Source organism: Bolinopsis microptera, chromosome 1, assembly GCF_026151205.1.
Source record: "Bolinopsis microptera isolate Bmic1 chromosome 1, MBARI_Bmic_1.0, whole genome shotgun sequence".
NCBI lineage: Eukaryota > Metazoa > Ctenophora > Tentaculata > Lobata > Bolinopsidae > Bolinopsis > Bolinopsis microptera.
The window spans coordinates 1,728,849-2,768,518 of NC_087072.1; the positions used below are offsets into that span (position 1 = coordinate 1,728,849).

The following is a 1,039,670-nucleotide window of genomic DNA, read 5'->3' on the forward strand; positions in this document are numbered from 1 at the left end:
AGTCAACCAGGCCATCATTCGCCCGATAACACTATCCCATTGACCGGCATAACTAGCACGGAAGTAGACCCTACGAGCTCAAATGAAGCTTCTATATATGAGAGGTTAGCGAGGAATAACCCAAGGGCTACTAGAAATCTGCCTATTGATAGGTTTGATTATCCTCATGACCACGTGACGGTCAATAAAAAGTACAACAAAAAAAGGAAGTGAGTACTTAATTACTGTAATTCTGCAGATGTGTGAGTTTCTAAACTAGCAACGAAGTCGTATGATACTATTTCTCGGAAATAATTTTAGGTGTGCCCATGTGCACTCGGGTACCTTTTAAACCGATTAATCAGTTGTGATCATTATTATCGAGACTTCTTTTAATCATGATACTCTGCTAGTTTTAGTACTTTAGCCAGTTAAACTTTCTATTTTATATTTATACAACTAGTTTAAATCACTTTCTGGCATACTCACACCGCCATATTAATTAAGTATAAATGGCTTGCAGCAGGATATTACAATTACAATATATTACAAGGTCAATCTAATGAATGACTATTTCCCCCGTTCGTAACAAAAAGTATTTTTCCAGAGACTGAAGAGCCCGGACCCCAGGCAGTAACGAACGTAGAGACCGCAACGATAGAAGAGGAAGCGACAACAGAAGAGGCAGCAGTGACAGGACCAGCAGCAGAGACAGAAGGAGCAGCAGAGAAGGAGCTCATAGAGACACTAGAGAGCGTCACCGTAATGGATACTGATAGCCCCGCAGACGGAGATAGCCCCGCAAACGGAGAGACCTTGGTGTCAGCGAACGTGACAAGTCAGGCCTTGCTGCCAGCTAACAAAAGTGGTAAGAAAAGACCTTTGAACGATTTAGCTAAATATCATGGTCATACTCAATCACAGAAAGCTTCAAAACTGATGGAAGCGATCTCTGATAAACAAACAACTAATCATATGATTCAACCAGGTGCCCCTGAGCAAGCGAGGCTACGGAAGCACGAGGCCATATGGGCCGGCATGTGCCCCTGGGCACAAACCCCGCCTTCAAACTTCTTTAAACCGGGGTATCACCCTCTCGCCATGCTGTGGCGGAAAACCCCATACATCCCTGTCCACGCATTCGCGTCCATAGCGGACCAGAACGAGATCAGAAAAGATCCCCTGGGGATCTGGAACCCCAAAAAACTACTGGAAAGGACTGAGACCATAGAAGCGGTCATAGAGAAGATAGAGAGGTTAATGCGAGAAACCATACAGGGAATAATACAATTCCTGGTTGATAATAGGAACGACGTTGTGTATAGACCCCTCTTTCGGGGGGGAAAATTCAAAATACACAAGGAGGCCATAAGATTGGCCATAAAGCTCAGGTTCAAAGGACCACTTCATGAACTGAATAAGGTCAAAGAGGACACGGATTTGCTGACCGTAGTTAACTTGAACAATATTTCCACCTTGCTATGGTGGACCGCCAACAGCAGGTGGGAGTAAGTCCTTTGTGACATATCCCTACATCAAAGTATTTTAGTCCTTTGAGACATATATTCTATATATGGGCCATTTCACGTAAAGTAAATTACACTTTGCACAAAAATGTGGCCTTATTCTGACTCTCAAGCATTACACAAACATAACAGAATCATGATAAATTGCATGAAACATCTCCTATGTACTCCACACACAGCTATATTAAGATTTTTTACTCCAACTACTATGGCTTTTGAGTGAGGCACGTTTGAAAATGTAAAGTAAATTACAGGGCACAAATTGACATTCCTGACCAACGTGTATTGAAATCTCATTTCGTGCCCAGGTGTGAGAGTAAACATTTAAATATTTTTCATGCACACTGGCAAATGTCTTGCCTGTACTGGAAAGGGTTTGTTTTGGTAAATGGTTAATAGCTGTGTTCTGTAGAAGCCTTTGTTCCTTGTAAAGTAAGTTACTCTTTTGTGTCAAGTAGTTTACACTGTTACACAATCCTTTGATTTTAACTGTTTAAAGCTGCCCCTTTGTCTTTAATTCGTTTGCTAAGTGTATGAACTATGTAATATATGATTAATAATGATATATCAGTTTATCATAAGCCAATTAAGGGGGCCGGGGGGGCCTTCATCAAAATTTTCTCGAAATTGACTTTATAGTTGTTTCTAATAGAGGGGAGTGATATCTATCAGATGCTTTTGGTCCCATGGAAAAATATTGTTCCTAGACGAAATTATGATCGGTCAAATGTCAGCGCTTATGTGTAATTGTATTGCGCGAACGATTTTCAATTTTTGAAAATCTTGGACCTCAAAAAATCGTCAAAAAACGAGGTCCAAGATTTTCAAAATCGAATAAGATATGTTTAAAGGCCTATCTCAAAATTCTGTCTGGCTCATCTCTTTTAAATTATCTCTAGAACATATCCTGAAAGTTTCAGGGTGATTGCTCAAAAAATGTAGGAGATGATAGATTTTTAGACTCGATTTTCAGGACACGTGATTGAAAATCGCTTGCGCAATACAATTACGCATAAGTGCTGACCTTTGACCGACAATAATTTTGGCTAGGAATAATATTTTTCCTTGGGACCAAAAGCATCTGATAGATATCACTCCCTTCTATTAGAAACAACTAAAAAGTCAATTTCGAGGGAATTTTGATGAAGACCCCCCGGCCCCCTTAATTGGTTGATTGATCCACTGATTGGGTCCACAGTTAGCCCAGTTATACAGAGTAGGTAGGTGGGCGTAAATGTACGAATGTTTCCCAGCTCAAAAATTTGTGTTCAAGCAGGCCACTGGATTTTCTGTAAAGTAAAGTATTATTTTCGAAAAGTCAATTTTTAACCATTTTTAACCATTTTTATAGATTTCTTTAATGAAATTCTGACCAGAACCAATCTATTATCACTTTTAAATAACTTTTATTCTGTTTGACAATCGTTACTTGTTGTGTTTTACTACTATTACTGAATAAAAAGCATATGTGTAAATTACTTGACACGTAAATTACTTGACATGTAACTTACTTGACGCTGGTATTGACATGATCTGATATCTATGGATCTAAATAAACAAGTACATTATGTCTTGACATCAGAGTTAGCTTGTTTTAGCAAGATTTCAGCAAGAAATAACATGAAATGTGGCCAGCAGAAAACTTTTTTGTTTTTTATGTAAAGTAGTTTACACTAAAAACAGGAGAAAGTAGAATAGCATTGCTCCGACTCTGCTTAAATTTTGAGTCCCAAATTTTGCATACAGCTTCAGTGAAGTGGTATGCACCTTTACAGATCAAGAATTAATGAATATTACAACAATCTCTTTTAAGTAAACAGCTTTTATTATAGAGTAGTTTTGGCCTGTAAAACATGACAATTTATGGGTCTTTTGAAAACGCGATAACACAGAAACGAAGTGAGATATTTATAAGCGGTTTTTTGTGTCTTACAGTTTATGATCTTCTCTTTCAGACTCCAATCAAAGCTAGTTTCATAACTGAAATTTATTTTTTCCCCTCCTTGTTCATGTTTCATGAAATTGCCCATATTATGATATAACACTGTTACTTTTGTAATATATCACTATTAATTTTACTACCTTGGTGCAGTTATCAAAAATGCGTCTATTCATTTCTTGGAAAATAAAAACCAAAAACAACATACGATTGTAAGAATCATAAATCAAAATATAATTGAGGTGTCGATCATATTAGATCATAATTGGGAATTCCACAAAATCTATGTTGATTATACCCTTCTTCTATGGACCCTTACCCACATGTTACTACCGCTCTATTGAAGCCCTGCACATTACTTCTTCTCTACTGAAGTCCTAAACGTCACTCCTGCTAGCTATTGAAGCCCTACACATTACTTCTTCTCTACTGAAGTCCTAAACGTGACTCCTGCTCTATTGAAGCCCTGCACATTACTTCTTCTCCACCGAAGTCCTAAACGTCACTTCCGCTCTCATGAAGCCCTGAAAATTTCTCCTGCATTTACCTTACTTAGTCCTTAGAAGACACTAATAGAGCCCACATCACCCCAAAGACCTTGAAGATCTAAGTTGACAATAGTTGGGTGAAAGACTTACCTTCTGGATCAACCGTCGTACTAAAGCTTAACTAACAAGAATAGACACGATCCTAGTTGATGAACATCAGCTCACGCCAACAACGGCTCATTGAAATACTTCTAAATGGACAATCCGAAAACTATAGTTTTTTAATAAATGAAATAACAGACTGGAGAAAATAAAATTTCCTTGAAAACCAACGAACAATTCGTGTAAATTATTTTTAATAGAATATGGAGAAGAATTGAATCTGTGAATTCGTGTTAACATTTGATTTTCAATATATATTTTCAAACCCCTAGCCCAGAACCCCTTACGCCTCAAAGACTCTTCCGACTTCAAACATCGCTTCGACTCCTCTCTCAATCCCTCCTTCCACTACCACGCCTCCTTAGACGTCCAATCCTTGTACACCTCCTGTGACATGCGCCTAGCCCTCAAAACTGTCATCTCCTCCTTTGAACAGAACCCCTCTCGTCTTCCCTCCAATGTCACCACCACCACCATAGGCTCCCTTATCAACTTTTGCCTTGACAACTCATACCTTGAATTCAACGGCTCCTTCTACTCCCAAGACGAAGGTGGTACAATGGGATCCCCCCTCATTGTTGAACTAGCTGAAATCCGCCTTGCTGAAATCGAGACCTTAGCTTTATCCTCATGTCCTGACCCTCCGAACACTTACTCCCATTTCGTTGACGACGGCCTTGGATCTTTCAGAGACAGAAACCACGCAGAATCCTTCCTTACATTCCTTAACTCCCTTACTGAAGACCTCAACTTTACCCAAGAACATCCCTCTACAGACGGAACTATACCCTTCCTTGACGTTCTCATCCACCCTGACAAATCCACATCAGTCTACAGAAAACCCACCCACACCAACCTCTACACCAAGTACTCCTCCTGCACCACCAACTCATCTAAGAACGCAGTCATCCGATCACTGACCAGAAGAGCCCACAACATCTGCTCACCCCAACACCTTGACGACGAACTCCAGACAGTACGACACGTTTGCCTCCAGAACGGCTTCCCTCCTCACCGCATCACCACCATCATGGACGAAGTACAACGGAAATTCACCAACCCCTCTCGCCACCAATCCCTAGCCTCATTCAACCGACAGACCCGTGAACATGCCCTTAGTGTTTCTCTTCCTTTCCATCCCTCCCTATCCAAACCCATCTCCAAGATACTCGGACAACACGACATCAAAGTCACCCACTCCTCTGCTACCTCCCTCCGCAACCTCCTCACCAAAACGAAGACCACACCCCCTACTCACCTCACTCCCAACACCATCTACGAAATTTCCTGCTCACAGTGCCCCTCCAAATACGCCGGACAGACCTACAGACCCTTGGTCCACCGCATGAAAGAACACGAACGATGTTACAGACTCAACAACGCCATCGACGAATCCACAGACAGAATCAAATCAGCCCCTGCACATCATGCCCTGACCACCGGCCACACCATCTCCTGGAACAACATCGAAGTCCTCAAATCCCTCACCTCACGCTCCCAACTTGACCTCACAGAACACGCAGCTATACAAATACGACAACCAGCTATGAACAGAACAGACCGCGCACCCAAATGTAGTTCCCTCTGGGACCCCACTCTTCCTAAAATTGCCAAATCCTTAAAGTCCAGACCATCTGGCATTTCCTTCTCAACCTCAACAGAAGACTAAAATTTTTATTGACTTTGTACTGTAATTTTCACTTTCCCACCCACACCTCCCCCACCCTCCATCCCTGACACCACTCAATCACATATAAGCATTGTCCACCACATCACATTCAGCTGACGACGATTAACACATGTTTATTGAAAGCTTCTACAAGTTAAATCATCGTATCTCTTATATGTTTTTAACCCAACTCCACTCAGTAATATGTGAGATATTTGTGACAAGACCCATAGCTTGTTTTTCAAAATTGTGGACGTATAATAAAAACCCCGTAAAGATTTTATCTACCAATAAAATCTTTTTCTGTGTCCGTAGGGATCTGTTATAGATTGAATCGAGCTAGTTCCTAGCTCTCTCCTGATTCTTCTAGAACCTTCCACGAGGACCAAATATCTCTTGATATTTACGGGTTAAACCACTAGTCCGTAAAGAGGACAGTTAAAACCACTAGTTCGGCCATAAGATTGGCCATAAAGCTCAGGTTCAAAGGACCACTTCATGAACTGAATAAGGTCAAAGAGGACACGGATTTGCTGACCGTAGTTAACTTGAACAATATTTCCACCTTGCTATGGTGGACCGCCAACAGCAGGTGGGAGTAAGTCCTTTGTGACATATCCCTACATCAAAGTATTTTAGTCCTTTGAGACATATATAATAAAAACCCCGTAAAGATTTTATCTACCAATAAAATCTTTTTCTGTGTCCGTAGGGATCTGTTATAGATTGAATCGAGCTAGTTCCTAGCTCTCTCCTGATTCTTCTAGAACCTTCCACGAGGACCAAATATCTCTTGATATTTACGGGTTAAACCACTAGTCCGTAAAGAGGACAGTTAAAACCACTAGTTCGTAGAGAGGATAGTTAAACAACGGTTAACTACCTTGTTTTAATTATAAACTTAGACCTCTCCGAAACATGTAGGTTTAGCGTAAGGGTCAAGGTTCTGCGATCTTACTTTGTTCATTATTCCGATTATTCCGATTTTACCATCATACTGATTTTCACTTCGAGTATCTATCTTCCACGCAACCGGTGACAACAATAATATGCAAACATAAAATTGTGGATAATGTAAGTAATATTGATGTCATGTAACATATTGTGTGAATGATGCAGTTTGTTAACAAGGATTTAATGATTACGGACAATAATTGTGATTTGTCAATATACTACATATAACTTACCTGCTGCAGCAAGTTTAGCAGCCCTGTTACTAACAGCATTACAAACTTGTCGCACCACAGCAATATCTGCAGGACTCGCTGTAGGGAACACGGCACGACACTCTTCTTCAGAACTGGGCACATTGGACTGTTAAATACTAGGTTTCCTCTTAGATTTTAAAGGCAAAAACGTCGACAATACAAGATGTATTTTGCTTTATAGTGATCGTAGACTTTTGCCCCAGCAATCCACTCAGGAGAGCGAAGGATGTAAAATAAAATACAAGGTTTGGAATTTCTGTCTGCTCAGTGCAAATAAGTTGGACTCATAGTCTTGGCACCAAGCCATTCGACTATTTAAACTGAACTGTTAAACTCACTTAATACAATCACTGACAGTTGATCCGTCGAGTGAGTCTTCCTTGTGAAGCATATCTGGGATGTTCCTGGCGAAGATGCAGTTTTTATGTAGAGTTCGTTTCAGTAGTGCTAGTCTTGTCAGTTCCCCGAGATACATGCCACTAATCATCTTCTCATACCTGTAAGTGTGGGTCATCTTAGAGATAGGGAAAACATAGTTATATAGTTATACTAGCAAGCCCGTGGTCACAGGGAGGAAGGTAATAGTATCCTTTGATAGTAAGTTTTTATCGCTTCAAAAAATATCCGTCACAACCGAAGATACAGCCGATCAAAATATAGTTCGCACTAAACACAATACAAATACAACGCAATTACGTCAAAACCGATCAAAATGTCGCTCGCAAATCTTTGCACGTGCACGTGCACGTTCCAACACCGTTACCATGGTTACCATGCAACTTCCTATTTCTCATCTAATTTGCACGTGGGCGGTCGTACAGACAAAAAGAATCTTTCGAATTATAATTATGATAATACATGCATATAATATTATTATTATATAATATATATATAATATACTCTAGAAGAAAGAAGCAATGGTTGTGATACTTACAGTTGCTTGCCAGCGTTAACACTGGAAGCATCAAGCTGTTTGTCGTAGTCAGTTTGTAGATCAGCAAGGTGGCCCAGCTCACCAAAGTTTCCCCACTCCATGTTAATTACTACCTTATCAATTGGACAAGAGTTGGACTTATTTGTTTAGAGAAATTATATACATCAATCAAGTTCATTCCAAATGAAACAAGACAAAATTGTTAAAACGGGTGAATATTGAATATTGTAACAGCTAATTAACAGCTAATTAACAGCTAATTAACAGCTAATTAACAGCTAATTAACAGCTAATTAACAGCTAATTAACAGCTAATTAACAGCTAATTAACAGCTAATTAACAGCTAATTAACAGCTAATTAACAGCTAATTAACAGCTAATTAACAGCTAATAAACAGCTAATTGTAACAGCTAATTAACAGCTAATTGTAACAGCTAACTTTAACTGACCAACCATCTCCTCAGAAGACTTGATATTCGGAACATTGGACACTTTCTCAGTGTAGGCAGCGTTAGTACCAGTTCCCAAAATCAATCCTGAATGACAGTTAGCGTATTTAGAACATCCAGACACTAGTGTTCCTGCAGTGTCGTTGGCTAAAGCTACAACCTTAACTTTCTTGGTGACCTGACAATATTGATGTTATTGTAAAATATAAATTGTTGATATTTTAGCCATTTTGGACACGTATTTTGTAGGTGTAGAAATATAGGTAAGGTTATGAAGACAGAGTGAGGGAAGTTGATTTTACAAGTTTCATATTATGTAAGAAGTACAAACCTCATTATTAGCCAAAGCTTTGTTTAAAAGTTCTGCTACATTTTTATCCACCACGTCTGAGTTCGAAAAGCCTTTTGTCCATCGAACTAATGTACCATAGCACAATGAAGATTGTTGCATTGGGAAGGAAAAAGTAAACCCAAGAGGAATTTCGGTGTTTTCCAAACTTTCCTAGAGTACGGAATTGTGATGAAATTTTTAAATATAACCAATAGCGTGTTAAGGTTAAGGTGGTAATATTTAAAGAAGACCTACAGCTACATGTGTAAATGTAGGTACTGAATGTAGGTACTGACCTTCTTCATGAAGCTTGCCACACAATCTGCCAAGTGCTCAAAGAGTTCTTCCCCTCCCACAGTTTTCATTCTACTCTCCATGCAAACTGTCGTTGATTTTATAACAGGACTACTGTTTGGTATCAATTTCACAAGTATGACTCGAAAAGTTGACCCACCGAAATCTGCAGAGAATTATAGTTCAGCTGGCATTAATTTGGAAACTTGCAAAAGTTGTAGGTCTCTCTTTAAAACTAGGCAGCTGGGTTGTTGAGATCATATTCAGACTATCGTGCTTTAAAAGGCTGAAAACCTTTCAGTGTTAGAATTATAGGTCTTGATTGTGATCTATAATCCATGTCAATGAATTATTACAATTGTCAAACTAAACTTCAATCATCTTAAAAAGCATATATTATGTTTGCTATTATAAATTGACCTTAGGGGAAGAAATGTGTACGCAGTGAGTAACTGTGGCGCCAAATTAATTTAAAGTTTAATTCAAAATATTAGATAAATATTAATAATGTGAATATACCCAATTCCTGATCGAACTGAAATATAAAACGCTTGGCTTTATAGATCGAAGGACGAAGGCAGCTGATCGACTTGATCTCACTGGACTCTAGTTCTACATGAACCGAAATAATTTTGATATCTGCACTTTTTGGCAAATTTAACATCGCTGGCTTTGCATGATTATGCAGCGCCGCACAGATTAATCCGAGCAGGTAATCGCCTTTTTGGGGGACTTCACACAGTCCTAACCAATCGATTCCTACATGACCCGTGTCAAGCAGAATATTTAATTCGGCTCTTGTTTTTTACTTCAAGGTCACGAAACTGAGCGAAAATGTTCAATCTAAAAGGAGGTGGCTAGCTCCCGAAACTTGAATTTTTGCCATCGATTTGGTCAAGATCTAGACGCTTTGCAGATTGTGCAAGGCTCAAATAGAGTACACCCTAGGGTTATCGACATACCTAATGCCAAAAAGTTTCCAGACTCGCTACCATTTGGCAAGGTATGTATATAGGTCGGAAGCATAAGCAGGCTTGATTGTTTCCCTGAAAGACCTTTTTCCATTTCTTGGTACATGTCATTGGCTAATTTCTCAAGCCTTGTCTTGTCAACATTGTCAAACTCAGACATCACCCTGTGATATTTGTTTAGTTATTGTCTTCGCAACAAATTCAGTTCCCAAAACTATTTTATTTTTTATTTGAAAATAAATCAAGCGTTACATTTCAGCCATGCAAAATTACAATGACATATTTTGATATACTAATTGATATATTATGGGACTGCAATATAAGTTGCTTAATGTGTGGCCGAATGACAACTAACTAAACAAGAAAAATAAATTTTATTATATTATAATAATTAGTTCGGCTGAACCAACACATAGCAAGAGGCACATTAACGTTGGGGCCGTCTACCAAATTTGCATGACAAACAATAACAAGAAATCAAACATATCATAAATAATTATAAGTATTTTGCTCTTTACAATTCTGACACAACTGAGGACAAGAAAAACAGGGCCACCAAATTTTAAATGGGAAAATTTTGAAAAATGAAAAAGCCTTAGGCTTTTTGGTGAAGTCACTTACTTTCTAAGTGACTTCGAAAATTGCGAACTGAGATATGGCCAATTTTTTTAGTGGTCTTTTGGCCTTAGTTTCTACATTTCTATAAATATTAAGCTATATATCTCAGAGAATGTATAGTTTATGCTTACCTTTTATATAAAGTTGGTTTCATACAAAAATATTGATATTTTACCAATTTATGGGCCAAAAATTTTAGATTTTGGCCGAAATTTGGTGTGTATGCCCAAATATGAGCATATGGTTTTTGGCTCATAACTCAGTCATTTTTGTCCAATCTGGATGAAAATTCATATACGAGTTCAGGGGACCACTAGCTACACGTACCTGATCTTGAGGTGATGTACGACACCTCGTTAACTCAATCAATGTCTGGAAGGCTGCAAATTTTCACATGCCCAGCACCTATTTTTCTTAAGGAGTTGTGCAAGATGACGATGCATAGAGGCCGCAGAATTATGAGGACTACCAGATCCTGGTGGAACCTAAGTGATCCATGTTATCACGACAGGCCCTACACTTTGAGGTACGAACGCTTAACAATGCTGGCAGAGCAGCGAATAAGTGGTGACCTTATAGGAACTTTTAAAGTAACTTGTGGTATGACTGATTGTGGATCGGGTATGTTAAGAATAGAATAAGCAGACCCGGTCCTAATTTTGTTTCAAGCAACGGATGTAGTTCTTCCGGAGCGAGTTAATCCTCACTGGAACAAACTCCCTCCGAACTCTGTGACAGTTAAGTTTTAAGTTAAGCTTTAAAATTGAATTAGGAGGATTACGAAAGATGTGATTTCTAAAAGTGTTGAATGTTTCGAATGAAGTATCAGTATTTGTTTTAAAGACCCGAGGCCACCCTTAAGGGCTTTGAAACCGGTTTATTGAGTACAATATAATAGAAAAATAAACTGCAATCGTAACATTCAAGTCGATACTAACTGAAATAATATAATCTGTAGTTAATAGTAGAGGCTCTTACGGGCAAATAAGGCACTTGTCTGCTGGAGCCCCTAGGTTCCTGTAGTTAATATAAGGAAGAATTGAGGGAACCAATTATGTCAGTAATAACGGGAAACAAAATGAATATCTAAATCTTTTTCATCCTTGTGTGCAACTCACTGGTCGACTACTCGCCATCCAGGTGGTCAGATATCTGATGACCCTTCCGGCTCCACGGATGAACTCAACGAAGTAACGAAGTAAGTAATGTGGCAAATCTGTGAAGTATAAATAAGTAAGAAGTGTAAGCAGTAAGGACTTAAGGATAAAACCTGCACTCCTGTCATTCCGCCATAACTTCTATCGTGTTTATGGACACAAAAGCTTGAGGTTCCCAGGTATATTAACTATTGTGTATTGGTTGCAACTTAAGCGTTACCTGGGGATCCCAGACTGATAATGTTCATAAACACACCGATAGAAGCTGCGGCGGAATGACAGGCTGAGCGTCACCCAATAACTTAAGCGCAGCATTTCTGGGGCCTTGACCGTATTGCATATAAGGATTTTGTGTTTATATACACAATTGAAGATATAGTCACAGGAGGAGCAAAGTGCAAAGAAACTGCCACAAACTGCTACAAACTGCTACAAACTGCTACAAACTGGCACTAACTGCTACAAACTGGCACTGACCGCTACAAACTGCTGCAAACGGCGCGCGAATGTGTGGGCGCGATTGCAGCAGTTAGTAGCAGTTTGTGGCAGTTAGTGCCAGTTTGTAGCAGTTAGTAGCATTTTGTGGCAGTTAGTGCCAGTTTGTAGCAGTTAGTAGCAGTTTGTAGCAGTTTGTGGCAGTTTCTTTGCACTTTGCTCCTTCTGTGTGGTGGAATGATGCAAGTGGAATGACAGTAAATTATACGGCATTGCGTTGTAAAACCTACGGTACTGTGTATAACACAATTGTTTACTTATTACATATTATATTATAGTGTAAACAGACCAAACGTTCAAATGTAATTTTCTATGCATGGCGCTCAAAACGTAACGCGCAGAATATTTGCTTCAATTAAACAAATAATCAATTAAACAAATAATCAAAGTTTTAGCACATTTTACATAAAATTTAAACAAATGAAAACATATAATGCTCTTAGTGGTAAATGGCCGTTTGTTCTGAGCTGTATGATTTTTTGACAATCAACTAGCGGGGCAAGGAATGTACTGGCTGGTAGCTTTTGTACACACCAGAACGCTAGTCTGGTTGATTAGTGACCAAATTAGAGGCGTTGATAGGAAGGCATTATAATTTGTGGGTGTAAGAGGGAATATTTGGCATGCATTATTCTAGCAGCTATTTTGTAACAAATGGTCTTTACGATTGTTAAGGACGGTAAGTATTTTGGGTGTTCAATACTAAATCATGGCTAAATGTCTAAGAGGGGTTTAAATTTAAGGGAGAAAAAGAAATGAATATTGGGTTATAATATTAATCATAGATGTCAACCCTGATATAACTATTGTACTAAAAATTTGATCATAATGCTTAGGGTCTTTATTAGAATTCAAATTGGATACAAAAATAGGATATCTTTACACTACACTTACTCACTCACACATCACATTTAACTTGACAGAGGAATACGCTGGCAGAGTAAGTCGATTTGGTCATGAAATTTTGGAGGTCAGGTGGAATCCCTGCAGGAGCCTACGAAAATTTAAGGTTACATATATCAAAGTCTTTATTTGTCCAGTCATACACGGCATGACAATGCTGGTTGGAAAGTAGTGAAGATTTCAGTTTGGATTTCAGGCAAGAAATACTAACAGAACAATCAAAGATTTTAAGGTTAGGGGTTATTATATTCCATATTTTCGTTGACCTCGTGTTATGGTTGTCTGGGGGATCCGGTTTATTGATAATAAGCATTGGTTTCCTGGAAGAACGAGAATACTCTTCGTACATAGACATAGGAGTAGAAAACTTCATGATCTTGAATAATTCTATGTAGCTATGGTAAGTATAAAGATTTTGTACAGTGAGTATCTCGTTGTTTTTAAACAGAGGTTTAGTGTGCTCCTTTTTATAAAATTTACTATCAAGTTTCTGGTCAGTAAATGGTCTGGTTCGAACACACGTTTTGAATTTATCCAGGTAGGCTGCTCTATCACCAAACAAGACCCTCAGACAGTACTTCTGTGCAGTGAATATTGAGCTTATACGATTTTTAGCTGCCCCACCCCATGCTGATATGCAGTACGACAGATGGGATTCAAAAAGAGTGTAGTATAACTGTCTGTGGAGAAATTCTGGGAGGGAGCAGCGTAGACGACACAGAGTTGAGGTGGCATGGTTAAGCTTTCGTTTTAGGGCTATTATATGTTCTTCCCATGTTAGATTTTCGTCAATGACGACTCCTAAAAATCTAGCTGACGTTACTCTTTTGATGGGGTAGTTGTCTATATTCATTATGAATTCTTCTTCAACGTTTGCTTCAGTACGTGACTTAGGTCTAAAGTGAATGTAGCAGCATTTTGACATGTTTATGTGAAGCTTGTTAGCCCGCATGTATGTTTGAAGGTTTGAAAGTAGGGCGTTGCTGCGTTCATATGCTTCTTGTGCAGTTTTACCAACAACAAATATGTTGGTGTCATCCGCAAAGGTGACAAACGATCCCAAGCTAGAGCTATTAGAGATATCATTTATGTAAAGTAGGAATAAAAGGGGTCCGAGAATTGACCCCTGGGGAACCCCAAATTTTATTGGAAGTAGGTCGGACTTTTCTCCTACAACATCAGTGTACTGGAATCGATTAGTTAGGTAGCTCTTGATCAGATCGTTTGCCACGCCACGGATGCCATACCTTTCTAGTTTGGTAAGTAATGTTGAGTGATCTATAGTATCGAAAGCTTTGCTGAGGTCGATGAATATGCCTAACACATGGTGCTTCAATTTGATGTGCTTAGATATGAGGTCAACAGAGTAGTTTACTGCATGGGAGGTTGAGTGCGATTGCCTGAAACCAAACTGAGTCTTAGATATTATTCCCTGAGAGCTGACAAACGAATAAATCCTAGAATATATGATTTTCTCAAATATTTTGCCAAATATGGACAAGGTGGATATAGGACGGTAGTTTTCTATTTCTTCTGGATTACCTTTTTTGAATACGGGTGTGATTCTGCCAGTCTTAAGTATATCAGGGAATATACCATTTGACATAAGTTTGTTTAAGTATCTGCTGATAATTGGTGCAATAACGTGGGACGAAGTTTTAATAACGGTTATGGGAATATCACTGGCCTTTCCATTCTCGAATTCTTTGATTATTCTTAGAACCTCCTCAGGAGTGCTGTCCTCTAACATAATAGATCGAGAGTTACTAGGGCTAAGGAAGTCATGGAATGTTTTCATGGGGAGAATTGGAATACCAGAAGACAAGTCAGTTGTGATAGTTTCATTGAGCTTGGGAGCAATTGATACGAACCAGGAATTAAAACCATTGGCAATTGCTCTCCGGTTCAAGATTCTTTCATTATTGATGATAAAAGGTGGTTTGGTTGTTTTCTTTCTTTTGCCCCTAAGCTCATTTATTATCTGCCAAGTTTTCTTACTGCTTTCAATGTTTTTATAGATTTCGTTACAGTAATAGGAGCGTTTGGCTGCCTTTATGATACCCTTAAGCATCCTACGATAGTCACTAAATATCTTATAAAGAAGGACATTGCCAGATGGATCTTTATTTGTTACTGTATCTGACCATTCTTTACAAAGCTCATGTTTTCTGTCGATTGAGAGGATGATTCCATCTGTAATCCAAGGATTAAGCTTTGGTGTTCTTTTGGTCGTTTTCGGTACTTCTAATTTACAGTGCTTGTCAAGGGTGGATGTGAAGCAATCGACAAATTCGCAAAAATCTGAAGATTGGGACAGCTGATTCACCTTCACCTCAAGGTCAGAAACAAAATTTTTAAGCTTGGCACTTGAGTAGTCGTAGTAGCGGACATGTTTTTCATTGTTCTTATTTCTTGGGGCCGGGGTTGAGGTGAAGGAGAATATGAACGTGTGTTCACTTAATCTATCCTGAAGTACACCAGAGAGCAAAACATTATCAATATCACTAACTAGGATGTTATCTATACACGAGTTTTTACAGTTAGGCCGGAAGTGGGTAGCAATTGAGATGGATGGATACAAACCATTACTAATTATAGTGTCTTCAAATAACTGGTTGTGTGACGAAACTTTGAAGAGGTCTGAGTTAAAGTCGCCAAGCAAACGAAAGGGCTTGCCGGATATCTGCTTAGCAATGGTTTGTAAAGTTTCACAAAAAGCCTCAAGGCAGCCACTAGGTGGACGGTATACAACTCCGTAGACAACCCCAACACCAGTGCTATCAGTGATTTCGGCGAATAGGCATTCAATGTTTACAGTACAGTAGGATAACTTTTCTAGGACAACAGTGTTAAGGTTGTCTGAGACATAAAGCGCAACCCCAGTGCCCTTTTTCTTATCTGGGAGGGTATTTTGATAAAAACTGGTGTAAGATGGGATCTGGTATAATTCTTGTAAGCTACTACCAACGTTGGTTTCAGCAAGTCCAAGAACATCAAATGGATGAGATAACCGTTTGAGTTCAACTTGGAATGTATCGAAATTACTGGCATTGCCATCAATGTTGAGGAACAGTGCTGAGAGGAAGGACCCATCACCACTGCTGATTTTTGTAGCTACTTCTGTGAATTCACGTTTGGAATAACGTTTACAGCTCTCGAGGGTATGACAAAATTTTTGGATGAGGGTGTCTTCTGCACCCTCATTGTAGGGCCTGTCCGACTTTTCGAGATCTTTTTGATTGTCAAAGGGGCAGTACCTATCCTCTGTGATAAGTGCACATTCTGGGCACATCCATAGGCCATTCTTGCACTTAAAACTAGCAGATTTAAAACATCTAGTATGGATAACTTTGGTGCAGTTTTCACATTCAAGCATAGGTTGCCCAATATTAATCGACTTACTGCACGGATAGCACACCTCCTTATTGATTTTCAAGTTCATTTTGATCAAGTGGGATCATATCCCACTGTCTGACCAGGTTTCCTCTGTCTAGTTCTCTCAAGTTTCTCACGCACATACACCCAATGTTTAACACATCTCACAAACTTAGATAGACCGCGGTTGCCAAGATGTATCTCATCCCCATCTCTGGTCAAGTTCATGGCAAGCAGACCTTTGTTATCAACGAAGTGATAGACACCGATCTGCCACACGCTTTGCTCGAAGCTTGACTCAAGCATATCATAGACAAGTCTGTTGAACATGATGATGTTCATGTTCATGCGGGGAAATCGCGAAGGCAACACAGCGGTAACAAATATCTTAATACGAGGGCATATAGTCTGGATCTGTTGTAGCTTCAAGTGGAGAATATCCACGAGTTGATGAACATCGTTAGGAGATTTCAAGTTCTCAGTCCGGAGATCATTCGTCCCACACACAATAACAGCATTGCTGTATCCTATGCACAGTGACGGGTCAATGTTGCTGATCTTGCTAGCTTTGGCTCGCATACCAGGGAAGGATTGACCCATAGTACCTGTTCCAGACCCAAACTTGATGTTCTTTGTGTTTGAGTCTCCAAGTATCACAGTGCTACGTTTGAACTGCTTGCTTATGGTTCTGAGTGTGATGGAATACCGGCCTGTTTGCACAGGGAGCTGACTGGATGGTGGAACTGAGTCTCCTGATCCTATACTATGCTGATACCATGCCTGGGAGGACCGTGTCATGATGTATACGGAGTTTGAGGCTGGATTAAGACAACTAGGATGGTCGGAAGTGTCTACTACACTATGAATAGACCTGAAGCTGACTTTTCTCACGTCACCAATACTGATGGTTGCAATTTTGCAACGGACAAGACGTGGAAAACACAACCAGTCAGTGGGGTCTAACAACCCCACTTAGTAAAAATGATTATGAAAATTATTAAAGATGTGTGTGAGCCATGCAGTAGATCTATTAATATCGGACAACCTTTACTAGAGTGTGAAAACTGTAATAATGCCATTCATACTAAGTGTTTCAAATCAGCTAAATATTCATGCAAAAATGGACTATGGATGTGCTGCGAGTGTGCCAGTTCTGCAGAAGAACGGTACTGCCCATTTCCATCTGATGAGGAATCTATTGATTCTGATAGATTCTATGATAATAGAAACCAGGAGGATGCCTTAATTGCATCATATGCCCATGTACTTGAAAGTTGCCGTCGCTACTCTAAACTCGAGTTCTTAAATGCAATCAAGCAGCTCAATTCCTCAAAAAAATCTATGTTATCAACTTTATTCTACAATATAGATGGAAACGCATCTAACTTTGATAGCTTCCTAATTGAACTCAAAAGTATAGGGCACTCGTTTGATATGATTGGTCTTGCTGAAACCAATACTGATCCTGCACAGCAGGGTCTGTACCAAATTCCAGCATACACAGGATTCTATCAAGAAACATTGGCAGGTAAGAAAAAAGGCACAGGTGTTGCACTCTATGTATCTGACCATTTAAACACTGTGGTCTTAGAAAATGTATCACACTGTACTACAAATATTGAGAGTCTCTTTGTTGAAACCACAGATAGCGCAGGCTGCAAAATTGTTCATGGAGTCATCTACCGACCCCCTAATGGCTGCTTTGATAGCTTTTGCGAAACCCTTGAATTACTTGCAAAGCAGCTAAATGGGAAAACTGTCAATTTGTTGGGAGACTTTAACTCAAACATACTTAATATATCTACCAGTTCCCAGCTCTTTGAGGATACTTTATACAGAAATGGCTTTTACCCGACTATCTCCATTGCAACACATTTTCGTCAAAACTGTAAAAGTTCCTGCATCGATAACATTTTAACAAATAAAATTGAGAATATAGTCTTATCAGGTGTTATTGAAGAACGGCTTGGTGAGCATGCCCCTATATTTACCTTCACTTCAGTAGAGACCCCTCGCAATACAGAGCCTCAGAAACATGTCCGCTATTATGATTACTCAAGTTCCAAATTAAAAAGCTTTGTATCTGAACTTGAGGTGAGGGTAAACCAGCTCACTCCTTCAACAAAATTTGATGAGTTCACGGCATGTTTTGACCAGACACTTGACAAACACTGCAAACTGGAGGTACCAAAAGTGACAAAAAGAACTCCCAAACTTAACCCATGGATTACAGACAGTATCATCCAGTCTGTAGAAAGAAAGCATGAACTGCGTAAGGAGTGGTCTGACACCGTTACTAATAAGAACCCTGGTGGTAATTTCTTGCTCTACCAAGTATTTAGTGATTATCGTAGGATGCTCAAAGCTATCATTAAAGCTGCCAAACGTTGGCATTACTGTAACGAAATCGTAAACAACTGTGAAAACAGCAAGAAAACCTGGCAAATTATTAACGAACTCTGGGGCAAAAAGAAGAGGCAAACCAAGCCCCCATTTATCATTGATAACCAAAGAATAGTTGATAGAAGAGCAATTGCTAATGGATTCAATGCTTGGTTTGTCTCTATTGCACCAACGCTGAATGAGACACTGCATAATCTATCTGATGGCCTGCCTATATTACCCATGAAAACTTTCTATGACTTCCTGAACCCAAGAAATGAAAAAAATATTAGGCTAGAAGATTGCTCCTCAAACGAAATATTGAAAATCATAAGCGAGTTCGAAAATGGTAAAGCCAGTGACATTCCCATAAGTGTAGTAAAAAAGTCATCTCATGTAATTATAATCGCACCTGTATTATCGAATTACTTCAATATCCTTATGACCAAAGGTATATTTCCTGATGTCCTGAAAACTGGTAAAATAACACCTGTATATAAGAAAGGTAACCCAGAAGAAATTGAGAACTACCGTCCTATCTCCACACTGTCCGTCTTCGGTAAGATCTTTGAAAAGCTCATATATTCTAGAATATACGGATTTGTTAGCTCCCAGGGAGTTATATCGAAGACGCAGTTTGGATTTAGGAAATCTCACTCTACATCTCATGCAGTCAATTACTCTGTAAATTTGATTACGAAATCTCTTAAACTTAAGAATCATGTTTTAGGAATATTCATTGACCTAAGCAAAGCTTTTGACACTATCGACCATTCAACACTTCTTATAAAACTAGAGGGATGTGGAGTGAGAGGAGTTGCAAATAACCTCATTAAAAGCTACTTGACAAACAGGCAACAATACACCGAAGTTGTAGGAGAAAAATCAGATACCCTATCTATTCAATTTGGTGTCCCACAGGGTTCAATTCTTGGACCTCTCCTATTTCTTCTTTATATGAACGACATCACAAACAGTTCTAAACTAGGATCATTTGTTACCTTTGCTGATGATACCAATATATTTGTTGTCGGAAAAACAAAACGTGAGGCATATGAACGAGGAAATGAGCTTTTGTCATCATTAAAGTCTTATATGAGAGCGAATAAGTTACATATAAACATGTCTAAGTGCTGCTACATACACTTCAAACCCACCATGGCAGGTTCTAAGTTAGAGACTTTATCACACCCTGAAGTTGTATTAACTATAGACAACTTTCCAATCAAAAAGGTTTCATCCGCAAAATTTCTGGGTGTTATAATTGACGAGAACCTATCATGGGAAGATCACATCAAAGCACTTAAGCGAACTCTAAATCATTCCACATCCACTTTATGTAGACTTCGCTGCTCCCTTCCAGAATTTCTACACCAACAATTATATTATACTCTGTTCGAATCACATCTTTCCTACTGTATATCTGTATGGGGTGGGGCAGCGAAACAACGTATAAGCTCATTATTTACTGCTCAGAAGTACTGTCTCAGAGTACTATTTGGTGACAGGCTGGCGTACCTTGATAAGTTTAAGACTTGTGCACGTACTAGGCCTATAGGACACCAGAAACTTGACCAAAAATTTTTCATAAAAGAGCACACCAAACCGATATTTAAGCATAATAATATTCTAGCTATACAAAATCTCTATACATACCACAGTTACCTCGAGCTCTACAAGATAATGAAATTCCGTGCTCCAATATCCTTACATGAAGGTTACACGTGTTCCTCGAGGAAACCCTGCCTTCTAATCTGTCAGGCAGACCCACCTGACAATCACAACACTAGATCAACCAAAATTTTTAACATTTTAACCCCAAAATTCAGAATGACTGACTTTACTACTAGTGTAATGTGCTTGCGAGGTAAGCTAAAACGTGCGCTATTAACGAATCAACATAATCACGCCCTGCTTGATTGGACTGTCAAAGATTTTGACTGCGCAAATCTTATTTCCCAAACACTATAACTGGCTGGTCACACACATCTCAATTAAAATTACCCTAGGCTACTGTTTTCCAAGTCTTGTCCTGTGAGTAAAGTATGTGTGAGAAAGTTTTAATAAAATTATTGTATATTTACTTTTGAATTTTAAAAATCTAATTTGAGAATGAAGTTTAAAGAAATTTTAATTAGCACTGTATAGTTTAAGATATTTATAAGCTTATTATAACCATTGATACAAAGGCCATAATCTTTCGCCAGCTCTCCAATATCCACCTTGAAAGCTTGAAGCTGCATTTTATATCCTTGAACTACACAATATAAACCAAAGAATGTTTTAGTGTAGACTTTTTGTCACAACAAGACTGCAACCTATTTTAACAACTATAAACAGAACCCCTAATGTCTGCTTACAATTTTTCTTCTAGTCCTAATCTGAGCCTTGTCTCTATAAACTTAACTGAACTAGCGTTTCGGTGTGTGCAAAAGCTTTCAGGCACGCGCATTCCTTGCCCCGTTAGTTACCTGTCCTTCCAAAACCAAACTAGCAGTCAAGGACAAAAAGTCATACACCAAATGGGCATTATATTTTATGAATTGTTTTACATCTTTTTATTCTGTAAAAATGTGCTAAAATTAAATTTCTTGTTTCATTGAAATTTCTTGTTTCATTGAATTTCTGAATCCGCTAAGATGTCAGGTTCGTCATCGGAATGAAAGGCTACCTGCCATTGCACAAAGTAGCATTGTCTGGTGGAGGATAATAGTTTATTAGTACTGAATTAGGCCTATGTGTGAGCTCACACTGGGATGCTACTTTGTCTATGGCTGTTACTAATGGCTGGGGAATTTCAGACGAGCTGGGTGGACTACTATCACCAGAGTACATGTAACTTTCCCCAAGCTTGAGGACCATCCTGCCGTTTTTCTGAACAAATTTCTGTGAGGTCTTGCAGTCAGACAGAAAGCTGGTCACAGATTCGAGGGTCTCTTCATCAAGGAAGTCCATCTTATAGTCCTTAATTGGTGGTTCTATGGTTTTAGGGAGGGGAATGGATACAGGCTTGGGGTCTGGTGTGATGTGGGTCCCAGGCTCTCGTGATCTTTGGAAGTTGGAGATCTCCTCGCTGAGCTTCTTTAGTCTGATCTCAAGGGATGAAATCTCTAGGGTTGGCATGCTCTGGTTCACAGCACCTGAAATGGCGTCTGAGATGACCTGTATATTCTTACTGTAGTGAACGCTATCTAGGAGAGTCTGGTCCATTTTGGCTGCTGTGCTTGTACCAGGTTTTGGAAAGTTAGTAGAGAAGCACCAAGGGCAAAGCCAGCTTTGGAGGATAGTATCAAGTGCTGCTTGTTGTGGTGTTTCCTCTTGGATATCATTAGCTCCCTTGAGGTTGGCACATGAAGCATGCCATTGTTGGTTGCACCTTGTGCATTTGAATTTCCACTCTTTCCCAAGGGAATTTCTGAGACATGGGCAATTGGTCTTGTTAGCCCGCAGTTTGTCTGATTCTGTTGCAGGGGGTGTTTCTATATCTACTATATGATCTATGATGTCTGACTCAGTCTTTATTGGGTTTTCTTCAGGAGGTACAAAGGGCGGGAAGGATTTATAGTAGGGACTCTGAGGACTCTGAGGACTCTCTCTGATGGAATCATCACCTCTGAGGTTAGGACTGATTTTGTCCACCACAAGATTGCTGGGTCTTTTGAGAGTGGAGGATTCTGATTTAGTACCATTTTTGGAGAGTTTTGGTGAGAGTGTATCTTCCTTTTTGCCTTTGCCCTGCTGGTTAAGTTTCATCTTTAAGGTTTTACTGGAACTTGTGGCTGAAGGGGATCTTGCTCGAGCTCCTACAGGTGAGGTTGATGATCCAGTTCTGTCGCGAGGAGACTGTCTGCGATTAGTTGCTCCTGGTAGTGGTGGGGTTGGTGTATAACGCATAACAATGATTAATCGAGGGTTGCGCAATCGTACTGTGTGATAACCGGGGGGTGCGCTTTGTGCCGTCAGGAGGGACTGCTGCGTCTGACTCAGCCCGTCCTGAAAAAGAGTAGATCAAGTGTGGCAGTTGGGGAAATCTGGGTAATTAGTATTTAAAAGGTGATTCATTAAAGAAATTTGTTTTTTGGATTTTATAAATTGACTCAAGAGCAAAGACATTACCAATATCAATAGTAATGTGGGTGGGTGGGTGGGGGAGGTGGAGGATTTTGGGAGTGTTGTGAACTGGGTGGGACATGAAGTGTCAAAGGGAAGGGAGGGGTTAGGGTCAATAATCAATAAGTATCAAAAGATATTATAAATTGTAAACAACAGTTATATATATAATATTATACTGTATATTCAACAATGTTATTATTATCATTATAATCATTTGATAAGGCTAAATTTTTTGAAGGAGGAAAAGTAGTGATTAATCGTTTAAGCCCAGTCAACACTACTATACAATACAAATACTTTGAGGAGTCTTTGATGGGAAGCCGAATGTCTTTGCTCAGGAGGGGGACAGGGTAGGGATTTAGTGATGTGTAGTGTTATTGAGATGTGTTTGGTGATCTACTCATCTTCAGTCTAGGCTTTGTCTTCAGCAGCAGGCTCCATCAGGCACGCAACAACACCCCACGGTATCTGCTTTAGCACGACATTCGGTTTCCCATCGACATCCTCAATAAATGTAATAGATTTGTAGTGTTGTAATTAGTTTAAGGGGGCCGGGGGGGGTCTTCATCAAAATTCTCTCGAAATTGACTTTATAGTTGTTTCTGGTAGAGGGGAGTGATATATACCAGCTGCTTTTGGTCCCATGGAAAAATATTGTTCCTAGCCGAAATTATCGCTGGTCTAAGGTCAGCGCTTATGTGTAATTGTATTGCGCGAGCGATTTTCAATCGCAAATTCTGAAAATCGAGTCTAAAAATCTATCTTCTCCTACATTTTTTGAGCAATCACCCTGAAACTTTCAGGATATGTTCTAGGGACCATTTAGAAGATTTGATCGAGCCAAAATTTTGAGATAGGCCTTTAAAATTTTTTTATTCAATTTTGAAAATCTTGGACCTCGTTTTTTTACGATTTTTTCAGGTCCAAGATTTTCAAAATTGAATAAAAAATTTTTAAAGGCCTATCTCAAAATTTTGGCTCGATCAAATCTTCTAAATGGTCCCTAGAACATATCCTGAAAGTTTCAGGGTGATTGCTCAAAAACTGTAGGAGAAGATAGATTTTTAGACTCGATTTTCAGAATTTGCGATTGAAAATCGCTCGCGCAATACAAATACACATAAGCGCTGACCTTAGACCGGCAATAATTTCGGCTAGGAACAATATTTTTCCATGGGACCAAAAGCAGCTGGTAGATATCACTCCCTTCTACCAGAAACAACTATAAAGTCAATTTCGAGAGAATTTTGATGAAGACCCCCCCCGGCCCCCTTAAAACTAAGCGCTCGAAGTTCTCATAACTTTCAAACGAGTAGTGTAAAATCATTGTCCGTTATTTTTAACGGTGCTCTGCGCGCCTAAATTGTTAACGGGTGATGCTCGTAAAATATCTGTTCCATATATGATATATTACCGGCGACGAGTCCAACTCGGCGCGCGTCCTGGTAGGTTGTAAACCTACAACTAAATTGTCATTCACAAGCTTACCGCGCACGGCGTTTTTTCTTTTTTGTTTCGTCCTTTCCGTGTGTGCCGTTTTGTGCCACCCTCTCTGCTGTTCCTGCGAAATTGCGCTCATTCGCTCTTCAATGGGCTGTTCATTTGACAGAGTTACTGGCTGGCACTCCAAACATCTTCTCACTCACAATCACCATCAATCAAATTCAAAATTATGCAATCAATCACTATACATCCACGATCATATGATCAAAACACAAAACTTTGTTATATACTGTTTCTGTTTGAGATTTGAATAACGTTCCTGTAATGTTTCAAATTATATTTTAAATGTTCACATTTTGTCATGAAATTCTTAATGTTTATACGAACACAATAAAAAATATTTGTGTTTACGAACACAAAAGTTTTATAATATATGTTATTACAAAAACCGGGCACCCAGAAACCCTTTATTTGATACTAATCTTAACGTCTGCTCTATCCAGAGCCCTCTCGCTTGCAGTAGCGCGCGACCGGACCGCCGAAGGTGAAACAAGTGCGTCACGCAGTACGCGTAGACTCATGGCTAGCTAGATAAACACCCAATTTACCTGTTCATTGTTAACATATAATATAAATGGTTATTATGTAATATAATATATACAGTGATAGTATAATAACTAAACTAACCTGGCGCGCGCTACTAAGCTCAGCTCAGTAGCACTTTGCATGCCTCGGCAGAGTTAGTACGTGATAATAATAATATTTCGAGAACACAGGGGGGGTGGGGGCGGGGGCTGAAACTAAGTTTTTGATCGATTTTTATTTGCATTTGTAGTTTTAAAACTTACCAAAACGCTTGACCATTGTTAATGATCTGGCCCGGCGCGCGCTACTTCGTAGCTCGTGCCGTCGGGCCATTTCGAGAAGAAAGCGGCGCGCGCTACTTCGAAGAAATTTAGACGAGTAACATCCGTCAACCAAAACGCCCGCCACTGAGTTGGACTCGTCGACGCGGCCTTGAAATAAATATTTGAAACAAATATTTTACGAGTATCACCCATTAAAACTTTGGTTGTGATTGATATTTTTGATGCAGTAAAAAGTTGTCATACGTTGTATGACCCGCCGCTTTACATAGCCATGTGTATACGCGTACTGCTCTTAGAGAGGGCTCTGGTTAGAGCAAACCCGCCGCGCACGAGTGCGCGGCTTGACCATTGTTAATGGTCTGGCCCGGCGCGCGCTACTTCGTAGCACTTGCCGTCGGGCCATTTCGAGAAGAAAGCGGCGCGCGCGCTACTTCGAAGAAATTTAGACGAGTAACATCCGTCAAGTGCGCGGCTCCCCATGCATCGTAGAAACTCTATAGCGAAACGACAATATATAGGGGTCACGACGTGATCATACAAGTAAAAAGTATTGTTTAGGTTGCTCTAACCAGAGCCCTCTCGCTTGTAGTATCGCGCGAGTTGCTCTATCCAGAGCCCTTGCGCTTGCAGTAGCGCGCGCCCGCCTCACGGCTTGACTTGTGAAACAAGCGCGCCCGCAGTGGCGCGAAAGCACATGGTTAGGTGAATCGCGCGAGAGATATTCTACAATTGTGAAACAAGCGGATCACGCAGTAAGCACAGGGGGAGCTGAAACCAGGTTTTCGATCAAACGCTGCCATGTGTAGTCAAACGTCGCCAAAAGTTGCTCTCGTCCAATGAAATCGCTGCATTATGTAAGCCAAGCTCTGCATATGAATATATGTAATACAATTATGCATACTAACTTGCAAAATGCAGCGTCCAAAAATTCATAGATTGAAGTTGGTTATAACCGTCGGCCGGCCGGGGGCCTTTTTAGAACAATCTCGAAGATCGACTGTAGAGTGATTTGTGATTTAGCACGCTCGGTTCGTTATAGCAATAGTATTAGCAAGTCAGGTAATTGTAGCGCGATGCACCATGCACTGGGCCTAACCGAGCTGCGAAGGATTAACATCGTGAATCAAGTCAGGTAATAAATTATTTTCCCGAAAGTCTAGAATATTTTCAATCGAAAAATAGATTTAGAGTCTGTCATTGCACATTTAATTGCAGTAACGTGACCGCAAAACTAGTTGTTATAGTGAGACTAGTAGTGGGAACTGGGAGTAGTAGTGGGAGTAGTAGTGGGAGTATTAGTGGGAGTAGTATTGGGAGTAGTAGTGGGAGTATTAGTGGGAGTAGTATTGGGAGTAGTAGTGGGAGTAGTAGTGGAGGTAGTAGTGGGAGTAGTAGTGGGAGTAGTAGTGGGAGTAGTAGTGGGAGTAGTAGTGGTAGTATTAGTAGTAGTAGTAGTAGTAGTAGTAGTGGGAGTAGTAGTGGGAGTAGTAGTGGAGGTAGTAGTGGTAGTAGTGGTAGTAGTAGTGGAGGAAGTAGTAGTAGTAGTAGTAGTAGTAGTAGTAGTAGTAGTAGTAGTAGTAGTAGTAGTAGTAGTAGTAGTAGTAGTAGTAGTAGTAGTAGTGGGAGTAGTAGTGGGAGTAGTAGTGGTAGTATTAGTAGTAGTAGTAGTAGTAGTAGTAGTGGGAGTAGTAGTGGGAGTAGTAGTGGAGGTAGTAGTGGGAGTAGTAGTGGGAGTAGTAGTGGGAGTAGTAGTGGGAGTAGTAGTGGTAGTATTAGTAGTAGTAGTAGTAGTAGTAGTAGTGGGAGTAGTAGTGGGAGTAGTAGTGGGAGTATTAGTGGAGGTAGTAGTGGGAGTAGTAGTGGGAGTAGTAGTGGGAGTAGTAGTGGGAGTAGTAGTGGTAGTATTAGTAGTAGTAGTAGTAGTAGTAGTAGTGGGAGTAGTAGTGGGAGTAGTAGTGGAGGTAGTAGTGGTAGTAGTGGTAGTAGTAGTGGAGGAAGTAGTAGTAGTAGTAGTAGTAGTAGTAGTAGTAGTAGTAGTAGTAGTAGTAGTAGTAGTAGTAGTAGTAGTAGTAGTAGTAGTAGTAGTGGGAGTAGTAGTGGGAGTAGTAGTGGGAGTAGTAGTGGGAGTAGTAGTGGAGGTAGTAGTGGTAGTAGTGGTAGTAGTAGTGGAGGAAGTAGTAGTAGTAGTAGTAGTAGTAGTAGTAGTAGTAGTAGTAGTAGTAGTAGTAGTAGTAGTAGTGGGAGTAGTAGTGGGAGTAGTAGTGAGAGTAGTAGTGGGAGTAGTAGTGGGAGTAGTAGTGGAGGTAGTAGTGGTAGTAGTGGTAGTAGTAGTGGAGGAAGTAGTAGTAGTAGTAGTAGTAGTAGTAGTAGTAGTAGTAGTAGTAGTAGTAGTAGTAGTAGTAGTAGTAGTAGTAGTAGTAGTAGTAGTAGTAGTGGGAGTAGTAGTGGGAGTAGTAGTAGTAGTAGTGGTAATAGTAGTGGGAGTAGTAGTGGGAGTAGTAGTGGAGGTAGTAGTGGTAGTAGTGGTAGTAGTAGTGGAGGAAGTAGTAGTAGTAGTAGTAGTAGTAGTAGTAGTAGTAGTAGTAGTAGTAGTAGTAGTAGTAGGAGTAGTAGTGGGAGTAGTAGTAGTAGTAGTAGTAGTAGTAGTAGTAGTAGTAGTAGTAGTAGTAGTAGTAGTAGTAGTAGTAGTAGTAGTAGTAATAGTAGTAGTAGTAGTAGTAGTAGTTATAGTAGTAGTAGTAGTAGTAATAGTAGTAGTAGTAGTAGTAGTAGTAGTAGTAGTAGTAGTAGTAGTAGTGGGATCGGAGTAGTAGTGGGAGTAGTAGTGGGAGTAGTAGTGGGAGTAGTAGTGGAGGTAGTAGTGGTAGTAGTGGTAGTAGTAGTGGAGGAAGTAGTAGTAGTAGTAGTAGTAGTAGTAGTAGTAGTAGTAGTAGTAGTAGTAGTAGTAGTAGTAGTAGTAGTAGTGGGAGTAGTAGTGGGAGTAGTAGTGGGAGTAGTAGTGGGAGTAGTAGTAGTAGTAGTTGTAGGAGTAGTAGTGGTAGTAGTAGTAGTAGTACGTGGGAGCGTAAAATTTGTTCTCTGCAGAATTTTCGATCGAATGATAGATCATAGATTTACTTTTAGACTTACAGTCATTGCGGTCCCGTAAAACTAATATCTTATTTATATTAATCATTTTATAAATTAAATAATGGTCTAAGTTTAATACTATTGAGATTATAAGATAAAACTAATTCCCGGTTTCTACAGTGTACAGAGTTACCACTTTGCACAAAGCTGAATGCACATGCCGTTAATTTTTCTTGTCTCGAACCGAACGTCTTACTTGCATTAATCTTAAACCGTACTGTCCACCACCGTACTGTCCTCCACCGTACTATTCACCACCGTACTGTCCTCCACTGTACTGTCCTCCACCGTACTATCCACCACCGTAGTGTCCACCACCGTACTGTCCACCACCGTACTGTCCTCCACCGTACTGTCCTCCACCGTACTGTCCTCCACCGTACTGTCCACCACCGTACTGTCCTCCACCGTACTGTCCACCACCGTACTATCCTCCACCGTACTGTCATCCACCGTACTATCCACCACCGTACTGTCCTCCACCGTACTGTCCACCACCGTACTGTCCTCCACCGTACTATTCACCACCGTACTGTCCTCCACTGTACTGTCCTCCACCGTACTATCCACCACCGTAGTGTCCACCACCGTACTGTCCACCACCGTACTGTCCTCCACCGTACTATCCTCCACCGTACTGTCCTCCACCGTACTGTCCTCCACCGTACTGTCCACCACCGTACTGTCCACCACCGTACTATCCTCCACCGTACTGTCCTCCACCGTAGTGTCCTCCACCGTACTATCCTCCACCGTACTATTCACCACCGTACTGTCCTCCACCGTACTGTCCTCCACCGTACTGTCCTCCACCGTACTGTCCTCCACCGTACTATTCACCACCGTACTATTCACCACCGTAGTGTCCACCACCGTACTGTCCACCGCCGTCGTATGAAAGCGTTCACATATGTCTATGACGTCAGCAATATTTTGGCCAATTTTACCCCTTTACCCCCTCCCTCATGTCAGCCAGCGAGGGTGTTTTGAAATCCTGAGGGGGGTGTAGGCAGGGACCCTGGGATTTATGTCTGACTTATTTGAACAGTTGGTCAACAGAGTTCAGTTTTTGCCAAAATGCAGGTATTTCTGCTGACGTCAGCTGGTCAGCAAGTCTCAGACCCCCCCCCCCCGCCGCGAAATTTTGAAGCTTGACCGCGGTCTTTGAGGTATAGTATTGGCCGTCAGATCAACAAATACAGCTGTTATATATATTAATATATTAACGATGAATTAGTTCTTCAATGTAGAGTGATATTAAGAAATCGATTCATATTCATCAGTAACACAACCAAATTACCATAATGTACACAGTACACCTCACAGACCGCGGTTTAGATGTGTCATAGTCAGACCGTGGTCAGACTGCCGCCGCCGACCAATTTTGGCGTCCAGACCGCCGCCGCCTAAAATTAACACGTTGCACATCTTTGCGCGTTGTGTCCTATAAGTATAACCAGAACCTAACGTAGTAACGTGATCATAATTACACATCTTTAATTCAAATGAAATTCACATATCTAAGCTCCCAGTTTCAGCAGAGGAATGGTATCCCGAAGTTTGGTCCTACTTACCCTCCTTTTTGTTGTGTGTGTTAAAACTGAGCCTGACCCCGAAGCTTTCCCCAAAGACTGCTGCTCTACACCTGTGAGAGCTTCTAGAGGTAAACATTGTACTAAGCTATTTAGACAAGATGTGTTCGTTAAGAGTTTTGTGTGGAATTTTAAATATTCATCTATATTTATAAAAACATATTTATAAAGGCATATTCCATTGGTAGGAATAAGGAATAGGATCGCGTGATTGATGGCAAATTTTCCATGTAAGCATTAATAATAAATATCGACTATGTTATCGGCTATTGTGTAATTGTACTTGGTTTTGATTTACCTGGCAGGGCAGTCCTTGTGAGCGGCGCTCTTTTCAAGCTTCCTGAACGTGAGAGGAGCGAGCAATAAACTAGCAATAAGCAAGCTAGGTAAGGTTTTGATCGGCACGAAAACAACCAAAGCACTCATCACGGTTTTAAACGTCCATCATTTTAACTTAGCCAAAATTCAACCTTGCAAAAATGATCGTGATCCCAGGATCGTGATCCTAATCTCCGATCCCAGGAAAGCAAGGCCGTCAAGGGTTCGAAGGACCACCAGGTCTCGTGGGATCAGTTGGCCCTCCTGGTAGACCAGGATTGCGGGGGAACGTCGGACCACCTGGTCTAAAAGGAACCAAAGGTCGTCTACGTGGCCTTAGTGGAATAAAGGGAGCCCGAGTAAGTTCCGGCTTATTTTTTTACTTTTAACTTGACAAACTGAAATCATCGTTCTTAATTTAATAAATATGCAGGACTTGAAAAGTATGCCAGTACTACTACTTATGTTCCTCCCACAGGGGGAGAGAGGAAGGGGAGGAGCTTCTGGACCACAGGGACCTCACGGAAGGGTTGGATATGACGGTAGAGATGGATTACCGGGTGTAGACGGCTGCAATGGTACTGATGGAACACCTGGCAAACCTGGCCAACCTGGTCACCCCGGTTTTAAGGTAAGTTTTGTCAGTATATATTTGTTGAAAGTATGAATGAGGAAAATAAATAAAGTTGAGTAGTGTTCCTTAAATTCGACTTTGTGCAAGCACAAGCAAGTGTCAGTTAACATTTAACAATAACATTAACATGATCAGACTCTGAGAATAGAACATATGAATGTAGAACATCATGAATACGATGTAGTTACATTGAAACGTCGAGTAAACTCCTTTCCCTAATAAGAGCATTTTTACTTGTCGCAGTAACCGGGATAAAGATAATTTTACGCATTACAACAATGCGACTCATAAACAATACTCCAATCCGGATTTTACATATGAAACAAGGTAATAATTTCGTAAAAGAAAACAAACTGATTTTGATATCTGACGGATTAGCGGTATTATAAGTTATCACATCGCTAATTATACGTCACTAATTGATGATATGATATGACGGAGTGCTACTTCCAATTCAAGGACGGATGGTTCCAGCATGACGGAGGCTGGGCAAAGCCTACGGGACCCCAGTCGCCTGATGAGAAGAGGGGGTACTCGTCATCCGACCAGATTTATTAGTCAACAGATCATCCATGTTGACCCTGCTTCCAACAAATCCAATCCAGTAAATTATTGCAAACAGTTTTTACGTTTTGGAACATGGAACGTTCTATCTCTTGTCAGCTCATCTACACAGCTCTACCAACTTAGTCAAAACATTGATCAGTACAGATTGGATCTTTTGGGGATCACCGAGACTCACATGCCTGGATCTGGCACCACTCTACTGGACAATGGAAGTCTACTCATCCATTCCGGTAGAGTCGACGGAATCAAGAGACAGGGAGTCGGTCTCAGTCTTTCAAAACGAATCAGAAACTCCCTGATATCGTTCACTCCCACATCGGAGCGGGTTTTAACTGCTAGGCTGCATAGTAAGCAAATCAACATCTCTGTTGTTGTGGCCTATGCTCCAACTGAGGGTGCAGAGGAGAGTGAGAAAGATAAGTTTTATAGGACACTCACAGATACATTTGATGGGCTACCTCGTCACGATATCAAGTTACTGCTCGGCGATTTTAATGTGTGGCGTAATCTCAGTCAGACCGTCACTGATGTCTCACTGGAGGTACTAGGCAAAAGACCCCGGAAGGCAAAGGAGCAACACCTGTCACGGAAGACCAAGGATTTATTGATTCAGCGGGCACAGTTTAAGCGCAAAGACCCAAACTCAGACGCTAACAGGTCAGAGTATTCTAAACTTAATAAGTTAGTCAAGAAAAGCAGCAAGCTAGACGACAATAACTGGGCAGTTAGAGTAGCTACTGATCTTGAGGAAGCAGCGAGCAAAGGTCAGCAGCGTGAGGTATGGGCAAAGATCAAGAAGATCTCTGGTAAGAACAAGAAGCCTCAAGCATCTTGTGTCCGGGACAAGGACGGTAGGAAGATCACGGATCCCCAACAGCAGAGGGACAGGTGGAAGGAGCACTTTACTGAACTTCTGAACCCTCCATTATCAAGTGTCGACCTTGCCGACCTTGATACAGTACCACCCCAACCCCACTTTAACTCTCTCTCTTGTTCGGATGGACCACCCACCAGAGACGAGATTAGTTATTCCCTGACAAAGCTTAAGAACAACAAAAGCCCAGGAGTGGACGGGATAACTAACGAGCAACTGAAGTATGGTGCGAGTGCTCTAGTTGATCAACTAGAGTGTCTATTCAAGAAAGTGTGGGAAGAAGAGACTGTTCCTGAAGATTGGTTAAAGGGTGTGATCATTGTTATTGGGAAGAAAGGAGACACTTCAGTCTGTGGGAACAACAGAGGGATCACCTTAAGGTCTACAGCATCCAAGCTTTTTCAGATGATTCTTCTTAAGCGGTTACATGCTGGTATGGAGTGTCTCCTCAGGGAGAATCAGTGCGGATTTAGACAGAACCGCTCATGTATTGATCAGATTTATTCTCTCCGAACTATTATTCATAACTGTCTTGAGTTTAACATTCCTCTTTACATTAATTTTGTGGATTTCAAGGCAGCGTTCGATTCTATCAGAAGGGACTTTATTTGGTGCAGTATGAGACACTATGGGCTGCCTGAAAAATATGTCCGAATTTTTCAGTCATTTTTTGGGGGTACCATGAGTGCCGTGAGGGTTAATGGGGAACTGACAGACTGGTTTGATGTTAACTCAGGCACAGGTCAGGGTGACATTCAAGCACCTCCTGTCTTTAATTTCTGCCTAAAATTTTCTGCATTTCTGGCTGAGACCAACAAGATCATCAGTCAAGGCGCAGTGCTGCAGAAAGAGATGAAGACGGTCGAGGAAAAGGTCATTCTGGACACCGACTATGCTGATGACATGGCTATTATGGACAACTCAGGGGAAGGCCTACAGGAATCAACTGATCTATTAGTTCATTACAGCTCCTACGCTGGGCTCAGGATAAATGCAAAGAAGACCCAATGCATGGCTGTAAGCAAGTGCGCCTCCCAGCGACCTTTCATCAAGGATGATTGTATTGAGCTGTCGGTTGAGGGTGAACCCGTCGAGCAGGTTAGCAACTTTGTCTACCTGGGTGCAACTATCAGTGGGGATGGGACAATCAACAGAGACCTGGATGTCCGTATCCAGAAGGCTAATGGCGCCTTTCATCAGCTCTGGAACATTTGGAATAGCAGAACTATAAAGACTCCAACCAAGATCAGGATCTACCTTACAAGACTTTTTCATAACGTACGAAATGCGACGGTTTTCCCGAAATTTCGCCATATTTTCGGACCGCCAAAATTTCGGTCGTCGTAATAGAATCCGTCGCATTATTTTTAGCTCATTCCAATAATTGTGGCTTCATCGATTCATTTTGTTCTTGAAAAGTTAGTGATATAATGGTGGGACAAATAAACACAATATTCCATGATGAATTTAATGTCAAGTAATACGCTTATCCGAGAATATTACTCCTGGGAGTACACTGGAGAACAGCGTGAAACTGAAAGAGTCGAGCCGGACCCCTTAAGTATAGAGGAAGATGAAGAAATCGATTTATAAGTTTCATTTTGTTTCAACATGATTTTACCGATTTTTAGAAAATTTTGAATTTCCTTTGTGTCAGAAAACAAAATGATGAAAAATACCCTTATTTTCTGTGACGTCCGAAATGTGACGGTTTTTGTTCAATTTCGCCATATTTTCGGACCGCCAAAATTTCGGTCGTCGCAAATTGGTCCGCCACAAAAAAGTCTTGTAAGGTATAGGGCTGCTGTCCTCACCATCTTGTTGTATGGAGCTGAAGTCTGGAACACCACCAAAAAGCAGATGAAACGCTTCGAGGTTTTCCATCAAACCTCCTTGAGAAGGATCCTTAGGATTAAATGGTTCTTTCATGTGACCAACGACGAAGTTCTTAGGAGGGCTGGCATCAAGTCAGTTGAGACTTTCATCAGTGCTGCCAGGCTACGTTGGTATGGACATGTAGTTAGAATGCCAGACTCTAGACTACCGAGGTTTCTGTTGAACTGGAAGCCAAATTATGGAAAGAGGTCAAGGGGCAGACCCCGTAAGAACTGGAAGTCCTGCGTACTCGAAGATGCTGCCAAGTTTACAGGTGTTGAAAACATCGACAACGACACAACAGAAGCTTTGGCTACCAACCGAGTACAGTGGAGACATATGTTACGCCGCCAACGCGATGTGTGTGATGCAGGCCACTCCAACGACTAGGAGGAGACCTTACCATGTAACATGTATGTAATTGATGATATGATCTGACCCCTGATAATCGGCCTCCCATAGTTATCTTAGTAAATATTTTAGTCGTTCTGTATTAGTGATTAAGGAAATCTAATGGCACAAAAAAGCTTTTAGAGCCTGCGGTCCTGGATTTCATTTGAGTTATGTATACATCAACAGAGTTATGTATGCATTACCTGAGTTATGTATACATCACAGCGCATCGTGCGATTAATTACTAAGTTGGGGCATCAGCATTAATTTGTGAGAGAATCTGGTATCATATATAACCAGTGTTTCAAATTTAGATATTAATTCAAATATTCCGTCGTTTTTGTTCCGCGGTTGCCCAAATCCTAGACCGATGAAGTAACTCAGTAAAACTAATAAACAGGGGGTACGCGGTGTGGATGGTAGACCTGGATCAGGAGGAGCCCCCGGAGGTCCAGGCCCGCCTGGTGACGTTGTTAAAGGAGACCAAGGAGACCCTGGTGATCCTGGAGAGGATGGTCTGCCTGGAGATCGTGGTGTCTGGGTTAGTGTTATTAAAAACCACCATATTCATTGAAATATTTTCAATAAATTGTTCAAAGCAGCCGTTTTTTGGAGTAATTTATATTTATTGAGTCAAAACCATAAATGATAATATGATAGTTTAAAATGTATTTTGCATTAACAAATTTCTTTATTGTTGTTTTCCCATTTATGAATTCATTTCACAATGTGGTACTGCAACCTTTATACTTTACAATGATTTTGTTTCATTTTCAGGGTTTGTTTGGGCTCCCTGGAAACCGTGGTCGTCCTGGAAACACTGGGTCTCCTGGCAAAGCTGGAGTTAAAGGAGCTGAGGGAGGACATGGAGTTCGAGGACCACGCGGGGATCAAGGTGATCAGGGCGGAACTGGTGATCCTGGAGTAGCCGGGATACCTGGGATACCCGGAGTTAGAGGAGATAAAGGTGCGCGAGGTTATCAGGGAGAGAAGGGACAGGACGGAGCAGGGGTTCCTGGTCTTGAAGGAGCGCCTGGAAAATCAGGAAATTCTGGGAAAGTAGGGCACACTGGTCTGCATGGTTCATCTGGATTTGATGGTATTGAAGGCGACCCAGGGGAGGTTGGAGCAAAAGGGGATAAAGGAGATGAAGGAATCGAAGGATCTCAAGGAATTAAGGGTTATGAGGGTGATTCTGGGAAAAGTGGAGACCAAGGACCAAAAGGGGAGACTGGACAAACTGGTGCTAGTGGCGCTGCTGGAGTAAAGGGATTTGTCGGTGAAAATGGTGAAGGTGCTAAAGATGGCAGACCGGGTGTTTCAGGCATTGCAGGACACAGAGGAGATCCTGGTGAGACCAGAATCGACACAATCGAAGGATCTAAAGGTCTATCTGGAGTCCCCGGCAATAAAGGTTAAATCCAACTTGAAAGTGAATCATATTTTTAGATATTTTTGAAAGTCACCCTCCTTATTTTAATCAAACAGTTTTATAAAACTATTCAATTAGAATATTGATTGATATGAGGGCAAGCAATTTAGTTATTGGTTATATTTTATTGAAATTTAGCCACGTCTACCCTGTTGGAGATCAGTTGTCTACACCGATAAATTTCACAATATAAACGGTCTCATCTTTCGCAGTCACCCCAAAGTGTAAATTAATTTTCTTGGTGCATCAACAGTCCGTATTGTCATCTCTACAGCTTATAGTCATGGTACTATAAAATTAAAGCATTATTCTTACAGTATAGCAGTATGTTTTACATTATAATAGCGATCAATATTGACTGTAGAGTGATTTAGCACGTCGGATAATTAAAAAATCCCAACGGGCACAGTATTAATTTTTAAAGTTGTGTACTTAAAGTTAACGGTCTAAAGATTCATTTTGTTATGGTTTATCGCTAATCAACATTTGTTTATTCAATGAAAGTTGCAAACTTTTAAACAAGGAATAATGGATATAACGGAAAAGACTCAAAAACATTACTATAATTTCTTGTCGACTGAAAAATATAGAGAGATAATACGAATTCAATATATTTTCCGACAAATATATCGTTCACGTAAATGATGCACAGTCAATTGTAATTCTTTCAGGAAATTTGATTTCATTCGTAACCATCAACAGGTGAACAAGGAGATACCGGAGCATTAGGAGAGACCGGACGAAAAGGAACAACAGGACCGGCTGGAAATAGCGGAGACAAGGGTACTCCTGGAGAACTTGGAGCACAGGGGGCGAAAGGAGTACGAGGAGAAGAGGGAGTATCTGGTCAAGATGGAGAAAAGGGAGTCGAAGGAAAGCAGGGTTACGAGGGACCTCAAGGAGCTCCAGGTAATAATTTCCACTCAAGTACAGTATTTATTGTAAAACTCGCTATAACGTGCATCGAGGGTGGAAACAATCTGCCAAAATAACTGCGTTATAACGATGCACGTTATACTTGCTACTTACTACTTGCTACTACTATTGTACTTTGTGAGGGGAATCTCATTGTGCTATACTTCTCATTGTCAAACCTAACATTCTCTTTAGGTAACACCGGAGCTGATGGCACTCACGGAGGGGATGGAGCAAAAGGAGAAGCAGGTATTCCTGGGGATAATGTACAAGGTATAAACGGGAAACAGGGAGATCGAGGAGACAAGGGGGAGCAACGAGACCAGGGTTCTCGTGGACTTGGTGGTGTTTCCATTAAAGGAAAAAAAGGCTTGTGGGGATTAGCTGGAGTACCGGGATTAAAAGGAGTGCCAGGGGTAAAAGGAGGAGCTGGCGACGAAGGACAAAAAGGTTTATTAGATATTATATTACGAACCAATAATTCCAGATAAACTTTATGACTGTTAAAATTTATTCAAATTGTACGAGAGGAAATCTAAATTTTGTGTTTTATTTTGATATCTCATTACTTGTCCAAATGAAACATCACGAATACCTTTTCCATTCAGGCAAAGAAGGTGCCACAGGAGCTCTTGGAGGATCTGGAGAAAATGGCCGTGTTGGAGCTAACGGCAAAGACGGTCACCCTGGAGTCATGGGAAAGAAAGGAGAAGGTGGAGATGTTGGTGAACCTGGAGATGTTGCTGCACCAGGCAAGCGCGGCACTCCTGGTGCTAGTGGAGATAAGGGACATCAGGGACCTTCTGGAGATAAGGGTCATAAGGGAGAACCTGGTTCAGAAGGTGAGTAATGGGCATTATATATTTAAAGTCACTATTGTGACGGTACATTAGAACTAGACAGAAACAAAGTGTGAAGGGCCTGAACGGAACCCCTCGGTTTCAGTTCCTTGTTTAACACTGCCGTACAGCAAGGACATCCACCGGGTTCTCCAAGGATGGGCACATAGCTCACTCCACACTATGCTCAGTCAAATGTTGCTTATATAACAAGGATCTACAGGAAATATTTCCTTGTAAGTTTAGAGGGCGATCTGTGAACAGACAACTATCTCATTCCCAACTATAGGAACTAAAATTCCTATACTATCCCAACGAGCTACACCAAGCATAGTTTCAGATGAGAACAGCCGCTTGTAATACGTCGATTTCAGGATAGCAATTTTCTCCAGTTGAAATTAAACTTTGTTTGCTCTTTTAGAATATAAGTGCACGGTGCAAGTTTTATGTTATATTCTTGTCAGGTGATCCAGGAAATACTGGCACGATTGGAAACCAGGGAGTGTTTGGAGAAAAGGGAGTAAGTGGTAAAGATGGAGCAAAGGGTAAAAGTGGAATTGACGGAAATGATGGTCCAAAAGGATTCAAGGGTATCCCTAGAGCCAATGGAGAATCTGGTGAAGACGGTTCCACTGGACCCAAAGGACAGACGGGTTTAAAAGGAAACATTGGTAGCCCTGGTCTAGCTGGAAACAAAGGTGTCCATGGAATTAGTGGTGAGCCAGGGCCTGAGGGTGATTCTGGTGAGTCAGGAGGAGGCGGTAACAAAGGAGTACAGGGAGCTAAGGGAGGACCAGGAAATCAGGGAGAAACTGGTGATGAGGGACCTAAGGGAGATGCTGGTTATCCAGGTGTCAACGGTCAGAGCGGTTATGATGGAGCAGATGGTGAAACTGGTGAGACTGGTGAGAAGGGAGACCAGGGTATCCGAGGAGCTCAGGGACCACAGGGAATTCCCGGAGAATCTGGTGCTAGTGGTTTACCTGGAAGTGAAGGTGCAAAGGGGTCTCAAGGAGTCACTGGGGAACAAGGAGAACAGGGAGAGCAAGGAGACAAAGGTACTCTAGGCGATAAGGGAGAACAAGGGAACTCCGGGCAGGATGGCAGGAATGGAGATAAGGGTTTTCGAGGTAAAAACGGGACTTCTGGGCAAGACGGCAAACCAGGAGAACTGGGTTTTAAAGGTTCTATTGGAGATCAAGGATACGATGGAGAAATCGGGGAGCCTGGGATAAGTGGAGACCCTGGAGAAATTGGCCGGCGAGGAAATTTTGGATTTCCTGGAGATTTTGGACAAGAGGGTAAGCAACCTTTGTTGGGATCGGATTTGTAGTGGATTGGTAAAACCTAAACACTTACATTATATGTTCCATGGCCGGATAAATACATGATGATATATATACCTATATCATAGCATACCTTATGCTCAATAACACTGTTTAAATATTATACTTCTATCTAATATCTATACATATGTACAAATGCGACAAAAGGTTCAAAAAGTACATCCTTGCAAGACTTTTGAAACACGTCTGTAGTGCCACTGATTATTAATTTTGTCAGGTTACCCGGGAGTACCTGGAAAATCCGGAATAAACGGTATAAATGGAGTGCTAGGAGGACAAGGAGCCCAAGGTGAAGTAGGGCCCCCAGGACCTGAGGGATCGCAGGGGTCTCAAGGAAACCAAGGATTGAAAGGATATCCTGGAGAGAGCATAATAGGAGCAAATGGAAATACTGTAAATATTTGTCATTGCTTCTATGATTGATTGAAATTGCTGAAAATTTGATAAATTGTTACCTTAAAGTTAGTGACTGAACGTGGTAATCATGACACTAAGTTATACATTTCTTGTTACCATGTTTAGGGAGAGCAAGGAGACAAGGGCGACCCCGGTTATCCTGGGCATAGAGGAGACGACGGAGAAAAGGGCATTCCCGGAGATATTGGAGACAAAGGACTACGTGGTGCTCGGGGATTACATGGTGCTCCTGGTGACACGGGGACAAAAGGAGATCCTGGATTCAATGGAAATCCTGGATCTCAGGGATTACCGGGTGAGAAAGGTCCTGAGGGTAACAAGGGCCGGCTGGGATTCCAGGGTACACAAGGACACCATGGTGAGTTATATTTTGTAACCAAATACAAAAAATGTGCATATTTCGAATGAAAATACTTTCCTGTCTGGCACTTTGCGTAACGTTGAAGTGCGAGAAGAGATATCAAACTATTAAAAGTGCTGCCGTCTCAGGAAGAGATGGAACTAACGGAGTAAAGGATGTTACAGGGGATCCAGGACGTGAAGGTCCTCAAGGACCTCATGGGATTCACGGATATCGAGGAGCAAACGGAAATAAAGGCTCCATCGGAGAGCAAGGAAACCCTGGTTCACATGGACATATTGGGAGAAAGGGTGAGATTTAATGTTTCGTTCACGTATCCTGTAGTTGCTCCTGTATCATTAGTGTTGATCACTCAACTTTGAACTCTGAAGAATTAGCAATCCTTACATTATGTCATAATTCAGTTATAGTGTTCTTAGATAAAGGTGTTGGAGTCAACACTTTTCTAATATTTAATTGTATTGGTATTAGGTCTCTGGACCAAAAATATAATGAGTCTGGAAACAGAAACCAACTTTATGAATAACGATAGGTAAACAAGGAAACGAAGGTCCGCCTGGAGAAAAGGGCAATGACGGAGTGCGAGGAGCAGCTGGATTTACGGGATCTAAGGGTGAGGATGGTAACCAGGGTGATACTGGCGAGCAAGGAGAAACAGGTGATGGAGGTGTGGCCGGTCTCCCATCTCAAGGTAACAAAGGAGCACCAGGAGTCGAGGGTAAACAGGTAGGGATTAATTTAATAAATTTATCCAATAAATCTGCCATATGGTGTTAGTGCCATGCGGAAGTGGTAGGGAGTTCTGTTTGTGTTTCCTAAATCATTGGAAGGGTTGTATGTTAAACAATGTTCTCATGATCAGATAGATGATGTCAATAACTCAGGGAGAAGCTGGAGCTAAGGGAGAAGTAGGGACAGAAGGGTTTTTGGGAATAACAGGAGACTCCGGACCTAAAGGAGCAGCAGGAGCCCAAGGAGAGGTGGGGAAGGAGGGAAAGGACGGGGTGAAGGGAGATGTAGGTGAGGAGGGAGAGCGAGGAGGAGAGGGATCTAAAGGAGAACCTGGTAATGGTGGAAATGATGGTGCTAAGGGTGAGGTGGGTGATCAAGGAGAAGGAGGTGGAAATGGTAAAAAGGGTGGACATGGTACTAAAGGAGTGCTAGGTTCAATTGGAATCCCTGGTTAGTTTTGAAATTTGATCATTAATGATTTCAAATTTTTTGTTTAGTTTTAGGATCTGAGTTTTTCCTATTTCTCTTCCTCAATTCTATTCCTATACAGTATTCCTATTTTTCAATTCCCAATTTTACCTAACTTTCATTTAACTCTTATTGCATATGAAAGGATTTCTCGAAGATGTGTCCTTACAAATTTGCATATTTTGAGTTAAATTGTCCTTGTTTCAGGTGAGCAGGGCAGTCAGGGATATCAAGGGGAAAACGGTCAAAACGGCGTTGACGGTGAACCAGGTATTCCTGCCGGAGAAACAGCCTGTAATGGGGAACCGGTCAGTTTATTGAACTGTTTTAACGTTAATTATGGTATTCTAAATAAAAGTCATCCTAAATTCCGTTCATCGTCAATTCCGTTCATATAGCAAGCTTCTCCAATAATTGGCCTGTATCTTTCATCAGGGTGAACAAGGTATTGATGGCAAAAAGGGATTCAAAGGAGATCAAGGAGCAATAGGCGCCACAGGAGACAAACGTCCTGTTGGGGATCCTGGATATAAAGGAGCAAAAGGAGATCCAGGGATGGAAGGTGCAGCCGGAAAGACGGGGAAGTTAGGGCATCACGGAGACTATGGATCAGCTGGAAAACCTGGTGAGCCCGGGGATAATGGACATGCTGGAGAGAAAGGACCTTCTGGAATTGGAACACCAGGTAACTGCTGCTTATGTTATACTGGGGATATCGTGAAACTACCTGCACAATTCGAGCGCTGGCCTCAATATATGCACCTTAAGTTGTTAGCTTCCTCGTAAAAAGGACTTGCAACATATTGGTAATGGTATTACGTGCAATTTATTTCAGGTTATCCCGGTGCTGATGGGAAAGACGGAGTAAAAGGAAAAAAAGGAGACCGTGGAGGAGGAGGTGAGAAGGGAGCTCCTGGAGACCAAGGGAACACTGGAGCACAAGGAGACCTCGGATCAACTGGAACCAAGGGGTTTAAAGGATTATCAGGAGTTGTTGGAAAACAAGGAGATCAAGGTATACCGGGGGATCAGGGAGCAAAAGGTGGACCTGGAGTGGATGGAGAAAAAGGAGACCCCGTAAGTTGAAATCCTTGGTAATATCCTGAGTACTATTCAAGGAGTTATACAGCCAAATAAATATAATTAATTACATATTCGTAGGGAACACCCGGACATGAAGGGTCGAAAGGTGGTTCTGGAGAGTTCGGTGAAGATGGGAATATTCTTGTTGTCGTTGACCCCGAGAGTGGTGAACAGACAAAAGAGTTTATTGTCTGGGTTAACCTTATTAGCGAAGTTTTGAACTATACCAGACTCGCAGAGAAAGGGTCGCCTGGAGAGGAAGTTAGTGAAAACTGAAAATATTTAATTATTCTTTCTGCTACAGCTCTGAGATCCTCTACCGTGTTATTATTGTCCTGGAGATCAGTAACCAGAGCAGATACTGATATCTAATTTTAACCCGTATATTACAGGGACATGCTGGACCACATGGAATAAAAGGTGCACCAGGTTCACCCGGTCACCCTGGGAGTAATGGTTCATCTGGTGCTGATGTGACTGATGGTGGAGCTGATGGGTTACCAATACCTGGGAGGGATGGAGCTACGGGTCTCACTGGAGCTGATGGGTTACCTGGGAGGGATGGAGCTTGGGGCCTCACTGGAGCTAAAGGATCCTCAGGAAGTCCTGGTAATACTGGCAACAAAGGACGCAGAGGTAAATAAAGTTGAAAGATTTAGGGTTATCTGTTGAAATTATGTAATCTCAGACACAGTTCGCTTTTAACATGATCAAATAAAGGTACGAAAGGTATGCACAGTCGAAAAAGGGGTCTAACCGGTATCCCGGGACGGAAGGGACGAGGAGGAGTTAAAGGATCTAAAGGAGCAAGGGGAAAGCAGGGGACCTGCAAGCCTCATGAGTACGAATACAACCACCCCATCGTCAGACATTCTCATTCTGTTACTGTAAGAAATTCTAATGTCTCGGAAAATCGAGTTTCTCCTACTCCGTATCCTATTTCCAATACTTGACTCATATTTGACCCAAACTTCTTGGCTCAGTCATTTTTTCTCCAATTCTGATTGAGGAATACCGTAAATTTACTTCTAGGTCCCTGAATGTCCTAGTGGTTACAAATCTCTTTGGATTGGATACTCTCTTGTGATGTTTGAAGGGAATGGCAAGGCTTTAGCTGAAGATATCGGAGAGAGCGGTAGGTCTGAAGCTGTAGCTTTTGTGATAAGTTGCCAATTAATAAATAAATTAATTAATTAAACTGCGAGATATATCGATGCTACATAATAGCGTCTACTCATTCTCCTTCATTTCACTTCATCATCACTTCATCAATTCATCATCTCCACATAGATAACCCCGGCAACCTTCTTCAGGGTTGCCATACTCTAGAGGCAGGCAAAGCATTCTCATGCTATCCTAGGTCCAGCCTCTTTAAAAAACAAAAAAACAACTCCACAGGGACGTGTTTAGAAGACTTCCAAATCCTGCCATTCCTACAGATCTACTCCGACTGCGGGGAAGACGAGTGCTTGTACGGTTCCAAGAGTCCTGCTGACAAATCCTACTGGCTGTCTGTAGACCCTGACGGTCACTTTTCCCAGCCTCGCATGACAGATATTGAGGACATTAAGAACCATATTGGGAGATGTCGTGTGTGCCTCGGACAGAGGTTCACTCTCACCAGGCACTCTTTCAAGGACACTGCTCCGGATTGTCCTAAACACTTTTCAGCTCTGTGGACTGGATATTCGCATCTCATGGTTAGTTTTCATTATTTTTCTCTTTTCAAGTGGTAATGGTTCACTGGGTAATAAAATTCACATTTGAATTTACAAGCTCTGATTTTAAAATATACTGATAATATATCGCCATCGGTATATTAAAACACTACAAATCTATTAGTATTACACTTATTAATATTACTGGGCGCCGGGCGGCACTCAGTGACAGTCTGTCATTTCGCCATAGGATACAAGGATACAAGGATACAAGGATACAAAAGTGATAATTATTTTATTGAATTCACAATAGTTATAATTCTGAAATAATTTAAGGTTACACAATTCTAGTTATTTACAGATGTGTAGGGATAAAATAGAAATGTTTAATATAATACTATTTTTGAGGTCCTATAGCATTATGCATTGGCCAGTATTTGAGTGGAAATCTGGGCTCTTATAGTAGGCTGTAAAATTTTCGTTCACAGAGAGAATTGAATGGATTGCTCTTGCTGTGGCAGTAAATTTTGTAGGGTCTAGTGTTTTATCGGATAGCAAACCGGCTAGGTCAGTAATATTTTTGGGATGGAAGTTAAATTTTTCTCTAACTGAGGAGTAGAGTAAACAGTCAGTTAGAACATGAATTTCGTCCTCAATAGGCTTAAGCCCCTTGCTGAAAAAGCAAAAAGTGCACCATCGATGTTCTCTTGGTACTAGGGGGGTTTCGTAACGGCCCCTCTCAATGTAAAGATTGTGGCAGCTAATACGAAACCTTGTTAAGCTTTTCCGAGCATCGGGGATCTTAACCACTCCTAAGTATGTTTCTGGTTCAAAATCATGTTTAATTTGATTGTAAAATTCTAATTTAGGTGAGGATGCCTTGGCAGATTTCCAGGTATCCACAAATTCTTCCCTCATGTTGTGACTGATTTGGGTAGAGAGCTTGGATTTTGAAGAGGATGAGTGGGGGAAGTTATATTTGGTGAGAAGATTAGAGATGTTGGTGTACCAAGGAAGGCCCAGCATAATCTGCTCGTGAAATGCAGCGGAGAGAAGTTCATTTTCAGTGCTTTCAAGGCGAGTATAGAAATCTATTGCCAGTTTGCAGGCTTCAAAGAAGAGGGGGTGGCGCCCACTTTCGCCCCAGCAGCCTATATTTGATGCTTTTGAATGGACAGACAAGGACCACTTGATAAACTTAAGGTGGAATCTTTCATAGTGGTCTTGTGAGATGTACCTGAGAGTATGCTGGGGGTTGGCTTTGCTATCTGTTTTGGAGAGGTATCTCATGGTTTTTGAGTGAGGACATAAGATTTGGCAGCCATAGAGTAGTATCGGTTTTATTAGAGAGTCAAATAGAATGTTTAGAGAACGGTGAGAGAGGGCATCTTTGACGATATTGCCTTTGAGGCCATAGAGAGCACGGAGAGCCTTGGCCCTCAGTTCAGTATTTGCTGCTGTAAAAGATCCATTTCTGTGGAATATAATGCCAAGATAGCAGTATTTTTCGATGTGTTGGATGGGCTGGCCTCCCAAAATGAATGTTTCATAGGATTGTTTCTGTAAAGTCTTGTCCATAATCATTAACACATCATTTAGTCAAGGTATCTTCCCATCATCTCTCAAAATAGCTAAAGTTATACCAATTCACAAAGGAGGCAGCAAATCCGACGCCACTAACTATCGACCCATATCTTTGCTGTGCACCTTTTCCAAATTGTATGAAAAACTTATGCATAATAGAGTAATGGACTTCCTTGACAAGAAAGGCTCGCTCTTTGAAGGGCAATATGGCTTCCGGCCAGGCCGATCCTGTGAGCATGCTCTTTTGGATGCTCAACACACGATTCTGAATTCCCTTGCCAAAAAGGAAGTTGCTCTATTACTCCTAGTCGACTTTAGTAAAGCTTTTGACGTTTTGTCTCATGATGTATTGATTGACAAACTCCAGCACTATGGAATCCGTGGGCAAGCTTTGCAATGGTTTAAATCCTACCTGAGCACACGTCAGCAATATGTATGTTTGAATGGTATTAAATCAGCTCTTAAACCTATTACATACGGAGTTCCACAGGGCAGTATTATGGGACCTTTGTTATTCCTAATCTACATCAATGATATGCCAAATATCAACAGTATGATAAAGTTTATACTCTACGCTGATGATGCGAACATCATAATAAAAGGCAAAAATGCAAACGATGTTATACAAAAATTCAACCAATTCTCCCACGAGTTTGTACGCTGGGTTGACTGTAATGGACTTGCACTTAATCTAAAAAAGACCTGCTATATGCTTTTCGGTGTTAGAAATACTGATAATACTCCAAATATTCATATTGCAGACACACAATTAGAACGTAAAAGGGAAGCACGGTTCCTTGGCGTTATAATGGATGATAAACTAACATGGTCTAAGCATATAGCAGCTGTTAGATCAAAAATGATGCGGTATGTAGGAATTATGTATAAAATAAAACGTCACCTATCGATTCAAATAAGGCTACAGATATATCAAAGTTTTGTTCAATCGTATTTAAACTTCTGTTCAATTGTATGGGGGTTTGCAGCAAAAAATCACATTGAATCACTCTTCTCACGACAAAAACAGGGTATCAGGGCAGTAATGCCAGGTCACATTAATTACTTTTACAAAGACGGTCGACTGCCAGAACACACAAAACAATTTTTCAATAACAATGGTATACTCACGGTGCACAGTGTTATTGTAAAAAACACACTAATTCTCATGCACCGAATCAAACATTTCCGCAGCTCAGTCCCTCAACAAATCTGTATGACTATCCCAGAAAATGCACCCACTGCAAACTCAGATCACGTGACTGCAGCATCCTGGTTAGCCGAGTACAACACCACACATTTCAGATCTTCGATGTTCTTCAAAGGACCTTTACTCTCAATTTATGCTGTAAATGCAAATGTAAGCACCCTACCCACACTTTTTTCCATAAACCTTTTTAAATCGGCTACAAAACGCATGCTCTTGAACCTGCAGAGTGAAAATGACGATGACACGTGGCCCAGTTTCTTATTACATAATATTCCAGGTCTAAGAAGGTCACAACGTGTCTGAAAGTTACTGGACACAACGGTCATTATATCAGTTTAGTGAATTAGTTAATTAGTTAATTAGTAAATCAGTTATTAGTCATATGGTTATTATTAAGTACTATATATTATATGATATTACAAAAATAAACTATGAATATATATTTGCACACAAAAAAACCAGAACAAACTGATCACAGACTAGCGGCAACTAATATTAATGGATAAGCCACACATCCTAAATTCCGGGTCCATATTTACACTGCCACATTCCCCACTATCACTATTTTCCTATCAGCACAAACCGTAATTAATTGATTTCAACAATCACAAACACTACATATCCAAACTAATGGCATGGCATAGCAATATCTACGATATCCTAAATCAGTCCCTAACAAACTTAGCGCGAGTCTGAAGGGCTGTTGGAAGCACAGAGTGCTCCATATTTTGTTTTAGCAATAAACATTTTTTTTCATTTTCTTTTTTTTTAATAAATTTATTAACTGCGTGCAAATTTGTGTTTCAAATTTGATCTATTTATGATATATATTTATGATTATGTAATAAAGTTATTAATATTATATTCGTAAACATTGGCTGGCTTACAAACCAGTCCCCAAACAAACAAAAACAAACAAACAAACAATTGAAGAAGTTTCCAGTTATTCCAAGGCATGTGATTTTGTGCAGAAGGAGGTCCCTACATACAGTATCAAAGGCCTTTCTTAGATCAACAAAGCATGCATAGAGACGAGCTTTCTTAACCTTGGTATATTTGTCAATGACTGTCTTAAGGGTAAAAACGTGGTCATTTGTTTGAGCACCCTTCGAGAACCCTAGTTGTTCTTTTGGGTCAGGGCAGTAGAGCTTTTTGAAGTGCAGGAGACGCTCAAGTAAGATGCTAGAAAACAGTTTACCCATACAGCTACCAACAGCTATTGCTCTGTAGTTGTCCGGGCTGAAAGGGTTGCCAGACTTGTAAATAGGAGTAATGATGCTGGTGTGCCATGGATAGTAACCGGAGACCAGTGAGTGGTTGAAGTTTTTCAGGATGGCTTTGAGACAAAGCGGAATTACGCTCTGAAGCATCTCGTTGGATATCAAGTCGTTTGAGCAACTTTTACCTTTTTTGAGATTTTTGATGGCAGAGGTCACTTCAGATTCTGACATGAGCTTATTTAGGATATCCAGATCTGGTGGTTCAGGGTAATGTTTGTGATTGTGGTGAGTGAGATCTGGCTCCTGGTCTGGTTTTTTATAAAGGGATGCAAAGAAGTCATGGAAGCTAGCTAAATCAAATTTGTCGAGTAAGGGGCTAGTGTCATGTTCTTGTTTAAGCCGTTTAAATTTTTTCCAGTCGAGTATGTGACCTTCTTCTATAGCTTCATTTAACTTCTTAAGAAAAGCTACTTTCTTACTGTTTACAAAATTGCTATGCTTGTTGCGTTGCTTAAAATATTCTAGTCTGAGGATACTGTTACAGTGCTTACTACCAAGCCGATTTGCTAGCCTATTAAGGTTCCGCCGCGAGGAGTTGACTTGTGGGTCAAACCATTTTTTACGGGCAGAATTTTTGGGAGGCTTTTTCACTTTTAAGGCTATATCAGCAGCACTGTGGAGACATTTTATGACTGCATCGTTCAGTTCGTGATTGCCCTCCAGAGTACTGCTAAATTCATTTGTCACAATGCTTTCCAGATTGTTGATAATTTCGGGTGAGGTAAGGGCTTTTTTAAATAGTGAATGGGAGGTGTTGCTGTCCCACTTATAGCCACAAGGAAAGTTAGAAAAGTCTGGGAGCTGGAAGTTTGCGACAAATGGTTCAAATGTAGTGAGTTTCAAGACTAATGGACAATGATCAGAGTATGATGTAAACTCTTTTACTTGGAGAGAGTTTACATGATCTCTTGCCCATGAGGTGATTACAAAATAGTCAACCACACTGCTTCCATTGTATTTGTGACAGGTCATTTTTCCAGTGGTGTCCCCAAGGGTACGACCATTAAGAATTTTGAGTTGGTTATTGATAACCATGTCAAGGAAGTGTTGGCAGTGGGGTTCAGATATTGTAAGGTCAGAATTGTTTCTTGGTTCTTCTATGTCGTGCTCGAGTCCAATGTCGTTATAGATGTCATGGATGGCAGGTGCATTACAGGAAAGGATATAGTCTGGGAGTTTTCCAGTTCTTGCATTTGCATCGCCACACATAATAACTTCTCCCTTTTGACGTAGTCTGATACAGATAGAGTCAAGAGCAGAGAAGGTATTAGCAGTATAATCTGGATTCTTCTTGACATAGGACGAGTATGCAGGGCTAATATAATAACATACCAAAAATAGGTCAAAATCAAGTTTAAAAAAGTTCTTGTCCAGTTTAACAACATAATGTCATCAGATTCATTACAAAGCACACTAGAGACACCTTTTCTTAGGTCATTTTCAGCAAGAATGCAGACCCCTCCTGAGCGTGAATTTTTGCGGTTGCTATTAAAAGAGAGGTATCCTTCAATCTTAACTTGCTTCTTTGTTTCTTGAAGACAAAGAATGTTAGCTTGTTTGAGGATTGACAAAAATTCGCTATTTTCAAATTTGTTAGACCCGTCTCCTGTGCTGTCCTGGATGTTCCAGGACATCACAGCGACTTGATCTCGTGATACTTGTTTTTTCTTGAATTTTAGGGTTAATCTAACGCTCTGTAGGGGGCTGCTTTCTACGGCATATCTTTCGTGTTTATGAACATAAAAGGCAAAGCCTGAGCCCTGAGATCCCAAAGTAATTGCACTTATTATTGAAGCCGTTGCAGATAGAGACAGATTTAACGTAGTCTAAGTGGTCCTAATCGCATTTTCGCTTCTTATTATCAATACTGATATCATGTAATTCATGAACTCTAAGTCTAACTGTTATAACCTGGGGACCTCACGCTTTTGCGATCAAGATATAGCGGAAAGGCAGGCTGAGCGCCGCCCAGTAAAGTGTCATTGGAATCTATTTATTATGTCAAAGACAAAGTGTAGCCACATTTTGAATTCTTGCAAAATTTCCGTCAAATTAACTCTATTAATAATCTACAAATTCGTTGGAATTGTAAGTTCTGTAACCTTGAATGATATTGATTAAATAACATTAAGTATAGTAAACAAATATTCCAAATAATTTCCCTGCTTTAATCCACGTACCCACCCTCAGATCTCAACCTCTAGCTCCGGGGGCGGGACATCACTCTCCTCCTCGGGCTCCTGTCTAGAGTTCTTCCACAACCCTACCTTCCTGGAGTGCCTGGGTGCCGGATATTGTTACTACTCCATCACCCACATTGACTACTGGCTGGCTATAGACAACAACAGCACAGTGGCTGTCCGGCCAGGTTATTACAAAGCTCTGGGGAATATTTACAAGGGTAAGGATGAGGTGATGGAGAAGGGAATCAGTCGGTGCACTGTCTGTGGAAGGAACACTTAATGCTTAAGAGTAGTAGTGGTTACACACCATGTTTATGAACATTTGAGTGTTTGATTTAGAGGACGAGTTGTTTTGAATCATAACTGATAACAAGACTACCAGGAGCTGTTAACTGTTTTGATTTTATTATTTATTGTAATCCATATCAAAGTTCAAAATATCTGAAAACAGCAATCCTAAGAACATTATTGGTAGCTGTCTCAAAACATAAAAAGGTCCAAATTCAAAAGATAAAACTAAATTTTCTCAAAAAACTTCCAATCTTCCATGTAACTCTATTAAGAGCAATGGCTCTCAAATCTTCAAAATCTGAAATTGGACGTAGAGAATTTAAAATTTTCTTTCGTTTTAGGTAATTTCTTATCATGTCAAGTAAATTTAGACTAGGTTTACCAACAAGCCTACCTTTAAGATTTACGTCAGTCTGGAATTTGGTAGGGGCAGCCCAGGAGTTGCAATTATACATGATGAATTGATGATGGGCACGACTAGGACTTGAGCTTCGTATATTCTGAGCTTACGACTAAGTGATATTTTTGTTTTCTTCAGCCAGGTATTCTCAAATTTTCTGAGAACCTATACTAAAACATTTAAGATGGTTTTTGAAAGAAAGTCGTTTTAACTTTTAAGACAAAATGAGTTCGTTTAATTAAGAGTCGTTTGAGACGAGTTTATTTATATTAAAGAATGCTCGACTCGTTTTGTATACCACTTATGTACTATTATACTATCCCTATACTATGTATACATAGCGTGCTGGCGATATTGATGATTATTATTATCAACGATGAATTTTTCTTTTTTGCACAATTATAGATTTAGAATCTGTTGGATTATAAATGCTATGGCCCATATAGTAAAGTATAAGTAAGACTGATATTGAGTTTTTTTCACTGCTATATCTAGGAAGCCCCTTTCCTGTAGCTGAAATTCTTTACTTTTTTACTTTTTTTATGATATTTGCAAATGTAGATTTGACTTTATTGGCAACAGCTTATGGTTTTTCAAAGTGAAGGTTTTGCAAGTGCGCACTGGATCAACAATAGAATTGGAAACTACAGTTTCAAAGATTTTAATGTTTCAAAACAGCATAAACACGTATAAATTGTAAAAAAGTTACCGAATTCCACGATCATGGATTAATGTAGTAAAAATCATCACCAAATCCTCAACCCTATAAAATTCCAGTCATACAAAATACCAAAAACAGAATTATCATAATAAAATGAAAAACAGTAAAAAATGTGAAAAAAACAAAGACTGACGGTGAAGCATGGTGCTTTCCGAACCTTTAAAAATGTCTGTCATTACAAATTGAAAGCTCTCTCAATCTAAAAAACCCGATCGGTTACAAAACAACAATTACTATAAAAATGTATAACGCCCTTATCACGTCCAATCAAAAATTGTAACATGAATTATCTGAAGATCACAATCACATGCCTTAGAGGTCACTGTTAAGTGTTATAGCCCGAATAAAAGCAAAGAAGTGAAGGAAACAAAATCATCAACAGCCTCATCAGCTGATCACTATCGAAAAAGAATAAACTCAAAACTGTCCAACACCAATAGTTTTCAGCTGTTCCCAGGAAACAACTGTATATTTACTCAATTTGTACGTACGTTGCATCAGTAGAAACACCACAGTTGTTATCCTTTCTGCTCATCAGAACATAGCCCACATTTCCCCAGTGGGTTGACCAGCTGTTCTTCACAATCCAATATTGTTGTCCACCAAGAGTACCCCACCCAACAGCTAGCACCGCGTGATCCAGATCTTCTGGGCCGTTCTCTGAGGGGAAGTAGGTGATTAAAATAGCATTTAATATTTACATATATATTTAATAGCATGTCATATTTAAATCAGGATTGTTGCAGATATTTGCAGTCAATATTGTGCACCACTAATTGTCCAGCATTACATGAGATTTAACTATAAATAGCACTCTGAAGCAAAACTTCACATATATGTATATAATAGCCATGTGTATACGCGTACTGCGTGACGCGCTTGTTTCACAAGCGTTGTTTCGGTCGCGCGCTACTGCAAGTTAGAGCAAAAGCAAAACCGAAACTCACTGCAAGCCTCCTCGTAGTAAACCCCACTCTCATAGAAACTGAGTGACTTGTGACTAGCGTCAATGTTGACAGCCACAGCTCCCTTGTTGAAGAGAGCTAGCTGGAGGTGCTCCTCTCCGGTTACGTTTGTGTAGCTAGATATCTTGACACGCTTCTCTGTCTTCTCGTAGTGACAGTATCCGTCCTGTGCAGGGCAGATGTTTAGTGTTATCAAGTATGAGAAACAGTGTTACAGTGTGTCCTGTGCAGGGCAGATGTTTAGTATTATCAAGTATGATAAACAGTGTTACAGTGTGGGTGTGATCGTTTACTTACTCCTACTTTGGGAAATACAAGAGAGGAGATGAGAGTTAAACATTATTGTGACGATTACTAATCATTTAAAAATGGAAACTTTGTTGATGAAAATGAGCTATTTCTCAGAAATGGAAAGCACCATATCAAGGGGCAATTTTTTAGGTGTATAGCTATAAGGTTATAGTCTAGTGACAAATCGAAATTAGCTTCACAATATTATAAAAAATTATACAAAAATTAGAGAATTAACACTTCGTTAAAAACACTATTTCTAATGAAGAAAGTACCTTTCAGAAAACACTGATTAGAAATACGTTAAATTGTTCAAGTACAAATGACAAACTCAACATTTCAGTTCATAACCTTTTCTCCTTTTAGCCATTGAATCGTTGTCTAAAACTAAACTTGTAAATGTTCAGCCTTCTTTCCTAAAGTAAAATATTCATTCTAGAACCACTATCTAAGGTTTTCACCCATCTACAGCCACTTTTGCAGAGAAACACATTCTGAAACATTTTCTGATCCAGTTCTGGTATCCACTCATTCTTAACAGGTACACAAACGGGTTTATCGCAGAGTTCAGAAATATGGGGAAGAACTGCAGCAAGAGTGGGCCATAATAGTTGAAGTATCGAAGGTCAAAAACGTTCAATAACTCAGGAAAATCCCAAGAGAGAAACGAAAACATCTGGTAGACGAAGCAAGGAATATTACAAATCAGAAAAATAACAGTGAATATGGTAATTGTGACTGACACCCGGCGAAACTTCCGTTCGTCGACATTAAGTAAAGTAGCGCGAGTCATTAAAAACCAAGTGCTGGCAACAAAGCAGAAGAAAGTAATGAAGGAAGGCATGGTGAGCTGCAGTATTAACGACACAGTGGCAGTATACTGTACAACGATCGGGGCGGTTTCGTAGAACTTGGCTGAACATAAACATGTGCTATTGACATATTGGCCGTGCTCCCATTCGAAAGAGATGTACGTCAAATCAAGTGCTATTAAAAGGAAAGCATATCCAGCAATGGCACTGATGACGGATGTACGTTTCAACGTTAGGTAGGGACATCTCATGGCAATAGTGCGGGTCACACAGATCATGGCTGCCAGGAAAATGGACATCTTTGCGGTAAAGGAGGAGACCAAGGTCCAGGCGGAGCAGAAGACATCCTTGTTGAAGATCATCGGATACCGATCATTAAGCAGAGATGCTATCACAGGAAAACTTGATGAAACAGTCAGGAAATCAACAGTGATTATGGCTAGGTACAGCATGTTGTGAACAGACTGGTTTCTCTTGGGCCAGAAGTACCAGACTGCAGAACCGTTCCCCAGGAGACCCACTATAGTTCCTAGAATGAAGACCCAGCCAAGAAACTGGTCCGTTGTCCGGATTCCAAGCTCCTCCGTGTAGTAGTTATCCCAGTCAGGTCCCCAGCTAGGAATCTCAGCAGCTGATTCGGAACTATTCAACATGGCGCTGGGATCTATATTAATTTTATAAGTTAGTTTTAAAGTAGTATAATATGGTATAACAACAGATGGTATCGTAATGAACAACCTGGACAACGCACAAAACTAAACAATCCCTAACACAAAACGAAACAAAACCCGACAAGACTACCCTTGGAGAAGTGGTTATCATGCGTATTCTAGATGGTATGATATTAATTAATTAATGTCTAGGCGAGATTATTTAAAAAGTAATTTGCCATACTCATATATAAATTAATAAAATTCAAATCACACAAGTATGTTAAAGATAAGGTAACTTGTTAAAAATCTAACATAATATGGTACTTCATTATGAATGGCGACACCGCAAATGATCTGTATGTCACGTGGTAGGTTAAATAACAAATCAAGTGTTATCTTGCAAATTAACGTCTCAGCTCTACAATCTCAAAGAAGAAGATGTTGGACTAGGTGACGGGTGTCATCAAAGCTCGTGAGATAATACAGTAATACGCTTACTAAACAAATCAATTGAAGAGCCACCACGATTAAAACGAAGCCAAGTTTACAATCTGATGAGCGCGGGACATGAGACAACCGTTGTCATGGCAACCGTTGTCTCCGACAAAGTGGCATAGCAGAGAATGGTATGTAGGTATGGATTGGTATGTAAAGAATGGTATGTAACATTGTAACATAGGACAAATTCAGCCAAAAATCCAATAAAAAGTTTTGAAAAACTTAAAAAGCCAAGTGCTGACATTCTGAAAAGATAACAGAAAAAGTAACGAATACAGAGAAAGTGAGCTGCAGTATGAAAGCCACTACTATTATAACAATATAATGAACAACTATTGGCGCTACTTTGCAGTGACCAACTGCAGAACTATAACAATACACTGAACAACTATTGGCGCTACTTTGCAGTGACCAACTGCAGAACCATCTTTTGAATAGCCAACCAAATTTCCCAAACAAATAAATGAACTGAGCCAAGAATGAGAAGTACAAATTCCAAGCTACTAAATGCTACTATAATAGCTAAATGTAGCTTTAGGTCCTATCTTTGTGTCATGCGTGAGTTGTTTTATTGATAATGTCGATCGGAGTAATTTGTGTAACAAACATTTATCATAACGCACAACACCTTGCATCAGCATCATTGGAGTAGTCTGTAGTAACTATATTGTTACTAATCTAGTGACGTAGTGAGTGACGTAGTGAGTGACGTAGTGAGTGACGTAGTGAGTGGAGTGGTCTGTAGTAACTATATTGTTACTAATCTAGTGAATACAATATTGGCGCTGGTTTAAATACTGCATAGATTACGGGTGGGGCACATGCTGCTGCTGTTTCTGCTACGTCAGTTCTTCAGTTCATAAAACATTCTAATTTAGTCTTATTGGTGATGAAATTAAAAAAAGGAATGATGACGATGGGGTTATCGCACAAAGGAATAATGGTAGGTATGTAGGACGTAGGTATTAGGTAAAGAAGTTGGGGCTATTGTAACTTGTACGTTGAGGTTATTATTTATTTGGGTGGGCCGGAAACCACGTAATCATATCCGTCAAAGTAATCAAGCCAATTCCATAGTTATCTGCTTGAAACAGCATTCGATATTTGTAATAAGATTGAACAGAATTTTGGAAACATTATGAAATATTTGAGGATTTGTGACTTTGTGATGAGTGATCCATGATTATGTTTAATTAATCGGTCTGGTAATCAATAGCTAAAAAAGAGACGCACTACGCAGGCATAGTATAAACTGTGGAGGAGAGGTTAGATTTTGTAACATCAGTTAATCATATCCATTAGAAATCTAGAGACCCAGATGTATAAATGACGAAATAGCAGAATACATATTATGGAATAATAAATTATCAAACTAAATCACAACTAACCGCCATAAGGTACTGTCCATATTCCTCCTCATAAGCAATACCTCCGTGTTTCAGCATCCACTCATACGCTCTCCACTCCTCCCCTCCGTCACACGCGTTGTTACCGTACCCCCACGAGCAGTCCATTAAACTGAAGAGGAAATGTGTTAGTTGTTACCGTACCCCCACGAGCAGTCCATTAAACTGAAGAGGTAATGTGTTAGTTGTTACCGTACCCCCACGAGCAGTCCATTAAACTGAAGAGGAAATGTGTTAGTTGTTACCGTACCCCCACGAGCAGTCCATTAAACTGAAGAGGTAATGTGTTAGTTGTTACCGTACCCCCACGAGCAGTCCATTAAACTGAAGAGGTAATGTGTTAGTTGTTACCGTACCCCCACGAGCAGTCCATTAAACTGAAGAGGTAATGTGTTAGTTGTTACCGTACCCCCACGAGCAGTCCATTAAACTGAAGAGGAAATGTGTTAGTTGTTACCGTACCCCCACGAGCAGTCCATTAAACTGAAGAGGTAATGTGTTAGTTGTTACCGTACCCCCACGAGCAGTCCATTAAACTGAAGAGGTAATGTGTTAGTTGTTACCGTACCCCCACGAGCAGTCCATTAAACTGAACAGAAAATGTGTTAGTTGTTACCGTACCCCCACGAGCAGTCCATTAAACTGAAGAGGAAATGTGTTAGTTGTTACCCTACCCCCACGAGCAGTCCATTAAACTGAAGAGGAAATGTGTTAGTTGTTACCGTACCCCCACGAGCAGTCCATTAAACTGAAGAGGAAATGTGTTAGTTGTTACCGTACCCCCACGAGCAGTCCATTAAACTGAAGAGGTAATGTGTTAGTTGTTACCGTACCCCCACGAGCAGTCCATTAAACTGAAGAGGAAATGTGTTAGTTGTTACCGTACCCCCACGAGCAGTCCATTAAACTGAAGAGGTAATGTGTTAGTTGTTACCGTACCCCCACGAGCAGTCCATTAAACTGAAGAGGAAATGTGTTAGTTGTTACCCTACCCCCACGAGCAGTCCACTAAACTGAAGAGGAAATGTGTTAGTTGTTACCGTACCCCCACGAGCAGTCCATTAAACTGAAGAGGAAATGTGTTAGTTGTTACCGTACCCCGACAAGCAGTCCATTAAACTGAAGAGGAAATGTGTTAGTTGTTACCGTACCCCCACCAGCAGTCCATTAAACTGAAGAGGAAATGTGTTAGTTGTTACCGTACCCCCACGAGCAGTCCATTAAACTGAAGAGGAAATGTGTTAGTTGTTACCGTACCCCCACGAGCAGTCCATTAAACTGAAGAGGAAATGTGTTAGTTGTTACCCTACCCCCACGAGCAGTCCATTAAACTGAAGAGGAAATGTGTTAGTTGTTACCGTACCCCCACGAGCAGTCCATTAAACTGAAGAGGAAATGTGTTAGTTGTTACCGTACCCCCACGAGCAGTCCATTAAACTGAAGAGGAAATGTGTTAGTTGTTACCCTACCCCCACGAGCAGTCCATTAAACTGAAGAGGAAATGTGTTAAAAAGTGAAATTTTAGTTTATTATCGTACCTGCATGAGTATTTCGATAATTTTTAATGTTCAGTGTTTGACTTACTTTTGTTCAGAAAGAGATACTCTGTAGCCATATCGTTTAAAGAAGGCTCCTTCAATAGAACCCGTTGTAGCGAAAGACCAGCATGAACCACAGATAGCTTGATCTTTGACAGGACCGATGGCACCTGAGGGCATGGTTAGATTGTCACACTTACCAAATTTAAACTAGACTCGTCCCCATGTGGTGTCAAAGGAGTTTTTTAAAGGAATTTTGCTACTAATGAATCATTCGTAAAACAAAGTACAAACCCTCTACACGTTGGTCATAGTTTTCAGGGAGGTTTGCGTTTTTCATTTCTTCTTTCAAGAAAGGTTTTCCGTTATTTTGTTCACCCGAATACAGCTTTCCACGGAGCCTGTTGAAAGCCAAATTTAAAGAGCATCGCAGATTACAACTAAAAACAGGGTGACAAAAAAGGTGATGAATCAATCAGTCCAATCGTGGGGGCATGACTAATAACTTTTGAGCACAGATCAATCAGTAGGATTATACCTGGTGTGCTCATGAGGGAACCAATCAGCCATGTGATTCTCACCAAGCTTGTAGGAGAGTCCTTGTCTGTTCTTTGAGTCAATGTATCTGGAAAGTGTTGAAATGGTTGGTAAACGGCCGTTACAATCTTCCATCATAGAATTGCTGTCATATTTATAAAGATCATAACGAGGTCCACCTAATAATAACTAATGTCTAAAATATCACAATGAAACTTGCAATAGATATCTATATATAAAGAATTCTATTACAAAATATGTGCTATGTTGCTCTGTGTCCAAATAAGTCTTTCAGAAGATTGGGCCAATTTTTGTGATTCTTCAAGAATTATTAAACCATATCTAGTCTATCCATTGCTAACCTATTTAAATACTATACTCGAAACCGTATTTCTGGCCTAAGATGGCCAATTTACTATCATAAAACGAATTTATGCAATTAAATAAATGTGGTGGCACTTTCAAATTCTATGAGAAGATGAGATGGCCAATATTTTCCAGCATGGTTACGTACGTCGAGGCGCGCGCGTTAACATCACGTGCGAACAAACAATATAGCATCATAAAATTGTGTTCGCGCCGTCCATTTGCGCAATATTTGTGGTGTCACCGATATTTTGACATCTGTGGCAAACGACTGCATTTCAAAGACTTCGTCATTACTCATTCCGTTCAGGCGGTGACTTGTGCGAATGTATTTCAGTACTTATTATATGAGCCAGGTGTTTATGCCTGAGTCCGAGAAAAGCATCTTACAGATCAATTTATGATGAAATTATTGCACCAGTGCCCAGTGGCCAGTGACCTCATTCTTAAATGGAGTTTCAGGAAGTTACATTAATGGATGGCGACTCAAACACCTTCCTAGTCCAGCTAGGCTCTGTACTTACGAGTTACTAAGGATCAGTACATTGGAAACAAACACTATACAGAATACATTGCTGTAACGAACTTGGATTATCTCATGCACTGTTTTTTGAAGAGGACCCATGACCAATATCCAACACGAAGTTCTCAAGCTTGGATCGTACTTCATTTTGGCTTCATCGATCAAACCTGCTGCACATCACTGCATGTCACATGAAGGATGTTGGTTGTATGCCTAACACACTTACTGAACGGCTGTCTAAACAAGGGATCGAACGAGGAAGGTTAAACCTACTGCAAAACTGAGTCTTATTTGAAACCAAGACTTAAATTTTAAAACTAGTACAATACCTGATATTGTTACGATAAGCAGCGAATCTATCACTGTGCTCCTCTTTACTGCTGTATTTCTTGCCGTGGTTTCCCTTGAAATGGTTGAAATTCCCCTCATGATCATGAACAGCTCCCACAATATCAGCGAATATATCAGTATGAATACCTGCAAGGTAATTTGATTATGAAAACGTAAGAATCTGCAGTTATGATCTAATCTCTGTCCCGGTTGGCTGGCATGTTGGCTGGCAAGATGAGCAGCCAGCATCTCTGCCAGCCAACTGAGTAATCTCAGAAATAAGGAAGATGAGGTCATGATAAGTTATAACTGACAGAGCCAGCTGACAGCTCCATTGCCAGCTCCATTGCCAGCCAAACGGGACAGCTCCACCTATAAATACTGCAGCTAGTGCAGCACTGCTCATTCTTTCAATTCACTCAAGCGTACGTTTTACTTTTGTTTTGTAGTCGTAACCACCAGTTATACACCATGTCTGATTCAGTGAGTCTATTTGTATATACTATTACCCTTCTTAATTCTTTATATATTATACTCTTATAACATTGCTTGCTCCTGACAATTAAAGATGTTTCTATGGCCTATAACCTATTGCGAGCTTACTTTTCATTGTGACCCGACTTCTGGATCACCCTGTTTATATTTAATGATTTATTTTCTGTACATACTGTGCGCGCAATACTTTCTCTTATTTAATGGTCATCAGAGACTCGTTACATACCACGAAATTAAAAAACACACGACTTATTCCGTCTAATTTCAGAGCAGTAAGACTCCATACCAAGGTCAGAGGAGAGTATTCGGTCACTTCCAGTGTCCGAGTTGCAAGCGAGGCTGGCAGAGCGGCAACTCTTGGGCTAACAACGGACAAATGTGTAACAAGTGCAATGTGATGGTGTACCCCTACCAACAGAAGCCGCTAGAGAAAGTAGCAGGAGGGGAGGACAAGTGCAACCCCACTGTATCACACCCCCAGGGACTGTGTGGCAAGTGTAAGAAGCTGGGGTATCCTTGTACCAGACTGGGTACCAGACGTTATTAGGCAGCCACGTGATGTACCAGACTGGGTACCAGACGTTATTAGGCAGCCACGTGATGGAGTGGAAGAGAAACTTTCCTTTAAGGACTTTTTAATATGTTCAGACAATTGTTGCCCTGTTTTGACACTGCATATAGTGCATTATTTGGGGTTTTCCTTGTGATACGGACACTGTGTGTCTTGCTTTTTTTCGGGCTCATTTTAATTAGGACATTTCTGACATCTCCACAAAAACTTATGTAATATTATTCTGTAAAAGTTTAATGTTTACAATGAGCAATCTGGAGACAGATAGTTTTAACAGATGTTTTTTTAAATATATAAACTTTATTATTAACACTAATAAAAAATAAATTGTATTATTAATTTTCAAAGCGTATACAGTAAGTTATACACACCAGCAAGCCCGGGTCCAGGGTAGCCGTCACAGTCCAATGAAGCGTAGGGCTCCGAAAACAGGGCCTCTGGTATGTCATCTCCCTGAAATTAAATCATACTTATAACTAATATTATATATATATAACTTATAACTAATACTCGTGTAGGTTAGGAAACGTTCAGGTTGGTAATGATTAGATTATTTAAAACATTGTCAAAATGAATGATTAAATTAATGAATGATTAAATTAATGAATGATTAAATTAATGAATGATTATTCACAGCAGCTTATCAAATATCAATCTGATATTGTAAAAGTAACCCAGTGTGAGTGTGAGTGTTTAATAAACTCAATAACACCCACACACTACACAGGGTGTGTTGTCTACTAAATTACAACTTGTAAAGATTCTCTTAATTAGATAAGATTAAAGATTAGACTAACCGAAGAGTAGGTTGTGTAGTCGATAACATACTTGTCGACATGTGACCCAGATATGATGTTGTAACCCTCCATCACCAGCTTAATCGGGTACGCATCTCCGTACACGTACAGTCTGAATAAATAACAGTAAATAAATAAGAATTAAGAATACATAATAATATTATGCGATTGGTTAGGATAAGCAATTAGATTAGGATATCGTATATTAGGAGTTCCAAATGCGGAGTGGCGACCACAATACACACTGTGTATTACACAGTCACATTTACAGTACTTGAGTAGGTTTTGTTTATCATATTTTACTGTAACTCAACACTGAAAATTCGTTTCTAGAACAAAACTTCACTTTCTGAAGAATACCTTGACAACATGAGAAACCGCAAGTCAGAGTTGAATAATTAAAAAGTTCGGTGATATCATAAAATGAAACGCTTTTGGATTTGGAATTAATTGATTTCTGATCCAAAAGCAAAAACTTGGCAAGCAGCTTGAATCACTAAATATGGTTTAAGTTTTAAGTTGCTACATGTGACATTATCATAATAAGCATGACGCTTTTTTGTTACACGTACAAATAGCTCAGATTTAATAATATATATCCTTAACCTAACCCCTACCTAAGTACCACACTCGAATGTGCTCTAAAATTGGTTGACAAGCCAGCTGATGACCATTATAGCGGTTAAAATATGGGAGGTAAATAACTAAATAAGGCCCGCAATCCGCTTCCGCAGAAATCTCTTCATATCACGACTACTCGACTAGTTTAAACATTTATAACATTAACATAATAAGCACAATATGTAGCGTCAAGGTGACCTACGTGATGTTAAACTGCAAGCAGCGGTTTAAATACGATCTTGCGAAACTCAATCACTGTACTATTTTTGTCTCCATGTTTTGCCGTACCGTTACTCTCAAGTAACTTGAAATAATAACCAGTTTTCTTAGTACAATCCTCATGTTATATCATATTTCATACCTGTTGCCTTATCAGTTATTTTAACGTGGCAATATTTCACCATAAAATAGGGTTCACAGTACTATCACTCGTACACTGCAACTGTACGTGTGTACTTGTGCTACTCAGTGCAGCTTATATTACATTGATAATTATATCTCTGTATCACACGTTTACATAACACGTGTAATATACACGTGTTATACACGTGTTATCACGTGTGATATACACGTGCTACCACGTGTTATCACGTGAAAGTGGAGCCCCCTGAGTCTCAACTCGCACGTGGTACGAAAAGGGCGCTCTTAATTTCAAGGTAGATTTAGACAAGTAACAAAGTAAAATACGAACGTGTAGGTTTGAGTCAGGTGAGTACCGTTAGGGGTGTTCAAGTAGACCCATTTGTTACAAGATAACCCGTTAACCATCTCTGTTCCTACACTTGAGAACAGGCTGGTGTCCGGGAGTATTCCCTGAAATATACATTAATGAAATGTACTATGAGAGTATGAGCTGGTCCCAAGTCCAGACGCCATTTTATTCTTTGTAATTTTCAATAACCCTGTCTAGTCATTGACTACTGATACTCTTATCAGCCGTCTACATCTTATTTCTTATACACTAGGTCGGTTCAAAAAACCTAAAGTCCGATGGAGTTGAGCCACGAAATTTTTCAAGGCAGTTTTTTAGCCAAGGCATCTACTATTAAGCTTTGGTAGGGAGCGATTGGAGCAACTTTAGGTTTTTTGAACCGACCTATTATACACACATCCTCATTTTCTATAGATTACAGCACCGCAAAAACAGTTGCTCGTTTGTGTGGCGTTCTGAACAAATAACGACATATTTTTTTGCGTTATTATCTCACCTGAATATCAACTTCGTCGCCGGCATCGAATTCAGTTTTGAAGCAAGTGAGTTGGTTAGCCATCTTCTCGTTAGTCATAGGGGCTACTTTGTAGCCAGCTCCACCGGCTGCATCTACCACATTCTTTACCATACCATCGTACACATCTGCAGGGGAGAACACGTGGTTAGCATTGGGAGAACACGTGGTTAGCATTGAGAGAACACGTGGTTAGCATTGGGAGAACACGTGGTTAACATTAGGAGAACACGTGGTTAGCATTAGGAGAACACGTGGTTAGCATTAGGAGAACACGTGGTTAGCATTAGGAGAACACGTGGTTAGCATTGCATTAGGAGAACACGTGGTTAGCATTGGGAGAACACGTGGTTAGCATTGGGAGAACACGTGGTTAGCATTGGGAGAACACGTGGTTAGCATTAGGAGAACACGTGGTTAGCATTAGGAGAACACGTGGTTAGCATTAGGAGAACACGTGGTTAGCATTGAGAGAACACGTGGTTAGCATTGGGAGTACACGTGGTTAGCATTGGGAGAACACGTGGTTAGCATTGGGAGAACACGTGGTTAGCATTGGGAGAACACGTGGTTAGCATTGGGAGAACACGTGGTTAGCATTGGGAGAACACGTGGTTAGCATTGGGAGAACAAGTGGTTAGCATTGGGAGAACACGTGGTTAGCATTGGGAGAACACGTGGTTAGCATTGGGAGAACACGTGGTTAGCATTGGGAGAACACGTGGTTAGCATTGGGAGAACACGTGGTTAGCATTGGGAGAACACGTGGTTAGCATTGGGAGAACACGTGGTTAGCATTGGGAGAACACGTGGTTAGCATTAGGAGAACACGTGGTTAGCATTGGGAGAACACGTGGTTAGCATTGGGAGAACACGTGGTTAGCATTGGGAGAACACGTGGTTAGCATTGGGAGAACAAGTGGTTAGCATTGGGAGAACACGTGGTTAGCATTGGGAGAACACGTGGTTAGCATTAGGAGAACACGTGGTTAGCATTAGGAGAACACGTGGTTAGCAAATTAGGAGAACACGTGGTTAGCATTAGGAGAACACGTGGTTAGCATTAGGAGAACACGTGGTTAGCATTGGGAGAACACGTGGTTAGCATTGGGAGAACACGTGGTTAGCATTGGGAGAACACGTGGTTAGCATTGGGAGAACACGTGGTTAGCATTAGGAGAACACGTGGTTAGCATTAGGAGAACACGTGGTTAGCATTAGGAGAACACGTGGTTAGCATTGGGAGAACACGTGGTTAGCATTGGGAGAACACGTGGTTAGCATTGGGAGAACACGTGGTTAGGGACAATTATATGCCCTTATTAAGTTATTAGAGTGATTTATTTGAACTTAAAACGTCAAATTTAATGTAAAATATATAACAATTCTATCAATAATCAATATTAAATTAATCACAGAAATGTTTGCTGTCTAATGTGCACACGATAACTTACCGATCCTGCTTTTGTTGAGAGATTGAGAAAACCAAGCTTCAAACGGTTCCTTGATCTCAGCGTAAGGCAGGCTCACAAACCCAGTAGCATGGTAGTTTTTAAAGAACTGGGGCGCAGTTTGAGTTGTCACTATCAGTGACAAGAGGATTAACAGCATCCTAACATCATAAGTACGGGTTAGTTTTTAAATAATCCAGTAGCGTGGTAGTTTTTAAAGAACTGGGGCGCAGTTTGAGTTGTCACTATCAATGACAAGAGGATTAACAGCATCCTAACATCATAAATACGGGTTAGTTATTTAATTAGAACCTGTTACCTGGTAGTGTATAAATACTGCGTATAAAAATTAGCCCTATCCTAACACGGCTAGGGATCGAAATTTATCAGTTACCTTTGAGTACAAAAAATAGATTTTTGTAAATGGCGGAACGCCATAACCGATGAAATCGATTGTTATTTTATTGACATAATAATATAATGTACATTATAACTGAAATAAACTTTACACTTGCATTTGGAGGTTACGGAACGAAAGACAGAAAACGTGCGATTAGAATGCTAGGCAAATGTGCTGTAGATTTTACTACTCAAAGAACAGTTCAGTGTGTACTTTTCCATTCCAACACTTACCTTACATGACGTAGTATTAGTGTAACATCCCTTGTTCTATATAAATATTATACAATATACATCTAGCAACGTATACAATGTATAAAAATGTATAACAATGTATAACAATGTATAACAATGTATAAGCCATGTTAATATTTATGTTTAGTGTTTACCCAGGCCAGCATCCAATAGGAAGATGAAGTATGGACAACACACCGATAGAACTGATAATCACTGAATTTGTAACCACTGCGAGGACAATGGGCTTGGTTAGAGGGGTGCAATAACCAATTTTTACTAATAATAATTAACGTTAATTATTTTCGTAGCCAAAATATGTCTTTGCATCCCTGCAACGGTAATCATTTTCTATCTCTATCATGCACATACTGAAGCAGGATTGTTTAATTTCTGTTAAATCTTTCTCAATTCTCATGTCGAATCCAACAAAGAGACTTTGTTAGGCATGTAGTGCAACAACAGTCCCTTCTCTAGACCGAGGGCTGGGTTTCAACAAACTAAAGATATGTTAAACTTACTGTCTTGTCTACTTGCTCAAACCCTGGCCCTACTCGGCGAGGCTTACTCTATATTCAATGTAAGCTAACAGTCGGTATCGCTTTCAACTCGGCAAAGTGTATGCTTGTTGTTTCGTTTGATAACATGTTTAATTAATTATTCTGAGTCCAGTTCTTCAAACTAGACCAAGATATACATATTCGTGAGAAACCAAAAACCAACGTGACCGCAATTAACTGTTTGTTATTTTAAATTCATTCTTTCATTCTTCTTTTACCTTTTAACAAATATCTTCCCGGTAGGCAGACAGTGAAGACAGAGTAAACGCTGAAAAGAAGATAAAGAATCTATCGGATACAAAGAAAAACGTTTATTATTCTACAGGGATAACAGTTATCGCAGCTGCTACCCTATTCCTCATTGTCATCATCATGAGAATCATCTCCTACGACTTGAGGAGGAGAGATGCTAAACTAAGAAGGGAGAGGTATATGAATATCAGTGGTACAGAACTTAAGAACTTGAAAACAATTTCACATCAGACTAGTCCCACTAAAGGATGTAACCAGCTTCCACCAATACAAGAGTAGAAGAAACGGTCTAGTGATGAACAAGCTCGTTACAAAGGAACGATGTATCCAGCTTCCACCAATACAAGAGTAGAATAAACGTTCCGTGATGAACAGTTAAAAAGGAACGAGCTTTCCAGAGAACAAGAAGTCTTGCCAAGAATTATTGGACACTTAGAAGTTAGAACGAATAAGGTAAGCAAATGATTAGATATAAATGATTACAATGCAACAAACCATATGCTAAGCAGAGCTGAATTTGAGAGTTGTAATGCTGCCAGTACATTTTCCCGTTACCCACAGAGCTGAATTTGAGAGTTGTAATGCTGCCAGTACATTTTCCCGTTACCCACAGAGCTGAATTTGAGAGTTGTAATGCTGCCAGTACATTTCCCCCTTACCAACAGTTCAAATAGCACACAGTTTGATGTACCGATTGATGGCCTTGTTGACCCAGATGCATGCTCATCTTTTAAAAACGAAACTTTGGTTTTCGAAATCAAAAAAGCACAGGTACCCGTTCCTACGCTTTTACCTCACCATACAAATACAATATTTGGCTCGCCTGAAAGCTAAATCAATTTTTTTGTGGTGACTTTATTCCTTCGCTAAATAAACCTAAACACTAACTTTCATAACAGCTGACGAAGAGTTCGCAAGCAGTTTCAACTAAACTTTCAACCAGGCACGAAGAGTTCACAAGCAAGGGCGCAAGGCACCACAAAATATAATACTTGATAAACCACAAATAAAGAGAAGGCCGCTCAGATTACTTATCGAATTTACAAATCATGCGACTGATAAGCATTTCACAATTTCCGCAGTAGCTGGCATCTCTTCGAATCATAGCGCAAATCATGTTAGTAACTTTATACATTTCTACATTTCTCCAAATAAGTTAACTCCATTAAGCTGTCGCGTGACCATTATTCTAGTTATCCAGAATGTAGGATTGCATCATAAAACACCCGCCCCTGGGTTCAGAAACTTGACACTTCTACCTCTGAGTACCCTGCCCTATTATAGCACAGTCTCTTTGCTGGGCTGACGTGTTTTCTATTGTAATATTTCTTGTTAAATATATGTCCTACTGCTCGTATATTTTTTATCTTATAATTCAGAGGTAGTGTCAAGCATTGTTCGACTCATCTCAAAGTCTTGTAGCATGTGAAGTACAATTATTGTTATAACCCGTGACCCCTCCTCGTCTGACTATTGGATGATGGCTCTCTCTCTCTGTCTTTATGTTATAGTGAGTTGATATTGTGATGCTCTAGTTTGTGTTGCTGTCTGGGCTGTGATGATGTGAAGAACTGTGGTTGTTGTTGTTGTTGTTGTGCTGCAGCTAGGAGACTCATTCTCCTAGCTCCTAGATCACATTTACATCTATATTCCTATTTCCTCGCATACCTATATCAAATTCCCTGTAGTACATTAGCGTTGAGACGTTGTACCCACTGCAAATGGGTTAACGGAGATTAATTAAGGAATTTCCCTGCAATATATCCAAATTTATATTTTAACGTAAGAGCATGATCTTCGTATAATCATAATAAATATATTGAATTTTCGTAATGTAGTTACTTGATATGAGCCTCTAATTTACCTACTATTTTAGTTTTAAGGTTTGCGTTCGTTGTGAACGGCTATATCTTTTACTGTTCAGTGATATTGTTAGATTTACAGTGACCATATCTGTGACAAAATAACCTCAGGCATGTGAATATGTAACATATATTCAGTAGAGGATTATTCAAAGTGGATATTCCTTCATGGAGAATGATGGGTTCATTTACGGAAATGCCTTTCTAGGTTATAAGGTAAGAACTTGTTAATTATGCATAAACTTGTGGAGGTAAAAGTTGATGTACTGATTTGACCACCATGCAGAGTAATCAGGAGTTATATGATTTATAAAAGTATCTTATTCTGATAACAATAACATTGTATAAATTACACAGGGAAGCGGAGAGAAAGAGAGACTACACAACAGACACAAGAGGTCAACAGAGGATGCTGCAGCTACTGTCATGGTGGTTATCGCAACTATCATCCTGACTGGTATGGTAATGATCATATTCTTCATATTCTGGAAGATGAGGAAACAGAGGGAACGAACCATATCACCTGTTCCAGAGACACCACAAATCCAGATCTCACCCCCACCCCTGGAGGACATCCCCTCCCGACCGTTAACCTCCGGGGTACCAACAACTCTCAACTACACCCCTCCTCCTCAGACTCTGCAGGAGATATGTGCTGATATAGAGTCACTGACACGCCCCATTGTAGCCGAACTGAAGAGTTACACTTCTCCACCGCTACCTGTTCACAACACTATGGTGGCTGTTTTTATGTTACTTGGAGAGGATCGGAAGCTCCTGTCAAATTGGAGCAATATTCTTATACTCATGAAAGGGAGCAGAGAAAATTCGTTGATGTCTAGGATAAGTAACTTTACTGTGGCTGACAATAAAGTTTTGAAAGAGGTCAGGAAACTGATCAAGGACATGACATTTGAAGATGTGCACTCTGCGGGTAAAAACGGGTCTCATTTGTTTCGTTGGGTTTTAAAAGTTTGTAACGATATTGTATAGTTCAAACAATAAAGCACTCACCTTCATTGGGTAGTTTTAAGGACTTATAAGATTGAGAAGCGAAACATAAAAACCAATAACTTGCTGTCCAATGTGATATGTTTTCTGTAAATTTATTTCTATCCCAATACCAAGATAGATGCATGAAGTAAACGTTTTATGTATTTATTATATTTGTAATTAATGATAATTATTTATTTTCACTCAACAGACAGTGGTAATAAATATCTCCTCCAAACTATATACTGTTACAGGGTTGGCAAATTTTAACATAGTATCGACTGAAGAATGATAGTCAATATAATTAATCTAAAAATTCACAGTTAATTTTGTCTTACCCGGTTGTTTATGAATCAATGTAAAATCTAATTTCACTGAAGACCAAAGACTATTTTAAGGTTGATGCTCACAAGCCCTCATATTTTACTAACACAGTAACAGAATAGCAGCAGGTATGTAGCTGTACAAACCGTGCATAGCTGAAGGAGTGTTGCTATAAGGGACAAGGATTTTAATTTCTCATTATCTTCCTTTATTGGAAGAGTTCCTGTCAGCTTCAATGTAAGTTGTGTCTCTCTGTATGTTGGTAGCATTGTAAATGCTGTGGGCACATTTTTCTTATTTCGGATTTGTTGTACAGTTTGTTTGTATTTCCTTTTTTGATACTCTGATGTATTACAATTAAATAATAACAATTATATATTAAATAATTCAGGAATATATAGAAAATTAGCCAGGAAGCAGGCCCTGTACAATGAAAAAAGACCAAAACTATTTGGTAAGCGATGATTCTCTCAAAGTAGCGATGATTGTGGTCGCTGTGATGACTGCTACCGGAATTTTTATTTATAATTAAATTTTTATTTATAATTAAATTTTTATTTATAATTAAATTCATCTCCTACGCACTGAAGAGAAATGCAAGAGAAAGAGTTTTCCCGAACACTTGAGAGGAAAAGAAGAGCCCAGGAGAAGGAGTTTCCTGCTGGCCGCGATAAGACTATAAGAGGATATGGGAACAAACTTAAAATAGTTAGCTTCTGAACGAAAGAAAGCGAAAAAGAGAGGAAACGTGAAAGAGACAAGAGAGTTGATAACATCTGCACAGGACTTAATAGAAACAGGACCATCTATCCCTGTCCCACCTCCACATGTCTTACCACCCTGGCTCCACAACAGTGGAGGAAGCATCACGTGATACAATACCAAAGACTCAAAGACATACAAACCCCCTCCACAACATGACCCCTCACATTATACTGAACATGCGGTGTCCACTGAACACACACACACCACACACACACACACACCACACACACACACACACACACTGATCTACTATTCTTGTCGTGGTCAGACCTTCAGAGAAGTCAATCTCTCTCTCTCTCTATCTCTCTCTCTCTCTCTCTCTCTCATCGCACTGAAGAGAAATGCAAGAGAAAGAGTTTTCCCGAACACTTGAGAGGAAAAGAAGAGCCCAGGAGAAGGAGTTTTCTGCTGGCCGCGATAAGACTATAAGAGGATATGGGAACAAACTTAAAATAGTTAGCTTCTGAACGAAAGAAAGCGAAAAAGAGAGGAAACGTGAAAGAGACAAGAGAGTTGATAACATCTGCACAGGACTTAATAGAAACAGGACCATCTATCCCTGTCCCACCTCCACATGTCTTACCACCCTGGCTCCACAACAGTGGAGGAAGCATCACGTGATACAATACCAAAGACTCAAAGACATACAAACCCCCTCCACAACATGACCCCTCACATTATACTGAACATGCGGTGTCCACTGAACACACACACACCACACACACACACACACCACACACACACACACACACACACTGATCTACTATTCTTGTCGTGGTCAGACCTTCAGAGAAGTCAATCTCTCTCTCTCTATCTCTCTCTCTCTCTCTCTCTCTCTCTCTCTCTCTCTGAAGAGTCACTGACACCTTCAACTTCAACAAACTCTCCGAGGAGTTCATTGGTTCACCTGACTAAAACAACTGAAATGTTTGGAGTTTTATACGTTTTTGATGTAAAACACTAGTTTTTTAATGTTAAGGTATAATCAGAATTTTTAATTTGGCATTTTTCTGGTTGGACGACCAATTTCAATTTGGGAATTACTCTAGAGAAAAATATGCCACAAAGTTTCAAGATAATTTCAAAAAATAAATTGATAACAGCACACGACTTAATCGAACTTTTAAGATGATCGGAAAAAACTAATTTTGAAAGAGTAGGTAATTAGTTAAACATGGTATGACTAACACACTACTAGCTATAGTATGTAGGTTTGCAAGGCTACAAACCATTCAGTCTCCCAGTGCTTGTAATATGAGGTTATTATTGCGAACTTCGTTTGTTTGGGGACCAGCTTTTGGTACACTGGTTAAATGTTGACTATAATATTGAAGTATTAGTACATTTTAAAATTAGATAAATATAGATACTTCGTATTTCTATAATATGATTGATACTATGTATATAATTTGAATTGTATTGTTTCCCCAATGTTTGCATGTATGTGTTACATAATACCTTTATATCTCAGGCGTATGTTACATCTGCATGTTTTATTATTATAGTAGTGGGGCTTTTCTTCAGATCATATATATCTGACCTATTCTAAATTCTACAAGTTGTGTCATTATTTACCACTGATTAACTTTTAACTACATATCATAATGAGATTGCTTAATCGTCTACCTTCTATTGCTCGCTTGATTATCATCACCTTATCAACAATAATCTATATTTAAATAAGTTTCTTTTATAGATTGCACATAGAAACTAAACTAGCCAGAGCATTTAGTTAAATTATCCATTACATTACTTACTTTGAATGACTATTTGTTTTCTAACGTAGAACCAGAATAGCACCAGGCATGTAACTCTACAAACAACACCACGTGTTAGTTAGAGGAGTGTTAGATACTAGTTATGACTCTGAGAGACCTGACCTTCACCTCCTTCCTTCTTGCTTCAGTACTTAATCTCCTGTCAGCTCTCAACGTCTTCAACGTAAGTTAAAAGCCTATCTAAAATAGGTGAATTGCAGTACATTTTAAATTTTATACAGCGTAAAATTTCACTTCAGAGGACTCTACAAAAGTTAAGTTACTTTATACTCAGTGATTACTATGCCCAATTTTGAAATCGCAGTATTAAAGCGATCAGCAATGCATACGTTACACATTGTAACCGCCTATTATAGACAAGAATCTGGACTCCTTAGATGACAGTGCAAACCCACCGAGGATGGATATCATCCTGCAGTTATAATTAGACAGAGTCCAGTTTATTGTATGATGACATTGTGTCTTTCGAGCGTTTTTCAGAAAATGTCTATTCTTAATTAATTAATCAAATTTGGGGGGGGGGGTGAGGGGGGGTGAGGGGCCAGGTGGTTTCCAAATGAGTACGCTAGTGTAATTTTAACACAATAGCTATGTGTAAAACTGATTACGGAGGGGGGGGGGGGAGGGGGGTTTAAAATTTTCCAAAAAGTGATTACGTAGTATAATGTGAACGACCCCTAATCACTGTATGATATTACGGTTGATACTGATAGTCTTATTATATAATAATATATACGTAGTTTTACCATGCGAGGACAACATTAGTTTAAGAACTTGTGTACCCTACTTTACCCTTACTTTATTCAGGAGGAACAAGAAAGAAAGAAAGAAAGCCGACTACAAAAGCGATCATCAGACAGTAGTGAAATAGCCCTGATAATAGTGATAACCGTAATTGTGTCTATAATCTTAGCTGGCATGGTGATTATTATCATAGCTATCACCTGCAAATTGAGTGATTTAAAAGAGGTTGTACCTACCATGCGAGTTAAAGAGTACATTCCAAGCCGGGAGACAAGAAAAGCTACAATAATCCTGCCCATGCCATCCACACACTCGCCGTCCCTCCCTCCAGAGAAGCAGGTTCTACCTCCAGTGGAGGAAGTATCAAGTGTTTCTACTGATCCTCCTTCTGATCCTCCCACTTCCAAGACACCAGAGGGTATGCAGACACTGCCTCCCCCGCAGTATGAAGCATCAAGTCATGCTGAACATGCTATTCCAACCGAACTGGAGTACTATTCCGGTCAGGGTAAGACCGTGAGAGAACTCACTGAGACTTTTAGCTATAGTGACGTTTAACTGAGAGAACTCACTGACACTTTCAGCTATAGTGACGTTTAACTGAGAGAACTCACTGAGACTTTCAGCTATAGTGATGTTTAACTGAGAGAACTCACTGACACTTTCAGCTATAGTGACGTTTAACTGAGAGAACTCACTGAGACTTTCAGCTATACCTAGTGATGTTTAACTGAGAGAACTCACTGAGACTTTCAGCTATAGTGACGTTTAACTGAGAGAACTCACTGAGACTTTCAGCTATAGTGATGTGTAACTGAGAGAACTCACTGACACTTTCAGCTATAGTGATGTTTAACTGAGAGAACTCACTGAGACTTTCAGCTATAGTGACGTTTAACTGAGAGAACTCACTGAGACTTTCAGCTATAGTGACGTTTAACTGAGAGAACTCACTGAGACTTTTCAGCTATAGTGACGTTTAACTGAGAGAACTCACTGAGACTTTCAGCTATAGTGACGTTTAACTGAGAGAACTCACTGAGACTTTCAGCTATAGTGATGTTTAACTGAGAGAACTCACTGAGACTTTCAGCTATAGTGATGTTTAACTGAGAGAACTCACTGAGACTTTTAGCTATAGTGATGTTTAACTGAGAGAACTCACTGACACTTTCAGCTATAGTGATGTTTAACTGAGAGAACTCACTGAGACTTTCAGCTATAGTGATGTTTAACTGAGAGAACTCACTAAGACTTTCAGCTATAGTGATGTTTAACTGAGAGAACTCACTGAGACTTTCAGCTATAGTGATGTTTAACTGAGAGAACTCACTGAGACTTTCAGCTATAGTGATGTTTAACTGAGAGAACTCACTGACACTTTCAGCTATAGTGACGTTTAACTGAGAGAACTCACTGACACTTTCAGCTATAGTGATGTTTAACTGAGAGAACTCACTGAGACTTTCAGCTATAGTGATGTTTAACTGAGAGAACTCACTGAGACTTTCAGCTATATTGATGTTTAACTGAGAGAACTCACTGACACTTTTAGCTATAGTGACGTTTAACTGAGAGAACTCACTGAGACTTTCAGCTATAGTGATGTTTAACTGAGAGAACTCACTGAGACTTTCAGCTATAGTGATGTTTAGCTATAGTGACGTTTAACTGAGAGAACTCACTGAGACTTTCAACTATAGTGACGTTTAACTGAGAGAACTCACTGAGACTTTCAACTATAGTGGCGTTTAACTGAGAGAACTCACTGACACTTTCAACTATAGTGACGTTTAACTGAGAGAACTCACTGAGACTTTCAGCTATAGTGATGTTTAGCTGAGAGAACTCACTGAGACTTTCAGCTATAGTGATGTTTAACTGAGAGAACTCACTGACACTTTCAGCTATAGTGATGTTTAACTGAGAGAACTCACTGAGACTTTCAACTATAGTGACGTTTAACTGAGAGAACTCACTGACACTTTCAGTTATAGTGACGTTTAACTGAGAGAACTCACTGAGACTTTTAGCTATAGTGACGTTTAACTGAGAGAACTCACTGAGACTTTCAGCTATAGTGACGTTTAACTGAGAGAACTCACTGACACTTTTAGCTATAGTGATGTTTAACTGAGAGAACTCACTGACACTTTCAGCTATAGTGACGTTTAACTGAGAGAACTCACTGACACTTTCAGCTATAGTGACGTTTAACTGAGAGAACTCACTGACACTTTCAGCTATAGTGATGTTTAACTGAGAGAACTCACTGACACTTTCAGCTATAGTGATGTTTAACTGAGAGAACTCACTGAGACTTTTAGCTATAGTGATGTTTAACTGAGAGAACTCACTGACACTTTCAGCTATAGTGACGTTTAACTGAGAGAACTCACTGACACTTTCAGCTATAGTGATGTTTAACTGAGAGAACTCACTGAGACTTTCAGCTATAGTGATGTTTAACTGAGAGAACTCACTGAGACTTTTAGCTATAGTGACGTTTAACTGAGAGAACTCACTGAGACTTTCAGCTATAGTGACGTTTAACTGAGAGAACTCACTGAGACTTTCAGCTATAGTGATGTTTAACTGAGAGAACTCACTGAGACTTTTAGCTATAGTGACGTTTAACTGAGAGAACTCACTGAGACTTTCAGCTATAGTGACGTTTAACTGAGAGAACTCACTGAGACTTTCAGCTATAGTGATGTTTAACTGAGAGAACTCACTGAGACTTTCAGCTATAGTGATGTTTAACTGAGAGAACTCACTGAGACTTTTAGCTATAGTGATGTTTAACTGAGAGAACTCACTGACACTTTCAGCTATAGTGATGTTTAACTGAGAGAACTCACTGACACTTTCAGCTATAGTGATGTTTAACTGAGAGAACTCACTGAGACTTTCAGCTATAGTGATGTTTAACTGAGAGAACTCACTGAGACTTTCAGCTATAGTGATGTTTAACTGAGAGAACTCACTGAGACTTTCAGCTATAGTGACGTTTAACTGAGAGAACTCACTGAGACTTTCAGCTATAGTGATGTTTAACTGAGAGAACTCACTGACACTTTCAGCTATAGTGATGTTTAACTGAGAGAACTCACTGAGACTTTCAGCTATAGTGATGTTTAACTGAGAGAACTCACTGAGACTTTCAGCTATAGTGATGTTTAACTGAGAGAACTCACTGAGACTTTCAGCTATAGTAACGTTTAATGTTTTGTTTGGCAGTTTGACTGAAAATTGCAAACTAAATATTGGAATTTGACAGCTTGGTCCACGCAGTGCCTTGCTTTTAAATCATTTCAAAGTTTTAACGACACTTTCATTTCAGAAAATGAACATTATTAATATCCTTTTAAGGGTTTAGATGGTTTCTTTATGAATTATAGTTATGTCTAAATTATGACACTTATGCTTTTACATTCAAATATGACTGATTATAATAATTCAGTGAATACTATAACTTGTATTTGGTTCAATTGAATCACACAAGAAGCAAATGAAAACAACAAAAATTGTATATAATTTGGTTAAATTTGAATATTGGTTGAACTAATAAGATAATAATGAAACACTCATAAGTAACACTTAAATCGTGAATCGTATGCACATAAATGTTTCAGTAAATTTAATAATTAATGATGTTACACACCTTTCAATAAATTTAAAAAAATGATATAAAACATATTGACGTAAATTCTGAACGACTCATGATTATGACTTCAAGTAACAATCGTGAGAGAGTAAATATGAATCATAAAATGTTTAAAAATATAAAAGTATAAAATCAGCAAATTTATTTTAGCACTGCAATTGAATTTTAAATATTGTAATAAACTGCTGTTACTCTATCTCCAATACGCTGGCTTTGTGCTCAAGCAATTTAAATTCATAATTTAATTAAACGCTAGTAAACCATGGTTATAACTTATAATATATAATATACAAAATAAATTTTTTTTTTAAATTAATTAAACACTATGTGTGATGATAGTGGTTTTTTGATTTCCACCAAGGCGATGAACTGACAGTATGTCATTTCATTTAAAAATGTATAAAATTAAACATTACCGAAAGTTGCATTTTAAACAAGATAATATAATACAAAATTTAACTTAATGAATGGATAAAACCCCGACTAATTCATTATCATGACTTCGAGAAATCAATCATAGTTATTAGTAACTATACTGCCCAAATTTGACAAAAAAGCGTATGTGACATTTTTGAAGATATGGAGTTTTATATACCGTTGAAAAGCTGGCAATAAGCGGTCGTTTTTGAGGAAAAATGGTCAAAGAAGAGGGAATGGATGAAGTCTCACAAGTTTTTCCTGACAATTTTGGATTAAAAAACATTATCCCAAGAAAACATTTCAACCTATAAGGTGAAAAAAACGGCCATCACAAACTTGCCATTATCTCGAAAAGTCAAAAATGCACATACTTCCTTTTGTCAAATTTGGGCAGTATAATCAGATGTCCAAAAATGGCATCAAAATACTCATTTTAATGCATTTGATTTTTTAACAGCTGCTAAACATACAACTTCAATTCGTACTGGAAGGGAAAGCTAGACCTACTTTGAGTAGCGATGAGCCAAATATAAAATCAGGCTTGATATGCCACAAGTAATGAAGAGAACAACAGAAAGTCCAGTTCCCAAACAAGTGGTCCCGATAAACTGAAAACATGAAAAGGCAGACCCTTTGTCCAAATTCCCAAGAAGTGATTGAGTTTCAGCAGCAGCGGATCCTCTCAGGACACCACCAGCTCTGAAGCCACAGAAAAATGGGAATGACAGGACAAAGAAAACTAGTTAGTAACCATGGTAACTAGTTAGTAACCATGGTAACTAGTTAGTAACCATGGTAACTAGTTAGTAACCATGGTAACTAGTTAGTAACCACGGTAACTAGTAAGTGTCTCAGGACACCACGAGCTCTGAAGCCACAGAAAAATGGGAATGATAAGACAAAGAAACAAAGAAAACTCCACACAGAATGTAAAATGCAGTGTAAGCTATCTTAAGCTTCTTCAGATATCTGAAATTATAATGATTTTGGAAAAGGGTTTTCCATAAATTGTTATTTTGCAAACCTTCAGGGTTTTTCATTGGTCATTGTTGGTGAGAATAATCTGGGATAACGTTTATTTTATAAGATCAATACAATTCACTCGCTAAAGATGGTTTGTACGCTATAACTCTCATGAGACTCTTCATCAAAACTAGGTGATTTCTCAAAACTAGGTGATTTCTCAAAACTAGGTGATTTCTCAAAACTAGGTGATTTCTCAAAACTAGGTGATTACTCAAAACTAGGTGATTTCTCAAAACTAGGTGATTTCTCAAAACTAGGTGATTTCTCAAAACTAGGTGATTTCTCAAAACTAGGTGATTTCTCAGAACTGGGTGATTTCTCAAAACTAGGTGATTTCTCAAAACTGGGTGATTTCTCAAAACTGGGTGATTTCTCAAAACTAGGTGATTTCTCAAAACTAGGTGATTTCTCAAAACTGGGTGATTTCTCAAAACTAGGTGATTTCTCAAAACTAGGTGATTTCTCAAAACTAGGTGATTTCGCAGCACTGTTTACGTTATTTTCAGCAGTCAACACAATCAGCACACTTAGGAAAATAACAGTTTGCAGCAGCAAGGACTTCATGGGACATTCTGGTTAAGGAGCACAAGTAGGGTTATTGTAACGAACTATTTGAATCATCATCATAATTATATGGCGCCAATGCAATGGAACTTCAACTAGTTAAGTTGGGATAGTTATAATTGTCAATGAAATTACCGAACAATTTTGAAGTTAAGATTCAGTGGAATGCAATTAAAATTCAGGCAGATAAGAGTAAAAAATGTAATAACTATACGTTATAAAACCAAAACATATCCAAATAATTTTTGAACAAAGCTTTAAATCCGACGTTCATAAGGCTTAATAACAACCAACAAAATTTGTAAGTTCAAACTCCACCGGGAAAGTCGATCACATGCCACGCCCATATTTTTCACTGATTTTTAATGTAGGTAAAAATCTCTATAGTATACGTATAGTATATCATATTGGATCTAAATTAATCATTACTTAAAGGATTGCAATCATTAAATATTTAATTTAACTGTATTTTAACTCTTAGATAGTAAAATAAAATTCAAAGTGTCAATAAGTCCTGAGCGAAGGACAACTATCTACAATTTTTAAAAGATGTAAAAGTGTACTGAGTTAGGATGAAACTTAATCATAAATGTAATCATTAAATAAATTTGTGAAATACATAATAATCAACAAGATAAAACGAAGAATAGAATGAATAATCTAAATTGTTTAAAATATTCAGTTAAATACAGAAAAATACACTTATATTACTGTAACATTAAAGTGATTAAAATAATAAAAAATAAAAAATAATTCCTTTTAAAAAATGGTTCAATATTCCAATTATAACAAGCATTATTCTTCAAACCAAGTTAAATAAATTGACTGAAATGAAACAAATAAGATAAATATCTTCAAAATGTATTAACAAATAAAATCTGAATTACTCAAAATTGTGGCCTTAAAATAATAAAAATTCCCTATTTCGCTGCTTTGCATAAAAACAATTCCGATGCGTACTTTATTCAATTGAAAGTTATTGAAAGTAATAGCTAGATCCACTTTGAAAACAGATAAACGACATATACAACCAGACTTGATATTCCACATGCAAGGAAGAGAAACACAGTCAGTCCAGTTCCAAAACAAGTAGTTCCGATACACTGGCAACGCGCAAATGGCGACCCTTTTTCCACATTTCCAATGAGAGATTGTCTGTTGGAAGCTGCAGTTTTAGCCCCGACCCCACCACTTCTAAAGCCACAGAAATACGGGAATGACATGACAAAGAATACTCCACATAGAATATACAACCCAGTGTAAGCTATCTTTAGCTTCTCCAGGTATCTGAAAGTGTGACTATTTGTTGGATAACTTGAAATTGTACAAACTCAAAAAATCGTCAAAATGTGATCACTAGCGAAAATTTCAACACAATTTGCAAACCTACTTCCCCAAGGTGGCTTGTGCACTGCCGGGACACCAGGGGAATAGGGTATTATATTGTATCATATCACCTCTACACAGTACCCAGAAATGTAAAGTTACTTACTTTTCCCGTTCAACGCTTCCATTATTCTTCTCATCCTCAAGTTGAGGTGATTTTACAGTAGTGTTTACGTTATTTTCAGCAGTCAACACAAAGAGTCCACTTAGGAAGATAACAATTTGGAGCACCACAGTTGTCATGGTACATTCTGATTAAGGAGGTTGTTGTGAGAGAATAATTGCAACGATATTCACTTGCGGTCGTCATTACTTTACTGTAAACACTGAATGGTGTCTTCGAAAATTTGGCAGCTTAAATAGTTACCCTAGTCGATGAAATTACCAAACAATATTGATCGCAAGATTCAGTATTTATGATATGCAAAGTAAAACCAAGAAATCATTATTAATTGTAAAGCAAAACAAAATATTATATCGGACAAAGTCTTGGAAAATTATTACCTCATCAGGTATCTCATCATCATTAGTTTTACATGACTTTGAAAATTTAGAAAAGATTTATTGAAATGCTGATGCGATAATGATAATTTATTTGAAAATTTTAAATAAAAAAATTAAAATTATAAAATAAATATAAGTATGAAAAACATAAAATGTAAAAAATAATGATTATTAAAACCGCTTTCAAGTTAGAATAACTCGAATTCTAAAAAGCAACAAAAGTTGGGCTGCTCCCTAGTAAAACTAAATATTACCCACAGAAAAGCACTTCACCTCCGGCGTATTCTTAAGATTGATGGACTACTGAATTGATAAAAACCAAGAACTCTGTAGCTTATGATTTGATTTGATTTGAAACTTTTACAAAATAGCAAATATACAAATGTACAGCAAATCGAACAAACATATAAAATGGGCCGAAATGTATAAATGCTATAAAGCGTGGGTCAGTGAAACAAGTACAGAGGACAACTTTCAAAACAGGAGTTTTATGGCCGCCCAAAGTCTCAATAACATCACCTCCACCTAGTAATAAAATTATGAAATATGAAAAGTGTGAAACAATCAAATAATAAAATATTCAAATTATATAGTTGTCTCTCAAATACAGATAACGTCTGAAAATTCTTAAAATACTCATCACTCCTTCATATACTGATCAGTGTCCGAGAGACATGAATAACTCATGATGACTTCTTATCACGGCTACATACCTTCCCGTACCGGATGTAGTGGTCGAGATGAGTCTGTTCAGCCCTTTTCTTCTTCAGGTCAGTGACCAGATGCTTCCTTGTTGCTCGTTCTTCGCTGGATCTGTCTGGACCTTAGTTGTAGTGAACGCTGAACTTAGTCGTACTGAACGTACACGTTCCAATCATTTTGTAGTGAACGTTTGTGAACGTTAGTGAACGTTAGTCAATATTTTGTGATGCTGTCAACGTTAGGGTGCGCTATGAACTCTCCCTGAAGTTGATATATTTTACGTTAGGGTGCGCTATGAACTTTCTTTGAGGTTGAGATATTTAACGTTAGGGTGCGCTATGAACTCTCCCTGAAGTTGAGATATTCAACGTTAGGGTGCGCTATGAACTCTCTTTGAGGTTGAGATATTTAACGTTAGGGTGCGCTATGAACTCTCCCTGAGGTTGAGATATTTAACGTTAGGGTGCGCTATGAACTCTCCTTGAAGTTGAGATATTTTACGTTAGGGTGCACTATGAACTCTCTTTGAGGTTGAGATATTTAACGTTAGGGTGCGCTATGAACTCTCCCTGAAGTTGAGATATTCAACGTTAGGGTGCGCTATGAACTCTCTTTGAGGTTGAGATATTTAACGTTAGGGTGCGCTATGAACTCTCCTTGAGGTTGAGATATTTAACGTTAGGGTGCGCTATGAACTCTCCTTGAAGTTGAGATATTTTACGTTAAGGTGCGCTATGAACTCTCCTTGAGGTTGAGATATTTAACGTTAGGGTGCGCTATGATTATGAACTCTCCCTGAGGTTGAAATATTTAACGTTAGGGTGCGCTATGAACTCTCCTTGAAGTTGAGATATTTAACATTAGGGTGCACTATGAACTCCCTGAGGTTGAAATTTTATAAGAGGTCGTACAGCATGTGTTTTTAATATGTTTTCAACATACCCAAAGTCAAATTTATGGTTGATTTCGGGGAGAACCCCTCGCCCGGTTACACTGTTACAGGTCACTCCATTTCTTCAAACTAAGTCGCTTGCAATAAATAAAGTTACGACGGAGTTGTTTGAAACTAAATATTATACAATTAATGGCGTAATTACATTGTGACAGATGCAACCCTCCCTTGCGGGTTATTTAAATAAAAATTTAATACTTTCCAGAGAGCCGAAACCCATAAATTTCCGACCAGTGCAAGTGGGCGGTAAGATAGTGCCAAAGATATTTAACAAGGGTGATTTAACGAAAAATTTGAATTCATTTGAAACGTAAGTGGTCCGTACCGCTCTTTGTAGAACGATTTTAATTACGGCAATTGTTTCATTTTAAGAAAGAGTTACAGGAGTACAGAGGAAAATTGTGCATTTAACGATTATAATTTGAATCATTTCAATCGTGCTCACTGCTCAATGGGAATTTCAATCAATAATTTTATCTGGCTAGCAAATTAAAAGATAAAACACCTGGCAGCACACGAATATAAAAGTAAGAGACAATGCCCATAAATCAGTTGCCAGAAAATATCGTTTTTCATCAAGTTGTGCACCAACTAATCTTTCCTCATCCTTTGATACCATCATGGCCACCAGCCAACTCCTAACCATATCAGGTAAACGTAAATTCATTATAAAGTCAAATGTTCGCAAAAAACCAACCCAAAATTTAGATTGTATCATGAACCTTAGCTATTGCTTAATTCTGATCTTAGTTGTAGTGAACGCTGAACTTAGTCGTACAATGAGATAAAACCATGTTGTTGGAATTAGACAGTAAATAAACAATAATGAATAAAAATAAGTCACTAGTATAGCAAATAGTAATGAAATTATTGCTCCTTAATTCGTGAATTGTTCATAAGACGCAAACTTGCGTTAACATAAATAAGGTCTCGCTGCTTGTCAACTGTGAGGCGGTTTCTTTTTTTGTTTATCACCCAGTCGTACAAGCTCCAATTCGTCTCACAGGGTGAGGCTGATGTCGATTGCGACAGCGCTTTCATTGCAAAACTCTGTAGTTCGGGTACCTTGCAACCGAAGTTGCTCCACCAAGAGACTGGATCGTCAGAATCTTGGCTAAAACTTGAGGCAGCGTCAGTACAGAATAAGCCTCTTTTTTCTCGGTAGAACGTGTACTGCGAAATTATCTTCTTCTTTGTTGCGCCGTCACACCACGTGTCCATGACATCTAGAAACTCCTTCCAGACATCCTGATTCGTGTGCTGATCATATCCCTGATAAGCCGGGTGAGCACAAAACCCTACTGAATGTAGGGGGAATGGAGCTCGAGCCACCTTTTGTTGGCAAGACTAACCATATCACTTTTATGGTTTCTATTGCGGAAAGCAAAATTTGCTAACTTTAAGGTGAACAGATAATATTTGGAATAAATTACACCGATGAAACCAACAGGAATCTTAAGAATCAAAAAATCATCAAAAAACGAGGTCCAAGATTTTCAAAATCGAATAAAATTTTTTAAAGGCCTATCTCAAAATTCTGTCTGGCTCATCTCTTCTAAATGATCCTTAGAACATATACTGAAAGTTTCAGGGTGATTGCTCAAAAAATGTAGGAGAAAATGGATTTTTAGACTCGATTTTCAGGGCACGCGATCAAAAATCGCTCGCGCAATACAATTACCACACACGCGCTGACCTTTGACCGGCAATAATTTCGGCTAGGAACGATATTTTTCCACGGCATCAAAAGCATCTGATAGATATTACTCCCCTCTATCAGAAACAACTAACTAAAAAGTCGATTTTGAGAAAATTTCCAGAAGACTCCCCTGCCCCCATAATACAGTCAAGTCGGCTATAGACAATTGTCTTACACGTTATCAATATGTCCTAGTTAATAAAGGACGATGGGTTGAGCAAATTATTAATCATTAAGTATTTTAATTGTATTATCATAAAAAGTATATATTTTCATTACCTAAATATGCAAAAGTTAACTGGAAATTTCATTTGTCAAAAAAAGTAGAGCCATTTACTTTCCACACACTATTTTCAACTCACCCTGTATTGTCTGAAAATCTAAGCAAGACCATTATCGGCTCGAGAATTGAGCATAAATAGTCGACTTCTATCCAGAAATGGGGGTCAAACACTAAATCTTTAGCGCACTCAAACAAATTCTTGTATGCATTACTTTTATTGCTAACAGACTCAGTAAGGGTTGGATCAATATAAGTCTTAATCAAAGTATCCTTGGAACCCTTCAGTCTCTCTAACATAATAAACTGGGTGGCAAACCGAGTTTCCCCTGGTTTTAGCAAATTGACAAGAGAATGGGTTCTTAACGTTTTTAGAATCATGTCGTGATTCTTCACATTTGTAACTATTTTGTTACAATTCGACAATGTCTCCTTGGTCCAGCTCAACTTCCCGACATCCTCGGCAAGTAGATCGAACTGGTGGGTTACACAGCATGATCGTATGATGTGTTCATAATCAGCTTCGATTAAGCGTCGTAGAGATTTATTGACATTTGGATTGTCTGTTACAACGTGGCAAATCCTGTCGGCAAGTGGCAATGGAAACGCTAGTACTTTGCCGGATAATTGGGCTATGTCCGGCATTTTAATTTCATTATAGCAATTAACGTTCCTTATGTTCCGAACGTTAAAATCTTTTAGCGAACGCGTTCACAAACTATTTTTAGTGAACGTTCCGTACGTTCACTACAACTAAGGTCTGGACATATCCATACATCTTTGTGCGTCTCCCTCAGTCTCCCTGTTTTCATCAGAATCTGATGAACCGCTGTTGAGCTTGGGACGGTGATCTTGACTGGTCGGATAGCCGTACTACCTGGCCTCTTCCAACCGACTCTAGTCGCTTCGAAGCGAGGTTTCTCCCCGATCTCCTCCAAAACTGCGGTAACTAGCGCTGGAAGCTGTTCTTCCTCCTCTTCTTTCAGCCCAAACACGATCAGGTTCTTGCTCCTGTCCTCCTCTGCAGCCACACTCTTCATCACCTTCTTCAGGATTTTACTGTTGCAGACCGTACCACTTGCACTGTTCCGTTGAACAGCTGCACTATAGTTCTGAATCCCTGACTCCACCGTTGTTTGCACTGTCTCCTCAACAGACGTCTTAAGCAACTGTAGTTGTTCGTCCTTCTGCATCAGCAGCTGGCCCTGCAGTCTGATCACCTTTTCTTTGTCTGCTAGTGCTTCCGTCTTGAAGCACTCGATGATCTCCTTCAAGAGATACATCTGACTATTCTGCCGACGAACAAGGTCCACTGCATTCACAATCCAGCCAGACAGAGTCTGTTTATCCTTAGTCTTGATCTTTTCACGACTGTCGTAGTCAATTTCACTGTAGTCCATATGCAGGTCTTTTCCTAACTGGCTGGACCAGCGTGCAACACAGCCTTCCACATCTTCCTGTTGATCATAGTTGAACTCCTTAATCAACTCCTGGGATCGGGTCAAAGTAGGGTCATCCGCCATAGTGTACTTGTATAGTAATGTACAAGTACACACGCAAAGGTAAGCTACGCGGTAGCAGCAAATTGAACTTATTGCAAATTTGAACTTATTGCAAATTTATATATTATAAAATATAAGCGCTGTAAAACGAAAACACTGCCTGATAGAGCTGGTCATTAACTGAGATGGACCATGTTTGGTCATGTTCACACTGCAGATTGATTCCGCACTAGCCTTAAATTGCTTCAAATGTGCCTAAGGTGAAGGGGGTGTGGGCCCAGTGTGCCAAAACCTTGCTGTCGTAATATTATGTTTTCTAAATGTTAGAGTGGAGCAAGTTCATTATGTCTAAAAGAACTGAAACATATCTCAACATAAACCCAGAAAACAGATAAACACCATATATAACCAGACTTGATATGCCACATGCAAGGAAGAGAAACACAGTCAGTCCAGTTCCAAGACAAGTAGTTCCGATAGAAATGCAACGCGCAAATGGCATCCTTTTCACCGCATTTTTTATTTGAGATAATTGTCTTTTTTTAATAGTAGACTGGCAACATGAAAATGTAGGCCCTCTCTCCACCTTTCCATATTTTCCGATGAGAGATTGTATGCAGGCAGCTGCAGTTTCAGCCCCAACACTACCACTTCTAAAGCCACAGAAATACGGGAATGACATGACAAAGAATACTCCACATAGAATATACAACCCAGTGTAAGCTATCTTTAGCCACATCAGATATCTGAAAGTAAAATCATTAAAGTGGGGCCCCTTGAAATTGAGGGAAGTCCATTAAAATATCAATAATTATTATATGCTTATACGTACCCGCTAAAGATTAATCAGACAGAATTTGCACGCCTGTTACTGATAGACAGAGGATAAAATATGTATTACTATATTATTATACAACGTTATTATAATATAATCTAGGTAAACTATAGGTAAAAATATAATATTAATCATAAGCTAAAATGTACTAATCTTTGTATTCTAAATGGGGAAAAAGAAGAAACATTGTCAGTCAGTCGAGAAAATTGTCAGTCAGGCTATATGGCAGCTTTGTAGATGTTGTATGCTAGTAGTGGTCCCAGGCTTGCGACTGGAATTGCGGTGTTAAATCGATTTAATGGTATACCAACGATCCACCTCCCACTTGTTGTTTGGTACTTAGCATTAATAGTGTTAGCTGTAGCCATTTATAGCAAGAATCTTAAAACTAGAGGGGATGACAAGGAAAAGAGGAAGGAAAAAGAATAACGGAACAAACAATTAATTAAAGTATTTATAGGAGCATTAGATATTGTAATTACAAGCTTCAATAATAAATCACTGACTAAAACTTCTAATTAAAATGACACTTGGTACGCTCGCCCATTTTCACTGGTCAGTCTGAACTTCGGTTTAGCACGTTGTACACTTATTCACCTAAGTTTCAGAATTTGTTCAGTTTAGCAGAGTTAGTACCCGTGTTTCAATAAATCAAAAGATATCAGGGGAGTTCTTTAATAATGTTATGGTCATCTAGAATACCGAACTTCCTGAAAACGTTATTATATTTCCTCAGACAACGTTTAATGCCTTTAATCAGTCTATCACGGCTATATCCTCTATCAATTAGAATTTTGAATATTTTGTGAAGATGGGAGGTAAAGATATCCAATCTAGTGCAAACATTACCATATCTAAGAACTTGACTTGAAAAAACGTATAATAGTATAATATGTGCTAATTGTAAAGTTACTTACTTTTCCCGTTCAACGCTACCATTATTCTTCTCATCCTCAAGTTGAGGTGATTTTACAGCACTGTTTACGTTACTTTCAGCAGTCAGCACAAACAGCACACTAAGGAAGATAACAATTTGGAGCACCACAGTTGTCATGGTACCTTCTGATAAAGGAGGTTCTGGTGAGAGAATAATTGCAACGATATTCACTTGCGGTCGTCATTACTTTATTGTAAACACTGAATGGTGTCTCCGAAAATTTGGCAGCTTAAATAGTTACCCTAGTCGATGAAATTACCAAACAATAATGATTGCAAGATTCAGCAGTGACCAGTGGTTATTGACCACGCAGAAATGTAAAGTTACTTACTTGTCATGTTCATCACACCCGCTACTCTCATGAGACTCAAAACTAGGTGATTTCTCAAAACTAGGTGATTTCTCAAAACTAGGTGATTTCTCAAAACTAGGTGACTTCTCAAAACTAGGTGATTTCTCAAAACTAGGTGATTTCTCAAAACTAGGTGACTTCTCAAAACTAGGTGATTTCTCAAAAGTAGGTGATTTCTCAAAACTAGGTGATTTCTCAAAAGTAGGTGATTTCTCAAAACTAGGTGATTTCTCAAAACTAGGTGATTTCTCAAAACTAGGTGATTTCTCAAAACTAGGTGATTTCTCAAAACTAGGTGATTTCTCAAAACTAGGTGATTTCTCAAAACTAGGTGATTTCTCAAAACTAGGTGATTTCTCAAAACTAGGTGATTTCTCAAAACTAGGTGATTTCTCAAAACTAGGTGATTTCTCAAAACTAGGTAATTTCTCAAAACTAGGTGATTTCTCAAAACTAGGTGATTTCTCAAAACTAGGTGATTTCTCAAAACTAGGTGATTTCTCAAAACTAGGTGATTTCTCAAAACTAGGTGATTTCTCAAAACTAGGTGATTTCTCAAAACTAGGTGATTTCTCAAAACTAGGTGATTTCTCAAAACTAGGTGATTTCTCAAAACTAGGTGATTTCTCAAAACTAGGTGATTTCTCAAAACTAGGTGATTTCTCAGAACTAGGTGATTTCTCAGAACTAGGTGATTTCTCAAAACTAGGTAATTTCGCAGCACTGTTAATGTCAGTATCAGCAGTCAACACAAAGAACACCCTTAGGAAGATAACAGTTTGCAGCAGCAAGGACTTCATGTCCCATTCTGGCTAAGGAGCATAAGTAGGGTTATTGCAACAAACTATTTGAATCATCATCATAATTAAATGGCGCCAATGGAACTTCAACTAGTTAAGTTGGGATAGTTATAATTGTCAATGAAATTACCGAACAATTTTGAAGTTAAGATTCAGTGGAATGCAATTAAAATTCAGGCAGATAAGAGTAAAAAAGGTAATAACTATACGTTAGGTAGGTTCATAAAACCAAAACATATCCAAATAATTTTTGAACAAAGCTTATCCGACGTTCATAAGGCTTAATAACAACCAACAAAATTTCTAAGTTCAAACTCCACCGGGAAAGTCGATCACATGCCAGGCCCATATTTTTCACTGATTTTTAATGTAGGTAAAAATCTCTATAGTATACGTATAGTATATCATATTGGATCTAAATTAATCATTACTTAAAGGATTGCAATCATTAAATATTTAATTTAACTGTATTTTAACTCTTAGATAGTAAAATAAAATTCAAAGAGTCAATAAGTCCTGAGCGAAGGACAACTATCTACAATTTTTAAAAGATGTAAAAGTGTACTGAGTTAGGATGAAACTTAATCATAAATGTAATCATTAAATAAATTAGTGAAATACATAATAATCAACAAGATAAAACGAAGAATAGAATTAATAATCTAAATTGTTTAAAATATTCAGTTAAATACAGAAAAATACACTTCTATTACTGTAACATTACCGTAAAGTGATTAAAATAATTAAAAATTAAAAATAATTCCTTTTAAAAAATGGTTCAATATTCCAATTATAACAAGCATTATTCTTCAAACCAAGTTAAATAAATTGACTGAAATGAAACAAATAAGATAAATATCTTCAAAATGTATTAACAAATAAAATCTGAATTACTCAAAATTGTGGCCTTAAAATAATAAAAATTCCCTATTTCGCTGCTTTGCATAAAAACAATTCCGATGCGTACTTTATTCAATTGAAAGTTATTGAAAGTAATAGCTAGATCCACTTTGAAAACAGATAAACGACATATACAACCAGACTTGATATTCCACATGCAAGGAAGAGAAACACAGTCAGTCCAGTTCCAAAACAAGTAGTTCCGATACACTGGCAACGCGCAAATGGCGACCCTTTTTCTACATTTCCAATGAGAGATTGTCTGTTGGAAGCTGCAGTTTTAGCCCCGACCCCACCACTTCTAAAGCCACAGAAAAATGGGAATGACAGAACGAAGAATACTCCACATAGAATATACAACGCAGTGTACGCTATCTTTAACTTCTCCAGGTATCTGAAAGTGTGACTATTTGTTGGATAACTTGAAATTGTACAAACTCAAAAAATCGTCAAAATGTGATCACTAGCGAAAATTTAAACACAATTTGCAAACCTACTTCCCCAAGGATGCTTGTGCACTGCCGGGACACCAGGGGAATAGGGTATTATATTGTATCATATCACCTCTACACACTACACAGTACACAGAAATGTAAAGTTACTTACTTTTCCCGTTCAACGCTTCCATTATTCTTCTCATCCTCAAGTTGAGGTGATTTTGCAGTACTGTTTACGTTACTTTCAGCAGTCAACAAAAACAGCACACTTAGGAAGATAACAATTTGGAGCACCACAGTTGTCATGGTACATTCTGATTAAGGAGGTTCTGGTGAGAGAATAATTGCAACGATATTCACTTGCGGTCGTCATTACTTTATTGTAAACACTGAATGGTGTCTTCGAAAATTTGGCAGCTTAAATAGTTACCCTAGTCGATGAAATTACCAAACAATAATGATTGCAAGATTCAGCATTTATGATATGCAAAGTAAAACCAAGAAATCATTATTAATTGTAAAGCAAAACAAAATATTATATCGGACAAAGTCTTGGAAAATTATTACCTCATCAGGTATCTCATCATCATTAGTTTTACATGACTTTGAAAATTTAGAAAAGATTATATTGAAATGCTGATGCGATAATGATAATTTATTTGAAAATTTTAAATAAAAAAATTAAAATTAAAATTACCGTATAAAATAAATATAAATATGAAAAATATAAAATGTAAAAAATAATGATTATTAAAACCGCTTTCAAGTTAAAGTAACTCGAATTCTAAAAAGCAACAAAAGTTGGGCTGCTCCCTAGTAAAACTAAATATTACCCACAGAAAAGCACTTCACCTCCGGCGTATTCTTAAGATTGATGGACTACTGTATTGATAAAAACCATGAACTCTGTAGCAGTGTAGCTTATAAAATATAAGCGCTGTAAAACGAAAACACTGCCTGATAGAGCTGGTCATTAACTAAGATGGACCATGTTTGGTCATGTTCACACTGCAGACTGATTCCGCACTAGCCTAAAATGTGCTAGTGGTGAAGAAGGTGTGGGTCCAGTGTGCCAAAACCTTGCTGTCGTAATATTATGTGAACGCTCCCAACGGCCAAAGAGTGAGATTTAAGCTTAAGAAATGTCGGGTACCTCTTTAAACTTATGGACTTTGCCTTGAAAAGGAACAAGTGGCGAGCTCTTGCTGTTATTTAAATGACTTATTGCTATAACAGGGGGATTCCTTTTTATTATGTTTCCTAAATGTTATATATATTAGACTGGAGCAAGTTCATTATGTCTAGATAAGAACTGGAAAATATACCCAGAAAACAGATAAACACCATATATAACCAGACTTGATATGCCACATGCAATAAAGAGGAACACAGGCAGTCCAGTTCCAAGACAAGTAGTTCCAGTAGACTGGCAACATGAAAATGTAGACCCTCTCTCCACGTTTCCAATGAGAGCTTGTCTTTCACTAGCCGCAGAACCTCCCAAAACGCCGCCACGTCTGAAGCCACAGCAAAATGGGAGTGACAGGACAAAGAATACTCCACATAGAATGTACAACCCAGTGTAAGCTATCTTTAGCCACTTCAGATATCTGAAAATAAAATCATTAAAGTGGGGCCCCTTGAAATTAAGGGAAGTCCATTAAAATATCAATAATTATTATATGCTTATATGTACCCGCTAAAGATTAATCAGACAGAATTTGCACGCCTACTACTGATAGACAGAGGATAAAATATGTATTACTATATTATTATACAGCATTATTATTATATAATATGTGCTAATTGTAAAGTTACTTACTTTTCCCGTTCAACGCTTCCATTATTCTTCTCATCCTCAAGTTGAGGTGATTTTACAGTACTGTTTACGTTATTTTCAGCAGTCAACACAAAGAGTCCAAGTCTTAGAAAGATAACAATTTGGAGCACCACAGTTGTCATGGTACCTTCTGATGAAGGAGGTTCTGGTGAGAGAATAATTGCAACGATATTCACTTGCGGTCGTCATCGGGAATGAACATTGCAATAGTTACCATTGTTATCATTGTCAATGAAATCAACCACACAACTTTAAACGTTGAACAGAATAAAAACAAGTAATAATTGTCCGTAATAATTGTCCGTATGACATCTTGAACTAAAAATATATTCGAGAATTTCCCGAAATGAGCGAAATCTTGTAATAATTTCTTATTGTGCATAAATAAGAATATTTTATTTTTAATTAAAAAATATCCAAAGTTAAAAATAGAACCTAAAAATAGAAGTTATAAAATTCTGATGCGATAATGACAACTTATCTGAAATTAATTTTAAGATCTCACAAAAATGTTAAATAAACTTTGTTATAAAAGAAGTTTTCCAGTATTCCCATCGAGCACACCGTCAAATATCTATACACTGAATGTATAACAGGAAGGAACTGGAAGTTGACTGTAGACCATACACATTTCCCACATTTTACATCAGTGTTATTTCTCGATGATTTAGTTTGAGTTAGAAAATTCGTCCAGTCCTGAAATAAAATATTACATGAGCAAATATTTCCAGAGCCATCGAATATTTCCAGAGATCTGGCCCTCCTCCAAGGAGACAAGGTTGTTAAATGGTCAATCGAAAACAACATGCAGATAAGTTCAAGGTCATCAGCTAAAAGGTTAACTCCTCTTTTATTACAAAGGAGCTATCCTTTTCATATTGTCTCCACGAGTCCACGCGTATAAAACATCTAAAGGAAAATACAGCTCCTTCTTACCTCGTAGGGGGTGAATCCCAATTCCCACATATGATTTTAAATGGATCACTCGCATCAACATAACCGCCAATGACCCCAAGAAAATGGCGTATTGCGTCCTGGAAACCTCTAAAGATAAGTCGGGAAATTGGGGAAATTAGGTTTGGCCACTATACGGCTTATAAACGGCCTAACCTAATCTCTTAATGCCCCCAAAGATCATTATAATCCTACTGTTCAAGTCGACGGTAGGAAGCCGGCTTGAATACTGTTAGTGTTCCGCCCTGTGGAAACACCACAAAGTCCAAGATATCTAGACCTAAGATGAGAAGTCACGCAGTCTACACGAAGTACGATAACCTTTTGGCTAAACCTCATCAAAGTATAAAAGTAAGTATTTATATGTAATACCTTACCTTTGATCAGTGGCGTAACGTTGCCTGTTGGCGCCCCCCTGCCGAAAAAAGCGCCCCCCTGTTGGCGCCCCCTCCCCTTTTGGTGCCCCTCCCTAAAATTGAACAAATTAGGTGATTTTAGAGAATACACCGGTAAAATCTCTACAAAAGTGTGTATCTAGAGCAAAACGCGCAGTTTTGCTAGTACTTTAGTTAAGTTTTCGAAATTGTCCCACATTCAAACGACGATTTGGCGCCCCCCTAAGACGGCGCCCCCCTGCACAGCGGGGTCAGCAGGGCCTTTCGTTACGCCACTGCCTTTGATCCTTTGATATAAACAGGATTAAACAGGATTAAACAGGATTAAACATAAATTCGTCAATGAGAGCCCTAACACTCACGTCTTGACTATACATCAATGGGAAAATAAATAATATGCAAAAATATTCTCAAATTACATTGAAAAATTAAATTGAAAAATCATTAAAGTTTAACTTCGTCACATCTTTATCGAAAAAGAAACAAGTAAGAATATAATAATTTAACCCAATCACAAAATTACCATGATATGATAATATGAATGATGTGAATGATGTGAATGATGTGAATGATGTGAATGATGTGAATGATCATGTGAATGATCATGTGAATGATCATGAGAATGATGTGAATGATGTGAATGATGTGAATGATGTGAATGATGTGAATCATGTGAATGATGTGAATGATGTAAATGATGTGAATGATGTGAATGATGTAAATGATGTAAATGATGTGAATGATGTGAATGATGTGAATGATGTGCATTGTGCTACGATATGAATGATTATGAAATGGTAACCAAAAATCAACAGTTCAGTGGTTCCTTCTGTCTTTCTATAGGGAAACGTCGTTTATTTATCTCAACTAAGAACTTAGACATCTCCTTCAGAATCTATGTGTCAGTGAATATTATATAATATGTATTTACATTTAATTGATTAAAATCACACAAAAGAAATAATAATTTCCGAATCGACTTACGCTTTTGATATATGATAAATTATCAAAACAACTAAGCTCGAAACTCCTGTGGCCACAAACAGAACGACTGAAAAGATATTCCCAAAACAGGTCACTGCACCAAAGCACTGACACAACGCAAACAGGGACCCTGCAACTACGTTCCCAATTCCTGACTGACACCCAGAAGCATGAGTATCAGCTCCGACGCCTTCCCTTCTGAAACCAAACAAGTAGGGCACTGCCGAGATGAAGAATACTCCGCAGGCAATAGCTAACACTGTGTATGCCAACTTTAGATTTTTTAGGTATCTGAAATTATAATGTCAAGATAAGAAATATGTACTGTAAATGAATATAATAATATTTTAATTCATTGAAAGCAACTATGTGAGTGGTTGGTAACAAATCGCTAAAAGTGCAGTGTAATTATCTACACGGATAAGTGCTGGTACGTTAGACAAAGTACCTTATACATGTATAATATGTATATGCATATGTATATGTATAACATGTATATACATTTAATGTAAATTCCATAAACTTACTGCTCATGCTTATCAGAGGACTCAGTACTGTTTTCATCAAGTAGCACTTCTGCAAACGCATTTAATAAGACAAGGTAAAGTACCGCTGCAGTAGTCAGCAAGGACTGCTTTGCCATATCTTTTCAGTTTTTCTAAAGAAAGCGTTTTTAATTTCTTCAATATAGTCACCCATGAATTTGAAACTTAACCTTACTGTCACAGAGTGCATTGTGCATTTCTTATAATTTGTTCTACTGAAGATGAAAAATATCTGATGAATTTGAGAATTGCTAGTTGAGTAACTTGACAATTATTTTAGGCATCACAATAAAAAATCAGTACTAGTTGTTCAAAAAGTAGTAAGAAAAAGGTTTTCGATCATATTTTCGATCATACATAATATTCATTATAATATAAATACAAACATATTATATGTATATCAAAGCTTTACACGAAATTAAGAATTGAAAAGAAATTTTTATCCCATGAGTATACTGTACTAACTATTACTAGAAAAGATATATTGTCAGGCGTCAATGTGTAATTTAATTAAAAGAGTGTGGAAAGTAAACCGCATAATATGTAGCTTAATCACAAACAGCTGGTATACTAGCTATAGCGGCAGACTGTAGCGGCGGAGTGTAGCTGACTGAGCAATTCAATGGACGCAATGTTTGACAACACAAGGTCATTCTGCACTAAAATCAACTAGTTGCACAATTTAATTTGGTGGTTCCAACCCTAGCGGCACGAAGAAAAGAAATTTAATAACTGAGATTATTATATATGGTATCATTATAACACAGTTACGTGAGGTGTTGTAATTAAAGAACAACTCCGTTTGGCTGGCAGAACGGCTGGCATTGAGCATTCTTAGTATAACGGCTTTCGTCTTTTAATAATAACGTAATACCCGCATAATGTATGAATATTGAATACCTACATAAAATATGCGCCATTCGACCGATATATTGTATTCAAGGAACAGCATTCTTTGGCCGATTGGGTGGATATTACAATTTACTAAATATGTGCGTCTAAGGTAACGGATGATTTAGAAATTCTGCCCCAGGGTTGAGAATACGTTTTAAATCAGGAAAAACACAACATTCCGAGAAAATACATTATTAGTGCATATTATCAGATTAGAGGTAACACTATCGATAATCGAGATAAAACAAAAGAGGTTCAAATGTATAACTCCTCAAGCTGGATCGCAATCTCTCAACAGATTGAAATTGAGTCACGATTAGATGTAAAATATACCGTAGTTATAGTAAAAGTTAGATAATATTATAGTTTGCAAGTTCCACGTATTTTAGCTTATACTCACATAGTGTCGGAATGTAATTTTGTAAAGCTACAGTATCACTGCACCTCAATTACACTCATGACCAGCTCAACTAGCCCCAATCATAACAAGCCCATCTAATTTTAAAAACTTTTATAAGCATAACCTGGTAAGGGTAATTCTAGATTTATACTTACTACTATCGATTCCTAATATCAGCTGGGAAATTAATTTCAACGAGATGATTCAAGTCTCAGTGTGTCAAATAAGTCTTCTCTCGAAAGTAAAAAGCTGATAAATTATGCATGCAGTCTTCAAAACATTATGACATAACTTCACATTCACAAGCTCCTCCTGCGATCTCTCATTCTCAAAAGGCTGCATTCTGTACAGTCATCGTTGGCCATTCTCGGTACCAACTTCCATCACTGTTGTTCACAAACGGCCAATTCAAGTAAGTGAAGCAGGTTAAGGGCTACTTTCAGCTGCCAGCAATATATCGTCTAATTCACTTATCAATATGATATCGTAAAGCAGACTTTATCATTTTGGCTTCAACCAATGTTCAACAACCATAAATCTCCCAAAATCGAATATCACATAACAAATCATTGAAATATTTATAATTATTCCTATGAGTTTGTCCAAGTAGTATAATCCAGCAGTGACCCCGCTTGCACAGCCAAAAAATATACTAAGACCAAGTGCTACCCGCGTGCCTAATGGGGTGGTTCCAGCAGATTGACAGCAAGCAAAACATGAGCCCTTCTCAACATTCCCCATCATAGACTGGTACTCTCTAGCTAGAGAATCTTGAAATACTCCTTCTTGTCGGAAGCCACATAAATAAACAAGCGAAACAGCTAACAGAATTCCACTAAGACTGCCGCAAACAATGTAGCTGATTTTTAAGATGAATAGGGTCCTGAAAATAGACTTCAGTTATTTATCATTATAAGTACATAATATTTAAATTGAGACAGGTATTTGGCAGCAACTCATAAAGATAGCATGTTTAAATGTCAGGACAATTCTGGTGAAGTTCCTGACCATGACAAGAATTTAGCAAATGCTCAGATTAAATGGATAATATGATGGTCCCTGCCCCTAACTCCAGGGGTGTAGGAAGCTTGGGGGCAAGGGGGGCCATCGACCCCCCATGAAATCTGGGCAAGGGGCCAAAAAGGGCCAACTTTTTAATTTAGGTACTTCCAAACATTTTTGGGAAACAAATTTTTTACCTGCTTTCTTTGGGCAAGTCATCAAAATTACCAGGCTCTTCATCGTTGATTGAGTAATTACCGCTTGATCCAAATGCTTTAGAGGTAAGCGTTACCAAAACCACAAGAATAATTATATAATTCTTTTGATCAGAAACCATCCTAAGTTATTGTTAAGAAGTGAATAATAAAATAGGTTGTTTAACCCTGAGGAAACTGTTTTGCCTAAATACAGAAAATAACAGTTGAGAGAATTTCAAAAACGTTCATGATGATGATGTGACATATTTCAATCAAAGGATGTAAATGGATACAATGGTGTTTCTTCCCACAAGTTTCTTCGCATTTAAAACAAAAACCAATAAAATTTGATTTTTTTATATAATTTTAAAGTCAGTACACATAAGTTTGGGCTTGTTTCTCAGTCACTGAGAGCCGATTGAAATAATTCACTTTGGTATGACATGCTATCATCACTCATTCGAGGAATATATTATTATAAAATCAAATCACAATGACGCTTGTTTTTTCCGAATGAATAGTAAAACAAAGTATTTCAGTAAAACAAAGTATAATAGTCATTTCCAACGGTTTTTAGATATGCAGTTTGGCGGGGGATCAGGTACTAAGTTTTGTACGTGACATCGACTAAGTGTAATTTTGGAATTTTTCAAAAGACCCACCCACCCTCTTTGTGATACTAACTGTTTTTTCGGATAATGTTTAAGACACCCACCTCTTTTGCGGTACCTACTAACTGTTGAGAAATCATGGTACTAACTGTGTCTTGGTATATATCATTACTATTAAATCCAAAATAGCTAACAATCTAATTAATTATTAACAGGCCCCTTAACGTGGGCAGTAACGTACGCTTTATAAATTACTAGCAGGAACCCGTCTAACCCTAAAGTGGTGTCAAGACTCAAGAGACTAAAATATTTATTACCTATTTAATTCGCGTTTTTGACACCACTTGGGGGTCCAAATTTTGGGCTCTAAAACTCCTATTTGTAGGCCATTTTTTTATTTTTTCATGCTGATTTGAAGGCCATTAAAGCATTTGACCCAGTCAAAAAAAGTTTCAGTAGTATATCTTTTACGGTTTTTGCGGAAAGTCGTGTAAAAGTTGATGCCGTGGTGTCAGTAAAATGGCACGGATAAATATATATTATACGGATAAATATATATTATATATTAATAGTGAAGACACTAATTTCTTAGAGCAAAAGGAGGTATATACTGGTTACCTTGTAGCCCGTGGTTACCATTCTAGTATTGTAGACGATGCTTTCAACAAATTTAGTGATAGTAGTAGTACTTGAGCGTTATGTGGGTATGAACACCCTCGATAGTAACCACATCCTTTTTAAATCCGCTGGAGCTTAGTGTTTAGTTTATTTATTTTATTTGACATGATCTCAGCCTATTAACCCGTGTTTAGTTTACAATATTGCTATCAGAGACGTGTTATATTCATTACTATTTATATATTTTTACTGCTTGATTCAGAGAAATCTAGCTTTTTCCGAGAAACTAATCTTTAATAGATTAGATAAAATGTACGCAGCCATTCTTTTCGTTTGATTATTACTCAGTATATTTTAGTTTTGTACCGTTTTAAGTCACATAGTTTTGTACGTCTTCCTAAGACTTGTTTTCCTGTCCTAGTTTGTAAGTTATTTTAAAGATTTGTGAATATTCCAGTTGCTTTTAGAACAATTTTATCTCAGATAACGATGTTTAATAAAATGATGCAAAGACCTATTTCGAAGATCTAATCAACACCGACTTTTAATGTGTAGGAGTACAGCTACAAAATATATATATATATATATCGTCTCGCTTTATATATAGTAAGATAGCAGGATCCCGTCTAACCCTAAAGTGGTGTCAAGACTCAAGAGACTAAAATAATTATTACCTATATAATTCCAACTTCTTACTCCTTGGCCAATTTTTTTCCCTACTCTTGCCGAAGGCAAAAAGATCGTAGGGAATAAGTAATTGGGTTTGGGTATATGAGGTGGCCCGACCCCAGTGGAATAAATTTTAAATATGACTAGGAATCCAGTTTGGGAAAGAAAAAAAGGGCTATATATTTTTCGGCCGACTGGTCCCTGGTCAGCTCTTCTCCCAGGTCAAGATTAGTTTGAAATGCTTAGCGTATCCATTAGAATAATTACCGGATGAATATGCAATTATAAATTTTGAAATTAAATAAAAAATTTCTGAGAATTCTTTGATTTATTTGAAACGCAAAGGAAATATTTTTAACGTACTATATACGCCCCAAACTTGCCTACCAGATAGAGTGTCGAGGCGTAACTATCCCCAACACATTGGATGATTCGCTACTTTAGAAATGGTTTCAATCCTGTGTTGATACTTTTGACCTGACTTTGGATCTGAAGCTTGCTTCTGCCAGGTTATATACAATCTTTGACAATATACGATGACAAGCTTTGGATTCAAAGCGGGATAAGGATGTATAATGGAGGGGGTTATTTGGCGTAGATCGGACTTAGTTTCGACATAGTAGTAGTACTGGTAGTAGTAGTAGTTTGACATAGTAATTGACTAGACTACAAATTTTACTCTTAGGGAAAGTATACAACTCTAAAACCAAATTGTGAGTATTATTGAAATGCGGAAGAGCGAGCAAATCAAAAATACAATTTTAAAGTACTGTTTCACACTTGCACTGTACTCTAGATGATCGAGGATGTGAAGCTTGCTTAAGCCTAGAACACACGAGTTCCCCTGATATAGTAGCAATGGCTAGATTCACTTCCTTCCCACTTACACTGTTGTTGACTTGTAGCTACAATATTAAATTGATTCGTGGAAATCGGTCTCGGATGTGAAGCTTTCTTAAGCCAAACCCTGAGAATACTGTATTACTCGAACTTCAAGAATTTTCTAAATGAATCTAGACTAAAGGAGCCAACTTGAATCCATAAAATTTTGAATGCTAAATTTTAAAATACCGCTCTATATTTACACCGTTCACCAGTTAATATGGCTGGGAGGATTGGGAGGATTCATAGATTGTCGATTGTAAAAGATTAACTTGATATTTTAGCGTATCAGAGCTGAAATTTTGCATGACTATTTCACATGACTATTTTACATGACTATTTTTTCATATTCCGGGAATGTTGAGGAAGCAGGAATGGATAGCGCGCGTTTTCTGCGCGTTTTTTGGTGTCTGAATGCGCAAAAAAAAGTCAAGCAATCTTATAGGTAAGAAATAGTCATGGAATCTAGGAATGCGCTCGATTCGAACTTCGAGTCTATAAAGTAATGTAACATCGCGTGAGCCCTGAGAGCGACCAATTTTAATTTAATTTTAAATTAATGTGAATATTTTTTAAATTCCTGGACGCCTGACTATTTGCCACTGGGGGCCCGACGGTCTTACGTTGATGACAAAAGTCTGCTCCTTTGCAATATAGACCACTCCCCTATAATTATGTGTATAAAAGGAGTCTATTTTGCGTGCGACGCCGGTTATGTGTTAATTAATTACAGGCATAGCAACGAGTTTTTGGTGCTTGACGACTGTTACAAACAGATCAATCATCAATTTAAGTGTTATTTTGGTGAAACAAGCTTAATAAATTACCGAGTGATAGAATTCAGCAATTCAAAACTAATAAAATTATGATATCAGCAGTCAGCCGATAAACTCGCGGCTGTGGGCTGATTATTTAACAGTTAATCGACACTGAATGGTAGAAAGCATTGGAATACATAGTTGAGAACAGATGTTAGTTTACAGTTACATTCAACTTCAAGAAGCAACTATAATATCAAGATTGCGGTATGCTTTTAAAGAATCCTATATCAAATAAAAGGCTCAAAAGTCGATGGTGATGTGATGTGTCGAGTAAGTATCAAAATGTATTAGTTTATGTTAGATACAAATAATAACTAAGACGAGACAGCATATTTTATTACAGTCAATAAGTTGGCATACGATGCAGTAATATGACGTGACATATTGTTATTGTTAACTCGAAACAAAACCGCGCATTAAAGTATGAAATGATCTACAACCAAACCACATACCTACAGATCGACGGCGACACCTCAGATGCGCGCAGGATTTTTCAAGTTCTGCAGGCCTAATATAATATGAACGATTATTACGTTGTACATGCGCCAAACACCACTCTGGGATACAATAAAGTAGAACAATTAAATTGTATGCAGTAGGGAAATTTGATCGTGCGTGGTGTTACCGCAGCGAAATACTTGTTTATTTTTTCATGCTGATTTGAAGGCGATTTAAGCATTTCAAGAAAACAACAAATTTTAAAGTTGATGCCATGGTGTCAGTAAAATGGCAAGGTTCCATATATAATATATATATGGGTATTGCTGAAAGCACAGTGTAAGGCCTACACGGACCGCCTCTAACTAGTCAATCCCTGTTTACATGCCGTGTAGCAGGGGAATAGAAAGAGCTAAACTAGTAAGCGGGGCATAGCCAATACACTGTACTCCTATCATTGAGTATATTAGCAACCAAAAGAAAATTTCCTTGTGTTTGGAATCTACCAAGACGAAAGTTGTGCAATCCAGCGAAATTCCGAAGAATCATTCCAGTAGACTAGGCGCATTGCATATAATATATATCGTCTCGCTTTATATAATATTATTATTATTATTAATCAACTATATACAGCAAACACAAGATAATAGAAATTAAATCATAAAATCGAGTGGCCGAGTAGTCTCGACTCACCCAAAGCTTCTCCATAAACGTCTATCATGAGCTTTGTACACTAAATCGTTGAAATTACTTAAACTAAATCTTTTATTTACAATCACAATAATTTTCTTTGTCATAATGTCTTTTCATAATAAACCAAATAAATTTGAACGAGGTCTGCCCCTCCTTTCTTTATAGTCAAAACATCCTAAACATGCAAATCTGAAAGATAAGAAGGCGGGAGTGTCATCACCGCTTCTGAGAACGTGCCCAAGCATCTTCCATCTTGCTTTCTTGATCCTTTCAGTAAGGGGTCTGACATTACATCTCTTATATAAATTCTCGTTACTGATAACCGTAGGCCAATAGGTGTTGATTATCTGTCTCAGATGCTTCCTTTGAAGAACGTCGACAGATGCCATTACGGTTTCAGGAGCAGCCCAGCTGCTACAGTTATACAACAACACTGAAGTGACAAGAGCTTCGTACAGCTTCAGCTTTCTACTCTCACTGATCTGAACAGAACTATTCAACCAGACTTTCTTGTAGGTGTAGAAGGCAACATTGGCTTTGTTGCGTCTGTTTACAATATCTCTTTCAGAACAGAGCTTTGATCCTAATAGCACTGACACTCGCCACTCTTCATCTCCTCTAATTTTATTGCCATGGGCATCCAAAGCATCTGTATCTGCCAAATACACTCTTTTAAACACCGTCTTTGATTCGTTAACAAAGAGACTCCAATCCTTTAGTATATCACTGGCAATCTCTAGTATCTTCACCAAGTTCTGACCATCTTCACTCAGAAGCTCAGCATCGTCAGCATAGGCGGACTATATAATATAGTAAGATATAAACAAATTCAAGTCTATTTTTCCGATTTTGCTAATTGTCTCTTTAGATCTGTTTCGGTCCTTCATGGGAGTTCCCACATCTGCTGGTTGAGAATACTCAACATAACATAGATGATGCTTGACTGCTTTATTGACCCAGGCAGGCACCGGGGGCTTCAGGATGTATTAGATCCCAGAGAAGCTGGTATATAAAATAAGATACCCACCGATGAATTGCTTTAAACAGCTCATTAAACATTGGGAAATGGGCAAATTATACCCACTATTTAGTAGGGGTTTTGTTTTCAATGTAGCCGGATTAGATAAAAAGTAACAAAAAAATTCAAAAAATCCCAAAAAAAACTCAAAAAAAAAACTCAAAACCCAAAAAACACATTCCCAGAATTAAAATCTGAGGTAAAATGGGTATTTTGGGTGTTGGAAATGTTATATATTGATATATGATTTTATATTGTTAACTAATCATACTAATAGCCTTTAGGTTTTAGGAAGTGATCGTTTCAATTGTTCATCACTGATAAGAACCCCGTTACACAACAATGGCGACTGTGATGAGATATCAGTTTAATGAACCACTCTCCACGACAAATGTCACAGATGTAAGAAGTTGGTTTGAACAATTTGAGGTTTTTCTAGAGGTCGGGGAACTGGTGGAAGACCCGACAATCCCAGAAATCCCGGAGGAGAACAACAGAGCTCAGGACGAAACTGATAGACTTACTAGAGAAAGGGAAGTCCGGATAGAGGAATTGAAAGAGCTCCAAAGAACCAAGCTACTCATCGTCAACATGGACTCAAGTATGTTTAAAAAAGCCACAAACTTGTGTAAACCAGCGAAGCTAGTGGAAGAGAGATACAGTAAGTTGAAGCAGAGACTATGCGAACATTTCGCACCCAGGCCAACCAAATTCGCTTCAAGATATCACTTCACACAGATCAGACAAAAGGAGAATGAAAAGAGCACTAGCTATATGGAGAGACTGCTAGTATGTGCAACTGATTGCGAGTTTCAGGATCTAGATTCCAGATTGTTAGACCAGTTTGTAGCAGGACTAAGAGAAGAGAGAGAGAAAGCCAAACTGCTAAAGAAGACCAATCTGACCCTAGAAATCGCAAGAGAGCACATGTTGTCACTGGAGAAGACCAAATTGGAGGCTCAAGAAATGAACGCATCAAGCAGTGGAACAGTGAACAGTGTCAAGTATAGAAAGAAAGAGAGATCCCACAGGACGGACAAGAAAACAGTGGTCACATGTAAGAAATGTACACTGAAGGGACATTCAGAGAAACAGTGTTTCACGAAATGTCATGCCTGTAAGAAAGTGGGACACATCAGAAAGAACTGTCAACACGCAAAGAGAAAGAAGAAGAGAAAGAAAGACATCAAAACTTATCATGTGGAGTCTTGTTCAGATAGTGAAAGTTCAGAAGAGAGTAATTCAGAGCTTGAGAGCGAGAGTGAGGAGTCAAGTGAGGAAATTTTATTTGTGGAGGAGGTGTTAGAGTATTCACTAGTAGATAACTCAGAGAGTGAGTTAGGTGAATTTGACACAAGTTTAGTGTGTCAGTCCTCTGTTTATCATGATGTTGATTTTGAAAATGAAATTTCTGACCTAGATTGTACCATGCTCAAGTTTTCTGAGAGCAATGTTGAAATTCATAATGATTTTTATGATGACAATGAACTGACATTTAACTACACGAACATTTCTAAACCACTCGTTCAGGTTAAATTGAATGGAGTTAATCTACAGATGGAGTTCGACAGTGGATCCACGGTAAGTATAGTTAGTTGTGATGTTTTTTCTAAGTTAGGGTTAGGCAAGACCCTGCATGCTGCTAACAAGACCCTGCGTGTTGCTAACAACGAGAGACTGTCTGTCAAAGGTAAAAGTCTGGTAGACGTTGAGTTCAACGGAAGACTGATACAGGGATTAGAGCTGTATCTGATAGATGACAAGTGCCCGTCGCTCATGGGGCAGTCATGGATAACAGAGTTTTTAGGACCAGACTGGCTGACAAAGATTCTTAATCTTCAGAAGGACAAAGAGACTGTTGATGCAAATGTGTGTAGTAGTGTGGATGAAGAACTTGTCACTGCAGTATCAGACAGAGACATGGAAGTATTTAAACTCAGAACGATTAGTAAACTCAAGGAAAGTCCAATCTTTCAGCAAGGTTTAGGACTTATCTCAGGAGCTGAAGCAAAGCTGATTCTCAAGGAAGGAGCACAGCCTAAATCACTTGGAGTGAGACCGTTACCCTATGCTAAGAAGAAGCAAGTCGGGGACGAGTTACAGAGAATGATCAACGAAGGGATTTTGAGCAAAGTTGAGGGAGCAAGTCCTTGGGGAACACCCGTAGTTCCAGTGTTTAAAGGAGAGAAGACAAGGATTTGTGGATCATACAATTTCACGTTGAATCCAGGGATGGCAGCTCAGCAATACCCGTTACCTTCAATAGAAGAGTGCTTTAACAAGGTAACAGGGGGTAAGAAGTTTACTAAGCTAGATGTTCGACAAGCTTACAACAACATTCCGATCAGAAAGGAAGACAGGATTTTAACAACAATCAACACCCATTTAGGACAGTTGATGTGGAACCGGTTACCGTATGGTATCGCACCCGCTGCTGCGATTTTTCAGGAGACCATTGACCAAACTCTAGCCGGGATTCAAATGTGTTGTTGTAGAGTCGACGATATTCTCATATCAGGAAAAGACGATGAAGAACACATGACCATTTTGAACGAGGTCATAACGAGATTAGAAAATCAAGGATACAGATGTAAACCAGAGAAATCCCAGTTCATGGAAGACGAAGTGACGTACCTAGGTCACACTGTGAACAAAGACGGAATAAAGCCTGTAAAATCCAAAGTGGAAGATTTACTGAAGATGAAAGTACCAAAGTCGGTGGACGAACTTGTATCATTTCTTGGAGGAGTGAACTACTACAGAAGGTACATTGCAAACATGTCTCAGATTATTGCACCCTTAGACGAACTCAGGAAGAAAGGAGTCAAATGGAAATGGGGCAAGGAACAACAGAAATCTTGGGAGAAACTGAGAAACATGTTAAGTTCGGAGACAGTTCTGACTTTGTACAATCCTAATCTACCGCTAAAGCTAGATACAGACGTATCATCACATGGATTAGGCGCTGTTTTGTCGCATGTAATGCCTGACGGAACTGAAAGACCTGTTGAGTACATCTCACGCACCTTGACATCTGCAGAAAAGAACTACTCACAGATCGACAAGGAAGCTACAGCAATTGTCTGGGGAGTCAAGCGTTTTCACCTCTACCTGTACGGGAGGAAGTTTAAGCTAGTCACTGATAACCAACCGCTAGTCCACATATTCAATAAGAACAAACAGTTATCGGTCATGACAGCAGCAAGACTAACCAGATGGTCGATATTCCTTATGGATTACGATTACGAAATAGCATATCGTTCGACCAAAGCCCATGGTAATGCAGACATGCTATCAAGATTACCAGTTCCACACACTAAACAGGACGAAGAAGAAGCTAAGGAAGAGCTAGTCTTCAGTGTGGACATTGAAGATACCTGTTTAACTGCTAAGAAGATCGAGAGTTACACCAAGAAAGACCCGATTTTGTCAAAAGTGTTACACTACATCATGAATGGATGGCCGGACAAAGGCATACAATTCAGTGAAGAGATGACAGCTTACTGGAACAGAAGAAGTGAATTATCTGTGGAGCTAGGATGTATAACGTGGGGTTGCAGAGTCATTATTCCCAGCAAACTACGATCGACAGTGTTGGAGAATCTACATGTCACACACCTTGGGATGAGTGGAATGAAGACTCTGGCTCGTTCTTACGTGTACTGGCCACGGATTAACTCAGAGATTAAACAGTTAGCCAGCACATGTAAAAGTTGTGGTAAACATGGGAAGAGTTTACCAAGTCTCACTGAACATCCGTGGACCAAACCCACTATGCCTTGGCAGCGCGTACATATTGACTACGCAGGCCCATTCTTCAACAAAATGTGGTTAGTTGTCTATGATGCTTACACAAGATGGCCAGAAGTGATAAAGATGAACAAAGACACCACTTCAGCAGCTACTATCAGAGCACTACGAGAGATATTTAGTAGAAACGGACTGCCATTCGTCATAGTAAGCGACAATGGAACCAACTTTACCTCTGACGAGTTTGAAAAGTTCTTATCATCTAACAACATCAGACACTTGAAGACAGGAACATATCACCCGAAAAGTAACGGTTGTTGTGAACGGTTTGTAGGAACTTTCAAATCTGCTATGAAAAAGATGAACGAAGATTGTAAAGATATTCACAAGAATTTAGCGAACTTCTTGATCCGGTACAGAAACACGCCACACAATGTAACAGGTACACCACCAGCAGAGGCGATGTTTAAAAGATCGCTCAGATCCAGACTTCATCAGATTACCCCACTGGATCAGCAAAAAGTTGACAGCATGGATATCGAGAAGGAGCAAGCAGTTCTTGATTCTAGCAGAATTCGAAACAGACAGTTTGAAGAACAACAAGACGTGTATGTTCAACCTACAGCTAAAGACACATGGAAAGAAGGTGTTATTGAAAAAAGACTGGGCAATTCCAACATGTATGAAGTACAGTTTGGTGGGAGAAAAGTTGTAAAACACGCAGATCAGATCAAGAAGAGACTGAGACCAATGTTACAGCGAAAGAAACTAACTTTGTATAGTCCCCCAGGTAATCTAGAAACTAGCAATAGTCATGTCCAGTTGAATGTTTCACCATCGCACAATTCACCAGTACGTGGTCCGTTAGAGTTAGAGAATGTTTCACCAGCACGTGTTCCATCAGTGAGTGTTTCACAATCACAACCACCTACACCTATTCAAGCCACTGTAACACGACCCACTACTTCTAACGTGACTACACAGTCTACACGATTGACAACTACTAAAACTAACAACACACCCAACACGGGATCTGCACCAGTATCACTTCGCAGATCTGACAGACTGGCTAACAAACCAAGACGTCGTTGGAATTAATTAATTTATTACAGATTGTTTGTACTCATTTTATACGACAGCTTATTTTGTTTTAAGTGTAAAGGCACTACGTGCAGTGTATTGTAATATCGATGTTTATTTTGATACCCGATAGATGAAGGACATTTTAACATTTGATTTCTAACATGAAACGGCAGTTTAAATCGGAAAGCAACTTGTCACGAGACTTTTATTTTAACTGACATACGGCAGATTTTAACATTCGTAGAAAGAGAGAGAATGTGAATTTGGATTTTATGTATCTTATGTAAAACGCGGACGTCGTTATATTATAGAGAATTTGTTGTTTTCAGTCACGCGCATTAAACGCGCGCAATTTATTTTAATTCTGTAAAACGTGGTCCGAGCTGAGACGAATCTTAATGTTTTCGATACGCAAACGATTTGAACATTGAACAAGGAGGAATGTTATATATTGATATATGATTTTATATTGTTAACTAATCATACTAATAGCCTTTAGGTTTTAGGAAGTGATCGTTTCAATTGTTCATCACTGATAAGAACCCCGTTACACAACAGGAAATGAGCAGCAGACCCACCACTTAGTACAAAAGTACTGACTGTGTTTTGGAAAAAAATATGACCCACCACCCCAACGTCACTAAGTGTATGATCCCCCGAGTTTGGATCAATGATTTTAATTTTAGCACATTTTCAGAATCAATTGTAATGGATTGTGTTTGACCTTTAAATTTACAATTATCCTGAAAATGGGAGCTCCAGCTACTCAGCTCAGATGACTGAGATATCAAATTCGCATAGCCATGTGTCTACACGTACTGCGTGACGCGCTTGTTTCGGCGGTCGCGCTACTGCAAGCAAAAGGGCTCTGGTTGCTGGTTAGAGCAAGATATCAAGCAATATTTACCAATTTTATGCAGGAGCTGCATATATGTAGATTTAAAGATGAAAACTGAAACTCATGGTGTCCCATGTAGTATCAGAAAGATCATTACAAACTTGACGCTTTGACCAAAATGTGATCATATTATATGCAAGTTGTCCCTTGCTGTCAAATTTCTTGTTTCTTGATATCTTAATCTTAAATTCAAAATTATAGATCAAAACATGTGCAATAACTATTTACTAAATAGAATGTATTTACTAACTTAAAATGACTTGGTAAAAGTTAGAAAAATACCAATTAAACTTAAAACTATTTCATATTTAGCACAATACACTATCGGGCTGTGCCGCGCATGTCGAATTATCCTTCTCGCAACCACTTCGCGTCGGTAGATTGGTTTGTATTACATCGTGACCCCCATTGTCGTATTCAGTAACTTGTGGTATTTTCACTAAGTATTATTTTGTATCACGTTGAGACTCCCACTGTCGTTTCACTATACCCCTGTATGTAGAGTCTCTACGATACAAGGAAGCCGCGCACTCGTGCGCGGCGGGTCATACTTGCTCTATCCAGAGCCCTTGTGCTTGCAGTAGCGCGCACCTGCCTCTCGCCTTGACTTGTGAAACAAGCGCGCCCGCAGCGGAGCGAAAGCAAATGGTTAGGTGAAGGTCATACAACGTATGACAAATACAAACATTGAGTGAGTCTGGGGTTACCTGTACGTACTGCATGGGGACCCCAGGCTATAATATTTATGTCCAATAGAGATTCGGCAAAATGACAGGCTGAGCCCGCCACTCAGTAAGTAAAGTCTGTGGTAAAAATATTAATTGTAATTAGTATACCTAGACGTACACATCTTGTACTTGTCATACGTTGTATGACCCGCCGCGCACGAGTGCGTGGCTCCCCTGTGGCTGTATCGTCACCTATATACTGCCGTTTTCTCAGAAAAGGCAGTAAGTCCATATTTGCCATCTCGAGATATTGCGACTTTTGCGTTTATGGTTTTTTCTCCGCTTACTTTTTGCGTAAGATCGAAAGTAAACACGTTGAGTTATCAATAATTAGTTAAATTTTAATTTGTCAAAAAAATTAAAGCTTTGAGCCGTCCATAAGCTTAGATATAACCATTTTTATGCCAAATAATCGAACTTATTTTTCATACTGGATGGACTTACTGCCTTTTCTGAGAAAACGTGGACTTACTTCCTTTTCTGAGAAAAATCTCTGTTCAATATTTTTCTGAGAAGGAAGTAAGTCCAAGCTTTTTACTAAATTTTTGAGGTTGGGATCTATGTATTTTGGATTATATTGTAAAATATAAACAATTAGGTAAATCTAAATTGCTCCATATCATATAATAAATGTTTTTGAATAATAGTATGCCCTTATTTAGGCAAACTCGCCAATTTTGAACGATTTCAGTGCATTAAATGATATCTTATCGATATTTTGATGAAAATGAACTTGATCTAAAAGATATACCTAAACTAAACATTCTCTGCGATTATAACAGCTCAATAACTGCTCCAATGTTTATGTTTTGCGACTAAAATACATCCGACGTTTTTGAAAATCGGCCACCAAATTTTTTTTGAGGCCTAAATGAAAATTTTGATCACTCACGTAAGGTTGAAATGCAATCATACATCGATTCTGAAAATTTCAAGCGAAAATATCAATCGGCAGTAAAGTTATGTTCTTTTTGGGAAATCGCTTTCTAAAATTCCGTTTTTAGCATGCTTTTATAGGAAGTAAGTCCAGCTACTTCTTCCTATCACAAATAATTTATCTCAGAAAAGGCAGTAAGTCCACGGAATAACTTCCTTATCTCAGAAAATTTTCAAGATTTTCTCAGAAAAGGCAGTAAGTCCGGACTTACGTCCTTCTCTCAGAAAATAATTGGCCAAAACCGAACATAATGTTTCTCAACAGGGACTTACTTCCTTAGGAATTGCATGCAACAATGTTTCTATACATTAATATGTAGCTCATGTAGAGAATTTTCTACTGAAAATTTTGATACCAATATTGTCATATTTCGAAAATTTGGACTTACTGCCTTTTCTGAGAAAACGGCAGTATAGTGAAACGACCGTGGGTGCTACAACGTGAAACAATTTTGTACCACTTACTCTTGGCTGGTCGCTGGAGGACTTTGCTGCATCGACGTTCACGATAACCATCAATTTGTGGCGTTTACATAGCCATGTGTATACGCGTACTGCGTGACGCGCTTGTTTCACAAGTGAAAAGTGCAGTCGCGCGCTAGTTTCACAAGTGCAGTTACGCGATATTGCAAGCGAGAGGGCTTTGGTACGTTAGCAGTTAGACTTAGAGCAACGTTCTACGTGACAGGCATGTTTCGCTTGTTACACGTTGTATGACCCGCCGCGCACGAGTGCGCGGCTCCCCTGTATCGTAGAAACTCTATAGTGAAGCGACAGTGGTGAGTGGGTGTCACCACGTGATTGCTCTATCCAGAGCCCTTGCGCTTGCAGTAGCGCGCGCCCGCCTCACGGCGGTAAAAGGGCTCTAGCCATTAACCCACCCAACGATTTCAGCACCACTTTATATACAGTGGTGCCAAAATTACTTTCGCTTTTGTCCTCACATGCGACGTGTAAAGCCTTTCAGACAAATTGATTGCGTAAACAGTAAACGAGGTGTCGTACGTCACCTCAAGATCGGGTGACAGGGGCTAACCATGCCCGAATCTTATTGATCATTGATTGGGTCTGAGTGCTGAGGTCACGTGATTATGAGCCTTTGAGGTCACGTGATTATGACGTCACCAGACCTTGTCCTCCGTTTCCCGCTCATTGGACTAAGTGAGCTTGCATGCATGTAAATGTAGGTGTAAGTACAGCTATATTGTGATTTATACCTAATTAACCCCTATACACTGTCACTATGCACTATAGAAACCTGAAAAGTGGTTGCTGCATACTGGAGGGAGAAGTGCCAAGACTACCTGCGCTACATAGACGCTGTTGTCAGCACTCATGCTCACGCGCGCACGAACCTTCCCATCGGGGTTCGTGGATAGGTGCTTTTCTTGACTTGTGAAACAAGCGCGCCCGAAGTGGCGCGAAAACACATGGTTAGGTGAAACCACGTGATACAATGTTTCACAAGGTCGCGCACTATACTGCAAGCGAGATCAGATCAGACATCAAAGAGTTATGGTTAGAGCAAGCTTTGACGCGCCGCGGAAACTATTCTTTTTACTTCTTATTGAAGATCGTTGCTTTGTCAATTCGCAGATCAGCAACGATTTGAACGGATGTTGACTGTTGAGTAGTATGCATCCATATTAAAATCATTGTGGTGAGTAAATAGTATAATTAGTGTTTAAATTATATTAGTATAATAAGTATTTAAATTAGTATATTTATTATAATTAGTGTAATCAATGCAATTAGTATAATTAGTACAATAAGTATAATTATTAATTATAATTAGTATGATCAGTATGATTAGTATAATTAGTATGATCAGTATGATTAGTATAATTAGCAAAATTAGTATAATTGGTATAATTAGTGTTATTAGCAAAGTTAGTGTAATAAACGTAATTAGTTTAATTAGCAAAATTAGTGTTACTAGCGAAATTAGTGTAATTAGCAAAATCAGTATAATCAGCAAAATTAGTATAACTAACAAAATCATTATAATTAGCAAAATTAGTATAACTAACAAAATCATTATAATTAGCAAAATTATTATAATTAGCGAAATTAGTAAAATAAACATAATTAGCATAATAATCTTAATAGTATAAGTATATCGTTGAGATTATCAAATTGTAAATTACGCAGTATTGTGGTCCCGGCCAATAAGTTCATGTCGTGAGCCACTAATTAAAATTTTGGGTCATATAGTGGCATTTGTTTATTATATGATATGATGTATTATATAATGGCCTTGCTGAAATGTTTTATTCGAAAGAGAGTTGTGGGATTATACATTTAATTATTGCACCTGTTTGAAACAAATCATAGTCATTACTAACGAAGTAATTTAAAACTGAAAAATCAAAAGTAATACACTATATGCTTTTAAGGGGGGGGGGGGGGGGGGGGCCGGGGGGGGGGGGGGGGGGGGGGGGGGGGGGGGGGGGGGGGGCAATGGATATTTTTTTGTGAAACTTGATTTCGAGATAGCAGTTGACCAACAAACTAGGACCAGTGACCGAACTTTTGAGAGGGTCCCCGACCCCAACCCCCAATCGGTGCCCACGGGGAAGCCACGCCCATATTTGGTCCAAATTAGGCCCAATTTAGCCCAATACCTTTAACATGCCCAAAACCCAGATTTAAGGTACTTTTCTTGTAACTAGTGGTCTTCTGAACTCGTATATGAAATTTCATCAAGATTTGACAAAAAATGATTGAGTCATGAGCCAAAAACCATATGCCCATATTTGGGCATACGCACCAAATTTGGTAGATTTCGTCCCATAAATTGGTCAAATATCAATATTTTTGAATGAAACTTACTTTATATAAAAGGTAATCCTAAACTACATATTCTCTGTACGTTATAGCTTTATGTCTGTTTAAATGTGGATACTAAGGCAAAAAGACCACAAAAAATGAACTAAATTGCCCGTATCTTGGTTCGCGATATTCGCGGAATTGATCTCATTAAAATTGTAACAACTCAATCAGTTTTCAAAATTTTTCCATGAAATTTTCGGAATCGACTCGAAATCGCATTATCACCTTATTTTGAGAACAGATTTTTGATTTAGACATCCAAAAGAATTTGGCGGCCAAATTCCAAAATTTTCCCGGAAAAATTCAGAGTTTGGCCGCCAAATTTTGTGAATGCCGATTTATAAAAACGTTCAAAATGATTTAAAGTTATTTCTCAAAAAAATCCGATATCATTTATCAATCGGTTGCATTTCTTAAAATGTTGAAAGGGACACCGGTTCTACTGTTCGGTACGGTGTACAATATTTACCATCTTCAGTGGTAGGTTGATACTAGTAAAATTGTTCATTAAGATAGCTCAAAATGTCTGGTTACAGCAGTATCTCACAGTGGCGGAGGTCTGTGTCTGTTCTCGAGATCTTCATTTCAATATCATGAGGCTCGTTCCTGGATTCTGAAATGGTTGAGTGACAAAAATCTGTTATTATGTATTTTTTGGTAAACACCACATTTCGTGTTTGGAACTGTAAAAGTAGAAATGATCACATTTCATGAAATGATAATTATTGAACAGTTTGTAGAAAAATTTAAACGAGAAGAATATTTTCCACTTCTTGTACTTACTATTCACAGCTGCCTAAAGAGGTTTACAAAGGGTTCACATTTTGTTTTATCAATTGAAAAGTTCGTTCCTGCTGAGTAAGGGTCTGAAATAAATTGTTATAATATGTTATAATACTAATAGCAATACATGCAGATTTATGAAAACGTTTAAAATGATTAATCCGATTCAATTTATCAATCGGTTGCATTTCTTGAAATGTTAAAAGGGACACCAGTTCTACTGTTCGGTACGGTGTACAATGTTTACCATCTTCAGTGGTAGGTTGATACTAGTGAAATTGTCCATTAAGATAGCTTGAAATGTCTGGTTACAGCAGTATCTCACAGTGGCGGAGGTCTGAGTCTGTTCTCGAGATCTTCGTTTCAATATCATGAGGCTCGTTCTTGAATTCTGAAATGGTTGAGTGACAAAAATCTGTTATTATGTAGTTTTTGGTAAACACCACATTTCGTGTTCGGAACGTAAAAGTAGAAATGATCACATTTCATGAAATGATAATTATTGAACAGTTTGTAAAAAAAATTTAAACAAGAAGAATATTTTCCACTTCTTGTACTTACTATTCACAGCAGCCTAAAGAGGTTTACAAAGGGTTCACATTTTGTTTTATCAATTGAAAAGTTCGTTCCTGCTGAGTAAGGGTCTGAAATAAATTGTTATAATATTATGATATAATAGCAAAATATGCAGATTTATGAAAAAGTTTAAAATGATTAATCCGATTCAATTTATCAATCGGTTGCATTTCTTAAAATGTTAAAAGGGACACCGGTTCTACTGTTCGGTATACGTCGTACAATGTTTACCATCTTCAGTGGTAGGTTGATACTATTACTAGTCAAATTGTTCATTAAGATAGCTTAAAATATCTGGTTACAGCAGTATCTCACAGTGGCGGAGGTATGTGTCTTTTCGCGTGATCTTCGTTACAATATCATGAGGCTCATTCCTGGATTCTGAAATGGTAGAGTGACAAAAATCTGGTATTATGTAGTTTTTGGTAAACACCACATTTCGTGTTCGGAACGTAAAAGTAGAAATGATCACATTTCATGAAATAATAATTATTGAACAGTTTGTAGAAAAATGTAAACGAAAAGAATATTTTTTCCCACTTCTTGTACTTACTATTAGCTTATAATGTCTGGTTACAGCAGTATCTCACAGTGGCGGAGGTCTGTGTCTTTTCGCGTGATCTTCGTTTCAATATCATGAGGCTCGTTCCTGGATTCTGGAATGGTCGAGTGACAAAAATCTGTTATTATGTAGTTTTTGGTAAACACCACATTTTGTGTTCGGAACGTAAAAGTAGAAATGATCACATTTCATGAAATAATAGTTATTGAACAGTTTGTAGAAAAATTTAAACGAAAAGAATATTTTTTCCCACTTCTTGTACTTACTATTAGCTTATAATGTCTGGTTACAGCAGTATCTCACAGTGGCGGAGGTCTGTGTCTTTTCGCGTGATCTCGTTTCAATATCATGAGGCTCGTTCCTGGATTCTGGAATGGTCGAGTGACAAAAATCTGTTATTATGTAGTTTTTGGTAAACACCACATTTTGTGTTCGGAACGTAAAAGTAGAAATGATCACATTTCATGAAATAATAATTATTGAACAGTTTGTAAAAAAATTTAAACGAAAAGAATATTTTTTTCCACTTCTTGTACTTACTATTCACAGCTGCCTAAAAAGGTTTACAAAGGGTTCACATTTTGTTTTTTCAGTTGAAACGTTCGTTCCTACTGAGTAAGAGTCTGAAATAAATTGTTATAATATGATATAATAGCAATACATGCAGATTTATGAAAACGTTTAAAATGATTAATCCGATTCCATTTATCAATCGGTTGCATTTCTTAAAATGTTGAAAGGGATACCGGTTTTACTGTTCGGTACGGTGTACAATGTTTACCATCTTCAGTGGTAGGTTGATACTAGTACTAGTAAAATTGTTCATTAAGATAGCTTAAAATGTCTGGTTACAGCAGTATCTCACAGTGGCGGAGGTCTGTGTCTTTTCTCAAGATCTTCGTTACAATATCATGAGGCTCGTTCCTGGATTCTGAAATGGTCGAGTGACAAAAATCTGTTATTATGTAGTTTTTGGTAAACACCACATTTCGTGTTCGGAACGTGTAAAAGTAGAAATGATCTTATTTCATGAAATGATAATTATTGAACAGTTTGTAGAAAAATTTAAACGAGAAGAATATTTTCCACTTCTTGTACTTACTACCTTATCGGACCTTATTTGGACGGACATTACTTGAACGCTGGAGGCCCTAGCGTTCATCTTAATGTCCGGTCAAATAAAGTCCGTTCAATTAATGTCCGTCCAAGTTAAAGTCCGTTGAAATTTTTTCAAAAATGTTTCCATTTCGAACTTTTTGTCCAGAATATGACAACTATGAGAACTTTATTGTGCCGTAAGTTAACGACGGAAAGGTTCTCCTTGGTCTGCCGGAGGCACAGACAACTCTACTAGTATATGATGTTTTCAAGGGTCACTTGGCGGAAAAAGTCAACAAAATTATGGCACTCAACAACATAGTTCATGAGCTAGTCCCCGCCAACATAACAAACTTGTTCCAGCCTCTAGATATTACGGTAAATCGCGTTGCCAAGGACATTGTCCGAAGTTGTTATAGTTCACATTACTGAGGGGAGGTAATGAAACAGTGCTAGGAAAGCTCCACGTGATGTTAAGGTTAACCTAAAGTTGTTTAAGATAAAACCACTTCACGCCGAATGGCTTGTAAAAGTTAACACTGAAATGCAGGACCGGGGTAGTTTGATAAAAAAGGTTTCCATGAAGCTAGAAATCACTGATGCTTGTTTAAGCATGGACTATTTCATACACGAAAACCCATTTGATGAAGATGATATGTGATATTAGACACTGATCATGTACACATATTTTAAAATTTTTACTGCTTAATGACTGCTTTTCTTACTTACTGTATAAAAAATGAATTTAAAAATCATTTGCTGAAATTAGAAAAACCTCAAAAAATTGAAAAAAATTCGGCTTTTTGATGGTTTTGAATGCCTTCGAGCGTTCATATTAATGTCCGTTCATAATTATGTCCGTTCATGTAATGTCCGTCCAAATAAGGTCCGATAAGGTATTCACAGCTGCCTAAAGAGGTTTACAAAGGGTTCACATTTTGTTTTATCAATTGAAAAGTTCGTTCCTGCTGAGTAAGGGTCTGAAATAAATTGTTATAATATGTTATAATACTAATAGCAATACATGCAGATTTGTGAAAACGTTTAAAATGATTAATCTGATTCAATTTATCAATCAGTTGCATTTCTTAAAATGTTAAAAGGGACACCGGTTCTACTGTTCGGTATACGTCGTACAATGTTTACCATCTTCAGTGGTAGGTTGATACTATTACTAGTCAAATTGTTCATTAAGATAGCTTAAAATATCTGGTTACAGCAGTATCTCACAATGGCGGAGGTCTGTGTCTTTTCTCAAGATCTTCGTTACAATATCATGAGGCTCATTCCTGGATTCTGAAATGGTAGAGTGACAAAAATCTGGTATTATGTAGTTTTTGGTAAACACCACATTTCGTGTTCGGAACGTAAAAGTAGAAATGATCACATTTCATGAAATAATAATTATTGAACAGTTTGTAGAAAAATTTAAACGAAAAGAATATTTTTTTCCCACTTCTTGTACTTACTATAAGCTTAAAATGTCTGGTTACAGCAGTATCTCACAGTGGCGGAGGTCTGTGTCTTTTCGCGTGATCTTCGTTTCAATATCATGAGGCTCGTTCCTGGATTCTGGAATGGTCGAGTGACAAAAATCTGTTATTATGTAGTTTTTGGTAAACACCACATTTCGTGTTCGGAACGTAAAAGTCGAAATGATCACATTTCATGAAATAATAATTATTGAGCAGTTTGTAGAAAAATTTAAACGAGAAGAATATTTTTCACTTCTTGTACTTACTATTCACAGCTGCCTAAAAAGGTTTACAAAGGTTTCACATTTTGTTTTGTCAGTTGAAATGTTCGTTCCTGCTGAGTAAGGGTCTGAAATAAATTGTTATAATATGATATAATAGCAAAACATCAAAACTTTGTTAAATCTTTGTATACAATTTGAATTTTGTTTAATGTTAAATACATATTTATAAATTATATGTATTTAACATTGAATACTTTTTATAAATGTTTAAAAACACAAATGTTTCTCACAATGATGGAGTTATGTGTCTTTTTCAGGGTATTCATCACTTATCAATACCATGAAGCTCGTTGCTGTAATCTGTATTCTGAAATGGTGGTTTTATTGCCGAGTGACACATTATTTCTGGTATTGTACATGTAATTTCTGGTGATCAGCACAGTTCATGTTCAAAATTTGATCACAGTCAAGTTCAAAATAAGTTAAATAATAGCAATGTGTGTATCAAACAGCAATTGAATTTTAGGAATTCAGCAAAATAGAAGTGTTATCACGAAAAAGCACTTAAAAGGTTTTTTTTTACTAACCTTCAATTCTCATTGATTAGTTGAAGCTGATATCCTCTCTTTCTTCCTGTTGAACATCCGTATAGTCTTTATACAGCATCGTCTTCGTTCCTGGAGTTGGTTATTAATAATTTAAAATAAGAGAGAGTAAATTATCATTAATTGACGATATAAAAGAAGATCTTCTCGCTTTTGCCATTTGCTCATTTGAAATGGAAAGCACCGGATTTCCAGTCAGTTTCTAATATTTGCTAGACAATATCACCAAGCTATCAATGGTGTATGTTATTACAATTGACTAGATTCTACGTATTAAGTATAGGTACGTACCGTAATTGTAGCTGCTGATAAAAGCTGAAAGTAGGTTTAAAAACGAAGGCAAATAAGTTTGCTTTTCTAAGGTTGTTACATATTAGGGCTGGATAAACTTCAGCAGTTCAAAACTTATTACAACACTACAAATCTATAAGTATAACATTTATTGAGTATTATGTAACGCGATGGAAATATCTTAAGCGGGTAATATTATCCTGTCCAAACCCAGCTAGTACATAACATGAAGACTTTGTTATAAATATCTCCGGGATTTCGACGCGGGATCATATTATCACTCAGCCCGGCCCGCTGTTAGATAAACATCTCAAGGTGATATCATCCCGCCCCGGAAATTTGTATAAACCCGGCCCGCTTTTTAGTCGTAACTGATGTTTATCATTCAATTCTCCGACTTACAATAATCAATGATACTGCTGATTAGAACTCGATAATAGTAGAACAGTTAGACGCGCGATCACGTGGGCGCGTCACGTGCGTACCACGTGCCACCAATAGCATACGCCGAGTCTATACCACGTGACACGAAAGCGCACCACGTGATATGAAACATCGTAACCGTCCACTTCTTTTACACGCAAATTCCTGGGAACGTTGCCAAAGCAGCTAATTCTTGGAATTTCTCCAACGCGTGGCGTGAGAAGTTGGCGACTAGCCAGCTACCCTTGTCCGTGCCCTAAAAATAGTATTGTTTTGCTTGCTCTCCTTCCAGCTCTTGTTCCTGCTAACGTTCAAGCTATTGCTCCACTATGACAGATCGGTTTGACATTCAGATTGATGAACTGCTTTCCAATCGTGTTCCGGACAGTACAGTACAGTATACTTCTAAAGTATAAATCCCTTGTCGAAATCGCCGGAGATAATTATAATCCATAAACACTTCACGCTCAGGGCTAAATAAATGTAATCCCTCAGCTGGCGCTTCGGGATTACATATTAACACAAAACTCGTGCGCTGCGCGCACTCGTATGTGTTTATCAGATCATCCCGCTAGCGCGGGATGATCTGTTATATAAACCCTTTGCGTGGCGGGTTTATGTTATTGTAACTTTGTTTGAAAAGTATTAATATAAGCCTATAATAATGTTAAAATTTTTTGGATATTGATTGAGCAGTTTTTAAAAGATTTCGACGAATAGAGTAATCCTCCGCTTCTTGTACTTACTTACTTACTGCTCACAGCTCATAAAATGGTCAACAAAGGATTCACATTTTGTATTTTCAGTTGAAAGGTTCGTTCCTACCTAGCAAGGGTCTGAAAAAAATTGTTATAATATGATATAATAGAAATAAATCAAACCTTTGTTAAATCTTTGAATAGATTTTGAATTTAATTTAATGTTAAATACATATTTATAAATAATATGTATTTAACATTGAATAATTTTTATAAATGTTTAAAAACACAAATGTGTCTCACAGTGATGGAGTTATGTGTCTTTTTCAGGGTATTCATCACTTATCAATGCCATGAAGCTCGTTTCTGTAATTTGTATTCTGAAATGGTGATTTTATTGCAGAGTGACACATTATTTCTGGTATTGTACATGTAATTTCTGGTAATCAGCACAGTTCATGTTCAAAATTTAAAATTTGGTCACAGTTAAATTGAAAATAATTTAGATAATAGCAATGTGTTTTAAACAGCAATTGAATTTTAGGAATTCAGTACAATAGGAGTGTTGCAGTATATGACGAAGAAAACAAACACTTTCAGTGGAAATTTTTCTTACTAACCTTGAATGCTCATAAATTAATTGGAGCTGATTTTATTTCACTTTCTTCCTGCTCATCTCTATTCTGTCGACATTCGCATAGACTTTATACATCATCGTCTTTGTTCCTGGGGTTGTTAATTAATAACTTGAGATAGGAGTAGATTATCATTAGACCATTATTAAGATCTTCTGGTTGTTGTCATTTGAAATGGAAATCACCGGATTTGCGGTTAGTTTATAATATTTGCTAGACTATATCATCAAGGGTTTATGTTGTAACATTGAGCTGGATTCTACGTACATCTCACGATTGTATTAAGTGTTTTAGTATAAATTTTATGTATCTATGAAACAAAGTGTTTTACTATGTTATAATGGAAATGCATTCTTTGTTAAATTTTTGAATTTAAATTGATTTTACATTTTATTTTGCTTTGTCAAATGCTGTTGTGTTGAGATCTCAGAGCAGGTTACCTCGATAACTTTTCTGGGGACCTATGTTATGGGTACTGGGTTTCTGCTGTCATACTTTTCCACCCGGAAAACTCAAACATACATTTTCTTATTTGGATATCTAAGTTAGATTGCAGTATCATCTGAGCTATTTGTCATAGCCCATCAACTGTAAGATTAAATTAAATCAGTTTTCTAAAGTAATATAACCATTAACCAACTCTCCCCCTTACGACATTATTTTACCCCCTTTCGTCGGTTATGCTGATACTATCCTGGTTGTATGAAGAGTTTATTTATCCTTTTGTAGTGATGCTATGGACATTTAGCATATCCGCTTCTACAATTATACCTGTATTTATACACTCGGGTTCATTAAAATCGAAAATAAATTCCGTTCCTGAGGTGCAGGTCACCTCGCTGCTCCCTTTATTGAGTGCTCTGGATTCAATACAATTCACTTCCACCACAGTTCCTGGGACTACTGGGAACTGTGTTGTTGTTCTGATCGCAGTTCTCCACTCAGCCTTCAGTCCCGTACAGCTCACTGTCGATATGTCATATTAAATCACGTAAAAACTGATTAATAAGGTATATTTTGACGGTTTCTTATGTTCTCTTCTATTCAGCAGTTCCGCGATTTAGTTTTCCTGTTCCAACCCGAACACTTTCTAGCAGCCTCAAATATAACTATACTATCGTTTGCTCGGGGGTCCAAGTCTCAAATACTGTATACAATTTACCATTCTAATTCTGTAGCGCAGTAAAATTAAATTTAAAACATAACAATAATATAAGATTTAAAGTTATCTTACCACATGCAGTTTTTTTAGTGTTTGGTTTCCATCCAACGTCACATGTCTCACAGATTGTCATAGCATCATTCCGATATGTTCCTTCCCCACACGGCTCTGGAATTATAACGTTATATATTATTACAACTGGTAAATCGTAGTGGAAGATAAGAAAATTTGTATTATGTAAGTACACTTCAGATGTGTTACAATTACATAAGATTTAAAGCAATAGGTGAAAAATTGAATATCCACACAACCACGGTTTTTTGGTAGAATTATTACCACCCAGACTCTTACGGTTCTTGCTTTTTCGTACCACAAATTTGCCTTTTTGATTCTAGCCCTATCTGGCGCCTTATCCTTATCCCGTCTTAACCCTTAGCCTATCTTTGCCCATCTATATAATATAGATATAATCATCTCAGCTCGGTTCTTGTTAACAATTCTTACCACATTTTGTTCTCCGTGAGTTTCGTTCCTGGCCGAGTTCACAAGCTGTACACAAGGCTGCTCCTTCTGAACTGATCGTGTTATCAAGACATTCTTCACATGTGTTCATACCAATGTTCTTGTAGTTTCCAGCTGGACATGACTCTGAAGAATTAGGAAATCTTTAAGCAGCAATTCGTTTATTAATGTCAAGAAGTTATTGTGAGTACCAATATCCTCGGTTTTCATTCTTTAGTACAGTTAATTAAATTTAAAACACAACAATAATATTAAATATAAGTTTAAAGTTATCTTACCACAGGCTGTTTTGTCAGAGTTTGGTGTCAATCCAGCGTCACATGTCTCACAGCTTGTCATAGCATCATTCCGATATTTTCTCTCTCCACACGGCTCTGGAATTATAACGTTACAAATGGCAAATCGTAGCGGAAGATAAGAAAATCGTAATTATATAAGTACACTTCAGATGTGTTACAATTACATAAGATTTAAAACAATAGGTGAAAAATTAAATATCCACACAGCTATGGTTTTTAGATAGAATTATTACCATCCAAACTCTTACGGTTCTTGTCTTTTCGTACCACAAATTTGCCTTTTTATTCTAAGCCTTATCTGGCGCCTTATCCTTATCCCGTCTTAACCCTAAGCTTATCTTTGCCCATCTATATAATATAGATATAATCATCTCAGCTCGGTTCTTGTTAACAATTCTTACCACATTTTGTTCTTTCTGAATTTCGTTGTTGGCCAAGTTCACAAGTTGTACACAAGGCTGCTCCTTCTGAACTGATGGTGTTATCAGGACATTCTTCACATGTGTTCATATCAATGTTCTTGTAGCTTCCAGCTGGACATGGCTCTGAAGAATTAGGAAATCTTTAAGCAGCAATTCGTTTGAACTACCTTATTTAGAAGTTATTGTGGGTACCAATATCCTCGGTTTTCATTCTATAGCACAGTTAATTCAAATTTAAAACATAACAATATTATCAAATTTAATAAACTTTAAAGTTATCTTACCACAGGCTGTTTTGTCAGAGTTTGGTGTCAATCCAGCGTCACATGTCTCACAGTTTGTCATAGCATCATTCCGATATGTTCCTTCTCCACACGGCCCTGGAATTAATAACGTTAAAACTGGCAAATCGTAGTGGAAGATAAGAAAATCGTTATTGTATAACTATTTAAGTAGAGTTCAGATGCGTGACAATAACATTAGATTTAAAACAATATGTGAAAAATTAAATATCCACATATTCCACGGTTTTTCGAGGAAATTATTGCCACCCAGGCCCTTACGGTTCTTGTAATTTTCACCACAAATTTTCCTTCTTGGTTCTAAACCCAATACTAATTTAAATTGCTATCAGTCATTAAGATTAAAGCTAAAAATTCTATCAATTTTTGAATTGCGTCTTTTTGATTTAATGAACTACTGCAGACTCCACATTATTATAGTATATGCCATTAATTTTGTTCCGATTTTAAACTATTCCATTTTGACGAGATGCTAAATTAATAATTTTTTGAGACTTTACTACATTTTTGATGAGAATTTTTGACATTTTCAAACTAAACATTGATATTCTCAGATTATGTGACTGATTAAATGCTGAAGATAAAAGAAATATATTCATTTTGCTAAGATTATGTTTGCGTTTCATTGCTCAACAGCTGTTCGAAGGATCAAATTTAAGATTAGCTAAAAATTCGGCTCATCAACAAACTATGAAGCACAATGCAGATATAATTGTGTAAACTCTGCAAAATAAATATTGAACCAAAAAAGTTTTGAGTTTGTTTGGTAAAATACCTTACTGCTTATGTTCAAGATATTTTGTAAAAACATCAGTTTTCAATTGATAATTGCTTCAACCTTAGTAGCTGAAAATGGCTTGTCTCCATGATCTCACTACAAAATATGCAATATTTCTAAATTATAGTTAGCTATTTTGCAATCTGAAAGAATATGATTTTATTTCATTCGGAGAACAGTAAATGATAAAATTATGACCACTTTATTAAGTTATAAATAACAATATGTACTAACTATCCTATATCCCATATCCTATAATATATGCGTTTATGTTAAATAACTAAATAAAATACTTAAAATTTAGACAGAAATCACGTAATCACGAGCTTACGAGAGAATCAGCAAGTTGGCTTATTTGTAAATTAAAGTTATTGTGTGTTAAACCAAAGCTTGTTGTTATTAGTCACCTGGTCCGTAGTAATCAGATGCTGTGTCTTTGGACGAGAACTTTATCTTTGTCACGTCTGTGTTCCAGGTCCAGCTCCAATAACCGCCACTACACTTTGCTAGAGAGAGCAGTATGTTGAGCACCTCCACCTCGTTACAGTGTATCACTACTCTAACACCTGCAGTCTTGGTTAGAGTGATACGCCAAACCTTGTCAGCAGTAGAGGGGGGATTAACAGAGAAGTTAGTGAATGAGCTGCAACCGATGAGCCTGTATCGTGGAGTAGAGGTGAAGTCGAGCCAGACTCTTCCTGCATCCTCTCCTTCAGCAGAGTAGAAGTACACATACACCTGATCGTCACTCCCCAGCTCACTATCAGTCCTAATTTCTAAAGGTGTCGACTCAAGATCCCACTCTATATACAGCTCACGTTCGACTGGTAACCAACCTGTTAATTGTATGTTTAACTCATGACTACTGAGCAATGATTAATGAATATCATGAAATTAAAGAAGAGGTGTTCTAGCAAAATTGTAAAGGAATTGTATGAATGTCGCCCATATAGTTTATTCTCAGAATTTAAGGGCCCGACCATACCATGACTGTTGTCACCATGACTGTTGTCATGGTGCGGTCAGATGTAATGACCATATGTACGTAGTGTGTTTATAGGGCGTGCCAAGAATACGTGACAACTCCTCAGACACTCGGCTTTTCAAAAGCCGTACCTAGCTGATAATCCGTGCCTGACGTGACTGCAGGCACAGTCTATTCAGTACTCGTGCCAACTGTCATGGATAACGTGACGTCACGATTACCTAATAAGGTCAATATTTTGCGTTATGTGGACGTTTGCAGTGCAGAGTGCAAAGATAGTACTATAGTACAGACAGATCCGTCTAAAAAAATCGATCTACTGACAGAAGAAGCTTCCAAAGGATTTATGACGTTTTTAGGTTCAATTTTAAGTTTCATTCGGGTGGCCAACTTTTCCAAAATTGTCCACGTGTCTTAAGGCCACTTTTTGCCACTTTAGCCACTTTTTACCACCTTTCTTGTTTGTCAAATATCTTCAGCTGTGAACATCGTAGAAGGATACAAATTAATAGAGGGTAATTATCATATCGACGAGAAAAACTTTTGTAAGACAAATGTTCATGTCAGACAATTAGATAATTGGATAGTTACTAATTAGCAAGTAACCAAAAATCATAAAAATATTTATTGGCTCAAAATGATCGGAATTTCTTGAAACACTGGGAAATTACTATCAGTCATTAGGATTAACGCTAAAAATTCGCCTCATCAACAAACTATGAAGCACAATGCACATTGCACAATGCACATATTGTGTAAACTCTAAAAAATAAATTAAATATTGAACCAAAAAAGTTTTGAGTTTGTTTGGTAAAATACCTTACTGTTTACGTTCAAGATATTTTGTAAAAACATCATTTTTCAATTAATAATTGTTTCAACCTTAGTAGCTGAAAATGGCTTGTCTCCATGATGTCTACTACAAAATATGCAATATTTCTAAATTATAGTTAGCTATTTTGCAATCTGAAAGAATATGATTTTATTTCATTCGGATAACGGTAATTGATAAAATTATGACCACTTTATTAAGTTATAAATAACAATATGTACTAACTATCCTATATCCTATATCCTATAATATAAGTGTTTATGTTAAATAACTAAATGACATACTTGAAATTTAGACAGAAAACACGTAATCACGAGCTTACGAGAGAATCAGCAAGTTGGCTTATTTGTAAATTAAAGTTATTGTGTGTTAAACCAATGCTTGTTTTTATTAGTCACCTGGTTGTGGTCCGTAGTAATCAGATGCTGTGTCGGAGTAGTAATCGAAATCTATCTTTGTCACGTCTCTGTTCCAGTACGAGCTCCAGCCATCGTAACCACACGTTGCTTGAGAGAGCAGTATGCTGAGCACCTCCTCGTCGTTACAGTGTATCACTACTGATCTAACACCTGCAAGTTTTAATACTTTCAACACTACTATATAACAAATAATTTGAGGAGGTTCTCTCAAGAAGATTTTTATATCGAAGATTTCAAGAGCCTAAACTGTGTATGATTCGCCTCTCCAAACAAATCTAAAATCTAAAGTTACCTGCAGTTCTGGTTAGCGTGATACGCCACACCTTGTCAGCAGTAGAGGGGAGATTAACAGGGAAGTTAGTGTCGGATGAGCAGTATAACAGTCCGTATCGTGGAGTAGAGGCGAAGTTGAGCCAGACTCCTCCTGCAACTCCCTCACCAGAGTAGAAGTACACTCTCACCTCATCGTTACTCCCCAGCACACTATTAGTTTGAATTTCTAAAGGTGTCGACTCAAGATCCCACTCTATTTTCGCCCCACGTTCGACTGGTAACCAACCTGTTAATTGTATGTTTAACTCATGACTACTGAGCAACGATTAATGAATATCATGAATTTACAGAAGAGGTGTTCTAGCAAAATTGTAAAGGAATTGTATGAATGTCGCCCATAGTTTATTCTCAGAATTTAAGGGCCCGACCATACCATGACTGTTGTCACCATGACTGTTGTCATGGTGCGGTCAGATGTAATGACCATATGTACGTAGTGTGTTTATAGGGATTACACAGGATTACACAGGATTAAAATTAAATTATAGATCCATTATCATGGACCGTCATAATTGTACAGAAATTAATGAAAACATTCATCTTTCCTTGAAGTCAGGGCCAGGGTTATCCTTAAATCTTAATTATGACTAATTCGCGAGGTTCTCACCAAATTGATAGTAAAATTGTTTAAGTTTCGTGCATTTGATTTACGTTGACGCATATCTTCGGTGAAGCTATTTCGCTCTTCGGAGCAGCGAAGGAAATAAGTGCACACACAATTGACAGCATAGGAGCGCCTTTCTTGAAATTGAATATACTGTGGGGTGTTTGGTTTAATATCAAGTGAACGGTGGCAGTGAATATCTCATTAAACTATATAAAAAATAAGTATAAAGAATAAGGAAAAGGAACGGGAATGAAGCCAATACCAGAAGTGAAACCCCACCAAAGAATAATTGATCCTTAGGTAGACCTGGTGAAATAAAGTAACTGAACTGTAAGTTTAAGAAAAGACGGAAGGAATAAAGGAGAGAGGAAATAATGTAATGTGAACATCATCAGCAGATGACTTGGCACACCGGTTTCGGGGGTTTAATACCTGTACCGGTTTAATGTGCCAAGACCCCCTAGCAATCACTCGTCAGTGATCACCTGTTCACGTTAAATGTGATGTCAAGGATGTCGCTGACATCATATGGAGGCTCTGGTGATTTTGAGGAATTACAGTTGAGTAAGGAGACAAAATTTCCATAAGATGGACTTTGAGATTTGTTTCATTGATATTGCTTGAGTCGGTGATTCCAGTGCTTATTTCAATGAGTGGCATTTGAGAAAAATTTTTGACTAACTATTCGACCTCTGTTTTGAATACAAGTCACATATTTAAAGAACATGCAACTCGTCTTCGATGGTCTCAACGCCCATACTTGATTGACACCAAGCACATAGCCTTTGCTCACGGGGTGTGTTGGAGTATCTGCCTCTTTCAATATGGAGATCATGGGCACTGATTCTAAGTTTTGTGGTGCTATAACGACGAGAGAAGCCGTTGCATAAGTGTAAGTAAGGCTCTCGGTTGAAGGTGTGTTTGATTGAGTGATAGAATGAGAGTTTAGAAGAAGTAGATTTCTGATATTCCCAACATTTTTTGAATTGATTGGTTAGAGCTTCGATGATGTTAGGGATTCTATACTTTTTGCTGCATAGTGGTTTGATACATTGACTAAAATTTGACTGATTTTTGAGGGAGTCTTTTAATAATTTGTGATCACTTTGACTTACAGGGTTGGGCTTGTTAATGTTGGCTGCATTTGTATTGAGAATTCGGTGCGCAGTTACGTGATCTAGTTTGTAAATTTCATCTAGTTCAAGGAGTGGTTTTATGTAGCGATACCAAGGTAAGTTTAGTGACTTTTGTTCTTTTACGGCTGCAGTAACAAACGAATTCGAATTTGATTTTGTATTTAGCCTTTTGAAGTAATTTAATGTTAAGCGAATTGATAAATCAGAGGAATTATTCCTGTTTCTCCCCATACACCTACATTTGATGCTTTACGATAGACTCCCAATGCCCATTTTAGGAATGAAATATGCACTCTTTCTTGCAGAGAGGCGCTGATTTTTTTAAAGTAAGTTAGTAGCGGTTGCTTCTGTCGAGTTAATCGTTTTGCAAAGAGATTTATTGATCGTACTAGTGGGTGTCCATATTGGAGCACCATATAATAAAATGGGCTTGATGAGAGAGTCGAACAGTGTAAGGGTGCTTTAAAAGATAACTTTGAACGCATGACAACCCTTTTAAGGCCAAACAATGCACGCATTGCTTTGGTTTTAAGGTTTTGTTGAGCGATCTGTACTTGACCCGATTGATGAAGTTCAAATCCAAGGTAACAATAACTGTCAACAATTTCAAGATTAGATCCGGTGAGTGTAAATTTGATGTTTTGTACGTCCTGTTTTTTCTTACCAAAGATGACTGCTTGAGTTTTGAGTTCATGGATTTCAATGCCCCACTCCTGACAAAAATCACCGAGAATATTAAGTTGCATTTGAGTGGTTTCCTGGTCCAGTGAAAGGAGTATAAGGTCATCCGCCCACAGCAGGTGGCTAACAGTCATATTTGAAAGTACGGGGCAATTTGGAAAATCTAGGAGGCAGGACATATCACTGAGAAAAACTTTAAAAAGGTCAGGTGAGAGTGGGTGACCTTGTTCTGTACCTTTACGTATCTGAAAGCGTTTACTGAGATGACCAGATAGTTTTATGTAAGCGTACGAGTTTGAGTACTTATTTTTGAGGACATTGTAGAAGTTTCCAGTTATGCCATTTTTTGCGAGTTTGAGGAAAAGGGCTTGACGGCAGACTGAGTCGAATGCTTTTTTAAATCAACAAATACTGCATATACAGGTTTCCCCAAAAGTTAATATTTTGAAGCTATAGTTTTCATGGTTAGTATGTGATCAAATAGGGCGTGCCAAGGATACGTGACAACTCCTCAGACACTCGGCTTTTCAAAAGCCGTACCTAGCTGATAATCCGTGCAAGACGTGACTGCAGGCACAGTCTATTCAGTACTCGTGCCAACTGTCATAGATAACGTGACGTCACGATTACCTAATAAGGTCAATATTTTTCGTGATATGGACATTTGCAGTGCAGAGTGCAAAGATAGTACTATAGTACAAACAGATCCGTCTAAAAAAATCGATCTACTGACAGAAGAAGCTTCCAAAGGATTTATGACGTTTTTAGGTTCAATTTTAAGTTTCGTTCGGGTGGCCAACTTTTCCAAAATTGTCCACGTGTCTTAAGGCCACTTTTGGCCACTTTTTGCCACTTTAGCCACTTTTTACCTCCTTTCTTGTTTGTCAAATATCTTAAGCTGTGAACATCGTAGAAGGATACAAATTAATAGAGGGTAATTATCATATCGACGAGAAAAACTTTTGTAAGACAAATGTTCATGTCAGACAATTATATAATTGGATAGTTACTAATTAGCAAGTAACTAAAAATCATAAAAATGTTTATTGGCTCAAAATGATCGGAATTTCTCGAAACACTGGGAAAGGTAGGTAGTTTTTAAAAAACTTTCGAAAATTTAAAATTTCTTTCCGCCAAAATTTTTTTCGAATAGAAGTTCTAATTAAAGCATCAAACCATGGTTTGGTGGCCGAACTGCATCCGACCGAGTTGGTCCCCACTCGGAACCAGATTTGTCCCCACTGGGAATCGAACCCCAGTCGTCCGTGTGGTAAGTAAATGTATTAAAACCACTAAACCACCCGGCCGACGTGACAGCACTCACATTTTACTATTTTCATCCCAATTATCATAGTATGTTTAGAGATCGAGCCTAAAATCATGACAAATGGCACAGTGTGTTAAAAGGCCGTGCCTTTACTCGTGACAACAGTCATAGTATGGCTCTTACCTCCTTTTCCCATAGGTAAGTAGGTAGTATACAAATTTGCAAAATTTGTGGCTAAAATTATGGTATTACCAAATTTATTGTGAACCAAATTTATTGACCTTAAGGTATACTTTTATGCGATACATCGCATAAATATCATTATGGTAAACGTTTAATCAGTATATTATGTAATCATTTAATTTAACCTGTTATCCGGTTTGCAGGAACCATGTAGTTCAAATTTTTCCCGATTACTTCATTTCCCGAATCCCGATTACTTCGCTGCCTGTTAGGTGCCTTGCCGTCACTCTATAGGCAGCAGTATTAATGCGACCAGCTCTGTAAACAAATTTTCTTACAACGACAGATTATGCTATCTTTTATAATCCAATATTTTAGAACTTTACACCTTGTTGTATTTGCGAAAGATCAAAGCATACAGACTGTTACAATGCTGAAAAACAACAAACCTTTCCCTAGAGCGTTAATTGTATTGACGGAGGTCACTAGTATCAAGATCTTAGTTTTAAGTTATATTTAAACAAAACACTTATTTAACAATAGATGTATGTCCAATCAGATAATGTAACTACACAAGCCACAGCAATTAAAGTCTACGATATGTAGGCTGACACATCTAGAAAATGCCGTTTTGAGTATAAGTTGTTAACTCAGAGTCAGGCCCCTGTTTGTTTCAGCTGTTAGATTTAGCATGAAGCAAACAGAGGAGTGAATTACCGAGAATTAAACAATTTGAACTTATATAGTGACACCATATGGATTTTTAATGTTATCATTTAGGTCTTGATTCTTTTCTGTTTGATCCCTGTCACCCTGTGGTCAATTCAAAGATAATACTTTCGACACTTGCACTTCTATTGGATAAACTTCACCTCATTGGACACACTACCTACAGCTCTTATCCCGACGTACACTTAGTATCAGCCCGAAAGCAGCTCAAAAATATTTCTACTGAGTTTGATTAATGTAATAAACCTAAATTCGTTACAATTTGCAGGCCGTGAATGAATGGGGAGAACGAGCGACCGATTACATTCCCGGTATCATTTTGCATAAATTTGAGAACGGTAACTTAAATTGATCTACTTCCTTTGTGTCTGGAAAAATACGGTCGATGGTCCAGTCTACCCAAGTTTTGGTTTTGGTGAAAAATATGTAATACTATAATTATCTCATTTCAACGGGTATATAAAGTGGTACTATTTCTATTTTCTACTTTTCTATAACGATAAATTATTGATCTATTTTTGATCAATGATAAGTAAAATAGCAGCTCATGCATGCACATGTCACGTAGCTTACCACAGAGAGATAGCGAGATGATTTGTAGGAATATTAACTTCGTTTGAAGATTCCGCATGTCTGCCATTCTACATTGTTAGAAAAATCGATGTTTAACTTTAAACGAAATATCAACAACTGAAGATTGAGGAAAGTACATAATACAAGTTTACTAATCAACTCGCCAGAGTGCTATCACGTGAATTAAATGAATTTGTGGATTTGCAGCCGAACGAAACGGTTTTACTGTTTTATAAACCCTAATCCTATCCAGTAACCATGACCCCGAAGCTGATCACTATGACCGTAATTCGTGTTTTACAAGCCTGTCGTGTAACCAAAACAGTTTTTGCCGATAACTTCTTGGGCAAGCGTTTCAACCATATACATTTATAGCAACCCTATATATTTATAGCAGGTAATTCGGAATCAGCGTCCAAAATACATCGAACGAAGCTTATAGTTATACTATTGAAATTTTACATACTTTCATGGCCGGGCTCTTTCCTAAACGGTTCAAATATCATCGGCGAGTGATAACTAGCAGAAAGCCCATGCTCTACACCATCTACCCTCCTCTAAAGACTAAATAATCGGGTCTACAATCACCATCTTGCGATTCATTTTGCGATTAAATAATTTTAATCTTATACCTTTCTAGAGGCAAACATCATAATCATATTATATGATACTAGAAAACCCGTGGTCACAGGGAAGAAGCTAATAATATTTTTTGTTAGTAAGTTTAAATCGAGTCAAAAAATATCCCACTCAACCGAAGATACAGCTGATTAAAATGTCGCTCGCACTAAACACAACGTAATATCAACAAAACCGATAAAAATGCCGTTTTAACAATCTTTGCACGTGCACGTACGTGTAACAACCCTCGTTACCCTGGTTACTATATGCAATCTTTTGCTTCTTATCTAATTTGCACGTGGGCGGTCGTACAAACATTGTACAAACAAAGATAATTCTCTGAATCATTATATGACTAGAAAACCCGTGGTCACAGGGAGGAAGCTAATAGTATTCTTTGTTGCTCGTACTTAACACAGCGTAATATCAACAAAACTGATCAAAATGACGTTAAAACAACCATTGCACGTGCACGTGCTTGAAATAATCCTCGTTACCATGGTAACTACGCAACTACCTATTTCTCGTCTGATTTGCACGTGGGCGGTCGTACAAACGACAAACAAAGATAATTCTCTGAATTACAAGCAACAAAAAGGTGCATTCAAAAGAAAAAATGGTTCGGCTCTATCACAAATTTCATCTTGCATCTTAGGGGGGCGCCAAAATCATTGATGTTAAGTACGCCGAAAAACCAGTCGAAAATACGCCATCTTACTATATATAAAGCGAGACGATATATAATATATATATATTTTTTTATCCGTGCCATTTTACTGACACCACGGCATCAACTTTAACGCAACTTTCCGCAAAAACCGTAAAAGATATACAACTGAAACTTTTTTGACTGGGTCAAATGCTTTAATGGCCTTCAAATCACCATGAAAAAATAAAAAATTGACCAAGGAATAAAAATGTTAGTGCCCAAAATTTGGACTCCCAAGTGGTGTCAAAAACGCGAATTAAATAGGTAATAATTATTTTAGTCTCTTGAGTCTTGACACCACTCAAGGGTTAGACGGGTTCCTGCTAGTTTGTCTAAATTCTAAGACATACGTGAAATATTCCTGATATAAACTATTCCTGAAGGCGATAGTTTCGAGAGTGAGGCTGAGAGAATGTGGGATACTGAAGGGAAAAGAAGCAGTTCTAACGAGCTCTTCTCAAACACAAGGATATATCTTGTGAACTTGGCTGGTATATATGAAACATTTGTCATGGAGTTGTAGGGTGAGTTATGTGCCTCGCCGGGCTAAAGTAGTGGATGTCCTTGCTGTACGGCAAGTTAAACAAGGAACTGAAACTACTAGGTTCCGTACAGACTCAACTCTGCACCCATGTCAATATGTTCATTATATGCAAGCCTCTTGATTAATAAGCTTGCAGCCTGGCTACACCCTTTGCTGCTTCGCCTCTCAGGAACAGTATAATATCTGGAGTGTCGGTGAGTTGGTTCAATGCGATAAAAGGTGTACTTGGCATGGCACCAGACATCATGCTTAGTGCCAATGCCTGCACACGTTTGAGTTTCTTCGCGTTATAGTCCGTTTGAGTGTCCCTGATCCATATACTACAGCAGTAGGATAGGATGGGACGGATGACGGCGGTGAACATCCATTTGCATGTCTTAGGGCTCATGCCCCATGTGGGGCCGACAGCTCTTCTACATTGCATGAGGGATGCCGTGGCTTTTTTTGTGGTGTTGATGATGTGTTCATTGAAGTTAAGTTTGCTGTCTAAGGTCGCTCCTAGAAATTTAGCAGACTTAGACAGACCTATAATCCTGTTGCCAACTGTTATAGGTCTTAGAGTCCACTTAAGCACTTACTATTCCAGGTAAACATGACTATCTGAGTTTTAGGGCGCTAATAGATAGTTGGTTAGATAATAGATAATGGTTTTGCACCATTTCTCTATCGTTTCTTAATAATTTTGCATGTTCGGTCCCAGATGATGTCTAAATCATTCCCTTCCGCTAGAGACAACAGATCATCCGCAAAGGCTTGCAGGTAACCCGGTATGTCTTTTGCAGTAAAGGTAAGGAGATCATCGACTACCAGGTTCCAAAGGAAAGGAGAGAGAATGCCTCCTTGGGGGCAACCCCGCCTAATCCGAACCCTTCTCGACAAGTTGAAGACTGACTGCTCATAAAAACCATACTCAATGCCAAATTCCAATGAGTGGTAAAGCTTAAAGCTTCTAGAAGTTTCTATCACAAAACAGAGTGACCAGTGGGCCTAATGGCATCATCCTGCTCGCTGCGTCTTTGGTGTTCGTTACCAAAATCAGTTGTTATCGATTTTACCCGAGAGAAAACGTCCGCGGTAAATTTAGATTTCCAGAGAGCGAGAGTTAAAACCAAACGTCAGGCACAACTCTAACTCTCTAAGAGAACTCTGGCCAGGTTTGTGTCCTGACATTGGGAGAGGGACAAATCTTAATATGCTAAACTAATGGTAAGCACCCATTAAAATAGGATAAACTATGCTCATCCACATGGGATTCCTTGTCCAAACGTTGACCGTTTAGAGCTGATTTGCATTGCCAACTTAGAGATTTTTTCCGAAAGTGGTTGGTTTCGGGCTGGGGCATTGGGAGAGCAAAGAGGGACAAATCTTAATATGCTAAACTAATGGTAAGCATCCATTAAAATAGGATAAACTAGCTCATCCACATAGGATTCCTTGTCTAAACGTTGACCGTTTAGAGCTGATTTGCATTGCCAACTTGGAGATTTTTCCGAAAGTGGTTGGTTTCGGGCTGGAGCATTGGTTGTCATGTCATACGTTGTATGACCCGCCGCGCACGAGTGCGCGGCTCCCCCTGTATTTTGAGTGCGCGGCTCCCCGGCCCCTGTATCGTAGAAACTCTACAGGATCTATAGTGAAACGACATTGGGGGTCACGATCGACGTGATGCAAGGCATTAGGAGAGCAGAGCGGGACAAATCTTAATATGCTAAACTAATGATAAGCACCCATTAAATTAGGATAAACTATGCTCATCCACATGGGACTGCTTGTCTAACGGACGGTTAACTTTAAGAGCTGCTTTACTAAGACTAAGAAACTTGGTACCTTGAATTATTGAAGTGGTTGAATTTAGTGTAAAATAAGATGGCACCCAGACCAGTCCTCCGCGGCGTACCAATGGTAAACAGTGCCTGCTCACAAGTCTCTCACTACACACTATACTCTCAGTCGTTGTAGCGACTGACAACTGCAATAACTCACAATAACTAAGTATTGAACTCTACGTTAATACGACAATCACGATAACTTGTATTGCCAATTACTCTGATATGACTACTACATACATGCAACCAAGTGCGGTACTGTGAATCAAACGGTTCAAATGCTACAATTCGGTCCTAAGCTAGAGTTGAACAAAGGAAACAGTTGAATCGAGTAATAACGTTCGAATGATGAATATAAAGATATTATCAACAATCACAACTTAAACTGTGGCAAGACGGGCCACGTTGGGCGTTCTAGATCAGCGGTTAACACTTTGATTAAACACGTCACCTAAAGAGCTTTTCCAGAACTCATCCTAACGTGTCCAGAAATGCGTTATCGACACGCGCCACGTGATACCACGTGGTCACTTAACTACCTAAATCTACACTCATTACTAACCAGAGGCACATATTAGGTGCGATGGGTGCGGGATCGCACAATTTACCGTTTTCCGCACATTTCCGCATAATTTATTGTTTTCCGCACATTTCCGCACATTTTGTAATTTTCTGCATATTTCCGCATAATCTAGAATTTTCCGCGTAATTTCGCATAATTTTGAAATTTTCGCGTTAAGATTTTCGAGTGTAAAAACCAAAATATTTTAAAAGTCGGGCTCTTTTAGGACCGTGACTCAGGCCCTTTCGGGACCCTGACCCAGGCCCTTTCGGGACCGTGACCCAGGCCCTTTCGGGACCCTGACCCAGGCCCTTTCGGGACAGTGACCCAGGCCCTTTTGGAACTCATACCTAGGCCACGTGACCCAGTTACCACGTGACCCAGGCCCTTTCGGGACCCTGACCCAGGCCCTTTCGGGACCCTGACCCAGGCCCTTTCGGGGCCCTGACCCAGGCCCTTTCGGGACCGTGACCCAGGCCCTTTTGGAACTCATACCTAGGCCACGTGACCCAGTTACCACGTGACCCAGGCCCTTTCGGGACCCTGACCCAGGCCATTTCGGGACCCTGACCCAGGCCCTTTCGGGACCGTGACCCAGGCCCTTTTGGAACTCATGCCTAGGCCACGTGACCCGGTTACCCATGGGCACATATTAGGTGCGATGGGTGCGGGATCGCACAATTTACCGTTTTCCGCACACTTCCGCATAATTTATTGTTTTCCGCACATTTCCGCACATTTTGTAATTATCTGCATATTTCCGCATAATCTAGCATTTTCCGCGTAATTTCGCATAATTTTGTAATTTTCGCGTTAAGATTTTCGAGTGTAAAAACCAAAATATGTTAAAAGTCGGGCCCTTTTATAGTGACTCAGGCCCTTTCGGGACCCTGACCCAGGCCCTTTCGGGACCGTGACCCAGGCCCTTTTGGAACTCATACCTAGGCCACGTGACCCAGTTACCACGTGACTCAGGACCTTTCGGGACCCTGACCCAGGGTCTAACTTCACCACATCATCTGATTACTCTATATCATTATCACATCACAACGTCATGGACCGTTTCCTAAAGAAACGAACAGGTACAGACAGTGACCCATCATCAAGCTCACCACACAAGAAACAGAAGATACCTGCATGGGATCTGATCGACTCTATCAAGAGGTGTCTTCAAATAACTGTCTCCTGATCTCTACCAGATCAAGTCACTGTTCTCAGATAACTGAATCTCAATATTAGGTTCAATCATGGTCTTAGTAAAGAACTACACCCTCAGTAACACATAAACAGACCTATTTTTGATAAGAGCGGCGGTGATACGTTTAGAATTTCCAAAGTCCTTGAGAAAATGCAAAAGAAAACCGCACAATTCCCGCACAAATTTCGAAAAAATCGCCGCACATTTGCCGCATAATTGGTAAAAATTTACCGCACCTTACCGCACATTTTACCTTTATAGTCGGGTGCGGTACCGCATAATTTCGATTTTTTTACCGCACCTAATATGTGCCTCTGCGGTTACCACGTGACCCAGGCCCTTTCGGGACCCTGACCCAGGCCCTTTCGGGACCCTGACCCAGGCCCTTTCGGGGCCCTGACCCAGGCCCTTTCGGGACCGTGACCCAGGCCGTTATGGAACCCTCGTCGTTACCGTACTTCGATTATAGTGTATCAGTTATCATTCGTAACTTCACCACATCATCTGATTACTCTATATCACATCACAACGTCATGGACCGTTTCCTAAAGAAACGAACAGCTACATACAGTGACCCATCATCAAGCTCACCACACAAGAAACAGAAGATACCTGCATGGGATCTGATCAACTCTATCTCCTGATCTCTACCAGATCAAGTCACTGTTCTCAGATAACTGAATCTCAATATTAGGTTCAATAATGGTCTTAGTAAAGAACTACACCCTCAGTAACACATAAACATACTTATTTTTGATAAGAGCGGTGGTTACACGTTTAGAATTTCTAAAGTCCTTGAGAAAATGCAAAAGAAAACCGCACAATTCCCGCACAAATTTCGAAAAAATCGCCGCACATTTGCCGCATATTTGGTAAAAATTTACCGCACCTTACCGCACATTTAACCTTTATAGTCGGGTGCGGTACCGCATAATTTCGATTTTTTTACCGCACCTAATATGTGCCTCTGTTACTAACGGTCATATTAATCACTAAATTACAATCTACACAACTGCTAAAACTACTCCAAAACTGCAGCCTACATATTACACTATATCCCCCGGGAAAATTTAATCGATTTCGTCAATATCTCCAGGAGGTATTGACAAATTCGACTAAATCCCCCCCCCCCTACCTACTAAATCCTTTAAAAAAAATCCTAAAACTCCCTCTTAAACAACACCCTAAAAATAAAATTACCAACAAAATCCCCGTGATGCAACTCACGCGAAAAAACTACCCTTTAAAAAATTTACACGTGCTACAAAAATATAAAATTTAAAAAACACGTGTACCATCACGTACCAAATCTGAATAATTAAAACTACACGTGAAATCTCACGTGACACCATACAAATAAATTATAAAAACTAACGTGATACACTTCACGTTACAAACTTCAACTACTTCAAAATATTTACAAAACTTGCTACCCTACTAACTGTCCTTCTCCTAAACTGTCCCTCCTACTTCCCTTACTTCTTCTGCCGTTCTGTCGAAGTCGTAGCACCGTCTACCATCCACCGTCTCTCCGTCCACACCACCCGTTGTTGAACACGTCCTCCACAACCATACTCCTAATCCAGGTACCGTACATCTAGGCACGAACCTACACTTACACCATTTTTTCCGTACACCTAGTTACGAACATAACTAACACAATTATTTCCGTACACCTAGTTACGAACATAACTTACACAACTATCTCCGTACACCTAGTTACGAACATAACTTGCATAATTATTTCCGTACACCTAGTTACGAACATAACGTATACAATTATCTCCGTACACCTAGTTACGAACATAACTTACACCATTATCTCCGTACACCTAGTTACGAACATAACTTACACCATTATCTCCGTACACCTAGTTACGAACATAACTTCACATAAGTCACTGCAGACCGTCATATTTATAGATATGAAGTCCAATCATCTAGATTAAGACCTTATCGGCACACGAATATCAAAAGTCAACTAAAGGCAAATCTAGGCATCAGGAGCGATGCTCTACCGGATTAAAATGTGACTCAACCTCTACACTCTACTCTACTCCACGGTTCAACAACTAACTCCACCTCTCGCAAACTCTCCACTCTCCAGGGTAGCAAGCCCTTCAAAATAAAAACCAGACATCACTAACAATATCAACTGATATCAAGGACACCAGGCATACCCTTAGCACGGCGGGAGATAAGAAATGCAACGATGACCACCTTCCACATGTTCCAGGTAGTCTGCAAAACATGACAAATCGTCGTATCTGCCCGAGCAACAGGTAGTTAACTGGCATCCCATGACCAGCAATTCTCTAAAAACCAAGTAGACTGTCCTTTACCACCTTCAATACAACACTAATTCTCGACACCGGTCTGTAGTAATCCGGCTTCTTTAATTCTGCTCTATTCCTTAGAGAACGTCCTCCACTGACTACAGGTGTACTCTGTTCCTCAGGTGAGTAAGCTAGTGTACTGTTACTCTCCCCCAGTATGACAGGACTCAAACTATCCTCCATCCGGGATGTAGGTTCCTCAACCCCTCTGCCCCACCCGGGTGTGTGGAAAGATCCAAAACTCGATTCTGTCTCCTGGATAGGTGATGAAATATGAATAGGAGTGTTAACCCTAGCTGGTGTCTGAGGGTCATGTTGGATTGAAATTTCCTGACTTTCCGTTCTGAAAGGAAGTGTGTACTCAGGTGACAGAGGTTCGTCAGGAATTTCAATTCTCTGATTAGATACAGTGCTTTCTCGAATCACAGGATCCCTTCTCTCTACTTGCTCAGGCATCCACAACTCCTCGTCACTACTGCTATCACTATCATCACTATCACTTTTCACCGTATCTCTCCTCTTAGGCTCCGCAGTGTTGCTACTGCCATCACGAATCACTACTCTTTTCTCCGAGAATCTGTTCATCTCGTAGTGCTTCATTTTGCAAATGTTCGTGACCCTCTCCAACCCAGGTCCGTACTCCACCACATACAAGTGATCATTTAAAACCTTCTTCACTCTACATGGACCCCTAAATCGCGGAGCAAACTTGTGTTTAGGACATTGCACTAACACGAAACAAAAGTCGTTCTCCTTAAAGTAAGGACCATGCAGGTTTCGATCATGTTGCCTCTGTGCATACATGAAATCTACATTCGCACTCTCTCTCACTCTCCTGATGATTCTCTTCATTTCTCTGTGAAGCTCGTACGCCTCCCTGGCAGCGGCGTTCCTCGTATCTGGCTGATGCTTTTCTCTATCATCTAACATCAGATTCAACGGCAAGTTGACCTCTCTGCCAAATATCATCTTGTGAGCAGAATACCCAGTTCTCCGGTTCTTCAAACAGTTCAAGGCAAATGTACTCTTGTCCAGGTACATATCCCAACAGTTCTCCTTTCCCCTAGGAATGCATGCACGCAACGCTCGATTTGTTCTCTTGTTGTTGCTCTCAGCACGGGCCGTGCTAGACGCTTTATACGATGTTCCGTGAGTTTTCTTGCACTCGAAAAACTCCCAAACTTCCTTGAAGAATTCTGCTCTGAACCCGGGGTGATTATCCACAATTAACTCCCGACACATTCCGAACTTTAATACCCAGTTCTTCATTATTGCTGCTATATTCTCCTTAGCAGTTTGACTCTTGACTGGAACTGCTACCAGATAGTTTGACCAGGCATCAGAGATAGTAAGGATGTATCGATATCCTCGGGGTGTTCTCTGATTTGCTGTCGGTACTATGTGATCAATTACAATAGCGTCATTGAAATGGTGGAAGAACAAATGCTTTAACGGTGCTTTCAGATAAGCTTTCGGCTGCTTCATCTCTCCGCATCTTATGCACGCTTTGATGTACATTTTGAAGTCCTGCTCCATCTTTGGCCAGTAGAAGTACTCCCTGCATTTCTCCACACAGGTGCTGATTCCCGGATGACAGTTGGTGATGTTGTCGTGAAACAGTCTCATGATCTCCTCTTCATAGCTGTCTGGTATCACGATTAACTCTCTCGAATCTTTCTCTTTTCTTGAAACCCACTTTCTCTTCAAGAGTCCGCTTTCATCCACTTTCATCAAGCTAAATTGGGTCCAATAGGTGATCAATTTGTCTGGCACACGGTTCACCTGGATTGTTCCCCGGGCGCCGTCTTTAACCCACTGTTTCACAATCCTCAATATTGGATCCAAGTCTGCTCTGTCTTGATCCTTTCCAAGTCTGGTAAGCATTGTTTGTCTGTCTCTGTATCTGGTACTGCAAAGGTAACCTGTTTACAATTACCCTGCTTCTTCTGAAGTCGTGGCATCACATCGATGCTGCAAATACATACAGGAACATCCTTCTCCTCGAGCTTTACCATCCTCACATGTCCATCATGATTGTCCTCGAACAGGAGTTGTAGATCACTTTTCTCCGTTTGATCTCTCTTAGTCACCTTGTTTTCATCATGCTCATCAATTATCTCATCTGTACTCTGCTCTCTCCATATCTCATTCTTCCAGCCATTTATCCCCTCACTGATTACTATCTCGCTCCCACTACTACACACTCTGCTGTTCTCTCCCATACCGCACATGACGTTATCAGCGTCACTCACCACACCAGGACTCTTCTCAGAGGATTCACTAACGTCAGAAGCGTTGTGATCACGTGTAACATTACTAGAGGATTCACTAACGTCAGAAGCGTTGTGATCACGTGTAACATTACTAGAGGATTCACTAACGTCAGAAGCGTTGTGATCACGTGTAATATTACTAGAGGATTCACTAACGTCAGAAGCGTTGTGATCACGTGTAACATTACTAGAGGATTCACTAACGTCAGAAGCGTTGTGATCACGTGTAACATTACTAGAGGATTCACTAACGTCAGAAGCGTTGTGACTCGGGATGGTATCGACACCCAGAGACCTGGTAAACTCCTCTCCTCTCGATCTCTCCGCTCCACTGACTTCTGTCTGGCATGATGCTTCCACGAATTTCCTTCTGAATGGAAATCTGCTCAAAAAGTCACATAGCGTGTTCTCTTTTCCTTCAATGTGCACGATATCAAAGGAGTAGTTGGAGAGCTCCTGGCACTTCCTGATTAAAGCAGGATCTGATTTTGAGAACAGGGTGTCGCTCGCTGATAGGAGACTCTTACAGTCCGTTATAACTTTGAACTTGGTGTTTCTGAGATACATCTTCCAGTGATCAATGGCTATCACCATGGCATCAAATTCTAGCTGTGTCTGGCTCCTTTCTCTCTTGTAGGGTGGTACAGCTTTACTATAGAATGCTACTATTCTCCTCTCTCTCTTTCCATCTCGTACTATCTCCTGGCTCAAGGTAGCTCCGTATCCATGTTTGCTAGCGTCCACTGTCAGGTGATATGACTGGAATGGGTCCTCTGTATCAGGTATAGCCAACATCGTACTCTCCGCCACCGCTCTCTTTAGCTCCTCAAACGCCTCCTGGCACTCACTTGTCCACTCAAACTTTGCTTCCTTCGTAGTGAGCTTGTGAAGAGGCTTCGCGATTACGCTGTATCTGGGTATCCACTTCCTCACGTAGTTCAAGGCACCTAACACTTCTTGAACCCTCTTCACAGTGGTGGGAACAGGTAAGGCAAGTAGATCCTTAACCCTGTCCTCTGTGATCTGTACTCCGTCCTCGCTGATTGACACACCCACGAATGTAACTTTCTCCCTCAGTAGCATACATTTCTTGGGGGTCAACGTCAGATTCGCTTGAACCAGTCTCATCAGCAGGATCTCCAATCTGTCGAGATGTTCGCTCACAGTCTTTGAACTCAGGAACAGATCGTCGATGAAGAATATCAACTGTTCTATCGGAACTGTTGCCAGAAGTTTCCACATCACCTTCGAGAACACGCTACTGGAGTTCTTGTGACCCATGATCATACGAGCCCAACAGTATGACCTTCCCCTGTGCATGAACGCTGTAACCTTCTTCGAATCTTCAGAGTATGGTATCTGCCAGAAACTCTTAGAGAGATCGAAACTTGAATAAATAGAATCTGATCCTATCGTGTCTAACACGTGATTCAAGTTGGGTAACGGGTATTTCTCATCCATGCAGACTTTGTTGGTACCCCTCAGGTCTGCTACCAACCTCCATGATTCAGGATCTGTATTCTTTTTGACCAGAAATATAGGATGGTTGAAGTCACTGGGTCCTTTCAGGGGCTCTGCTATTCCCGCTCTCACCATCTGTTCAATTTGGCGGTCCATCTCTGGCTGAAGTTTGTACGGGGTAGGTATAGGATATGTCCAGCTGGGCGACTCTCCCTCCTTCATCTTGATCTTTGCTTCATACATATTGCAGCACCCGATATCAAATTCATCATGCGAGAAGCAGTCCCTGAATCTCCAGATTATCTCCTTCAGTCTGGTCTTCTCAGTGTTAGACATTGCCACCTCTATCTCGTCCAGCCCGAGCCTCTCAAACAACTCACTCTGAATCCATTTCTCCCCACCTATCTGTCCTGGCTCACTCCTGGTCTCCTGAGCTTGGTCATCAATTGTAGTTCCTCTCACTCCGACATCGTGACTCCTGCTCCTTTGCACGCCGTGTATGAAATCTTGATCGCCTACAGGCTTCAACAGTGCAATGATCTTGTTCTTGTGAATTGTTATCGGTTCATCAGTTGCGTTAATACACTTCATCGGGATCAGTCTCTTCTCAGAGTGCACAACTGCATGAGCGAACAGAATTCCTGTCTCTCCAATTCCCTGCTTGTACTGTGGCTCAATCAAACCCTTGAAGTTCACTCCTTTCGCCTGCAGCTTTCCACTGATGTATTGCACCGTGTTTGGAGGAATGACTGTGACTCTGCTACATCTCACTTTTATCTGCTGCTTTACATTCTCCGGCTTCTCCGTGAACGGCACCTCATCTCCGTTATGCAGCACCAATCTGCACTTGTTATAATCCAGCGTCACTCTATTCGATCTCAAGAAGTCATCTCCAATCAGGAACTCTGTGTCTAACAGATCAGTTACCACGAAAGTGTGCACAAACTTATTTCCAGCAACCACCACTTCCATCTCTAACTCTCCTCTGATTTGTATCGTGTCTTGAGAAAATGACTTCAAGGTCATGTTACACGGTCGGATCCCGCTCTCTAGTCTCAGTCCTCTCACAAAACCCGTGGACACAATACTCACAGCCGACCCGCTGTCAACAAAAAGGTAGGCTGCCACTCCTCTGCAACTCCCAGCCACCAAGATGTGTTTCCAGTTCACCGCATTCACCTCCTTCTGCTTCCCATATGATTTTAATTGCGACTGATGGGAAATGAATTTTGTCCAGTCGCACGCCCGTTTAAATGGTCTCTCTGCATTCCATGCTGTTCATTCACTGTGGGTCTGTGCTGCCCTCCTCGTTCTCCAGATTGCCCTCTGTTGACGTTACAGAATCTCTGAATGTGTCCCTCACCCTGACAATTATAACAAATCAATGGCCTGCGACTCTCTCCTCTACTCGCACCTCCACTCGCCCCTCTACTCGCACCTCTGCTACTCCGCTCAACCGGACTCACTCTACTCCTACAAACACTGGCAACATGCCCTTTACCTCCACACAGCTGGCACACAATATTGCTCCAACACGAGTCAGCCTTGTGACCCTTCTTCCCACACATTTGACAGTCATTCTCATCCTCTTCTTTCTCACCTTGCCTGCCAACACCATAAGTAGGTGCCCGGAATTCCAGTGTATTTATTGGATCACTGTCAAGCTCTCCCTCTACTGCCTTGGATATGTGTTCCTCCTGTACAGCTAAACGGATCACACTATCAAAATCCTCTGTCTCCGTGTTCATCTGAAGGAGCCGTCTTTTAATAGCAGGGTCTCTCACGCCCTGTATCAACACAGTGATACCTGCACTCTCTCTCTCCACAGCTCTCGGGTATATCTTCTCAGCAGTGTCCTGTATTCTCTCTGCGAACTGCTCCACGCTCTCTAACGCTTCCTGTCTCATCTTGTGAAACGTTGTTCTCATAATTCTCGCATCAGTAGCGGGATATAGCTCTCGTTTCACCGCACTGATCAGCATTTTCACGTCACCTCTCTCCTCACTCAACAGCCGAATGTTCTTGACTTTCTTGAACTTTGCATCGTCTTCTATCTGATTTGCAAGCCTCAAGTCTAGATTGTCCTTTACTCCGCATAACAGGACCCATTGCTCGAATCTCTGTAAGAATGTACAAAAGTCATCATTCTTCCTGTACCTCGGCGCCTTACATTTCATCGTGTACTCTCCCTTATCTCTCTCTGTATTTCCGGGTTGCAAATCACCACTCTCAGTTGTTCTCGCTATTTCTTGCAACAAGTTGCTTGTGTTCTCCATCTTTACATCTTCGTTCCCTCATCAATTCTCGCTCAAGTTCTGCTTCCTCTCTCCACTTGATCATATCTCTCTCCAACTCTCTCACTCTGCTCAAACACTCCTCTCTCTTCTCGCTCAAATCAAACAACTCCACTTTGCTCTCTTTTATCTCCGCCTCTTTCTCACTTGTGTCCCAAGACTTCATTTCCAATTTCACCTCCACAATCTGATCCACAATCCGTTTTTCCTCCTCTACTAGTTTCTCATCTCCTGCTCCATGTTTGTGAGTCCAGACATAGTACCACTTTCCTAGGTTCTCCAGATAGTGTAAAATAAGATGGCACCCAGACCAGTCCTCCGCGGCGTACCAATGGTAAACAGTGCCTGCTCACAAGTCTCTCACTACACACTATACTCTCAGTCGTTGTAGCGACTGACAACTGCAATAACTCACAATAACTAAGTATTGAACTCTACGTTAATACGACAATCACGATAACTTGTATTGCCAATTACTCTGATATGACTACTACATACATGCAACCAAGTGCGGTACTGTGAATCAAACGGTTCAAATGCTACAATTCGGTCCTAAGCTAGAGTTGAACAAAGGAAACAGTTGAATCGAGTAATAACGTTCGAATGATGAATATAAAGATATTATCAACAATCACAACTTAAACTGTGGCAAGACGGGCCACGTTGGGCGTTCTAGATCAGCGGTTAACACTTTGATTAAACACGTCACCTAAAGAGCTTTTCCAGAACTAATCCTAACGTGTCCAGAAATGCGTTATCGACACGCGCCACGTGATACCACGTGGTCACTTAACTACCTAAATCTACACTCATTACTAACGGTCATATTAATCACTAAATTACAATCTACACAACTGCTAAAACTACTCTAAAACTGCAGCCTACATATTACACTAAATTGCCGGCCCAGTCTACAAGACGCAGCTTACTGTACTAAGAAACTTGGTACCTTGAATTATTGAAGTGGTGGAATTGCCGGCCCAGTCTACAAGACGCAGCTTACTGTTCTAAATCCTTGATATGGAAGATAATTGTGTCCTATAAGAGTTCGGGTGATCCTGTAGAATTGCAGGTCACTCTATAATATGCAGAGACCACAGTCCAAACGGTATATATCTAACTATAGTCCAGTTATGAAGGTTATTTTGATTGTTGATTGGGACTGGCCAAAAAGTGCTAACCAATGTTAACGGAATAGAAATTTAATGCACAATAATTATGTGAGTTGTGAAATTTCTGAAATCCTACACACCTAATATTATTTATTCATTATCTTTTCTTAATCTTATTATTGTAAGAAAAGATAATGAAAAAATGATAATATACCTACAATTCTACGTGCTTATTGTCACAAAATCTTAATTTCTCTTTTAAAGTAAAAGAAAATAATCTGAACATTAAGATTCTATAAACGAGCCAGTTAGTAAAGACAAGAAAGGTGTGCAATGGGAGAGCCAAGCTCACAAGATTCGTCGAATTATTATATGTTATACTTATAGGTACTCATTTTGTGTCATTTCCTTGTAGCCCAATGCGATTGTTTAACTTTAACTTTAAGGTTTATGACGAATTATGTAATTACAGATAGTGTCATTTCCTTGTAGCCCAATGTTAATGTTTAACTTTAAGATTTATGAAGACTTATGTAATTACAGATAGTGTCATTTCCTTGTAGCCCAATGCTAATGTTTAACTTTAACTTTAAGATTTATGAAGACTTATGTAATTGTAATTACAGAGAGTAGCAGCGAATTTTTGCGTATGGCTCGAAAACACAATTATTAGACCAAAATGAAAAATAAGTTTTTAGCAATTTTAAACGGGAAAAACGTCCGCGGTAAATCTAGATTTGCAGAAATCAAGAGTTAAAGCCAAAGGTGAAGCACAACTCTAAAATAACTCCGATCAGTTCTGGGTCCTGGGCCCTGGCATAACATAGGTTGAGAGACGTCATGAGAAAATCTGTATATGCTAAAATGAATGTAATGGTAAGTGCCAATTAAATCGGGATAAACTATGTTTATTAACATGAGACTCCATATCGACAGTTTAGAGCTTATGTACAGGGTGGCCCATAAGTGACTACCCACACGCAACCTCTTAATAACTCACGTAATTCGTCTCCAAATTGCACCAAAATTTCAGAGATTATAGATATGGGTCAAACTTAGATTTCCTGAAAGTTTCGTAAGCCACGCCCAATTACAGTGGGCGTGGCGTGACACTCCCTCTTTTTCACTATTGTCTTCATAAAATGAGAACGCTTTAAGCTAAGAACTCAAACTTTTTTGCACACATTTGGCTTGATAATTGAAAACTTTTCCCATAGTTTCAAGTTCATTGGTTAAAATATGGCTGAGTTATGACCATTTCAAAACTCATCGGATACGTGATCCGAGCACTCAGTCAGTGATCTCGTCACTTGGTTAATGGCCTGTTTGGCTCACATGCACCGCTTGATTGGTTGCAGCCTGCTTATGGGCCGGCCTATACAGCTGACAGCACCTAAAACGCTATCACACGAATTTATGGTGGTGTCACCATTTCAGGGCTTGTTAGCCCTGCTAGTCACAGGTTCCTTACAATCAATAAAAAGGAATAAACCATCCATTGAATCATCGAAAATGGTTCACTATCCTCCCTTTACTGCAGAACAACGATTGTTCGTCTACCTGAAGAAAGAAAATGGGGTGTTCTACCCTCAGATTAAACGACAATTTTAGATGAAATTCAACCGACCACCCCCTTGCCGGAAAAGCTGCTTTGACATTCATCACAAGATCAAGTTTACGTTTTCTGCACACGATCGGCGAAGAGTCGGCAGAAGACGAACTTCGAGGACTGTAGAAAACATCACGATGGTTGTTGGTGACGTGATGGACACACCTAAGATTGGCACCCGGAAACGAGCTCCTGCCTTAGACATCAACAGAACAACCCTTCAGCGAATCCTAAAGCAAGACCTTTCTAACCGGGCCTACCGAATCACAAAGAAACACAAACTTTTGGACCGTGATTTCCAATCGAGGATAGATTTCGCCAACACATTCCTGTCGAAGCAGAATGTGGATCCCTACTTTGAGGTTGATTTCATTTATTGATTTATCCTAAAAATTTGTGTTTTCCTTTCTAGCAAAGTCATCATCGGTATCCAATCAAAGCCTAATGAACCTCATTAATACACGCTAACGCCTTACTCTTGATCAGATTGGGTGACGAGATCACTAATTGAGTGCAAATATCACTGACTGAGTGCTCGGATCACATATCCGATGGATTTTAAAATGGTCATAACTCAGCCATATTTTAACCAATGAACTTGAAACTTTTGGAAAAGTTTTCAATTATCAAGCCAAATGTGTGCAAAAAATTTTGAGTTCTTAGCTTAAAGCGTTCTCATTTTATGAAGACAATAGTGAAAAAGAGGGAGTGTCACGCCACGCCCACTATAATTGGGCGTGGCTTACGAAACTTTCAGGAAATCTAAGTTTGACCCATATCTATAATCTCTGAAATTTTGGTGCAATTTGGAGACGAATTACGTGAGTTATTAAGAGGTTGCGTGTGGGTAGTCACTTATGGGCCACCCTGTATTAAGCAATTAGCAACGTAATACCGTGAATTATTGAAGTCTAGTGGTGGACTTGTTGGTTGCAGCAGCTGCTCGACGAAGATTACTGAACTAAACCCTTGGCTGGAGGATAGTGATGGTCTTTAAAACTAAAAGCTGTGCGGAGATTTGCAGGTCAATATACACTTTATGGTGACAATCATAGTCATGGAAAAGAATTGTATCACGTCGTGACCCCCACGGTCGTTTCACTATGGTGAAACTCTACCCCTGTAGAGTTTCTACGATACAGGCGGGTCATACATGCAACGTATGACAAGAAAATAGGGAGTGGCGTGCCACACCCACTGTAATTGATTAAATTTGCCGAAACTTTCGCAGGAAATCTAAGTTTGACCCATATCTATAATCTCTGAAATTTCTGTGCAATTTTAAGAAGAATTACGTGAGTTATTACATATGTGCCGCTTAGTTTGATAGATGTAATTGAAATTTTAGGGGAAAATATTTTATTTTTTTGAAACAATTATGCTCAAATTTTTGGTCAAATTTTTTTGGTCAAATTTTTTGGGCTCGTATATATGATATATTAAGCTCAATATAATAGATCACAAATTTTTGGAAACTGATGTATAATAGTAAAACTATTGTATGTGCAATGTGGGCCTCCTATCCTGCGCATTGCAAATGTTAAATGTTTATGTATAAAATTGACAAAAATGGATAATTTCTTGCTTAAATTGTCTAAACTATAACTTCTAAAATATCAAACGTTTTGTAATAACTGAACATGAAACTGTAAAAGTTTTATATATTAGGCCAAAAACTGAAAAATCCAACTTTGAACTTGTGCGAGAAAAAACGTTTGACCAATACAAGCCACAATACACAAGCGCCGCGCGTGAAGCATTTTTACTTTTACCTTGTAGCGCGATGCACTACTGGGTCGCGCGCGCATCAAATAATGCTTCTCGCAACCACAGATCAGCGAGATGCGAAGGATTGACATCGTCAATCAAGGGGGTGGTGATTCAGAATCAGCGTCCAAGGCCAAAATACATCGCATCGATAGAAGTTGGTTTCAACTGTTGGGAGCCCTTTAAGAACAATCTCGAAGATCGACTGTAGAGTGATTTAGCACGCTCGCAAATTAAGGGGGGGGGGGGGGGGGGGGTTCACCCTGATTTTTTTGTCAAACTTGGTTTCGAGATAGCAGTTGAACAACAAACTAGGACCGGTGACCAAACTTTTAAGGGGACCCCAACCGCCAAACAGTGCCCGCGGGGCAGCCACGCTTGTAGGTTTACAACCTACCAGGACGCGCGCCGAGTTGGACTCGTCGACGGTCCTGGAACAGATATTTTACGAGTATCACCCGTTAAAGCCACGCCCATATTTTGTCCAAATTAGGCCCATTTTAGCCAAATACCCTGAACATGCCCAAAATCCAGATATTAGGTGCTCTACTTGTAGCTAGTGGTCCCTTGAACTCGTATATGAATTTTCATTAAGTTTGGACAACAAACATTTTTGTCAATTACGTAATATGTTAACTACCCCTAAGCTGTATTTTAGGTATTGTTTTTATTTCTTATTTCAGATTTGAGCTTGATTAATATAAAAGAGTCTTCTTCATTCTTACTGTCGTTCTGCTCATTAATCCATTTATAATTTTTCTTTTTATTTACGTTCATTGTTGATGAAGTCAATATTTGAGTCTCTACAGAATAAATGAAAAGCGAGATTTTACAATAGATACTCTTCTATTGATCAGAATATATAAATAATAACATTCCAGTCATTCGAAGATATAATAATTTCAACATAAACAAATAAATTTACAAATAAAACAAACAAATTTTCCAATTCTCTTTCAGTTTCAACCCTCTGCAAACTAGCGATGCTCTCGATCGCCCGACCAACTATTCTCGCGCAACACTTGACGTGTGTCTATTTTACAAATCTCGGATTAATGACCTAACAACAACTCCTAGACCTAAGGATCTTTGACTGGGTAGATTAGAGGGTGTCTTTCTTCTTACGTGTTACGGTTGCTAAGCAACGCGGTGATCTCATATCTAGTCTGGATCGCTGAAGACGAGAAAAGCCTAGCTGCTTGCGGCGGCAGTAGCCGGCTGTGAGATGGTGGGAGCCACTGAGGGTGTTGGGGGAGCTTGCACCTGAGGAGCTACAGAAACCTGTTTAGGGGGCATGGGAGCTGCTTCTACAGCAGAGGGAGGTGGAGGAGGGGGTGGGATCCCATACGGATGATACCTCTGCTTCTTGCTGCTGTGATGACCGTGCACGGCTGCGTTCTGCTGGTTCATCATCAGCTGGGCCTGTACTTGGGCGTGAAGCTGAGCTTGGGCCACATTGTTACTGTGGAGCTGGTTTGATTGGGCCTGTAGAGCTTGGATCTGAGCTGCCTGAGCCTGGACTTGAAGCTGAGCGTCCTGGAGCGCCTGGAGGGATGAGTTCTGCTGTTGAATGAGGGGGTTCGGCTGAGTCTGTTGCTGCAGTGCCTGTAGCTGAATCTGTTGCTGGATAGCAGCATTCTGGGCAGCTTGCTGTATTGCTGCTGTTTGTGCAGCTATAGAATTGGACGTAGCCACGTGGGACATGAGAGGTGACTGATAGATTCCTGAGGTGGTAAGTCCGTTGGCTCTGTTGATCAACTCATGAGCAGCTGAGCAGATGTAGGGGTGGCCTGGGTGAACCTTTTACCAAGACCTAGTTGCACAGACCCAGTCAAAGAGTTTGGGATGAGGAATTGCTCCTGGGGAGCCTGAGTGTACTGTTCGGCCTGTTGTTTGGCTGCAACCTGCTGGGCTGCCAGTGTTGGGTTCTGTAAGAGAAGGGACTGGAGCTGGTTCTGCTGTTGTTTAGGCCACGGATCTGCGTACTGGTCCACCACCATATTCCCACTGAAGTCTTTCATCATTGCCATCTCGGGAGTCAGGATCTCCATATCCTGCTTCTGTCCGAGTAATCTTTTATACGGATCCATCATTAACTGCAAACCAGGTTGAGATCCCATGAGTCCTCCATTCACTGAGGACATGCCCTGAATACCCGCGGCTAGAGGGTTAACCTGTAACACACCGCCATGACCTTGTGATAACCCTGACATTGCTTGAAGAGCTTTGGTTTGTTCTTGCAGCATGAACAAGTCCTCGTAGGAAGGACCCAAGGAAGAAATACCGGCCATACCAGGCATGGAGATGCCCATTCCCAGACCGGGCATGAATACTGGCCTCTCCATTCCGAAGATCACGTCTCCGTCCTCGCACTTAGGATAGTCTATGTTAGTGTCCAAATCAGCCATCTCATCAGCTGCTATCCTTTCTACCAGATCAATCATGCACCTGTTGACTGAGAGCTCATCTCCTTTAACAGTGCAGATTCTTTCGTTCTGGATCCGCTTCTCTTTGGGGTTATCCACGTTGGTGATGAAAAGTTTGACGTTGTGTTCCTGCTGGATCATCTTTATCACCTCTCCCCCGGTTCCAATAACCTTACCAGCGGTGGAGTTGGCTATGATGAGCTTCATTTGCTGCAACCTGATCTCATTAAACGGTCTACCGTTTATTATGGGAGGAGCTTTCCTCGTCCTGATCTTACTATGAACGAGTTTTAGCAGGGCAAAAGCAGAGTCCGGCCTCCCCTTAATGAGGACCACCCTCTCATCGGTACCCGGATAATAGGCCTTATTCTGAGACAACTTGATAATTCCACCTGTTTGTTTTCGGATTATGTTGAGCTCTTCCCCGCCCTTACCTATGAGGGCTCCTGCGAGATAGTTGGGTATAAGAACCTTAACCGTTACCGACCCAGTCTGGGGTAATCTACTCGAGTCTGCTTCTGTCATTGTACTAAGTGCTGCAAAATGTGCTGTAAATAACATGCAAATACCATGTATTAATGGGAGATAGATAAATTGGATTAAGCTTCAAACGGAGATAGAGCTATATTTGCGATTAGAGTTTGGCTTATTCTATTGACCCACACTTGAGATGACAATCCTGATCGAACACTGAAAAACATGGTACAATTGATAGGCTGTATAATTAGTGCCTAGAACTTTAAAGTTTAGAAAGATTTTATGTTGTCAGGTCTAAACATATTTAACACCCGGTTTGGAATATTGTAATTGATTAGGCTGAGTAGTAACAAGTTCTCGTAGGACACATATCGTTAAACAAATGTAACTTGATACACATTTTTATTGTCCTATATGCGTGCACTTGTAAGGTCAACTAACGGACTTCCCAAAAATAGTTCTTAGTACAAATTGATTCCGTTGCGATGGCCCGAGAAAAAAATGTTTTCATTCAGTGTTCAATCTGGGATCATCAAAATTGGGATCAACAAAATACGTTTGGAACACTATAGGTGTTAAAAATCTGCGCTGCTAAAATCATCATATAGTGACAGTTGACACACTTATAAACGAATTATTTAGATATCAATTGTGTATATATGCTGATTAGGTGACAGCCCACAATCTTTGAAATTTAGAAATAGCTTTGTTAAATTATTAATCAAAGATTAATGGCTACCAACCCGGAATTAAAATATTCACAAAAGCAAATCAGTAGCCACGTTACCGAACAAAGCTGCTACTGGTAAAATGGAACAAATATATCATTTGCAAGGGGGCTAATTCAGCAAGGAAGAAACAAGTTTGTTTATCAGATAGCATATAGGAAATACTACGAGTGGGATATACCAATCTGAATTGCGGGACAGGATTGAACCCATGAAAACTTTATGAAATGAAGGGTGTGGTAATAAGCGGGATATGTTGAATCCAAGAGATTTTAATGAACGGATTGATTGACCTGGTTAATGAATGTGTTGTGGTTGACGAATAGACAGCTCTGCGATCATGCATTACACACAGTTATTGTTACAGTTAATCATTGTACAAGACAATTACAGATGGCACGCTTTATAAAGGAGTACACGGGTTTCTACACAGTTGCTGGACATGTACTGGTCCAAGTAAAACAATTGCAGTACACAGCTCCGGGGTATTATGACGTGTACTTAACATGTATTTCTTATTGTGAGAAGAGATAGAAGGCCTGCTGCTGCTGCTGCTGCTGCTGCTGCTGCTGCTGCTGCTGCTGCTGCTGCTGCTGCTGCTGCTGCTGCTGCTGCTGCTGCTGCTGCTGCTGCTGCTCTGCTGCTGCTGCTGCTGCTGCTGCTGCTGCTGCTGCTGCTGCTGCTGCTGCTGCTGCTGCTGCTGCTGCTGCTGCTGCTGCTGCTGCTGCTGCTGCTGCTGCTGCTGCTGCTGCTGCTGCTGCTGCTGCTGCTGCTGCTGCTGCTGCTGCTGCTGCTGCTGCTGCTGCTGCTGCTGCTGCTGCTGCTGCTGCTGCTGCTGCTGCTGCTGCTGCTGCTGCTGCTGCTGCTGCTGCTGCTGCTGCACAATGTCACATAATACTTTGAGGGAAAGAGAGAGAGAGGTGGGAGAAATGTTGACAATATATTGAAATTAGAGGATCTAGGAGTTACTGAGATTGAGACTGCTAGTGATTGAAGTGTATAGTAGTCCAGATTTAGTAGAGAGGTTTCAATTAAGAGATGTTTTTTTCCCAGATTATAGAACATTTGCGAAGTGCTTGAATAGAAAGACGGACGGCTAGGTAATACCAGGCTTCGTGATTCGTTAACCTCAGCTGTGTATGTGACATGCTTTAAACCAAGATCAGGGCTCTGGTCCAGACCCAACGGAGAGGATATGGCTTCTCAGCTGGCTCAACCCCCACTAGGTAACACGTGGTCACACGTGGGTTACCCTGGTAACACGTCTAGAATAGTATTAAATTAGACAAAATCACAACAAAACTGTAGGCTTTAGAAAGTAGTAGTCCTGATGAAAAGCCATATTCCTCTAACTTTTGACAAGTAGTGCACGATTTATTACCTGCAATATAACAAGTCCCTATCTGGCCAGGCAGTGCATTACACAGATATCATGACGAGCGTGCCTTAACAAAGCCAATCAGGCTGAGAAAGGCCACAATGACTACTCCACGACTATCCTACATCTTTCATTTCCACATTTTGGGGAGACAACTTTCGTCCCTCTATCATCATATGATTCTACTGAAAATTTCTGATTATTTATCAAGAATCTAGCATATACGATCAATATAACATGATATCATATTGGCAGATGAGTGACTATGTTTGTAGTGACTAGTGAGTGAGGTATAGCAGTACTGATGAACTCTGTTAAACGACAGTAAGCAAATCATCAGAGTCTGAAGCATTTCAGAATAAAGGCACACCCTTATATTTCATGACAGATTTCCAGTACACACTAAGGGAGAAAACAAACCAATACTATCAAGGGACAAGGAGCGGCCCCAAAGGCGCCATCTTAACAAGGTACCACAATAAGCAAGTATATATAAATATAAAAAGTATCTGGTCTACAATGGAAAAAAGGTCAAATAGCTGAGCAGCTGACACAATACTTACACAGCAATACTCCCACTACACCCACAAAAAGAGTGGGAGTAGTGGGAGGAGTGTGTAGGTTGTCACTCTGATGAGTGTTGAGGTGCGGAAAACACTACACTGTAAACCAGCAACATTTGGAGACATGACTCAGGGAGGAAAGTTGAGGGGGGAGGAAGAGATGAGACGTTATACTGATGAAAATGTAACAGCATAATGACGCTTCTCGAATACAAGCAAAACAACAGTCAAGTATAGGTCAAATATCGCACTGCAGCGCAAGCTAGCTCGACTACAGAGAGATGTAGATTGTATACTATATGACGGAGTAAAGCTGTTTGAGCTGAGAGTAATCGTCGGAAATTGTGAGAAATTGGGATATAGATTGTGTAGTAAGTGGGGTAATGAACTGCACATTTTTTTTATCTCAATTCTTATTTTACTTCGGACATTCCAACAGCCACATTGTTACACAAGTGTGTAACCAGCCAATTACAGGAAGCCGAAGGATTCAATTATACATTAGGCCAGTGACGGTTAAGGTAGTGTGTACCATACTTTCTTCGCCCGAGACTTTGCTGCAATGGGCAGCTCCTCATTTAACCCTCACACCCGATTTCTCGAGTATTTGGCTGAGTGGACCGGGGGGCTGCATAGACCACTCAGGATCCTTAGCTGAGCGTCGACGACGCTCACCCCACGGCTAGTGGCAGAGTCGGGAATCGAACCTGGTACCTCAAGCAATACCAGGCCTGGATTAACCAACTGAGCCACTAAGCCGTGATTAAAGATTAAGTGTGATTAAATTATCACACTTATATCCAAGTAAAATAGAACAGGTTGTGTATACTATTTACATTTCATGTTTATGCATGTACCGTCAATATCACCGACTATCGCATGTCATAAGTACATCGTATATGAGAAGAGAAAAAGGGGAGAATTAGATTAAAAAAGGGGGTCATTAGATAGAATGTATATTGAGGCTAACGACCGTGTGATGTTTTAGCTGCAGTGCCACTCGATTATTCAATTATCATCAAGATCACGCTAAACCATCCACAATTACAGTGGTTATACTCGAGTAACCACGGCCACTTTTTGATACGAAACACGCGCTAATAAAGAATCCATCCGTCACGGGGTATTCCAACTATATATATATATATACTAACTCTATTAATAACCACTGACCGGATTTCTTAAAGAATCATCTCGGAAGCTCAAACAATCACAATCAATGAGCAGGTGCAATGGAAAGAAATAGACAACGGAGAACAGATATGACAGAAAAAGATCTTTTGATTTCGAAGACGGCAGTCTGAAAAACCACTTAGTAAAACAATGACAAATTATTAAATTGTTACATTTGATAGTTTGATCTGACCTAGGTTTATTAGTGCACAGAGCGGTAAGTTAGCCGTGACAATGGTAGGCTATCTCGGGAAGAAGATACAACAATATGGTTTCCTCAATAAACCCAGGGTGATATATGTACTGATTGTCATTATACAGGCTAGTAAATCTTACCAAGAGTAGCACAATACTTGTTCACGTAAATATGGGACGCCACCTAATTAAAAATGTCTCCACAAAGACTGAAAATAAATTGCCACTATGATCGCCAATTAAGAGAGAAAGGTAGCAAGTATCGGCAGCTAGTACAGTTTGTAATAACTCCAGCAAAAGCGGGTGTCCAAGAAAGGCAAAACATATGTAGTAAAAGTGGAATACATTACATTTTGAGTAATTGAGTGTGGTCATTACACTGCATATAAAGTGTCGTGTTCACACCTCAGGGGAGTGGGAGCTGCACGTATCCTACTGCTAAACCAGGCAGAGTGTAGCTCCCAACAGTGAGGGACACTACTGCTAAAGGTTCCTTATAACCCCTCAGGAGGGACGAATTATCCGGTCCCCAAACACTACAGTCTAAAGAAAATTAGAGCAACCCTACAACGAGAAGTAGATGTAAATATGTAAGGCACTGTAGCTAGGCTGGTTAAGCCGGATGTACCCTATTGTGTTGACGATGAAAAGAGAGCTCGCTCGCTGCAACCCACTCCCCTTCCCAACTGCAGGATCCTTTGTTAATTCTAATCGTGGTATCCAATTAAAACGAGAGTACGGTGCTCCTGAGGTTGAGAAGCTGGTCACGTGACAGGCAAACAAAGGAGAGAGGACTATTGTCCCGTGTCAGGATATAATAAGGTATAAGGCACATGAAGATAGTGTGAGAATATTATATATATTCTGTCATATCACATATATAGCACGCGCACACTTTTTGTAGCCGAACACAGGGTTAAAAAGTTAAAAACAAGCTCAAACAAACTGGACCTACATATTATTACAATGAAACTTGAAGGACTTAGGGCGTGCAGACTATATGTTTAGTGTTTACTACACGGGGCTCCAGATATATTGGCAACAACTGGCTATACTCTTCTATGTAAACAAGATGTTACATCGGTGTCAGATTACCCCTTCTCGCTCGTTCACCCAGAATACTGACACATTCCCCGCCAATAACTCGACTCAGACGGAGGATTATAATAGTAATACAGCTGGCCTGACGATACCGGGGAGAATATCAAAATGAATGAACTACTTGAAGTGAACATGGTTGTTGAAACATGAGGGGCCGAGGGAAAAGTCCTTGTTGTACGAACATTCAATTGGATAAATGAGTTCGCCGTTTACCGGGGATGATCAGGTAAACTGATATCAATATCATAACAGATATGATTTTTAATCTGTCAGTCCTATACCATCTGCTAATGACTCTTGAAGAGATTCGACAGGTAGAAGAAAATGTGAGTGTAAAAGTGTCGAAGACTGGGTATATTCTACATAATAAAGTAGCAAGAGAGAAAGGGAAGGACACAACGCCGGTACCACTTACAGGCAGCTGTAGAGCAACTTTTAAAGGAGCTCGTTAAAAAAGTGGAAAATGCGAACCGTGTTAGCTGTAATTACTAAAATTATAAGCTGTAAATATGCACCAGAACAAACGCGCGAGCTATTGGTTTAACACTGTTGCCCTGCGGTCAGTGAGCCAATGGTGACCGGCTTGGACTGCTGGACATACTGGACTAGGTTTTGTGCTACCAAGGTAAATTATCTTGGGTTAAGCGCTGTAAATATATTGACAGGCCTGGCGACTACTGTGGCTCAAGCTAATCAAAGAATTAAAAAAAGGTTAGATTTGTCAAAGTGAACTCATAGTTGGAGAGCTCCGATAGTAACGAACAATTAACAGGAGTCAACCGAAATGGTTTGGATGGGATTGTGTGATTTGTTGCAACTCAAGGAAGCCCGACCAAGTTAATAACGTCCTGTCTTCCCCGTGGTAACTATTAGCTCACGTCGTTAAGAGTTTATACCTCAACCAACAATTGAAACAATGAACGCGGGTCTGAAGTTAGACTCAACAAACATTAGTCACCTCTGGAGACTGAAACAATAATTAGAGTGGATAAAGCCGCACAAATAACGATCCTACAGGATAAATAACGTGTCAAACTGGCAGCGCTCATAGCTGCTCAGCGACCAAGTGTTGAGGTGAGAGTGAGTCAAGAAGACCTGTAAAAGATCGGCTCGATGAGCAACACTAAAAGATCTCCAGGACCCGCGGAAGAGAAAGAAACCCGAGGCAGGTCTAATTTAGCGTATCACGTGGGGAGTGGCTGTCAGCCAGGGCCCAATCAGCCGGACTGGTAGTAGCACGTGATCAGTAGGAGTGTACAGAACAGCAAGTGTTGAAGGGTCCGCTGATAAGGGAGTTGACGTTGTTCCCCCGGCCGGCTCTCATGTCGTAAAGTGCACTGCAGCACCTGACAGCGTGAGCCTCCTGCCATAGGTCCTCTATCTAACCTATCAGCCTGACGAGAAGAGACCAAACCTGCTGTCTCGACCTCTTTTGACACTGTAGTCAGAAGCTGGCAGGATATCTCTACCCAGTTAGAGAGCAGGTAACCCTGGTAACGACATCATGCTCTCTTGATGACAGTACGGCCATTAAATAGGAGTTTGTGGGCTGTGAGCGGATATTGCCAGTGCCAAAACTAAGCCAACCCAAAACTACCCAAACCAGGCTTCACCGCGTACGGAACGGGCGTATCCAGTATTAACTTAACGATATACTCCGCAAATAAGACGATAAATAGCTGATCAAATCTGAGAAATATAAGAGCCGGATAGAAGACCTTCGAAAACAGCGAGATTTACGTTTAGCAGGTACGTGGGAACCTAACTTAGCAAGTTTTGAGCCTTCTTGATGAGTGATATACGAACATAATGTTGGCTACAGGAATGCTGCGCTAAAAAGTAAAATAGATATATATCTATAAATGAAGTTCTTGAATGGTTAGACGTTAACATTAAAGCGGCAAACCTCAGTGGGGGTAGCAGAACATGAACCATGCTAATTTAATCGATGTGACTTCAGACCAAACACCAATAGAAAGTAGTTTAAAAGTAATTTTAGCTGTGGGACTGAGTAGTAGTATCCTATGACAGAGCTAACGAATACACTGATATGGCGGGAGGGACTGACTACTGTCATGCTGTATAACACACAGTACCTCCCGGAATGATTGATTAATACAAATACCACCACCACCATGCTGCAAGCAGCCATATAGTCATGTTGTATAACACCACCGCCTCATCCTTCACAGCCGGTATTATCGGTGACAAAGTGGACACCATGCTGCCAGCCATCGTAATCGACAATCATCTTCATCATCATCATACTTCTTAAGAACTTCAGTTGTATGCTTATTGGTAGTTTGACGTCTTAGTCCTGGTGCTGTGAGTGTTGTTGAAGAAATGAGAATGTAGACTGTGAAAGGTTGGGTAGAGTTCTAGTTCTACCCTCTACAGTAGACAGTACCGTCAACACTACCGCGGAAATCTGATACAGAATCACTAATCAGGATTCTGAATGATTTACAAGGTTTGACTACAGAGATCATTTCAAAGGTTGTAAGAGAAGCCTGGCAGTGCACGCTCAGAGAAAACTTGACAGAGGAGGGCGTGATAGGAAACCAACTGAAGGTGGAAAGAATGAAACAGATACATTGTACATTGTAGTCGTGCTTGACATATTACCTAATTAATGCAATTATCAGGTTGTGTTGATTAGATGATTTCTATTCTTGTCCTAATTAAGGCCATGTTGTTGCAGTAGTGAGAAGTCAGATGCAGTATCTTGAGATTGAACTATGCACTCATTTATCGTACGTTCAAAAGGTTTTATTCGCGTAAGTGGGCTTCATTTCAGAGCTATTTATAAACAAAATTCCACGTTCTGGCTGAATGCACACCATCTATCATTATAAATGCCAAGTGAGATCACCCATAAATACATAAGTATAAGGATTTAGTAATTTTGAATGATTCTAAAAATGTTGTTTATTAGCTTTATGACTTTATAAGACGGACATTTTTATGAGGTAGAAACATGAAAAACTTCGAATTCTTTAAAATTCATGCCATCAATTGTATGTGCTCCAAGAAAGGGCTTTCAGGGTGCTTAAATATCTACAAAATATGTCAATTTGTGAGGGATCAGGAGAGGAGTGAGCACCCGACAGCGTTAATGTAATGGGAATCAAGGGGCTACACTGCTGGTTTTAAATCCTTTTAATCTATGTGATAATTATCAGAAGGCACGAATGTTGCTAATGAATCCTCGTATAGTATGGATGATATGCTCAGCTTACAATTTATACTTACAAAAAAGAGACTGCCAAGACTGACAGGACTGACGGGATGATCATATCGTGAGATAAGAGAGTGAACTTCCTGAATTGGGATCAGATTAAATCTCAACTCTTTGATAAACCCGCCGTGCAGGGCAAATACCTCCGGGTAATACCGGGTAACACTATTATAACTTGCTGATATCAATAAACTGCAATATGCAATAGTGTGATATCATGCCGAATAATCATTATCATAGATGCAAGCGGTATGATAATAACTGTAATATTCCTGGCCACAGATTATCAGATTATGTTAAAGGGTTTCCTCGGCTAATGGCACTTCACAGTTCGCTATTTTTATCGACAAGTGGGAGGAACTATCATCATGCCCTGGAGATTATGTCGTCGCATTTTATTTTCCCGAGAAACAACACCATACTTAAAGTTATAGTATTAATCCGTCCAAAAATTTACAGAAGAGAATAGAAAGTCTACGTTCCTCGAAAAACTTAGTGTGGAAAGGACTCCAGCGGTATGAAAAACAAATAATCATACAAATGCTATTCTGCGAAACCATCCGCACTCGCATATCTAATATGTTTATAATAATAATACCGCAATGTCAAATCTCACAGCAAATAAATTGAACGTTACTCAAGTTTCATTCAGCTATTCAAATCTTAAGGAGTAAAATCTAAGACAAAAACTTCTCTAAAAGTATAGAGTATTGATCACATATGAGGTGTTTGTTACACCGTTACACATTTACAAAGTTTTGTTACTTTAAGATAGAATTATCCGCAGATTTGTCACGCTGGGTACACAACTGTTACTAATAATCTAATAATCGGACGTGAGAGGACACTTTCACAAGTAGCAAAATGATAAGAGAAAAAACAAATGTGAGCCGCAAATAAAGCAGATTATGAGAAGCGACGCATTATTTTATGCATGATAAATTGTATGAAAACACAAGTGTCGCTCAACAAGCTTAAAATTAGAAATTGTTAACGCCTCACATGCTACTACAAGAAAAAAAGCGAATCGGCAAAAGAGCTGAGCTTGAAAATGACGATTATAGAGCAGGCCTTAAAAAGAGACGGAGAGAGAGAAAACACAGCACAGTGGTTAAACCTAATATTTTGCATAAATAGATGCCAGGGAATAATATACATCATCAGTCATCACCTCTGAAAACGTTATATGCCGAAATTAGGAGTTTTGTGTGAAAAGCTGTCCTTGCCCAGCAAAGAGCACTCAGTTATCCAGCCTTCTAGAATATGTATTCTGTGTAAAATTATCTTTATCCCGGTTACTGCGACAAGTAAAAAATCTAGAATATGATAGCCTAGTGGCAGTGCCTGAGTGTGGATTAGGAATAATTCGTGAGTTTACAAAATTCGACTGCCACGTGTCACTGGTTACAATAGATATCGGAACATGTGAGGTACCTACTACATCATGGTCAAGCCAAGAAAATCGGAACAAACTCAGATTTAGCTGAACAACTAAAGGTAGACAAATGAGGTGTACAAATGTTTTCTTACGAACAGTTGAATATAGTCTAGCAACTGCAGCACATCCGTCAACAAACTGTACTGAGTGTCCTGGATAAACAAACAAAGCAATGAGGTGCTGTTCTGGGGAGGATACAATTTAGGAGGACTGAAGTGAGTACTAGCTGGACTTACAATGAGGTGGTGCTCTGGGGAGGATACAATTTAGGAGGACTGAAGTGATTACTAGCTGGACTCAGCAGGGGGCCTATCAGATCAACCGAGGAGGTCCGCAAGATATCCCTCATGTACAGATAAAAGTTAATCTGGAACTATCGATTGCACATCTTGAGCGGGCAGTGTACTTATAGCTTTATAGGTGGAGATCACGCAGAAGACGTGTCTTAGTTGTGATAATATCTGGTTGATATCTAGTTATACAGTTAGCAGCAACCCCTCTGCAATTTAACGGTCCAAAAACTGAAGTTGGCAAACATTTGTAGCACGATCGAAAACCAGGCCTACAACAAAACAGCAGCTAAAACAGTTCAATCACCCCTACAAAGGACGCAATGACGGTGCATATCTCGGAAAGAAATTACCTGAAGCAACATAAGCTGCGTGAGCTTATAACTCCGCGGAGTTACTCTGAGCAAGCTGGAGGCAAACCGTTCATTCATTAGTTCGCTAAGCTGCTTACCAAATATTAAATTAAACCCCCGCTACATTATTTCACTGGGAACTAGTGGCGCGACCTGGGCCACTGTTACCTAGAGATCTGGGCCACTGTTACTAGGCAACTACTACCTAGCAACTACTACCTAGCAACTACTACCTAGCAACTACTACCTAGCAACTACTACCTAGCAACTACTACCTAGCCACTGGTTACCTAGCATAAGCGCTCCATTCTGTTACGAACGAGTGAACATCGGCAAAATCGAGACTATCAGTAAAATACTCTTAGTTAAAAGCGTATCATCGCAAGTTATGATCATAAAACCAACTGCATCACACGAAGAGAAATTTAAAACCAGACTCATTATGATAAAACTACCAGCTGAATGATTTGCATGCTAACGGTAATCATTGCACCGTCGGGACCAGTTTAAAGTTTCGATTGGTTGACCAGCCCTCCGTCAAGCACGGAGCGTCGTAAAACTTAGCAAATGTCTGAAAATCCTGCCCTTCGAACAAGCACGTTTGATTGTAACGCACTGCTCCGGTTTAAGAACACGCATAACATATATCCCAGCTTGCTAATATAGCTGCTCGCGAATATTTCATAAAGTTGAAGATTATCCCGAGGAAGGATCGGTCACGTGGCCTCTGGACCCAGTAAATTGTAAAACTACGATCAGCAGCAGGCAAAACTTGCATGTCAGGTAACTTATCAGCTGCTTGGCTGATGTGATAATATAGATCGTATATATGTGTTATGGTAACAATGGTAATCGTTGATAAAAGTACAAAAAGGGACTATTGCTAAACATGCTGCAGTATACATTTTAAAACTCTATTGTCTTTCCGTACTGTCATTTTACTGGCTGAAAATGACGTTTTAAATATCTTGATGAGAATAGATAAGGATCAGGTTATGTTTTTATCGGGAGCTGGGCTTGTTATGGTAACACTCATAATCGGCGATAAGAATAAAAGAGGAGATTTTAACTAAACATGTTCCTTTTATCGGTTGCGTACATTTTAAAACTCTATTGTTCTTTGTTACTTTAATGCTTTCATTCTAACGGTTGAAAGTGCAGTTTTAAATCTTTTAATGAGCAAGGTAATGGAATAGAGTCTAAAATTAGATTTTGTTTAAACAAGGATCGATGGGTACATATTAAAATGTTATACTTATGTTATATATTTGATTCTATTCTGTTCTATTATATGTTATACTTTTGGTAACAATGGTTATCATAGATAAAAGTAAAAAGGGCTTACTTTCTAAACATGCTTCTTTTACGAGCCGGTTAAATTGTAAAACTCTATTGTCTTTTCATACTGTCGTTCTACCGACTGAATAAGACGTTTTAAATATTTCATCGAGAAAAGATAAGATTGTCTTTGATCAAGAAGTAGGTGGGTCGATATGATTATAAAATTATATCAATGCGCTGGTGGGGAAATTGTGATAATAGTTAATACTGAATAGTAATTGAACCTGTTGCATCACAACATTTAATCTTTATAATAGAAATTTCAAACTCCGTTGTTTGGAGAGACCTCTTATTTCTATATTGGTACCAAACTACAGGTCCGACAGTAAATACCTTACTGTAAATACCTTCAAGAAAATACCCGCCAGTAACTACCATTCGCAAAGTCCGAACGCTGTCTCTGTCAAGCTTCAATACATTCACTTTCTATTGTATTGTCTATTACTTTCGAGAACAAGGTCCCAGTAATAGACAATATTCATGTAAAGTCGGACGGTAAAATAAATCATCTAATTATGTGCAATTTTGTTCAAATTAAATTGAAGTTTCTGACTTCTAACCCTCAACAGGCAGCGCCTTCAAATGGGCTTCAACAGGTTGCCCAAATTGGTGATTTAGCAAAGCTTTCGACAGCACAAAATTATAAGGATTAACCAAAAGCCATAGAGAAGCCAGTAACTTATTCAGTAAATGAAAGGACCCATTACTCGCGGCGTGTTGAACTAAGATAGGTGTCTAGAACGGATCAAACCAGGGATAACAAGTGCAGCCTGAATATTTTACAGAAACTGAATATATTTTACAGTAAGGTTGGCAGGTCGTGTTTAACGTGTGATTTTAACTACAAAAGGGAACATCAGGAGCTGTTTGTCGGAGAGGCAGCTGTCAGAATTACTTGTATTGCAAAGATGAGCCCTAATTCTGAGGGTTAAAAAGAGAAGGGACCCAGAGCAAAAGTGAACCCTTTACCAATTACTATACCTTTAAAAAGCCGAATTATCCCAATTACTGTACCTTTAAGTCTTTAACAGTATGAACCCATCACATGACAGACGGAAGGGAGTCCAGAACTGAAAACTAGGAATCTTTTAAACTAGATACAAAGTTGCAGCAAGTCAGAACAAAGTGTACCTGATTTATACAACACGACACTACTAGTACTACTACGAAGCAGAAGTAGTGCGTGGACAGGTAAACAGGGGTTGTTGTACACGGTTATAACCCACACCACATGTACTAGTGGGATAGGTAGTAGCTGCAGGGGGAGAGAGAGAGAGAGAGAGAGAATGATAATTAATCTGTGTCTGGTTAAACACAGCTAGCGTACAAACTCTGACATTGAGTCCTGAAGGGATGAGCTGGTACTCTGGTACACTACAACATACCTCCTGCTCTGCTAGTAATATGTAGCACACTTGTTAATGTTTAACTCTTTAATTCTCATCTTATTTCCTTGATGTACTTTTTGTGTGAGTGCCGGAAGGGTGCAAAGGGTGCTAAGTTTTCTTAACTTAACGTAAGACTGTGTGACTGAGTTGAAGAGTAAGGTTGCCTGATTAGAGTAGGGCCCCCGCGGAGAAGGAACCCAGAAAAGTAACAAACCTTACCTCGTACTCCGTCACACTACCAGGCAGTAACTACCTAGGTTACTAGGTTACTGGTTACTAGGTTACTGGTTACCAGGCAGTAACTACCTGTTAGTGCTGAAGGGAGCTGCTGTTTAACTAGGGGATCTTGTACACTTACTGTAGTGATCACCATGCGAGGTACGCCAGGGGTTCTGCAACTTTGTTAAACTTATAGCCTCTTTATTACGTCGATAATAATACAGTTGCTTTATCAGGAGTTTGACTGCTGGAAAATTATCATTTCTCTCAGTTTTTTCGCAGGTAGGACCAACCAAGACACATAACTGACATAACTGACATGACAGCCAGGTAGTTGTCTAAATTCGTTTCAAATGACGGTTGGTCTGTACGGAACCTCAATTCCATTTTAATTAATAAGTAATGTTCACCAGTACAGGTGAGATACTAAAATACCAGCTACCTGACAACAGATATTTGAAGAGTTCACTGTATGCTGCAAGTAGGGTTTTTGACGTCCATTTAAGCCTTAAGGTTATCAGGTACTATAATATATATATATATTATGTTGTATTGGTAAGTAACGAAGAAAGGATTCAAAAACTGTTTAAATATAAGGCGTTGCACTTCATTCATAGAACGGTGGATTAAACATACCGATACAATTAGGTCACATACCACCAGTACGTGGTCAGATACCAACACAAGGTCGTGCACCCAGACCTTGTACGCCAGGTCAGGTGATAATTTATCCAACTAAGGTTGCTTGGTAGACAGATCAAACCAGACCTACTTTCCGGCCGGGTAAAATGGAATTATAATGCATTCCAAGCAGCACTAGCTGGAATGTAGTCGACTGCTGATTAATAGTACAATTGTAGTGGAGTTGTGAAGATGTACTTCTTGTTGAGATGTACAATTTGTTACTTCTTTGTTGAACTGAAGATTCTATATCTAGAGTACTGCAAATCAGTGTTACCAAAGTAGTTACCTATACACTATACAACTGAAGAGGAGTCCTCTATACAGATTACAGCTGTTTATGGAGAAGATCCGGCCATCTTTCGGGTAAATTTATTGGAAGGACTCCAAGAATAATGTACAGATTGCTACACAGATTACACTATACAGTCCATCATTAGACCCCGGAAACATGAACTCAGCTGACAAGTTGACATTATAATTGAACATTTTACTCAGGTCACCAGGAAATACTAATAAAGACCTTCTACTCGCGACTCACACAGCTATAACAACCCTCCCTGATCAGACAGCTCTAGCCACGTCCGTCCTCACAGACATCAGACATGCCACACACCTCAAATAACTTGTCAAGACTCAGTTACTTTGTTACAAGAATCAGGAGACCAGTCGCCATGACTACGAGTCTGACAGCTGACTTACAAATCTGATCCTTGTGGGGATGAAGCGGGAGCAGGGAGTTGGTTAAACGCGAATAGTGGTTAGTGAAACTTTAGTTAGTGTACAACTAACAACACGGTTTATACTTTAAACATTTTAAATTAAAGAGTCAAACTAAAAAATGCAGCGCGGTTCGGACAATGCAACTAAATGAGTAAATGGAATGAACTACTAAATGAAAACGGGCGATTTTAATAAATGCAGTAACTGTAAGCCCGTTATAACCCAATTCAGGGTATTTTGCTTAGGAGGGAATGATAGATCCCTGAAGGGTAAAGCATTTGAGCGTCGGTAAAATTTATAAAGATCATAAGATGGGTTTAACAAATTTGGTTGATCTTTTCCGCAGAAGTATTTGAAGGCCTATGATCCTCAAGAGAGACAATTCTTAACCGCCGGCGGTAAAGCGAAGACTTAAATAGTTATATAGACTTAAATAGTGAACGTATATGTTTGAAAGGACCATCGTACACTACAACAATAGTGAAATTAGTTAAAATGCTGCCACTAACTTCCTCTTACGAAGCTTTACCAGGTCACAGTTGCTGAACTTGAAGTAAAATGTCCAGGGGTTCAGTTAACTCCTCACTGTGTGCCTGGATCAACCTGACGAACTTATAACATCATGCTCACTTCAAGCGATATATATCCCTCAGTCTACTATTTACCGATAATAAACCTCTACTCCTTCTATGAGCGCCCTTCTATGTGAGTGTCACATCATAACTTAAAGTATTGGAAACCAGGGATACATATTATTGGTAACCAGGGATATATATTATTGGTAACCAGGGATACGTATTATTGGTAACCAGGGATACTTATTAATGGTAACCAGGGATACTTATTAATGGTAACCAGGGAGTAACCAGGGATACATATTAATGGTAACCAGGGATACTTATTATTGGTAACCAGGGATACGTATTATTGGTAACCAGGGATACTTATTAATGGTAACCAGGGATACTTATTAATGGTAACCAGGGAGTAACCAGGGATACATATTAATGGTAACCAGGGATACTTATTATTGGTAACCAGGGATACTTATTATTGGTAACCAGGGATACTTATTATTGGTAACCAGGGATACTTATTATTGGTAACCAGGGATAGTTATTATTGGTAACCAGGGATACTTATTATTGGTAACCAGGGATACTTATTATTGGTAACCAGGGATACTTATTAATGGTAACCAGGGATACGTATTATTGGTAACCAGGGATACGTATTATTGGTAACCACTAACCAGGGATACATATTATTTGTAACCATGAGGGATACATATTATTGGTAACCAGGGAGTAACCAGGGATACTTATTATTGGTAACCAGAGATACATATTATTGGTAACCAAGGATACTTATTATTGGTAACCAGGGATACTTATTATTGGTAACCAGGGATACGTATTATTGGTAACCAGGGATACTTATTATTGGTAACCAGGGATACTTATTATTGGTAACCAGAGATACTTATTATGGTAACCAGAATTATTGGTAACCAGTGATACGTATTATTGGTAACCAGGGATACTTATTATTGGTAACCAGGGATACTTATTATTGGTAACCAGGGTTACATATTATTTGTAACCAGGGATACTTATTATTGGTAACCAGGGAGTAACCAGGGATGCGTATTCTTCAGAATGACCACTTACCTCAAAGCCGCGGCGGCATATTGAGTTTGTCAAGACACCGTGACAGCAATCAAGAGGACAGTCGCCAGTAACATTGAGTCTGACAGGTGCTGTGATACATATTATAGGGGGGTGCGTGATGTGCGAGGGAGATGCTTGAGAGTTGGGTAAAACACATGAAAAGGTTGCCGGTGAGAGGTGTTAAAACTCAGTTGGATTGAACCAAACTAGAAAACAGCAGCGTTTATATAAGACAACACGACTAAAAGTAAGACGGGAAATACAGCGAGCATTAGCTCGAGCTAACTAGATGGGATTCCGGACAGGTAGTACGTCAGACTGCTAAAATGTGAACGCAGGTCAGAGACTAGGCAACTACAGGATCTCCATGGTACACACGAGATATTCGGCCGCTATGGACTGTCGGACGGTCGGTTACTAGGGGGTTATTAGTGCACTGACTAAACGGAAACGTGCCCTTGCGGTCAACAAAGAAACTTGAACGAATCGGAATGCTTGGACTGAAGAGCAATTATCTGTCACAACTGGTAGCACAGACCGATTGAACCTTTCATCAATTCTGTGTTAGGGGTACACAGCGTGTTTTTGGTACAAAGAGATGAAAGCCACTGCAATCTGCATGTCAACCGTAAAACAAATTAGAGGTCTAGAATGGGTTTAACTTGTAAGCTTCCTTACATCGGTTGACATGCTCTTATTAGCTAATTGGCAGGCCTCAAATTATGGAGGGTATTTATGTGCTTAAGGGCTGATTTGTACAAGATTAAGATGTTTAATACAGGGCTGTAGTCGACCGAACATGTACGGGAATGGGCGATGTAACCGGAAGTTGCGACTCTTAAGTCCTCAAATTTCCGAGAAGGCTGAAATTAAACCATTATTTCTCCAAAGTATATCAAAGATTTTGCATCCAGGATGAGAGATATTTTGCAATTACAATTTACTAATGGCAATCTTTATGAAGGAGCATATTACAATTTACTAATGGGTTGCCTGAAATTGCCTGAAGAAGCTTATTGCCCTAGCCCAAGTTTGAAAAGGGGAGGGGTTATGAAGAACATGTTGATTGTTTTAAGAGGCCGCACTACCTTAGATGAATTGCTCCCAATTGGGGAATGGGGATGTAAATCCAGAGTGCTAATAAGCTACTCAACACGTAGTAAAGTGTGCCCCCTGTGACCCTTCAACAGATCTTACTCCTTAATTCACCTCTGTGCTAACAATTACCCTCTGAAGGGCACATCCTAGTAGGTCTACATTCAACAACTAGCTACAAGTATTACAATAAACACCGAGTAGCACGTTTAACTATACGGTAGCTATACGGTAGCTCTCTCTACGGCTCATTATTGAGTAAGTGAATATTGTGAGCCATTTAGTTAACCTAGCTTCTTAACGATAGCATGATTTTTACAGGCTGTAAATTTCTACAAAACCCAAACTTTATACCGCTATAAACTTTATAGCGGTAAATTTCTTGAAAACCTGAACAATGCCGCTCCCGGTAAAGGAGATGGTAAATCAAGCAAAGGTCGAGTTGTTGACTGACATGGTCGAGGTTTAAGTGCCCAACTACATAGATTAGCTGCTTGAGTGGAGGTCAAAAAATAAGTTTAGGACAAAGAGGTCGTTACGGAATGTCGAATTAAAGCAGCGGTCATGTGACGAAAATGAGGTGCAATCGGCTTAAGGTTGAAGTGTCACGTGACGTCACGTGACGTCATATGACATCACGTGACGTCACGTGGCTTACACGTGACGTCATGTGGCTTATACGTGTAATTTACCCAATTAATTCTTAATTCTCTTATTTTAGCGGTGAAAATTTTATTGTACACGCGTAGTTCAGGGAAAGAAGGACTTGGTGGTTGCTGATTATGCTATCCTGGTTTACGGTGCTACCCGGCCTGGCCCAGTTCGTTTTAATTAAACACTGTTTAATTTCTACAGGAACTGTAAGTTTTAATTACCCCGGTTAATTTATACAGGAACTGTAAGTTTTAATTTAACACTGTTTTACTCGTCCAGGAACTGGGTCTAGTCTCCTCCGCCATGAGAACCGTTACTTCCAGAATAGCTTGCCCAGAATTAGAGTTAAAGAGAAAACTTAGGGTTTACAGGAGAGAGAAATTCATGAATTTAACAAGCTTGATTTATCTTTAGAATCAAAGCCAGAAAGAGGACAGTGAGAGAAAAGATATAGTATCTCCCCAGCACTTTGACTGGGTTATAGAGTGTTATATGGAATTCGAGACTTGCACAATTTAAGTAGTTAATAATAATATGACTACGAATGAGTTAGTCGCCGAAATGAGTAACAATTCATTGCCTTTTATATGTAGTGATAGTAAAGTGTCAATTCAAATGAACTGAATGATTTTGAGATCAGTTCAATTAGCAACACGTTAATTGATCACCACCGTGTTCTTAATCTATTTATAATAAACCAAGAATAGAGTGGATTAGTGAGGATGTGATTTGTATGACAGCGGTTTTAGATCGGGCCAGGTTGATATCTGGTTGTTTAACTACATGGATCCCATCTTCAATCATCTTCAATCATCTTCAATCATTTCTAGAAATCTAAATTTAATCGAAGTTGAATCTAAATCGAATGGTAAAACAATTGAAACATTCACATTTCCTAACACACACGTATGTCGCACGTGGGGTGGATGAGGTGCTTTTTAGACATAGGCTACGAAGTGCTGAAATTTAGTGTATGTGCTTTTCAGTGCTATCACAGTCACCAGTGATTTTGCTATATTTATGTGAATAATGACTAGGTCGGCTAGGATACTATATAATCATCGGCTATATATTCAATATTGGCGGGCAAATACGTTTAGGAGGGCAACTCTTTTCAGGCTTTAGGCTCGGTCATCGCATCAAAGTTTTCAACACGTCTCAACGTTAAGAATGAAATGCTTGTAAAGCGTCTTTTAGTAGCAAAAAGGCCGCCCTGTCTCAAACGAACAATAAAGTTAAACCTACCATGGATCGCAACCTTCCGTCATGTCCAAGAAAACGACGTACAGAGTGAACAAAGCAATCATTTAAAAACAATAATAGTGCTTGTATCAAGCAGTACTCATGCTATCGGTTGTTGCGTGCAGTCTCTCTCCTGATCGCCACTAAACAAGAACGTGCAGGCAATTAAAGCTAATAAAGCGAAGAATACACTCCAATTTAGTGAAGGAAATGATGCCCGGGTGGGTTCGACCACGTGTGTTGTTTGGAAGTGCCTGACTGGCGCCTTTTAGCCTCTGCCAGTACACAGCATTTCCGGGTAGCCAGACTACCTCTATACTCTAGAGTACCAGACTACCTCTATACTCTAGAGTCTATACTTGAACAACAGCTTCAAGTTACCGACTATAATGCCAGACTACCTCTATACTCTAGAGTCTATACTTGAACAACAGCTTCAAGTTACCGACTATAATGCCAGACTACCTCTATACTCTAGAGTCTATAATGCCAGACTACCTCTATACTCTAGAGTCTATACTTGAACAACAGCTTCAAGTTACCGACTATAATGCCAGACTACCTCTATACTCTAGAGTCTATACTTGAACAACAGCTTCAAGTTACCGACTATAATGCCAGACTACCTCTATACTCTAGAGTCTATACTTGAACAACAGCTTCAAGTTACCGACTATAATGCCAGACTACCTCTATACTCTAGAGTCTATACTTGAACAACAGCTTCAAGTTACCGACTATAATGCCAGACTACCTCTATACTCTAGAGTCTATACTTGAACAACAGCTTCAAGTTACTGGCTATAATGCCAGACTACCTCTATACTCTAGAGTCTATACTTGAACAACAGCTTCAAGTTACCGACTATAATGCCAGACTACCTCTATACTCTAGAGTCTATACTTGAACAACAGCTTCAAGTTACCGACTATAATGCCAGACTACCTCTATACTCTAGAGTCTATACTTGAACAACAGCTTCAAGTTACCTACTATAATGCCAGACTACCTTTATACTCTAGAGTCTATACTTGAACAACAGCTTCAAGTTCTGGTACCGACTATAATGCCAGACTACCTCTATACTCTAGAGTCTATACTTGAACAACAGCTTCAAGTTACCGACTATAATGCCAGACTACCTCTATACTCTAGAGTCTATACTTGAACAACAGCTTCAAGTCTGTACCGACTATAATGCCAGACTACCTCTATACTCTAGAGTCTATACTTGAACAACAGCTTCAAGTTACCGACTATAATGCCAGACTACCTCTATACTCTAGAGTCTTTACTTGAACAACAGCTTCAAGTTACCGACTATAATGCCAGACTACCTCTATACTCTAGAGTCTATACTTGAACATTGAACAACAGCTTCAAGTTACCAACTATAATGCCAGACTACCTCTATACTCTAGAGTCTATACTTGAACAACAGCTTCAAGTTACCGGCTATAATGCCAGACTACCTCTATACTCTAGAGTCTATACTTGAACAACAGCTTCAAGTTACCGACTATAATGCCAGACTACCTCTATACTCTAGAGTCTATACTTGAACAACAGCTTCAAGTTACCGGCTATAATGCCAGACTACCTCTATACTCTAGAGTCTATACTTGAACAACAGCTTCAAGTTACCGACTATAATGCCAGACTACCTCTATACTCTAGAGTCTATACTTGAACAACAGCTTCAAGTTACCGACTATAATGCCAGACTACCTCTATACTCTAGAGTCTATACTTGAACAACAGCTTCAAGTTACCGACTATAATGCCAGACTACCTCTATACTCTAGAGTCTATACTTGAACAACAGCTTCAAGTTACCGACTATAATGCAGACTACCTCTATACTCTAGAGTCTATACTTGAACAACAGCTTCAAGTTACCGACTATAATGCCAGACTACCTCTATACTCTAGAGTCTATACTTGAACAACAGCTTCAAGTTACCGACTATAATGCCAGACTACCTCTATACTCTAGAGTCTATACTTGAACAACAGCTTCAAGTTACCGACTATAATGCCAGACTACCTCTATACTCTAGAGTCTATACTTGAACAACAGCTTCAAGTTACCGGCTATAATGCCAGACTACCTCTATACTCTAGAGTCTATACTTGAACAACAGCTTCAAGTTACCGACTATAATGCCAGACTACCTCTATACTCTAGAGTCTATACTTGAACAACAGCTTCAAGTTACCGACTATAATGCCAGACTACCTCTATACTCTAGAGTCTATACTTGAACAACAGCTTCAAGTTACCGACTATAATGCCAGACTACCTCTATACTCTAGAGTCTATACTTGAACAACAGCTTCAAGTTACCGACTATAATGCCAGACTACCTCTATACTCTAGAGTCTATACTTGAACAACAGCTTCAAGTTACCGACTATAATGCCAGACTACCTCTATACTCTAGAGTCTATACTTGAACAACAGCTTCAAGTTACCGACTATAATGCCAGACTACCTCTATACTCTAGAGTCTATACTTGAACAACAGCTTCAAGTTACCGGCTATAATGCCAGACTACCTCTATACTCTAGAGTCTATACTTGAACAACAGCTTCAAGTTACCGACTATAATGCCAGACTACCTCTATACTCTAGAGTCTATACTTGAACAACAGCTTCAAGTTACCGACTATAATGCCAGACTACCTCTATACTCTAGAGTCTATACTTGAACAACAGCTTCAAGTTACCGACTATAATGCCAGACTACCTCTATACTCTAGAGTCTATACTTGAACAACAGCTTCAAGTTACCGGCTATAATGCCAGACTACCTCTATACTCTAGAGTCTATACTTGAACAACAGCTTCAAGTTACCGACTATAATGCCAGACTACCTCTATACTCTAGAGTCTATACTTGAACAACAGCTTCAAGTTACCGACTATAATGCCAGACTACCTCTATACTCTAGAGTCTATACTTGAACAACAGCTTCAAGTTACCGACTATAATGCCAGACTACCTCTATACTCTAGAGTCTATACTTGAACAACAGCTTCAAGTTACCGACTATAATGCCAGACTACCTCTATACTCTAGAGTCTATACTTGAACAACAGCTTCAAGTTACCGACTATAATGCCAGACTACCTCTATACTCTAGAGTCTATACTTGAACAACAGCTTCAAGTTACCGACTATAATGCCAGACTACCTCTATACTCTAGAGTCTATACTTGAACAACAGCTTCAAGTTACCGACTATAATGCCAGACTACCTCTATACTCTAGAGTCTATACTTGAACAACAGCTTCAAGTTACCGACTATAATGCCAGACTACCTCTATACTCTAGAGTCTATACTTGAACAACAGCTTCAAGTTACCGACTATAATGCCAGACTACCTCTATACTCTAGAGTCTATACTTGAACAACAGCTTCAAGTTACCGACTATAATGCCAGACTACCTCTATACTCTAGAGTCTATACTTGAACAACAGCTTCAAGTTACCGACTATAATGCCAGACTACCTCTATACTCTAGAGTCTATACTTGAACAACAGCTTCAAGTTACCGACTATAATGCCAGACTACCTCTATACTCTAGAGTCTATACTTGAACAACAGCTTCAAATTACCGACTATAATGCAGACTACCTCTATACTCTAGAGTCTATAATGCCAGACTACCTCTATACTCTAGAGTCTATACTTGAACAACAGCTTCAAGTTACCGACTATAATGCCAGACTACCTCTATACTCTAGAGTCTGTACTTGAACAACAGCTTCAAGTTACCGACTATAATGCCAGACTACCTCTATACTCGAGAGTCTATACTTGAACAACAGCTTCAAGTTACCGACTATAATGCCAGACTACCTCTATACTCTAGAGTCTATACTTGAACAACAGCTTCAAGTTACCGACTATAATGCCAGACTACCTCTATACTCTAGAGTCTATACTTGAACAACAGCTTCAAGTTACCGACTATAATGCCAGACTACCTCTATACTCTAGAGTCTATACTTGAACAACAGCTTCAAGTTACCGACTATAATGCCAGACTACCTCTATACTCTAGAGTCTATACTTGAACAACAGCTTCAAGTTACCGACTATAATGCCAGACTACCTCTATACTCTAGAGTCTATACTTGAACAACAGCTTCAAGTTACCGACTATAATGCCAGACTACCTCTATACTCTAGAGTCTATACTTGAACAACAGCTTCAAGTTACCGACTATAATGCCAGACTACCTCTATACTCTAGAGTCTATACTTGAACAACAGCTTCAAGTTACCGGCTATAATGCCAGACTACCTCTATACTCTAGAGTCTATACTTGAACAACAGCTTCAAGTTACCGACTATAATGCCAGACTACCTCTATACTCTAGAGTCTATACTTGAACAACAGCTTCAAGTTACCGACTATAATGCCAGACTACCTCTATACTCTAGAGTCTATACTTGAACAACAGCTTCAAGTTACCGACTATAATGCCAGACTACCTCTATACTCTAGAGTCTATACTTGAACAACAGCTTCAAGTTACCGACTATAATGCCAGACTACCTCTATACCCTAGAGTCTATACTTGAACAACAGCTTCAAGTTACCGACTATAATGCCAGACTACCTCTATACTCTAGAGTCTATACTTGAACAACAGCTTCAAGTTACCGACTATAATGCCAGACTACCTCTATACTCTAGAGTCTATACTTGAACAACAGCTTCAAGTTACCGACTATAATGCCAGACTACCTCTATACTCTAGAGTCTATACTTGAACAACAGCTTCAAGTTACCGACTATAATGCCAGACTACCTCTATACTCTAGAGTCTATACTTGAACAACAGCTTCAAGTTACCGACTATAATGCCAGACTACCTCTATACTCGAGAGTCTATACTTGAACAACAGCTTCAAGTTACCGACTATAATGCCAGACTACCTCTATACTCGAGAGTCTATACTTGAACAACAGCTTCAAGTTACCGACTATAATGCCAGACTACCTCTATACTCTAGAGTCTATACTTGAACAACAGCTTCAAGTTACCGACTATAATGCCAGACTACCTCTATACTCTAGAGTCTATACTTGAACAACAGCTTCAAGTTACCGACTATAATGCCAGACTACCTCTATACTCTAGAGTCTATACTTGAACAACAGCTTCAAGTTCTGGTAACCGTTATTCTATGCACTAACTATTTTATAAGCTAATAAGTAAATTGCAACACAGAGATTTGTATGGACGGAGAGACAGAAACTTATGTTTGATAATGATACCATGGAAACCGTAGACCAGAGATTCCGTGAGTTCCACGGGTAAATGTGAGTAAGAGACAACAGTGCTGAAGGAGATGCAACAAAAGGTTGGTTTCCAACTGGTTTACTTCGGATTCGGAAAGTGAATATTCACGAAACGTTTTAGGTTTTAGATAAAAGTAACTGGCCATGAATACCACTATATTTTAGAGTAAGAATTAAGTGATCATCATTAACATACCGGTACGGCGGTACAAGCACTAGGAATCCTGTCCTTTCAAAACATTTGGCCACGGTTCTTACATTAGGGTTAAACTATTATGTCTCAAAGTCTAGATTCACAAAAGGCGGTCCCCTTGTAAGCTTGTAGAGTCGATGCTCACAAATGTAACCTGCTGTAGAGTATTAAGTGCAGGTAGATATAGTTTGGACTATCATGAATATGTAAAGGCTAAATAGCAGACAGCTAACCTGCTATAGCTCCAGTTTCTTGTATAGCTATGATTATCTAACGCTATAATACATACTATTACTATAACACTAACACCATGGCCAGCTCATCACCCCATATTATATGTATTTTTGTCAGATCCATTCCGATAAATACAAAAACGGTGAGACTGATGAGCACAGATTAAGATATGACCAGGCTGATATGGATTGTAGTCATAAATATTTGGGCTTTTTAGTTTTCTTAACAGCAGCATACTTGTATTTTTATATAACTCATATAAAGGCGCATTGTAAATTTAATATAATTGAAGTGTCGACTTTTGAAGTGATAATTGCCTAGTGTATCGTGTTATATCTCGACGCTATATACTAGCAAATGTTTAGTTAGATTTATAGTGATACTAATAGTATTCACCAGAATTCACCAGATTTCGCCAGATTCTGACTAATTGTGCAATGGATTATTACTGGTCAAACTTGATAAACAGTAAGAACAGTGAACAGTGGTGATTGTCTTAGTTTCCTGGCTTATATTTCTCATTCAATAATCAAAATTTATATATATAATTCGACAAAATATGAATGATATAAGTATATGTGCTTGTAACATGCCTACCACAAGTGCAGACTACATATTACACCCTGTCAGATCCTGCCAACTCTCTTTGAAGAACCACACGCTTCACCATCTGAACGGCACTTGCCACTATTATACTGCCACTATTGAATCATCAATACAATGTCAGTTCATCACGTGACAACACCATAAAAACAATAGAACTTATCTTCATATCTAACAAAGTAACTAATTTACTAATTTTGTACGGTGAAATTATTATTTAGTAATTTCATTTTTGTAGATCGTTTCTGCACAATGCCTACTAACTCTGTGGTTATTTTCTATTTTTAATAATATAGATCACTTTCCTTAACATTTGTCAGACGTTACATACTGTAATATTAAAGTATACTTTGTATTTCTTGGTATTTCTATATCATGATCAACTGCAATCAAAGTAATATATCATGCAACTACAGCTCAACTATTTACAAAGGATTTTGTAGATTCTATACACTATATACTGCATTCTATACACTCTGTACATTCTATACACACTATACATTATAATATACGTTCTATACATTCTATATATTCCATACACTCTATACACTCTATACATTCTATACACTCTATACATTCTATACATTCTATACATTCTATACATTCTATACATTCTATACATTCTATACATTTTAAACATTATGTTTCTTCTACCAGTTTACTTACGTGTTTTATTTAGAAAAAGAAATCAAAGAGACGTAAATGTGATCATAACTTCAAAAAAACAACACATTCTCAGACGGGAAATGTCAGATAAACCTCTTATTAATCTCAACATTTTTGATTAATCATATTTTAAGAGTTGTTTTTGGAGGGTCTGTTACAACTTCTATACTAGCATGGAAATTATCTTAACACCCTATCACAGTATCATTTGAAAAGATAACGATTAAAGGATACTAGGTTAACAGATTTATTGGGAATAACTTGTCTTCAAATGCGTTGATAGCTGAATAACAACTGAATGTGGGCTCTTACTAATTCGCTCGCCCAAAAATTTGACGTGACTTTGGTTTTTATGGTTTTGCAGCCGTACAAAACGGTTTTACAAAACCCAAATCCCAACCCTAACCTAGCTATAACCCCGAAGCTATCATGATAACCCTTACCACAACCCTGTCCCTAACCCTAACCCGAGCCCTAAACAATCGAATTCATGTTTTACTAGCCTGTCACGTGACCGAAACGGTTTTTTGCCCATAACTCTCCAGGGAAGCATTTTAACCCTACGTCACGGGGGGTGATTCGGAATCAGCGTCCAAAAATACACCGATTTAAATCAATTTCACAACCATGAAGGGTCCTTTTCACAAGAATTTTCTTAAAATTTCGGCGAGCGATTTAGTAGGAGCGCTGAATGTGATCCGGAACGACTGTAGCGAAGGCGAGGCAGAAGCCCCAAATCTACACAGTACACTAACACAGTACACTAGTGTCGCTCTGAACATGTTAATAGATATACGTAGGGACAAGTTACAAATATATAAATATCTCCGGGATTTCGACGCGGGATCATATTATCACTCAGCCCGGCCCGCTGTTAGATAAACATCTCAAGGTGATATCATCCCGCCCCGGAAATTTGTATAAACCCGGCCCGCTTTTTAGTCGTAACTGATGTTTATCATTCAATTCTCCGACTTACAATAATCAATGATACTGCTGATTAGAACTCGATAATAGTAGAACAGTTAGACGCGCGATCACGTGGGCGCGTCACGTGCGTACCACGTGCCACCAATAGCATACGCCGAGTCTATACCACGTGACACGAAAGCGCACCACGTGATATGAAACATCGTAACCGTCCACTTCTTTTACACGCAAATTCCTGGGAACGTTGCCAAAGCAGCTAATTCTTGGAATTTCTCCAACGCGTGGCGTGAGAAGTTGGCGACTAGCCAGCTACCCTTGTCCGTGCCCTAAAAATAGTATTGTTTTGCTTGCTCTCCTTCCAGCTCTTGTTCCTGCTAATAGAAATGAAAATATTACTAAAATCAGACCCGTATTCCGAAATAAAAACTATTTTATCACTCTCTTCTAAAGTATAAATCCCTTGTCGAAATCGCCGGAGATAATTATAATCCATAAACACTTCACGCTCAGGGCTAAATAAATGTAATCCCTCAGCTGGCGCTTCGGGATTACATATTAACACAAAACTCGTGCGCTGCGCGCACTCGTATGTGTTTATCAGATCATCCCGCTAGCGCGGGATGATCTGTTATATAAACCCTTTGCGTGGCGGGTTTATGTTATTATAAACGGGAACGATTGATTCAATACGGAAATGGACGCAGATTGAAATCTAAGATGGAAACTCTATTTCTCACGGTCCCAACGCATTTAACCGAGCTGCATAGTCACGTGCCGGTAGTGATCATGGTAGTTGATCACGTGACAAGTATTCAGCTTGTTCACCTGCCTGGTCACGTGACGTAATTAGTGCGCGCGCGCACGCCGCACAAACAATATCTGCACTGATTATATTCAGAGGTTGTAGCGCGATGCACTACTGGGTCGCGCGCGCATCAAATAATGCTTCTCTTCGGTAGATCGGCGAGATGCACCACTGTGCCTCACCGAGCTGCGAAGGATTGACATCGTGAATCAAATTCAGAGGCGGCTATTGAGGGCGTGCTAAAATTGTTATCCGGTGCTTGAAAAAATAAATTGTATTCGGAAATGTCGCGATTTAAAGCTTGTTATCTTACTAAAACGTTCGAATGTAGCAAATGCTACAAAGCACATCATCGCATGAGCAATCAAGTCTTTTATTTGTAGTTGTACGCGCGTGTAAGTTTGTGTGAACTGCGTCCTGCGACGGAGTCACGGATGTATAACGGATGTATTATTTATTATATCATGATATGATGTACAGGGTGTACCACAGAAAGTGTGACATTTTTGAGAAATGATACAAAATATTATGAAGGAGTAGTTGCTAAAAACTCTTCATCACATCGTGTCACTAGGTGTCGAATTTAAACTATTAAAGTGGAAGAAAGTCACACTTTACACCCTGTATCTCTGGTAGCACTGTAGCAGTTGGTGTGAAGGCGCCTGACAGTCGATCTATAGTACAGACAGATCCGTCTGAAAAAATCGATCTGCTGACACACGAAGCTTTCAGAGGATTTTTGACGTTTTTGAGTCCCATTAGGTGCCCTTTATGGCTGACCAACTTTTCCAAACTTTTCCACTTGTCTTAAGGCCACTTTTTGCCACTTTACCACTTTTTACCACCTTTCTTGTTTGTCGAATATCTTTAGTTGTGAACATCGTAAAAGGTTGCAGATCAATCGAGTGTGTTCATATTATCAGGAAGAAAAACTTTTGTTCAAACAATTTTTACGTCAGATAATAAGTTAATTGGATAATTATCAATTAACTAATTAGCAAAATTCTAAAATTTTTTTATTGGCTCAAAATGATCGGAATAGCTTAAAACACGGAGAAAAGTAGTTTTTAGAAAAAATTTGAAAATTTTTCACTTACATTTTTTTTCGAGACTTGGAAAAAATTTCGAAAATTCAAAATATTTTTTCCGCCAAAAGTGATCAAACCGCATGAAACACGGAGAAAAATGCCTTTCAAAATAACTTAGAGAATTTTTCGTTTCAAGAATACTTAAATAGCCAATTTTTGTAGTTGGAGTTCAGTAAATCTCAGCAGATTTTAGTAATCAGGAATTACTAAGTGAAGAGGTCTGAAACTGAAAAACGTTAACCATACGATCGCGCGGCGATATAAGAGTTTCATAAACTAATTTTCGCAGAAACTGCACCAATGGCACAGTCAAGATCGAAACGATAGCCTGCTGTACTGTCATTTTATTGATTTCAATGATGAATCAGTGGGGTTAAGATAATCACATTTGTAATAAATAAACATCTCTGTACCGTCAATTGTGCTAATCTAAACCAGCCTACCTGTATTACCAGACCTCTTCTTTTCCTCGACAATCAAACCAAGTTGTTCATATCGCATTTGGTGGGTGATGTATGTAGTAATGCGCTTAGTCAATAAAGACACCGTTATTTTTATTAAAAGGAGATGATGAAGCAAGTATTCATGACACAAAGAAGAATGGTCGGTGGGGATTGGGACCCACTTAAATCACCTTAACACAGTGTCCTCAGTAATCCATCCTGTCATTCAAATTATTTGTTATATAGTAGTGTTGAAAGTATTGAAACTAATACATATCGAGCTGTATTCAATCAGACTACGACACAATACATACATGTTACATGGCGAGATCTCCATCCAAAAGGATTAGTCTGCGTCGACTGCGTCATTACTTTGTATTATACAACTTCGGCGGGTAACATTTCTCCACCCCTTTCGGTCTGCAGCTAATCTTCTCATACAATCAATCGTGAGTCCATTCCGATCCAATCTCTGCTCAGCATCCTCAATAAATACATCATTTAAGCTCTTCCTAGGCCTGCCTCTTGATCTCTTCCCATGCTTGGGTTTCCATTCAAGTAAATAGTTGGGTAACCGATCTTCAGGCATTCTACTGACATGTCCAAACCAACGCAACCGTTTTGTTGTTATTATGTCAGCAAGAGCAGTTATTGATGCCCTTCTTAAAACATCCTCATTACTTACTCGATGGAACCACCTCACTCTCAGGATTCTTCTTAAGCAGTACTGATGGAAAGACTCCAATCTTCTTGTCTGCACTTGAGTCGAAAATGGCTCTTAATGACTAATGAGGTTTATGTAACGCTTTATACCGTAAGAAACCCGGTATAGAGACGTTTTAAAGTTTATCACGAAAACGTATACTTGACCTCATGGCTCATTTACAGTTCGAAGAAGGCAAGAACAGATCAGGGAAACTAAGGAACAGCCAGGTCCAGGAAGCAAGTGTAAATACACCTTCCAACATCAACTGTGACTTGTTTTGTATTGTTCTGCATACCGCTTCATTTACTATGCTGGATCGGTGGTTACCTCAAATCACCCCCATATGTCATCGTCAGGGTCGGCTAAACGTAAAATCAGCAAGAGTAACATACTGGCAAGGGTAAGATGTAGATACGAGTGACGGGCAAGGGTAGTAAAGAACCGGTAATAATTAATTCAGTGAAATGCTCCACGAGAGTCAGGATATTTTGGAAATTGCTAATAGAGACAGATTCTGATCAGGAAGGATTGTTAATGTTATTGAGGGTGTTGATTTGAAATCCGGACGTCGTGAGGTAAAAATACAGGTTCTTCCCGTAGGATATTCGGGGCCATGATGATCAGCTCAGGATTAATGTGGGACAGATCGAAGAGCATTGAAAAGAGCGAGTTGAAATTTTAAGCTTTCTGGTCTTTTCTTGCCTTCTTTGAGCTGTCAATGAGCCATGAGGCCAAGTAGACGTTTTCGTGCTAAACTGTAAAACCTCTCCATAATGGGCCTCTCACAGGAGAAACGAGAAGTGTACGGTATAGAACGTTTCATATACCTCATTAAGGGCCATAATATAATATACACGTATTGCATTGTGTCGTATTGTGATTGAATACAATCACGATATGTATTACTACTTACATCACCCACCAAATGCGATATGAACAACTTGGTTTGATTGTCGAGGAAAAGAAGAGGTCTGGTAATACAGGTAGGCTGGTTTAGATTAGCACAATTGACGGTACAGAGATGTTTATTTATTACAAATGTGATTATCTTAACCCCACTGATTCATCATTGAAATCAATAAAATGACAGTACAGCAGGCTATCGTTTCGATCTTGACTGTGCCATTGGTGCAGTTTCTGCGTAAAATAGTTTATGAAACTCTTATATCGCCGCGCGATCGTATGGTTAACGTTTTTCAGTTTCAGACCTCTTCACTTAGTAATTCCTGATTACTAAAATCTGCCGAGATTTACTGAACTCCAACTACAAAAATTGGCTATTTAAGTATTCTTGAAACGAAAAATTCTCTAAGTTTTTTTGAAAGGCATTTTTCTCCGTGTTTCATGCGGTTTGATCACTTTTGGCGGAAAAAATATTTTGAATTTTCGAAATTTTTTCAAGTCTCGAAAAAAAATGTAAGTGAAAAATTTTCAAATTTTTTCTAAAAACTACTTTTCTCCGTGTTTTAAGCTATTCCGATCATTTTGAGCCAATAAAAAATTTTTAGAATTTTGCTAATTAGTTAATTGATAATTATCCAATTAACTTATTATCTGACGTAAAAATTGTTTGAACAAAAGTTTTTCTTCCTGATAATATGAACACACTCGATTGATCTGCAACCTTTTACGATGTTCACAACTAAAGATATTCGACAAACAAGAAAGGTGGTAAAAAGTGGTAAAGTGGCAAAAAGTGGCCTTAAGACAAGTGGAAAAGTTTGGAAAAGTTGGTCAGCCATAAAGGGCACCTAATGGGACTCAAAAACGTCAAAAATCCTTTGAAAGCTTCGTGTGTCAGCAGATCGATTTTTTCAGACGGATCTGTCTGTACTACTAGTCGAAAGTTGAAGTTGTGTATACTGTATATAATACTGTATAGTGAGGATCAGTATTCCGTGCATGAGCAAAATGTTCAGAAGCTGAGATCAGAGATGTAAAAAGTGGAAAATAAATGGTAACTGTGGGTTATTCCTTTGGGAGCTCTGATCAGGGATGACTCCTGGAGCCTGTCCCAACCATTTCCCATTAAAATTGCTTTGGTCCAATGGTCCAATAAATACTTCCACTAATTAGATCAATGGCTTTGTTCAGTATACTTATACTGTTATAGCTTTATAATAGGATAGTAGGATATCACAATCCTAACTGCTGTTATTTTCAGTGCAACGTCATTTAAAAATTTTGAGTCGGTCGAAAAATACAACTTTGGAAGTGGTAGTGCCAAGGGAATATTCGCGTCTGAAAAAATTAATTTCATTAAGGCGCCCAAACCTCTTATCACACTTCAGAGCGAGTGCCCCAGAACTTTATGCAGTTCAGGTAGAGTTATAAGTTTGATGGTGGCCGGGAGGGGGGGAGGGGGGGGGGATGGGGGGAGGGGGGTTCCAAAGCGTGAATATGAAAATTAAGTTGCAGAAGTCTATTGACTTTGATGTCAAAAAGCGACAAATGGAAATTAGTCAGTGGCATCTCACATGAAAACTTGGCGTTCTTATACTTATAGCACAAACATTTTCTTGAATTCTTACAGTTACATATCTTATCAAGCGCTTCGTTTGATTCACACTGATACATTCTTTAGGCTTAATTGGCGCAAATTTTTCCCCGTGAATTCAAAATTATAGACTGAGGAACATCAACAATCCATATAAATACTTTACTTGTAACAGTAAGAGTAACAATTAGTTCGGTAAAATAAACTGCCGCTGGTTCAACAAATCTCTCAGCTATTATGTATTTTTTTTACAAAAATCGCACACCAAATTCCAAATCACTTTCACTCTCATGATCTCAGGTAAGTAAGTCTTCAGAGTTTGCTATCCGACATCCGTCATCAGTCTCCCAATCTCTCTCCAGTGTCCGTCAGTCCCACCTAGAAACGCGGAGGTTATGAAAGTCAGTGTGGGCCTCCCGGCACCCCTCCAGCGTCCCCGTCACCCCTCCCGTCACCCCTCCCGGCATCCCTCCCGCACCCCTCCCGGCATCCCTCCCGGCATCCCTCCCGGCACCCCTCCCCGCACCCCTCCCGACACCCCTCCAGCGTCCAAATAATGTCCGTTCAATTAATAAAGTCCGATAACAAAACGTAATGTAAGTGTAAGTGTAACGACCTAACGTTAATGCGATGTTGATGCTTTTAAGATATTCTATTTCTATGCTCAGATACAGCACAATTAAATTAGAGGAGAGTGATATATCCTGATCCATACATGAAGATGGCTAACGAACCTGTTCCAAATGTCATGAAGATGGTATTCAAGGAAAAAGCTCGACAATGCATAAAAGCTGGATGTCTCACCACTGAACAACAAATCGAAACGATCAGTGGCCACTGCAATTACGAGAATTTCTTTTGTTTCAACTTTAGGTGAATTTTATTTTGAGTGAATGCAGCGAGACTATATAACCAATGTAACCTTCTTCCACGACAAGTGAACAGCCTAACTGCTTTAGGACCCTTCGAAGTATTACTTGCTAAATCTCCCCGACACCCCTCCAACCAAAGGATACATCACCAACAACTCACTCTTGGAATATTGGAATCTACAAAAAAAGGAATGATTGGAGGACGTACTAGATACTGTTGTCCAGAAGTTATCCCTGTAAAACTAACCTAAAGGTGGTGATCGTAATTTTAATTTCGTCCTAATATAATTACCAAGCTCAATGATAGCCGCACACAATATGTTATATGTTATTGTTTCTTCTAGAACATCTTTTTCTTCATACTTTGGATATACTGTATGAAAAATAATTGAGTTCTGATACAGCTGAGGTTACAAAGAAGTCGATATTATTCCTTCCAATCAGTCGTCGTATTAATTTGTTGAAGAGTAAAGCATGCTAAAGTATGAATATGATATCAGAAAATTAACTCCAACTTAATCTAAGAACCACTGATAGAATATTGGCAATATTAGCAATATCCATATTACAACTACAGGTAGAATATTAGTCAAATTAGTAGGATTAGTATTTTGAAAAATTTCCTTTCGCAGGTTGGGTTTGAAAATGTACTGACACATTTGAGATTTGCCTGATTAAGTAAATCATTATCCATCGTTTTAGGTGTTTTGGACACCAAGTAGGTCATCTTGAGACAAATTTTAATATTGCTCATGATTCTTTATTCTTAGAGCTTTAGAGCCTTCCTGGCTCCTGTTCCGATAACCCCGTTTTCGACCGTATTTCCGAAACGAAGCATTCAAATGTACATTTTGGGTTCATAATAATTATTATATAAATTGTGGTCATTTAAGTGGTCGGGTAAGCTTCTTTGACCCTAGCATAGCTGAAGACGATTTACTCCAGCTGAAGACGATTTACACATGTATTTTGAAACTCGCTGCTAAACAAACTTTTCGTATCACTTATTTTACCAAAACCCATAATTGGGTTAGAGTGGACCGCTGTCCACTGTCTCTCTTTCCCAAACAAAAGGAATGATATTAATTGGAATAACCGTCCGCAAATATCAAGAATGAAATCGGTCGCTCGATTTTCCATTAATTTACAATTGTAATAGATTAAGAAGAACTACCCGAAGGCAGCTGTACTCGGCAATAAAGATTCAATAAACATCATCTTATTTCATTGGACACTATATATCGACCCGAAAACAATTACCCAAAGAGTTTTTTACAGCAATGTGATTGATGTAATTAATTTAAACTTATTACAATTCACAAGCCGTGATCAAGTATAAAAAGTATAAATATAATGTGATACTTAGAATATTTAAATTGTATAATACCGTTTTAATTGATCCAATGATATAGGTAGTTTAGTCCGAATCCGATGATAGAAATTACAATTGACTGAAATTAAAAAGTTGTCATATCCTAAACATGAGTTCGCAGTGGAATAATTTTGGAAAAAATGATCTCAACGGACATTAACTTGACGGACCTTAAAGTTAAACGGACCGGACTTTATTTGAAAGTGTGAATATAAGGGCAACGGTTATGGGAGGGGACGGGGACGGGGACGGGGACGGGACGGGGACGAGGACGAGGACGGGGACGGGGACGGGGACGGGGACGGGGACGGGGACGGGGACGGGGACGGGGACGGGGACGGGGGACGGGGACGGGGACGGGACGGGGACGGGGACGGGGACGGGGGACGGGGACGGGGACGGGACGGAACGGGACGGGACGGGGACGGGGACGGGACGGGGACGGGGACGGGGACGGGGACGGGGACGGGGACGGGGACGGGGACGGGGACGGGGACGGGGACGGGGACGGGGACGGGACGGGGACGGGACGGGGACGGGGACGGGGACGGGGACGGGGACGGGGACGGGGACGGGGACGGGGACGGGGACGGGGACGGGGACGGGGACGGGGACGGGACGGGGACGGGACGGACGGGGACGGGGACGGGACAGGGACGGGGGACGGGGACGGGGACGGGGACATTTTTGTTCGTTACTGTTAATTAACAATGATTGATTTCTGTATTCTACAAGTATTACAAGTTTACATTTTCACAATTCTTACAAAGATATATCGATATTACATAGTGGATAATAACAAATCAGCTGTGAGAAATTTTAAATCTGACATTCGCAAAACAAATCTGTTACAAGCGAATGTTTCCAAACCAAAATGAAGATACCTAACCCGGGTACAGAGAAATAGGGCTCATAATAATAATAATATTGCAAAAAAAGACACCTCTCACTTTGTCAGTGATATTTAATCATTTCTTAGTGTTATTTATCATATCTCACATAATCATAACTATATATTATTATTATAGAAATCCTGCTATGATTTCTTTATTCATCTTATCAACAAAACAGTCACTTCTATTCGAACATTGGACCCGTCTTGGAACATAAAATGATATACAAGAATCTAGTTGTAGACACCTATCAACAAAATTATAGATAATATGAATGCTTTTCATACATATATGTTAAATATAAGATATAAGAAAAATATTATAGATATACAATATACATGAATACAATGTACATGAAAATATGGGATATAATTGTGTTCTAACAATTATATCTTAATAATAAAGTAAAACCTCAGGAAAACAACACATTTCATATTTTTACCGTATCTATTCTATATCAAGATCAAATAGTTTTAGTGTTTATTCTTATGTATCTTGATTCTTGCTATATCGGCTTTTTATATTGTGCATGATTAAATCTACCTCTGCAGTTCTTATCTTTTATTTATCAGTTTAATTTATCTGTGCTCTCCTTCTTTGCAATTTTTTCTAGAGCTCCCATGTTTCCTTAATATTTCAAGCGTGAGAATCTCCATCAGTCATCGCTCTTTCATTTTCTCGCTTCTCCATAGTTGAAGTTCTCTCAGCAACATTAATGTCAGCATTATCTCCTTTGACTCCAACACGATCTCCCTTTTCTTCCATCTCCAAGTTATCCTCCTTGAGTCCCTTCGTTTTGTCATCAACACTCTGTTGTAGCTCTTCGGCCTTAATTTTCTTCTGTTCAGTTTCCCTCATATCTCTTCCAACATCTAGTTCCTCCTCTTGTACGTTCATCTGCTCAAGCGTGTCAGTTACATTTGCCAATTTTGTTGTAGCTCATCTATTTTCACTCTCTTCTGCTCAAGCGAAACATTTTTAGTTCCATCATCGATTCTATTTTTTCCGCTTTCATTTGTTTCAGATGCGTCAAATTCTTTATCAACTGCAAGATTTCCTGGTACTTTGGCTAGATCCTTTGCTTGCACTTTAACTTCTTCAAGTTCAGTTGTGTCCTGATGTACTTCTATTCGAGTGAATGTATCATCTTTTCTCTGTTCCTCTGATTGCTCTTTTGCTGGTTCTATTGCCAATGCCTTTGATTGGACTCTCACTTCTACTAGTTCGATCGGTTCCTCAAGTTGTACGGTTATTTTCGGCTGTAGATTTGTATTGTGTGTTTCAGCTGGCAGAACAGTATCATGAATTCTTTGTTGTTTTCTTGGCTCTTGGTCAACTTATTTGATTGTACTTTGACTTCCCCTAGTTCTGCAGTTTCTTCTCGAATCCTTTTGCTGAATCGAGCTACTGCTTTTACTGTTACAGCTGAATTTTTAACTCTGTTATTTGTTCTTCTTAATGCAGTCAGGAAGAAACTTGTCAAGGCATCATCAAACAGGAGGGGGTTAATGACGGAGTTAATGGAAGAACTATCATTGAAAAGTAACCGTACCATGGGGTGGCGTCCACCACCTCCATGGAGTGAAGAATGCAGATAGAAATGAAAGGCAACCAACAAGCAAAGTCAGATGCTATGATAAGAGAGATTCTTCTGTTTCATTTTCGAATTCCTCTTTTCGACTTGGCGATCGTTCTGACCTCCAGTAAGTTGTCTTGATGATTTGATTGAGATAAACCCGATGAGGGTATAAGACATTGTAATTATGATGAAGCATACAAAGTTGAGGAGAATAAGTGCCCAGACGAACATTCTTTGAGGGTCATCGGTTTCTTGACAAAGTATTTGAAGAGGCAAACCCATCGTTTCCGTAGAAATCAACTTTTGTTTCTTTCACTGTGTGGTCTTCGTAGTCGAGATCATGAGAAAACATTTCTCGTGTCATCTTGTTTATCAAGTCCCAGCTCAAGGTTGTTGCTTTCATTCTTCCATAATAACCTTCCAAGGTATTGAACATTTGCTGTTTGTTGGGTGTTCCAATGAACAAATGTAATTCCTCTGGAAACTTTAGTGCATTTACGAAAAAGTCTTCAAATTTTCTGATCAGTGTAGTCACGGCAATCGCTGCTGAAGCAATTGCAATTGAGCAAATTCCTGCTGCTATTTTGATAAACCTTTCTTAACGTTGACCTCTCCTGGAATCCTCATTGGGTTCCATATCCATGAATTCTGATGAGACTCAGCACCGTCATGGAAAATAAAGAGATTTGAGATCCGATTGTGCTGATGATGCCTATTGCTGAACATTTAACACTGTGATCCAAGCAATCTGATGGACACAGTAACCTTTCTTGAAGACGATTGTATCATAAACAGATATCACGATAAGATAGCAGCCAATCAAGAAGTCTCCAGAAGATATGAGAATAATAAGGATTTTGTTTATCAGTGCAACTGAAGTCTCACATCGTCTCAAAGTTCCAACGTTCTTAACTATAATGAATAGATTTGCTAAGACTGCGAATATTCCGATAACCCAGGACATTACTTTAAGAAGGTTGTTTTTCTAGGATTCTTTTGAACACTTATCGTTACATTCGTCAGATAAGTTGAAACAATCAAAGACACCGTCACATACTTTTGTTTTCGGAATGTAATGGTCTGCAGAACATTTGTAGTGATTTGTGCAAGAGTTCTCATCAGATCCGTCTTCACAGTCTTTTACCAGGTCACAAACCTTCGAGTAATCTAAACACCTGATTTTATCGTCACAAATAAAGTATCTGTTGGTGTATAAATCCTCGAATGATCTGGTGACAAAAACAAGGTATTCGTTGTTTGCTATGGTACCGACTCTGTAGGAAATTGGTCCGGGCAATATTCATACCTTGGTATGGTCCTGAGAGGACATGGCGAGTTGGCACATTTGTTGGTACAGCTAGTATATACATACTGCTCCCCAAACAAGTTGTCACAAACCTGTTTGCTGCTCGGAAGATGCAAAGTAGTTTTTGTGTCGACCCCGAAAACGGTATGTTCTGGGAATATGAAGAGTTCACGTCTTGTGCAAATGCTTTTTTGTAGTTCGATGCTCTTTAGACCTTTTTTGCAATAAGAAATCCGTTTGGTAAGGCCTTTGTCCGTAGTTAGAAGTGATACTGACTTTTCGGTAGACCTTCGGGATTGTCTGCAAATTTGATTTTCGTTGCCACAAGTTTCAATTCCGTCACACAGATCTCTTAACTCGACGTAACCAGGTTCTTCATTAGGGCAGACGAAAACGTTTTCACATGAGTTATCATTCTTGACAAATCTTTTGGTCCTGCCGATTCCACACGTTGGCCATATTGGCATCTCATCACTTCCGTCCACACAATCTTCGACCCCATCTTCCAACCAAGACAGTGGCAGAGTTAATTCACCTCGGTTCCCGACTCTTCTTTTGCATGTTCCCTCAGTTTGGGATCTGCATATCAGTTGCTTTTCATCTGAGTTGTCGTCACAGTCTGGTTCACCATCACACATGAAGTGCTTATGCAGAGTGCAGGCTTTTGATGTTGGATAACACACTTTCTCTATGCCATCATCACAAATTTTCTCGTTTGTTTTTAGACAAATCATGTACTTAGAAACTGTGGACAAATATCCAGCTACTTTGCAAATGATACCAACTCTTGATGGGTCGGTACAGTTTGAATGACTCTCGACAAATTTCTCACAATACATGCCTGTACTTTTGGGGGTGTTATACTTCCATTCATTTCCAGCTAGTGGGAAACATTTGGTGAAGTTATGTACCGGTACAGTTTCTGAAGTAACTTTATGTTTACAAGTTTCTATAGTTGCATTTGTGACCTGACAATTTGCTTCGTCCTCTCCGTTTGGACATTGTTTCTTTCCATCGCATATGTATTGTGGAAACAAATGTCTAGATTTGTCACCAAATTCATCTTTGCAATACATGCCATATTCATATCCATTACATAAGGCTTCATCTTCACAGTATTTTTTATCATCACCGGGCATGTTACCCCTTCGTGCTATGCATTCGTTATCGCAAATCGTATTTTTATGTATCAACTCCCCACTAGGTACTTCTACCAAATCATTCGGACATTCTGCTTCATCAAGTTTAGTAACGGTGCATTGCACTTCACCATCACAAATTTCATCCCTATTCTTAAGCATAATTGCTGAGTAAAGCATAGCCCCATAAGCCCCAACTCTTATACAAATATAATTTTCGCACAAATACTCATTATTGGTTATTTTTCCTCCTAGCATTTGATCGCATGCCTGATAAAAGTGCGGATCGTTTGAGCAGATATCTCCTAAAAGAAAAAAAGTATTGGTGTGTCTGTAGATTTCTTTAGAATTGTGACACATGTTGTCGTTGAAGGTTCCCAAACGTTTGTTACGACACACGTACTTAAGGAAACCACGTTGTTCCTTAATAGCACATGTTCCTGAAAAGCATGATTAATTTTAGGTCCCATTTTCTCAGTGAAACTAAAAACGTTCAATAAAAATTTACTGTACATGCATTCAGCCCAGACAGAATTCAAACTACACCGGCCATAGCATTTACCAAATTTTAAAATCTCAGTTTATTGCCTTAGTTTATTTCATAGTTCTCACACTTAATTTCGATCCCATTCTACCGCTGATGTACTGATAATTCGCAGTTTAAGATAATTCTTGAGGTATCGCTATGATAAGATTGTTGACAGCCCTTGAGCCCTTTATTTTCCCTTCTTTGCTCATAATTGAGGCCGTTCATGAATTAAATTACTCAAAGTTCGGTCCGTCTACAATGGGACCGATAGGGCCCGACTGATGTGATCTACCATAATCTATCATAATCTTTAGAAATCCTTCCCTGTCCCCCTAAAAACCTCTAACCTGTTGAAAACGACTGGGTCAGGTTGATCATCAAAAGGAGCAGAATAATTAGCTCTATCTTAACGAAAACCATTATCCACTTGGGGCTGTACTTCGTTTCATTCTTCTGAGGAGATGATATATTGTAGTTGAATAAAATTTGATAACTTAATAGCATCAAGAAAGTGACTACTTTCATTACATTGACCGTATTTCTTTTGTATTTTTTATTACAAATTCTAAAACGGAGGAAAACGGATAATTTATAATCTCTGCAATCACAGCAGTTAAATAAATAGTAATTTAGTAAAATAAAAACGTGAAAATTTTAAATGCTGCATTAAAAACTCTCAACGGAGCTGAGGAACAAATTGTGCTTTGCGGACGAAATAAAGTTAAAACTATGTGCCCATACGCAAAAAAATATAGACTCTGCAATTGCAGCAATTGAGTTACCTGGGGACCTCAGGCTATTATGTTCATAAACATAATAAATAAACGAATAATAAACGAATAGAGATTCGGCGGAATGACAGGCTGAGCGCGGCCCAGTAACAATTGAGTAAATAGCAATTTGCTTAAGATTAAAACGTGAAAATTTAGAAAATTGCAGCAACTATAGTAAAGTCTTCAATGCTGATCAATTGTCACCTTTCAGCAAAAGGCAAAAGGTGTAGGACTGCAGGTCGAAGTAATACAGTGTGTAATGAGATACAATACTACTGTACAGCACGAGATTCGAATTAAATGTTAAATAAGCTTGAGGTGCTGAACTTGCTGTTGAACCTGATTTACCAACAAATTCAGCTGTCATTAAAAGAGAAAAATGGCAATTTATCACCACAACATTAACAATTTGCAGTACCCACTGTGGTGCTTCCTAAAGCGAAATCGGAAATAAGGTTATACTTCTATTACCTGGACATATTCTTTAAAAAAATTACATCTCAACTGCGCTGGGTAGAGCCAAATTGAATTGTAAGCAAATAGAATTATTATTATGCAACTACAGGAGAGGATGAGGAGTTTAGAATGGTCAAAACTTTGTCTACGTATGTGAACGATCCCTGAGACTAGTTTAAAATCAAAAGTTGTTTATTTTCTGGCTGTTTTATCTTAAAATGGAAAATAAGATGGAACGTTAGAGCTAGCCCAAGTGGCCGACGGAATGTTTACAACCCTTATTATCATTTTATACGTGAGCATATCTGATTTATTCCACTTAACGGTTTGGAAACTTTATTTGTTTCATGATATGACATTCTAAGGGTGTGAAAACTCTTCGTGGCCAGACTGTCGTGGTGAAATTCCTTTGAAAACGAGCCCTCCTCGCTGCTCAAACGGTTTGAATTTAATCGACAGACATTACCAGATGGGACTATTCGGTAATCTGTCGGTGGACACACTCAGCCTAAGGGACACCTGAAAGCCTAATATGGACGGTTAAGCGAGGACAACACACAGGGGCTGCTTATAAACGCACAGACACGTAAAGTACGGTTAAGCCACTTTAAAGGCACAGTTAGGGCAGCAGCGTAACGTTGGCGCCCCCCACCGAAGATGCGCCCTCCCCTCCCCTCCCCCCCCCCCCTGTTGGCGCCCCTCCCCTTTTATTTTGGCGCCCCTCCCTAAAATTGAACAAATCAGGTGATTTTAAAGGATACGCCATTTAAAATCTCTAAAAAAGTGTATTTCTAGCTAAGATGGCAAGTACGTACGGTACGTACCTTTAACTTAGCTGTACGGTACGTACTTAATAAAGTAGGCTGAAAGGTACAAATCCAGTGGATAGCAATGGACAAGCGTAGATTAAGGTTGCGACATGAGCTAGCTGAAAAGCTGGTGTTCGTATACTGCAACAAAAGGAATAAGGATGAAGCTTTGAGTTTAACGATAATTATAAGTAGTAGTAGTGTAGTACCGGTTAATTTGTGTGTTTATTTTCGACCTCTAGTTCTGTCTCAAAAATTATGATGATAATACTAATCAAAAATTGCAAGTAATTCACTGAAGTTGATTCTAAAAATTTGAAAAAAAATTGTACCTTACAGTGCCTGTACCGTACGTACCTTTAAAAGTAGCTGTACCGTACGTACTTAAAGCCCTGTACCGTACGTACTTGCCATCTAAGATTTCTAGAGCAAAACACGCTGTTTTGCTAGTACCTCAGTTAAGTTTTTCAAAATTTTCCCACATTCGAACGACGATTTTCGCCCCCTAAGATGGCGACTCCCCCCTCCCCCCCCCCCCCCCCCCTACAGCGGGGTCAGCGGAGCCCTTTGTTACGCCACTGATTTACGGCATAGTTAAGGGACACTTAATTAAGCCCAGTTAATGCTTTAATGGACATTGGAGTAATATCAACAAGAACATGCCGAGAAATCACTGTGCTCAACTTGATCGTAGAGTGTGTTCTAAAAATAAACTCAAGGCGCTCTCACCTAGGGTATGATCCATGGCTTTTCTAATGGCCTTTGTTTTAATGCTCAGTTTGTGGGGGAGTTAGCAACGGGTTTGCTTGCCACAATAAAGCAGGAACCCTCTTCATGCAATGCTCATGAATAAAGCATTGTTATGTTTATTTCACAGTAAGATAATCTCACACTGACGGGTATTTACCATTCGCTGCGACATATTACAAGCTACCATGAACATAGTGTTCACTAAGAACACCGACTGAAGGACCTTGGCAAAAATGCCAATGACCGCCTGGATCCAGTTTATTTTAACTCATACTTATAATGTATGAATCTGAGGTGTCAGCGGGGAGCTAATTGCCGGCAAGACCGTTTAAGATAATGTGGTTGCATCATCTTAGCGTATTATGAACTATCTTATCCTTCTTTGTAGGGGCTGTGGTCAAGGTATTTACTAAAAAATAGAACATAGAAGCCCTGTGCTAGGGTACAGGTAGATATACAGCTAGTGGAATGAATAAAATGCACTTAAGATCAGTGGTTTAACCGTGCCTTACGTACCTTACGTGCCTGCGCGCGCTAAATAACCCCTGTGTGTTATCCGTGTCTTAGACTCTTAGACAAGGGACATACCTTATTGGACATATTAAGTGTCACGGACAAGTTATTCACGGACCAAATTTATCACGGACATAATTATTCACGCTCAAGATCACCGCCCATAAGTGTTTTACTCTTTTTCTGAACTCAAGAATGTAACCGAGGAGTGATCATAATTTTCCTAGTATACTAATAGTAATAAATAGACTATAGTGATCGGCTACACACGGTAACACGACATCTGTCCAACAGCAACATCTGTCCGACAGCACTATTTTCTTGGCACATAGAAATTCGCCCAAACTTGCACAAGTTATTTGTCTTAAAGCTATTTTACTATCTAGATAGTAAGATAGCTAAATCGTAGCGTTGGATCTCCAGATATATGCCTTGGAACCACTGCAAACCACCGAATTGGAGATATTTTGTGTGTTTAACTTTAACTTTAAGGTGATATCTCAAATTTGGCACATAGAAACTCGCTCAAACTTACACAGATTATCCATTCCAATAACCACCATACTTTATGGAAAGTTTCAAGAAAATCGGTAGGATCCGACATAAACTATTGTCCGAATAACCTATTTTCTGAATCGGACAGATGTCGCTGTCGGACAGATGTCGCCCAATCGCTACACACATATCTACGCATATGTAGGGACACCCTCACTAAAATTAATGGAAATAATTACCGGACTTTATTATTCACGGACCTAATTAATGCCACAGACATTATTTTCACGGACATATTTATCCACGCTAAGGTCTTCAGCGTGGAAATAATGTAGTTGATAATTATGACCGATAAGGTAAGTTAAGTCACTCACATTACACAAAAAAGTTACTACTGAATAAAATGTAAGTAAAAAAGGAAATCTGATGTTCAGCTTTTGCTGTTAACAATGTTATATACAAAGGTAAATGACTTAATCGCACAATCGCGATTACACAGGCCTCTCTCTGTCCCTCTCTGTAATGTGTTGGAGAGCCCCTGTTTTAACTAATGTGAGCATTCAACAAAATTATTTACCTCCCTAAATGTAGGATTTATTCACAAATCACTATATAAGTATATAATGGAAGCCACCTGTGCTTCTGATCTGTCCAGTATAAGCTTTGAAACAAAGTATTCGGATGAACTCTCTTCTTCCACAATACACGCGGAGTAATCTTCATGCTACCCAATCAATCCATATTTTTCACAGTGCCGAACAGGAAAGATCTTCTTCTCTCTGCTGAGTAGGTAGAATCCCAAAGAAGGAAGGTTTCGCCACTGTTCGTTTTGATACCCGGTGGATCACACACTGCATACGTGGCTTGAACTGACCCGAAGGAATTATGATCAGTGGATCACTTCGAAACACGTGATGTGAACCGACGAATCGTATTCGCAAGATCACTTCGAAATAAGTGACGTGAACCGACCCGAAGAATCACTTAATGGTCCATAAGGAGGATAGGATGTGACCTGAACTTGGAAATAAGTCAGGATATTTTGTCGCAGTAGAGTACGCTACCTGGATCGTAGTGCGACGTACGTACCCTAGTGCGACAGAGGGTGTTTTTGTCGGACTTCGCACTAGAGTACGTGTCGCACTAGAGTACGTGTCGCACTAGAGTACGTGTCGCACTAGAGTACGTGTCGCACTAGAGTACGTGTCGCACTAAAGTACGTGTCGCACTAGAGTACGTGTCGCACTACAGTACGTGTCGCACTAAAGTACGTGTCGCACTAGAGTACGTGTCGCACTACAGTACGTGTCGCACTAGAGTACGTGTCGCACTAGAGTACGTGTCGCACTACAGTACGTGTCGCACTAGAGTACGTGTCGCACTACAGTACGTGTCGCACTAGAGTACGTGTCGCACTAGAGTACGTGTCGCACTACAGTACGTGTCGCACTAGAGTACGTGTCGCACTACAGTACGTGTCGCACTACAGTACGTGTCGCACTACAGTACGTGTCGCACTACAGTACGTGTCGCACTACAGTACGTGTCGCACTACAGTACGTGTCGCACTACAGTACGTGTCGCACTACAGTACGTGTCGCACTACAGTACGTGTCGCACTACAGTACGTGTCGCACTACAGTACGTGTCGCACTACAGTACGTGTCGCACTACAGTACGTGTCGCACTACAGTACGTGTCGCACTACAGTACGTGTCGCACTACAGTACGTGTCGCACTAGAGTACGTGTCGCACTACAGTACGTGTCGCACTAGAGTACGTGTCGCACTACAGTACGTGTCGCACTAGAGTACGTGTCGCACTAGAGTACGTGTCGCACTACAGTACGTGTCGCACTAGAGTACGTGTCGCACTACAGTACGTGTCGCACTACAGTACGTGTCGCACTACAGTACGTGTCGCACTAGAGTACGTGTCGCACTACAGTACGTGTCGCACTACAGTACGTGTCGCACTACAGTACGTGTCGCACTAGAGTACGTGTCGCACTAGAGTACGTGTCGCACTAGAGTACGTGTCGCACTTCAGTACGATTACCTGCTTAGGAACAGACAGCCACATTTAGGGATACTATACTTGTTGCCCTTTAATTCTCACATTAAGGCCACAGGGGGGGGTCCGAGGTCGATTTTGAGATTTTGAGATATGTTGTAGAGCTCGATCTAAATTTTCAAATGCTTTTGTCCTTACCGAAAACAAAGTTTCCTATTTGAAGATATCGCGCGTTGAATTTTGAGGTTTACCTGTAATTCTATTGTAAATGAAAACTTTAAATGAAATCGTGTTCAAAATCTATCTTCTTTTTCAGTTTATGACTTAGAACCTTGTAACTTGGCAACAATGTTCTTCAAGGTATTTTGAGTTTTTGTTATGTAACGATTTATGATATCTTGCTCCAAAGCTGAGATATGAGGTTAACCATGAGTGCGGGTTACAAAATTTAAAATGGTTAACCTCATAAAAAGAGTTAGGAGCAAAATTACAACAATCGTTACATAACAAACTTTTAAATTTATGTCAGGAACATAAGTTCCAAATTTGAGGTGAAATGGATAAAAACTCTAGGAGAAGATAGATTTTGAAGTCAAAAGTTCGAGGTTTTCAGAAGAGGCAAAAAACTGTTTTTCATGTTATGTGATTTTTGAGTATTTTGCCTTCATTTGTATATTTTTCAAAGTTTAACTGCTGAAATAACACAAAAACAATAAAAACAAAGCTTATCGTAGTTTTCAGTTGTAATGGTATCAATATTTCTGCCCTCCATTATCGATTTATCAAAAAAATGAGGTTAAATGAGAATTGGTTAACCTCATTTATTAAAAAAAGTAAAATAGCTACAGACAAATGAGTGGTGGCAAAGTATCCACCACAAAAATATATATTGATTCAAAGCATAATATTTTTTTGCATTTTTTGAAGCCTCGACCCCCCCCTGTGGCCTTAAGAGTGAAAAGGCAGTTGAAGCTCATGATACAATGTGGACAATCTATCTGCACAACTCATAAATATAAATGTGGATTCTGGTGGGGAGGTGAGGCATATTTTTTGACACGTGACAGCAATTAACCAATCAGCATATACTATTCTGAGTCTCTTTCTCATGCATATTTGAACTTTGAAGTATAACGTTAGGTTTGACGCTGAGAACAGCGTAACGTTGGCGCCCCCCCCCCCCCCCCTGTTGGCGTCCCCTCCCCTTTTATTTTGGCCTCCCTCCCTAAAATTGAACAAATTAGGTGATTTTAGAAGATACGCCGTTAAAATCTCTATAAAAGTGTATTTCTAGAGCAAAACACCCTGTTTTGCTAGTACCTCAGTTAAGTTTTTCAAAATTATCCCACATTCGAACGACGATTTCGCAAGACCTTACAGCGGGGTCAGCGGAGCCCTTTCTTACGCCATTGATTTACGGCACGGTTAAGGGACACTTAATTAAGCCCAGTTAATGGACATTGGAGTAATATCAACAAGAACATGCCGAGAGATCACAGTGCTCAACTTTGAAGTAAGATTATTCAAACAATATACACATAATATAACAATTACCCTATATAAAAATTCGATATAAATTCAATAGAAAACTAAATAAACACCCTTTAAGTAGTATAAGTAAGCCAGTTTAAAGAACTGGCTCCAAATTTATATCTAATTCTGCTATTTTTACTGCACTACTACTTTTTAACCCTCTCTCTCCTCTAAGAGCTATGACTGTTGTTCTCAAAAGGTCAAATCTTACTCTCTTCCTAATAAATGTCATTGCCTCACTATATCGTTGGCCTGATTTCCTAGAAAGTTTATCCGCTAATTTCTTGAAGAACTTATTAGCTTCCCTTCCCATACCCCCAGTGGTTGATAGGACTATCGGTGTAAACGTCCCATGTTCCACTTCTACAATCCTTTTATTGTATAAATTCTTTTTCTGTCTCTCGTGGCTATTGTACATAGTGGTTGGAGATCCAAGAGCCTTATTGGAAGGAGCTTGAGCATGAAATACTCTTACATCTAAAAATGCCCTTTCCAATGGGTTCCATACACTCCTAGCACTAACATCTAATCTAGCTCCATCTGCTTTGTTGGCCCCTGCAGGAAGTTCTCTCCCGTTGACAGGAATGAGGAGAGGTTCAGTGGTAACATCTTTACAGCCAGCAGTTTCTAATAGCTCTGCTATCACATCCCTCAATGAGTTGTGGCGAAGAGATACATATCCACCCCTTTTGCATATTAATGAGTGGTTTATTGAGTTGTCACTTCCACATACACATTTTCTTGCAGCATCTTTTATCCCAAAGTTGTACCTTAGGGCTAGGGCATCATTGAATTCTTGCTTGTTGAGACAGAATCCGAATGATTTGAGCGGGAGTGACGAAAGCCAGGAACTTGCCCCTTTCTCTGATGTAAGATCTAATTGCAATTTTTGGGTTTCATTCAGGTCATTTGTAACCTCTTCTTTTCTCTCCTTGAAAAACTCTTCCCTTGATTTTCGGATTTCAGTCTTGATCTCTACTAGTTTTTCCTGATCATCAAAAAAATCTTGGTGCTGGTTGTATATTGCTTCTGTAAGATCTAATGTTACTTTGCAGGAATACTCGTACTCTAGGTCAGACATCAAACTCAGATCGTATATACCAAGACCCCCTTCTTTGACTGGTAATGCAAAGAGTTTTCTACTGGTTTGGTCGGTTCCAAACGACCTGTCCAATATTGCTGGTATAAAGGATTCTTGAATTTTGTATTCTAGTCTCCTGAGGTGTTGACTGATACCAGGTGTTGTTCGACATACATAATTCCATCTTTTAGATAGCCCATAGTTGAACGCAGAATAAGCTGCCTGAGGTTCCCTCTTGGCAATATCTGCCAGATCTTCGATATCGTTAATCCATTCATCAACTTTACTATCTAAAAACGTTTTTGTCCCCTCCTCAGTTCCAATGAATGATCCAAGATATCTGTGTCCAACCTCTGATATTTGTAAATCTGGAAACATTTTTTCTGCTTTTTCTTTACAATGTGGTTTAACAATGAGCCATGTTTTGGCTGGCTTGGGATAATAGCCAAACAGTGGCCCGGTTTCAATAAGTTTTTCCCACCATCTCAGAACCTCTTCCAGTTTTCCCCCACCAGCTGCATCGTCTGCATACCATACCTGTTTCACTTTGCTTGCATCAGATGTTGATTGTGCAACAGTTTGAACTAGAGGCATAAGGGAGCAAGAGTATTTTCCCATTGCACAATTATCTCCCTGGGTTACCCCTTCTTCACTTAGCAGTTCCTTGTCTGAGTTGGATATAAAGAGTCTTGCTGGATTCCTGTACGTGTTTATGAGGTAAGTAGCAATCTCTGGGCAGATAAATTGTATGTTGTGTAGGGCTGCGGTTCGGTTAAGTCTGTTGAATGCATTATCTGCATCTACTAAGATAATTGCTTCAGTTTCATCGTCATTGAATATTCTCCTTAGGCCATGAACAGCAGCCTCTACTCCACCTGATAGCCCAGCGCATACTTGGATGGGAGCCGTTGCTCCAACCATATCAGATTAAAGGACTCTTGATATTGCTTTGCCAATAATGCGTCTTAGCACCTCCCCTATCCCCACAGGTCTCACTCCAGGTTTCTTATCAAGGGGTATTAATCGGCAAGCTGTGTAAGCTTCCAAATGCTCTGGGATAACATTTTTGGTGCACAGTTTCCTGGCCATAGCTGCAATGTTCTCTGCCAACTGTTTTGATTTTGAGGAGAACTGTTTTGAGCAAAGAATACGCTTCCAGCCATCTGCATCGAGACCCGATGGTCCAGCAGAACCACTCATTTTCCTGGCACACAACTCAATCAGATCTCCATCAATGTTTTCATAAATGACATCCTCAACATTTTGCTTCGCACCAAGAAGTAAGGAACCCTTTCCCGCTGGTGTTGGAGGTGGATGTTTGTCTTTAAGAGTTTTCATTACATCGGGGGTCACATCTAAGACTGATGTTGCCTGAGATCCTATCCATCGCATAGCATTTGATACTTTCCCTTGAAGCATTAGTCTGACAAATACTTTTTCTTTGTTCTCTTCTGTCTTCTTTCCCTTAGTGAGTCTCTTCTGAATTTCCATTCCTTCCCTTAGAAGTGATTGTAGGTCCCCATCTGTCCACCATTTCAGTCTTTTCTCCAAGTACTCAACATGCTTCTTTGTTTTAGATTTCTTTGATGGCTTCTGCAATAGAAGTGGGGGCATAACCATGAGCAACTTGATAGCAACTTCTTCCATTCCTGTACCATTGATGTAGTATCCTACAATCTTTGACATCTCTTCAATTAAACGTTTTCCCGACTTCCCAGATGGAATTTTAAAGAGATTTATTTTCCACTTGATTGTCTCCGAATAGGCATCATTTACAGCCTTTATTATATCATTTCCCTTCAACGAATTACCCCAACGACAGTTTTCGATGTTACTAGTAGGTGTTGCTGGTGTTGGAATAGATGTATACTTTCTTCGACCTGTCTCCTTTCTTCGACCTGTCTCCTCAAAACTCGAATAGCTTCGGTGATGGGGTTGTCTTCGTCTTCCTCTTCGTTGCTCTTCTTCTCTTTGCTACATCTTTGACATGACCACTCAGAATCATTTTCCGATAGGTCTTTAAACTCCAACTCCGACAGTCCACTACAAGCGCTATGGAACCATCGACCACACATCCCCTCACATAGAATACAGTCGTACATGACTTCCTTTGAACAAAATCCACAGATATCAGCATTATTTTCAATTCGCTTTAATACTCTGGACCTAGTGTCCATTTTTCTAGTGTCCGGCATTCCAACCCAAAAACAGGTACCACTACTGTTGCCGAGTCGGTTACCAGCAGAAACTGAAGCTTACCGCTGTCAGTCCCTACTGGATACGGGTCTCAACTTGATCGTAGAGTGTGTTCTAAAAATAAACTCAAGGCACTCTCACCTAGGAGTAGGGTATGATCCATGGCTTTTCTAATGGCCTTTGTTTTAATGCTCAGTTTGTGGGGGATCAGTTAGCAACGGGTTTGCTTGCCACAATAAAGCAGAAACCCTCTTCATGCAATGCTCATGAATAAAGCATTGTTATGTCATTGGTCTGGGTACCTGCTTCGACTCCTTTCTTTATTTCACAGTAAGATAATCTCACACTGACGGGTATTTACCATTCGCTGCGACATATTACAAACTACCATGAACATAGTGTTCACTAAGAACACTGACTGAAGGACCTTGGCAAAAATGCCAATGACCGCCTGGATCCAGTTTATTTTAACTCATACTTATAATAACATAAACCCGCCACGCAAAGGGTTTATATAACAGATCATCCCGCGCTAGCGGGATGATCTGATAAACACATACAAGTGCGCGCAGCGCACGAGTTTTGTGTTAATATGTAATCCCGAAGCGCCAGCTGAGGGATTACATTTATTTAGCCCTGAGCGTGAAGTGTTTATGGATTATAATTATCTCCGGCGATTTCGACAAGGGATTTATACTTTAGAACACGATTGGAAAGCAGTTCATCAATCTGAATGTCAAACCGATCTGTCATAGTGGAGCAATAGCTTGAACGTTAGCAGGAACAAGAGCTGGAAGGAGAGCAAGCAAAACAATACTATTTTTAGGGCACGGACAAGGGTAGCTGGCTAGTCGCCAACTTCTCACGCCACGCGTTGGAGAAATTCCAAGAATTAGCTGCTTTGGCAACGTTCCCAGGAATTTGCGTGTAAAAGAAGTGGACGGTTACGATGTTTTATATCACGTGGTGCGCTTTCGTGTCACGTGGTATAGACTCGGCGTATGCTATTGGTGGCACGTGGTACGCACGTGACGCGCCCACGTGATCGCGCGTCTAACTGTTCTACTATTATCGAGTTCTAATCAGCAGTATCATTGATTATTGTAAGTCGGAGAATTGAATGATAAACATCAGTTACGACTAAAAAGCGGGCCGGGTTTATACAAATTTCCGGGGCGGGATGATATCACCTTGAGATGTTTATCTAACAGCGGGCCGGGCTGAGTGATAATATGAGCCCGCGTCGAAATCCCGGAGATATTTATAATGTAGGAATCTGAAGTGTCAGCGGGGAGCTTGCCGGCAAGACCGTTTAAGATAATGTGGTTGCATCATCTTAGCGTATTATGAACTATCTTATCCTTCTTTGCAGGGGCTGTGGTCAAGGTATTTACTAAAAGATAGAACATAGAAGCCCTGTGCTAGGGTACAGGCAGATTACAGCTATAGTGGAATGAATAAAATGCACTTAAGATCATGGGCACATATTAGGTGCGATGGGTGCGGGATCGCACAATTTACCGTTTTCCGCACACTTCCGCATAATTTATTGTTTTCCGCACATTTCCGCACATTTTGTAATTATCTGCATATTTCCGCATAATCTAGCATTTTCCGCGTAATTTCACATAATTTTGAAATTTTCGCGTAAAGATTTTCGAGTTTAAAAACCAAAATATGTTAAAAGTCGGGCCCTTTTAGGACCGTGACTCAGGCCCTTTCGGGACCCTGACCCAGGCCCTTTCGGGACCATGACCCAGGCCCTTTCGGGACCGTGACCCAGGGGCCAGGCCCTTTTGGAACTCATACCTAGGCCACGTGACCCAGTTACCACGTGACTCAGGCCCTTTCGGGACCGTGACCCAGGCCCTTTCGGGACCCTGACCCAGGCCCTTTCGAGACCGTGACCCAGGCCCTTTTGGAACTCATGCTTAGGTCACGTGACCCGGTTACCACGTGACCGAGGCCCTTTCGGGACCGTGACCCAGGCCCTTTCGGGACCATTACCCAGGCCCTTTCGGGACCCTGACCAAGGCCCTTTCGGGACCCTGACCCAGGCCATTTCGGGACCCTGACCCAGGCCCTTTCGGGACCGTTACCCAGGTCCTTTCGGGACTGTGATCCAGGCCATTATGGAACCCTCGTCGTTACCGTACCTTGATTATAGTGTATCAGTTATCATTCGTATAGTAGGTGATAATAGAAGAAGTAGGTGTAAAGGGTAATGAGCTTTATTCGTTGCAGCGTTGGCTTTGTATTGGGCTTAATGGATCTTGGATCAAATGGTTCACAAATACTGACGATCAATGCCAATAAGCGTGTCACATATTTGCGATCACGCATGGGATCTGATCGACTCTATCAAGAGGCGTCTTCAAATAACTGTATCCTGATTCCTGATCTCTACCAGATCAAGTCACTGTTCTCAGATAACTGAATCTCAATATAGGTTCAATCATGGTCTTATTAAAGAACTACACCCTCAGTAACACATAAACAGACCAATTTTTGATAAGAGCGGCGGTTATACGTTTAGAATTTCCAAAGTCCTTGAGAAAATGCAAAAAAATCCGCACAATTCCCGCACAAATTTCAAAAAAATCGCCGCACATTTGCCGCATAATTGATAAAAATTTACCGCACCTTACCGCACATTTTACCTTTATAGTCGGGTGCGGTACCGCATAATTTCGATTTTTTTACCGCACCTAATATGTGCCTCTGCTTAAGATCAGTGGTTTAACCGTGCCTTACGTACCTTACGTGCCTGCGCGCGCTAAATAACCCCTGTGTGTTATCCGTGTCTTATACTCTTAGACAAGGGACATACCTTATTGGACATATTAATTGTCCGGACAAGTTAGTCACGGACGCCCAATCAAAATTATGCAATCAAAATCACTATACACCCTCGATCATATGATAAAAACACAAAGCTTCAAAATATACTTTTTCTGTTTGAGATTTGAATAACGCTACTGTAATGTTCCAAATTATATTTTACATGTTTTTTAAAAATGTGTATAATCACCTTAACACCTGCTACGTTGCGAAAATTGGGGCAAGGAACCCCGAGGAACAAGTAATCTTCCATAAAAAAGGTCCGTAAGAAGATTGCCACTCTTATACGATGGAATAGGGAAGAACGTAATTATTAGATTTTAGCGCTTAGTGCTGGCAAAATGTGCAAAACATAAAATGTCCATGTGATATGAACTGTGTCGAATAAGATTTATCAAGTTACCAAATTTCACAGCCTTATAATTCATAACCTAACTCCTATTCAAATTTAATTGAAAAGAGGGGCGGCGAATTTTTATCCCTGGGTTATTTAAGAACTGCAGCCTGGAGATAAATCTTAACAAACGGTAAATTACATTTTCTGTTCGACGAGATTTTAACGATGAATCGCTTAATAAATTCCTTTTCTAGTGTGTTCCGTTTTATCGTATTTATATACGTTATAAATTAAACGATTGTTTTAGAGTTCACCATTTTTACTTAAACTTAAAGTTGACGTGACATAACTTAACATCATTTGTCGTCAATTAAAATGAGCTTTAACAAATAACCACTTAAGGTTTGTGAATATATTAAACCAGGGTTTTAAATATTACAGAATAAAATGAACGTTGGACCCCTGTCCATGCACAAGTGGGAGGAAGGCGATAATGAGGCTCCAGCTTGGCCCAAGTCTCTATCTTTGGTCTCCCAAAGTGAACCAGGTTTGTTGAATCAATGTAGGTTTACAAGTGGGAGAGTTACAATTAGAATTTAGGTTAAGATAGCCCAAAAACTAACATTAAATTCAAGTTTTAGGATAAGGTTGATAAATGATAACGGAGTGAATTAGAGACATACATCCACCGCTACTAAGTATAATCTAGACTGGTAAATAGCCTATTTATCAGTCGACTCAACCCTCTTCGTCACTTCAAGATAAATACTGCCCTTCAAGTCAAATTTCATTAGAGAGGACATAATTGAAAATTTGCCCTAATTAATTCTCAGATAAATGCACATATAATTTTGTAATGAAGTACGTGAGTGAATAGAATTGAAATTATCCAAGCCGCCCACACCCCACAGCCTCAATTCTATCACGTGCACGCTAGGAATAAAATAATGAATTGTACTTAAGTCAAAGACCCGTACGTACCAGATGAAGTGGTCGAGGTGCGTGAGTTTTTTCAGCCATCTTCTTCTTTAGGTTAGTTACCAGATGCTTTATTAGTTTATCGCTGCACGCTCTTCACTCTTCTCAACTAGCCTCAGTCTCCCTGTTTTCATCAGAATCTAATAAAATGCCGTTGAGCTCGGGATGGTGATCATGTCGTCGGATAGCCTCTTCAGCATGGACTTTGGTAGAATATGGCTTCAAAATGAGTTTTTCTCGCGATCTCTTTCAAAACTACGGTTACCAAAGCTGAAAGCTGTTTTTCTTCTTCTTTGATGACCCAAACACAATTACTTTCTTGCTCATGTCCTCCTCTACAGCCACACACTTTATTAATACAATAAAACCCTGATTTACCGCGCCCCGATTTAACATTCTTTTTTTTCGAAACATTCGACTTTATTTCCGCATTCTGACAATTTCAGATTTTAAAAGAGACAACATTTTACAAATTATACCATTATCTTGAAATACGAAATTTGACACCAAAGAGTTATGGAACAGTTGTTTTATTATTTATGGATAATGAATATGGTTATGATTAAACACTTCCATTTGACAGTCGAGTGGATTCCCATAGATTGCCAGATAGAATTGTTTAATCATAACCATATTATTATTAAGTAGAATGAAATTAGATTCTAAGCACATATGTTAAGATACGGCCGACAAAAAGTTCAGTTACCAGATTTCTTCTCGATATCTGCGCTGCTGTTTCTATTTCTTTTTTTCTGTGCTTTTTCATTCAATTTATGTCACAAGTGCTCCCTGTTGAGCAGCTGATGACAAAAATCCGTTGAGTCCGACCAGAAATGATAATGTAAAATTGTCCGTGTTGCAGCACCGATTGTAACCTTTAAACCGAATTATCTAGCGGGCGTGAGACGTTATTATATCACGTTGTTGAACTAGCAGCAAAACCTCATTATCATTCACAGTTAAAATTTGTTAATAACTTGGTAACGGGATCAAATTCCTCTTTTCGATTTCATTGGACAACAACCACAACAAAGTTCAGCTCTCTAAATTTGCGAGGCTCTCCTAATCGCAGTCTTATTCGTTATCAGCACCATTGTCGGTGTCCACACCCGACCCCCGCGTTGAAATTAGGGAAACAATATTTGACGGAATACTGTTAACATTTTCATCATTTTATCCTCTTAACACGTGTTATTAAGCGTGATGCAATTATGCAGTAATTAGTGTGGTGTGACGCAGTCTCAAAAATGCGTCATCAAGAACTGGTCGGTATGCAGTCTAGTGCATCATCACTTGACTCCTCAGGGACAACTGGATCTAATCGAATCATCCAATCTGAGGAGATAACAGATAACTAAACGTTACCCAGATCCATGTACCATCAAATCGTCTATAATTAAAAAAGGATTCGCACTAATATCTGATATTGTACGGACAAGTTCAGATTTTGCAGTTTTATTTGCTAGGTGTGGTGATCTTGAACATGTTTCTTTATCGGTCCATTGAAAGGTTATTTGCAAGGCTATACAAGTTGTAAGGCTAGTTGAAACGAATATTAAACAATACAAGCACAGTTTGTTATATGAGTATGATAATAACTACAGTAAATTTACTTTTATTAAAGACTTATATGATAAACTATGGCTTGTGTGGTGACACGTGGTGTGACGTCATGACACGTGGTGTGACGTCATACTACTGATATGCTGTCGTTTGCTTGTGTTAACCACTGATGGTATTATTCAACATATCTTTTAACCAGCCTTTTAATCGACCGATGACGATATATTATTAGGTACATGACCATACTAATATCCTTTTAAATCGTAGATGGCTCTAGATATTAAATGGCAGAACTTTCTTAAGAAACAATTTTTACTCTCATATCTCTTCTATAGAAAGTCTGACATTTTTGTTTTTCGTTAATGTTGCTATTTTCGTTTCATGATACATTTTTAATAATTATATGTATTTATTTTTCAAACGAGAACCTAGCAATTTACTTTAAGGGTTACACTCTAAAGGGAAAATAAACGATATTCGAGGCACGTCCTTAAAAGCGTGCCCTAAAAACTTCCAGGGATTTAAACGTCCCATAATCCCACGAAGCAACGATCACGTTCAAGCATGCCTGCTGAGTGCTGACCATACATAACGACTTATGCTACTTTTAGCACAACAACATATTGGATTTTAGTCGACTTCGCTAATAATAATATGATCTAGAGTCTACCATCGATTTCTTTCATTGATTTATTATAACGCTTAGTCTTACATTTTTAATGAATTAATGAGCTCAGTAAGTTGAAATTATAAAGAAACTGCCCAAATCAGGACAGGAGAAAATGACAAAAGCTAAAGAATCCATTGATATCGAGATAAGAAAAGGATCTTTGGTAGAAAATGGAGACGATGGGCCCAAAGAAGAGGTGGAGGCGTGGGGGAACAAAACTCAGTTCATTCTGGCCTGCATAGGCCTCGCTGTGGGCCTGGGTAATGTGTGGAGATTCCCTTATCTTCTTCATAAAAACGGCGGAGGTTTTGAATTTGTTTATAATATATTATCTGTTTACATATTCTATTATTGAACCAAGTCACCTTATATGACTTCAATGCCATAATATCTTCGAGATTTAAAAAAGTTATCTCACTCGATTAGTTTTCTGAAACACCCTTGCTTCAGACTCATTAACAAAATTCTAATCATGATTAAACACCATGAACTTATAAATATACTTATAAATAAACTTATAAATATACTTATAAATATATTTATAAATATACTTAAAAAGGTTATTTTTCGTTTCAGGTGCATTCCTTATCCCTTATTTCATCATGCTACTAGTAGAAGGTTTACCCATGATGTATGTGGAGATGGCTATAGGACAATACTTCAGAGGAGGAAGCGTTGTGTCTTGGGAGAAAATACATCCAAGTCTAAAGCGTTGGCCGATTGAGAAATACCCAATAAGTACTTTATCCATGCTAACGTTGGTGTCTTGGACGTCATAGTACATCGGTGGTGACCATTTGGACTGTCATGATCACCGTGGGTTGTGTACTTGCTTGAAGCACAACGTAGGCTCATATTAGGACATACATTCAGAGGAAGCAAGGTGGTCGTGATCTTGGATGACAAATAACTTATCCAAGTCTAAAGGGCGTTGGTACTCGTACCAATGTAGACATTGTATATGTCCAGCACCATATATCGCCCTATAAATACAAACATAAGTTATCTTATACATAATCACAATATCTTCAACAGGTGTGTTGTGTACTCTTTCTGTACCATTGACTTATATCCTATGGTTAAAAACAGTTGTCCTCAATTGTATATACACGGGTTATCATGCATTGTACGAAATTAGTAAAATTTTGAGGCCCCCAAAAAATGCCATTAAAAAAACGTCCCATTTTTTTTTATCACCCGTTGATTATACAATATCGTAATAGTACATATAAAACTGTGATATTCAACTTCGTATATTGTCTTCTAAAGTCACAAATAGTGTGTACGTCATGACAGTTGTGTGGTGATACCGTGTTTACTCTGTACTACTTACGTCATGCAGTGTTGGACTCATACTACTGGTTCTCTTTAAGGACCGTAAATCAGATCTTTTTTTACTGTGTCATTCAGTGTGTAACGTTGCTGTGTATTACGTCATGTACTCTATTAGTTTGTTGGTTTGAAGTAGTTTACTTGGCTCTGTTGCAGTATTTTTATATTTTAGACAACGATGAATAATCAAACGATCCAATCTAAACAATTATGTTTTCAGGACTCCACCTTATGCAGGGTGTGATTATACAGATGACGTATGCTGTACTTATGATAAAACTCTATACTACTGGTATGCTGTTGTTCTCAAGGTACGTACGGTAGTGTGGTGACGTCATGATACGTAGTGTGACGTCATGACACGTGGTGTGACGTCATACTACTGGTATGCTGTCGTTCTCAAGGTACGTAAGGTACTGGTAGTGTGGTGACGTCATGACACGTGGTGTGACGTCATGACACGTGGTGTGACGTCATACTACTGATATGCTGTCGTTATCAAGGTACGTGATGGGCGTAATATGCAGATTCTTTTTTTTAAAGCTTAGTTTTCTATTCTAGTTTAAGTTTGCTTGTTTTATTTATTTATTTTTTCTATTCTTTGTTGGTTGAACTATCTATTAATTAAAGGCAAGGTTGCAGTTATGTTTATTTATTTTTAAGGACGATGAATAATCATAATGATACGAAATGAAACGAAACAAAGTATTTATTACCCGCTGCTATGCGACAAAGATGTAATATAAAATATAATAAGTAAATAAATCGCTGTAAAACTATACACATTCGTTGACGTAGAGAATCATGAAAACTATGTAGCTGGCAGTATTTTGAGGAATAAGATTATTCCAACTAAGTTACTAAGCCATTCACTTAATTAAATGTTACTTATAATTTAGTCAATAATGTCTAACTAATATACATTTTGTATGCGAACATCCAAGACTGTAGTTTCAACCGTATCAATAAAGATGTTTGCCATTTTGAGATAGCGTTCCTGCCATGTCCCATTTGAGATAGCATTCTCAATAAACGGGAGAAGGACATGGCACAAGCTGTCAGTAATGGTTGGACATGTATTTTAAACAGTGATTATGTTGTTCTTAAGACTTAACATATACGGTTCCAATATCATTCCAAATAAAATCAAGACCTATTTCTTCCATGAAAACGTCAAATCGATAAGGGGTATCATTCTCGTTACTGACTTCATCGGAAGGTTCCCTTTCTGGTTGAGCTCTCTCACCAGACATATCCATGTTACGTGCTACATCCCCGTACACAACTCTCTGCTGCATCAGTAGAAGCATTTGTGAAGCATGACCCATCGCTTCTTGCTTATTTTCTATGTAGGGACCACCTGTTTCGTTAGGTGGTGAAACTGGAAACAGCCCCCGTGTGATCATCCAGATTTCATCGAAGAACATGCTCATTTCAAAGATCAACTTGTCCATGTGATCGAGAATAAGGTTTTCGTATATGGTGCTGTGCCTCTTTGTCTGATCTATTATCAAGCGCTCCGTGGATTCTAACATTCCCTTAGTCTGCAGTCTATCAGCAAAGACATCTTCTACTTCTTGCAGGTATTCGGCAGACTCGAAGTAGTCCATATAAAGTCTAGGACTACTACCTTTAATTATTTTATTCGTCAGAACGTCTGAGTAAGTGTCCATGAACTCTTCCTCGAGCAGTTCGGAAACACCTAGAGCCTCGAAACCGTAGACTAAAGTACCAGACGTCGTATTGAGAAATTGTGGCGTTTCGGTAAGCAGTGAGAAGCAGTTCCCAATCACGGTTCTTTCTTCGCGATAACAGAAATCATGCCTGTCGATCTTGCTAGATAAAACTTTCGGCTTCCTTATATTGTCCCAGACCTCCATGACATCAATCTCGAACATGGTTCCATAATAGGCGATAGCAATACCTTGCCTGAAGATGTCCCGGCAGTAATTAGCGCAATCAAGAAAATCCGAACAATTGTCAACGGCATCGTTAGTGAAAATTCCTGCAAGACGTTTATCGACGTAAACTACCAATGTTTCTTCCAAGAATGCTAAACTCCATGAACAAGGGGGCAGTGTTTCATCACTAACGCACAGAGGTGCATCAAAGATTGTTGTTTGAAGTTCCTTAAAAGATCCACAACCCTGCAACGAAACGCTTACCAAACCATTATGGTATCCGAGGGTGAGCAACTTTGTAATAGGGTAAACAGCTGCCTTAGATTTGGAAGAATCTATAGAAATGGCAAGGACATGTTCTATGTTTGATCGATCCTGTCCCTCGATCTTTAGCCCTTCCTCGTGCTGTTTTGACATGAAAGTCTTCGAGTTACTTTTGAAGTAAATGTTTGCAACAGAATTGTTGAAGTTCATAGGAGGAGACTTAATGGAAAGTCTTGGATGGCCACTAGGATTTCCCTTGATTTCAATCTCGGAGAGGGTTAGGTTTATCGGAACGGATTTTCCCTTGTATCTATCAATTTGAATGAAGATTCTGCTAGCAATGTAGCCACCGCAAGAGCTTGTCAACTGATAATCACCCTCATAATCGGTCAATCTTGACATTTTCGATTCATAATCAACCGGGTCACAGGCTATTCTCATATCAAACCATTCCAGCGACACTCGAAGCTGGTCGATCAAACGAGATTTGTCCCCTCCGCTGACAGAGTTGCTTACATGCATGATCACGTGACCAATGTAAATATTATCTGGTAAGATTAAAGCAATCCAGGTGGGAGCCTCATCTGATCCAAGAAGTGAGCAGAGGGTCTTCGTGTCTCCATCGAGAAGGTTGTGGGAGGGGAATACTTCAGTCTCTGGATTATATCCAAAACTTTCCATTTCTCGTTGTTGATCGCATATCCTCGTTTCTGGCATGTCATCGTTCTCAAATAAGCAGAACTGAAACTTAATGAGTTGTGAGGTTACAGCCACAATGGGATGCACATTGCTAGTTTGTATTAAAGGAAATTCTTTTGGATGACTGTCGGAAGCTCCTAAATCTCGTTTCATCTCAGCAACTGCAGCAACATCCGCTCTATATATATAGTATTCTCCAGTTACTCTAGCCCATGTTGGGGTAAATTGAGTTCCAATTTCATCCGCTGTGAAGTCACGGGAGTCAGAGGTTAAGGTAGGCTGTTCCCGCTGCCGGGAGTCAGAGGTTAAGGGTGTCTGTTTCCGCTGCCGGTTACCCGTAGCAGAGGTTAAGGGTGTCTGTTCCCGCTGTTGGTTACCCGGAGCAGAGGTTAAGGGTGTCTGTTCCCGCTGCCAGTTACCCGGAGCAGAGGTTAAGGGGGGCTGTTCCCGCTGCCGGTTACCCGGAGCAAAGGTATAGAAAACTTCCCCTTTGTCAGGGAAGTTAACGTGTTCCATTTCTCTCCTAAAGTTAAAGGGAATGGTGGGATCAGCAGGAGCATCTTCTAATCTTGAAGGTAATGGTAGGAACTCTTCTGCGGACTTTGAAAAACCTTGCTGGTCGACATTACTATCAACCAAAGACTCACGATGATAGTCACGTTTACCGTTTTGGTATATAGAGTAGGAACACTCTACCCAGACAAAGAAATACAACAAACCAATCATGTTCTCAGTTAAAATAACTGCTTCGTGACCAGAAACAACATTAGCAAATTTGGTTGGATATGCTTCCCTTCTAAATGGATCTTGTCGTGCATAAGATATCTAAATGGTCCTTAAAATCCATTTCATCGTTTCCATTAACTTGATTTAAATTTCAGGCGACACCATCAATTGACGACACTGGAAACGGTCCAGCATGGCATTTAGTCATCTTTCTGATTTTGGCGTGGATAGTTACGTATTTGTGCGTGTTCCAAGGCGTGAAGAGCACTGGAAAGGTAAAATGAATCTAACACCTAAGAGATCTTTCTAACAGTAAATCGATTTTGATTGCTAGAAGCAAAGACGATTTCCTCGAAAGCAAATTATATAATAATGAAAAGTATTCTTAATTATTGTATAGCTGAATTTAGTAACACCTCTTGTTGATACACAGTAACAGGTCATTCGGCTTCAAATAATTAAAGTTTAACCCCAAATAGATAAAGTTTATGATATTTATAAATCTCCCATCAAACTCTAAAACGCTTTCTGAGAATGGTTCAGCTGTTTCTAACCACTCAATTACAGGCAGCGTATTTCGCGGCAACGTTTCCCTACGCTTGTCTCATTATCTTACTGATAAGAGGGGTAACACTAGAGGGTGCTGAAATTGGACTCAAAGCTCTCTTTACTCCTCAGGTGTGTTTGAAGTGTTGTTTCCAAAGCAAATTTTAGGACGGCGCTTAAACCTTATTTTACAGTTCCAAAGTTATTGTTAAAGAAAATCCATGAATTAACATACGAATCATTCATATCTACTCAGATTCTGACTGCAGTTTAACGGTAAAATTATCGTATTTCAGTGGGAAAGGTTGGCAGATCCAAACGTTTGGATTTCCGCAGCAACACAAACATTTTTCTCTCTTAGCCTGGGTTTTGGAGCTCTTGTCGCATTCGCTTCTTTCATGCCTTACAAGAATAATATTACTCATGATGCTATACTTGTAGCAACAGTCAACTCTTTCACATCGGTGGGTTGAGTTTTATTTGCATTTAATATTATCTATATTATATTTTAAACTTGACGAAATCCCCCCGGCAACTGATTTATAGACAACTTCAATCGACATTTTATTGGCAGGTTTTAGCCGGATTGTGTATCTATTCCATCCTGGGATTCAGATCGTTTAAGACTGGGGTATCAATAGATGACGTGAGCGCTGGGTCGGGACTAACTTTTGTTGCGATAACCGAGGCCGTTACTCAGATGAACGGAACGCCCTTCTTTGCTTTTGTTTTCTTCTTTATGCTCTTCAATCTGGGTATCAGCAGCCAGTTTGGTAAGTTTGGGGTAACTTGGTGATACATTTTAGAATTTCTATTATTATTGCGACCCCCACTGTATAATGATCTGAAACAATACATAATACATAATACATTATACATTATACATTATACATTATACTGCAGGGACTTTAGCAGGGTTGGTAACCCCACTGTATAATGATCTGAAACTCTTCGGAAAAGCGAGAAAAGAGCTATGTGTTGCTATTTTAGCGATATTTTTCTGCCTGATAGGCTTACTATTCACACCTGGTAACGGAGAATACATGTTACAGGTTAGACTTTACATCTGAGCGCCACAAAGTGGAAACTGCTAACTAGATTCGGGACTCTTAAACTTTTATCTGTAATTCAATAATTTTAAAACCTTGTGTGTTTAGAACTGAAAGTGAACACATAACATTAACTGCATAATCTGAGTCACATGAGTAAAGTATCGTCTAATAACTTAATAAAGATAAATACACCTTGCAGTTGTTCAACAATTTCCCGGTGACAATGCCCCTGCTAGTGGTGGGGATTACAGAGATCGTAGCTACTGGTTGGATATTCGGCATAGACAAGTAAGAAACTAAAGAATACTGTTACCATGGTTACATCACCTCACACTGACCCCACAATGCATTCCTCGTATATAATACCTAGATCTCATATCAATTACATAAGTTCTCAATTCTCATATCAATTACACAGTATGAAAATATTTTGGGAGAAATTTAGTGTGTAATACCTAATCACCAACTCATCTGAAAATCTCAGTTTCGATAAAGCCATAATAGACATGACAGGAGCACCATGCCCGCTGTACTTCAAGATCTGCATAAAGTATGTATCCCCTGCAATAATGGTGGTTCTACTGGTGTGGCTGATGGTCTCCTCTATTATTTCCGTGGATACTTATCAGGCGTTCGTAAATTGCAATCCGGTAAGTGCAGAGATTTTAAACCACCATTTCAATTTGAATCGGCTATAATAAGATACAACTTTAAGTTTAATTGAACTATGTACTTACAGAAGACCTGCATCAGTTAAAGGAGATATAAAGGTGCGCCCTGATATTCCAACAGTACCACTTTGCAGGACGACGCAGCACTGAACATTAACAAGACGATGACGTTCACTGTTGATAAGCCGCTGCCAGGCTGGGCCCGAGCGGTGGGGGGTCTGATGATTGTAGCTTGTGTGCTCCCCATAGCAGTGTACGGGGTGTGGAAACACATGACCTGGGAGGAGATCAAGCAGGCTATTAGTGGACGGTAAGTGGTGGGTGTGGCTGTAGCTTGTTGGTTGAGTAGTTTTCATCGAGTAGTTGGCGTTGAAAGTTGATGGTGATTTTTCAAGATGCAAAATGCTATATGCATATTGCATAGCAACTTTAAATACAAAAGTTATGCTAATTTCTCGAGAGAGCTAATTAATCATGTGGATTATTTTCAGCCGTGTGTACGTAATAGGGGAGGCATCCAAGAGCAGTGTAACTGTAAGCCCAGCTGATGTGAAGGTTAATTACGCAGCTCACGATGACGGGAATGAGTACAATAACCCAATCTAACTGGGTCCTTCCTGGCTCCCCCTGTATCGTCAGGACGATACACATAGTGAAACGATACACATAGTGAAACGATACACATAGTGAAACGACCGATACACATAGTGAAACGACCGTGGGGGTCGCAACGTGATACAAGTCCTTCTTAGGGTAGGATATTATTCAGTAGTGTTAGAGATCTGACTTTAAATGCTGATATCTGACTTTAAATGCATGGTTTTTTTGCAGCGATGTTGAAATAAAAGAGTATTATATAGAGGATGTGCCGAATATTCTAGGAGCATAAGTTTGACGCTGAAGGTTTTGGCGAAATTTTAAATTTGCGAGAAAGAAAAGGTTTTACGCCATTTGAACTGGCTTGACGACCTAAAATAGCATTCGGTCAGATATTTGATAGGAGGGAATGTGATATAAAGATTTATTTGTACCAATTTTGATATTTTTCGACCTTAAGAAAGTTTTTTTCAATTCAATTAGTGATCAGAACTTAAAGAGAAAAAAGGCAAATCGTTTCGAGAAACATGAATCTTAAAATGTAAAGTATTCTCATTTCTCAGTCAGACATAATACAGTCTTTGATTTCCGACATGATATCTTTTAACATGCTGATTGTACATAACATATCCGAGTTAAACCCGGACTAAAACATGAAAATGTGCTTTATAAAATTGATTAGCTCAGTCAGACAAGTAGCAACAGACATGAACTAACGTTTGGTGATAAGTTTTGTCGCATAAAATATAAAGTATCGCACATAAAATAATACTGATAAACCACATGCGTTCAAGTTTCACTCTCCAGCGTTAAAAGTTGAAATTACAGCCGGTTCAGTGGTTGATTGACGATGTCAACCCTTCCAGATCGTTGCTCTGTAAAGCAACGATTGCGAAGCAAGAATGCTAGTTTGCGCGGCGCGTCGAAGCGGCGAAGTCCTCCAAGTTCAGTGGCAGCTTTAGAAAACATTTCTGATCTAAACTTTGGAATCGTCATTATTCTGAGTTCCGAAGCCGGCGTAAACTTTGGCAATGTTGTCCAATTCGGAGTCTACGCTGCCCTTGTCCAATCTGGAGTCTAAGCTATCGTGATCCGGACTTTTGTTGACGATGTTCAGTGCACCACCAGCAATGTGTTCAGTCATCTGTACGATTACTGTCGGCCACAGGAACAGACAGATTATGAAATCTGTGGAACATTGTTATTAGCTTTAAACTTACTGTACGATGTTTTCTGGCAAAAACATAATAAAATTCTCCTAAATCTTTAAAATTAAGTGTCCAGTTATTTATGCACATAATCGGCTCTAAACCTGCAAATTCTCTGATACTTCTGAGACTTATAATTTTGTATCATGGGGATAACCCAGTCACCAGTGGGCCATATATTCACCCTCAGGTGCAAGTTATCTCAGCTAATAAATACCCTAAAGACTTCTTTGTGACCTTAAACGAAGCAAATTTAATTACAAGTTATCAATAAACATGTTTAGTAATACGATTACTTAATAAAACATTCGTTAACTTTTTCTGTTTATTGCCATATTTAGGCAATATGTTTATTGATAACTTGTGAATAAATTAGCAGATTCGGTTTTGTCTAAGACCACCCAGAAGTCTGTAGAGTGTAGGACCTCTGAGCGTTTTTGGTTGTTCATGACTGGACTACTAGTGTCAGTCATTGATTTGAACCATTAATGTTATCAGTTATCAGATCACGTTTTGAAATTTAATATTCCGATGAAAGAAGGGCCGTTATTAGTATTATCAGTCCACCTGACCCAGTACATATTAACAATAAAACATTATAGAGTGTCTCCTAAAAACCCCAATTATGACTGACCTGCTATCAAGTTGCCAGGGATTTTGCAGGCTATTCTGAGAAGCACTCGTGCCCCAGTGACGTAGAACACGAAGCCGAGGTAGCAGGTCCAGGCAATGGAGGAACTACCTGGTATCCCGAACTGTATCTCTATCGCGTAGAAGACAGGTAACCCAATCAGAAAGATGGAAAGGGTGATCTGGCGGGGGAATGTCAGTAAATACCAACAAGATTAAATTTAAAAATTGTTACAGGAAAGTTTCATGATTAGGCAATACCCAGATAGATAACTTAAAGTTAACTGCACTGAAAATTAAAATAAATATTTGAAATAACTGAATAATATATAAGGAGGCATAAGTTTCGGGGTGTGATTACTGATTAAAATTTAGATTTCTTGTACCTGCCACAACTACACTAGTTACCATGACAACTACACTAGTTACCATGACAACTACACTAGTTACCATGACAACTACACTAGTTACCATGACAACTACACTAGTTACCATGACAACTACACTAGTTACCATGACAACTACACTTGTTACCTGCCACACGAAAGCGTGGTCGTTCCCGTTGATTCTAGCCAGACACTTGCCGCAGTTGTACGGTCCAAGGAATATGTTCTTCAGCGTCTCTTTCATCAACCTCGGCTGTTGGGTTCAATTTGGTGAAGTCTGTATTTTCATAGGACCCACTCTATAATGCAGTAGGTAGTGACGTCTCTCAATTCAACAAACGATATGTTACTTCGTAAACTTATATACGTACACAGTCAGACAAATGTTCAATTGGACTAAATTTAAGAATAAAATTCTCAACTTATGGTGAGGCTTTATTACCTGCCATGTGGTGACGAAATCCAGTAAACCTATAGAGAAGGCAGGGTCCTCGTAATTCTCACCCCCTTCCGCGATCCTTGCGTCCTTGGTAAGTGCCACGTATATCGACACACACAATATATTAAGAATGAGAGTGTAGGGGAAGGCAGCCACTATACTAGCGGTCTGGATGGCCACTAGAGCTGACTCACCGCCTGCTGCGAGGAGGGAGGTTGCGCAGGCCCCTTCCACCATCGCCCAGAATATTCTCTGTGAAACTGGTGGTTCCTGCCAAGGTACAAATTAGTCAGTAGATAAGTACGAAGGAACATAATTACAACACTGATTACTGTTATATATTGTTATATATTACTTAAGGTTGAAGATTCAAGATTGCCAAATTGAAAAAGAAGATAAATTTGAGATTATTAATTGATATTCCGGTAAGGTCATCTGCAAAACAGTGGACCCTGAAAGTTCATCAAAACAGTGGACCCCGAACCTTTGAAAGTGGCGGGACTAATTATTATCATTCATCACGAATTAAAGGGATGAAATACAATACGAAATGGCACTGAAGCATTAATAAGTTGACAAAATCCAATTTGAACGGTCTATCTGTGAGACTCACGTTATCACCGTTGCTAGCCAGAGTGTCGATTATAAGAGACCCAGAGTCACTGCTAGTTAGAAGGTACAAAAACAGTCCTATCATGGATACCACCGAGAGAACAGTACCGTAGATGTCTCCGTAGGATGCCATGAGCAGGAACCACATAGCCTCCTTGTCGTGACAAGATAGTCTCGTTATCTGCTGGTTGTTGAGCTTTAGTGTTGATCCGTACAATCTTGTTCCGTCTATCTGAGGGAGTAATGATATGTGTCGTTATCAATTGGTTATACTGCTGATTATTATATCTATTAAATGACTAGGGTGGTTACGTCCAAGTAATGTTAACATGCAAAGAACCAACATTATGAATGAAAACTTATTGAGCTCTCTCAGCTTTCTCTATATATCTCCAGAGAATGATGTGGGAGCTTACATTGTCTTTCAAATCAGCAAAGTCGAATTCAGTTTTGTTGATAATTCCCGTCGAGCAGGGATTGCAACCCCCTTCTGCGCATATATATTCACCCCATTGCTCTTTGTCACCCAATATTACTGAAAAATTGATACATAATAATATTAGACTCGGTAAAATCTGACTGCACGACAAATAAAATACACAAAAATCCCTCTCAATCTAACAAAAATCATTTCTAATTTTATAATAATAACGTCAAATTTCTCCAAAAATACAGAGGCAAAGGGCTCAAAATAGAACGACAAAAATTACAAAGCTTACGATTATCCCCCATGGCAATTTCAGCTTTCGCGACGTTCCAGTTAGGACAACAGAGCCCATGTTGAGCAGCGACACGTTCCATCTTTATCCCTGAACCCCCGAAGACAGTGATCCAGAAGAACGAGAACAGGACTGGGGCGGTGAGAGAACCTTGTAAGAACTCTCTGATGGTCCTGCCACGTGATATCTTTGCAATAAAAGCTCCCACAAAAGGACTCCAAGCTATCCACCAGGACCAGTAGAACACTGTCCACTCGTTCATCCACTCGCTCTCTCCGTCCGAGGTGGAGTCCACTCTAAGCACACAATTGTTACTATAGTTACACTACTAGTTACCATAGTTACACTACTATTGTGAGCAACTTTAATTAATCAATTACATAATCTGCTGAAATCTTTTTTAAAGTAATGCCTGCAGACTTCTTAGAAGCTGAAGAACATAGAGGCAATTAGACATTCCTTAGAATTATTAACTCCCTGATCGGCATGTATCTGTACGATATTCCTTTATTGCCAATTCTGCAGAAAAAAGGTCTACTAATGACGAATCGTCATTGATGGACCTTTTCTTCTGTAGAATCTGCAATAAAGGAAACATTGACGATATATAAACTTTATCCTGGACCAAAATACATGAATTAATTTGATTTTTGTCTATTGAAAGATTATTTGTTTCTGAAGGTCATTTGTTTTGTCTGATTAATCTCCGTACGAGGTTATAAATTATCGTCCCTTCTTATAGTTAAAACAATATTTACCTTCCCCTGTCTATAGATCCGTGACTGGGGCTCATTTGTTCGAAGGCGTCAGTGTGGGTACCAAGCTGGATGATGTTTTGGATGTAGTATCCGAGCGACTGAAATAAACTTTCATTATCCACTAATTCAGATTTATTCAGATTTCAGATACCAAGCTAGAGTCCCACCTTTGTTTTCAAATTTCAAAGGTTTGTACATTCTCAGAGTTCTGAATTAATTAAAAGCAGCTCCTAGGAGGTGATAATGGCGTCGTGAACCGAGGGGAGATTCTTTCGACCCTAATACATCAATACATTTCATATCAAACAGGACAAATTGCAGTTTAATGATCTAGACAAGGCAGCTTTAATTTTTTCCCTTACTCTTGCCGAAGGCAAAAAGACCGTAGGGAATAAGTAATCGGGTTTGGATATATGAGCTTTTGAGGTGGCCCGACGGCCCTGCGTTGATGACAAAAGTCTGCTCCTTCGCAATATAGAGCACTCCCCTATAATTATGTGTATAGGAAGCGTCTGTTATGCTGCGCGCGACGCTAGCCATGTGTTAATTAATTACACTTACAGTGAAATCCCTCCTTCGCAAAGTTATTTTCCTAAATTTTCTGGATTCATTAATTGTTGATGCGCGGCCTCTGTATTTTTTGATTTTGAGATACGAAACAGGTGATGCATCTTAAGCCGCACATAGATGCTAACACTGGACCTTTGTAGAATGTAGAAGAGCGAGTGCTTCATCCGGGATAGTTTCGCGTATTGAGAGTGAGATGGAGTTAAGAAAGTGCTTAACTTTGTGGATGAAAGTGAGAGCTTAAGTATTAAATGTGAACAGCTGTAGATTGTCATCTCTGTAATTCTATTTCATGAAACCTGGGACTACTGATCTTATTCCTTTTATTGCTTGTTTAAAATAGTATATACGTTAAATTAAGATGAAAAGCCCCTCCCTACCAGAGACCAAGTCAAAATCAAATAATTCGACTAATAAAGTTTTGAGCCAGCACCTGAATGAAGAGGTTGAGGATGTACTGAGGCTGGTCGAGGAACATGACAACCAACATTAGGAACACCCCTATCATGAAACTGGCTTGACTTATCCGTCTGATTCCCCTTCTCAATCCTGAGAGAGTGATTTGTTATAACTTTATAACTTTATAATGTACATTTTGTTAAATTTATCTAACTGTTTCATCACTTTTTATATTGAAATATGTTATCAAATTTAAGAAAGTCTGCCAGCGCAACATTAAAGAGATTATAAATGTATGACAGCTGCGATCTACGAGTTCACTTTTATGAAACACAAATTATGGCCATGACACATGTAATTGTGGAAACATTTATCAATATCATGACAGCTTGATTGACGATCATGAAATTGAAACATTAATTGAAAACATGAAGTGTTAGTATGATGGTGGTAACATTATAGTAACTATAGTAACATTGTAGTAACCATGGTAACATTATACAGTAAAACCCCGATTTACTGCAAACCCTGATTTATCGCAAACCCCGATTTACCGTGGCTATTTCCTTCCCCCAAATAGGGCTTAACATGCATACTGCCTGAGAAAATGCTGTAAGTCCATTTTTTCGAAATTTGAGATATTGGTACACACATTTTCAGGAGAAGGTTCTCTACAACTTAAGCTATGAACCACGTTATCAAAATACTGTTTTAGCTGTCACGAAAGGCAGTAAGTCACACAAAACCTCACAATTTAGCACATTATCCCAAAACCTTCCCTGAGAAAAGGCAATAAGTACATTTGTACAGCAACTTCTCTGAGGGAACGTTTTCTGTTCCCTGAGAAAAGGCAGTAAGTCTAGACTTTATTTGTAGTTTTTATAGTTTGTGGCCTATAACTTTCACAGTTTTAGTTGTATCGAAATAATTTCTATGTGGTCGTAATCAGCTCAGCAAGAAAAAAAATGTTGGTACTAATATTTCAAAATTAAAAGAAATATTATTTTCAAAATTTTTGAACCTGAACACAAGGGTCCCCTCTTGTCTCTTGTGTGAATTATTGAAAAAATTTTTGAAAAATTTGTTGCTTTAAGTATTGTATATTCAAATATTTTTCCTAAATTAATGTGTCTGACCGAGTTGAATACTATGCTGTAAAAATTATTCCAAAATATTCGATATTTAAGAAGTTATAGGCTTTTTGAGCGATAAATTATCTATTTTTCGTCAATATTACTCACTTTTAATGCACAGGAGGCCCATGACATAATTATAAATTTATATTGCAAAGATATGATCAAAAATATAGAAATTTGTTGCGTTGACTTTAGGAATCGCTTGAAATCGATCTGATAAAAGTCCGCAATTCCCTCAGAAAAGGATGCAAGTTCAATGCAAATGGAAAAATAGTTTAGTTATTCTGGAGAAAAATTATTTTTATACATCAGTGTTGGTATGGCGAATTTATGCTTTTAAGCATGTTTAGGACATATGACAATTTATTTATGCATAAATGTCAAATTTTTTTCCCCAGGGAACGGCAGAATAATGTGAACAAACAAAACCCCGATTTACCGCAAACCCCGATATACTGCAAACCCCAATTTACTGCGGTTGTTTTTTTCCTCCCAAACTCCGCGGTAAATCGGGGTTTTACTGTAGTAACTATGGCAACATTAAGACATGAAGCTGCAAATAAGGTTACTGTGGTATTATGAACATCGTTAGTACTGTCATGTACCTTGAGGGCCTGCTTCTCCTGGAAATTACATATTTTTCTCTAATAAACAGAATAATCAAGTAAAACGTCTCTGTCGGACAAACAAATTAAATATAGTGATGAAGGGCTAAATTTGGCAAGACGAATCCGTGCACTGCAGTCCGTGCTTATCCAACATTACATAATATACTGAACACAAAACGTGGTTATTTCGACCAATATTAAAGTTTAAAGGTTTAAACGTACCGCTCACTACGGAGATGGTAGCACAGAAGGTGATACTCCAGATAATTCCCATCTGGACCCGGGTGTGGACTGGAATACTCGGGATCAAGAAGTTTAGTCCTGCAGAATAATAAATTGCAATCAGTCATAGGATTATATCCGTTCTCTTAGGATTATATCCGTTCTCGTAGAAATGTCGATACGTTATTCAGCTATTTATTTCCATTAGAATCTGTCTTCACTGAGTCTATTCAGAAACAATCAGAAATTTGAATAAAAGAGCTGTTCTCTTAGGATTATATCTGTTCTCTTAGGATTATATCCGTTTTCTTAGGATTATATCTGTTCTCTTCGGATTATATCCGTTCTCTTAGGATTATATCTGTTCTCTTAGGATTATATCTGTTCTCTTAGGATTATATCTGTTCTCTTAGGATTATATCTGTTCTCTTAGGATTATATCTGTTCTCTTATGATTATATCTGTTCTCTTAGGATTATATCTGTTCTCTTAGGATTATATCTGTTCTCTTAGGATTATATCTGTTCTCTTAGGATTATATCTGTTCTCTTAAAAGGATTATATATGTTCCCCCCTTTATTTCTATTATCATGTAGACATTTTCTCAGGCTGTCCCATAAAAGCTCCAAATTTGCTTCACTAATATAATAGAAATGTGTGATTAGGACTCAGATCAGTCATTTAGTTATTTTAGACTTTTAGAGTAAACAAGCTTTTGACGGACTTATAAATCATGAGTCCAGAATAGGAGAGTAATATTATATTGCCGGTCGCTTTTTTACTTGCCAATTGCATTTAATCATATTTCACATATTATCGCATACGAAAGATTTATTTTCTTTACACTATAAATATACAGTTGCAACCAATATCAACAATATAAATGATAAAAGCGTCGCAATTCAATTGATGATAGTTTTAAAATTAAGCATTTCAAAAACTATAACTTAGTCAAAATTATATTTCAATCTTAAAAAGCGGGGTGATAACGGCTTCGTGAAGCAGAAAGCGTTACATATAATTTTGATGATAGAAATAGTAAGTACCTGCATTAACTTGAATAGCTCCTAAACCAAGACTAGTGCACACTCCAAATATGGTAGTGATAATAGACAGAATATCAATAGTGTCTCCCAACCAACCGAATATCTGAAAACAAAGTTAAAATTATTAAAGCCGAGATCCTGTAACTGTAAGGTTTTAATAGATTAACAATTTTAGGATCAGAATAACATTACGGCTAGAATTGATAAGAAGTTGAATAAATAATATTGACCGAATTAGCAAAATAAAACTCACTCGTTCACCGATGAGAGGGTAGAAGCAACTTTTCATGGTCAAGGGTAAGTCCCATCTAAATGAGGTAAAGGCCAAAATAATCCCAACCACGCAGTACACAACCCATGCGTGCAAACCTGCGATTAAATTTCTAGTAAACAGCTATCGTTTATTCTTATATCGATTTATATATCAATTTATAAAATCAAGTAATGACCAAATAGCCCCAATCGTCTTTAATAAATTAACTAATATACTTTATTTACTGAACAATTGCTTAGAAAATATACTCTGAAGGTTGGTGCTGATCAGTTTACTAAACCTGGTAATTGATATTGAATATAAATAACATTAATTATATTCGCGGAGATAATTTTTATTGATTGCTAAAATAAAGTTAACAGTTCTCTGTTATGATACTTAAAAGGTTTGAAGTTATTATGACAATTAATCTGTCTGTTTTAAACTTGATCAATGATCATTCGAATGTCAGAAAGGCTTCATTGTTGTACGTGTTCCTGTTATAGAGGCAAATTATTTATTAGTCGCATTCTTCGTAATATCACGAAGAATACGTACAGCTGTTGTTGTCAACATATGAGTATATGCTGACATCAACCTGTACGTGTTTTAATCTATTCATTACTTGAAATAGGATTTACCATGAAGCCTTATAGGAGTAGAGAGTCAAGGCAGAGAAGATATCGGACACTGTTTTGCGGATGACATTGCTCTGATAGCGGATACTGTAAAGGAAGCAGAGTCGCTGATGCAAAAGGCAGAAAGGGTTGCTGCTACAGTGGGAGTTGGGACTTAGAATGAATGAAGGTAAAACCAAATTCATTACTCAGAACATCAAGAATCCTGGTACCATCAAGTCCCTGGGTAACAGCACAATAGAGCATGTGGAAGACTTTACTTACCTGGGTTTTAGAATCAGAGACAGTGAGAGTGATATCAGGGTTAGGAAAGGAAGAGCATGCAGATTGCAGGGAGCAAACAACTTTGGAATTCTAAGCTTAGGAAGTATATCAAGATCAGAGTGTTTACAGCACTTGTCGAGTCGGTGCTTTTGTACGGTTCCGAAACTTGAACTATGACGAAAAGGCTAGACTTAGAGAAGATGGTTGATGGTTGCTATACGCGAATGTTAAGAATGGCCCTTTACATCAATCAATATCGAGACCATGTCAGCAACCACAGCCTGTACAGTGAACTTCCCAAAGTCAGCTCCAAGATAACCCAACGAAGGCTCAGACTTGCAGGTCATGCTCATCGACATCCGGAGCTGACACTGAACAAACTGATCCTCTGGAAGCCGAGTCATGGGCATACTAACAGGGGGCGACCTTACTTAACACTACTAGATAACCTAAAAGCAGATACTGGGCTGAAGTCAGTAGATGAGATAGCTAGACTGATGGAGGACAGAAAGCTGTGGAGAACTGTTGTCAATGGATCTCGGGAACACGTCTACCCGCCTTAAGTCAGTAAGTCAGTACTTAACCTGTGCGTGTTTTAATCTATTCAGTACTTAACCTGTACGTGTTTAATTCAGTGCTTAAATTGAGATTAAATTCAACCAACTATGTGTTAGTATACCTCTACCTGTTTTAAATGTGGATATTCGTGATGGATCGAGTATGGTGCAAAACAATGAAAATCAACGTAATTTGACGCACTTTAGCGATGCAAAGTATTATTCATGCTTTCATGGCTACTACCTACCCCAATAATAAAATGTAATACTCATGACTACAACGTACCCCAATAATGTAAAGTAATATTTGCATGGCTACAACTTACCCCAATGATAAAAAGTAATATTCATGGCTATCTGTGCCAGTGTGTTGTCAGGCAAGAAGGCGTCGTTAACGAAACGGTTGTTTGGTAGAACATCCGAGATCGTGTAATGACGGAGAGGCTCTGATACGCTGCAGGGATAAATAATTATTAATTATTAGTAATTAGTTAATAATTATTCATTGATAACATGGCAGTAATTGACAAACCAATTCATACCCGTCTGTATATGATGTTAAATGAAAGCTTGCAATGATTGTTGATTTGCGTCACGAAATGCAATTATATCTAAGTTTATTTTTATAAATTCGATGGCATTTAGGTATCACAAGTGTGCCGATAGGATGTCAAATTGAATCGGTATATTATATTTGAGTAAAGGAAGGTAACGTAAAGATCTATTCTTCTATTCTAAAACCTGAAAAATATCCCTATTCAGATACCTGAAAAAGAAGAGGCCTATTCCAATACCACAAGCGAATAACATAGAAAACCACTCGGCATCTGAAAACTCTGGCTTGTCTTCGTCTTTACCTGGAGTGACTTGTGGATTAATGGGAAAATATTACATAACCACAACTTTATTTACCTTCGAAAGGCGGTTAAACATGCATAAATTCATATCATATTTTTAAAATTTATGTTGGCTAACATTTCGAAACATTTGGAAACATTTGTTCTGCACAGCTAGAACTAAATGTATCCCTTTTAATTTGAATTGAATGAAGATTTGTACTAACCGAGTTTCATGTGGCCATATTTGCTGAAGTAAAGCCAAATGATGAATATAGTCCGCATATCTTGTGATCCGATATACAGCCAGGTAAATATCTGAGTAATACTCTGCTTTAAGTTAAGGAAAATCTTTTCCGCCTCTGAAAAAGGAACATGTAGGTGTTAAGTTGAATCATATAAACGCAGCAAGACCGTGAGTCATGACTGTAATTACCTTATCGGACCTTATTTGTCCGGACATTAAATGAACGGACATAATTATGAACGGACATTAAAATGAACGCTCGAAGGCATTCAAAACCATCAGAGATCCAAATTTGTTCATGTTTTTTTGGCGTTTTTAAAATTTTAGCAGATTATTTGTAAATCAATTTTTCATACAATAAGCAAGAAAATCAGTCGTTAAGCAGTAAAAATGTCAAAATATCTGTCATATATCAGTGTCTATGATTATAAAAATTGTTAAAAAACAACAGATACGAAATATGACCGGATTTGATGAGCATATCAATTATCAAAGTCATTTTCGTCAAATGGGTTATCGTGCATTAAATATTTCATGCTTAAAGAGTTAAAGCATCAGTGATAACCGCTTTTTGAAAACAATTTTTTTGTTACACCACCTCGGTCCTGCATTTCAGTGTAAATTTAGTAATTCCGAAGAATTGAACGAGGAAGCCGAAGATCAACAAAGTGATTATAAATCAAGAGGCTTGCATATAATGAACATATTGACACGGGTGCAGAGTTGAGTCTGTAAGGAACCTAGTAGTTTCAGTTCCTTGTTTAACTTGCCGTACAGCAAGGACATCCACTACTTTAGCCCGGCGAGGCACATATCTCACTCTACAACTCCATGACAAATGTTTCATATATACTAGCCAAGTTCACAAGATATATCCTTGTGTTTGAGAAGCGCTCGTTAGAACTGCTTCCTTTCCCTTCAGTATCCCACAGTCTCTCGAGTTTCGTAACTGCCAGAGAACTCTCTTAAACAATTACTAGACTCGGTGATTATAAATCAAGAGGCTTGCATATAATGAACATATTGACACGGGTGCAGAGTTGAGTCTGTACGGAACCTAGTAGTTTCAGTTCCTTGTTTAACTTGCCGTACAGCAAGGACATCCACTACTTTAGCCCGGCGAGGCACATATCTCACTCTACAACTCCATGACAAATGTTTCATATATACTAGCCAAGTTCACATGCCATAATGCGATACTAAGAATATTTAAATTTGATAATAACTTGTTTTTCATTAATCCAATGATATAGTTTATTCCAATTCCGTTTTATTTGAACGGACATTAAGATGAACGCTAGGACCTCCAGCGTTCAATTAATGTCCGTTCAAATAAAGTCCGATACGGTAGTTAACCGAGTGTCAGCCTCAATAAATAAATTTGTTGCTGAGTATTCAATATAAACTGATATATAAATTGCTGACAGTAGCAATCTGGCTAATTTTGAGTATTCAATATAAACTGATATATAAATTGCTGACAGTAGCAATCTGGTTACTTTTGAGTATTCAATATAAACTGATATATAAATTGCTGACAGTAGCAATCTGGTTACGTTTGGACACTCAGCATCTGCACTCACCGTTTGGTTGGAGAATGCACCAGATGATAAACATAATGATAATGAAAAGGGAGGCGAAGGTAGTGAGGGGATTTAGTCTGACGGTCAGGATTTCGTACTTGGGATGCTGGTATTTGAACCAGAAGTTGGTAATCTGAGTCCGCTCCCGGCGGATACACATACTGGTCTTGTCGTCCTGAAAGAGAGAGGGGTCTTAGCTGAGGAGACAACAAACTGTCTCGTTAATGTGGCGCTGAAAATGGGGTCATTGGTTTTTAATGTCTGCAGGTCCTGTATATCTGATTTGTCATTTTAAACAGATATTTTCATAGCTAAACTCGGTTGAATGAGCTAAGTAGACAATAAAGGTGGCAGGGGTATCAAGCTTTATTTATAAAACAATAGGCATAAAATGCAATTTCTTACCGAAAACATGTTGAGGCCGGTGTTTAATCGCCTTAACATTTCGGAGATTAATGTTAGGGTACACGGACGATTTTATTCGATGGTAGGCTTAAGAAAACAATAAACGCATGAAACGCTAGATCCACACGACAAACACAGAAAGAACGGACTTTTAAAAAATTTACTAAGAGGACATAAAATAGTCCAGAAGAACCGGTAAACACTAACAATCTAACACTTTTATGAACTCAAATATTATCCCTACTACCGAACAAAGAAGTCAGCTAGGAACGCATATCTAAATTACATGCATGTGTACGTTAGGGTACCATCAAAAGCTAACATATACTATGAATTGTAACAACATGGTGCAACATTATCAAAATAGAAAGTTTAGCTTGAACACTTTTGTAGACCGCGATAGACAAATCAAGTACGTTTGATTTTCTATCTTTATTTGATTTACTACTTACGTCTTACATATTGCTACATATTCATGATTTCGCATGAAAAGTCAGAGCATTAATAAGCATTATTTTAGAATCGAAACGAAATTAACACAATAAGTGACTAAGTTTTGATAAAGTAAGTAAGTTATGTTCAACGCGCCAGGGGAAATATTTGACTATAATTCCAATGTTTTATGCAACTGTAGTCGAACAAAGATCCTTTTAAAGTTTTTATAGGCTTGAAGCCTGGGGCCTGGCTAATTTATATTATACTAACGGGTCAACGGACGATGAATGACTAATATAATTTCAACGCTATAATTCAACAAACGATTTGAGTATATTTATGTCTTCGTCGGTATCACTATAGAAGTATATAGAAGATAGTAGGAATGCATTTTTAGTTTTATAGCTTCTACAATATAGATTCTAACTAGCTCGTTTCAATGCCGCCATGAATGACACAATTTGGAATTTCGGAAAGCCGAACGACAACTTCAAGGCAACGAAATTCAATCGAATGTCAAAATGTTTTGAGGTCTTAGTACCTGGTTTAACAATATTACAGACTAAAAACTGTTTGGAACGAAACCACATGCAGTGATAATACAACTAATGGTAAAATTATCAGTTAATTACAAATGTGCATGCATCTAAATGAGAATATTAACTAACCCAATTTGCGGCTAATTCCAAGTTGCTATACTTCCGTTTCTGAGAAGCGCTGGAAGGAGTTAGGTACTTGTCGTCCGCCCTTTTTGTCTGGGGAGACAGTGCATTTTTGTCTTTGTGCAAACCATTAGATTTTTTGATTAAGGCTTCCTCAACAAGTGCGCCTTCCTCATTGTTTATGGTAATGATGGTGGGTACTGAGCCCCGTGAGCTCGTAGATCCCTCTCTAAGTGGCATATTGACGGGGTTTCAGTAGTTTGAGTATAATTCAGAGCTTTATTCGTATCACCAAAAGAAAAGTTGAAAACAAACACCACCCTCTCTGAGTCTTTAGAATGGTAATGATAACGCCGACGCCATAGGTCCAGTGGCTGGCCTGTAAGGTATTGGAGTTAGGGGATTTTAAATACTGGTTTATCCTGTATAACCGCCAGGCTCAAGACGTCTTGATCATTTGAAATTGTGGGGATTAATTTAACAGACATCCTCAGTTTGTTAGATGTATTGAGGTGCTGGTCAAAGTGCACTGATTTAAATCGAATACTTTAATGACAAGAACGGGTTAAATCCAGCTGAACTAGATGCTGTTAGACAATTTTGACAAGAGGATATTTAATCAGAATTCCAATCCTGTTGACACTGCAGCAGTAATTTTACAAGAGAGTACTATAACAGGTTTAACAGGTTTTGTCTGAACTCAGAAGGCCAATCTGTATTATTTAGAAAATTTTACAGTTACACTCGAAATCCAAAAAATTGTGATATGAAATGATATTTTGAACCGCTAGGTACCTATACCTATGTAATGCGCACGTGCACGTGAAGATGAAGAATTCAGATGACATACTACTACTACTATGACATGAATACTGACAAACTTTGGAACTCCACCCCTAAATTACCCCTAAATTTAAGCATAGTATATTCCTCGTGTTATAATAAAGACAAGACATATACGTAGGGTTTCCCTGACGAATTTATACTTAAGTGCTAAAATTTAGTAAATTGGAAGCTCTCCCAAAAATCAGGTCCAGAGTTGTAGGCCATCGTGCTGGTAAAATTTCTGCCATTCAGCTAATTTTTAGTGACTGAACTAAAAATAGTCCTCTTACAGTTCCTTGTCAATTACGACATTGTGCAAGGTTTGAAAAACACGCGAATTCCAAGTCTAACCGCCTCGTATTATTACAAAACGGAACCAGGGCGGCATCTTATAAAAAATATTCATAAGTAAAGTATGATGAATAAATCAAACTTTTGATCGAACTACAGAAAAATCAGAGTCTGGATAGGAACAAGCTTTTATAAAATATAAATCTTATGGTTCTTATAATTCACCAATACATCATCAGGACCCAATCAGCATTTAATAAGATCGAACAATTTTGCTTGAACGATCATGTTCTTCGTCAGGGTTTACTAATACTAAGAAAAATCATTTTACCAAAATGAACGATTAGACAATAGTATCTTAGTATCTATCAGCTTGAATCTCGATTACTCAAAATGTTTAATTTGATTGCAAGAGATCAGCTGTAAGCGAGCGATCTTATTATACCGACGTTCAGAACAACAATAATATCATGACATGACTATCATCTCGTGGCTATCCGAGACCAATTCATATTTTATTTACTTCACTTATAGAAATTAACAGTTCGACCGTTGACCAACAACTTGGCTGTAATCAAAATTAGATTTCCTCAAACATTCCGCGATTTACTTTACTCCTAAAATTGCAACTGTGTAACATAAAGGTAAAATAAAAACGGAGACAAACAAAAATGGCAAATTCCCAATAGGATCAGGGCTAAAAATATAAAAATAACGATTAACCACCTGCCAGAGTGCCGGAATTCCGGGGTTAAGGGATCTTTGTCAGAAATTTTATAGCTCAGTACGGTTAGTTAGAATTGAACCGACTGTCAACATTATTAGATCTAACTGCTATGACGCCCAAGTTCTAAGATTGTCCTGCCTAGTTGGTTCTAAAAATAAAAAGGGAAAATGCACCTCAAGATGCCATTTTTAACATAGGCAATAAGTTATTAAATATTGTAGCTGATTTTCCATTTTTTGTTAAACAGATCAGTATTCTAAATACAAATTCCATTAGGAGCCAAGAAAAACATACTGGAAAAATTAGTATTAGTAAGAATAGTAAAAATTTCACAATACACATTGATAGATTAACAAATGTAATTTGTTATTACTACATTCGCTTCATATGTGTGGTTGTATCATTTAATTTTAAAACCGACAATACCAATTGAAAAATACGTATCAAGAGCCCCCGCAATCCAGTAATAACAAACTTTAATCTTCACGCACAAATTCTAGCAACAGGCAGGGACGGAGCAGTGGTCAACATTTAAAAAATATTAACCCCACTCATTCATCCAGTCATGTACATTCGAAGGAGAAGTGATCATCGTCACGAGTGACGAGAGTGGATGAAAGAAATACAATTCCTTTTCGTTGCCTGCAATTATGGAACGGCTGAACCAGGAATATTTTGTTAAACCGAACCGAACTTTTTGGACATATTTATCTATCAAATGATACATCACCACATGCGTGCACTATAAATCTGTAACTAATTAACCGCCTATTAATAAAGTAATAATAATAATAATTAATAATAACGTTATTTCACGTTATTAGTGTGTAGACATCTGCAGGTCAAAACACCCGGACCGAACCGAATTTCATTTTGATCGTGTCCCTCTTCCAATTGAATGGTATAGCAAGGCATTAACGTACCAGTGGGTGGTGGAGGGTGGTATAGCGGGAACATGTGGTGGTATAGTGGGAACATGGGGTGGCGAATAGTGGGAACATGGGTGGCGAATAGTGGGAACATGGGGTGGTGAATAGAGGGAACATGGGGTGGTGAATAGTGGGAACATGGGGTGGTGAATAGAGGGAACATGGGGTGGTATAGAGGGAACATGTGGTGGTATAGTGGGAACATGGGGTGGCGAATAGTGGGAACATGGGGTGGCGAATAGTGGGAACATGGGGTGGTGAATAGAGGGAACATGGGGTGGTATAGAGGGAACATGGGGTGGTGAATAGAGGGAACATGGGGTTGTATAGAGGGAATATGGGATGGTATAGTGGGAACATGGGGTGGTGAATAGAGGAAACATGGGGTGGTATAGTGGGAACATGGGGTGGTGAATAGAGGAAACATGGGGTGGTATAGTGGGAACATGGGGTGGCGAATAGTGGGAACATGGGATGGTGAATAGAGGGAACATGGGGTGGTGAATAGTGGGAACATGGGGTGGTGAATAGTGGGAACATGGGGTGGTGAATAGAGGGAACATGGGGTGGTATAGAGGGAACATGGGGTGGTGAATAGAGGGAACATGGGGTGGTGAATAGAGGGAACATGGGGTGGTGAATAGAGGGAACATGGGGTGGTATAGTGGGTACATGGGGTGGTGAATAGAGGGAACATGGGGTGGTATAGAGGGAATATGGGGTGGTGAATAGAGGGAACATGGGGTGGTATAGAGGGAACATGGGGTGGTGAATAGAGGGAACATGGGGTTGTATAGAGGGAATATGGGATGGTATAGTGGGAACATGGGGTGGTGAATAGAGGAAACATGGGGTGGTATAGTGGGAACATGGGGTGGCGAATAGTGGGAACATGGGATGGTGAATAGAGGGAACATGGGGTGGTGAATAGTGGGAACATGGGGTGGTGAATAGTGGGAACATGGGGTGGTGAATAGAGGGAACATGGGGTGGTGAATAGAGGGAACATGGGGTGGTGAATAGAGGGAACATGGGGTGGTGAATAGTGGGAACATGGGGTGGTGAATAGAGGGAACATGGGGTGGTGAATAGAGGGAACATGGGGTGGTGAATAGAGGGAACATGGGGTGGTATAGTGGGTACATGGGGTGGTGAATAGTGGGAACATGGGGTGGCGAATAGTGGGAACATGGGGTGGTGAATAGAGGGAACATGGGGTGGTATAGAGGGAACATGGGGTGGTGAATAGAGGGAACATGGGGTTGTATAGAGGGAATATGGGATGGTATAGTGGGAACATGGGGTGGTGAATAGAGGAAACATGGGGTGGTATAGTGGGAACATGGGGTGGCGAATAGTGGGAACATGGGATGGTGAATAGAGGGAACATGGGGTGGTGAATAGAGGAAACATGGGGTGGTATAGTGGGAACATGGGGTGGTGAATAGAGGAAACATGGGGTGGTATAGTGGGAACATGGGGTGGCGAATAGTGGGAACATGGGGTGGTGAATAGAGGGAACATGGGATGGTCAATAGAGGGAACATGGGGTGGTGAATAGTGGGAACATGGGGTGGTGAATAGTGGGAACATGGGGTGGTATAGAAGGAACATGGGGTGGTGAATAGTGGGAACATGGGTAGGTGAATAGAGGGAACATGGGGTGGTGAATAGAGAAAAACATGGGGTGGTGAATAGAGGGAACATGGGGTGGTGAATAGAGGGAACATGTGGTGGTATAGTGGGAACATGGGGTGGTATAGAGGGAACATGGGGTGGTGAATAGAGGGAACATGGGGTGGTGAATAGAGGGAACATGGGGTGATGAATAGAGGGAATATGGGGTGGTATAGTGGGTACATGGGGTGGTGAATAGAGTGAACGTCCTCCCTTCTGATGGACCTTTCCAAGTAGAGCAAGCAAATTTATTACAGTGGAATCAAAAGTTAGAAAACTAAAATCCTTTATCAGACAGTTCTAAATAAACTTATAATTTTCCTTACGCCATTAATATGGCGGCGCCTATTGTACCGTAGAAGCAACTCGCAGCTGGATTACTTACTTAATTGCTTTTTTTAGTTTTATTTGGTGTTAAACAAGTTTGTCTTGGTGTCAGAAATTGCCAAAATTAAGCGGGGACCCCTGTTGGAGCCGGTTGGAGCCGGTTGCTCGCCTGGTACTGGTAGTCCTCCTAATACAAATATTCTGGCTACATCCTGAACTTGGAAGAAGGGAACACCAGTAGACATCATCATTATGTACTTACTAAAAACCCACTGAATTCATACGTAAAGACATACTAAAGAATTAAGAATGCGTACTGAAGACATACTTCATTCATACTAAAGACATACTACTAAGCTTCCATTCACGGAATAGCCAGTTACCTGGCAACGCCCGCTCATGATGCTTCTCCAAGCTCACACAAGTGCAGTAACCTACTAAATACATACTGAATTCATATTAAAGAAATTCTGAATTCATACTGAGACCCCACTGAAGACATAATGAAAACACAATGAAGACATTCCGAAAACATAGGGATCGTTCACATATTACCTACGCCATTTCGTAGTATTGAGACCTCACTCTCACCTCCGCAGCTATCTTAGAGAAATTGCGTTAGCGTATGCATTCCAAGCCCTGTGCGCATACTGCACAGACTGCTTACGTAGTATGTGAACGATTCTATACTGAATATCCTGAATACACACTGAATAGTGAAGTATATCTGTCACTACCTTCAGAAGATACAGCACTGAATACACACTGAATAGTGAAGTATATCTGTCACTACCTTCAGAAGATACAGCCCTGTCTGATGACCTCTCAATAGAGATGTACCCCCGTTAATATAATACTGACCTGCTAGAGTGTACTGTCCCTGCTGGTAGCACCCAAATAACAATAAGTGTAGTGCATTTGCTTGTCAAAAGCAGCAGATTTCCGGCTGTCGACAGCTTTACAAAAGTGGAGAATGGAGATATGCTGGGAACCATCCACAACGCTGGATTCAAGACCTGAACCAGGCCGGACATCAGATTGGTTCCTTCAGGATACAAGGACCATTGTGGAATTGTGTTGAAATATTTCTATCTGGAGACATGTCACAAGTATTCAGGATTTAATTGATCTGAACACTGTGATACTCTCATTGTATTACAGAATGTTTCACAAGAGTTACCAAGAGGCCAAATCATAAGGAATATAACTGAGCTATTCAGAACAACTGAGCTTATATTATAGTATACCATTATCTAAAACTTCACAACCCACAGTCTACACCATACTGATAGAAACAGTTTCAGCTTAGTGGAGATGCTTCTCAATAAAGAGCCTCAAATGAGGGGAACTCAGGATGGCTCATATGGAGCTAGTTTTTTTTAAGTGAAAAAAAAAACAATCAAGAAAGTATCAACTTTATTACAGGCACAGCGTGAGGATCATTACAAAATGCAAAAGTGGTAAATTTTCTCATAGATTCTGTAATATTAAAATTTCTCTTCGAGTAACACTAACTTAGACTCATTATCTTCATCGGGAATAATAAATACCGGAAATTAGTTCACGTGTGCCGAAGGTTCGTGTGATAATAATTTCCGATACTTTCCTCTCTCCAGACTTATGACAAGAAGTAGATTATGAGCTTGCACTTGATTCAAACTAGATTTTTTCTCATTTCCTTCATCGACTTTTCTAAATTGTCGCTGGCATGTAGCCGTGAGCTACATTTTTCCCCGATACTTGGCGAAGCTTCAAAACGTCATTATCAAGACTCAAGAGTTAGAATTTCTTACTAAGAAAGTAAAAAATTGACAAACGCTGTCGATCGAGAGATTCAGTAGCCGCCCACAAAAAATCAGCCGTATTTTTTGTTAGAAATGTATCTTACCCGAAAAAAGCATTTGATGCGTTAAACTTAAACTGTGACTAATCATATTTTAGTTTGGTCCGGCTACTTTATAAAGAAATAAAGGAGCAGGTCACACATCGCAAATGCGTGATCAAGAGAACGTTTATTTCATGTTTGTTCTTACCACGTAGTATTCATAAACCTGATGTTCTTGTCAAACGAGTAGCGGGTGGTAGTTGTCAGTTTACCTGATCAACTGGTTCCTGCACTTCAAATAGCGACACAAATCACGATAGTCGAAACCGGAGGCTCACTGAGCTATAATAGTATAATTACAGCTATAACTACAGCTATAATAGGTTGATTGCAAAATAGAATCCGTAAGAACATCTGCATAACTCTTTGTGCCGCCATACACATTGCTACTACTACACATTGCACATTGTACATTGCACAACTATAACTAACAAAAAACACATCGATTGGCATGATGGCATTTGTTGTATCACGTCGTGACCCCCATTGTCATTTCACTAAGTTTCACCTGTATCGTGACTACGTGCGCGGCGGGTCTACAACGTAAGACAATTACCGGATATGAAGGTGCCTGTGGAACAGACAGCGATTATATAACTAAGATTAAGAAAATAAAAACATAAAATTAATTTCAAAATCAGAAATGTAAACTAAAAGGATAGCAAATTTAAAAACGACAAATCGATCATATTAGAACAATAAAAGCTTGGTTTTTGGGGTAACAATCTCAAGTAAACATTATAACTATAAGATATGGTATTAGTCGTTTTTTCTACTCAACAAGATCAAGATGCATATTTAAAAATGTTTTGACATTTGCTATTAAGGTTGATTAGGATTAGGATACGGGGCGCTAGGAAGACAGATTATAAGCCATCATGCAGTCTTCCCTGTATTTTCTTGAGACAAATATCAGTCTAACTTATGCTGAAACATCAATTTCACTGGGATTGTGATACAAAATAATTTAATTTACCTATTAAAATCGTAAATATTGATAAAAACTTCGTCCTAAAAACTGAAACGTAGACGTAGCAAAAAGTAAATAAACTAAAATAAAATTAAGACTTATAAATTTAACAGGATGATTCCTGGAAGGGAAAAATTGGAGCTATTATAATAGTCGGGTGTTAGCCGGGGGATCAGGCACTAAGTTCTGTACGTGACGGAAATATGCAGACAAATCACCATTGAGTAAAGAACTCGATTGAAGGGTCCTACCCTGCAGGCAGCTAACAGCTGATCTACCCCATATAGGACACTATAGGACAGTGCTCCAGCGAGCTACAAGAATTAACAAAACGTATTACATACTCTTAATCAAACTACCATCGTCCTTTCTATTCATCACCACGAATTACTCGTAGACTCTAGCATATTATTCATAAAGAATAATGTTGATCCCTATAGTAAACTCAGATCTTTTAATCGTCGGCAGTCTGAAGATCTGGATACTGATCGGGATGTACGTGGACCATCACATATTTGCATATTCACATATTTGTTTTGACACGTGACAGTCGTTCTGGGTTATTATTGGTCAATGCTAGGAGCCAGTGAGCTGATCGGACAATATAGCGAGTACCTAGCTGAGATAGTACTACTTTTTACACGGAGACGAAAGCTCTCTCCCGGTTCCTTACGCTACTTCATCCAGGTAATACCAGGTAACCAGGTAACCAGGTAACCAGGTAACCAGGTAACCAGGTAACCAGGTAACCAGGTAACCAGGTAACCAGGTAACCAGGTAACCAGGTAACCAGGTAACCAGGTAACCAGGTAACCAGGTAACCAGGTAACCAGGTTACCAGGTAACCAGGTAATACCAGTGCTCAGCTGACGTGTTACTTACAAAAATTTGTGAATTATTCAGATATTCTTGTTTTTTGCAGTTTGCCCTAACAATGACGCTGACTTAGCATAAGTTGAGGCCGTGAAAAATTCATTTTAAAATATACTCTTACATATTTAATAGGTGGTCTATTCATAATTTCAAAGTTTTTGTACCCAAATCTAATTTATATTAACCAATGAGTAAACATTTTTTACCTAGACTTATGAAAACCTGAGACAGTGGTTCAAGTTTAAGCAAGTATTGTGTGTCAATTTAGGACAAATTCATAATTTCTAGTATACAGGTACATAATGTCTCATATATATATAAGTTTAAGGAACCTTAGTAATCACTATATAAAAGTCTTGCACTGTACCTAGATATAATATTGGCCCAAAACTTGATATTGTGATCAATCATACATATCAAAAATAAATACAATGATCAAGATTAAGATTTGAAATTAATAAGGAAAAATGCAGAACACTTAATTTCTATCGTTATCAAATTAGGATAGGAAAACAGCTGAAATGTATAGCAAACGAACCGTGTAAATGAAATTGTACGCCCTTCATAAAAGACTAATCATTGATAATGATATAGCCTGCAGCGACCAAACATTTATACGATGATAATATATTAGCGTTCATTACGTACGGTCTTCATCCCTTGACGGCACTATCTTCAAAGTAAAACAGTACAAAGAGCATGTCCCGGCGGTGTAAATAGGTAGTGAGCTATAATTCTTAAGAAAACATGAATGTTTTACGTTATTTTTTGGTTTAAAGTCTGATTTGAATTTTATTCGACATTTCATATGCTAAATTATATTTATCGAATTTAAGTACAGCCTCGCTATAACGTGCATCGATGGACCAACAAAATTGCCGAAAAACCTAATTTTGGATTCGGACAAGAGTCGCCCCATCAAAAACCGAGTTATAACGCTGTTCGTGTAATTATAGGTACCGAGGCGTGCTATAGCACGGGGTACTATACTGTAGATAGTACTTAGAAAATCACAATATAGTAACCCTAAAAACTCGACATTGAGAGGCCAGCATTGATCGGCTGTGGTGTACAACAGCATTAAAAACAGTAAACTATCTGCAAGAACATGTATACTATGAGGCAAGTATCTATTGAGTCAAGTATCTGATGGCGGACCAATTCGATTAAAAGATGGAAACCGAGAACTGATCTGCTCAAGTGGTTTGCGTGAGGACAGAAAAATATGAGAGGGGAACCAATCACATAGCGAGCTGATAGTAGGTTGTACTTAGGTTTCCGCGGAGGGCGAACTGTCAAATATTGACGACACGTGGTTTTATCTGGAGGCACATTGCTATCGAATTCTCGTTTTTGGGTACCAATTATATTATAAACAAGCCAGCTTTATATCGTGGTCGCCTCGTTGCTTCGTGAAATATGGAATTTACTGTTCAGCATGAATGGTGATTTATTTATTAGCAGAAACCCGTTTCTGCTTTTCTAAAAAGTATTTAATTTGTGATTTTGACACCACTTGGAGGTCCAAATTTCGGAACATAAAGTTTTTATTCCTTGGCCAATTTTTTATTTCTTCATACTGGTCAAAACTCAAAAGGCAATACAAAAATTCGACCCAGCCAAAAAGGTTTCAATGGTATATCTCTCACGGTTTTTGCGGAAAGTCGTGTTAAAGTTGATGTTAGTAAAATAGCAACAGATATATACATAATATATAATAATAGATAATATATATTCTAATGTACTGTCACAATAGTGACTTTAATATATCGTCTCGCTTTGTATATAGTAAGATTTGAATGCGGCCTAACGACATTTTATCCGTCTCCGATTAACAGTATAGCAGTATAAAAAATCAGCGCACTAAAAATGGAACCTTATAACCTGCTGCAGTGCTTGTATATTAATCAATGATCAGAGGTCCGTACGTATTATATGGATAATAACGGGCAAAAAACAAAGTATTTTTTACAGCAACTGAAAGTAACAAACGAAGCCTAGGATGAGAATAATATTTCATTTAAACCTGGATCATCGCTGTAAATACGGTATGTGGTCAGAAGTTGTTAAGAATCACCCTTTTTATGGGAGCCTACACACATTATTAGCACGCCAGATCTTTCCTTACAAAATCCACGAGATATCAGCGAACATACCACACATCATATACAGTACCACACATCACAACATATATAATCTACTCATACTGGTATAATAAGGATGTTACGGGATCACTATAATAAAACCAGAAACAGCGGTCGAGTGGATAAAGCGGTTAACTATATTCGGCGTAGTGTAATTCATTATAGAACCATGCGTTTGCTCGATTAAGCACCCGGATGCACCCACACCAGCTCCAAGAAAAGCACGTACACATGACGTTACCTCACCAGATAACGATGTTAAAGTTAGATAATGGTTTTTGCCGTACGGAGTACTATACTACACCCTATAGTCTCTACCTCGATTACTAACGAATCTAAGCAATATATATATATAATAACAACCAGACTGTAAACAAGGCACGGCTTAGAATAAACTTAGGAAGATAGCCTTAATACGTGATTTGTACCACTATATAGATTAATGTGATTACGAGGGAACATTATATTTCATTGCACTGCGAAGCAGTAAGCGCTGCACTAAGCTGCTTTATTTTTATAAACTTAGACCATGAATATAATCTTGTTTCTTCGGAATTTGTTTTTACGAGTATTTTTCGAGGATAATAACACATTCAGGCTATATCCGTCTTGGCAGGAATCACAATTAATTTGATTAATTAACAAAGTCGTGGGAAAATGTAAAAAAATAAATGAGTAATAAACTGAGATTTTATTATAAATCTAGATTTCCAGCTAATTAACAGCTCGTAATGTTATGTTGAAAATATGTAATATCATGAAGAAACACTGCATTTCGACAAGTAGTACAGTCAAATCCGTCCTAATTTAAGCCTTTGTCGGACAAAATTCGCAACAAAGCGATTTTAACGGGATATGGTCGGGACAGGTCCCAGGAATCATTCCAGAGAGTTCCCAAAATCCTCGACTTCAGGAAAATCCACAATTACCACTTTTTTACCACCTTTTTACCACTTTGGTTTTCTGCAAATAAGTCACGTTCTGAATATCCTAGAAGATTCTAGTTTAAAGCATTGTGTTTAGAAAACAAAGAAGAACAACTTTTCCTTTAACAACTTTTTCAAAAATAAATTATTTAATTAATAAATTAAATAATTAATAAAATTTCAAATATTTCAAAAATATATTTTCATAAAAAATGTTCACAATTACATTCCACGTGCAATGAACTAATTTTTATAAAAATTTTCACTTTCAATATTTTGGACTTTTAAAATTTTCGAAATTCGTAAAGAATAACCACTATTTATCACTTTTTACCACATTGAATCTCCGCTAATAAAACGACTTCTGAATGTCGTCGAAGGTTCTAGATTGAACCAATGTGTTCAAAATATAAAAGAGAACAACTTTTTATCTGACAACCTTTGGATTAGATAATTAATTGATTTATTAATTAAATAATAATTAAATTTTTAAAAATTTCAAAATATACTTTTTATCAAAAATATTTGCCGTGACGTAAAATGAATTTACTTGAATAACAGAACATACACCGTCACATAGATTAGATAACAGATTTAAAAAATTCAGATAAATGGAATAAACGGTAAAATATCAAAATTTGTACGATACTATTATAGCTTATTTATAAATATTTACACATCATATCTCTCGACTTACAGAAACATCAACTGGATTAGACCACAGAACTGCCTCTCTGCAAATCAAAACATCTGCAAAACGATGTGCGAAACGGATTGAAAATGACGAAGTTATCAAGCAATTTGTTTATCTCGTTAGCGAAATTGATTGGGTTATCAATGATTACCTAATTGCTTATCACGTGACAGGGTGCTAGGATACCGTAATTGGGCTTTCTGCACGATTTCTGTGCCACGCTTTCACTGGATCAGACACCACCAGTCGGATCCACGGAGTTGGTAAGGATCGGCTATTCAGAACGATTCCGATAGTGGGTATCTAGTGCACTAAGCTACGGAGAAAGTCACGAGAAATTTTTGGGCGAGCGAATTAGGAACTTAGTAAGAGCCTAACGTATGTGTACTATACCACCTCCCCCCTCCCCCGCACAATAATTTACCCTGTCTGTAATCCGGTTTGAGGATTTATCATTTAGTGCGATCTCTACGTTACAGAATGGACATTTGTTTAAACTGTGTTCGCGGACTAAAGATGGTCCTGTCTCAGTTACAACGAACTCCTCTTCATTGGCCGATATAATAGTTAACAGCACTATGTTTACAGTATGCACTGAAGGGGTATCCTAGTTGCTTGAACTTTTAACAGGTGCCCCGCCTCATTTAAACCTCAATTAAGTTTCCTATCATTCGGTTGAGTCGACCGTTGAGATCCCTTAGATCCAATGGATCCTTAGCTACTCCCTAGACTAGGTGACACTGGGATTCGAACCCTGAACCTCTGCGCAGAAGGCGGATGCTCTAACCGCTAGGCTAGATATGAATCTTTGGAACTGGTCTATGGTCACTGTCTGCAATAATACACACAAGACGTCACTCAGAGCTGAATCAGTCATGCCGTTGTACTGCCGTTTAATTTCGTTCAGTGACCAGGGGTTGTTGATCCAACCTGTGGTGCGTTGATTTCTTTATTTATACAAGGTATGAGAGGCGTCAGGATAAAGAATAGGACTGTACGTATCCGTTTCAAATTTGCTGGGCATAGTTTAAAAGTTAGTGCACTTACTTAAAAGATAAATAGTTTAAATAGTACCTGAGGACAGCAACCCTTTCCATATTTCATTCCATGCAAATTTACATTGTCGATCATTCGCCCTCTTAAAGCTATTCACCGAAACTAACTCCTCATTTGCCTGGTAAATTAAAACATTGTATTGGTTAAGAATAGCTGATTTCATAAAAATCGAGATCACTAGATGAAGCAAGACTTTCAGTTCTTGAACAGAAGTCGCAATCTTCAACAGCAGACATCAAGTGCGAACAGCTCCCGCCAACATTCTTATCGTGTTTACCATCAGCAGCAGGTGTGGGATGAGAATGACCTAGATCCGATAAGCTGGGATGGAAGATGAACAATGGGACACATGTACCAGTGACCACTCTTATGAGTACAGCTCCGAAAAAGCTCATTCAAAAAATCAGTTGCAAATGTTTAAAGTCAGGTTGTGGCAATGCTTGTTCATGCAGAAAAGCAGGAATACATTGTGGATCAACCTGCCTCAAATGTCAGGACAATTGCAGCAATGTGCCAGCTGAGGACTCATAAGTTAGACTGTTATCTAGTATATATATGGTTATATAAAGTACTACTTCGATTTCCCGATTAATTTAATGGAAATTTGTTAATTATTCGTGATATGTAATTTTAAAATATTTTGATCAAAAATAATTTTTATAATTTTTGGATATTTGTTTAATAATCGAATTAACTAATTAATTAATTATCTAATCCAAAGGTTGTCAGATAAAACTTTGTTCTCTTTATATTTTGAACACATTGGTTCAATCTAGAACCTTCTACGATATTCAGAAGTCGTTTTTTTAGCGGAGATTCAATGTGGTAAAAAGTGGTAAATAGTGGTTTTTCTTCTCAAATTTCGTAAATTTTACAAGTTCAAAATATTGTTAGTGAAAATTTTCAAAATTTTCATAGAAATTAGTTCAATATTCGTGGAATGTAATTGTGAACATTTTTCATGAAAATGTATTTTTGAAATATTTTAAAATTTATTAATTATTTAATTAATTAAATAAATAATTTATTTTTGAAAACGTTGTTAAAGAAAAAGTTGTTCTTCTTTGTTTTCTTAACACAATGCTTTAAACTAGAATCTTCTAGGATATTCAGAACGTGACTTATTTGCGGAAAACCAAAGTGGTAAAAAGGTGGTAAAAAAGTGGTAACTGTGGATTTTCCTGAAGTCGAGGATTTTGGGAACTCTCTGGAATGAATCCTGGGACCTGTCCCGACCATATCCCGTTAAAATCGCTTTGTTGCGAATTTTGTCCGACAAAAAGACGGATTTGACTGTACTAAAGTTGAGGATATATATTGGGAAAAAAACAAATATTAATTATATTTTATACAGTAGGTATGTAGCTAAAGCTGGTCACAAACGGTTTGTTAACAGATCAAATGAATTAATGATCATAAATTTCAAATACTTATATAGAGATGGGTAAAATATATAGACAACGTTGCATTTTATGACAATCCATTTCAGACGGTACCAAACTTAAACATGGAGTGTTCAGGTAGATAACCGACCCTGCAAATAAACCGCAGTTTGGGAAGTAATTAACGGCTCTTAGCTGACCTTCAGCTTATACTTTAGTGCTTTACAGCCCTATTATTTCTGGGCGGTAAGTTACAGTGTTATAGCCCGCAGGAGCCTTGCTGTAGATTTAATCTTTCTCCTATGTGACGCAAATGTTAATAAAGTTTTAAAGTTATTGTTTTTACAGCAAAATCCTGCAGTATGCAACCTTTTCAGGGTTTAAGGGATTTACAGACAAAGTCGTTACAGAATAAGGTGGTTTATTGTTTCAAACTTCATCAGACAACTGAACACAGCTCATGTGCCGAATAAACAAATAGACAGGTGGGCCTGTACATACCTTATAAGGAACCAAATAATTCGTCTACAGCAAATTTAGTCAAAAGTTTGACTCAAATTGTTGTAAACCAGATTTAATGCGAGTAAATTATTCGTCAGCAGATTTAATTGCCTATTAAATCTTGGTAGAGTATGAATACGCCATATTTTGACATGATATTGTTGATCGTCATTCACAGCCGATAAAAAGTGTCATGGAACTTCTTGTCAACGGAATTCGACTAATTCGAGTTCTAGAATCTAGAAGTTAGCAAAATGTCTGACTAAAACTTTGGTTACCAAAGGTAGCCAACGCTGTCTGCACTAGGATTACCGAATAGTTTGGAAAATATTCGGATTTGGAGTTCGGTATTCGGTATTCGATTCGACCGAATATTCGGTGATTCGGTATTCGGTAACCGAAAATATTCGGTAACCTATTATCGAACCACTGAATATATTCGGTCGAATATGTTCCACTGCCGAATACCGAATCGACTGAAAATCGATCGAGCGAAATTCGAGCGAATATTAAAACATTCGGTCGACCGTATATATTTGGAATGCAACGACAATTTCATTTTATTTCAATAAATGCTTCTGTAAAAACACAATTTTGAGTTGTTGGCAGTCTGTCTACAGATTTTTTAGTCTGTCTACATATTTTAAGTCTGTCTACAGATTTTAGTTTAAAATATGCAGGATTTGAGGCAGCGTTTCAATCTAGGACAATAATGTTACCATAAATTGGTTGAAAATCGAACATCAGTTAAAGTTATTTGCTGATTTCCATGAATTAAATGGTAATGCAGCTAACCACGGACGTGTTGAAAAACTAAAAGTGTGGGAAAGTATTTGGTTTTTACATTTTAATCCTGCCAAATGTTAATTAGTACATATCAACTTGAACAATAATCCTAATTTAAATTATAAGGTAAATGGTATAGAACTTGAAGTATCTGCACAGGGAAACGATTTATGGAGGTTACAATATTTCCCATAGCAATAGAAATTGTCGCACTCAAGCTAAGTACGCACTTAGCTCAAGTTCACAAAAGTTAAGTACAAGTTTCGTGGAAGAGGTCCTGCTTTGGAATGAAAAGATCAAAGCATGCATTTATAATTCTAATGCAAATCGTATGATTTGTTGAATTGTAAGACATTTTGAGTTGTAAGAAATTTCCAGTTGCGGCTCATAGAAGTTGGGGGATTGTCTGGGAGCTGGAGAGCGTCCAGACTCGAGAGGCGGTCTACACGTCTGATCAATAAGATGGATATTCTTCCATACGGCTACAGACCCTCAATTTGACAACTGCATGGCAGAGCGGCGAATATACGCGAGGACCTCATAGAAGCTTTTAAGTAGCAAGTGGTTTGAATAATTATGGATCGAGTATTTCGGAATAGCAGATCTAATTTCAAGCAACAGAATAACACAGATTAAGAATTTTTTTCAAATCTTTTCTTCCGGAGCGAGTTATTCCTTACTGGAACAAACTCAACAAACTCCTTTCTGAGGTCAAAAGTTCAGAAAGGGTAATGGTTTTAATATTAAGCTGAACGAGTATTATATCAGAAAATGTGCATTTTTAATTCGTTAAGCAACGGTAATTATTTCTGGAACGTACAGTAGAAGTTATATTTAGAATTGAAGGGAGCCCGGAGCAATTATATTGAAAATAAAAAGAAACATAACGATTATCTTTGGTTTCATCCTTATGTGGCAAAGAAGCGCTTGATAAATATTCATTCCTATCCCCTGGGAAGAAAGAATAGGTTTTTAAATTATAATATTCGATAAATTATTAATATTAATGTTGATAGGGAAAAATGTATATACTTATTCCATAAAGTGTGATTGATACGTTGTAGAGATGTGTGATGACGTGGGATTAACCATAATCATAAATGAGCGTTAAAAACTGCAGAACGAGAATCTTAAAATAGTATATTGCTTTTGGACACGAAGGGAAACACACAACGTAAGGCTTGAAATCTTCGGAAAACTACATCATTAGAGCCTCAAATTATTTGTTATATAGTCAATAGTAGTGTTCAAATTATCAAACTTAAAAATCTTAAAACAGTGCAGGTGCAGTGGGTTACTATGGTTACAGTGGGTTACTATGGTTACAGTGGGTTACTATGGTTACGGTGGGTTACTATGGTTACGGTGGGTTACTATGGTTACAGTGGGTTACTATGGTTACAGTGGGTTACTATGGTTACAGTGGGTTACTATGGTTACAGTGGGTTACTATGGTTACAGTGGGTTACTATGGTTACAGTGGGTTACTATGGTTACAGTGGGTTACAGCTTTAAAACACGTGGTGTTGATCTGTCACGTGACATGTCACATGGTTTTCAGATCATCTACTCCAGTCTGCAAACTAAACAGAAAACAATCACTTGATCATCAGTAAACAATCGCTTAATACCTTAATACTTTAATGTAATCGACTAATGCAAAGAAAAATTCGGGAACTTATTTGAAAACGCATGAGCAGATCTAGATAGGGTAACAAAAGCGGTCATAACTGCTGTCAGAATTTAATCTACCTCATTTCATCGGTTTATCACCAAGGGCAACCGCACTGTTGTTCCATTCTCCTTGCCAGTGGTCTAGCAACTATCAAGCAGTTCGTAATGAGATTATCCAACTGATGGATTTGTACAAACATCTAGCATGCGATCAAATCAGGTGGTTTATACTTTGGTAGTCGGTATTTGACAGAAACCATACTTATCTTGGCGCTGCTCTGCAACCTACATCCCCCTCCAATTATTTTCCTAAACTCATTAACTCACTACATGTTATACGTGGGAAGATGAGACGGTACATGTAGATAGACGAAGGTAAAAGTGTCGTACAGCAAACAAGAAGAACCTGTGATAGAATGAGGGACGGTAACATTACTCCCATTAGGCTCTCATTAGCCTCGGAAGGAAACACTAAATAGTTTAATTTAATGATCGGGTGATTGTTTGTTAGTCACATAATTCATATTTTCCAGTGCAGTAGATGTTCTCGGCTTAACACTTGACAAAATAAGAAGGGTATTACAGGGTATTATAGGGACGACCCCACGTATTGGTGTAAGTTGTTTAGTTGTTGACTAATGATAGTCCTGCAACTAATAATAACAATCATACAGACAGGAAGAACTATCGGCTCTGAAAAGTTGAAAGCTCAATAATGTTGCAACATTGAATTCTGCATCGGCCCAAGTGTTTACTTAATGAATGCTGCACCAAATTTCAATGTAGGAATGGTTTACAAATTTATGACCCAATGTGTTTGAATCAAACAAATTGGGTCGAATAGGAAATACTACGCACCAATATATACTTACCAATGAACATAGATAGTAAATAGTATAAAATTGAAAGAATTGAATCTCTCGCAATTGATATTAATAAAGAATCGAAAATATTCAAGTACTTGAATTATAAAAATAGTCCAATGTTGGACAAGAAAATGAGGAAAGCAATAAATTGAAACTCAAAGTTCAACAATGCGTTCCAATTAAATAAAAATAGGTATAAGTTGTTAGCATTTGTTATCAACATGTTTGGGAACCCGTGTTTTTTACAGCTGATGGGTGTATTTTTACTCTATTTTACATTTTGATGATTAATTGTTGTACTTTTTTACATGTATTTGTTTGAACACAACAAACACATAGGTAGTAAACCATGCCCAAAATAACTTGGACCATCAAATAAAGTTCAACCCGAATCAATTATATCTGATACAGACTTCACTTAAAAACACAAATATAAATAGTCGAGAACTGGAGATACCATAGATGTACTTAAACTTAAAGATTTTAATTAACATATGTCACATTTAAAACATATGAGATATTTCTGTCAGATATGTGTCAGAATGATGGCTGAATTAATGTGCGTGTGGTTAGGTGATGTAACACGGAGTGAGAACTCTAGAAATACTGTAAAACATTAAATTCAGCGCACCAAAATAGCTAAACCAAAGAATTCGCGGTTACTGTTTTAAGATTTCCATAAGATTAAACCTGGATACACTAGCCAGAAGCGCAGGATGTCTTTACAGTTGCTAGGTTACAGTTGCTAGGTTACAGTTGCAGTGTCCCGCCATTAGTTTCCTGCTTCGTAACACTTTTGACAGGTAAGCTACCATACAAAGTTAGGTTGCTAATAGAATAAAGAAACCTAAAAATGAGATTGTTACATAATACACATATAACTTATGAATGAAACAGAAATATGCCATGTGAAATTGTAAATAAAATCTTAAAGCATCCTCATAAGATTACTAAACTTTTATTCAGAGTTGATGGTGTAAAGTATATCTAATAATAGACAGCAACTTTCTAAAGAATTCAAAATATGTTAATAATATTAATAATAATAATAAAGTATGTTTAAAACACAACAATTGTGAGTAAAGTTAGAAGTTAAAACCCAAACATCAAATTGAAATAAAATTTGGAAAAAAATCTACCACTTCTATTTCTTAAAACTGCACAAAAATACTTTATTTTAGTAACTAATGCTAGAGATGTATGGCTATTTTCAGGTAGTCTAAACGCATGCCCATATTGCTTCACCACACACACTCCATCTGACCTCTCGATCACATAGCTTAACTTGACATCTCTTGTTAACATAAAATACTAAATTTTAAGAATAATAAAATTCTAAAAATAAAGATATAAGAAATTCTGCACATCTGCAAAGGTAATAAATGACAGTTAGTATCAACACTTAGTGCATATCTGTTCGTGATTTTAGACCTAGGTTCGGTGTTAATAAGAATACTAGACCCGTAGTTAGTCCCAACGGTTAGTGACAAGCTATTCGATGCACAAGTGACCAACCAGTTAGTAGTGACTGCATGAGACTGTGCATATCTCACATATCACGAATATTTGACAAAATTCCCTCATTTTAAACCAAAACAACCTTACAACTGTGGCACACACCAATTTGTACCAGTATGGAAACCATTTTATTGAAAAAGTTGTTGACCAAAAAAGAGCAACGATTAGTCAAACTAGGAAAACTAGCTGACCGATTGAAAAGCCGCTCAGGATTTGATTCGACTTAGTAAACTCTTCAGGTGATGGTATTAATAATAATAATTCAATACCCTTCAATACATAATATGTAGGTTAGAATAGTGAGCAAGAATTTTAACTTATATCACTATATCATGTATCTGTTTCCTTCGCGTTTTGTAACAATAAATTCCTGCAACGACTAGGAAACGTCTCTATTTTTATCCTAACGTCAGATAATAATATGATAATAAGTTAATACTACTGTTATAGCTATCAAGTTTTCCAAGGTATTCCAAAGAAAATAAAGTAAGCAAGATTATGTGCTGGTTAGGGAACTTTATCTCCCAACACTTATATTAGTACCAAATCTTTATAAAAGTTGTAACTTTAAGTAACATACTGTGACAAGCCACAACTCACCATTATCCATTATATATACCAAATATTAACGGCAGCTAATGAACGGGACGAAGCCAAATCGACCTAAAACTATAGATAATAAATAAATTACGATAAATAACGCAGCTGTATACTAATAATAATACTTTGAAAGATTAAATCATTGTGCTATAATATATAACTACCCGAACGGAGCTGTAGGCGAAAAGATGTATCAAAGATGCGCTTTTTGAAAAGAATCATGAGCCTATAACAGGATGTAAAAGGATTGCAGAATGAGAAGAATTTGGATCGGTGATTATGAATCCAATCTTGAATATTCGAACATGTCGAGAGAGCGTCATAGCGTAGACTTCCTCTAAAATACCCTCATTGTAGGATCAGGGAGCAGTGATTAGGATTACCTGGCTGACCTAATTGTCCTACAGCTAAGATCTTTACACTTACAGAATCTGCTGCGCAACCAAGTCTGGTAGGGCACAGCGAAGGTACAATGAAGGGGCCACGTACAATGAAGGGGCCTCGCACAATGAAGGGGCCTCGCACAATGAAGGGGCCTCGCACAATGAAGGGGCCACGCACAATGAAGGGGCGTCGCATAATGAAGGGGCCACGCACAATGAAGGGGCCTCGTACAATGAAGGGGCCTCGCACGTCGGAACAAGGTTTTTATACACTCCACACAGCCACCCCAACTACTAGTAACTAGAAGTTGAGTATATCTACAACTAGCCAGAAAAACTTTAGTAGTCAGTCAGACGAGACAAATGGAGTAATACAAAAGGTAATCAGAAGTATCTAGTATTTTCAAAGTCGTCACAAGTAGGTCTCGCACTATTTCTTATAATATAGCGGCGATAAGAAAAGCAGCTACAGCAAAACCCCTAAAACTTCGTGCGTGTCGAAAGAGAATGATGGGCAAAAATGTGCCGTACTCAGAAATACGCGGACATGAATTACTATCGAATAAGATGAGTGGAGCAGTTTTGGGGGTTGTGCCTCGTGCAAGGTGAACTGTAATTCGGGGCACGGAATATCATGGTTAGTCGTGTTTAAAATACACCCTGACGTGTTCCTACTGACAGATGGGAGTGTTACTTTTGACGAGAGTTTTAAAAACACTGAAATGTAAACGCAGAGGGATGCGGTTTGTGTTTATAACAAACTTTGTAGAGCGAAAGTATTACATGAGTATGTTTGGCAACCACAGAAATTAATCAAGCAAAGTTCTGTTTACATAATGGGCCAAGATAACAATTAATTCTCACTGAAACCAAACTCAAAACGCACTGCGCAGTACCTTCAAAACGTTTACTGTTAATATAGTAAATATGAAGTTGGAAATACACGTACAAGCTATGACTGGTTTTCGCACTTCTGCAGCCAACTTTGGCAGACGATAAATACAGTCATGGTAGTTTAAAATAAACCCGAATTACAACTACAGGTAAGGAATTATAGACGGTAGACCGTAACCAATAAATTAACCGTCACTGGTCAATACAATTAAAATTACACGTTAAATTCGAAGTAATTATGTACTTCTGTGAAGACTGAAGTAAAAATACATATTTAAATCTGTCATTATAAGAATTATATATTTAATTTAGATTGATAATTATTATACTTCCTGGCTCGTTCGTTTTAATTTAAAATCTGCAAAACCAACGGATGCGACCAAAATGACTGTGACACTCCCATTCAAGAATTGAATGAAATTTTCTAAAATTTCTAATGCAGGTCCAGACGGTGCCACAATGAAGATACTGATAAGTTACTACTGATATGACAATCAGCACCTCTTAAAGTAGCCTCATTAAACAATTAGAGGAATTAGCACGACGCCGTACTTTCTCGTTTATTGTACGGTATATTACGTATTTACTGGTATATAAACTCCCATTATATCAGGTTTTAATCGCACCTACGTGTGGTTAACGTCACCATTATTTGATATGAAGACATGCCATCTAATTTAAGTGGATAATTAATCAATTGGTACGACGCTTTAGATTTGTAGAACAATTGAGAGAAATTATGTACCGATCCTTCACTTTAATTTCCCCTGTCCCGATAGTCGAATAGAGTATGGTACGGATCAATCTAAATGCTTAGATTATTTATTTATTTATTTTTTTTTTATAAATGTGAGACAGGTAGGACTTACTTATAATAAGGGTGATACAATTATAAGGGAGATATTCGCACTTTTGAATGTCATTGAATGTCATTGAATTTCAAAACAGTGACACACAAGACAATGTTTGGTCCGACAGTGATCAGTATGCTAGTGTAAAAGCTTTAAAGGTAGTTCTCAAGTACATACTTTACCCTAATACTTTTAATAACTTAACAACTAAACATTCGTCTGCCACATAGTATCACTTCAAATTACACCGTGGTCTGGAAACTTGCTCTGACGACCACTTGTTAAACCCCAGTTACTCTATCTCTTCCCTTACTCCCTTCACATATTTCACATATTTCTCTGACTACCTGGTGAGTGGTGTTCCTTGCTTTCATGTACACACCCTACCAAAGGTCTTAATTGTCTGACCTTTGTCTGCCCTTACAATAACATTAAAGTAACAAAGAAACTTTAACTTTAACACTTTAATATACTCGTCGTGCCTGGTAAGGACTAAGGGAAGCAATATAACGTGTAATATAATGTTAACTTCTCCTACCCTCGCTATATAGCCTTGAAGAGTACGTGATACCAGTAGTTTTGGAAGATACTATTAAGTGTGAGCATGGAATCAAGTGCAGCGTACAATGAGCGATACTGCCAAGTAACGAAACTCTGGAACTTGAACCTGAAGCTATTTGGATCCAGATGATGATTAACAACAAGATCAAGAGTTCCAAAAAATAGGCGCTTAAAATCAAATTCAGTGACCTCATGAGATCTGTTAGTTAGAATGTAACTATTAACTTAACTTAAATCATTGTAGGGGTTGTTTCATTTGACAGCTGGAAATAATTACTTTCCTAGTCGTAACAATAGACACCCGACTATCTGGGAAGCAAATCAATGCTGTAACCAACAACGTTATTATTTACCAACAAAGTACGTAATATTATTAAAGGCTAGCTGTATAAGAAAAGTAATTCCCAAGAAACTATATATATATTCTAATTTTAAAATTATATTATAGTGCTATAGTAAATTTCCAACTTTTGTATGCCATACCTGTATAGGGAGGTTTTGCTACTAGTGACTCACTTTGTCCTATATTCATACTTCACAACCTCCTCTGTATAGTATATAAAACGATTGATTGATTGATTGATTGATTGATTGATTGATTGATTGATTGATTGATTGATTGATTGATTGATTGAGAAGCCCTACCCAGAGGCATTACTCGGCAGTCGGCACTAACGCTTTAAAATCTTCAATTATAATCAAATATAAATATATGCACACGATGTATAAAATATGATTACGCTATTAGCAAATTTAAATAGTGAATCAAAACACATTAGATGCCATTCCAAAAGTACATTTTATCAGTGTAATCCTGACAGTTCATAATATCTGTAATCATATATAGATATATGAGCATATTCTGCATCTTGCTAAAATCATAGCATTGCGGGAATCAAAATGAACTTAGATAATCGTAGTAACCGAATGTATCAACCAAAATTGAACCTCAGTCATTATCGAAATAACTTGTGTTATCAAGGTCCTAAATCCTGGAAAATTGTGTGCTCCTCTGCAACCTGTTTCAAACACATTACAATAGCACCAAGCTTGAATGCCAAAAAACAAGGTTAAAGGAATTATTTCTTAAAGTTCAGTCGTACAGCGATAAAGTTGTATGGTTACCATTAGACAAATCGCCAAAACTTTATTTTACTGTAATTGCAATAAAATTGGATCCCTACTGCAAAACTTTACTCTCTGAAATAACTGTACAGCGGTGAATTGTGGACAAAGGTTGCAGCGGCTTTACCGAAGCAGTATGATCAAACTGAGAATAACACAATATGTGGAACAGAATAGTAGTAAATGAGTAAATGTGGCACTTTGCCGTAAATTGCCTTTTAAAAGTTTAGAGGGTCAATTAAGTTGCTGTAAGGGACCGTACACATACAATATTTGCCATATTTTTACCTTTTCAGACCGTTCACATACAATGTTAGCCATATTTTTACCTTTTCAGCCCGTTCACATGTACAATGTTTGAAATATTTTTACCTTTTCAGACCTCAGCCCTCCCCTTAACGCATTACTATTGTGTAATAATTACATAGGAGTAAGCTTTTCCAAACTGCCCTACTACCCTATAGGCTGCCTTACGTCATATATAAACCGTCCTTCAGTACAGTACAAGAAAAATGGATTTTTCTCCTGTGAATATTTTTGCAAATTGCCGACGTTTCGTAGCATCGTCAGAAAACTGACTATACTGATTGATTTTTGCGGTATTGAATGTTATGTTTAATTTCTAAATTATTATCGCCAGGATATGTAATTAGCACTAATTACGTAATGCAAAAAGTAGTCCGTCTACCGTGTCCTGAAGAAGCTTCGTTAAGTTGCCATGGTAATTTCGACCATTTGTAAAAAATAATCAGAGGACAAAAACCTGTTTTAACTGTTCTCATTCCAATGAGAAAATATATACTGACAAACGATTTTAGGAGCAAAATATTAAGAAAAAGAAGTTGAACTTCCCTCAGGGAAGTAAGGCAGTAGGCTAAATGAAATGGAGACGAAAACGCAGGCAAAACAATACGCGTTAAAGGAAACAGTAACAAGTGTCTCGTGTTAAAGGAAACAGTAACAAGTGTCTCGTGTTAAAGGAAACAGTAACAAGTGTCTCGTGTTAAAGGAAACAGTAACAAGTGTCTCGCGTTAAAGGAAACAGTAACAAGTGTCTCGTGTTAAAGGAAACAGTAACAAGTGTCTCGTGTTAAAGGAAACAGTAACAAGTGTCTCGTGTTAAAGGAAACAGTAACAAGTGTCTCGTGTTAAAGGAAACAGTAACAAGTGTCTCGTGTTAAAGGAAACAGTAACAAGTGTCTCGTGTTAAAGGAAACAGTAACAAGTGTCTCGTGTTAAAGGAAACAGTGACAAGTGTCTCGCGTTAAAGGAAACAGTAACAAGTGTCTCGTGTGAACCGATCCAGCTGCCAGCTAGGCGTGGCTTTCTTGCTGATTTATAGGTTTCAATTACACTATGTGTATATCCTTAGTCAATCAATTATCTACTGTCAACTATGGAAAGCAACCGCGTCCATCATTAATCATTTTGTTACCTCTTCAAAAAGTGCAGTTGCGACTTAATTAATCATTCCACAGTACACACAGTACATTTGATACTTCGTAAGATAGATTCAAAAGATGGCAAATAGGACAGTCACTGTTGGAAGTTTGGCAGCTTTTCAGGTTTTAAAAGACGAATATGACTAATCACGACATTTTAACTGATCCTATGGCCATTGTCGAAATGTCGAAAATATGAAAAATGTAAAATGTGGTCAAAGAAAATTGTTCAGTCACTGTGACAAATACCCTACCTCTATCACAATCAGCCTCAGTCTCCCCATCACAAAGGTCGACAACGGTTCGGTTTATCCTCCTCCCGAAACCTCCACAAAATTAGTTCCCAGCCCAGTAAGTGAGTAGATTGGTACAAATGTTGCCAAGCACTCAGCTGAATTCCAGTCTCTAGTCCCTTTTTGAAGCGTTCATGAACCTACAACTTTTAAGTATTCAGGGAAAGGTACAAGACATAGATATAGAGGGGAACCAGCCGAAGAGACGTCTGCTAAATTATCCACATAACCAAATTGAGTCCCCCTCTCTCTCTCTCCCTCTCTCTGGACAGCTCTAGAAGTACCATTTCATAACTTTAAGAATAGGCCGCGTTGAACAAAATTCCCAAGCACTTAACATCCTAACAAAACCAACATATACAAGTCAGGATTATAAATGTTGCGGACCCCGTACATTTTATCGTGAGGATACAGCCAATGTCTGCCTTGGAATTGGATAACATGACCTGCTCACTGCTGTGAAACACCCTTCACTTTTTCTAGGTCTTTCCCGGAGATTATGTTTTAAAGTACTGTTGGTTATTCGTCGCTTGTACCAAGCATTGACGAAATTCCATGACACAAAAATGCCAACGGCGTTCATAAACTCGTGGTACATGAAGCCAAGTATTTGTAACTTCAGAGAGAAGTTCGGGTTGACTTTAAAATTCTCACGAGGAGTTGAAATTAACATTTTTAATCAACTCAATCATGGTCGCCCAGACCGATATACACTGAATCTGGCCCCCTCCCCCCTCCTATGCATGTTAGACAGTACCCTATATTAATATGTTTAAACATGAACCTAAGCCCAAACTTGTGCAGCTTTGATAGACGAGTTAAGGTGTCGGCAAACAAAAAAAGAAGGTAGCAGAAGGTTATAGCAGGGCCCGATTCAAGATTATGAGGTAGAGACTGTCAGGGAAACATATTAGGCTCAGGAGAAGGAGGTCGTACGGCTCGTGTCATGACGTCACACCACGTGTCATGACGTCACACCACGTGTCATGACGTCACACCACGTGTCAAGATTATGAGGTAGAGACTGTCAGGGAAACATATAAGGCTCAGGAGAAGGAGGTGGGTCAGAAGAGCAGGGGAGATAATCAGGAGTGTGGAGAAAGAAGTGTTATCATTAATTCACTTGCCTCTGTAGTCTGTACTTGCCTCTGTAGTTTGTACGTACATTGCTGCTAGATGTTTAAAAGCATATTGTTAATTACATCCTCAATCTACGCCGTGAGAACAAGTTAATAATAACTGTTTGCCAGAGTTGGAAAGTATTGAAATCTTAGCCGTACGACCTGTATGACGTCATGACACGTGGTGTGACGTCATGACACGAGCCGTACGACCTGTATCAGGGATTATTATTTTGTGACCGAACGTGACCAAAGGAGTTAGAACTGATGATTCCAGACTCCTGATTCCAGACTCCTGATTCTAGACTTCTATATCCTGCACGTTGATGAGAGTCTCCCTAAATTAAGGAGAAGTACAAATAAGAAGGAAGCTGGTAGTTATAATGTGTTATCAAGACCTCTTTGGGAACTGTATAGAGACTTGAGAACGCTGGCCCCTTTAAACATGACACCACCTTCAACTTACAGGTCAATAAATGCAGACTAGTTTGGAGCCACGGGACAAGCAGAGGAGTTTAAACTGTTCTCATCACACAGAGATAGATAGAAAGTGCATTAGATCCGATCTAATGTCGGAGTCTCAATCGATCGATCTAATTGAGATCGATTGATTGAGACTCCGACTTTGGACTACTTTCAGAAGAAAATTTGGTGCTCATATAACAACATTAGGTATCATACGATGACGAAAGTAAACAAAATATACTGACACATGTTAAAATGTCATAGGTCTCACTACATGCAGCGTGTTGACTCGAAAAGATGGGTGATCAAGGTGCAGCAAATTTGAATGACTAACTAATGAATACCAATTAATTGCTGCTTCCACCATCATTTAGAGCTTGACACAACAACAATTCTGTACATGTAGTCAGCTCTATTTCGGCACAGGATCTCATCTATTTTTTTGTAACTAATTACTGGTTTTGCGATACACGTTGTCGTTAATGATAAACGATACAGTTTCCTTATCATTAACCTCCTTATTTTGGTGATCCTATCATTTTGGTTTTATGAATGGGAGATTCCAGCCATGAGTTCAAGTCTCAATAATACACATTGTATTAGTGGTTAAATCCTTCGTAAATTAGTTCGATACATATACATAGTAGGGGTAAAATTATCTCTTTCTACGAGGAAATGATGCTAACTAACTGAAATAATTACCTTTCTATTCAGCTGAGTTTCAAAATCATTGCAGTTTGATCAGTGATGAACTGTTACAGAAATTAAATTCAGCGAACACACATACCACACTTAAAAACATACAGAAGACATTTAATTGCACCTCCTATAACACTCCCGTGTGAACCACCCACAAGCAGGGACAAAAGGAAATCGCGGCATGTACGGAATCGCAATTTTTCCCATTATTTGCGACACATTTTATGTTTAGTTTAATATACCGCGAAATGTAATTCGCGGTATCGCGATTTTTGGCCAAAATATTCGCGAAATCCTTTTGTCCCTGCCCACAACTTGCCCACAAGAAGAGCACTACAACATAAGCACACAAACAGTCCGAATAAAGAGCAAACTGTTCACCACTGGTCTGATTATTATCCGCACGACAAACGTTTACCTGCGAGACGAGGTGGACAAAGCCCTAAAAAGTGTCTGCCCCTCTTCTCCGTCTGCTCTAACTAGTAGAGGAGGTCACCATTATATCTGTATAACAGCTGCAGGTTCATGTTAACATATCAAACATGTAGTTGTATCCCAATGCCCCCTATTATATTCTATGATCTGTTTTCCACACTGAGTTGAGAGCTGTAGGTTCATGTTAACATATCAAACATGAAGTTGTATCCCAGTGCCCCCTATTCTATGATCTGTTTTCCACACTGAGTTGAGAGCCAAGTTTAGCACCCCGATCTAGTAAGTAGTCTCTGATCTCCTCGTGGTGACCGTCCTCTGCCTCATCGAGTGGTGTATGAGAGTTCCTGGGTATTACCATGGTTATTGGATATTGTACGAGGGTTCCTGGGCATTACCAGGGTCATTGGATATTGTAAGAGGGTTCAGTAGAATGACGCAGGTTAGTGTAGCTACTAACTTATTTAAGTTATGATCTTATTCATCATTTCAATTATTCGAGGAGGGTATTCGAGGGTATATTAAGAGATCCTATATTTCATATATAATTGGTTATATTTTGCTTACAAATCGACAGGGTTGAGGAAGGTATGGAACTCGTTAACCAACACGTGCACAGCTGATAGTCTACCACCACAGCAAGCGAGGTGCAGCGCCGTTCTGCCGTCAAAATCAGCATGGTCTGGGTTCACCCCTCCTCTTATGTACTTCCTGTAGATTTAGAAATATATGTACAAGTGCGGATTACTTTTAAATGTTATTGAGTGAAACTTTGGGCTTTCTGTAAGAGGTAATTATAATTCGATAAAGATTGGAGTCCATTAATACCAAGCTGCACTTTAGATAATTTTGTATTAGTAGAACAACCACCCAGTGGCTCAAGCTGCATGGTTTAGTTTGTACGAGGTGGGCAGTAGTTTGGTAGCAGATATGGGCAGGGCTGTTAAACACGTCTATCATATTCCCAACAGTACGGCGTATTATTACGGCGTATTATTACGGCGTATTGCTATTAGGGAATAAAACATTACGCGTATTATAACTCAATTAACAGCTTCGATTTTTTGGTAAATGGAAGTATTTTGATGGTCAGGAAATGTCGTTTTATTCTCAAAAACTGTTGATAAAACAGTTTTTTTTTTCATGTGGTCGCTAAACTAGCAAAGTTTGAGGACACCAAATGCTTGCTCAACAAAACAAACATTCTCCAAAGTTCATTAATAAAAATGGGGATAAAAAGCATTTGCCAGTTCAAACCTTATCAGGTAGACATCCCCACGCTCAGCAGCAAAAATAAGTTTGAACAGCTGGGTCTCCTCCGTATCGCAGATCATGAAACCTCGGGGGTTCATCTTGTTGGTTGGCATGTTGGACACTGTGTCATACTCATGCAGCGCGAACAGTCTTGTCAGCTCCTGGTAGGAAGCGGCAAATTGGCAATTATAAAGAATAATAAAGTAATATCCCCAATAAATCCAGAAAATCTGGGTTTAACAATGGAAATTATTCATTCGTCTAGGGAAGTTGTCGGTTCGTCTAGGACACAAACAAAATTTCTTCGAGATGACTTAAAACTGAGTTGTCAGACATGACCTGCACAAATATGCTGGCAGAAGCACTCCTACTGACACTGGTTCACATTACTCACATACCTACAGGACAGCAGTGACCTAAGTTTTAACTTGGTATCTAAGTCTAGGTTGTAATGAACGTGTAAACGTTTTCTCCGTACCTTAGCAAACATGATGCCGCGTTTAGAGTTGCCGCAGTCGTCAAGTAGAGGACCCCAAACACAAATTCCCATAATGCTCGGCACCACGATCAGTATAACACCAGTAGAGCTGGACTTTGCAGGCAAACCTATCTGTAGCAATTAACCATCTAATAATGGATTTGTAAAACATTCCATACCACCAAAAAGATGTAAGTCGGAAACATAAATATGGAACGTAAGGAATCGGGAAAAACATACAAATTAACCTCGAAAGCCCATCTGCCACTGTAGTCGTAGAGACCACAGGAATGCATGGTAGAGAGTGTATCCCGGACACTGCTGGAGCTCATACAGGACGACTTGTTGAGGGGACAAACTCCTCCGTTAGCCATGGTAGCAGCGATTACGGAGCCCTGGTCAGTCGTTATGGACAGGGACTGTATCTGGAAGTAGAAGTCTAGAACTTCGTCCATGGGAGGAGAGGAGTCCGGGAACACCTGGAACACATTTGGAGATAAGAAACATGGGGGGGGAGAGGAGTCCGGGAACAACTGGAACACATTTGGAGATAAGAAACATGGGGGGGAGAGGAGTCCGGGAACACCTGGAACACATTTGGAGATAAGAAACATGGGGGGAGAGGAGTCCTGGAACACCTGGAACACATTTGGAGATAAGAAACATGGGGGAGAGGAGTCCGGGAACACCTGGAACACATTTGGAGATAAGAAACATGGGGGGAGAGGAGTCCGGGAACACCTGGAAAACATTTGGAGATAAGAAACATGGGGGGAGAGGAGTCCGGGAACACCTGGAACACATTTGGAGATAAGAAACATGGGAGGAGAGGAGTCCGGGAACACCTGGAACACATTTGGAGATAAGAAACATGGGGGGAGAGGAGTCCGGGAACACCTGGAACACATTTGGAGATAAGAAACATGGGGGGGAGAGGAGTCCGGGAACACCTGGAACACATTTGGAGATAAGAAACATGGGGGGAGAGGAGTCCGGGAACACCTGGAACACATTTGGAGATAAGAAACATGGGGGGAGAGGAGTCCGGGAACACCTGGAACACATTTGGAGATAAGAAACATGGGGGGAGAGGAGTCCGGGAACACCTGGAACACATTTGGAGATAAGAAACATGGGGGGAGAGGAGTCCGGGAACACCTGGAACACATTTGGAGATAAGAAACATGGGGGGAGAGGAGTCCGGGAACACCTGGAACACATTTGGAGATAAGAAACATGGGGGGAGAGGAGTCCGGGAACACCTGGAACTCATTTGGAGATAAGAAACATGGGGGGAAAGGAGTCCGGGAACACCTGGAACACATTTGGAGATAAGAAACATGGGGGGAGAGGAGTCCGGGAACACCTGGAACACATTTGGAGATAAGAAACATGGGGGGAGAGGAGTCCGGGAACACCTGGAACACATTTGGAGATAAGAAACATGGGGGGAGAGGAGTCCGGGAACACCTGGAACACATTTGGAGATAAGAAACATGGGGGGAGAGGAGTCCGGGAACACCTGGAACACATTTGGAGATAAGAAACATGGGGGGAGAGGAGTCCGGGAACACCTGGAACACATTTGGAGATAAGAAACATGGGGGGGGGGGGGAGAGGAGTCCGGGAACACCTGGAACACATTTGGAGATAAGAAACATGGGGGGGAGAGGAGTCCGGGAACACCTGGAAAACATTTGGAGATAAGAAACATGGGGGGGGAGGAGTCCGGGAACACATTTGGAGATAAGAAATGATAAGAATTAAAAAGTGCTACATTATCTATTAGATTGGAACCAGATTTTAGATTTTACTTAACGCAAACTGAGCACCCAAATAACTTTTTAGTTCTCGTACCTTCTTTTTTCGAAGAGTGTGTCCGATAGACTTCTCTTTGTAACTCTGCTCCTTCTTTTTCAAATACCAACCCAGGTTAAAGTCCAGACTTCCTTCTCCCAGAATATCGTTGCATCTTTTCACTAGGTAGTCGAACCTTATTGGCATTCATTGCATTACAATTTAGCTTTGCAACAAATTTGAAGAAATTCAGGTTCTTTTGCGATAGTCAAAACGTGACAACTAGCGCTGGATGGCGACAACTAGCGCTATCCAGCGCTAGTTGTCGCCATCCAGCGCTAGTTGTCGCTATCCAGCGCTGGATAACGCTGGCCAGCGCAAAATATATATGTTCGATAATTGTCGCTATCCAGCGCTAGTTGTCGCCATCCAGCGCTAGTTGTCGCCATCCAGCGCTAGTTGTCTCTATCCAGCGCTAGTTGTCGCTAGATAGTTTGCGATGGCCAGCGCAACTGGCCATCGCAGAAAACAGTTCGATAACTAGCGCTGGATAGCGATAACTAGCGCTGGATAGCGACAACTAGCGCTGGATAGCGACAACTAGCGCTGGCCAGCGCTGGCCATCGATAGCCAGCGCAAAATGTTTGCGATATTACTCGAACCGAAATTCATTTATACGTCTAGGCTCCCTTCGTTCGAGTTGAAATAAAAACGCCCGTTCTCACCTGTCTGGGATAGAGAGATCAGGTCTGAAGAGCGAGGCAATAACAATAGACCCCATAGCAACCATAGCATTGTGAGGTTTACCCTCCTCATTGAGTAGGATGTCTTCAGAGTGTACTCCGCTTGGCTCCCTGCCCACATGTTTGTAGACCTGGTCTCGTCCGACCTCGTCCTCTGTTAGAGCGAACAGGAGAGGATACATGCAGCTCCCTAGAGCAAACCTCTCCCGAGTCTGTCCCAGAGATATCCTGGGTAGTTTGGACGGAGTCATTTACAGTATTTAGATTTTAAGCATCGAAATTCAGCTCGTATAGTAATGGTGTCTAACAACATTTTACTATATACAGCGAGACGATATTATATCTGTTACCATTTTATTGACAACATGAACACTACATCAACTTTAACGCAACTTTTCGCGAAGACCGTGAGACATATACCATTGAAACTTTTTCGGCTGAGTTAAATGTTTTTATTGCCTTTTGACCAGTATGAAGAAATAAAAAATTGGCCAAGGAATAAGAACTTTAAGTCCCGAAATTTGGACCCCCAAGTGGTAAACAAATTGTATTTTATTTTGACACCACTTTAGGGTTTCTGCTAGGAGAAAAGAGATAACCGCGACATAGGTACCTAAGGCTGGCTTCGTCTCATATCAGTACCAAAAGCGACAGTGCAACAGCAATGTGTCAACCCTTCGTGCTTTGATTCCTTGAACAGGAATCTTTAAAGCCTTTGGAAAATTGAATATTACAGGAACAAATAGCATTCTGAAGGTTTAAATGTATGTTCAAAGTAACTGTCTTAAGTTAAATGTTGACAAACCCAAACCCATACCCATAAGTTTAGCATTATAGAGTGGAGCTGAGGGAATCATGCTGAATCCTGAATGAAGGTTGTCACAACATTCCTTACCCTACATCCTTACCCCGGCCCTACCTAGATTGAGCGTTATAAAGTGTTCAATTTGCAATCTTTTTATTATTCTTCGCAACTCACTATCTTGCTATATATAAAGCGAGACGATATATACATACTTATACAATACATATTTTTATATATTATAAACAGTAGAGACTGGGGTCCCAAGGGTGCATGGAATATGATAAAATACGTCATCACGGATCGGGAAATTGAACGGCCATCCACAAAAGAAAAGCGGCCGCATTTCTTGTTTACTTACTGTATATAATGTTTCAGGGATTTCGGTACAGACAGCGGGTAACTGGACCGCTAACCTTAGTCATGGATAAAGCATGTCAAGACTACTGGTGGGCTAATATCTGGTACATAAACAACCTGGTCCCCTGGAAAGCAACGGAAGTATGTGTGGGACAGACATGGTCCCCTGGAAAGCAACGGAAGTATGTGTGGGACAGACATGGTCCCCTGGAAAGCAACGGAAGTATGTGTGGGACAGACATGGTCCCCTGGAAAGCAACGGAAGTATGTGTGGGACAGACATGGTCCCCTGGAAAGCAACGGAAGTATGTGTGGGACAGACCTGGTCCCCTGGAAAGCAACGGAAGTATGTGTGGGACAGACCCATGGTCCCCTGGAAAGCAACGGAAGTATGTGTGGGACAGACCTGGTCCCCTGGAAAGCAACGGAAGTATGTGTGGAACAGACCTGGTATCTATCAGTTCTACCTCATCGCACCAGTCTTCGTAATGCTTCTCTTTTGGAAACCGTTAGCACGTTTGAAATTGTTGATGTTTTTGATTTGTTATCCTGGGGTGATTACAGTTTTTATTTCGTGCGAAGTTGGACGTTTTGACCGAATTTATGATGGGAATTAACTTTTTTAATTATGGTTGATTATTCATGTTTTCTGACACAACGGTAGAATTATTATTAACTATCCAAGCAATGAAGTAACTTCTCAGGGATAATCACCAGTGTTGCTGTTATTTTATCCAGTACATTAGCAACTGCTATAATTACCACTACAAACTGGGTCCTGCTTCAGCTGCTGAGTGAGTTACCGTATCCTTCTGTTACCAAATATCAATACTATATTTTGAACTTGGTGAAATCTCCCCGGCAACGGCATGAAAACACACCAAAAATTACCAAAAACTGACCCTTATATCGCATAACGTATTGATACGCATGGCTTCGTGCGCTCGAAAGAATCTAAATATAACCATATCTCTTTATAGTTTGAACGTAGATAACTTTTGGCTCTTGTACAACAAACCTTGGATACGTATAAAAGCTTACTTAGTCGGCATTCTTGGCGGTTGGATCTATTGGAAATACGGACAGACTTTGCAAGACAATGTTAAAAAGATGCCTGCGGTGGGATTTATCTGAACTACCTACTTGATCTGATCATGATACTTAAACTCTAATGTATAAAAGTATAAATGTGTCTTTATCAGGAGATTAAAAGGCATTAAAAATTGGTTGAAAAGGAAATTAAAAACATTTAGTTAACATTTAGATAATAAAACTGAAAAAGAAAATTGGCGGATAAGTTTTGTGTCTCTATTCCTAACTGGACAGAGAAATAACAATTCTTGCACACAAACTTTTTGCAAGATATTTATCATCGACAACATCACAGTGTCTTTTCACAATCTCGAAAACATTCCTTCTAGCTTCCTTACTTAAATCCTGGTACTCGGCTCGTAAGTGGAAGGATACACTGTCAGTGTCATCTTCTATCCCCGACTCGCCCTCCCCTCGAACAAACGTGTCTACGTTAAAGTAGGTATGATAGTCCAGGACAGAAACTATCAATTCTGGATGTTTATCTCGGATGTAAGACGTTATCTTCAGTGCCGTCAGAGTGTGGTCTCCGTGTGAGTTAAGACTGGAGCTAAAGATGTTCGGATCACTTCGGTTTATCAAGTAGGTGTATAGCTCAACACTTACAGATTCTCCTTGATGGAATATGAGAATTTTACCATGAGGTTTCAGAAACTTTACCGCGTGAGAAACCGCCTCGAATGGGTCCTCAACTGGGTACAAGCTATGTGCTAGCATTATGATGTCAAATAGAGGACCCCCATATTTCTCATCAAACTCAAACTCTTTGCTAAAGAATGATGTGTCGATATCGTACTCGGCACCAAGACTTTTCAGTCCAGTCTCCAAAAGTGGAACCATGGCAGGATTCGGCTCGATAGCATAGAGATACTCCAACTTCAGCCCCTGTTCCTGAACCAAAATTCTCTCAAAATTTCCTATACCGGCACCAATGCTCAACATATGCACCGGCTCCTTGTCAAAGTTGTTTTCTAAAATGAAATTCCGAGAGATACTAGCCTGAATATCGTATTGATTGGACTGGGACATAAACCTGGCGAATGCTTTTGCATAACCCTCTACAGTGAGTGGAGGTACAGTTTCGAGTGGCAGGTCTCTTTCAGTGATCATTATTCAAAGTTCTCCTGTAAAATGGTAATTAAGGTGAGTTTAGTAAGAGGTATCAAATAAGGTGAGTTTAGTAAGAGGTATCAAATAAGGTGAGTTTAGTAAGAGGTATCAAATAAGGTGAGTTTAGTAGAAGGTATCAAATAAGGTGAGTTTAGAAAGAGGTATCAAATTAGGTGAGTTTAGTAAAAGGTATCAAATTAGGTGAGTTTAGTTGCATCTAGATTTTCTCCGGTACATTGGTGATCATATAAGTGGTAAATTCTTGATCAGATATAGAACTATGTACTAATGAATGAAAGCCTGACTCTACATATCTCATGCAGTAAGTGAACGCTTGAACCTAACAAAGAAGATTAGTAGAAGATTACTGCCTTATATAGATTATTTTTATTTTTATCTATAGATGTTTAGAGAGGTTCACGAAATTTATAGATGATTTTTAGGGGTGGGATCCACTATACTTTGTACAACAATTTTTATACTCCATGGATCTTTAATAATTGATTTAAGATCGGCGATAATTTGCCAAAAATTGTTATCGATTATCGCGATAATTCTCGAGAATTATCGCGATAATCAACTAATTTTTAATTTTATTAGGGGAAAATAGCCTAAATTTAACATACTTTTCTAATTTGTTTCTTTGTTTGTCAAGTTTAACCCGACTGCTAGCATAATTTGCAGTGTGATGGTATGCTGACGTGCTATGCATAGTGTGTAGTGTTTATGAATTTGCGTCGGTGAAATTGAAATGTCGTGTTATATTATCGCATCTAGTTTAAATCTCTCAACCTTACTTAGTTGAGTGTGTCCCACAACCAAGCACCATGCCTAGAATTCCGGCGTTATGTATTATAATGATCCTGGACCTAAGTGGCAAGCAGCTCTATATCAAACAAAATCTGGTTTAAGTTATGAGTTAAGTAGGTAGCTTGGAGGTTGTATGATCAGACGCATTTATTCTGGTTTGTTGAAGCTCGGAAAGAAACTCATACTGCAACGAGACTGCAAAACCTGTTCGAGCTTGCTGTGTAGTATGTAGTATGTTGAAGAGATATGACCGAATAACTGATGCAGTGAACGAAGTTTGGATGACTCGGAGCTAGGTAATCTAAAACTGAATACAGGAGAGACTGAGTTAGTTAAAGACATTATCAAGACTGTGTTAAACTATTCAGTTTATTGATATCAAGCTGGAAGAGTCAAGAGATAGACTCGCCACTTTCTCGAACCCTTCTTGATAGGCTACGTACACGATATGTCAAGATAAATAACCTTAACTTCGTACCGCTGGTAACGTTCTACTCGGACTCCGGTATTCTAGATGCAGATGTATAATATCAAGAATGCAGAATGATCAATAAGTAAACCTTGATACGTAATTATAAATCTCTGCAGAGAAACAATAGGCCTTAGAGAACATTTGTCGATGAAATATGGGCTTGTTAAAGGGCAATGCCAATATTGCAATTGATTCTATAACAAACAATACAAAGCATTAAGCAATAAATCACACGATAATGCTATCAAAGTTTTCTATTTTTATCTTCGAAGTTCCAATTTTACCGATATAAATTTCATTAAGGATTTGTCATGATTCCAGACTCAATATTTCTGCATTTTTGGAAATTAAATCCAATTAATAATATTGTGACTATATAATGATAATGTAACAAGGTTACATAAGTACATAGCATAGGAGCATATTTAAAGTATGCAGAGTGCAGAAAGCGTATGAGTATTAGTGAGTATTGCTGAAAGCACAGTGTAAGGCCTACACGGACCGCCTCTAACTAGCCAATCCCTGTTTACATGCCGTGTAGCATGCTGTGTATATTATTAGCGCTGTTTACTTTTGTTATGAAATGTATAAACCTAATTTAATTCAGATCAAAATCGTGAACACCAACAAACAAAAAACCCTCGACCTAGCACATCCTCAAAGAACCACCCTGTCCCCTGGGTAATATCTTCTTTTATAAAGCTGTAAACACAACTAGATTTGTTTAAAAAATGATTTTATTAAGATAGCTGGTAGACTTCTTGTAGGTAAGTTTTATACATGAGAGTTGAGTTTATCAATTCAAGGCAACATTCAAATTTTTCAGTTTGATCTTGCTGCTCTACCCTCACCTCCACATCCCGATGACCTCCTCGGAATCGTCCCCTACTTTCCTCTCGTAAAGCAATATGAATGTTCTAAAAAACTTTAACTTATGCTTTTAGTGTTATAATTATATAAGCGTTACTACTTTAACGAGATTTCTTAGCGTTATCAATTTACAGTAATGGGACACAGCAGTTCTAATCAAGGAAAAAAGAAAATCGCGATTATTTAGGCCAAAAATCGCAGCGCCGCGACAAGCCAAACTAGGCGAAATCGCGGCGAAAGATAATGTATTAATTGCAGAGCTATTGCTAAGTTAGATGTCATATATTCGTTAAACTAGACAGCATAAGTTTAGTTAGATTAAGGAGCGATAAGCAAAACAATAGTATATAACTAAGCTATTGCATCCAGGTAGATGCGGATCGATAAAACGGAGTACGACGGAGACTTAAAGTCATCTATTCTCGATCAGCGTGCCTTAAGGAATCTCTAATAGAAAGCCGAACCGCATGGAGAACGGCACTATGTACAAGAGATTAGAGAACGGCACCTTGTATTCATGTTTAGCTTGCACTAGCTACTGTATAAGTTGCTCAATGCTGGGGTGGAATCGAAATTCCAAAACACAGGTAGATTGCAGATTAAAATTGCTGCAATTGCAAAGCGATGTATAAGACTGCTATTTGGTAACATCCGCGATTTTGATCATAAAGAATACTACTTAAAGTTAAAATGTGCACGTTCGAGAACTTATAGTTATAATAAACATATTATGGCTATTGGCTATCAAGAACTACTGTCTTGAACACACTAAACCGCTGTTTACTGGGCAGAAAAATATGAATCCGGAGAATCTGCACAAGTATCATACATTTATGGAACTATTCAAAATCCTTAAATTTTATGTCCCTCAGTCCATTAAAGATCTTTTCAAGTTCTGCCCTAAAAATGAAAAACATCGTTTGATCCCAATACTGAGATTTGATATCTTCAACGGAACTTTCTGTACACCTCTACGATCTACCAAAATTTGGAATGATCTCATCCCTAATAGCAATGTATAGTATAAGTATGACTATTACTATCAGGCTCTTCAAACATGCTATTGTCAAAGCCTACTTTGAGAATGACTCAATGTTACTCAGTTTGTCACCAAAAACTAAAAAGTAACTTTAACTTACCCAAAAACTATGTTTTCGGGTATTTTACTTGTAGCTGCTGGCCTCTTGAGCGTATAATTTAATATAGCTGGTTACTTCTTCAATCTTCATGAATTAATATAGTCTGCAGATGTTTGAAACCCCCCTCCGTTATCAGTTTTACAAATAGCTATTCTGTCAAAATTACGCTAGCGTAATCATTTGGAAAATTTGGGTTCAGTTGTCGTTTTGGGATTTACGCTGATTGGGGCTTGGGCACCCAATTAAGCTGATTGGGTGCCCTGTTAACTGTGTGGAAACTAGGTTCAATTGGGTTCGTCGGTCACCCTTATAAAGAACGTGATATTTGGCTCTCGGACTTAAAGGAGAATGCGCAAATTTGGTCCTCAGATTTAAATAAAAATGCGCAATTTGTCACGGAGAACTGAAAAATCGCGATTTGTCGCTAGGATCTGAGAAAATTGCGTTTTTTCGCGGCAAACGTCAAAAATCGCGATTTGTCGCGGAGAATGGGAAAAATCGCGATTCCGCACGTGCCGCAATTTCCTTTTGACCTTGGTTCTAATTGACACCACTTTAGGGTTAGGCAGGTTCCTCCTGGCTCCTAACAACAGTTTAACAATGCGACAAAAGTTATTTATATATTTCGATAATTTTGAAGGTCTGACGAACCTTTGACCATCCACACTACAGATACTGACACCCCATCCTCCCAATCTTGCTGAGTCAACCATTATCGGCCTGCTCTGAAACAACATACAAAGAGTTTCATTGAATGTTCAATAATAAATGATTGTGATAAACACTGTTAAACGTTATTTTAGTTTTCCTGAAGTGACGAAGAGACACTAGGTTTCTGCAAAATGAATTTCAAAGATCAACATCATCATCAGAATGCAGGTCAAAACATAATACGCAATCAAATTATCATTAATTGTTCTAAAACTGATGTACTTTTACAAGCAAACATATTTAAATTCTGTCAATTTTCCAAGGTAATGGCTATAATAGTCTCACTCTCAGCTCAATCATGGGCTAAAACGCGTAGAATATCTACTCATTTAGGCAGATCATAGAAAATTATTATAGTTTGTAACAGTCGCGTCGTTAAAAAAGCACCGAGAGATTATGAAGCGTTTTTTATAGTGAACTTTTTAAAACCTGCCATCACATATTCTGAAAAACTTGTGATGGTTAGAAAGTACACGATAGGATTACAGCTAAAGTTGAGATATCCTATAAATACCGTGAACCTTAAGACCCGAGCTGTTGAATTATCAAATTGGACAACTCCAGCTTGCTTTAGTATGATGAATATCATGAAAGGGACAACTGAAATGATGAAGACTCCCGAGATTGCCATCAGAGTGAGGAATGTTTGTCGCTTGAGTCCAGCAGCCTTTTTAACAACCCAAAGAAGATGAACTGTTACTGCGGATATAATGATGAGAGGAAGAGCTGCTTTGAAGACAGTGCACAGAACCATCTGAATGAACCGATCCTCTTCAGCAAACCCTAAGCAACGAAAGGTACTATAATTGTACTTAGCTTCATTGGGATCAAACACGAAGTGTAGCAGTGAGCAGAGCCACAAGGAAGCAGCTACAAACTTAGCAGTGCGTCGAGTTCGCAGTCGGGCCCTCAGAGGAAACATTAGACTCAGCAACTTACTGACACTAAAACCGGTCAGTAGGTATCCAGAAGCATAGGCTAAGTAGAACCCCACATGATAGGTCAGATTACAGAGGAGATCCCCGAGGATCCAGCGATCAGTTAGTGTTGATATGAGTGCTGGAAGGGTGTTGAACAAGGCGTACGCTAGGTCTGCAATTGCTAAATGTTCAATCAGTGTCAAGGAAGTTTTGTCCAATTTTATTGCTTTGCAGTTCAATGCAGACAGCATGGTGATGTTACCAGGAATCGACAAACACAATAAAACCCCGCACCAAACAGTTAGGGTATATCTTTCCGCGTCACTAATATCCGACATAATTCTGGGAACGAGAGTCAATGATGCTGAGGCAATAAATGGTCCTTTATATTTCTAAGCTCCTAAAACCTGAGGCTAGCATATTAACCGTGGTCTGTTATAATTAAAACTGTGGCAGCAGGTACCCTACACCTGCCAGTCCCTGTATAATGCTGTCCTACCAGTACCAGAGCTATAACGGTACTAAATATAAGTCTTTAGTACAGCCACTAGACGGTCTTTATGTAGTACGTGGGCCAATCATTCTCAAATTTGAGACTAGTTTCTCCGAATACTAGAACTAGTATTACCCCAACTCACAACTGTCATTATGGAATATGGGAACACCGGTGTGCATCATATGACACGTTCTGCAGTGGGCTGCACCGAGCTAGATAAATAGTTAAATCAGAATTTAATACATGTAAATAATTTGTCTTACGGAATATTTATTTCTCAATTAGTACGATTAGCCAGAATTAATTCATACAAGGTAAGCTAAAAGTCCGGCCACGATTGCTTAATTTCAGCGCGGGGAAAGATATTTAATTTCTGTAAGAATGTTCTTTAATTAGAAAGTGTTAATGGTGGATTCTAAGTTTTGGAAGTCGCGATCACCACCGTAGCAACCACAGCTGGTTCCATATTTCATATTTAATCCATCACGGATATTTGAGTATAGCCAGACTAGAACCTCTAGTATTTGGATTATGATACTTTTTGTGTAATGAAATAAGGAACCAGCTGATAGTAATTCCGAAATCCTCTAATAAAAATAATGAAAATGTGTACCGTGGTGTTTTGTAAGGTAGTGCTGTGCTTATCCAGTGTTCCACCACCACACTTCCTGAAACAACTTTCAATCTGTGAAGTGAAGGACACAAAGTCAGGGATCACCAGGTTACCGCTCAGCGCTTTGTTAACCAGCTCTATCTCCGACTCGATTATCCTGAACGTAAAAACGGATCTTTCATTTGAAACAGGTGAGAAATTGTTTACTAAAAAACAATTAAACTATTCAAAGATAAATACAGAGGTGTCGATGTCGAACGTTACTTCAAACTATTGTGATTTAGACTATCGTTCTTTATCATAAATTTCTAAGACTTTTTAGTCTTTTGTAAAAACTATGATCACCTACATTCTATAATCTGTAAGTAACCAGTTTCCAGTTTCCACCACATGTGTACGAACTGTGATCACCTACATTCTATAATCTGTAAAGTGTAGGTAACCAGTTTCCAGTAGCCAACACGTGTGTACGAACTGTGATCACCTACATTCTATAATCTGTAAGTAACCAGTTTCCAGTAGCCAACACGTGTGTACGAACTGTGATCACCTACATTCTATAATCTATAAGTAACCAGTTTCCAGTAGCCAACACGTGTGTACGAACTGTGATCACCTACATTCTATAATCTATAAGTAACCAGTTTCCAGTAGCCAACACATGTGTACGAACTGTGATCACCTACATTCTATAATCTATAAGTAACCAGTTTCCAGTAGCCAACACGTGTGTACGAACTGTGATCACCTACATTCTATAATCTATAAGTAACCAGTTTCCAGTAGCCAGCACGTGTGTGCGAACTGGTCAGTACGTACTACTTACAAGTAAGGGAATTAGACCCTCACAATGTTATGAAAAACTTACTCCCAAAAAGTTTCGAAAGGAATCAAAGTGTCTCCATTTTCTAGTGCCCGTTCGCTGACAACCTCCTCGAGTTTTCTTGCAACGTTTCTAAGTCTTGGATCAGTAGAAGATCTTAACCCACTTTTCCCTAAATTCTGAAAGTCATCAGCGACATGGTTCGAACATCTAAGCTAACATTATAATTATATATTACAATAAGTAAACAGATTCAAAACGTCCTGATGTAGATTAAATAACCTTCACAAAATAACTAAAACTGAAACGATCATGGTTAGCGCTTGACGTACATTGAGAAAAGTAGGTATGTCGATGAGGCCGTCCTCCTCAAATATCCGGACTAGTCGTTTGGGGTCGTCATCCTTCTCAGAGGATAGGCTGCTGTTCCGGCGGGGACAAGATAGCAGTTCTCTCTCCAGATACACGCTGCGAGGGGTAACTTGAGGTTAAACCAAGACAAAAACTAATCTTAGGGGAATTGTTGATGACATAGATATTTGTTAGATTGGAAATAAGGACTTTATGTAATAAATTATGTAATTCAACGTCAGTTAAGGAGTATAAAATTCAGACGTTGTTTGCATGCCTCAGACTGGAATATAGGAACCGACCGGATCCGGATCCAGACTGGAATATGAAATATGTTACCTGGGTCTCCTCTGACGTAAGGAACCACTCAATCTGTATGCAGCTTCGTTCACTAAACGAGCTTTGGTCCATGCTTTAGCCATGGCAGAAAGCAAAATTCGAACAAACAATGTTGTGTTTCTTGAGAAATATGAAGTAAAGTTACTAATCAGTTATCGTGACCGGTAGAGAAATATGAAGTAAAGTTACTAATCAGTTATCGTGACTGGTAGAGAAATATGAGGTAAAGTTACTAATCAGTTATCGTGACTGGTAGAGAAATATGAAGTAAAGTTACTAATCAGTTATCGTGACTGGTAGAGAAATATGTAGTAAAGTTACTAATCAGTTATCGTGACTGGTAGAGAAATATGAAGTAAAGTTACTAATCAGTTATCGTGACTGGTAGAGAAATATGAAGTAAAGTTACTAATCAGTTATCGTGACTGGTAGAGAAATATGAAGTAAAGTTACTAATCAGTTATCGTGACTGGTAGAGAAATATGAAGTAAAGTTACTAATCAGTTATCGTGACTGGTAGAGAAATATGAAGTAAAGTTACTAATCAGTTATCGTGACTGGTAGAGAAATCGAAACTTCATGAAATGCCAGCAAGAATCCTACAGGGATGAGTGGTGACCTCTTGAAAATATCATGTACAGGTTTTTCCTTGTGTTTTAATTTTGTAGATTGGCAAATTGCCTGAAATTAACTATGCTCCATGTACACACCATCTCATCATCCTATTGTTCAGCCAGACAAATTGTGCTTGGTGCACAAGACTGAACCCCAGCTACTTCATCTATACTGATTGCCATCCTAGGCAAATTGACCATGTTGACGAATATCTCATAAGTTAATTATACTTTGTTCTTCTCATTCATTCGTATAATGTGCGTCTACAATTTACACAATGCATATCAGTGAGGTCTTACCAAGCAGAAAAACGGCATAGATTCTCGTCAAAAGATCCCATCAATAAATTTAACACTTTACTCGGATGATTTGTTAACAAATCACACGTATCCACTGTGATAGATAAGAGTTAAAAGTGGCCCACGCAAGTAAACACCTCACTATTTGGTAAAGCTGCTATAACGACAGTGAGAACTGCGTCACATCTCTTGAGAGTGACGTGTTTCCACCACGTGTTAAAACGGCCTTCACGTCAAAACTTCAAAACATGTACGCATTAATTTAAAATTTGTAGAACTCCTCCCAAATTGCTGCCACATTGTAGATCACAATGTGACTTGCTTGTCAAACTCGACTTTGGAAAGCTGTGACAAACTGTTTTTTTGTGTGTTTTTCTTGGGGACGTGTTTTTTGCGAAAACAGAAAAGAAGAGGCATCAGTGTGTGTTTGTCGTATAGTACCTATGTCTGCACTGATGGTCGCCCAACAACTGATCGTGGAGAGTTTTTCTTGAAATAAACCGAGCTGCAAGAGAGATGAATGCTATTGCTTGTTAGATATACTTTTATTTCATTATGTGACTCTGCGATAAGTCTAAGCTGTTCGTTTCCGCTAATAATATTATTCGCCGTGTGCCGCACGCACTTTTACTTTCTTGAAGTACATTTCCAAAATTTGTTGTTGTTGCTGAAAATGGTAGGTAACTCGCAGGAATACAATGACTAAGAATGCCTGCCAAATCTATTAAATCCACCCATTCTCTGAGGAGTTCCACTAAAGTTCACCCTCAACCATCTCTTCGTTCTAGCCTAACAACAAATGGAAGCGTAAGTAACTTTATTTGTCACCCTCACAGCTTGACTGCAGGACGTTGTAGAAGTTACGTAACTGATGAACATGCCCGCGTTTGACTGTCGTGCCGTGTCGTGGTGACACATTTTAAGAAAACTAATCAAGTCGCTCTATTTACCTCCCGAGCAGCTGAAACGTGCCAGAATAATACACATTACACTTACTCAGGGTCTTGTTTCGCTCATTTCTTTAAGCGTTTGTAACGATCACTGTGATCGTTGTGTCTGATAGTTGAGATGATAGTGTCCCAAGGTTCAAGGTATGAAGTCTACACTAACCCATCACAGGAGTTGCAACAGGACCAGCGTGCCAAATCCACTTCTTCTGCTAAGAACGATGCTTACAAAGAAGCTCTTCAACGTAGTCTCATGGAGTCGCAGGTAACATTTTTTAAGTTCACTTCCGTCAATAATATCTTTAATTCTTTTTAATTCTTGCAGGACAATCATGGATTTGAAAACATTTATCAAATAGCATTGATGAAACTGATATTACATTAGCTTCATCTTTCATACAGATAGAACGAGATTTTCTAAATGGAGCAGCTCTGTCTAGATATAACACTGGCGCGGAGGACCACGCCCTCTTTTCTGAAGGCACCTTGTCAGAACGCATGCTCACCATAACAAGTACGGAATATCATAATACTATAATACCTTCGCTACTGAGTGCTGAGCGCGATCTAATTCCCGACCGCTTGTTGGAGGGAACGCGCGGGCACGAAACAGCGAAGGTATTACAACTAATAATAGTTGCAACAGTTAACCTCTGATTACCCTCTGGTTAGAGTGATCGTGAACTTTGACCAAAATTAAAAGTAAATGGCCCAAACCTCTGTCGACAGAATTGATCACAGTCACATGACAGCAAGTAATGTTTACTTTTTACTTTTTAGCAACTGGAGGATTATCATTTGGTACACCGGCGACTGGTGAAGGGGACATTGAAGACATCACAGCGGAAGATTTTCCTGAATTCCGTATCGAGACGGCTGCTGACAAGATGAAAGTGAACCTTACGGATGACCTTATTGTTTCCTTGACAACTAGGGTATGACTCTATACGACTATGAATTACACAACACAAACAATGATGGTTTAGGATTTATTATACAGCATTATAATTATGTTCAGTGATCTACTTGAACTTGAGTATGGTGAATCAAAGTTAATTTGATTCTGTTCAGGAGGAGGATAGCAAGTTAGGGATTAACGCTGCGTGGCAGAGCATCAACGAGATAAGAACAGACATATTCGAGAGTCGCATAGCAGAGAAGTGCGTTTGGTTTGACCTGAGTGGGAACAGTCTGCAGTTCGATAGTTATGCAAGAGAGGAAAATGTTCTGGGGACTGTGAAGTCCAGGCAAAGTTCTCCTTGTCATGTTCCGGACATTTGGAGCTCGTTTCAGGTATTTTACAAATGAAAATCATACAGTTAGATCAACTATGTATATTATAGTAAAATTTAAGATCTACCATTTAAGATCTATAATCGAGCCAGAGAGAGAAAGATCCAAGCTATATCTTAAGAAAAACAGATTACTGACCTGAGTAACCTTGGTTTCAGAGCCTAGAAGACCTGACATTCGGACAGTCGTGTAGTGAAGAGAGCACTTGTAAACGAGGGAACCTACTACGGAACATCCCCTTCTCAATCTTCAGTCTGACTACTCTGAGGGTACTGAGTTTTAGCAGCAACCATCTCCAGGAGGTCCCCAGAGAGGTTTAGTTCCATAATATCATATTGTACATTCTTACATTGTACATTGTACATTGTACATTGCAAATTGTACATTGTATACGCAGCATGTCAATTGTCGTCAGTTTATCAAATCTTGACGTGCTCATTGTGAATGTGAATGTGTTATAATATGAATGTGTTATAATATGTCCTTTTTATCATAATATTTCAATGTTTATATTAACTCCTCAGCAACTTGTTGAAGCTATGCTCCCAAACAGTAACTTAACTAGCTCTCACTACATATGATTTGTAGCAAAGGAACAAATAGATAAATTCAGATCATTCTTTAAAGTAACAATAACATCCTTAGGTGGCAAACTTAGTGAACCTAGAAAAGCTTAGTTTGGACGACAACGAGCTCCTAGAATTTCAACCAGCACTGCTTGATCTACCAAAACTGAGGTTCCTCGACCTAGACAACAATTCTCTGGAACATGTTGAACTGAACACCTTACCTCGATACCTGAGATGCCTCCGACTGAAGGGGAACAACATCTCCCACATCTCTCTTCTTCCCTGTAAAAACAGTTTGCAACAACTGGATTTGTCCTGCAATAACTTGAAAAACATCGACAACATATCTTTCAAATGTTTGGTTAAATTAAAGTTCTTTGACTTGTCTTCAAATGTTATAGAAGAGATTCCCAGTTTGATCGGGAAACTAGAGAACTTAAGGAAACTTTATCTTGATGATAACATGTTAGAGATGCTGACTCCGTCCATTTGCTTGCTACAGAAGCTGAACGTTTTGAACCTCTCAGAGAACAGTTTGACCGACCTTCCCCCGGACATTGGAAACCTGGGTTGTTTGAGGGAACTCATGTCGAGAACAACGAGCTAGAAACACTCCCTGTTGAACTTGAAAGAGTACCTAGACTACTGACTCTCTGCCTCAGTGGAAATAAACTCGTAGCAGTTCCTCCGGTCATCGCACGTCTGCCCTACCTCAGAGATCTTCTTCTTTTCAACAACAAGATCAGAAAACTGGACATGTCATTATTGGCACCTTGCCATAATTTAGTAGTTCTGGGGCTGGCAATGAACAGGATCAAGGTTATACCAGCCGCAATATCACAGCTTGAGTCAATCAGAATCTTGCAACTTGATGGAAATCGCCTGACAGCCATACCAGACGAAATGAGTGAGGTAACAACACTAAAGTATCTGAGTCTAAGCAACAACAGAATAGAGTATATCCCTGACACTTTATCCTCGTTATCTAATCTAGTTGGCCTCCTCATGGACGGCAACTCCCTGACAGAGGTACCCACATCAATAGGTCAGCTCCAGAACCTCCGAGTCTTATCAGTGAAACACAACTACATAGAAACAATCCCGGAATCAATCTCCCTGCTGGTGAACATAGAGCTGGTGGACGTGTGTGATAACAAGCTGACCAGACTCCCCACCACCATCAGTGAGTTTAGTGAGAGAGTGGAACTGAAGACAAACAACAACCAGCTCACTCTGCCTCCGCAACAGGTGGCTGATAAGGGTATCATCAGTATCAAGGCCTTCCTGGACGGGTACGAGGATTCTGTTGAGGTGGAAAGTATCCACTCGGAGTTTGAGACTACTGCTATCTAGAGAACAGGTACGGGGATTCTGTTGAGGTGGAAAGTATCCACTCGGAGTTTGAGACTACTGCTATCTAGAGAACAGGTACGGGGATTCTGTTGAGGTGGAAAGTATCCACTCGGAGTTTGAGACTACTGCTATCTAGAGAACAGGTACGGGGATTCTGTTGAGGTGGAAAGTATCCACTCGGAGTTTGAGACTACTGCTATCTAGAGAACAGGTACGGGGATTCTGTTGAGGTGGAAAGTATCCACTCGGAGTTTGAGACTACTGCTATCTAGAGAACAGGTACGGGGATTCTGTTGAGGTGGAAAGTATCCACTCGGAGTTTGAGACTACTGCTATCTAGAGAACAGGTACGGGGATTCTGTTGAGGTGGAAAGTATCCACTCGGAGTTTGAGACTACTGCTATGTAGAGGGTTTAGCAGTTATACAGGGTAGATACATGGTGGCATATAAATGCACCTTGCAAGGTTAATAATTAGTCGAAGCGCAATGTGGACCAGAATAAAATACCGAACGCTTTGATATTATCATTTAGCATCGCTGAAGGTGAAACTGCAGCAAGTGTTTTGGAGAATCTATGAGTACGCGTACGGTGGTGGATGCATCAAAACGGTTATAACGTATCTGCACGCACCACACCCACAAAGTTTGTCCTTGAAGAGCAAAACACGTCGGCCCAAGGGTTTACCCACTTTCAGGGATATCAGAAAATATCATTTAATTTAATTTACACCTAACTTCGTAGGTAAAACATAAATACAATGGAAGTTGTAGCGCATGTTTGTTTTCTTTCTGTATTTTAATTTGCACTAAATTGTAATGAATTCATTGTCAACTTTTGTTTTCCCACAATCGGTAAACCAACAGATAAATAGAAAAGGTTGAATCAAGTTGAATACAGAGCAGCATGAATTCTGTATACCAACGTCCTGTAAGTGCCGATACGTTTGATTTTTTTTTTCATTGTTCTGTAAAATAATTATTTTTGTACAAAAGATGAACAATCTTATTTTGACGATATGTATTTTCAATAAACATAGATATCAGATAATATTTAAATTGTTTTACTCGATATTATTGAAGGGGACGGCTCACCGAAACTCCCGAAATAAAAATGGAGCTAGGAAGGTTGTAGAAACTTGACTTTTAGAAGTGGTCACTAGGCAGTAGGCACTAGAGCACTAGATTGAGGTAATGTGGGTCCTCACAAAAATCAATAGCCATGTGTAAAGTGGGTTAAGGATAGGGAGGTCTAAATGAAAAAAAGGCTTACTGCATATGTAACATGTGGACAATCCCAAACCCAATATTGACCTCGTGGCCCTGATTTGTGATTATCAGACAGTGTATGTTTGACGTCATTGGACTTCATTGACAAAATGCAACTAGCAATATATTATGTTGAAGCGTACAGTGGAATTTGTCGCATCAGGAGGCCGCTTGTCCAGAATTACTTACCTCGTTCAGTTCATCCGTGGAGCCGGATGACCACCTGGATGGCGAGTAGTCAGCTGCAGTGATTTTGACCAACTGCAGAGCTGTAGCCGGCGACCGGAGGGTTGTCCGGTATCAAAGCAAGAAAGTTCGACAAACTACACTTAAACATGTCAAAGGATGTATCAGCCTTTACTGTGTGAGGCATCTTTTTCCACAGCTTCGGTCCTTGAACTGCAAAAGACCTGTCGTACAGTGACTGGTTGCGCAAGGAACTTGACTTTGAAAATGAGGGTATGATAGCTACATCACCGTGTCTTGGGGTCACCTTGAACTTGCTATCACAGCGTCAGCAGTTTGGTACCACATTATGGAGAATCTTCCACATCATCAGAATGATATACCTCTCCCGTCTGCGCTGTAGAGACATCAATTTAAGCTATACGAGTCTTTACCAATAGTTCTATAGTTGAGATGCTGAAGACCGCCAATACGACTGGTTTGCACCCCCTCTATCACTATCAGCTTAGTAAGGCTCCAGAGTGGGCAGCAATACTCCAGTAGGCTTCTTACTGGTGACTTGTAGAGAGTCTGAGTAGTCATTACGGTCTTGCCGCGAGTTTTGAACACACTGAATATCCAAGATAGCGTGCTCCTTGCTTTGGGTACCAAAGGTTTTGTACGCAGGACAGAGGAGTGGTCTATAAGAGTAAGGTGGCCGAAGCTAGTCTTGTGACACACTTTCAGTAGGACTTCTCATCACGCTTTTTGTTTAGGCAGTATCCCTCGTGGTGACGTTCTGTGATTCAGCAATTCTAGATGGGCTCACTTCCCTTACATACCATCTGTTACATGAGTTCCACCAACTAAGTTTCACCAATGCAGTTTAATCAGACTTTTGAAGATTAACTATTAAGGGAAACCATTTGTCGAACCTTAGTGACTGCAGTTCGACAGAACTGCAGAACGTGTCGTTCTACACAATGTCAGATCACAGGACTTTGTAATTGTGCCCCAGCGCTTCATGCTCAAGGGCATTGTGTCCCAGCGCTTCATGCTCAAGGGCATTGTGCCCCAGCGCTTCGTGCTCAAGGGCATTGTGCCCCAGCGCTTCATACTCAAGGGCATTGTGCCCAGGGCGCCGTGCCTAGTGACTGTGACCCCAAGGCTGCGTTCAGTGAAATCTGGTATTGATTTGAAGTTTATCAGTTTGCAGTTGTCATGTTAACTCAGCTTTCGTCGCTCACCATGGGTCATTTTGACCGTTCAATCACAAATTACTTTCGTTCTAGTAGTCTTCCCTGTCGTACTGTTACTGTACTTCCTTCAATTTAACCTTAAACCTCCGTTCTACCTCAGCTTTAAGAGTTGAATTAAGAATTATGGTAGAGGAAGCTTCACTGGGACACCTAGTCACAATTTTACGAGACCCTCGTGATAAGAGTACTGGGGCACGAGGTCACTGAGGTTAAAACTTTGGGGGCAGTGCTAAAAAGTGCTACAGTTGATTCCGTCACACAATTTGGTCATCCGTCCGCTAAGAGGTTTATTTTAATGTTCAACCAGGGAAAATATTTTATTAAATTTGATAATATACCTAAACTTAAAGTAACATAAAGTAAGTATACTTACTTTGTGCTGCAACATGGAATTTCCCTTTGAGACCTACAAGCCATTAACTTTAAAGAGAGGTGGCTTTTAGAGCACACCTTTCCTAAGTTTAAAAGTGCCTCATTTTAGTATTTTGCAACTACGGGCAGCTTGCACCGACTCCGCCTATGTCAGGAATACCACGTCAGTCTGCACTTAAATCTTAATGACTGATAGAAAATAGAAATGTCTGACAAAGATTCTGAAACGTTTGATTTTCCGATGTCTCAGCAAAAATACCAAATTGTAAAGATTGTTGCTAACTTTCAGGTTAAGTTTTGCGCCATGAAATTGAACAAGGTTAATTTTTTCGGATTAACAGCTTTGTTCCTGGTCTTGTTTGCTCTCCATGCGTATTTTAGTAAAGCCAGCTCGAATTTGACACCATGCGAGGTGAGTTGTGAACCCACACATTACTGCAATTGAAGTTATAGTATAGTCACCTTTTAGTCTAAACGTGCTCAAATAAAAGCCCCAATAGTAATAGAATTAATTCTCTGAGCCCACAAATTATGTCATATTTAACAAGGCTTTAATACCGTACATCTCGATCATGTCAGTGACTATTTCCCAAGAATTTAGAATAATTAACGTAACATTTGAAAGATTCATACTCTGAATTGTGATAATCCTTTTGACTGATTTGTCATATAATTCGCTAATTGTCCCAGAGCCTGGACATCTTCAAGAAATCAAAAGTAGATAACGAAAGCTACTCAAGTCTCCGGAACATTAGTCGAGAAAATTCCACAAAGAAGGATATGGGTGTAAAAGAATATTGCGAAAGTACAGAGTAAGTGTATTTATATCATAGCCATTTTAAATTCGCCGGATTTCCGCCCGGTTTCCAAACCATGATCAGAATTTTGAAATCAATGTATCTTATTGGATTTATCAAATAGAAAAGATTTAGATTTTAACGGATCAATATAAATCCAAATCTAATATCGAAAATATAGGAGTTTCGTCCACACCGATGGGTGATTATGGTCTTAATCACATATTTCCGATCTCAACACATCATCCCTTAATTAAAATCCCTTGAACTAATAACCCTTTGGATTATTTCATTTGGTAACTGATATTTCTCCTTAACCAGATTATTCCTGAAAGAGAATGAGCGAAGGTTAATGTGGGTAGAGAAACAGTGCAAAAACAATCCGAGACTGTCTAAGATATTCGAGATCTTTCATTTCAGGTATGGTAGAGATTGATTCTAAATTTTGTTATCCGGCGTTGAAATAGTTGGTCTAAAAATAATAATATACGATACGCATATATTGAATTTCTTCACTTCCAAGCTAATCTGGTGGATTCGTGTAGTGTTATTGAGTCTCATGATTTGATAGTTCTTTCATTCAAATTTCTGATTGTTTCTGAATAGACTCAGTGAAGACAGATTCTAATGGAAATAAATAGCCGAATAACGTATCGACATTTCTACGTCATACTCATATTCTCAAATTATTTGTTATATAGTAGTGTTGGAAGTATTAAAGCTAGTTACAATACTAGTACTACAATAGTACTAGTAGTAGTAGATTGTAGTATCTGTTTTCTCAGGAAATCCAACTTGGGTTGGTGTCCAGTTTACAAAGCAGCGTCTTCTAACGTGCTAGCTCACTTTTGCAGAGACTACTTCCGAGAAGGAATCTGTCGGGACAAGACTATTAACGGAGCCACACTCTACAGAAGTTCTAAGTTTTTTAGAGAGCCGGTGAGATGTAAAAAATCTGGCTAATTTTTTTTTATTGCTTTATAAATACTAAACAAATTAAAGAATCATGACTCATTGCAACCTGCTGTATTTTTATAAATTTCATCCCCAAGATGACCCCGACCGGCGAAGAAAAACGTACTTTTGTAGTAGTTCGTGATCCGTTGAGAAGGTTGCTATCAGCATACCGGGACAAGATTGAGCATCTCAGAGAAACCTTTTTCAAGAATCCTGCCCGCGAAATGATGCTCCATCATCGTCCCATCAGATGGAACATAAACTTTCACCGGGACAAGAGCGCCCAGGAGGCCATTGACCACGCGGGAGCGATGACTAGAAACGAGGTGCAAAGTGAGGAACCTGATGCAAAGAACCCGTACCTGTACCCGCCGTACCCGACCTTCAAAGAGTTTGTTGCTGAAGTTATCGCTGGTTGGGGTAACCCACACATTGTACCAGCCAGCCAGTATTGTGGTCCCTGCGGTCCTACCAAAAAGTAAATACCGCTAGGTCCTTCAATCTTCATATTTCAGTGTTTTAGTGCTATATGAATATTTGATTTAGAAAACATTAATTCGATTCACATTGTATGCTTAGTCTGAATTGCGAATGAAGCCTCGTGCGATTCATTAATTCTACATCAAGATAATAGCCGCCAATCCAACGAAATTAATAATACTATAAAACATTTCAGGTTTGATTTTATTCTAAAGGTTGAGACCTTTGATTGTGATATGAGGCACATGCTCAACCTCATCACCACCTCAACATCAACCGTAAGTGATACAATTTTAAATAATCAATATCAGGAATTTGCATCATCTTAAACCGCGTTATTTTTGAAGTGATGTTTTTAGTCCAAAACGCTAACAACCATTTTAATTTTGAAAAAAAAGTATTGAAACTGCATCATTATCAACAATCAATATTCAAGACGAAGTGAAACAATGGAATACCGGGTCCCGAAATTCAAAAGTGTAGTCACTGTTTGGTATTGTTCTCTTTTTTTGTTTTTTGGAGGAATATGAACAATAACAATAACATGAATAATGAATTAAAAAATCTCGTCACAACTATTTCTCCCAAAACCCTGCACACTGTGAACAGTACCGTTCACAGTACCGTTCACAGTACCGTTCACAGTACCGTTCACAGTACCGTTCACAGTACTGGTCACAGTACCGTTCACAGTACTGGTCACAGTACCGTTCACAGTACTGTTCACAGTACCGTTCACAGTACTGGTCACAGTACCGTTCACAGTACCGTTCACAGTACCGTTCACAGTACAGTACTGTTCACAGTACCGTTCACAGTACTGGTCACAGTACCGTTCACAGTACCGTTCACAGTACCGTTCACAGTACTGGTCACAGTACTGGTCACAGTACCGTTCACAGTACCGTTCACAGTACCGTTCACAGTACCGTTCACAGTACCGTTCACAGTACCGTTCACAGTACTGGTCACAGTACCGTTCACAGTACCGTTCACAGTACCGTTCACAGTACTGGTCACAGTACCGTTCACAGTACCGTTCACAGTACTGGTCACAGTACCGTTCACAGTACCGTTCACAGTACTGGTCACAGTACCGTTCACAGTACCGTTCACAGTACTGGTCACAGTACCGTTCACAGTACTGGTCACAGTACCGTTCACAGTACTGGTCACAGTACCGTTCACAGTACTGGTCACAGTACCGTTCACAGTACTGGTCACAGTACCGTTCACAGTACTGGTCACAGTACCGTTCACAGTACTGGTCACAGTACCGTTCACAGTACTGGTCACAGTACCGTTCACAGTACTGGTCACAGTACCGTTCACAGTACTGGTCACAGTACCGGTCACAGTACTGGTCACAGTACCGTTCACAGTACTGGTCACAGTACCGTTCACAGTACCGTTCACAGTACCGTTCGCGGTACCGTTCACAGTACTGGTCACAGTACTGTTAACATAGTACAGAGCTCCGGGAGAAGTAGAGGAAGTTAAAATATAAAATAAAAAGCTCCTTTTTTGTTTGGGCGAGGGCACTTCACGTAAAATCCTGTTCAATGTGCGCCACTTTTCTTCGCGTAGTAGGCTACAAGAAATTTTGGTCCTTGGGTCAGCATAGGTTATTCCAATTTGATCTACTGATTTTCAAATGGATATGCACTGGAATGATAGATGGTTGAGGTTGTGCTTATCCAGTCTTGAAGAATTGTCACTCCTGTATATATTATATATATAATATATATAATAATGTTGGCAGCCCTGCAGCTGATCCTTCTGTGAGAGTACCGAAATTAGTAATACAAATTGTTATTACCTTAATTTAAAAATTGCATCACAATAAAATCCAACGGTACACTTTTCAATTAAGTGGCTGGCCCGATGGAAATCAGGATTCATAATGTAATCATTATCATTTCACAATTTATGACTCCAATGACCAATTCTCATTCCTACCTGGAGGATGTACTGCCGGTCGTACAAGTTGAAGCATCTTGGAATTCAGCTTGGACTTGGAGGGCACATTCCACATCTTTTACCTCCATGTTTATAGATGACGCCTTCGTCTCGAAATCCTGTAATAAGTTGAATCATTTAACTTTAAGTTATTGTTAGCGTAAATTAACGTAAAAGTCATAACTACCTTTACTTATTGGACATTATTTGAACGGACATTAAAATGAAAATCCTTCAGCGTCCAATTAATCTCCGTTCGAATTAAGTCCGAGGAAGGTATAAGTTAAGCATTTAAAATTACAATTGTCTGTTTCGAAGCCATTATACAGACCAACCATCCAACCAATCATTCTTGTAGATTCCGAGATTAAAATTCAATTAACTTTTACATTAATTCAGCTCACCTTTTTGAGATTTTCAATCTCATCCTTGTAAGCTGCTAGATCTTCTTTAGCCCTCGCCACAGTCAGGTCTAACTCCCGCGCTAAAGCATCTGCTCTTTTAGTAGCGGCTGTTAAATCCTCTTGTCTATTCAGTCGTGACTGTAGGATGAGTGATCTTGATGTTTCAAAGGATCGCTCCTCTTTAGCCAGCTGGCGTCTTAGACCAAAAATTATGTCTTTCTGGCTCCACTTTTCCTGAGGAATAAATTAGTTATTGCAATGAAATTGTACTTGTACTAATCATTATATTTATATATTTTATAAATAATAAGGTTCGACAGCATATTGATTAACCTTTATCTCTTTATCTCTTTATCGGTTGACTGTTATCCTATGATTGTTTATACTTATGTCGTGAACACTATAACAAGTTGAGCAATATATTTAGTATGGTGACACTGACTGGTTAAGTTTCAAGTTTTATATAAAAATAACCCTCTCTGTCTCACCTTTTCGAGGAGCTCTACTTTTTCTTTGAGCAGGTCATTCTCGGATGTCAAGATTTCAATCTCGTTTTTAAGGATACCTTTTTCGTTTGTTTCAAACCAAATCTGGCATTTATAAGTGTCCTTTTCCTCGATCAGTTGCCCCAGTTGTTGTAGAGCTATTTCTCTTCTTTGCTCTGAGTAAGAATGTTGGTCAGATCTCACTAAGTCAGTATGAGCATCAAATGCTAAACAAAATAAGAATGTATGCAGCATGACTGATGACTGATAAGAGACCAAATTAATTTTCAAGTCGAAAATTGTCAACACAGTTTGAATATAGCCATAGGTACCTAAAGAGGTTTGCTGGGCTGGTCGTCTTGTTCGAGAACATCTTCGAATAGCAGTCTGGATTGCTTTTTGAAATCCCATTGAAGATATTGTATTTTCAAGATATAGGATTATAGTGTTTAGATAACTGTGTTTGATAGAAGACAACAAAGCAAATTAACTAGTGTGGGAATAAATATGACCCGCGTGCATTCCAGGGGGTTTCAGCACATTTGTCGCGCGCGATTTTGTTCGCCATGACAACACGACCAACACGTGCTAACGCGTATAAAACAAATCATATATTAAAGTATTAATATATGATTTGTAACGCCTTTGTCTATGACAAAGGCGTGTTGCCGAAAAGTCGACAACTAATTGTTTTGAAACTCTGAGTGGAGACTCTCGCTAACACTTCGTCACCAACTATCAACAATAATCTCTTCCAATGTAAGAAATGTCTAATAATGAGCTGTTTATATCCCTCAACCTATATTCCAGGAAACAACAGACGAAAGGTGGGCCACAAACGCAGGACCAACAGTAAACAAGCCCCTACTCTACAGCTACTACTCCACCCTGGCCTCTGATCAACTGGAGGCACTGCTGGAATATTACCAGGACGATTGTCTGCTCTATCAGTACCCTTGTGCGGATCTGGTTCGTGATGTCAGGACGTTCAAGTTGCTGAATCCAAATCATAAACACGAGTACAAGAATAGCTGGAGTGGTAGCACGGTATCCTGAGGGGTTATCTGACCCTACATAATTCCTCGTGAATATCCTGCATAACTGCACATCATTGTTTACTGAATAGGAGTATTTCACTTTATAAGTATTAACCTTGGGAAAAATATCCTATCGATTACCTTTTAAATTTAAAAGGTAAAATTTTGTAAATTATTACTTTATAGATGCAATGTGGATTCTGGTGGAGAGGTGACACATGACAGCAATTAAAGAATTAAGCAATCAGGATCCTCTATTCTTCTATTAAAGTTTTAACCAATCAAACCCCATAATCACTGTCACGCGTCCACAATATATAATATAGAGATATGGGTATGCTTCACTTCCCACCAGAATATACTGCCAGAGCCATTATATTATCTAATTAATATTTGTAATTCTGATGTTGTCGGAAATTTATGATTATACTTAAGCTGAATTCTTCTCTATCAAAAGAGAAACAATACAATTAAGATTCAGTAATTATTCTTGCATATTGAGAACTTGAACATGAAAGAGAATGAAAGAGATGCCGACATTAACGCTTAAATAGAAAATGTCGTTTTATGAGCACACAGTAGGTATAACATAACATTATGAAGTTATGAGGTTTGTTGATACACTTTTAGCTTTCAAGCAAAATCGGTCCTTGCAATATTTATGCCTCTTTTCTAATTTCTTGTCTACCTGCCTACAACGACTTTGAACTAAAACTTTTTACCAAAAATAATTGGTGATTACTCTGATTTATACTTTTATACAACTGCACACTTGTCTATTTCATTCACTGCTGCTAGACACTATAATCAGTGTGGAGGAGGTAATACATAAGTACATAGGGGATGTGAAATATGAATGCGAAAACCATTTCAAGATGTGGAGTCCTGTGTCAGACAGTTGGGTACTTTGAGCCGGCTACGTGACCACTGGGTGATGAACCAAAGGCTTCGTCGAAATGGTCTTAATTTGGAGAAGCTGACAGCCAATTTATCAAATTTTCAAAGCTTCTCAAATGGCATTTATCGTCGGCCCTTACCTTGTACCCATTTATTTGCACTAACAGCCAATAGTGGGTTGGATAGAAAGAGGAGTTTGGGAAGAGAGCGTGTCGTGAGAATACTTGTGAGCAGGCAGAATTTATCACAGGTACGCCCCCGTAGGACTAGTCTGGTTGGCCGCCCCTATTTCACACTAGATGAAGTTCACAAAATCATAATAATTTGACTTCCTGTTGTTTTGTTAGCTAAATACCCCCTACTAACACTTGGACACAAAAACATCAACATCATCAAAAATCTCAACACTACACTCAGTAGCAACAGACAAAATTACAGAACTGCAGTGCACCTCATCACGGGACATTGTGGCCTCAACAAACACCTACACACCATTCGCAAATCAGACAGAAGTGCTTGTCCTAAATGCGGCGACGAAGAGGAGACCGTCTCACACTTTCTCGGTCAGTGCCCGGCTATTGCCCAAATAAGAGGTCAATATTTCCGGGACTACTACTTCTCTGTCAATGACATATTCGACAACCAACACATCTCCACCATTGTCAACTTTGCAAACCACACTAAACGCTCAATGGTGCCAGAGGAGTTGGACCAGACAGGTGTAACATAGCGACTACTTTAACGCCGTCTTGTTTCGCCTCTCTCTTCCACACTCAACCACCACTTAAGCGTTCATCTATGACACACCCCACAACACTTAGTGACTTACCATCATCCTTGATTACACATCTTGATTCCACTGGCATCCTCCACAGGACTGCCATACCCCAGAGGTAGGCAAAGCATCCATATGCTATCCTCTCGTGTGGGCCAACCAGGCCCAGCCTCTCTTTAAAAATTTTTTTTAATTAAAAAAAAACCCTACTAAAACCCCCCCCCCCCCCCCCCACTATAAACTCTGTACTAATAAAGAATAATGAGCTGAGAGCACTTTACAATGCTGCACTGTGTATGGTTGCAACCTGGCGAGGGTAAGGGAACGTAAATAAACCATGATCTGTGATTGTGAAACTCAACACGAAGTTTTAACTACAATAACTTCTTTAATACCTACAACCTAGTTCAGTTCTTCCATATGATAGTTCGGGTTTCACTTCAGAGTTTGTGTGACGTTTAAAATATACTTATATATCAGTAATGGTAGCGATTTCGGACAACTACAAGGGGGTGAGGTGTTAAAATTGCTGCACAAATTGTTCGTACCCTCTAGATATGCCCCCTTCATTCTTAACTTAACCGTGGCCTAATCTTTTATCAAGCATATATATTCAAATTCATCTCTGGCTTTCTTTGTTTAGTACAACGTTAACATTAAGATTAATAAATAAGAAGCCTTTTACTTTCTGTAGTACTGCATATAAGCTTGACTACATGAGTACATGGTCGCCTTTCAATGTTTATCCGTGGCGAGTGCGCGTGAATCGACGAGATTCGTGGGGACACTAATTGTGGACAACATATTTACCTGGGGATCTCACGGTTCACCATGAAGAAATGGCGGAGTGACAGGCGGAGTGCCGACCAGTAAGCAACCTATAAAGCTATAAGCGGAAATCATAATCAGGTGGTTCACGGTATGCATTATGCAGCGGTGAACCCTGTATTTCTCTAAACTTCCTTAGCCATGCTTCCCGGTATACTTTACACAACTAGTGATCTGAATCTGTTGCAGATTCTGGTACGTGGTAGATAACCATGATAACGAGGGAAGGTATGGTGGATTTAGAAGGAGCTACTCCTTATTCTCACGCATAAATCAATAAATTATGCATGTTAGAATGAGGCGTTCCGCCTTCCCGCTTCCGGTTCCAAAGTTGATATCCGGTCGGTATCCCATAATCCTCACGTGATAATTTTGTTATCTGCTTGCTGCTGAATCATCAGAAAACAATTGTCATGAGAGGATATGATGGGGGTATGCGGTTAATTTAAAAGAACCTAATTCTCAATCTTATGCGTGAATCATGCAAGACAGCATAACTGTGACGATGCTGAATTTTACATTTAGTTAAATTTCTTTGCTTATGATTTGGATCATAGTAGCCGGCCAGACAGTAGTATACATTTATTTATTTAAAATTAGTCGAAATTCTTTCTCAAGACTCATGTTCTCATGTTAAATATGTCTGTTCACAATTCAGTAGGTATAGTTCCGAGAGGGGCGTGCCTGAATTTGTTTATATATGCTGATGATGTGCGGGGCTGTTTCCGTCACCAATCGTCACAGGAACTGATGAGCAGTGTAACTATAACGTATCACACGTACTTTTAAATATCGGACGGACTAGTCCGTACTTTTTTATCTAAAAGTACAACACTTGCACCACTCGTTACTCAGTCTTCTAGAAGAGTTTTATGCACATTCAATATGATCCCAGGTACCCGTACTGGTAACGTTAACAGGAAATGGGCATCCCATTTAGTCTTGTGTCGTTGTGAGGTGTTAGATTTTTTCATCTTGATAATAAGATATTCGCACACAACATGAGCTTCTTACGTGATAATTTTTTTAAATAATCTCAAATTTTCGTTAATTAAAATTTGACGAGCCCACCGATAGATAACTTAAAATATAAAATTCCAAAATCTAAATACTGTATATTACCAGACTATGAAGTGTAAATTAGATAAATGAGAATTTATTAACTTTCACGTTTGTGTCGAGCACTACAGCGAACAACCAAGCTTTCTCTAATTAACCTTAATTGTGATACACGACGTGTCGTAATTACAAGTGCCGCTGGGTGGCTTTCAGAGTGGTGCAGTCTGGTAACGTAATCTGTGATGTGTGTCCGCACTAAATTCATTAAATAAGGAGGATTTCGTCCGGCAATTTAGCTGTTATCATATGTCACAGTACCTGTGTTACATAGTTTTGAGAAGCTGTTTTTGAAGCTATTTTGCAGCCACCGCTCTATAAGTATAGAATTAGACGGATATTCATTGATTCGCTTGCGGAACTGGCTCTTCTTTAATATTCTTCAGTCCAAATATTATCCTTCTGCAGAATATGAATGTGACCTGAATTATGCTTAGCAGACTTATATTTATAATTAGATTAAGTTTGACTAAGTGGATCCTTTTATTGTATGTTGAACATAAATGCTTTAACTTTAAGCGTCACAACGAATCACGAACATTTAGTGACCAACTGACGCCATGCTTTTGAATTCAGATCTATCCACGAGAAGTTCGACAACATGACATTGCATTTCAGTTTATAAAGTTTGTGGCGAAGTTTAAGTTAAATCCATCCCGACATGAACTGTTATACAGCAGATATCTGGAGCGGCGTGCAGTAAAGAACATTTCCCATAAAACTGTTTGTACGTAACAGTCTGGTTAAAAAGTTGGCGTCTCACTTCACTTTGCCCGGAACACTTCGTCTAGTATACGATAATCATATGATAATGATATGCCTCAGATTCGACATAATATCAACTGCATGAGTGACGAGGCGGACAAGACGACCCAACATTAGCGCGATATGACGCAGGACATATCCAGTTACCAGTTACCCCTCTATAATACCACCTCACAGCCGGTCATCTTCCATCTTCCCAGACCTTTTAATTTGAATCAGAGCACATCCATTGTTCATTATAGTTCTAATTGTTGAGGTTCCATGAGGTAGAGGGTAAGTCACTGCGTCCTGTCCTATAGTTCTTCCTCTCTGCATCACGATCATGAGACGTGTTGTTATAACGATATCGGATATAGTACATCACTTGATAATTTCAACATTTTATCATTATTTGTGTTACTTCTTCCTCTCTGCATCACGATCATGAGACATGTTGTTATAACGATATCGGATATAGTACATCACTTGATAATTTCAACATTTTATCATTATTTGTGTTACTTCTTCCTCTCTGCATCACGATCATGAGACATGTTGTTATAACGATATCGGATATAGTACATCACTTGATAATTTCAACATTTTATTATTATTTGTGTTAACAGCTGCAATTATATTATTCGAGAGGCGGTTTTATTGCTGTCCATCTCAGTAGAACCGTCTCGTCGTCATTATTACATACTTAGTTAAGCAGGACTAGTTAAATAGTAAAAAATGCTTTTATTTGCTGCAGTTAGTCAGTAATTCTTAATGAGCTTGTTAGGTTAATCAAGGAGGCTCCTCACGATCGATCTTTCATGACGTTTGGAATTGTGCTGTTTTACTTACCTTGAGGGAACTACTCTGCTGCAATTCTGCCAAGCTCCTATTTTACTGGCCCGAAAGAGAACAGAGAAGAAACCTGTCAGAGCCTTGTCTGCTAACTGTGTAGAAACTAAATAAGAAGCTGTCATCCCCTATTTCCGAGCTTGGTGTTTCCTAACTCACTCTCATTTCAGTTAATGGTCAAACGCAACCGCAATTATGCAGGCTAATTGGGCTTCCAGTTTCCATTTACTTTCTTTAAGGACACAAGATGTTTCGTTGTTTATTTTGGTGAATATTAAACTCTGTTTACGTACCGCTAACGAATCATTACACAGTGCCATCCCTATGTCACGTCCATAACCTTCGAGCTATAACTAATAACTATGAGGTCGTACTTCGTGACTTCTATTCAGTCTACAACTGAAAAATTCAGAAAAGATTCTTACTTCTTAGCTATTTCAAAACTGGGTCGACTATACTTACCTCCATCCTATTGTTGTGTACAAGGTTATTTTAATTCTATATTCCAATTGGCCCTGGCATTATTTGTATTTAACTCTTCAACGTTTTGCACAAATTTGAGAGATCTTAACAAAGCTCCTAGAAGTTTCTTTAGGGTCTGCCCACACTACACACTGTTTCTTATATCCTAGAAGTTTCTTTAGCCAGTATACTACCAACCTGGTCAGTTCAGTTTAAAAGAGTTAGTTTATTAAACTCCACACCTGACACACGGAGCTCCTGATGAATTTATTTACAATGCATCATGTCTAAATAATTTTAGTTCTCTAGCGAGCCTTAATTTATATTCCACAACATTTACAGTTTAAATCTTTGTAGCCTGTTTTCTGAGTTCCCCCCTGACGCCACCAGCCTACAAGGAACAATTGGCATTCATTTTATGATCAAATATTCAGCTATTTGGGCAACACTTTAGCATAAATATTGAATAAAGAACCATAACTTAGGCTTAGTCAGCGTTAGCAGATCTATATACTCATGTCGTTGTGCTATTGCCTATTATGCTGCGTGGACCGTGGTGGACCAAACGGGACAATATTATTATTAATGATTAATATAATAACTAACTTTGTTAAAGTAATACATAGTTGTTGGTTTGTTGTTGGTTTGTTGCACTCCATGCACCATGACCACTGACAGTCTTGTTTTCTCAACCAAGCTAAAACTTGATAATACATCTGCCACATGTCTTTACAGTTCATTGTTAATAATAATGTTGACAATTCATAATTTTCACGGCATTTGCGCATAATTAATACCGGAAAAGCTGAGGCAGCTCATTAGAAAGAGAGAATGGAATACTTGTACACTGTAGACAGTATAAATATAGCACTATTGAAGATTCGCCTGGTCAGAAGAATGATCGAGTTTCGTTTCAACCGTCCTAGAAGTAGGAATAGTGAACCTACGTCAGTGTCGCTGTTAAAGTGCGAAAAGGAGAATTAGCCACTCCACAGTCATCTTGGCACATTTATTGCACATATATTTATTGCAATGCAATTAAGATAGTATACACCTTACGCTCTTATTTGGATGATAATGTTGTTTCTTACCTTAAGCCTGGATGGTTCTGACTTTAAAGAACCTAATTTGTGTATATCCGTTCTCCCAGCCCTTTAATCAGCGCCACGGATAGTTACAGCTGGTTATCATTCCTGAGCCGCGCTGGTATGTTTGATCATTCGAGCATTAATTAACTTTATTAAACTTTAAAACAATTTGCAGCATTTAAACTTATGATTTCGTAAGATCAGACACATCATGACACCACTTTTTATGTACAAAGATAATAGTTAGATAATAAAACACTTTAAATAATTATTATAATCGACATCCGCATAATTTTTCTGGCTACCTTCCAACATCATAAGCTAATCCAAAAATACAACTGTATATATTTGGAGTTGCACGCATTCAGCATTACTGTCAACTTTTCTAAACAACAGGATAAATATCATTACCAATACCATGTTTTTACTTGTAATCACCGTCAAGTGTGTGTAGTTAACACGACCCTTTTTACAGACTCACTTCTCCCGTGGTATATTTATTCAGACGTTACATGTCTCTTACATTATATTGGTTATATACAAGGTGTTATATGACAGCTATTTGATGAGACACGTGAGATGACCATTAAAATTCACTTTATAGCCACATAAACGGTCCGTTTTATATTCGAGTAACTTTAACATGAACCTGTCGGCCCCCGCCTTGTTTAACATAATAGCCAGGTTTGTCACATCAGCAACATATTGTACGTGTAGCGATTGTGGAGGCTAATTAAACGCATCAGGTGATTAATTAATTACTGTGATCTATTGTGGAAGCAGTGCAGCCCCCAGCCCATACACTTGATGAGGCTATACCCTCTATTGAATGGTCTTTAATTCTGAGAATTCTAAAACATTAAGGTAGCCGGCCCTTCATTTCACTATATCATACGATGATACACTACACTCGAGATAATTACACGGTAGTTTTCAGCCAGTAACGTTTATTTTCTAGCATGATATTTCTATGATGTTTTGCTAGTTATACACTATAGGGGGGGGGGTGACCCCCCTCCCCCACTATACAGCCATTATCTTAGAATTAATGCTTTTCGAAAAGAAATGCCCAAACTTAATTCGACCAATTACTCTTCCGAATAGTAATTTTCTGCAAAATTGATGACTTTGTCTAGTTTGTGATGAATGCAGTCTCTCCACTTCTTAATCGCAAGCAAACGTTTAATTCGAAATGCAACACTTTATGTGCGGATATGCTGGATAACAGAACGTTAAAATGTGAATATCGTATTATCAATAAAGACTGACTATTCTGAGTTATCAAAAATTATAGATTATGACTTTTATTCGCATGCACTGTGGTATTTCAACGTGTAGCAATTTGAACATGTAGCAATTTGGTATCTGTCGACGGACACTTCACTCACGGTTGTGCCACTTTATGTCAGCTCGCCTCTATGTCAGTTCTACATTTCGGGCGAGCTCATAACGCTCTGTAATCAGTTTTCTAGATTTGTAACATTAACAGGCTGGCCAGTGCCATTCTGGTCATCTTCTGACAAGTCTCGAGTGGAACATCTCTAGCCATACCCCCCCCCCCCCTCTTAGATACATCACTGTACAAGCAAGCTGAGCTGCTTGTAGAACCCACCCCCGCCCCCCCCCCCTATTAGATACATTACACTGTACAAGCAAGCTGAGCTGCTTGTAGGCCCCACCCCCCCCCCCCCCTATTAGATACATTACACTGTACAAGCAAGCTGAGCTGCTTGTAGGACCCACCCCACCCCCCCCCCCCTTTTAGATACATTAAACTGTACAAGCAAGCTGAGCCGCTTGTAGGACCCCCCCGCCCCCCCTCTTAGATACATTACACTATACAAGCAAGCTGAGCTGCTTGTAGGACCCCCCCCCTCTTAGATACATTACACTGTACAAGCAAGCTGAGCCGCTTATAGGACCCCCCCGCCCCCCCTCTTAGATACATTACACTATACAAGCAAGCTGAGCTGCTTGTAGGACCCCCCCCCTCTTAGATACATTACACTGTACAAGCAAGCTGAGCTGCTTGTAGGACCCCCCGCCCCCCCCCCTCTTAGATACATTACACTGTACAAGCAAGCTGAGCCGCTTGTAGGACCCACCCCGCCCCCCCCCCCCCCCCTCTTAGATACATTAAACTGTACAAGCAAGCTGAGCCGCTTGTAGGACCCCCCCGCCCCCCCTCTTAGATACATTACACTATACAAGCAAGCTGAGCTGCTTGTAGGACCCCCCCCCCCCTCTTAGATACATTACACTGTACAAGCAAGCTGAGCCGCTTATAGGACCCCCCCGCCCCCCCTCTTAGATACATTACACTATACAAGCAAGCTGAGCTGCTTGTAGGACCCCCCGCCCCCCCCCCCTCTTAGATACATTACACTATACAAGCAAGCTGAGCTGCTTGTAGGACCCCCCGCCCCCCCCCCCTCTCAGATACATTACACTGTACAAGCAAGCTGAGCCGCTTGTAGGACCCCCCGCCCCCCCCCTCTTAGATACATTACACTGTACAAGCAAGCTGAGCTGCTTGTAGGACCCCCCGCCCCCCCCCCCTCTTAGATACATTACACTGTACAAGCAAGCTGAGCCGCTTGTAGGACCCACCCCGCCCCCCCCCCCCCCCCCCTCTTAGATACATTACACTGTACAAGCAAGCTGAGCCGCTTGTAGGACCCACCCCGCCCCCCCCCCCCCCCCCTCTTAGATACATTACACTGTACAAGCAAGCTGAGCCGCTTGTAGGACCCCCCGCCCCCCCCCCCTCTTAGATACATTACACTGTACAAGCAAGCTGAGCCGCTTGTAGGACCCACCCCGCCCCCCCCCCCCCCCCCCTCTTAGATACATTACACTGTACAAGCAAGCTGAGCTGCTTGTAGGACCCACCCCGCCCCCCCCCCCCCCTCTTAGATACATTAAACTGTACAAGCAAGCTGAGCCGCTTGTAGGACCCCCCCGCCCCCCCTCTTAGATACATTACACTATACAAGCAAGCTGAGCTGCTTGTAGGACCCCCCCCTCTTAGATACATTACACTGTACAAGCAAGCTGAGCCGCTTATAGGACCCCCCCGCCCCCCCTCTTAGATACATTACACTATACAAGCAAGCTGAGCTGCTTGTAGGACCCCCCCCCTCTTAGATACATTACACTGTACAAGCAAGCTGAGCTGCTTGTAGGACCCCCCGCCCCCCCCCCTCTTAGATACATTACACTGTACAAGCAAGCTGAGCCGCTTGTAGGACCCACCCCGCCCCCCCCCCCCCCCCCCTCTTAGATACATTACACTGTACAAGCAAGCTGAGCCGCTTGTAGGACCCACCCCGCCCCCCCCCCCCCCCCTCTTAGATACATTACACTGTACAAGCAAGCTGAGCCGCTTGTAGGACCCCCCGCCCCCCCCCTCTTAGATACATTACACTGTACAAGCAAGCTGAGCCGCTTGTAGGACCCACCCCGCCCCCCCCCCCCCCCCTCTTAGATACATTACACTGTACAAGCAAGCTGAGCTGCTTGTAGGACCCACCCCGCCCCTCTTAGATACATTACACTGTACAAGCAAGCTGAGCTGCTTGTAGGACCCCCCGCCCCCCCCCCCCCTCTTAGATACATTACACTGTACAAGCAAGCTGAGCCGCTTGTAGGACCCCCCCCGCCCCCCCTCTTAGATACATTACACTATACAAGCAAGCTGAGCTGCTTGTAGGACCCCCCCCTCTTAGATACATTACACTGTACAAGCAAGCTGAGCCGCTTGTAGGACCCCCCCGCCCCCCCTCTTAGATACATTACACTATACAAGCAAGCTGAGCTGCTTGTAGGACCCCCCCCCTCTTAGATACATTACACTGTACAAGCAAGCTGAGCCGCTTATAGGACCCCCCCGCCCCCCCTCTTAGATACATTACACTATACAAGCAAGCTGAGCTGCTTGTAGGACCCCCCCCCTCTTAGATACATTACACTGTACAAGCAAGCTGAGCTGCTTGTAGGACCCCCCGCCCCCCCCCTCTTAGATACATTACACTGTACAAGCAAGCTGAGCCGCTTGTAGGACCCACCCCGCCCCCCCCCCCCCCCCTCTTAGATACATTACACTGTACAAGCAAGCTGAGCCGCTTGTAGGACCCACCCCGCCCCCCCCCCCCCCCCCCCTCTTAGATACATTACACTGTACAAGCAAGCTGAGCCGCTTGTAGGACCCCCCGCCCCCCCCCCTCTTAGATACATTACACTGTACAAGCAAGCTGAGCCGCTTGTAGGACCCACCCCGCCCCCCCCCCCCCCCCCCTCTTAGATACATTACACTGTACAAGCAAGCTGAGCTGCTTGTAGGACCCACCCCGCCCCTCTTAGATACATTACACTGTAAAAGCAAGCTGAGCTGCTTGTAGGACCCACCCCGCCCCCCCCCCCCCCTCTTAGATACATTACACTGTAAAAGCAAGCTGAGCTGCTTGTAGGACCCACCCCGCCCCCCCCCCCCTCGTAGATACATTACACTGTACAAGCAAGCTGAGCCGCTTGTAGGACCCACCCCGCCCCCCCCCCCCCCCCCCCCCCCTCTTGGATACATCACTGTACAAGCAAGCTGAGCTGCTTGTAGGACCCCCCCCCCCCCGCCCCCGCCCCCCCCCCCCTATTAGATACATTAAACTGTACAAGCAAGCTGAGCTGCTTGTAGGACCCACAACAGAACTGCAATATACACCTCGACTATATGTCCACTTACTCCAGTACTTAGTCGATCAGCACTCTCCTCGCTTAGCTAGCTGCTATGTTGTCAGCTTGTGACTTTGTCGGCTCCTGGCCAGTCATATCCTCCAGTTCATGTCAGTTTCATGCTGTCTTATGTAAGCAGACTATTTCCAGCGGGTTGTTGATTTAACGCGAGTTTTATTCATTTATATTCGCTGTGCGATTCAGTTCACCATGACTATCGGCGGTCACAGCTACGGTTACTCGCTAGAATTAAGTGTTCGAGGCTTGTTAAGGGTTCAGGCAAATTATAACAGCCCAGGTATCACACCTTTTATGTGCGCTGCGAAATTCCGGTTTTCAAGACAAAAGGCTTTTCAACACAGATTTAGCGTTTCTTCGTATTTACATTGAATTTACTTCTCTCTTGGGAGGCCGAACTCACCTGCTATATCTCACCAACATGCATATGTCTTCTTAAGCTATCTAACATTTACGATCGTCTTCTCACCGTCTAGTATTAGAAGTTCTACTAGAAGTTCTAATCCGTACGAAAACAAAACCCAATCAGCGCCATCTCATAATTTTACTATTTTTAGTTCCAATTTGCTCATTTAATAACAATCGTTATGTTGTGATCCAGTTATTGTACTTATCAGAAACTGTGAGAAAATAACAAACGTTATCTTTTTCTCAGCTCTCCGAGTTTGTAATAGTAGATTTTTCCATAAATTAGGTGGTTCTGCAAAATGGATTATTTTAAAAATGAAAATGTGTCTAATAAAAGGTTTACTACCCAAGTTCATCAATGTTCTGAATAGTATGATAACACATTCTTCTCGGAGAACCACATAGTGCTAGTTTGCTGGAATTTAAAAGAGAATGGAGCATTGATATACTCCATATTCTTTAAAATTCCAGCCAACTCGTCGTATGCGGTTTTAGGCACACATTTTTGGGAGTTTTCGTGACTTTCGTCAGTATAACAGTTCTCAGTTTTAGTAACATTATGTTTCTTTGAGCCGTCATTCTGATTCTGTTTCTCAACAACCGTAGTCTAAAAGTGTAAGAATGAGAGCTGAGAGCCTTGCTTTGAATATTCAATACCGTTCTGCAACTCTTTTTACTTTTTTATAGCACATTTATGATTTATCTGTAGGCGGTGCATTCTTAGTTCGTATTTGGTTCGTGGCACTGTTGCTAATCGTTTGACTTTGTCCAATATCTCCGTCTGTGAACGAATGATGTGTGTATTGTTATTCCAGCTTATGTGACTAGTAACACGTGTTTAAGTAAGTGAACTACCAGATAGGCTCATAGTTGCAACTACCAGATGGGCTCTTAGTTGGAACTACCAGATGGGCTCATAGTTGGAACTACCAGATGGCTCATAGTTGGAACTCCCAGATGGGCTCATAGTTGGAACTACCAGATGGGCTCATAGTTGGAACTACCAGATGGGCTCATAGTTGCAACTACCAGATGGGCTCATAGTTGGAACTACCAGATGGGCTCATAGTTGCAACTACCAGATGGGCTCATAGTTGGAACTCCCAGATGGGCTCATAGTTGCAACTACCAGATGGGCTCATAGTTGGAACTACCAGATGGGCTCATAGTTGGAACTACCAGATGGGCTCATAGTTGGAACTACCAGATGGGCTCATAGTTGCAACTACCAGATGGGCTCATAGTTGGAACTACCAGAAGGGCTCATAGTTGGAACTCCCAGATGGGCTCATAGTTGGAACTACCAGATGGGCGCATAGTTGGAACTCCCAGATGGGCTCATAGTTGGAACTACCAGATGGGCTCATAGTTGGAACTCCCAGATGGGCTCATAGTTGCAACTACCAGATGAGCTCATAGTTGGAACTACCAGATGGGCTCATAGTTGGAACTCCCAGATGGGCTCATAGTTGGAACTACCAGATGGGCTCATAGTTGGAATTACCTGATGGGCTCATAGTTGGAACTACCAGATGGGCTCATAGTTGGAACTACCAGATGGGCTCATAGTTGGAATTACCTGATGGGCTCATAGTTGGAACTCCCAGATGGGCTCATAGTTGGAACTACCAGATGGGCTCATAGTTGGAACTACCAGATGGGCTCATAGTTGGAACTACCAGATGGGCTCATAGTTGGAACTACCAGATGGGCTCATAGTTGGAACTACCAGATGGGCTCATAGTTGGAACTACCAGATGGGCTCATAGTTGGAACTACCAGATGGGCTCATAGTTGGAACTACCAGATGGGCTCATAGTTGGAACTACCAGATGGGCTCATAGTTGGAACTACCAGATGGGCTCATAGTTGGAACTACCAGATGGGCTCATAGTTGGAACTACCAGATGGGCTCATAGTTGGAATTACCTGATGGGCTCATAGTTGGAACTCCCAGATGGGCTCATAGTTGGAACTACCAGATGGGCTCATAGTTGGAATTACCAGATGGGCTCATAGTTGGAACTACCAGATGGGCTCATAGTTGGAACTACCAGATGGGCTCATAGTTGCAACTACCAGATGGGCTCATAGTTGGAACTACCAGATGGGCTCATAGTTGGAACTACCAGATGGGCTCATAGTTGGAATTACCTGATGGGCTCATAGTTGGAACTCCCAGATGGGCTCATAGTTGGAACTACCAGATGGGCTCATAGTTGGAACTACCAGATGGGCTCATAGTTGGAACTACCAGATGGGCTCATAGTTGGAACTACCAGATGGGCTCATAGTTGGAACTACCAGATGGGCTCATAGTTGGAACTACCAGATGGGCTCATAGTTGGAACTACCAGATGGGCTCATAGTTGGAATTACCTGATGGGCTCATAGTTGGAACTCCCAGATGGGCTCATAGTTGGAACTACCAGATGGGCTCATAGTTGGAACTACCAGATGGGCTCATAGTTGGAACTACCAGATGGGCTCATAGTTGGAACTACCAGATGGGCTCATAGTTGGAACTACCAGATGGGCTCATAGTTGGAACTACCAGATGGGCTCATAGTCGGAACTACCAGATGGGCTCATAGTTGGAATTACCTGATGGGCTCATAGTTGGAACTCCCAGATGGGCTCATAGTTGGAACTACCAGATGGGCTCATAGTTGGAATTACCTGATGGGCTCATAGTTGGAACTACCAGATGGGCTCATAGTTGGAACTACCAGATGGGCTCATAGTTGGAATTACCTGATGGGCTCATAGTTGGAACTCCCAGATGGGCTCATAGTTGGAACTACCAGATGGGCTCATAGTTGGAACTACCAGATGGGCTCATAGTTGGAACTACCAGATGGGCTCATAGTTGGAACTACCAGATGGGCTCATAGTTGGAACTACCAGATGGGCTCATAGTTGGAACTACCAGATGGGCTCATAGTTGGAACTACCAGATGGGCTCATAGTTGGAATTACCTGATGGGCTCATAGTTGGAACTCCCAGATGGGCTCATAGTTGGAACTACCAGATGGGCTCATAGATGGAACTCCCAGATGGGCTCATAGTTGGAACTACCAGATGGGCTCATAGTTGGAACTACCAGATGGGCTCATAGTTGGAACTACCAGATGGGCTCATAGTTGGAACTACCAGATGGGCTCATAGTTGGAACTCCCAGATGGGCTCATAGTTAGAACTACCAGATGGGCTCATAGTTGGAACTACCAGATGGGCTCATAGTTGGAACTACCAGATGGGCTCATAGTTGGAACAACCAGATGGGCTCATAGTTGGAACTACCAGATGGGCTCATAGTTGGAACTCCCAGATGGGCTCATAGTTGGATAGTTGGAACTACCTGATGGGCTCATAGTTGGAACTACCAGATGGGCTCATAGTTGGAACTACCAGATGGGCTCATAGTTGGAACTACCAGATGGGCTCATAGTTGGAACTACCAGATGGGCTCATAGTTGGAACTACCAGATGGGCTCATAGTTGGAACTACCAGATGGGCTCATAGATGGAACTCCCAGATAGGCTCATAGTAGGAACTACCAGATGGGCTCATAGTTGGAACTACCAGATGGGCTCATAGTTGGAACTACCAGATGGGCTCATAGTTGCAACTACCAGATGGGCTCATAGTTGGAACTACCAGATGGGCTCATAGTTGGAACTACCAGATGGGCTCATAGTTGCAACTACCAGATGGGCTCATAGTTGGAACTACCAGATGGGCTCATAGTTGGAACTACCAGATGGGCTCATAGTTGGAACTCCCAGATGGGCTCATAGTTGGAACTCCCAGATGGGCTCATAGTTGGAACTACCAGATGGGCTCATAGTTGGAACTACCAGATGGGCTCATAGTTGGAACTACCAGATGAGCTCATAGTTGGAACTACCAGATGGGCTCATAGTTGGAACTACCAGATGGGCTCATAGTTGGAACTACCAGATGGACTCATAGTTGGAACTACCAGATGGGCTCATAGTTGGAACTACCAGATGGGCTCATAGTTAGATAGTTGGAACTACCTGATGGGCTCATAGTTGGAACTACCAGATGGGCTCAAAGTTGGAACTACCAGATGAGCTCATAGTTGGAACTACCAGATGGGCTCATAGTTGGAACTACCAGATGAGCTCATAGTTGGAACTACCAGATGGGCTCATAGTTGGAACTACCAGATGGGCTCATAGTTGGAACTACCAGATGGGCTCATAGTTGGAACTACCAGATGGGCTCATAGTTGGAACTACCAGATGGGCTCATAGTTGGAACTACCAGATGGGCTCATAGTTGCAACTACCAGATGGGCTCATAGTTGGAACTACCAGATGGGCTCATAGTTGGAACTACCAGATGGGCTCATAGTTGCAACTACCAGATGGGCTCATAGTTGGAACTACCAGATGGACTCATAGTTGGAACTACCAGATGGGCTCATAGTTGGAACTCCCAGATGGGCTCATAGTTCGAACTCCCACTTGAATATCTACAGATATAATAACCAACTTATCAAATCGGTTCGTTTCAATGCCACACATATAACATGACTAATAACCACGCGTAATATAGTACAGTGTTGGAGGTACTGGTGGGTACTGCTACCCTACTTACCCAGTGCGTGTCAGTTGGAATTACAGCCGATCCTGGTCTCGCGGTCCGGACGGTAACAGTCGCACTTACCATTTTGATAAAACATTTGATATTAACCGTCAAAGTTAGTCCACGGTGCCTGGCTACATGGATTCCATCGAGCGGCCAATGAAACCTTCATGTCATTGTACAGATCAATGACCACTATTGGTCAATGGCTCATTCAAAATCATTTAATATTCCATCTGACAAAAAGACGTCTTCCTATGTCGTGACACTCACAGCTAGATTAGCTATAGCCCAATCTGACAACACCGTGATTATTCTATGTTTGTGTACGATAGCTACGTTACATGATGGTTACTAAAGTTACTAAAAGGTTACTAAAGTTACATGATGGTTACTAAAGTTTTAAGGAGATGGTGGACTGCACTCATGACGTAGCTGTTAATATAACGCACATGGTCCGAAGCCAGAAACGTGGTTATATTCTTTAGTTTACAGATACACGATGGAGTTTACTTTGATTCAGTTGTAAAACCACCGGCAAGGAACTCGGCATATTTCTTATTAGTCGGGACTGGGAGCTAGATTTAGTTAGCCACCACCTTCCCATATCTAATTAAACTTTCGAGCCTTATCATTGCCTAAATTGGCTAAGGCTCGTAATTACCTTCGGTCATTTCATCTCAATATGGTGTAATAAAATGTTTTTATAAAACATATTTCCAAGCGTTGCTATGGACGAGGGTCGTTGCCATGTGTGCTACACCAAGCAGTGAATAATAGCTGAATTTGCTGCTATCTCTCCTCTACAATTTGTGAATGATAGAGGAATTATAACGCTAGGGCAGGGTTAGGGCAGCTGGTTAAGTCAAGGTGCTGCAATTATCTGGAACCGCGTGTTTACCTTAATTATCAGTTCACTATCTGAACGCCCGAACCTGATATTACTTTCCAGGAAAGTAATATCAGGTTCGGGCGTTCAGATAGTGAACTGGTAACCACGCGGTTCTAGATAATTGCAGCACCTTAACCAGCTGCCCTAACCCGGCCCTGCCCTAGTGTTATAATTCCTCTATCAGTTTCCTCCTTTTCTTTGATATACACTTAAGAATTACGATACGTCAGCAATAAGCATGGGCTCACGGGGCCTGGCCTTTATTGTAACAATTTATTTACGATCCTCCGGGACCGGCTGCCAGTTTTAAAGGTCATTATGATGATACTTTAACCCGTGAAATAGAATTTAGGGAGCATCGAGGAGGGCTCGTTCGGGAAGATTTCATACCTTATTAAACTGTTGAATATTCATAAATTCAGCAATGTTGCGACTTATAGTGGACGGATTTAAATTACATTCGTTTTATAATAGTGGTCGCCCCTCTTATAATAGTGGTCGCCCCTCTTATAATAGTGGTCGCCCCTCCTATAAGTATAATAGTGGTCACCCCTCCTATATAACTATATAACTATATAATAAAGGTTTGACATGTTGAGACTCTAGGTGACTATGCATTTCTAGAACACATTATTTTTACGGTAGAAAAGTACATAATATCTTCTCGCAATAGTATAGGTATCGACTATTCGACTATGTCGATCTCTGGATTTATATGTGCTAATAAGTTATCACTATGTAGTGTGTAGCTTCCCTCACAACCTTGTCTTGTCCTTAAAGTTGAGCACATAATTCCGATTAAACTGTAAAGAGAGCCTTATATTAACCGGTGTTGGATATTAACAAAGCTTTTGATCGCTACTACACTCATTTACAAATTAATTCCAACAGCTTGCTCTGTAATTAACAGCAATTAGCTCTGTAATTAACAGCAATTAGCGGCGGAGAACAGAGGCTTCGCAACGGTTGTGAAACATGCGCACTCGCTGGCGCTCACATTATCTTATAATTTCAGCTAATAAAGTAATAAGAGCCTGTTTGATGTTAAAGCTCCTCTTTTTATCGCGCATAAATGGAATTAGCTGCAAATTACTATAACATCATGGGTAATTTCAGAGGCATGAACTCTAACACGTCCTACATTCTTGTTTTCTGAGATACCGAAATAGTTGCTAATTACGTCCCTTGCCATAAAAGAACGGATTTCATAATTGCTATTTCTTCGAGCTAAGAAACACATTGTTACATGCTCTATAGCCAACATATTTTGGTTCCGACACAGTTTATCGACTCTGACATAGAGATGAAGTTTTATGCAGACGTGAACGACCAATGTCTAGACGTATTATGACAAGTGATGAATTCGCAGACATTTACCTTTGGTAACATATTTCCGAAATATTATTTCGTTGCTATATTATAATTTTGTGTCTTGTCAGGCGAACGAAAGGCATGAAGAAACCCACCACTGAAGTTACCCAAACATTTAGGACACTGCAGAAGCTTTTCAGACACCGGTAAACAGAACCATCTGAAATGGACCCGGAGTATGGTTTCAACCAAACGGCGGTCCACCTTAAACCGGACTTTCAGCGCTTTGACGCGCACATGGCAGTATTGACAATCTTCCTCGTCCTGTTCGGTTTTGTTTTCAATATCCTCATCTTCTACGTGTTCTGGGGAATGAGGAAGTCAGCTAGTGCGCTTATCTTCCTGAACCTGGCAGCAGTGGATGTAGTGCTGGTGTGCCTGGTGATGCCCTACTCGGTGACAATCCTCCTGACCCGGGCTCTCGGAGATAAGGGTCCGCCTCATCACCTCTTCTGTGCAGTGTCAGGGTGCTTGTTCGAGACATCTGTTTTGTGTACTGTGGGCTTTATTCTGTTGGCCAGTGCGGACAGATTCCTGGGAGTCTACCACCATGTTTATCATAGGAAGTACTTCTCCAGATATAATCTCATGAAGATGGTAAGTTTAATCCTCCGACATAATATTCTCTTTCTCTTTCCGCTTAAGAAGAAGTATATTATCAGTTGGATGAATATTGTTTCAAGATTTACTCTCATAATGTAAGAATGACTAATGATGTGCAATTTGATTGATCTGAGGTAGATGATTTGATTCTATTACATTTACATTACTAAGTTTCTTTTAACATGAACCTGTCCGCAGATCCTGTGTATTTGGGTAATATCTCCAATGTTAATCCTCACCTACGTAACATCATGGCTAATCTTCTCCACCCACGAGGATCACAAAACCTTCACCAACCTCAAGATCTTCACCGTGTGTATGGGACAGTACTGGCTCCGGAACGAGAACCACGTTCTGGGCAATGTTCCCAGCTATCTCACTGTAGCTCTGCTTACTTTGCTCATGGTGGTTATTGTTATAAGCAACTTAGCTGTGTTAAAGCAGTTGTTCAAGAAGAAAGAAAAGGCCCTTGCTAGCCTTCAGACAGCCGGCCCAGCAACGAGGCAGAGAAGAAAGAATGTATCAGTTTTAGTGCCTCCAGTTCTAATACAAACTGGTTCTACACAGACAATACAAGTTGCCAAGGAACAATTGAAGCGGATATCATTGGCAGAGCAGGATGTGAGAAAAAGTGAAAGAATCTTCCAGACTGATTCGAATGGTGATGTGACTGGTATCAATATAAATGCCATAATGAAACTGTATGTTAAAGCAACGAGAAGAGCCAAGTGTACCACCCACACTAACAGTCAGAGGCGGATCAGGTAAGGTTCCTGCTCTAGAACTCCGTGCTCCAGCCCCCAGGACCCCTATCCTAACTCTGACCCTCACTCTACTTGGTCTCCGATATCAGGGGCACGACATCCTGGGGCTGGATTACGATTAACTAATAAACTACACATTTTAAATCAAACTAAAATTTATCTTACTTCGGCTATCTCAAAATTTAGAGTATAAGGATAAGATTAATTACATTTTTAACCAGAACATCTCCAGCTCCCGAGGGTCACCCTCCAACCGGAAAAGCTCAGAGAATTTTCTGAAATCAGACTCAGCAGAGACGCCGCCCATTCTAGATAATCTGCTGCTAACCCCCAAAAACTCTACGGTGGGCGGTAGTTTGATAGGTAGTGTGATAGCGGAGGAAGAAGAGGAAGAGGAGGAAGAGGAAGAAGATGAAGAGGAGATGGAGTTTGAGCTATCCGAGGAGGACATTGATGAGGAATTAGCAATTCTGGCAGTCGATTCTCCCATTTGTGAGTAACGAATATTGCTTCAAGGGCTCTGATTCTCAAAGTCAATTCTTAGAAAATGCAAGCAATATAATATGTCATCGTATTATTTAAGTTATAAGCATTAGAGTTTTAGTGTGTACAGCGCCAAAGCTCTTGAGGGGAACCAGATTTCTAGACTACTGTTTGGTATTTATAAAATCAACCAAATAAATGACCAGGCTGCGATGGAGAGGACTCTTCCGGATCAATATCCCTGTCTCCGGACGATGAAGATGAGGAAGAAGAAGAGGCGACAGAATCTGACGTTGATACAATATGGAAAGTCATCAAATTTGTTGCTGCTCTGAAAAGAAACTCCAAGAAGCGTGCCGGAAACTGGGTAAGTTTACTGGTAACAAAGCTGTGTTACAGTTTACACTCGACGTTTTATATTACTGTAAGGTGTTAGCCTGGATTTTGCTGATCCTATTTTGCTGATCTTATGGTAAAGGGGCCTTATATTGACAAAACTAACCAGGACTCGGACCAGCTACACTCCAAAAGCCTTTGTGCCGAGAAAGAGGGTGAAGCAGAAAAATGGGATAGTTTCATTCCAAGAAGGGTTCGTGCAGTGAATGGCACAAGCAAATTGCAAGCATTTTTGGTTTAATCACCACAAAAATAATGAAGATCACCAGAATGTTCCATGTTCCAAAATATATCAATATGTCCATTGAAGTGCCTTTTAGATGACAAATCATCCGATTTAGTAGCACACAGCATGTTAGGACTGGATGAGTAGTGAATGATAGACTTTTTATCGCTTAAATTCTTTCTATTATAATATATTTATCAGATTCTTGTACTGGATGTCTTGGGTTTTTATGCACGGGATTAGGGAATGTATTTATATCTCTCTTTAAATATCTCTTTAGGACGAAATGCATGAAAGTAATTTACTAATGATAGTGCTGTCTCATTATCTGAACCATTTTATCTGCGTTGATATCACATTTATCACCGATGACCAATTATGATAATAAGATCAGAAGTAAAACTTCATCCTTGTTAAATCATTGAGAATAGTTAAATATAAATATTTCCAGAAATATCTATACTATATTTGGTGAAGAGTCAGTGGTAGGCCAGATATGATTTTAACCCCAAAACTTACACTAAAATCCCGCTTACTGAACTACACTGTCCAGGACAATTACTGTGCCCCAACTGTGCCCAGCCCGATTACCAAATTAACTTACCAACTTACACTAAAATCCCGCTTACTGAACTACACTGTCCAGGACAATTACTGTGCCCCAACTGTGCCCAGCCCGATTACCAAATTGCCCCCCAAAACTTACACTAAAATCCCGCTAACTGAACTACACTGTCCAGGAGCTAGTTAGAAGCAGCAGTGACTCAGATCTAAGCCTGCTACAGGATAACTGCAATAACATGGACTACAGGATAGTGACTCCTGCTAAGGAGAAGAAAGCTAGGAAGTATAGTGAGATGAGTAATGCTTATCTGACAGCCCACAGTCGGAGTCTCCCTTATCAGCCCTTATCTTTTGAGAGATCTGTTAAGAGTCCAACCATGGAAGAGCTGAACGAGCTGGTACATTTTTTTCACATTTCATTTTTATTAGTTGTTGTGATCAGATTAACGCTAATTAATTAATTAATTACTTAAGGTTTTCATTAAGATGCTATGTATTTAAGTGGACTTATCGGCTAATTGGTTTAATAATTATAAAATAACAGGTAAATGGAGGAGAACTAAGTCCACTAGTTAAGAGGAACAAGCAGCCAGACTTAGCGTCCCTTATCACCATGGTGACTAGACTGAAACGGAGGTCCAAGGAGGCAAAGCAGCGAGTAAGCCACACCACATCGTTTGCCAGGAGAACTAGTACAATAGTAGATGCGATACTGCCCAAAAGAAGTTGCGGAGGGGATGGAAATGGGTGCAGTCAGGTCAAATGGTTGCAGTCAGGTCCGTTTGTTTTGGTTCGAGTTGTGTAAAATGGTTGCAGTCAGGTCCGTTTGTTTTGGTTCGAGTTGTGTATTGTTTTCGAAGCTTCTAGCTTCTTCATAACATGAACTCACTTCCAGTCAAAACTGTTGTTCTTCAGTTGACTTTAAAAAGTGAAACATGGTCAATTTAAGTCCCTATTTTCTAATTCAGTAATTCTCGATCCCTGTCCTACTACTCACATACAATGGTCCATTTGTTGAAACTAAATGCACATAATTACATAATTATGCACATAATGCACATAATTACTACCTCACCAGAATATAAGAATACCATTCCCTATTATCATTAGAATAAGAGAAGGTATCATAATAATACAATTAGCAAATCGTGTGCCCGGCCACTTGTTAACTATGCGGTTTATAGACTAATGAATCAAGCTAAGATGTGACCTCGAATGTTATGACAGTTATTAATTCAGCGGTTTGTGACCTCGAATGTTATGACAGTAATTATTTATGCGGTTTCATGAATAATGAATCAAGCTAAGACGTGACCTCAAATGTCACGACGCCATATGCATTACGTGGCTTTAACAATGATATATTTGCTCACCAGGGTCCAGTATTCTATACAAATTGTCCAGAATCTGGACAATTTGTATAGCATACTGGACTCCAGATCCTACCACCAACACGAATACCACATATGATTTAGCGAGATTAAATTGAGGTTAAATTCAACCTCACAAAACTGATCAACACGATCGTAGGACTTCTAGCTAAATAGGAGGTTAAGTTAACACCAATAATATCTTGTCAGGAATTGTTCAAAGAAGACAAGACGAAGCCTTCGTCTTCCTCCTGGGGAACCCTTGCTGTAATAGCCAAAATGCGATCTAAATTTATCAAAAACCGAGAACGTAGAACACCATCTTCGGAACCTGACTCAGATCTCCAAACAGAAACCGACTTCCTCAGCTCAACTTGTGATCAGGTGGAGATGATGGAGAACAGGGGTATCAATATCCCGCTCAACACCATAACAGAGGAAGTATATTCTCCTGAGAGGCAAGCAGGGAGATGGCCAGAGGAAGCTATCGTGCCAGAGAGACGCAACAACCTCCTAGCTATACCACCAGCTTTCAGTCCCGCTGCCACGCCCATCAAGAAAAATTCTCTGGCGGGAGAGAGAACTTCGCCGAACTTCAATAGAAGTCGCTCACTAGATCTAGATTCATTCGATCCAAATCAGATGGGATCTCAGCCCATCAAACGAAGGAGGGGAGGGTTTCTAATCAACAAGGATGACATGATGACCCCATCCCCGTCCCCCTCAATGTTTGGTAATGGCAGCAACACCCCCCAGGGTAGCGTCCCACGTGACAGCTGCTACGCTAACACGCCCTCCTCGTTCGGGCGGCGTGTGCGCGCGTCCATGAGCATGCGCAACTCCCTCAACATCACCAGTGTCACCACCATGGTCTACAACTTCAATAAACACGCCGCGAAGAAGAAGAAGGAGATTAGAGCTGCCAAAACGATTCTTATTCTGGTGTTTTATTATATTTTCACTTTGCTTCTCTTTGTCGTGTCCTTCTATCACGTGTCCATGTTGGGAGAATCACAGAAGGCTCACCTATCATATTGGCTCACGTTTTACTCGTACATCATATACATTAATGCAGTTTTAAATCCAGTAATACATTTCTGGAGAAACGCCAAAGTGAGACGCACAGTAATCAAAATAATCTGCCCAAAGAAGGTCAACGAGAAAATCAGACGATGGAAACTCAGAGGTGGTTTTGGCTAATTTAAAGAGGAATATTATATTTATAGGTAGAACACATAGGGATAGTTAGGTACGCGCGAATAAAAACGGTTAGGATTATTTTTCTTTATTTTATTGACAATACTGCTTTGGTATGCTTGAGCTTTATCAAAACGCTAATCAGTGGATTTTACAGGATTGATATTAAACCTTGAAATTTTTAAACAGTGACGGATTTAGATAATGTAGCGGTAATTTTAACAAAACTGTATATATATTGGACTCATGAGATATTTTATTGCATGCAACTCACTTTAACTGAGACCTTCGCTCCATTAGTACTAGTGACTTTGCGTGCAGCGCAGATTTATTTCTGAAATGATACAAGCTGTTATGATAATCGATCCAACGATACACATTTTAACCAATTGAACTGTTTTCTTTTAATAACCTGAGGGTGTTATTAGAGGTTTCAGAAATTTAAACAGTACCTGGAGTGGACATTGTCCGCGAAGTTATTGAGAAAGTCAAGGTGTCTGGTATTCAGCAGTTGGTGTTACAACCTGTATCAATCTAATGGTTATGTTAGAGGTACCAGCTGGCGTCGTAACCTGTTACCATATAATTCTAACGGTTATGTTATAAACATTTTAGCAATTTCATCTTGTTTAGATTTGATGTAGGAAGCTTTACCAAAATATTTGATGAAATTTATAATTAAATGAAGTTTTGGTAGTCAGATAAACACATTCTATACCCGTGTCAAATCGTTCAAAGAAATCAATACTTGAATAAAATTCAATAAAATAGGAATAATCAAAATGTGGCAGAAATGTTGGTGTCCTCAATTAGGGTAAGATTTAATAACTTTCTGAGTATCCCAAATGAGATTGGGATCTAAAACAGAGAAGATTCATATCACATTCCCCTGAAGTACTTCATAGTCCAGTCTCGCTATTTCTTCCCTTTCTTCTTCTTGTTTTTACCAGACGAGCTCGCTTGCTGTTGGTCAGGCGCCTTGACCGATCTGCAGGGGATGTCATCGATCAATAGCTCATTCTAAATTTTTACCATATTTGTGCTGAAAATACCTGTCTCGGAGGGGTTCTTGTAATTGCACTAAGTACAAATTTTCCAAATTTCTACGTATTATGCCTGGTAAATTCTTGTCAATGACATTTATTGTCAACAGGATGGTACCATCCAACAAGATGTTACTATGGTAACCGGGTTACCATCCAACGCTAAATTAATTTGCCAGCCACTAGCTCCATATGTCTTTTGCGCAGCATAAATTATGAGCATAATGCATATTAATAGACCTAAAAAGTGTATGTCTCGTGCCTCCAAGCTTAAGTCTATACGAGGAATTATAAGTTTTGTACTATTACCAAGCAGGAAGTACAAAAATTTGGTATAATTACTAAACAAGTACTGATCGGCACACGTCTGTCAGCGAAATGTCACTAGTTTTAATTACTTCAACGAGGGTATTGAAGGAGAACCAAATGGCAGAAATCAAACCTGGATTTAAGTTTGGGTATCATGGTAGCTACGTACTGCATTAGCTCTCCTTTTGATTTAATTGTCTCGTGTAATGGTAACCCCTCCTCGTCCAATAACTGTACTTTTACCTGGTAATATTGATTATTATAAGGGACCATCACTACGCCTGTAACCGTACTTTTACCTGGTAATATTGATTATTATAAGGGACCATCACTACGCCTGTAACCGTACTTTTACCTGGTAATATTGATTATTATAAGGGACCATCACTACGCCTGTAACCGTACTTTTACCTGGTAATATTGATTATTATAAGGGACCATCACTACGCCTGTAACCGTACTTTTACCTGGTAATATTGATTATTATAAGGGACCATCACTACGCCTGTAACCGTACTTTTACCTGGTAATATTGATTATTATAAGGGACCATCACTACGCCTGTAACCGTACTTTTACCTGGTAATATTGATTATTATAAGGGACCATCACTACGCCTGTAACCGTACTTTTACCTGGTAATATTGATTATTATAAGGGACCATCACTACGCCTGTAACCGTACTTTTACCTGGTAATATTGATTATTATAAGGGACCATCACTACGCCTGTAACCGTACTTTTACCTGGTAATATTGATTATTATAAGGGACCATCACTACGCCTGTAACCGTACTTTTACCTGGTAATATTGATTATTATAAGGGACCATCACTACGCCTGTAACCGTACTTTTACCTGGTAATATTGATTATTATAAGGGACCATCACTACGCCTGTAACCGTACTTTTACCTGGTAATATTGATTATTATAAGGGACCATCACTACGCCTGTAACCGTACTTTTACCTGGTAATATTGATTATTATAAGGGACCATCACTACGCCTGTACCATTTTCAACATGTAAGCCTCCCTATACCCCGCCGTTAGAAAAGTTACAATCAAGATATTGCAACGAAATAACATGTAATGGGTGTAATATGAAATCATACCAAAAAAGTAACTCAAATTTTTGTAGACTAAAATATTTCAATGTTTCGACTGAAACCATTGTAACCAAAATACTAGTACGTTAGATATTTATTCAGCTGAGAATTGAGAAGTTGAGATGTCATACAACTTGTGAACTTGTATCACAGTTAGTTATTTTGATATTGGAGTGTCCTCTGAGAGGACTACAGAAAAATATAAATGTCTGTATTTTTGCCCCACTGCACGGAAATCTTTAGTAAAAGGCGAAAGATTTATTCGTGATGCAATGAAACCAGACTATTTATGGATTGTTCTCATGCATTATATACCCAAAGAAGAGAAAGTTTCCTGGTGTTTTAAAAAACCAAGAATGTGCAGATAGAAATATTTTCCTTGCGTTTCAAACGAATCATAACTTTAATTGCAGATCAAACCAACTATTACACTATCAGCTGCTATTACTAATCATGACCAGTATCTATAATCTTTATTTTAAGAGTCCAGGTTTCAGGGAGTATAATTAGGAAACAAGGTCTTATGGTTCAGATCATTTATAATATCGTACATTAATTATACAGGGAGTATAATTAGGAAACAAGGTTTATTGGTTCAGATCATTTATAATATCGTACATTAATTATACAGGGAGTATAATTAGGAAACAAGGTCTATTGGTTCAGATCATTTATAATATCGTACATTAAGATCCATATTGCTTAGGCAACGTCTTGGTTTGTCACCTTTCTACCCTCTTCCTCATGTATTGTGGCAATGTAGATCAGACATATCTGCGCCACGACACCGCTCACCGCTCACCGCTCACACTCTCACAGGTTAGAACAACTATTCTAGCCAGCAAGGTAGCACGATTATATGTACTCGAGGAATGCTGTTTAGATTCGTCAGAATAATCTGTAACCACTTTACCGCCTGGTACATGTGCTGGATATTCTAGTAATATTCTGGATATTCTAGTAATATTCTGGATATTCTAGTGGATATTCTGGATATTCTAGTGGATATTCTGGATATTCTAGTTGATATTCTGGATATTCTAGTGGATATTCTGGATATTCTAGTAATATTCTGGATATTCTAGTAATATTCAGATATTCTGGATATTCTAGTAATATTCTGGATATTCTAGTAATATTCTGGATATTCTACTAATATTCTGGATATTCTAGTAATATTCTGGATATTCTAGTAATATTCTGGATATTCTAGTAATATTCTGGATATTCTAGTAATATTCTGGATATTCTAGTAATATTCTGGATATTCTAGTAATATTCTGGATATTCTAGTAATATTCTGGATATTCTAGTAATATTCTGGATATTCTAGTAATATTCTGGATATTCTAGTAATATTCTGGATATTCTAGTAATATTCTGGATATTCTAGTGGATATTCTGGATATTCTAGTAATATTCTGGATATTCTAGTAATATTCTGGATATTCTAGTAATATTCTGGATATTCTAGTAATATTCTGGATATTCTAGTAATATTCTGGATATTCTAGTAATATTCTGGATATTCTAGTAATATTCTGGATATTCTAGTGGATATTCTGGATATTCTAGTAATATTCTGGATATTCTAGTAATATTCTGGATATTCTAGTAATATTCTGGATATTCTAGTAATATTCTGGATATTCTAGTAATATTCTGGATATTCTAGTGGATATTCTGGATATTCTAGTGGATATTCTGGATATTCTAGTTGATATTCTGGATATTCTAGTGGATATTCTGGATATTCTAGTAATATTCTGGATATTCTAGTAATATTCTGGATATTCTAGTAATATTCTGGATATTCTAGTAATATTCTGGATATTCTAGTAATATTCTGGATATTCTAGTAATATTCTGGATATTCTAGTAATATTCTGGATATTCTAGTAATATTCTGGATATTCTAGTAATATTCAGATATTCTGGATATTCTAGTAATATTCTGGATATTCTTAGTCATTTAATATTCAGTCTCCGAAGCATACTAAAGTCCGGGGGCATATCTAACTTTTAATTCGAAATTTATCTTCGTCTGATCGCCCACGTGCAAATTGTATGAGAAATGAGAAGTTGCATAGTAACGCAGGTGGAAACGCACACGTGCACGTGGAAAATTATTGGAGGGGCATTATAATTGGTTTGATAATAACACCAAATAATGAAACTCTTTTGCCAATTTTCAAATCGAGTTATTTAGTTTTATAACACCAAATAACACCAAATAACACTAAATAACTCTTAAATTACTCTAAATTAATCTCAAATTACTGGATATTTTTGATGCAATAAAAGCTGAGAATACTTTGACCTTTCTCCCTGCGACCACGGGCTTTCTAGTAAAAGATAAAATAGCAATTAATACTAGAAGTAGAATACACTAATGCTAATAATAAAATTGTTAAGCTCCAAATGAAACAGTTTCTCTCAAAAATCGTATTATATTATATCAGCGTATTATACAGTTAGCATAACGTATGGGAAGTTTATTTAGTGTAAGGACATCCTTGATAAGGCCACCTAGCCCCCCATTATGCCGGCTCTGATTTTAATAATGATTTAATTTCTTCAAGGTTTCTGCAGGTTAGTTAGTAAGTTAGTACTATCATTGCAATTTATTCAGCGTTTTTATATTGATGTCTCAAATTTTACTATTATACGAAATCCAAGAACCTATAAATCGCCATCAGCCATGAAAAAATTAGATGTTCTAAATAAGAATTAATATTAAATGCGGGGCTTTGACAAAAACAAAAAAGACAACTTCTATAACTGAAGTGTTAACATCAAACAAATTAAACTTGACAGCGATCACGTACTTGTTTACCGTAAAATATTCTTCAAGAGATGAGTTTGCTAATATAACAAAGTGATATGACAGAACTTGTATGATCTTGGGAGTGGTTGTTACACAAAGGGCATGTATAAACTCGTAAAGAAAATGCTCAACATAAAATTAAATTTTATCAAAATGACAGTAGCCGATCAGGCCTCTCTTAAGGGGGGGGGTTCACCCTGATTTTTTTGTGAAACTTGGTTTCGAGATAGCAGTTGACCAACAAACTAGGACCAGTGACCAAACTTTTGAGGGGGTCCCGGACCCCAACCGCCAAAGGGTGCCCGCGGGGCAGCCACGCCCATATTTGGTCCAAATCAGGCCCAATTTAGCCAAATACCCTGAACATGCCCAAAACCCAGATTTTAAGAGCTTTACTTGTAGCTAGTGGTCCCCTGAATTCGTATATGAATTTTCATCAAGATTGGACAAAAAATGACTGAGTTATGAGCTAAAAACTATATGCCCATATTTGGGCATACGCACTAAATTTGATCGATTTTGGCCCATAAATTGGTCAAATATCAATATTTTTGAATGAAACTAACTTTATATGAAAGGTAAGCCTAAACTACACATTCTCTATGATTATCAGCTCAATATCTACCTAACTGTGGATTCTGTGTTCAAATAATCACAAAAAATGAACAAAATCTCCCATATCTCAGTTCGCGATATTTGCAAAACTGACTTCGCTCAAAACAATAGAACTCAATAGGGTTTCAATATTTTTTCATGAAATTTTCAGAATCAACGTAGAATTGTCGCATGACCTTACGTTTTGGGACAGAATTTTGAGTTAGGCCTTTAAAAAAATTTGGCGGCCAAATTCTAAAATTTGCCGGGCATTTTTCAGAATTTGGCCGCCAAATTTTTTTAAAGGCCTAACTCAAAATTCTGTCCCAAAACTTAAGGTCATGAGACAATTCTACGTTGATTCTGAAAATTTCATGAAAAAATATTGAAACCCTATTGAGTTCTATTGTTTTGAGCGAAGTCAGTTTTGCAAATATCGCGAACTGAGATATGGGCGATTTTGTTCATTTTTTGTGATTATTTGAACACAGAATCCACAGTTAGGTAGATATTGAGCTGATAATCATAGAGAATGTGTAGTTTAGGCTTACCTTTCATATAAAGTTAGTTTCATTCAAAAATATTGATATTTGACCAATTTATGGGCCAAAATCGATCAAATTTAGTGCGTATGCCCAAATATGGGCATATAGTTTTTAGCTCATAACTCAGTCATTTTTTGTCCAATCTTGATGAAACTTCATATACGAGTTCAGGGGACCACTAGCTACAAGTAAAGCACCTAAAAGCTGGGTTTTGGGCATGTTCAGGGTATTTGGCTAAATTGGGCCTGATTTGGACCAAATATGGGCGTGGCTGCCCCGCGGGCACCCTTTGGCGGTTGGGGTCCGGGACCCCCTCAAAAGTTTGGTCACTGGTCCTAGTTTGTTGGTCAACTGCTATCTCGAAACCAAGTTTCACAAAAAAAATCAGGGTGAACCCCCCCCTTAAATAGAAAAAAGCCACACCCCGAAGTTTAGATAAACGCCCTCCCATCCTTTCTCACTCAATACCACAATAGTTCAAGTTTATCCTTTATTAACTCGGCAGTGTTTAATTGAGCGAGAGGAAATATTGATATGGGATATCGGGTACTTACAAAGTAAGTACCAGATAAATAATAGCAAGCAATTGTAAATAGAATAGAAGCAATTGTTCTCATTGCGACCGATCTCAGTTCAACAAAAGCAACAAACAGTTTCAATAGGGGATCCCGGATCATGAGTATTTTTCGAAGATTTTTGAATCTGAGAATTTGACCATTTTCGCCGGGCCGGGAATACTCCGGGAATATCTTTGGATCTGAGAAATTCAGCATGGATTTCTCACCTTCTCAAAAATTGTCCACTCAAAAATTATTTTTGAATCTGAGAAACTCAGCATGGATTTCTCATTTTTTCAAAAATTGTAATATACCTAATCATTCTTCATATCAGTGCAATGTGGTCCAATTGAGATAAGAAACAATTTTTGAGAATGAGTTTTTCGCCTCTCCTGGAAACGTTTTTCAAAAATACTCAAAAATAATTTTTGAGAATGATAATTTGGCCATTTTCGTCGGGACTCTCAAAAATACTCATGATCCCAACCTGCTATCAATAATCCTTTTATTTTTGATAATATTCATGAAATCTATGTAATACAATAATACATTGGCTGTTGAGTGCTACGGGCGATGATAAACGACTTTTCGGGGATATAATTTATACTACATACGTCTTATAACTTAGCCATGTTTCAAAGTATAAAATGCTGTTCCCCAATCTGCCCTTTATTCAATATGAACTGCTAATCACAACAGATAGTTAATTAATAATTAGTTAATTAATTAATAATTACCCGTCCAAGTTGCCAGCGCTCCCGGTCCAACTCCCTAGTATAGTGCTTCTTGGGCTGAATCTCGTGTTGCAGTCCCAGACTCTTGATTACATCCCCTATTTCCTGACATGTCGGGTTCTCAACAGCCACTCCTTTTGGTATCCTCCTTCCTCTCTACAAATTGTTAGCAGCGAGTTAGAGTAATCTATAAACCATGTTTCTAGAATAGTATCTAATACAACAAGCCTCTACTGCTTATGTATCTTGAGGGTGACCAATTTAGGAGGTAATTGAACAATTTTAACATCAGGAAACTGAGATAATCTTACCTTTAATGACCGACTAGAGTTTATATAGGCCGGGTAGATGCAGTTCCACTTCTTACAATCTCCCTCCAATACATCTTCCTGTTCCATGCTATAAACAGGAGGTTTTATAAACAGGAGGCTTTATAAACAGGAGGTTTTTAAATTAATACTTTCTTAACTACAATACATCTTCCATGCTATAAACAGAAGGTTTTTAAATTAATACTTTCTTAACTACAAGGTTAGCATAACTCCAATACATCTTCCATGCTATAAACAGAAGGTTTTTTAAATTAATACTTTCTTAACTACAAGGTTAGCATAACTCTTCCATGCTATAAACAGGAGGTTTTTTAAATTAATACTTTCTTAGCTACAAGGTTAGCATAACTTTGTTCCTCGAGATTAGTGGAATATAAAAAGCACACTTCGAAAGAACACGAAAACTCTAAATTTGCCAAAGATCAAATAAATATTTCATATTTTTATCTTAACAATCACATAACCTTCAATAAACGATAAAATTTCTCACTTAATATTTTGCAGGGCTTACCCAAAAAAACATTTGTCTCATAAATTGAAAGAGACTGTTAGCTCTAATAAAGTGGTAGCAACCAGCAAAAACAGATAAAAGATATTTAATGTACACTGAAATGTTAAATGATCGGATTAAAGTATTAACCACACCCAATTATTATGCTCTGAAATTATATTACAGTTACACTGATCCACAAAGAATGCAAAATTTCTGACCTGTATCTTTAATTGTCTGATCAAGAAAAACTTAATCAGAATAAAAATAGTAAATACCCTCACCCTAACCCAACCTGTCATCAAAACTGGAGCTCTTATCGGGACCCGAGGAGGAGCAAACATTTACTGGAGCTCTTATCGGGATCCGAGGAGGAGCAAACATTTACTGGAGCTCTTATCGGGATCCGAGGAGAAGCAAACATTTTTAATTTTTGATCGAGTCAAGGGGCAGGTCGAAATTGTTTCATTCCGAAATTATTTAAACTTAACCAAGTTATGAACTTAAAAATGTTTACAATTAACCAAGTTTTGAACTTAAAAAGGTTTTAAAAATAATACGCGATGTCCCACCCAGGCTAAGAATCAGCTCTCCACAGGCTCGAGATTAATTAATCTATTACTGGCTGCAGCTATATCTGTTATTGACACACGGCCGTTCTGCTGAATAAATCTGAAAATGAAGGGATTTAACTCGGACGGAGATAAGCTACCGAAATTTTAATATCCATCGTTTGGAGTACCTTTCATTTAAAGTTCCCATGATTTCAAGAAAATGAAAATGATCATTATTAATGGTACTTACTTGACAACCGATTTCATCTCCTCTTCGGAAATGTAGATAAATTTGCCCCTATCATCAATGACACCTGTAAATAAGTTTTATGTCAACAGTGAACTACCTGAACTGCTAAAAATCAGTACGCCTGAAAAATGAAAAATCACCGAAAATGGTAACATGTTTGGAACATTGTTGAAAGATGTAACCCACCATTAATAGTTCCATCTTCCTGCAGACTCTCTAAGCGCTCTACAACCTCGTGAATCTGGTAACCTAGTAACCTGGTAACCTAGTAACCTAGTAACCTGGTAACCTAGTAACCTGGTAACCTAGTAGAACATTGTTGAAAGATGTAACCCACCATTAATAGTCCCATCTTCCTGCAGACTCTCTAAGCGCTCTACAACCTCGTGAATCTGGTAACCTAGTAACCTGGTAACCTAGTAACCTAGTAACCTGGTAACCTAGTAACCTGGTAACCTAGTAACCTGGTAACCTAGTAGAACATTGTTGAAAGATGTAACCCACCATTAATAGTCCCATCTTCCTGCAGACTCTCTAAGCGCTCTACAACCTCGTGAATCTTGTAACCTAGTAACCTAGTAACCTAGTAACCTAGTAACCTGGTAACCTAGTAGAACATTGTTGAAAGATGTAACCCACCATTAATAGTCCCATCTTCCTGCAGACTCTCTAAGCGCTCTACAACCTCGTGAATCTGGTAACCTAGTAACCTGGTAACCTAGTAACCTAGTAACCTGGTAACCTAGTAGAACATTGTTGAAAGATGTAACCCACCATTAATAGTCCCATCTTCCTGCAGACTCTCTAAGCGCTCTACAACCTCGTGAATCTGGTAACCTAGTAACCTGGTAACCTATTAACCTAGTAACCTGGTAACCTACTAGAACATTGTTGAAAGATGTAACCCACCATTAATAGTTCCATCTTCCTGCAGACTCTCTAATCGCTCTACAACCTCGTGAATCTGGTAACCTAGTAACCTGGTAATCTGGTAACCTAGTAACCTGGTAACCTGGTAACCTATTAACCTAGTAACCTGGTAACCTACTAGAACATTGTTGAAAGATGTAACCCACCATTAATAGTTCCATCTTCCTGCAGACTCTCTAATCGCTCTACAACCTCGTGAATCTGGTAACCTAGTAACCTGGTAATCTGGTAACCTAGTAACCTGGTAACCTAGTAGAACATTGTTGAAAGATGTAACCCACCATTAATAGTTCCATCTTCCTGCAGACTCTCTAATCGCTCTACAACCTCGTGAATCTGGTAACCTAGTAACCTGGTAACCTAGTAACCTAGTAACCTGGTAACCTAGTAGAACATTGTTTAAAGATGTAACCCACCATTAATAGTTCCATCTTCCTGCAGACTCTCTAAGCGCTCTACAACCTCGTGAATCTGGTAACCTAGTAACCTGGTAACCTAGTAACCTAGTAACCTGGTAACCTAGTAGAACATTGTTGAAAGATGTAACCCACCATTAATAGTCCCATCTTCCTGCAGGCTCTCTAAGCGCTCTACAACCTCGTGAATCTGGTAACCTATTAACCTGGTAACCTAGTAACCTAGTAACCTGGTAACCTAGTAGAACATTGTTGAAAGATGTAACCCACCATTAATAGTCCCATCTTCCTGCAGACTCTCTAATCGCTCTACAACCTCGTGAATCTGGTAACCTAGTAACCTGGTAACCTAGTAACCTAGTACAGTAACCTGGTAACCTAGTAGAACATTGTTGAAAGATGTAACCCACCATTAATAGTCCCATCTTCCTGCAGGCTCTCTAAGCGCTCTACAACCTCGTGAATCTGGTAACCTAGTAACCTGGTAACCTAGTAACCTAGTAACCTGGTAACCTAGTAGAATATTGTTGAAAGATGTAACCCACCATTAATAGTTCCATCTTCCTGCAGACTCTCTAAGCGCTCTACAACCTCGTGAATCTGGTAACCTAGTAATCTGGTAACCTAGTAACCTAGTAACCTGGTAACCTAGTAGAACATTGTTGAAAGATGTAACCCACCATTAATAGTCCCATCTTCCTGCAGACTCTCTAAGCGCTCTACAACCTCGTGAATCTGGTAACCTAGTAACCTGGTAACCTAGTAACCTGGTAACCTAGTAACCTAGTAACCTGGTAACCTAGTAGAATATTGTTGAAAGATGTAACCCACCATTAATAGTCCCATCTTCCTGCAGGCTCTCTAAGCGCTCTACAACCTCGTGAATCTGGTAACCTAGTAACCTGGTAACCTAGTAACCTAGTAACCTGGTAACCTAGTAGAATATTGTTGAAAGATGTAACCCACCATTAATAGTCCCATCTTCCTGCAGGCTCTCTAAGCGCTCTACAACCTCGTGAATCTGGTAACCTAGTAACCTGGTAACCTAGTAACCTAGTAACCTGGTAACCTAGTAGAACATTGTTGAAAGATGTAACCCACCATTAATAGTCCCATCTTCCTGCAGGCTCTCTAAGCGCTCTACAACCTCGTGAATCTGGTAACCTAGTAACCTGGTAACCTAGTAACCTAGTAACCTGGTAACCTAGTAGAATATTGTTGAAAGATGTAACCCACCATTAATAGTCCCATCTTCCTGCAGGCTCTCTAAGCGCTCTACAACCTCGTGAATCTGGTAACCTAGTAACCTGGTAACGTAGTAACCTAGTAACCTGGTAACCTAGTAGAACATTGTTGAAAGATGTAACCCACCATTAATAGTTCCATCTTCCTGCAGACTCTCTAAGCGCTCTACAACCTCGTGAATCTTTAGGTTGAAATGTGCTCCCAAATCGTCCAACTGTACCACTTTCTTAGTCTTCAAAAAATCTGGAGAAATTATGGTTGATTGAAATAAAATATAATAACTTTCCGAACACGTTCTTCTTTATAAACTAATGTCTAGGTTGAGACAATTCTGCTAACTTACTACTGTGATTATATTACAGGTCCTGAACCTGCGCTCTCATAATCCTATAATCCTCACCTATAAACTCTAGAAGCAGGTTACGCTGGGTTTCTCATAATCCTCACCTATAAACTCTAGAAGCAGGTTACGCTGGGTTTCTCATAATCCTCACCTATAAACTCTAGAAGCAGGTTACGCTGGGTTTCTCATAATCCTCACCTATAAACTCTAGAAGCAGGTTACGCTGGGTTTCTCATAATCCTCACCTATAAACTCTAGAAGCAGGTTACGCTGGGTTTCTCATAATCCTCACCTATAAACTCTAGAAGCAGGTTACGCTGGGTTTCTCATAATCCTCACCTATAAACTCTAGAAGCAGGTTACGCTGGGTTTCTCATAATCCTCACCTATAAACTCTAGAAGCAGGTTACGCTGGGTTTCTCATAATCCTCACCTATAAACTCTAGAAGCAGGTTACGCTGGGTTTCTCATAATCCTCACCTATAAACTCTAGAAGCAGGTTACGCTGGGTTATATTACAGGTCCTGAACCTGCGCTCTCATAATCCTCACCTATAAACTCTAGAAGCAGGTTACGCTGGGTTTCTCATAATCCTCACCTATAAACTCTAGAAGCAGGTTACGCTGGGTTTCTCATAATCCTCACCTATAAACTCTAGAAGCAGGTTACGCTGGGTTTCTCATAATCCTCACCTATAAACTCTAGAAGCAGGTTACGCTGGGTTATATTACAGGTCCTGAACCTGCGCTCTCATAATCCTCACCTATAAACTCTAGAAGCAGGTTACGCTGGGTTTCTCATAATCCTCACCTATAAACTCTAGAAGCAGGTTACGCTGGGTTTCTCATAATCCTCACCTATAAACTCTAGAAGTAGGTTACGCTGGGTCTCTCATAATCCTCACCTATAAACTCTAGAAGCAGGTTACGCTGGGTTTCTCATTATCCTCACCTATAAACTCTAGAAGCAGGTTACGCTGGGTCTCTCATAATCCTCACCTATAAACTCTAGAAGTAGGTTACGCTGGGTCTCTCATAATCCTCACCTATAAACTCTAGAAGCAGGTTACGCTGGGTTTCTCATAATCCTCACCTATAAACTCTAGAAGCAGGTTACGCTGGGTTTCTCATAATCCTCACCTATAAACTCTAGAAGCAGGTTACGCTGGGTTTCTAATAATCCTCACCTATAAACGCCAGAAGCAGGTTACGCTGGGTTTCTCATTATCCTCACCTATAAACGCCAGAAGCAGATTACGCTGGGTTTCTAATAATCCTCACCTATAAACTCTAGAAGCAGGTTACGCTGGGTTTCTCATAATCCTCACCTATAAACTCTAGAAGCAGGTTACGCTGGGTTTCTCATAATCCTCACCTATAAACTCTAGAAGCAGGTTACGCTGGGTTTCTCATAATCCTCACCTATAAACTCTAGAAGCAGGTTACGCTGGGTTTCTCATAATCCTCACCTATAAACTCTAGAAGCAGGTTACGCTGGGTTTCTCATAATCCTCACCTATAAACTCTAGAAGCAGGTTACGCTGGGTTTCTCATAATCCTCACCTATAAACTCTAGAAGCAGGTTACGCTGGGTTTCTAATAATCCTCACCTATAAACGCCAGAAGCAGGTTACGCTGGGTTTCTCATTATCCTCACCTATAAACGCCAGAAGCAGATTACGCTGGGTTTCTAATAATCCTCACCTATAAACGCCAGAAGCAGGTTACGCTGGGTTTCTCATAATCCTCACCTATAAACGCCAGAAGCAGGTTACGCTGGGTTTCTCATAATCCTCACCTATAAACTCTAGAAGCAGATTACGCTGGGTTTCTAATAATCCTCACCTATAAACGCCAGAAGCAGGTTACGCTGGGTTTCTCATAATCCTCACCTATAAACGCCAGAAGCAGGTTACGCTGGGTTTCTCATAATCCTCACCTATAAACTCTAGAAGCAGATTACGCTGGGTTTCTCATAATCCTCACCTATAAACTCTAGAAGCAGGTTACGCTGGGTTTCTCATAATCCTCACCTATAAACTCTAGAAGCAGGTTACGCTGGGTTTCTAATAATCCTCACCTATAAACGCCAGAAGCAGGTTACGCTGGGTTTCTCATTATCCTCACCTATAAACGCCAGAAGCAGATTACGCTGGGTTTCTAATAATCCTCACCTATAAACGCCAGAAGCAGGTTACGCTGGGTTTCTCATAATCCTCACCTATAAACGCCAGAAGCAGGTTACGCTGGGTTTCTCATAATCCTCACCTATAAACTCTAGAAGCAGATTACGCTGGGTTTCTAATAATCCTCACCTATAAACGCCAGAAGCAGGTTACGCTGGGTTTCTCATAATCCTCACCTATAAACGCCAGAAGCAGGTTACGCTGGGTTTCTCATAATCCTCACCTATAAACTCTAGAAGCAGATTACACTGGGTTTCTCATAATCCTCACCTATAAACTCTAGAAGCAGGTTACGCTGGGTTTCTCATAATCCTCACCTATAAACTCTAGAAGCAGATTACGCTGGGTTTCTCATAATCCTCACCTATAAACTCTAGAAGCAGATTACGCTGGGTTTCTCATAATCCTCACCTATAAACTCTAGAAGCAGGTTACGCTGGGTTTCTCATAATCCTCACCTATAAACTCTAGAAGCAGGTTACGCTGGGTTTCTCATAATCCTCACCTATAAACTCTAGAAGCAGATTACGCTGGGTTTCTCATAATCCTCACCTATAAACTCTAGAAGCAGATTACGCTGGGTTTCTCATAATCCTCACCTATAAACTCTAGAAGCAGATTACGCTGGGTTTCTCATAATCCTCACCTATAAACTCTAGAAGCAGATTACGCTGGGTTTCTCATAATCCTCACCTATAAACTCTAGAAGCAGGTTACGCTGGGTTTCTCATAATCCTCACCTATAAACTCTAGAAGCAGGTTACGCTGGGTTTCTCATAATCCTCACCTATAAACTCTAGAAGCAGGTTACGCTGGGTTTCTCATAATCCTCACCTATAAACTCTAGAAGCAGGTTACGCTGGGTTTCTCATAATCCTCACCTATAAACTCTAGAAGCAGGTTACGCTGGGTTTCTCATAATCCTCACCTATAAACTCTAGAAGCAGGTTACGCTGGGTTTCTCATAATCCTCACCTATAAACTCTAGAAGCAGGTTACGCTGGGTTTCTCATAATCCTCACCTATAAACTCTAGAAGCAGGTTACGCTGGGTTTCTCATAATCCTCACCTATAAACTCTAGAAGCAGGTTACGCTGGGTTTCTCATAATCCTCACCTATAAACTCTAGAAGCAGGTTACGCTGGGTTTCTCATAATCCTCACCTATAAACTCTAGAAGCAGGTTACGCTGGGTTTCTCATAATCCTCACCTATAAACTCTAGAAGCAGGTTACGCTGGGTTTCTCATAATCCTCACCTATAAACTCTAGAAGCAGATTACGCTGGGTTTCTTCGTCCAGAGCTTCCTGTCCCTCGTCCTCAACAGCGAAACTCTCTTTCAGGAGAAGATACTCCTCGTGCTCCCGCTTTTCCTGGATTTCTTTCGCTATCCTCTCTTCTTCTTTCTGAGTAATAATTTGATCAGATATTACAAACGAGTACTCCGTAATATATAAATGTGATATATAAATGTTATAATGTAATATATAATGTGATAGCAAACTTATCTTTTACAACCAAATCTATAATCCCTATAATAGGAAGAACTACAATAGAAGATGACACACACTGCTCGACGAGAAATATCAGGAAATATATCTTACTCTCATTCTCTCATCTGCTTCTTGTCGAGCCTCCTCCTCCTTCCTCAACTGTAAATCAGCTTCTAGCTGCTTCCTTTTCTCCGTTAGGAGCACCATGTCTGCCTGAAATTTGGAGAGTGTTTTACTCTAAACATAAGTAAAAGTAGGCTGTCGAGTGAATTTAATTGTGAAAAGTGCAAAGTTGAGAAGATCATGGTTTAAAATGTTATTCAAGTGGAAGAGGAGGCTAGTTTATCATTATAACCTCTCTTTGTTCCTTCTTTTCGGCTTTAGCAGCAATCTTCTTAGCTTTCTTGGTTCCAATCTTCCCGGCCTTTTCTTCCTCTTCACTTCCACTCCCATCTCCACCAGATGCAGGTGCTGGCTCTGGAAGGTGAGGGTGAAAATGGTGATCGCTAATAAGATGTGCCGATTATATGCTAAATTCAGTAACCCATGTCATTTTGCCCGTCTATATGTTATACATGCTAAGTCACTGACCGTCTTCGTCTGAGCTGTCTCGTCTGTTGACTCTGCGTCTCCGTCTAGCTCTAACTGGGGCACCATCAGTACGAGCATGCTGAACTAGCACTCTGGGGGCTGAAAGAGAGGCAGTGTTTAATAGTTGCTATATCTGTTATATCTGAAGTTATTCATGTCCAGGTTATTGATTGCGTGATATGTCAAGTTGATTAGGAATCGCCTTAAAAAAAGGAAAATATTGTATGTCCGAAATTGTAAGAACGTACCTTTCTCTTTTGGCTTCTTCTTCTGACTGATGACGAACAAGATAAAGCCAGCGAGAAGACTGATACCAATGAAGAATATTGAAGTGCTGTCCATCCTAAGCTATAATGGTAGAGTGAATATTAACGGAGGTTAACAATAGTGGGTAGAATGTGATCGGATCTACTTATTTTAAGGCCATTAACCAGGGTTTAGGGCAGTTGTCCGATAATAATTGATGACACGAACATGCATGAAATTAAACATAATACGGACGCGCGCGCGAAATGCGCGTTTTTAGCGCACTAGAGGTAAGACTTTTTGACAAGCCGCTGACGTAAATGTAACTTTTATGTGGCAATATTATTGCACAATATTAATCTCCTGAAGTCTGCTTTTCAGCGAGGAAAAGCAATTTGCGGAAAACGCTCATTAACACATGCAACTCGTAGCTAAAGTTTGATGTCTATGATAAATTCCTTCAAAGACTCCTGGGGTCGTGAATTTGAACAGAAATGTGAGTTTTAAAGGCGATCGAATCAAACAATCAAAATTGTAAAAATATCCATTACAGAATATGCATTACGGTAATGTTATCAAATAAATCCATTTAACTGGAATGGTCAATAATTTCTATTCCATTCAGAAAAGATAATATATTGAATATTGGAAAACAGAAAGAGGATATGCTGATCGCTGGTGATACATATTTCTGTCACACTATTATTCAAGATCGCAATAAGTTAGCAAACATACTGATGTAAAAGCAAAGTATAAATATTGAAGGGAACCAATAGCTTTGCACTTAAAAGAACCTGTTCTGACTTACGATATCATGACACAAGAAGTGTCATGTCGACTCTTCAATCGATGTAATCGTCAAAATTTATTCTCTTCACATCATAAAATGCTTCTTTGTTGGTTTCTTTGCAAACCGTCGTGCCTGGCTTGAACGCACTGAAACATCACCGAATTATTAAACTTCGAGTAAACTATCAAAAAATAGTTGAGATATATCTCATATATGTTAGGACGCAATGAAACTACATGTATAATGGAATTTTGGACACGAATGTAGGAGTTACGGAATAAATTGAAAAAAATGTTAGTACAAACGGCTACCTTTTGTTTTGCATATCGAACATCTCAGAAGAAGAAAGTGGGCCGTTGGTAACTCCATCAGTTTTGTAGTACCAGTTAAGTTCCATGGTAACAGGTGGGTCGTGATCTAACTTTACTCTCTTACTCTTGCTTGCTTCTCCTTCCTCCTCCATATCTCCAAATATATCCTCTGTCAAACACAGGACATGTTAGTTTTACACAATTTCACAAGACAAAACAAAGTAAAAGCCAGTAATTAGCACACTAAAACAAAGTAAAAGCCAGTAATTAGCCCACTAAAACAAAGTAAAAGCCAGTAATTAGCCCACTAAAACAAAGTAAAAGCCAGTAATTAACCCACTTCAAAACACTAACCTGTAGCTTGTTTTATCTCGTAGTTAAGTTTCTCGTAGGTATCCTGATAGATAGTGTCCCTGCCCTGGTGTAGCATCCAGTCAGACAGACTTGTTAACTTTTCTAACTGCTCTTTATCTGCTGGGTTGGCTGTGGGGAGCTGACCTTTCTTTTTCAGTCTTAATCTCTGACTGGCTGATAACTGGGTCCCGCCTAACCTTTTCAGGGCCTGAAACCATGGCAACATTAAAAATGCATCGTTTCCCCAAATTATTTGTTCTATAGTATAATTAGTGTTGAAGGTATTATATTGTATTATATTGTACAAGATAAATGTTACAACAGACATTGTACAACTTGATAGGGACATGTCATTTCAAGATTAATTACCCAAACATCCCACCTTAGTTATAGTTTCTGAGGGCTTGAGAATAGAGATTATCTGACCAAGTATTTCAGCGGTTGTAAATTTAGACAGAGGATCAGGAGTTGATTCTTTGGAGATAGATTCAAGGGGAACTACTGCTGGTAGCTGAAATAAGTTAAATAGTTCATTACTATCGAATAAACTTCAATTAAACTTAAAATTTCGTAGTGTTTGAAGATTTAAAGGTCATGAAATCAAATTTTAGTTACTGCAACTGTACTAATATACAGGACAATTTTTAATAACTAAGTATTGTACAATTTAAATTAAAGAATGTGAAAATAATTAAATATATCGTACTTTTTGCATGTCGATGGAGTCGAGCCAGCTATCTCTTATCTCTTCACTGGCCTTCTTGTCGAAAATGAAATTTCCATTCTCGTCGAAATGCCCCTCTTCGTTTTCATCGTCCAAGTTGAATGGAGTTATGACTTGTTCACCGTCTCTTCTCTGTTAATAGGTTTTGTAACGAAGGAGGAGGAATGTTGATACATTTACAATAATTAGACCACCTAAGTTGAGCTATTTATAGAGAAAAAACTGAACGTCAGGAACACTTGATAGTCAGATAGTGTGATAGCAATTAGTTTAAGTAACTAAAGTACTCACCATAGTTGTATCTTCTTGTCCATCAATGTCGTTGACGTCAAGTTTTTTGGACCGGACATCATCTTCCTCATCCGAATCAAGAGAGTAATTCTTCTTCGCAGTCGCACTCTCTCCATCTCCCTCCTCCGTCTTTTTCTCTGACAAACATTTTTCCTAAAACTAACGAAAAACTAAAAAAATAATCACAGTTTAAGTACAGAACATTTATTTCTTAAGATTGACGGAATATTACAGAACATCGGACATGAACAGTACAGTACAGTTCAGTAAACAGGAACAGACTATATACCTGGATCTGCCGGTTGACTGGCAACGATTTCATTAAACGTAACTGATTTCCCTTTAATGACCATCTGGCGATGCATTTGATAAAGTAATAGTACAATTAATTAATCGAATTAATGATTTAATAATTAAAGTGTTTCAACATATTTACTGATCCGAACAATGAAGGTTATCATCATAACAGCAGAATACTTTATTATTTATGATCTCTGTAAGCTGCTACTACTACTAAAACAAATAATTCATTGAATTAAGATAAATAAATTTTCGGTAAAACACATCTTGCACTTATCATTTGGAATAGATTGAACAAAAAAATACCAAGTAACATTACACAACAAATTATAATAGATTAATACCATCTACATAATATGATAAAATCAATTGAGCAATAGTTTTGTGAACATAAAACACAAACAAAACGACTCTGATTGTCACCATTAAAACGTGAGCGAAATAAATTAAAATAATCAACATAAGATTAAGATCGAATTACTCTAATTTTCCTAAATTAAAAATTAAATAAGTAAAATAATTCAGGACAGCTCCATGACAGTCGAATGGAGTTTTTCTGTAAAAGCTGCAAAAGAAAACAAATCCTGCACTCTCTTCTTGCCAGCACCTCCCATCCTACCCTTCAACTCACTCTGTCCGATAAACTTCAGCATCGCCTCCCCAAATTTCTCAGGACGTGGATCACACAAGAAACCAGTAACATCATGCTGGACAGTTTCCAGAGGCCCCCCACTGTTTACAGCAACAACAGGCATGGAACAGTACATACTCTCAACAGGCACAATACCAAAGTGCTCGTTTGAGGGCGTGTAGAGTAGAGCTGTGCAATTCCTCAGAAGATAGAGTTTCGTTTCATCTGAGATGGACCTCAGAAAGGTTGTCTTATCATGGATTTCTAGTTCTTGTGAAGATTGTTCTAGTTCCAAGTGATGTGTAACATTCTCAACCACTCGACTATCATATCCACCAGCAACTATTAGATGACATTTTTCAAACTCGTTGCAATGCTTCTTTACAAAGGACATAGCTTCAAGGGCCAGATTAATGTTTTTCTTACGCTCATATCTGTTAAGGGACAGAAAGACAAATTCAGCAGAGTTAGGCACGATATCTGTACACACAATCTCATATCCATTTTCAAACTTGCTAGTGTTTAATGATGGGTACAACACCTCACACTGTTGAACATGACTGAACGTTTCCGTGACTACTCCCTTTGTGTATAATGAATTAACAAATATCTTGTCAGCCATTGAGGTAGTCAACCCCTCCAGATAGTCCAGTGGCTTTCTATACAGCAGCTTTAAGACATTGTCACGTCGTGTGAGGAGCAAATCAGGATAGTGACAGTAAAACAGCACTTTTTTACTTGACAGAACCTTTAAGAAAGGCACACACACCGACACCTGATCTACAATGTAAACATCAGCTGTTACAAAGAGTCTCACAAACATTGCTAGAAATATCATTCTCATTACAGCACACAGAGCATAACATTTGCCTAATAACTTTCTAGGCATCCAATCAAATTTAGAAACCACTTGAACAGATCCATCTTTAGTCTCTGAGAAGCAGTGGGAAGGGTCGTGGTGTGTGGTGTAGATGGTCACATCGTGTTTCTTGTTGAGCAGAGCTAGAGCCATATCTATAACAAGCCGCTCAGCGCCTCCTATCCCCAGGTCGGGATGTAGGAATACCACTTTCACTTTCTCTTTCACTTTCACCATCCTAAAAGTGAAATATTTTATTGAGAATCATAAATCTTAAAATTTAAATGAGTTATTTGTGATGATTTCAGTTGATCAGCATTGATTAATTGGGGACTGGCCTGCGGCTTAATTGACTAGCCAAACTGAGATTCTCAGTTTGGCTATGTTTCTCAGTTTGGCTTTTAAGAAATAAAAGTCGAAATATTAAGAATTTGCAACTTAGAAACATAACAAGAAACTTAACAAGAAAAATAAAAGATTAATAATTCAAATTTCGAATATCTTTTTATAAATGAATAGTACAAATCATAATATGTTGAAACAATCGTATTTAAAATAATAGACTCCAAATACGATATTATAGAAATGAGGTATTAACAAAATAAATACATATTGATTAATTGGGGACTGGCCTGTGGTGCCAGTGAATGTTTACTCAAAAATAAATAATTATATTTAATATGAAATCCCCACTACGCAGGACACACAAATATGTAAACATCTATGATTGATATCATAATAACTCGAACGTCATTCTTTATTTTGTACGAATATACATATTTTAAAGTAACTCGATTTTCACAGAATTTCGTTGAATAGTTACTGAAATACTGAGAGATTCTCTAGCCGGACCGAAAATTCAATTAATCAGTCTTTCATCTATTCTGTTTTTAAATCATACTGGAAGACATAACCATCATATCATATATATATATAGATTATATTATAAGTTGAAGGAGTAAAGGAATGTAAATTTAAGACACTAAAAAAGCTAATCTCCAAGTTTGTATTCTTAATTTTGATAATAGCACAAAAGGTCTAGTGCATTATATTAGTCCGGGAATATAATCATTTCTGCAGAAATGGACAGCAGAACAGTGAATACTGAGTAGATGATGGTACACAATACCAACTAAGTGCCAGCTTACCCTCCAGAGCAAATCTTTCTGCAGTCCAGTTTCCACTGCCTCCACTCATTTCCACCACAGGATATTCTAGTACATGCCAAAATAGAAAACGTTATCAGAAGAATCACCACAATTGAGACTACAACAACAGTAATCAAAGTCATCATCCAATCTCTCTCCCATGACTGATAATTTGTTCCATATTTCATTTCTACCTCCACAAATTGCTTATAGTCAGCAAGCGTTCCATCAGATGAACCACAATACACTTTAGTCAAAATTTCAAATGTGTCAAAATTGCAAATGTGTTTGATCAGCAGGAACGACTCATAGGTATCACTGTCAGGCTGATGAGTCACTTCAGACACTTCAAAACACCGCCACATATCTTCTGACTGCAAATTAATTACCTTTTTACCGAACCTTTTGAACAGACACTTCGCTGATTCCTCCTTTGTAGCATGGCGTCCAGTATTATCATAATCACTAAAGCAATCACTAAAATCACTTTTTTCCTTGTTTTCGATAACGTAATACCAATCGAGAGGTTTTCCAAACGAAATACACTGAAGAAGACCTAAGTCTCCCTTCACAATTTCTACTTTTGGTTCTGCTGGTGTGTAATCTGTTACATTGATCAGAGTAACATTTGCAAGGTGTTGGAATTCATGAAATGGTTCTAGCTGGTGATCCGAGAAGTTGCACTGATACGTCCCTAAATCGGAGTTTTCAGTATTCTTGATAGTTAAGGTAGACACATAACATTCAAATTGGTCTGAGTCATCTTTGTAATCACTCTTATCCTCAAACACTGTTACTGGAAGACCCAGGTCACTTACCATGACATCTGTTTCCGAAAATGTGTCACAGAAGTTGTAAGAAATCTTAGAACTAACATCAAACTTATCACCAGATTGAAGAACATTCCCATCTTTCATCCAAACAGTTTTACAATCTTTATAACCTCGGTTATAGTCCGTAGGAAAACATGACGGCCAGCCCATTCCATGAGTGTAGCATTTAAGCAATGCGGTGGAATTGAAAGAAACTGGCACGATATCCTCAAGGGCTTTGTGTGTGCCTTCCCCTTCAACATCAGGTATGAACAAAAGGAAGAAAAAGGCAGTCCAAAGTACATTTTTAGTCATTTCATGTTGACAATGCAATGCAGTCCTGCAGTAAATTTATTAAATTCTAAATATTAAGAATTTGCAACTTAGAAACATAACAAGAAACATAACAAGAAAAATAAAAGATTAAGGTTGTAAACAGTTCAAATTTCGAATATCTTACGATATTTTATAAATGAATAGTGCAAATCATAATATGTTGAAACAATCGTATTGAAGAAAAAGACTCCAGAAATGAGGTATTTACAAAATAAATACAAATATTGAATAATTGGGGACTGGCCTGTGGTGCCAGTCAATGTTGACTCAAAAATAAATAATCATATTTAATATAAAATCCCCACTGCACAGGGCTCACAAATATGTAAATATCTATGATTGACACCATAATAACTCGAACATCATTCTTTATTTTGTACGAATATACATATTTTAAAGTAACTCGATTTTCACAGAATTTCGTTGAATAGCTACTGAAATACTGAGAGATTCTCTAGCCTGACCGAAAATTCAATTAATCAGTCTTTCATCTATTCTGTCTTTAAATCAACTCGGTATTTTAAGTTCTTTTTTTCTCTACTTGTTCGTCTCCAGCAGCTCTGTCGCATATTATGTGAAAACTGAGCGATATGATTTACCCCTTTAGCCGTAACCTCGATATCAAACCTGACACCATTATCCGTTTAAATATCTATCTATGATATTGATAAGATAACTAAACATTCAGTTAGTACATACTGCACTGGAAGACATAACCATCATATATCTCTTGCTAGCTATCTAACAAACCGTAGCCAAGTAACTTCTTTTCAAACTGAAAAGTCGGACAAGTGTTCAGTTGAGTATGGTGTACCCCAGGGGTCAGTGTTAGGACCTCTACTATTTCTGATTTATATAAATGATATTGTGAGCTCCTCAAGCTTGGCTGAATTCGTCCTGTTTGCTGATGATACAAATATTTTTGTGATAGGTAGTTCAGCACAGGAAGCTTTTGAAAAAGCTAATCATGTAATGAAACAAGTCAGTAACTATATGGAGTCTAACAAGTTACATATAAATGCAGGGAAAAGTTGTTATATGCATTTTCAGCCAGGTTTGTCAAGAGCAACACAGACCTGTGCCAGAACACGGCCCTTTAACAGGAATCTAACGATTTTAATAGATGGCAAAAAGCTAGAAAAAGTTCAATGTACAAAGTTTCTTGGGGTGATAATAGACGAACAGCTAAGCTGGGAACCACATCTTAATCATTTATCTTTAAAGCTGAACTCCAGTATTGTATCGATTAAGAGAATTTGCAAATTCATTCCCAAATCTGAATATTTGAAACTATACAATGCTCTTTTTATGTCACATCTTAGCTATTGTATAAGTTGCTGGGGTGGGATCCCTAAACATAAGCTGAATAAAATCTTTGCAATTCAAAAACGATGTATAAGACTGCTATTTGGCAACATTCCCAATTTTGATCATAAAGAATACTATTTAACCTGTGCACGTTCAAGAACTTATAACGAACATATGGCTAGCAAGAACTACTGTCTTGAACACACTAAACCGCTATTCACCGAGCAGAAAATTATGAACCTGGAGAATCTGCACATGTACCATACATTTATGGAATTATTCAAAATTCTTAAATTTGATGTCCCCCAGTCGATTAAAGATCTTTTCAAGATCTGTCCTAGAAATGAAAAACTTCGTCTGATTGTCCCATTACTGAGGTTAGATATCTCCCAACAGAACTTTTTGTACACCTCTACGAAAATTTGGAATGACCTCAGCCCCTATGTATTCGAAATATGTGATGCTAATGTAGATGGGTTGATAATCCCGGGTTCTTCCAAGAATTCAGACTTATCAGCTTCGTCAGGTGTTATTAAATCTAACCTTAAAAAGCACTTGCTATCCCTCCAAAATCGAGATGACCCTAATACATGGTAACTAATCTATATTATATCTCAAACTCTACATCCGGTACGGCTATGCACACATGATATCTCTCTCTGCCATGAAACATGGCTAACCTTTTAAACTTTGATTCAAAACCTAAAGCTAAACTAAAACTCAACTGGGCTCTCCTTTGTCACCAAACTAAACCAATAAGTAATTTAAGATTATTATATTTTTCTATATTTGTATACTGTAATTAGTATATTGACGTAGTGGATGGTTGAGGGGGTTTCAAGCACAGGTCACTCTCAAATCCTAAAGATAAGCAGTGGCCTTCGGCACTTGAAACCTCTTCAAACCTCCCCTGATTTATTTATTATTGATATTGTTTGATTGTGCCGTAAAAATAAATATTTGTTTTATTAAATATTTGTTTTATTATCATATATATATACATTATATAATAAGTTGAAGGAGTAAGAAGTGTAAATTTAAGATACTAAAAAATCAAGGGTCGACCGAGTCCTCGGCCTCGGCCTGGCGATTTTTCCTCGGCCTCGGCCTCGGCTTCGGTCAGGAGGACGATTCCTCGGTTCGCCTCGGCCTCGGTCAAAAATAGATTCGAAATTCCTCGGCCTCGGCGAAATTTGACGATTTTACCGAGGATTTGACCGAGGATTTTTGTTGAAATTTTGGGAATTTTTCTACAGACTTACAGAGGTTAATGTAAACGAATTTGTAAAATTGAAAATAAAACGACCAATTGACCAGGACACAAAACTAAAAATATCATAGTCTAAGATTCATCGTCTGATGAAATGACAATATCTGAGCACTCTGAATCAGAATAATCTTCTGTGCACAGCGCAGAAGGGGGACAGTCCTCTTTATTTGGGGCTTCAAATTCATTTGGACAGGGGCCGAAGTCGTCCCCAAGTGTTCCGATGTTCTTTTTGAGAAACAAGCACCCCTCAAAGTTTGTTGGCTTAAGGCTGAGGCGATTTAACTTCAGGATGTGCCCTGCTAGAGTTTTTGGTTGTACCTGATGCACCGACACCATCCATCTCACCACGCTTCTGATAGAATATTTCAAATTTCACTGTCAATTACTCAGATCCTGCCTGGGCATGCCCACTCCTGACTCTTGGCGAACTTGCCCCTTCATAATGATTGTAACGTGTGTACACAGTATAGTACACAGTACAATCTGATTAGGTACAGTGCGCTTTTCCTAATAAACAATGCCCTTTTTTCCAACAATTTTTCTGCCAAAATTCCTCGGCCTCGGCCTCGGCCTCGGTCAAAATTTGCACTCCTCGGCCTCGGTCAAAAAAAAGAAACCTCGGTTGTCCTCGGCCTCGGTCTTAACTAACTGTATTTTCCTCGGCCTCGGCCTCGGTCGAAAATCCTGCCCTCGGTCGACCCCTGTAAAAAATACTAAAAGTTCATCTCCAAGTTTGTATTCTTAATTTTCACAATAGCACAAAAGGTCTAGTGCATTATATTAGTCCAGAAATATAACTATTTCTGCAGAAATGGACAGCAGAACAGTGAACACTGAGTAGATGATGGTACACAATACCAACTAAGCGCCAGCTTACTCTCCAGAGCAAATCTTTCTGCAGTCCAGTTTCCACTGCCTCCACTCATTTCCACCACAGGATATTCTAGTACATGCCAAAATAGAAAACGTTATCAGAAGAATCACCACAATTGAGACTACAAAACCAGCAATGACAGTCATCGTGGAATTTCTGTCCCATGACCGATTTATTACATATTTCTTTTCTACCTGTACCTCCACAAATTGCTTATAGTCAACAAGAGTTCCATCAGCTGAACCACAATACACTCTAATGTAGTCAAATTTGCAAATGTGTTTTATCAGCAGGAAGGACTCAAAGGTATCACTGTCAGGCTGATGAGTCACTTCAGACACTTCAAAACACCGCCACATATCTTCTGACTGCAAATTAATTACCTTTTTACCGAACCTTTTCTACAGACACTTCGCTGATTCCTCTTTAGTAGCATGGCGTCCAGTATTATCATAATCACTAGAGCAACTGTTTTCCCTTTTTTCCTTGTTTTCGATAACGTAATACCAATCGAGAGGTTTTCCAAACGAAATACACTGAACAAGACCTGAGTCTCCCTTCACAATTTCTACTTTTGGTTCTGCTGGTGTGTAATCTGCTACATTGATCAGAGTAACATTTGCAAGGTGTTGGAATTCACGAAATGGTTCTAGCTGGTGATCCGAGAAGTTGCACTGATACATCCCTAAATCGGAGTTTTCAGTATTCTTGATAGTTAAGGTAGACACATAACATTCAAATTGGTCTGAGTCATCTTTGTAATCACCCTTATCCTCAAACACTGTTACTGGAAGACCCAGCTCACTAACCATGACATCTGTTTCCGAAAATGTGTCACAGAAGTTGTAAGAAATCTTAGAACTAACATCAAACTTATCGCCAGATTGAAGAACATTCCCATCTTTCATCCAAACAGTTTTACAATCTTTATAATCTCGATTATAGTCAGTAGGAAAACATGACGGCCAGCTCATTCCATGAGTGTAGCATTTAAGCACTGTGATGGAATTGAAAGAAACTGGCACAATATCCTCAAGAGCTTTGTGTGTACCTTCCCCTTCAACATCAGGTATGAACAAAAGGAAGAAAAAGGCAGTCCAAAGTACATGCTTAGTCATTTCATGTAGACAATGCCATGCAGTCCTGCAGTAAATTTATTAAATTCTAAATATTAAGAATTTGCAACTTAGAAACATAACAAGAAAAATAAAAGATTAACGTTGTAAACAGTTCAAATTTCGAATATCTTACGATATTTTATAAATGAATAGTGCAAATCATAATATTGTTTACTCATAAATAAATAATCGTATTTGATATGAAATCACCACTGCACAAGACACGCAAATATGTAAATATCTATGATTGATATAATAATAACTCGAACTTCATTCTTCATTTGTACAAATATACATATTTTAAAGTAACTCTAGCCTGACCGAAAATTCAATTAATCAGTCTTTCATCTATTCTTTCTTTTTAAAATCATCTCGGTATTTTAAGTTCTTGATACAGTTTCTTTTTCTCTACTTGTTCGTCTCCATTTAAGGGTTCTAAGATTATTTGTATCTGTATTTCAAAGTTAAATTTGTCATAACAAGAATGAAAGTCTTTTTCGCATTAATTTTTAAAACTTTCTAGATGCACAGAGCTGGTTCCAAAAAGGGGGGATACCTCATGCACAGGTGTGATCTTGCAACCAGCAACCTTAGACCAAAAAGTTCACATTAAATAAACTAAGCTATGTTTCAAGAATACCAAAAATACATAAATGTAACTAGATCTTGTCTCTTAAGTAAGATGCAGCAATGATAGTTGATAAAATTGATATTATGATCATGCAAATGTATTCTGGAGGCCTAGTAAACTCCCAAGTATCTTTCAGGGCAATTTTGTCAAACATCCTTTTTGATAAGTGATGGCAACTGTTGTAGGTTGCATGGTAATTGTTTTCCTCTTCTCCAAGAATAGCAATTAATTGATCCATACTACATCTTGTCTCTGAAGTCTCCTTTTCACATAGGATAGGTGGCTTTAATTTCGGTTAGATAACCCCAATTTGTCCCTAACCTCACCAAGATTTTCCTTCGTATTTATGTTTATACCATTTTGTTGTTTTTCAATGGTCCAGAAGAATCTATCACTTGTTTTCAGAGCTACAAATGCATGATAATCTACCTTAGTCCAACGTCTCCCAAGGGCATCTCTCATCTTTTTAGGAGATCTGCTGTATATGCCCTCCAACGGTGTTGTGTAAACTGCTACCCATGTTGTTGTTACTTGTTCATCAAACTCACCATCACAATCCTGATAAAGTTTGCGAAACTCGCCCTCTATACCATCTAAATTTTTTTTATAAAATTATACAAACAATATACACATAATATATCAATGACCCTATATAAAATGAACCCTTTAAGAATTCAAAAAATTCCCTAAACACTCAAAAATTACCCTTGGCCTTGTGGCTCCAAGTTAAGATCTAGACTGTTTATATTAACAATGTTCTTTTCTCGCACCTCTGTCTCCACGGAGAGAAATCACTGTTGTTCTTCGGATTTCAAAGCGAAGGCGCTTTCTGATGTATCCTACAGCATCCGAGTACCTCTGGCCAGTGTGGTACTTTAACGGGTGATACTCGTAAAATATCTGTTCCATATATTGGAACCGTATATTGGACCGTCGACGAGTCCAACTCGGCGCGCGTCCTGGTAGGTTGTAAACCTACAAAATATAAGCTCTCCTATTGGCGCAAACGTCTCAGCCAATCAGCATCTACGGCACTTTTTTGCCGTAATTGAGTCGTATTTCTACCTACCAGGACCGTCGACGAGTCCAACTCGGCGCGCATCCTAGTAGGTTGTAAACCTACAATGTGGTACTCTATCTCAAATATATACCATCTAAATTGCCTCTCGCGCCGAGTTGGACTCGTCGACGGTCCTGTATACATATTATACATAAATGGAACAGCTATTTTACGAGTATCACCCGTTAAGACCCCCACTGTCGCTTCACTTTTTTTATCAATAAACTTTCAAATTGTTACACAAATACATCATTTTATTTCAAAGAAAATATCGCCGAATGACCTTACATGCCTTGACAAGTGACCGCGTGTAAACAAAATAAGGGACACCGAAACACTAGTTGCTGTAAGACTTAGATATGCCTGAACATCTGGTCTGGCTTGAGAAAAGACAATTTTTTTTGAGAAAAGACAATTTTATTATTTATCACCAATTCAATACATAATCAATAAATATATATCCGAATAAATTTGATTTAAAATTAAATGAAACAAGTATGCTAGCAGCTAGCGCGCTTGTATTTAATAAATATTCACGCTGTTAAAAATGGGTCTTACCACACCGCCACTCACATTAGCACAGTTGGTAAACGGACCCAGGCGCTGTTAAGCTTTTATGAGCCCTGGTTGACTGCTGAGAGTGGCGACGGGTCTGACATTAATTTTATTTTAGTTTTCCCTATATTCCAATAAAATTTTAGTTTTGAGTTAAATGATTTTTATGCGATATTTAAGTTGAAGCTGCTTGCAATACATTATTGCTTGAAAATTGTTTAAATATGCTCGCTATACGCTTAATTTTTAGATACCGTATGTTATGTATATGTACACATCAGCTCATAATACTAAATAACAATAATAAATAAATTAAAAGCATGAAGAGGTCCAAAACCAGTTCAAGCATGCGACACCAGGTAAGGATGAATACATTGACATCGGAAGCTGCAAGCTTATTAACGTTTGATTCCACGTTGATCCGTTATTATGCAGTCACCTTCAGACGGTGTCGACGGATCATGCAAAAAGGGTTTTTGACAGGCTGTGCCCTTACCATAATTAAACTGAACCATTGCCTGGTACGATGTAAGGTTTTGTGGAACTTGAGGAGAAATGTCACTAATCATACTGAGATCGTCTAGATGTGATCGCCTTAACCTACTTCCCATGAAACGTCGTAAGTAAGGTGGAAATGTCACAACTGACATGTCATAAAAAATATTATGAAAATATAATATATCCTTGTAATCAAACCTTACCGAGAGTGGAAGGATATTAAGTTCCTTACACTATAGTACCGCTTCACTATAATAGTACCCCTGTAGAGTTTCAACGATACAGGGGAGCCGCGCACTCGTGCGCGGCGGGTCATACAACGTATGACAAGGGCCACATGCACAGATCAGAACGTGCAAAAGTAATATAAGTCACGTGTAATTAAGTCAAAAGTGATTAATCATCATCCTATAGAGAAACTTTGAAAAATGCACCCCCACTACCAGTAATAGTATTGTAGGTTTACAACCTACCAGGACGCGCGCCGAGTTGGACTCGTCGACGGTCCAATATATGGAACAGATATTTTACGAGTATCACCTGTTAAGGCCCGGCGCGCGCTACTTCGAAGAAATTTAGACGAGTAACATCCGTCAACCTTTCCGGCTTTTATAATTACTAATTCGCTCGCACAAAAATTATGATGTGTTTTGGGTTTTGCACTTTTGCAGCCGGACAAAACAGTTTTACATAAACCCTAACCATAACCCCGAAGCTATTCGTAACTTTAACCACAAACCCTTACCTGGGGACCCCAGGCTGTTATGTTCATAAACATATAGAATAGAGATTCGGCGGAATGACAGGCTGAGCCCCGCCCAGTAACCCAACCCAAACCCAAGCCAAGCCCTAAACAATTGAATTTGTGTTTTAATACGTATACTACTACTATATATGCTGTAGTCTTTTCAAAAATTTGGGCGATCGGATTATTGGATGCAAACCTTTGCTTGTTCCTGAACCGATGCATGTCTCAGTTTTGAAGAAATTCCTGTCGTCCATGGTCAATGACTTATTATTCATTCTTACCATTTCACAATTACCATTATTACTTGCTGCACTTCACCTTGTAGCGCGATGCACTACTGGACGTAGCGTCGCGCATAGTTGACATAGTGAATCAACACTTCACTTATATCACGCGGTGACCCCAACTGCCGCTTCACTATAGTGGGTGTCATCCGAATTGCGAGATTCGCGAGAAATCTCAGGTGCAAACTGCAACTGTAGGAGAAGAACTCGCGTGCGCGAGATGATAGATTCAATACTTAATTGTTACCGCGTGTACGGTAGAGTCACATTTAGAAGGTTCTAGACTATTTGACGTTGTATGTTGACTTCTTCGATGTCGAAAACTGTAGAGTTTTCGACGATACAGGCGGGTCATACAACGTATGACAACACTTCACCTGGCCATCAGTCTACGCGTACTGCGTCGCGCGCTACTGCAGGCGAGAGGGCTCTGGTTAGAGCAACTGCAGACTCAAAACTGCTGCACCATTCTCTCGATCCTGTACCACTATGCACTATCAAAACCATACTCCTTCTATTTCTCAATATTCAATAATTCATTCGCATATACACGAGAGAAGTGAGCCATAGACCAGCAAGCTGATTAGTCCATTACTGTTTGCTCTAACCAGAGCCCTCTCGCTTGCAGTAGCGTAGACACCTGGCTATGTGAACATTACTGGGCCGCGCTCAGTGCAGCCTGTCATTTCGCCTAATCTCTATATTCGGCGGAACAACATGTTTATGAACATGTTTATGAACATGATAGCCTGAGGTCCCCAGGCCAGGTAAAGTAATCTAATGTGGATAGCACGAGATACATTTAATCGAGGTAGAGTCCACAATGATTGACTTTTTATAGTCCATAAGTCAATATTATTCAAATTCAGTTATGTAAGAGTAGCCGTAATATTTCAGAATATTTTGCTTCATTATTTACATCATTTCTTATCAATATCACAAAAAGTCCTTCAAATCGTGATTATGAAAATTGACATACGTTGCATGCCAAATATCTCTGATATTTGGGATACGTAACATGTATCAACTATATTCGGCGGAACAACATGTTTATGAACATGTTTATGAACATGATAGCCTGAGGTCCCCAGGCCAGGTAAAGTAATCTAATGTGGATAGCACGAGATACATTTAATCGAGGTAGAGTCCACAATGATTGACTTTTTATAGTCCATAAGTCAATATTATTCAAATTCAGTTATGTAAGAGTAGCCGTAATATTTCAGAATATTTTGCTTCATTATTTACATCATTTCTTATCAATATCACAAAAAGTCCTTCAAATCGTGATTATGAAAATTTCAAAAGTAATCCAAATATCATTGACTGTTTAAGTTTAACTTCAGTCAAAAAGTCAAATTACAAGTTCGTTTCGCCCAAGTACATACATAATTATAACTATAAGTACGATCGTCAAAATATCACGTTAGCTTTACTTGTTTCCTGGACAGTTTATTTGGCTTTAGTTACTTTTTCTAAGTCTATGTCTCTTCGCCATATTTTCAAGAAAAATTATTCAAAATATCCTGTCAGCGTATGGAAAACCTTGATTCACGATGTCAATCCTTCGCCGATCTGCATACGTGTGGTTGCATCGCGCTACAAGGAAAACCTTATTGAAACCATACAATTGCATGCAGCGTACGCAGTACGAAGATGTAAGAATTTTACAAGGTGCTAAATCGGTAGATTGATAAATACATCGACTGATTGGTTAAATCAAAATGTACTGAAAACGAGATTACCACAATAATAGCGGTTAGTCTTGTTATAAAATACAGAGTATTGATGAGGGATTTTATAATGAATTGCACATTTGCATTGCATTGTTGATTGTAGACGATAATATACGTCCATAACAAGAGTAATTCCAAAACATAAGTCACTTCGGGGGCCTCGATACACCCTGAATATATATTTAGAAACTGGGTATCGGGCGTTGACCGACAACCAACTGAAATCAGGAGTTGTATTGCACTAGAAACCTACATGATGATAATGGCCGGATGTTCGGGTATGCAGCAGTGCACCAGATTCAAATTACAAACGTGACTAAACCTCCTGAGTAATTATGTCACCAGCAAATGGTTTCACATTTGACCCTGTGAACATTTTCCGTGTTAGATTATAAACCACTGTCATTTGTACAGACCTTTGATTTTAACAGTACAGATATCATTGTTGTGTGCCTTTACAGCGATAATGAAGATAACTTGTAACATTTGTCTGCTCGTCCTGGTCGTGCTCGTAAGTTCAATCAGGGCAGAGCAGGATTGTCTGACAGCAGAGTGGGAGGGGTGGACATCATGTGTGGAGACTGGTATTGACTTCCTGCACACACAAGGTGTGGGCAAGTTATCTAGAAATAGGAGCAGGTTAGGCGGTAAACACTGCCTCAGACAGGATCTGACCGAGACAAAACTGTGTGTTTTTAATGACAGCTCTGACGACAATACTGAGCCGGATGAAAGTGGTGAGCAAGTAGACGGAGCGGGTGAGAAGAAACCACGTACTGAAGACGGAGGGGATGAGAATAAACCACGTACTGAAGACGGAGGGGATGAGAATAAACCACGTACTGAAGACGGAGGGGATGAGAATAAACCACGTACTGAAGACGGAGGGGATGAGAAGAAACCACGTACTGAAGACGGAGGGGATGAGAAAAAACCACGTACTGAAGACGGAGGGGATGAGAAGAAACCACGTACTGAAGACGGAGGGGATGAGAAAAAACCACGTACTGAAGACGGAGGGGATGAGAAAAAACCACGTACTGAAGACGGAGGGGATGAGAAGAAACCACGTACTGAAGACGGAGGGGATGAGAAGAAACCACGTACTGAAGACGGAGGGGATGAGAAGAAACCACGTACTGAAGACGGAGGGGATGAGAAGAAACCACGTACTGAAGACGGAGGGGATGAGAAGAAACCACGTACTGAAGACGGAGGGGATGAGAAGAAACCACGTACTGAAGACGGAGGGGATGAGAAGAAACCACGTACTGAAGACGGAGGGGATGAGAAGAAACCACGTACTGAAGACGGAGGGGATGAGAAGAAACCACGTACTGAAGACGGAGGGGATGAGAAGAAACCACGTACTGAAGACGGAGGGGATGAGAAGAAACCACGTACTGAAGACGGAGGGGATGAGAAGAAACCACGTACTGAAGACGGAGGGGATGAGAAGAAACCACGTACTGAAGACGGAGGGGATGAGAAAAAACCACGTACTGAAGACGGAGGGGATGAGAAAAAACCACGTACTGAAGACGGAGGGGATGAGAAGAAACCACGTACTGAAGACGGAGGGGATGAGAAGAAACCACGTACTGAAGACGGAGGGGATGAGAATAAACCACGTACTGAAGACGGAGGGGAGGAGAATAAACCACGTACTGAAGACGGAGGGGATGAGAAGAAACCACGTACTGAAGACGGAGGGGATGAGAATAAACCACGTACTGAAGACGGAGGGGATGAGAAGAAACCACGTACTGAAGACGGAGGGGATGAGAATAAACCACGTACTGAAGACGGAGGGGATGAGAATAAACCACGTACTGAAGACGGAGGGGATGAGAATAAACCACGTACAGGAAAAGACGGCGGTTCGACTGCAGAAGACCCGGACCAGGAGCATTTATCAGACGACAGAACGGAGAGAAGAGTGTTCATCACTCTGTTGTCAGTAGCCACAGCACTCCTCACCACAGGGGGAGTGGTCGGAGCTGTAATCATCAGACAGCACAAGACTCTCCAGAGGCGTCACAAGATACTGGTCATGACTAAAGAGAGGATACGCCTGATAGATGGGAAGAAGTTGGAAGTGAAGAGGTCGAGTAGTATGTTTTGTGGTTTAGGACCTCAGTTCACAGTTCAAAACCCAGTCTATGAAGAGGAGGATGAGGAGGAGGAGTGGGTCAGGGCTTCCACCTTCCCTACCGGACAACTTAAACTTCAATCAAACTAGCCGGGCTATTAACAAATACTGTTAACGTTCCAACCGGAAAACCTATACATCAATCGACCAGTAGAGAAATTTATTGATGAGACTATAAACCCTTTGTTAGTTTGTTTTCACGTTTATCGTATAATAGACAATAACGTGTTTTACAATTAGATTTAGATTTATTACTTTATCGTGGCGGTATAACACGGTGCATGCGATTTATTCAAATGTTTAATTCCTTTTGATATATGTTATTACAATGGACAAAAAGCTTGGCGAAAGCCGATCAGGTTTTTCTAGAATTACCTTGTTTTATCAATTTTTCGATAAAGAAACTAGAATTAGGGTTAGGAAATCACTTATATGTTTTACCATTTGTTGTGGCCGTACCGCCAGGCGGTAAATGTTAAACAGGCAATTTAACAGGCTTAATTCTGTAAATTATCTATTAAAGTTGTCGTTAAACTTTAACACGAATTATGATTTAACCAAATTTTTCTAAATCATCAAGGAAATATTGATAGATATTAACCACCCAATGGGGTACACGGGTTTCTAAAGTGCTTGTTAAAAGAGAAAACGTGTTGAAAAGGTATCTAACAAGGCATGCAGGGCTAGGCCCCGCCTCCCACAAGAGGCATGTCCCTGGGCTAGCAGACAATCTCTAAGAAGTAGAAGGAAACTGTTTTTTGTTGCCAATTATGACAGACTACACGGTGTACACACCATGGTTACACACCATGGTTACACAATACACACCATGGTTACACACCATAATGGCCCGTCACATACAGTCACACAGTCAGCTCAGAAAGTCGAGTTGAGAAAACGTGACTTTATCCTGAAAAAGCAGGCGCGGCCTCCTTAGAAGTAATAAAATTAAAGACATCACACACTTCACCAAAAGTTTGTAACTAAGGCTTCCACTTGACGTGCTGAACTGCATTATTATATGCAGCAGCATATAATGCGAAAAACGCATACTATGCTGCGTTGAAACGCCATGCCTATGAGTTTAGAGCTTTTCCGTTTTATTGAAAATGCATTACGTTGTCTAACTTTAGGATTCAATATACCTTACCTTCGATGCGATTTATGAAAATTAATTGGTATTGAAGAGGCTGGTAGCTATCAGTCTTGTGGGTTATCAATTTTCCTTAGGTTATTTGGTTATCTTTATCGGTCGGAATATCCCAGTATCCCACAATTTTATAGCTCTTTAGTCGACCAGCTCTATGGTGTAAAGTGTAAACTCTCGCTTTCACTCTGAATCTAATAGAAGCAATGAATGAGCAGGTCACAGAAGTTTACTAAATCCCCTGAAATTTGTTGTAAATGTAAATAAAAGGTGCAGTGTACGGCTAGTGCGGGTAGTTTGGACAGTGTACGGGTCCCGCCCTATAAGTGATAATGATATAGCTTACTTCCCGAAACTAAACCGACCACTTATCCCTTCTAAATTAATGAAACATCCTGAAAATGGGAGAGAGATGTAGCAGGCAGTTCCCTCTAATAAAGTTCGACACACTATGTAGTTATATTTAGCTGCTGTTTAACAAACAACTTAATCTGATTTGATTACTACAAAAAGTTATGCATCTCCTTCTAATGGTCAACACTTTTCCCCGGCACTGTCAGTCTGAACACAGCCTAGTATCGTTTCATTATCTTATTGTGCTATAACCAGTCACTTGCTGCGGTCAGTCGCCAGACAAGGTCTATTGTCTAGTAACCCGTAGTAACCGATGGTTGTCTAGTAACCGGTGGTAACCCGTAGTAACCGGTGGTTGTAACCGGTGGTTGTCTAGTAACCCGTGACCGGACCCGTATTTCAGCCATGGCAGTATAAAATGCCACGCACGCCCCCACTCTTGCTCCTATGCACACTAACGGCATGGACTGCCATGGCCAAGCCCAAAGGTAGGATTCAGATGGTAGGATTCAGATGATTTACAATTTAAGTGAACAAAATTATTGATATCGATAAAATGAATATGAGTAATCGCTACTGGAAGATGATCCATAATTAAGGCAATTTTTAGCAGATAGCTGTTGTTAAACTAAATAGGAAGTATTACGAGGAATAAATATTTTAAACTGCAATTATTTGGTCAGCATTCGTTAGAGGGGTTGAAGAGGAGAGACGCTCTCTCGCAGGTAATGGGGGTCTGTGCCACAATGCACTCGGTAAGTCAACATTTATTATTTATTCTCTTTATTTCATGAAGAAAAAAACAAAACGACTGACGAGCCGTTGTGACAAAACTCAGTGGAATTGGCAGAATTGACTAGATTTAAGTACTAGTAGGCAATAGGCATGTATAATTGTTATCTTAATTAGAAACAGGTCTCAAACTATCGGAAGTCGGAGTCCTTCTTTCGAGTATAGCACGTACAGTAGTCTAGTAATACCCAGAAGTTCAAGAATTCTCAAATTACATTCACTACGTTTGCTGTTATCGTATTTTGATGGCGCTAAAAGCCACGCTTGACAACTTCTCCCATTTTAACATGTCTAAATGTAGGTTATCGCAGTTTCGCCCTAAAACATTGTTTATTCTCTGCACTGTATTGTGTTTTCGAAATGCAGGTGAATGATTTATTTGAATGATTGAAGAGTCTTTTGAAGGTTGGTTCGAGTGACACATTTGATTATTTTAATTTTAGTGATAACTCGTTTTAGAAACACAAATTTGAGATAAATCTTATCATAATACTATTTCTATTTCAGATGTTTACGCAACGAAAGGTAAGAAACCAGATTTAATGAACTTCTGCCACAAACCATACATGTTACAATACATATTACATGTAAACTTTAACATACCATGCACTTGTTTGTATAGTAGTCGCGGATTTTTATTTGATTTGTTACCTTCAGGGCAAATAATCGTCGAAAAACTTTACTTGTAATTGCCTTTATCTTAGTGAATTTAGAGAACACTTAACAAAGACATGCTACAGACTTATTTTGAAATTGAAAGCGCTATAAATCTTGTAGAGCAGTAGGAGTCAACAAATAACTTTGCAGAGTGTAACGTTGAAGGTGATAATTGTAGAAAGACGGGCAAGTGTCGTCTTGACAACGCTGGTTACGTCTGCTGCTGTGACTTCTGTTCCCGGAGATCCCTAAATAAGGTAATAAGATCCCTCCAAAATCCAAATGTAAAAGACCCCCCCTTACCCACAAGACCCCAATAGCATACTCTAATAATACACTTAATACAAATTAATAATGATTAGTAATAATAATTAGTAAAAATAATCAGTAATAATTAGTAAAAATTAATAATAATTAGTAACACTTCACCAGCTTCCTTCAGTGGTTACTCAACACTCAGTTATTCATTATTGCATATCAACTGCTGAATATTTGTGATAGTGCATTGATTTTCCATTCTCCCTCTAGTCGACTAACTTCTGTGGAGATAACGGCGTAACGTACACCACGCTATGTGAATACCGACGGGAACAGTGTGAGACAAACACATCTATCAAGATACTCTACAAGGGGCAATGTAGTGAGTAGAAGTTCACTTTTTACTACACTCCTTAATTCACACAATTTAGTGAGTAGTAGTTCACTTTTTACTTCACCCCTTAATTCACACAATTTAGTGAGTAGTACTTCACTTTTTACTTCACTCCTTAATTCACACAATTTAGTGAGTAGTACTTCACTTTTTACTTCACTCCTTAATTCACACAATTTAGTGAGTAGTACTTCACTTTTTACTCCACTCTTTAATTCACACAATTTAGTGAGTAGTACTTCACTTTTTACTTCACTCCTTAATTCACACAATTTAGTGAGTAGTACTTCACTTTTTACTTCACTCCTTAATTCACACAATTTAGTGAGTAGTACTTCACTTTTTACTCCACTCCTTAATTCACACAATTTAGTGAGTAGTAGTTCTTTTTTACTCCACTCCTTAATTCACACAATTTAGTGAGTAGTACTTCACTTTTTACTCCACTCCTTAATTCACACAATGTAGTGAGTAGTAGTTCACTTTTTACTTCACCCCTTAATTCACACAATTTAGTGAGTAGTACTTCACTTTTTACTTCACCCCTTAATTCACACAATTTAGTGAGTAGTAGTTCACTTTTTACTTCACCCCTTAATTCACACAATTTAGTGAGTAGTACTTCACTTTTTACTCCACTCCTTAATTCACACAATGTAGTGAGTAGTAGTTCACTTTTTACTCTACTCCTTAATTCACACAATTTAGTGAGTAGTACTTCACTTTTTACTTCACTCCTTAATTCACACAATTTAGTGAGTAGTAGTTCCAGAGTTGAAAAATACGTGAGATAATTTTTTAAATACGCCGTATTTTGCGTATTTTTGCTTAGAAATAAAATACGTCAAAAATACGCTAAAATACGTTTTTCTTGAAATTTCATTCAAAGACTAAAGTTATGTCATTCGTTTGCATTTTTTTCAGACACATTTCTATTTAACTTCAACGCTTTAATGCTTTGGTATAGCACGTGCCCAGTACTCTGAAGTCATATGCGAGGTGAAAAACGACAGAGCTATGCGAGTTTTGATAAAATCGTAAATTTATATAAAGCAATAGTACTAATTATTTTATTGGAGCTATCAATGGTACAATAACACTTATTACGTATTTTATTCAACGAAAATAAAATACGCCGTATTTAACGTATTTTTGATATTTTATAAAATTCGTAAAATACGTATTTTTCAACTCTGAGTAGTTCACTTTTTACTCCACTCCTTAATTCACACAATTTAGTGAGTAGTAGTTCACTTTTTACTCCACTCCTTAATTCACACAATTTAGTGAGTAGTAGTTCACTTTTTACTCCACTCCTTAATTCACACAATTTAGTGAGTAGTACTTCACTTTTTACTTCACCCCTTAATTCACACAATTTAGTGAGTAGTAGTTCACTTTTTACTTCACTCCTTAATTCACACAATTTAGTGAGTAGTAGTTCACTTTTTACTCCACTCTTTAATTCACACAATTTAGTGAGTAGTACTTCACTTTTTACTTCACTCCTTAATTCACACAATGTAGTGAGTAGTACTTCACTTTTTACTCTACTCCTTAATTCACACAATTTAGTGAGTAGTACTTCACTTTTTACTCCACCCCTTAATTCACACAATTTAGTGAGTAGTACTTCACTTTTGCTCCACTCCTTAATTCACACAATTTAGTGAGTAGTAGTTCACTTTTTACTTCACTTCTTAATTCACACAATTTAGTGAGTAGTACTTCACTTATTACTCCACTTCTTAATTCACACAATTTAGTGAGTAGTACTTCACTTTTTACTTCACTCTTTAATTCACACAATTTAGTGAGTAGTAGTTCACTTTTTACTTCACTCCTTAATTTACACAATTTAGTCAGTAGTAGTTCACCTTTTACTTCACTCCTCAATTCACACAATTTAGTGAGTAGTACTTCACTTTTTACTTCACTCCTTAATTCACACAATTTAGTGAGTAGTACTTCACTATTTAGTTTACAAACTTCACTTAGGGGTCGTTCAATATTACGTAATCAGCCGAGGGGGGGGGGGGGGGGGGTTCAAATGATTACGCTGTAATTTTGACACAATAGCTGTGTATTAAACTAATTACCAATTACCGAGGGGGGGGGGGGGTAGAAATTGTTCAAAAAGTGATTACATAATATGTGAACGACCCCTTAACACAATTTAGTTTAAAGTAGTAGTTCACTTTTGCTCTCCATCCCAGCGACCCGACCTCATGTTATGTATGCATATTATATACAGACCCTCGTTGTTGATGAAATAGATTGGGCATATAAATAAAGTAGATTGGCAGTGAAGAATTAAATGATAGAATGTTAGTTGCCCCAGATGAGACCTGCGCTAAAAGAAGATACGAGACCCTACTCAGACAAGCTACTGGAATGATGTCAGATGGTTATGTTCCCAAGGTATTTACATGTAAACTCGTTAAATACAACATTTTGCTTGTTCTGACACAATGGTGCACATCAATATCCCAGAAATATTAAACAAATTTCAAGCTGTTTAATTTTAATCATACATAAAAGAAATGCCCTTGTGTTTGAAGCAGTGGTGTAACGTTGCCTGTTGGCGCCCCCCTGCCGAAAAAAGCGCCCCCCTGTTGGCGCCCCCTCCCCTTTTGGTGCCCCTCCCTAAAATTGAACAAATTAGGTGATTTTAGAGAATACGCCGGTAAAATCTCTAAAAAAGTGTGTATCTAAAGCAAAACGCGCAGTTTTGCTTGTACTTTAGTTAAGTTTTCGAAATTGTCCCACATTCAAACGACGATTTGGCGCCCCCCTAAGACGGCGCCCCCCTGCACAGTGGGGTCAGCAGGGCCTTTCGTTACGCCACTGGTTTGAAGTAAGCTCTGATCCCAGTGCCTGGAAAGCAACATGAACCTGTACGCGCTGACCCAGTGCAACATGACGGATGGTTTGCAGTGTTGGTGTGTCATGCCTGACACCAACAACAATATAACTCAGCCCAGGCCTGTCAGCCAGGAGGAGGACCTCAATTGTGGTAGGTTATTTAAAACAGGACATTCTTTTTCGTGACTCTAAAGTAAAGTAAAGTAAAGTAAAATTTATGGCATCACATCATCACACATGTCTACAAAATATCATCGCACTGTGTGAAAAAATATATAATAAATATTTCTCCACCAACATTAATTAATTATCAAATACAATATTTTAAAACAATATTATCAAAAACATTATCCTATTTTAAAAACTTCCCAGTGGAATAAAGATTTATAAAACGCTTCTTTGCCACATAAGGATGGAACCAAAGATAATTGTTATGTTTCTCTTTATTACTGACATAACTGGCTCCTTCAATTCTTACTAAAACTTCATTAGAAACATTCCAAAAAAAGCAACCATTTGTAATACTTTTAGAAATCATATCTTTCTTAAATACTTCTAATTTAACTTTAAAACCTAAAACTGTCAGAGTTCTTGACGTCCGGAGGGAGTTTGTTCCAATATGGAATAACTCGCTCCGGGAGAAAAGACTTCTGGATATTCTTGACCTTTGTCACACTTTTACTACATCTATTGGATGAAACCAGATTAAGACCTCATCTGCTTGGTCTGAACAAGTCTGAACCATCAATTACCTTATTCTAAGAATATTAAGAGGCTTATTTTGACAATTTGAGAAATTTCACAAAGTTCACCAATATCTCCCCTGGTTTTGTAAGGCTATCAAAACACTGTTAACTGTTAACTAAAGTTTATCTGGGAAACTGTAAGCTTAGAAACAATAACCGGCTCCTAACAACAGAACAGGAGATGAAGATAGCCATGTTGAGTTGTGACCCCTGCAAGATAGTGAAGGAGGTGTTCAAAGCGTTCCCTGGAGCCAACAACTACGACATCTACGTGGCTAAGAAAATAGAGAACACTCGGAGAATCACCAGAACACACGAACCCAGGAGGTTATTAAATATTTTAAACTTTCGGTCGATCATGAAATCGTCTATTTTCGAGAAATCACGTGGTGCTCACCTTCAACAATCCAATGTGCAACATTCTGTTCATATCTTAAAACCTTATATAAAAACACTTGTATACCCTCAGTGACGTTGGTATTGCGAGAAAGTTGTTTAAGAGTTTCGACTACTCTAGAGACAACTTCCTGTCCTCTGGGGAGCTAGATATCATAGCCCGCTGGCTGGTTAGTCGTCTTAATAAACTGTAGGAGCATTATGTGTGTTATAGCCCGCTGGCTGGTTAGTCGTCTTCACCTTTAGTTAGTCGTCTTAATAAACTGTAGGAGCATTATGTGTGTTATAGCCCGCTGGCTGGTTAGTCGTCTTAATAAACTGTAGGAGCATTATGTGTGTTATAGCCCGCTGGCTGGTTAGTCGTCTTCACCTTTAGTTAGTCGTCTTAATAAACAGTAGGAGCATTATGTGTGTTATAGCCCGCTGGCTGGTTAGTCGTCTTAATAAACTGTAGGAGCATTATGTGTGTTATAGCCCGCTGGCTGGTTAGTCGTCTTCACCTTTAGTTAGTCGTCTTAATAAACTGTAGGAGCATTATGTGTGTTATAGCCCGCTGGCTGGTTAGTCGTCTTAATAAACTGTAGGAGCATTATGTGTGTTATAGCCCGCTGGCTGGTTAGTCGTCTTCACCTTTAGTTAGTCGTCTTAATAAACTGTAGGAGCATTATGTGTGTTATAGCCCGCTGGCTGGTTAGTCGTCTTAATAAACTGTAGGAGCATTATGTGTGTTATAGCCCGCTGGCTGGTTAGTCGTCTTAATAAACTGTAGGAGCATTATGTGTGTTATAGCCCGCTGGCTGGTTAGTCGTCTTAATAAACTGTAGGAGCATTATGTGTGTTATAGCCCGCTGGCTGGTTAGTCGTCTTAATAAACTGTAGGAGCATTATGTGTGTTATAGCCCGCTGGCTGGTTAGTCGTCTTAATAAACAGTTAGTCGTCTTAATAAACTGTAGAGTGTAGGAGCATTATGTGTGTTATAGCCCGCTGGCTGGTTAGTCGTCTTAATAAACTGTAGGAGCATTATGTGTGTTATAGCCCGCTGGCTGGTTAGTCGTCTTAATAAACTGTAGGAGCATTATGTGTGTTATAGCCCGCTGGCTGGTTAGTCGTCTTAATAAACTGTATGAGCATTATGTGTGTTATAGCCCGCTGGCTGGTTAGTCGTCTTAACTTCTTAATAAACTGTAGGAGCATTATGTGTGTTATAGCGTATTGTATGTTTATAAACCAAGATATTTCTTCACCTTTACCAGCTGTAGATAACATCATTCTTATCAGTGTTTAGATTTTAAAAACAAAGTATTTTCGGCTTGTTTAACGTCTGGTCCAGAAGGAAATGAACGTTTTGACTTTTTTCAGTACATTTCACGGGACTGTGTTCTTGATGTACTTAGTATCTGTGACGACAACAACGACGGTCTAATCAACAACACTGAATGGTGTACTTGTCTCATGAACCGGTATAGTATTACTTTATCATGACGTCACAGCCTCTCATGACGTAACAGCCTCTCATGACGTCACAGCCTCTCATGACGTCACGATCACATTAAAACTCATCTCACCTATCACAATAATATGTTACTGTTTGTTTCAAATATCACCTGTCCTATCGAATACTTGCGGACAGCCAAGCCCCAAGGACCACACTTTACAACTACTAAAGTGGTTAGCGTATCAATATTAACTGCTTATTTTCTAACTCTAATTACTGCGAGATGCAATAGCTAAGAAATGATGAAATGAGAGTGGCGGTAAAGAGCGGGGATATAATCCAAGGAACCATATTAACAGTAAACAGGTATGATGGATAATGTGATAACTACATACTGTACCATTAACTGCTTAATTGATTTAAGCCCTTCAATACGATAACAATAATGTAATGACTATTGAGTAATGAAACTGTATTCAGGGTAGAAAGACACAGCAAATGAGGAACAAGAAATCAACAGATGTTATCTTTGCAACTAAATGTCATACAGCAGCCTTGCAACTCACTATAGGCCACATTCCTAATAGGGATAATACAATGTTTGCTGAGTAACGGTTCTAATGATTGTTTTTGAGACTGTTGATGAAATGACTGAAAATTAACTATTTATAAAACTTACATTTTTCGTTGTCTGGAATCTGGATGTGATTTTGCTTTTGTCTTCCATCTTAATTGACACTTTTAACTAGCAGTTGTGCTATTCCAGATGTATATATATATGCTGGCCTGAAATTGAGAGTTTAACTTCATTTCGCATAACTCGTAAACAATATTTTTGTTCTTTAAACGATCTTAAAAATATAGTTTGAAGTTTTGCATATAATTTAAAAATTGATATTATTACTTGTTTACAGCATAAATTGTTTGGATTGAGGAAAATAAAACAGCCATGTAACAGAAAAGCAATAATAGCACTTATGATAATATCTTTAGGATATAAAATACGAACAAATATAAATTATCGCATACAAACATCAAAATTAAACGAAAACTTAAAAATTTGAATTTGGTTGGAAATCAAATTATTTCGATCTCATAAGTCATTTGATCAGAATTATGAGGGTTAAGGAGTAAAAAAGAGGAAGCGCAAAATTGTTCCAAAAATACAAACGATATACTAACAAATTATACCAATTATAAGCAGTATAAAATCAAATTATAACCAAGAGCTCCAATCTCACCCTCATCTGCCATGAATATTTCCATCACTAATCCATATTTAAACTATTCTCATGGCTCAACCAATTTAAAGTTGTTGCGAGTATAGCTAAGTGTAGCAAGATGACGTGTGGTCCGATATCCATGTTTTCAATAGTAAGCTGGGATGATGGTCTTGGGAGAAGCTGATGTAAGGATGATGATCAGATTCTAAGGACTGGACGGAGAGAAGCTGATGTAAGGATGATAATCAGATTCTAAGGACTGGACGGAGAGAAGCTGATGTAAGGATGATGATCAGATTCTAAGGACTGGACGGAGAGAAGCTGATGTAAGGATGATGATCAGATTCTAAGGACTGGACGGAGAGAAGCTGATGTAAGGATGATGATCAGATTCTAAGGACTGGACGGAGAGAAGCTGATGTAAGGATGATGATCAGATTCTAAGGACTGGACGGAGAGAAGCTGATGTAAGGATGATGATCAGATTCTAAGGACTGGACGGAGAGAAGCTGATGTAAGGATGATGATCAGATTCTAAGGACTGGACGGAGAGAAGCTGATGTAAGGATGATGATCAGATTCTAAGGACTGGACGGAGAGAAGCTGATGTAAGGATGATGATCAGATTCTAAGGACTGGACGGAGAGAAGCTGATGTAAGGATGATGATCAGATTCTAAGGACTGGACGGAGAGAAGCTGATGTAAGGATGATGATCAGATTCTAAGGACTGGACGGAGAGAAGCTGATGTAAGGATGATGATCAGATTCTAAGGACTGGACGGAGAGAAGCTGATGTAAGGATGATGATCAGATTCTAAGGACTGGACGGAGAGAAGCTGATGTAAGGATGATGATCAGATTCTAAGGACTGGACGGAGAGAAGCTGATGTAAGGATGATGATCAGATTCTAAGGACTGGACGGAGAGAAGCTGATGTAAGGATGATGATCAGATTCTAAGGACTGGACGGAGAGAAGCTGATGTAAGGATGATGATCAGATTCTAAGGACTGGACGGAGAGAAGCTGATGTAAGGATGATGATCAGATTCTAAGGACTGGACGGAGAGAAGCTGATGTAAGGATGATGATCAGATTCTAAGGACTGGACGGAGAGAAGCTGATGTAAGGATGATGATCAGATTCTAAGGACTGGACGGAGAGAAGCTGATGTAAGGATGATGATCAGATTCTAAGGACTGGACGGAGAGAAGCTGATGTAAGGATGATGATCAGATTCTAAGGACTGGACGGAGAGAAGCTGATGTAAGGATGATGATCAGATTCTAAGGACTGGACGGAGAGAAGCTGATGTAAGGATGATGATCAGATTCTAAGGACTGGACGGAGAGAAGCTGATGTAAGGATGATGATCAGATTCTAAGGACTGGACGGAGAGAAGCTGATGTAAGGATGATGATCAGATTCTAAGGACTGGACGGAGAGAAGCTGATGTAAGGATGATGATCAGATTCTAAGGACTGGACGGAGAGAAGCTGATGTAAGGATGATGATCAGATTCTAAGGACTGGACGGAGAGAAGCTGATGTAAGGATGATGATCAGATTCTAAGGACTGGACGGAGAGAAGCTGATGTAAGGATGATGATCAGATTCTAAGGACTGGACGGAGAGAAGCTGATGTAAGGATGATGATCAGATTCTAAGGACTGGACGGAGAGAAGCTGATGTAAGGATGATGATCAGATTCTAAGGACTGGACGGAGAGAAGCTGATGTAAGGATGATGATCAGATTCTAAGGACTGGACGGAGAGAAGCTGATGTAAGGATGATGATCAGATTCTAAGGACTGGACGGAGAGAAGCTGATGTAAGGATGATGATCAGATTCTAAGGACTGGACGGAGAGAAGCTGATGTAAGGATGATGATCAGATTCTAAGGACTGGACGGAGAGAAGCTGATGTAAGGATGATGATCAGATTCTAAGGACTGGACGGAGAGAAGCTGATGTAAGGATGATGATCAGATTCTAAGGACTGGACGGAGAGAAGCTGATGTAAGGATGATGATCAGATTCTAAGGACTGGACGGAGAGAAGCTGATGTAAGGATGATGATCAGATTCTAAGGACTGGACGGAGAGAAGCTGATGTAAGGATGATGATCAGATTCTAAGGACTGGACGGAGAGAAGCTGATGTAAGGATGATGATCAGATTCTAAGGACTGGACGGAGAGAAGCTGATGTAAGGATGATGATCAGATTCTAAGGACTGGACGGAGAGAAGCTGATGTAAGGATGATGATCAGATTCTAAGGACTGGACGGAGAGAAGCTGATGTAAGGATGATGATCAGATTCTAAGGACTGGACGGAGAGAAGCTGATGTAAGGATGATGATCAGATTCTAAGGACTGGACGGAGAGAAGCTGATGTAAGGATGATGATCAGATTCTAAGGACTGGACGGAGAGAAGCTGATGTAAGGATGATGATCAGATTCTAAGGACTGGACGGAGAGAAGCTGATGTAAGGATGATGATCAGATTCTAAGGACTGGACGGAGAGAAGCTGATGTAAGGATGATGATCAGATTCTAAGGACTGGACGGAGAGAAGCTGATGTAAGGATGATGATCAGATTCTAAGGACTGGACGGAGAGAAGCTGATGTAAGGATGATGATCAGATCGGTGTATCTCAGAGTTTGCGGAGGATTCTAACAATCCGGGCTGGAGATTATTAGTGCTGTCTGACCGTGAGAATAGTCTGAGGGGGTTATGGGACTTTAATATGAGTTTAAACAAGTTAACAAATTTAACAAGAGATGAAATTTATATTGTAGAAAGAGGAAAGATTAGTATCTCTTTACTATAGTTCCCCTAGTAATACCATATTAATTCACCTAGTTACAACGCAGTTTATTAAATAAGTACCTCATCTGCTCCTAACACAACTTAGATACAGCAAATTACAATGTAATTACGTTTGGCAGATTTACCTTGAAGCAAAAGATGTCAGTGACTGTCGCTTCCTGTGACAGTAATTCGCCGCCTGAAATTTCAATATTTACATCAACATCCAATATGAGGATATAAAAGATTAAGATTATTGCGCTTTGGGACCGGTATTCTCCGATTTTGAAATTTTGAAGTGAATAAATGACTTCCCTCTATTTCGTATTTTATATTAACTATAATTTCTTATCTAATCTTCACGTGGGTGGTTGGTGTACGTAGGGTGAAACTTTCGGATTATAAGTTATTAAAATAAAATAACTCACAGCAAAGGTGAAGGGAGTGACACAAGTGAGTGCCAGGAAAAGTGAACTAGAATGTTCGTAGAATACAGAGTAGAGATATAATATACAGCTGACATAAGGCACCACCATTGTTTTGAAGAATAGTAGTGCGTCCGCGTAGCTGCTGTAGTTTACACTTGTAACCCTGAACATTATTATTGGGTTAATACACTGATGAAGGGTACCTTGTAACTGCTTGATATGATAGTTGATGGTCAGTGCAGACACAGAATTAATTGTCAGTAAAATGGCAACAAATATACCTATACCGTAAGATTATAATATTACTAGTGTAACCCGGCCTTCGGCCGGGATTTCACTGCCGCAGTTAAAAAGGGTAGGAGTAATTACCCGCTGAGTCAAAACCCGCATTAGGTGAGCAATTCTATTCGGAGTGCCCTCACGTATCCAATAGTATCTTAAACAATAGTCTCATAAACAGTTCTTTCTCGTGGATAATTAAGTCATTATTAGGCACCACATTCCATGATCATAAGGTCCGAACACCGACTATTACAAATCAAGAGGCTTGCATATAATGAACATATTGACACGGGTGCAGAGTTGAGTCTGTACGGAACCTAGTAGTTTCAGATCCTTGTTTAACTTGCCGTACAGCAAGGTCATCCACTACTTTAGCCCGGCGAGGCACATAACTCCCTCTACAACTCCATGACAAATGTTTCATATATACCTTAGTTGTAGTGAACGTACGGAACGTTCACTAAAAATAGTTTGTGAACGCGTTCGCTAAAAGATTTTAACGTTCGGAACATAAGGAACGTTAATTGCTATTATGAAATTAAAATGCCGGACATAGCCCAATTATCCGGCAAAGATGCTGATAGATGAACGAGATTCTCTAAGACGGCAGGTGGACGTTTTCCAGAAACGGCTGATCACTGAGCAATTCCCATGTACCCTAACAACTGATGGTTGGAAGGATCTATCCTCTCACCCTCTCGTTAACTTCATCCTCGTGCAAAGGCAGGACATTATTTTTCATGACGCGGTTAATGCTACAGGGGTTGAGAAAACTGCAAATGATCAGTATGAGATTGTAAAAGCCAAAATTGAAGAAATTGGCGCCGACAGGATTTTCCACGTTGTAACAGACAATCCAAATGTCAATAAATCTCTACGACGCTTAATCGAAGCTAATTTTGAACTCATCATGGGAACATGCTGTGTAACCCACCAGTTCGATCTACTTGCCGAGGATGTCGGGAAGTTGAGCTGGACCAAGGAGACATTGTCGAATTGTAACAAAATAGTTACAAATGTAAAGAAACGTTTAGAACCCATTCTCATGTCAATTTGCTAAAACCAGGGAAACTCGGTTTGCCGCCCAGTTTATTATGTTAGAGAGACTGAAGGGTTCCAAGGATACTTTGATTAAGACTTATATTGATCCAACCCTTACTGAGTCTGTTAGCAATAAATGTAATGCATACAAGAATTTGTTTGAGTGCGCTAAAGATTTAGTGTTTGACCCCCATTTCTGGATAGAAGTCGACTATTTATGCTCAATTCTCGAGCCGATAATAGTCTTGCTTAGATTTTCAGACAAGAGTCTTAAGATTCCTGTTGGTTTCATCGGTGTAATTTATTACAAATATTATCTGTTCACCTTAAAGTTAGCAAATTTTGCTTTCCGCAATAGAAACCATAAAAGTGATATGGTTAGTCTTGCCAACAAAAGGTGGCTCAAGCTCCATTCCCCCTACATTCAGTAGGGTTTTGTGTTCACCCGGTTTATCAGGGATATGATCAGCATACGAATCAGGATGTCTGGAAGTTAAAAACTATCGGAAAAATTATCAAAATATTGACTAACGTTCACTAACGTTCACAAACGTTCACTACAAAATGATTGGAACGTACGTTCAGTACGACTAAGTTCAGCGTTCACTACAACTAAGATATATACTAGCCGAGTTCACAAGTTATATCCTTGTGTTTGAGAAGAGCTCGTTAGAACTGCTTCCTTTCCCTTCAGTATCCCACAGTCTCTCGAGTTTCGTAACTGCCAGAGAACTCTCTTAAACAATTACTAGACTCGGTGATTATAAATCAAGAGGCTTGCATATAATGAACATATTGACACGGGTGCAGAGTTGAGTCTGTACGGAACCTAGTAGTTTCAGATCCTTGTTTAACTTGCCGTACAGCAAGGTCATCCACTACTTTAGCCCGGCGAGGCACATAACTCCCTCTACAACTCCATGACAAATGTTTCATATATACTAGCCGAGTTCACAAGTTATATCCTTGTGTTTGAGAAGAGCTCGTTAGAACTGCTTCCTTTCCCTTCAGTATCCCACAGTCTCTCGAGTTTCGTAACTGCCAGAGAACTCTCTTAAACAATTACTAGACTCGGTGATTATAAATCAAGAGGCTTGCATATAATGAACATATTGACACGGGTGCAGAGTTGAGTCTGTACGGAACCTAGTAGTTTCAGATCCTTGTTTAACTTGCCGTACAGCAAGGTCATCCACTACTTTAGCCCGGCGAGGCACATAACTCCCTCTACAACTCCATGACAAATGTTTCATTTATAAATCAAGAGGCTTGCATATAATGAACATATTGACACGGGTGCAGAGTTGAGTCTGTACGGAACCTAGTAGTTTCCTTGTTTAACTTGCCGTACAGTAAGGTCATCCACTACTTTAGCCCGGCGAGGCACATAACTCCCTCTACAACTCCATGACAAATGTTTCATTTATAAATCAAGAGGCTTGCATATAATGAACATATTGACACGGGTGCAGAGTTGAGTCTGTACGGAACCTAGTAGTTTCAGATCCTTGTTTAACTTGCCGTACAGCAAGGTCATCCACTACTTTAGCCCGGCGAGGCACATAACTCCCTCTACAACTCCATGACAAATGTTTCACCTCATCACTTGCACTCCCGTCTTGAACCGCTTTCCATTTTTATTTAAATCGTTTTAGAAATTAACCCTTGTTAACTCCGCACCACACCCGCAAATTAAATTTGAAAACAAGCATAACATTGTCGTATGATAGTATGAACTCTCTGCAGTCCAAACATACCCCAAACAGTGCCCCCTCCCCTAATAAGCTTATAGTATAACATTACAGCAAATCTTACCCGGGTAACCCAATTATGGTTTACTTATGTAGCTACATATTATGCAGTAATGGGAGAGAGAGCGAGCCCCGTAACTCTTACCGTTTTCTTGATTAAGCTGCTCAAGCCATTTTATGTAACATTTGTGGTACAAAACCATCAATTAAACCACTTACCACCGGCCGATTTAAAAAAAATTTGCTTATGGGCTTCGTCAGAGTTTTGTCAGCACTATACCGAAAAAACCACTCCCGTAACTCATACCGTTTTTTTAATATAACCGACCGGAAATTACATACACACACACACACACACACACATTCTGAGATTATTGTTTAAGATAATCTACTCGGATCGTTAGTTCGCATACCTTCCTGAAACCAATCCTCTGGTCTCACTTGGCAAAATGTAGAACGCTTGAGTACCACCCATATACTATATCAAGCAACAAGTCCTTTTATTCTCTTCCTCAAAGCCAGTATCAAGTTATTTTTTTATAGTTATTTTTTATAGTTTAACGTATAATAACCGGATTGTTTGTATTTATTTACCTCATATGTATCGCTGCTACCCACATAAGTGCCTGGAAGAGTCCAGAGAAAAACAGCACCATACAGTGAAACTGCACACAAACCTGTGAAATTAATATAATTATGACATCTTCTTAATACCTGGAAACTAGAGGCAACATTAAAGTGCGGCTAAATTTTGCGAAAAGTGCGATTCCGCAAAAATAGGTGCGGCAGGTGTGCGGGAAACGGCAAATAGTGCGATTCCGCACCTGCCGCACTTATAATTGCCTCTGATGGAAACTCCAACTTTTGATGAAAACAGTCACGACTGTTTGTACTACTTATTATACCCCTTATAAGTATAATGATCCATTCATTTCTGTTGGCTTCTTTTTTCCACTAACTTGCAACTCTGTTGTTTTAAAGTCCTGATCGTAACGCTATATTGTTTTTACACATGAGCAAAGACGTACGTCGAGAAAAAATTATCAATTCTCCCGTGGCCCGTCCTGGCCTCCTGGCGTCCTAGTTATAAAAAAGAAACTAGAGAAGCTAGTTAGTTAAGGAATAGTAGGTATTGTTGATTAAGGACCTTGGACGGGTCGTTTGTTCGTGAGCTTTATCTTTTAATCATCTCAAAACAACTGTCTGGTTAAAACTGAATAAATTCATTGTTTCCGCCTTGACAACCTCAAAGCATTGTCCTCAAGACAAAGACAGCGAGGCAGAAATTATCAAACTCACTAACTGCTCTCTCATTAACATTCCCTTAAAATCCTAATCCTAACTGACTGCTGAGATACATTTCCAATTTGAGTGATCATGAAGAGTGCGTTTGTTTTCATCACTCTGTTCGGAGTTTTACTTGCTGCCCGGTCCCACAGTTACAACCACGCTGATAATATCCCCGTCATGTTTAGGACTACTTTTAAGAAGTTTCATGGGGATGATAAGTTACAGGTATGTCAGTAATTGTTAGCATGCATCAAATATCTAATTAGGTTAAATTATTTCAAATGTATTATACAGGCTATGCACTGAAATGAGTAGGTATGAATTTGGTTGTAATTTTAATAATCAAATTGGTATTGACCACTTGCCTTACTTTCAATTTAACAAATCAAGAAAATTACATCTAAATAATCAATAAATTTAAATCATATTATTTCAGATGCTGTTAAAACGGTCCGACACAAACGAAATGGACGAGAGACTCGCCAACTTCGAAAAGACCGTCAGTGTGATAGAAGACATCAACGACAACAAAAACACAAAGTTTACCGCTGGACTGAACTTCATCTCAGTCATGACAACCCAAGAAAAGGCAGACATGCTGAATCTAGATCGAATGAACCTAACCAATATGCTTACCAAGAGGTCCAGTAACCTTACACGTCGCGTCAAACGGCAACTGCCAAGTAAGATCGACTGGGTGGCCCGTAAAGGCCAGCCTGCTGTTAAGAACCAGGGAAGTTGTGGGAGCTGCTGGGCGTTTGGTGCTGTGAGTTCTCTGGAGGGTCGTTACTTCGCTCTGACCGGGGAGCTGGTGGCTCTGAGCGAGCAAGAGTACCTGGACTGTACCATGGAACACTTCTACAAGAAACACAGAGCCAGCTGGGCTAAAGATCACAGTGGATGCAGTGGAGGCTGGATGCACTGGGCATACGACTACAGTATAGATACCAAGAGAATGGCAAGTATGGCAGAGTTTCCCTACAAAAAAGCTGACAGAACTTGTAATATGGAGGGAGTTGCTAACGCTATGGATAAAGCTGATGTAACGGGGATAACGTGGTACAAGGGATCCGATGCTAAACTAGCTGAAGGAGTAGTTGATGGTGTTGTCACTGTTGCTATCAAAGTAGTTGACAGCTTCAGTTTGTATCGACAGGGTATTTACTCCTGTACGGAGGCCTCCAAATGTGACTGTTCTGGTGCACCTAACCACGCTGTCGCTCTCACTGGCTACACCTCAGGGTACTGGGCAGTGAGGAACTCGTGGGGAACTAACTGGGGTTCAGGTGGCTACATCCACATGAGCAGGAGCCAAGACAATATCTGTGGTATAAACTCTATGGCACAAGCGCCAGCACTGACATGCAAACCAGGTCAAACTTGTGATGGCTGGGAAAACGGGGATGAAGAAGAAAAAGATGGTGAAGAGGAGGAGGAAGAGGAAGACGAGTTCAACGTAGGGAGAGATGTCATGTGTGGAGAGATCAAACACTTCGGAGGATTATGTGTCGATATGGACGACACTGCAGAAATGAATACGGTTCTAACCAGTGCTGGGTGCAGCCGAGAGTTCTGCTACACATCTAAAGGATACCTGAAGGATGAAGCTACTGACAAGTGTCTTTCAGTCTCTGATAGCCCGAGCACGGACAGTGATATCGTCACGTTCGGATCTTGCAGGGACGCTTACACATGGGAGACAACAGCGAAAGGGTTTAAGATTGATCTTCCAGAAGGTTCCTGTTGGCATCCGCAGGGCGGATCAGCAAACCCTGCTGAGGAAACTAATGTGGAGATCCAGTCAGAGTGTGAAGAAGATCGCAACCTTTTCCAGATGAAGAAAACCCTGTGTTGGGAGGAAGTTGCTGGCCAGAAACTTGGGAAGAAGATGATGGACGCTGATGGACAAAAGTTGAAAGCAAAAAAGCTTGATGAAGCTAAGAACATGTGCATGGATACCAAAGGCTGCAAAGGAATCAATGCAAAGGAATCCACAGAAGGTAAGAAAGTCTACCTACTGTGCTCAGGTAACAAGAGAAAGCCCTCAAAGACAACTGACAGTGTCTTCCAAGTCGTGTCGTGCAATGGTTCGTGTGAAGCTGGCACTATGAGGTGTGAAGACAGGGAATGCAGAGAGAAGTGTGGTAAAGAGGAGGGGGAGGGGGAGGAGGGGGAGTGTCCTGGAGGAACTACCAGATGTAGTGATGGAGTGTGCAGACATGAGCACATGTGCCACTGAAATTACTGGAGGGCATAAAGTTTATAACTTCATCGGACAATATAACCCGCTTTTATTTTGTTGTTGATTAAAATTGGTAATTTGTAATTCTTTGGTAATCATTTCGAAATAATATCATTATGCGACTGAATGAATAAATGTTATTTTCTGCTTTCGATTATTGCTGTTTGTTACGTGCAACCGTCGCAAAAGACACAGAATTTTTCATTTCTCGTCTAAAACGCTAAGGATTTCTTGCTCGACAACATGATACATTTTGTCTGGAACAAATTGCACCAAAGTGGTCCACTTCTGTTCATTCGTAACTTTTTAAAGGTTACAATGAATTAGAAAGCTTTTAATTTCTTCAGATGTTAGATTAAACTAATTATAACTCTAAAAATCTATTATATTTATCGAGGAAGTTATAAAAGGAATTAATTGAATGCAGTCCGAGGAGTTCTGATCCTCCTCGCGTCCTATGATTGCCTTTTTCTTGGCTCGTATAGAGCTAAAGTTGTTGCAATAATATGTAAATCTATCAGCGATACCTTCGGACTACCTTATCGGACGTTATTTCACCGGACATTACGTGTGTACGTGAACGGACATAATCTTGAACGCTCGAAGGCACCCATTTAATGAATTTGATTTAACTACCTTGTCGGACTGTATTCGAACAGACATTAAAATGATCAACGCTAGGGCCTCCAGCGTCCAATTAATGTCCGTTGAAATAAAGTCTGATGAGGTATTCTCTTTTGATTAATGGTGATCGTGTAGACACACGACGTATCCAAGGTGACTTGCTTGTGGCTCGACTTTTTACGACTATCCAAATTAAGGAAGTATCACCTTATAATTGTAATTAATTTGTAGTGTTGTACAGTAATACCCTGTTAACGTGTTACTGCGGGGTTCGGGAGAAAGGAAAAAGCCGCGGTAAATCGGGGTTTAGATTTTTACATTATGAATGTTAAGCCCTATTGGGGGGAAGGCCAAGGAAATGGCCGCTGTAAATCGAGTTTCGCGGTAAATAAATTTAATCAATTGTGGTCCTAACCAGTTCTTAAATTGGGAACCTATTGACATTGTTTGAAAATATGATTAGAAATATGGCTAAGCTAAGATTAGTGGCTAACTGACTTGCTAACTGACCCAAACGAAAAATTAGACAAACTTCCTTATACGGTCATGTCACGTGATCGAGATAGTTTTTCGCCAATATCTTGCCAGAGAAGCATTTTAAGTCTATGTCATCGGGGGCGATTCGGAATCAGCGTCCGAAAATACATCGATCCAAGTTGATTTCAGCTTTTAGAAAAATCTCGAAAATCGAGTGTAGAGTGATTTAGCACGCTCGTTCCGTTCATGAGTATGATATAATACTCATGAACCACTATGTCTATAAACTAAAGACTGTGCGAAAACGTAGTGCGGTCTTCGGTCCTTAACATTATATGTAAAGGTATTCACAAAACAATGACTGATAAGCTTCATCAAGACTGTGTGGGGTGCACTGTTACAAATTACGCCTGAGTCGTTTTATTTTGTATGTGACACGTATCAATCTTACGTTTTCTCCCTACAAGTACAACTCGAACCCTCAACAACATGTTTATGATTTTATTTTCTGCTATAATTTCCCATGTCCATTCTGAGGGGAAGCAAAGTGCTCTCCGATTCGGACATACAGTCGGGGACTACATCCTGCTAGGAGATGGTATAATGAATACATCAACATCACAGTTTTCTGTGTGCACTTGGGTCAAGAATAGATTTGATTCAAAACATCCAATAGTGCTGCACTACTATATCTATCCTGACTATGACGAGATAGTTCTCGGTTCTAACGGCTACTACAACTGGGTGGTAGGTACTAATCTCAGACTGATGGATGAGTACACTGTCCCTGATGGTGAGTGGTTCCACCTCTGCTGGACCTCTACTTACATCATTGAAGTCTATCTTAATGGAGATGTAATAGGAACTGCAGCTACCAATGGGAGGGAGCTAAATACGGGTGGAAAGATGAGTTTGGGAAACCGTGCATATGAAACAAAGCATCCAGCTAACATCTTTGGAAGTGATATATTCAAGTTAAACATTTATAGTCGAGTCCTCAGTTCATCTGAAATACAAAGAATGTCATCTGACATGTGCTCTATTGAGGAGGAGGTACTCACCTCTATTAAAATTCTAAGTTGGGAGGAGATAGTGCTAAGTGACAAAACTGGATCAGTTACAGAGATCCCATCCGGATGTACTCTCGCTGAAATAGTGATTAACAACAAGCAAGAGTTGGCTGCTACCAAGCAGGATCTAGCAGCAACCAAGAGTGAGTTATTTTACAACTTTCTATCCTATTCTACGGTTGATAAGCCCCAAATCTTTCTAAATCATAATCCAAATTCCAAACTCGGTAACTCCTATAATACTTTTATAATCTAATGTTATAGCCTTGCTTGATAAAAAATTAGTTAACAATAACGTGCCATTATTTTCAGAACTGTATCTAACTCTGATAACTGTCTTCGGGGCTTTTTCAGTTATTCTCCTGATTCTCCTGACAATTCTTCTCTACAAACTTGTGGCAAAAAAGAGAAGAAACCAGCCCGTTGTCATGAGCGAACTTGCCAGAGAAATTCCCAGTGTACGAGGACAAGAGCCAGGCGTAAAGAAGGAAACTGGAGTGCTCCCTGGTGCAGAGGAATACGACACAGTTGATAGCTATGAGATATATGAAAACTTGGACTCACTTAAGTAGTTAGTCTGCTAGTTGTGGAATTCGAAGAAAGTTTAAAAACTGAAACAATTCTTTTACCGGCCTTATTTCAATTAATTGGTAAGATATCATAAATCACTAAAAGTACCTTATTTACTCGAACTAATATGGGTATTTGGAGTTCCAAACGATGCTTCGCAACTAAGATTTGCAATACATTCAATATAATCACTGTAGATTTAAGACAGAAATAAAAGAATAAACGACTTTTTAAAACTGGATTATCGTATCCATTTCCGTTCAATTTTTTAACCTTTTAACATGAGAAATAAGGCCCCCTTAATTATGTTTTAATATTTTTTCGTAACTGCATATGAACTTGAATATTGAGAGTTAAAAACTAAGAAATTCCGACCTCCCATTTTTGATGGTAATTTCGCGGGGTTTGTTTGTAGAAATCACAGACCATACTACACAGAGCATACGTACACTGTTTACACTTTACATGCACAATTAACTATTAAGACCTTGCGCTTCCCGACGTACATATTCTCATATTACGTATGCGATGAGATGTTTGCAAATCATATGTACTAAAGAACTTTGCGGGAATTTATCTAATATCTTGAAAGTATGAATTTCTTAAAAGTATTTTTAAATTGGGACATTTCTGTAGGGAGTCTGACATTAGTTCCGAATTAGTCTCATCACCAACAAGGCTGGTGTTCTAGTTTAAATATTTATTAATATCACCACGTTACGCTTTCAACTCCAGTGTCGTTTTCATCACCTGGCTCCTCTGTCTTTAAATGTTTTCTCGCCGTGTGAAAAAAACATCTCCCAAGCTGAAAAGCTTCAGTGTGTTTTTTCACACGTTTTCCGGGTAATTGTAAGGAATTGTACTATTATAGCTCAGTACAATTTTGCAGATGTTATGTTTTAGATGGGTGAAGCTCTCTACCACCTCTACCACCTCTACCACCTGCTTAGGATTATTATAAAGGAGTTAGTGTGGAAGTTAGTGCTGCTGCTCCATTATGGCAGTTACTGGCAACAAAACATCTGGTAATTGTACCGCATGACCTTTCTTATTTCTTCTCATTTAAATCATTGCTGTTTGTGACAATGAATCACAGAATGTTCCATTCGCCCATTTGTGTTTGGTGACATTAGTAGGTGGCAATATTATAAGGGTGGACATTTTTTCTGTTTCTAAAACACTTAATGTAACAGTAAAAACAAATACCAAACTTATCCATTGTGACTAATGACTAATGACTATGCCATTGTTTCCCAATCTCTGTGCGCTGCACAGAGTGTTGTATTATTGGTTAATTAATAAATAGTTGCAGCATATGCTAGGTATATTAAATATCAAATATTCCATAGTAATTGCCGGAAAATATTACTATTATTATCCAGCTGGACGGAGCGAATTAATGAATTGTTATCACATATGGTTTGTTTCGTCAATTTGCTAATTTGTTTTCTCCATTCCTCAAACTTTCGGGTTCAGTTTGTTATCCCTCACAAATATTCGCAGTAACCCTACCAATAATTTTCACATGTTTTTCACGCACGATTTTGAACAGTATTTTACCCTCAATACCCCCAGTAGTTAAACTTATTTAGACTACGGTGAAAATTACCCGTAAGATAAAACTTGTAAATAGAATGCAGCTGTTTGAATAACTTTTGGCAGTAATGCAACATATAATAGCGTCAAACGCCGCATAGGACGGCATATATTGCTCTATTGTGTGTTACGAACTAAGGCTTCTATAAGTGCACTTACGAAACATATTATTTAACCATCTATTGTGGTTTCATCTATTGTTATCTAAATTTTACTCTGGAATATTTTGTTGCTAACAATTTATTTCACCGTCACTTTCTCATATCCTTACAGTTGGCAAGTACAACAGCTAAATTACATTCTCTAGAAAGAGCGCGATGTTCCCAAGTCACTGGGACACCATATTCGGGGTATCCTCCTTGCTCTGCTTCCTCCTCGGTACTACGGGCAACATCCTGGCCGTATCCTACTTCCTAACCAGACCAGCGATCTTATCCCCCAACACACTCCTCCACATCTGCATCAACCTGACTGACATCCTGATCTGCAGTCTAGCTCTTTTCACCGGGCTGGCGAACCTCTCCCCCTCCCTGGGAGAGACCCTCTTCAACACTAACCCGCTCCTCTGCAACGTGTGGGGGATCCTCTGGAATGTAACTATCCGAGTGTCAGTGTACCTCATTGCAGTGCTCAGTGTTTCTAGACTCATCTCCATATATCTCCCCCACAAAAGAATATCGCTGTGGAGTGTGGCTGTTCCCATTGTGACGTATGTGTTCCTGATGTTACTCCAGGCAGCTACCCCCTTTGTTAGAGGCAGCAAGTATGAATACTTTCCCCGTTTCAAGGTTTGTAGTTGGGACCTGGGGAAGGTGTTCGTAAAGGGTTCTCCTCCGTTCAACGTGCTGTACTTTCTGTTAAACATTGTAGAGTTTGTGTTCCCACTCATCCCGGTAACCAGCTGCTGCTGCTTTATCATTCTAAAACTGCGCTTTAAAAGAATCTCATCCTCCTCTTCCACAGCGAGCAGAACCCGGGGGAGCACAGTTAAAAGAGAAGCTACAATAACAATAGTGCTCCTGACCATGACCTACCTAGTGTGGAACGTGCCCCTCTGTATCGTCCTCATCCTCAACTACATTACCCAGGTATCTGAACTCAAGTCTCATGACTCACCCGGACATTACCATTTCCAGTACCATGTCCATCTTAGAACCTTCATGAACTCACAGACCATTGTGTTGAACTGTGTGTGTAACACGTGTCTGTATTTCTACAGGATTACAGGACTCCGACGGTGGACCCGGGATCTGATGAAACATGTCTTCTATAGGGTGTTCAGGTGCAGGATTGTAAGGAAGTTGAGGGTGCCTGCCACACCCACACTTGGTAATGGACACAGTAGATCATATCTCCGTTCGAGGGAGGCAATTGGAAACGGCGCTGTGAATTATTTTCCAAATTTTCACTTGTTATGCGCGAATTGGACAGAAATTAATCGAAATTAAAGCACTCAATATGTTCAGCTTATATTATTGGTATAATTTATCTGATTGACAATTTAATACCACAACCTAAGTTAAAGTTGATTTGTCGTAAAATTTACATTTAATATTATATTTCGATGATGATAAAAACGGTTTCTATTGTTATTAGTACGAAGTCATCCACTTTCTTCTTGCCGAAGTGCAAATTTCACATATTTTGGAGAGTCTTCTAGAACGTTTTAACATTTAAAGTGCAAATAGTCACAGAAGTAGCGAAGAAAAAAACAGATGAATGTTGAGAACCACTGCCATATAAAACATGACATTCGTAATACGATACTATTTTTAAGTTTCGCTATGCAAATTTATTATCATAATTATGGTAGAACAATTAAATCAAAAACTGTTAAAAAACAAACCTCCTCATTGATGCGGAAGTTAGCTGAATCGAAGCTGTGCGGGTTAGCATAGTGCTGGATGAGACCTGATGAGAAAGGTATACCCCCCACAAAGGAGATAGCCAGTGTGTTGAGAGTCTGAATCAGCGGGTTACTCTGTTGGATACTGACGGGATAGTACAGTGGTAACTAGTGGTAACTAGTGGTAACTAGTGGTAACTAGTACAGTGGTAGCCAGTAGCAGTACCTCGCTATAACGCGGAAACAGGGGCCGGGGGGATTTAGACAAAATAAACCGCGTTATAGAGAGGTTCGGTCTTGTTGGCGCATTAATAATCTTGATGTGTTTACCGCTTGTATCATCAGCAGTTCTGTTACACACATTAACTCAGGTCAGTGTGGATCAGAGTTTTGTTGAATGTAGAAATCCGTGCTGAACAGTACACTTTTAAGTTTGTGTACTTTTTTATTTTCTGTCTACGGTAAATGAGAGAGGAAGTATCAAAATGTCGATATTAAAAGCGTTTAAATCTGAATTTCTTACTTGTGGCAGAGCTGGTGATGAACGAACCACAGGATGGAAACCAAACCGAAACAGGTGAGGTAAGCAACAGAGGAATTTGCGAATATTTCCAGGAACTTTTCGTTCGCTGCAGACGATGACAGCTTCTCCCTTAAAAGTGAAATCTTTAGAGTTGGGTTTTATACTAATATAAGGAAAACCTAATTTTCAGCTGGAAAAGATTGGGGATTAGAAATAGAATGGATAGCCTCTTAGACAGTCGTCTTATTTAAGCTCAATTGTGAAAAAACGAATCAAATTGCAAATAAAACTCACGCAATTTGAACTGCCATGAGTGTCATGGAGATGGCATACACTCCATCACTGAACGCTTCTATTCGTTCCATTGGCAGAGGACTGTTCACTTGTTGAACTGCTATATCTAGTAACCTATGTCCTGCGGAAAAGCGAGTGTGAATCTTCTTTACATAAAAGTTGTGATGATTAGACGCGGAGGATCGCCCGCAGTTGGGGTTTTAGTACATATTGAACACCTTAGATATTTCATAAATTCATTACAGTCAACACACGGGCTGATGATTAAAAACCACATAACACATGATGAGCAAGAACACCACATGATAGACAAACTAACCTAGATAAATCTTCAATAGATAAAATAACGACATCATGAGCAGGCCATAAACTAATGAGTATAAAAACATCCATAACGAGTAAAACAGCAGTGAGCAACATGACAAAAACACAGATACCACCTTTTTGAAAAGGCGGGTAAAAACGAAGCAGTCTGCCTGAATACATAAAACTAACTGAAAATGAGCCCGCCTACTCAAATAGGGGTAAATACGACTGCAGTGAGCAGGTCAAGGACAGTACAGCGAGCAATGAAGAACCACCAGATAACAACCTCTCACAGCGGGTATTAAGAAGCAGTGACCTACACCAATAAACTATAACCAGAAACCACCTCTCAAGAGTAATACGACCACAGAGACGGCACCAAGAAAAACACACAGAACAACTGACAGAGGCGAGTAAATTAGAGTCTGAACTGCACTGTCAGTACAGCAGTAACAAAAGTTACCGAAGATACACTCTCATATTCTAATTTTTCGACATTTTTGAGAGTGAAATCATAAAATTACCGAAATGCCAACTCTCATTAGCCAGGTAATAACGTACAGCCAAGGTGTAGGCCCCGAAACCCCACATAAGCACTCACGAGAACAACCTCTCAAACGGGAATAACGACGCGTCAGGAAAACCCATGAAAACTTACCGAGAGAAAACCACCTCTCAAACGAAATTAACATAGCAGATTGACAGACAAGGAAAAACACGTTGACATAAAATTCAGTAACACAAATTCAAAGCCGGTAATAAGATTCAAACAGTAAACAGAACCACATAACATTAACCGAGATACCACTTCTCAAGCAGTAATAACACAGCAAGTGGAGCGAGGACACCACATAAAATGTTCCGAGCTACCACCATCGCAAGGGTACTGAACACAGCAGTGACAGGACCCACATAAAACTAACCGAGATAACTCTCAAACCAGGTAACTAGGAAGCAGTACCAGGAACCACATAACCAGGTAACCAGATACCATCAAATGGGGTAATTACCCACGCGGAGGAGAGGCCCCACAAAATCACCAGATACCACCTCTAAAAGCTAATCACGCAGCATGTGCAAACACAGTAAAACTTAGAAAATAACCAAACCCCTCAAAAGCGGGAAAAGCAGCATCATTAACCTCACATAAACCTTTACCGAGATCCACCATTTCAACAAGTAACAACGACAAAGTCAGCAACAAAAACTGAATACCACCTCTCAGCGTATAACACAGAGTAGCTATCCTCCCACATGAAACTCGAGATCTACCTTCAAAGGATAATAATATCAGCATGCTGCAGACAATCACTATAAAATTAGATAAATGGTCAAACAGATAATAACACGCATGAAGGGCAGAAACCGACAAAAAACTCACCTAGACTCGCTCCTACAAACGAGAAAATCCGACCAAGCAGTGTTTATGTAACCCATAAAACTTACCGGGATGAAAACAACCTTAAGCTTTTAACACAATTAGTTTAAATACTAAAACTCATCGAATATAACTGTACAAACAGTAATAACATAGCATGACGAAAACCACAATAAAAAACCGAGATACCATATGAAAATTAAATAATCTGAAAGCAAGTGAGAAAACTACATTTAAAACTCACTGAAAATTCAAACCCCTCAAAGCCCAAATAAGACGTCACGTTGAGCAAAAGACTGAACTGCTCCGAGATACCACTCTTTAAAGCGGTTTATAATCGAAATGTGCGTAAAACAAAAAACTCACCGGGGAATTTAAACCACCTCTCAAAGCGAGAGGAACGGACAGTCAGTGAGCAATCCACATAAACTCCACGAGATCCACCACTGGTAAGCTATATTATAACGCCTGCAGGAAAGTAGCATGTGAAACTTTACATAAAAATTAACCGAGATACGCCCTCTCATTGAACCCTTAGTATTTCAAATTATTACGCACACACGGCTGTATGTAGACAACCACCATAATGAAAATAACCGAGATACCACCTCTCAAAGCGGGTAATAACGACAGCAGTGAGCAGGACAAGGACGAACACGACACAGAGCGCGAACTCTGCTAGTTTGTATATGTAGATACAGAACAGTCCTATTAGGGTAGGGAACCAGGCGTACAGTAGGATTATAAACCTTCTCCGTGTCTGGAGGTTAACATGAGAGTTAACAAGGTTAACATCGAGTTAACAACATGGATTAGGAGGCAAATCATTCTAGATAGAGATTTTTCATGAGATATATTATGATGTTTCTTATCTATAGAGTTGCTATGGTAAACTAATGATGCTATAAAAAACATCCATACGAGTTAACAAATCTGTTTTTGCACTTTGATTCAAAAACACATAGACCACAAACTTTTTGAGAAGAGGTAATGTGGGTATGATGAGCAGCTCTGTCTCTGAATACGTAGAATATAGTAAAAGTGAAGATGAGGCAGGCTAGTGCGAGGTTTATAGAGGGGAAGTGAGACATGTAGTCTGCGAGGGAGGCAGAGTCCGCCCACAGAGACAGGGTCAGGGGGAGGAAGGAGAGGACACACAGTAACAACTGACAGGAGTGGGTTTTTATTAGAGATCTAGAACGTGTCTACTGTCTAGTACTGCAGTTACCAGTGGTTAAGAACTTGAATATCGTCTTACATATTTCTCATATTTCTCGATATTTTTGCGATGTTGAAAGTCTCAAAATTACCGAAAGTGGCGCAACTTACCAGGTTGAGCCAGGTTAAAACATCGTTGCTATTGACAACAAGGTTGTAGAGTCGCACGTGACATCCCCAATAAGCACTGATCACGAAGAAGCAAGCAAAGTAGGCTACAAACTTGGGAATGTGATCAAGCAGCGCGTCTTTTAGCAGAAAATCTTCCTGTGGATAAATCGACGAATGAGAGGAAGACCAGTTCACTGTGCAGTCAAATTTTAGGACAGTGAGTTCAGATTACAGATACAAGATAAGTTAAGTTGTACATTATTTATTTTAGTTTTAAACAGAATTCAAAGCACACTCAATCAAGATTCAAGAATAAAAATCAGAAACATAATCATTACCGTGTCAAGTACCTCTGTCTTGAGGTTCAGATTAGCAACAGCAATGGTGGCGGCGATGCTGAACACCGCATCAGTAAACATGTTCTGGCGGTCTACCGGCCACCATCGCAGAGGGTCACTGAACCCATGTGAGATAGAGTAGTCCCCCATAAAGCAGGACGCTAACTGAGGTAACCTGCAGGTAACCAGGTAACCAGGTAACCAGGTAACCAGGTAACCAGGTAACCAGGTAACCAGGTAACCAGGAGGACGCTAACAGTGGGGCGTTAACTCGTTCCGAGGGGGAGGGGGAGGGGTCTCATGGCAAAGTCGCTCAGAACATCATTAAACAGCATAATCACATGCAGCTATGATTGAAACATACAGTTAACAGTAATTAAGAAAACTAACAACAATCAGAGAACAGACAGAACAAGCAGTCATTCAGTTTAACCATCAGCAATGCAACTCACTTCGTTCATCTCAGACTCCCCAATTTCACAAGTCACCACGACAATAGTAGCGACAATGCTGAACACGGCGTCACTAAACATGGTCTGCCTATCCTTCCCTACCCATGATATAGCTGAGGTGCGAGATTCTAGCCTTTCCAAAGTTCTACCTAACTCAGCCATCGCTCCAAAATCCTTGAGAGAAATTAGATAAAATGGTAAAGACAGATGAATCAGCTATGAAAGGTTGCAGAAAGTTGATATCAAAAAATCAAACAACTAGACTTCGCTGTTACTATCGAGAAAATGTCCGGAGCCAAGTTCAAGTGTTTATTAAACTGAAATAATCTGAAACCACGGTATTGAATTCGAATTTAATCTTTTTAAATAATATATTTAAATATCTACAATACGTCATGAAATATAATGTACAAACAATCACATAACATGATATTTCCGAAAATTCCCAAAACTAGAAAAAAGGTATGACGATATGAAAATCAAAGTAATCTTGTAAAGCAATGTATATACTGATGTTTTATCTCATTATTCTTGAACAGTTCAGAGCTCTCAACAGACCAATATCTGAGGTAGGACGTCATTTCCGTTTAAGACAAATGACGGAACTGGTCCTTACATTTCTACCATTTCTACCTGGTCGTATTGAAATGTGTTTGCTTTACAAAAGGTCACCTCACTGGGTGGGAATGGTAAAGCCATCTCCCATATGAGAGGAAGGAACTAGTTTAGGGACTGATCTGCACATTGGACACATCTTGTTGCGGACAGAAGAGCTCCTCAGCCACGTGAGTAGGTTGTATCGGGACCCTGGCAGAGAGAATGTAGGACATGTACTGGGTTCTAAATATTGAAAAAGAATATTAAAATTATAAATCACAGCCCCTTCATTGCAGACTCAGTGTGACTTTGCCTCACGTTGTAGGCCCGCCGCGCACGAGTGCGCGGCTGTATCGTGACTTTCACCCCCACTAAGTGAAATGACAATGGGGCCGGGGTCGCGACGTGATACAAGTGTGAGTGAGTCACTCACACACTCCTAGTGTGAGTGATCTGACTCACACACTCCTAGTGTGAGTGATCTGACTCACACACTCCTAGTCACTAGTGTGAGTGATGTGACTAATAGAGATTGTTAGACCCACCTGAGAGGAGAGTGTACCGTGCATCTGTCTAGCTCTGTGAAACATCACAACTAATAGAGATTGTTAGACCCCCACCTGAGAGGAGAGGGAGTGTACCGTGCATCTGTCTAGCTCTGTGAAACATCACAACACCTGGCACGTGATCAGCTTCATAGTACTCCTCCTTATCTTCCTCCTGTTATAAGTTATCAGTTACACATAACAACCACACACACACATACAAACTAATGTACAGGGCACACAAATAAACAAACAAGTGGTCTTGCTGGAAAATAAACTCCGAATATTTCGGATTTTAACATTTTTTTAAACAACTTTTGTGAAAATTTGTCGGGAAATCAGATAGGCTGACAGAGCCACAGAAAGGAAAAAGAACAAAAGTAAGCTTAATTTAATAAGCCTCACTCCATCATCACTTAATCACAATATGATACAATTACAGTTCTACTCTCCCACAAGCTCAAGTTGATAAGTGTGAGATGTTAATAGGACAAAATTCAATCTCTCAGAAGTTCACAGGGCTTATTAAAAGATTGCCATGTTCAGTGCATTTCAGCGAGTAATTACTAAGACTCAAGTCGTACTCAAGGTTGGGTCTGGTTGGAGTATGAGTTCTTACGGTTCGTAAATCGTAATGGAGTTTTATGAATACCAATTGACCCCCCGACAATTGACCCCCCGACAATACAATTTAATACAAATACAATTAACCCTGACCCTGACCCTGACCCTGACCCTGACCCTGACCCTGACCCTGACCCAGGACCCTGACCCTGACCCAGGACCCTGACCCTGACCCTGACCCTGACCCTGACCCTGACCCTGACCCTGACCCAGGACCCTGACCCAGGACCCTCACCCTAACCCGATCAATTGTCGAGTTCTAAACCCTAGATTTCGCGACAATTGACCCCAGTGTAATTACATAGGGGGTCAATTGTCGGGGGGTCAATTGTCGGGGGGTCAATTGTCGCGATACCCAAATCCCCCTATTACTTACAGACGTCATATGAGTAAAGTAGACTTCAGCTCCAGAGAACTTGTTCCCTAAACAAAAGTTAAACGTGATCTCCGCGTTATCGTAGTGATAAGCCAGCTCAGTGTCCTTCCCTAGCTCATACCTCAGACTGAAACTCTGAGAGGGCCAGTTAGTGAGGGTTAGTTAGTTAGTGAGGGTTGCAACACAACAAACAAATTTGAATATTTGCCAGCGGGGGGTTGTGTTTTGTGTCCTCGCGCTGTATAATGAGGACATAACACAGCTAGCAAGTATTTACATTTATATCTCTATATTTTTCTTGAACATGTCGATTATAAAAACTAGGACCTAACCAAATAGGTTAAAACTATTACAATTTAGTAATTGTTATGTTACTAAAGACTTTGTTTACCTTGGAGCATGGATAGCAACAACAGAGAGGGACCTGCGGGTCAGAAAAGCTAAGGCCTGGGCCCTGGGCAGCCTGCCACAAGCTAAAGAAGATGTGGAAGTCTGACCTTAGAAGAGGACTAAAGATCCGTCTATTTGTTGCTACTGTGGAGTCAATACTTCTTTATGGTTCTGAAACGTGGACGTTGACAGAGCAATTGAAGAAACGCATTGATGGCTGCTACACTAGAATGCTAAGGATGGCACTAAATGTGGATTGGAAGCAGCGCAAAACCAACAAAGAAGTCTATGGCAACCTACCGAGAGCAACCATGAAGATCCAAGAGCGCAGGATGCGACTAGTAGGTCATATCCACCGGCACCCAGAACTAGTCGCAAACCGCTTGCTACTCTGGGAACCAACTCATGGGGTGCGGAGTAGGGGAAGACCAGCCATGACTTATGTTGATAGCCTACGAGCTGACACGGGTATCAACGACACTGGAGAAGTTGGCGGACTTATGGCGGATAGAGTTCTATGGAGACAGCGCATCAATACTCGGACGCTGAAGCCGCCTTAAGTCAAGTCAGTCATGTTACATGATATGTACCTTATGAGAGTCAGTACCAGATCCGTACCACTCCGGGAATATAACACTAGATATCGGAGATAATAGGTTAGATATAGCCTGGTTCACAAAGTCAAGCAGTCCAAACTCCTCCACTATTACCTGCAGGTTACACTGGTTAAACTTCAATGTTGTGTTCTTGTAGATACAAGGGGACTTTGAGAGGAAATAACAATTTCAGTCGTTACTATTAATTAAGATACTATAAAGATATGATTAAGATGATTTCTGATGTCCTTATTTGCCTAAAATGGTTTGTGTGCTCTGTAAAGTTTCTCTCTTTAATCAACTTTATTCATAAGAATTCTTACTTTCTTACCCCAGAAGTATTCATTGTGTTGGGTCGACTTCTTTGAAGAATTTTCTCGTTAAAGTTATCAAGTTCTTCTACAAGTTGAGAACAAAACTGGGGGGTAAACGCTCGGATCGTGTAAATCTCGGCACCTAAAATCATACACAGTGATTACATAAACACATTACACTAAAGGTAAGGAACAAGATACTAACTCTCTCAAGGACCAGCATGATAAACCACATCTCAAATATTAGTTTTCTCACCGATAGTATCGAGATATCTGTCAATTATCTGACTTTTACTGAGTAGACGATCAGCACACACCTCAGCAAGTTCTATAAACTTAGGATCAAACCACTCTCTCTGAGAAGTAGCTTTATTAGTTCTATAAACATAGGATCAAACCACTCTCTCTGAGAAGTAGGTTTATTAGTGGTCAACACTTTATTTCATAGTACCTCTCTCTGAGATGTAGGTTTATTAGAGGTCGGCACTTTATTTCATAGTACCTCTCTCTGAGATGTAGGTTTATTAGAGGTCAACACTTTATTTCATAGTACCTCTCTCTGAGAAGTAGGTTTATCAGAGGTCGGCACTTTATTTCATAGTACCTCTCTCTGAGATGTAGGTTTATTAGAGGTCGGCACTTTATTTCATAGTACCTCTCTCTGAGATGTAGGTTTATTAGAGGTCAACACTTTATTTCATAGTACCTCTCTCTGAGAAGTAGGTTTATTAGTGGTCAACACTTTATTTCATAGTACCTCTCTCTGAGAAGTAGCTTTATTAGAGGTCGGCACTTTATTTCATAGTACCTCTCTCTGAGAAGTAGGTTTATAAGTGGTCAACACTTTATTTCATAGTACCTCTCTCTGAGAAGTAGGTTTATTAGTGGTCAACACTTTATTTCATAGTACCTCTCTCTGAGAAGTAGGTTTATCAGAGGTCGGCACTTTATTTCATAGTACCTCTCTCTGAGAAGTAGGTTTATTAGAGGTCGGCACTTTATTTCATAGTACCTCTCTCTGAGAAGTAGGTTTATCAGAGGTCGGCACTTTATTTCATAGTACCTCTCTCTGAGAAGTAGGTTTATTAGAGGTCGGCACTTTATTTCATAGTACCTCTCTCTGAGAAGTAGGTTTATTAGTGGTCAACACTTTATTTCATAGTACCTCTCTCTGAGATGTAGGTTTATTAGAGGTCGGCACTTTATTTCATAGTACCTCTCTCTGAGATGTAGGTTTATTAGAGGTCAACACTTTATTTCATAGTACCTCTCTCTGAGAAGTATGTTTATTAGTGGTCAACACTTTATTTCATAGTACCTCTCTCTGAGAAGTAGGTTTATTAAAGGTCAACACTTTATTTCATAGTACCTCTCTCTGAGAAGTAGGTTTATTAGAGGTCAACACTTTATTTCATAGTACCTCTCTCTGAGATGTAGGTTTATTAAAGGTCGGCACTTTATTTCATAGTAACTTTTTTTGGGAATCTTATAATCAACAGTTGAACTCAATTTTTGTCCTTCAAAAAGATATAATCTCTATCCCTTCCCCCAGTGCAACAAGTATCCCCAGCCACCTTGAATGATCTAATCTGAGGGTAAAGAGGCGTGTAGTTCTTCTTAGCATATTCAGTATTTCTCGTGATCATGTCGTCTAGATTCAGCCGCCTTTGGACCTCTGTTTTGACATGTTCTAGAACTTTGCCTCTGTCCGTCATCCCTCTCTCTTTGAGGACCTTGTTAAGAAGCTTAATTTTAGATTAAAAGAAAAACGTAAGGGAAACTTACTGTCCAAACTCCGGGGAAATCAATTTTAAAGAATTGCGATCGATTATAAAACCGATACTTGAAACCCTTAAAAAACCGCTCAGTTTGAAATAATGAACATTGAACATCAGTTTAAACAGTTAAATAATGAAGATCTAACAAAGACTAACATCTCCATAGTCGTTCCAAAACTGTTCCTCATTCTGGTACTTGACATGTAGTCTGTACTTTGCTATGAACACATTGTGTGAGGCAAAACATTCACATCTGTAAAACTTGTTCATTCTCTCTCATCTCGTCCTCTCATTCTTAGTTATCTTACTATTCATCCTACATAGATATATAGCATAGTAAATACAGTTATAAGTAAACTAGTAGTATATCATTTAGTTACAATATCAGTTATGCTGCAAGCTAGTAAGACTTGTAATTTATGGTACAATTTCCACTGATCATCTTTTCCGTTTTTTTTCTCGATACACTTTGTTTTTGCTAAGGATCGCACAAGCCAGCCGAAAATGAATCATACTCATGGAGTAAAACTAAAATTGTAAAGTAATAATAGTAATGATATTATGAGATACATCAAGCGAACAAATAAACGCACAAACGCACAAACTCATTTCATTTATATTTGATAAAAAACTGTACATATTTTAAGGACTATTTAACTTATAAATCTATTTCTTCTGAGTCCATAGTTCACTACTACCAATCACGCAAAAGAATGTATTTATCACGCAAAAGATTGTATTTATCACGCATTTAAAGCAAGTTTTATAAACAATAAGAATTATCATCAAAAGAAGAGCGATGAAAAAAATTAATTTTTAATAAATTATATCAGAATTATCAGCAAAACATTGCTTCATCCTGAGCTTATACTGTTCCCATCTTCGAAGGTAAAATCTATCGAAGAGTAGTAAGTTTTTTGATGTAAATTGTTACGCTTAACCAATAACCATACATCGCCAGTAAATCAGACTTGACATGAGGATTCTTACTGAAGCCCACGAAACAGACCTACTTGAGGTGGTAAAGCAGTCCCACCCCGGTCAGGTTATCACCTATTTGAGGTGGTAAAGTAGTCCCACCCCGGTCAGGTTATCACCTATTTGAGGTGGTAAAGTAGTCCCACCCCGGTCAGGTTATCACCACCACCACCTGTTTGTTTTATCTGTGTACAAACTAGAACCGGAGCTAGACAGATCTGAAGTGTAATGTCAGTTAGATTGTTAAATTAAAATATAAAGCAACAGACGTCAATTTCCACTTTCGTAACGAAAGATATCAATAAAAAACACGATATGAAAGTAATTCGTCAATGGCTAATTCGCACATCGTTATAAATATAAGTAAAGATTATTCACTTTACTATTTAGTTACAGTTGATAGATTATTACTAGGGGGGGGGGGGGGGGGGGGGGGGGGGGGGGGGGGGGGGGGGGGGGGGGGGGGGGGGGGGGGGGGGGGGGGGGGGGGGGGGGGGTACTCATGACTCCCCCCCCCTACTAACTCCTACTACTCCCCCCCCCCTACTAATACTTATTACTAGGGGGGGGGGGGGGGGTACTCATGACTCCCCCCCCCCCTACTAACTCCTACTACTCCCCCCCTACTAATACTTATTACTAGGGGGGGGGGGGGGGGTACTCATGACTCCCCCCCCCCCTACTAACTCCTACTACTCCCCCCCCCCCTACTAATACTTATTACTAGGGGGGGGGGGGTACTCATGACCCCCCCCCCTACTAACTCCTACTACTCCCCCCCCCCCCCCCCCCCCCCTACTAATACTTATTACATACTCGTTATAAATATAAGTAAAGATTATTCACTTTACTATTTAGTTACAGTTGATAGATTATTACTAGGGGGGGGGGGGGGGTACTTATGACTCCCCCCCCCTACTAACTCCTACTACTCCCCCCCCCCCCCCCCCTACTAATACTTATTACTAGGGGGGGGGGTACTCATGACTCCCCCCCCCCCTACTAACTCCTACTACTCCCCCCCCCCCCCCCCCCTACTAATACCCTACTAACAATTATCCTACCTCGTAAGGACCGTCAGGCCAGCAGCTGACAGGGGTAGAGTCAATAATGGGGATCCTCTGAGAACCAGGTATAGAGGAGGAGGAGAACGACTCGTCTAGAATCATCTTTATCTTGGTAGAGTCTATACTCTCATCTCCACATACGTATCTGGGATAGGAGGGAAATTAAAAAGGAGGTTAAAAACAGAATCTTGGTTTCGCGAAAATATCTAATTAAAGTTCTAGGTTTATCCTGTATAGTACAGACGATAGCTGTACTTTAGTTTCCATAAAGGTCGTATAAAGAGCTCACCTGGTAGCAGTGACCCCCCCCCCCCCCCCTGTATAGTACAGACTATAGCTGTACTTTAGTTTCCATAAAGGTCGTATAAAGAGCTCACCTGATAGCAGTGACCCCCCCCCCCCCCCCCCCGTATAAAGAGCTCACCTGGTAGCAGTGACCCCCCCCCCCCCCCCGTATAAAGAGCTCACCTAGTAGCAGTGACCCCCCCCCCCTGTATAATACAGACTATAGCTGTACTTTAGTTTCCATAAAGGTCGTATAAAGAGCTCACCTGGTAGCAGTGACCCCCCCCCCCCCCCGTATAAAGAGCTCACCTGGTAGCAGTGACCCCCCCCCCGTATAATGAGCTCACCTGGTAGCAGTGACCCCCCCCCCCCCGCTGTATAGTACAGACTATAGCTGTACTTTAGTTTCCATAAAGGTCGTATAAAAAGCTCACCTGGTAGCAGTGACCCCCCCCCCCCCCTGTATAGTACAGACTATAGCTGTACTTTAGTTTCCATAAAGGTCGTATAAAGAGCTCACCTGGTAGCAGTGACCCCCCCCCCCCTGTATAGTACAGACTATAGCTGTACTTTAGTTTCCATAAAGGTCGTATAAAGAGCTCACCTGGTAGCAGTGACCCCCCCTATAAACAGCTCACCTGGTAGCAGTGACCCCCCCCCCCCCCTATAAACAGCTCACCTGGTAGCAGTGACCCCCCCCCCTGTATAGTACAGACTATAGCTGTACTTTAGTTTCCATAAAGGTCGTATAAAGAGCTCACCTGGTAGCAGTGACCCCCCCCCCCCCCGTATAAAGAGCTCACCTGGTAGCAGTGACCCCCCCCCCCCCCCCCCGTATAATGAGCTCACCTGGTAGCAGTGACCCCCCCCCCCCTGTATAGTACAGACTATAGCTGTACTTTAGTTTCCATAAAGGTCGTATAAAGAGCTCACCTGGTAGCAGTGACCCCCCCCCCCTATAAACAGCTCACCTGGTAGCAGTGACCCCCCCCCCCCCCCTATAAAGAGCTCACCTGGTAGCAGTGAGGCTAGATTTAACAGCAGTTGTTATTCCACTCATCCACTTATCATTCTCCCTGACAGTAAACACAGCTTGATAAGCCAGGGTGTGAATGTGTACTCGAGTTAGGGGCTTGTGTCGAGGCAGGTCGTTGAGGATAGCTAACAGTTCACGGGTGTGGTCCATTGTTTGGGAGACTTTTATCTTGCTGTCGCTGATGTAAACGATGGTTCCTGAGAGTGTTTGGTTTAGTGAGGACTGTGAAGGATAACTTTTACAGCTTTAGAAGTTTAACTTTAGAATTTGTGGCTCACAATTATGTGAGCATTTTAACAGCCTAACCACACATAGCACCACACATAGCACCACACTTAGCACCACACTTAGCACCACACTTAGCACCACACTTAGCACCACGCTTAGCAACCACACTTAGCACCACGATGATGATATTGTAGTTCACTATCTGATAAATACTGTACATCGTTGAGGTAACTATTGTATGCAGTAGGCACACCACCACCAGATCAGGTATTTGATTTATAGAATAGCAGATTAAGTTTATAAACAAGAATTGCGCCCGTTGTTTCGTTTTGGCGGACGCTAGATTTCCGTTCACTATAACTATAAATATAAGCTCCAATCAGCTCACTTCATAATAATAATATTGATACACATTAGTAGACTATACTACGCATGCCACGTACAAATTGGGCTTATAACCTAATACTATACATTACACCGTTATACAGTGAAATACAGTCGCGCCGCGCATTCATTGACCACAGGCTATCTATACATCACATCTCCGCAAGCAATCCTCGCGCGCTGCACTGTGCGCTGGTTGTCATGGTAACGGACGGAAGTAAGGACAGATGACAACATATTCAGACCCGCCTACCGCTATCTCCAAAATCCACGTTTTTCTGCAAAAACGTCCATTCGTAACCTTTCACTATTGCCTTTTTACAAAAGGGTGAACGGAAAAAATATCATACTCCCAAATTGTTTACATCTTTTACAATGTCTTGAATATAAATGAATAATGAATATCTTCACAGAGTATGCTGATAACCTGTGATAATATGAAGACAACATATTATGACTGATATTATGTAACTACTAGAGTGTGTGTAGTGTGTACCTCATGGAGTAGATGTACACTGTCTAGAGCATCTTTAGAGCGTACAGAGTGCAATTCATTGCGTTAGTACTCGTATGCCGATTTGATTTAATTTGTTTTGTTCAGCTTGCTGCGTGCACCTGTTTTTTTTTGGGATTTTTGATTTCTGTAGAATTCTCCGTTATATCTGAGGTACTGGATTCACGATACAATTTAATATCAAACGTTTTTGAATTTCTCGAATTGAAAGCAAACGGTTGCATGGAGGAATTAATGTAGTTGACATAATTTAAAATTAAGTAGCATCATCAACAGAATCGATTGCTTGAAATAAATTGAATCACTCAATTAAATGTTTCATCGCAAGGATTAGATGGAACACACCCGACTATGGGATCTTCATTCTCAGTGCTAAACGACACACCCGAACCAATCTGGGTGAAAGTAGGAGTCTGTGAGGAAGCTATCTTGGGGTCTGTGGCAGCAGTGGCTAGCGTGGTGGCAATTGGACTTTGTGGATTTGTTGCTTGTGGGGTTGTCATAGCCGGAGCAGCTGCTTTTTGCAAAGTTGTCTTGGCCACTTCCTTTGTGGCCACCGGAGTTGCAATGGACAGAATGCAAGCTAAACGCTGGTCCAAAATCAAGAGTATATCTGCTATTATGAACATGGGATGTGGAAGTTGTGAAATTTTTACAAAGCTTGCGCCCGATGAAAGAGAAAGAATGATAGAATTCCAGCAGGAACTGAAAGGTCGTTTGGCGGGTTATACCAGAGTTATTCGAGGTAGATCTTACACGGAGTCCGGAACTCTGAGTTTGGTCAAAACTGCTACTGTTATCAGGGATAATGGGAGAATGTTTAAACGGCACTGTTGGACCGCACCTACAGATGGCGGGGTTAACGTTTATGAAGTGTCCAGATACTTCGAATAGAGCTTCACATCAGGCGTTAATGTGGCGACAGTGATATTTATAGTCAAGCCAGGACTCAAAAATACAAGATACCGTGACCGTACCCGTGACCGCAGAAATACAAGATACCGTGACCCGTGACCGAAGAAAGACAGAAGTGAAATAATATTTTTCAATTTGGGGTGCTCAGAATGCTAATTAGTGTTTTGTGTGTTACAGCTGGAGCTGTTAAGACAATAATCCCAACAGGAAATGCACATGCGAGGATTATTATTGAACCTCCGCACAGATTTTAATCATTTATATTCATTGTCGATTACATGAAAAATGTGACCCGACCAGTTTTTAATAATCACCTTTATAATTTATATAGTAATAGAAAGTATAATTAGGTAGATTTTTACTGGGTCTTTGTACCTAGAATTTTATCCAAACTTTTAATTTTTTTTAGAAATATTTGTGATGACGTGTGACGATGTTTGTGTCATTTTTTTACCTGATTTAATAAGAGAACTAAGATTGGGAAGCTCTTGTTCGTTCATTCCAATCGAGTCGGAGTAAGGTAGAATAACGTCAGTGAGCCTCTTCAAGAAGTGTGGGTTAACAAAAGAGGCCATCTCGAAGTGAACCAAAGTATCAGATGGTAGCTCTGACAGGAATTCGTCAAGTTCGTTTAATCTGAAATGCGTAAAATTGTACATATGTATCTGTTTTCATGATTATGATTAAATCATAATCATGAAAATATTAATAATTAAATGAGTTATGGCTGATAGCACAACAAGTCGCCAACAGGGTTGAATACATTGTAAAAGTTACTGTTGTGGGTCAAAGTTGAGAACGTGTGCCTGTATTAGTGTATTTAATGACCAATAGTGATGCTTAAAGTACATGTCTGGCTGTTTCTACTGACCTAGCATTAAGTTCCTCCTCAGTGAAAGGATAAGTGTCTAGCATCTGAAGACCACCCAGTACCACAAGATGAGGTTTAAAATCTTTAACAGCGGACCGGACTGCAGCCAGACCTTTGAGTTGCGGGTTGTGGAGGTCTCTGTGTACAATGTACCTGAGTATTAGGTGTTATCAGTGTACAATGTACCTGAGTATTAGGTGTTATCAGGTGTACAATGTACCTGAGTATTAGGTGTTATTAGGTGTACAATGTACCTGAGTATTAGGTGTTATCAGGTGTACAATGTACCTGAGTATTAGGTGTTATCAGGTGTACAATGTACCTGAGTATTAGGTGTTATCTGTGTACAATGTACCTGAGTATTAGGTGTTATCAGTGTACAATGTACCTGAGTATTAGGTGTTATCTCTGTGTACAATGTACCTGAGTATTAGGTGTTATCAGTGTACAATGTACCTGAGTATTAGGTGTTATCAGTGAACAATGTACCTGAGTATTAGGTGTTATCTCTGTGTACAATGTACCTGAGTATTAGGTGTTATCAGTGTACAATGTACCTGAGTATTAGGTGTTATCAGGTGTACAATGTACCTGAGTATTAGGTGTTATCAGTGTACAATGTACCTGAGTATTAGGTGTTATCAGTGTACAATGTACCTGAGTATTAGGTGTTATCAGTGTACAATGTACCTGAGTATTAGGTGTTATCAGTGTACAATGTACCTGAGTATTAGGTGTTATCAGTGTACAATGTACCTGAGTATTAGGTGTTATCACTGTACAATGTACCTGAGTATTAGGTGTTATCAGTGAACAATGTACCTGAGTATTAGGTGTTATCAGTGTGTACAATGTACCTGAGTATTAGGTGTTATTAGGTGTACAATGTACCTGAGTATTAGGTGTTATTAGGTGTACAATGTACCTGAGTATTAGGTGTTATCAGTGTACAATGTACCTGAGTATTAGGTGTTATCAGTGTGTACAATGTACCTGAGTATTAGGTGTTATTAGGTGTACAATGTACCTGAGTATTGTTATCAGGTGTACAATGTACCTGAGTATTAGGTGTTATCAGGTGTACAATGTACCTGAGTATTAGGTGTTATCAGGTGTACAATGTACCTGAGTATTAGGTGTTATCAGTGTACAATGTACCTGAGTATTAGGTGTTATCAGTGTGTACAATGTACCTGAGTATTAGGTGTTATCAGTGTGTACAATGTACCTGAGTATTAGGTGTTATCAGTGTGTACAATGTACCTGAGTATTAGGTGTTATCAGTGTACAATGTACCTGAGTATTAGGTGTTATCAGTGTGTACAATGTACCTGAGTATTAGGTGTTATCTCTGTGTACAATGTACCTGAGTATTAGGTGTTATCAGGTGTACAATGTACCTGAGTATTAGGTGTTATCAGTGTACAATGTACCTGAGTATTAGGTGTTATCAGTGTACAATGTACCTGAGTATTAGGTGTTATCAGTGTGTACAATGTACCTGAGTATTAGGTGTTATCTCTGTGTACAATGTACCTGAGTATTAGGTGTGATTAGGTGTACAATGTACCTGAGTATTAGGTGTTATCAGTGGGATGTAGAACACCATATAAAATGCTTCTGATTGTTATGGATATTGTAATTATAGCAACTAATTGAATTTGAGGTAAAAACGGGTGTTTCAGGAATTAACCTGACTTCTAAAGTACCTGTTTCCACGTGTAGCCATGTAAGGTCCCCACTTGTCTCCCTTATCAAACTCAAGAATAATATGCAGGTCGTAATCTTCACTTTCTGTATCCACAGTCTCACCGGGCATCTTAATTTCTTTTATTATTCTGTCCCGGTATATCTGAAAATAATAAGGCTTTTAACGAGAGAGTAATGACAAATTAATCTGACCTGAACTATAATTGTTTATATACTCACAACTGCTGTCTTAAGCTCTATATCCTTGTGTGAACTTGGTAAGTGGTTCCTTAAAGAGGTAACCAGGTGTGACGAAAATATTACCAAGTCTTAAATACACTTTTATACACTTAAATTAATTAGACAGTACACAAGTTAGATGTGAGTAAATTTATTTATTTACAGGTACCACGCGCGCGTTCACGTCCAAACTAATGACCCATTATTGAGGCTGACAGTGATGAAAAGTTCAACAAAATGTCTCCGCGCGTCACAACTAGAATCGATTAACGTGTCTAATTTAAGGAAACTCCAAAATTGACATGGTAGACTGTAGTTGATATAGTAATTAACTTCCTGGATACGATCCTTACCTTCTCGTTCTGGATAGCCAGTAAAACCTCAGCCCCCTCTTCAACCATTCTCTTAGCAATAACTGGTCCATTGCCTCCTAATTTCAACTCAGGACCTAAACTAAGCGCTGCAGCTCTAATCTTCAACCAGAGTTCCTCAGATTGTACATACCGCCTGAAATACAAAATATTGGTCAAGACAGTACCCTTATCAACGTTATTTAATCGATGAATTTCAGCAAATGTAATCCAATACAGACACTAACGACTAACATAACGTCTACTACAGATTACAGTAACTTTTGAAATTGTAATTCTTACGTAGATTATATGCACAGCTGATGCATAAAACCTCACAGTATGCACATCAAAAATGTATATAATGTAATATATTTATACATATATTATATATTTATATATTTAAGTATCTTACTCAGCAGCAGCCCCCTCAACAAAGAATGTTAAGAATTCTGTGACAACGTCTTCCAAAGAGTTGAGACCCTGAGGAGGGTCACCAATAGATTCGGGCGGTGAGACCGACAGAGCGTCCATCAGATCCGCTGCTCGCACGAATATATCAAGACATCCTCCTACTCCAACCAGTATACGTTTCTGAGAGATTTGTGTTACACATCACAGACAACCAGTATACGTTTCTGAGAGATTTGTGTTACACCTCACAGACAACCAGTATACGTTTCTGAGAGATTTGTGTTACACATCACAGACAACCAGTATACGTTTCTGAGAGATTTGTGTTACACATCACAGACAACCAGTATACGTTTCTGAGAGATTTGTGTTACACATCACATACCTGCCTTCAGAGGAGCCTATAATTACTTCACACTTCGTTATGGTATTGGGTTCAGACTATCATATTACAAACATGTATTGAAGGAGTGATAAAGGAATTTGATAGATGTAAACAATGTAAACGATAGGCATCATTTGGGTGCAGATTAAAATTTACTACATCGAAATCATTTATCATGTCAATGTTGAGCTTTGAGCTCATGAGGGGATATATCTTCAAGAGCATACGGTTTATGGAATGCTATTGTTCCTAAAGTTGGAAACTGCTGCATCCCAGGAATTTGTTATAACATTGTATGAGACTGCTGTAAAATTTGTCACAGTCTCCAATAAATCTACAGTTTGTTAATGTCCAGTGATATAACTAACGTTTTGTGGCAGAGCAATTCCCTTCTCGATGTCGACTAAGCCTGACTTGATGGTGTTCACCCTCCAATGCCTCTGATACGTGGTATACAGCAAGAACTGGGATGTTTCCATGGTTACTCAATTATTATTATAATTATCATTATAATTATCATAATTATTAGCTTCATTTTGTTTTCTGTCCAAAACTACAAACTGCCACTAATATTTGAATTAAAAAAGTAAATCAGCCGAAATGTATCTGTTAATTACCAGAATGATGAAGGCACTAAGAGCAAAGAAGAATATAGCGCTTATTTTCCTGCTTGTTGGCATTGGCTTTATCTTGGGCGATTCCTCCGCAGATTGGTTCGAGGCCTGGTCTTCAGCGCTAGGCTCATACAGCTTGCGCCGAGTCACCGCCATATTAGCTACAGCATTGTAGTGAGTTAGGTGTGGTGGTGAAATGTGATTGGAATTTGGGTAAACTGATAACTTTACAAGTTCACAATGATTTTGTGAAACAAATAAGAAACACGATATATTATACAATATATTATTTAAAAGATTATATGTACAACAATAAATACAAATTTAATCGGTTAGATTTCGTGAAACTAAACTATTGGAAATTTCATTGAAGCACCTAAAGTCAAGTGGAGCAATGTCACAAAAATGATAATATATGAAAATTAAATCAAAAATAGAAAAAAAACAACATTATTATATGTATTTTGTATATGACTCAACATTTGTAAAATCCGGATTGGAATATTGTTTATGAGTCGCATGGTTGCAATGTATTCTTGTGTAAATTTGTATTGATCCCGTTTGATGCGACAAGGAAAAATGCTCTTATCAGGAAAGGAATTACTCAACAATTCGATGTTACAATATCGTATTCATGATCTAAAAATATTTCTATCAAAATTTCAAAATGTTAAAAAAAGATCATGAATACGATGTTGCAACATCGAAACGTTGAGTTATTCAGTTATTCCTTTCCTGATAAGAGCATTTTTCCTTGTCGCATCAAACGGGATCAATACAAATTTACACAAGGACTCAACATTTGTATGACTCAACATTTGTATGACTCAACATTCTTGGATATTATCTAACTTTTGCTGTAATGCTTTCCTCAGGAAGCACTTGCTACGATCAGCAAACTGCGAGCACAACTCAACAATAGTGTCGTGTTTAGAATAACTGGCAACTGGCCAATAACTGGCAAGTATTTGCATTGCCAGTGAACATGATTTAGAGGACTTCTCATCAGAATTAATAACCAAATATTGCAGAACCTTTCCAATAGCTGCTACACTACACGTGTCTTTTACGACCAAAACAAGGAATGCCGTTATGTCTTCATTCCACAACAATAAATCAGAAAACCCAGATAAGATATTATCTAGTTTGGCTGGTTTCAGAATCACAATTTTCGCAGTCCCACCAATGATTTGTTTTCTGCACGTTTTCAAGATGTCTAAAACAAATGAAACATGATTAATATAATCACATTCCAGACATTCCGATATGATGGAACTGTCGTTTCTGGTGCAAACTTTCTTGCCAGCAAGAAACGGAACAACAACAGCACTAATAAAGTTCTGTAGCGCTACTGGAAAGTTTTTGGCCCGATTAAAAACAGTGTTCAGATCTTTGTAACTGACATCTACAAACTGTTTACTATCACATCCCTGTGAGAACCCGGCTAAATGTGATATTAATTGAGTATCGTCTAATAACAGCAACTCTTCCACTGATAACAGAGTCACTTCCGGTTTTTTTATTTCTGAATCCTCGGTTATACTGACTATAGGATCGTCGGTCATACTGATTATAGGATTCTCGGTCATACTGATTCTAGGATCCTCAGTTGTACTGATTATAGGATCGTTGGTTATACTGATTATAGGATCTTGAATCATGATAACATCAGTAGACACCAACTTCTCAGGAGCTCTGGGACGGTCTAAACAAACATGTTTGCTGTCAGGTAAGATAGGGGATGATAACCTCCGCTTGCACTCTGAAACAGTACCTACCACTGTAACCTCGTCTGAAACAGTACCTACCACTGCAACCTCGTCTGAAACAGTACCTACCACTGCAACCTCGTCTTCGAAATGGTTTTTAAACCTCTCTATATGCTCCTGCCTTGACAAATTGTGGGAAAACCGTTTCAGAAGATATTTAGGAATACTCGTGGCATTATCCTCTATGAACGAGAGAATAGTGTCCTGATACTGTCTGTCGTTTTCCAGAAAACAAAACTGACTGTTCTTATCAGTAATAATATGGAAGAAGTAGAACCAGGGAGAGGTTTTACCTGCCCGGTAAAGTTTGGAATAACAGAGGATACCGCGTTCTAGACTAATATTCTTGAGGTTTGTCAGTACTCCGAACCAGATTAAACCAGGTGCTGCTATCTCGTGACACATTCTGTAGCAAAATAATTAATAAATAAATAAATTATAACATTTATTACACGCTTCGACATAAAAATATACCCAACAGAGATGTACATTTAAGGCATTCAAGCGAGACTTAGTGTTGAAATATCAAGCTTATGGACTTCTTGATCAGTTCATATTTTATGGAAAAATACAAGGAATATCATCAAAAGCTAGGTGGAAAGTTGCTTAAGAAAAGACAGAAGTTCAGATTGCAGTAGTAATCTTACACCATACAGATACTTACAGTATTTCAAATTTGTATCTGATTTGGTTGAACATCCTGAACTGTTACAGAAGAAAAGTCTTGTACAGCATGTTTACTGCAGTCGGTTACTAGCTCATTTAACAATTAGACTATACATTTGTACATCACGATAATCACTTTACAAGTTATATCCCTGCTGCTGCGGGAAGATAAGCGCTTTTAAAATGATTTAAACTAAAATTAAGCCCCGGTACAGTGGTACAACCCATAAAAACTGAAAAGGTTACTGCAATAGCCAACTTTTACTTAACCTAATTAATAAACCTACCATTACCCATAATTATAGCAAGAATTAAACCCGTACATATAATCGTTCTGAATGTAATACTGACTCTGTCTTATCATTCTGTTTTTATCCTGGGCACTAGCAGCCCGGAGCCGACGAGTCTGTATAAAATAAGAGTGGTGGCAGGTTGCCACGTGACATGCTACCCTGTACTTGGTGTGGAATGTGGCATGGCACGTGTCCACAGGACAGGACAGGGTTTTGGGGGAGTGGGTTTTGAGGTGTTCTGTTAGGATGCACTTTCGGGAGAACTTGTTCCCGCACCGGTGACACTGGTAGCCTCGCACTCGGAGGTGTCGGTGCATCTGGTGGTACACCAGACTCTTCTTTAACTGCAGCAAGTGAGTATTCAAATATTGGCTTTATGTTAATAACGAATAAGTTAGACTCTTCTTTAACTGCAGCAAGTGAGTATTCAAATATTTGCTTTATTTTAATAACCAATAAGTTAGATCATCTTACATAATATCACCTCATTATATTAAGCTTTTTCTATTTATAGTACTACTACTGTATCACTATACAGCTCAGTAGATTGTTCTAGATCGAATATATGTGAACGTTTTTTTAAACACATCTTTAACATTTAAAAAGTTAAAGTGCTTTGAAAAGACAAATAACACTATACACACATACACGATACAATTGACATCATGTATTATACTACTCAAAAACAGTTAGTACAGTAACTACTGACCTTGAAGGATTTGTCACACAGGCCACAATGGAAGGATTTCTGCGTTGTGTGCACTAGGGAGTGTCTCTTCCGGTTCTTGTTGTTGTTAAATGAGAGGGGACACTCTGTACACAGGTACTTCTTCTTAGGATGACTCTGTAGAAGTTATGTAATACCGCGTGTGTGTGTGATATTGCCTAGTTGATACCAGGAAATGGCCGGTAGGTATCAACATCAAATAACGTTTTAGATCTAAACAATTAGCTAATTATATTCACTGTAGTCTGTCTCAAGTGTATAATAAAAGTGTAAACACCAGTGCTCACTGCTCACCAGTGCTCACTGCTCACCAGTGCTCACTGCTCACCAGTGCTCACTGCTCACCAGTGCTCACTGCTCACCAGTGCTCACTGCTCACCAGTACTCACTGCTCACCAGTGCTCACTGCTCACCAGTGCTCACTGCTCACCAGTGCTCACTGCTCACCAGTACTCACTGCTCACCAGTGCTCACTGCTCACCATTGCTCACTGCTCACCAGTGCTCACTGCTCACCAGTGCTCACTGCTCACCAGTGCTCACTGCTCACCAGTGCTCACTGCTCACCAGTGCTCACTGCTCACCAGTACTCACTGCTCACCAGTGCTCACTGCTCACCATTGCTCACTGCTCACCAGTGCTCACTGCTCACCAGTGCTCACTGCTCACCAGTGCCCACTGCTCACCAGTACTCACTGCTCACCAGTGCTCACTGCTCACCAGTGCTCACTGCTCACCAGTGCCCATTGCTCACCAGTGCTCACTGCTCACCAGTGCTCACTGCTCACCAGTGCCCACTGCTCACCAGTATTCACTGCTCACCAGTGCTCACTGCTCACCAGTGCTCACTGCTCACCAGTGCTCACTGCTCACCAGTGCTCACTGCTCACCAGTGCTCACTGCTCACCAGTGCTCACTGCTCACCAGTGCTCACTGCTCACCAGTGCTCACTGCTCACCAGTGCTCACTGCTCACCAGTGCTCACTGCTCACCAGTGCTCACTGCTCACCAGTGCTCACTGCTCACCAGTGCTCACTGCTCACCAGTGCTCACTGCTCACCAGTGCTCACTGCTCACCAGTGCTCACTGCTCACCAGTGCTCACTGCTCACCAGTGCTCACTGTTCACCAGTGCTCACTGCTCACCAGTACTCACTGCTCACCAGTGCTCACTGCTCACCAGTGCTCACTGCTCACCAGTACTCACTGCTCACCAGTGCTCACTGCTCACCAGTACTCACTGCTCACCAGTGCTCACTGCTCACCAGTACTCACTGCTCACCAGTACTCACTGCTCACCAGTGCTCACTGCTCACCAGTACTCACTGCTCACCAGTGCTCACTGCTCACCAGTACTCACTGCTCACCAGTGCTCACTGCTCACCAGTACTCACTGCTCACCAGTGCTCACTGCTCACCAGTGCTCACTGCTCACCAGTGCTCACTGCTCACCAGTGCTCACTGCTCTGTGTACATAGGCTCTATCAGTACATTTAGGAATTAGGTGTCTGGTGTACACTTCCAATATAATGTGAGTTAAAAATTAGCGGATTTCTTCACTAGATGAACCTCCTGAAGATTCTTCCTAGAATAAAACACATGCTAAAGCAACTTACATCAACATGGCTCCACCATTCGTGAAGAGTCTCGAAGTAACCATTACAGTCTCGGCATCTCAAGGTTTTTCGCACATGCTGCAAGATAGGAAATTTAAATTCTTAACAAACTAATTAAAATGTTAGTAGTTTGGGGTTGTATCTTTAAAAAGTAAAATTCTCATACATTTCCTGCTATGCCGAGTAAATTATACCAAATTGGGACGGTGGCCCTTGTTCACTATAACACGTGTATAGTGTATAAAAACTACACAAGTTACCATGACAACTACCAACCTGCACTAGTTACCATGACAACTACACTTGTTACCATGACAACTACACTACCTGCATAAGACGATGCCTCCTCAGATTGTACGAGCTCTGAAAGTAGATCCCACAAGCCTCGCAGTTCCACTGGGTCTGAGTATCGTGTGTTGTCACGTGACGCTTTAGAGACTGCTGACATCCAAATGTTTTATCACACTGAGAGGGACGTATTTAAGATACAAGTTTATATTATGATGTAAAGTAGATTGGCATTATTATTGCGGACTTTGGGGGAAGGAACCAGCAGTAAATCGGGGTTTTCGGTTAGTAGGGGTTTTGGTTTTTGAATCCAAAATTGTTTAAAAACGAGTGTAGAAAGGTTTGTGGTATCGCGATAAAAGTTAACCGTATTAAAAGTAATATAATCAAATTGTTGCTGTCTGTAGAGGAGACTAGAGGACGCTGTTCCCCATATTATTCAGATAATAATGTGTCTTCCCTTAGATTATTCGATTTTCAGTTATCTGAGCTACATTGTATCAGTTTGTTATTTCTGTTTATATACTTATATTACTGTAGGTATTAGATTACATTTTTTTGTAATTTTAAACAACTTGTATCACAATAAAGGAAATATATCAGAATTTTTGAAAGTGCTCCAAATACTCTCAAACAATACCTTAGATCTGTTTTTCAAACATTTGGGAAACAAAGTTGCCACAATACATCGAGAGGGGATGCGGTTTTAATTTATTATTTTATCAATGGTTTTTGAAATATTATATAATCAACGTTAATAATAATGCAAGAAACAAAAGAGCGATGAACTGACTTAACAGTTAACATTGAACAGTTAACATTATAAAATAAAAGTAGGAGTGCTAAAGAGCAGAATTACCTGACTACAAGAAATCTGTCGTTCATACGGAGTATGCATTCTTCTGGTGTGCCTGGAATACAACAATTTACTTAAGTTAAGCGACTTAACATACGGAGTGTGCATTCTTCTCGTGTGCCTGGAATAAAACAATTTACGTAAGTTAAGCGACTTAACATACGGAGTATGCATTCTTCTGGTGTGCCTGGAATACAACAATTTACTTAAGTTAAGCGACTTAACATACGGAGTATGCATTCTTCTGGTGTGCCTGGAATAAAACAATTTACTTAAGTTAAGCGACTTAACATACGGAGTATGCATTCTTCTGGTGTGCCTGGAATAAAACAATTTACTTAAGTTAAGCGACTTAACATACGGGGTATGCATTCTTCTGGTGTGCCTGGAATAAAACAATTTACTTAAGTTAAGCGACTTAACATACGGGGTATGCATTCTTCTGGTGTGCCTGGAATAAAACAATTTACTTAAGTTAAGGGACTTAACATACGGAGTATGCATTCTTCTGGTGTGCCTGGAATAAAACAATTTACTTAAGTTAAGGGACTTAACATACGGGGTATGCATTCTTCTGGTGTGCCTGGAATAAAACAATTTACTTAAGTTAAGCGACTTAACATACGGAGTATGCATTCTTCTGGTGTGCCTGGAATAAAACAATTTACTTAAGTTAAGGGACTTAACATACGGAGTATGCATTCTTCTGGTGTGCCTGGAATTAAACAATTTACTTAAGTTAAGCGACTTAACATACGGGGTATGCATTCTTTTCGTGTGCCTGGAATAAAACAATTTACTTAAGTTAAGCGACTTAACATACGGAGTATGCATTCTTCTGGTGTGCCTGGAATAAAACAATTTACTTAAGTTAAGCGACTTAACATACGGGGTATGCATTCTTTTCGTGTGCCTGGAATAAAACAATTTACTTAAGTTAAGCGACTTAACATACGGAGTATGCATTCTTCTGGTGTGCCTGGAATAAAACAATTTACTTAAGTTAAGCGACTTAACATACGGAGTATGCATTCTTCTGGTGTGCCTGGAATAAAACAATTTACTTAAGTTAAGCGACTTAACATACGGAGTGTGCATTCTTCTGGTGTGCCTGGAATAAAACAATTTACTAAATTTAAGCGACTTAACATACGGAGTATGCATTCTTCTGGTGTGCCTGGAATTAAACAATTTACTTAAGTTAAGCGACTTAACATACGGAGTATGCATTCTTCTGGTGTGCCTGGAATAAAACAATTTACTTAAGTTAAGCGACTTAACATACGGAGTATGCATTCTTCTGGTGTGCCTGGAATAAAACAATTTACTTAAGTTAAGCGACTTAACATACGGAGTATGCATTCTTCTGGTGTGCCTGGAATAAAACAATTTACTTAAGTTAAGCGACTTAACATACGGAGTATGCATTCTTCTGGTGTGCCTGGAATAAAACAATTTACTTAAGTTAAGCGACTTAACATACGGAGTATGCATTCTTCTGGTGTGCCTGGAATAAAACAATTTACTTAAGTTAAGCGACTTAACATACGGAGTATGCATTCTTCTGGTGTGCCTGGAATAAAACAATTTACTTAAGTTAAGGGACTAAACATACGGGGTATGCATTCTTCTGGTGTGCCTGAAATAAAACAATTTACTTAAGTTAAGGGACTTAACATACGGAGTATGCATTCTTCTGGTGTGCCTGGAATAAAACAATTTACTTAAGTTAAGCGACTTAACATACGGAGTATGCATTCTTCTGGTGTGCCTGGAATAAAACAATTTACTTAAGTTAAGCGACTTAACATACGGAGTATGCATTCTTCTGGTGTGCCTGGAATAAAACAATTTACTTAAGTTAAGGGACTTAACATACGGAGTATGCATTCTTCTGGTGTGCCTGGAATAAAACAATTTACTTAAGTTAAGCGACTTAACATACGGAGTATGCATTCTTCTGGTGTGCCTGGAATAAAACAATTTACTTAAGTTAAGCGACTTAACATACGGAGTATGCATTCTTCTGGTGTGCCTGGAATAAAACAATTTACTTAAGTTAAGCGACTTAACATACGGAGTATGCATTCTTCTGGTGTGCCTGGAATAAAACAATTTACTTAAGTTAAGCGACTTAACATACGGAGTATGCATTCTTCTGGTGTGCCTGGAATAAAACAATTTACTTAAGTTAAGGGACTAAACATACGGGGTATGCATTCTTCTGGTGTGCCTGGAATAAAACAATTTACTTAAGTTAAGGGACTTAACATACGGGGTATGCATTCTTCTGGTGTGCCTGGAATAAAACAATTTACTTAAGTTAAGGGACTTAACATACGGGGTATGCATTCTTCTGGTGTGCCTGGAATAAAACAATTTACTAAATTTAAGCGACTTAACATACGGGGTATGCATTCTTCTGGTGTGCCTGGAATAAAACAATTTACTTAAGTTAAGGGACTTAACATACGGGGTATGCATTCTTCTGGTGTGCCTGGAATAAAACAATTTACTTAAGTTAAGCGACTTAACATACGGAGTATGCATTCTTCTGGTGTGCCTGGAATTAAACAATTTACTTAAGTTAAGCGACTTAACATACGGAGTGTGCATTCTTCTGGTGTGCCTGGAATAAAACAATTTACTTAAGTTAAGGGACTTAACATACGGAGTATGCATTCTTCTGGTGTGCCTGGAATTAAACAATTTACTTAAGTTAAGCGACTTAACATACGGAGTATGCATTCTTCTGGTGTGCCTGGAATAAAACAATTTACTTAAGTTAAGGGACTTAACATACGGAGTATGCATTCTTCTGGTGTGCCTGGAATAAAACAATTTACTTAAGTTAAGCGACTTAACATACGGGGTATGCATTCTTTTGGTGTGCCTGGAATAAAACAAGCGACTTAAGTTAAGCGACTTAACATACGGAGTATGCATTCTTCTGGTGTGCCTGGAATTAAACAATTTACTTAAGTTAAGCGACTTAACATGCGGGGTATGCATTCTTCTGGTGTGCCTGGAATAAAACAATTTACTTAAGTTAAGCGACTTAACATACGGGGTATGCATTCTTCTGGTGTGCCTGGAATAAAACAATTTACTTAAGTTAAGCGACTTAACATACGGGGTATGCATTCTTCTGGTGTGCCTGGAATAAAACAATTTACTTAAGTTAAGCGACTTAACATACGGGGTATGCATTCTTCTGGTGTGCCTGGAATAAAACAAGCGACTTAAGTTAAGCGACTTAACATACGGGGTATGCATTCTTCTGGTGTGCCTGGAATAAAACAATTTACTTAAGTTAAGCGACTTAACATACGGAGTATGCATTCTTCTGGTGTGCCTGGAATTAAACAATTTACTTAAGTTAAGCGACTTAACATACGGGGTATGCATTCTTCTGGTGTGCCTGGAATAAAACAATTTACTTAAGTTAAGCGACTTAACATACGGGGTATGCATTCTTCTGGTGTGCCTGGAATAAAACAATTTACTTAAGTTAAGCGACTTAACATACGGAGTATGCATTCTTCTGGTGTGCCTGGAATAAAACAATTTACTTAAGTTAAGCGACTTAACATACGGAGTATACATTCTTCTGGTGTGCCTGGAATAAAACAATTTACTTAAGTTAAGCGACTTAACATACGGGGTATGCATTCTTCTGGTGTGCCTGGAATAAAACAAGCGACTTAAGTTAAGCGACTTAACATACGGAGTATGCATTCTTCTGGTGTGCCTGGAATTAAACAATTTACTTAAGTTAAGCGACTTAACATGCGGGGTATGCATTCTTCTGGTGTGCCTGGAATAAAACAATTTACTTAAGTTAAGCGACTTAACATACGGGGTATGCATTCTTCTGGTGTGCCTGGAATAAAACAATTTACTTAAGTTAAGGGACTTAACATACGGGGTATGCATTCTTCTGGTGTGCCTGGAATTAAACAATTTACTTAAGTTAAGCGACTTAACATACGGAGTATGCATTCTTCTGGTGTGCCTGGAATAAAACAATTTACTTAAGTTAAGGGACTTAACATACGGGGTATGCATTCTTTTCGTGTGCCTGGAATAAAACAATTTACTTAAGTTAAGCGACTTAACATACGGAGTATGCATTCTTCTGGTGTGCCTGGAATAAAACAATTTACTTAAGTTAAGCGACTTAACATACGGGGTATGCATTCTTCTGGTGTGCCTGGAATAAAACAATTTACTTAAGTTAAGCGACTTAACATACGGAGTATGCATTCTTCTGGTGTGCCTGGAATAAAACAATTTACTTAAGTTAAGCGACTTAACATACGGGGTATGCATTCTTCTGGTGTGCCTGGAATAAAACAATTTACTTAAGTTAAGCGACTTAACATACGGGGTATGCATTCTTCTGGTGTGCCTGGAATAAAACAATTTACTTAAGTTAAGCGACTTAACATACGGAGTATGCATTCTTCTGGTGTGCCTGGAATAAAACAATTTACTTAAGTTAAGGGACTTAACATACGGAGTATGCATTCTTCTGGTGTGCCTGGAATAAAACAATTTACTTAAGTTAAGCGACTTAACATACGGGGTATGCATTCTTCTGGTGTGCCTGGAATAAAACAATTTACTTAAGTTAAGGGACTTAACATACGGAGTATGCATTCTTCTGGTGTGCCTGGAATAAAACAATTTACTTAAGTTAAGCGACTTAACATACGGAGTATGCATTCTTCTGGTGTGCCTGAAATAAAACAATTTACTTTAGTTAAGCGACTTAACATACGGAGTATGCATTCTTCTGGTGTGCCTGGAATAAAACAATTTACTTAAGTTAAGCGACTTAACATACGGAGTATGCATTCTTCTGGTGTGCCTGGAATAAAACAATTTACTTAAGTTAAGGGACTTAACATACGGAGTATGCATTCTTCTCGTGTGCCTGGAATAAAACAAGCGACTTAAGTTAAGGGACTTAACATACGGGGTATGCATTCTTCTCGTGTGCCTGGAATAAAACAATTTACTTAAGTTAAGGGACTTAACATACGGAGTATGCATTCTTCTGGTGTGCCTGGAATAAAACAATTTACTTAAGTTAAGCGACTTAACATACGGAGTATGCATTCTTCTCGTGTGCCTGGAATAAAACAAGCGACTTAAGTTAAGGGACTTAACATACGGGGTATGCATTCTTCTCGTGTGCCTGGAATAAAACAATTTACTTAAGTTAAGGGACTTAACATACGGAGTATGCATTCTTCTCGTGTGCCTGGAATAAAACAAGCGACTTAAGTTAAGGGACTTAACATACGGGGTATGCATTCTTCTCGTGTGCCTGGAATAAAACAATTTACTTAAGTTAAGCGACTTAACATACGGAGTATGCATTCTTCTGGTGTGCCTGGAATAAAACAATTTACTTAAGTTAAGGGACTTAACATACGGAGTATGCATTCTTCTGGTGTGCCTGGAATAAAACAATTTACTTAAGTTAAGCGACTTAACATACGGAGTATGCATTCTTCTGGTGTGCCTGGAATTAAACAATTTACTTAAGTTAAGGGACTTAACATACGGAGTATGCATTCTTCTGGTGTGCCAAGAATAAAACAATTTACTTAAGTTAAGCGACTTAACATAAGGAGTATGCATTCTTCTGGTGTGCCAAGAATTAAACAATTTACTTAAGTTAAGCGACTAAACATACGGAGTATGCATTCTTCTGGTGTGCCAAGAATTAAACAATTTACTTAAGTTAAGGGACTTAACATACGGAGTATGCATTCTTCTGGTGTGCCTGGAATAAAACAATTTACTTAAGTTAAGCGACTTAACATACGGAGTATGCATTCTTCTGGTGTGCCTGGAATAAAACAATTTACTTAAGTTAAGCGACTTAACATACGGAGTATGCATTCTTCTGGTGTGCCTGGAATAAAACAATTTACTTAAGTTAAGCGACTTAACATACGGAGTATGCATTCTTCTGGTGTGCCTGGAATAAAACAATTTACTTAAGTTAAGCGACTTAACATACGGAGTATGCATTCTTCTGGTGTGCCTGGAATAAAACAATTTACTTAAGTTAAGGGACTAAACATACGGGGTATGCATTCTTCTCGTGTGCCTGGAATAAAACAATTTACTTAAGTTAAGCGACTTAACATACGGAGTATGCATTCTTCTGGTGTGCCTGGAATAAAACAATTTACTTAAGTTAAGCGACTTAACATACGGAGTATGCATTCTTCTGGTGTGCCTGGAATAAAACAATTTACTTAAGTTAAAGGACTTAACATACGGAGTATGCATTCTTCTGGTGTGCCTGGAATACAACAATTTACTTAAGTTAAGGGACTTAACATACGGAGTATGCATTCTTCTGGTGTGCCTGGAATAAAACAATTTACTTGAGTTAAGCGACTTAACATACGGAGTATGCATTCTTCTGGTGTGCCTGGAATAAAACAATTTACTTAAGTTAAGGGACTTAACATACGGAGTATGCATTCTTCTGGTGTGCCTGGAATAAAACAAGCGACTTAAGTTAAGGGACTTAACATACGGGGTATGCATTCTTCTGGTGTGCCTGGAATACAACAATTTACTTAAGTTAAGCGACTTAACATACGGAGTATGCATTCTTCTGGTGTGCCTGGAATAAAACAAGCGACTTAAGTTAAGGGACTTAACATACGGAGTATGCATTCTTCTGGTGTGCCTGGAATACAACAATTTACTTAAGTTAAGCGACTTAACATACGGAGTATGCATTCTTCTGGTGTGCCTGGAATAAAACAAGCGACTTAAGTTAAGGGACTTAACATACGGAGTATGCATTCTTCTGGTGTGCCTGGAATACAACAATTTACTTAAGTTAAGCGACTTAACATACGGAGTATGCATTCTTCTGGTGTGCCTGGAATAAAACAATTTACTTGAGTTAAGCGACTTAACATACGGAGTATGCATTCTTCTGGTGTGCCTGGAATAAAACAATTTACTTAAGTTAAGGGACTTAACATACGGAGTATGCATTCTTCTGGTGTGCCTGGAATAAAACAAGCGACTTAAGTTAAGGGACTTAACATACGGGGTATGCATTCTTCTGGTGTGCCTGGAATAAAACAATTTACTTAAGTTAAGCGACTTAAAATACGGAGTATGCATTCTTCTGGTGTGCCTGGAATTAAACAATTTACTTAAGTTAAGGGACTTAACATACGGAGTATGCATTCTTCTGGTGTGCCTGGAATAAAACAATTTACTTAAGTTAAGCGACTTAAAATACGGAGTATGCATTCTTCTGGTGTGCCTGGAATTAAACAATTTACTTAAGTTAAGCGACTTAACATACGGGGTATGCATTCTTCTGGTGTGCCTGGAATAAAACAATTGTCTTAAGTTAAGCGACTTAACATACGGGGTATGCATTCTTCTCGTGTGCCTGGAATAAAACAATTGTCTTAAGTTAAGAACCTTTATTAACTAATACCATAACAATAATAAAGGACATTGACTTGAAAATAATAAAGAAAACCTTTAGTTTTAAAAGAAAACCACCAAATAAACGAGAACTCACATCCTAAGACTAACTTTAGTCTTGAAGACCTTCAAACAGTGGACACAAGAGAGGTTGCTATTGGTATGTACATTCCGAACATGGTCCTGCAGACACCGGTCACTGTTGAACATTTTACCGCACATTTGGCACGGCATCGCACCATTACACACCTCCACGTGGGTTTTGTACCGCTTTTTATGTTTGAACTCCTTCTGGCACTGACTGCAGGTCAACTGTAAATAAGGGGTTTGGAAAATGTGGTTTCGGGGATTAAAAACGATTTATTCTTGTTCTATTCAGCATTTTTTGTAGTCAAAAAAGCTTCTTGGTAGTCAAAAATCAAGCATAATAGTCAAAAGCTTTGACAATAAAATTGCAGAAAACTTACAACGACTTTTTTCTTGGCATTGGTTTCTACGTTATCATCCGATTTATCTGCAAAAGAAGAATAATTAAGCCACTTGTGGAGTTATGGTCATCAACTAGCTATAACTAATTGATCCACTTTGAATATTATGAAACTACTTAAAATGTAGAGGAGAATTACCTTACGTAGTCACTCTAAGGTATTACCTGGCGCTATCAAGGATGGATAATCGCTTATCAGAAGCTTTGGATTGTCTTTAACATGAATATTCGGTTGGAAAACCATGGGTGACTGAAGTAGTCAACAAATTAGTAACAAATTAGTAACAAATTAGTAACAAATTAGTAACAAATTAGTAACAAATTAGTAACAAATTAGTAACAAATTAGTAACAAATTAGTAACAAATTAGTAACAAATTAGTAACAAATTAGTAACAAATTAGTAACAAATTAGTAACAAATTAGTAACAAATTAGTAACAAATTAGTAACAAATTAGTAACACATTAGTAACAAATTAGTAACAAATTAGTAACAAATTAGTAACAAATTAGTAACAAATTAGTAACAAATTAGTAACAAATTAGTAACAAATTAGTAACAAATTAGTAACAAATTAGTAACAAATTAGTAACAAATTAGTAACAAATTAGTAACAAATTAGTAAAAAATTATATTAACAAATTAGTTACAAATTAGTAACACATTAGTAACAAATTAAACAACACTAATCGTTAACCCATCATATGATTTTCACAACACTGAACTACTTTATCATTTGATACTGATTCAATGGCACATATTATAATGATGATACTAAACAATACTCACATGTAGAGGATAACACTCAGTAGCAGGGTCTCTAGTGACGTAGTAGGGATTAGAAGGTTTGCAGAAATAACACATGCAATTCCTGTGCTGATTCCAGAACCTGGTCAAATATTGTCAGTTTTAATCGTTTATATTTAAGTTTTCATAATTTAGTCATTACAATTAAACCACCAACAATATTTTCCACCTACAAAATCCTTCCATTAGTCTTTACTAATATAATAGTACTTACTGAATACTGATATAGTACTTACTGATAGAGGAATTCATAAGATGGTTTATCGAAATCATACTGGATAGTCCCAGATGACACCCCAATTATTGTACAGGATGCAGACATCCTACAGGAATAAAAACTACTAGTTATTGTAAGTAGACCTATCTAACAGGATCATACAGACACAGTTTAATTAGATAAACCAACAGGTTGATAGGCAAATTAATGTTCAAGTCGTGCTGTGTGATTGATACTCATAATATATTTATTTTTCTTTATATAATACGACTATTATAGTAGTAATATAATAAGACTATACTAGTAAGATGAAGATATTTTTAGGAAACTTTATTTAAAATTATTCCGAATATAGAAAATATAGACTAACTCATATTCATTCACTGAAAACAAAGCACGTAAACATTACGTTAATATAACATGACACTTTTGGCTAACTCTTTGATAGTAAAGAACATCCCAAAAAGCTAACTAGTTCTGCACGAAGAACAAACTATCTAACATCTACCAAGATGTAATAAGATTTAACCTTAAAAACTATAATTTTACACTTATTTATTAGATCATACTTCTAGTTTCGGGATAGCCTGTAGCAGGCAACGCCCGATACTAATGTATCTACAGACTTACACAAATGCAAGTAAGTAGGTAAATATTTCATGCTAGGCATGTGGCACCCATTACGGTAACCATCCATTGGAGTTTTTGCTTAACGCTGTACTACATTTTACACTTTATAACACTTAATTTATCACGATTAAAATAATATCATATTAAAATGTTTAATATGTAATGATTTAAAGGGCAGAGCTCAGATATCAAAACATGCACAATACACATTAAAACAGTTAGGTCCACTGATCCACAATTCAAACTATTTTAAACAAAGATCAGTGTATCTACGTGTATATCACTATCGGAATAAGACGCACTGAATTAGAAGTGCAGTTCATATCAGCAATCTGATCTAAGATGAATTGTAATTGTAATATTATTCAACTTCCCCACAATAAATTCGACACAAACTTCCTAACCTCATTATCGGGGCTTTTCTCCAGCTCGCCTCTCGTCATAGTCAGCTTCATTCGATCATGCAACAACATCTTGGAAGCTTCTGGTGTATCTAGACGTATGACATGAGCATATTTCACCAGTTCTTTCTCCAACTCTAAAATCTCCTCATGAATAGGTGAATCTGGACAATCTAACACAAACACAGTGCAGTAAACTCTAGCTCTGGATATAAGGAGGTACAACTCTATGACGAACGACTCCAGTGATCCTCTGTCTGTGCCAAGTACTGCTGTAACAGGCTGGCCATTCAGCAGAGGGAATGCTGCCCAAATTATTCCTACCAAATTCTTGAGCAGCACTCATAAAAGTGAATGAGTACTTTTCATGATTTTTAGTTCCACAATTAGCTTACGATCATGGGGAGCAAGAAGTTTTAGTTTTTCATATTCCCATTTGTTCAATACACTAAAATCAGAAACGGTTTCACTGTTCAGAAAATATATAGTCGGTTTGAAACCATGAATATAATGTCCTTTTTCTTGTGATGGAACTTCTACGTCATTGCTGAAGCCTTTCATTATATTTTCTCTGAGGAAGGAGAGTATGTTAGCGAGTTCTTCTGTATTTCGTAAATTACTTTTCAGCACCATCATTGATCCTTGAAAATGTGTGGCCAATCCTTTGCTTAATTCACTTCTCTTGGTTCAACTGCTTCAACCACAACCAGAGAATCTCTAGAGGACTTGGACCCACGCGAGATGGAAGACATTGGAATAACTTATTGTAATAATATTGAACCGGATCATAACTCAGCCAAACATCAGTTTCCTGGACAACAGCGATTTTTTTAAGATGCTCCAGAAAGCTGTGAACGTCTTCCTCACTCACTGATTCCCAATTGTGAGAAAATATACATTGTCCGTCATCCACCAGGATATGATGATCAGGGAACAAATCAAATATCAAGGAAAAGATATCTAATTTAACAATGCTTAATAAGTTTGCCAAATTGTACATTATGGCTACTTTATACAACGGTTTTTCCTGGAATGAATCTTGAACACACTTTATCATACACTGTTTTACCATCAAATATACGTCTTGTTGCTCAAGAAGTGGAGCTTTATCGGTTTGAGGCAGGTTTTCAGTGGTAAGAGGGATTGTAAGGTTATTGATAGATGCTGAATCACATGCCTTTTTGTATCTTTCAGCAGAGTACTCACCAAAGGCAAGCACAAGTATTTTCCGCTCTGACTTTTGTTCTTTTTTTGCCAGTTCCAACATTTTGCCAAGCAGTACGACTGTCTTTCCGGACCCAGCAGGATCGTTAATACAAATGTGTTTTTCCTCACACTTGAAGATGTTCATCTGCTCTACAGTAAGGCATTCTATTCCCAAATGATTTTTGAATACTGGTGGAGCTCCCCTTATTTCTCTGTTTATAGGACCGGAGGGTTTTCTAGTGATTATCTCGGATCTAAGCACTTTGTCAATTTCAATAATACAATGTGGGAGACTGCCTTCTGGGACTTGACGATATAATGAACTCGGGTTTTCCTTATGCATATGAGAAATCCACAACCCTAGAAAAGTTATCTGCATTTTACCGATTGCTTCCATGTTTTTTTGGTATAATGTTTTATTATTAGCCAATAATGACCATACACCAGGAGTGCTGCAAGAGTTAATATATGTTTCCATGACATTTACATCCCACCATGCAGTAAAATTAGGGAGGTCATCCTCAAATACAATTTCAGATAAATCTTCAGCAAGGTTAGATCCACTTTGTGTCAGACTGCCAGCCTCCTCCCTAGTTAGTCCACAGAAAATTGTAAAGTCCAGAATCACTGGGAATGGGTAGCTAAGTCCATATCTTTTTGCCATTCCCTGTAAAAGTTTTACAGTCCTCTTTCTCTGCACGATTGATTCTTTAAGTCGATCTCTGAACATTTTTGGGCGGTTTTTGCTCTCTTTATTTGGGCTTTTAACCTCAAACACAACAAAGCATGAGTTAACGACCGCTACAAAGTCACATTCTCCTTCTTCTTCTTGTGGCTTTTTCGAACAATTTACGTCATGATCGTCTACAAAATACCCATACTGTCCATGAGTATATCTAAGGTTATGTAAAACAAAATCCAAACTTTGTGTAACTTTCAAATTTTCTAAAGCTCTGAAAACTTGAACCTCAGCATGATATTCTTCCTGGCGCCTTTTTTCTAGTTTCTCTTTTTTGTTGAGGTCTGTCTCGTTACGGTGAAAGGCATCAATGAACTTAGACAAGTTAGGAGCTCTGGGAAACATGGTGAATTTATCTTCACAAAGTCTTCGGACAGTTATAGCTGATTCCATCGCATGAACTCGATTACCGATCCAAAGGAGTTTATTCATCAGATCATGTTTCAATTTGTGATTTTCTGTTTCGAAACATCCCTGAAAGGTCTCTAAAGTATTAGATTAATGCTTAAATAAAATGTTTAAATAAAGGCTACTCATTTTCAGGTTTTTCAGATTAAACTAGTACTTAAGTACTTATCATTGTGGGCTTGATGAATAAATGTGCATGCTGTTAATTGGTTATGCCATAACAATTACCTGACTACAAAAATTACTAAGTTGAAGTCCCAGTTTTATACATGTAGGACACCGCAATGTTCCACTTCCACCACATCCCTCGGCCTCACAGGGTTCACCCATCCTAATGGTGAGGGTATATTGTTATAATACCTTCCGGGAATTATATCCACTAAAACTCGGGGACACCGAGAGCTGATAATTTGCACATTTTTCCCGCGCGTTCCCTGCAGCAATCTGTCGGGAATTATCACGCTTAGCACTCAGTAGCGGAGGTATTATTGTATTATAACTACACATTAACACAGTCAACAGAATTGCAACTCTTTTTTAGTCAAGAACTAAAGGCTTAGGACACCAAAGAGCGACACACTGGTTTTAATAATGTGTTTATCAAGTTACTTAAGGAAAATCGAATATTCAAAATTTTGGTCGTGGAAAGTTCATAATAATAATATTATATTACTATCTGAAGACATGGATAAGGGTAATGAGTTCTTGCTCCGAGTACAATCGGTAGCAGCGAGCATACGGCTACGTCATATATGAACGTATGCAGGACCAAGGTAATTACACTGAATATTAAAGATCGATCTAACGACCTACGAAGTCGATCTAATCGGGAGAAACCGTAAAAAATTACTTAACAAGAATTTTGAATAAATAAGCAATAAGCATAATTAGAGTTTTCATGTAATTAGCATAATTCTGTACTAATGTAAAAAGTTCACCTCAAAATTAATTTCAAAAGCAAAACACCTGTAACAATGTGGAAACAAAAAAAGAAAACAATTGAAAATAGATATATTATTCCGAGTGTGAATGTCTAAAAATATTCATCACCACCCTTAAAAAAGAATAAAATTGAAAAGTTAGAATGAAATTCAACAGGCAGGTTTTTTAATCCAAACGCCATAATTCTTCTCCTTTACAAACTTATTATAAACTTCCTTCGCCTCACAATATTCGGTAATCCGCTCCTTAACCTTGTTATAATCCTTACACTCGGCCCCAGAAAACTCCTCATACTCCTTCAGCACACTAACACGAGCAAGTCTGGAGATGACACCCTTAGCGCACCTCCCCCGACACCCATCCAGCACCTCCACCTTGTCATCACCTGCACACCAGTTCATACTCATTTCATTGGTTTTACCCAGCTCCCTCTCAGCCTCCTGACCAGGCACACATCCCAGCAGTGGGTGGTTGAGGCGGTAGGGGGCCGGGAGGGGGATGTCATTGTAACGACAGCACACTGCGCGGGACAGGTGACCGTGGTGGTAGAGACAGCCCAGTGTCAGCGAGGACAGGTAGACGGGTTCCAGGTACTCAGAGAGGAGACAACCTTGCAGGCCCAGTATGTTCCATCTGCTCACTTTATCACTGCAGGACATCGTTTTTAACCTTTGGTCGCCCATCATAATACCGTCGATTGTGAGAGGATCTTCTGAGGATGATGTTGGGTTGGTTCCTTGGCCTGATTCCATTTTGCTTCTCAGCAAGCCCTGTTTTTCGTTTTCCATCGTTGGATCATGTGCGACCACGTGTTCATTTGACTGTGTAGCTTCGGAAATGGGGAATATTGCGCTGTCACCACAGGGCGCGGTGCTGATGAAAAGATGAACTCTGACTTTGTGGTTCAGCCTGTATTTACCACCTGGAGTTTCCTCCAAAACAGCATCAAACGGCATCGCCTTTCCCTCCTTCCCAGTGACAGTTCGCAGCTGTTTCCACAAAAATCGTCGAAATCCACGTCTGGCAGTTATTTCAGCATGTGAATCATTGACAGTTTTACCCTCAAAGTTGATGTTATCACCATTCACTGTCCTGTTTCCTGATCCAAGGGAAACAGCGGACCACAAAGGTAAACCTGATCGTGAATCTTCGATGATGAAAACAGAAATAACTTTTCTTCCAACGGTTGAAAGATGCACGGATGCAGCTAATTTGTTGTAAGTGTCATAGGAGAATCTCCCGACTTTACCGAAAAATCCAGTACCCTCGATCGTGCTACTATGGATAGGAGTGAACTCGTTAATCTGATCAACTAATATCTCAGGATCCCTGGAACTCTTTTGAGAGACATCAACGACTGCCGTGGACACAGGCACAGCCCCGGACCGCTCTGAGTGTAACATTCTCAGTGCTAGTTCAGCCACATTCTGTTTGGCCACCTTTTTGCTGGTGGCTACTGAGTCAAACGTGCGATCCCCCATGGTTAGTCTCATGTGAAATTTCTTTCGATTTGTGGGGCCAGATGTGCGTGTAATGTTGAAGGCTGGAGCGAGTCCGTTAGCTTGGGCGAGTTCAATTATAGCCGAGATGGGATTCTTGTTGATTGAGTCATGGGCTATTTTACTACTTATTTGGATGGCACTTACAGGGTTCAACCTTGCAGTCTTAGCTTGGAATGCTGAACTTTGATCACCTGTAAATATTTTGTTCATCAGGTTAAAATAGTTGATTTAACAATCATATATAATACATATATATTATAGATCCAGATAAACAAAACAAATTCAGAGTGAAAAAAAATTTGATGAACTAAATTATCTATAGCATTTAAATATCGATCATTTACACTTCAGGCACTAAAGTAGCTGAATAAATAACCAAGGAAAGATATTTGCAGTTTAAGAAAAACCTGGCATGGGCAGAGGAGCTGATCTCTTGGAAGGAAATGTAGATTTTGTAATTTTCTTGAGATTAATCGCATACATTGGCTCTTCATTCCCCATGTCAATCTGCAATATTCAGTTTACATCAACATTTACATCAACATTTACATCAACATTTACACAACATTTACACAACATTTACACAACATTTACACAACATTTCCATTTTCCATCATCGTATGATCACATTAAATGGCTCATTTCCTTGTTATTTGTGATCACGACAAGAGTGAAATAGAAAAAATAAAAATCTGACATGACATTATCATTACCTTGATGATAAAGCCCTTATCTATCAATCCCGTACAAAGGTTATGCGTCACGTATCCTCCACCCATTTTCAGCTGTCTGATTGTCCAAGGATTGTTGCTGCTTTTCATCTTATCTAGAACAAGTTGTTCCGTACTGGTCAAGGTGTCTTTTTCATTCCTGATAAATTAGATGTTAAATAACTGGTAAAATAATTATAATATGCAATTATTTTCACTTTAATTTTAAGTAACTGGAAAAGTTTATTCAAAGTAGTAATCATAACAACAACTTGTGATGCCTATGGTGTATTTCTAATATGAGGGTTGGATTAAAAGTTGAAATACCCACAATATTTACCTAGTGTTTTCTCCATCATGATCTTCTTCCACAAATCTGCTTCTTGAAGGGTGAATTTCAACACCTCGATGATTTGAAGCGTCAGATTTTAATGCTCCTTGTAGTCTCACTGAGGGACGTGGAGGGGCACTGGTTCCAGCTGCCTGGTTAAATCTAATCGGTCGAGGAGGAGGTCTACTGCTTGAAAATCCAGGAGACAAAGAAACAGGTATGTTATTACTTATTGGCCGAGGGGCACTGTAGTGAGGTGCAGGCAACCTATTTATGGACAGAGGAGGAGCTCTTGTAGACTGATTTAGAGCTGCTCCCGGCTGAGCTATTGGTTGAACTGGTCTAGCACCAGAGGAAGGTGGTCTAGTAGGGACTGGACGAGAATGTCTTGGTGTGGCCGGGTGTGTAAATGTGGAGCTGGGGATCGGACGAGGAGTGGGTCTAGGCCTTATCGCAGACGAATTGTTGTTACCTGGAAAAGTTTGACAACATAAATATTTCATCATTATCTGTGTTAAAGGAATATTTAAAACGAGCACGTTATGATGTCAAAAAAACATAAAACAAAAAGAATCATTTGTAATATAAAATAATTTAGTATAAAATATGACTCGAATAATATTGTATTTTATACTTTACATTCGATTATGCCTAAAATGTGTTGGAAACTTAGTCCTCTCTAGGATCCCAACACACTGAAATATTAGACATGAGCGAATAATTTTAATTAGTAAGCAGTCTTTATCCTTGAACTAAATCTTGGCAAAATGTAAATTTATGTACCAAGAAATGGTTCTAATTTATAAACTGCTTGTGACGTTGTAATGTTACCGCAGCCTTCATATTTTACGCTTCTACAAAACAATTGTTATGTCAACTGTTATGTCAATGCCAAAAAATGAAATAACAATACAAATCGTCTTAACAAAAGGTGCTTTACTTCTGCAATATATTTGCTAGTGGTTAGTATCCATTTTGAGCTTTAGACCAGCCTTACTTTGAAATCAATCTTATTAAATCTTCAAACAAAAACCTGTATCATGCGAATTTATTTATTACCATGAAATTTCCCAAATTTTGGGTTGATGCACCACATCTCATCAGTTATCTTGACAATTTGACCTACTGAGGCTAATCTACCACAAGCCAACTCAGTTTCCTCTTTTGAGGATCTTGTACTTTTGGAAAGTTCAGCTGAAGAGCGAGGCCCTCCCGCAGAACGAAGTATTCTCACAATGTGATCTTCCATGAGGGTCCTAAACATTTCAATATTTTTTTAAATATTAACAAAAAATGAGACATGTTATTAAATACAGAAGAGGAATTTTTTCTCCCTTTGAATCAATCAAGCTAGATAATTTGTTCAATGAAACAAGAAATTCAATGAAACAAGAAAGTTAATTTTAGCACATTTTACAGAATAAAAAGATGTAAAACAATTCATAAAATATAATGCCCATTTGGTGTATGACTTTTTGTCCTTGACTGCTAGTTTGGTTTTGGAAGGACAGGTAACTAACGAGGCAAGGAATGCGCGTGCCTGAAAGCTTTTGCACACATATTAGGACCAGAAGAAAATTGTTAGCAAACCTTAGGGGTTCTGTTTAGACTTTATAGTTGTTACTATAGGTTGCAGTCTTGTTGTGACAAAAAAACAAAAAAACATGCTAATTAAAAAGAAATTTTTAATTAGCACTGTATAGTTTAAGATATTTATAGCTTATTATAACCATTGATACAAAGGCCATAATCTTTCGCCAGCTCTCCAATATCCACCTTGAAGCTGCATTTTATATCGTACACAATATAAACTAAAGCATGTTTTAGTGTAGACTTTTTGTCACAACAAGACTGCAACCTATAATAACAACTATAAACAGAACCCCTAATGTCTGCCAACAATTTTTCTCCTAGTCCTAATCTGAGCCTTGTCTCTATAAACTTAACTGAACTAGCATTTCGGTGTGTGCAAAAGCTTCCAAGCACGCGCATTCCTTGCCCCGTTAGTTACCTGTCCTTCCAAAACCAAACTAGCAGTCAAGGACAAAAAGTCATACACCAAATGCAAATGGGCATTATATTTTATGAATTGTTTTACATCTTTTTATTCTGTAAAAATGTGCTAAAATTGAATTTCTAAATTTCTTGTTTCATTGAAAAAATTTCTTGTTTCATTGACATAAGACTAAACAATTTTTAAAGTTGTAAATTAAATACAGAAGACCTGTCCTCAAATGTTGTGAAAAACAATTTAACATTCATGGTGATATATAGATGATACAATATAACAGTATTATAATGAGAGGTTCACATTTTTTTGAATAATAAACTACACTAAAAACCTGATTTACCATACTGTTTTAGGGAAATAGCACGATATATAGCACCAGGTTGTACAAATCATTGGGGTTTGATTAAAGACTCATATCCCTCTTGGATCGCGTAGCTTCTCTTTCCACAATGTAAAATAAAGTAGATCTGGGGTAATGCGGATCAGGGGTAATGCAGGGGAGAGGAACAAGCCTGACAAGTTTGTTTGAAATCAGCGTATCTTTTCATCAGTAAAACTGTTAATATTAGGAGGGACTATAGGGGCCTATCTCCTGCTCTTCATACTTTGTCACTCTCCTAGGATCTTTTTGGCTAATTAATGATTAAATGATCTTGTAGTACGTAAATGGTCAATTACCCAAGCTGCTAGCATCTAGTCTCTATCCGGAATTTTAAACTATAACTCGTGCTGAGGAGAAGCAAAAGATAATACTAATCACCAAGAAAAATCTGAAATATTGGTACAAAAAACCAACTTTTCTCAAAACTTTTACTTCCACAAAAAAGCTTTCAAGCCCGCCCATTCTTTGCCCCATTATGCATTAGTTGTTTGTCCTTTCACAATCCAATTAGCTGTCAAGAACAAAATTAACAAAACGTCTTACACGAAATTGGCGTTTTATTAATTTCATTGTTAGTACTGTGAAATGTGCAAAAAATGTGCAAAAAATTACACACTAAAATTATTTACTTTTTGACAATTTTGCGAGGAATACGACAAAAAAGGGCGAAATTTTCGTAAATTTGTTTATTGTCAATTGTAATACATGATGCAGTAATAATAATAATATTTAATTTTTAAGTTAATTTATTATATTAAGTGTTTGATTCACGATCCTTTGTTCACCTATCCATGTGCTTTCGCGCCACTGCGGGCGCGCTTGTTTCACAAGTCAAGAAAAGCACCTATCCACGAACCCCGATGGGAAGGTTCGTGCGCGCGCGTGCAGTGCTGACAACAGCGTCTATGTAGCGAAGGAAGTCTTGGCACTTCACCCTCCAGTATGCAGTAACCACTTTTCAGGTTTCTATAGTGCACAGTGACCGTGTATAGGGGTTAATTAGGTATAAACTACAGTGCAGCTGTACTTACACCTACATTCACAAGCATGCAAACTCACTTGGTCCAATGAGCGGGAAACTTAGGACAAGGTCTGGTGACGTCATAGTCACCGTCCAATCGGTAAGTATTTACAATGTTTAGTTATTAGGTATATATTTGGAATTGGTTTAATTTGGTTGTAAAGTTATTCTATTATGTAATAAATTATTGTGTTTTACAGGTTTTGTACATACGACAATTACTGGTTTTAATTGGTCAACTTAGAGTCATCTAACAGTGATAGTAGGAAGCAGGACGATCTACCCAACGACCTAACAACTGTGGAACTTTTCTTTTCTTTTGAGAGACATTGAGAGACATTTTGGAGTTTTTTTTTTAGAGACACTTTGGGAGTTTTTTTAGTCAAACTGTAATCATGAGTCTTCGTGAGATACCTGTGTTAGACGATAGCGCTGACTACAGCACGTGGAAGAAAAAAGTGCTTATATGGCAGCTTGGAACCGGAGCATCAGTGAAACAGCAAGCAAGTAAACTTATCATGAACATGAATGGGAAACCACAGGAGGTTTCTATAAATATACCAATAAAGGTTCTAGGAGCTGAAGATGGAGTTGATAAACTCATTGCTGAACTGGACAAACTGTACAAGAAGGACGGTACTCAGTCTTTATTTAAGGCAATAGACGACTTTGAGAGATATAGAAGAGGAGATGGAGAAGATATCGACAACTACATCTTGGAATTCCAGCGGAGGTATCAGATCCTTAAACAGCTGAGAGAAAGCAAAGAGCTCTATGACGATATGATATTAGCATATAGACTGTTAAATCAGGCTAGCCTAAACGATGAACAGGCCAGATTAGTTAGAGCAACTTGCACTAGTACATTATCTTATAACTTGATGCAAGAACAGTTAAAAAGGACATTCGGAGATGGATTTACAAGGAATGAGAATCAATCCAGTCTGCCTTTCAAAAGTACTCCAATGGAGGTGGTAAAGCAGGAACCCGTCTTTCTAACTGAGGATCAGCAAATGGGGTCTGACGTGCACTGGACCAGAAATGGGGATCATCAAAGAAACTTCACTGGTCAACCTATGAGAGGGGAAAACAGATATAACCCTTACGGTCAGAATAGAGGGCAGTCTAGATTCAACCCATATGCACAGAAACGAGGACAAAAGTCTTACATGAGGGGGAGCAGTAACCAAAGGATCAGTTGTTTTATATGCCATCAACCAGGTCATGTTGTCGCTGAGTGTTCTTTTAACACATTCGCTAAATCTCATCAAAAACAAGATGATGAGTCTCGCAGAAAGGTCTACGCTTTATTTGAATCAGATTTTTCACTTCCAGATTGCGAAGAAGAGATAATTTACTTAACAGGTGAATGTACGAACAAAGCGTTGATAGATACAGGGGCATGTGCAACCATCTGTGGAAAGGAGTGGTTTACGGTGTATGAAAGCTCTTTGACTACAGAAGAGAGGAAACTGATACAGACTGAGACTACTGAAAGGACATTTCGATTTGGAGATGGTAAGCCAGTGAAGTCGATTGCTTTGAAAACTATACCTATTAACCTTTGCAACAAAGATATGTTTTTGAAAACATACGTGGTGACGAACGATATTCCTCTTTTGCTAGCGAAGCAAACCATGACGAAAATGGGTATGGTACTAGACATGGAAAATATGACCCTAAAAATAAAAGACAGCAAAACACTGGAGAAGTTGCGGAGTACAAAATCGGGTCATGTAGCTGTGCCGATTGCACGTTGTGGAGATGGGCAAGAAAGTGGAGTAACTTATCAAGTGTCTGAAGAGCAAGACTGTGGAAAAACTGCTGACTTTTATCACCGTTACTACGCTCACGCATCAGCTGCGAAGATAGGTAAAGTCATCAAAAACGCAAAGTTGAAAGATGGTAATAAGATCATAGAGGAGCTTGAGAAGATTGATCAAACATGTGATTTTTGCTTGAAGTACAAGACTAGATCTATTCCGAAGAGGAAAGTGGGAATCCCTCAAGCTTCAATTTTTAATGAAGTCGTTGCTATGGACTTAAAAATTATAAATGATGAGGTGACTTTACTACATATGGTTGATACCGTAACAAGGTATTCTGTGGCAGCTCGAGTGATCAGCAAGGAAGCTCAAGAAATACTTGATAAGGTATTTAAGCATTGGATATCCATATTTGGACCACCATCGACCTTCATATCAGATAATGGTGGAGAATTTGTAAATGATTGTTTTAACCAAGCTTGCTCAGTACTGAACATCAAGATTCAGACATCGCCAGCGTATTCACCTTGGTGCAATGGGATTGTAGAACGACACAACGGCATCTTGGGATGCATGATAAAATCTTTGTTAGAAGAAATGAGATGTGATCCTGAAATTGCTATAGCGTGGTCTGTTAGTGCTAAAAATTCTCTCAGTAATACATACGGATTCAGCCCTCACCAACTAGTATTCGGAACAAACCCAAGGGTTCCTGGAATCATGGAAGAAAATATGACTCCTGGAACATTAAACCACGAAGGTGTTCTTAAAATAGTCAGTGATCACCTCAACGCTCTCTCTCTGGCTAGACTGAAGTTTGTTGAATTAGAAGCTAACGACAAGCTCAAGAGAGCACTCCAACAGAGGATATTTCCGCAAGCTAACTATAGATATTGCAGTGGCGATCTCGTGTACTTCAAGAGAAGTAAAAAGTTCTGGTATGGACCAGCAACAGTAATAGGACAGGTTGCTAATCAAGTTCTGATCAAGCACGGGGGTCACATCGTGAGAGTGCATCCGTGTAAAGTGGTTCTTAAATCTAGAGCAAAAGAAGTTTGAAATTGAAGGAAGTGGTGCAACCTTGCAGGGCCAGGGGAATGTTGGTAAGCCTATTATAATCTCCGAGTCGGTTTATCGAGCAGCAGTGGAGGAAGTTAGGCCTGGGGAAAATACTACTCAGTCTATAGAGTTTGATGATATAGAAGATGAGGACGAGGAGGCCCCAGTAACAACTGTTCAAACATTGGTAGAAGATAGGGCTCAATCTATAGAATCTCATGACACAGTGAATGTAGATGACACAGCGAATGTAGACGTCTCTTCTATAACAGATGTCTCTGCTGAAACCACAGAAACGGAAACCTCGACGGAGGTAGATGAAGCTAATACAGAAACAGACAACTCAATCTGGAATAGTATATCTGGGGATTCTACAAAAATCCGACTGATTAGAGGAGATGTGATACGTTTTAGATCTGAGGATGAGGAACCTTGGAAATACGGAATGATCGAGAAGAGAGCTGACAAGACGTCAGAATGTTCGAGAAATTCATTTCAAATCGAACAGGATCTAGTGGAAGAGCCAATAATAGTAGATTTGGAAAAGCATCATGTTGAGAAACAAGAAGGTAATCAAAGGAATACAACTGTACTATTGATGCAAGAAGATGCTGAGCCTTATATCTTCGCAATCGGAATACAGGACTCAAAGAAGATAGACGTTGCTAAGGAACAGGAACTGAAAAGACTGTCAGAATTCGGAGTATACCAAGAAACTAAAGATACGGGACAAAGTCATGTATCATCAAGGTGGGTAGTAACTACTAAGGGAGAAAACGATGAGCAAGTTAAAGCAAGACTGGTTGCTAGAGGTTTCGAGGAGAATTGTGTCATGAGGAAAGACTCTCCTACGGTAACTAAGGTAGTTATTAGACTGTTATTTTCACTAGCAGCTTCATATAATTGGACTGTTGACACTTTAGATGTAACCAGTGCTTTTCTACAAGCTAAAGGAACTATGAGAGACGTATTTGTTAAACCTCCCCGTGTATTGTATTGTCAATTGTACTAATAACTTACTAACTTCAGGGGTTCAACTTAGAACTATATGTTTGTTTCTCTTGGTTCAATAGGAGACACTTTATTGGCGACGAGGAATGGCACACGTGGGTATGAGGGTATTTGCTGAGGGACAGAACTATGAGGAATGGGTCGAGGATCTCGAGTTCTTCATTATGGGGATGGGACTGGGAGAGAAAGATGATACTAGGAAGTTGGGGCTATTTATCACTTGCGGGGGAGCCAAGGTGAAAGAAGTCTACATGCTAAATAAGAGTGAGACAAAAGCTAAAAAGGAGGATGAAACAACTGATGTTTCAGAATACCAACATGCGAGAAACGTGGTGGATAAAAAGATGAAGGTGAGCAAGAATGCAACTTATGAAACATTCCGGTACAGAAACCTAAGTCAGCGAGAAGGTGAAAGCTTCGCTCATTTTGTGCACAGATGTGAGGTTGGCGTAAGCAGTTGTGGTTTCAATGCTGGAGACAAGAACAGACACATCCGGGATCAAGTAGTGTTTGGGACGACTAACACGGCGATAAGAGAGAAGGCCCTGTCAGAGAATTTAGATTTGAATGAGCTTACTCAGAAAGGCTTGGGAATTGAGTCTTCTACCAAGCTTGGATCGTCTATGAGGATAAAAGAAGAGCCAGCGTTTGCGGTGTTTGGAGGTAATTCTGATAGAGGAGCTAGAAGAGGGTCGTCTCAGGGTCGTTCTAGAAACTTGGAGTGTTACAAATGTGGCGGAGTGTATCCACATGAAGGGAGTTGCCCGGCTAGAGATCATCAGTGCCCAAGTTGTAAGCGTTATGGACACTTCAAAGAATTCTGCAACGGAAACCCAGGGTTTGGTAGAGGTCAAAGGGGTGGCTGGAGAGGTACAAGAGGTTATGGTTCCCGAGGCTATAATGGACAACGAGGTAATCAAAGCAGAGGTTACAATGGGCAGCGTGGTGGTCGGTCAGGAGCTAACAATGTGACGTATGAGGGTGAAGGCCAGGAGTATGAACAGACAGAACGACAAGTTGAGGTGGCACAGTCGTTACAGGCTGCTACGGAGAGAGATATGTGGGTCTTCGCTGCTTCTGATGCCAGTAAGTTGAAGGGGAGAGTGAACATTCTTATTGACAATAAGGTCCCCGTGCAGTTTCTGCCTGACACCGGGGCCTCTGTAAATATAATAGATAGGTCAACTTATGATATTTTGTGTCAATCAGGGTCCTACCCTTTATTTGAAACTAATACCCGCATTTTTGCGTATGGGAGTGATGAACCATTGAAACTTAGAGGGTACTTTAGTGCTAAATTAATGTTCAACAGGGTGTCAACAATTTTGACTATTTATGTTTTGAATGCTCGCAATTGTGGAAATTTGTTGTCTAAGAGTGGCTGTGAGGCCTTGAAAATTGTTGAAATCTGTGCTAGTGTTAACGCTGTTTCAGGTTGTAACAATCAGGTGGCAGGAGGTACTAATGCTAACATTTCAGGGTGTAGTGTTCCAGCTAACTCTATTAATGACAATATTTCAGATACTATTACAGAGATTCTTAATAAATTTCCCAGCGGAGTGGGAAAATTGAAAGATTTTCAGCTAAAGCTGGATATTGATGGGTCTGTAGAACCCGTAATACAAACCCCACGCAGAGTTCCGTTCAGTGCAAGAGCTTTAGTTGAGGAGAAATTGAGAGAGTATGTGGAGCAAGATATTATAGAGAAAGTAGATGAGCCTACTGTGTGGCTGTCACCGATCCATATCGTCAAGCAGCCAGATAAGTTACGTATGGTGGTGGACATGAGTATAGCTAACAAGGCAATTAAGAGAAACAGGCGAGTATTGCCTACCCCAGAGGAGGTGTTTTGTGAACTGGATGGGGCACAAGTGTTTAGCAAGATAGATATGAACAGTGCATATCATCAGATTGAGCTGCATCCTGATTCTAGATATATAACTACGTTTGCTACACATGTGGGTAATTATCGTCATAAAACGCTGTTCTTTGGCTGTAATGCGGCCTCAGATGCATTTGATAAATGCATTCAAGAAAGATTAGCAGGTTTGAGGGGGGTCAAATGTATTGCGGATGATATCTTGGTTTTTGCTAAGACTGTTGAGGAACATGATGCTTATTTAAAGGCGTTGCTGACTAGGTTGCTAGAAGCAGGTTTGACTATTAACAGGAAGAAGTGTGTTATGAGAGCTAGAGAGGTAAGTTTCTTTGGTCATTGGGTTTCAGCAGCTGGGGTAAGGCCTATGATTAAAGATACTTTAAGAGAGCTAAAGAGACCTCAAACGAAGCCTGAGGTAAGATCTTTTATGGGGTTGGTCAACTTTATTGGGAAATACATCCCGGGGTTTAGTACAGTGATAGCGCCGATATCGGACATGTTAGGTAAGAGGGTAGAGTTTGTGTGGGGCAAGCAGCAGGAGGCTGCTTTCCAAGTTATTCTTCGAGAGATAAAATCCCCCAGGCTGTTGAAACACTTCGACCCTGCGAAAAAGACAGAGGTCATTGTGGATGCTAGCCCAGTAGGTCTGTGTGCTATACTTACACAGGAAGAGAAACCAGTGTTGTTTGTGAGTCGTAAGTTATCCAACGTTGAATCTAGGTATTCGCAGACTGAGAGAGAGGCGCTAGCAGTGGTGTGGGCGTGTGAGCGCCTTCACTTTTATCTGTATGGGATAGATTTTGTCATTTATTCAGATCATAAACCTTTGGAAATATTGTACTCACCTAAAGGCAAGCCTGCAGCCCGGATACTCAGATGGTATATACGGTTGTTGCCGTACAGGTTTGTGGTACGGTACAGGAGGGGAAGTGATAATCCCGCAGATTACTTCTCTCGAAAGCCTGTAGATGAGTGCTCGGGAGAGGAGGAGACGTTAGCATCAGAGACAGAGTGTTTTGTTAACAGTATCTTAGTAGATAGTACCCCTAGTTCTATCACGTTACAGGAGATTATGGCAGAGAGTTTGAGGGATCCGATGTTTTCTAAGCTCAGAGATTGTATAAACAGCGGTAAGTGGAGCGAGCAGGGTATGACAGGGTACAAACAGGTAAGGAGGGAGTTGATGTGTAAAAACGGTATTGTACTGAGAGGTCAGAGAATGATTCTACCGTCGAGTTTGAGAGAGAGAGCTTTGAAGTTAGCACATTCTACACATATGGGGATGACCAGGACAAAGCAGTTTATCAGGTCAAAGCTGTGGTGGCCGGGGTTAGATAGTGATGTTGAGGAGATGATAAAAAGGTGTACTGTATGTTTGGCGGTCAATCCAGAGGGCGGTGAGAAGCTTGAACCCCTCAGAATAACACCGTTCCCCGAGAGACCGTTTTCAACAGTTCACATAGACCTGTTTGGCCCATTGCCATCAGGAGAGACCATATTTGGTATAATTGATGAGTTTTCTAAATGGCCGGAGTTGTATGTGCTGAAAGGTGGGGTAAGTACGCAGGACATTGTGGGGTCCCTAGATAAGCTGTTTGCCACATACGGTTTGGTGGACCAGGTAGTGTCAGACAATGGACCGCAGTTTAGGTCATGGAAGTTTGCTAATTATATGGCAAGTAAGGGTATTAAACATCATCTGGTCACCCCCTACTATCCTCAAGCTAATAGCAGTATTGAACGACTGTTTAGAGGCCTCAAGAAGTTTGTGAAGGCATGTTCTTTAGAGAAATTAGAGTTGAGAGATAAATTGTGTGATTTTCTGAGAATGTACAGAAATACACCTTCTAGGGGCACAGGTAGGACACCAGCGTCTGTTATTTTAGGTTATGACCCTAGGACAGAATTACCAGGTGTTAATAAGAGCCCAGGTAAGCAGTTTCGGGAATTAAAGCAATATAGTGAGGAGTACAAATTAAAGGCTAAGTCATATACTGACCAAACTAACAACCGCAGGGAATCTACCTTGAAGGAGGGCGATGTTGTGTTTAAAAAAAATTTGCGCCCTAGAAAGGCGGACCCAGTTTATTTAGACCATCCTTTCACTGTTCTCCGCAGGTTAGGGAATCAGGTACAACTAGAGGGAGATGATGGCAAGGTATGCAGGAGGCCCCTGGACCATCTAAAGAAGGTCCCAGCGTCATTAAATAATTTTAGGAGTAACGTTTTAAATAGGACAGAGAGACCTAAAATTGATTGTGATAAGTTTCGCTCTAAGATATTTCAACATTTTGATTCTAAGAGTAGTGATATTGACAAAAGCAGTGATATTGACAAAAGTAATGAGTCTGAAGCTGCGACAGGGTCTCGAGTTAAATAGCAATTTAAGCCTTGGCAGCACCCTCATGGTGATTGATTATGATTTTTATTCTTGAATGATTTTTTATCTCGTTTTTATAGATGTATTTAATTATTTGACAAAGTGACGTGTTTTATCTCAATTGTTAACATTTTCTACTTTTTTTTACGATTTCGAGGCTGTAGAAAGTATCTTGTTGTCAACATTCTGTCGCCGCGCGCGCGCGCGCCGCCCGTTCGTAATATGTTGATCGGTAAAGATAGTTTCTAGCTTTGACTTTTTGGGGGACAATTAAGTTATTAAAATTAGTCTTGTTTCTAGAACTCTTGGAAGAAGGAGTGTGACCGGATCTAATTTGTTATGTATGTTTTTGAATTTGCAGCTTGTTAAGGTATTAATGATTAATATCATTTTATATCTTTTGTATGATTTTGATTTAATATTTATTAAAATATTTAAAGAGGAGTGATATTGTATTGTCAATTGTACTAATAACTTACTAACTTCAGGGGTTCAACTTATAACTATATGTTTGTTTCTCTTGGTACAATAGGAGACACTTTACCGTGATATAAGGAAGCGAGGAGTAATCTGGAAATTACTTAAACCGCTATACGGACTTGGTGACAGTGCAAGAAGATGGTACGTTACTATTAAGGAACATCTGACTGAGACTTCTAGCTGTGAGATCTCAAAGTTAGATAAATCTTTGTTTAGATATTACGAGAACAACAGATTGCAAGGAGTGATGGTTACACACGTTGATGATATACTGCACTGTGGAACAACCCGATTCAAGAACACTGTAATAAAATCAATCTACAGTACGTTCAAAATCAGCAGAAGTTATACGGGAGTATTCACCTATCTTGGGTGGAAAGTGGTGCAGAATGAAAAAGACATATACGTCGATCAAAGAGATTACGCATTAGCTATAAGACCAGTGGATATAGCTAGTAGCAGATGTACGGAAGCAGAGAGTGACCTCACGGAGGAGGAATTAGTAGAATATCAAAAGCTATTGGGAAAACTTTTGTGGTTGAGCTCTCAAACCAGACCTGATTTATCCTTTGACACTCTGGAACATTCCACTTACAGTACCAAGAAAGTTAAACACCTTAAAAGTTTAAATAAGGTAACAAAGAAATTGGCTGACGGGCCAAAAAGAGTAGTCTATAGAAAATTAGATATTGAGAAAGGAAACTTACACCTCTTGTGCTTCACAGATGCAAGCTTGGGCAACATCTCCGAAACCAAGCATAGTGCTAGTGGTTACATTATTTTCCTTACAGATGGAAATGTAGCAAACCTGATAGCGTGGTCAAGCAATAAAGTTAAGAGAGTCGTGCACTCTATATTCGCTGCTGAAACACTTAGCTGTACTTCTGGCACAGCTGCAGCGATCTATATAAGACAAGTGTTGTCAGAAATGTTGTTCAGAGATCCGCATAATGAAGTGATCCCGATTGTTGTCTTGATTGATTCAAAACAACTCTATGATAATGTACACTCCAGCAGTTTATGTCAAGATAAAAGATTAGTCCTTGATATAGCCGTTCTGCAGGAAAACTTACATAAAGGGGTAATAGGAGAGTTCAGATGGGTTCCTACACCAAAAATGTTGGCTGACTGTTTAACAAAGAAGGGTGTCTCCAGTGGAGATTTGGCAAAGATTCTTGAAATAGGATACTTTCACTTGGACGAATATCTCAAAAGATAGTCATCGGTCATAAGCTGTTCGTGTGTTGTTGAGTGTTTGAGTCTTAAGTTTTTGAGTCTAGAGTCGATGTATTTATTTTAGGTTTTGTGAGTTTGTTTCAGTTTTATGTTTGTTGTTAAAATCTTGTCGTGTTTTAAGTTTGTTTATCACAATTTGTTGTCGGGTTCTATGAGTTTAAATAGAATACTTGTTTAGGACCAATTTTATGTCTGTTATAAGATTAAGCAAAATTTTTCAGTATGTTTATTCAGTTCCATGATTCGTAGAATCGTGTTTTTTACGAGTTATTTGCTGAGCAATGTCAGGAGTATATATTATTTCGTCTCGTCAGTTTTTATTTTAAGTTTGTATATTTCATTTTAATTTGCAAAAGAGTGTGGTCGCAGGTAAACATAATAATATATCTGCGTATATAATATGTTTGTAGCTAATTTAGGTAACTAATCCACTTTGCTGAGTTTGTTCTGTTAGCATTTATTTCAATTTTTTATTCGTTTTATGAGACGCTCTTAGTTTTTGAGCTAGATTTTTAAACCTCCGTGAGTTTTTAAAATCGGACAAAGGATTTTCTAGATTGCTAGTTATTTTGTGCGCGTGGGTATAAAAAGTACCAATGTAGCAGCATTTGAAAATGCGCGCTGGTTGCGTGGCGTTTTGTATTTTAGCGGGGTTTGAAGAGAATTTTAATATGATGTATTATGTTTTCTTGGTAATAAACTTCGAATGTTTTAGTCTCGATAGGTCACTGCGGGTGATAATCAGAAGACAGCGGTAGCTCCAACGGGGTTGTTGAGCGTAATTATTGGAAACATTTCGAGAGTGTGGCAGTTATTTTATGGATATGTCTAGATAGGTCACTGCGGGTGATAATCTGAAGACAGATGTAGCTCAGACGGGATCTTCGAGCGTATTTTTGTGTAATTTAGTAGTCAAGAAAACAACAAATTTTTCAAGAAAACAACAAATTTTTATTTAAATCAATTATAGCAACAATTTGAAAAACTTTAAAGCTCTTCTATTACCATGGAATATACTACGGGTATGGTGACTTGCGCTATTGAGTTGTTAAGTAGATTAAGATTAGTAAACCTGCACTTGCATTGTATATTTATAAAAACTAGAAATTAGGCTTCACGGTAAAATGGAGAAGCAGGCTGATCTTGGAGAGAGCAGACCGTAAAGTTTACGCACCCACCAGGGCTACCTACCTACTCCAGTTGTTCTTTTTGGTTTATCAGCTTGTATTGTTATATTTATGGACCCCAAGTCACCACACTAAGAAAGAGTATGTAAAAAAAAAAATAATAATAATAAATTAAGTTAATATCATCATATCTGTTTAAAACAGTAAAAGTCAAGTTGAGGATTGACTTTCCTAGTTAATTTAAAGGTTCAAACGTTTGGGAATATAATAATGTTGGTATTTGTATCTGCTGCAGCAATAATATCGAAATATCATTTGTCTAGAAAATTTTCGCCACTTCAATAGATATTGGGTCGGCAATTTGGTGAGTGAGTGATGAGATGGTTTGGTCTGTGATTGAGTGAGGGGCGATGTGAAAGTTGTGGTAAGTCCAGGTGTTATTATTGTTGATGGATTGAGATCCCAGGATGATACTTTTACAGCGTAATTTAACCAAAGATACAGAAGTAGTGAGGATTAAAATTTCCCCATTCTCATTTAGAATCCGTTTATGTATGCTATTCCACAATTTGGAGGCTATATAAAGAAAAGTGTTGGTTTTTCTTGGGAGGATTATGACATTGCTTGTATCACGTTTTGATGAGTCTATAGTACAATACAACGAGTATGGAGTGCGAAATTTCATAATTCGAAATATCTCAGATATACAGTGGTATTTGTACAAGTTTTGAACAGTAAGCAATTTTAGTCGATTAAAAATGGGCTTGGTGTGCTCTTTTTCGAAAAAAGCAGCTCCTAACCTCTGTTTTGTATAAGGTCTGGCTCGTGCACAAGTGGCATGTTTGTCGAGGTATGCATTTAGGTCTCCAAAAAGGATTCTTATACAACGTTTCTGAGTTATGAACAGCTTATCGTTTGGTTGGTCTTTGAGAGCTGAGCCCCAAACACTTATTCCGTAAGCAAGATGTGATTCCAATAATGCAGAGTATATTTTTTGGTAGTGTTCCCCTGGAACTGAATGTTTAATCCTGTTAAGTGCTCCTGTAGTGGATCTAATTTTTTTTCTTAGATATTCTATATGTGGGCCCCAGCTAAGTTTTTCATCAATTACTACACCAAGAAATTTGGTGTTGCTAACCTTGACAATTTTGTGTCCATTTATAAATATTCCTTGTGATTTGTCATGTTCATTGGCATACGGCCTAACCCTGGCGCAGGTTTCATCAGATTCGTATGCAGGTAGAAAATGTATGTAGCAGCATTTAGACATATTTATATGTAAGAGATTACTTCTCATGAATTTGCATACGAAATCAAGAACTTTATTGGCCTTCAAGTATGTTGCTTCTTTGGACGGTCCAGTGATAAATATATTTGTGTCATCAGCATAGAGCACAAATTTGCATTCATCGCCTTTGTAACAGTTTATTATGTCGTTCATATATAATAAGAAAAGTAGAGGGCCTAGTATGGAACCTTGGGGAACTCCATATTTTACATTCATAGTCTCTGATGTAGTGTTGAGAAATGAAACATACTGTGATCTATCGGATAAATAGCTTTTTAGAAGTCCTAGAGCTAGACCTCTAACCCCATAATTTTCCAGTTTCCTCAGGAGAATGCCATGGTCAAGAGTATCAAAAGCTTTGCTTAGGTCAATAAAGATTCCTAGAACATGATTACCACTGGATGTTGATGTTGTGATTGAATGAACTGATTTGTGGAGTGCATGTGAGGTTGAGTGGCCTTTTCGAAAACCAAATTGTTCATTACTGAGAATGTCATTAGCAGTGAAAAAGGTATAAAGCCGTTTGTATATTATTTTTTCAAATATTTTACCAAAGATTGGCAATATTGACACAGGTCTATAATTTTCAATATTTTCTTTATTATCTTTTTTATGGATAGGAGTTACTTTGCCTATTTTGAATATGGATGGTGTTATATATTCTAGTAATTTATTGTATGATTAACCGATATACTATTCAGGATGACTACCTGGGTTTTGGTTTTGGTTTAGCTTTTAGCTTTTAGTCTTGCGTTTACCTTGTCACAACGATTCATAACAATGGCGACGAGTCTGGTTTCGAACTTACGCTTATCCAAGGAAACTGATTGTGTCAGAGAGTGGCTGGAAATCTTTGAAAACGCCGCTTCTGTGTTCATTTTCGCACACGCAGATAAGTTACCAGATGACGCAAACGAGAAAACTGCTAAAAAAGCAGAACTCATGAGAACACTGTTAACAGTCAATCTGGGACCTGACGCGTTGAAGAAGTTGCGTGCATTTACATTTCCAGCTGAAATTAAAGACACTGACTACGCTACCCTGAGAAAAACTCTTGTTGATCGGTTATCACCCAAAACGAACATTGTAGCTCAACAGCAGAAGTTTATGACTTTAAATCAGATTGCTGGTGAATCCTTATGTACTTTTATGTCACGATTGAAGGAAGCTGCTAATGTTTGTCAGTTCGGTGATTTGTTTGATTTAATGGTGCGTACACGTTTTGTGGCTGGACTATCCTCTGATAGGATACGTGCTGAACTCATATCAGAATCTGCTACCAACGACACGTCTGCCAGCCTGTTTGATAAAGCTCAGACGAAGGAGAACGCTCTGCAAAGTTCAATGTCAGTCACAACGCACTATGTTCAAAAACCCGGGAAGTTTCAAAAACCTCAAAACTCTAAGTTCCATCAGAAGGCCGACCTTAGCATTGTTTGTTCACGTTGTACTGTTCGTGGTCATGTTGCGAAAAACTGCAAAGTTCGTTGCAGAAACTGTCGCAAACCCAGACATATCGCGAAGAACTGTCGTTCTGCTAAGAAGCAATCCCATTATGTTGAAGGGATTGGTGATCATGATGATGGCAACGCTCGCGCTGCTGATTATGGGTACACACACCAAGAGTTGGAGAACACGTTGTACTGCGTGGAGACGGCTGATCCTGTCCAGATTCCAGTACAGATTCCTGTTCCCGATGGTACTCTTCCTGCATCAGTTGTTAGTAATTTATCCAGTTGTATTGATTGTAATCAGAAACCATTTCTTAAAGTTAAGATTAATGATAAGATTTTGAAAATGGAGTTAGATACTGGTTCATCTTTAAGCTGTATAAGTAAGTCTGATTTTGCTAGACTAGGACTAACTGATTGCCAGATTGTTCCATGTTCCCAGAAATTGCGAGTAGCTAATTTTAATTGTGAAAGCATTGACTGCAAGGCCCTTGTAAACGTTGAATTTAGAGGCAAGAAATGGATTTTACCACTATATGTTGTCGATTGTCGGTTTCCCACACTCCTAGGTCGAGAGTGGATCATCCAGATGTTTGGTAAAGACTGGTTGGATCATATGATAGGACTTGTTGATGTTGAGCAATCTTACGCTGTCTCCAAGCTTCAGAGAGATGAATTTGTTAGTGAGATACTCCGCAGTCCTGTGTTCGATCCTGGTGTTGGAACTGTTAAAGGATTCGAAGCTTGTCTACAATTTAAGCCTGATGCGAGAGCAAAGTTTTGCAAGGCAAGGCAGGTCCCATTTGCCATCGTAGACAAGGTTGGGAAAGCCATAGACGAGTTAGTGAAGAATGGACAGCTGATTCCAACAGAGCACTCAGACTGGGCTTCACCCATAGTTCCTGTCATGAAAGCGGATGGTACGATTCGCATATGTGGTGACTACAAGACTACCGTAAATCCTAATCTTGACACAGCTATTTACCCACTTCCTACGATAGAAGATTGCTTGAGTAAGATTGTCGGAGGTAAACTGTTTACTAAGCTGGATATCAGAGCCGCTTATAATAGTTTGAAGTTGAGAGAATGTGACCAAAAGATTGTGACTTTGAACACACACAAAGGATTGTTCAGTCCTACTTCTCTACCATTCGGTATTTCATCTGCCGGACCGATATTTGAACGCAAGATTGATGATACCTTGAGAAAGACAGAGAACACAGCATGGCGTGTTGACGACATTCTAATAACTGGACCTGATGATGAGAGTCACATGAAGAACGTGAGAACGGTGATTACAGCACTAGAGAATGAAGGCTACAAATGCCGGCTAGACAAATGTGTTTTCATGGAGCCTAAGGTGACATTTCTTGGCCATGAAGTATCTGCTGACGGGATAAGACCGCTGAGTTCGAAAGTTGAAACCATAGTGAGAGCACCGTATCCTACTACTAGAGCGGAGATGATATCATTTCTTGGTGGTGCACAGTACTATTCACGTTTTATTCCCAACATGTCAACAGTTGTTGAACCACTTAACCGTTTAAGACCCGCTGACAGTATTTTCCACTTTGGAGATAGAGAAAAGAGAGCTTTTGATGAGTTAAAAGCACTGTTATCGTCTGACTTGGTTCTAACAGTTTACAACCCTGAGCTGGAGTTAAAGCTTGACACGGACGCTTCATCCGTTGGTTTAGGAGCTGTTATGTCACATATTGATGAAAATGGGACAGAGCGACCGATCGAGTATATATCTCGAACTCTGACGAAATCTGAGAGAAACTATTCCATGATAGAAAAAGAAGCATTGGCAATAGTTTGGGCGACTAAGAGACTGCACCGTTATCTTTTTGGACGACCATTTACCCTAGTTACAGACCACAAGCCGCTGGAATCTATCTTCCACCCTAGTCGTGGAATTCCTAGCATGGTGGCAGGTCGTTTACAACGATGGTCATTGTTCCTAAGCGGTTACACTTACAAGATCCAGTTTCGACCCACTGGTAAACATTGTAATGCTGATCTATGTTCCCGTTTTCCACTGCCTTTAGACACATCGGCAGAGACGAGAGAGTTTGATGACGAGTTAACAGAGGAGTTTGAAATGAAACCTCTAGATACTGTTTTCAGCGTGCACTACTTCGGTGATGACAAACCTTTGATTGACGCTGAGTTAATAGCTAGTCACACGAGAAGAGACAAGACACTTGGTCGAGTGTTACAGTTTGTTAAAGACGGCTGGAACGAGAAACCCCCTGTTGATGTCGAGCTGAAACCGTTTTACACACGTCGAAACGAGTTGTCAGTAGACCAGAACTGTATTGTCTGGGGATCTCGAGTTGTTATTCCAGAGAGTATGAGAAAGAGCGTGCTTTCAATGCTTCATGCAACACACATGGGCATTTCACAGACCAAAGCACTAGCGAGAGGCTATGTTTATTGGCCAAACATGGATGCTGAGATCGAGAAAATGGTTAAACTATGTGAACCATGTCAACTAAACCAGAAGAAACCCGCTAGATCTACACCACACCCATGGGCTAAAACTATGGAGGCTTGGGAGCGGATTCATCTAGATTTCTGTGGACCCTTTCTTGGATCTATGTGGCTGATAGTTATCTGTTCGTATTCAAAATGGTTAGAAGTTGTTAGAATGACGAACATTACAAGTAAGAAAGTGATTCAAGAGTTACGAGATATCTTTAGCCGTTGGGGACTACCCAAGATACTAGTATCAGACAATGGATCGAGTTTAACTTCAGAAGAGTTTAAAGTATTCACGAACAATAACCAGATTCGACACGTGCTTATTCCTGCTTACTCACCTGCAAGTAATGGACAAGCAGAAGTTGCAGTCGGACTGTTTAAAAGAGCTATGAAACGGATGATCTTGAAAAACCCTGACGTTATGTGTAACCTGGCTGATTGGCTGCTAAACTACCGCAACACACCACACACCACTACCGGAGTAGAGCCTGCAGTTGCGATGATGAAACGACGGACGAGAAACGCCTTGAGTTTTCTACACCCGAGTTCGAGTAGTAAGTTTGCCAAAGTTGCTTTAAACGATCAGAACACGATTGCTGAATCGAGACTTCGTGATCTGAAGATTGATGACACTATATCGTTCTATGATGAAAACAAGAAGTGCTGGAGAAACGGTGTTATCGAGGGTAAGGAAGGTACCAAAGTGCTACTGATCAAGACACCTGATGGAGTCTACCGCAAGCATTTGGACCAGGTAATCAAGAGATCTGTTGTGTCAGAAACGTTGCAACAAACAGATCCGGATACACCACGAGTTGAGCTGGAGATAAGAGATGAGCAGAGTTCTACAGCTACTGATGGTGATTTAGAGAAGACAGCTAGTTTACCTGAGAGTACAGAGCCGGAAACTTCGATTATAGTTGGTAATAATCCAAATCTACCCGCCGAGCCTGACCATAAGGCAGCCGTTGAACCTATAATCACTGCACAACCTGTACTTAAACCACGTGAGCTTGCCATAGAAATTAACCGTAGCACTATAAAACCTAATATTGTTAGAGAGCATGAATTGCAAGAACCTAATTTGCTTCTGCCAGCAAACTTTGCACGTGATAGTAAACCACCAGACAGGCTAAGTTACCGCAAACTGGGAGGAACATAAAACACGTTTCATTATCACATTTTATGACAGTTGTTTTATTTTGAATGTGTAAATCTAACCACACATTAATCCAGTTAAATTATCCAGATCAAACATAAAGTTATAAATATTCCCTGTCACGTTCATGTTTTGAAGAGAAACACGTTATTTTTTGTTTTAAACGGAATGCGCTAAGTTTTAAATCGTGTAGCGAGCGCAACACGTTTCAGTATTTTCACGTGAGTTCACTTCACAATTTTGTAGATTTCATTTTGACCACGTTTTCAAACATTTTAAATTTTGTACGATTGATTTATATCACATTTTTTTACGAATTCAGTTAAATTATTAAATCTATATTGTTTTTAACACTTTTTAGTTGAACGGGATGTTATATATTCTAGTAATTTATTGTATGATTAACCGATATACTATTCAGGATGACTACCTGGGTTTTGGTTTTGGTTTAGCTTTTAGCTTTTAGTCTTGCGTTTACCTTGTCACAACGATTCATAACAGATGGGAACGTGCCTTTTTGAATACATGTATTATACAAATTTGCTAATATGTTGGATAAGAGATGAGCCGGTTTCTTGATAACTGCTATTGGTATATCACTGGCTTTTCCGTTAACGAATTCTTGAATTATTTCAAGAATCTCCTCAGGATGAGTTTCTTCTAGATGTATTGAACTGTTGACTGATTTCGACATAAACTCAACAAATGATTGCATTGGTTGGATAGACAGTTGGTTCTCGGACAAAACCTTCTCATTTAAATTACTAGCTAAAGATGTAAAGTAACTATTGAATTTGTTTGCAATACAAATTACTCTAGTTCCATCTATAATGAAGTCATCTTTTAGCTGATTCTTCTTTTTGCCACGAAGCTCGTTAATTATTTGCCAGGTTTTTTTGGAGTTATGGCTATTTTTCTCAAACTTTTCAGCATAATACCTGGTTTTGGCAGTTTTTATGGCAATTTTAAGATATTTTGAGTAGTCCTTGTAAACATTATGTCTTTCCAGATCCCCATCTGGAATTAACAATGTTTTTGTTTTTTTCCATTCAAAATAAAGTCTGGCTTTTTTCTCCACAGAGTTGATAAGGCCGTTTGTGATCCATGGATTTGTTATATTATTTCGTTTGGTGGTTTTTGGTGAAGCCAATTTGCAAGATATATCTATCTTTTCTTGAAACAGATCCATGAAGGATTTTAATAAAACAAATTTTTTAATAAAACAAATTTAAATTTTGGTATTTATTAATAACAATCAAAACATATCATATCATAAAAATAAAGCCGCGCGTTGGTTGACTGCCTCAGTATGGTGAATAATTTAAGCTTGAAGGTGCCCTGCGCATTTACAGAACATTATGCGGCGATCACATGATCACGAGGACCTGTGAGCGCCAAATTTAATTTAAACTTTCTAGAAATCGTACATCACTACGAGTTACTCATGCTTTTGAATTATAGGAGTGCGGATTGTCAGGTATTTCATTCATTCATACTTAATCGGTTTAAAGCTGTATATTTAGAGCTCACTATTGTTTGAACTATGAAAGCAGAACGTAAATAATGGACAATATACCGACGACAATACCAAGGACCCGAGTGCCGCATTGACTTTTCCGGATCCGTTTTTACCGAAGGCTTATCCACCAGTTACTCATGCTGCATGTATAGTCTGATAATATTTTGTTTTATCTCTAGCAAGCATTCTGTAAGTTGGAGTGTCGTATTTATTATAGAAGAGCCAGCCAACCTCCGCATTACAATCTTTTGTATGCCAGGTTCGTTTATAAAATCTAATCATATAATAAGATTGATCCAATAGTCTAAGATGAACGGTATATCTTAGCTCATCGTTATTAAAATCCCAATGGATGAATTAATCAAGTAATGTTCCCTTCCAACACAACTAAACAACAAACAAATGCTTGCTCACCAGTGGTGACGCAATCGTAGGGGCATGCAGTTGGTTCAGATAACTCTCACCCCGACGACAGCGTCGAGAAATTATCAAATTATGCATTTGCGCCATACTGGACACATTTTATATTTAATATTTTGTGGTTTGTAGAAATTAGTGTCATCTAAAGTATAGCTTAACTGGCGAGCAAGCATCGCCCCACTCGGCGGGGACGAAAATACCGAGTCCAATCACAGAAAGTTAACCAAAAGATAAAAACAAGAGCTCGGATATCAACAAAAATCACACGCTCCAGACGACGGGGGAAGAGAGGATAGGAAGTAAGCTGCTGGGCTCAACAAATTTTGATAATTGTAAACAAATTTGTTCTTGTGCCCTATAATAATTTGGTATTGAGGTATGACCCTGTACTGTGCGTGATAGTGAAAATGAAAGTGAATGTGAATCTGTAATGCGAACGAAATGAGTTATGGCCAGACGATTCTTCAATTTCAAAATAATAAAGTCAAAGGACTCTGTGTTAAAATACAAGCTCATTCTTATCAAAGTTTAATTCTGTCCATTCTAATTCTTCGTACCTGGACTGTATCTTGAGTAGCTCACTTTTCAGTGTTACTTTAACTAAGTTCGTTGACTTAGTAAAGCTTATCAAACTGTCAATTTTTCGACAGTCGTTCCACATTTTTGTTGATTGATAAATGAAAGAGGAGGATGGGTTCGGGGTGATGAACTGGTCTGAACGTCTTTGTGATGGTGATCTGTGGAGTAAAGATAGGAGTGATTCAAAAGAGTCACATCTGTGGTAAAATGTAGAGAGAAAAGACAATTTTTTTTTATTATTTATCACCAATTCAATACATAATCAATAAATATATATCCGAATAAATTTGATTAAAAATTAAATGATACAAGTATGCTAGCAGCTAGCGCGCTTATATTTGATAAATATTCACGCTGTTAAAATGGGTTTTACCACACCGCCACTCACATTAGCACAGTTGGTGAACGGACCCAGGCGCTGTTAAGCTTTTATGAGCCCTGGTTGACTGCTGAGAGTGGCGAAGGGGCTGATATTAATTTTATCTTAGTTTTAACCTAGATTCCAGTAAAATTTTAGTTTTGTGTTATAATTATATGATTTTTATGCGATATTTAAGTTACAGCTGCTCGCAATACATTATTGCTTAAAAATTGTTAAATGTGCTAGCGCTATACGCTTAATTTTAGATACCGTATGTATATATACATATCAGCTCATAATACCAAATAACAATAATAAATAAATTAAAAGCATTGAAGAGGTCCAAAACCAATTCAAGCATGACACAAAGTTGAATACATTTTCATCGGAAGCTGCAAGCTTATTAACGTTTGATTCCGTACGTTCATGATCCGTTATTATGCATTCACCTTCAGGCGGTGTCGACGGATCATGCGAAAAGGGTTTTTGACAGGCTGTGCCCTTACCATAATTAAACTGAACCATTGCCTGATACGATGTAAACAAGAGTGTTGGATAGGTGAGCCGCGCAAGCGCTCGCGCGCGCATTTGTGTCGCTCTGACAAATAGCACTTGAATAATTTAGCTACCAAGACGTAAATCGCGCGTTACGTAAAGTATTATTTTTCCCTTCGGATAAAGTGAACGTTACACCCGCGTGTAACCTGCTTTAATGTTTTGTGTGCATGTGTGGTGGAGTGAGTGTATAATGTAATGATTGAATGAATCTTTTTTCTTTTGTGGTGCATATATGATGTGAGTGACAGGTGTAAAATCTAAAATATATAAATATAAATGGGGGTCTTTTCATAGGAAAGTGTTGAAGTTTAAGTCCTGCCAGTTAATATTGTCAGGTTGGTGTTGAGCCTTCATGATAGAAAGCTTCAATCGGGATTTAATTGAACCTAGTGAACCTATTTTACCACGTGCATTTGACTGCTCAAGAAACCTATTCCATAAATTTGCCCCTTTATATGCGAAATTGTGAGATGAGTGTGGTGTCACAAATCTGTCATCTCTGAGCTCAGACTTCTTAAAGAGAGAATACATGGATATGGGCTGATGACTCTTCACTATCTTCATTGTTTCAGTAATGCATCTGTATCTATATATGTTATGTACTGTCATTAGTTCCTTAGATTGGAAAATAGGTTTTGTTGATTCTCTAGAGTGGAATTCTGCCCCAAGTATTTGGCAGCGATGTGGCCTTGCTTGTTTATCACCAGTCTTCCTCAAGCTGATACATATAGAACACGGTTTAATGTGAGGTATAGTTGATTCATTGGATATTTGACCTTTCTTGTTTATACTGCACTGGATTGGCCTGCTACGAGAACAAGTTTTAAACTTGTCGCTAAATGCTTCCGAGTCCCCAAATAAGATTCGGACACATTTCTTCTGTGCAAGGAATAGTGGTGAAAGCTTATTAATTGATACACCACCCCATACAGTTATACCGTATCCTAGATGAGATTCAAAAAGAGTGTGGTAAATCTGTTTGTACAGCTGGCTGGGGAGGGAGTTTTTTATTCGATAAATACGGCCACATATGCTGTTTAATTTCTTAGTTTGTTTCTCGATATGAGGTGTCCAACTCAGTTTGTCATCAATAATTACACCTAGAAATTTCGTTTCAGTAACCTGTTTGATCGGGATCCCATCAATTTCTAGATTCAAGTCATTTTCAGTATTATCAATGGTCTTACGTTTAGTAGGCGAGAAGTACATGTAACAAGATTTTTTAACATTAATGTGCAGTAGGTTATGGCGCATATATTGGCACACAGAGTCGAGAATTTCATTCGCTATTTTGTATGCTTGTTCCTTAGTTTCAGCAGCTACAAAGATGTTTGTGTCATCTGCAAATAGTACAAATTTTCCTAATGTACTACATCTATAGATGTCATTTATATAGATAAGAAAAAGCAAGGGGCCCAAAACGGATCCTTGAGGTACGCCTAGTTTAACTGGGAGAGGCTCTGATTCTTCACCAAGTACACTAACATACTGGTATCTATTATTTAGATAGCTGGAGAGCAGCTTTAGTGCGTTTCCTCTAACTCCGTAATTACTAAGTTTCTTAAGTAGCATATCAAATGGTAAGGTATCAAATGCTTTAGAGAGATCGATAAATATTCCTAATACGTGGTTTTTATTATTCCGTTTTTCTTCGACGTGATTTACGGAGTAGTTAAGAGCATGACTTGTCGAGTGGTTTTTTCTAAAGCCGAACTGATTTTCGAATATTATTCCTCGAGATAAGAAAAAGTTGTATAATCTACTGTAAATAATTTTTTCAAATATTTTACCAAATACTGGTAATGTTGATACTGGCCTGTAATTCTCTAGTAATTCCTCATCCTCTTTTTTATATATCGGGGTTATCTTACCCGTTTTCAGTTGATCAGGGAAGACACCTTCATTCATGCAGTTGTTATAAATTCTGGCAAGATGTTCTGATATAGTTTGGCTACACTGCTTCATTACATGTGCCGGTATGTCGCTAGCTTTACCGTTATTAAATTCACTTATAATTTGTATTATTTCAGAGCTTGTACATTCAGCAAGATAAATACTTGACGGACAGGACTGTGGCAAGTAGTCAGTGAATGATTTAGCAATTATAGGATCTTCATCAATCCTCCTCTCATAGACCTCGTTCAGATTGGAGGCGATTGACACAAAGTACTTGTTAAATTCATGAGCAATAACTCGTCGACAAATAACACGCTCATTGTTTATCATGAATGACGGTTTCATTTGCTTATTTTGCTTTCCTCGCACTTTATTAATTAACTGCCAGGTTTTTTTACTGTCACCCTGACACTCCTCAATTTTGTTGCACGTGTAGAGGCGTTGAGCTAGTCTTATTACGTGTTTAACTCTCCTACGTTTGTCAGTAAAATTAGCATGCTTTTCCCTGGCATCATTACAAGGATTGCAGTGACAGGCTTCCTTGATCTCACGACAAAGTTTACCTGGATTATGCAAACATTTTTCTCTCTTCGCTTTATGCCAGTGGTCGTGCAGCTCATGTTTTTTATTTATAGACGCGATTAATCCTCCTGTTATCCACGGATTTGTCATTGGCGTTCTTTTGGAGACTTTAGGTTTACTGAGTTTACATGATTTGTCTAGATTCGTTTTGAATGTGTCGTGAAATTCAATAAAGTTTTTTGGTGGGTGCTCAGAGAAATGTTGGTTTAAGGATGAAACAAGGACTCGAACGTTGGATTCACTGTAATCATAATATTGGGTATGTTTAACTTGAGGTTCAGAGTTAGTTACAGCTAGGTCTTCAAAAATATGAAAAACTGGCAGATGATGCGAGATTCTGTCAGATACTGTACCTGAGGCAACAACCTTGTTTATATCATTTGTGTAAATGTTGTCAATACACGTTTGATTACATCCCGGCTTCTCGTGCGTGTGTGTTGATATAAGAGGCGAGAAACCGGCACTAAACATTATCTCCTCGAGATTGCTAACTTCTTTACTATTAACATGGAGGTTGACGTTAAAATCTCCCATTATATACGCAGATTTTTTAGGCAATATCTGGAGTATTCTAGATAGTTCTGTCAGGAAGCTTGCAAAATTACCGCTGGGTGGTCGGTAAATAACCCCAAAAGTTACTTCTTCTGAGTTTTTACGACTAGTTACGAATAGTGATTCTAAATTCTCGGTAACGTCTGACGCAAGTTCGTTCACAATACTGCTAAGTCTATCTTGAACATATAATGCTACACCAGTTCCTTTGGATTTATTACCTACAGTATTCTGGTAAAAACTATTGTAGTTAGGAATTGAATACACGGTGCTTTCATCAGGACCTATGTTAGTTTCTGATAAACCTATTACGGTGAAGTTTTGGTTAATGCGGTGCAGTTCAGTTAATAGACTATCAAAATTGCTTTTATTGCCATCAATGTTAAGAAAGTAGGAGCTGGAGAACTTTTTAAGATTTTCTCCATGCGATGAGTTGATTTCATTAGCAGAATAAGCTTGGCATTTGTCTAAGATTGAGGATATTTTATATGTTTCGTCATGTGCATCTGGTGAGGTTGTGTCATCTTCAAAGTGTTTGAAGGGATTATACTTGTGTACTATTTTATCTTTGCACGAAAAGCAGTAGAAGTTGTCATTAATAATTTGTGCTTTTGATTGCGAAAAACACTTTGAGTGGGCAATACAATTACATCTACTGCACTCAAACATCGGCTGACCTATGTAAACGTTTCTCAGGCAATGGTTACAGTTTTCTCTCAAAATTTTGTTGATCATACCTGACGACCATCAGGACTAGGTAAGCTTGCAACTTGCGATGATGTTAGCACGTCGTTTGTCGTTTTCAATTTCTTCACAGAGCTTATCAAGGTTTGCATTACTATAGTTATAATAAATGGTTGTTTTTTCAGGTGATTTATTCTGTTCCGAACTAGTATCAGAATTCATTACTTGAAGGCAGAAAATGGGCTGGTGATGTGAAGCACTATCCTGAATTACTCCAGATATAGTTGATGAGTGAATGTCATTAGTGTGTATGTTATCAATGCACGTTTTTGAGCAGTGGGGCATTTGGTGTGTGGGAATGGATATTGTGGGCGTGAACCCGTGACTATAAATAACTTCTTCGAATATATCTTCATCTGGGCCTGATAAATTGGTTATGTTAACATTGAAGTCCCCTAATATGTATGCTTTATGTCCTTTCAGTGCAGTAAGAACTTCTTTATACTGTGCATTGAAGTTAGCAAGTGGATTGCTTGGTGAGCGGTATACAACTCCAACTGTTACTGGTTCTGGAGCATTACTTATTGTTATGAATAGGGACTCAAATTGCTCTGTACAAACAGATAACTTTTCAATCACACTAAAGTTAAAGGAGTTGTGAATGTAGAGAGAAACTCCACTTCCTTTACTTTTTACCTGTTGTGTCTTATTAGAAACGAAGCGTTTTTGGTAACATGAAGTATAGTCTTTAATTTGGTACAGCTGACTATTACAGGGATCAATATTTGTTTCTGCTAAACCTATCACAGAAAATTTGTGGTCTGTGCAGGCTAATTCTAAGGCCAATTTGTCAAAGTTAGTACCATTTCCATCAATATTTCGAAAGTAGTGTGAGAATATGCGCTTTGATGTTGTTTGAGGAATCTGCTTTATGAGGTTGTTGAAGTTTTTAGTAGAATATGATTGACAGTTCTCAAGAGTTTTTGAGATTGTACTTATTGAGTCTATATAGTCGTGAGGTTCATTGTCAAGTAGTTCGTTGTTTGAAAAGTGAGGTGCTTGATAGAATGGATTATAACGAATTATATCATGATTTTGAATACAATTTGAGCAGTAAGTTTTTTCTCTAAAAGTGGCAATGTTTTCCTGTGTTTTACATCTCTTGTGAATGATGCAATCACACTTATTGCAATTTATAAATGGGTGTCCAGCACGAATAGGTTTGCTGCAGCAGATACAGTTCTCACATATATTTGTTCTATTCATGGTTTCGGAGCTCTTTGAACACGTGAATTGAACATCCCAACTTTACTCCTAGCAATATCACTAAATTGGCGCCCATCTATTGGATTGCGCTGTATTTTATCCACTATTAACCTAGACAACTTAAAGATACCAGTAGACCCAAGATGGATGGCATCACTTTTATCCTTGAAACGACCGAACTGGTCAGCTAGTTTACCATCTTCACCAACAAATTCATTAAAATCTAGAGTTCCCACCCTTGGGTTCATGTCAACATATTGAAATATAAGTTTGTTAAAATATAATGCTTTCTCGTTCAACCAACCAAACTTAGTGGGTAGTACTGGCGAAACGGTAACCTTGGAGTATGGACATTTACGACATATATCATCAAGTTTTACCTTGAGATCACTGGCACACTGCTCGATATTTGAGCTCCGTTTCTTAATATCATTTACTCCACAATGAATAAAAATATTTCTGTAACCTTCACACAAACTTGGGTTAATCATATCAATAGTAAAACATTCTACCCTTTTCCCTGGCATTCTATGACCAAAACGTCCTTTCCAACTACCGAATTTCAAGAATCTAGTGTTGGAGTCTCCTATTATTAAGTGCAATCTTGAGAGAAATTGGGGCTAGCATTGCTGGAAAAGGAAAACCGGGGAATGTTATTACTGTTCACACCTTTCTCTCTCTTTCGTGACAGAATACTTCTAACCGTGTTTACCCTTTCTAGCAATGACTACCAAAGAAGGATAACCGATGGGACTGGGGAGGAGTGGAACATTGGCAGCACACTACCGTCCAATCGGTAAGTATTTACAATGTTTAGTTATTAGGTATATATTTGGAATTGGTTTAATTTGGTTGTAAAGTTATTCTATTATGTAATAAAGTATTGTGTTTTACAGGTTTTGTACATACGACAATTACTGGTTTTAATTGGTCAACTTAGAGTCATCTAACACTATAGGGGCCTATCTCCTGCTCTTCATACTTTGTCACTCTCCTAGGATCTTTTTGGCTAATTAATTAAATGATTAAATGATCTTGTAGTACGTAAATGGTCAATTACCCAAGCTGCTAGCATCTAGTCTCTATCCGGAATTTTAAACTATAACTCGTGCTGAGGAGAAGCAAAAGATAATACTAATCACCAAGAAAAATCTGAAATATTGGTACAAAAAACCAACTTTTCTCAACACTTTTACTTCCACAAAAAAGCTTTCAAGCCCGCCCATTCTTTGCCCCATTATGCATTAGTTGTTTGTCCTTTCACAATCCAATTAGCTGTCAAGAACAAAATTAACAAAACGTCTTACACGAAATTGGCGTTTTATTAATTTCATTGTTAGTACTGTGAAATGTGCAAAAAATGTGCAACAAATTACACACTAAAATTATTTACTTTTTGACAATTTTGCGAGGAATACGACAAAAAAGGGCGAAATTTTCGTAAATTTGTTTATTGTCAATTGTAATACATGATGCAGTAATAATAATAATATTTAATTTTTAAGTTAATTTATTATATTAAGTGTTTGATTCACGATCCTTTGTTCACCTATCCATGTGCTTTCGCGCCACTGCGGGCGCGCTTGTTTCACAAGTCAAGAAAAGCACCTATCCACGAACCCCGATGGGAAGGTTCGTGCGCGCGCGTGCAGTGCTGACAACAGCGTCTATGTAGCGAAGGAAGTCTTGGCACTTCACCCTCCAGTATGCAGTAACCACTTTTCAGGTTTCTATAGTGCACAGTGACCGTGTATAGGGGTTAATTAGGTATAAACTACAGTGCAGCTGTACTTACACCTACATTCACAAGCATGCAAACTCACTTGGTCCAATGAGCGGGAAACTTAGGACAAGGTCTGGTGACGTCATAGTCACGTGACCTCATAGGCTCATAATTAGGTGACCTCAGACCCAATCAATGATCAATTAGGTTTGGGCATGGTCAGCCCCCTGTCACCTGATCTTTAGGTGACGTACGACACCTCGTTTACGCAATCAATGTCTGAAAGGCTACACACGTTGCATATGAGGACAAAAGCGCGGGAAATTTTGGCACCACTGTACAGTGGTGCCAAAATCGTTGGGTGGGTTCATGGCTAGAGCCCTTTTTACCGCCGTGAGGCGGGCGCGCGCTACTGCAAGCGCAAGGGCTCTGGATAGAGCAAGATCCTTTGCATCTCGCCAATTTGCATAAGTCATGGTTGCGAGAAGCATTATTGGATGTGCGGCGCGGCCCATGAGTAGTGCATCGCGCTACAAATCAAGTATTGACGGATGTTACTTGTCTGAATTTCTTCGAAGTAGCGCGCGCCGCTTTCTTCTCGACAGCAAGTGCTACGAAGTAGCGCGCGCCGGGCCAAATCATTAACAATGGTCTAATCAAGTATTGACTAGTATTCACATAGCCATGTGTATACGCGTACTGCGTGACGCGCTTATTTCTGCAATGTGCATGCGAGAGGGCTTTGGTTAGAGCAAGACTAGTATTTAAATATCGTCATACGTTTTACGACCCGCCGCGTGCAAGTGTACACCCCCCCATGTATCGTAAAAACGCTACAGGGGCCATGATTTAGTGAAATAAAAATGGGGGTCACGACATGATATAAATAATTATTTACATTAATATCTTTCACGCCAACTTTTATGTGCGGCGCTCTTTTCGATTTTTTATGTGAGACATTGCAGCTTTTTATACATTTTTTGTTTAACTAACTCATCAACGATGTTATTAATATTTGCTATTAATTACTATTAATTATTTATTCATATTTTGAATAAATAGTGTGCGTTGTGCGTACTGGTATCACCTGTTTAGTTTTTAAATTTTCCATTTTAATTCATTACTTGACACAGTCTATAACTCCTTGATCGTGCGCGAAGCGCGCGCGGCCGGCCGGCCGGCCATAAAAGGCCTCTCTCGCCGGCGTGCACGCTTCGCGTGCACGAGAGGTATACAACGTGTAGCAACATTTTACACATTTGAAGCATGCACAGATGGCAAAAGGCTTACTATACATACATAACAGCTTGACCCAACTATGATTCACGTTTAATTTTGTATTATTCAACTTTTGGTACCAACATAAATCAGAGATATTTAAAACGTTGTTAAATTTACATTGTGTAATAATCCAGTTGCATTATTGCTACGATTGCATATTGCTTCTCGTAAAATGTTGGATCAAGTAGAATGTAATAAAATATTTGGCACCTTCCGGCCTCGTAATTCTTTTGTTTCCGTCTTAGCCTTGTATCACGTTGCGACCCCCACGGTCGTTTCACTTTATCGTCCTGACGATACAGGGGGAGCCCGCACTTCGTGCGCGGCGGGTCATACAACGTATGACAATCTTAGCCTAGGTCTATAATCAATAATCGTAATAATGCCTGCATTAAGAACCATTTCAATTTCTAAAGCTAAAACTAATTCACATCCGGTTTAAAATGTCACTGCTATTTCATATACATATACTTCCGTAAATGTTGGTACTTGAAATATGTTGCCTGAATTCTGGTGAAAATGGGGCTGGGAAATAGGATTTAAAAATAAGGAAATCCCTGGACCTTTTTTAGCTTCGGACTCTAATTGAGTGCCTTAAGAACTTCATATAGTATAGTATAGTACTTGAAGTTTTAAATATATATACAGTAAATTAATTCAAGTGTTGCAATTGGCAGAGCACAATACAGAGGTAACGGAAATTGTCCACTGCTACCAATATTATATAATATGAAATATCAAAAATCAAATATATACACATCTACTCCATCATAGGGGATGGGATGAGGTTATAAGAGACTTCTGATAGTGGTTTCTCATATTTGATGTCCATTTTTTTCCCTCTGTACCCTCGTAGAGCAATGAGTGTGGTTCTTAACATTGCGAATCTTATTCTTGTCCTCACATGTCTTACCACATCGCAGTATAGTATAGTACTAGTATAGTATAGTAGGGCCTTGGCAGTGTTGCTTAAAGAATAAAGGGACTCGTTATCGAAAGGGACTGGTTCGGAACCCGCTTGTACTATCAATCCCAAGGTATGCACATAAATGGGGAAATCCGTGATTAAGGGTGAAATGAGAATTAGGAGGTGCTCTGTCAAAATATCTAAAGTCTTCTTTAGGTACCCTTCAGTAGTACGCTGTAAACCATAGTAAAATGTGATGTATTACAGATTTCCCGATCATTCGGCTGAGCTGATAACATAAGTCCTTGGTGTGCCCCCTAGGATTATTTTTTAAAAATCTTAAACTTTTCAAACAATACATAATTATACAGAATTGAATGCTTCTAAATAAACCCAGTTATAAATGGAGAAAACCGATATAGCCCTAAATTCCACTATCCCAGTATGAAACCCAAATTATGTATTGAAAGAGGGGTAACCAAAACACAGTAGTGTGCAGTAAGAAATACCACACCCGCAATAACATTGGGCCCTAGCAACAAATTAATTAATCAATGAATTAAAACATATAATATTGTATTTATAGAAAATATATCACTCTAAAGGCTCCTTCTCCGAGCTAATGACTCTAAAGTTCCTGATAACATGAACTTTGTCAGGCTCTGCTGTCCTTTTATTTATCAGTTGGTCGACAACTTTCTTGTAGGCTATTCTGTCTGCAGCTGATCTATCAGGAGTGATGTAAACTGAACTAAACCCGTCTACATGTCTTAGTAGCTTAGTCTTGCTCAAGATAGTACGAGCTTGATCTGAGCTTGACAAAATGAATTTCACTGGCCTGACTCGTTCACTTGTGTCCTTTCCAACTCGTTTACATCTCAAAATTTTCGGTTTTTCGTTGAGATGGTCCAACAAAATACCAGATACCTTAGCATCCAGGTTTTCCTCCGTCTCTGGAAGCCCAAAGATAATCAGGCTTTTACTTCGATCATCTTCTAGGGCAACTCTTTTCACTGCAGCTTGGATCTTCTTCGGTGCAAAGGCGTTTTTGCATGTGTTTTTCAACAGAGACGAAAAGGTTTTGATCTCTTTCTGAGCTGCACTTTTCACAGTTCCAATTTCGTCATCCTTCTTCAAAGCTAACTTCTCCTGCAAATCATTGATTTTAGCCATATCTTCTTCTTGCTTGGTGAGTAACTTCTCTTGTAGTTCTATGATTTTGGTCGCATCAGCTATTTTTTCTTTCCTGAACATTCGGTTATCGTCAGCTGTTTCTGTGGCGGATTGTAACAATGGTCCACAATAATTGTTCAGTATCCAGCACATTGTTTCTAACCATTCTGATAACCTTTCTCTAGGCACACTTCTCTGGTTCAGTTTATCAAATCGCACATCATCGTTGTGTTCAACTCCGATTTTACTTCTAATCTCCTTGAAAATACTGTCCGTCGCCATGTGTATCTGATTCACATATTCCGTAAGGAACTGGCCATTCTCAACCATAGCATCATCTACCATCTCAAAATGTTCACTCTGTAGCGGATAAGGCATCGTACACGTTGTACAGAAAATGTACAAACAATGTATACAAATCTACAAAGCCAGAGAGATAATTCAACGCGCACACAGAACTACTGATAAGAGAGCTACAATTTAGCAACGAATGTAAAAGTGTAAATATAAAAATGGTACATGCAGGATTCAAACTGGCTGCTGATTGCAATCTCCATCAAGCATGATACCATCCTAGGGGGGAGGGGGTCAAATCCTCGTTTGAATGTAGGAAAACTTTAGAGAGCACTATGGGCTCTTAGAAGGCACTATGGGCTCGGGTGGAGAGCCAACATGAGAAGATGCACCACTTTCAAGCTGCTTTGAACCATTTGCTTGTCAGTGTTATCATGGTCTTTATTCATAGTTCAGCATTAGCCATTTTGGAGGACTATGATATATTATATGACTGCCTAAGTTCCCATGTATATTGTATACACCCCCCGCGCGTGAGGGCACGTTTTTGCTAGTAATTTGCGACATTACTTTATGGATATCGAATCTCGCGACTTCAACGAAGTGCCGGGGACAAGTTTTCAATAATTCATAAACTTTTCAGTTCCTATCGTTTTAAGCATCGTTAGGGCTTTCCCAGAAACTAACTCTCATCATCCTAGGATAATCATGTGTCGCACAGCACTTGTTTCAGTAGAGAGTGTACTCGCCTTTACGAGAGAATGACGTGTACGTTTCGGTCACCTGCGGAAAAAGGAAGTGAGATATCGAAAATCTGAGATAAACCCGATCGATAAAATCCTTTCAGGTAGGTGCTAGTCAAGGTTTCATCTCTTTAGACATTAAGATGGCTTCAAACACCTCACAAAAAGTTTTCAAAAGTAAAATTTACTCGCGACTTTCAAAAACCACCATAAACGTGCCCTCATAGATTTTTGAGGGCAAGTTTTTGAGCGCGCTGCGTGACTTTGTCTGAGCAACAGCAAGACGTATAGTTACAATCTCGCAACTATGAACAGACAAGGAAAATATTGTATTAATATCTGTCAAAGGAATTTAATGTATTTTAACAACTTGTTCTAATAATGCTAATAACTAATCGATGAACCTCATAAATGGTCGGCCCGGTGTGAGTGTATAGTATGGGTTGTGCTCTGAAATGGGGCGCTGTTATACTTATTGGTTAATACAGCGGCCAATCAGGATCGAGCTGGTTTGTGGCTGCAGTCCAAATTTAGGATCATATCTGATTAGGTACCTAATTAGTGATTATGCACTTTAAAGTAAGATTAACTCGGTATTCACAATCCACATGATTAAATCGCTACATTTTGCAAATCAGCTGATATTTGTAACTTTAAAAAATAGTTGTAACTTATATATTTATACAGGTCCCCGGTTTAACAAGCATTCAGGATAGAAGAACCAGCAGCGGTTAATGACACTAAAACAGAGGTGGAGAACAGTAAGAACAGCAGAAAGAGTGGAGTGAGATAAATATCTTTTCTTTTTCTGCACTGGTTTCTGATACTCAACAGTTATTCAAGCCTGGGTTATGTTTTAAAATTAGATATAGCCAGGCCCATGTCAGTTTTGTTTATGTTCTATTTATCATGAAAAATGATTGTGCTCGGAGTGATCTGGGCAAAAAATTAATGCGAACTTCACGGGGAATCGAACGTGCGACCACTCCGCGAGTAGACCGACGCTCTAGCCGTCACGCCACTCGGGATATACACTGATTAAAATTGTGATGTCTATATAGTGCTTATTTGGCAGAAATTAGTACAGTATACAATCCTCAATTTTGAGTTTGTTATGATTGTAATTGGGAAGTGGGAACATTAAACAACTCTTCTGCATTTAATTGGAACTGTCTGTACAAAGTACACGATAAAATACATTGGGTAATTACGAAGATTGTGTACAGTGCATTCGGGGGCTTTGCTTTTGACTGATTTATTTTCCGGACAGTTCTTGGAAGTTCAATTAAAACCAGTGCAGTAGAAGTGTAAACTTGCATGAGAGTTAAAATGGTACTATTATAATTTGTGTTGTCAGGTAAGATTTCAGTTTTCACTTTGATACATTGGTATGTGATTTATATGCTGATTACAGATTACTGATAAAGATTGTTACATGTACAATTCAGAAAAATGTGTACATCAAATGAGAGTCTAACTGTCTTTTCATTTCACCTCTTAACTGACAAGTGACATGTCAGAAACATGAGTCGTCTTATAATGATACAAACACTATATAGTATATAATAATATGATTTTCTCGTTAAGTAGTCAGCTTGACCTTGGTTGGTTGCAGACAATTGTTAATGTGGATTGTGAATACCGAGTTAATCTTACTTTAAAGTGCATAATCACTAATTAGGTACCTAATCAGATATGATCCTAAATTTGGACTGCAGCCACAAACCAGCTCGATCCTGATTGGCCGCTGTATTAACCAATAAGTATAACAGCGCCCCATTTCAGAGCACAACCCATACTATACACTCACACCGGGCCGACCATTTATGAGGTTCATCGATTAGTTATTAGCATTATTAGAACAAGTTGTTAAAATACATTAAATTCCTTTGACAGATACTAATACAATATTTTCCTTGTCTGTTCATAGTTGCGAGATTGTAACTATACGTTTTGCTGTTGCTCAGACAAAGTCACGCAGCGCGCTCAAAAACTTGCCCTCAAAAATCTATGAGGGCATGTTTATGGTGGTTTTTGAAAGTCGCGAGTAAATTTTACTTTTGAAAACTTTTTGTGAGGTGTTTGAAGCCATCTTAATGTCTAAAGAGATGAAACCTTGACTAGCACCTACCTGAAAGGATTTTATCGATCGGGTTTATCTCAGATTTTCGATATCTCACTTCCTTTTTCCGCAGGTGACCGAAACGTACACGTCATTCTTTCGTAAAGGCGAGTACACTCTCTACTGAAACAAGTCCTGTGCGACACATGATTATCCTAGGATGATGAGAGTTAGTTTCTGGGAAAGCCCTAACGATGCTTAAAACGATAGGAACTGAAAAGTTTATGAATTATTGAAAACTTGTCCCCGGCACTTCGTTGAAGTCGCGAGATTCGATATCCATAAAGTAATGTCGCAAATTACTAGCAAAAACGTGCCCTCACGCGCGGGGGGTGTATATACCTTGCATTGTTTTGACTAAATCTTCTAAATTTATACAAATATAAATGATTGATTTCATACCTTATATTATCATTTTAACTTTAACTACAATTTTTTGCAGATGACAACTACTCAGAACACTGCTTCAGTGCAATGAATTCTGTCACAAGACACTCAAATGCTGGGAAGAATGGATAAGTATGAGAAAATCTGTAAAATAGGGGAAGGTTCTTATGGTGTTGTCTTCAAATGTCGCCATAAAGAGCTCAATCAAGTGGTGGCCATAAAAAAGTTTGTTGAGAGTGAAGAAGACCCATTAATCAAGAAAATAGCTCTGAGAGAAATTCGTATGCTCCGTCAGTTAAAACATCATAACTTGGTTAACTTGATTGAAGTTTTCAAGCGCAAAAGAAAACTTCATTTGGTATTTGAATACTGTGATCACACATTGCTGAATGAGCTTGACGCCAACCCCAATGGTCTTGATGAAACAACTATTCGAAAGACCATGTGGCAGACTCTGCAAGCAGTGAACTACTGTCACCAGCATAATTGCATTCATAGGGATGTCAAACCAGAAAACATACTTGTTTGCAAGGATGGAATAATAAAACTGTGTGATTTTGGGTTTGCAAGACTTATGAATCCTGGTGAGGAGTACACTGACTATGTAGCTACCCGGTGGTACAGAGCTCCCGAACTTTTGGTTGGAGACACACAATATGGCCAGCCTGTTGATATCTGGGCTATTGGATGTGTGTTTGCTGAACTTGTCAATGGTCAAGCTTTATGGCCTGGACGTTCTGATGTGGACCAGCTATATCTCATCAGAAAAACACTTGGAGACCTTACTCCTCGTCACATGCAGATTTTCAGGAGCAATCAATTTTTCCAAGGAATGTCTATTCCTGATCCAAATACTCTTGAACCTCTTCATTCAAAGTTTCCAAACCTCAACACCACATGTTTAGAATTCATGAGGGACTGCCTGGTGCTTGAACCTTCCCAGAGACATACCTGTGAGGAGCTATTGGAAAGCTCCTACTTCGATAATTTTAGAGAGTGGTTCGAACCTGAACTTGCTCGACTAATTGCCAACCGTGAAAGTAAAGATATGTTTAAAGATAAGAAAGGATCCAAAGGAAGAAAGCCTCGCCAGCGAGACGGAAAGTCTCACCTACCACAAATCACTACTCCGAATCCTCACAGCATCGATAGTTCTCAAAGCCCCTGTAACGATAGCGAGAAAGGAAAGTATAACACATTTGACCACCTACCTTCTATCTAAAGACTCTAACATTTCTTGGTGAAGTTGTTAATTGTTAATCCGTAATGCTAGCTACTAATTCATTTGATAATCATATAACTATAATACTATTGATTTGACCTTTCTCAGAGTGCATGTTAATTGTAATGCAAATGATTTTCTTGTTGATTAGATTTTTGTTTAAACGAAAGTAGAAGATTGATAATGAATTCTATTTTAGAGAGGTGTACTCAAATTTTCTTGATAACAGATGTAACAGTATAGTCTGTGGATGTGATCTACAGAAAAGAGTAGTTAAAAATTAACTAAACAACCAATTCTAGTGCTTTCTCATGAATAATTGTAGCTTACAATCATCTAGTGAAAGTAATCAATTATATATGAGTCCGTTACACTATCTTAAATAACTTCAACTAAATTGTAGTAGAAATTTTAATTCATATAATAGTTCTTGTCAGCAGTAATTTTATCTAATTTATTATTTTTCAGAGTTTATTTAACAAAGATTTGAACAGAGCATGTTTTGCTTCTATGTAAAAAATGTAAGATAATTTTCTACTCACAACAAGTTTATATTGTCTGTAATAATTGCACATGTACATATACATATATATCATTAATATAATTTAAGAAATGGTATGCTTGAATGATAATTTTTGCTGTTTTAATCGTGTCAGTTCAGACTTTAAATAAACACTTTATCTACTGACAAATTCTGTAACTGTTAATTACCAATGAAGTCACAAATCTGTTTAAAAGTTTAAATCTCCTTAATTTTAAATCATTTCAATCGATTATATTGTGTTTTTCCGTAGTATCAGTCATATTTCTGTTACTCAATAATGTATCATATGTTCAGGTGATATGGAAATTCCTCACAAGGACATATCAATAAATGACTCAGATTCTGGTAAGGAACTTGTCGCCACTCTTCGACCAAGTTGGTCTTCAATCAAGTGCAAGGTGTTTGATGCTGGTATCACTAATAAACTGTTTGGCTTCATCGGGGAATCGTGCACAGACAAGAATGAAATGATCCTGTTGCGTATTTATGGGAATAACACGAGTTTCATCATCGATCGCAAACGTGAACTTGACACTCATATAAAGTTGCACAAAAGTGGATTTGCTTCAGAAGTTTATTGCACATTGAATAATGGTTATCTATATGGTTTTGTAGCTGGGGACACGTTGACTGAACATTCTGTGAGGGATCCAGCAATTGCCCCACTTATCGCTAGATCTATCGCCCGGATGCATTGCAAGGTACCGATCTCCGACAATGAACCAGTATTTTACTCGACTCTTTGCTCTTGGCTGGAACAACTTCCGGATGACTTGACTTCTGGCAAGCTGGTAGTTTTGAAAGATATTTTAGAAAACAAAGGCACACTTCTAGATGAGCTTGAAGCGTTGAATGGTAAGATTCTCAGTAAGTCTGATCTGCAGATTGGTTTCTGCCACAATGACCTTTTACTTGGAAACATCATCCATAATCCTGCCAAAAAATCTATTTCGGTTATAGATTATGAATACGGTAACACCAACTACCTTTCATTTGACCTCGGCAATCACTTTGATGAGTATGCGGGTATTGAAACGGTAGATTTCAGTCGATATCCTGACGAAGTTTATCAGAAATGTTGGCTTAGGATTTACCTAGACGAAGTGCACGTACAGAAAGGTTTAGGTCCTGTTTCAGATGGTCAAGTAGACCAGCTTTTCAAGGAAGTCAACTTTTTCTCATTGTGTGGGCATTTCTGGTGGGGAACTTGGGCGATCTTCCAAACTCTTAATTCAGACGTCGACTTTGATTTCGCTGATTACAGCAAACAAAAACTCGAAGAATATTTCAAGCAAAAAGAAAAGTTTTTCAATTATATCTAAAACGGATCATATCAGTAGTTTATTGTAATAATTCAGGGGATTTTCATGATTTTGAATGTCAAAAATTTAAGTAAGTAATATGTTTACAGTTTTTAAATTTTTATATTACGATGAATTTATTAAGTGATAATAAGTGTTACAATTAGAATTATAATAAACTTTTTATGTAGCAATGATAGAAGATAATTAAATTATTTACAGATGCTTGAGCTATATACTGTGAATAGTGAAGAATCAAATAATTTCTAATATGAATATACCTTACTAAGGACTTAAACTTACTTTACCTAACCAACTTGACCTTAAATTGCATAACTCCAAACTTAACTTCTACTTGATTATGGTATCGTGCGGATGCTGTGCTAGTGTATGTATATAATTAAATATATTGAGTATTCTTTGTGATTTTTTCTAGTTAATTGTATTCTTACATTTCAACGCATTTAATAATAAGATTTTAAATTATGATATCAAATATGAACGATTTCTCTTTATATAATAGTTATTAGGTCATGTATGTTTCTTGTCTTTAATACTATCAGAATAGATAAGATCTTTTCAATTGGATGATTTGCCTTTTTAACGTTAAATTTGCAATGGTTGGGTATGATAAAAATATCGTTTTAATTGCCTTATTTTTTAAATTGATCCTGTAAATCTTAACAATTTAAACCAGTCACTCAAAAAGCATATTATAATCAGTTTATTCGCAGATCATATTTTTCGGAAGTAAAAAGTTGTCAATGATGATGTTATTCCAAATTTATTTGTAATTACAATTTCACTCTAGAACAAAAAACTAGAAACATGGCAGACGTATATGGAGATGCGTTGGAGAAAAGTAAGAGGTTTCTCAGTGAGTTCTCGGTTCCAGGACCCAGAAAGGGAACCAAACTACACAAATACGGAACCCAACTTGTAGCCCTCGCCCATCGAGAACAGGTGAATATTCAATTAATTAATCCGAGAACAAGGTCTGTTCAATGTTATGTACATACATTAAACGTTGATGGTACAATATTTAGATCGTGCCCTGTATTTTAGTAGTTTATGAACAGAATTATTATTGTATTGATAGCTGTATTAATTATATCTGTTTTGCAGGTGTCCCTGAGACTTTCAATGGACGATATCGCTGAGTTCGACGAGGATCTCAGCAGAGAAATAATGGGTAACACAGTGAGATACCAGAAGTTGCTGAGTGAAGCAGTGTCTGATATCCTGCCTGACTACCAGCAACACGAGGTACAGAACAAAGACTCTCTAGACGTTTACATCCAACACAGACTGCTGCTGGAGGCTCGAAACAGGGGCTCTGATGAAATAAGAGATCCAAAGAACCAGTACCCTCCTGAGCTACTTCGACGATTTGAGCTGAACTTTACCCCTCCCTCCGCCCAGAAGCCTTTGTCTATCCGCCAGATAACTGCAGATAGGATCGGTACTCTGGTAACTATTCGGGGTACAGTAACCAGGGCTACAGAAGTAAAACCAGCCATGACGGTAGCTACCTACACATGTGACCAGTGTGGTTCTGAAACCTACCAGCCTATCACTGGAATACAGTTTACTCCCATTGACATGTGTCCCAGCAAGGACTGTCAAACTAACAAGAGTAACGGGAGATTGTACCTGCAGGCTAGGGGTAGCAAGTTTGTTAAGTTCCAGGACGTGAAGATACAGGAGGACAGTGACCAGGTACCTGTGGGAGACACACCCCGGAGTATGACTCTACTCTGTAGTGGAGAAAACACGAGGCTCTGTCAGCCGGGTGATCACATCAACGTTACTGGGGTCTTCTTACCTGTTCAGAGATCAGGGCTCAAAGCCATGATGGGGGGCTTGATGTCCGATACTTTCCTCCAAGTTCACAAGATTGAGAGAGTAAAGAAAGGTTTCGAGGAATCCACTCTGGAGTGCTTGGCGGAGGAAGAATGCAGGACTCTCGCTCAAGAACCTCTCTTCTACGATAAACTTGCAGCTTCTCTAGCTCCCGAGATTTACGGTCATGACGACGTTAAGAAAGCTCTGTTGCTACTTCTTGTTGGTGGGGTAGACAGAAATACCCAGGGTATGAAGATTAGAGGCAGTCTTAACATCTGCCTCATGGGAGATCCCGGTGTGGCTAAATCTCAGTTGCTGTCCTATATTGACCGAATAGCACCTCGGTGTCAGTACACTACTGGTAGAGGTAGCACGGGAGTAGGTCTCACTGCGGCTGTCATGAAGGATCCTATAACTGGGGAGATGATTCTAGAAGGAGGTGCTCTGGTTCTGGCTGATAAAGGTATCTGTTGTATTGACGAGTTCGATAAGATGAACGAGAGTGACAGGACAGCGATACACGAGGTCATGGAACAGCAGACCATCAGTATCGCTAAAGCAGGCATCCTCACCACACTGAACGCCAGAGTTTCTATCCTAGCTGCTGCTAACCCAGCGTATGGTAGATACAACGTGAAGAAGAGTGTAGAACAGAATATCCAACTTCCTGCCGCCCTACTCTCTAGGTTTGACTTACTCTGGTTGATTCGTGACAAGCCAGATGCTAACGCTGACCTGAGACTGGCCCAGCACATCACTTACGTGCACCAGCACAACACACACCCTCCCAGGGAGGTGGAACCTCTGGACCCTGACCTCATGAAACGTTACATCGCCACCTGCAAACTCAAGGACCCCATCATCCCTGAGTCTCTGACTGAGTATATTGTCTACACTTATGTGGAACTGCGAAAGGAGGCTAGAGAAGATCCAAGAAATGCTACTTTCACTTCCGCGAGGAACCTTCTCGCAGTACTGAGACTGTCCACGGCACTAGCTAGACTGAGGTTTGCTGATGTGGTTGAAAGGGAGGATATTGACGAAGCAAACAGGCTGATGGAGATGTCCAAATTCTCTCTTGTTGACGACGAGACAACAGCCAGACGTACTCGACCTGTTGATCTCATCTACTCTATTATCAGAGATCTACAGAAGGGAGGCACTGTGGTGAAGTATGACGATGCGAGACAGAGATGTATTGCTAAGGGCTTTAATCAGGAGCAGTATGACGAGTGTATTGATGAGTATGAGCGCCTCAACATCTGGCACCTCAACGCTGCCCGCACCAGAATCACTTTTATTCAGTAGTGAATGTGTACGTGTGTGAACAAACACGATTTATCCAGCATACTTTATTTGTTAATATCTCACTGGTTGAGTTAAGTCCTAATTGTCCTAATTGTGGTAAATTTTATCAGAACAATTCTGCTTTTGCTAACTGACTGTGAACAAAACTTAAGTACTATTGTATTAATTTCAACTTAAATTCTCATAGCTAACAATGTCTATCTTATTTCAAAATTTTACTTCATACTTCTGTAAGCTGTGCAATATGCCAGTTTGAATTAATAACTGATAGCGTTTAATTAGGATTTATAGCTCTGAACTGTTTTTGTAATTCTGCAAACGTGCCCAGATTTTAAACATTTTTAACTAGTTTTTAATTTTATTAATCATTATTGTCGCTTTATAGTTTTTACCATCTCGGGTTATGGGATGAAGGGTTTTATTTCATGTCCTTTTTGTTTAACGTAAACATTTAAGTTAAAGTGGGTAAATTTTGAAACCCAGTTTGCCGCTACATTCATTAGGAATACTACCATTATAGTACATACTATGACACAACACTACAAAACATGACAGAGTTCAGCTTTATTATTATTATATATGCAAAGAACTACTTTATACGACACTACTTAAATTATGGAATTATATTATGACATGAAATCTCTATACTATTTGATAATTATTTGAATTATATTTGGAAACAACGCGTTTAGTTTTACTGAAATTCGTACATATACTGCACTGTCAATTTAAAAACGGAATCATCCCATTCTGGAACTGAGTAAGTTAAAAGTATCATTAAATACTGACTATTTGAGTGATGGAGCCAGACCTGCCCTTAATAAATAATTACTTTTAGTTTCCACCCCTAGGTTTCATCAGTCCTAATGTGCTTTTCCTGAATTAAAACAAATGTTGCCTGTACTGTACTGTACAGCTGCTGTTGTACCATAGTCTTGCCAGTATTTTTGTCAATGTATTAAATTTGTCTTGCGATGTTCATAGCTTTTTAATCCATTTCTTGAAACAGAAATTACCGGAAATTGTGAAACTTACTCTCAAGTCTAGGTTCCAGACTTAAATACAAGTTTGAATTACGATATTTTCAAATGTAATCTAACCAATACACCAAATCTAGGTTTGTAGTATTAAAGGAACAAGTTGTAAGGTAGAGTAGCCGCTTCGCGAGCATCTGACCACCACTAGCCGTTACTCATGGACTACTCGGATGTCATCGCTAACCAGCCCGTTGTTATAGACAATGTGAGTTATGTGTCCTGCATGCTGTTTGCTGATCTTATTTTATGTTTATTGAATTATTCAAATTGTAGCTCTGGCTTATGTGCGTATATTATTGTATAAGGCTTATTACAATTTATCTTTTTTAGTGTAATGAATACAAACCACATTTGAATTGTTAGGTTACATTAGTGGGATTTATTTTTGGCACTGACTAAATTATGAACACTTTTGATTGATAAGTTCATGATGTAAAGTTGTACACAATGTTCATCTGCTTGCTGATCTCCAGTATTTTTCCAAATGAATTTGACTCTAAATGTTAATTCCAGGGGTCAGGTCTAATAAAAGCCGGATTCTCAGGAGACCTTGTGCCTAAATGCCATTTTTCTTCATTGTAAGTTTGTAAAGCTCCGACTGTACCGATTTGTTCGTTAAGAAGCACAATGTTTTTATATCATCATGCTTATTTTCAATTTGCATGACTTAATTTCAGTGTTTACAAATCCAATAAAATGCCCGTTTTCCAAGTTTAAACAACCCCCGTGATCAAAATATAACCGTTGTCTTACAAACACCAAGAGGACGAATACTCGTGACATTGATTTGGCAGTAACCATTTGCATTAACAACACATTAACAACCCATATAACACCATCTACTAGTCTCCAGTAAACCCAACCTCCCAGTATTGGTCGACCAAAGTACGAACGTGTGATGGCAGGTGCCCTGAAACCAGACATATTCATGGGTTCTCAAGCTCAGGAACACCGGGGACTGCTCAATATTAAATACCCTATTGAGGTTCGTACTGTTAATATGCTCAATTAAAAGTAGTCTACTTTCTCAGCACTGTGACACTGACACGTAATCTGAATTAAAGTAAGTTATATATGTGTTGTAAGTAATACATTTACACTCAAACATTGATCGCTGAACCAATAAAATAAGTCTACTCTCCGCAGCATGGTATAGTGACTGACTGGGATGATATGGAGAAGTTGTGGAACTATGTGTACTCTAAAGACCACCTAAACACCTTCCCTGAGGAACACCCTGTCCTGCTGACTGAAGCTCCTATAAACCCTAGGAGGAACCGAGAGAAAGCTGCCGAGGTAACTTATTGGTATTTAACACACCGCTCTCAATAAAAACACTGTTTACCTTTGTGATGTGCAAATGGGCCTTCCTTTACTAAGCGTGGTATTTTTTGTAAGTGTGTATGATGTAGTTGGATGTACGGTATTTGAACACATTCCGTGAATATTTAGCAAATTGTCCTACATCTCCTCTCTGTTAAAAAGTTGCTGTATAAATTACACATTGTCTAATTACACCTGATACTTACAGTAAATCCCGCACTTGAATCATTCTCTCTGGGAATGTAAGAGTGATATCACACGGATCTATTATACCACTGTACTATACCACTGTATACACTCTCACACACACAGCTCCGATAACATACTACACTCATAAATATCACTGTGCACAATATCTAACACGCGGATACCAGAGTGTACCCTCCTGTATATTATATTTACTCCACGTAAGCTGTGTAGTAAGCTGCATGCAGTCTGAGCTGGTCCCATGACCAACGCGATGTGTTTGGAAATACCATGGCAACCGAGGTGTGCAGCAGTTAGCAAGCAAAGCACGTGATATCTCGACTATATCTGGATAGTTTCGTACTGCGCAATGAATGGATATATCTATCTAATCTGGAACATTAAGATTAACTTTTCGTGGAAAACCGGAGTTTAATGACATGTGACACTGAAGTGTAATGACATGTGACACTGAAGTGAGATCTGCTGTGGATCACATACTTAGTTGTGTGTCTCTCACTTCCCCAACATGCAATAATGAATGTAACCAATATGTCAATACAGATGTGACTGGAGTGTTACTTGAGAGTGGGTTTACTGATAGCACGGTGCTACTGTGTATCATACATGTGCAGTGTACATTGTGGTATGTACAGATTATGTACAGATTGCACCTCTAATCACTAGTATACCCACAGCACACAACACATGGACTCTCTCTCTCTCTCTCTCTCTCTCTCTCTCTCTCTCTCTCTCTCTCTCTCTCTCTCTCTCTCTCTCTCTCTCTCTCTCTCTCTCTCTCTCTCTCTCTCTCTCTCTCTCTCTCTCTCTCTCTCTCTCTCTCTCTCTCTCTCTCTCTCTCTCTCTCTCTCTCTCTCTCTCTCTCTCTCTCTCTCTCTCTCTCTCTCTCTCTCTCTCTCTCTCTCTCTCTCTCTCTCTCTCTCTCTCTCTCTCTCTCTCTCTCTCTCTCTCTCTCTCTCTCTCTCTCTCTCTCTCTCTCTCTCTCTCTCTCTCTCTCTCTCTCTCTCTCTCTCTCTCTCTCTCTCTCTCTCTCTCTCTCTCTCTCTCTCTCTCTCTCTCTCTCTCTCTCTCTCTCTCTCTCTCTCTCTCTCTCTCTCTCTCTCTCTCTCTCTCTCTCTCTCTCTCTCTCTCTCTCTCTCTCTCTCTCTCTCTCTCTCTCTCTCTCCCAACTCAACACTCGTAGCAAGAAGCTCTGTTAATGCCAGCACTTAATACCCATATATAAAGTGGTTGCCTTGACTACTTCTGCTCTAATTTTATCAACCTTGAAATTTAACCGTTTTGAAGGTAGAACAGTTACAGCAGGTACTATCTTGTTTCATGGTATGCAAGGTTTATTCAGTACAAGTCTTGGAACAGTTCCATCTACTTTGAAACCTGCCTAATTTTTACAACATCTCACTTTCAAGTAACAATAAACTTGAATGGATACTGAATAATATATGTAAAAGTCGAGGTTAACCGCCATCAAGAACATGTAATATTCTAGAAAACTTCTAGAAAGTTTACGGAGTACGTTTGCTTGCTAAGAGAATAAACCTGGGCAACTTACATGGTGTATTACTCCAGTGAGGTCACTGGTTTTGAGCGGGGAGCATTTTATTAGAATCAAGTGGTCTCATGTTTCAATTTGGACTATTTTTAGATTACATATTAAGTAATTAATCGCTTGAATTTCAGATATTTTTCGAGACATTCAATGCCCCGGCTTTCTTCGTGTCAATGCAAGCGATCCTGAGTCTGTACGGAACAGGACGAGTGACAGGTGTGGTTCTAGATTCAGGAGATGGTGTTACACACGCAGTTCCTATTTACGAGGGTTTTGCTATGCCACATTCCATCAGCGTATTGATGTAGCCGGCAGGGATATTACACGGTACCTCAAGATTCTGCTGAGAAGAGAAGGACACAACTTCAAGACTACTTCAGAGTTTGAGATTGTTAGAACCATCAAAGAGGTAAGTGGGTCTTGCTTAAAGATAACAAATCCGTGTACTACTTGTATGCAGAACATTTGTTGATATTTTGAAATTTTTCGCTGCTTAGTACATTATTTAACATTAAACATACTAACTTATATTCAGAGATTTTAACTCTAATCGAAATATGTCTAAATTTGTTCTGCGATCAACAACTTCATTAATTTACCTTATCTTCAGAAAGCGTGTTATCTTGCTCACAACCCGCAAAAAGAGGAATCCATGGAGAGCGAGAAAGGAGCGTACATGTTACCGGACGGCAGCACGATTGAGATAGGTAAAGCAAGATTCAGAGCACCTGAGGTCTTGTTTAGACCTGATCTTATTGGAGAGGAGAGCAGTGGATTACACGAGGTAATGTTGGGCTTTTTGTTAGAGAAATATTCACATTCTCGTGTTACTTAGACAAAAAAAAAGCCTAAGGAATCGAACCTCGAGCGCCTTCCCATTTCTTTGGTCGAAGTGTAAAAGTGACAAATAACACGCATATTTTCAGGTGCTATTTCATTCAATACAGCGATCAGATATGGATTTAAGAAGAACTTTTTACAGCAACATAGTTTTATCTGGTGGTTCAACTCTATTCAAAGGTAAGCATTATTGATTATAGATTTGCGCCAGATAGCCTCCGACAAAAAGAGCGGGAAACGTTTTATTATAATCTTTGTTTCTTAAATCGATCAATAATCATCGTTGAAGATACATAACATTGTTAGGGCTACTATAAAATGTTTTACCTTGGGCATTAAAATACTGTTAATGGGCAAATAACTAGGGCAAAATACCCATTATTCATGGGGCAATTTCGCGCGCAATATCCATGACGAATCAAGGGACATACACGAAAACGTAACTAAAGTACTAGCAAAATTGGTGAACAATCGCATGCAAACCATCTTATCCTAAGCCATTAGTGTAACACTTTGAAATATTATTACGGTGGTTTTATATTTTGGTTTCAATTCCGAAGAGTTGGTGATAATTAAATTAACCCGCTTTTCTTACAGGATTCGGAGATCGATTATTGGGTGAACTGAAGAAGCTATGTCCAAAGGATATGAAATTGAAGGTAATCCACTTTCGCTGCTATTTATTATGATTCAATTCATGACTTCCCTCCCGGAAACTAAACTCGATTGAACTCTCGAACAAGGTGGTAACATGTGTACACACTCTAAATACTAACAACAATTTTAAATTATTCCAGATATTAGCGCCACAAGAACGTTTGTATTCAACCTGGATCGGGGGATCAATCTTGGCCTCACTGGAGAACTTCAAGAAAATGTGGATATCCAAGCGTGAATATGAGGAAGAGGGAGTAAGGGCAGTGCATAGGAAAACATTTTAAAGTTTTGTAGATATATTTGATTATCATTATGTGTAAATTTTAACCTTCCAGAGCAACACTTCGTGAGGCAATAGGTTGTCATCAGGAATAATAAACCACAGTCGTGTAGAACTTTTGACCCTTAAATGTAAGAAGAAGGAATTCAAAATTTGACTTATGGCATCTTCGCTGAAAATATTTGTGTAAGTTACAGTTTTTTTGTTAATTTACTGAGTTTTGTTGATCAAATGATTAAAATTCTAGATGGAATTCATAACAGGACGATGAAAATCATTTGACAAAATTCCAAAACTAGCATTTGCACTAGCACTGACTTGAATACGTTTCAAAAAGCGTATTTGATATTTATTCGTGATGGGTTTTCAAATATTTATTTGAGAAATAGCTGTGTCGTATATGGCTTTAAGGTTACTTTAAGAGTAGGTTTTTGATATTATGCGGGGTTTAATCTTTTATTTTTCATACTGTAAACAGCTATGTTACCTGCACTGCGTTCTTCGTTATGTATATTAAAGTTTAGTTGTTGCCAAGTCACATCTGCACCATTCTACTACTACGCTGGTCCCCAGGCGGCCCGACCGTTTGCCAAATTTAGCTTATCTGTTGATATATTGTGGATCTCTTGGCTGTTGATTTGATTTAAGGTGCGTTGAATGTATAAATTTTTATATCAATGGTATTGATTTCTATTTCTAAGTTTGAATGCAAATATCTGTTGATTTTTATCGAAAAACTTTCTACATAATATAAATAAAACCCAAATATTAGCTAACAAAATAAGAAAGTAATTTGTGGTCACTTTTAACTTTACTTGAAGACCTTTTTCATCAGTTTTTGGCTTTGATAATTTGATTTCAGTTACACACTTCAATCCCAGCTATAAGATATCGCATACATTTCAATAAAAAATAGTTATTTAGTATTTAGGCACTGTACTGAGAGGAGGTTTGAAGAAAGGCTCACCAGGTAGGAAGGTGAAGGGAGTTGCAGGGTGATACATGTGAGATACTGGTTGGTAACTGGAACTGGAATGTGGGGAGTCAGCTGACTCCGTTAGAGATGTTACTGTTAGAGGCTTCACGAAAGGTAGAGGCTGTACAAAAATGGGTCCTTCAACACTGTCGTTTTGTAGAGAATTTGAATCCTGGCTGCTTTCGTACAAAGTGTATGAGTTTTCTCCGATATAGTTCCGCTTCGGAGAAGTTGACTTATTACAACCATTAAAAGAAGATTCAAAAGATCGATATGTATTTTTAGTTTTACTGGCATGAGTCCGTCGATGGCGAACTAAATTTTGTTTTTGGGTTGCACTGTATGAACATTCAGAGCATTTGTAAGGTTTTTCACCAGTGTGAATCAGCTGATGACGAACTAAATTCGGTTTTGCGCTTGCACTGTAGGAACATTCAGAGCATTTGTAAGGTTTTTCACCAGTGTGAATCAGCTGATGGCGAACTAAATTCGGTTTTACGCTTGCGCTGTAGGAACATTCAGAGCATTTAAATGGTTTTTCACCAGTATGAGTCCGTCGATGTGAAACTAAAGCTGATTTTTGGTTTGAACTGTAGGAACATTCAGAGCAACTGTGCAGTTTTTCACCAATATGAGTCCACCGATGATTAATTAAAGCTCTCTTTTGGCTTGCGCTGTAGGAACATTCAGAGCATTTGTAAGGCTTTTCACCGGTATGAATGATGATTCAGCTGATGGCGAACTAAATTTCGTTTTCGGCTTGCGCTGTAGGAACATTCAGAGCATTTGTAAGGCTTTTCACCGGTATGATTCAGCTGATGGCGAACTAAATTTTGTTTTCGGCTTGCGCTGTAGGAACATTCAGAGCATTTATACGCTTTTTCACCAGTATGAGTCTGTTGATGTAAAACTAAAGCTATTGTTTTGCTTGCACTGTACGAACATTCAGAGCAGTTGTAAGACTTCTCATCAGTATGAACCGACTGTTGACAAGGTAATGCTGATTCTTGGATGGGACAATGCATCTGAGAAGTAAGATTCGAATACTTTTCTGATTTAATAACAAGATTATCTTCCTCTTTCTTGATCTCTGTCTTCATCAATTCTGGTAAGTTGCAATCTTCCAGGCCCTCTTTCTTGATCTCTGTCATTATCAATTCTGGTAAGTTGCAATCTTCCAGGCCCTCTTTCTTGATCTCTGTCTTTATCAATTCTGGTAAGTTGCAATCTTCCAGGCCCTCTTTCTTGATCTCAGTCTTTATCAATTCTGGTCGGATGTAATCTTCTTCTATCTTCATATCATCTTTAAACTCTGGTACATTTTGCTGCTTCATTTTACTGGAAAGTCAACATGAACAACCGTACGCGTACGTGTAAATATGTTGGCATTCTATGATGGTCACTAGAAAATGATAGGAATGTAAATTCGAGGTGTATTATCAGTATCTCCGAAACGATATTTCAGATAAGAATTAATTGGAAAAAATGTTAGCTCTGTTCATGGAGCATCAAACTTAAAGCTAGCTAATTGGACTTGGAGAATAGAGTACCCAATGAAAAAACAAGCTTTGATCACAGAAAATAGGGAAATGGCGGAGAGGGTAGTCAAATTCGTTAAAAGTTTAAAATGTTATTTTGATATTTTGCCGATAATTAGTTGCAAATAAAAGATAATACATATATAATAATAAATAATTATAACTCGTGCAAGTCCGAAATGGGCCGTGTGCTGCTTCTAGGAAGTACATATGACAGTGCATATCAGCACACTGTTGGCTTTCTTAGAGACCTGATGAGTACCAAGCGGAAATCATGACTGCCTGGTAAGCAAGTTCACACTCATTCCGAATGGCGGTAGACTATTACAGCTACACTGCAGCTTACACTGTAGTGGGAATCGCGTCACTGATATCCTCCGAGCATAATTACCAGGATAAATCCTGTACCAATCACACATATAATTATATACATGTATTATAATAAACTTCTAAACTTAATCAAACAATTAAACTATAACTTCAGTCTTCAAAATAAAGTTCCACGATAATGTTATATCTGAATATTGCATTACGATACTGTCTGTGATCTAGTTCGTGATGTTCGTGATGTAAATTTTACGGTGATCACTTTTTACAGAATTCTGTAGTAGTACAAGATCATGAATCTGGTCACGATTTAGGAAAGGTCACGTTTTACATCACGGACAGTATTACTATTATAGTACAGACAGATCGTAGTACTGAAAAAATCGATCGACCGACACAAGAAGCTTTCGAAGGATTTTTGACGTTTTTGAGTCCCATTAGGTGCCCTTTATGGCTGACCAACTTTTCCAAACTTTTCCACGTGTCTTAAGCCCACTTTTTGCCACTTTTACCACTTTTTACCGGGTGGGCGACAATTGACCCCCCGACAATTGACCCCCCGACAATTAACCCCCCGACAATTGACCCCCGACAATTTACCCCCCGACAATTTACCCCCGGCTGACCTTGACCCTGACCCAGGACCCAGGACCCAGGACCCTGACCCTGACCCTGACCCTGACCCTGACCCTGACCCTGACCCAGGACCCTGTCCCTGTCCCTGACCCTGACCCTGACCCTGACCCTAACCCAAACCCTAACCCTAACCCTAACCCTGACCCTGACCCTTACCCTGACCCAGGACCCTAACCCTAACCCTGACCCAGGACCCGATCAATTGACCCCAGTGTAATTACATGGGGGGTCAATTGTCGGGGGGTCAATTGTCGTACTAAACCCTAGATTTCGCGACAATTGACCCCAGTGTAATTACATAGGGGTCAATTGTCGGGGGGTCAATTGTCTGGGGGTCAATTGTCGGAAGGTCAATTGTCGGGGGGTCAATTGTCGCGGTACCTTTTTACCACCTTTCTTGTTTGTCGAATATCCTTAGTTTTGAACATCGCAAGAGCTTGCAGATTAATCGAGGGTGTTCATCTTATCAGGAGGAAAAACTGATGTAAAGACAATTTAGACGAGTAACACTAACAGTAACACTAACATCCGTTAAGCTTTTCCTATTCATTTACAATAACAATTGTAATAGATTAAGAAGAACTACCCGAAGGCAGCTGTTATACTCGGCAATAACGATTCAATAAACATCAGCTAATTGGACACTAACTTAACACTTAAACTATACTGCCCTTATCCCGAAATACTACGGGAAATACTATAATTGACATTGTATGAGTATGACGTATGTATCCACCTGGGAGGACTTCGCCGATTCGACGCGCCTCGCAAACTTTACTGGGCCGCGCTAAGCCTATCATTCCGCCGAATCTCTATTCATATGATTATGAACATAAATATAATAGCCTGAGGTCCCCTGGGCCAGGTAACGCAACCTAGCATTCTTGCTTTGCATCGAAAACGAGATCGTTGCTTTGCTTTGCAGAGCAACGATCTGGAAGAGTTGACAACGTCAATTTAATCAAGTATCCACCCGGAAGCAACCCAAAGAAATTTTTACAGCATGTGACATGATAGTTGATGCAATTAATCGAAACTTATATTACAATTCGTATTAAAGTACAATAATATATAATTATAACTATTAGTGATTAGTGCGGCCCAGTAAATATAATGCATCGCGCTAAAAATTAAAAGCTCTGCCTCTACCTACAGATAACAACATGAATAGCACAAAGAACGTACGCGTAAAATGCTTTATAAACAATAAAATATTAAATGTTTAAAGTTAAACAATAAAATATTAAAACCGTAAACTCTTAACATATGTATGTTATTAACTTCCTTGTTTTACTTTAATGTTATTAACTTAAATTTGATCCTTCGAACAGCTGTTGAGCAATGTTATTAACTTCCTTGTTTTACTTTTCCTTGTCTCTTCCAATACAACCAATACAACCAGATATTTATCCAACTATCAATATTTCAATCATGAGTTATTGAGACTAATAAACAGCGAACTACTCCGATATTTGATATGTTATTAAATGTAACAAACAATCATGTTCGGGAGATGGTTAAACAAATATCAGTTCACATTGACATAGGAATTTTTTTATAAATGCTATCTCGTGAAATGTTTACGATAACGAAAGACAATGATAATTGATAACCCTGGTCATTAGTAAGACCCCTAATCATATAACCATTATATGTTATAATTCACATGCGTCATGCCTATCTTAAAAGTTCTTCCTAGCTGTGACAATCTTCTAAAGTTAAATTGGGAAAAACGTGACCGGGTGCAGTCCATCTCGTGCGAACTTTCCTAATCAAATGACCAGGGTGTAAATCCGTAGTAAATACATATTATAAATATATACATTACAGAAAACTGAAAAGCCGACAACAACTCCACTCGTGAGACTTGTCTGAATGCTTTTTCTGGAAAAACATAAATTTGATGTTAAATTGAGCTACTCAATTATTAGGACAAGCAGACTGTGATTGATTGACTAAATTATGTTTAGTCCCCCATATTATTACATTTACAACATGTTATCACTATCAGTTGAATAATATCTGCCGTGACTATGGCTATTCATTTTGATTTAGTCAGGAATTCTTGATAAGGTGTATTTTTATCTTTTGCTTTTAATTTATCCCAATCTAGATCAGTAATTGATATGTATTTTGTGGTCGATACGTTGTGTCTAATTTAAATTAGTGCCACCTAGGTTTATTCAATTTGCGATTGTATAACTTTCTACTTAATTAGGTGTTAGGGGTAGTTCACAAATCACATATTATGTGATCAGTGAAGGGGGGGGGGGGGGGGGGGGGGGGGTTTCTAGGTGGTATTACGCTTGTGTAACTTTACGGTAGCTATGTCAATGTGTAAAACAGAAAACTGATTACGAATTGGCCACAAAGAGATAACGTAAAACTTCTGTTTAATAATTTTAATATTCCTGGAAACCCGTAGCACAATGACAAACCTGGAATATGATTACAGTAACGGAACTCTGCACGCCATTAAAAGTGATGTGATGAGATACACGTGGTCTGTGTATTTCTTAGTGATTCTCTGTTCATCTCTTGTCGGGGACACATTCATTCTGATTATATCCGTCAAGTACAGGGCCATCCGACTTGACAAGGTCCTCGTAGCTATCATCCAACACATTGCTGTATGTGATTTAATGATCTGTGTGGTATCCATACTTCCGAAGGTTACCTCCCTCATTGCTGATAGATGGGTGCTAGGCAACGTCCTGTGTACAGCGTGTTGTCTCGGTAGATATTACTTGTATGGAGTCATCCTGTCTCTTGTTTGCGCTATGCCTTCGGTCCTGCTGCTTCTCCTCAAATATCCCCTCCAGTCGTCGACAGTAACTTTGAAGACCGTACATCAGATTTGTGGAGCGTTTTGGTTGATAGCTTCGATTGGCCTAGTGACGACCCTGATCCTTGATTATAAATGGGAAATTTGCTTTTCATACAAAGGTTATGATTGCGACTTTGTTTTGAGAAGAAATATTTGGCGTCGGATGAGGACGTTAACAACAGCCATATTTATCTCCATTCTAAACTGTATTGTTGTTACAACCACAATTCAAATGATAATCATGGCTAAAGGGATCGTTAGCAAGCGTGGAGAAAGTCTGAAGTGGCAAAGGGTCTGGACAAAAGTTCTTAAAGCAGTAATTTATTGCATCTCCTCCCTTCCATTTGCTGTTTACCAAATCATAGAATTACACATTTCCGAAGAAAAATTCAACCACCACTTATACAGACTAGCCGACTCTTTGCTGTTCCTTCAGATTGTGAGCAATTTGCATGTGCTTACTTTGAAGAGCATTAGAAAGTTTTTCCGGACAAAGATGTACAACAGACATCGCAACAACCTTCGAAATGGGTGAGGCTGTAATGTTAACTGAAGTTTGAGTTATATAATTAATTTGTGTTTGATTCATAAACGACTGGAAGAAGAATTAATAATTCTAATATAGCACTTTTTATGTCATTTCTTCTCAGGAATAAGAAGACTCACGCAAATAAAAGGGACATCATGGCTGATACTATAACGACAACAATTTCAACTTAGGATTAATAGATGTAGATTCTGGTGGGGAAGTAAGGCATATTGTTTTGACGCGTGACAGCAATTAACCAATCAGCATCCACTATTGACCGATGAAATTCAAACCCCAGAACCACTGTTAATATGCCTCCACACAAGAATCCACACCTATTACATATTAGAAATAAATTAATAATTATGTAAACTGAAACTTAGACCATTTTAGTTTGAATTTGTGTTTTTAAATGAACCAATAGTATATACCAATTACTTGGACTGCAGGAGTTCTACTGCTTTTTTGTTAGCTTCACTAATATTTATATACAGATTTGATATTTTAACCTTATATTTCATTTCACAATTTCACAATTTAGTATTTACAGTTTGACTACAAACGGATTGTTGTATCAAATAATGAATAAATTTACATTTAAGCTTGAACTTCGTACTCTTTTAGTTTTACATTTATAAGTATTGGTTTTAAAAGCTCACGACAACGAATAGAACGTTAAATTATTTGACAACTTAATTGATTCAAGCAAGAAAAGTATCACAATCAATTAGACAATCAAGTATATTTACGCGATTCTTGTGCTTCTTTTATGACTTCAATTTTGAAATAAAGAACTTACTCGTATTATCTGGTATTAATTGTTCAACCTACTCTCGAATATATAGATTTTCCGACAGTTGCATGCACAGTCTATTCTAGTAACGTTACAAATTCACTCGCTTTCGTATCAGTTGTGTTCTTATCAATGCACTGAATCGTATGCGGCTTTAAATTAAAGTATGAACACAGTGTACAATGTATCATCATTATCAGCGAATTTAACGATAGTTTCAGTCTGCTTAAACTCCCTATGAGTATGGACTGTACGGTAAACCGGGATTAACGGTAAGGTAAATCGCGGTTTTACTGATTCCTACAGTAAACCCCGATTTACCTTACCGTAAACCCTTGTGTGTATTTAATATTTCTTTTAAATATCCAAAAGATGGTTAAGTCTTACATGTAATAGTTGCTCGAAAACTTGATAAAACCCGAATATTAACTAAGAAAATAAGAAACTAATTTCACTTTACAAAACCTTTTACAAAACCTTTTACATCAGCTTTTGGCTTTGATAATTTGATTTGAGTTAGAAACTTCGTCCAGTTCCTGCAGCTATAAGATATCACATACATTTCAATAGAATTATACTAAAGTTATTTATGCCCCATATTTCATAACCACTATACTGAGAGGTGAGACAGTGGGAGGAGTTGTTGGGGGAGACAAGTGAGATGTTGGTTGGTAACTGGAGAAGGAACCGGGAAGTAAGCTGGAACTGGAGAGTAGGGAGTCAGCTGACTCAGCTAAAGTTGTTAGAGGCTTCACGAAAGGTATAAACTTTTAAAAAATGGGTCCTTCAACACTATTGTTTTGTCGAGAATTTGAAGCCTGGCTTCTTTCATGAAAAGTGTGTGAGTTTTCTCCGATATAGTTCCGCTTTGGAAAAGCCAAAGTTGACTTATGAAAACCATTAAAAGAACATTTAGAAGATCGATAAGTATTTTTACTGTCATTTCGTTTTAGGCTTGCACTGTTGGAACATTTAGAGCATTTTTATGGTTTTTCACCAGTATGAGTCAGCCGATGGCAAACTTAATTTGATAATGATCTGTTGCTTGCACTGTAAGAACATTCAGAGCATTTGTATGGTTTTTCACCAGTATGAGTCCGTCGATGTGAAACTAAAACTGATACGATACGTATTTTTACTGTCATTTCGTTTTAGGCTTGCACTGTTGGAACATTTAGAGCATTTGTATGGTTTTTTCACCAGTATGAGTCCGTCGATGTGAAACTAAAACTGATTTTTGGCTTGAACTGTAGGAACATTCAGAACAACTATATGGTTTTTCACTAGTATGAGTCCGTCGATGTGAAACTAAAGCTGATTTTTGGCTTGAACTGTAGGAACATTCAGGCAACTGTACAGTTTTTCGCCAGTATGAGTCCACCGATGATTAACTACAGCTGTCTTTTGGCTTGCGCTGTAGGAACATTCAGAGCATTTGTAAGGTTTTTCACCAGTGTGAATCAGCTGATGACGAACTAAATTCGGTTTTACGCTTGCACTGTAGGAACATTCAGAGCATTTGTAAGGTTTTTCACCAGTGTGAATCAGCTGATGGCGAACTAAATTCGGTTTTACGCTTGTACTGTATGAACATTCAGAGCATTTATATGGCTTTTCACCAGTATGAGTCCGTCGATGTAAAACTAAAGCTCTCTTTTGGCTTGCACTGTAGGAACATTCAGAGCATTTGTAAGGCTTTTCACCAGTGTGAATCAGCTGATGGCGAACTAAATTTTGTTTTCGGCTTGCGCTGTAGGAACATTCAGAGCATTTATACGCTTTTTCACCAGTATGAGTATGTTGATGTAAAACTAAAGCTATTGTTTTGCTTGCACTGTACGAACATTCAGAGCAGTTGTAAGACTTCTCATCAGTATGAACCGACTGTTGACAAGGTAATGCTGATTCTTGGATGGGACAATGCATCTGAGAAGTAGGATTCGAATACTTTTCTGATTTAAAAACAAGATTATCTTCCTCTTTCTTGATCTCTGTCTTCATCAATTCTGGTAAGTTGCAATGTTCCAGGCCCTCTTTCTTGATCTCTGTCTTTATCAATTCTGGTAAGTTGCAATGTTCCAGGCCCTCTTTCTTGATCTCTGTATTTATCAATTCTGGTAGGATGTAATCTTCTTCCATCTTCATATCATCTTTAAACTCTGGTACATTTTGCTGCTTCATTTTACTGGAAAGTCAACATGAACAACCGTACGCGTACGTGTAAAATGTAAATATGTTGGCATTTGATGATGGTCACTAGAAAATGATATGAATGTAAATTCGAAGTGTATTATCTTTGAAACGATATTTCAGATAAGAATTAATTGGAAAAAATGTTAGCTCTGTTTATGGAGCATCATACTTAAAGCTAATTAGCGAATAGGTAGCTAATTAGAGAATAGAGATACCCAATGAAAAAAACAAGCCTTGATCACAGAAAATAAGGAAATGGCGGAGAGGGTAGTCAAATTCGTTAAAAGTTTAAAATGTTATTTTGATATTTTGCCGATAATTAGTTGCAAATAAAAGATAATACATATATACATGTATTATAATAAACTTCTAAACTTAATCAAACAACTAAACTATAACTGCAGTCTTCAAACTAAAGCTCCACGAATACGATAATGTTATATCTGAATATTGCATTACCATACTGTCCGTGATCTAGTTCGTGATGTTCGTGATGTAAATTTTACGGTGATCACTTTTTACAGAATTCTGTAGTATTACAAGATCATGAATCTGGTCACGCTTTAGGAAAGGTCACGTTTAACATCACGAACTAGATCACGGACAGTATTATAGTACAGACAGATCGTAGTACTGAAAAAATCTATCGACCGACACAAGAAGCTTTCGAAGGATTTTTGATGTTTTTGAGTCCCATTAGGTGCCCTTTATGGCTGACCAACTTTTCCAAACTTTTCCACGTGTCTTAAGCCCACTTTTTGCCACTTTTACCACTTTTTACCACCTTTCTTGTTTGTTGAATATCCTTAGTTTTGAACATCGCAAAAGCTTGCAGATTAATCGAGGGTGTTCATCTTATCAGGAGGAAAAACTGATGTAAAGACAATTTAGACGAGTAACACTAACACTAACATCCGTCAAGCTTTTCCTATTCATTTACAATTACATTTACAATTGTAATAGATTAAGAAGAACTACCCGAAGGCAGCTGTACTCGGCAAAATAACGATTCAATAAACATCAGCTAATTGGACACTAACTATACCGCCCTTATCCCGAAATACTACGGGAAATACTATTGACATTGTATGACTATGACGTATGTATCCACGGCCTGGGAGGACTTCGCCGATTTGACGCGCCTCGCAAACTTTACTGGGCCGCGCTCAGCCTGTCATTCAGCCGAATTTCTATTCATATGATTTGTATATCATATTAGATATTTATACAATAAAATATTAAAACCGTCTTAACGTATATGTTATTAACTTCCTTGTTTTACTTGTCTTTGTCTCTTCCAACCAGATATTTATCCAACTATCAGTATTAAATTTCAATCATGAGTTATACTTATTGAGACTAATATTAATAAACAGCGAACTACTCTGATATTTGATATGTTATTAAATGTAACAAACAATCATGTTCGGGAGATGATTAAAAACCTATCAGTTCACATTGACATAGGAATTTTTTTATAAATGCTATCTCATGAAAGGTTTACGATAACGAAAGACAATGATAACCCTGGTCATTAGTAAGACCCTTAATCATATAACCATTATAATTCATACATCAACATGCCTATTATATATCTTAAAAGTTCTTCCTAGCTGTGACAATCTTCTAAAGATAAATTGGAAAAACGTGATCGGGTCATGGTCCATCTCGTGCGAACTTTCCTAATGACCAGGGTGTAATACATTTATTCAACAACTCCACTCGTGAGACTTGTCTGGATGCTTTTTCTAGAAAAACCTAAATTTGATGTTAAATTGAGCTACTATACTCAATTATTAGGACAAGCAGACTGTGATTGATTGACTAAATTATGTTTAGTCCCCCATATTATTACATTTACAACATGTTTATATCACTATCAGTTGAATAATATCTGCCGTGACTATGGCTATTCATTTTGATTTAGTCAGGAATTCTTGATAAGGTGTATTTTTATCTTTTGCTTTTAATTTATCCCAATCTAGATCAGTAATTGATATGTATTTTGTGGTCGATACGTTGTGTTTAATTTAAATTAGTGCCACCAAGGTTTATTCAATTTGCGATTGTATTACTTTCTACTTAGGTGTTAGGGGTAGTTCTCAATTCACATATTATGTGATCACTGAAGGGGGGGGGGGGGGGGGGTTTCTAGGTGGTATTACGCTTGTGTAACTTTACGGTAGCTATGTCAATGTGTAAAACAGAAAACAGATTACGAATTGGCCACAAAGAGATAACGTAAAACTTCTGTTTAATAATTTTAATATTCCTGGAAACCCGTAGCACAATGACGACCCTGGAATATGATTACAGTAACGGAACTCTGCACTCCATTAAAAGTGATGTGATGAGATACACGTGGTCTGTGTATTTCTTAGTGATTCTCTGTTCATCTCTTGTCGGGGACACATTCATTCTGATTATATCCGTCAAGTACAGGGCCATCCGACTTGACAAGGTCCTCGTAGCTATCATCCAACACATTGCTGTTTGTGATTTAATGATCTGTGTGGTATCCATACTTCCGAAGGTTACCTCCCTCATTGCTGATAGATGGTTGCTAGGCAACGTCCTGTGTACAGCGTGTTGTCTCAGTAGGTATTACTTGTATGGAGTCATCCTGTCTCTTGTTTGCGCTATGCCTTCGGTCCTGCTGCTTCTCCTCAAATATCCCCTCCAGTCGTCGACAGTAACGTTGAAGACTGTACATCAGATTTGTGGAGCGTTTTGGTTGATAGCTTCGATCGGCCTAGTGACGACCCTGATCCTTGATTATGAATGGGAAATTTACTTTTCATACAAAGGTTATGATTGCGACTTTGTTTTGAGTAGAAATATTTGGCGTCGGATGAGGACGTTGACAACAGCCATATTTATCTCCATTCTAAACTGTATTGTTGTTACAACCACAATTCAAATGATAATCATGGCTAAAGAGATCGTTAGCAAGCGTGGAGAAAGTCTGAAGTGGAAAAGGGTCTTGACAAAAATTCTTAAAGCAGTAATTTATTGCATCTCCTCCCTTCCATTTGCTGTTTACCAAATCATAGAATTACACATTTCCGAAGAAAACTCAACCACCACTTATACAGACTAGCCGACTCTTTGCTGTTCCTTCAGATTGTGAGCAATTTGCATGTGCTTACTTTGAAGAGCATTAGAAAGTTTTTCCGGACAAAGATGTACAACAGACATCGCAACAACCTTCGAACTGGGTGAGGCTGTAATGTTAACTGAAGTTTGAGTTATATAAGTAAATTGTGTTTGATTCATAAACGACTGGAAGAAGAATGAATAATTCTAATATAACGCTTTTTATGTCATTTCTTCTCAGGAATAAGAAGACTCACGCAAATAAAAGGGACATGGCTGATACTATAACGACAACAATTTCAACTTAGGATTAATACTAATAGATGGAGATTCTGGTGGGGAAGTAAGGCATATTGTTTTGACGCGTGACAGCAATTAACCAATCAGCATCCACTCTTAGATGGCAAGTACGTACGGTACAGCTACTTTTAAAGGTACGTACCGTACAGGCACTGTAAGGTACAAATTTTTTTCAAATTTTTAGAATCAACTTCAGTGAATTACTTGCAATTTCTGATTAGTATTATCATCATAATTTTTGAGATAGAAGTCGAAAATTAACACAGTGGTTAAAACAATAAAAGATTTAAGAGGAAAATTTGTGTACCGGATCGCTCTTAACCTAGTGTAATATGGTAAGCTAGTTGCAGCATGATTTAGGCTTTTTAGATCTTTTAGAATATTCTAGTATTAGTGTTAAAAAACCGTTAGTATTAGCGTTAGATTAGATTAGGTTAGTGTTGTAGATTATGGAGGTCACGCGGTAGTCAGGTTAGTTAAGTAGGTTGTATTATTGGACAGGCTGGGCCGCGCGGCGTCACGTGGTTCGCCATGTGATGCCACGTGACCCAGTGCTGGTAAGTCTCGTCTGCCCCGTTACGCTCAGTTTTTCGAGTGGCTTGCTGGGTGAAGTTTATAAAATTACCACCGCCGAAAAACGCTGTAACGTGGCCGATGCGTCACTAGTATTATATTGATCAAGTAGTAATTTATTACATTTCGAGACTCATTGTTCGAACCCCCTGTTTCCTTTGTTCCTACCTAACTTAGGACTCGATCAAGTCATTCGATCATTTAAAGTTGTACGGCACTCAGAAGCCTGTAAGAGTTAAAGTTGCAGAGCTTGAGAGCTAGAGATTTGCAGGTATTCGTGTACGAGACTTCGACATCGTACCCGTATATTTCTTTAAGTACCGCGTACGATACTTCAAGATCGTACCCGTGTATTTCTTAAGTACTGTGTACGACACTTCTCTATCGTACCCTTGTACATTTTAATTACCCGTGTACGCCACTTCGCTACCGTACCTTTGTGAGCAGGCAGTGTAGACCACCGGTACGCCTCGGGAGGACTGTTCTGGTGCCAACCTTGTTTTACACTATCTGGAGAACCTAGGAAAAGTGTACTATGTCTGGACTCGCAGGAATGGAGCAGGAGATGAAGGAACTAGTAGAGGAGGAAAAACGGATTGTAGATCAGATGGTTGAGGTGAAAATGGAAATGAAGTCTTGGGACACAAGTGATAAAGATACGGAGATAAAGGAGAGAAAAGTGGAGTTGTTTGATTTGAGCGAGAAGAGAGAGGAGTGTTTGAGCAGAGTGAGAGAGTTGGAGAGAGATATGATCAAGTGGAGACAGGACGCAGAACTTGAGCGAGAGGGATTGATGAGGGAACAAGAAGTAAAGTTGAAGAACACGAACAACTTATTTCAAGAAAGAGTGAGAACAACTGAGAGCGATAGTCTGCAACCCGGAAATACAGAGAGAGATAAGGGAGTATACACGATGAACTGCAAGGCGCCGAGGTACAGGAAAAATGATGACTTCTGTACATTTCTGCAGAGATTCGAGCAGTGGGTCCTGTTATGCGGAGTAAAGGACAATCTCGACTTGAGGCTTGCAAATCAGATAGAAGACGATGCAAAGTTCAAGAAAGTGAAGAACATCCGGCTGTCGAGTGATGAGAGAGGTGACGTGAAGATGCTGATTAGTGCGGTGAAAAGAGAGCTATATCCCGCTACTGATGCAAGAATAATGAGAACAACGTTCCATAAGATGAAGCAGGAAGTGTTGGAGAGCGTGGAGCAGTTCGCAGAGAGAATACAGGATACTGCTGAGAAGATCTACCCGAGAGCTGTGGAGAGAGAGAGTGCAGGTATCACTGTGTTGATACAGGGCGTGAGAGACCCTGCTATTAAAAGACGGCTCCTTCAGATGAACACGGAGACAGAGGATTTTGATAGCGTGATCCGGTTAGCTGTACAGGAGGAGCACATATCCAAGGCAGTAGAGGGAGATATGGACAGTGATCCGATGACTACACTGGAGTTCTCGACACCTACTTACGGTGTTGGCAGGCAAGGTGAGAGAGAAAAGGATGAGAATGACTGTCAGATGTGTGGGAAGAGGGGTCACAAGGCTGACTCGTGTTGGAGCAATATAGTGTGCCAGCTGTGTGAAGGTAAAGGGCATGTTGCCAGTGTTTGTAGGAGTAGAGTGAGTCCGGTTGAGCGGAGTAGCAGAGGTGCGAGTAGAGGTGCGAGTAGAGGGGCGAGTGGAGGTGCGAGTAGAGGAGAGAGTCGCAGGCCATTGATTTGTTATAATTGTCGCGGTGAGGGACACATTCAAAGATTCTGCAACGTCGACAGAGGGCAATCTGGAGGACGAGGAGGGCAGTACAGACCCACAGAGACTGAACAGTATGGTATGCAGAGAGACCATTTAAACGGGCGTGCGACTGGACAAAATCGATTCCCCGTCAGTCGCAATTAAAATCATCAGGGGAGCAGAAGGAGGTAAATGCAGTGAACTGGAAACACATCTTGGTGGCTGGGAGTTGCAGAGGAGTGGCAGCCTACCTTTTTGTTGACAGCGGGTCGGCTGTGAGTATTGTGTCCACGGGTTTTGTGAGAGGACTGAGACTAGAGAGCGGGATCCGACCGTGTGACATGACCTTGAAGTCATTTTCTCAAGACACGATACAAATCAGAGGAGAGTTAGAGATGGAAGTGGTGGTTGCTGGAAATAAGTTTGTGCACACTTTCGTGGTAACTGATCTGTTAGACACAGAGTTCCTGATTGGAGACGATTTCTTGAGATCGAATAGAGTGACGCTGGATTATAACAAGTGCAGATTGGTGCTGCATAACGGAGATGATGTGCCGTTCACAGAGAAGCCGGAGAATGTTAAGCAGCAGATAAAAGTGAGATGTAGCAGAGTCACAGTCATTCCTCCAAACACGGTGCAATACATCAGTGGAAAGCTGCAGGCGAAAGGAGTGGACTTCAAGGGTTTGATTGAGCCACAGTACAAGAAAGGTATTGGAGAGACAGGAATTCTGTTCGCTCATGCAGTTGTGCACTCTGAGAAGAGACTGGTCCCGATGAAGTGTATTAACGCAACTGATGAGCCGATAACAATTCACAAGAACAAGATCATTGCACTGTTGAAGCCGGTAGGCGATCAAGATTTCATACACGGCGTGCAAAGGAGCAGGAGTCACGATGTCGGAGTGAGAGGGACTACAGTTGATGACCAAGCTCAGGAGACCAGGAGTAAAGCAGGACAGATAGGTGGGGAGAAATGGACTCAGAGAGAGTTGTTTGAGAGACTCGGGCTGGACGAGATAGAGGTGGCAATGTCTAACGCTGAGAGAACCAGACTGAAGGAGATAATCTGGAGATTCAGGGACTGCTTCTCGCATGATGAATTTGATATCGGGTGCTGCAATATGTATGAAGCAAAGATCAAGATGAAGGAGGGAGAGTCGCCCAGCTGGACATATCCTATACCTACCCCGTACAAACTTCAGCCAGAGATGGACCGCCAAATTGAACAGATGGTGAGAGCGGGAATAGCAGAGCCCTTGAAAGGACCCAGTGACTTCAACCATCCTATATTTCTGGTCAAAAAGAATACAGATCCTGAATCATGGGGGTTGGTAGCAGACCTGAGGGGTACCAACAAAGTCTGCATGGATGAGAAATACCCGTTACCCAACTTGAATCACGTGTTAGACACGATAGGATCAGATTCTATTTATTCAAGCTTCGATCTCTCCAAGAGTTTCTGGCAGATACCATACTCTGAGGATTCGAAGAAGGTTACTGCGTTCATGCACAGGGGAAGGTCATACTGTTGGGCTCGTATGATCATGGGTCACAAGAACTCCAGTAGCGTGTTCTCGAAGGTGATGTGGAAACTTCTGGCAACAGTTCCGATAGAACAGTTAATATTCTTCATCGACGACCTGTTCCTGAGTTCAAAGACTGTGAGCGAACATCTTGACAGATTGGAGATCTTGCTGATGAGACTGGTTCAAGCAAATCTAACATTGACCCCCAAGAAATGTATGCTTTTTTTTTTTTTTTTTTTTTTTTTTTAAGAGAGGCTGGGCCTGGTTGGCCCACGAGAGGATAGCATATGAATGCTTTGCCTACCTCTGGGGTATGGCAGTCCTGTGGGAGGATGCCAGTGGAATCAAGATGTGTAATCAAGGATGATGGTAAGTGTTGTGGGGTGTGTCATAGATAAACGCTTAAGTGGTGGTTGAGTGTGGAAGAGAGAGGCGAAATAAGACGGCGTTAAAGTAGTCGCTATGTTACACCTGTCTGGTCCAACTCCTCTGGCACCACTAAGCGTTTAGTGTGGTTTGTAAAGTTGACAATGGTGGAGATGTGTTGGTTGTCGAATATGTCATTGACAGAGAGGTAGTAGTCCCGGAAATATTGACCTCTTATTTGGGCAATAGCCGGGCACTGTCCGAGAAAGTGTGAGACAGTCTCCTCTTCGTCGCCGCATTTAGGACAAGCACTTGTGTCTGATTTGCGAATGGTGTGTAGGTGTTTGTTGAGGCCACAATGTCCCGTGATGAGGTGCACTGCAGTTCTATAATTTTGTCTGTTGTTACTGAGTGTAGTGTTGAGATTTTTGATGATGTTGATGTTTTTATGTCCAAGTGTCAGTTTAGTGTGTCTGGGACCATCAGTAATCCATGATTCTTGATTAAGTTTTGTGACTTTGTCGTTGATCAGGCGTTTGATGTAAGATTGTGGAATTGGGCAATTCAAAGTGGATTCACTGGTTGTACCATTTTTGGCCAGCTCGTCTGCTTTTTCATTACCCCACAATCCAATGTGTGCAGCTATCCATCTGATCTCTAAGGTGTTAGTGGATCCGAGTGTATTGAGGGTGTCGTAACAGTCTCTAGTAGTCCTACTCCTCGTTGAAGGTGAGGATATGGCTTGAATAGAGGAGAGACTGTCTGACCATATGATGATGTGTGTGTTTGTATAAGTTGATAGATATTTACAAGCTTCGATGATGGCAGTGAGTTCTGTTTGATAAACGGTGCAATAATCGGGAAGCTTGAATGATCTTTCATCTAGTGTAGTGTTGTTGTTGTCTGTGGTGATAATATAACCAGCCCCGCTACCTGAGTCTGTGCGTGACCCGTCTGTGTAGCAGGTGATGGTTTCACTGGGGATGTTGTCGATGGTGTTTTGGAGTGAGCCTCTATATCCAATGTTGTCAGCTCCAGGAGTGGTGACCGTGAAGCGTCGTTCAAGCATCATGGTTGGTATAGATAGGTCTCTCTCTGCTTTGGGTGGTATGTTGAGATCTACCATGAATTGTTTGTTGATAGTGGTGTGAGTTGTGATGGTACCTTTTCTGGGGGCGATAGTTTCGAGGGTTAGGCTTCCATAAGCTTGAAGCCTGGCTGTGCCCTTTGCTGCTTCACCTCTCAGGAAAAGTATGATATCTGGAGTGTTAGTGAGGTGGTTCAGTGCGATGAAGGGAGTACTAGGCATGGCACCAGACATCATTCTCAATGCCAATGCCTGAACTCGTTTGAACTTCCTCGCGTTGGTGTCTGTTTGGGTTGCTCTAATCCATATACTACAGCAGTATGATAGAATAGGTCTGATGACAGCGGTGTACATCCATTTGCATGTTTTTGGGCTCATACCCCAAGTGGGGCCGACAGCTCTTCTACATTGCATAAGGGATGCCGTAGCTTTTTTGGTGGTATTGGTGATATGTTCATTGAAATTGAGCTTGCTGTCGAGGGTCACTCCTAGGAATTTGGCAGATTTGGATAGACCTATAGTGGTGTTACCCACCACCACAGGTCTTAGTGTCCATTTCTTATTCCAGGTAAACATGACTATTTGTGTTTTGAGTGCGCTTATGGATAGATCTTTGGTTTGGCACCATTTTTCTATTGTGTTGATGGTTTTGCGTGTTCTGTTCCAGATGATGTCTAAATCATTCCCCTCCGCTAGAGAGAGCAGATCGTCTGCAAAAGCTTGCAGATAACCTGGTATGTCTCTTGCGGTGTAGGCCAGGAGATCATCGACTACCAGGTTCCAGAGAAAAGGGGAAAGGATGCCACCTTGAGGGCACCCTCTCCGGATCCGAACCCTTGTCGACTTATCCTTATGATTTAATGTGATGAATCTGTTAGTTACCATGTTGATAATCCATTGTGCTGTGGCCAGATCCACTTTCGTGGTCTTGATAGCGTCAGAAATAGCCTTGAAAGAGACATTATCAAAAGCTCCCTCTATATCTAGAAAGACGCCTAGGACATATCCCTTCTTAGCTATCCTGCGCTCGATGGTGTGAGTAACTTTATGAAGGGCTGCTTCGGTTGAACATCCTTTCTTAAAGCCAAATTGTCGTTTGTTGATGTCTTTAGCGATATTAAGGTCGTGTTGCATATGCCACAGTATCACCTTCTCCTGTAGTTTTAACATCACTGGAGAAAGGGTGATAGTGCGAAATGACTTTGGTTGGTTGTAGTCAGTTTTTCCAGGCTTTGGGAGAAAGATTCCAAGGGATTCTTTCCACAAAGTTGGAATGTGTTGGGTTTCATGATTTTTTGTCATAATGGTTCTGGTGATGTCTTTGATGTGTGTCCAAGCTTTCTGTATGATGATAGGTTTGAGGGTGTCGGGTCCAGCAGCTTTCAACGGATCGAAGGATTTAAGAGCCTCCTCGATTCTGTCTGGGCTGTAGATGGTATTGAGTAAGGTGGTGGTGATTGGTAGAGGACCAGGTGGAGGCACTGGCGGATCAGTGACACTATCCTTGAAGTGGGTTCGTGTCATGACCTCCAATGTCTCCTCTGCATTTTTGGTGATGTCTCCGTTTGGTTTGTAAACGGCTTCTAGTGTATGTTTGTTGTCGTTACAGGATTTCAGAATCTTATTCATCCTTCCGGATTCCTTAACAGACTCTGTTTCCTGACAAAAAGTTCTCCAGGCATTACGCTGGGAGTTGGTTATAAGTCTGTTGTATTGTTTGTTGCTCTCTCTAAGAGCGAGCCACAGGGCATCAGTCTTCTTTTTGCGGGCAGTAATCAGTTTTTGTCTTATTCCCCTCTGTGCTTCCTCTACTTCTTGAGTTAGCCAGGGGGGTTTGCGGACGGAACTTGAGATGTAAGTAATGGGGCATGCCTCCTCGAAGGCTTCCTTTAGTGCAGTATTGATTATGTCTATTTTGTGATCAATTTCAGTCGTAGTGTTGATTTGTGTGTTGTTAAGGTTGGGGTTATTCGATAGGATCTCATCAAATCTGTCCCAGTCAGTGTTTTTGACTAGTCGGATCTGTTTGGGTTCCTTCTTTGGCCCTGTAGTTATATCGAACATAATATAGCGATGGTCAGAGTTGGAGTAAAGGTCACTAACATGCCAGTTACTAATGAGATCTCCTCCCAACTGGTTTGTTATTGTGAGATCGATAATTGAGTTGTGGCCTCGAGAGTTGAGGAAGGTTGGGGATGATCCTTTGTTGGCACATGACAGCCCTAGGGAGGAGAGAAAGTCAAGAAGCTCCTCTCCCCTTTTATTGCATGCCTTGTTCCCCCAAAGGGTGTGGTGGGAATTGGTGTCCGACCCTATAATGAGCGGGATGTTGTTATCATTTGCGTATTTTGCTAGAGGTGATGTTTCTTGTGGCGGTACCGGCCCATTTATATCCATGTACGAAGCTGCCAGAATGAGTTCTGTCGAGCTGAGTTGGATTTTAATGGCCACTTGATCGGGTGTTGTGAATTGTGTAAGTTCCCAACATTTTACTGTCAGGTTTTTGTGCAGTACAATAGCGGCACGGGGTCTTTTATCCCCGACCTTGTAGTAATATTGGGTGAGATCCTTATTGATGGGTGGTATTAGGTTTTTGTTATTAGAGTACGGTTCTGTTGCAAGAATGATTGGATTTCTCCGGCCGTGAGTGTTGATAAGGAGGGTTTTCCATGCATTGAACTTGCGTTTGAGATTAATTTGGGTGACAGAGTAAGTTTCAGACTGCTTATTGCATGCTGCAATAGTAGTTTTTAACTTTTTTTGGCGTCTCTTCTTTTTTGTGCTAGTTTGAGCGTCATTGAGCGGAGTGGAAGCCGTCCCTCCCCCTAGACAGGTATTATGACCTATCATTGCCGGTGGGGCGCTGAGGAGTTGGACAGGGTCGGGTAGCAGCAGCTGGCCCTCCAGAAGGTACGCATGGTCCCTTCCAGACAAACAGCCCCCGCCAGACCTTCCCTGAACATGGCTCCCACAGTCCGCTCAATAGACGTTTGTGTGTGAAATTGTGTTTGTTGTTATCTTTTGTTTGTGACCATATGTTCTCACGTGGGTGCGCGCACCCGCGCGAAGATATGATTTTTTTAGCTTTTAACACAATAATGTCGTATGTCGGTTGGACCATTGAGACTTGCCGAGAGTCAAAAGTGGTCGGTTGAAAGTAGGTTGTTGGTCTGATCGCAATGCCAACTGTCGATTCAAAGTCCCCATCCGGCCCGACTGCAAACAACTTTACTTGCTTAAGCTGGTCGTTATGGATAGTGACCGTCCCTCCAGTTGGCACCACTGTTGGTAGTAAAGGTTGGTTTTTGGTGTTGTTACAGTATATTACTTTATAGGGTTCGTGGACGGTGCACAAAGTGCATGAGTCAGACCCAAGAGTCCGTGCACATACATTCGTGTTTGCCGAAGCACACTCTATCCACGATCTATAAAGCAAATGGTTGATCAGTGAGGGTGTATCGTGAGTTTTAACACTTTCTGCGAATCGTAGAAAGATGCTGAGAAATACTACGACGACAGTGTTGAAATGCCGCCCAATAAAACAGGGAAAATGGGTGCTAATGATCGGCATTAAGGGCCCGACCTGAAGCGCACACCCTAAACTTCAAAAACCCTATAGCTCAATGTGAATGAAAGCTGTGAGTGCTCAGGGAGGAAGGATCAGGTGAGTTAAATAGCCAAAAGAAGTGCACGTGCGACTTAAGTCCAGTGATGCCCAGCTGGACAGTACGGCTTAGTTTCGGCAGGTCGAGTGAAGCCGAGTAAGCCCCCTTACCACGTCAAGGTCACTTAACCGACTCCAGGCTGCAGTTCCAATCAATCCAAGAATGAAAGACACGAACAAGAAGTGGGTTGAAAGGAATTACAGTCAGATAAATCAGAGTAAGTGGGCGGAGTCTTCACGAATGCTCTGGTGCTCAGGACTGACTCCGCCGCCGTACTTATAATCCCAGCAATTCTAAAGCGTCCAGGAGGCCCCATACGAGAGGCAGGAGCCCAAACCCCCCGTGCTAGCCCCGAGAAACGGGTCCAAGGCCCGAGAGTTTGACAAGAGCCAGGATCGCAATGCTAACTGTCGATTCAAAGTTCCCATCCGTCCCGACTGCAAACAACTTTACTTGCTTAAGCTGGTCGGTATGAATAGTAACCGTCCCTCCAGCCAGCACCACTCACCCATCCCCGCCGCACCCCCGTGCCAACCCCCAGATCTCAGACCATACCACGAGGAGCACGAACCCACACCAATCCCGCCCAGGACCCACCCAGCCACTCGAATTACCGGGAAGCTGCCTGGCTAATGCTCTGGACCAGAACAAAAGGGGGATGCTACTGAGGGAGAAAGTTACATTCGTGGGTGTGTCAATCAGCGAGGACGGAGTACAGATCACAGAGGACAGGGTTAAGGATCTACTTGCCTTACCTGTGCCCAACACTGTGAAGAGGGTTCAAGAAGTGTTAGGTGCCTTGAACTACGTGAGGAAGTGGATACCCAGATACAGCGTAATCGCGAAGCCTCTTCACAAGCTCACTACGAAGGAATCAAAGTTTGAGTGGACAAGTGAGTGCCAGGAGGCGTTTGAGGAGCTAAAGAGAGCGGTGGCGGAGAGTACAATGTTGGCTATACCTGATACAGAGGACCCATTCCAGTCATATCACCTGACAGTGGACGCTAGCAAACATGGATACGGAGCTACCTTGAGCCAGGAGATAGTACGAGATGGAAAGAGAGAGAGGAGAATAGTAGCATTCTATAGTAAAGCTGTACCACCCTACAAGAGAGAAAGGAGCCAGACACAGCTAGAATTTGATGCCATGGTGATAGCCATTGATCACTGGAAGATGTATCTCAGAAACACCAAGTTCAAAGTTATAACGGACTGTAAGAGTCTCCTATCAGCGAGCGACACCCTGTTCTCAAAATCAGATCCTGCCTTAATCAGGAAGTGCCAGGAGCTCTCCAACTACTCCTTTGATATCGTGCACATTGAAGGAAAAGAGAACACGCTGTGTGACTTTTTGAGCAGATTTCCATTCAGAAGGAAATTCGTGGAAGCATCATGCCAGACAGAAGTCAGTGGAGCGGAGAGATCGAGAGGAGAGGAGTTTACCAGGTCTCTGGGTGTCCATACCATTCCGAGTCATAACGCTCCCGTCGTTAGTGAATCCTCTAGTAATGTTACACGTGATCACAACGCTTCTGACGTTAGTGAATCCTCTGAGAAGAGTTTTGGTGCGGTGAGTGACGCTGATAACGTCATGTGCGGTATGGGAGAGAACAGCAGAGTGTGTAGTAGTGGGAGCGAGATAGTAATCAGTGAGGGGATAAATGGCTGGAAGAATGAGATATGGAGAGAGCAGAGTACAGATGAGATGATAATTGATGAGCATGATGAGAACGAGGTGACTAAGAGAGATCAAACGGAGAAAAGTGATCTACAACTCCTGTTCGAGGACAATCATGATGGACATGTGAGGATGGTAAAGCTCAAGGAGAAGGATGTTCCTGTATGTATTTGCAGCATCGATGTGATGCCACGACTTCAGAAGAAGCAGGGTAATTGTAAACAGGTTACCTTTGCAGTACCAGATACAGAGACAGACAAACAATGCTTACCAGATTTGAAAAGGATCAAGACAGAGCAGAACTTGGATCCAATATTGAGGATTGTGAAACAGTGGGTTAAAGACGGCGCCCGGGGAACAATCCAGGTGAACCGTGTGCCAGACAAATTGATCACCTATTGGACCCAATTTAGCTTGATGAAAGTGGATGAAAGCGGACTCTTGAAGAGAAAGTGGGTTTCAAGAAAAGAGAAAGATTCGAGAGAGTTAATCGTGATACCAGACAGCTATGAAGAGGAGATCATGAGACTGTTTCACGACAACATCACCAACTGTCATCCGGGAATCAGCACATGTGTGGAGAAATGCAGGGAGTATTTCTACTGGCCAAAGATGGAGCAGGACTTCAAAATGTACATCAAAGCGTGCATAAGATGCGGAGAGATGAAGCAGCCGAAAGCTTATCTGAAAGCACCGTTAAAGCATTTGTTCTTCCACCATTTCAATGACGCTATAGTTATTGATCACATAGTACCGACAGCAAATCAGAGAACACCCCGAGGATATCGATACATCCTTACTATCTCTGATGCCTGGTCAAACTATCTAGTAGCAGTTCCAGTCAAGAGTCAAACTGCTAAGGAGAATATAGCAGCAATAATGAAGAACTGGGTATTAAAGTTCGGAATGTGTCGGGAGTTAATTGTGGATAATCACCCCGGGTTCAGAGCAGAATTCTTCAAGGAAGTTTGGGAGTTTTTCGAGTGCAAGAAAACTCACGGAACATCGTATAAAGCGTCTAGCACGGCCCGTGCTGAGAGCAACAACAAGAGAACAAATCGAGCGTTGCGTGCATGCATTCCTAGGGGAAAGGAGAACTGTTGGGATATGTACCTGGACAAGAGTACATTTGCCTTGAACTGTTTGAAGAACCGGAGAACTGGGTATTCTGCTCACAAGATGATATTTGGCAGAGAGGTCAACTTGCCGTTGAATCTGATGTTAGATGATAGAGAAAAGCATCAGCCAGATACGAGGAACGCCGCTGCCAGGGAGGCGTACGAGCTTCACAGAGAAATGAAGAGGATCATCAGGAGAGTGAGAGAGAGTGCTAATGTAGATTTCATGTATGCACAGAGGCAACATGATCGAAACCTGCATGGTCCTTACTTTAAGGAGAACGACTTTTGTTTCGTGTTAGTGCAATGTCCTAAACACAAGTTTGCTCCACGATTTAGGGGTCCGTGCAAGGTGAAGAAGGTACTGAATGATCACTTGTATGTGGTGGAGTACGGACCTGGATTAGAGAAGGTCACGAACATTTGTAAAATGAAGCACTACGAGATGAACAGATTCTCGGAGAAAAGAGTAGTGATTCGTGAGGACAGCAGAGATACTGCGGAGCCAGTGAGAAAAGACCCAGTAAGAAGGGATAGTGATGATAGTGATAGCAGTAGTGATGAGGAGTGGATGCCTGAGCATGTGGAGAGAGGGAGTTCTGTGGTTCGAGAAAGTACCTTGTCTAGTCAGAATATTGATATTCCTGACGTACCTCTATCACCGGAATATTCACTTCCCTTCAGAACGGAAAGACAGGACATTTCAATCCAACATGACCCTCAGACACCAGCTAGGGTTAACACTCCTATTCATATTTCATCACCTATCCAGGAGACAGAATCGAGTTTTGGATCCTTCCACACACCCGGGTGGGGCAGAGGGGTTGAGGAACCTACATCCCGGATGGAAGATAGTTTGAGTCCTGTCATACTGGGGGAGAGCAACAGTACACTAGCTTACTCACCTGAGGAACAGAGTACACCTGTAGTCAGTGGAGGACGTTCTCTAAGGAATAGAGCAGAATTAAAGAAGCCGGATTACTACAGACCAGTGTCGAGAATTAGTGTTGTATTGAAGGTGGTAAAGGACAGTTTACTTGGTTTTTAGAGGATTGCTGGTCAAGGGATGCCAGTTAACTACCTGTTGCTCGGGCAGATACGACGATTTGTCATGTTTTGCAGACTACCTGGAACCTGTGGAAGGTGGTCATCGTTGCATTTCTTATCTCCCGCCGTGCTTAGGGTATGCCCGGTGTCCTTAATATCAGTTGATATTGTTGAGTGATGTGTGGTTTTTATTTTAGGAGGGCTTGCTACCCTGGGGAGTGGAGAGTTTGCGAGAGGTTGAGTGAGTTGATGAACCGTGGAGTAGAGTAGAGTGTAGAGTGGGAGTCACCTTTAAAATCCGGTAGAGCATCGCTCCTGATGCCTAGATTTGCCTTTAGTTGACTTTTAATTATCTTGTGCCGATAAGGTCTTAATCTAGATGATTGACTTCATATCTATGTATATGACAGTTTGAGGTGACGAGTAGGTTCATACCTAAAGCGTACTGAGCATTTTAGTTAAGTTAGTTTGTACCTAAAGCGTACAGAATTTCTTAGTTAGAGTAGGTTCGTACCTAAAGCGTACTGAGCATTTTAGTTAAGTTAGTTTGCACCTAAAGCGTACAGAATTTCTTAGTTAGAGTATGTTCGTACCTAAGCGTACTGAGCATTTTAGTAGAGAGTATGTGCGTACCTAAGCAGCTAAGCGTACGGAACATTAGATGGAGTAGAGGGTTCGTGACTGGGTGTGCCGAGTAGAGGAGTATTTTCAGGCATCGATCACCAAGTGGAGAATGCAGGAGACGATACAGATACTACATCTACATTCTACATCAGTCAGATTAACATCAGAGACAGGAGCAGAGACAGCAGGAGGGACAATTGGGATAGGACAGTTAGGACAATTTAGGAGAAACTAGAGGGTAGCAAGTGTGTAAATATATTTGAGAGTTTATTTTTGTATGACGTGTAGTGAAACACGAGGATTTATTATAGTATCAGATGAAGTTTTACACGTGTAGTGTACATTTTTTTTTCAGTTTGTGTATGGAGTTGGACACGTGAGGTTAGCACGTGGGATTTTTAGGGTTAGTGTTAGTCACGTGAGGGTTTATACGTGCATTTTTTTATTTTTTTTAGTGGTGTAGGATTTAGTATTTTAGTAGGTAGGGGGGGATTTGGTCGAATTTGTCAATACCTCCTGGAGATATTGACTAAATCGATTAAATTTTCCCGGGGGATATAGTGTAATATGGTAAGCTAGTTGCAGCATGATTTAGGCTTTTTAGATCTTTTAGAATATTCTAGTATTAGTGTTAAAAAACCGTTAGTATTAGCGTTAGATTAGATTAGGTTAGTGTTGTAGATTATGGAGGTCACGCGGTAGTCAGGTTAGTTAAGTAGGTTGTATTATTGGACAGGCTGGGCCGCGCGGCGTCACGTGGTTCGCCATGTGATGCCACGTGACCCAGTGCTGGTAAGTCTCGTCTGCCCCGTTACGCTCAGTTTTTCGAGTGGCTTGCTGGGTGAAGTTTATAAAATTACCACCGCCGAAAAACGCTGTAACGTGGCCGATGCGTCACTAGTATTATATTGATCAAGTAGTAATTTATTACATTTCGAGACTCATTGTTCGAACCCCCTGTTTCCTTTGTTCCTACCTAACTTAGGACTCGATCAAGTCATTCGATCATTTAAAGTTGTACGGCACTCAGAAGCCTGTAAGAGTTAAAGTTGCAGAGCTTGAGAGCTAGAGATTTGCAGGTATTCGTGTACGAGACTTCGACATCGTACCCGTATATTTCTTTAAGTACCGCGTACGATACTTCAAGATCGTACCCGTGTATTTCTTAAGTACTGTGTACGACACTTCTCTATCGTACCCTTGTACATTTTAATTACCCGTGTACGCCACTTCGCTACCGTACCTTTGTGAGCAGGCAGTGTAGACCACCGGTACGCCTCGGGAGGACTGTTCTGGTGCCAACCTTGTTTTACACTAAACCGGTACTACACTACTACTACTTGTAATTATCGTTAAACTCAAAGCCTCATCCTTTTGTTGCAGTATACGAACACCAGCTTTTCAGCTAGCTCAGGTCGCAACCTTAATCTACGCTTGTCCATAATATACTCGTAATCTCTAAAATTGGTCTCACAAATTGACGAAAACACTGAATACTATTTGGGCCGACTGTTTAAGCAGAAAAAGTTCTCCTCCAAAATATTTCCAGTATATTGACGGATTAATAAGCTTCATAGGTTCTGATTCCGCATCAGTGTAGGGTTTTACCCCTTCTCTGTCGCGCACGTACCGTCTAGTTTTTGTTTCCATTGCTATCAACTGGATTCAACCTTTCAGCCTACTTTATTAAGTACGTACCGTACAGCTAATTTAAAGGTACGTACCGTACGAACTTACCATCTTAGCATCCACTATTGACCGATGGAATTCAAACCCCAGAATCACTGTCAATATGGAGTCGTTCACATATTACCTAATCATAAATCAGCCGAGGGGGAGGGTTTTCAAATGCTTACGGTTGATTACGGGGGGGGGGGGGGGGGGGGGGGGGGGGGTTTGGTCGTTGATTACGTAATCAAAATTTTAATTTTTTACCGATTTTCGAAATACCAATTGGAAAATTTTCGTTAATTATTTAATCAACATTTTCTTTTTTAAACCAATTTTCGTTTAGTAAGTGCTTTGCGATTATTTCATTCATTAATCCGTTGCCAAAATCACAATGCTGGCAAGCATTACCGTCGCCCTTATATTCACAATACTATTTACCCCCTATACTATTATATCCCCTTTATTGTTTTCCAGGCATTAAGACTTTTTCGAAAGTAGTTCAGCAGATACATTTAAGTTCAAAACATTCTAATTCAATGTTAAAGATGACAGGAATAAGAAATAGTTATATGGAGGTTTTTAAGAAATTTGCGCAAAATACGCGCCAGCATGTTATACGAAATTAGGTAAAAAACCCAAAATCGCCATATTCAGGTGCCTTAAAAACCATGTTAAAATTGAGTTAGATATCTGAAACTTTGCAGGGCGTCTAGACCTTGTCCAAGTCGACAGTAAAAAAAATTTCATGTTTCAGGAGTATCGGGAAGTGGGTTTTCTGGAACCCCTGTTTTACAACAGATTGTCGTGAAGATATATATATATCTCTACTATAATTCAGAGAATTATTTCTGCTGTATGTATGTACGACCGCCCACGTGGAAATTAGATGAAAAATAGGAATTTAGGTAACAACCAAAAGGTTCCATAGCAACGGTGTTTTAATGCACACATGCACGTGCAAAGATTGTTTTAACGTCATTTTGATCGGTTTTGTGGTAATTACGTTGTGTTTAAAGTGTTTTATATTTAAATCGGCTGTATCTTCGGTTGAGATGGATATTTTTTGATGCGATTCAAACTTTATTTCAAAGAATACTACTAGCTTCGTCCCTGTGACCACGGGCTTTCTAGTATAATAATAATATGTATAGACGCTTTTTGCAGTCAATTGTAGCCTACATTTAAGTGTCCGTAGATTCAAAAGTATAAAAGATACAGTCATTTCGAACCACAGGTTTTAAAGATAATCGTTTATACTTTAGTTTACTTTATATTGAAAAATAATTTATCATCATCATCATCACTTGATGACGTCATCAATTTAAGTGTTTTTAAAACTTGATTTTTGACAAAACAACAACTTTTCAAATCGATTTTACACCATTAAAGAGTAATTTTATTCAAAATCTGAGGACATTTTTACCTTAGATAATTGTTCAAGCATTCTAAAAATCTACCGGAAAAGTTTCCTACCTTACTCCTTCATAAAGATATTTGCTATTGAAGTTAGTGCTTTTTTGAAGAATAATTTTATAAAAACACAAAAGTTGTGAATTAGTATTCTCTGGTGTTGGGCTATCCCTTGGGTTGTGGAGCTCAATTTTGCTTCTTAAAGGTGTAAATTGTGTTATAGGCTAGTTTTAAAGTTAAAAATCGAAAAGTTGCACACGTGGGGACACGCCCAAATTGATTTAAAATAGCTAAAATCACTAAAAATTTTGATTTTCACGATTTTTATCAACTTTGGAGTCCCGTTGTGATCCAAGTTCTTTTTGAAATCTTCTGAAACTTTGCATGCTTATCAAACTATATATTAAATACCACTATGCAAAAATTTACGGTGATTCAATATTGTATGCGCACGCAACGTCCGCTCAAAGTTTGCACGTGCGAAAGGTGAGAATTTTGCTCATTCGTGATTTCGAATATATTCTGCTTTCCACGATATTTAAATGGCATTATATATGAATTTAATGCCAACTTGAATGAGTAAAAAGTGCCATATTCAGTCGGTTATCGACAGATATACCTAACTAAACACAAGGAAACGTTTTCAAAGGCAAAATTTCGAAATCGTCGAAATTACCTCCTTGTTAATGAAGTTTCGACTAGCTGTGTAAATTATCCTGACATTATAATCAAAAAGAGATGATATTTGACCAAAACCCATAATCATGGGTAGAGTGTACCGCTGCCAGTGTCTCTCTCTTTTCCAAACAAAAGGAAATGATATTAATTTGAGGAACAGTCCGCTAATGCAAATTGATACCGAGAATGAAATCGGTCGCTCGCTTTTTCCATCCGATCACGGCTCACGAATTGTAATAAAGCTTATTGATTTGAAAAAGCGAGCGACCGATTTCATTCTCGGTATCAATTTGCATTAGCGGACTGTTCCTCAATTTAATATCATTTCCTTTTTTTTGGAAAAGAGAGAGACACTGGCAGCGGTACACTCTACCCATGATTATGGGTTTTGGTCAAATTATTGATTACGTAATATGTGAACGACCCCATATGCCTCCACACAAGAATATACCAATTACTTGGACTGCAGGAGTTCTACTGCTTTTTTTTGTTAGATTCACTAATATTTATATACAGATTTGATATTTTGACCTTATATTTAATTTCACAATTTCACAATTTAGTATTTACAGTTTCACTACAAACGGATTGGTGTATCAAATAATGAATAAATTTATATTCAAGCTTGAACTTCGTACTCTTTTAGTTTTACATTTATAAGTATTGGTTTTAAAAGCTCACGACAACGAATAGAACGTTAAATTATTTGACGACTTAAATGATTCAAGCAAGAAAATAATCACAATCAATTAGATAATTAAGTATATTTACGCGATTCTTGTGCTTCTTTTATGACTTTAATTTTGAAATAAACAACTTACTCGTATTATCTGGTATTAATTGTTCAACCTACTCTCGAATATATAGATTTTCCGACAGTTGCATGCACAGTCTATTCTAGTAACGTTACAAATTCACTCGCTTTCGTATCAGTTGTGTTCTTATCAACGCACTGAATTGTATGCGGCTTTAAGATAAAGTATGAACACAGTGTACAATGTATCATCATTATCAGCGAATTTAACGATAGTTTCAGTCTGCTTAAACTCCCTATGAGTATGGGATGTACGGTAAACCGGGATTAACAGTAAGGTAAATCGCGGTTTTACTGATTCCTACAGTAAACCCCGATTTACCTTACCGTTAACCCTTGTATGTATTTAATTTGTCTTTTAAATATCCAAAAGAAGGTTAGGTCTTGTATGTAAAATTGCTCGAAAACTTGATAAAACCCGAATATTAACTAAGAAAATAAGAAACTAATTTCACTTTACTAAACCTTTCACAAAACCTTTTACATCAGCTTTTGGCTTTGATAATTTGATTTGAGTTAGAAACTTCGTCCAGTTCCTGCAGCTATAAGATATCACATACATTTCAATAGAATTATACTAAAGTTATTTATGCCCCATATTTCATAACCACTATACTGAGAGGTGAGACAGCGGGAGGAGTTGCTGGGGGAGACAAGTGAGATGTTGGTTGGTTACTGGAGAAGGAACCGGGAAGTAAGCTGGAACTGGAGAGTAGGGAGTCAGCTGACTCAGCTAAAGATGTTAGAGGCTTCACGAAAGGTATAGGCTTAACAAAAATGGGTCCTTCAACACTATCGTTTTGTCGAGAATTTGAAGCCTGGCTTCTTTCATGAAAAGTGTGTGAGTTTTCTCCGATATAGTTCCGCTTTGGAAAAGCCAAAGTTGACTTATGACAACCATTAAAAGAACATTCAGAAGATCGATATGTATTTTTACTGTCATTTGGTTTTAGGCTTGCACTGTTGGAACATTTAGAGCATTTATATGGTTTTTCACCAGTATGAGTCCGCCGATGGCAAACTAAATTTGATCTGTCGCTTGCACTGTAGGAACATTCAGAGCATTTATATGGTTTTTCGCCAGTATGAGTCCGTCGATGTGAAACTAAAACTGATTTTTGGCTTAAACTGTAGGAACATTCAGAGCAACTATATGGTTTTTCACCAGTATGAGTCCGTCGATGTGAAACTAAAGCTGATTTTTGGCTTGAACTGTAGGAACATTCAGAGCATTTGTAAGGTTTTTCACCAATGTGAATCAGCTGATGGCGAACTAAATTCGGTTTTACGCTTGTACTGTAGGAACATTCAGAGCATTTATTTGGCTTTTCACCAGTATGAGTCCGTCGATGTGAAACTAAAGATGATTTTTGGCTTGAACTGTAGGAACGTTCAGGCAACTGTACAGTTTTTCGCCAGTATGAGTCCACCAATGATTAACTAAAGCTTTCTTTTGGCTTGCGCTGTAGGAACAATCAGAGCATTTGTAAGGCTTTTGATTTTCACCGGTATGAGTCTGCTGATGGCGAGCTAAATTTTGTTTTTGGCTTGAACTGTAGGAACATTCGGAGCATTTATACGGTTTTTCGCAAGTATGAGTCCGCCGATGTAAAACTAAAGCTATCTTTTGGTTTGCACTATATGAACATTCAGAGCATTTGTAAGGTTTTTCACCAGTGTGAATCAGCTGATGACGAACTAAATTCGGTTTTACGCTTGCACTGTAGGAACATTCAGAGCATTTGTAAGGTTTTTCACCAGTGTGAATCAGCTGATGGCGAACTAAATTCGGTTTTACGCTTGTACTGTAGGAACATCCAGAGCATTTATATGGCTTTCCACCAGTATGAGTCCGTCGATGTAAAACTAAAGCTCTCTTTTGGTTTGCGCTGTAGGAACATTCAGAGCATTTGTAAGGCTTTTCACCGGTATGACTTAGCTGATGGCGAACTAGATTGTGTTTTCGGCTTGCACTGTAGGAACATTCAGAGCATTTATACGTTTTTTCACCAGTATGAGTCTGTTGATGTAAAACTAAAGCTTTTGTTTTGCTTGCACTGTACGAACATTCAGAGCAGTTGTAAGACTTCTCATCAGTATGAACCGACTGTTGACAAGGTAATGCTGATTTTTGGATGGGACAATGCATCTGAGAAGTAGGATTCGAATACCTTTCTGATTTAATAACAAGATTATCTTCCTCTTTCTTGATCTCTGTCTTCATCAATTCTGGTAAGCTGCAATCTTCCAGGCCCTCTTTCTTGATCTCTGTCTTTATCAATTCTGGTAAGTTGTAATCTTCCAGGCCGTCTTTCTTGATCTCTGTCTTTATCAGTTCTGGTAAGTTGCAATCTTCCAGGCCCTCTTTCTTGATCTCTGTCTTTATTATTTCTGGTAAGTTGCAATCTTCTTCCATCTTCATATCATCTTTAAACTCTGGTACATTTTGCTGCTTCATTTTACTGGAAAGTCAACATGAACAACCGTACGCGTACGTGTAAAATGTAAATATGTTGGCATTTGATGATGGTCACTAAAAAATGATATGAATGTAAATTCGAAGTGTATTATCTCCGAAACGATATTTCAGATAAGAATTAATTGGAAAAAATGTTAGCTCTGTTTATGGAGCATCATACTTAAAGCTAATTAGCGAATAGGTAGCTAATTAGAGAATAGAGATACCCAATGAAAAAAACAAGCCTTGATCACAGAAAATAGGGAAATGGCGGAGAGGGTAGTCAAATTCGTTAAAAGTTTAAAATGTTATTTTGATATTTTGCCGATAATTAGTTGCAAATAAAAGATAATACATATATACATGTATTATAATAAACTTCTAAACTTAATCAAACAAGTAAACTATAACTGCAGTCTTCAAACTAAAACTCCAAGAATACGATAATGTTATATCTGAATATTGAATTACCATACTGTCCGTGATCTATTTCGTGATGTTCGTGATGTAAATTTTACGGTGATCACTTTTTACAGAATTCTGTAGCATTACAAGATCATGAATCTAGTCACGATTTAGGAAAGGTCACGTTTAACATCACGAACTAGATCACGGACAGTATTATAGTACAGACAGATCGTAGTACTGAAAAAATCGATCGACCGACACAAGAAGCTTTCGAAGGATTTTTGACGTTTTTGAGTCCCATTAGGTGCCCTTTATGGCTGACCAACTTTTCCAAACTTTTCCACGTGTCTTAAGCCCACTTTTTGCCACTTTTACCACTTTTTACCTCCTTTCTTGTTTGTCGAATATCCTTAGTTTTGAACATCGCAAAAGCTTGCAGATTAATCGAGGGTGTTCATCTTATCAGGAGGAAAAACTGATGTAAAGACAATTTAGACGAGTAACACTAACAGTAATATCCGTCAAGCTTTTCCTATTCGTTTACAATTACAATTGTAATAAATTAAGAAGAACTACCCGAAGGCAGCTGTACTCGGCAATAACGATTCAATAAACATCAGCTAATTGGACACTAACTATACCGCCCTTATCCCGAAATACTACGGGAAATACTATTGACATTGTATAACGTATGTATCCACCTGGGAGGTACTCCTCAAACATGAAATTTTTTTGACAGTCGATTTGGACAAGGTATAGACGCCCTGCAAAGTTTCAGATCTCTAACTCAATTTTAACATGGTTTTTAAGGCACCTGAATATGGCGATTTTGGGTTTTTTTACCTAATTTCGTATAACATGCTGGCGCCTGGCGCGTATTTTGCGCAAATTTCTTAAAAACCTCCACATAACTATTTCTTATTCCTGTCATCTTTAACATTGAATTAGAATGTTTTGAACTTAAATATACCTGCTGAACTACTTTCGATGAGTCTTAATGCCTGGAAAACAATAAAGGGGATATAATAGTATAGGGGGTAAATAGTGTTGTGAATATAAGGGCAACGGTTATGCTTGCCAGCATTGTGATTTATTTTATATAAACAATAAAATATTAAAACCGTCTTACGTAACGTATTTATATATATATAATAATGTTATTAACTTCCTTGTTTTATTTGTCCTTTTCTCTTCCAACCAGATATTTATCTAACTATCAGTATTATATTTCAATCATGAGTTATTGAGACTAATAAACAGCGAACTTCTCCGTTATTTGATATGTTATTAAATGTAACGAACAATCATATTCGGGAGATGGTTAAAAAACTATCAGTTCACATTGACATAGGAATTTTTTATAAATGCAATCTCGTGAAATATTTACGATAACGAAAGACAATGATAACCCTGGTCATTAGTAAGACCCCTAATCATATAACCATTATAATTCATACATCAACATGCCTATCTTAAAAGTTCTTCCTAGCTGTGACAATTGGAAAAACGTGATCGGGTCATGGTCCATCTCGTGTGAACTTTCCTAATGACTGCAGGGTGTAATACATTTATTCAACAACTCCAGTCACTCGTGAGACTTGTCTGGATGCTTTTTCTGGAAAAACATAAATTTGATGTTAAATTTAGCTATATTAGGACAAGCAGACTGTGATTGATTGACTAAATTATGTTTAGTCCCCCATATTTATACATTTACAACATGTTATCAGTTGAATAATATCTGCCGTGACTGTGGCTATTCATTTAGTCAGGAATTCTTGATAAGGTGTATTTTTATCTTTTGCTTTTAATTTATCCCAATCTAGATCAGTAATTGATATGTATTTTGTTGTCGATACGTTGTGTCTAATTTAAATTAGTGCCACCTAGGTTTATTCAATTTGCAATTGTATTACTTTCTACTTAGGTGTTAGGGGTAGTGGGTACTGGGGTAGTTCACAATTCACATATTATGTGATCACTGAAGGGGGGGGGGGGGGGGGTTCTAAGTGATATTACGCTTGTGTAACTTTACGGTAGCTATGTCAATGCGTAAAACAGAAAACTGATTACGAATTGGCCACGCCACAAAGAGATAACGTAAAACTTCTGTTTAATAATTTCTATATTCCTGGAAACCCGTAGCACAATGACGACCCTGGAATATGATTACAGTAACGGAACTATGCACGCCATTAAAAGTGATGTGATGAGATACACGTGGTCTGTGTATTTCTTAGTGATTCTCTGTTCATCTCTTGTCGGAGACACATTCATTCTGATTATATCCGTCAAGTACAGGGCCATCCGACTTGACAAGGTCCTCGTAGCTATCATCCAACACATTGCTGTTTGTGATTTAATGATCTGTGTGGTATCCATACTTCCGAAGTTACCTCCCTCATTGCTGATAGATGGTTGCTAGGCAACGTCCTGTGTACAGCGTGTTGTCTCAGTAGATATTACTTGTATGGAGTCATCCTGTCTCTTGTTTGCGCTATGCCTTCTGTCCTGCTGCTTCTCCTCAAATATCCCCTTCAGTCGTCGACAGTAACGTTGAAGACTGTACATCAGATTTGTGGAGCGTTTTGGTTGATAGCTTCGATTGGCCTAGTGACGACCCTGATCCTTGATTATGAATGGGAAATTTACTTTTCATACAAAGGTTATGATTGCGACTTTGTTTTGAGTAGAAATATTTGGCGTCGGATGAGGACGTTGACAACAGCCATATTTATCTCCATTCTAAACTGTATTGTTGTTACAACCACAATTCAATTGATAATCATGGCTAAAGAGATCGTTAGCAAGCGTGGAGAAAGTCTGAAGTGGAAAAGGGTCTTGACAAAAATTCTTAAAGCAGTAATTTATTGCATCTCCTCCCTTCCATTTGCTGTTTACCAAATCATAGAATTACACATTTCCGAAGAAAAATTCAACCACCACTTATACAGACTAGCCGACTCTTTGCTGTTCTTTCAGATTGTGATCAATTTGCATGTGCTTACTTTGAAGAGCATTAGAAAGTTTTTCCGGACAAAGATGTACAACAGACATCGCAACAACCTTCGAACTGGGTGAGGCTGTAATGTTAACTGAAGTTTGAGTTATATAAGTAAATTGTGTTTGATTCATAAACGACTGGAAGAAGAATGAATAATTCTAATATAACGCTTTTTATGTCATTTCTTCTCAGGAATAAGAAGACTCACGCAAATAAAAGGGACATGGCTGATACTATAACGACAACAATTTCAACTAAGGATTAATAGATGGAGATTCTGGTGGGGAAGTAAGGCATATTGTTTTGACGCGTGACAGCAATTAACCAATCAGCATCCACTCTTAGATGGCAAGTACGTACGGTACAGCTACTTTTAAAGGTATGTACCGCACAGGCACTGTAAGGTACAAATTTTTTTCAAATTTTTAAAATCAACTTCAGTGAATTACTTGCAATTTCTGATTAGTATTATCATCATAATGTTTGAGATAGAAGTCGAAAATTAACACAGTGGTTAAAACAATAAAAGATTTAAGAGGAAAATTTGTGTACCGGATCGCTCTTAACCGGTACTACACTACTACTACTTGTAATTATCGTTAAACTCAAAGCTTCATCCTTTTGTTGCAGTATACGAACACCAGCTTTTCAGCTAGCTCAGGTCGCAACCTTAATCTACGCTTGTCCATAATATACTCGTAATCTCTAAAATTGGTCTCACAAATTGACGAAAACACTGAATACTATTTGGGCCAACTGTTTAAGCAGAAAAAGTTCTCCTCCAAAATATTTCCAGTATATTGACGGATTAATAAGCTTCATAGGTTCTGATTCCGCATCAGTGTAGGGTTTTACCCCTTCTCTGTCGCGCACGTACCGTCTAGTTTTTGTTTCCATTGCTATCAACTGGAATCAACCTTTCAGCCTACTTTATTAAGTACGTACCGTACAGCTAATTTAAAGGTACGTACCGTACGAACTTACCATCTTAGCATCAACTATTGACCGATGGAATTCAAACCCCAGAATCACTGTCAATATGGAGTCGTTCACATATTACGTAATCACAAATCAGCCGAAGGGGAGGGTTTTCAAATGCTTACGGTTGATTACGGGGGGGGGGGGGGGGGGGGGGGGGTTTGGTCGTTGATTACGTAATCAAAATTTTAATTTTTTACCGATTTTCGAAATACCAATTGGAAAATTTTCGTTAATTATGTAATCAACATTTTCTTTTTTTAAACCAATTTTCGTTTAGTAAGTGCTTTGCGATTATTTCATTCATTAATCCGTTGCCAAAATATTGATTACGTAATATGTGAACGACCCCATATGCCTCCACACAAGAATATACCAATTACTTGGACTGCAGGAGTTCTACTGCTTTTTTTTGTTAGATTCACTAATATTTATATACAGATTTGATATTTTGACCTTATATTTAATTTCACAATTTCACAATTTAGTATTTACAGTTTCACTACAAACGGATTGGTGTATCAAATAATGAATAAATTTATATTCAAGCTTGAACTTCGTACTCTTTTAGTTTTACATTTATAAGTATTGGTTTTAAAAGCTCACGACAACGAATAGAACGTTAAATTATTTGACAACTTAAATGATTCAAGCAAGAAAATAATCACAATCAATTATATAATTAAGTATATTTACGCGATTTTTGTGCTTCTTTTATGACTTTAATTTTGAAATAAAGAACTTACTCGTATAATCTGGTATTAATTGTTCAACCTACTCTCGAATATATAGATTTTCCGACAGTTGCATACACAGTCTATTCTAGTAACGTTACAAATTCACTCGCTTTCGTATCAGTTGTGTTCTTATCAACACACTGAATTGTATACGGCTTTAAATTAAAGTATGAACACAGTGTACAATGTATCATCATTATCAGCGAATTTAACGATAGTTTCAGTCTGCTTAAACTCCCTATGAGTATGGGCTGTACGGTAAACCGGGATTAACAGTAAGGTAAATCGCGTTTTTACTGATTCCTACAGTAAACCCCGATTTACCTTACCGTAAACCCTTGTATGTATTTAATATGTCTTTTAAATATCCAAAAGAAGGTTAGGTCTTGCATGTAAAATTGCTCGAAAACTTGATAAAACCCGAATATTAACTAAGAAAATAAAAAACTAATTTCACTTTACTAAACCTTTCACAAAACCTTTTACATCAGCTTTTGGCTTTGATAATTTGATTTGAGTTAGAAACTTCGTCCAGTTCCTGCAGCTATAAGATATCATATACATTTCAATAGAATTATACTAATGTTATTAATGCCCCATATTCCATAACCACTATACTGAGAGGTGAGACAGTGGGAGGAGTTGCTGGGGGAGACAAGTGAGATGTTGGTTGGTAACTGGAGAAGGAACCGGGAACTGGGAAGTAAGCTGGAACTGGAGAGTAGGGAGTCAGCTGACTCAGCTAAAGTTGTTAGAGGCTTCACGAAAGGTATAGGCTTTTAAAAAATGGGTCCTTCAACACTATCGTTTTGTCGAGAATTTGAAGCCTGGCTTCTTTCATGAAAAGTGTGTGAGTTTTCTCCGGTATAGTTCCGCTTTGGAAAAGCCAAAGTTGACTTATGACAACCATTAAAAGAACATTTAGAAGATCGATATGTATTTTTACTGTCATTTGGTTTTAGGCTTGCACTGTTGGAACATTTAGAGCATTTATATGGTTTTTCACCAGTATGAGTCAGCCGATGACAAACTTAATTTGATGATGATCTGTTGCTTGCACTGTAGGAACATTCAGAGCATTTGTATGGTTTTTCGCCAGTATGAGTCCGTCGATGTGAAACTAAAACTGATTTTTGGCTTGAACTGTAGGAACATTCAGGCAACTGTACAGTTTTTCGCCAGTATGAGTCCACCGATGATTAACTAAAGCTGTCTTTTGGCTTGCGCTGTAGGAACATTCAGAGCATTTGTAAGGCTTTTGATTTTCACCGGTATGAGTCTGCTGATGGCGAGCTAAATTTTGTTTTTGGCTTGAACTGTAGGAACATTCGGAGCATTTATACGGTTTTTCGCCAGTATGAGTCCGCCGATGTAAAACTAAAGCTCTCTTTTGGTTTGCACTGTAGGAACATTCAGAGCATTTGTAAGGTTTTTCACCAGTGTGAATCAGCTGATGACGAACTAAATTCGGTTTTACGCTTGCACTGTAGGAACATTCAGAGCATTTGTAAGGTTTTTCACCAGTGTGAATCAGCTGATGGCGAACTAAATTTGGTTTTACGCTTGTACTGTAGGAACATTCAGAGCATTTATATGGCTTTTCACCAGTATGAGTCCGTCGATGTAAAACTAAAGCTCTCTTTTGGTTTGCGCTGTAGGAACATTCATAGCATTTGTAAGGCTTTTCACTGGTATGACTTAGCTGATGGCGAACTAAATTGTGTTTTCGGCTTGCACTGTAGGAACATTCAGAGCATTTATACGTTTTTTCACCAGTATGAGTCTGTTGATGTAAAACTAAAGCTTTTGTTTTGCTTGCACTGTACGAACATTCAGAGCAGTTGTAAGACTTCTCATCAGTATGAACCGACTGTTGACAAGGTAATGCTGATTCTTGGATGGGACAATGCATCTGAGAAGTAGGATTCGAATACTTTTCTGATTTAATAACAAGATTATCTTCCTCTTTCTTGATCTCTGTCTTCATCAATTCTGGTAAGTTGCAATCTTCCAGGCCCTCTTTCTTGATCTCTGTCATTATCAATTCTGGTAAGTTGCAATCTTCCAGGCCCTCTTTCTTGATCTCTGTCTTTATCAATTCTGGTAAGTTGCAATCTTCCAGGCCCTCTTTCTTGATCTCAGTCTTTATCAATTCTGGTCGGATGTAATCTTCTTCCATCTTCATATCATCTTTAAACTCTGGTACATTTTGCTGCTTCATTTTACTGGAAAGTCGACATGAACAACCGTACGCGTACGTGTAAATATGTTGGCATTCTATGATGGTCACTAGAAAATGATATGAATGTAAATTCGAGGTGTATTATCAGTATCTCCGAAACGATATTTCAGATAAGAATTAATTGGAAAAAATGTTAGCTCTGTTCATGGAGCATCAAACTTAAAGCTAGCTAATTGGAGAATAGAGTACCCAATGAAAAAACAAGCCTTGATCACAGAAAATAGGGAAATGGCGGAGAGGGTAGTCAAATTCGTTAAAAGTTTAAAATGTTATTTTGATATTTTGCCGATAATTAGTTGCAAATAAAAGATAATACATATATAATAATAAATAATTATAACTCGTGCAAGTCCAAAATGGGCCGTGTGCTGCTTCTAGGAAGTACATATGACAGTGCATATCAGCACACTGTTGGCTTTCTTAGAGACCTGATGAGTACCAAGCGGAAATCATGACTGCCTGGTAAGCAAGTTCACACTCATTCCGAATGGCGGTAGACTATTACAGCTACACTGCAGCTTACACTGTAGTGGGAATCGCGTCACTGATATCCTCCGAGCATAATTACCAGGATAAATCCTGTACCAATCACACATATATACATGTATTATAATAAACTTCTAAACTTAATAAAACAATTAAACTATAACTGCAGTCTTCAAAATAAAGTTCCACGATAATGTTATATCTGAATATTGCATTACGATACTGTCCGTGATCTAGTTCGTGATGTTCGTGATGTAAATTTTACGGTGATCACTTTTTACAGAATTCTGTAGTAGTACAAGACCATGAATCTGGTCACGATTTAGGAAAGGTTTAGGTCACGTTTTACATCACGGACAGTATTACTATTATAGTACAGACAGATCGTAGTACTGAAAAAATCGATCGACCGACATGACAAGAAGCTTTCGAAGGATTTTTGACGTTTTTGAGTCCCATTAGGTGCCCTTTATGGCTGACCAACTTTTCCAAACTTTTCCACGGTCTTAAGCCCACTTTTTGCCACTTTTACCACTTTTTACCGGGTGGGCGACAATTGACCCCCCGACAATTGACCCCCCGACAATTAACCCCCCGACAATTGACCCCCCGACAATTTACCCCCCGACAATTGACCCCCGGCTGACCTTGACCCTGACCCAGGACCCAGGACCCAGGGCCCAGGACCCTGACCCTGACCCTGGCCCTGGCCCTGACCCTGACCCTGACCCTGACCCTGACCCTGACCCTGACCCTGACCCAGGACCCTGTCCCTGTCCCTGACCCTGACCCTGACCCTGACCCTGACCCTGACCCAAACCCTGACCCAGGACCCTAACCCTAACCTTAACCCTAACCCTAACCCTGACCCTGACCCTAACCCTTACCCTGACCCAGGACCCTAACCCTCACCCTAACCCTGACCCAGGACCCGATCAATTGACCCCAGTGTAATTACATGGGGGGTCAATTGTCGGGGGGTCAATTGTCGTACTAAACCCTAGATTTCGCGACAATTGACCCCAGTATAATTACATAGGGGTCAATTGTCGGGGGTCAATTGTCTGGGGGTCAATTGTCGGGGGGTGAATTGTCGGGGGGTCAATTGTCGCGGTACCTTTTTACCACCTTTCTTGTTTGTCGAATATCCTTAGTTTTGAACATCGCAAGAGCTTGCAGATTAATCGAGGGTGTTCATCTTATCAGGAGGAAAAACTGATGTAAAGACAATTTAGACGAGTAACACTAACAGTAACACTAATAACACTAATAACATCCGTTAAGCTAGTTTTCCTATTCATTTACAATAACAATTGTAATAGATTAAGAAGAACTACCCGAAGGCAGCTGTACTCGGCAATAACGATTCAATAAACATCAGCTAATTGGACACTAACTTAAACTATACCGCCCTTATCCCGAAATACTACGGGAAATACTATTGACATTGTATGAGTATGACGTATGTATCAACCTTGGAGGACTTCGCCGATTCGACGCACCTCGCAAACTTTACTGGGCCGCGCTCAGCCTATCAATGTATCATTCCGCCGATGTATCATTCCGCCGAATCTCTATTCATATGATTAATATGAACATAAATATAATAGCCTGGCCCTGAGGTCCCCTGGGCCAGGTAACGCAACTTAGCATTCTTGCTTCGCATCGAAGACGAGATCGTTGCTTTGCTTTGCAGAGCAACGATCTGGAAGAGTTGACAACGTTAATTTAATCAAGTATCGACCCGGAAGCAACCCAAACTCAAAGAAATTTTTACAGCATGTGATAGTTGATGCAATTAATCGAAATTTATATTACAATTCGTATTAAAGTACAATAATATATAATTATAACTATTAGTGATTAGTGCGGCCCAGTAAATGTAATGCATCGCGCTAAAAATTAAAAGCTCTGCCTCTACCTACAGTCACAAATAAGAACATGAACAGCACAAAGAACGTACGCGTAAAATGCTTTAAACAATAAAATATTAAATGTTTAAAGTTAAACAATAAAATATTTAAACCGTAAACTCTTAACATATGTATGTTATTAACTTCCTTGTTTTACTTTTCCTTGTCTCTTCCAACCAGATATTTATCCAACTATCAATATTTCAATCATGAGTTATTGAGACTAATAAACAGCGAATTACTCCGTTATTTGATATGTTATTAAATGTAACAAACAATCATGTTCGGGAGATCGTTAAAAAAATATCAGTTCACATTGACATAGGATTATCGTAAACATTTCACGAAATAGCATTTATAAAAAAATTCCTAATAATTAGGAATTTTTTTATAAATGCTATCTCGTGAAATGTTTACGATAACGAAAGACAATGATAACCCTGGTTATTAATAACACCCCTAATCATATAATCATTATAATTCACATGCGTCATGCCTATCTTAAAATTTCTTCCTAGCTGTGACAATCTTCTAAAGTTAAATTGGGAAACACGTGACCGGGTGCAGTCCATCTCGTGCGAACTTTCCTAATCAAATGACCAGGGTGTAAATCCGTAGTAAATACATATTATAAATATATACATTACAGAAAAGCCGACAACAACTCCACTCGTGAGACTTGTCTGAATGCTTTTTCTGGAAAAACATAAATTTGATGTTAAATTGAGCTACTCAATTATTAGGACAAGCAGACTGTGATTGATTGACTAAATTATGTTTAGTCCCCCATATTATTACATTTACAACATGTTATCACTATCAGTTGAATAATATCTGCCGTGACTATGGCTATTCATTTTGATTTAGTCAGGAATTCTTGATAAGGTGTATTTTTATCTTTTGCTTTTAATTTATCCCAATCTAGATCAGTAATTGATATGTATTTTGTTTTCGATACGTTGTGTCTAATTTAAATTAGTGCCACCAAGGTTTATTCAATTTGCGATTGTATTACTTTCTACTTAGGTGTTAGGGGTAGTTCACAAATCACATATTATGTGATCAGTGAAGGGGGGGGGGGGGGGGGGGGGGTTTCTAGGTGGTATTACGCTTGTGTAACTTTACGGTAGCTATGTCAATGTGTAAAACAGAAAACTGATTATGAATTGGCCACAAAGAGATAACGTAAAACTTCTGTTTAATAATTTTAATATTCCTGGAAACCCGTAGCACAATGACGACCCTGGAATATGATTACAGTAACGGAACTCTGCACGCCATTAAAAGTGATGTGATGAGATACACGTGGTCTGTGTATTTCTTAGTGATTCTCTGTTTATCTCTTGTCGGAGACACATTCATTCTGATTATATCCGTCAAGTACAGGGCCATCCGACTTGACAAGGTCCTCGTAGCTATCATCCAACACATTGCTGTATGCGACTTAATGATCTGTGTGGTATCCATACTTCCGAAGGTTACCTCCCTCATTGCCGATAGATGGGTGCTAGGCAACGTCATGTGTACAGCGTGTTGTCTCGGTAGATATTACTTGTATGGAGTCATCCTGTCTCTTGTTTGTGCTATGCCTTCGGTCCTGCTGCTTCTCCTCAAATATCCCCTCCAGTCGTCGACAGTAACTTTGAAGACCGTACATCAGATTTGTGGAGCGTTTTGGTTGATAGCTTCGATTGGCCTGGTGACGACCCTGATCCTTGATTATGAATGGGAAATTTACTTTTCATACAAAGGTTATGATTGCGATTTTATTTTGAGTAAAAGTATTTGGCGTCGGATGAGGACGTTGACAACAGCCATATTTATCTCAATTCTAAACTGTATTGTTGTTACAACCACAATTCAAATGATAATCATGGCTAAAGGGATCGTTAGCAAGCGTGGAGAAAGTCTGAAGTGGCAAAGGGTCTTGACAAAAGTTCTTAAGGCAATAATTTATTGCATCTCCTCCCTTCCATTTGCTGTTTACCAAATCATAGAATTACACATTTCCGAAGAAGAATTCAACCACCACTTATACAGACTAGCCGACTCTTTGCTGTTCCTTCAGATTGTGAGCAATTTGCATGTGCTTACTTTGAAGAGCATTAGAAAGTTTTTCCGGACAAAGATATACAACAGACATCGCAACAACCTTCGAACTGGGTGAGGCTGTAATGTTAACTGAAGTTTGAGTTGTATAAGTAAATTGTGTTTGATTCATAAACGACTGGAAGAAGAATGAATAATTCTAATATAACGCTTTTTATGTCATTTCTTCTCAGGAATAAGAAGACTCACGCAAATAAAAGGGACATGGCTGATACTATAACGACAACAATTTCAACTTAGGATTAATAGATGGAGATTCTGGTGGGGAAGTAAGGCATATTGTTTTGACGCGTGACAGCAATTAACCAATCAGCATCCACTCTTAGATGGCAAGTACGTACGGTACAGCTACTTTTAAAGGTACGTACCGTACAGGCACTGTAAGGTACAAATTTTTTTCAAATTTTTAGAATCAACTTCAGTGAATTACTTGCAATTTCTGATTAGTATTATCATCATAATTTTTGAGATAGAAGTCGAAAATTAACACAGTGGTTAAAACAATAAAAGATTTAAAAGGAAAATTTGTGTACCGGATCGCTCTTAACCGGTACTACACTACTACTACTTGTAATTATCGTTAAACTCAAAGCTTCATCCTTTTGTTGCAGTATACGAACACCAGCTTTTCAGCTAGCTCAGGTCGCAACCTTAATCTACGCTTGTCCATAATATACTCGTAATCTCTAAAATTGGTCTAACAAATTGACGAAAACACTGAATACTATTTGGGCCAACTGTTTAAGCAGAAAAAGTTCTCCTCCAAAATATTTCCAGTATATTGACGGATTAATAAGCTTCATAGGTTCTGATTCCGCATCAGTGTAGGGTTTTACCCCTTCTCTGTCGCGCACGTACCGTCTAGTTTTTGTTTCCATTGCTATCAACTGGATTCAACCTTTCAGCCTACTTTATTAAGTACGTACCGTACAGCTAATTTAAAGGTACGTACCGTACGAACTTACCATCTTAGCATCCACTATTGACCGATGGAATTCATACCCCAGAATCACTGTCAATATGGAGTCGTTCACATATTACGTAATCACAAATCAGCCGAGGGGGAGGGTTTTCAAATGCTTACGGTTGATTACGGGGGGGGGGGGGGGGGGGGGGGTTTTGGTCGTTGATTACGTAATCAAAATTTTAATTTTTTACCGATTTTCGAAATACCAATTGGAAAATTTTCGTTAATTATGTAATCAACATTTTCTTTTTTAAACCAATTTTCGTTAAGTAAGTGCTTTGCGATTATTTCATTCATTAATCCGTTGCCAAAATATTGATTACGTAATATGTGAACGACCCCATATGCCTCCACACAAGAATATACCAATTACTTGGACTGCAGGAGTTCTACTGCTTTTTTTTGTTAGATTCACTAATATTTATATACAGATTTGATATTTTGACCTTATATTTAATTTCACAATTTCACAATTTAGTATTTACAGTTTCACTACAAACGGATTGGTGTATCAAATAATGAATAAATTTATATTCAAGCTTGAACTTCGTACTCTTTTAGTTTTACATTTATAAGTATTGGTTTTAAAAGCTCACGACAACGAATAGAAGAACGTTAAATTATTTGACAACTTAAATGATTCAAGCAAGAAAATAATCACAATCAATTAGATAATTAAGTATATTTACGCGATTCTTGTGCTTCTTTTATGACTTTAATTTTGAAATAAAGAACTTACTCGTATAATCTGGTATTAATTGTTCAACCTACTCTCGAATATATGGACACGTTCATTTGAGTTTGAGGATATTGGTAAACAAAAATAATAGCGTTTTTGACGATAGTGGCTTAATTTTGACATCTATTAACCTAGCACGTTCAGAAGTTCTGAACATTAGCCACGTAACCCATACTCCCATATGCACCGCTCATAAAGAAAATCTATTGTTGTTAGGCACTATAATGTTTCAAATGTCACATTTTGTGTGACTTAGTTAACTGCAGTTGTCTAATTATCATTCCTTGGTCTGAAATATAGTAAATTAGGTCAATCTAACAATTATGATACAACATTGGTTAATGGGCACGGATCGAACGGTTACAAGGCAATATTTGGGTAACTTTGTCACACTCATGATACCATACCTCTATTCTACTGTGAGGTGTCCTAAAAACCCTTTCAACTCATTATTTTATGGTTGCTCTACCAAGCATAGCCCTAAAATATGTTGTTTTGAATAGTTAGCTAATACAGGCACTTGGTTATTGGGAAATGAGGTTAATTCTGTCAAAATATATGAAATTTAAAATTTTGGGCGAATAATTTATATCTGATTTTGGTTTGAAAGGCGGGAAAATTTTATATGATGACAATGTAGTTGATGCAAGTTAAGATCAGTTGATGTTTACATTGTCACAAAAAATTATACCAAATCGTAAATAGATTAAAAATAATGATTATAGAATGAAATAGTCTCTTATAATAACTCTTATAATACCTGATGTGACAAAGTAAACATGTCTTGCCCCTATTTTGAAGATCTATATTCTATACCTCTATTAGAATATTGTCCAGAACATCAGAGCTTAAGTTTAACAATTTTACGTTAAATTTGTCAAAGTCACTAAAAATGTGACAAAATTAACTTTTCATGCCCCAACAATTTCAAGATAGTGTGTAAAAATTAGCATAGGCTGCTTTATTACCTATATAAATCAATCCAAACTACAAAAAATATATGTTAATGTGATGACGATTACCTAACTCTTATAATAACTGATGTGACAAAGTAAACATGTCTTGCCCCTATTTTGAAGATCTATAACTCTATTAGAATTCAACATTCTTTCAGAAACGATTGGAAGAATATTGTCCAGAACATAAGAACTCAATTTTTAAAATTTAGATTAATTTGTCAAAGACATTGAAAATGTGACAAAATTAACTTTCCCTGCCCCAACAGTATCAAGATAGTGTGTTAAAATTGGCATAAGATTTATTACAGGTATATTAAAGTATTAATCGATCCAAACTACGAAAAATATCTTTTAATCTGATGACGATTACCTAACTCTTATAATAACTGATGTGACAAAGTAAACATGTCTTGCCCCTATTTTGAAGAACTATACTTCTATTAGAATACTATGTAACTTTATCATCAAAAAAATTTCGATAAACTAGTTATTTTGCCAGCAAGGAGCTAACAGAGTTGTAATAATTTTTTGTGACGAAATTAACCTATTTTTGACCATGTAGCGGTATAGTTTAATTGTGACACTGTTAACATATTACCACCTGATAATGATTTATGTGACTGGTGCATGGTACTAGCAGTGTTGTTTGATCCATAGTACGTATAATATAAGGGGTTTAAGCTGGTATATCATTATTTGTTCAATTTCACACATGTTCAGATATTATCAAGATTATGTGACAAAGTAAGCTTGGTTGTGCCTTCTATGTTTTAATTCCTTACGACTAAATGATATAATAACAATTCCCAGCACTTCCAGGCCATCAAATAAACTTACACTACTCAGCATTGCTTATCAGGGTGCCCTAAACATTCATAACATATTTTCTTTAATGTGTGACAGAGTAAACCTGAATGCACCATCTAACGAAAAAAGTCGTCAAATATGTAGGTAATGGTCATATGTACCCATCCAATCAACTGGACACTCAAAAATTTGGTCAAAAACGGCAGCAAGGGGTCCATATTTACTCCGTCACATATTTATAGTGTGACAATGTAACCATTTCCGTGCCGGCCGTATTTAAGCGATATATTATCACCTGATTAAGATATCATTATGTGACAAAGTTAGCCTAGAGGATGAGACGATTATCCTAACCATCAAGGGTCTAAGTAATTTCATAGTGTGACAAAGTCAACTACACTGTGCCTTTTAATAGGGTCAATTATATTTACCAATATCCTCAAACTCAAATGAACGTGTCCATATAGATTTTCCGACAGTTGCATGCACAGTCTATTCTAGTAACGTTACAAATTCACTCGCTTTCGTATCAGTTGTGTTCTTATCAACACACTGAATTGTATACGGCTTTAAATTAAAGTATGAACACAGTGTACAATGTATCATCATTATCAGCGAATTTAACGATAGTTTCAGTCTGCTTAAACTCCCTATGAGTATGGGCTGTACGGTAAACCGGGATTAACAGTAAGGTAAATCGCGTTTTTACTGATTCCTACAGTAAACCCCGATTTACCTTACCGTAAACCCTTGTATGTATTTAATATGTCTTTTAAATATCCAAAAGAAGGTTAGGTCTTGTATGTAAAATTGCTCGAAAACTTGATAAAACCCGAATATTAACTAAGAAAATAAGAAACTAATTTCACTTTACTAAACCTTTCACAAAACCTTTTACATCAGCTTTTGGCTTTGATAATTTGATTTGAGTTAGAAACTTCGTCCAGTTCCTGCAGCTATAGAATATCACATACATTTCAATAGAATTATACTAATGTTATTAATGCCCCATATTTCATAAACACTATACTGAGAGGTGAGACAGTGGGAGGAGTTGCTGGGGGAGACAAGTGAGATGTTGGTTGGTAACTGGAGAAGGAACCGGGAAGTAAGCTGGAACTGGAGAGTAGGGAGTCAGCTGACTCAGCTAAAGTTGTTAGAGGCTTTACGAAAGGTATAGGCTTTTAAAAAATGGGTCCTTCAACACTATCGTTTTGTCGAGAATTTGAAGCCTGGCTTCTTTCATGAAAAGTGTGTGAGTTTTCTCCGGTATAGTTCCGCTTTGGAAAAGCCAAAGTTGACTTATGACAACCATTAAAAGAACATTTAGAAGATCGATATGTATTTTTACTGTCATTTGGTTTTAGGCTTGCACTGTTGGAACATTTAGAGCATTTATATGGTTTTTCACCAGTATGAGTCAGCCGATGACAAACTTAATTTGATCATGATGATCTGTTGCTTGCACTGTAGGAACATTCAGAGCATTTGTATGGTTTTTCGCCAGTATGAGTCCGTCGATGTGAAACTAAAGATGATTTTTGGCTTGAACTGTAGGAACATTCAGGCAACTGTACAGTTTTTCGCCAGTATGAGTCCACCGATGATTAACTAAAGCTGTCTTTTGGCTTGCGCTGTAGGAACATTCATAGCATTTGTAAGGCTTTTCACTGGTATGACTTAGCTGATGGCGAACTAAATTGTGTTTTCGGCTTGCACTGTAGGAACATTCAGAGCATTTATACGTTTTTTTACCAGTATGAGTCTGTTGATGTAAAACTAAAGCTTTTGTTTTGCTTGCGCTGTACGAACATTCAGAGCAGTTATACGCTTTTTCACCAGTATGAGTCTGTTGATGTAAAACTAAAGCTATTGTTTTGCTTGCGCTGTACGAACATTCAGAGCAGTTGTAAGACTTCTCATCAGTATGAACCGACTGTTGACAAGGTAATGCTGATTCTTGGATGGGACAATGCATCTGAGAAGTAGGATTCGAATACTTTTCTGATTTAATAACAAGATTATCTTCCTCTTTCTTGATCTCTGTCTTCATCAATTCTGGTAAGTTGCAATCTTCCAGGCCCTCTTTCTTGATCTCTGTCTTAATCAATTCTGGTAAGTTGCAATCTTCCAGGCCCTCTTTCTTGATCTCAGTCTTTATCAATTCTGGTAAGTTGCAATCTTCCAGGCCCTCTTTCTTGATCTCTGTCTTTATCAATTCTGGTAAGTTGCAATCTTCCAGGCCCTCTTTCTTGATCTCTGTCTTAATCAATTCTGGTAAGTTGCAATCTTCCAGGCCCTCTTTCTTGATCTCAGTCTTTATCAATTCTGGTAAGTTGCAATCTTCCTGGCCCTCTTTCTTGATCTCTGTCTTTATCAATTTTGGTAAGTTGTAATCTTCAAAGCCCTCTTTCTTGATCTCTGTCTTTATCAATTCTGGTAGGATACAATCTTCTTCCATTTTCATATCATCTTTAAACTCTGGTACATTTCGCTGTTCCATTTTTCCGGAAAGTAAATTACCGTACGTGTAGAGATGTTGGCATTTGATGATCATCGCTAAACAATAATATGAATATAAATTCGAGATATCCTCTCTTCGAAACGACATTTCAGATTAAAATTAATTGGAAAGATTTTAACTGATCTGGGCCATGGAGGACTTCGACGCGCCACACGAACTATCATTGGCTATGTGAAGACAGTTGCTAACACGGATTGACGGATTGGGTAACAACAAACAATGGCCAAAAACTTGCTGACGTAATAGTAATACTGATATGTGGATGCTCCCTAAAACTAGAACTGCTCTCCAAACTAAAGCTCCACGGTAACGGTTTTGAGCTTTACTTCGCACCTGTTGCATGGTGTCAGTTGTGACATCAGTGACCAAACATACCTATGTGCATTGTGTCGCCTTCCCACTTTTTTTCCCCCATTCCCCAACTTAAAATACCTAAAATTCAGAAAAATGCAAAAGTATATGAACTCGCTCAGTCGAAATTTGCATCAGCCTGCAACAAAATTATCAAGCAATCACGATACTTTGTAAGCAAAATTATAAAACATCACTGGTGAGGGTAAACAAAAAGCCAAACTTATTTAACGTGATTTCCGAGTACAACAGCCGTGACATGACTAGTGAAGATTGAATTTAACTTCCTATAACTCCGGGAGTGGGGATCAAGTACTAAGTTCTCTACGTGACGTCGACTAAGTGTAACTGTAATTTTGGAATTTTGTCAAAAAACCCACCCACCCCCTTGGCGGCTTTTGTGATATTAACTGTTGAGGAATTTTTTGTTCCACTTATTCCGCGGAAGGAGTATTGAGAAGCCAGGAGTGTTCCGCAGAAGCAATATTAAGAGGTGCAAGGGATCTCAAAGGAACTTTTAATCGAATTCCACAATCAAAAGGTCAATTTGCAAAAGTCATTTGACTTGAGTCACAGCAAAGGTATGTGTTTATTACCTGAATTAGGTTACCTGCAGTCTGCAGGAGTTATATAGGATTATATCACAGTGCTGGCAAGCACGACCGTTGCATTTATTGTGGGTATACTATGTTCCCCATTTACTATTATACCCCCTTTACTATTATACCCCCTTTACTATTATACCCCCTTTGGTACACGTTACAAGCCTCTTTTGTGCACGCGAAGCGTGCACTCCGGCCGGAGGCGGCGGCCGAAGGCCGCCGCCTCCGGCAGGAGTTTTCCAGGCATTAGGACTCATCGGAAGTCGTTCAGCAGATTTATTTTTAGTTCAAAACATTCTAATTTGATGTCAAAGATGACAGGAATAAAAAATAGTTATGTTGAGATTTTAAAGAAATTTGCATAAAATACTCGCCAGCACTGTTATACGAAATTCGGTAAAAAACCCAAAATCGCCATATTCAGGTGCCTTAAAAACGATGTTAAAATTGAGTTAGAGATCTGAAATTTTGCAGGGCGTCTAGACGTTGACCAAATCGACTGTAAAAAAAGTTTCAAGTTTCAGGAGCATCGGGAAATGGGTTTTCTAGAACCCCTGTTTTACGACAGATTGTCGTGACATAGATAGATATACATACATTTGACCAAAACCCATAATCATGGGTAGAGTGGACCGCTGCCAGTGTCTCTCTTTCCCAAACAAAAGGAAATGATATTAATTTGATTGACCGTTTTCAAATGCAAAATGATACCGAGAATGAAATCGGTCGCTCGCTTTTCCCATTCATTCACGGCTTATACGAATTGCAATAGGTTTCGATAAATTACATCGATCACATGCTGTAATAATCTCTTTGGGTTACGTTCGGGTCGATACCTAGTATTTCGGGATAAGGGTGGTAGTTAGTGAATTAGCTGAAGTTTATTGAATCTTTATTGCCGAGTACAGCTGTCTTCGGGTATGGTAGTTCTTCTTAATCTATTACATTTGTAAATGAATGGGAAAAGCGAGCGACCGATTTCATTCTCGGTATCATTTTGCATTTGAAAACGGTCAATCAAATTAATATCATTTCCTTTTGTTTGGGAAAGAGAGACACTGGCAGCGGTCCACTCTACCCATGATTATGGGTTTTGGTCAAATATCATCGCTTTTTGATTAATGTCAGGGTACTTTATAAAGTCGAAATATAAACTGATATCTTCATTAATAAGGAGGAAGTTTCAACGATTTCGAAATTTTTCCTTTGAAAACATTTCCTTGTGTTTGGGTAAGCATATCGGTCGATCACTGACTGAATTTACCACTTTATACTAATTCAAGTTGGCATTAAATTTATATATAATGACATTGAACTGTCGTGGTAAAGCAGAATTTGTTCGAAATCACGAATGAGCAAAATTATCACCTTTCGCACGTGCAAACTATGAGCGGACGTTGCGTGCGCATCCAATATTGAATCGCCGTAAATTTTTGCGTGTTGGTGTTTTATATATAGTTTGATAAGCATGCAAAGTTTCAAAGTATTTCAAGAAGAACTGTAATCACAACGCGACGGCACACCAGCGTTTACAGAAAATGGTAAAAACAGCAATTTTCAGTGATTTTAGCAATTTTTAATCAATTTGGGCGTGTCCCCACGTGTGCAACTTTTCGATTTTTAACTTTAAAACTAGCCTAATACACAATTTATACCTATAGGAAGCAGAACTGAGCTCCACAACCCAAGGGATAGCCCAACACCAGAGAATACTAAATCGCAAAATTGACGTTTTTATAAAATAATTCTTCAAAAAAGCACTAACTTCAATGGCAAATATCTTTATGAAGGAGCAAGGTAGGGAAACTTTCCGGTAGATTTTCAGAATGCTTGAACAATTATTTAGTATGAAAATGTCCTCAGATTTTGAATAAAATTACTCCTTTTTTTTTTTTTTTTTATTTTTTTTTTTTTTTTTAATAACAAAAAACCATTTGTGTAAATATTACATTTTATTAACTTTATCCCTTGAACTAAATGTTTAAGATTAGAATTTCGAGTTCTCCTTTTTTTTTTTTTTTTTTTTTTTTTTTTTTTTTTTTTTTTATTTTATTTTTTTTTTTTTTAATTTTAAATGAGGAACCTGCCAAACCCCAGGACACCAGGAGGATACCACCGGCAAAGCGGCTAATAGTACCCTCCGGTCTGTGTTGTACCGAAGAAGCTGAGTTAATCGATCAAGACTCGGCTTACCAGCCAAGAGGCAAAATCTGAGCGGCACCAAGGGTTCAGAGAGTGTCATTTCAGCTTCTCCGGTGCTGGATGCCCTGGGGTTTCACATGCGCCGTAGCAAAATAAATATAAAAACACACGCACACAATTTTTTTTATTCTTTTAGATAATACGTCGAATAAAGTCAGTGGATATAGAGTAATAAAATGCACATAAGATGGAGAGAAAAAGGAGAGATACTACTGGTTTTAAATATGACTCTATATCAATACTAGTAGTGGAGATAACTCCACTGGCTACAACTTGTGAAATAAAGGGTAAAGGTAAGGCACGGCTGTAATTTCGAGAGAATAAATAAACAAGAGTGTATAGTGGATCCAGAACTTTGGGTATAAAATGGTCATCAAGGTATAACGTCTTTAAGGCACCGTATAATATCCGGTTTTTCACCTAATAAGAAAAGCTTAAGATGTTTAAGATATCGCTCCCAGAATAGGGGTTCCTTGTTCTGGAAACTCCTTCCAATAAACCAACAGCAAACCGAATTTATGAAGTTTTTTTTATCTCTGTGATTTAAGCAAATCAAATAGTGGCGATATGGGTCGTCATAATTTGCGTCAATATTCGATCTAATAAACAGATTTACTCCCTGTAGGAAAGAGCTTGTGGCTGGACAGTCAATAAATATGTGAGAGATAGTTTCGAGGTTGTGATTACATAACGAGCAATTTGGACTATCTTTTTCAATCTTCATTTTATATCTCATGTACCGACAAGTACTAATCCGGTGAAGGAGCTTATATTGGTACTGAATAAGTTTGAAGTTATTTGAGAAAGAAGTAAAAATATCCGTAAAAATACTAATCCAATCAATATCCGTTAAGGAGAGGTTAGCACTCCAGTTCCTCATTGGAGGAAGGGTGCTGGGATCTAAACGCTTAGACATGGTATCTCTAATGTTTCTACCTTTGATAGTGAGAGGAGTATCTCTAGAGTTGGGGGTATTCCTACCTCCCCAAAAGCGAAGTGAAAGTTGGGTATCGATAAATGTAATGTTACTTGTAAACGTATCGGTATTATTAAATCGACGTATTCCCAATTTTATACTCGCATATTGAGTCGAAGAGATTATACTACTTGTTTGGCCCCACTTTCTCAGAAATTGCTGAAAACTTAAGAGGTTACCTTCCTCTGAAACGAAATCAGAAAGATAGATGATATTTCTATCAATAAGAATATCGTTCCAGAGCTTGGAGCCAATGTCCGTTATTACGTCGCTTCCCCACACACAGTGGTTGACTGTACTCTTACTTGACTGTGAAGAAATAGACTTCCAAAGCTTATAATGGCGAAGAAGGTTAAAGGTAAAACCAGTATTCTTTAATGTGAGACAGTTTTCTATACACACAGTTGGTATATTTGGGTGTAAAAGCTGATTGATGATAATATTTTTCCAGGCATGTTGGAAATTAGGATCGATAACTTTTCCTATAAGTGACACTTTTAAACCTATAATAAAATCGTTAGTATAGAAGAGACCTAGACCCCCACATTCACGAGGAGAAGTAACAATATCACGTTTCAACTTATCCCTCTTACAACCCCACAAGAAGTGAAATATCATAGTGTCTATTTTACTGATGGTGTTAGTATCAGGGGTTTCTAGTGGTATGATAAGGTAAGTGAACTGGGAAAGAATAAGAGATTTAATAATTGTACACTTTCCTATCAGAGTTAAGTCTCTCTTACTCCAGGTGTTGATAGCGGTGCTGGCGTTACTAAGTTTACTGTGGTAGTTCATTTTGCAGAGATCAGCTCCACTAGACGTGTTGTCGAACTTGACTCCTAATGCTGTAAACTCGTTAGCTACCATGTCTTCCCCGTATGTACTGGTAAGGTAATTTCGAAGACTAGTGTTGTCTCTGGTAGCTCCTAAAGGTATGCACTTAGTTTTACTGATGTTGGGCTTACAGCCTGAGTGCTGACCGAACAGGTTGAGCTCTAGGATAACTGCATCTACGCAAGCCTGGGAGGGATCCAGGTACAGATCCGTGTCATCAGCAAACAGACTCATGAGTATGTCGATACCATTAATGCTGAGGCCTTTAATATAAGGGTTATACTGTAGCTTATTACTAAGTACCTGGGACACTAGGAGGAAAAGAATTGGGGAAAGGGGGCTCCCCTGATGGACGCCACGAAGTATGTGAACAGGGCTGCTAAGGTGTCCGTTAACGTTAGCGTAACTCATACCAGCGTGAAATGCCACTCTCACCAAGTTGATTAAATAATTTCCAAACCCCATACCTTCCAAGACACTGAAAAGAAACTTATGTTCGACCGAGTCGAAAGCCCGTTGGAGGTCGACCTGCATAATCATACCAGTATCCTCTTGGTTCTCATGGTAATGTTCTAAGGTTAGATACATTAAGATCAGATTATCGCTGGTACTCTTCCCTTTTTGAAACCCGGATTGGGCTGTACTAATAAGTGTTGGAAGTGAACTTAAGATCCTATTTTTTATAATATGAGTGAATATCTTATAGTCTACATTCAAAAGGGTGATTGGTCGCCAGTTCTTTATATAGTTTAACTCAATGGGGGTTTTAGGTTTCGGGATAAGTGTTATAATTCCTAGACGTTGTGAAGGTGACATAACCCCATTATCAACCGACTCTAAAAAGGAGTTAAATAGGATATTCTTAATGTCCTCCCAGAATACTTTGTAGAATTCAGCAGTGAGGCCGTCCCACCCTGGAGATTTATTTTTCTTAAATTTACTGATAATACTATCCATCTCCAGGAGGGAAATTGGCCTATCTAACCTATCAGCGTTCTCCTGATCAATAGTATCTAGGTTACTGGAATTAATATAATCGGTTATTTCATGCTCGTTTGGATTCGTAGAGCTAAAGATGTCCTGATAAAAGTTAACTACGTGCTCAGAAATATCCTGCTGTGTGCGTAGTACACTCTGATCGCTGTTAATAAGTTTGGTGATAGACTTTTTTTTAGCTCTACTTTTCTCCAGCCCGAAGAAATATTTGGTGGACCTTTCACCCTCCTCTGTCCACTGAATCCTAGACCTGGTCATGGCCCCGTTAACCTCAGCTTTAATGATACCATCAAGCTGGGATTCCAAGTCATACAATTTTTTGCGCAGATCATCTTTCTGCATAAAATCAGTTATCTTTTTAACCTCTTCAATATCAGAGGATATTTTTTTCTTTTTTGCAACTTTTTCTTTCTTTTCTTTTTTTCCGAATCTGATCGCAAAATCTTTAATTTTCATTTTAATCACGTCCCAGAGTCCCGAGTACGAATCAAAATTACTGTCAGCAGTTTCATTGATAATCTCCCGTACATTACTCAAAAACGACTCATTATTTAGATGGCTATTATTAAGTTTCCAATATCCTATTCCACGTTTAATGGGGGAACCCTGTAGAGATAATGAAATGTAGCTGTGATCAGATCGAAAACCATGACTAATATCTGCGTTACAGACCGGATAATTAACCAGACTATCATCTATAAGGAAGAAATCTAGGCGTGTTTGGGTTTTGTGCTGTTTATTTACGTGAGTATAAACACGCTCATTACCCCTACTAAGACGGAAGATATCACTGATGCCATGATCAGCGGTCACCTGGTTCAAATATTGCTGACGCTTAGTATTACTGTGGGAACTATTACCACCATATTTATCAAGATTATTATTTAAGATAGTATTCCAGTCCCCAGCCAAGATACGATAATCATCCCTTGTACGTCCTAGAGTTTCCAGGAACAAGTTCTCTACAACATAAGTATCATTGCTATTAGGACAATAGACGTTTACCAAGCAATACTTGATGGAATCCTTCTCAATTTCTAACAGTGATACACGTCCCTGTGTGATGATCCTGTGACTGCAAATTTTAATATTAGAATTGGGTTTGACCAGGAATGTAACCCCAGTGGACTTAGAGGTACCATGATTGAAATAAATATCTCCCCCCCAGATTGTCCTCCAGAAGTCTTCCGTTTCAACTACAGAGTGAGATTCTTGTACCATAATAATATCTTCTGGTTTAGCTAGTAGCCAACCAAGAACCGATCTACGTTTCTCGGGCTTTCCGAGGCCATTGCAATTGAAAGAACCTACCCTAAGACTGGCTCCTACACTGTCATTTTCTGACATTGTAAATTCTGAAATTAGCCGCCGCTCTAAAGTTATTTTCACTAAGTTCGTGACGAGTAAAGCTAGTATTGAGTCTAGTACCGTTTCTCCCAATATTGCAAAGAATGACGTAGTATTTATTGTACAATGACAAAAAAACAAAATGATAAAAACACACGCAATCACACATCTTATTACTAGTAGATGTATGAATCATTAAACAAGAAATTGCTGAAATAACGCTGCTATAGCCCATATAGTAAATGTATTTTATACGCTTAAACAAGTCCTAGAAATCCCGTGATGGGGCGTCCCCCTAATACTATAAGCTTCTAAGCTGATACTCTCCAATATAGAAGTCAGAGGGAAATCAATCTGGCTAGAAAGGCTCAAGTGGCTGGATGTGAGAGGTGAAAGGTGAACCTGACCTCGCCACCACCTGGCCCAAGCCCACACACCATCACCCAACAACAAACCCCCCCATCAACCAACACCACACCGCCTGACCAGCCCGGCCCAACCCCTGAACCTGGTGCCTGCTGTGAATGAACCCGGACATGGTGACGAGTGTATGAGCCGGCAAGATGGTGCAGGGAAGCTGCTAAGAGAAGAGGTTTGTGAGCGGGCAAGATAAACCCTGATAAAGGTGGGTAATGTGTCGTACGACATGATGAAAAAACTAATAAATGGCACATTGTAAACTGCTATGAAGTTATTAGATTTGGAAATATACCGAACAGTCGATGAGTAGTATAATACTAGGTAGTCACGAGATATCGCAAAAATTGTGGGGGGACAGAAGCTCCTAAATTAAGTAAGAATTATAACGTTATACTGCGTACTAGGAAAAGGAAGATGCTACTCAGAATTAAGCTTTGTAAAGTGGTTTATAATTTAGAACACAACACTCTGACCGTGGGATAGAGTGAGATATACCGTTCATCCTCTTCCTCTGTTGGAGTTCCGTCCTCTGCGAGTTCCACCTCCCCGTCCTCTGTGGTAGCTATTTCCACCTCTGTCATTCTGAGATCCTTGTTCAGCATCCATCTGCTCTTCTCCTCCTGCTCTAATCCTGGGTCTAGGGCTCGTGTTACTTTTCACTCTCCTGGAATTTGGGAGGTCATGACGGGCACGTAAAGCATACTTTATTCTACTAAAATACAACTTTAAACCACTGGTATTTAGATGAAGAGGGTCTTCAGTACCCATTGCAAGTCCAGTTTTCAGAGATCCATCATTTGCCATAAAGACTTTGGTATCAATGTAGGTTAATCGAATGTGGGAGTTACACATAGTCTTGATAAAATGATTATATAACTTAACTTTTGAGTTAGTCTCACTACCAGGCGTGCAGATAGGAAGGACTCCAGGGAGGAGGACGTGAATCTCGGGGCGTTTCTTCAGCAGAGCTGCAACGTAGGTGAAGGTGTTCTCCACCAGCTCCTCGGGTTTGCTGCCTTGCTGTCTGAGGTCGTTTGTCCCTACTGCAATCACGACATCTGAAACGTTCTCGAACTCTTGGGAATCTGGGTTAGTGAGGTTGGAGAGTGTTGGGCAGTGAACACTGGACCCTGGAAGTGCGGGACCGAGTGTTCCTTTGCCGTCCCCAAACTTGATCTTACCTGAGGAGTTGGAATCACCTAAAAGTTTTACGGAAACTCGGTCAGATCCTGTGGGACTCCACTTCCACTCCTCTCGATCCTCTCTACCCTCACTCCCAACTGACTCAAGCTCTCTGACTCTCTGTTCAAGGTTCGACTCGCTCTGCTCGATCTGCACTACACGCTCTCTAAGTTGAGTTACAGAACTAATATTCGTATTGGAATGCTCTTCAAGAGCTGATAAACGTTTATTAATATCTTGAAGTTGAGGATTAATCTCACTTAGATGTTGATCAAATTTACTGTGCAAGCTAACAATAAGAGATTTTAAATCCGTAAGTTCGGACGGGTTATCACTTGCTTTATCAACATCAAAACGAATACTGGACTGAAAGTTGTGAGTAACTGGCATTTTAGCCGGAGGTTCTTTGCCAGATTCACTAGTTATACTATCAGAACTATTTGCACTTGAATTTAGTGCACGTTTAATAGATTCACTTTGAGAGAAAGCACTGTCAGAAGAAAAGTAAGAATCAATACGAGGAGTATCGTCAATTTTAGAAAATGTGAATATCGATTTTGAACCCATCAGATAACAGATAAATCTCAAATGTGACAGTTAAATTGACTAATTAATGGAATGTCAAAACAGGTAACCGTTGATAGATCGTAGATTAATAGCAAGGTTGATAGAAGCACTATTAAGAATATGTAACACTAATGTACGGGATGTACGGAATATTCCAGAAAATGTATAGCTATATGGTAAAGGTGGCTTGAGCAGCGCAATTCTATAAGTTAGCTAATCTAAGAGATAAGAAAAGACCAACATATAGATAATTGTAAATCAGCACTCAAATTACTCCTTAATGGTGTAAAATCAGTTTGAAAAGTTGTTATTTTGTCAAAAATCAAGTTTTAAAAACATTTAATTTGATGACGTCATCAAGTGGTGATGATGACGTTAAATTATTTTTTGATATAATTAAAACTGAAGTGTAAACAATTATCTTTAAGACCTGTGGTCGGAATATGCTGTATCTTTTATACTTTTGAATCTCCGGACACTTAAATTCAGGCTACAATTGACTACATTTGACTGGCAAAGCGTCTATCCCTGAATATATGTATCACGACAATCTATCGTAAAACAGGGATTCCAGAAAACCCATTTCCCGATACTCCTGAAACACGAAATTTTTTTTACAGTCGATTTGGTCAACGTCTAGACGTCCTGCAAAGTTTCAGATCTCTAACTCAATTTTAACATGGTTTTTAAGGCACCTGAATATGGCAATTTTGGGTTTTTTACCGAATTTCGTATAACATGCTGGCGCGTATTTTGCGCAAATTTCTTAAAAACCTCCACATAACTATTTCTTGTTCCTGTCATCCTTAACATTGAATTAGAATGATTTGAACTTAAATATACCTGCTGAACTACTTTCGATGAGTCTTAATGCCCGAAAAACAATAAAGGGTTATAAAAGTAAAGGGGGTAAATAGTAAAGGGGGTAAATAGTAAAGGGGGTAAATAGTATTGTGAATATAAGAGGCACGGTCATGCTTGCCAGCATTGTGATATTCAGGGATAGACGCTTTGCCAGTCAATTGTAGCCTGTATTTAAGTGTCCATAGATTCAAAAGTATAAAAGATACAGCCATTTCCGACCACAGGTCTTGCAAATAATTGTTTACACTTTAGTTTACATTGTATACAAAAATTATTTGGCGTCATAAACACCCCTTGATGACGTCATCAAGTTAACCGTTTTTAAAACTTGATTTTTGACAAAGTAATAACTTTTAAAATTAATTTTAAACCATTAAGAAGTAATTTTATTCAAAATCTGAGGAAATTTTTATCTTAGATAATTGTTCAAGCATTCTGAAAATCTACCGGAAAGTTTTTCTAGCTTGCTCCTTCATAAAGATATTCGTCATTGAAGTTTGTGCTTTTTTGAAGAATTATTTTATAAAAACGTCAATTTTGCGATTTAGTATTCTCTGGTGTTGGGCCATGCCTTGGGTTGTGGAGCTCAGTTCTGCTTTCTATAGGTATAAATTGTGCATTAGGCTAGTTTTAAAGTTGAAAATCGAAAAGTTGCACACGTGGGGACACGCCCAAATTGATAGAAAATTACTAAAATCACTGAAAATTGCTGTTTTCGTCATTTTCTGTCAACTTTAGAGTGCCGTTGTGATTACAGTTCTTTTTGAAATACTTTGAAACTTTGCATGCTTATCAAACTATATATAAAACAATTACATGCAAAATTTTACAGCGATTTAGTATTGGATGCGCACGCAACGTCCGCTCAAAGTTTGCACGTGCGAAAGGTGAGAATTTTGCTCATTCATGATTTCCAACAAATTCTGCTTTGCCACGACAGTTTAATGTCATTATATATGAATTTAATGCCAACTTGAATGAGTATTAAGTGGCATATTCAGTCAGTGATCGACCGATATGCTTCCCTAAACACAAGGAAATGTTTTTAAAGGAAAAATTTCGAAATCGTTGAAACTTCCTCCTTATTAATGAAGATATCAGTTTATATTTCGACTTTATAAAGTACCCTGACATTATAATCAAAAAGAAATGATATTTTACCAAAACCCATAATCATGGGTAGAGTGGACCGCTGCCAGTGTCTCTCTTTCCCAAATAAAAAGGAAATGATATTAATTTGATTGACCGTTCTCAAATGCAAAATGATACCGAGAATGAAATCGGTCGCTCGCTTTTCCCATTCATTTACAATTGTATAATAGATTAAGAAGAACTACCCAAAGGCAGCTGTACTCGGCAATGAAGATTCAATAAACTTCAACTTGTTCAATAAGTAATAACTACCACCCTTGTCCCTTTCCCCGAAATACTAGGTATCGACCCGAACGCAACCCAAAGAGATTTTTACAGCATCTGATTGATGTAATCAATCGAAACTTATTTATACAATTCGTAAGCCGTGAATGAATGGGAAAAGCGAGCGACCGATTTCATTCTCGGTATCATTTTGCATTTGAGAACGGTCAATCAAATTAATATCATTTCCTTTTTATTTGGGAAAGAGAGACACTGGCAGCGGTCCACTCTACCCATGATTATGGGTTTTGGTAAAATATCAGTATATGAATATCTGTATATATAGTCCTAGTCCTACAGACTGGTAATCTAATTGTCCAGGAAACACAAATTCCAACTGCTCTGATCTACTTGATAAAAAAACGTACTAGTACTACAATTCGGACTCCAACTGCTGATGATTCTTTAAAAGAAATTTCTAATAAAACAGTAAACTCAGTGCCAACAATTTAAAATGAAATTAAATAAATCGCGTTACGACATTTGATTGTTAAATTTCCCGAGAAATCGATTGGGTATTTGATCAAAACACAGCGACCGATTTCATTTTCGGTAACATTTTGCATTTGCGGACGGTTATTCAAATTAATATCATTTCCTTTTGTTTGGGAAAGAGAGACACTGGCAGCGGTCCACTCTACCCATTTTTTTTTGGTGCAACACTTGCTGACTTGACTTTTGCGAGCATGGCAGTTGGGTCGGGGGCGCCCCTCCTAAGAGTAAGAATGACTGTCGAGGATCCCGGGGATTGCATACTTATAGTTATATTTGATATGCGTTTATACTCACTCCTTGCTAAGCCATTAATCTTACACACAACCACAAGTCGATGCCGAGGAGTTAATGTTTTGGTGTATTTAGTGTAACTGGTATATATTGGTGACGTGCACAAGGCTTAGTAAGGTATTTGCTCGTCTTATAGTTATCGGATGTAACGGCAATGTGTACACGTTATTATAACTAGCAGGAACCCGTCAAACCTTTAAGACTGGTGTCAAGGCTCTTTGGTGGCCGGATCAGTTTCCTACCCTAAAGTCTCCCAGTAAAAATAATTATTATCTATTTAATTCGCGTTTTTGACACCACTTGGGGCTCCAAATTTTGGGTACTAAAATTCTTATTCCTTGGCCGATTTTCGATTTTTTCATGCTTATTTGAAGGCCATTAAAGCATTTGAATCAGTTAAAAAAGTTTCAGTTTTATATCTTGTACGGTTTTTTGCGGAAACCCGTGTTAAAGTTGATGCCGTGGTGTCAGTAAAATGGTGCGGATAAATAAATATATATATATATATATATATCGTCTCGCTTTATATATAGTAAGATTATATATATTGTGTGTATTGTGTGTTTGTTGCAATTGGGGTACGTTAATTGGAAGCGTCGTCACGCTTTCATACACCCGCCTCCGACAGAATTGTTCTCAGAACTAAGTGTAGTTTTCGATTTGTTGTAATTGGTGTGGTTTACTTTGCTGTTTCCACACACTCACAGCAGGGGGGGGGGGGGGGGGGGTGGGATTAATGATGCAGTGCTCGAACCAGCGATCTAACGATTGTGGATTGCTGGCCGCGCTGCCCGACACTACACCACCAAGCCCAAGGCTAGTGGCAGAGTCGGGAATCGAACCTGGCACCCCAAGCAATGCTTATAGGCTTACGTTGATGTAAGAAAACCATCTCATTATTAGAATTATGTTTCGAATAAAAAACAAATTTACACAACAATACTAATTATAGATGTGATTAGCTATATAAATATTTGCTAGCGAGCAACAATGAGACTCATTAGGCGGTAACGAGCATGTTGATGGATGACGATCTGATCACTTTTGACTTTGAGTGAATACTGATAGCTTCGGCCGTTGCTGTCCTATAAGCAGTGGCCAACCAATCAGGGCATTGATTGAGTGAAGACATCACTGATTAAGTGGCAGTGCTGGATCACGTTTCTGCAAGATCTTAAAATGCTCATAACTGAAACTCGGTTAAGTTGTGAACAACCAACTTGAAATCTTGGGAAAGTACTTCAAATTCAATTATCAAGCCAAATGTGTCTAGAAACTTTGAAGTTCCTAGCTGAAAGTGTTTTCACTTTATGGTGACAATAGTGAAAAAGAGGGAGTGGCGTGCCACACCCACTGTAATTAATTAAATTTGACGAAACTTTTAGGAAATCTAAGTTTGACCCATATCTATAATCTCTGAAATTTCTGTGCAATTCTAAGAATAATTACGTGAGTTATTATTAAGGGTTGCGTGTTGGCAGTTACTTTTGGGCCAACCTGTATTAAAGTTAAACTGCTAACCAGAGCCCTCACGCTTGTGAACAACAACAAGCGTGCCCGCATCACGCATACAGCATAGCAGCGGCGTGAAAGCACATTACATGGTTTAAGGAGAAGGGATGGGGGGGGGGGGGGGGGGGGTGCAGTATATGTGGCTAAAGTGTTCACTAGTTTAAGATCATTTAAGGAGTTAAAATGGGTTCTTAATGTAAGTCGTTATAGTTATACTTCCTACCGCATACCGATCGTGATAAGTATAGATGTTGATTGTTGAAATATTAGCAATAGATTGATTGTTGTTTAAAGCTGAGTTTTAGACCAAGATCAGTGATGTTTGTTCTTCCTATCCAGTTTAAGATAAACAGAACAGTGCATTGGTTTCTGACAGTAAAATTGGAGGATCGAACAAGTTGCTCAAATATAACAATTCGCTCGACCAAAAAAAAACAAAAGGGTTTTACTTAAACCGTAATCCCAAACTACCAAAGCTATCCATAACTCTAACAGTAACCCGAGCCCTAAACAATCGAATTCGTGTTTTTAACTTAACTAACCTCTCGCTGTTGATAATACGTAATCAACATTTTATTTGTTACCCTCTAGAATAATAACGATTTGACAATATTTTAATTCAAATTCCACTAAATTTTACTCTGATGGTGATCGGGTATCCGGCTGCCAAAGTAAGTAGTTTGGAAGGTGCTTGTATTGGCCGGATATCATAACAATCGTTTCGGCAATTCCAATTCCACTGATAGTGATAAAATTTAGAAATTGATCGAATAACAATGACAAATGATTTTGGCTCATCATCATATACTTATAGCATGATCAGGGTAGCATGAAACGTAGAAAAAGTGTTTTCTAGGAAAAAAGTCAAGGGGGAGGGGGGGGGTCAGGCCGTGATTACGTAATATTGCTGTCAGGAGGGGGGGGGGGGTTGGGTCTTGATAACGGTTGATTACGGAAGGGGGGTAAAAATTGCTAAAATATTGATTACGTAATATGTGAACGACCCCATATTATGATCAGGGTAGCATTTCATGAAACGTAGAGAAAAGAGTTTTCCATGGAAAAAAGTCAAAAAGCGGGGGGGTCAGGCCATGATTACGTAATTTTTGCTGTCAGGAGGGTGGTGGGACCGTGGGTTTTTATTACGGAGGAGGTAAAATTGCTATTAAATATTGATTGTAATATGTGAACGACCCCATAACGTACGTACGTGCTGAATGACGCGCGCGCGCAATTGCGTTAACGAGAATGCTGAGAACAGTTTTAGAGCACCACAAAAATTGACCTAATTTTGCTAGTTGCTAAGATTTGTTGTCATTTTGTCCCACTCAGAATATTTCGTTGTTCATTGTCCTGAAGAACAGACACCACCCATCAACGGAGACTCTTCATATGACTATTTCAGACAGGCCAAAACTCAGAGTGACAATTTAGCTCTCGGTTACGTATGGCTGTGCCAGGATAGGAGCTAATGCAGCCAAATCAACCAACTGTCTGTTTACTAGCGTCTAGCGTCTTATCTGCAGTGCATTTTGTCAGATTCACTTGCATACAATTAATTCCCCTGGGTACATATGTGTCGTCAGTATTCATCGAAGAGGACGATCATACAATCCCGTATCGCAGGAATCTGTCAGCGTAGAGACAAATAAAGACAGAGAAATCTCAGTTAATAATTCTACATTTAATATGATTATGAAATTAGTCACACATTGAACACAAGACACTTAATACTAATAGTTATAGTAAATATCATGTTGGACAAAATATCATGAACCAAATAATTGTTGAAATAATAAAGCTGTTTATGATACAATTTTTAAGGGCCTGCTACCCCGGCGTAGATTACAAAAGATCTTACTTTAGGTTTTTGAATTTTAAAGTTTTAAAGCTACTCCAACTTTTTTAAACGTTAATGAGTCAGAACAATACGAAAATAAATCAATCTTTAAATTTAAACCATATTTTTAATGCTTCCAAAAATATTTATGCCAAGTAGGAAAAGATTTAGGGCATGAAAAATTCGTTTAGGATTCGAAAATTAATCATCGTAATGTAGATAATACTAAAATCAAAACTGTTTACATCATAATCTTTACTCGGTTTTTGAAACATAATTATTCGATATTTTCATGCAAAACTTTTTTAATAATAAAACGGATATTCCTAAGTCTAACAATTCTTAAAATTAAATCGAAAAAAGAAATTTTCTGAGGAAACTTCAACCTGAGTATACTCTATAATCTTGAGATTCAATAAAGGGTGAATCTCTCTTTAGACTCCGAAAATTGACAGTTATGATATCAAGATTTGAAAATGAAAGTCTGTAATGAGCAAATTCTGTCCCAGCTTCAAAGATACAATCCCGGCACACAAACCACACCACTCACTTACATCTCCTCTTTACCACACACACAAGGAAATAATATTACTCAAATACTTTTAATAGGTCCAGCTGAGCTACTATGAAAAAGACCCAACCACGAAGCAATTCGTAGTTGTGCTTTTGTGTAACACACACTTTCCTTTGTGAAGGAGCAACTCTCGAAACTAAATCCTTTGTAACCACGCAAGTATCGACGAGAACTGCTTGTAGAATTATATATGTTGAAAAACAATGGACAGATACGCATACATTGAACTTATCATTAACCCGACACATTACACATGTATTTAATGCACGAGTACAAAGTTACACAGTACACACCATTATTGTTAATACTAACACGACATAGTCTCTACTATAATACTATTAATGTTAAACTGTGTACTTTTCATACACACTTAATTATATTATGTATATAATGGGCAGCTCGGTGCGAATACAAAAATAGCCGGTTATAATTGGTATAATAGGTTGAATGTTGAAGGCTGTAGGTTGTTGGTCGGTGGATGGTATTCCAGAAAGAAGACTAGATATATTTATATTCTACTGTTGTCGCCTGCTCCGCTCAATCCTGAAAATAATATCTTTCGTTAGTTTAACTAAATTAATGTATAATACATTTTTAGTGAGTTTTACTACATTTTCGCTCTTTTAGATGATGGTAATTTTCCCGGCGAGGGAAGGATGTATTACAATGTAAATGTATTACAATGTATTACATTTACAGTTCGCAAAGTTGTCTCAAGGCTCGGTTATAACTTTATGTAACCCGAGAAGGTCAGTAACGACTCAAAGTAAAGAGATGGGGGTAAAAGCACACAATACAATATGTGTGTAATATTGTAAAGAGTAAACATACTAAGACAGGTTATTGAGACTATAGGTAGAAATGTTTACTACATATTATACTGCATTCCAAATATTCTACACTCAGAAAGTAATTGGTAAACATTAACCTCCCTACAAATATTTCATCAGATGTTATATATCGATCATTACAGTGTGACCCGAGCCAGCCAATGAGCATCCTCCCCCGCACGACAATAACGATTACAGACGTGACAGTCTCAAACAGTAACTAGTTGGTGTGAGGGTGTTTTAAACTGGACTATGTTGCGAGACAGAGAGAGAGAGAGAGAGAGAGATGTCAGACTCACTAAGTGATCAGGGAACTCTATTATAACTCTATTATATTTACAAAGTAGGGCTGGTTGGTTAAGTGATCCAAACTGATAATGTACTTGCTGAAGACAATCATGATTCGATACAGTGACCACCATCTCTCTTCCTTATGTATTGATCCGATCTGTATAACAAGTGTACTAATAGATGACAAGGTCTCAGGTGCCTTTCGATCGCGAGATCTTATCTAACAAGCTTACGTGTTCACAAAGCGTGCCAAAATTCATACGATTCACTGCTCCTCAAGCATCAAGATCCGACCCAAGGCTTTAGATCTTAGATCTCAACCATGGCAGGCCCTCCCAAAGCATCAGAAGACACGAGATCTGAGCCAAATAACCTGAGCCAAGTAATCTGAGTAACCTGAACCACTTTATTGGCTAGTTTTCGAAGTAGTCTTACCAACGAGGAGGATACTTTGACTCCTTCAGTCCTTCTACCTTATTGTGACAGAAAAAGTGGATAGGTTCTCACTACCAAGGATTATCGCCTTCATACAACTATACAAGCAACAAAACGATTCACCAAATGCAGAGAAATCGAAGTTTAACGTTTTTCTCCACTTATTAATATTTTACCGGGGTAAGCATATTAATAAGTGGGCTCCAATGCTCTAAATTACAGTGGTCATGATCTATCCTATAGAGCAATGAAAGGCATTAGTTTGGTCAAATCAAACAGAACATATGCTATCAGACTTTCAACTGACTAAGGTAGGGTTAAAACAGTTTCGACTGTGATAATGACCACAGTACCCTGCGGAGAAGGAGAACCTGAAAATCCGATCGTTGGGTTCAGTTGTCGTATTTCCTATTTCGGTGCAGTTGTGATATGACCTGGGTTCAGTTGTCGTTTTGGGATTTAAGCTGATTGGTCACCCAATTAAGCTGATTAGGTGCCTGTTATCTGCGTGGGAACTAGGTTTAATTGGGTTCAGTTGTCGGTCACCCACCTTGGCTGGTAATAATAATGTACAATGTACCTACCTAATGTACATGATGGAACATTAGAAGTTTAAGATGTGTAATGAAGATGGTAAGCACATTCATTACACGAACACAGCGAATAATAAAATGTCAGGGTACACAGATAATTTCTACAGAATATTTTCTACAGATAATTTCTACAGAAAATTTCTACAGATAATTTCTACAGAAAATCTATGTATATAGTTCATACAATGTGGATGTATGTTATTAACAACTCTACATTGGAATAAAAACTCTATTATATTGGATGGATAACTCTTCATTGGATTAAAAAATCCACCTTAGCAGCTGTACCGGCACAGTTCAATGACCTAACCAACCACTATAGTAAAATATATGTACTACAGAAATTAGAGAGGCTCTCTCTACTGAAAAGCAATTAAAATGATCCAATCAGAAGCGTTTATACAATCACCAGCTCTGACCTCAGTAAAACTGAACCATATTAACTACGACATTACATCATGCAGTGCCTGGAAGGAGTAAGGTAAGCTCCAGTAATTAGTTAGACTGAGTCTGACAGCTGAGTGTTAATGTGGTCGCATATCTCTCTCTCTCTCTCTCTCTCTCTCTCTCTCTCTCTCTCTCTCTCTCTCTCTCTCTCACTCTCTCTCTCTCTCTCTCACTCTCTCTCTCTCTCTCTCTCTCTCTCTCTCTCTCTCTCTCTCTCTCTCTCTCTCTCTCTCTCTCTCTCTCTCTCTCTCTCTCTCTCTCTCTCTCTCTCTCTCTCTCTCTCTCTCTCTCTCTCTCTCTCTCTCTCTCTCTCTCTCTCTCTCTCTCTCTCTCTCTCACTCTCTCTCTCTCTCTCTCTCTCTCTCTCTCTCTCTCACTCTCTCTCTCTCTCTCTCTCTCTCTCTCTCTCTCTCTCTCTCTCTCTCTCTCTCTCTCTCTCTCTCTCTCTCTCTCTCTCTCTCTCTCTCTCTCTCTCTCACTCTCTCTCTCACACTCTCTCTCCCTCTAAGAGAGATAGCAGCTGTAAATGTACTTGTAAATAGTTGTTATACAGCTAGAGGTTTAAATACAGGTGGTGGATAACGCGTAGTTTAACAGAATACAGCTGATGTGTTGTAAAGGATTACAGGGTGACAGTGTAATGTTGTCCAGCTGTTCCAAATAAAATTAGCCATGTGAACCTCCGTATAATGGTTTCCATATAAGGTTAAATTGATCCAGCTTTTATTGTAGGTACGGTGTTTAATAAGCCTCCTCCATGCCGGTTAGAGGTGTAAATATTAATTTAAACAAGTTTAAAGTAAAGAGAGTGTATGATTAATGAGGATAGTTTGCACTTTACTAGTGTCCAGTTTCTCCTTAACACCTGCTAATACACCTGTCATTGTCAATGTATTGTGGGTTCTTTTCTTTTCGTCACCTACAGAAAATCTACAGTGAGCAATACAGCAAATATCAGCTCAACCAGCACCGCCTGAGATTTAGTGAGATTTAGAGAAACCCTTCATGGAAAGATAAATCACCGCCAGCAGCTGTACTAATTTTTGTGCAACATTTACGCTTTGGGAATTGTGTCTTTGCAAGAATAGCAGTGTTCATCAAGGTCGTAGTAAACCATGCACATGGAGAGAAATTGTAGAAGAAGTGTTAAGTAACACAAGAACAGAAGCACACTTCATTTATACAGCCACATGAGTAAAGTCTTACTGAGGTCACTACTTAGGGGTGTACACACAGTTGCCGCTTCAGCACAGATTCATACTCCAAAACGTTGGCTGACGTGGCCAGTATTTCAATCTGTGACAGGTAGTGCGAGGCTGTGACTTTAGTCTGGCCTGACAGCTGCAGCTCAATAGTTGCAGGCAAAAGCAACAATTAGCCATTACCATCACTGATTAGCACACAAAATCGGGCGTAACAGGCAATTAAACAATTATAAGAACTGCTACAATGAGCGTGTTGTTATCCGTTAGATATTACGAGATATGACGAGCCTGCAATTTGGACTCAACACTCTGGATATAACCTGCATTCAGTAGACATTTCCCACTCACATGGGTGCAGTGAAACCTTATGTGTTACCGAACTGAGAACATATTTCTATTTAGTAGTGAATATATTTAGCGGGGCCGTACAAACAGCATACAAGTGAGTGCAGTTTTAAAGTGACTAGTATCACCAGACAACTAGTTATTGCAGACCGGCTGACATTAGCTATACCAATGCTAATTCTCTAATCTAGACACTGAGTTAGGCTCGTCAAAGTAAGTGCTCAGTGAAAACAAATGGATACGTTTGAAATGGACAAAAAAAGTACGTCTTTGACTTGAAAATTAGCCACAGTAAAATTATAATTCATCATGGGATTTCTTATCCGAAGAATTATAATAGTTATTATGCCTTACGTACAGGATAATAAACACTCTTGTGTACAGTACGTGTACAGTACGAACAATATCATGAATTATAGCGCTACAGACCTGTGCCACATGATATGACATTGTGACACACACTAACAACAATGTTGTTAGTGTCTGTTGTTACAACATATTCATAACTATCTGTTATTTAATCATTAAAAGTAACATGAGTGCGTCATGTGAATTGCGCAGTGATAAAATACAGTTTTTCTGTGTTTCTGAAGTTATGGTAGCAGAAAAAATACAGAAACTATACTATGAACTAAAATATAAAGATTTTCTTACCCATTTCAGACAAGTACACATTTACTCTTATTACTTTTCCTAGACGGATGGTCGCTTGGTACCCCTGACAGGAATGGATCTCTACCCTGAGGATTTGAAAGGTTAAAACTAATAAAACAATTAATTCATACTTTATTATTCATATGTGTAACCACAATTTCTCATCTAACGTGATGTATTTTTGGAAGATTTGGGTCGGAGAGTGTAATAAAATAGAACAGATGTAAAACATACCTTGTTATCAATAGTATACTGAATTAGATCTGCAACCGCATTACTGACAGTTATCCTTTCGATAGCTAGTTCCCGCTTTAGCTGTTCTATTTCTTTAGAATGCATGATTTATATTGAATAACCCTAGAAGGGATGATTGTTAGAATAAAAGCTTGTTACACAGTGCAAAGTCATGTATCCGATTTTCAAATAGGGATCATTTGCATAGTAACCAAAAAAAATTTGGGCCATTTCACACTCCCTTCAGCAATCATTTTTGCATATAACCATTACGTGACACTAGCAATTAGCATACATATAATTACAAAATAGAAATCGACTTTTCAGTTGTTTCTCATAGATGGGAGCGATATCTATCAGCTATGTTTTGGTACCATCGAAAAATATTGTTCCTAGCCCAAGTAATTGCTGGTCAAAGCTCATCACTTATAATGCACAATTGCATTGGGTGAGCAAATTTTGCTGCATGCACTGGAAATCGAGTCTAAAAGTCTATCTTCTCCAACAGATTTTGAGCAACTATCCTGAAACTTTCAGGATGTGTTGTAGGGATAATTTAGAAGGGATCTGTCATACAAGATAATGAGATATGCCATTAAATCAAATCTAATCAAATCTATCTTTAAACATTTTGTATTCGATTTTGAAAGCAAACATTCATCAAATAACGAGGTGAGGGAATAGAGTAATAATATAATAAATAATATCCATTCACAGCCAGACAATTTTTTTGGATCTATGTGAAGGTTGATGGTTAAATAATAAATAATAATTACAACATTTATAAACCGCCTTATAGCTAAATCATATAACTCGATATAATTTAATCCTGGAGATAAACTCCAGTGCTTTCTAAAGCGGCTCTTACATTAACTGAGCTTAGTTTAATTGAAAATTAGACATGACAAGTTCATTTTACCTATGTAAATGCAAAATCAATCAAATGCTAGAGAAAAGAAGTATGTTTTAAGTTTGGTCTTGAAAGATGTAACTGACTCAGCTGATCTTATGTCGTATGGCAAGGAATTAAATACTTTAACTGCACAGTGACTAAAAGCTTTCTCTGTGTTTACATAGTTAGGAGAGGGCGGAAAACTAAGGTAAAAATAATCATTATCAAGACGTACATTTTTAAAACTTTGCTGCCTAGGAGATATCAACTCTTTTAAGTAAGGAGGAGCTATATTATTTAAACACTTGTAGGCAAGTAGGGCAATCTTAAAATCTATTCTAAATCTAACTGGTAGAAAATGAACTTTCTTAAGTAGTGAAGTAGTGTGTGCCTTTCTTCCTCTCCCGAAAATAAATCTTACAGCAGAATTTTGCACCTTCTGTAAACGACTTAAATCATAAGAGCTCAGTCCAAAATATACGCTATTGCAATAATCAATTCTAGAGAGTACTAGAGCATGAACAAGCTTAATCTTAAGGTTAAAAGACAGTTTTGATGCAATAAACCACAAATTTCTGATCTGAATATTACATGCTTGAACCACTGACGTAATCTGATCACTCATTGAAAGATAACTGTCCAAATACAGCCCAAGACTCTTCACAGTTCCACTAACAACATGTGGCTCTTGATCCTTAACAATCTGTAGAGAGGCTGGAATATTTGTTGAGTCAAATTTAGAGGATATAACGATGACTTCAGTCTTAGAAGAATTCAGTTGAAGGAAATTGTTTGTCATCCATTTCTTGATATCAGACATACAGTGTTCCATATTGTGCTCTAGCTGTGATGGGTCATCAGAATCAAGAGTGAAATACAGCTGGGTGTCATCAGCATACAAATGAATACAGCACCCATGCATACTTGCAATGTTCTCAAGATCTTTGGTGTACAATATGAATAGCAGGGGGCCAAGGATTGAACCTTGTGGCACACCTATCTCAAGAACAGTTGCTGAGGAAGACGAATCCTTGACTTTGACACAAAATGAACGGTTAGCCAAGTAGGACCTGATCCATGTAAGAGCAATGCCTGTAATGCCATAAGCAGATCTTAGCTTCTTGATTAATATTGGGTGATTGACAGTATCAAAGGCAGCACTCAAATCTAGAAGTAAAAGAACAACTTTAGTTTTCTTGTCAATAGTTATCAAGATGTCGTTATGGATTCTGGTTGTTGCAGTTTCACAGCTATGAAACTTCCTATAGCCGGACTGAACTTTAGAAATCAAGTTGTTATCCTCAAGATAACTGGTGAGCTGTATAGATACACACTTCTCAATGATTTTTGACAAGAATGAGAGATTGCTAATAGGCCTATAGTTAGATAGAGATTCACCGTCAAGGCCACGTTTCTTCAAACTTGGACGAATGAGAGCCTCCTTAAGTTTTATAGGAAACTCACCTTTAACTAATGATTCATTGACTATAAATGAGATCAGAGGAAGGAGTTCTGGGAGACACTTGATGAGAATCTTTGTAGGTATGGGGTCAAGATCACAGAATTTGTTAGACATATTCTTTATGATGCTTACTAGTTCTTCATCAGACACATGACGGAATTGTACTATCTTTGGGCTATTAGAAAGAGGAACAAATTCATCTGAGTTAGGAGAATCTTGCGATTGTTGTTCTAAATAAATGTTGTTGTATATGTTGTCGACCTTTGATTTAAAGAACTGTGCAAAGTTGTTAGCACTCTCAAGATTTGAAGAGCAAGAAGGTGTAGTAGTACTAACTTTTTCTTTATTGAGCAACTTATTAACGATGGAATAAGTCTTTTTAGCATCACCTGCACTATCTTGTAACCTTGTTTTGTAGAAGTGATCTCTTGTGGATACAATGACTGAGGATGCTCTCTCTGATGCTTTCCTGTACAGTCGTTTATAATCTGGGCAATCATGATTCTTTTGATACAGTCTCTCAATCTTTCTTCTCATTGCTTTTGCTTGTTGACAGTGTGTAGACCACCATTCAGCGTTATGATCTTTTCTTGGGATGAAAGTTTTTTCTTTAGCATGCTTGTCCAAAATACTGCTCAACTCAGACTCATAGATATCAACTGCACTATCGAGGTCATTGAAGCAATCAGTGTCACATAGTTTTGACTTAAGAATATCCTCAACAAAAGCATCTAGGTCTATGCAAGCAATGTTTCTGTAAGTAATTGGTTCTAGAGTGCCTATGGGTGCTGGAGATACATTGCAATTGAAAGCAACAAAGTAGTGGTCAGACGATGTACCAGAATCAGTAATGACAGGATCTAGAACTTCAATGCAATCGTGAGTAAAAGAACCATCCCTGGTAATTACAAGATCTAATATGCCCCCATCTCTGTGTGTTGCAGCTGAAATTTGTTGCACCCACCCACAAGACTTAAGTAGTGAATTAAACCTTTGTGCAACTGAATCATTTTCGTCTTCAATGTGGATATTAAAGTCACCCATGATCAAGGGCTTTCCAGGTTTGTCTACTAAATCAACCAAGAGTTGCTCAAAGTCAGTTAGAAATTGGGGGATGTTAGCACTCTGAGATGTGGAGGTGCCAGAACGGTAAATTGAAACAATTCGTAGTATATCTCCAGAAGATGATTTGAAGGTACATTCATTTAAATGAGGAGGGCGCTGCCAAAAGATCAATAATCAACACCTCATCAATACATCTACATAGTAGTGTACTGTAAACATAGTACCATAACATTGCTAAATAGGCAAAAATACAGGCGATAGGAGGGGCCCTCGCCAAAATAGCTTCAATCTTGTAATCTTGGATCATTATCCCTTAAACACATTATTATTATTAAATCTAAAATAGCTAATAATTTAATAAATTATTAACAGGCCCCTTAACGTGGGCAATAATATACGCTTTATAAATTATATAAACAAATTGAAGTCTATTTTTCCCAATGTTGTTAAGTGTCTCTTTAGATCTGTTTTGGTCTTTCGTGGGAGTTCCCACATTTGTTGGTTGAGAATGCTCAACATAACATACATGATGCTTGACTGCTTTATTGACCCGGACAGGCACCGGGGGCAGACATCCCAACACCAGTGCGTTGGGACATAGTGTTGGTCTGCTTCAGGACGTGTTAGATCCTAGAGAAGCCGCCTTAAACACACGTGCACAATACAATAGAGGTGGCATTTTGGTTAGAACTTCCGACTTCTCAATAGAACAAGAAATTTTTAATGAAACAAGAAATTTAACTTTTAGCACAATTTACAGAATTAACAAATTTACAAATAATTCACTTAAACATAATGCCCATTCAGTGTATGGCTTGTTGTCCTTGACTGCTAATTGTATTGTGAAAGGACATACAGCTGACGGCAAAGGAATGTGCGTGTGTGAAAGCTTTGGCACACACCGAAGCGCTAGTTTAGTATTTGAAGACAATGATCATATTCGGGACCAGATAACAATTGTTGGTGGAAATAATTCGAGGATATAAAATTCAACCTATAAGTGCATATCATTTACTCATTACTGGAGGGCTGGCGAAAGATTATAGGAAAAAAAGTTTTACCATTGATAAAAATGATATGGCATTTGTATCAATGGTTGTCATGTGCGTAAAGGTCATGAGTTCGAATCCCGGTGCACCTAGTCTAGTAGGTAGTACAAGGAGTGGATCTGTGCGATATTACGCATCTGTGTCTCTGTCGACTCAGCCAAATGATCGGAAACGTGATTGAGGGTTAAACGAAGGCCCTTCCCATAGGTCAGGATTCTTCTTAGGGTACTCATTCAACTCATCGACATTGTAGTGTGCTGTAAAAGTAGTACAATACCATTAGAGCACTGTAAACTATATCGAGTTATTGTCTTCTGCAAACTTAAATCTCAGCAAGGTTTGCCAATTAGAAAATTGACAGTCCGGAGCATGCTAATCCAATGAGACAGCATGAAACAAATCCAATGTGATAGAAAACTATGGTGGTATAGCACCCAATCAGTTCAAGGTGAGTAGAACTCGGAAGACACCAAAACTTGTTTTCCTTATCCAGATCAGTTGATTTAAAACCGTCGCACTTGCTTTAATCTGCATGTAAATAAAAAATGTGGTTGTAGCCACAGGCAACGTCGATAGCATGTAAGAATTTGAGTCATGAGTTAAGAATTCGAATTCAACAACAAAATGACACCTTCACCGTGTCTATGTAGATACCTAAAAATATCTTAGAAAAGTTTGACAATATAAACATCTTCTAGCGCTCGATTTTATAAAATACATTTAACAACTTCATTTCTGAAGCGCGGCGTGCGTGGTGCGAATAAATTTAATTTCTTTGTACAATATCGTACAAAATTGTTTCCACGACTGACGAGCATTATAGATGCAAATGGATATTTTGACAATCCGTTTATAGTCAAACAGTTGAATAAAATTGAAAAAGTTTCAAGTAAAGTTAAACCTGAAACCAAACTGTGACCTGTGACCCAAAAAAGGAAAAAAAAGGGGGGACCCCTGCAACCCATGTACAATGTAGCTGAGACACCTCACAGCAAGTAGACCAAAGTGACAGCTCTTGCTTGTGAAAGGTGTATCAACTATCTAATCCCCCTTGACGCGGATGTTACTCGTCTAAATTTCTTCGAAGTAGCGCGCGCCGCTTTCTTCTCGAAATGTTAAATGTGGCCCGATGGCAAGTGCTACGAAGTAGCGCGCGCCGGGCCAAATCATTAACAATGGTCAATAACTTCTTTCAAACTTCATGAATCGAGATAAATTATTTTTCAGTGTATACAGAGTTAATATATGCACTTATACAAATAACTTGGAATACTTTTGAAAGAGATTAACAAGCTCAAAAACGCTACTGACGTATTTCTCCATAAAAGCACAATAGCGAAGGAATCTTTTGTCGAGGTGCCTCGAAAGTAATATTAAATGATTCCCCGTTCAATTTTGGTCGTGGAACGCCAACTTAGTGCATAATTTTTTCACAATAAATTATTTATAAAATTTACATAAACAAACTTAAAAGACCTTATAGCTCGTCTTTACATTGCCATGTACGTATACGCGTACTGCGTGACGCGCTTGTTTCACAAGTACAATATACTCCTGTGCCGGCGGTCGCACGCTACTGCAAGTTATCGCGACTGGTTAAAGCAATAGCTCGTCTTTTGAGGTATTTTTCACATAGTGCGATGTGATGATATTTTGTAAACATGTATGATAATGTGATGCAGATGTCATTTGTCATACGTTGTATGACCCGCCGCGCACGAAGTGCGCGGCTCCCCCTGTAGCGTCGAAGACGCTACCACATAGTGAAACGACCACATAGTGAAACGACCGTGGGGGTCGCAACGTGATACAAGATGTCATAAATTTTATTTTACTTTACTTTATGAATTTATTATAATAAGTTTGAGCACTGATTTAAAATAATTTTATATGTGAAATGAAATGATTGCGCCGCGCATTAAATAATGTTTTTTGCCACATCACACATGGCAAGAAACAGCGGCGAAAATTACGTTAAATGTTTCTGTCATGTATTGCATTCTTGTTTTGACAGAAATCCTACACCCTACACTATAATATGATTACATTTTTGTTATGTTATTTAAGGATATAAAATGCAACTTGAAAGTGGAAGCTATTTGTTAAAATACTGGCAAAAGATTATATGGCCTTCGTATCAATCATTATCTTAAGGCAAAAGCTATAGATATGCTAAAGTTAAACCTTACAGTGCTTATTACAAACGTTGCTAGGATACAAGGATACAAGGATACAAGGATACAAAAGTGATAATTATTTTATTGAATTCACAATAGTTATAATTCTGAAATAATTTAAGGTTACACAATTCTAGTTATTTACAAATGTGTAGGGATAAAATAGAAATGTTTTATAATACTATTTTTGAGGTCCTATAGCATTATGCATTGGCCAGTATTTGAGTGGAAATCTGGGCTCTTATAGTAGGCTGTAAAATTTTCGTTCACAGAGAGAATTGAATGGATTGCTCTTGCTGTGGCAGTAAATTTTGTAGGGTCTAGTGTTTTAATAAAACAAAAGTTAATAAAACAAAAGTTAAATTTATTACCAATTATTCAATCAATACATATCATAAATTCTAATATTGGAAACACAATGCAGAATGGATGTCTTAAACTATAATTTTGTTGTCACTAATAATCTATTTACTTTCAAAGTTGAAATTTAGTTAAGTATGAAATGCCACCACATCATAGTTAGGGTAAAATATAATTCTTAAAAATTTTAAAATTGAGAAGATTGCTCTATGACTTAAAATTTAAAATTTAGCAAAAGATATCTAATTTTTAAATAGTTGGTTACAGTTTATGACAGTACTGGCATGATCAATTTGATTGTGGCTGGTAAAAGGACCCAGTTGCCTGTAAGGGCTTTACCGAACCCCTGGGGACCACAATGTGATAGGATCAGGCCAAATGTTTCTATGTAGAGCAATTTATTTATTTCGGAGCTATGGTTACGTGGTATAGCTGGTGGTCATGTTTAAAGGTCAGTTTATCTTTGTGTGCTAATTATCCATCCAGATGCTTAGTGATGTGAGTAAGTCATGCCCTTCTACAATATATAACGTTTAACTATAAATTTGTTTTTACCACAGAAACTGTGGCACTAAGGTCAAGAATTAAAAATTTGTACTCTCATTGATAGTTAAAGCGTTTTTTTCCCCAGCACTACTACACAACAAAAACCTGTCGGCCCACCGAGGAAACACAGTCGCAGAACAAGGAACCCAATTGTGCTCCTCTATTCTGCGATCGTGTGTATTTACTATATAAACTAGCTAAATGCAGTTAGTAAAATTTTCTGGAATCATTTAAGTCGTTTGATTAGTTTATGTGTCAAAGTAATGTCCATGATAATCATATATTTGGATCCCCGGTGGGCAAACACTCGTCCCAAAGGCTAAGGCAAACCTTTCAATGTTTCACCATACGAAGTAAGGAGATTTGAACACATACTCAGCCTACAACTCCACCCATGGGACGAGACGTCGTGAGCCTCAAAATATATAGCATATACCCAGTCAGCAAACACTATACACAACATACATACGATAACAAACAATGTATAATGCCATTACTTCATTTAGAAAGCCTTTCTATATTTTTATCGGATAGCAAACCGGCTAGGTCAGTAATATTTTCGGGATGGAAGTTAAATTTTTCTCTAATTGAGGAGTAGAGTAAACAGTCAGTTAGAACATGAATTTCGTCCTCAATAGGCTTAAGCCCCTTGCTGAAAAAGCAAAAAGTGCACCATCGATGTTCTCTTGGTACTAGGGGGGTTTCGTAACGGCCCCTCTCAATGTAAAGATTGTGGCAGCTAATACGAAACCTTGTTATGCTTTTCCGAGCATCGGGGATCTTAACCACTCCTAAGTATGTTTCTGGTTCAAAATCATGTTTAATTTGATTGTAGAATTCTAATTTAGGTGAGGATGCCTTGGCAGATTTCCAGGTATCCACAAATTCTTCCCTCATGTTGTGACTGATTTGGGTAGAGAGCTTGGATTTTGAAGAGGATGAGTGGGGGAAGTTATATTTGGTGAGAAGATTAGAGATGTTGGTGTACCAAGGAAGGCCCAGCATAATCTGCTCGTGAAATGCAGCGGAGAGAAGTTCATTTTCAGTGCTTTCAAGGCGACTATAGAAATCTATTGCAAGTTTGCAGGCTTCAAAGAAGAGGGGGTGGCGCCCACTTTCGCCCCAGCAGCCTATATTTGATGCTTTTGAATGGACAGACAAGGACCACTTGATAAACTTAAGGTGGAATCTTTCATAGTGGTCTTGTGAGATGTACCTGAGAGTATGCTGGGGGTTGGCTTTGCTATCTGTTTCGGAGAGGTATCTCATGGTTTTTGAGTGAGGACATAAGATTTGGCAGCCATAGAGCAGTATCAGTTTTATTAGAGAGTCAAATAGAATGTTTAGTGAACGGTGAGAGAGGGCATCTTTGACGATATTGCCTTTGAGGCCATAGAGAGCACGGAGAGCCTTGGCCCTCAGTTCAGTATTTGCTGCTGTAAAAGATCCATTTCTGTGGAATATAATGCCAAGATAGCAGTATTTTTCGGTGTGTTGGATGGGCTGGCCTCCCAAAATGAATGTTTCATAGGATTGTTTTCTTTTAGGAGGGCAGAATATGAGAATCTTGGTTTTTTTAATGTTTACTTCAAGGCCCATAGAGTTACAGAAGTCGAATAGGATGTTTATATTGTCTTGCAAGGCCTTGGGACTTAGGGCAAGTAGGACAAGATCGTCAGCCCAGAGCAGATGTGATATTAGGACGTCAGCTAGAATAGGATAATCACCAACAGATTTCAGGAGAGATGACAAGTCGTTGATATAGATTTTAAAAAGGTCCGGTGATAGGGGGTGTCCCTGCTCTGTTCCTTTTCCAATGTCAATATTAGGGGACAAGAGTTTGGAGATTTTTATATGAGCTATTGAGTTTCTATACATATCACTTAGGCAATTGAAGAAGTTTCCAGTTATTCCAAGGCATGTGATTTTGTGCAGAAGGAGGTCCCTACATACAGTGTCAAAGGCCTTTCTTAGATCAACAAAGCATGCATAGAGGCGAGCTTTCTTAACCTTGGTATATTTGTCAATGACTGTCTTAAGGGTAAAAACGTGGTCATTTGTTTGAGCACCCTTCGAGAACCCTAGTTGTTCTTTTGGGTCAGGGCAGTAGAGCTTTTTGAAGTGCAGGAGACGCTCAAGTAAGATGCTAGAAAACAGTTTACCCATACAGCTACCAACAGCTATTGCTCTGTAGTTGTCCGGGCTGAAAGGGTTGCCAGACTTGTAAATAGGAGTAATGATGCTGGTGTGCCATGGATAGTAACCGGAGACCAGTGAGTGGTTGAAGTTTTTGAGGATGGCTTTGAGACAAAGCGGAGTCACGCTCTGAAGCATCTCGTTGGATATCAAGTCGTTTGAGCAACTTTTACCTTTTTTGAGATTTTTGATGGCAGAGGTCACTTCAGATTCTGACATGAGCTTATTTAGGATATCCAGATCTGGTGGTTCAGGGTAATGTTTGTGATTGTGGTGAGTGAGATCTGGCTCCTGGTCTGGTTTTTTATAAAGGGATGCAAAGAAGTCATGGAAGCTAGCTAAATCAAATTTGTCAAGTAAGGGGCTAGTGTCATGTTCTTGTTTGAGCCGTTTAAATTTTTTCCAGTCGAGTATGTGACCTTCTTCTATAGCTTCATTTAGCTTCTTAAGGAAAGCTACTTTCTTACTGTTTACAAAATTGCTATGCTTGTTGCGTTGCTTAAAGTATTCTCGTCTGAGGATACTGTTACAGTGCTTACTACCAAGCCGATTTGCTAGCCTATTAAGGTTCCGCCGCGAGGAGTTGACTTGTGGGTCAAACCATTTTTTACGGGCAGAATTTTTGGGAGGCTTTTTCACTTTTAGGGCTATATCAGCAGCACTGTGGAGACATTTTATGACTGCATCGTTCAGTTCGTGATTGCCCTCCAGAGTACTGCTAAATTCATTTGTCACAATGCTTTCCAGATTGTTGATAATTTCGGGCGAGGTAAGGGCTTTTTTAAATAGTGAATGGGAGGTGTTGCTGTCCCACTTATAGCCACAAGGAAAGTTAGAAAAGTCTGGGAGCTGGAAGTTTGCGACAAATGGTTCAAATGTAGTGAGTTTCAAGACTAATGGACAATGATCAGAGTATGATGTAAACTCTTTTACTTGGAGAGAGTTTACATGATCTCTTGCCCATGAGGTGATTACAAAATAGTCAACCACACTGCTTCCATTGTATTTGTGACAGGTCATTTTTCCAGTGGTGTCCCCAAGGGTACGACCATTGAGAATTTTGAGTTGGTTATTTATAACCATGTCAAGGAAGTGTTGGCAGTGGGGTTCAGATATTGTAAGGTCAGAATTGTTTCTTGGTTCTTCTATGTCGTGCTCGAGTCCAATGTCGTTATAGATGTCATGGATGGCAGGTGCATTACAGGAAAGGATATAGTCTGGGAGTTTTCCAGTTCTTGCATTTGCATCGCCACACATAATAACTTCTCCCTTTTGACGTAGTCTGGTACAGATAGAGTCAAGAGCAGAGAAGGTATTAGCAGTATAATCTGGATTCTTCTTGACATAGGACGAGTATGCAGGGCTAATATAATAACATACCAAAAATAGGTCAAAATCAAGTTTAAAAAAGTTCATGTCCAGTTTAACAACAATAATGTCATCAGATTCATTACAAAGCACACTAGAGACACCTTTTCTTAGGTCATTTTCAGCAAGAATGCAGACCCCCCTGAGCGTGAATTTTTGCGGTTGCTATTAAAAGAGAGGTATCCTTCAATCTTAACTTGCTTCTTTGTTTCTTGAAGACAAAGAATGTTAGCTTGTTTGAGGATTGACAAAAATTCGCTATTTTCAAATTTGTTAGACCCGTCTCCTGTGCTGTCCTGGATGTTCCAGGACATCACAGCGACTTGATCTCGTGATACTTGTTTTTTCTTGAATTTTAGGGTTAATCTAACGCTCTGTAGGGGGCTGCTTTCTATGGGATCTCATACCAAAGGCACGGTATAGGCCAAGTTTAATATTCAAACAAAGTTTTTTCAAACCATACTCTGAGACATGAAGTTGGTCCTCCTTCAACGGGTTAGGAGAGTCTTGGGATGACTCAGCAGCAGAGATGGCACGGGAGAAGTTCCCAGTATTGTTTACAGTATATAGGCGGCGGTAAAAGTCACTTAACCCTCTTTTAGCTGAGACAAATTGGGTTATTTCTGAGACAAATTGGTTGGTAAGTTCACTGATTAATCCAGGGGTTGGGGTGGGTAGGGAGATGACAACCTTTGCACTGGAGCTCGAGAGGAGTTTATCGATGACTGATTTTGCATCCTCAATCGCTTTATTAACAGAGCAGGTTCTGTATCTGTAGTCGTTGACTCCAAGCTGGAGAATGTAACAGTCGACCTCTGGCTGTTTAATGACATCTCTCATACAGTGCTCTTTTATCATGTCAGTATTGTGAACTTGATATTCTCCTATTATATTTTATATGTTTGTATCTATATTTGAATGTGAGTTAACTCCCTATATTTCAGGAGTATGTTATATATATGATGTCTCTGTTAGCCGTGGGGTCTTTGTATATCTATTGACTTCTTTCCTGACTTATCAACGTGTGTCATTGCTTCTCTAATTTAACATTGGTAGCAGGCAGCGGTTCAAAAATGACAGGTGAAGATAAGGTGGTAGAAAGGAAAGCTGTTGGACCACAAAAGGCCCCACCGGCATACAAGGAAGGTCAGAATTATGAAGACTGGCGGTTGGATATTGACCTATGGAATACTTTCACATCCTACGAAAAGAAGCGTCGGGCAACTGCATTCCTTTTGGAATTGTCTGAGGGACCGGTGAAGAACCATGTGAGATCGTTAGGAATAGACGTCTTAACTGCTGATGACGGATTGGACAAAGTTATAAAACGCCTGGACAGTATTATATACCAGGAGGACTCATCTCACATGGCATATCGAGCATATTGTCGATTTGAAAAGTTTGAACGTCAAGAGGGTATGAATCTTCAGGCATTTATTTCTGAATTCGCTAAGTTGTATGAAGACCTGAGGAAACACAAGATGGAACTGCCAGATGCAATACTAGCATATAGAGTTCTAAACAGTGCAAATCTGTCAAGTGAAAAAGTGGATCTTGCACTGGCAACGGTTAAAGAGTTTACATATGCAGAAATGATCTCAACGATATCAAAGATTTTTTCTGTACATGTGAACAGATCAGGACTTGACCAAGTGACGGGGTCTTGTATCAAGACTGAACCAGAAGAGTCATGTAATTTTACCTCCCATGGTTACAGACGGAGTAGAGGACAAGATAGAGGAGGTCCCATGAGGAGTAGGGGAACTCTTAGAAATCAGGGGAATCCGTATGTGAGAGGTAAGAGGCCCAGATCTCAGATCAATTGCTTCAACTGTGGGAAGAATGGTCACTACTCAAGAGAGTGTACTAATCAAGCAGCACCAAACCCAAATTGGAGATCTGAACAAGGGACATCGAGAAATTTCTTGGTTCAAGGTCAACCTGCTGAGATGGAAGTAGATGACTCATTGTCACGTACATACATAACATTGCTTACTACAGTGACTGATCCAGAGTCTGTGCTTTACCAGCAAAACAGTGAAGTGAATTCACTAGTTTTTGAGACTCTTTCTTGTGCAGTTATCGATTCAGGTTGTACAAAATCTGTCGTTGGCGAGAATTGGGTCAGCCAGTACATAGAAACACTTGATGATGCTGAGAGAGAGATCATGATGTCTTCAACTAGCTGCCAGACACCTTTCACGTTTGGAGATGGTAAGTCAGTTGTGTCAAATAAGCTCATTAAAATTCCTGGAAGAATCGGAAGCAAAAGAATCTTGATTGAGGCAAATGTTGTCAAATGTGATATTCCTCTTCTGCTGAGCAAGCCTGCATTAAAAAAGGTTGGTGCAATCCTTAACTTTCTTGAAGATACTCTCGAGTTCAATGGAGAGAAAATACCCCTTTTGGAGTGCAAATCTGGACACTATTGTGTGCCTATCTGTAACAAAAAGAGGAGTCTTGTGGACTCCAGTGTGAAAGTATTTCTCACAGTTACAGATGAAACTTTTGGTGGGAACAACAAAAAGCTTATGGCGAAAAAGGCACTTAAACTCCACAGACAGTTTGCCCATGCACCGATGTACAAACTAAAGACCCTCCTAAAGAATGCAGGTTTTGACTCTAAATTATTTCTTGAGGTACTAGAGGATGTATGCCAAAAGTGTGAAGTGTGTCAAAGATACTCTAAGCCAAAGCCCAGACCAGTTGTTGGTCTCCCACGAGGAACAGTGTTTAATGATTGTGTAGCTATGGACTTGAAAACGGTCCAGGGAGAGGTAACATTTCTGCACATGATTGACTGTGCTACACGATATTCAGTTGCATTGTTGGTTCCAAATAAACGAAAAGAGACAATTGTAGAGGCAATCTGTTCTGGGTGGATAGCACAGTTCTGGCCTCCCCGCCGTTTTATGGCCGATAATGGAGGGGAGTTTTCTAATGCAGAATATGTAGAAATGTGTGAGAGATTCAATATCGAATCACAACAATCGGCAGCTGAAAGTCCTTTTAGCAATGGTATGGTTGAACGCCATCATCAAGTTCTAGCTGAAAGTATGATAAAGACAAAGCAAGATTCGAATTGTTCGTGGAAAACAGCTTTGAGCTGGGCACTTAGTGCTAAAAACTCTTTACAAATGACGGGTGGGTATTCACCCATGCAGTTGGTTATGGGTAGAAATCCATCTTTCCCCAATGTGATAGACAGTAAGCTTCCTGCAATGGAATCGAGTAGTAGTGTCTGTAGTGAAACTGTAGAGAATCATCTAAGAGCAATGAGGATTGCCAGAGAGGGGTTTATAAGAGCAGAGAATAGTTCCAAGATCATGAGAGCTTTGAAAAGCCAGGTCAGAACATGTAATGATGTTCATCTCGATCCAGGGGAAAAGATTTTCTATAAAAGAAACAACAGTGACTCCTGGCATGGACCAGGTGTTGTCATAGGTCGGGATGGTCAGACGTTTGTTGTAAAGCATGGATTTCAAATCATCAAGGTACATCCTTGTCACATTAAGCCAACATATGTCCCTGAATTAGAAGAAACTGGTAATTTGAAGGACAAAAGTGATCCCGTCAGTGTCAAAGCTCCTTCAGAATCGAACGATGATGAATTATCTGACTTTGAGAAAAATATGACAAGAACAGAAGAAAGAAATCAAGATGAAAATAACAGTTTGCCATTGGCTCAGGCGCAAATAACTGATGAAATAGATACTCCTTCTAGTGCTCCTGTAAGCACAGCCAGTGTTAATGGTAATGGAAATAAAAACCTGCCTAAGACGAAAACTTCTGTGATGTACAAACCCAAGTACCCTGAAGAGGGAGAAGAGGATGTCTGGGAGAAGGCTTACATCCTTAGTAGAGCAGGTAAGGCTGGAGGAAAATACAAAAACTGCCTGAACATTCAGCTTGATGGGGAGGAAGAAACTCATTGTGTCGACTGGTTTGAGTTAACAGAGGAATGGCACGAAGATACAGAAGAGGAGCAGGAACATGAAGTTATGTTTACAAGCGTTACAGCTTCATGTGAACAAGCAATTGTTGATGCTAAGGAGGCAGAGCTTGAAAAGTTTTGTACCAATAAAGTCTATGAGGAAGTTCCTGATAAAGGTCAGAAAACGATTGGTGTGAGGTGGGTAATCACAAAGAAGATAAAGAATACCACGAATGTGTACAAGGCACGGTTAGTTGCTCTAGGCTATCAGGAGAAAAATCAAGCAATACGATCAGATTCCCCAACATGCAGTAGGGACTCAATCAGATTGGCAATTACTCTTTTGCAAGCAGAGCATTGGAAACTGCAGCACATTGATGTACAGGCTGCTTTTCTACAGGGAAAAGATATCTCAAGAACAGTATACATTAAACCACCAAATGAAGCTAAGGTATCTGGAAAATTGTGGAAACTCCTCAAATGCATCTATGGCTTGGTCGATGGTCCAAGAATGTGGTATGTCGAACTAAGAGATACCCTAGTAGAGCTTGGTGTAACAGTGTCAGTGTACGATGAATCATTTTTCTTTTTACAGAGAAATGATAAGCCGTGTGGGATCATAGTGATCCATGTTGATGATCTTATGTTTGGAGGACTGGAAATATTCATCAAAGAGGTCATTGGTGCCTTAAAAATGAAATACAAGCTCAGTATGGAAGTCGATACATCCTTTACGTACACTGGGCTCGATCTCAGTCAAAGTTACAGGGCAATCAAAATATCACAGCTGGGTTATGTAAATCAAGTGAGCAGAATCAAAATCGACCAGAACAAAGTAAAACTGAATGCATGTCCAATCAATGAGGCAGAAAGAAGTCAGTTGCGATCAGTAGCAGGACAGCTGCTCTGGGCAGCAACACAGTCACGACCAGATATTGCGTATGGCACATGCATTGCATCCAACTCCTATGCTTCGGGAACGATCAAAGATCTGAAACTGGTGAACAAGACAATTGTGTTTATGCAGAAAAACCCACTGTCAATCAGGTTTCCTTCACTTGACCTTCAACACACAACAATGGTTGTATTCAGTGATGCTTCCTTTGGTAACCTGGCTGATGGATCCTCACAAGGTGGGCATCTTGTATTGATGGTTGACCGATCTGGTCAGTGCTGTCCACTTACATGGCAGAGTAGAAAGATAAAGAAAGTATGTAAGAGCACATTAGCTGCTGAAAGTTGGGCATTAGTTGACGGCCTGGAGTCTGCAGAGCTGATTAAAGCGCAGTGGAATGAAATTGTGAAAATAGATGTTCCTATAGTCTGTATAACGGATTGCAAGTCTCTCTTTGATGCTGTGAAAACAACAAACACCCTTGAAGACAAAGGGTTGAGGATTCCCATGGCTTGTCTAAGACAACGATTCAACAGAAATGAAGTACGTTATGTGTGGGTTCCAACAAATCTCCAGCTTGCAGACTGTTTGACAAAGGCTGGTGCATCTTCGTCTTTGTTGCGTGAGGTGTTAGAAAAAGGGACACTTCCTAGTGAACTGAGACAGTACTCTGTATTGTAAGCTCAGTAATTGATGTAATGTGTAATGAACGTTAGAATTGAACTATTAAACTGTAATGTATAATGAAAGTTAGAACTGAACTTTTAAAATAAAAAGTGTGAATGAATGAGAATGAATTATTTGATATAATTCTATTGTTTTGATTGAATTGACCCACGGCAGAATCTGTGTTTTAAAGGTAGCCCAGTTTGATACTTGGGTATGTTGTTTTTAGGGATTTTTAATATTTAAACATTTTTAATATTTGAGAGAAAGTTTAGGGAGATTGTGAACTTGATATTCTCCTATTATATTTTATATGTTTGTATCTATATTTGAATGTGAGTTAACTCCCTATATTTCAGGAGTATGTTATATATATGATGTCTCTGTTAGCCGTGGGGTCTTTGTATATCTATTGACTTCTTTCCTGACTTATCAACGTGTGTCATTGCTTCTCTGATTTAACAAGTATAAGAGCCTACTTTCATTTTTTCCACCTTGAACCCAGAGGAAAATGACTCAGGTAGAAAGTTGTTCATCTGGGAGTCATGTAGGAGTAGAACCTTTTTTGGTTTTCGCGTTTGTCTACTAGGGCTGTGGGTTGGGTGGTTCTGGTTTTGAGGATGAGGTGATGGCTTTTTTCTGGATGGGGTGGTGCGGTCATTAAGCTGGAGAGACTGTAGGCAGGCCTTAGAGTCATCTACTTTGTTCTTGATTGCAGTGACATCTGCTTCGAAGGCTTTAAGGGAGGTAGCAGTTTCATGTTGTTTTTCGTTTGCTATAATTCAATATCAAATTAAGTTTTAGAAAAAAACAAAAATGTAAATTGATTTTACTAAATTACTTGGGAACTCGTATTTACTATATTTCTGGCTATGAGCCGTCTTAAAGTTCCTTGAAACATATAAATTCTCAATGGTAACTTCCTTTCTAATTGTTTACACATTAGACTATTACTGGTCTTTAGGGGCCGTCTTTCCTAATCACTTTTCGCTTCTATACTAGAATGTAATCCCTCCTTTTTTGATGCTCTTGTCATCCTGAGCTGACTATTATGGTCCTCATGTAGCCTGCGACAAGAATCTATACATTTGCTTCACCACATCCCTAAACTTTCTCCTCGATCTGTACCATCGTCTCTAAGCATTCTTCAAACATAATGACTCTTCTGGTACTAATTTACCTTCACTGACTTGTTTATTACAATCCCATGCTCGTGTCTCAACCTCTTCACTGGTAGGCCTTCACTCCTACATGGCCGTAACAGAGTTTTCACTGATCCCATGAAGACCTTTTTTTTCGGCCTCCCTGAGATGTTTTCATTCACTCTGTCTCAGCGATTGAAGCGGCATGAAGTATTGACTAAGTAGTAAGCTTATTAGACATTTTCATGATAAAGTAAAACCTCTTTACCAGGCCTCTAGGGGAAAACGATAAATGCTAGTATCAAGATAACCAAATAAAGAGACTTTCACATCAGTGGCGTAACATTGCCTGTCGCCCCCCCTCCTTGCTGAAAAAGTGCCCCTGTTGACAACAAATTATGTGATTTTAGAATATCGCCAGTAAAATCTCTAAAAAAGTGTGTTTCTAAAGCAAAATGCACAGTTTTGCTAGTACACCAGTCACCAGTTAAGTAAAACAATTTTTTTTAGTAAAACAAAGTTAGTTAAGTTTTTCAAATTGTCCCACATTCAAACGCACAGCGAGATCGGCGGGGCCCTCCATTACGCCACTAGTTTGCATGTGTCTTATTGTGATATAGAACCATGAGAATATTCTTTTGTGTTGCAAAATGTTATAATTCAATTCATAAGTTAATAGTTTAAGGTATACTGAAGTCACCCTGTATATTAAGGGGTACCAGTAACATCAATCTTTAGTCACAATCATCCTGGCGCCAGTAGGTTACTTTGGACCCTGTACTATTGCTGTGACGGCACAAGTTGACGTTCCGTCTAACAAATTTAGTAGTAAATTCGTTAAAGTTAAATAATTCAAACTCTTTCTTATCCTCTAAATACTGATGATTGATGATACGTCTAGCTGTAATCTTGAATTCCATGATGCAATTCCTCTAAATTTAGTACCAAACTCCATCCATATAGATATCAAACTAAACCAATTAAGTTTGTAGTTTCATTATCCAAACAAAAATAATATTTAAGTGTTAAACATAATATTCAATATAAAAACAGAGCAGAGGGCCACATCCTATAATGAAGGTATACAAGCCACACTATATGATTGGGGACTCCAGTAACATCCATCATGGGTCACAATTGTTCTTGACTCTTACCCAAAAAGATATAATTAGGCTAACTGCGCAATTCTACGTTCGCTCAAAATTCAAATTTATTTAATTGGTTAAATAGTTCGATGATCAATGATCTGTCTAGCATATTATATTACTATTATCATGATTATAATGCTGATTATAATGCTACAATAAAAAGTTTGGTGATTTTTTAAAATTCTCCAAATTTTTGGAAAAAATTTCCTTTTCCCAAAAAGACAAAAGGAACTGTTTTCAAAGTCTTTCTGAAAACTACTTTCCCCTCATTACAAGCGATTTTTCAAGCGATTTTATGAGCGATTTTTACAATTTATGTTTGAAGGAATGTGAAAAACTTATTGATTAAAAGTGTTTAGCAATACATTGAACAATATTGTCGCCATGATGCAACTAATTATGTAACTAATTATGTAACTAAGCTTCTAACGATTCTAAGGTATATCTCATGTTCTATCATTGAGCAGAGGAGTGATGCACTATGGTTACTCAGTTGACAATCATTCCTTGTCCGAGAGTTCTCTTCAGAATCTGGAGAAAGTCTATGAAAAGAACAAGATCAGACAGCTAAGAGGTAAAGTTAAAATCTTCACTTCAAACTACCATCTCAAATTTCATGTCTGTGGGATGCATTCTTCGTTCTGAAGAACGTTTAATGCTAAACTGCTGGTTTATTTTAAAGCTGCTGCAATTGAGCCTGCAAAAATGTGGTCTTTAGTGTAATATGACAACCGTACAAGCAAGTTTAAATACATAATATGTCGTTCACTTGACAACATATAATATATAAATATGTAATATATGTTTTATCATGTAAACGTGGATTTGTAAATCAAGTTTTTGTTTACTTCTTAAATTTAATAATTTCTTTGTTTACATGGTAGTTTTCATGGTTTTCCATTTACAAACAACGCCGTATTTCCGGTTTGCAAAACCTCAAACACTACATTTACACACAAACAGCCTGTACTACAGTGTGTTGAACTTCATTCTGTCGTTTCAAGTCCCCAGGGAATAGTAACACGTGCTCCAGTACGGCTTCAGAGTGACACTACAGTAGTAAGTACAAGTATAGTGAGTGTAAGGGTGAGGATGTGAGCCTGCTCTCCCTTTCAGAGCCTTATTAATACGTCCTCTTCACGTGTACACCACCTAATAGCCCTGGAGCTTGTACTGTGTACTCCTATTGTACCAGATTGCCAGGGCCCCAATATTGTATACCTCATATACCCATATCATTATCATGTACTTAACAGTCAACACCCTGATTACGAGGGAGTGAACGTGTTTAAACTTACACAACCAGACATTTGCATACTGCAATAGAGACTAGACTGTAGGCACGCGGCATAGCAGGGTAACCTTTATGTGGAAGCTATTCAAGTTTGTGTTCTTCTTACCATGTGTACATGAATGTGGTGAAATCATCAAGCACGGGGCAAGATGGCATGCCACAGGTCTCAGAAAATTATTCATTAAACCTTGTCATGCTTTAGCTACATTTCTAAGAATAGGTACTGAGTACTTGAGGTAAGTACAGAGGATTTCTCCGTATTTTAGATACATCTAAAATGTTAACCATCGGCTGAGCAACCGATTTACAAAACAGTAATCGATTTTGTAAACATCAGCCTCACTGTACATGGGATGGAGCCAATAAGGGCTTGTGTACTACTAACCTATGCTATAATGTTTCATTACTGATGGTAATTACTTATTACTGGCTACTGCGTATAACTATAAGGTATCGACTATCCGGTACAAAGAGCACTAAGGTTTAGGTTCATCGTCCCTTCTCTTCTCGTTTCTTACAGGATAATAGTTTCTGAATCCCAATCAGGACTACTAGTCATCAGCTTATTCAGTGTAAAACTGAAGTATTGTATGAAGTATTATATAAAGGGACTTTACGACTAGGGACAGGGACCCCTACAAATGTATTGCCTACATAAAATGGGACTGAACAGTGCACGGGTTTATCGTAATTACTGTTTAAAGCCAAAATTGCAATTATACATGTTCAACTTAACCATGCTGACTTTAATATAATTTGTCAACGTCAAGTACTCAGCCTATGATAACTATCAGAACAATTTAATATCATAAACGGAAGGTATGGTAAAACGTTTTTACAGTATATTATGGTAATATGATTATAATAATAATATGCATGTTAACTACTTGATGTCGTATATAGTGGTCAGATCACTTGGCGACTCTAGGTCTGCTAGCTGGTAAAAATAATATTACAATAGGCTAGTTTACCGATTAATTATCAATAATTATCAATCACCTTGTCCTTTGAGGTCTTTGTGGCCTTTAGTAAATGGAAGGGACAATAAAACAGTTTATCACTATGTAATATGCTAGTTGACCCATAATAATTTGATAATAGACCATATTATAACAAAACCGCAGTTGTAAAATTGTGAGAGAATAAGTCATTGTAAAATGTAAGGTTCTGCCTCTCATTACACATATGGTTTTCCGTGCATGTTTAGGATTGATCTTCTCTATCATGTTATTATCATCATGTTTTTATTCCATTGACATTAGCAAACCATTTTTTTCTTCACTTGACTAAACGAGTAGACAATGATTGTCAAAACAAGCTTCTAACTGATGAATGCTGGTACACTCTTCAATATTTCATGGGGATCATTCAACGATAATAATAAAATAATGAACCGTTGCACTTTGTTTTGTATATTCTGTTTTGTTTTGCTGTATTACTATTGGCTCCTTTACAAGACACAACAATATTATCCAGTGTAAAACTGAATAACATTGAAAAGTATCATATAAAGGGACTATTTGAATACGGACACCTACATATGTATCATGGCCTACGTAAAAAGGGACTGAACGGGTATATTGTGTTTGAAAGGCAATTATGCAAATTGAATACGCTGTATAGACGCAATGGTAACGCCGTGACAGCGGCAATGAAACAAAAAGGACATTATGTACTTTTTCAGTTCCATTTTGCGGAAATACTAACTCGTTGCACAGTGATCGCATCTATTAAACAGTTTTACAATGTTTATTATTCACGAAAGTGCTATGATGAGAAATTCTATGTTAATTACTAGGCTCTCTCTCTCTCTCTCTTTTTGTGTAGCTGTAAACAAATAAGAGCCTCTTGTAAATGTGAAATGGTTCAAGACAATTGTTTAGTAAAAGACAGTGTTATCGTATCGACTGTTTAGCTGTTTGTAGGTTTTTGAACGCTTGAGACACTTATCTCATTTAAATAATGAATCAACAAGCTGGGTTCTTTTGTTTTGTTCTCATCGTGTCCTGCCTTATAATAATACGAACATGTTAATTACAATATAAGTACATGCAAACTTCAAGGATCCGACCTGCAGAGTGTAGAGCAATGATATTTAATGGCTGTAATCAAGTAACCGTGTTATGTAACTGTGGGATGATCCAAGATAATTATTGAACTTTACAAAGATATCGCAGATATAGATCGTATCATCAGCTTATAAACTTTAAAGATATAGTATCAGTACAGTTTGTAGGGTATAAATGAGACGCCCGATAATTGATGCTGATTGTTGCGCCGTTTACCAAACTAGACTGGATTAGAGTTCCATGTAGAACTTGCAGTGGAGTAGCACCTTCCACCACCCTCTCCGTTCATATGTGTCTCTTTGTTGCAACCTTTATAGTGCTTGTTCAATCTTTAAAATTTACAAGGTGTCAGTTCATGAAGAATTGCAATAACTGCTGACTGATAAAGTAATGTAACCAGACCTCGCTCCTGTGCTCCTTCCTGTCCAGTAATTATTCTAAAAAATCATGTGTCATTGAGTCTCATTGAGTGATGTCAGAAGAAGCAGGTGTAATCTATCTTGCAGCGTTACCGCTGTGTTACTACCATCTAACAGTGCCCACTGCCCATCTGTAGTCTGTGACTACACAGGCTAAGTGACTTAAAACTAATCCGAGTGTGGTTGAAATCCGTTTTACGGTTTCATTCATTCATAAATTACACGGACATGGATACCAGGAGGAACCCCGGTCACCTCCTGATGGATACTAACGCTCACGGTTTGTTGTGAAAACATGCATAGTAACCTAGTAACCTAGTAACCTTGTAACCTAGTAACCTAGTAACCTAGTAAATTACACGGACATGGATACTAACGCTCACGGTTTGTTGTGAAAACATGCATAGTAACCTAGTAACCTAGTAACCTTGTAACCTAGTAACCTAGTAACCTAGTAAATTACACGGACATGGATACTAACGCTCACGGTTTGTTGTGAAAACATGCATAGTAACCTAGTAACCTAGTAACCTTGTAACCTAGTAACCTAGTAACCTAGTAAATTACACGGACATGGATACTAACGCTCACGGTTTGTTGTGAAAACATGCAAATACTAGAGGGGCGAGTTACGTTGCGTGTCTGATTTCACATTTAACACAGGGTTAACTAATGCGATAGCAGCAGTTACCAATTATCAAATTAACCTTAAGGATCACAGGGGCGTGATTAATTAGTACAGTTAATCATTGTTTAAAAGCTGGAATCCTCCCTTTTATGCTAGATACGGGAACAGTTCCCTTCTTGTGGAGCATGTTACCAGTAGTCAGTCTGCAGAATACTTTGTAGATAGTCACTGTGCACGTGGAAATGATATTTGATTGGATGGTGTTAGCTTTCTGCAGATTCTCAGTAGTAAAACTATTATTACTCTGTACAATCGTGTCTATGCTCTATCCAAGCGATGCCAACTATTCTGCCAACTATTCTGTTTAGTGTCTGTATAAGGGTATAATTACCTGTTATCTCTCTGAAATCCCAATAATTACCTGTTATCTCTCTGAAATCCCAATAATTACCTGTTATCTCTCTGAAATCCCAATAGTGTCTGTATAAGGGTATAATTACCTGTTATCTCTCTGAAATCCCAATAATTACCTGTTATCTCTCTGAAATCCCAATAATTACCTGTTATCTCTCTGAAATCCCAATAATTACCTGTTATCTCTCTGAAATCCCAATAATTACCTGTTATCTCTCTGAAATCCCAATAATTACCTGTTATCTCTCTGAAATCCCAATAATTACCTGTTATCTCTCTGAAATCCCAATAATTACCTGTTATCTCTCTGAAATCCCAATAATTACCTGTTATCTCTCTGAAATCCCAATAATTACCTGTTATCTCTCTGAAATCCCAATAATTACCTGTTATCTCTCTGAAATCCCAATAATTACCTGTTATCTCTCTGAAATCCCAATAATTACCTGTTATCTCTCTGAAATCCCAATAATTACCTGTTATCTCTCTGAAATCCCAATAGTGTCTGTATAAGGGTATACTTACCTGTTATCTCTCTGAAATCCCAATAATTACCTGTTATCTCTCTGAAATCCCAATAATTACCTGTTATCTCTCTGAAATCCCAATAATTACCTGTTATCTCTCTGAAATCCCAATAATTACCTGTTATCTCTCTGAAATCCCAATAATTACCTGTTATCTCTCTGAAATCCCAATAATTACCTGTTATCTCTCTGAAATCCCAATAATTACCTGTTATCTCTCTGAAATCCCGATAGTGTCTGTATAAGGGTATAATTACCTGTTATCTCTCTGAAATCCCAATAATTACCTGTTATCTCTCTGAAATCCCAATAATTACCTGTTATCTCTCTGAAATCCCAATAGTGTCTGTATAAAATTACCTGTAATTACCTGTTATCTCTCTGAAATCCCAATAATCACCTGTTATCTCTCTGAAATCCCAATGAAGGGTATAATTACCTGTTATCTCTCTGAAATCCCAATAATTACCTGTTATCTCTCTGAAATCCCAATAATCACCTGTTATCTCTCTGAAATCCCAATGAAGGGTATAATTACCTGTTATCTCTCTGAAATCCCAATGAGCCGCCTCATCATGGAACCACTACCGGAATGAGAATTATCAGCCGAATGTTTTGCGAGTGGTGTGCATTTGAGAGGTACTGTTGAATGTGCATGAGGTGTCAAACTCGGGACACATGACAATATGACATTCAGCTTAATGTTTTTCTCTGCGAGACTGGTCATGTTTACATACTGGAGCTCGTTGAGGAGTCGTTGCTTCTCTTTCTTTCTGAAAATAGTTTGTTGATAGTCTGATCTATATAATTACTTGCTCTCTGTTGTTGATTTGGTTGTCTAGTGACGGGGGAGACCCCCTGTGTTCAACTCCAGACACCGTTTAAACCATTATACCTTCACACAATCACACGGTTACAGGTTTACAGTCTGTATTTGATTTTCCAAATAAACCCGCTAATGGATGGTGGGGGTTGTTGAGCTCTAATATAGCCATGTTCCTGGGTCCATATGGGGTATAATCTGCTCCACAAATGTGGGAGAATATGGGGCAGAGCTGGAATATTGGGGGCAATTTCAGTGATGTCAGCATATGGGATTATGTGACATTGTGGTGACATACAGTTTGTTACACTTAGAGTGTAACAACTTGCTTGCTATATGTAGTGGTTTTGAGTATTGTAAGTAGTATGTAAAAGTGAACTGTATTTCGTTGTGTACAAATATGGTTAAATTGTTTTGAGTACAATGTATTTATACAGAATAAGTAAATCTGATTGTGAACTATTTTCTGAGTGTATCATAAAATGACCGAGTCATAAAATGTTTCAATGATGAACATTATGAACTATATAGTAACTCCTACAAAAGACTGACACGGCTACAATATAGAGAGTATTGAGACCATTACATCATGATACGCTTGTAGTCGTGTAAGTGCTGTTTTGACTGTATATTAAACCATCTGGCTACCTATAAAACGTTTAACAATACAGTTCAGACATTAGATACGCTCAATCCCCAACACTACATGAAGAGTCTTACTTTACACTAGTTATCAGCCGGTAACACATCTTGTTCCCTCTGTGACGTTTATCAAACCACACACTAGATATACTTTGATAAGTGATGTTCCCTCTGTGACGTTTATCAAACCACACACTAGATATACTTTGATAAGTGATGTTCCCTCTGTGACGTTTATCAAACCACACACTAGATATACTTTGATAAGTGATGAACAAGTTTGTAGTACATCTTTTAGTACAAGGTGTGTGTAATGGTTTTGTACTGTAAATTGATATCACCCTCCCGAGACGTGTGTAGAGTAACAAATTACAATGCTATCCTGGCTATGTGTGATATGCGCTGTTCTGCCAGTTAAAGTTCCCACATTTTAAAATACAGACGCCTGTAATTCTGTGATTCTTTGAATAATACAGTAATTTTCGACCCGTGCAATGTGTATTGTTAGGTATGCAGCGGATGCTGTGAATTTCCTGAATTTATGGTCTCAATTTATTGTAATCGAATTTCCAGCTTTGAATATCGTTCACACGGATTTAGTGTCAGTGGCATAATACAGCAGTAAAACTATAGTAATAATTGATATCACACACTGTAAATTGTATTTCCGTCATGAGATCATATACTAATTTGGGTATTGGTTAACTATTCCCAACTATCGCAACTGGATGATTTTGACGGAGCTCAAATACCTCTTACGGCGGCCATATTGCTTTATTGGTGGAAATCACATCTTTCAATTTGTAATCTCATTTTTACGGGTGAATGTGTTTAACATAAGATCAATGACACCTTATGGTTAATGCTTCTAATGATTGGGTACTTACAAAATAATATGCTTCATAAGATTATATGGCAATTTATCAACTGATCACTCGTGAAAATTTAATTTCCAAACCCAAAACTATGTTTGGATGGCGCGGACGCCAAATATGTTTGAGCTACAAAAACCATCAAGCATGCCTTATTTTCTTTGCGCGCGGCGGCAACAAATTTACGCATGATTTCTTTAGTTTTTGTTGACACAACACTTCGAACAATAACAGATCAGCGATTTACGCCTTTAAATGTTATTGCTAAGCTCATTTGATTTTCAAAGGCAAGCCAACTTTTAAGAACCTCCTCATTTATATCCGGAATGGAAAATTGTATTGAGATCAATGTGCAAAATGCAGTTGCCATAATTGAATGTCTCATGATAAATTGAACTCAAAATCCTAACTCAGATCCTCGATATGCTATGTTTTGGCCCGATGGTCAAATCTTGCGGACTTCTAAGGAATACAGACGGTAAGCAATCATGTTATAAATGAAGTTTTCGTGAAAGCTCAAAGCTGGGGAAAGCTATTCTTTGTAGATGACATGAGCTGAGATCCGATTATTTTATCGTGCGATTTGCGAGAGCCAGATTCAAGGTCAGGATGAGGATGGTTTGCATTGACAAGAGTTTACTTCTGTTTGAGATAACATACTGAACCTTCAGTCTTGGATTGTGGTCAACAAATTCTGTTTGAATATTAGTTTCGGCTTAATTTCGACAGACAGACACTCATCAGAACCAGACATAATCACAATCACCAAAATGTTCATATAAAATCTTTTATCTTTGTGTCTGTATACTAAGATGAGCTAAAATACTGATCATAGATCTTTCACCTTTTTCAAGTTTGTTTTTACTTGGATATGAGTAGCTCCTGCTGATGAGTACAGATCTTGGAACAATGCCAGCAAGTACATGGTTTGTTAGGTTTTGTAAGAAAATCTCAGGGGTATTTTACATGTAAATTGTAACTGGGCATAAACGTAAGGTCTAATTCGGAGAACGTTGTTCAACTTTTAAAGTAGACCAAGAGCATTAAAATAGTCTGACCAATCCACTTAGTGCTGTAACATTTAGCTCAACGTTAATTCACGCAGATCCGTCTTATCTTACGTCTTCCTCCTACCCTCAGCCACCACGTAATATAACAACATGTAATAACCCCGAAACAACATAGCCACAAACTCTCCACCTCTCACTTGGACCTGGTTCAGGACAGTAACATTACCTTAAACACCCCCCATTAAACAGGGAGCATCCTGGAGTGGCAGCTAGATGTCAGACGCTTCTTATCCACTTACCAACTCCACCACCCTCAATATTAAGTTTGTGTCCATACTGGAGCTCTCTGTATTGGAGCATCGTATGCGCTCTGTTCAGTGCTACTCTCAAAATTGTAAATCTTGTAAAAAAGTGCTCTTATATTGTTTTAGCTGGAACTTGTTGTATTACCTTATTTAGCCTTACAAGGAGTGTGAACTGGGGGTTGTCTACGATCAAGTACACGATGTACAAACTGTCAAAAGATGTTTAAAAGCTTTGAAGTGGTTCCGTCATTTCTCGAAAGATTTTTACTAAATGTTTCAGTCTGTAGAATTTAATGAAGCCTCGTATATGTGTCGCAGATTTTGAACTTTCGATAAAAAACAACTATAAATTAGGTATAATCTATCAAGCGCTTATTTGTAAGATCCGAGCTCTACAACTTGGTAGCTTAGTAGCTTAGTATCTTAGTAGCTTAGTATTTAGTAGCCTAGTAACTTAGTTGTAACCCAAGATCCGAGCTGCTACCCTTACTGCTTCTTCACACTACTACCCCCAGAGTACTTAGTTGCTTAGTATCTTAGTTGCTTAGCATTTAGTAGCTTAGTAACTTAGTTGCTTAGTATCTTAGTTGCTTAGCATTTAGTAGCTTAGTAACTTAGTTGCTTAGTATCTTAGTAGCGTAGCATTTAGTAGCTTAGTAACTTAGTTGCTTAGTATCTTAGTAGCTTAGCATTTAGTAGCTTAGTAACTTAGTTGCTTAGTATCTTAGTTGCTTAGCATTTAGTAGCTTAGTAACTTAGTTGCTTAGTATCTTAGTTGCTTAGCATTTAGTAGCTTAGTAACTTAGTTGCTTAGTATCTTAGTAGCGTAGCATTTAGTAGCTTAGTAACTTAGTTGCTTAGTATCTTAGTAGCTTAGCATTTAGTAGCTTAGTAACTTAGTTGCTTAGTATCTTAGTTGCTTAGCATTTAGTAGCTTAGTAACTTAGTTGCTTAGTATCTTAGTAGCGTAGCATTTAGTAGCTTAGTAACTTAGTTGCTTAGTATCTTAGTTGCTTAGCATTTAGTAGCTTAGTAGCTTAGTAGCTTAGTAACTTAGTAGCTTAGCATTTAGTAGCTTAGTAACTTAGTTGCTTAGTATCTTAGTAGCTTAGCATTTAGTAGCTTAGTAACTTAGTAGCTTAGCATTTAGTAGCTTAGTAACTTAGCATTTAGTATCTTAGTAGCTTAGCATTTAGTAGCTTAGTAACTTAGTTGTAACCCAAGATCGGAGCTGCTACCCTTACTGCTTCTTCACACTACCTCCAGAGTTACATGTTACTATTCCTCGTATTCCGGCTCTCTTATTGGGTGAAACCTGTCAGGTGACATGTTACTATTCCTCGTATTCCGGCTCTCTTATTGGGTGAAACCTGTCAGGTGTCAGCTCTCCCTGGTTCTGATTGGGTGAAGATAAGGCGTGTATTTATAGTGATATACACTCCGTACTGTACACAGCAGTGTACGCACAGTACATGTATATCATCATTGTAGGTCACACAACTGTATTTGTCATCGGGGTTTGTTTTAAAATACTCGTCTGCTCAAGGTTTGATTTTTCTGCACGTGCCCGATTCTTGACGCTCCCTGCAGTATCAGTTACGTTATTTTCCCTCTTGATAACGATGTAGATTAGTTGTTTGTGACGGTGTTTCTAGACGGGAGTGATGTCGATGTTCGGCGCGGTCGAGGAGGCCATGTTCGACACCATGGTCGACAAACTCAACAGAAAAGTCAGACGAATCTGTAAGTAAAACCATTACAGCCGACAAGCCGAGATTGGCTTTTTTCCATATGATTTGTCGTGATTAAAACTTTGTTCTTCGAGTTGCTTGTATTGATGGTTATTGATTCGTTGGTTTGAAGCATTGACTGACTCATATGGGAATAGTAGCTCTCGGATATAAAATTCCCCGAATTTGGTGTACAGATTTTTGTGACTTTGAATGTGCTAATATGCATCGTACTGTCGAAAATGCAAATTTTCATAAACAGAAAAGTTGGCTGTCGAACCTGTGAAACATCATGATGTTCTAGAATGAAAGGAAGATCCGGAAGTTTTGTTTAAAAACGAGTTGTTTAATTCCAAATATAGTCAGTCACATGGCCTGCATGTCTACTCGAGAACACCTCTACTCGATCACTCATTACTACACAACTACTTAATGTGTACCTGGTTACTTGTTTTCTGTGGGGGATTTACCTCCATCTTATTTCCTGCACCACCGTTTACCGTCCTGACAACATGAAGTTAGCTAAAGGTAGCCTCCCTCAAGTGTTTGATACTCGTTACTTTCTGGAAGACATTCTGAGAAGTTCAGCTTCCTCGAGGTTGTTGTATTACCAGAAATCTTGATAAATCATGTATTTATTATCTTAGTCCTGCTTTTAAGAAAATTTCGCGCCTCTTTTATTAGAAATGAGAATTGCATTAGATCGAGCCTTAAAAGGATCGAGGATTTGATGCATAACAGTAATATGTCCATTTTGAATTGATTTTCAAGCATAGCATTAAAGATCCTTGATGTTAATGTTATTGCGCATTTAGCGTTAACTTGAAGATGTGATATCTCTATTGAAGTTTATTGTATGTTGTACATGCCATGAAATCTCAACCAATCACAGAACGAAATTGAAGATAATTAGCCAATCAGCAGCCGAAGAGGTGTCACGTGGGTTGGAGCCAATGTGCTTTGAAATCTTGCGACTTACAAAGCAGTAGAGTAGTAGTACTGTAGAAATTTCTAATCAGCGTTATAACGCTCTCTCGTGTGTGTGGTAGTGGTAGTGGCTTCCAGGTGGTGTTCATATCTCCTACGAGCAGCAACTGTCTTATTCTCAGGCCTGTTTCGTGGCTTGTGCCTAGTTTGTCTTTGAGTGCCCTCTCTCTCTTTCCTGTATCTGATCTGATGGCTGGATTTGTTGTGATATGTTGGGTTGGTTTTTGGACGTTTTCCTATTTTAACTTTGCACGCTGTACGGGCATATTTTCACTGATATATCTGTCGTCTAATGTGATACTAATTAATTTATTGATATGTATCACATCCCATGACCCATCACGTATTGTAAATCGACTAAATGTATGTTGAATATTTGGCATACTCCAACTATTGAACCAGGCTGGTAATTTGATCTGGGGATCTCGTATTTAACATTGGATTTTGAGTACTGTCTCAAAAGCGCCCGCAAATAATGTATGTTGCCATGTTCGACCTTGCTTTAAGTTTTGTTGAAATTAAAGAATGGTGCCCTCCCGTCAGTAAACTGAGACATGGCCTGAACCGGTTCTCGTCCGTTGCCATGGCGACCACCTCTCACCAAGAGGGCACCCCAAAGCTGGAGGATGTCGCAGATCAAGTCTCCAAGATCGGACAGTGGAAACTGAAGATAGTTCGAGGTGAGTGGGTCAGAGAGAGGTTGTACTTGAGGCACTATTTAGTATTTATGTAACAAATTTAGATACTTAATCATGTTAATAGTTTCAGATTAGTTTCAAAAGATTAATTATATTACTTCTGAGATCTGGCCAGAAAGTAATTAAAACTTCGCAAGCAAAAATCAATTTAAAAGCCTTTTGTAAGAGAGAGTGTAGCATGTTGTGTATTGGTAATGAAATCGTGCTGTTTATACTTCACATGTCAGTCTTAATGTTTCTCAACACTCAGCTCATGTTATTCACGAGAATAAGATCGTGGATATTCTCACATTTTCACTCTAGATGCTCACTGTGGGGCAGTGTGTAGTTTGTAACGTGTCAACTGTGTTGTCTCAACGTTTCACTCTCGTATCTTAAGAATGTGTTCCAGGGACAAAAGGATTTTGCGGTTATTTTGGCCAAAAATCGCGATACCGCGAATTACATTTCGCGTTATACTAAACTATACATAACATTTGTCGCAAATAATAAATGGGAAAAATCGTGATTCCTTACATGCCGCGATTTCCTTTTGTCCCTGTTTCACTCTCGTGTTCTGATGTCGTTTATTGGTCGTGTTCTTGAAATTCGTAATTGATTATCCGATCAATGGATCAGTTTTTCAGCGAAAATGTGAAACTTAGAAAATGTTTTAATAATCAGCAAAAGATTTACATTGTGATCGACAGATTGAGTTTTTTTGGTTAGTGGTTGCAAACTCATGTATCAAAGAATTATCAACGAGATGACGGACACATAACCAACCATTGCAGCTTGAAGGTCGAACTTTATAAGAAGCGCTGAATGCATATTTTGTAAGGATCTAGGTTCATTCTTTCAGTTGGGTTTGGTCTGATGTAGAGTAAATAGTTCTACAAACACCAGCTCATGCTTGAGTTGTTCCAATTATCTACTGTTTAATTGTGCAACTTTCGATGATCGTTCTCATCAAAAATCATTTTACTTTTGGTCAAATGATTCCCTAATTAATGTCGAGTCCACGTCTTCCCCATTCGTCTGGTAGCGAACATTTCGTCTTATGTTCAGTTTGTATTGTCTTGAATTGAGTATGCAAAATATTTTTCACACCAAAATGCACTCTGAAACTGCGAGTATGGAACCTTAATACAGGATGTAAATTCACTATCTCATTCACACGTGAACCAGGTTTTTGTTGCCTAAGCAGGCAAGAAAGAGATAACGACTTATGTGAGTTAGTGTGGGCTGTATTCGGCGTGTCTTCATCCGCTACACTTTGTTAAATGTCAAACACAAGATAATATTGTGAAAAGCACAGGTTTTTCACAGAAATGTGAAATTGGTTACATCATTAAACATTATGCTGGTTCACACCACGTGGAAGTTAACACACTGTTAACTTTACTACGTGATAATTGAAGTGAGCAGAGGTATCCGTATATGTTCCGGAGCTGATCAATATTTTAAATGCCATATAAGGAATAATTACAGATCAATGTACCATCTGTGTTGGATATAAGCTACAGCTGGGCGCTGGCCCCTGCCAACTTAAATGTATAAATGATAATTATAAACATGGTACTTTTGTATTCTTCTTGACTCTTTTTAGCTACTTTGTATTCTCAGACGACTGACAGTGGTCACTGGACAACTTTGTTACTATACAAAATTCAAAGTTTCATTTGTTATTTTTTATCAAATACTAGGCTATACTATCTACTAGGCTATACTATCCATGATCGGTCTTTATCCAGATAAACAGATCATAACAATCGATGTTTTATTTAGATGAAACTGGTATTTTCTTAATGAAGGGGAAAGCCAAAATATTCACAAAATTTCACAAGAATTAATTAACGACTTTCATCACTGTTTATCTGTTATCAGTAAACTTGGTGCACCACCACTTCCTTTCTCCAGAACACAGTACATTATCCTGATAACCGTAGTTTAGTATTCCCGTCAGTAGTAGAGCACCAATTTCCTTCTCCTGAGTAAGTAAGCAAATTATTGACCCGCCCTACAATATTTTCAATTAAGATGTAAACCATTTAGTTCCAAGGCCAGTGTTTTACCCGATCTGGGTAAAATAAAATTGGCCCAATTTTACGGCTCTCTCTTTCTCGATTTCACTCGATCATTTGAGTTAAAAAATCATAAACCGTTTAACATTTTTTCAGCCGAATAATCGGGTAGCTGCAGTCCTAATTGATACTGTAACTTAGCTTTGTCATGCAGGGCGAGGAATGCAGGGCGAGGAACGTGCAGGGCCAGGAACGTTTTTTCCAGCCTTTAGTGAGTTAGTGTTCCGTGTTTTTGGTTGAGCGTATGCTATCCTCACTATTTCTATACGGGTATCAATAACCTGGAGCTAAATTAATATTTCATGGAACAAGTTGACCCAATAAACAATCTTCTCAAAACAGTTTCCCAACTTCTTTACAAGATTAATTGTCTTTGTAACTATGACACCCAATAGACAGTTTTTGGGTTTTCCAAATAGTTTCTGATTATTCTGATTTGCGACAAATGATATTGCACTGTTAGGATAAACGACGTTTCAAAGTAACAACTTCTTATTCATGCTGACAAAATTGGTAAATATGTGAGAAAACTGTCTCATAAAATTTATTAAACAAAAATGGCTAAACGACAACAAATTGTTCAAATACTCGACTAAAATTTGACACCCAAGTTGAACCACGATTAACTGTGTACCCCACTTTACCTGGGCAGTGTGTTTTCCCTCCAAAACAACTCCGGTAAATCGTGGTTTACTTTCAGTTATAATTGTCATCAAATTAAAACACTTAACTGTCTTTATCTTTTTCGTGATCTGATTTTTTATGCTGGAAACCAGAGGATGATTCGATTTTATTTCAACGAAACAGAATCGCCTCGAATATTATCACTAACTTTTCACTTTGATTAGCGCAGTCAGGTAGCGATTAAGATAAATGAGAGATAAGGACATTTTACCAGTTACCACACAGAAATACGACCATATAAGCTTTTGTTTGAGCGCCTGCCTGTATTGTATACTATGTGCTACAACAATACCCTTAAATTGCACCCTTTTGTGCTGTTTCGTTTTCGTCAGATAAATCTTTTAATTGTTTCAAAACTTACTGTGATTAACAAACTTACCATCATTATGACCAGACCGCTGATATATCGAGTTCAGCACATCTTTATTATCACGCTTTATCAGCTATTTTATTCCTCATTATACTCCAAAATTCACAAATGTCCTCGTAAGATTTTTTTCTATGATGTGTAAATTTAGAAATTCATATATGTTGTACCTTTTTCGCAGTGATAACAACTCACCTGCACAGCTTGCATTACACTTTGTAGTAGAGAGTCAGAGTACTAAAAAGGGTAGAGTAGGCAGACACCAGTCGAACTTGCTTAGGACTATTAAATTTGATTTAGGTAGTAGGAACATTCCATTTGTAAATGCAGACGATTTGTACAATTTAAGACTTTTAGCCTCTGATAGAGCGGGATGGAAGATATTGTTATAGCTTGTGTATCAGTATTTCTTTTTTTTCTGGCTACTTATCAGATCTTTAAGATGTTCATTTATGTTCTATTTTTGATTTGAATAAAGTTATATAATATAATAATGTACCTTTTTCAAATTCTTTTTGTAATTCTTTTTGTTGCAATTCTCTCTGATGCAATTGTCTTTGTGGCAATTATTTCAGAGACTTAAAAAATAATTAAGCATTGCCGCCATTTCGTTTTTAAGTTTATTTCCTCATTTTACCTCCACTATCCCACACAACTAGTAACTACACTCCACTCCAGTAAAATACACGTGCTTCACTCTAACTTTATACAATACAATATACTGATGAACATGTTCTAAATTAGTGAAGCCTGGGACCAGCAGTATAAGTACTAGTGCAGGTTGATATTGAGAGAGGAGAAGGGGGGGGGGGGGGGGGGGCAGACCGGAAAAGAAGTCGTTTAACTGGCAATTATTGCATTACTTGATACAACCTATACTACCGGTCAGTATCTAAATATTGCATGTAGTTGTACTCTCTTTTTTTGGCCCGGGACTCGTTATATAGGATATGTTTATATCTCTGAGCGATCAATCGGGAGTTCCACTATTTACACTGTAGTTAACCTGTACCTTGTGGTCGTGGTATAGCTGATTCGTGTATTTCAGGTTTTGTAACAGGACCTAAGGTTTGAGATAAGGACTGTAAATTTGACTGGCCGATGTTTAATACACGTTCTACCTTTACAACACCAGTTCATAACATTAACTTCCGTTCTGTGAAATACGTTCCATCCTTGTGTTCCTTTTCTCTCTTGGTTTTGCTAATCTACTCAAGCTGTGCATAGCCGGAATGACTAGTTATCGGACCCGCAGCTAATAGCTATTCCGTTTCACCGGAATGACTCGTACTACATTCCGGTAATGCTTGCAGTAAGAATATTCCTAAGTTGAGTAAGTTTCTGAGAAAGGTATCTGGTATAGGTTGTGCAGGAGGAGGAGGAAGCTGCAAGTTTAGTTGGCTGGCTTACTGCCACTGTTCCTTCTCCTCAGCTCCGTAATCAGTGTGATAATGTACTTCTTACCGTTTGGTGAACCAGTACATATTGTATCAGTATTATAGTCTATCACCATTGTATTAGTATATTATGTACCTTTATTTTTGTATAATTATGTCTATCATTACATATTGTATGACATTTTATCAATAATTATTATTATATGCCCATTGTGTCTATTGTTGATATCCCATTCATTCAGCTTGTAGTTTTGCCCTGTTCGCAATTGACCTCACCACGTTAAGTCAACCTTGACTGACTCTCAATCTGGTCCTCTATACGCATCATTATATGCCCATTATACGCACCATTGTTTCTATTGTTGATTGCCCAGTAAGCCCATCCATTCTGCTTTGCCCTGTTCGTAATAGAATATCTCGCCACGTTAAGTCAACCTTGACTGACTCTCAATTTGGCCCTCTGGCCTCTCTACGCACTATTTACGTTATGTATTCTCGTTAATTTGTAACCACATATTTTTACTGGCTTTTAAATTTGTAGGACAGGACACTACTCATTTACGCTGCTTGTTTTAACCGAAAGATGCTTGTGTGGCTTAAGCTTTAAGAGCAGATGCTATTAGATGCTTCTTTAATCTGCATGAATATCATGAATGTCATGCTCTATTCTTTTACAATTTTATGATGCAGTAGAAATATTTTAAGTTCTCAAATTTAAACGATTCTCGGGAATTCAAGCAATAGCCTCACCTATATTCCGTAAAATATGTATCATGTATTGTACATGTATTGGAGTAAGAAAATATTGGTGATAGGGCGTTTGTAACAACAAGAACAGATTAGACGTACTCAGGCCATCATACTTGTTCTACTAGATCTATTGTAATCTTTCCAGCATCTTATTTATATTTGTGATATCGTGGAATTGGGTATTGGAGTTGGATTAATGTCGTTATGGATGAGAAGAAAAAAACAATGCATTTTTAATAATTTGATAAAAATGAAACAAGATGCTTGAATTAAAGCGTGAAATTAAAGCTGACGGAAGTATTATGTTCAGAATAATCAGTATTTCACAGTATATAAATATGTACTATATATATAAATATATAAACGTATACGTATTAAACTTGATTCTTCACCTTCTTGCTTTGACTGGTGATGGTGAAGCTCGTTTCATAACACCGGGCCGTGACTATTTACTTGTAAAGCGAGTGAAATCACTCCAGTCCTTATAAGTTCAAGGAAACTTGCAAGGAAACTTGCAGTTTGATAAGCATGGTAAAGCTTGTACTCGATAGTATTTATGCACTTCGTGGCTTGGAACAGTCTTCGCTCCGACCTCCTAGTCAAGTCGAGGAGTAGTCAAGGAGTTTATCTTTTGTTTACTACGAGGCTACTGCGCCTATTGTTTTACTTGCATATCCCTGCTTTGTTTTCATCTAAAAAGCTCCCTTTGCGGCGCAATGAAGGCTATGATAAGCGTTATGATGCTAAGATGATTACTGTGGTTCATTGTCAGTTCATAACCACAACTATGCTCATTTCTCACTGAGCATGCAACTACTATGCCGACTACAAATCACAGCAAATCACAGCTATAAGAACATGTAGCAGGGATCACTGTTACAAGAATGCACGTTCCTACACTTGCTATGAAGATTTAGAGTGAGATGTGTCAGGACGTTTAATTTGTCTCTTAACCTTCAAATGATACGCTGGTAATTCAAATAACCGTCCCTGCTAATCCTCATATTTAATCTTCACGGCGTGAACTAGGAATTTATCACATTGCACAGTCCTTATAAACTTCTGATCTGCATGAATTCGTCATTTAATCGAGCTGGCACTTCAGCCGCGGTCCATTTAATAAGAAGCGAGGTGGGTAATAAACATGGTGCTGTTAGGTCCAGTCTTGCCATGTGCACTCTATGTAGTTGTACTCATGTATTCTGCGAGGAGCTCAGTTTAATCTCCGTGGAGAATGCAGGGAGTTACCGAACTACCGTGCTCCACTGCTCGTGCTCCGTGGAGAATGCAGGGAGTTAGCGAGCTACCGTGCTCCACTGCTCAGTTTAGTCTCCGTGGAGAATGCAGGGCTCCACTGCTCAGTTTAGTCTCCGTGGAGAATGCAGGGAGTTACCGAGCTACCGTGCTCCACTGCTCGTGCTCCACTACCCGTGCTCCACTGCTCGTGCTCCACTGGAGCTAACTAGTCACAGAGTGGTCGGTGCCGGGTTCAAGCAGTTGTCAGCTCTGAGCTACCTCACTCGCAGCTCAACTACAGCTCTGACTCGCGGCTCGGCCGCTCTCAAATGAGAGAGAAACTGCTTCCACAATTCACTACGTGTGATTCATTCTTGCTTTTCCTTACTAACCTGTGTTAATGGCGTTAGCTCTACCTACACTTACTACTCGTGATGCCCATATAAGGAGTGTATACTGTATACTACACGTGATGTCCATATAAGGAGTGTACACCTGACTGCAGCCAGCTCATCAATTTCTCTACTTCTAGCTCGTACGATCCGTGCAACCTGCTATGTCAGGGCATTAAGGATTGGCATTAAGGATTGGCTCTTTTTAAAAGCTGTCCGAAACTGGACATAAGATTATGTCAGGCCTTGTGAGGGGGTCACGTTTCCTAGGGTCGAAGTAGACGATGGTAGTTACCACAATATCCATCACTTGTCAGTGATTGTCACAGGTTCCCCCTCTAACCATTCGTCATATCACTCCTTCAGATATGTCACCTTCAGCAAATTGGCAGAGATTCACTGCTGTGGGGGAGGGGTCAGGTTACTTGTGAGCAGGGTGAGCGCTGATCTTAGTGAGCAGTGAGCTGTGATATCAGCTGCATGATCTCCTGCACCCCCACTTAAGTTAAAGTACCAGCACCCCACCCACACTACCAACTCACCTCCTCTTTCTAATTTAACTCTGATCACACTGTGGTTCTCCAACCTTCGGCACTAAATGTCCTGTCATGAATTAAGATCAATAAAGAAGTAATGCGATGATTTAGGACAGGGACACCGCTCAGGGCACATCTAAATGGGGCAAATACGGTTAACTTTTTGGATACTTATCAAGTTCATGTGGTAACCAATGACAGTACCAATGACTGGAACTACCAGTGCTCTGAACTAAACCACACTTCCTTCCTGCTGGTCAGCTAGCTTCTGTGCTCAGGGCACACGTTAATTACGGGAAATTATGGTTGGAAACTTATCAAGGTGTCGTAATCAACAACAGTGCCAGTGAAACTACCAGTGCTTCTAAACCAACTCTTTCTGCCAGTCAGCTCGGCTCTATATGGCGGAGATAACAAGCTACTGATTCACCAAACTGGCATATAATAATCACATAATACGTGAGCATAATATGGAAATATATAATATGAACATGGTTATTGGTTATGTTAACAAGCCCCAAATTTACGGTTCACCAAGTCCGCATATAATCAGCATAATCCGCACATAATAACCATAATAATAATTACATATTATGAACATGTTTATTTTGCACCTTGTCACGTGATTGGAGCAGCGTTACCCTGGTTACCCCGGTTACCCCGGTTACCCCAGCTGCTACCCAGGTTAGCCCCGCTCCATTGTGATCGTAGATATAGTCTGATATTGTATATCCGTCCCGAATGAACACGTACTTTCGTGTACTACCTTGTACACTACTATAACCAAGCTTTGGGACACACTTTTGACGGTCATTGCCACTGGTCAATCGAGTTTGTCGTCTTATCAAACGTGAACTGTAGGTCGCTAAAACCACATTAACATAGCCGGAAGCCAATACCTACCGTTGCCATTCATATTACCAATCTCATGTCAAAAAATGCCGTAAACACTCACTCTATACTCACTCTAAATACTCACAGATTTATATTTTTGAGTCTATTTTAGAATCTGCAGTATACATTTATCCTTTTTGCTTTTTCCCCTTGTTTTATCATTCTGCGTGTCTTTATGTTGTATTTCTCGCGCATGATCATGAGTAATATCAACAATTTCTGGCGAAAACATATTTGCGAAACATTTAAAAGTCACTTAAAATAATGATAATTTGACGGTAGTGGATTAAGAGGAACACAGTGTGTTGACTGTGTTCGACCACGTGTTCTGCTCATACTCGCCACAAAACACAACACTCTACTCTAGTTGGAGCTACCTGGAACTTGAATGTAAAGAACTCCAAGGTTGCTAGGAGAGATGGAAACCTCTATGAACGGAGAGGCGCCTGGGTCGGGGGAAGCGCTGGACCTATTGAACAACCTCCGGAGTAAAATGAGTACGTGATAAACTTGGAAATCTGCCAACTTAACCGTGTGAACTGTTTGGATTGCTTCGATTGATTGAGAGATTATGGATTGTTTCTTTGATGAAGAGTTTATACGCTTATCAGTTTGTTTGAGCTTGATATGATTTGGATACGATTGAGAATATAGCATGTGATCAGAGCTTGAAAATAACAGCAGCGCATGCACACTATGTAGCACTCTATAACGCAGCTTTTCAAGCTCTCTCAATCTATTGTTTTATGTACTTTTAAACTTTTAACTGCAGCGATTTAAAGTTTTAACAGTGTTAATTTGGCACTGAATGCCCTTTTAAATAACCTTGCCAAAGCACTTAGCATGAGCAGCAGCAGTTTTAAATCCCCATTGTTTTGAGCATGAAACCGGCGACTTTTTTTGGAGAGATTTGCTATAATCAATTAAACAATATCCCAATTCTGTGTTGTGAATAATATGGCTGAAGTTTGATCACATTACACAGGGGCTGTGCCTGAATACCAATTAAACGTGACTTATTTCAGATGACAGAAGTGCCATTCAGAAGAAAACGTTCACAAAATGGATCAACACATATCTTATTAAGGTAAGACCGCAAGTCGTTCTCCAAGACCATAAAAAGTAAATAGGATGAGACGATCAGTGATATAGGATGTAGATTATTTTCCACAGATATTATCACACCTCTGTCGAACCACATCCGTTAAAATGCAGACAAATATCACAAATATCACACGGAACCCACCCCCCAGGTAGGACAAGCAGTAGACGATCTGTACGAAGACCTATCAGACGGGAACAAGCTGATAACCTTGCTGGAGATCTTGACCGGGGAGAGGCTCCCCCGGGAGCGAGGCAAGATGAGGTTCCACAACCTCCAGAACGTGGAAAACTCTCTTAACCTGCTGAAACGCAAGAAGATCAGGCTCGTTAACATCAGGAATGACGATATTGTGGATGGTAACCCTAAGCTGATTCTGGGGCTTATTTGGACCATCATTCTGAACTTTGAGATCTCGCATGATCCTGAGGGACAAGCCAGTGCTAAAGCTACACTTATTGACTGGGCTAAGCGGGCCACCAGAGGGTCAGTATTCTGTAATAAGTGATTTTAGATGTTTTTCGCTTTTTGAATTTGCGTTAGCACAAGTGATAACTAGTTTGTAAAGTTGTTCTAAAGGGGAAAAACCTCAGGTACAAGGGTGTGGACGTGAGGAACTTTACATCTAGTTTCAAAAATGGGATGGCATTCAACGCCATCATCCACAGATTTAGGCCAGATATCATTGATTACGATGTAAGTTTCTTAGTAATTTTATCCAGTCATTCTATAAATCGTTTGATAATTTACTAAATGTCTTATGTAATATGTTCGCACATTCAGCAAGCCCGAAATCATTCAAACTGGAATATCAGTTGTCACAGCAATGTGACACAATGTGACACAAACGCAGCAGGGGAAACTTATGCCAATTACCCGATTAATTCTACGACAAAATATGAACCATTCTACGCAATGTGTCGTGGGCCTTGCCCGCCTTTGCATTCCTTTGCATTCCTTTGCATTCTTTTGCTCACACCAAAATTTCAGGGATTGAAACCGGAAAACGCAGAGAAGAACCTGGAAAACGCGTTCAGCGTGGCGGAGGAGGAACTGGGAATACCCAGACTGCTGGACGTTGAGGACTTCATCCTGGATGAGCTGGACGAGAAAAGTATCATGACTTACCTTTCAGCTTTCAACCGCATGTACAGTAAGGTAAGGAGCAGCTTTAAACTAGCATTCATAAAGTTGGAGTGGTTTTTATTCCGTTATGCGAGGTAGGCACTAAGCCGTGATTGACCAAGGAGCTGTTATTTGACTTGGAACTTTAGTATGAAATGGGTGGAAAATATCCACTGAAATATCATTTGTGACGATGAGAATAGAGGAAGGGGTTATCTCAAAAGATACAATTATTTTATTTTGAGAAAAGAAATAAGATTGACCGATCTCTATTTGAAAAAATCTCTAATTTTTCACGATACCCTTCGCGGTCCCGAACCATCAGTTACACTGAAAGTAGCATAAAATGTATTATGCAACCGTTCGCATAATGATTTACGTCATATCATACGTACTTAGGCTTGGTTTTAATTTAATGCGACACAAATTAATCGGTAACATTAAAGTATTTCCAAATTTAGTATTCTCAATGATTGTCATATGTCATATTAGAATATTTTATGCTTGTCGAAATGTCATGGCGATCCCAAATAGTTATTTGATGATTGACCCATAATGAGGATATTGTGGTGGCGTGAGAAAATAGCTACAAGGAAATAACATTAAGGAGATGGCTTATTTGATATGACGTCAAATTACTAAATCTAATTGTTAATTATCACTATCAAAATAAGACGTCACTTGTTTCATTGAAAGGAAGCTGTAGGGAATTTCAAAAGAATGGTTTGTACTTAATAAGTCACGAAACATTTGGGAAAAAGTGGGAAAAAAGGGGCAAGGAACTGGAAAATTGTAACAGCACGACTCTGTATCCACATAATATTTTGATCTATATCAACATTTCTCATGCATAAACACACCAAACAGTCTACCATATAGTGATTAGTGCCATATCGTGTTCAACATTACATTTCTTTACGCAATCCACAGGCTGTTCACGATCCATAAAGCTAAATATAGCTGATTTCTCCATAAAGATTAACCTACAGATGTTTAAAACCGTATCAATGCATCGTGAACACCCTGTATTAGATCCTTATCTATTGGAACCTATTTCCGTCCATCTAAGCAAAGATGAAATGAGATAATGTATTATCTTGTCAAAACCCCTGACAAGTGTACACGTGGTTATCTTGCCCCATGCTGATTGGCTGCATATTGTCACTCGCACTCTGTCATTTTCTTATCTTGCTTGATGGTTATCGGTTTACTACAAAATGTTACCCTGTTATCACGATGATCAAGGGCCTTCAGGGCAGTCACGTGATCGAATATTGAACCAATCATAACGTCCGTGGCAAATCGGTGAACCAATCAAAACATCGGATTATGATATGACGGTTTTTCCTTATTTTGCCCAATGCCGATGATCTATAGATTAATACGCGATAAATACTGAATTTGTTGGTCGTGTTGCTATCCCCGCAATCACGTGACTGGACTGCTAACTTATTAGAGGTAGAAACTGAATAGCTAGGACCGGGGGGGTTGCAACGACCATTAATGTCAGTAGATGGAATTTTGTCAAAACTGACATTGTCATTAATGGTCATTAATGGTCATTAATGGTCATTAATGGTCATTAAATAATTGAAATTCGTCGCACCAGATAGTGAAAGTGAAGACAAGGATCTTCATGACTTAGGTAGTTACTATAAAAAACAAGAAAATGAACAAAAACACCTCTATTACGAAGTTCTGTAATTTTGGTAAGACGATATGTGGAAATAAAAGTCGGAGATCGAAATTTTTTGGTACCGGCTGTTTCGAGGGTTCTGTGCCATACCAACCGGGCTGCAAAAATTCTTCTAAGCCCTGTCAACGTCGAACAATTCGAAAGGGCGACTCATTAAGTGCTACCTTTGTTCCAAAAAAGGCTAAACGTCCCCTTCGTTGCCTCGGTACCATTTTATCAATGAGTGTCTCTGCTTCAAAAAAGGGCAACTGCAGATCTAGACGAATTCCTGCCGCATCAATTTGTCCCTATCATGATGACAGTGCTCGATTTTGGGTCAAAACTGCCGAAGGCAGAGTATTGAACTGTAAACGAATTGTTCTATCTAATCCTAGGAAAAGATCAGCTTTTTTGTTGTCCGATTCAGACTGATGACGATGTATTTCATGAAGTGCTAAAGTTGAATAAGTTCATCTACTGTGTAATTACTATATAATCGACTAGCATAATGATTTGGCCTAAATATAAATCTTGATATGATATAAGAACGGGAACGAAGTATTTAATTTTAATACCCGTGTTATTATTATTTTATTATTGATTGTTATTTTACTATTGATACGATCTGATACTCCTAAATTGCCCTTTGAATTATTATTATTGATAACTATAATAAGTCACCAACTGTTATCTGGTTTAAATCCCGTGGCCGAAAAATGTGTTCTTCATTACATTCGAACTTAATAAATGTAATCCCTAACTCACTCTGGAATCCACTCAAGTGATATTCTGGAAGGTTTGCCTAACCACGGAAGATTCTATTCTAAGTTTTCTCTTTCGAATCTCTAATTGTAAATGTAAAATAATAACATATACTTGTAGTTAGTTAACTTAAGGTAGGGTCTAAATGATGCAGGCGTCCGTCCTTTTCGCTCTAAGAAGTGCCGGAAAAAACATGACCATTAATGTCAGTAGATGAAATTTTGACAAAACTGACATTGTCATTAATGGTCATTAATGGTCATTAATGGTCATTAATGGTCATTAATGGTCGTTGCAACCCCCCCTAGGACCTTATCAGAACATCTCTGCTGATTGTAATGTACCGTTAAAAACACGACAAGACCCGGAGATATCGACTTATTTGTATTGTTTTTAACATAACATCTACTGATCTACTTAGGTCCTAGCTAGAACCAGAATATAGGGTCGCTTTTCACTGTTAAGTTTTTGGTAGTCGAAGGCCCCACAACATTCTACGTGGCGGGATAATGGGCCGATAAAGTCTTTCTAAACGCCCCGATATAAAATTATAATATCATGATTAGCAGTCAATGGAATAGACAGTTATTGAAATGAAAATGATATGATGGCGTCTAGACTTGAGACCAGCTCGCAGTACATAGCATCAATGCTCCTACCTTCAGTCTAGCTCAAATTATTTTAGCTCAAATTATTTGTTATATATAACAAATATACTAAAAATAGACTACTATATAATATATAGTAGTATATTTAGTAGTATACTACTATATTATAGTAGTGTTGAAGGTATAAAAATAGTGAACTTTGCCCTGGCAGGTACCGTCTGAGGAGGAGTTAGCTGTGAAAGTGTACAGTGACAGAATTAATGTCGACGCCAAGAAAATCTTGAACTGGCTCAAGGCGAACATTGATCGTCTGGAGAAGAAGGTGACACTTTTGGCATGTCTGTTTTGACTTTGTGTGATTCCGTTTATTTTTAGTACTACGTCACCAAGAAGCATATATTTTTACTTCCATTTGCTGGAAATTATGACGATTCAGCTATATTTAAATCATGAACTTTGTATCTAGATTTACAAGATGGATCCCGAGATGTTTGAGAAGTACAAAGCAGACTTGAAGAGGATAGAGGATGACGAAATGCCCGAGAAGAGAGAACTCAAAGATTACCTGGGAGATTGTTACAAAAATCTAAAGGTAAACTCAGGCAGTTCGAATTTTAAAATTCATAAATTCATTCTGTATAAATTGAAATGAATATTGCTTAAAATGTCTAGTTCCGAAAAGTAATATAATCGTTATCATCAGTTGGCTGAAGCAGAAGACATGATCACCACTGATATCACTCATGATAAGATTGAAAACTACTGGGACATGCTAGAAAAGAGTCTAGCGGACAAGAAGGCTGCAGTGCAGGGGGAGAAGGACAGGTAATGTTCTTATCTTGCTGACAGTTTGGGGTGTAACTATGGTAACTAGTAGTGTAACTATGGTAACTGTTCATCGCTCCTTCTCTGGGGGATATCAAGCGGTTTTTATTGTCTATCACGTTCCATCCTGAATCCTGGGGATAAGGGATCATTAAACTGTGTCTTTTGTTTATTCAAACCTTGCTGGTCAAATAAAATGATGGTTGGCGTCTCTCTAAATGTAAATGGCGTCTCTCTAAGGACAATTTATTTTCGGTAACTTAATTGTTATATGTATTCGCCAATATCTTTTGAGACTCACTCACTCAGGGTGATTATTGTTGTAATAAATCACATTGACAGCGAGCATGATTTGTACAAGTATGTGTGCTGTTTTCATCTGTTATTTCAACGAAGAAATTAGTCGTGTTCATGCTAGTTCTACCATACCACAATAGCATTGGATGTGCTGAATAATATTTTAGAGTTTAGATAATCTGGATAAAATCATATTATTGGAGTTACAAAAAATAGAATTTGGCCAACGCTAGCATTGATATGTGTTCCTTCAAACCTGCGCTAGTTGGTTGAGCTGATAGTTGTAAATTGGTACTGTTTCGTGTGGACGTTACCACCAAATCCAAATCCGATGAGTATTACTGGGACAACTGCAGTTAGCTGAGATATCATGTTGAAACTAAGTTTAGGGCTGTTACCGACACTCTTAATCTTTTTAGCTATTTTCCCAAGCATATTCAGAGGAAGACTATCGGCCAATTTAGTGTTAACAAAGAAATGAATGAACAAGACAAGATGAGATGAATTGTGTATAACATTTACATTTCCGGCCGAATTGTTTGCTTGGCTTGCAATATGAGAATCCATTAACTTTTCCCGAATTATAACAAAATATTCTCTACAGGATCAATGCCCAGAACGAGCTGGCTGATCGTATCCAACAGAAAGCTGAACAAGCTGCAGCGAAACTAGATCAGATCAAGCAGATGATACTCCACCCACCAGAGGAAGTGTGTCTGTCTGATCTGATCCAGGAGGCTAAACAACTTCTCTACAACTCCAATGTGAGTCTACACTCAATACTTACTATATAACTGCTGATTTATTATCGACACTTAGTCGAGTCTCTATCATCAATATATTATTATGAAATATTCTAAATCCTATTGCCTAATATATTGCAAAATTTGAACTCAGTTAGTACCTTTGCATGCCACCGATTTTTCCCAAAACGGCGTCGGCGTGATGAAATTGTTCGGAAACGGCAGGAAGTCGAGTGATTTGAAAATAAAATGAACACCTGTAGACTGATTGGCAACAGCTATTGGTTGCCTTTGTTGGATAATTGTAATTTAGAGGAATTGGGGGCAGTCTTACACAAATATTTGTGCTCAAAACGTACTCCAAACAATAATGTTACAAATTCCTGAAATGCCAATAGTTGTCAATTTTACACTTTGAGAACAATAGACTTTCATATTATATCTTACCAACTTGAAGATCAATCTCCTTAGCGCCAGTTCGCATTTTTTTAAAAACATTCAAGATAAATCTTTTTTTAACTGCGAAATTTTGAAAGGCACTTTAAATACTTCGAGTTGTCAATTAGTTGATGACGTATAATGTATTATAAATTGGTTAGATTGGCGGGTGCTTAATAGTTTGGTTTCGCAGCTCATTTGAGAGTTTGGTCTATAAAAGCATATCGGTGTGTACACCGATCACGCTGCTTCTAAAGCGGCGTGGTAGGAAAATAATCGGCGGCGTGCAAAACTGTAACCTTAGTCCCCAATTTATAGCAAAATGTGAACTCTATAAGATAAAAACATTTCCCACCAGATGGAGGAAGATGCACGTGCTATGTACAGCGGAGTGAGCGCTCTGATGAAAGAGAACCACCCTCGAGCTGATGAACTTTCCGCAGAGTGAGTTATTGTTACTTTTATTCCCTGGTGAAGATGTAAAATCTCGTGAAACATCGTCTGCCCCTGTGTCATTAAAATGACGTTCACTCTTCTCAACTGTTTTTGTTTTGCTGTGGTATTTTTAGATTTACGTAGTGCTATGCATGACTAAAAAACTAACTAAACATCTCAGAGTCCAGCTGGTTTCTGACGAGTTGGATGAAATAAAAGTCAGACTGGATACTTTGCACGAGAATCTGGAGCAGGGGGCTATTGATCAGATTGACAGTAGGATCAATGATCTAATGACCCAGATTCAAGCCAAAAACGTAAGCTGTTCTCTCCACAGCTTGGGGAGAAAATATCAGATCAATATTAGTTTTTATGATTTGCTATTATAGATTTTATGTGAACGTCTGTGTTCGCTCAAGAAATCGATTATGATTTTTAAAACCTTATCGTCAACGTAAAATAAAAATCCATACTTTTTACAAATGGGCTGATGGCGATGCATTATAGGATAGAACCTGCCAATAAATAAATAAATTCTACAGAATCTTATGAGCATCAACCAGTGGTCACTTGACATGGCGAGCGTAAACGGTCTGTTAAGTATGACGAACTGTTATTATACTATATAAGTTATATAATATGCAGTATGAAATTATATTACCTAACTGCTCTTAAAAGCTAAATGAGGTAATGATGAAGATGTCCGTTACCATGACAACTAGATGATATAACATTTTATTTAACCAGGACCAGCTGAAAGAAGATGGATGCGGTGACAATATCCAAGGTGCTCTACGGATCTTAGACAACCTTCTCACCCTGATGGATGAGGTAGATGCCCTCCAGCAGGATATCACGGCTGTCAAGGCTGCCGTGGCAGAGAATCCGAGGGCTGACGTCCGGCAAGAAGCCAAGCTGCAGGACCTGGACTACGAATACAGTCAACTCAAGTCTAACTGTGTGACTAAAGACCAGGATATGAGGGAAGGAGTGGAGTTCCTGGAGGCTATTGCTGAGTTGTTGAAGTGGGGCAGGGAGCAGAAGGACAGCGAGATGAAGTTCGATTGGAGCGAGTATCATCCTCTTGAACACCCTTATGAGAAGGTTTGGGATGTTGTAATGTTTGCTTCCTATTTTGTCTAATACAGGCAAGACTTGAAGAATTAATAGATTCAATTTACTAATTTCCCTGGCCAACACTCAAATCCCAGTTCCGTGTTTGTTTTCGCCCTATACTTGAAATAGATTAGAGCAAGGGGTGATTGCTCATTGTCATACTATACCCGATTTTTCTGTCTTTCAAATTATTTTTGTTTGCCTCCCTAAAATTAAACACAAATAATAGTCATCTGATGGCAGCGAAATTTAACAAAATTCTTATATATAATATATAAACAAAAGCTCTAAGAAACAGATAGTAAACAAAGTAAACATTTCTGTCCCCTAATCTTTCTCAAACAAAAGTCATGCAATTGCATACTTCTCCATTTAACTCTATTCTGAGCAATTAACGTTAAATAGTTCAAATCACATAAATTATTCAACGATAATTTTCGAACAATAAGGTCTACTTGTAGAATCAGTGAGAAAAGGTTTGACTGCGGTCTTCCACGCCGCCCTTGAAGCTGTAAGGTGTTAATAGCAAAAACAAGCGACGAATAGGCTGGACCATCTGTAGGCCCACGCAGTACATGTCCGAGCATCCTCCACCGACTACGAGCCACTTTAGCTGACAATGGTTCGTTATTGCAGCGTTTATACAAGTTCTTGTTGGAAATGATGTGAGGGTATTTGTAATTCAAAATTGATCGCAGATGAGGTCTGTGAGCAATATCTAGTTTTTTCCAACACTGATTTAGGGGCAGCCCAGCAAGATGAATTGTACATTAAAAAAACAACAACAATAACAAAATTCTTAATGGTATTAAATCATAAAAGAAAGCATGACTGATACTATCTGATTTCGTGATTATGGTCGATGAATAATATTTTAACCTTGCTAAAAGCACCGGTCGTTTGAAAAGATACTCATCTACTACAGTTACAGGCCTGACATCTGAGTTAATGTAAGTTTTCTTGGTTAAATCCAAGTTCAATTTTAGAAAGCGGACAGCTTTTACCTGGCGAAAATATCGAGTTGTAGTATGTCTATCCCTATCTGACTGTTACAAATCTAGTTCTTTTCATCGGCCAGGTTTGTGCTTGAGTTCCTTAGTACAATAGAGTTGGGTTCCTGTTCATCAATGAGCTGCTTTTTTAGTCCAACATTGAGTCGCTTTTCAAGCCCAGGTTGAGTTAGGCAAATCTCTATATCATTCCGCTCAGGATCTCTTTCCAGATGGCTTAACGTCGGAGGCTTCCCGACTCCATTCCGTGCGCAAAAGGTTGTATCTGCGGGTGGATCACTTCTCGATCTGGGGTAAGGTATTCTCTCTCTGTTCGCTCTCCGCCTTCTATCACTGAACTCATACACGTAGTAATTAGAGACCACGTTGATGAAAGAGAGGTGCATGGAGAGGGTTCCAGGGATATAGGTATTCCCCAGTGGTGTATTATCTGTATGTCCACCCTTGAAAATTACCAAAATCATCAGCACTGTTCCTGGGAAGACTGAAAGGACGAACAGAGTGGTTACAATGATAATGGTGACCAAAGACTTTGTCTTGAGTTGAGATCCTGTTCTTGTGAGATTGTGTGTTCTGGAGCAGATGACAAGGACCCAGACGTTGGCGATCAGAGTAACCATCAGAGGTCCGACTTGGCAGAGGATCAGCATGAGAGGTCTAATGACCTTACCTGAGATGGAGGTGGTTCGTAACCACAGTGGTTGACAAATGAACCTAGAAACGGAGAACTCCACTCCTTGTTTTCCATTGTTGTTCCATTGTGCAATGCCCACCACTATCAGCAACGTCCAGAGCCCAGCGGAGAGCAAGATACCTAGTTTTCTACGTTTTGAGGCGTTGGCGAGACTTCTGAGGGGGCACTGCATAACGTAGAGACGCTGGAGGGGCAGGGCTGCCATCAGGACCAGCTCCATTATGTTGGGGATAAACTGTACGTATGCTACTATCACACATATCAGCTCCCCTAGCATCCACCGCCTGCAGAACAACATGTTTTCAGCTAACAACTCGTATTCAATATCTTTAACTTCATCCGCAATCCAATTGGTATTGTCTGGAAAAATACTCGAAGGGGACAAATACTTGAAGGGAAAAGAAACTGCAACACTAACCTGTATAAGGCAGTTATAAAGACGGGAATAATTCTGAAGAAAACCATAAAAAGATCGGCCAGTGCTGTGCTCCTGATGAGGGGGTCGTCCGTTTTCGTGAGGATGTGCCGTCTAGTGAGCACGGACACGTTCCCATGTACACCTGGAATTTTATAGATTTACTAGTGTAACCCATGCCTACGGCTGGGATTTCACTATCACAGTTAAAATGCACAAGTACAAACCCGCCTATTATATTCTAAAAAGGGCAATACATTATCGTAGTTAAAACGGTGCGAAAGTACGAACTCGCTCAGTCCAAACTCACCGTAATTAAATTCTGAATGGCCCTCACGTATCTAATAGTAATACTTGATAGGCAATCCTGAGGTCCCCTGTCAAATTACCTAATTATACAGCCAATCTGTTGGGGGGGGGGGGGGGGATGAGAGCGAGATTGGGAGAGAGGGAGAGCACGTGAGACACTTTAGTATCAAATTTGGGTCACAAAATGATCAATTAAACCACTTACCACCGACCGATTTGAAAAACCTTAATCATTTGGCTTCGTCAGAGTTTTGTCGGCACTATTTGGGCACTATACAGACAGACAGACACTAGACAGACACACACACACACACACACACACACACATTTATTGAGATTATTAGTATAGATTGGTTATAATATACTAGATTCGTTCGTTAATAATACTCACCGATTATAGCGAGGAAGAAGTCAATAGCAGCGATTATATAGAGCACATAGTTTTCCCAGCCCAAAACATTTCCAAGTTCAGTGATGTTCAGTCTTGGGATGTAGTGAACAGTGTTACTTGTCACGGAGGGAGGCATTGATGCCTTGGTAAAGTTCATTATAGGAGCGACCCCTGATGTACAGTGGTATAAAAGTCAGTCACAAACCGATGCCGATTATTTGGAGTATAAAATAAAATAAAATCTCGGTTATGTAATTCTCGTTATATAGCACCACGCAGGAGAAAATATCGCGTCTAGACCATCGTAACGTTGACGCAGTTAAACTAATGGCAAGAATATACCCTCTCACAGGTTGAGATGTATCGGGAGTGGGAGTACTATATGTAATTATAATCTGCTTTACAAAGTTGTCGATCTCTTTTAAATTGCACGTTCATGATCTATAAAAGTTCAGCACTGAATTTTCTACTTTTCTATAGAACGGTTGTTTTAGAAACAGCTTTTCAATTCAATTAAATAACTTAAAAATCTGGTTTATAAAATGCAATCGTTTAATGAGTGCTGTAGCATCAATCCTGATCTCTATGATATATTAGTAGTGATATCGCAAAGAAATTCAATTAAAATCAATGATATTGCGTCAAATGAAAATTATCTTTAGTGGTCGCTTTCTTTGAACAAAATTCTTAATGATTTTAAACCATAAAATAAATCTTGACTCATATCTGATTTCGTGATAATGGTAGATAAAGACTATAAAGAGTATTTTAACCTCGCTAAAAGCACCGGTCGTTTGAAAAGGTACTCATCTATCAAAGGCCTGACATCTGAGTTAATTTAAGTTCTTTCGATTAAATCCAACTTCAATTTTAAAAAGCTCAAAGTGATTTCATTAAGCGGACAGCCTTTAACGGTAGAAAAGCTGATAGCTGACAAAGTATGAAACTATGAACTATCGAGGGTAGTATGTTTAGATTATCAGGATAAATTTTGTACGAAAAAGGGCACGACACATAATATATTTCTAAACATGGTTTTTATAAAATACAAACATCTGTGATCCAAATGTATATGAGAGCGGGAGTTCGACATAAACCGATCATACTAACAGCAAGTCTACTATCTGACTGTTACAATTCTAGTTCTTTTCATCGATAAGGTCTGTGCCTAAGTTCCCTAGAACAATAGGGTTGTGTCGTGATTCCTGTCCAACATTGATTCGCTTTTTAAGTTGAGTTAGGGAAATATCTCTATCATGCCGCTCAGGATCTCTTTCTAGGCGGTTTAACGTCGGAGGCTTCCCGACCCCATTCCGTGCATAAAAGGTTGGATCTGCGGGTGGATCACTTCTCGATCTGGGGTAAGGTATTCTCTCTCTGTTCGCTCTCCGCCTTCTATCACTGAACTCATACACGTAGTAATTAGAGACCACGTTGATGAAAGAGAGGTGCATGGAGAGGGTTCCAGGGATATAGGTACTCCCCAGTGGTGTGTTACTTGTATGTCCACCCTTGAAAATTACCAAAATCATCAGCACTGTTCCTGGGAAGACTGAAAGGACGAACAGAGTGGTTACAATGATAATGGTGACCAAAGACTTTGTCTTGAGTTGAGATCCTGTTCTTGTGAGGTTGTGTGTTCTGGAGCAGATGACAAGGACCCAGACGTTGGCGATCAGAGTAACCATCAGAGGTCCGACTTGGCAGAGGATCAGCATGAGAGGTCTAATGACCTTACCTGAGATGGAGGTGGTTCGTAACCACAGTGGTTGACAAATGAACCTAGAAACGGAGAACTCCACTCCTTGTTTTCCATTGTTGTTCCATTGTGCAATGCCCACCACTATCAGCAACGTCCAGAGCCCAGCGGAGAGCAAGATACCTAGTTTTCTACGTTTTGAGGCGTTGGCGAGACTTCTGAGGGGGCACTGCATAACGTAGAGACGCTGGAGGGGCAGGGCTGCCATCAGGACCAGCTCCATTATGTTGGGGATAAACTGTACGTATGCTACTATCACACATATCAGCTCCCCTAGCATCCACCGCCTGCAGAACAACATGTTTTCAGCTAACAACTCGTATTCAGTGCCTCGTTGACTTCATCGCAACGAATACTTTATCTCCAATCCAAATTGGTTTGTCTGGGACAAAAACTTGAAGGGAAAAGAAACTGCAACACTAACCTGTATAAGGCAGTTATAAAGACGGGAATAATTCTGAAGAAAACCATAAAAAGATCGGCCAGTGCAGTGCTCCTGATGAGGGGGTCGTCCGTTTTCGTGAGGATGTGCCGTCTAGTGAGCACGGACAGGTTGCCATGTACACCTGGAAGTTTATAGATTTACTAGTGTAACCCATGCCTACGGCTGGGACTTCACTATCACAGTTGAAATGCACAAGTACAAACCCGCCTATTATATTCTAAAAATGGCAATACATTATCGTAGTTAAAACGGTGCGAAAGTACGAACTCGCTCAGTCCAAACACACCGTAATTTAATTCTGAATGGCCCTCACGTATCTAATAGTAATACTTGTTAGGCAATCCTGAGGTCCCCTGTCAAATTACCTAATTATACAGCCAATCTGTTTGGGGGGGGGGGGGGGGGGAGCGAGATTGGGAGAGAGGGAGAGCACGTGAGACACTTTATTATCAAATTTGGGTCACAAAATGATCAATTAAACCACTTACCACCGACCGATTTGAAAAACCTTAATCATTTGGCTTCGTCAGAGTTTTGTCGGCACTCTTTGGGCACTATACAGACAGACATACACTAGACAGACACACACACATTTATTGAGATTATTAGTATAGATTGGTTATAATATACTAGATTCGTTCGTTAATAATACTCACCGATTATAGCGAGGAAGAAGTCAATAGCAGCGATTATATAGAGCACATAGTTTTCCCAGCCCAAAACATTTCCAAGTTCGGTGATGTTCAGTCTTGGGATGTAGTGAACAGTGTTACTTGTCACGGAGGGAGGCATTGATGCCGTGGTAAAGTTCATTATAGGAGCGACCCCTGATGTACAGTGGTATAAAAGTCAGTCACAAACCGATGCCGACTATTTGGAGTATAAAATAAAATAAAATCTCGGTTATGTAATTCTCGTTATATAGCACCACGCAGGAGAAAATATCGCGTCTAGACCATCGTAACGTTGACGCAGTTAAACTAATGGCAAGAATATACCCTCTCACAGGTTGAGATGTATCGGGAGTGGGAGTACTATATGTAATTATAATCTGCTTTACAAAGTTGTCGATCTCTTTTAAATTGCACGTTCATGATCTATAAAAGTTCAGCACTGAATTTTCTACTTTTCTATAGAACGGTTGTTTTAGAAACAGCTTTTCAATTCAATTAAATAACTTAAAATCTGGTTTATAAAATGCAATCGTTTAATGAGTGCTGTAGCATCAATCCTGATCTCTATGATATATTAGTAGTGATATCGCAAAGAAATTCAATTAAAATCAATGATATTGCGTCAAATGAAAATTATCTTTAGTGGTCGCTTTCTTTGAACAAAATTCTTAATGATTTTAAACCATAAAATAAATCTTGACTCATATCTGATTTCGTGATAATGGTAGATAAAGAGTATTTTAACCTCGCTAAAAGCACCGGTCGTTTGAAAAGGTACTCATCTATCAAAGGCCTGACATCTGAGTTAATTTAAGTTCTTTCGATTAAATCCAAGTTCAATTTTAGAAAGCTCAAAGTGATTTCATTAAGCGGACAGCTTAATTTAACGGTAGAAAAGCTGATAGCTGACAAAGTATGAAACTATGAATTATCGAGGGTAGTATGTTTAGATTACCAGGATAAATTTTGTACGAAAAAGGGCACGACACATAATATATTTCTAAACATGGTTTTTATAAAATACAAACATCTGTGATCCCAATGTATATGAGAGCGGGAGTTCGACATAAACCCGATCATACTAACAGCAAGTCTACTATCTGACTGTTACAATTCTAGTTCTTTTCATCGATACGGTCTGTGCTTAAGTTCCTTAGTACAATAGAGTTTGGTTCTGTACACCAATGAGCTGCTTTTTTAGTCCAATACTGAGTCGAATTTTAAGCCCAGGTCGAGTTAGGCAAATATCTCTATCTTGCCGCTCAGGATCTCTTTCCAGATGGTTTAACGTCGGAGGCTTCCCGACCCCATTCCGTGCATAAAAGGTTGTATCTGCGGGTGGATCACTTCTCGATCTGGGGTAAGGTATTCTCTCTCTGTTCGCTCTCCGCCTTCTATCACTGAACTCATACACGTAGTAATTAGAGACCACGTTGATGAAAGAGAAGTGCATGGAGAGAGTTCCAGGGATATAGGTACTCCCCAGTGGTGTGTTACTTGTATGTCCACCCTTGAAAATTACCAAAATCATCAGCACTGTTCCTGGGAAGACTGAAAGAACGAACAGAGTGGTTACAATGATAATGGTGACCAAAGACTTTGTCTTGAGTTGAGATCCTGTTCTTGTGAGGTTGTGTGTTCTGGAGCAGATGACAAGGACCCAGACGTTGGCGATCAGAGTAACCATCAGAGGTCCGACTTGGCAGAGGATCAGCATGAGAGGTCTAATGACCTTACCTGAGATGGAGGTGGTTCGTAACCACAGTGGTTGACAAATGAACCTAGAAACGGAGAACTCCACTCCTTGTTTTCCATTGTTGTTCCATTGTGCAATGCCCACCACTATCAGCAACGTCCAGAGCCCAGCGGAGAGCAAGATACCTAGTTTTCTACGTTTTGAGGCGTTGGCGAGACTTCTGAGGGGGCACTGCATAACGTAGAGACGCTGGAGGGGCAGGGCTGCCATCAGGACCAGCTCCATTATGTTGGGGATAAACTGTACGTATGCTACTATCACACATATCAGCTCCCCTAGCATCCACCGCCTGCAGAACAACATGTTTTCAGCTAACAACTCGTATTCAGTGCCTCCGTTGGTTATATCAACGAATACTTTATCTCCAATCCAAATTGGTTTGTCTGGTAAAATACTCGAAGGGAAAAGAAACTGCAACACTAACCTGTATAAGGCAGTTATAAAGACGGGAATAATTCTGAAGAAAACCATAAAAAGATCGGCCAGTGCAGTGCTCCTGATGAGGGGGTCGTCCGTTTTCGTGAGGATGTGCCGTCTAGTGAGCACGGACACGTTACCATGTACACCTGGAAGTTTATAGATTTACTAGTGTAACCCATGCCTACGGCTGGGACTTCACTATCACAGTTGAAATGCACAAGTACAAACCCGCCTATTATATTCTAAAAAGGGTAAAAAGGGCAATACATTATCGTAGTTAAAACGGTGCGAAAGTACGAACTCGCTCAGTCCAAACACACCGTAATTTAATTCTGAATGGCCCTCACGTATCTAATAGTAATACTTGATAGGCAATCCTGAGGTCCCCTGTCAAATTACCTAATTATACAGCCAATCTGTTTGGGGGGGGGGGGGGGGGGGGAGAGAGCGAGATTGGGAGAGAGGGAGAGCACGTGAGACACTTTAGTATCAAATTTGGGTCACAAAATGATCAATTAAACCACTTACCACCGACCGATTTGAAAAACCTTAATCATTTGGCTTCGTCAGAGTTTTGTCGGCACTATTTGGGCACTATACAGACAGACAGACACTAGACAGACACAAACACATTTATTGAGATTATTAGTATAGATTGGTTATAATATACTAGATTCGTTCGTTAATAATACTCACCGATTATAGCGAGGAAGAAGTCAATAGCAGCGATTATATAGAGCACATAGTTTTCCCAGCCCAAAACATTTCCAAGTTCAGTGATGTTCAGTCTTGGGATGTAGTGAACAGTGTTACTTGTCACGGAGGGAGGCATTCTTGCCTTGGTAAAGTTCATTATAGGAGCGACCCCTGATGTACAGTGGTATAAAAGTCAGTCACAAACCGATGCCGACTATTTGGAGTATAAAATAAAATAAAATCTCGGTTATGTAATTCTCGTTATATAGCACCACGCAGGAGAAAATATCGCGTCTAGACCATCGTAACGTTGACGCAGTTAAACTAATGGCAAGAATATACCCTCTCACAGGTTGAGATGTATCGGGAGTGGGAGTACTATATGTAATTATAATCTGCTTTACAGTAAGTTGTCGATCTCTTTTAAATTGCACGTTCATGATCTATAAAAGTTCAGCACTGAATTTTCTACTTTTCTACAGAACGGTTGTTTTAGAAACAGCTTTTCAATTCAATTAAATAACTTTAAAATCTGGTTAACAAAACGCAATCGTTTAATGAGTGCTGTAGCATCAATCCTGATCTCTATGATATATTAGTAGTGATATCGCAAAGAAATCCAATTAAAATCAATGATATTGCGTCAAATGAAAATTATCTTTAGTGGTCGCTTTCTTTGAACAAAATTCTTAATGATTTTAAACCATAAAATAAATCTTGACTCATATCTGATTTCGTGATAATGGCGGTAAAGATTATTTTAACCTCGCTAAAAGCACCGGTCGTTTGAAAAGGTACTCATTTATCAAAGGCCTGACATCTGAGTTAATTTAAGTTCTTTCGATTAAATCCAACTTCAATTTTAAAAAGCTCAAAGTGATTTCATTAAGCGGACAGCTATTTAACGGTAGAAAAGCTGATAGCTGACAAAGTATGAAACTATGAATTATCGAGGGTAGTATGTCTAGATTACCAGGATAAATTTTGTACGGAAAAAGGGCACGACACATAATATATTTCTAAACATGGTTTTTATAAAATACAAACATCTGTGATCCCAATGTATATTGTATATGAGAGCGGGAGTTCGACATAAACCCGATCATACTAACAGCAAGTCTACTATCTGACTGTTACAAATCTAGTTCTTTTCATCGATACGGTCTGTGCCTAAGTTCCTTAGTACAATAGAGTTTGGTTCTGTACACCAATGAGCTGCTTTTTTAGTCCAATACTGAGTCGAATTTTAAGCCCAGGTCGAGTTAGGCAAATCTCTCTATCTTGCCGCTCAGGATCTCTTTCCAGATGGTTTAACGTCGGAGGCTTCCCGACCCCATTCCGTGTATAAAAGGTTGGATCTGCGGGTGGATCACTTCTTGATCTGGGGTAAGGTATTCTCTCTCTGTTCGCTCTCTGCCTTCTATCACTGAACTCATACACGTAGTAATTAGAGACTACGTTGATGAAAGAGAGGTGCATGGAGAGGGTTCCAGGGATATAGGTACTCCCCAGTGGTGTGTTACTTGTATGTCCACCCTTGAAAATTACCAAAATCATCAGCACTGTTCCTGGGAAGACTGAAAGGACGAACAGAGTGGTTACAATGATAATGGTGACCAAAGACTTTGTCTTGAGTTGAGATCCTGTTCTTGTGAGGTTGTGTGTTCTGGAGCAGATGACAAGGACCCAGACGTTGGCGATCAGAGTAACCATCAGAGGTCCGACTTGGCAGAGGATCAGCATGAGAGGTCTAATGACCTTACCTGAGATGGAGGTGGTTCGTAACCACAGTGGTTGACAAATGAACCTAGAAACGGAGAACTCCACTCCTTGTTTTCCATTGTTGTTCCATTGTGCAATGCCCACCACTATCAGCAACGTCCAGAGCCCAGCGGAGAGCAAGATACCTAGTTTTCTACGTTTTGAGGCGTTGGCGAGACTTCTGAGGGGGCACTGCATAACGTAGAGACGCTGGAGGGGCAGGGCTGCCATCAGGACCAGCTCCATTATGTTGGGGATAAACTGTACGTATGCTACTATCACACATATCAGCTCCCCTAGCATCCACCGCCTGCAGAACAACATGTTTTCAGCTAACAACTCGTATTCAATATCTTTAACTTCATCCGCAATCCAATTGATATTGTCTGGAAAATACTTGAAGAGGACAAAAACTCGAAGGGAAAAGAAACTGCAACACTAACCTGTATAAGGCAGTTATAAAGACGGGAATAATTCTGAAGAAAACCATAAAAAGATCGGCCAGTGCAGTGCTCCTGATGAGGGGGTCGTCCGTTTTCGTGAGGATGTGCCGTCTAGTGAGCACGGACAGATTACCATGTACACCTGGAAGTTTATAATTTTAGTGCTTATAATAACAATTTTGAAGAAATCTGTGGCTTGAAGTTAGTATGATTTCTTTAGAATTTCACCTCCTTCTTTAATAATACTTACCGATTATAATGAGGAAGAAGTCGATCGCAGCGATTATATAGAACACTTCGTTTTCCCAGCCCAAAACCTTTCCAAGTTCGGTGATGTTCAGTCTTGGGATGTAGTGAACAGTGTTACTTGTCACGGAGGGAGGCATTCTTGCCTTGGTAAAGTTCATTATAGGAGCGACCCCTGATGCAGGTAGAGTGGTGTAAAAGTCAGTCACAAACCGATCTCAACTGTTTGGAAATTTAAATAAAATCTAGTTTATGTAATGGCCATAAAATAGCACAAAGCAATAAAAAATATCGCGTTAGACATTAAATTATCGTAACGCCATTACATTATAGGAGCGACCCCTGATGCAGGTAGAGTGGTGTAAAAGTCATTCACAAACCCATCTCAACTGTTTTTAAAATTTATATAGAAACTAGTTTATATAATGGCCATAAAATAGCACAAAGTAATAAAAAATATCTCGTCTCGTCTAGACATTATCAATCATCCTTTTACTGACGATATGCTGAATTTCTCCGTGGACGACATCATTAAGGCCATTGAAGACATCAAACCTAATGCTGCATCAGGTCCTGACGAAATTCCAGTCACCCTTCTCAAGAACTGCAAGAAAGCCCTAGCAGTACGAATGCACATCATCTGGTCCAACTCTTTAGTTACTGGGGAGGTCCCTAGTTTCTATAAGTTCTCACACGTATTTCCTCTCCACAAGAAGGATAGTCGAGCCAAACCAGCTAACTACCGACCTATATCACTCACCTCCCATGTGGTTAAAGTATACGAGAGGGTGATAAGAAAAACGCTTGTAAACTATTTTGATATCAATAACCTCATATGTAGTAAGCAGTGGATAACGGGTTAGTAACCATAGTAACCATAGTAAGCAGCACGGATTTAGATCCGGCCGGGTTTGCCTTACTCAACTTCTCCACCATTTTGATGACGTTCTGGATTCTCTAACCAATAATTCAGATTTTGATTCAATATATCTCGATTATGCCAAGGCTTTCGATAAAGTTGACCACAAACTTCTACTGAAAAAGCTCCAACTCTATGGAATTCACCCTAAATATATAAAGTGGATAAAATCTTTCCACTCAGACCGGAAACAAGCAGTTGTTGTTGACGGTCATCTGTCCATCCTTACATTAATAATCAGCGGAGTTCCACAAGGTACGGTTTTGGGACCGATCCTTTTCTTGATTTTTATCAATGATATCGAACATTGTATCATGCGAATCAGGGCATGACGCCAAGCTCCTCCAAAAAGATCTGCAAATTGTCATTGATTGGTCCGAGAGAAATAATATGGCCCTTCACAAAGACAAATTTGAGTATATGTGTCACAAATTCAACCACCAATATGTACTATTTGAGTTTCCATTTGTGGTTGAAAATTCTCAATACTCAGTTTCCAAAGACACTACACTAGAGCTAGTACATCAGCTCAGGGATTTAGGCGTCCTAGTGTCAAGTGATCTCTCTTGGTCCCCTCACATACGAGCCATTGCAGATAAAGCTCTCCAAAAAGCATCATGGGTTCTCAGTTTATTTCATGCACGATCTCACTCTATCATGCTGACTCTATACAAATCAATGGTTCGAAGTCTGATTGAATATTGCTGTCCATTATGGCATCCCTCAAAAATCAGCGATATCCAAGATCTGGAGAATGAACAGAAAGCATTCACCGCCAGAATATCAGAAATGCGCGATCTCCACTACTGGAATCGCCTGGTATATCTATCTCTGATGTCTCTTTAACGAAGGCGGGAGCGATTCATTATCCTCCATATGTGGAAAATCCTCCACGGAAAGACCAGCAATGATCTGAACGTTCTATTTGTTTCACGCCCAAGGCTTGGAAACCTAGCAGTAATTTCATCAAAACGTAGAACCAGTTCAACAGCAAACCTCACCTTGTTTGACAACTCATTTGCAGTTCAGTGACCTAAATTGTGGAATGCAATCCCCTACCATCTGAATGTCATTCAAGATGTCGAGCACTTCAAGATAAGCTCACAAAGTTCATGTTGTCTCTCCTTGATAAGCCGCCAATCAGGGGATATACTCCTCCAAATACGAACTCGGCTGTGCTGGCGCAACGAGCGAGACTTTACTTCGCTATGGGGTGGTCAGAAGATGTGATGGCCCCGTCAAGTCTTGATGAAACTCAACATAGGTCACGTAGGTAGGTAGGTAGGTTTTAGCCTAAAACCTATAACGTTTTAGGTTACAGGTTATATGTTATAGGTCGATATTTATTGAGAATACTATTTCAAATTAAAATGGTTTACAAAATTCAATGGTACAGTCAAACATCTCTATACTGGGCCTATCAGGGAAACGAAAAGTGCAAGGTATAGAAAAACCCGGTATGGAGAGGTTCACGTAATCCCAATCCACAGTATCTGTACTCTGTAGCCTCTCAACTAGCCTACCAGTCAAGCGTCACACTCACAAATACCTCATTAGTGTTTTTTATAATGCTTCTATTGTGTCGTATTGTGATGCAATACAGCTCGATGTTTAATCAAATCACCAACCAGTCACATTTCTTGCACGCAATTAAAAAGTGGCCCGGTATATCGACTATCGAGGTACTCAGTACAGTGAGGCCTGATATAGAAAGGTCTGGTATAGAGAGGTCTAACCATATGGGCGGGATATAAGCACATCATTTCATTTCATGTGTGGTCAGTGGTCAGTACAATTTGTGGTCAGTATAATTTAGAAGTTTAGAATATAAACTTGACGATGGCTTGCGTTTTAATTCTTCTAAGGTGATGTTTCATGAAATCGTACTGAACTTAATCAATATTTCCAAGGCGTGCTGAAACATAAAAATGAAACTAAGCTGTTCCCTGGAGTAACAATCTATGACACCACCCTTGTCTGGATGCTGTCTGGTTTCTTAAGTACTTGTAAAATATTGAACACGTCGTTGTATCAGCTCTGATAGCTATAAGTTGCACCAAATTCAAACCCCGCTCCTATTAAAAGTTTTAAATATCCGTTATCTAAAGATATGATCCGAGCAAGAGCAACTCAGTAGGATTATTGGTAAACCACAAAACAAAAAGTGCGGCTGAGAACACTTTACCTGCAGTTGCTAAACCCATCGCTAGACTAATAAATCATTGATACGTCGAAGTACGCCTAAAGTGACACCGTTTCCGGTGCGGATTCAGACCTTGCCCACTGACAGTTCGCCGGAGTTAATGCAAATGGTTTTTGAAGTGTGCAGATCAGCCCAAATATCAATATACCTTTAAAATAACTCTCCGTTTTCGGCGATGAGGAGCACTTGATAGATTGTAGTACTAGTAGGGTTATTAACCTGGTCTGGATTCTTAATGCAACTGTAAGTTATATTTCTGCGGTACCTCACAACTTCTATTCTATAATAATAGATTCTATGATTATGATAATGATTGTGCCCTGCCTCTTTTTGGTGATGGCCTAGCTGGACCATTAAACCTTCATTCCTATTTTACATTACATCATTATGTGACCCAGCAGAAGGAGCTTCTTTCAGATCAGAAAACTCCTGTTCATCTGAAATCCTTATATTTAATGTGGATTGTCGAATAAAATTTCATCTCTAAAAAATGCCATTGATTTATAGAGACAGGAAGCGAAGAAACTCGGAGGTTTTTAATTTAATCTTCAAGTCGAAGTATGTCCATTTTCAATAAGTATTGAGCAAGTACAAAAATGTATGATAGAAGATTTAAAAAACGGGGTGGCGCGCCTTAGTTCTGGTAAATTAACATCCTGCGGCGTCTGACACCTGAAAACTGAAAACTGGATTTGTCTACACCGAGATTAAAACTTCTCTTACTTCTAATGTCTAGTCAATAAAATGCTAGGTAATGTATATTTTTGACCATTTCTCATTAAAAGCAGTCCGGTCATATAATCAAAGTTTTTTTTGGGAATAATAAAGAGCATTCCGTTTTTCACACACCAAGCCGCCTTTGTTAAACACAGTCATACTCATAGTGGTTTCTTTCACTTAACAAAGAGCGGGCTAAAACTGGATTAAACCTACCGCATTTTATTTCATGCGCTTGAATTCGAGAACGGGGAAATTCGAGTGCTATAATCATAATCAGTAAATTAATTTTCCGGAAAATATTTGCAACCGGATGAAAAATTGTCGGGATCATGTACATCACAAATCACAGACAGGACAACCATACCTCAATTCAATATGGCATTGAATATAGTCTCCATTTTAAATGGAACCGTTATACTGCTAGACAATCACAATGTCACATTGACGCTATTTCAAGGGGTTTACGTTGACAAATCTCGACCTGCATTTCTCTACGTCAAATATTACGACTGGTCAAAAGATTTCTCCACGTGAATCACATGTCGGCCAATGGCTCCGAACGTGTGTTCCATGTCCAATAATGGGGAAGAAACATAGTGCTGGGTAGAATATTAATGCTCGAGAACAATTACTGAATACCGGTACAAATGTCGTCAGTATCTTAAGAACAGCTCGGATTTGTGCTTAAATATTTTAGTTGAGAGAGCTGAGTAAAATTGTTTGCTTAAGTCTCCGTTTATAAACGACGACAAAAGAGCGAACTTATATTTTTACTTAATGCTAATAGTTCTTTTATTCAAATTTCTGATTGTTATGTTTCTGAATAGACTCAGTGAAATTTGAATAAAAGAACTATCAAAATGAGACTCAATAACACCACGGCATCAACTTTAACGCTAATAGTTAATAACTAGACATGTCATTGTAACGAAAACGTGATGAATGAAAGCTGAAAAGCTCGTCGAATGAAAATTGCGATTGGGGCACATTAATTTCACCTTATATATGCTCTCTTGACCCTTGTCCCTTAAAGTTAATAGTAAAAATAGATTTAAGTGTTTCCAAGAGAGATCCCTATAGCTTAAAGTAGAATACGAATGAAGTGGAATTGTACCTACAGTTAAAGCTTTTCTAGGAATTTGAAATTAACAGACTTTCTTTTTGTTGCTGGAAAAGGCCTTGATTTGTCGGTATTTATAGTTATTGAACCCACGAACAGCAGCAAATTGATTTCTATAATCTTTTTAAAAGCTGAATACTGTGGTTTTACAGGTTGCAGCGAAGTGACATTTTAGTAGGATTTTGATTGCATACTATACATCGTATATATCGGGAGGAATTGCGAAACAGCCTACAGAATCGATCATTGGAATCGACGAAAATGAAAATGTTGCGGAATAGACTTACTCGGAATTTAACGAAAAAAATTGTCGGAAACTTTTTGACTGCAAAAATAATGTGGCCAGTCAGAGGATCGACCGCGGTTTTCTTCCCTTTTATTCATGTGTTTTGAACCCTAAAAATTTAGCCAAATTAAAAGTTTTGATGACAATCACAGGGCCTTAACCCCCTCCTTCTCCGTCAGCAACAGTCAGTATTTCTCCCCTCCCCCTTAACCCCCTCCTTCTCCGTCAGCAACAGTCAGTATTTCTCCCCTCCCCCTTAACCCCCTCCTTCTCCGTCAGCAACAGTCAGTATTTCTCCCCTCCCCCTTAACCCCCTCCTTCTCCGTCAGCAACAGTCAGTATTTCTCCCCTCCCCCTTAACCCCTCCTTCTCCGTCAGCAACAGTCAGTATTTCTCCCCTCCCCCTTAACCCCTCCTTCTCCGTCAGCAACAGTCAGTATTTCTCCCCTCCCCCTTAACCCCCTCCTTCTCCGTCAGCAACAGTCAGTATTTCTCCCCTCCCCCTTAACCCCCTCCTTCTCCGTCAGCAACAGTCAGTATTTCTCCCCTCCCCCTTAGCCCCCTCCTTCTCCGTCAGCAACAGTCAGTATTTCTCCCCTCCCCCTTAGCCTGCTGCTGACGTAGAATGTGACTAACGGGGTGTGAAGCTAAAAGTTTTATTTTACAACTCCTCTGGGATTTGAGTGATATGTTGTAAGTAATAATAATATGACGATTGAATTATATGGATATTTTCACTCTAACCCTTTAGTCACTGGTCCAGGTATATTACCTTATATGGTAGTGTTACCATAGTAACATTACCTTATATGGATATTCTCACTCTAACCCTTTAGTCACTGGTCCAGGGGATTAGCAAGCAACAGAAGAAGTTCGATCAGCTTCTCAACCTTGGAAAACAGCTCCTCAAAACCGAGCATCCTATGTCTAGAGTTATTGGGGTAAGTCTCCTTTTATTTTAATTTTACTGTTACTCATCTTGTCTTCTTGATTGTATAATGTATAAAATCCTACAAGTTTTGCAATAAGAGTCAATATTTGATATTGATATCAATATATTAAATTTTGCATCTTTACCCAAAGTTTGAAGAATGTCAAATCAATTCTGCAGTCTACGGGTATAAATTCTTATAAAGCACTATGAATTTACTGACAGCCAGCCTTTTAATACAATTATTCATGGACAAATAGGATTGCCGTATCAGTGAAGGAAATGTTTTTTTACTCGATCGACAAATGGCAGAGATTCTCAAAAGTTGTCAAATTCTGTCAAACATTAGACAGTAAAATCCTGCACCACTGGGATGGTTGGGGGATTGTTAACCGTTATTAACCAGGTAACCGTTAGTAACCAGGTAACGGCGTTACCTGAGGTATACACGTGTTGTAGGTATTCTAGTTAGAATTAGAGAGGTTTTGTTTGATAAGAAAATATTATAACATTTAAAGACAGAGGCTACCTAAGCCCCACCTTCAGATCCGAAGTTCACTATGTGCTAGATTCATCCGATTTGAGGTAGAATTTGATGTAGATATTGTACTTTTGAACAAAGAAAACTCGTATATTCTGAATATGTAATCGAATTTGAACAAATATGGTCATTGCACAGCAAATATAACACTAGTGCACTGAAAATGCACGTTCAAATAAATAAAATAAATAAAATGTACAATCTTAAGTTATTACTCAACATTAACTTAACCCGAAATAAATAAAACACAATCAAGGAAAAAATAAAAGTCAAATCTCAAATAATTGAAATAACGTCACTCGCGAAAAAAATAAATCCAGGTCCGTCTTCCAAGTTCTCAATCTTTTCCTGAGTGGCAAGTTTAACCTCGCTCCCTATTTCCAAACTTCAAATTGTCCGGTGTCCCCAAAAATGGGTTGATCACCACAGGTTGGGTGTTTGACATCCGAGGGCAGCTGCCATGGTCCTGAAGTCATGGCGTGTTGGCTCGAAGATGTCCCAGTCTGAGACGGGTCCACAGGCCATGATCTCGTTTTGTCCGGCGTGTTTTGTACATTTGCAGCCCAACATGTCACATGTATCGTAAGCGACAGCCTGAAAAGGGGAATCTGTTAGAAATCATGATAGAATAGTCTCCGTACGAATTTGATCAAACTTCAAATATGCTAAACATATTGCACATATTACTAGTAACTAGTTGGTAACATATTATTCATCTCCATGGAACCAAATTGTTGAGGTGCTGGAAAATGACGTATTTAACTTACATGAGCAATCCAGTCTCGTCTCAGGTCGTGGTGGTCGTTGATGTAAATAGTTTTGTCTGCCTCCCAGAACCAAGACAGCAATCTGTTTGGATCGTATCGATCGAAAAACTCGTAATCAAAGTTGATCGCGAAATCGTAGTCGTTATTCTGAAGAAAGATAATGTTAAGAAATGAGCCACGATATGCATGAGAAAGATATGTTTATCATTCATGAAATAATGCGAGTGAGCTTATTAACTATTGCATTTTAAGAAAATGGATGTTAAATATAGCAGGCTATTTTGACAACAGACTGCACAGTGCACAGTGGTTTTCAGCTTACCGTGGTTTCCTCGAACTTCAAAGTGGGACAGTTATGTTTCCTCAAGTAGGCATCTATTCTGGGGTTGCTCCAGGCGTTGAATCCTTTCTTCATCCATTTCTTGACCTCTGACAGTGGATGATCCATTGTATAGAAATCAACTTTGTATTTGTAAACTCGAACATTGCCTCTGGTAGTTCCGGCGTGTGCTTCTGTGGATGAAAATTGGTTAGTTTGAGTAATAGGATTATAAGAACTCTATATAAATGTAGTGTTTCTACTTGTTCTCGTGATTTACACAAAACATATTCCAATCCGATTACAAAGCTGTAAAACACATACCTTGTACATCAGATTCTCCAGGTATGGTCTCTTCTCCTGTTTGTTCAGAGTTTCCTCCGATTTCAGATCTTTCTTCCTCAGCGATAACTTCACCGTTCTCTGAGTCTTCGGTCGTTCCATCGGTATTTTTGTTGTGAAGGTAGTTCTTCAGTACTCCTATCAGATTCTTGATGTCGTGTTTATTATCCAGATCTACAACTCCTTTCAGTCTTTTGACTGCGAAACTCGGTCTGCTTTCGATCTGAAGAAAGATGAGATGTTTAGAAATTGTGAACCATTGGTAATATCCGTCACTTTATTGACAATATCTTATAAACTGTCTGGAGTAATATATGTGGATTTAATGAAATTGCGCAGAATAACTAACAAATTTCAAACTGATGTATAACAATTTATTGAGGCTGGACTTACCGATTCGATGAATAAAGAGCAGATGAGTAGGGTTGCGATTATCCTCATGATTTGCATTGCTTGTTTTCGTTTAAGTAGCTTATAGCTAAAAATAAATGGCAGGTTAGTAAACAGTTTGGACAAAATGAGGACGGAAAAGAATACTTTATAAATAAAAATGCATAATCAATATCGAAGGAAAATGCAAGCAATCATTACGCAGAACGGTTCGTGTTCAGTGACTAAAATATCATTAAATTACTGTATATATTGAGCAAAACTGGGTGGCTCGCATGCAAGGTTAGCAAAGTCGAAAGTAACACGATGAGAAACTGATACCGATCTGGGGACTATGTGCCCTATTTAAAGGACTGATGGTAAATGTGTGAGGGTTTGGTAGCCTGGCCCTAATGATTAAACCCCACGAGTTGTGGGGGCGCTCCGATTGGTCACCGGAGGTGTGAAGCTGCTGACCAATTGTAACCAGCCCGGCCCTTCTGACTTACACTTCTAATTTGGACTGTATATATTGGGCATCGGCCCCCATATTCACATGATCATACTGAAGTAGCTTAATAGTACCCTGCCCTAGTATGTGGCCGTATATGGGCTCGTTTTATAATCCGTAGATTTCCGCCTGGTCAAATTTCATGGATTAACGTTTTTGATACCAACGCCCTGAAATTTGATTTCAAGTAATTTTACTATTTTAAAACATTCATTGATTCATTTGCCAACGTCACTTTGGCAATCCGTGATCATGCAGCTGCTCCCTTATGATTTGAACCTGAATTTAGTGCTTAGGTCAGAAACTCTACCTACTTTCTGCTACAATGTATGCTTAGCACCCTTCAATTAGATTATCCCACAATAGGACCTCGCGGCTCGCTATGAATTAGAGGCACGGTATACTTTATAACAAATCTCGACAGGTTTTCTCCCGCTCCAGCCACTGAGTGGTTGCGAGTCACATCTTGATAATCGTTTCCAGACTTGATGGACGATTCGCAGGAAGGGAGTGAGAAGTGAGAACTTGAGAATGGCTGTAAATTGTTTCAATTCAGTGACACCCTATTTTTAACCTGCAGTGGTCATGATATATAAGTGCCCAGAGTGCACTGCAAATCGCACTAAATGTTCTTATGTCTGATACTGAATTTCAAGTATTATTTCCCAGGCCCTATACTTATTGTTCCCATGCCAGGTGCTGCAGATTAGCTGTCTGCACTGCACCGAGGAGTGCACCAGGGGAGACAGACAGCTGGTGCCATGCTCACAAACCCAGCATTGTGGTGATTAGCTTACGGTCGTATAAAATTTAATTATATATCCGAATATCACTGCAAATGAGATAAAATCTGTCCGATGAAAGTACGATTCAGGTAAAAAAGTAGATCAAAGAAGATTAAGTTTACAACTAATGATCGGCAACGCAGTCTTAATTTCAAATGCTAACTTGATAACAAGAATAATATGATCAGAATAATTGTACAACGTTAAATCACTGTGTGTCATGAACCACTATGACTATGCAGCTCTACAAGCGTCAATAGCAAATAACTGAGACAATAATAGCAACCGCTCCCCCGTGGGGCTGAATAGAACTGAGTAAAACAAAAATGGGGAAACTAATAAAGTAACGGCGGGACTTATTGACTATTGTGGTGACTAGTCACGGGCCCGTCTTTTATAGGAGCGTGCGTTGCAGCCGACTACTAAAGCACGCGAGGAATGTGAACAATAGGTCATCTGGAGGGCTTGTACATATTATACCTGCATTGTATCATGATTTAATGCGTGGCTCTGAACATAAGTCACCCCTCTCTCAATCAATCATTAATTTATACTTATAGCGACCTGGTAACTATGGCAAGTAAATAAAATTGGATAACAATGAATATGCACGTCATCATGAATTGAGAGCCACCTTACATGGTAACTACAGTAAAAAAGTGCCGCAGATCATTTTGTCAGATCAACAATCATGGGAATTTTTGTAATGGGGCGGAGTCTTGCGATAATGAGAAAGGATTGCTCTAAAGCATGTTGCCGCAACTTTATGGACTCGAAAGTCGATTTACACATGGGATTTAGGGGCCGCAGCAAGGATGATTGATCGCGATGACAAATAATGTTATTCTACCATGCTTCTTTTAAAACATATACGAGATATGCAGTCATGTATAAAATGTGCTAATCTGACTCCGTCGTAAACTGTTGATGTTGATTAGTGAGCATGACAACCGCTTTTTTAGATTAGAATTTAGAAGGGAGGGAGCTTAGGACGGGACAAGACAGCATTCCTGTCGATAATCCTACGGTCCGGACAGAGATAAGACACATCAACTCGGGGTGAGAACACAACTGAAATTAATTCGAGGGACGCCAAAACTTTAAATTTATCGGAGGGGATGCAGACTAATGAATTCAGGGAATTCAGTGCATATAATGAACCTTACCTAATGGGTAATTGGTTAAGGGTGTGGGTGATACAACTCCTGAAAACAATAGCTACCTCCTGTCCGGAGCGGTATCTCCCACTTGACAAATAGCGCTCCGTGACGCGCTACTTGATTATCAGTACTACATCACGTAGTCAGGGTGACCTAAGGGCGATGGTGCCAGGTCCCGGGAACCCCGTCCAAATGGCATCAATATCGACAGTGGGGGAACTCCCACGAAAACGGCTGCCAGTTGCAGACCATCGGCAAGACGATACTCCTCCGCAAATTGGTAGCTTGTCTGGCTACTATTTAGAGTACTGTTTCCGTCGGGTTTACCCGAAGTATAATGGAGAAGTGACCTGGTTATTTTCGGAAAATGATATTCTCCGAGTATGGCACAGCATGGTGTTAATTAGCTTATATCATTTTGGAATCAGGATCTGTATCATTCATGCGAGCGATTACGCTATATCACAATTCAACCAAAATTTCCTTTCTCTTAACCTCGCCTTTAAATCAGAATGACTATGATCAGGAAACCATTTTGAGTGACTCAGCCCTACTGAGATCTGACAGATAGGAAAATAGGTCCACCTACTTCAACAAGTCCAGCGGGCCTCCGCAAAATGAACGCTCCCTCATGAGACTCGTATATAAGAAGATTGAAAGTGCAAAGTGACCAATGATACATTCTGTCAAGTAGTACTAAAAGTCCGAAAGCCAGCTAGTCGAAAGTAATGACTTGCAATTTCTGACGGAGATTCATTCATTAAACTACTTTTAAAGGTGGATATCGTATGAACGATCGTTTAAACTCCTTTTCTATGTCACCGTTTTCACTATTATGACATGCTTAAACGGTGTATCGCAACAAAAGCGGCTAAGGCGGTGGCTTATCCGAAACGTCAGACTAAAGTAAGAAAGCAAGTCAACAGCTGTTCGACAATGACTGTGGTCATGAAATATTGATACCCTTATATCCAACTTCTTGTGATATGCATTGTGTCATCCATAATTTTCCCAATAATTTGGTTAAACACTAAATAATGGAACATAAATCGATTTAGAATTGATAGATGGTTTAGATCGATGATTTAATCAACTTGAAATACAATATATGAACTCTTTCCACTTGGTTTGCCTTTCTAAAATTCATTAAAGGACTGACAGCCATTGGATGGTTTGGGGTAACTATAGATATGACCTAATAATCGCCACTGGCATCATCGCAAGTTCAAGTTCTAGTGAGGTAAGCCTGGCGCCGCACCGACCTTCATTCGGCAAGAAGTGGTGATTTAAACGCGGATCAATTTGACAGAGCATGCAAAACTGACCTCCCCTAAAGTAGATTTAGTACTTACATAATTTTATAGCAAGTTGAATGATTTGAAATGGAAGTGAGTACTAAGCTCTAAACGATGTTAAGGTATTTGATACGGTCACAAACCGTCATACTATCATCACGGCTTGGCAACTCAAGTTTACTACTCAACTTGACTATATCGGTAAGGTGATCGTAAACTTAAAGTCAAACAATTGTTGATCTCAAAATGCACCTCAATTTATATAGTCAGTGCTCCTTTGTAAAAACCGCCCCTACGCACTGATCCAGGGGAGTAACTTTCCTGATCAGCCAATAGAAAGAAGAAACCAAATTTCGTCACAATCCACTATATTATTAAGATTTTAACTGCGGTTTAAAATTGTTAAACAAACTGCATACAATTATTTCTAACAATAATATCAAGTTGAAATATTCAATATTCAAATGCTTGACTGCACTCAAAACAATCAGCTCGCCCGATATGGCGATATAAGCAGACAGATCAACCAACCCCCGATAAACCAAGAGTTATCATGTAACCATTCCCTGTTGTTCATTAGCCTTGTGATTTTATTTGAAGTCTATACTTTGCACGTTATCTTTTGGCAGAATGGCCCGAAAGGTTTTTTTAGCTTGACCGGCAGTTTTTGGCAGGAAAATATTAAACAGATTTAGAGAGCAAATATTGTCGGATGCTAAATATAACCCAAGTTCTCAGCTCCTTACAGAGTTTTTAAGAACACTTCAGGGCATGAGAGCTTTGAGCTTGCTTTCAAGGTATTCATCGATGAACTTCAAAGTTTAATAAATATGCCCCCTACGCATATAAAGCAGCAAAGTATTAAACCTTTTGTCGGCAGCCAATCGGACAACAGCGCTTAATTTCGTCACAGTTGAATGTATCGTTAAGAGTGAACAGCCGGTTTAAAAGTTCTGAATATTTGGAGGAGAAAGTTGGGATATGCAGAAGACAGTTGTTGCTTGCAAGGTGAATAAATCTGGACCACTTTATTCACGGAAGAGTGAATGTTCACCTTTGACTCCCCCTGAATAAGATGGAGGGGTACTTATATCAACTCGATAAACACTGTTGACTCCTCCATTTGTGGCTTATCATACACTTGGTAACTTCCCAAAGCCTACCTGGAGTGGACTTTCTCATTTAATGATCATTTAACTTAAAAGCTTTTGTGAAAATAGACATGGCTCTTAATCTTCAAAAGGATTGTGGTCATAAGTTGGCGGGGGAGGTTGAGATATCGGTAGAAAAGTTGTGGTCTTGTTTTTATGGTGCATATTACTAAGACTTCATCGTAATTGGCCGCTTGAGTAACTTCAAAAGTATAATAATATTTCTTAAGTGCTTAACCTTTATTACTCATACATATCAAGATATAAAATCAGAGGGATTTATCTGTAAAACTGTGAGCATGGAGAAAGCAAAATATGAACAAAATAAATCTTCATTACTTTCCCAATTTCCGAACTGCACTTTTTAGTACTCAGCAAAGGATTTGAAATATAAGCCGTGGGTATCAACATTTTTAAAAATCGGGTTAACATACTATTCAAAAGCGAATTCGTGTTTCCAAAAGAAGAAAGGATTGCCGCTCATCAATTTGTTGTAAACAGAAATTAAAATATCAAGAAAAGATACGACAGAGTAAATAGTAATCGGTAAACAAACCAAATCAGTATTTTAAAACATAAAGTATCTAATTAGGTACAAAGTAACAAAACTGGTTAATGACCAGGGAGTGTTCACACGGATTGTTAGTGGCTCACGTATCCTGTATGCATTCGTAACAGGAAATCAGGAAATGCTTCCACTGGGTTTTATACCACTAATGATTAAGGATAGTTCTTCACGTTGATGAGGTTATTTTAATCCAATATCTTAACGCCCTCATGATCCTAAATTAGATACGTGTCAGATGTTTTCGAAAGAGGAGCCGCTTTCCTCATTCTCATTGTCCGTTGCTTACTTCCTATCTTATATCTGGCTCCTCCTCATGTAAATGCAATCAGATTACCGCCACCTGACGCAGGAGGTTGTTGTAGTTTTTATGCTGAATGGAATGTGAAGTAGCGGCATTCGACCATGTTGCGGCTAGCTCTTCACGGTCCACCGTGGTCAGCTCTATGATCTGTCCCAACTCACAAGTCCCGTTGAGTATGTCCTGGGGTTCGCCTGGTCATATCATCAATCTAGTACAGACACTGGGGGTCCATGGGGAAACTTTAACGTCCGTGAAACAATTTAATTCAGTTTCAGTCGCTGAAATAAATTCTTACTGAGTTACATAAAGTATTTTAAGATTATGACCTGCATTAGCGTTTAAATCATCCGCAAACTTTATTTAGACGTTTAAGAATTTTTACACCTCCAATATTATAAATTTATTTTTTGTTCTGAATAATTTTCTTTAGAATGGCCCCATAGTTATACCACACGATGTACCGGGTGGCCCAAAATACCAACCTATTATGCAAGATGTGAACTGGTAGTCTGGCATAATCATATTACCTATTGAGTCACATTTCAAATTCCAACATATAGTTACTTCGGGGCCACCCTGTATCACAACACAATTGTAACCATCGGAATGCCAAACCAATAACACATACCTCCTTCTTTACTTATCTACGTCAATGTTAGGACAACGAAATTTATAAAATTAATCCTTGTGTTTGATCAGGAGGAGGTTGAAGAGTTGTGTGAGCTATGGACCTGCCTGAAGTGTTGCTAGGTTACTGGTTACTGGTTACTGGTTACTGGTTACTAGGTTACTAGGTTACTAGGTTATATTAATCCTTGTGTTTGATCAGGAGGAGGTTGAAGAGTTGTGTGAGCTATGGACCTGCCTGAAGTGTTGCTAGGTTACTGGTTACTGGTTACTGGTTACTGGTTACTAGGTTACTAGGTTACTAGGTTATATTAATCCTTGTGTTTGATCAGGAGGAGGTTGAAGAGTTGTGTGAGCTATGGACCTGCCTGAAGTGTTGCTAGGTTACTAGGTTACTAGGTTACTAGGTTACTAGGTTACTGGTTACTGGTTACTGGTTACTAGGTTACTAGGTTATATTAATCCTTGTGTTTGATCAGGAGGAGGTTGAAGATTTGTGTGAGCTATGGACCTGCCTGAAGTGTTGCTAGGTTACTGGTTACTGGTTACTAGGTTACTAGGTTACTAGGTTACTAGGTTACTGGTTACTAGGTTACTAGGTTACTAGGTTATATTAATCCTTGTGTTTGATCAGGAGGAGGTTGAAGAGTTGTGTGAGCTATGGACCTGCCTGAAGTGTTGCTAGGTTACTGGTTACTGGTTACTAGGTTATATTAATCCTTGTGTTTGATCAGGAGGAGGTTGAAGAGTTGTGTGAGCTATGGACCTGCCTGAAGTGTTGCTAGGTTACTGGTTACTGGTTACTAGGTTAAATTAATCCTTGTGTTTGATCAGGAGGAGGTTGAAGAGTTGTGTGAGCTATGGACCTGCCTGAAGGACCTGGCTTGTGTAGCTGAGAAACACATTCAACACAACAACGACTACGAGCTCTTCTGGAAGAGATTAAACAATGCCAACTTGTGGATCACTCAGAAACGGAACCTCTTGGACACGAGGTAAGAAGTTTAAACTGCTCAAACCGGAAGTTTGGAAAATAAAGATCGTATATCTGAAGAGTTTTATAGTTGAGGTATTATTTAGACAACTTTTCTCTCTTCAATGTGGGGGAGACGGGTGTTCTTGCTCCCTCTTAAAAGTAGACACTACCTGTGGTAAGGGCACTTTATTGCGACAACTTACTAACTGCGAGCGTCTGGAAGAAGGGAGGGGTGGGTATGAGGTAGCAGAGGCACATATTAGGTGCGGTAAAAAAATCGAAATTATGCGGTACCGCACCCGACTATAAAGGTAAAATGTGCGGTAAGGTGCGGTAAATTTTTACCAATTATGCGGCAAATGTGCGACGATTTTTTCGAAATTTGTGCGGGAATTGTGCGGTTTTCTTTTGCATTTTCTGAAGGACTTTGGAAGTTCTAAACGTATAACCGCCGCTCTTATCAAAAATAGGTCTGTTTATGTGTTACTGAGGGTGTAGTTCTTTACTAAAACCATGATTGAACCTATATTGAGATTCAGTTATCTGAGAACAGTGACTTGATCTGGTAGAGATCAGGAGACAGTTATTTGAAGACGCCTCTTGATAGAGTCGATTAGATCCCATGCGTGATCGCAAATATTTGACACGCTTGTTGGCATTGATCGTCAGTACTTGTAAACCATTTGATCCAAGATCCATTAAGCCCACTAAAAAGCCAACGCTACAACGAATAGAGCTCATTACCCGATAAAAAGGGCTGCAGGTATGATCGAAGTACGGTAACGACGAGGGTTCCATAACGGCCTGGGTCACGGTCCCGAAAGGGCCTGGGTCACGGTCCCGAAAGGGCCTGGGTAACGGTCCCGAAAGGGCCTAGGTCATGGTCCCGAAAGGGCCTGGGTCACGTGGTAACCGGGTCACGTGGCCCAGGCATGAGTTCCAAAACGGCCTGGGTCACGGTACCGAAAGGGCCTGGGTCAGGGTCCCGAAAGGGCCTGGGTCACGTGGTAACTGGGTCACGTGGCCTAGGTATGAGTTCCAAAAGGGCCTGGGTCACGGTCCCGAAAGGGCATGGGTCAGGGTCCCGAAAGGGCCTGGGTCACGTGGTAACTGGGTCACGTGGCCTAGGTAGTAGGTATGAGTTCCAAAAGGGCCTGGGTCACGGTCCCGAAAGGGCCTGAGTCACGGTCCTAAAAGGGCCTGAGTCACGGTCCTAAAAGGGCCCGACTTTTAACATATTTTGGTTTTTACACTCGAAAATCTTAACGCGAAAATTTCAAAATTATGCGAAATTACGCGGAAAATGCTAGATTATGCGGAAATATGCAGAAAATTACAAAATGTGCGGAAGTGTGCGGAAAACAATAAATTATGCGGAAATGTGCGGAAAACGGTAAATTGTGCGATCCCGCACCCATCGCACCTAATATGTGCCTCTGTGAGGTAGCGGTGTGGTAGAGGGGTGGGTAATGGGTATGAGGTAGCGGTGTGGTGCTAAGTGCTAACTCCTAGCTACCACTTCACTAGCTAATGGAGCCGAGGTCGGCAGGGGTAACATGATGTGGGACCTTGACAAGTGGGAGGGCTCTTCTCCTTAATTTGCGGCCTGTATTGTTGTTTTTAAAAATGGATTGATACTCTGTAATTCTCAATTCTTGGCACTCGTTCCTAAAATCAACTGAATAACACCAAGCAACTCCTTCGCAAAATATAGCTTTAATCTTTTTTTATGAGAAGCCGAATTTCCGTCGACTTCCAACCACAATTGTTAGAACGCGTGCATATTGCTTCTCACGAGTCTCACAATATAATATAGATCGATAATTATTCGAATATTAATAATAATTATGTTAATACTAAGGATATTTATCCCAGGTACAATGCCAAGTGTTTGGATGTGGTTGCTTCTTCCGAGCGACTTCAGGAGTTAGTGGACATGAAGAAGGACATTATTGGCTACGATCCAAACATCGTCGAGATCGCAAACTTGGGCAATGTAATTCCAATAATTTGTATAATTTTTTGCCGTATTTGTTCTCGAAATTAGAGTTAGTCCGATAATTCTCCGTCTTTATTTTACTATTTTCGTGAGGTAGGCTAATTCGGCTAATAGACCTCACACCATATACCTTCAGATTGTGGTTAATTTGTCGAAGAGAAAGATGCCTAAGTCAGGTGAAAGAGTACTGGCATTATGTCCCTTCAAAAGGGCGGGGCCCAACGGCAACGTCGACCACAGACATGTTAGTCATTTTTTGGATAAATAACTGAATTTTCCCCGTTAATTTTTCCCCCTTATAATGTAAATATAAGTAAAAATGTAAAATGCTCATTGGTCTTGAAAAATCCACATAACTTGAATACTGTGTTCACATTCTTGTACACAACAAATAACAATAATACTAATGTCTTTACTCGGTCAGGACATCATCTCGCGCGGTGAGGAGTGCCTGTACATCAGTAGTACCGCAGTGGACTTGTGGAGGATTAAGAAGGGCTTGTCACCTCCCCCCAAAGTTAACGGACATCACGGAAATACCCCGAACAGCAACGGACCCGGCAACTTTAGTTCCGGACTCGTTACAGAAGTTCCATCGTGTATCTTCACTACGCTGCCCCCTGACGAGGAGTGCCTTAATGAGTCAGAAAAGTGAGTCTAATTGTTTATTAATGAGTGGAGACGTGTGCTTAATTACTTGATAACTGTGTCCGGCCGTCAACATTTTCAGTGACCAGCCCTGATAACTGGTCAAACTGATTTAGGGCGATCCTTTCATAACACCTAAACGGTTAGATACAAGTCACTGAAGTCACCAGTGTTGCACGCCATCGAATGTTTCCAAAGCGGCGAATTCGACAGCGTTTCGGCGTTAAGTTATGTCATTTGAAAATGAAAAATAAGTTGTGATTTCGGAATTTAAAAATTAAAGCATTGTAGATTTATTACCAACATCAATTATAGTTTCTACTTGCATTAATTAATTACAGATTAGAGGAGACTTGAGGAATTAAGTGACAACAATCTTACACAAATATGTGTGTTCAAAACGTGCCTCACGCACAAACAATGAATTAATGTGAAAAATTCCTAAGATACTATCAGTTGTCAACTGCACACTTGAAGAACAATAGACTTCCATAGACCGTTGCCTCTTGAAGATCAATCCTCTCAGCGCTCGTTCTTATTTCTTGATATTGTTGCCGATGTTGTAAATTGCTAAATTGTATAAGCTTATACCAGTGAAGAGTGAAACATTCAAGGCAAATTCTTTATTTTTATCACGGACTGCGAAAATTCGTAAGTCACTTCGAATACCAGGTGTACAATCAACCAACTATACAGTATAAAGATATTTTACTTTTTTGATACATTTTTTTAAACTGTACTTTATTCAGGACTGGTTCAGACTATCAGGCACTAAAGGTATCATACGATCGACAGCGAGGATACCTAAAACACGTTATGGTTAAACACGAATTCTTTAGCAACTGTGATGTAGTCCTCACTTGGCCCTACGACAAGGTGACATGCAATTTCCCCTTTAAAGTTTGTGGATTTGTGGATCCCGCTTCTGTACGTAGGCTCATTCATAGTTTTTTGAGTAGCATGAAATCTCGCAGCATGGCTACGTCAATTAAACGCGGAGTTGCCAAATACTGTACAAATTATATTATATTATATTTTCTCAGAACTTTGAAGCAGAGTTGCGGGGAAGAGAGCTAGTGATAACAAACCTGAAGGAAGCAGGTGAAGGACTGATTGTGGAGGCGGACAACCACCCCAACAGTGATAAAACAGACATACTGGACCGCCAGAATGCAGCTCTTGACCACTGGGACACCCTGCTTAAAATGCACCAGAACAAAACTTCAGCTCTGTCAGATCTAGAGGCTAAAGTTGAGGGTTTTGATAAGGATGTGGACGATGTGGTGGCTAGATTTGCCGTGGTGGTCATCACGCCTGATAATATTGGGCCTGCTGAGAAGAGCCTGGATAAAATTTTGAAGGACATTGTTGCGATGGTGGATTACGGTGACGAGTTAGATGAGCGGATTCACAAGGAATCTGACGACACATGTGCTGAGGATTTCCAGCCTCTTATCGTATGTGGAATTGCCTGGCATTCTTTACATTCATTTTCTCACGGCAAAGAAAATGTTAAATTAAATATCATTTACAATTTCCCACAATTTAAATGACCGTTTAAGGCAGAAGTATGCGATCAATTTTCATACCAATGACATAATCATATCTTTCGAAATTTTCATGACGTAGATTTGGTGATCTTATACTCGAAAACTGTAAACCTTGTAAACCTAATTGATTCAATCTCTAAAAAGTGACCCTTATCTTAAAATGTCCTCAGAACAAGCTGTACAGAGTGCAAGTGAAACTGTCTAAATTCCACCCAACCTGCGAGGCTAAAGCCAGATGTGTAGGACGTCTTATGGCGCTGCAGGATCTGCTCCAAAACGTCATGGTAACTCTGGAGAACGTGTCGGACACTCTTGCTGACATGCATTTGTATCCTCTGGAGGTCGAAAGGGTCGCTGAGGATATCAAGAAATTGCAGGTAGGCATTATTAGTTTCTTTAATGAGACTTCTCACGGTTTAGTTTCAGAAATAATTATAGTGGTTCTCGTTGTAGAGTGTAGCAGTCTCGCTACTCAACATGTTTAATATTATTACCACAAGTGCTCCTCTATTTTTGACACGAATTGACGCACTACTATTCAAAATTTTCTAGAAGTTCTATTCTTGACTAGCATTGACGTAAGGCCGAGTGAAATTAGACTTTTTTCACATGATTGTTATGATTAAGAAGGTAATCATTGCACGTCAAGAATTACTTGTTTTTACGATTTGTAGCAGGCCAAATTAATTTGCTTAATCTCGTAAATTTTAAAGCTCGATCTGAACTTCGCATTATGTAATTGTTTACAAATCCGTGGGAAATGTCTAGTTTACAAGAAATTCGGACGACACCTCCAAAATGTCCAAACTGCGAAACATCCCGTGTAGTTCTCAGTCTCTTGTGAAGATTCTCACGTGGGAATACGTGACAAATACGTCATAAATAATCCACGCTTAGCACGTCACCCACTATTGACTTTTGGGCGGGGGTTCCCATTTACACTGTGAGATGCTGGACACTGTCAATTCAAATTTTACTCAAATTCTACACATTCCTTGGCTTGGTGGCCCTATTCTTCAGAAGTCTAAATAAACCCACCCAGCTTAGATCTCACTTATTTTTGTGTAATGATCTGTTCATTATTTTATTTTTCTAAGTTATACCATATCAAATCCCTCACATAATATGGACCCATAAATTACAGCTGATATCAGAAGACTTGGTCGGGGAAGATGAAAGTATCATAGAGATAGAGAGTATCCGGGAGGAACTGGAGGTGATTCTCAAAGATAGCCCTCTTCTTGTGGAGATAGGCCACCTACTGGACAAACGTGATACTATATTCATTGAGATCGACCAAAGATCGGTAAGTGTGCTTCAATATTAACTAAAACTAGATATTATCTGGAACTAGATATTATCTGGAACTAGATATTATCTGGAACTAGATATTATCTGGAACTAGATATTATCTGGAACTAGATATTATCTGGAACTAGATATTATCTGGAACTAGATATTATCTGGAACTAGATATTATCTGGAACTAGATGTTAATTTCCTACTTTGTACTATAAGCCCTACTTGGTAGTTATCAATTACAGCCTAACCTATATAACTTGTCCAGTAACAGTACCAGTAACAGTAACACGATATTAGAGTAGAGACAGTGCTAAAGTTGGTGATCACTCCTAGCAAGCCTTATCCTGAAGTATGGCTTTAGGGTAGATATGATCAGTAAATTTGTTGGTACTGAGTCAGTATCTACAAATTTACCGTTCATATCTTGGGAAGTACAGGATCTTGTGGATATCAATAATTAACTGACCAGTATACATGTACGATCAGCAGACCGTATAAGTCAGAGGCAGGGGGTGTTGAGCAATGAGCATGTGTATAGCAGAGCTGGGTATTTATAATTATATCCTATTGTTACTTAGTTATAACCAACATGTATGAGCGATGGTAACATTACCTTATATGGTAGTGTTACCATGGTAACATTACCTTATATGGACAGTGCTGACAACATGTATGCAACAGATCTGTTAGTTTGCTTGTAACGTTTGGTGCCAAATTTTCCCCACCTTCTCTTGGACTCTGTTATATTGTGGATAGGCACACAAATCCGAAATCACTACTTTGATAAGCTTCTTTTACATTTCACAGAGTGGCACCGAGTGGCACAGAGTGGCACCTGAGTGGCACCGAGTGGCACAGAGTGGCACCACCTCCAATTTAATGGTTTTGATTGTGCAAAGCATTAGCAGTTTACATGGAGACGTCCGCTCCATTTCAAATGTTGTTCAATCTGAATACATCTGAAATATTTGTCTGAAACTTGAGCCATCACTTTGATCAGGTGTGGGTTCTAAAGAACAACTTTTGATCTGCACCACTGTTATATTCTGTAGCAACTATTATCGGTTCCTCGTATATGAGCTTCTTCTTCTTTCGCATGTGCTTGCAGATTAGTCCCTAATGTTCTTGTGTTATGGAGGCTGGCTCTCTAATCAGATAATTAGTTACTCCCCCGTTAAACGGCTCAAAACTCACGAGATTAAATCCTGAAGTGATGTAGATTGAAAGTCTTCATAATTAACACATCCAGATATGAACTAAACTGAATATTTCTCATAAACTCGAGTAATATTACTGAGCATATCCGCATAGAACAGGTATACATGGTCGTTAGAAGGGCCCTTCAAGGTCCTCTCTCTCTGTTCAAGGTCCTCTCTCTCTTCCATGCCAACCGTTATGATCCGTATACAATATACATGCTGTTCTTATATCAGAAGAACCACCTGCTCATATTTAATTATAGTGCAGTATTATACTTGTTTTGTAGTGTTGGTATTGTCAAAAGTTACCAATATTTTGTAGTACACTAAATTGTATTTGAGTTCTATACTCGAAAATGTTCTATTTTGTGCTGTGGTTGTATTGTTTAGTCCCCGCTTAAGAGATTCCCAGTTTTGGCTATTAACCGTATTTTATTGGAACACACCGACTGACCGATCTGCTATACTCCAGCTACATGAATCATACTCATTCGAGTCATTTTGAGGGATATGAGATTTGATATAAAACCTGAGCGTAGAAGTGGTTTGCTTATAGCAGTTGCGAAGCATTCAGGACATTTTATCCGGTTTAAGGTCGGCTATTAACTTTCTACTACTACTAATTCGGCACGAAGTTCGCCAGATTACCCCCTTCATATACCCCTGTCCCGCATAAGGGCTCGCTAGTCCTCTTCAGTGTTTGTCCCAACTTCCTTCACTTACATAGACAGATAGGTTTACTTGCTAGTTACAACTTCAATAGCCAGAGAGTCGCTCTGACATGGGCACTGTTTTGTTTACCCTTATTAATATTTAAATACTTTCAGTGAAATCTCTGTTAATAGTTAATATTATGTTTCCTTTACTTTCCTTGCCTTAATGTTTTGATCCGTACTTCGTTGTGACTTTACTCTAAAATTCTCTATCCCCTTTTTGAACAACCTCTTAACCCTGTCTCCCTCTTCTAGCAAATATTATCTGGGGATAGTGAGCCCGGGATAGCTCACTACGACGTCTCAATAGCAAGGGCTCTCCACTGGCTAGAGGACGCCGAGGGTAAACTCAGGAAAGAACAGCTACAACCATCCTTTAAACTTAGATACCAGCTTCTTACGGTGAGTTTTTAAACTTTGTGTTTTATAAACTTATTTTAAGGGGGAGGGTTCACCCTGATTTTTTTGTGAAACTTGGTTTCGAGATAGCAGTTGACCAACAAACTAGGACCAGTGACCGAACTTTTGAGGGGGTCCCGGACCCCAACCGCCAAACGGTGCCCGCGGGGCAGCCACGCCCATATTTGGTCCAAATTAGGCCCAATTTAGCCAAATACCCTCAACATGCCCAAAACCCAGATTGTAGGTGCTCTACTTGTAGCTAGTGGTCCCTTGAACTCGTATATGAATTTTCATCAAAATTGGACAAAAAATGACTGAGTTATGAGCCAAAAACCATATGCCCATATTTGGGCATACGCACCAAATTTGGTCGATTTTGGCCCATAAATTGGTCAAATATCAATATTTTTGAATAAAACCAACTTTATATGGAAGGTAAGCCTATACTACACATTCTCTATGATTATCAGCTCAGTATCTACCTAACTGTGGATTCTGTGTTCAATTAATCGCAAAAAATGAACAAAATCGCCCATATCTCAGTTCGCGATATTTGCGAAACTGATTTCGTTCAAAACAATAGAACTCAATAGGGTTTCAATATTTTTACATGAAACTTTCAGAATCAACGTAGAATCGCATTTCGACCTTAAGTTTTAATATGGAATTTTGAGTTAGGCCTTTAAAAAAATTTGGCGGCCAAATTCTGAAATTTGCCGGGCATTTTTCAGAATTTGGCCGCCAAATTTTTTTAAAGGCCTAACTCAAAATTCCATATTAAAACTTAAGGTCGAAATGCGATTCTACGTTGATTCTGAAAGTTTCATGTAAAAATATTGAAACCCTATTGAGTTCTATTGTTTTGAACGAAATCAGTTTCGCAAATATCGCGAACTGAGATATGGGCGATTTTGTTCATTTTTTGCGATTAATTGAACATAGAATCCACAGTTAGGTAGATACTGAGCTGATAATCATAGAGAATGTGTAGTATAGGCTTACCTTCCATATAAAGTTGGTTTTATTCAAAAATATTGATATTTGACCAATTTATGGGCCAAAATCGACCAAATTTGGTGCGTATGCCCAAATATGGGCATATGGTTTTTGGCTCATAACTCAGTCATTTTTTGTCCAATTTTGATGAAAATTCATATACGAGTTCAAGGGACCACTAGCTACAAGTAGAGCACCTACAATCTGGGTTTTGGGCATGTTGAGGGTATTTGGCTAAATTGGGCCTAATTTGGACCAAATATGGGCGTGGCTGCCCCGCGGGCACCGTTTGGCGGTTGGGGTCCGGGACCCCCTCAAAAGTTCGATCACCGGTCCTAGTTTGTTGGTCAACTGCTATCTCGAAACCAAGTTTCACAAAAAAATCAGGGTGAACCCTCCCCCTTAAACATATTAACCATACTACTAACAGGGTTTATGTTATTGAGTTCGTAACTCATGACCCTCTTCTGTTGGAAGTAATATGTACTTGCTTTCACTTCTCAATCCTGTCTGTAATTTTCTATGAACAGCGTTTATTTGTTATTAACTACAACAACATGCTGCTTTTTCGAAAGTTTAAAATCCGCTATTATATCTTATTTACCGGTAGCTGATTCTCAGAATCTCAAAGAGTTAATGTTAAAGAAGTGCTTACACCGGGTTACACGGCCGTCCCAACAGTAGCAATTGTGGAGCAATGTATTCATCCAATCCCGGAAGATTGTTCTAGACGTGGGAGTCTACCTCTAAACTTATGCCAACTATTATCCACGCCTTCCCAATCCGTTCCCACGCAATCTTTTTAAACTAACAATCTTTGTAGCAAATAGTTGAACGTGACATATGGGACAACAATAAGTTATGGGCACGGGTTTGTCCAGCATGCAGACCAGCGGACTCCGGACGCTAGCACGCTGCTCCATGCACGGCACATAAGTCATTGTTTCCTTTAATTGGTCGTGCGTAGTTTACGTCGACTGTCCTCGCTACCACGACCCCCCTCCAACAAGGACCTTACTGACGTCCGGACATTTTACAGGTTCTACGGTCGGATGTGACACTGAAAGTGTGTCTGTTTGAGGACCTCAAAGAGGCGCAAGAGCAAGTCATCTCGTCTAGTGACGTAAGTTGTAGAGTTAACCCTGTTTAAGTGTTTGTCTATTGAATTTGAAGAATTATGTACCAATGTTCTGTTTATGTAATTTAATTTGAAATTTGAGGGCCAGTAACGGTGTATCGTCCCCCGTGTCACGTGATATTGGCCGGAGGTTAGAGAAGCTGAGAAGGGAGAATAATTAGCGGGTCAGGTGTGGTTTTCCGCTGTGTCATCCTCCAAAATTTTCATTTGCCTATTTTGTTAAATACAGGCTAATGTTATGACTTTTATTTATTGTCGGCTTCTGTAAATTTCTAAACAAATAATGCTCTGCAGAATGCATAAAAATGGTAACAACTTGTAATAATAAGAAACGACTGTAATTATAAAGTCATGCTCCATTGACTTAATAAATTCTAGATAATGCTCCTTTCTTGATAAAATGATAGAGACATTTGTGCCAACCTTTAGATTGCTCCAATTCGATACACTAAAACTAAATTGTTAACTTGGGATTACATCATCTCATAGCAACAATCTTTCGGAAGGAACAACAATTAATATTGCGGTATCCACAATTCGTAAATTCCATTTCACTGAGCATTTGCTAAAATTAGACGGGAGCCAGGACTATATTTGGCACAGTTTGCCCTACTGACTATATATCAGCTAAAGAGACACTGGCACGATCTCAGCCTCGTCTCGATGCACCCAACAATAGTTACGCGGTTTGATCACGGTACTTTATCTTTTCCGGGTCACTGGAGATGGCCCCATCTAGGTCCCTCACTAGTAGTATTTTAGTATTTTAGTACGCACTGTTGTCAGCAATACTAGCTTCCTTGCCGTGATCTAGCTGAGTTTGTGACGCACATGATATGCTTGGACCAGGGTCAGGGTTGGGTGGTGTGGTCAGTCCCACAGCCAGTCATCCTCCTCATCTGTCAGCCTGCTCTCTGAGCCAGTGATCCGGGCTCTAACCGTCCCTTGCACCGGCCCTGACCTGGTCCCTGGCACTTCAAATTGAGCGAGCAAGCAGATACTTAGACGATACATAGTTTCCATATTTTTTGCGTAAACCGGTCATACGTAATGATGACAGCGAAAGCTGGCATCTCCAAATGAATTTAGCAAGAAACCGAGCCGTCAATTGAGTCAAAATACGATTTACAGTCTGAGCTGATTGCCAAATGAACCTGGGTCTAACTGACCCCGTTCTCCGCTCCCAAATGAACCTGGGTCTAACTGACCCCGTTCTCCGCTCCCAAATGAGCCCGAGCCTAACTACAATTAGGTCGGCTAGGCGTTCCCAATTAACACGCCCTCTCTTCAGGCGTACGAAGTGCTGCTAGAAAACTACAGGAACAAGTTCCCAATAACTTCCCCCAGCAAGGGGCTTGGAGACACTACAGCCAGGAGCCTCGCTAAGAAGGAGGGGGACGCAGTTCACGAACAGTACTTTAGGATCAAGGAGGACGTGAACAGACTCGTGCTCGTGTGAGTAGATGGAAATATTTGAATTTTAGTTGAATTAGGTTGGAACTGTATTATTTAGGATACTGTTATGTTTTAGGGCTCTTGTTATGTTTAAAGGCCTTGTTGCTGGTCCTATCCAGGTGGGCCCGTATGACCGTACAACATTTAATTTAACATTTAAATTTAACATTTATATGTTATTAGTTATATGATATGCAGATTATATTGTAACATTCGATGTTGATACAGGTTGTATCAGTCATTGTTCACGTCACTTCATAAACTCATCTGACTCACTGACTTTTTCCTGACAAATCTGACTTTTCCGTGACAAATGACCGACTGAAGCGGAGACCCGTTTTTTAATTTACTGAATTAGTCATATTTGATATTACGAAGTTTGACAAATAGTCTATCCAAATATTGCCTTCTAAACTTTTGAGCAAACGCTCTCGATCAACTACAAATTATTTAATTTGATTGATGAGGCTGCTGACTAACGAGTGGTCTGCAGCAGAAAGCGTGACAGACGAATTAGTGCTGAAACTGTTGAGAAGTCCTGACGAAGGTGGCTTTCTTACTTAAAATTAAAAATGCGATTGGGATAGTATCAATGATATATAGCAGATAATTGTATTTCGCTATTATACATTTTAATACTTTCAACAATCAACGCTACTATATAACAAATAATTTGAGTATTGTTATGTAATGTGGTGGAACCGGGTGGAACCGGGTGGAACCAGTCTACACCCTCGCTCCATTATGTTATATATATATATATATATCGCTTTTAATACTTTCAACACTACTATATAACAAATAATTTGAGGAAACGATGTTACAGAGTCGACATATTTTAATGTTGCCATGGGGTGGCAAGTCCCCACTCCCCATACATCGTGGTCCGGTAGTTTTATTGCGTCCTATAATATATGAAATACTTGTTTTAATTTTAAACGAAAAGCTCGAATAATATTCCATCCGTACTTGTCCGTAAATAAGTTAGTAAAATAAATATAGCAATGATTTGCTTGATCAAGTAAATGGGTTATGGGTGGGATGGAGGGGGGGGGGGGGAGAAGGGGTTTAGACAAGGGTGGGTATAACGGAGAAGTATTTACGTCATTTTAAATTCCAAAAGTTGAAAGAGAAAATGGAGAAAATAACGGCGAAGTTCCCCCCTTTTGACACCCCCTCCTCAAATACCTATGTGTTTATTAGAGGGGAACTGTTAAAATTTCCTCAGACATGTCATCTGATATGAGATAGCAGTAAATAATCGCATATATTATATTATATGTATGTAATGGCTAATCTTATGATTCATTTTAATAATATTATGCTTCCTTTTAAATGTAGGAGCAAAGTAGGTTATTTACGTTCTTTGCATCGACGTTTATCTTCCATGATGCACAGCCAATCATTTCTCGTTTGTCTGGTCACACACGCTTTGAGATCAATCCCCATAATTTGTTTTTTACATGATGAAGTCTGCACAATAAGTCGAAAATGAATATTTGATTGTCGTTGAATATGTGCATAGTTTAAATTAATTAAGTTGTTTTTGCGACTTGTGGTCGCGCATAACATGCACGTAAACTATGCTAGTTTAAGTTTTATTATTTATTTATATTCGGTGAGTAAGCTTATTCACGTTTTTCTGAGGAAATCCCTGCAGTTTAGTCAAGGTTTACCACCTTACCACTAACGTGATCTTTGCACCAACGGTAATTTCCAACGTTCCTAAACCACCACATACAACCAATCCTTTCTTATTTCCCTGGTCACACACACTTTGAGCTGAATCCCAATAATTTGCTTTTCTGTTAACAAGGGTCTTGTTACGGGTCTTCTCCGCAAGCAACCTTTGTGATCATTTTCCATTGCGTTTGTTATGTTTAAATTTGACTATTGTTCAAATTGTGTTTTGTATTTACAAAACATACTCTACAATCTATACCTATAAAACGTAGTACGAGTTACCAGGGGCGCCAAGCCATCCTCTTAACTGAACCAGCTCCAGTTAAGTTTCTGGTTACATAATATGCACATTATTGATCAGCATGAGATAAGTGGAAAACGAACGAACGAATAGACTTCAACTAACAAGGCCAATGTGTACATTTTATTTCTCCTTTGTAGCTGCGATCTTAACAATTAAAACGACGACTTTTATTGAACGAAATATTTCGGATGTTCGACAACTTCATCAACCTATATAAATAAATTTATTTGTATTTGTAAAACTAGTTTTAAAAAGACTTTAAGTTCGTAAAGGATCGTCGCGATGAGATCGGAGATTTCAAAACTTTTAAGAAAAACGTTCAATTTTCTGACCTTTAATCAGAGGTCAGAAATTTTAAAACTTTTCCGATAAATTTTTTAACTATTTTTAGTGGCTAGGACTTTGTGTGTTGTTTTCGAGAATCGTTTTTTGGTTTGCTTTGGTTTCAGCCAGTTGGTTTTTATCGGTGTGGCAATAGAATTAATTATATTGTACGTATAGTATTTTTCTTGAACCATTAATCTGATGGTATCACTTTAACTTTATTCAGTAGATTTTTAATTTTGTTAGACCAGTGTTCGTTTTCTGATCCGAAGAGGAGAGAAAATAATTTGAGAGAGCCGCTCAGATATGGGCAACGTATTGTGTAAATTATTCAGTTAGTTCTTATACAATATCTTTGCTGCATAGTTAGGAGCGGGCTTTCATAAATAGAATTTTGCGGGGACAAAAGCCACTTTAAAAATCACTTGGTCAAACTTTCTACCACTTCAAATCTCGTGACAAACCAATACAAAAGTATTTTAACTGTACTGGTGTACTTATCATCTCACGATTCTCACTGAGAATGATTAACATAGACCTAGTACACTTACAGACCTCTGCAGAATAAGTCATTTTCTTGCCGTTCGGTCAGTCATTGGTAACATTAGCTTAGAACGCACAGCATTAAAGTACGGTATTACACATCAACTCATTATAAGATTAATTTACATACCATCCGATGTTATTGTTATGAAGTATTACGTTGCTTTGGAGCTCCATTAGTGTTTAAACAGTCATTTGTTAACTCTTGAAGTTTATGAAGTTAGCCTTAATTGATAATCTTATTTCATGCGACGGCGAATCTTTTAATTGTATTTGGCAAACTATTTTACTTCCTTGGGTCAGCACCTCGTAACTGGGATTTGTAAGTCAAATGACATGGTTTTAAAGGAAACTAATCTATCTGTGTAAATAGTAGTCATTAGTGTACATGGGCAGACCTGGAGGCCCATGACCCCGTACATTGCGAATCAAATCTGTGAATCAGCATTTTATTGATTGGAATTTATCTGTTTTCACAAGGAAATGAAGACCGTATTTATCAATTTACTAGTATTACTTGATCGTGATGGACTGTGTTCCGTTACCGTTATACTGGTATACATAGGCAGACCTGGAGCTGCAGCCGAGGCCCATACATTGAATGAAATGAAATTTATCGTGATGGACTGCGTTCCGTGACTGTTAGGCCTTGTACTGGTATACAGTCTTCTTCTTCCTACTTTACCTACATTCTGTTGCCTACCCTGTCGACAATTTTTGAAGAAATGTTTTCTTTGTCAATACTCTTCAATTATAAATCTAATAAACGTACTAAATGTAGCCTCGTATTGTCGTTCCTATTGTCGTCTATGTAGCTTAGTTACACCGCTAACTTGGAATGTCCTATGAACCTGGTAACATTAGTGTCCTCATTGTTGACTTTGTAGTTTGTATTGAAACCCTCGTGTGGACAATAGACGTCTCTACACTTTGGCCTTGGTTCGTTTCTGTTTAGCTTAGAGCCTCACTTGTTGAATTAAATTTATGGCAGCTTGCCACATTTTACCTGATATTGCTGTTACGTTTTGACAGGCTTTTACTTTGTAGAATGTACGATGTGGGAGACGAAAAGATTGTTTATTTTTTACGTTATTTCCGGCCTTTTAGGTGTTATGCATAAAGGGTTTACTTCAATATTTAATGCAATGTTTACTTCTGTCAACCCATAGTACCAATATGAACCAATAGTTTGATTAATCAAAGATTCGTTCTCTTTTTGGTTCACAAACCATTACATCCTTAGTTTGGGAATAGTTGTCCACAATTTGTGCTCCACGAAGTTTTGCAGTTTGGGCTATTTATTTAGTTTCAATGCTTGGTTATATATAACTAATAGTATAGTGATTAATAGCTTGATCTTCTGATTTCGTGATATATAATAAGAATATAACACTTAGTATAAAACAATAAAATTTCACCATTTCTTGTCATCAAATTGCTTTACCAGTTTTTTAGATCCACCCGCTCCAAGAATTGTGATGCAACATTCCATCACTGCATACGTGCCATGATATTACTTTTAATCTATAAAATATAGATTGCAGCGATGACAAATCAATATAATAGATATCCTGGGGCTATTTAGGATTATTATCTAGATTTTATTGGATAAAGCGTAGTGATCAAACGTATAACTAATGGTATAATATGTGTCATACAAATTAGATGCAAACACCATGTTATAGTAAAAGGCGGATGATATTGTTGTATCCAATGTTCATGGGTTTGTAATGCATCTGACTTAGTAATTCAAACTGAGTTCATCAAGATGAGACTCAAGGACCCAGCGACTTTATAATCCACCCCTAATCATAGACAATAATGAAATTAATTAATTACAATTAGTTTAAATCAATAAAGTAATAGCGGGAACTAAGTCAGATCAGAGCGCTCATTTTGTGTATTTAACTCATTAGGACCAACTGTACATCTCCAGTGATCCCTTAAAAGTGCTGTTACTAGTCTGTGTCACTAGTAACAGCACTAGTGAAATCACTAACTACCCAATTAATGTACTTTTAAAATTCTACAACAAAAACTCCAAATAATCTCCATTTTCAACTCTGTTAGATTGATTGTAGGTGTTGTAGTGCTCTTGTGAGTTAGTAGTAGGAAACGAATTAGGCTTCTTATTTAAATAATCTGCAAAGCAGCTGAGCAGATGCAGTCAGTCTGAAGATTCAGCAGCTAATCTCTCCACAACAATGTTGTCTGGATCACAGGTACATCTGCGGGAATATTGTTACTATGGTTACTAACTAGTTACCATGGTTAGTAACTAGCAGCTGAGCAGATGCAGTCAGTCTGAAGATTCAGCAGCTAATCTCTCCACAACAATGTTGTCTGGATCACAGGTACATCTGCGGGAATATTGTTACTATGGTTACTAACTAGTTACCATGGTTAGTAACTAGCAGCTGAGCAGATGCAGTCAGTCTGAAGATTCAGCAGCTAATCTCTCCACAACAATGTTGGATCACAGGTTCTCTTCCGCTTTTTAATGACTAAGGAGAATATAGGTGATAGATGTACTTTCTAGTACTATACTTGGGACATATCCTCCAAACAGTAAAGTTTGAAATATTAGCTGCTCATGCTGATTGGAACCATGATGCAATGCGAAAGTTCTCACTTCCTAGTATATTGGGCAGATTGCCATATATTGGGCATATTGCCATACAATGGGCATATTGCCATATATTGGGCATATTGCCATACAATGGGCATATTGCCATATATTGGGCATATGACAATCTGAACTCTAAAACGGTATAAAACTGCCGTGACACTTCCATAGTACACAACAATTGTACCCAGTCACAACATGATGTTCAGTTACCTGATATATATAAGGGGTTGCTGCCCAGGTAGTTCAGTCGTTGTTCTTGGATTTCTATAGACTAGGTCACTCGAACAAATCGAATAAAAATTCTTCTATACAATTTTTAGGTGGGTACGAGGGACCGAATATAAACAATCGTATTATAAGATCTAACGCTTCGTGATCTTAGAATACTGGAGCCTAATGAAAACGAATGAAAAATGAAATATTTCTCTACGAAACCAGAAATGACTATTAAAATGAGCATTTTAGAACATTTTAGAATTTCTTGTTTAATTCTCACGGTGTTCTTTAGATTTTGGCTTAGTTGTTTTGACCGTTGAAACGAATTGAACTCTAGCTATTACTTTCTATATGAGAAGATAAACCTGTTTCAATCTGGTTATTTCTAAACAAACCCGTTGTTTTCTTCAAGAGTCTAATATAAATAATATAAAGGGCATAATTTTAAATTTGGTAACTTCATACAAATATTTGTCCATAAAATCTGAACTGACAAAAAGTCTATAATCTTGATATTTCAACACTAAGTCTCTCGTGAATGACTTAAATATACATCTTTGTTGGGTATATTTTAATGTCGAAGCGTGTAATAAATGTTAGAATTTATTTATAATATAATATGAAGAGCAAGATTTCAGTCCAAAGGAAGATCAAAATCTACGAGGCACAAGTAGTCTCTATTCTACTCTACAACTGCAACTCCTGGGCTGCACCACTAGCTTCGTTGAATGAACTTGATATTGCTCATCGCAAACACCTCCGAAGAATCCTCAACATCAGATGGCCTACTGGGGTTATTTCTAATGAGGCACTCTATGCTCGTTGTTATGTCACTCCCTTGTCTGTGAGAGTCTCTAAGTTTCGATGGAGAATGTTAGGACATATCTTAAGAGGACAGGAAGACTCACCAGCATACACCTCTATGTTATTTGCTATAAATTCTGATATTTTTATGGAAGGGAGACGGGGTAGACCATGTTTAAACTTATTAGATGTTATTAGAAAAGACTTGACTAGTAGAAATCTTGATATTAGACTTAAGAATTTGACTGATTTCGAAGACCTTAGATTTTTAGCTTTAGATAGGGAGGAGTGGAAGAAGTTAGAAGATGGTTGATGTTTTTGTTTCCTTTTTTATGCGTTTTGATATCTATAAGGTGCCTAGGATGCTCTTTTAAAGAGATATTTCGTACTTTGAAAGATTTACTACTACTACTACTATAATATAAATATTATCAATGTTTGTGCACGTCTCTATCAGATGTAAGTGTAGAACAATAGGTAGTTCGCATATTAAATATTTGTTGAATTGTGTAATCACATTAGTACTAGCTATAACATATGGATGTACGAAGAATCAGAGGTATTTCCGAATTGAATCGCCGGCCCAATGCTAGAAGTCAATAATTTCCCAGCCTTACTTAACTTCACCCCTTCGTTGGTCATTCGTGAGAGTACAAGACTTTCAAACGTGACCCCGTGTTCAACGGATTGGTAATCAAATTCATGAGATTAGGAAAGATCTGCATTCCATTTCTATATTTAAAAAGGCGCAACTCTGACCAGTTTCTTGATAATTCCAGGGTTCTGTTTTCAAAGTCTCCTGAAAATGAAGGTTCTGGTAATATTCAACTATTGGCAGTGGTAAGGTGATATCTTAACCTCCAGCTGCCAGATGTGGTCATCATAGGGTCGCTATTAACCAGCAGGCACCACTATTAAGTTATGTGTAGTTTGTTGAACTGTTGAAATTCTATAGAATATTCATATGACGGACCTTTCTCTCCGTTATACAGCTGAAACTGGCTGCTCCATAATCACTATTGTTCAGGTTGTACTAACTAACTAAGTTGTAGCACCATTCGAATTCTTTCTTCAGTACAGGTGCTTAGTATTAATTTGCCTTTAGGTATCGTATATGATCAAATTAAGATATTTATTTCAATCAACTTGTCGTTTTCTGATATCACAGATCGTTCAATAAAAACTGCCGACCAGTATAGGTGTATTTTAAATGTACAGTTATTTCCATGTGATTATTAAAAGCTTGTACCATCAATGACATAAGTGAGTGGAAGTTTAAGACTAATTTGTTATATTTTTTCGGGAGCACTAATCTCTTCAACGCCGTGTTTTGGGTCTGTGTAATCCTTCATTTACATTAGTCAATTTTAATCAAATAGCGTTCTCAAGCCACTCCCGTACTAAGTCTACTAACAGCTCATTCTTATATTGAGGTTTCTTTTGCTGAAATTGGCCAAGGATCTCAGATGCTATCACTTCTAAATTTTAATCTATCAGCGGTCAAATCTACCGTTATGTTTTGATGCGTGATTTAATTCTCGTCCATTGTGCTTTTATTTTGTGTAGTTATTTTTACAAATTAATTGTGCAACAGTTAGGCTACATACCAAATATAATAAGCAAAAGGATTATATTATAAAGGAGTATGTTGCACATGTAAAATGGCAAACATGCTGTAGTTCGACAAGTACTGTAGTTCGACAAGTACTGTAGTTCGACAAGTACTGTAGTTCGACGTATGGTATTCGACCAATAACTCATGATGCTCAGCTTCACGCTTCTTCAAAACCAGAATGTTCCGGGGCCCACATTCGAAGAAATACCCAACATATTTACTGTCATTTATAATAAATAAAAGGGGGTTTTTCTTGATCAATCTATTTTATCACTGACACGAAATTTTGTTGCATCGTGAGAGTCGATCAGGCGTTGCTTTTATAATCGATGATTATCTATTGAAGACATATCGTTTGACTTTATACTCCCTACTATCTTCATAACAAGAGTAATTTAATTTAGGCCGGCTCATGACATTACATTTAGTTACCCTTGGTGCGATAAAAATTGTATGACTATTTCGGTAGGGGCTCTAGTTAAGCTAATTCACACCGCAGAGTAATTCTTGCAATGAAGTTAAGTACTTGTACCAAGGTTTAGGAGTTTGGCTTTAGTCGGTAAATATAATTAACTTCTAAACTATTGCCTGGCATTGATCTGCTGTTGAGTTGAAAAATATATTCAAATCAGGTACCTAATCAGGGTGGGGTTAAGAAATATCAAATAACGGAGTAGTTCGCTGTTTATTAGTCTCATGATTGAAATACTGATATCTGGATATTATCCGGTTGGAAGAGACAGAGTCCTTGTCTCTTCCAACCGGATAATATCCAGATATCAGTAATCAGGGTGGCCTTGAAGTAAATTAAAACATTTATCGATGTGCCTTGATACAATTTCTTTGCTCAGCTATTCTTTCGTTGAAGGGTTTATTTCTCGAATAAAACGCTTTTACTGCTTGTCTTGCTTTAAAGAAATGGGATAATACAAGCTCTCATCAGTATTAAGCATGTGCAACTCAATATTTGCTATGTACTGGTCATTAATCCAGGGAAGGTATCAAAACTCCCTTGTGAGTGTTACTACCCATTCAGGTAACTCCCTTGTGAGTGTTACTACCCATTCAGGTAACTGAAAGGGTGTTATTTAAGCGCTTCTAGTTCAGGAAGAGCCAAGTTTCTCGGATGATATGCTTTTATTTATAGTTAGATGTTACAGTTAGTTTCCCTTGTTATCGATAGTCAGAGGTAATATCTAATCGTATTATTTCTGAGATTCTGATGAGAATAGTTAATGAATGTTTTATAAAATAAACGTAAAAAAAGAAACAATAAGGCCATAATTATGACGGTATTTTTGATTCAATTTGAATAATATTTGTAATTCGTAAAAGCCGTACCAGGTTAAAATCGATTAAACAGGTTATCGGAAAGCGTAAAATTCCTAACATATGTAAATTGTAAATTCTGTAGACTAGAAAAAAAAAATTTACTTCCATATCAGTCTTGTAAAGAAATGGCAGATAGCCAGATGAAAATATAGCGGTGTCGGGAGATTACTGTGATTTTTCTGAAATGATCCCGTTTAAGTGTCATGCTGATAATATTATCAATAATATTAACTTATAGCGTTGTGATGATTGCAGATTTGCTTGATAGGTCCCCTTGGTATTGTTATAAAATATACGTCCAAGAAAAGGAATAATAAGGCCATTATCATAAAGGTCAATATTAATAATACGATTTGTTGTTCGTAATTAGGTTGTGGAACGGCGAATAACCATGCTATGTATTTCTACATTTTCTGATAAAAGTTTCAAATCAAATCAAGTGTCGTGTTAATAATATTATTAATAGTATTAACTTATAGTAAAGCGTCGTGATGATTGCAGGTCGGTATCCTTGGTATTGTTAGACCAAAGTATTTTGTGTTAGCTACAGTTCCTCCTACACTACTCACAGCTCGCCTATATTCGATTAATATTAGGCTCTGCTTGTACCTGATTTTTTCAATATGTTTTGTTTTGTCGTAAACATGTGTTTTAATCTACCTCGTGACCCGTGCTCCATGATGTTTTCTTTGTATAATTTCAGTTGTCACGTAAAATATAATTGTTTTCAGTTATTAACAACTTAAGACTACAATCGTTTACTCTATCACTACGTTGTAACAAGTTGTGTTAAGTACATTGTGTACGTACACACTGTTGATATGAGCTATACCTACTTGTGGCGGATGCTTAGTGAACTGTGGAATTCGTTAATGTGATATATAGAAAAATTTATATCATTTAATACAGATAACTGTTTTAACTGAATTCAATCGATCTGAATGAAACTCTGAAATTGACTATATGACACACACACAAACACAAACACAGTCACACTGCAATTTATCGTCAGATTCGAAAATAAGAATATGATATTGATCCTTCGAGGCACCCAGATATACAAATGTGTTCTCTTAGCTCTAAATTGCAAATGCTTAGATAATAGATACGGGATAATCTCGAAGTCATACTGCCGTATTTAAATTTCATGCTAATTTCATTTAATTACTGTAACTAACAAGCACACTTTTTAAAAAGCTCAAATTGAGCAACTGTTCAAGGTATATTCTGCTGTATCCGTTTCTACAGAGATATTAAAGTTTCTTTCGTTGCTATGTCCGGCTATTATCATGGCATGTGGAATTTGTATGACTTATGAATCCTGGTACCGGTTCTCTCGTGTCCCTGTTGATTATTGTGCGATTGTGGTTATGGCTACCAAACATTTATTCATGATGAAGTCCTAGTGGCTTGCCAATATCCAAACATAAATGTTTTGTTAGTCAATAATCCATATACCAGAACAATATTACATCTATCTAATATACAGTTATAAACTACTGTAAAGAACACCAAGTCAGCTTTCGTTAGTTAAACTTTCACGCTAAATTGATGAAAAATAGGTCACGCTATTTATTCGAACATACGACAAAAGAGCATTTAGCTTACACTCTGTTAGATTGATCCCGTGAATGAAGCGCCTGCTTAACTACATTGTTTACTTTATTGTCCCCTGACAAAGTAATAGCCATTAGGGTCTGAAAGTCTATTGTGAGCCTCTCTCCTTTTGATACAGCAACCTGATAAACAGTTTTAACTCTTATTTGTGATATTGATAGACCTAAACCTGCAATTTTCTTTCTGGTGTGATGGTTGGTTGCCACCTAGCTATAAATCCTTTCTAGATCCCTACCGTACATGTGTTGTACCACGTGACAACCCCGATAAGCAAAGTGTACAATGTGATAGTGTCACTTCCGTGTCACTTCAGTCCACTTCCTGAAAGGGTGCTGATCTTTCTGTTGATACATTTTGTAAGCAATCTGAAGGGTTTTTTTCTTGATTGTCCGGCAAGATTTGTACCATCTTTATTTTTGGCTATGTTTTTACAACTATGTTTTAGACCCATTTTTCTTTTTTTTTTGGGTTGGGGCACCCACTTTACCTTCCTATCGGAAGGCTACGTCCGTCTGGTGACTAACGTCTATTGGGGTCCCTCCGGTGTTTTAGACCCATCGTCAGTACTTCAGTAATGTTTCCACGTTCTTTTACAATAGTCAATATTATACCCTTTTCAAGTTACTTGCGAGAGGCACCCTTTCTTTTCTAGACGAGAATAGTAACATGGTGGGCTACTATAGGGGGTCCTGTGGAGTGTAGACGGGTGCCATGGGTCTCAGAGTTAACTCGGTCCTGCATCTTAAGTATTGTCTTACGGACAATCTTCTCCTTATTCACGAGCATTACATTACTTAACATTTTTGTCGTGTGAATATATTTTATTATAGAGTTATAGTGTTCAACGGGGCTTTTAGATTAGCGTCAACATGGAATGAGTAATTGCGTTCACTAAAGGTCATTCGTGTGGTGTAAAAGAATTCTTGGACAAAGTTGAATCATGGTTAATGCCGGTATGTGATTTCTTCGTCAACAAGTTTTTATTCTATTGAATATGTAATAATTCATTTCGTGCGTTATAAATATAATTTGTCTTTGTATGATTCAATCTGTTGTGTACGATTACAATCATCCTTTTATTTTCTATTCAAGACTTTTTACTTTTATCGTTTATAAATAATTTTCCACATTACTCAATATATTAATTCGAGATATCTGGAAAATTAATTCTTCACATTCTAAGGAACATTGGTTCATAAGTCTACTAAACCGTGACCAGCCTGACTTTCTTCTCCAGTGACCATATTGTAGTGCTTAATGAATTTAGATGTATTAGTGTTACCCTCAAAGGCAGCTTCGGAAACTTGGCTAGCAGTAGCAAGCAATTTATTTGCTATCGTACATTAATGTAGACTGTCACAGTTTTGCACGCTACGTTTTGGTGTTGCGTTTTCGTAAGACTTTAAGTTTACTTGTTTTTTAGTGTCGTGTATGTTTGCATGTTGGTTAGTTTAAGAGTAAGTTTCCTGGACCTCTACACTGGTTTCCCGTCTGATAATCCAGGATTTGTTTACATTTCTAATAACTAAGTTAACCTAAAGTCTAAACTAAGGGTTATTATGTAGCGTCAGCTTATCTTGTTTGTAACTCAATTACTAAGAATAGGAAGCTAAACTTATTTGATTATGCTGGGCACTTGTGGTGCCACATTATCCTTTTTGCATAGAGTTGGTTATACAATATGTAAGATAAAACTGAATATTATAGTTTGCGGTAGGTTCAACATATTATCATAGGCTTCATGTCCGTACGTGCTAAGAAAATAGACATAATTCATCATGCAAACCACTTTGCTTTAAACCTGTCCATAACGTTTGCTTGACAAGTCATATATTCTTATGACTTTATTGATTTTTATTTTAGAGTTCTTTAAAGGAAGTCTAGTGAACATTATAGTAACATCATTTCGTCTCACATGGTCGATCCTATGTTTTATTAATATACCTTGAACTCTTTCGGACATGCTCATCTCTGGATTAATATTCGGTTTATCTTAATTAATTGGGTTCAACATCATGTAATGTTCAATACGGTCACGATAGTATTTTATAGAGACATGATTCTTAATTCAGGATGACATTCTCATATTTTATTATGATATATTATTTTTAAAGCCGCATAAAGTGTCGCTATGATTTATTTTCTGCTGAATTCTACTTGATCCGTTTGTATTTATTTGAAAAACAAGTTAAACGAACAAACATGTGTTATACTTAAGCAGTCTTTGTCTTGCACGTGTACATGTTTCAGACGATGTTAGCAGCATTTGGCGACTGTTTCCGAGCGACATAAATGAAATTAATAAAGTAAAGCCTTGTCGAAAATTTTTGCCTTATAACGGAATAGTTTGCCTGGCAATAATTTTCGCCCTTCAGAAATATAAATCAGGGCAGTTAATAAGTTATGGGCTTATTCAAGTTCCCTGAAATGGTTCCTCGCTGCGATACAAGTGGGTACGCTACAAAGCGTTCCCTACACATAGTGTGCACTTCTTAGTGTCCACTCGCCGTCCACTGGGCAATCTTCCAGACAACAAACCACACGTGAGAAAGCGGATCCTAGCTCTACTGTATCTATTGTATAGTATTAATGTTATATAGCCTTTTCTACACACCGCACATTATGCACCTGCTATACCTGTCCTTACTCCTTTCTCCATCATCAGAATTATACGTAAAATTATCGGTGTGCTTTTGCGGTGTCCCCAAAATTCGTCTATTTTGTCATGAAACTGATAGCAGTGTTGGTGTATTTTCTCTTCCAACCCTTACTCTTGACTGTCGTGGCATCTGTCCTCGGATATCTGTAAGTAGAACTCACGTCTTGCTGCTATGCATCTGTCTGAGATTAATATGTATTGAACTTTACTGGCCCTGGCAAGGGCCCATTACAAATACTTTTGTTTACAATAATAAAACAAATAATAGTATAATAATAATCTTAAAATAACGATTTCTTGATTTAACAACGCACTTAATCCCTTAGATAATGATTTAAACGCTACACACTAGTGGCGTTTAGATAGTGAGCATGTAATGTCCCGATCAATATCGGAAAAACAGGACATCTTTACATATTTATTTGCCAATAAATCTGTATCAGCATCCTCACTCCACACAGCACTACCTCACATTAAGAAAAGCTCTGTTGCTCGAGCAGTTAAAGAGCTCCTAAAAAGTGGTGATCTCACTAAAGAGCGAGATCTCTGGTTGTAACTGACCAGGGCATAAATACCTTCGGCCAGTTTTTCAGCCAACGTGAGGATCGACCTTTGATCACTCGTCAGACAAAGCCAGATGGTACGATAGTTACTACAGAAACAAGAGTAGCAACATCAAGTGTAGTAGAAGAAGCAGAAAGAGAACCCCTTTCATATACAGTTGGTAGTGCCCTTAAAAGATTGAAATCGAAAACCTCATTCTTTTCCAAAGCTAAGGAAGTTCTCACCAAACAGAAGGTTGTGTCCAAAATGCAAGACGAACAAGCACAAAAGCGAAGAAAGTACGAAGTGAAAACCGTTGTTGTGAATCCAGACGACCCTCAGTCATCAGCATCATCGTCGCAAGATAATCCCTTTACATCTTGTGACCTTGTACTCCCTGATGATGACTTTGGATTCACTCCCGTACAGATCTCTAAGCCACTTGCAAAGATTGACCTACCTGACGTCGCCAAAGATCCCTCTTCTAAAGACGTTAGAATATCAGGTCCTGGGTTCGAAATTGACACTGTTTCCCTGAGTGATGAATCGGAGTCTGGTGAGATTGGGCCGGATTCTGATATCCTGATGACTGAAGATTTTCGCGATGACGACTTCAACTTTGCGACAGTAAAGTTTAAGAAGCCCCTGCAAGTAATGGATTTGCCTGAAGTTGTTCCAAGCGTGCTTGTTTCTGTACCGAACTTTTCGAAATTTGACCTGAAGCCTGGAAGAACCTTAAGATTCGCCATTGAGTTCGATACTGAATGTAATCTGGATGATTTGGAGTGTGTTTGTATCCACGAGGAAAGCGATTATGCCATCAATGTCATTGTTGAACAGGCAGAAGATCAGCTAACATTTTTTGAAGTTTCCATCACAGTTTTGAAGCCTGGTAAACATATACTGTTCATAAGGAAACTTGGTATCGATGTACAATCTAGTCCGTTCACCTTCCTGGTCAAACCGTTTTCTGGTGCCGAAGCGTGCTTCTTAATTCTTCAACCAAGCGGCCAGTATTTCTTACTGTCGAAAGGTGAACTTGTATTCCAAATGGATACTTCAAATGCTGGAGTGGGTGTTCCTTCAGCAACTATTGAGTGTCCATCCGGTGAGGAGAAAGACCTGGTTGCAGCTGCCAGACCTGGCGGAGCTTCCTTCTCTTATCGACCTAGAGTAAATGGAATATATACCCTGACGGTGTATTTCGACAAAGTTTTGATTCCAGAGTGTCCAAGAGAAATTCGTATTAGTGGAGTTTCAAAATTGCAGAAACTGAGACCGCGGGTAAGATTTCCAGACCTTCAAAAGACAAAGATATCTTCAAATCAAATCCTCAAACTTCCGGTCCAAGGAAGTGCTGAAGAAATATCTTCGCTTGTCATAACTTGTACCCATTTAGACCTTGAAAGAGACGTGCCAGTTGCAGTTGATCAAACTAACCCAACAAAGATTATTGCTTCTTTTACCCCTGGAAATGGAGGTTACTATGTTCTTAACTTCATGATAAAAGATGTACATGTCCCTCAGAGTCCCATGAAATTCTTTGTGGAGGGCGAAGTCTACGATAATCAATGTGCTTTTAAACCACAGTCGAATGGACAAGTTTTCCGACTCAACAAAGGTATCATTGAGTTTGAAGTAGAAAACAAGCATCCTGACAAGACCGTCGAGCTGAAAGGTGATGCCAGACTTCCCTCAGGAAGCATTCTAACCCTAAAAGCCTTTGCCACCAAATTGGAAGATGTCTTTCTATTTTCCTTCTGTCCGACTGAAACTGGAAGACACGAATTCAATGTCTGGAATAAAGCTCGCCGTATCGGGGATAGCCCTAGAGTGGTAAAGATTTCATCTATTGCTAGGCGACGAGATCAGCGCCTTGTTCCAAAATACAAGTGCCTTTCAATCGTGGACAAAACGTCTGTCTACGTATCGTACGACTTAGGGGGTGTTCCTAAAGAGGAAATCGCAGTATCCTGCATCGGACCCAATAATGATCCCGTTCATGTGGACAGCAACTATTCTGATACTGGGCTCGATTTGGTGTTTGTCCCTCAAATGCCAGGCAGATACTATTTTGAGAGATTGACTTGGGGTGCCCGCCCTCTCTCATCTATATCAATCGACGTCACTTTCAAGGAAGGGCGCCTTGATAAGTCGTTCAAGGAACAGGATGACCCGAAACCGCTGATGGCAGGAATGACTGCCCCATACAAACCTGCAGGCTTTCTGGCGGTTCTACCCACGTACACAGGGCCACCAACAGTACAGGGTAGGAATATTGCAATCATCTTCGATGTGAGTGATATGCCCAAAGAGGATCTGATCGCCATGTGTATGAATCCGGATATGATGATCTGTCCAGTTGAAACGAAGTATGAAGAAAATATGGTTTCTTTGACCATACAACCTGATAAGCCCGGTATATACGCATTTGGAATGATTCGTTGGGGCAATAATCGGATGGATCCATTTGAGCTACACGTAAAATTCATTGAAGATGAATTGTCCTGCACAATGAAAATGATACGATCCTCCAAAGAAGTCAGCAAGTCGACCATCCAATTTCCTGACATAAGTGGCATGGACATATTTCCCAATCAGACTCTGAAACTGCCGATTCAAGGAACTAAAGATGAGCTTGAAAAGCTGGTCGTTTCATGCACTCACATTGATCTCTGGAAAGATGTCCAGGTTTCGGTAGATAAAACTGATCCAGTCAAGTATATTGTGACATTTACTCCAACGAATGCTGGAAATTACGTTATCAATTTGATAATGAACGGTGAGCATATCCCATTAAGTCCAATATACCTCTTCATCGTAGGTGAAATGTTCGATGATCAGTGTGTATTTAAATCGCAGGTAAATGGACAGGTCTTTAGATTGAACAAGGGAATTATTGAGTTTGAAGTTGAAAATAAACTCCCCGACAAAGATTGTGATGTCAAAGCAGAATTGAAACGACCGTCCTGCAAAATGGAACCCCTTAATGCATTTTCAACGGAACTAGAGGACGTAGTTTTGTTCTCTTTCTGTCCCGTTGAGTCTGGTAGGCACGAGGTGATAGTTAAGAATCGAGGAAGACCCATTTTTGAAAGCCCCCGAGTTGTCAATATTTCATCTATCGTGGTGAACATAGCGAAGGGTTGTCAAGATCTTCTTCCAACGTGCAAATCCCAACCTACTGTATATGGTGATGCCGTCTTTGTCCAATATAATATCGATGGAATACCCAAAAAGGAATTGAAGGGTCGGTGTATTGGACCCCTATCAAGTTCAGTTCTGATGGACGTGCGATATTCTACAACAGTTGTGACACTGATTTTCACGCCACGAAGTCCCGGAAAGTTCGTTTTCGACCAAATAACATACGGTTCAACGCCGATGGATTCTTTCAGTGTTGAAGTTGTATTTGTGGGTGATCGTCTATCAGAAGCTAAAATGGAGATACGTGAGCAATCGCCAACGAAATCAATCACAGCTCCTCTATCTTCTGAAGATATTGTGCTGTTGGATGAGCCGATGTCAGTCGATGATGAAGCCCAAGCATCCGAAGCAGTTCCTTTACCAAAATATCTACATCCACCTACTGTTGAAGGGAAAAATGTTTTGGTAACCTTTGGGACTGAGGGCACTAAAAGCGAGAAGATCAAAGTATTGTGTATTGGCCCTGACTCTGAAGCTCAGCGTGTTGATGTGATGTTCACAGAAGAAAAGATGCACTTGATTATAACACCTAAGAAGACAGGGAGCTACACTTTCAGCACGATGGAGTGGGGTTCCTGTCCAATGTCGCCTTTCACTCTAAACATCAGACTCATCGGCAGACGTGTCACCTGCCACATGGCGGAACCACCCCAACTTTCCAGCGAAAAGCCACCAAGTATTGTATTTGCTGACATCAGCTCAACGAAGATAACCTCATCAACAAGTTTGAGTATTCCAGTCCAAGGAACCAGAGAAGAATTAGTGCACATCGAAGTGACCTGCAAACATCTAGACCTAGACAGAGATGTGCCGGTAAAAGTAGATAGACATCATTACACAAAACTTGTTGCCTCGTTCACTCCTGGTAATGGAGGTAATTATGTCCTCAACTTTACGCTCAACGGTAAACATGTTCCTCAAAGTCCAATGTCATTTTTCGTGGAAGGCGAACTGTATGACGATCAGTGTGCTTTTAAATCCCTGCCGAATGGACAGGTTTTCCGTTTACATAATGGTCAGATGGAGTTTGAAGTAGAGATCAAGGACCCTCAAACAGACTTTGAGCTGAAAGCAGAGGTGAAACTGCCCTCGGGAGTTTTGGCCCCTCTAAAAACCTTATCTACGCAGAATGATAATGCATTTCTATTCACCTTAAAACCAACTGAAACAGGGCGCCACGAATTCAGCGTGTGGAACAACGACAAACAGATTGAAGACAGCCCTAAGGTTGTAAATGTAACATCTATGATGTTACGACCTGTGCACCAACTGCCCCTACCAACGTACGAAGGACCCCCATTAGTAGATGGAAAAACTGTAATCCTATCATTTGACATAGCTGGAGTTCCTAAAGAAGAAATACTTGTGTCATGTCTTGACCCAGATTCTGAGTCACTGCCAGTTCAAGCAACGTACTCTGACTCAAAACTTCATCTTTTGTTAGCTCCCTCAAAGCCAGGGACGTATCTTATTGAGAAAATCATGTGGGGTCCCTGCCAACTTCCTTCACTTCGCATGGATGTTCGATTTGTAAAGGATCGTCTCGAAAAGATAGTCGTTGAGCCTGTTGATGATCCGAAAGCAATGATGGCTGGATTATCTGCACCTGGAATACCTCGTGGAGTCATACAGGATTTTGAAAGCGAAAGGTCTCAACAGCTCCCTAGGTACAGTGGACCACCACTAGTGAAAGGAGGAAGTGTGGCTGTTGTTTTTGACATTGCTGAAATTCCAAAGGAAAATATGAAAGCTGTATGCTTGGACCCCGACTCCAATTCTTGTCCTGTTTCAGTACATTATGTGGAAGATACGGTTTGTCTAAAAATAAAGCCTAGAGTATCCGGCCTATTTCATTTGCTGTTACATGGGGCCAGTATCCAATGCGTTCATTTTATTTGAATGTCAGATTCGTTGGGGATAAGCTGTCTTGCTTGCTGACTGTATCTTCACCAGAGGAACCCGAAGAAACAACCATACGATTCCCTAACTTAAGTAAAGAAAGGATATCTTCAAACCAAATCCTTCAACTGCCTATCCAAGGATCCGAAGAAGAATTGGAGAACCTTATCGTAACGTGCCATCACATTGATCTAGATAGAGAAGTTCCTGTTGTTGTCGACAGATCAAATCCAGCTATTCTTCTTGCAACTGTATCTCCATCTAATGGCGGGAACTATACATTGAACTTTTTGCTAGAAGATAAGCATGTAGATCAGAGTCCGATGAGCTTCTTTGTTGAAGGTGAGATCTATGATGACCAGTGTGTCTTCAAACCACAACCTAATGGACAAGTTTTCAACCTTAACGGCGATTTTGTTGAGTTTGAAGTAGAAAACTTATTCACTGGCAGAGATGTTGAGTTGAAATCGAAAGCTAAATTGCCATCCGAGACAACAGTTGTCCTACGATCCTCCAAACTTTCTAAAGATAACTACTTGTTCAAATATTGCTCAACTGAGCTGGGGAAACATGAATTCAGCGTCTGGAACAAAGGACGCCCTATTGCAGACAGTCCCAGGGTCGTTGAAATTACGTCAGTGTCGAACGAAGAACCACTTTTACCAAGATACAAAGGTCCCCCAATAGTCGAGGGTAATTCTGTGATCATTAGGTTAGATGTGGAGGGAATCCCTAAACAAGATCTTTCTACAAAGTGTCAAGGTCCTGAATTGGAAACAATCCCAATTAACATCAGAGTCTCTGCTTCAGTGGTAGACATGGTTTTGACACCACAAAAACCGGGCAGATACACTTTCCATGATGTACTCTATGGATCAGACCCCATGTCCCAGTTCAGTTTGGAAGTCGAATTTATTGATAATCGTTTGGCAAGTCCAGAAATGGAGATAGATGAGCGATCCCTTGAACCTAGTTCACACGAACAACTATCTGAGGAAACTGAAGAAACAACCGTAATGTTCCCCAACTTAAGTAAAGAAAAGATATATTCAAACCAAATCCTTCAACTGCCTATCCAAGGATCCGAAGACGAATTGGCGAACCTTATCGTAACGTGCCATCACATTGATCTAGATAGAGAAGTTCCTGTTGTTGTCGACAGATCAAATCCAGCTATTCTTCTTGTAACTGTATCTCCATCTAATGGCGGGAACTATACATTGAACTTTTTGCTGGAAGATAAGCATGTAGATCAGAGTCCGATGAGCTTCTTTGTTGAAGGTGAGATCTATGATGACCAGTGTGTCTTCAAACCACAACCTAATGGACAAGTTTTCAACCTAAATGGCGATTTTGTTGAGTTTGAAGTAGAAAACTTATTCACTGGCAGAAATGTTGAGTTGAAATCGAAAGCTAAATTGCCATCCGAGACAACTGTAGTCCTTCGATCCTCCAAACTTTCTGAAGATAACTACTTGTTCAAATATTGCTCAACTGAGTTGGGGAAACATGAATTCAGCGTCAGGAACAAAGGACGCCCTATCGCAGACAGTCCCAGGGTCGTTGAAATTACGTCAGTGTCGAACGAAGAACCACTTTTACCAAGATACAAAGGTCCCCCAATAGTCGAGGGTAATTCTGTGATCATTCGGTTAGATGTGGAGGGAATCCCTAAACAAGATCTTTCTACAAAGTGTCAAGGCCCTGAATTGGAAGCAATCCCAATTAACATCAGAGCTTCTGCTTCAGTGGTAGACATGGTTTTGACACCACAAAAACCGGGCAGGTATACTTTCCATGATGTACTGTATGGATCAGACCCCATGTCCCAGTTCAGTTTGGAAGTCGAATTTATTGATAATCGTTTGGCAAGTCCAGAAATGGAGATAGATGAGCGATCCCTTGAACCTGTATCAGACGAACAACTCTCTGAGGAAACTGAAGAAACAACCGTAATGTTCCCCAACTTAAGTAAAGAAAGGTTATCTTCAAACCAAATTCTTCAACTGCCTATCGTAGGATCCGAAGACGAATTGGCGAACCTTACCGTAACGTGCCATCACATTGATCTAGATAGAGAAGTTCCTGTTGTTGTCGACAGATCAAATCCAACTATGTTTCTTGCAACTGTATCTCCATCTAATGGCGGGAACTATACATTGAACTTTTTGCTGGAAGATAAGCATGTAGATCAGAGTCCGATGAGCTTCTTTGTTGAAGGTGAGATCTATGATGACCAGTGTGTCTTCAAACCACAACCTAATGGACAAGTTTTCAACCTTAACGGCGATTTTGTTGAGTTTGAAGTAGAAAACTTATTCACTGGCAGAGATGTTGAGTTGAAATCGAAAGCTAAACTGCCATCCGAGACAACTGTAGTCCTACGATCCTCCAAACTTTCTAAAGATAACTACTTGTTCAAATATTGCTCAACTGAGCTGGGGAAACATGAATTCAGCGTCTGGAACAAAGGACGCCCTATTGCAGACAGTCCCAGGGTCGTTGAAATTACGTCAGTGTCGAACGAAGAACCACTTTTACCAAGATACAAAGGTCCCCCAATAGTCGAGGGTAATTCTGTGATCATTAGGTTAGATGTGGAGGGAATCCCTAAACAAGATCTTTCTACAAAGTGTCAAGGTCCTGAATTGGAAGCAATCCCAATTAACATCAGAGTCTCTGCTTCAGTGGTAGACATGATTTTGACACCACAAAAACCGGGCAGATACACTTTCCATGATGTACTGTATGGATCAGACCCCATGTCCCAGTTCAGTTTGGAAGTCGAATTTATTGATAATCGTTTGGCAAGTCCAGAAATGGAGATAGATGAGCGATCCCTTGGACCTCTATCAGACGAACAACTATCTGAGGAAACTGAAGAAACAACCGTAATGTTCCCTAACTTAAGAAAAGAAAGGATATCTTCACACCAAATTCTTCAACTGCCTATCCAAGGATCCGAAGACGAATTGGCGAACCTTATCGTAACGTGCCATCACATTGATCTAGATAGAGAAGTTCCTGTTGTTGTCGACAGATCAAATCCAACTATTCTTCTTGCAACTGTATCTCCATCTAATGGCGGGAACTATACATTGAACTTCTTGCTGGAAGATAAGCATGTATATCAGAGTCCGATGAGCTTCTTTGTTGAAGGCGAAATCTATGATGACCAGTGTGTCTTCAAACCACAACCTAATGGACAAGTTTTCAACCTAAATGGCGATTTTGTTGAGTTTGAAGTAGAAAACTTATTCACTGGCAGAAATGTTGAGTTGAAATCGAAAGCTAAATTGCCATCCGAGACAACTGTAGTCCTTCGATCCTCCAAACTTTCTGAAGATAACTACTTGTTCAAATATTGCTCAACTGAACTTGGGAAACATGAATTCAGCGTCTGGAACAAAGGACGCCCTATTGCAGACAGCCCCAGGGTCGTTGAAATTACGTCAGTGTCGAACGAAGAACCACTTTTACCAAGATACAAAGGTCCCCCAATAGTCGAGGGTAATTCTGTGATCATTCGGTTAGATGTGGAGGGAATCCCTAAACAAGATCTTTCTACAAAGTGTCAAGGCCCTGAATTGGAAACAATCCCAATTAACATCAGAGTCTCTGCTTCAGTGGTAGACATGGTTTTGACAACACAAAAACCGGGCAGATACACTTTCCATGATGTACTGTATGGATCAGACCCCATGTCCCAGTTCAGTTTGGATGTCGAATTTATTGATAATCGTTTGGCAAGTCCAGAAATGGAGATAGATGAGCGATCCCTTGAACCTAGTTCACACGAACAACCAACTAAACATCTACCTAAGTACAGAGGACCTCCTACGGTGCAAGGAAGAACAGTGTTCATCACGTTTAGTACAGAAGACATCCCTGAAGATAAACTGACCGGGTCCTGTCTTGGGCCTGATTGTCACCTTCGAAAACTGGACATCAGTTCTTCAAACGATTCCGTTATAATTGGTCTCATGCCAGACAAGGAAGGGAAGTACACTTTTGTCAACTTTACATGGGGTGAATTGCCGATGGCCTCATTCATCCTGGACGTGAAGTTTATCAGAAAGCAACTTTCGTGCTCCATGCCAAAGGTACCAAATGAGCCGGACAGCAAGTGTACAACAATACAAATACCTGATATAAGCAAAACTGTGATGACATCTGAAGAAATAGTGAACTTACCTGTGCAAGGTACTGAAGAAGAATTGAGATTCTTAGTGATATATTGCACCCATCTAGAATTTGACCGAACGGTTCCTGTCTCAATTAAAAGATCTGATCCTACGAAACTCCTTGCTTCTCTTAAATTGGGATCGAGTGGAACGTATGTCCTGAGCTTCCTTTTGAATGACAATCATATCACCCAGAGTCCAATGACGTTGGTTGTAGAAGACGAAGTATTGGATGGCCAATTTCGTTTTCAGCCTCATTCAAACGGACACATTTTCAAACTCAGTAAAGGTGTGATCGAATTTAAGGTTAAAACCCTAAGTCGACATCGTCGATCTTCAATATTGAAGATCGAAGATGTCGACTTGAAAGCAGAAGCTCAGCTGGTTTCTGGAAAGAATATTCCCTTGAAGGCCTTTCCAGCCAAGTTACCAAACCAGTACCATTTCTCACTACGTCCGACCGAAATTGGGCGCCATGTAATTCGGATATGGAATAAGGGGAGTCAGCTGATAGATAGCCCTAAAATAATCGACATTACTGACTCAATGGTGGAGATAGCAGCTTAGAATCGCCGCTTCCTACCCTTAAAGGAGCTCCACTTGTCCTGTATGGAGATACGGTATTCATAACGTATAACATTGAAGGAATCCCGAAAAAAGATATTTCAGTTTGCTGCAAGGACCCAGACGCGCTCGTCGAACCTATTGATGCTAAGTATTCAGATTCAGAGTTAAGCTTAGTTTTTGCTCCAAAGAAGGCTGGCACTTACCAATTTGATAATATCTTATGGAACTCGGAACCACTACCTTCCTTCCTGATAGACGTCTCTTTTGTTGGAGGTCGCGTAGAGTGCTGCTTTGATCAGACTGATGCAAATAGTGAACCTTTGATGGCAGGTCTGGTACAGAAGGGTAAACCATTAGGTTTGTTCGAACCGTCACCTTCTAAGGATAGAGAGCCTATAACACTACCAAAATACAGGAGTCCACCAACTGTCTTAGGGCAAGCGGTATTTATTCAATTTGATGTCGAAACAACACCTCAGGAAGAGATGCAAGTAAAATGTGTTGGACCAGATAATATCGTCTATCCAGTAAATCAAAAACTGACAGAATCTGGAATCAGCCTTTTCTTGGTACCCGACAAACCAGGGAACTACGAACTTAACGAAATGAGCTGGCGAAATGTTTCTCTACTGATAGTTATTGGCCTGAAAGTCAGTTTCAAGGATAGTGATATATCCGACTGCATAGCTGAGTTGAAGCCAACAGAGCCTGAAAAAGCAACTGCGGGTAAGAGACCTCTCCGTGATGGCAAATACGATCCAGCCAAACGGTCGAAGAGTGAGACACTTGACGAAGATGTTGATAAACATTCCGCAGCTAGAGTGTTTGCTACAGATATAGGAATGGAAGTTGAATCTCTCGCCTCGTCAGATGAAGAAATCAGTACTGAGATAGGGGATTCAAACATAACATTCAGCCGCCAGGAATCAACACACGCCAAGAGATCAGTCAATGATCCTGAAGAAGATCAGTCCAAGCGGGTTAAAAGTAGCAAAGATTTTGAGGAAGTCGATAAAAGTGACGATGAGTTGAGCGCAGATGAAGCAGACTTAGAGCGTAAAGTAAGAAGTGGGATACATCCCGATGTTCTTGGTGCCAAACCTGTCAAACCTGCCAAACCTGTCAAACCTGCCAAACCTGCCATACCCGCCAAACCCGCCAAATCTGATGGACGTCCTCTGATGGCAGGTTTAACGTTTGACAAGGGACCGGATGGTATTTTGCCATCTGAGTCAGTGCAACCTTTGGAGATGAAAGATCAACCTTTGGTGCCGAGATCAGTACCTGAACTGTCATATCAAGATAAATCAATAGAAGAAGAAGGCATTACCGTGGATATCGCGGAGATCATGAGTGTTGAAAGTGGGTTCGTCCCTCAGCCAAGCCAGAAGTTCGGACAAAGAACTGACCCACAAGAACCTAAAGTAGACGATTTCCGTAAAGTTCCTAGTAGGACAGATCTTGATGATAAAAGTGACGATGAGTTGAGCGATGATAAAGCGGAAATAATACGTAAAGTGAGAAGTGGAATACATCCTGATGGAGTTATTTGTGATTCGGAGTCAGTTGATTCGTCAGATGAAGACTTACCACTTGCGGAAGAAGATGTTGAAGCAAAGAGTATTCCATACGGACAAAAAACTGACCCACAAGAACCTAAAGTAGATGATTTCCGTAAAGTTCCTAGTAGGACAGATCGTGATGATACAAGTGACGATGAGTTGAGCGATGATGAAACGGATATAATACGTAAAGTGAGAAGTGGAATACATCCTGATGTTATTGGTGATACCAAACCTGATGGACGTCCTCTGATGGCTGGTGACGAAAAAGAACTTGTCTGTGATTCTGAACCAGTTGATTCGTCAGATGAAGACTTACCACTTGCGGAAGAAGATGGTGAAGCAAAGAGTATTCCATACGGACAAAGAACTGACTCACAAAAACCTGAAATATCTTGCCAACATGAATCAATAGAAGAAGAAGATATTACAGTGGATATCGCGGAGATCAAGAGTGTTGAAAGTGGGTTCGTCCCTCAGCCAAGCCAGAAGTTCGGACGAAGAACTGACCCACAAGAACCTAAAGTAGACGATTTCCGTAAGGTTCCTACTAGGACAGATCGTGATGATACGATTGACGATGAGTTGAGCGCAGATGAAGCAGACTTAGAGCGTAAAGTAAGAAGTGGATACATCCCGATGTTCTTGGTGCCAAACCTGCCAAACCTGTCAAACCCGCCAAACCTGCCATACCCGCCAAACCTGCCAAACCTGATGGACGTTCTCTGATGGCAGGTTTAACGTTTGACAAGGGACCGGATGGTATTTTGCCATCTGAGTCAGTGCAACCTTTGGAGATGAAAGATCAACCTTTGGTGCCGAGATCAGTACCTGAACTGTCATATCAACATGAATCAATAGAGGAAGAAGGCATTACCGTGGATATCGCAGAGATCAAGAGTGTTGAAAGTGGATTCGTCCCTCAGCCAAGCCAGAAGTTCGGACAAATAACTGACCCACAAGAACCTAAAGTAGACGATTTCCGTAAAGTTCCTAGTAGGACAGATCGTGATGATAAAAGTGACGATGAATTGAGCACCGACGAAACGGATATAATACGTAAAGTGAGAAGTGGGATGCATCCTGATGGAGTTATTTGTGATTCGGAGTCAGTTGATTCGTCAGATGAAGACTTACCACTTGCGGAAGAAGACGTTGAAGTAAAGAGTATTCCATACGGTCAAAGAACTGATCCACAAGAACCTAAAGTAGACGATTTCCGCAAAGTTCCTACTAGGAAGGATCGTGATGATAAAAGTGACGATGAATTGAGCACCGACGAAACGGATATAATACGGAAAGTAAGAAGTGGGATAAATCCTGATGTTATTGGTGATACCAAACCTGATGGACGTCCTCTGATGGCTGGTGACGAAAAAGAACTTGTCTGTGATTCTGAATCAGTTGATTCGTCAGATGAAGATTTACCACTTGCGGAAGAAGATGTTGAAGCAAAGAGTATCCCATACGGACAAAGAACTTACTCACAAAAACCTGAAATGTCTTGCCAAGATGAATCAATAGAAGAAGAAGATATTACAGTGGATATCGCGGAGATCAAGAGTGTTGAAAGTGGGTTCGTCCCTCAGCCAAGCCAGAAGTTCGGACAAATAACTGACTCACAAGAACCTAAAGTAGACGATTTCCGTAAAGTTCCTAGTAGGACAGATCGTGATGATACGAGTGACGATGAGTTGAGTGATGATAAAGCGGAAATAATACGTAAAGTGAGAAGTGGAATACATCCTGATGGAGTTATTTGTGATTCGGAGTCAGTTGATTCGTCAGATAAAGATTTACCACTTGCGGAAGAAGATGTTGAAGCAAAGAGTATTCCATACGGACAAAGAACTGACTCACAAGAACCTAAAGTAGACGATTTGCGCAAAGTTCCTACTAGGAAGGATCGTGATGATAAAAGTGACGATGAATTGAGCACCGACGAAACGGATATAATACGTAAAGTAAGAAGTGGAATACATCCTGATGTTATTGGTGATACCAAACCTGATGGACGTCCTTTGATGGCTGGTGACGAAAAAGAACTTGTCTGTGATTCTGAATCAGTTGATTCGTCAGATGAAGATTTACCACTTGCGGAAGAAGATGTTGAAGCAAAAAGTATTCCATACGGACAAAGAACTGACTCACAAAATCCTGAAATGTCTTGCCAAGATGAATCAATAGAAGAAGAAGATATTACAGTGGATATCGCGGAGATCAAGAGTGTTGAAAGTGGGTTCGTCCCTCAGCCAAGCCAGAAGTATGGACGAAGAACTGACCCACAAGAACCTAAAGTAGACGATTTCCGCAAAGTTCCTAGTAGGACAGATCGTGATGATACCAGTGACGATGAATGGAGCGATGATAAAGCGGAAATAATACGGAAAGTTAGAAGTGGAATACATCCTGATGGAGTTATTTGTGATTCGGAGTCAGTTGATTCGTCAGATACAGATTTACCACTTGCGGAAGAAGATGTTGAAGCAAAGAGTATTCCATACGGACAAAGAACTGACTCACAAGAACCTAAAGTAGACGATTTCCGCAAAGTTCCTAGTAGGACAGATCGTGATGATACAAGTGACGATGAGTTGAGCGATGATGAAGCGGAAATAATACGGAAAGTAAGAAGTGGGATACATCCTGACGATATTGGTGATACCAAACCTGATGGATGTCCTCTGATGGCTGGGTTAACGTTTAACAAGGGACCAGAAGGTATTCTCCCATCTGTGTCAGTACAACCTTTGGAGACAGAAAGTGAGCCTGCATCCTACGTAAGACCTTCTGGGTTGGCTGTGAATAAATATGAGGACGAAAGTGGTCGTCCAGAAGACGACAGTGGTCGTCCAGAAGACCAAGCTTTGATATCTAGGCTTGTATTTACACAGCAACCAGACGAAATGCCAGATTATGTTGCTAGTTCAGCTCTTTTCAAAAATTCAAAATCAGAACCCGATATGTCATACCAAGAGGAACCAATGGAAGAAGAAAGCATAACCCTAGATATCAGCGAGATTAAAAGCGTCGAAAGTGGGTCTGTCAACCAAAGGTTCGATGTAAATGTAGCCAAAGAAGATCCAAAGAAAAATGTGTATCAACCACCTCTTACCTTCCCTGCTATGTCAAAACCAGCTTTTGTACATGAAAATAGTGTTGTACTCACATTCACCAACGAAGACTTCGATAAAATTGTTGCAAAGTGTATCAACCCCGATAAGAAGGGGATACCTTTCAAGATGAACGCTACAGGAAAGGAACGAAAAATTGTCTTCAAGCCCAAGAAAACAGGCGTGTATGAAATCAAGTTCTTCGAAATTGAGAACGAAAAAGCCATTGACAATGGACCAGTTCATGTGTATGTAAGACTGATCGAAAACAAGATGAAAACGAATGTCTATCAGCCGATGATGTCTTTGCCAAAGCTTGTCAAAGAGTCGCTTCAGGTAAAAGATAAAAGTGTTATTTTGTCCTTTGATCTCACTGGAGTTACCCCAGCGAAGTGTTCCGTCTCTTGCAAAGGACCCGATGGCAAACCCGTTGAAGTTGTTCACAAGATCAGTCAGAATGATTTAGATATCGTGTTGACGCCAAACGTCTCCGGGAAGTATGTTTACGATAAAATGTTGTGGGGAAGCTTTGATATCCCCAGATCTCCTATCGTAGTGAGCGTCAGAATGAAGGACAATAAGATGTCATGCTCAGTTAAACCTGACGATTTTGGCCCGATAAAAGAAATTCCGTTAGTACCTTTCCCTACCATCAATGGCACACCAAACGCTAGGAAGGGTAAAATCAGTATCCCTCTTTTGTCCAATGTAGCAAAGGAATTAGTCCCAAGATGCACAGGTCCAGATTCGGAGGTAGTTCCGGTAGAGGCTAAAATTGACGGACCAAAGATGACAGTAAAGATGAAACCTGAGAAAGCGGGGGTCTACAAACTGGAATTCCTCTTAGAAAGGGAAGTTATCCCTGGTGGACCGTTCATTATTACTGTCAAGTTCATTGGAAATGACATGACGTTTAATATGAAGAGATTTAGATCTGAGCTTGTCACTGCATCCCTCATTAAAGAACCCGAAATCAAAGTGGATAGCCAGGTGTCGACGAATCCTCTGCTGGCACAGCCTCCGATGATTAAAGACAGTATCCTTATTCTGCAGATCTGTACTCCCATTTTTAATGAGCTTACGTTTTATTCCATTGGTCCTCATGATCAAGAGATAGTTTGCACTAAGCGACAAAAAGATGGTCAGAATTTTGTCCTTATTGAAGGAAGGCAATCGGGTTCTTACTGTGTTCAAGCTGTGCACAATGAAAAACCGTTGGGAGATCCAATCATCCTGAACATCTGTATCCTCGAAGATAGAATCTTGCATTCAGTGCAAGTGGATCGATTTGATAACGAAAGCCCGATATTTCATGGTCCATCAAAGATATCTAAAAACACGGTACTTCTTGTTTTTGATTTACCTCCAAATTTTAGCACAACCGATTCCTATGCTGTGTGCAAAAACCCTCGATTTACGAAGGTGCCAACAAAGGTAAGTGTGGAAAGAGAAGATGAGTTGCACGTTAGATTCATTCCCAGTGAATCTGGTATACACACCGTTTGTTTGATAAAGGGTGATAAGCTAATTAACACCCTTGCTGTTGAAGTGATATACGATGACAAACTGTTAGCTTCCAACGTGAAAGATCGACTAAAGATATCCTTACCTGTAAAAAAGAAGCTCTCCCTGCCTCCTCTGGTTTGCCCGTCCTTTATGTTTAAATTCTCATGCCCTCAAGAAGAGAGTTGTCTCCTTCCAGCACCAGACGGCAGACTTTTCCATTTCGATGGAGTTGATTTTGCGATGCCATTCTACTTGAAAGGAATACCATTCGAAACTGTTTCCGCTAACGTAGTAGACCCCTCAAATGAGGCAATTCCTTCGACGCTCTGTAGGGCAACAGTTAACAAAGATCGGTCTGCAAAGATGGTTTCGTTTTCTCCAACTTCTCCAGGTATCTACATCATAAACGTAATGGCCGACAGAAAGCAACTCCCAGGATTTCCAATCACATTGCTTGTTAAGGCGAAAGTAGCGTTGCCTCCAAGGGTTTCACAGCCAGCAACCAGAAGAGAAGAAATCGTAATTTTCACAGATCAAGAAGTTGTGTTACCGATCAAAGTCTTCGAAGCAGAAAATTTGACAGCAAAGAGCATCAATGTAGACACGTCAATTCCAGATGAGATCGAAATATTGGGCGGCCGAGGAAACATAACCTCCTTAGTAATAAAACCTAGTGGCCCGGGGACGCATCTTGCAAATGTTTTCATAGGAGATGCTGAAATTCCTGAATCACCAATAAGGTTTACAGTCCGACCTATTTCAGCGAGAAAGCTATCCCAGAAAGTCAAGAAACCACAAGTGGTTTTACCTGTATTAGATAGAGTTGATTTGTCAGATGATGCCAGAAGTCTTGATGCCGACGAAGAGCCTGGAGAGATAGAATTCGATTCGGCATCGGATTTGGAGAGTGTTAACACCGATATCAATATCCAAGTACTATCGAAGCAACCTTTAAAAAGCTTCTACGACAAGAAGATACCTGTGGCAGCTGGTTTTCCTTTGCTCTTATCTGCTGAACAAGAACCAGGTCCTAGTGCTCGAAGAGATACTGATCCTTTAACTTTTGAAAGATTAAGTGATTCACTCGATTGGGATTCTGAAGGTGATCTCACTCAGTTAGGGTCACCAGTGAAAGCTAACATCAGTGAGAGTGCTCTAGGAATGGAATTTCCGGATGAAACGTCATTTGAAAGTGGAGAAATGCCTTTCATCGATAGTGGTGTCTCCGCATCTGAATTCAGTGGTTGGGCACCACCAGGAACCCAGAGGCCCTCTGATGAACAACGTTATCCTAAAACAACATCCACCTCATCGTATGAAGATGAGTATCCCAGGCTAATTAAACCTGATGGACATCCACTGATGGCCGGTTTAACATTTAACAAAGGACCGGAGGGTGTTTCGCATTCTCAGCCAGTGAAACCTTTGTTATCAAGAACAGAACCCGAACTTTTATACCAAGAGGAATCAATAGAAGAAGAAGGCATTATCGTGGATATTGGTGAGATTAAGAGTGTAAAAAGTGGGTTCGTCCCAATTCCCAAGATAACTAAGGCTAAGGAATTAGCAGGTCACAGAAAGGAGTCAGTCGACTCGACAGATGAAGATTTGCCACTTGTCGAAGAAGATGGTGAAGCAGGGAGTGTTCCAAAACGACGAAAGACTGGCAAACAAGACCCAGAAACTAAAGTTGTTCCAGGAGTATGTCATATCCACCAAGACGGTACTCTAGTCGGACCTGATAACCAACTCATAGTCAACGATAAGTTTCAGCCAATGAAAGTGAAACTAGATTTTAAACAGCGTCCACTCTAGATAAACGTGGCCGCTTACTTGATTGTCTTGAGGGGTCTCCTCTTTCTGGCCCTGATGGAAGACCAATCCAGTTAGGAACAGGCGCTTATGGTCCTCGTGTTGGTCCAGATGGGAGTATTTTTAGGTCCAATGGGACAATGGTTCGAGATGTGAACGAGAAGCCTGCTAAAGCAGGTATCGATAAGAAGGGAAATGTGCTTATTGATAAGGACGGATACCTTAAAGATCAAGAGGGCCAACTCTTGCTTGACGTAGAAGAAAGCCCTGTGCCCTGTAGTGAAAATCCTTTCGCAGGATATCAGGGCAGGTTATACAAGGCAGATGGAAGTCCACTCGTTACCTTTACAAAGGACATTCCTCTTATGGCAGCACTTGACAAAGACAATGTCCCGAAGACCAACAAACTTGGTCAGTTTGTCGGTAGAAAAGATAAGCCTATAAAAGATCGTGAGGGTAGTCCAATCACCTCAGGTAGCCTTCCTTATGTTACTGAGAATGGTGTGGTCATGATGCCAAATGGTACACCATTACTAGATGAGGCCAAACGACCGAAAGTGGCGGGTATCGACAAACACGGAAATCCTACTGTTGATTACAATAAATTTGTTCTTGACACTAATAATCAGATTATCCTAGGAAAGGACGGTCAGCCTATCTTAATTTCTAATCAATTCAATTCACTGAACGAAGGCAAACCGCTCATGGCCGGTTTAAGTTGTGGTGTCGGGCCAACAGGATTGATGAGGTGGAATCTTCTACAAGGGGTAACAAAGAAGACAGTGAACCACTTATGGGCAAGCTCATGGCTGCATTGAAAGGGGACCACCACTTGAAGCGCAGTGCTGGAAAAGAGGGAACTCCTCCGACGAAAAAGCATGGTATATCTAAAAAAGATGAATCGAAACCTGATGTCACCCTGATTACTTCTTTGACGACCTGTACAGAAGAGTTTGCCGAATGGGATACCCAATATGATTTCCACGTCTCAGAAGAGGAATCGAAGGAAACATACAGCTCATTTCAACCACATCAACAGGACGATGAGCTGCCAGTCATTCCAGGAGTAACTCACATAAAACGTGACGGCACTTTATTGGGATCCGACTATGAACCTATTTTGAGTAGAAGATTCAAACCCCTTACTGCGAAGCTAGATGATGTTGGTGGGCTTCCTGTTACTGATAACGCTAACTGTGTTATCGGGGAGAATGGTTCTCCATTAGAAGGCCCTGAAGGTAGGCCTGTGAAATTAGGACAAGGTACCTATGGTCCTCGTATAAGTACAGATAGAACAATCTACCAACCTAATGGTAAACCCATTTGTGATGTTAAGGGCGAGTTAATCAAAGCAGGCTTTCACGATGACCATCATGTGATAGTTGATCACCTTGGACAGCTTCGTGATCAAGATGGTCAGCTTCTGCTAGACTGCGACGGAAACCCTGTGCCTTGCAGCGAAAATGCCTTTGCTGGCCATCGTGGAAAGCTTTACAAGGCAGATGGAATCCCTGTAACTGCGCTAGGAAGTGAAGAACCCCTCTTTGCGGTTCTTGATAAGGATAACCTCCCGAAAACTGACAAGTTTGGTCATTTTGTCGGGCGAAGAGGTAAGCCACTGAAGGATAGCGAAGGTAATATGATAACCGCTGGTAACATGCCTTACGTTTCTAGAAATGGAGTGGTCCTGATGCCTAATGGTACCCCGTTGTTGGATGAGCAAAAACAACCAAAGGTGGCTAGAATGGATGAGGATGGAAATCCGGCTGTCGATTCAAAGAAATGTGTTCTTGACCCAAATAACTTAAACGTCCTCGGAAAAGATGATGAGCCTGTAATGATTACGAATCAGTTTACTTCATTGTCAGACGTAAGACCTCTTATGGCAGGTATGGGACCTTCAGTTGCACCAAATGGTTTAGAAGAAAGTGTCTTCGCTAAAGAGATTCCCATTGAAGCCATATTCAGCAGTCCAAAACTGGAGCCCAAACAACCTATCAAAAGAGTGGTGTCTAAATCTCTTGGAATGAGACCAAAGAAATTCATAAGACCTGGGGTGATCCAACTACGATCTGATGGCACTTTAAAAGGTCGAGATAACAAACTCATTTTAGGATACGATAAAAACCCGATAAAAGCAGTGATGGACAAGAATGGATGGCCGAAGACAGACTCTAATGATAACATGATTGATGCCCTAGGGCTTAAATTGAAAGGGCCTGATGGCCTACCAATTAGGCTTGGCCAAGGGTCATATGGTCCTCGAGTGGGTCCTAAAGGGGTTGTTTACAATTCAAATGGGAGACCTATTGACGACGTGAAGAATAAGCCTCTCAGGGTAGGAATTTCCCCAGATGATAAAGTGTTAGTTGGTAGACTCGGAGATCTCAAGGGACCTGACAAAAAGCCTCTTATCGATAACAAATTGGAAAGAGTATTCGTCAGTTCCAATCCCTATGTAGGTTTTAACGGTGGTCTTTACGAACCTGATGGTGCTCCTTTGTTACATCCGACCACGGATTCTCAGCTCTTTGTGCAGCTTAACAAAGACAGACGCCCAATGACAGATAAGAATGGACATTTTATTGGACCTGACAAAAAGCCTTTGAAGGACAGCAGTGATAACAATCTAGTTCTTGGCATGGGACCAATTGTTTACAAAGGCATGATAGTGCTTCCTATTGGACGACCATTGACAGATTCCAAGTCTAAAGTTATCTCCGCTGGAGTAAACAAGAAAGGTTTGCCAATGGTAGACAGTGACAACTGTATCTTGAACCATCGGGGCAGACAAATCAAAGGTAAAGATGGAAAACCTATCTTAGTTTACCCTCACGAAACATTACCAACAGTTGACTTCTTTGACAGTGTACTGTCAGATTCGATGGATTCAGATGACGAGGATCATACATCACCAATCACCAGCTTTAGGTACAGATTTGAATGTTCATCAGGTTCGTCCGAGGAAGATATTGAAAATGTGTATAAACTGAAGTCAGTGAGAACACAAATCGAAGCTCAACCCACTGAACCAACAATTCGACCGAAAAAGGTCCTGCCAAAACCTGTCAGTCGTCCTAAGTCAAGTAAATTCATTAGACCTGGTGTAATACGAATTTTGCCTAATGGCACAATTAAAGGAAGGGATAATAAACTTCTCATCAATGATCAGAAGGAGCCTCTACGAGTAGCCATAGGGAGTGACGGAAAGCCTATGACTGACATCCACAATTACATTGTGAATGGAAATGGGCGTCAGGTAAAAGGACCAGATGGTATTTTGATAAGATTAGGCCAAGGTTATTATGGTCCTCGAGTTGGTCCGGGAGGAGTGATTTACAATCCAGATGGATCCTTGGTCAAAGATGTAAAGAACAAGGTGTTGAAAGCAGGGTTCTCACCGGACGGCAGAGTCTTGGTAGGCAGGTATGGTGATTTGAAAGGACCTGACAGAAAACCACTTATAGATCGTAAGTTGGAGAGGGTGTTTGTCAGCTGTAACCCTTATGTTGGTGTCGGTGGTATCCTCTACAATCCAGATGGAACACCTTGTCTCCAACCCGACTCAAAGAAACCATTGGTCGTGCTCCTTAACAAAAATAAACGTCCGCATACCGGTAAAGATGGGAGTTTAACGGGGCTAGATAGGAAACCTCTTCAAGACAAAAACGAAAATAACCTTGTACAAGGGACCGGACCCATCGTTTATAAAGGTTTGGTGATGCTGCCAGTGGGCAGGCCTTTGACAGGACCGAACTCAAAAGTGTTGAAAGCTGGAATCACCAGAGATGGTCACCCTATGGTGGACGCAGACAATTGCCTCCTAGACCCAAAGCGGAGAAATGTAATCGGAAAAGATGGCCAACGTGTGTTAGTGTACCCGCATGAAGTACTGCCAGAAATCGGCTATTATGACAGCGTTCTGTCCGATTCACTTGATTCAGACGATCCTGAGGAAACTACATTGCCCCTCGAAGACTTTCTTTACGATTTTGAATGCCTCTCAGATTCGTCTGATGGTCAGGATACAACAGTAAAATTCGGCAAATCTATGAAAATATCTGCTAGCATTGACAAACGCCCGCAACATAGTCTAAGTAAGAGGTTTATCAGATGCGGTGTCGTTCGTATTTGCTCAGATGGAATTGTAAAAGGTCGCAACAGTAAACCACTTCTTAGCATAAGAAATGAACCAATAAAATGTTCTCTGAAAGGTGTGGTGCCATTTGTTGATTCAGAAAAATATCTTTTAGACAAAGGAGGCAAATATCTGTATGGACCTGATGGAAAACCTATCAAACTCGGTCAGGGATCATTTGGCCCTAGAATTGGTCCCTCGGGGACAATCTACGGTTCCAATGGAGAACCTCTGAAAAGTAAACACGGTAAAATACTCACAGCAGACTTACTTCCAGATGGAAGAGCTTCAGTGGATCGACATGGGCGAATAAGAGGAACTGATAACAAAATTATTCTCGATGATGAATCTAAAACAGTGTATGCCAGTGCGAATTCATATGTTGGTTTTGGTGGATCTGTATACAATCCCGACGGTACTCGTCACTTAGACAAACAAGATGAACCTCTGATTGCTTTGTTAGATATGAACAAGTGCCCGAGAACTGACGAAGATGAACATTTGATGGGACTAAATGGACGTCCTTTAAAGGATAAGGATGGCAAAAATCTTGTCAACGGGCCAGGACCTATTGCTTTCAAAGGAATAATAATGTTGCCAATTGGTAGACCCTTGACTGACTCAAAATTCAAAGTCCTGACAGTCGGAGTCACCGATGATGACTGTCCAATAGTAAATGATGAAAACTGTGCTTTGAGTCCAAAAGGTAGTCTTATGAGAGGCAGAGACGGTGCACCAATTTTGTTGCATCCTCATGAAAATCAATCCGAAGTTGAACCATTCGATAGAGCACAATCAGAGGTCTTTGATACAGACGATGAAAACAATCTCGATGATAAAATAGAACCAATATTCTACGATTCCGAAGAAATGTCGGATCTTGAAAACGTAATGATTGATTCCATCAAATTAAAGGACTTAAAAAAGCCTTTGGTTGTCGGAGATGGATTGACACCGAAGCTCATGGCAGGCTTGGGACCTTTCGCACCACCTGGTGAGCCAGGCAAAACCAAAGACCAAGATCCTGGAAAGGTCGCCCCCATCAGTCCAACATCATATGGTGGAATACCACCAGCACCTTTCAAACCAAACGACAGAAAACATTCGCCTAGTGCATCAAAATCTGATAAACCAAAACGCAGAAAACAGTTCATCAGACCTGGCGTCATTCGTGTTTGTCCTGATGGCACCTTGAAGGGACGTGACAACAAACCTATACTGCACTTAAATAGGAATCCAATTAAATGTCTTATTGTTAACGGCCAACCAAAGACAGATTCCAAAATGTGTCTTGTTGACAAATATGGCCATCGTTTAAAGGGACCTGATAAGCTACCGATAAGGTTAGGTCAAGGATCTCATGGTCCCAGAGTAGGTCCTAATGGAATCATTTACAAACCAGATGGAAGTCCCGTGGTAATTGGCAAGAAGAAGCCCTTGACGGCAGGCTTTCTACCAGATGGTAGAGTAAGGGTGAACAGGCATGGAGCTATAAAGGGGCCTGATAGGAAGAAACTGCTCAATAGAAAATCAGATCGAGTGTATGTCAGCATGAACCCATACGTTGGTGTGGGTGGTGCTGTCTACAAGCCCGACGGGTCGCCTTATCTTCACCCCGGTACAAAGGAGCCTCTGTATGCCCAGCTGGATACCAACAAACGCCCCAAAACCGATGACGATGGAGCCTTGATCGGACCAAACGGTCGTCCCTTGAAAGACAAGGATGGAATGAATCTCATCAACGGTACCGGGCCTCTGGTCTACAAGGGAATGGTGATTCTGCCTATTGGAAGGCCTTTGACCGATCCTAAATCCAAAGTGCTGAAAGCTGGAGTCACTGACGAGGGCTTGCCCATGGTCGACGGTGAAAACTGTGTACTAGATCCAAAGAGAAAGACCGTAAAAGGCAAGGATGGTAAACCCGTCCTTTTGTATCCCAACGAAAATCTATCAGAAGTTGAACCGTACAACAAGTCCAACACCGATCAGTTCTCTGATCTGTCGGAGGATGAACTAGATGAGGTTGAAGCAACCACCACCGAACCGGTGTACTACGATTCCGAAGATATGTCGGATCTTGAAGACGTTATAGTTGAATTAGTCGAATTGAAGGACTTGGAAGAAGAGCCTTCGGTTGTCACAGACGGATCGACACCAAAGCTCATGGCAGCACCTTTCAAACCCGATGACAGAAAACTTTTGTATACTGCAGCAAGAGCTGATCAACCAAAACGTAGCAAGCGGTTCATAAGAGCTGGTGTAGTTCGTATTTGCTCAGATGGAATTGTAAAAGGTCGCAACAGTAAACCACTTCTTAGCATAAGAAATGAACCAATAAAATGTTCTCTGAAAGGTGTGGTGCCATTTGTTGATTCAGAAAAATATCTTTTAGACAAAGGAGGCAAATATCTGTATGGACCTGATGGAAAACCTATCAAACTCGGTCAGGGATCATTTGGCCCTAGAATTGGTCCCTCGGGGACAATCTACGGTTCCAATGGAGAACCTCTGAAAAGTAAACACGGTAAAATACTCACAGCAGACTTACTTCCAGATGGTAGAGCTTCAGTAGATCGACATGGGCGAATAAGAGGAACTGATAACAAAATTATTTTCGATGATGAATCTAAAACAGTGTATGCCAGTGCGAATTCATATGTTGGTTTTGGTGGATCTGTATACAATCCCGACGGTACTCGTCTCGTAGACAAACGAGATGAACCTCTGATTGCTTTGTTAGATATGAACAAGTGCCCGAGAACTGACGAAGATGGACATTTGATGAGACTAAATGGACGTCCTTTAAAGGATAAGGATGGCAACAATCTTGTCAACGGGCCAGGACCTATTGCTTTCAAAGGAATAATAATGTTACCAATTGGTAGACCCTTGACTGACTCAAAATTCAAAGTCCTGACAGTCGGAGTCACCGATGATGACTGTCCAATAGTAAATGATGAAAACTGTGCTTTGAGTCCAAAAGGTAGTCTTATTAGAGGCAGAGACGGTGAACCAATTCTGTTGCATCCTCATGAAAATCAATCAGAAGTTGAACCATTCGATAGAGCACAGTCAGAAGTCTTTGATACTGACGAAGACAAAGGTAACGATGAAAATATAGAACCAATATTCTACGATTCCGAAGATATGTCGGATATTGAAGATATTATGGTGGAGTCAGTTGAATTGAACGACTTGGAAGGAGAGTCTTTGGTTGTCAGGGAAACTTCGACAGCGAAGCTCATGACAGGCTTGGAACCTGGCTTGGAACAGCCTTTGGTTGTCGGGGATGAATCGACACTGAAGCTCATGGCAGGCTTGGGACCTTTCGCACCACCTGGTGAGCCAGGCAAACCCAAAGACCAAGATCCTGGAAAGGTCGCCCCCATCAGTCCAACATCATATGGTGGAGAACCATCAGCACCTTTCAAACCTGATGACAGAAAAGAGTCGCCTAGTGCAGCAACAGCTGATAAACCTTTCGCACCACCTGGTCAGCCAGGCAAAACCAAAGACCAAGATCCTAGAGCACCAAGAGCTGATAAACCAAAACGCAGGAAGCAGTTCATCAGACCTGGCGTCATTCGTGTTTGTCCTGATGGCACCTTGAAGGGACGTGACAACAAACCTATACTGGACGTCGACAGAAAACCAATCAGGTGTCCTATTGTTAAGGGCCAGCCGAAAACAGATTCCAAAATGTGTCTTGTTGACAAAGATGGCCAACGTTTGAAGGGACCTGATAAGCTGCCGATAAAGCTAGGTCAAGGATCTCATGGTCCCAGAGTAGGTCCTAGTGGAACCATCTACAGTCCAAATGGAAGTCCCGTGGTACTTGGCAAGAAGAAGCCTTTGACGGCAGGCTTTGTACCAGATGGTAGAGTAAGGGTGAACAGGCATGGAGCTATAAAGGGGCCTGATAGGAAGAAACTGCTCGATAGAAAATCAGATCGAGTGTATGTCAGCATGAACCCATACGTTGGTGTGGGTGGTGCTGTCTACAAGCCCGACGGGTCGCCTTATCTTCACCCCGGTACAAAGGAGCCTCTGTATGCCCAGCTGGATACCAACAAACGCCCCAAAACCGATGACGATGGAGCCTTGATCGGACCAAACGGTCGTCCCTTGAAAGACAAGGATGGCATGAATCTCATCAACGGTACCGGGCCTCTGGTCTACAAGGGAATGGTGATTCTGCCTATTGGAAGGCCTTTGACCGATCCTAAATCCAAAGTGCTGAAAGCTGGAGTCACTGACGAGGGCTTGCCCATGGTCGACGGTGAAAACTGTGTACTAGATCCAAAGAGAAAGACCGTAAAAGGCAAGGATGGTAAACCCGTCCTGTTGTATCCCAACGAAAATCTATCAGAAGTTGAACCGTACAACAAGTCCAACACCGATCAGTTCTCTGATCTGTCGGAGGATGAACTAGATGAGGTTGAAGCAACCACCACCGAACCGGTGTACTACGATTCCGAAGATATGTCGGATCTTGAAGATGTTATGGTTGAGTCAGTCGAATTGAAGGACTTGGAAGAAGAGCCTTTGGTTGTCGGGGAAGATTCGACACCAAAGCTAATGGCAGGCTTGGAACCTGGCTTGGACAGCCTTTGGTTGTCGGGGATGAATCGACACCGAAGCTCATGGCAGGCTTGGAACCTGGCTTGGAACAGCCTTTGGTTGTCGGGGATGAATCGACACCGAAGCTCATGGCAGGCTTGGGACCTTTCGCACCACCTGGTGAGCCAGGCAAACCCAAAGACCAAGATCCTGGAAAGGTCGCCCCCATCAGTCCAACATCATATGGTGGAGAACCATCAGCACCTTTCAAACCTGATGACAGAAAAGAGTCGCCTAGTGCAGCAACAGCTGATAAACCTTTCGCACCACCTGGTCAGCCAGGCAAAACCAAAGACCAAGATCCTAGAGCACCAAGAGCTGATAAACCAAAACGCAGGAAGCAGTTCATCAGACCTGGCGTCATTCGTGTTTGTCCTGATGGCACCTTGAAGGGACGTGACAACAAACCTATACTGGACGTCGACAGAAAACCAATCAGGTGTCCTATTGTTAAGGGCCAGCCGAAAACAGATTCCAAAATGTGTCTTGTTGACAAAGATGGCCAACGTTTGAAGGGACCTGATAAGCTGCCGATAAAGCTAGGTCAAAGGATCTCATGGTCCCAGAGTAGTCCTAGTGGAACCATCTACAGTCCAAATGGAAGTCCCGTGGTACTTGGCAAGAAGAAGCCTTTGACGGCAGGCTTTGTACCAGATGGTAGAGTAAAGGGTGAACAGGCATGGAGCTAAAAAGGGGCCTGATAGGAAGAAACTGCTCGATAGAAAATCAGATCGAGTGTATGTCAGCATGAACCCATACGTTGGGTGTGGGGTGGTGCTGTCCTACAAGCCCGACGGGTCGCCTTATCTTCACCCCGGTACAAAGGAGCCTCTGTATGCCCAGCTGGATACCAACAAACGCCCCAAAAACCGATGGACGATGGAGCCTTGATCGGACCAAACGGTCGTCCCTTGAAAGACAAGGATGGCATGAATCTCATCAACGGTACCCGGGCCTCTGGTCTACAAGGGAATGGTGATTCTGCCTATTGGAAGGCCTTTGACCGATCCTAAATCCAAAGTGCTGAAAGCTGGAGTCACTGACGAGGGCTTGCCCATGGTCGACGGTGAAAACTGTGTACTAGATCAAAGAGAAAGACCTTAAAAGGCAAGGATGGTAAACCCGTCCTGTTGTATCCCAACGAAAATCTATCAGAAGTTGAACCGTACAACAAGTCCAACACCGATCAGTTCTCTGATCTGTCGGAGGATGAACTAGATGAGGTTGAAGCAACCACCACCGAACCGGTGTACTACGATTCCGAAGATATGTCGGATCTTGAAGATGTTATGGTTGAGTCAGTCGAATTGAAGGACTTGGAAGAAGAGCCTTTGGTTGTCGGGAAGATTCGACACCAAAGCTCATGGCAGGCTTGGAACCTGGCTTGGGAACAGCCTTTGGTTGTCGGGGATGAATCGACACCGAAGCTCATGGCAGGCTTGGAACCTGGCTTGGAACAGCCTTTGGTTGTCGGGGATGAATCGACACCGAAGCTCATGGCAGGCTTAGGACCTTTCGCACCACCTGGTGAGCTAGGCAAACCCAAAGACCAAGATCCTGGAAAGGTCGCCCCCATCAGTCCAACATCATATGGTGGAGAACCATCAGCACCTTTCAAACCTGATGACAGAAAAGAGTCGCCTAGTGCAGCAACAGCTGATAAACCTTTCGCACCACCTGGTCAGCCAGGCAAAACCAAAGACCAAGATCCTAGAGCACCAAGAGCTGATAAACCAAAACGCAGGAAGCAGTTCATCAGACCTGGCGTCATTCGTGTTTGTCCTGATGGCACCTTGAAGGGACGTGACAACAAACCTATACTGGACGTCGACAGAAAACCAATCAGGTGTCCTATTGTTAAGGGCCAGCCGAAACAGATTCCAAAATGTGTCTTGTTGACAAAGATGGCCAAACGTTTGAAGGGACCTGATAAGCTGCCGATAAAGCTAGGTCAAGGATCTCATGGTCCCAGAGTAGGTCCTAGTGGAACCATCTACAGTCCAAATGGAAGTCCCGTGGTACTTGGCAAAGAAGAAGCCTTTGACGGCAGGCTTTGTACCAGATGGTAGAGTAAGGGTGAACAGGATGGAGCTTTTAAAAGGGGCCCCATGGAAGAAATGCTCGATGAAAAAAAAACGATCGAGGTAGTCGCATGAAACCCCACGTTGGTTGGGTGGTGTGTTACAAGCCCGACGGGTTCCTTATCTTTACCCCGGTAAAAGGGCCCCTTTTTGCCCAGCTTTTTACCAACAAAAAGCCCCCAAAAAAGATGCGAGGGGGCCCTTTTCGGACCAAACGGTCGTCCCCTTTAAAAAAAGGTGGCATGAATCCATCAACGGTACCCGGGGCCCCTTTGGTCTACAAGGGATGGGGGGATTCTGCCTTTGGAAGGCCTTTGACCCCCCCTAAATAAAGTGCTTTTAAAGCTTTGGATATGAGAGGGTTGCCCCGGGGGGAAAAACTGTGTAAAAGATCCAAAGGAAAAAGGGAAAACAAGGATGGTAAACCGTCCCGTTTTATCCCAAGAAAATTATCGAAGTTGAACCCTTACACCAGAAAAACGATCATTCCTGATCTGTCGGGGGATGAAATGTGAGGTTTTGGAAACCACCCCGAAAAATTTTTAACTTTCCGAGATAAGCCCGGGGCTTAAGAGGGTTTTTGGTTTAGCTGAATTTGGAAATTAAAGAGAGCCTTTGGGTTGTCGGGGAAATTCACACGGTCATGTCGGTTAACCCGGCTTGGGAAAACCTTTGGGTCCAAAAGCGCCCGAAGTAAGGCACCCCTTTTTTTTGGTTGCCCTTTTGTCGGGGATAATCCAAACCAGAGGCTTGGGGCCCTTTGCCCCCACTGGTTACGGCAAACCCCCAAACCAGTCTGGAAAGGTCCCCCTAGTAAATATATTGGAACCTCGCCTTTTTGATGACGAAGAGTCGGGCCAACACTGATAAAACCTTTCGCACCACCTGGTAGCACAAAACAAAGCCAACCCTTTTGGCACCAAAAGGTGGGAAAAAAAAAACGCGGACAGCAAATTTTTCCAAACCGGCCCCCCCATCGTTTTGTCCCAGGGCCCTTGGAAAAGGGGGCTAAAAAAAACCCTTAGACGTCGAAGAAAAAAATCAGGTGTCCTATTGTTAAAGGGCCACCGAAAACGATTCCAAAATTTTTTGTTGCAAGTGGCCTTTGAAGGGGCTGATAAATGGATAAAGCAGGCAAAATCTCATTCCCCAGGGGTCCCTTTCCCCTTAAGCCCCAATGGGGTCCCCCTGGGGACTGGCAGAAGAAACCCTTTTGAGGCAGGCCCTTTTTTTTTCCCGAAGGTAGAGAGGTTTGGGTGGGCTTTAACACTTATGTCAGCGGATCTACGATACAACATAAATCACCGCATGCGTCATTTCAATTGCACAGTCTTCCCTTAAATAGTAATAGTGACACACCTGCGTTTAAAAGGTTCTGCCCTTTTTCGTAACCAGCTGCACTATAACTATTCAACACATTTGTATGGCATTACTTTGATCTGTTTGCACAGTTCCACCTGAAACTATAACGTATCATATTTCAACACACTCGAGTTGCTGCCAGAAGGTACATCAGAGTTATTGTATTTAAAAGTTAAATATATTGCATAGCTCGCCCGTTTTTGTAGTTGTATCTCGTCAAGTCGTCAGAGGCCATCTTACTTCCGTATTTTGTAGACCTGTCAGCCACAGTCGTATTTACTGTTTTGTTGAGACTACATTGGTACATTTTGTCGTCGGGAGCTTTTGTCGTCGGGAGCTTGTCATGGCGGGCTCCCCAACGAGTCTGGACTCCGACCGGAAACTAGATAATATTCCGCTGCAGTTTCTAGTTGGCAATCTGGCCCCACACGAGTGTTCCCCCGATCGTGCTGTATGGATAACCTACGCCTTCTGGAGAGCTAACAGTGGATTACTTGAGAGCAGGTTCGATTGTTTGTTAACTTCACCGATGCTCTCGTAAGTACCGCATCTATTATTGGCCACACTGCAACGAACCAGGAGCTATTCGAACTAAAGAGAGAGTTTTATTTTTGAGGCAAGTGGCCCTTTTTGAAGTAGCCATGCTATTAGATGATGAATAGAATACCGCCCATGCAGCCCCTATTTCTCTCTATCAACCCTTAAAAGGCTCTTCAAGCTAGAGCCAATTTTGAGCTGTTCTGCTTTGTACATGACAGAATCGTAGCTATTGATTAAATGTTTTTGCATGCAGAGCTCTTGATGTATCATTTTTAAAATGAATCAGCTCTGTCAGCGTAGAAAGAGGTGTGTATTTACTTTTACTAGATAAGATTTGCTCTGTTCTGTAGATCGTTTACCGTCCAAATGGTAATACATTCTGTTATTTACGGTTGTAAGTTTCTGCCGTATGCAGGTCAATCTGACAGCGGCCGCGTGGGCTTCCCTGTCCCTCGGTCACTTGATTTATAATATAGTAAACTTGCTCGCAAGGTAAATCATGTACTATACAGTAGAATATTTATATAGTACGCAATACACTATATAAGTATTCACGTTATTTACGTTGTTTTTTCTCGACTGTTTAGGCAATATTTTGTCAACAAACCAATTAAGACACAGACAGACCTTTCATCACTACCAATATCACACATATTATAACATAATAACATAACTATGTTATAATGGCACATTCATCATGTGGAAACCTTTTTCAGATCTGTACAAGTGATAATGTCTCCGCTTATTAAAACACAAGATCTGCTCTTAGTTTAACAATGAAGGGCTTCCCCCGCCTGTTTCTCACACTAAGTTTGTAATGTTGATTCTAATAGTCATCATCCTGACACTATGTGCCCTCAGTAACGAGGAGAGGTACAAGTCGTACGAGAGACTCCAGGAGGAGCTCGATCTGTTCCTGGGTTGGTGTAACGACACCAAGAACAAGCTCGACAACCCTCCCCAGGTCCTCATACAGCTCAAGGAAGTTTCCAGACTCAAGGCTCAGCGTCAGGTTAGAATTAATATCGTGCCTTGTGGGGTGGAGATTGAGAATAATCGTCTAATCCCCACATTGTATGTTGCAATGTTGCATATTTATGCCGCAACTTACAGCCGGTGCGTAGTCTGCACCATGTGATGAATTCGTAGGTTAGTTGGTTACTCCGGTCGCTTGTGACGCCCGATATCTTTCCTGTTTCGAGTTTACCTTGTTCCGTGATCTTGACTCACCATTTCTGTTTCCCTGCCCACCACTATTTCTTGGGTGAGAAATTTGAGAGCTATTTCTTGGGTGTGAAATTTGAGAGCTATTTCTTGGGTGAGAAATTTGAGAGCTATTTCTTGGTGTGAAATTTGAGAGCTATTTCTTGGGTGAGAAATTTAAGAGCTATTTCTTGGGTGAGAAATTTTAGAGCTATTTCTTGGTGAGAAATTTGAGAGGTCAGTATATTAAACATAGTTGAATGGATGGTCAGTATTAGATATTTACCATCAATTTTATACTAAGCTAGCTGCCAACTTAGTGTTATAATTGAAGTATGCGTGCACGCTTGAAACAAGACAAACTTGCCGAGCTTGGTTTTGTGGGAGGATCAAAACATGGAGCGTAGCCAACTGTTTAAAATCGTTTATCATTCAGATTCAACTCACTAATAATGATTATGCACATAATAATAATAATAATTATGCGCATCATTCCTCAGATTAGAAAGGCAATCATTAGATTTATAAATCTTGCGACCTTTGAGCTGCCGAATTTAATAACACGGACACACCTGTAGCGAGTGGTCCGATTACAGGTAGTTTCCGTGGGTCGGGGATTATACACAAGTGGACCACACACTGGAGGTGTTACAAAACAAGGCAATATAAAGTGTTGGACATTTTATTAAAAGTCCTGTGCAAAATAGAGGTCGCTGGCTGTAATGTGGAACATACTTCATGGCGCACACGAACCTTAATGTTAAGCCAATAATGCGCCTGATTAGAACAAAGTCCTGCAAGAAATAACATTTTGCCTTGGATTTTGTTAAACACTAATACAACCCATTCAAGATGCCTAAGGCAGTGAACTAAAACTGTGCTTCTTCAGGAGATGGTGGATGTTAGTTAGTTAGTTAACTAACTAACTAACTAACTAACTTACTAACTAACTAACTAACTAACTAACTAACTAACTAATTAACTAACTAACTAACTAACTAACTAACTAACTAACTAACTAACTAACTAACTTTAGTTTAATTAACTAACTAACTAACTAAAGTGAACTAAAACTGTACTTCTTCAGGAGATGGTGGATGTTAGTTAGTTAGTTAACTAACTAACTAACTAACTAACTAACTAACTAACTAACTCACTAACTAACTTTAGTTTAATTACCTAACTAACTAACTAAAGTGAACTAAAACTGTGCTCCTTCAGGAGATGGTGGATGTTAGTTAGTTAGTTAGTTAACTAACTAACTAACTAACTAACTAACTAACTAACTAACTAACTAACTAACTAACTAACTAACTAACTAACTTTAGTTTAATTAACTAACTAACTAACTAAAGTGAACTAAAACTGTACTTCCTCAGGAGATGGTGGATGTTAGTGAGTTAGTTAGTTAACTAACTAACTAACTAACTAACTAACTAACTAACTAACTTTAGTTTAATTAACTAACTAACTAACTAAAGTGAACTAAAACTGCACTTCTTCAGGAGATGGTGGATGATGTTACAGAGAAGGGAAATGAGCTACAGGAACTGAGGGACGGTGTGTCGGACTACGTCACTAAGAGCAGCGAAACGAAGACGGAGGAGACGGCGGGAGTGAAAGAGAAACTGAAACTCGTCCAGGAGGAGTATACCATCATACTTAGAGCTGTAAGTGTAATAATTGCTGTAAACACCGTGTTTTTAGTTCTTAATAAGGTGTTCCAGTAATATTCTGGCTGATATTGGTTCTGTTTACTCAAATCTGGAAAGTCAGAACGATGGTCATGTCATGTAATACCTGTAAGCTAGGGAGATATTGTGTAATATTGTGCACCTGTAAGCTAGGGAGATATTGTGTAATATTGTGTACCTGTAAGCTAGGGAGATATTGTGTAATATTGTGTACCTGTAAGCTAGGGAGATATTGTGTAATATTGTGTACCTGTAAGCTAGGGAGATATTGTGTAATATTGTGTAATATTGGCAATATTGTAAGTTAAAATGTCACCCTCTGCTGTACATGCTTCCCTTTGTAACGACAAATATTCAATACACTACCTATCAGACTATTTTTAGTCATTGACAGGTCGACAAGGCATCACATGACAAACCAGTAATATTGCTTCCCTGATTCTACCTCTCCCGATCAATAATCCCCTCTCCGCTCTCTCGCTTTACACTTTTGTTCGTGAGGCTTATAACACCCGTATAGATAATATATTAGTTCTACAATATTGAGCGTCCCGATCCGTTTTCTTTTGTCTTCTTTCTGCTCATTACTAATGTATATATATACATATCACCGGAGACTCGCGGGCGGAACAAAATATTGCACGCGCACGCGCGTGCAATATTTCATATGTCCCCGAGGGCGCTAGCCCGAGGAGGACATATTTTCGTATAGCACGGAGGGCCCATCGGGCCCGAGTGCTATACGATTTTTCCGCCCGCGGGTCGAGGTGATGTGGATTATATCCACCAGCGGGCGTATTACAGTTAATATATAATTTTATAAATAAACAATGGAGCTGGTATAAAAGTCAACTCTAGAAAAGGTCGCCATTAATTGTTTTAACCATGGTAACACGTCACGTGTTCAATGTAAGCCAATCATAAAGGGCTGTGTCGTATATAGGGGCTGGAGATGCACTGCATTCCTGGGCCGTGGGAATAATGAATGTAATGTCAGTGACGATGAATATCAATAATATAGGGGGATTATAGTGCTGATGTGTATTATGTAGTGTGTTATTAAACTTTGATATTAATCAAAGTATCATGTCATCTGCTCACGAGCTGCATGAGCAGCCCTACCGGACGCAAAAATAAAATGTATTATATACCTTACTCGGGATTATTATGACCGGGATAAAGTGGCGGGTTTAGGGTAATTTCGCCATATTTTTCCCGAACCACATTTTCACCGGTCGTTAATAAACCCGCCGACTCAGCTTTTAGGGTTCCCAAGGGGTATGGGTGCTCATATTTTAATGGTTGTCTTATATTCACTAAAGAAGACTATTGGGACACTTGTTGTAGGTTTTTCGACTTCATTTGGCTAAAATTGCAAAAAATTTACCTTTTTGCCCAATTCTTGTCATATATCCTTATTGTCAAAGTTGATTTAAATAGGCCAATTTTTAATTTCTTAGGTATTGACTATCTCTACATAATGAAATAGGACTCAAAGTAAAAGTAACAGTTAAATTAAAACTCGAATTAATTAAAACGGTCAATAACATGAATCAGTTTCATCAGTCATTTATTCATAATTCTAAACAATTTGAACGATGCATTCTTTCGAAGATTTTCTACAAATTGAGTCATAATGGTTATTTGATACACGTAAACATGTAATGCTAATTCAAAACAACGAATTTGCTAGAGTCTACTTTCAACAATTATTGATAATTCGACTTGTTTCACAAGTTTTAGCAATGCGAAAATTTCTGAACCTGCTTATCTCTAATAAGGAAATTTACATCTGAGACAAAATTTTTGAATCTAAAATTGAAAGGTTGGACACCGGTAAAATGGCGACCGGGAAAATGTGGTGGGTTTTGAGCAATTTCGCCATATTTTTCCCGAACCATATTTTAACCGGTCGTTAATAAACCCGTCGTAATAATCCCGAGTAAGGTAGTCAGTGTAATAAGGAATTTCACATGGAGACGATACAGAAACTGAAAATATTTTAGAGAACTCCGGGCTATATTGCTACTGGTCAAATTAAATGTCACTTGTTAGCGGGCTATATCATGAGCGGGCTGTAGAGATATCGGGCCCTTTGACAGCGGGCTGGTGAGAGCCCGCTATGCGAAAAAGCGCACGCTGGTGGATATATCTTCACGGTTCACAATGAGCAAGGTGTAGCGGGGGGGTACCAATGGCATAAATGGCATAATGGAGAATTGGCCAATAAAAATTTCCATTTATGCCATAAAACGTATGCCATGTATGCCATTTTTGATATAATACATTTCTATTTTCTTTATTTGTCATATGAATATTTAACGATCATTCCAAGCGTTATAAAGCATGAAACATGTCTCTTATTCAAGTACTAATTATAATTTGCGAATTTAAAGTCAAATATGAAGACCTAAATTCATGGCATAAATGGAGAATTGGCCAATAAAAATTTCCATTTATGCCATAAAACGTATGCCATTTATGCCATTTTATGCCATTGGTACCCCCCCGGTGTAGCTATTGACTGTTAGCATTGGGTGGTGCTCCATATTATGTGAGAAGGTTTTGTTTTAAGATCTCTCGGCATAGTGGGTAGGATAAGGGGGTCCCTCATACTATATAGTGGGCCTGGGCGTTGACTATCAAGGGCGTAAAGTTGCTACTGAGCCTTTGTGTCGTGCCTCCCTCCATTAGCATGCTCACTTAAAAAACACTATTTAATACTCAAAGTTCTTTTAAAAGAAATAAATCGGTTGTCTTTTGACCGTTTTAAGAATATAAATCCTTTACATAACATGCTTTCATTCAACAGAATATTTCCTTGTACAGTATAATGACTTCATTGCTGGTCGGTGGTTTACATTTACACGTTCGCTACCTGTAACCGTGGTTACTAGTTCGCTACTTGTAACCCTGGTTACTCGGTTTATGATCCCAGTAACCCAGTTGTACCCGATATTATCCCGAGTTAGCTCCCACTCCTCGGCTCGTAGTCCCTCTCCGTATGTCCCGTGTTCTGTCTGTGTCAGGTGGGTAGTGTTCTGACACATGACAGAACACTACCCACCTGTCTTCTGAACACGTGTTAAAGTGTACACACACAGTAGGCAAGCTAACTACGCAGGGACTAAGCTACTTTTGTTTTTTGTGTGTGATACGTATCAGGCAGTTTGTGCTTGCTGTAGTCGTTTTATCCGTGGAAACTACAGTGGAGTTATATCGTTAATTAAACGCGAACCACAGAATTCCGACGGATAACCCGCCCCTTTATTAACTTCAGCCACATCGGGCCCGTTAAGCAATAGAAAAACAGTGGCTGGATGTAATAGGCCTCATAGGCTCTCAGAGCAGTGAATTTGTTGGCACGTGACCTGCATCTGTCAAGATTATTCGTTCTCGTATCGACTCACACGTGGCTCTATTATTGACACTATATTATTGAGCTATAATATTACCCCGTGCAACTAATGTAAACTTATTGAAGGACCAGCAGAACACGGTATTCAGACTTTCAGAAAATCAGGGCGATCAGTTTTGACTTTTGTATTTGCACCGACTATGTTTTCGGTTGTTCTCAAAACAGTGAGATTATTTTATAATCGCAGTCCTTGTCACAAGTTTTATTTAGCGCGCCTGGAGGAGGAAACACAGACAAAAAATCCGGTGCGATTATGAAAAATATAAGTGGCCGTCAAATAGGCCAAAAGTGGAGTTATACCATTAATTACCGTTAATTAATGTCGTTATCACATCTAGCAGATATACTTTTACTGCCACTCCTTAGTAAGACAGATTAAGTGACACATTTTTCATGTTGATAAGCTGTAGGGAAGGTACGATATATGATGTCAGTCTCTGTACCGATCGGCTTACTGTCGGCTTCCACTGCTTTATTATGAACTGTTTCCTTAATTCTTAATTTCACGGCCATTTATACGTCCTGAGACTCTGAGAGTATCCATTTCTGTTCCTTAAATTAATACAACCAGTTACTACGATCAATTTGTTAGTAAATATTGCTTTCTCTATACCATGCGTCAATATAATGTGAACTGACTGTACCTTTATACTTTTATATACGGGTAACCATGGTAACCTGGTGTATTGAAATATATATATATTAAAATGAATGCTTTCACATCCTGACCCTAATTCAATATATCGTTTCTTCCTCCCAACTCTCCCTTAAAAGGCGTTTGTTATTCGAGCCTGACTTATCAAGTAATCCTCTGCTAGCAGGACATTTCTTCAGTTTTCACAGCTTAGATCGTAACATTCGTGATATCAGCGGTTGACATGGTATCCTTGCTGCAGTATTTCCATGTAATACGGCTCACACATGAGCAACTCTTTTGATTTACCTGTGAGCTGCGGTGTTATATATAATCCAGCTTACTCTAATCTCGGTAATTAATTACACGATAACACATACATGATGTAACTTCGTGCTCATTTTCCGCTAATATTGTACATTTAACACCCATAACACTGGGCCTTGTTGAATGTAGTGGTTCGTACCTTGTTTGCCTCTTTTATCCCCAACAAGGAAATTAGTAATGCTTTTATCGCTCTTGGTTGGGGGTAGAAGTTGTAGTGTTCTAATATACCCCGCACTAGCAACCACACCCTTACATTGTAGATCGGTTGTGTATGTAGTGAGTGTTTTATCCAGTGGTGGTATGGACGATCCGTGAACTCCTGGCATGCCAACGGACGAACCCGCTCTGCCAGGCAGCAGCTACCCCACAGACAGCCCTTCTCCAAGACACCACAGGAAGCACTATCATACCAAATTCCATACTCCTGATCAGAAACCACGTGATTCTGATAAGAAACCCTCTCGAGATAAGCGACATGGCCGAGATCACAGCCCTCAGAAAACCCACCGGCCTGTCCGAGATCACAGCCCTCAGAAAACCCATCGGCCTGTCCGAGATCACAGCCCTCAGAAAAACCATCGGCCTGTCCGAGATCACAGCCCTCAGAAGCCCCACCTGTCCCAGAAATCATACAGTCCATATAAAAACCACAGTCCTCAGAGGACCCAGAAAGAATCCAGCCCAATTAATGGTCACAGTGCCCCTCCTAGAGGCAAACGTCGCATTAAGAAAAAGGTAGCCAGCCATGTGTCCTCTTAAAATATTTTACAAAGTTTTAGACACAATTATTTAGGTTACAATAGCATAATGAATATTGGATAAGCTGCAAGGCAGGTTGCCTTCACGCAGCTGTCGTCTACGCAAATGATAATCACCTGCCCTCTTTTTACTCCTAATAAGAGATCCGATTGCAGTGCCCTCGTATTCTCTCTTTCAAGTCTATCTCAGCTCAACATTATGCCAGTTTCTTATGATCCCTGATGCTCGTTATAGAATGGCTCAAGTCCCTCATTTCTTTCTCCCCGTTTTGTTTATGTTGTACGTGCTCCACCCCGCAGGCAAAGAATGCGTCTCAAGACTTGCAGGAGACGATGGACAGGGTTGAGAAGGTTGTGTACTGGTACAATTGTCTACAGCAGTACCTAAAGAACAGTAGGAAGAGGCTGGAGATATTGGATCCTGTTGCTACTGATGTGGTGGAGGTCGCCAAGCAGCTCAAACATTGCAAGGTAGGGTAGAATACGTACACTTTAGTAACATAGTAACACTACTAGTTACCATAGTAACACTACTAGGTAGGGTACAATATACGGCTATCCAATTTTTATTTGACTTGAAATATTGTTCGATTTGCTTCTTAGTTTTCTATAAATTGACACAAAAGTTCGTTCTAGGTCACCCTGTATTACAACTTTAGTAACATAGTAACACTACTAGTTACCATAGTAACACTACTAATTACCATGGTAACACCCTGTATCACAACTTTGTTGTTACACACGATCCTTCTCCAGGCAATCACAACAGAACTGGAGAGTAAGGAAGAACTGATAGAGGAGATGATGAAGGAGAGCGAGTATCTGCTATCTCTTGCTGATAACGATCATCTGTATGTTATCCCGCTGATCTGGGAGATAAGGTGACGAGCTTCAGATCCGATTGGAAGGTCAGTGTTAACTGTTAGAGTTAGTCGCCCTAACAATCCTGAAAAGGGTTAGCGTTTAAATTTGTTTTAAATCATGAAAAGGTGTTCGCAACATGCGACGTTAATGTTCTGACGACGTTAATGTATTACTATTAGCTGAACGAGTCCGCAACAAGCGGCCGGTTACCTAATACCTGGTTACCTGGTTACCTGGTTACCTGGTTACCTGGTTACGCAACATGCGACGTTAATGATCTGACGACGTTAATAACTATTAGCTGAACGAGTCCGCAACAAGCGGCCGGTTACCTAATACCTGGTTACCTGGTTACCTGGTTACCTGGTTACCTGGTTACCTGGTTACCTGGTTACCTGGTTACCTGGTGATCGGACGACGTTAATGTATTACTATTAGCTGAACGAGTCCGCAACAAGCGGCCGGGTGTTAATTCATTTTGAATATTGTCTCTGTTTAAATAGAGGCTAACGTTTACAATCTTACTTCAGAAATTCTGCGCAAAATGTAGATCCCAAGAAAAACGCCTCGAACGAACGTACACTAAAATCCGAAAACTCGAGGCTGCATTGGATAAGATCTTGCGATGGCAGAACGAAAAGGAGAAGGAGCTGGCTGCCGCACCTCCCATCTCATCTGAACCCCACATTATAAAGGAGCAACTGGAGCAGATCAAATCTCTGCGAGCAATTGTGGACGGGTGTGAGAGTCACATAACAACGGCTAACGAGCTCGCCAGAAGTCTTATCAACAAGGCTAAGATGGGTGCAGATTCCATGCCTCCTCTCAAGCAGAAGTTGGAGAAGATTAACGAGGGCTGGAAGAGGATGAACGACACTATTACTCAGAGACTCTACGATCTGGAGTCTGCGTTGAAGAAGTGCCAGGGAATTGAGAAGGCCCTGGAGGATATCAAGAGGTGGCTGGACGAGAAAGAAGCTCAGTTGAATGTTAAAGACCCTCTGCTATCACTGATGAGGGGTTGCAAGAACAACTCTCTAAATACACTGTCAGTATCTGTTTTATCCCTACTTTGATTTAGTTTACCTTCTTTTCAATCCGTCCGTTACACTTACAGTTTAATTAATTGACCGATCACTTTAGTCTAAATTTGCTACTTACTCATTCTGCTTTTTTAACACCAACATTTCGAACAGGAATTAAAGCGAGACATTCACGGTTACGAAGGTGTTATAACGTCCATCACCGAGAAGGCCCTGGAAGGTCTGTCGCTAGATGATGCTGACAAGATGAAAGATAAACTTGCAAGCCTTCAAGACAGATACAATTCTATCAGAAGCGACTGTGATGATCATCAAGACAAACTTAGTGTAAGTTTATGTCTATATCTGTGTTATAACTAGTGAACGTACACACAGCGTAAATCATTGTCACAATGGATTGTTTAGGTGCAAAATATATGGCTCTGTCGATCACATCTCAGTGACTGCATCATTTCACCTTCAATTGAAATGTGTCTTAACTCAATCTGTTTTTCAGGAGGTGTACAAAGCCATGGATAACCTAAAACGAGACAGGGAAACTATTGACGGTATGATTAAGAGATCCAAAGAGCAAGCAGGTGAAATGAGTCCCATTGCATCCAGTATTCCTATTCTCAACTCCCAACTCAAGGAAGTGGTTCAACATCTCTCCTCTATCGATGCAATCAAACCAGAGATCGGTTGGTTTCTTTTTCAAAATCATGTTTTAATTTCTTTTTATCAAAATGCCACTATTCAATAATTTGCACATATTAGCAATCGCGTGATTCAACTGAATTTAACATAAACAGTGATGAACTGATTTCAAGAAATTGACACCGCGTATCTGAATATAACATGGTTGTTTTTCAGCATCATTCGCTCAAGAATGTGATGATGCCTGTGATCTGATGCTACTCCAAGCAGCTCCTAAGCTCCAGAGAGAAATTTTGAAATATCCCAAAGCAGTTGAAGAATCTGTTCAGGATCTTGAAAAAACTGCAATTGATCGAAAGAAAGACATCGAAAATAAGATTCAGGAGCTGAAGGAAATAGATGATAAACTGGATAACTTTATCTCTGAGTTAGCTCGAAACAAAAAGGACTTCGACAGACAATCGTCAGAACCTACCCTACATCCTAAAACTAAAAAGCAACTGGTTGATGACTTCCAGAAAGTTCATCGTGCCCTCGAGAAGACCTTAAATAAGATAGACAATAAAATAGACGATTTCCTATCTGACTTGGAGGAAACACCATTCCTTAAACGAAGACTGCAGGAGGCGCGACAGAAACTGGATGATTTCGCATTATCGTTAGTTCTTTAGATTTCTATCTTTTCTTTTCTTGTTCTGCTCTTGAGCGTTTTTTTAAAACAAACTTTCGTGATCATAATGTTATAGTATAACTTTAATACCGTCTTAAAATTCATTACAATTTTAGATTGAATTCCGGAAGAGATTCCGCTGACAAGGTTGAAAGTATCCTGAAAAAGAACGAGAAGGAGAGACTTTCCATGATGGAGCAAGTTCTCCTACTGGATGAGGATCTTGAAGCTTTGGAGCCTATCTCGATAAATGTAGCTGCTGCTACTGCTCAATCACTGCAGAACATGGTATAGAATCAAGAATGTAATCTTTTATCTTTTGTACTGAATTAGTTAATTGTCCCTTTTAATTTGTTATTTTCATCCTTCAATTAGAAACTTTTCAGACACTCTCTGAGAGATGCGAGACCCTGAGACGAAGTCTGTCTGATCTGAAACTTGATCTGGACGACGTCGCTAGCGACATTCCAGCTGCAACCAAAAAGGAAATTGAGGAAGAACAAAACAAGCTATCTGAGAAGATGGACAGGATATCGGATAAGTTGAAGAATAGAGGGGATGCTTTGGATGGAGTACTTCCTTTCATAACTTCGCTGCAGGTTAGCTGAAATTAAAAACAGTATGTATTATATTGGAAATAAAACAATGCTGCAGGATCGTTGCAAATCAAGGACGAAAATGGTCGGAATTTTAAGTAAATAAGGCAACGATGTTACTTTATTATATTTTCAGGATATTGAGGCTGACGTTCTACCTTGGTTAGACGACATGTCTATGTCCATCGCATCCGAATCTGCCAAACCAGATACTCCTGAAGAAATAAAGGCAAAGATCGCCGCTGTCAAGGAGCTCTTGAAGGACATAGAGGCCCACAAAATTGATTTGGACGATGTGGCCACGTTCGGAGAGAGTGCTCTGGAGCTGGTGACTTCATACGATCCTGATAAGATGTGCCAGAGTGCTGTAGATCTCGGAGTTCACCTCGAGGAAGTTCAGAAGAGGTACAACAATCTGAAGTTGCAATTGGATGACCTTGAGTGTGAGCTGACGAACCAAGAAGGTATCGCTCAAAAGCTTGCCGAGATTGCAAAATCGTTCGACAAAGTCCAGGAGTACACTGACAACATGCCCAAACCACGACTTCAAGAAGCCGAACTTGTGCAGTTCATGGCAGACATTGATGAAGAACTTGGAGATGTCTTTATCCTAGAGGAAAAGATGAGGGTCTTAGAGAACGAATATCCCAATTCTGCTTCCGACCCAGCTGTTCGAGCTCAACTGGAAAAAATTAAAGAGACTAAGAAAACTCTCGAAGATAAGAAAGACGACCTCAGAGACAAAAGTGACATGTTGGATGCCTTGTCAGAGGACATGGCTGACATCAACAATGCCATCAAAAGCATTTCCCCCCAGAAGAACACTGTTCCTCTCACTGATCTGAAGAGTGTGGAGGACAATGAACGGTACCAAGAGGATTTGGAGCCTAAGATCTCATCTCTGGAGGATAAGCTGGAGAAGTTGGAGGAGGTCCACGCTCGTATTTCTAAAGATTGCAATCCTGCTGATGTTAAGAAACTGCAGGCAAAGATTGATGATTTGAAGAAGAAGTGTAAGGACAAAGAGGAGAAGAAGAATGAGAAGATAGAGGAGCTAAAGAAAACTAAGGATCATCTCCACAAATTTGATGATGCTTCCCAGAAACTATCAACTTGGCTAGAGAATCAGATTAATGAACTGAAGAATCAAGAACCTCCTTCAACTTCATCCAATATCTTGAAGGAACAGCTAGATCAACACAATCAGTTTACCGATGATGTGCAGGATGAGGGTAAAGATCTTTTTAAGGATCTTCTGAAGATCGGTCAAGTCTTGAAGAACGACCTCTTGCAGAACGATAAACCTCTTAATGATAAGGTTTGCCATCAATTTAATTTTGTATTTAGTTCTTTATTGACAGTTCAACTTTATTTAATATGGTATAATTTTATCTTCTGCAGTTTTTGTTATTTTTGACACTGCAATAGTATCTAAACCATACTATTTCTTACAGATCGCAGAGCTACAGAAGAAGTATGATAATCTGCTGAAGGACGCGACAAAGCGACAAGAAGAGCTTGAAGCGGCCATGATGGACGCGAGGAACATCAGGGATACCCTGGACTACATCATGCCAGAACTCCTTGAGAAGGAAACCGAGCTTCTTAAAGCAGAGAAGCCAGGTAAGAAATAATATTGATAACTGAATAGAGGGTGCTTCGTTTTTTCTTCTAGTTTCTAACGTCGGATCTTCAGCAGGACAAGCTTGAAAATAAGTTACAATTGCTAACACGTTATATATTTCAGGTGCGGACTTAGAAACAGTCCAAAGTCAAGTAGAACACCACAAAGCTGACGCCCAGCAGCTCCAGTCTCACGCCCAGCTGATAGCCTCCCTTCGTGATCAGGAGGGTCTAGGCGAGGAGGATCAGGATCTCCTGGACGAGATCATGAACAAGTGGGACCGGTGTAACGAGCTGTCTGACGAGAGAAAGGAGGCACTTTCTGGTGCCTTCGACCAGATCCTCGACTTCGAGAAGGCTCTGGCTGATGTTGGTAACTTCATGGATGCAGTGGAAGCTCAGCTGATCGAGAATGACGGTGTTCCCCTGAGTAACATTGACATCGTGGATGATATGATGGGTAAACACAAGGTAAATTAAAACCCAAAACTCCGATTTACCGCGGAGTTTCGGGGAAAGGAAACATCCGCGGTAAATCGGGGTTTGCGGTAAATTGGGGTTTTACTGTAAAGTGTAATAGTTGAAATGTAACGACCCTTATTTTGTTGTGATATGCTCAGCCTTAATTTTAAACAACTCATGAAAGTTTCACGCGGAATCTAATTTAACTGCAAGCTAACAATATGCAACACCCAGGTGATACAAGATGCTATATTAACAAAGTCAGCAGACGTGGAATTTGTGAACAATCTTGGTGACAACTACAAGAACGTGACAGACCCAGATCAAGCTGCTATTATCGCAGATAAGCTTGAGGAGTTGAATAAGAAGTGGGACTGGCTTTTAGGTATGTTTTCATGTTTGCTGGGTAGTGTTTTTGGGTATCTAGGGATGGGTTAAAATTCTGGGAAATTAATTTAACGATCGGGTGATTATTTAAACAGTTTCATTTATTTGGTAAGTAATTTGGTTAGTAATGGGTTAGTAATTAAGTAGTAATTTGGTTAGTAATCAAGCCGAGATGAACCAAAAAACTTCAAAACTTTCTGATTGCATATAAGGTGTTTGGTCATTGCATGGGTTACTGGAATTATCGACTAAATATTACTTTTTAATTGAAGATATGAAGATTAAACAGGTTTTTAAACGCAACTTATTCATATTATTAATATCCTAGAACTCAGTGCTTCAACTCAACATTGGTCTATTGTAGAAAAGACAAAACTGATTGATTTAGCCCAAAAGATTCTAGACAGACAAAACTATCTGGATGACCAGGCTCTGACTGACGAAGGTGACTACAAACTAATAATTTGACAAACATTCTGACAACAGTGTAACATTACACCGCTTTATTCTGACAACAGTGTAACATTATGCCGCTTTATCTCGATTCTATAACAATACGATTATTTTATTTACATTTTACTGACCATATTTTTTAGATATTATACATTCATCCAATATCTTTCATTCAGAATGATTTTTTTAAATCTTCATCTTGGGCGCTTGCTTTTATTTACTCCTTGCAGTTGACTTTTTGATCTGTCAGTCACCATTAAAATAATTGCAATAACCTCCGTCTTTGGCGTAAAGCTTAATAGTTAATTGCGCTCGAATTTTGTAGTGCATCTCATGAATCTGGTTGTGTTCGGGAACACTAATCATCAAAGAATCACTGCTTCATTGAAACAGATGAGGACCCTACTGTAGATCAGCTGATTGGGTGGTTGTTTTCTCCTGGAGACCCCATTTATCTTCTTGCATAAAGCAAGCTTCTTAAGATAGGATTCACAGCTGTTGACAACTATTTCAGAACATTATAAAGTGTGTTGTGATGAATCTAAAAAGAAGAAAAAGAAGAAAAGGAAGAATAAATTTAAAGGCAGCGATGAAAACGAAGAAAAAGACAAGACAATTGGTAACGTCAAAGATGAAAAAGAAAAACCGAAGAATTCTAAAGAATTTAAACCCATGAATGAAGAAGTTACAACTACCATGGCCTCCAATACTACTGCAACAACCTCAGAACGAAGGAAAACCATATGCCTCTCCGTGGATTCCTCACACTTTCGAAGACAAAGCAGCACAACTCCATCCCCCGATAGTTTCCATCTAGGTAGTCGTGAAGGGAGTCCTTTAGGTGCTATCTATGAAGGTATGCCTGGTGCTATTGGCTCTAGATAGATTTGCTAAATTAAAATATATTTCTTCATTATTGACAGATCATCGAATTAAACGTTCTTTACTTCATCGATTCACTGTACTCTTCAGACTATTCTCCAGACAAACACAAAAAGAAGAAAGACAAATCTAAAAAAGATAAGAAAGGTCTACTACATTACCTTATTTTTTACATTCTTGTTCACCGTTTAGAAATGTGCTGACAAATTTGAAACTTCTGAAATTCAGAGCTTGACTTTAATTTTATAATCTAACTTTTTTGTTTTAATCAGACCGACCTAATGATCAAGACAGTACAGACAAGAGTAACAGAGTCACTGAACAGACTAACAAAACTAACAAAACTGAAAAAAATGACAAGACTGACAAACCATCGACAGGTTTTATTGTAATATTTAATATTTCTGCTTTTGTAAATTTTGCACTAAATTGGGAAAATGTTCACCAAATTTAAGCTCGTAAGGCCTAGGTAAATATCAGGTAATAATATTCTAAAACTATAAAAATTACAGTGTTGCCAAACAGTCAGTCAGATACTCAGTCAGATAGCTTAGTTCTTCCTCCTCGACATTCGTATAGCGTGGACCAGCCATCCATTTCTAACATTGATAAATGTCATCCTGAGGACCTTCCTGAGGGCATGCCGACTAGTTCAAATGAACAACATAAAAGAAATGATAAGGAAACATATCCAATCCAAAATCCTTGTAAGGTTGCAGAGCTACACAAGAAAGAAACTGGTCACTCTCCAAAACAAGGTTACTCTCCAAACAGTTCTCAACGCGAACAGGGATCGTATCCAAAGAATGATGCGAGTACTGGTTCGTCGTCAATAAGGGATTCTTTTGAAGACAGGCCACTAGGTAGCAATTTATTGAGTGAACCTTCTAATACCATCGTACAGACTACAACCTAGAGATCAGAGCCATTCACCTGCTGAGGGTTCTCCTACTAGTTTTACCCCTTCAACCCATGCTTCCGGAGGTGCAGATAATGATAGCGACGCTGATTCTTCGCCTAATACTGATACTAAAACAAGCACGTCCCAAACACCTATATCTGAAAGAGGCCCTGAAACTAGAGTCCCTGATTTCAAATCAAAGATACCACGAGTGTACGATAACGATAAAGATAATCCGAATCCATGCAATTCTGTTCCTACTGCACCGGGAAATATACCTACAATGGGATCGAAGCGAGCGAAAAGAGTTTCCTTCGAAGACACGCCCAGCTGTAAATCCACTACAGATAGCGTTAAAAATTCTGAAGCAAAACCTAACAAACGGGATCTGAATAAGAATAATAAAGTGAAACCCCTTAAATCATTAATGCCATCCTTAGATTTGACAACTAATCAGGAACCAATACAAAGGGAGATTGACGGAGCTTGGACGAATCGACCAACAGCCCCAAGAAAACTTTCAGCAAATACCGAAAAGGCATGGACATCTCCGAAAGGAACTTTTAAAATTCCTCCTATCAATTTGAGAAGAAATTCAGTTTCCGGAATACCTTTTAATAGTGGTTCAACTGATTTTATTGCTTCTGATCCTAATCCTCAGTCGTTAGATCAGGTAAGGAGAAAAGGAATACATTCAGCTCCAGGCACTGAGCTAGAACCTGATCCATCCCAGAAACTACCGTTACGAGCTAGGAGTCCATCGTCACGGAATGCAAGCCAGAGACAACCTGCCCGTAAGTTTTCTAGTATTACGCCTAAGGAAAGTCAGAAAAGAGAAAAGAAAGTTTCGTTCGAGAATAATGCAGCGAATAGACGTGGTAAAAGTCACCGAATCGTGAAACCAAACCACTTGGTCGGACCTAAGGATAACATCTCTATATCTGATGGAGGATATGATGGACCTGCAGGGAGAGTCACGCCACCTTCTTCTAGAAAATTCTCCTCTGGTTCCGAAATGGCCTGGACATCCATGAAAGGCACCCTTAAGATTCCTGCCATTCCAAGGAGAGTTTCATCGATATTATCTCCCGTGGATCCCACCGACAGCCGTAATGGAAATAATGAAATCTACTCACAAAATGATTCCACTCAATCCAAGAAAGGAGTCGTACCACAATCTGAAACGGCATCTTCTTCAAATAATTCAAAAGTATCCAAGACAAATCCAGCGAAAACTCGACCGAGAAAAAGAAGCAGCCCCAAAACCCCTCCAAGTGATACTCATCAGCAGGATTCAAGCGACGTGATACAAGAAGATTTAAAAGACCCTGATATGCAATCAGTTGTTCCGTCCAGGACAAGAAATAGATCAGGGTCTCCTCTCGCTGGATCAGCCACAGATCTATCTCGAAGATCCAATCCTTCAAAGGCTCCAACCACACAAGATACTTATTCCGAAATAAGAACGAATAGAGCTATTCTGCCTGAACCACAATTTACTGGAAACAAACCCAAGGAGATTGCTAGATGGGGAAAGGAGATGACTCTCAAAAATGAAGCTGTCATTAGGCCTGTTAAAGACCTTTATTCTTCAGATTCCAAGTCCTCAAATTGGAATCATGATGATCCTATTGACAATTCATCAAGCGAAAGACAATCAGGAAAACTTGCCAAAGATCCCAGTTCTAATTCCAACACTTCGCACATTTCTGGATCTGTTAGTAATTCATTGGGCGAGTCTTCCACCAGTGTTCACGGTATATCAAGTATCAAACTCATCGAAGATCTTTTCTCCTCTGATTCGGTGTCACTGGAATCAGAGAAAGAGTATAAGGTTCAACTGGCTAAAAAATCTCCCAAAATGTTCAGGAGGGAGTTATCCTCTGACCCTGAAATGGCTTGGACATCTTCTAGAGGAATTCCTCCAATCTCAAGAAGAATGTCAAGTACATTATCACCAAGTGGTTCTGCCTTACCCGAAGAAACAACTAAATGTGATTCAATTGATGCTGATGTAATAAACCTACAGATCACAACTCAACCTGGAGATTCGTATTCTAAAACTGCTCCCAACGAAGGCATGGTACCGAAATCTAAGTCAATAAGGAATAGATTCAAGAGCCCCACGAATGCTGTTGCTAACCCGGATACCAAGTCAGTAGGCCCCACTAATGAAAGAAGCAGGTCAAATTCGCCTGTTTTAGCATCAAAACCAGCTTCTTCACGAAGACCCCGGCGGTCATTTGGTTCGCCACCTTTTGAATCTTACGATGAATCTGATGCTTCAAAATCAGAAATAGGGGCAAGAATAACTCCTAGTCCAAGATTGAAGAAATCCCCCCATAGTCAAATGCAAGTTTTCATCCCAAAGCAAAAGAAAAAGCTGTCAGCAAAAATGCAGAATTTATCTCCAGAAAATGCCAAAGATGATGATATTGATGTACCAAAAAATGCCAACGAAAATGATTATAAGACTGAAGTACCGAAACGTAATAGCAAAATTCGTGTTCCATCTAGTGGAGCTAGATTACCTTCAACAACATCAAAGCCGAAAGTTGTAGTTCCTCGGCCAGTGAGCAGTAGAATGTCTTCACCTTCCAAGTCCACTAATAAGGATCCAACAACATTATCTGCTCGTAACAGTAATGGGAACTCATCGAGAAGTTCCAACCTATCTGGGAAACCACATCCTTCAAAAGCAAAATCACCGCAGATGACGGTTGTCATTCCAAAACTAAAACAGGGCGAAAGAGTGAAAGGAAGTGGACCATCACCATCGCCGAAGTCTAAAATTAAAAATGGATCAGCTATTGCACAAACTAGTAGGAATAAAGAACCTATCAGAAATCCCTGCTCTACTCCGCCACTGACAATATTGGGCCAACCACTTCCAACTGCTAGTTCTGATTCTACCGAGAAGGGAAACGTGACCCCTTCAGCGCATCACTATAGAGGTAGGACGTCTCCAAGAATTGCACTACCTACTCAATCTTCAACAACGTCTCCTTCAAAATCTCACCAGACGAGCTCTATTATACCCAAGCCAAAGGTTGCTCACGCAGGAATCAGATTATCCCCGGGTATAAAATCTTTGATCTCTTCAACGAAATTACAAGCACCTCCATCAAAATCACCTCAGATGAACTTCAAGTCACGGTGGGACCCTACAGTCAAGAATTCTAGGGGGTCCCCTGATGTCAGACCATTTAGTCCCTCGTTAAAAACAGAGAGGCTTCCTTCGAAATCACCTCAGATAAAATTCAAGCCACGGTGGGACCCTACAGGCAAGAATTCTAGAGATTCCCACAAAACCAGATCGCCAAGTCCTTCATCGAAGGTTCAGGTGACTCCATCAAAATCACCTCAGATGAACTTCAAGTCACGCTGGGACCCTACAGTCAAGAATTCTAGGGGATCCCCTGATATCAGATCATTTAGTCCCTCGTTAAAAACAGAGAGGCCTCTTTCGAAATCACCTCAGATAAAATTCAAGCCACGGTGGGACCCTACAGGCAAGAATTCTAGGGGATCCCCTGATATCAGATCATTTAGTCCCTCGTTAAAAACAGAGAGGCCTCCTTCAAAATCACCTCAAATGACGTTCAAGCCACGGCGGGACCATTCATTAAAAAGTAGAAACGAATCTCTAAAATCCGAATCACGTAGTTCCCAGGAGTGGTCAACAAAAATTATTAGATCACAAACGAGATCACCTAAAATGAAGATCATGGTCCCAAAGCTGAGACAAAGTCCTGAACGAGATAGAAAGCTTCTCTCTCGAACACGGATAAGTAATGATGCTACATTGATTTCACATAACTGTTCCAATGTAAGAACCCGACCTTTATCATTATCCGTAAGAGCTAGGTCACCAACTCTAAGTCCTGGTCGATTCATAGGGGACAGGGTGAGCCCTTCTCAGTTAACCCTCAGGTTAAGAACTCCTTCGCCCATCAGTGCGAGGGGACCATGGGATTCCTCCATAACAACACCAGAACCTAGATATGTGAGGAGTACTTCCCCCTCACCCATACTATCTCCGATCAGTCTACCCCGTGATAGACACTCCAGCTCAACAAGGTTTTGTACCAGCTGTCCTCCTGTTAGAACCGGACCAGTTCTATATACTTACAACTCATTTGCTATGGAGCCCAGAGTTCGATATAAGTCTCTTGAGGATCGACCACCATGGATATTGAACTTCAAGCCACGCCCTTTGTTCTCTGTGTTGACGCCTCTTGATGATATGAAGCATCGTAGAATGTCCATCAGAACGGCAGTAAGGCATGTAAGGAGTCCTACTTATTACACTTACAGAACGCGTTTTGCTTCTGCCCCAGCGGAAACAAGCTCTTATCCTAACAGAAACTTGAGGTCCCCAGGTTTGTAGTCTAGTTGCCTTTGAAACTTCACTATCAATTATCTTGTCGATTTCCTGGGCGGTTCTTACTATACCTTTTCTTTGCGATATAAACATGAGCCGGTAACAATTGCCACTTTACCCCAGTTCCAGTGAATAAGACAGCGGCCCTGCCTCGTTATGATGAGAGTGAGACTGACAGTTCGGTACAGGACCGTGAGGATCTGATTAAATTAGCTGAGGAGGAAGTTCTCGCTATTGAGACCCAATATGAACTTACGAACCCTAAAATAGAGCTGAGTGACATTTCCGAGAACACTGAACTAACTAATGAACTAAATAGTGGACAGATAATTGAAGAAGTTAATGTAGATATAACTGAACAAACAAATGAGTGAAGTGCTCGAAATTTTACGTAGTTTTAGACTTTTTATTTAGTTTAATATCTAATGTGTGGACGACAAACAGATAACAGACCAAAGCTTACAGTCAGACCAGATAACAACGTAGGTGTATATCTCTTTTTTCTCAGGAGGGAGAATTTTCGGTGGGAAAAATTGTGGGTTACCAAATGTTTCTAAGTCGTTCTGAACATAAATGAATTGAAGAGGGAACGGGTCTGGTTATAATATTTGATAACTTATATATAAGCAAATCACGACATAATATACCCTTTGTACTACTATTATTGCCGCGTCATTGATTGTTTATGTTATTTGTTTATTGTCATTATCATCATTATTATGCTTGGCTTTCATACCAGCCCCTCTAACCTACAATCATGTAACTCTATCTCATACATCATGTCTGATGGTAATTCGACTAGACTGGTAGACAGCATTCTGAAAAATGCCAAGATCGCTAAAAACAAGGAGGAGTTTCCTACTTAGCCGTTTGCGTTGTTGTTAAGCGGAGGTTTAGACTTTTAGGCAAGCTAATTATTCCATACTCCGTGGACCATTAAATCATTTACTATGACGACTTATGTGCAATTAACAATCTGTGAAGATATCTCACACTACGATTAAGCACATCGGCTTCGTTAATATTATTCGTCTAGCTTTTGCTTGTTACAAACCGATCATTCCTCGGGGTTGTTTTTGTATGACTGTACCCAGCCACGATGCCCATGAAACCAGCTGCCCCGAGGCTCTCTATGGGAGACGTGCCTCCGGGTTTCTTTGCGAGAATGAGGCAGATTCAGGAGGAGATGAAAAATGAGGGACCTGACGGAACTGCCGCTAAAAAGTTTGCGGAGGACAGACGAGCTAGGGAGAAGGCTGATCGCGTCAGAAATGCTATGACAGAGGCAAGGAGGAAAGATCTGGAAGGGTTGGAGAATAAAAAAGCTGACCTTGATGAACAATTAGCTAAGTTGCAAGTGCAGAGTCGTTTAGAAAAAGAGAAGTCTAACAGGTCGAAAGCAGAATGGGATAAAACGAAAGCGGAGTTGGATGCTGAAAAAGATAGATTGAAATCAGATATAGCTCAACTGAACAAAGACATTGCTAAACTGGAGCAGGAAATCCAAGATCTACATTCTGTGAGAGATAGAGCCACGTTAGAATTCGAGAATGAAAAGAGGGATTTGCTTTTAAATTTAGATGAGCTCAGATTGTCAAAGTCTAATTTAGAAGGTTGTCTTAAAAAATTAGAAGAAGATGAAGAGGCTGAGCGAAAGAAAAGTGAGCGACTTACTAAAGAGCAGCAAGATCTCATCAATAATCTCAATAAGCAAATTGAAGAAATTACTACTGCCATTGCAGATCTGAAACGCCAAGAAGAGGCTTTAAGACGGAAAATCGCTGCAGACGAAGCAGAGCGAAATGCTAAGATGAAAGATCTGGAGGATCAAGCAAAGATGATGCAGTCCAGATTAGACATGTTAAATGATGATGAGGATTCTTTGAATAAAACGATAGAGGATTTAAAGAGGAAGCTCGACGAACTAAGAAAAGTATTTGATGATCAGAAGGAGAAAGACAGATTGGCTAAAGAGGGCTTTGAAAAGCAAGAGAGTGATCTGTTGGGCCGACTTGCTGAGCTTACAAAGTTAAAAGAGGAACATGAAAAGTCACTTGCTCATTGTCGGCAAGAACATGAAGATGCAGACAAGAACTTTGCCGAAGACGCTGATAATCGGGCAAAACGTATTAAAGAACTCGAGGATCAAATTAAGGGAACGGAAGATCGAATAGAAGATCTTAAGAAAGATGAAGCTGAAGACAAGAGAGTACGAGCTGAGCATGATGAAAAAACATGGGCAGAACTTGAAGATTTGGCCAGGAAAATTGCGCTATTAATGGCGAAAATATCGGATTTAGAAGCGGAGGAACGAAAGCGTACCACCGAACTTGCAAATGGGAAAATAATTTGGGATAAGAAAAAGAAACAAGATGAAGCCAACATAGATGATAACAAGAACAACTTAGAGTCTCTACGCAAAAGGAAAGCTTTACTCGAAGGTAAAGTTGCTGACGTTAAGCAAGAAATGTCCGAAACTAAAGCAGATAATGACTCGAAAAATCAGAAGAGAACTTCAGAAATGGATGGATTGAAGGATGAAATTGATGATCTGAAAAGATCTATTAAGGATCTTGAGGAAGAGATAAGGAACTTAAAAGCCTCTTTTGAAAAACTTCAGGAGGATCAAAGATTAAGAATCGAACAGGATGAAAAGATGATTGCAGATCTAGAAAAGACCAAAGATAACTGCAATGGCAAAGAAGAGGAATTGAAAAGATTAAAGAAAGAGCTTGAAGAAAAGATCAGAGCCCTCAAAGTGAAGCATGAGGAAGAGTCGGCTGAGAGACAAAAGAGAATAAACGAGCTTTGTGAAGATAATAAATCCCTAAAGTCTTCCATTCGTGATCTAGAGAATGAAATTGAACGGTTAGAAAAACTGTTGGCGGAACTTCAAGAAGAATACGATAATCTGTTGAAGAAACAAAACCGAGCTATTAAAGACGGTGAGCGAACAAAGAAAGAGCTTGAACAGCAAGAAGCTGAAAACAAGAACCTTCTTGATGATCTCAACAGACAGACACGTAAAATTAAAGATTTGGTCGATCAGATCAATAGTGAGATTGAGAAACTCCGTCTGAAAGCTGACGTTGAGGAACAAACAAAGTTGATGAATGAAGAAGAGATTGCTAGATTAAGAGCGGAGCTAGAGGGGGCAAAGCGAAGAGAAAAGGAAGAGCAGGACAAGCTCAACGACCTTTTGCAACAAAACAGTGACATGGAGAAACGTCTGACTGATCTAGAGGAAGAACATGAGAAATTAAAGGCAGATTTAGAAAGGGAACGGAAACTTGCTGAGAAAAGAAAACAGGACTTAGAAGACAGAAAATTAAGAGCTCAAGGGATCCACAAAGAAAGAGCAGATAGGATCAATCGGTTGGCCGATGACATAAAGTGGAAGAGAGATGAGAAGGAAAGGCTCCGACTGGAACGGGAGAGTAAGTTTATTACTTGTCATCGTACCGACTCATCATATCGCTGTACCACCAAACATTAGACTGTTACTTCTATCCCTTTATTATTTTGTGTTATCTACGTCCTTCACAACTATCAATCACACCACTATACTATCATTACATCATTTTTAGAACTTCATGTCGGTAATCTCAATATTGGGTTAAGTAATACAATTCCAGCAAAAAAGCGAAAAAGAAGGGACCAAGTCCCTGGTATTACAATTATCAGTGGTAAGCGTTGGCATTCATCTTCATCGATTAATTTCAGATGAACAGAATTAATCCGAAAGCAAAAACTTTAAATTTGTCATACGTTGATTGATGACAATTCATAATCATTTACAGTTTTCTTACGATGACATAAGATCCAAAATTGTTTAAGCACACTGTGCGATCTATCACCTTTGATTACGAATTGGCCTGACGATTAAACCAATACCCAGTTTACAATTTCAAATCCATATCCAATGTTCTTTACTCTAATCATCTCACAAATTAAAAACTTATCCATTAAATAATCTCCTCTATACCAGGAGAGGTAGCTGAAAGGGAAGCTGGCCTCCAAAAAGCAAGAGACACTACAGCAGCTATAGACATGCGACTGAACGACCTGATGGCATGGCTGGAAGATCAGGAGGAGTACCTGAAGGGTTGTGGTCCTGTCGCTGATACTTACGATGGTCTTGTGGAACAACTTGGTGAACATAAGGTAGGTTTCTTGGAGCAGTGATAAACTATTTATTTGTCTCGGCAGCTGTATCATGCTATCTTTTCTTGGCTCAATCGATTGACCGTTTGTCAATAGATAATAGAAATAGATCCCCAGTATTATTCCCGCCCTTAAATATTTTCCTCTATTTCAGAAGGTACGCTGTTTCCTTCTATTACCACTCTAAAATGCTGTTGTAACTATTGTATTCCTGATAGTGCACGCTAAATAATTGCTATATTCTAAAATAAATTCTAGATTTCGGAAAATACCTGTTAATTACTTGCTATTTTCTAAAATATTTGCTCTAATTCAGAATGTGCACGCTAAATAATTGCTATATTCTTAATTACCTACCGTCTTATATTCCTGAGCACGCAAGTGACTTTTTATAATCTAAAATACTGTTCTATATTTCAGAAAATGCACACCTAATACTTGCTATATTCTAAAATACTTGCTATATTTCAGAACGTACACGCCGGGTTTGATGAACACCAGGATGATTATGACAGTATAGTGATCACATGTCAAGAACTTCTGACCGAATCAGAGGATCCTACTGTCGGGGAGTCACTGGACGAGAAACTCCAGGACCTCGGACAAAAGTGAGCTTACTTATATTTCGCTTTGGAACTATTTGAATAGAGTAGATCAGTGAACGGATAAAGGTGGTTTTATCGGATATTGTCCCAAATCAGGGTTCACTGAACAATATTTTTAGGTGGGACTCAGTTGTGAAAGCATCGATGGCGAGACAAAGAGCGATTGAGGAGGCGATGCAGATCTGTCATGACTTCCAAGACTCTGTCAACGCTATTCTTGAATGGTTACCTGACGCTGAGAATGCTTTGGATAGTCTGGAACCAATCAGTGACGATTACGAGACTATTTCCGAGCAGATACAAGAACTTCTGGTATGATTTTAGTTGTTTTCTAGATTAAAATATTCAGCTTTGGTTCTTTAATTTTCAGTTGACGTATTCTCTACATGACAATGTGTTAGATAAGGTAACTTGAAATAGTTGACGTAAGACTGTGTCAACTAAGTCACGTTGAATTACAACTTAAATGTGGGAATGGAATCACTCACACGCAGCACTGTATTTTATACAAAAGGTTGAAATACAGTAGACATGTTTACCTGCGTCACAGTGGGGGTATGTGTTTAGGGTAACAAGATTTAAACCTGTTGATGGTTACAGACAGTTTACTTTAGCTCTCGTAACTCTCACACGGTGAAGTCACTGCTCTGTCAACACTTTCTTATTCCTTACCATTCAGTAACACTTACCAAGTAATTTAACGGATACCTTACACGGCTTTTTTCCTCTCATAATTGCCGGGTTTTGTTTCCGTTTTGTAGGGGTTATGGGCGAGCTTGTTATTAATTTTGAATGGATTGATATCGGTATTGATGAAGACGATGGATGGGAATACAAATATCTTGTTGAGATTATTGATCCTGATTATGGATTATTGGAGGTAAACAATTGTTTTTCACTGGCTGTTTATGAGCATTAAGTAGCAGAATAACGTCCTATTATGATATCCGCTCGAGTCAGTTCCTGTTTAAACGGCACTGTTATCCTATAATTTCAGCAACTGTCGTACTTCATGGCGGACCAGAACACAGCTGTGGAGCAGGTCTGCACACTAGGAGCTATCAGAGAGGAGACCGGACCCGCTCTTAGTGATGATGAGAACGCCAGGTACATACAACCACCTTTTGATTATTTTTCTTGATATTGTGATACCTTGCAGCTAGAAATATCTTTACTTCTCCAGAAAGTTATTTTGAGACTCGCGGTTTGATTAAAGGTCACTGACACTTTTATGGCTCCGGTATCTGGGAAACATTTTGCTGTCTGATTTGGAGCAAAACATCATGATCATACGCGCGCCCCTGAGATTACTGCAGTAGTGCAAAGCATACAAAATACCGCTAATATTAAATCTCATGACATAGTTGACAAGCAAAAATCTCTGGGATCATTCTACGTTGTGCTATATTTATATTCACAACTTCTAGATTGGATGATCTGGAAGGTTTTGTTCTAATTTTAGCATCTTATTATAGCTCTACAGCACAGTGGCTTAGAAATATTATGGCGGAGATAATTCCTGCACCTGCTGCCAATGGACAGTGGAGTAATTACCCCCCCATCATGCGGGGGCAGGCAGGCAGGCACCCTGCCCCCGCAGCGGCATTTTCGCATACAATCAAAGTTGCGGGTCCGACAAGGTTCTAAAAGGATTTATCCACTATCCAGGTTCTTAAGAATGTGAAACTCAGCTGGTCCTAACTCCCACTCCTTAACAGAGCGTAGACCGTCGAATTTTCATTCGGAAGATCAAAACTTAGCACAGATTAGCGAGCTCTTATAATTCGGGAAGGGAGGGCAATATTTGAACATTGAAATATGCATTGGGCTGGTCATTACATGCTCCTCCCATCAGGTACAAAGAGATGAAGGATCGTTACAAGGAGCTGTGGAACAAGATAGGGGCCCGACAAGACGAGCTCAATGCTAGACAAGAGGCTCTGGAAGCTGAGGACGATCTGGCGAGCTTTGATATTACCGAGTGGAAGAAGAGGTTCCTCAGATGGATGGACGGCAACCACGAGCGGTAAGACTAAGAGTTAAACAAATATGAAAACTTTACCTTTTTCTTGGGAACCGACTTTTGAAATCATTATTTTATATTTGTGTGATCAAAAACCGGTCCCCAAACAAACATTACGACTGTTTAAGTTAATCCAGTCCTGACATAGTTTACTCCTTAAACTAACCGACAGCCGATTGGTGTTAAACCCACACTACCGTTTAACTAAATTTACTTGACTGTTTTTTAACTATATTTACTTGACCGACCACACACAGCCTCTGGGAAGTTACCCGCAGAGACACGAAACTGGATATTAACGACCCAGACCGACCCAGCCCTATTGAAAAGAAGTTTGTATTAGTTTGTGATTCACTATCATCTTGATCTGGACTTTAGACGATTGATGCCAACACTGACTGACTTTTATACAGACTTTGTACTTAAACAATTAATACAGTAGACAGTGTTAACCGTATCCATTTATCACCTTACTGTTTCCCCATCCTCACCATCCCTATCCCGCAGTATTATCGATCTGTTCCGCAAGTTTGATGTCAACAAAGACGGAACTCTCTCCCACCAAGAGTTTAAGGACGGTATAATCCAGGCTGGAATACCAACACCCCGCTCCTGCTTCCCTACTATTATCAGAGAATTTGATAGGGATGACAGTGGGGATATCAACTATAGGGAGTTCGCCGCTGCACTGAAACGATATGAGGTTAGTTTTCTGCTCCTCGGATAATATGAGGTGATGATCATGAAATCAATGACTTAATCCCTCGATATTTGAAAATTCTAAAGCAGCGGTAAAAAGCTCAATAATAGTACCCTATTCAGAGAGAAAATAATAATCGTATCAGTCTAAACAATCTACTCTTTAAAAAAGGAGACCTGACCACCCTGTGGTTGTCAGATCTAGCTGTCTTGATCTGTACTGATCACCATTTTAGGATGTCTTGATTTCTTTCAGGGGTTTTGAATATTTTAATGGTGTAAACAGTTTCTTAATAATGACCACCCTGTCCGCAGTTCAAGCCTAAAACAGAGGGAGAGCACATAGACTACGAGGTACAGAGAGCAGTAGATCGTTGTTCTTGCAGGAGAAGGTTTAACTGTGTGCAAGTCGGTGAAGCTAAATACAGGTAAGATCAACTTTCCTCATTTTCTCTCTCGTGAAAATTGCGTGTCAAAGCTAAACTTTTCAAAAATGAAATGAGCTTTGAATGAGCTGCGGTGTAAGCTGAAGGAAACTAACCTACCCAAATTTAGTCCGGGTAGTGATTCGAGCAAGAGATTTAACGGTGTATTATGGAGGTTGGTAGTACAAGCATGTTAACCCTCTCCGCTACTATGCTATATCATATATGAATGTCATGTTTTTGCAACTCAACTACCCGCTTCTTTGCCTAGGATTGCTATGAAGGATTGTTATGGGTTTTCAGTTTCAGGGATTTGGATTCAATTTAAAGTTAGGTTTTATTTAGGTTCAGAAGTTAATGATTTGAATGAAGTTATAATGAGTTTTCTGGCAATGCTTTTCTCGAATAAAGTTTAAAAAGGTTCTCTAAACTTTTATATTGGAATGCTGGCTTTTCGGATGCTGAAATCTTTTTATAAACGCCTTCATGTAATGCTATAAAATGTAGGATCTTATTTTAAAATCAACTTCCTGCAACATGAATGGATTAACATTAAACAGGGGGTCTTAAATTACAACAATATCCTCACGGGAATTTAGTGATTTACTGAGGATATATTTAGTGGATGCTGCGAACTTGCTTTAAAGAATGCTAACAATTCATCATTGGGGATTACAATTTTACATTAGTCATGAAAGAGCCAACATCAAACTCACAGTTAACGCCAGCACTCGCATTACTGATATTAACACTCAGCACTAACACTCACATTTAGCACTAACACTCACATTCAGCACTAACACTCACATTCAGCACTAACACTCACATTCAGCACTAACACTTACATTCAGCACTAACACTTACATTCAGCACTAACACTCACATTCAGCACTAACATTCACATTCAGCACTAACACTTACATTCAGCACTAACACTTACATTCAGCACTAACACTCACATTCAGCACTAACACTCACATTCAGCACTAACACTTACATTCAGCACGAACACTTACATTCAGCACTAACACTCACATTCAGCACTAACACTTACATTCAGCACTAACACTTACATTCAGCACTAACACTTACATTCAGCACTAACATTCACATTCAGCACTAACACTCACATTCAGCACTAACACTCACATTCAGCACTAACACTCACATTCAGCACTCACGCTTACACTCAGCACTAACACTTACATTCAGCACTCACGCTTACATTCAGCACTAACACTCACATCCAGCACTAACACTCACATTCAGCACTAACACTTACATTCAGCACTAACACTCACATTCAGCACTAACACTTACATTCAGCACTAACACTCACATTCAGCACTCACGCTTACACTCAGCACTAACACTCACATTCAGCACTAACACTTACATTCAGCACTAACACTTACATTCAGCACTAAAACTCACATTCAGCACTAACACTTACATTCAGCACTAAAACTCACATTCAGCACTAACACTTACATTCAGCACTAACACTTACATTCAGCACTAACATTCACATTCAGCACTAACACTCACATTCAGCACTAACACTCACATTCAGCACTAACACTCTCCATGATAGTCTATCACTCATAACAAACACTCACATTCAGCACTAACACTCATATATTTCCATGTAACTTACAAATGTTGACTAAACATTTCTCAGGTTCGGAAACATGCAGAAACTTTACTTGGTTCGAATCCTTAGCACCGTGGTCATGGTTAGAGTTGGGGGAGGCTGGCAGCCGCTCCATGAGTTCTTACAGAAATACGATCCTTGCAGGTAAAAACAGATTTCTAAGTTTAGAATAAATAAAGTTATAATATCATTTCCTTGAATTAGTGTTGTGTGTGAGAACTGGGAAAATGCGATAAGTCAGCTGTTGTTTAGTCATTTAGGAATTTATCATTCAAATGGAGGTCATTGTGAAAATTATTCGTGAAAATATTTAGCCGTTATCAAAGACTACTCGATCAGAGGTGAGCGAGTGCGTTGCTATGGCAACGAGTGTGGTGAGGTGTGTTGCATGCGAGTGCAGTGTGTTAAAGTGCATGGGTATTATGGGTATTGGGGGTATTTATATATATCTACAGGTTCATTAGACAGCTCTTTCTAGAGTTTTGTATAATAATGTAGGAATCCAATCAGAGAAGGTCTTGAAACCACGTGACAGCTCGGTTCATTTGCTGCCAGCTGTATCAAACTGACATTTACCTTGAGTTTTCTTTTTGCAATACGAAACATTCCACGCCGCAAACAATTAACCAGCACTTTTGAGAAAAAACTGTGTCTTTGACCATATGGCGCCTCTCAGCCACACCCATACTCCAATAGTAAGAAATCATATTTAACTATAGCTGTAACTATAGAGAGTCTGAGTAAGTGATTAAGTTGTATTGACAGCAAGTTAGTTACCCGGTAATGGTTACCATATTGGTTACCATATTGGTTACCATATTGCTTACTATATTGGTTATCTGGTTACCATATTGGTTACGTGGTTACCATATTGGTTACGTGGTTACCATATTGGTTACCATATTAGCACATTGGTTACCATATTGGTTACCATAAAACAGTATTACAAGATGTGACTCCGGCACAATGTAAGTTCACAAATAAACGTGACTGACTTGTTACTAGGAGGGCTGAGAAATAAGCACTGTGTGAGAGTTAGCTGTTAGAGCCTTCTTCTTCACGAATTTGTGGAAAAAATTTTTCTGAAGAAGTCTGATTTTGATTAAGGAGACAGAAATTTTATAAGCATGAAACTTACTGGTTATTAACTGTAGAAGCTGCGAGCTAGACCTACAAAAGAGGTCAGTCAACCAGCGCAAACGATACCCCTGGATGGGGGTGAAGGCAGGAGTAAGAATGTCAGGATTGGTGTAAGTAACCCCACTATCAGTGGCGTGGCGTGTTGTAACCCCACTATCAGTGGTGTGGCGTGTCCCCTTCGTAATGTGCCATCGTGTAAAATGTATACAGGTGTTCACTGTTCGTGTGTGCAGCATATCTGTTTTCTCTTTAAATTTATATGACGACAGATAACACGGGATAACAGTGTCAGGTGACTGACAAAGTGGGAGCTATTTAATAAAGCGGGGAACTAGTGGTAACTAGTGGTAACTAGTGGTAACTAGTGGTAACTAGTGGTAACTATGACGACAGATAACACGGGATAACAGTGTCAGGTGACTGACAAAGTGGGAGCTATTGGTTACCATATTGGTTACCTGGTTACCATATTGGAGCTATTTAATAAAGCGGGGATTGAAGTGTAACATCTTGTGAAGCATCCGTTGTAAAAGCAAAGTTTTGTATATTTGCTAACCTTTGCCAGTGTTGTCGGGTTATGTTTAACTAGACTCACCTTAGTGAGGTTGTGTTGTTGTGACTTCCAGCACTGTTTCTAGAAGTTTTGGTCATCTTTTTAAAACTGACTGTTAAGTAAGTGTGATGATGATCAATCTGTTGTCTAAACCTTATCTTATCTCTCAGAGCTAAAGGCAGGACCAATGTGGATCTGGGCAAGGTTAAGCTGAAGAAGGACGGTGAGGGACGGGTCATCTCTCCGCTCAAGTTCCTGACAAAGTTTAAACCTGGTTCTGGACCCGGCACTCCTAGGTAAGAGTTAACCTCATATTATGTAGGTGTAACATACGCGGAGCACGTTAATTATTCAATTAATTAATTAATCAAATAATGATTTACAATTTATAATGTTTTTGGTATGGTGTGTGAATGTGATATTATATCGATATGATGTAATGTCGTTGTTCAAGTGGAGCATTGTTATTCTGTGGAAAGTTCAGCAACCTCCCCTCCAGCCTAGACAGCAACTGCGGCACCCGGCACTTAGACAACACACATAGAGACACACTTGTCTATTTTACACAAAAGAAACCCTGTGTTAACGCAAGGTAGCGCCAATATACCCGCTGACTGTGTTTACACTATTTCAGCTCTTTTCCCCCACAGCAATATTAATATTGAATGATTATCAGCATATTTTGTGGCTTGCGGAAGAGAAACCTCCCAAAATGTACTTCATCAATATTTTAGATATTTTAGAAATGATTTTATATATATGGCATCATTGATCGCGAGCTCCTATATATAGCACACCATACAAATGTCAAATTGTTCAGCTTATGATTTCAAGCCATTTTGTTCATAGAAATGTCCCAAATTCCTATCATTTTGTGTGTGCCGCCTTTGAATCGCTGCCTTTGCGTATTTGTCAATAAGCAATAATCACAACTGTGTTATTCGTATCGAACTGCTCGCAAGATTACAAAATAAAGTTAAGAAATATCTCCTTGTGTTTATCTTAATTAACAACATCTGATTATCAGGGCTCAAACGCCGGACGGACGTGCAAGGAAACCCTCAGCAGAAACTTCAAGGGGAAGGTAAGCAAAAATTCCTCAATTTATATCTTTACATCCTCTCAATTAACGTATCTGACTGACACCACACAAGTTTAAACTCGAGACAATGATAACTGTCTGACTGACAATGACTGACTAAACTTTCTAGGATGAGGGCCCGGTCCTCCTTGTCCCGGTCCTCCTTGTCCCGGTCCCCCTCACACGAGTCGCCAGAACCCCGAGAAGAGCAGCTCGGGGGAGGTGGTCAGATAACAGGGGTAACTCGTATCAGGAGAGCTAGTGTTGCTGCCCCCATGGGGGTACAGCAGGACAGACCTACCAAACAGAGGGTTAGGAGACTCAGCTCCATTGGTGGAGAGTGGAAAAACTGATTTTACCAATGACAGTGGTTAATTGTAACTTACCGACCTAATCTTTTACTGAAACACTCAATATTAGACATATATTTGTAACAACTGGCTGTGTTGTCTCCAAATGAGGGAAATGAAACGAATTTTGGGGAATTTGTCATGATGCATACTGATTACTGGACTGACTGCAAGTTATAGATTGTTACCATAGGTTTTTAGAAAGTACGTAGTATTTCTTTGTGGTTTTTTAGATGTACAGTTTTTATAAGGTGCATATAATTCTGAAGTATCGAGTATCTCTGACTACTTATTTCCACGTAAAAAACGTTTGAAATTCTTTATCCTGGCTGGAAAATTACTGTAAATTCTATAGGAGAGATCTGACATCACCCTTAGAACTAATTGAATTTTATTTCACTAGCATGATAAGCCTTCTTGGCTTTTGCTTAAGATATCAGAACTGCCTCAAATACCAATAATGACAGAGACTCAGTCCCACCAGAGATACAGCCTGCCAACATTTTATCGGAACAGAATTTTAACTTTGTATGACGGACAGACATTTCTACCTGCGGACAGACACACAGACAGATTGACAGACAGACACGCATATAGCAGCGTTACACAATGCTGACTTGTGAACTTTGTAACAACGCGCGCACTGGACGCTGCACCCCTCTGACCAAGTGGGCGATTATTCCTAAGGTAAACATTTTACAGGATTACCATGTCTGCTGGGGTACGGCAAAGTGCTTCACGAGAGTTTGAGGGACTCGAAATAGAGCACGACGCCAAGCAAATATCCTTCCCTGGCTATAAAGTTAGTAATAAAATAATACGTGATATTATTATTACTGATATATTATAGCTAAAAATAGGTCCGATTATTCTTCAGAAATCAGATTTCACATACAGAGCAACAGAATTGCACCACAATGCCGCCCACCATATAAGGAGCTAAAGTTGTAACCAGTAACCACCCTCCCTCCCCAGGTTAAAGGAGGTTACGTCTCCCCCTACTCCTGCCAAGCACTGGGTCTCAAGAAGAGGTCTGGTTCTCAGGGGTCTCTCTGTTCCTCAGGGAGCACTGAGTTTGACAGTCCAGTAAGGAGGAGTCCCAGTAAGAACCTCAACAAGAGTGGAAGTAGAAGCAGTGTTTTGAGTAAGAGCAGCAGTCGTGGAAGCATCAGCAGTCGTGGAAGTGCCAGCGTTAAGGGACCTGGTACTTTCGGTTAGTTCTCATTTTATATTCAATTAGTTTCCATATATACACATATTTTTAGAAACTTTTGATTAATTTACCCAGCCTGTATAAACATTACTAAACAACTAACATCTAGCACCAGGTATAGCTGCACGAGGACTTTCTGCAAGTACGCCGCGATCAAACAGCAGATCAGATTTGACAAAACCAGGAACGGCCAGGGGTACACCCAGCCCCGTCACCCGTCCCCGACACATGTCACCCAGATCTCAGAGCACTGTGGGCATGTCGCCCAGAACACCCACCCCCAGAACTCCTACTCCAAATAGAGCCTCACCCATAACCAGGTATGTAAGAGCCGCTAGTTCATTTATTTAATAGGTTTATAATGTAAAAATACACTTTTTAATTTGATTTATCTCCACCACCATGGTGCAAAGTAAATTATATGATCATAAAATAATAATGCAACCTCTCTTCAGGACCCAGAGTGAGGCGAGAATGAAACCCAAAACAGCGCCCCCCGCTGGTACCAGTACACCTGTCCGGCAGCGAACTGGTGCTGTCTCTAAATCAGGTAACTATACCCACTTTATATTTATATGTGTGAATATCTGTCTGATGGTTTGAAAAACATGGTCGATTTGTTTCTGTATGGTTTTTCTCCACAACTCGCTAAGATAAACAATCTTCCCAGATTCGACGGGGCGGACACCTATTTCCCGGAGGAACACAGCCGCCAACTTGAGTTCCTCCACTCCCACAACCTCTACTACCAGACCAAAACAGACCAAACCAAAGAAACCCGCGGAAACCAAGCAATAATCTTTACACTTTAGGAATCTTTTCAGATATGCAAAAACTTTATTTTTTGTGAACAGAAAAGTGTTTATAATGAATAAACACTTTTCAGATATGCAAAAACTTTATTTTTTGTGAACAGAAAAGTGTTTATAATGAATATGATTTTTATTTATTAGGAACGTGTGCTCTGTTATTGTGCTATCTTGCATGATAGAAATTGTGTTTGTTTACTTTATAAATGTAACTTTTTTAATTATTTTGTGACCCCTAATCAGGGCCAAAAATTGAATCTTTTGATAGATATTTGAAGCTATTGGGAAATAAGTGTGTATAATGTAGTGTTAGTGAACCTTGGCAGTTGGCAACCATCGTTTGCCAATAACCACCGGGCCGATTGTTATTGGGATATATTATCGGAGAGATCGGTGGAATGTTATCGTTCAATTGTTGAATATTCAACAATTATTTACGCTGTGTTCCAAGTTACTGTTAGTTGATTGTGTTAAAATTTTCAGAATTACTCAGAATTGATCTTTGAACTTTAAATCTTATTGCATGCTTTTGAGTTTGAGGTGCAGAGAATAGTTTATGAATTGTCTTACATGGTGTATAATAGTCATTAGAATTTGAAGCTTCAACTTAGAGAAAAGCTGATACTTTGAACAGACTATCAATTTGTACCATGCCCGATGTTATAGACGGCTATGCTTAAAGAGTTTAACATATAGTGAGTGTATGATGTATTGATAAAACACATAGTTTTACCCAACTTGTTTTGCAAATGCTACTCGAATTGATTTTTTAAGAACGGTTAATAAAACCCGACAAATTTTACAATAAAATATAATCAGACACCTCTCAACACTTACCGGAACCCAAGCTGTCATCCTCATAATTATTTTCCTACCCAGTCCAGTGTAGGCTTACGTTCCTCGCTATAATAATCATGAGTTTTTCCTGCAGCTGTATTCCTTTCTTACTGCAGCTGTATTCCTTTCTGCTCTGTTGTGCGTCGCGTACATCATACATGACATGTTTCTTCGTTAGAAACTGGCTCATCAGAAAGTTCAAAGGTGATCTTAAAATAGCTATCTTTCATAACACCAGCTGTGGTTCCACCAGAATCCTGTCAGTTTTGTCCCAGTCGCAGTAAATTAAAATCCTCAGCAAGTTGTCAACTTGATGGTAACTCCCTTGCAATCCAAATTGCATTTATGAACAAGTTATTTCGGGTTCAAGTCGGAATCCTTTTATTTAGTCACACTACAGCAATTTCGGTATGTTTCTTGATAAAAACTGTTCCTTTGGTCTTTTGTGATGCTGTACTGGAGAGCATTAACGTTATTCTAACGTGTTTTAATTGTAGTGGTATTGCAAGGACCACGGCTCTGGGCTCCGTAAATTTTAATGTTTCTCATTATTTATTGCGCATGGCTGACAGTTGCCTGGCTGCAGCGGTCTTTCCCGATTAATTGCCCCTATAAGCGGACCAGTATCACTTGCGGTTGCATGCTATTTAAGAGGCCCATGATAGCGGGCCATACCTGTATTTGTTCCGCAGAAGCAATAACATAGCTGCCTCGTCAGGGTGATCATAGTTATGGTAATAACTGTGGATTTCCTTCAAATCGGTCATCTGTGTGAGCGAGCGGACCCCTTATACCGCCGACCTCTTTATGTGAGTGTGACAGGACGGTTTTTCATTTGTATGGAATTTATTTTATCACTTATCCTCCAAATATTATGTAATTGTAGTTGTACTCGATCATCCATTCTAGTTAAAGCAATTTTGGCATGCCGTGCGCTTGCTTACTGCTAAAAGTAAAACTCGGTTCGTCAATTGCAGGTAGAAAAACAGCAAAGTCTCATTTCCAGACTGATTTTAGATGTTATTGTGATATACTATTACTAATACTAAGTTCTATTTTTAATCAGCACTATCCAGCTCCGACGATTCACTGACTTATCGAGTATCGAATACCCACAATAACTTGCAATCATTGGATCAGGATATTAGCATTTTGATTTACTTGCCTTGCTGACCCCTAGACTTTACCTGGGGACCTCAGGCTATCATGTTCACAAACATAATAGAGATTTGGCGGAATGACAGGCTGAGCGCGGCCCAGTAACCCTAGACTACAATCTTTAAGTTTGTGTACGTCAGGCTTGTACATTATCGTCTGCCTAAATCTCGCTCTACATTCACTGTTATACAAAATAGCCGTTATTGGACGGCGCCAGCTTCTCACTCTACTGTTGCATATTCTAAAAACTTAAGCCAGAGTTCCTTAATTAGCTAAACTTTGTCATACGTTGTATGACCCGCCGCGCACGAAGTGCGCGGCTCCCCCTGTATGTATCGTCAGGACGATAGTTGATAGTGAAACGACCGTGGGGGTCGCAACGTGATACAAGCTAAACTAAGGTTATCCCGCTGATCGTGTGTAATGTGTCACTACACTGTCGTGCGCGCCACTATACTGACTTAGACTATCACAAACTAGGTACTACTACTATACTACTAATATTAATGATATGTATTAATAGTAGAGGCTCTTACGGGCATTGTCTGCTCGATACGCTAGGGACCCCAGATACACTTGTCATACGTTGTATGACCCGCCGCGCACGAAGTGCGCGGCTCCCCCTGTAGCGTCGAAGACGCTACAGTATGCCGCTTCACTAGAGTGAAGCGGCAGTGGGGGTCACCGCGTGATACAAAGATACACCTAACTAGACGTATTTTTGACCGTAGAATCGATTAAAAGTGGTTTTAAGATGATTGGACTGACTTTTTGGGGGTAAAATTGCAAAAAACCGATTTTTGGGCAAAAAATAGGCCAAAAAACCATGTTTTTTGATATTTTGAACAAGTTAATTTTGTTGGCATGTCGGCAAAACTTGCATGGAGATAGCTAAAACACAGCCGCACAAGATGATATAAAAATTTGAAAAATCCCTCTATTTTTTTGGGGGTAAAAATCCAAAAAAGTGGTAAAAAGTTTGACTTTTTTGCTTGAAGTTTGAATAATTTTTTGCAGTTGTATTAAATCAATCCAAAAATAGTCACATCGTGTTTGCCTAAATTTTTCCTTTCCGAGAAGTACCCACTTCATATATTTTATCGAAGTTTGAATATTGTCACTCCGCAAGCGTTTTTGCCAAATTTTTGACGCGCACTACGCGCAAAAGCATTTAGTTGTTATCAATTGGCACCCGCGCGTTCATCATAAATTTCAAACAGCTATAACTCAGCGAGATTATGTCCGTTCTAGCTCATATTTTCACACCAAATAGAAAATAACGTGATCTTATTGCTGACAAAATATGAATATAATTACTCTATTTGCCTTAGAGTAATAGACTGTCAAAGTTTAAAACGCGCATTGGTATAGCACGTGACTAATAAGGCCAAATTTATACTTATTAACATATTATCGATCCTTAGACATTATACTATTATGTCCAATTAGCGGTTAGGTCTCTAAACTCGTAGCAGAAAACACGTCTTTTTGCCCGTATAGTAGAGGCTCTTACGGGCATTGTCTGCTCGATACGCTAGGGACCCCAGATACACCTTACTAGACGTATTTTTGACCGTAGAATCGATTAAAAGTGGTTTCAAGTTGATTAGACTGATTTTTCTGGGTTAAAATTGCAAAAAACCGATTTTTGGGCCAAAAATAGGCCAAAAAACCATGTTTTTTGATATTTTGAGCAAGTTAATTTTGTTGGCATGTCGGCAAAACTTGCATGAAGATAGCTGAAAGACAGCCGCACAAAAAGGTATAAAAATAAAACAAATCCCTCTATTTGTTCTGGGGTAAAAATTCAAAAAAGTGGTAAAAATTTTGACTTTTTTGCTTGAAGTTTGAATAATTTTTTGCAGTTGTATTTAATCAACCCAAAAATAGTTTCATCGTGTTTGCCTAAATTTTTCCTTTCCGAGAAGTACCCACTTTATATACTTTATCGAAGTTTGAATATTGTCACTCCGCAAGCGTTTTTGCCAAATTTTCGACGCGCACTACGCGCAAAAGCATTTAGTTGTTATCAATTGGCACCCGCGCGTTCATCATAAATTTCAAACAGCTATAACTCAGCGAGATTATGTCTGTTCTAGCTCATATTTTCACACCAAATGAAAAATAATGTGATCTTATTGCTGACAAAATATGAATATAATTACTTTATTTGCCTTAGAGTAATAGACTGTCAAAGTTTAAAACGCGCATTGGTATAGCACGTGACTAATAAGGCCAAATTTATATTTCTTAACATATTATCGATCCTTAGACATCATACTATTGTGTCCAATTAGCGGTTAGGTCTCTAAACTCGTAGCAGAAAACACGTATTTTTGCCCGTAAGAGCCTCTACTAGTAAGAGCCTCTACTATAATATAAGTAATAATAATATAATGTAAATATAGATCTTTTTAAATTTTTGTCCCTACTCCCTAAACTCATAGTTATATTTTACCAACTTCGTTATATTATTACTGACCGATGACCAATTATGTCCATTGTCACTGGCTCGTAGGTTTATAACCTACCAAAACGCGCGACGAGTTGGACTCGTCGACGGTCTAATATTTGGAACGATTATCATCCGTTAATCACTAGTAGCACAGTAGCAGTAACACTAACAGACAAACTGCTACTCACTGCTGCTCAGGGCGGGCGCGCGACAGCAGCAGTGAGTTAATTGACGATGTCAATTCATCGCAGCTCGGCGAGGCACAGTCGCTGTGAGAAGCCTCATTGAGTGCGCGGCGCGGCACAGTATAACGCATCGCGCTACAAGCAGTGAGCAGCAGTTAGCAGCAGTTTCTTTGCACTTAGGCCCTCCTGTGCGGCGCGCTACTTGTAGGTAGTGCGCCATTGACAGTGAGCCGCGCGTGCCGACTGTAAGATGATTTTCAAGCGCTAATTTCGGCTTCACATAGCCATGTGTCTACGCGTACTGCGTGACGCGCTTGTTTCACAAGTAGAATAGCTACTGCAAGCGAAAGGGCTCTGGTTAGAGCAAATTTCAGCCAGCACAATTTTCTTCAAACAAATAGATATTGAGTATCCTTCCCGACCTCCAATTGCAACAAAAATTGGTAAGCTTACTCATAGACTTATAAGGAAAGTGTCCAAGCCTGACAATACGCGTCTGAATTATCGCGTCCGCGGCAAGGCTGACATTATCATACTCTGCATACACCGCGCCACCTCTCAGCCACCACTCGTAGGTGGGAACTCCAATGTTACACTGTTTTCTACCGACTTTTATCAGACAACCTTTTAAATTTAATCGAATGATGAAGACACATATACTTTACTTTGCGGTTTGAAGTCATACTCTGACTCAGTGTTATAAGTTATGTTATTTATTATGCTTAAAGTAAGTTAAACTATATTATTATTATTACATCGACATATGACATATTAAGGCAGTATTTAAATGAATCGATATAGTTTCATGTTTGGGCTATTTGTTTACTAATCACTCAGTGCGGCAAGTTATGTTATTTATTATGCTTAAAGTAAGTTAAACTATTATTATTATTACATAGACTTATGAACAGGAATCGATACACTATATCGATTCGCTATAGTATTAGTATTAGTATTAGTTTCGTTTTTGGGCTATTTGTTTTCTAATCACTCAGTTTAGCATTGATCTTACTCAGCATGCTGACTCTGCAGTTAGTGTTACAATTTTCAACAACTACAAGGCTTCGACAATTACAAAAACAAAGACACGGCAAATGGTATAGGATTAAAAATACCCCCACCCCTCCGCGAGTTATCAGTCAAAAACTGTTTCGATCACGTGAAATGACCATATAAGGAAGTTGGTATAATTTCACGTTACGGTTAGGGTTTTAATATATGCTTCAGATTGGAATTGGGTTAGGGTGGGGTCAGAGTAGAGCCGTAGAGGATTAAGGTTTTTAATTGAATAGTACCTCGGGCCATCTAGAAGTAGAGTCCGAGAACATGTTTAAGTAAGTCACGTGATATTCTTAACTGGCACGTCAATCCCTGTGCATGGCGCTTTTTAAAGCTTACTGTACAGAGAGAAGCGAGCAAAAGACTAGTAAGCTAGGTAAGTGATAGTCGAGTGTAGATTGTAGAGTGATTAATCACCTTCCCTTCAAGTACAATCTAGGAGTAGGTGAATTTATTTATATTGAAAATTTTATAATTTGGTATAATATGATTATCTTTAATTTCCAAACCTAAGTTATTTATGACTTCTAATTAAAATTTGCAAATTTCCGTGCGTTTCGATTTCCACTGGTCCTCGATTTGGCTCTCTTCATAATTATAGTTATACATTATACGTTTCAATAGTTATAGTTAGTATAAGTAATAGAGAGCAACGCAATTCAAATTTTCTGCAGTACTTCAAAAATTTTGGGACATTATCACTCACAACTTTTAAAAGTCGTTTTCTCATTTTCACCATAATACGGCAACGTTCCATTTCGTGTTATTCAGTCATTAAACAGTTCATTGTTCATATCAATTTTAATTAAATTAAATCGAGTATTAATATTTATATTATGACCATTTTGCTACCCACTTAGCACTTCTTACATTTCTATTTAAATCGTTTGTGATTTTTTATTAGTTTAGTGCGTGAAATATTAGTTCAGGAACAGTATCGAAAATTTGCTCTTTGTGCTTAAACTAAAGACTCTTCAAGGTAATTCCAGGTCTCACGTTGCAATCTCCGGTGCCACTGCCGGGACGCTTCGCAGTAACGTCTGGCATGACTGCAAGGAACCAGTACAGTCGCAACGTGCTAGACAGCACCTGGTAATGCAAATGCAACAAGTTTTGATTAATGGAAAAATTGATTAACTAAGCTAATTTTGGCAAGCGTACGGAGGGTGCTCCGCTCTGGCTATGTAATGTTATAATAATATATCGTTGTCATGTCTGTGGAGGTTGGGTTCATGCGCACCGCACAGCTGAACAAATCATACTGTCAGATTCAGTAAGTAATAAATCTACAGCTGTAAGCTGCAGTAGGGCAACATCTTACAAGGTTTCCTAATGATGGGTGGCTTGCACTTGCTACGCTCACGGCCCCTCCCATCCCTCGTAGATTCTCCTTCTTGCACCATTTTATAAGGAAGTGATCAATATTTCAGAAGCGGTTTAAATGAGATTGAGTTAACTTCTTGTGCACCATGGCCTCAATATATCTATTGTAATTGTATTGATTCACATCATGGCCCTTCTTATCTGAGATCCAGTGGATCCTCAATAATCATAGATACACTTTTAGGGAAAGTAACGAGCCTGGCAGTGGCAAACTCGCTTGGCATAAGGGAGTGGAAAGGTAATCAAGCTATGGTAAATCGGGGTTTTACTGTGTCTGTATCATGAAGTTAACTGTGTCTGTATCATGAAGTTAACTGTGTCTGTATCATGAAGTTAACTGTGTCTGTATCATGAAGTTAACTGTGTCTGTATCATGAAGTTAACTGTGTCTGAATCATGAAGTTAACTGTGTCTGTATCATGAAGTTAACTGTGTCTGTATCATGAAGTTAACTGTGTCTGAATCATGAAGTTAACTGTGTCTGTATCATGAAGTTAACTGTGTCTGTACCATGAAGTTAACTGTGTCTGTATCATGAAGTTAACTGTGTCTGTATCATGAAGTTAACTGTGTCTGTATCATGAAGTTAACTGTGTCTGTATCATGAAGTTAACTGTGTCTGTATCATGAAGTTAACTGTGTCTGTATCATGAAGTTAACTGTGTCTGTATCATGAAGTTAACTGTGCCTGTATCATGAAGTTAACTGTGTCTGTATCATGAAGTTAACTGTGTCTGTATCATGAAGTTAACTGTGTCTGTATCATGAAGTTAACTGTGTCTGTACCATGCAGTTAACTGTGTCTGTATCATGAAGTTAACTGTGTCTGTATCATGAAGTTAACTGTGTCTGTATCATGAAGTTAACTGTGTCTGTATCATGAAGTTAACTGTGTCTGTATCATGAAGTTAACTGTGTCTGTATCATGAAGTTAACTGTGTCTGTATCATAAAGTTAACTGTGTCTGTATCATGAAGTTAACTGTGTCTGTATCATGAAGTTAACTGTGTCTGTATCATGAAGTTAACTGTGTCTGTATCATGAAGTTAACTGTGTCTGTATCATGAAGTTAACTGTGTCTGTATCATGAAGTTAACTGTGTCTGTATCATGAAGTTAACTGATCAGAGCATACAGTGGATGGAAACGTGCGTCCGCCCTCGTCGAGAAAACGGGCGCAATTCTTGTTGTACGTCCTGTTCAATTTTGTCACCATCAATTTTTATTTGCACGATTTACTGTGATCAGGTGATCGGAGATGAACAGCCTAAGGCTAACTATCAAATAGCCAAAGAATGCGTGAAAATTAGGTTTGCACTAAAAAGAAAACATAGAAATATATCTCAAGTTTTCAAATAAATACTTAAATAGCATTGGTCGATTTCTTCACAATTACTTGCAGAGAATTGATTTGGCCAAGTCGAGGAGTCCAATGATCTCTCTTGGAAGGTTGAGCATACCGATAAGATCTCCTACTTCTGTTCCACAGGCTACGGGCAGTCCAATTTCCATCAGTTTGCCAATGAGCTCGAAGATATTGAAAGATGGGCCATCCTCAACTTGATATGTGAGGTCCTCGGCTCTGAATTGCATAGCAAGAGTGGCTGATACGGCAGCGAGAAGAATGAAGACCTGAAAGATTTTTGATCAGCAAATAATCACGATGATATTATTAAGTCATAACGGAAACATTAGATCGTTTTGACTGTTCTAATAGCACTTCCATTTACTGCTTCAGCTTGTGTTTGATAATCATAATGTACGTAAAATTAAATAACTGACTTTCTTTATGAAAATTAAAAGGTTTAAGATATATCTGAAATGTTAATAGATTGATTAACCCATTAGGGACGATAGGGTCGTTTTTATGACCCACCTTTTCTAGACGAAAAACCAAATTACTAAACGCTATATCGAATCTATAGCATATATGCTCACAATTTATTGGGCTACGTATAATGAAGCCCAATAAATTTTGAGTATATATGCTATAGATTCGTTATAGCGTTTAGTAATTTGGTTTTTCGTCTAGAAAAGGTGGGTCATAAAAACGACCCTATCGTCCCTAATGGGTTAAACCACTCACCTTCATGATAATTGAGAGAATCTGGTTGATCGAGTATGGAAGTGGTTGAGTGAAAAGAATTAATGCTGAAGTTTGTAGCTCTCCCTCTTTTATACTCTACTTGTTCGACCCACCTGTGGGAGTGTTAATTAGCTTATCCAGTTTAAAAGTTTTCATCTTTAATAGGTTTAAAGTTTTTTATTGTTATTTTTCTAATTGGTAGATCAGAAATCCATTTTCCATTGTCAATTACAAAACTTGTCAGATTTCACGTGGTAGTTTTATAGGTATTTCGTTGTGTTAAGACACCTTTTTGGGCTATATTAGCACATCCGTGATACTGCTAGCTACTTCTTTTGTTGATGACTTTTAAAAAACGTTCTGAAGTAATCTATTCGCAAAACTTGTTAAGCGCTTAAAGAATGGATCAGGTGGTGTCAGTTTTTAAACTAAAGATTGAGCAATTTCTAATTGTTTCTCATTGTTTTTCAAGACCACCTGATGGTGGTTCGATTGAACAATCACACCGACCATTCGGCTTACAAGTTATCCATATCTTGATTACAAGATCTCCTTTCGTAATATTAAATCGTTGAACCTATTTAAAATTCAGTGGAAAATCTAGCAAGAAAAACTGCCTTTCCATTTCACTTAAAATAATCTGGAAAGCTTTAATAGCATTGCTATCATTAGCAACTAAAATATTATAGTTGGTATGACATTCAAAATGAAGTTTTGAATTACGCGAGCGGATGGAAATAGATTTTGCATTTTCAAATGACATTTTCTTGACTATAATTGACGTGAAGTAAAATGTCAAAGAGAATTTATTCTCTGTAAAACAGCCAGCTAATCTCAACCAGGAGCTTTGTCTATCTGAAATGGCATTTGTATCAGTTGAGATTCCTGCCGGGGAATACTTTGTTGAATGAAAGGCGAACCGTGAAACAGACCATCCCACAGCCCCTTGTAGTTGTATTGTGGTATTTTAGGCTGGCATCGTCCGTCAATTGACTACCCGACCTTAAAATGACCGTAAATTGAGGTGTGAGGTTGGAAAGCTAATGGAGATGCCCAAAAACAGGATAATATACCGTCAAAAGAAATCTCTTTGGATCATTTGAGATTTAAAGTCACATTATCTCCATACCGGACACCTTTATAGTCTGTTTAATCATGCAATATCATTTTAAGTTCTCACAGGAAGTATTTAATCAACCTCCATCATACGCGGGCCCCTGTTAATTGCTAAGTTAAGGTACAAGCCGTATCCAGGCTTAAACTAAGTTTCAAAAAACGCGTATATTGGGAGTTTAACTGCATATGATTATGATTTATGATCATAATATGCAATGGTTACAAGTAATTTAAATGAACACCATTATTTATTTGAACCCGACTTTCCCTCTTAGTTTTATGGTTACGTTATTTTCAAGCGTTATTTTTGACCCCCTTCCTAATATTGAATATAAGATTGTATTGTTATTAACGAAGCTGTACGAAATAAGCGATCAGATTAAACGCTTATGACCAGCTGATGCGTATAATCGCTGTAAAGCTATAGCTATATCTTAATATAGCTAATAGCTGTAAATTGGCCGATACTACCCACATATAAACAACATATTATGTAGCTGAAGAGAACCAGTACCGAGAGTAACTACTCTGCAGCTGGTTTCACTCTATCAGAGAAATCTAGGCACATAACCTACAATTACCTGCTCTCTTTCTTCGACTGTAACTCATTAGAGGACTCTACAGATAGAAATATCCACCAGGTTCAGATGTAAAACAGAATAACTATTCAGGAACCTTCTGTGTTCGGATTATTTTTGCTCTTTCATTAGCATATTTATTGAATGCTATACCTTAGGTATTACCTCTGTGGGCTGGTCATGAACATCACGGGAAATTGAAGCCTCCAAGGGAGTTTGATTAGTTTTCTTAATCGTGATTGATTTGAAATTGAAGTGAACGCGAAGCAAGACCACACTTGCATATTACTGATTTCTTAATAAAATTAAAGCAGCAAACTTTTCAAATGCTTTGTGTTTGTGTATTGCCTTAAGCGATCTTTTCTTACCAATACCATACTTGTATCTTAGCTTTGAAACTTTGTATGCCGCCGCTCTATATCTGTGAGCTAACTACAGACCGTATATGATATACGAACATTAATAAAACACGTGCGATTCAGTATAGTATTCAATTTCATCTATTCACGGCCGGCCAGGGATAAATGACTATCTATATTCTTACTGGATATTTGATAAAGAACACTCCTGTGGCCTTAAAAATATAAGATTAAAAGTGTTGTATGCGATAGAGATTTTCACTTTTCCTTTAGTGCTTAAGCTTTAACACTCTAGCTTTAGCACTTTAGCTTTAGTACTCTAGCTTTAGCACTTTAGCTTTAGCACTTTAGCTTTAGCACTTTAGCTTTAGCACTTTAGCTTTAGCACTTTAGCTTTAGCACTTTAGCTTTAGCACTTTAGCTTTAGCACTTTAGCTTTAGCACTCTAGCTTTAGCACGTTAGCTTTAGCCCTAGCTTTAGCACTCTAGTTGTGATACATAAACGTCTCAAACAACGTTGTATCTCCTTAAAATCCGTAACAGCCGTAAGTTAAGGGGTACCGCGACAATTGACCCCCCGACAATTGACCCCCCGACAATTGACCCCCCGACAATTGACCCCTATGTAATTACACTGGGGTCAATTGTCGCGAAATCTAGGGTTTAGTACGACAATTGACCCCCCGACAATTGACCCCCCCATGTAATTACACTGGGGTCAATTGATCGGGTTAGGGTCAGGGTCCTGGGTTAGGGTTAGGGTTAGGGTTAGGGTTAGGGTTAGGGTTAGGGTTAGGGTTAGGGTTAGGGTTAGGGTTAGGGTTAGGGTTAGGGTTAGGGTTAGGGTTAGGGTTAGGGTCCTCGGTCAGGGTTAGGGTTAGGGTTAGGGTTAGGGTTAGGGTTAGGGTTAGGGTCAGGGTCCTGGGTCAGGGTTAGGGTTAGGGTCAGGGTCAGGGTCCTGGGTCAGGGTTAGGGTTAGGGTCAGGGTCCTGGGTCAGGGTCAGGGTCAGGGTCAGGGTCAGGGTCAGGGTCAGGGTCAGGGTCAGGGTCAGGGTCAGGGTCAGGGTCAGGGTCAGGGTCAGGGTCAGGGTCAGGGTCAGGGTCAGGGTCAGGGTCAGGGTCAGGGTCAGGGTCAGCCGGGGGGTCAATTGTCGGGGGGTTCATTGTCGGGGGGTCAATTGTCGGGGGGGTCAATTGTCGGGGGGTCAATCGTCGGGGGGTCAATTGTCGCCCACCCAGTTAAGGACCAGATGTCACCCCGTGGAAACCTGTGTCTTAAAATCCGTCACACTATAAATAAATGTTTTACAGACAAATATATTTCAGATTTACAGATCCATATTTGTTTCTCACATAGCTTATCTTATTGCTACTGCTAAAAGCTAAGATACTTTCAACACTACTATATTAATAGATTAAATATTGTGAGATATGAATATGGATGTGTTGAACCCCCAATATTTCTCGATATTTGTCCACACGCTGTGGACCACTAACCAACTTTTTCTCAATACTGCAATCTCCGAGCCATAGACGGTATAAGTAATCATGAATTGCTCTTTTTTCGCAATGAATCAACCGTATTCAGGCTACGCAAGTTTGCAAGTTCATTCAACATAAGCAGCCATCTAGATTTCATTTCATCAAATATGATCGATCGTGTTGTTACATATTCTTAAGGAAATACGAGGGTATTGTGTACCAATATCTACCCTCCCCTCGTCTAATAGTGCAATCTTACTGTGGGCTCAATATTAGTGGGAAATTGGCAGTCAGTCCCTACTTTCAGGTAAACGCCTTTTGTTATTCATACCACGTGATATTCGTCGATATACCGCGATTTACCGCGATATGAGATATCTCAACCTATACTGATAGACGCAGTTTGAACATCACCAATTTAATATTTCGGTACCCTTTCCAGGCATTTATAAGCTAATATAACAAAGATATATTGAGCATAACAAAGCTATATTGAGCAGGATATGTCAAATGGAGCTTATCTAAATATAGCATCTATTTTATAGCTCTACAATAGAGCTAGGGTCAAGTGGTCAAATGAAATCATTCTCATTATCACCCAGAATAAAGTTGTGGTCGATGCTTTGGCCTTTGATAGTCTCCTTTAGTTTTAGTTGAGTACCGGCACCGCTTAGAGGGCCAATAAGTAATTATTCTTTCACTTTGATGAATAATTGTCTTTCCAGATCAAATCTAATTCTATTAAAAGAAAGTTATTCTAATAATATACACAGATATCGGTCATTGTCCAGCTGTAAGGTTAGACACCCTTAACAATATATAAACCAATTCGACAAATTAAATAAACCAGTAAAAAAAATTTTACATCAGGGTACAATTTATTTTAAAAACCCATATAATAGTAATATATTGTATAATGTATATGCATCCCTTTGAAAATAAAAATCCCACAATTTAGAGTACACTTTACAGATGTTACAGATGTTACAGCATATTATATATATTATATACACTCCGTTGCAATGCTCAATTGCAACAAGCAGTTCAAACCCTTACAGCCCAGTTCCACAGCTCAGTTTTGCGACCAGATTTGACACAAAACTCCGCGAAAAGAGTTTTGAAAGGCAAAACTCCGCGAAGGCAGTTTTGTTTACAATGTACGTTCCCACGGTTGGTATTTGCACGCAGATTTGTCATTTGCTTTGTACGCAGATTTGCGCGCGCATTATAATAATGCGTTATAATAATGAAATTTAAGTTTAACGGTAACCCACGCGAGCGCCCAGGTTAAAACTGCTTTCACGGAGTTTTGGGTCATATCAAAAATATTTCTCCGTGCGGAGAAATATTTTTGAATTTCATTTCCGGTCGCAAAAATGTGAGAAAAAATGAGAGCAAATCTGGTTGCAAAACTGAGCCGTGGAATTGCAGGGTAAACTACCCATCAAACACTCCCTGAGTATTTATGATCTAGGGAGAGTTTATCAGGTTCAGGTTAAAATCCCATATTGCCATATGTGACAGAATCGCATATTGCCATATGTGACAGTATCGCATATTGCCGTACTTATGTGACAGAATCGCATATTGCCGTATGTGCATACTGAAGTTACAGAGTTTTGGTCCCTGTATCCCCTCATAGTCATAGATATTATTATTATTACATTTTAAGTGTGTTTTTTGTTTTTTGGTGCTCGCGCTCGTGACAATAGCAGCCTTTATGCTATTAAAATATACATCCAGCGTGAGGTTTTCTCAGCTTTCTACTCTATAACGCTCAGACCAAGATTCTCGAACAATTTAAACTTAAATCTTGAATTTATGTCGTTGTAGTTGATTAAATGAGGTATTACTAATCATATTCATGGCCTGACCATTCGCTTATATCTCTGAAACTTTTACAAATTTCACTGTAAGTGAGCATTAAAGTTACTGTCCAGCGTTAAATACTAATTGTAATATTATGCAAGTTAGAGAATTACGGTCCTTGATCCTAAACGAACATCTGCTGGACAGTGTTCTGCAAGTCGTTGCAGTAACTTCAATAGTTTAATAACTTGATGATGGCGATCACCAACTCAATTTGGTCCCAAAACACTAACAGCCAGGGTTCTCACGTTATTAATTATCAGCCCCCATACCTGATCCGATTGAGGGGGTCTGTTAACGAACAATCCTTGTACAGCTGATACCTGTAAGTGTAGTGAGAATTAGGTCACGTGACCGCCACCACAAACTCCCCGGCCCTCCTTCTCTCTCACAGCTCCTCGCTCTCACAGCTCCTCGCTGTCTCACCTAACTATCATTAATGTTTTGGTTACTTCTCCTGGTAAGCCGTAAATATCAGAATATTTCTCAGCGGTGAAATTTAACTTTTCTTTTGTAACTACCTGCCACCTGGGGTTTCTTCACATTTTCTATTTACTTGTTTAATATGTGTATTTATCTGTAAACTGTAAACTGGGATACGTGTATGTGGTATGGGATCGTAAAATACTGGATTTTTAGATCAGACGAAGTTAATGATTTTCTCTTCAGTGCTACTGCTTTCCGCATTCTAATTTTCTCTTTAGTATCTAGCCGATTACCATTCAATAATGCCATATATTTGAACAGTTGGGAATTTTGTTTTTGACAAGTCAGTGTCTGTTTATTAGTTTATTCTGTATGATATAACTCCTTTTGGAGTATAACATGTAAGAAATACTTCCGATTCGGTATGCTTTTCAATACCATTTCACATATGTTTTTCTCGAATATTCTACAACGATTCTGACAATAAATCGGAGGAAACTGTCATCGCTCATTACAGAGTTACCACCTAACACTAACAGTAGTGGATGTTGCCAGATTGTGTGCACTGCCTCTCTCTCTATGAAGCGGGAGGGACCTCCGCCCACTGCTACTGCAAAACAACTGCTGGACGTGAGGGGTGTCTAACGAGCAATTACCCTCTCAAGTTACCTGACTGACAATAGGTTCCAGTCCCCACACATCTCACTACCAGTCTCGACCCCGCCTTGTGAGGGGCCCCCTCGTGTAAGCTCAAAACAGCCGTCAGTGATGATTGTCAGAAACTGGGTCGTTAGTCAACTGTTGTTATCATTTTATGCTCGATTTTATGATTTTATGCGAGGGACGGCCGGTCCTCAATACCTGTCTTCAATAACGTCCCTCCCCCGATATAGGACCCCGCAGGCGGGTTGTTTTGTGGAATCACTGTCATTCATGGGTGAAGTCATTACAAAGCCATTACTAAACCATTTGGCTAAACCCCGTGCAATGTGGTGTTAGCACGTGCAATGTGGTGTTAGCACGGATTTCATTTTTACAATTCGTCAAGTTATGATATCATAGTTATTCGTTCGTGTTCTTTAGCGATAGCAATCAAGCTTTAGGATTGTTTTTTAAATACTATAATAAGCGTATTCATGATTCCTAGACTCGACAGGTATGTGAGCTATGCAGCTCCAGTGTGACATTATAATATGGCAGGGAGATAAAAGCGGCGAGATTCCAGACCCCAGCAATCCCATCTCATTTTAAAATATAACGACTAACGCCCTTGTGTATTAGTGAACATACAACTTACGTCACAAGCTTCAGTTAAAAAGATTCTCATTCGTGTGGGCACTTTCAAATCCTCCGAACAATGCGGCACATTTTTGTTTTAAATCCCGACATCTTTGTTAAATTGTGTGATTATTTGAGGAGCACAATTCAACAAGATCTAGAACTGAGAAAGTAGGCATAATGCTGGCTGCCCCTAGTCCTAATAATGTTGTAGAGTCTATGTCTATTTACCTAATAATTTTCATAATTATCACGGACATAATTATTCACGGACATAATTATTTACGCTCATGACCGCCCAAATATTTCCAAAAAATTGTAACCAATTTTTGGTGATTTTTAATAAGTGTTTTACTCTTATTCTGAACTCTAGAATGTGACTGAGGAGTGATTATATTTGTCCTAGTATACTAATAAATTATTATAGAACTCGGAGTAAAACATCTCCGAACTCAGCTACCCGTATGCCTTAATACGCCTCTGTAATTTTCTCTATCTCAATGAAGTCCACCATTTTCTTTGATTAACTGTAATAAAATAAAGTTTGTAATACCTTGGTCGTGCTCAAACAAAGTCTTTAAATAATGTAACTTTTAAGTTTTCTGTCGAGACATTTGCAGAAGATCTGCTCTGACCTCAGCAAACTGTACCTTTATAAATATAAATATAATGGTGTTACTCATTGTATTATTTGTAATATTATGGTGCGGATTGTTGATATGGGCGGGGCTTACCGTTTTTATTTTATTTTATTTCTATTCAAGCTTTTCGTTCTTAGAAAATCTTTCTCATTCAGCAGCTTCATCGTTCTACCTTAAACTAAATGAGAGTGACAGTGAGAACTTTAAAAATGGTCCATGAGTGAGCTTTTCGAAATAAATGCACATTAGAATGTGCGAGGAGTACTTATCTGTCAGTAGCCACAAGCTCGTGAGAAAGTATTATAAATATAACACCAATGGTTATTTATAGTGTCCGCTAAGGCGATCGCCTTGGATATCGGTATTCTTTCATACGATTAAACAAAATGTCCAACTTCAGATCGATACTAGAACCGTTATCTTATGTAATTGTGACAAAAGGACTTTTCACACTTTTTCTTTGACGATGCCTGTCCTAATAACGATGCCATTACTGCTCAATTAACTCTCAATTAACTCTCAATTAACTGGAAAGTTATTTTATAATGGCAAAGTCACGGCCATAGTATTGTTAACTTAGTATTAAGATACAATAGGTTCCTGTCAGTAACTGAGCAGCTATATATACTACTTAATTTAGAACCTTGTATGTTATCTTTCGTGTAGTTAAAAGTGTGCAGTTCCTAAAAGTTCAATCTTCCGGTCGAATAATTTCTGATTCTTGTACCCTGATGATGCATTCCGTCCTGTCTGTTGTGCTTTCTTTCGTTAGATAGCGGTATTTTGGCACATTATCCTGGCACGATCCGTTTAAATTTAATGCAAGTATTTCACTGGACGCGTACTCAGTACAATTTATTTAGTTATGTAGTGGTACTCAGTACAATTTATTTAGTTATTTACTTTTAGTGCTGCTCAGTACAATTTATTTAGTTATTTACTTTTAGTGCTGCTCAGTACAATTTGGTGAGTAGTGCTCAACAAATTACGGCATACCATCGCAGTTTTGTAGTATAGATTAGATATAATAAATATGTAAACAAAACTAATATGCATATGTATGGCCCCTTTCTTTGTGTTTGGAGGACAAATTAGTTTCCTTGGCAACAGTTTCCTTGGCTGACCCAATATCCTAAACAAAGAACTGGCCTTGTATCCACTAATATTGACACGGTCATCCAACCTCGACTTTCAAAATCAAATCTTGTCTTTATGCGTGACAGCACTAAGCTTTTAGTAGGCACAATAGAAATATACCGTAATTAAAGTTGTTAATTTAATGTTTGAAGTCTAGACAGTTTATGATCTGATCTGTATGCGATTTGACTTTATAAGGTGCCGTTTTGTAGGTGATTACCCCGGATAACCGGGCAGATCTCCAGCAGAACAATCCATTACGGGACAGTTAGTAAGTAACTACACTTAACCGCCACCTCACATAATACTGCATGTCAATTCCGGCATTTTCAATTCAAGTAGCTGGTTATTTAGCTTGTTTAGCTTTCCAGTCTAATGTGTAGTGGCAAATTCAGAGATCAACTTTAAACAATATCCAGCAGTTTCTTGTTAGAAGAGGCTTAAAGAGGATATCCGTCCTAGATGTGATAGTTCTAATTAATATATTAATATCGCCTAGCCATCGACTGCTTCAACCATGTACGGTTTACGTCCACGTACGATTATAATTCTTCAGAAAATTATTAACAAGCGTTGTCTTTCTAACTAGTAAGAGCTTTTTCTTTAGCTAAGCTCTTGCTGTGAGTCTCATTATTATTATTAAACATCATAGGTACTTCAATTCAATCACAATTTGCTGGCAGAATGTTGTACGGCTTCGCTTGTCCGGGCTACGAGCCACGAGGTGATAAGATGATGTGTCTGCCAAACAGTGGTTGCCAGGGCAGTGGTTACCAGGGCAGTGGTTACCAGGGCAGTGGTTACCAGGGCAGTGGTTACCAGGGCAGTGGTTACCAGGGCAGTGGTTACCAGGGCAGTGGTTACCAGGGCAGTGGTTACCAGGGCAGTGGTTACCAGGGCAGTGGTTACCAGGGCAGTGGTTACCAGGGCAGTGGTTACCAGGGCAGTGGTTACCAGGGCAGTGGTTACCAGGGCAGTGGTTACCAGGGCAGTGGTTACCAGGGCAGTGGTTACCAGGGCAGTGGTTACCAGGGCAGTGGTTACCAGGGCAGTGGTTACCAGGGTAGTGGTTACCAGGGCAGTGGTTACCAGGGCAGTGATTACCAGGGCAGTGATTACCAGGGCAGTGGTTACCAGGGCAGTGGTTACCAGGGCAGTGATTAGCAGGGCAGTGGTTACCAGCTCTGTGGTTACCAGGGTAGTGGTTACCAGGGCAGTGGTTACCAGGGCAGTGGTTACCAGGGCAGTGGTTACCAGGGCAGTGATTAGCAGGGCAGTGGTTACCAGCTCTGTGGTTACCAGCTCTGTGATTACCAGGGCAGTGTTTGCCAGGGCAGCGGTTACCAGGGCAGTGGTTACCAGGGCAGTGGTTACCAGGGCAGTGGTTACCAGGGCAGTGGTTACCAGGGCAGTGGTTACCAGGGCAGTGGTTACCAGGGCAGTGGTTACCAGGGCAGTGGTTGCCAAGCAGTACGAGAGTGGTTGTAAACTGAAGTTGAATTTGTACAATGAGCAGCAGAGCGACACGCTGCTGCTCGCAACTGCAATGTTAGAGTTACTTCTAAGTGATTACCAATCAATCGTATCAAGTTGTCTCTCTACCTCTCTCTCTCTCTCTACATCTCTCTCTCTCTCTCTCTCTCTCTCTCTCTCTTCTCTCTCTCTCTCTCTCTCTCTCTCTCTCTCTCTCTCTCTCTCTCTCTCTCTCTCTCTCTCTCTCTCTCTCTCTCTCTCTCTCTCTCTCTCTCTCTCTCTCTCTCTCTCTCTCTCTCTCTCTCTCTCTCTCTCTCTCTCTCTCTCTCTCTCTCTCTCTCTCTCTCTCTCTCTCTCTCTCTCTCTCTCTCTCTCTCTCTCTCTCTCTCTCTCTCTCTCTCTCTCTCTCTCTCTCTCTCTCTCTCTCTCTCTCTCTCTCTCTCTCTCTCTCTCTCTCTCTCTCTCTCTCTCTCTCTCTCTCTCTAGACACTTCAGCAGTTATTTGGGTGTCTCTAGTTGTTTTAGTCATTATCTCTAACTCTCAATCTGGCGACTCAAACATTAGTCTCCGGGGTAAACAGAGCGTAATTGCTTCTTGCTGTCGTCCCATTAAAAACTGTACGTTACGTACGTCAATATATAGTTAATTTCAACTTGACAGCTGCTGGTGCATGTGTTCCGGTATATTGAGCTAATTGAAATTGATTCTAACCTATGACATAGTCTGCTACAGTTTTTAAAGCTTTTTGCAACATTTGGTAAAGTATTTGGCTATCATTTTTAAACAAAGCTTTTTCGTTGCAATTACATTGTACAACTACAAGTACCTGTGTTGGTCGATTGAAAGATTGGTTAAATGTTTGGATGAAAGATTACGGTTTAAATGATGATTAAACAATATAAATGGAGGTTGTAAATGTTATAATAATGACTTTAAAAGTAAAACTTAAAGTAGAATCTATAGCTTGTGGTAACCAAATGTGGTAACCAAATATGGTATTGTTCTTTCAATCAACCTTTTAACGATCCTTTCAATTGACGGATGAAGATAAATATACGTTGCCCTGGCTTTATAGGCCGAAGTTTACAGACAGAAACTAAAGCTTAAGTCTTTAAGTGATGTCAGCATTCGCTCCTTTACAAGTAATATTTAACTGTTAACACGAAAGAGAATAAATTGCTGCGACAATTATTATTGCTGCGACAATTATTATCGCAATTATATATTAATACTTCCGTGCTATTCAATTTATAATCAGATCGTTAGCTCTATCAAGCATTTGTGTCTTCAGCCTGTACTGACTGTTCATGAATATAATTGAGTTGGCTTTTTTTGTAAAATTCTCACAAATATTGTCGACATTTCTGGAGAAAACGGCTCTGTGGTTACAAGGGCAGTGGTTACCAGGGCAGTGGTTGCCAGGGCAGTGGTTACCAGGGCAGTGGTTACCAGGGCAGTGGTTACCAGGGCAGTGGTTACCAGGGCAGTGGTTACCAGGGCAGTGGTTACCAGGGCAAAGGTTACCAGGGCAAAGGTTACCAGGGCAGTGGTTACCAGGGCAGTGGTTACCAGGGCAAAGGTTACCAGGGCAGTGGTTACCAGGGCAGTGGTTACCAGGGCAGTGGTTACCAGGGCAGTGGTTACCAGGGTAGTAGTTACCATGACAGTGGTTACCAGGGCAGTGGTTACCAGGGCAGTGGTTACCAGGGCGGTTAAGACTATAATCACTCAGACGTGAAACCTGATATTGACGCCTAGAAGCAGGATTGTCGAAGTACAGAGCATTATACTTTTCATCCCAACAGATCATTTGTGCCTCAGCTCGGAGTACTCAGTGCAGTTTTAGCCTTCTTTCCAGACAAATATTTCTCAGTTGACACCTCATTCTCACGTGGTATGCTTCACTAAAAGGCGCTAAAAGAACTGCCGAATGGCCCTGAGCAGACGACAAGTGGTCTTTCATGAATTATATTGTGAGCGTTGTTGTACTGTTATTTTGTCACATTTTGACACTTTTTGTTTAGTATAGTTCAAAGCAAAATCATTGATTAAATGAACTTGACACTTAGGATATGTTCACCTGATTTACCACGGAGTTTTCATTGGTTTACTGCTCGGCCATGTGACCGTCTTCAGAGCCAACCAACATCAAGATAACAAAATTTTCTTCTGTAGTCAACTTATTAACAAATTACTCGGTCTGTGAGATACCATTCTAGGTAGGCGGCATGTCTTCGGGATTGTTTTTACTTACAGAATTCTACCCATTATAGATGCAAATCAGATTAACCAGTATATGTTATTTGAGCTTATCTTATTCTTAAGCGTAAAGAACATATATCTTTAATCGTCTATCGTAACAGCAACTTCGTTAGTCGAAGTTTAAGTTTATGGGAAGTCTTGCGCTACTCAGATGGCACTCAACAAAAGACAAGATCCGACATTGTGTATTTTGATATTGATCTATCCTGGGGAGTGGGGCCTCCGGCCTCTTCTGTTTGTTCTATTTATGTTTTCTGAGGGTACAAATGTAGCATTGTATGCAGATGACACCAAAATATGGGCGGTAATCGAATGTTTTGAAGACCACCAAGGAGATATAGACAGGTTGTTTGCCTGGTCAATTGAAAACAAAACAACTTTCAACCCTTCCAAGTGTAACGTGTTATCTGTAACTCTGCCAAGAAATACGCCTTAGACAATCTTCATTTTATTGGTATAATCTCAATGAAGTCCTAATTGATAACGTGGCATCGGCCCATACTGACCTCGGTGTAGTAATGACCAACAGGTTTCTGTGGGGTACACATTGTACATTGCTCTTAATGAGGACGTGTCATTTTACTATTGATAAGCGCCAGAAGAGACAACTCTATCTGTCCATTATAAGATCAATATTTGAAAATTACTCAGTCATTTTGTGGTGTCACTGTACAACACACCTGTCGTAGTTTGAAGTTATCTAGAAAAGGGTGGACAACAGTTTGATCATTATATAATGATGTTGTATTTCATGAGAAGCAGATAGAGCTTAAAACACTCCCAATCGGATATTAGTACTGCCATTACGCTTTTCTACAAAATAGTAAATGATTTAGTATGTATCTCTCTAGTTGTATTACTATTGTTGAGGCTGGAGCAATGAGGTTCGGCGTCAGTTGTTCAAATACTTAATACCAGCACATATTCCTGCTCTTTGATACAGAATAGTTTAAAACAGCTTCTCTAATATGGAACAGTGCTTCTGTGGAATGCATTGCCAGCTTGAGTCAGACAGATCGAAAAATTTTCCATTTTCAAAGCAAAGCTAACTAAATTTCGGTGGTCTTCTGACGTATGCTGGCCTGATTAGAAATGACTATCTGGGAATATATTTACTATCTATTTTATTTACTATCTAATTCATTATATTATTTTTATTGTTGTTATGTTTTATATATCTGTGGAGTGTAGTACTAGCAGTCTGAAGGTATCGTATACATTTTTCATTAATTTCCTTATAATTAATTAATGATTTTAAGTCTGTATTTTATGTAGGGTCGGCACCAATGTCATTATGGTTTAACCGCCGTGTTTTGATTCAGCCGAAATAGATTTACCAATGTTTTATTTACATTTTCCCACCCCAGCCGTAGTGTTGAGTTTTATTAAATATTTTCCTAGCCTTATAATAAATCATGTTGTTGCCTCATTGTAGATGTTTTGGTCTTGTGTGAATGTAATTGTAATACATTCACGTGAAATTTATTTAAATTTTTAAATTTTATAAAAATAAGGGCAACTTAACTACAGGGTGGGCCAAAAGTCAGTGTGCAAACGTTGGCCTTAATAGCTCAGTCACTGAGTGCCCAATTGAAATACTTCCTTCTGGTATGACTTAGTACCACCACTGGTTCGAGGAATTTGTCAACTCGAAAAATATTCGCGTTCATTTTTTTCAATTGGAGGTTCATTTTCACATTTATTTGATAGTTTGGATAGTCGGATCAAGCTAAATATTATTGACCGACACCTTAACCAATTAAGGTGTCGTGTCACGGTGTCACATAATCACCCAGTCAATTTTGTTAACGAGATACACAAAATGCTTGATAACTTCGTCATTTCTAATCCGTTTTGCCTCATGTCAGAGAAAACAATATAGGTGTTTAAATATTGAATGGGCGTGGTCTAAAATATTCGAATTTTCAAACCCAACGTTTGCACACTGACTTTTGGCCCACCCTGTATATATACATATTTGGCCTAAGTTTGATGATCCCGAGAGTTTTCTATTCAATGAGAAAGTACAAGCAATGTACGACATCACTTATCACACATAGCATAACAAGCTTTGGCTAAGCTAAGCACAACAACACTAGCGCACAAATAAAATGGAACAAAAATTATAACGAACCTTCTCTAGAGAATGGAACTACATTTGTTAGTTTACTAATATTATAATATAGTAGAGGAAGGTTTGTGAATACTGATTAGATAGAAATCCGGTTAATAATGACCGCTGATATAACGATACTACTATGATAAACTATTGTAATATCAGCTCGAACATTATTAATGAGATTTCTATCTTATCAGCATTTACAAACCCCCTCAACATAGGTTCGCAACTTATTTTACACTGACCAATATTATCTACTTATTTTAGTAATATCGTCACCCATTTATTACCTGGTTTCCGAATAAAAACCAGCAAAAAGCCAGACATTCGAGTTTAAATTCTGGTGACCGCCGCAGTTAAAGAACTTAAGGGAGCGATACCTAGGCGATGATAATGGACGGGAAGTGCGTCACGATCCTACATCTACATTTCGCTATAAGTATAACACTATCTTTATCGACAAGCTCTGCCGTTTGTTCGACTTAAATGTGTGCTATATTAGACTATCGATATATTTGACAGCTTTCGGTTATTAAAGAGGCATCAATATCAAAGGTGTATAACGAATTATGTGTGGTGTATATACTATATTGCTTACAGGGTACCTTTCGTGTCCTGTTGATGCTGATTCTACTGCTATTGTTAAAAGCTTGTTGATCAATGTAATGCCTCATTTGTATTTTTATAATAGAGGCCAGATCGATTCAATGTAATGCGTAGACTCAGCCTGAAAGCTGATTTCTTAACCAAGACTTTTTAGCTTACTCGTTTAACGCACACTCAGTATTAGCCGGAATAAACTAAGAAAATCCTCTTGTGACTTGTTCTTACACTATAACTATAACTTACTTACGGAACTGAGAATAACATGAAATAACTGCACCAGCTAATGAATGTTAATTATGTTAATTATGTTAAGTATGTTTAGCAGCTCAACGCCACAACACACAACAACTGCTAACTGCTAGACTGTTGACACACGTTGCATTTCTCTTCTCACGCTCGAAAGGGATATGAAACGTGTAGCAACTTACTTACTTGTACTACACCTGATAAACTTTCAACACATCAAACATCTGTCTTTTGAACTGATGAGTGGCTTCATAACTAAAAAAGGCAGTTTAATTTTCAGTCGGGTTTTAACTCAAATCAATAAAACTTCCAAGTTCTTTAAGTAGTAATGTTATCTCTATGTTGATGAAAATGTTGATGAATTTTATGAACACCATGGATTTGCTAGTCTCGCACAATAAACTTCATCGAACTTGAAGGAACTCCAATCTTTTCTATCATGAGGCCATTTCTAACCGCACCGCACACAGGAGCATGTTTCATCCAATATCCTTGACAACGCAATCAGAAGAAGCATCATGTAACACGTGTGGTAAGACAGTTCCCATAGCAACACTGACAACATGGCTGGAGATGTGTGGAGTAGACTACCAAGAGTGGGACGACACTGAGATTAACAAACCTTACAGGTTTAATTTTGTATACCCCTCAATGAGGATGTGACTTGTATTTTTAAAGAATAATTAGATAAATCAACATATTGATTAGGCAGGTTATTTGCATGTATACCAGTACTGACAAGCAAGGTTAAATCTATAACTTTAATATCCCATATTTCCAGGAGAGCAGAGCAGACGTTTGAGAAACAGGACCACAGAGAACGAAAGTTTTTTGAGTGGAGCCGCGCACACGGACTGAGTGACGACACTGTCTTCACCCTACTCTCCTACAATATTAAGAGGATATCATCACTTAGGAACACTCCGGTAGACTTTCTTGATGAGATGGAACTCTCCAAGGGCCAGAAGATTATACTCCGATCCCTCATGTAAGTCGGAAAATTCTTACTCTTAGATCAATTTACTCTCAATTTGTCCAGACTCGGCAAAAAACTCATCATATTTCGAGTTGGCTCATACATGTATCACCTTATCGGTCATTAGTCATGAGCTTACGCTCAACAATTGGTTTGTGAAAATATTTGAACTCAAGGAAACAAGCAATCAAACAGGTAAAATTAAATAACGTTATTGTCATATGATTTCCACAGCTCTCATCAATTTCGTAAATTATAAAACATGCCGTCAATAATATTCATACGGTTCAGTCTGTTTTCTTTGAATCACTGATTTTATCAATCTTAAGAGATAATTAAACCCAACGGGCAAATGTCAACAAGATCAACGCTGCAGTCTGAAATCTGCACATTTGAAGTTCTAACTTTGGGTTTATGATATGAAATCGATAACTGATCACTATATCTGGCTCTTTATCAATAATCTCACATACAGTAAGCAGTTAATACTGCTGTCTACTTTATTCTAAATTTATGTAATTAGTACTACTAAGGTTTACTTTGTACGGTTGTTCTTAAAATACTAATATAGACATGATTCGTGCATGATTACTATCTTGAACAAATACCAGACTGTATCAAGTAGTTTGTAAAACTTATTTCATCACTTTTGTGCAAAAATAGCCATGACATTCAACCGTTCTTCTGAAGCAATTAACGAAATTTCAATATCCATTTAAGTCAAATACTAATCAAATAAAAATAAATAACAACGACTTAAATAGCTTCGATAAACAAATAAAGTAATGGAATAATTTAAACGCAATAATTTTGGAACCAATTAAACACTCAGAAAAATGAAGCAATAAATATTCTTAGTCAAATAAGTCAATGGTACTAGTCAAGCCTACCATCCGTCTGTCTCTGTTTCCATTCCAAGTCCTATGGCCTGCAATCTCAGTCGTGCTTCACTCTTACATAGATTTGTTGCAATCCTGGCTCCCCTGTTTCAAAGAGCTGCCTCACAAAGCTGTCTCACAAAGCTGCCTCACAAAGCTGCCTCACAAAGCTGCCTCACAAAGCTGTCTCACAAAGCTGCCTCACAAAGCTGCCTCACAAAGCTACCTCACAAAGCTGTCTCACAAAGCTGCCTCACAAAGCTGCCTCACAAAGCTGTCTCACAAAGCTGTCTCACAAAGCTGCCTCACAAAGCTGCCTCACAAAGCTGCCTCACAAAGCTGTCTCACAAAGCTGCCTCACAAAGCTGTCTCTACGGTTACAATGCCAGGTTCGGAAACGTATCTGTTAGTTGAAATCTCATTGTTAGTTATGGTACCCGAGCTAGATTCCTCACCCATGCAACAGGTCGTCCTGCTGCTGCCCTCTCCGTTTAAGAACACTCCGCGTGTCATCGTGTCCCGTGGGTAAGGGGGTGACCGGAGGTTGCTATCTGGCATCAGTACGGAGTCCTGCAAGGCAGCATCGTGGGCCCCTTGAGCGGAAGTAGAGGGCTGAGAATCTGGGCTTGCTGAGGAGTAAATCCCGACGTTTGACATTCCGGAGTTGCGTAACATTTGATTGAGTCGGGTCCTCATTGCTTTGAAAGTAGGTCTGTCGGCTGGATCCGTCTCCCATGTGGCCTGCATCAACACACTAACATCCTCAGTGCAGTGGGGCGGCACGTGCAGTTTGAAGCCACTATCCAGCATCCCTTGCACTTCCTCATTACTGTACCCACTGTACGGGAAATGTCCTTCCGTGTATACCTCCCACATCAGAACTCCGAAAGCCCACACATCTGATTCGGGCGTATATTTACCGTACTTAAGCGACTCTGGAGACATCCATCTTATCGGCACCTGTCCTCCCACCTTCTTGTAGTAGTTGGACATGGACATGCTGCGAGAGAGACCAAAGTCAGCAACTTTCACCACCATGTTAGGTCCCACCAGGCAGTTTCTAGCGGCTATATCCCTGTGGACGATGTTCCTTGATACCATGTGCTCTAAGCCACATACCACTTGGTAGCAAATGTAGAGCTTGTCAGTGAGAGAAAGGACTGGCTCCCCGTTCATCAGGAAGTCTCGGAGGTTTCCATTCTCCATGAACTCGGACAGTATCATGTACTGCTCGTACTCAGTGCAGATTCCAAGCAACTTGACGACGTTAGGATGATCCAGCTGGTACATCATCACCACTTCTTTCAGGAAATCTTCTGATGAGTTATCATCTTCAGGGTGCATCAGACATTTAACAGCCACATCAATCTCTCCAGGAACTCCATCTTCATCGGTTACGGTAAGCCGCCCTTTGAGAACTTTGCCAAACTGCCCGGCGCCAAGTACTCTATCAGTCACCAGATCTTCCTTGTTAATCCGTGGGATTCGAGCCAGCATTGGTTCCTCCTCCTCCAGGGGTATGGTGCTGTAGAGGGTGTTGACACCCATCTTCGTCCTCACCGTGTCCAGGGCAAGCTTAGTGTCCAAATTACTGACTTTTGCCTGGTTTTTCTTGACAATCTTGTAGATGAAGGTTGTGGAAGCGACAAGAAAGACTGTTAAGACTCCAAGTCCAATCAAGTACCAATAGCTAGAGAAAGGCACTGTTGGTGTTTCTGGTCCCTTCGCAGCAGTTTTATTTATCGGGGAATGGATGGTGATACCAGCTGAAGGAAAGGAAATAAATTAGTATCGATTTTTTGTACAGTGTAATAATCAGGGACCCAAAATTATATTTTGAAACATCGGGCGCACATGAATTTCTGAACAGGACGTGAATGATGAGCACTAGGGTTCGTTTTTGTGTACAGACGTATAAGACACGCATATTGAAAGCCTAGATGCTCGACTATAATTAAGGTCCAATTGAAAAATAAACGTGCACCGGACATTTCGAAATTCTTGAAGGGTCAGGTCAAATTTATTTGATCATGAATTAGAAGAAAATACAACTACAAGCTGGCATGCGACAGAAAATAATTGCATATCCCAGCAATGTATTTTTGATAACTTAAGATTCAAGAAGTAGTGTTAAAATAGGCTACCCTATTCTTTTAGAGAAAACGCAGAAGACAAGAAACCATCAAAAACTAGCATGCACGCAAAGCAAAATGTCAAACGCCATTTCAAAAATGAAGTGAAGAGTATTCAGAAGCGTATAAAACAGAAAGAGCGAAATTGAAAGCGGGAGTTAAAGTAAAAGATCCCATTCCAACTCCTACCGGGTATCGTTGTCGAATCTGGTATGGTGGTCTGGGCTATTAACGGATTTGTTTGAGTAAATTGTTAATGGTAATTGAAACACCAAGCTCCAAAAATTTTAGTTTTTGGGATGATTAGTCGTATAATTTTGTTGACGATAGGAAAACTTGCGAAATTATACAAAGTAGAGTTTAGAATTGGTACTTACGTTTGCTACCAGCAGTTAGTGGTCTAAGTTCGACCCTGATATTTTTACTCAGACGGAACGTGTCTTGCTGGTCGGGTTCAGCCCATTTCTTGCCAGTCTCAGCCCAGCACTTGTAGATACCTTCGTCTTTCATAGGAATATGCCAGATCTCTTTACCATGTTCTGAAGGTGTGGAGCTATCTTCAGTTCCATTGGGGAAAGTCCAGCCCAGTGAAGTTGCATTTAAGCTCCATTCTGTCATGTCGATTTTACACATAATGCTCTCACTTGCTGTGTGTCCTATCATCTTCATCATGTCCGGGGAGAGGGTGTTGGTTTCAGGAACGCTTATGAACATCATATGTTTCATTTCAGTGGAGTTGTTCTGGGAAACCTTGCAGTGAAACTCTTTCCCAGCCACCTTTTGATTTGAACTAAATGATATCTCTTTGGTTTTACCTTGTTTTCTCACATACCACCAACTGCCGTCAGTTTGTGGCCAGCCATCTCCAATGCACTGGGGATCTTTGTATTGAAAGTCAGCAACATCCAGAAGACCAATATCAGAATGGCTAGATACAACGGGAGGTGTAACGGCGAGATTCAGCGGCAGAACAGACCTAGCCAGCTCTTGATCTACCCCTCCTAGCAGTAGCCTCATCTCGCAATAATTAACTCCTTCAAAATCTTTAGTCAAGAATGGCACAGTTATGTTGAGCTCATGGAGATATTGGTGTTTCGGGCGGCTTTGTATTGGTGCGAAGTATTGAATAAAAGGCAGTTTGCTGGTTATGGAGTCCAAGTCGAGGGTGCAGTCTCCATATTCTATTCGAGTTCCATTAAAAGAGCAGGTGTAGTTTCCACAGGTTAACAGCGTCCTGACTTCTTCTCTTGGCCAAACGGTGGTCGTGTAGTTTATCTGGAACCCGTAACCTACATCAAGGGTTTCTTGCAGTTCATCCAACACAAGTTCTTCGTCCAGAAAGATAATGTCTGAGCAGGAATCATCAGCTTCCTTGTTGTCGCAACATATTTTCTTCTTATCTTCGTTTATCCAACCATAACGAGTCTCCCAGTCAGTCCCATTCCAGCAGAGTACGTCAACATTACCACTGTTCCAACCAAGAGGACCTGAAGTGAGCGTCGTGTTGCTTGGGAGCAGGTAGTATCTGGCGTTGGTGCGGTTCGTCCTAGGTTCAGTTCCCTCCTCCTTTTTTATGAATGTAAGGGGGACATTCGTTCCTTGGTAGTTGCAGGTGGTGCTTCCAACCTGGCCTATCGTCTGAAGGGTGACATTGCTAGGATCTGCTAGATGGGGACACGTGACTCCCTTAAGACCGGCTGCTACTCCTTGGTAGAGATATACTCCTTGATAGGGCGGCTGTCGAGTAACTGTTATTCTACCTGAGTGAGGAGCGTCTCATGAAAGTGCCTAATCAATTTAAGAGTGAAGGCGTGAGCTAAAAGATCGACCAAAATTATGAAATTTTTGCTCTCGCAATGCGATAAACCAAATGGACCTGGTGGATATCAAGATCATAGCCGTACGGCTAGTCATTAAGGCCAGAGGGGAGGGGGAAGGATGAACATTTATTTTTCGGTTTTCAGATATATGTGTAAGAGCTGCTGGAAGTGGGAAAAAAACAAAGCATTAAATTCAGACCAACCGTTCCTGACCAACCGTTATCCTCATATTTCAAGAACAAAAGTAAAATTCAAAATTCGGTTCATAATTGTTTTTGGGCATTCACCCAAGGAGCGCCCATGCCAAGTTTCATGTCTCAGGGGCGGCCATTCTGTTCCAAAAATTGATATTAACCCTATGTTTAGGAGAGCAATTGTAGGTTTATATTTTACTAGTAATTACAGGTAAACCTAAAACTTTGTCGCTGAAAAACTGAAAAATAAGTGTTAACCCCCTCCCTCCCCCCCCCCCCCCCCCCCCCTTTGGCCTTTAGCAAGAAAACGAAGCTCGGATTTCCCTTTCTACAGAAGGGGTCAGACGTTCCCTGGCCCAACACGCGCGCAGTGTGTGTTTCCTCCAAAGCTGCGAAGCGGTCTGGCCCTTCTATTTGACACGTGAGACAAAGAGGTCTATGGACAAAATTTAATAATTTAGATAAGCAGCTCACGCCTCCATTCACGTACACACCTGTTGTCGAGTTCTAACTTTTATAAACATCACAATTTCTGTGGAGCGATAAATTGGCAAACAGTCAAACAAATCTTTAAGTAAAAAATAACATAAAAACCGGAAAATTATCAATGAATTGTCTACAACAAACTTACCTAAACTACAGTAAACCAAGACTCCGAGCACAAAAACGTACACAAATGACATAACGGATACAGCGGACCAACACTGAGACGAGCGAGAAATAGAAGTGATAGCTCAAGTCACGTTTGAGTCTAAGGTCAGGACCTCCTCAGCTACTCAGAGAACGGATTGAAATTTCAGACAATCTCCGACTCCGGGAGATGACCACAGTACAACGGCCCAGTTTGTGTTATTATACATGGATGTATGGATTTTTCTTATTAAAGTTATGGTTTTCATATCCTGTTAACACAGGATATGTGAGAGGGAGTAGGAGGAGGATGTGGATAAAAAGAGAAATTGGAGATGAGCCAGACGAGAAGTCTGATGTAAATAGCCGTTAAAAATCGACCACCAATACCAGATCTTATGCTGTACTTTTAGTCAATTAAAGTAATTTATACTCAAAAACTTATAGTTGAAGGACAGGTAGACCTTGCCTCGGGTTTGTCAATTCTCTATGATAATTATCAGGTAATTATAAACATTCTCTCTCTCTCTTCCTCTCTCTCGCGCTCAGTTCAACAGTTCATTATCGTTGACCGTGGTTCGTACATAAAATACCTGTCTACATCAGAAAGGTTTAGTATTCTTATGAGTTAACTCAATTTGCGATCTCGGACGGACATAGTTTACCAAACCTAGAAGTTTTACATACTGTAAGCTACTGTAGGATCAATTACAATTGTTCAGACAAACTGCCAGTAAATGGATCCTGAAAAGTTGGGCATGGTCACTAACAGTGGTCACTAACAGTGGCCACTAACAGTGGTCACTAACAGTGGTCACTAACAGTGGTCACTAACAGTGGTCACTAACAGTGGTCACTAACAGTGGTCACTAACAGTGGTCACTAACAGTGGTCACTAACAGTGGTCACTAACAGTGGTCACTAACAGTGGTCACTAACAGTGGTCACTAACAGTGGTCACTAACAGTGGTCACTAACAGTGGTCACTAACAGTGGTCACTAACAGTGGTCACTAACAGTGGTCACTAACAGTGGTCACTAACAGTGGTCACTAACAGTGGTCACTAACAGTGGTCACTAACAGTGGTCACTAACAGTGGTCACTAACAGTGGTCACTAACAGTGGTCACTAACAGTGGTCACTAACAGTGGTCACTAACAGTGGTCACTAACAGTGGTCACTAACAGTGGTCACTAACAGTGGTCACTAACAGTGGTCACTAACAGTGGTCACTAACAGTGGTCACTAACAGTGGTCACTAACAGTGGTCACTAACAGTGGTCACTAACAGTGGTCACTAACAGTGGTCACTAACAGTGGTCACTAACATTGGTCACTAACAGTGGTCACTAACAGTGGTCACTAACATTGGTCTCTAACAATATCTCTGCAGGATTGACGATTGGAGCTGTTCATTCTGTGGCACGTACCACACTTCTCCTAAAAATAGCTGCAGTCTCTCCTCACGACGACCAGGTCACTGTCTTACACGCTCTCTTATCTTGCATTTTTATTAGCTTATCTAAGATTATTGGATCGATCTATGTTACCCTGTCATTATATACAGCATAATGCGGGTATGTGATGGTATACTGATAAATATCATACTTAAATTACCCCACCGTAATGATATGATCACCTGATATGAGTAACATCTCACCTGATATGAGTACCATCTCAAAGTTATAATTGAAACAAGATCTCATACCTCAGGGCCCTCAACCCCCGCAATACACGAGAGAGGGGGGTCTCTCAAGTCTAGACCGGAGAAACAGAGTATTACCCCGGGGAAGTACCCGATCAGGGCCTGCAGAACCGGCAGTGTCATGCAGAGTCCCAGATGTAAGTCAATAAGTAGTAAGTGCCCCGAATTTTCATTGTGGTCGTTGTGTTTTTTTAAATCTCCATTGATTGTGTAAAAGTGTAAAGTTATAAATTCTAGCAAATCAGATGTACTAATAAATTGTCATAGTTAAAAAGTAATTGGAACCTAAGCCACATCTATACATAGTGTATAGTCTATACTTACACATTACAGTAAACACTACTTACTTACACACTAATTACACACTACTTACACACTAATTACACACTACTTACACACTACTTACACACTACTTACTTACACACTACTTGCACACTACTTACACACTACTTACACACTACTTACTAACACACTTCTTACTTACACACTACTTACACACTACTTACACACTACTTACACACTACTTACACACTACTTACACACTACTTACACACTACTTACACACTAATTACACACTACTTACACACTACTTACACACTAATTACACACTACTTACACACTACTTACTTATACACTACTTACACACTACTTACACACTACTTACTTACACACTTCTTACTTACACACTACTTACACACTACTTACACACTACTAACTCTCAGGTAACAGTCTCCCGGATGAGGAGTACTTTGACAATAACGACTACGATTCAGAGCTGGACGAGGACCCGCTAGAGGCGGTGCTCAAGAGAGGTCGGAGAAACACGACCGGTCAGAACTTTGGTTACTTGAACTGTCATCCTAAATACTGGGCAGATATCCTGCCTGTCCCTAGCAAACTCATCAAGATGCTCTGAATACTGGGCAGACATCCTGCCTGTCCCTAGCAAACTCATCAAGATGCTCTGAATACTGGGCAGATATCCTGCCTGTCCCTAGCAAACTCATCAAGATGCTCTGAATACTGGGCAGATATCCTGCCTGTCCCTAGCAAACTCATCAAGATGGTCTGAATACTGGGCAGATATCCTGCCTGTCCCTAGCAAACTCATCAAGATGCTCTGAATACTGGGCAGATATCCTGCCTGTCCCTAGCAAACTCATCAAGATGCTCTGAATACTGGGCAGATATCCTGCCTGTCCCTAGCAAACTCATCAAGATGCTCTGAATACTGGGCAGATATCCTGCCTGTCCCTAGCAAACTCATCAAGATGCTCTGAAACGCGCCTACAGATATCCTGCCTGTCCCTAGCAAACTCATCAAGATGCTCTAAATACTGGGCAGATATCCTGCCTGTCCCTAGCAAACTCATCAAGATGCTCTGAATACTGGGCAGATATCCTGCCTGTCCCTAGCAAACTCATCAAGATGCTCTGAAACGCGCCTACAAATGAAGTACAGATATCCTGCCTGTCACTAGCAAACTCATCAAGATGCTCTGAAACGCGCGTACACATGAAGTTAATGCAATCGTTTTTTTTCCTGCTTGAAAGCTTAAAGTAGCGGATTTTTGAAGGAACTGCTATAGTCTATACTAGCACTTTGAACACAGGAGTTGAATACCACAAGATCAAGAGGTTGTGTTTCAAAGAGAATGAGAAGTTTCTTAAAGAGACCAGACAGTGAGTCCATGATGAGTCCAAAATGGCTTAGCAATATTAGATGAGATCGTTGATATGATTAATTTCCAGATCAGTCAGCATACATGTCTGAATGATTGGGGCTACAGACAGTTTTATAGTTCAAAACACTAGTTTGAAGACATCATTGAGTGGTTTGATTGATTGTTTTTGATATATAGATAGTTAACATGATTATTTAAATTTTTACGTGCCGTGTTTCATTATACACTATCACGACAAAATATAGCATAAATTTGTTAATTTGTTAATATCATGGCTCATAGAAGCTTTTTTGACAACAAATTCGCTTTAGGATTTCAATGAATTTAACACTTTATAAGAAAATATTGTTCTTTTCGTTAAATTTCTCACTTTACCGTACACGGAATAAAACTCTAATTGGTTTAATGAGCGTTATCCGCCAGGGTGGGCTTCCTCAAGCAGAAATAATCACGTGACTAAAACGTGACACACAGATGCAAGCCGAACACCGAAATGTTCAATATAATCTCACAAGCATTTCGAAATAACCACAAAATCTGACATCATCTTGAAAAGCTTAGAAATAACTGGGTACCATGTCAAAGAACCGTGTCGCTGTAAAAATGACCTCACGAATCCAGGGGCTGATTTAACTTTACTCTGTGCGCTAAGTAATTGCGTTAATTAGAAAGGTGACCAACAGGGGTTACAATGTGTAACGAAGCAGTTCCGGAACTACGGAGCTTCCTAATTGGTCAATATTGGTCATGTGATTGAGAGGGCAGGTTCTGATAGGTTGAGGAGGTCGGGTATAAAGAGCAAAACGTAATGAATATCATTAGTTTTTGATTTTTTTCTATTTCAATCGTTACTCAAGTTGTTTAGAGAAATTCACAGAAATTCAAGTTCAACATGGTAAGTAAACTATAGTTATTCAATAAGGGTATTGGTAGTTTAACTATGGTATTGAAAATAGGAATGTTACACAATTTTAATAATTCAACTTTCTTCTTGTTAAGAAAGAATTAGTGATTTTAGGATTTCAGATCACATCGTTGAGACTGTACCTAATTTTATTTTAAGTTATTTAGACTTTATAAGGTATTTATTAAGTTATTTAGACGGGTAAGATGATTTTTTGGACGAGGGCTTCACTTTAAAGTTGTGATTCTTGACATAATCTAGTGTATTTATAGTGCTTTAATATAACGCTCGCTTTTGGAGGGCAGTGATTCAATTCCACCCGGACTTTATATAGTTTTAATACTTTCAACACTCAAAAAATTATTTGTTTGGGATAATAAAAATAATTTGAGGATACGATGTAACAGAGTCGATATATTTTAATGTTGCCATGGGGTGGCAAGTCCCCATACATCGTGGTCCGGTAGTTTCATTATAGTAGTCCTAATATATGAAATGTACTGCAGTCGTATTAGGCCCAATACAATATAGCTGCACTATTCAAGCAGTAGTAGTAGTAGTAGTACACTGTTAGTAGTTAGTATTCAAACTTTTACTTTTTTATATCAGTATTTAATCAACGAGACATAACAGACTTTAGTATGATTAAACATAAAAGTAAAACCACAATTTGCGGTTTTGCTGGTTTAGCCTTTCATTTCATTCACTAAATTTACGTTTGACGAATCTTCTAAAAGAATTAAAATGATATGGTTTCTGAACTATAACGGTTAAATGTATCATGTATGTACCGTTGACTTCACTTAATATGGTATAAAGATTGTGTATATTAATTCATATATTATTATCCCCAATAACTGTTTTTTATCAATAAACTTTCAAAATGTTACACAAATACATCATTTTATTTCAAAGAAAATTCGCCGAATGACCTTACATGCCTTGACAAGTGACCGAGTGTAAACAAAATAAAGATACCTTAACAATATTCGTCAGCTTAGACAATGCTAATTGTTTCTAAACGAGTGTGTCTAACTTACTTACCATAAATCCAGAGAAAAGTTAATAATTAAATAAAATTCATGATATCATGATATATGGTTGTTCTTGGTTGGCAGCTTTGTGGAAAGGAAAACGTTATAATTAATAATTATCTTAAAATCTGTCTTCAACCGTTCCCAACATAACTTACCATGGCTTTTCTAAACGGAATTATTAATTATAACTTGTATATTAATAGAACTTAATGACTTTATATCAATACTAATAGAACTTGGCACTACTTTTACAATTAGTTTAAAGCCGAGACTGTCGAACCGTCGAACCTTTATGATCGTTAATATTAATAATTAATACATGTTATTTTGCGGTATCTTGGGAATTAGTGGATGATTTCAAGTATCACTCTATGATATGAGATATCTGCTGTAGCCTCTCACGTTAAATTTTTTAAGATAAGCCATACCTGGCATGTTACGAAGTTAAATAGAAATAATTTTAACACCTTATCCTTTGGTAACAATCACATAAATTGAAGACAGATGACCTACATTGTCAAATTCGATACCTTCTAAAGTAAATACTAAATAATAGTCTAAATCCCCCTAAATCCCCCTCCTGCAGAGAGAGTGCATCACACTACTTACACACTACTTACACACTACTTACACACTACTTACACACTACTTACACACTACTTACACACTAATTACACACTACTTACACACCCCCTCTTGCAGAGAGAGTGCATCAACGTTCACATCGGCCAGGCAGGAACCCAGATCGGTAACTCTTGTTGGGAGCTCTACTGTCTGGAGCATGGTATTGAAAAGGTGAGACACGGCCTCAGCCAACATAAATCAACTACTTTTAATTGTATCTATCACTTCTTTTAGTTTTATCTATCAGTTAGATTAGAAAATGATTTGAAGGTTCTTCACCTTTATTAGGTCGATATGAAGGTTATTTCTCCTGAATTTTTCTCCGCTTGTTTTGCATTCTTTATGTTCATTCAGCCTCAATCCTCATGCAAAACCTGCTTTCCTCGAATAACTTCTGGACGTTTTCATTGGGTGGTAATAAACCCCCTAAATTTCAACTCCAAAGGCTATGTGCGTATCACTGGAATAATCATCATCTTAATAATAATGAGATCCTAAAAATAAAGAAAAGGAAACGAATAGATTTCCACAAAAAGTACCACATTTTACTAGGCTCGTATTCTAGGCCAAGAGCTGTACCCATCATTATAGTTCTTTAGAATAACCAACAAAACACTTTCCGAAAACCATTTGGTACCCTAAGGAGGAACATCTGATCCTAATCAGACGTTTTTAAAGGAGGGTCTCCGTAAAATGGCAGCTCAAAGTTTTAATCATGAAGTCTGAAAATGAACCATCAACTCCATCTACTGGTCATATCGAGTGTAATCCTTTTTTAAACTCTCCTTTCTTACAACTATCAGGAAGGTGATGGCTTCATTAATAGGGCCATATTCTTGTCTCCTCTTTTCAATATATAATTTTACGAGAGCTAACTGATCTGACTGAACCATTGGCAAAAATAATATCTTAATTATTCTGTCTAATTCTGTGTTTAATGAAAAATCTGATTTGAATTTAGGCAATTTCAAAATCCAATAAAATTTGATATTAGGTAAAAATTAGACAACAAATTGAAATTAAAACCTTCCTCTGAACCATTTTTCCAATAAAATTGGGGAAAATTAGCAAAATATTGCTTAAGCAAATTGCTAGCTCATAGTTCTTCCATTTGAATTATTGGTTTTGGGCTGAACCTAATTTGAAAATTGCCGGATTATAATTCACTTTTCCGGTTGTGCCAGCTGAGCTACACCGGACCTAATGCTTCCGGCGTTGCTGGCTTCCAACCCAATTATTGGACCTGTGTTTGCATTGGATGGCTGGCCTTGCACCCGGATGTGAGCTGCAACTCAGTCATTGGACTAGCTCACTCCACCCGGCCAATTAACTCAATTAACCGTTCTCCAGCTAATACAGTCAGGCGGCACCAGAACTTGCTGCAATTTTCTACAGTTGAACTGACGCCGCACCCAGCTCTTAAGTCAGCTCTTCACAGGGTCTAGTGATAAGCGCTCCCATATGGCTCTCAGTTAACTTTGTTTCGTTTTTGTTTGTTTTTGTAGTTGTGGTTTATTTGAGGTTTACTTGTTTGACACAAGACGTGAAGGGGAACTTGTTTGATACAAGGGAGGTTTATTATGAAGTGGATAACACCAGTCTCCAGAAGACGCTACAAAAAAGTCACACCAGTGTTCCCATTACGGTACAGAACCTTGGAATTAGCCTACAGTCCAACAACTTGTTTAAGCTTTCAACCAAAGAATAAATTCTAATCCTCAACCAAATAGTTCTAACACTCCAAATTTTAAAATTCTGTGATTGAAACCAGCCTCTTAAATGAGAACGCTCTTATTAACGGAGAAGCCGCGCACTGCACTCTCATGACTCGAGCTCTTTGTCCCATGTACCCAACACACTCTTACCTCACCAGGACGGCACTGTCAAGAGCGAGTCTGGACGACCTGCCGACTCCGGTTTTGCGTCGTTTTTCACGGAAACGGGAAAAGGGAAATATGTCCCACGTGCGATTTTCCTGGATCTTGAACCAACTGTCATCGGTAATTAAGTTTAACATTTTAAGATTATTTGTTTTTTCCAGGACGGAACCATCAAACCGGACGCGATCGCACGAAAGGATGAGAGTTTCTCCACGTTCTTCGCGGAGACAGGGAAAGGGAAGCACGTACCACGTGCCATATTCCTGGACTTAGAACCAACTGTTATTGGTAGGGTGTTTATTAGGGAGGTTATTATTACCTCCCTAGTCTTTATCAAGCCTACACTTTCCGGGTATTTCCAGATATCTTCCCAGTGCGAGCAGTTCACTCAGACCGGACCCGATATTCAGTTCTCGGACATTTCAACTTCGGACGTTTCACCTCCCAAATACTTTATAATGGCAGGGGTGAAATGTCAAGGTGTGAAATGTGTGGTCCCCGAACTGAGGAATCTGTATAGTATTATTAATCCTGAGCGGCAATCCGTAAGATTACCGATCCAATACTGTACAGCTTGACATAACCACGGAGTCCCAGTGTTCAGCTCGCACTGGGTCCTAGAAGAGCACTGTCTCAAGTGCAGAGGGAACATTTAGCAAGTAATGACAACCGGTGACATTTCAGACGAAGTGCGAACAGGGGAGTATCGCTCTCTTTTCCATCCAGAGCAGATGATCAGCGGCAAGGAGGATGCTGCTAACAACTACGCCCGAGGATTCTACACGGTCGGCAAGGAGGTTATCGAGCAGGTCATGGACAGAGTCAGGAAACTGGTGAGTTTTTCAACTTTTTCAGAAAATTAAATTCCCAGACCACCTAGCCATGACATGTGACCTGCACTATAATTTAGCGGAATACAGAAAAGAGACTTGAAGGGGATGCCATAGAAACTTCCACAAGTTTTGTACAAAACAAGGTCGAATCAAACTTTAAATTCCATGGTGACAGCTAGAGCTGCACATAGCGCCTCGTTCAGCCAATGAGAAGCCTTAGACCGGGTCACGTGTCAGTATTTCTAGCACCGTTCAATCAGCGAGCTTACGGAGCTTGACAGGCTGATGAAACGCTGCCTCGCCGCTCAGCCCACTACAAATACAGCAGCACATTTAATCTACACACCGTATTTTCGCTTGCTCTCTGATACTGAACTTAAAGAATTTTTGTCTAGCTTTCGGTATTTCCGGCCAAATTTGAACGAACTATTCAACTATTTAGCAACCCTAAACCTCATTTCAGGCTGACCAATGCACAGGTCTGCAAGGATTCCTGATCTTCCACTCGTTCGGTGGAGGTACCGGATCTGGGTTCACATCCCTGCTGGCTGAGAGACTGTCTGTGGACTATGGGAAGAAGAGCAAACTTCAATTCTCCGTCTACCCAGCTCCCACAGTAGGTGGCATTGTCTTATTGAGCGTGGTGTAGTGTGGTGTAGTGTGGTGTAGTGTGGTGTAGTGTGGTGTAGTGTGGTGTAGTGTGGGTGTAGTGTAGTGTAGTGTAGTGTAAGTGTAGTGTAGTGTAGTGTATGTAGTGTGGTGTATGTGTGGTGTAGTGTGGTGTAGTGTGGTGTAGTGTGGTGAAGTGTGGTGTAGTGTAGTGTAGTGTAGTGTAGTGTAGTGTAGTGTAGTGTAGTGTTAGTGTAGTGTAGTGTAGTTGTAGTGTAGTGTAGTGTAGTGTAGTGTAGTGTAGTGTAGTGTAGTGTAGTGTAGTGCAGTGCAGTGCAGTGTAGTGCAGTGCAGTGTAGTGCAGTGCAGTGCAGTGCAGTGCAGTGCAGTGCAGTGCAGTGCAGTGTAAAACAGTATGGTGTGGTGTGAAATACACAAATGGTGTGGGGTTATAGTAGGTGTGGTGTAAAATAGTATGGTGTGGTGTAAAACAGTATGGTGTGGTGTAAAACAGTATGGTGTGGTGTAAAACAGTATGGTGTGTGTGAATCAGTGTGTGTGAACATGGGTGTAAAGTATGTGTGTGTAAATAGTAGGGTGGAATGTAGGTTGGTGAAACGTATGGTGTTGAACATTTTTGGGTAACTGGTTGGTAATGTAGGGTGTAAATGTTGTGTGGTGTAAAATTGTGGGAAAGTGTGGGTGTAATGATGGTGGTAACTGGTGTGGTGTAAAAGTATGTGGTAATATAGGTGTGTAAAGTATGTGTGGTAACTTGGGTGTAACGATGCGTGTGAATAGTAGTTGTGTGCGTCGAAGCTTTTATACTAGTATCTTAAGCACACTTATCACTTCTTATGATCGTATTTACCATTACTGTACTGTTTAAAGCATTTAGCTATTTAGCTAGTAATTCCTTCAATAGCTGTTGATCATCGCTAGCTTTTACGTGTGATTGTCGCTAATTGTAGCTGAGAAGCCCCTGCAACTGTCTGAATAGTGAATATGTCTGCTAGAGTGATTAGCGAAGAGTGGGTGTGAACGTGAGAAATTTAAATGCACAGATAATATGCTCATAATGCACAGATAATATGATTATATGCCAAATAACATATCAACAACATCGATACTTACGTCAAGAAAGTAAAAGTAAATAAAGTGATTGATTACACTGCACTGAATAAATAATCCCAAAATAACGTCTGAAAAGAGTGTACTGAGAGTTGTGAGTAAAATGAGAGCAGCACTATGTTCCGTGGGCTGTGAGCGAAAAGGGCGAACAAAGGTGAGGACTTTCACCAACCAACACGTGCTGATCCCTTGTGATATTATCACACGTGATGTTCATATTATCACGTGATCTTACCACATTTGGTCACACGTGACATGTTTATATCTCGTGATCGAGCTGTGGTCTTGTAGATGTGATGATTATGTGTCCCAGTGATTGGAATATAACAGCATTAGTTCAGCATGTGCTTTATCAATGTCATGTGTAAATAGTGTGTAAATAGTGTGTAAACAGTGTGTAAGAATAACGAGAGTGTAGTGAGTTGTACGACAATAGTGAACAGTGAATGTGAGTGTGTCAGAGAAGTGCCCGTGTAAGTGAAATGTAGGGTGAAATGTGAAATGTGAAATGTGAAATGTGGGGGCGAGTCTGAGGAGCGTGATGTGAAGTGTGCTACCTTGTCATACCAGTTTTAGCTGTAAGTTAGTTCTATCCTACAAACAGGAGCAACTCTGAGCATCAAGCTTCAGGCTAGCCCTTCACATTAATCCAGAACATTCTACCATGTTCTGGAAATTTAGCCGAACAAAGAGCCCTGAATCTTGATGTTGGATTGCTCCCCCTACCTATCCCTCAGATCAGTTCAGCAGTTGTGGAACCCTACAACTCCGTCCTTGACCACCCACACCTCCCTCGAGCACATTGACTGTGCCTTCATGGTCGACAATGAGGCTATCTACGATATCTGCAGGAAGAACCTGGACATCGAGAGACCATCTTACACCAACCTCAACCGACTCATAAGTACGTGCTGTGTCTAGCTTTTAAAGTGTTTACCGTAGAGAAAGTAGCTGTTGTTAAACTAACACGACTGGCTTTAATGTTTGTGAATTAAAACAAACTAACACACTACTAACACACTACAAACGTAATATAAACTAACAATCCTAACCTCTCTCAGGTCAAGTAGTTTCCTCCATCACAGCATCCCTCCGATTCGATGGAGCTCTGAACGTTGATCTGACAGAGTTCCAGACCAACTTGGTGCCCTACCCCAGGATCCACTTCCCTCTGGCTACTTACTCTCCTGTAATGAGCCGTGAGAAGGCTTACCACGAGCAGCTGTCTGTCAACGAGATTACTGGTTAGTTGATAGCTAGAACACATCATCACAATATTATACACTCTATTATCCTGATTTGCTACTGAAATGTATAACACGCTGATAAATTCATGTTTAATTTTAATTAGTATAGAACGAGTTCGAATAACTGTAACTAACCCGATAACACACCCTCAGCTGCCTGTTTCGAGCCATCTAACCAGATGGTGAAGTGTGACCCTCGACACGGCAAGTACATGGCTTGCTGCATGTTATACAGGGGAGATGTAGTACCCAAGGACGTCAACGCCGCCATCGCTAATGTCAAGACCAAGAGAACCATCCAGTTCGTGGATTGGTGCCCAACTGGATTCAAGGTCAGTTTACAGCCTGAAATTTACAAATACTTGATTAGCGTAAGCAGCAAGAGAATAACATACATTGGTGACTCTAAAATATCACAAAGAATGTTGTAACGGTTAAGAGTTAAACATTGTACCTATCAACAGGTTGGTATCAACTACCAGAAGCCCACCATCCCCCCAAGTGGAGACATGGCTGAGCCTAGCAGGGCCGTGTGCATGTTGACAAACACCACCGCTGTTGTGGAAGCTTGGGCTCGTCTTGACCACAAGTTCGATCTCATGTACGCCAAGAGAGCCTTCGTTCACTGGTAAGTGGATACGATTTAATGTGTGATTAATAGATAAACGATAACCATGGAAACGGGCAATAGTAAGCGATAATCACACGAGGGTGACAAAAACCTAACTAAAGAATTAAGATGAAGTCACCACAATGTAAGCAATTTCTCTTAGTAGATATTGTCCAGAATGTTTACCCAAGTTTCTTCGCTCAGGTATGTAGGAGAAGGTATGGAGGAAGGAGAGTTCACAGAGGCGAGGGAGGACCTTGCTCTTCTGGAGAGGGACTACGAGGAGGTGGCTGTTGACAGCGCAGACACTAGTGCTGATGTCGGAGACGATGAGGATTACTAAACGTGTCTCCATTGAGACGCGGTGTGTCTCCGTCTCAGTGTTCTGTTATACTCCGTGTCTCCATTGAGACGCGGTGTGTCTCCGTCTCAGTGTTCTGTTATACTCCGTGTCTCCATTGTGACGCGGTGTGTCTCCGTCTCAGTGTTCTGTTATACTCCGTGTCTCCATTGAGACGCGGTGTGTCTCCGTCTCAGTGTTCTGTTATACTCCGTGTCTCCATTGAGACGCGGTGTGTCTCCGTCTCAGTGTTCTGTTATACTCCGTGTCTCCATTGAGACGAGGTGTGTCTCCGTCTCAGTGTTCTGTTATACTCCGTGTCTCCATTGAGACGCGGTGTGTCTCCGTCTCAGTGTTCTGTTATACTCCGTGTCTCCATTGAGACGCGGTGTGTCTCCGTCTCTGTGTTCTGTTATACTCTTGCGTGCACAGAACTGTAGTGTTTTGTTATGATTGTTTAAACTCTGAAAAACTCTTCTTTTGATGTGTTATAATTTGATTGATTGTGCTTGTAAAAATGATTTGTACTAAACATGTATTTAAAATGGAAAAATACCTTATAATTTGTTAATAGCAGAAATCTGAGTTTTATTGAGAACTAAAAATGATCACAGCTGATTGAATTCGGTAAAAGTAAAGTTTAAAACTGCATAATAAGCTATTCTGACAAAAATAAATACATGAAGAAAACATCTGATAACTTATTTTAAAAGAGCTCAAACTGAAAAGAACCTGAAACTTCAAAACAATATCTGGCGGGTAACAAATATGTAATCTCCCTCAATTAAAAATACCATGCAAAGAATAAATAACATCTCAAATAAACAAATAACATTTTAAATAAAATAAATCGTTAAAACTGAAACGTTAAGATCCTGAGTACATAAGTTTAACATTTAAATAATTAAGTCAATATTCAGCTAATAACTACACAAATATACATCAGAAAATTAACAAAACAAATTCTAATTGTTAATGATAATACATTTACAGATGACATATAATCTAAAACAAAAGAAACAAATAAGTCAAAAAAAAACTGAAATAAACTAAAATGACCTAAAAAGAACAAATAATAATTGCTTGACAACCGATATAAGTTATCAGAAAGAAACCTAACTTGTCTCAAGGTTAAAATAATGCATACACTTAGAGAATGAGTAATAACAACTACCTGTTAAAATGGCATAATGGAAAGTTGGGATTGCTACCGGTGCCTACAGCTCAGTGCTCATTGATATGGCGGCATGTCCAGTTAGAGTTGAGATTGAGAAAAGGTAATTCAAACAGCTTCACTCTCCAGTTATCATAAAATCAGTCTAAAACATTACAACACTACAACATTGCAACACTACAACATTGCAATGCTACAACATTGCAACACTAAAACTTGCAACACTATACAACATTGCAACACTACAACATTGCAACACTACAACATTGCAACACTACAACATTGCAACACTACAACATTGCAACACTACAACATTGCAACACTACAACATTGCAACACTACAACATTGCAACACTACAACATTGCAACACTACAACATTGCAACACTACAACATTGCAACACTACAACATTGCAACACTACAACATTGCAACACTACAACATTGCAACACTAAAACACTAAAACACTAAAACAGTTCACATTCAGTAGGAGTACTCAGACTCACTATCACTCGGACACGAGTCTTCTTCCTCGCTCTCTTCATCAAGTTTGGAGAGGGGTGTTATCCGTCTCTTCCTATAATACTCCTCCACTTGTCTGGGTAGCTCTGCTAACACTGCTCCCGGCAACGCTCCCGAGTTCTGAGGAAAATAGGTTGTTCCATGTGAGTAAACACGGGAGCACAAGAAATTGGGACAATAATCGAAATAAAGACAGAAATATCTGTATAGTAAATAGTAAGAGACGGAAAACGTCAAGACTTACTCCGGCGTATTTTTTGAAGGGAACAAACTGGACAATATCTCTGGACGCTTTCCTCCCGTTGAACTGAAGGGCCTTCTTGTCCGCATCAAGCCTTTCCATATCCTCGAAGTTAGCATTCCCTACTCCAATTATAATGATACTCATCGGATAATCGGATGCTTCCACAATCGCTCCGATACAGTCGTATATGTCAGTAAACTGGCCGTCAGTTAAAATCAGGAGTACGTAATAGTGCTGAGAAAATGGAATGGTAAGTTCTTATTAATGATAAATGTACAACTTATCACAGACTTATCATCAATATGAAAAATAAAAGGGAGACATAACGACCCAACAATCCAGCGCTGATATTCCTCCTACATCCCCGTAGGACGGTGGAGTGGATGGAGTAGTAACCATGGAAACAGAAGCCGTTCAAGGAACTGACATGTTAACAGGATTAGAAAAGGTTTGGTAGTCCCGATGTAAAATTAAACAAAAGTTTTTAAAATAACCTGAGCAGTCCGTGACTGAGCGGCAATGATAGCAAGTCTGGAAACATTCCGCATCATTGGTGCACAGTTGGTGGGTCCTGATAGTCCCACAGTCAGAAGAGATGATTTGTATGATTCCATCACTCCTGGCACTCCTGAAATATGGGCAGTTATTCAACATTAATTGCAAATACCTTCTACATTTCAACCGCGCTGAAGCATAAAATTCTGAAATTGTTCGCGATTCCTGGCCATAGCTCGCGTCACAGCACTATGCAGTAACAGGAAATTCGTGCGCACGGCGACATTGGGAGTACATTGTACATCGATCAATCTGATACGTTTGTAAAGAAATTTGTAGCGCGGCGCACCCGCGCGTATTCAATTTCAGAACTTGTTTTGTGTCTGACTGTGTAACCAATTGACGGTAACCAAGCGTCAGGAAGCAGTACTGTCGGCTTCGTCAAATACTAGGTCCCAACAGATCACATCATCCGCTGAGGGATACCGGAGTAACTCATTATTAATGTCCCTATTGCCAAATCTCCATGAATTTGGCACACAATGATAAGTGTTGTAGTTGGAGATAAAGCTCGATTTTTCAGTTTCATTTCTTTAAAGACTATGAGCTGATCTTGCCGCACTGACTCAAATATACCAGATTTCTTTTCCTACAGTTACAGTATATGGCTACCAAGCGTTTGGCAAAAAACGAGATCTTCAAGTTAATTTGCAGTCGCAAGACAAGGTAAACCAAAGCAGGTTGCAATTGACCAAAAAAGTTTTGATAATACCACAACAAAACATCAGAGAGTACAAATACCATTACCATGCAAAGAAAACTAATTACAATCCACTCAGCTGAATTACGGTACACATTTTCCTGTTACCTTAAAATTTAATAAAATTCTTCATTAAAAATAAAAGACGTCGCCACGGTCAATATTTTAAATTCGTTTTAAAGCTATACAGAGAATTTAAATTGAAATTGAAATTGTGTCAATTTAGTCTGGACACTAAAATAACATACTGTATTTGAATTCGAAATTGCTCGAAATTAACAATTAAAATAAATCATTCGCGGAAAAATAAATTTAATTGATTGATCGATCGTTAATTCTGAAAAGTGAAATTCAAAATAAAATAAAGAATAAAAAGCAATTTAGGACCATTAGCAGTCCATTTATGTGTTCAAATTAGATATTAAAACACTACATTTTTTAAGTCAAAAAATTATTCTTAACAATTTATAATTATGTCTTATTAAAACTATTAAATATTGATTATTCAGTAAAAGTTAACTTGAGCCAGTAAGATCCAATTTTGATAACGCCATCTTCCACCTCGCCAACAACGTTCCAGCTACATTACCTGCCGTCTACATGGAGCTATCATCACTTGCCCCTTCAGCTGCTCCCACGTGCTCGGTAGACAAAGGAGTGATTCTCCTCTTTCTGTAGTACTCCTCCACTTGCCGGGGCAGCTCAGCTAACACAGCGCCCGGTAGTGCTGATAAACACTGCAAACAAGGTCTATATTCAATGGGACGAGTTTTAAGTTGACGAGGGTTATAAATCTTGGCGTACTAAGAAGGGACCTAATTTCTAGATTAAGTGAAACTTGGGCCCCCCCCCCCCCCCCCCCCCCCAACTTACGTGGACGTATTTTTTGAATGGGACAAACTGCACGATATCCCTGGAGGCTTTTCTGCCGTTAAACTGGAGTGCTTTCTTGTCCGCATCAAGCCTTTCCATGTCGGTAAAATCAGCGCTCCCCACTCCAATAATAATGATGCTCATCGGATAATCGGATGCCTCCACAATGGATCCGATACAGTCGTATATGTCAGTAAACTGACCGTCAGTCATGATCAGGAGTATGTAATAGTTCTGAGAAATTGAGGACGGTTATTTTCGGACCGGTAACACTACACCGTACGTGATACAAAGTTGAGGCACTCATATCGACACAATAGGGGCTTCAATCAGTCTGACCTAACTTCCACCCAGAAGATAACAGATTCTGCTGAATTTGATGAGATTCAATTTTCACGCCTATCAACTCATTTTACAGGCTCATTGGTTAAGGATACCATTCGACTTAATTTAATTACTGAAGTCAATTTTCATCACAATAGATTTTATGATTAAAGAAGGACCAGGTTGAAGGTTCCCATCATCAGTAATTGTTGGTCAAATCAAGAGTTACATCACATTACGCTCCGCACTAAAAGAAAGTGTAAATCCTAACCTGAGCAGTTCGAGACTGAGCGGCAGTGATGGCAAGTCTAGAAACATGCCGTATCATTGGAGCACAGTTGGTTGGTCCTGATAGTCCTACGTACAAGAGGGAACTCTTGTATGCCTCCATCACACCAGGCACCCCTGTAAAGTCATTGGAGTAACAGGAGTAGCTACCAGATAGTTTGGGGGACAATCTAAATAGTGCAAATCAACCATACACCCAGATGACATGTTAGCCTGCTTTTAAAGTTTCAAATACTGGAGCTGGAGGTAACTTTTACTTTTATTGATGATTAATGATTATGAATCTGGGTAAGTTGAAGATCAGCAAGATAGTAATTTGTATTCTTTAAATCTTTACTCTTTTAATTTTAGACTTTAGAGGCTTATCCATCCAGTTCTTATTTTTGGTGAACAAAAGACGCAATGATTTATCAAAATAATACATAAAATCGATGAAACTCACTATAAATTGGGGCCCTTAAAACAGAGCAAAATAAAAATGATAAAACTTTGCTAAATAGAGCATTCTAGCTCCAAGTTGGACAATTCCTCAATTCTGTCGGATATCCAAACGTGATGTCTCATCATGTGAAATGGCATTCTCTTTTTCTCGTCAGTCTTCAAACAACACTTCACAAAATCAAACGATTCGTCCAGACAGTGCGCCATCAAGCTCCAATCTGGTCCAGTGCTAACAATCTGGTTGATAGATGTGAAGGGAGTGAAGGAAGAGAGACAACAGAACGCTAGACACCCTATAGCCCACACAGCACCAGGTCGAGGATAGTACTTGTTGTAAAGATAATGTTCTGGAGGAATGTAGATGTCAGTTCCTCGGACAAGACGGTAGGGATGTTTTGAGAGAACTGAGGCAGAACCAAAGTCTATAAGTTTGATCTGATCTCCGGCTGGGTTGTACATGATGTTCTCCTCCTTTATGTCTCGGTGATCAACCCCCATCTTGAAACAGAACCCGATAACATCGACCACCTGTTTAATAACGTTCCTAGCTCTCAACTCTGTCAGTCTTCCGTGCTCTTCGATGTGGTCGAATAGGTCACTGTAGCCTTCGAGATGTTCTGTTATGATCACTAGCTTGTCCTTAATTTCATGATGCTCGGTGAAGGTGGATATGTTGGGATGACTAGAGAGTCGCTTCAGAGCCCAAACCTCCATAGGAACGTACTCATCGTTTTGTAGAATGATGTCCTGTTGTTTCTTGTTCTTCACAACCTTAGCAGCGTACTTCATCTTGGATTTCCGAGACTGGACACAGAATACGTCGCCAAAAGCTCCCTCGCCGAGTTTGGACTGGATAGAGTAGCGACGTTTGAAGGAATCTAGCTGGTTGTTCCTTGAAGGAGCGCAGGAAGTAAAGATTTTCAGCTTCATGGTGGACAAATCGGAAGTAAACTTGAACAGAAGAAGTTCGAAAGAGTTGAACTGATAATGAGAAGGAACTTCGATAATATCTCAATATATAGTCCGACTGATTGAGGTGCACAACAAGTTTATACGTAAGTCGATCTGTTATCCAATGTACAATTAGTGTCACTACAAAACCGCACTACTGTCTAAACTAACTCAGCTCCGATTACACGAGTATATAACGAGATATCCCGCCACCGAGTTACCAGGGATCACCACTTATTGCTTGCGAGCCCAAACAAACACGTGATGGTCACATGATCTGGTGACTTCTGATTGGACCCTGTCTCGAATACACTATACTTTGATAGGGTGAAGTCTCCCATACACTCCTCTGATTGGTTGAAGTCTCGAATAAACGCTTCTGATTGGGTATTGTGACCAGCTGAAGGTTTGCAGTTGGTGAGATGATCCGACAATCAGCTTGTTAGACGTATTTCCGGTGGGAAATGGAACTGGAAACGTGGGCCGTGAAGAAAGAAGCTGACTAATGTCAAAGAAAGGAGGAACTCATCTGGAAGATGGCCTGTGCACGTGACACACATCTAATATACCAGCTTGAGCGGTATTAGGTTGGAAACGAACGGGTAGCGTGCTGGATCTATTAATTTAATTACGGTCATTAGGCCCCTGAGGGGTTTGAGAAACGCTCAATCAGTCGAACGTGTAGACTGAGGACTAGACGGTTGAAAGTTTGGTGGTCTATGTACAATTAATTTATATTTCTAAGTTAATTGATGTCTGAGGACCAACAGCTATTGCTTGCTGTATTTATTATCACAAACCAGAGATACAAGTTTTAACTCACATAATTTAAACGATCCACTACAATGTATCATTTTATTTCATTCATATTTCCAGCAGTTTAAAGAAATAAAACGTACAGATTTAAGGTTCGATCAACTTAAACTCAGATATCGCCTGATGTTATCATTTTACATTATATCATGTTCACAAATGAAGCTGTCTTCTAAAATGTATCAAGTTTGACCAAACACATCCCAGATACAATTTTTCCTAGCGAGAAAGAGCACACAAACAGCAAACACACAGAAAATAATCAACCAAACGAATTGTAAACGGTTAAAACAGTAGAGCGAGTTAGCACATGGGACGATGTCTGCGAGTGTAGAGAATTGTTGGGCCTAATGACACAGAACTTGTTGTATAATATTGACGATACGCTATGAGATGTTGCTTTGTTGAGATTATTGAAGACTAATAATGGGAAATAGGGTGTAAAAACTCAATATTGAATGAGATTATTATTATTAGCAGTGTAAAATGTGAATAACTAATAGTTGTGTTACATTATGTACCAAGTGATGGTCATTGTCCATCTAGACAAGGAAAATTTAACACAGCAATGTCTTCGTTATTAGCTGCATTGGGCAAGTCAGAGTCAACCTCCTAGCGTTACACTAAGTCAAGATATCAATAGTTGCAGTTCTCCAATTAACAAAATCAACAATTTTTGGTATCATTGTATCTAGATCCATCTGATCTCAGAACAGATCCTGCCATAATTTACCGCCACAAAGTCGAGCTGCTTAGTTTTAGTATTTAAACAAAGCACGGATGACTGGTGGGTTCAGTTTACATTGAATTCGGGAAACTTGTTCAATAATCGTCGTTCAATGTTGTTATTGCCTCATTTTCGTCCAAGGAGAGCTTTCACAAACACCCTGATGCTGTCACTTCTAAATATAAGGATCAAGGGATTAATCAAACTGTTCAGAAAAGGAACTAAGCCTGAAGTGACATATAAAATCAGGCGATCAGATATTTTAGGGCCTTCAGGTCTACCATGTTTCTGAGTGTCCCCAAACAGCCAGATCACAGAAACAGAGTACGCAGTATTACACAAACAGAAAACACTGGTCAACTGTATGATGGTAATGGTTGTTTTCCACTCAGATTTCCGTTCTTCAGATTTTTCTCCCTCAGTTTCTACTCCACTTTCTTGTCCATTTTTTCGGTTTACATTGTTTTCACTGGCTGGTCCAACTTTTCCATTGATCAAATGCTTTCTATCAGAGTTAAAAAGTAACACTTTACTTTGGATTACCAGACAGATGATAGCAATCAGTGTTGCTAAATGGTAGAAGATGTTCGACACACTTGACTCTACGACTAAGGGGACCGAATTTTTTGTCCCATCATCTAGAGCCTGTTCCAAGAGACTAGATCCTAAAGCTGGATTGAGAAACATCTTTGCGTGAAATCTCATGATGGGGATTTTCTCAGTTAAAACTAGAAGGTGCCATAAATCAATAACGCAGAGGATCAGAATGAAGACAAAGCACACCCAGTACACAATGTGTAGATTCCTTCTTCTGACTCGGTAGAAAGGCTGGGAGATGTTGATGGTTCTCACCACACTCAACACTGTGTTGGCAAAGACACTCAACCTACCTGCTAGATTCGTCATCACGTACACTACGCAAACTAATACTTTCATGGTCTCTTCCACTGCTTCCACATCTGATGTCACCGTAATTATCATGTAGACTGCGTGTATCACCGCGGTGACACCCATGGTGACATCCCAGCCGGTAAGGTAGGTATAGAGCAGAGCAGCGGTGCTACGTTTACCTTTTCTGTAGAAGTGTCCGACTAGAGAGTTAAGGATGATGATAGTTACACCAACCACCAGATTCAGTGGAATCATTGTGTAGAGGAAGGAACTTGCAAGTAAGTCCATAGCATCATTTGTATTATTGTTTATAATGTCGGTTGTATTGGTCTTATTAACTTTCGTTTGATCCATCGTATCATTTCGCGCCATTTCCTGCATTCGAGTACTTTTAAAATCTTACAGTGTTTAAACTTCTAAGATTTTTCAACAACTAGCAAAGTGAAGTAGTATCAGTTAATTCAGCACAACTAAAAAACGGGCAAATAAGATATACGGTAAAAGAGTTTCATCATCAATTTCCAGGCAGTGAAAGTAGCCAACCGTCTACATTATATAAATCAAGAGGCTTGCATATAATGAACATATTGACATATGCTTGTAAAGTGTAAACACCGCGGTAATTATAAATTAAATAAGGGCTCTACATTGTAAAGTAATGAGTGTTATGAAGCGGTCTCTCTTTTTAACTGTTAACCCTAGGACACCTTTACGTAGATTAAATACTCATGACGACTTGTAATTATCTGTTAAGTTAAAGGAATAGTGGCCCACAGCACCCTACAAACAGATAAGTTTAATTTATCTAAGTACGATTGACAGATCTATTCCAGGAAATCAATTACGACACAGCTGTTTTCTTTCCTTGCTGTACGGCTAGTTAAACAAGGAATTAAAACTGTGGGGCTCCGTACAGACCAACCTACCTGTGGCTAAAGCTCTAATATACAAAAAACAATACATTGTATTCGTAGCTGGGTGAGAAGTGTGTGGCGGTTCCTCCGCCCTGCGGACCACATAAAGGCCACAATAATCCTGTGCCCAGCAAGCGTTCCAAATCAAATCGCCACCGCTATCCTTCAACTGCTAGTGTAGCGGTTTCAACCCATCCTTCACAGACGGCAACTCCTAATGAAAATAAACAGCTGGATATCGACGCAGATGAACTATCTAGAAGAAACTGGATGTAGTTCACCAGCAGAAGCAACAACAAACGGCTATCAAACCGAGTGAGGATTATACAATCTGTGTTGACTACACAATGGGGAAATGCCCTCACGGAATAAGTGGACGGACTCTCCACCAGGGTAAAACTACATGCAGCAAGCTTCATCCTAAGCGCTGTAAAAAGTTTACACGTTTCGGCACTGATTCTAATGGGGGCTGTACTTTAGGTTCAGGGTGTCAGCTCTTCCACCCAAAGCACTGCAAAAACTCGGTTCAACACAAGCAGTGTTTTAAAGAACAATGCACTTTGTGATCCTGAAGAATTTCCTGAACTGTTGAACCTTGTCCTTTTTCAGAAATGTGAGATGGGGTGCCCAAGGGAAAAGGCATCTAGCAAAAGGCGGGGTTCACCGGTTTATACATTGTCTCGCAAGAAACGAAAATTAAAACTTCAGTTTTATTTGGCTGAACAAAATCCAGTCGCTACAACAGCTCACTTGGAGTCACTTAGAAACCAGATTTCGAGTGTGTACGCTGACATGCGAGACGCTATAAACCACGACCTTAACTACCGTGAACAACAGGCGGTAGATAAAGTGCACGGCAATCCAAAATCTACAGCTATGCTAAAAAGTTCTCTAAGCAGAAACGCAGTATTCCAATGCTTTTCAATGAAGCCAAGAGAACTTGCACCAATCCTGAAGTGATTGCTAACATCCTCCAGCGTCAATTCAGCACTCACAAAGTGAGTAACGGCTGTTAATGATGATAAGTACATCATTATTCATTAAATACCATACTAACGTAATTTAATTCCTTGTAGGAAAATGACGTGATCTTGGAGGCTGCTATTCTACCAGACGTTGGAGGTTGCTGTACGGTGTACCAGTGCTGTTCTAGGAGCTGCTAGCCACGCCTGTTGTATGCTGCTTGACTACACAGAGTGTTAGTCAGCTGTGTATGTGAGAAAGAGCGTTAGCAGTGTGACCCTAGCAGACTAATATCTAGATAAACTCAGTTGTGACAAGTTGTTTATTGACTGTATTGATTGACTATTTATTTACTATCATTTGTAGATTGTGAGTATCCTTTGTTCTCGTGTCTAATATTAATCAGTTTATCAACGGCCAGTGCAACCTATCAATCATCATATTGTGTCTCTTAACAAAGTGAGTAACAAGTCAGTGCAACCCACCAATCATCATATTGTGTATCTTAACAAAGTGAGTAACAAGTCAGTGCTACCCATCAACCATCATACTGTGTCTCTTAACAAGTGAGTAACAAGTCAGTGCAACCCACCAATCATCATATTGTGCCTCTTAACAAAGTGAGTAACAAGTCAGTGCTACCCATCAATCATCATACTGTGTATCTTAACAAGTGAGTAACAAGTCAGTGCAACCCATCAATCATCATACTGTGTCTCTTAACAAAGTGAGTAACAAGTCAGTGCAACCCATCAACCATCATAATGTGTCTCTTAACAAGTGAGTAACAACTCAGTGCAACCCATCAACCATCATACTGTGTCTCTTAACAAGTGAGTAACAATTCAGTGCAACCCATCAATCATCATACTGTGTCTCTTAACAAAGTGAGTAACAAGTCAGTGCTACCCATCAATCATCATACTGTGTCTCTTAACAAGTGAGTAACAAGTCAGTGCAACCCATCAACCATCATACTGTGTCTGTTAACAAAGTGAGTAACAAGTCAGTGCTACCCATCAATCATCATACTGTGTCTCTTAACAGAGTGAGTAACAAGTCAGTGCTACCCATCAACCATCATACTGTGTCTCTTAACAAAGTGAGTAACAAGTCAGTGCTACCCATCAACCATCATACTGTGTCTCTTAACAAAGTGAGTAACAAGTCAGTGCTACCCATCAACCATCATACTGTGTCTCTTAACAAAGTGAGTAACAAGTCAGTGCAACCCATCAATCATCATACTGTGTCTCTTAAAAAGTGAGTAACAAGTCAGTGCAACCCATCAATCATCTTACTGTGTCTCTTAACAAAGTGAGTAACAAGTCAGTGCAACCCATCAACCATCATACTGTGTCTCTTAACAAAGTGAGTAACAAGTCAGTGCTACCCATCAACCATCATACTGTGTCTCTTAACAAGTGAGTAACAAGTCAGTGCAACCCATCAACCATCATACTGTGTCTCTTAACAAGTGAGTAACAAGTCAGTGCTACCCATCAACCATCATACTGTGTCTCTTAACAAGTGAGTAACAAGTCAGTGCAACCCATCAATCATCATACTGTGTCTCTTAACAAGTGAGTAACAAGTCAGTGCTACCCATCAATCATCATACTGTGTCTCGTAACAAAGTGAGTAACAAGTCAGTGCTACCCATCAACCATCATATTGTGTCTCTTAACAAAGTGAGTAACAAGTCAGTGCTACCCATCAATCATCATATTGTGTCTCTTAACAAGTGAGTAACAAGTCAGTGCTACCCATCAATCATCATACTGTGTCTCTTAACAAAGTGAGTAACAAGTCAGTGCTACCCATCAATCATCATACTGTGTCTCTTAACAAAGTGAGTAACAAGTCAGTGCAACCCATCAATCATCATACTGTGTCTCTTAACAAGTGAGTAACAAGTCAGTGCAACCCATCAATCATCATACTGTGTCTCTTAACAAGTGAGTAACAAGTCAGTGCTACCCATCAATCATCATACTGTGATTCTTAACAAAGTGAGTAACAAGTCAGTGCAACCCATCAATCATCATACTGTGTCTCTTAACAAAGTGAGTAACAAGTCAGTGCAACCCATCAATCATCATACTGTGTCTCTTAACAAAGTGAGTAACAAGTCAGTGCAACCCATCAATCATCATACTGTGTCTCTTAACAAGTGAGTAACAAGTCAGTGCAACCCATCAATCATCATATTGTGTCTCTTAACAAGTGAGTAACAAGTCAGTGCAACCCATCAATCATCATATTGTGTCTCTTAACAAGTGAGTAACAAGTCAGTGCAACCCATCAACCATCATACTGTGTCTCTTAACAAAGTGAGTAACAAGTCAGTGCAACCCATCAACCATCATACTGTGTCTCTTAACAAGTGAGTAACAAGTCAGTGCTACCCATCAATCATCATACTGTGTCTCTTAACAAAGTGAGTAACAAGTCAGTGCTACCCATCAACCATCATACTGTGTCTGTTAAATACACAATAATCCAGGGCCAGTGGAGTCAGAAGGATTTTACTACTTTTTATGTTTTATTAATTACTTAATTAAAGTGTAACTGGGGCCGGGAGGGTGCCCATCGTACACTTGAATTAACCCCTCTTAACAAAATCTAAGACGGTAGTCCTTTGATATGCACGCAGCCTAGAGGAAGTATTTTTTATGGACACCAAAATTGGCAAGACATATGAATCAAATTACAGTGAGTGCCAGTGGAGTCAGAAGGATTTTACTTTTTATGTTTTATTAATTACTTAATTAAAGTGTAACTGGGGAGGGTGCCCATCGTACGCTTGACTTAACCCCTCTTAACAAAATCTAAGACGGTAGTCCTTTGATATGCACGCAGCCTAGAGGAAGTTTTTTTATGGACACCAAAATTGGCAAGACATATGAATCAAATTACAGTGAGTGGTAAAATTAAAGTTGCGCTCGGTAAATTTCCTGTAATGAGACCAATTTAACAACATGAAGGTGATCGTACTGTAGTGCAACACGTACTCTACTGCGACAAGTACTCTAGTGCGACAAGTACTCTAGTGCGAAGTCCGACAAGAACACCCTCTTTCGCACTACAGTATGTGTCGCACTACGATCCAAGTATCCTGTCTTATTTCCAAGTTCAGGTCAGATCCTAGAGCACTAGAGTGCCCTTCTTGTGGACCCGATTCGTCGGGTCTTTTCACGTAACTTATTTCGAAGTGATCTTGTGGACCCGATTCGTCGGTTCACGTTATGTATTTCGAAGTCATCTACTGATCATAATTCCTTCGGGTCAGTTCAAGCCACGTATGCAGTGTGTGATCCACCGGGTAACTCGTAAGCAGCATATGATCCTAATTCCTATCACACGTATCGTATGAAGTTCATTTGAGTTTGAGGATATTGGTAAATATAAGTGACCCTATTAAATGGCACAGTGTAGTTGAATTTGTCACACTATGAAATTACATAACCCCTTGATGGTTAGGATAATCGTATCATCCTCTAGGCTAACTTTGTCACATAACGATATCTTAATCAGGTGATAAGATATCGCTTAAATACGGCCGGCACGGAAACATGTGACGGAGTAAATGCGTGTACATTGTACAATGTACATCATGGTTATTAAATACTTGGAGAATCTTGACGATGAAATAGCGATGAATTACTCTACACTCAAATTCAGATCAATGTATGCTGAACAGATTTTGGGTGCTAAGATTATGCTACTCAACGATATGCGTCAAGCGGCAGGTGTTCAGAAATCCAATCTGTTACGTAAAGAAACGCTCAACAAGCCTCAGATCACCAAGGCTTTGCTGTGTGATTGGATGGAAACTTTTATCGACTTTCTTGACAGTTATTGTTCACCGCTGTTGTTTTCAGCCACCAAACTACAAGATGAAATCGACCAACTGAAGGACGAAAAGATTGCAGATCAGAACACTGTGATTAAACTGCAAGGACAATTGCTTGAGAAGAAAAGTGAGGATTTGACCTCTGTTCAGACGACAGTGAAAAGCGAACTCAAAGCCTGGTCGTCAGTTGTGAAGAATTCATGCAGCAAGGCGCTAGCGCCTAAGAAAATGAAAGCTGCTCTGAAACGTGCCTCCGAGGAAGAGGATCGTAGTCAAAATCTGGTCATCTACGGTCTACCAGAAAAGAGTGAAGAAATCCTGGAAAAGAGAGTGCTTGAGGTACTAAAAAACATAGATGAGAAACCTCGAATCGTTTCTTGCTGTAGGATGGGGAGAACTGTATCAGATGGAGGACCAGCCGTTAAACCTATCAAGTTCACTCTCAGCGGCTCAGATCATGTGCGGCGAGTGTTGAGCAAAGCGAGAAAACTAAGAGAAGTGGAGGGGTATGACTCAGTGTACATCAGCCCCGACCGATCAGCCGAGCAGAGAGCTGCCTTCAGGAAGTTAGTTCTTGAAGTTAAGCAGAAACGGGAATTGGAGCCTCAGCGAGTTCATGTTATAAGGAACAATAAGATCGTAAGCTCCGAGAATTCATTTTTTGATTCCCCCTGCACGGCAGATACTTTAACTGTAGACTGTATTATAAGTACAAAGTTAGCAGAGAAATATCTTCGAAAGTGTCCAAAGTTTATTATTTTCTGAACAAATAAGTCGTTATCACTGCGAGCGATCTCATTGAAAAATGTGAATGTGCAGGTAGAATTGCTTTGAGCAGACAACAAGGTTACCAGGTTAAAGTTTTTCTACACACTAGGGGGTCCACCGTTAGTGTCTGATGTAAACTAGGGGGTTTTCTACAGTCACCACAAGCTGAAACATTGACTAAATAATTATAAAACTTTCTTTTCTCTTTTATGAATAATATTTAATTATAGCTTAAGGCTTTGTCATCAAAATTATGCGTCTGTAATATCCAATATGTGATAATGAATGTTTCACTACTAAATGGGCGGTGTCACATCACACAATCCTATAAGCTGACCAAAACGTTGACGAAAATTTATTTTAAGATTATAATTTGCTCAGTGTCCCCGCCCCTCCGCGAGGTTTTAAATTCAAGGTCTCACATATTGATCTCCTTATGGGCGATGGATTTAAGGGCCGTAATTAAATTGATCTGCTGAGCACGTAACCTACCCGCTACCAACCTAATAACACTCAAGCTGACATGTTAAATGTATGTCACGTGAACGAACTATGAGTTTCATCTTCTTACTCAGCTTCTTTCTTCACGGCCCACGTTTCCAGTTCCATTTCCCACCGGAAATACGTCTAACAAGCTGATTGTCGGATCATCTCACCAGCTGCAAACCTTCAGCTGGTCACAATACCCAATCAGAGGAGTGTATTCGAGACATCAACCAATCAGAAGAGTGTATTCGAGACAGCAGTCAATCAGGGGGAACCATACCACAGGTCATGTGACAAGCGGGGGTATGTTTGCAAGCAATAAGTGGTGGACGATGTGGTTATATGCTGGTGCAATCGGAGGTTAGGTAGTTAAGTCTGTAGTGCGGTTTTTTAGTGCGACTAATTGTACATTTGATAACAGATCGACTTACGTATAAACTTGTTAGTTGTTGTGCACCTCAATCAGTCGGACTATATATTTTGAGGTTAACCAGGTTCCCTCTCATTGTCAGTTTACCTCTTTTGAAACTCTTCTACTCAAGAATTCTGTTGGTTTGTTTACAATGAAGCTGAAAATCTTTTCCTCCTGCGGACCTTCAAGGGACAACCAGCTGGATTCCTTCAAACGCCGCTACTCTATCCAGTCCAAACTCGGCGAGGGAGCTTTTGGTGACGTTTTCTGTGTGCAGTCTCGGAAATCCAAGATGAAGTACGCTGCTAAGGTTGTGAAGAACAAGAAACAACAGGACATCATTCTACAAAACGATGAGTACGTTCCTATGGAAGTTTGGGCTCTGAAGCGACTCTCTAGTCATCCCAACATATCCACCTTCACCGAGCACCATGAAATCAAGGACAAGCTAGTGATCATAACAGAACATCTCGAAGGCTACAGAGACCTATTCGACCACATTGAAGAGCACGGAAGACTGACAGAGTTGAGAGCTAGGAACGTTATTAAACAGGTGGTCGATGTTATCGGGTTCTGTTTCAAGATGGGGGTTGATCACCGAGACATAAAGGAGGAGAACATCATGTACAACCCAGCCGGAGATCAGATCAAACTTATAGACTTTGGTTCTGCCTCAGTTCTCTCAAAACATCCCTACCGTCTTGTCCGAGGAACTGACATATACATTCCTCCAGAACATTATCTTTACAACAAGTACTATCCTCGACCTGGTGCTGTGTGGGCTATAGGGTGTCTAGCGTTCTGTTGTCTCTCTTCCTTCACTCCCTTCACATCCATCAACCAGATTGTTAGCACTGGACCAGATTGGAGCTTGATGGCGCACTGTATGGACGAATCGTTTGATTTTGTGAAGTGTTGTTTGAAGACTGACGAGAAAAGAAGAATGCCATTTGATATGATGAGACATCACGTTTGGATTAATGACAGTATTGAGGAATTCTCAAACTGTGAGCTTGAATGCTCTCTTTGAGCCGTAAATGTAACTGATTTGGTTCTGTTTTAAGAGCCGTTTAATCTCTTTGTCGAGATTTTATTGATTTGAATTACATTTCCATATACAACTCTAATAATTATTCTCATAATTAAATAATTTGTTTTATTTGCTTAAAACAGTGTACTGAATTGTGGTGCGAACCGAAAATTTCTTCAGTGATCATGAATTCTACTATCAAAAAGAAGGGTCGAAAAAATTAGACAAAAGAAAAAGTATTTTTGATCTGGTTTAACTCTCAGAAAGCGGTGTCACCTAGCGGGGAGGATCCAGTACTATTACTGGTTAGTATTTGTTATATTTCTCTTCTGCAAAATAGTGATATAGTAGAAACAGCTTTACTCCAATGATAATTGTTCATTAAAAGGTCACGCTTTTCGTCTAATTCATATTTATTTCTTCACGTGCTAGTACTTGGTATGATGACTTGGTATGATGTTGTGGTATGATGTTGTGGTATGATGTTGTGGTATGATGTTGTGGTATGATGTTGTACGAGAACTGATCAATGTATTTCACCAATAATTGATGAGATACAGGTACGGCAATTAAACCACTGCTAGACAAAAGTAGACTCTCTCCCTCTCTTCCTCTCCTCTCCCCTCTAACTCTCCTCCATGACATAAGATAATGAACTTAATGGCCACCAAATAAAGTATAAACGATAGTTATAATTGAATTTATGTAAACAAGATGCAGAACAGTGCTGTATATACTTAGGGGTCGTTCAGATATTACGTAATCAGCCGAGGGGGGGTTTTCAAATGCTTACGGTTGATAACGGGGGCGGGGGGTTTTGGTCGTTGATTACGTAATCAACATTTTAATTTTTTACCAATTTCCGAAATACCAATTGGACAATTTTCGTTAATTATGTAATCAAAATTTTAGTTTTTTAAACCAATTTTCGTTTAGTAAGTACTTTGCGATTATTTCATTGATTTATCCGTTGTGTCTTGATTACGGGGGAGGGGGGGGGGTTAAACCTTGATTACGTAATATAGGGGGGGGGGGGGTTCGGTCTTGATTACGGTTGATTACGGAGGGGGGGGGGGGTAAAAATTGCCAAAATATTGATTACGTAATATGTGAACGACCCAATCTACACATCGTCAGGTTCACTTTATCTAAGGACATATTAAGAAGGTACACAGGACACCACCCAATCTGTATAGATCATGCATATGCAAATTGTGTTGATATTAACAACGAATACATGGTCATTTGTCCTCGAAAGTACCGTGCAGTCTTAACGTAATTCGTCTCAGGTTCCCGCCTTACCAAGCTCGATGTTTGCACTGTTCACAGTATACCAGATCCCCAACCCCACTCGCACCCCATTATAATGGTCACAACTCATATGCTGTTAGATAGGTCCAGTAAAAAACAGCAACTACCTTCGCTGAGTTGTTCATTAATTTTACCACATTTATTAACTCTGTTGCAGCCGCTTAGTGTATGAGACTATTTTTAGTTTATTTTTTCCAACATACCTACGCTGCATTATCATTAGCTATTTCAATATGGAGTATAACGTTAGTTAGTATAACTTAGTAACACGTGCAATATTACTCGATACTTATTACATACTTATTATATATACAAACGTGTTCGTTTTTCGTGTTCGACAAAGTGCTCTACTAACAAATAACGATGTTATTTTCCAACTAAAAGTTTAATTCTATATATAATTATATATATTAAGGCCTTGGTGGCCCAGTGGCGCGGCGTTGGGCTAGTAATCGCAAGGTTGCTGGATCAATACCCGCCATCGGCAAAACCAACCTTGATGATTTGAGCCATACTGATGAGTCCTAATAGGACGAAACACTGTGTCTATGGATAAATATGCTCGCCTAGTTTACTAAGCTTGAGCACTCTAGGGAATGAATAGATCTACCGCTCAGCTTAAATGCAAAGCTCCTAACTTGTAATGAGTTTGTAGAGCACTCTGGTACCTATGTAATTCCCTCATTATTAAGGCCTTGGTGGCCCAGTGGCGCGGCGTTGGGCTAGTAATCGCAAAGTTGCTGGATCAATACCCGCCATCGGCAAAACCAACCTTGATGATTTGAGCCATACTGATGAGTCCTAATAGGACGAAACACTGTGTCTATGGATAAATATGCTCGCCTAGTTTACTAAGCTTGAGCACTCTAGGGAATGAATAGATCTACCGCTCAGCTTAAATGCAAAGCTCCTAACTTGTAATGAGTTTGTAGAGCACTCTGGTACCTATGTAATTCCCTCATTATTAAGGCCTTGGTGGCCCAGTGGCGCGGCGTTGGGCTAGTAATCGCAAGGTTGCTGGATCAATACCCGCCATCGGCAAAACCAACCTTGATGATTTGAGCCATACTGATGAGTCCTAATAGGACGAAACACTGTGTCTATGGATAAATATGCTCGCCTAGTTTACTAAGCTTGAGCACTCTAGGGAATGAATAGATCTACCGCTCAGCTTAAATGCAAAGCTCCTAACTTGTAATGAGTTTGTAGAGCACTCTGGTACCTATGTAATTCCCTCATTATTAAGGCCTTGGTGGCCCAGTGGCGCGGCGTTGGGCTAGTAATCGCAAGGTTGCTGGATCAATACCCGCCATCGGCAAAACCAACCTTGATGATTTGAGCCATACTGATGAGTCCTAATAGGACGAAACACTGTGTCTATGGATAAATATGCTCGCCTAGTTTACTAAGCTTGAGCACTCTAGGGAATGAATAGATCTACCGCTCAGCTTAAATGCAAAGCTCCTAACTTGTAATGAGTTTGTAGAGCACTCTGGTACCTATGTAATTCCCTCATTATTAAGGCCTTGGTGGCCCAGTGGCGCGGCGTTGGGCTAGTAATCGCAAGGTTGCTGGATCAATACCCGCCATCGGCAAAACCAACCTTGATGATTTGAGCCATACTGATGAGTCCTAATAGGACGAAACACTGTGTCTATGGATATAATTATATATATATAGATTTCAAACTCATAATTATCTTTAATTGCAGTATTAGGAAAAATTTATAAACCTATATAATTAAAGTTCACGAATGACCTGCGTCACGCGCGCGTCGGCTGATATCTAAGAACTTATTATCCGTTTATAGTACCCTCTTTACGTTCATTAACTACTTATTATTCAATATGAACCACCGATTAACTGTTTAACTGTTTAAGCGTACTACTGTATAATAACCTGTAGCCTCGGAAACTATTGGCTCCAATTTTATATCTGTAATGGGTTATAATAGTTCACTCATTATTAGTTTCCTGTTAGCGAAGTAGACATTTAACTTAGCAGAAGAGGACAAGCCGGACCGTATTGTGTTTTACTGCTCGTTACTTTTAATGGATACATTTACAAAATTAGTTTTTGCCGTTTCACTGATACTGTTATAGATAACACCGTTATCTTCAATTTGTTTATAATGGTTTTTGTTTCCATTTTAACCTTCCTTGCTAAAACACATTAAAATAAATCAACGCCTTCAACCTAAATGTGACACTTCAGTTTTGCAGGGTTAAATTTGAATTTTAAATCTCATAAATTTGTGAGACTTATACGTGTATTAACATTTAATATTTTAACATTAAAAGCTGAAGATGAGCAAAGTCTGTCCGGGCCCGAACTGCGAACAAAATACAAATGAAACAAATGGACCTTTAGAAGATAGGGGTGGATCGTCAGGAGATCCTATTCCACGTTCCTTTCTCTACACAATGATTCCACTGAATCTGGTGGTTGGTGTAACTATCATCATCCTTAACTCTCTAGTCGGACACTTCTACAGAAAAGGTAAACGTAGCACCGCTGCTCTGCTCTATACCTACCTCACCGGCTGGGATGTCACCATGGGTGTCACCGCGGTGATACACGCAGTCTACATGATAATTACGGTGACATCAGATGTGAAAGCAGTAGAAGAGACCATGAAGGTATTGGTTTGCGCAGTGTACGTGATGACGAATCTAGCAGTAAGGTTGAGTGTCTTTGCCAACACAGTGTTGAGTGTGGTGAGAACCATCAACATCTCCCAGCCTTTCTACCGAGTCAGAAGAAGGAACCTACACATTGTGTACTGGGTGTGCTTTGCTATTCATAATATTCTTTGTGCGGTTGACATTTGGTTGATTTATACCAAAAAGATAAGAAATTCTGAATTTACGTTCCACACATTTCGAAATGATATGTTGCTCAGCCCTGTGCTTGGAGATACTATTTTAGATACAATGATCCATGCACAAAATGGAACAACCTTTGAAAGGGACGCATTAGTCTCCAACGGATTCTTCCATCTTGCAACACTTATTGCAATCATATGTCTTGCAATCCAAAGTAGAGTTCTGCTATGCAACCCTGATGCTAAAGCCATGCGAAAGGATGCAGCAAGCAGCAGCGTAGCTCCAGCACCCTCAACAACCCAACCAGACGAACCTGGCTCTAAAGCTGAAGACTCTGAAAGGCAGAGCTCTGAGTGGAGGACCACCATCACCATCATCCAACTTACTACGGTCTTCTGTTTGTGTAACACTGTGTATACATTGTTTGTAATATGGCTGTTGGATGACACTAAAAAGCATAATGTTTCGTCCATAGAGATGTCAGATAGAATGTGCTTCTACGTTACCTCCACCTTCGTTCCTTTCTTGAACAGCCTGATAAACCCACTGATTCTCATAGTGAGGAGTGATGGTGTCAGGCAGTTTGTTAAAATTAAACTTGGTTTTTGATCAGATTTCTTTAAAGAAACACTAAAAGACTTGGAGTCTTGGTACGATATAAATTCTATACCTTTCTTTAGTAGTAGTAGGAACTTTTGAAACCTTCTGTTTAGGTAGCATGTCTCTGGTGGAGCCACAATGATCATTCGCCAGTTCTGGTGGCTCAATAAATCACATTTTGTCTCAGAATAGAGTTAAGAGAGATTTGGACCACAAACTTACAAAAAATTACATTTGTCTACAAATTATTGATGGGACTGCTGAATACTGAAGAGATTGAATCTTTATGAAAAACACAGAAATGAACTCAAGCTATTAATCTGTCAATTTGATAGCGAATTCTAAGAACGAAATTAGAGATCCCAAAACTATTCATTCAATTTGTTCTTCAGGTGGCAGAATTTTAATGAGCGACGTAGAATCAGTGACATGCCTTGAATAAATGTTTATTGTAGAATTTAAATTTTGATGAATAATCATATCAGAACACTGAAGTAAACTCTGGATTGATTTTTTGTTGTGAGAAATACAAAAGTGTTACAATTAATCGTTTAGATTCTTCTTTTTCCATGAACTTGCTGTACTTGTAAATTCTAGAAAAGATAGTTTTATTTTCTTCAAAAAGACTCGCATAATATTTCGTAGACACATTAAAAACTTAGCTCTATTTTGTTGTATTTATTATCACCAGTTTCTAAGGAAACAACTCAAAATAGAAATAGGCACTCGCACGTGCAGACGCAGGCACAGCTGGAGGTGATTAAATAGCACGTGCAAGCAGTACCAGCCAAATTACTGTTTTATGTACTAATAAAACAGCTGTGTCGTAAATGATTACTAACCTGGGATAGATCTGTCAACCGTACTTAGATAAATTAAACTAATCTGTTTGTAGGGTACTGTGGGCTACTATTCCTCTAACTTAACAGATAATTATAAGTCGTCATGAGTATTTAATCTACGTAAAGGTGTCCTACGGTTAACAGTTAAAAAGAGAGACCATTATTTTAATTATAATTACCGCGGTGTTTACAGGGATATAATGTAGACGGTTACTTTCACTGCCTGGAATTTGATGATGAAACTCTTTTACCGTATATCTTATTTGCCCGTTTTTTAGTTGTGCTCAATTAACTGATACTACATTACTTTGCTAGTTGTTGAAAAATAGAAGTTTAAACACTGTAAGATTATAAAAGTACTCGAATGCAGGAAATGGCGCGAAATGATACGATGGATCAAACGAACGGAAATAAGGCCAATATAAACGACATTATAAACAATAATAAAAATGTTGCTATGAACAGTAACGCTATTACAAGTTCCTTCCTCTACACAATGATTCCACTAAATTTGGTGGTTGGTGTAACTATCATCATCCTTAACTCTCTAGTCGGACACTTCTACAGAAAAGGTAAACGTAGCACCGCTGCTCTGCTCTATACCTACCTCACCGGCTGGGATGTCACCATGGGTGTCACCGCGGTGATACACGCAGTCTACATGATAATTTCGGTGACATCAGATGTGGAAGCAGTGGAAAAGACCATAAAGGTATTGGTTTGCGTAGTGTACGTGATGACGAATCTAGCAGGTAGGTTGAGTGTCTTTGCCAACACAGTGTTGAGTGTGGTGAGAACCATCAACATCTCCCAGCCTTTCTACCGAGTCAGAAGAAGGAACCTACACATTGTGTACTGGGTGTGCTTTGTCTTCATTCTGATCCTCTGCGTTATTGATTTATGGCGCCTTTTAGTTTTAACTGAGAAAATGCCCATAATGATATTTCACGCAAAGATGTTTCTCAATCCAGCTTTAGGATCTAGTCTCTTGGAACAGGCTTTAGATGATGGAACAAAGAATTCGGTCCCCTTAGTCGTAGAGTCAAGTGTGTCGAACATCTTCTACCATTTAGCAACACTGATTGCTATCATCTGTCTGGTAATCCAAAGTAAAGTTTTACTTTTTAACTCTGATAGAAAGCATTTGATCAATGGAAAAGTTGGACCAGCCAGTGTAAACCGAAAAAATGGACAGCAAAGTGGAGTGGAACCTGAGGAAAAAAAGTCTGAAGAACGGAAATCTGAGTGGAAAACAACCATTACCATTATACAGTTGACCAGTGTTTTCTGTTTGTGTAACACTGCGTACTCTGTTTCTGTGATCTGGCTGTTTGGGGACACTCAGAAACATGGTAGACCTGACGGCCCTAAAATATCTGATCGCCTGATTTTATATGTCACTTCAGCCTTTGTTCCTTTTCTGAACAGTTTGATCAATCCCTTGATTCTTATATTTAGAAGTGACAGCATCCGGGTGTTTGTGAAAGCTCTCCTTGGACGAAAATGAGGCAAAAACAACATTGAACGACAAATATTGAACAAGTTTCCAGAATTCAATGTAAACTGAACCCACCAGTCATCCGTGCTTTGTTTAAATACTAAAACTAAGCAGCTCGCCTTTTTGGTGGTAAATTATGGTAGAATCTGTAGATGTTTTAAATATTTTACATGAATGTTATAGCGTAGTGTGCTGATGTTACACCAAGTGTTATAACTCATTTCGGTATTATCTATTAATTTGGTTCGCGAAATAAATTGATTGGTGGGATATCGCTTAACAAATGTATGCCTCGATGAGCGCAACTCATACATGTCTTGATTAACGATGGACCTGGTTGAGTGACTCAACCAGGTCCATCGTTACTCAACTTGAGTCGTCCGGTTGAGCATGTGCGGAACGCATGGTCGGCCGATTTAATCGCTAAATCGATCGATTGCGCGCGCAAATAATATGCGCGTGTCATATCGCAAACGATTCAAACAAATATTGATTCGGCGCCGCGTCTTCCTGAAAGGCGCATAGCCGATATCGCATCTCGGAGATACATGTTTTCGATGTGGCATGATATGATATGAGTCTACGACGAGTCATATACATATTGTACAGTGATGAATCATGAACACATAATAGCCATCATTTCATGCAGATTACTGTTTCAACCAAAATTAAAAATTTAAATAATAAAGGAACAGAGGTCAATCACATGATCAACAATTATACCGATAAAATGATACATAAGTAGTAGTGGATACGAACTACATCACACTAGAAAGAAAATCAATAAGAATAAGTGTGTAACTTACCAGCGCACAGTGGATTATCAGCATTTCCATTGAGAGCGAACTCGAACGATACTTGACCGTGAGGCGGAAGTGCTGCTCCAAAGCCGAATGCTGGGAACAACTTGTCCCTGAAAAAGTCAACTGTTCAACTACCTCTTGTCACTTGATGAAAAACATCAGTTCATAACATAACTAGAAGATATAACTTTATCAAGTACTAGATATCATTTAATTCTGTAACAGTTCAATTTTTGTATTTCTGGGCCCACACCATGTTCCATTTCTATATATACCATATTCCCTATTGTAAACTGGTCACAATGTCCATCACCAAGTACATTACGGAATACATTATCTGATTCAACACGAAGTATTGCCAAAACACTTAACATATTTGTTATCACGGAACACAGCTGAAAGTGGCACTCAAATCAGTTCTATGAGGCTCTAATCATGATTTGAGCTACACGATACACAAGCTAATGTATACATTATATAAGCCTATCTTTTATCTGATTTCAGACGTAACTAAATTGCAGCACTTCAATGATAAATGAACTATATAACTCGGGGTCGAGGTCCGGGACTCTAGGGTCGAGGTCCGGGACTCTAGAGTCCTACGAAACATGACGTGTTTTTTACGTCTCCACGCTCTAAAGTCCTGTTTCGTAGAGCCCTGAAGTCTCACGCTCTAGAGTCCCAGACCCGATGATATCATCTCTAAAATAAACAAGATTTGACTGATAAGGTTTAGGTGCTTGACAAAGAGAGGAGAAAAATATAAGGTAACAGAAATGCGCTCCAACTCACGCGTCGTAATCCTGAATGATCTGACCAATAGCCTGCCAGGTCTGCTGATAATGGTTACCCTCAGGGGCTCCTATGTAGTGTAGAGACCGGGGAGTTTGGGGGTCCCCGTTACTGCCTGTGAAATCTATTGCTACCTGAGGTGAGTTAGAGGAAATGAGATATGGTGAAATCTATTGCTAGCTACCTGAGGTGAGTTAGAGGAAATGAGATATAGTGAAATCTATTGCTACCTGAGGTGAGTTAGAGGAAATGAGATATGGTGAAATCTATTGCTACCTGAGGTGAGTTAGAGGAAATGAGATATAGTGAAATCTATTGCTACCTGAGGTGAGTTAGAGGAAATGAGATATGGTGAAATCTATTGCTACCTGAGGTGAGTTAGAGGAAATGAGATATGGTAAAATCTATTGCTAGCTACCTGAGGTGAGTTAGAGGAAATGAGATATGGTGAAATCTATTGCTACCTGAGGTGAGTTAGAGGAAATGAGATATAGTGAAATCTATTGCTACCTGAGGTGAGTTAGAGGAAATGAGATATGGTGAAATCTATTGCTACCTGAGGTGAGTTAGAGGAAATGAGATATGGTGAAATCTATTGCTACATGAGGTGAGTTAGAGGAAATGAGATATGGTGAAATCTATTGCTACCTGAGGTGAGTTAGAGGAAATGAGATATGGTGAAATCTATTGCTACCTGAGGTGAGTTAGAGGAAATGAGATATGGTGAAATCTATTGCTACCTGAGGTGAGTTAGAGGAAATGAGATATGGTGAAATCTATTGCTACCTGAGGTGAGTTAGAGGAAGTGAGATATGGTGAAATTTATTGCTACCTGAGGTGAGTTAGAGGAAATGAGATATAGTGAAATCTATTGCTACCTTAGGTGAGTTAGAGGAAATGAGATATGGTGAAATCTATTGCTACCTGAGGTGAGTTAGAGGAAATGAGATATGGTGAAATCTATTGCTACCTGAGGTGAGTTTGAGGAAATGAGATATGGTGAAATCTATTGCTAGCTACCTGAGGTGAGTTAGAGGAAATGAGATATGGTGAAATCTATTGCTACCTGAGGTGAGTTAGAGGAAATGAGATATGGTGAAATCTATTGCTACCTGAGGTGAGTGAGAGGAAACGAGATATGGTGAAATCTATTGCTACCTGAGGTGAGTTAGAGGAAATGAGATATGGTGAAATCTATTGCTACCTGAGGTGAGTTAGAGGAAATGAGATATAGTGAAATCTATTGCTACCTGAGGTGAGTTAGAGGAAATGAGATATGGTGAAATCTATTGCTACCTGAGGTGAGTTAGAGGAAATGAGATATGGTGAAATCTATTGCTACCTGAGGTGAGTTAGAGGAAATGAGATATGGTGAAATCTATTGCTACCTGAGGTGAGTTAGAGGAAATGAGATATGGTGAAATCTATTGCTAGCTACCTGATGTGAGTTAGAGGAAATGAGATATGGTGAAATCTATTGCTACCTGGGGTGAGTTAGAGGAAATGAGATATGGTGAAATCTATTGCTACCTGATGTGAGTTAGAGGAAATGAGATATGGTGAAATCTATTGCTACCTGAGGTGAGTTAGAGGAAATGAGATATGGTGAAATCTATTGCTACCTGAGGTGAGTTAGAGGAAATGAGATATGGTGAAATCTATTGCTACCTGAGGTGAGTTAGAGGAAATGAGATATAGTGAAATCTATTGCTACCTGAGGTGAGTTAGAGGAAATGAGATATGGTGAAATCTATTGCTACCTGAGGTGAGTTAGAGGAAATGAGATATGGTGAAATCTATTGCTACCTGAGGTGAGTTAGAGGAAATGAGATATAGTGAAATCTATTGCTACCTGAGGTGAGTTAGAGGAAATGAGATATGGTGAAATCTGTTGCTACCTGAGGTGAGTTAGAGGAAATGAGATATAGTGAAATCTATTGCTACCTGAGGTGAGTTAGAGGAAATGAGATATAGTGAAATCTATTGCTACCTGAGGTGAGTTAGAGGAAATGAGATATGGTGAAATCTATTGCTACCTGAGGTGAGTTAGAGGAAATGAGATATGGTGAAATCTATTGCTAGCTACCTGATGTGAGTTAGAGGAAATGAGATATGGTGAAATCTATTGCTACCTGGGGTGAGTTAGAGGAAATGAGATATGGTAAAATAGTTACTACGACTTTAAAACAACTAGCTGGATAAGAGTAAGTTGTCCCTGCCTTGTGGAGAAGAAGTACAGATAAAGGACTAAATTTAAAGATGGAAAATTTGGCAGTCAATCGACAAATATTCTGATTTATTGTTTTATAATCTGCATACTCACAGTGCAGTTGAGTTGCAGTCCACCCATGATGTAATCAAGGAAAGAATAAGTCTTCTCCACCCTGCACTCTGCCATCTTTACTTGACCTGAACAAAGTGGCTGTAATTAACCAGAGAATAATAAGTAGTTAAGTGACCAGATCATTACGGAGACAACTTATCTTTAAAAACAGGATGTGATCTTAACGGTCCTAAACTGGTTCAGGTACAGACGTCGGACTATATCGGGTAAATCGTATCAAGTTATTCATTAAACAAATTCAGCAAGCCACTTGAATTTGAGCCGCACCTGAGTTACTGTAATCTTTCTTCGTTTTTAATTTCTTAGGGTTGATAAGATCGAAGACGGTGGTTGAAGCATTAGCTCGGTCTCGTAGTTGAGCTAGTGTTGTTATGAAGTAACCAATGAAGTCATGAGAACCGTCATCGTCGTGATCATAGCAGGAGAACTGAAATACCAATACTATCATGATTGTGAAATGAATCAACATTTGCAACAATTGTTAATCAAGGTTTTCAATACTAAAGATCTATCCGAGTTTTCAATACTCAAGATCTATCCGAGTTTTCAATACTCAAGATCTATCCGAGTTTTCAAGGCCAAAATAACTATCCAGCAAGTTATTAAGCAAAATAAACTTTTCAAAGCTTCTTTTTTTTTTAAACGCACCAGTATGGGTTGCTCAGCCTCGCCGCCACAGAGCCTCTTAACATTAATCTCGTGTTGTCTCCATCTCGGCTGAGTGTTCCCTCGATCGTCTCAGAGCGGTACACTGTCTGAAATGTACCGTCTGGGTTCTGCTTCCCCAGCTCGTAGAACGGATCTGACTTACCGAAAAAATCCTTTTTGTCTAACCCCATACCTGTAAGGATTGTCTGGTAACGCCCCAAACTTGCGGGGAAAAGTTATAAGAGAAATGGAAAGGTCGAATATTCTGGATAATTAATATAGATAATATGTAAGCCTGTATATGTAAAGTGATTCTTTCTTCATTATGATAAATACGGAGTAGCACCTTCGAATTTGAGACAGGCAATTTCGTGATGACCTCCCACTTCGGTAGCGGTAATGGTGATTGTGCCACATTCTTGAAATCTCGGGTGATCCAGGGGCTTTGTTAGTGATCTGACAGCTACAATCTAGGGGGAGTTTCAGTGAACAATCTAATTCCCTGCTTAACAGAGCAGAACAATTTAAACTATTTGCGCAGGTTTAACTGTTTAATAGTTGATATTATAAGAGCCCCCTCTATCATGCAAGGATACCGATCTGATATCGATCGTAAATAATAAAAATACTCTAGCGCAATTGTAACTGCAGTTTTAAAGAACTCCAAATGCTCAATGAACACTCTTGCAGGTACCAGTTACCACCCGTATTCACACTCAAATTTGAGTTTCGTCAGTTTCCGATACGAGATTGGGACGGGTTCTATAAACAAACAAACAAGAGCCCCCCCCCCCCCCCCCCGACATTACGTTACCTGGCCGACTGGTATTTCCAGCTCCCCCAAGAAGTCTGCCATACCTATACTCTGACCAGGGTCGTCCAAGTCAAACACTCTGATCCTGATGTCTTGTCTCTCTTCAAATCTGATTAATTATCATTATGTAATTATTACATGATACACTACATGATAAATGATGTGTTGTAATGGAGATAATTTGTCTCATTGGACGACTAGTACAGTCAAATCCGTCCTAATTTAAGCCTTTGTCGGACAAAATTCGCAACAAAGCGATTTTAACGGGATATGGTCGGGACAGGTCCCAGGAATCATTCCAGAGAGTTCCCAAAATCCTCGACTTCAGGAAAATCCACAATTACCACTTTTTTACCACCTTTTTACCACTTTGGTTTTCTGCAAATAAGTCACGTTCTGAATATCCTAGAAGATTCTAGTTTAAAGCATTGTGTTTAGAAAACAAAGAAGAACAACTTTTCCTTTAACAACTTTTTCAAAAATAAATTATTTAATTAATAAATTAAATAATTAATAAAATTTCAAATATTTCAAAAATATATTTTCATAAAAAATGTTCACAATTACATTCCACGTGCAATGAACTAATTTTTATAAAAATTTTCACTTTCAATATTTTGGACTTGTAAAATTTTCGAAATTCGTAAAGAATAACCACTATTTATCACTTTTTACCACATTGAATCTCCGCTAATAAAACGACTTCTGAATGTCGTCGAAGGTTCTAGATTGAACCAATGTGTTCAAAATATAAAAGAGAACAACTTTTTATCTGACAACCTTTGGATTAGATAATTAATTGATTTATTAATTAAATAATAATTAAATTTTTAAAAATTTCAAAATATACTTTTTATCAAAAATATTTGTCGTGACGTAAAATGAATTTACTTGAATAACAGAACATACACCGTCACATAGATTAGATAACAGATTTAAAAAATTCAGATAAATGGAATAAACGGTAAAATATCCAAATTTGTACGATACTATTATAGCTTATTTATAAATATTTACACATCATATCTCTCGACTTACAGAAACATCAACTGGATTAGACCACAGAACTGCCTCTCTGCAAATCAAAACATCTGCAAAACGATGTGCGAAACGGATTGAAAATGACGAAGTTATCAAGCAATTTGTTTATCTCGTTGGCGAAATTGATTGGGTTATCAATGATTACCTAATTGCTTATCACGTGACAGGGTGCTAGGATACCGTAATTGGGCTTTCTGCACGATTTCTGTGCCACGCTTTCACTGGATCAGACACCACCAGTCGGATCCACGGAGTTGGTAAGGATCGGCTATTCAGAACGATTCCGATAGTGGGAATCTAGTGCACTAAGCTACGGAGAAAGTCACGAGAAATTTTTGGGCGAGCGAATTAGGAACTTAGTAAGAGCCTAACGTATGTGTACTATACCACCTCCCCCCTCCCCCGCACAATAATTTACCCTGTCTGTAATCCGGTTTGAGGATTTATCATTTAGTGCGATCTCTACGTTACAGAATGGACATTTGTTTAAACTGTGTTCGTGGACTAAAGATGGTCCTGTCTCAGTTACAACGAACTCCTCTTCATTGGCCGATATAATAGTTAACAGCACTATGTTTACAGTATGCACTGAAGGGGTATCCTAGTTGCTTGAACTTTTAACAGGTGCCCCGCCTCATTTAAACCTCAATTAAGTTTCCTATCATTCGGTTGAGTCGACCGTTGAGATCCCTTAGATCCAATGGATCCTTAGCTACTCCCTAGACTAGGTGACACTGGGATTCGAACCCTGAACCTCTGCGCAGAAGGCGGATGCTCTAACCGCTAGGCTAGATATGAATCTTTGGAACTGGTCTATGGTCACTGTCTGCAATAATACACACAAGACGTCACTCAGAGCTGAATCAGTCATGCCGTTGTACTGCCGTTTAATTTCGTTCAGTGACCAGGGGTTGTTGATCCAACCTGTGGTGCGTTGATTTCTTTATTTATACAAGGTATGAGAGGCGTCAGGATAAAGAATAGGACTGTACGTATCCGTTTCAAATTTGCTGGGCATAGTTTAAAAGTTAGTGCACTTACTTAAAAGATAAATAGTTTAAATAGTACCTGAGGACAGCAACCCTTTCCATATTTCATTCCATGCAAATTTACATTGTCGATCATTCGCCCTCTTAAAGCTATTCACCGAAACTAACTCCTCATTTGCCTGGTAAATTAAAACATTGTATTGGTTAAGAATAGCTGATTTCATAAAAATCGAGATCACTAGATGAAGCAAGACTTTCAGTTCTTGAACAGAAGTCGCAATCTTCAACAGCAGACATCAAGTGCGAACAGCTCTCGCCAACATCTGGGGCAGTTGAACAACATTCTTATCGTGTTTACCATCAGCAGCAGGTGTGGGATGAGAATGACCTAGATCCGATAAGCTGGGGATGGAAGATGAACAATGGGACACATGTACCAGTGACCACTCTTATGAGTACAGCTCCGAAAAAGCTCATTCAAAAAATCAGTTGCAAATGTTTAAAGTCAGGTTGTGGCAATGCTTGTTCATGCAAAAAAGCAGGAATACATTGTGGATCAACCTGCCTCAAATGTCAGGACAATTGCAGCAATGTGCCAGCTGAGGACTCATAAGTTAGACTGTTATCTAGTATATATATGGTTATATAAAGTACTACTTCGATTTCCCGATTAATTTAATGGAAATTTGTTAATTATTCGTGATATGTAATTTTAAAATATTTTGATCAAAAATAATTTTTATAATTTTTGGATATTTGTTTAATAATCGAATTAACTAATTAATTAATTATCTAATCCAAAGGTTGTCAGATAAAACTTTGTTCTCTTTATATTTTGAACACATTGGTTCAATCTAGAACCTTCTACGATATTCAGAAGTCGTTTTTTTTTAGCGGAGATTCAATGTGGTAAAAAGTGGTAAATAGTGGTTTTTCTTCTCAAATTTCGTAAATTTTACAAGTTCAAAATATTGTTAGTGAAAATTTTCAAAATTTTCATAAAAATTAGTTCAATATTCGTGGAATGTAATTGTGAACATTTTTCATGAAAATGTATTTTTGAAATATTTTAAAATTTATTAATTATTTAATTAATTAAATAAATAATTTATTTTTGAAAACGTTGTTAAAGAAAAAGTTGTTCTTCTTTGTTTTCTTAACACAATGCTTTAAACTAGAATCTTCTAGGATATTCAGAACGTGACTTATTTGCGGAAAACCAAAGTGGTAAAAAGGTGGTAAAAAAGTGGTAACTGTGGATTTTCCTGAAGTCGAGGATTTTGGGAACTCTCTGGAATGAATCCTGGGACCTGTCCCGACCATATCCCGTTAAAATCGCTTTGTTGCGAATTTTGTCCGACAAAAAGACGGATTTGACTGTACTAGACGTACAGAATGAAAATTGACACGATCCATAATCTCAGAACTTACTTGTAAGAAATCTGAATAGGCTGCGCAAACACGGGGTTACAGTCGTTGGAAACTTTATCAGTCCGTCCCGTCTCTTTCCAGATATCCTCATGATTCTTCATGTACAGGACTATCTGAGATTATGATCTGTGTTAAAGTGAGCGGAAAAAACATCCTGTATTGATTCATTTAATGGGGATTAATTATAATTGATCGCACTATTATTGATGACAGTGAAACTTTGACTATTGATTAATTGATCGTGTACCTGAGGGTCACTTTTGCTGAGTACGTCCATGTCCCTAAGGTTGGCACAGGAGAAAGCCAGCTCAATTTGTGATTGTGGTTTGTTTTTTATTGTCTGCTGTCCTGTGGAAGGTATCATAGTGACCAATTTGAAATGCAGCAAAAAGTTTTATCAAACCCGTTTTTGATCGGTCAAGTGATTCTTTATGAGATCATAAGTAAAAAGAATCCCCACCATCCCCAATATCCCCACTATCCCCACCATCCACACTATCCTCACCATCCCCTCCATCCCCACCATCCCCATCATCCCCACTATCCACAATATCCCCGATATCCCCAAAATCCCCAATATCCCCACCATCCCCACTATCCCCACTATCCCTACCATCCCCACCATCCCCACTATCCCTACCATCCCCACCATCCCTACCATCCCCACCATCCCCACCATCCCCACCATCCCCACCATCCCCACCATCCCCACTATCCTCACCATCCCCACCATCCCCACCATACCCACCATCACCACCATCCCCACCATCCCTACCATCCCTACCATCCCCACCATCCCCACCATCCCTACCATCCCCACCATCCCCACTATCCCTACCATCCCCACTATCCCTACCATCCCCACTATCCCTACCATCCCCACCATCCCCACTATCCCCATCATCCCCACTATCCCTACCATCCCCACCATCCCCACTATCCCCACCATCCCCACTATCCCTACCATCCCCGTCATCCCCATCATCCCCACTATCCCCACCATCCCCACCATCCCCACTATCCCTACCATCCCCACTATCCCTACCATCCCCACCATCCCCACCATCCCCACCATCCCCACCATCCCCACTATCCCCACCATCCCCACCATCCCCACCATCCCCATCATCCCCACCATCCCCACCATCACCACCATCCCCATCATCCCCACTATCCCCACCATCCCCACTATCCCTACCATCCCCGTCATCCCCATCATCCCCACTATCCCCACCATCCCCACTATCCCTACCATCCCCACTATCCCTACCATCCCCACCATCCCCACCATCCCCACCATCCCCACTATCCCTACCATCCCCACCATCCCCACCATCACCACGATCCCCACGATCCCCACCATCCCCACTATCCCCACCATCCCCACTATCCCTACCATCCCCACCATCCCCACTATCCCTACCATCACCACCATCCCCATCATCCCCACTATCCCCACCATCCCCACCATCCCCACTATCCCTACCATCCCCACTATCCCTACCATCCCCACTATCCCTACCATCCCCACTATCCCTACCATCCCCACTATCCCTACCATCCCTACCATCCCCACTATCCCCACTATCCCCACCATCCCAACCATCCCTACCATCCCCACCATCCCCACTATCCCCACTATCCCCACTATCCCCACCATCCCTACCATCCCCACCATCCCTACCATCCCCACCATCCCTACCATCCCTACCATCCCCACCATCCCCACTATCCCCACCATCCCCACTATCCCCACCATCCACATCATCCCCATCATCCCCACCATCCCCACTATCCCCACCATCCCCACTATCCCCACTATCCCTACCATCCCCACCATCCCCACCATCCCCACTATCCCTACCATCCCCACTATCCCTACCATCCCCACCATCCCCACCATCCCCACTATCCCCACCATCCCCACCATCCCCACCATCCCCACCATCCCTACCATCCCCACCATCCCTACCATCCCCACCATCCCCACCATCCCCACCATCCCCACTATCCCCGCCATCCCCACCATCCCCACTATCCCTACCATCCCCAATATCCCCACCATCCCCACCATCCCCATCATCCCCACTATCCCTACCATCCCCACCATCCCCACCATCCCCACTATCCCCGCCATCCCCACTATCCCTACCATCCCCAATATCCCCACCATCCCCACCATCCCCATCATCCCCACTATCCACACTATCCCTACCATCCCCACCATCCACACTATCCCCACTATCCCTACCATCCCCACCATCCCCACCATCCCCACTATCCCCACTATCCCTACCATCCCCACCATCCCCACTATCCCCACTATCCCCACTATCCCTACCATCCCCACCATCCCCATCATCCACACTATCCCCACTATCCCTACCATCCCCACTATCCCCACTATCCCTACCATCCCCACCATCCCCACCATCCCCAATATCCCCACTATCCAGTATCCACACTAAGAATACACAAGGCTATTAATGAATTACCATCAAGCTCAATTCCATATGCAGGATTTTGGTGCAAATCTTTGTTCAAATCTGGCTTTTCTTCCGATTCTTGCGCGGGAGCCAGGAAGTTATACATTTCAAAATGTCTCGAAAAGCAAACAATTCTGCGAGTTGCGGGGGATTATACCCAAATATGCAGCGATTACGCAGGAATAGGTAGTGTTTCGCTACATTAGGATTGTAAAGCAGTAAGCAAGAGAAGTCAACCTGATTCACATAGAAAATAGACAATAATGAAATGGCCACATACACTACTGTCTATCCTACACACTGCTTTCGTCGCGTAACATAATTCAGTAATTCAAATCTGCAACCGTTCACTTCACCGTCACAACTCCTGGAGCTGATAACACTGAATACACACTAAGACTTCACACTGAGATTCACTACAAAACACCATCGACAGTATCTCCAGTGAGACGATCACCTGCTACACAGACGGGTCACGCACAGACTCAGGTAGCGGGGCTGGCTATATCATCACCACTGACAATAATAACACCACTCTAGAAGAGAGATCATTTAAGCTTCCTGATTATTGCACTGTTTATCAAACAGAGCTCACAGCCATCATCGAAGCTTGGAAATATCTCTCAACCTATACCAACACACATATCATCATACCTATATGGTCTGACAGTCTCTCCTCTATACAAGCTCCTTGCTTTCAACGAGGAGTAGAACTACAAGAGACTGTTATGACTCTCTCAATGCACTCGGATCCACTAACACTCTAGAGATCCGATGGATTGCAGCACATATCGGATTGAGGGGAAACGAAAAAGCAGGTGAGCTGGCCAAGCTTGGCACAACCAGTGAATCCGCTTTGAAGTGTCCAATTCCACAATCTTACATCAAACGTCTGATCGACGACAAAGTCACCAGACTGAATCAGGAAACCTGGTTAACTGATGGTCCCAGACACACCAAAATGACACACTGCCACAAACACGTCAACATCATCAAAAATCTTAATACTACACTCTGCAACATGAACAACAGACAAAATTACAGAACTGCAGTGCACCTTATCACGGGACACTGTGGCTTAACCAAACACCTCCACATCATTTGCAAATCAAGCACCAGTGCTTGTCCTATGTATGGCGGCGAAGAGGAGACTGTCTCCCACTTTCTAGGACAGTGCCCGGCTATTGCCCAAATAAGAGGGCAATATTTCCAGGTCTATGACCTCTCCGTCAATGACATATTTGACAACCAACACATCTCCACTATTGTGGACCGCACCAAACGCTTAATTGTGCCAAAGGAGGTGGACCAGACTGGTGTGACATAGCGACTACTCACACGTTGTCTCAGCCTATCTTTCTTTTCCACACCCAGCATGTACTTAAGCGTTCCTTCATGACTCATCCCCCCTCATAAAACTTGCCACCATCTTCCACTATACACATTTGATATCTCCGGCAACCTCCTCCAGGGTTACCATACCCCAGAGGTAGGCGGAGCATCCTCATGCTATCATCTCGTGGGCCATCCAGGCCTAGCCTCTCTTTAAAAAAAACATTACTGGTAACTATGTGATAACAATGTTTAAAACTTACCCCAACCAACGAACCCATCTGCTGATCCACCGACCTTATCTTCTCCAACTTTCTCTTCAGAAAACGCAGGCATACTATTATCTAGAGTTACAAATTTAAGTTAAAAATGAGAGTTAAAATGAGAAATGAATCGGAGGTAAGGAAGATGTTGTTTCCAGATGTAGTACAGTCTACCCCCGTCCCCCATTATACTGTTACTACCGGCATAAAACGTATGTATATTGTATAGACTGTAAACGTAACACAGAATACCATTGTTTACTATTCATTAACTATTGCAACAACTTCAACCAATGATAACTCAATTGAATAGCGGACACTTCACGACATTTCATCATTATATATATAATAGTACAATAAATTATATGCCCTGAATTATGAATCTTATAAAAATCAGAAAAAATCAAAGTACCAAAACAACTAGAGTACAACAAACAGATATAATATTATCACATAGCAAGTCCACCAGCAACCTCAATATCAACACCAGTAATAAAAGTGCTGTTTTCCGAAGCTAGAAAACAGTAGAGGTCAGCAATCTCTGCTGTTTCCCCAAACCGACCCATCGGGGTCATCATGAGAACCATTTGTTTTATGTGTGGAGGAATAGCATCAGCCATGGGAGTGCTGATAAAGCCAGGAACTATCGTATTACAACGTATGCCTGAAGTGTGTGACTGTGAGTGAGAATACAATAAATTGAAATGAATCATATCCACTATTTTATCGTCGTTAATATGTATGAAATCTCCAAAATAACTGGTACACATACCTTTTGGACCAAGTTCCCTAGCAGTTGTTTTAGAGAAAGCGATGATACCGGCCTTTGCTGCACTGTAGTTAGCTTGTCCTGCGTTCCCTATCTTACCTGATATACTACCAGTATTTACGATACTGCCTGCATAGGAGTTATATTTTAATACAAAACTTTAATTAAGCAGGTAAATATATATAATATACCTGAAGTGACATGTAAAATCCGGATTGGAATATTATTTATGAGTCGCATAGTTGAAATATTTTCTTGAAGTGACATGATTCAAATCATGTTATAAAAGTATAGCATTTAACACTTCATTACCATGTGCTTTTGCTTTGACCATCTGTCTAGCCATGATCTGCGTAAAGAGGAATGTTCCAGTCAGGTGACATGACATTATACTGTCCCACTGTTCATCTGTCATCTTCAGAAGCATTGCATCGCGGGTTATCCCTATTATACTGTGGGTCAGCTTTAAAACAATATATCTCTAGTATCTAAGCGAGAAAAAAGGCTGGCAGGATTTTATCAGATCATAAAATAATAATCCGCTTGTATTTCTAGGAGTTTACCAGCACAGTTGATGCCAATAGTAGGGGTTGTATCGAAGTGAGATGAAGCATTATCAACAGCACACTGCACGTGCTCCCGCTTGGAGATGTCACCTACAAATGATGCGCACAATCCACCAGTGCTACATATCTCTGATTTGGTTTTCTCAAGACCTAGGATTAAAGAGATTTATCTTTTTATGCTATAAGAAATGAAAATTGTTTTATATCAAATTTCGTGCACAGGTTTTAAAAAATACGTTTGTAATAATGTTCTGTCTATCCTATAGATGTAATCATAACAAACCTTCTTCGTTGAGATCAAATAGTCCGACTTTACAGTTGTGAGCTGCTAGTTTGAGAGCTACAGTTTTACCGATACCACTTCCTGCACCAGCAACCAGAGCCAACTTTCCACTTAGGCCTGATAGCATTCTAAGAAATCAAAAGTTTATAACAATTTCAATAAAACGTACTTAAAACAAGACATGTAACAGCAACTTGCATCTTCGATACTTCAATAATAAACATTAAACATTTCCATTGTCAGAAACTAATTTTAGAAATTCAGGTTGACAGTTCGTTAGATCTAAAATATCAATAAACCTTTGATTATTAATACTCATATGTTTCAAGACTTCAGTTATATGTGTATGTATAAAAGATCAATCCCTATTGCGGACACTCTTGTCACTTCAAACATTTAATCCAGACTAATTATTGATTTTGCTGTCCAATACTTTCAGAAGTCTGTCTATCATATCATCTCTGTTTTCTCTTGTAACCTCAATAACCTCAACATCAGTTCTGTTCTTGAGTGAATCAACAAAAGGAATAGATTGGACTGGAACAGTACACAATAGATACACAAGGTCACTTTCGAAAAGTTTCATGACTTGAGCTTTAAATCTGTGACTGAAGAGCTCCATTTTCCCGATTTCATCTACAACAATAATACTTATCCCAGATCCACTGTGACCTAACAAGGGAAGAGCATTTTGTTCAAACGAGTTTACATCAACTGTATATTTTGAAACCTTAGGTCCTCGGGCTTGAACTCCTTCTGGATGTGCTCTAGCAAGTGATGCTCTTGTTTTATTATCCACTGATACAATGTCAAATCCTATACGACAAGATTTCCTTGGTTGGTCTTTACTGCGAACTTCTTCAGTGTAAAATCCCTTGATCTGATTTGGATACCTCTCACTAAGAGTTGTTGCAACATGTTTACACAGTGTTGTTTTTCCAACACCTGGGGCCCCAGTCAGTAACAGGTGTTTCGTCATGGCTAAAAATGGGATAGACTTTAATTCATGATTACATATTTTACGACACATGACAAATTTATGCTTTCACGAAGTAGCCGCATGTTGGGACTGTCCACAACACACTGGTTGATTGTTTTATGACGTGAGACAAAAAGGTAAATAAACAACAATTGATTCGCTGTACAACCTATTCTAAAGCAGTCGATGATCTACTCACAATGATTTATAAAATTATTCATCCACAATAGTGAGTTATGATATGACACTTATAGCTTGTGTCTCAGTGTCAACTTGAACGGTACTTAGTAACTGAACCATGGTTTCTAGAGTCTGCTAGATTGGACTCCTCTGATAGTTTTAAATGTGTATGCTTTTAACAATATGAACGAGGAAATGAGCTTCTGTCATCATTACAGTCTTATATGAGAGCGAATAAGTTACATATAAACATGTCCAAGTGCTGCTACATACACTTCAAACCCACCATGGCAGGTTCTAAATCAGAGATTTTATCACACCCTGAAGGTGTACTAACTATAGACAACTTTCCAATCAAAAAGGTTTCATCCACAAAATTTCTGGGTGTTATAATTGACGAGAACCTATCATGGGAAGATCACATCAAAGCTCTTAAGCGAACTCTAAATCATTCCACATCCACTTTATGTAGACTCCGCTGCTCCCTTCCAGAATTTCTACACCAACAATTATATTATACCCTGTTCGAATCACATCTTTCTTACTGTATATCTGTATGGGGTGGGGCAGCGAAGCAACGTATAAGCTCATTATTTACTGCTCAGAAGTACTGTCTCAGAGTACTATTTGGTGATAGACTGGCGTACCTTGATAAGTTTAAGACTTGTGCACGTACTAGGCCTATAGGACACCAGAAACTAGACCAAAAATTCTTCATAAAAGAGCACACCAAACCGATATTCAAGCATAATAATATTCTAGCTGTACAAAATCTATATACATACCACAGTTACCTGGAGCTCTACAAGATAATGAAATTCCGTGCTCCAATATCCTTACATGAGGGTTACACATGTTCATCAAGGAAACCCTGCCTTCTAATCTGTCAGGCAGACCCACCTGACAATCACAACACTAGATCAACCAAAATTTTTAACATTTTAACCCCAAAGTTCAGAATGACTGATTTTACTACTAGTGTAATGTGCTTGCGAGGAAAGCTAAAACGTGCGCTACTAGCTAATCAACATAACCACGCCCTGCTTGATTGGACCGTAAAAGACTTTGACTGCACAAATATTATTTTCCAAACATTATAACTGGCTGGTCACACACATCTAAATTAAATTACCCTAGGCTACTGTTTTCCAAGTCTTGTCCTGTGAGTAAAGTATGTGTGAGAAAGTTTTAATAAAATGAATGTATATTTTTGAATTTTTAAATTTTAATTTGAGAATGAAGTATAAAGAAATTTTTAATTAGCATTGTATAGTTTAAAATATTTATAGCTTATTATAACCATTGATAAATTTAAGCCATAATCTTTCGCCTGCTCTCCAATATCCACCTTGAAGGTGCATTTTTAATCCTTGAACTACACAATATAAAATCAAACATGTTTTAGTGTAGACTTTTTGTCACAACAAGACTGCAACCTAGATAGTAAAAACTTTAAACAGAACCCCTAATGTCTGCTAACAATTTTTCTTATAGTCCTAATTTGAGCCTTGTCTCTAAAAACTTAACTGAACTAGCGTTTTGGTGTGTGCAAAAGCTCCCAGGCACGCGCATTCCTTGCCCCGTTAGTAACCTGTCCTTCCAAAACCAAACAAGCAGTCAAGGACAAAAAGTCATACACCAAATGGGCATTATACTTTATGAATTGTTTTACATCTTTTATTCTGTAAAATGTGCTAAAATTAAATTTCTTGTTTCATTGAAAAATTTCTTGTTTCATTGAATTAACCAACATTGTAACCTGGTAGGCTGGTATGAATTCAAAATAAATTTGAGTCTGGCTTTTGTATAACCGTAAATCGTTCGCATTCCAATAAAAGATGACTGGATTGACGGATGTTACTCGTCTAAATTTATTCGAAGTAGCGCGCGCCACTTTCTTCCCGATCATCATTAACAATGGTCAATTAAATGACTGGAGGGATCAAAAACTCCACATACTGACTTACATGCATTCCCAGTTAAGTAGTAAATTTAGCTTTTAATGTATCCTGTAAGTGTAATTTTTAGCTCGATACCAGATGCAATATGCATTGATTGACGTTGCCAACCCTTCCATATCTTATATCACGTCGTGACCCGGCCCCCAATATCGTTTCACCATAGTAAAGTTTCACTATAGTAAAGTTTTTACGGTACAGAGGAGCCGCGCATTCGTGCGCGGCGATCCATACAACGTAAGGTCGTAAGACAATCCATATCAACGTTTTGCCTTACCTGGTATGGGGACCCAAGCTATAATGTTCATAAACAGCTATAATGTTCATAAACATAACATTGTAGGTTTACAACCTACCAGGACGCGCGCCGAGTTGGACTCGTCGACGGTCCTGGTAGGTAGAAATACGACTCAATTACGGCAGAAAAGTGCCGTAGATGCTGATTGGCTGAGACGTTTGCGCCAATAGGAGAGCTTATATTGAGTCACGTGAGCTATGCGCGGCGTAAAATCACTCTGCAGATCGAAATTCTGTGATAAAATCGAGCGCTCATCAATTTTGTCTGGCTTTGTAACTACACTTACTCACGCAGGATGTAATCGATTCACTATTGTTTTGCTCGCTGTCTAAGACTGTATTGAAATTAAGCTTAACATTTGATAACAGATTCTATTCACTTCCAGCTTCTAACTTTAATTTGATCGCTTGCATGTCATTTGTTTGATTGTTTCCAGATTAAATCTGACCGGTGTATCATCAATCAATATTACGGTTCAATATTACAGTTTAGTGGGCTATAATTAAGCTGTTACCTGCATCTGCATCTGCAGATGAACAAACGAATATTATGGTGCATGCCAATGTAAATGAAGGTTTTTGTCGCTTACCTTAATGAGTTAATGTACAATTAATTTTGAAGATCAAACCTATTTTTGCTACTGGCATTGTTGATGCGACCTAACCCGATCGTTTTTGCTATAACTATATCCCTTGACTAGAATTTCGAGTTCTCCTTATGCTGCAGGTACTCCAAATATCGTATGATAATAATAATCTAAATCATTGGCTAGAAATTACGTGACACACTTGTAATCCAGTGGCATTAATGTTATTTAACGGCATAACATGGAGTCCCTGTTCATTTTACCAAATAATGAACTGTGACTAAACTTCCAAGTTGAATTCTATAACTAGCCCCTCGGACGTTTCCATAATAACAGATCTGATACAACTAAATATAAGTCTGCTGTGTTAAGTTAATAATTTTTTCTAAGGTGTTTTCCAACTCCCATACATCCGCTTACACTCAGTGTGTACTGAACGATTTGCGTATAATAACAAGAAACCATTTGTGTAAATCTTACATTTTATCATACCTACTATTTAAGCCTCAATTATCCATTTAAGCCTCAATTATCCATTAAAACATAGACCTCAGTTTGTAAAGTAAATCTTTTGAGTTTGAACAGTGAACACCTCCCAGTTACCATGGTGATAATCCAAGAAACATCACGTGATTCGCTAGCCAAGTAAAGTTATAATTGTATAATCGAATCCGTAGAAAGTGCAATTATTACATTTGATAACAGATTCTATTCACTTCCAGCTTCTAGCTTTAATTTGATTGCTTGCATGTCATTTGTTTGATTGTTTCCAGATTCAATCTGACCGGTGTATCATCAATCAATATTACGGTTCAATATTACGGTTCAGTGGGCTATAATTAAGCTGCTACCTGCATCTGCAGATGAACAAACGAATATTATGGTGCATGCCAATGTAAATGAAGGTTTTTGTCGCTTACCTTAATGAGTTAATGTACAATTAATTTTGAAGATCAAACCTATTTTTGCTACTGGCATTGTTGATGCGACCTAACCCGATCGTTTTTGCTATAACTATATCCCTTGACTAGAATTTCGAGTTCTCCTTATGCTGCAGGTACTCCAAATATCGTATGATAATAATAATCTAAATCATTGGCTAGAAATTACGTGACACACTTGTAATCCAGTGGCATTAATGTTATTTAACGGCATAACATGGAGTCCCTGTTCATTTTACCAAATAATGAACTGTGACTAAACTTCCAAGTTGAATTCTATAACTAGCCCCTCGGACGTTTCCATAGTAACAGATCTGATACAACTAAATATAAGTCTGCTGTGTTAAGTTAATAATTTTTTCTAAGGTGTTTTCCAACTCCCATACATCCGCTTACACTCAGTGTGTACTGAACGATTTGCGTATAATAACAAGAAACCATTTGTGTAAATCTTACATTTTATCATACCTACTATTTAAGCCTCAATTATCCATTTAAGCCTCAATTATCCATTAAAACATAGACCTCAGTTTGTAAAGTAAATCTTTTGAGTTTGAACAGTGAACACCTCCCAGTTACCATGGTGATAATCCAAGAAACATCACGTGATTCGCTAGCCAAGTAAAGTTATAATTGTATAATCGAATCCGTAGAAAGTGCAATTATTACATTTGATAACAGATTCTATTCACTTCCAGCTTCTAGCTTTAATTTGATTGCTTGCATGTCATTTGTTTGATTGTTTCCAGATTCAATCTGACCGGTGTATCATCAATCAATATTACGGTTCAATATTACGGTTCAGTGGGCTATAATTAAGCTGCTACCTGCATCTGCAGATGAACAAACGAATATTATGGTGCATGCCAATGTAAATGAAGGTTTTTGTCGCTTACCTTAATGTACAATTAATTTTGAAGATCAAACCTATTTTTGCTATTGGCATTGTTGATGCGACCTAACCCGATCGTTTTTGCTATAACTATATCCCTTGACTAGAATTTCGAGTTCTCCTTATGCTGCAGGTACTCCAAAAGTCGTATGATAATAATAATCTAAATCATTGGCTAGAAATGACGTGACACACTTGTAATCCAGTGGCATTAATGTTATTTAACGGCATAACATGGAGTCCCTGTTCATTTTACCAAATAATGAACTGTGACTAAACTTCCAAGTTGAATTCTATAACTAGCCCCTCGGACGTTTCCATAGTAACAGATCTGATACAACTAAATATAAGTCTGCTGTGTTAAATTAATAATTTGTTCTAAGGTGTGTTCCAACTCCCATACATCCGCTTACACTCAGTGTGTACTGAACGATTTGCGTATAATAACAAGAAACCATTTGTGTAAATCTTACATTTTATCATACCTACTATTTAAGCCTCAATTATCCATTGAACATGGATATTAAAACATAGACCTCAGTTTGTAAAGTAAATCTTTTGAGTTTGAACACCTCCCAGTTACCATGGTGATAATCCAAGAAACATCACGTGATTTGCTAGCCAAGTAAAGTTATAATTGTATAATCGAATCCGTAGAAAGTGCAATTATTACATTTGATAACAGATTCTATTCACTTCCAGCTTCTAGCTTTAATTTGATTGCTTGCATGTCATTTGTTTGATTGTTTCCAGATTAAATCTGACCGGTGTATCATCAATCAATATTACGGTTCAATATTACGGTTTAGTGGGCTATAATTAAGCTGTTACCTGCATCTGCAGATGAACAAACGAATATTATGGTGCATACCAATGTAAATGAAGGTTTTTGTCGCTTACCTCAGTGTACAATTAATTTTGAAGATCAAACCTATTTTTGCTACTGGCATTGTTGATGCGACCTAACCCGATCGTTTTTGCTATAACTATATCCCTTGACTAGAATTTCGAGTTCTCCTTATGCTGCAGGTACTCCAAATATCGTATGATAATAATAATCTAAATCATTGGCTAGAAATGACGTGACACACTTGTAATCCAGTGGCATTAATGTTATTTAACGGCATCACATGGAGTCCCTGTTCATTTTACCAAATAATGAACTGTGACTAAACTTCCAAGTTGAATTCTATAACTAGCCCCTCGGACGTTTCCATAGTAACAGATCTGATACAACGTGATGGACACCAGTTTTATATATGTTACTAAATATAAGTCTGCTGTGTTAAGTTAATAATTTTTTCTAAGGTGTGTTCCAACTCCCATACATCCGCTTACACTCAGTGTGTACTGAACGATTTGCGTATAATAACAAGAAACCATTTGTGTAAATCTTACATTTTATCATACCTACTATTTAAGCTTCAATTATCCATTGAACATGGATATTAAAACATAGACCTCAGTTTGTAAAGTAAATCTTTTGAGTTTGAACAGTGAACACCTCCCAGTTACCATGGTGATAATCCAAGAAACATCACGTGATTCGTTAGCCAAGTAAAGTTATAATTGTATAATCGAATCCGTAGAAAGTGCAATTATTATTGGCTATTAATGACGTGACATAGTTGTAGTCTAGTGGTAATAATGTTTTTGGCTAGCTGACTGAACACGCCATTTTGGAACTAAATTGATCGTCTCCAGGTCCCCGGACAGTTTAATCTTAAAATATCTTAGTTAATTAGTTTAAATCAGACTTGAAATGAAATGAATCTAAAAATGATCTGACGGTGTACACTCTTTAAATGTATGATAACCTCCTTTTAAAATAAAATATATGTTTTAAACAAATTTGCTGTTAATTAGTACTTGAGTATTTAGTATCCGTGTAAATAAGTCCTCTTTACTGGTTTTTGTCGTTGCTTACTGACTTACTTGACTTGACTTAAGGCGGCTTCAGCGTCGTTGCTTAGTAACCTTAAAATGTGTGCTTTTTAACGGTATAAATACGGTAAATATTTAACTCAGTGAGATTATCATGAACTAATACTCTTCAAAATTTCGTTAGCCAGGACCGATCGAGTGCAAGATGAAGTACTGTAAACTTTTAACGAGAACAAGGAGAGTTAAGTTTTCGTTATGGAGAATGGAGAATGTAAGCAAGTGATTTTTAAATATCATTTTCTACTGATAAGTTTTTAATTTATATTACAACAGGTAAAAACTGTCTTCTTCTCTGTTGGACGTTGGTAGGTTAAACATTTGTGTCATTGTAAACTAAAAGTTAAATTATTAAACGTAATTAAATTGATACATCTCACTGATTCAATATATTTATCCAGGTGTTTGGGCAGAGTCGGACAGATTTTAGAAAATCGCTAGAGTACCATCCTGCAGAAGACGACGAACAAATTAGCACTGCTGCATTTTACTAGAATATGATATAGAGGAGTTATACTGTTATTCTCCCCTTTGCTTTTTCGCTGAAGCTCGTTTACGGACAACACTTCCCCTAGAACTGGATCACGATCACGAAGGATAAAACCCGGGTGGCCTACTCTGATCTTGTTATCTCAGATAATCTCAGATTCTCACAAAGTAAATTTATCAAAATTTCCGCATGCCCCTCTAAGTAAGACAGTGCTAATTTAGTCGTTTACTATTATGTCGTTTACTATTATGTTTCGATGAAATTTTCGAATTTTTTTAATAGACTCAGTTTATAATGAAATTAAATCGTGGGATCATTTTCTAATGTCATTTATTGTTAACTTGAATGCAACTTGGTTGTGAAATAGGTTATTTTATTTCTGTGCAAATTTGTAGACTTATAAGTCTACTACTTGCAGGATAAGATTTTCAACAGAACCAAGAGCGGTACCCAAATCAACGATGTGGTTTGCAAGGGAAGCAGTGGTCAAATATCCTGTTCAAACTAAACAGAATTCTCGTCAGATCCGGTAAAATTATAATGATTTAATAAAATTTTCGATGCAAATGACAATCTTTTAGATTACAAAATCAGTCAAGCAGTCTTGACCATATTGTTGCAGATTTTGAACTATACCGCCGCAACCACATAACATATAATGACCAGATTAAATTTTGAGACACAAATTTACACTTTCTGGCCTTAAGAGAATATCACGCTGTATCAACAAAAACATGTACCTTTTGGTCGTTTAAATCGCCCTGGGCAGTGGCACTGCGAGGTATTAACAGCAAATATGAGCTATAAATTTGGTTTTCAATTGGTTTAAACAAAACAATGCATGTTTCTCCGCCAATATATTCCTACTAATATGACTAATACTGTGTCTGTGATAAAGCGTACGTAAATAATCGATCGTTTGAAATGATTCCAGTATGTCTTAAACTAAGATGAGAAGTACGTACTGTACCCAGCTTAAAGTACGTACCGTACAACCACTTTAAAGTACGAAGTCTTTCTGAAAAAATATTGTGTCCGCTTTTTACCTTATCTTTACATAATTTTGTGTGGCATCGTGTCTCGTGATGTGATCGAGCATTTTAAAGGAAAATGTTAATACGAGATTAGAGATGTGTCATGTGCGTGATAGGCTATATAAGTAATTTTACTTCTACACACAGACATAACCCTTTATCAACTGTAATATAACATAATTGATTAAAGTGTCAATGTCTGGCGAGATATTTGTTTCTGCACACTGAACATGTAGCGAGGAGCGCACACTGCACGTGGGCGAAATTTTCCCGCTTAAACTGACTTGATTATACTAATAACTGAAACTCTACACTTAGCATTTCATGCGCTATTATAACCGCGTTATAAGGGAACGTTCACATATGACGTCAGCAGCCGAGGGGGAGGCCGGAGGGGGTTGTGAAATGCTGACGGGAGGAGGGGGTTTTAGGGGGGCCGGGGGGGGGGGGGGGGGGGGTTGGGTCGCTCAATGCTGAAAGTTGCTGACAGGGGGGGGTAAAATTTGCCAAAATATTGCTGATTTCATATGTGAACGCTCCCTATAATAAATGCTCACACTGCATTAACTAAGAAGTGAATTTAGCAATTGGAAGTTTGAGGCGATTTCTTTTCAAAATTTGTACCGGCCCCCATTTCTTGCGCCCATTTTTGCGAGCTTGCCCCTTGCTGGTTTAGAGTGGTTACTAGTATGTGTTTGGTGTGTAATAATTACAACCTTGCTATCAAGCTCAACCAACAATATTAGATCGTAGAGTAAACAATAAACCATGGCCATCTTGTATTGATCTAAAGACGTTTGATGGTTTGTACTGAAATAGTTGCAAACTTTTCCATAGCCGTTTTGCTAAGATGACTACGTAATTAATTTTTATAACTGCAATTAATCAATTATACTCAATAGGCGTACGTACACTGTACAGTCATACTATTCTAACGATGAAATAATAATGGAGCGACATAAGTTGAGGTGTCCGTAGCCTAGGAGCCATCAAAAGTCACATAACATTACCCATGTTTATGGAATGAACGGAAATGAACAAACATGAACATTATCCTCAAAGTGCTCAAAATTTTCAAAATTGGTCGGAAAGAGTTAATGTTTGTCCTAGGAGTACTCAAACCAAGTTTGGGAATCACTGCATGTCTAGAACCGATGTAACCAATGTTCCAATTTTGTCCCAATAATCCTCCTAAGTATCCCATATTCAATTTTGCGACCAATTTTGTATTATATTTTCGTTAAAGTTCCAGAATTTTCCAATTTTCAGAATTATGTACACAATTATTAACACACGTACCTGAATTCTCTCCAAGTGAAGTGAGCAATTAAAATAATATGTTGTTGTAATATTCCAACTTCATGACCGAAATGTTATCACGAGATGTACATGTTCGCTTACTTTGTCATTACTTTATTACGGCTGCGGTAATCTATAAATAATCATACTTTACACACATTTCTTTACACGCTGTAGGTTCCACACTGCACAAGGGCGTATCATATTCCACTTAAAATTAAAAATTACCATGCACATGCACAAATTGCCCATTTTTGTCGATAAATGGTACATAAAAATGTAACCATTTATCGACAGAAATACGATATATATAATGTTCCCGGAATAGTATAACCTAAAAATGACTTGTTTGAAATCAAATATCTAATTAGCCGAGTTCTGATTATATCTTACCAACCTTCCCGATAACACCAGTTTGTATCTAAACATTTGCTCCTAATAGCAACACTATGACTAACGTAATGGGTTTTATTTTCAGTTACTGATGGACTGACTTGCCATTGTGTGATACTGATAGTCGCCGAAGGATCTCTCTGACATGAAAACGGCTATACTGACGTCTGACAAAGAAGAATGTTCTTTCTTCTCTAATCTCTGACTCTCATTTTGCTGTGCCGGGCCCGGAATGTCGTGCCCTTGTTATTTCTGGAAGATAATGTACTGCTGGGAATAATCTATACTCTATTTTAATGGTCTCCTTCTCATAAAACTGTAAAACATACAGTAGGTGAGGACATACTAGAATTTTTGGAATATAATTATATGGCTTAAAAATACAATTCAGTCACACTGTAGGCTCAATATTGTGAACAGTCATAATTGTGGGTCAAGTTTTGTAGTTAAATCAGTAATGCATCATGTCTTAACTCCCAAACCATCTGATAAACCGAGTTTCGACCTCTGATCAATTAAAATGAATTACTTTCAGTTACTGCCAAAACGTTCTTCTACAAATCCTCTACAATGATGCCGAACGCTTGAACTTGAAGATTGAGTTAATCTTCAAGATGTTGCTCCGATCAAAGAATTTAAGATGAAAATTCCAGTTCATAATGTTACACTGTGCACGGGATTTAGAAAGATAAACATTATATATTATAATCCGTTGTTTCAATAAATTTGTTTTCTTTGTTAATCACTAACTGATCGATGATCTAACTAGGTTTTATCTCTAACTTAAACTGTGATATGAGAGAAGCTTTATCAGTGTGTAGTGTGCGTGCAGTACTGCGCCGTGACGTAATAGGACGAAAAGTACCTGCCACCAATGGTCAACACCAAAAGCGCGGCGTACTGCGCGCGACCAACTTTTTCGCCCGTACAATATATGGAACAGATATTTTACGAGTATCACCCGTTAAACATAACAATTCGGCAAAATAATATACTGAGCTTGAGTGCCGCCCAGCAAAGCTTTGCAACAATAATAACACCACAAAAGTATTATTTGATAAGTGACGCAACCAAGCAGTGTATCGCGTTAAAAGTTGTTATAATATAAACCATATTTAACTTAATAATTTCATTTATTTGACGAATGATTTGACGGATGATTATGTCACATCCGTCAAACGGATGATTCCCGTTTAAATTTTATTAAAGATTTTGATTTTTGAAGTAGCGCGCGCCGGGCGGCTTTTTTGGAAATATTGGCCTGAGGCAAAATGCAAGGGAATAGTGCGCGTCGAGTATTTTATTAACAGTCTAGTGGATCGGACATTGGACAACAATATTATGCGCGCTAAATTAATAATTAGCTTGGAGGACTTCGCCGCTTCGACGCGCCGCGCAAACTAGCATTCTTGCTTCGCATCGAAGCAATCCGTCGACGATCGTTGCTCTGCTTCGCAGAGCAACGATCTCGACGGATTGACATCGTCAATCAAATAATTAGCGTAAAACAAAAATTGTGTTTGATCATTTTAAAAATTTTCAAGTATAAAATAATTTGTAATTATTTTTGAATTATTATTTGAAATTTCACTGGTTTGGTGTTATAAATTGAATATGTTAACATTTACAATTTATACTTGCTATAAGCTTTCCCAGACAAAAGTGGACTGATTGTAATTGTGTTCAATATAAAGGGAATGGCGCACTAAATAATTAAACTGGTCACTTTTCGTTACTACGCTTACCTGGTGAGTGTGGGTCCCAGCAAACCTTACTGGCTAGCGATATTACTACAGGGTAATCGCCTTTTCAAAGCTTGTTGAGCTCTGCGCGCGCTCGTAAGTTCATTGCATTTGCACGCTTCAAACATTCCAAAGATGCAATTGTACCGCGTACCACGTGATACGATTCAGCCAATCAGAGAACAACAATCTGCAAAGTTATAGCTGCGCAGTTTTGTAAGGCCTAAAATATGACTTTTCGCGATAATTCAAAATCTACGTTGTTTTTAATTTCCCCCTGGGGGAAACGTTATTTTTACAAGGCGAACATTTTGTTGAAAACCAGACGTTTCTATCTCTTTTACTTCCAAAGTTAGGCCCCTACCAATAAGGTTTCCTGGGGTATTTCTATTAATTATTATGTGTGGGGACCTTATGTTAAAATATGAGTACTTAAAACCTTAATTGACGATGTCAATTCATCTCATTGAGTGCGCGGCGCGGTACAGTAACGCATCGCGCTACAATTAAAACCTACATCTTTTTTTTTACTAAATTACCAAAAATTTGATTTGAATAGATTTTTACCAAGTCTCATGTGGTAGCACTGATTAAGGATTAGATTTATTTCTTATCTGCTAATAGTATACCAGATATAGACATTTAACTGTCAAAGCTGCAAATAGTTTACGGATAAAAACGATCGCATATCAAAGCTGCGATTATGTCATTGCAATAGATTTAATTTTTCCTAGTGGGGCGTACTTCTGTAGCTTTGTCTGTTAAATTGCGGCCAAGCACTTTCCAAACTAAAATTAATTACTTTAGCACCCGATCCATTCCTAGATTTGTTTACTGTCATGATCAGAGTGAAATTGAGTGGAATTTGAATTAAAATATTGTCCACTTGTTATTTTCAACCGTCATCATTTGAGAACCCCCTCCCCCCCTCGGCTGATTACATAATATCGGAACAACCCCTTACCACCAGGCGATTTTTAAACAATTTGCTTATTGGCTTCTTCAGAGTTTTGTCGAAACTATACAAAAAAAACCAGTCCCATAACTCTAACCGCTTTCTTAATTAAGCCGCTCGGGAATTACACACGTGCATGCAAACTCACATACACACACACACACACACACGCACATTTATTGGGATTATTAGTATCCTTATACAGAGTCATGAAGAAAATCTTAACTTGATAAATAACCAAATACTGTACTATAGGATTTCTTAGAACATTTACAAATGAAACACAAGTTTGCTATGCTTGGGTCTGTTGGGACTACGAACCCTCTGAGCCAGTTTCAAGCTTTTCGCCCTGATAACATATACGATTTAAAGTAAATTGATTAAGAAATATCTATAAGTACACTAATGCACCTACTACTAAATGCACCTACTACATAAATTGACAATGTTATGATTAAATTGTAAAACTCTTCTTAAGTTAATAAAATTAAAGATGATATGTCAAAGCTATGTTACAAAATTATTTGAGTAATATCTATCATAGTACACAAGTGTCCTTGACTCTTACTTATATGATATTGGCCTCATGATGCTCGTGTAGTGGAAAATGAGCTTATTATATTGGGCCACTTGCACAGACGAATGATCATTGCTAATAAAAAATAATCATGGATGTTTCTTAGAGGCTGTGCAAGGCAGTAAATAAAATTATGACTTGATATAGTATAGAAATCCTATATCAAAAAGATGCATTCATGAAGTAGAAATTCAGAGTTGGCCGAAAGAGTCAAAATCAAAAGATTTTGATGATTCTGTAGCATGTAATGTCTGAATTGAAATATTTCTATAAATATGATCCATTTCAACATTTAACAAGTTTGCTATAATACTGACTAATGCAAACAACATCACACGTCATCATAAATATTTTTACAAAAAAATGCTTAATTAAAATAAAATGGTAGCATAACAGTCCCAGTATAAATATAACTAATTATGCTTTCTACTACTATATAATACTGTAACTTATATTTAAGTTAATAAAGCGTTTTTCAGCAACATCGGGTATTAAACCTAAGATATTCATTCTGCTTTTCCTAATTATTAACATAATAGATTCCCTCAATTCTTGGTAAGTGGCAATAAATTAAAATCAGATAAGCTTAAGTTATGGTCTCTTAATTATGTTATAACATAATTTACACGTGTGTGTAATCAGTGTAGCTTGTGTTGCAAATATCGAGCTCTCTTATCTTTTGTAAATTTGCAATAAGTTCAGTTTGCTGTTACCGCGTAGTTTACCTTTGCGTGTGTACTTGTACATTACTATACAAGTACACTATGGGGGATGACCCAACTTTGACCCGATCCCAGGAGTTGATTAAGGAGTTCAACTATGATCAACAGGAAGATGTGGAAGGCTGTGTTGCACGCTGGTCCGATCAGTTAGAAAAAGACCTGCATATGGACTACCGTGAAATTGACTACGAAAGTCGTGAAAAGATCAAGACTAAGGATAAACAGACTCTGTCTAGATGGATTGTGGATGCAGTGGACCTTGTTCGTCGGCAGAGTAGTCAGATGTATCTCTTGAAGGAGATCATCGAGTGCTTCAAGACGGAAGCACTAGCAGACAAAGAAAAGGTGATCAGACTGCAGGGCCAGCTGCTGATGCAGAAGGACGAACAACTACAGTTGCTTAAGACGTCTGTTGAGGAGACAGTCCAAACAACGGTGGAGTCAGGGATTCAGAACTATAGTGCAGCTGTTCAACAGAACAATGCAAGTGGTACGGTCTGCAACAGTAAAATCCTGAAGAAGGTGATGAAGAGTGTGGCTGCAGAGGAGGACAGGAGCAAGAACCTGATCGTGTTTGGGCTGAAAGAAGAGGAGGAAGAACAGCTTCCAGCGCTAGTTACCGCAGTTTTGGAGGAGATCGGGGAGAAACCTCACTTCGAAGCGACTAGAGTCGGTTGGAAGAGGCCAGGTAGTACGGCTATCCGACCAGTCAAGATCACTGTCCCAAGCTCAACAGCGGTTCATCAGATTCTGATGAAAACAGGGAGACTGAGGGAGACGCACAAAGATGTATGGATATGTCCAGACAGATCCAGCGAAGAACGAGCAACAAGGAAGCATCTGGTCACTGACCTGAAGAAGAAGAGGGCGGAACAGACTCATCTCGACCACTACATCCGGTACGGGAAGGTATGTAGCCGTGATAAGAAGTCATCATGAGTTACACTCTCGGACACTGATCAGTATATGAAGGAGTGATGATTATTTTAAGAATTTTCAGACGTTATCTGTATTTAAGAGACAACTATATATTTTGAATATTTTATTATTTGATTGTTTCACACTTTTCATATTTCATAATTTTATTACTAGGTGGAGGTGATGTTATTGAGACTTTGGGCGGCCATAAAACTCCTGTTTTGAAAGTTGTCCTCTGTACTTGTTTCACTGACCCACGCTTTATAGCATTTATACATTTCGGCCCATTTTATATGTTTGTTCGACTTGCTGTACATTTGTATATTTGCTATTTTGTAAAAGTTTCAAATCAAATCATGTTATAACACAGATTTATAAATAAATTCGTTTTAAGTCTAGCCAGTTTAGCGTGAGATGTTTTGTATTTTGATACATATTTCACTATTTAACTTCTTCTGCATGATTACAGTATACTTGATTAGATTTATTTTCTATATTTTAAATTTGATACAAACAGACTAGATTTATAAATTGTAATATATTTATAATAGCATATTAGGTTCACATGGTGAGACCGTTATTGTATGTACAAAATATCTTTTGTACATATTGTATAAAAAATGTATATAATGTTGTTCACATTCCCACTTTTGATATTCAATATTCAATTTCCTGATTGAAATTCCTGTCAAAGATTCGATATAAACTCACGATCGTATTTCTCTTCAAAGGATAAGGAAGAAAACATCATGCATTCATAATCTTATCGTGGCTAGGAATAAAAACATCGCGTTGCAATGCACCAGTTGTGATGAATTTTTGTTGTGAATATAATTAATTTGCTTACCTGATTAATTGGTCTTAAGAAGTTTACTTTAACCCATTTTGTCATGAACTACTAGAGTCAAAATTTGCCAATTCTACATATTTGTTACAAACATTCATATATTTTATTATTATACAGAACACCTATAATCTATTGAAGAAGAACTTTAATTATAGCTAGTTGTAACTTAATCATCATGAAGTTTTAGATCTATTGTCTGTTACCAGATCTGAACAATGAAATTAGGACGAAAGAAATGTCCACAATGTCAAGAAATGGTAAGTGAATTAGAACTTACACTCGACTAAATATTTGCATTGTTTAAGTTGTATTCTTCAAGTTATCATTTTTTCGTGATCACAAATATTTTTTATTATGCCATTATAATACACGGTGGTTGCTAAAACAATTTCAGGTTGCTGTGGCTCGGAAGAACTGTCTAAACTGTTCCTACTGTTTCAGAAAATCGGCCGTCTGTTTACGAGGTATGTACTTTCTTAGTTACTTTTCATATTGTTAACTCATTTAGTGATTCTCAAGATTGGTGAACGGTGGTATCGGATAAAAGTGTTGAAATTGAAGTCTGTATAACACTCTGTTGAAGAGAAACTGTAAAATAACGTTTCAATATGAACATTTTTGCAAATTGGTTGAATTAAGGATCAAGTGATACCGCGAAACTGATGATTTGATTTAAATTAGTGTCTCTTACCAAACCACATGTAAATGCTGCACTAAGATGTAAGTACTACTATATAGATTATAAGTACTCTAAACGCCGATAGAAATGCTGGAAATAACGTTTTGCCACGAAATCAGAATTTCGTAGAATTTATCAAAAAGTGAGGCATCGAAATTCTCGTAAAATTTAATGTGCTACGTTAGTACTGCTAGCATTAAAATCCAACTGACGTCACTGTAGAAAATTACATAAATCAAATTAATCTTAAAATTAGAATACTGCCGTGTTCCATCACGTCTCCCTTAAGAATGGGTTCGTTGTTTTTTGTTAGATATTTGGGGGCAGATCGAATATGAATTATAAAATGATAACTTGTAAATCATGGCAAAATGCCCGATCAACTAATGATTAATATTATGTAAGTAATACATTAAGCTGAGAAAGTGACGTCACCGAAACATTTTAACATATAACGGACAAAAAATGACGGGTCTAATTGAAAAAATTATGACCCTGGTAGATTTCCTTGGGAAAGTATCTGTGTTGATTGGTAACATATTATTCAAGAAGGTATCATTTCTGACTTTCTGATAAATTTATTAGAAATTCTTGTCTAGCTGGGAAAATGACACCAAAGAATATTATCTAATCAGATAAAATGAATAATTCTGTCTTAAAATATGCAACAATTTTTATCATTATTCTGATAAATTGTTTCTGTTGGTTGTTGTGCCTTTGATTTAAATTTCATGGGATGGAATACTATATTCGATAACTTCTACACTCGTTCAGCATAGATTATATCACACATTCCCTTCCTCTAAACCGCTCACCTTTCATTGAATAAAATAATTTACATTTTTGGTGGATATCTTTGACATATTTGTCATTGCCACTCCGGATTCTTCCATCTACCGAAACCCCAAGAATTTTTGCCTTCTTTGAAGTCTAATGATCGTGAACCGTGTGTTTTGATTTTAAATACGAATACTGAACATCAAGACATTTTGTCATAAAATACTGAATGATAAATCCGTTATTTTTATTCAAACAGCCCAACGTTTGCGGTTCGTAGCTCACTTTGAATTAATATAAAAACTATTGACAAATCCCGATTAGAGAGATGGAGCTTGCGAATTATTGTCAGGTGTAAGTTCCACTTGACGAATAATATAAGTAATAATAATTCCAGTCGATGATGTAACTTGTAGCTTGAATAGCAAGCAATAATAAGTCTTCAGTCCTCTCTCTCCCCCTCTCGGCACTATTTGTCTGTCTGCCCCGTGTCAGGGTGAGACCACGTGACCTCGGCTACACCCTAACATAATATGTAGTGTTGAGGAACGTGTGATATTATGGGGTGAACGTGCGATGTGAACTATTGTAACGAGTAACGACTGTCTACTGTTTGTAATAGGGAGAACACGCAATATAATAATAACGTCATGACCTTTTAAACTGCGATTTCCTAATTGTGACTTAATTTCCGTTTTGGCAATGCGTCATCGGATGTATCAATTTCCCTAATTAGTTCTTGATAAATACAATCGCCTCATGTTGTCTGGGACATCCGCCTTTTTCAACACATCTAAATACTGATAGTAAATTACACACATTGCAATGAGAATACTCGGTCTTTTTTTTTCTTTTATTTAGCCGCCATTTACTCTAGGAAATACAAAAAGGTAGAGCTACACAAAAAACTTGTGGTAAGAGAGTGTGAAATCGATTAATATGTCGATTCGTTTTGATGGTCTAATTATGGCATAATAAAAACTAATTTTACGTTGCAGTGTAAAGAATATATTTATTGGCTATCTCTATTGTATTTTCAAATTATATTAGCGCTCATTATCAATGTAATTTATATGATAATAATATAGTGGCTGGCTAATGACGTTACGCAATTTTTGAAGTCTTTAAAAGTGTTTAAATCCACATTTTCTCAATAAAGTGATTATGAGGCTTGGATAGACGAAATCTAAACGGTTTGCTGTACGAGAGCCTTATATAAAACAAAAGTGGGAATGTCTTCCGAGGCTATATTTATTATTTAAGTGAGATGTTTAATTCTGGCCTCGTGCATTGATTCACCATAAAATTAATTATAATTAGGAGATGGTTAGTCATTGTCCTCCGTAAGGTTCTATTTTTCGTTTTATTATTTTGATTAATAATGTTCAATAATGTTATTGTAAACACTGGGAGTTATTGTTTTATCATTGGTCAATGTTGACGCCTCATAGGGCACATAGTAGCAACTAACATTTCCCTCATAGACCTAACACTTGATCATTTCTTTGTGTTTTATTCGGACTGTTATTCAGATCTCGCTGCTTTAATCTGAGCCGCTCATCAATATAAGCGATTAAATAACGCTCCTTTCAAAATGTATGGTTGCAGTAACTTTAACGTGCGCATCAGGTGGTCCCAAGGGTTTAAAATTACCATGCGAGAGGAAAATTAGGGAATATGCCATATTTTACAGGGACACATTTGTCGTCAATTTAATGGACATGGCACACGTTATGATTCTGATCGGCCATGACGGACAGTCTAAACGACCGCTCTAAATCGGAACACTGTCCTATCTGGAGACGCCACAATATTCTGTATTTGTTGTAATCTATTATCGTGTATTATCACGAACATGTTTCCACGTGATCTTTATCTTTTTGATACTTTACTTTACTACTGGCAATGTGTCGCTAATTACAGTTTGTCTGAATCTCGCTAAATGGTATAAGATATGTTCAGAATATATCGTTGGAATTGAATGATCATTCCATCAGACGAGTGTCAGAAACCAAAAAAGGGACCAAAATTTCACTATTAATTTAACTAATGACCTCAAGAATGGAAACCCCCATTCGCACCACCTCTTGAAGTTCAATTACCAGTATCTATAATTGGAACTAAGAATATGAATCCTGTACACCTGTGAGGACTAATTAGGAAAACCGTCTGAATATCTATCGCCTATTTGGTGCATATTTTCTCTTAAACGGAATGTTAATATTGAGCAAATGAGAAATTACAGGACTCTCCCGGGTGGTACCCAACGTTTTCAGACCCTGCCTCCAGTTCAGTCTCACTACTATGGGCTCTATTGTAGTTTGTGTGTAACCTCAGGGGCAGTCTGGAGTATTTACCTGCTTTGCAATTGTGTGACGTTACGCAATGTAGCCCTGTGTTCTGCATTTAATGTTCTATTCTTACAAAGCTAGTTCCGAGATGCTTTTAATTTCTTTTATAGCTAGTACCAAGCTGTTTTTTAAAGTTTTCAATAGGGGAGACCCTGTTAACTCCGCTGTTATGGGTTACTTTATAGTTTTTTAGAAAAGTAAAGTTTGTATTTAGGATCTTCAAAAATGGTAAAAGGAATAAATGTGTCGGAATAAGCATGAAACCTTTTTTATATTTATGCTTCTCTACGGAGGCTTTAAACTGATTTGCATCACAGCTCGGGCCCGAAGATCACGTGACCGTTGCGTTGGTCACGTGACCGGGCAGTTCGCAAAGATCTGGCCAATAAAATTGTAGCTGTTTTTTAGTTTTGAAAGGGGCCACTCCTGAGCAGTTTTTAGTTGTCAAAAGGGGGAGACCTGAGCTGTTTTTAAGGTTCTTTTCTATATACAGCAAACTTAATTTTTCTCATTTCTCATGACAGAATGCGGATAATTGCTTTTAATCCTAATTAAGGCATGTTCGGACAGATTCGTAACTTGCAGAACATAATATCCTAAGTAAAATTTCTCATAGGCATAACCCGTTATTGGATTGAATTTATATATTTCGTTAGAAAATGCAACGTAGAATCATATTAATATTCTATTTATCTCTTTAACTTCAACGGATTTTTAAATACTCTATATCAGTATATATATAATGCTAGCTATAATGATATTAAGATAAAGACTCACTTCAAAGATATATTTTAATTCAACTCAAAGTTAGCTTTTAGACTATTCACATTTCTTTTCTGTATTTAACTGATAAGCTCAGCGACTTTTAACACTGAACACCTTCAAACTTCTAGACAGCGAATAGAAAATGTCACATTCTATTTTTTAGTATATTTTCACCTTTTTATAGGGGGGGGGGGGTCTCAACCTCAAAAACGACTTGTTTTTACTTTAGAGTTTTTGAACTACAGCAAGTGTGGAACTTTTAACACTGAACACCTTCAAACTTCTAGACAGCGAATTGAAAATGTCACATTCTATCTTTTAGTATATTTTCACCTTTTTATAGGGGGGGTCTCAACCTCAAAAACGACTTGTTTTTACTTTAGAGTTTTTGAACTACAGCAAGTGTGGAACTTTTAACACTGAACACCTTCAAACTTCTTGACAGCGAATAGAAAATGTCACATTCTATTTTTCAGTATATTTTCACCTTTTTATTGGGGGGGGGGGGGGTCTCAACCTCAAAAACGACTTGTTTTAACTATAGAGTTTTTGAACTACAGCAAGTGTGGAACTAGAGTACGTGTACCTATTTGTTTTATATACCATATATATATATATTTTGTTGCTGTACTATATATATATATTTGTTTTATATTGTGCGCCAACTAATTATACCCATTCATTAGTCTTCGTGTGATGAAGTGATGAAGTGTAGCCTTAAAAACACAAAGACTCTTAGACTTAATAAAGAGTTTACCGTTAACAAAACCAAAAGCGATACTAATTTTAAGAAGGGAACCATATGCTAAGTTTTCAATGCGGGCTGATCCGATATAAAATACTTTATGCAGTAGCACTGGAACGGTTTATTGGAAAAGAAAGGTGATCCAGAATAGAACTTAATAAAATCTATTTTACTGCCGTAGCACTCTCCTCTATTTACACTCAATTAGTCCCCTTTCAGCTTACAAACTGGGAAGTGCTAGTCATGATTACACATGTTACATTACCAAATGCAAACTTGAAGGTGCTCCATCACATTTTCTTGCAGAATTAATGAGACCATGATGAATTGATCCGGACTCTTGGCCTCTTAGTATTTGAATTAGTTATTATTTTCCCAGGACTGTTGAAAATTAGAGTTATGATTCGTGGCTCACAAGCCGAGAATATAAACGAGCTTAAGACGATTAGTATTTTGAAAGCTCTTGCTTAATAAACATTTGGTATCACTATGTTATGTTTTAAACAGCCCACTCCAGATATAAACTAGTTACTAGATATAACTGTAGGTCAATAAGTTTTCACATTGTGACTTTGAGGCTCAGGAATGTTAAAAATTAATTCAGTACTCCGAATAGCGCATTAAACAGTTGGAGAGACTTTGTTATCGTGGCTAAGTGTGTACAAATTTATAATAATAGCATTGAGTGAGAATTGAATGTAAAGTTTGCTCCATTATGCCCAAAAATCTGTTGTCTGTTTCAAGAAACTGTTAATCAATGTACACTGTAAAGTGCATTGTGGTCAATAGACAACATAGAATTCCGTGTCAATTTATTATTATAAATGTTTATTATAGTAGCTCCTATTATTAAAGTTCACAATTAGAATGTTGACTCTTCATAGTGAAGCCACGTTGACCTTTGATTGATATTGTTAATAAGAATAGTTTAATTATAATAGTTTAATACGTACTATGTAGCAAACATTATTTGAGGATGTCTCTGTTCAGAGATGAAGATAGTTTCGAAGTTTTTTTTCTAGTTTTTTTTTTCAAGGAAGCTGAAGGATAATAAGTGGAAATGAGTGGAAGAGGACAATAAACCTCATTGAGTTGTGGCAGGTATTAATAAAAAGGTATAGTTAGGGTTCTGAGTGGAATTGGATGGTAGCTATAGAGGTTGATTAACTCACATGAAGATACTGGTACTGGTTATTAAGCCCGCTTTGCTTACCGTACTTTGTTTATCATTCACCAGGGGGTATTCAGTAGGGTTTACAGTTAAATATTTCATACTTTTAGGAGTGCTGTTACTCCTTTTTTACTTGTTACTACCTTTCATTTACAGGGTTTTACAAGACTAGTGTCCAAATTTCGAGTGCCGCTAAAAATTCAACGAATTTAAGGCAAACTGTTAAAAATCTTTCGTAATTTGTAACTGATGTATGACATTTTAAGATAAAAATAATCGTACACAAAATTTTCAGTAATTTCTCCCTTCTTAGAAAAAATGTTTTGGTCGCTCAGAAGCACAATGTGCATGATTTAAGCACACCAAGTATTAGGACGATTAAACCTTCTTGAACATTAAAATTTTAAGATGTTCTAGTGATTTTGGGACTCCGTCTGGATAAGCCCGGTCTTAAGATAATATTAAGATAATATTAAGATAATATTAAGATAATATTCAGTGACAACACCACATTCCACCCAGCTCTTTGTTCTAAGGAAAAATATCAACAATTTGTTTTATGAAAACACGTACTACGTTTCGATCTAGATTGAAGAGTTTCTTTAACTTTAAGATACAAGAACTGTATAAGTAGAGGAAACGGGGGAATGAGATGTTCCTATAGGGCGCTGATTTAGAATTTGCGGTTTTTAGATAGCTATCAGTAATTATATATTTTTACAAATTGAAACGACCGGTTGAGTCATACAAATGTTTCAATCATGACGAAAACCATTACATGATATCATCAGTGACAACTTTTTGTATTTTTATATATTTATAAATAATAATAAAAATACTGGAGAAAGATTACCTAACTTAAAATGTCGATGAATTTTGCGCTTATAAAATACGTGCCCAGGCCCATTCGTTATTAGTGTTAATTTTTAGTATAAGTTAGATAATATATCATTAAATCTGCTATATCTCGCAAGTCTTGTAGGAGCTCAATATTCAAGACAGTTCATGGTCGGTCATGATGCTTATTGTCCCATTTTTCAATTCTAAGTTTCTCCGTTGTGGCTCCTAAGATGTACAATCGTTTTCCTATTACCATCTCATCTGCTCAATCTCTGGAATCTTTTAAAGTTCTATTAAAAACTGTCCTATTTAAACTGTCGCTTCACGAACTTTATCGATGAGCTAATGTAGTCACAATTGATGTCAGATCTTTAATTATTCGGTTTCATCCTTAGCATTATTGTTAGTGTCCAGTCCTCGCCTAGTATATAATATATTTCTGGGATGTTAAGATTAAACACTGCTGAGTATAAATTGTATCTTAATAGTGATGTTATTAAACTTCAATTTATTATTATTATTTAAAGCTTATGTCCTTAAAATCAACATGGTTTCGTGGCGGCTGGTTTAAACAATGTTTGCAGGCTACCTGACCCTCTAAACCCTGTTTGTGTGTGTGGGGGAGAGTGTATTGCGATTTATTATTGCGTTCTTACATGCACTCACTCACTCCCTGCTGCTGCACTCGTACTCCTCGTGTATTATCAACTAAATATTACAATGTACTGTTAGTAGTATAATTAATGTTGTTCCTTTGTCATGAGCCAAATGTTTCTGCTCTAATCATTACGCTAGAATAATTTTGCAGTCAACTAAATTTACGGGTAAATGTACTGAGCTGATACCAGTACTGGGAGAAAGAGAGAGTCTCAGATTTGAGTAGCAGTAGTAGCAGTAGAAGTAGTAGCAGTAGTAGCAGTAGTAGCAGTAGTAGCAGTAGTAGCAGTAGTAGCAGTAGTAGCAGTTGTAGCAGTAGTAGCAGTAGTAGCAGTAGCAGTAGTAGCAGTAGTAGTAGTTGTAGCAGTAGTAGCAGTAGTAGCAGTAGTAGCAGTAGTAGCAGTAGTAGCAGTAGCAGTAGTAGCAGTAGTAGTAGTAGTAGTAGTAGCAGTAGTAGCAGTAGTAGCAGTAGTAGCAGTAGTAGCAGTAGTAGCAGTTGTAGCAGTAGTAGCAGTAGTAGCAGTAGCAGTAGTAGCAGTAGTAGTAGTTGTAGCAGTAGTAGCAGTAGTAGCAGTAGTAGCAGTAGTAGCAGTAGTAGCAGTAGCAGTAGTAGCAGTAGTAGTAGTAGTAGTAGTAGCAGTTGTAGCAGTAGTAGCAGTAGTAGCAGTAGTAGCAGTTGTATCAGTAGTAGCAGTAGTAGCAGTAGTAGCAGTAGTAGCAGTTGTATCAGTAATAGCAGTAGTAGTAGCAGTAGTAGCAGTAGTAGCAGTAGTAGCGGTAGTAGCAGTAGTAGCAGTAGTAGCAGTAGTAGCAGTAGCAGTAGTAGCAGTAGTAGCAGTAGAAGTAGTAGCAGTAGTAGCAGTAGTAGCAGTAGTAGCAGTAGTAGCAGTAGTAGCAGTAGTAGCAGTTGTAGCAGTAGTAGCAGTAGTAGCAGTAGCAGTAGTAGCAGTAGTAGTAGTTGTAGCAGTAGTAGCAGTAGTAGCAGTAGTAGCAGTAGTAGCAGTAGCAGTAGTAGCAGTAGTAGTAGTAGTAGTAGTAGCAGTTGTAGCAGTAGTAGCAGTAGTAGCAGTAGTAGCAGTTGTAGCAGTAGTAGCAGTAGTAGCAGTAGTAGCAGTTGTATCAGTAATAGCAGTAGTAGTAGCAGTAGTAGCAGTAGTAGCAGTAGTAGCAGTAGTAGTAGTAGTAGTAGTAGTAGTAGTAGTAGTAGTAGTAGTAGTAGTAGTAGTAGTAGTAGTAGTAGTAGTAGTAGTAGTCGTAGTAGCAGTAGTAGCAGTAGTAGCAGTAGTAGCAGTAGTAGTAGTAGTAGTAGTAGCAGTAGCAGTAGCAGTAATACCAGTAGTACCAGTAGTACCAGTAGTACCAGTAGTAGCAGTATATCGTGAGATTGGCTTTGTAAATCTCGTCGTTATTATTTTTACCCTGCAAAATCTCTCCTACTCTTCAAGGAACTCCATGGATATAAATAAATTATTAATCAGTTACTACCAAGCGGTGTATTTGTGACCAATGAGGGAGCAAGCAATAAATACTTCGACTCAGATTGTGAAACATGGTTAAAAAGGTGCAGCAAGCTGCAAGGGTATTTAAATATCTAGTGCTAAAATACAAGTTACAATTCTAAGAAGATGGTACATGGTCAGGCTATATTTATCAATATATTTGTCAATACTTGAATAATATAAATTACATTAATAAAGTGATAAGAGATATTGCTAAGGGAAAACTGGAAACAGCATTGGTTAGTAAATTTTTGTGTACTGCCCAGAACACAGATGTTAAAGTTGCTTATTTGCTATTCAGGATTTGTCTTCTGTTTGATATAATTATTATATAATATGTGATAAAATAATCGCATATTTACAGACTCCCGTTGTAACCAAGACTATTTCGGACCGAACACCTTCAAAGTTGCCAAAAGAACTCTAAGCTGAGGTCTCAAGCAAGACCATTTTACTAAACATCCTCACAGTATCCTCGACATATCTAAAACGTAGGGCTTCCAATTGCACGGTTTTCCGAAAATATATCGCCATATTTATCGACCCCAAACTTTACGGCGTGTAGTGACAATACGTAATCCGTCACCATTATCTAGTTTAGCAATTATTTCCAATGACATGTGTCCTACATCTGAACTTTAGTACCCCTTGAGCTATTTCTAATACAGTAATATCAAGTAAACTTATTATTTACCCTAAAAAATCTCTCTACTCTTCAAGGAACCCAAATATAAATATCACACAACCAAGACGATATTGACCATGGGGCAAGCAATACATACTTCGATAATTTGAAACATTAAAAATCACACTGTATGGATTGTACATGAAAATACATTACAATCTTAGAGTACAGTCACTATTTTACAATATTTGTAATACGGGTGATACAGTATAAATATCTTCCAATATGATAAGAGTAACTTCGCTAGGGAAAACTGAACAGATTTGTTTCAGAAATTTCTTATGTACTGTCACAGAAACAATGATTAAATCCCTTATTTCTCATCGATTTGTCTTCTTGAAATTATTGAAGTTTTTGTTACAATAATCGCCATATTAATATGTTACCGCCAAATATTTCGGTCTCGCAAATTATCCGCCTTAAATATGTCTATGTAAGTAAGTTTCGACAACACAAAAAATTAGTATGTGATTTTCTATTCTTGATGACATGAAGGAGCAGATATTATAAAGGAGCAGATTGGTTCCATGGCTCTTGTTAGATTTTGCCACATCTTTGATACCTCTCACCCAACCCTTGTTGTTATTTTCACAGCATCTACTGTGTTGCCAGCTTTGGAATGTTGCCAAGGTACATTGTTCTAGGAATGCCGAACAGTCTGAGAATGCCACGTAATGGTGCCACTATTATAATCCTGTTTACCTCTAACACTACTCCACACACGTGAGAAGGTCGCTTACACCTGTACCTGATCTTCAGATCTTGGAACCACATACAGCTAAACTTGTCCTAACAACTTAATCGAGTAGATCAGTACGTGACAGGGGGGGCGGGGGGGCCAGGGGGCGCCAACAGGCAACGTTACGCCACTGGATCTAAGGATCACATACTTGTTTATTGATGTGACCTTTATTACGTAACGAACTGAATTAAGGTACAAATAATATTAATATAATATGATAGGCATGTTCGCATCATTTTTACAATTGTCAGCATATTTCCGATATTCATTCAAAACAACAAAATTACATCACAACATTTAATGGCGGAAATTGTAAGAACCGGATCAGAAGACCCCCTGAAGATCCCCCCAGAAGACCCCGGCTGATGTGTCATAGACACGGGAGACAGGGTCGGAAATTAGATGGCGGCCGGATACCTTCACTTAGACATGACATCACACCTAATATTGTGATAGCCGGTAACTATATCATACCACCTTATAATACCGCACTACACACCAAAACAATGTCATTGTCAGGACTATAAATTATATTTTATTGCCAGCGATAGGGAAACATTATTTGCGGGCCGCCCCCCCAATCACAGCCGGTTTACCCACTCCCGGAAGTGCTGACGGTTGGTGTGTCCATTAGTCGGGCAGAGAGAGAGAGAGAGAGAGGTTTTGAAAGATATATTTTTAAAAAGAATAAGTTGCACAGTTGAAACTAGGGGTATTTTGTAAGGCAGTTAAGAGTGGATTATTCCATATATGGTATAACTGAGCAGGATATAAAGTTTATAATAGTATTGTATTTTAGGCTTATGTCCTTAAAATCAACCTAATATATTTCATACCACTACGGTTACGTGGTGGCTGGTTTAAACAATGTTTGCAGGCTACCTGACCCTCTAAACCCTGTTTGTGTGTGTGGGAGAGAGTGTATTGCGATTTATTATTGCGTTCTTACATGCACTCACTCACTCCCTGCTGCTGCACTCGTACTCCTCGTGTATTATCAACTAAATATTACAATGTACTGTTAGTAGTATAATTAATGTTGTTCCTTTGTCATGAGCCAAATGTTTCTGCTCTAATCATTACGCTAGAATAATTTTGTAGTCAGCTAAATTTACGGGTAAATGTACTGAGCTGATACCAGTACTGGGAGAGAGAGAGAGAGTTGATAAATAATAGATTTTAGAGCTGTAACGTGAGATTATCTCGACATTATTACTTTAGCAGATTTTTAAGATATGAAATTCGTAATATTATTTGGTCTTGATGCATCAATTTACTGCCTGATTATACCAAATGGGGAAACGGTTATAAAGATGAGACTTTCTTTGTAGCACGGACGGAGGAAATTAATAACATCTCAATTTTCAAAATTTAAAAAATTGTAACCGGCTGACACTTTTTTACACTGCGCCGCAGCAGCACACGGTACGGTACAAACCTAATATAAACCTTCCGCATTCTTACCATTCCGGCACCAACACTCCAGCTGTTGTAATATAATGCAGTTATTTTAAATCACCCAAAAATTAAAAGTATGTAATGTGATCCTAGCTTGACTATCATTACTGTGCATTAAATTTAATATATAATGATATTTGAACCCTACGTGAACTGATGTTTACAATTTACCGCTCCCAGTACACAAATTTTGATGATAGAGACGATATACACACCCACGGTCCTATGTGAATTTTAGTTAAATACAACGGGTTTTGCGCCGAAACATTTTTATTTTATATTACCATTATGTAAAGTTAGTCACACGTTTTAAATACCAGCTCGCCGTGTAGCCAGCAACTCTGCCGAAAGTTTTATGCTGGAATGTTAGTTTTAAATGCTTCAGAAATTTCTAGATCGAAACAATTGGAAATGCGCTTTAATTCTACTTTTCGAGGCACTACTAATGATTTTAACGTTATGTTTCAGACCAAGGCAGCCCCACTAGTGATGGTGAGTTAAGTTTAATGTTAAATTTTCTGTTTGATAATTATTCTCATTGATATAATGTACTTAGTAGTTGTTAAATAACTGTTGATATAATTTAGGCAACTTTTAACTCATGTGCGTGATTTTGAAGGACCTCCGCTGTAATTTTAAGTGTTTTGAACACGAATTTTTTGGTAATTTAATATTTTAAAATCCGTTACCGACCATGGTTAAAGTCTCCGTAACAACATACATTGTCACACTCCTTATTTGATAGTCAGTAAATTGCCGCATATCCATATGTTGAATCTCAAAACTTGACTTCGTATTTGCTGATCCACAATTAGTCTAAGGCCATCTTGGAAAAATGTAAGCCGCGTTTATTTTCCTTTATAATAAGGGCATTATAATATAGTCAACATTACATTGATGTACTCTTGGGTCATAAAATATGAAGTAAAATTTTATGGCTGTTAATATTATCATGAAGGTTGTTTAATAAAAACTCGACCATCAATCCCACATACACAAGATGGATATTAATGTAAGGTACAGACCCTCTTGGAATATAAGCGGCGTTTCATTGTGCTAAGTTAACAGTACAGTTTACTCCAGATAAATGTCATAATATATATTCACATTATTTGTCTGTTACCATCACTGTATTATATTGAATCAAGACTCGAGCCACTACCTGCGGAACCAGAATCCACATACAAAAGATGGAAATTTCTATAAGGTGCTCTCTTGGAATGTAAGCCTCTTTTCCTTTATAAGTTAATATTACAGTTAAGTCACATCATAGATCCTGAAATAGTCAAATTATTTGTCTGTTAAAATGAAAGGTACCTCAATATACAGCATCTGGAAATTAAATTTGTGTGTATAATAAGTGATGGTAATTAAATGTGCGGACTGCGGAGTGCCTGCCTAAGGGTTACAAAATAAAACATAAAACTATGTCCGTGTAATTCGCCCAGTTTGCACTCTAATAATATGCTCGGGGGATCTTGTTGGCGGCTCATGTCCCCCTCCTGATTTCCTTATTATGCAGCTCAACGTACGCTGCCATTGTTCACACCGCCCAGGCAATTTTTGTCATCAAAATTCAGATCAGCCATTCTTTATGCAGATGTCAAGACAAACGCTTGCTGTGTTTTAAACGGGTGAACTAGCATGAGGCTACGAGGATTTAAAGGTAGGGTGCAAGAAGAGCCTTTCATTAGCCCTTCTCCTGCAGCTGGCGGGGTCACGTGACACCACAATGTCTCTTCTTTCAGGATAAACCCTTTATATTGACCCGAGCTGGATTGTCTTTGTTCATCTGGCCCATTGTTTCCGTGAATTGTCCAATTTAAAAATCGATTTAATAGGGGGTCAGGATGTTTAACATATAGATACAGGCAGCCACCCCTCCGCAATTAGTGAGGGATTACCGTGATTTATTCGGAGTCTCTCCGACCTTATCCTATAGCCCCCATTGTCTAACTCTGTATTTTACTGTATGGTGTATACAGGCCCAGTGGCCGTCCTGCCCACTTTTATTATGTTGTGTTTTGTGTGCGGATTATAAGTAGCAGCTAGCTGTTCTCCTCTAATCGTTTCCCCCGCTGCAGAAGCTCCTCATCCTCTCCTCAGTCTCTCCTTCTCTGCAGCGAGGTTATAATTTCTCTCGGGTCAAAGTCTGTGTGGCTGGTAGATCTTGTTTGGTTATAATTTCTCGGGTTAAAAGTCTGTGAGGCTGGTGCAGAGAGTGTTTAGTCTCAGTTGTTTCCTCGAGATGGTCTAGTTAAAAACTTACAATGCCGTACCTTTCTTGTCAGGCGTCAATGATTTAAACCTTTCCTTTCTTCTCACGACTAATTTGCCATCGATTTGAGCTGCAGAACGCTAGCCAAATACTTGTTGTTTTGAAAATTTGAAGCCACAATTATTGATCAAGCCTGAAGCCTAAAACCTGGCATTTATCCAAGAAAGCTGAGAGTTTGTCCCATTTTGCTTGTTTATCTTGATTTCATCTGTTTTTTGTTGGTAATTTCAAGTTTCCTTTATTACGTCTGCTAACTCATCATTAGTAGGTTCTGCTCTCTTGGTTTTGGCTACATGATTGTCAGTTATATACCGACAAACACCGACATGCGTTATTTTTTATCTCTGTAGTAGACTGTTCATGATGAGATAAAACTCTAATTTTTCTGATGTTCTCAGGAAATAAATATTCTGTCCGGTCTTGCGAATTTAAAGGTAATCAACGTGACCTTAGCATTGATTGTATTGAATTACTTTTAACACAATTATTCTTGCCTCAAACATTTTAATAAGTTTTCTTTTATCTTGAAACTATTACGATTTCTTTAAGTATATCGTATCATGATCATACATGTTGATAAATCATCGGGTTTCTTTGGTTACTGTTAAGTACAATCGTGTACTGTTCACGCCCCGATCCATTTACTCGCCACGTTATAATTTTCAGCATCTGTTAAAGATCAATTTGAATTTACTACTTTTACTGGATTAATTCAATTATATCCCTGATTTTTAGATTATTACACATTCCGACTTATCATTTAACTGTACGTGATAGGAAGCTGACCATTTCGATTAAACTTTGCTGGAATGGTTAAATAATAATAATACCGCTATTTGAAGGTTTCACAAGTTAATACCTTATTCATACCGACGACTTTATTAAAATAACGACTTTATTTTCTACAGAAAAGTGGACTGTATAATATATAATATAATAATATATAGTATATACAGTCCACTTTTCTGTATATATATAATATGTATATATATATATATATATATATATAAAATATAAAATATAATATATTTCCATGCCTCTCCACATAAAGGGTCGTCCCATAAAAGGTGGTAATGCAGTACAGTGTATATTGTATAGAATTTGTTACTCAGATATGGCTCCTGGGTTAACTTTTGAGCCTTCTCCTTCGGCTTGGTCTAGAAAATCCGACAAAACCATATTTAGTCGGTGGATGATGTTTAATATTCTGTTGTTTTCACTGATGGATCATTGTTTAGTTGGTTTTATATCTTCTACTTTTATATGTCTTTAGTCTCCACCGGCGGCCACATGTTTAACATCGAGGCTTTGTTCTTCGTAATTTTCTGCTTTTTCAATTTTACTTTTGTAATTGTCGTTTAAAAGTTGTTTCTTTTCATTATTTAACCATATTCTGTCAGACAAGCAGACTCAGCTGCTTTTACGCTTATTTTCCATTGCGCAAGAACTCACTCAATCACTCACTCAATCACTCACTCACTCAATCACTCACTCAATCACTCAATCACTCACCCCATTACTCACCCCATTACTCACTCAATCACTCACTTACTCAATCACTCACTCACTCAATCACTCACTCACTCACTCACTCACTCAATCACTCACTCAATCACTCACTCACTCCATCACTCACTCACTCACTCACTCACTCACTCACTCACTCACTCACTCACTCACTCACTCACTCACTCACTCACTCACTCACTCACTCACTCACTCACTCACTCACTCACTCAATCACTTACTCACTCACTCACTCACTCACTCACTCACTCACTCAATCAATCACTCACTCACTCACTCACTCACTCACTCACTCACTCAGGAATGTAGCCAGGGGCACACCGCTCAATGTACTTTTGAACCCTAAAAATTGCAGAACCCTGATTATAAATATTATAAGCGTCAATTCCGTCTTCTTTCCAAAAATACTCTGCCCCTAGCCTGGCTTGCAAGTTGAAAATTCGCCGGCTACAGTCCCGCTGAAACAACCCCTTAAGCTAACTATCTGTTTATTTCCGCTATTAAAAATGTCCTCATAAAAGACTGCAGTATCTCAACCACCAGCCTCTTCATATACTCCGTTAAGTAAGAAAGTATCCAGTAAGTTCGAGCACATTCTGGCTGCCGTGTCTCCTTAACGGGCTTCTGCATCGTACTGTGAATTATTGTCTGGTCCGACTCCCCGACCTAAGTAACATGACATGGTTGCAGCCACTTCAGCCTCTTCCAACAATTTCAACTCGTCCACATCATACACGCTGGAGTAGGTCAGTGTAGTTTCCATTGCCTTCCGGGCCGGTGTGCGCGGAACTTAATTATTTGAGCCTTCAAATCTAGACGTTTGGTTGAATAGAGTTAGACTGTTTGACAAGTTTGTTTGTTACAGATCATATTGTATCGTTGTAGCGCTCGTCAAATTGTTCAGCCGTATCTTGTATGGTAAATTTATTTGAGAATTTGTTTCATGTTGAGCGAAATATGGCCAACTGGAATGAGTTCTTAAAAAGTCGTGACCCTCATTATTGCATACCGCATTTATGTTGTGTAATATATTTAAAGTCTACGGTTTGAATTTTTGGCCCTCGAAAATACCAATTTTCTAGCATAAACGTTTTTATTTCTGTATGTGAAATTATTCAAAAATCCCATTTCTAAATTTCATTAAATACGTGGCCATTGCTATGCTTTGCCGGCGACCGATTGAATTATTCGCCAAAGTGTGAAGTAAAATAATGACATCTTATCATCAACTTCTTGTGTAATGTAATCATTGGTAAATGGCAATTTTACAAAAATCTCATTACACCAACATTTTCTTTATTAATAATTCATCCACCCGTAAAATGCCGAATGACTTATTAAAACTAATATTAAAACCCGCCGGTTTTTTTAAATACCCTCACCACAGTTCCAGGTCCTCTCATTTAAATTTATTTTCAAACTTTTGTAATTTCAGCTTTAGTTCAAATTCGATTTTGTGGAATAACCTGAAAGTATTTTCTAGGCTCTTACAAGGATCAAATATATAAAGTTTATATTGCTCGAGCAACATGAATTCTTGAGTTCTTGATCGCCCTGTGGCTCAGACTTGTAATTATAGCGTTTCGTTTTAATGGATTTAAAAACACCTTCACGTCCCTGCCTCCCCACTATTTCATTATTTTCTGATTGAAAACATTATTTTGTTCCTTTGAAGTGTTAGTTATTATTTTTAATTCTCAGAATTATCAGACAAACTACTCGAATACAGCCTCAAATTGTTCGAATACTCGAAACATTCTCTTCATGGCCCACAAAGATAAGTTTAATTTGTAATCAATTTAAGAAATTTGACACTGTAACAACCCATTTTCAAAATCGAATTTCACTTGAATAACAAAATTTTAAAATATATACGAGATTTATTTCTGACATGGAGGTAGATCAGGTTGTGACTTGTGCTCACCTGATATATTTACCGTGTGTTTCTAAGATGGGATTAGCCGGACAGAGAGGCTGGTAGGCGACGTCCGGGCATTGTTCTGTACCGTATATTATATAACTTCCAAGTGCTTTCCGTGACTAATTTATTATACATTCTAAATTATTACCTATATAATAGCACTGATTTAATAGTGCAACATATCGTAAGTCGGTTCGTTGTTCTTTTGATTTTCCATACAATGGTCTCCACCTAGCGATTATGTTAATAATTTGACTAACTGCCCGTTTGAAAGTATGTGATGTTCCCTTTTGTCTGTTGTAATTGACCGTTATAAATCGATACCTTCCTAAAAGCAATTCACCTCTCTGACAAGAATTATCGATTTTATATACGAAATTTAGCGTTTGTATTGTCTGTGGAAATAGGTAAGGACCGCCGTTCAAATATCGGTTGAATAAATATTACGAACCGCATAGAATTTATCTTTCCTGAAAATTATTTAAAATGATAATTATTTAAAAGAATTGTAATATCATCCTCATTCGTGGGATTACATTTAAACTATTCACTGAAAGCTATAAAATTCGTTACTCGTCGGCTTTATATTGCGTAATATTTCACTTGATATGCATTATTTTATTTTGATGAATTTTTTCATTCCACATACATTTTTTGAGACGCAATGCTTTATCTAAAAACTCGATATTCTGAAATACCTCATTGAGTTGCTCAAAGTATTAAAAATATAATGCATCATGCGGCATCTCACCTAATACCTGATCACGGCTACTGATTTAATAGGAATTTATCGCTCTTCTCAGACATTGTACAATGATTACCTAAGCTAAGACTTAGACGTGATTTCTCTCACGAAAATCTATAATTATCTCATCACTCTCATGTAGTACACGTGTACATTTTTAGCAATTCTTTTTTCTCTTCTCATTAACCACAACTCTACAATATTATAACCTAGTGAGCCTCATTACCTTGGTTTCACTTTAAAAATCTAATTTGCTGCTTGACATTCTTTCACGCCGCCCAGATCCCCAGGCTGGCTAATTAGGTGTCAATTGCAGGATCAACAAGTTTCTAATGTTTCACATTTCCTTTCTACACTGAATTGTGCATATCTTCACTGCTATTTCTATTTGGTTTGGTGGGTATCGATCCAGCCCTTTGTTTAATTCCGTCTCTAACTCACGTTATTGGATTATCGTATGACATGGCACAACTCCCAGGGCCACCAAATCTTTCAAGAATAGACCGAATAACGGTCACGGTACACGGCATATCATCATAATGCCGCCCAATATACCACTTTCTTCATACCCCGACAATATAAAACAAAAATATCTCAGAGCTGCTAATATTGTTTTTGAATACAATTTAGATATACGATAACAGTAATGATAATATTTGAGGTCGCGGGGCCGGCCTCTCTTGTAGCTAATGATTATTTTCGCAGACAGAGAGAGAGAGAGAGAGAGAGAGAGATTATTTTCGCATGTCCGTGCTAGTTGATATCAAAATTGCTTTTGTACTTTCAAACATCAATACATCGGGCGTTTCACTAATGATTACGGCGTTTATTTTGTGGCATATTGCATTATAAAAAGAAACTATTTATTTTTCGAGAGTGGCGATCAGGTGTCTTTTATTTTTACATTGCATTTGCTGAGAGAGGAGTGTGTGTATTGTGGTTTGGTGAAATAAAAACAATAATAGTATAGCTTATAGCGTAGCAAGCCAATTGTCGCCGTTTTGCAACATATATTACTTGACTTCGTATATTGTCCCTAGCTTTTAAACATAGACTAATATTTTGTGTCGTAGTACATTTATTTTACACTTCAACAGAATTACTGATTTTTCGTTTTCCGTGAAGGTGTGATTTAACGTTATGGCCCACCTTAAAGACGTCATAGTAACTGAAAGGGAAAAGCGTCAGCAGGATCATTAAAACTTGAAATATAAGAGGCATTTTAATTCCTAGTTCTATTTCACGAAATGTGATTTGTACGGGGTGTGGCGTGGTAGTGTTGGGGAAATGTTCCTACGTGATGTATCCCCATTTACTAAGCTTGATGTGTCCCGATTGCAGACTGTCCAAGTACCAATCTGTTCACCATTCCATTCGACTTTTAAAATGTCACAAAACTTACTTTGTTTTAATTAGACCCATCATTTGCTTTTAACTCAATGTAATATTTTATTATTTTTCCGAGGGAGGCCGAAAAATGTTAAACATTCGAACTAAGTCCATTTTCAAGTTATTAGTCTTTACGACAAAACCTTTTGTTTTTCCTAAGGTTTCGTAAATTAAGATATAAATTGTTTGTAGAAACCTTCCCTACCTGGAGTTGACATTTTAGTCTATTACTCTCCCTGACTGCAATAAAACTTTACAATGTGTACATTTACCGTGCTGCCACAAATCAAGCGGGCTCTGCCATTTTCCACCGGTTAATTTAATGCTGATATTGTGCAGCAATATGCTGTGATAATGTCCGTGTGATTATAATAACGGTAGTGTGAGAGCTCTTTCTCATGAAAATTCTTACATATCATAAATTGTAATTCGCTCCCCAAAATATTTCAATAATTATAAGCTGCCCTATTGCTCTATTGTAGTGAGAATTGATATTTTGAGAGTAATTTGTCGTTCCAGACACTCATTTGACACCTGTTATTGCAATCAGATCACGTGATCTATTTTTAATGTCACGTGATTATCTTGTCAGCTCTACACCAGTCACGTGCACTAGTCAACGTTTCCTGAGTGGTTGATATTTACATTTTTAGTCCACTAAATTGGAAAGCTTATTGGCCCATAATCGATTCAGGGTCAATCCTTAATCTGACTTCATTACCCAGCGAACGGGGGGTAGTATTGTGTGTGCCTGTGATTGATTTATTATTAATCAAGGTGAATTATAAAAGCAATTAAAGAGTAATTAAACACGCAGTGTATGCTCGAAGACACCTTGCAATTAAAGGGCGGTCAGAGACCCAGGGGGGCGCTGATCATGTGGATTATTAGCCGAGCAAATTACCCACCGCTCCACAAACAGTAGCCATCATTTCCATAAACCTTTTGTGACTCAATAGCACGGCACACACTTGCCATGACCCGGGCTCAAATAATATTAGGTAATTTGCTCGGCCTCCCACCCCGACATTTTAAATTTCAGCTTTGTTATTTTCTTTTGATATTTGAGACTATTCAGATCTTTTAAAACTGTGAGCTGCAATAATTTTCGTACAATGCGCACCGAGTGCTCGTGAGCTACGTTTTATTTATTGTAATCGTTTAGCAGTTAGGTTTCCTGTCTCCAGACGTAGTAAGTATGTTACCAGCTTGTGGTTTGTATCGTTTCTCTCCGTTCCCCTCAGGCTGGCGCACTCGTAGTTGTATCATTTCACCCCTGTCCCTCAGGCTGGCTCTGCTCCCTATTTTTCGGGCTTAATTTGTCGGGAATGTTCACCGGAACTAATAATTGCATTTCACGGAAATCAAATCAGAATCATATCTAGTGATCCGTATGCTCTAATTCAGCAGTTTATTGTTTTTCCTACGTAATACATAATATTATATCCTATGAGTACATCCATCTATGAATGATGGGATTTTATTTATTCACAAGCATTATCTTTGAATACTGTGATCAATTAATATAAAACTCTGCATAGCGACCTCCCTATACTTCATATGCAATTAGTGTATTTACCTAATTTACATCCAAAGATTATCTTATTCTGTCACGCTCTTTTAGTTTTCTTTGTTTCAGTTTTGTAGCGCCAGCTGGTGACTCCTCTTCTCCTAGGCTTTTTTAAAATTAGATCTACATCTCGGCCGGCTCCTTTCTAGCTTAGCATATCGTACATTTTCGAATTTCTTATTCTACCATATTTTATTACTTCAGCGTTATAGTTAATATTTCTTTTACAGCCGTTAGTCGATGATTTTATATCGTCGTCGACCGAAAGTACAAACACGAAACTTTTAAGCTCTGACTCACGATATATAGTATCAGGTGCTCTGGAATGCAGAGCTTCAGCTCAAAATATTTGGAATTTTACGAGCCAAATTTACTATGTTTTCTAATCATTCTTTAACGATTATTATTGTTTCCAGGCGCATGCTTTCTTTATTATTTATCAAGCCTGTCAAGTAAAATCTTTGTTACGGTAATTTATATGGCAAATTTTAATACGCACAGCAGCCCGTTCCTTGATATAAATTAAAAATAGCGATAAATGTTCTTTGTGTAACTTTTTAAACACTTCTTTAAGTTTTAACAGCGCAATAATATTTGTATTTCAAGAATTTTTTTGAAAACTCTTTCTGTCTTTATACACACAACTTGATGTTGGGTCATTAAAAATATAGCTGTGATTTAAGTGAAAATATTGGTTTGTCATTAGCGAGGTCGGACTAAAGCTCAACCACCTGGCATATTTATATTTTGTGTTAAATTGTCTGATTTATTTAATGGTCATTTTAACGTTACCATTTTAATAACATTTATATCGTTACGTGTACCAACTGTTACATAATCGCCTCATGACGCCGTTTCAATCTTTATGTTCCGCAGAAGATGATGAAAACAGTATTTTAACTTGTATTACGTTGTTCCTTGTCGATACATGCGAAGTGACGTGACGCTACTGTTTTAGCATTGCTATTCAACAATATTAAACATAAAGTTTATTAGACAGGGGAAATTTTCTGTTACAATAGTAGGTTTTCGGTAAATGTTACTTTTGTTTGCGACGTTACTGATGTAATTCTCTTTCGACTCAGTATCAGTCGGCCATAATGAGCCATTTGTGATAAACATTTTTACAAAGGTCAAACTGTTAATTTGTCTGTTATGTATTTGTTCACATAAAGCTGTAAGGCGCCTCACGCAATTTTAGGTAAAGAGATCGAAATCAATATTCCTTTCAAACGCGCGCGTCTTCTCTTCATGACAAAGACTTGTTTGAGCGCGAATCCGCTACCACGTGACCGATTTCATACCAATCTCATCGATCACGTTTCATCGATTCCTTCCGTTAATTGGATTCTACCTTTTAACATTAAGTTGTAACTTCTCATGTGAAACCGAATATGTCGACTTAGACTCTAAAATTAGATTTGAAAAATTGTGGCTATCCGTTAAGTTAACGGCGTTAACCTGTTAACAAATATTTGCGTTTAGGTTCATACATTATATATTATTTTTCACTGTCATGTGAAACGATAAATTACTCCGTAGACTTATATTAACACTTGCTTATGTTGCTAATTGTTATTGAATATCGTTTTTTTCTCAGGAATGACCTCAAGTCGACTAAGAACTAAAGCATACGAAGCAGTCAGAGAAAAGACAATATTCCCCCTTATTGCCCGTGTCCGGCAGCAAAGTCAAAACATGGACCAGATGAAGTTAGACGAAAGCGCCAGTTCCTCCGGAGAAGGAAAGATTCCAGTTCTCACATACCACAAAGATGAAGAAAAGGAAAACTCGTGCTCTACTCACGTCACAGACCAGCCAGGCAGCGCTCCAGCCGTTGAGGGTTCCAACGATCTAGTCATAGAAGAGGAGCTTGATGCTGGAGTGGTACCGAATGTAGATGTCCTTATGACAGAGAGTGAGCCATACGACCCCGAACCTACTATTGATGTGACGTCACCTCACGATGACATGTTATCACCCACCCCTGATAATATAATAATCCAGACCCCCACCGCCTCGTCCAGCTCTCCAGCTTCCCAACCAGCAAACTCAAAAACCTTCAAATTTCACGACAACACTTTCGAGACCATGAAGGCATTGGAGCAAATACAGGGACAGTTTAAACAGAGCCAAAGTTGGCAGTCAACAGAACAGTCTCCGTCGAACAACTCCAGTTCTAACACTTCATTGAGCAGCAGCCCCAAAGTAGAAGGCTACCTGAACCAGACCCCAACTATTGTACCTAGAAAAAGAGGCAGACCCAAAGGCTCTACTACCAAGAACAGGAAGATTAAAAATATCGGCGGACTAAATTTGTGGGCTCCTAAATCCTCCAAATCTAAACTCTCAACACTGGAGTTATTGGCAATGTCTGCTCAACGACAACACACTCACCAACAATCTCACACTCAACAGAACGACTCCCAGGCAATGCTAGCTCTCCTAATGCAGCAACAACTTCAGCAGCAGATGATGTCTGTTAACTCTACACAAGATGCGATGCAACTTCTCATGGCATGTGATGCCTCCTTCCAGCAGGCCTACTCAGAGCAGCAGCAACACCAAGCCCTCCTAGCTCAGCAGCAGCTCATGATGAACGCTCAGAATGAGCAGAAAATGAACAGTGCACAAACCAATCACTTGCTGGAGATGCAGCTTCAGCACGAGATTTCAAACCTGGAGAAGATTCTGGCAAACCACGCCGCGGAACACAAGATCAATCCATCACTCGCTCCGCCAAAGGTTCCGCAAACTATGGATCTTGGAATGTATCAGTTAAGCAACATAGCATCGCACAGCCCGGTTCAAGCCAGTTTGAGCGGTGTTTCCAATCCTCAAGTTTTAAAGTTTAACTCTGTTCCAAGTGCTGATCAATTCCAAAGTTCTGTCTCCGAGTCGTTACAAAAAGAAGCTCAACAGAACGCCCTGCTACGTGAAACAATGATGAAACTTCAAGGACAATCCCTCCAAAGCTCAAGCTCTCACATCAGTCCAAACGGGATATTCTCCACAGCTAACAATGGTCTTAACCACTCCGTGCCGCAAAGTGTGAGCAGTTCTGATCAGAACCACCATATCATGGGATATTCTCCATCATTACCGCACAGCGTGTGGTCGAGTTCAACTTCTCTAGAGAACATTCCAGCTGCACCCGTCCAGACTGCAGCTGGAACCATATCTCCTCCCATCATTCAAAACAACACGCTTCACCACAAGATGCCCGCTGTCAATAGCAGGCCAGGTGACGTAAGTGATGACGTAACCAAACAGTTCCTGGAACTGATAAAGTCACTTGGAAATGATCCTGTCCAGACAGAGCAATTACTGCAGTTGCTTGCCGGACAAGTTACCAACAATTCTCAGCACCAAGCACCGGGTGTTTCCAGTGCCGCCTCCCATGTCCCGACCATATTCTCTCAAAACCGGCCATTACCTAGTCAAAGTGTACCTGCACCAGCTCAACTAGCTCCAGTCCAACTAGCCCCAGCCCAACTAGCCCCAGTCCAATTAGCTCCAGCCCAACTATCTCCAGTCCAGCTATCACCGGCTCCAGCTCAACTAGCACCGGCACCACCTGCCCAGCCAACTCCCACCACATCGCACAGTTCACCAACTAAATCTGGTGCTCAAGCTAAGATGTCCGATCTTGAGCAACTTATATCGTGTCTTAAATCTCCGAATCAACAGAAAGTATCTCAATCCATCTTCACACCCAAGATAAAGAGTGGAGCTGATCTGGATAATCTGCTGCCCAAGACGCGAGGCCGACCTCCTGGCACCTCTAATGGGACCCCCACCAGTCTGGTTAGTTGTGATCATTGATATTTTGTTTTATGATAATAACTGTTCTTAAAATATATAAATTCGCCTTTTAAAATCAGCTCTAATCTCAAATCAATTTAAAAACTTAAGTTTAGAAATAAAATCTGGTCACGTAGTTTCCGTTATTGTGATTTTTAAGACTCTAACTTTTGTTTGCACCGTGTAATCAAAAGTTTTAAAATACCAAGTATCGGTGATTGAAGATCATTTTTATTTTCAGAAACAGTCAGAGGGTAAGAGACACAGAGGTCGACCAAGAAAGTACCCTGAACACTTTTACAACGTTGTTAACGGCAAGATGAAATACCCCGGGGCTAAGGAAAGGGTTAGTTGATTTGTTTAAAAACTTGACATTAAAACTTTCTGCTATTAAAACCATTCACTCCTGTTTTTACAACGATATTTTAGCGCAATGACCGTAATTCTGGTGCCATGTGCCCAGTAAAAGTTACTTTTAAAATTCTATCGTTTATCTAATGCTGTCCCGTAAACTAACGTTTCTGACCTATTCCAGCGGATGTTTTTCCCGTTCGAAGAGACGAAGTATAATAACAGCAGTTCGACAGCTGGCTTAACCCAACTTAACCAGGCAAATGTAAGTTATCTAATTAATTTAATATTAGAAGGTCATGATTGGTCCTACTATCTGAGCCGTAATTATGTGCAAAAAATACTCATTGTTGTAAGTACTAACTCGTGGCTGGAAAATCTTTGTAATAACAGACTTCTTTCTCCCAGTTTGGAAGTCTGACAAGCTCAACGGAGGAGCAGACCGGGTCCACTTCTGGGCAGGAGCAGTCTCCTGTGCCCCCCACTGACAACACCCTCACGCCCCCGCCTCCCCCTGCTAAGAAACGAGGCCGTCCCAAGGGATCCAAGAACAAGCCCTGTCTGATAACATCGCCTCAGCAACTTCTCGACCTCAGAGCTCAGTATCCTGAGAGTTCCCCCGTCTGGGCGGGAATGCCCGACTGCAAGCAAGCCCAAATAGCGGCCGTTTTGTCCGGACTAAACCACAAACTCTTTAGACAGAATCCAAGTTTTACTGTGTAGATCCGAACTATTGCTTATCGAGACACTGTACCGGTGCCAAGACAGATTTCGTAACTTTTTTTGATTTTTAGTAATTTCTTGATCATTGCAATTATTTTAGGTCAAGTATTTGTAAATTAATATTTTAACTCTTATCTATTGCTAACTATTTAAGAGTATTTTTGCTATCAGCTAATTTTACAGCTCTCTTCCCATTTTATTTTAGTTAAATAGATGATTGGATTATTTTTCACCTTCTCTTATAATGATAACTATATAAGTTACCATGAAAACTGCAAGTATTTATCAATTTGAAAATTACTTGGGTTAATTTACTGCAAAATATTCTTGGTTATATTTTGGCTGTTGACCATGGCACATTACATGAACAGCGGTAATTGGTTTTGAGTTTTGCGAGGAGACGTTCCTGGAAGTAGCATTTTGTAGATCTAAATACAGCAGGCTGTTTGAGTTATCAAATGAAAATATTTGATCCGTAGATTATATGTACAAGTCACAGTTTTATTTGAAGTTTTACATTAATCTGGGACCTATTCGATTTTAACGTTATCTGTTGAAAAGAAACGTTATATTTTGGCTTTATATTATTTGTATTTTTACCTGTAATTCCGCAGGCTACTTTACGCTATCATATATGTGTACTTCTTTGTTTATAAATATAAATATTAACGAAATAAGCCCCCTCTCCAAACCCCCTCCCGGCCTCCCTCATTGGAAAATCAAAATCTTCTATGTTCTTACTGATAATTTGTCTGGGATTCTCAAACAAAATTATCCTTGCAGTCGTAATTTTTGACCATATTTTTGGGTATTCGTGAGAAAAGGGCTTCAGAATCTCGGTTTGATAATTCATTCAACCGTTTGAAATAAGACCGACTTTCCGCTGATAAAGTTCTCCCCGTCTTAATTAAAGACCCGTGGTAGGAGGTAGTGACGTCTGGGAGGATAATTACATTTAAAAATCAGAACATTTAAATGAAGACAAATCATTATGATCTAAATGATCTAGAAAAATGTAGAGAAGTTTGTCATTAAATTCGGACTTACTGACCAGAACAAACCATGTCTTTGTCTCATGAAAATGTAAGGACGTAAATTCTGCATTCTGATGATGGTGGATGCGCTGGCGAAACATTTCCATTTCCCTGAGTGGTTCCCATATCATAAATCCGACGTTTAATTAGCTATGGTACCTCCCGAAGAAAAAATTACGAGGATCCTGGGAGTTTCACTCCACTAACAGGAACTATGGTATAACTAACTACTAGTACTTTACACACTACACAGGCAAATGATCTTCAGCTAACCCTTTAATACCAAAATAACTATCGTGAAAGTAAACGGGCACTTGCCCGGGCCCGAAACGTTTATCTGAAAAACGACAGTGAAAGCTACCAGAAGCTTCTTACTAATACTACTTCAAAAAAGATTGATCATGTTCATATATCTGCCGTTTTCTGACAATTTTAAATCCGTTTCTAAAAGAGTTGAACTTGAAATGAATGGGACTTTTTCGTTAATTCTGCAAAAACGTCCGGATTTTAAGAAACGACCCCCTTTCCCCTGTCCGGAGTTGTCCGAAATTCCAAAACCACCCCCTCCTATTTGCCGGACGTCCTAAGTAGATGGCCCGTAATATTTTTAGATCATATTCCACATTTATTGGGCGGCGCTCAGCCTGCCAATGCCATTCTACCATATCTTCATTCGGTAGATAAATTCCACATTATATAAACTATCGCAATATTTTAAAATGTTTATAGCATGTTCGCAAACACGAGTATGAGCTATTGTATTTGTACTGACTTATCAACTTATAATCCCACTTTCGCATTTGGCCTCCTCCCCCCTGTAGTATGTATATGCTCCCTATAGGGGAGATCACTTTGCCATGAACCTTGATTGTTGAAAAGTAGTACGTGTATTAGTACTAGTAGTATATGCTCTCGACTCTCTCATGAGCCGCACACTAAAGGGCTAATATTATACTCCCTTGAATCACATAACGAACAATATACTTACCTCGTGCTATACTAAAAGCAAGCGATTAAAAATGGCAAAACAATTCAACAAATCTCATGACTCATGAGCCTAGCTCTCGCTTTGCATCATGCTCTGCCTGTCCTTACTCTCGGTCACTTTAGAACCCTGTTCTTTAAATCGTTTGCTTTGAGACTCAAGAATCAAGAAACATTCTGCTAAACGATCGATCGTTTTAGAAAATATCTCTTCATTCTTGTGTGTCAAAGCTAATCCCATGTCGTCCGAGAGCTTATAATCCTATCGCCACTCGGAATTACTAAGTCATTTTCCTGCTAGGATCTGCCCTCCGATCAGATCGGATCCGGAATCCCATAGGATTCAAATTTCCTATCGGGTCCGAGAGCAAATTGTATCGTCTCTCGGAAATAACAGATCCAGGATCTTAACGCCGCTCGAGATAGGATTTTATTGCCGGTATCACTATCATATCCTAATTCCTAAGGGAGTCCGATCGGTGTTAGGATTGATAAAATCTGAGCTATCTCGGACGCCTGGCTAGAAGTTGTAGTATGATAAATCCGAGGGTAATCCTATCTGATTGAAATTGCGGAAATCACCCTTTTGAAAGGCATTGGGTCACCACATCGAGGCCAAAATTGCTTATATTGCATCTCTCTACTTCTAGTTCTAGCGCTAGATAAGGAGTTTTTGATAAATAGGTTCCTTAGAGTTGGAGCTCATCAAAGCTCAGGTAAGCCCCTTCCGAAAGAAGCTCCTTCGGATGGAGGCTCATACCACTTGCAACTTGAGACTTCGGAACTTCTGCTAAAGTTCCTCTTTGTCGATTACAACCCATGTAACCGTGAGTTGGAACACCTTAATAATAAACCTAGCCCAATTTAAAAGTTTTCTCTCGTGTGTGAACATGAAACAAGATTTGGTAACTCAATTAAGAAGTACAAATTAATGACTGAGAAGGACACGTTGTGAAAGTGAAAGTGGAAATGCTAGCTATTAGCTGAATATTATATTGAAAAATGGTGGCGAAAAATGTTGACCAGTATCGTTTTAGCCTTTTCAAGACTAGGTCAGAATTCACACATTCTCACTAGTGATTTGTGGTATTTATTATTTTCCCATTCAACTGTTCATCACCAGTGGTTCCTCTGGTGTAGCATAGTAAACACAGTACACACGTGTGTACTGTGTATAACAAACCATGTACTAGAAGTAGAATGCCCCGTTACGGAATTTGTTTGAATACAAAATTGTTTGAGAGGGTCCTACACAGTAGTGCAACCTCTAACTATCTACCATTTATGTATTGTTTGTATCTATGAACAATACGCATGCACAGCCATAAGTAGCAGTAATTCCAAGAACTTTTATTTCATAAACATCTCGCTGCGTTATCCACTAACGCTCGCGCGGCCAGGTGCGCGCGCCCTCACGCATGGGCGAAATCCGTCAAACAAAATGTCTTTTGAGAGCATTTTTACATTATTAACGTTTCGCGCCCTTCGTTTATAATTTTCGCAAAATGTGACAGATCGGCACACTAAATGAGGTCCACGACATATTGCACTTTGTGAAGGCTTTGGTCGAATTCTACTCCAAGGTAAAATCACTCGTAATCATTTTACGGACGGGCATATAAATTATACTACACCAAGTAGTGTCTGTTTTTATTGAGGTCATGATTATCATGATTATGATCAGGAACGAGCCAGTTAAAGATATTTATCAAATATACTATTTTAGGGATATCACGTCATGGAATTTGTTGTCCCTCATATTTACAGCTGAAACCCGCTTCCTTAGACCAAAACCGAAAAAACAGGTCTGTTTTTTCAGGTTTTTTATCAGTCCCATCTTCGCTTTTAAAATATCGATACAAATGGTGCACATACTCTAGTTCGACACGTGTGTCGAAATAAAGTACGTGAATCGAGAACATATGACTTTAGCTGATTTTTCAGAGAGGGCTGTGAGCTGAGATTAACTAATAATCTTCAAACCTCTGAGCCAGCTACTCAGATCAAATTTTGTAGACATCAGTGCCACCTTCATAACGAGGTTATTTCGCTTAAAACTCTAATTTGATAAGATTGTTCGTGGGGCAGATAACGGTACTACAGACACGAAATATGTAATCATATTGGGTTGGTCTCCAGATTCAAAATAGAAGGACAGTGAAACCTGGAGACCCCGATAATGAACAAGTCATTCACCGATTGTCAAGGCGAATTTATCAATCAAGGTAGCCGATCTCATTAATAGAATTTGCACATCTTCAGAAGGCGGAGGACTGTGGACATTTCCGTTAATAATAAAGTTTGGGGACCGTTAACACGGTTACCGATATTGTAATACAATTGTACGGATTGGAAATTATAGCGTTTTCTTTGAGCTCTAGAAATTATGACGTCATCATTAGTGATCTAAGGCGTGTTTGTTTGTAAAAATTAGACAATGATAAATATTTCGTCTCTACATAAATAGATATATACAGTTTTATAACATTCTTTACTGTGGAATAATGTGATAAGGCATGTGATTCCGTTAAAACATTTTCAGTCATGATACTCACGTTTTAAACCTAGCCAAAAAATAAACAACACATACGCCTAATAAAGGGTCGTTCACATATTACATAATCAATATTTTAGCAATTTTTAATCAAGACCCCCCCCCCCCCCCCCCGTATTCATTTGGGAACCCCCTCCCCCCTCGGCTGATTACGTAATATGTGAACGACCCCTAAGTCATGATACTCACGTTTTAAACCTAGCCAAGAACTAAACAACAGATACGCCTAATAAAGTAATAAGGGGTCGTTCACATATTACATAATATGTCCAAACCCAGGATGCAAGACATGAAGAATTTGTTTTAACTTTGTAAGAAAAGCATCAATAATCAATATTTTAGCAATTTTTACTCAATTTTTTATCAAGACAGCAAAATTACGTAATCATGGCCTGACCCATGAGCCGAAATCATTGTTATGATATCCGGTCAAGCACTAATATTAATTACTTTAGCAGCCGATTACCCCGATACCCGATCCATTCCTAAAATTGTATCACTTTTACAGTGAAATTGAGTGGAATTTGAATTAAAATATTGTCAAATTGTAATTATTCTAAAGGGTAAAAAGACAATTTTGATTACGTAATCAACAGCCAAACAACCCCCCGCCCCGTAATCAACCGTAATCATTCGGGAACCCCCTCCCCCCTCGGCTGATTACGTAATATGTGAACGACCCTAAGTCATGATAGTTGATACTCACTTTTAAACCTAGCCACAAACTAAACAACAGAAACACCTAATATATGTCATGTTTATTGTTAACGGAAATTTTAATGTTTTTGTTTGTAGTCGACCTTCGTCTACAAAAAATTATATTACCTTAAATAGGGTTAGATTTCAAAGTAGTCCTGACTTAATTACCTTGTAACAAGTCATTTTTATTCGTGAAAAATTACAGAAAATATTTATTCCTAACATAACTCACATTGAAGTAACTTTTAACCTTGGAAAATCACAAGAAATATTTAACCGTAGGATACCTAATCATGCTAACATTAAAAGTCACTATCAGTCGCGAAAAATCACAAATTTAGTAAAATTAAATCTTTTAAAGTTGGAACCATTCCAATTGGAAGCCTGATTTTTATAAATTCATGAGTTTGAGGTGCAAAGGTTCTAATCCCACTTATAGCGACAGTCACTCAATACCATATAACTTAATCCAATTTCAGAGTTTTATCGTTAATTCTTAATCAGTGATTTTGGAAAAACCAATTCAGGAATTATAGCCTAACAACAAGGGTAAAATCAGGTCGCTTCACTTATTATATGGTCATCCTGCAACCTGCAACCAACATGTCGGTAACATCCGGTTTAGATGTTTCAAATCCCGTTAATTTAAATTTAATCACATAATTCAGTGTTCGTGCTTGCGTAATTCACAATTCCCGTATTTATATCTAGAAATTTTAATGTTCATATTTAGTGATAAGAATTGCCAATACCTACTTCACGTTAAAAAAATTGTGAAACGTCAAAAGTCATGAAATGAACATTAAAAAACTGGTGATGTTATAGATAAGTCTAATTTCGTCAATGCCAGTCTCTAAAAACTCGTGATTCAGCAAGTCAGCCCGCTGTATATTAAAATTACCGTTATAAAATGTATAAAAATCGTTATAAATTTCATCTACATGGTAGCATTAAAAACCTAATTAAAACTTTTCTTTTACTTTAAATACATTTTAATATTTTCGTTACCTACTTCAAAAATGTGTCTATAGTAAAACTCTAAACTCCGGACTAGTATAGCATATAATCTCAGATCAAATTACACCAGATCTCCAGATCTCTACGCTCCCACTTTATTTAATGAAAATGCCCAACTGTTTTTCCTACTAGCGGCAAAATTTACAACCTTTTGTCCTCAAACTGGTGCGGAGTTCAGAGTTTAAATGAACCTATATTTCAAAACTACATTTCGACTCTAATTTTGTGATTTAATCACCGTTTCTCCTATCAAATAAAACTCCTAATGATCCTGCTCTACGGCTGTAGTCTTGCCGCCATCACACAGGTAGATGCTGTAGTGACCGGTTCTCTTGTACTCCAACACTTCTATGATGATGTATCCCACGAAGGAGACAGATAGCCACCCCACTAGTATCCACATGAACGTCTGAAAAGGAGGGGTTTAGGGAGGGGCTATCTAATACCTTTAGGAGGGGCTATCTAAATTCTAATACCTTCAAGCGCAATTCCGGTATTCTTATCGAAAAGCGGCTTCATTTAATTTTTACGCGAACTGCATACCAATGACATACAATCATGCATATTTTGAAAGTTTGCTCTTACAATTCAGCCCGTGCCACGTATTATCAAATATTCAATTATTGCATATATTAATATATAATATACAATATACGTGGCAAAGAAACCTGTCAATTATTACCAGGGTCTGTTAGACGGGCGATCAGGGGAATTGGTTTGGAAATTGGTTTAACTGATTACTAAGCTAAATCAAATAAACCGTTAACATTTCATCACTTTTAACACTGCATTAACCCAAGAGCAGAAAGTTAAATTACCACTTTTACTTTTTATTATTAATAAATTCTGTTCCACCGGAACGATATATAAAAACGGAAAGCTTAAACAGCGTGATATCTAAAGAATCATTTTGAGGCTGATGTAATAACTCACACTCAGCGTAAACAGCGTAAACAGCGTGATATCTAAAGAATCATTTTGAGGCTGATGTAATAACTCACACTCAGAACGATGTTGTTGCCGATCAGATAGGCTGCCAGGAACCCGAGACTTTCCCAAAGACGGTAGTTGGAGAAGGCTGGCTCCTCTTGGCCCGGGAAGATCACTCCGTAGAAAGCTGTAAAAATATCGTTTTAATTTAAAGAATTTTAAAACTTTCTGAAAATTCTTTTCTGTACATATTTACAAACTCATTGTTCAATATTTGATATGATCCTCAAAGGAAGTTAAATTTACAGTTAAACTTAGGCTGACAAGGCTTCTTTCTAGACAAGTTTTAAACATTTTCCAAAGATTAGACAGATCAGGGAAATTGTTGTATTTATTATATTTCTATTTTCTTGTCATCTAATCTGTGCTGCCGCGTGCCAGGAATCCTTAGAAACCCCTTTCAGATGACCTTACCAAGGGGTCATTGGTCGAATTGAGGGGACAGGGAGTTGGTTTAGTAGACTAAAGCAACACTTTAACATACTCACATACGGTTCTGTAGGAGACACGCGTAAAGCTCATGACAAACACGCGAATCATTAAAATGAATAAATACAAAAGTTTATTACTGTATTGTTCTCTACTGTTAACCGACATTCTTTTGGATTTCCTTTCGACAAAATTAGATATTTACATCAAATTTGAATAGAACATAGCCAGCGCACATTCCATAGGTCGCGTAGGTCACGTTTAATGTCTAAACACTGATGTGGTACATAATGGGGGAGCCACCTGGAATTGGATAAGGGGGGCGGGAACTATTTATAGCTCTATAGAGATTCGGAGATCAAAACATCGTGAACCAGAGAATGCTCAAATGAACTACTTGAGTATGGATAATAAGGATGAACAATATTTCGAGGCAGACGTGATTCTCTACCTAACTAGATCTACCAAAGATCTGTTTTCTCTGCTTTACTAGAGAGACCCGTAATGGCCCTTCTCGCTGGGTCAACAGACCCTGCATTAAAACTGTCTGAATGAGCACACATTGGTGTCACTTTGTATCACATTTAGCACATACTGACTTTTATCAGTTCGCACTAATAATCTACTTCTACTGGGTAGGCGTTATGCCAGCTGCATTGTTAAAAATGTCGTTGTCGGTGCAAAAAGTTTAGAAAAATATACTGATGATCATACCAGAAAGTACGTGTTATCAAGTCTCTGGGGCAAGCCAACTGTAGACTGCTTTCGTAGAGTAGGAGACAGTCGGATATTAAGTTATATATAATATAGTCCATTACTCACCGACTATCAGGATATGCTGAGTATTATCATTCAATTTCTTTTTCAAATTCCCAAGATCCTTTATCGAAATGTTCTATGTGCTCGATAATGCTTGGAAATCGAATGAAGCAGTGTGTCCAGTCGATAATAAATTACCCCGAGTGTCGGCCGTAAATGGTGTCGGCCATTGGTCCTATAGGACTTCTTTAATATTTACGAACTTAATGACAATAACTACTCGCTACATGACCACTTCAGCAATATGTTTATAAAATCATGCAAAAAAATAACCACAAAATTTTCAAATTTTCTTTAAAAATAGAGAGATCTTTTAAAAACAATGCTTTAGCCGATCACTTCCCCGGTATGATGTATTTAGCAAGTTATTTGGACGTTCTGTACCTTTATGATTGTTGATATCAAACTTTTGATAAGACTTTTCACTTGTTAGACGTTAGTTTACAGTTCATTGTACCCACAAAGGTTCTCCAGATCGGAAAAAATAAATTCATTCGCTATCCACTTTTCTGCCTCCCACGTTCGTGTTCACTTGCAAACAGATGAACATATTCAATTGTTTAGGTAAATACTGATATCTGGATATTATCCGGTTGGAAGAGACAAGGACAAGTGAAACAAGGAAGTTAGGAGTAAGGGCAAATTTTCGGCGTCATGATGTTTAGGTAAACGTAGGAATTTCCATCTCCAATCCAGCTTTATTGAGAACCTTCGTTCAGTTCATTATAAACTAGGGGTCGTTCATATATTACGTAATCAGGATGTGGGTTCCCAAATGATTACGCTAGTGTTATTTTGACACAATAGCTATGACGTATAAAACTGATTACGAAGGGGGGGTGTAAAAATTGTTCAAAAAGTGATTACGTAATATGTGAACAACCCCGTAGGAGAAAGTTATCCTCCTCCGCGGCAGTATGACCTAGACAGATCCTGTCGTGTTCATTTGACCTCCCAGACAACTGCCGGTGAGGATACGTTAGTAGTTTCAGCTTTATATGTTTCTACTCATGTGACTTCTGGCCAATAGAAAGAAGGAACTGGACACCTAATAATATAATGGTTATTCTAGTATTTCCTAAATTTATTCGGGAATTCTATTTTGATCTAGTATTGTGTAATAATATAATAAAATATAATGACTTCAAGGCTTTGTAAAGTTACTGGGCTTATAACTCAGTTTGTAACACGTACTGTAATATGGTTCAGACTTTTGAAGTTGACCGTGAAACTTCTAGAATGATCTTTATCAATAAATTTCATAGAAAAATGCATTAACCATGTCTGGTACCCATGTCTCAGTCACGTTAACGCATGATGACGTTAACACATAATGACGTTAACGCGTGATGACGTTAACACATAATGACGATAACACATGATGACGTTAACAACGCATAATGCTATTACCAACCTTATAACTTTGTTTGTGATATACAGACGGTAATATTATCCAGACTACAAACTTCGACGTTATTCTAGAATATTCTAGAATAATCTTTATCAATAAGTTTGGAAGCTTCATGAAAACATTCAAGTCTTGGAAAAATGCAGAACCCAAAACCTAATCGATATGTCTCATATGTTATTTAGTTACTCTTTAGTTACCAGGCCTCGAGTAATTTATAAATTCTCGGAGAATACTTATTTAATTTGTTTATGGGAGAGATACCGCTGGAAGGTGCAAAGTGTTCTCGTAGGTTCATTTCAGATTCCTTATACTTTTTGGCCATGGCATCTTTGAAAATCATGCATGGTTTGATTATGTAAAACATTTTTTTTAATACAGAAGAGCTTTATCTAAGAATATATAATAATGATAAGAATATATTTAATATATTACGTTAAAATATTAATACAGCTGATGATTGACAAGTAAGTAATGAAATAAGTTATTTACTTAAAATAGCTTAAGTTTTATTCACAGACTTGAGTACATATTGCTTTACAGTTATCAACTTATGCGAAAATGTCCGGATTTCGCCTAAATCACCTGCCACCACCAACAATTACTTCACCGTTTAGCTTTGTTGAAAACTATAACTATACTTTAACCAGAACATAACTTCCCTTCACTAAATTCCAGTAATTTCAGCTCGGTTAGTTCGATTACTTCATAATTAAATCACAATTTGGTTTAAGTGAAAACGGTTTGTTTAGCTATGTTTGTTAGCTGAACTCATCTTAAAAACACTGGAGTTCTAGAACAAATTATCGTTTTAATTCCTATTTGTATTTACCCAGAACAGTACAGATAATTCAGACAATCTGCAAAATTAACTTCTAATTTCCAAGTGCCACGCAATAGCCCGACTGATAAAATCAACTTGTCTTCCAGTACCGACAGGTGAAATTATAATAATTATTTTTATAATTCCTTCCATTTTTCTACCCCATCACGTGTAGCGAATAGTCTGGAGGAAGTAACAACTTGCCATTCATTAATCTCAGATACACTTCAAGAAAGAGAAAAGGGGAACTTCTCCTTGAAAAATGGAACTAACGGTTAAAAAAGGAACTAACCGTTGAAAAAGGGAACTAACCGTTAAAAAAGGAACTAACCGTTGAAAAAGGGAACTGACCGTTGAAAAGGGGAACTAACCGTTGAAAAAGGGAACTAACCGTTGAAAAAAGGGAACTAACCGTTAAAAAGGGAACTAACCGTTGAAAAAGGGAACATACCGTTAAAAAAGGAACTAACCGTTGAAAAAGGGAACTAACCGTTAAAAAGGAACTAACCGTTGAAAAAGGGAACTGACCGTTAAAAAAGGAACTAACCATTGAAAAAGGGGAACTAACCGTTGAAAAGGGGAACTAACCGTTGAAAAAGGGAACTAACCGTTGAAAAAAGGGAACTAACCGTTAAAAAGGGAACTAACCGTTGAAAAAGGGAACTAACCGTTGAAAAGGGAACTAACCGTTGAAAAAGGGAACTAACCGTTGATTTGTGTTTGCCAAACAGCGTCGCCCATACCCCAGAGAATAGCAAAGAGGTAAAGGTAAGCTTTGTGTTCCACAGTTGGAGTCCAGTGTAACAGAATCAATATAACCGACATGTTGAACACCGCCGCTGAAAAAACATAGGTACTCAGAATTTAAAGCTATTTTTATAAATAAATTCCTAAGATGGATTATTTCTTAAGCGTCTGGCTGCACAAAATGCCAGGTATCGAATTGATTTGAATTTAGGACAATTTGGAAAATTCCTGTGATGGTTACTATAATCGATCCACGAAACTATTTAGCGTACCCATGAGGAAAACAGGAATTCTGCCAATTCTCTTGAGAATCCAGCCGAACAGGAAAGAGCAAATGGCATCAGTTGAGGCGTACACGATTATGATGTATCCAATATTGTGAACTCCGATAGGACATGTAATGAACGCCTGGGGATGGGAAGTGGGATGAAATGTGGAGGGGATTAAGTTTATATAACAATCACTCAATACACAGACTATTACCTAAGTTTGAGCCTTAAAATAAAGAGAAGATGACTAACAGCTGTGAAAGAAGCCCCAAACCATCCTTGCTCCAGCCCGCTCCAGATGGTGATGGGCATGATTAGCATCTGGTACTTATTCTTAGCAAAGTGGGAGAAGGTAGCCATCAGCAACTGTACTCCTGACTTACCCTGGGTAGTATTAGTGAGTGAGGTAGTTCAAGTATTGAATAGAAATTTTAGTAAAAAACATAGATATGCTGACCTATTTTGGATTTGCGGTAGGTGCGTTGACAAACGCAAAATGTTCGTGAGAAAAAGTGATTATATTTGTAAATATGTTTATATCCTTCTTGAATTAGGATTTTGTCTCTACATGTTGGTCTTTGTTACAGTCCAAGTAGTAAAATGTATTATTTATTGACAACTGAGACGACAGTCTTCTTCTTGGTATTGACATAGAGTCGTCATGCTTAGGTTACAACTATCTTTTTAAAACTCTTTCTTTTTTGTGGTTATGATAAAGTATATAGTTTGTAACTTGTCGGGGTATAATCATATCTTAATCATCAACACACAACTTTGACAGCACTTTTCTGCCCGCAGTTTAACTATTCAGTTGACATGCTAGGGCCCAGGGGGTCTGAGCCAGTCTGCTAAGTATACCTATGCCTTTTGTTTTTCATCAGTATCCGGTCAAAAAGGGCGTGGAGATTGTTCATTTAAACGACATTACTTTATTATTGTCATTTAAACATAATTATAATTTAATCATAATTATCAAATTTTTTCAATAGTTGCTTTATAATCAACATTTCTTTACTATAATGCTAATAGATATTATATATTCGGCAACCTACTCATATACAACAGTTTATTTTTCGTAATAGCCTCGACAACCCTGTCCAAACAGGGTCAGTATCTATTATCTTATCATATTTTACTACAAATGCACGCTTCATGCCACTTTTGTTCGTTTGCTTCAAACCTTTTGTTCTTTTCGTTCGTCCTCCCCGTATTTAGATAGAGGATCTAGAAAGAAGAATATGATGGTAGGACCGATGATAGCGAAGACGAGGTAAATCCCTGCCAGCATGTAGACTTGTTCCTTAGCAACACCAGCCTCTTCCACCTCCCCTCCCTTGTCTGTAACCTCGGCTACCACGTCGTGTACTACCTTAAAGTTAGCTCCACACTGAGCTAGTCCTGCTGCATCAGGCTCCATCCAGTCGCTCTTTGGGGCTAGCACTAAGGGCACATTGTTTATCACTATAATTAAAGTTATGTATTCTCTTACATTAGTAAAAACAGGTAAACTCCGATTCATTGCACCTGATTAACCGTAAACCCTGATTTACCGTTACACCCTTTTGCTTTCAACCAAACATTTGGAAAAATTTATTTTTGTACTCGAACGGTATGAAACCTGTTTCAGCCCATCCCTATACGGAAAATGTTTCAATCCTATCTAATTACACATTACACAACGCATACACTCAATAACGGAGATATACGACTTCTCGATAGTTACACGTCACTAACAAAGCTGCTCGTCATTTTCTCGTGGTCTGAGTCGCCGGTTACGGATATATTACCTCACCATTTCGGGTATCATGAAAAAACGATTGGTATTTTCTGACGTCAAATAGCGGGTACTTTGTAAATGAACCTACATGTAAAATTAAAAGTGCGCAGTTAAATTAAATATAACGGGTAGATTCCGTGCTAAGTTGATATCCCCCAAAATCTGGTAATACGCCAAACTAAGTGATATGTGTTATATTGCTCTGCATAGTTGACAGTGAGCGCACAAATTTATCCAATATTCCCACTTTACTTGTCATGGTTTAGATATTGCCCCAGATGCCCCATTTTACTTGTCATGGTTAAGATATTGCCCCAGATGCCCCACTTTACTTGTCATGGTTAAGATATTGCCCCAGATGCCCCACTTTACTTGTCATGGTTAAGATATTGCCCCAGATGCCCCACTTTACTTGTCATGGTTAAGATATTGCCCCAGATGCCCCATTTTACTTGTCACGGTTAAGATATTGCCCCAGATGCCCAACTTTACCTGGGGAACCCTACACGAGGGCGTAGGACACAAGGGCGTTAGTTTCCTAAAAGAGTGAACATGAGGGCGAATCACAGGACTCACTTAAACATGGACACGAGGGCGGTACCAAACACCGTTTCATTTTAACTATTGTCTATAAGTGTCCACCTAATTTTACACACACAAATGATTAATTAATATATTTTAGCTTTTAACATATAGCCATATTCAATCATTTAATTACATCTTATGAAACTTTACTGGCAAAACATAAGATTAAACGGGTTTTTTTGATGTTCTCAACCGTCAGGTTGAGGTAAAGCTTAGCTCGAACAATTGGATCTACTCACGTGTAAATTTGAAACAAAACGTACTGATGTGACAAATAATCACCCATATTTAAACGAGCCAAAAATTGAGAGATTTTCCTAAAATATCTCAGCCAACTCAGCAGCAGATTTTGGGGTTTGGTAACGTGCTTAAACCAATCAAACACTGCTTAAACGTTCATCAGTTCATGTGACAAATTCGGTCTTGTGATTGTCGCAGTCGCTATCAGGGGTAGCACGTACCAGGACGGGTATTCACTTTGGGCAGTCTAATTTTACTGAGGTGTGTTCACTCCATTTCAAACCATCAGTTCTCCCATTTAAAACGGCCATTAGTACTTACTTCCTCTCAATAAATTTGTAAACTACTAAATAGGCCTGCTGATAATAAGTTATCACATATTAGTATTACGCAAGCCAGATATTAGTAATTTAATTTGATGTTTTTCATCATAATCATACAAATGACCAAACCGTTGAGTGAACGATTGTCAAATTGATTTAGGCTTTTATTTGTTTGCCTAACCGTCTTTGCTTCAGCCTTTTTGGTTTTAATCGAGTTGAATGATTGAATATTGCTATATGGTAACAGCTAAAATATATTAATGTGTATAAAAGTAGGTTGACGCTTTTTTTTTTTTTTTTTTAATCTAGACACTTATTTTACTTCGGTGTATTCCAACAGCCACAATGTTACACAAGTGCAACCAGCCAATTACAGGAAGCCGAAGGATCTTTTTTGGCCAGTGACGGTTAAGGTAGTGTGTACCATACTTTCTTCGTCCGAGACTTTGCTGCAATGTGCAGCTCCTCATTTAACCCTCACACCCGATTTCTCGAGTATTCGGCTGAGTAGACCGGGGGGCTGCATAGACCACTCATGATCCTTAGCTGAACGTCGACGACGCTCACCCCACGACCAGGCAGTCAGTGGGTTTCGAACTCGCAACCTAACGATTGTAAGACAGGCGTTCTAACCAACTGCGCTACCTGGCCGCTTATTTATAAACAAAAGTTAAAATGAAATTTTGTGATGTTACAAGTTTATTACTAGTTCATCATTTAGGACGGTGTTTGGTTTTGCCCCCCCCCCCCCCCCCCCCCCCATGTTAAAGTTACTCATCTGATTCGCCCTCATGTTCACCCTTTTAGGAAAGTAACGCCCTTGTGTTTTACACCCTCGTGTCCTCCGTTCTTGTCTCCTCCACCTCGTATCTACCGCTCTTGTCTCCTTTACCCATTTACCTGTTGTACTTACAATATTGCCCCAGATGCCCCACTTTACCTGTTGCGGTGACGATGTTGCCCCAGATGCCCCATGTCTGGAACATGCAGAAGAAGATCCCAAAGAACCGGTTAATCAGGACCTCCGAGCTAGTCCCCTTCACTTTGGCGACGTAGGTTCCCATCTGCGACAGGTAGGTGCACTTTGCAGACCACATTGGGGCCGCCGCCAATCCTGCAAATTATCTCCAATTAGACATGACGGGCAAAGGAAGATTAATAATTCCTGATAATCGTAATTAGGACCCTTTTCGGGGCACAAGTTCAGGACCACAGTGGAGATTATTCATGAGTACAGCGTAATTTGTGGAGTAAGATTTTGCAGCCTACTACACGTGCCCTAGTTTGACAAGAACTTTAGTTGTCGAAATAAAGCACGTGAATTGCAGCCTACTACACTTGTCTGCACTCTGCAGGCCTGTGAAAACGTATTTAATTGCCGGCCATACTACAGGTCGGACTTCTGGCCGGACTTCTGGTCGGACTTCTGGTCGGACTTCTGGTCGGACTTCTGGTCGGAATTCTGGTCGGTCTTCTGGTCAGACTTATGGTCAGACTTATGGTCAGACATCTGGTCGGACTTCTGGTCGGACTTCTGGTCGGACTTCTGGTCGGACTTCTGGTCGGACTTCTGGTCGGACTTCTGGTCGGACTTCTGGTCGGACTTCTGGTCGGACTTCTGGTCGGACTTCTGGTCGGACTTCAACGGAAAACCAAATATGGAAAGTGAATAATCTCTCAACTGTAAAGTCATTGGAGTCCAGTCTCTGGTCTATGTCTCCGGCTTCTATTAACAATAATGATGTCTACTCACTTCTCACTATTCATCATCGTTATTGACTCCTCTATAACGTATAAGGTAACCTGCTATCATGACACACAATAGATATTTAGAGCTAGCTATTCTCATTCCTTGTTTTGACACATGACTGATTAACAAAGCGTATGGCGTACTATTTGATGAATAATGAGTAATGGCATGTTTAACTACGAACGATATAAACTCTAGCACCTACCTCTACCTATCGTTTCTGGATTTTTGTAACGGTCGAAATGAAAGGAAAAAATTACACATCATGATCCATCAGGCAGTAGCTTTGATTTATTCTATTCACTCCGAAAAACTAAATTTTGATGCGGTGTCATTAACTGTTCAAAAAAGAGTGTATCAATTTTCATTTTTGTGAAGTCTAGTTTGAGTCAAAGTCGCCGGAGCCTGCAGGAGTCGCGAAAAATCCAGCTGAATTGAATTCTTGAGATAAAAGACCCATTGTTACAATTTTAATTAACAAAAGACATTGATTTGCAGCTCAGCTCAATTACCATTTATTATTTTGTTAATCACGTTATCTCTTCACCCTGCTGTGAATTAAGGTAAATTAATTAAATCTGTACTCTGTAGGTGAACTAAAAGCTGTTGTAAGTGGCACCCATGATTAGATTTAGATTGGGGCAGTGGGTACCTTATACCGAATACCGATGTTAAACAATTTACAGAAACTGAGTGTTTTAAATCATTTATCGAGTTTTTGTAGCCTAATAATAATAAAAAACAGTCCCACACATTACCGAGAAGAATGGAGGACGGGATGAGGGTTCCCCATTTAGGGTAGAATTGAGCGGCGATGTAGAGAGTATACATAGCTTGACACACCACTAAAGACAACTTCACCTTCAACCTGGCATATTGGACATTGGGTGATTTAAAACTGAAATCAATTCGAATTTTAATAATTAAATTTTTGACCTACAACGTAATGGCCAAAATGGTTAAATATCAAAATATGAACTCTTCGGGTTGTTCGGGTGAATGGTTGATTTAGACGCCGTGATTCCATATTAGTATCGAAGTATATTAATACAGGCATATTGGTGTCCTAAGTCCTTGATGATTTGTCTTTTAATATTCGGCAGAATAAATTAATAAATTATGCTAAATACTCCCAAAATGCAGTCCCCCTCTCATTAACTTACTAATTAGCCGATATCAGCCACTTTCCAGATGTTTATTTGATTCACAAGGATATAAGTATATGGACAACTGTAGGGTGTGGCTATTAAGTTGCAGTCCTACCACCCAGGTATATCTTTACTAGCACTTTGGAATTTCAAACTTGGTCAGTTTAATTAGGTGATGGTATCTACCACACTGGAAATTCCAGTTTTAATTTTTGGGCTAAGGAATTTGTATCATTAATTTGTATCATTTTGTTGACTCAAGTTGTCAAACAGTATAAGTTTAGTTGTCTCACCTCGGGCGTCCCCTACTTACGTTTTAATGAATATGGTAGGTAAGAAGAATAATGAGTAATGGCATGTTTAACTACGAACGTAACCAGGTAACCAGGTAACCAGGTAACCAGGTAACCAGGTAACCAGGTAACCAGGTAACCAGGTAACCAGGTAACCAGGTAACCAGGTAACTACTTACGTTTTAATGAATATGGTAGGTAAGAAGAAGCAGCTCAGGATGATGGTTGCGTAGATGATAGCTAACGTGTAGACCCCTATACCGTCACTCGGGTTCAGAGAAGACTGGAGGGCTGCCATGTTCTGCAACAGGGCCATTGTTTACGGCATCATGTACAATTATACCTACTTAAAATTCTAACAATATCAGAGGTTACTAACCACACTGCAGTTACCTAACCACTGTGGTTAGGTATGTTCGCTATGTAGATACTGTTAGTTAGTATGGTCACAGTGGCTCTGATCTCATTAAAGAAAATTCTGCTGTGTGTAGAGGAATAATACCTGGAATGCGGTGAACAGGAACATGAAACCAAATCCAATGACCATGACATTCTTCCACACGTTAAGTTCATCTCTCCGCGTCCATGTGTTCTGAAAATATGAAATTATTACAGCATTCGCCAAAAATCAAAATCTTCTTCATCAGAAAAGCCTTATATCTGGCTGCAAGATGAACCTTATTTGTTTTGACAAGTGAGCACCTAAAATTTAGTGTGTATATTTAGTGTGTATATTTAGTGTGTATATTGAGGAAGAGTTCATCCGCAACTTAGTTTTTTAGTGCTACGAGTGCGCCTGTCCGCTAGTAAAACTAGACAGCAGCAGGAAGGTATTAAAATAGGAATCCAACCTAGCTGTTCTCTTGTTTGCTGGTTCTCTTGTTATTTAGATTTTCCATCCATCCAGGCTCCAACCTAATCTCATCTTCATAATCGTATAAATATATATAAGGCAAAGGGAGTCTTAGTCTTACTGTGCCATGACTTGTTTACTGAATATGCAATAGGTTGCCAACTACTATGCGGAGGAAATTTCCATTTTCACACGGAGAGGACTTTACGAACATGTCCCTGAGGAGAGGACCTAAGTTTATCTCGTGTGATGTCCGTGATGTAAGCGTGATGTCCGTGATGTAGGAGTCAGATGAGGCTACTCAAGACTACATATTCATATCTTGATGGCACATACCCGTAGTAAACCAAAAGTCGACGCGTAAAGGTTTTGACGCATATTTAGCTCATCGCAAATCAAAACGGGTTGATATTTTTGCAGCTGTTACGTCCAACTCCGATTCAGAACTCACTTGCTTGATGGTAACCATGGTAACATAGTCCCTGTCGTTACTAGACTACTGTGTGTGATCGAGCTTCTGGAACTAGACAGTTCACATCACGTGATTTGTTGCACAATGGTGTACAGACCATCTGAATAGGGTCTCGGACCCTATTCAGATGGTCTGTACACCATTCAAATTAACTTTGTAGAAGCATGATGCTAACACATTTTGTGATGCTTTAGTATTACATGTATTACAAATTCGCACGATATCTGTCAATCGTTTATCGTAAAACTTCATGAAGACTATACAGTTTACACAATGTTCGTGTTCCGTGAGAGATTACTGCTTACAACGAAATATCTCCCGATTTTATGCAATTCTATCACGGAAATCAATATAAATCCACTCATTTAAATGATTCGAATGTTTTTACTTTCTAAAAGTTCCTTTTCGTTTCAATCTCATCATGAAACTGTTTTAGTGTTTTAGAAATGATAGCAAGAACATTGTTGAAAGCACTGGTTATCTCAGCAGCTGTCTCACTGATACAGGGTACTACTTTGTTTTGTTACTTTTGTCCAAACATAAAATATATCGGATATTTCCATAATCCACTTGGTTGAAAAGATAGCAAGATATCAGTCTATTTTATGGTACCACCATCTAAAACGACATGAAGTTATAAAAATTTAAATTTCATCGTTGAGATCAAGTCAGCGCACGGACTATGTAATTAATTAATGTTATTTTCAGGGTGGACTTCAATTTCTGCCGGAACGACGATAACCGCTGAAAGCGATGAGGTTCAGTCACTCCGATTGAAAACTGTAGGCTCAGGACACTTTGATATCCATTTCTCTCCAAGTGTGGCTTTCGAATGTGAGCTGACGAGCAGCACAACCTACATCATGTTTGACCTCCACCCTTGTACAGATGGACCGGAAAACTGCTGTATGATGAGGAACATCCCCACAGGCAACACAAGAATCTGGACCTTCTCTATCTCCAAACTCTCCAACGAGCTGTACCTGGAATGTGAGGCCAATGGAGTGAGCAACAGGGTAATGTCAGTGTCACAATCTACACTCAGCAGCTGTCTGACTGTGGAGCAGTTCCGCAACCTCCTCACCCAAGTGGAGGTGTACAGTGACGACGCAGTGACAAGGGAGTACAGTATAACATGTAAGTAACATCTGACAAGGGAGTACAGTATAACATGTAAGTAACATCTGACAAGGGAGTACAGTATTACATGTAAGTAACATCTGACAAGGGAGTACAGTATAACATGTAAGTAACATCTGACAAGGGAGTACAGTATAACATGTAAGTAACATCTGACAAGGGAGTACAGTATTACATGTAAGTAACATCTGACAAGGGAGTACAGTATTACATGTAAGTAACATCTGACAAGGGAGTACAGTATTACATGTAAGTAACATCTGACAAGGGAGTACAGTATAACATGTAAGTAACATCTGACAAGGGAGTACAGTATTACATGTAAGTAACATCTAACAAGGGAGTACAGTATTACATGTAAGTAACATCTGACAAGGGAGTACAGTATTACATGTAAGTAACATCTGACAAGGGAGTACAGTATAACATGTAAGTAACATCTGACAAGGGAGTACAGTATTACATGTAAGTAACATCTGACAAGGGAGTACAGTATAACATGTAAGTAACATCTGACAAGGGAGTACAGTATAACATGTAAGTAACATCTGACAAGGGAGTACAGTATAACATGTAAGTAACATCTGACAAGGGAGTACAGTATTACATGTAAGTAACATCTGACAAGGGAGTACAGTATTACATGTAAGTAACATCTGACAAGGGAGTACAGTATAACATGTAAGTAACATCTGACAAGGGAGTACAGTATAACATGTAAGTAACATCTGACAAGGGAGTACAGTATAACATGTAAGTAACATCTGACAAGGGAGTACAGTATAACATGTAAGTAACATCTGACAAGGGAGTACAGTATTACATGTAAGTAACATCTGACAAGGGAGTACAGTATTACATGTAAGTAACATCTGACAAGGGAGTACAGTATAACATGTAAGTAACATCTGACAAGGGAGTACAGTATAACATGTAAGTAACATCTGACAAGGGAGTACAGTATAACATGTAAGTAACATCTGACAAGGGAGTGCAGTATAACATGTAAGTAACATCTGACAAGGGAGTACAGTATAACATGTAAGTAACATCTGACAAGGGAGTACAGTATTACATGTAAGTAACATCTGACAAGGGAGTACAGTATAGCATGTAAGTAACATCTGACAAGGGAGTACAGTATTACATGTAAGTAACATCTGACAAGGGAGTACAGTATTACATGTAAGTAACATCTGACAAGGGAGTACAGTATAACATGTAAGTAACATCTGACAAGGGAGTACAGTATTACATGTAAGTAACATCTGACAAGGGAGTACAGTATAACATGTAAGTAACATCTGACAAGGGAGTACAGTATAACATGTAAGTAACATCTGACAAGGGAGTACAGTATTACATGTAAGTAACATCTGACAAGGGAGTACAGTATAACATGTAAGTAACATCTGACAAGGGAGTACAGTATTACATGTAAGTAACATCTGACAAGGGAGTACAGTATAACATGTAAGTAACATCTGACAAGGGAGTACAGTATAACATGTAAGTAACATCTGACAAGGGAGTACAGTATAACATGTAAGTAACATCTGACAAGGGAGTACAGTATTACATGTAAGTAACATCTGACAAGGGAGTACAGTATAACATGTAAGTTACATCTGACAAGGGAGTACAGTATAACATGTAAGTAACATCTGACAAGGGAGTACAGTATAACATGTAAGTAACATCTGACAAGGGAGTACAGTATTACATGTAAGTAACATCTGACAAGGGAGTACAGTATAACATGTAAGTAACATCTGACAAGGGAGTACAGTATTACATGTAAGTAACATCTGACAAGGGAGTACAGTATAACATGTAAGTAACATCTGACTTAGGACTGTTATTACCTCGTGTGTCTAGCTTACATCCAATCAATCTATATCTACTATCGGTTTAGCATAATATCCAAACTGTTTACTGTTTAGTCGGGGGTAATGATGGGGAGGTGGTCAAATTGTATTTAACACGTGACAGAGAAACTGGGATCTGATTGGTTAGTAGTGCTGGCTGATTGGTTAGAAGGTGTAATGCTGGGATCTGATTGGTCGGTAGTGCTGACTGATTGGTTAGAAGGTGTATTGCTGGGATCTGATTGGTCGGTAGTGCTGGCTGATTGGTTAGAAGGTGTAATACTGGGATCTGATTGGTCGGTAGTGCTGGCTGATTGGTTAGAAGGTGTATTGCTGGGATCTGATTGGTCGGTAGTGCTGGCTGATTGGTTAGAAGGTGCAATGCTGGGATCTGATTGGTCGGTAGTGCTGACTGATTGGTTAGAAGGTGTAATGCTGGGATCTGATTGGTCGGTAGTGCTGGCTGATTGGTTAGAAGGTGTAATGCTGGGATCTGATTGGTCGGTAGTGCTGGCTGATTGGTTAGAAGGTGTAATACTGCGATCTGATTGGTCGGTAGTGCTGGCTGATTGGTTAGAAGGTGTAATGCTGGGATCTGATTGGTCGGTAGTGCTGGCTGATTGGTTAGAAGGTGTAATACTGGGATCTGATTGGTCGGTAGTGCTGGCTGATTGGTTAGAAGGTGTAACTTGTGCTATATCAAGTAGTTGTAGTGAGATTGACTTTAAACCCTTACAGACAGATGCACGGGGCTAGATGAAACGTGGGATAGGGTGCTGACTTCAGCTACTTTCCCGATAGTCGCCCAAAGTCAGATAACCCTGACCTGTGGACCTGGCTATATCAAATCAGGAGATAACACAGTCACGTGTCTCGGGATCACTTCCTACACTTATACCGCTACTCCTACTTGCTCCAAACCAGGTAAGTGTTACACTTCATGCACACTGCATAATATACAGCGCATAACTAATCTACCCCATCATACTATCAGCAGATCAACCCCACCATATTATCAGCAGATCAACCCCACCATATTATCAGCAGATCAACCCCACCATACTATCAGCAGATCAACCCCACCATACTATCAGCAGATCAACCCCACCATATTATCAGCAGATCAACCCCACCATACTATCAGCAGATCAACCCCACCATACTATCAGCAGATCAACCCCACCATACTATCAGCAGATCAACCCCACCATACTATCAGCAGATCAACCCCACCATACTATCAGCAGATCAACCCCACCATACTATCAGCAGATCAACCCCACCATACTATCAGCAGATCAACCCCACCATACTATCAGCAGATCAACCCCACCATACTATCAGCAGATCAACCCCACCATACTATCAGCAGATCAACCCCACCATACTATCAGCAGATCAACCCCACCATACTATCAGCAGATCAACCCCACCATACTATCAGCAGATCAACCCCACCATACTATCAGCAGATCAACCCCACCATACTATCAGCAGATCAACCCCACCATACTATCAGCAGATCAACCCCACCATACTATCAGCAGATCAACCCCACCATACTATCAGCAGATCAACCCCACCATACTATCAGCAGATCAACCCCACCATACTATCAGCAGATCAACCCCACCATACTATCAGCAGATCAACCCCACCATACTATCAGCAGATCAACCCCACCATACTATCAGCAGATCAACCCCACCATACTATCAGCAGATCAACCCCACCATACTATCAGCAGATCAACTTCCAACTGTTGTGCCCCAATACTTCCAACTGGCGAGGTATTTGCCAAAGTGGGAGTCAATAAGGGCGCGGTTATCTTATTGTCTCGAAATCTTTCATATAATCAATCCACTAATTTATTGATTGTGGCTATGAAGAATGAATATATGTACATTGCATGTGCAGGAATCGTGCGTACATGCATGACACTATCGTTCGTTCACTAACACGTTCACTAACTATTGAGCCAACTTTTAGCTGGCAATTATTTCTCAAGAGGAATAAATGGAGTGTTATCATTTAACAATATGTAAATTTGACGGTCTGAGTTTCTGATCAAATCTTCTGCTCAGCGTTATAAGTCTGATTTGAAGGTAAGGATGGAAACTTTGGGGCCAAAACATTACAGTCTCTTGAAAATATGATCTCAAAATGATTTCAGGATGTCTGTAGACTTATCTAGAAAATAGTAGCACGTGAGAAGTGAGAACCTACCGTCTTTGGTCTGATAACACACATGTAAACGATCGACCTACGGACTTGACTTTAGACAAGATACATTTCCCGGGCTCCAGAAATAATTAGTCTCAGACCAAAGTGTGCCTGGTTTATGTGTACTAATGGATAACAGACTTGAGCACTCTTAACTGCAGAGTGCAGCGTTTCGTGATCTAACTTTAAATCTAACCACCTCAGATTGACGTAGATTGGTATAAGTACAGCTAAACCCCGATCTTAGATTTACCGTGCAGTTTGGGGAAAGAATCAATGTACGGTAAATCAAGGTCTCGTTTATAAGCTGTTTATAAGCAGCTTTATCAGGATCACACGAAAGAACCTCAAAATTTTGATGCTTTTCAAAAATTTTGAAGGGAAATGGAAAAGGTACGGTAAATTGGGGTACGCTAAATCGGGGTACGCTAAATCGGGGTACGCTAAATCGGGGTACGCTAAATCGGGGTACGCTAAATCGGGGAACGCTAAATTGGGCAAATAACTTAATGATTGTTGGGGAAGCATGTATTTATAATTGTTAACATTCGCCAGATATCACTGCATTGGTTATGACACATCTCATCCTTGTAAAAGATCAATTTCCTTAACAAAGATATCGAACACTCACACAAGTAGATACGAGTGGATCAGAATCATCCTTATCTTTTGGTACAAGTTCATTAGACTCATCCTTAGCTTCCTCGATCATTACGAAAAAAAGGAACCAACAAGAACTAGATCCTGAACTGGTATGAAGTGGAGCCAAATATCAAGACTTGTAAGTACATATTATTGAAACGACTAACGAAAGCAAAGTGTACTGTAGTTTAATGATGAGCAGCCGTGTGTATATTGAGGTACATTGTTCGAAGTATACACAATACACTATGACTAGCACACTTAACGAAGAATAAATATTAATTAAAGCTTGTTGTATCTTGTATCTTGTACATACCTCCTTTTTGAGTACAACACCAAATAAGTCCGTCTGTGCTAGGCTATTATTAACAACATTCATTTCAGGTAAAAGTTGAAGAAAAAGGGAAAGAAAAGAGTAAAGAACATGCTAGATCGTGACAACAATATGGTTAGTGGTTCTATACCATTCGCTTTTAAGTAACATAGATTTAATTTTAGTTTCAAGATGTAATGATAATTTATAATTTTGACGCTTTCTATTCCATTTCTAACATTCTTACGTAGGTTTAAACCAACAACCAGCGTCCCAAGTGCTGGATCATTTGATAGATAGCAACCTGATCACATTCCTTCCATCCTCAATCTTGAACATTCTTGATTATATTTTTAAGTGTTCTATCTATCAAATGAGTGGGCGAGGGAACCTAATGCAAACTATGATTCATTCTTCCAGTGTTATCTTTAACGGTATATTCTTGACAGTGGTTCAACTTTTACGAGTCCGGGCCATCTCAAAAGAAAAGCCGAGATGCACTTAGGAGAACACTACAACTGGATGGAAAAGAATGTGAGGTATTTATTTGTCTAGCTAGACTGTTCTAGATGTTCACTGAGTCTATTAGTAGGTGCTGTATTATACTATAATAGTAGACGATAGGATAATCTTGTAGTTGTCCAAAATTTATTCAAAGATGTTCTTTGAAGCTGTAATGGCCTGTGATAAGATGAAATTTCTCTGTTTCTTCCGCTTCCTAGTTTGGTGCTAAGATTTGTTGTGAATATCATAAACCATGCAATAAAATTGCTAAACCAAAGTTTCCAAATTTCATTTTAAGCCAGGACATAAAAAGAGCTTTTTATTTTACATTTCAGTGCAAGAAGTAGTGCAAAAGTAAGATATGTACATGCATACATACATACATACATACGACAGAATAATTAAAGAATAAAGATAAAATTACCATGCTTACTGGTGCTATCTTAGAAGATTTAAGTTCGCCTTTACCAGCTTCCTGGAGGATTTTCAGTCATTTGTTTGTTCTTATTGCTTAATAAGAAAAGTGTTAAACATGCATAGACAGAAGTCTAAGTAAGCTGGTTATGCACCAATGCTGCACATCATGAAGCGAATACAAATTGCAAGCTAATTAGTGATGTGATCTTACCAGTTTGCTGCCATCAACTTCTAGGTCATCTTTAGCATCGGAAGACCCAAGGAATACATCAGCTTTATCCGTGCTCATAGTTTGGTTATTGCTAAATAAAGTTATTGAGCAACCTTTTTATTGCATTGTGTTCCTTCAAGAGGACACAGACTCTTAATTGCATACAATATATACTACTAGTTTATTCTAATACAGAATACGATGTCTGAGTGTGCAAGCCTTCTCTCAGTTAATACCACCATAGGTGTAAAAAGTTAATCTCATAAACCATAAACTGCAAGAGATAAACGATTGAAATTTTTTTGAGCAGTATGGATAATTAAAAAATTAAATTAAATAGATAAATTAGTTAGACAAATACCTGCTAGTAAAATTTAAATACTATTTCAAAAAATAAAACGTAATTCATTAAAATTCTATATGCAGTAGAACCCTGATTTAGCACACCCAATTTACTTCGCCAGCTCTCCAATATCCACCTTGAAGCATTATAACCATTGATACAAAGGCCAGTGGCGTAACGTTGCCTGTTGCCCCCCCCCCCCCCACGCCCCCCTGTTGGCCCTCCCCTTTTAGCTCCCCTCCCTAAAATTAAACAAATTAGGTGATTTTAGAGCGTACGCCGGTAAAATCTCTAAAAAAGTGTGTTTCTAGAGCAAAACGCGCAGTTTTGCTAGTACCTCAGCTTTTGTCCCACATTCAAACGACAATTTTGCACCCCCCTAAGATGGCGCCCAAATTTTAGCAAAAGCTAACCTATTTTTAAACAGTTGGTTACAGTTTGTGACAGTACTGGTAGGACCAATACTACAAAACAACCAACCCACTAATGACAATTATATTATCAAATAGCCCATAGCTCGTTTTTTCAATGATCGAGTGGAAAATCGGACAAACAAGACATAATGTAAAGCTAAGACAGAAAAAAGGAGGAGTAACAGTGTTTACTAGACGGCATTCAGTCTAGCCTGTCACTTCACATAGCCATGGATTACACAGGATTACACAGGATTGGATTACACAGGATTAAAATTAAATTATAGATCCATTATCATGGACCGTCATAATTGTACAGAGATTAATGAAAACAATCATCTCTGCTTGAAGTCAAGGCCAGGGTTATCCTTAAATCTTAATTATGACTAATTCGCGAGGTTCTCACCAAATTGATAGTAAAATTGTTTAAGTTTCGTGCATTTGAATTACGCTGACGCATATCTTCGGTGAAGCTATTTCGCTCTTCGGAGCAGCGAAGGAAATAAGTGCACACACAGTTGACAGCATAGGAGCGCCTTTCTTGAAATTGAATATACTGTGGGGTGTTTGGTTGAATATCAAGTGAGCGGTGGCAGTGAATATGGAGGCTCTGGTGATTTTGAGGAATTACAGTTGAGTAAGGAGACAAAATTTCCATGAGATGATCTTTGAGATTTGTTTCATTGATATTGCTGGAGTCGGTGATTTCATTGCTTATTTCAATGATTGGCATTTGAGAAAGATTTTTGACTAATTTCGACCTCTGTTTTGAATACAAGTCACATATGTAAAGAACATGCGACTCGTCTTCGATGGTCTCAACGCCCATACTTGATTGGCACCAACCACATAGTCTTTGCTCACGGGGTGTGTTGGAGTATCTGCCTCTTTCAATATGGAGATCATGGGCGCTGATTCTAAGTTTTGTGGTGCTGTAACGACGAGAAAAGCCTTTGCATAAGTATAAGTAGGGCTCTCGGTTGAAGGTGTGTTTGATTGAGTGATAGAATGAGAGTTTAGAAGAAGTAGATTTTTGGTATTGCCAACATTTTTTGAATTGATTGGTTAGAGCTTCGATGATTTTAGGAATTCTATATTTTTTGCTGCATAGTGGTTTGATGGATTGACTAAAATTTGACTGATTTATGAGGGAGTCTTTTAATAATTTGTGATCACTTACAGGGTTGGGCGCGGCTTTGTTAGCTGCATTTGTATTGAGAATTCGGTGCGCAGTTACGTGATCTAGTTTGTAAATTTCATCTAGTTCAAGGAGTGGTTTTATGTATCGATACCAAGGTAAGTTTAGTGATTTTTGTTCTTTTACGGCTGCAGTGACAAACGAATTCGACTTTGATTTTGTATTTAGCCTTTTGAAGTAATTTAACGTTAAGCGAATTGATTGATAAATCAGAGGAATTCTTCCTGTTTCTCCCCAAACACCTACATTTGATGCTTTACGATGGACTCCCAATGCCCATTTTAGGAATGAAATATGCACTCTTTCTTGCAGAGAGGCGCTGATTTTTTTAAGTAAGTTATTAGGCTACAAGCGGCTACAAGCTTGAAGCTAGGCAGCTGCAGAAAAAACGCCGCGCGCGTTCACAGTTCAGCGTACGGCTTTTCGTTTTTGATTTTACAAATGACAAAGCAACTTTTAATGATTATTAATGTAATTATCGGATATTTATAATTCAATATGTATTGATTCTTCTGTGGAAAATAAAAATTGTATTTTACTTAAAAATTGTATTTTACTTAGCGGTTGCTTCTGTCGAGTTAATCGTTTTGCAAAGAGATTTATTGATCGTACTAGTGGGTGTCCATATCGGAGCACCATATAATAAAATGGGCTTGATAAGAGAGTCGAACAGTGTAAGGAGTGCTTTAAAAGATAACTTTGAACGCATGACAACCATTTTCAGGCCAAAAAATGCACGCATTGCTTTGGTTTTAAGGTTTTGTTGAGCGATCTGTACTTGACCCGATTGATGAAGTTCAAAACCAAGGTAACAATAACTGTCAACGATTTCAAGATTAGATCCGTTGAGTGTAAATTTGATGTTTTGTATGTCCTGTTTTAACGTTTTCTTACCAAAGATGACTGCTTGAGTTTTGAGTTCATTGATTTCAATGCCCCACTCCTTACAAAAATTACCGAGAATATTAAGTTGCTTTTGAGTGGTTTCCTGGTCGAGTGAAAGGAGTATAAGGTCGAGTGAAAGGAGTATAAGGCCATGTGTATACGCGTACTGCGTGACGCGCTTGTTTCGGCGGCATTCAGTCTAGCCTGTCACTTCACATAGCCATGTGTGATGTGTATACGCGTACTGCGTGACGCTCTTGTTTCGGCGGTCGCGCGCTACTGCAAGCGAGAGGGCTCTGGTTAGAGCAAGCCTGTCACTCCTCTGCATCTTCAATCGGTAGTGTTTTTAAACACCAAGCCTGGGGTCTCCGTGTAATAAAATGTTCAATATAATGGGTACATATTAATATTATGATGTCTCAATAAAATGGCTGGTAAATTTTACTGTGTCTAAAGCTCACAAAAACAGAGTTTTCAGAAATGTTCAGCATCAGATTGTGTGCATGTAGTGTGGACTATTCATCGAAATTTGCAAATTTTATAATTCAACTGGAATAATACCAATATAATATAACATTGCTATTTAACACAAATTTAAGCATTTGATATAAAACTGTGTTACTGGTTACAAACCCATTTTATACGATACCTGGTATATATAATATACGCAGAACAACGTTTTTTAATGATTATATATCTCTACTATAATTCAGAGAATTATTTCTGCTGTATGTATGTACGACCGCCCACGTGGAAATTGGGCGCGAAATAGGAAGTTACATAGTAACCGTGGTAACGAGGGTTATTACACGCACGTGCACGTGCATTGATTTTTTTAACGTCATTTTGATCAGTTTTGTTGATATTACGCTGTGTTTAGTACGAGCAACATAATTGGCTGTATCTTCAGTTGTGTACTTGTGTAGGATATTTTTGACACGATTTAAACTTACTAACAAAAATACTATTAGTTTCCTCCCTTACCACGGGTTTTCTAGTCTTACTTATAATTCAGAGAATTCCCTTTGTATAATGTTTGTACAATGTTTGTACGACCGCCCACGTGCAAATTAGGTAAAAAGCATAAGGTTGCAAAGTAACCATGGTAACGAGGGTTATTACACGCACATGCACGTGCAAAGATTGGCGAACGGCATTTTTATCGGTTTTGTTAATATTACGTTGACATACGTTGCATGCCACTTTTCGCGCGCCGCCGAAGGCGGAAATATATCTCTGATATTTGGGATACGTAACATGTATCAAATATTACGTTGTGTTTCAGTTTAGTGCGAGCAACATTTTAATTTGTAGCGCGATGCACTACTGGGTCGCGCGCGCATCAAATAATGCTTCTCGCAACCACATATGTATGCAGATCGGCGAGATGCGAAGGATTGACATCGTGAATCAACATTTTAATTGGCTGTATCTTTGGTGGGAATGAATACTTTTTGACACGATTAAAACTGACTGCCAACGAATACTTTTAGGTTCCTCCCTGTGACCACGGATTTTCTAGTAATATAGAATTTGAAAATATGTATGAAATTATGAACTTGCTGCGCAGCGCGTGTTGTTCAAATTCTACAAATTTGTTAAAAGTTTGCTTTGTCATTTGTGCATTTTCCTAAACCAGTATAATTTTTGATTTATTAATTTTTTAATTTATTTGTATGCGCTTAGCTTCTCTCAGCAGTTCAGGTGTAAAAATTGAGAAAATGAAACAAATGTGCGCAAATTAGGAAATGGGCGAGCAGCTGTAATTCATTGCTGGGGTTTGTGGTAAGTTTTCGATTTACGATGACTGTTGACGGATGATTATAATCAATGATACTTTTGATTGACGATGTCAATCCTTCGCATCTCGCCGATCTGCGAGAAAATGCGCGGCGCGACCCAGTAGTGCATCGCGCTACAATGATACTCGTCCAAATTTCTTCGAAGTAGCGCGCGCCGCTTTTTTCTCGAAATATTGTGTAGCTCTCCAAGAAATTGCTGCCAAATATGGTCTTGATATACAGCTATATGCAGATGATTCCCAACTGTACATCTCGTTTCAACCAAACCGTGTGGTACAGTTCACTGATGTCCAAGACAGGACAAACAAATGTCTTGCAGAGATCAAAACATGGATGGTAAACAATTACATGAAACTGAATGAAACAAAGACAGAACTACTGGTGTTAGGAAAGAGCCATGTTCTAAAAAAGTGTGAACTCAGTGTCAGACTACAATTCGGAAGCACTGAAATTCTACCTACGGAGTGCAAAGGAGACAGCTGGAAGAGTCTAGGTGTCAAATTTGATGAAACTTTAAACATGGAAAGACAAATAAATAATGTGAAAAGGAAATGTAGCTGGACAATGATGAACTTAAGAACTATTGGTCGTTACCTGGATGAAGGCATTAAATTGATGTTGGTGAAACAACTGGTTATATCTAAATTAGATTACTGTAATTCTCTGTACATGAATCTACCCAAGACCAGATTAAACAAACTTAGATCCACCCTTAATGGGGCAGTTCGTTTCATCTATAACATAGAAGACAGAACCACGGACTTGGTTCCCTTCTATAAGAAGGCCCACATACTCCCTATAGACCAACGAATCTTCTTTAAGGTTTTTCTTTTAACCCACAAATCAGTTCACGGTACTGCACCTGATTACCTAAAAGCATTACTAGATGTGGCTGTAGTGGATACAGAACTTTCAAACACCATGACCAGGTCGAAAAGATCTGGTGACCATCTCATGTTAAAGGTACCAAAGAATAAAAGGTCCAAAGTTGATGACAGACGTTTCTCAAGCCATGCACCGATTGCATGGAACTCTCTTCCAATGATGTTGAGATGTATTACTGATACCAACTGCTTCAAGCGAATGTTAAAGAACCATTTATATAATCAGTTTTGATGTTTTTTCTTCCCATTTGTCTTCACTTTGCAAGACACATTGGCTTTTATTTTTTCTGCACTCCATTTTATGTCTTGATCTCTACCTTTCTAGGATCTGTCTCTCTTTTTTGTTGATCATGTCACTGTATTATCATTTATAATACCTACACGTATTGTATGGTTTCTGCTTCTTTTTAGTTAAGTGTGGTGTTTACAATAAAAGATGTTTTAATTTTGTCTTAAGCCTTTTTGAGTTATAATTTTGTTCATTTTACACATTTGCTCACATTACTCACAGTCAGCCGCTCTGACATGGTTAACCTCTTCCTTGTGTTGTTGGTTAATCATATGAGCGGGACATAAATACCTCATTTCATTTCATTTCATTTCATTATGCAAGTGCTGCGAAATAATGCGCGCCAGGTCAGTCAATAAACAATGGAAAAATTTAATCCGCCAGCATTTTTTGTCATACGTTTTTGTTTTACGTTGTATGACCCGCCACGCGCTGCACGCACGAGTGCGCGGCTCCCCCTGTATCGTTGAAACTCCACTAAAGTGAAACGACAGTTTGGGTCATGACGTGATACAAAGCATTTTTAAATTCACAACTTTATACTATTTACAATTTCGTTGTGATAAGCATATTGATTTGTAGCGCAATGCACTACTGGTCCGCGCGCGCATCCAATAATGCTTCTCGCAATCAATCCAATAATGCTTCTCGCACTTTATGCAAAGCGGCGAGATGCGAAGGATTGACATCGTGAATTAAATTTCTACCGAATGCACATCCAATTTGATTGTTGATACAAAAGCTACTCAAGCTATTGTGTTTTTACAAAGAAATAAGACACGTTTTACGGAGAAATAAGACAGCAGTGCCTATATTTGTATTTCGTATTACGATAATCGACCGCTACAGCAGTGATTTTACAAATTCGAATTCGACTTAACCAGCGATAACACTCTACGGATTTGGGGTCTTACAACTTATTCGAAGTTTTACCGAAATCGCACATCTGCCCTTGGTTTCCATTGACCTGTTTTGAATTGTCAGTGTGTTCCCGCAGTGAATGTTAGTTCCGTAAGTGCTCCACACCGTGTTTCAGTATTTTCTTTCCTACAATAAGCATAATTTACGGAGGTTTTTCTTTACAATGCCACATCATTTCAATTCTGACTTTCCTGCCCGTCTTTTAATAGTCGAACAGTCAACGAATGATCAGAATTCTTTGATCATTTTGCGATGCGATATGCAATTATGAACCGGTCTGAGCTGGTGATCCATAAGAAACTGTCGACTTCTGCATTGTCTTTGTATCAGGACATCTCATGCTCACCAGTCTAATCAGTCATCACAACGACGATTATCTCTATTCTTGCTTTGAGGGTTTACATTAGGATATCATTAGAGTAGTGCGAATTATATTCTTGACTCAATATAGTTTGTAAGGGTAGTTACATGGTAGCAAATACTCTCCCTTTTGATGAAAAAAAAGGAAGCAACTCACGGTATCACTCTCATAAGAAACATGTTTCATCATTTACCGGAGTTGCAACCAAATATACACAATAAGGTTTGGTACTTTATCCGTACCTCCCCTTTCATAGAAATAATAGCAAAAATATACACCTATCTTTAAGAAATCAACATCTGATATAAAACATTGGATCAACCAAAGTTAAAACAATTTTCCTGTTAATAATTTAACGGCACTCATAAGAGGTCATACTAGGTATAAGTCCAAATGCTGTGTCAGCAACCGTTTTTGTTACTTTCTTTTCTTCTTGACTCCTCACACCATGAACTGATACCACTATGCTTTTAAGCATAGCAAAGCATATCTTGGTCCTGATGTAGTTGATAACATCTGTGTAGCTCTCCTTTCTCTTCTTTGATATCAATCTAGCAAGACGTTTGTGAAATCTGTCACATTCTGGTGCTGTAGTCCCTGCTGTAGAAAACACTAGAGGAATGAAAGACGCTCTCCCTTTTGATTGACATGAGCTATAGCTATGCTAGTTTCAATAAGACTTGTTAAGACTTGTTTCTTAGATAAAATTAATTGTACCCTGTGGTAGTGGTACCTGCCCTTACTGAGAAGAGTTTGTTTCTCTTAAATATAACATTTCGTTTCTCCTCCTGGTTGAACCCTGCCAAGGCTATAATGTTATAGAATAATAGTTTATAGTTGATAGTACTACGTTCGCAGTACGCTTCAATTTAGATTTACTGAAGGGGTATCCTAGTTAGATTCTTGATCTTTTAACAGGTACCCCTCTTCATTTAACCCTCAATCAAGTTTCCTATCATTTTGCTGAGTTGGTCGAGGAGATCGCATAGATCCATTGGATCCCTAGCTAAATGACACTGATTCGAACCCTGGACATTCTGTTCTGAAGGCGGAAGTTCTAACCACTGCACTAAGCCACCTAGCCATTAAATATTGAGAACAGTTCTCGCTCTTAAACGGTCCTCTCATAGTTTCTACTTATGCTTTTATTCCTTTCTGTAATTACTGGAAATTACAAAGTAGAGGGGCCTACTCGAAGGGAATCTTAATCGGAAGATTACAGGTTCGTAACCCACATTCGCTAGGGACTCTCATGCAAACTCCTCAAGTCTACTAAACTGAACAATCGGGTAATCTGTGATTGAGAGCTGAATGAGAAGTGGCCCTGTCAAAATGTTCTTTCTGGCACTCTTAATTGTGCCTTGTAAACCATTGTTCAAGTGAGTGAGATAAGTTTTACAGACAGAAACCTTTTGTCCACAATTATTTATTAATTAGGTTTGAAAGGTGTGCTGGTCTTTGAAGCACTGTTTTTGTTGTAGAGTATACTGATCGGAAACTGTTCCTAGCCTGTCATCCATAGTCATTAAGTTAGACTTGTTAACATTTGTATCTTATATTACATAATAATGATATTTTAAAATAATTGTCCTGCCACAATTCACTCACCTCTAGAGATGGCTAATGCCGTGAGTTCTTCAAACCTTGTTGGTCAGCTATGTGGAGATGGCTCCATATACAAGAGGAATACAGATAAGTTGCCTGATGGTAAAATCAAAGACTTGTTGAAGATGGTCTTGGATCACAAGTACTGGAGTACTGAAAGGGCTGATAACCTATTCAGAGTAAAATACATAACAGAGTATTTAGAAAGCAAAAGCACCTGTGCATCTGTAGATAAAATTCCCTGCATGCACATTATTCCTGTCGATGCTATGACTCAAATGCTGGCTAATGCGAAACCACCGTGTGTGGGGGAAGGAACAGTTGACTTTGCCAAGTTTAATGATTTCATGTGTGATTGTGATAATCAGCTCGAGGTGAGATTTAAAGAGTTCGTTATTAGCGGAATGTGTAACATGTGCCAAGCCTGGTACATTGAGCGGGACTCTGGATTTTGAACATTGGGACATAAATTCGACACTGTATCGTTAACTAATTCGCAGTTAGGTTTAAAATCTAATGTTTCATAAATTTAAGGTTTATAGCACATTTTGTTCATTCTTATTATATCTAATATCGTGATTCAACCTTTCAATGAATGTATTTTATTCCATATGGAATTATGTGCAATAGACATGTTAAAATACAACGTTTTTAATCATTGTTAATGTTATCATGTGAATTTTCCTTCAATAAATGATTATGTTAATTTAATTACATTACAATACATGTATTAGCTTTAAATATCTCTCTCTTATTTTCCATTAAATTTATTATCATTGCATCTCATATTTTTTGTAAACTTTTAGTTGCAAAGTAAAGTAAAGTAAAATTTAAGACATCACATCATCACACATGTCTCCAAAATATCATCGCACTGTGCAACATCGAAACTTTCGATCCGAAACATGAATCTATGTTTTTGTCTGTATTTATATCCACTCTTGCAATATTTTTGCATCTCTTGCTTCTTACAACGTTAAGAAAATTCATCTGATTCATTTGATTTTGTTTTGTGATCTTATTAAATCTGTCTACCCTAGAACAATGCTTGTTTACTAAACAATTTTGCATGTCTAAAAATAATGTTGTCCATTCAAAGATTGTAATACTTTTCTAGTGCATTAGTTCGTTTTCCATATCTATCTAACTGGTAAACAAGTTCCATATCACAATTCATAAAGATTCATTAATATAATTATAATTTATCAACTATTCTAGGCTAGAAAATGTTGGTATTGTTTGAGACCCCTGCTGGCCTGTCACTCTTCAAGGTTAGTAGTACTCTCTTTTTTTGGAGTATGGTTTATTTCTTACATTTCAATGTTACTTAAACTCCCAGATTGCAAGGTATCACAACAGCCACGGAACGCTATTTCCATAATGATGACATGAACATAATAATATTTCAGTCTTGCACTATTACAACTATTTGTCCTTTATTGCCATGCCGGGAAGAAAACATAATTCATAATGTTTTTACCTTCAGGTGCTTGATGAGAAGAAGATAACTGAGTCTACCGACTTTGCCAAAGATTTTGAGACTCCAGAAGGAGCCAGCAAGGTACGATAACTTAGAATTGGAACTAATGAAAATATCTTGCTTTCATACGTTTTCGATAAAGATATATTGTTGAACACTATTTCCACTTTTTGTTGTTGTTCACTCTGTTTCCTCTATAGATAGTGAAGCTGAAAGCGTTCAAGAAGTTTAAAGACAACACTGATGCTCTGGCTGCCGCTACTGGATTCATTGAAGGTATTGTAACTTGCCTAATTTTACAAACTTTTCGAGATAGCAGCTAGACCATACAGAAGTGCTCGATATTCAAATATTTTATATTTCTGTCAGTGATGTAGGTTAAGTAATAGTAGAAAACATTTCTTACACTCACTTCACAATGAATGTACAAAATGTACTCTCTCATTACTACAATACTGAGACAGAACCTTCTAGTTCCTTTTTAACCACTACTTACATTTAAGTTAGTAATGTTCAGGTAAAATTGGTAAAGGACTGAAGAAGTTCCTTAAGAAGGTTGTTATAGATGGCGGGTTACAGGAACAGATTGCAGTTCAGGACGCTACTCTCGGCAAAGCCATCAAGGTTTTTATCTTCATCTTAAAGTTTGATACCTTCTATTTTGTAAAGCTTCTAAACCAAATTATTATTGTGTTTGCACGCAGAGCTGCCCCACTGAGGTGTTAATGAGTTATTCTCACCCCAAATATTCTCAGGACTCCCTAGACTTGCCATGTGTAACGAGTTCAGCCATCAGCGAGTTATACAGAGGTATCAGACAACAAGCCCCTAGTCTACTGGGAATCTCAGAGGAGAACATGGGACTTATGTCACTCGGTCTAGCTCACAGTCTCTCAAGATATAAACTCAAGTTCAGCCCGGACAAAGTCGACACCATGATCATTCAAGCTATTTGTAAGTTGTTTTTTTGCGGTCAAAGAAAATAATAGGATTTCTGTGGGCTTACTGTACTTGATATTTCACCATATTTAAGCTCATTTACCTGTTTACGCGGCAAGGATTAGAGCTTCTGGGGTCTCGTCTCAGTGGCCCTTGTTTGGCTCATAACTCATTGGTTTACGAAGGCGCGATGGTTTTATCCATGGTGAATTTTCACTGCTAGCTCAATTTTGATCATCTTTTTACGCGCGCGTTTGTGATAGCGCACACATTTGTTCGCCCTGTGCTGTCACGTCAGCCGATCTATCACGCGGTTTCCGATCGAAATTAAACCATTTTCAGGTTATTATAAACCACTCCTTGGTATTATCTGGTTACGATGCACACTGTAATTGCACTTACAGCAATCAGCATCTCGAATAACTGTTAAATACTTCTCAGCATTGTTGGATGACATTGACAAGGAGCTCAACAACTACATAATGAGATGCCGAGAATGGTACGGATGGCATTTCCCCGAACTAACCAAGATTATTACCGACAATTTGGTGTACGCTAAAGTTGTTCAGGCTCTTGGTGAAAGGTTAGCTATGTCGATTCACATGTTACCTCTTTTTCTTAGCTCTGAAGCATTACAATTTGACTCCATACCTTACAAATCCTTTCTTATAAATTAGTTAACCCCACTTATATAGGGGCTAGGGTCTTAGTGTGTCACCAAAAACAATAACTTTCAGAACGAACGCAACCGGTTTAGATCTCTCCGAGTTTGTAACAGAAGAAATAGAAATAGAAATAAAGAAAACATCAGAAATTTCCATGGGAACGGAGATCTCAGAAGAAGACATAATGAACATCCAATATCTGTGCACACAGATCACCACGATAACAGACTACAGGAGTCAGTTGTACGAATATCTGAAGAACAGGATGAACGCCATCGCCCCCAATCTCACCATATTGGTGGGAGAGCTGGTAGGTGCTAGACTCATAGCTCACGCTGGATCTCTCATCAACCTTGCCAAGTACCCATCTTCTACTGTTCAGATTCTGGGAGCCGAGAAAGCTTTGTTCAGGTAAGATAATACTCTGTCATAACTTTTAACTTTACTTAAGCATCTAGGGATGATATGCTACAACCGGGTGTAACACACAGTTTCTCTTCAAATCCATAAATTATTCTCAGAGAGCAAGATAAGTTACAGTTAGTAAAGGGATGATTGTCTGATCTGTAGGTTTCTTTAGAATACTTAGAATAATAACAAGTTCCTTTTTTCAGAGCTTTGAAGACGAAGCACGATACCCCTAAATACGGTTTGATCTACCATGCCAGTCTTATTGGACAATCTCAGCCTAAACACAAGGGAAAGGTAAGAAACCATTTATATTATGTCGGTGATATTGTCAACCAAATTTGTTATATTACATGCTTTTCAACTTAGCCACATATATTTCAGTGCAGGTTGCATCGACTAGACATCTCATGAACCAAACTAAAATTACTTAATCTTTTCAGATCTCCAGAATGCTGGCCGCCAAAGCATCTCTAGCAATCAGATACGACGCTCTCGGAGAGGGAGAATCCAATACTGAGCTCGCATTTGCTAACCGAGGAAAGATTGAAAACAGGCTGAAACAGCTCGAGAAACAGCAGGTTTGTGCTCGAAGCTTGTTAACCATTTTGATTTTAACAGTCACCGCATGTAGTTCCATCTACGGTCCTCTTCAATCAGCTCATTCTTAATCCTTGTAATTTAGTTAATTGACTTGTTACTCAAAGTTCTGTGTTCTCTACTCTCGTCGCCATCTCAAAGTATGAAAACTAACGTTTCTATCCTAGTTGAAACGACAGAGCGGTGGAGGTAGCTTCAGAAAACAATTCAAGAGCTATGAAAATGAGACTCCAGTTCAAAAATACAACACAGACGTAGACGTTCAACTAGGAAAACGAAAGAAAGGTAATATTTGACATTAATTTAGTCAAAATCTTTGAATCTGAGACTCCTGATGACTGACTATGGATGATGAGCACATTGTTCTTAGTTGTGCAGGTCATGTTCCCAATTTTTGACGCAGTTACCCTAATCGGTTTGATGTTATTTCAGAATCAGCAGAAGAAGAGACCGTTAAGAAGCCCAAGATAGAAGTGGTCGCGACTAACGGCAACGGAACAACTGAAGAGGTTTGATTTAACACTTCAATTTATGGGTCCTTACCCGTTTTTTATTGATAATCTATCCCCTGAAGGATCGACAGTTGTGGTGATACTCTCTTATATTTGCTGATGGTATTAATTATTCTACATATGGAATGATAGTCTTGTTATATTCGTTGGTGAACATATAAATACGTGAAACAAAACGTGAGTATCAAAAACTGTAAGGAAGACATTGCAGGCGTCTAAAAACGCCTCGTTTTACTTTTCCAAACCCAGCTGGCATTTAAGCGTATCATTTTGACTCATATATCATCTTACACCATCCTCCACCAATCACTCTGATTTCACCGGCAACCTTCCCCAAGGTTGCCACACCCCAGAGGTAGGCAGAGCATCTCAATGCTATCCTCTCGTGGGCTATCTTGGCCCAGCCTCTCTTTTTAAAAAAAAAGAAAAAAAAAGGCGTCTAAAAAGACCAAAAAGTCTAAAACCAATAAGGGAAAAAACAAAAAATTGAAGAAAAAAGTGAGCATATATGTATGTAATCAGTGTACGAATTGGTACTGTGATAAACGCCCTCTGTATCATCAATATTTAGTACAATGTAGCATATTTATTGTCTATATTCAGCACTGTAAACTGTTCATATGTTTATATATATCATGTTCATATGTGTTGCGAAACCAAACCAGAGTACCAAAAACTGTAAAATCAGACATTGCAGGGTTTAAAGTCAAGGGAGAAAGGAATCAAGAAAAAAGTGAGCTTATATAGCATAAGTAAAAGTTAACATATATTAAGCATAAAAAACGGTGTGACTGATAACCGTCTTAACCGTCTTCTTTATCGTCAATATGATGTACAGTATTAATATGCAGCATAGTTAATTTCTATTGTTTATACGCATAATACTCAGCCCCTACTCATTCAAAAGATTGGTCTAAAAATTGATAACAATAACAATAAAAACTTGAGTCCATTTCTATCAGAGGTCATGAAGTCAAAGTAGGAAAATACATCTTGTCAGTTGTAAATTGAAAAAAACTTTTATAGTCTTATATTTACGCCTGTTACGCAAATTTAAATTAACGTCATGTGAAGCTTCCCCGTTTATTAATCAAGTATTCTTTTCGTTGCAACCCTGGCATTGTCAATTTAAGTGTGGAACAGTATAATTTATTAACCCAATTTGATAACACTGTATTGCGAATCAACGATGTTGAGTCCAAATTTTAACAACTTATTTTCCAGAAACCTGTGAACGGAGCAGCAGTTGAAGGCGAGAAAAAGAAGAAGAAGAAGAAGAAGGCTAAGGAAGAAACAGAATCAACCACAGACACCTCAACTGTCGAAAAGAAGAAGAAAAAGAAGAAAATCAAAACTGAGGTGGCTGAAGCCTGATAATATCATCGAACTTTTAAAACCATTTTTAGCCAAAACGCTTTGATCTTGAGTTGAATTTTTATTTTATCACGAACTAAATTATCATCATCAATTTATTGAGGGTTATAATATTTTATCTAATTTATTGAAAATATCTGTTGTCAAGTAAAACGAATGACCCAGTGATTTCTCATTGAGAATGCAGTTTTAATTTATTCTTAATTTATTGTTTCTCTTGTTGGGGCGGTAGTACCAATTTCCGGTGTCCATATTTTTGAACACGTCATCTCTTCCTGCCTTCACCTCGTCATACTTCTCGTTCGTGACCCCGGGATCATCACATCAGAGTGCAGAGGTTGTAGAAGTGGCCAAGTTTCTGCGAGTATGATGTGGCTTTTCCTTTGTAACCACTGATGGAGACTACAGCGTCACACAGGTTGAACGCGGTATCTCCGCAGATACCGTCACAACTTCTTGTGTTTTCTTTAGCGATGACAGCGTTTCCCGAAGATCCAGTGCCTCCAGTAGATGTACTCTGCAAGCGGCAGCTGCTGCCATGTGAAGAGCTTGCCACTGCCAGGCGTATGCTTGATCCAGTTCAACTCGTTCTGCCTCCATTTTGTCCATTGTTAGAATAAAGGTTACTGGGCGGCTCTTGATACATGTTTCGTATCCCTTCGGCGGCGCGCGCTTCGCGCGCGAAAAGTGGCATGCAACGTATGTCAAGGCGGCTCTCAGTCTGTCATTCCACCGAATCTCTATTCTATTATGTTTATGAACATAATAGCCTGGGGTCCCCAGGTAAGTCCATTGTTAATGGACTAGCCCGGCGCCGTGCACTACTTCGAAGAAATTTAGACGAGTAACTCCGTCAACTTCCATTGCGTCCATTCGGGCTGATAGTGATACCTTTGCGATTGCCCCCTCCGTGTCTTCAACTTCAAGAACTAAGAAGAAAACAATGCAAATGTACGATGAATATTGCTTTGTTCAACATGGGTTATATTATAATTACTATATTGTACAGGGTGGGCCAAAAGTCCGTACCCATACGTTGGCCTTCATAAAATAGCTCAGTCACTGAGTGCCCAATTGAAATAATTCTTTCTGGTATGACTTACTACTAGTACCACCACTGGTTCGAGGAATTTGTCAAATCGAAAAATATTTGTGTTCATTTACAATTTTAAAAGAATTAAGGTTCATTTTCGCATTTATTTGATAGTTTGGATAGTCGGATCTAGCCAAATTTTGTCATACGTTGTACTTGTAGTTGTATGACCCGCCGCGCACGAGTGCGCAGCTCCCCCTGTATAACTATAGTCACGACGATAATTACCTGAGGACCCCAGGCTATTATGTTCATTAACATATATTTGATAAAGATTTGGCGGAATGACAGGCTGAGCGCGGCCCAGTAAGACGATAAAGGGGGAAACGACCTAGTGCATGAAACGACCGTGATACAAGCCAAATTTTATTGAATTGTGTTTTGCAATTCGAATTACGTTTGTCTTGGAGGACTTCGCCGCTTTGACGCGCCGCGCAAACTAGCATTCTTGCACGTCGTCAATCAACGTTTGTCCTGAAAATGAGAAAATGAGAGCTATAGCTTCTCAGATCACCGAAATATGAAGCATAACGAGTTTATTCATTACGTGTGATCAGGTGATTGGCTTACCTAATCACGTGATAAGGTGACCCCGTTAAACATTATGATTATGGGAATCGTTAAGGCTGCCCAATTAACGTGTCGTGTCACGGTGTCACATAATCACCCAGTCAATTTTGTTAACGAGATACACAAAATGCTTGATAACTTCATCATTTCAAATCTGTTTCACATCATTTTTTCAGATCAGATGCAACATTTAATAATCTACCGTCTCTGCAAATCTGAGTCTGAAAAAATAAGGCGTCCAGCATGTACAAATAAGGCGTCCAGCACAGTACTAGTTAAACGACTGGACTAGTCCATAGTCTTAAATAGTTAATCAAATTAATATTTCTTGATTTTTAAAGCTCATAAGTGTAAACCAAATAAAAACACAGGTATTATTTTTAGTAATATAAATGATAAATAAACTTAGAATACCACAAATTTGTCTCAATGATTAAAAGAGATCCCGAAAAGAATACAAATCTAATCATAGATACTGAGGAATCGAACCCAAAAATAATCTAAAACTGAAAGTTCAGTCAATTATCCTTTTTTAAAAACATTGTTCCATCTTCAATACAGCCAAAAAAGAGTATTCATTGAGCGGTCGTCTTTGTTTCTCCATTACCACTGAATATCTTTTTATTCTTGATCTGAGATTGAAAATGAAGTAAAATACAAACAGTTATCAGACATATAACGGTTTGAGAGACAAAACAATTATAAAAGGGCACAATTTTCTGTGACGTCACCAGTCTAGCACAATTCAGAAAACTTACCAGAAGATTTCTAAAAGAGAGCTGGTCTTTTGCAGAGGTGGATTTGGCCACAGAATCTCTCTGCTGTCTCAATCTCGAAAACTTTGTCAATGACACCGAATATGATATCGATCACTTTATTGGCTTCTTCTTTGCACTACGATAAAAAGTAAGCTATTAAGATCGGTTGGCATCATTATCAATGCTGTTTCAGTTATTATGAATGAAATATGGAAACACACTTCAGTGTGCAATGTAAGCCTGTCAAATTAAAGTTCAGAAAGGCAGATAAAGGAAGAGTAAATATTGAGTTTAGGAACGTATTACAGTATTGATATTGAAATTGCAATTTATACTCAGGAGTAAATATTGAGTTTAGGAACGTATTAAATATAGTATTGATATTGAATCATGCAATTTATACCCACAATTCTGCTGAGGGGTCCTGAAGCTCTACAGGCTAGATCAACACCATCTGTCACCAGTTTCCTCAGGTTCTCACTAATCATGAACTCGGACACCTCGCCGAATGAATCCATGCAAACATCACACACAGTTGTCTTGTTGCCGGTATCTAGAACGTTGAAATTTCAGAATTTATGAGAAAAGCAATTTGTGTTTTGAAGTTTGAACATGATGTTTTATTCTTACTGTAACATTGACAACATGTTTGATGATCACTACTATTGAAAATGAGTAAATGTTGCATTAGGTTTACCTTCGCAGAATTTGAAAAGGACACAAGTTTTGTGATCATCAAACTTTTCGAAAGTGTCCCTGACTTCTCCGAAAATAGCATCAGTGAACGCATCAACATACGATTCACACTGGAAAATTCGTTATCAAAATATTGCTCGTGTATTGACGGAATATTGAGGGTTAAGATAAATAAAATATTATAATTTTCGGAAAGCATAGTTAAACTTGAATTGATTAGTGAGTTTTGTTTACTAAGAAACAGCTAACAGCAAGCACCTTTTTGTGGAAGAATCCAGTGAAAGCACAAGCAACTTTGACGTCCGCGTTTACGGCAGTTTCAAGGGCGGGGTTAGTCATAGCTGTCCGGGTAAGATGGAGGAAGTCCTCACACACGTCACACAGAGGGCTGACGGACGAGAGCTCTAGTCCGGACGTGAACACGTCCTCTGGGGGAAGTTCAGGGTGAAATGAGGATGTTTGGTAGGGCTGGAGTTGGTTTAAGCCTTACAGTAGAACATAAACAGCGGAATTGAGAGTGTCCGGTTATAAGAATACACGGATTTAAGGAAAGGTTAGCCCCCCCCCCCCCCCCCCAAGTTAATACATTCAAGGGGAGCTTACCGCTTGCGCAGACGTGGGCCATTTGGCAGATCTTGAGACCATCAAAATCGTTCATGAACTGTTTGAGGTTGAAGAAGAACTCATCCAGAAAGTCTTGAGTCATTTCCTCGCACTGAAAGAGCGGGAGTAGTAGTTGAATAAGAGGGAAAGTTTGACGAGAATCAAGATCGATTGATGAAACGCGCTCAACTTAAACCAATATATTCAAGCTAAGCTTGAAATAGCGTTCTTAGGCAAAAAAACTCTTACCGTGTCAGTCAAATGTTCGATGGGAAGGAAAGTGCAGGCAATTTTACTGACATCTTCCATAAGCTTCACCAGCTCATCCATAGCCATGAAAGCCTCAATTTCGTTGACAGTTGCAGTACAAGCATCGCACATAGTTGGTGTGGGAGAGGAGACAGCCGCAGAGAAGGGCTGGTAGAGAACGGTTCCTGGGGAAACGAGTATTTTAGAGTATTACACGACTCTCCATTCCAATATGGTCATCGGATTTCATACTAGCAAACCTGCTGGTCCAAAAGGAAAGCGGTTTCTGGAAGGAAAATATCGTAAAATGCAACCAAAATTCGCCATGTACTTACCGTCATGAGCACACATGTGTGCAGCTTTGCAGATATCTTCATCTTTGAGATTGTCGAACATGGTTTTAACCTCAGAGAATACAAGATCGACTAGCTGACCAACTTCTCTCATACACTGAGGGGTATAATGGGTATTTATTATTTAACACTATAACATAAAGATAATGTTCATCAGACATTCTAGCACAAGGTTCTATAATGGACCAATTGAACCTTGGTTACACCATCAGTAGAAAAAGAGTCAGCTAACAAAATAAACTAAGATTATTCTACAACAAGTTGATATATAATCCTACCAGAGGAGCGAGGGAGCCGGTTACAGAGCAGGCAGTCTCGACGTAAGTTTTGATCATTGTTTCCAGGTTAGGGTCAGTAAGGAGGAATCTGACCATGGCTACTGAGTCAGTACACACGGTGCAAACCTTACCTTCCACTGCACTCACTGAATAGAGTTAACGCTTAGTATCGAGGGTTTTTAGTTCTTCATTTCAAAACCGAGCTGATATAAAACATTCTTATATTCTGCCTTAAAAATCGATCATAGTCTTATGATGATATAAATTTATTCGTGATAAATGTTATACTCTTTTCAAATGAACGGAGAAGATGACCTACCATTATCTTTAGGACAGAGCATGACCATCTGGCAAATATCCTCGGGTCCCCAGATCTTCGTAAACTCTCTGATTATATTGAAGTTTTCTTCCATAAAACTGCTGACGAACTTTTTACAGTCATCACGGTGTGCCTTGGGCATAACCGCACACACTGTCACTGCTACTTCTGTGCAGAGATTCTGAAATTTTGAAGCTATATTATCATTTCAATATGCAAATTGGAATCACATTTTCTTATAAAACCTATTTCACGTGGCTTTTTTAAAAAGTTGTATTTTTTACATGAACTTTAATTAACATACTTGACTCCTTCAACTAACCTCTACTTCATCGCTGGTAGCAGCAGATTTAACTTCCTCCAAAGTAGCGATACACAGGGTGCATATCTTACCGTGGTCTTTACTGAGGCTGTAAGCTGGCGGAATTTTACAAATGTTATGTAATACTTACTGAGGCTGTAAGCTGGCGGAATTTTACAAATGTTATGTCAATCTATCAACTCAATTCTAGGTTGGTAATTTCAAATTAGACTAAAAACAATGAAATTAAAATAAACATGACTTAACTTGATTACTGTTTATTGTATACCGATCTTACCCTATGATGAGAAGTTCGCACGGTACGTACTTTAAGCCGGGTACGGTACGTACTTCTCATCTTAGATCTTACCAGCTAGTAAATATAATACTGATAAATGAAATAATGGACTCGAGAAAGCTTCATACCCGATGATGCAGCAACAAGGCTAAGAAGAAGAACGATGATCTTCATGGTAAAACAGATGAAGGTTAACTTGCAATAAACGAAGTAATAGTATATTAGGAAGACAAACCGTTGTTAAAATGTGACGATGAGTAGAGCGGGGGTATCTTATATAGGAGGTGATCACGCGACAGTCTTTACCACAACTCTTATCTTTCAACATAGAGATATGTAACATGATGTACCCTAAAATAGAAAATCAAGTTATACCACGGTACTGTATTTGGCATGGTAAGGTCACAGGAGTCTGCTTCTCAAATTCACGTCTGTGAGAATTTAGTGATCTCATTGCTACTTCGTATCTCATACTTCCACGGATATCTCAGTATCAAATTCGATAAGCTATAAATATTTTGAGCATGATTCAGGGTAATCTCTTGGAAACCCATGGTCGGATTACGGCCAGAGTTTACCGCTGAGTGTTTCCTGGCAGTCAACTAATACAGTCAAAATTTCAAATACCCATCTCAGTTGCACTGATTTTAACTAGCCCTAACAAAACTTTCGTTTAGGGCTAAAAACCGGTTTGAAAAAGATTAGTAGAAAACGACATACTTTTATCTATTCGGCGCATGATTTAATGCATCGTGAACTGTAGCTCGGAAATGGCACTGCTTGGTCGAGTAAGGCGATAATACAACAGATATTTTTGTATGTAAAGTTTGGCATACTCTAGGATATATACTCTAAGATACTTCATCGCCAGCTGCACTACCAGAAGACAATCTCGACATTCCTTGCGACAACCGACTCATCAAATTCCTAGGCAAAATGTAATCATCGGTCATTTGTCGAAATGAAATCTAAATTCTTGTAAAGCTGATAAGAATGAGAAGTTCTAGTACTACACAACAACTTCACTGTACAAAATTCTTTACAAATTCGCTTAATTTTTTTACAAATCTACCGCAGATTACCCTTACAAAAGTTTTGAAAATATATAAATTGTGCGTTCACTGAAAAATACACTTAATTCTTAAAAACGTGTTAAATTAGCGACACTCATTAGCGTCAGGATCGCCAATAAAAATGGTGAAAACATCCTCATTGTATAAAATCTCTTGACTCAGACATCTGTTGCGCGATGAAATCAACTCCTTTCTCGGCGAGTGTGATGTAACTGTGGTCTACTTCGTAGTCCATGGCCCTGCTCTCACTTGAGAAACGTGTGTCAAACACCTGTAAGTTTTCTATCTTTAAGTCAGCAGTTTATATATTTTTTTACTTTTATTATACTTTATAATCTTATCTTACAACTTATTACCGCCAGCAAAACTTAATGTGTAACTTGTAAAGGAAACATCTTGTGCATAATTGCGTCAAACCCAGGTAAAACCCGATTATCCTAGACTTAACCTAATTATTAACTTAGACTTCGAGCGAAATCTGAACCGATACAAATTACTATGCCGCTGAACTGATACTAGTTAGAACATTTAACGTGTTATACCTCTACCACTGTGTGAGTTATAATATTTAACGTGTTATACCTCTACCACTGTGTTATTTAACGTGTTATACCTCTACCACTGTGTTATTTAACTTGTTATACCTCTACCACTGTGTTATTTAACGTGTTATACCTCTACCACTGTGTTATTTAACGTGTTATACCTCTACCACTGTGTTATTTAACGTGTTATACCTCTACCACTGTGTTATTTAACGTGTTATACCTCTACCACTGTGTTATTTAACGTGTTATACCTCTACCACTGTGTTATTTAACGTGTTATACCTCTACCACTGTGTTATTTAACGTGTTATACCTCTACCACTGTGTTATTTAACGTGTTATACCTCTACCACTGTGTTATTTAACGTGTTATACCTCTACCACTGTGTTATTTAACGTGTTATACCTCTACCACTGTGTTATTTAACGTGTTATACCTCTACCACTGTGTTATTTAACGTGTTATACCTCTACCACTGTGTTATTTAACGTGTTATACCTCTACCACTGTGTTATTTAACGTGTTATACCTCTACCACTGTGTTATTTAACGTGTTATACCTCTACCACTGTGTTATTTAACGTGTTATACCTCTACCACTGTGTTATTTAACGTGTTATACCTCTACCACTGTGTTATTTAACGTGTTATACCTCTACCACTGTGTAAGTTATAATATTTAACGTGTTAATGCTATACCTCTACCACTGCATAGGGAGCACCACCTTCAGAATCCAGTTCAGACTTCAGATCTAAAGGACGGGACTGTCTGGACGGATCAAGGGATCCCAATGTGAGGGGCATCTCAGATCTATTGGTTCTGTTAACAAACGTCATAGGCCCAGCGTGACTGAATATTTGTATTTGTACCCATCCTACCATGGTGAATTGATCGTTGAAGTGCTCTAGAAACTGAAATAAAGATTTAGTTATTGTTTCTGTAGCCACATATTGAACAGACACATGTTCTTTCAGTGAAATCGGTATTAAAATTCATCGTTAACGTAGTATAGCTCGGGTAAGTTTTACTGCAGAAGATTATTTAACAATTCCCAACAATGACGATAGCATTATTTCCCACCTGAACGAGGAGGAAGACATCAGGAGAGGGTGTCACGTGTTTGAAGTAGTGGATCTGATCCGTCCACTTGATCTTGTGACCGATGTTAAACTGCACACACTCGTTATAAAGGAGGTGGTCTGTAAACTTGAACATTGTCTCCCTCGTGCTCAGGCGTAGGTAGGTGAACAGCGTGGACTCGGGCTCTCGCGAACTCAGGTTCTGAGAAACTCATATTTTATCGCGAAATTTTACGTCACCCTCCCACCTTTTTTTAAAGAATTTTAGATTATTATATTTTCTATATTTGTATAATAAGTATATTGACGTAGTGGATGGTTGATGGGTTTCAAGCGCAGGTCACTCTCAAATCCAAAGGTGAGAAGTGGCCTTCGCCTTAAAACCTCAAGATTCCACTGATTTATATATTATTGATATTGTTTGATTGTGCCGTAAAAATAAATAATTGTTCTATTACAAATAAATAATTGTTTTATTATATATGGTCCGCTTTCCAGATATTTTTGATTCTGGAATTGAACTCCGGTAGTCAACTCGGTTCGGAATTACAATTCGTAAAGATAGAAGCCACGATTTTCATCGCAATTAAATCAATACATATACACATTACACAACTTAATTTATCAAACACTACCTTCACGCCGACAACTTTAACTCCGACCCCAAACTCAGGTGAATACTCAATAATCTCAGCGGGAACCATGTCCTTGATTGCTTGTCCTTTGTGCCGGGTCAACTTCTTGATCACAGCAGCGGGGGTTGGATCCACGTTACACACTTTTTTACCTGTCACAATAGGAATATTTACTTGATTGTTTACTAGATTATAAGTCCGGCGGCACTTGGGCGGCTCCTCAGGCGGCTCTCGGGCTCTTAGTCTTATCTGAGTCATACTTTTGCCACCGGACTAGTGATCTAAGGTTTTTCAAGCATTATTACAAGTTACACAGTTTCTTCGCAACCACGAGAGGAGTATTTACGTACAGTTTTATGCAATATTCTTAACGTAAGATAAGAATGGAAAAATTGAATCAGCATGACAAGATAAAATTAAAAATAACAAAAGCGCCAACGTTGTGAATTAAGCCTTAAGCAAGAATAACACTTTTTTATCATTGAGAATGGGATACAACTTATATATGAGTTTGATAAGACTGGTTGAGTGGGTAATGTGTGTTGATGGTCTGATTTCTTGGCATTTGGTAAAGAATAATATTACATAAAAGCTGGATCCGAACCATTTGTGATAGGTCTCTTTCTGTAAGAGTCGAGAACGAATATTTCAGTAGCAGAGAGATTGGGGTGGTTATCAGCGTACACTCCATCATTGTAAGAGGGCATCAGGGGTATAGAACCATCATCAGAGGTGTACATGAGCCTTACTAGCAGCCAGGAGCAGGGGACACAGTACACGTCCTGTTAAGAGCAGGTAGGTTATAAGTATGGGGGGGGGGGGGACAGTACACGTCCTGTTAAGAGCAGGTAGGTTTGGGTCAAGTATGGGGGGGGGACACAGTACACGTCCTGTTAAGAGCAGCTAGGTTAGGGTCAAGTATGGGGGGGGGGGGACACAGTACACGTCCTGTTAAGAGCAGGTAGGTTAGGGTCAAGTATGGGGGGGGGGGGACACAGTACACGTCCTGTTAAGAGCAGGTAGGTTAGGGTCAAGTATGGGGGGGGGGGGGGCACAGTACACGTCCTGTTAAGAGCAGGTAGGTTAGGGTTAAGTATGGGGGGGGGGGGCACAGTACACGTCCTGTTAAGAGCAGGTAGGTTAGGGTCAAGTATGGGGGGGGGGGGCACAGTACACGTCCTGTTAAGACCAGGTAGGTTAGGGTCAAGTATGGGGGGGGGGGCACAGTACACGTCCTGTTAAGAGCAGGTAGGTTTGGGTCAAGAATGGGGGGGGGGGGGGGCACAGTACACGTCCTGTTAAGAGCAGGTAGGTTTGGGTCAAGAATGGGGGGGGGGGGGCACAGTACACGTCCTGTTAAGAGCAGGTAGGTTTGGGTCAAGTATGGGGGGGGGGGGGCACAGTACACGTCCTGTTAAGAGCAGGTAGGTTTGGATCAAGAATGGGGGGGGGGGGGGGGGGGCACAGTACACGTCCTGTTAAGAGCAGGTAGGTTAGGGTCAAGTATGGGGGGGGGGGGGGCACAGTACACGTCCTGTTAACAGCAGGTAGGTTAGGGTCAAGTATGGGGGGGGGGGGGGGCACAGTACACGTTCTGTTAAGAGCAGGTAGGTTAGGGTTAAGTATGGGGGGGGGGGGCACAGTACACGTCCTGTTAAGAGCAGGTAGGTTAGGGTCAAGTATGGGGGGGGGGGGGGGGCACAGTACACGTCCTGTTAAGAGCAGGTAGGTTAGGGTCAAGTATGGGGGGGGGGGGGCACAGTACACGTCCTGTTAAGAGCAGGTAGGTATGGGTCAAGAATGGGGGGGGGGGGGGGCACAGTACACGTCCTGTTAAGAGCAGGTAGGTTAGGGTCAAGTATGGGGGGGGGGGGCACAGTACACGTCCTGTTAACAGCAGGTAGGTTAGGGTCAAGTATGGGGGGGGGGGGGGGACAGTACACGTCCTGTTAAGAGCAGGTAGGTTAGGGTCAAGTATGGGGGGGGGGACACAGCACACGTCCTGTTAAGAGCAGGTAGGTTAGGGTCAAGTATGGGGGGGGGGGGGGACACAGTACACGTCCTGTTAAGAGCAGGTAGGTTAGGGTCAAGTATGGGGGGGGGGGACACAGTACACGTCCTCTTAAGAGCAGGTAGGTTAGGGTCAAGTATGGGAGGGGGGACACAGTACACGTCCTGTTAAGAGCAGGTAGGTTAGGGTCAAGAATGGGGGGGGGGGGGGGGCACAGTACACGTCCTGTTAAGAGCAGGTAGGTTTGGGTCAAGTATGGGGGGGGGGGGGGCACAGTACACGTCCTGTTAAGAGCAGGTAGGTTTGGGTCAAGTATGGGGGGGGGGGGGGCACAGTACACGTCCTGTTAAGAGCAGGTAGGTTAGGGTCAAGTATGGGGGGGGGGGGGGCACAGTACACGTCCTGTTAAGAGCAGGTAGGTTAGGGTCAAGTATGGGGGGGGGGGGGGGCACAGTACACGTCCTGTTAAGAGCAGGTAGGTTAGGGTCAAGAATGGGGGGGGGGGGCACAGTACACGTCCTGTTAAGAGCAGGTAGGTTAGGGTCAAGTATGGGGGGGGGGGGGGCACAGTACACGTCCTGTTAAGAGCAGGTAGGTTAGGGTCAAGTATGGGGGGGGGGGACACAGTACACGTCCTGTTAAGAGCAGGTAGGTTAGGGTCAAGTATGGGGGGGGGGGGCACAGTACACGTCCTGTTAAGAGCAGGTAGGTTAGGGTCAAGTATGGGGGGGGGGGGAACAGTACACGTCCTGTTAAGAGCAGGTAGGTTAGGGTCAAGTATGGGGGGGGGGGGGACACAGCACACGTCCTGTTAAGAGCAGGTAGGTTAGGGTCAAGTATGGGGGGGGGGGCACAGTACACGTCCTGTTAAGAGCAGGTAGGTTAGGGTCAAGTATGGGGGGGGGGACACAGTACACGTCCTGTTAAGAGCAGGTAGGTTAGGGTCAAGTATGGGGGGGGGGGACACAGTACACGTCCTGTTAAGAGCAGGTAGGTTAGGGTTAAGTATGGGGGGGGGGGGGGAGACACAGTACACGTCCTGTTAAGAGCAGGTAGGTTAGGGTCAAGTATGGGGGGGGGGGACACAGTACACGTCCTGTTAAGAGCAGGTAGGTTAGGGTCAAGTATGGGGGGGGGGGGGCACAGTACACGTCCTGTTAAGAGCAGGTAGGTTAGGGTCAAGTATGGGGGGGGGGGCACAGTACACGTCCTGTTAAGAGCAGGTAGGTTAGGGTCAAGTATGGGGGGGGGGACACAGTACACGTCCTGTTAAGAGCAGGTAGGTTAGGGTCAAGTATGGGGGGGGGGGGGGGCACAGTACACGTCCTGTTAAGAGCAGGTAGGTTAGGGTCAAGTATGGGGGGGGGGGGGCACAGTACACGTCCTGTTAAGAGCAGGTAGGTTAGGGTCAAGTATGGGGGGGGGCACAGTACACGTCCTGTTAAGAGCAGGTAGGTTAGGGTCAAGAATGGGGGGGGGGGGGGGCCACAGTACACGTCCTGTTAAGAGCAGGTAGGTTAGGGTCAAGTATGGGGGGGGGGGGGGGGGCACAGTACACGTCCTGTTAAGAGCAGGTAGGTTAGGGTCAAGTATGGGGGGGGGGACAGTACACGTCCTGTTAAGAGCAGGTAGGTTAGGGTCAAGTATGGGGGGGGGGGGCACAGTACACGTCCTGTTAAGAGCAGGTAGGTTAGGGTCAAGTATGGGGGGGGGGGGGGGCACAGTACACGTCCTGTTAAGAGCAGGTAGGTTAGGGTCAAGTATGGGGGGGGGCACAGTACACGTCCTGTTAAGAGCAGGTAGGTTAGGGTCAAGTATGGGGGGGGGGGGCACAGTACACGTCCTGTTAACAGCAGGTAGGTTAGGGTCAAGTATGGGGGGGGGGGGGGCACAGTACACGTCCTGTTAAGAGCAGGTAGGTTAGGGTCAAGTATGGGGGGGGGGGCACAGTACACGTCCTGTTAAGAGCAGGTAGGTTAGGGTCAAGTATGGGGGGGGGGGGCACAGTACACGTCCTGTTAAGAGCAGGTAGGTTAGGGTCAAGTATGGGGGGGGGGGGGCACAGTACACGTCCTGTTAACAGCAGGTAGGTTAGGGTCAAGTATGGGGGGGGGGGGGGCACAGTACACGTCCTGTTAAGAGCAGGTAGGTTAGGGTCAAGTATGGGGGGGGGGGGGGACACAGTACACGTCCTGTTAAGAGCAGGTAGGTTAGGGTCAAGTATGGGGGGGGGGGGGGCACAGTACACGTCCTGTTAAGAGCAGGTAGGTTAGGGTCAAGTATGGGGGGGGGCACAGTACACGTCCTGTTAAGAGCAGGTAGGTTAGGTTCAAGTATGGGGGGGGGGGGGGCACAGTACACGTCCTGTTAAGAGCAGGTAGGTTAGGGTCAAGTATGGGGGGGGGGGGCACAGTACACGTCCTGTTAAGAGCAGGTAGGTTAGGGTCAAGTATGGGGGGGGGGGGGGGCACAGTACACGTCCTGTTAAGAGCAGGTAGGTTAGGTTCAAGTATGGGGGGGGGGGGGCACAGTACACGTCCTGTTAAGAGCAGGTAGGTTAGGGTCAAGTATGGGGGGGGGGGCACAGTACACGTCCTGTTAAGAGCAGGTAGGTTAGGGTCAAGTATGGGGGGGGGGCACAGTACACGTCCTGTTAAGAGCAGGTAGGTTAGGGTCAAGTATGGGGGGGGGGGGACACAGTACACGTCCTGTTAAGAGCAGGTAGGTTAGGGTCAAGTATGGGGGGGGGGGGGGGCACAGTACACGTCCTGTTAAGAGCAGGTAGGTTAGGGTCAAGTATGGGGGGGGGGGGCACAGTACACGTCCTGTTAAGAGCAGGTAGGTTAGGGTCAAGTATGGGGGGGGGGGCACAGTACACGTCCTGTTAAGAGCAGGTAGGTTAGGGTCAAGTATGGGGGGGGGGGGGGCACAGTACACGTCCTGTTAAGAGCAGGTAGGTTAGGGTCAAGTATGGGGGGGGGGGCACAGTACACGTCCTGTTAAGAGCAGGTAGGTTAGGGTCAAGTATGGGGGGGGGGGACACAGTACACGTCCTGTTAAGAGCAGGTAGGTTAGGGTCAAGTATGGGGGGGGGGGGGGCACAGTACACGTCCTGTTAAGAGCAGGTAGGTTAGGGTCAAGTATGGGGGGGGGGGGATACATTACACGTCCTGTTAAGAGCAGGTAGGTTAGGGTCAAGTATGGGGGGGGGCACAGTACACGTCCTGTTAAGAGCAGGTAGGTTAGGGTCAAGTATGGGGGGGGGGGACACAGTACACGTCCTGTTAAGAGCAGGTAGGTTAGGGTCAAGTATGGGGGGGGGGGCACAGTACACGTCCTGTTAAGAGCAGGTAGGTTAGGGTCAAGTATGGGGGGGGGGGGGATACAGTACACGTCCTGTTAAGAGCAGGTAGGTTAGGGTCAAGTATGGGGGGGGGGGGACACAGCACACGTCCTGTTAAGAGCAGGTAGGTTAGGGTCAAGTATAGGGGGGGGGGGGGGACACAGTACACGTCCTGTTAAGAGCAGGTAGGTTAGGGTCAAGTATGGGGGGGGGGGACACAGTACACGTCCTGTTAAGAGCAGGTAGGTTAGGGTCAAGTATGGGGGGGGGGGACACAGTACACGTCCTGTTAAGAGCAGGTAGGTTAGGGTCAAGTATGGGGGGGGGGGGGGACACAGTACACGTCCTGTTAAGAGCAGGTAGGTTAGGGTCAAGTATGGGGGGGGGGACACAGTACACGTCCTGTTAAGAGCAGGTAGGTTAGGGTCAAGTATGGGGGGGGGGGGGACACAGTACACGTCCTGTTAAGAGCAGGTAGGTTAGGGTCAAGTATGGGGGGGGGGGGGCACAGTACACGTCCTGTTAAGAGCAGGTAGGTTAGGGTTAAGTATGGGGGGGGGGGGCACAGTACACGTCCTGTTAAGAGCAGGTAGGTTAGGGTTAAGTATGGGGGGGGGGGGCAGTACACGTCCTGTTAAGAGCAGGTAGGTTAGGGTTAAGTATGGGGGGGGGGGGGACACAGTACACGTCCTGTTAAGAGCAGGTAGGTTAGGGTTAAGTATGGGGGGGGACACAGTACACGTCCTGTTAAGAGCAGGTAGGTTAGGGTTAAGTATGGGGGGGGGGCACAGTACACGTCCTGTTAAGAGCAGGTAGGTTAGGGTTAAGTATGGGGGGGGGGGGGGCACAGTACACGTCCTGTATGGGGGGGGGGGCACAGTACACGTCCTGTTAAGAGCAGGTAGGTTAGGGTCAAGTATGGAGGGGGGGGGGGAACAGTACACGTCCTGTTAAGAGCAGGTAGGTTAGGGTTAAGTATGGGGGGGGGGGGGGGGGCACAGTACACGTCCTGTTAAGAGCAGGTAGGTTTGGGTTAAGTATGGCGAGCATTCCAATCCGCGCGTGCAAGAAAAATCTACTCAGTTACCGACGATAATTGAACTCGTGACCCCTGGTTTGCAAGACCAGTGCTCTAACCACCGAGCTACGGAGGCACTTACTGCTCTGTTAAGGGTCCTATTAATAGATAAAATCCATCTGATTCTCTTGCCCTCTAATTCAAATTCGAGAGTTTTTTGACGTTAAAATGCTTATGCGGAAAAGAACCACCACTATAAGACACCTCTTTACACTTCACCTTGAGAGAATCCATCATGAGAGGGAGACCAGCGTCAGGGCCATCTATATGTAGGGGTAACTGCATGGCTCCCTTGTTGAGTACCACCGAGGGGTCCGTTGCTTCTGCTTCCAGGACAGTACCACGCTTGCAGAACAGATTTAGCAGACTGTAACCTACTGTTGTCAGCTGTCCTGAACATCTAGATTAAATCTCCTTGTATTTCCACTGACGTAACCGGTAAAACATATTGAAAAGTAACTCATGAAATAAGCCAGGATGGTACAGCCCGTAATCAGTTATCAGCTCACAGAACTTACCTGTTATAGCGTGTAGAGTGTATAACTTCAGCACTGTGATACTAGTTTTTGGCAGGTCTCCAGGAAGCTTGACGCTGTACTTGTAGATTGGGTTGTAGATATCACTGTCCAGCACCACACTGGATGAGATCTGGGGTCCCAATATGTTGAAGTCCCGGTCGAATATCCTACCAGTTACTCGTGAGATTGTCACACAGGAGGGTAGGTAACGTGCCCCGTCTGTTTTGGGGGGAGATGGGGCACACTGGTGGGGGAGATAGCTGTTAGTAACAGGTGGGGCACACTGGTGGGGCACACTGGTGGGGCACACTGGTGGGGCACACTGGTGGGGCACACTGGTTGGAGCACACTGGTGGGGACCAACAAGGATTACCGGTGTCAGAGGGGGGTGGGGATGGATTATGGTCGACTATGTCAGGGGGGGGGGGGGGGGTGGATTATGTCACTATGTCAGGGGAGTTAGGATAATAAGTATAGATCCGTAGGGTAACAGATATGTTTCTACTCAAAATACTTGATACATAGCTGCAGAAGTTAGTAGGTATTAATTAAAAATGGTGAGATATTTTTTATAAACGACAAATCTTAGTATACCTATTATCAGAGTTATTGATCTGTTTTTGTCATGTACCGTAAAGTTTGGTTTCGGTTCCACATGTCTGAATGCCCCTGAAGTTAGATTCCAATTATTCTAAAATCACATTTATATTCTCCTATCAGTCTTGGACGAATCCAAGCTTCGATATTCTACACCCTATTCAATTACAGTATAGTTCTTACCTGAATCAGGAATCAAGTACAGATATCGAACTTAAGTATTTAATGGCTGACTACATAGCTGCTGACCAGTAGGTAGTCTTGGTTGAGGGAGGAGGAAATAGTCATCTGGTCGGTCAGGGAAACGAGGCGTCCACTCTTTAGAGTCGTAGTACCTGACCAGTAATCCGCTGTTAGCAATCCTAGTGAACTCCTCCTCAACAGTGGCAATGTCGTTTGTCTCAAGCTCTTCCAGCCACTGGGAGAGCATATGGGTGATTTTATCAACAAAAAAATAGGTTTAAGTTTTGAGCGCTGAACGATAAGAGATCAATAAAAACTTTGAACACAATTTTCTCACCTGAGCGAGTTTGGAGAAGGAGGGAATAGGAGGTTTGAACACCTCCAGCTCCAGCCTCTTATCTGAATAGAGCGCCCAGCTCCACCCAACTACATTGCTCTCTCCATCCTTGTAAGTAAATATCAGCACTATCTCCTCCTGGTTCCAGGCTAGCTCCAGTGTCTTGTAATCTAAAGAGTACTGGTTGAGAAGGGTTGTGCGACAGGCTGAGAAGAGGAGGGGAAGGAGACACTGTTCTTTATGTTATACTCCTCATCAATCTCACAGTACTGCACGTGAACAGAGAGTGAGGGTGGTAAAGAGGGCTGGTTGAGGATCAGGGTGTGGTAGTGTAGTCCCTTGATTCTTTCGGGGGTTTCAGTTGGTTCAGGTGGCTCTGGAACTGGAAGCAGTTCAACTGCAGGTGTCGCGGTTTTAGCAGGGGCTGGCATCGGTCTGATAGGTGTCGATTTGTTGCCTTTTCGGAGTATCTAGGAATGTTTTGTTAGAAACGATGAGATTGAAGGCTACAGAGAGTGAGGGGAAATTTCAATGAATTGAAATATTTTGATAACGACTGGGGGCGAATAAGGTAACAATTTTAAACCTTGATTGGGTCGAAGTCGTCAGGAGGGCCGTAGGTTTCAGTTACTTTCTCTTGCGATTGGTTTCTAACAATTTTCTAAGGAAATTGGCAATTGGCATTACGATATCGCTGATTCACAAAAAAACTTTTACAGACATCAGCATTTTACGGAGAATTTTAAAGTACAGTTTTCGGCTTTTCGCGATTCCAAGTATTTTTTGTCGGCACTAATTAAACTATTCACCTGTTTATTCTCCGGTTTGTTCACGTTGTTGCTGATAATGAGCCGGTCTTCAAAACCAGGATTATGAATTTTATATTGCGCTAGCTTTAGTTTCGGTGCAGTCAACATTGCATCATGTACCGACGTAACTGAACACCTGATAACGGAAGAAAAAACAATATAACCGAAATAACGAGAAGCCAAGAATGGACAAGAACACAACTAGATGATACCATGGACAAGAACACAACTGTTAACATCAGTTCTAAGAGAGACTGCTAGGCACTAACCTTAATCTTAGGCTGTAATTGAGAGATCTGGCCCCGTGGTATAGTGTGGATACCAGATCGTGGGAAAAAGGAGGTGATTTTAGAGGAATTCTCCAGGCTCCAGAATTTAGTGTTCTATCAGAGAATAAATTGAACAAACACCATCCCAACTCTTCTCCTTCCAACTGGGATAGAAAGGGAGATGTAGCATCACTCTCTCACACCAATCAATATACAATTATTATGTGAGATTGTCCCAGGTTTCGTGCATGATACATTTTTCATAACTTTGCATAATTTGGATATGAATGTCTTAAAATAACCATTTGAGGGAGCATTATATATATTTTGGGCAACCAATTTTCATCACAGTTGAGTCTAAACTGTAGATTCCTGCAATTTTAAAGCTATCATTTAAGCGATATTCTCCACTCACTGTTCTGATAGAAGAATACAGGTAGGTATCGTTAGAAACTGCTAGATTGGGGAACGTTTCGTGATAACCCAGGAATGATACATGTGAAGCGGGGGTCACTATAAATGTGGAGGTCTGACAAACTATCTTTGAGTCCCTGTGATTCAGAAATTATTGGTTATCGAATTCATGTAACCTTGCAAATTTTGATCGATCCGAAGTAGCGATATATTGTTGCAGCGGTGAAGTAAGTCAAACAAACGTACCCACTGCCTTTAAATTTATGTTTAATAATCTTCACACAAAAAACAGATAGTCTTGGGATTGGAGATAAATATCCTACCTTATCACGGTCAACATAAGGTTAGCAGAAATATGGAATGTTGGTGTAAGGTAGTCTATGTAAACAACAACTCCGGATTCAGGAAGGTACGGGATGAGAGCAGAATCAGAGAGCACATCTCTAACCCCTTCTTCTTCTCCCTGCTCCATGGCCTGAATCTGAGGCATAAAATAAAATTTTGTAAAGGCTTTATTTAAGAGGTTGACATTTCAATGGTGGACGTCGTTACATAACATAAGTGATCGACTGAAAAATTGTTGAATAAACGCGCCAAACTTTATTTACGATTTGGTACTTTCTCCATTTATTTATCATTTGGCAGATACGACAGTTGCCGCGCGCGGCCTCATGTTGGTTACGGGAATTTTGAACCAGAAATTCGATCGTTTAACACCATCAATTGATTCAGCACGTATACGTCGACAATATATACTTATCAACATTCAACATACGTTATCTTACCTCACGTTTGAGAAGTATAATGTCTCGTTTTCTCTGAAGTTTGCCGAGCAAAACAACAGAATCGGCTGACCCAGGTTTCAGAGTCCTTGCGGACACGACTGATGCCGTATCATTATCCTGAATGCAAATTCGATAAGAAGTCTCTGCATGCTAAAAGTTACACATAAGAAACTACACTGATGGGCTAGTGGACGACAATTAATTTGATTTGGGTCCGCATGGGCCTTCGGGACATGGCATCAAATGTCAAAATTTAATGGCTCCAAATGTCAAGTGAATGAAAACTAAAAAAAAAATAATGAGATGGATGAATTTGCAAATGCTGCATATATATTGTATATGAGGACAAGATTTCGAAAAGCACGACTCACATTTTATTGAGTAATCAACCAGCAATTTACCTTTGACGTGCACAGTTGGCCTGAGAACTCCTCTGCTGACAAAGCATTGGAGGATCAACAGTGTTTCTCTTAAACACACCAGCTTGCAATTCATTAATAATCTAATGCTATGTTCAATCGAGTTTCATGGATATACCTGTAAATTTGTAAAGGAGGGGCTGCACGTGACTAATATCATTACATCTACAGACCAAATGTATTACTTGGGACTAATATGATATTAGAGTACATTTCAAGACCAATTCCTCGCCATTCATAAGCAAGCCAGCAAGGACTGCTTTCGGAAGATAATTATGAGATTTATTTTTGGCCTCAGGCCCTTCTTTCTGCACTACTTCATACTCTGTGGATAGAGTATGAGGCATGGTATTTTGTTAAACGATAATAATATGTTCTATATGAAAATATTTTCTTTCAAAACTGCAATTATTTAGACAATATAGATGTTCATAAGTTATTCTTGTTTTCGTTTCGCTGCCTTACTAAAGTAGATTAAGAGCCTACAATTCAATTATTGATGAAATCAAATATTTTCTAGCCAGAAATCAGAAGAGCATCACTCATAAAGGAGTTCACAGAATTACAGGTCAGATTTTGTGAAAATTTGGTCTCTGAGGGAGATTATGGTGTATTTCGTAGATTTCGACTTGTATAATATACAGTTTTAAATTACATATCAACAGACAAATCGGAGGCATGAAAGACAACAGTCCTAAACATTTTTGGCACATTAGGGAACACATTTCAGGGTGTTAAGTCGGTAATCGAAATGTTAAGACCCAGCATATCATATAACTTTTGTGCCTTTTACGAATCAGGGTTACAATCTCAGTAATATTTCAGATATTATATTGTAGGGAGACGAGGTAACATCTGTTGCTATGGTAACAGTAATTGAGAAGTAGCACAACCTTGTGAGACTTCACGAGTAGTTTAGATCAATGACTCATACATTAATAACATGAATGTACAGAACATCGGGTCCCGCAAACATGCTATTAATAAATTTGGTAGCGAAGATAATTCTTTTGTGTGTCGTTACCTTGACAACAGGATCTGCCTTCTCTACGGCCTGTGGAGGGGCCCCACTTTTTCCCTCCTAACTATTTTCAAAAATATCTTTATTATTGTTTCTATTGATCCCAAATCTTATACCATGACAACAAATAAGTTGTCATGAAACTTTAAAAAGTGAGTTGTTAAAATGATGCAATACAGATTCTGAAAACTGACCAGCGAATGTATAGTTTGTCGCACGGAGACCCTGGGAGCTGAGGTCGCCCTGGAATGCTCTCTACCGTCCACCTCCTGTGTTGGTGTCAGATCACGTGTCAGATCACGTGTTACAGGTTTTGTGAGAGGGGTCAAGAGAGGAGTGTGTATTTTCAATGCTGGTAGCTGGATTCGCTCTCGAGTACTATGCTCTCGAGTACTATGCTCTCGAGTACTATGCTTTCGTGTGCTGTGCTCCCGGATGTTTCGTTTGCTGGATATGTTATCTAGAACTGTGTCTGGTTTCTCAGGCAAGCGAGCTTCACTCGGTTTATATTTCCCGCTTTCAATCTAATTGAAGAAATCACAGTTTAACATAAGATTAAACTTTACTTCCTATAGTTACCGTTACCGAAGATCATTTTAATATTAAAATGCAAATTCTGATACTCATGATCTATTAAAATATTTAAAATCACTAACATAGGTTTTACTTACAAGATGAAGACAATCGATATTCGAGGCGATCTCATCCTCTAGATAAACTATAGCGTTCTTAAGGTCATGTAGCTCGTCAAGAAGTTCTTCTGTTCCAGTTACCTAGCCAGTAGATGTAATAAAACAAGTATGAACACGTGAAAACAAGTATGAAAATCGGTGACAGTTAAGCCTAATTAAGTATTATGAAAAGTGAGGTGGAAAAAAGCTTGCTAACCGTGTGTAATGAGATATAGAACAAAAGGCCGATAACAACATATGAAGAAACAGTCTAAAATGAAGTGTACACTCGTGAAAGGAGAGTACAACAGTTGCTAATTCCAAATTTACCTCAAGAGCAGATACTTTGCTGTAAGCTTTGATCGACTCGTATTTCTTGTTCTTCTCGGTGAAAGTTGCCTCCAATTCCCTCATTTCTTGCTTTAAATCTGCTAATCTCTTTAACACCTCATTTCTTTGCTCGTTTATTTTCTTACCTGGAAAATGAGCATTCATTACGAACAATAATATAATTGTTGTTAACGGGTGATAAAATGTTACAATAAAAATATATAAATAATTTGTAAAATCAGTGATTAACATTAATTAAACAGTGGTCATAGACTAGTATTAAGTATCCCGAAGTCATAACCAGGTCACAGCCAGGTAATTAACCAGGTAATTAACCAGGTAATAAACCAGGTAATTAACCAGGTAATAAACCAGGTAATTAACCAGGTAATTAACCAGGTAATTAACCAGGTAATTAACCAGGTAATTAACCCGGTAATTAACCAGGTAATTAACCAGGTAATTAACCTGGTAATTAATCAGGACACAACCAGGTAATGAATATGTCGGAGGACAGAGCTGCTGGGTATTTGTTTATAAATCACACTATAATTGTTGTTAACGGGTGATAAAATGTTACAATAAAAATATATAAATAATTTGTAAAATCAGTGATTAACATTAATTAAACAGTGGTCATAGACTAGTATTAAGTATCCCGAAGTCATAACCAGGTCACAACCAGGTAATTAACCAGGTAATTAACCAAATAATCAACCAGGTAATTAACCAGGTAATTAACCAGGTAATTAACCAGGTAATTAACCAGGTAATTAACCATGTAATTAACCAGGTAATAAACCAGGTAATTAACCAGGTAATAAACCAGGTAATTAACCAGGTAATTAACCAGGTAATAAACCAGGTAATTAACCAGGTAATTAACCAGGTAATTAAGCAGGTAATTAAGCAGGTAATTAAGCAGGTAATTAACCTGGTAATTAACCAGGACACAACCAGGTAATGAATATGTCGGAGGACAGAGATGCTGGGTATTTGTTTATAAATCACACAGTTACCCAATTACCCATTTTACTTGTTTCATTTGTAGCCTTTGGGAAATACGTTAAGCCTCATTTGTAATAATCTTACTTTGCCCAGAGAGAGATGGTTCACAAGATCAGAGCCCTCGTTTTGTTTATCGTATTCTCTGGACTCTTATATTTCTTCAAACTCAACGTTTCTCAATATAACAACATAAAGGATACATCTGCGTCTACTGATGCACCTCTACATCCATTGACACAAGAATGGATTGAAAGACAAATGAACACTCTCCATTCTAGGCTATTCAATTAAAGATGTTCTACCGGGTAGATGGAACTGTAGAGCACCCAAACATACTTTATATTTCCCAACAATAAGGACAGTATTTACTGGAATCCCCAAGTCAGGGTGCTCTAATTGGATAGAGTTCCTCTAAGGAGGTGCTCTAGAACAACGTTTAGAGCAAAGCAAAATAAACGATGTCCACTCCAAATACTCTAAACGGTACCAGCTACAAAATGCTGTGGGAAAGTTGGTTTACCAGCAGGTTAGTGAGGAAAGTGGTGAAGAGATCTTCAGTTTCGCTGTAGTTCGAAACCCCTGGACCCGACTTGTCTCAGCTTTCAGAGATAAACTATCAAATGAGACAATGGATGGTAGACCGAGTATTGCTCTTAAATATGAAAATCTATGGCCAGGGCACATGGCGAGGAGGATAGTACAGGAGATGAATGAGAAGGATAACATTATCGATAATACTCAGAAGCACCCTACTTTTATCCAGTACTTTTATCCAGTACACACGGTGGCTGGTGGACAATTTACACCGGGTAAACAGCCATTTCAAACCCCATCACCGAGTATTGTGTATTCCTGAAGCCAGGTATGAACTAATTATACCTCTGGAGTACAGTCACGTACTCAGTCTGGATATTTAACGGCGACTCAACACCTCTATTAAACTACATGAATTCTATGACCGTTCAAGTGACCCCAGGAAGCAATCATCTGCTTTGCGAGCCAAGGAATAGTTATCTAAGCTGGACCCAGAATTGGCTGAGAAGCTTTACCGGACATATGAGGCAGACTTCGCCTTGATGAATTATAGTAATTTTACTCACCCCGATTTTCCTCTGCCGATTGTTGAATGATAACTTTAAGGGACCAGCACACTAACAAATATTTTTTTGGGATGGATCTTCTAACTTATCAGGCCATATTTTACTGTGTCTTATTATGATGGTCGCGGGGTTCGTTATTAAAGTTCCCTGACTAATATTATAGGTGAGTATTGATGCTAAAATTTGATCTTAGTACTTTTAAATGATCCATATCGAGCAAAATTCATTTCTTTGTTCCAGAGATTTCAGTCCTCAATGGACAATGTGCTGGTCGTTTATGGGTGGTATTTTTAACAGCTTGATTTCACTACATGTATTTTTATAAGTTGGCAATACAATATAATCTCACCATCACTACGTATTTTCTTTTTGTAAAGTCTGACTTGTTCTACAGCATGGTACACGGCCGGGTCAACTTCTTTGGTTCTCAACTCTATAGCTCGACTTATTCTCTTAGTCGCTTCTGCAATCGAAAGCTGCAATTTTTATGATTTAATGATGAGAGATAAACGAAAGAATTTATAATTTTCTACTGGATGATTGAATCACAATTAATTAATAAACTTAGTACTGCTCCGCCAGAGAATGTTGGTATTTTCCGATAATTTCCGGGAAATATTGTCATTTAAGTTCTGACCTGGTGGCTGGTACCAAATGTAAACGTACCATGCAAATTGCGAGGAGTTCTGGTTAAAATATTGGCACATTTTTAATAGAAAAAAATCATTCATCTACCACCGTTTATGAAGATCTTACCTTGCCAATACCATCTTCCGGGATACCCTCATTTAAATCCTCTTTACCTCGACCAAGTTGACAAAAGAGTTTTCTGTGTTTCACATAACGAGATACACTAGGGAAATCAATAGAACATTTCTTGCAATAGTAGACACTGTGCATACAGGCTACAGCTGATAAAGTGGTTCTTAACTCATATCATTACAAACTGGTTGGCATCAGTTTTCTTGCAAGGCATCCAATCCTGACCTAGGAAATAAGTTAATTTATCAATATTATATATATTATGTATATGATTTATTGATCTTATATTATCTGTATAATATTGACATCTATTATTTCTCTATCGTTCCCTTTTATCTTTGCTAGTTAATTAGGATTTCCGATTTTGGGTACCATCCTGGTTACCCTCAAGCAGGTCTAGTTTATATTATATTTATTATTATTAATCACTGATTAACAATATACAGTATATATACACTTTTTAATACTTTCAACACCACTATATAACAAATAATTTGAGATAACGATGTTTAATAAATGATGCAAAGAATTTCGAACATCTAATCAACACCGACTTTTGATGTGTAGGAGTACAGCAACGAAATATATATATATATATAATATTTATCAATATTAAACTCATTTGAAAATCTGCGTTTGAAATACAATTAGACATTCATACAGAAGTACGTGGGTTGTTTTGAATACCATTCAGTACTGAGTACTGTACAGGCTGAGAACCTGTCTAAAAGCACATACCATTCTATTGTTCATTAATCAATGTCGACCTCGTTAATGAAGACCTGTCATAAATGTCCAGCAGTGTTTTTGTTAAATTTGGTGGCAAATGTTAAATCACCCTTTAAACTCTATTTTACCTTGTACCCACCGCTCCACTCAATCTTATGACTCAATCTTATGACCTTTACTTTTGCCAAACCCAGTATATCTTTGGTCTGAAAAGACCTTGGCACACAAATGCTAGATTTTTATTGGTTAGACACAATTTAATAGTCGTATTTATAGAGAATGAACTAAAATGATCACAGTCGATTTTGTGTTTCAAAAAACCCCCTAATTAACAAAAATTTCTAACGTAACAAAAGTAAGATAGTTCAAAATTATTTCAGGATCTTCCCAGTTGAGCTGCTAGACGATTTGCTCTGTAAATCCTGATTCCGGGTCACTACTGGAGTTAGAGTTAGAGTTAGAGTTAGAGTTAGAGTTAAGGTTAGAGTTAGAGTTAGAGCCTGGGTGCATATTATTTAAATGTTTTTGTAGTGTCGACACGCTCTTATGGGTCGTCTTTATCTCTTTGGTTACCATTAGCATCAGCTGCTCCAGATCCTCCAACCTCTTTTCAAGGTTGTCTGTTTGTTCAACAATATCCGTAAACGTTACCCTCCTTTCATGCTCACGGGTCTGTTCGTCCTCCTCTGGCTCCCCGTCATGAGCTAGCCGCTTTCTTGCTGCTTTCTTGAGAACCTCTTTCATCTCAGGGTATTCATTGAGGACGTGCAACAGATCCTCTTTTCTCAAACAGAACAGGTCAGAGTAACCCACACTCCGAACGTTGGCTGTTCGTCTGTTGTTGCTTATCCCCACGTTCAACAGACTTATCTCTCCGAAGTAAGAGCCGCTTGTGAGGGCACCTAGGGGTCGACCGTTATCTGTGGTCACGTGGAGCAGTCCTTGTTTTACTATGAACATATCTCTGCCAATGTCTCCCTTTCTACACACATAGTCGCCGGGTGAGAACACTTGACGTTTCAGTTTTGTCACCAGGGCGGTTAGGAAGCCACGCTCACAGTTCTGGAACAGTTCCACTTCCTTTAGTGTCTCTAAATGCACATGGACAGCGAGTAAAGCTTGGAGCTTATCTGGTAAATACTTTAATACATCTTCCTCTTCAAAAGTGTGGTTCTGTGCCCGCAAATAGTCAAACCACCGAACGATTCTATTTTGAAGATCTTTGCCAATTTTTCTGTATCCCATATATTCCTTGAGATTATCAAGTCTAGCTTGAAAGACATTTCGATTGGCTCTTAAGTTAGTGATGATATTGCCGATGCTTCCGACAACGGAAGCAAATATCATGACCCCAATCAGAAGTATGATAGTATGATAAAGATACTCCCAAAGTTCTTCTGGTCGCTTAACTTCACCAATAGTTGTCATTGCCTGAGTTGACCAATAGAGCGAAACTGCGTATTTCATAGAAGTGCTTGAATACAGATTTGTAGCTCCAATTGTTTCCGAATCCGGATATAAGAACTTGTTGCGATATAGATTGGACTGTGGATCTTGTGTGATGACATTAGTCGATATGTAGAAGTAGAAGCAAGCGTTCCAGTGCATGATCATAAGCATGATGGTACAGAGCGTTATCACCCGCCACAGGGTCGGATAGTTGGTTCTGCACTCAGTTCGATCATTCCACTTCACCAGGCGGTGAAATTTGAAGAACCTGCTAAACCGGGCCAGCAGTGCTACGTTTCTTGTTGTGAATGCGTAGGCGATCTGTGTAGGAATGATACAGAATAAGTCTATGTAGAACGCCATGGTGTTCACATATTTCTTTAAAAGTTCTTTAGTGTCCGACACTAAAAGTCCCCTTTCCCAAAAACCAACTCGAAATGAAGCAAAGGAATCTAGGACATATAGGGCATCAGCCAAGATGTCAAGAATCACCCAAGTTGAAAAGAAGCTCCCTTCTTCAAGGTCGCTAAAAGAAACTCTCACAGGGATAACTATACAGTTGTACAGTACAGCCAGTGCTATGTGTGACAACCAACAGTAGTATATAAATGAAAAAGGGTCAAATACGAAGTGGCAAACAAAGTTCCACCATCCTTTGTCCTTGATGCTAAGTGTTTTGCCCTTCTGGACGTCTGCTGCTGCTTCCAAATCTAGCCTCTGTAGGAACTCATCCGGTACATGTACTTTAGAACTGCGTATTGAGAGGCGGACCTGGCGAGCATTGACTTTCAGGGACTGGCGAGCATTGCTGAAAGGCTTTGCTGGTCTAAGACTCTGAGTGGCTGGGAAAGGGATCTTGGCGGCCGGGGAGATCACCATTGGTAACTCAATCTTTTGTCCAGCACTAGGACGTTGTGCCTCAAAGTTTTGTGGCTGAAGGTTCGTGGTGAGGTCGTCCTTATCTGCCTCCATGTTCTCCATTCAGGTTAAGATCAGAAGTCAGTGGTCGCTTCTGTGAGGTTAAGGATGAAAAGAATGTATTTCATTATTTCATTATATGATTATTTCATTATTTCATTAGTGAGGACTGAAAGCATTAATAGTAACTAGTTATATGGGTCGCCTAATCATCTATTTTATATTATTTCCGCGTGCACGGCGAGCCTGAAAACTTGCACAAGTCGGCAATGTCCCAACTATTGTGTTGTATTTTCCACTTTGTCAATACAATAGAGTAACAATAGTAATAATTACAGCTGATTACTGCAGGGGTTAGTAATACTCAACCCGTAATGAAACTGCAACGTGAACTAGCTAACTTTATCTAGAAAGCCTTACTATCATCAAACAAAGCAACTAGGCGGTTTGTCGACAGTGAAAATTAGGAAAGGAAAATATTTTTAAAGAAAGAATATCGTCAAAACTTTTTGTGCTACCTACACGACCAGTAACAAACAGAGCAGGCAGCAGCCATCTTTGTGTTCAACAAAAAAAAACTCCGTTTTGTTGCTTTTTCGAAGGAATGTTCTGAAGAATGTCCTAATTAACCATATTTACAAGGACCAATCACAGAAGTGAGAAGGATATCCACTTTAATTTGATAAGACAAAAGACTTGGTTATACGACTTTCTTAATTCGACTGTTCTAATGAAACTATGCAATAATAGAATCTTATTAGCGTGGTTATGACAAATTAAGAACAATGATCAAACGAATTAGCGAATTCTATCAGATCTAAACAACACTCAAACATATTTCTTGATATTTAAAGAGCTTGGTAGTGAAGTGGATTGCTCTGGTATTCTCTCAAAAAATGTGTCGTCAAATTAAATAAAATTCCACTCCTCCAAAAAGATCCGAATCAACGTTAATTCTGAAATAAGTGGCATTTATATAGAACAATGGGTAAGTTATTCAGCGAATTCAATTTTTGCGATTATCGGAACTGAAATATAGCCAATACTGCTCAGTATTAAATTGAGTTTTTGTTATGAAATTGAGTTTTTGTTATAAGGTTATTATACCTTTGCCTCCAGATTTATGAAACTCTTGTTGTTGTTGTGAAACCCACAGTGGAGGCTGGTCATGTACCGAAATAAATAATCATAATTATATAGGATAAATATTTAATCCCCTGAGGGCACACTAAAACTACCGTTAATATCAAAATCGATGCAACTTTGCTTTGTCACACGCTTTAAAGTTAATCTCCATCGGGGCAAACAAAACATATTTGTATAATATAATAATAATAATATATCATTATTGTCTCTTCTTCGACTCGATTCAGTTTATCCATTGCCACATACCCTATCTATATTAATGTAATGTGCTCTATCTCGGTAACCATAGTAACATGCTCTATCTCGGTAACCATAGTAACGTGTTCTATCTCAGTAACCATAGTAACATGCTCTATCTCGGTAACCATAGTAACATGCTCTATCTCGGTAACCATAGTAACATGCTCCATCTCGGTTACCATAGTAACATGCTCCATCTCGGTAACCATAGTAACATGCTCTATCTCGGTAACCATAGTAACGTGCTCTATCTCGGTAACCATAGTAACATGCTCTATCTCGGTAACCATAGTAACATGCTCCATCTCGGTAACCATAGTAACATGCTCTATCTCGGTAACCATAGTAACATGCTCCATCTCGGTAACCATAGTAACATGCTCTATCTCGGTAACCATAGTAACGTGTTCTATCTCAGTAACCATAGTAACATGCTCTATCTTGGTAACCATAGTAACATGCTCTATCTCGGTAACCATAGTAACATGCTCCATCTCGGTTACCATAGTAACATGCTCCATCTTGGTAACCATAGTAACAAGCTATATCTCGGTAACCATAGTAACGTGTTCTATCTCAGTAACCATAGTAACGTGCTCTATCTCAGTTACCATAGTAACAAACTATATCTCAGTGGCAGCCATACTGGTTGACGTCTGACAAGATTGTAATGGCGGAGCAGGGAACTTCCGACTGCGATTCTTCGATCATCGCCAGGTAGTAATAATAATTCACTTTCATTGCTCACATCACTATTTGTTTGCATAGATAACAAGCGTCTTAATGGGAGGTTGGTCAAATAGAGGTCATATGTAATATATATATCTATATTATATATGTATGCACCAGGCACCCGCGACCTGATTTGCACTCGATTTCACATCCTTCCACGTGGTCAGATAAGTGATCCTGGGGTACAACTGTAGTTTTGAGAATCATGATGAATCAGATCACGTAACTGATTGAAAACTTTTTAATGTGTGGAAACTGTCCATGTCGGTAGGCCATCTCAGTTACCATAGAAACGTGCTTTTTGGCATGCCACTAGTGGTAGCAGTCTGACTTTTAACTCCAGTACAAATACGAAAACCAAGTTCAGCAGACAAAGCAGTTGTGTGGGTGACATAACAATCGGAAAAACTGTTGGTTATTACCAAGATTTATTAAAAGGATTTTAACATCTTATTTAAGCCTATTTGATATTATGTAATTACTATTTATTAACATGGCCATTGCTCTCAAATTAATTGATGACAATATGATGTAGCCTTCACGAAAGTAAGCACAAGTTTTAGTTCTCTCCAAGGTGCTAGCTACGATGATTGCTCTTGTACTGGTACTCACCGACATAGCCTTGTTATTGGAGTAAAACAATTTGATGATGTCAAACAATGAACAATCCTTTACATTTCCAATATTCATTTTCTCTCTGGTGGTCTACTGGGATAACTACTTAGAAGCTGACTTACCAACACTTCTTCTTACTTTATTTGTCTTCCTTTTCTTCCTTTACAACACAGTCGGTAATCTAGATTTCTGTACCTCAATCGTGTATTGAGCCATCCACAGTGAACTCACTTGCTAGATGTGGCCATTCAAGAAAAATTCAGTCATAACAGTGAAATTTGATTTGCGGAAATCGCAAATCTGAAAATGTCCTACCGGTAGGACATTTTCAAAATTTTCCTTCCGTCAAAGTAGTCTCCGGATATATACAGCTTCCAGTACCACGATGGCGACTTGTGTCACTCTCACTGACTTCACTGATTGATCACTGGTCAAAAATTCAGTCAAAACCATGAAATTTCGGTCAAGGACAGAGCAGTGGCATAACATTGCCTGTCTCTTCAATTCTATCCTGACGATTTTCTGTCTATTAAGTTTTCTTTGGAAATAGAATGTTCAGTACTTCAATCGTGTCTTGTGCCATGAACAAAAATTCAGTCAAAACAGTGAAAGTTGGGTTGAGGAAAGCTGATATTGAAATAAAGAAAAAAAGGGGGACCCCCAACCCATGTAGCTGACACACCTCACAGCAAGTAGACCAAAAGGGCTCTTGCTTGTGAAAGGTGTATCAACTACCCGCTGAGGCGGTGGGATCTTTTCGTCCGAAAAATTTTACACAATATAAAAGCTCCAATAAATTATCCATAAAATTTACATAAACAAACTTAAAAGACCTCAAAGCTCGTCTTCTGAGGAATGAAATTAAAGGATACGTCATCCAGTCCAAGGTGCTGGGCTTTTTGTCTTCTTCTGATTCCCTTGAGTGATATGAGTGTGCTGATATTGAAAACCAATTGTTTATGTATTGCACACTCCTCCGACCACCGATCCAGTGTAATAAGTACAGTTTTTAAACCTTCTGAGGTCTTTAGCTTTGATCAGTATCTGATGAACAGTGATAGAGTTTCCAAATGATACTTTGACAGTTCTAGATTTTCAGCAATTATGTTCCCAATTCGAGCAGCTTGTTTCACATAACAAGCGCCGGGAGGCGGGCGCGCGCCACTGCAAGCGCAAGGGCTCTGAATAGAGCAAGGTTCGAGCAAGTACAACCAACAACGTTACTGGGCGGCGCTCAGCCTGTCATTCCGCAGAATCTTTATTATTTATGTTTATGAACATAATAGCCTGGGGTCCCCAGGTAACCAACAATGTTGTTACACTTTGTATACCTCTCGTATAAAGGGGCAAAAAGGGGTTGCAATGTATATCAAGTACAGCGGTATCAAGTACAGTATCACTTTCCCTGACCATGTGAGTGAGAGAAGTAAGCAATAAACTAAAAACTTACTTGGGGACCTCAGGCTATTATGTTCATAAACATAAAATAGAGATTCGGTGGAATGACAGGCTGAGCGCGGCCTTCACATAGCCATGTGCCTACGCGTACTGCGTGACGCGCTTGTTTCACAAGTAGGATAGGCACATACAGATCAGCACACATAAGATGGTACGTGTGCGCGCGCGCAGTGCTGACAATTGCGTCGTATTTAACCCCGGGTGCACGTACATCGTGTGCGATTATTTATACTTATCGAAGGCTATAAATGCCTCTTGTTTATTTTAATTTGGTATTGTTCACTTTTAGACGATAAAATACAGGAATTGCGGTATAATAATACGAATAATTAAGATTGTACGATCAAAATACATCACGAAACAGTATCAACTACCTCGCTACTTATCAACTTATACTATGTACTATGCGACAAAGATACACAATGCAATATTTATATACTTATAGAATAAACGAAACACAGTATTCAGTATTTACTAGTACTACCCCGCTACTAGTAGTAGTACTACAACTTAATGCGACAAAGGTCAAAGATATTGTATAAAATATAACTAAATAAACAATACGGTGCCCATGCCTGAGCTTTATAAAACTGGAAACACTTCTCAGATTAATTATTTTGCTTCTCAAAAACAATTACAAACTAACAATTTTCGACGTTAAACAGCTACATTAAACATTAACATTACACTTCACAATCCGAAAGAAAGGGGCTCGTCGCTGCAGGCCTGACTTTGACTTGATCCTGAAAAAGTACATGTCATTTAGGTACCGCGACAATTGTGAATTGACCCCCCGACAATTGACCCCCTATGTAATTACACTGGGGTCAATTGTCGCGAAATCTAGGGTTTAGTACGACAATTGGCCCCCCGAAAATTGACCCACCGACAATTGACCCCCTACCTATGTAATTAAACTAGGGTCAATTGTCGCGAAATCTAGGACTTAGTACGACAATTGACCCCCATGTAATTACACTGGGTCAATTGATCGGGTTAGGGTCAGGGTCCGGTCAGGGTCAGAGTCAGTGGTCAGGGTCAGGGTCCTGGATCAGGGTCAGGGTCAGGGTCAGGGTCAGGCCTAGGGTTGGGGTTAGGGTTAGGGTTAGGGTCCTGGGTCAGGGTCAGGGTCAGGGTCAGGGTCAAGGTCAGGGTCAGGGTCAGGGTCAGGGTCAGGGTCAGGGTCAGGGTCAGGGTCAGGGTTAATTGTATTAAATTATATTGTCGGGGGGATAATTGTCGGGGGGTAAATTGTCGCCCACCCGTCATTTAATGTAATTACATAATACAATATAATACATAATACAATGTAAATGTTGCTGTTACAAAATGTATAGCTAACATAAGCGAGCGTTCATGTATGACGTCAGCAGCCGAGGGAAAAGGGTATTTGGAAATGCTGACGGTTGCTGACAGGAGGGGGAGGTATGAGCCTTGTTAACGTCAACAAAAATACGTGAATTCAAATCAATTTTATTAGCAATAAAACGTCACTAATTTCCTTAAAATTAGTACTCGAACTGAACTCTGGTGACCAACTGCTTAAATCAGTCACACACTAATTTTCCCTGCCTCATGCCTACTACTGGAAACTGTATCTCCAGACAAGTGTCAGACGTTACTATGCATTGGTTGCTCTTCAAAAAGGTTAGCAAAAAGATAAAGAGTGCGACCCTGATAAACTTTTGGGAGAGATTCATCGACGACATATTTGGAGTGTGGATGGGGACAGCGGGACAATTTACAATGTTTGTCGAATTGTTGAACAAACTGGCTAAATCAAACTGGCAGAACCATATAGAATCAAGGTTAACTTTTTAGACCTTACCTTGAGCTTGGACTCAGAAAATCAGATCTGGTACAAGCTATTTAGAAAGGAAACAGATGCTAGGAACTACTTGAGATCAGATACATATGTAGTTTCCAACCCCACCATGTGTAGAGGACCTGGGCGAACTAAAGGAGGATCTTGCCAGATGCGGACACAACAACAACGGTGACAAACTAGAAGAAATCGAGCCGAAAGCAATACAGAGGTCTATTGAGAACCCAGGAAATCCAACCAGAGACACTGAGGATAAGACACAACAGAGCCTCGTATTTTCCGTACAACACTCTTGATAACATTAGTCTTACAAAGTTGGTTAAGAACTTAATCTGGTCATTAAGCTACTAGGTTAATGTTATGTGGGGATGTACGGATAGTATTTGCCACTAGGAAACACCCTTCAATCGGTAATACACTAGAAAAGAATCGACAACTGGGACAACTGGAAACCCTTGATGTAGGACAATTACAGAGGTGTAATGGACCTAGCTGCAAAATTTGCCCCGTCCTCTTTGACAAGGACTCAAAAGATCATGGGGGGGGGGGGGGGGCAATGACTACCAATGGAGACTTTTGGGGACTAATGGGGACTAAAAATCATGGGGACTAGAGGTCAACTCGTTGACGTAATTCACCATTTGTCCCCATAAGTCCCCAGAATTTTTGACAGTTATTTATGGTTTTCAAGTTAGTTTTATAACGATACGATCGAGATGTTTTGTCCAAGATAAAAGTAGGATAAATCTAAATGGGGACTAATGGAGACTTTTGGGGACTAAAAATCATGGGGACTCGGGGTAAAATCGTTGACGTAATTCCCCAAGTCCCCAAAAGTAGTCATTGGCCCCCCCCCCCCCCCCCCCCCCCCCGATCATGGTCAACAACATAGAACTGGTGCTAGACGGAACTCTAAAATGCAAGGACAAGCATGTTATCTACCTTATTGGTCATAATTATCACGGACATTACTTTCACACTGAAGACCTCCAGAGGCACATATTAGGTGCGGTAAAATAATCGAAATTATGCGGTACCGCACCCGACTATAAAGGTAAAATGTGCGGTAAGGTGCGGTAAATTTTTACCAATTATGCGGCAAATGTGCGACGATTTTTTCGAAATTTGTGCGGGAATTGTGCGGTTTTCTTTTGCATTTTCTGAAGGACTTTGGAAATTCTAAACGTATAACCGCCGCTCTTATCAAAAATAGGTCTGTTTATGTGTTACTGAGGGTGTAGTTCTTTACTAAGACCATGATTGAACCTATATTGAGATTCAGTTATCTGAGAACAGTGACTTGATCTGGTAGAGATCAGGAGACAGTTATTTGAAGACGCCTCTTGAGTCTTGATAGAGTCGATCAGATCCCATGCGTGATCGCAAATATGTGACACGCTTGTTGGCATTGATCGTCAGTACTTGTAAACCATTTGATCCAAGATCCATTAAGCCCACTATAAAAAAGCCAACGCTACAACAAATAGAACTCATTACCCGATAAAAAGGGCTGCAGGTATGATCGAAGTACGGTAACAACGAGGGTTCCATAACGGCCTGGGTCACAGTCCCGAAAGGGCCTGGGTCACGGTCCCGAAAGGGCCTGGGTAACGGTCCCGAAAGGGCCTGGGTCATGGTCCCGAAAGGGCCTGGGTCACGTGGTAACCGGGTCACGTGGCCTAGGCATGAGTTCCAAAAGGGCCTGGGTCAGGGTCCCGAAAGGGCCTGGGTCACGTGGTAACTGGGTCACGTGGCCTAGGTCACGGTCCCGAAAGGGCCTGGGTCAGGGTCCCGAAAGGGCCTGGGTCACGGTCCCGAAAGGGCCTGGGTCAGGGTCCCGAAAGGGCCTGGGTCACGTGGTAACTGGGTCACGTGGCCTAGGTCACGGTCCCGAAAGGGCCTGGGTCAGGGTCCCGAAAGGGCCTGGGTCACGGTCCCGAAAGGGCCTGGGTCAGGGTCCCGAAAGGGCCTGGGTCAGGGTCCCGAAAGGGCCTGGGTCACGTGGTAACTGGGTCACGTGGCCTGGGTATGAGTTCCAAAAGGGCCTGGGTCACGGTCCCGAAAGGGCCTGAGTCACGGTCCTAAAAGGGCCTGAGTCACGGTCCTAAAAGGGCCCGACTTTTAACATATTTTGGTTTTTACACTCGAAAATCTTAACGCGAAAATTTCCAAATTATGCGAAATTACGCGGAAAATGCTAGATTATGCGGAAATATGCAGAAAATTACAAAATGTGCGGAAGTGTGCAGAAAACAATAAATTATGCGGAAATGTGCGGAAAACGGTAAATTGTGCGATCCCGCACCCATCGCACCTAATATGTGCCTCTGAAGACCTCAGCGTGAATAATTATGTCCGTGAAAATAATGTCTGTGGTATTAAGGTCCGTGAATAATAAAGTCCGATAATTATTTCCATTAATTTTAGTGTGCGTCCCACATAGGCGTAGATATGTCTGTAGCCGATTACTATATTAGCTAATTAGTATACTAGGACAAATATAATCACTCCTCAGTCACATTCTAGAGTTCAGAAAAAGAGTAAAAAACTGAATATTAAAAACTGGAGTTATTTCAATTTTAAAGAAGTCATTTTGGCTAGTATCCCGAACCGAGATATTATATGTGCAATTTTTTTCATGGAAGCCTTTTTACTTAGTATCCACTACAGGCACGTAGCCAGGATTTTTCTTTGGGGGGCCCTTGGCGAGCGGAGCGAGCCGACCCGTTCAATCCAGCTGCACAACAAAATTTGTTGTTTTCTTGATTTTTTATGTATGGTGTAAAACAGTGTAGAGAAGTGTACGATCGAAGAATATTTCCAGATTTAAACATGTAACAATTGTTGTTTAAATGCTACCTGAAGCTGTTCAAATGAAATTGAACTGGGAGAATCGAGAAGATTACAAGTCACAGCTACGTACAACAATCAGGGTCAGGAATGAAAAGGGATACGTAGATAGAGTTCCTTATAATCCCTGACTACGACAGGGAGCTGAAGGCAAATCTGGGAGGGTCTGGGCACAATATTATATTGCTATTATATTATCATCTGCACACTTATACTTTAACTTAGCTTAAACTAATTACAACACTACAAATCCATTACATTTATTGAGGATATGAGTATGACGTAGTTATGTCGATACGTTATTCAACTATTTATTTCTATTAGAATCTGTCTTCACTAAGTCTATTTAGAGACAATCGGAAATTTGAATCATTTATCAAGACATTATACTTATACATCACAAAACCTCCGACTTGATTTACAACTTAACTTCACAAACACTAATCATATAATACAAACTTACTCTGTCGGTTATCATACTATAATTCAAGGCAACATTTGAGTCCGTGAATTGATCTCTGCAGGAGCCCTCCCTTACTAAAACTTGTGTCTTCATCTGCCGTATTACTTGGGAATATCGCCGGTCTCAGCTTCAAACATAAAGGTATGATATTCAATAGACGCCGCTCTGCAAACGTCACCTGAAAAGGGATAAGTAGATAGAGCTCCTTATAATCCCTGACTACGACAGGGAGCTGAAGGCAGATCTGGGAGGGTCTGGGCACAATATTATATTGCTATATTATCATCTGCACACTTATTCTTAGTTTTAAACTAATTACAACACTACAAATCCATTACATTTATTGAGGATATGAGTATGACGTAGTTATGTCGATACGTTATTCAACTATTTATTTCTATTAGAATCTGTCTTCACTAAGTCTATTTAGAGACAATCAGAAATTTGAATCATTTATCAAGACATTATACTTATACATCACAAAACCTCCGACTTGATTTACAACTTAACTTCACAAACACTAATTATATAATACAAACTTACTCTGTCGGTTATCATACTATAATTCAAGGCAACATTAGCGTCCGTGAATTGATCTCTGCAGGAGCCCTCCCTTACTAAAACTTGTGTCTTCATCTGCCGTATTACTTGGGAATATCGCCGGTCTCAGCTTCAAACATAAAGGTATGATATTTAATAGACGCCGCTCTGCAAACGTCACCTTATCACCTACCTGAAACAGATTTTAAGATAAGCAACTAAATAAAGATTCGTTGAGATTCTGAGTTTCTGGCCTGACGGCTAACCAAATAAAATTTGGTCGGACAGACTCATCTCGCATATTAGGAAAAGCAGCTGAGGTTTAAGATATTTACCTTCTTTCAGATTTCTTTTTTGGACTGAACTAAACTTTAAACGATAACCTCTGAATGATCTGAACAACTAACTTTAAGGACATCGATCCTAAGAAATGGCCGTTTTTAAAAGCTTTAAAAAATTTCAAAGTAAAGGGTCTACACAATGTCAATAACGCGCGGCCGGCTGGCGCTAGATATTGTAAAAGGCTTATGATTTTTTCCTTTATTCATCAGAAAGTCAATGTGGCAGACATAAAGAGCTAAAACTCTGTCAAAGCTTCTAGATCAATCTTTCGATACTGTTTAGGCGGGAACTACAGGAGGTGCTTTTTTCAGGTCCGTCTAGATCTCTTATAGGAAAAGTTAGTGGATCACTGGATCCGTCCCTGAAGTGAAACAAATGTTACTATCTTGCAAATGTTAACCATTTTATTTCGATTAGAATCGAATTTAACATACTTAAACTTGATATGATGTAATAATGAGGTACGTGTAAAAATCAAGGGTATCCCTCAAGCCAGTTCAGCTTGTGTAATATAACAAAATAAATAGGGAAAAATAAGGGAGAGTACCTGGTGCCATGCTGTGTCAACAGAAGCGCTGAGGATAAATTCAGTGAGCATTAGTTGGAAAGGATTGTCATCAGTTACTGTGTGAGTTAGTGTTGTGGTGGACGAAAGGATAAGCCGCTGATCAGGGATATAGGCCCCTCCTCACAAACTCTCTGCTGTGTTGGCGCAACGAGTGAGACTTTGGGGTGGTCAAAAGATGTGATGGTCCCGTCAAGTCTTGGCGAAACTCAACATAGGTCAGATAGGTAGAAAACAATGCCATTGGAAAACTCTATCCAATGCAATAGTCACATTATAGTCATTTCTAGAAAGAAAAAAACCTGGTTAATGTTGTTTAATGTGAGAGAATAAGATAAAAGAGTCGACCAATTTTTGTCAGTGTAAATATTGTCAAACAGCGGGCTCCAAAATCGTGTAGGGGGAAAGAGCCCTGAATATCAGCTATCTGCCAATTAGTACCTTGGCTCTTAAGTCTAAATTATGCAGCGATGACGACATAAAAAGTCGCTGTATCATGGCAAATCTTGCTTTGTCAGAACTAAAAGAAGGTTTAGGAGCAAAGTAAATATCAGACTTAAGATATGAAAGCACAGAAAGACTGAGTCAAATGTACAATTGTAGCTGCTGTCAGCTATTCTGCATCAAATAAAATATTAAGTGGCCATCTACTTAGGACGTCCAGCAAAAAGGGAGGGGGAGGTGGTTTTGGAATTTCAGACAAATCCGGACAGTGATAGGGAGTGGTTTCTGAAAATCCGGACGTCCGGAAATTTTGGCAGAATTAACGAAAAAGTCGCATTTATTTCAACTCTTTGACACTAATTACTCAGTAAGTTTAGATCCCTGTATTTTGAACGAGAAGTCGTTTCCCAGAGCAGCTCATGAGAGCCGAGACACAACTCGCATATTCTGCTACTGCCTTAAAACTTATTCCATTGGATGGCTACCTACTTAAGTACCTTAATGTAACTGTGCTAAACTTGTTCGACACTAAATGTATTATTGTCTATTCTAAGTGACTACACATTTTATTAACAATGAATTTGAGTTGGTTTTATTTGTACTCTTTAAAGTAGCTGGAAATCCGGACGTCCGGGGGAGGGGGTTTGAAAATTCGGACACACCCGGACAGGGGGAGGGGGTGCTCCCCGGGGGTGGTCTGAAAATCTGCAATTTTGACGGACGTCCCAAGTAGATGGCCCCTAAAGTCTAAACAAAAGTTCTCAAAACGTACACAACGAGAGAGTGTCGACCTACGCGTACTACATGTCAATGAAACAGACTGTTTCACTGTTTGAGACAACACGTGTGTTTGCGCGCAATTCTGGAATAATCCGAGAGATGAACTGTAGCGAGTGTAACTTTAGTGTGCAGATGAGTGTGTACTTCGATGTATACTATTTCTGCACGTACAGGATCCTTTGTAAGGGGTCATTCACATATTTAGTTATCACTCACTTTGCTAACCAATACAGCAATACTGGGGTAGGTTCACTGATAGTGTTTCTCAGAGATATAGATGGCTGTAAATTATGCTAATAAATATATAAAAATAAATATGGTCAAATGTTAAACAATGAGATGATTTAAGAGAAGCAAATATTAGTGGACTGAAATTATAATCTGATAAAGTGCAGCTGTGAACTCAAATGTATAAAACAAACTCACAATTCGGATCGAACAGTTTAAAATGAAACACAATAAGACAGAGTAATTGGTAAAATGTTAAACAATAAGCTGTTTTAAAGACAAGAAAATATTAGTCGACTGAAATTATGATCTGATAAAGTGCAATGTGAACTCAAATGTATAAAACAACAGATCGAACAGTATACAATAGTACATTTAACAAATGTACTATTGCAAATGACAAAAGTGTAATAAGGTAACTGGTAACAAGTCTGCTGGTTATTCAAAATTTAACATTAAAATATGTCCCGGCCCTTTGAATCATCCGCCGAATGATCAACTGAATGATTGCAACAGACAAAGAAACAAGCAAAATTTGTTAAATGGAGTGCATGATCAAAGAAGGTATATTAGCTCCCTACGGGGGGAATGCAACGTCAATTAATGTCAGTATTCCATAAAAACCCCAAACTGACATTGACATTAATTGACATTAATTGACATTAATTGACATTAATTGACATCAATTGACATTAATTGACATTAGTATGTCTTGAAATTTGAGATTATCATTATTCGATAAATATTCAAGATATTCACGTCTATGCAAGTTAGACCGGTTCAAAAAAACAAAATGTCCTTGAATAATTATGAGTATGTTTTTATCTGTTGATCCTTAGGTTCAAAGACCACCAAAAAAAATTTCAGCTTCCAACTCTTCCATCTTCGGTCCCCACCGGCCACGCCCATATTTTATTGGTTTCTTATACAGATAAAATATCTAGAATCGGCTTTTTTAGTATGAAGGAGTAATGTTAGCTGTTTAAGATTCGTTATTCAAATATAAATGTCGTGAAGGCATTTCGTTTAATGTGGGTTTTAAGTTCTGATGATGTTGAGAACCACGCCCTTGGATGGCCACGCCCATTTAAGAAAATTAAATTTCGGGAAACCGTATTATTTTAGTTGTATTGTTTAATGATCTGAATTTTTTTCACATTTCACATTTCCATATGTGATAGTAGTGAATAAATTGATGATATAAACGTTCTAAAGTGCTAAAAATATGGTAGAACTACATAATCTCTGGTCGAAAAATATCGTGTCAATTAATGTCAGTATTCCAAAATTTTGCAAAACTGACATTGACATTAATTGACATTAATTGACATTAATTGACATTAATTGACATTAATTGACGTTGCATTCCCCCCCTCCCTACAAAAATCTAATCCAATGATAAAATAAATCTAAAGTCCAATTAATCCTGGACCAGGCAAAAGTCCTGCTCACATTGGGACGTTCGCTAAGTTTCTCGATGTAATTCGACTTATATGACCCTAAATAACATAATTGACTCGGGTACACTTTTTCACCAGTGGGGCATTTCTCGGAATCACGCCCTTTTTGACCGCACCCATATCGCGACCCCCACTATAAATTATCTCGGCTTCTGATTGAGATACAGACCTCAGCTATGAACCAAACTGTGCCTAAGATGCATGTTTATATTAGTGCTATGAAGATACTTAAGGCCTAAGAGACTTAGTTTTTGAGAAATCGCCAAAAATCCGATTTTACTATATTAGCAGTCTCGAGAGTAACAATTATCACACTTATTTCAAGATATCTCCGCTTCTGATTGGAGCTAAGCGCTCATTTTGGGCATTAAAATGGTCAGAATCATCATATTGAGTGGGGTAGAGCATGGTTTCAAAGTCTTCAGACTTCAGGTTGTTGAGTTGTATGGATCTGTCCTGATAGATCCAGTGAAGAGCGTGCAGCAAGGAAGAACGTGGTTACTGACCTGAAGAAGAAGAGGGCTGAACAGACTCATCTCGACCACTACATCCGTAACGGAAGGTCTGTAGCCGTGTTAAGAAGGCACCATGATGACGTAATTCATGTTTCTCGGACACCGATCAGTATAATATGTACTTGTAGGAGTATTTTAAGAGTTTACGGACGTTATCTGTATTTGAGAGACAATTATATTATATAAATACAATATTATTTGATTGTTTCACACTTTTCACGTTTCATAATTTTATTACTAGGTGGAGGTGATGTTATTGAGACTTTGGGCGGCCAAAAAACTTCTGTTCTGAAAGTTGTCCTCTGTACTTGTTTCACTGACCCACGCTTTTTAGCATTTATACATTTCGGCCCATTTTATATGTTTGTTCGAATTGCTGTACATTTGTATACTTGCTATTTTGTAAAAGTTTCAAATCAAAAATCAGTTATTAGGTCAGATCCCATTTTTACGCTCTCGCGAGTAGCGATTGATGCACTTATTTCAAGATATCTCAGCTTCTGATTGGAGCTAAGCGTTCATATTGGGCATTGAAATGGTCAGAATCATCACATTGAGTGAGGTAGAGCATGGTTTTGAAGTCTTGAGACTTGAGGTTGTAGAGTTATATTATTAGGTCAGATCCCATTTTTACGCTCTCGCGAGTAGCGATTGATGCACTTATTTCAAGATATATCAGCTTCTGATCGGAGCTAAGCGTTCATCTTGGGCATTGAAATGGTCAGAATGATCATATTAAGTGGGGTAAAGCATGTTCCTAGTGCTAGAGGTTTTAGTGACATTTTACTGATATTTCTTGGCAAACAACTTTTTCCTGGCGATTAATTACAGTTCATTTAATAAATATTTCCACCATTGCAGTGACCATTCTTGCAAGAGCATAAAAATAGGGTTTAACCTAATAATTTAATAACCTTAAGTCTAAAGACTTTAAAACCATGCTTGATGCTACTTAATTTGATAACTTTTACTATTTTAATGCCCATGATGAACGCTTATCTCCACAGCTCCACTCAGAAGTTGAGATATCTTGAAACAAGTGCATCAATCGCTATTCGCGAGAGCGTAAAAATGGGATCTGACCTAATAACTCAACAACCTGAAGTCTGAAGACTTTGAAACCATGCTCTACCCAACTCAGTATGATGATTCTGACCATTTTAATGCCCAAGATGAGCGCTTAGCTCCAATCAGAAGCGGAGATATCTTGAAATAAGTGCATCAATCGCTACTCGCGAGAGCGTAAAAATGGGATCTGACCTAATAACTCAACAACCTGAAGTCTGAAGACTTTGAAACCATGCTCTACCCCACTCAATATGATGATTCTGACCATTTCAATGCCCAAGATGAGCGTTAAACTCCATTCAGAAGCTGAGATATCTTGAAATAAGTGCATCAATCGCTACTCGCGAGAGCGTAAAAATGGGATCTAACCTAATAACTCAACAACCTGAAGTCTGAAGACTTTGAAACCATGCTCTACCCCACTCAATCTGATGATTCTGACCGTTTCAATGCCCAAGATGAGCGTTAAACTCCATTCAGAAGCTGAGATATCTTGAAATAAGTGCATCAATTGCTACTAGCGAGAGCGTAAAAATGGGATCTGACCTAATAACTCAACAACCTGAAGTCTGAAGACTTTAAAACCATGCTCTACCCCACTCAATATGATGATTCTGACCATTTTAATGCCCAAAATGAGCGCTTAGCTCCAATCAGAAGCGGAGATATCTTGAAATAAGTGTGATAATTGTTACTCTCGAGACTGCTAATATAGTAAAATCGGATTTTTGGCGATTTCTCAAAAACTAAGTCTCTTAGGCCTTAAGTATCTTCATAGCACTAATATAAACATGCATCTTAGGCACAGTTTGGTTCATAGCTGAGGTCTGTATCTCAATCAGAAGCCGAGATAATTTATAGTGGGGGTCGCGATATGGGTGCGGTCAAAAAGGGCGTGATTCCGAGAAATGCCCCACTGGTGAAAAAGTGTACCCGAGTCAATTATGTTATTTAGGGTCATATAAGTCCAATTACATCGAGAAACTTAGCGAACGTCCCAATGTGAGCAGGACTTTTGCCTGGTCCAGGATTAATTGGACTTTAGATTTATTTTATCATTGGATTAGATTTTTGTAGGGAGGGGGGGAATGCAACGTCAATTAATGTCAATTAATGTCAATTAATGTCAATTAATGTCAATTAATGTCAATGTCAGTTTTGCAAAATTTTGGAATACTGACATTAATTGACACGATATTTTTCGACCAGAGATTATGTAGTTCTACCATATTTTTAGCACTTTAGAACGTTTATCCAGGATTAAATTGGTCCAGGATTAAATTGCAAATGACAAAAGTGTAGTAAGGTAACTGCAGGTAACAAGTCTGCTGGTTATTGAGAATTTAACATTAAAATATGTCCCGGCCCTTTGGAGCATCCGCCGAATGATCAACTGAATGATTGCAACAAACAAAGGAACAAGCAAAATTTGTTAAATGGAGTGCATGATCAAAGAAGGTATATTAGCTCCCTACAAAAATCTAATCCAATGAGAAAATAAATCTAAAGTCCAATTGCAAATGACAAAAGTGTCGCAAGGTTACTGCAGGTAACAAGTCTGCTGGTTATTGAGAATTTAACATTAAAATATGTCCCGGCCCTTTGGAGCATCCGCCGAATGATCAACTGAATGATTGCAACAGACAAAGAAACAAGCAAAATTTGTTAAATGGAGTGCATGATCAAAGAAGGTATATTAGCTCCCTACAAAAATCTAATCCAATGAGAAAATAAATCTAAAGTCCAATTGCAAAAGACAAAAGTGTAGCAAGGTAACTGCAGGTAACAAGTCTGCTGGTTATTGAGAATTTAACATTAAAATATGTCCCGGCCCTTTGAATCATCCGCCGAATGATCAACTGAATGATTGCAACAAACAAAGGAACAAGCAAAATTTGTTAAATGGAGTGCATGATCAAAGAAGGTATATTAGCTCCCTACAAAAATCTAATCCAATGAGAAAATAAATCCTAAGTCCAATTGCAAATGACAAAAGTGTAGTAAGGTAACTGGTAACAAGTCTGCTGGTTATTGAGAATTTAACATTAAAATATGTCCCGGCCCTTTGAATCATCCGCCGAATGATCAACCGAATGATTGCAACAGACAAAGAAACAAGCAAAATTTGTTAAATGGAGTGCATGATCAAAGAAGGTATATTAGCTCCCTACAAAAATCTAATCCAATGAGAAAATAAATCTAAAGTCCAATTGCAAAAGACAAAAGTGTAGCAAGGTAACTGCAGGTAACAAGTCTGCTGGTTATTGAGAATTTAACATTAAAATATGTCCCGGCCCTTTGAATCATCCGCCGAATGATCAACTGAATGATTGCAACAAACAAAGGAACAAGCAAAATTTGTTAAATGGAGTGCATGATCAAAGAAGGTATATTAGCTCCCTACAAAAATCTAATCCAATGAGAAAATAAATCTAAAGTCCAATTGCAAATGACAAAAGTGTAGCAAGGTAACTGCAGGTAACAAGTCTGCTGGTTATTGAGAATTTAACATTAAAATATGTCCCGGCCCTTTGAATCATCCGCCGAATGATCAACTGAATGATTGCAACAGACAAAGAAACAAGCAAAATTTGTTAAATGGAGTGCATGATCAAAGAAGGTATATTAGCTCCCTACAAAAATCTAATCCAATGAGAAAATAAATCTTAAGTCCAATTGCAAATGACAAGAGTGTAGCAAGGTAACTGGTAACAAGTCTGCTGGTTATTGAGAATTTAACATTAAAATATGTCCCGGCCCTTTGAATCATCCGCCGAATGATCAACTGAATGATTGCAACAAACAAAGGAACAAGCAAAATTTGTTAAATGGAGTGCATGATCAAAGAAGGTATATTAGCTCCCTACAAAAATCTAATCCAATGAGAAAATAAGTCTAAAGTCCAATTGCAAAAGACAAAAGTGTAGCAAGGTAACTGGTAACAAGTCTGCTGGTTATTGAGAATTTAACATTAAAATATGTCCCGGCCCTTTGAATCATCCGCCGAATGATCAACTGAATGATTGCAACAGACAAAGAAACAAGCAAAATTTGTTAAATGGAGTGCATGATCAAAGAAGGTATATTAGCTCCCTACAAAAATCTAATCCAATGAGAAAATAAATCTTAAGTCCAATTGCAAATGACAAAAGTGTAGCAAGGTAACTGGTAACAAGTCTGCTGGTTATTGAGAATTTAACATTAAAATATGTCCCGGCCCTTTGGAGCATCCACCGAATGATTAACCGAATGATTGCAACAGACAAAGAAACAAGCAAAATTTGTTAAATGGAGTGCATGATCAAAGAAGGTATATTAGCTCCCTACAAAAATCTAATCCAATGAGAAAATAAATCTAAAGTCCAATTGCAAAAGACAAAAGTGTAGCAAGGTAACTGCAGGTAACAAGTCTGCTGGTTATTGAGAATTTAACATTAAAATATGTCCCGGCCCTTTGAATCATCCGCCGAATGATCAACTGAATGATTGCAACAAACTAAGGAACAAGCAAAATTTGTTAAATGGAGTGCATGATCAAAGAAGGTATATTAGCTCTCTACAAAAATCAAATCCAATGAGAAAATATTGTTTTCCTATACATTGTATATTACAATCACAATCCACGGACATGACTAAAAATGACTGACACGTCCCGCGCGGCATCAGAAATATGGGAGGAAATCTGGCACCACGATTTGTGGTGCCAGTTGTGGCCATGGATAGAGCCCTCTTTGCCGCCTCCGGCGGTCGCGCGCTACTGCAAGCGAGAGGGCTCTGGTTAGAGCAAAGCGCGGCCCAGTAAACTAAAAACTAGCAAGCTAGGTAATACAGCGTTTTATTTTATTTCAACTTGTCGTTCCGAGTGATAAATTTTTGTTTTTTGTCAATATTATTGTCAAATAAATGTTCTAGTTTGCATGCAATTTAATTTTGTGAAACGCGCCGCGCAATGTGTGAATTGGGCGAGACGTGAGAAGAATTATACGAATCTTTATACGAATCGAGCGCTACGGAGAGCGCTCTTTTGTTCTGTCGGCGCGAATAGCTCTATCGTTTTTCCTATTTTTCTGTATCGGTTGATCGTAGCTAACTCTACTTGCAACCATGAAACTCGTAAGGTACGTATCTATGTTTGAATTGTTTGAATTATTCTTGATCTAAGCATGCACCTTAATTGCACTTATTAGTTGCAAACAATTGATAGGATATTACAGTGACGAATATTACAAAGTTCGGTTGGAAAGAAAGTTACCGATCTGTTGTATAATCCTGTAAAATCTATTTTAAAGGGAATGAGTTATGTTCAGTCATTGATGGGCCTATAGCATCGATTGTTAAGTTTTCAGCCACTAACAGGAAGTGTATCATTGCCATTTAACCTAAGGCGACTATTTAATTTGTTCCCAATAACCAAGACTTAACTTGTTACTAAATTACCTTAGAGTGATGAAACCCTACGTCTCAATTTAATTGATCTGTTTTTGTGACCGCTTACTGCTGCTTAGACAAAAGATTAGATGTTCTACGTATTCTATTGCAGGTTTTTGATGAAGCTCTCTCACGAGACAGTCACGATTGAGCTGAAGAACGGGACAGTGGTTCACGGTACCATTACTGGTGTGGACATGAGCATGAACACACATCTCAAAACTGTCAAGATGACCCTCAAGAACAGGTTAGTTTATTGTTCATTTGTGACATTTTACTTAGGCTACATGCTTTAAATTATGGTTTTGGTCTAGATGGTAAAATTAACGTCCCTCCTTTGTTTTCTACACAGCAGAATTTACCTTAAATTTGAAAAATTGTCCTCTCAAGTATCGTGCGTACGACTTACAAAAAATTGTGTGTGTATACTCCTTCAGAGAAGACACGGGCTTTTAGTAAAATAAGATAAAGTGAAGATGAATTTATACACAAAATATAATTCTTTTCCTTTGGCAATGTAATCTTAATAACATGATATCAATGCATTTTAATGTCTCAATTCAAGATCGGGTATCTCCGGGATATAGAAACTGACCATTTGTGTTGCCTGGCCTTATCCCATCTGGTTGTAGCCTAGGGGATCTTGGAATCGGGGACATCCTGAACGTGTCTGTGTTGTTCATGTTGGATAAATCGTTCTTTGACCGGACACGGCCATCATTCAACGGCAGATACTGTCGTATGTTGTCAATTGCTATGCTGAATGACTTGGCTACGTTCTTAGAAAATTGGGGCGTCATATCTTTAACGGATTTCAGTCTTAGCAGATATAACCAAGGATGAAAAATGACCGGGAGAAAGGTTAGTAGGGTTAAGTAGAACATCGATTTTGAATTCAATGTGCCATTTTCGCCATCAGTCAAGACGTGTGAGCGAACAAATCCTGTTAACGATATCCAAACATAAGGAAAACTTGATGCAAAGAACAGTGCCGCAATGAAAACTACCATCATTGAGCTCCGAGTTAGATTATTTGCCATTTTCTTTCTCCTTTCGGGGTTTTCCAAGTTGATTGGTTTCAAAGCATGTTTCACAATCATAAGGATAATGGAGAAATTTGAAGTTACTATGACTAACCAAGCTAGGATGGTGACTGTCATGATAACTATAAGCTCAAACAGAGGGAAAGTAGTTCCAGGTGGAGTCAAATCCAGCATCGTTTCGCATGTCAGCGGTACCGAGAAGTTGGTCTTGAATGCTATAAGGTCAGTGGAAGTGGATTCAGGGTCCCGGAATCGTCCACATACGACCTTCGTGTCATTGAGAAAGAAAACCACCAGTGTGGGAACAAGCTCTATCAGGATTGGTACTGTAAATATCAGACCAATAACGTACCTCATTCTACGTCTTGTAGCTAGTTTACTGTATTGTACAGGTTTCAAGAGATGGAGACATCTATCCAAGGACAACACAGATATGATAAGGATTCTCAGGAAGAAAATAAACTTGAACAGAATAAAGGCTATTTTCTGCGAGTAGAAGTGCATGAGCGGATTACCTTTAAAATGATTTATCCATGTCAAGTGAAGGGCGGTTGGGAAGCCCAGTAGCACTATGAAGACCAGATCAGCGAGCGTCAGGAGCAGGCACAACAGGTTGGTGTTGTAGTAGAGAGACTTCTTGAATATGCTCCAGTTTTTGAAGATCAGGACCGAGAAGTAGCAGTTTATCAGGATGGAAATTAGTGAGAAGATGAGGAGAATTGTTCCTGCTATCTGCATTTCTGGTATTGTCATGCCCCTTTCATTCCCAATATCGTTTGTGGGGCTTATTGGTAGAAAGGGCTCTCTTGGTTGATCTATTTGAGTAGTGGATGGAAAGTCGAAGAATGGAGTGCTTGCCATATTGTCGTCGAGCAGATCTTTGTTTATCTTTTTCACTACTTGCTGGAAAGGGAGAGAGGTATTGAAAACATATTTAATTGATTATATAGAAATATACGGGCAATAATATCGGTTTTTAATTTACAATTAGCTGACTACTATAACTGCAGAGGCCGGTGCTAGATCGGGATTACTCGAGAAGCAACTCGATTTGATCTTTGAAGTAATACACAAGTTAGGTCGGTGACTCGAAAAGTTTAAGTTAGGAAAATTGCATTAAAGGCACTTTACAAAACCATTGCGTATGAGAACTTCCTACGACGAACTCATTAGAGGTGAGACCACGAACGGCTAGGGGGGTTAATAAAGTGTGACATGATTTGTGTTCATGATCATGATCTGTGATTGGTTGTGTTGGACTAGTGTTAGGATCGTGATTCGTGAAGACTGAAGGTTGTTACTTTGAAGGTCTGGTGAAAGGAATTTGCGAAGGAGGTGCTATAAAACTGGTGTGAAGTTGAGGTGGGAAAACTGTGAGTTAAGCTGGAGCCGTCCGGGAATAAGAAAGTAGATACTTATCAGAATACCGTCTATAAAATTATATTAAGATTAAATAAGTAGTTCTCATTCTCTACATAACTACGAGGACAATTTAACAATGAACGCGAAATAAAGTTAACTGGATCCTTGATAAACCTTTCTAAGATTTGACAAAAGCTAAGATTAAATTACGGTTAAGCAATTATAATTAGACGACAAATGACGACATGCCATGCCAAGTTAATTGCATTCTATTATACAAGATAACAATTAGCGACCTGTCATATCTAGCGGCTAGCCCCTTGAGATGTTGGTCCTAACTCATTTCAATCATATAATTATAATAGGCAGCGTGGTCTGACAAGTGACATGTCACTGTTAACCAAACTAGAACTAGTAATTAGTTATTATGTGGCCGTCACATGCTGCCATCAGGAACTATTGTTACAGATGACTTTACTTGATACATTGTCGTTAATACAATAGCCCCGCGTCTTTCTGGTGGCTCTTCAACCTCGTTTACAAAGTCATCAACCTCGTGCTAAATATTCGGGTCATGGAATACTGAAACATGAATTTAGAACGGCGTTGCTCCTCTGCTAAGTTTAAATACCTAATAAAAGCAAAAAGTTTCGTGAGACCAATAAAGATTAGAAGTCATTCCCTTCGCGTCAGTTGGCAACAAATTGGGGAACATTTTCTTCGAGGTGACTTTATAAATTGAAAAGTTAGTAACCCACGAATAGTTGAAATGACACCTAACTTGCTAAATGAGGAATTAGGCTCACTGGCTAAAGATCGCTGACATAATTGGGTAGCTACAGTCTACACCCCTAGAGACAGTTGCTCGAGTAACTCTACGAACTTGTGAATATGGCAAGGTAATTATATATAGGGGGCTAGGTGGCCTAGTGGTAAGAGCATCCGCCTTTAGCGCAGAAGGTTCAGGGTTCGAATCCAAGTGTCACCTAGTCTAGGGAGTAGCTAAGGATCCATTGGATCTATGCGATCTCCTCGGTCGACTCAGCCGAATGATAGGAAACTTAATTGAGGGTTAAATGAGGAGGGGTACCTGTTAGAAGTTCAAGAAACTTCCTAGGATACCCCTTCAGTGCATACTATAAACATAGAACTATTACTATTAACTCAGGTAAATAGAGTGGGATACTGATTTTACTACAGTATTTTAGCAGCAAAGAAGCATCGCAGAGGGGCTAGGACCTCAATTTCACTCGCCAAATACATTATTGTATTCATGAGTGTGCACTCTGCAATGCTGTAATTACCATATTAAGGCGGTCAAGGCGGTCCTAATTGACACAGAAATGGTCTGGACACATATTATATATAATTAGAAACGACCATGACACTGTGACACATAATATTTCTCCAATTCCTCTTGCAGTTGTAGACTTGTTGGCACTAGAATTGTAAGCACTAGACAATAATAGGGATAATATAAGGAATTTTATTTTAAATTATGGAAAATTATGGAATTCTATGTTTAAATTGTACCTTGCTTAAGATCTCACTGGATAAGATGTTGAGGTATAAATGTGATCACGAATCTCTTACCACGCGTCATAGTGCACTGAAAGGCAAGTCGCCCAATATAATTGTGCGCTAGGGTGACAAGTACGGTTGGAAATAAGAATTAAAGCTATCAAGCACAAGCGTCAGTCACAGACGAAAGTAAAGACTGATGCATACGTACTCCCAAATATACTCAATATAGGCCACAGTCGAAAAGAACTCACTACTAAAGAGAAGAGTACTGAGTACTACTAAAGATTTAATTTGATCTGAATTTTGCAACATCCTAAACATAGTCCTTTCAACTTTCAAGTTTACCGAAAATCAAGCTCCTAGTACGTATCACACTGATACCCAGTGCTCCTGCAAATCTACTGATTACCGTGCTACCATTGGTGGATTACTCGACACGTGACCAAATGATCGAGCACATGTGATATTTGCAAATAATAAGACACACTACTCTAATCAAAGCTTATAATACATATTTGATGACTTAAGATAGCTTACAACGTAAACGTAGATTTTAAAATACTTCACTCCGTCGTATGATCGAATTAGAATACCGGAAAATACAGTACCCTCTATAAGTGTAACTAATGCGGAGCTACATTCTACAACAAACACTACCCAACCTAATGTTACCATTCTTTCCGTGGCGAGCTAAAAGCCACAATGACAACGTAGTACGCACTTAATTTATCTGGCAGCCCGCTATTTCCGAAATGACCGGAAAATCTACGAAACCAAAACTAAAACCCTAGAAGAGCCGGAAACTAAATTTCTAAGAACACACTATCCAGAGTGCTGGCTAATGAGCGATAGGGCTAAAAACTAAAATTCTAAGAACACACTATCCAGAGTGCTGGCTGATAAGCGAAAGGGCTAGAAACTAAAAGAGAGTACGCTGCTGGAAGCCCCGCTGATAAGTTAAGTAGGTGTGAACATTTCGTATGTGCGTCTACCCAGCCACATTCCTACTTCCTAGCTACATTCCGACATAGTTCCTAGACAATTCTCACACAATGTTCTGGTAGTACCGATGTAAACAGATACCTAATTTAAATGAGTCTGAGGGGATTCAAAGCATGCCGTACAACCAATGCCCAACCAATCGAACTACTGGGATGTATTATAAAGTTATATAACAATGATATTTTAGAGAAAATACAGTTTCGTACTTTGTAAATATTTCAACACATCCAGTCCGAAATTACAAACAGGAATTTAAGATGTATGAACGTCTGATTAAAATCGTATTAAACTCGAATTGTAGACAGGATGTAACTTTAAATTGTTTTAGATTAATTTCGCACCATGACATAAGATATCATGATATCTGCTATTTCAGGGAGCCGATGAAGCTGGAGACGCTGAGTATCCGTGGTAACAACATCCGCTACTTTATCCTCCCTGACTCTCTTCCTCTCGACACCCTCCTTATTGATGATAGGCCTAAGAAGACTGCTGGCTTCCGTGGAGGTAACTTCTTTGTTCTTTATCTAATTTAGTTGTTTATTTTATCGTCCATTCTCTAATTATTTTACCACTTAGACCCCAGAACTTAAATTTAAAGCTCGAGCCCCCTCGATTCCACTAGTATACTGATCTTAGCCTTAGTTACTGAGTTTATAATATACTGCAAGAAACAAGATGAGCTACTGAGCTGGCTGACGACAATATCAAACGAAAAGGAAGTGTACGATAAATTACAAGACAACAAACATAGTCGGGAAAGTTAATATAGTGTATCACATTCCATTCGATTCTAGCTGCCTATCCCATCTCCTGGCATGGTGTAGGAGTGTCCTTATTCAATTGTAACTCGCGAAAATGTAAGAACTAATTACTGTCACCAAGGAATAAACTAAATAACTTAGCTTCAAAACCTAATTGTTGGCGTTTTATAGATAATAAAGAACACGAATAAGGTCATAAGCTACGGCCCAACCTTACGATCGCTAAATTCAAAGTGGCTTCTCTGACAAACTGTCATGTTTCCTTAAAGATAATCTAAAAATTATCAGTTCATTACAGATCTTAAGTCACTACGTCGCGTGAAACCAAACATGTATATGAGAAGCATGTTCTGGTAGTTTAGAATTTCAGTGATAGGCTAGATTAACAACTGTAACGAACTAACGCTAGTTTTAGCGAGACAAAATGTTACTGTTGTTCATTAGGGTGGCACTGTGACTAAGAAAGGTTCAAACAACACGCATCTTGCAACCAACTCCCCCATTTAAACGACTACATACTTATACTGATACTGCATGACATATACTCAACACTCCTGGTGTGCTACGTAATACGAAAGTGGAATGACAAATATTTGAAATATTTCGAATGAATATTCCTTCCTACCTCCTAAGCGAGATTTGATTATCAAATATCGGCCATTGGTGAGTAATGGGGATGGGTATTTAGGGTAATTATCAAATTATCAAATTATCCTTCCACTGAGATAATCACCAATGGTTACACCAGTTGAACTTACGTTACCCAGGAAACCGAACAGTTGAAGGTATGACTTTATGGAAACACCAATCAAGTCAAGAAGTTAGACACTGCATGCAGTCATCAGTAAACTAATTAGGGGTTAGAATAATGGTGTAACTCTCACTCAAGCAGCAAGTAGCCAACACGTTGTGGTTAAAAGTTAGATTTAGATGAGATTTTAAGCAAATGAAAAAGCAACTTTTCACAAGGCATCGTTTATTTACAAAAAATAGGTAAGTTTGAACAAGCGAGGCGATTTTAGTGAATTTTATACCGTAACAATGTGTGAAATTTGATCCATGTTAGCTATTACTCATATTTAAAATTAGATTTTGCAAAAACTCAGTAATTAATCACCAAATGTGTTGTCTGAATCCAAGAAAACTGAAGCAACTTGTTTGCCATGAGCAGTTTTATGCCATCCGCCGACCAAAGTGTTGACCGTTCTAGCGAGTAGGCGTTAGCAAAGTGACCGGAGTTGGCATACCCCCCCGCCCCCCCCCCCCCCCCCCCCCCATAATGTGTCCTCTATAATTTCATCTGCAGCTTAGACATTAAACAGAGTGACCCAATAGGAATGTTCAGCTGTCCTCTTTAAGTTCCGCCTTTTCGTAACAAGTGAAATACAACTTCAGGACAAGGTCGAGATTTGTCCAGTAGCTGCAGCCATTTACCAAAATTTTACAGGAACAAGATTCTAGTCTTCGCTAAAAGAATTTGTTACCAATAGAAATTAGAAAGCAAAGGACCATACCATATCTCCTAACTGGATTCAGAACTATTTTATTTTAGAAGCATTGTATTTGCCCTACTTGATTTACTAATAAAACGAATGAAAGTGGGCGTACTCGCGAGACTGTGACTTGACAAAAAACCAGTTTTTAAAGTTTTTTGAAGTTTTTAAACTTCGTACTTGAAATAGCAGTTACCGCCGGCTAGGCTGACGAGCTACTTCAATCAGTCAACACTGTTTACTGACATGTTAAACTTGTTTTTAAATCCCTTATCAGTCTTGTAACCTTTCAAAATTCAAACAAACTAACCAAAGTTTAGTCGTTAGTTAAGTCGTTAGAACAAATGAAATTCATTCTTGAGCATCAACATCGTAACCGAAGCAAAGTGTGGTCAAACACAGAATGGTGACTATCCAATTTGCTTTCAGAATTGAAATCTAGCAATGTGAAACGATACATCCAGCAAAATGTTGTTGTGCCAATTTAGGGATCAGAGGATGAAGTCCTGGAAAGTTTGAAAATATTTTCACAGTACAAATTCAAAGAGGAGGGAGAATCTGGAACAATTTTTGGAAAATTTGATTTAAGGAATGTATTCTAGCAATGATGAATGTAAATTTGAACTACAGGATCTTATATATATCATAGTCGTCCTTTCTAAAAAGCTAGACCTCCGTCTACTTTCCAACTTTATTGGCCCCTCACTAGTCAGATACCTTAGCTGCAGATGGCATAACTGCACAGTTAGCTAAGAAATATCTTTGAAAGTGTGCAAAGTTTATTTTTCTGGACAAATGAGTGGCTATCACTCGTGCGATCTCATTGAATGTGCAGGTATAATTGTTTTGTGCAGGCAACAAGGTTACCAGGTTAAGCTTTTTTCGGCGTATACAGGCTTTGTTTAAATTTTTGTGAAGGTGTAACACCCAAAAATACCATTAGCTCTGGAAATATCATGATTGTGTGCGGCAAAGGAGGAGAGACACGGACTCAAAGTCACCATTCTTAGTCTCAGCAAGACCAGTACCCAACGTCAACAGTCATTGTATGATGGTTTATGTGCAGTAATAGGGCCACGTTTATGGACCTCTATCCGATCAAATCTCCACCTCAAAGGGCAAAGCTGTTCAGAATTTCGTAAGTTGTTTCCAGATAACCCACCTTTGAACAGCTACAGCTACCCTTACGGAAATTCTTTGGTGGGCTGGAGTGTGAACTAGGCTGCAGCGATGCTGCAAGGGCGGTCGAACTATCCAATGACCAAGTAAGAGAATCTAGGAATCTCTCTCAAGTATCCTAAGGAAGTAGTCGACAAATCACCAAACTGCGCATTGGTACAGCTTTGGCTGGTGATACACACTCCCTGGCTCGTAGGACTAATCCCCTACAGCCTTGGCACAGAGTAGCACCATCATACCATCACAACAACGGGAGATACCCGCCATTTTATCTTGTTGTTGACAGTCCATGAATCCGAAACGAGGAAATTCACTATTTTCGTGACCGACAGAGTAACCTTAAAATTGTGAACAAAGTGACCCGACCTTAAAATTTGGTTTTGGTAGTCGATTTGCCGATACATATCAACTAAACCATTCTCTGAAATATGGCGGGTCCAAATAAACTCTGAAACCATGTCCCGATCTTCCACAATGTTCACGATTTTACAAATTTATGCACTGAAAGGTCGAGTTGATGAATCCAGATTTTTGGAACATTTTTGGAACATTTTTGGAACATGTGCCAAAATTGTGCCAAAAGTGTGCCATGCATTTATTTGCCCTAATAAGCTCTAAATAATGCCAAAAATAATTGTAAATGATGGATATAGTTGCAAGCTAGGTCTAAGGGCCATCGAAAGTAGCATAACATTACCCAGGTTCATGGAATGAACGAAAATGAACAAAAATGAATATTGTCCTAAAAATGCTCAGAACGGTTTAAAATTGGTCGGAAAGTGTTTATATTGTTCCTAGGACCACTCAAACCAAGTTTGGGAATCACTGCATGTCTAGAACCGATGTTACCAATGTTCCAAAATGTTCCAATTTTGTCACAATAATCCTCCTGAGAATCCAGATTTTTGGAACATGGGCACATCGAAGTATTGGCTGTATTTAAGTGCTGGGAAGCCTCAATTCGGTTTTCTAAGATGGATATAGGTAAAAACTAGGCCTAAGAGCCATCAAAACTCAAATAACATTACCCAGGTTCATGGAATGAACGAAAATGAACAAAAATGAATATTGTCCTAAAAATGCTCAGAACGGTTTAAAATTGGTCGGAAAGTGTTTATATTAGTCCTAGGACCACTCAAACCAAGTTTGAGAATCACTGCATGTCTAGAACCGATGTTACCTATGTTCCAAAATGTTCCAATTTTGGCACAATAATCCTCCTGAGAATCCAGATTTTTGGAACATGGGCACATCGAAGTATTGGCTGTATTTAAGTGCTGGGAAGCCTCAATTTGGTTTTCTAAGATGGATATAGGTAAAAACTAGGCCTAAGAGCCATCAAAACTCAAATAACATTACCCAGGTTCATGGAATGAACGAAAATGAACAAAAATGAATATTGTCCTAAAAATGCTCAGAACGGTTTAAAATTGGTCGGAAAGTGTTTATATTAGTCCTAGGACCACTCAAACCAAGTTTGGGAATCACTGCAGCTGCATGTCTAGAACCGATGTTACCTATGTTCCAAAATGTTCCAATTTTGGCACAATAATCCTCCTGAGAATCCAGATTTTTGGAACATGGGCACATCGAAGTATTGGCTGTATTTAAGTGCTGGGAAGCCTCAATTCGGTTTTCTAAGATGGATATAGGTAAAAACTAGGCCTAAGAGCCATCAAAACTCAAATAACATTACCCAGGTTCATGGAATGAACGAAAATGAACAAAAATGAATATTGTCCTAAAAATGCTCAGAACGGTTTAAAATTGGTCGAAAAGTGTTTATATTAGTCCTAGGACCACTCAAACCAAGTTTGGGAATCACTGCATGTCTAGAACCGATGTTACCAATGTTCCAAAATGTTCCAATTCGAGTGGTCTTAGGACCAATACAAACACTTTCCGACCAATTTTAAACCGCTCTGAGCAATTCCAAAGAGTTTACGAAAGAGTCATAAGGCCAATCAACAGACTATTCATTTACTGTACTGTTAAGATGGTTCGGTATTCTGCACCCCTCGTATCGGTTCTGGGCATGCAGTGATTCCATAAACAGTCAGACAGTCACACAATGTACACCCTATATTTAGATCACATCAGTTTCATTTGTATCACATCACTTCGTGTAACAGATGTGTGGAAGCAAATTAAGATGTGATCTGAATAAGGTGATCCGAGCGTAGCAAGGTTATCCGATCTTATTTGGTGTGATCGGATGTAGAGGCGTAAGATCAGATCAGGTCATCAGCAATAGGATTAACTTAGCAAGCTTGTTAATGAATAAGAAGAGAATAAATAGATAATTAAGTTATACAAATCATTTTCCCTCTCTGTTAACCACAACAACTACAACGACAATGAATCCCTTCACTAAATTGATGAGCCTACCTCTTTATCTACCAGTTCAAAGAAGCACCAGCAGTCCACCTCACTCAACCAACCCCTTCACCAGCAATCTTTATTCCTCAACCAACTCATTCACCACCAGCCTACCTAACGCAACCAACCCCTTCACCAGCAACCTACCTCGCTCAACCAACCCTTTCACCAGCAACCTTCATCCCTCAACGAACAAATACATCAATATATTGGGGGATTATTAAAACCAAAATAGTTGCCCAATAAAATTATTTCTGCCTTCTCTTGGAGGTACGTGTGCTAATTGTAAATAATTCTGAATGCAACTTTAAGACTCTGTTGGACGAAAATATTGACTCTTTGCCACCATTTTCTTACCATTTCGAGCGCTTTAAGGACAATATTCATTTTTGTTCATTTTCGTTCATTCCATGAACCTGGGTAATGTTATTTGAGTTTTGATGGCTCTTAGGCCTAGTTTTTACCTATATCCATCTTAGAAAACCGAATTGAGGCTTCCCAGCACTTAAATACAGCCAATACTTCGATGTGCCCATGTTCCAAAAATCTGGATTCTCAGGAGGATTATTGTGCCAAAATTGGAACATTTTGGAACATAGGTAACATCGGTTCTAGACATGCAGTGATTCCCAAACTTGGTTTGAGTGGTCCTAGGACTAATATAAACACTTTCCGACCAATTTTAAACCGTTCTGAGCATTTTTAGGACAATATTCATTTTTGTTCATTTTCGTTCATTCCATGAACCTGGGTAATGTTATTTGAGTTTTGATGGCTCTTAGGCCTAGTTTTTACCTATATCCATCTTAGAAAACCGAATTGAGGCTTCCCAGCACTTAAATACAGCCAATACTTCGATGTGCCCATGTTCCAAAAATCTGGATTCTCAGGAGGATTATTGTGCCAAAATTGGAACATTTTGGAACATAGGTAACATCGGTTCTAGACATGCAGTGATTCCCAAACTTGGTTTGAGTGGTCCTAGGACTAATATAAACACTTTCCGACCAATATTAAACCGTTCTGAGCATTTTTAGGACAATATTCATTTTTGTTCATTTTCGTTCATTCCATGAACCTGGGTAATGTTATTTGAGTTTTGATGGCTCTTAGGCCTAGTTTTTACCTATATCCATCTTAGAAAACCGAATTGAGGCTTCCCAGCACTTAAATACAGCCAATACTTCGATGTGCCCATGTTCCAAAAATCTGGATTCTCAGGAGGATTATTGTGACAAAATTGGAACATTTTGGAACATTGGTAACATCGGTTCTAGACATGCAGTGATTCCCAAACTTGGTTTGAGTGGTCCTAGGAACAATATAAACACTTTCCGACCAATTTTAAACCGTTCTGAGCATTTTTAGGACAATATTCATTTTTGTTCATTTTCGTTCATTCCACGAACCTGGGTAATGTTATTTGAGTTTTGATGGCTCTTAGGCCTAGTTTTTACCTATATCCATCTTAGAAAACCGAATTGAGGCTTCCCAGCACTTAAATACAGCCAATACTTCGATGTGCCCATGTTCCAAAAATCTGGATTCTCAGGAGGATTATTGTGCCAAAATTGGAACATTTTGGAACATAGGTAACATCGGTTCTAGACATGCAGTGATTCCCAAACTTGGTTTGAGTGGTCCTAGGACTAATATAAACACTTTCCGACCAATTTTAAACCGTTCTGAGCATTTTTAGGACAATATTCATTTTTGTTCATTTTCGTTCATTCCATGAACCTGGGTAATGTTATTTGAGTTTTGATGGCTCTTAGGCCTAGTTTTTACCTATATCCATCTTAGAAAACCGAATTGAGGCTTCCCAGCACTTAAATACAGCCAATACTTCGATGTGCCCATGTTCCAAAAATCTGGATTCTCAGGAGGATTATTGTGACAAAATTGGAACATTTTGGAACATTGGTAACATCGGTTCTAGACATGCAGTGATTCCCAAACTTGGTTTGAGTGGTCCTAGGACTAATATAAACACTTTCCGACCAATTTTAAACCGTTCTGAGCATTTTTAGGACAATATTCATTTTTGTTCATTTTCGTTCATTCCATGAACCTGGGTAATGTTATTTGAGTTTTGATGGCTCTTAGGCCTAGTTTTTACCTATATCCATCTTAGAAAACCGAATTGAGGCTTCCCAGCACTTAAATACAGCCAATACTTCGATGTGCCCATGTTCCAAAAATCTGGATTCTCAGGAGGATTATTGTGACAAAATTGGAACATTTTGGAACATTGGTAACATCGGTTCTAGACATGCAGTGATTCCCAAACTTGGTTTGAGTGGTCCTAGGACTAATATAAACACTTTCCGACCAATTTTAAACCGTTCTGAGCATTTTTAGGACAATATTCATTTTTGTTCATTTTCGTTCATTCCATGAACCTGGGTAATGTTGTTTGAGTTTTGATGGCTCTTATGCCTAGTTTTTACCTATATCCATCTTAGAAAACCGAATTGAGGCTTCCCAGCACTTAAATACAGCCAATACTTCGATGTGCCCATGTTCCAAAAATCTGGATTCTCAGGAGGATTATTGTGACAAAATTGGAACATTTTGGAACATTGGTAACATCGGTTCTAGACATGCAGTGATTCCCAAACTTGGTTTGAGTGGTCCTAGGACTAATATAAACACTTTCCGACCAATTTTAAACCGTTCTGAGCATTTTTAGGACAATATTCATTTTTGTTCATTTTCGTTCATTCCATGAACCTGGGTAATGTTGTTTGAGTTTTGATGGCTCTTATGCCTAGTTTTTACCTATATCCATCTTAGAAAACCGAATTGAGGCTTCCCAGCACTTAAATACAGCCAATACTTCGATGTGCCCATGTTCCAAAAATCTGGATTCTCAGGAGGATTATTGTGACAAAATTGGAACATTTTGGAACATTGGTAACATCGGTTCTAGACATGCAGTGATTCCCAAACTTGGTTTGAGTGGTCCTAGGAACAATATAAACACTTTCCGACCAATTTTAAACCGTTCTGAGCATTTTTAGGACAATATTCATTTTTGTTCATTTTCGTTCATTCCATGAACCTGGGTAATGTTGTTTGAGTTTTGATGGCTCTTATGCCTAGTTTTTACCTATATCCATCTTAGAAAACCGAATTGAGGCTTCCCAGCACTTAAATACAGCCAATACTTCGATGTGCCCATGTTCCAAAAATCTGGATTCTCAGGAGGATTATTGTGACAAAATTGGAACATTTTGGAACATTGGTAACATCGGTTCTAGACATGCAGTGATTCCCAAACTTGGTTTGAGTGGTCCTAGGAACAATATAAACACTTTCCGACCAATTTTAAACCGTTCTGAGCATTTTTAGGACAATATTCATTTTTGTTCATTTTCGTTCATTCCACGAACCTGGGTAATGTTATTTGAGTTTTGATGGCTCTTAGGCCTAGTTTTTACCTATATCCATCTTAGAAAACCGAATTGAGGCTTCCCAGCACTTAAATACAGCCAATACTTCGATGTGCCCATGTTCCAAAAATCTGGATTCTCAGGAGGATTATTGTGCCAAAATTGGAACATTTTGGAACATAGGTAACATCGGTTCTAGACATGCAGTGATTCCCAAACTTGGTTTGAGTGGTCCTAGGAACAATATAAACACTTTCCGACCAATTTTAAACCGTTCTGAGCATTTTTAGGACAATATTCATTTTTGTTCATTTTCGTTCATTCCACGAACCTGGGTAATGTTATTTGAGTTTTGATGGCTCTTAGGCCTAGTTTTTACCTATATCCATCTTAGAAAACCGAATTGAGGCTTCCCAGCACTTAAATACAGCCAATACTTCGATGTGCCCATGTTCCAAAAATCTGGATTCTCAGGAGGATTATTGTGCCAAAATTGGAACATTTTGGAACATAGGTAACATCGGTTCTAGACATGCAGTGATTCCCAAACTTGGTTTGAGTGGTCTTAGGACTAATATAAACACTTTCCGACCAATTTTAAACCGTTCTGAGCATTTTTAGGACAATATTCATTTTTGTTCATTTTCGTTCATTCCATGAACCTGGGTAATGTTATTTGAGTTTTGATGGCTCTTAGGCCTAGTTTTTACCTATATCCATCTTAGAAAACCGAATTGAGGCTTCCCAGCACTTAAATACAGCCAATACTTCGATGTGCCCATGTTCCAAAAATCTGGATTCTCAGGAGGATTATTGTGACAAAATTGGAACATTTTGGAACATTGGTAACATCGGTTCTAGACATGCAGTGATTCCCAAACTTGGTTTGAGTGGTCCTAGGACTAATATAAACACTTTCCGACCCATTTTAAACCATTCTGAGCACTTTGAGAAGAATGTTCATTTTCGTTCATTTCTGGTCATTCCATGGGTAATTTTATACGACTTTTGATGGCTCCTAGGCCTAGCTTACGGCTATATCCATTTTAGAAAACCGAACTGAGCCTTCCCAGCACTCAAATACGGCCAATACTGCGATGTGCCCATGTTCCAAATTTATGGATTCATCTACTGGAAAGGTCTACCAAAATCGCTTTTTTAGTATTGAAAGTACAAATTTGTTATGCGCGTGTCGGACTTGCAAAGCGCGCGCTAAGCCACACTGCCGGGCACACAATTAGCTAAGCGCTGCATTCAAATTCAAAGCTCTACTGATTCTCAGCTTATGTAAAACTACAGTATCTATCTTGCAATCTTCAGATACCTCTGAGATTTCCACACACTTTTCATATTATCCCACCCACTTTTATAATTACAATAATTAGACAATGTTTAATTTTTTAAGCACATAATTTTTCAGCACATAATTCTCAGAGATGTTATATATCGGGATCAAATTTTAAATCAAGGACGTCAATGTGTTCCGATATCAGTCCGACTTCCTTTAAGCGAATCATTGATTTATCTTTAAATACTCCTAAGAGAACTTCAGATCATTGAGGATCTTCCCGAATTCAACTATCTTGGTCCCAAGAAAATCGAGCATCCCCTTGAATTCGCCGTCACTCATCAGTACCTTCTCCTTTTTCAGCGCTTTCACTTTTCTTGCAAATCGTCTTGTCATCTTTTTCATTTTCTTTATCAGCTTTTCCTTTATGTTTGATGGCATTTTTGGAAATTCTGGTAGAATGAACTCAATATACTCGGAGATGTTATTGATTTGTTGAACATTTTCCTTCAGAGCTTCACAGTACTTTTCATTGTAGTTTACGCCTTCTTTGAGGTCCGCTAACTTGTTATTCATGTGATTGTTGATCTTTGTTAATCTCACCAGTTTGTCTTCATTCTCTTTTATACCCATCTCCCTCAAGTCGATAGTAGAGGTAGAGAAGTTGGGACCTTCAGTTACTGCTGTAACTCCAGCGACCATTATGTAGAGGAGCATTAGGAGACCGTTCCTCGTCATACTTAACCCTGTTAAAGTTTCAATAGTTATACTAAATACTTTGACCAACAATAATAGACCCAGTTCCCACACTGTTTACAGGAATAGGGCTAGAGTTACGATTTCCCCGGTTTACTCGTTGTACGAAAAGACATTGTCCAGTAGTCTTATCTTTCGCAAAAAAATACATTTTTAAACAGTTTTAGCATACGGGTTCAACAACGATCGAGTATGTGATTATAGCAGTTGACGAGGAATATTCAATTCCCAAGTTGACAGTTGGCATAGAGCTGGCACGTAGACGTGAACGTGGTGACACAACATTGCCCCATCTGCACTGGCTTGTTTAACGCCAGATATGCTTAATAATTCTCGCCAAAAAGTTGAATAATGCAACAAATTATATAGCTCAAACTAATAACACAAAGGTTTCAAATCATTGACGAATTAGAATCTAAGTATCTTGCCATATGAGGTCGTTTACATATTACGTATCCACTTTTTGGAAAATGTTCACCCCCCCCCCCTGTAATTTCCCCATCGGCTGATTATGTACTATGTGAACGACCCAATATCAGAGGTTGTAATGTAAATCAGTTGAGGAAAAATACCATGATTCCCTACATATAGTACGGATGATTACAAAACAAATTGGTGGTCATTGAAATTTAAGGTTATTAGGCAGGGATAATCTACAACTCTGAAACTATTCTGGCCTTGATAATTAGCGAGAAAGAAAATCCAATGGACTGCACATTTAAGGGCGAGTTACAATTTTACAGTACCTGCCTGGACTAAATTTATGATAACTCATATTATATGATCTAAATTGTTTTGTAATAGCTGACACCCGCAGTACAATCTAAATTATCATATAGCACAAGTAGGGCAGCTGAGATGACTTGGAGAATTTTGAGATTTAACTGATTCGAATCTTTAGCAAATGAAATGATTGGTAATTTGTTGTTTGAGTCACAGGTACGCTCGCGCGGAATTATCATAAGACTGGAAAATTAAAAACTGGGTAATGACTTAAATAGTTAAATAGTCTCTAAATGGCATCATTGTTGGTCTCTTTTATACATCAAAGAACCGTAATTTAAATTGGGAGCCCCAAGATTGTTGATTCACAGCTTGATATACGGAAATAATAGTAGTATCATTTTAAAATGAAAACTTGTAAGTCTTAGATTCAGTCGAGTGAAATTTGCATTAAAATCACCAAACACTTGCAACAAAAATATCAATTGTCTACCGCAATATTTAAACCCGCACTCTTAAGCTCAGACAATAAATCATATAATTGTGTTATTTAAGGGTAGTTATTCATCCTACAGCTCAGGGGTAACACGGCAGAGATCCAACTGTGTCGCTGTTAAAGTGGGTCCAGTGCCATCAACCTGCCTTAACAGAGTCAAACTAAATTAACTCTTCAAAAACTAATTTGTAGACTCGTCATGCCTGGATGACGTTATTTCCAAAAACAGCAAATGAATTTCCTACAGAGCGCCGCTCACTCGGCAGCTAGGTGTGAGCATGATGTCAGGGGGTCCGGACTCTTGGGCGTGAGACTCTAGGGCGTGGGGGTGTGAAAAAACAGAACTCTACTGCGGCAAATATTATTTTCCTATTTTCGATCTAAATATATCTAATTTCATATTTATTTCGAATGCCCGTGGTCACAGGGAGTGTTCTTTGAAAGTCAGTTTTTATCACATCAAGAAATATTTATCTCGACCTAAGATACAGCAGATGAAATGATTAATGAAACACTGACTGTACACAACGTAAGCGGATTAAAGTTATCTCAAGACAATCCTGTAATCATATTTATATATATTAACGGGTCGGCATAATATCATTTAAACTTTCAAATTTATAGAGTCTCACGCCCTACTAGAGTAACGGTCCCTTATTCTTTAACTTCTGTCTAAATATACAGAGCAAAGATGGGATTGCCCCGATCCATCGAGAGGAATATATCCCTTAGTACCAGTAGACATATACAAATATATAAATAATATGTATAGTAGTAGACACGGTGGGTGGGGTCGAGGACCTATAAATACAGCACTTTAACTTTAGTACTTAGCTTGGTATAAATCGTACACGTTTATAGAGACTATTGGACTTCTTGGATTCTCTCAAACAGCATTAATGATTCTTTGTACGTTTGGCAGCTAAAACCGAATTAATATACAGATATATAATATATATAGAATATAGAATATAGATATACATATGTATAATATGTATTGGTCTTGTGAAACTTGACTGGGTAGTGAGTTTAATGAGCCTTTTGTCGATTTAATTTCAAATCTTTGTTACAACCATACCAATTATCAAAACTTTGACAAGTGTCACTCTAAATTTCGTACATTGTGCTGCAAGTCCCTTAAAATATGTCATAACCAAATATGTTTATTCAAAGCCTACTCTGTCAAAGTTTTTATATCTGGCCTGGGGATCCTTTCCGAAACGGTACTCAAGTGAAAAACGGTACAAGCAAAAAGTATTTCCGATGTGACTATCATGGTACGGACGTTACTTAAGTGCAATAATTATGCTTAACTCAAAAAGTATTCGAAGAGAAACGAATAATTATGTTAGCAATATTGAATTGACAATTTTCAAACGCAAGGAATTATTTTAAAGATCATTATTAATTCACACGCATTGTTGATAAGACGAATCGAAGGATACAGTGCTGAAAATATACTCAAAGTCACAGCAATAACAGATCTCAGAGAGGGTGCAAAAATTGAATGAATTGTAGCAAATACTGAGGACTTTAAATTTGGACTTCTATAAAAAAGGGTTACTATCACGTCATGCAGTTTGACTTTGTAGACAGTCTAAATATGCATTTTACTTAAGATAAATCATATTTTAAAAATATCATTGTAGGCTCCCATTTCCCAAGCGGTCCCGAGTGGTCCTTTCTAAAAACCTAGACGTCCATTCACGTGACAGTCCAACTTTCTGACCCCTCCCTGCAAGTAGTTTAACTGCACTGCAAAGTACTGACGCTTTATTTGCTCTAACCCATAAATATCCTGCAATAGGAGTCAACAGGACCCTATTTAAATATCATTGTATGCTCACATGTGGTCCTTTCTAAAAACCTAGACGTCAGTCTACGCGACGGTCCAACCTTATTGGCCCCTCACTGCAAAGTGCAAAATATAGTTTATCAGTATCACTGCACGCGCTGATATCATTGAGATTTTAATGAGCTTGTAGAATTGCTCTGTGCAGGCAGCAAGGTTAACAGGTTAAGCATCTTAGTTTTCACTTTGCAGTAAATTATGCTCAATTACCTTATCATTAACAGGTGATACTGATACCTGTACAATATTTATTTAAGATTTTGTAACACTAACATGTTCGACGAGTTAGAGAGTTAGAGAATCAACTCTGAATTCGGCGCGCTCGTTTAGTAAACCTAAAACCTTATCAGTAGTACCACTGAACTTTGAAACATTGTCAGTGCAGTCAATACTCAATTATCACCAACCAATCTGAGCAATCGGAATCCTTACAGGGTTGTAACTACAGTTCGGGGCCGTTCACATATTACGTAATCAGACAAGGGGGAGGGGGTTTCCAAATGCTTACGGTTGATTACGGGAGGGGGGTTTTGGTAGTTGATTACGTAACCAAAATTTTCTTTTTTACCGTCTAGAATAATAACAATTTGGCAATATTTTAATTCAAATTCCACTCAATTTCACTCTGATAGTGATAAAATTTAGAAATTGATCGAATATCCGGCTATAATAGTAAGTAGTTTAGAAGGTGCTTGGCCGGATATCATAAAAATGATTTCGGCTCATCATTATAGCATGATCAGGGTAGCATGAAACGTAGAGAAAAGTGTTTTCTAGGGAAAAAAGTCAGGGGGGGGGGGGGGGGGTCAGGCCATTATTACGTAATATTGCTGTCAGGAGGGGGGGTGGGGGTCGGGTCTTGATAATGGTTGATTACGGAGGGGGGAGGGGGTAAAAATTGCTAAAATATTGATTACGTAATATGTGAATGACCCCTAAATCTACATAATCACTTAAGTGCCACTTTTTTCGGAAAAGACCCCCTGGACTTCATATATAGCTGATCGCTCCATCATAAATTAATCTGCACATGTTTAATACATCACCAATTTTCCTTGATATTCAAATATCATATTTTGGATCAATTTTATCCCTCCGTAATCAGTTTTACATTCAGAAACTCCCTCACTCCCCCGTGGTGATTACCAGTATAGTAAAATTCATATTTTTAAAAAATACGTCAAAAAAACCAATACGCATTTTTCACCAAACAAATTTAAGATGTTTCACTGTGGAGTTCTTTTGGCCGGAAAATGATGTACATTCGACATTCGACATGGAGACGGACAAGATGTTGCGAATTTCAAGATAACCAAAATCGAACAACTAAGTAAAAAATAGAATTACATCTTTAAGTTCGAAAGCTGCACTAAGTTAATTCAGCTATGAAAACAGAAACAGAAACTACTAACGATTGAACGATATTGATAATTGATAATTATGATATTGATAATTATGATATTGATAGTTGATAATTATGAAACATCTTGCTTTTATAGTCCACATATTCAAAATTTAAAACGCACTGACGCGTCATGACGTTGCAATGTGTCTGTAATCGACGAAATTTTAAATCGCTCGATACAGATATTCGATGTAGATACGAAATTCAGTAACAGTTTAAGTGACAATATCGTGCAACGCCAGTGGCCCAGTGCGTTTTAAATCTTGAATATGTAGACTCATAAGCAAGATGAGTAATTCTATTTTTAATGTAATTCTATTTTTGACTTATTCGTTCGATTTTGCGGGAATATGGATTTGGCACTTAATATCTTTATGACGAAAAAGAGGGCGTGTCGTGCTACACCCTCTGTAATCAATAAAATTTTACGAAACTTTCAGGAAATCTAAGTTTGATTACAATTCTGCAATTTTGACAAGAATTACGTGAGTTATTAGGGTTGCGTGTGGGCAGTTACTTCTGGGCCACCCTGTATTTAATGTATATGATCTGGTGCCACTGCAAACCACCCATTTGGATATGTTTGAAGTGATATCTCAAATTTGGCTCATAGAAATTCGCCCAAACTTGCACAGATTATCCGTTTTATAACCATATAACTATCTGGAAAGTTTCAAGAAAATCGTATATTCAGGCCTTGGTTCCACTGCAAACAACCCATTTGTATTTTTCACATATTTAACATATATTTAACAACCTTATTTGAAAATTGCCGATTTGATGGTTAATGTCAATGTCGTACTTTGAGGGGGGTGATGCAACGTCAATTAATGTCAGTATTCCATAAAAACCCCAAACTGACATTGACATTAATTGACATTAATTGACATTAATATGTCTTGAAATTTGAGATTATCATTATTCGAATCTAAATATTCAAGATATTCACGTCTATGTAAGTTAGACCGGTTCAAAAAAACAAAATGTCCTTGAATAATTATGAGTATGTTCTTATCTGTTGATCCTGAGGTTCAAAGATCACCAAAAAAATTTCAGCTTCCAACTCTTCCATCTTCGGTCCCCACCGGCCACGCCCATATTTTATTGGTTTCTTATACCTTTATACAGGTAAAATATCTAGAATCGGCTTTTTTAGTATGAAGGAGTAATGTTAGCTGTTTAAGATTCGTTATTCAAATATAAATGTCATGAAGGCATTTCGTTTAATGTTGGTTTTAAGTTCTGATGATGTTGAGAACCACGCCCTTGGATGGCCACGCCCATTTAAGAAAATTAAATTTAGGAAAACCGTATTATTTTAGTTTTATTGTTTAACGATCTGAATTTTTTTCACATTTCACATTTCCATATGTGATAGTAGTGAATAAATTGATGATATAAACGTTCTAAAGTGCTAAAAGTATGGTAGAACTACATAATCTCTGGTCGAAAAATATCGTGTCGATTAATGTCAGTATTCCAAAATTTTGCAAAACTGACATTGACATTAATTGACATTAATTGACATTAATTGACATTAATTGACATTAATTGACGTTGCATCACCCCCACTTTGAGGGAAAATACGCGTACTATAAACAAATCGAATACAGCTGTACTTTTTGAATCATTTAGGTGTTCTACAATTTATAAACTGTTAAAGGCTTTGTTTTCCTGATCCTGATGCTTCCAATCAATCGTTTATCTCCTTATATGGGCATCACGTGCAATCACTCGTTTATGATATTTTTGAGACTTTCAATCTTTCGCAGGAATTTTTCCAAGGTTGATTTGGAGACTCCAAACCCTTCGGTGTCCTTCATCGACATCAGTACGTTGATCCGTTTCTCCATTTTCTGTAACTTTTTCATCATCTTCTCTTCAAAGATCAGATTTTCAGAAAGTAGCCATTCTATATCACGTGCTGGTGTGTTGGCCTTGTACAATGCTTTGTACAATGCCTTCAAGTACAAATTCTGTCTTTCTTCTGGTTTCTTTTCTTCAAACATGGATCCTATCTCGTTTTTCATTGGGACGAAGATATCTTTTATTTCTTTCAAGCCCTTGTGGTCAAGTGGATCATGACCCCGCTGTTGATGTTTATAACTCAACTCTGTTGTTTGTGCACTTGGAGTCACTGCATTTTCATCAATCTTTAAAGCTGCCGCCACAATTGTCACTACCAAAGCTGAAACAATGTTCCTTATCGCCATGTCATCCAGCTATTTCCCTGGGAAGGGAGGATGTTAAATGAAATGTAGAGCGTAAAAGAAAACTTGATTTTGGTTGCGAATCAAAAGAAATTGTCAACATAAAATTTGCAAGCACCTACTACTTATATCTCCTATGTTGCGACGGTTTTTGAATATCGTGTTCTAAAAGTTCGTGGGAAAATGCATTATTATTTAAGTCTAAATCTCATCATCAAGCTATTCCTTCATTACAAAATGAATCACGAAAATGATCTCTCGATTGTATCTTGCATGAACTATTAAGAATGGCTGCCTGCCAAAACACAGATATACTCAGAATCCTACACCTTCAAAGTATGGCACCGACGAAACGAAACTGAATTTAAGTAAATTGATTTTATTTGTAATTTAAATGGTTTGACTGTTTACCGAATACATAGAAATATTTCAACGAGAAAAAAGTATATGCAACACAGTAATACAATAGCATACAGGAAGTGTTAAAGGGTGAGGAGAAATCTTGTTTCTTGGCTTAAATCTTATCAGGAGGGGGCCATAATAATTGTGGTAATTTGATTGTCTGCATGTGTGAGTATTGATAGCGAGTGGTAATGTCTTGCTCACGCAGAGTTCTAGTCCACAAATTTACAGTCTCCGTCTTAAAATCTAATCATTTGTTTTCCCCCAACATAAGCATATTATCTGGAAAGACATATGAAATAAAGACTCTATTTATAGAAGGAAATGGAGGAATATCACAATAATATGCAGTAGGTTGTTTGAAGTTGCATTACTGGAATCGCACCGCCTGATTGTTAAAAGAATTGACACATTTTTGGGGCCTATATATACCTGATCATAACGTGATTATACACACCTGAACAAATTAGATAGTATGTGATGCTTATTCGAGTTTAGAATTGGTCTGAGAAGATGTCGGACAGGTACTGAGCTTTATATGCACGGGCCAGCTCACTACGAACGAAAATTACTTATTAGTGTTTATGGCAGAAAATCATTATCTATCGGAAAATTATCCCATTCTATTGATTTAAATGTAGTTTCATTATATTCTGTTAAAAGTCATTTTCTTATCAACCACCATCGGCTTTCTCCTAGTCCAAGTTAAAGTCAGATTCGAAGAAGTATTTAAACTGCAACCAAGTGTCATTTTTTAGAACTTTCCCCCTCACCTACCCTAAATACTGCTTAATCGGCTTTGTTGTCATCAATTTACGATACTGTGTTTTGACAGTTGACATAACGTTGACATTAATTGATAATTGTTAAAATGATTCGGGTGAGTTCAGTTTTATAAAACTTTTCTTTGATTAACTGTTCAACATTTCAGGACGTGGAGGAAGGGGTAGAGGCGGTGGACGCGGAGGAAGAGGAAGCCGTGGAGGGCGTGGTGGCCGAGGTGGCGGCGATCGCCGTGGTGGTGGTGGTGGTGGCCGTGGAGGCCGTGGAGGACGAGACTGAGACAATATCCGTGCACATTTGGGATTCCTCATATCTTAATATTATTTTATTTTATTTATTTTCCCAGATTTATACACGGTTCACATGAACTCTTATTTTTATGATTTTTAACCGAGTTCGGTCTTGTCGTGCAAAATGTTGTCTTATTCCTTGCCTTGAATTTTACGAGCTAAAAAGGAAGATTTTATTTGTTCACTTTTGACTTTTACAATAACTCATAACTAAATAAAAGTTGATGGACGTTACTCTTGTATCACGTTGCGACCCCCACGGTCGTTTCACTATGTATCGTTACGACGATACAGGGGGAGCCGCGCACTTCGTGCGCGGCGGGTCATACAACGTATGACAACGTTACTCGTCTAAATTTCTTCAAAGTAGCGCCCCGCTTTCTTCTCGAAATGGCAAGTGCTACGAAGTAATAATAATTCCTCAATAAACACTTAACTTGCAACTGCTAGTCTATTGCTCGCTACTCTCACGTGTTCAGGAAGCCTGAAAAGAGCGCCGCGCACAGGGATCGGCGTACCAGGCAAGGGACCATTACCTAAGACGTCGCCAAAATCGCAGATTTTTAGACCTCCCCCTGTCCGGGTGTGTCCGGATTTTCAGCTACTTTTAAGAGTACAACTACAAATACAAAATAGCAACATATGCATAGCCATGTGTCTACGCGTACTGCAGTCGCTACTACTGCAAGCGAGAGGGTTGCTCTATCCAGCGCAAGGGCCCTGGATGCTGGATAGAATTAACTATGCGTGATGCGAGGTACTGCGAGGTACTGCGAGTGCAAGGGTTTAATTGGTTTTAAAAAAAATAAACATTGAAAATTAAAGCAACCAAGTAAATAGTAAAAGTTACAATCAGATAATTTACCTAGCTAGCTTACTAGTGTAACTGTATTGCTTGCTTCTCTCACGTATGATAGCCGAGAAGCTAAAAAAGAGCGTCACGCATTGCACTCGGATTGGCGTTGTCATACGTTGTATGACCCGAGTGCACGAGTGCGCGGCTCCCCCTGTATCGTAGAAATTCTAGTGGAGCGACAGTGGAGGTCACCACGTGATACAAGATTGGCGTGCGCTGCCAGATCACAGCTGTACATTGTAGTGCGATGCGCTACTGGGCTGCGTCGCGCATCTTCTCGCAACCACGTATGCAGATCAGCGAAATGCGAAGGATTGACATCGTGAATCAAGATCACAGATAGTTATAAAATATAAAGTAATTTTTCTTGTTCAGATTTGTAGGTTCGATTTATAACCTACCGCAGGACGCGCGTTGTATCACGTGGTGACCCCCACTGTCGCTTCACTATAGTAGAGTTTCTACGATAGTACAGGAGAGCCGCGCACTCGTATGCAGTATGACAAGACGCGCGCCGAGTTGGAACAGATATTTTACGAGTATCAGTGAATGACATACTGTGTATGTGAACTAAACGGGTGGTAATATCATTTTGCTCTAACCAGAGACCTCTCGCTTGCAGTAGCGCGCGACCGCCTTGTGAAACAAGCGCGTCACGCAGTACGCGTATACACATGGCTATGTGAAGGTGATACTCGTAAAATAATTGTTCCAAATAGCGAGTCCAACTCAGCGCGCGTCCTCAGTCCTGGAAGGTTACAGGGGGAGCCGCGCACTCGTGCGAGGCGGGTCATACAACGTTTAACGAGTGATACTAGACTCGTAAAATACCTGTTCCATATATTAGACCGTCGACGAGTCCAACTCGGCGCGCGTCCTGGTAGGTTATAAACCTACAAATACAACGTACGACAACACTCCACTATGCACTACAAGTACAATGTACAATGGCAATTAAAATGTGTTCCCACCATTTTAAAATGCGCGCATCTCGCGCCGTGTTAATTGTATCACGTTGTGACACCCACGGCCGGTCGTTTCACCCACGGTCGTCCTGACGATACAGGGGAGCCTAGCACTTCGTGCGCAGCGGGTCATACAACGTATGACAAGCGCCGTGACCATGATGGACACGGTGTTTGCCTAACCATGTCACATGTGCTTTCGCGCCACTGCGGGCGCGCTTGTTTCACGGGCAACGGGTGCGCGCTACTGCAAGCACAAGGGCTCTGGATAGAGCAAGTCACGGTGCTTAATTGACGATGTCAATTCATCTCAGCTAGCTCGGCGCGGCACAGTATCGCATCGCGGCACAGTATCGCATCTCGCCGCTGTGAGAAGCCTCATTGAGTGCGCGGCGCGGCACAGTAATTGGTAATGCATCGCGCTGCAATCACGGTGCTGATGAACGGAGGTAGGCTGGTGAATGAGTTATTGGGATAAAATTGGAACATTTTAGAACATTGGTTACATTTGATCATTGTTAATGATTTGGCCTGGCGCGCACTACTTCGTAGCACTTGCCACATTTCGAGAAGAAAGCGGCGCGCGTTACTTCGAAGAAATTTCGACGAGTAACATCCGTCAACCTGACGATACAGGGGACTGGGAGCCGCGCACAAGTGCGCGGCGGGTCATACAACTAGGGGGTGCATTGTCATACGTTGTATGACCCGCCGCGCACGAAGTGCGCGGCTCCCCCTGTATCGTCGTAACGACATAGTGAAACGACCGTGGGGGTCGCAACGTGATACAAGGGGTGCACCATAAAAATAAACTTGCTCGGATTTTTAAAATTTTTGTACCATTGTTTTCTAGAGACTGTGAGAAATTTCACAATACCAAATTTGTCATACCTTTTTGGAAAGATCAGTGAGTTTTGCCTAGGTGCCATATTTGATGGTGCGCGGCTTTTGAAGCAAAATTAGCTGTAAAAGTCGCGTAATTTGACCAAATTTGACCAAATTCGTTGATTTTTGTCGTATTATTTGGATATATCTTCAGTTCATTGCATGAGATCCTTCTGAAAATTGGCGACGACCTTCCAATAGGGCTTTCACAACTGTCCAAAAAATTTGGTGGATATCAGAGTTGATATATCATCCCTCAACAAGAAACTAAGAATTGCTTGTGGACGTATCTACCGTATTAAGAAATGCTTACCAGAATCACTATATAAACAAATATATCATTCTCTCTTTGAATCACACCTAGGTTATGCTATTTCTGTCTGGGGAGGTATTCCCAATAATCAGTTAAAACCACTATTTATTACTCAAAAGAAGTGTATCAGGATTCTATTTGGAGACTATGAAGCTTATGTAGACAAATTCAAGACATGTGCTAGAGCAAGACCAATTAATTCTCAACGTCTAGGATCTGAATTCTATGTTAAAGAGTCCACGTACTAAGCCTCTATTCACAAAACATGAATTACTTGTTACAGAGAACCTGTACCGATACCGTTGTTTAATGGAACTTTTTAAGATCATTAAGTCACGAGTACCAATTTCGTTATACTACTTATTCAACATATCAAATAGGAAAGATAATCTGTTCATTACACCCTCTCCAACTAATCAATTTATTTATAAATCTGCATGGCTGTGGAACGAATTCCGTAAAGTTGGCCCGTTAAATTTCACCTCCACATGCGGATCTGTCAAGAATTTACTTAAACAGTCACTTCTAAGAGCTCAAAACCGGTATGGAACTGAGTGGTGTGACAGAAATTTCACTGAATTCTGATTATGAAGTGATATTCATTTGCCTGTTATTCCCACTTAAGCACTTACTGACTGACAAGCTTATCTATGAATACCATGCTTGAATTTAGGTAAACAACATACAACTCATTTCCAAGTTACGCTGAGCGCAACCGCCGAATGACTCAGCAATATTGAAACGCGCGCGCATAGCATTGCGCGCCGATGCTATGCGCGCGCGCGCGTTGTCGGCCGAAACTTGGGAAGTTCCCGCTCTAATATTCAGACGACAGTGATGACTCATTAAGAGCACTAATTTCGACCACTTTCCCGGTCGAACCATACCAAATCAAACTAATTGACCCACGTGTATAGCCAATGTCCTGGCGGTGCTGAGCCGATGTAAAACTCTTCTGTAAACTCTTTTGTCTCTTGTAACTTGTTTATATTTCATATTTTAGTTATACTGTGTACTGTGTACAATAGTTATATATTATAGCGTATAGTGTGTGTAGTGTGTAGTGGTTATTTTGTTGTGACGTGTCACTTTATACTTTGCTACCAACGTCAGCCTTGACTTACCATTTATTGTAATTGGTACAGCATATATCAAAACTAAAACACTGTTTTCGATCTGACGGGTGATGGGCTCTCTCTGATCACTGATGGGACACAGTTCTAGGGGGTACCCGGGGTACGAGTTAACGAATAGTGTTCGTGTCCTTCCACAATCCCCTCTCATTGTGTTTTTGACGGAGGAGAAGCCTAGTTCATCCGTCTGCATCGCTTAATCGAGTTGAAAATTTAGCCAATAACAAACTAAATTACATGTTAGACTGATAGCAGGTGTAGAGTTTATAACATACAAATTCTAAATTTTTGACGGCTGACGATGGTAAGTCGCTACGTTTAATTCGGGACTTTTATAGTCTTAAGTCTTGGAGCTCAAAATGTCTCGTGCTGTGGGCCGTATAAACGGCGCACACCACCGCCCCGCCTTACTTCACGGTTGCGGGGCGGAGTTGGTGCCGTTTGTCTCGGCCTCAAGTGGCGAGTGCTTGCCCATCGAATACACGATTGAAACACTAATTATTTATTGGAATTCTACAGTTTCCAAAACGAAGTACGAAGATATATTAACTTTGAGCTTTGTTTTGGCGACTGCTTCATCGATGGGCGAGTAGGTATTTGTTGTTTAGTGTTATGACCGGGTTTATTTTAATTATGCGTTTATGTACAGTTATGTTAGGGTGTGGAGTTTACTGTGCCTGGTTACTTAAGATTAATATTAATTATGGAGATGTTCGCTTTCTTAATTGTCTATATGGGGCTGTACGGTGCGGTAGAACGGCTGAGTACAGATGTTGTGTACTCAGGCCCGGCTGCAAGGAATATTCCATTGAATCACGGTCTCAGTCACGGCCTGACTTACAATTTATTATTTAGTTTATAAGGGCTCCTTAATCATGAGTCAGTGCCGATGCCTTTAATTCTAATGGTGTAGTTGTGGCCTAGTATTAGGTTAATTAACGGGACGGGGTTCGAACTACGACTCCGGAAATGCAGAAAGTATTCTAAGGATTCAATTTAGGTTTAGATGTTTAATTTGTAATTGGTTGTTGATGCAGTAAAGACGAGTATATAGGTGTTGCAACGAAATGGAACTAATAGTAGTAATCAGTTTAATATAATAATGCAATATCAACAAAACGTAAAAGTAGTAATATCAGGTAAAATTATTTAAATGTCCAATCAACGATGGCGTCAAATACGTAGGAAGTAGGGAGGATCATGACATCGAGGTAGACGAAGGTGGACGAAGAGATAATCGGGCAGCTTGAGTGACAACCAACTATGAGGATTAAAGGCTATGGCGACTTATAAGTCAGGAAGATAGTAGGTTTGGAACGAATCCTGAAATGAGGGAACGATAACATTATAACGTATAATAACTGATGTAAGATAACTACCTAAATGTGCCGACGCACTTTAATAACTAACGTAAGATGACTACCTAAATATGACGACGCACTTTACATATAAATATCTATATTGGGATCCCGAGCTCTCAGACGTACCTTTTAGGAAATATATGAGACACGGATCCTTAGGGGGAAGGAGTCACCGAGGGTATTAGTCATTTAGGGATTGGTAGGGGTAGGGGTAGCTCTGGTATTAGGAAGTGTGAGCAAGCGTCAGCATATCCGAGAGCTGCGGAAAATCCCCCCATTTGACTTGCTGCGACGAGCCGTTATATAGTGTGAGTACGGCGTCCCCCAGTCTGTGGTTATCTTCTTGTAGGATCAGGCTCATTTAGTGTTATCTCTGCGGCATTCTCAGGTTTCCAAGGTAAAAAGGTTATCTGTTTGGAAGTATGGGTTGCAGGACGGTCAGGTGACGTCTTTAGGTAAGAATCAAATTCAAATACATATAATTTAATCCGACAATATACGACAATAGAATCAACCAAGAGAATTATAGAATCAACCAAGATTCTATAATTAACCAAGAAATAGAAGATGGAATGTCTGGGAATTGCCGAGTATTTTAAGATACTGTGTTTTTAGGACTAGACTTAATACCTATGGTGGCTAAATTAGGCAGGACATAACATCATTCGGTTTCTTTTTGAGCGGTCCCACGCTCACCAGGCATTCCACCTTGAAATTGAAGCTAACTAGCAGCCTAGTTTTTATTTTTTAAAAACCCATCTAAATTACAACATCTAAATAACAACATATAATAATAATAACAGTAATAAAGAGTATGGACACATAGCCATCTCTATTACACTCAACCCAACTGCAGTCAACTCGATTGCAGTTCACACAATAGTGTTTAAAGATATATTTCTAGTATGAAAAGTTACTCACATCTAAATAACAAGAGCCGAACACTTTGAATAAAAATTTATGGCATTACTTAAAATGAATATGCTTTAATCTAATCTTATTTTAAAATTAAAACATCTGCTAAAACTACTTTAAGGATTTGATGAGTGATTTGCGCTTGAGTATTTGTTTGAATTAAATAAACATATAGATTTACACAATTAATAAAACTTATCTTTGTATTTTGTTTTGTAATCATTTTTATATATTTTGTTTTAAATTTTTATATTTACCTGTACTTACTCTGTAGGTGGTAGCGGAGCGGTTGGATAGCCAGGCACGGTAGGGTGAGGGAACATTATGTTAACTACCGAGGGGGACCTTGCAATTGGGGGTGGTGGTCCCGATTGGGATGACCCACCGATCTGCGACAATCTAGGGTACAGGGTATTGTCTATTAAACGGGCCGGCCTGTTTAGGTGTTCATATTGGTTGATGTCTGGGCGATTGGATTTCAGAAACATTTTTCGAATGTTTTGAACAACAAGTGACAAATAGTCAATGTCCCTATAGCAAAAGCTGCATAAATGATAATTCGAAGCCATGTTGGGAGGGTAAAGGCTTGTGTGGCCCACTCTTTGACAGAGTTAACCGTTGGTTTTACCCCATTTTCTAAATTTTGAAGTCGCTGCTGGTGCTCTTCCAATAATTGCGTAATCCGTATAGTGCCTTCTGAGGGTATTGAAAAGAGTGAGTAGAGGTCGAGCCTAGCGGCTCTTTCATCAGAGGATACCGTTAGCTGAACTTTGTGGTTAGCATTTATAGGGGAATATACCACGGCCTTCGAAAATGTTACAGCAGATATGTTTTTATGCCAGGGTATGAACATAGCGCCGGATTCTGGGGTTGCAACGGTTTTCATCAGTGCCGACACATAAAGGTCTAGCTGGTGTTTTGGCTGGTCATATACTATTTTGATTGTTGTTGATAGTGTGCGAACTAGGAGGCCTGAAGGTGAGGAGATGTATACGTCACTATTTCGGAGGTTTCCAATACATTGTGTTAGTTGAAAATAAGAGAACACTGCTCTTTTGGAAGTGGTAGTGAAATTGTTGCATAGATTTAGACAATCGGCCATAGGAATCATGTCTAACTGTTTGCTATCACAAATTGAAAATCAGCATTTAGAAGACTGGCTGTCGCTGAACTGTAAAGCATGTTGGGGTATCGTCCCAGGATTTATGAATTAACAAAAGACTGCTGGCGAATGAACTTTCTCAGCAGGTCGGGCCTTATAAGAGTCGGTGTAACAACTTGCTGGGGTATTATCAATGATTAGACGACATTACGGAAGTTAACTGTTTTAAGGCACGCAAAGACAGCGAATAACACATACTCGAAGTCTAAGAGGAAAATAAAATCCTAATACTAATAGTTTAATTACGTTAGCGACTTATTATTTACAAAATATAACTATTAATCAAGGTTTAATAAAAATTCAAATCATCAAAAGAGTAGCAAACGATGTGGCAAGAGAATATAAATGTGTGTTACGGTTATAATTAAGCTATTAAGTGATGTTCTTTAAGTTCTAGATAATTGTTTAGGCCGAATTAATTTCAGTTTATTCATAATCAAAAGTTTTCCTGAATGCCTTATGCGGTAATTAATGTGCAGCCACCAGCCATATTTCACAACGTAAATTATCCCAAACTCAACAAAATTTGTATCTCTTATTTCCCAGCATGATTCCACCATGCCAACTTTAACAACATTACTTCTTTATCAACTCATTTCTGTCTCATCTCATTTCAAATATCTTCTCTTCTTCACGTCCGCATACCCTATTACACTAAATCATCTTTATTTTTAAACAACAACCCTTTATCAAATCTCCCTCTGTATCATCATACTTCAAATATCTTCTTTTCTTCACGTCCGCATACCCTATTACACTAAATCATCTTTATTTTTAAACAACAAACCCTTTATCAAATCTCCCTCTGTATCATCATACTTCAAATATCTTCTTTTCTTCACGTCCGCATACCCTATTACACTAAATCATCTTTATTTTTAAACAACAAACCCTTTATCAAATCTCCCTCTGTATCATCATACTTCAAATATCTTCTTTTCTTCACGTCCGCATACCCTATTACGCTAAATCATCTTTATTTTTAAACAACAAACCCTTTATCAAATCTCCCTCTGTATCATCATACTTCAAATATCTTCTTTTCTTCACGTCCGCATACCCTATTACGCTAAATCATGTTGCCAATCTTAGTTTCAAAGTTCGAAGGGTCGTACTGAATCCGAAGTGTTTCTAATCACCAAGCGCGCTTTTGGTGGTATCACAACACTCAAATAACAGATAAGAAGCCCATCTACTAATTAAAACTAACACCTTGTCAACAACCATTATAGCACCTCCTCCCAATACTTCACAACATCTTCTGAACCCCGTATCCCTTAGCCGGCTAATAATTTATACTGCAGTTTAATACATCTCCCCATAATATAATTGTCTCACATTTCAACATCTCATAATATCCCGTAATCTTCTCAACTTTATCATATTCATACATCTCCTCTCATCATTCCCATCTTTACCCAATTATACGGCCGTATATATTATCACAACTTACCCGTACGATATCTCATAATAACTTTTCAACTTCTACACTAAACAATTATCTCTTCAACCTACTTCTCTGCTGTGACTTCATAATTTTATGGCGATGACTGCAACAACTACTATCAATGTAAATAAATAAATTGCACTAACGGTGCACTAACAAAACAAGCAAACTAAGGTTTGGTGTCTCTTCCAGCTTTTTTTTTTTTTTTTTTTTGTTGGTCCCCAACACGATTTGTTTAAAATTGTAAACGAATTACGATCACAATTCTATGGACAGTTGGTACAAACTGTTACGGCTTACTAGCCGCTATAAACAAACTGTTACGGCTTACTAGCCGCTATAGGCAATGAGATGGATATTAAGTTAATTGTGGTATACTTATGATCCTGTTCGCAGGAACAGTTGGTATAAACTGCTATCAATGTAAGGCACTCGGTTTCGATAAGCTTGAGATGGCTTACACAATATACAATAACGAAATTGAGATTTAGAAAAAAATATATGAGCTAGTTATTTACTAGCTGTCAAACGTAAGCACGATAACAATGACATGAAGCTTGAGGTGGCCTATACCTATTAATAAAACATTTTACTTCATCAACAACCGTAGTTAAATTTGACGGGGATTTATACCTTGCAATTCCAGAGTCGCGCTTAGGGCTCCACATGTTATGACCGGGTTTATTTTAATTATGCGTTTATGTACAGTTATGTTAGGGTGTGGAGTTTACTGTGCCTGGTTACTTAAGATTAATATTAATTATGGAGATGTTCGCTTTCTTAATTGTCTATATGGGGCTGTACGGTGCGGTAGAACGGCTGAGTACAGATGTTGTGTACTCAGGCCCGGCTGCAAGGAATATTCCATTGAATCACGGTCTCAGTCACGGCCTGACTTACAATTTATTATTTAGTTTATAAGGGCTCCTTAATCATGAGTCAGTGCCGATGCCTTTAATTCTAATGGTGTAGTTGTGGCCTAGTATTAGGTTAATTAACGGGACGGGGTTCGAACTACGACTCCGGAAATGCAGAAAGTATTCTAAGGATTCAATTTAGGTTTAGATGTTTAATTTGTAATTGGTTGTTGATGCAGTAAAGACGAGTATATAGGTGTTGCAACGAAATGGAACTAATAGTAGTAATCAGTTTAATATAATAATGCAATATCAACAAAACGTAAAAGTAGTAATATCAGGTAAAATTATTTAAATGTCCAATCAACGATGGCGTCAAATACGTAGGAAGTAGGGAGGATCATGACATCGAGGTAGACGAAGGTGGACGAAGAGATAATCGGGCAGCTTGAGTGACAACCAACTATGAGGATTAAAGGCTATGGCGACTTATAAGTCAGGAAGATAGTAGGTTTGGAACGAATCCTGAAATGAGGGAACGATAACATTATAACGTATAATAACTGATGTAAGATAACTACCTAAATGTGCCGACGCACTTTAATAACTAACGTAAGATGACTACCTAAATATGACGACGCACTTTACATATAAATATCTATATTGGGATCCCGAGCTCTCAGACGTACCTTTTAGGAAATATATGAGACACGGATCCTTAGGGGGAAGGAGTCACCGAGGGTATTAGTCATTTAGGGATTGGTAGGGGTAGGGGTAGCTCTGGTATTAGGAAGTGTGAGCAAGCGTCAGCATATCCGAGAGCTGCGGAAAATCCCCCCATTTGACTTGCTGCGACGAGCCGTTATATAGTGTGAGTACGGCGTCCCCCAGTCTGTGGTTATCTTCTTGTAGGATCAGGCTCATTTAGTGTTATCTCTGCGGCATTCTCAGGTTTCCAAGGTAAAAAGGTTATCTGTTTGGAAGTATGGGTTGCAGGACGGTCAGGTGACGTCTTTAGGTAAGAATCAAATTCAAATACATATAATTTAATCCGACAATATACGACAATAGAATCAACCAAGAGAATTATAGAATCAACCAAGATTCTATAATTAACCAAGAAATAGAAGATGGAATGTCTGGGAATTGCCGAGTATTTTAAGATACTGTGTTTTTAGGACTAGACTTAATACCTATGGTGGCTAAATTAGGCAGGACATAACATTTAGCAGTGTTGAATATTGGAGCAATTATATAATGTATATCTCCATCATAATATAGGCTAGTGTAAAGATATATAATCAAGAATACAAACAAACGCGAACGGTATTAGTAACTCGCTAGATTATAGATGTTATTTAAACACATATGTTTACGTCAATTATTACTAAAATTAATATTCTTTTTGCTTTAATATAATTACATTGTACATGTCACATGGATTAATGGATTAGTTGAATGAAACGTGTGCTACAAATGTCTACGCCTCACGCAGAACTGCGTACCGCTCAGTACTAATTCATGCTTGAGCGGTACTGCTGTTCACAGTGGCGCGCACTCAATTTAATCACAATAAATAACGAGCGCGCGGTTTTTTGGAATCTCTCCATTATTATATTAATTAGATCGCAGTGCTCACGGCCTGTACTGAGTAAACGACAGAAATATCTTTTAAATTATTTTGCTTCTGAAATTTTGGCTCTAGTAATTAAGAAATGTGACATGTAATTGTAAGTTAACAATTAAATAGATCCTGTGCGCGGCGCCTACAGCTGACCTACGAATTTCTGAACAATTTTAAATTGTGGCTGTGTGCGCGGCGTACTGTATATGTGTTTGAAATTGAAATATGAATTTATTTATGAATATAACATTATGTATTGATTATTTGTGGTAAATAAAAATTTTTCTTTCCTAAAAATTTTTCTTTCCTGATATAGTGATAAAAATGGGGCAAAATACGCTGCTTTTAGCTGTAACATAATGTCTGATGGTTGGATATGCTTTAAACTTTTCGGACACTTTCCTTGTAAGTCTATGAGTAAGCTTACCAATTTTTGTTGCAATCGGAGGTCGGGAAGGATACTTAATATTTATTTGTTTGAATAAAATTGTGCTGGCCGAAATTAGCGCTAAAAAACCATCCTACAGTCGGCACGCGCGGCTCACTGTCGATGGCGCACTACCTAATACAACGTATGACAAGGAACAATCTAAACGCTTTCCGGCCAGTTTTAAACCGTTCTGAGCACTTTTAGGAGAATGTTAATTTTTATTAATTTTTGTGCATTCCATGAACCTGGAAAATTTTCATGCTCATTGGAAAAATGTCATATGTACCTTCAAATTTGAAATTATCCATTGCATTATAATGCACTAACCCATTAATTTCCACAGACGTCCAACATATTGCTCTATCCAGAGCCCTTGCGCTTGCAGTAGCGCGCGCCTGAAGTGGCGCGAAAGCATATGGTTATAGGTGAATCTTTGTATCACGTGGTGACCCCCACTGTCGCTTCACGGTAGAGTTTCTACGATACAGGGGAGCCGCGCACTCGTGCGCGGCAGGTCATACAACGTATGGCAAGTGAATCCATCATATTGCTCTAATCAGATAGGCGCATATCATACAATATTGAATATCACCAAAAGAAGAATTCTATAACTTAATTAAACATGATTTCGAACCAAAGGCATATCTACGAATTATCAAAATACCTGATGTTCGAAAAAGTCTGACAAGGTTTCGTATCAGCTGCCACAACCTCTACATCGAAAGGGGCATATGCGAAGCCCCCTTGTACCAAGAGAAGAACGTTGGTGCACCTACTGCTTTTTCAGCAAAGGGCTCAAGCCTATTGAGGACGAAAGTCACGTATTGATTGACTGTTTGCTCTACTCATCAGTTAGGGAAAAATTCAATTTCCATCCCCAAAACATTACTTAAATTATTTCAGAATTACAACTATTGTGTACTCAATAAAGTAATTATCACTTTTGTATCCTTGTATCCTTGTATCCTTGTATCCTACAATAGGTTGTGGTGTATGGATCAGGTACTAAGTTTTGGATGTGACGTCGACTATAAGTGTAATTTCAAAAAACCCACCCACCCCTTTGTGTTGCTCTAACCAGAGCCCTCTCGCTTGTGAAACAAGCACGTCACACAGTACGCGTATACACATGGTTATGTGAACCCTTTGTGCTTCGCGGTACTACTACTAGCTAACCGTTTATCATTTATCCAATAATAATTAAGACACGTACCCCTTTTGCCCGCTTTTGCGGTACTAACTGTGTCTTGGTACATAAAATAAGATACCCACAAGCATTTTTTTTTATTAGTAACTCGCTAGATGTGATTTAAGCACATTACATGTTTACGTCAATTATTACTAAAAATTTTTAAACAGATTTTATTGAATCTTTAAAAATATCGTTGTAATTAATGCAACAAATGAAAACTTATTATTCAAACAATATACACATAATATAGCAGTGCCCCTATATAAAATCTACCCTTTTAAGAATAAAAAAAAAGTTTTCTAAACAATCAAAAATTACCCTTGGCCTTGTGGCTCCAAGTTGAGATCTAGACTGTTTATATCAACAATGTTTTTTCTCACACCTCTGTCTCCACGGAGAGAAATCACTGTTGTTCTTAGGATTTCAAAGCGAAGGCGCTTTCTAATGTATCCTACAGCATCCGAGTACCTCTAGCCAGTGTGGTACTCCATCTTACTGGCCAGCTTCTTAACCAGTCTTTCAGCTTCACCACCCATTCCACCAGAAGTCGAAAAAACTAAAGGTGTGAAGCTTCCTTTCTCCACTTCAAGAACCCTTGCGTTGTAACATCGCTTTTTCTCATTTTCATGGGACTGGTAGATCGCTGGGATCGATTTGCTTGCATTGGAGGGGGCTGGGGCATGAAATACCCTTACATCAAAAAATGCCCTCTCTGAAGCATTCCAAATCGATCTTGCAGAAATGTCCAGCCTAGCTTGGTCTCCTAGGACTGATCCCTTTGGTAACTCTAGACCATCAACTGGAAGAAGGACTGGCTCAGTCTGCACATCCTTGCATTTCACAGTTCTCATTAGTTCTGCAAAGGTGTCTCTCAGCGAGTTGTGTCGCAGTGACACATATCCACCGAGTTTGCAGATGAGCGCATGGTTTGCTGAGTATTTCTGGCCATATGTACATGTCTTAGGGCAGTCCTTTAAGTTCAGGTTGTAACTGAGAGCTATTGCGTCTGAGAACTGTTGTTTATTCATCAGATATCCAAACTCTTTTAAAGGTAGTGCTGTTAACCAAGCACTTGCCCCTTTCTCGGCAGCTAGTTGGAACATCAACTTTGCCAGTGGTGTTGACTCAAGCTCCTGGCATATTTCTGCTTGTTTTTGTCGATAGAAGAGATTTCGTTCAGACAATAAAAGGGAAAAAATTCAAAAAATTCAACCCATTCCCTAAATTGAAATTTGAAGTAAAATGGGTTTTTGGGATTGGACACCCTCCTTAGTACCATGTACTAACTGTTTTTCGAGGAAATGAGCAGCAGACCCAACATTTAGTACAAAAGTACTAACTGTGTTTTGAAAGAAAAAGTGACCCACCACCCCAACGTCACGTCCAGTACTGATTGCATGATCCCCGGTTTTATACAACATTTCATACTCAAGCTTAAGTAGAATACCTCCTATAGCTATCGTTGAGGCAACCAGCCACCGCATTTTACGGTCCTGAAACAAATTTGAAACAAATATTTTACGAGTATCACCTGTTAAACATTCATAAGATCGGTACAAAATCATGCTCCAACATTTAAAAAAAATTATTCTTTTTTTCAACACTGCTAAACAGCAAAAAATGCTTGCCCACAAACAGAGCCAGGGCGCAATTGTGATGAGAGAGTATTTGTCAATGAAAAAGCTCTAGAAGAAGTACATGACTTTAAATTCTTAGCTTCAACTAGCAGAGACATCAATGCAAGGAAAGGCTGACTGCAGAGTCTAGACTTTCTACTTTCGAGAAATCTGACTTGTCTACGAAGATCAAGACCAAGATTTTTAGAACCACAGTAGAACCCGTTCTTCTGTATGGCGCAAAACGTGGATCCTGAAGAATGAAACAATAAGTTTTCAAACTGAAATAAGTTTTATTTTACATTCCTTTAATCATAAATAAAATAAGAGCTTAAACCACGAATTAGTTAACTAGAAGTAAACCTGAGGAAATATTCTTTGGTGATGTATATAATTATTTAAAAAACTTTGTTTGGTTGTATTTTTATTATTTAATGGCAAGTGGTTGAATTTTAGTGAGATAAGGCCAGTTTCTCTATTGTCTTAGAAAAATGTATACTTTACAGTAGGCAATGCTGAGTGGTAGGAATGAGGGAACAAATCGCTTGGGGCTAACAATGGCCCATTTACAAACCACTTCAGACATGGCGATGTCATTTATGCTTGATTCGTCTGAAACTGACCCTATAAGAAAGCTGACACTAGAGCACTAGACAGGGTCTATACAAGAATGCTACAAAGGGTCTTTGGCATCTCGTGGAAATCAAACACACCTAACTCCGTTCTTTACGGAAATATTCCACCGGCATGGTGAAAGATACCATAAAGACACGACGACTTCGTTTTGTAAAACATGTCTACTGTATACAGGACCAAACTCCGTTTCTGGCAACCATGCTATGGCCATTGCATTGGTATCGAGAACGACCTTAGAAAACCTTTTCAGACTATATTAATGGTGTTAGTTTCAATATGATCCCAAAAGATATATCAAGCAAAATAAAACAAAATTCTGACCATTTTCGTTTTGAGAATGCTCGCATGAAGTTTCCTTTAGTCCCAAATAAGCAATTTTTTGTCTAGTGAAAGTTTTCAGTGTTTAAAGCTGTCTGGTCTTCAAGAATTCTATTATACTATTACTAAACAACTCATTCAATAGCATCGTTCATGAGACAGGAAACAAACGAGCGACATCTAACAAAATGAGTGATCACGCAGGCGTAGTAAGTTCTACCAATGTGTTCACTTTATTTTTGTCTGTATTTTTTATAGTTTTGCTATTTCAAAGCAAAGATTCCAATCTGTATATATCTTTATTAGAATAAAAAATGTAAAATTATACTAAAGTATCCTATTTTTTCAGACACAACAGAAGTCGGTTGATAAACCAGCCATTGAGGAAAATGCCTTCGATGCTTTGGAGCGTGATTTTCAGGAGGTTTGTCCTAGCATTTAACCGTTCCGATTTTCATTCGAAAGATTATGTACACTTTCATTTCATCATCATATTATACATTAGAAGTATTCATTTTGTTGCACATCATGCTATCGCCAGGTGCTCACTGAGCTGATGGGAGACAAGTCTCTGGAGAGGTTCAGAGCAGAGTATGAGAAGCTTCACAAAGCCCTCAAGAAGAGCTACGAGGGTGAAAAGAGACTGACACAGAAGTGTCGTGAACTCAATGCTGAGATTGTAGCAAATGCTGCTAAAGTTTCAACTGCTCTGAAACTGTCGCAGGAAGATCAGGGTACCATCGCCTCCCTCAAAAAGGTTTGTTTAGACTTAAAGAACTTGAATTTCCGTAGAATTTGAAGCACACTGTATTCAATATACGTGAGCAATGGATATAAGTGTGTAAATAATTCTGTTCTTTTGATTCTGTATCCTATATTTCGATGAACAATTCACAAACTTCTTGCACTAACAGGAGATAGAGAAGGCATGGAAGATGGTTGATGCTGCTGCCGAGAAAGAAGCTCGTGCTCGGGAAACAATCCAATCTCTAAAACTAGAGATCGCTAATCTTAGTAAACTTGTTGAGCAGGGAGCAGGTTTAACCATGGGACAGGAACACAGGTGAGGGTCATCTTCACAAAATTACAATATACTTATAGTATAAGAATCAAACTCAAACTAAACAATTAAATCGAAAAACGTTACGTGTTTTTTAATTTTTACTAGTATACATATTTTCGGATAGATGTGCAACAGTGGCAGGTTTTAGCCACATGGTTTATAATAAGATCTCAGCAATGACGTATTATTTTGATTTGCAGTGTAAACGAGCTTTTGAAGATAAAAGAGGAGTTGACTAAAGATCGAGATGAGAAGTTGACAGAGATCGTAGAGTTAAGACAGAGTCTGGTCGAGGCAGCAACTAAACAGGTCAGCTTCATTATTAACGGAAAAATAACAATTTTTATCCAGTAATAATTCAACCTCAGGTTAGCTAAAACAACAGGAATAGTTCGTAATACTGATTACATTGAATCATACGATTAAATTTCATTTAGTTTTGAGGATACCATTGGAATTATATCTCAGATTTGCTATTTTTCAGGCTAAAGCGGAATCTGAGAAGAGAGAGGCTGATGTCAAGATTCAAGAACTCAAAGAGGACATCAACGTCAGAACGCACGAGGCGCAGCGTGAGGGACGCAAGCGTGATAAACTTGATCGCGAACTGAAGACTGCACGGCTGGATCTCGAGAGTAAAAACATCGAGATTAAAAATAAACAGTCGACATTACAAAAGTTACAAGAAGAATGTTCTAGATTGGAAGCCAATCTGAAGGAGCAAAAGGTTATTAATAAACTAAAATATAAACTAAAATAATTAAAATTTTGATTTCCTTACATTCTCACTTCGAAAAAAGTATAGGTAATTTTTACCGGACCCAGACCGGAGGGAACTACTCTGGCAAATACAGCCGAAACATTTCTCTCAGAAAATTATCCTCAGCTGATAAGCTGTCACGGTTGTAAACTTTTTCCTTGAGATAAAATTAAGATTGTTAAATTAATTGACTACAATTATAGATGTAATTTGATCTTAGCATTAATAAATGTCATCCCTTGGCATGCACCTACATGAAATTTCACAGTTATCACCATTGAGTAGTATGTATATGATTGATGTTTCCTTATTGGTTACATTTGTAATATTTTGGCTTTCTGTCCTTAAATTTTACATGCTACAGATTGCAAACGAGCGTGCAATGAAGGACAACGATTTGCTGAATGGGAGAATCCTAAAAACTCAGCAAGAAAATGAGCAGCAGATGATTCAAGTAAACATCTTGACAAACGAGAATCACGAGAAAAACTCTGAGCTGAAGTTGAAGGAAGAAGAGATCAACACACTGCGACAAGAGAACATGAAACTTGCCAAACTGAGGGAAACTATCCAGAGGAAGCTAAGAGGGGTGGAGGATCACAAGTCAGAGATCGAACAGGATAAGGAAACTCTTAAGTCTAATATCATCGGTCTCGAGAGAGGTATTGGTCTAGTTAATCTTCTTTTAGTTTTAAAACGCGATGCCGACTCAAGTGGCTTAATTTATGATTCTTAGGTTCTATTCATCCGTTTTGCAACAGTGCCAATTTTAAACAAAATGAAGAAAAATGGTTGATCCTGATCGGTTTTATTTGCAGAGTTAGAGGCGATGAAGAAGAACGCAGAGATTGACAGAAAGAAGATAGACGAGTTGACCCGAGAGAAGGAGCTCCTCAACAAGAAGATGCTGAAAACAGCAGCCGACACAACCAAACAGCAGGATATCGTCAAACTGCACGAGCAGAGCAAGAAGAACCTGGAACATGAGATACAGAATTACAAGGAGGAGGCTCAGAAACAGAGGAAACTGATCTACCAGCTGGAGAAGGAGAGAGACAGATACATCAACGAAGCATCAGAGATGACGCAGAAGTGCTTGGGTTAGTTGGGGGAATTTTAGAGTCTACGCTTTACTAGCTCTAATTTATCAATATCTGATTCTCCCTTGATATAGAGCATAGATCATTGATAGTTTGAAAGTTGATAATTCTCAGAGAACTATTGTTAAAGGATGTTGAAATTATTTTAAGCTGACGAAGATTAAATTATCAGGTGCAATGGAAGAGGTCAAAATCAGGGAAATGCAGATCTTTGATTACAAGAAGAAAATCGCCGAAGCAGAAACCAAATTGAAACAACAACAGAACCTCTACGAGGCCGTAAGGAGTGACAGGAACTTGTACAGCAAGAACTTGATCGAATCTCAAGACGAGATATTAGAAATGAAGAGGAAACTGAAGATTATGAATCACCAGATAGATCAGTTGAAGGAGGAGATATCTGCAAAGGATACTGCTCTATTAAAGGAACGATTAGATCACCAGGACGTGGAAAAACATAAGGAGCAACTCAAGGTACTGTATTGTTTGTAAATAGTAAATCATGAATTTTATCAACTCGATTGCCTTATTTTTTACGAATTATTTCATGATGCAAGGAAGAATTCATAGATCTTGATCAAAACTTTGAATTTCAGGCTGAACTTGCTCGAATGAGACAAGAAGTTGAGCACATGCGCCAACGATGCGGGGAACTTGAAGCAGAAAACGGAAAACAACACAAAATAATCATGTCAGCTGATGCTGAGCGCTTGCGCCAGAAGAAGGAACTTGACCAAGTAATCAACGAGAGGGATATCCTGGGCACACAGCTGATCAGGCGAAATGACGAGTTAGCCCTGCTGTACGAGAAGATAAAGATTCAACAGAGTACTCTGAACAAGGGTGAGATCCAGTATAGACAGAGGCTCGAGGATATAAGACTCCTCAAACTCGAGGTCAAGAAACTAAGACGGGAGAAGAACATCCTGCTCAAGAGTGTTGCTAATGTTGACGAGCTAAGGTAACCTTGGTTTATCTCTTATCCCATTGCATAGCTTAGTCATCGGCCATTTTACTTTTTAGGCCTTTCACAATTACAATTATTGTAAATATTATTATAATATATGATTTTGATTTGCTTTACTTGCTGAAATAAATCGTAAGCCAAATACCTGCTAACTAATATACCCCTCAGACGTGAGTTGTTCCACGTACAGAGGGAGTTGTTACGGGAGCGAACCCGCTGCAAGGCTCTCGAGGAGGAGCTGGAGAATCCAATGAACATTCACCGATGGAGGAAATTGGAGGGCAGTGATCCTTCCACTTACGAGATGATCCAGAAAATACAAACCCTTCAGAGGCGACTCATTAGCAAGACTGAGGAGGTTTGGCTCGTTAGATTGTTGCCCTGTTTATTGCTCCTATACCATATACTGTTAAGTATTGAAGGCAATGTTGCTTAATTCAATGTTTAAAAAAAGCTTTAGAAGTAGTAGCACATTCGCAAGCATGTTTTCTGATGGTTCGTCATGTACAGGTTGTATCGAAGGAGATGGCAATCCAAGAAAAGGAGAAATTGTACATTGATTTGAAGCAAATATTAGCCAGACAGCCTGGTCCTGAAGTGGCAGAACAACTCCAGATTTATCAGCAGAGTCTCAAAGAGAAGACCAAGCAGATGAAGGTGAATTTTCTTTTATTCAAATTTAAGCGCCAACAGACGCTTAATGCTTATGTATATCTTACGTAATGACGTTATTAAAGCCGGGGCTGAAAAAGTCGTTTTTGGCCAAAAATGACCAAAAACTGACCAAAAAATGACCGAAATAGCTAACAAATCCCCCAATAAAATCCTGGCTACTAGTTATGAGTACTGCATTCTATTAATTTGGAGAGTAGCCCTGATATATTATCTTCGATAATCCGTTAGTAAAGAATCGGTGGGCACTGGGCACTCGATGTTTGAAATTTACATTCAATTTATTCTGCAATTTGTTCTCTGTTAGGCAATTTGTTCTGTGTTTTAAACATGAGTCATCGCTTTAATGTGATCGCCATTCAGGCAATGAGTTCCGAATTGAACATGTGTGAAGCACAAAACGCTGAGTACAGATATGAAATCGAAACACTGGTCCGTGAATTGCACGATGCAAAGAACAAATACTACATGCAGAAACGAAAGGAGAGAAACCTCAAGTAAGATCCTTATAATTATGATTACTCTTAAAATACATACATTATTCTGTTCAACTAGAAGTTTGTACGTTTATGATGTGATTTAGTTTATTGAAATCGTAAACACTGAATATTGACATGTGATTTAATATTTTAGGGAGCGTGAGAGACACATGGCTGGTGGAATGATCCCGCCTCTCATTTCTTCTCAAAGACAAGAGAGTGTCAATCGTTTTACTGGGGGTGGTTTTAATTTAAAACAGGCTCAAAAAGCATAGAGACAATTTTCAAAGAAAATATTCCATGAGCGTTGAATAAAGGCAGTAAGCCAAAAGAAAGGAAGAACTTGAAGTCAATCAGAAAGCGGCCAAAATGATAAATCTGGGATTTTGTGTAGGTTTTAGGCCTGAGCCTCGATGGACGTAAGATTTTATTTATATCACACGATTTTGTAAATAGCAAATTATTTGTATCATATGAACGTTCATTTTAAGTGCTTTGTCTGCTTAGTTGGAGTTCCAAAATTAGAAGTGAGCCACAAATGACAGATTCCGCTAGCGTTGGATTGCTAGTTGTTTCCATGGTTGCCATGGTTACGGTTGAGTTAACTCATTAAAAGTTCAACTTTTCAGCTGAAATAGCGCGCATTTTACCGGCGCGCACTGTTTTGAATTTCTCGCCCAGAAGTCTTAACTGATAGTTGGATAATATCCGGTTGGATATGCAATATGCATGCTCGATGATCAACCATAATATTACATTCACGGGAACACCAAGCAAGAATATTAAAATACACATGTCCTGAGATCTAATCAAGACAATTTTGTTAGGTTCAAATAGTAAAAGCAGTTACCTCTAAAATATGTATAAACAGCTCTTAAATAAAGTACAGCCCAACAATAAACAACGTATTATAATAAACATAGCAGAGAACAAGGATTTGCTGACTGGGTACTGGGTAGTGGACACACATGGTCAAGTCATATTCCATGATTCCTGTCATCAAAATTCTTGATGAGGATAATGTTAACACGCTAATGTTAACACGCCAGATAATTCATTTCTGCCCTTTCTAACATCTAAGAACATCCATTTATAGCATAGCCAAATGCAGCAACTGGTTCTAGATATATTACTCGTTTCTACGCTATTCTTATTCATTATTGCTACTCATTCATTACTCTTCTTCATCATTTTGGATTTGTATCGTAATTTTTACCTGGCTCTGGTATAGTTATCGGCAGCAGAATCTGAACAGGCACATCATGTCCTTTCTCACATAAGAGTTAAATATCGCCATCACTATAAAGTCAGCAAAACTTATGGAAACTAAGCAAATGGACATAGCGAACCACGGTTTTTCTGACATCCCTGTGTTCTTTTTGAAAGCAATGTCAACCCCAAGGTAGACAGTTAGAAGGACGAAGGTGATGGCGGTAGTGACCATGAAACACCGGGTAGTTGCCAACTGGTGCCTGGTTATGCTATTTGAGAACTTTCTCATGGGCTTCGGAGTTTCTTTAACCTGCTCTTCTCCACCTCCTCATTGTCCTCGAATGACCGCTCGATGACTCGTGAGGGTAATCTGCTGAGATTAGGCATGTTCTCTACCAGCATACTTGCCTGAGGTGATAAGGATTATCAACTAGGAAGAGGGGCAAATACAGAGGTAATATGTGAAAGGTCGAGGAATTAAGTCTGTCGAAATCAACGTCATAAAAATATTTGTACAGAACTAGACAATGATAACAGAAATAGTGACGCTTGTACATCCTCATTGCTTTCAGGAGTTCTCTTATCTTATGTCACCACATTTAATTAAATGGCATTACCTTGATGACCGCCCATGTGGTAGGATTGAGTGGAAATACCAAAAATAAATAGTGTTTTACAGAATTTTAAACTGACCGATACGGAAGGACCTTCTTGGAACAGATTGACCGATCTGGGAGTAGCAAGGGTCTCCTTTTCATCTCTAACGGCGTCAGCGACTGTTCCATTTCCATCTAGAGCTTTGGAGGTCCAGGAAACTTTCCGTTTAACTCCCCTTATGGAGTTCAATTTCATCGATGCCTCAGATTTGGGTCGAAAATCTTTTAATTCGATTGTTTCGTTTTGAGTCTTTTTCCTTTTCCTACTGGATTCACCAAAACCGTTTGAGCCACCAAGCCTGAAATAAAGTAGGATACGGCGGTAAGTTCAGAGTTGACGACTAAAACAGCAGCTTTATTACCGAGTCATTTAGATGCACCAGTAGATCGTGGAAATTTGATAGTTACTAAAGTTAAAAGCTTTTAGTTTAAGCTATCGCATTACTTCGAATGTATCGCTTGTTCCTCCATTGGTTAACCACAGATTGTGATACAGATTACAGTAGTTACAAGCGGTCTAAGAATAAGAAACATATTTGTGCAAATTGTGGGAATTAGGATTAATTTGTTAATGATAAACTCAATCAGTTGTCCAGCTTTTCTTACCAAACAGATTTGTTTCCAAAGATAATCGATTCAGAGATGGTCTGCCTACCGAAAAGTGTTGATCTTCTTCGGTTCCCGTTCTCGATGGATTCAGCGCAACGCTTATAAAGGACATTGATGAGTTAAACGTAATTTCTTGTTATTTATTTTGTAACACGTAAAATTTCAGAATCAAAATGTAAGTTTAAAGAACATAATATAATTTAAAGTAGATCTTGTCGATTGGTTTGCCAACTCAGATGTTTATGTAATACCTCGGTGAACTTGTTGTAAGATCCTACGAAGATACACAAAGTGACAATGACAGGCAAGTAAACGGTTAGCCCAAACGAAATATCGTTGAGCTCAGCGTAGCTGATCAGGCGAGCACATTCCAGATCTTTTGAATCGCTAACCGTTCTGGGGAAAAATGTATACTTGTCTTTTATTAATTGTATTTCGTATATTAGTTGCAATTACCCGAAAATAAAGTTATAATTAATCAAGTTGGAAAAGATACGCTGAACAATATCTGAAGCAAATAGCCATACAGTCAGTATTACAAATATCAATTCTTCTACAGTGTTCTAACTTCTAAAGTTTACAAGAGAGTGATTACCCATCAAGAAGAGGGGACGATATGATAGTCTCATTGCCACTCTGTGTCCCATTCTGTGTCCCATTCTCCTCAATCCCAACTGTCTCCGACACCTCCGGGACGGAAGTGTCCGGGTGATAGCAGTGCTTCAGGTTAACATGGCACATCCCCATGAAGGACATATATTCCATGTTTATTGCGAACCTATACCGAGTTGCCAGTTTCCAGCACCACGATAACAGAGCTATGAACAGCGACACAAATACACATGGTATCGTCGCCTGAGAAGGTGTGAAAATTATTGGTAGAGTTTATTAATGCTTTCCATACAAGTTACAACAATAAAGTCTTCATGTTATGTATCCTGGGAGAAACAGTAATATGATTTGAACGAATGTAGTAGCTGGGGAGCACAGTAAATATGTTTAAGGATGCTGCTTCCCAAAATCAATGGTGCCCGTTGAAATCACGCCACCCGCGAAGCAATAGCATTTGTATACTTTTCTAGAAGTCTGGCGTTGTTACCCACTGAACCCTGCCTAGCATAAGAAAAATTCTATTTCCGAATCTTTATGAAGAATATATGAAAGGTACCTGTTTTCTGGTGAGTTGGTGATACCGAAGGGGTCTGTAGATAAGAAGAAGCCTATCTAGAGCAGCCAGGAGGAGTGTGGTGGAGTTTACCGGTAGTCCAATTGTTACTATGGCATCATTTAGCATACACACGTGCCGGTGCAACTGATGGAGGGTGAGTGTAAGGTTCAAGTGGTGAGGGTGAGTTGTGAGGATCAAGTGGTGAGGGTGAGTTGTGAGGATCAAGTGGTTCACTTCCTCATTAAACGGTATGATTTACTGCTTAATATAAGAAATCATTGTCTGTCCCATATTGCACGAACTGCTACGCACAGAGTGCGTCGCCACTGCACTGCTAGTGCCACTGCTACCCACGTGCTATCACACCTAGATGTGAGACAAAGAAACAATAAAACTTACATATAATTGATTGTTCTCGGCAAGTGCTGCGATGAGAAAAGTACCCAACATTACCATGACCTCTGCCGAAACGAACAGTTGAATTATCAACGGACTCAGCTGAAGAATGTAAAGATATTCTTCAACACAATATCGGATATTAATTATATATAAGTCACTGATAGATCAATGATTTAGCATGGTCACGTGATTAATAATTTTTTAATTCAAGCTATTCACTGACTTACAGTAAGTGGAAATAAATAAAAATGGCTGTATGTTTGACACTGAGTGAACAAGTAATAATATGTAACTAAGGAAGAACTGTTAGTACAGTAAGACTAAGTTTGGGTATTATTTATAGTTTAACTGGGTACAAACCTTGGAGGATGCAACGTAGGGTTTCCTGATCTGAGTCACGATTACAAAACTGCCTCCAACAACCGTTATGCCGAGGAATGTAGCCACGACGATCAGCTCAACCATGTAATACCACTCCATGCTCCGACAGATCTGGGCGCCTTCGATAAGATCAGAAGTTAATAATGTCGTCTTATTGCAACTGTAGGCTCTTTTAATGTGACATGATAAAAATAGATGTCCTAAAATAGATCTTCGAATTAGTCGAAATAAGACACATTGTCCCATGATTCAGATTCAGTTACGAAGACAATTTTCATAATTATTATATTTCGGGTGAACGTTAGTTTCTCCAATCCCCATTAACAATTACTCGAATTGACTAAATCTTCTGCAATTTTCTGAAATAATGATCAATAATTTTCTTACGGAAAGAAGAAATACGTTCATATATTTTGCTTGCTCGATGATTAATGATTCAAATGGGTGATCACTTTTCATATCTTCGCATTTACCAACATTTACCAATATATGGGCCACTTTAAGCGCTTTTGATCTTAAATCACTATCTATCTACTGCTTACTCGATAATTTGATTCGACAACATTTCACCCCAAGTACTGAGCCTTGAACGTGACTTTGCACACCTAGCCACAACCAAACAATATCGCCAACATGGTTAGTAACCATGGTAACCATGGCAAAACGATAACCCAGGCTTGGGTACAATACCGCCTATTATAAAAAACACTCTGAAAATAAAAAACACTGTAAAATAACGGTAAAGTAGTACTTGCAAATACTAAAAGTAGTAAAATAATGAATGCGAATGGCAATGCTGGTGCTAAGACATTCCTAAGACATCAGGTAGTTATGATAAATGACAGTGTCTTATTTTTAGTCTTTCCCGCTTACAGAGTTGCGAAGAAAGAAGAAATCTAAGACTATTCGCCAAAAAAGCCAAGGCTGAATCAGCACTTCAACAGTTTAATGTTGATGTACATGAATGGAGTTGAGATCTCATAAACTTACCAATGCCAGGTTATTTTATTGTCATAGAATACAGTTATTCCATAACTATGACTAAATACTTGATAGGAAACCATTTATGATATTTATGCATCACTAAAGAGCGCGTTTTATAGTCTCAAGGCTATAGTCCGTAAACACATCCAACTATTCAAGTACTGCTATCAGCTTATAGTTATATATTTGAACCAAACACTTAAATTTGAAAATTTTTTGTAGGTTGTGATTTAAAATTTGTGACAAGTTAACCAAAACAAAAGAGTGGCAAAATGTATTGAAATTGTATCAATAATTTTCGTCATAGTTCCAACAAGAACACAAATTATTTGATTTTAAAAGTATAAAAGGGTTAAACCTTGCAACTACAGATTGATACTAAAAGAGAACTGAAAAACAAATCAAAACGACTCAATAACATTAACTGTCCAGTTCCACTCATTCTGTTATCTCCGCATACACCCGATACTTATTGAAGTGTAACACTGCTCGCCTGAACCAAGAAAAAATGAATCCAAAGTAAGGAGAGAGAAAAGAGACTCTTACGAAACATACTGAGGTCCGTGTTTGGTATTATTGGTTCGAGGATGAGCATGGAGATAGCAGGTATCCATCAGGTGACTTGGTCACATGACTCAAACATAATAGCAAGTCGGAGAACAAGGAGATGGAGCAGCCGTATTTAGCTCCCAAGAATAGGAGTTCCTGGTCAGAATACAGAAGATTTGGTGATGAGTTGTACTTGAAAATTTGCACTTCTTTGTTATATGATATTTTTTATCCTCGTCCAATTCTTCGTGATCGCTATAAGTATAATCTTGCCAGGATGAGTGTCAAAAATAGAACTGTTTATGCAGTTTCGCCTCCGTGTGTATTTATATAGCTCATAGTTTGAGCTATACAAATAAATGCGAACCATATTTGTTTTGGCTGGTAATGAGTCATGATTCTGGGTTTGATTGTTCGTTGCTGGAAGCCGTGGTAGGAGAAATCAAAATGAGAGTGCTCTTAAAGTTAATAGACTCTGATCCAGTGCCCTTTGTAGAAGTGATTCAGTTTGAGACTTTGAAAGATCAATCCTTATGAACTAGTTGTACTTGAAACCAAAATCATAAGCCATAATATGAACCATCGTTCAGCATTGTCTGTTTCCTTGCTTTTTACGATTACACAATTCCTCTATTGAACATGGTGTCTGCTGCTGCAGCTGCTGATCTTGCGTGATGAGTTACTCACCTTACAACCATATCATTGTAAATATGTTTCTTATCAGGCTTAGTACATAATTACAATTGATTTACAATTTCCTCGGGTTCCACCAGTGGGTTTCCGATTTTTAATATTTTATATATCTTAATTCTTTTAAAATTGTTTGATAAGTTTTGACAGGAGTTAGTTTAAATTTAATACCAGAAAACAAAGATCATCATGCACTCTACTTGATATTTACCGGATATAGGTAAGGTCTAAGGATATCTGAAATTTTTAGATACATCGTGTGAAAAAATATAAAAAATATCGATTTTCAACTTAGTAGGGTCTAAAGAGCCCCAACAAATTTGATTCACGAATCGACGCGCATAACCTTTTAGACTTAGAGCAATTTGAAATTGGCCATGTAGATTGTAGAATTGCGATGCCGATACGCGGTTTGGTGAAATAACGTATCTCGGTTCCTGATGAGAGTTTCGAGGTCAATAACCCCACCAAAATGACCGTAATCATCATGTTTATGGAAGCGGAGCTTAAAACCTTACCTGGGGACCCCAGGCTATTATGAATAAAGATTCGGCGGAATGACAGGCTGAGCGCCGCCCAGTAACTTAAAACCATGACCATATAGTTCTAAAATTACACGGCACGAATGAGTTATCAAGTTCTTATTAATATTACAGACTGCTCAGCAGATATTGGTACTGAGACCATATAGTTATAAAATTACACGGCACGAATGAGTTATCAAGTTCTTATTACAGACTGCTTATTGAGTTGCGTATCAGAAAGCAGTCTCAAAAGTTCAAATGTGATAAAGGCTAATAGAAGATACCTTAGTAAACAGAATACTTGGTTTATGGTTATCTAAACTCTAACACTATAAAAAATGTCACAACCTAGCAGATGTTAAGCAAAGTATTCAGTAGTATCACTGATATTTTATCAACTACAAGCAGCATCTGTCATTTGTAAATAAAGCCATTTAAAAATAGCTTTGAGGATGTCTTCAGAGACATTTTACTCTAAATTTTTGACAAATTTTGCAATTTTATTGCAATATATAACAATACTCGAATACAGATACAAATACATTTAATTTGTATCTGTAGATCGATGCCCCTAGCAACTTAAAGTGTTTCAGTGTTGCTCCTAGTAACTTAGGGTGTTGCTCCATGCAACTTGGCACTTGCTCGAATTTTGAATCGATTGATCTTCGTGGGTGGACAGCGTTCACTGAATTCAATACGGGGGATCAATGAGAGGAAGTCAGCAAATATTAATTATTTTATTGTGGTTCTATAGGAGGAAGCCACTGACAATCCACAAAGTTAAGTATTTACAAAGTCACGTTCTCCCCATTCTTTACCCTTTAATCATAGAGCCACTGAAATAAAGTTACCAATTTGCTCGATCGATCACACCACTACCCGCTCACTAGTGGTGAGTCACCACATGTCCTAGGAGTGAGACTGATCTTCAAGTCCTCACTGCACGGGCTCAAACATTGGCTGCATGTTGGTGACAGCGAGGAAATTGATTTACGATGAATTTTGGTACCTGCGTTCGATCTAATTACATCTTTGTGACAGATACAAATACTAAAACAAAAATAAAGAGAAACTTCTGAATTACAAGTTATAGAATATTATTTGATTCTACAGACGCGACGCGACGTTTAAAAACTTCATGCGGTTGAACACCACATATATGCAGTCACAATGAGAAACAAGCCGAACCTCCTGATTTTGACTACCAACTAGAATAAAGCATTTAAGGGAGAGAATTGATCAAAATTTCGAATACTTTAACATTTAACTAGTTATCAACTTTAAACACCTGGAGTTGAGTGGGATAACATTTCCAATTGTAGCAGCATAATGCTGCTACAACTGCCAGCATTTAGCCTCTATATAACATGAAGTTTGAAGTTGAAGTGACATGATATTGATAGTAATCTTTAATTTCATCTGAAGTTCACATGTGAACCATGAGTCTAGCCCGATATCAAATAATAAACTTCACGTAAGATGTCAAGTTGTTATATGTCTTCGTAATGACAATGCAGTATAATTTTAAATAACTATAACGATACTCATCATCTAAGTCTTACTGCTTATAATTCACGATGCGAAGTCGCTGGTTATGTGTACCCGGATGCAGTGGCGCAGTCAGTTAGCGTGTCAGACTATTAATCGAGAGGTTCCTGGTTCGAATCTTTCTAATATACCTTTTGTAAACAAAATTAGTATTTCCAGGTCAAGAAAACAAATTAAATATCACAAATAGAAACCGGATATTAATCGTCAAAAAGTACATGAAGTAATAAATGTATCATAGCTGAAACGGTAAATGTAACATGCTTTCGCAAGAGACCATATTGAGTGTAATACTAACCTATGCACCATGAATCCCTAACCCTTAACGTGGCTTAAAAACCATAAATCCTTGATAAAAATGGTAAAGGGTGATATAATATGTTTGTCCCCACCGTATTATCATCAAAACATCATTGGCGATTGTCGGCTAATCAGGTTCCACACCGCATTATATAATCCATGTTAAAGCTAACGTTTGGAAAACCTTACTCTCTTATTGCTTATCATGCTGGTTAGCTCCTCTCGTTAAAGGTGTTAACCTTCCTGCACCTGTTTAGACTTTAGCGCTATACTGTGGCAGCAGTGGATGACAAAGGTTAAGTGACTGTGTTCTCAAATTTTATGGAATAGCTTGATCAGCTCCTATTGATGTGGGATGCAGTGCAAAATTTCAATTAAATTCAGGGACAACCAAGCAGTTCTAGTTGCTTAATTTTCCATTTTGTCCGGTTTCAGAACGAAATGTTGAAACTCACGAAAGCAGCATTTGGCAATAGCAGCTCAGCCTCAAACAGTTCGCTGGTTGAGTATCAGAAATAAGTCACAAAGAAAGTTAACAAAGGAGCATCTTTTTTAAAAAGAGAGGCTGGGCCCACGAGATGATAGCATGAGGATGCTCTGCCTGCCTCTGGGGTATGGTAACCCTGGGGGAGGTTGTCGGAGATATCAAAGTGTATAGTGGAGGATGGTGGCAAGTGTTATGAGGGGGGGGGGGGATAAAGGAGCACCTGAAAACAGGTTAGGCAGCACGCAAGACTCCTGTAGAGTGTGGAGGCCACCATCCGCGTCATTAAAAAGTACCAAACCTACGGTTTCTACAGAAGCTAGCTACTGTAGGTCAAATTTCAATCTAAGGTGTTATTTCTGAAACTTAATGAGAAACCGTCAAAGAGGGTTACATAGTACTTGTGCGTTTGCAGCTTACGGGCACTCTCTCTACACAGATTGCGCCCTTTGTTACTCTGTGCTTGGGATCCCTAATGCGTGACAATCACAAAGCCCTCACTTCGAGTGTGGTATGCCCATAACTTTGGGGTTTGTATGAGACAAAAACTTGCTTTTTTTTGCACTGCAGCATTCAAAGACTGGATCAGAATTTAACAAAGGATACATAAGATCATATATAAGGAGATTGTAAAATCAAATCTAAAAGTTGGAGCTGAAGAAATGGGAGCATACGATGGTGAATAAACAGATCCCGTAGTATTGATAGTCCAGTCATTTATGGACATCTACTTGCAAAGTTGCAAATCTTCAGATTTCGTCTAATCTGTAAGGAATCCTTGAAGGTAAGGATTTTAGGCCATATGTTCATTGTTCATTGATAACTTCTATATAAACATGCATAAGCAGCTTCGTTTAAGCCAAATCTGAAGTCTCTACGATCTTCAGAAGCAAAGGACAGTTGCATCATTGGGTCAACATGGGCGTGGCTCTCCTGAGCGTTGCCGGTTGCCCATGGTAAAAATGGGACTCCAAACGGAAATCATTCATTCATACCATAAGGGACGTTTGTGCAAAGTTTCAGGAGTATCTGAAGATTTGCAGGTACTTACCCAATATTCAATAATGTCCATAAATGACTAAAAAGGATTCTGCGAAATTTATGAGCACACCAAACACTAAACAAAATCTGCTCTATTTAAGGGTTACGATTTTGGTTAATGTCAGGGCTGGAGTAGGATCTATCAGCTTTAGGGGAGATAGTTACCGACACCGTATGAAACGATTTGACGATTTTAAAATAAAAGAACTTCAAAGACTGCTCTCTAAAGGAAATTATATATGAACAAAATTTCCAGGAAAAATGTCAATTTACTGAGTCGATTAACAGCACTGATTAAACCCCCTGCAGACCCCTCTCTCTCTCTCTCTCTCTCTCTCTCTCTCTCTCTCTCTCTCTCTCTCTCTCTCTCTCTCTCTCTCTCTCTCTCTCTCTCTCTCTCTCTCTCTCTCTCTCTCTCTCTCTCTCTCTCTCTCTCTCTCTCTCTCTCTCTCTCTCTCTCTCTCTCTCTCTCTCTCTCTCTCTCTCTCTCTCTCTCTCTCTCTCTCTCTCTCTCTCTCTCTCTCTCTCTCTCTCTCTCTCTCTCTCTTCTCTCTCTCCCTCTTCTCTCTCTCTCTCCCCCTGCAGACCAAAGGCCGCACAGTTTATCCGAGCAGCTTTGTACCTGCCTAGGTTGATCATTAAAGTGTTCAACTACAGTTTCTCATCACTAAACATTTTACCTGATAGTCATTATTTAAATGATATCTGAAAGTGAGGTACAATGAAACGCTACTTTAATTGTAAATCGTAACTAAAATGCTCAACAAATATATGAAAAATACAATCTAGAATCACACACACACTATTTCAGTCAACCTAAAGTCTAAGAGCCAAGCTGAAGACTTTAGACCCATTTAGGATTGCAATTTGCAAAGTCAAACTATCAACGATAAGTAGGGACTTAAGAACTATTAAAAATCGCCCTTGCCGTAAATGGCGTAATTTTGTGCAGTCGTTGAGTAAAGTAAAAAGGTATACAAACTATAAATCATTAAGATGGAAATTCAACCATTTATATACAAGAGGAGGTCAGGAGGGTGGCTTGTCTGTAACCTGGCACGGTTGGACAGCACACAAAGTGATGGTAAACATGAGCAGCGATTCTCTCCCCTCTAGCTAAAACTCAACCAGCTAACTAATTTTATATACTCTAGCTTAATATCTCCAAATACCATATAAAGCAGAAGCGCACCAGACAACATAACTGGACTATAAGCTCTAAAAATATTGTCATCTAGCGACAGTTGTCGAGTCTACTGGTTTCCTGCGCTGGGTCTTAGGAACGGAGTCCAGTTGGGGTCGGGTGACGGTGGTGCGGGTTGTCTGACTGCGGGAGCTGGTACCCGCACTGGATCTGTTGACCTGTGCAAGGCCGGGCTGACTCCGTGCCAGAACAACAGATTGGACAGTTCGCCGTGTTGCGGGAAGTGGTAGTGGAGGCTTGTAAGTGATAGGACTAACCCCTTTCTTGGGATGGAGAAAAACATTCTGGGAAAAAGGTGTTGTAGTGTTTGCTGGTGCTACTCTGGGGGGGAGAGAAGGGGTTAAGTTCAGTTAAATAGTTTCCAAGGGGGTTTTTTTTTTAATTATTGGCAAGGGGGAATAAGTTTTAGTGGGACAGCAAGGGTCTGTAATTATAAAATTTTAAAAAAAAATTTTTATTTAAAATTTTTTGCGAGGTAAATAATAACTAAAAAAAAGCTCCGATTTTATATTTTGAAAATTCGTTTAAAGATTAAGATATTGTGGTTAAATCTTACTTCCGAGAGGTGGACAGTTCTGTTTCACGAGCTTTTTGTGAGTTATAATTTCTTATCATTATAAATAAACCGTTATATAACTAGTTTAGAATCTAAAATGTTCATTTTCAGTTTTACTTCTATATAAAATCATAAGCACTTGTTTAAGCCAAATCTGAAGTCACTAACGTCTTCAAGAGCAAGGACAGTGAAATCTTTTTAATGACTATATTTTTATAGTCACAGAAGGATTCTGCGAAATTTATGAGCACACCAAACACTAAACAAAATCTGCTCTATTTAAGGGTTACGATTTTGGTTAATGTCAGGGCTGGAGTAGGATCTTTTAGCTTTAGGGGAGCTAGTTACCGACACCGTATGAAACGATTTGACGATTTTAAAGTAAAACAACTTCAAAGACTGCTCTCTAAAGGAAACTATATATGAACAAAATTTCCAGGAAAAATGTCAATTTACTGAGTCGATTAACAGCACTGATCTAAACCCCCTGCAGACCTCTCTCTCTCTCTCTCTCTCTCTCTCTCTCTCTCTCTCCTCTCTCTCTCTCTCTCTCTCTCTCTCTCTCTCTCTCTCTCTCTCTCTCTCTCTCTCTCTCTCTCTCTCTCTCTCTCTCTCTCTCTCTCTCTCTCTCTCTCTCTCTCTCTCTCTCTCTCTCTCTCTCTCTCTCTCTCTCTCTCTCTCTCTCTCTCTTCCTCTCTCTCTCTCTCTCTCTCTCTCTCTCTCTCTCTCTCTCTCTCTCTCTCTCTCTCTCTCTCTCTCTCTCTCTCTCTCTCTCTCTCTCTCTCTCTCTCTCTCTCTCTCTCTCTTCTTCTCCCTCTCTCTCTCTCTCTCTCTCTCTCTCTCTCTCTCTCTCTCTCTCTCTCTCTCTCTCTCTCTCTCTCTCTCTCTCTCTCTCTCTCTCTCTCTCTCTCTCTCTCTCTCTCTCTTCTCTCTCTCTCCCCCTGCAGACCAAAGGCCGCACAGTTTATCCGAGCAGCTTTGTACCTGCCTACTAGGTTGATCATTAAAGTGTTCAACTACAGTTTCTCATCACTAAACATTTTACCTGATAGTCATTATTTAAATGATATCTGAAAGTGAGGTACAATGAAACGCTACTTTAATTGTAAATCGTAACTAAAATGCTCAACAAATATATGAAAAATACAATCTAGAATCACACACACACTATTTCAGTCAACCTAAAGTCTAAGAGCCAAGCTGAAGACTTTAGACCCATTTAGGATTGCAATTTGCAAAGTCAAACTATCAACGATAAGTAGGGACTTAAGAACTATTAAAAATCGCCCTTGCCGTAAATGGCGTAATTTTGTGCAGTCGTTGAGTAAAGTAAAAAGGTATACAAACCATAAATCATTAAGATGGAAATTTATATACAAGAGGAGGGTGGCGTGTCTGTAACCTGGCACGGTTGGACAGCACACAAAGTGATGGTAAACATGAGCAGCGATTCTCTCCCCTCTTGCTAAAACTCAACCAGCTAACTAATTTTATATACTCTAGCTTAATATCTCCAAATACCATATAAAGCAGAAGCGCACCAGACAACATAACTGGACTATAAGCTCTAAAAATATTGTCATCTAGCGACAGTTGTCGAGTCTACTGGTTTCCTGCGCTGATTCTTAGGAACGGAGTCCAGTTGGGGTCGGGTGACGGTGGTGCGGGTTGTCTGACTGCGGGAGCTGGTACCCGCACTGGATCTGGTGACCTGTGCAAGGCCGGGCTGACTCCGTGCCAGAACAACAGATTGGACAGTTCGCCGTGTTGCGGGAAGGGGTAGTGGAGGCTTGTAAGTGATAGGACTAACTCCTTTCTTGGGATGGAGAAACACTTCTAGTGAAGGTGTTAGTAGTAGATTGCTGGTGCTACTCTGTGAGGGAGAGAAGCTGGTTAATGTTAGGTAAATAGTTGTGCAAGTGAAGAAGATTTAGAGGTAAATAATAAACTAAAACAAACTGACCGATTTTATTATTTTTGTAATCGCTTAATATTGTGGTTAAAATCTTACCTTCCGAGAAGGTGGACAGCTTCTGTTCAACGAGCTTCTGTGAGTCTTCTTATCACTTATAAATAAACCGTTATATAACTAGTTTAGAATCTATAAAATAGTTACTAAATTCAGCAGTTTTATTGCTATTATATTTTACAACTTTTTTTAATCCAGGAGTCCCCACTGATTTCAACAGAGTGAGCTAAGAATCAGTCGAATCTATTTTTTTGAATGTAATATATGTCAGAAACATCTCTTTAAAGAGTCCCCCTAAATCTAAGAAGTTACCCTTTGCTCTATATTCCAACAATTATATACTATAATCCATTTGCTATTTTATAGCTTCAGTTCGATAGGAATCTTGTGATCAAGAATATAAACTGCACTACAGTCTACAGCTAAAGAGCATACACTTGCTGACTGGATGAATCACGTGTTGTCTACGTGATTAAAGTGAGTAGTATAATCTTATTGTTCAAAAACCAAACAGGGGATAATTGTGTATCCAACGATATCTTTCTAGTTTCTATGTTCCCTCGAATTTTTTTGACATAAATGCTGGCCCTAGTAAATAGTAAAGGTGGTCTTTAGTTGTTGTTTTTTAAGAGAGGATAACATGATAATGCTTTGCCTGCCTCTGAGTACCGGGGTAAAATGAGTGGATATGTAAAGGTACAGGTGGTGGTGGGGTAACGTGTAAACGTGATGTGGAAATGTATTATTATTTATTAATGTGATAACCAGAGAGGGTGATGTGGACCGCATGAGCTTTAAGTCACTCCTGTAAAGGTGGTTTTAAAGACATAAAGGCGTTCATTAACTTGCAGTTTCAAAATATAGAATAGCAATCATAAACATAATATGTAACCATAAGTCAGTTTTATAAAGGTTTTATGATGTGAGATTTTGCATATGTTTTATATGGGGTTTGAGTTTCAAAGAAACTCAGACTACTCCATGCTGGCACACGCCGTGTCGCCTTTCCTTAATCCTTATACTGCCCTTATTATCAACACAAAATATATGATGATCTGATAGCTACTCTGGATGACTTTGATACCGGTCTGGTAATTTAGCCATCTGTCGACGGACACTTAACACACGATTGACACACATCAAAAAGTCACCCAGCACAACGTAAGCGCACTTTAAGTACCCGTTTAGTGTCGTTTGATTCTGTGTGCGTCGACCGTGTGTTAACCGTATATCAACCCTCAGTTAAGTGTTCATGCGTTAATTGTGTGTTCAGTGGACCATTATTATACTGCATCATGCAAATCTAGGAAAAGAGGGATGATCTTCAAAATTATGAATTGTAACATTTAACCAGAATTTATATCTAGATTCTGACAGCTTGCTTAACGCTTACATTCTCGATTTTTGATAGGATATCGAATCACGAATGCAATATCTAATGAACACAAATTATAAAATGAACTTTCCCTGCTTTTACATTAAAACTAAAATCAAAAAATTACTAAAATGTACATGCTTATAAAAGTAATAGAACTCCTACGCAACTGCAAGTGTAATATAAAGTGTTCTCCACTTATTTATTTTTAACTCAAGTTTCATAACTTCACCTTTATTAATCATTACTCAAGTTTAAAAACTCACCTTATATCTTAATAAATAAATTTAAATCAATTTAAGTCGTCAAACCAGTCAGTGCCAATTTAAGAAGGGAGAATTAGGGAAAATTGCGAAATATTCGAGTTTCCAGATGTCTACAATATGTCATTTCTCATTGTGAAAATATGATCGGTGTAAAACCAAGAATTTCCAAAATATTGATTACGTAATCAGTAATATGTGAACGACCCCCTTTATATGGCGTTATCTGAGCAGCGTTTTCTTGTACTCGAGTTTTCTTGTGTGATTGGTCCATAATAAAATAAGATGGTGGACACTGGAATTTGATAATGAGTTGAAAATGCAGGGAGGTGTGAAATTAAGTGACCGCGGCTTGTACAATTATTGTGACGGACCATGCACGCGTGCGAGATATTGCCGCGCCGCGCGCTCGTGGCATGTTACACTAGTTGCTTCGGAGGATACTTGAAACTATTATATGTTTTCGCCGCACACGTAAAAAAATCTACCAGAACAGTAGTGACAGAGACTGGCAATTATTCGGAGGCTGGCGAACCAAAGCATAATATGCTTTGCATATACCCGATATGTCATATGTTTGAAGCGTATTTCTAGGCTCATTTTGTCGGACTCCTTTCATTTATGCTTTGATCTTGTCCTGTGCTCCAGGACGTGCTCATTTCATCGAAATTTTAGAGTCAAACTCAGCGGAAAAACTATAATCGATATCCCATGGACACCGAATACGGATATGCTTTGATTCTATTTAAGTTCATCTGTTATTTTATACAATTTTCATCACTGAATCTCTCAGCAACTTGTATACAAAGTCCAAATTAAACAAAGAGTATACCCATGAAACCGACGTTTCATGGCCTATGGCCTTATGATAAGGTTTCTCAAGGTCTAACCGTGTCAAAGACCAATAGGTGCCGAAACGTCGGTTTTATAATTATACTCTCAGTCTCATTCGTCCTTTGTATACAAGTTGTTGTGAGACGTGAAGTCAGTGATGAAAATTTATCCAAATAATGTACTCAATGTAACTGACGCTCAGTAAGTTAATCTGTGTAAACCGCATAGGAAACTAATCGCTTTATTACGTAAGTACTATTGCTACAGAAAACACAACTTCATACAAAATATATATTGGTAAACGTGCGTTATTTTTAGACTTAAAAATTCCCTTTAAAAAAACTTGGTCCTAGTACTAGTACTGGGTCTGGTACTAGGACCCAGTACTGCATTTTGTACCAGTGGTGTATTATAGCAAACGGTACCACAGACCCTGGAAGGCAGAGGGCGCAATATTGCTGAAATTTAGGCCGTCTTCATGGACAACCGTCCCATTTAGCAGCGAAACCACCAATATCCCACCCTTTTCAGTTTTAGTCGATGCGAAGAAGAGGCGCAAGAACGTTGCCAGGGCCACAAGGACTTAGGGGCACCATAAAATAGGCAAACGCAAACAGTAAAAATTCACAACGAATTGTAGGAGGGAGAGGGGGTGACCATCTTCAATGTTGCCCCACTGCAATTAGCAAAAAATGTATACTTCAGCGATCTTATTATGAGAATTTGAGGCATAGTCATTGCACCTATTTCCTTATAAGGATAGTTTAATCTTAAAAAATACGAATTGTAAAACATTTTTTTAATTCGTTTAGTCCAGCCTATGTCAGCGTGTGTATTTCATGGAGAGCTAAGCCCAGAACTTCGACACCGATGACATATTGCCCTGCCTTTTTGAGTTAGTGGCACATTAGCCATCGCTCACACCATACGAAATCATTATCCTGGTTAAAGGACACAGCTAGCTGCTAATGATCGTGATCAGGAGATCATTGGTTAGAACAAAGGGTAACTGATGGATTTATGACGGTTAATTTCACAGATACTGCAGACGATCTTATGCGGTAATTTCTGCCATTAGTTAATGGAAATTGACATAATGTAACGAGTTTTATCTATTTTTTCACCATTAAAAGCTCTTAAAAGTCGGATCACGAGGAATGTGTAACCGTTTATCGATCAATTAGACGTATTATATTTATACTGATAAACATACACGACTAAAAGTATTTCCTCAGTCACCGCTCAACTCAGGGCACAAGATAAATCGTAGACAATTTATCTAATGATTATCTATGAGAAGACTAATGTTCACTAATGATCTTATCGAAATTTATGTAATGACAAAAACCACAAAAATTACCGCATTCCACTACGATAACCGCAGTCCAAAATTAGGTTTTAACCTAATTTAACCTAACCAACCACACAGCAATACAAGTTTCTGCAACTATTCCACCTTAACCGCCTCCCCGCACACTTCCACAAAAATAATCACTACCCTTGGAAAGTTACAGGCCACCGAAAGCTGCACATGCATGCGATATAGTGCACGGAGCACTCCGGTACTCCGCGATACAAGTACATTTCAACGAGAGCCTGTACGACAGTGTACTAATCCAATAAGATGGAGGGATGTTCGTCAGGTGAAGAACTCGTGAAGCGATGTCCGATACGAAACATGCATCCGTCAAGCAGCGGCATAGTTTTTAGTGCACTTCATCATGCTCCCACTAATCACTACACTTCAGATTATCATTAGCAAATACATGCGCCATGTGCTTAAAATAGATTATCATTATCTTTTCTTTCTCATCGCTAAATGATGTGATGTGAAAGTGAGACTGGCTGGGGGTCATTAATCTTGAAGCTCGACCAAACGCGAGCAGTGAGCAGTTAGAAAAGAAACAATTTCAGGAATAGATATTCGATGCTAGGGGAGGTTGGGGATGCGTTTTTAAATACAAGTGAAACGATTTTTCATGCTATTTATCAAAATGAAACTTCCAATAATCCGTTCATTATTAAGTGAAATGTTAGGTTAAGCTCATAAATGTACTATTACATATATATATATATGTAATAATGTTCAATTCAAGACTAGCAAATATTTAACCCTAAGAAGTATCCAGCATATCTCAAGCATTGCTATCTGACACACTTGGTATCCATTGAGTCACTATACAGCCACTGTCCTGCCGTGTCCGACTGGACGTTTCCCAGTTCTGGAATCTGACTAGTTTCAGTTTGTTTAGACTCTGCTGTGCTCGATGGTAGTTAGACTGCCAGTCCACGCTGGGAAAGTGGGTGATGGTGTCGGGTGCGGGTGACTCGCTGTTTGTCACCACACTGCACGCATGAGGCGTCCTCTTGGCGTAGTTCCGAGCTGCCACTGACGGTACCGAGCTACGTTGTACGGTTGTGCTACGTTGCACGTAATAAGGCACCGAGCTACGCTGAACCGCGGCGGTTCTCAGCGCTACAGATTGCGCTACAGATCGCCCCGGGGTACTGCGCTGCGTGCCACCAGAAGAAGGCGCAGAGTGAGACGGTCTGCTCTTGTAGCGCACAGCGGGGGAATTGTAAGGATTTGTTGCAGTGATGAGAGTGGTAGATACAAGTTCTGGTTTGTTGGGGGTGCTAGCACCAGACTGGCTGCTCTGTACTGGAGACGATGGAGTGGGCATTGGGACCCGTGGTACAAACACTCGACTTGTGGGTTCCCTGATAAAACTCCAGATTCAAGATGGGAAAGTATCATGCTTTGGGAACATTTGCTTTTCACAACAGCCTCGTTGATGGGATTATTTTATACACAGAACATATGCAGACATATCTAGTAGTAAACCCGCGATGAAACATTGAGCCAGAAGTGAACCCTGTCTAGAACCAGCAACAAAATTGTTATCTAGTGATAGAGAGGACAAAATTAGCATCGTGCCTTATTTTTGCAAAAATATTTCGATTTTAGGTGCAGTCCTTTTACTACAACGTAATATGAAGGGTTCAATTTGGTTCACTATTGACTTCGTTTAAACTAAACGGTCTGCTTATCTTTATGTTGAACATGCGAACATCACATGAATTGTATGCAAGATAAGATGCACTTGAGATGCAATGTACGGTCAGTTGTTTCATGCAAACATAAGAACAAACCACTCAAGAAAATATTGAATGAATAACATGAATAACATGAACTTAAACTGGTATCTCTGATTAATTGAGGATTGTGAAGTTATACCAAGAGCTATTAAATACCAATGAGCATTCTCATTTTGCAATGATCGAAGTTTCTTATTAATAAATAAAAACGACCACCATGTTCGGTGTATTTATTTTCTCGTCACCACGCGGTTAACTCAGCACGCTAAACATGCCAACTTGTGTTCCATCCAGAGTACATTATTGATTGTTTTTATCTACTCAAAGCCAATGAAATGACAACGAAACACCATTTTACCACACCATCCTAGATGATGCAAATCACTTGGCCAGCTGAAGATTCTCAGACACGCATTGTACATGACGACATGCTTAACATTCTTCATGCGCCAGATCAGCTGTTTTATTGCTTCTCAAGGTGGAGTAATTGAAGATGGAGCTCTGGTTCACGGGCAGCGGAATTTTTTAAATGCCAAGTAGCTCAGAAAGCTACAGGAGAGGGCCGGCCCGTGATATTTGTTCTCACGACGAAGATTTGACGCACGAGAAAAAGAAATGAACTATGAAGGCTTGTAATGAGCGGCAAGTTGACATCTAGATTGTAAGGTGTACGTGCTCCAATAATCTAATAGGCAGAGGCACATATTAGGTGCGATGGGTGCGGGATCGCACAATTTACCGTTTTCCGCACATTTCCGCATAATTTATTGTTTTCCGCACACTTCCGCAAATTTTGTAATTTTCTGCATATTTCCGCATAATCTAGAATTTTCCGCGTAATTTCGCATAATTTTGAAATTTTCGCGTTAAGATTTTCGAGTGTAAAAACCAAAATATGTTAAAAGTCGGGCCCTTTTAGGACCGTGACTCAGGCCCTTTTAGGACCGTGACTCAGGCCCTTTCGGGACCGTGACCCAGGCCCTTTTGGAACTCATACCTAGGCCACGTGACCCAGTTACCACGTGACCCAGGCCCTTTCGGGACCGTGACCCAGGCCCTTTCGGGACCCTGACCCAGGCCCTTTCGAGACCGTGACCCAGGCCCTTTTGGAACTCATACCTAGGCCACGTGACCCAGTTACCACGTGACCCAGGCCCTTTCGGGACCGTTACCCAGGCCCTTTCGGGACCGTTACCCAGGCCCTTTCGGGACCGTGACCCAGGCCCTTTCGGGACCGTGACCCAGGCCGTTATGGAACCCTCGTCGTTACCGTACTTCGATCATACCTGCAGCCCTTTTTATCTGGTAATGAGCTCTATTCGTTGTAGCGTTGGCTTTATGGTGGGCTTAATGGATCTTGGATCAAACGGTTTACAAGTACTGACGATCAATGCCAACAAGCGTGTCACATATTCGCGATCACGCATGGGATCTGATCGACTCTATCAAGAGGCGTCTTCAAATAACTGTCTCCTGATCTCTACCAGATCAAGTCACTGTTCTCAGATAACTGAATCTCAATAAGGTTCAATCATGGTCTTAGTAAAGACCTACACCCTCAGTAACACATAAACAGACCTATTTTTGATAAGAGCGGCGGTTATACGTTTAGAATTTCCAAAGTCCTTCAGAAAATGCAAATAAAACCGCACAATTCCCGCACAAATTTCGAAAAAATCGTCGCACATTTGCCGCATAATTGGTAACAATTTACCGCACCTTACCGCACATTTTACCTTTATAGTCGGGTGCGGTACCGCATAATTTCGATATTTTTACCGCACCTAATATGTGCCTCTGCTAATAGGTATATGTAATAACATACCCAACATACACATGCGTTACCATGGATACATATAATAACAATAATGAAATATTTGATGTGGTAATCTATTTAAGATTGTTACAAAATGGTGGGCAGAGGAGCAAGTATAATATTATGTCAATTCATCTTAAGGGGGGGGGGGGGGTCTTCTTAAGTCTTCTACAGTGTTTAAGTCGATTACCAAATTAAGGAAACTACTTTTACCATCAGTATTACAAACTGTGGATGTGGATTCTGGTTGGGAGGTGAGGTATATTTGTTGACCTGAAACTTGACACGTGATCAATCCATGCAATTATGCCATATATACAACATGTGACATTGTGACGTCATCAAAACATGCATCACCTCCCAATAATCCCATATATGGCATAATTGTATGGATTGATCACGTGTCAACTTTCAGGTCAACAAATATACCTCACCTCCCCACCAGAATCCACATCTATTACGCACGAATAAACATTGATCTTAAAACTATAAAACTACCTTAAAAGTAATTTCAGGCTGTTAATATAGTTGTACAATGTAATAGTGATTGGCATGTAACAGTTGACACGCAGAAGAGATATGCTAAGATTACATTGAATGCTTACAGGCTGTATATAAATTGACACGTGCTATTTATTTCCACCTAAATGTATAATTTTAGTTACAGTAAAAACGAGTAATATAACAGCTATGTACAAATTATTGATACAATGGTTTTACAAATTCATTTATTCGGCTGATTTATATTCATCAAAGAACTGATTCGACTACTTTTAAAGCAAATTGCTATATTGGCGTTAGTTTTAAATCTTCCATTTATTCAGTATAAATGTTATGCATAAGGACGGAATTTGTAAACATAACAAACCTGATCTTATCGTATCGTTTCAGGTTTCTGAGGTTTTGCTTGCACCAAATGTTTTCAGCGTTTGTCGGAGTGCGAGTAAATTGTACCTGTGTGTTACATTCCGTGTAAATGAGTTTTTACCAGGATATATTAACAGATCAGCTGTGAGTTTTATAGGCTCAATATTTTGACGCTTGTGTGTATATACAATATACTTTGATGATCATTATTAACTGAATTAATGACGTCAAAAGAGCAAACCTGCGACTCAGCTAATTTCTGAAGTCTGGCAACACCACGATGTGGATCCTTAGCGTATTTCTTAATCCACTGTAACACGAGCAGATCGTAGAATTTGGGCAACACGAAGTATTTCAAATATTTACCCCCGGACTCGGTGGGGAATATTAACTCCAACTCTCCTCTTCTTGAAATCTGAGGAAAAACAGAAATATTCATGGAGATGAAGATAAGGAGTCGCGAACAGCTCCTTATTGTTTATGTGTGAATATCGTGCTTTTCGTACTTGAATTCAATCAGAATGCGCTGCACCAGAGCAGGACTGCTGTGATTGGTCGTTTACTCTTCAATTGTTTTAAATTAAAACGTTTATTTAAACATGTTAACATATCAAATTGTTTTGATCAGTGTTGATTTAGCTTTGGAAAGCTGTGCTGCAACAGAGTGGTCTGGAAAACAGATATCTGTAATCTATTGAATAGCAAGCAGAGAGCAAGTTTTTAGAACATGCAGCAATATCAATATGAATTCCATTGTTTAGGGCGCAGAAAATGTATTGCAATAAATATTAACAGGTATTGTTCGTAAAACGAGAAGAAAGTAACACGGCGAATAATTGTGGCCATTACTTAGTTATAAGATAAAACAATGTTTATTACTAAATGTTAATTCCATACCTCGTCCTCAAACTTCATAAGCACTCTGATATCATCAGGAGTGAGAGTATCAAGTATCTTCTCCGAGACTGAGCCATCTGTTGGGTACTTCTGAGCAAAGTATGCATGCTTAGCTTTCTCGTCACTTGATAGCTGGATTCCTTAGAATATTACAGTTTAAGTGATTTAAAACTACGTCAGTAGAAACGTATGAGGTCTTGCAAATGGAATGCATGACATCCTAACAGTTTTCTATTATACTCTACATTTCTATCAGGAATTCTGATTAACAACATTATAAACATATTCCTTACCGGGATTAAAGTAGAGTTGTTTATCAGTGACATTGTCATTGTTCTCACCGTTACAACCCTCCTGCCTCCCCCCAACAATGACATTACCCCCAGCGGGAGTGCTGGTCCCGGAGTGAGGACCTCTACTGGAGGGTGCTGTAGACCGGGTCCTGGTGGGGGTCTGGGGTACCAGGAACCCTGCCGTGTTGAACAGGTCCTTTACCAGGCCGTATTTTATGTGCTTGTCAAGCGGGGCACTGGTGTGGAGACTTGGGGATATGTTTACCTGTAGAGTGTAAAGGTTAGAGTTAGAGTTAGAGTTAGAGTTAAAGGTTAGGGGTTAGAGTTAGAGTTGGAGTTAGAGATAAAGTAAGAGTTAGAGTTAGAGTTAGACTTTAGAGTTAGAATTAGAGTCAGACTTTAGAGTTAGAGTTAGAGTTAGAGTTAGAGTTAGAGTTAGAGTTAGAGTTAGAGTTAGAGTTAGAGTTAGAGTTAGAGTTAGAGTTAGGGGTCAGCACCGGGTCAAAATGATAAGTTTGCAGGTGCCAGATTTATATTTCTTTCATTTAAAAAATAGTCATGTATTATATACGAAATTTAGTCATTTTCCGATACGAGATTGGGGACGGGTTCTATAAACAAACAAACTAACAAACAAACATATACGAAATTAAATTGATCGAAGTTTGACTGCCTCATAGTATTTAATCCTTGATATAATGCATTAGGATGCAATTTTTACATATTCTGAATCACTAGCAGTAGCAGGCGAATTCTAGATTTATCGAGCAATTGTAACATCTGTATCCGTCCGTCGAATTCTAAGTAATGAAATAAAAATTTCTTCATCGAGAACGATCTATGAATTCCATGTTATGAAATTATACAAATGTCCTTCATCGTATCTAATCATTGCACTTCAAGTTACCGTGTGATATGCATCATGCATCTTCATTGCCAACAGAGATTAGTTTTGGAAGCTTAAGAATAGGAATGAACTTTCTAGCGAAAGAAAGACCGGGCTTCTCTCATCTTACAATTTCCAGCCGATTACAGCTACATACTCGGAATATTTCTGCTGTTATCAACGATGAACCGACGTTTTAGCAACATAAAATGAAGTATCAATTGAAACTAATGTGCGACATTATGCCAATTGTGTTTAATTATGAAACTGCACACGTTTATCTTAATGACACACTACATGTGACAGTGTTAGTGTAACTAGCGCAGTCTAATAAAAGTACAACAAAAAGACAGCACATAGAAACGTAGATGTACGTTTCTATGTATGTATAGTGTATACATTTGGAACGTACATACATTTGGAACGTACATACATTTGGAACGTACATACATTTGGAACGTACATACATTTGGATCGTACATACATTTGGGACAAATTCTTTACATTATTCTTTACATTTTGCAAAACAGTTTTTACTCACCTCTATGATCCAGGGTTTCAGATGCTGATCAAGAAATATGTCAAATCCGAACAGTTCATGACATGTATGTCGGTATTTGCAATGACTCTTGGATAGACTCGTTACAGTGGGAACTGAGGCTATGATCGTTTTAACAACAATGTTCTTTATTTTAGCTTTTATCCCTTCGACATCCTGTCCCGCCACTTGTAAATATTTCCACAGAGCTTTCAAACCCCTGGAAATAGGAATATTTGATGAGTAAAAATAAAATGGAGGTTCAGTTTCTCGATATTTAAATTAACAGTGACTGCTACATCTTGATATCTGACAAGGAGCATTAAAGGTACATGATCGAGCTGCTGCCCTTTCGTCAGGTGGAATTTTCAATTCATTTGTGTTCATCAGACAAGCTGTCACAAAAATGAAAATGTAATGAATGAAAAACGGTGATTGCATCTGACATTGTGACCAAATACTGCCACTTACTTAATAGATAATGAACAAAATATGCTGGCGTGAATACTTTTGAACTACATATTCAGACCCCTGTCACGTCAATCAATAGCAGGTTTTAAAAACAGTTCAGACATTGAAAAGCATTCCAAAGAAAAACCATTTTAAAACCACTAAATATCTAAATTTGAACATTACTTCATCCCCGTTGAGACAATGACTATGAAAAACACACAAAGGTTTCTTACCACTTGTGACTTTCAGTTCCGGTCTCATCCTCATTTTTGATGTAAGCATCGTTGAACTTGTTGACACTGTAGTTGGTGAGATGAACATACCGGTTAGACAGTGACTTGCTCGAATGTGAGTATCTGAAATGTTAATGTAACAAATTCCACAAATGTTGTGGCTTACAAATAGGTTACACCCAAAGTGATGACACACGAATCAACAAAAAGGAGGTATATTATCCTGTATATATTCTACACTTCTGCCCTGATAGATGCATTGATGATTTAATTTCGTAATGGTATATATTACAATATGAGATAGCATGAATGTAATGCCATAGTATATCACTATTTATGTAACTTAATAAGGGAAGTATAACTGCGCAATGCTGCAGCTCATTTCGGTCAAAATTAGTGGCAGTATCGAGATAGCCCGACCACTGGTCCGCGGACCACTGTCTGCGGACCACTGTCCGCGGACCACTGTCTACCAGATCATATTACTGTATAATAACAGTATCCCCTGAATCAAGCAGGGTTCACATGACCCTGTAGCATCTTCTGATGCCGGAGGTCTTGCTAACTCCTCTGCTCATGCTCCTCGTGTCCGCTCCAAATGTAACAACTGCGTTGTTATGAATGTCCACCGAGAATCTTCAGTCCTCGATGGGATCCTACATTCTACTACAAAAAAGATAACAAAGCTTTGTCCTGAGCATCAACTCCCGGACTCCATTCCACCAACTCCTCAAGACACGATAGATAGAGCTCTTTAGGAGGTTTTTCTGGAATAGGAAGTCTCGAGCATTCTCTAGGGAGGCGGTGGGTCCATTAATTTCGTCCATTAGACAGAAGAGTACCATGTCAGGAATTGGAATAGTTGTTGTTGTTGATGATGGCAACTGATAATACTTCACCAAAAACGAACGACTTATATACCACATTTTAATCGTAATCATTTATTTCATTGAGCAATCAATATTATTCGTAACTAATTATTTCCGAGAGACCACATTTGAATCGTAATCAATAGTTTGATCCAGTAATTTACTACGCTACAATTAATTATGCTAGTCGTAACTAATTGCATCCAAGATACCATACATACCATTCATATGATCTGGTAACCAATCAACTATTCACAAACACCTGTTGCTTGATTCAGGGGATACTGTTATTATACAGTAATATGATCTGGTAGACAGTGGTCCGCAGACAGTGGTCCGCAGACAGTGGTCCGCGGACCAGTGGTCGGGCTATCTCGATACTGCCAAATTAGTGAGAGTGGTTTCCAATTACTATTTGTTAATGACCCAATGCTCAGATCTACATTCGTCGTGGAACTAATCAAAATCCGCATCTTTGGATGTTCAAATATACAATCTCTGTAACAAATCTGTCTATTAACATCCTCCAAAATAATGATGATGTGATGCATTGATTTGTGGCCGTCAATCGTCAGTAACCAAACTGCCCATTTTATAAGCCAACTATTGGTTCTTTCTTATCTTCAATCTTATCTCAGAAACAATAGAAATGTATGCGGAGTGTACGTGACGACGAGAGCTGAGAAACACTAAAAGTAGTTCTGCAGATGTCGACGGAACTGCACCTCAACCGAGCCCTGAACTTACTTGGAACTGGCGAATCTAACAAGTCCGTTATCGTACATGTAAATACACAGCGGGTCGTAGGATGACACGTACACGTATATCCTCAGGTCGAACTTTCTGCCGTTTATAAGATACGGACTGGCCAGATATCTCTGGATTATTATGTTTCGTTTCCTTGGTATCTGGTTCAGTTTGTGGATGACTTTGATACCAATACCACGTGCAGATGCAGGCTGAAAACAAGGTCTGTTAGAGTCGGGGAGTGTGTAGTGATAAAATATGACAAAATGTGAATCAAATACAGTAGCTGTCAGCTCTTGTATTTCAGCTCTTGTATTTCAGCTATTATATCGTTAGCTGATGCAATGTTCTAGATCCATCGACAATATTGCGTGGCTATAAGACAAACTGCTATAGAAGTTTTAAGGGTTAAAATAATGAAATGTACCGGCTTTAAGGGTTAAAATAGTGTTCAAATGTACCGGTTTTAAGGGTTAAAATAGTGAACTGTACCGGTTTTATGGGTTAAAATAGTGAAATGTACCGGTTTAATAATCCACTTTTGTTTGTGTCCACTCTCGTCCCAGTATCGTTTAAAAGTCTTCCACTCACTCGGCAAACAGAAGGTGAGAGGGATAAAGTCATACTCCTGAGTAAACGTGATTACTAGGTTAGCTAGGACACAACTTCTAATTCTCAAATCGTTTTGTCAACTAGATATTAACGAGGTGTTTTACAGTTTACTATTACATGGTTAGAACTTTTATCTGATAATTAGGTTTTATAAAACCGAATTTGCCATGGAAATATTAGAGAATATTTAATTTACCAACTGTTTACTGTGACTATTATAGTGCAGGTTTAACGAAATATTTGGTTGAGTGAAGTATAGTATAAGAGACGAATATTAAGCATCAGATACTCCTATCAAATAACCTATCTTCTCTCAGTTAAACTGAGGTAAGGTAACAGTGCAATGCTCGCTGTGTTATTTGATATCCTAATGACGCGTACATTACGAGAGGCCGGGCCTCGCTACTCTCTACAGTTGTTGCATATAACTTGGTGGTTGCTTAGCAACGGCAAGTAGAACTCTAACACTTTTATCTTTTGAAATGTGTGAGATTTCGAGACATGGAGAGATCCGTAAATTAGAAGTTTGTCAAGGGTGAATATTTGAATATATTTTGTCATGGTAACAACTTGCAAGACTAACAAATAGTAATTCATACTGAGAGAAATATTAAATTGAAGGAATGTGTTTACCTTCTTGGAGTGTTTTATCTGAGCTTTGTTCAGGTTTTTCCAGAGTTTGTCTTTTCGACCAATCTCGAAAGTTCCAGGATAATGGTTGACTTTTTGATGAGGATGTATGTTTCTAAAAGCTGCTGCCTTCATATGCTTACCCCAATATCCAATCCACTCCCGTCGCTCTAGGATATCTTTTTTGTAATTCAGCCTCGGTTCAACAAATTTGTATGTCTAAACTGTCTATTGTAACAACCTCACGAGTCTTTACAAAGTCACGTGGCTATAATGAGTAGGAGAAGGAAGTTATATTTTTGGACAGAAGTCGTGTTTTTATTTCTCGGTTATCGTAAGTGTCAAATCTGTAAGCTTTGTGTCAAATCTCTAGCCTGTGTAGTGTGTACAGTCAAAATATGTAACGATGTTTTCTTAACAAGCCTAATATCAGCCAGTTAACTAAGACTCACTGGTTGAGGGCACAAAGCCAGTTCGAGCGATGACATTCTTTACAACATTAGGTGTTATTGTACTCATCTTCCATTTTAGCTGCTTTTGTAGCGCTCTTGGTAGCTTAGATACTGAGGATGATCATAATTTATTTGAATACAAGTTAAACATAACAGTAACGATTACTATATTTGCAGTATTTACCCGGACATATTATATGACTATTATAATCTCAACTTTAAATATAAGGCCTTGCCCTTAATGGCTCACATTTTTCTACCCAATGACCTTCTGCTCACTGATTTTGCACCCAAGAGGTTAAGTTATTAAGTTTAACCCAAACCTAACCTTCCTTTATAATGTAAACTAATTGACATGGTATGCAGGACAATTGAATAAGTTAAATCACATATTCAACAACGTTTGTTAACAATACAAGCGGCACAAGTTAGCCACCCTCCCAGAGCAGCAGGGACAAAAGGAAATCGCGGCATGTACGAAACCGCGAAATTTCACATTTTCCGCGACAAATCGCGATTTTTTACGTTTTTCGCGACAGATGGCGAAATTTCCCATTCTCCGCGACAAATCGCGATTTTTTCAGTCCTCCGCGAAAAATCGCGCATTTTCCTTTAAATCTGAAGACCAAATTTGTGTATTTTCCTTTAAATCTGAGGACCAAGTTTGCGTACTTTCCATAAAATCTGCGGGCCAAATGTCACGTTTTCTACAAGTATTAAGTATAATATGAAACTAATCACATTTACAGCCTTCCGTGAGTTCCGATTGTAGGTACATTTTCGATACGTACCTCTTAAGGCGGAGCTTCCGAGCTTCCGGAGCTTCCGAGCTCGTATTGCGAAGGGAAGGCCTTCCGAGATCGCATTACAAGGGGAGCCCTCGAGTCCAAAATCGTGTATCGAAGCGTATGTGTGACCTTTGAAAAATTGAAAAAAATATTTTCGGCTCATAATGATCAGGGTAGCATGAAACATGAACAAAAGTAGTTTCCAGAAAAACTTTGAAAAATTTTGACTTAGAAAATTTTCTGTCCGAGTCATTCTCGATACGTACCTCTGAAGGCGGAGCACCCGCTTCCGAGCTCGTATTGCGATGGGGAGGCCTGCCTTCCGAGATCGCATTACAAGGGGAGCCCTCGAGTCCAAAATCGTGTATCGAAGGGTATGTGTGAACTTTGAAAACCGAAAAAATATTTTCGGCTCAAAATGATCAGGGTAGCATGAAACATGAACAAAAGTAGTTTCCAGAAAAACTTTGAAAAATGTTGACTTAGAAAATTTTCTGTCCGAGTCATTCTCGATACGTACCTCTGAAGGCGGAGCTCCCGCTTCCGAGCTCGTATTGGCGTATTGCGAAGGGGAGGCCTGCCTTCCGAGATCGCATTACAAGGGGAGCCCTCGAGTCCAAAATCGTGTATCGAAGGGTATGTGTGACCTTTAAAAACCGAAAAAAATATTTTCGGCTCATAATGATCAGGGTAGCATGAAACATGCTACAAAAGTAGTTTCCAGAAAAACTTTGAAAAATTTTGACTTAGAAAATTTTCTGTCCGAGTCATTCTCGATACGTACCTCTGAAGGCGGAGCACCCGCTTCCGAGCTCGTATTGCGAAGGGGAGGTCTGCCTTCCGAGATCGTATATGGAAGTTGACCAGTAGACATATAAAACTTGACCAGACGACATAAAGTTGACCAGTAGACATATAAAACTTGACCAGACGACATAAAGTTGACCAAACGACATATAAAACTTGACCAAACGACATAAAGTTGACCAGACGACATAAAGTTGACCAGTAGACATAAAAAACTTGACCAAACGACATAAAGTTGACCAGAAGACATACAATGGATTAAGAAATCGAACAGTATGTTAAATCAGTGTTGTTATTGAATCGTCACTTGTCAGATATTTCGTCATCGTTATTCGCTTGGTATTGTATTCGCTTGTTATAATGGACCGCTTTGTCAAACGGCCTGCCGACAAACCGGCTGGACCTTCGTCTAGCAAACGCTCGAAACAGGCTAAACAGGGCAATGTAACAGCTTCCACGAGAGTGGCTGAATTTGGCAAATCATCGTTTTATGCTGACAATGGGAAGCTATTTTGTAGAGCATGTAATCTCGTCGTAGACCACATAAGGAACAATCATGGGCTTCCCTCGGGATGTGGTTAGAACTTCTAGAAGGTTCGTGCAGGGGGCCGGGGTAAGGATGTCGTCCAGGTTGATGTAAGCTTCAAGGGGTAGAGGTTGGATACTAGATGGGGATACACTAGGTAGGGATATGGGAATTGGGTTGAAAAGTTCGTAGTATTCCATTGCTATAGTTGTGAAGTGTAGATGGTCGTTCATGATGATGTCTCCTGTCGTCTGTTGAAAGTTATACAGTATCGATAACGAGATATGTCATACAGTACGTATGACATTGCAACATTTGAGATCATGTCAAAAGTTATGGCAGCTCTTGTTGTTATGGACCCCCATGACCCATCAGCCTGTATCAGATCATATGATGAGATCACATCCTCATGGGACATGAGCCGATCAAATAAAATAGCCAAAGAATATGTGAACTCTAACTAAGCACTGTAAATACATTATTTTTTGCCGCGAATTCGCCGCGATTTTTCGATTTTTTGCCGCGAATATGCCGCGATTTTCGAAATTCCCGCCGCGAATTAGCCGCGAATTAGCCTAGTTTGGCTTGTCGCGGTGCCGCGATTTTTGGCCAAAATAACCGCGAAATCCTTTTGTCCCTGCAGAGCAGGGACAAAAGGAAATCGCGGCATGTACGGAATCGCGATTTTTCCCATTATTTGCGACAAATTTTATGTATAGTTTAATGCATAGTCTGTTAAAAATCGCGGTATCGTGAATTTTGGCCAAAATAATCGCGAAATCCTTTTGTCCCTGTCCCAGAGCCACATAAGTCAACCACAGCCAGGGGTTTAGGAAATTACTACGTCATCCCTCCTCTTAACTCAAAATACAGCTACCATGGTTACTGGTGAGCGGTGAGTGGTGAGTGGTGAGCGGTGCCACCAAGCACGATCCAGCACTCCATGCCAGTTGAGACACAGTATGCCACCAGAAGGTGGCTGTATGTCAAACAGTGGCTAACCAGTGTAAACAGTGTAACTTAAAAACTAAGTTTTATATCTGAGTTCTCCTACCTTTCTCATGTTCTGCAGGGAAGTATAGGACAGGAGGACAGTGTTTAAAGTGGGACTGAGTGATAGGGAGGTGTGTGGAGATGTCAGCATCACTCCCTAGTCCGCTATCAGTGGTGGTTACACTCTCGCTCACTTCGTCCCTGGGGGTCAAGGTGTCGGTAATATAAACTTATGTTATCCTTACAGTTGAACATGAAACAGTTTATTTACTGGGGAAACAACTTGGCTTCATCCTGAAATTTCCTTCAGAAAAGAACACAATGTCCGGTCTTATGACGTGCATACTTATCATCACCAGGCACATTTTGCGAATTGTTTTGTGATCTTATTCAGTAGTTATTAAAACTAGATATAGAGTATAACTAAAGTTGAAGCTGTATTTTGAGCATGTATTTTGGTATGAACTCCTCAAATTACACACGAAGAGAGGAATCTTAAACTAAATCACTGCAAAATGGTAAACAAATAGTCGAATGAGAGAGAGAACTGACTGTTTAGCGTCTAGAGAAGTCCAGGAGAGAGACGAGTTACACTGGCTGACAACAGCACTGTCGTCTCCATCTATATCTGATAACTCGTCAAACTCGTCATCTGAAGAATAGCGTGTTAGGGAAATTAGTTTAGAGACTCCTTAATTAATGTTAATGGTGCAGTTAATCATTAGTTATAACTCCTCTATTGGGAATTAAAATGAGATATAAAACTTGGGTTACATCATAAGATAATAGAATAACTGAAAATACAAAAGGCTAAAAGACGGATCAGTAAATAAACATCATCAGGATAAACATCATGAGGATGTGAAGAGGAAGGATGCAGACCTTCCTTCTCAAGGTAACTAATAATACTGCAGGCATCCACCGCACGCAGCTCACTGCCATGTAGGTTGCACTCAGGGCGCACAGTGACAATGCCACACTTGCAGCAGGCAGCATTACTCATCAGCCTTGCTCTGGGGAGAGGAGGCAGTGGTGGGAGGTAAGGTAGACGGGAGGTCAGGGAGAGGGAGCCGGGCATGCTGTGCCGCAGCTTCACCCTCCGTATCGCATAGAGCTCCGGCAGTTTTGGGGGTGACATTCATTCCTCAAATTCCCCTCACCATCATTAAACTGTGATTATCAGCCTTGCTCAGACCGCTAATGAGGTTTGTTTTGAAACAAAAGTTTTAATATTTTACTTATCTGGAGAATATAATCGTAAAATATGTGCATAGGACTGCATAATTATAATACTCAGTGTTTTAATATGTACTAAGATCCGAGATCACAAGTTAGATTTTCATGTAAAATGTTGTGGTCATGAAAGATGCAGTATTGCAATTTGCAAAGAATGAGAAAAGACCTGCTGCCGAGTCGAATGTGGTTGAACGAAGCTAAAGTAATACTGATGAAAATTGCCTTGACAATGGTTGTGGGTTGATGAAAGCTCTCAAAATCGATTGTGAAATTTCTATCGTGGTTTTTGATAAAAAATTAAAGATAACAGTTATAGTGCACGTGATGGTAAATAGTTTAACAAAAGATTAAAAAGAAAAATAAGTTCTACCTGGCCCCGGCTGAGGAGTACTAACTACAGAGACCGAGTTATACCGAATCTTATCCGAGAAATAGCCTTGCCCATACACTCCCTGCAAAAGTCTGATAGGGCTGGAAAGATCGGAAATCCATCACACCGAAACAAACCACTCAAAAAAAAGGAACACAAGTCAAGCGCGACTTCTAACAAACGTATCACAATCACAGATATTTGAAAGTGGATGCTTGCTGAGGAGGAGGTGGCGGTGTTAAACAGTCTGACGAGTGAGGGCAGCTCGCTGAGTGGTGGGGGATCAAGTCACTCTGTGCTATGCAGCGTGCTACGTGCAATAATACTGCCTTCCCAGACTCGATACGAAGTATTGTGTTTAAAACAGAGGAGTAAATGAGCGCGATATGACTGCGGGTAAGCGTTTTGGAGGGAGGAGAGAAGATTTAACGTGACAAATTTGCACCATTCAATGGAATTTAAGAGTTGATATATTTAATATATATTATCATATTAATTCCTTGCATTAGAATAAAGAGAGAAATCATATTTTTACGGTGATTTTGTCAAGCTGTTCCGACATAAATGATAAACAGTTCAATAGAATGATCAACAAAACCGTTAAAAAACAAGGCTATGCTCAAATTACGATTTAAAACATGAGGACATTGTACCATTCTGTAATTAATTTTGAAAAGTTCTGAGCTACTTTCATTGATGATAAGAAAATAACGGACCTTTCTGACACGTGACATCACTTAATTAATCTGATCTCAATTCACAAATAATACTTGTGTCAAGTGCCAAAACATATGCCAATTGATTATTGAATAATTATCTTATCCATGATAAGATGTCAATATTGCGGGAACTCAGTTCAACAATCATAATGTATTAGATTAAATCATCCGTTCATTCGGTAGTGAACTCGGTACTTCAACATCAACAGGTGTTTTAAATCAAACAAAACTACTTAAAACTAAAATCGTGAAGAAAGGGCGATCAATCGTATCTTTCGGTAACACGAAACTATGAACTGCATTAAACATGGCAACATCGGCCCTAGCAACGGGCACCTGTGCAGGAGCTCAATTTGTGCGATATAGCGTTTTAAAGTAAAACCATTATTCAATAGTGAAGGTTGAAAGTTGATAGCGATGAAGAAATATTATGTGAAATACACAACAGTCCGGAGCAATCGAGCCAAGTTGGGATCAGAGAGCATGCTAGTAAACTCATAGCCCAAACGAGGTAGCATGAAGGGTAGTTAGGGAGACGAATAGGATATCATAAATTTGATGAGAAATCGCATTATAAATACAATTACCGTGAAACTATGAGCACAGGAGAGAAAATGAATCGAGGACAAGGCTTCAGTATGAGCTGCATGAGAGGTAATCAAAAATGGAACATTTTTGGCTTGCATGAAATAACAATGAAAAGTTTCATAAGAAGACATGCATAACTTTAACTATGGATCATTGTAGTTAAATTGGTTTGAAGTACATTACAATAGATTAAAACGGAGCCGCAAGGCAGTTTGATCTTAGAAACCACCGCTTAAAATCTAATCCTCTTCGGACAAGCAAAGAATTCACAAACAGCTGTAAAGAAGAAGTGATCCTGAAATGGAAGAATCACAGAGATTATCACGAAGCAAACAAACTTAACGAACATTATATACTGCACAGTGTTTGCACACTAAAAAATCGAAACTGAGACGGCTTGATAGCATATTGATAATAGACATTTTAGATTTTAAATAGAGTAAATTTCCAGTTGTAATGTTGTAGTAACAATATACGGCTTGACAAGCATAAGCTGTATTGGATTTCTGCAGTGCCCATTGATCGCTTGCTGTCGCCAGAACGCCACTTCACATCAAAACATCATGGTTTGCCGGAGACATGAATCACGAACATTCTTTTAAGATATAAAAGTCTCATGATACGTCACCACTCGATAAGTAAACATTAGTAAACAAGTTTAATCTAATTAAAAACTATCTACTATCATGTGCACTCTCTGTCTTGATACGGTCTTGTCAAGCACTTGTTATTGATAAGTGAGGTTGGAAGATGTAGAGCATGATCCTAACTTTATAACCGGCTGAGTGACCCAGCCTACGTGTTTAGTAGACGTGTTCTCAAGTGTGTCTACTTAATATGTGATTGTGTGTGTACTTCCGTCATGGTTCAATTGTCACCTTCGATTGAAATTTGACTTGTGGCAGTTGAACGTTCTCAGAGGGTTTATTGATTCAGATAAATTATAATGTTGGCTACTTTCTCGGATGCAATGGAAACCCTCCACTGCTGGTCAGATATTTAGGATATTAATCATGAAAATCTTCAGATTTATGTGACATTTTATGATATTGAAAAGGTTTGGTTTTTTACAAATTACTATTTGATACTATGAACATGTTAGCCATAAAGACAAGCGGCTAAAGTGATTTAATAATCAAATGTTCAATGCTGTAAAGAGTCATTTAAATGCCAGTTCAAGGCCAACACCGAGAATAAGGTAGGTGCCATGAGGGCCAGGGTATCATGAGAATTCATATAGGCTTAAGGCTCACTTTCAGATTTTTCAAGCTTCCCCGACTCTTCAATGCTCGTGGTCTCTGTATGCTCGTCAGTGAACGTGTCAGACGGACTTTCAGCTAGTATGCAATAGTTTAGAACGTGGTATGTTAACGTTTCTTCAGATTAAGAACACGATAATACAAAAATTAGGAAAACACAACAATCATCCACAATAAACTTACTGTTGTCGTCTTTAAAGTCAAACTCCGAGCAAGTTTGGTAGTCGTCTAATTCGGATGGAAGAGTGCTTTCAGCGTAGTCCTGAAGAAAGAACATACTTACATACTGACAAAGAAGAAGAAAAAAAGAAAATTACGTATAGAACTGATAAAACCGCTGTTATCAGCAGTTCTGCAGATAATTATATCGTGCATGCACTAACACCTTAACAAGAGGGATCTTGTGGGCGTTTGTGCAGCGAATAAATGTGAAGCTTTTGCTATTATCATATTCTTTAAAACAACAAAAATCGTTGATACTAGAGGATTTGAAAAAATAGATATCAATGTAACCAAAGTATGCTTGTTATGGATTTGTTAAACTATCATTGGAGCGACTGCATGGAACCTGTGTAAGATTGAAATTCATTAAGTTTCGTAAGAGGTGGTAATAAGATCGGTTGCACGTGTTAAACTCTGTTGAATATAGCGCCCATGTTATACCGAAAAGGAATGCGTAACGTGGGAATCGGAGTGAAGTTAGACTGATCTACCAACTGATGAGCTGAGTGTCGACTAATTTAACATGCAAACTAAGTCTTCTGTTGGTAAGAAAATAATTTATATTCGCAAAATCTGATAAAAACAAACCTCATCATAAGGAAGTGAGGTTGAAGTTGTTGCAGTCACCACTGTATCCGCTGAAGGATGTTATTGTTAATCAGTGGGTTTGTGAAATTATCACGATTGGGTGGATGGTTTGGCAACTCTGTACTTCAGAAGCACCGAAACAGGGGACGGGTTTTAATTGTTCATCTGATAGCCATAAGATTCCAACAAACAGCTAAATGTCAGTTACAGAGGTGGAGCGGATGAAATAGGGAAGAGATAAATGTGTGATTTTGTGATAAATATTAAACATGGATTGTCTCTAAACCACTGTACTAGCAAATAGGGACGAGGTAAGCCAGAAGAACGGATCTGACCTATAAATCTGTATTCTGTAATTCTAGGAGTTGATAAAAAGAATAAACCAGGTATTACCTTGTGATAGGAAACTGTGGTCAGAAAGTTGGTGTTGGTGTGACGGTTGTTTAAAATATTTGGCTCCTTTGGGCTTTGCCTTGATGGCAGTTATAGCCGGTGGTTTTACTGGTATGTTAGATATTATTTTGCCTACATCATTTGGCACTTTTAGTGTTGCAGTTCGTTTAAAACTGCCTGCTGCCTCCTGAGGTGGGCTATTCTTTTTCTCTGACACTTTTCCCTGCAAAGTTCAATGTTTTATCATGAAATTTTAAAAGCATGAACTAACAAACAAGCACTTAATATATAATGCGTTCGAAACTAATATTATGATAACATAACTTGATGAACATGAAAACAATTGACAATTTCTCATTGTGCAGATCTGCAATCTGCAGCCGACAAACAATTAATGATTATCATCAAATATCTTCATTTAATACTGGTCTTTAAATTTATCATACACTCTACACTCGATAGTGCACAAAATGAACTTACAGTAGAAACATTTAATGTACCAATATAGCAGTAATGGCCAGTACAGGATATCCTACCTTGTTTTTTAGTTTGCAAGTCTCCCATGGTACACTTGGTGGTTTTTTCCTACCATTCTTCCACAAAGACAGACATTTGCTGTCAATGTCAGATGACCTAATATCTCCTTCTAGTAATTTCAGAATGGAATCTTTACTTTCCTTTTGAAGAGAGTTGAGTTGAGCAGAATCAATACAAGTCTTCAATTCAGCCAATGAACAGAACTTGACATCTTGTTTTAAATTTTGGAGCGGAAGTAATCTACAAGGAAAAGGATGCTGGTTTTTTCGAGTCTCTTTTTTGTCCATCCCATACAATCTTCATATTTGTCTGATGTAATGATGGGTATTGGGTTAAGCATAATACCAGTTTAGAGTTACTATAATCAAGGATTTGTTTTAATTCAAACTTTTCAGTGAGGCCCTTATCTGAGCTGATTCCAAAATATTCAAACTTATTATAATTCTTAAGGGTACGGGGGTAAAATTGACCAGCAATAGTAATAGTTAAGGGGGCCGGGGGGGGGGGTCTTCATCAAAATTCTCTCGAAATCAACTTTATAGTTGTTTCTGATAGAGGGGAGTGATATCTATCAGATGCTTTTGGTCCCATGGAAAAATATTGTTCCTAGCCGAAATTATCGCCGGTCTAAGGTCAGCGCTTATGTGTAATTGTATTGCGCGAGCGATTTTCAATCGCAAATTCTGAAAATCGAGTCTAAAAATCTATCTTCTCTCACATCAAAAAATCGTAAAAAAACGAGGTCCAAGATTTTCAAAATTGAATAAAAGATTTTTAAAGGCCTATCTCAAAATTTTGTATGATCATTCTCTTCTAAATGGTCCCTAGAACATATCCTGAAAGTTTCGGGGTGATTGCTCAAAAAATGTGGGAGAAGATAGATTTTTATACTCGATTTTCAGAATTTGCGATTGAAAATCGCTCGCGCAATACAATTACACATAAGCGCTGACCTTAGACCGGCGATAATTTCGGCTAGGAACAATATTTTCCATGGGATCAAAAGCATCTGATAGATATCACTCCCCTCTATCAGAAACAACTATAAAGTTGATTTCGAGATAATTTTGATGAAGACCCCCCCCCCCGGCCCCCTTAATAGTTAATAGTACTATGTTTACAGCACTGAAGGGGTATCCTAGGAAGTTTCTTAAACTTTTAACAGGTACCCCTCCTCATTTAACCCTCAATTAAGTTTCCTATCATTCGGCTGAGTCGACCGAGGAGATCACATAGATCCAATGGATCCTTAGCTACTCCCTAGACTAGGTGACACTGGGATTCAAACCCTGAACCTTCTGCGCAGAAGGCGGATGCTCTAACCACTAGGCCACCTAGCCCCTAGCCACCTTGCCACCTAGCAATAACTTTGGCTTCGAGACAATTTTCATGAAGACCCCCTGCCCCCGAGAGCACATAAAAAATCAAATAAATTAAATGACAGTCGATAACTCAATACATCGTTCAATAGACAATGTGCCTGTCCACTCACAATAAAATGTATCAAGTTGAAATCACGTTTAGGTCAATATCTTGAAGCTATGGGGCAGCTGTTATCAACTGAACGTAAATTATAGTTTGAATGGTTCTAGTCAATAGAGCTTCAATATTTACACAATATGTATGTGTGCCTGATTCGATGGGGAATGGATGTACATGGGGTTCCCGGAGGCTGGTACTGCATATAATGCCAATAACTTGGGTTGTGGTCACATTGTAACACAGTATCAAATCTTATTGTTTTAATCTATAATTTCATAATATGAAGTCAAATCGAGGGTCCAACCAAAAAGGGTTTTAGTGAATGTCCCCTTAAATCTTGGTCACTAAGAAAAAGTAGTTTAGCACCTCAACCACAAGCTTGTTTAGGCAGTCTAATTTTGCAGGCGTGTAGGAAGGGGTCAAAAGCAGTAGGGCCACTTTTGGTAGGGCTACTTTTATCAATCCCCCTAAATTTCAGAGGGGGAAATATCTTCCCTCTTGATTGGACATTGATTATAGAATTTTCAAATTAAGTTAAACTGGTTGTTCAGAGTGCTTAGTGGAATGTGCTTGATCCACTTGAAGCTGGCCTGCTTGCGTGCACAAAAGAGATATGCAACGTGTATCAAGAAAGTGCCTCTTGGAAGTTAACACCAGAACCAGCTTATATAACTTTTTGCACGACAGTCGCAATTTTGCAGTAAAATTTAGCATCAAGGCTAGAATTCATTCGAAAACCTTTTTCTAAAATTTTCCCAGGTTATCCCTTTTTGTATGCATTTCTTCAAAAAAATGTTGACATCGCCCAACCTCTAAATTGGCCCAACATAATCTCACTGGTCTCATTCAAGCTTTTAGCCACAACCCCTTGCTTGGAATGAACAGATTACAGGATTTGGATTTTCAAAAATTTTATTATTAGAGAAAATATGTGATGAGAGCCATTGTATACAAATCTTTAATAAGACCACAATATCTAGAGCATTGTGTTCAATTATGTAATCCAGTTGCGGCTCGTGGAAGTTGGGGGATCATTTTGGAGCCGGAGAGCGCCCAGAGGTGGGTACTCTCCCATACAGCCGTCGACTGGAAATCCTCAATTTGACAACACTGGCAGAGCAGCGAATATAATACGTGGCAAATATAATAAGTGGTGATCTTATCGAAGTTTTACTGAACTATTATTGGTTTGGACGATTATGGAGCGGGTTTGTTTGGATGAGCAGATCCTTGTAGGTTTAAATCCTACCAGGACGCGCGCCGAGTATGGAATAATTGTCATACGTTGTATGACCCGCCGCGCACGAGTGCGCGGCTCCCCCTGTATCGTCGAAACTCTACTATAGTGAAGCGACCGTGGGGGTCACCACGTGATACAATGGAATAACGAGTATCACCCGTTAAGGTATTTGCTATACTTGAGATAAAAGTGAAACAAATTTTAGTGAAACAAATTTAAAATTTGATCCTTTATTTTACAATCATAATATAATAATATTTATAAGCCTCTGTTTTGAAAGTTTTAAATTTCAATATATCCGCATTTCTATTTAAAGTTCAATTTTATGTATAAGTCAATAACTGGCCGTCGCAAAGCCGTGCATTAAAAACAGGATTAAATTGTTTATAGTTATACAACAACTTAAATTTAAAACTATCCGTGCACCGTGGTTTTTTGAATAAAAAAGCAAGCATGAAGCAACAAGTTTGGAGGACTTCGCCGCTTCGACGCGCCGCGCAAACTAGCATTCTTGCTTCGCATCGTCGATCGTTGCTTTGCCTCGCAAAGCAACGATCTCGATGGGTTGACATCGTCAATCAAGCAACAAGTAATAAATTAGCAAGCGAAAGCTAGGTAATTAATCATTTGACACACGTTGTAGTTGTAGCGCGAGATGCGCTACTGTGCCGCGCCGAGCTGCCATGAATTGCCATCGTCAATTAAACGTTGTAGTTGTCATACGTTGTATGACCCGCCGCGCACGAAGTGCGCGGCTCCCCTGTATCGTCAGGACGATACTATAGTGAAACGACCGTGGGGGTCGCAACGTTATACAACGTTAATTGTAGCGCGATGCGTTACTGTGCCGCACCGCGCACTCAATGAGGCTTCTCACGGCGAGATGCGCTACTATGCCGCACCGAGCTGAGATGAATTGACATCCAACATCGTCAATTAACACACACGTCGAGCGTGTTGTATATTCAATATTGACGGATGTGACTCGTCTAAATTTCTTCGAAGTAGCGCGCGCCACTTTCGTCTCGAAATGTTGCCCGATGGCAATGCAAGTGTTACGAAGTAGCGCGCGCTGGGCCAGACCATTAACAATGGTTAAGTTGTATACCTCGTTTTGTGCGCGGCGGCCAAAAGGCTTTTCTTTTTTATAAAAAATGAGCAATGAGGTGTAGGTTTACAAGGTTTACAAGGTTTACAAGGTTTACAAGGTTTACAAAAAATAGATCTATATTACAGTGAGATAATGTCAGATCAGCATAGCTAAAGGTCAAAGTCCGAAATCCAAATAGAAAATCCGTTACCATTAAGATGATTGATGAGTGTAAAGAAAAAGTGAAAATGAAGGGGCTGTGGAGGAAATGTGATATCCCGTACTGAGACACTAATGTTCGTGTTTCTTCTTTATAGGGAATCGTGTTCTGCATAGCTGAGCGACGAACTTGGTGAATTCCACTATGTGCTCCGGTAGAAAGAGGCTCTTCATGTCATGAAATAGTAATGACTTTGTGGGCTCCTTCATGTTAGTCCTACTGGAATGGTACCTGGGACATGTTCTAAGGAAGTGTTCTTCATCTTCTATTATCGGATCAACACAAGGAAGATTAACAAAGAGCTCCATCATTGACTTTTCGCTGCAGAATTCACAAATTCTGTGATGTTGACTTCCAGTTCTGCTCCCATATCTTCCAGTTTCTACGTTTAGCTTATGTCCGCTCATTCGGATCCTAGCCACTAAGTTGCTTCCAGTTCTCGACGGTAGCGTGAGGTACGGCTCCTGCTCGAAAGCACCTTTAACTTTATTATAGAACGTAAGCTTCTTATTGCTTTGTCTTTCTGTTTCCCATAGATTGATAAATCGGTTATGTGCCCTTTCCTGACATAACAATGGGTTGTATAGTTGATGTTCAAGTTTGTTCTCGTCGAGTATCGTTAGCATTGATTCCAGTGCTCTGAACCAACCTAAATCAAGTTTCTTCTGCTCAGCAAAAGCGTGCCTGGCTAGAGCTGGTGAGTCTTCTAGTTCAAGTCTTGCAAGGCGATTATGGAAATCGGTGACTTGTTTAACATATCGAACTACAATAGGGGTTCTTCCGCAGTCTCCCCAAACAGCTGCGTTAGATGTCGATTTGCCAACTCCAAGGGTCCATTTAAGGATGGCGAGGTGCATTCTTTCGAATGGGTCAGCTGCAATGCCTGCCAGTGGGGATTGCTTCGTATTGTCAGTTGTGCTGGCAAAAGCCTTAATTCCTGAGCTACTGCTGATCCAGACTTCCACTCCGTACGATACAACTGGCAGTATGAGGGAGTCGAGCAGTTTAAGAACTGCGACCTTGGATATATTGTTAAGGTCGACTTCACTTTTCAGTCCAAAGTATGCCCGGAGAGCTTTTTGTCGCAGAAGGTTTAGTGCTGTCTTAAAGCTGCCCGACAGTGAGAAGGTGATCCCTAAATAGCAATATGTTTTTGCTGATGGGATTGTTGCTCCCATGTACTGAAAACCGTAACTCTCTTTGAGTTGCCTTCCACTTTTATTAAAAATCATGATGGCGGTTTTCTTGGTGTTCACCGTGAGCCCCCATTCTCTGCAGAATGACTCAAGTTCAGAGATCATGACCTGAAGACTTTCTTTCGAAAGTGCGAGGAGGACAAGATCATCTGCCCACAAGAGGTGGGTCAGAATAGTTTCATTCAGCATTGGACTTGAGATGTCTTGAACACTGTTCAGTCGTTCCGAAAGTTCGTGGATGTAAGTTTTGAAAAGTTCGGGGCTCATTGGGTGGCCCTGCTCCGTGCCTGCAAGAATATCAAATGAGTCTGATATTTTAGCGATCAGCTTGATCTTAGCTTTGGAATTCTTGTACATATGTTCTAGACATTTTAGGAATTTTCCATCTATACCAAGGGTTGAGAGCTTGTACAGAAGAGCTTCACGACTGATGGAGTCGAAAGCTTTGCGAAAATCCACGAAACAAGAATAGAGTCTTTGTCCTTTGTTATTCACGTATTTGTCTACACAAGTGGAAAGGGTGAACAGATGATCCACAGTTCTAGCATTCTTACAGAAGCCAAGCTGGTTTACTGTGTCCGGGCAATGTTCCTTCCTGAATTTTAGCAAACGGTCCAATAGGATTGTCGCGAAAAGTTTACCAAGGTTGCTCCCGATCGCAATGGCTCTGTAGTTATCGGGGTCGTAGATACATCCTTTCTTGTGGAGTGGGCTCACAATCGTAGTGTTCCATGGGTAGACACCAAGGTCCAAGCAACCATTAAAGAGCTTAACTAACACTGAGAGAGCGCAGTGGTTCTGGGCGGCAGACTTAAGCTGCTCATTGAGTAAACAATCTAGTCCAACTGCCTTACCGTTCTTAAGTGTTTTCACCGCATGTACAACCTCTTTCGATGATATCTCATCATTTAGTATGCTCATTATTTGTTCATTTGCTTTAGTCACTGTTCTATTCTGTGGGAAGTTTGTATCCTTCTTTTTGTAGAGATCCAGAAAGAATTGGTAGAACTTCGCCATGTCGAATATGTCCAGCTTGGAGGGTTTTTCGTTAAACTTCTTCAGTTTCTTCAAGTTCTTCCACGAAATCTTATTTTCCTGCAGAATTTCCTGGTTTAACTCTTGGAAGAAAACAGCCTTTTTCCTTTTTAACAATTTTTTATAGTCCTTCTTCCTAGAGTAGAAGCGGATTCGTAGAAGGGCGTCCGAGGGGTTTTTCCCGTACTTCTTTGTTAGAATATTAAGCTCTCGCTTAGTTGTAATGCACTCAGCATCGAACCACTTTTGTTTTGGGCGGAGTTTACTGCGTCGTTTCTTTTTAGAAAAACACCTTATCTTTTGCTCACTATTGGCACAGTTTGAGGGTTGATCGGTGCAAAGTGCGCTTTCAAGAATGTGAACGAACTTCTCGTTTGTGGAGTAAATGTTTTCTGCAGAATCAAAGGTTGAGGTCGAAATATCCAATAGCTGTTTTGTTATTTCGGCCTTGTTAAGATTATCAGTAAACTGTTGGGCCGTTGCATCTCCATCCCATTTCGGTCTTTTAGGTGCATCTTGATGAAGCTCTTGAATTAATTCAGCGGCTATCATTTGGATTCTAACTGAGAGTTGACAGAGGATAGGTCTGTGATCTGATAGGTTAGTTAAGGAAAGAACTTTGAACCGTTTCACCATATTCCTGATGCTCGGTGAAACTGCTATGTAGTCAACGACACTTTGTCCGTTGTACTGATAGCAGGTGAGCTCACCAAAAATGTCACCAATGACATTGCCGTTCAATAGAGTGAGATCACAGCTGCCCAGAAGGTCAAGGAATCTATTACCTCTTTCATTTAGTACAGAATCTTTACTGGCTCGGCAAGGTCTGGGTGCATTCGATTTCTTCTTTTTCATCCAGTCTTTTGTCACTGGGATGAAGTTGACACCACCTGTACGAGCATTTAGGTCACCTACTAGCATGATGTCAGAGTGACCAAGTTGCTCTCCGATAAAGTGGAGAAGAGCTTCAAGAGTATTCTCCTCAACTCCAAGACTCTTCATCCTGACTTTATAAGAGGAATTTTCGGGTGAGTCGTATATGTTTATCAGAGTGATGTTCTTTTCGGCCTTTGTGTACGTTTTCGAAATGGATACTGCTTGGATGTCTGTTGAACCTGTTTCGATTTGGGTAATGTACTTTTCGAGCGACCGTTGAACACCGATGCATAGGCCTCCTGATCTTGAGGATACCCTGTTTTTGTTAAAGCAGCGGTAGTTGGGCACCACTACTTCTCCTTTTGTTTCTTGTAGACAAAATATCGGTGACATCTCGATGATCTCACGAAACTCATCAATCTCGGTCTTGTTTCCTAGTGAGTGGTGAGATATGTTATTGATGTTCCATGACACAACTGAGAGGTCCTGATCATGGTTTTGTGCTGCGGTGTGGGATAGTTCATCAACTTTACTGCTATTGTCTCTCTGCAGTTTTCCCACAATTACGCTCCCTGTATTATTCATTATGATCGTTGCTTCGGGTGAACTCATGTAAAGTTTGCCTAGTTAGGGTTGACGTTCTATTAAGGGCATCTCGGCATCTGAGCCATAGTTTAGCTAAACCTTTGGGCGAAAGTCTCAGTGCTTCACCGTCTTTTGTAACATATCTCTCCAAGTAGCCGCTGAGGTTGTCATTACCGACTGTGCATATTCGGTCTTCATAGTAGTTCTCTTCTCTGAGCCATTTTATAAAGTCACCCATATATTGGTTGGCAGCTTGAATCCTTGTGTTGAGGTTAGGGTTACCTGGTGTTGGTATTATGAGCGAGTAACATATCTTGCAATTGGTTTCTTCTAAGGCCAATCGAAGGATACTTTTAAAGTTTCTTATGAAAGTGGGGAACGTTAGCCCCCTCTTGATGTCATTTATTCCCAAGTGAATAAAGATTATCTCAGGGTTGAAGCTTTTGATTTCGGATATGAGCTTCCGTTTTTCCACTAAGTCACTAACTGAGCTGTATTGCACTTTTTTAATATCATAACTTCTGGAGAATTTTCGCTGGTCGAAGTCTTCATGGTAAGAATCATGCACTAGGAGTACTTTCTTTTTTCTTTGATACTCGTGACTTGACTTTGTGAGTGATGCTTGTTGTGGTTTATGAGTTACTTCGGGAGATGCTTCATGCAAATTCCCTTCAGCCTCGCCTGGAGGTTGGTCAATTATCGACGCCGTAGGTTCCGCATTAGCCTCTATTATCTCCGAGTACAACGTGGTAGATGATGAGCACTTATGAATGGTTTCATCGTGATTTGACTCAACTTCCTTTGATATCGCCTTTTCTTTATCTCTAGTTGACCTTAAGAGTTGTTGCAGACAATTGATGGTATCATTTTGATTTGGCTCACAAGTAAAGTCGCTTAGCTGATCCATTATCATCTTTTCTTTATCTTTAACTGACTCTATAAGTTGTTGCAGGCCAAAGGTGATTCTTTCAATGTCATGAGCAGATGGTTCCTCCATATCGGCTGTTTCATTTGCACCGTTCAGAGAATGAGGGATCATTTCTTCGGTTTGAGTTGCAATCTCGTACACAGTTGTTTCTGTCTGGGCGCAACTATCCGTCGTCGACGGACTTGTAGATAAACTGTTTCTTAGGGTTTCTGTCTGGACGCCGATATCCACTGTAAATGGACCAGTTTCTTCATGGGTTAAAATTTCATTTGTTACAGTTTCTCGTTGAGAGTCGGCATCCTGTGAGCGGCAGATGGTTGCTGTTTTAAGGGGACTATTCATTTTTAAATCTCGGCTTTTTTCTGCATCACAGTGACAAGAGCAGAGGACAGGCTTTGGAGAGATGTTAACCAAGGACTCCAACCTATCAACCGTTTGGGCTATTGAGTTAAATTTATTCAGGGTCTCTTCAGAGCACCGTTGACTATCCGTATTTAGCGCTTTGATACTGATGAATAGGGTCTTATCATTTTCTTCCAGAAGGTGGAAGCGTTCAGCGATTTCAGTGTTGTTTTTAAGTGGGTTTTGTATTATGGCATCCATCTTCTTCGATAGTGCTGCAACCATACTTTCTTGCTTTAATAACCGATCATCTAGCTTCAGCATACAATTTTCCAGCGTTTTTAGGGGGCTTTCTACAACGCTTAGTATTGTTGCGTTAATATCATGAGGCTCAGGTGTTTGCTTAATTATGGTTGTCTTTATTCCCGGGCCAGGTTGTGCACAGACCGGTTCTGTACTAGTATAGTCGTCTTTGTGGTTCTGGCCCAACTTCGTCTTTCCTTTCTTCCCATGTTTCCCCTTCTTAGCATTTTTGTTTTTGACCGGGCTTTTATTGGCACCGTATAGATCAATGAACAGACCTGTGAGCTTGTTCTTTCTCTTTTCAGGCGTTCCGGCGATAGATGCACCTCGAGCGCTAAGTTCTTTCACTACTGCATCGTCTGTCAGGTATACGATCAGTTCTTTGATAACTTTCGGGTGAAGGGCATATCTATCACTTGTAACACTGTTTTGCAACGGAGAGTTACTTGATGCCACATTGCCCAGGTACTCAATGAAATACACTCGGCTCCAGTCTGCCGTTTTGTTGTAACATTTTATGTTGCACTCTTTTAGCCAACCTTTAACCACGGCCCCGTTCCTTAATCTGACAACTTCTTCGTGGGCGTTGTTTTGTAAGAATGGGGTCGGAATGGTAATGTTTGTAATCTTACTGTTATTATCATTACTGCCAGGTAAAGAGTCAGATTGCGGAGGGTTACCAACTCCTGCTGTTTCCTGCTCTGTCTCCTCCGGCAGATTGGTCACCTCTACCTTACCCATCTTAAGTTCGTCATTGACATGTTTCTCATTTGGGGCCACAGCAATCTCAGCAACACTTCCCTCTCCTTTATTCGTTTCTGTTTCTGTATTGACTGCGATACCAACATTTGAAGAACGTTCTTGGGCGAGATATCCATCTTCATCATCTCTGTCGTTGGGTACATTGACATCATTTTCTGAAATAGAGTCAGTTTCAGAGTGATTCATAATTCCAACTTTTTCTGTTCCAGAGTCCTCTGGTTCTTGATCGCATGAATCGTACTCACTGTCAGAGTCGGCATGATCAGGAACTGAGAGTTTCTTCTCGTGAAAAGGTTCAGAGTCTGTCTTCTTTTCTTCATCTTCTGTTGTGACGTTCTTGCTATTTTCAGCTATCACACACTTTTTGTTGTCTTCCGCCATTGTTTCTTCTTGATGGCATGTGGTCTCCTTCCCCTGATCGTCACTGGCATCATGTATTTTTCCATCTTCAACAACTACGCAATTTTGACAAGACCGTGACAAATTGCAGCCTTCATCACTGTTGCATGGAATGATAACTATGTGGTAATCAGGTATATGCATTTCAAACTTCCTTTCGGGAGCAAAACTTGGTATCATAGTTGCCCGAGTTTTCGAAGATATAGTTAAGAACGACCAGTTTCTCATTTCGACATCATAGACGTTGAGTGATAAGCGGGCAGCACGTTTAGGTAGCAGGTCGAGTCCCCTGCTCCTACCGATATGCAAGATTCCAAGCGGGTAGCAATTATCATCATCTAGTTTCATTCGTTTTGCTCTGTTCGACATGCTGGTGATTTTTAGACCGTTAAAGTTCTGATTGCATGATGTTGTGCGGGACATGTGACGGTTTATTTGACCGAGCAGATAGAGGAGAGACTTTTGTTCGATCAGGTCACGTGGATGTTCGTCCAGTGAACTGATTCGTGTTACTCGATCAACCTCCTCTCGGCAGAACGTTATGGTAACTGTCGGGTTTGAGTTGTCAATCTGCATTAGGTCAGTTGACAGAGCTCTTTCCACCGCTTTAGAAATATTGCTCATATTCAAGCGGAATGGGTTATTCATGTTCAGTAAATCATTTTCCAAATGTATACCGGCACCGTCGGTGCCACAGTCGTGAGTGCCACTTTCCCTTATTCTAGTGCATCCAACACCTCCCTGTGAAAAGGAGAGATTATGTGAATCATTTGAGGAAATCGTAGTGGTGGCTGGTTCAGAGTTATGTCTCATCCTCGCGACTGGTGTTTCATTGAAAGCCGCGGATCTTTCGAGAGCAATCTTTTCTTTGAGTCTTCGTTTCAAAAGAGCTGTTGGGGTTGGTTTGTGGTACGGATCACGTCTGTATGAGCTCTCAGATTTGGAGCGTGACCTGCTTTTGAAATTCGTCCTCACTGGGGATGTGTAGTCCAGTTCGACATGTTTCCTCGGGGGTGTTCCTCTACTTTTTGGTACTTTCGAGGTCGGTGTCAGGTAAAGGGGGGAGGGTGAAGGACTGCCTGCAGGTTCTGATTTATCATCATCATCATATTCAGTTTCCTGAGAAATATCAGATAGATATGAGATGTCTCCGATAGTGTTCCCAACTGAGATGTTCAGGTTAACAGTGGTGTTGACTTGAGTGGCGTTAAACCCACTCACGTTACGTGCGATGTCCCATACTCTGGAAATGCCTCTAACGATTGACATATCTCTGATATTAATGAAGTTTACCGAACCTTGATTGATATAGGTAGAATTAACAGGTAGTGGTAAAGGAGTCCACTGATCTCTTTTATCGTGAAGGTCGTTTGTCAAATCTACTTTTAAACTGTCATCATTTTTATCGATTCCTTCCTTCATTAATTCGGTTGAAGTAGGGCAAGGGGCTACTGCATCGTTTTCGCACTGCGTTTTCAGCTTCTCCCGTCTAAATCCCTCGTCTTCATCGTCTCCTCCATCACCATTTGATGACGAGTTGCTATTGTTAATAGCAGAGCGCGGTCGCAGGGGCCTCCTTCCGGATATAGATGAGTTCCTCCCTGCAGATGTTGATTCTTTCGTTGAGTTGTTGGCACTGTTCTTGTCTCTTTCCTCATTTTCGATGACAGCAGCAACTAGGGGTAAAAAGAATATTAGTTTAAGCAGTTCAACATTTATTGAGTTTTGCAAGATATCCGAAGTGTATGGTGTAGCAACTAATCATCAAACATCATATTACATTAATTGACGATATCAATTCATCTCAGCTCCGGCGCGGCACAGTATGACAGTAGCGCATCTCGCTACAACATATTACACTTCAAATTTAACGGATGATTCTTATAAAATAATTGATAATTGTTTTTTCATATGACGGATTATACTCCATACTCGTCTAAATTTTTCCGAAGTAGTGCGGGCGCGCGCCGCTTTTTCGAGGCAAGTGCTACAAAGCTCAAAAACAATTAAATAATTTGATTCACGATGTCAATCCTTCGCAGCTCGGTGAGGCACATAGGTGCATTTCGCCGATCTACCGGTTGCGAGAAGCATGATTTGATGCGCTCGCGACCCAGTAGTGCATCGCGCTACAATTAAATAATTAGTCTTAAAACACAAGCTACTTGCCAGTGATTTAGTTTTATGGGAACCTACGCACGGTAGAGCACAGCAAGGCCGACCAAGACAAAGCTACTTGTCTATGTTACTGAAGGAAGTTGGGACAAACTCTAAAGAGGAACTGCGAACCCTGATGCCAGATGCGGGACAGGGATATATGGAGGGGGTTTTCTGGCGTAGATCGGACTTAGCAGTAGCTCCGACATAGTAGTAGTAGTAGTAGTTAAAACACAAAACACGGGTTTGATTGAAAAACCCACTTTGCACTTTCCGGTATTCACATTCGGAATCATACTATGGGGGCTGGAACTGAGACTTAATAATAGTATCTAGGGATCCATCGGTCACAGCTGCTGCACCAAGAACTTCTCTGAATCGACTCCAGGCAAGATAATCATAAGGATCATTACACTAAAATATACATCCCAATCGATGCTAAATAATTCAGAATTCAAGCCCCTAAAATTACCTTTACTATAATTTGTAATTAGAGATCTTTCTTTTTGCTTTTAGGTTGACCATTGTTAATGGTCTGGCCCGGCGCGCGCTACTTCGTAGCACTTGCCATGATCGGGCCAATAATATTTCGAGAAGAAAGCGGCCTGCGCTACTTCGAAGAAATTTAGACGAGTAACATCCGTCAACTTTTAGGCTGCTTAATATACTTGATCTTAACGTCAATGTTAAATGTGATACAAAAGGAGTCGGACATACACATTTCGTTATGATCTAAAACTTTAACATTCTTAATAAGGCTCCGAATGCTAGTGAACAAAAAATCTAGGGTGTTGCCCGACTTGTGAGTAGAGGAGTTAATAAGTTATGTATGTCCGAGGTCATCAGTGAGAAAATTTACAAAGCTAGAATGTAGCTGGCAAGATGACTGACTATCTGGCCAGGTAACAGAAGCCAAGTGAAAGTCCCCTACCAGAATGTGCCTTTGCAAATTTCTGGCAATTGCTAAAGTAACAAAATGATTCTTAAAAGATTCAAAATTATCTAATATATATAATTATCTAATATATATAGGCCAAGCGTGATTGATTTCTATTAAAAAAATCATAAATTTTCTTGAAAAGCATTAATCAGAAGTTACTAAGTTGTTCTTTCTGTAATGCTGCACGCAATCCCCATTAGCACTAAACTTAAAACAAATGTAATCTGAACCGTTAAGAAAGGGTTCAGAAATGCAGCACACCCATTAGCAAGCGCAGAGCCAAACATGCCGGCACCAGTTACGATTGCACTAGCTTTAGCTATATGCTCTATTCCGAAGAAAGTAATATCATATTGAATGAGATTAGTTTCGATTCGCATCATTGAGTAAACGATCTTACACCATCCCATCGAGCAAAAAACCAATATGTTATTTTTATTCTTGAATAAAAGAAGGAGATATCCTATGGAAAGGATTGATGCCAGAGTTGGTTGAAGGATTCGGAATTTAATCTTTCTAATGAAAAGATATCCCACCCCGCGTCCAAACAAGTTGCCAGCACCAGTTACCAGAGCTAGAATCAGGAACTGATAACCATCCACAACACTGCTACAAGGTCCCTCCTGGTTCTCGATCAGTATCTTACACCTTTTCTCGTTCTCATCTCGGATCAACGCTGGGAGCAGAAGTATACTCCCATATCCTTGGAAGACGTTAATGAAGGTAAAGAGACTGGCTTTAGTAATCCTTGAAGCGATATTTTTAACATGGACGGTTTCCTTAGACTCGCTTGGTTTTTCTTCTCCTCCTTCACAACCTATACGAGGTTGTTCGGTCCCACTATTTCTATTTTCTCCCTTTATGCAACAGTGTAGTATAAATATCGGTGGCACAAAAAGAGGAATTGAGCTACATAGAACAAATACCCTCCATCCTACTACATCTAGCAGGAAATACCCCAGAAGAGCAACCCAGCCACCACCTGCTGAAAACACAAAACTCGTCACAAAAGTCCCAAAACTGTAGTGACCCCGATCAGATACATGTTCAGCAAAGAAGACACCGGCAGTTGACATGTTCAGTCCAACACACAGACCTATTAGGGCTCTGGAGAGGAGAAGGGTTGTGTAGTTGGGGACTATCGCACAGAGAATTGTGAAGATAACGGAAGTGTAGAGGGAGAGGAGGAGTACAGGTCGTCTTCCTAACCTTGGTGGAATATCTATAAGTGAGAAAGAGAAAGAGAAAGAGAAAGAGAAAGAGAAAGAGAAAGAGAAAGAGAAAGAGAAAGAGAAAGAGAAAGAGAAAGAGAAAGAGAAAGAGAAAGAGAAAGAGAAAGAGAAAGAGAAAGAGAAAGAGAAAGAGAAAGAGAAAGAGAAAGAGAAAGAGAAAGAGAAAGAGAAAGAGAAAGAGAAAGAGAAAGAGAAAGAGAAATTCTCACCTTTCGCACGTGCAAACTTTGAGCGGACGTTGCGTGTGCATCCAATATTGAATCACCTTAAATTTGGGTATATTCGTAAATTATGTACCTTACAAGACATATTTATGGCGGCCTAATTTGCGACGACAGAAATTTTAGCGGTCCGAAAATATGGCGAAATTGAACAAAAACCGTCAAATTTCGGACGTCACAGAAAATAAGGTTATTTTTCATCATTTTTTGTGACAGTAAGCAGTAAGGAAATTTCTGAAATTCGGTAAAATCATGTTCAAACTTAGTCTGTATTAAGACTGTAAGACTTTCATGTTAGCACATACATGTATTTTAATGTAAATTTAAACTGTATTGCTTGACATTCAATTCGTCATTGGTGTGGTGATAATTTGTCCCAAGATGCCAGAATTTATTTATTTATGTTACTTGATATTACTTTTTAGAAACAAAATAAAGCAGTGAAGGCACAGTCATTGAAATAAGCTAAAAGATAATGCGACGGATTCTATTACGACGACCGAAATTTTGGCGGTCCGAAAATATGGCGAAATTTTCGGAAAACCGCCACATTTCGTACGTTATAAATATGTCTTGTAAGGTATAGTTTGATAAGCATGCAAAGTTTCAAAGTATTTCAAGACGAACTGTAATCACAACGGCACTCCAAAGTTGACAGAAAATGGTGAAAATAGCAATTTTCAGTGATTTTAGCAATTTTCTATCAATTGGTGCGTGTCCCCACCTGATTATGGCAATTTTGGGTTTTTTTAACCGAATTTCGTATAACAGTGCTCAGTATTGAACCGCGCTGTTCATGAATTTGAAATAATGATACTGGCAACCACACTTAACAAGATCATACTACTACTAGTACTAGTGCATAAAACTACGATCTGGAAATACCATACCCGATTCAAACATTCGAACGTAAAGAAACGAAATCATGATACTAGAGTTGCCCCAGATGAAGGCTAAGTCAAAATGATCAGTAGCAATCAGTACAAGTTGGTGTTATCTTAATATTAACGTAGACAATCGGAGAATCGGAATTCATTGTTTATTATATACATCATGTACTGGAGTTGAACTTGATAGATGCAGATTGTTAGCTTGTATTTCAGTATTTGTAAGCTTTTATTTTGCCTCATTGGATGAAACAATAAAATTGTGAGATCGACAATGTACTCGATACAACTTTAACTGGGAGACTAGATTTGAAATTGGGTAATAAACCTTTAGCCCGAGATTGATTTTACGATGCATAATCCTATATACATATCATGAATATTATTATTATTATTCATATAAAAGGAAAAACGGGGATTTCTACTGGACTCCAAACCATTTACTGGGCTCCAACATCGTTCTGCACTCTTGTATCTTTTTTTCCCTGGACTTACTCATTTGTAAGACTGTACTCAAGACCTCTCTCAGGCTCAACCTGGCATTTATTTTTTCACTAGAATACATCTTTGGCAGGCAAGGACAACAGAAAATCGTAATTATTTAGGCCAAAAATAACGGCGCCGCGACAATCCAAACTAGGCAAAATCGCGGCAAATTTGCAGTGAAAGATAATGTATTTGCAGAGCTAAGTAAGATGTCATAAATTCGTTAAGTGGCTCGTAAGTCTAGTTAGGATTAAATTAGGGAGCGATAGGCGCGCCAGGCAAAACAGTAGAATTTATATTAACAATCTCAAAAAATTCGTGTGCGTGCGGGTAATTTACGAACGGCTTAATCAAGAAAACAGTAAAAGGTACGTGGATGGTTTTTTCGGTATAACTATAGTTGCTAGTGCCGAAAAAATTCTGGCGAAGCCCAAGAGCCTAAGTTTTTTAAAAGAACCAAATTTGACCCCCACAATTTTACCTGCGACTTTCCTTTCGTGACAAAATCGAAAATCGAAAATCGAAAATGTTGATACAACATTTTTCGCAATTATAACCACATTGTCGCTTTCACACCAAATTTAATATAGTAGCATTATATAGCATTATATATGAATTTAATGCCAACTTGATTCGTGAATGAGTATAAAGTGGTTTATTTTCATTTTTTTCAGTTATCGATAGATATTTCCTTAGATCACTGTTCTTCTAGTACCAGTCCTGGATCCAGTACTTCTGATGGTTCAGGTTCGAGTACCTGCAGTTCTCGAACTCGTACTACTGCAGCTGGTTCTGTCTCTGATTCCAACACTGGTCTTAGTTCCTTTATAAGTCACACTCTTAATTGATACAAGCATTGTTTTCTTGGAGTTTCAAAAAAATAATATCAACGGGTTCGACAAATTGATCGAGATTAGAAAATAATGATCTCTAGATGATTTGGGTTCCGATCGCCCTAAATAACTTATGAGGTTGGAGGTAAATATGTTAAAACATTTAAAAAACTGCTCATTGAGTAGCGGTAATATTTTGTTACCACAGCAAGTATATAGGTACTGTTCTCGTATCTTGCGGTCGATTTAATGGTCGGTTCATATGGTACTTCCCAAACGATTTTTATTTATTAATACTACGATTTTGCATAAATTATTATTTCAAAAATATATTTATAGCATCCGTTATACTAATATTAATTGTAACTAAAACTTAACAGTTAAAAACTTTCTGTCAGTGTCGAGACATTGTGTACTTTAAAAGTACGTGTGTAACTGTTCCAATCAAATATAAAGTCACTCACTTGAGCTGAGAACACAAACATACCTTTCAGCCCTTAAGGCCTGGCCATGCACGAACACCATTTTGCCTCATGATCGACCCCCGTCCAGCCCTATAACACAGATGTATACATTTTTGCATCATAACACGAATTACCTTACCGATCAAATATCTCATAATCTGAAAATAACTGCATATTTAGAACTATATAATATTTGTAATTGAATATTCTTTCAGAATCATTAATTCACTAAATGTAACATTTACTACATAAGAAGATATAAATCTAATCTAAAAATGACAACCTATAAGAACTTAAGTTAAGCAAAAAGTTATTTTCCAATAATCGGTTTTTATACTTTTATACTAAAACTTATCATAGACCCCGTGTTGGTAACAGTGGACTATAATATGCAGTGGCGAAACGTACATAATTTAGGCCGCCGCCGCCTCCCCCCTCCCCCCGCATAGCAGGGGTAGCCGGGGTACCGGGCGGTCGTTTCGCAACTGGTGTATGAAGTATAGAACCACGTTGCATTCTTTATAGTTGCACAACCCAAGTCTCAGTCCTATAAATCCCTACAGTTATACGATAATTATAGTATTACACAATGTACACTCAAATTATCCAAAAACCTGCCAATATAGGTTTAATCACGCCACAAGTTGATTCCAATTATCTACACTTACGCAGGATCTGCATTAAATCCGCGGCATTCGACTTTATATTTAACAGAAAACCTACCTAAATAGGGGGTAGGTGAAAGGTAACGCAGGTTTTGTCTTAATTTTGCAGGCTTTTCTATTAACCAACAACTCAATTAAATAATCACGTGAGGTACATCTCTGCGCGAATACGATAAATAGAAAGGATTACGGTTAAATTTTCGGAAATCATTTTAAGACTTTAAATTGATTATCAGCCTTAATGTAAAACCTGCCAAATTAGGTGGCAATGGCTGGAAGGGGCCTTATTTACCTGTTAATCACAGCCTAAATGTAGGACCCATGAGAGAACATAATTATGTCATGGGTAGTTATCGCATGGGTAGTTATGGCATGGGTAGTTATCACATGGGTAAGTTACATTATATTAGCCGTAGCGTAAACAAGAGTGAGAGAACAACCTTTACATAACGGACATTTATACCATGATCATCGAGGAGAATAAAATATTTCACGTTTTCTCCCTCTCTCCTACTCTCTCTCTCTCTCTCTCTCTCTCTCTCTCTCCCTCATACTCCCATGACAGATATGAATGGGAGTATTAATTATTATGGGGGAGAATATAATAGGCGGGTTTATACTTTTGAATTTCAACAGCGAAGTCCCGGCCGTAGGCCTTTGTTGCACTAGTATAACATAATCTCGAATATATTATTGCTATAAAAGTAAAACAGCATACTGGAAGTTATATTGGTCAATTATTTGTTGAATATGTACAATTTGTATAGCAGTTGGTTACTTGGTTTGTGTGTACATAGTAGGTCTGTGCGGCTCCGCTTCTAGTGATTCTTATACATAGAACACATTTTCTTAGACAAATAAACACCAGCGATTCAAGCTGCAACTTACTCGTCGTTAAACGACTTATGACCTAAGATTATGGCATCCTCGTTCCATATTAGCAACGTCAACTATCACAATCACTAAAAACACAATTTCCCAATGGTTACTGCTGTGTAATTTCAGTGGAGAAGAATTGGAAAATCGGTTATTACATGCAAATTGCGAAGGCTATTAAAATTGTATTGTGTTTCGTTGCACCACTTGAAATAATTATAATAAAGGGCAGAGGACGGTATAATAAATGATTTACACATAACAATACATAAATAATACCACATGGAATTGGAAAACAAGCATATCATTGGTATCATTGAACCCACCCTTGGGTAATCGTACTGTAGTGCGACACGTACTCTAGTACGACAAGTACTCTAGTGCGATGTCCGACAAAAACACCCTCTTTCGCACTATACAGTACGTGTCGCACTACGATCCAGGTACTCTATAGTGCGATACAATATCCTGTCTTATTTCCAAGTTCAGGTCAGATCCTCTTTCGCACTGCCACTTGAGTGCCCTTCTTGTGGACCCGATTCGTCGGGTTTTTTCGCGTCACTTATTGCGAAGTGATCTTGTGGACCCGATTCGTCGGTTCACGACATGTATTTCGAAGTGATCCACTGATGTGACTGATCATAATTCCTTTGGGTCAGTTCAAGCCACGTATGCATTATGTGATCCACTGAGTCACTCGTAAGTAGCATATGATCCTCATTCCTATCACACGCATCGTATGATTGGTATAACAAGTTCATATGCTTGGGCCATATAAATAAGGTCACGATGATTCTACCGAAGCATCGAACAACATCAACATGTATTCTACAATCATCTTCATTCCTGGACGCACTACTGGTTCAAGAAACGTTATCCGCTACTTTCTGGATAAGAAGCGCGACGACAAGACCCACTGGAAGCGCGACGACAAGACCCACTGGCGATGCACTGATAAGACCTGCTCCGGACGCCTCAATCTGGCGAACGACACTACTGTGACCAGTACGAAGACTCATTCCCACCCTCCTACTCCTGCAGCAAACTCTGTCTACGCAGCAACATGACTTAGTCCCGGAATACAACGCAGAGAACTCATGACTAAGCAGTACGGAAGTACTTTCAGATGATCGGTGCCATTGCCTTCGTGGACCTTGGAGTTGGACTTTGAGACGTACTGGATACCTGAACGCAGCTGAAAGCAACCCTTCCCCCGGAGATGGAGTCCTTTGCTGACTACTACGAACATTCCTGTTGGCCGATAACTTTGAGGTTATGGTTAGGGTTAGCCGGTTAGGGTTGGGATAAAGGTTTATGTAAAACTTGTAGGTTTATACCTACCAGGACGCGCGCCGAGTTGGACTCGTCGACGGTCCTTTCGTCGATGTTCCAATATATGGAACAGATATTTTACGAGTATCACCCGTTATATTAATGTAAAACCGTTTTGTTCCGCTGCAAAACCATAAAAACCAAAGTCACGTGATAATTTTAGGGCGAGCGAATTAGTAAGAGCCCTAAAGATATGATAACCGTCGGCGTTTTAGAAGGCGTGTGCATTGTATTGTGCATTATATTGTGGTATGGGCTTTGAATAAAATAGTCAAGGATATGTGTGCTAAGGCTGACCAGTTAGCTGAAGAAATTTCATCAACTGACGACACGCGTCAAATGTTCGAAGCTGTGAGATCCTTAGCTAAGACCAAAGAGACAAAGCCTATAGTTGTCCACAATAAGGATGGGTACCCCATTGGTACAGACCTCGCTAAAGCTGAAGTACTCCGTGATTGGTATGAAGAACAGCTGATTGGAGATGAACCAGCCATTGATCCGTTTGAAGAGAATGTTTCATCACCCCTCTTCAAAAGCCTGGCAAGACTCCTGGTGAACTGAAAAGCCTCAGACCCCTGACATTATGTAACTGTGCTCGTAAGCTGCTATCCCTCATTACACTCAGGAGAATCGAAGCAAAGGTAGACGCTTACACAGGTCCATGGCAAGCTGCCTACAAGCAGAAGAGAAGCTGTGGAGACCTGGTATGGTGTCACCGTATGTTGATCAGCATCGTAAAAGAAAGAGAGTGGTCTTTCCACAAGATGGGCCTAGACATGTCCAGTGCCTTCGATACTATCAGTAGGCAGATTGTGCTCAACCTCCTAGAGGACGCAGGGTGCACAAGAGATGAGATCAGACTAGTGAGATTCCTCCTGAGCAACACCAAGATCAAGGTGCGAGTCAACAACGCTACCTCCCTTGAATTCATCAGCACCAACGGAGGACCCCAAGGTGATAGTGTTTCAGGCCTCTGTTTCACAATCACTCTAGCTGGTGCCTGCTACCACCTGCGTGCCGTGAAGCTGCGCCCAACCCCTCCTATTAACCCTAGCGGCATGCCTGAAGAAGATGCCTACTCTGATGACATCGACTATCTTGTTGAAGACAAAGATACTCTAGAAGCCCTCCTCCCTATCGCTACTAAGGTGTTCAAAGAGTGGAATCTGAATATTAATGAATCAAAGACAGAGTTTGTACACGTCTACATAGCTGGGAAAGATGAGGTCATGGATGATGGTAAACCCCTTAGAATGAATGAAGAATGGTGCAGTTAGCAGTAGCAAGTTGTTGGGTTCTCTGCTAGAAAGTAGGAAAGATGTCACCAGAAGAATCATGTTAGCCAATTTAGCATTCCAGAACTTCAAGAAGGTCTGGTGCCAGAGTAAGATCCCCCACAGAATAAGCTAAGGTCTATAGCCAAGTAGTATCTATCCTCATGTATAACTCTTACAAGAAGAACGGGTTCTACTGTGGTTCTAAAAATCTTGGTCTTGATCTTCGTAGACAAGTCAGATTTCTCGAAAGTAGAAAGTCTAAACTCTGCAGTCAGCCTTTCCTTGCATTGATGTCTCTGCTAGTTGAAGCTAAGAATTTAAAGTCATGTACTTCTTCGAGAGCTTTTTCATTGACAAATACTCTCTCATCACAATTGCGCCCTGGCTCTGTTTGTGGGCAAGCATTTTTTGCTGTTTAGCAGTGTTGAAAAAAAGAATAATTTTTTTTAAATGTTGGAGCATGATTTCGTACCGATCTTATGAATGTTTAACGGGTGATACTCGTAAAATATTTGTTTGAAATTTGTTTCAGGACCGTCGATGAGTCCAACTCGGCGCGCGTCCTGGTAGGTTATAAACCTACAAATGAATGTTCATATCCTACATGGCCCTAATTACTAAAATGCGGTGGCTGGTTGCCTCAACGATAGGAGGTATTCTACTTAAAACTAAGCTCAATCCCCACTTGAGCTTGAGTATGAAATGTTGTATAAAACCGGGGATCATGCAATCAGTACTGGACGTTACGTTGGGGTGGTGGGTCACATTTTCTTCCAAAACACAGTTAGTACTTTTGTACTAAGTGGTGGGTCTGCTGCTCATTTCCCCGAAAAACAGTTAGTACATGGTACTAAGGAGCGTGTCCAATCCCAAAAAACCCATTTTACTTCAAATTTCAATTTAGGGAATGGGTTGAATTTTTTGAATTTTTTCCCTTTTTTTGTAACTTTTTATCTAATTAGACTACATTGAAAACAAAACCCCTACTAAATATTGGGTATAATTTGCTAATTTCCCAATGTTTAATGAGCTGTTTAAATTAAAGCAATTTCTTGTGGGGATCTTATTTTATGTACCAAGACACAGTTAGTACCGCAAAAGCGGGCAAAAGGGGTACATGTCTTAATTATTATTGGATAAATGATAAACGGTTAGCTAGTAGTAGTACCGGGTTCACATAGCCATGTGTATACGCGTACTGCGTGATGCGCTTGTTTCACAAGCGAGAGGGCTCTGGTTAGAGCAACACAAAGGGGTGGGTGGGTTTTTTTTAATTACACTTATAGTCGACGTCACGTCCAAAACTTGGTACCTGATCCATACACCACAACCTATTGTAGGATACAAGGATACAAGGATACAAGGATACATGGATACAAAAGTGATAATTACTTTATTGAGTACACAATAGTTGTAATTCTGAAATAATTTAAGTTACACAATTCTAATTATTTACAAGTGTGTAGGGATAATTTAGAAATGTTATATAATGCTAGTTTTAGAAAAATAGATAAATCGAGTTTGTATGGTCCAATTTTATTTTAAGGACCTATAGCATTATGCACTTGCCAGTATTTGAGTGGAAATCTGGGCTCTTATAATAGGCTGTATAATGTTCGTTCACAAAGAGAATTGAATGGATTGCTCTTGCTGTGGCAGTGAGTGTGGTAGGATCTAGAGTTTTGTTGGAGAGCAAACCGACTAGGTCAGTAATGTTTTGGGGATGGAAATTGAATTTTTCCCTAACTGATGAGTAGAGCAAACAGTCAATCAATACGTGACTTTCGTCCTCAATAGGCTTGAGCCCTTTGCTGAAAAGGTAGTAGGTGCACCAACGTTCTTCTCTTGGTACAAGGGGGGTTTCGTATTTGCCCCTTTCGATGTAGAGGTTGTGGCAGCTGATACGAAACCTTGTCAGACTTTTTCGAACATCAGGTATTTTGATAATTCGTACATATGCCTCTGGTTCGAAATCATGTTTAATTAAGTTATAGAATTCTAGCTTTGGTGGTATTGTATGATATGCGCCTATCTGATTAGAGCAATATGTTGGATTCACTTTTGTAGCGCGATGCACTACTGGGTCGCGCGCGCATCCAATAATGCTTCTCGCAACCACAGGTCGGCAAGATGCGAAGGATTGACATCGCCAATCAAGATTCACTTGTCATATGTTGTATGACCCGCCGCGCACGAGTGCACGGCTCCCCCTGTATCGTAGAAACTCAACAGTGAAGCGACAGTGGGGGTTACTTGTCATATGTTGTATGGCACACGAGTGCGCGGCTCCCCCTTTAGATCGTTCAAACTCTACTATAGTGAAACGACCGTGGGGGTCACGATGTGATACAATCTACAACCTATGTAACCAATGCCCAAAAAACCTTACCGCCTACTGGGCTCGCTAGAGGTGATATTGACCATTGTTAATGATCTGGCCCGGCGCGCGCTACTTCGTAACACTTCACACTTGCCATCGGGCCATTTCGAGAAGAAAGCGGCGCGCGCTACTTCGAAGAAATTTAGACGAGTAACATCCGTCAAGAGGTGATAGATTTTCAACAGCACGTTTGGCGTCGCGCGTCACGTCAAGTTTACCTTTCGCACGCTGCATTGAGCCTAGTAGTCATGACAACGACATTACTTCGCAAAGTTTAAAAGCTGTGATCTTTTATTTCATATTTAGCCCAAAATCAAACTTTTCGGTTTAATTCAGAATCTAAGTTGTCCCAAATTTGGCTCTTGGGGAGCTAACTTTTAATTTACGAGACTGAAATTTTGTTGAAAACCGGAAGGTTCCCAGGAAAAGTTACCGGCTGGTGGTGGTACTAAAGTTGGTTTAATTTAAACAGACGGCTTGACCTCGCGCGCGACAACAAGCATGATTTGCACGCGTGGCGTATCCAATGTTCAGGCAGCTACCACGTGACACAATTCAGCCAACCAGAGTACAGGAATCCGCAAAGTTAAAGTTGCAAACTTTTGATCGGCCCGAAAGGGGACTTTTCTGGAGATTTTGAGATAACTCAACAATTACGTTGTCTTGAATTTTCCTCCTGGAGAGGTAACGTTACTTTTAAAAGAGGAACATGTTACAAAAAACCGGAAGTCTCCAACTCTTTTACTTTCAAAGTTAAGCCCCATCCGGTCAGGGTTCCTGGGTTCTATTTATTTTACTTTTGGAGATATACCCCAGCCGGTAGGGTTTCCTGGGTGTTCCAAAATGTACAAATTTTGTCCCAATAAAGCTCGTTCACCAGCCTACCTCCGTTTATAGTGTGTAGGGTGATTTTGGCGCTTATTTCGTGGAATTCGGCTTGTCCATTGTTAGTGGACTAGTCCAGCGCGCTACATTGTCAATTGTATGTTGTAGCACTTGACTCGGGTTGACGGATGTTACTCGTCTAAATTTCTTCGAATTAGCGCGCGCGCCGCTTTATTCTCGAAATGTTGCCCGATGGCTGATGGCAAGTGCTACGAAGTAGCGCGCGCCGCGGGCCAGACCATTAATAATGGTTAAGTTGTATACCTCGTTTCGTGCGCGGCGGCCAAAAGGCCTTTCTTTTTATATAAAAAATGATCAATGAGGTGTACGATATGACGTTTATCATGGTATAGCAACTTATCATCAAACATCGTATTATTATTAAATTACAATTAAAATTTAACGGGTGATACTCGTAAAATATTTGTTCTTTCATTTGACGGATGTTACTCGTCTAAATTTTTTTGAAGTAGTGCGGGCGCGCGCGCCGCTTTTTCGAGGCAAGTGCTACAAAGCACAAAAACAATTAGATAATTAGTCTTAAAACACAAAACACGGGTTTCGAAAAACCTAACCCACTTTACTTTGCACTTTCCGCATTCCGGTATTCACATTCGGAGTCATACCATGGGGGCTGGAACTGAGACTTGATAGTAGTTTTAGGGATCCATCGGTCATAGGCTGCACCAAGAACTTCTCTGAATCGACTCCAGGCAAGATAAGGATCATTACACTCAAATTTACTATCCCAATCGATGCTAAATAATTCAAAATTCAAGCCCCTAAAATGACCTTTACTATAATTTGTAATTAGAGATCTTTCTTTTTGTTTTTAGGCTGCTTAATATACTTGGTCTTAACGTCAATGTTAAATGTGATACAAAAGTATAGTCGGACATACACATTTCGTTTTGATCTAAAACTTTTACATTCTTAACAAGGCTCTGAATGTTAGTGAACACAAAATCTAGGGTGTTGCCCGACTTGTGAGTAGAGGAGTTAATAAGTTGTGTATGTCCGAGGTCATCAGTGAGAAAATTTACAAAGCTAGAATGTAGCTAGGGCAAGATCAAAGATGACTGACCATCCGGCCAGGTAACAGAAGCCAAGTTAAAGTCCCCTACCAGAATGTGCCTTTGCAACTTTCTGGCAATTGCTAAAGTAACAAAATGGATCTTCAAAGATTCGAAATTATCTAATATATATAATTATCTAATATATATAAGCCAAGTGTGATTGATTTCTTCACATAGCCATGTGTATACGCGTACTGCCAACTGCGCGACGCGCTTGTTTCACAAGTTGAATATATACGGCGGTCGCGCGCTACTTAACTGCAAGCGAGAGGGCTCTGGTTAGAGCAAATTGATTTCTATTTAGAAAAAATCATAAATTTTCTTGAAAAGCATTAATCAGAAGTTATTAAGTTTTTCTCTCTGTAATGCTGCACACAACCCCTATTAGCACTAAACTTAAAACAAATGTAATCTGAACCGTTAAGAAAGGGTTCAGAAATGCAGCACACCCATTAGCAATCGCAGAGCCAAACATGCCGGCGCCAGTTACGATTGCACTAGCTTTAGCTATATTCTCTGTTCCGAAGAAAGTAAGATCATATTGAATGAGGTTAGTTTCGATTCGCATCATTGAGTAAACGATCTTGCACCATCCCATCGAGCAAACAACCAATATGTTACTTTTATTCTTGAATAAAAGAAGGAGATATCCTATGGAAAGGATTGATGCCAGAGTTGGTTGAAGGATTCTGAATGATATCGTTCTGATAAACAGATATCCCACCCCGCGTCCAAACAAGTTGCCAGCACCAGTTACCAGGGCTAGAATCAGGAACTGATAACCATCCACAACACTGCTACAAGGTCCCTCCTGGTTCTCGATCAGTATCTTACACCTTTTCTCGTTCTCATCTCGCATCAATGCTGGGAGCAGAAGTATACTCCCATATCCTTGGAAGACGTTGATGAAGGTAAAGAGACTGGCTTTAGTAATCCTTAAAGCGATATTTTCAACATGGATGGTTTCCTTCGACTCGCTTGGTTTTTCTTCTCCTCCTTGAGAACCTATAAGAGGTAGTTCGGTCCCACTATTTCTATTTTCTCCCTTTATGCAACAGTGTAGTATAAATATCGGTGGCACAAAAAGAGGAATTGAGCTACATAGAACAAATATTCTCCATCCTACTACATCTAGCAGGAAATACCCCAGAAGAGCAACCCAGCCTCCACCTGCTGAAAACACAAAACTCGTCACAAAAGTCCCAAAACTGTATTGACCCCGATCAGATACATGTTCAGCAAAGAAGACACCGGCAGTTGACATGTTCAGCCCAACACACAGACCTATTAGGGCTCTGGAGAGGAGAAGGGTTGTGTAGTTGGGGACTATCGCACAGAGGATTGTGAAGATAACGGAAGTGTAGAGGGAGAGGAGGAGTACAGGTCGTCTTCCTAACCTTGGTGGAATATCTATAAGTGAGAAAGAGAAAGAGAAAGAGAAAGAGAAAGAGAAAGAGAAAGAGAAAGAGAAAGAGAAAGAGAAAGAGAAAGAGAAAGAGAAAGAGAAAGAGAAAGAGAAAGAGAAAGAGAAAGAGAAAGAGAAAGAGAAAGAGAAAGAGAAAGAGAAAGAGAAAGAGAAAGAGAAAGAGAAAGATAAAGATAAAGAGAAAGAGAAAGAGAAAGAGAAAGAGAAAGAGAAAGAGAAAGAGAAAGAGAAAGAGAAAGAGAAAGAGAAAGAGAAAGAGAAAGAGAAAGAGAAAGAGAAAGAGAAAGAGAAAGAGAAAGAGAAAGAGAAAGAGAAAGAGAAAGAGAAAGAGAAAGAGAAAGAGAAAGAGAAAGAGAAAGAGAAAGAGAAAGAGAAAGAGAAAGAGAAAGAGAAAGAGAAAGAGAAAGAGAAAGAGAAAGAGAAAGAGAAAGAGAAAGAGAAAGAGAAAGAGAAAGAGAAAGAGAATAATAATAAAAACGGAAGTCTATACCTTAATTGTATTTAGATGTATTTCAGCATAATTATTTTGATGAAACAACAATTTGAGATTTTTTAATACTGTCAATTATAATATTCACTATGAATTAAACAAAATATTTTTAAAAAGCTGATAATTTAAATACCTGTCAGATAATGGGGCGGCGATGAGTATAGCTGTTGCCATAGTTATGTACATGGTCACTCCCAAAAATCCTTCCTCAATCTTACTCAAGTTCAATTCATAAGCAACTTTTTGCGTAATCACACCAGGCAGGTAGATTTCTACTGAGTCTCCAAACTTTATTAAGATGTTGAATGCCAGGAGTTGATAATCTTTCACAGTCCACTTTGGTTTGTGGTCTGGCGCTTTTGTCATATTCTGCCATAAATTATTACAATTATCTTGACTACAAAGATAGCAGTATCGATAGTTCCATGAACAATGAACAGTCAAGCATATTCGAATTTGGAACCTCCAAGTTCATTAATATCGTACATTTAATCAAATAATTAGAGACTAGAGACTAGAGACTAGAGACTAGAGACTAGAGACTAGAGACTAGAGACTAGAGACTAGAGACTAGAGACTAGAGACTAGAGAGCCATCAGATTTCCTGTAAGGAACACAAAATGCCTGAGCAAATGCCTAAGCAAATGCCTGAGGAAGTGAAGCAAACAAATTCAGTCTGATATCTGGAGAAGGTAATAAAGAGCACTTTGTATAAGGAAAGGCAAAGATGAGGAAATAACATAATACGTGTGTGATGTCAAATATGTTAAGCATAAGGTTAGTTAGCAGTTAATCCGTTACGTGAGATTTGGGACAATAAGAACATTGACCAATTGTTAAGACAATTAATCTATACGATAACTTTATTTGACTTACTGGGCCGCGTTCAGCCTGTCATTCCGCCTAATCTCTATCACTATGTTTATGAACATGATAGCCTGAGGTCCCCAGGTAATATTTGACCAAAACCCAGAATTGGGTAGAGAGGACCGCTGCCAGACGCTGCAGTGTCTCTCTTTCCCAAACAAAATTAAATGATATGAATTTGAATGACCGTCCGTAAATGCAAAATGATACCGAGAATGAAATCAGTTGCTCGCTTTTCCCATTCATTCACGGCTTACTATTTGTAATAAGTTTCGATTAATTGCATCAATCACATGCTGTAAAAATCTCTTTGGGTTGCTTTCGGGTCGATACTTACTCCTAGTAGTTCGGGATAAGGGTGGTCGAAATTTTACCTTTGAAAACATTTCCTTGTGTTTAGGTAAGCATATCCTTCAATCACTGACTGAATATGCCACTTTATACTCATTCAAGTTGGCATTAAATTCAAATATAATGCCATTTAGCTGTAGTGGGAAACAACATTTTTTCGAATTTACGAATGAGCAAAATTCTCACCTTTCGCACGTGCAAACTTTGAGCGGACGTTGCGTGTGCATCCAATATTGAATCACCTTAAATTTGGGTATATTCGTAAATTATGTATAGTTTGATAAGCATGCAAAGTTTCAAAGTATTTCAAGACGAACTGTAATCACAACGGCACTCCAAAGTTGACAGAAAATGGTGAAAATAGCAATTTTCAGTGATTTTAGCAATTTTCTATCAATTGGGGTGTGTCCCACCTGATTATGGCAATTTTGGGTTTTTTTTACCGAATTTCGTATAACAGTGTACAGTATTGGACCACGCTGTTTATGAATTTGAAATAATGATACTGGCAACTACACTTAACAAGATCATACTAGTGCATAAAACTAAGAGCTGGAAATACCATACCCGATTCAAACATTCGAACGTAAAGAAACGAAATCATGATACTAGAGTTGCCCCAGATGAAGGATAAGTCAAAATGATCAGTAGCAATCAGTACAAGTTGGTGTTACCTCATTAACGTTAGCAATCGGAGAATCGGAATTCATTGTTTATTATATACATCATTTGTGTACTGGAGTTGAACTTGATAGATGCAGATTGTTAGCTTGTATTTCAGTATTTGTAAGCTTTTATTTTGCCTCATTGGATGAAACAATAAAATTGTGAGATCGAGAATGTACTCGATACAGCTTTAACTGGGAGACTAGAATTGAAATGGGGTAATAAACCTTTATGCTTCAGCCCGAGATTGATTTTACGATGCATAATCCTATATACACATCATAAATATTATTATTCATATAAAGGAAAAACGGGGATTTCTACTGGACTCCAAGCCATTTACTGGGCTCCAACATCGTTCCGCACTCTTGTATCTTTTTTTCCCTGGACTCATTTGTAAGACTGTACTCAAGAGTCCAAGACCTCTCTCAGGCTCAACCTGGCATTTACGTTATCACTAAAATACATCTTTGGCAGACAAGGACAACAGAAAATCGTAATTATTTAGGCCAAAAATCACGGCGCCGCGACAAGCCAAACTACTACTAGGCAAAATCGCGGCAAATTCGCAGCGAAAGATAATGTATTTGCAGAGCTAAGTAAGATGTCACAAATTAGTTAATTGGCTCGTAAGTCTAGTTAGAATTAAAATTAGGGAGCGATAGGCGCGCCAGGCAAAACAATAGAATCTTTATTAATAATCTCAAAAAATTCATGTGCGTGCGGGTAATTTACGAACGGCTTAATCAAGAAAACAGTAAGAGGTACGTGGATGGTTTTTTCGGTATTACTATAGTTGCTAGTGCCGAAAAAATTCTGGCGAAGCCCAAGAGCCTAAGTTTTTAAAAATCGGCCCGTGGTAAGTGGTTTAATTGATGATTTTATGACCCAAATGTGATACTAAGCAGTTACATCATGTTGCTTGGAGTGTGATAATATTATTTTAACAACTTAATTGAGTTGTGAAAATAGTTTTACCCAACGAGTTTGACGAGTTAGATAAAACGAGTTACCTTACAAGACATATTTATAACGTACGAAATGTGGCGGTTTTCCGAAAATTTCGCCATATTTTCGGACCGCCAAAATTTCGGTCGTCGTAATAGAATCCGTCGCATTATCTTTTAGCTTATTTCAATGACTGTGCCTTCACTGCTTTATTTTGTTTCTAAAAAGTAATATCAAGTAAAATAAATAAATAAATTCTGGCATCTTGGGACAAATTATCACCACACCAATGACGAATTGAATGTCAAGCAATACAGTTTAAATTTGCATTAAAATACATGTATGTGCTAACATGAAAGTCTTACAGTCTTAATACAGACTAAGTTTGAACATGATTTTACCGAATTTCAGAAATTTCCTGACTGCTTACTGTCACAAAAAATGATGAAAAATACCCTTATTTTCTGTGACGTCCGAAATTTGACGGTTTTTGTTTAATTTCGCCATATTTTCGGACCGCCAAAATTTCGGTCGTCGCAAATTAGGCCGCCATAAATATGTCTTGTAAGGTACATAACGAGTTTGATGAGTTATGTAACTCATGTTATCACACTCCAATCAGTGATGTAAATGCATTCTCTGATGATCTACGAAATGATGCTAGCGAACGCAGCATTCACATCGGAGAATAATGACCGATAATATTACTACATATAATATTCCAGAGTCAAACATTCTAGAGGACGCACAGTGGCGAAACTTTGCTTGTTGGCGCCCCCCGCTCAGTGACGAAAAGCGCCCCCCTAAAATTTTTTGTCCCTAAAAAAAAAAAAAAAAAAAAAAAAAAGGTCGGGTACTTTTTTTCTCGCCCCCCTACAGCTTTTTGCGCCCCCTGAAGCAAAAAAGGGTACCCCAAATATTTTTTTCGCGTCGGCCGAACGCTAAATTGGACAGGGAAATACACAAACAAGGCGTTTTTTCAGTGAAAGGGCCTAAAATTCAGGAAAATTGCGCCCCCCTTATACGGCGCCCCCCCCCCCCCGCACAGCGGGGTCTGCGGGGCCCTAAGTTACGCCACTGAGGACGCATCCTTATCTTGTTTTGATGAGGAACTATATTACTGCAGTGAGAACTTCGTTTAATCAAATGTGCTTTGGTTATAATCATTTGGCTGTGGATTTACTGCGCTTGCATCGAAAATCGTTTTTCACGATAAATGCTGATGTGACATCCTAAAGCTTGCAGTTTATTTAGTTTATTTAGTTACCATGAATGAAGTTAATCTGCTTTTCTGTATACCTTAGTCGGTGATTTAGGG

The 1,039,670-nt window shown here is 39.3% G+C and overlaps 51 protein-coding genes, 5 long non-coding RNA genes, 1 other non-coding gene and 1 pseudogene across 101 annotated transcripts in view; 25 read left to right on the plus strand and 33 right to left on the minus strand.

Annotated features, from left to right (window-relative positions):
- LOC134826883 (hexokinase-1-like) overlaps nt 1–10,112 on the minus strand; it is an 11,889-nt gene extending 1,777 nt beyond the window's left edge. Inside the window, exons 1-7 of the mRNA XM_063839387.1 lie at nt 9,944–10,112; nt 8,984–9,147; nt 8,688–8,858; nt 8,361–8,534; nt 7,906–8,018; nt 7,310–7,468; nt 6,951–7,063 (exon numbers count right to left, since the gene is read on the minus strand). Of these exons, the coding sequence (XP_063695457.1) occupies nt 6,951–7,063; nt 7,310–7,468; nt 7,906–8,018; nt 8,361–8,534; nt 8,688–8,858; nt 8,984–9,147; nt 9,944–10,112 (1,063 nt within the window). The remainder of the gene's footprint in view (nt 1–6,950; nt 7,064–7,309; nt 7,469–7,905; nt 8,019–8,360; nt 8,535–8,687; nt 8,859–8,983; nt 9,148–9,943) is intronic.
- Nucleotides 10,113–28,643: 18,531 nt separating this feature from the next.
- On the minus strand, nt 28,644–29,783 carry LOC134825916 (melanoma-associated antigen B4-like). Its single transcript, XM_063838119.1, has 2 exons — nt 29,761–29,783; nt 28,644–29,313 (listed from the first exon to the last, which is right to left on the minus strand). Exons 1-2 carry the CDS (start codon nt 29,781–29,783, stop codon nt 28,644–28,646), a joined length of 693 nt encoding a protein of 230 aa, XP_063694189.1.
- A 177-nt stretch (nt 29,784–29,960) lies between these two features.
- LOC134811283 (collagen alpha-1(I) chain-like) lies at nt 29,961–50,994 on the plus strand. Its single transcript, XM_063818063.1, has 24 exons — nt 29,961–30,099; nt 30,551–30,705; nt 30,825–30,977; nt 35,090–35,230; nt 35,467–36,103; nt 36,824–37,030; nt 37,232–37,486; nt 37,645–37,878; nt 38,340–39,176; nt 39,439–39,614; nt 39,744–39,996; nt 40,128–40,289; nt 40,532–40,725; nt 40,884–41,181; nt 41,407–41,507; nt 41,635–41,884; nt 42,035–42,276; nt 42,361–42,543; nt 42,675–42,810; nt 42,874–42,918; nt 43,003–43,169; nt 43,315–43,417; nt 43,681–43,982; nt 50,202–50,994. Exons 1-24 carry the CDS (start codon nt 29,982–29,984, stop codon nt 50,472–50,474), a joined length of 5,622 nt encoding a protein of 1,873 aa, XP_063674133.1. The 5' UTR covers nt 29,961–29,981; the 3' UTR covers nt 50,475–50,994.
- A 583-nt stretch (nt 50,995–51,577) lies between these two features.
- LOC134811293 (digestive cysteine proteinase 2-like) lies at nt 51,578–64,987 on the minus strand. Its single transcript, XM_063818073.1, has 12 exons — nt 64,690–64,987; nt 63,218–63,363; nt 62,701–62,822; nt 61,389–61,500; nt 60,963–61,044; nt 59,525–59,672; nt 58,308–58,394; nt 58,064–58,170; nt 57,816–57,939; nt 56,214–56,343; nt 52,554–52,737; nt 51,578–52,266 (listed from the first exon to the last, which is right to left on the minus strand). The coding sequence occupies exons 1-12, from the start codon at nt 64,844–64,846 to the stop codon at nt 52,079–52,081; spliced, it is 1,587 nt and encodes a 528-aa protein (XP_063674143.1). The 5' UTR covers nt 64,847–64,987; the 3' UTR covers nt 51,578–52,078.
- Nucleotides 59,936–60,889, plus strand: LOC134811304 (zinc finger CCHC domain-containing protein 24-like). Its single transcript, XM_063818083.1, has 2 exons — nt 59,936–60,008; nt 60,289–60,889. Exons 1-2 carry the CDS (start codon nt 59,997–59,999, stop codon nt 60,565–60,567), a joined length of 291 nt encoding a protein of 96 aa, XP_063674153.1. The 5' UTR covers nt 59,936–59,996; the 3' UTR covers nt 60,568–60,889.
- A 478-nt stretch (nt 64,988–65,465) lies between the features above and the next one.
- LOC134816371 (uncharacterized) lies at nt 65,466–69,195 on the plus strand. Of its 2 annotated transcripts, XM_063825195.1 has the most exons (4): nt 65,466–65,899; nt 66,123–66,584; nt 68,105–68,209; nt 68,351–69,195. In XM_063825195.1, the coding sequence occupies exons 3-4, from the start codon at nt 68,162–68,164 to the stop codon at nt 68,984–68,986; spliced, it is 684 nt and encodes a 227-aa protein (XP_063681265.1). In that variant the 5' UTR covers nt 65,466–65,899; nt 66,123–66,584; nt 68,105–68,161; the 3' UTR covers nt 68,987–69,195. The 2 variants fall into 2 exon arrangements, with proteins under 2 accessions (XP_063681265.1, XP_063681273.1); XM_063825203.1 differs by lacking the exons at nt 65,466–65,899; nt 66,123–66,584 and adding an exon at nt 67,040–67,641 and having other exon boundaries at nt 68,351–69,188.
- Nucleotides 69,196–69,425: 230 nt separating this feature from the next.
- Nucleotides 69,426–73,821, plus strand: LOC134814962 (uncharacterized). Its single transcript, XM_063823352.1, has 3 exons — nt 69,426–69,547; nt 71,868–72,016; nt 72,661–73,821. The coding sequence occupies exons 2-3, from the start codon at nt 71,936–71,938 to the stop codon at nt 73,153–73,155; spliced, it is 576 nt and encodes a 191-aa protein (XP_063679422.1). The 5' UTR covers nt 69,426–69,547; nt 71,868–71,935; the 3' UTR covers nt 73,156–73,821.
- An 18,026-nt stretch (nt 73,822–91,847) lies between these two features.
- LOC134821757 (uncharacterized) lies at nt 91,848–94,400 on the minus strand. The gene is made up of 4 exons (XR_010161046.1): nt 94,261–94,400; nt 93,029–94,024; nt 92,337–92,731; nt 91,848–92,096 (listed from the first exon to the last, which is right to left on the minus strand). It is a non-coding gene; the product is annotated as an uncharacterized LOC134821757 (long non-coding RNA).
- An 8,463-nt stretch (nt 94,401–102,863) lies between these two features.
- On the plus strand, nt 102,864–107,369 carry LOC134825917 (uncharacterized protein K02A2.6-like). The gene has a single exon (XM_063838120.1). It carries the CDS (start codon nt 102,864–102,866, stop codon nt 107,367–107,369), a length of 4,506 nt encoding a protein of 1,501 aa, XP_063694190.1.
- A 6,910-nt stretch (nt 107,370–114,279) lies between these two features.
- LOC134821385 (uncharacterized) lies at nt 114,280–115,600 on the minus strand. Its single transcript, XR_010161009.1, has 4 exons — nt 115,535–115,600; nt 115,210–115,292; nt 114,661–114,763; nt 114,280–114,488 (listed from the first exon to the last, which is right to left on the minus strand). It is a non-coding gene; the product is annotated as an uncharacterized LOC134821385 (long non-coding RNA).
- A 1,399-nt stretch (nt 115,601–116,999) lies between these two features.
- LOC134825919 (uncharacterized) lies at nt 117,000–118,543 on the minus strand. 2 transcript variants are annotated; one of them, XR_010161639.1, is made up of 5 exons: nt 118,054–118,543; nt 117,757–117,833; nt 117,509–117,591; nt 117,237–117,339; nt 117,000–117,063 (listed from the first exon to the last, which is right to left on the minus strand). It is a non-coding gene; the product is annotated as an uncharacterized LOC134825919 (long non-coding RNA). The 2 variants fall into 2 exon arrangements; XR_010161638.1 differs by having other exon boundaries at nt 117,237–117,591.
- Nucleotides 118,544–119,525: 982 nt separating this feature from the next.
- On the minus strand, nt 119,526–120,533 carry LOC134821392 (uncharacterized). Its single transcript, XR_010161010.1, has 3 exons — nt 120,104–120,533; nt 119,787–119,863; nt 119,526–119,621 (listed from the first exon to the last, which is right to left on the minus strand). It is a non-coding gene; the product is annotated as an uncharacterized LOC134821392 (long non-coding RNA).
- A 29,954-nt stretch (nt 120,534–150,487) lies between these two features.
- Nucleotides 150,488–172,140, minus strand: LOC134826797 (RNA-binding protein Pasilla-like). 6 transcript variants are annotated; one of them, XM_063839332.1, is made up of 3 exons: nt 154,673–155,474; nt 154,420–154,556; nt 150,488–152,532 (listed from the first exon to the last, which is right to left on the minus strand). In XM_063839332.1, exon 3 carries the CDS (start codon nt 152,291–152,293, stop codon nt 151,415–151,417), a length of 879 nt encoding a protein of 292 aa, XP_063695402.1. In that variant the 5' UTR covers nt 152,294–152,532; nt 154,420–154,556; nt 154,673–155,474; the 3' UTR covers nt 150,488–151,414. The 6 variants fall into 6 exon arrangements, with proteins under 6 accessions (XP_063695402.1, XP_063695394.1, XP_063695387.1 ...); XM_063839324.1 differs by having other exon boundaries at nt 154,399–154,556; XM_063839317.1 differs by lacking the exons at nt 154,420–154,556; nt 154,673–155,474 and adding an exon at nt 172,037–172,140.
- Nucleotides 172,141–207,457: 35,317 nt separating this feature from the next.
- On the plus strand, nt 207,458–218,467 carry LOC134825924 (sodium- and chloride-dependent transporter XTRP3-like). Its single transcript, XM_063838124.1, has 13 exons — nt 207,458–207,559; nt 210,325–210,528; nt 210,800–210,980; nt 211,776–211,866; nt 215,301–215,420; nt 215,713–215,823; nt 215,988–216,155; nt 216,266–216,464; nt 216,595–216,743; nt 216,943–217,031; nt 217,228–217,393; nt 217,549–217,724; nt 217,906–218,467. The coding sequence occupies exons 1-13, from the start codon at nt 207,460–207,462 to the stop codon at nt 218,018–218,020; spliced, it is 1,869 nt and encodes a 622-aa protein (XP_063694194.1). The 5' UTR covers nt 207,458–207,459; the 3' UTR covers nt 218,021–218,467.
- Nucleotides 218,468–218,527: 60 nt separating this feature from the next.
- Nucleotides 218,528–249,848, minus strand: LOC134826777 (trimethylamine transporter-like). Of its 3 annotated transcripts, none has more exons than XM_063839277.1 (18): nt 249,828–249,848; nt 232,628–233,000; nt 231,120–231,294; nt 229,517–229,651; nt 229,220–229,310; nt 228,780–228,907; nt 226,995–227,110; nt 226,742–226,844; nt 225,696–225,794; nt 223,764–223,879; nt 222,764–222,861; nt 222,006–222,301; nt 221,703–221,821; nt 221,288–221,518; nt 220,678–220,944; nt 220,384–220,488; nt 219,854–220,031; nt 218,528–219,199 (listed from the first exon to the last, which is right to left on the minus strand). In XM_063839277.1, the coding sequence occupies exons 2-18, from the start codon at nt 232,859–232,861 to the stop codon at nt 218,988–218,990; spliced, it is 2,703 nt and encodes a 900-aa protein (XP_063695347.1). In that variant the 5' UTR covers nt 232,862–233,000; nt 249,828–249,848; the 3' UTR covers nt 218,528–218,987. The 3 variants fall into 3 exon arrangements, with proteins under 3 accessions (XP_063695347.1, XP_063695359.1, XP_063695353.1); XM_063839289.1 differs by lacking the exon at nt 232,628–233,000 and adding an exon at nt 231,525–231,555 and having other exon boundaries at nt 249,828–249,842; XM_063839283.1 differs by lacking the exons at nt 232,628–233,000; nt 249,828–249,848 and adding an exon at nt 231,525–231,695.
- Nucleotides 249,849–278,199: 28,351 nt separating this feature from the next.
- LOC134825929 (leucine-rich repeat and IQ domain-containing protein 4-like) lies at nt 278,200–281,794 on the plus strand. Its single transcript, XM_063838129.1, is given in 8 exon segments — nt 278,200–278,439; nt 278,752–278,844; nt 278,982–279,093; nt 279,360–279,514; nt 279,651–279,872; nt 280,031–280,186; nt 280,518–281,003; nt 281,006–281,794. Coding segments are annotated over 8 exon segments (2,112 nt in total). The 5' UTR covers nt 278,200–278,340.
- A 28,043-nt stretch (nt 281,795–309,837) lies between these two features.
- On the plus strand, nt 309,838–316,077 carry LOC134817225 (uncharacterized). Of its 2 annotated transcripts, XM_063826362.1 has the most exons (8): nt 309,838–310,368; nt 310,573–311,138; nt 311,371–311,630; nt 311,828–311,988; nt 312,127–312,210; nt 312,984–313,205; nt 313,352–313,564; nt 314,388–315,990. In XM_063826362.1, exons 1-8 carry the CDS (start codon nt 309,937–309,939, stop codon nt 315,375–315,377), a joined length of 2,928 nt encoding a protein of 975 aa, XP_063682432.1. In that variant the 5' UTR covers nt 309,838–309,936; the 3' UTR covers nt 315,378–315,990. The 2 variants fall into 2 exon arrangements, with proteins under 2 accessions (XP_063682432.1, XP_063682438.1); XM_063826368.1 differs by lacking the exon at nt 312,127–312,210 and having other exon boundaries at nt 314,388–316,077.
- A 7-nt stretch (nt 316,078–316,084) lies between these two features.
- On the minus strand, nt 316,085–365,925 carry LOC134817546 (uncharacterized). Of its 2 annotated transcripts, none has more exons than XM_063826729.1 (5): nt 365,919–365,925; nt 323,405–323,494; nt 323,097–323,249; nt 316,860–316,969; nt 316,085–316,362 (listed from the first exon to the last, which is right to left on the minus strand). In XM_063826729.1, the coding sequence occupies exons 2-5, from the start codon at nt 323,489–323,491 to the stop codon at nt 316,290–316,292; spliced, it is 423 nt and encodes a 140-aa protein (XP_063682799.1). In that variant the 5' UTR covers nt 323,492–323,494; nt 365,919–365,925; the 3' UTR covers nt 316,085–316,289. The 2 variants fall into 2 exon arrangements, with proteins under 2 accessions (XP_063682799.1, XP_063682793.1); XM_063826723.1 differs by lacking the exon at nt 365,919–365,925 and adding an exon at nt 333,868–333,874.
- On the minus strand, nt 318,011–318,123 carry LOC134826169 (U5 spliceosomal RNA). The gene has a single exon (XR_010161665.1). It is a non-coding gene; the product is annotated as a U5 spliceosomal RNA (small nuclear RNA).
- On the minus strand, nt 323,671–332,604 carry LOC134817558 (DDRGK domain-containing protein 1-like). Its single transcript, XM_063826743.1, has 8 exons — nt 332,170–332,604; nt 331,922–332,020; nt 331,686–331,807; nt 331,442–331,543; nt 331,096–331,243; nt 327,437–327,553; nt 324,720–324,783; nt 323,671–324,587 (listed from the first exon to the last, which is right to left on the minus strand). Exons 1-8 carry the CDS (start codon nt 332,261–332,263, stop codon nt 324,500–324,502), a joined length of 834 nt encoding a protein of 277 aa, XP_063682813.1. The 5' UTR covers nt 332,264–332,604; the 3' UTR covers nt 323,671–324,499.
- LOC134825933 (CD2 antigen cytoplasmic tail-binding protein 2 homolog) lies at nt 332,686–335,002 on the minus strand. Its single transcript, XM_063838131.1, has 7 exons — nt 334,927–335,002; nt 334,638–334,774; nt 334,329–334,478; nt 334,005–334,133; nt 333,623–333,830; nt 333,269–333,437; nt 332,686–333,103 (listed from the first exon to the last, which is right to left on the minus strand). Exons 1-7 carry the CDS (start codon nt 335,000–335,002, stop codon nt 333,010–333,012), a joined length of 963 nt encoding a protein of 320 aa, XP_063694201.1. The 3' UTR covers nt 332,686–333,009.
- On the minus strand, nt 335,044–336,669 carry LOC134813408 (alpha-1,3/1,6-mannosyltransferase ALG2-like). The gene has a single exon (XM_063821160.1). The coding sequence runs from the start codon at nt 336,662–336,664 to the stop codon at nt 335,459–335,461; it is 1,206 nt and encodes a 401-aa protein (XP_063677230.1). The 5' UTR covers nt 336,665–336,669; the 3' UTR covers nt 335,044–335,458.
- On the plus strand, nt 352,638–360,888 carry LOC134817520 (uncharacterized). 3 transcript variants are annotated; one of them, XM_063826666.1, is made up of 11 exons: nt 352,638–352,946; nt 353,142–353,213; nt 353,758–353,775; nt 354,058–354,164; nt 354,436–354,547; nt 356,892–356,980; nt 357,434–357,575; nt 358,344–358,497; nt 358,640–358,736; nt 359,927–360,368; nt 360,483–360,888. In XM_063826666.1, exons 1-10 carry the CDS (start codon nt 352,877–352,879, stop codon nt 360,047–360,049), a joined length of 984 nt encoding a protein of 327 aa, XP_063682736.1. In that variant the 5' UTR covers nt 352,638–352,876; the 3' UTR covers nt 360,050–360,368; nt 360,483–360,888. The 3 variants fall into 3 exon arrangements, with proteins under 3 accessions (XP_063682736.1, XP_063682742.1, XP_063682752.1); XM_063826672.1 differs by having other exon boundaries at nt 356,901–356,980; nt 360,483–360,882; XM_063826682.1 differs by lacking the exons at nt 352,638–352,946; nt 353,142–353,213 and adding an exon at nt 353,475–353,616.
- Nucleotides 362,667–382,045, minus strand: LOC134817421 (endosomal/lysosomal proton channel TMEM175-like). 2 transcript variants are annotated; one of them, XM_063826572.1, is made up of 11 exons: nt 381,423–381,963; nt 381,085–381,240; nt 380,730–380,921; nt 380,353–380,515; nt 378,072–378,192; nt 377,778–377,906; nt 377,255–377,399; nt 368,134–368,216; nt 364,466–364,628; nt 364,184–364,236; nt 362,667–363,951 (listed from the first exon to the last, which is right to left on the minus strand). In XM_063826572.1, the coding sequence occupies exons 1-11, from the start codon at nt 381,570–381,572 to the stop codon at nt 363,828–363,830; spliced, it is 1,479 nt and encodes a 492-aa protein (XP_063682642.1). In that variant the 5' UTR covers nt 381,573–381,963; the 3' UTR covers nt 362,667–363,827. The 2 variants fall into 2 exon arrangements, with proteins under 2 accessions (XP_063682642.1, XP_063682635.1); XM_063826565.1 differs by having other exon boundaries at nt 362,675–363,951; nt 381,875–382,045.
- LOC134817343 (uncharacterized) lies at nt 368,859–371,528 on the plus strand. Its single transcript, XM_063826482.1, has 2 exons — nt 368,859–369,054; nt 369,266–371,528. Exons 1-2 carry the CDS (start codon nt 368,917–368,919, stop codon nt 371,066–371,068), a joined length of 1,941 nt encoding a protein of 646 aa, XP_063682552.1. The 5' UTR covers nt 368,859–368,916; the 3' UTR covers nt 371,069–371,528.
- Nucleotides 382,046–382,049: 4 nt separating the features above from the next.
- On the minus strand, nt 382,050–476,560 carry LOC134817510 (2-oxoglutarate and iron-dependent oxygenase domain-containing protein 2-like). The gene is made up of 9 exons (XM_063826655.1): nt 476,548–476,560; nt 387,251–387,410; nt 386,891–387,049; nt 385,573–385,672; nt 385,334–385,458; nt 384,997–385,116; nt 384,017–384,151; nt 383,092–383,191; nt 382,050–382,681 (listed from the first exon to the last, which is right to left on the minus strand). Exons 2-9 carry the CDS (start codon nt 387,362–387,364, stop codon nt 382,548–382,550), a joined length of 987 nt encoding a protein of 328 aa, XP_063682725.1. The 5' UTR covers nt 387,365–387,410; nt 476,548–476,560; the 3' UTR covers nt 382,050–382,547.
- Nucleotides 387,629–397,232, minus strand: LOC134817408 (ADP-dependent glucokinase-like). Of its 2 annotated transcripts, XM_063826550.1 has the most exons (11): nt 397,068–397,232; nt 396,819–396,914; nt 396,067–396,245; nt 395,655–395,808; nt 395,082–395,224; nt 393,373–393,525; nt 392,956–393,137; nt 390,438–390,657; nt 389,137–389,284; nt 388,236–388,290; nt 387,629–388,147 (listed from the first exon to the last, which is right to left on the minus strand). In XM_063826550.1, exons 1-11 carry the CDS (start codon nt 397,218–397,220, stop codon nt 388,104–388,106), a joined length of 1,527 nt encoding a protein of 508 aa, XP_063682620.1. In that variant the 5' UTR covers nt 397,221–397,232; the 3' UTR covers nt 387,629–388,103. The 2 variants fall into 2 exon arrangements, with proteins under 2 accessions (XP_063682620.1, XP_063682626.1); XM_063826556.1 differs by having other exon boundaries at nt 387,629–388,290.
- LOC134817467 (zinc finger protein 17-like) lies at nt 399,408–412,379 on the minus strand. The gene is made up of 10 exons (XM_063826609.1): nt 412,294–412,379; nt 412,040–412,139; nt 411,415–411,499; nt 411,230–411,276; nt 410,860–411,074; nt 403,281–403,332; nt 402,461–402,598; nt 402,134–402,211; nt 400,502–400,636; nt 399,408–400,136 (listed from the first exon to the last, which is right to left on the minus strand). The coding sequence occupies exons 1-10, from the start codon at nt 412,377–412,379 to the stop codon at nt 399,789–399,791; spliced, it is 1,284 nt and encodes a 427-aa protein (XP_063682679.1). The 3' UTR covers nt 399,408–399,788.
- LOC134820340 (uncharacterized) lies at nt 412,598–415,982 on the minus strand. The gene is made up of 2 exons (XM_063830639.1): nt 415,887–415,982; nt 412,598–415,724 (listed from the first exon to the last, which is right to left on the minus strand). Exon 2 carries the CDS (start codon nt 415,680–415,682, stop codon nt 413,979–413,981), a length of 1,704 nt encoding a protein of 567 aa, XP_063686709.1. The 5' UTR covers nt 415,683–415,724; nt 415,887–415,982; the 3' UTR covers nt 412,598–413,978.
- On the minus strand, nt 416,503–953,082 carry LOC134817291 (double-stranded RNA-specific adenosine deaminase-like). Of its 3 annotated transcripts, XM_063826441.1 has the most exons (6): nt 420,203–420,405; nt 419,783–419,838; nt 419,153–419,615; nt 418,816–418,972; nt 418,510–418,609; nt 416,503–418,293 (listed from the first exon to the last, which is right to left on the minus strand). In XM_063826441.1, the coding sequence occupies exons 4-6, from the start codon at nt 418,921–418,923 to the stop codon at nt 416,750–416,752; spliced, it is 1,752 nt and encodes a 583-aa protein (XP_063682511.1). In that variant the 5' UTR covers nt 418,924–418,972; nt 419,153–419,615; nt 419,783–419,838; nt 420,203–420,405; the 3' UTR covers nt 416,503–416,749. The 3 variants fall into 3 exon arrangements, with proteins under 3 accessions (XP_063682511.1, XP_063682505.1, XP_063682497.1); XM_063826435.1 differs by lacking the exons at nt 419,783–419,838; nt 420,203–420,405 and adding an exon at nt 952,664–953,082; XM_063826427.1 differs by lacking the exon at nt 419,783–419,838 and having other exon boundaries at nt 420,203–420,408.
- On the plus strand, nt 456,969–458,781 carry LOC134816257 (cyclin-dependent kinase-like 4). The gene has a single exon (XM_063825020.1). It carries the CDS (start codon nt 457,040–457,042, stop codon nt 458,147–458,149), a length of 1,110 nt encoding a protein of 369 aa, XP_063681090.1. The 5' UTR covers nt 456,969–457,039; the 3' UTR covers nt 458,150–458,781.
- Nucleotides 458,983–460,104, plus strand: LOC134816610 (probable ethanolamine kinase). Its single transcript, XM_063825543.1, has one exon. The coding sequence runs from the start codon at nt 458,993–458,995 to the stop codon at nt 460,013–460,015; it is 1,023 nt and encodes a 340-aa protein (XP_063681613.1). The 5' UTR covers nt 458,983–458,992; the 3' UTR covers nt 460,016–460,104.
- Nucleotides 460,805–463,830, plus strand: LOC134813884 (DNA replication licensing factor MCM7-like). The gene is made up of 2 exons (XM_063821783.1): nt 460,805–460,957; nt 461,120–463,830. Exons 1-2 carry the CDS (start codon nt 460,823–460,825, stop codon nt 463,145–463,147), a joined length of 2,163 nt encoding a protein of 720 aa, XP_063677853.1. The 5' UTR covers nt 460,805–460,822; the 3' UTR covers nt 463,148–463,830.
- Nucleotides 464,269–469,131, plus strand: LOC134813891 (alpha-centractin-like). Its single transcript, XM_063821797.1, is given in 10 exon segments — nt 464,269–464,389; nt 464,698–464,762; nt 465,055–465,169; nt 465,331–465,480; nt 467,395–467,554; nt 467,557–467,672; nt 467,874–468,047; nt 468,190–468,283; nt 468,701–468,762; nt 468,901–469,131. Coding segments are annotated over 10 exon segments (1,128 nt in total). The 5' UTR covers nt 464,269–464,341; the 3' UTR covers nt 469,045–469,131.
- Nucleotides 561,428–683,993, plus strand: LOC134822554 (plectin-like). The gene is made up of 33 exons (XM_063833668.1): nt 561,428–561,558; nt 582,747–582,808; nt 582,975–583,309; nt 583,417–583,519; nt 583,814–583,981; nt 587,205–587,315; nt 587,460–587,585; nt 587,697–587,818; nt 588,720–588,879; nt 589,655–589,740; nt 589,913–590,048; nt 590,479–590,835; nt 607,951–608,055; nt 617,616–617,776; nt 619,633–619,753; nt 619,893–620,000; nt 620,181–620,407; nt 621,154–621,280; nt 621,448–621,861; nt 622,125–622,331; nt 623,099–623,260; nt 625,424–625,570; nt 627,606–627,689; nt 628,996–629,159; nt 674,881–675,031; nt 676,112–676,123; nt 676,310–676,321; nt 676,444–676,455; nt 676,602–676,613; nt 676,728–676,892; nt 682,354–682,524; nt 682,810–682,934; nt 683,468–683,993. Exons 1-33 carry the CDS (start codon nt 561,459–561,461, stop codon nt 683,991–683,993), a joined length of 5,079 nt encoding a protein of 1,692 aa, XP_063689738.1. The 5' UTR covers nt 561,428–561,458.
- LOC134822576 (uncharacterized) lies at nt 608,534–610,455 on the minus strand. The gene is made up of 5 exons (XM_063833705.1): nt 610,408–610,455; nt 609,997–610,237; nt 609,676–609,866; nt 609,354–609,500; nt 608,534–609,180 (listed from the first exon to the last, which is right to left on the minus strand). The coding sequence occupies exons 1-5, from the start codon at nt 610,453–610,455 to the stop codon at nt 609,007–609,009; spliced, it is 801 nt and encodes a 266-aa protein (XP_063689775.1). The 3' UTR covers nt 608,534–609,006.
- On the plus strand, nt 682,810–710,420 carry LOC134817136 (microtubule-actin cross-linking factor 1, isoforms 6/7-like). 8 transcript variants are annotated; one of them, XM_063826259.1, is made up of 28 exons: nt 682,810–682,961; nt 683,448–683,965; nt 684,114–684,287; nt 684,457–684,640; nt 684,813–685,254; nt 685,383–685,554; nt 685,653–685,865; nt 685,999–687,180; nt 687,317–687,485; nt 687,610–687,956; nt 688,182–688,332; nt 698,943–699,118; nt 699,590–699,726; nt 699,843–700,035; nt 700,721–700,830; nt 701,579–701,749; nt 702,254–702,449; nt 702,761–702,873; nt 703,001–703,045; nt 704,552–704,668; nt 705,679–705,774; nt 706,388–706,513; nt 707,245–707,301; nt 708,351–708,450; nt 708,624–708,861; nt 708,971–709,181; nt 709,317–709,411; nt 709,532–710,420. In XM_063826259.1, the coding sequence occupies exons 3-28, from the start codon at nt 684,207–684,209 to the stop codon at nt 709,657–709,659; spliced, it is 5,250 nt and encodes a 1,749-aa protein (XP_063682329.1). In that variant the 5' UTR covers nt 682,810–682,961; nt 683,448–683,965; nt 684,114–684,206; the 3' UTR covers nt 709,660–710,420. The 8 variants fall into 8 exon arrangements, with proteins under 8 accessions (XP_063682329.1, XP_063682337.1, XP_063682361.1 ...); XM_063826267.1 differs by having other exon boundaries at nt 708,977–709,181; XM_063826291.1 differs by lacking the exon at nt 705,679–705,774.
- Nucleotides 691,586–695,181, plus strand: LOC134817194 (uncharacterized). The gene has a single exon (XM_063826337.1). It carries the CDS (start codon nt 691,586–691,588, stop codon nt 694,958–694,960), a length of 3,375 nt encoding a protein of 1,124 aa, XP_063682407.1. The 3' UTR covers nt 694,961–695,181.
- On the plus strand, nt 696,054–698,450 carry LOC134822642 (uncharacterized). The gene has a single exon (XM_063833808.1). It carries the CDS (start codon nt 696,054–696,056, stop codon nt 698,448–698,450), a length of 2,397 nt encoding a protein of 798 aa, XP_063689878.1.
- Nucleotides 734,900–744,651, plus strand: LOC134825423 (uncharacterized). The gene is made up of 5 exons (XM_063837602.1): nt 734,900–735,054; nt 735,207–735,413; nt 742,450–742,532; nt 742,770–742,898; nt 743,484–744,651. Exons 1-5 carry the CDS (start codon nt 734,900–734,902, stop codon nt 743,675–743,677), a joined length of 768 nt encoding a protein of 255 aa, XP_063693672.1. The 3' UTR covers nt 743,678–744,651.
- Nucleotides 736,636–741,124, minus strand: LOC134820605 (ephrin type-A receptor 2-like). 2 transcript variants are annotated; one of them, XM_063831101.1, is made up of 4 exons: nt 741,053–741,124; nt 738,789–740,167; nt 738,601–738,636; nt 736,636–738,045 (listed from the first exon to the last, which is right to left on the minus strand). In XM_063831101.1, the coding sequence occupies exons 1-4, from the start codon at nt 741,106–741,108 to the stop codon at nt 736,637–736,639; spliced, it is 2,880 nt and encodes a 959-aa protein (XP_063687171.1). In that variant the 5' UTR covers nt 741,109–741,124; the 3' UTR covers nt 736,636. The 2 variants fall into 2 exon arrangements, with proteins under 2 accessions (XP_063687171.1, XP_063687181.1); XM_063831111.1 differs by lacking the exon at nt 738,601–738,636.
- Nucleotides 745,267–753,760, plus strand: LOC134825952 (tubulin alpha-8 chain-like; annotated as a pseudogene).
- LOC134822654 (copine-1-like) lies at nt 754,282–786,807 on the minus strand. Its single transcript, XM_063833834.1, has 11 exons — nt 786,778–786,807; nt 786,531–786,643; nt 783,070–783,178; nt 782,642–782,725; nt 781,875–782,034; nt 781,587–781,672; nt 779,264–779,397; nt 778,475–778,581; nt 756,095–756,228; nt 755,601–755,834; nt 754,282–755,476 (listed from the first exon to the last, which is right to left on the minus strand). The coding sequence occupies exons 1-11, from the start codon at nt 786,805–786,807 to the stop codon at nt 755,318–755,320; spliced, it is 1,350 nt and encodes a 449-aa protein (XP_063689904.1). The 3' UTR covers nt 754,282–755,317.
- Nucleotides 758,747–760,803, minus strand: LOC134825953 (serine/threonine-protein kinase pim-1-like). Its single transcript, XM_063838159.1, has one exon. The coding sequence runs from the start codon at nt 759,709–759,711 to the stop codon at nt 758,833–758,835; it is 879 nt and encodes a 292-aa protein (XP_063694229.1). The 5' UTR covers nt 759,712–760,803; the 3' UTR covers nt 758,747–758,832.
- On the plus strand, nt 769,714–770,655 carry LOC134822658 (serine/threonine-protein kinase pim-1-like). The gene has a single exon (XM_063833847.1). The coding sequence runs from the start codon at nt 769,714–769,716 to the stop codon at nt 770,590–770,592; it is 879 nt and encodes a 292-aa protein (XP_063689917.1). The 3' UTR covers nt 770,593–770,655.
- Nucleotides 790,924–792,356, minus strand: LOC134820812 (estradiol 17-beta-dehydrogenase 8-like). Its single transcript, XM_063831447.1, has 5 exons — nt 792,230–792,356; nt 791,944–792,096; nt 791,693–791,824; nt 791,384–791,509; nt 790,924–791,275 (listed from the first exon to the last, which is right to left on the minus strand). Exons 1-5 carry the CDS (start codon nt 792,354–792,356, stop codon nt 791,061–791,063), a joined length of 753 nt encoding a protein of 250 aa, XP_063687517.1. The 3' UTR covers nt 790,924–791,060.
- Nucleotides 792,512–793,210, minus strand: LOC134822568 (cancer-related nucleoside-triphosphatase-like). The gene has a single exon (XM_063833693.1). The coding sequence runs from the start codon at nt 793,206–793,208 to the stop codon at nt 792,636–792,638; it is 573 nt and encodes a 190-aa protein (XP_063689763.1). The 5' UTR covers nt 793,209–793,210; the 3' UTR covers nt 792,512–792,635.
- Nucleotides 809,128–836,289, plus strand: LOC134825465 (uncharacterized). Of its 2 annotated transcripts, XM_063837654.1 has the most exons (7): nt 809,128–809,238; nt 809,376–809,445; nt 821,819–821,842; nt 832,381–834,587; nt 834,826–834,930; nt 835,120–835,200; nt 835,344–836,289. In XM_063837654.1, exons 1-7 carry the CDS (start codon nt 809,197–809,199, stop codon nt 835,656–835,658), a joined length of 2,844 nt encoding a protein of 947 aa, XP_063693724.1. In that variant the 5' UTR covers nt 809,128–809,196; the 3' UTR covers nt 835,659–836,289. The 2 variants fall into 2 exon arrangements, with proteins under 2 accessions (XP_063693724.1, XP_063693735.1); XM_063837665.1 differs by lacking the exon at nt 821,819–821,842.
- On the minus strand, nt 841,689–862,284 carry LOC134821329 (protein unc-93 homolog A-like). 4 transcript variants are annotated; one of them, XM_063832064.1, is made up of 12 exons: nt 862,191–862,280; nt 861,987–862,037; nt 854,050–854,139; nt 853,727–853,848; nt 852,865–852,974; nt 851,297–851,470; nt 848,612–848,871; nt 847,684–847,815; nt 847,435–847,570; nt 847,123–847,254; nt 842,948–843,063; nt 841,986–842,355 (listed from the first exon to the last, which is right to left on the minus strand). In XM_063832064.1, the coding sequence occupies exons 1-12, from the start codon at nt 862,266–862,268 to the stop codon at nt 842,209–842,211; spliced, it is 1,548 nt and encodes a 515-aa protein (XP_063688134.1). In that variant the 5' UTR covers nt 862,269–862,280; the 3' UTR covers nt 841,986–842,208. The 4 variants fall into 4 exon arrangements, with proteins under 4 accessions (XP_063688157.1, XP_063688134.1, XP_063688140.1 ...); XM_063832070.1 differs by having other exon boundaries at nt 842,127–842,355; nt 861,996–862,037; XM_063832087.1 differs by lacking the exon at nt 861,987–862,037 and having other exon boundaries at nt 841,689–842,355; nt 862,191–862,284.
- Nucleotides 872,098–877,073, plus strand: LOC134826098 (nucleolar protein 58-like). Of its 4 annotated transcripts, none has more exons than XM_063838369.1 (14): nt 872,103–872,162; nt 872,378–872,452; nt 872,572–872,647; nt 872,889–872,995; nt 873,127–873,325; nt 873,752–873,893; nt 874,048–874,386; nt 874,590–874,680; nt 874,827–874,964; nt 875,151–875,268; nt 875,416–875,492; nt 875,931–875,993; nt 876,184–876,228; nt 876,720–877,073. In XM_063838369.1, the coding sequence occupies exons 1-14, from the start codon at nt 872,118–872,120 to the stop codon at nt 876,867–876,869; spliced, it is 1,665 nt and encodes a 554-aa protein (XP_063694439.1). In that variant the 5' UTR covers nt 872,103–872,117; the 3' UTR covers nt 876,870–877,073. The 4 variants fall into 4 exon arrangements, with proteins under 4 accessions (XP_063694442.1, XP_063694439.1, XP_063694440.1 ...); XM_063838370.1 differs by having other exon boundaries at nt 876,193–876,228; XM_063838371.1 differs by lacking the exon at nt 876,184–876,228.
- LOC134821960 (prosaposin-like) lies at nt 878,907–882,645 on the minus strand. The gene is made up of 12 exons (XM_063832796.1): nt 882,516–882,645; nt 882,111–882,205; nt 881,789–881,969; nt 881,470–881,615; nt 881,174–881,288; nt 880,839–881,023; nt 880,590–880,701; nt 880,245–880,414; nt 879,988–880,096; nt 879,698–879,843; nt 879,291–879,426; nt 878,907–879,164 (listed from the first exon to the last, which is right to left on the minus strand). The coding sequence occupies exons 1-11, from the start codon at nt 882,559–882,561 to the stop codon at nt 879,301–879,303; spliced, it is 1,431 nt and encodes a 476-aa protein (XP_063688866.1). The 5' UTR covers nt 882,562–882,645; the 3' UTR covers nt 878,907–879,164; nt 879,291–879,300.
- LOC134814494 (uncharacterized) lies at nt 883,588–901,606 on the minus strand. Of its 2 annotated transcripts, XM_063822634.1 has the most exons (21): nt 901,374–901,606; nt 900,967–901,093; nt 898,510–898,655; nt 898,180–898,281; nt 897,703–898,032; nt 896,069–896,185; nt 895,607–895,764; nt 895,285–895,420; nt 894,870–895,033; nt 894,601–894,736; nt 894,378–894,452; nt 893,792–894,261; nt 893,521–893,689; nt 893,269–893,343; nt 892,675–892,893; nt 892,376–892,548; nt 886,329–886,506; nt 885,725–885,876; nt 885,091–885,291; nt 884,709–884,921; nt 883,588–883,731 (listed from the first exon to the last, which is right to left on the minus strand). In XM_063822634.1, exons 1-12 carry the CDS (start codon nt 901,515–901,517, stop codon nt 893,962–893,964), a joined length of 1,935 nt encoding a protein of 644 aa, XP_063678704.1. In that variant the 5' UTR covers nt 901,518–901,606; the 3' UTR covers nt 883,588–883,731; nt 884,709–884,921; nt 885,091–885,291; nt 885,725–885,876; nt 886,329–886,506; nt 892,376–892,548; nt 892,675–892,893; nt 893,269–893,343; nt 893,521–893,689; nt 893,792–893,961. The 2 variants fall into 2 exon arrangements, with proteins under 2 accessions (XP_063678704.1, XP_063678712.1); XM_063822642.1 differs by lacking the exon at nt 894,378–894,452.
- On the plus strand, nt 901,863–969,761 carry LOC134817255 (cilia- and flagella-associated protein 58-like). Of its 2 annotated transcripts, none has more exons than XM_063826398.1 (15): nt 901,863–901,876; nt 964,374–964,439; nt 964,580–964,654; nt 964,772–964,987; nt 965,145–965,293; nt 965,494–965,602; nt 965,778–966,020; nt 966,418–966,715; nt 966,872–967,153; nt 967,326–967,627; nt 967,750–968,114; nt 968,289–968,478; nt 968,631–968,777; nt 969,156–969,289; nt 969,426–969,761. In XM_063826398.1, the coding sequence occupies exons 2-15, from the start codon at nt 964,419–964,421 to the stop codon at nt 969,544–969,546; spliced, it is 2,652 nt and encodes an 883-aa protein (XP_063682468.1). In that variant the 5' UTR covers nt 901,863–901,876; nt 964,374–964,418; the 3' UTR covers nt 969,547–969,761. The 2 variants fall into 2 exon arrangements, with proteins under 2 accessions (XP_063682468.1, XP_063682475.1); XM_063826405.1 differs by lacking the exon at nt 901,863–901,876 and adding an exon at nt 914,144–914,150.
- On the minus strand, nt 902,508–904,538 carry LOC134822803 (cyclic nucleotide-gated cation channel alpha-3-like). Its single transcript, XM_063834070.1, has one exon. The coding sequence runs from the start codon at nt 904,536–904,538 to the stop codon at nt 902,508–902,510; it is 2,031 nt and encodes a 676-aa protein (XP_063690140.1).
- Nucleotides 908,973–915,539, minus strand: LOC134817565 (uncharacterized). 2 transcript variants are annotated; one of them, XR_010160535.1, is made up of 4 exons: nt 915,234–915,539; nt 914,348–915,047; nt 913,805–913,982; nt 908,973–909,409 (listed from the first exon to the last, which is right to left on the minus strand). It is a non-coding gene; the product is annotated as an uncharacterized LOC134817565 (long non-coding RNA). The 2 variants fall into 2 exon arrangements; XR_010160536.1 differs by having other exon boundaries at nt 914,348–914,537; nt 915,234–915,533.
- On the plus strand, nt 923,771–948,645 carry LOC134813939 (small nuclear ribonucleoprotein Sm D1-like). Its single transcript, XM_063821887.1, has 4 exons — nt 923,771–923,864; nt 924,287–924,421; nt 929,482–929,612; nt 948,379–948,645. Exons 1-4 carry the CDS (start codon nt 923,851–923,853, stop codon nt 948,507–948,509), a joined length of 411 nt encoding a protein of 136 aa, XP_063677957.1. The 5' UTR covers nt 923,771–923,850; the 3' UTR covers nt 948,510–948,645.
- A 1,007-nt stretch (nt 969,762–970,768) lies between the features above and the next one.
- On the minus strand, nt 970,769–973,795 carry LOC134825934 (uncharacterized). The gene is made up of 6 exons (XM_063838132.1): nt 973,676–973,795; nt 972,344–972,603; nt 972,000–972,144; nt 971,746–971,846; nt 971,177–971,438; nt 970,769–970,891 (listed from the first exon to the last, which is right to left on the minus strand). The coding sequence occupies exons 1-6, from the start codon at nt 973,793–973,795 to the stop codon at nt 970,769–970,771; spliced, it is 1,011 nt and encodes a 336-aa protein (XP_063694202.1).
- Nucleotides 973,796–982,674: 8,879 nt separating this feature from the next.
- On the minus strand, nt 982,675–1,007,749 carry LOC134825893 (tubulin monoglutamylase TTLL4-like). 10 transcript variants are annotated; one of them, XM_063838083.1, is made up of 19 exons: nt 1,007,435–1,007,749; nt 1,006,899–1,007,121; nt 1,006,506–1,006,555; nt 1,005,879–1,005,957; nt 1,005,690–1,005,773; nt 1,002,076–1,002,175; nt 1,001,585–1,001,724; nt 998,410–998,520; nt 997,961–998,127; nt 997,239–997,343; nt 996,716–996,927; nt 995,100–995,222; nt 994,417–994,633; nt 992,990–993,254; nt 992,697–992,836; nt 992,041–992,214; nt 991,801–991,886; nt 983,588–983,642; nt 982,675–983,449 (listed from the first exon to the last, which is right to left on the minus strand). In XM_063838083.1, exons 1-19 carry the CDS (start codon nt 1,007,720–1,007,722, stop codon nt 983,156–983,158), a joined length of 2,913 nt encoding a protein of 970 aa, XP_063694153.1. In that variant the 5' UTR covers nt 1,007,723–1,007,749; the 3' UTR covers nt 982,675–983,155. The 10 variants fall into 10 exon arrangements, with proteins under 10 accessions (XP_063694153.1, XP_063694155.1, XP_063694154.1 ...); XM_063838085.1 differs by lacking the exon at nt 1,005,690–1,005,773; XM_063838084.1 differs by lacking the exon at nt 1,005,690–1,005,773 and having other exon boundaries at nt 997,961–998,136.
- Nucleotides 1,007,750–1,039,670: the final 31,921 nt, after the last annotated feature.

Bases quoted from the DNA above. Each gene is read 5' to 3' on its own strand.
- LOC134822554 (XM_063833668.1), top strand. From the start codon at position 561,459: ATGCACTATGGTTACTCAGTTGACAATCATTCCTTGTCCGAGAGTTCT. The intron at 623,261-625,423 runs GTAAGTGTGCTT...TCCCTCTTCTAG, and splicing joins TTGAGATCGACCAAAGATCG to CAAATATTATCTGGGGATAG. The intron at 625,571-627,605 runs GTGAGTTTTTAA...GACATTTTACAG, and splicing joins TTAGATACCAGCTTCTTACG to GTTCTACGGTCGGATGTGAC.
- LOC134821960 (XM_063832796.1), bottom strand. From the start codon at position 882,561: ATGAAGATCATCGTTCTTCTTCTTAGCCTTGTTGCTGCATCATCGG. The intron at 881,970-882,110 runs GTTAGTTGAAGG...TCAAAATTTCAG, and splicing joins CTACCAGCGATGAAGTAGAG to AATCTCTGCACAGAAGTAGC. The intron at 881,024-881,173 runs GTAAGTACATGG...TCGTTTCCCCAG, and splicing joins ACACATGTGTGCTCATGACG to GAACCGTTCTCTACCAGCCC.
- LOC134817520 (XM_063826666.1), top strand. From the start codon at position 352,877: ATGCCACGCACGCCCCCACTCTTGCTCCTATGCACACTAACGGCATGG. The intron at 352,947-353,141 runs GTAGGATTCAGA...TTATTTGGTCAG, and splicing joins TGCCATGGCCAAGCCCAAAG to CATTCGTTAGAGGGGTTGAA. The intron at 357,576-358,343 runs GTAGGTTATTTA...TCCTAACAACAG, and splicing joins GGAGGAGGACCTCAATTGTG to AACAGGAGATGAAGATAGCC.
- LOC134817408 (XM_063826550.1), bottom strand. From the start codon at position 397,220: ATGGCGGTGACTCGGCGCAAGCTGTATGAGCCTAGCGCTGAAGACCAG. The intron at 396,246-396,818 runs GTTAGTTATATC...CAAATCTCTCAG, and splicing joins GAATTGCTCTGCCACAAAAC to AAACGTATACTGGTTGGAGT. The intron at 389,285-390,437 runs GTGAGCTCTTTA...CTCCTATCCCAG, and splicing joins TCTAGCCTCACTGCTACCAG to ATACGTATGTGGAGATGAGA.
- LOC134826797 (XM_063839297.1), bottom strand. From the start codon at position 152,647: ATGTTATTTACAGCACATTTTGCAGCACTTAGTACAATGACAGAAGCA.
- LOC134813884 (XM_063821783.1), top strand. From the start codon at position 460,823: ATGGCAGACGTATATGGAGATGCGTTGGAGAAAAGTAAGAGGTTTCTC. The intron at 460,958-461,119 runs GTGAATATTCAA...TCTGTTTTGCAG, and splicing joins CCCTCGCCCATCGAGAACAG to GTGTCCCTGAGACTTTCAAT.
- LOC134825893 (XM_063838079.1), bottom strand. From the start codon at position 1,007,722: ATGGACAAAAAAGAGACTCGAAAAAACCAGCATCCTTTTCCTTGTAGA. The intron at 997,344-997,960 runs GTAAACACATTC...ACGTTTACTCAG, and splicing joins AGATAAAACACTCCAAGAAG to GAGTATGACTTTATCCCTCT. The intron at 988,739-991,800 runs GTTTGTTATGTT...GAGTTTTATCAG, and splicing joins AAACGATACGATAAGATCAG to GGAACCCACAAGTCGAGTGT.
- LOC134822642 (XM_063833808.1), top strand. From the start codon at position 696,054: ATGCCCATGAAACCAGCTGCCCCGAGGCTCTCTATGGGAGACGTGCCT.
- LOC134822654 (XM_063833834.1), bottom strand. From the start codon at position 786,807: ATGGACGTACTCAGCAAAAGTGACCCTCAG. The intron at 782,035-782,641 runs GTGGGAGGTCAT...TTGGTATTTCAG, and splicing joins TCACCATTACCGCTACCGAA to TTCTCCTGCTATGATCACGA. The intron at 778,582-779,263 runs GTGAGTTGGAGC...TGACTTTTTCAG, and splicing joins ATCATTCAGGATTACGACGC to GGACAAGTTGTTCCCAGCAT.
- LOC134817467 (XM_063826609.1), bottom strand. From the start codon at position 412,379: ATGTCTGCATCCTGTACAATAATTGGGGTGTCATCTGGGACTATCCAG. The intron at 403,333-410,859 runs GTGAGTTCTCGT...GTTGTATTCCAG, and splicing joins ACTAAAGTTAGTCTTAGGAT to GCACACCAGAAGAATGCATA. The intron at 400,637-402,133 runs GTAAGTTGCTTT...TAACTTCTACAG, and splicing joins AATGGTGGAGCCATGTTGAT to AGTCATCCTAAGAAGAAGTA.
- LOC134817558 (XM_063826743.1), bottom strand. From the start codon at position 332,263: ATGGACAGCACTTCAATATTCTTCATTGGTATCAGTCTTCTCGCTGGC. The intron at 332,021-332,169 runs GTACGTTCTTAC...CCTCTCTTTCAG, and splicing joins GAAGAAGCCAAAAGAGAAAG to CCCCCAGAGTGCTAGTTCAG. The intron at 327,554-331,095 runs GTGAGGATTATG...TAATTTCTCCAG, and splicing joins TCTGCTTCTAGAGTTTATAG to ATTTTTTGAAGACTAAGAAA.
- LOC134825423 (XM_063837602.1), top strand. From the start codon at position 734,900: ATGTTTCATCCAATATCCTTGACAACGCAATCAGAAGAAGCATCATGT. The intron at 735,414-742,449 runs GTAAGTCGGAAA...ATATCTCTGCAG, and splicing joins ATTATACTCCGATCCCTCAT to GATTGACGATTGGAGCTGTT. The intron at 742,533-742,769 runs GTCACTGTCTTA...CTCATACCTCAG, and splicing joins TCTCTCCTCACGACGACCAG to GGCCCTCAACCCCCGCAATA.
- LOC134816257 (XM_063825020.1), top strand. From the start codon at position 457,040: ATGCTGGGAAGAATGGATAAGTATGAGAAAATCTGTAAAATAGGGGAA.
- LOC134817421 (XM_063826565.1), bottom strand. From the start codon at position 382,036: ATGGCTGAGTTAGGTAGAACTTTGGAAAGGCTAGAATCTCGCACCTCA. The intron at 381,241-381,874 runs GTGAGTTGCATT...ATTTATCCACAG, and splicing joins GGGAGTCTGAGATGAACGAA to GAAGATTTTCTGCTAAAAGA. The intron at 380,516-380,729 runs GTTTGTGGTCTA...GTTAACCTCCAG, and splicing joins ACATTACCTCTTCTCAAAAA to ACACGGAGAAGGTTTATAAT.
- LOC134826777 (XM_063839277.1), bottom strand. From the start codon at position 232,861: ATGCCACTTAGAGAGGGATCTACGAGCTCACGGGGCTCAGTACCCACC. The intron at 222,862-223,763 runs GTGCTGGCTCAA...AGTTTATTTCAG, and splicing joins TCCTCAACCTCTTCATTCAG to TCGCTCGGATACTACATCCA. The intron at 220,032-220,383 runs GTAACAAGTGTA...TTCCCCCGCCAG, and splicing joins ACCACGCTTTCGTGTGGCAG to ATCACCCTTTCCATCTTTCT.
- LOC134813408 (XM_063821160.1), bottom strand. From the start codon at position 336,664: ATGGTGAAAGTGAAAGAGAAAGTGAAAGTGGTATTCCTACATCCCGAC.
- LOC134825924 (XM_063838124.1), top strand. From the start codon at position 207,460: ATGAACGTTGGACCCCTGTCCATGCACAAGTGGGAGGAAGGCGATAAT. The intron at 207,560-210,324 runs GTTTGTTGAATC...TGCCCAAATCAG, and splicing joins GGTCTCCCAAAGTGAACCAG to GACAGGAGAAAATGACAAAA. The intron at 217,032-217,227 runs GTAAGAAACTAA...TGAAAATCTCAG, and splicing joins TGGATATTCGGCATAGACAA to TTTCGATAAAGCCATAATAG.
- LOC134817255 (XM_063826398.1), top strand. From the start codon at position 964,419: ATGAGTGATCACGCAGGCGTA. The intron at 964,988-965,144 runs GTTTGTTTAGAC...TTGCACTAACAG, and splicing joins CCATCGCCTCCCTCAAAAAG to GAGATAGAGAAGGCATGGAA. The intron at 966,716-966,871 runs GTATTGGTCTAG...TTTTATTTGCAG, and splicing joins TATCATCGGTCTCGAGAGAG to AGTTAGAGGCGATGAAGAAG.
- LOC134825465 (XM_063837654.1), top strand. From the start codon at position 809,197: ATGAAATTAGGACGAAAGAAATGTCCACAATGTCAAGAAATG. The intron at 809,446-821,818 runs GTATGTACTTTC...GTTATGTTTCAG, and splicing joins ATCGGCCGTCTGTTTACGAG to ACCAAGGCAGCCCCACTAGT. The intron at 834,931-835,119 runs GTTAGTTGATTT...GACCTATTCCAG, and splicing joins ACCCCGGGGCTAAGGAAAGG to CGGATGTTTTTCCCGTTCGA.
- LOC134813939 (XM_063821887.1), top strand. The intron at 924,422-929,481 runs GTTAGTTTATTG...CTGCTATTTCAG, and splicing joins AAGATGACCCTCAAGAACAG to GGAGCCGATGAAGCTGGAGA. The intron at 929,613-948,378 runs GTAACTTCTTTG...TCAACATTTCAG, and splicing joins GACTGCTGGCTTCCGTGGAG to GACGTGGAGGAAGGGGTAGA.
- LOC134820340 (XM_063830639.1), bottom strand. From the start codon at position 415,682: ATGAATAAACTCCTTTGGATCGGTAATCGAGTTCATGCGATGGAATCA.
- LOC134825933 (XM_063838131.1), bottom strand. From the start codon at position 335,002: ATGCATCGCCAGATGGTCATTAAAGGGAAATCAGTTACGTTTAATGAA. The intron at 334,134-334,328 runs GTACGATATATT...AACTTATTTCAG, and splicing joins ACTCCATCGACATGCAAAAA to CTACCAGCAGTAGTTCCCCT. The intron at 333,438-333,622 runs GTTAGTGTTTTG...TGTGTTTGACAG, and splicing joins CGAGATAAAACAAGCTACAG to AGGATATATTTGGAGATATG.
- LOC134816610 (XM_063825543.1), top strand. From the start codon at position 458,993: ATGGAAATTCCTCACAAGGACATATCAATAAATGACTCAGATTCTGGT.
- LOC134822658 (XM_063833847.1), top strand. From the start codon at position 769,714: ATGAAGCTGAAAATCTTTTCCTCCTGCGGACCTTCAAGGGACAACCAG.
- LOC134814962 (XM_063823352.1), top strand. From the start codon at position 71,936: ATGACTCTGAGAGACCTGACCTTCACCTCCTTCCTTCTTGCTTCAGTA. The intron at 72,017-72,660 runs GTAAGTTAAAAG...TACTTTATTCAG, and splicing joins CAGCTCTCAACGTCTTCAAC to GAGGAACAAGAAAGAAAGAA.
- LOC134817194 (XM_063826337.1), top strand. From the start codon at position 691,586: ATGGCCTGGACATCCATGAAAGGCACCCTTAAGATTCCTGCCATTCCA.
- LOC134825934 (XM_063838132.1), bottom strand. From the start codon at position 973,795: ATGGAGTGGTATTACATGGTTGAGCTGATCGTCGTGGCTACATTCCTC. The intron at 971,439-971,745 runs GTAAGAAAAGCT...ACTTTATTTCAG, and splicing joins TTTGGAAACAAATCTGTTTG to GCTTGGTGGCTCAAACGGTT. The intron at 970,892-971,176 runs GTCAGTTTAAAA...TTATCACCTCAG, and splicing joins AAGAAGGTCCTTCCGTATCG to GCAAGTATGCTGGTAGAGAA.
- LOC134825917 (XM_063838120.1), top strand. From the start codon at position 102,864: ATGGCGACTGTGATGAGATATCAGTTTAATGAACCACTCTCCACGACA.
- LOC134817291 (XM_063826427.1), bottom strand. From the start codon at position 420,407: ATGTTTAGGACCCTCATGGAAGATCACATTGTGAGAATACTTCGTTCT. The intron at 418,610-418,815 runs GTAATGATAATG...TGAATATTGCAG, and splicing joins ATAAGGGCTTTATCATCAAG to ATTGACATGGGGAATGAAGA. The intron at 418,294-418,509 runs GTTTTTCTTAAA...AAATATTTACAG, and splicing joins AGCTCCTCTGCCCATGCCAG to GTGATCAAAGTTCAGCATTC.
- LOC134816371 (XM_063825195.1), top strand. From the start codon at position 68,162: ATGGAGAATGATGGGTTCATTTACGGAAATGCCTTTCTAGGTTATAAG. The intron at 68,210-68,350 runs GTAAGAACTTGT...TAAATTACACAG, and splicing joins ATGCCTTTCTAGGTTATAAG to GGAAGCGGAGAGAAAGAGAG.
- LOC134821329 (XM_063832064.1), bottom strand. From the start codon at position 862,268: ATGAGCACGGATAAAGCTGATGTATTCCTTGGGTCTTCCGATGCTAAA. The intron at 851,471-852,864 runs GTAATGTGTGGG...GATAATTTGCAG, and splicing joins CCCGTCCTCCATTCTTCTCG to GATTGGCGGCGGCCCCAATG. The intron at 842,356-842,947 runs GTGAGTTATTAC...CCTCCTTTTCAG, and splicing joins GCAACAACATCGTTCTGAGT to ACGTTCATGTGGATACTAGT.
- LOC134825953 (XM_063838159.1), bottom strand. From the start codon at position 759,711: ATGAAGCTGAAAATCTTTACTTCCTGCGCTCCTTCAAGGAACAACCAG.
- LOC134814494 (XM_063822634.1), bottom strand. From the start codon at position 901,517: ATGCACAGTGTCTACTATTGCAAGAAATGTTCTATTGATTTCCCTAGT. The intron at 898,282-898,509 runs GTAAATTTGGAA...TCTACTGGCTAG, and splicing joins GCAAAGTATCTGCTCTTGAG to GTAACTGGAACAGAAGAACT. The intron at 895,421-895,606 runs GTAGGATATTTA...TCTGAATCACAG, and splicing joins CTTATGTTGACCGTGATAAG to GGACTCAAAGATAGTTTGTC.
- LOC134822576 (XM_063833705.1), bottom strand. From the start codon at position 610,455: ATGAGGATAATCGCAACCCTACTCATCTGCTCTTTATTCATCGAATCG. The intron at 610,238-610,407 runs GTAAGTCCAGCC...ATCTTTCTTCAG, and splicing joins GCTCTTTATTCATCGAATCG to ATCGAAAGCAGACCGAGTTT. The intron at 609,501-609,675 runs GTAAGCTGAAAA...ATCTTTCTTCAG, and splicing joins TGAAGTTCGAGGAAACCACG to AATAACGACTACGATTTCGC.
- LOC134817136 (XM_063826259.1), top strand. From the start codon at position 684,207: ATGAAAGATAAACTTGCAAGCCTTCAAGACAGATACAATTCTATCAGA. The intron at 687,486-687,609 runs GTAAGAAATAAT...TATATATTTCAG, and splicing joins TCTTAAAGCAGAGAAGCCAG to GTGCGGACTTAGAAACAGTC. The intron at 704,669-705,678 runs GTAAAAACAGAT...TATTAACTGTAG, and splicing joins CAGAAATACGATCCTTGCAG to AAGCTGCGAGCTAGACCTAC.
- LOC134811283 (XM_063818063.1), top strand. From the start codon at position 29,982: ATGGTATCCCGAAGTTTGGTCCTACTTACCCTCCTTTTTGTTGTGTGT. The intron at 30,978-35,089 runs GTAAGTTTTGTC...ACTAATAAACAG, and splicing joins CTGGTCACCCCGGTTTTAAG to GGGGTACGCGGTGTGGATGG. The intron at 39,177-39,438 runs GTAAGCAACCTT...TAATTTTGTCAG, and splicing joins TGGAGATTTTGGACAAGAGG to GTTACCCGGGAGTACCTGGA.
- LOC134825916 (XM_063838119.1), bottom strand. From the start codon at position 29,783: ATGACACATCTAAACCGCGGTCT. The intron at 29,314-29,760 runs GTGAGGTGTACT...GGCGGTGGACAG, and splicing joins ACACATCTAAACCGCGGTCT to TACGGTGGTGGACACTACGG.
- LOC134822568 (XM_063833693.1), bottom strand. From the start codon at position 793,208: ATGACGAAACACCTGTTACTGACTGGGGCCCCAGGTGTTGGAAAAACA.
- LOC134817343 (XM_063826482.1), top strand. From the start codon at position 368,917: ATGAAGAGTGCGTTTGTTTTCATCACTCTGTTCGGAGTTTTACTTGCT. The intron at 369,055-369,265 runs GTATGTCAGTAA...ATATTATTTCAG, and splicing joins ATGGGGATGATAAGTTACAG to ATGCTGTTAAAACGGTCCGA.
- LOC134826098 (XM_063838369.1), top strand. From the start codon at position 872,118: ATGTTGGTATTGTTTGAGACCCCTGCTGGCCTGTCACTCTTCAAG. The intron at 872,163-872,377 runs GTTAGTAGTACT...TTTTACCTTCAG, and splicing joins CTGGCCTGTCACTCTTCAAG to GTGCTTGATGAGAAGAAGAT. The intron at 874,965-875,150 runs GTTTGTGCTCGA...TTTCTATCCTAG, and splicing joins AACAGCTCGAGAAACAGCAG to TTGAAACGACAGAGCGGTGG.
- LOC134811293 (XM_063818073.1), bottom strand. From the start codon at position 64,846: ATGCTGTTAATCCTCTTGTCACTGATAGTGACAACTCAAACTGCGCCC. The intron at 63,364-64,689 runs GTAAGTTATCGT...TCTCCCCTGCAG, and splicing joins TCTCAACAAAAGCAGGATCG to ATGTGTACGATGGTATGGTA. The intron at 52,738-56,213 runs GTTAGTTGTGAT...TGCCCTGCACAG, and splicing joins ATGGACAGTACCTTATGGCG to GACGGATACTGTCACTACGA.
- LOC134817225 (XM_063826362.1), top strand. From the start codon at position 309,937: ATGGACCCGGAGTATGGTTTCAACCAAACGGCGGTCCACCTTAAACCG. The intron at 310,369-310,572 runs GTAAGTTTAATC...ACCTGTCCGCAG, and splicing joins GATATAATCTCATGAAGATG to ATCCTGTGTATTTGGGTAAT. The intron at 311,139-311,370 runs GTAAGGTTCCTG...GAACATCTCCAG, and splicing joins AACAGTCAGAGGCGGATCAG to CTCCCGAGGGTCACCCTCCA.
- LOC134820812 (XM_063831447.1), bottom strand. From the start codon at position 792,356: ATGCTATCAGGCCTAAGTGGAAAGTTGGCTCTGGTTGCTGGTGCAGGA. The intron at 792,097-792,229 runs GTTTGTTATGAT...CTTTAATCCTAG, and splicing joins ATTTGATCTCAACGAAGAAG to GTCTTGAGAAAACCAAATCA. The intron at 791,276-791,383 runs GTATGTGTACCA...CACACACTTCAG, and splicing joins TAGGGAACTTGGTCCAAAAG to GCATACGTTGTAATACGATA.
- LOC134822803 (XM_063834070.1), bottom strand. From the start codon at position 904,538: ATGGAGAACATGGAGGCAGATAAGGACGACCTCACCACGAACCTTCAG.
- LOC134820605 (XM_063831101.1), bottom strand. From the start codon at position 741,108: ATGTCATTTGTGTACGTTTTTGTGCTCGGAGTCTTGGTTTACTGTAGT. The intron at 740,168-741,052 runs GTTTGTTGTAGA...TCACTCAGGTAG, and splicing joins GTTTACTGTAGTTTAGGTAA to AATAACAGTTACTCGACAGC. The intron at 738,637-738,788 runs GTAAGTACCAAT...ATCCGTTAATAG, and splicing joins ACTAACTGCTGGTAGCAAAC to CCCAGACCACCATACCAGAT.
- LOC134817546 (XM_063826729.1), bottom strand. From the start codon at position 323,491: ATGGAACAGGAAGATGTATTGGAGGGAGATTGTAAGAAGTGGAACTGC. The intron at 316,970-323,096 runs GTAATTATTAAT...CAATATTACCAG, and splicing joins AGCGCTGGCAACTTGGACGG to GTAAAAGTACAGTTATTGGA. The intron at 316,363-316,859 runs GTTTGATTTCTG...CATCCCCTGCAG, and splicing joins ATACCCAAACTTAAATCCAG to ATCGGTCAAGGCGCCTGACC.
- LOC134817510 (XM_063826655.1), bottom strand. From the start codon at position 387,364: ATGAACAAGTTTTACAGATGTGAATGTTTTGCCTCACACAATGTGTTC. The intron at 387,050-387,250 runs GTTAGTCTTTGT...CTTCTTAACAAG, and splicing joins TTTGGAACGACTATGGAGAT to GTCCTCAAAGAGAGAGGGAT. The intron at 382,682-383,091 runs GTGGGGGTCTAA...TCTCTCTGCCAG, and splicing joins TACACTCCCTCTCCTCTCAG to GGTCCCGATACAACCTACTC.